The sequence below is a fragment of the Bombus fervidus genome, chromosome 4 (assembly GCF_041682495.2).
Source record: "Bombus fervidus isolate BK054 chromosome 4, iyBomFerv1, whole genome shotgun sequence".
NCBI lineage: Eukaryota > Metazoa > Arthropoda > Insecta > Hymenoptera > Apidae > Bombus > Bombus fervidus.
In genome coordinates this window covers 11,638,483-12,688,788 of record NC_091520.1, presented here as the reverse complement: position 1 = coordinate 12,688,788, position 1,050,306 = coordinate 11,638,483, and the positions used below count along the sequence as shown (strand labels likewise).

The 1,050,306-nt window shown below is 38.7% G+C and overlaps 39 protein-coding genes and 6 long non-coding RNA genes across 89 annotated transcripts; 23 read left to right on the top strand and 22 right to left on the bottom strand.

The window, feature by feature from the left end:
* Nucleotides 1–9,633: 9,633 nt before the first annotated feature.
* On the top strand, nucleotides 9,634–119,652 carry LOC139986377 (uncharacterized). 8 transcript variants are annotated; one of them, XM_072001664.1, is made up of 11 exons: nucleotides 9,634–11,137; nucleotides 16,611–16,666; nucleotides 91,438–91,578; nucleotides 96,562–96,688; nucleotides 113,232–113,479; nucleotides 113,818–114,319; nucleotides 114,408–115,926; nucleotides 116,648–117,412; nucleotides 117,495–117,661; nucleotides 117,743–117,942; nucleotides 118,101–119,652. In XM_072001664.1, exons 2-11 carry the CDS (start codon nucleotides 16,634–16,636, stop codon nucleotides 118,134–118,136), a joined length of 3,738 nt encoding a protein of 1,245 aa, XP_071857765.1. In that variant the 5' UTR covers nucleotides 9,634–11,137; nucleotides 16,611–16,633; the 3' UTR covers nucleotides 118,137–119,652. The 8 variants fall into 8 exon arrangements, with proteins under 8 accessions (XP_071857765.1, XP_071857759.1, XP_071857758.1 ...); XM_072001658.1 differs by lacking the exons at nucleotides 9,634–11,137; nucleotides 16,611–16,666 and adding exons at nucleotides 25,844–26,584; nucleotides 28,879–29,350; XM_072001657.1 differs by lacking the exons at nucleotides 9,634–11,137; nucleotides 16,611–16,666 and adding exons at nucleotides 25,844–26,584; nucleotides 28,820–29,350.
* On the bottom strand, nucleotides 119,650–121,944 carry LOC139986385 (uncharacterized). The gene is made up of 5 exons (XM_072001676.1): nucleotides 121,449–121,944; nucleotides 121,196–121,376; nucleotides 120,683–121,124; nucleotides 120,383–120,609; nucleotides 119,650–120,308 (listed from the first exon to the last, which is right to left on the bottom strand). The coding sequence occupies exons 1-5, from the start codon at nucleotides 121,555–121,557 to the stop codon at nucleotides 120,227–120,229; spliced, it is 1,041 nt and encodes a 346-aa protein (XP_071857777.1). The 5' UTR covers nucleotides 121,558–121,944; the 3' UTR covers nucleotides 119,650–120,226.
* A 312-nt stretch (nucleotides 121,945–122,256) lies between these two features.
* On the top strand, nucleotides 122,257–125,303 carry LOC139986380 (ESF1 homolog). Its single transcript, XM_072001667.1, has 8 exons — nucleotides 122,257–122,414; nucleotides 122,518–123,221; nucleotides 123,311–123,486; nucleotides 123,552–123,659; nucleotides 123,731–123,931; nucleotides 124,000–124,222; nucleotides 124,300–125,057; nucleotides 125,140–125,303. The coding sequence occupies exons 2-8, from the start codon at nucleotides 122,519–122,521 to the stop codon at nucleotides 125,242–125,244; spliced, it is 2,274 nt and encodes a 757-aa protein (XP_071857768.1). The 5' UTR covers nucleotides 122,257–122,414; nucleotide 122,518; the 3' UTR covers nucleotides 125,245–125,303.
* A 780-nt stretch (nucleotides 125,304–126,083) lies between these two features.
* LOC139986387 (uncharacterized) lies at nucleotides 126,084–126,786 on the bottom strand. Its single transcript, XR_011799633.1, has 2 exons — nucleotides 126,657–126,786; nucleotides 126,084–126,598 (listed from the first exon to the last, which is right to left on the bottom strand). It is a non-coding gene; the product is annotated as an uncharacterized lncRNA (long non-coding RNA).
* On the top strand, nucleotides 126,645–138,494 carry E(y)3 (PHD finger protein enhancer of yellow 3). 5 transcript variants are annotated; one of them, XM_072001651.1, is made up of 11 exons: nucleotides 126,645–126,753; nucleotides 127,262–128,989; nucleotides 129,032–134,089; nucleotides 134,192–134,842; nucleotides 135,591–135,920; nucleotides 135,992–136,502; nucleotides 136,574–136,755; nucleotides 136,838–136,985; nucleotides 137,060–137,266; nucleotides 137,699–137,814; nucleotides 138,059–138,494. In XM_072001651.1, the coding sequence occupies exons 1-11, from the start codon at nucleotides 126,747–126,749 to the stop codon at nucleotides 138,172–138,174; spliced, it is 9,054 nt and encodes a 3,017-aa protein (XP_071857752.1). In that variant the 5' UTR covers nucleotides 126,645–126,746; the 3' UTR covers nucleotides 138,175–138,494. The 5 variants fall into 5 exon arrangements, with proteins under 5 accessions (XP_071857752.1, XP_071857753.1, XP_071857751.1 ...); XM_072001652.1 differs by having other exon boundaries at nucleotides 127,262–134,089; nucleotides 134,192–134,401; nucleotides 134,480–134,842; XM_072001650.1 differs by having other exon boundaries at nucleotides 127,262–134,089; nucleotides 135,606–135,920.
* A 451-nt stretch (nucleotides 138,495–138,945) lies between these two features.
* Nucleotides 138,946–144,815, bottom strand: LOC139986381 (uncharacterized). 3 transcript variants are annotated; one of them, XM_072001670.1, is made up of 13 exons: nucleotides 144,671–144,815; nucleotides 143,495–143,698; nucleotides 143,239–143,423; nucleotides 143,095–143,168; nucleotides 142,786–142,966; nucleotides 142,512–142,603; nucleotides 142,350–142,440; nucleotides 142,103–142,277; nucleotides 141,866–142,033; nucleotides 141,447–141,748; nucleotides 140,816–141,143; nucleotides 140,654–140,755; nucleotides 138,946–140,584 (listed from the first exon to the last, which is right to left on the bottom strand). In XM_072001670.1, the coding sequence occupies exons 2-13, from the start codon at nucleotides 143,607–143,609 to the stop codon at nucleotides 140,280–140,282; spliced, it is 2,118 nt and encodes a 705-aa protein (XP_071857771.1). In that variant the 5' UTR covers nucleotides 143,610–143,698; nucleotides 144,671–144,815; the 3' UTR covers nucleotides 138,946–140,279. The 3 variants fall into 3 exon arrangements, with proteins under 3 accessions (XP_071857771.1, XP_071857770.1, XP_071857769.1); XM_072001669.1 differs by having other exon boundaries at nucleotides 144,516–144,735; XM_072001668.1 differs by having other exon boundaries at nucleotides 144,520–144,735.
* A 932-nt stretch (nucleotides 144,816–145,747) lies between these two features.
* Nucleotides 145,748–151,676, top strand: Corest (REST corepressor). Of its 3 annotated transcripts, none has more exons than XM_072001673.1 (10): nucleotides 145,748–146,004; nucleotides 146,532–146,600; nucleotides 146,721–146,795; nucleotides 146,869–147,083; nucleotides 147,165–147,347; nucleotides 148,047–148,157; nucleotides 148,679–148,767; nucleotides 149,086–149,260; nucleotides 149,386–149,700; nucleotides 149,766–151,676. In XM_072001673.1, the coding sequence occupies exons 1-10, from the start codon at nucleotides 145,902–145,904 to the stop codon at nucleotides 149,847–149,849; spliced, it is 1,419 nt and encodes a 472-aa protein (XP_071857774.1). In that variant the 5' UTR covers nucleotides 145,748–145,901; the 3' UTR covers nucleotides 149,850–151,676. The 3 variants fall into 3 exon arrangements, with proteins under 3 accessions (XP_071857774.1, XP_071857773.1, XP_071857775.1); XM_072001672.1 differs by having other exon boundaries at nucleotides 148,047–148,193; XM_072001674.1 differs by lacking the exon at nucleotides 148,047–148,157 and having other exon boundaries at nucleotides 145,749–146,004.
* A 1,912-nt stretch (nucleotides 151,677–153,588) lies between these two features.
* On the bottom strand, nucleotides 153,589–160,751 carry LOC139986376 (tRNA (32-2'-O)-methyltransferase regulator THADA). 2 transcript variants are annotated; one of them, XM_072001655.1, is made up of 8 exons: nucleotides 160,313–160,750; nucleotides 158,648–158,900; nucleotides 157,662–158,545; nucleotides 156,828–157,590; nucleotides 156,370–156,757; nucleotides 156,155–156,297; nucleotides 155,915–156,066; nucleotides 153,589–155,853 (listed from the first exon to the last, which is right to left on the bottom strand). In XM_072001655.1, exons 2-8 carry the CDS (start codon nucleotides 158,723–158,725, stop codon nucleotides 153,636–153,638), a joined length of 4,626 nt encoding a protein of 1,541 aa, XP_071857756.1. In that variant the 5' UTR covers nucleotides 158,726–158,900; nucleotides 160,313–160,750; the 3' UTR covers nucleotides 153,589–153,635. The 2 variants fall into 2 exon arrangements, with proteins under 2 accessions (XP_071857756.1, XP_071857755.1); XM_072001654.1 differs by having other exon boundaries at nucleotides 156,155–156,757; nucleotides 160,313–160,751.
* A 55-nt stretch (nucleotides 160,752–160,806) lies between these two features.
* On the bottom strand, nucleotides 160,807–162,957 carry Membrin (Golgi SNAP receptor complex member 2). Of its 2 annotated transcripts, XM_072001678.1 has the most exons (3): nucleotides 162,825–162,957; nucleotides 161,759–162,013; nucleotides 160,807–161,593 (listed from the first exon to the last, which is right to left on the bottom strand). In XM_072001678.1, exons 2-3 carry the CDS (start codon nucleotides 161,896–161,898, stop codon nucleotides 161,095–161,097), a joined length of 639 nt encoding a protein of 212 aa, XP_071857779.1. In that variant the 5' UTR covers nucleotides 161,899–162,013; nucleotides 162,825–162,957; the 3' UTR covers nucleotides 160,807–161,094. The 2 variants fall into 2 exon arrangements, with proteins under 2 accessions (XP_071857779.1, XP_071857778.1); XM_072001677.1 differs by lacking the exon at nucleotides 162,825–162,957 and having other exon boundaries at nucleotides 161,759–162,471.
* On the top strand, nucleotides 162,912–165,769 carry LOC139986383 (beta-catenin-like protein 1). Its single transcript, XM_072001671.1, has 10 exons — nucleotides 162,912–163,012; nucleotides 163,100–163,229; nucleotides 163,357–163,736; nucleotides 163,815–164,146; nucleotides 164,219–164,442; nucleotides 164,565–164,747; nucleotides 164,818–164,965; nucleotides 165,038–165,204; nucleotides 165,265–165,448; nucleotides 165,514–165,769. The coding sequence occupies exons 2-10, from the start codon at nucleotides 163,200–163,202 to the stop codon at nucleotides 165,600–165,602; spliced, it is 1,737 nt and encodes a 578-aa protein (XP_071857772.1). The 5' UTR covers nucleotides 162,912–163,012; nucleotides 163,100–163,199; the 3' UTR covers nucleotides 165,603–165,769.
* A 2,114-nt stretch (nucleotides 165,770–167,883) lies between these two features.
* Nucleotides 167,884–180,322, bottom strand: LOC139986388 (uncharacterized). Of its 2 annotated transcripts, XR_011799635.1 has the most exons (5): nucleotides 179,693–180,322; nucleotides 169,791–170,204; nucleotides 169,568–169,668; nucleotides 168,598–168,700; nucleotides 167,884–168,328 (listed from the first exon to the last, which is right to left on the bottom strand). It is a non-coding gene; the product is annotated as an uncharacterized lncRNA (long non-coding RNA). The 2 variants fall into 2 exon arrangements; XR_011799634.1 differs by lacking the exon at nucleotides 179,693–180,322 and having other exon boundaries at nucleotides 169,791–170,889.
* Nucleotides 180,323–191,712: 11,390 nt separating this feature from the next.
* On the top strand, nucleotides 191,713–205,598 carry LOC139986379 (uncharacterized). Of its 2 annotated transcripts, XM_072001666.1 has the most exons (12): nucleotides 191,713–193,839; nucleotides 198,459–198,553; nucleotides 198,638–198,767; nucleotides 198,981–199,084; nucleotides 199,223–199,400; nucleotides 199,787–200,030; nucleotides 200,117–200,291; nucleotides 200,362–200,488; nucleotides 200,561–200,734; nucleotides 200,857–200,939; nucleotides 201,341–201,379; nucleotides 201,916–202,058. In XM_072001666.1, exons 1-11 carry the CDS (start codon nucleotides 191,713–191,715, stop codon nucleotides 201,360–201,362), a joined length of 3,459 nt encoding a protein of 1,152 aa, XP_071857767.1. In that variant the 3' UTR covers nucleotides 201,363–201,379; nucleotides 201,916–202,058. The 2 variants fall into 2 exon arrangements, with proteins under 2 accessions (XP_071857767.1, XP_071857766.1); XM_072001665.1 differs by lacking the exon at nucleotides 201,341–201,379 and having other exon boundaries at nucleotides 201,916–205,598.
* Nucleotides 205,599–205,855: 257 nt separating this feature from the next.
* Nucleotides 205,856–208,786, top strand: LOC139987008 (protein O-mannosyl-transferase TMTC4). Its single transcript, XM_072002832.1, has 9 exons — nucleotides 205,856–206,054; nucleotides 206,133–206,358; nucleotides 206,429–206,612; nucleotides 206,695–206,874; nucleotides 206,937–207,397; nucleotides 207,468–207,848; nucleotides 207,916–208,023; nucleotides 208,124–208,265; nucleotides 208,332–208,786. The coding sequence occupies exons 1-9, from the start codon at nucleotides 206,036–206,038 to the stop codon at nucleotides 208,764–208,766; spliced, it is 2,136 nt and encodes a 711-aa protein (XP_071858933.1). The 5' UTR covers nucleotides 205,856–206,035; the 3' UTR covers nucleotides 208,767–208,786.
* Pbp49 (proximal sequence element A Pbp49) lies at nucleotides 208,742–210,421 on the bottom strand. Its single transcript, XM_072002835.1, has 5 exons — nucleotides 210,096–210,421; nucleotides 209,837–210,026; nucleotides 209,490–209,762; nucleotides 209,161–209,405; nucleotides 208,742–209,074 (listed from the first exon to the last, which is right to left on the bottom strand). Exons 1-5 carry the CDS (start codon nucleotides 210,284–210,286, stop codon nucleotides 208,804–208,806), a joined length of 1,170 nt encoding a protein of 389 aa, XP_071858936.1. The 5' UTR covers nucleotides 210,287–210,421; the 3' UTR covers nucleotides 208,742–208,803.
* A 1,127-nt stretch (nucleotides 210,422–211,548) lies between these two features.
* LOC139987010 (uncharacterized) lies at nucleotides 211,549–229,864 on the top strand. 2 transcript variants are annotated; one of them, XM_072002837.1, is made up of 3 exons: nucleotides 211,549–212,487; nucleotides 227,517–228,134; nucleotides 228,816–229,864. In XM_072002837.1, the coding sequence occupies exons 1-3, from the start codon at nucleotides 212,469–212,471 to the stop codon at nucleotides 229,280–229,282; spliced, it is 1,104 nt and encodes a 367-aa protein (XP_071858938.1). In that variant the 5' UTR covers nucleotides 211,549–212,468; the 3' UTR covers nucleotides 229,283–229,864. The 2 variants fall into 2 exon arrangements, with proteins under 2 accessions (XP_071858938.1, XP_071858937.1); XM_072002836.1 differs by having other exon boundaries at nucleotides 211,554–212,487; nucleotides 227,490–228,134.
* LOC139987011 (uncharacterized) lies at nucleotides 225,715–229,229 on the bottom strand. Its single transcript, XR_011799769.1, has 3 exons — nucleotides 229,103–229,229; nucleotides 227,467–229,004; nucleotides 225,715–226,284 (listed from the first exon to the last, which is right to left on the bottom strand). It is a non-coding gene; the product is annotated as an uncharacterized lncRNA (long non-coding RNA).
* A 5,723-nt stretch (nucleotides 229,865–235,587) lies between the features above and the next one.
* Nucleotides 235,588–238,362, bottom strand: Pnn (desmosome associated protein-like protein pinnin). Its single transcript, XM_072001474.1, has 5 exons — nucleotides 238,030–238,362; nucleotides 237,470–237,662; nucleotides 237,222–237,395; nucleotides 236,859–237,153; nucleotides 235,588–236,780 (listed from the first exon to the last, which is right to left on the bottom strand). The coding sequence occupies exons 1-5, from the start codon at nucleotides 238,188–238,190 to the stop codon at nucleotides 236,467–236,469; spliced, it is 1,137 nt and encodes a 378-aa protein (XP_071857575.1). The 5' UTR covers nucleotides 238,191–238,362; the 3' UTR covers nucleotides 235,588–236,466.
* Nucleotides 238,363–238,630: 268 nt separating this feature from the next.
* Nucleotides 238,631–247,643, top strand: Dnapol-epsilon255 (DNA polymerase epsilon catalytic subunit 1). 3 transcript variants are annotated; one of them, XM_072001444.1, is made up of 27 exons: nucleotides 238,634–238,944; nucleotides 239,024–239,147; nucleotides 239,223–239,441; nucleotides 239,509–239,741; nucleotides 239,808–240,048; nucleotides 240,120–240,436; nucleotides 240,539–240,785; nucleotides 240,844–241,396; nucleotides 241,475–241,916; nucleotides 241,976–242,213; nucleotides 242,289–242,642; nucleotides 242,712–242,926; nucleotides 243,003–243,186; nucleotides 243,262–243,807; nucleotides 243,893–244,134; nucleotides 244,208–244,412; nucleotides 244,474–244,649; nucleotides 244,722–244,891; nucleotides 244,979–245,315; nucleotides 245,384–245,573; nucleotides 245,648–245,814; nucleotides 245,884–246,172; nucleotides 246,252–246,347; nucleotides 246,426–246,703; nucleotides 246,776–246,908; nucleotides 246,983–247,194; nucleotides 247,256–247,643. In XM_072001444.1, exons 1-27 carry the CDS (start codon nucleotides 238,859–238,861, stop codon nucleotides 247,563–247,565), a joined length of 6,804 nt encoding a protein of 2,267 aa, XP_071857545.1. In that variant the 5' UTR covers nucleotides 238,634–238,858; the 3' UTR covers nucleotides 247,566–247,643. The 3 variants fall into 3 exon arrangements, with proteins under 3 accessions (XP_071857546.1, XP_071857547.1, XP_071857545.1); XM_072001445.1 differs by lacking the exons at nucleotides 246,252–246,347; nucleotides 246,426–246,703; nucleotides 246,776–246,908; nucleotides 246,983–247,194; nucleotides 247,256–247,643 and having other exon boundaries at nucleotides 238,631–238,944; nucleotides 245,648–245,740; nucleotides 245,884–246,121; XM_072001446.1 differs by lacking the exons at nucleotides 246,252–246,347; nucleotides 246,426–246,703; nucleotides 246,776–246,908; nucleotides 246,983–247,194; nucleotides 247,256–247,643 and having other exon boundaries at nucleotides 238,631–238,944; nucleotides 245,648–245,740; nucleotides 245,815–245,885.
* On the bottom strand, nucleotides 245,757–248,668 carry LOC139986268 (ATP synthase-coupling factor 6, mitochondrial). 2 transcript variants are annotated; one of them, XM_072001481.1, is made up of 4 exons: nucleotides 248,510–248,668; nucleotides 248,072–248,220; nucleotides 247,872–247,996; nucleotides 245,757–245,943 (listed from the first exon to the last, which is right to left on the bottom strand). In XM_072001481.1, exons 2-4 carry the CDS (start codon nucleotides 248,212–248,214, stop codon nucleotides 245,906–245,908), a joined length of 306 nt encoding a protein of 101 aa, XP_071857582.1. In that variant the 5' UTR covers nucleotides 248,215–248,220; nucleotides 248,510–248,668; the 3' UTR covers nucleotides 245,757–245,905. The 2 variants fall into 2 exon arrangements, with proteins under 2 accessions (XP_071857582.1, XP_071857583.1); XM_072001482.1 differs by lacking the exon at nucleotides 245,757–245,943 and adding an exon at nucleotides 247,627–247,753.
* Nucleotides 248,669–249,046: 378 nt separating this feature from the next.
* On the top strand, nucleotides 249,047–393,222 carry Pnt (ETS transcription factor pointed). Of its 5 annotated transcripts, XM_072001465.1 has the most exons (11): nucleotides 249,047–249,261; nucleotides 255,087–255,196; nucleotides 264,868–265,075; nucleotides 352,031–352,147; nucleotides 361,510–361,713; nucleotides 366,226–366,489; nucleotides 389,162–389,362; nucleotides 389,458–389,766; nucleotides 390,115–390,390; nucleotides 390,481–390,778; nucleotides 390,895–393,222. In XM_072001465.1, the coding sequence occupies exons 2-11, from the start codon at nucleotides 255,092–255,094 to the stop codon at nucleotides 390,956–390,958; spliced, it is 2,046 nt and encodes a 681-aa protein (XP_071857566.1). In that variant the 5' UTR covers nucleotides 249,047–249,261; nucleotides 255,087–255,091; the 3' UTR covers nucleotides 390,959–393,222. The 5 variants fall into 5 exon arrangements, with proteins under 5 accessions (XP_071857566.1, XP_071857568.1, XP_071857570.1 ...); XM_072001467.1 differs by lacking the exon at nucleotides 255,087–255,196; XM_072001469.1 differs by lacking the exon at nucleotides 366,226–366,489 and having other exon boundaries at nucleotides 249,048–249,261.
* LOC139986271 (uncharacterized) lies at nucleotides 328,997–331,979 on the bottom strand. The gene is made up of 3 exons (XR_011799602.1): nucleotides 331,463–331,979; nucleotides 330,375–330,914; nucleotides 328,997–330,323 (listed from the first exon to the last, which is right to left on the bottom strand). It is a non-coding gene; the product is annotated as an uncharacterized lncRNA (long non-coding RNA).
* A 757-nt stretch (nucleotides 393,223–393,979) lies between the features above and the next one.
* On the top strand, nucleotides 393,980–399,124 carry LOC139986270 (DNA mismatch repair protein MutL). Its single transcript, XM_072001486.1, has 8 exons — nucleotides 393,980–394,083; nucleotides 394,173–394,442; nucleotides 394,504–394,665; nucleotides 394,734–395,523; nucleotides 395,590–395,693; nucleotides 395,756–395,879; nucleotides 395,959–396,303; nucleotides 396,489–399,124. Exons 1-8 carry the CDS (start codon nucleotides 394,021–394,023, stop codon nucleotides 396,803–396,805), a joined length of 2,175 nt encoding a protein of 724 aa, XP_071857587.1. The 5' UTR covers nucleotides 393,980–394,020; the 3' UTR covers nucleotides 396,806–399,124.
* Nucleotides 396,371–400,710, bottom strand: LOC139986259 (uncharacterized). Its single transcript, XM_072001470.1, has 6 exons — nucleotides 400,520–400,710; nucleotides 398,987–399,124; nucleotides 398,623–398,781; nucleotides 397,693–398,545; nucleotides 397,180–397,609; nucleotides 396,371–397,098 (listed from the first exon to the last, which is right to left on the bottom strand). The coding sequence occupies exons 1-6, from the start codon at nucleotides 400,569–400,571 to the stop codon at nucleotides 396,865–396,867; spliced, it is 1,866 nt and encodes a 621-aa protein (XP_071857571.1). The 5' UTR covers nucleotides 400,572–400,710; the 3' UTR covers nucleotides 396,371–396,864.
* A 55-nt stretch (nucleotides 400,711–400,765) lies between these two features.
* LOC139986272 (uncharacterized) lies at nucleotides 400,766–401,465 on the top strand. The gene is made up of 2 exons (XR_011799603.1): nucleotides 400,766–400,861; nucleotides 400,989–401,465. It is a non-coding gene; the product is annotated as an uncharacterized lncRNA (long non-coding RNA).
* LOC139986255 (uncharacterized) lies at nucleotides 401,167–404,338 on the bottom strand. The gene is made up of 6 exons (XM_072001456.1): nucleotides 404,268–404,338; nucleotides 403,908–404,159; nucleotides 403,759–403,830; nucleotides 402,092–403,166; nucleotides 401,604–402,018; nucleotides 401,167–401,522 (listed from the first exon to the last, which is right to left on the bottom strand). Exons 1-6 carry the CDS (start codon nucleotides 404,317–404,319, stop codon nucleotides 401,289–401,291), a joined length of 2,100 nt encoding a protein of 699 aa, XP_071857557.1. The 5' UTR covers nucleotides 404,320–404,338; the 3' UTR covers nucleotides 401,167–401,288.
* A 215-nt stretch (nucleotides 404,339–404,553) lies between these two features.
* Nucleotides 404,554–406,549, bottom strand: LOC139986265 (glyoxalase domain-containing protein 4). Its single transcript, XM_072001477.1, has 6 exons — nucleotides 406,307–406,549; nucleotides 406,200–406,249; nucleotides 405,802–406,067; nucleotides 405,563–405,718; nucleotides 405,297–405,472; nucleotides 404,554–405,227 (listed from the first exon to the last, which is right to left on the bottom strand). The coding sequence occupies exons 1-6, from the start codon at nucleotides 406,394–406,396 to the stop codon at nucleotides 405,120–405,122; spliced, it is 846 nt and encodes a 281-aa protein (XP_071857578.1). The 5' UTR covers nucleotides 406,397–406,549; the 3' UTR covers nucleotides 404,554–405,119.
* Nucleotides 406,550–406,903: 354 nt separating this feature from the next.
* Nucleotides 406,904–412,501, top strand: Pigeon (gamma-secretase activating protein pigeon). The gene is made up of 10 exons (XM_072001450.1): nucleotides 406,904–407,043; nucleotides 407,219–407,355; nucleotides 407,451–407,766; nucleotides 407,841–408,103; nucleotides 408,172–409,319; nucleotides 409,487–409,828; nucleotides 409,897–410,111; nucleotides 410,190–410,393; nucleotides 410,463–410,534; nucleotides 410,603–412,501. The coding sequence occupies exons 1-10, from the start codon at nucleotides 406,986–406,988 to the stop codon at nucleotides 410,671–410,673; spliced, it is 2,826 nt and encodes a 941-aa protein (XP_071857551.1). The 5' UTR covers nucleotides 406,904–406,985; the 3' UTR covers nucleotides 410,674–412,501.
* A 1,078-nt stretch (nucleotides 412,502–413,579) lies between these two features.
* Nucleotides 413,580–425,304, top strand: LOC139986256 (heat shock factor protein 1). Of its 7 annotated transcripts, none has more exons than XM_072001458.1 (12): nucleotides 413,590–413,882; nucleotides 415,005–415,113; nucleotides 415,185–415,309; nucleotides 415,391–415,726; nucleotides 415,796–415,878; nucleotides 415,950–416,222; nucleotides 416,796–416,858; nucleotides 418,076–418,615; nucleotides 419,731–419,836; nucleotides 419,896–419,989; nucleotides 420,082–420,329; nucleotides 420,639–420,956. In XM_072001458.1, exons 1-11 carry the CDS (start codon nucleotides 413,778–413,780, stop codon nucleotides 420,312–420,314), a joined length of 2,067 nt encoding a protein of 688 aa, XP_071857559.1. In that variant the 5' UTR covers nucleotides 413,590–413,777; the 3' UTR covers nucleotides 420,315–420,329; nucleotides 420,639–420,956. The 7 variants fall into 7 exon arrangements, with proteins under 7 accessions (XP_071857564.1, XP_071857562.1, XP_071857559.1 ...); XM_072001459.1 differs by lacking the exon at nucleotides 420,639–420,956 and adding an exon at nucleotides 422,986–425,304 and having other exon boundaries at nucleotides 413,593–413,882; nucleotides 418,076–418,603; XM_072001457.1 differs by lacking the exon at nucleotides 420,639–420,956 and adding an exon at nucleotides 422,986–425,304 and having other exon boundaries at nucleotides 413,593–413,882.
* A 1,068-nt stretch (nucleotides 425,305–426,372) lies between these two features.
* Nucleotides 426,373–430,491, bottom strand: LOC139986254 (uncharacterized). Of its 5 annotated transcripts, none has more exons than XM_072001451.1 (6): nucleotides 429,399–429,480; nucleotides 428,759–429,034; nucleotides 427,657–428,676; nucleotides 427,024–427,425; nucleotides 426,809–426,952; nucleotides 426,373–426,742 (listed from the first exon to the last, which is right to left on the bottom strand). In XM_072001451.1, the coding sequence occupies exons 1-6, from the start codon at nucleotides 429,471–429,473 to the stop codon at nucleotides 426,518–426,520; spliced, it is 2,142 nt and encodes a 713-aa protein (XP_071857552.1). In that variant the 5' UTR covers nucleotides 429,474–429,480; the 3' UTR covers nucleotides 426,373–426,517. The 5 variants fall into 5 exon arrangements, with proteins under 5 accessions (XP_071857552.1, XP_071857554.1, XP_071857556.1 ...); XM_072001453.1 differs by lacking the exon at nucleotides 429,399–429,480 and adding an exon at nucleotides 430,410–430,491 and having other exon boundaries at nucleotides 426,377–426,742; nucleotides 428,759–428,993; XM_072001455.1 differs by lacking the exon at nucleotides 429,399–429,480 and adding an exon at nucleotides 430,410–430,481 and having other exon boundaries at nucleotides 426,378–426,742; nucleotides 428,759–428,828.
* LOC139986260 (potassium/sodium hyperpolarization-activated cyclic nucleotide-gated channel 1) lies at nucleotides 430,448–432,937 on the top strand. The gene is made up of 9 exons (XM_072001471.1): nucleotides 430,448–430,571; nucleotides 430,700–430,938; nucleotides 431,019–431,234; nucleotides 431,329–431,491; nucleotides 431,561–431,694; nucleotides 431,758–431,945; nucleotides 432,009–432,214; nucleotides 432,345–432,554; nucleotides 432,638–432,937. The coding sequence occupies exons 1-9, from the start codon at nucleotides 430,521–430,523 to the stop codon at nucleotides 432,923–432,925; spliced, it is 1,695 nt and encodes a 564-aa protein (XP_071857572.1). The 5' UTR covers nucleotides 430,448–430,520; the 3' UTR covers nucleotides 432,926–432,937.
* LOC139986264 (uncharacterized) lies at nucleotides 432,006–434,799 on the bottom strand. The gene has a single exon (XM_072001476.1). The coding sequence runs from the start codon at nucleotides 434,203–434,205 to the stop codon at nucleotides 433,114–433,116; it is 1,092 nt and encodes a 363-aa protein (XP_071857577.1). The 5' UTR covers nucleotides 434,206–434,799; the 3' UTR covers nucleotides 432,006–433,113.
* A 1,257-nt stretch (nucleotides 434,800–436,056) lies between these two features.
* On the top strand, nucleotides 436,057–437,363 carry LOC139986266 (uncharacterized). The gene has a single exon (XM_072001478.1). It carries the CDS (start codon nucleotides 436,057–436,059, stop codon nucleotides 436,765–436,767), a length of 711 nt encoding a protein of 236 aa, XP_071857579.1. The 3' UTR covers nucleotides 436,768–437,363.
* LOC139986263 (uncharacterized) lies at nucleotides 436,822–438,530 on the bottom strand. The gene is made up of 5 exons (XM_072001475.1): nucleotides 438,167–438,530; nucleotides 437,979–438,063; nucleotides 437,693–437,904; nucleotides 437,281–437,622; nucleotides 436,822–437,200 (listed from the first exon to the last, which is right to left on the bottom strand). The coding sequence occupies exons 1-5, from the start codon at nucleotides 438,284–438,286 to the stop codon at nucleotides 436,850–436,852; spliced, it is 1,110 nt and encodes a 369-aa protein (XP_071857576.1). The 5' UTR covers nucleotides 438,287–438,530; the 3' UTR covers nucleotides 436,822–436,849.
* Nucleotides 438,531–439,035: 505 nt separating this feature from the next.
* On the top strand, nucleotides 439,036–442,685 carry LOC139986267 (protein spaetzle 5). The gene is made up of 6 exons (XM_072001480.1): nucleotides 439,036–439,497; nucleotides 440,937–441,009; nucleotides 441,208–441,362; nucleotides 441,447–441,503; nucleotides 441,633–441,736; nucleotides 441,849–442,685. Exons 1-6 carry the CDS (start codon nucleotides 439,444–439,446, stop codon nucleotides 442,093–442,095), a joined length of 690 nt encoding a protein of 229 aa, XP_071857581.1. The 5' UTR covers nucleotides 439,036–439,443; the 3' UTR covers nucleotides 442,096–442,685.
* Nucleotides 442,686–443,066: 381 nt separating this feature from the next.
* Nucleotides 443,067–501,127, bottom strand: Spec2 (CDC42 small effector protein Spec2). 2 transcript variants are annotated; one of them, XM_072001483.1, is made up of 4 exons: nucleotides 444,960–445,250; nucleotides 444,708–444,821; nucleotides 444,052–444,334; nucleotides 443,067–443,975 (listed from the first exon to the last, which is right to left on the bottom strand). In XM_072001483.1, the coding sequence occupies exons 3-4, from the start codon at nucleotides 444,304–444,306 to the stop codon at nucleotides 443,967–443,969; spliced, it is 264 nt and encodes an 87-aa protein (XP_071857584.1). In that variant the 5' UTR covers nucleotides 444,307–444,334; nucleotides 444,708–444,821; nucleotides 444,960–445,250; the 3' UTR covers nucleotides 443,067–443,966. The 2 variants fall into 2 exon arrangements, with proteins under 2 accessions (XP_071857584.1, XP_071857586.1); XM_072001485.1 differs by lacking the exons at nucleotides 444,708–444,821; nucleotides 444,960–445,250 and adding an exon at nucleotides 501,117–501,127.
* Nucleotides 448,097–526,697, bottom strand: Mcu (mitochondrial calcium uniporter). The gene is made up of 7 exons (XM_072001473.1): nucleotides 526,425–526,697; nucleotides 494,176–494,377; nucleotides 456,032–456,208; nucleotides 455,834–455,952; nucleotides 455,365–455,511; nucleotides 452,616–452,819; nucleotides 448,097–452,177 (listed from the first exon to the last, which is right to left on the bottom strand). Exons 1-7 carry the CDS (start codon nucleotides 526,527–526,529, stop codon nucleotides 451,815–451,817), a joined length of 1,317 nt encoding a protein of 438 aa, XP_071857574.1. The 5' UTR covers nucleotides 526,530–526,697; the 3' UTR covers nucleotides 448,097–451,814.
* Nucleotides 460,839–493,699, top strand: Jv (javelin). 2 transcript variants are annotated; one of them, XM_072001447.1, is made up of 7 exons: nucleotides 460,839–461,060; nucleotides 462,511–462,613; nucleotides 486,078–486,296; nucleotides 488,149–488,455; nucleotides 489,202–490,020; nucleotides 490,530–491,515; nucleotides 491,900–493,699. In XM_072001447.1, exons 2-7 carry the CDS (start codon nucleotides 462,534–462,536, stop codon nucleotides 492,930–492,932), a joined length of 3,444 nt encoding a protein of 1,147 aa, XP_071857548.1. In that variant the 5' UTR covers nucleotides 460,839–461,060; nucleotides 462,511–462,533; the 3' UTR covers nucleotides 492,933–493,699. The 2 variants fall into 2 exon arrangements, with proteins under 2 accessions (XP_071857548.1, XP_071857550.1); XM_072001449.1 differs by lacking the exons at nucleotides 460,839–461,060; nucleotides 462,511–462,613 and adding an exon at nucleotides 465,961–466,043.
* Nucleotides 526,698–526,967: 270 nt separating the features above from the next.
* On the top strand, nucleotides 526,968–528,937 carry Amt2l (Amt-2-like protein). The gene is made up of 3 exons (XM_072002036.1): nucleotides 526,968–527,078; nucleotides 527,331–528,098; nucleotides 528,196–528,937. The coding sequence occupies exons 1-3, from the start codon at nucleotides 526,968–526,970 to the stop codon at nucleotides 528,859–528,861; spliced, it is 1,545 nt and encodes a 514-aa protein (XP_071858137.1). The 3' UTR covers nucleotides 528,862–528,937.
* A 123-nt stretch (nucleotides 528,938–529,060) lies between these two features.
* Nucleotides 529,061–900,072, bottom strand: Sfl (N-deacetylase and N-sulfotransferase sfl). 2 transcript variants are annotated; one of them, XM_072002119.1, is made up of 16 exons: nucleotides 899,873–900,072; nucleotides 866,358–866,419; nucleotides 786,042–786,193; nucleotides 726,161–726,220; nucleotides 625,886–627,475; nucleotides 585,165–585,362; nucleotides 547,175–547,427; nucleotides 544,830–545,021; nucleotides 535,339–535,676; nucleotides 534,367–534,655; nucleotides 533,589–533,717; nucleotides 533,338–533,520; nucleotides 533,025–533,245; nucleotides 532,630–532,908; nucleotides 532,034–532,331; nucleotides 529,061–531,944 (listed from the first exon to the last, which is right to left on the bottom strand). In XM_072002119.1, the coding sequence occupies exons 5-16, from the start codon at nucleotides 626,056–626,058 to the stop codon at nucleotides 531,834–531,836; spliced, it is 2,664 nt and encodes an 887-aa protein (XP_071858220.1). In that variant the 5' UTR covers nucleotides 626,059–627,475; nucleotides 726,161–726,220; nucleotides 786,042–786,193; nucleotides 866,358–866,419; nucleotides 899,873–900,072; the 3' UTR covers nucleotides 529,061–531,833. The 2 variants fall into 2 exon arrangements, with proteins under 2 accessions (XP_071858220.1, XP_071858219.1); XM_072002118.1 differs by lacking the exons at nucleotides 726,161–726,220; nucleotides 786,042–786,193; nucleotides 866,358–866,419; nucleotides 899,873–900,072 and adding an exon at nucleotides 690,767–691,567.
* Nucleotides 900,073–902,310: 2,238 nt separating this feature from the next.
* Nucleotides 902,311–906,722, top strand: LOC139986643 (uncharacterized). The gene is made up of 5 exons (XM_072002124.1): nucleotides 902,311–902,742; nucleotides 903,343–903,686; nucleotides 904,278–904,832; nucleotides 905,202–905,538; nucleotides 905,632–906,722. Exons 2-5 carry the CDS (start codon nucleotides 903,480–903,482, stop codon nucleotides 905,754–905,756), a joined length of 1,224 nt encoding a protein of 407 aa, XP_071858225.1. The 5' UTR covers nucleotides 902,311–902,742; nucleotides 903,343–903,479; the 3' UTR covers nucleotides 905,757–906,722.
* A 27-nt stretch (nucleotides 906,723–906,749) lies between these two features.
* Crok (crooked) lies at nucleotides 906,750–908,410 on the bottom strand. The gene is made up of 3 exons (XM_072002129.1): nucleotides 908,230–908,410; nucleotides 907,782–907,943; nucleotides 906,750–907,698 (listed from the first exon to the last, which is right to left on the bottom strand). Exons 1-3 carry the CDS (start codon nucleotides 908,294–908,296, stop codon nucleotides 907,469–907,471), a joined length of 459 nt encoding a protein of 152 aa, XP_071858230.1. The 5' UTR covers nucleotides 908,297–908,410; the 3' UTR covers nucleotides 906,750–907,468.
* A 2,411-nt stretch (nucleotides 908,411–910,821) lies between these two features.
* Nucleotides 910,822–935,056, top strand: LOC139986642 (chymotrypsinogen B). Of its 4 annotated transcripts, none has more exons than XM_072002121.1 (11): nucleotides 910,822–911,622; nucleotides 912,614–913,259; nucleotides 931,744–931,840; nucleotides 932,187–932,308; nucleotides 932,401–932,502; nucleotides 932,617–932,741; nucleotides 932,825–932,955; nucleotides 933,037–933,224; nucleotides 933,345–933,479; nucleotides 933,558–933,782; nucleotides 934,175–935,056. In XM_072002121.1, the coding sequence occupies exons 2-11, from the start codon at nucleotides 913,056–913,058 to the stop codon at nucleotides 934,466–934,468; spliced, it is 1,623 nt and encodes a 540-aa protein (XP_071858222.1). In that variant the 5' UTR covers nucleotides 910,822–911,622; nucleotides 912,614–913,055; the 3' UTR covers nucleotides 934,469–935,056. The 4 variants fall into 4 exon arrangements, with proteins under 4 accessions (XP_071858222.1, XP_071858221.1, XP_071858223.1 ...); XM_072002120.1 differs by having other exon boundaries at nucleotides 910,823–911,622; nucleotides 933,025–933,224; XM_072002122.1 differs by lacking the exon at nucleotides 910,822–911,622 and having other exon boundaries at nucleotides 913,127–913,259; nucleotides 931,703–931,840; nucleotides 933,025–933,224.
* A 104-nt stretch (nucleotides 935,057–935,160) lies between these two features.
* Nudc (nuclear distribution C, dynein complex regulator) lies at nucleotides 935,161–1,038,268 on the bottom strand. Its single transcript, XM_072002126.1, has 7 exons — nucleotides 1,038,078–1,038,268; nucleotides 1,037,895–1,037,972; nucleotides 1,037,567–1,037,785; nucleotides 1,037,271–1,037,489; nucleotides 936,604–936,798; nucleotides 935,762–935,964; nucleotides 935,161–935,682 (listed from the first exon to the last, which is right to left on the bottom strand). Exons 1-7 carry the CDS (start codon nucleotides 1,038,150–1,038,152, stop codon nucleotides 935,631–935,633), a joined length of 1,041 nt encoding a protein of 346 aa, XP_071858227.1. The 5' UTR covers nucleotides 1,038,153–1,038,268; the 3' UTR covers nucleotides 935,161–935,630.
* LOC139986300 (uncharacterized) lies at nucleotides 948,538–951,135 on the top strand. Its single transcript, XR_011799612.1, has 3 exons — nucleotides 948,538–949,623; nucleotides 949,708–950,047; nucleotides 950,121–951,135. It is a non-coding gene; the product is annotated as an uncharacterized lncRNA (long non-coding RNA).
* LOC139986645 (uncharacterized) lies at nucleotides 966,916–1,036,787 on the top strand. Of its 2 annotated transcripts, XM_072002127.1 has the most exons (5): nucleotides 1,016,562–1,016,572; nucleotides 1,018,125–1,018,870; nucleotides 1,034,619–1,034,801; nucleotides 1,035,364–1,035,628; nucleotides 1,035,770–1,036,787. In XM_072002127.1, exons 2-5 carry the CDS (start codon nucleotides 1,018,805–1,018,807, stop codon nucleotides 1,035,793–1,035,795), a joined length of 540 nt encoding a protein of 179 aa, XP_071858228.1. In that variant the 5' UTR covers nucleotides 1,016,562–1,016,572; nucleotides 1,018,125–1,018,804; the 3' UTR covers nucleotides 1,035,796–1,036,787. The 2 variants fall into 2 exon arrangements, with proteins under 2 accessions (XP_071858229.1, XP_071858228.1); XM_072002128.1 differs by lacking the exons at nucleotides 1,016,562–1,016,572; nucleotides 1,018,125–1,018,870 and adding an exon at nucleotides 966,916–967,188.
* Nucleotides 1,038,269–1,050,306: the final 12,038 nt, after the last annotated feature.

Genomic DNA, 1,050,306 nt, shown 5'->3' with positions numbered 1-1,050,306 from the left:
AAGAAAGAAAGCGTATGACGAGTGTTTGACGTTCTGCTTCACGCTCGGAGAACGTCTGAAACGTGGGATTTCCATTGTTGTACGCGAACAGGGGGAGGGGGTCTGTGGACTGGTTCAACGGATAAGGTACAAGCCGCTTTTGACGTGTCTGACGGGGAATTGTCCGACGCACAGGTAAATAACCGGGAATCGTCTGCTAATTCAATTTGCCGCGCCCTTGTCGAATCCAATTAACAGCGAGTTACCGGGCTTCCCGGATAATCGTCTGCTATCCGCAATTAAATTCGACAATTTAATGTCGTGCCGCCGACAAACGTTTTGATTTCTCCTCACGAGCCGCCGACAGAGAGATCGTGTCTTGGGCAATTCTCGTCGAATCTGCTATCCCTGATAAAAATTCATGAAAAGCACCGGACGATTCTATGCATTTTTATGCCATTCTCCTACGTCGCGGAACTGCCCATTCCTCTCGATGAGATTCCCAATTATAGTCCACGTAATTATAAAGTTCCGCTTACATACACCGTTTCACGGCCGCAATTTGTTTGCCCGCGGTTCATGACAAACGTCTCTCAAGCGCCAAGAAGCGGAGAAGTGGCTCCTCGATCCGAGGTCGGTCCTCGCGCTGCGAGCAAACGCCTCCACTACGAACTACGCCGTTTTCCGGACCACTTGGTTTTCGCTTACGCGGAAGCGGAAAATAAACAACGCGAAAATGTACTGGCGATGGACGACGCGCGTGCGAAAGGACACACGCGTTCGCGTTGAAAGAAACGCGTGCTAGTTTTCGCGATTGTGAAAGGAATAAGGATACGACGTTAATATCGGTCGTACGACGATACGAAGAAACGTTGCGACATAGCCAGTCGCGTTTCATTGTTTTCCAGCGGGACGATGTCGCGTTCGCGAATCATAGCTCGGCGCACATGTTGCACGCCATGCAATCTGCGATTGATAGTCGGCAGCCGGCTGATTCGTCTCGTGCATCCTGCACGTAAGTACGTGCAGGAATTCGGTAACAAGAACCGAGAAATCTCATTTTTATTCCTTTACGACGGGATCTCGTTGTTTGCCGCGGCCATGAACATCTCGCGAAGATATCTTGGAATTTCCGAGTTCCTCCGTGAAAGGCGAATTTCTTAGACGTTTTAAACGACTGTTGTTTGCTCCTTGGATTAATCATTTACGAGGTAGCCGATGTTCTTGCGCGTACCTATTTCCGTTCGCGTCTCGGGAAGCATTTGCTAATTTTCTTTCCTCGAGACTCCGACGTCCGAAAGAGCCGGAGATCCTTTTTTTTTCGGTAAACACAAGCGTCCCTTTGATCGCGCAAATCGGGTCTTTTCAATTTGTACCGTTCGTAAATGAAATTTGCCCTGCTTCGTAATTACGAAAGTAGACGTCTGAAGATGGTTTTCGAAGTCTGGAGCACTGGCTTCGTGCAACTCCTTGTTAAGTAGGCGAGCAGAAGGAAGTAAGAAGAACTGGACAGAGAGTGACGCTGAGAACCAAGGAAAAAGCAAGAGGCAAACTCATAGCGTAATACGAGGTTAGCCGCAGAAAGGGTAAAGCTCGAGAAAATAAATTCGCGTCTTTGGAGACACTTGCGTGAAAAGCTCTGAAAGGGGCAGAAACAAACGGCTATGTGGATCCTATGCGCGGATGCAGGCAGAAGCAAGAGGCAACCATACGAGGTCAACCGAATTTCGACTTCTTAAAAGGATAGAGAGTACCTTTTTCGGTGCGAGCTCTCGAGGAGCTCGGAGATCTTTTTACAAAATGTTTATCGAGCTTCGAAAGAAAAACGGTCTACCGTGTAACCATCGATAGCGACGATCCTCTTCTTCTTGGAAAGCAATTTGCCCAGGTATCGCGGCTGGTTTTTTAAGAAAGTGCCCTCCTTAGGCGTTGAATTTACATCGCGAAATTCACATGGCGTGGAAATCGGAAGAAAAAACTCGATTGCAAGCCGATTAAGAAAGAAAGAGAGAGAGAGAGAGAGAGGTGGTTTATTAAGTTTCACGAATGGGACGACGACCAGGTAAGCGGCTGGCAAAGTCAAAATTTCTTTGCTTTTAAAGAGCAAAATTGAAAGGGTTCGTCTCGAAGCAGATCGAATGAAATTTGCGTCGCTCATCCGTCGTCGCTTTCACCGGCCCGTGAAAACAACCTCCAGAAAATTTCACTGAAAATGCGTTGTCTCCCTATCGGGACTTGTCGAACCGAATCGAATCGTGTCCTTTTATCGGCGGCTCGTTAAAGGCTGAACGACTTGCACGTAGGATCACGGTGCGCGATACAATCCTTCGTTACGCAAACTCACCGATCCGATCTTCTTCCTCGTATTCGTTCCCGATGCAGCTGCAATCGGAATGGATTGATTCGTTTGAGACGCGCGTGATCCTCGTCGATGCAGCGAAATAGGGCGCAGCTGTTTGCATCCTCCGTGTTCCCCGTGTAATTTGTAGCCTATTGTTAGCGTGGCAAGCTTAAGGATATCCGTAAACAGGTAATCTTACGTGCATAGGAATTGAATCGAAGAAGAAGCTCACGCGAATGCAAAGGGAAAATAGAGAAGAGAATAAGGTTTATCCGGTTGAACATCAAATAGGAACGAGATGGAACTTTTTCGAAATATTTTTTCTCTCTTCTTCTTCTTCTTTTTCCGGCTACGATAAGGCGGGCCGATCGAAACGATATCGAGAAGAGGCGACAAGATGCTCGAGCGTCGATCGACGAAAGGCTCTTCGTTGTTTGAAGCGGCAGCCCGATTTGGAATTACGCGTCGATATAAAGGTTCGTTCGAAAGTTGGAATGTTATCGGACGTGAAAAACCAGATCGATCGGTAGATTGTTCTTCGGAGATCGGTTGATTCCAGCCACGCAGTTACATTTTTCATCTTCGATCCTTTTTCCCGACTCTTCACTCGACCCACATACCGAAGAGAGATTTGCTGGAATCGCACCACTGAATTTGTCGCTTTCGCGAATATCGATGGAAACTTTGTATCGGTAACGAATTCTACGGTTTTTAAAATCTCGTGAATTTATCGTCGGTAAAAGTGACGCAAATATACTCGCACCTTATCGTTAAAATTCGCTGAAATCGATCGACCTGTGCTCGACTTCCACCTAGTCGGATATTCATCCTCCTTGTCGTTTCATCGTTTCACGCGGCGAAAATCGATGCTCGCTTTCCTTTGTCCCTTTTATTTCCATGTTGATGGCCATCGTCCATAGAAGGCAGCGATTTCGCGAATGTATTTCTGAACCGCGGATCGTGAGAAGAAGCGATTTTAACGCGGAGAACTCGGCTGTAATAGGCGACGAAGGAACAACGATCGGTCGCAGGGCAGTGGCTCGCATAAAGACACCAACGGGTTATAAATTCGCGTGAAAAAAAGCCATGGAACAAAGGAGTACGCGAGTACGGTCTGGAAACGTTGGGAAAATCGATGTCGCCGAGGAAATCGATTAAACGTATTGCAGTTTGCTGCAGTGGGATTTGAATTAACCTGGAGCAAAGGGAAATTTAAAGGGCTTGACTGCTTTCCTCCACTGTTTCAGCTCCAACAGTAACTGCAAATCGAGTCTGTTTTTTTGATCTTCTTCGATCGTGAAATAAGAAGGGATATACGTTTATTTATATGTATGTTTATCGTGAAGTGCAATATAACTGGGATAGTTGACCGCGGTAAAATCTGGTTTGTAAAGGTTTCTTATAGAAACAGACTCGATAGAACAATACGGTAAGAAAGTAAAGTCCTTTGGGACGAAGGGAAAGTAACGAGCCCTCTGATCTCGACTAAACGCACTTAGTGTCCCCGATGGATAATCTCTATTTGTCATTGTCGCGGCTTGAGTGAGATTAACGACCGTCAGAAGAAAACTCGGTGTCTGATGCAGCGACAACGTAGCGAGAGTACCTCGTTTTTCGTCATTTCTTGTTGCCCTCTGGATATTTAACGATTTCCAATATCACTTTTTCATATCGGTAATAGCCGAGCGGATCTTCATAACCTTGTGAATTTCGGTTTTTCATTTCAATCGAGAATCAATTGATTCGACGGTACGACGACGGTAAAGAGGAGAGGGGCTTGGAACGTCGCCTTTGCACGGCACTCCAGCAAGATTTATGAAATCGATATCGCGCGATAATCGAGTCCACGGAAAAGCCCGTCCCTGGGAAAGTAATGGGCAAAGTTCTGGCAGCAACCAGTGTTCGCGGATATACCCGTTTACGTCGGTTGTTCCTCGTCGAAGCATATTTACGTACCGTGGGTTAAACTTCCCGTCGATGCACCGGTTTGCCTTTTTGTCCCGTTTATTTATTCAAACAAGACGCATCGTGTTCTTAAGAGAAGTATACGTCCTCCGTCGTTCTCCACAACCATGCGAGAAACCATTCACGTTTTAATTGTATCTCACGATAACGGCACGCGTGCGACCCGTGTTACACGATAAACAGAATGTTTGTAAGGAAACGAGGAAAATTGCCGGATGATACGGTCGTTCTGGAAAAACTGCAGTTCTATCCGTCGTACCTTCTCTCGTTCGTTCAACGCCGCTTTCTTGCGATATTCGCAAACCTACGGTTGTATCGTTAAGGAGACATCTGGAAGCTGTGTAGCGGGTATCTCGTTAAAAGTAGAGTACTCCGGTTTTTATCGCCTGGTCGTGATATAAAAAGATACGAGGCGTTGGGTAATAAAGAAACGCTTTAAATTCGAGCCTGTGATTTCGAACAATGGGTAAACTGTCGCACAGTCACTGCGAGCATCATCATTTTACACTGGATTTTGTTCCACCAACGATGCAGTTTACCTCATACCGCGTCACCGTATTCAAAGGGCTGATTTTCGTGTAACGATCACGACTATCACACGGGATATTCAGCTACGAATCGCACGAAAATGCACGGAGTATCATCGGGTATTATATTTCGGGCTTTATCCCGGAAACCGGAATGACACGCGACGAACGGTAACGAAAATTGTTCGCAAATAAGCATACGATGATAGCTGGAATAAACGATCCGCTTCGAAATTCGCGCGGCCAAATTAGTCGCGATAATAACGAAACCTATAGAACGAGCCGCGTGCACGGTAGTGGTATACGCGATTCGAGATTCGTGGCGAATAGGGAGGAAAATTTCGCGGCAACTTTAATGACACGTCACGAACGTATGGAAAATACCGCGATCTTCCTGCGCTTCAACGATAACACGATCTCTTTTTCCAGATGCAAGTACGTGCGTTGGAATAAGGAGGACGCGGTGTCGAGCGAAAGTATTCAACGAATGGTTCGGAAAACACGGAAGAACAATACGGCCGAGAAAAAAGCTCGATTGTTATGCGAGCAAACAACCGTTGATGGTATGTACCGAGACAAATAGATATAACGAAGTTACTCGTCCAACTCGTATAGCTGACGATTGTTGAATCGAACGATTATTTCGTTTAGAAAGAATCTAGTTGTACATGGATGTAACAATGATATCGAGAACCAGAATCGGTTTTCATCGATGGATCTAGCTGTGAAAGATGTCAAACAACCGGATGGATCAGCCAGAGCGATACGTAGATAGATATAGCGCGGGGCACAATTTTCAAAGCGTCGATATCTAGTTTCATCGAAGTCGTTGACTGGAATCGCTCGTACTAGGTAGCCCGGCTTATCTATGTTTACCAGGACAAATGGAAAAGTGTTGGAGAGGGAAATAAAGTAGTAGGCGTAGGTATGCTCGGCGCCAATAGTCTTAAGAGAGCGGTATCGGGTTACGCGCGATTGTTGTAATAATTACGTGTCACTCATTCCTGCGTACGTACGTGTTACGCTATTATTTAGGCCGCGCCCACCGTCGCAGACACATTGTCTAGAGACCATTCGAAATGGACAAGAACGTTCGATACGTATTTCTGGACACGTGTTTCATTCCGTGGTCAAATCGCTAGTATGTTTTGTTATATTATGTATTTAACCAAAAATTTATTCAAACGCGTATGTTTAAATTTACATATTAAAATTGAAATTTGCCAGCTTAAAAATTTAAATGGAAATATTCAAACGTGAAATTTGACAAGACCCGATATAGAGCCTTTCGAGAGGAAGCCCCGGCTACGCATTTACAGACGGACATGTTCGCACAAAAGGAGACGACCTGTCTTTTTGCGGCACGCACGAGGATGCGAGAGATTTCATTTCGTAAATTATCATTGAGCTCTGTCTGCATGAACCATAGCTGTCCGGAGAGGACAGCATTAATTACACCGGCAGGTAAAACTTGAGCTTTCTGCATTGTGCGCTGGGATTACAATGCATTTTATGCAAACCAGCTCGTAGAATAGCAGCTCGTTGAATACCGTGGCCAATCCTCTTTCCCCTCTTTGTTCCTCGGTCCACCCGTTCGCCGATTCTCCTTCTCCTTTCTATCTCGTTTTCCTAGCTCGGTTCCTTTCTCCTCTTCCTCCGCCTTGTATTCTTCCTTGTTACAAAATAATAAACGAATCTGCAGTTACTTTCTTAACTATCGTACCCATTGCCGGCGAACGACCAGTTTCGCCTTTCGACTCTGTTTTTTTTTTTTTTTTTTTTTTTTAGGAAACCATCGCCCTGGACAAAATATGTACCCGGACCAGTGTTCGTAAACGTAATATTCCCGCGCACCGTCGCGCGCCAACTGCCTCAATTTGTCAAAATGTTCGCATCGCGAGTTGTCGGAGCAATTTGACACGGGTGGCCGGTCTCGCCGAATCGACGTAAATTGCGATTCGTCGCGTCATTGGGCCGCGCGTGATCGCAAAACTCCTCCACGCGCTCGCCAACTTTCGAAAAGCCGATTAATTCGCCGACGAGCGCGGTCTAAAGTTACGATTCGTACTTTTGTCGAAGGTGAGCCGAGTGTGCCTGTACGTATACGGCTTCGTGGTTTTCGCTCACAGAGAAATCAGAACCGCCACCCTTGGCGCTCCGTTATCAGCCAGCCGAGGGGAACGTTCGATTTGGCTCGAGACAAACGAAGCTTAGAGCGATTTCGACAAAATTACGTGGTATTAGGTACATGTGTATTTGCTGGATCATGCAGATGCGTAGATGGTGCGAAGCAAACGTAACGTAACGGGTCATTGGAAATAATGGTTGACATGTCGTCGACAAGGGGGTTGTTCACTGCCAAGCTAACTGGAGGATAGAAACGAGCGTATAACGGAAGCAGTAGAGTTAAGGAATTCGGAACGATCGTAAAGCCAAATGAGATTCTTAGAAGGGACGCATTAGTTTAGTAGGCAAAGCCGAGTACGATTTGTCTTTAGTAAATTGTCGGCGATTTAACTCTTTCCAGACGATTGCCCGAGAACCCGTTTCTCTCCCCGTCACCTCTTTCCGTGTATCTACGATTCGTTGGTCATTGGAAAGCGCGTGCATGTTGAAAATTGAAATAAAAATCGCTGATAGAATTCGTGTCAAGGATGACTTGGTATCTTGTTGTTCGCGAGCATGAAATTCTACGGATGGTCATGTTCGTTTCAAGGTAAATCGGAATGACGATCACATTGTGAAAAAACGACGAAATTATCTTCCATCGGTGTAGGCACGTAAAATTCAACAAGTAATCGATTCCGTTGCGTAACTGTTTCTTTTCTTGTTTTCAGATTGCTAGGTTCTCGGCGAATACAAGATTAGAGAAAAGTACATATGTAGCATACGGGATGAATCGAAGTAAGCGGAAACCCTAGTTTGGGCTTCTATAGATATTTGATTACACGCTCTAATTCGGCAAGCATGTAGATCTCCGTCTCTGAAACGTATCGCGATATCGCGATACGAAACTGTATACGAGAGGCTTGCTCGAAGGTGATACGGAGGAACGAAAAGGGAAAGCAGCCAGCCAGCAGCAGACAGATATCGAGTATCTCTCGTTCTCACAAATCTTCAATGTCCCTAATCCACGTGGTGGCGGGTTGGCCGTGAACGAAACGGCGCTACAATAAAATAGGAACGAGTGAATGAGCAAATACTACGCCGAACGCGTGAGAGTACGCCCTCCATTCAGTGACGCCACCATATTGCTCCCACCTGTTATATCCGTCAGTACTTTATCTTTCCTTGGCCGTATTAACGTTACCGCACCACCCACCCCTTAGTCTCACTCGACCGATTTGCAGAGCACTTTATTTCCAAGAAGAATCCACTCGTTTGTCGGCCTTTCGAATAAAAAGGTAACCATCTTCCGCGTGAAAATCGTACTCGTCAAGTAAAAGACCTTCCACTACCTTTTTCCTTTTACAATTTACTCGTCGATCGCCGGTCTTTGTTTTCATCGTTATTATTCTCTCTCTCTCTCTCTCTCTCTCTCTCTCTCTTTCTCTCTCTCTGTCTCCTGGGTGTGCGTAGATAATGATTATTCCCTGTCGTAAAATGTAAAAGCAGATTGTGCCCGGTTTAACCTGAGCGTGACGAATAAATATTTACGGTGCAGCTGTACAACGACAATAGTGCAATATACTCGTGTTACGTAGCATATGATATATAGATACGATAATAAACGGAGAAAGTATTTTTAGCTTCGGGCAACGTCCCTTTCGTATGCTTCTAACGATTCTATTGCTCCGTTTCGGATTCGATAAACTCGAACGAACGTCCTACCGTAGAACGTTCTGCCTTGTGTGTATCAGGCGTGTCGTTGTCCTAATGGAAAGATGAGTATCTCGAAATTAAATATGACTCGTGTTTGGTGCACCGACTTGCTCCGAATCGGACACTTATTTCCCCAACGTTGACGGAGGAGGAAGGTGCATCATATGGAGAACACGAGAGAGAAACAGAAGGATAGAAGGAAGGAGGAAAGAGAAAAAGAAAAAAGGATGAACGTGGAAGAAAAAAAAGAGGCCGTGTCTGTGGAACAGCCGGAACACCCACCTTGATTCGATATCGACGTTCCAGACGATCGAAAAAAAAAATCCATTGCAAGGGTCCCTCGAGAAAATAGAGTAATTTAGATAACAGCCATCTCCCCCACCACGCTCTCCGTCTATATCATCGGCCAAGTTCCTCGCGTAACGTGCCTCCGGTGGCACAATGCAGACGCTGCGCTGAGCGCTGGTACCCTCGCCGCTGTTGCAATTGAGAAACGACGTTATTCTCTGGAACTCTATATTTTCTCGCCTATACCTCTCGATATTCGATCAATCAGAGACATATGGTTGTGTATTAAGGCGTGATACAATCGCGAAAGTCGATCGTGAAAATTCGTGAAAACGAACGTTCCAAGTTACGCTTATGAACGTGGGCTTACCGTAATTCGCCTCTCTCCCTCTCTCTCTTTCTTTCTCCGGTCTTCCCCCTTTCGTGACTTAGTTGCTTCTCTTTCGTTCGTTCGTCGGAAAGCCAGACTTTCTCTGTCACGTTACCCCTACTCCGTCTTTTGTCGACGACTCCCCTCCAGGAGTCGAGCAGGTAACGTGCCAACGCCAGGCAATGGCGCCTTAGCCGCTGCACCTGGGCTAACCGTTCGCCAGGTGAGAGAGTACGGTGATTGGTCGAGTCGCGCAAAACGCCGCGCTGATTGGCCGATACCACGGTTCTGCCGGTACGGAGCTTTAATCTCGTTTACCGTAGGCGCGCTGCTGCTCAGTTCAACTTACCTTAGCCGCACGGACGGTTGGCCACGCAACTCACGCCGGACATTCCACGAAACGTTGCGACGAATAGCCCCCCCTCTTCCCTTCCGCCCTCTTCGTCGCACAATAGTGTTCGTCCTCGGGTTAGTGGCGTGCGTAAAATCGTGTCGATCTTGGATCGTCGCGGGTGAGATCGCTGGAAAGCAGCAGGGAAGGATCGACACGACACAACACCCGTAAGATCGCGTCGCCGCTTGTCCGTGTGTGCGTGCGCGCGCGCGAGATCCCCCCTTCGGTGCCTGTGTATATACCTGTACGTAGTGTGTACGAGCAAGCGGACAAGCGCGCGCGTGTATATAGCGGCTCCACTTCTTTCTCTCTTCTTCTACCTTCTTGTACCGTCTGCGTTCCGTGCCCTCGTGTTCGTGATTGGTCGGTGCGTGGCATTTTTAAAAAGTCGTCCTGCTTCTGTCCGTTATAACCTGAAAGATCCGGCAGCGGCGATGTCGCGAAATCACGAGTAAATCGATACGGCGATCCATGTCGAAATAATGTCGGTACGACGAACCGGCTGCTCTTGGCTCCGAGTTTCTCCGGTTGTTCGCGATACGACGGTACCCTTCGAGTCGTGATCAACAGTGTACCACGGGTACTCTGTTGCTTTTTTCCCAGTGATAGCAGCGGCAAACAACAGAAGAAACCGTGCAAGGGGCACGTATGAGATTTGAGCAAGAAAGGAACGGGGGGGCTCTACTATTACGGTACCGGCTCTCTTGCTGCCAGAATTATTCGCGGTGGCACGTTCTTCGAATCAGCGGAAAATTCAAACACATTGGAGAGATCCATCCTGACTCGGCAACGCTGGCGACGTAACAACGACGCTATCGTCAGTGACAGGTAGAATACGCGACACGAGAACCGGAGGAAGAAAACGAAAGGGAAGAGTGCATTGCAAGAGAAAGAGAGAAAAAGAAAGAAGAAAGCCGCAGCGTGCGCGTGTAGTTCCTTTTTCACGAGCTACCCCCGACTGACATATGCGTGTGGCGCGTAGATTCCAAAGCCAAAGATAAAGTTTCGTCGCGAATCAGAGTTCTGGAAAGCGGCTGAATTTCGAAAATAGTTTCTTGATCGCGTCTCTGCGCGTTGGAACCAAGAAGTAGAAGGAAGGGGAGAAAGAAAACGACGGAATAAACGTCTCGGCGATTTTCTGGTCTCTCTTTAGAGGTGCGCCTACAGAGGCGTTCTCCGTACGTCGTGGATCGTTCGCGGAGTGTCGGTCGTGCTGCAGTGTATTGTAGTTGTGCTGGTGCAGGGTGAGGTTAGGATCGTGTTGGAGAGAAAGGAAGCTAAAGAGAAAAGGATAGATAGGAGTGGGTAAATAATAAACTGCGATTAAGTGCAAACGAGAAGAAATATCGAAGCAAGAGGACACTGTTCGAAGAGGAGTCGCTCGCAACCTCGAGAACTGGATAACACGGGCGACTCGAGAATCGCCAAAATTTTGCCGGTTTATAAAAAAGGTGAGTACGCATGTTGATGTTCGCGGTTATTGGTCCCTTGTATACACCGATAGCTTATCTTCGGCAAGTTGAATAAACGCGCGTCCAATTTCGTTAACTAATACGTCGATCTATTTTTTTCTCTTATCGTTTGTTTTTGGATCGGTTTATCGAGTTTATTCGATAAGCTACGTTTATTCGACAGCAGCGATACCGGCTGCGATTACAGCTGCGACAAATATACGACCGCTATTTTGTTTGCATTACCGATTCAAAGCATAAAGCAACGCGTTAATTTGCAAAGAACCAATTTGCCGTTCGATCTTTAAGAGCCATTTATTTTTGAATGGATCCATCTCGGAAGATTATGGTCCGTAGTCTTGACAGAAGGGAGAGCAATAATAATCACTAGGACTCTTATGGGTCGTTAATAGTATTAAACGCAGTTGGATCGAAATCGTGCGATTTTTTACGTGACGCGTACAGTTTTTATGTGATTCTCTAATTTCTCGTCGCGCTACGGAAGAAGAGTCAGTTTGCTCGCCGTTTAACCTCAGATGTCTCGCTCCGCCTAACCTTGAAATCCCACTCGTCGCCTCTTGCGTGTTTTTAAAACACTCGGATCTTGCCTCTCGTAAGACGCGCGCATGCGCCGTACCGCTGGTCCTTTTTGTGTTCTTTAAGTCGTTTCTTTCTACCTTCTTCGTACCCGCGTGCCTTTTGCTCTCGAGACTTCGACAAAATTTCAATTAAAATCCTTCCTGATGTCGCTGACACTGTCGAGCTCGGTTTAATCTCGAAATAGAATTCCATTTTATTCGAGACGGCGGGCAAAGTGCAAGAATGAAAATGCGATGAATTTCGTTTTACGCGATATCTTCTGTATACTTGAATTTCGCGGGCTTATCTTTCCCATGTTTTCGTTTAAACAACGTGTGACCCAAAAGGTGTGCGTCATTGTTTCGAATTCAGGTAACAAAGAGTATTGTGATCGATAGAACTTCTGTAATTCGTTGAACGTTTCACGACACGAGACAAAAGATGTTTTTGTTCAACATCCATTAATATCGATCGATTCTTGACAATGGCAAAAGCTAATATTTTCAAGTTATCGTGCATCGATAGTGTATATCTTTGACGGCATTGGTTTTCCCTATTGTGCGCTCACCCTACGATATCGTGTTGACAGCGTTCGGGGATGTGGATCATTGTGAGAATCACTGAAAGGAAAAAAAAATCAGGTAAATCGACTATGACGAAGCTGAAAATTGCACAAGAAAATGACCAACGACTGTACAAAGATGATTCGGTATATGTGTATGTCAAGGGCGTTGTAAGGCCATTCGAATTTTTTTTTAGCCTCGATCGCACGTACGATTTTTTCGGATGCTACCAGCGTCACACTGTGACGCACCGATTTTCCATTAAGAGCCCAGCATCATAGACACGTGACGACAATCAATTTTTGTTATCTCTGTGAAAACAAATGGATCCTACCCTGAACTTGGTAAATATAACTGAAAATGGTCAAATTTATAACCAGCGCGTATGGTTTGAGGTTATATTATATAGTTAAAATAATTTATTAAAACAAACTATTAACTCTTCTTCTCGTGTATTCTGTGATATTACTCAGTTTTGCAATTGCTAAAATAGATGACAGATATTTAAGTAATCTTTGATATATATTATTGTCATATAATACGTAACTGTCATAAAGTAGTAAGTAAATCTTCCTATCCAGGAGATCTTTCATGAAAAACAGACGAATATTATATGATGGTTCGAGCGATGAAAGCAGATAATATGATGGAGATATCATAGATTTATTTGATACTAGTACTTTGTCATACGATAACGATCTCAACAGAATACATTTACCAGTCATTTCTAACACAAGCGACGATTCACTTGATGAAGGTTATGATGATTCTCGTAATAATGATTGGATAGAAGCAAACATTTATCCCGTTTTACATAATTTTACCGGAACGGAAGAACTAAGAGTAAATCTCCCAAGAAATATTTCGGTACTAGATGCGTTTTGTTTATTATTTGGCGATTTTCTTATGCAGAAAATTGCGAATTGGACAAATGCTCGAGCTTTGTTGTTATATCCTATACATGCATCTTCCATGTTACAAAAAGAATGGAATCCAACTTCAGTTGAAGAAACAAAACAATATATTAGGATTATATATTGCCATGGGCAATGTTCGAACGCCTGCTATTATGCACTCTATTATCACCCTCAATTTAACAAAACAATGCCTTGAAATCTACATAAGAAAACTCTTCGCTGCCTTTGCTTCTATGAACAAATGTGTGATAAATCGTACCGCCTTCATACAATTGATCAAGTATTGCAGCATTGGATAAAAAATATAAAGGATTGCTATTATCCTAGTAAAAATTTATCGATAGACGAATCAATGTTATCATGCATTCGTATTAAATATTCTTCCTTGTTCTGGAAAAAATACAGCACGCAATGAAATCGGGCATGCTTTCTCTGTTGTTTATAGATTATTAAATGACTATTTGGGAGAAGGATATTTATTACATCTACATGGACAATTATTACATTAGTGTTGAACTAGCCACCTCTTTGTACAAAAATAAAAGTCATGTGGTTGAGACACTAAGGAAAGATCGTAGAGGTAATCTCAAGATTGTAATTCAGCAGAAATTATAAACTGTATGTATGTATTTTCTGAAGAAAAAATAACATCTTAGTTCAAAAATGGAAAGACAAACGAGACGATTTAACAATATCCACGAAGCATAACACAGACCTAATTGAAATACCATCTTCAAGAAGAAAAGGAACAAAAGCTCGCACTGTGTTCGATTGTAGTAAAAACATGTCTGGGGTTGATCGGTACGATCAGATGAAGGCATATTATTCCACGCCACGAAAAGCAATACGCCGGTATTTGAAAGTTTTCTTTCACTTATTTAATATAGCAATTTGGAATGGGAATTGGCAGCTGAATAGATTTAATTTCTCAAAAATGTCTTATTTAGAGCTTAGAAATAATCTTGCACTAAAATTGCTTAATATCGATACCTATGTCCTTAATCTCAATCTTAGCGGGATGTAACATTTTTCAATAAAATTAGAGAAAAGATTAAGATGCCGTGTTTGTGAGAGGAAAAAGAAATCCACTGCCACATGGTATGCATGCGAAGCGTGCAAGACTAATGAGATTGAACCAATAGGATTATGTATTAGCATATGTTTCAAAATGTTCCACAGTATATAAATAAATTATATTCATTTTAAATACACGTTTGTATAGTTAAATATGGCATATTTTTTCCAGTAGAAATTTTATTTACTTTATGGATCGAATAACATTTTCCACGTGGCCCAGTGTCACATATTTGTGACACGATTTGTGACTGAAAAGCTAGATTTACATGCTCATTTACTAGGTTTTAAAACTGCCGGAATAAAAATCTGTAGTATATTTTGTAAAATTCCGGAAGAAAAAGTAATGGGTTGTGGGTGGAATTTCTCCTCCACGGCGTGATAGCGAACACATTAAAAAAGAAAAAATAACTCGTCCGAGTTACGTTCACGTAAATTTTTTGCTCGTCGGATCGGCAAATTTCGTAGATTCTATTCGCGTGTAATTGCTTGCGTTTCGCGACTGAAAATTATAGGAGCTACTAATTTCGTGGTGCTGCCGCGGCGGGTGACATTTATTTAACTGTCGTATACTTTGTCTGACAACTCTCGGTGTACATTTCGACGACGGATAATAACACTTTTCCGTCTGAAATACCGCAAGAACGTTAGGAGAAGGGAAGACAGCTACGAAATTACGAGGATTCGTCTCAACCACGGAGGAAAGGCGTCGAATTCGAAAAAAAAAAAAAAAAAAAAGAAAATGCCTGAAAGAATGCAGGAAAGAACGGATGATCGTATCTTGGTCGAACAGAGTCGACTTTCGATTCAAGTCGAAAATGCCGAATATACTCGATTCGTGAAAACTGGACAAAATATTCGCGTTATTTTGCTTCGTTTTACGAGCTGTTCAGTGACTCCTCCCGCGATTACATAAGGTAATAAACACGTAACGCAGTGACCTAGAAAGCGCAGCTTTCGTCATCGTTTTCGAGTGACATAAATTGCAGCTTTAAGACCGTTTTATCACACATTCGAGACCTTGAACGACTCAACGGTTGTCCAGGTCATCGAACTCGCTTCTACTCGCAACCCTAAGGCAACTATTGCTATTCGAATGGTTCGATTCGCCGTAGGAGAACGTGTTATTAGCAAAAGCCAGCGCGATTAGGCCATTCGTAGCGGAATCACGCGCGCGCCGCACTCTCGGAGGAGAAAGATCGGCTCGGGCAACGGAGCAAAGTTGAAGTTTTCTCGGAAATTCTTTGGCACCACTTACGCCATTGCTCGTGCCGCACGGTTACCTCGAAACTAATTACGTTCGGTTAAATTTCATTTGGGAAGGAAAAGTTTCAGGCCCAAGCCACCTACCTTTCGCTTGTGCCTCGTAAACGAAAAGAAGACGTTGATTATTTGGACGAAGTTGCGCGCGGCAGTTTGATCGCGTCGGTATCGGTCGCGATTACTGAAAAATCTTGCGCCTAATGAAATCTTCATGAACGTTATACCGTTCTATCGGTCGCGGCTCATGCCTCGGACTAATTTTCTCCGCGTTCGTTCAATTTTCTATTAATTAACTGGCCGTTCCAACCTTCCTCGTTTGGCTGAATTTTAACCATGCGTTTCCGTGTTTTATTACGTGTTAGCGCGACGGCGCTGGTCATTGCACTCTGGTCGCGCTAATTGAACGTTTCGTTATCGCGACTCGATCTCGTCTACGCTCGGATTCGATACGAAGAAGGTAAACGGCGCGTATTGCGAGTTTGAAAATCGCAAGATGCAAAGAACAAAGAAGAAACGGGAAAGATATGGCGCTTCCTGGATAGCTCGTTGCTCCCGCGATCCGATTCATTCACACGCGCTCCCGTAGAGCTACTGGTTGCGCAATCTTCTCCGTTGCAAAACTTTTACTAGACGACTCAGCGTCTCTGAATAATTCATCGGAGGAAAAATATATCGAGCAATTGCGAACGTTTAATCGAGTACAATTTCTCGCTTCGATTACGTTCATTGCTGTTAAACGGTGAACTATACGTGGCAGCGGAAGTCGGTATAGATAACTCCAACGACTGAGTCAGATTGCCTGAAAAGCGGTAAAAAGGTCGAATGATATTCACGCGAGTGCTCGATCGGCTTGCGACTCCAGTTTACGCACTCGTGCCACTTCCGTCTAGCGTGCTCGTCGACCACTCGAGTGTGACGATTGGCCTGAATCCTTGCGAATACGAGTAAGAACGAGAGATACGCCGCGGTACGGTCCGTCTTTGTGGGAGTTTACGACGCGAATTACCGAAGCGCGATCGTCTTACGCCAATTATGCAACTATCCGATTTTCATAATGTGTTGCATTTCCGTTTTCAGGGGGACGCACGGACAGAGATGGCATGAGGGACGGTTCCGGCAACGTTGCCGAGGTGGTGAGTGTTTTCTCTTCTTTCTATTCTTATTTGCATATCGAATATATATATATGGAATTTGTAAATGTTTCTCCAATTACGCAACGACTCGTACGTGTTGTTAACCGAACGGTACATATACATATATAGCTGTTACGTGCTACGTAACTTTACTGAAATAGGGCAAAAGTCTTGAGGGAAACGGAAACGATTCCCTTCCTTTTGTCTTCGTTCCTAAGAAAATGGATTCCAAACATACTTCCGGGATACACATACTCGACCAAGCCTCGACCTCGCGGATATCCCTTACGGTACTCGTGTCACCCTTCTCTTGAAACTTCTCAACAACCCTTTTCCTCGAAGAGAGTATACGATAAACACAATGTCAGGTAGTGTCACCAAGGAGCATGGTGAATGAACACCAGCATCGACCCTTCGGCTTACACAGGTTTAAGATAAGGTGGCGAAAAAGTGGCAAGGTGATAGATGTTTTCAGTTTACGCTCGAAGGTAAAAACGAGCGTTTCTCCTAGTTTCCTTGCATTCGGACGTTTACCTGGCGTCGAGTTCCTGCGACCTTTGTGAGCGTGAATAGGGCTTCTCTCGAGCCGATGTGCCGTAGGAAACGGCGAGTAGGTACGCAAAGTATTTTCGAAAGGCTCGAGGCTGTTGGCGCCAGGAAGTAGGCTACCGGGTTAATACTTGACAGGGAGAGCCGGAGAAAAGCACGAACCGTGAGAAGAACGTAGAAAAACTAAGGAGAAATTTCACCATCTTTAACACGCTGCTCCATAATTAGCCAGAATGTGTTGCCTCGATACGTATCGATCGTTCGAGATAATTGTCTTGCGTTCGATCGAGGTACACGCGAGTAAAGTTAAGCGAAATATCGGCGTGAAGCGAGATAAGTAAAGTAAAATACACCATCGAGATCGCATCGGCTAATAGCGGCCATTGTCGAAACAAAAACGTATAATGGAGCGTACGATAGCCAGGCGTGCCGGTTGAATCGATGAAAACACAGTACATATATACCTGTTTCCTCGTTGCCTGACCTTGGAGAGATCAGGTGAAAAGTATACCGGATTGCATGGAAGGGGAACGTTCAGGTTCAATATACTTGGTGGATGAGTGTCACCCAGATCCACAGTTTGCCAACCTTGTGTAAAATGGGAGAAATTATGCGAGCCGTGAGGTCACCTACGAATCAATTACGAGGTCGTGGAATCCAGATACTCGTCGAATTTGCCGATTGTTCTTCTTTCGCACGATCTCTGGTATCTGTTCTAACGCGTGATTTAAGTTGGAAAGTGGACCGAAGAATGGCACGTGCCATGGCAGTTTCATAGTCCCTCGTCACCTTGGAACTTTAACACGATTCTAGCCTCGAGAAACTTGTTCCCTGGAATAAAACGTGCAAAATAGCTAGTCTCGGCATAACTCGACACCCAAACGTCTAGCATTTTACCCTCTCGCTTAAAAAGAACCGTCGTCGTTCTTGCTACGCCTACGGTTTTTGCACGGTGTCACGATTTACGCAACCTACGAATAGACAAGGCGATATTTATACGGGAAACCAAAAATTTCTTCAACGTGATCACGATCGGTACTGGTACGTTTAATCGATGAAGAAACTTGAACATTGTTGAAGTAAGTTATTCGAGAACGCAGTTTACATGGCGGTTATACCCTCTGTTCCCTCTCCTGATTCGATCGTTCAACTAACATTGATCTTCCGGGCGGTTCTATCCTAATTAAAACGAGGCATTCCATTGACCAAACTTCGCTGGCCCAATTAATAGATCTTTGCTTCGTAACCGTTTCGCTTTTATAGCGCATAGTTTATCAAAAAGTGAGATTGCACGATGGCAACTAATTGGGACACGAATTCCACGGGTTCTTGATAGCCATCGAATCGATTATAAGCGAGGATCCGCGAGGTCGCTTCGAATTACCAAGTTGTCCGAACGAAATTGCGACAATCGTCACGGTAAACATAGCAGACTCTCGCGAACTGCTATTACGACGGACGTGTACGTTCTCGCATATTTATCGCTGGTTCTGTATTTATTTTTACACGATCCGCTATCCGCCCCGTTCGTCATTCTCGTTTCAGCTGGCGATTAAATATCGCGACAATGTTTGACTTTGCTCGCGTCAGCTAATCGGATTAATAAAACGTCACATACGGTGACAACGCCTCTGTTTCGTGCCTTTGTACGATCTTATCGTACGTGAAAAAATATTTCTCTGATATCGCAATGCATCGCTTTGCGAAATCTCCCGTACAAAATTTCGTCATCGTACACCTACGATAATAATTTCTCTGTATTTTAATGGTCGCGTCGGTTATGACAATTCCATACACTCGACGCTCGATAGAGAACGAGAGAGCGATCGAACGGTGCTAAATTAATTATCGGCTCCCTTTTGTGGCGACGTCGTACAAGCGACTAACGGTCCTGTAAATGTTAAACTCGGATGTAATTGCTATTTTCACAACCGAATGGGTCGGCCAGGGAAATTCTCGATCGCAAAATTTCACGGCCATTTCGGAACTGGTTTGCGCGAGACACGCGGTACGTTCGCGTCGTCGTGCGAATCCTCTAGGCCAGCGGTGATTTTCGTTCTCGATTTTGATCAAATGCTTCTAATATCGAACGTAAACGCGTAATGGACGTGTGAAAATTGCCACGTAGATTGCACGTTTGCAGATATTATGGAGGGGAATTCGCGGCGATATTCTGCCGCGATCGAGTAATTAATGGGACGATAATATCGGAATCAATTGGCGATGTAGACAGATTGAAACGATGGAAAAGCAGCGCGTGTATGCACACGCGTGATCTTTCACTGGGATTAGTATGATTTCGCTGGCGAAATGTGGGATCCGTTGTTTTCGCTGAAAATTGAGAAAATTACAGGTTGCGACATCCCGTGCGTGTATTTTAAGCTTTAAATGGAATCGCAATTGGATTTCCTCGTTTCGAAACGAAAGGTGACAGTCGGTGGAAACGCAAGAGAAAAAGCGTTTGTAATAATGGAGGGATAGCGGTTGTTTCACAGAGTTCCAACAATCGGTAAAACACGAATGAAAGATCGGTCGGAGGGCGGGAGGGTACCGACAAACAACGAAATTACCAACGAACAGTTAGACAATGAGTGCTTTAATTAACCTCTATATAAATTGTCGGTGCTGCATTGTTTGAATCGGGCAAATAATACGCGCGAGAACCCGCAATGACAGGATAGGTTGCAGCGAACCACGCAAATGATATATGACCGCACTACGTATCTAGCGTGTCTGTTCTATGCTTGACCCACTGTTTTGCGTCGATCTTGACAAATGACGTCTGCGTCGATGCTAAACGCATAACGCAGACATCCGTCAGCCATGTATCATCGTTTCTGTAGCATCATTGAAAACCGGCGAACAACCGAGATTTATTGACTCTTTGACCGACCGACATTGGTCGAGTAAGACGCTATATAGAACGAGTTTCTTCTCTGTCTAACAGTTTAAATATCGCGCGTCGTTAAATATAGTCATTCAGAAGCACGAATCTCGACGCTTTATCGGTTGACTGTTGTCAAGACGTTCGATCGATTCAACGTACCGCCGACTATATTCTTGGTGTCACGAGCAAGTTTCTCAAACGCTAGGCTATTTCCGCCGGTTCGAACAATGTTCACGTCGCGAAAATCGTTTCTCGTTGGCAGACCATTATAAAATGGCGTGGATCTTGACGTTAGGACGACAGCTATCGAACGTTACCTCGGGGACAACTTGCGTTTACACGCGAAAGCGTTCGCACGTGCTGCTATTTCTTCCCTGCTACGTGTCGTTGATGGATAGAAGGGAGTCGATACGTGTCGTTCCCATGGAACGAATACGTTACGCACGTCGTACGTATGCACGATTTTACTACCACATCTTCCGTGAGTTTCCAGTTACGAGAACTAGATTCTCGGCCCTTGGACAAATTCCAGCTCGCACCTCTGTTTGACATCCAGTAGCGAAGAACAACAGTTGTTTCGAAGAAACGCGCCTCTTCGATTTTACTTCTGGAAACCGTGTCGTTTACCGACCCTTCTTAACGCCCCATTCCACCCCATTCTTATATAGCTTTACACTCTCATACCGAAGAGCCGCTTATCCTAAGAATGCCGTATTTATCGTTCACTTTGTTACGTACGCTTTGCGTATCTCTAGTTGCTTGTTTACGTTTATTTATTCTTTTTTTCTTTGCGTGCGATACTGTGCCGGGTTCGTTTAAAATATTAAAGGAGCTGCAGGGTATACGTTCAGAGTGCAACGACGCTGCAAACCATTTGCGAACAAATATTCGTCGTCCTCGCTAGTGGAAAAGATGGTGCGTCTACGCTGGTCGAGGCGTACGTAATTAGCTTTCAAAGGGACTTAAACTCGGCTCGTAGTGCGGCTTCTTCTCCGAACGAAAAGGGTTATTATAAATTCCCATTGATTAGAACGGCTGTAAACGGGTTTATGACGTACAAACGAGGGGACACGACCTCGTGGTCGAAGAAAAGAAAGATTTACGACATCGATAGTCGGCGTAGCGCTCGCATAGTGGCGCGTACGGCATGCAGCTGTTTCTTTTGACGGAAGTCGAGCACGTTCCGCGAACCTAGCACACCGCTTCGAGGAGGCCAGTGTCGTGGCCGCAACGTCGAACGCCTTCCACCACGAACATCTCGTGCACGTGAACGCTCGCTAACGGTAGTACAAGATCTACGATAGTCCTCTTCCCCTTCCGTTCTCTGCGGTTTCATTTCTTGCGGCCCCCTTCCTTCTTGGTCGACCAATCACGAAAATTCTCAGCGATCGATCGTTAGATCTTGCGCGAATTTCCTCCATAAATCGCGTCGAATCTCGAATTTGGTTACTTCCTTTCATTCCATTCCAGAAGTTGGGGGGAACCGATTTTTCTTGCCGTGTTGCTCCATAACGCTCGTATTTGCCACGTTTCGTTCCACCGCCGTCCATCGTTCTGCAAATTCATTGTCCAAATCGCAACGATGTTCCGTGTCGTCGCTTGCTGAGAAATCGCTCGAAAATTTTTTCTAGGTTCGTCCTTGAGCGTATCCAACTACCTTGAGGAAACGAACGCGATTTAAACGTCCTATAAAATACTTGTGCGACAACAGTGACGGTAACAGCGTAGGGGTAGCGTTACAGGAAACGCGATTGGGGTGACCGGTTGTATCCCCTTTGTTCGCGTCACTTTAGAGTCCTCGTTCGATCGGATACGCTCAGACGGTTTTCGCTCTGGGCACTTTTAAGGCGTCCTTTCTAAGTACCTTTTATTCGATGTCGCGAACTTTCAGGCGTTCTTTCTTTCGACCGAAGATACGAGCTCCTTGAAACGTCGCTGACGTCTATAAAATTCTTACGACGTCGCCATGGGACTATTATCTTTACCAACTTTTTCCTTCAAATACTTACCTTTCAATTTATCTTTTAAACTAGTATTCCGCACCCGACGAAAACATTCATTTCCGCTCTATCGTACAGTCTTCGGAGAATCTGCGTAATGGTAACTTCATTCAGAACTACGAGTAGAACAATTACGGTAGCTAGACGGTTGGTCTACGTTTCTCCATCAAGCCCGTATAAATCATAATTACCGGGAAGCTCGTAATTTAATCTCGCGTACCGGGTGATGAATGACAACAGATGTCGACAAGGACCACGAGCGTTATCGTTGCTCAATTAGGCGGCGCGGGCTAGAAGCGCAGGCTCAACCCACATGCTTTCCCGCACCTTTGACCTCTTTCGTTTCACCTCTATTCTCCATCCTCTCTTCGTTTCTCTGTTTCTCTTTCTGCTCTCTAATCAGCTTTCTCGAGGCGACTCCTGGGGAATTTGCTGCGAATTCACCGATTCCTCGTGCGTATCAAAATTCCACGCCCGTCCCCGGTATCTTGCCGCGCGTAAATTCGAGACGAATTTCCACACTCGGAGCGTCCTAAGACGAATCTGAGCGTTCTTCGAAGATGTCGCTGGTACAATGTCGGCAAATGGACGCGTGTGTGTGGTATCATTGCTTGCGGTACAAAGCGCCGTAGTCGAGTATTGCGCTCGTTTTACAATCTTCGAACAGCGACCAGGTGGGCGATGTGGAATTAATAGCTCTCTTAAAAATAGTTTCTCCTCGTGGAGAATATTCTTTCGTTTCCTATGAGCAACGACCGCGAAATCGTAGAAGAATCGTGGAGGAAGATTCACTGCGTCGACAGGAAGCGGAAGCGGTCCAAGGCAGGTTTCTTTTAATTAAGCGTTTCTCCGGCGTTATTTTCACTCGTATTTCCCTGCGTGATTATGCGAGGATTACTCGCATCACCGGTTTTATTTGTCGTTCTTAGAACCTGGAATTACCTTTTCTCTGCTCGTGTCTGCTTTCGGAACGTTCTTCTCGCTTCCAGTCTAACGAAGCGTGCCTGCCCAAAAAGGATCGCACGTACACGATGAAATATGCGGCGAGCTAACGCGTTTGCACGACCATTCCCGCGTCTGTACGAGCGGGTAAATTGCGCGAAAGTTGTACGGCGCGAACACAAGCGGGATTTAAAGCGGGATAACACGTAAGAAACGCGATGAAGCTGCATGTGGAGCGTAGAAAGTTGAGACTGTATATCGTCCCGTGGCAGAAACAGGAGAGCAAAGTGCAAAGTGCACGGACTCGTCGAGAGAAAGAGGGGAAGGTCGATGGTAGACGAAGAAAGAAGGGAGAACGCGCCAAGGGTTCCTCTGTCATTGACTCTCTGCGTTTCATCGTCTGGCCTGAAAGCCTTCCTTGTCCTCGGCTACAGTGCTTTTCAGAATAGGCTGACACTATCCAGAAGCTGGCTCGCTGCATGAAAAAGCCGGGAGATCTCGTTGCCGGCGTAGTTTTGTACCAATGGTTTCAACGATCTTGACTGTTCGAAGAAAAGGAAAAACCGCTTATCGTGTCTACTTGAAATCCAGACTTTGACTAATCGAAGGTTCTAGTAGCTGTAATGTTCTTCGATTAGATCATAGCGAAGTCAAAATTGATGAACTTCGTTTTTTTATCGTGTTCTGATTGTGTCGAACAAATCGCTTCCATTTTTGATCCCACGAACACGGGACAAAAAGTAGTAGAATTTCGAAATAACAGAGCTTGTAAAACTCGATTCAGCAGCTAGCACAGGCAACAGCTTTGGGAAATTTATGCCACCCCGGAGTAAGAACTCGGCTGTTGGAAACAACGTCGGACGAGGATGATCGCGCTGTATACCGGTGGAATACGAAGTGGAATTTCGCCGTTAATGATAACAGAAACAGAGTCGGCGGAGTTTCGTGATGTCAGTCAGTCGCAGAGAGGCCACTCTTACCGAACCTGGCTTTCGTGGCACGGCTGCTGCATTCGGTTTTGAGCGTACCCACACGTGCTATAATGCACGCCGTGTGCCGATACCAGCTCGAGATAAAGTACTAGGAAACGAGCGTGCATAGGCAGAGAACCGACGCGCAACAACCCGGCGTCGTGCATCGCGATCGCCATAACGTGTATCGCTCGTTTCAAAGCTTTCCGTGCACGGTATTGCACCGCGCTCGTTCCATACGAAGAAAGGTGAACGATCGTGCTATTCGACGATCAAATATTTGCCGAAATTGGTAAGGAGATTCGACGTGCTCCTTCGCTAGTTTCGAACAAATACACTAGATTTCATTATGCACGCAATTTATATCATTTTAAACGAGATACATTTCGTCACCCTTCTATCTCTATTTATAAAAAAAATATAGTTAACCGATTCGCATATGTCTCATTGGTATAACGAATACGTGATAATATGACGAAAATTCTACTTAGACAGCAACGAACGTTTAGTACTTTCAAGCCCACGCGGTAATATCAAACTTTATGAACTTTAAATTCAGCCTTCTCGATTTACAAACTAGCAGTGATGCGACAGTGTGAAGAGCAGGAACGAGGGTTTAGCGCAGAGTTGCCTTTCGAAAACTCGAAACTCGAGACAGTGTTCGCAACGTCACCGCTTTTGTCTACTTTTCTATGTACAGAACTGACACATTTCTCTTCCTCGGTAGGGTCCGTAAAAATATAAATTTGCGTAAATTGCCACAGTCCACTTACAACTGTATAGCTTCTTTGTATCGTATCATTTTCGCTGTAAATTATTTCTCAGCGACCGACGAAATCTCGCCTTTGCTCGGAAAAAGGGGGCCGATTACGTCGAATAAATTCCGGTCGTAGAACGCGTTCCTTCTCCTTCGCACGTAACGGGGTCACGACCTGCGAAGAGGCCCTTTCGCGGCTCGTCGAATCCGCTTTGTAATGAAATTATACCGGGTCTCGTCGATCGGCAAATTACGGGCTAGATATTGGTCGATGTACACCTACCAACTTGATAACGCGGATATCCGTCTACGTTACAAATCGGAGGTCCGACGCGCGCCTCGCACCTACGTTAAGCAGATTACCCGCGCGTCGATGAATATGTATGAGCGTGGCGCATACACGGAGCCGAGAGACCCGGTGATCCGTGTCACGCAGAAGAGAGAGAACGGTGGGCGTGCGCGTATCGCACGCACGTGGCCACGTACACGCGCACGCATCCACCTACGTGAGTACACACGCACGCACGCGTCTGTGTACGAGCGAAAGCGTGGGTGGAGAATGGACTGGCGAGGAGTTAGCGCGAATAGACAACGACGAACGTTCCATCGCGAAACTGTGTCGCTCCGGGATACCAGATTTCAGATTCGAAACGGGTTTCGAATGAAGACACGCCGACTGTAAGATTAGTAATACGCGATAATTAACTCGTTAACCTGTAGACAAGAGAATTAAGCGTTTTAATCTATGCGACGATGCGTTCATTCTGTCGGATCTCCGTAATTGCAGGTAGCTTGCTACGGGAAAAGAAATTCTAATTTTAATTGTAATTTAAAGGTTGCTTATTATTAACGGACACGAATATATAAATCGTATAGTGATACAATAACAATAGATCAATGAACAAAACCAACATTCGTGCAGTACGTTGTATGAAACTGTTGGTAATTTTATTAGCGCTGTAACGAAACACGATAAACGCGTGTCTACATCGATTGGAACAATGAAATTTCAAAATGTCTTGTACTTCAAAACGCAATATATTCGTACAAATGTTCTCCATATAAGTTCTATACTTTCGAGAGCCACCGTAAGTGTATGCGGGAAATTTCCTATTACGCACGATGACAAATAGAAGATGGAAAGATTGGACTCGCTGTGGACGCTTCCCCCTTTCACATCCCAGGGAAAAATAATTGCGGTAATCAAAGCCGGGTCGCGTTACCGATATCCATCCTCCTCTACAGGCGCGTGCATGGAGCGATCAACGCTTGGTCGGTATCGCGTTAAAGCCAGGCTGCTCGACCCGGCGACCGGACAATCGCGTAGCGTGTACGCGCACGAATAGAGTCGTACGCGCGCGGAGAGAGGATTAGCGAGAGAGCGTGGGTGGAGCATGGCAATGGGAGCAACGGTGGACTTGTTAGCGCGAATACATCGTCAGGAATAAAGCGTGTCGCATGTATATACGTCTAAATATAAAGTCGGTGAAGCCGGTGGAGAAGAGGCGCGAGTGCCGCGGATCCCTGGCGAAAGAGCGGTGTAACCACCTAGTCAAAACACGCCTGTTGTGTCGTTCGGAGAACTCGCGAGGCGACGTCGCAACAGCGACTGCAGCTGTAGTTGCAGTTCGCTGGAGCTGAATCCGATTCCAGACCGCCCTCTTCTCCGTGTTCTTCGCGAATACGTCGTTCGAGTTTCTCTCGTCGATTATGTTACAGTTTTATGTCGTTTAGTGGGTGCGTCTGTGACCAGTGAAATCGATACCACCGTGCAAGATCGATAGTGGAAGCGAAAGAGAAATTGTGAAAACGGTGAATTTATTAAAAAAAGAAAATAAAAAACTTCGAATTTTGAACGCTGATACGTCGATGAAATTCTCGTTTTACATCTCGATCGTTCGTCTACGTCTTACGCGAACGCGTTTATATTTACATTCAATGACACGCGTCTAGTACCCCGGTGATTACCAAAATACGTATCCCGAAGAAGTCGTGGACGAAGTAGATGTTCGCGAGATTCGCGATACCACCGACCAGTGGTTAAAATTCGCTCGCAGTCGCGTGTCGCGTCAGAGAAATATAATTAGCCGTGGTTTTCGAGACGCGACTGGAAAGCAGGCTGTCCATTTTACGACGACCTTGGCTGTGAGGAATCGTAAAAACCGACGTGGAACGCGCCATGCTCTCTGTATCGCGCTATTTTCGGGCGGATACCGAACTACTCGCGCGTAAGTGGCGAGCGAGATCGAACGGGGACGCGATACTCAGATATTTTACGACGGAGTCCATCCATTGACGTGGAAGTTCGTTTCGCGAACTTCTTTGCAGAGCGTCCATCCGTACTGACGTTAATTAATTTATCGTTCAAAAGGGAATCGAGTCAACGGGGAAGACGCTTTCGAGCGATCGGCGTCGTCCGTTTACCAGAAGCGTGGACCCCGAACGAAGTTTCTGTCGAGCGTGTTAACGGCAATTATCGTTCCTTCCCGGTAATCAGAAGGGTGGCGCAATAAAAATCGGCTGACGTGGACCGATGAAGTTGCATCGAGATTCCTCGACTCGTAACGGTGTTGTGCGTAAACAGGTAGCTCTTCTGGCCTCCTCTACTGGTACTAGATTCACAGGAAACGCCTTAGAACTGTTATATGTTACATTCTACCGCGGAATACTCGTCGTGATGATCTCTGCGCGTCCTATATCCGTTCCTTCGTTCCTTCTTCGACAGACTAGATTTCCTGGGGTTCTTGCATATAAAATTTATACCGTTCGTTACATACGAAGGAAGGATTTTACGATCGTGGATAGTTTCGCTCGCTTTACGAATCGGTCGCTTTACGAGGAAACAGGGATCGCCTGTCTCGGTTGGTCTCAGTCTACAGGTTGGAGAAATCCCGTAAATACCGAGGGTCCGGTATCGTCACCATCTACGATCCTTCCGTAATTAATTATTCTCGTCGAGTCGCGGGGCATTTAAACGAACGAGGCCGAAGGCCCGTGAGAGGAAAGCGTAATCGGTTAAAAATTGTGCCGTCCCAGAAACCGAGGGCCAACAATCTGGACGAGACCGCTCGCGAGAGAGAGAGAGAAAGAACAATAGCTCGGTTGATGACGATCAAACGTTCTCGTTGTTCCGCGTTCGTTAAAAGAGAGAACCGGCCTTCTCTTTCCGGGATCGACGCGACATATCACGCTTATTACGAATTAAACGAAAAAGAGGTTAATTCCGTGGCGGCTAAAACGGTCGATTCGAGCGGCTATTTTCAGCTGGAAACGTGACACTTCATTCATAATCCTCGACCGTGTAAGCTCGCCAGCCGACACCTAATTAAATCTGAATTTCCTCTTGCACTTGTTCGAGCGAACAACTTCCTCGTTGCTACTCGAGAACAAGACGCCACGCCGACCCCCTTTCCACTCCGATGCAAATTTTATTTACCTAGTAAAACTTGTTATTCTGTATTTGCATCGTACCATTGAACTATACCATATACATAGAAAAGCGTATTTGCTACTGTACATCGGCAAAATGACACTCGAGGATACTTCATCGACGCGTGATCGATGATAGTCATCGTAGCACATCGTGGCAACGAAAGGATTTCGCAAGCGAGTGTCAAGGGAACGAAGGACTAAGTGGAAACGCGTGTTTCCGTCCCCGTTCGGCTGCCCTTTCGCCCTTAATCTCGCCAGCCCGTTTCCACGACAGCACGGAACTGAGTCGGTAAATCAACCGGGTATTCCTTTCTTGGTCTCTCATCCACCGAGTGCAGGTTGGTTCGCGATTGCGGCATTAAATTTAACGCACCCGGATTAAGACCTTTACTGTATGTCGCTAGGATTAAAGTTTCCCCTTTATGCAGCGTCGCGAATGGGGAACGTCGTTAAATGTTACCAACCGCTCGTTGACCAAACGTTGTTGGATCCTCATCTACCGACGATATTCTCTTTACCGATTCTGTTCCTGCGAAACAATTTCAAGGTGGACTTGCTCAGGTTTTTGACGAATCGTTCGCTTGTCGTTTGTCTAATCGGTAGTGGGCGTTACAGATAGATCCGCGGTTGAACATATACTTTCGCTGTGGCTTCGTATTTCAATTCTTTTCTAGTAAAAGCTTTTAAATCTTGTTCGTGGAACGAACGATCCTAACGATTTGCGCGCGTAGGACTCGGGTCGAAAATATTTAACCGACCGTGTCGAATGTTGACCCTAATCGCGACCGAACCAGATCGGACCCGGCAATTTGTGGCCTGTGCTCGGTTAGCCATGCGAGGATTGTGACTGTGCGCGAGCACTTTGTGGTACGATTCTACTTATCGAAGAACGAGCTGGAGATGGAGCGTGCCATTTCGACGGACGACAGTTGCGCGAAGAGGCTGTCGACGATCACGGAATACTCGGAGCCCGGGATCGACAGCGACGATAACGATCGCGAGGAACGCCGCGAGGAGGAGTCAGCGATCCCCAGAGGCGATTCCGAGCAAAGGCTCGAGGAGCAGGCGACAGCCGTCAAGTACTTCCTCGTGGACGACTCGCCGATGGCGAAGTTCAGTCGGAGCATCAAGTGGATCTACAAGAAAGTGAGTCTCGAAAGTACCTCGGTTAAAGAGCTTTGTACTTTTTCTTCGTCTCGAATAATCATTGTAACGTTCGCGTAGTGGCTTTACGATAATAATTTCATAGCGATGATCTTTGGAGATCCTTGTACGACGAAGGAAACGTAAGGGAATCGACGAACGAGACACCGAATATCGCAGATTTCGCTGTGAAAGCAGAGAATAAGCAGAATTCTCGATACAGTTCGAACTCCAGGGAATCGTCTGTGAATGTGAATCTGCGATTCAAGCAGATTCGCCATTTGCACTTCAAAGTCAGCTTATGAGCGAACGAGTGTACCAGGGACTAATTCGTGCATATGCAGGGCAAAGCTCGTTTCCAGTTACGATACGCGCCTTTATCCCAAGTTGCCACCGTGGAATTATCGTATCCCGCGGATGTCTGACGTTGACGTTTCTATCGGGCCGGAAGGTTCGATCGTACTCTAGTCGCGTCCGCTTCGTCTTCGTCTCGGTGAAAGAAGCTATTAACCGCACGCAGCGAACGCCGCGCGTTCTTTTGCTCTGTTTTACTTTCGAACTCCTCGAGCCGTGTCTGCTTCGTACGGAACGAAACGTACCTTGTACGCCCGGCGGTTCCTGGCGCGACTCACGAAAGTCGTGACGGGCCTCGCGCCTCTCCTCCGCTCATCTACGATGCCTCGGAACGTGCTCGAAAGCGTGCCCCGTCGCGATGCATCGACGCTTCGCGCTGAAAAGGTCTAGCGTGCAGGAATTTTAGGAGAATTGGTTCGCAGTTGCGTCGATCGAACTTCGTGAGTGGCGGTTGCGCCAGGAATTTCTAAGCAGCGAGTGAGAACCATGATCCAACAGGGCATTTTGTTCCGCTATATATTCGTAAGAACAATCGAGAAATGATTTACGCTCGAATTAATACGTTTCCTCGGTCCCTACGATTCGTAGAAAAGCCTTTCTATTTAACGTTCACTGCCAACTACGAGATATCTCGCAGTAAGCGTATGTACCAAGACTGCCGACGGTATCTCGTAGTTTGCGGAGTGAGCACAGGAATTTTATTCAGCGACGCCAGCTGCCAGTTATCTGGCACTGTTTTCTTTCATTTGCAACTTGGTGTAAACATCATTTTAGTACTACATCTGCAACTAACAAAATTTGCAACGAATGGGTTAAAGACGTTACAATGCACTTGCACCTTCTTTTCTTTATATTCTTGGTTTGTTCGTTGGCATTCCTCCTGTTTATTCGTTCTTATTTTCGCGCGACAAAGCGCACCGATGATGGTACACAAAGCACGGAACGTGTTAATGAACTCGGTGACAACATTCTCCTCTTCCTATCCGCGTCCCCGACCTCGGATGAAATGCCGGTGGAACGCGAATGCCCGGAATCGAGATAGAATCCTCTCGCGCCCTCTTTCACCCTCCTTCCGCCTATTCTCCCGTTCCTTTCGTCCTCCTTGCTCTCAGTCTCGCTTTGTCTCGTTTCGTCCGCGGGTCTCCCGCGTGTCTTTTCCAATCTCTTCTCGTCGCGTGTTCGTCGCAGAATGGGGAGGTCGCGCAACAACCACCGAGCTACTTGTCCTCCGCTCCTCGCCAGACGGATAAAGAGCAGAAGTGGAGACAGTCGAACCGGGAGCACAGAAGAAACAGTCTGAGAAAGATGAACGGAGCCGAAAGAGGGGAAAGAGGAAATCGCGTGTCGAGAGGTTCCAGCGGACCTAGAAACTCTTCTCCGGCCTCCGCTACTAAAGAGTCACAAGACCAGCCTCTCGAGAAGGTCTTAGAAGGCGGAATGACCTATTTCGCATTGTGGCTAGGTTTTCGCTGTACCGGCGAAGAAACGAGAGACGAAACGATGCCGGCGTTACAGCGAGTCGCGTGGACTCGCAAGCGACTGTTAGTTACAGCTACCTAGCAGAGTATTCTTTGAAACGGGAAGGTTAACGAACTTCCGTTGAATTCCGGACGCGTTTTCCACGACGTAGAATTTCGTGTTTTACCTCTTTGTGACTCCATGAAAATTGCCAGCGTCTTACGCGTCGCGAATGAACCGCCGTCCGTGTATCGTTGTCGGTTTTGGATGAAACAGTGGCGAGAAAATTGTGATTCTATTTGAAAGCTAAAGAATGTAACGTGATGGAAGACTCGAGGAGTAGGTTTATAGAAAAACTTAATGGGCCGGTTAGGAGGAAATCGATACATCAGCGCGACCCGGTTACGCGAGAAGTGATAAATTTTAATTACCAAATTATGCTGTCCGACCCGACACAGAGTTGGAGGACCATCCTAACCCACGACCGACCGAGCTAATTGAAATCTCGATTTTTGGTAGCTCTAATTCGTTCTCTCGGCTTTATGGAGTCGTACATGCCTGAAATATCTCAGCCATTCGCCGTGCGCCAGGTGGAACGAATAGGCGGCACGAGCTCTACCCGAGATTCTTATCCCAACTGCGACGCGTTCCATGCGTCAGCAGGGTCTTCCCTCTCTTTACGTTCCTTCGATCGACAATATTCCGGGGTCAATAGAAACCGAATCGTTCCAATTTCTTGCTGGTCGTTTTCCCTCCGCGATTGTTTCGCCCCGGTGTCGGACTTTCCTTCGAAGCAGCATCTCGCGCCTCGCTTCTGATACAAACGACCGAGAACAAAGCGAATCGCGTTTACACGCTTTTAACATGGCGACGTATTGAACGAGCGCGCTCTTAGGGGCAAAACCAAAGTAATTTGCAACAGGAAACGCGCGTAATCGCAAAATCGACCACAATGTCGATGTCGTTGCCGAAAGTGCGGCAGCAATTTCCATCGATGGGTTCGTCCATCGTCTGCGGGCTGCTGTGTAACGACCAGACCTTCGATTGAAAATCGCAATTGACGTTACGAAGTTAACGCTTACGCACGCGAGATCATGCTCCATGTTGCGAATAATACCACTGGTACCGGAAATATCGACTATTTTTCGAAATTACTATACTCCCTGAGTAATCCCATCCTCCGTAATTTCAATCAATTCCAACCCCTTTTAACCTATCGGCTACGATACGACTACCATCTGTCATAAACTTTCACGAATCTCATTCATCTTCCTCCTTTATCTTTGGAATTTGAGAAAGCAACGGATCGCGACAAGGAGACAGGTTTAATTCCGTGGGTTACGATGATCTTTTTAAATATTTGCGACAGCGGTAGATGCGTATTCGTTACTTTAAACATCTTATTATGTCTGAAGGAAAACCTGGAAATATGTATACGAAATTTCTAGTAATACGTAATTCTGGTTAATTCAGAAACTTGTTAATGGTCTTATCAACGATCCCCGAGTCGCTGTTCTAGTGGATTTCGTAGCGATATAAATAATCTCGTAGCTTCACATTGAAATAGTAATTAGAGCTAGACTTTGATACTAATACGTAGGAACTTTATTACTTGGAGTAATTAATTCTTACAATGTCGTGTCCATAGATCTTGAGATTTATATGCATATATATATTATTATATATGTGTCGGAGATGAAAGGACATCGGGCTTTTCTTTTGGAATGTTTGGGAAGGTCCCCAATACTTTAATCCAAACTTTTTATTATAGCCGTACTTAAACAATAAAACTGAGAAATGGCTGTTTATGAATCAAATCAATTATGTTTGCCCGAGATTTATGACAGTGGACTTGAACTCGAAGTGACATAACGGGTCGCTGAACGGTCACGAAAGGGACGTGTACCAAACAGAGGTATGAAGTAATTAAATAGTTTTCTTTAAAAACAAAGATTGACCCGAGGGATACAGAGAGATACGGAGAGGAGTATATAAGAGGGCAGTTCCACTTGGACCGAGGCTGAATCCGATAAGTTCGACTAGCCCAGTGAACACGTACATCGAGTTCCTAATCGCAATCGTCCGTTGATCGTGTATTCGTTATCGAACTTAAACTCATCGTCACCGACATCTCAATTATTCACTCACCGATATCACTTGTTAACCTTTGCGATACATTCGCTTCAATAAATATCATCTGGTATACAACAACGATGGACAACTGGCAGAAAGATTCATTACACGCCCCGACTTACAACGTTACCTCGACATATATATGGTTGTGCTAAAAGTTTCTCTCGTTTTATAAGGAAATAATAGACGCACAACGTTTTCTCTTTTGTCCTATTGGAAGAAAATGGATCATGCATAATTCAAGAAATAAAAAATGTTGTGCGTCTATTGTTTCCTTGTAAAACGAAAGGTTTTCGGGCAATCTATCGTATTGAATTGTTGGTAAGAAAGTGGTGACTTAGATTTTAGCCGCACGCAACAGAACGTTGAACATTAATCGCGATGATCGAACAGGTATGGACGATGCAGATCGTGAAATTCGATAGCGTGGATCGCGATCGAACATTCCGGTTCGCCGATGTGTTCGTACTCGCAGGATATTTGATCCGCCGTGACAGTCCATCGAGACTTTTCGATTCGAGGACCGGACCGCAGCATCGAGTCGTGACCGACGCGTTAAAGCGAATCGATTTCACCGAAGCAAGTGTCACGTTAATTGCAGCGGTGCCAGCCGATAATCAGCGTGTCATTAAACGTTGCGCGGCGACGCAATTCCGGCCAAACAATAACAACAATCAGAACGACAAATCGGAATTTTGTGCTCGTTCGCGAATTGTTGGAATATCGAAGCCGCGACAGAGAGGCCAGCCTGCAAAATGAATTATTTATTTTGTCAACCGCCGTCGTGCTGTGCTAATTCGATGGTCAATTAACGAATCCACCCCCTGTGACGCGATTTGTTCGTCTGTTTGCTCGCTAATGCGCTGGAAATTCGTTTATGCAGAAGACTCGAGCCCCTATTTATGCCTAGAATGATTTACGCTATCGCGTTCGATGGTTTCCGCTATATGAAGTCCAGAGGCAGTAACACGATAAACCGTTATTATAATAAATATAGGATGAACGGTTTTAGTCTGCAAACGCAAATTACTCGTGCGCTATGTGCGCTATAAAAGAAAAAATAGCTCAGATAAGAAGCGAATGATTTCGAGAGGGCATAATCTGGTGTAGGTAGTTTTCTTTAGACAGACTCGTGCAGGTCGTACGAAGGTGGCATACATTTCTCTACACGGAATTGCATATTTTTTAACGCACGAATCGATGTAACTTGTTATTCTTTGCAAGAAAATATTAACCTATTTCTACCGAACGATCGTTAGTTTAGCCGATATTTCAACTCTAATTTATCAAATTTAACGTATGAAAGATCTAAAATATCTGCTAAAGTAATGGTTCTTTCGGTAGAAATAGATTAACAGCTTTTTTGCAGAGAGTATCGAACTGCGTCGACTAGCACATTACAAAATATACAATTCCATTTAAAAAATAGTGTGTCACCTTCATACGATCTCTACGAAACTATACACAGTCTATCTCAACTATTCTTTTATACATCATATAACGTACGAGTAACTTGAATTTATAGATTAAAATCGGTCATCCTGTATGTATCATCTTTATTAATGGGAATTATGCTGACAAAGTGGGATAAGTCCCCAGTAACGCACATAGGTGTCAATGCAGAATACACGATTATTTACGCAATTACAGAACGCAGGTACTGGGTTGACAAATAAGCGATTGCGGATTTTGTCATTAGATGGTGTTGAGAATTTTGGATCTTAATAGCCGAAATAATGGTATAGGAACGCTAAATTTACACTTGGAATTTATATTAGAATAGTTATATATTTATTTGATAAATGATTTCAAAGATATTCATCGATACACCCTTGTACGCGTCTCAGCACTTTCTTCCATATCCGACTGTTAACCGACTGAACAGTTTACATTCGTTTGTTTTCGAGACGCCGCGCACACACATGCTTCCATACACTGATATTCATATACAAGTATTACTACTACGCAGCCAACCCAGTCTAGCATATAAAATTATACATATCTCAATAGGTGGTAATGACAAAATCCCCAATCACTTAGGCACATGGTACAAATCGTATGCTTTGTAACGTTTTTGAAATGGAATTTCTGGAGTTACAAAGTCTAGTACGAAAAGAATGTAAACAAGCGCGTTACGAGTTGGCAGTATTACAAATGCGATTCGCATGATCCGAATTAACCACTGAGGATAAATAACGACGTGGGAGAAATATCCGTGTGAACCTAAACGATCTCGTGGGGGCATAGAGATTTAACAACTAAAAGAGTCGAGAGCGATCTATCGTATAATGCTATTAATAATCTTAAAAAGAAATAACAAACCCGTCACGATTCTCCATGACTCGAGGGATCGCAGGTTCGGCAAGAACATAATTAGACTGCAATCATGGTCAGTAACAGACATACCCTGATCCAACATGTATTCCGCGAACCTAAAACAACTATGCCGCAGTCTCTCAATGAGCTGCTTATATTCCATTGGCTTGGCGACCACATTACAGATGCATACTCTGAGTGTGTTGTAACTAATGCGCGATATAAAAGTTCGATGGTTCGACGATGAACAAAGTTAAAAGTACGTCGCTTGACAAATTCTAATTTCCTGTACGCGTCGTTAACGACGATAATTATATTTTTCGTTTCCATGAAACTTCGTCAACTTCTCAGCTATCTTCAGAAGGTTCGTATCTTCGAGCTTGAACAGGCAGTTTGCATTTTCAATCGTGTCACGTTAATACGTTGCTGTTTAATCGTAAAACGGCGTTAAAATCGGTAAACCAACAAAAATGTATCTCGCTATGTTTTTCTCCTGGGAGCTTCATTCAGATTCGATGAAAAAAATATTTCTTTGAGGCGCGATACAAGCTTATCTTTTTCTTCTTTTTTTTTTCTTTTTTCTTTATTCCCTTTCCCTCGAGGGATGCGCCTTTTTTCGTGCTATTCATCGCGAGACACCCTGCATAAAGCGATAAATTGGATTCCCGTCGACGAGGCAACTGGAAGAGACGAACCGTAATCTTCGCGGGGACTTAACGCGTACACGTAGCATCATCCGACCGAAGAGAGCTGGCCTCGATTAATCATACAGTCTTACGGTGACAGCTTCTATGAAAGCTTGAATCTTCGCCTTGTTGCTCCGCGATGAGATCGATACGGTGATCCCATTGAGACTAAATTACCTCCCATTATGGGAGTCACACGGCCAACCGATACTCTCGCGGCCGCGCACGCTGCTCGTTTAATCTCTTAGCAGGGATTAACGATGCACGGTCCTGTGTTTGTCGAAAAAAAAACTGTAGTAGTGAATTCTCAGTTCTTTGGGGGTTGCCCCCTCTCCAGCTTCTATTTACTTTCCTGCGATACTTTTATGTTTTACGTTCCAAGTATTTCTGGTGGAACGTTGACGTCTAGCATAGGCAATCATTTCTTCGTACGATCTGTTTATTTCCCGGAGAAACTATACAAATATATTGCATATTTGTGCAAAAAGATTCTGAGTACAAAAAATAATATAGAGTTTCTAGGTTGTTTAAACGCCTGAAAAAGCGTTTCCTGGGTAATGCGAAAATATCATCAGATCGATAACACGTATTTCATGAATAACATTAAATTCGGTTTAGTTTGAAAATCGAGTTAGCTGGATAATTTTCTATTTTGGCTATCGGATCCGCGTGTGTGTGTGTTCTCAGGGAATGACTTTCCTCGGCAAAGGAATGTACGGTGCAGCGCGACGGCGAATAAAATCATTGCGCGGGGTCGTGGTCGAGTTCAACGACACGAACCTTGGCTAGAGAAAGAGAACGGATCGAAAGGATCGAGGATCCAGGGGGGATCCGGTCGATCTCCGTGGACGTGTTTTGGATAAGGATACGTTCTTCTCTTCCTCTTTCATTCCACCTACGCTACGGTGGCGCTAATTATCTTTTACGTCGCAACAATATCGCGTAATTAGTTCTTCCCTTCCACTACCTCGAATAACACCGAGTAGAACTGCTGTTGCAGAACGCGGAAACACCTAGCGAAATAACGTGCATTTTTTGTTCGCTTTCATTCGGTCTTCCTTCTCTTTTTTTTTTTTTTTTCCTAGTCGGAGAACTGGACGAAGGAATTTCGTGTCGAGTATAAAAACTGGTAGCTGGCCAGCGGCCCGTTTTTATCGGCTCGCTTCACATTATCGGCTATCGTTCGGCCGTATCGTCCCGTTCGTTTATTCCGAAATTCTTCGACAGATTATGACGTATCGGTCGTTTATTCGGCGAGGCTGACGCGCGAATGAAAGGGTCCATGTCCTGTTCGTCAGGATAATTCGGTTCTGTCCCGGACACCGATAGAGATCGATCGATTTTTCACGCGAGTTTATGGATACACGCGTATAAAAGATCCGCTGGGAAAATTACACGCGTCGTAATTTCGTTGAAAATGAATGCAGCACACGCTTCTACGATTTATAGCAGAGTAAGATGATTCGAGTGATCTCAACTTCCACGTCTTAAAATTCAATCTTCAACCTTGCACGGAATAATCAAACTTGTCGTGTATTATGAAACACCATCGATCTTCAACGTAATAACCGAAGAACGAAAAAATATCGCCTACTTAGATCCGATCGATCTCGAATTTGTCGTCGAACGATTCGAGGCTTCTATCGTACGGAGTTAGCGTAAAACCAGCTTGTTCGTTCGTGCTTTTCATTAAACCCAAACTCAAACAAGATTGCGAAGAAAAAAAGCACTGCTGTGACTTCGTATTGTATCCGAGCGGAGTAGAAAACCGCGCGGGCGAACAACGAAGGAATTCGTCGTGGTACGAGTCGAGAGAAACACCCCACTGCTTCTGTCTACGCCATAGTTTTTGCAAAGGAGATGAAAGAAAAAGTTGGCAACTGCAATATCTGGTTCCCATCCGCGTTCCATGTGTCACCGATCAGTCGATAATTGCAAACCGAACGACCGACAAACATTTAATGGAGTTTTGGGCCACGGTCTCGCGCGCCACGATCCACTTTTCGTTTTACAAACGGCGGCCAATCGTTTCCTTCACCGTTCTGTCCGACCCGGTTTCAATCCGCGTGTCGATTACACGTTTCGCGCTTTCTCTATCGTCCGCGACTCCATATCCACTTATTTTCCACTATTTTTATCTATTTATCTGGCTAGAGGTTCGGCCTTATCGAGATTCCAGGGACAATTAGCATTTTGTTTCCCGTCGAACTCTGTCTTACACGGCTTCTTTCGTTCTTCCGTGGTTTCGTTGGTTCTAAGGTACTTTTTAAGGAGAGACAATCGCAGGAAAATTGATAGTTTCGAAGCTTTATGATACACCGTGTAGGCTACTGCTACTTCGTAAAGTTGCTGGGTTGGCAGAAGAAACGAGATCCCATTCTTTGATGCTCAGCAGTCCGAGAATACACGTTGTTACGTAGCGGGCTAACCAAGTATCACGCAAATATGATTTTTCTTCGCTCACCCGTTTTACTAATAATTGAATATTACGTAATGACACGAATGCTAGAATGAAGTTGCATAATGTACGTACTAATCGAATACGGTATTTAGAATCTGGAAACACTGTAAATGCATCGACGATTCCTACAAAGAAACGTGGCGTAGTAATGCAAGGAGAAATTGAATTTCAGAGTTTTGTTCGAAGGATCTTTGCGCCTTCCAGCGAATCGTCGCGACATTGTCTTCGGTCAGAACTCGCAAAAATATTCTCAGTCGCGTTTGTGCTTCCAGATAACAAGAATTCGTTGCTAGTAGCGATTTATAAAATTATCTTCCTCTGTTATTTTCCGAAGAGAAAGAGATATATTACATTTATATATTTCTTTACGTAAAAAGATCTAGTCGTCGAAAATAAACTTCGATCCCCCAAACGCGGTTCGACGCATCGTCGAATTATTTACGAACCAGTGTACGAACAATGCGCAATCACCTTCGCCACGAAGGACACGGAAATGGGAGCGAAACGATCGCACGAAAAGACGTCGTTAAAGGAGGACGATCGTACGTTTGGATTAGCGTGAGTTCGCGCGTCGAACGAAGCGGAACGGCTCGCGTATAGGACCGTCCGTTGGTGACAACGCGTTATCGATAAAACGTAACTTTCAGTTTGCGAGACAAGCGTCCGGACTGCGTTGTACGTCTGTCTTAATCCTCGCATCGGTGAAATATAGCAGCGCGGTCACGGGAACGCGGGATTTCGCCGGTAAGCCGCGCCCGTTGTTCCCGATTCTTTCTTTCTTTCCAGTGTCCCAGTTAAAAAACGAGCAGAAGAAACGACGAACGGGATATTCGCCAAGGTTAGAGGGGTCTGTCGGTGTCGCGATAGTTCGGTAAACCCGCTCGTTCCCTCGAATCCGTAAAGGAATTGACTTTGCCACGGATTCTCGTTATTCCCCAGGCTCGTGCAAACCGCCACGACAGGATTTGCTTCTTTTGGAATAGGACGATCCGGGTATCGGATGACGCAGGAAAGATTTCAATTTTCCAATGAAAGTATTGTTATTGTTTATCGCGCTCTTACTCGTGCGATCGGGCAATCGTTTAAAGTGCATCGTCGTTGATGTTCGTCGACTTCTCGCGGACAGGAAACACGTTCGTAAAACAAGATGATATCGCGTAAAATGTTAAAAATTAATCGTAATTGGATAGCACGCGAACAATTCCATGTGCAGATACAACAATGGGATTAAAAAAGTGAATTAAATTGTAGAAGCTATTTGCAGTAACGACGATAAGATTAGCGCGATTAAATTTATCACAGAATCTCCTGTATGATTCAGAAAAGGGAAGGCAATGACATTTAAAAACGGTAAGACACGCGTGAAGAGAGATCTCGCGTATGATTTTTCTCTAGAGGTGTAATAATGAGTGTAACGTGGAGCGTATTTCGCTCTGACTGGGAATTAAAAATCAGTTGTCAGAATTGAATAGAGGAGGAGCTGGAACGAAGAAAGAGAGTCGAGAAGGAAGCGCGTTATTCCGGGCCGTGGTGCACGTTCGAATAATCCGCGGGAAATTCGTCACGGCCGACTGGCCGCATCATTCGACGATAGTTTTAGCGAACGAACGTGCCTCGTCACTGTCGCGCCATTCCCGTCCGTTCTCCTTTTTTTTTTCCCCGGGCGCAATTTCCGCGCTACCCACCACTCGTCGATATTCATTCCCCTTTCTTCGGCTCGTACGCAGAGACCGCTCCGAGGGTAAATTGATTCAGCCTGTGCCAAGGCAGGACGCGGACATACAGCTCCTCCGTTCGTTCGATCGTGTATTCTCGCGATTCAGCTTCCTGTGTTCGGTGCAGATCGAATCGACGTATCGTAGAAAACGAAGAGAGAACGTCCGCCAGGACTCGTTTCTTGGAAAATCTTTTCGCCTGGCGAACGATGGAATTTTGACGTCGATGAATGCGCAAGAAATTTTCGGGCTACTCGATGAATTTTTAATAGAAAATTTCACGGTGAGGCGGACCTTTGTTGGGCGGTAGCTTCGCTGAGAAACGAGCATACGTTGACATTGCGATCGTAGGGAAACGGAATTTCTGGAATAAAATTAGATCGCGCAGGCACTAATTCGACGGTTGAACAGCGTAGAACGTTCAATGATCGATTTTCGTGTGGTTGCCGTGTTACAATCTTTTCCGTCGAATATCCTAGATGCCCGTGCTTATGTATTTGTCAATCAGCTTCATGGAAATTCACGAGATTCTGACATATTCGTCAGAACGTTAATTCGACAGAAAATGCATCCATCGTAATCATAGCGACAAACAACCAGCGAATCGTCGATATCCATAAATTTAGTCGAGTTCGACGCGTCATCCACGATCCGACGTGTTAGTCCCTGTCGCGATCGTTAAAAGCAACTGCCAAAGTTCGTACGTTTGCTCTTATTTAACAAGAGCATAATCGTGAAAGGGAGTACCGCTCCAGATTGTTCTATCGGAGGGAACACGTGTTTAATATTACGCTTACCGATATCACCGGCTAAGCTTGTCGGAGGAGACTGAACCATGGAGGGAGGTCATATTTGCAAGTTAAATTAGAGTAGGATAAAAAAAAAGGGGCGGGAATATGCGCAGCGTGCAAGCAAAAGAAAAGGGGATTTTATCAAACTTATGGCTCGGTATGGCAAGGGTGAAACTTGAAAACTTTCCTCCTTCCTGCAGCCCTCCCATCCGCTTTTCACCTCTTGGTCGGAGCATCCTTTTGTCGCTCGAGATTCATAAGCTTTTTTTTTCCGGTACCGTTTCTCCGCAATTTCAGCGGAGTGGCCTCGCGTGGTCTCGAGACGAGGGCACGGGAATTCACCTGTATACGAGGGTCGTGAAATCAATTCTGTGTCTGCTCGTGAATTCAAGGAGAGAGGTTTGCCAAACTAAATAAAAGAGAGAGAGAGAGAGGGAATCTGGTCGCGTCGCAAATTAAACGAACGCACCTGACTGGCGTTCGCGTGATCGAAGCTATTGTCGCCTCGGTGGACCCTTTTTCCCTGCAACACCGGATCTATATTGTTCAATTTGACCTGGTTGTCGGGTGCACCAGCCGGTTTCAAACGCGCAGAGTGCTTTTCAAGCGGGATGCCATTATTTAGGAACGTGTGTAACCGTGAAAGTAGCGAGCGACACACGAGCGGTTTCCTTGAGTTTTTACCTGACAATTCTTTCCCGTCTAGCCTCGATTCGTCGTTGCTTCCACCGTTAGAAATCGTTGGAAACCGATGGAGAATTATCGTTGTCGTACTTTATTTTTCTTGTCTAACTGCGCGTATCACTCGGGATCGAAATTTCCACGGGGCCCGGATATTCCGTCTAGAACGAGAGATTCATAACGAGCGTTAATTTTCGAGGCAAACGGCGACGGGGACGAGCTCTTTAACGTTCCGCGAAATTATTTAACGGAAGACGAAACGATATACCCTGGCGGCTTATTAAAGCCCGGATTTTCCGGAGGAAACGGGAACCGTCGAAGAAAACGAGGAGTGGAGACCAACGCGAAGAAGTTGAAAAATCTACTTTGCGTTGATCCCCCTAACGAAAATCTTGTTGAGAATTTCTGGCAGCAGATTCAACGTCCCTTAGGTAACGAGCGGCATAAATCTGCTAACGGGGTTAATTCGCGTTTCTTTCGCGCGTCTAAGAAAAGAGAATCGTTCGATGTTAACGTACGGTCCTCGCAAAAGATTATGTAAATATGGGCAAAAATATTAGAAAACAAGAGAGAATATTTCGCCACGTTCGCTATATGTCGCGTGCAATTAGAAATTATCCCGGTGCAGGCTCCTTTGACCGCGAAATTGCGGTTTCTCTACGATGTAATATTTTACCCAGGTTTTTCCGTGGATGCGCGAACCACCGCAGGTCAGACAGGCTAGGTCTTGTTCCGATGCACGCGGTTCTTCTATTTGCGATACCCTACCTCGTTGACGGGAGATGATGCACTCACTTTAATCAGAAGTCTGGTTCGACCATGCCCGAGGCAGCGTACGGCTCTCCTAAATGTTACGACGACGAACGCGGTCACGGATACGCGTGCTCTGCCTCTGTGGTATATACTCGCGACGTGTACAGCGTTACCTGGCACTCCGCTGCAAAAGGAGGAGAGAGAGCTGGCAAAAATGACAGACCATTTGGACGAGTTATCGAGAAGAGCAATCGCGACGATCTTTTGCTTGATTTTCGCGAATATGTGTATCGTTCGAACGGTAACGGTGATCTTGCCGCAGTCACGTAACTTCTTTACAAAGGTATCACGGTGCATCGATAATTAATCGTCGATAGATCGTGCAATTCGGACACGCGACAGTGGCGATCCGATGAAGCGGTGGATTAAAACGAACGGGGGAAATAAAATCGCAGACTCGGATTACTAGGAGGCGCGCACTCTCCACTAGATATCCACTTCCTCTTCTTCTTTTTCTCGCGTTCGAAAAAGGCTGAGGGGAGCCGTTAAAAGCGACGAGCCAGCGGTCGAATTACGACGGGGAATGGATTACTGGAATTTATATTGGAAGTGTATCGTTCGGAGGACTCGATTCGAATGGCTTCCAGCCGTATCCTGGTTGACGATATCAGGGACGCCTTTATGGAAATGTGGAAAATTCCCGCCGGCGAAATAGTCCGCGCCAGTTATCGACCACCGGTGCACCAATTATTCGGCCTTTCTATCATGAATATAAAAATAAACGCCCCGCCTCGTACGGCCCCTGTCATGCCGCTCAGGTGGTAGGACGCGTAGGGTGCCACAGAAATACTCGGCGTTTTATTTAACAGTGCGTTTATTAACTCGACTAGCGATTCCACTCTCGACTCGCGATTCGTGCGAACCACTGTTCAATCACGATTGAATTCTTAATCCGCTTTATTCTCTTTTGTCATCTTTCGATATCCCCACTACGTACGATAGTGATCACGTATGTCTTCTTCCGAGTATTTGGCGAAAGGACCATGGGGATATCGATGGCCCTTAGTCCTGTCGGCACTTATGCTTTATCACGGTCTTACTTATATTTCGTTGATCTCTCATAAACAGTTTTTCAGCGATGCCATATCGACGAAACCTTTCGAAAGAGAGTTATCCTTTTCAAAGTTCCTCTTTTCACCTCTCGCCAATTTATCGTCAACCGTTTTGTCCAGGCTCGTTGTACTCGAGACGACAAACTCACAGAGTGGCCGCGTAAAAGCACGTAGGAGTACCGTTTTCTATGCGTTCACCGGTGCGTAAGACGGCCCCTGAAAGCCTGCAATTAAACTATTAAGCGACGATTGTTTCGTTCTTTGTTTCCTTCGGTGGTGTTTCGCGCGCCGGACAGCTCGTTTCGTTTTCCCTTTTTCGGAATTCCGGCGCGGTTTGACACTCCAGCCAATAACCGTGACAACTGTGCGAAAGGTAACCGGGTCTAGGGCTCCGAGCCTCACAGGTTCATTACGGACGCTACCGTTACGAAATCGTTTTTATCCCGCGATTCTCTGGCCGCGTGTACTCGTATCTGCTCGTTAAATAGACAGTGCGTAAGTCGCTGGGAAATATGGCGCGCCGTTATTGCTTGTCTGCCTTTAATAGAAAATTGAATCACTTTCCACCGGTGAATAAGCGACTACGCTGCGTGACGCGATTAGAAAGTCGAGCATCTGGCGAGATGTTTCGCTGTTAACTCTCGGAGATATCGTGATTCGTTCACACGGGTACACGCGAAATTCTTCTCGAAATGTTTTTTAAACCGATACATCGTCGGGCTTGTCGACGAATAAAAACTATATTGCACGAGCTATTCAATTTCTGCGTTCATCGCTCGTTCTGAGGATACATCTACCCATATCGTATGAATTTCTACGATTCGAGAGATAAATGAAAACGAGGGAGGAAACGAGGAAGTAGAGCAACGAAAAAATGTTCTTATGCAGAAATGCAGTTTTTGCTGCCACGAGCACCTTACGAATAATAAAAAAATCCTTCGAAATTCCTAAAGATCGAGAATCTCTAATTAGAAACGAAAAGACCTTGCAGAACTCGGTATTCGCTAAACCCTAAATGTTATCCCCCTAAATGGATTTGTAGCGGTACATCAGTCAACGAAAGATTCGAATCGAAAGACACTCATATTGTTTTGCCTTGGAGTGCCAACGTTGTTTTGCTTTGCTAGGTTCAAAGGTAAACGAACTGCAGACAAAATATTATCGCTGTTATTTGTAATCGTCGACCGGAGTTACGTTTGAACTTTTTATAATACAACCGGTCGATACGAATAGACGAACGTGTCCTCTGGAACAGTCAAAACAGCGAGACACAGCGAGTCACACAGTCGAACAGCGAGTGTACAATTGAAGAGAATCATTGAGCTGCGACGATTACGACCAGCATACACTATCTCTGTACTTGTACTTCCAGTGATTTTAATATACACCGACTAGTACAATTTTATCACTCGTCTCTTTAATAAACCAACCAACGCGTTTGATAATCCACCTGAGATTCATCCCCCGTTAGAGGCAAATAAGATCGGTCGGAAATCATTATCGCTGTTATTTGTAATCGTCGACCGGAGTTACGTTTGAACTTTTTATAATACAACCGGTCGATACGAATAGACGAACGTGTCCTCTGGAACAGTCAAAACAGCGAGACACAGCGAGTCACACAGTCGAACAGCGAGTGTACAATTGAAGAGAATCATTGAGCTGCGACGATTACGATCAGCATACACTATCTCTGTACTTGTACTTATAGTGATTTTAATATACACCGACTAGTACAATTTTATCACTCGTCTCTTTAATAAACCAACCAACGCGTTTGATAATCCACCTGAGATTCATCCCCCGTTAGAGGCAAATAAGATCGGTCGGAAATCAAATACTACCAGGCTGGTTGGCATACAATGGCGTTCAATGGCGTTCGATATGTCCGACCGGGTTTCCTGGCAAATACCAAGACACCATAGGGCGTAGTTCCTAGGACGTAGTTAGGGGCCAGCGGTGGTGATCAGTATGCCAGTGGTCGGCCAGCGAAACACGGGTTGGAAGATCGGTCAGTGTATCTATCGGCCCTGACCCTCGTCAATTCGGCCTTTTCCCTTCCTCTTCCAGTCGAACTATTAATATCGTTGATAAACCGTTACCTAACGTCGTCAATTGCCGTGTATTTCCTTCCGACTGGGTACGCCGTAAGAAACCATTTTCCCCGCGTTCGTTGCGTAATCGGTTCTATTTGTGGTTTTACGTGGGGAAACGGATAACTTAGGGTGACGCTTGAGATTGATATGGATATTGGATCCGATAGGATTTTGATGAGATTGTTTTTTGACGCGAGGTCTTGACCAGACGAATATCCAAGTGGATTTCGATGACTCTGTGTCGAACATCTCATAAAGAACAGGGCAATTTTCTTTTCTCTCAAATATATCGAAACTTGGGATTTATCGATGGCGGATTTACTCGTGTAATATCTCATCGATTTATCATCGGATGGCTAGCGAGGTAGAACGGTTCATTTTAGCGAATGTTTCAACTGGTCGGTTTTTGTTGCTCGCTGGTCGCCACGCTAGACGCCGGCAACACCAAATGGAATTAAACCGAATAAAACTTGCATCAAAATACGATTGGATTTTGCCAAATGGAAATATCGGGTTATATCTAATTTTCCAAATTTTATCTCATCGAAAAAGGGAACGTTGTTAATCGACCACCGTGCGTCGCTCGCGTACAATTGGCTTTTAACCGAACGATTGGTTTCTATATTACCAGTCCCGCCTCGTCGTTTACGTTGACATTAATTTTCCAAAGAGAAACAATTTCGCTCGTCCGTCTCGTTTTAGGAATCGAAATAGAAACAAAAGTGTCGTGTTATGGTTGATTCCGTGGCGAGAATCGTCGATATCTCTCGACGTCGAGTGGTTTTCCTCGAGCCATTCGGGAAACGGGCGCACACTGACGGAAGGATTTCCTGCCGACCGCCGAAATTTATTCCAAACGCGTACTCGCCTACCCTGACCCTACTCAAGCCAAGAAACTAATCGAAGCCGGAATAAAGAAACGAGCACGAGGACGTAAGAAGTAGCCGCTAACCGTATTGAAACGAAACTAACGAGAATTATTAATAAAATAGCTGACGGACGTTAAATTTAATCTTTTATAAGCAGCCGTCCGGAAATTTCCGAGTGAAATCGCTTTGGTTCCCAATTTTCCATAAGTCGTCGTTAAAATCGAAATCTCTTTGAAAGAGGGCATTAACAAACGAGCATCGAATAAACTCGCAGCGACGGACGGACCCACTTAGAATAATAGTCGCTGAGCCGTTTTAATAATAAAATCGATCAGAATCAGACGGCTTACCGTGTGGAAATAGCCGCGAGAAAATTGCCTCGTAAAACAGGGGAAATTATGATGCGCGTCCGGTCGATGTTCGATTAAAACTTGCGATTATCGTCACTATTCGTTATCGCGGCCATTAATCCCTGTTTCCTGAAAAACGATTTTTCGGCTAGTTTATTCGGAACGTTGAAGATCTCTGGTTGGAAACCGCGTCGCGGAAAAATCGATGAGACACGCTGAAAAGCGTCAGCTCGCTGCCACATTCTCTATATTTCACGATTTTTCCCGGAATTTATACGGCCTTCTATCCGTTTGGTCGTTTTCATAAATTTGTTAGAAGGGATTCGACACCGAGCCCGTGTAAAACTTCTAAGGCTGCACGTCCAGAGAGAAAATTTATGTTTATTTGATACATCCTGTACCGCGACCTTCCATTCTGTCCACCAGAACCATCGATGGGGAAGCGTTACATTTTTCAATCATTTATCTCTCGGTTTATTACCATTATCAGACTCGCCTTATCCTTTTAATCCAATCTAACTTTATCCCCGTTTAATCGATAAACTTTTTACGGTTAAGAGTTGTGATTTACCAATAGCAGCTGTTTAAATTGCCGTACCGTGATGAAATTACTGCGTGTAAAACGATATTGTTCTCAACGATTTGGCTCCTCGGAGAAATCAGCCCGACCGATGGAATTATCTAATGAAACACTCCCGCGGCGTAATTGCACCGGCCGACAAACTCGATTACTCTCTCAGCCGAAACACGGTAAAGTGGCCGTAAAAACGGGACTGGGTGGAACGAGAAGACGAGTGAAATTCGTGGAACTTTCCGCTCGTTACCATTTCCATCGAAACTTTTCGATTAATCAATGCCACGTTTTCGATCGTCCAAAGATATCCCACGCTCGTCGTCGTCTATCGTTCGTAACTTTTCTTTCGAACGCGGCGCCTTTAACGACTAGAGAACTTGGAACGCGACGCAACTTGACGCTCGGAACGTCGCTTCCGAGTCGCATATCGACCCAACAGTTTTTCTCCGTTGTCGTTCCACCGTGGAACTGCAGGAACACGCTGGCCGATGACAGTGGCGGACGATCGCGTTGAGAAGTTGGAAAGTTGGGAAATTGCTCGCTGGAAAAATGACCGGTCGCGAAAGCGAGTTTCTTTGTCCACGGGCACACCAGTCATTGCCTCGAGTCTTGCTTTGTCCGATGGAAAAATTTCTTCCATCGTGGACGTCGAGGAAATTGAAAAAAATCGGACGACGAAAGCGAGAAACGGTTGGGTTTGATCGGCCGAGAAGTCGACTCTGTAACCATCCTCGCATCCACAAGATTTATGACTCTCATACCTGACGACCACGCTCTCTCAGCTGTCTCGTAATATCCACTATTACTTCGTCGGACTAATAACCATTATGCTCCGTCGAATATCACGGCTCAAGGGATTATCTCGGCTTCTGAAAACACAAAGAAGTGGCGAGTTTCCGTTAGAGAGGGTTAACACCATCGGACTTGTGCCCGTCAAGGAGATGCTCGTTCTCTGAAGAGGCGCAATCGTGCATTGGCTGCTGGGATATTTAGAACGCAGACGGATTTCAGGTTTCCCGGCCGTGGGAAGAAATTCCAGGGGTGAATTGCCGAAAGGCATTCCACCGTACCTGCTCGAAGCCCCCGACCTACCTTCTGCTTCCTGTCTGTAGAAGAAAGAGATACTTTTTCGAGCGCTATCCAGTTGCCCTATGGTGTCGCCGTGAAACGCCTGTTGACGTAATCGTCGTTGCTTTATCGCCACGATCGAGTACACAGAAAGCAACAGGGACCTGAAAAACCGTATTTAAAAGTGCGGTCGGGATAGTCGTTCGCGGGTCTGTTACGCGGTGATGTACGTGTTTATTCGTCGCGCGTTACAGTTTGCACGACCGACTCGCGCTTGATATTACCGACGTACAACTTTACCCGCGAGATTTCCGTTTCAGTTTGCGGAGTTTCGAGTTCTACCAACGAACAAGTGTCGGATCGATCGAGACGGTATTACTTTGTTTTATGCAGATTGTGGAAACTACAGAATTCGTTGCACGGCGTAGTCTCGGGTCTTTTACTGTTACAAGTCGTAAAGTTTAATCTATTCGAGTAATCTAGTTTGTTCGAGTCGTTCAATTTATTCGAATAAACGGGGAAACCTCTTTAAGCTTGAGAACATACAAATACACACGTTGGTACGTAACTTCGCGAAAAAGCTAATGCAGAGGAAAAAATATAACAGTTGAGATGGCAATCTTTCGATGTACAAAGTGCAGCCCATTAGGGATTAGTCGGTACTCTGTGTATCGAAGTGGTGAATCCTTGGATGGTAGAGGACCAAAAGCCTCTCCGATTGTAAATGTTACAGCCTACTTCGTATATTCTATTTATAGTAGTGCCGTGGTCGGACCTGGGGACGATGAGAGTGTTTACGTAAAAGAACTTTGATAATCTGGCAAAGAAACGTAGGAATATGGACGTGGTCTGTTAAAAAATTTGATATAGAAAAATTGCATTTGCGAGAAATCTTTTGACAGCGAGTGAAAAGTATGGTAGAAATTGATGTCAGATTAGCCGAGGCATATTCCATACGAGGAAGAACGAATGATTTGTACGGTAAGATTACAGCTTTCGAGGTTTTGAATTCAGTGCAGCTGCGTTTCAAAGAGTTCTAGATGAGGTGGCTATCGTGTGATAAACGTAAGCTCGTTGTCAATAGTAATTGCAAGATGCGGAATTTTTGTGACGACATTAAGGTTGCTGTCAGGTAATTAATTTATAAGACAAACTTACTTATTACCGCGCGAAGATCTTAGTAAAAGGCGTTTAATTACGTCAATTATTATTTCTACGTTAAGGTTCAAATCTTAAGACGCCTGGTCGAATAATTTATTAATAATTAAAGTTATAAGAAAAACTTCGGACGAGATGAATATATCGAGAGGAAAATGAAGAGATCGCTGAAAACTGGTAACGGGTAGTTCGTGCCTTTGAGTCTTTCAGTAAATTCTTCTTCTTTCGATACTAAAAGCATCAGAATTATTAAGATGAATACACACGAAGCAAAGAAATATCGGAGCTGCTAGAAGCTAGTAAGTAATAGGGTTGATTTTAAACGCTAGTTAAACTCTTCTTTCGCTATCAAGAGTCGGAGAACGATCAAACAGAAAATACAGACAAACCGAAGAAGCATCGAAGGAAGATCTTCCCTCGGAAGTCAGAAAGACGAGGAAAATGACGTTGCGAAACGGCAACAGTTCATTTCGGGATTCGCTCGACGAAGCAATAATTAAATACGCGGGGAAGAAGCAGTAATTAAGAAGCGGGTGCAAATGGCCAATTGTGTCGATATCGATCGAGGGAGGAGCGCGGGGTTGGGCAGAGAGGAGGAGGAATGGGGTTACGCGGGATTTGGAGGAACGTGAAATTTATATACAGGGTGACCGCGTCGCGTAACGACCCTCACTTCCGGCCACGGCCCGTTTCTACGTCGATTGCGATGATTCCAGCTGTTGCACGGATTTACCGAAAGCTGCACCAGCACGCCGTTACAGTCGGCCGCCCTAAACGAGCCCTCCGGCTATTGTCTTGGAACACAATGCGCGTGTTGTCACCGGCAAATTTTCGTTCGAGCTGTGCCCTGGACGTTTTGCATCTGTGCCGAACACCGCTAACTTTTCGCAACTAGGAAACACACCACTCCACCGGATGCTTGGAATATCCATCCCTTTCCGGTGATATCGATACCGGCGCTCGTGTTTTACACGTCAATTAGCGTTATCGACGCTAATGATTTTCGAGCTGCGCGTCCACGCCATAAAATATGAAATAACGTAAAAGCAATGAACCAATTGGGATTTGTGTTATTATGCAGAAAAGTGGGATATAAATACTCATCGAGCGATGCGATTATAATTTGTAAATGTGTTTCCCTCGACAAATATGCGATACGTTACGATCGAAAATGATGATTCATCGCGAATCAATCGGATCTGTATTCCTTTTTCTCGTCTTCTCGCCAGCTAAAGCTAGAACCGTGTCACGGTTTGTCTACGATAATCTGTACGGAAAATTATTATTATACGAAGCCAAGAATCAGTACGAAAGAATGCGATAGAAAGTACAATAAGAAAGGAAAGAAAGAGAAAGAAAGGAAAATATTAAGAAGCGTGACACGACGCGAAAGTATCGTAGAGATCCGTTTTGAAAGTGGATAAGCGTCCAGATAAAAAGTTGACATTTTCAGCGTATCGATTCGCTAATTTAATAATTCCATTTAATGGATCTCGGCAAAATGGGAAAATGCCGAAGTATCGATCTCTTTTTAATATCTACATTTGGGCTTTGCATACAGGTTGATTTGCTCCAAAAGAGACGAGTTGATTGTCCCATTAATAATTTTGAGTAAAACCGACAGGTATCCTACATTCCATATTCACCTTACTCATACAGATATTATTCGAAATAAGAAGGTAGTTGTGATCGTGCTACGACATTCTCATATCTAACTTAAAGACAGCAAATCTAAGGAATTCGTGCTGAACTTTCTACGATAAGGTTACGTATTTATCATACAATATTTATCATATACCAGGTCTGACCTGACGCTTTAAAATTTACACGTTGGTCGCACGTTTTCGCGGATTTGTTGACAATATCGAAGCAACGTTGCGAAAAATCCGAGTTCGTTGTAAAAGATACTCCACGATCGTCAATTACACCAAACTCCGTTAAGCTGCAATTTGGTGGATTATAGCTAAAAACAATTGGATTCGTTTTACAACGGTCGTATAACGGCGTGCCATCTAGTATTTCAGAAAGCACGCCAGATTTGCAGAAGACTGGAGTTAGGCTCGTGGAAACGGAGAGGAAAGACCGGCGCGATTTATATGTGGACAGGCAAGTTTTCAAAGTAAAATATAACCAAGAGCCGTAGCGGAGACGGCGCGATAATTTATCGCCGGTGTCGAGCACGTTAAACAAACTTTATTTACGAGGATCAAATTGCATCGGGAGAGTTCCGTTCGCGAATCGGTGTAACAGAAAGGAGGAAAAAAGACCGAAATCGTGTACAAACATTGATATTAACTCGTCGACGGGAATCGGGGTCACGGTTTCACGTACGCACGTACTTCGCGTTTAAAAGAGACCGCACGCGTACTCTCGCCACGCATTCTTCCTCTTCTTCTTCTGCCACGTATATCATCGCGGACACGTGCGATCGATTATGTCGATGGAATATGGATAATAAGCTTCGTGACGAGGTCGCCCGGCTGTTCAAACGATGAAAAACTTTCCCCTGGGATCGATATCGCAGCTAACCGTCTCGTTCTCCGTTTCGTTTCCTTACGCCTTACGTAATTCGGGATGTTAGTTTTCCAAATGTAGCTCGACGATCTGATCTCGTTAGGTCGAAAATAGGTTTAATTAAGGGACAATCTGCTCCTATCAGTTACTGACACTATGCCCGTTCTTGAACCTCGGTAGTAAAGTGGTCTAGCAGTTGCACGGAGTTTCCACCGAGGTACAAGAATTGGAATTACAGTCTGATTTCTTCGTTAACGCGGTAAGATAAATCACCGAAACAGAAGCAAAGTCGAACTAGATAGGTAGATTAGGAAAGGTGACAAGGTATAAACGGCGAGTTAACGCCCGCGGAGAAAGGAACGGGACCAAAGAGCACGCGAGTAACTTCACGTCTATAATCATGGTTCGCCGGTATCTCGGTGGGAAGTTTTACGAGGCGAGATACTAATACGCTTTTAGGTCGATATCGAAAGATATTACAGGCATTCGCAACAGATGCTTATCGTTCACGGTTCGTGTTTAATCGTGGGCCCGATCGATCCCGATAACGAGAGAAATTACAGGTTGCTCGCGGCTGCATGCGTGGATACAGAGATGTACTCTCGAAAACCGTTCTATCGAAACTTGGTAATCATCGAAACTTGAACGATTAACTACATTTGGTTCGTTGCGAACGATGAATAACACAGCGCGTGCTTTTGTCAACGCGAAGCGCAATTGCAAATGTAGCTGGCATTCGTCAAACTTTGGTGTAATCGATGCCTGGCTGTTTCTATTACACAAACGGATTTCGCGTTAATTGGATAAAAGATGCCCGGTTAATTGGCCGGTCCCCTACCGCGAACCAGACCACGAGGAAACAATCGGTTAGCTGGGAATTCGGATCGTTTCGTTGATTTAAATAGTCCTTTCCCAGCTATTTCGTACCAGGGGAATTATTCTATCGACGAAACGCAGAGCTTCGAAACCTAACGCGAACTAACCGCTCTTTTCGTGTTTCTTTTTCCTTTTTTCTTTTTTTTTTCTCTTTTCGTCGATAGCCTCCGCTTCTGTCGTTCGTCAAAAGATGAAGTAGACGCGGCGGCACGTATCGATGTTCGTAGCCTCGAGGATGCTTCGAAGAACGCGTCCGAAGCCATCCACGTAAAAAAGCCACTTTTCGTCAATGAAACGTATCTGGCCTCCGGATGATAAGGGCAAACGCGTGGAAATCGATTTCTCTGGGGCTTTATCGCGTCATCCCGCGGCGATCTTTCAACGACACCTACTAAAGAACGAAATCTATATCCATTGATCGTCGAACGAATCCATAGAAATTGGCTTGGCTCGAGACGAAGGTAGACGCCGATGTCTATAGCCCAGGGTTGTGGCGATTGCGTGCTGTTGTTGTCGTTCCATCGTCACGTTCCTATAGTAACCACAGGCCATTGTTCAATAAACGCTGAATTATGAGTCAGTCCCTGTATGTAGCCGCCGGTCGAATTCTGTGTGACGCGCTTGTTCGTGACGAAGCGCCAGGGCCTTTTTTTCTCTTCAACAGGGGTGGCCACGTTCAACGAATCAGGTGTTTCGTCAAAAGTTCACGTTTGCTTTGGAACTTTGACCGACACCATCGTCGGGACGAACGACAACGGTGAATTTTACCGACGTTCTCTCATATTATTTTTGCTCCGTGGTCGCGGTTACGCGATCGATCCTATGCTGCATCGGTTTTGAACAAACGGAGCGCGATAGTCGAGCATAGGCGGACGCGAGTTCTTCTTTGTCCGCGAAAAGACGCCAGGAAATCGGGTACTGATTAAAGGAATCAAGGTAAAGGCCGGGTCGAGCTTCGGGCCACGTATTTAAATATCAAATGCTCGCTTGAAATGTAGGTCGTTGAAATACTCGCCCCATTATTTCGCCCTCAGCCACTCAAGAATTATCTTCGCCGAGGGGGAGGAGTTTATGGACTAGGAAGCAGAGGCAGAGCATAACTGGGAAATAATAATATTTAACTTGCTCGCAATATAATTTCATTGCGGCGAAACTGGGTTCCCAATTCCCGCCGGACTCGAACGAAATTTTAGTCGATAGAATTAGAGATCACTCGTCTGTTCCGACTGGTGAAAAATCACGACACGTTCGGGATTTCTTCCGTGACGTTTAGCCATCGCGCGATTAAAAAGCGAGTTTTTTTTTTTATTTGTTTTATTAAATTTTTACAATTTGTCCAGAAGGACATTTGGTAAAATGTTATAGCTTAGAGAATAAAAGAATAAAAAATAAAAAATAAAAATAAATAGAAATAAATAAAATATAGCATGTGGATGGTTACCCCCAGCGGGGTTCCATCTTCTAGGTTTCCTATTGCATCTCTATTTCGAGGTCTGCGGGATGCTTCCTCTTCAGTCTTCTTTCTATTTTGGTTTTATTTGTTTCAGCAGCCAGCTGGTTTGGGTGTGCTGCAAGTCTTTCTTTGTACTTTTTTGCGTATCTAGCGATTTCCTCTTTGACTGTTGGAATTTTTAGATCTTTTCGTAGGTCTTCATTTCTGACGTACCATGGAGCGTTAACTATTGTCCTTAAGATTTTTGCTTGCTCTATTTCTATTTTGCTTATGTGACTCATTGCTGCCGTCCCCCATAATGGGACTCCGTATGTCCAGATTGGTTTGATTATTGTTTTGTATATATTTAGTTTATTCATTGTGCTTAATTTAGATTTTCTATTGATTAACCAGTACATCTGCTTCCTTTTTGCACTTATTCTGTTTATTATTGATTTTATATGGTGCTTCCATGTAAGGCGTGTGTCTAAATTTATTCCTAGATATTTGACTTGCTTTGTTTGTGCTATGTGGGCGCCGTTCAGTTGAATATCTGGTGTTTTTCCTTTTCTAAGTGTAAATGTTATGTGGTTGCACTTGCTGGTGTTCACTTTTATTTGTTTGTTTTGCAGCCATTTTTCTATTTTTGTAGTGTGTTCTTGTAGTAGTGCGGCGGCCGTTTCTAGATTTGCATGCCTCACTAGTATGGCCGTATCGTCCGCAAACGTCAGTGTTTTACTGTTGACAGTTGTTGGTATATCTGCCGTGTATAGTGTGTATAATATTGGTCCTAAGACACTTCCTTGCGGTACTCCTGCCTTGATGTCCTTAATTTCAGAGTATGCATCATTTATTTTTACTACAAAGGTTCTGTTGTTTAAGTAGGATTTGAGTAGTTTGTAGATTTGTTCTGGAAATTGCTTTTTGATTGTTTGAAGAAGTTTTTCATGGTTAACTTTGTCGAATGCTTTTTCGATATCCATAAAGAGTGCTGTGCAGTATTGTTTTGTTTCAAGCGACTGTAAGATTTCATTGACGAGTCTATGCATTTGTTCTATTGTGGAGTGTTTATTCCTGAATCCAAATTGATGGTTCGGTATTAGTTTTTCTTTTTCTATTGTTGGTTTTAAGCGGTTATATATTATTTTCTCTAGTAATTTGGAAAACGCAGGTAGTAATGATATCGGCCTGTAGGATGCAGTTAAATGTGGGTTTTTGTTTGGTTTGGGTAACATCACTATCTGTGCTATTTTCCATAGTGTAGGAAAGTACTGTATTCTTAGAATTGCGTTAAATATTATCGTTGTTAGTCTTATTGCCTTTGGGGGAAGGTTTTTTAAGATTTTCCCATTGATCAAGTCAAATCCTGGTGCTTTACTTGTCTTTGTTGCCTCAATTAAGTTTGTAACTTCTTGCGCTGTTGTGCTGAGTATGGTGCAGCGTTTATCAGTTGTGTTGCTGGCATTTTCCACTTCTTCATTTGTTTGCCATCCAGGGATGCTGTTATCAATTTCATACGGCGAAAATATATTTTGTAGGTGCTTTGAGAATTCTTCTGCCTGTTCTTCGTTGGTTCTAGCCCATGTGTTGTCCATTTTTCTGATTGCTGGGATTGTTTTTACTGTTTTCTTAATTTTGTTAGTGACTTTCCATAGGGAGTAGTCGGTATTCTCATGCGCGGATAGTGATTCGATGAATTTTGAGAATTCGTTATTATGATGTTCCCTTATTTTATTCTTTAGTTCCTTTGCAAGTTTATTTAGGTTTTTCTTGTTTTCTCGTGTTCTCTGTTTTTGCCATTTTGCTTTCGCTTTTCTTTTTTCCCTGATTTTGTCTAGGATGTCCTGCGGAATAATTTTTGATTGCCTGCTATTTGTTTCATAGGTGGTGGTTGCCCACGCTGCTTCCTGTATTATTTCTGTCAAAGTTGCTACTGCCTGCTCAATGTGTTCAGGTGTTTTCAACGGGATATTGCAGTTGATTTTGTTTTCGATCAGTTCTTTGAAAGTTTGCCAGTTGGTGGTTTTATTGCAAAGCGACTCTGACTTGTTATAAAGTAGTGGTTTGCTTGTATATTCTATTATAATTGGTGTATGGTCGGAGTTAAGCTCGAGGCTGGTTGTTATTTTTAATTTGCTTACATTTAGCCCTTTTGTTACTGCAAAATCCAACAGGTCAGGTATTTTATTGGGGTCTGTCGGCCAGTACGTTGGTTTTCCTGTAGATAGTACGTTGAGGTTGCTGCTTCTAATGTATTTTTCCAATGTTCTACCTCTCGGTGTGCTAATTCTCGAACCCCATAATGTGTGCTTTGCATTAAAGTCTCCTGCCGCTATATATTTGTCGCCTAAGGATTGGAAGTACTCTTCCCATTTTTTAAGTGTCATTTTGTGTCTCGGAGGTGCATATACTGCTGACATCTGGAAGTAATTGTCATTGGTTTGTATTGTGACAGTGGTTGCTTGTAGGTGTTCTTGATTTGTTTGACTATGTAAGTGATGCTTGATGTCATTTTTTATTATTACTGCAGTTCCTCCATGTGCTTTACCTGAGGGATGTTTGGTATCGTATATGGTGTAGTACGGTATTTTCATGTAGTTTTTTAGGGTGAAATGTGTTTCTGAGACAAGTAGTATATCAATATTATTTTTATACAAAAATATTTTAGTTTCGTGGGCTCGCTGTTGCAAGCCATTGGAGTTCCAGACTGCTATTTTCAAAATGTCCATCTCTATTTTTTACTTAGCAAGTTAGTGAGTAGTTGTAACATGATTGTTGTTTGTTGTGCTTGTTGTCTTAGTATTGTGTTTAGATCACTTACCATTTTTCCTAACATTTCCATACCTTTAATGGATTGTTTGAGCATTTCTTTGATGTCTGTAACGTCTTCGATGTTATTGTTTTCATTCTGATTGATTGCAAGCGTTGGTTTGCTAATGTTTTTAGTTACTTGTGCGTAGCTTCGTTTACCTTGGGGATCTATGGTTCTGCTTATAGCGTTTAGTTCCTGTTGTGCTTTCAATGTTGTTTCGTTATCCGTTATACTTTGTTGTGGTTGATGGTCATTGTGTGATCTGTTGCGAAGTGGAGGAAACAGTTTACGTTGTATTTGTTTCCTTATTTCACATCCTTTGTAGCTGGCTGGGTGGTTTCCGTTACAATTATAGCATTTAACTTGTTCTATTTTTCCTGTGTATGGGCAGTGTATTGTTAGGTGATTTTTTGCACATTTAACACATGCCGGGCTTCTGTTGCAATAATTTTTTGTGTGTCCGTATTGTTGACACCGCATGCATTGTGGTATATCTTTTTTGTAGCGTGGTGGTTCCACTGTTACAATTGTATTTAGTATTTTTTTGATTTCATAGATTTCCTTGTTATTGGTTCTGGGTTCCAGTTCTATTAAGAATAGTGGCAATGGTTGCTTCGTATCGTATCTTGTCATATTGTTTATTGCTCTTGTTTCATGGCCAATTTTTCCTAATTCTTCACTTAATTTTTTTGTGTTAGTTTTTGGATGTAAACCTCTTATAACTATTTTATAGCTCCTTTCTGTTTTGAGTTGGTACGTGTGGTATATAGCATTTTTTTCCTTTAGTTCATTTATCACTTTCCTATAAACTTCTGGGGTGTTTGTTTGAATTTTTACTTGTTCTAATTTTGTTTGTTTTATTGTGTAGTTATCCTTCCCGACTACATTGTTTAGTCGATCAATAAGCGGGTCTATTATTTGGGCCTCAACAAATATTGGTGGTGGTTTTGATATGTAAGGTGTTTTAGTTGTGGTTTTGCTTGTCGGGTCATTGTCTATTTCTTCCGTTAGTGAGCTGAAGGAGTTTCTTAAAGGTAATTCTTGCAGCCATCGCTGCTTTCCTGTATCTGGGTTTTCTGCATCGTTTGTGCCTGGATTTATTTTACGTTTTTTGCTAGTCTTTGCTAGCTTCCAGTTTTCGTCCTGGTAACTTATTTTGTTGTCGTGTCTGCACTCCTCCTGTCTCCGCTGCTCTTCCATTTCTTCTATTTCCATATCATTTTGGTTGTTATTATTTTGCTGTTGTTGTTGTAAGCCTGGTAAATCTGATGACCCTTTTATGTAATATTTTTCTCCATTGGTTGCAATCTTGATCGTTGATATCTGCTGTTGCATTGTTTGTCACTAACACTATTCGTGGCACTTCTCTGAATCACTTGACTGGAGCACACGTTTGCCTACGCACATCTGTTCGCCTCGGTTGCCCGAGCGAGACTCATTAAAAAGCGAGTGACGCTCGAGTTCACTTTCGTTTTCCCGCGAGTGCACGAACGTCCGTCACGAAACGTCGATTCGTCGACGACGCCCAAAACGCCATTAGATTCACTTTCTTTCCCATTCTCGGCACAACGTCACGAGATCGTAAAATTCTCGCAAAACTCCACGAGTGGAAAAGAGAATAATCGTCGTCCATCTCGAGGAAGGACGCGGTAACCGACCCGTTTGTTTATTTTTCACGGCGAAAACGAACTGGTGAGTACGAGAGTACAAGAGCATCGACTTAAACCATACACAAAAGACCTATTTTTTTCCACACTGCAATCAACGTGGCTCTGTTTCATGTCACGACAGTGGCGAAGACTGGTGTGGTCCGAAGACTCTTGTTCGTCCAGACCCGCTGCGGCACCTGCTGCGAGTAACGAGCGTTTGTCCGCCCGTGAATGCTCTGTTTCCTGTTACGAAAAAAAGGCGGACGAAAGAAAAAGAAGTAAATGACTGTCAAGTTTTGTCGATCGCTCACGACAGCACAGCATTGTGTCGCGGACCGCGAGTAATTAAAAAACACGCATTTCCACGGGGCGAACGGAAGCAGAAAGAACGCGGGAATAAAATGTTTCTTGTCAAGCAGCGAGAGAACAGTAACAGAGAGAGAGAGAGAGAGAGACAGAGACAGAGAGAGAGACAGAGAAGCTGAGAGCGACAACCGGTCGTTTAAACGGTTCGGGACGCTGCGTTCGTTCGTTTCCCATTAATTTATCAATCAACGTTGGCCGCGGGCCTGAACCTCGCAATCTGCCGATAATAAAATATTTCCCATTCCCTATCGACCAATGGGCCCACGTTTCGGGCTAACAGATTCGAACGGTGGAACGTTTCATTGGAGCGGGGATTCGATATGGGCTTCCTCGACGGTACGAGTGCAATTATCTTAATGATTTCAGTCAGTGGGTTTAATTAACCGAACGGTTCGGCGCTCGGCGTAGATACATCCACATTTCGGAATTACGTGGATCTCATTGGGAGATTATCTTTCAGCCGCATCTAGCTGTGAGTTTCCTTCGGCGCGCGACACTGGTCTAAGCGAGTTCCCTGACAAAACTATTTAACGACGTCGCCATCGACGGGTTAAGAAGTTCGGTCGGGCGTTCTAGCAACACGGTTTAAATTAAACACCGAGCAACTTTCCCCTGTTCACGACGGAAGCCACCGCGATCGTAACAGCGTGGACGACCGAGAACGACCTGTGATCGCTCTTCGAACGTCCTAAACGATTATGGATGACGCGCGTTTTTGTGTTCCCGACTTTCCTTGCAATTTGTGCTCCGGGCACCACGGAAAATCACTTTCTCTCTTTCTCTCTCTCTCTCTCGTCGAGAGTAGCTCGTTTCCCGCAAAGTTTTTTCTTCGAATTCCCAAGTAGACGAGGATCGCGTTTTCCTCGCTTCTCCGATCGATCCTCTCGTTCTGTTGCTCGTCCTACGCAAATCGATTTTGACATAGTTGGAGCGGCATAGTTACACAGGCAGAAATGATAACGAAAGCAACAGCAACGCGGTTAATACGCAAACCGCAGAGCCGCGTAACCGGCTCGACGATATTTCGAGTTTATTTCGCTCGTCGGTGGTTTCTCGCGCGGCAAAAACGACGTAACGAGGCAACGCTCGCGTTTGGTCGAAGGGACACGCTCGTGAATGCCGTTATCGGATTACCGTGCGGTCGCCTGCTAAAATATTCGCTGGAAATAATCGCATAGAACCGACCGATAATTACCGATTACAGATCGTTCCGTGGATCCGATCGAGTTCTGCTAACGACATAAAGAGTCGTGAAATTCGATTATCGCAAAAGTATTTACGTTCGAATACCCGTGCATACCCGGTGTCGTTATAATCGTGCTATTTCGTAAAATTAAATCACCGAAGGGAGACTTCCAAGTTATTATAGAATATTTCGAACGCAAGACCGGCACCGCTACCATTTCAGCGCGAATATTACGCGCTGCACGTATCGGGAAGTTTCGTTAATTAGTTGGCGAGAATTTCGAAATGCGACCCAATTTTCACGCGAGCCAGAGTTGCACGCGGGCGTAGAGACTCATCTTTCGTCTGGAAGACGAAAGATCGCGTTGAAAGACGATCGTGGAATCGGGCGAAACGAAATTATGACGTTTCCACGAGCCAGGAATTCGACGGAGGAAGGAAACGTGATCATTTTCACTCGCTCAATTACACGCTTCCATCTTCCCACGTCAATCGGCGAACACGCACGAGCTTCCAGCCCTGCGTGAAGCCTTCGATCCAAGGTTCTTCCCAACCTACTACGTCGAGATCCGACAGATCAGCGAACTAGATCTCAAAGAGATGTTACGCGATTCCGAGATCCTCGAAAAACGATAAACACGAAACTGTTTTCATTGTGCATGGAAACAGATATGGTTGTAGTATAGTCGTGGTAAGCCAGAGAAGATGACGATTGTGGGAAGGAGCTACGAGAGCGAAGGTCTGTTTTCCTTCGACTTTGGAAATTAGGGGACCCGGTCGAGGGTCCTAGAAACTCCTTTGTTTAAGGAATTCTCGTGGAACGCGTTTCGAGTGTCGTGGGATAGCTTTCACCGTACATTATCGTCCCTTTTTCCAAGAAATCCTCCGAGTAGAATGCAATTCGACTTCAATCAACTCGCTTCAATTTTGATAATTACCTCTCCGTCCCATTTTTGGAACGGTCCAATTACAATCAGCGATGAAGTATGTATAGAGTCGATCAATGGAGGCATCAAAAAGGCCGGGGAACACAAAGAGCAACGTAAAAACTGGTGGAGCAGAAATTGCTGGAAAAACATCACCGACCCAATTGCCGGACGAGTAAATTTGATAACGATTTTCAAGAGCGATCCACCTTTCTCCGGGAGAATCGCTCGTTCGCGCGTTATCGAGCCACGATCCACGTCTTTCCTCGATCCCATCGATTTCGTTCTTGTTATCGCGATTAATGACATATCTCCCGTGTACAATACGAGCACGAAACACTTATGTAAATAACTCGTATCGATAGGAGCGCGTCGAGTGGAGGTGGAGCTGGTTCCGTTGACATTTGCGCGCCATTCATTATCCGGACAAGCTAACTAGCATAACCTGTCTCTGGTCGCTGGTCTCGTCGTGAAACTGGGTCAAAGGAAAGAAAATTCCTGGAAATTCTTCTTACTGCGTTACCTGTTTTTCGATTTTCTCTCGGACGGATGCTACGCGAGTTGCGCCAAGGAAATGATAAAATTTCTTCTCCGATGTCGAATGGTTCTTCGTTTCTTATAATTCACGAAACAACGAATACGCCGAGTCAAGAAGCCAATTAATCAGCGTGTACCTACTTAATTTTACGAGAGGGAATTTACCGTATCAACCGTACTTCATACAAACCAAGCACCACTGTATTACTTTTAAAATAAATCGCAGGCATACTATAGCGGCGAGCTGCAACGCTGAACACGAGGAAAGTTATGGCAGATCTTCTAAAATAAACCAGCAACAAACGAAGCAGCGCGATGACGCGGTGCGGTTTGAATCGCAATCGGAGGATAGACGCGAGCGAACCTCGTTAAAATAATATTCGCTGAACGAACTTAGTCTGTATTCGACTGTCGTGTATGCTCGTCACGGCGGAAAATTTCGTTTCGGCGGGCCTTTAACGCGACGTTACTTTTTTATCGTTTCACGCGCATTTTTTGTACGATGCACAACGGGTCGAACAACGGCGAAAAACACGGTCGCGCGGTTCAGGAGAAAGGTACGGACAGATTGCGCGAAATTTCATTGCGCGCCCGGTAAAAATATTAGCTGTCGGCTTTTCGGATCCGGCTGGCCGAATCCGCTTTCCCCAATCCATTCGATAATAAACGGTCGACAAAGCAATAAGCCGCTCGAAATCGTTATACAGATATAATCGAGCTTTGTGTACTCGTTGTTGGGGTAATGTAACCGACTGAAAATTTGCCTGTACTACGCGGATCGCCTACAACACGAGCATCGACAAATGTTCGAGCGTTTTGTTAACAGATTGCCCCAAAAACCTACGCTTCTCCGTCGAAATAAACAACGACAAAAGAAACTGAAAGGAATTGGGGGATAGAATTCCGAGTGAAAAAAAAGTGCTCTTTAAGAAAGGATAAGTCCCGGTGATTAAAGCTCGGTCCTTGAAAGATTAAAGAGTCTTAAAACCGGTAACCTGACCGCGTATAAACCACCTAGCTACGACACAGCTTGCAGACACGCGTTCTAGTCGGACGGTTTGATAGAAAACCCGTAGAATTACCTTGGTTTTCTCCATTTCAAACGTCATTTAGATTGCTTGAATTATTCATCGGATTACGTGGGCCGAGAAGGTGGTCGACTTTGATGGAACACGCGGGCTTTTTTTTTATCGAAGGAAGACCTCGGAGTTGCTTCGGAACAACGAAAACGAACGGGAAACACGGCGCGACACGACGAGTCGCGTTCAGACCGGAAGCTCCGTAATTGGAGAGGACTAACGCGAGTGTTGGCCTCGAAGGCGTTGTTTAAACTCCGTGGCGCGACAAAGTTCACGTTGGAAATTGCGCAATCGCTGCGACAATGCGAAGAACGCGATCCCAGTTAACGAACCTGCAGCTCTCTCCTAGTCTCTCCCACGAACTCGCCTGGCACATTGTCGATTAAACGAACCTGCCGAGCTTCGCTACGAAGTTTCAAAGCTTCCACGAGTCGATCGAATCAATCTCACGGCAGATTTTCGCACCCTGGTCACGGCAACCGGTTACATTCTTGCTTAACACCTTCCTTCGCCATTGTTTCCTCTTATTCCCTCGCGTAAAAAAACCGTGAATCATCGTGCGTAGTCGTCACGCGCTTTACGACTTACGACGGATTGTTTAGCGAAATCAAGGAGTTGCTTTAGAGTTTAGGTGGCCAGGTTTAGTTGAATTTTGGATGTTCGCGACTGACGTAGCACGAGATCGATCGTCTTTCGCACGAAGTTGCACGTGTTTAGAGACAAGAGAAGGCTATAGAGAGACGTATGTTGCCTTCACAACGCTTCATTATGCAGGCCAATTCGTCTGGCCGACAGCATCGGGATTTGAGCAGCCGAATTATGGAGCGCGTTAGGTGATTGGAATACGTGCGTCATAACGTAGAACCCAGATGTCTGCAGCATCGGTTACTATGCGTGGAATTCGTTCGCCGTCTCCCTGCGCATTGTACAACGTTTCGATTTTTACAGCCACGAATATTTTCGTTCCACCGACTCGAACTCGCACGAGATGCAATTTTAATTATCCATGTTTTCCAATTGCACGCGCGATCGCATGATTTACGGTTACATAGATATACGAGAACAAAAAGGAAACGTTCGGAAAGATTTATTCAAATCGGAAGTTGCAATTGAATAATTCCATCGAACAAAGGCGGTACTCTGTAAAAATTGGCCAACTTTACTTGGAGACTTTCGTAAATAATTCATATCCACCGTGAATAATATACAGGGTTGCAAGCGAACCGTTATTTTTATCCGTTGAGTCGAGATGCTCGTTCGAGATCCAGTTTCACCGAGATGCTACGTTTTTCTCAAGAACCAAGGGAATTACACGACAGGAGAACCGAGGACGTACGTGTAATTAACCGTAGCGTGTACGGAATGATAGTCTACCGGCCGGAACCATCCGTTTCGCGTGTGTTTTCTTATCGGCGTTTTTCTTCGCCGTCGGCCAACGAGGAGAAAGATCCCCTAAATTGGGGTAAGAAGTATCTTCTCCGCGATATCTCTGCGATATAATGGCTGTGAAAGTTGAAATAGCGTTCCGTTAAGTAATAGATAGTAAATATATATATATATACACCGCGAAGCTCGTTCACAGATTTCATAACCCAAATATCTCCAGCTACTATCGCGCATAATGGGGATGGCTTAGATAATTCGCACGATACGATTAACAGTGTCCGAAGAGCAGTTGGGCGTTCCCAGCTCTCCACCAAATCCACGAACAATGTATATCGTTGCAACATCGTGGAAGAATCGAGTTAATCCTAGAAAAGCCGAAAAATCAACATCCCGAAACGCGCTCGATCGAACGCAGCACGCGCGTTGTCCTGGCGGATGCGAATCGGCGCGCAAATCGAATTACACGAGGCGTTTCTGTCCGCGCAGAGGTTTATGACTGAGTCTATCGCACTGTCGGGCATAATATGCAGTTGGTGGAGGTAATTCGTCGGTCCCGGGGATCCGATGAAGATCCTAATCAATTTAATTCGGTTTCTGTCCACGCATCCCCCGTGAAAGTTGCCGGCTAGCCGGCAAGGGAGTGCGCCGCGCTCGACGCATTTCGGTGGTCGGCCGAATACCGCCGAATACCGAAGTCGAACAAGACCGAACAGAGCCGAACAGAGTCGAGCTCGGCGATGAGCGCGGCTCGACACTCGCGGCGGCCGCAAAGCCACGCAGTTGGTCGACGAGCGCGGCACGGTGTATTAACGGACCGGTTTCCTCTCTTTCCTTTATCTCTCTTCTCTTAGTCGCGCGTCCTTCGAGCTCTTTGCCAGCCTCGTGACAGCTGTTCAGCCGGCTCCGATGATCCGCGAGACGATCCACGGCATACGAGGCAGGAGCGGGCTGCAATGGTTCACAGTAAGCCAATCATTCACGGTTTTGATTTCGACACGTTAGCGATGCGCGAACGTGACACGCGCGGTGTTTCTCCCCAGAGGGGGTGGTTTTTAGGTATCCAAGGCTTTCGAGAGACTGCGTGAGATCGCCAGTGTAATTTGTACGGATGATATAGGTCGGCTACTTTTCCGTGGTCCGGTCGTGTCGCGAAACTGGCGATAAGGCCGAGTCGATGCTATCGCTCGGAGAACGATAATTCAATGGCTATTGTCCGTGTTCTACTACGTGTGTAATGCATCTGTACCAAGAGGTTTTGTACCTGTAGAGCAGAGCTAACAATATCGCGGCTTTATTTCACGGGCGGATACAACGTGACCGTTTTGTATGCATACGCTTTCGCGTTTAAGCATCCGCTCTCTTTCTTTGTCGACTGCGTTTCTCTCGCTCTAACTACCCCTTTCCGCCTATGTACTTTCACGACATTTAATTACCTCGCCAACGCACACAGAAACTCCACATCCATCCAAACTTTTCAGTTTACGATTTCCAGCTGTCCTATATTTTCTCCTAACTTGCTCGCAGCTACCAATGTTATTACTGCTAAATACGCTTTAAGCTCGAAAGCCTCGGATCTCGTAGTCGTGGCTGTAATACACCGAAACACGAGTTTCGCGTAAACGTTACCCACCGTCTAAACGGCTATGAAATACAAAGATAGCCAAAAACTAGGAGAGACTGTTACGTTTTAATCGATGAACGGCTCTGGGAAGGATTCGCGAGGGGTGACTTACGACAAAAACTTGCCCCATGGTTCTGTCAGTCGGTCAGGGTCATTGGTAATCAACGAGTTTTCTCTTCCACACGCGAATGGCCATCCGATATTTTTATTTCCTGCGATATCCATTACGTAGAAACGTTGTCTAAAGAAGAAAGGACAAGCGATCTCTGTCGAAGATCGGAATACCGAGCTCGCTGTTGGTCATTGGCCTGATCGAAAGTAGCTTAATTTAATCTTTTTTCGGATTGCTTAAAATTCGGTGAATCGATCGAGAAAGCTTTTTAATCGTGATCGTGAAAAGGTGATAATAAAAGGGAGTATAGCGAGTCGGGGAAACCTTTAATAGACGACCTACGGGCTACGGCGAATAGGGATATCAAATTTTCAAGAGATAAAGGCTAGAAAGGCCGATCGTGCCAGTTTAAAACGTCAGAACGTTATTTAGATCCCGATATATACGATGAACGGTGTGGCCCGTGCCTCGATTCCGTTCTCACGTTCACCATCTTCCCCAGGAATTTTCCTAATCTTCTTCCTCTTCTGGGTAGATAAGATCTTCGTTTATAGTCTCTGGACACGTTCGATGCTCGATTAATCTTCGATTTAAAGTCCAATAGATTACACGAAAAACCGTGGTACGAAGCGAACACGAAAGTCTCCGCGGCGAATTAACGGAAACAGGCGACACTAAAATTATCATCTTCGGTTCGCTTTTGTATGTTGGAAAGAGCGATGACGATGTAGATCGATATTCTTATGGAGCTGTTTCGATATCGTCGAGTCGTAGCTTGAACCTAATATGGAAAGGCGAGAGATCGATCTGACAAGGTGACTTTGTCGCGTTTCTTGCGCATTTTTCCATTGCCAGTTGACGAGTTTCTATGCTCCACATGGTACCGTGATAAGAATGTACAGCAAAGGTTCTACAAGAGGCAAGGCGAGCCTCGTTTCACGGTTAACAATCTTGTAACGTCTCTCGAGGAAAAATAGTGGGAGCCATTGGAAGTCGTCGGTCTGCCAAGCTTGGCCGCCGATTCCTCTAAATGCAATTACTCGAGCAGTTAATCTTCCAAATCGATCCGTCGGTCCTCCAAGGATCGAATTTCTTTCTCCTCTTTTCGACTCTGTCGTTCCCAAGTAAATTAGGTCATATATTTTTGTACCCGACATTCAAAGGGAAGTTTTTAAATTCTTTATTCAACAGATTCTCGTATTCGTTCGCGTAGCCACGACGCGTTCCGCGTGAACGTGTCGAGGTTCGCGTATTGCTGCGACTAAAAATTCGCCTGTTCTCCGATCCAATTACGGCGACGTTGGAGCGAAATTCTTCACTTTATTGCTAGAAACGATTCTTCGTTCGCGACCCAAGTTTTTTTCACGAAACTTCGATAAGCCTTCGTTTTCGCTAGAAAATAGACACGGTTTCCTCTGGGAGGCGTGTAATCGAAAATTCACCATCTCCTCTGTAACGTTGTAGCGCGGAAGTTTAACGGAATCGACGAAGGAGAGCGTCGATTTCTGTTCTCGAAAGTCGTCGTGTTCTTTCGACGTCACGAGGGCTGGGCACTCGGATCGTTAATTAAAATTCTCGGCTTTTTCTCGCACGATATGGAACAACATTACGCGCGGACCAGCCCCCGCCCGAATCACCTAATTTCACGCGCCACGGATATTAAGCGAGCTCGCGATTCGTCGCATTTTCAACTTCTCCCGGCAGAATGCATCGCGTAACGAAGAAAACGCTGAAAGCGTTTCTTTCGCCTGCCATTCCCCGGTTATTTGCCTCTCGGGCCGCGTTTTCTTTCCGCCCTTCCGCCACATTAACCACGACAACCGAGTGGTAATTGCGCAACGCGATACCAACGCCGGATAACAATTATCCGAGAAAGCGAATTTCACAATTGAATATTCTTCTCGGGGATTAATCCTTCCTTCTTAGGGCTTATCGAGTCTCGAGGGCCACTCGTTCCCCTCGACAGTCCGAGGCGGCCAGTTTAAGGCCGCATTAAAGAGATTAGTTCGCGTCCAAGAGAGCCAACCTACGCTCTCTCTCCTTCTCTCGCTTCCTCGCTCTCTTTTGCTATCGGTAATTCGAAAATCCCGGCGTCCCTTTACCCTGGAGGCGACCGTTCCTCTTACTTATCGCCCTAACGAACCAAGATGAGAACTTTCGTCCCCGTTGAAAGCCGAAAATCGTGTTTGTCCAGTGGACGGAGCGCTCCTCTCTTCGCTGGCGCTGTGATTCGCCATCGTTGCACGAATTCGGTAGTATCCGGCAGCGGTAGCAAATCCAATAAACTTTGGAAAACCTCGATGGACGATAGGATAGGTTTCAGGAAGAATTCACGAGCTCGTGAGTCTTTTCTCGAAGAAAATTCCCGGTTTATGGGAGGTTGAGTTATTATCGGGTTAATTAATGAGCAAGCGAAACTTCTTCGTTGCGGATTGCTCCCTCATGTAGCTTGTGATTGTTTAGAGACACGAGTTCGCAAAGTTCCAACGAAAGGAACAAACGTGGAAGCTCCGAATCGGGACCACGTTCTCGATAACCGGTTTTACGAGGGCGTAAAATCTCGTCACGAAAGCACCCAATTCCTAGAGTTGGTTCGATGGAAGCTCCTGAAAATTTCTGCTCGCGTCGAGGCCGAAAGTAAAGGGGAACATCTTCTCCGTGGTATCCTTTTCCTTGTTTCTTGCAGACGAAGTTGATCTCCGAAAGATCGTCGCGGTAACAAAGATAAATAAATTAACGTGAACGAGGGAACGTTGGAGTGTCCAGGATGAGAGCGAACGCGAGAATTTCATTTTCCGTGGGCCGGGAAATATCGAGCGACGTTACTTGGTCTTTTGTTTTCCAACGGGCTCGTATTCAACAACGTGCCTCTCCACCGAAATACAATTTGCCATAAAAGCTTTCCGTTCGCCGTTTACCGAATGACAAACCTTGTCGTCGCTTCTCACGTGATTTCCGAAACGTTTCGTTACACCAGCGTTTTCATGCGCGTTGATGGCGTAGCTATCCGAGAGGATGGTGTTTCGTTGTTTGAATAAACTTGGACTTTGAGACGTCCGGTTTACATGCAATTCTCGCGTTTATTCCATCGAAAGTGGGTCGTTTCGTTTTAGCACAACGTCGGTGTATTTTATCTTTTTCATCCGCGTAGCTTATTCAAAATATTATATTCCGCGAAGGGAGGTGAATTTAAAAATACAAAACACCGTCGAAGAGGATACAACAAAAGCATCGTTGCCAGCCGGATTCTCCCAAAACGGCGCAGCAACAACGAAGCACGAGCCAGCTTGAAAACGCGATTAATCATCCGGTCCTCTTTGCACGCAAACTCTAACCAACCCTTCGCCCTTCGCAGCGGTATCGTCGTTTCTAGCGTACGTACATGGCAACAGCCCGGCAAGAAACTAAACTTCGATACCACCGCCGATATACCGACCTCTGAAATATACATTCGATGTATCCAGAAATCAAATCAAATCCAGAAGTCTATCGAAATCAAATCGTTCTTTGACGAATACTCGTGCAATCGGCTCGATATCTCTCCAAGGAGGCTGGAAGAAGTTTCTCGCGGCGAGAAACGGACAGAAGAACCGAATCGACGAGATGGTTTATTCGAGGTTTTCGATGGTAAATCGAAACCACGATCGACGAATGTTTCGCGAGCACGGCCGGTTGCGAGGGGCTGCTTTTAGTCGATGGTTTTATCTGTCTATTGTTCGTTGGTCCGCGAATAAACCGCTCACGCATCTGCTCGACCGTGCAAATAGATGGAAATTCGCCGGAGAACGAGGCATTTTTCTTTTTTATAAAGAACAGGATCGGCGACGATAACGACAGATTTATCGGGCCACGGACTCATAAACGACGCGTTACCAGTCGCCGTGAATAAAAACCTGTTGAGTTCTGGTAAAACTACGAAGATCCTTCGGCTATTGTTCTCCGCAGGCTGAACACGCCATTTCGCTCGAATTTCGTCGCACTGCCATTGTTTTCTCCGCTAACGATTCCGCGGTTTTACATGCAAATCGACGTGAATCGGCAATAGACACGTTTACCTTCTTTTTTTCGCGACACAGTTTTTCGATTCCGAGTTGTCCGGCTGTAACGTAGATACCAGAGTACCTTCGCAATGTATCAGCTTAGCACGATTTTAAGAAGTAACCTACTCGAAGTTGAAAATTTGTATTTAAATATTCCAGCGAAGTTTCATCGATTAGTTAGCTCGGTTTGCACGGCCCAAGTTTAACGTCGTCGTTTGTAACTGGTCCAAAATATGGCCGGTCTAAACTAGAGTATCCTTTTACGCGTCGTCCTTCGTCGTTAACATCGACGTCCTCCTTTTCGCACCTGCTAGCCTCAACGACCGCGTAACCGTAAATTCATTGCGTCGTTGATTTCAACTTAGCTCCGAGGCTTCAAAAACCTACGGGAATTATGTACTAGGTCCTTAACAAATGTAATTAATACTCGCGTACCATTTTTTGCACCAGCGGCACATCTTTCGCCTTGTCGTTTCTTTATTTCTTTCTTTTTTTTTTTTTTTTTTTTTTTTTTCAAGCTTAAAAAAAACTTTGCGACACGATTGCTCGGTGTACAATGCAGTTCGTTATGCATACCATTACGATCGCGGAGTGCAGCGGTATTCATTACCAGATCCATCGAGTTTTTCCACGAGGACGAGCCAGCTCGGGGCAAAAAAATCGTATCACACGTACGCCAAGCTTTTTCCCGTAATTAAATCACGGCTGCGTCAGGTGCTAATTAACCAGCGACAACTTTCTTAACTCGCTGCCTGTCCATTACGCGAAAATGCAGCGTATCAATTTGCTCGCGTATTCTTCGACGAGGCCACTGCTCACGCTTCGACTTTCCAGCGTACAGGGATTTAAAATTAACAAATTATCGCCCCTTTACGGTAGGATCTAGTTATCAGAATTTAGTAAAATCTAGTAAGATGTGATATTATCTAAAGATATCGTCTTTGTCTTCCAACTATTCTCGCTAAACCGATTCGACGATTCGAAACGAGCGAAGCTTAATCCCACGAGCTTCGTAGAATAAACTTCTATCAGACTCACATATCTTGTACAAGTTTTACACAGAAAAAGAAACTTTCATTTTCTCGGGCGAAACGAATTGTTCCGAGTGTCTTGGGTATCGGCCAAACAGCTTCCAAAGTAACAAGGAACTCCGGGTGTACGATTACACGCGACCGACCCCACGGTTTATAGCCAATTTTCACACGCGACACTTTCGTTCTATCGTTTTTCTAGCTATTTCATTGCTCGATAAACGATCAGCTGTTTCGTCGCGAATTCCAGAGAATTCGCCAATGAACCGTCGATTACATCGAATCGGACGATCGTTACGGCCACTCACCGCGTCGCTTACGCGTCGACGATAACCGACGGGAGCGGAGGCTCAACGAGAATCCTCCAATTTCCATAAATCGCGACCACCCTCGCGAAACGTAGACGCGCTGTCTGAGAGAGCAATTTGCGTAACCGTCTGCAAAAGTTACGAGTCAGCTTACACCCTGTCACTCTGTCCGGCTGACTGCCGCCCGTTTTCCCTCTCTGGCTCGCGTCCATTTGTCAACGACCGGCCACGCGAGCCACGCTATCTTCCACCGCGCTATAGTGTCTCGATTTTCGCGCTATTTTTCGCACGAATCTTTTTGCCGCGAGTTTGTCTTCTCCGATGAGTGTATGGCGTTTCTCAGGCGGAGCCGTGCAAAAGAATATCGAACGAAAATTGGGAAGAGAATCGCGTGGACGAAAATCAAAGTAAATGAGATTCTCGTAACACGAAAAGGCGTTTGCTGATTGTCGAAGACAATGCTACTTTGGAGTAGCTATAACGCGCGGCAGCTGTGGTTAAATCCATCGACGTGTCGGTATGGGGGAGAAACGTATTTTCTAGAGCATTGCCTCGCGGAATGATACGGCTGTTACTCAAAAGACGTGTACCATCGCGAGCAAGATATATAATGGCGCGTGATCTATAACTCTCGGATAAAGCATCTGGAAAGCGTCGGTACATTGCTGGTAACGACGCCATCTTTTATCTCGTGTCATTTCGACGTAACGATGATCGAGGATCGGTTGGAACGGTCGCATTTATTCGTAGACACGATTTTTCAGGGCTAGTTCATTTGCTCTATCCAGCTCCAAATTTCAAGCTGCCGATACGAGGACGAGTATTTGCGAGAAATCGATCCAGATAATCCAGTCTTCGGTCCCAGGCTACTGACTTTGTTTCTCTTCTCAACTACGTACATACAACTTCCACTTTCTTCGGTTCTTCTAGACTACCTCCAACGAGCACTGTCGCCGTCTGACAAATGTCCACGGCGGCAGGAAGGCGGCAGCTCGAATCGAGTGGAAAATATCGCAAAGTATCGGCCGATCGACCGAGACAAAGCGTCTTCCGCGTAGCTTCTACGCGGAGACAACAGCAGCTGCGGATTTCAGTAACGGTACACGCGCGTGTTCAACGTACGACGCGTGCAAATCGCCGATCTTCGATCGAAGTCTCCACGCGAAATCGGTTACAACCTTATTTCCCGTACTCCTACGGGAAATCGTATTCCGAAATGTTGCAGCTGCTACCGAAACGACGATCGTTAGAATTTTTCCACGAAAGCTACCTCGACTATAGCTGCGTCGATTTCGACCAATATGAAACTCGAGACGAAGCATCGAGCACGCTCGATGGAAAATTGGAACGATGTTTCGCGAACGTGGTCTGTTGACCGACCGCTTAGGGGCGAATTACAAACACTCGATTCGAGATCCGTGGAACTGTCGCCGACAGAGGGTCGCTTTGTTTTTCCATCCGACTCTCGACGAGGAAAAGTCGTGCTGCAAGGTTCCATGGAATTTTTGGAGTCACCGGCCATAGAGGAAATTTGGGTCGATTGGCTGCAGCCGATTCAAAGTTGGCGTTTTTCGACGACAACCCGCGACCAAGTTCTTTCCAATTCGTTTTTTCGATGAAAGTTGAAGTATGTTGAAGCGAATGGGGAACTTTGATGTTTGAAATTTTAATGAAAAAGAACGTCGTGATTTCGATATAGAGGATCGGAATTTTTTACCAGATATTCGATCCCCTGCTCGTAGTAAATTTTCCCTTATCGGTGATTACGTCGCCGATCGGCTTACTTCTGCCGGCAAAGCTCCAAGCGTTCGTCACGTTATCGGTAGCTGGCGTTCGTCGAGTCAAACTTTCGACGCGTGGTAGCATGCCGCGGTGAAGTTGCAAGGGAATAGGACGGACAGCTTCGTTTCCTAAACGTCCCGACCGGATAGCAGGAAGAAGGGCACACGGAAGGGAACGTCACGTAGGCTTGAAACTCAATTTCATCGATGCCGCTGCATGCATCGAGTGGTTATATTTTCTTTCGGGTCGATCGACGTCTCGGAACAATCGACGTCCCAGCTGGTCGATTGTTACACGTAGCCTTGGAAAATCCACGTTTCTCCGTTGCTGTATCCGCCGGAAAAATGATGAATACCTTGCACGCGAGACGAATATCGATCGCCTAGTCTTTTAATAAGATCGACTTTCTGGTTTGTCTCGTCTTTCAGAGAACGTAACTACGTTCCCACTGAGATTTATACGATTCGTCGTTGTGCTCGTGAATCGACTGGTTGGTAGCGTAGTTTAACAACGATCTCTGTGGCAGACGTACGGTAATACTGCGATGATTACAACATACTTCCTAGTTAAAAGAGAAATTACTTGGAATTCCCGAGGAAAATCATCGACTAAACGTTGAGATCGTAGGTCGAGTGTTTATTTTTCACGCGATTAAAAGAATTCTCGGTTGCATCTTCGCTGTGAAAAAATCCGTGGTATCGAGGACGTGTGTCAAACGCAGTGAAATTATCAGTGAGAGTATCAGCGTGGAGTGGAGTTCGTGGTCGATGCACGAAAAATCGATAGTTTCCACCAAATAAATTTATCAGTTCACCATCAAATTGCTGTCGCATTTCGTTCTCTGAAATAATATCTGGAAATATACATTTTTAACGAGTAGTGACGAGCTGAAAACTCCACGGCGCGGTACTGTGCGTTAGGAAAATAGGAGAAATTCGCGAGATGTCCCGGTAACGGAAGCGAAAAAGGTGGAAACAAAGCTCTGTCCTCCTGTGTTCTAGTTAACGTGTCACGAACTCTCCTCGTGTCCGACACGTATTCACCTTATTTTGTTCGCTCGACGGGAAAAATACTTCGATAAGAAACGCGCGATTCATCGCGACTAAACGATCAAATCCCATCTAACCGTTTCATCCTTGTTTCTTTTCTTCGCTTCCATTTATGGAGCAGGACGTGTAATGTCTACGATATAGCCACATCCTAAATCAATGCATCGAGTAACTGGCGCGATGAAATTTACGACGTTCAAACGTTTTGAAACTAATTTTTAGAAATATATCGACTGGTTATCGACTAATCGGTTAAACCAAAAAAAAAACCCGTCCTAATTTTTGAATGTATTTACGCACAGAATTGACACGTGTATGTGTAGCTAGCGATTTAACTTGACTTTTCCGAGTTACCATTGGAATTCCTCTTCCGAAAACGCGCTATTTCAGCAATTTTAATGCCTCGTATCCTCCCCCCCCCCATGGCACGTTGTACCTTCGGAAGGAAGAACGAGGCCCCGGTACTGCTACGTGGGGATGTGCGTCGAGGTGGTGTAATTTACACCCCTGTGGAATATTCAAGAAGATACGAGTTGTGAAACCGTTAGATCGTGTCGTTGCGTGACCGTTTGGAAACTCCAAGGTTTATGACAAGGTCTCGACTATTGAGCTAAGGAGAAGCGCTGCGATGACGTTAAAAATACATGGTACTGTAAGTCCGTTAAAATAACCCACGTACTATCTGAGCGCTGGCACGCAGATGCTCGTAGCGTTAAAATTCAGTTTCTCAAAAATGCCGATTGTTCTTGACCGTGGCATAAGGCTGGCCTAACGGAACTCTTCGTTACATCGCGTTGTAACATTCAACAGAAATAGATTTTCTCTTCTTTACCGATATATATATTCGACATAGTTGAATACTGTTGTTTATCTCGATTAACTATCAATATTTCGTAGGATTTTTTACTCAGGTTTCTATGAAATCGAATACGATTCCCTTGTCTCATGATTCTTTACGAGTACCGGAATATCGGAAGCTGGTTTACACTTGTGTCTAGCCGTTGACCAAGTAGTTGACTGAAACAGTGTCCGTCCTGTGGTCAGTCAGCGGTCGGTAGTGGTCACTTTCTCCAAAATCATTTCTAGCCAACTACCTAACTTCCGTGAACGTGTGTGGACGTTGCCTTTTCGGCTTCACGCAGTACCGCGTCCATTCTGGATCAATAGTACGAAATAATCTATGATCCACCAGCTTCTCTTTGATATCATCGTCATCGAGACAGCCAATCAGGATGAAACGGATTCGGAGCTTCGGTGGACGCGAAAAGGATTTTCCAGGAGGAATTTCCGCGATAAAAAGCGAGGAACATCGACGAGCGAGTTCCATTGAGCGCGAAACATTTACGACAAGAAATGGTGCAAGTAAGGAGGATTTCAGCGATATTAAAAAATGTTTATCGCAGAAACATCAAAGAAGGGATTGTAATAAAAGCAGGTAACGCAAGTGTGCTTAAAAAACAAATTGAAAGAACCGAAAGAAATGAAACGGATAGAAGAGACTGAAACAGCAAAGAGCAACAGAAGGGAATACCATCGATCGAAACGCAAACTGATAGAACTATAAAAAGAAAAGAAAGACATCGTTGATATATGAAAATTCTGAGACTTTCTAGCACGAAACCGACATCGATATCTTCGAACTTTCAAACGCGTCTATACATATGTCAGAAATCTGAGTATGGCAGCTTTTAGGTGGAATGGGTTCGAGCTACAAAGTTGTCGATGCGAAAGTACGACACGATGCAAACTATGCATGATCTGTAGTCTGCAGCCTGGAGGTGGTTTTCTTATCCGCAGTTTCCTCTGCCGAGGAAAATAAGGAACGACGATCGAACCATTAAACCAAAGCTTCCCTTTTCACGGTCATAAATAAGGGTAGCTGTCGAAGTGTCGCTGCATTATCAGGGTATCTGTTCCCCATGGTCGGACCGCGACGATTCATCACGATTTTATTCCATGCTTTCTAAGAGTCGTGCAACGCCTCGAACCTCACGTTCCTGCTTGACTTTGGAGTTGTCCGAGGCGGGATTTATCGAGATTTTTCGATCGTTCTTTTACCGATTGTTCGTTTGAACGGATACTCGGCCATTATCTTAAGAAGGTCACGAAATTAATCTGGTTTATAGCGACGAGAAAGTAGAGAACGGTGAAACCCTTGGCTCTAGGAGTCGGTTCGAGGAACGTCTTACGGTCACAGAATTTAATCTGGAATGTCTGACAGTCGGAGACGTACACCCTACGTGTCTAACAGAGGGCAGCGTGCAGAGCAAACGGTTCTCGATTACAACGCTGGTTGAAAAAGTTAAAAAGAGGTGTGGAGTAAGTAGATGGAAGACAGCGTCGCGGAACCTCTGTCGTTTTACACACAAAGGCTGCGTCGCCCCCGTGGCATTGTCCGCGTTCGAGGTGGAGCTCATCTCCACCTTCGAACCCGCGTCGTGTGTTCTCTTTTTTCTACTGTCTCACGCCGGCCCCGGGAACAATCGGTGACACTTTGAACCGCATGAAGAGGCGCGAGCAGCCTTACAAAGCCCGCTGGAACCAACGAACGAACCAATGAACGAACGAAAGAAAGGAGAAGGTGGAACGACACTGTTCTTCCTTCAGCTTTCCACACCAAAAAAGAAGACTTTTCCTTCGTTGTTGTTGTTGTTGTTGGCAGGCAATGGCCACAAAGTGTTCGCTTGTATTTTTTCAGCACGCCTTGTTTTCCGCGAAGAGAGAAACAAACTCGTGAGTCGAAACAGCAAAACGGTGTTGTTGTTTCGCGAGTGGTAAAGCTACTCCGCCCTTTTTCGCTGGGAAGCGCTCGAGACCCAGTGGATTCGCGTTTCACCGAGAAAGCACTGGATCAGCGGGTCTCGTGTTTCGTTAATCGGTTAACGCTGCATCCGTGGGATAGCAGAGCAACGCGGAGATTAACGCAAGCGAAGAACGGAAGAGGCGATCGAGAAGAGAGAAGAGAGGCTTAGAGAGCCACGAGACGAGACGTGGGTTGGAATCGGTAGACGCTACCTGTTACACGCCATTTCCTCGCCGTTATTAGCGATACAGACCGAGGAGCATGCGATTTATAACTGAAAGAATTTATAGCTGCAGATGGTGAATTATATCGAAACCGTTAACTCGCAGGCCACGGTTCGCGGAATCGGCGAACGCTTTTAAGAATTTACCTCGCGGTTTCTGCCGCGTCTCTCGTTCCATCCTCTCTCCGCCTCTTTGCTTTCATCTTCGTGTCTCTACCTCTGGTTTAAATAATTCTACGAAACCAGGTACTCGCGTGTCGCCTTGCGGAGAAAGAAAGAGGAATATTAGTTTTTTAGACACCGAAGGTTGGAGGGTTTAGCCGGTTAAAAAAGGAGAATGGAAATTGGACGCGAAACCGATGCATTCTTAATCTTCGAGCAGAACTCGGCGAACTTATGAATTTAAATCATCTCCCCACCGACGGCTCGTTTCTAAGCGGGTACTTCCGAGGTGGCGAGAAAAATAGTCGTATCATCGATCCCTGTCTCGGTGCGCATTCATCATCGGTCAGTTCTACCCGCGCCGAGACGCGGCTGCTCGCGTCTGCTGAAAGATTGAGGCAGGTCCTGCCCGTTCCAACGAGAGTGAAAACGAACCCCTTCTTACATTGTCCATCTTCGATCCATTTTACACTGCGAGCTTCTTCCATAAATATCTCCAGTGGTTTACTCTACTTTTCCCAAACGAATGTTCTCCTTTCAATGGTAATCAATTAGAAGGCGAAGTTTTACTATCGACGCGACGTCGTCACTATAGGTTTCCATTGCTGTAAAACGGGACTCGTGTTTCTTTCTCGAAACGTCTCGAGATCGGTTAACGAGCATATAACGGAAACGACCCCACTTTGAGTTAGATTCTCGCACTGAGTTGAGCCTCCACTTCGGATTACTTATTTAAGCAACGACCTCTCCCTTTTCCGTCTGTGCCGTCAATCGACAGACATCGATCAGGTTCTTCGTCTTTCATCGAACGCCTTCTCCGTTTCAAATTCTTTACTCCGACTGGATATCAAATATTTAACAAGGGCTGCTGCAAAGCAACGACGCGATCGCAACGCGAAATAACGAGGCCCCTGTCGATGACTGGTGAATATTTGACGATAAACAGCGACGGCATTCGCGTGCAACGATTAATACGCCGATGGCTGAGAATCCGGAGCTCGTTTGCATTTCACAGGGATTGTATAATAATTCCAATATACCGGTCGATGATCGTAATTGAACGGTCTCTCGAGAAAAAGGATATTCAGCAGACTTCCCCGGGAGTCTACCTATTCGAGGACTACTTCATCCGCAGACGAGAGGACGCGTTCCAATTGTGGTTTTTACAAAGATCTCGGGCAGACCGATCTCGTACGATAATGATATCGATCGAGTATTTTATTTAATGCCAGGTGTCCGTGAAATTCTCAGAATGTCGTCCGACTTGGTTAAACCGCGGCCATCGAGAACTCTCCTCCTCTCTTTTATCTATCCAGTCACCGATCTAAATGACATCCTTTCTCCATAACGAACACCTTTCACGCCGCTTTGCAAACAAAAACGATAATTTCCCGCTCGTTTAAATATTTTCTTTAGCCACTCTTATCCGATGTGTCATCGAGGTTCCGTGACGATTTTATTCCACCCGGCGTCTCTTGCGTCCCCGATTCGACCCGGTCGAGCGTCCATTAGCCGAATTAACGAAGAAACACGAACGTGTTTTGCGCGAGAGGACGCTTTTGATAGCGGGGCGTTGGTTTTTCCGTAAATACACGGGAAATATTTCGACGAGCACGCCAGTTTCGTGTCTCTCCGTCTGTTTCATCGACCGCGGCTGGCGTTCCCTGTTGCAAAATCGTTGCAAACTGTGGTACAAGCTCTCTAGTCATCGTCGATTCTGCGTAACCTATGATTATTCGAAGCGTGCACAGCCATCACCGTCCCACGGATTATCATTTCTATGGGGGTGAACCGCGAGAGTGCTTGCTCTGTCAGTTTTCCGCTAAATCGTGTACACACGTTGTGCAAACAGCACCGCGTTCTACGATATCCCATTTTCGGCGAACACTCGGAGCGCGTTCTACCGTATCGTAGAACAAAAAAGATCTCGCCCGTTTCAGGAAATCCACGGCTTAAGTCGGGACTTTATTTGTCATACGTGGAAACGAATGAGAAAACAGCGTGGAAATTGCCAAGTTCTCAGCTGCCGGGCTTTTAGGACGTCTACTATCCTGCTCGATCTTAATTAACTTCGATCTATTTGGTCGGTCGTGGTGGTTCACTCGCGTCTGCAATATCCTGGCAATATTCGTGACCCTTTCACCGGAATCCATCCTCGGCGATGGATCGAGCGGACGCCACGAACCTGCTGCTCGCATTCACGAGCCTAAAACGGACGATAATCGGGATGCACGTGGAAGGTATTCGCGTTTACAGTCTCCAAGTTCGTAATGGACGCGTGCGGGGGAGAGCGAACGGGCGAAACGCCGACGTTATCGCGACGAGATAACGTATTCACGTCGATGAATATTCAGGGAACGGGGGCAAATTTTGCGAACGCCTCCGTGTCGATTTCGTGTCATGCTCGGCTATGTGTACGGGGCTTAAGCTCCATCGTATGTCGAGCTATTTAGACCGCGACAGGCTCGGGAACGTGTCGTGGCAAGACGATAACGTTGAATAAGGCTGAGCGAGCGAGATCGACCGCTCTGACGATCGGGACAGTAGCTTCTGTTTCGTGCAAGTGGGAAAATGTGGTGAATCGTGTTGGAAATAAAAATTATCCCTCGCGGTCTCTATGTCTCGCGATAGGAAAGTAGAAGAATTTCATTTATAAAAGTTACGAATTTATAATTCGCATCGCGTGTTTTTTGCAAATCGCCGGAAATTCTGAAATGACGATGATATATCGTGTCCATATCGATTTGGATCAATTTGAACGTTCCAATCTTAATGAGAAACACGTTTAGATGTCTCTCATGCACTGGAACGAGACGAGAGGTAGTAATTTCTCGAAAGATAGGGCTCGGATCTCGAAGCTGCGAGGAAAGTGTACGCGAGTTATCTTCCGGAACATGGCGCGACGCCATCTTCTCCGTGACGTTCAAACGAAAGTGGATGAAACCGTGGGTCGTTGGTTTATCGAACTATCGAATCGACCTCTCTCCAATCGGCTCGGCCGCTTGAGATTCAGCAGCGATAGCCGCGAATATCGGACCGAAAGAGTAGCTTCTCTCGTCTAGTTTCGCGATAAGAAAACGATTAACGATTCTAGGGCGTATCATCGGTTCCGTCGAAAGCCCTTCTTCTTCTCTCTCGTTTATAAAAAAAAAAAAGCATTCTTGTCTCGAAAAGAATCCATCGAACGTTTTAAATAGGATGGAAGAAACGCGATGCCAAAGTTGGACAAAGATCTGGCGCAAATTAACAGCACCGAGTCACAGCACAGAGTCGAGGAATTGGAAAAGAAAGCCTCTCTCTCTCTCCCTCTTTCTTTCTCTCTCGTCGGAGTTAATTTCCAGGAATCTCGGTACGATACTTGAGAAACAATCTACTAGGTCACGAAGGCCTCCGAGGTAATCGAAGATCGAAATAAACCACTTCTGTTTCTTAGTTTCTCGCGGGCTGATTTTTGTTGCGTGCTTCCTGCTTTCCTCGAAGCGATATCGGAAGAAAATGGGAACGCACGTCAAAGAATAGAACGGGAAAGAAAATTAGGTACAGACTATGAATTACCGGTACTGAGAATTTGCCGCGTGTTTATGCGCGTACGATACTCGTTAATCGACATTCGAGCCAAGCATAATATAACCCGGCAAAATCAAGCTCTGCATGATTAATTTAGCGTAACAGCTTGTTGGGGTGGGGCTCAACCACGTAAGTAAGGTATATATACTCGGTGCGTCAGTAAAAACATCCCCTCGAAACTCCATCCAAAGACAACTTAGGTTTCCGTGTTATAACAAACCGACTGCCAATTCCACGTTCTCTTGCCAACAAAGCAAACCTCTCTGCCACTCGAAACATGTAGTTTGAAGGAATCTCGGGACACACCCCTGTTAACGCGAAAATTCATTTATCGACGAGAGCTCGAACGAGCTTAGTCGGAGGCCGCAGGCGTCGATCCGTGGAAATACTTTCATTCCCGCGGTGACACGCGTCTCGAGCAGAGGGGCCTGTAATCACGCCCCGATTTTTCCCCTCGAGTCAGCCGCAAATTAAATAAGACAAACCCCGTTAGGGGAGCGTTCGCTCTGTCATATGGTAGATTCGCTTCTTCTCGCTCCGCGCGTTTCTCGCCATGCAACAGGCCTTCGGATACGTCTGGCCTGTGGCAAACTTTCGAACAGTCTTTGACGCGTTTTTAGGTCGTAAGGTTCGAGGACGATACGCTTCTTCGTCGTTCTTTCGTTTATTTTTAAAGGAACGATTATAGATCGACGTGATACCGAGACGGTATTGCTTAATCGTTTCCGATTCCTCCTCGTTCCCATTGTTTCTCGAATGCACGAACAGAGCCGCCACCGCTTCCCTCGATCGATTTCGGATACGGCTAAACTCGAGTTACGCGCCGCTAAATTTCCACTCGGCCGGAGGATTCGTCCTCTCGGAAGCGTAGATTCCTCGCTCTTCCCTGTACTCGCTACGTTTTGCAAATTTGACTACCCGAGAACGAGACTGGAATGTGGAATTCGGCGGTTGAAAAATATCCGATTGATCGGGTTTGATTAACGAGCGCGGAATTGGACGAGTACGCGGAGAACGATTTCAGGTTTATTTCCCATTTTCGATACCACCCCTGAAACCGTCTCTCTTCCTATGTCTCTTAATCAAAGCACGCTGTTCCTTTCGCTTGTAACTTTAATCCACGCCACTAATCGGAACAGGCGGGAAAAATCAAAGGAACGCCGTTCGCAGAACACCCTTTTCATCCGAAGGAACACAATTTTCGCCACGAGGCCAGTTTTCAGTAACGTCGACCTGTTTGAACGCTTGTAATAGAATAAAGGGAGAAGCAGAGCGTTCCCGGAGCAGGGATAGACTGACCTAATGAAAAATTTACGATCAAGCATTCTCTGAGAAGAAACGGGAGAAAGAGGAAGTAAAGCCTGGTGAATACAGCCTCCCTATTTCCTCCCCTATTCCGACGCCTTTACTCAACGCGAAAGACACTGGAAAGTGGCCGCTCTAGCATTTTCAACCCCGTTGCCGTCTGCAATTCTTCGCAATTCCCGGCAATTTCTCATTCTACTTTGCGATTGCTTTACATATTAGTCATACCGTGGATCGTGTGAAAAGTTGGCCTCGACGAAAGATTCTTCTATCGAGGGGAAAGTTGGTCGGTAATTCATACATGAAATAAAGTCAGAATAAATAAGACGCTTGTTCAATTTTAATGACTGGCAAGGGAATTAAAGAGAACCGCGATGCTCTATTAATCCAGTGACCCACAAACCTCTTAATTTATTGTGTACTTATAACGCGAAAGTCGACGAATTAATTAGGAAAAAAGATGTGTTCGTGGAGTAATGCGAAATAAATGAAAAGCGCACGATTTTCCTTGGTCCTTGTTAAATGTGGCTAACGTCGTTGACTTCACGGTTCACGGAGATTACAGGAATAAAGGAATCCTCCACGCGTTATCCAGCTTTATGTGAATTTCGAAGCTCGCTGCGCGTCCCACCCCATCCTTCTCGTACGTACGCTTTCAGAATCGAACGGAGAGACTCTTGGTAACCATAGAGAGATGCGCATACAGAGTTGGCGAACTGTATACAATTGGCGAAGCTACGCGTCGAATCGATGCCCATTGCCCTTTTCCCTTTGCAGGCGGCAGAAGCGCGGTTATAATTAACAAGAGTCGCATTACGGATATCGTTCCTTGTAAACGCAGCCCGTCCTTTGTCACCGAAACTCGATTTACGTACGAAACGTGGTTCCAGATTTGCACAGCTCGACTTCAAGATGTAGATAAGCGTTTCGTTTCATTTCTTTTCTTTTCTTTTCTTTTCTCCTTTTCTTTTCTATCCTTCATTCCCATCTGACGCGTATTTAAAAAGTTTTTCAGCCTCGTTGGAATCTGCAATCCCATTCGCGAATAATTGCTCCATCTGACTGAAACAAACAGCGATACCTTTAGCAATTATCCTTCGTATACGGTTCTATAAAATTAACGAAGTTCATCGTACTCTTCTCCTGGCGTATTCACGATCGGCGGATAGATTTTCTCCAGCGAATTATTTTTACGTTACGGTGGGAGAGGAAACACGAAATAACGGTAAGCGATTACAATGAGACCCAGTGATGAGTTCAAGAGAAAACGGACGCTCTGACAGTTAGCTCGCGTTTTAATTGGCAACCGTAATGAAATCTAACGCGTGAGCACCGAATTCTAGAAGCGTTCAACTCTGGATCCTCGTTACGCCATGCAATCGTTAATTATCTTTGACAGTCGGCTATATTCGATGACCCGCTGATACTTCGTCCCGCGCAACCCTTTCCAGAGACAGTCTCTCCGTGTCAAAGTCACCCTCTCGTAACCGATTAACGCTCGTTGGTACGATGTAATTCTAGAGGCGGTAGATTCGAGGAGAAACGATTCCAGCGAGCAACAAGCCCCGACGAAGAAAAAGGGAAACCTGTGAAAGTGTAACGCGAACGAACGACGAATTAACGGCGGTTGAAAAAACGTGCTTTTAATTAATCGCGGAATTAACGAGTTTTCCGAGGAGCCGATGGGACCGCGACGCGCGACCCTTAATTGCAAATCGGAAGAAAATCGCGCGCCATCGAAAGAAGGAAAGTACCAAGTTCGCGAACGTTGAGCAAAAAGGGAAAAGTGGTAGCGAGTTTCGAGGATAGCCACGCGTCGGGAGGACAATCGAACGAAAATAATCGCGAAACCGTGCCAAGGCACGATGCTGGCGTGCGTTTATCCGGCGGAGAACTTCAAGTCGAAAGCCGTGACGGTGAAGCTCCGGCACGGCCGATCCAAGAGAAAACCGAAGCTGCTGTCCGTGAAGGAGAAACCGGCAGACGGCAAGCAGCCGGAATGCGACAACACCCCTAAGCTCGAGAACGAGGTAAGCTCTCGCTTCGTATTCCAACCCCTTACTGCCATCGACCACGAGCTATTACCGACTACGCTTCTCTTTCCCCACCTACTTTCATCCTCTCTGATTCTCTATTTGTTACGTGCGAGATTTTTCCCGTTCCGACGTTATCTTAGAAAGACATCACAGCCACGAGAAACTTCAATTATCGGTTTTATTGTTATTTTATCGCTGTGCAACCTGAACAGTGTATTCTTGACTTTTACGAAGACAAGGCCGGCAAGAAAAGGAAAGAAGTAACGGAAGGTAATTTCATGGAGAGATAGATCTCGTTAAACCTGCACGATCCTCCATCGGGATCGTTATCTCTGTCGCCACTGTCCCGCGGAATTTTTTCCCATTTTACGTGCTCGCCGTCCTCCATCCAATAAATAAATCAGCCATTTATCTCGGATGGAGGACGTTCATTACTTCCTCGCGATAAAACGTGGCCGCGCTCGGAGAAGGCGGGCCAAGAAGAGGGAACGCGTCATAGTTCACAGGGACTACATCGGCTGGCTGATCGAATAAATAATAGTTACGGCCACTTAAACTGCCGCGAGATAACTTTGTAAGGCGGAGGCAGCTGGGATTATTTCGATGAAATTCCCTTGTTATTTATGCGTTCTCACCGGCAAAATGTCTCTTCGTCGGTGAATTTCCTTAATTAACATCCCCCTCACCTCAGTACCGTGTGCCGCTTCGTACCAGAATATCTGACCGCTTATCACCGATGTTTATTTAGCCGTGTTTATCAAAATTATTGCAAATTTCCTATCTCGAGATCCACGTGAATTCATGTACGTGAATCAGTACGATGATGAATAAACGCTGTGTAGGGTAAGGAGAGGCCGCTGAATTGGATACTGATCTTCCTACATTGGTAATTATTGTCGTTGGTGATTGCACTTTGATGATTCCCACGCAATAATCGCCATATGTACACCTGGGGGTCGTAACGACATGCGTAGTCCGTTTCCGCGAACGTTTTAACTTTCGTAATCCGTTTCGACGGGGTGCTACTCGTCGCGTCGCTTTCGAGCGCAAAAAAAAAAAAACGGAGCGTTCGAACATAACGGCAAAGATAATTCCTTTCGATCGTACGAATGCCAATAGTCGAAATCCTACAAAATCATCCGGGTTCTCGAGAAACATCCCGCTAAAGTTCTCAACGAGAAGCTGTTGATAGAGACGCGTATCGTTCCATCGTGTCCGCGTTCCACGCGATTCAATCGCACGCTCGTTTGCCGACCGTTACGGACAAATGCTTTCGAAAAAGTTACAGTATAGTCGTTGGAAGTGTCGTGTTGCGCGATAATCGTCGGGGATTGTCCGTTGGCTCGATTTTCTCTCCAATACCTCTTCCCTCCCCATGCTCGTACCCTCTTCTCTTTTTAAATACCACTGTTCCATTTCTCGCGGCTCGTTCGTTTGCTCTCCAAACGAAAATGGCGCGGTTTACAGTAAAAATTCGACGTTTAAACGGCTACCCGAACGAGTCTATAGTCGTTGTGAAAATTTCGCTTTAAAGAACGTTCCGGAGCAAACAACGCGCCAGATATTCTTCTTCGTTTTCGACTTTACTCGACGGTGGCAGAGACAGCTGCCGCCGTTTCTCGTACACGAGGCGAATTTACTCCTTGGAAGCGGAGCTTCGTCTGAAAATAGGGCAATTCGTTCGGTTCGAAGGATTTTCCCGGTAAACGATTCGCGACGGGGGTATTTCCGAGCCACCCGTTAGACCGTGATTGCCGGACTCGCGTTTAACCCCGACCTCCGGCCGAAATGAGAAAGGTCAATATGCCGCTCATTTGAAGAGGCTTAGCTCTGGTAATGCTCGACCGGTTTCGTTGCTGGCCATGTTTTTACTGGAAACCCTTGATGGATGCCCACGCCGAACTGAAACCACTCCTTTGGTCGCTGATTCTCTTTATTCCCTGATTCTCGTCGACAAGCAATCAGACTGTTGACCAGAATTTGGATAACGAGAATATGACGCTATATTTACATCCGCTTATCTCATGCTCTGTTATCAGTGATCGTGTCAGATAGAAAGCGACAATTCGGCGCCCTACGCGTTCAAAACGCAATCTATTTCGTTTAACACGATTGACGGGTCCCCTTAGCGCCATACCTTTTTTTATCAATTAATCTTAATGTTAATCCATTCTGTGTATTATTTATCTCGTAATTCGTATTTCTCTCACATATACAGATTATGTTTACGTTAGTCTTGTACTCTCAGGTTATTCATCTTCGTAGTTACTTCTAGTCAAGTACATTTTGCCGACCAAACGTATAAATAAACGATTAGAGAAGCAACAAGGTAGAGACAGGCAGAACGTTGTCTCCGTGGAATGTATTATTACTATTTATCTTATTTACGAGCGCACCTACCTAATCTTTGTGGCCATTAACGATTAATAAGACACGTAACGAGAATGTACGACAAGAAGATTTACAAACGTAAATAACAGTATCTATACATTTTGAGCATACATCGTACAATTAAGCGTACAATTACAATTAAGTGAAATTAACTTCAACTCGAATTAATATGATACATTGTATGTTAGAACCAAGTGCTTAGCTTGCAATATCGTAATTGGCGATACAAATTAATATCTTTGATAAAACAGAAAAAATCTTCCCGATGCTTTTTACGATTTAGAACGCGTCTGAATTTCGTTTGAAAGAGCAAGTTTAATTTTTTATTAGAAAACGTTGTTACAATTTAGAAGATGATCTACGGACAGAACACAGTTACAGTGATTGCTCTTATTCGGCTCATTTTTAGCTGCGAGATGACAGTGTTGTCAGTTCAAAGTGCCTTCGTGGAATGTAATATCGAGCGCCGTTGAAACATTTGAAATCGTCGCACGCGAGAATCGAGCGAATCCATTCTCGCAAAGAGGCAATTCGACCGAATATTATTTGCAAACGGAATATCCAAAGATCGCGACTTCCTGTTTGTCGTTCATAAAGCTCCCTTTGAGGAACACGTCGGAGAGAAACGGGGAATGATATCGAGAATTCCGTGGGACGTGTCTCTACGACGCTGTCTCGTTTCGAATCGAGGAAGGATTGGTCGGAGCTTCTACCGCCTAGAGTGCTGCAAGTCTCCGAAAATTATACGTAAGTGTCTTCCTTCCTTGCTTCGAGGCTGCCTGTTCAATGTCCTATCGCAGAAGACGCAATCTGCTCAAAGTGGAATCTCGCGAACAGGCTGGAACAACGAGCCTTGAAACGCCGCTGGGTCAGAATAATCGAGCGCTGTAAAAAGATTAACGAGGCCCCGCTGGTGTATAAAAATACGATTTTTTAACCGAAACACCAAGAAGAAAGAGAAAAATGGGAAACTATGTGCCACGAAGCGCAACGAGTTTGAAAATATTCGACGCGGATCCACACGGTTTGTACAGAGATAGAATTTTCATGTTCGGAGGCGTGTAGAGCGATAGAGAGAGAGAGAGTGAAATCTCTTCGCCTAGAACGATTCGATAGCGTGGTAGATAGAACGTCGTTTAGAAGGAAAATCGTCGAACGTGGAACGAAACGAGGCGAAAGAAAAAATCTCCTTCGAAGATAAATCCGCCGTTGGAAAGCGGCGTTAACGAAGATAACGAAAGTTGGACAGATGGAAAACGTTCGTCTCGAAAGATCCGTTCGCACAGCTGTTTGGTTATCAACCGCATTGATTTTGCACAACGCAGATGGTAGGCGTGAAGATACAATTTGCTTTTGAAAATCGCGTATGTCCGTGATCGAATCGATTCGTTTTCATTTGGAAAACAGAAAGCGTGAATTACTCGTTCACGGCGATAATGAAAATTAAGTTGTTCGTAACTGAAAGGAAAATGGAGCTGACGAGCCGTGCGATCGAGCCATTAATAGTCGAGGACTCGCTTTTACTTCTAAATAACTACATGACTCGCAAAGTTATAGAACATCCGGTCACGTCTTCGAAACTCAGTTAAACCTCGTCTAACAAAGGTATTCGCCAGCCTGAAGATAATAAAATATTCTTTCGTCCATGGAGAAAATCACTCGCAGCGAGCCAGCGTCGTTAAATCGCCTGCAAAGGATGCCGAAATGAGCAAATTCAGCGAAATTTCTGTACACTTGAAACACAATGCGGCCGACGAGATAGCTCGGAGGTGTTCCTTTCCGAGCGTACAGGATAATAACAGGGCAGTCGCATCGCGTGTCCCTTCGAATCGCACTTGTTCGAGCTTCACGCGCGAAAAACGCGGCACGCTCGGAGGCATGCCAGCTCCTTCGCAGGGAATTCTTTTCCCTGGATCAGTGACCGCGGTTCTGTCTATTTACGAGCCGACGGTGCCGTTGAAACGCGGGAAAAATTTGTGGCTTTCGAAGCGAAAATCCCTCGCTCGCAGCTGCACCGGGGGTGTTTGATATTTATTCACCCTCCTGCTGCCTTATCGCGCGATTTATTGCCCACTGCAGCCTCCATTCCGATCTTTTTTCTTCCTCGATAACGGTTCCAGCGAATAAGTAGACCGCTGTAAATTAGATGTTTTTCAAAAAGAGGTAAGACAAACGTTCGTTTTATATCAATATGGAGGCAGGATCTCGGAGATTCGACGATCAAGTCGATCGTGATAGAGTTTGAAGGAGAGTAAGCAGGACTAAGAACGGGCGGCGGATAACTTTCGTGGTTATCAAAGTGCAAAGTAATCGAATTCGGATTAACGGAGGGTATCGTCGAGACAGCGGCATCGAGAAAATTGAATTGTCGGTTAACGAGCGGAGAAGTTTCCTCGATTTTCCGTTCGCCGGTGATCCTTTGCATTAAAGATTACTCCTAACTTGAACTAGAGAGGAAAGGAGAAGCCTCCATCCGCCATTTTCACGAAGGACTAAGCTAATAAAGGGGAGGAACACGAGGTGGAACGACGAGTAACGCCTCGATCGTACGACGACGTCGATCAATTCCACTGCTAATAACCGGCTTCTCTGGCGTTAATGATGTCACGACGAACGTGTGGTGAAACAAAAGCCCATGTAACCTCGAGCCTTTCCTTATTTAACGACGATTCTCGATGAATTTGACTATCGGGAATGAAGCTTATTGATATTATATTTCAGCGTTAGGTGCGCGCGAGCGTTTCACTTAGATCAACATTCTCTATGGAGAAATCGGATGATGTTCAATGATGCGATAAAGGAGCACGATAAAAGAGGACTTTAATAAGGATTATAAATCGTACAGCTGGTCCGGTGCGGGAGGTTCGAAATCGGTCGTTTCGGGAATTAACGCTCGTAGCAACCTACGTAATAGATATTAATACGCTGGCAGATGATAAACAGAGAATTAGAGAAGATATTGATTTTGACTCAACAGCGTTAAAAGGAAGTCGCGCTGTTGGATATAATTTCGGTTAGTTCGACGTCTCGCGCTCCACTTTCGTTTCAATTCGCTCGATCTATCGACGAACTTTTATTTCACTGACCGGCGAATCGTTCGTTAAGGAGAACGCATCGAGAGAAATTGAAATTCGAATGGAACGGTGCGCGTGCAATCTGATTCCGTAGAATTGGGAGAAGTTTAATTGCGACATTGTGGGTTCGCTACTTGAACGAACGAAACGGAACGAAGGCGTAGTAACTGCGACGGAGACTTCGTACAGATGGTAAATGGAATTTTAGTTATCCGGGTGATTTTCGTTATTCGAATTATCTTCCGCGATATTAAAAAAGAAAAAGATTTCCACGTTGAATCTTTTTCTTACCTATTCGGTCATAATTGTACGGATTTACGAGCAAACAGAAATCGCGAGTGAAAGAGCTCGCGAGATCCGTCACTGGGAAATGCAGCGAACGCGATACGCGAGAATCAGCGACAGACACGTTCAGCTCCTTTTCGTTGACGTACGAAGGTTACCGGGAGTCCTTGTCGCTGTGGAATTCGAAGGGCCAGGTCGACCTTGGGATTCTACTTGGTATCGCCGGCCGGTCCTTTCCAGATGGTACACGAGGTCAAGCAAAAAGAACCGCGAACGCTCCTCCAGTCCGGACCTACCACTCTTCGTCTCGCTTTTTCTTTTCTCCGCCACGTTACGCCTCTCCTCGGACACCGGCCCCCTTCCGTTTTTCCATTTGTTTCTGCTACCCGCGAAATCGCGTAATCCTCCCGGTTTCTCCTCCTCTCGTTCGTCTTTCTCTTCGTCCTCGTCTTCCTCCACGGGATCTTCTTCCTCTCTTTCTACCTCCTCTTCGTTGCACTCTGACTCGCCGTTGCGAAATGGCAGCCTGACATTTAGACCGTTCGGTCTCCCGCGACATCCAACGAGATTTTATTGTGCAACCTCGAGTATCGTTGCCTTTAATCGAGATGAATTTCAAACCGAAGGCGGTACGTTAAATTTGGCGAATCTGGTATCAGCGTCATTTGTATTTATAGAGGCGAGAAATCTTACAAGCTGTGATTAAAGAATAAAGTTGCTCGCAATCAATGAATTTTCTATCTCAGTCATTGGTTTCTAGATTGGCCCTTGATTTTCTGATTACGAGATACCGTTCCGGAGGAACATTTACAAACGAACAACTAAATTTTAAGTTAATTCGATGTTTTCCACAATTGTCCGAAGAAAATCCCAGTATAGAGAAGAAAATGCAGGACTAGTTTCACCTTCTCTACTGCAGATATTTGTAACCGCTTTTCCTCATGTACTCTTAATCCTGTTTCAGTTACCAGTGGGCGGGGGTGGTGCTGTGCTGGTGCTCAGCGAGCTTGAAAGCATGGCAGCCAGGCAACAGCGGGAAATTGCCCAGCAAAGGCGCCTCCTGGAGCAGAGAGAGGCCCGTCTAGCCGTGCTTCGAGGCGCACAGGTGAGAGAGAACCACTTCTTCCAACCTAAATACGGAAATCGTTCTGGAAATTGCTCGACAAAGCTCCAGTAATATTCCCTCGGTCTTGGCCGGCTCCCGATGCGTTCACCTTCCGCTCGTCGATGAGCCCGGCTTCCGGTTGCGACTCAACCTCACTGCTCAGACACACCGCCGTCTTTTCGTTTTCATCTTTGTGTCCTTCTATCTTCAACATTTTTCTACACGCGATTGAATTCAAATATAAAATTCGTAAAAGACAAAACAGATGGGAGATGATAGGAAAATTCGCAAAATTTTATCGACTAAAGTTAGGATGGATTCGTTTTTAGCGTCTCGAATACGGTTCGTTCGGAAAGCAAAGAATCCTCGAGACAAAAAAAAAAAGAGAGAAAGAAATAAAAAGGATCATTTGGTCATTTCGAAAGTTTATGACGTTTTCAAAACCGAAAACTTCTAGGAAGATACAAAAATATCGAACGAACGTGGCCAAACAAGATCTCGATTCTATAAAAATACATTACCTTTGAGTTTTGCTAAAATTCGTCTACGAACTTTTTTAATCTATTACTTAGAAATATTTATAAAATGACAAGATAAATACGTTCTTTAGATATAGAGAATAGAGTGGTAATTTGCTCGGTTATGTCCGACGTTAGGCAATTACCTTAAAGGTAGTCGCGGAAGTACTGCCGAGTCGGATCCAAAGTAACTAACTAAAAGAACACCGTGTTCAACGTCACTGTTCTTCCCGTTCGGCAGGATTCGATGTTTAGCTGTTTACAGCTGGCGAACGACGATAAAACGGATCGTAAAGAACCTTCGTTTCCCGTGATATAAAATCTTGGAATGATCCTGCGACTTTCATCGGCTGCTGCTAGTGCCCGCTGGTCTCGCGACGACCAGGGACTCTTCCGTGGACCAGCCAAGCATCCGCGTCATGAATAATTCAAAGTAATAATAGGCTGGCAAACAATTTATGCCTATTATCGACGAAATAACTGTCCATTCTGTTCGGCCTCGTCATCTCGAAGACGATCGAGCCGTCTCCAGCTCGTTGCCCACCAGCGTCGAGCGGTTTCCTCGCGATTCCGCGCGATTCATGCGCCACTCGCCACCGGAAGATCTATCACGCGCACCGTAATAAAGCATAATCACCGCGCGAAGCACCAGGGAGCTTCGTAATTCTCGATTAGGAGGTAAACGCGTTTTGTCCTCGGCCGTCCACCTCTCACGGCTATTGTAACCGCTCTCGCATGGAATCTCGCTGCGATGCTGCGCGCTTTACGACGCTCAGGTGGATTTCGTGGATGAGAAACGTTCAACGTGGTGGCGTTATGATTGAACTTAATGTTTATTAAAGCTAATGCGACGATAATGAAGATACGGCAGACTACGCGTGCGTCGTAGCGGTAGAAATTCAACGCGACCCCAGTAGACAGACTTGTGGCCACAGGACGCTGCGTTTCGAATATTTTTGGACACCGGATTGATACGAGCATTGCTTCTAGTATAGTATAGCTACTCTGTAGATGTTTTAGAGATCGCCAAAACCGAAAACGCAGGCCATTTTTTCACGGAAATAAGTGGCAAAAAATTTCGGTCAACCTGTTGATACGTGACGCCCTCATGGATTTTGACGATACCTTTTTTTAAATTTGATACTCCTAAATTACTGTATAGCTTGCTCTTTATGCGTTTGAATCGCGAGTAATGGATTATTTTTTATACTCTTTTCTTACGCGGGTTTCTATGGTTAAGACTCTCGTCGATCGAATATTTATGAAAGCGAATTTTCAAAACCGTTCATTTCCGTGAGAAAGGAAGTTCGTTTTAGGTTTCAGCGATCTAAAATACCGCAAAAAGGACGCGTTCCGATCAAGAATTGTGCATTCCGTGTACTATACTTTATCCCGAGTATCTGACGTGCTGACATCATCTGTTACATCACCAATGACGCATAGAACGACGCGTGTGCAATTTGTGCGTGCAGAAGGTGCCTGCTGCGACAGAACGCGTCATCGGAAGTCACGGCACCTCCGCACACCATGACAAGGATTTTCATACCGTTGCTGAATTCCTCGCTGACGTCGTCACGGATTACGCCAGTATATCTTCTGCGATGGCCACCGTATTTTTCCTTTCCTTCCATCTAGTTGATTCAGGGTATTGTAACGGTTCGTACGCGTCACGAGATTCGCGATTCGAGTAGCTCGAAGGGAATAATTTCTGGGGCTAAAAAATATCGAAGAACACCTGCTCTGGTCGAGTAAATAATTAGCAGGTTTCTATCGTTCGAAAGGTGCAATAGCGAGCAAAGGGCAACCGGCAATTACATCCATCCAGCATTGTCAGTCTCCTCGAAAATGCCTAGCTAAACAGCCGGTTGTCCTCGCGCGAGATTCGATGGTAATTCGCGTGGAAAAAATCCGAAGGCCAGATGTTCCTCCGGGAACGCCAGCGATTCGTCGTTGATGAATTCACGATCGAATGGTTGATTCGAGAACGAAGAAGACAAGATGCAGAAAAGTTAGTAGATGTACCTACCGTTAGTCTGGCATTGATAGCCATGACCTTGACCCCGTGTACGAAGAATCCGACTACAGACGTTCGAAGCGAAGAAACGCGAGAGATCGATACAGCTCGGCGATTATGTCGCAAAATGACGCGTCATTTAACGAAGACGTTACTCGGTTTCCATACTACGATACCTCGATTCGTTTTCACCGTAACACAATTGCGAATCACGCTGTGTAGAATGAACCGCGTTCTCCTTTCGTCGTTATTATTCGTCGGGGACTATCGATAGTTTACAACTACGACAACTACAATAGAACAAGGTCTGTCAACGTCGGTCGATGGAACAATGGCGCGAAATAGCGGTATCGAAGAGGCCGCTATAGGGATGGAGGCGTTCAAATCACCGATTGAACTCGATCCGCTTAGCGCGCGATTTTAATCAAGCCGCGTTCTCTCGACTCCGTTGCAGCCCCTCGCGAGTTGGTTAAGCGCGTAGCACGCTGAATTCTTCGTCGAGGGCGACGGTTCCTTGTCTCGTGTGCTTAGCACTCGACGGCCGTGTAACGAGCTCCTTCTTCTACGATATTAACGAGATTAAGAGCCTCTACTGCGCTCCGCATCCACTTCGTGTCGTTAGCTGGCGTCGGTCTAATCTTCCAACCGTTACTCTCAACAACGAGCCCTGACACTTTGTTAGATCGCGTGCAAAAGTCTTGAAAAATATCAAAGCTAGAGAGAAGACTAGCAGGATGGCACAGGAGCAAGACGATTCCGTTCGCTCCGCTGATTAAAGTATACGATTAACAATGCGACTATCTCAGCCGACAACACGCTATTGCCAAAAACACGTACTACGGATATTCAGGCAAATCTACGTTTTTATGAACGCAACTAAAAATTAAATCTATTCAGAGGTCCGTTTCGCTTGGATATCAAATATTTAATATTACGTATTTAAATTACTGTACTTTGAACGTTCTATTTATATGCAAGGCGTTTCGTAAGACGACTCGCTTCAGCAATGGCCAGGAGACACAAAAGTAGCGAAAAGAATTCATACGAACGTGTGACCTATCTGATCTTCTTTCCAAGTTACGACCAGTTCTGTGTTATCATAATCCGCGACAGCTTATCTTCATAGAAAATGCTCGAAGTGACCACCCTCGGTTTGTATGCTTTCAGTCGTCGCGTCAAAGAATCTCGCAATCTCTCCAAAATTCCAAGTGGATGTCGAATAATACAGACCGAGGATAACCATTTCGAGCACGTTCTACGAGGCTAAGCTGTCGCGGATTTTCGTAACGCAAAAGTAGCTATAACTTTGAAATACAGTCAAATAGGACACCTGTTCATACGAACTCTTTTGATCGTTTTCGTATCCTCTGTTCACTCCTGATGCGAGCCCCACGTGTTATGAAACATCCTGTATCTTCGAATACTACGCGCATTCTGTCCATTTTTGTTAAATCTTCCAGAAGCGGTTGAAAGTCCACGGTCCAGCAACTGATCGAGCCAACGTTCCTTTCAACTCTGCACAGTGCCAAAAAAGCATGGCGGAAGTTTGCAGGTCTTTCAACGATCTCTTGTCTCCCATTTCTTCCGTTTCCACCCTCTAATACGAAGAGCTCATCAGTCATCCCGATAAAATCGAGCCGAAAAATCCCACGATACACATCGAACCTCGTGTCACTTGCAACGCGCCAGCTTCACGAACGATTCGAAGTAATACCGGGTAGACGGCGACAGGACTCAGCCAGGATTTTCTAGGACTTGAAAGCCTTAATCCTCGGCGTCATGGCTCTATTCCTGGGACGAGACGAGACGAGCTCGATACCAAAGATAGTGTGGGTCGCGAATCCCTCCATCCGGTATCGCTTTAACATTGACGGGCAAGCTGCTTTTGCTCGTAAGCTCGGGGACTTTTTAACGGTTGACAATACGCGCCATAGAACGTTCTAGTACTAGCAAGTATCCAGGCGAATCTTACTTTCTACGCGGAAAGGTTGACGGTAATTTTAGTGGACGATTCTCTGGGGGATTACCGGACTCTGGTCCGACCGCGTCTGGTAAATTCCACGTGGATTTTAGAGGTGATTTCCGGAGAAGTCTCGGTGTCCGTTTTCTCTGGACGACCGTAACGTAGAAAGAGGGTGATCGTTCCATCGGTAGAGGGTCTGAATTCGTCGCTAGTTAAGCTCATCGGAGGTAGCTCGTTTCGGCGGATTTGGTCGTTTCGCGAGCGGTATTAATAAAAAAGGCAAGGTAAACGAGAGAGCTGCCGGCAACGAAGCGTAATGTCATAGAGAAGACAACAGGGCTCTCTCTGTTATTCGGTAACCGCATGAAATATTCTACGACCTCTGTGTCCGTCTCTGTCCCATTCGTTAGTCAGTATTCACTTTGGATTCGCTCTGTTATTCCGCTGCATTCAGCCCCGTATTCAACGAACGGTGTTTACTGTTTCAGGAGCCAGCACAGCAGGACAAACTCGCCAGATTGAGGCACAGGCTGGACCAACAACAAAGCAAGCTGAATCGGCTGCGATTGCTCAGATCGCAGACCGACCAGTCACGTGCCAACAACGCCACGTTGAGTGAGTTTATTAACAAGTCTCTTTCTATCTTTTGCTCCGTCCAGTTCGATATATTTCACTTTTGTTTTGGCTGTCGTATGTTAACACATAGGAACTTCCTGATGGAGCCACTACTATCCTCTGTTCGCTCCGAGCGCCGTATATTCGTTAGAAACTATTCGCGAATCCCTATAAAAGATCCCTATAAAGCAGAGAATCCCCGTAAAATGTCCGATGATAAACTTGTTTAATCCAATTCGCCGGGATTATCGACGTCCAGAGCGGCAGCGGCATATTGCGTTGGAGAGTGAAAGTTTGGTCCGGACGCAACGAATCGTAGCCGAGGAAATAGCCCGCGAAGAGGAATAAAGAAGAACTTCTCCGGCCATTTTGGTACCGAGAATATCGTTCGAGTTCGGCACGATCTCGAGCGAAGAAGGAACGAGCTTCGTTATCGTTTCGTTCGTGTTGGCGAGAGACGAACGCAGCAGGAAGGCGAATTCTTGTAATTTCCAAGGGGATCGAACGTCTCGTAAAAGGATATCGAACGAGCCAGCACGAAGGAATATCGGATTCAATAAAGATTTCGCGAACAAAATGGTCCCCATTCGAGGCAAATGGCTTTTCTCGGCCGTCTCACTCCCATTTTCGGACTTGGATGATACATACGCCGTATTTACGGCCACGATCTACCACGGCCCCGTTTTGGTCTTTCCGTGGAAAGCAAGCCTGCAGGATTTGCGACGAGATTCTTGGCCAAGGATCGTGCAACATCGTAGCTGTCTTTTCCATCGTCGAAGGCTAAAACGATTCGTGAGATAGAACCCCGAAAGTGACAACATCGTCGATCCTAGGTTCTTCCCCGATACAAAGATCTCTCGAGCTGGAAAAGAATCGATATGGTGTACGATCAATCGTCGTGTTTGATTCGAAATCGCTTGCATGTCCTAAGTTGCCGAGCACTCACGCTCGAACTACGAAAGTTCTCTACTGAGATAATTCGGTATTCACGCGCCTGTTCCCCGTTAAGCAAGACGCTTCCTATTCTTAAACCCAATTCCCTTTCGAACCAGGAATTCCAATTGGTCTCGTTATAAACGACATCTCTTCGGTTCGAGGCTTTCCAAACATCATCTAACTTGGTTGGAGAGGAGTTCGACTTACCAATGAGCGAAGCATCACGCGATCCTATTCGAAAGAACCTCCACTCGTTACCACCATCCATTTCCAGCAGCCCCTGCTGAGTGGTACGCCGCACGTGATTCGACGTCTGTCTGTTCCCGATTCAACCACTGCTGCAACATCGTCCTCGTTGTCTTATCCGCTGCGTTCGCGGATTTTCTCCACTGGAAGTCTATACGTCTTTCTCCAACAAGTTTCCCGCAAATTCTCCTCAAGTCACTTCGCGACTGAAAGGCGGTAGACCGAGATCAGCCCGGTGAAAAGTGCAATCGGTCGAGAATAAGGTTCGGAACGAGGACAGAACCCGAATGGAACGATCCGATCGCGTTACCAGCGGAAATTCGTGTAATCCACTTCCTATAGAACGTGGAACTTGGTCCTCGTTCGCTGATAGATTCTCGTTTCCGCGGCTGGGAACTCGTACAAATGCAAATAGTGGGAATTCATCGTCGGAACATCTTGGATAACCGTTCGAAGCATAAACTGCGTCGTACTTGCGACGAGTTTCTGGCGCGACGTCTGGAACAGTGGTACGGATTCGAAACTTTGTATCATCCTGACCCAATATGGTGCAGCGGCCGCAAACGTTAGTATCTACGCTTTATTCGAATAATAATATCCGAGAAACGTTTATAGAGCGCGTAGTTTCCGTCTTTTACGCCTGGTTCTTGCGTGAAAATTCAATATAAGAAAGATGATAATTTTCCAAGGGAACTTTTATTTATTTTCTTTTTTTGTCTCTTGAAAATCGGGCAGACGAAACATTTTCTTCTCGTTGGAAACACATCCTACATCTCGTTAAATTAATTTCAACGTATCGTTCGACGAATCTCTGTGGCAAAAGAGCATTAAGTTCACCATACTTACAAGTACATTGCATTCTAGATGCAAAACAGACGGTTATACGACACTCGGAATCAAAGAAAGTCTCTTTTAAATATACCCTCGACGCGAAAGCCTGGCGAAGATTCAGCCAGAACGAAATAGACGCGACCGTAATCCTCGTAATCCCGGCGTTCTACGCGCGATGCGGTTTATTTAAAAAATCCTGCGAATTAAACGGTCGACTCCATAGTAGCTGACGGGGCGGGCTTTAATTAAAGAGGGCTTTCCGGCCTCTCTCGTACATTTCCCGGACGGAATTAGGGTGGCTCGAGTGAATTTGTCCCGGCAAAAGTCACAACCGCTCTTCTTCACGTCGGATGAATAATTCTCAGATACGTATCGTTGGCCTCGCGATCGTTTACTTCGCGTCTGTATTTACTGTATTTACGTTGAAATGTCTGCCGAACCGTTCTGAGGTTCGTCCAGGATTTCATTTCCTGGCTATCGGTGTCGATGCCACCGGGGAAAGATCCAATTCTCGACGTTACAGCAGGTGAATCGTTTCGTAGGGCGAGAAGTAGAGTTCCAACTACGTCTAATATGACAGAAGTTTCACGACGTCGACGTGTTTACTTCGTTCCAAGATAAACCTTTTTGAGTCGCGCTGTCTCCCTCGACAAAGAGTCTGTTCCTTCCGACGAGACGATTCTTTTGGTCGCTCCGAAGGTAAGGGACGTTTGACGAGCCCTGAAATTGGCTTTGCCGATTTTTCAGCCGTAGCAGGGTGAAGCGACTCTTTTTTTCTTCTTCTCACGGAAACAAACGTCGTCGAGGAGAATCGAATATCGCTTCGTTTTTTATCGAAGACGATATTTACTACTGAAATCGGAGTTACTCTCATTTTTTCTTTACGCCGAGGGGATTCCTTCGATATAGAGACAGCCGAAGCAGTAATCTTTTTTCTTTTAAGCAAGCGCAGATTTCAAACACATCGAATACCAGTTACAGGGTGTACCACGTGCCATGGCCAACCGAGGTGATCCTACGCGCAAAAATGAGTCGAAAACGTGGAATAACATTTTTTTTTCCGAGGCTTCGTTTTCGAAGATTTGTCAAATACATTCGAATTTGCCTAATTATCCGCTAGATGTAGACAAATAATAAAAAAAAGAAGGTTATTCTAGATGCAAAAATGGGTTAAAAATGTGGAATAAAATTTTAAGCCTCCGTTTTTACGAAAATAAAATTCGAACATATTAAATTAATTAATTGACTTAATACACGCGTATGACAAAGTTTCTCTTTCTTTTTTGTCCGAAGTAAAACGTTACGCGAAAACAGATTAATTTACTCATACCTAGCCGATAATTAGCCAAATTCAAGTATACTCGATATATTTTCAAAGTTGATTCTCTCCGAAATCAAGCACGGAACAACAAAATTTTATTCCGCTTTCTCGACTTCTTTCTGCAGGTGGAATCACCACCTAGTCGATTGATCACGTTATCTGGAACACTCTGTATATCTCCGCGCGAGAATTCGATTTGGAAATTGAAGAATGGTAGTTGGACCGAGCAGCAGGAGACAATGTTTAGATAATCAGCTAAGATAACCGTGTGGCATCGAAAACCGGAACCATCTATCCTCTTCTCGCGAAACAGCGAAAAGTTTGGAGTTAGCGCCGCGGGAATTTCACCAGGAATAAATCTCCCACAGAGTTCCCGTCGTAGTGAAATCCGGTCCGCTAGCTGACAGACGTGGCGGCGTAATCGGGCAGACTCGTATTTTCCGTCTAATAGTTTCCACTTCGCCGCGTAATGGCCCAACTTTTTGACAGACCATGAATTCTAATTTCGACCGTCTCTATCGGAGAACGTCGCCTCCTCCCACCTGTCTCAAGCTGAAAAGACGCGCTTATCTCCTACTCATCTTCCTCGAAGAGGAAACGTAGCTATCTGGAAGATTGTTAACAAGGTAACTCGTCGACCGGAGTAATAGGAGACAGACTAACTGGTTGGATCGAGGATGCAGAACGGTTAAATCGATATTCAATCGGATAATGGAAGCCCTAGAGGCTTCTGAAAAACGGAGATTGTCCTTTGATCCGTTTCTCGAGACTCGCCACGGTTAACATTCTGAATGTCGATAATGGCACGGCTGATGCTAATGGCTTAATCTCGAAAGCAAAGAAGATTATTCCAAGTCGTTCGTCGTAACGCGTGAAACGCGAACGCAGTTGTTATTCAAAGAGATTATAATACACGGTGTAACGTGGATTAATGCGTCCGAGGTACAAGGTATTAATGCGTTCGCGGAACAGCAGTTTTGAAGGTAAAACACCTACCCGTGATTACGAGTTACGCTTGGTCTTTCTTCGAAATACGCTTGGAAATAGGAAATTACGGTTTGGAATGTCGAGATCGTAAAACTGAAATTTGACCGCGAAATCTGAAGCGAATAAAGCGAATCTTTCTGGCCATTTCAACGAGTAAAAATTTATCAAAGCATAGGTTTCCCAGGTATGACAGGTTCGCCACGTTCTAAACGTAAAAGTCACGCCAGCCTTCTATGAATTTCAAACGATCTCGTTTCCCGTCAACGGAGCATGTACAGCGATCTTTTCCACATCGCGAACCTTCCTTCCACGAAATACATCCGAAATAGATTATTTCGAACAGATCAGCGGAAAAGTCGAGTCAATAATTTAGGATCTCGTGGGTGAAAGGTTAACATAGAGAATTAAAGATGGGTTGCGACGTAGGTGGATCCTCTTGATAACGAACGGTAATTTCGTACATCGTGCACGGTCTAATTTTACCATATCTCGAGGCGTTTCTTCTTCCACGCAGATATTTCCCGAGATTTTTGCTCGACGAAACGAAGGAAGTCGAGGGAGACGGTCACAGAGGGCGTGGAATAACTTCGTCCGACTTTTCCTCATTTGTGTATATAATGTATTTTAATCCCTGCCGGACGATAAAAGTGGGGAAACGTAATATAATTTTTCTCTTATCTATGGTCGATGGTTAAAAAGAGAGTAAGATACAATTAGAAAACGCGTTATTCGAAAAATAAGGCAGAGACACGGGGAAAAAGTGCGGAAGTAGAAAGAAGTCTAAAATACCAGAAATACAAAGGTCCCTCCTTAATTAGAATAACAAGCGTAAATTAATTTTCCTCGAATGGCCACGAGTAAACTTAGGTTGAATAAACTTAAGCCGATTTCCATGTTTCTAAAACGGTGAACTCTGATACACTTCGACACAGTTTTAAAGACTGCTGCGTTTCTTGCCAGAGAATTTCAGAACTGTTTAAGACTATAAACCTCGTCATAGATAGAGATCCTGCTTAAATTTCTTCCTCGGAATATCTCGATATAATTTCATCGTTTTGCGACGAAACTCCAGTGAAATTTCCAATGTGAAAAATCGCTTGATTTCCTTTGATGTAATAAAAATCGCTCACCGATCCTTTTACGGATTCGACGCTTTTTCCCTCTCGAGTTCCGCCATTATCTCTGATGCCGAACAGACGGAATCCAATCGTACAACTTTGGCCGATCGATTCGAAGGTAAAGTTGCCTGTCGAGAAATCACGAGATCAGGAATGGAAACGGTTGCTGAAAATAGCAGAACTTTTTTTCGACGATGCACAGCGACGAAGTCTTTCGTCATCCCCCTTGTCGTTTCTTGCACTCGCGAGCTCGATACTTTGCATTTACTAGGTTCCTCGTATTCTTCGTATTCCTCGGCAACTCGTTCCGCGAGAATAGACTGATGCGCGCCCGACGAAAGGGAAAAACTCTCAAGTATCGACTCGAGCTGCCTTAAATTATTAATCGAGAACGGAAGCTGCAGAAAGAAGGATTCACAAGCCTTGATCCAATTGAAAAACCAACACGAGATAGAAATTCTCGCGCGAGTGCCGAGAATATCATCGTTCATACCTATGTACGACGAAGCAGGAATCACAGTTAAAGGAACATAAATTGCAATATAAATCGAAGTCTCGTATCAAATTTCTTCTACGCAAACCTGTTAGATTATCCCAAAAATTCTTTTGGTTTTATCGCTAGGCACTAGGTGCACAATATTTCATGTGCTATACAATATTTTTAAGTTATTGTACACTCTCATCTATATCATTTTTCTAAAACTGCTGTGGTTTCTCTAAGAATATTCTATTATTATTGTTCAGGATTTTCATCTCATTCGTTAAATCAAAGTCTTAGTTGCAATTCTTAGTGCGCAAACAATTTTTTAATGAAAGCAACGGATAGCTATTTGTCAGTAATTTTTGACGTCGTGAGATTTCCGAAGAGATGGAAGAGGCTGATATATGAAAATATATCGTATATAATTCAGTGATATTATACAGGACACGAAATATTATACACTAGCAATGTCTAGCAATGAAACGAAAAGAACTTTTGGTACAAACCAATGTAAATTCTCCTGCGCGGATAAGTACGATACAATTGAAGAAGTTTTTAAATTGACCGGCAAACTTTCGCCTAGTGTCTATCGCAAATATGACGAGCTCGAATTCAAGGCGTACCGCAACGGAAATATCAGAGAATCGGGCAGCTGTTTTAAAACGGTTTCGTGGTTTCAAAAGTGAAGCGACTCGTGGAAGCGTACCGTTTGTTCTCCGATTCGCGGCAGAAAGAAAGAAAGAGAAAAAAGTAACGATGGAAAGAAAAAAAGCAGAGTTTACGCTCTAACGTTCGTTTAATTAACGACGCGAGCAGTACTGCTTTTAATTGCGCGTCTAACGAGCGAATTCTGTATTTTTAGTTTCACCAAACGGGATGAAAGTGGGAAGAAAATCTGTCGATCGGTCAGCTAATGCGCATTCCTCGCCAATTAACGATTACACGCATCCATTTTACAATCATCGACCGTCTTATCGTGTCTTCTCACTTGGATTCATAATCGGTGGTTCATCGTGTTTTTCGCTTATCTTGGGAGGATTTTAGCCTGGTGGGGAAGAGCTTGCGAGACGCTGTCAAAAAGCTGGATGTTAATAACCAGAAACGACTCGTGGGTTTTACATGTATCCATGTAACATGTAATCATGAACTGAATCGGAAATTATTAAACCGGCTCGACGATCTTTTTCAGCTGAGAACATGTCTGGTGTTGCAACAGTTTTGCTCCCCTTGGTTCTCTGTACGATAGTCAAATCAGCAATAGCACTTCCCCTTTTGATTTGAATCTATTCTTCGCAAGATCTCTCCGCTACGACGCGATCACGTAGAAAATGGTTATCTCCACAAAGAATCCACGGAATTCACTTTCAAGGGTCGATGTACTCGCGTATTAAATGAAGATTCGAATTAAAGCAACGCAGTGAACGGAAGTACTCTCAAACGTTCACAGCATCCACACAGAACGCGCGACACTGGCTGCAGCAACAGGGAGCAGAACATCTTGACCGAAGAAACAGTGTGTGAAAGGATAAGGAAAGAAATTAACGGCTATGCCGATACAATGAATAGCGATAGACATTGGTTTAATCTGGAAGCGATTTTCAAAACGTGTTCGCGTCTAACGAGCGGAAGACAATCAGCGAGTCAGCTGCTGACATCGAAGTTTCGTTTATGCAAGAAATCACAACTGGCCGTGACAGTAAGTCACGAAGAAATAACAAGACAAAACGAAAATTATAATATCAACGATTTCCGAAATGTGTTCACGTGCTGCAGCGCGATAGTATTGAGTAGCTACCCTCGCTGGCAACCACATTTTCGAGTCTCCTCCGTCTACATTTCACGAACTGGGTTAACGCAACCGTGACCCTCTTCCGATCGCGAAATCTCGTTTCGACGGAGCACAAATATGATCGAGCGAACATTGTTCGCTTTCCAGCGGAGAACAAATAAGAGGAGCGACGAACGTGATCCCCCATTCCGTTTCCTCCTCATCTATCTTCTGCATAGGGTTGTTCGCCTCCTTTGCGCGAGATGCGTGGGTCGTTTTAGAACGAGTGCTCCGGAAGACTGTGCCTGAAGTACTTGGATCGCGAGTTCTCATCTCTATTTTCTCTAGAAACGGGGCTAATTTCTGGGCTCTTCTTGTTCCACGAAATTGTTAACACATTGCCGTGAATTCGACCCGAAGGGAATTTCCCGATGATCCAAATGGTTTAAATTGCTTCTGATAAAAAATACCCATGGCGGTGTTTCTCTTTGAATGTTACCCGTGCGCTGCTTTTAAACTTTGAGCGTGAGTTTATGTTTGCTATACTCTCGAAAGTTTCGTATAAACTCCACTCGTGCAACACGCTAGCTATTCCAAATGTGATTACTTATATACGTGTAGGCGGTGAGTCCTAACCTTGTTTCACGTTTCATTCTTGGAACACTGTCCGGAGTTCATAAAATGAGTTACAACTTGAAAAAACGACGGAGCGAGTTTATTTTTTCGAGTGTCAGAGTTTTTAAGAAAAGCACGATCGTTACTCTCTTAAACGTCTCTTCGTGTTTCCAGCGATCCTTTATCCGTCGCGTTCCATTTTGACTCTCGTGCAATGCTCCGTAGGCTCTCCCGGTCGGGAAATCTCGTTTCCATGGGAAATAGAGAGGCTGGAAGTAGTTCCGCGATAGCAAATTTTGTAAACCTTTCTAAAAATGTATCGCCACGAAGAGAAATAAAGATCATCGACCTACGTACAAATTCTTTGCATTTCGATTTCTCTTTCACTCGAGAAATTTCGTTCTCGTGGAAAATGAAGGCTGGAGCAGCTGTGCGGCGAAAAAAACCTCTAAGAAACGCGTTACCGCGAAAACCATCAACCAACGTACGTACAAATTGCTTGGATCATCGACGAGATCCGATGCAATGCTCGTTCGCGATAACAAGAAATCATCCTCGCCCTCTCTACGAGACGAAAAGTTTCGTCGACGAAAGAAAGTAAAACAACGATTTCCCGCGACGAGCATCGGTAACCATCGGCTTCGCAGCTTTTGAGCACTTTGAAATCTCGCTGGCCTGCCTGTCGACAGGCAGAACGCAGCGGAAACTTTCCCAGCGAGCCGAAGGACTTTAGAGGCGCGAGGCTTCCACCTGAAGATTTGGTATTCAAGATGGAACGCTAGTCGAAGCTCTCTTGGTCGAAGTTTCGCAACGTCCCGTCAAGTCCTGCGAAGAATAAGAAAACCGATTTCTCAGTCCGATTTTTCGAAGGCGTCGCTCTTATTCCGGTTTTACGATCGACGTAAAAAGGGAGAGAGCGTCTCGGGATGCCTTTGACTCCGTCGAAACGCAAAAACGGGATCGCTTATCTTTCCGAGCTCAATTTTGAATCGATTTCTCTCGTGGGCTCGCAAAAACCCCTCGAGGGAGTCTGATATGTTATGAACTGGCACTTCTTCCTGCTTAAACTTTTCACATAAAGAAGTTCCTACGATACAAGTTCGCGTAAGTCTTATCTAATTACGTCTTTTTCTTAAAAACCATCGCTCGATCCTTAATGGGTCACTGATTAATCAAATTGGTCACTGATTACGCGTCTATCGAAATTAAATTTTTGCTTATTCATATATCGATACTTAATAATTAATTATCGTAATTAATACCTAAACTACGAAATAAGTTCAAGGACGAAGGAAATTAATTTTTCCGTGTTCCTTAAAAGAGATATGCAGGCCTGGAAGTCTACAAAAAATAGAGTTAATCTAACATTTTTTTCGCTTACAAGTATTTGATAAAAGATTAAGATTTTCTAACTCTGTGTTTTTATTTCTTTTATTACATAAAATTACAAAATAGCAGAGTGGTATAACACTGTCTTACCTCATATTCAGCGGAACCTTGTTTGCTTGCAGCCAGTGACACACGTGACCGGAATGTAAAAAATAAATCATTTTTGTGCGAACGTAAACAAAAATAGATTATAATGTAGTGTTTGATGACTCTTTTAGTGTCTTAATCCGCTGAGTTTCTATAAACGTTTAAAATTGTTTTTTTTTTACCGGAGAATAAAATTTTGTCTCTTACGAGCCCCCATTTTCCCGTGTTTCGAAATTATGGAAAAATCGTATGCTACATCGAAGGTAAATCTATTTTTAAGTTCGCGTACAAAATTTTTATTTTCTACGCTGGATATGGAGTCGGATAATGTTGCAACCACCCTGTCATTTTGTAATTATATGTAATACAAAAAACATAAGCACAGACTTAAGACATTGCTTGAAGTTTCCTATAAAAATCTCCTTCCTTTACCAAATATTTGCAAGCAAAGAAAAAGAGAAATGTAAAATTAAAATAGCATACCCCCTTAAGCTAAATCTCGATCGACAGACAATCGCCTGCAAACACGTGTCACAGCCAATCAGCGTGTGTCTGCCGTGGAAAATCCACAGAAAAACTTGCTTATTTGGCTGCGACGTTCGTTTGCGAAAATTCCTCTGTCAGTACAGACATTTAGCCTCGGTAAGAATCTTCAAATTTCGTTACTCGGGAGTTACTTCAAAATCACCGGAGAATTAAAGGCAAAGAGTGGCGGAAGCATTCGCGCAAGATACAAGAAAGATGGACGACAGGAAAATTGCCAGGGTACTTCGATAAATTTGAATCAGGACACGGCGCTTGGCGTATCGGAGGCACGCGATGCTCGCGTATCAGAAATCCATTCGGTCGGCGTAGACACGGAAAACACGGTGTATCCGCGGCACGGATGCCGAGAGGCGTATCGAATCTCGAAGCCGCGCGACAGCCGGGAACACGAGCGAGAGTTCGCCAGCCGGCACATATAGCCAGAATTCGATAATGGAATTCTAGGTCATCGGACAATAGCGCCACGCGACGATACATCATCCCCTCGCTCTCACCCTCCCTCTATACTAGGGAGATTATGTAGCCGAAGCTTCGAGCGATTGGCCCACGGTCTCGCTAGTTAATTTTAGACGAACTTCATCCGCGAATACCGCAGCTCGTAATTTTAACGAATCGACCAACGATACCGGCGATCGAACAAGTTTGCAAAAGACGCTTGGATAATTATTCGGAATCGGTTACATCTGGCCGATTTTTGACGACCGTGAAATACGTTGTCGAGGTCATCATTCTGAACAGACTTTTCCCTATGCATATTACCTCCACTCGGCTTTGGTTCTCAAAATATTCGCACATAAAGGGCCTCTATGCAACGTATTCTTTCTATTCTTGTATCGCTTTTTCAGCTCGCAGACACGCTTTATCTTTACGTCTCTATGTCTGTAACCATAGCCGAAAGCGTTTGGTGTTCCGATGTTTTTCACCGATAGCAGTTTCGCAAGAGTTGTCGTGGGATCGCGAGTTGGGAAAATTGAGGACGCGTTTTGGAAGATTCGAGGAAGTTTCATAAAACGAGAGCTCTGTCTCCGTAATTCTGCGAAAGTTTCTAGGGTTTTCTTTGCCTCTGTTTCCCCTTCGATTCAAAAGGTACCTCGACAAGCTTCAGCATAATGGCATAAAATTTGGACACCAATTAGAGATAAACATCAACTTTTCTCGTTAAAATAATTCAACAGCTTCGTCGAAGGGAGCTGTACGTCTAACTATTGTGTTCTGATGTACCAAAACTCGTCGAATTTTCGTAAAGGAAAAATAGCGGAATTAAACCAATAAACCCTTGCGTGCAACTTCGAGACACCCCGCGTATAAATAACAGAATGCTGGCCATTTCGTGGTAGCCTGCGCGATGCGAAATCGTTCGGGAGGGAAAACGGGTGAGTCTAACAATAAGAACAAGGATGGATCTTCGTGGCCGATTTATTGTTTTATTTCGACTATATTCTGCTTCGATGCAACGAACTCTGACAATCAAATCCAGCGTGAAAAGCAATCGAGCCATAAAGCATCCTCGACGATTCTAACCCGTACTTTCGTTTAAAAAACAACGAATCGATTCTCGAGTACACTCGATTCAAATTAAAACGAATCTGCGGGATAATGAAAATGAGAAATTTCTAAAAATCCATCGTTTCCATGACGATTATTAAAAGCTCATGTCACTCCACGTGTAAGATACGATATGGTTGTTCGACTTATCGTCGTGTTCGTAGTAAATTAACGGAGAGAAGTTTCGAAATTTCCGAGAAACTCCAGAGTGCTGGAAACGGTCGTTTCCGGTGAAAACTCGAACGGAAATCCTCGTTCGCTGCTGATAGACGTGGGAAGTCGTCGCGAATTTGCATGAACCCGGAGAATCGAAGAAGTATAATAGCCGTCGTAGAAGCGGTGACCAATTTTCGATAGTGCAATCGAACTTCCAATTGCCGGAAGGTCCGGTGTTCTCAGGACGTGTTCGAGGCGTGATACCCTATGTGCGTCGCGACCTCGCGAAATCGATAATCACCGCCAACGTGCGGCCACAATGACAACGTATCATCAAACTCGAAGCAATTAATAGTCTCCTAGTACGGCCGGCACGAGGTTCCAGTTAATTATCAGAAGAATTTGACGATTTGTTATCACGAACAGAGATACTGTTGCGGATAAATATTTCTCATTATCGCATAAAGAAATTAATACGATCGAAGTTACGCAACACGTAATTTGAAATGACCAACGAAAATTCAGCTCGCATTCGATCAAGATCAAATTGCTTTTCAGAACGTGCTAAATGAAATTTCCGAACAATTAATATTCTTAGTAATATTCTTCTACGCTTTTGAACACGAAACTCAGCTTTTAAGGTGTCCTTCATTCTCTTCCATTAAATACGATCCAAACTCTTGAATCTTTAAAGAAGAAAACCAAGAGAATTGCTAAATTTTCTGAGATCCATCGAGGCAATAGATTCTTAACCGAGGAATTTAAGTCAACGTACCTCTCAACGAACGACGAAAGTGGTCTTTTTTCACGTTCATAGCGAGCATCCTCTTAGAATGATATGAAAGATGCAAACGAAACTCGAGAGAAATTGGTACGTAAACTCTGTCTACTAACCAGACCAGAGAAATAATCATTAACCATCTGGTTTAATGTTTCTGACGTCAGGATCGCGGAGAATGTGGAAATTTCTGGCAAAAATCGGCAAACGTTGTCGGAGAGGAACTCGCGCGATACAGCGGCCAGCGTTTAATTAAATGGCATCCTTTTAATTGGTGCATACAATTAAACGACGAGAATTCATCGATGCGAATGCAGAACGCTGTTGTTGTTGTTGTATCGTTTATCGAACGAATATCTCTTCGCGTCGCTGCTAACGACCGTTGCATCTTTAATCGTGCAACAGTATCAATTGAACACGTTTTACGCAACCTGATCCAATTAATCAGACCGTTTCGCAGTTCGCATTCGTTTATCGTGTAAAAACGAGGCAGCTCTCGATCGTTTCTTTCATCCCTTCCGTTGGTCGTTGGATTTCGAGAGATTTTCAGCAAACTAACTATAACTGAATCGGCGAGCAGACTCGCGAAATACGGGACGTTTGAAACTCAGAAGCATACGCAGGAGACCAAAGTCTGAGAATGTTCAGCATCGAATTAGAGTGCTCGTGTTGTTAAGAGTAAAGTTCGCTACTAGTCTAAGCATTCTCCGCTTTTATAAAGCTGTGCATCTAGTTACCACGTATTTTACAATTCTCGAAGCAGCAACGCGACCGAAAACGACAAATTGCTACGTCTCTCTGTAACTACGCTTCGAGGAGTGAATTTTCCACAGCGAAAATTTTGGTTCGTCCGCTAACTCTCGCGACATAATTTCCAAATTAGGCATACACGAAGGCGCGGCGTACGGTTCGACTCAGCTCGCAGTAATTTCGAAAAGGGACGAGCTTTCGCCACGGCGTGTCTGTCTCGCGGTTCACGAGCGTTGCCGAGAGGCAATAAGCTGAATGCAGAAGAAAAGGAAAAAGAAGGACAAGAGAAAGAAGACGAAGAAGGAAGGGGGAATGGAAATGAAAAGTCTAATAAGGCGTGGCTGAGACCGATCGTTCCTCTGTGGAGCAACGCGACAAAAGGTCCCTTCTCCTACATTCTTCGCTTCCATTTTTCCATCCTCATCGTTTCCCGGGCTGTTTTTGCTCGCCGCTTTCCACCCGCGGGAAATGACGGCAAAGCGGTCAAAGGCCTACGAACCAGTTCTCTGGTTTTTGCGAATCCGGGTCTCCTTGAAATTAAACGCGACGTTGCTTTAATACATACGGTGAGAGGTTCATGAAGACTTCTGGCCAAAGATTTCGGTTGGAAATAAAATTGCGAAATTTTAATCGCTTGCAAAAGTATTCCTAGTGTGTAACCGATATTAAATGTTAATTCGTGAATTTACTTTCTGACCGATATTCAATGCCGATTACAAAGATCGTCGATCAGTCGCTGTAGCCAAAAAATCGTACGAAGAATTTTAAAGAATTATTTGAATCTCAGAGGTCCTGAAATATTTGGAATCGCATTCTCGACGAAAAGACGACCTTCCTGAGCGTTTTATTTCTTAGCCACGACTTACGTTCGTCTTTCGTATATGAATTCTCTGGAGGTTTTCTAATTAAGCGAAGCTACGGCTGCCAGCGAACCTGAAAAGCTTAAAATTCTCGTCCTCGGTACGTCCAACGAAGAGATTCGCAATAAACGTCAGCACGCTGCAAAGAAATGAAACACCAGAGACAAATAAAAGAATGGAGACCAGTCGAATCATGATCGCCGCACAGTATTCCACGCGAGGCACTTTTCTTCGCTGGATATATATCGAGGACACGAGACGAAGAATCGTCTCTTCCGCAGGACAACCATTCGGTCGTCCAGGATACGCGTGGTTTACGGGCTTTCGAGGCAATTCTTCTGCGGTGGTATCGAAACGAGACAGTCGAACGCGGACGACTGGTTCCAACGCGATGTATTCCAGCGAATCGAGCTGGAAAACGCGAGACAGCCGCGTTGCAACTCGAAAGAACGATCGTTCGGAAAATCGAAAGGGTGGTGGGATGCTTCGATCTGGTCGATTTGCTGGAGAAAGAAATTCCTGGACAGTCGAAATACTTTTGACAAATTTAACAATCGAAGAGAATCGAATAATTTCTTTTTAAGATTGTATATTTTCTGTTGTTTATTTGTTTGTTTGTTTGTTCGTTTATTTATTTATTCATCGACGAGAAAACCCTTTAGACGGAAGAAGATTATACATCTATGAAATGCAAAATTGTATAATGATATAAAATAAAGTAGAGAGATGGGAACAAACAAAAGTCATAGCGAATTACGAGCTCGTAAATGTTTAAACGAGTGGGGCAACTGATAAAAGAGATCAAAGGATTCATGAACGTTTCATGATTAATTTGCTGAGAATCAAATTGTGGAATAAATAGATCGTTGAAAATGAATTCTAATTGGATTAAATTTCGTTTATTCTTACGAGAGAAAGGCGCGCTTGTAGAGATCATTCTTGAAAGGATCGTAGGTGTAAGTTACAGTACACGTGTAATGTTGCGAAATGCTAATAGAATATTCCAGAACGAGTCTTCGTTTTCAAGAGATATCTTTTTTAATACTCGTCGTTCTTTTGTATCGAACTTGCTAAAATCAAAAAGAAAGTCATGCGTTAGGCCATTCAAATCCTACGAGATTTTCGCGAACTTTTCAGGGGAAAAACCGTACAACCCTTCGTGTTTCCCTTTCAAACTCGATAACGGAGGCTTCGAGTTCTCCTGCAGTTCGGAAAACCCTCATCCATCGGCGGTAATTCGATGTACGAACTCGCGCGAGGCAAAGACCCGTGCGACGAGAAAGCTACCTCGGCTGGCGAATAACGTTGGAAAGTTGGAAAAAGTGTCAATTAAAGGAATGATTTACGAGAGACACGGCAGGGATTCGCGTTACGATTCGACGTGCTACGATCGGGCAATTAGTCGTTGAATTGTTTCGCCGTTCTCGTTCCGAGAACGAATCGATAGTCATCGAATTGGAAAAACGGGGACGGAAGATCTTGGAACGATCGTCATTTTCGCGGTCAACGAGGAAAGCGTTCGTTTCTTTATCCACGCGAATTCCTCTGCTTAGAAGATATACGACTTTCTCGTCCTGGGAGAAAGGAGAAGATTATTTGTTATTTCAGCTCGGATACGTTTCTTGTTTTCGATAACCTCTACTTTAAAGTGCGGTGAGCGACGAAGAGAAGAAGATAACGTCGTTAGACGGAGATTAAAGCTGCGAAGAAAGGTGTCGCGAACCAATCAGGCAACGGATCAAAGGAGAGAGGAAATAATTAAACGAAAGTTTCATCCTCGCAAACTATTGCTTTGTCGGGTCAAACGACCGACTCGTTTCACCTCCTCTTACAGACTCCTGCTTTATCTTTGTAGGGATATCGAATCAGTTTCCGGTTCATACTCGAAGCCGTGCAACTCTAAGGAAGAGACTCGAGAAGTTATATATCGACTTGGAACGATAGTATTCCATTCTCGAGAACGATACTCTTTAAGAACGAGTAAAAGAAAAAAAGAAGAAAAGCATTCCTTTTACTATATAAATCTTCCATCTCGATTTCTCTGTACAATTTTTTAAACGAAACAGTAACAGTTTGTAAATAAAATATTGCTTTCCGTTGTAACGTTCTTCTTGGTTTGATGCTCACAGCCTCGGACCTGGACTGCATAAGGGCGCTGTTTAACGAGAAGGAGAAAGAGCTCTCTCTGGCGGTGGCGAAGGTCGAGGAGTTGACGCGACAGCTGGAGGAGCTGCGGGGTCGACAGAACGCGGCCGGGACCGGAAACGGAGGTGGAGGTGCCGGAGGCGTCGGTGGCGGAGGCGTTGGCGGCGGCGGTGGTGGACACTTGTCGACGCCGGCCAGCGCCGAGCTGGAAAAACTTAGGAGGGAGCTTATGGTGAGCCCTTTCACACTCTCTAGCCGTCGCTCCTGTTCGCAGCTGCACCATTCTGGGTCGTGGCTTCCATTTGCAATAAATTGTAACCGACCATCCGAGGGCGAGTAGGTCGATATCGTCCGTTCCGCGAGTGTGATCGGAATGCTTTTACCGATCCCACAGAATTTTCTTATACAATGGTTTCTTATAGAAATGGTTGAAATCTTAAAGGGTCAGATAGAAATTGAACAACTGTTTTTCTCCTTTTTCGCTTTAACGTCTTAAACGAAGCTGGATTCGTGTTACTGATTTTAACGAGAGCTAGGAAATTGAAACGAATCCCTTTTCCCCGTCAACAGTATCGTAATAAGATGAACGAGCAGCAAAATCAGATGGTGTCCCAACAACGGTTAGCCCTGGCACAACGACAAGCGGAAATGGCGTCGATAGACGCGAGGATAGCCCAGCTCCAGGGTCGTCTTCAGCGTAAAAGAGCCTTGAATCAACGACTAAGCCAGCAACTAGGCTCTGGAAACCGCACGAACGCGAACACGGGGTTCACGGAGTCGAAGCTGGACTTCAACGCCGGAGGAAAGTCCAGACCCGCTGGAAACATAGCCGCCATCGAACCATACTCCCATATACCGAACGACAACGATTTTAATCTGAACAAGAACGACCCCAAGTACCAGACACTGCCTTACAACACCAAGTTCACGGTGAACTTCAAGGCGGCCGAGGACGACGTTAACAAGAACAAGATTCAGCACTCGGCTAGCGCGTCCCAGCTGGGTCAGAGAACGGCGTTTCAACAATTTGGTCATCAAATCGCTCACAGCCAGTCGCAGTCGCATATTCAAGGTTAGTAGTTTGAACAAAATTTTCGAAGAACGATTTAATCGTAAGCTACAAGCTCGATTAATCGATGATTCGATTGATATTTTCTTAGGTCAATCGCAACTGTTAGGCACGAATCAACAGCAGCACAATCAGAACCTAGCCAACCAGCCCGTGAACATGCAACAGACCTGCAACAACAATAACAATAATAACAACAATACCAACAGCACGAACAACAATTTGATCAGTTCATCCCACAACTTCAGTCCGGAGAGTCTGTCGCAGAATCTTCGGATCCATCAGCAACAACAACAGTCGCAAACGCAACAGCAACAGCATGGGAACGTACAACAGAAGCAACACAATGTTGGTTCGTCGGCGTCGAACCTTGGCACCACGGTGTCCCTTACCCAAACTCAGAACCATAGAAACCTTCAAACGCATCAGAAACCGGTATCCAGCGTGGCGCCGAGTTTCTCCGTCAAGTCTCAGATCTATCAGACTTCCTCCACGAAAATTCATCCTGTAATGCCTCAAACGTTGAGTCTGATAGGCCGTGGACATAATAACGCGCAAAGTTTTGTCGGCTTGAACGCTCAAAATGCCAATCAACAGCAATCAAATCAATCTATCCCTAGCAGTCAAACGTCAAATCAGGATCAGACTTACTCGTCGAGGCACAATTATCCTGTGATTCAGCATCCGACTCAAGCAAACACTCACGTGTCTTCGTCCTCGGTCTATCAGACTCAGAACTCTCCTAACCCTCCGTCAACCATTCACTCGTCATCCAGCGGAACCAGCTTCGGGAATTCGGTTCAAAGGTACAATCAAACTCAACCGATGACCAGTCCTACATCCAGCAACGAACTATCCGATAAGATGAAGTTCGAGCAAGGAAAAGGCCAAGAAAAGTTCGAACATGTTCTTCCAGCTAAGCACGAACAGCAAAGGTACGAGCCCAATCAGGTGTTTAAATACGATTCTCATCAGATAAAGTACGAGCAACATTCTAAGTACGATCAGCATGGAAAATACGACCAGACCAATCAACCAACGAAATTATACGAACAATCAAACAAGCACGAACAAACTACCAATCAGACGAATAAGTACGATAACGTATCGAAGATCGAGCAAGGGAAATACGAATCTGCGCAGAACAAGCACGAACAAATACATGGAACAAAGTACGATCCTAATCAGAATACTCAGCAGTACGGCAAGCACGATCAGCACGAGGTTAGACCATCGGTGGTGAAGTACGAACACAATGCAGGATTCAAGCACGAACCCTCGAACAAATACGAAGTCGGTGGGCAACAATTCAAACAGGACCCGGTCAAATTCGAAAACAATCAGAATAAATTCGAGCAGGGTTCCGTGATGAAGCACGAGCAAAATGGGAAATTTGACATCCCCGCGAAGACCGCGGAGAAAACGTTCGAATTCGACAGGTTGAAGAACGAGAACGAGAGGAAGAATATGGGAGAAGACAAGACGAAACCAGCACTACCTCCTAAACCGAGCAAACCGAATCCTCCGCCACGGCTGACTCATCATGAAAAGGTGGATAACTCGACCGACGGTATTAGCGACTGCAAGAACAATTTGGGAATCAATGCAAGGTTTGTACGTTGTTTCGCTACCGTTTATTAGGCGTATTAATTTAGATTATAACGAATTTCACAGATTTCATACCTACTATTAAATTAAAATTTGAATTTCGGAATTTAGATTGGAATTTTGAAATTGAAATTTCTATCTCTATTCGAATCCATGCCAAGCAACTATTGCCCAAAGGAAACTGGTAGATGGAACAGGGATTTTGGGAACAGCTCGTAAAAACGATTACCGGGTTAATTATAAATGTTAATTAGTCCGTGATCGATTTGGCCGGTGAATCGAAGCCTGTCTCGAATAATAGACACCAAAATAGAACCACTACCGTGCAGCTGAGACAACAGTTTAGTGTACGCGAGCTCTTCGATCCATCGAGGCGGGATCCAAGTTCCTGTTTCCTGACCTAAGTTCCCTCCAAATCTTACCATCGTATCGCGCGCTTTTCCCCTTTCTTCGAATACACGTCAGTCATCGAAACTTTTTTAAGAGATTAGGAGTTTGATAGACCTGGTGTCTTCGACCATTAATTCAAACACTTGACACAGAGTATCAAAGTTAGTTGTACGTATTAAAGCGTCTAATTGTTCCGAAACTTCTTCGAGTCTCTAAGCTCGAGGATTAACCACGTCGATCGTACTGTCCCAATTAATGCACCTTCTTGGACAACCGCAATCCTCCAAGCTATTCTGTCGATCCTAACCGACGTTTCCACTGAATCGTTCACAGAACGGAGAAAGAAGAAGACGTACCGCCGATTCCTACGTCCGAACCGCCGGAGTCTCCAACGGAAACCCAATTCGGCAACCATCAGATCATCAAAGCGAGGCCTCTGACCCTGAAGAAGGCGCCGATCTCCGAACAGCCGAAGCTACGTTACGCCAAATCGAATGTTCACGTGTCGATAAATCGACGGATTGAGATGCCACCGGCGTTTCTATTCCCGGAGACCGAGATTCCAGCGGACCTAATGCAAACGGAACAGCAGCAACAACAGCAACAACAACAACAACAACAATCTCAGCAACAGTCACAAATCATCGACACGACGGACAATTGCAAGAAGAGCGGTATCAACGAAGATGTAATTAGCAACGAGAAATTGGAAGAAGCGGATATCATCGACGCGTTGAACGTCATTAATATCGAGGACAAGGCAAAGGCGAAAGAATCCGAAAGAAGAACGGAGCTGGAAGTCGATGGGAAGAGCAACGAGGTGATGAGGAGGAAAAAAGGGAATCTCAAGTCTAGCACAGGGAAGGCAAATCTTTCGAGGAGGGTTTCCTTTGATCCTCTGGCGCTTCTGTTGGACGCCAGTCTCGAAGGTGAATTGGAATTGGTAAAGAAGACTGCTAAAGAAGTGGCGAATCCTAGTTCGGCTAACGACGAAGGGATTACCGCGCTTCATAACGCCATTTGCGCCGGTCATTTGGAGATCGTTAAGTTTCTGGTGGAGTTTGGCTGCGACGTAAACGCTCAGGACAGCGACGGATGGTAAGAGCCGTTCATTTTATTTTAATCGTTAATTTTATTTTGTTGTAAACCTTGAATAATTGTTCGATTAATTTTACCGCAGGACTCCCTTGCACTGTGCCGCGAGTTGCAATAATTTATCTATGGTGAGATTCCTGGTGGAACACGGAGCTTGTATATTTGCCACTACCCTCTCCGATCATGAAACAGCAGCGGAAAAATGCGAAGAGGACGAGGAGGGCTTCGACGGCTGCTCGGAATACTTATACAGTCAGTACTAATTTTAACGACTAGTAGAATGTTTCTTGAATCTTGATGAGCAATTGCAACAAGTTTTATAACTCGCCGCAGGTGTCCAAGAGAAGCTCGGAATAATGAACAACGGGCAAGTGTACGCAGTGTTCGATTACGAGGCACAACACAGCGACGAGCTTACACTGAAGAACGGCGATTCCCTAGTTGTACTCCGAAAGGGTGACGATAACGAGAGGGAATGGTGGTGGAGCAAACTGGGACACAAGGAAGGCTACGTACCTCGGAATTTACTTGGCGTAAGTTGTTGAACTATTTACGAAGAGAAAAGCCACAACGATCTGTAATTTAAAAATAAAAAAGATAAAAATTCAAGCTTGAAACGTCCTGAAAATATCCTAGATCCATCCTTGATAACTTGTACCTGTTTTATGACCTATTTTATTCATTCTTCTAGCTGTATCCAAGAGTGCAACCGGCAAAGGTGGACTGAAGCGCGTCTCAGCCGGCGAACTCGTAATATCCGATGATTCATTACCACAGTATTCGATTCGCAGCTTTATCTCGTTAAGTATCATAGTTGCATCGTCGCATTACGGATCGTTATCTTAATTTAATCGCGTCCCATTGTCATCTGAACAAAGCGAGCAGCAGAACGTTCTATATAGTTTTTTTTTTTTTATGTTTCTTTTTCTTTTTTGTAAAGCGGAGCGAAGAACATTGCTAACAAGCCCGGATCATGGGTGAATCGCGTAACATTAACGAACAGTTAGGATGTAATTAAGAAAACCGGAAGAACGATGAACTGGATCTTGTATACGCGCAAAGTTTAATTACATTTACTTTTTACACTCTTGTTTACTTCCTTTTTGTGAAGGAAAAGATAACCACGAGGTCAATTTAATTTTGATTATTATAACTGTTAGTCAGTTCCTTCAGCGAAAAAGTACAAAAGAAAATTTCAATCTCATTACCCATGATTCCGCTTTTAGCCTGTCAACCGCATAGTTCAGAGATGGAGCGTTTTCGTTTTAATATCCATCAGTTAAGATCACTCAGAAAGTTTCAGAAAGTTTTAAAAATGTCAAATTAGAAATTAATACAACTTCATTTATCTCTGACACAAGATAAACGCAAATCTTCTTCCTATTAGTTAAAAAACAATTTTAATTAACTTGATGTAACAACAAACGATGATAATTTGCTTTTTAAGCTTGATCGTTCCTATTTTTTATGCCTTCCGAAACTGGTCGAAGCAGAATCACGAAACTTTTTGAATGATCTTTCAACCTTATCAGAGAGGCAACTTTTATTTTACCCATATTATGCGAAACGTTCTACGTGAACAGCGTAGACAAATTTAAAACGCGTTTGATTTGTTTCAACTAAATGTTTTTATTTAGATGAAGTCAGATTATATTGTTGCGCTCATTGTTACGTTTTTATTCGTCTGGTGAAATTTTCCAAATCCGATCGAGGCAAATTCGGATTTCGAAAATGTTCCTAAGAGTGGTGTATAATGTAATCTTGCCAATACGCACTTCTAAATGATCCGTTGTAAGAAAAAAAATTTGCGCTTATGAGCACGAAAGAGATCGAAAGGATCTCGATAATGGTACACGACTTTTTTGTCGTTTTGAGTTGTATTCATCAGTGCGAATTTCTAAGTAATCGACTTAACACTTGACTAGACACATGTATAATTGATTATCGTCTAGGAAAAATTCAAACGGCTCGATCAGAAAGATTCTGAGCATCGTTATAATGTCTAAAAGAGTGTACAGTTATGTGAAAAGAAATTTTACACGCTTCTTAGGATGTTTCTGATATTTACACACTCATTCATTCACTCACACACATGCGCGCGCGCGCGTACACGTACACGTACACACACTACGCCACATCATACACCCGTAAATGAAGTATGTGCCTTTCAGAAGTAATAATGGATATATTATGTAAGAATGCATGATATATTATGACGAATAAATTGTTTTTAATAAAAATCAGTTTAGATGTATGTTTATTGTCATGAAAAGATACAGACGAAAAATTGTACCAATGAAATAAGTATCGTCCTTAAGTATTTTTGACAAAATACACATGAAATATATTAAAATAATGTTAAAATACCTTAAAAGAAGGTGTCTATCATAACTAAATCATAAATAACAAACGACACTAACGGTATACACACCTGAAATAAGTTACCTTGCACTAATAACGTAATATCGTTTTTAAGCAATATTCCTAGTTCGTATAACATCAATTATGATTGAAAAGTTTATAAAAGTATCAAGTATCTCGAACAATTAATACAAACGTAATATAAAAATATCATTTGATTATCTTAAATACTATTAACATTACTATTTTAATACCGTCCTATATAAATCTCATTATATGATATTATTATAAAAAGAAATAGTAAAAAAAATATAGTTAATTTAACAACTATCAAGACTCGTTAGTCTTTACATCACGATTAGAATTAAAATTTATGCATATATTAAAAATATATATGTATATAAAAGTAATAGTATTTGTAATATGGCATACTTTATGTTGACGTAGAGAAAGCATTTAAGTTTCATTGTTTTTTACTTCGTTTATCAACTGTAAACAAACTTTTAAATCCTCATAATCTGCAACCATCGCATCGAGCCTGTGAACAATTCCATAAAACAGAGTAATATCTTTTATGCTGAAAATACAAAATCCAAAATTTTTTGTCAGTACCTATCAGTAAATATATCCAATATGGTACTCGTGAAGTTTCCTCTTTTTAGAGCTTGAGAACAAAAGTGTGTCAAATTTTTAAAACATTTATGAGTCAAATTACACAGGCTTTGATTTTCCTCTTCATATAGTTGCTTTGTAATATTCCATGCTGCATAAACATATTGCATAACTGATACCCAGTGCTGTGATTCTACAAGCCTTTTCCCCTGATCTATAATAGTTTTCTGTACAAATTGCATATAGCGTTAATAACAAATTAAAAAAAATATATAAGATTGTAAAAAAATCACTGCACACCTGAAAGTTATCTAAATAAATGTGAATGTCAGATAAATCATCCCTATTAGATAGGACGATGCTAATTTGAATATTTTGCTTTAAAGTATTTAATGTGTCGATTAGTGGTTGTATATCAGCCATTGGCATCTTTTTTAACAAAACATTTCTTATTTTTTCATTCTCATGTAACAGACCATCCTCTTGCGTGGAAACCAAATCCATAATCATGTGAACTAACTGATTATGACTAAGACCTCTCAAACCATTTAATAAATTGCCATTAAAATATCTCGGTGAATTATTAACATCCAAAGAGACCTGTGACTTTTTCTTCTTATCTGGTGTTGTAAACTGAGATTCAGTGACATCACCAAGAGTAAGCCTTTTTCTAGGTGTACTTCTCAATACCATACTTGATTTTGATGGACTCTTCACCGGTGTGCGATCTTTAGAATTTAAGCTACAACAGATTCAATACATTTTTGCCTAATTGACTTATAACAGAAGTAATTGGGAACGAAAAATCTTTACCTAAAAAGGCTGTTTCTTTTACAAGTATCAAGATCAGGGGACCAAACTATAGTTCTACGACGACGTCCTCGTTTTTGGATTACCATCTCGTCTGGGCTAGGTGCAGGGCTCCAAGAGTCAGTGCCATGTCGACTGTTTAAAAAATTATCCATTGCATTAACTTCGGTAGAATTTGCTTCTCCTAAAACACGTAAATTGAAACTAAAAGAAATAAACAAAAGATAAGATGACATGAAAAATGTAAGGAACGCACCAGGTGAAGCGGAATTATTGACAGGAATCACCGCTAAGGCTTGGCGAGAAGATCTCCTACGCGTTCCATCTGGTCTCCGCAAGAAATCTCTAGTTGTTGGAGTATTCATTTCTTTCAATATAACAGAGAATTATTCATTCGAACATATAATTAACTGATGTATGTTTTCCTCGGGAAATTATTACTTAAATGTAGAACACGAAATGTCAACCTTATTTTCTGATAAGAACAGAATATTTAACTATTTCACATGGTTTACTGATAATCAGATGAAATTATTATCTATAAATTGATAAAAAATACACGTCAGATCACAAATAACACAAAATATTTAGAAAAAACGATCACGATAATGCGTCAAACAGAATTATAACTTGTAACAAATAAGACCGGAAAATGGCGGGAATGAATCTAGTTGGTTTATTCCAATGTAACTTTCTACTGAATTCTATTACACTACTTGAATAAAATTGACTTAAAAAAAAATGCACATCTTATTGACTAGGCATGCATGACAATTATTTTTGATATGATCTGTGAAAGTTTTTAATTTTATAATCAAATATAATTTTTATATTTATTTCTATATCTTTTTTCATGAAATAATTGATTATTTACAAAATAATCTTCAATTTTTTACAAAACCGCCTATTCGTTGTTTACTGTTGTTATACATATCTAAAACAAATTTATTAAATAATTTCCAATAGAACTAACAATTAACCAATTAGAATCAACATAATAGAACTTGACACTTTGAAGCCAGGTAAGGTTATGTTAAAATATATTAGTAGCACGTGAGTTATGAGAGTTGAATGTTGTCTGGGAAATCATTAATTTTATATTATATAATTATTAAGTTTAAACTTTAAGATAAATTTAAGTACTTTATTTCAAATTTATACGATAATAGATATCGTAGTATTAAATATTTTTCAGTCACAAGTTCTTACAAGAAACAGTAAAGTAAGTATGAAATGAGGTTATTTACAATGAACATTATACAATAGTTATACATAGATCTATATAATTTATCAGAATAAAAAGTAATTTAACATCTTTCTTCTAGCATGGATGAATTATTAAATGATAACCGATTTGCTCATATTGCCAGAGATCCTAAATTTAAAAGGATCCCAAAAGCAGAGAGGAAAGTGAAAATAGATAAAAGATTTCAAAGTATGTTTAAGGATAAAAAATTTACAGTTCAACATACCATTGACAAACGTGGTAGACCTGTACATCAGACATCATTTGAAAATCTTAGAAAATATTATGATTTATCTAGCAGTGAAGAAGAAGACAGAGAAAAAGAACTTGAAAAACCTAAACAAGAAGAAAAGAAACCTAAGAAGCTTAAAAAGACAAAAAATAAAAAGAATGAAGTTCTTCGATCAAAAAAAAGTGATTCAGAAGATGATGCAAATAAAAATGCGGATACTGATTCATCAAATAATAATTGTTTTTCAAGTAATGGGGAGTTACTTAGACTTAAACCAGAAAAGGAAAATGATGTAAATTCTGAGAAACAGAGTAACACAGACTTTGAATCTGAATCTGAAACAGATGAAGATGAGGCAACCGATGCAAGAAACTTCGAAATAGATTTAGAAAATAGTAAAAGGCAATTGAATATTAGAAGCAAAGATAAATCTGAAAAGCTTACAGATAAAATCAAAGAAAAGTTAAAAGATTTAACTGTGAATTATGCCAGAGGTGAAGGAATTTTGATAACAGACAGTTCTTCTGATGAAGAAAGTTCTGAGACTTCTGGTAACATATATTAAATGATTCTTATTTTATATATATATGTATATATGTATGTATGTATATGGCATTTAATAACAATTTGTTACAATTAGACGAACAAGATATTGAACATGCTTGGGGTGAATTAGACAAAGAAGCTGAAACAACAGATGAAATTACACATAGATTGGCAGCTTGTAATATGGACTGGGATAGAATACGTGCTGTAGATTTAATGGTTTTATTTAACTCTTTCTTGCCTCCTGGCGGTTTTATTTGCTCAGTTACTGTAAATATAATTAATTAACAAATAAAATAAATATTTTCAACATTTTTATAGTTAAATAATTTCAGATTTATCCATCAGAATTTGGACTACAGCGGATGAAAGAGGAAGAAATTAAAGGTCCAAAAGAGTTAACAGAGATGAATAAGGAAAAGGAAAACGAAAATGGAAGTGATGTACGAATTCATGCTTTTCTTTTTAGAAACACAAGTGAAATTGTATATAGACTTAGAATATAATTTTTCAGGACGAGGAAGGATCAGCATATCATATGGAAAAATTAAGACAATATCAACTAAATAGATTAAAATATTATTATGCTGTCGTTGATTTAGATTCTGCTGAAACAGCAAATAAAATTTACACTGAATGCGATGGTATAGAATATGAATCTACAGCAACAAAATTGGATCTTAGATTCATACCAGATGATATGAAATTTGACCAGGTATGTTACTTAATCCTAGTGTATGTAAAATGTATTCACTGTATATGATCTTAGATACTTATTTTAAGACTCCTAGAGAGGTATGTGATAAACTGCCGGAGCTTACAAAGTATCAACCAAGACAATTCATAACTACAGCTTTGCAACAAGCCAAGGTACAGTTAACCTGGGATGAAACAAACCCTGAAAGAACCGAGATTGCACAAAAACTGAGTTCTGGAAAATTGAATGAAATTAATGAAAACGACTTACAAGGTTATTTAGCAACTGAGTCAAGTGACAATGAATCAGGTACTATATCTTTTTTTATCACTCAGGACTTCGTACTTCTATTATTTCATTAACATTTTTTTTTTTTGTTACAAAAGAAAAAGAGGAACAAAAAGAATCTCAAGAGGATAAAAGCGACTCGGAAGCGGAAAAGAATACTGATCCAATTGAGAAGTATAAAGCTTTATTAAAAGAGATAGAAGAGAAAGAAGAAGCCAAACAGAAAAAGGACGTTGAGCTAGAATTTACTTGGGGTTTGGGCACAAAGGAGAAAGCTGAGAAACTGGTACAAGAAAGATTAAAGAAAGATCAAAACCTTACGCCATTTGAGCAATATTTAGAAAAACGAAAAGAAAAGAAAAAAGCTAAACGAGAGGAACGGAAGAAACATAAAAATGTAAATAAAGATACATTGGACTCTGAAGGTTCAGAAATGCTTGATTCAGATAATGAAATTGGAAATAATAAATTATCTTATAAAAAGAAAAACAGTATGGAAAATGATAGCCTTGCTTCATCAGATAGCGAGGACGAAAAAAAACGTAAAGCTGAATTAGAACTTTTATTAATGGATGAAAATGAAGATGGCAAACAACATTTCAATATGAAGAAGATCGAAGAAAATGCCACAATGACAAAGTCTAAACAAAAACGATTGAGTAAGAAGAAAAATAGACAAGACCAAATAGTAGAAGATAACTTTGAAGTAAATGTACAAGATGCAAGGTTCAATGCGTTGTTCACGTCGCATCATTTCAATATCGACCCAGCAGACCCACATTACAGGAAGACTAAAGGTACTGAAGCTCTAATTAAAGAAAAGTTGAAAAGAAGAGCTGATAACGAGTTTAGCGAAGTGAGTAAAACTTATTTATATGTATTCTCAGTCTACTTATATATATTACATGTATTTATTCTTGCTTTTTTAAATATTTTAGGAAATACCTGTTAAAGAAGCAAAACTGAACTCTAATACAGAATTGCAGTCATTAATTAAATCAGTGAAGAAAAATGCTAAAAATATTTCAAGGCCTATAAAATAATTCTTTTTATATATAATGTCATATGTTTTTAATAAAACGTTTGTAAATACATATACAAATTCAATTATATTGAATTTTATTAATTCAAATGTGTATTTCTGATAATTTATGCAAACCTTCTATACCTCATATATTAATCTATTTTGCATAAAATATAATGCTGTAAAATATTTAAAAAAGCGAAAGTCAATAAGCCATGACACGATAAAAACAAAAACTAAAAAAGTGTTGGTTGAGTTTCCCTTCTCCTACGGAAGTCCAACCCCACTCCTATGGCACTCGTCTTGGTCTCTCCCCACTGCAGCGACCATAAACTGAATTTTGAAGCAGTGTAAAAATATATACTAATAATATCGATAGTGCGGACGAACCACCATAAGCTGTGAAATTTCTGTAAAGTAAGATATAGCAATTATGATCTATGTCTATTGTCTATGGAATGTATCCAAAATAGTAGCCCTATGAATCGTCGTGTGAGATTTCAATACACGGTGATATATATATGTACGCGTTGTATACGATTGTGCTTCAAACTTTTAAGGGGGGAGGTCTCGTGACGCTCATATCTCTCGCGATTCTCGATACTTCACAAGTGTAAATTGGGTTACCCGCCAGAATTCGAAACTATGACACCAATCACCGATGTAGACTAGGTTATTTGAAATTGCGCAACTTTTCATGCATATTCACAACGCAAAATCGGTCGAGCTCCCACTTTTTGACAAAGCTTGTCATCATACGAAAGGTACGATTCTTGTAGGAGAAGGGAAACTCAATCGAAATTTTTTTACTTTACTGTCTTTGAAGGGTCTTGGGATGCAACAAAAAATTTCAATGTCTTTGATACAATAATAGTTATAAAGTCTGTTTATATATTATTACATATAATACATTAGATTCACAATTTTTTGTTTCCAGAATTACACATTTCCTTGTAAGACATTTTCATTATTGAACCGAGAGTTGTTTCTGCTTGATTATTCCGTACTAATATTTCTTTCTACTATTTCTCTATTTCTTTGACGTAACAATCATTCTCAGATTTTTTAAACCGATTTTATGTCATTAGGATTATTTTTCTCAGCTATAGAAACTTTTCTTTGGCTCTGGTCACATCTTCCTCTTACATTTCAGATTTTTCTGTGTTATGGTTTATTGATTTGCATCCGTCCTTGATTCTATGATTATCCGAGAAAAAGTTGTAATTTCACTTTCTAAAGTAGAATCTCTACTAATGATATCATTAATATCCATGATGCTTAGGGTTTCTGTATTATAACTTTCGGTCAATAATGGTCAGGTAAGTCCTTCTTAGTTCTTCGTTTCTTTCGTTTTATCTTTAGAATAGGCTCACCTGAACATTATTAAATATTTTTTAAATATTCGACACAGGGTACGTTAAATATGCTTACAGGAGCTATGATGACAAATCGTTTAACTGTGGTTAAACGCGGTTAAATTTGCGATCTCAATTCTCTACCGTGCTGGTCCATGTGAGCACAATGTTCGGTGAGTTCTGACAGGAACTTCGTTATTTAGAACTTTTCGATATCCAATTTTGATTCGTTGGTATGATAGCTATCATTGTACCAAGTAGCTTTTACTTAACGCGATTTTAGGTTTATTTGGTTTCATTTAGTCTACATATACGTATAACAAAAATTTCCTCCTACCGTGACCTCATATCGATTTTTACAAATCGAGGGCGCGAACTAGTGCCGAGAACGCTATTGTCTTGTAGCGAATGTTATTCACTCCTAACCTAACCTATAATTTTACAAATTACCCATAGTTCTGTTTTATATATATAATCCATGTTTATTCACCATTTATTACGAAATAATAATAAACAAATATTTTACTTTCGATCAAAATATATATAACGAAAGGTAATAGATATCTTAAAAATATGAGATAATACGTGGTGTTACAATCTGTCTTTGTTGAATTTACATTTCTTATGAGGATTTAAATTTTAACTAATTATTTATCAATAAGCCTGCATTTTTAACATTAGATCATGCTGAAATCATAGTACCTGCAGAGGATACAAAAGATGAAAGTATGGAGGAAGAAGTAAATTTAACTTTGAAACTTGAAGAAACTGAATCACAGTCAGAAATAATGAAAAGTGATATAGAAGTGGACCCTGAAAATAAAAAGGAGAATTCAACTGAAGAAATTGTAAAAGAGTCACAGTTAGAAATAATTAAAAATGATGTCACAGATAAGCCTGAAAATCAACAGAGTAGTACGTTTTACCAAGAGATTATGAATGAATCACAACCTGAAATTGTAACTAAATCACAGTTAGAAATAGTCAAAAGTGATGGAAAAGAAGAACCCGAAACTAGAAAGTATGCAAAACTTCCTAAAGAAACTTTAATAGAAAATGAAAAAAATTTTATTATTAATATGGATGATAATATTGCACATTCAACAAATGTAGAAACAACAAGTGATGTTGAAATGGATGCAGAAACAGTTGTAAAGATAGCTGATGCAGAAGATCTAGAGTTAAATAAGAATGAGGAGGTCTCTAACAAGCAACAATTGGAAGATAATTTAAAGTGCGATACCAATAAAGATAATTTGAAAGATATTTTAGAAACTGCTAGTAAAGTAGAAGATATATTTTCTGAAGAACAGTGCCAAAGTACACAGGATATTGTTACAAGTATCCTAGATGATGTAAGAAATGCAACTGATTTCAAGAATATTTTAAGCACGGAAGCTGTCGTAGCAAATGAAATAGAAGAGGTTCTTCAACAATCTGGAAATATTCCATTAGCAGAAACTGAAATTGAAGAATTGACTGAAAAATTACCACAGGATTCAGAAGATATCCTGAATAAGGATATGGAAGATTCAATCTCAGAACACATAGATTCCCTAGAAGGACTATTAGGTTTAGATTTAATACCAGAGGGAGAGGATTCCTCGTTGAAAGCAACAAAAGCTGAAGAGGAACTTCAGAAATCAGACCAATTATCAAAGGTTGTAGACATGAGTCTTTTGTTAGAACAGTCAGATCCCATTTCTGACATGGCACAAACTTCTGATTATATAACACAGGTAATCAGTAGCTGTTTAACAGATCAAAATGATTTATCATTAGAAACTACAAAGAAATCCAATACAGTTGAAGTTGTTGATGATAAAGTTAAAAAATCTCCAGCTAGTGATATATTGAAAATCGATGGAAGTATAATTGTTGAGTCTATAGATAAGGATGAAAATGTTGAAGATTTACAAAAAGATTTAAAGCAAGTTACGGACCTAGAAGAAAATGAATTGGACATAGATTTTGAAGAAGCTCAATTGGAGTCCGTAGGTGATCTTGAAGACATAGAATCACAGCCAGAAATAGATAAAAATGATGTTGATGAAGAATCTGAAAATATTAAAAATGCAAGACTTTCTGAAGAAATTGTAGCGGAAGATCAAGAAAATTTAGTTATTAATATGGATGATAATACTGTAAATGCAACAAATGTGGAAACAGCGAGTGATATTGAAATAGAATTAGCTTCAGATATCTTGCTGCATAACATGGATCATAATGATAAAGCTGAAAATGTAGGAGATATACAGAAAGATTTAAAAGTGGATACTGATTTAACAGAAATCGAATTTGAGGAAGCACACCTGGAATCTGTAGGTGATCTTGAAGAAATAGAATCACAGGCAGAAATAGCTAAAAGTGATCTTGAAGAAATAGAATCACAGGCAGAAATAGCTAAAAGTGATCTTGAAGAAATAGAATCACAGGCAGAAATAACTAAAGGTGATGTTAAAGAAACAGAACCACAGGCAGAAATAGTTAAAAGTGATCTCGAAGAAATAAAATTACAGGCAGAAATAGTTAAAAGTGATCTCGAAGAAATAAAATTACAGGCAGAAATAGTTAAAAGTGATCTCGAAGAAATAAAATTACAGGCAGAAATAGTTAACAGTGATGTTAGAGAAATGGAATCACAAGTAGAAATGCCTGAAAGTGAAAGTGATGTTGAAGAAACAGAATCACAGACAGAAATAGCTAAAGGTGATGTTGAAGAAACAGAAGCACAGACAAAAATAGCTGTAGGTAACATTGAAGAAACAGAATCACAGACTGAAAGAGCTGAAGATGATGTTGAAGAAACAGAATCACAGGCAAAAATAGTTGAAGATAATACTGAAGAAACAGTATCACAGGCAGAAATAACTAAAAGCACTGCTGAAAAAGCAGAATCGCAGGCAGAAATAATTAAAGGCGATGTTGAAGAAACAGAATCAAAGGTAAAAATAAATAAAAGCAATATTGAGGAAACAGAAACACAGATAAATATAGCTAAAGGTAATGTTGAAGAAGAATCTGAGAATGAAAACAATATGGAACTTACTGAAGAAATTATTATTGAATCACAGCCAAAAATAATGAAAAGTAGTGTTGAAGAAAAGTGTGCAAATAACAAGAAAATGGAATTTACTGAAAAAATTGTAACTGAATCACAGTCAGAAATAAAGAAGTGTGATATTGAAGAAGAGTCTGAGAATAGAAAAGAACTTCCTGTAGAACTTCCTATAGAACTTCCTGCGCAGCTTCCTGAAAAAATTGTAACAGAAGATCAGGAAAATTTAGTTATTAATATGGATAATAATACTGTAAATTTGGCAAATGTAGAAAGGACAAGTAATATTGATACCTCAAATATCTTGTTGCATAATATGGATTGTTATGTGAAAGAAGAAGATGTTGGGGATTTGCAAAAAGTTTTTAAAGGAGGTACTAATTTGACAGAAAATGAATTGGGCATGGATTTTGAAGGAGCTCCACTGGAATCTGTAGGTGATCTTGAGGAAACAGAATTACAGCTAGCCAAAATTGATGCGGAAGAGGAATCTGAGAATAGAAAGCACATAGAACTTTCTGGAGAAATTGTAACTGAACCACAGCCAGAAGTAGTAAAGAATGCTGATGAGGAAGAACATGAGAATAAAAAAGCTATAGAACTCTCTGAAGAAATTATAACAAAAATCCAAGAAAATTTAGTTATTGATATGGATGTTAATGATGTAGATTTATCAAATATGGAAAGATCAAATGATATTGAAACACAATTAACCTCAGATATTCTGTTGCATAACGTGGGTCAAGATAACAAAGATAATAATTTTGAGAATTTGCAAAAGGATTTAAGAGAAGGTACTAATTTGGACATGGACTTTGAAGAAGCTCCATTGGAATCCATAGGTGATCTTGAAGAAACAGAATCACAATTAGAAATTGTTAAAAATGATATTGAAGGGGATACTTCTGAGAATAGAAAGAATGCAGGACTTTCTGAAGCAATTGTAACAGAAGATAATCCAGCAGAAGGTAATCTAGCAGAAGCTAATCTAACAGAAGCTAATCTAACAGAAGCTAATCTGACAGAAGCTAATCTGACAGAAGCTAATCTGACAGAGGATAATCTAACAGAAGCTAATCTGACAGAGGATAATCTAACAGAAGCTAATCTGACAGAGGATAATCTAACAGAGGATAATCTAACAGAGGATAATTTAACAGAAGAAAATTTAGTTACTAATATGAAAGATAATATTGCAGATTTTCCAAATATGGAAAGATCAAGTGACATTGAATTAGAATTGCCTTCAGATATCTTGCTACGTAACGTGGATCATGATGAAAATTTAGATGATGCTCGGTCTGCCATAGAAACATCTCAACCTAGTTCTGAAATATCCGAGCTTGAATCAGCTGTTAAATTTTTGCAAGAGTCTGAAGAACAAGCAATGGATTCTCCTTTGGTATTATCTCCTAAAATGATGGAAAGTGTCGTAGATGATATATCCAAACAAGCTGACGCATCATCTCTGTTTGTACCTAATGAAGATATATGCGAAAATACGTCAGAATTAGAAGTGGAACTACAGAACATCACGACGGATTCGATTTCTATTTCTGAGGCGGAAATCATCTCGGAAGCTGCGAAACTGGAAAGCGAGAGAAAACTTGCCGAGCAAATTAAAATTGATGCTTTACAAGACAAGTTTGAGATAGATGATGACAAAGAGACAATAAATGAAGGTATAATCGAAGGGAAGATAACACTATCTGAGACTAAATTTAGCGTAACACCTTTGGAGAACATCGAAATACAGCAATTACAAAACTTAGAAAGCAATAAGGTATCTGACGCAGTGTTAACATTACCACATGTTTCACCCAACGTTTTAAAGACATCCGAATCTATACCAAAAGTTTCGATTTTAGAAGAACGTCTAAGGGAACCACCCAAGATAGAAATTCCTACTACAGATGTGGCAAAAGTATCGATATCTCCGAACATCTCTAAAGATAGTCTCTTGATTCAAAAGGACGCAAAATTAATTGCCTATCAAAAGATGTTGGAGTCGCCGAAGATGTCGGATAAATCAGAATCGAAGATAGTTGACACACCACGAAAGGATTCTGAAAAACACGATTTCGAAAATGTCGGATCTCCACGAATCATTTTAAAGATAGCAAAGTCTGCAATTACTGATTGTGGCGAACCAAGATCGCCTAAAAGTCCGAAGATCAGATCTGCGACCAACTCGCCAAATCCTGAAGATAGTCCAGGTCAAAAACTAGGGAAAATAAAATTGAAATTATCTAAAGGAGGTCATCCTTCTATAATATCTAATGAGAACATTGAAGAAGTTGGACAATGGTATTCTGAAGGATCATCATCGTTGTCTCCTCTTGGTATGAAGATTAAATTTTCAAAATCCGGGGATCCATCTATAGTTTCCGCTGAGAAATACGAATCGATCGATGATTGTAAAGAAGGTAAACATAAATTCGAAGAAACTGTGCGAACAGAATCACCGATTGGAATGAAAATCAAGTTATCAAAAAGTGGTGATGCGTCTATAGTGCAACAAGATGCAAAAGAAATGCAGATAAAGCATAAAGATAAACTAGATATGGTTCAGGAAAGTCCAAAGAGAACGGAATCTCCAATTGGAATGAAAATTAAGCTTTCAAAGACTGGAGACGCCTCGATAATACAATCCGAGAGACAAGATTTTTTGGAAGAATATAAAGATAATGTGCAAATAAAACCAAAGGAGAAGCTTGAATCATGTTATGGTTCTCCCAAGAGAACTGACTCTCCTATAGGAATGAAAATCAAGCTATCTAAAAGTGGGGACGCTTCGATCGTTTCTCCGGATTTGCCAGAAGAAAATAAAGATATCAACAAAATGAAAGATAAATTAGAGTTATCTCCAGAAATTCCAAAGAGAACCGAATCCCCAATTGGAATGAAAATTAAGCTAGCAAAAACGAAGGGTGGCGGAGCTTCTATAATATCGGTAGAAAACTCTGAAGAAGTAAAAGACAAACTAGAAATTTCAGATATTCCCAAACGGACGGAATCGCCGCTTGGAATGAAGATCAAATTGTCCAAAACTGGAGATGCATCGATCGTTCATTCAGAAGTATTGGACGAAATTAAAGATAAAATGGATACAGTTCAAGATGCGTCGAAATCATTAGAATCATCACATATTGAGGTCCCGGAAGAAGAGCAATCAGTGGAAACTATACATGAAACTTCAACAAAAATCGATTCGCCTCTTGGTATGAAGATCAAGCTTTCTAAGTTTGGTGACGCATCCATAGTTTCTTTAGAAAAGCAAGAACAACTGGAAGAAAGTCCCAAGAGAACAGAATCACCTCTTGGTATGAAGATCAAACTATCTAAAAGTGGCGACGCTTCTATTATACAAACTGATACGTCTGAAGATGCGAATAAAACGATACGAACAATCGAGGCAGAACATTCTAAAACCACTGATGCTTCTTTAGGTATGAAGATAAAGTTGTTAAAAACCGGAGACGCCTCTATAGTAGATCCAGAAAAGAAGGATAGAGAACAGAGACGTCGAGATGCTGAATCATCTCTGGAAATGAAAATTAAACTATCTAAAGTGGGTCATCCAACAATAGTGGCTTGCGATAATCAAGCGGAAGTATATAAGTCCAAAGAAGCTGTTGATCCGTCTCAAAATTTTGCGCAAAGATACAAAGAGCCTGGGCAAATCGGACACAAAGAACCTGCACTAAAGATTCTTAAAAGTGGTAATTCGACTATTTTACAAAGCAATCGTTCAGAACTGACTATTGAGCCAGTGCAAATGCAGGGAAAAAAATTAGAGAATGTGATTGAAATGTCTCCAAAGCGGAAAGATATCACCATCGCGCCGATCGAATCAAAAAAGTCCAAGCTGGAAACTCAGCTTACTCAAATTTTACCTGAGGTTACTATTCAACCTGTAACGTCTAGGGAACAGAAGCAATTCTTGTTCGATCCAAAAAACAGTGCAATCAGTCTTCAACAGATGAATGTGATAAATCAAGAAATCAGTATTACTCAAGTGAGACCTCAAAAGTCGACTGATGCTTCTATGAATGAGAAATTGAAGGATATTTTATCGAAAAACGTATCCGGTTCTCCACTGAATTCCGACTGTGAAATTATAGAACACCGTTCAGAATTGATAATAGTAAATGAGAACTCAAACTCAAGCCAGGATGTTGTCATAATAGAAGAGGTATCTACAAATAGAATGCCAGAAGTTAAGGTGCCCAAGAAAAGAGGTAGACCCAGAAGGAATCCATTACCACAAGGAATTACTCATCCTCCACCTCATTTGTTAATGTCTAGGGATTCTTTGCCTTTAGACGATGCACAACAGATGCAACAACCACAAGTACCTCATTTTCCACAATCCAGAGAGAATGAGAGACCTAAGAGAACCTGCAGAAGCCAGAAGAGTTATGCACCTCCTAGAAGAGGTAGAGGGCGAGGTTTGTATCTTAAACTTTTCATATGCAAATATTATAATATTCTTTTTCATATTTTACCTACTATTTTTCTTTGTTTCTTCTTTTTCGTTTCTAATTCATTAGGTCGAGGAAAGCGAAAATTGGATGCTGTGGATCCTCAGATAATGAAGAAGCCTAGAATCGAGCAAGATCTAAACGCGATAGAAGCGTCTACTACAGCTGTAATAACAATAGATGATTCTGGGTTGCAACAAGAACCTTTCATAAAGTCACCAGAATTGTATAAAGCTCTTAAACAACCAGCAATGGACTCCAAAATTGTTAATTCTTCGGGTAAAGTCAACAAGAAGATTATGGGACAAAAGAATGGCGGAGTAAAAAGTGCAAATATAGTTAATAACACGCTTCCAGACTCCACGGGTATGCAATCGGAAACAAACAAAACACCAGAGATGCGATTACCTAAACCCATATCGAATGACGTTAAGGATAAAAAGTTGGCTGACATCGTTCCTGAAAGAATGCAAAAGACTGCAACGAAATTAGATTCAGATAATAGATCTGATAAACCGATGGAAAATGCAAAATTGGAAAACAAGGACATGTTAGTACCACCCGGACATCCAAATTGGTTAACACCAGCATCGAAACGAACAGAAAATACTACAAAGCATGAGAATATGTCTATGGTACAAGTAATAGATGAGGAAACAAGAATGAGTGCAGAATCAGGTTCCAGATCTCAGACTCCAGCCAGAAATATTTCTGCACCAGGTATGATTTTTACGCTTTTTACAAATTACTACATCATTTATATTGCTTATCAATTGTATAAATAACACAACAATTATTATGTTACATTTATTTACATATTTTACACTTATATTAATTATTATAAATTTGCGATATAGATAAATGACAGTAATAACTTTATTTTACTTTACTTATGTATATTAATATTAATTATAAACTAATTATATGGCCTACATAAGATATGTTTTTTATTATATTTTAAAAATGAATTACTAAGGTAAAAAGCATATTAACTTATAGCATATATAACCCATAGTCATCATATGACTAAACTAAATTAAAAGATAAATGCATTGGTAGACCTCCAAGCAAGGTATCTATAAATAGATCTTTTTCTTGTGTCCTAACATCTCTCAAGTACCTAAATGTGAAATAGATGTATTTCAATCAAGCATAAAAAGTACTGTTATTCCAAAACAGAATTTTTAAATCATGATGATTAGAGTTTTATCTATTACTTATATTTAATCTATCAATTTTTAAAAATATTTCTATCTTGGAGGATTTAATAACATTGATATTGAAAGTTAATTTTAACTGTGAATAAGCTGACATTTTTTTTTAAGTTCCATTTATCTTAGTTTCAGTATAAAGCACATAATTATTTTATTCAATATCTTTTTTCCCATAATTGTTATTCTATAATTCAAATTATACAATAGTACATATAATACTATTATAATAATAATAGTAATAATAATTACTATAGCCTCTGATACCATAGTAAATGAGGAGTCTCAAGGAAGTGTACTTAGTACTGCAACTACGGAGTCAGAAAAAGTAAAGGTCAAGAATCGAAGAATGGAAATTAATTTTGATCCAGACGAAGGACCATTTACAGTCGATAAAATTGCTGAATATGAATGGCCACTTGACCGTAAAGGTGAAACCTTTATGATACAAGAACAAATATCTCAATATCTTGGTGTAAAATCTTTTAAAAGAAAATACCCAGATTTGAAGAGAAGAGTTGTGGATATGGAAGAAAGGAATTATTTGAGAGAAAATGGTTTGGTTAGCGAGGCAATGTGTGATATGGGTAAGTCACTCACTACGTACATGTAAATTGTATTTGTTTACTAATGTACTCTCCTTTTAACATTAACATAGGTCTAACTGCTATATGCAGTTCAGAAGTATTAGATGTAATGTGTAGTGATTTCCCAGATCAGTATGAAGAATATCGCAAACATATGCGTGAGAAGCAAGTAAAAGAACATTCCAAAAAACAGAAAGAATTAACAGCAGCTGCAAATGCAGAAAAAAATAGAATTGATCTAGCAGAAATGGCAGTTCAGTCTGCATTATCTTGGAATATTAGCTTAAATAAAGCTCGACGAGAAAATAGGAAATGCAGCTTAGACTTACAAACTTTCACAATCCATGTGCCAAAGAAACAACAGGAAGTTGAGTCGGAACGCAGAATTGGTCACTATCCTGTTGCGTTGATACCAGGGCAGTATACAGATTATTACCGCGAATACACACCAGCTGAGTTACGGTATTATCCTCTAAATACTGTTCTTTATGGTCCCATGAGGCCAAATGAACGTAAATTTGATAGCCAATCAGAAGGATCTCAAAGTGATACCGATAGTGATTCATCTTCAGATGATTCAAGGTATATCCCATCATTTTAAACAATTAGTATTTTAATATTTCGTGAAAAAACAGCTGATTTTTTTTATGTAGTTCGACTTCTAGCGAGGGAACGCAAGATACCGAAGGCTCACAATCTACAATGGATGACGTAGATATGGAAATAACAAATCGAAAAGATGAAATAAAATTAAAGTGCAAGATGTGTTTGAAAACTTTAAATAAACATAGTAAAAATGAAGTATTAATTCAATGTGGTACATGTAATGGACATGGTAATTACTTTATTAATCTATTATCCTTTACTGGTATATTCTTTATTGTTTTACAATATAAATCATAATATTTTTATTGCAGTCCATCCATCGTGTATAGATTTAACATTAGACATGGTTCCTCATATCCAATCATATGCATGGCAATGCACAGATTGTAAAACTTGCGCTCAGTGCCATGATCCTGCAGACGAAGATAAAATGCTGTTTTGTGATATGTGCGATAGAGGGTATGTTTTTCTGTTTTATTACAAAAATAAAATATATGATAACATATATTTGTGTAATATTTAATACTATTCAGATATCATATTTATTGTGTTGGTCTCCGACGAGTACCGCAAGGAAGATGGCATTGCCAAGAATGTGCTGTCTGTGTGAATTGTGGCTCAAGAGAACCTGGTGGTATAAATTCTGATAGAAATAGTGTCGCTCAGTGGCAACATGAATATAAGAAGGGTGACAAGAATACTCGCGTTTATGTTTCTACGCTATGCGTTCCATGCTCGAAGTAAGTAATACTAATTCTTTTCCCTTCATCTTATGGTGTGATGTATGAGTGAAGATGTGATTCAGAATACACATACTAAATGTTAGTCCTCAAGTTTTCACGGGGCTTCGTTACTGCTTCACGACTTCCACAATTCACACAAAACTCCTTTGTTATAGAAGTTTTTGAACTAATGTTTAGTGTTCAGTTTTATCATATCTGAATCCTTAGATTACGAAAGTTGAATATAATACAATTATTTGCTTAGTTGATAACATTTATAAATGTTAATAATATACATTCATTTGTACTTAATTTATCCGTGCATGACTGAGATAACAAAAAATCGTTCTAAGGTTCAGGTTTTTATTAATTAAAATTATACTAAATTCTGACATTATAATAGACCCTCATCCAAGTTCACTAACCCCATGATCTTTATGCAATAACAAGGCTATGGCGAAAGGGTCGCTATTGCCCGCACTGCAGTCGCTGTCATACTGCCCCAAGACTTGACCTGGAAGTGAATCTAGTGCATTGCAGCGCATGTGACAAATATCTGCACTTAGGTATTGACACAAATTCCATATAATTCCGCTATATACTTTTCATTGCATGTTGTTGCGTTTGCATGTTTCATCAAATGTAATTGTCTTTAAAAATAATGTAAACATTTGAAATATGTATGAGAGGTTTTAGGTATAATAAAATACTAAATATGAAAAATTATTTGGTGATGTAGATACATATATTAATATATGTGCATAACGCACAGAAGTTGTTATCATTAGTGTTATTAATATTTTCTTACAGGTTGCGTGGAGACCAAGGGAATGCCGCTAGACAGGAAAAATTATCTATGTGATTTCTGTGCACCAAATCGTCAGCAAATGGTGAAATCATTAATATCGAGAACATTGAGAACGTAAACAAAAATAAAATTTTTATTTCAGCTCGGGAAGTGTATAAAATGTGAATCACGCGCGTAAATGATGAAAGTTTTTATTTATGTGGACAATGAATACATTGTGAAGTCTTAAGTATGTAATTGATTTATCATGAAATGTTTCGTACGAATTTTATGAGCGAATGAAATATCATTGTAAATAATTGTATGATTATGCTGAATTTAAAAAATTAACGTTTTGTTATACAGTAATGAATATAAAACTAACTGCATATAAAACTTAGAATATAAAGAAATCTCTCTTTAAATGTTAATGTTCAGTAAAAATCTTAAGGATTCTAATTTTTTTATAATTTTTATCCTTTTATTTTTAGATATTAATTTTCCTTTATGAAGATATTGCTGCAAAATGAATCGAGGAGAAATCAATTTTTTTGTTATATATGAATTGTGTTTATAATTTATCTTCTTTTTCCATTACTTATAGATAGAAATTACGTATCACGATAAGAAATAATTATGGGAGAAGACTGCTTCATAGAATTATATAAATTTTCTAATGATTTTTAACATTTCTTTTTAAATGTATATAATGTGGTTTTTTTTAATATTTACATTTGTTACATGCTTATACACAAGTTCAATAATAACTTATAGAATTAATTTTAATTTATAAGAAACTTAACAATTTTATAATTTATTAGTACGTTTTCTAAAAAAGCACTGAGAATTAATGCGTATGTATATTGAAGGCAAAAAAGGGAGTATAATAAAATATGAAACAAAATAGCAATTTCTTAAAAATATATATCACTTTCTTTATTTTTCTTTGCAATATAATCCTCGGAATAGTATTTTGTTGCGAGAGTTGTATGCCTTGCAAATATCTTTTTACATATTTATAGTAACGCAGTATCCACGTCGTGAACAGTATATTTCATGTTCCTCGTATCAGAATTTTATCTTTCCCTGACATTCACACGTAATTGATAACCAATTGTCGTTTTCGAAACTAATTACATTTTATAATACATTGCAAAAATGTTTTAGATTATTTAATAATATGTACAAGAAAATAAGATGGCATAAAAATCGATTAAACAATGTCCAAATTGTAAAATACAAACTTTGGCATATCGTTGCATGAATATTATACTGTCAAAAATATTTTAATATATGTATAGCACATCGTTTTTGTACAAGATGTATCTTTAAAACATTAGATCAATATTGCAGAAACTACCGAGGATTTAAACAATACCTTTTTTGCGGAACAGACATTTTGTTATATCTTTTTGCAAAGCTACATGCCTGCCATTTAATATAAAGTCTAAATGATAGCGGAACAACATCGGCAGCATTTCAAAAGTGAAAGAAGATAATCGTTGAGAAGTGCGTGTTTTAAATTTCCGCGTATCGTTCCAGTCTCCTTTTTTTTCTTTTTTCTCTTTTTTTAAATGTTTTTGCCTAAAATTAGAGAGGGCATAAACTAGGTTTTTTTCATATCTGATGTTAGAATGTATAGTTTCTCCTAGTATGTCTGATACATTTTTTTATATTCAGTTTACTTTGAGCGCTACTATAAAAATGACTGTGCACGCTTTCAAATTCTTCCATAAAATCACACACTTAACACTCCGCACGTATCGTGAAATTGTGAAAAATAGAAAATAACTTGAGCAAAAACGAGGCATAGCATACAGCACACGTTATGAGATGGCATAACGTGTTTTACATTATGTAGAACACTTATACTAACGAGACAAAATGACTTAAAATCACTAACGTCTCGTTGACTAGCCGAATATAAATACACTATTGACAGATGTCAAGTGAATTCTGAGCAAACCCAACAAGCAATCAGTAGAAAAGGTGAAAAATAACGTTTACATTCGAGCACTGATACTGCTAAGTAATTATCCTTTAGAATATATAAAGTTTTACAATCGTGGTCGAGTTTCCACATAGCCGTTAATTATTTTCATATTCTTATCAAAATCAATTTGTTCTTGGTTCATATATCTATTGATCGAAATAATTTAAACGGCAAATAAAATCTTTGCAATGTTTATACGAGACAATAATATTAATGTAAATAATTGACAACGTAAAAACTATTGTTAGGCTTTACTCGTGTCTGATACCACATATAGATAAAAATGTACTGAAATTATGTAAGTGCGTTGCCGGTATAATAGTAGTGACTAAATTTCGTGTAGAAAATTTAGAAAGAATGTCCTGAATAAAATTCGGTCCTGGCGAACTGCCGACTTTGTAGAAGATGCGTAGATTGCATGTCGGATTTACAGTTTGGGATCCCTTTGTAAGTTTACACAATACATATTCGAGTGCTTCTGTTAGTTCGTTTACAGTTAACTCTGTAGAAGATAAATTCGTCTCTGCGGCTAAATTACCAGTTGAATTGGACGAACCTAATTAGGATAGAATACTTTTTATTTGTTTACGAAAAGTTGTAAAAATATTCAAACAAAAATATGTACCAGTGGACATATAACACACAATTGCTGAAACGTTATTTTCGTAATTCCATCTACGCCTTATTGCCACTTTGAAATTGCCTACGCATTTACCAGTCTCTTCATCTGTAAAAAAATGAGTTTTAAAAATATTGCTTAATAAAGATTAGTCCTTCATATACTTACATTCAAATCTATTATTATCTCTATGAGCCCAAACGCACCATTCAACCTGAGCACCACGTGGAAGATTCGGTACAACGATGTAATCCACAATAGCATTATTTGTTCGCTTCTCCCATTCCTTTCGTGCATCTGGTATATAACTAGAATGAGTCAAAAAACAAATACCTTGCACAATATCCCTGAGTTGCGTATTCGAGTCCATAGCTTTAACAATACGATCTATATGCCTCAACGTTAAACGACATTGCCTTTTAATATTTAAGTCCAGAATAGTCATACTACCAGGCACCAGTGGTATTTGGCCAGCAACTGAGATAATATCACCCACCTATCAAATAAACAATTAAAATTTCTGTTGTGAAAAATGATATAATTATTTTTTTATATGTATACTGATTAAAATTGATTCAGAATTATTAGTGTCATTTAAATGTTTTTTTATATTACTTATTAAATGTTCAATTTCTTATTTTCATTCTAAAAAATTTTATTTTGTTTACCTCACTGTTATGTTTCTTTTGTAAACCAGATGTGTGTGCGTGCGCGTATGAATGCGCACATACACACATTTTGTCTACATATACACACAGAGACGCGCACGCAAATTGGTTTGTAACGGTAGTACACTCACACGAACAGCTTGAGAATAAGGACCAATGTTTGCAGGTGCCCAGTGACTTATGCTCTGAACATGCATTGTATGTCGTTTGTGAATTTTCTTATCACCACAGTCTTGAGTTTCTTTATAGGCTATAGCATCAAGTACAACATGTATATTTAACGGACATTCCACACATACACGAACTGGTGGATTTGTTTTGTTCAAACATGAGATATAAACCTCGTTTATAGATATGTAATTCGACATATCTTTTATATATAACGTTACGGCAACGATGTCCGATATTTGAAGATTTTCCTTTTTGACTAGACCTAGACAGTCGATACGTGTGTTTTATCAATCTACATCAAATCCAAAATACGATATTACACGAAAAAAAAAAAAAAAATGAACTAAAAGATGATTTAAAAAACTTAAAGTTTACCTACTGCTTAATTTCTCCAATGCCTCTCGCATCGCAGATTTAGCATCTGGATGTTTACCAGCGATACCGCCAAACCAGAACCAGCCGGTTTGATTTCTGTTTACTACTGGCACATCAGGATAGTCTTCTTCCTCATATAAAATTTCCATAGGACTCGGTGGGTTAAATTGACCTATTATTGTTGTAAATTGAATTAATTTATTATGTGATAAACAAGATAATCTGATCGATTAAAATTTACCAGAATTCGAAGTTCTTAGATTATTGTCTGTACAATCATGTTCATCGTTTTCATCTTCCGATAAATTACAGCCGTCGTGTAATTCTGGTCCAACTATTTCTGTAATGTAATCAGATGGGGTTTTAATAGGAACATTTTTTAATCTTTCTTGTAATGTTAAACCTTCTAGACCATCCTGAAAAAGTTTTTCTTGGTTATTTATGGGTTTATTTAGAAATTCATAAAAATATAAAATATTTCAACTTACATTTTTTTCTTGTACATGAATTTTTTTAAAGTTTATATATCCGACGGGTGCTATGTTATCATTTGAGTGAACTACACTTTCATATTCATCTCTAGAATAAAATAAAAAGTACATATATGTACTCGTTTTACATTCATGTTGATAATAAATTTGAGAACTTACATTACAATACTTTTATTAAATAAGGGGCAATCTAATATAAAGGTTTCATATTCTCCTCCCTCTCCACATATGTTAACACCATATTTTTCTTTCTATAAGTAAACATATAGCTATTAACATAATATATATATATCTACTCGTTTACAATTTCAATAAGTTTTCTTTGCATATACTTTTTTTATATGAGCTATTTATATTTGGAGTACTTCCAATATAAGATGAAATCAAAGGAAAATCTTTTGTATTAAATTAATCATTAAGACATTTTACTTACTATTTTGGCAAGATGGGATTGCATTTCAGAAAGTGATTTACCCAAATGCCTTGGTTCAAGGCCTAAAGCTGCCACCTTAATTATAACTGCATTTACAGAACTTTCTATCATTTCTTTTAACAATTCATCTTGGTCTCTTCTCCATAGATATGATAGAGAAACAAGTCCTAAACGACTACATCTGAAAATAAACTTTCAATATATTAGATATTTTTGTCTTTATCAAATTAAAAAATAAAATCTTTATTTTCTGTTTCATAAACTTTTTCATAAGAATTAAACATTTAAAAATCTGCATTAAATAATTACACATTTTCCACACGAATTCGTTGATAATCACTCAGAATAGCTCCTGATGAAACAGCTTCTATATTCTCTTTTTCCTAAGGAGTCAACGAAGTTAAAATAATTAAACTAACAAAATTATCCTATAATGTATTTTTTATATCTTACCTTCACTTTACTTAACAACCTAAAGAGATCTTCAACTTCATCATTTTCTGTTGGATAATAATACTTTTCTTGCATTTTTGACCTACCAAAGGTTGGTTCACGATACATTGGTAAACCTATAGCTTCTGCAATGTATTCAACACCTTGATATCCAACAGTTTGAAACATAAATGAATCTAGTTCATCTATAAATCAGTTGTTTCATTAGTTATAATATATTTAAATAGATTGAAAGATTTTATCAGCTATTATTTACCCTTTCCAACAGGATATAAATTAGCTAGGGCCACAATATCATGGCCTGCAGCTATACATTGCATCATATTAAAGCAGGAGTCTTTACCACCACTGACTAGTGCAACAACCCTCATTTTGTTTAATTTACACTAGAATCTCTCAAAAAAGCTTATCAAGAGCTTAAAGTAAAGTTAAATCTCAATATATTGTTTCAGACAAACATCTGTAATAAAGCAATAAAAAAACCCAATAATAATGATAATTTTATCATATTGACATGTCAAATGTGGAAATAATTCTATTATTATGAAAGTAGACAAATAAGATTACAAATGGTTTTTTAGATACTATGTATATCTATATGTATGTATAAATGTATAAACAGATACAGAAAAAATAGCTTAATAACCCAAATATTTATAAAGAATCATTCCTTTATTTGCAACATTTATATGAGGACAAACTATTTAAATATAGATTAACAAATATTTACTACTGGGGGTAAGAAAATATCTAAACTACAAACAACATAATGATAGGAGCTTGTAACATATTTTAGATTACATATGTATATATACTACTTGCAAATATATATTAAGCCAAAATTAAATTTACAATGTATCTACACAGATGTTTATCTTGAATGGTCTAATATATAAATAATACAATAAGCATTATTATTTTTCAATAAATATTTAAGAATATATTCAGGAAAGTTCTTTTTTTCTTTTCTTAGTTCTAACATGTTTTCAATAGAGAAAAAGGTATGTACTATCTTAATGAATAAAATCTCGTAGGAGAGAAGCACAAAAAGGATATCAGATATTAAATTTAACTTATTAATATGTGTAACAATTGGCTGGTGAACAAAAATTAATCACTGTACTATTCTAAACAGTAAACGTCACATAATCCGAAAAAATGTAGACAGAACCTAGATTCTTTTTAGGATGGTTATAGAACTTGATGTGAAATAAAATATCTAACATTAATGAGATGTTAAGGAAAAAATCAGCTATTATTAAGGAAAAAAAGAATACCTACGGAGAGATTTTTTGGTTATTGCCGATCTCGGCTAAACGAGAAATATTACGGAATGACGCCCAGCAATGAATTGCACAGGGAACGCAAACAATAATTTCGAACTTATGTATGCTAAAATAAACTCTAAATTCTCAACAAATGTAATATTTACATTAAATTGGCGATGAAAGTTCCTTACACGGCAAAGTCTATCAGAGACTGCGATTGCTTGATAGTGGCGCCTCTTAGTGATAAAACTTTCAACATAAACTGTAGAATTGAGGTTATGACTTATTTTAATTCTATGATTATTTATAACAATTATTAAACAATTTACTTTCTGTATTCGTCCTTAATATACGTTACATTTACTATTATCGCAAGCTATTATTTACAATTTGGCGAATTTGTTACAAAAATTGATGTAGCCTACGAAAAATTCTCAGACATAATTCGTGCCACTATACCTCGTGACATCATCAATGTATAAAGTATATCGATGTCTCGTTATTTCAATCTGCTTCTATGCTATAATTTGCTGATTGTGATATAACTTAAACCAAATTGTAATTTAATCGTAATTCCTTCCTCTTTATATGTATTTATTTATAATTTTTCATACATCCATCTACATCAAAAAATAAGAATATGATTTGTTGCAAAGATCAAATATATAGCATCAAATATCAAATGTGTATTGCAATACAATTGGGTTGAAATAGTTTTCAAATTCATGCTTTCTCGAATTACATAACTTCGAGTCATTTGTTTATTACCATCAGTATCATTTGTTTAGGGTTTTAGCTGGCGTATTCCAAATATAGTTATAGAATAGATTATTAAAATTAATATATATGTCTTCATTCATGATTCGATAAAATAATGATACTGATATATTTTGTACAATATAACAATATTTTACAATTATAATTGTTCATTTTGTGAAAATAAATGAATTTTTCTAAATTGATTCAAAACGTTATGTATTTTTATATATAAGTAATGTAAGTGTGTTAAGAATCAAATGTTTTATTATTTTTGCATATATAAATAAGATTGTTTTGCTTAAGTTATGTATAACTTCAATTGAAAATACTTGTATCATAATTATAAAGAAATTATTGTAAATATTCGTTTTTTTTTTTTTAAATACGATTCATTTCGAAATACATCGAAAATATACGTTGCCATCTTTACTTAGTAAATCGTTGACCAATCAGATCACTTTCAATAAACAGCCATTTTACTTTCGCTACGGTCGCACGAAGCGCGAGTCGAACTCTATCGAACACGGTGTAGTTTCAAGCTATCGCCTGCATCGCAGGTTTTGCTGATTTTTCGTACAAAAATCTCTTTGCTAGGGTAATAATTTGATATAAAGTAAATCGAAGAAAAGTCGGAGGATGGTTCTGGCGGAGAGAAACTCAGAAAATGTTAGAAATGGGCGCAGATCGAGGGGCCCCAGCCCTAATGGACAGACGGAATCCTCGAGCGAAGAAGACGGAGGTACTAATTTCATATTGCACTTCAATTAGTACTATAATTAGTGTGATCTTCTTAAGCCTTATTACAATCAATATATCATAAATATGCAATAACTCTAAGAATATATTCTCCTTTGGAAGTTTGCATACTTTTATATTGATCGAACGCGAAAATCCGTAAGGATCTTCAAACAGCGCGCCCCACTTTTCCTCTTTTTAAGCTTCTCCCATTTTCAGCCAATTCCTATGAATATCTCTATGAAACAATTTTAATTCACTTTTTCGGTATTATTGAACTTTTATTTCTATATATCGTTGTAATAATATATTATTTTTTTTAATCGAACTAAATGAAGTATAATTGAGTCTTTATATATGTAATTGTATATTAAAATAATTTGTAGATATTATTGTATATGTATTAATAAAATATAAATAAAAAAAACATTTTTGGAACTTCATGTCTTAATAAACTATACAATAAGTTCACTTATATTTTTCCATTAATTTAAAATTTTTACATTTTAAGAAAATTATAATTTCTCTAAGTTCCAGCAGAGAAAATCCGTGTTGGAAGGGATTATCAAGTTATTGTTCCAGAATTTGTTCCAGTCAGTGGTATGTTATTTAAACAGAATTATTAATTTCAGGTTCTTTTTACATATACATTGTAATTTAAAAAAAAGTTTCTTTCAAGTTCATATTCTTACTTTCATAATTATAGATTTTATATTTTAGAACGACGATTAGATCAGTGTCCTGATAGAGCATTATTGGTATGGTCTCCTACTACTGATATACCTGATCAAAAATGTAAATATTAACTGTTTTATTTATTTGATTGTTTATAATACATATATCATACAAATTTCTTTTTTCTTTATAGTGGATGAATATATTATATTAGCAAAGGAGAAGTATGGATATAATGGAGAACAAGCATTAGGGATGTTATTTTGGCACAAACATAATTTAGAGCGTGCTGTATTAGATTTAGCTAATTTTACACCATTCCCTGATGAATGGACAGTAGAGGACAAAGTTCTTTTTGAACAAGCATTTCAGTTTCATGGGAAAAGCTTCCATCGAATTCGTCAAATGGTAGAATCTTTCCTGAATTAAAAATTAAAAAACACAAGAATTATATAAATAATTATTAATTTTTTTGTCTTACATTTACAGTTACCAGATAAATCTATTGCCAGTCTTGTTAAATATTATTATAGCTGGAAAAAGACACGGACTAGAACATCACTAATGGATAGACAAGCAAGGAAACTAACGAGTGGTGGGAAAGAAGGAGAAAATGGTAGTGAAAATGGGAGTGAATTAGGTTCCAATACAGACAGTGAATCAGAGGAAAAAGTAAGACATACTTTTCAGATATTTAACAAATGCATGCACTTGATGTCCATGAAAAAGAATAAATTTTCTCTCTCTCTCTTTCTATCTAAAATAATATTTCATATTATAAACTATCATAAAATATCAGTTTTTAAATATTTTAGTAATTACAAATATAAAATTGTGTTTTATTAATTAGAATAACAAATTTATTTTCGTTGCTTGTTAACTATTTTTACAAACAAAGTTCAAGCTTTTTGTTTCCATTTTAATTTTGCTATTTTTTTTTTTTTTTTTTATCAAGTTATGTTAAGTAAATTAACGTTTGTGCTATTGCGTGTGGTAGTGTTCTCCTCTTGCTGCATTTTAATGCCATGGCACTGGCTCGAAATCGTACATATCTACTATGCAGTAATATGCGTCTAAAAAATGTATCCACACGGTAACGTATTCCATGCGGTGAATAATACGAAAATGATAAAAACACTGATCTACAATTGGTAAAAATTATCAGAACTATGAGTTAAGAGATAAATATGGAATGAACTAATATAATATAAAAAAAATACAACTTAAATACATTAATGTTAAACTTCTATTTTTCGTATCTTAATAATTTTCTGAACTATTAAAAAAATCTATATAACATCAGTAATACAAGACTAAAGCTAGTTAAATTATCGTTGCATCGTGTATGAACGTAAATGTGGAACGTTCTAGAAATGGACGATCCACCGCGGAATACGTCGTGGAAAGAACCAAGCTGTGCCAGGAAGCCAAGGCACTGACGCCAAAGCCCCATCCGACTCGGAAAACGCCCCTCAGGTTCAGGTACTCAGCCTAAACCTTACCCTGTTGCATAGCATAGTATGCTTATTATATTTTGCTATTATTTTTACCGTCCCGTATTTATTATTTCTCTGCCCTACACCTTTTTTTTTTTTTTTTCTATATCAAAAAGAACAAAATTTTGCAAAAGTAATCTACATAGTAGAATTGATAGGCTGAAACCTTACTGAGGAAAAAATGTTGAAGCCCAAAAATTATCTAATACAAGGGAGATCTAAATATCTCATGAACTTATTAATTCGAAACAAATTATTGGCTTTTTATTACTTAAAAGTTTGATTAAAATAATAAAACTATAAAAAGTTCGGAGCTTCTAATTTTTTATGGCGGGCCGAATTAACGTTTCTAGATAGAATTTTAAATATTCTCATGTATATATTTCATTCTTTTGGTAATAAAAAATTTCTAGAGATTAGTTTAGTTACATGTTAGATAAATATTAACGGATGGAAAGGGTGGGGGGATTGTCAGAATATATTCTAAAAGGGTATTATGTGTTGTAGGGCTCGTGTAGCAACTGTGGCGTTGCTTGTCATAGTGTTCGTGCGACGCCGAAAGGACATGCGTGTCACAGCTGCTATCTGCACTGGAGGTCAGTGAGCGCAAGTTAAATAAAATTTCAATAATTGAGAAACTATTAGAACTTTTCTTAAAATTAGAATGTTCATGCACATATTTCATTATGAATTAAAGAATTATAGGAAATTAATTTTATATATTTAATGAGTAAAGTAATAATACATGTATCACAAAACTTTTTAAAATATACTTTCATAAGAATGCATGAGCATTCTTATTTATATTAGTTAATTTTAAAGGAAGTTCCAAGAACGAAGTAATTGTAGATCAGATATATCACTGATAAGAAAATATTAGAAGTATACATTACAAATTTATTTAAATGATTTAGGCGAACTGGTGTAGCAAGACCATTAAGTTCCATGCCAGGTCGAACAAATAAAAGAAAACCACCTCGCGGTCTCGTTGTTAATCATGATGATTTAGCAGCATTGGCTGGTCAACCCAATCAAGCAAACAACAGCTTACAAGCGATTGACACCGAAATTGTTAGCCTAAAACGCCAAGTACGTTTCACAATAAAATAATATGAAACGTGTGGATACATTTTTATATGGAAAATTGATATAATTTATTGTTCAATTAAGAAAATCTGAGTTAGCTGAATAAAATTTTTTATTTTAATACACAGATACAATCAAACAAACAGCAAGTAAGTGCATTGAAACGTAAAACAACTGATGGTATTGATGATTTACGACCACCGGAAGTATCCAGTCGTATAAATGCTCGTTGGACAAATGACGAATTGCTCTTGGCCGTTCAAGGTGTCCGGAAATATGGGAAAGATTTTTCTGCGATTGCTGATGTAATTGGAACTAAAACAGAAGCTCATTTGCGATCATTCTTTGTAAATTATCGACGAAGGTATAATTTAGATGCTGTCTTGAAAGAATATGAAGCTGAAAACGGTCCGATATTAATTGATGATGAAAAAGAAGAAAAGGTAAAATATTTACAACTTATTCTGCTTACATTATTTATAGATATTATTGGATATTAATGTTTCAGATGGATGTGGATCAGCCTAATGAAACAGCAGAGTCATCTCAAAAGACAAAATCATCTGTAGGTCTTGGACAAACTGCTAAATAACAAATGACTATACTTTTGAATACTGGCAAACGTGAAAAGAATAATCACAGGCACGTTGATAATCGATAATATTCTGTAAAAGGTATTTGTTCATAATTCAGTTCGCTATTGTTATTTTTAATTTTACTACGTTATGCAATACTAATGCAATACTGCATTAGAAACATCAAATACAAGCAACAGTTTTCATTGAACTTATGCGTAAATCAATAATTCATAGAAAGGAATAGGAATAAATTAATAGGAACAAAAATATATGAATTTATTTAGCTAAACAGTTTTGCATATACTTAATATGGATTTTATTAAGCAATATGGAAGAAATGTAATTCTATTAAAGACATCTAGTACATAATTCTAAGCATAGATAAATTAGATTAAAGATGAATACATCCAAGTGCTAATAATAAGTATGTCTGCAACATCCATTGTATGTAATCATGGATGCATAATAAGTTTCTTTCAAATAAATTAACTGTGTTGTGTAGCATATAATATTTGTAGATATACATAAGGAATATCAAAGTCCCATTTTAAATGAAAGTAATTTAAAAAACAAAATTATTCATTTTAAATAAAGAAAGATTCAAACATTAATAAATGAATGAAAGATTGATACAATTGTAAAAATATTGAAAAAATGCTATAGTTTACAACGTTCAGAAAGTCAGGTATGGTTCAGTAACTTCGATTTCATATGCGGATAATCAGCGGTCTTCGACGATTTTTTATCTATGCTCAAATATTAACTAGATATTATTCTAATGATTTGTCGCTACAATGAAGCTGTGTTTGTATTAATTTCAAGTTTTGCATGCACTTTATGTTGACTTATGTTCTGTATATTTAATTTTTTATAAAGTGTTCATAAGAAATTTACATGATATATGTTACGAAACTTAGAGTAAAAAGAATATATAGATAAGAAAAAAATATAGAGAGCAATCACTTATTTATATTTCATTTATGTAAAATATTCTCAAATAGCTTTCGTGATTATTTCGTAATTACATAAATCGGAAAAGAATTCTTGTCTTGTGCCTATGCATTTTTGGGCGTATGAAAATGAAGGAAAGAACAGTAAAATTAAAAAAAATTCAACTTTAAAAATTGAGAAGATATTTCTCTTCTTTTCCCACTGCTTCCTGTTTATATAATATGTATTCAAAATATAACATTGAAATTTAGCGAGAATTAGACAATCTTCCATTCTTTATTAAAGTAAATAAAAATTTGGAGAGCAAGAGAAATTCTTCCAACTTTTAAATTTTTCATATAATTGATTATAAATACTTGAAACTGTAACAATATCATGCTGTTCACACCATTCGCACGTATATTATGATTCACATCATTTGTGAAGGTACTAGCAAAAATTTAATGCAATCATTGCCAAGTTATTTTACTTAAAAATGAAATCAATGATCGCGTTGAATGATATATTATTAAAAGAATAATGCTCAAGGAAATAATACAATTTCATTCACATTTTAACAAAAAAAATTTAATATTTTATTAAAATACATCACAATAGAAATTTTTTTATTAGTTTTATAGAATAACAAACTTGAGAGATTGAAAATCGAATATATCAAATTGAAAAGAATATATTTTTATGGCTTGCTGCTGCATACTCAATCCATGTGTATAAAAAACAAGAAGAAAAAAATGGTTCCTCATATTTGTATTGCATTATGCAAAATTATGTGTATACTAAAATTGCCCATACTTCAAATTGACGGTGCTTCTATATTTAAAAGCACAACATTTTGTACTCCTATAAAATGAGAGTATTTTACTTGTATAATAAAAAATTATATTGAATAATTTTAATTCGACAAAATCTTTATACAAAAAAAATGTTTTTTATAAATTTCTTGAAATGCTTGTGTAATGTTAGATATTCGAACAAATAAGTGTATGTATATTAATCCGTAATTCTATCTTAGAAGAAATTATGTCGTCAATTTTCTAGGATTTAATAATAATTGTAAAAGATATAAATTTAGTTCGAAAGAAATAATTATTATTAGACATCATTTTCAAGATAAACTTACTTCCAATGATTTTTTACTGTTTTGCGAAAGAACATTTAAACATCATATACCTGTAACTTTGCTTATAGTTTCATGTGTACATCCACATTTACTATTAATAGCAATAGCAATAAGATCGTTAGTTTAATGTTTGTCTAGGGTAGAGTTTACTACTTAATGTTAACCGTTTGAGTCTCAGGGGTCTCTGAAAAAATAGGATCGAAAAATCCCGAACAGCGCGATAGCTCTTGTCTTAATCGATTGAGAAGAGAAACAAGCGGCGCAATAGATCTCGTCATATTTGTTATTTTTGTGAAATACATCTATATTATTATATATCCGTACTATTAGTTTATAAGTATTTTAAGTTTTGCTCAATAAAAATTATTGAGAAGATAACAATAAAATACAAAATACAGCGATCACGCTGCTTAGGACTCAAACGGTTAATAAAAAAAAAAACACTCGCAAGCGTGTGTGCACGATTCCTTTAATAAAAGATGGTATTCTTGAAAATGATTATGAGATTAGGTACACCGTAGAAATTATTATATAACATGAATGTAAATAGAAATGATCACCAAAGAAATTTACCGTAATCGTTAGCGACATATCACGAAGGCAGATGAAATAGTCGACAAAGATTATCTCGTCAAATTGTTTGCAAAACTCAAATGAAAAAGTATATAGTACGATTAAAAGTAAATAGAAAATTATTTGAAATTTTCTGTCCTTTTTTAAATACAATATTCCATTCAAGCATAATGTAATGATTGTAAAATATTAAAACTTTTAATGAATAGTACCTACATAGAAAAGCATTTGATTTTACTTGTAACAAATAAGGAAAGGTTAACTTTCAAAAATGTTCAATGAAAAATAATCTGTTATGTTTTGATGGTTTTTATATTTTTAGTACGTGCAATTCTTTCACACACGAAAGCATGGCGCAGTGTTCAAATATATTATTAAATATAAGCTTTCATAGTTTAAGATTGAAGAAGGAAATCACATTCAAATATTTTGCTATGTGGATGTTCTCTTTTCCTTCTAAAGGAACTTCTTTCTTCAATACTTCTTTAATTACGAATGCATTTAAACAAACAATGATGGGCTGTCAGCGAATAAAGGATGTTTCAAACGAATGAACTTGCTTATGTCCAGATATACTTTTGAAATTGAATTTTTGTAATTTTATATATACGATATATATTGCTAATTATTAGAATGTTGCGTAAGGTTGTTCTGATAATTCATGAAGCACATTGACGTTATACAATACTTTTAACTTGCACGGACAACAAAATTTTTGTTTAACGATTAGAAATATTATGTATTTTGAACAATATTATGATAAATTTATTATATTTGATAAGGGTGCGTAAGGGTGTTAATTGTAGATACGGTAAAGTATGAACAATGAGACATATTAAAGGATGAAAATTACATAGTATGTAATATACACATATTCTATGATCGTTCAAAATTTTCTAATATTTTAAGGCAATTAATGTAGCATAATGTAAATATAAAGTTACAAGCTTCGTGAATGTATAAACATTCATATGTCCGTAAAATGTACAGATGTATTTATTCAGAACTACATATTAAATATTTCTTGTGTACTTTGATAGGTTAAAAAGCATTTATTTCGAGACACCTTAATAAAAAATTATAAGTATCTAGTTATAAAGAGTACTCCGTTACTGCTTATCGTTTATTCATTAAAATTGTACATTACATATTATTATTAGCTATAATTCTGTATTACAATTTTTTGTTTCATTAATAAATAATTTACATACTTAGTATTTAAAATAGTTTCTAAATTCATATCATCGAAATAACATTCTCGTTGCAGTTGATATTTCGATTCATGAGTTTCATTATCGCATTCTATCATACTATCTTTTGTAGAGTAGTTATCATGGCTGTGCTCCTTTCGTTTCATGTAATAGAAACAAAGATTTAGAAACTTCGACTCTTCTCTATAAAAAGGATTATCATCATGGTAGAAAGGATTTTCAATAGCCGTGTTGCTATCAAAATACTTAATACTGTGTGTGAACAATTTTACGAAAAATAGATTCATATCGTTATCCGTAGGAAAATTTAATTTTTCGAGCATTACTTCGGATAATAGTCTTTGATATATAAGTTCATCATGCCCTAAAGCATTATATTCAGTATTAATTGTCTGTAGAACATGCGCCCTTAAATTTTCCGCAATAATTTCGCGTATCTCTGTAATTTCATCTTTCAGCAGAATTAAACAGCAATGTAAAATACTTAATTTAGTTTTGCTTGTTAATTCTGCAAATCGATGAACTAAGAATTGCATAAGTTCAACTGCGATTCGTCTCATGTGTTCTTCTTCATGAACACTTAATTTGAGTGTATGGGATAGTACTTCGTCTATCATTGCCTCGTTTCGAGAAAAAATTATTAATATGCATTTTAAACTCCATAAATTATAATATCTTACAGTTTCTAATTTTTCAATAAACGAAATTTCTACTATTTTCGTAATATCTAATTCATTTATATCTAATAGCGGCCAATGCTTCAAAGTTTTCAAAATGTAATTTATCATTGCATTTAAAAGTAGTTCATTACATCCGTATTCATTTAGCAATACACGTTTGAGTAAAATTTTCAAAATTGGGATACTATGTGACACGTGATTTAAGAAAGAAATACTTTGATCGATACAAGGGGAGTACAAAATTTTATGCAAAATATCAATATTAACGTTATTAGTACGGTTTATATAGTCAGCATATAACTTTGTAGAAAGGTCTACAAATTGGAAAAATCCTGGTTTTATTTTCTCGGAAGAAAGTAAAAATCTGTTTCCGTTAAAAATAAATATGTCTTCTTTAGATATCTCATCGGAAATAAATTCTTTTAGTTGTAAAAATAGCATTTCAATCATGTAACATATTTGTGAGCTACATTCTCCTGTCGACATATTACTCCAAATTTGTAATATTTTTCGAAATCGCAGACATTCTGGAGATTTTTCTAATCCACGATCAACGTATCGCTTAACATCCGAACACACATTTATACTTTCAATTTCAACGGATAATTTTTCTTTGAGAAATTTCATAGTTAAAAAATAGCCATGGATTAAATTAACACTCTGGCATGAAGAAATATCGCATTTTAATTTCTGAAGCTCGAGTTGAATTTGTAAAAAGTCTGTTAATGCTGCATATGCTTTTGCAGCTAAGAATCTAACATAGAAAATAGGATTTCCAATCAGCATACAAAGTAAGTATTTTACTTTTGATACATATTTTTGCGAGGAATAATCAATTAAGTTGCAAGCACTACATGAAAATTTCGAAAGGAGTATAAGAATATGAACGATATTCGAATGTAAATATAGAGCAGTAGAGAACCTTGTAAAGGTAAATGAAAACCTATGTAATTCTTTCATGGCATAGTCTGCAAGTAGTGGATAATGCGTAACAAAATGATTAATGGAATAACCATTTCCAAAATCTAAGGTATTCCCATAACTTTGGCCTATTAATCTTGGAACTATCGAACCAAATAATTGTAGACTTGCATTTCTGATAGTCCATATTTCTGATTGCAAATATTTAAAACAAGTTAGTGAAATTCTTTCCATGTATGGAGCTAACTGTGCGTTTATTTCTTTATCAGCTACTAAAGCCCGTAGAAAATATAAACGTCTTGCCCATGGAGAATCGTGTTGAAATTCTATGCTCTTCAAATTCTCATCAGAAACATCGTCCAACAGGTCTAATAATTTTTGTACTGCAAAATGCAAAAGAGGTCTATCTCGTCGATTATCGCTAACGACAATTCTATGAAACATAATTGATAATCCAGCACCTCTTCTGGTAATGTTTAAAGTATCCATAGAATTATTTTCTAATATATGCAATATATGTGTTTTTGGCAAATTAGAATACTTAGTTTCTTTGCACAAACATCTGAAATGACATAATTGCTAGATATTTAATTTTTCTATTATCCTATCAATATGAATTATACCTCGTTAATTTTCCAATTGCTGTACCCGCTGCTTCCACTACACCTTTGTGTCTACATCTGAGTAATACAGTAACGATAACATTTGCGGAACGTTTAACTGTATCGTCGGAACACATTAATGTACCTATTTCACAAGCTATTTCACAGGAGACCTACATAGAAAATATGCTTTATTATCTTACTTTTGTTTACAAAGAGATATATTTATTAAAATTAAACGATAAAGGTTTAAACTTTTACCTTTAAAGACATCCAAATGCAAGAGATGAGTACCTGATGTGCAGGAGTTAAACTTAAATCATCGAAATTAATGTTGTCTATCTTACTATTTTTAATAGCTTCGTTAATCGCTAATCCCATTTCTGCGAACGACGACGAATATTCTACAAATTCAGTTACAATTTCATCTAAGGCAAGATATATTTTAGACTTCAATGAAATTGAATAAAATGTACCTGTATTTTTGGATTTTGAAGAAAATATATATAGAAAAAAATCTGTAGCATCTTCCAATAGATACAATATTTTTTCAATAAATTCTAAAGATATATTAGAACTTTCTTGACCATTTTGAAAAGCAATATTTAATAAAGCAGTCATCACACCATAAAATGGTTTATTTTGAACAATTGCCTTTAGTACATCTTCTTTCATTTGTATTAACTGATTCGTAGCTTCATTAAACAAGAAATTCGAATATTTCAACTGATCACTATAATCCATATGATCTCGTAAAATATTCAAAGGCAACCATTTTACTAAAATTGACATAAGAGCCGCACCACTTTCAATTTCATAGAATTTAGAAGAATTACAATTTTTCAATGCCGTGTGAAATAATATCTAAATCAATAATGTCCTTTTTTTTTAAATGAAAAACCAACTGTTGAGAGAAAGATGAATAATTTCTTACCTGCTTTTCTACATGAGACAAAATATCTTTATTGAAATAATTAAGAATAATAGAAGCAGCTAATTGCTTGACATCAAGTGCAGAATCTAGTACAAGTCTTAATAAGATAAATAAACTTCTTCTGTTCGTGAATTTCCAGTTTCCAGTTATTATTAAATGTTTTTCCAGCAATGAAATGCACAAAACATTTTCGACATTGGACTTATTTGTGACAAAGCCATTGGTAAATGAAAGTATGGTTCTATATAAATTTAAGCCTAGAATTTTTCTTTGATAACAAGAACCAATTTCAAAACAATCCAAAAAGAATTCATGCAACCAATGTGTAATATAATACACATCTTGTATACTGTTTGAATTATTATCACACATTTTTAGAACGTTAGTATAAAATATTTTAAAATATTTGACAATCCCATCTCTCATGTACACTGTTGTACTATTTGCATTGTGCCATAAAAAATGTTGTATTGTAAAAAACTGATCTCTATTTTCATTGTATAATCTAGTTATTTGATAACAATTTATGGCAAATCCATTCAATCTTATGATTTCTTTATTATGATTTATATAACATTCTATCCCTGCTTGTTGTGGAAGATCAATGTGCATTTCACAAGCCAATTTTTGGAGATGTGAACGTAAAAAATGTTCTCTTATATCTGTGATTAAATTCCATAAATAAGGTAAAAGATTTCTGTATTTTTTAACAACTGGTTCAAGCCAATGTTTGTAGAGTAACTGAAGAGCATTATGATTTTCACTGAAATTAAATATCCATATTTTGACACTCGAATTTTCTATTATTTGTAAAAGTTTGGAAGTTTAACTTACTTCTCTGACGATTCCCAATGGTGAAAGAGGTAGTTCATTATATGTCCAAAGGCTTCTTTCCATTCATTTTCGCTTAATTTTTTTACAATAGCAAGATAAACTTTTGTACCAGCAGAACGCAAATAATATTTTGTTAAGCTAGTACATAAAGAAAATAAAAAGTCACGAGATGTAATAATTTTGATTTTGTCCAAAACTTCGCAAATTTCCGCAAGTATATCATATTTTAATTCGTTCTGCCAAGAAATTGTATTGACACAATGCTTAAACAGATACTCCAAATATCCATTATATTTGTTTTCCATGATTTTCAGGTACATGTTAAAAATAAGTGCTGAATTTTGCTTACTTATGTCATTGATAGCATTACACCAATTTGAAAAGATAATTGATTCAAGTCTCTGTTCTACTTCCGAATATGTACTCCAAAAAGTTGTGTTTATGGTTCGTTGCAACCACATATATAATATTTTGTATGCAAAATAAGAATGTTTAGTATATCTTACACAATGCTCGAATATAACATCGAAAATGAGAAAACAAATATCATTAGAATATATTTTACTGCAATTTACTTGTAAATACCCATAAGCGCAAATCAGTTTAAATAATCCGGATTCAACGGTATTATACTTTTTATTGAAGATGTATACTTCATTATGTTTAGAGCTCAAAAGATTTGTAAAAGTTTCTTTTAGAAATACTAAATTAGATTGCATTGACAGTAAAGCAAAAAATGTATGGGAAGCCAACAAGGTTCTCTCTCTTTTTATTTCTGTATTCGAAGCAAAAGCTCCTATAATATGTATATAAACTGGTTGCCATTGTTTTAAATGTTCATCATTCCAGGATTCTTTGTATGATGAAGCAAAGTTTATCAGTTTCTAAAAAGACAACAACAAAATTCTTTGTTTATGTAAAGTAATCTAATAGACATTAATCGTTTTAAATGAAATTGTAGATTAATAGAATCATAAAATACTAACTCTGAAAATAGCAGTGTCTTCTGCACATGTTTGTAACTCTTTGATTACATAATTCAATTCCATATTTTTTGTACACATTTTGTTATTGTAATTTAGTAACAGAAGATTCAATTTAATAATTATGTATATTATATATATTTTTGTACCCTAGTCATACGTGTTTGTATTTGTTGTTTGAAAATTAAAAACTGCTTTTGAAGTTTGTGCAGTTGCATCAGATTTGTCTGTTTTGTCTCCATCAAGGCCGCATGTCCTGCAATTAATATGTAATAATGACATTCTTTAAAATTTTGTTTTTTAAGCATAAAAAAATTAATAGAAAACAATTAATTCCTGCAAAACCATAAAAAAACGTTTAAAAATTAAAAAATAATGAATTATTGGTTTAAATGTAAATAAGCATATCATCCAGCAGCCATAAAATTAGCCTCTATGTGTAAAATAATTGAGAAAGAAAATATTATCAGCTTTTAATATAATGGATTAAGGATCATCATACAATATAAGAAGACAATATTGTTACTTGCATTTGTTTTATTATAAGTAATAAAAATAAGAAAACTTAATTTGGAAACAATCTAATAGCTATTAGTTCAAATGTAATAAATTATAAATTACAATTGCTAAATTAGTTTTATATTTTATGTTGCATTTTGTTCTTCAGGAACATACCCCCCTTGTTCTAGCTGCTCTTTGAATTTCAAGTACTCTCGTTTACGATCAAAGTGTTTTACCTAGTAAAAAGTGATAAACATGAAGATTTAATGAAAGAGAGACAGGCATTACACATAGGAAAATTATTTCCTTCACTGTTACTTATTATACTTCATAAGTGAAAAACTTAATATTACAATTCTTCAATTATTGTAATAAAGTACAAAATTTACCCATAGTGCAGGACAAAACTTTTCATATTGATCTCTAAATTTTTTACACTCTGTTTCTGTTTTACCATCATCAAGACATTTCCAATATTCATCTCTATGATTCCAACATTTTGCACGATCTTCTTTACTCGGAAAAGACATCCTAAAATAATCTTTGCATTACCAATTATATATTACACATTTATGTTTTCCTTTTTTAAATTAATATGCATTCCTTTTCTTTAGTTTTACAAACTTATTAAATAAATTTTTATGTATTTTTTAGTAAAAAAGAAATTACAATGTTCCAACTCAAAAGAATTAATTTGCACTTACCTATATTATATATTGTGGAACTGAAACCTTTTCGGAATTGAATAAATTTTCACTTACAAATTCAAGATGTGTTACAAATACTTATTTTTACAGAAATTAAAAATAAGAACCTTAAAATAAAACAAAATGATTACATAATCTTATAGCACTGTAGCGTAATTTATACACCAAAAATCATAAGGAAAAATTGAACTTTTTTATTTTTTAATTTAAAAATGACTTTCGGAGATATAATTTATTGATCTAATTTTTTAATTTATTATATTGAATATGACCTGTGTTATAGGTTACTCAGGACAATAAATTCCATTTTATTAAATAATTTATAAAGTTTTTAATATTATAAAAGCATATATACATAAATAAAACAAGTAAATTGAAATTTGTATTATTTATGTATTTTACCTTTATATAAATGAAGATTACTTTATTTTTATGCTAATAGAGGAAAATAGAAACTAACCTGTTTATTAGTTTCCTTAAGATAAACCATGGAGTACTACAACACAAGATTATATAAAATTTTGTTGTATCGAATTTACATTCGTTTTTTAAATTACAGATATATATAATCCTTATTTTTTAAATTTATTGTAAAACAGTATGAATATTCAACACAAATTAAGAGTCCTTGCAAGCATAATTTATTATTCTTAATGTGTACAGTCAAAAAATATTACTTTATCATCTAAATTAGGATAAAAAAGGAATTTTAATCCAATTATTTTACAAATAGAAAAGCACATGGGTATCCATATTTAATATTCCCACATGTACTTACTTACTAAATGGAAATGAAATCAGTGTTGCCAATACCCATATATTAATTTGTGATTTTTTTAGGAATGAGATTTATTTCTAGCTAAATTCGTATAAAAGTGGTAATACACTATCAATAAAAAATTAGAAATCTATTAACGATATTGATATCGAAATGAATTAAATTGCCACATTTATTCTGTCATTCTTATTTTATTGTGTACTCACATACAAATACATGTATATTAATATTTAATAAGTAACAATTACAAATTTCAAGTTCACAATGCAACATTCAACTTAATATGTGAAAGATGAAGCATTCAAAATTATTAATTCAAATATATTATATATCTCTTATAATAAAAAAAACATGCCAAATTTCTTTATACAATGCCAAAAACAATTTCCTGTTTAAAATATTTCAATAAATAATAGTGTTAATTGCATCATCCTATGTACCTGAAAATTAAAAGATAATATTTTCTATGTAAGATAAATTATAACTAAAACTATAACAAGGCATGTGAACAACATTCCACCAACTAGGACAAATCCATCCTGTCTTGCTCTCTGTTCTATTAGTCTCATTGTGGTTTGTGAAAGCCCTAATGTATTCCCAATGTCTATTAATTTCCTATGAGCCCCTTTTAAAGTTATTCTTTGTGATCTCAAACTGTCCAAAATACTACTACCACTTTGAAGGAGATCATCCATACCACTAACTGCATTTCTTAAACTATGATTGTGTTGTACATTATGATCTATCATAATATCAACATGATCATTTGTGGTAAATGTCCTAGACAGCAATGCTTCCCTTTCAGCTTCTTCTCTTTGCTTTCTAATCATTTTGTTGCGCCATGAATTTAAAGCAGCTGTGAGATGACGGCTGTCATATTTCAGTTGATCCACGCGCATTTTAGCATTTTGTCTTTGAGATATAGGGCCTTTACGGCATAACACATCTAATTTCTCGCAATTACTAAAATGTAAGAGCATGAAATTGTATATTATTATTTCATAATATTTTTATAAAATACATGTATACATACAAGCAAAATAAATGTATCTATGAATTCTGTATAGATATATGACTTCTTTGCATAAGTACCTACATAAAAAAATAAAAGTTGTTTTAAATAGCTACCTGTTGATGAGGTTTATTTTTGATTCTATGTTATCTTCTATTTCTTTTACATCCAGGTTAGGCGTTTTTTTCTCAAGTTGTGAGAAAAGGTGTTGTGTTTCTTGGACCAATTTGTTTGTTTGATGATACAGAGTTTCCATACTTAATAATAAATAGTTCCATTCGTATTTCGATAACTCGTATCGGACCGTGTGCGAAAGCTATGACGTGTACGTACAAATACTACTGTCACTGTCAGATCATCAAATGGGATATCTGTAACAGTGGTTATCAAAATCTATCAGAGGATAACTTCCAATAACTTTTAGATAGAATAAAGATAACAGATCAAACTTCAAAAAGCAAATAAATGAAGAGGGCCAAATATGAGACAGGCCAAAGAGAAAACTCAAAGTGTTAAGATACATTGCACATATAAATAAAGGAGCGAACCCTGGAAACCATGCTAATACTATACAAATCATTGATAAAATCGGTAATAGAATACGGAATTATACTTTCCAACAGGAAACTATTAATAAAAAAAAACAGAAAAAATATAAAATGCAGAATAGCCATGCGTTATAATATAACAACGCCAATCAACGTGATGAATGCGGAAGCAGGTATCATGGACATATAAAATAGAATCGAATTAGTAACAAGAAAGTACATCATTAAGAAAAAAACAGACTCCATAGAATAGAGATATAATGATAGAGTGCGTAAGTGAGCTGAAAAAAAAATATATGAATAGAAAGAGAATGCTGCATAGAAGCCTTTATGCCCTTGTATAAAAAAGCATGCACATTGGTACTTCGTATGTCGTACAGTAAATATGGAAGTGTAAAACCGGTCGACGAGTGGCGTCAATGTGCGTGCCTCATTAGACAAGCACAGACAGGCCCTCTAGGCAGTATTCTCTTTCTATTCCTATATCACATCTACCTACACGGTAACATATGACTCGCACACTTTATCTTTATTCTATGACAGATTCATACAGCGCGATACTAGGGAGAATAAAAGACATGGTAGATGTCGCCATTATAGACACCCACACAAGAAATAATTATACAATAAAAACTTTTAAAAAATAAACCCGCTCATGGTGACTTTTTTATTTATGAAGTCATGAAATAACTATAAAATTTTCTTTTTTTTTTAATCAAAAATAAAACAATTCTTGTCTGCTTGAATGAAACGGAAACTACTGACATCTTTAGGTTCAAATCGTATATAAGGCATTTTTGTAAGTCAATGAAATTTATGTTGGTAAATATAATTAAAAGATTAATTAATCTATTGGATGTGTAATTTTTATTGCATAATAGAGTTTACACAACTTTTTTTAATTTACAGTGAGTTACTTATGACCATGATATATATTGGTTGAGAGGGACAACCAAATTGTGTTTGTCGCATGTAATACCTTCTAAAAGGAAATCTATCGTTCTTACAAATGGATATCGGTGAATTATTATCGTACAAAGTACGTTTGTAAAACAGTATTATTTATGATACGGAAATTTGTATTATCTAAAATTCTGATGTTAACCTAAGTACACACAGTACATACAAGTTATTTTTATTTGCTATTCTGTATTCATTTCGTATAGCCACCAAATACACCAAAACGACCAGTAGCAGGAGAAGAAGATGATGAAGATGAGTGGGAAAATGCTAAGAAACCTAAAAGAGTAATTAAAACTCCATATCATGCACGTCAAAGGCAACAGAGAGAAATCGAAGTGACTCCAGTTAGAAGCAATGAACCTCCTACACCTATCAGAGCTGCTTTACCTTCACCAGCAAATGATGTTGTTGAACCACAGCTGACAGAGAAAGAAAAGCAAGATATTTTAAAATACGTAGAAACTGAGGCTCCAGAAATAGAGGCGTTAGATGAAGCAACACTAAAGAGAATGGTTCTTCTATTTGAAAAAAGAGCTCTTAGAAACCAAGAAATGAGAGTAAAATTCCCTGATCAACCAGAAAAGTATATCATTTTCTAGCATTATGCATGAAAGATCAAACTTAAAATATAAGATTGAAATTATATTTTAAAATTTAATAGATTTATGGAATCAGAAGTAGAACTGCATGAAACTCTCCAAGAACTTCATGTCGTTGCAACAAATCCAGATCTATATCCTTTAATGGTGGAATTAGGTGCTGTACCTTCACTGCTTGAATTATTATCTCATGAGAATACGGATATAGCAGTTGGTGTAGTAGACCTTTTGCAAGAATTAACAGATGTAGATATTTTACATGAAAGCCAAGAAGGTGCTGATACATTGATTGATGCTTTATTAGAACAACAAGTTTGTGCTCTTCTTGTACAAAACTTAGAAAGATTGGATGAATCAGTAAAGGAAGAAAGTGATGGAGTTTATAATACTTTAGGTAATTGTTATTTTAAGTTGGTGAGTACTGTACTTTGAAATTAAAGTAAATATTACGGTACATTTTTTTCAGCTATTTTTGAGAATCTTTTAGAGTTTAGGCCAGAACTGTGTGGAGATGCAGGGAAACAAGGATTAATGCAATGGCTCCTAAGGAGAATCAAAGCAAAAACACCATTTGATGCTAATAAGCTTTATGCTAGTGAACTTTTATCTATTCTTTTGCAAAACACACCAGAGAATAGGTTACTTCTTGGTGAACTTGATGGAATCGATGTGTTATTACAACAATTAGCGGTAATATTATTTATATTTTCCCTCTTTCTATATATTTTTTGTATTCTTTCTTTATATTTTACTTATTTTTATACTTTTCATACATTTTTATGTGCTTTTAAAATAATTTCCATTAATTTTAGTATTACAAAAGACACGATCCTCAAACAGCCGAGGAGCAAGAAATGATGGAAAATTTATTCAATGTATTGTGTTCAAGTTTAATGGCAACTGTAAACAGAGATAGGTTTTTAAGGGGAGAAGGACTGCAACTTATGAATTTAATGTTGCGAGAAAAAAAAATGTCTAGGAATGGTTCTCTTAAAGTAAGTAGCAGGTCAAAATTTATATTGAATTTGTTTCTTAATATCGATAAACAACAATGTTATATTCTAGGTATTAGATCATGCAATGAATGGCCCAGATGGAAAAGATAATTGTAGTAAATTTGTTGATATTCTCGGATTGAGAACAATATTTCCTTTATTCATGAAAACACCAACAAAAAATCGGAAGAGAATGCTTACAGCGGAAGAACACGAAGGTAACTAAACCATGAGAGATTTTCCTTAATTACGTTTGTCTACGATATTTTCACGAATAATTATTGTTGTAGAACATGTAGTATCAATTATAGCAAGTATGCTGAGGAATTGCAAAGGCCAACAACGTCAAAGATTGTTGAGCAAATTTACGGAAAATGATTACGAGAAAGTGGATCGATTGATGGAGCTCCATTTCAAATATCTTGAAAAAGTGGAGGAAGTTGAAAAAAATACAAAGGTTAGTAAAAAGATATAAATTTTGAAGATATTTTATCTGATAATATATTCAATGATATAGGAAGATGAAGATGAAGAAGAATCGTACCTGAGAAGATTAGATGGTGGATTGTTTATTTTACAATTAGTAGATTATGTATTATTAGAGGCGTGTACCGGTTGTCCACCAGCAGTTAAGCAACGAGTAACGCGGATTTTAGCTCAAAGAAGAGCATCTTTAAAAACTATAAGGCATATCATGCGAGGTATGTTTTTTATTATAATATTTTAGTACTATTTTATTTGCTTTTAATTTAATTATTTTGTTTAGAATATGCGGGAAATCTTGGCGATGCTGGAGATTCGGAATGGAGAGAAGCAGAGCAACAACATATATTGCAATTAATCGATAAATTTTGATGTATACTTTTTAATGAAAGAGTTAAAAACTTTAAGCTTTTTGTCTTTTTGTAAATTTTTTCCAAAAGTAGCAACCCTATGGATATCTATTACATGTGTAAAATATATCATTAGAAATATTCATTTTTATATGCAAAGATTAAAAGAAGCGTTTGTAAAAAATTAAACGAGTGTCATATATTTTATCGCAGTTTTATTTTGTGTACAAGTAAGTTGTGAAGCAAGCGCTATATCAAATTATACGACGATTAATCGATAAATTTATTGTTTTAATTCATATCGAGCAACATGATTGATAATACTATGTTGTACGATAGCGCGTAAAGCTTTGTACTCAAAATTTATAATTGATTTTAGTTCTCCGAAGAATTTTTTCACCCATTGATGAAATATTTCGTAACGATATCATAGATGCACGTTAATAAAATGGGTGAAAATAAAGCAGTGATCACAAGTCGTTATTGTTTGTATCATGTCAGTTTTGAGCAAGATAATCCCAAGTTTAATCGATGTTGTCCATCCATACGAATCGGAAGATACCGTTTATAACTTTCAAAATTACTACGGCGAAATTCTATTATCGGGCTGTTTATGGAGGAGCTGCTATCGTAGAAAAAAATTTGGTTTTTACGAAAAATTCATTGTTGACAGTGGCTGTGTGAAATATTTTCATCGATTCAACGATCGTGACGACGTATTTCATTGTCAGAAATACTTTTCCTATTTCGAGTTCATCATTTGTCAAGTAAGTACAATATTTTACTTAAATTTCTCAAAATTAAAAATGACGGGTCAATAACCCGGTGTATACAATACGAACATCACAACTACAAATGATACGTGTATCTACCACGTAATTGTACTTCGTACTTGACACTCTGTGGGAAACCCATATTTATAATAAAATTTAACATTTATTTCGTGAAATTTATAATTAAATGTAATAAAAAAAGAATGCGCGCGTTTTCTCTCAGACTCCCAGTAACCATGGTGACCCACGTGGACGCATGCGCTTTCAATTGGTACGCTTAATCGTAGTACTGTGTTTTCTGAGTTCTATATCAATTATAGCCGTACATGCACTTATTAAGATTGAAAAGAGACGTTTAATTAATCGAATTTAACGTTTACTATCAATCACGTGTTCAGAATCTACAGTGTTCACACATGGTATTCTAGCTGTCTGTTTCGAACGTGCTGCCAAATAGATATGTGTTATGATATGTATAAGTAGGAAGGAGGGGGTCAATGTTCGGTGAACGATCGATCGCGATTGGTTTAGCCGCCCAACTCTCTACCAATCGGAGCGCGTGCTGCGCCCTAACATGAAAGTTTGCTGCACGAGACAGGCCAGTTTGCTGTTGCAAGCTTCAGAGGTGCGGTTGTTGGTTGTGTAAGCCGGTTCGCGGTGTTTTCGCTGTTCTTAATTTTCACGTTTTACAATTCACCGCATAAAGTTGAAGACACTTGTCGCAGACATGCCGAGGAAAAACGATATCCGTGCGTGATGCGAGTGGTAAATTTTGTGCACCCATTTGTGTTGCAATTACGACCGACTGAATTTGAAGAAAACTGTTACGAGAAAGTGTCAATTCCTCTGAAGAAACAACCACGGTATGTCACCTGTCAATTTCATCCCTTGTTTTACCATTAATTCGTGCATGTTATTGATTGGTATCGTGCTCTGGATCGGAGCGTGCGTACGTGCGTGTACCATCATATTTACGAACACGTATTGTGATTCAGAAATTCAAAATTATTTTATGAATGGTTATTCAATATTTATATGACACTCGATGTTTAGAAAATATTGCGACACACCGTCCATCATGGCATAAGTATGTACAGTTTACTTCATCTTTACATTTTCTTGTTGACCGTATACGTATATGCGTATTCTTTTACCTAGCATAGATATCAAAAAAAAAAGTTCATAGAAATTAGCATTAACAACTAGTGCCATTTATAAAATCTTCGGATATTTATAATTAGCTATCATCCGGTATATTATAAATTAAGCTTCGGTATTATGAGATTTTACGACGCAATCAACCAGACAGTCGATTGAACCATGTTAATATTCCATCGAACAACATTATCATACACTCATCTCTGGTGCTAACTTGTTCCTCACATCGCATTCCTAAAATAAACGCTTTTTACGGTGTCGTTAAAATTCGTAGTATGTAGTTTCTGTAGCATGGTTGAAAACGAAGTTTTCGTTTCGCTCGCCATAAAGAAGTGAAGGAAAAAAAAAAGAATAGAAGAAAACGATATCGAGTGACGGTGATCACGCAGATAATTTTATAATCCCATCCGTGTATTTGATAGTGTGGATTAGCATTCCGGCGAGTTGTTAAACTGTGTTCTAAAATTAGATCGTTTCAGATTTATCTGTGAAGCTTATTTGCGCGATTCTAATCGTTGCAGTCTGGATTGTCTGTAATTCGGCCGATAGTCGCGCGTGAGGCTCGCGCATGTAATGAACATTTGATAATTTTCGTTCGTAGGGCTTCTTCGTTCTCTTGTAACGTAACTCCAGCTGAGCGTTGTCTTCTTGCTACTCAAAACCAATTTCGCGATTGCGTACCTGACGCGATTGTGTATCGGTGACGTAACATTGCTTCTTCCGATTTGTTGTTACGTGCACGTGCCGCGGAGCAATGTTCGTCACGTGATCGCTGGAACTACTACTTAGTGCTTATTCAATAGCTCCGTGTAAATCTCTGAATCATTCAAGGTCATTTCCCCCATTATAAGTTTGGAGAAAAGATTTATCTTTATTTTAGGTCATCAAAAAATTTTAATCGATTCCTACATCTTTATTAATGATAGTGCCTAATCGACTAGACGTGTCTAAAATTAACAGTTTTGTGTTTAAACTATTCTCTAACCTAACTGAATGTTTTAACCTAACTTAATTGAGATTTAACACAAAACTGTAATCCAAATTTGGGAAATTTGATAATCTAATTGAAATTTCAACTTAACTTACCTGTAAATTAACTCAAAACTACAACTCAAACATAGCTTCCTTTGTCCGCGAAGTGAACGCTGTTTTGTGAAAGTAACATTCTGCACTGAGTTCAATATAACTTCTGAAACAGAAATATTTTTCAGACCGCTCGTTCTCTCAGTTCAATACTTGTATTTTTTTTGTTCTACTTGAGTAGTATTCGAATATAGATTACGAGGGTGAATAAAAAATTATTGGCGCTTCGAAACGAAATTTAGCCAAAAAAGAAATCGTTCTTTTAATTCTAGAATTTTTAAGTTACATCAATTCTTTTAATGGGGGATTAACAAGTTCAAAGCAATTTTACAGCGCAAATAACCGCGAGAGGATTCTTTACTGTATAAATTGATAGGAGTGAATCATTCAGGGGTTGAGTTATCTCTTTCCTCGAGGGATACGGTAATTATTTCTGTAAATTACATGCTCTTGTAGCTTAACCACGTTGCGTAGTTGCGCGTCACTGGAAAGGGGAGAAAAAGGGAGAAAGTTGGGAACTTTTTATGGTTTGGAACGGGACGTGAAGTTGCATGTAAAATTCTCCATTAATATGTTTAAAAACCTGACGAAATTTTCTCGACAGAAATTAAACGATTGAATAGCAAACGAGCAGACATTAATCTCAAATGAATACGTTGGTTAGTTTTGACGTTGGAAAATGTTTAGATAAAAAACATGATAAAAACGATACAAAAATTGCGAGGTTGAAAATTTGTTGATTCTGAGATACATAGCGAAGGTTTTAATCCCTTTGCCGTGGTTTATCGATTCTCGTCGGTGCAGAATGCACGCTAGTGCATCACTATGAATGCTGCGGACAACGTGTGACCTTGAACGAGTGGCTCGCGAAATCCAAATAGAACCCGGGCAAACAAACCCTATGGTACTTTTCAAAAGGGTACTAGTCATTTTTCTGTTCTGTTTTAAATAGTTTTAATATCCACCTACTTACATCTTCACCGTCATTTTCCATCCTTTTGTACGAAGTTTCTCTTCGTCTCTTGAAAATCCTCGAATTTTTGTTTCCATGTGATCCTCTTCTTGTTTCCATAGCTGATCGACCCACGGGTATTTAAAAGTTTCTTTAATTAATTTATAAGTGGATTATATTGTAGTTTAAAACGTTGTTTTTAATTAGTTCATATTGCTTAATTGGTAGGTTTAAAAAGTTTCACCTTTCGAAAGGATTCGAAAAAACGTTCGCACGGCTGTTCGTCTCGAAAAGAGCGACGTGCCTTGAGAGAACGGCGGGCTGCGGGTAGATTGAAATACTTATTTAAGGAGGATCCAATTAGGCTGCCATTCCTGGAATTGCCGCGGCCAGGTTTACGCCATTATCGATCAAACTGTCCCAGATTCGCGAATTCTTCGTTGCTGAAGCGTTCATGCACAACGCTTCGGCTATCCTGTGCGCCTATAGTCGAAGCTTTCTGTTTGGTCTTGATAAAATCACCACGTAAATACTTGGCTTCTACCATTGAAAAATTCCTTTTCATTTCTCGATCGGGTTTTCCTTGTTTTTTTTCTTTTGGTGGAGATTAAACGAGAAAACAATTTAATTTCCGATTTTGTCCTCGAGTTTGATCCGTCTATCGATAAGCAAAAAAAGAAAAGAAATATGACTGAAGAGCGTCTGAGAAATTTGGAAAGCTCGTTTCCTTTATGCTCGAAGTAATTCGAGGCTGAAAGCGGTCTGGAGTCGAGTCAATTAGCCAGAAGTGGATGGAAATCAAGGGTGGTTAAGGAATCCCTCTTACGAGCGACTTTTTCCCACTGATTCTCTTCGCATGGAATCTATTTTTTTCCTTTTTCCCAACTCAACCCCGCTCCTCGTCTGCTCTCTGAAAGTTCGTGTCTGAAAGGCTCGTGTGGCCACTCAAGTCGCGAAAACGCTGAGCGAGCTACTCAAGAGCGACGAGCGAGCACGCCTGGTTGGAACGTGTAAGCCGCTTTCGCGAAATTTACGCTAATTTTTAGGTCAGATACGCGCCAAACTGACTATTAATTTCGAATGGCACCCATGGATGATCTCTCATCACGAAATCTTGCTCGCGCGATCTGCTTTCACAGAGAAATTTGCATAGGATGTTGCCATAAACAGTTTATCCACCAAGAAGATTCGTCAGCCTTTCACGAACTCTAACGATAAGTTATTTTATATTTTCGAAAGATATTCGCGATCTTTTCAAAGATACCGCAGACTATGGAAATATTAGTTAAACAGACATTCAGCGAAGTTTCTATACCTTTTACAAAACATAGAACTTTTACAAAATGTGGAAGAGACGAGAGAAAGAGAATAGCGTCGAGAGAAGCTGTTGATGAAGAACAATCGGACAACAATCTATCAAGATGAGATGTAACATTTAACTAATCGATAAACAAATAATAATTAAGATTAGTATAGTTTTGGCAATTAAACGTAGAGGTCCCAGTTTCTCGTCGATCAGCTGATCGACGAAGAAACGAGTCTTTTGAATAGCAGCCAACGTCCTCGTTACCATTGTTCGGCTACCTCAATGTTCCCAGCTTCTTTTACGTACCTTTCGATGAGAACATCCCTTACAATCCAGCCTTGTTGTTTTATTCGTTGGCTATTTACTTCCCGAAGCTTTTGAACGATTCTGTGGTGAAGAAATAATCGTACACAGGCTGAATCGAGCGTTTCTTTTGCAATCGACCGAAGGAAGACGAATACGGGATTATGGTCATTTCAGGCGGTTACATCACGCGCGTTCATTCCCCGTCGAATTACACGTCTTCGATGCTAACCCTTTTTCCTTGATTTTGCAATAGTCGCGCTGCATTAATTATGCGCTTCCGTGGGTAGTGGCATGCGTTAACGTCGAGAAACTACCACGATTTGCATGCACACTATTGCACACGGTGGTCGATTATGTCATCGGACCAACGAGGAGGAATTAGTCGGACAATGTTATCTTTGCGCCTCGAGTCATCGTGAAGACTCCGTCTTGCTATTTCAATATCAGGTGTGTCTTGTTTGATTCATTGGCAGCAACCTCTTACAAAAGTAAAGTAGAGTAATTCTTTGTTTTACCTTGCTATTATTCTCGCATCTATATGACCTGAAATGTCAAATGTCATACGTGTCACGGTTATTATTATTATTTTCTATAAGAAGTTAAAAGTAGTTTTGTTTATCCGATAGCAGAACTGCAAGAAGTCTTCACGCCAAAGATATACGTAACTATTCTTCGAGTTCTTTATTCTTTTACTATGCCTTTTTTATGATATAGCTTAAGCTGTCGTGGATAGTATTACATGTACATATTTTCTGCGTATGACGTCAAGATGTCAAAGAAATAGTCATTTTCTAAATTCATTCTGAATTTCTCGTGATCTTGTTACATTGTGAAAGGGTTAATAGTTTAAAAAAAATAGGTGTATTAGAAACTATAAAAGACCTCTTTAGAAGGTAATGGTAGTACACGTGGTCCGAATTCCGTATACCTTTTGTGCCACCCCGTGATTTTTCAGTTGCACGTGAGTAGGTAGAAGGGTAGAGATAGAGAGAAAGGGAAAGATAGAGAGAGAGAGGGATTCTGTGGCGTAGAAATCGCGAAAGTGAACGGTTCTGGTCGAGTTCCCATGGACTTTCTAGATCAAAGAGGTCCGACGATTCGCGCTATTTTGCATGCGTGTACGGCTCCACTGTGTCGTCGTCACACGAAGTGGTTTAATCGAGCTTACCGACAAGAAACTCGCCTCTAATCGTCAAGAACCATTCCTCGACTGGTGATTTTCTTGCTTCGAAATCTCTCTGTGGCAGCCACTTTGTGCGTTGGCCTCTCGTTAAATACTTTTTTTAATGGTTTGGCTAATTGCGGAAAACGCAGAGCCAGCATTCGAGGGATTCTATTATACGTTGGTAATGCGTTTCCCGTGGCACTTTGCGACTACATGAGACACAAAGAGGTATTATAACATGATACAATGGCGTTATAGTGTAAAGACAAAGGCTGATCTCGTTTAACTTCCGTCGAGACAATCTACTTTTACGGATGATCGATAGTGTTTGCAAATTTATTCACGTAAAAGGTATTAGTTGATGTAGCAAATCGAATTATCGTGGCCATAAATAATTCTATAGAACGAGCATTGAATAATCAATGGCAATTAGGACAGAGTACGATCGTAGATATTCGTCTATAAGCGCGATGTTACATTGAACGTGGTTTGATCTTGCGTAGCCGAATACGCATGGAAACGATGAAAAACCATATGGAAATATCGTATCTCGGCTGGGTCAACGACCTCGAGTATGCAAGCATAGCATTGTGATCACGGCACAAGATAAATTGGCAGTAAGCATAGCTCATAATCGCGGCAGCTGACAGTACACCGTCTTCTAAGGTCTTCGTTTCAATGCATGATAGACGTGCAACGAAATATGTACTCGTTTCTATATCGGTGACGCAACACGTTCGATCGTACTGTTAGAAAATTTCTATCTCTCTCTCGTGTATACACCTCTCAATTTGTTCCTATCTTGTTTCCTTCCGGATAAACAGATTCTTCTAAGAAATTAGAGTTTGAGAGTCGAAAAATTTCTCCAACTCAATGCTCGACGCAAGTTTAAAATGTTTTTCGCGTAAACATCAAAGAACACGAAGCTCCGCTTTTAGCGATTTAAGGAAGCTCATGGGCCGCTCAATGACACTGCAATTTGGCAAATTACGGACCAGTTAATCCCAAAGATCGATGAACGCTGACATTTTGGCCCGACGATGTTTTGGCGATGGCGCCCGCTGCGTCGAGACGGTCTCATCGATCCATTCACTCTCACTGCCGTTTATGTGGCCCGGTCTTCTCGCTTCCTCCAATCTTCTTTCCTCTTTTCCTTCTCTCTTTCCCTTGCCCTGACAACCTGCTACCTTACACCTTGCTCCTATCTTAGCACTTCTATCGACCTACGCTTGTTTCGCTTCCTCGTTCTCTCTTCTGTACGGTCACCGGTTTTTTCCTTCATTTATTTTTGCGCAAGTTCGTTTGCTTCTTCACCCTTGTGTTCACTCTTCCCTGGGTTTGTCCATTTTGTTCTTTAATCTTCGTCAAAAGACAAAACAATCCGGAGCTCTTTTCATTCACGATCCTGTAACGCTCGAACGATCAAGAGATTTTTAAGATGATGAAAAGTACGGATGAATTTTGACAAACGTTTGACCCAGATTAACGAAGTTCGACTAGGTTACTTTCGAGCGTTTTGCATTCGCGGTACGTTCGGTTTTGCGACGCTGGACACATATTCGATAGAGTTATAGAAATTCATTCACGAGAACGCGCGAGTTATGACGCGTGTAAGAGCGACAAGGACGTGCGAAGAGTTAGAAATGCCGGCCGTATTACCGAAGGAAGGCGCGTAGGAATCGAGAGGAACGAAAAGTCAGAGTCGTAACGTTTTAATGAACAACTGCGATTTGTCATGTTGTAGGTGATGTTTAAAATAAGAAGTATTTAAGAGCCGAAGATATTTTATTTTCAACATATATACGATATTTTATTTTAATAAACGATAAATGTATTTGTTTTTCGTGAAATTCAAAATTTAATACCTCATGTCTTTTTTATTAAACCATCCGAAAAGTTATATTTCTATCAATGGTGTTTCGTTGGAAGATATTTCAAAGTTTCTGCGAGGATCGATGGACGAAAACGGTTCAGGAAATTGTAGACAAAGGTTGACGTAGCCTTGGAGGGAAAAAGCTGCACCTTCCCACGGAAAGTCGCGTAACCGGTGATCACCGGCGAAGGTCTACGGTGTCTAATGAAATTGCAGCCTTCGTTTCGATAAATCATCGAGTGATCAGCACTCGAAGCATTCACCACACCCTTCTGACCTGACCCAGAAATCGGAAGGTGGGCGCGCCAACCCTGTAGACGACGAAAGGTATCCTTTGAACTTTAGTTAGGTGGTCACCGGCTGTCGAACAAACGAACCTAAACGTGTCCGTATCCGGGTCTCGTGGCGAGTATCCGACGATCCAGAGATCGATCGACAATTTTCTTGGATGCAAAGAAAACGGTGCAATTCGATGAATCCACTTGCAAGTGGACGCTGCAACACAGCATACAGATCCGAAAATAACAACGATTCCTGGCGTCTCTTCAGCAGCTCGTCTATGTCCGAGCGTTATTAAATATTGCTCGACGTATCTGAATTAGATGTTTGCCGGGTCGGGTTGCGTATCGTTTCACAAGCATGAATTTTCTTTCTTCTTAATCTTCCACTGCCAAAATAACGTTGATCGGCAGTCGTTTATACGAAATATCGCATTTAGCGCTCGAAGAATTCCGTAGCTCCGTTTTCCTGGCGGAAAAGTCGGACTATAGAAAACACAAACGGGAAGTGGCTTCCCCGGGCGCTCGATTAAAATATTGATTTATCGTGGGGCGGTTGGGAAAGAAAATATTGGCCCTTTTCCATCGTCACACTCGACTCCTTTCTCTCGTCCTTCTTTGGAACGATTCCGATGAAATTGACCGATTCACGGGTTTATTTGCTCGAATACTAAGTTCGAAGTACACACGGGAAATCGTTCCTTAACCTAGCAAGCGCTTCTCTTGAAGACTATTTGTGTCATAGCTCGAATACTATCGTATGTTGCTGATTTTCTATATAACATGAAATTACGTGGAAAATGTACTTTGTTTCCTCCTTATTCTTCTCGTAACTGTGGTCTTCACTTCGTATCTCGATTCCAGACGATCTCAATGAGAATTAGATATCGCAATGGAATATGAAAACACGTTCAGAATTCGGTTTCTCCGTGCATCGGGCACTATAATCGTTTCAGAAATGATCGGTAGCCAACGTGGTGCATAAACCTCTCTTATCCAACCTGTTATCCTTCCAATCCCCAGTTGCAGTCGGATAACTGTCATCTCTCCCGAGTTACTCCAGTACGCAATCGTTTATTTCGCGTTTTTCGTTCAGCCACGATGCTCCTTATCGTCCCACTTGCCTCCGTATCTTCCCTCCTCGTGGCTCTATCCGACTCGTTTATGCTTCGTCTTGGAGTTCTATCGCATCGGTTCTCACCCGAGGCGGTCGTGTCGTCTCCGCGTTCGCGGAGAGGAACGAAGCAGTCCGCTCGGCCGGCTCCGGCGAGTGTCGTTCGGGCTCGAGCAGTGCTAAGAATACCGCGGCCAGCCATATTTGGCAATGAGACCGCGTGGCCGCGCGCCGCGTTGCCCGCGGGAACACGAAAGGGAGAACCGCTTCTCTTTTCGGGGGCAGAATCGGATCGTCGTTAACTCGAAGGGAAGTTATAGTGGTTCCTTCGTCCCCATAAATTGTCTCTTTGCTATCTTCTAATAAAATATTTGTCCCTTTGGCGGTGGAAAATTGTCCTTATCGATGATCGGTTCAATGCTGATTTTTATGCACTTGTGGAAAATTTAAAGATGCAATTACCTATGGAATGCACACAGCATGCCAAAATATATAAAATACCCAAAAGAAAAAAATTTCTTTAATTTCTTTTAGTTGTCATGAAAATATGAATGAGCATTCCTGCTTGATCAAGTCACAGATTTTCGTCCGAGTAAAAGTGATCTCTCCATGATCAGAAAGCGAGAGTAGTGGAGAAGTTAGGATGTCACGCTGTTAGCCAATCACGATCAACAGCATTCTTTTTATGATTTCTCTTAGAAAATTTATTCTCGATGGAGGATTTTTCTAGAAAATTTGACCGAAAATTCGAATATTCCTTTTTTATCTTTGCGCTATTGAATCCTTGAAGATATAGGACGTTATTTTGTTTCACAGCGAATGAGAGAACTGGACGCTGATGGTTTTCGTTAACGGCGATGGGGAACAACGTAGCCGGTCGCTTACAGCGTTACAGGTTTATCGCGACGATACCGGCGCTTTAACGCCAATTAGGCGGTAATTAATTGATCGTCGGGAACAGGCAACGAGGTTATTAAGGTCACCGAGCTCCGGTCGACGTACGAACTCCTCCATGCTGCTCGACCGTTGCCACAACGATGCTCAGAAATTGTCTCTTCAGGTTCGTCAAACAAATGATTCGTTTTCGAGGGTCTTTGATGGTTCTGTATAATGGCCACGTTGCAACGCGATCAATCTTCATATTGTTTTCGTACGGCAGAAATTCGCTCATTTGATGTTATTGCAGAGCAAGCGGTTCGTATAATTGAAGTTCACCTATTTGTCCCACTACCTATATTTCAAATTATTTTTATTTCGAACGATGAGAAATAACTTCATCACTTTTTCCTCTTTCGTAATTTATAGAGTTGATCGGTATAGCTTCTGAGTGACTCGTATAACTTGGAGGTATTTTCTATTCTCCTTTAGTTTCTTCGTTTATCGAGGCCTAATTGCGTTAAGTGTGGTTAATATGCTTTCAGATGGCCATCTAAGATCTCTATTGCAAGCAAATAGGTACTCGACCAGAATCGATAATTCAGCGAATGACCGACTAATCGTATTATACGAGGCCTGTTGGCGCATGCCAGAAAGGCCAGAAAGAGGTTCACGGTCTCGATATTCGTCGAACGAGTTCTTTCGTCGGTTTCTTGTGAAAAATCGGTAGATAATCGTTGCGCAAAGCCCGTGCGTTCACCTACGACCCACGCGTTCACCACCAATCGTTACGTTACGTTTGCAAAGCGCGTACAATTGCACGTGCCTGCATTTTCGAATCGATCGATGTACCAAAGCTGCAGCCACGGAGGCCCGTTACATCCGGTTTGCTAGCGATTACATCTGCAATCGAGACGCGATGTGTCGTTTAGAGGGGCATTAATCACAGGCCTGGATCCTCCGCGGTTATTAGCTTTCCCCCTTGTTGCTTCCTTTCGTGCCGTTCTTCCTTCAATGCTCCCCTTGTAGCCCGGCCGACAATTTTTCGGCCTGATTTCCACTGGTATTCCACCAAGCAAAACACTTGCTCGTTGGAACGACGAGTTCCATGTCGTTGTAACAAGTGAGTCATTCCGAAGTGAAAAGTTTCTTGCGTAGCTTCTCTTCAAAGATGCCATTAGTTTGATGAATTGCACGAACAAAGATCAACGAAATAGACGACGTAAAACAAATAACAAATAAATATTTTATTTCTCTTGTAATTGGAAAGCTTATGGCCCTTAAATTAAATTTCGTTAACAGCAGAAATATCGATGAGCGATGTACTGGACATAGATAATTGTAATTAACATTGAAATTAATTTTAATCCGAAATCTGTCTTTTTGATAAGTTTGGTAACTCTAGCGTTGACTGTTAAGCAACGATCATGTGATTTCAGCTGATGAAACAAGTGGAAAAAAGTATACGAGATAAAAAAGTAATTTTATCATTTTTCTTTACGGCAACTTTCACGACGTAGGTTGAAGAACTTGTAGATTTTTCGTTTCATTGTCAGTGAGAGGTGGTCGGCGACGATATCGTACATAAATCGCATCACTTGATACATGCATAATGTATCTCATTCATAAACACGAGGCCACCTATCGAAGAGGGCACATAGGGGCCGCGTTTCCGTAATTCGAACATTCGTATTCGACGAGGCCCTCGCATAAACGCGATAATTCCTGTCCCGCTTCGTCAATTAGATTCCGTGGAAAATTCCCCCATCAGTTTGCATTTCAGGTGTCGTTTCACGGTTTCGACGCTCCAATTCCGTTATGTAGATAGTTTCTCGGAAAAAATTCTTTTTCCGAAATCTTCCTCATCTTCCCTCATTTCGATATTTTAACTCGGGATCTCAGAAATTGTGAAATGTCACGGGGAAACATTTTTCTATTTCTAATCTAATAATATATATTGTAATGCATTTATTAAATTTCACGGTCTAGAAATTTCTCTTGGCTTATAAAAATATCTTAAAATATCCATATCTTCGTCTAGCACCCATACGCATTCCCCTGCGCATCACGCCATTTCTAATGTAGTGATTTTAGCAATTTGTTTCGAGCAATTTAGATCACATGTGTACTGTAAGAATTGTACTTGGAATTTAGAATATAATTTGCGAGATAAGTTTTCGATCTTCTTTGACGCCGAGCTCTTCGTTGTAATACAATTTTAGTCAGCGTTCGATTATCTGATACTACTTTGCGTGCGTTTCGATAAAATTTACTAGAAAATTAAACGAAATAGTGGAAATTGTATTAGAATAATCATGATTATTCAAGATAAGGACGTATTTGATGAAAAGAGTATAGTATTCCATCGACGAGCTAACTGTATTCTAATAGCAGCGAACCTGTTAAACAAATTCCTGTCGATTGAATTCATTGAATGAACGAAAAATCGTAGGTGGTGGGTAGAATAGATTTTTATTACGTAAAATATTTGCTTCCCATGAGATTCGGATAAACGAAGCTATGCTATACTGTATTCGAAATGTACCGCGTCAGACTCCAAGCATAAAGCGACACGAATCAATCTTCGATGAAATCACTGCAATTTCCCGCGAATGCCCCATCCATCATCCATCAATATCTTCGTAGACCCCGAAACCACTTATTCATCGTTTCAACAAACTCGGGATTCGCCTCGCGGAAAGTCAACTCGCGAGAAATCTGGTTTTCCGCTGAATCCAAGCTGGTTTCGAGGCATCCGGGCCGAAGTTGTAAATAGAGATTCTAGGAAATGCTAATAAAACATCCTATGGCATCGCTCCACGGCGTGGCTAGACACGACTGATGAGGATCCGCGCGCACGTAGGTATCTATGCTCGCCGGTGCCCCTTCAATTTGCGTATTCTCTTTTTTTTTTTTTTCTTCATTCGCGTACCGTCGCTGAACCGACTGAATAGCCGGCTAAAAAGCTCTTTTCATCCACGGCTTAGAACTCCGTGACCGTGAACGCGCGCCAGATTAGACGTGCCTCTTTGCTTTCTCCTGGCTTCGTCTGACGTCGACTCGATCTTGGAAAAATTTCTTTTCACACAGGAACTCTAATTAATTTAGGCTTGACGCGTTGAAATATTTAAAATACACCAGAATATTTCTATATATTTCTGGAAATATCCTCGTTTTTACTTTATTTGAACTCTCAATCTTATCGAATGTATAGGATATATCACTTACACGTTAGATGATTTCTTCAAAAGATTGTGATCGTTCCGAAAGAAAGTCAATCAAGAACAGTGCCATAACTCGATAGCTACTTATAGCAAAGAAAATTGTACGCTCGCGTCAGATAAATAAGTTTAGGCGAGAGAATGTATCCGACGTAGACACGTTCAGGCTGCTTGTATTTTTTTTACGCTACGCATCATTAGAGCGTCATCAGGAGGCGGATGATAAACGACGTAAAGGAAACAGGTTTTCAATTTCGAAAAAGCCGCACATCACATTCACGTGGGATTAATTAATGATCCGCGCGACTTCGTTGCCTCCCAATTAGGTGAAGTCGGAAGAGGCGATGTTTGGTAGAACGACGAAAATTATAAATTCGGCATTTTTCGAATAACTCGACCTGCGTAGAATATCAATTACCTTTTAAGTATCTTATTCGGGATCCGAATTGAAACACGACCAATGAGACTAGATTCTTTTCGAGATTTACGAGCGTTCTCTGCCGAGTGGAATTTACTGTTTATCACAAAATAATCCGAGTACGTAAAGAATACACCTAACTGATAATTTCTGAGATGTACTCTCGTCTTCGTAACTATACAGTGTTTATTTGTTGTACTTAAAATTTATTTGAAGAAGATACCACATTAGATAAGTTGTTTAAATTAACTATACGATAGGTCGATAAATATAGAAGCTACATACTTGGAACGTGACCAAATTATAAAAACCGATGCTTAGAAGTTTTCCTCTTCTTCGAAAGACCGATAAGCGAAAATAGATGCAGGAAAGTGATGTGCAATTTGCTTGAGACCTTCGATTCTCGTTACGTTCGATTGTTTATTGCCTTCACCTGCGTTCTATTCAACTGTAAAACGTAATTGAAGTAGGTCCCTGGAGATCGTCATCTTTTTCCTCGTTCGACTGGCAATTAGCGGATGATTAGATGATGCAGTATGTAGGTTAGGCGATCACGAGCCACGAGGACTGAAGGAAAACAACGAATTATGCGAGTTCTTACGCGTGTCGCCCGTTACTACGATACACGACATAAGAATGATATATGGCGCGAGCTAAAAATAGCACCGTGAATATATAGAAACGTGGAAACGGAAGTCTGGCTATAAGCGAACGATGCTCTTTGAAAATTATTCCTCCTTACAATTGTGTTCGTTTGTATCTTCGCTAGAATTTATACGATTGTTATTCTATAAGGAATTGTGTAAAAACGAGAGGATCGATCAATTGACAAAAGCCATAAAAATTCATAAAGACGAAGTCTTGTTGCGTTCTCAGTTAAAAACCGACTACAGAATTCAGAGTTCATTCGCGTACCATTGCTATCTCGTTTCTTTCAGTCGACGACCCTCTTGGTTGATAAAAATTCATAGTTGCAACGCTTTGCTCACGATTCGCGAATTACATAACGCGATCTCGTTGCGTCACGGCATGGATAAGCTCCGTATTTCTCGGTAATTATTGAATCGTAAATGAGAAACATACGACACTGCCCGTAGCAAAAACGAGACGTCACGTGCTAGTTGATTAATTCGCTGAAATCAAGACGTTTGCCGTGCCACGTGCGAATTCTCTGTAACAAGCGAAAAATGATACGCGAAAGAGACCTGGTCGAACGTTCTTATAAGAAATTACGATAAGGAACGTTAGTTTCTCGATACCGTGGAACATAGAATCAAGTCAGAGTAGAAGTGAAATTTCAACTTTTCATTCCGTAAACACCTCCGTAATATCCTCATCGATTTTCTTGGCAGAATTAATAGCCAAGAATTATCTATCAGCTTCTGGACGCGAGGAAGTGAAAGCGCGGCTCTCATTAATTTCTTCTTAACGTTCCCATCGAATTACCAATCTCTCGACCAGAAGAGAGCCGTGTTTTTCTTCATCGAGAGTCGATAGATCGAGAAAATGAAACTCTTCGCTCCTCTTTGATTCGTTTGAAAGGTCGACGCTCTAAGAAGACTCAGCTTCTCTGTCTGCAGAATAATACTGTAGGCTATAGGAATCGCGTCGATATCGGAAGGAACCAAGGAATCCCATTGGAGCAGAAGAATACCTCGCGTTACTGGACATCGTAACGCGGAACGAGGAAGCGGAATTGGCGCGGGTCTCGAGCGCCGGACGGAACGCAGGGAAAAGAAATTGAAAGCCAAGAAGGATCTGTTAACGAGTTCCCGGAGAAACCGCGCGGTCTTGGAATCCTCCAGGGAGTAATAATAACGAGCGGGCAAGTAGATCGCGAGGTCAGAGCATTTGCTTCGATTAATAGCGGATTAGTCGTCTAACTCTGTCTCGCAACAAGAACAGCTGGTCGTGAACGACCAAGAGGACGACGAAGACGACAAGGACTACGCCAGTCTGGAATGAGAATAGACGACATGTCGCGTATATTTTATCTCCTCCTCTTTCAACATCTTTCTCAGCCTAGTCGAATGGAAAAAGGAACAAACCAAATCGTTTCATATGCTCCGTCGTCTTCTTTTTTTTGTTTTGCATCACTTAGCGACGTATAGTTCTTGACGTGTCGAAAGCATATTGTTTATCAGCTGTCTGTTTCATCAACCAGTATTCCATCTTTGATAGGAAAATTTCAGAAGAATTGATAAACTATTTTATGAATTTCAACAGTGGCAAACTATAAATCGAAGGACAGAAATAATTCCAGGAGAAAAATTTTGATCAAATTTTAAGTTAGAGATTTGATAAGTTAGACTTAGAAAAGATGAATTCGGTCATTCAAACTATATTTCTAAAGTTTCTACGCGAGAAGGAATGGAAACGTTGACGATGGAACGGTGTTTTTCTGTAATAAAAGCTTTCGATAAAAAGACGACGAAACTCGTGAAACGACCTAGTAACAGGAAGAATACACGGAAGAGCGAAGGATGTGCGAGAAGAATGTAGAGAAGTCGAAAAACAATGAAAAAGACTTTCGAAGGAAGACAAAAAAAAAAAAAAAGAAGAACGAAGCTCCGAAGAAGAAAAGAACGCGAGATCGACTACGGTAGAGGGAAAAGAGGAGGAGGGAGGCTGGGAAAAAAAGGAAAAGAAAATGTCGAGCCGTTTCTGGCGTCCAGAAATATATTTGGCTCGGGCTGTTCTTCCGTTCGCAGCGCGCGACCGCTGCCGGAAAACTCAAAGCGCTTACCTTCGTGGAATAATTAAATCGGTTCGTAGAGAGTGGTCGAGGAACCCTCTAGGGAATGGCAAAAGGGCTGTCACGACTTTCTGCGTCACGCGCATCCGTGGACTGAACTCGAAAATTTACTCGACTGTCGACGTCGTCGACTTTTGCTATGCTTTTCTAGCTCGTCGTCTCTGTATTCGGTCCTATTCTTTACAACAACTCTGTTTTCTGGCCGCGTTGCACCGTCCAACGAGATTGCACGGTTGTTGAAATGCAGCAACAAATTGTGAACGAACTGTACAGTCCAGTTCCTTGAAACGATTCGTACACGTTCACGGAATTACAAGCGACAGCAGTTCCGTATTCACGATTACAGTGATAGGTTTAATGCATAGGTAGCAAAGTTTATGCCGCGGTCGTCATTATGGTTTCGAAATTGTACGGTGTAAGAGAGGATTTTTCGTATAATGTTGCTAGTGATCGAGCAGAATAATGGCTCAATCGAGTTCTTGCCTTATACGGAACACTCGTTATTCGAGAATGAGGGTTCTTGAAGCAGTTTCAACAACAGCAAACACAAATTAACCTAATCTAATCTAAAAACACTGATGATATGTGGTATCTTTGTAAACAGAAAACGTGACAGAGAGAATTTTGGACCGACGAACTAACCGAGTCCACGCAGACATCGTCTCTTTCCCATTGTCACAATCCAGCTATTCCGCTTAATAGTCACGTGGGAGTGAGAGACGTCGAAGCGAGGAGGATTCATTGAAATTACGGTCAGAGGGGAGTGGGCAGAGACATAAAGCGAGAAAGAGAGTCACGTCGAGTCGCGAATTAAATCTCATCATCGAGGAGGAAGGTATAGTTTGACCCAGTGACACCAGGGTTTTAGCTTGACCCCGTGATTCAAACAAAAACTAGCAAACAATAGGAAATACAATGGCTTCGAAATACACACGTCTCTCTTAGGAAGGTCCTCTTTTACGCCAAGAGAAATTCTCAACCTCTCGATGTCATATTTGCGCGAATCTCCTCCTCCTCCTCCTCGTAAGTCATATGTTTTCCTCCTCACAAAACATAACGCGCGTTCTCTAATTACCAGGAACATCGACTACGTGCGAGTTACGCGATTACAAACTTTGTTGAATTACGAGTGGCTACGAGTGATGCGTATTCTCACGTTGATTTACGTAAGTAGCGTAAATTGCGTTGGTCCTGGCACGCGTTAAACAGTACACGCCTACTTGAACAATGAAACGTTGCATAGTCAGCGAGAAATCGGTTTGGCGAACGTGTCTCGTTCGATCGTAACACTGGTCACGTGCATTCGATCGATTAATCGTAGTTTCGAGTCACGAATAATTCTTATTTTCTTTCGAACATAATTGCTTGTCCGAATTTTAGAGATTCAACTTTGTATCACTCTGTATATTTTAGAGATCAATTCGTCTTCGTATACCTGTCGAACTGATCTAGTGCAATCCGTAACTCTCTCGAATCAAACGATATAATATATTATACCTGCCTAAAATAACTGGGATAGCGACAGCCTGTGGAAAGCGTATCGCGATCGTATTCCGAAAGCCAATATCTCATGCCAATCAGAATCGCGCTTGGACATCTCCCAATCCGAAATAAGCCGGTATTGTCCAACTGAAAAATCATTTCATCAATTATATCATTCCGCGTCGCTATATTTACAATCGTGTATCAATCCCGCTAATAAATAAATCCGCTTTTCTATTCACATCAATCGTTAATCACATCAAACGATATTATTCGATATTACTTTGAGTTCGTAAGATGGGCTGTATAGAGTCTACTATCGATAAGCTTGTCGAGGGGACAGTATCGTCGCATTGAAGTTCTCTTTTCTATCATCGTACGATTCAGTTGGTGTCGCGGGATCGAGCGACGCGTGTCGTCGATGCATGCGCTTTGCATATCGTTCAAACTTTTTTCTCGTTCGTGATTTTTACTCTATACGTACTGTGTCTCTACGATGTTAGTTGTCCGTTGCGAAACCTGGTATTTTTGGATTCTGGATTTTGGAATTAGAATAGAACAGAGTGCGAGAAAAATAGAAGAATAATCGGGTGAGTTCGGCAGGCTGAATGTTATCGCGAGACTCGTGGGGATTCGTTTAGTAAATTTTTGCTTGTGATGGTACGAGCATGGATTTTAGGAAAGTAAACGTAGTATCTCGATGCCAATTTTATTTTTAACCCTTTAAAAGCTGCGGTTGAATGGAAGAGTCGCGTCACGGAGCGTAGATATTTCATTGTATTTGAATGGAAGAGGCGCGTTTGCGCTTTGGTGAAGATGATATCGAGAGGTTCAAAGGAACCAGCTTTGATGAAAAGAAAGATCACAGTGGACTTTCTTTTGCCTCGTATTAGAAACTCCTTTTGTTCGTTTATTAATTAATCTTGCTTCCGTTATTCTTCCTACCCGATAAACGTTTGACGGATAACTCGGGTTATAATCTCAGACGATTCAGATGTAACGTCGATGATTAAACGTATTTCGTTCGTATTAATCTGGTTTTGGAAACTCTGTTCGTTTTACTGTGCCTTCATAAGATAACGACTTCGTGGAATTTATATTCGGAAGATATAAGACGAGTCTCGACGGAAGAGTTCAATCGGTCGAATACACCGAGGTAGTACGCCAGGTTACAATTTTAGAAGCGGACAGATAGAAAGAAGGATTGTACTCCGCGAATAATCATGCTCCGGGATTCGACACGAACCGATTCAGGGGTTTCTGCCCCGAATACGTGTGTTCGACTTCGCATACGAGAGTATTCGCGGCCAGAAATACATTTGACCGTAAGTTATCTCGGTGTCGATGATCGACACTGTTCGAGTATTGACTCGAGCAACGTGATAGACACCTTCCTTGCGATAGTGGCGACGAACTCGATTCGATCATTTTTAATGCATCGAAATATTTCATTCGTCATTAACTTCCATTCCAGGAAGTTCATTGAATTCATTAAATAGCATTGATGTAACTAAACTCGCGATTTTGATACCTTATTTTCAGAGTTAGGATACTCGAATATTCTAGTATTTACTCGGTATTTACTCGATGTTTTCCGATTCAGTCGTCGCCTCCTAGATCCTGCGTGTGAATGTTCGCATCACGTCTAATATTACAGGACGAACCGAAATAAACTTTGCTCGAGTGCACATAGTGGTGCATGTACGCATACGAGTCGCACCTATCGCTACGTTCGCGTTTGCACTCAGCCGTACACATACACGAGCCACGATCTGCATGCGAAAGCACGCACGACACGTCTTGCTTATTTGCAAAACTGTGACTCGTTGATCGGTGGATTTTATCGCGACTGGTGACGATAGATCGCTGTTGCTTGGGCTTCCGTTCGAATAATCAATTCCTTTGAAATCTTCCGGTACTGTCGTTCGGTTGGAACTGGATCGAAGGTTGTATGAAATTATCTCGTGACTATTTTTGTCCTATTGCTGATTAACTAAGCAACGATGTTACGACGCGGAAAAAAGCGTATCTTGAACATAAAAAATTCACGATAAAAAGCAGAATAGTTGGAAAAATTGAAATTGCCTGTAGTTGCGATGAATGGTTATAACTCCATCGACAAAAGAAGTTTTATCAACGGAATTACAGTCGTCTGTCGTCGGTGAGTGGCGTGTTTTAAGCTGACACGCGAGCATTCGGTCATCGTATTCTTTTAATTTATCATCGATGTAGTTTTTAATCGGAAACCGATCGCAGATGTTAAAAGACGTCCTCTAGTCAATCCATGTTATTTCAAGCATTTAAGCAGGCCAGAATACACAAAACTTTTAAGCAGCCTATTGGCAAAACTTCCGATGTTGTCGAAAGTTCGAAAGACGTAGAACACTCGCCGAGAAAGTTGATTTATCGAAAAGTTTGCCTAGTAAATTCGAGGCTGTCCCAACGTCGTCGATAATCGCATTGATCGGTTCCTTTTCCTTTCGCTTATTGAGGGGACTCGATGACGAGTTGGAATTTTTGGGTCAATCTGATGGCAAAACTATCGACTAGAGACAGTTTCACGAAGTCTTCTGCCAGATAATAATTCATATCTCCGCTCCTTGGAAATATTTCAAAGAGATCTAAAAATATTTGCGAAAAGAATGCTTGATCGTAATCTGCCGTTCATCGGCCTTGTGAATTTCACTTGATCTTCTTTTTCATACGATGGTAAATTAAATTTTCGAAATTTTACTTCGCAACGAACTTCTACGCAAAGTTTCTTTCGGAGTGCTTATTCTTGATTCTGATTCTTCATATTTCTCGCCTGAGAAGGCAATTTCACGGACGAACCAGGCAATAAAGAATTTAATATAACGCCCGGAGACTATGGATGAATGACTTTAGGCTGTTAAGCCTAAAAACTGCTTGACTTAGCGACGAATTCTTGAGTGAAATTCTGTGGAAGGCAAGAGGGCCCCAGTGAGCGACTTTTCGACCGGCTATTTCGAGATCCGAAACGCTCAAACCCTCGTGGCGTTCGTTTTACATATTATCGCGATTCCATCTGCGTACGGAGGTTTTCCCGTTGACCGCGAGAACCGAAGGGTCCATACAGCCTTGAGATTAAGTAAACCATACAGCGTCGTTCGCGTAATCGCACCAATTTCTCTCTCTTTGCGTATTTATCATACGGACATTTTAAGGAGAAGAAACTCACAGTTCTTCAACGAATCATGTGTAATTTCAACGTCTCGATCGTTTATTATATATAATATCAAATCGTTCCATAAGTAACGTTCTTTATCTTTGTTCTGCGAATTTCCAGGGAAAATCGAACGGCGGTTGCTGAAAACTTGAGTTCGAGAGATTGACGAGTTAAAACGGTGAATGATGATGAAAGTGATGAATTGGTTTTTATATTAACGTTAAAGAAAGGATATTTTTAAGGACAGAAATTGGTACTCCTAGTGTGAAATGATCACAAGAGCTTGAAGGTTCGATAGAGGGATTCTATATTTTGCCAGTGGATCGATATCGGAATCGATGGACCGTGTCGGCGAAAAATACACGGTCATCCTTGAAATCGATTTTTTCCCTCTCTTTCGCACGTTGCATTAACTATTTATAACAAGACACCCTTCTCGTCTTCGATTGTGAAACTGTCTGAACTAATTTTCTTCGCGATGCTCCCGCCTCGTTGAGATCTGTATTCTTCCCATCACGTCGTCCTACTTTTCCCTCATAGATGATAAGCAAATTGAAGGTTTGCGCGAGATGTGTTTTAATTGAGCACGATCGAAGGTAGATAGAGATTAATTAAGACCATCTGCATAGTAGTATTTCTATGGAATCCTATGGCATCGACGAGTAACAGAATTTTGCCGACCTTCTGTTGCAACCTTTTAGGGATTTCGGTGAAGGTTGTAGAATTTGTTCGGTCGTAACATCTATTACATAATCCGCTAATATTATTAGCTTGTAAATTATTGCGCAAAAGAAGAATATAGTAGTAAAAGTATAGTAACTTTTTGTCATGTATACTTTAATCTTCTGAAACATGACAAGGCCGAGGCTATTCAATAATGCAGAGATTTGAGCTTATTTGAGGTAAATGTCAATCGTGTAAATTGCACGTTTATTTATTTTCATGACTGGGTATGTATTCCTCGATAAAATTGCAATTTGAGAAGAATAAAAATGAAAGGTAGGATTATTTCATACACGCGGAAACTGAACGTTGCGTGCACTCGACGTGGTTCCGATCACGGGATTGACACCGTTTACAGCGTATCGATATTGGCTCGGCCGCTATTTTTAGTGGGCCGTATCGTATTCTAACGATGCAAACCGCAAACGTGACCGAGTTATGCGACGTCGAGAGTCCCTTCTACGTAGAAAACGAAGCGTGTACACCGCTACGTGACAAGCTGACACGCGACCCATTACGATATACACTTATCAGGCCGCGATGTGCGATCGTTGTTCGACTTTCTGTCGGTCGTTCACGTTCGACGGTCGTTGATTATCCGGTCCTCTCCTGGAACCGTTCCAGCAACACGCGATTTCGACGTTTCACGGTATTTCCGGCGAAATTCCTAGGTAAACTCGCTTGTTATCCACTTTCGTCGAATATCCGACGAACATCGAAAACGAAAATTCCGTTTCAGTCCGTGTGTTCCAACGCTGTGATTTCCCTGGCGAATCTTTTATTCGAACTGACGAAAGGACGAGCTGTGACGCGTTTACCCCAATTTAGAGGTGGAAAATCTGGAAGTGTGATCCGTTTGCGACCTTGTTTCAGCATTTCGTTTGTTTCATCGTTAGTTGTTTCAAACAGAGAGAGAGAGAGAAAAAGAGAGAGAAATAGAGAGGGAGCTGGAAAAGGTAGGTGGTGCCGTTATCACAGGCCAAAGTGATTCATAGATTGGTAGAAAATAGCAAGGTTGTGCAGAGGTTGTTGATTCGTGAAACGGTGCGGTGGGCAGCAACTCGGAAACCAGGTCGAGGGAGATATACTTTATTTTTATTGAGCCAGCGGAATTGCGCTGTTAGAACCTGTACGTTATGCGTTTCGAAACGTTAGACAATCCGTCGATCAGAATACCTATTCGGCTTTGAAGGTTACATCATATTCCTGTAAAGAATTTATAGTTTTCGTTGTTACGTCACCTCTTATCCCTAGCGAACGATATATTTAGAGTACACCATGAATCGTTTATTACAAGCTTAAGATTTACCTAGCCGAAAGTTAAAAACTATACGATGGTAGTTACGAGACGTTCATCGAGTCGAGTTCCATCGCAAAACAACTTCAAAAGAAGGAACTTATTCGAGTATGTTCCGCGTGAAAGTAGCGAGATTGTTTGAACGATCGTTGACATTAAGGACGTCGACGGGTCTCGAGTATCTCTCGAATCTGTATTGCCAAACTTTCATAGTAAATGTAATCTTTGGGAAAAAACGAAGGTAGAAAATCTGTATGTACGAAGACAGATTGTCGTAGATCGGAGAAATAGCTTCGACAGAAACGGGTACGTCCATAAATTCGTTTGGCATATACTGCAGGGACGGCGTGCGAAAAGCGAGGACGCCAGGTTCCATTGCTAGATTCCTCGACTAAAAAAAGAAACGACCGATTATTACATATGACGATGATTTACATAACGATGTAGAGATTAGCTGACTTACATTGTCACTGATATCAGACAAACATTAAAAACGCTTATCTTTTATTCTTATCGAAACGACAAATGCAATCTATCATTGTAATCTACAAACGAGGTGAAGATAGAGAACTCGACAAATGCGATAAGTGGAAGACTATTGAAAGTCGGAGGAACGCGCCTGATTCGACGCAAGAGACAAACGCGAAAAAAGAGAAATCTTCATCAACGGAAATAGAAAGCACGAATTGTCGGCGCGACGATTTACTTTAAAAGCATAGAAATTAGAATAATTCGCCAGTGTTTCTTCGTAGTTCCCGCGAAGTCTTTGACATCGTGGCGCGAGTAGAATGCGGGATAACGTTAAAAATCATCGCCAGTAAGTTGCCAAACGCACGTCGGCCAGTCGGAGACAAAGAAAGCTTCGCTTCGGGAATACAAATTTCTCCTTGCTTGGGTTAATGGGCCGGGGAAAAGGGTAGAGAGGAGAGGAAAAACGTGAGGAACGCGTAACGTGCACGGGTCTCAGCCATTCGAGCACGATCGAAGCCGTGCACGCACGCCTGGTCACGGCCCGTACGCACGCATTTGCATACGCGTAGCAATGCAGGGTGAAAGTACCGATACGACGCTGCGATCTAACTTGGACAAAGCCTGTCACGCGTTTCGTATCCTTCTTCGCGCTTTAAGAAGCCTAGACTGAAATGCGAAATTTCGGAAGAACTAGCTGGAATATAAATTCATGGTCAAGTAAGAAACGTAGCAAGATCGTAAATCGACTTGCATTGACTATTATGCTAACTTCCAAGATCATTCGAGGCATTTTACGAGTCTCCATGAGGATTGTAATAAAGATAATCTTTTCACGAACGAGTATTTTTCGAGCAGCGAGAAAAAATGTGTTCGTTTCACGTTGTAAAGAATACATAATGCGTTCAAATTTAAGGCCAGTTTTAACGAAAACGTATGGATTAATTAAGTAAGAATTTATAATAACATTACTTTATACGACTTTGATCGAGATTTTTATTTGTTACTTTCTTACGTTAAAACTTACTTTAATCTTACTATCTCGCTACGTTTTCCATATCAGCTGTAATTATCATTCTTATTGAGCCGTGTACGAAGCAGTTACTCGACGCAAACGTAGTATATGCCACAGTAAATCATTTCTAATTACGTATACCATGTCCAAGACAAAGGGCGAGATTTATAGGACGCGATCTCCACGGTTTCACACCGCGTACCGTGGGTATCATATCCGAAAATACATCCACCTCGGATCAGCCGGGATAAATACTAATTTATATTTATCTTCTTTCAGATCACGCCCGATACATCGAAGAACGCGAAGATGTAGCTTGATCAGCCGCCACCAGCCGCGTGACCATCAAGAATCGAATTCCGCCGCAGTAACAGTGGACATACTTGGTCTATAATTAAACTATATAATGTGCTGACGGTGTACCCTAACGTGAACTCGCGCTCGCGTACCAGTTGAGCTCTACGACAAACAAGAACCTTCCTCCTCCGTTGTTCAATGCTCGCTAAAAGAACTACTTAACGTTTAAACCGTCGAGAACGAGAGATCAGGCAAAAAGACCGAAGGAAAGAAAACGAATCGAACGATGGGGGGACAGGCAGAGGGAGCGAGGATCGCGTGGACAGTGGCTCGACTTCCGTCGTGGCCGTGGAGAACGAGAATCTTGGGCCAGTTGGCCTGAGATATGCCAGAAGTGGCATCGTCAACGGTATCATCGACATCGTCATCGAGGCTCAAAGCGGAGACGGCGACGTCGAGGTCTGGCGGTATCGCTGGCCGACAGCTGGCGATAGAAATCGAGACGATCGAACGCCGGGTCTGCGCCACCCGTCGCGACCTCTTCGTCCCCGTGACCATCGATCCGCGGCCCAGTCGGGCCGTCCACTGTCCCGATCTAAACGCCTGTTTGGTGAACGAGTCCCGAACCGGCCACGAGCAGGTCGACTGTCAGGCGATTCACTTTGGCTACGCGATCCCGGTGAACGTAGTCCCCCTCGAGACCGATCCACGGCTCGCCGAGCTCGTCTTGGACCACTCGACCGAGTTAAGCAGACGCGCCGCGAGCTTCTTGCTCGAGCACCATCCCCAGCTGCGTCAGCAGCGACAGACACAGCACGAACGCTGCTCAAGCATGGCAGCCACCGCGAAGCACGACCTGCGTCAGAAGTTTCCGACAGAAACGTCGACGTCCGGTGACGAGGACATTGCAGCGATCGCCAAGCAAATCAGCGATCACGCGGAGGCGATCTATCAGACATGGAAGAGTCGAGGATTAGCTCCTACAGAGATATTGAATTGCCACAGTAATGCTACGGCCGCGGACAAATTTGGAACTGCTCTTACGCCGACTTCCGCGTCCAATAGCCCGAATAGTACGGGAAAAGTTACTCCTACGAGCTCTAGCCCTGCCACCGCGGTGGATATATTGAGTCAAACGCCGAATCTCGATAACGGGAACTTGGAAAAGCTGGTGAACAATTTCGTAGTGGAGGACAAGGCTAGGTTAGCTGCGTCGAGGCAGAGATCGCCGTCGAAGACTCTGCCCTCGTCGATACAATTCGCATTGGAGAAGTTCGAGAAGAACTCGATGCAGCAGCAGCAACAACCGCAGACTTCTCCTCTGAAGAACAGCAACGTTGGTAGTCAAGTGAAACCGAAACAGGGAACTGTTTTGTTGTCTCCGACGTCCCCTTTCGCGAACAAGCCGTCGCAGATAGTGAAGCCTCAGGTATCCACAAAGATTCCCGGTGCTCACCACCGGGAAGTGTTTCTAGAAACCATAGAGACCACTTTTCCGGCGGATATAACGCCGTCGAAGATCGTGCAGCAGAAGAGGCCGACGAGTACGGTAATCACCTCTCCCACCGCCTCTAATCTCGATGATTCTTCGACGAATTCAGGACTGACTACGTGGCCCTTAAAGAACAAATTAAACGAAAGTAAAAGAGTGACAGATCCTTCCAGATCGCCTCAGCAGGAAGTTAAATCGTTGACAAGTAAGGAGGAGAAAAGAAATAGTGGTTCTAATTCGAGCGTTTACCTCGACGAGGTCGCTCGTGAGGAGGAAAGACTGATAAATGCCCTGAAGACGGGCTCGGTGATCACGGAGGAGCCCGTAGAACGAACGGTACCTCTGACTCGCCAGAAACCGGCGATAAAGAGGGAGAAGCCGAAGGTGGAGCCTGTTAAACCGATAATTATCGGTCACAATCATCACGCAAGCGGTCTGGTGACCACTTCTGGCGCAGTAGTGAACAGTGCCGCGTCTCCGACGCCTGGTAGCAACGCCAGTGGCACGTCGGATACGAAATCTCTAAGCAAGGATGATTTGTCAAACATGTCAATGGTGGATTACGCGAAAGTCAGATACAGAGCGGCTCAGCAAAATCCTCCGACTCAACAGAGGTTGGAGGAGCAGAAAACAAACAACAACTTCAATTCTACGGAGCAGCTGGTGTCGACCACGAGGTCCAAGTTCGAAACGGAGATACAAAAGGATAAGGAAGCTAACAAAGATGAGAAGGATCCTGTTACGTCTAGATGGGGTCCTAGAATCAATTCTCCTAGGCCGAGAATCGAACAAGTGCCCCATCCGGAATTGACCACGCAACAGAAGCAGCATATAAGAGCTGCTGCTGCGACTGGCACCGGAAACAATCCTATTAGACCGTTTTTGACCAGAGGATCCGTCGCGGAACGCGTTTTGATCTTCGAGAAATGTCCGAGCGAGCTGTTGCTTGACAAACGGGGGCCACGGCAACCAGCTATCAACACTTGGAGAACCGGGCACGATGTTCAAAACAAGGCTCAGGTAAGTCGACGTTCATCGATCCATGATTATCGTTTCTCTTTTACTTTTTAGTTCGTTTATCGAAGATTCATTAACGCGACGATAATTGGAAAAATGAATTGACGAAGTTGGGAAATTATCGAGAGGATTGAATTTCGTGCCAGGGATACGGTGTAGAGGCGGAAAATTTCGAGCGAAGATTTCAGCCGGTCGAAAATTTCAGTAGGTTGTGCAACGAACGTGGATGCATAAAGAAAATCGTGCAAGACAAGCCACGTTTTCCTGGAAACAGCGTCTAATTCGATGGGATGAGTCTGTGCCTCGAAAACCTCGAGTCCATGCCGATCGGAAAGACGTGTCTTCTCTCACGCGTTCTCGCCGCTCTGGGTGGCTTATATCGGGCGTTTTGGTCGCCGTCCAAATTCCTCCTTCTCTGGGAGGATGTTCGACCGGTCGACTCCTGCACTTTTGTCTCGAAACGAGTTCAAGATCTCTTCGCGTAGAGGTCGTTTCTGCATGCCTCGAGTCTTTCTTCTCGAGCATCGCCCGATGCTACTTCTCATCTTTGTTATCGAACTCGCTGCCTTTGATCTCTCCTTTTTGGAACGATATGAACGATGTTATTAAATTGGAGCACCTTCAAAATTATATACCGAGGCTACGAAGAGTATTGGAATGTCGAAGACCATTTGTCATCGTCTTTGAACCATGTTAAAATACCTGATTTCTCGAAAAACTTGGTTACCTAGATGATTCTTCTAAAATTAATCTTTACGCGAATCTATGAATATTTCAATGTTGTTCTTAGAAGATATACTATCGAACGATAATAAGAAACACAAGTTTAAATCGATCGAACGATTAAGAAAGAAACATTCTCGCGAGTTTCAAAGTGGTTCTGGATCATAGCCAGGAAGAGGAGAAATATACCTGGCACGATTCGCCTGCCAAAAACCGTTATTGCCCTGGCTTTTCCTAGTCTAACATGGGTATACTTGTTTCGAGTGCATCCACCGGTCTTCGTAACCTTATAATCACTTCAAGCAAACTCCAACCACGCGCCTCTTTCCAAATTTTTCTTCCTTTATTTGGTACGATCTATCGAGAATCACGGAGGTTATTAAGCTTAATCGGCGAATCTTCTTCGGGTAGTCAAGAAGCGAGTTAATCGTGAGTTATCCACCATGTGATAAAACACGGTTCTCCAATATGACGTTACTGAATGATCAAACAATACACGTGAAACGAGAGCTCGGCTATGACATTGTTATTGTCTTCTCAATATGCTTTGAGATTAAACTAGATTTTGCTCAGAGAAATTCCTGCCAATTCCGCTTGCAGCTTTTACAATTAATTCGAGATCATTATCGAGCTGATTCGAGAAAATTGATAGCGAATTCTCGATATCGTTGTAATAAACAGCACAAAGTAACAATGGGAACAACAAGATTCCACGGATTCCAGCGTGCGTGTGAAGTAAACGAGAAACACATGGATATTTATGGATGCAATGTGTAGCAGAGAGGCCGCAGCAATCCCCTCGCGTTGCACCGTCGATGGATATAAAGGAGAGTCGAAGAAAATTTGATGTGTTTAAAAAAAAAGCAACGTGAAAGTTGGTGGATGTATCCAAAAGTCAATGATGTTTGTTGCCTCTGCCCAATGCCAGATGTATTTTCTTATGCTTGAATGAAGTCTCTCCTTCTATGTGGTAGCCGATGTTTTCGTCGCCAGTTTTCGTGGCTATTAACCGTTTAAGACGACTCATAAACAGGACGAAGAATAAAAAGGAAAATACGTCGATGGAGTTTAAAAGACGCAGTTCATCGTGATATCAGAGAAGAGGGCTCGATTAATTTAATCGACGCGTGTCTCTCGTTTGTTTGATCGCCGAGCCGCTGAGTCACTGCTCGGTTTTCGTTACGATTAATGTTATTCGACCTCGAGAAGAGGAATAAAGCGGACCACCATGGCCATAAGTGGAAACGGACAGCTCTCGACCGCTTATCGTCTTGTACTCTTGGCTAAATAATACCCATGACGTTACGTTGATGTTATTTATCGTGCAGGGTGGTCCATGATTCGCAAGGCTATTGTATAGAAACGAATGACAACTCGATAGAATATAGTTGGTCACGACGCACGATAGGATTACTGCAATTGGTAATTTCGTTGAAATTGCCAGCTGGAATTAATTTAACGATAGAAGAACGGCTTAAGGAGATCACGCGGCTAGGTAAGGTTCCAGGTATCGGGTAATTAAAATTCCCATTGGAAAGGACGTGCGATTGGTAACGCCGCGTTGTATCATTGGTGTGTATATAACCCGATATGGAAAAACGTGAAGACTCGGGTAGCGGCGACGTGAGATCGGTGGCACGACGGTCAAAGGAAAATAGGAAAAAGTTTCGAGCGCCCTTGGGGTTAACGGCGAGAAATCGTTCTCGCCGGCGAATATCTGCGACGACTGACTGACTCATTGTAGCCGCTCCATATTGGATACCGTGCTAGATTTTAAAAGGCCGTCGTCTGTCGCCTTGGAATCGAGCGTGGCTGACTCTATCACCGCTTATGGCTGAAAAGCGGACTCTCAAGCCAGGAAAGTTCACTGTGACCAACTACAAGCGACACTCGTTAGGATAATGGGAACCAGGAAGGAAACGCATCGATATGAAATATCTTTAACGACGTACAGGTTTTACGTTTAAATTCGAACATATAATTTCAACCACGTAGATTTGAATATTTAAATTTAATATCGAACTTTAGATATTCAAATTCGCACATTTAGAAGGTTAAAATGGTAGAATAAACTATTCTCCTCTTAAGGATAGAGCTCTCGATGAATCCAATCAACAAATTAGGTTCCCTGGCTGGCGCATTTCTCTGCGCAGTTCTCTTCAACTTTCTGTACGATCCTCGCAAGAATATCTGATTGAATCAGGACCTCGATGAAACTGCCACTCTCTTTCATCGTCAGAGCCGCGGTCCAATTAATTTAAAATATGTTTACGAACCCGGCATCCTCCTCTCCCATGAATTAAAGCACCGATGGGTAACAAAATTGAATGTAAATACCGCAGCATCGGTCGAACGGTGAAGGTCAAGTATTCGGTATCGAAACGAGTGGTCCTTGGCCGGTTGGCAGAGCGAGGATTCGATCGGGAGGCGTAGCCGAATTTGCTATGTCAATTGGAACGCTGATTGACGGTATCCCGTGTGTCAGACAGCGAACCGTGCCAAACATGAGACTGCGATAATTGTACCAGTCGTTTTGCCTAATCTGCCCCAATGTCACGGGACCCGATCTGTTCCAGGATTTCATAACGATTCGCGTTTTCGCTTATCGATAACTATCGATTCGTTGTTTATATTATAACTATCTATACTATATCTGCTTCATACTCCAATTTCGTTGCTCTTCCACTTGTTAACTTTCTCTCGTGAATAGCAACTCTTACGTTAAGTCTATTTTCATTCCAAGTTAGGTTCCCCGAGTCTTATCCCCCTCGATACGTTCGATCTGGGACTATCGTTGATTATCGTTCGGTCACTCGAGCGGACGTTGCCTTATATTCGCCTGGTGGAACGGGCGTGCATTATTGATCTTCCTTAAACGGATTCCATCGAAGAAGCTCTACCGCTATTTTTATTACTCGCAGTATTTTTTTCCCGCGTCTATTATTACCGCTGCTGTCGTTAGCCTTGCCACTATTTCTGGCGATCATTGACATCTCTTATCTTCGTTGAGCAAACTTTGTAAAATCTCCATTCTTCCCGTTCTTTCTTGGAAAAAAAGCAAATATTTGAAATGAAGCAAAGGAAAGGATGTACAGTGTTTAACGATCGACACCTAACACGCGATGAACCGAAAGATCCTGTCGTCTCTTGACCGTGATGTTGGAAACAACAGCGTATATAGGAGGAGACTCGTGATGTAACCATAGTCACATGGGCGAGGCGATGCATTAGCCGCGTTGGCCGGCCTCTTTGCATTCTTCGGATCCTTGGCGTCGCGTAACAGGATGTCGTGTCCTTGGTACGCCGATAACTTCGCCTCGGAACGGCGCTTTCGAAGAAGCATAGAATTATTCCGACTCGTCGACGACGATCGATTAGACACCTTGGAGAACCGCATCGATCCAACGTAACCGGAAGCTCGAACAATATAATGAGATCAGGATCGTGGCTTGCCGTGTCCTTTGTTTGTAACACGCGACATAAACCAAGTTATGTAACGAAGGAAATTAACTGGAGGAAATAAAGCCAATTTAGCTTCTCCAACATGTTTCGAGAACTTTATGCTGCATTACGAGATTAACCCTGCTGCGATTCTTGAATTTTCATGTTTTATGGAACGAAAGAAACTTTAGCACACGATGCAAAATTATTCGGCTTCGACTTAAGAAATTTTTTAACCGTAGAAAATGTAATTCGAAGAACGCAGCAGAGTTGAGTAACTCTATAATTACGGGTTCGTTGCGAATAATATCACTAAATACACGGTGCAAAATCGTAACCATGTTCAAATAACGATCGATCGTATACTAAGCGAATATATATAGAAGAAGGTAGGCTGCGATTTTGCTACTTTTCACGGTCCCAATCAGTCTGGCCGGAACGATGCTTGTTGGTTCTAGACGTACGCGAAAGACAAGACACAGCAAAAGAGCTTGCCACCGCACACGACACTCCAGAGGCACGTGAAAGCGAACAGAAACGTTCACATACCACGGTAAACATTGATCCAAACCGTATACGATACAACAACCGTTGAACTATTCGATTAAGGATAACGAAAACGAAATTTCTATTGCAGATTTTACTTTCCCGGAGGGAAACCTCTGCCATTGTCGCAAGTAGAGGCAACTATCGCGAGGATCACCGCTGCTTTCCAAACTCTTCCTGGTCATCGTGCATCTCGAGCCCAATTTCACGCTATCACCAAGGTAAAACGACCGTTGGAACTCGTTAAAAGTCCCAAGGATAACGTTCTTCCTCGTTTACTCGTTCTTCGTTTTAATACAGAGATTCGAGTCGAGATTTGATCTTGACCATTCGCGTATTCTCTCACGTGGGCAGCGATTTCACGTGGGAAAGCCGTAACTCTAACGTTCCGTGGTTAGAACAGCTGCATACAAAGGCTATGATTTGTCTTGCAGGCATGCGACTTGCCGCTCTATTGGAAGGTGCCGCTTTTCCTTGCCGCCGGAGGAGATCAGACCGGCTACGTTGAGATGAACGCGTTCCTCGAGTTTTGGAAAGAGTATGCTATAACATACACCTTATAAAAGTCAATAAACACATCTGAAAAATGAATCGAGATATTCGAGCGCTTCAATTCGAAAGAATTGTTCTCTAATTCGGTAAGTTTAATGATTGTCGTGGAATTGATTATTTGTAGACTGTCGAACACCTACCATGACGCGGCAAGCAAATTTATCCGAATCACAACCCGGGGCCAGAGGAACAATATACTACCAGAGGATTTGATCCCATTGGTACAAGACGTAGTCGAGACTCATCCCGGTTTAACTTTCCTCAAAGAAGCTACTGAGTTCCATTCACGCTACGTACACACGGTTCGTATTCGCGCGATAAATATTTGCTGGATATTTCTCTCAATGCAGGCAAAGATAGAGGGAGAAGAAAAAAGATTCCACGGAAGATGGACCGTAGTTTACGCAACGTGGATCGTCTTGAATTATTCAAGATGATCGTGCTCGCCTCGAGCAATTATCCCGCGCGCTTCTGGTCATTGGAAAATCATTTTAACGAGCGAACGTTGCGCTGTTTTTTTTACTCGATTTCACATCAGCCACTTAAGTGGAATCTTTCAGATTTTTTTCTATTTAACCGGCTTCTGTATTTGCACGTCGTATTTGTACGTTCAATATCGAGGATGTAGTTAAGGCGACGAATTTATATTTATATCTTGTTTGATGATTTTCACGATTCTTGACGCCAGGTGATCGCCAGGATATTCTATTGTGTGAATCGAAGCTGGAGCGGAAGAATTTCCGTCGCCGAACTGCGAAGAAGCAACCTTCTGTCGGTGATAGCGATCCTCGAACACGAGGAGGACATCAATCAAGTGACTGCCTACTTCAGCTATGAGCATTTCTATGTGATCTACTGCAAATTCTGGGAGCTTGATCGAGATCACGATCTCTTCATCGACAAAACGGATCTCACAAAGCATAATGATCACGGTGAGGAAAAATTCTTGCAGAAAAAACATCCTTTGTAAGTTTCGTTGCTAGGGAATTCTCTTATTTTTGGTTGGATCGTATTATAGCTCTTTCCAAGCGTATGATCGCGAGAATATTCAGCGGTGCAGTGACCAGGGGTGGCGTGAAAAGCGGAAACGGCGTTCAACAACCCCAGGATAAAATGAGTTACACGGAATTCGTGTGGTTCTTGTTAAGCGAGGAGGACAAAAACCATCCGACTGCTATTGAATATTGGTTCAGGTATAACATGTAATGTTTAAGCTGCATGCGTTGTACGAACAATAGGTATTTCATTTCGGATGATCGATAGATGCATGGATCTCGATGGCGATGGATATTTGTCGATGTACGAGCTAGAATATTTTTATGAAGAACAGTTGCATCGTATGGAAGCAATTGGACTGGAAACGTTGCCCTTTGAGGATTGCCTTTGTCAGGTAAGTAAGTGAAAGTTACGTCATTATGTAGTTTTGTTTATAATTTTAAGTTAATAATTTTTTGGTTGGTAGATGTTGGACATGATCAAACCAGCGACGCCGGGAAAGATATCTCTAAGCGACTTGAAGAAGTGCAAGATGACCTCAATCTTCTTCGACACGTTCTTCAACCTCGAGAAGTACCTGGATCACGAGCAGAGAGATCCCTTTGCATCTGCTAGGGAGCATGACCCTGATGGTCACGAGGTAAAAAGCTTTCGAAATTATCAAATGCAAATAAAACGAAATTTACCAGGAAACACTCGTTGTTATGAGTACCTCGCTGATATCTGTTATCGTTATGTTTTCTTTTGTTTCATACGCAACAGCTGTCGGATTGGGACCGATTCGCTGCAGAGGAGTATGAACTGTTGGTCACCGAAGAGAGCGGTAACGAACAGAATGAGCAAATGTAAGTATTGATTTCGCGCGACTTACATTACACACACGGTTCGTCTATGTCATATAATCGATACGTGAATATTGTTTTTACTATCATCTATTAACGTCATCAAGCATATAACTCATCGATATTATTAATAGAGATTAGTGTTCATTAAAATGAAATCAGTCAGGGATTCGTTTAAAGAATCGTTTAAAACATTAAGAAATATCGAACACTAGCGTGCAGTACAATAGACGTTTCATAGAAAGTTCTTGCTTATCATATCAAGCTATGAAACGAAAGTCATAGCTTTCAAATTGTGGCATGCGTTGTCGTTAGATAAACAGTATGCCATGCTGCGGGATCTAACAATTTCATTTTGTACTGTGACCGTAATGACCATAGTGCGCTCTATGCGTTTGTTGCAGGCTGTGTGATGATGAAATGTAACCATCATCTGCAGCTCAGTAAGTAAACAAAACAAAAACTGCATGATCTAGTGATGCACGACCTTCGTGTATGCATAATGTATTAATTAGAGAGTCGGCTAACCGCTTATTTTTATTTCTTTCTTATTTTCTTTTTTTTTTCTTTTTTTTTTTTAATTCTCTGTACCGTTTCATCCGTACCGTATTATTCGAATACTAACTGGCTCTCGGCTGAACATACGGTATATTATTAATTTTAATTCATGCAAGATGGTCGAGATATTTCGAAACTACGATTAACGCTATTAAAAGCTGTATATTTTTATTCCTATAATCGCTGAATGAAGGAAACTCTTTACATGCTCGTAAGCCAAGAGTGAATTTCGAGGATTGAATTTCAAATGCTTTTTAGACGCCGTTTTTGCTTCTACTAAAATATGAACCTGTGTTGCATCATTTTTTAATCGACTAAGCGCTGTAGTTGAATCAATGATAGTTCACCTATTATTTTGCCCTATGACAGAATCGAAGATTTATTTAAAACAAAAAAGAAAAAAGGCGTTTATTTTTCCTAGGTCAAACGATTCCATGTCGGAAGACGTGTTTTCCCAAAACCTGGAGGTTCTGGACGGTGAATCCGTGGATGTGCTTCAGGGTGTAGATACCGAATTCCAAGGATACCCCGATTTATCTACGAACAGTCCATCGGATTTCAACTGTCAACAGTCGAGGTACCAATATTACGACAGTGGTGACAGCGACGATTACGCTGAGAGCGATAATTGAATGGGAATGGGAAAGCCGAACGTCAACTTCGAGAAGAGAAAGCAAAGGAAGGGGGAAATTGACTTTTTCCTCGAGGCAATTCAGTAGTCTAAACGCGTAGTTGTTTTCCATATAGTAGGAGTGTCGTGTAATCTTTTTGTGAACAGCCGTATATTATGGTGAAACGATTCTCGACGAAACGGTGCATACGAATCCATTCGGTGATCTGGCAAGAGTCGTTTCTTTCAAGTACAAAGACATCTGAAAACGATTGATTTTAATCTTCTACCTGGATAGTATAATCGAACAATCTTAAAAACGTATCAATGAAACAGAACCGGAAGCTTTTTTAGAAGTTAGACATATTTAATCGTTTGAGACAAGAAAATAGCAAGAGGGAAGTATCGAGCGATCCTCTTTGAAACGGAGAAGCTTCGACATCACCGAATCGATCCGTAACTATGAATAGTAGTCGAGAGGAAGATTCAGGCAACGGCACGACGATGTGTGATAAGCAAGCGTCATTGTTCAATCTCTCTACGATATACATATTGTGTACTTCACGTTGTAAATAGACAGCAAATCACGGACCCTTATTTTTACTTAACGCGAGAAAGTCACTTGAAAAAAAATGCAGGTCTTTCAATTGCTGCAGCCATTTATAAGAAAGTCAACTGACAGTAGTTGTAGAAATATAAAACAATTTAATCAGTCGGTTCTCAAGCAAATTCATCCCGATGGACTACAATTTTTCTAGTTCGAAGGATATTATTTTTTAGACAAGAACGGGATGAAATTCCGCGAAAAAACATACACCCTAGTTTCAGCCCGAGGCTGCAACAACTGGAAATTGCGCGTTAGAAGATTCGACGTCGTTGGATTTGCGAGTAAGAGGTGCTGTTACCCTATATAATCGTCTTGTAAGCCATAGTGTTACACTGTACGCAAAGTATTGCACGCACGAGAACGTTCAAAGGATCGAGCGAGATCGTAACAGTAAGATATTCCTCTAATTCGATCCGGTATAATATTCTTAATGTGGGTGTGTCCTATTCTGTTTTTGGAAATTTCAGACTACGATCTACGATTGTTGTTTCTTTTCCACGTATTTGCAGGCATTTCTTGCAAAATCATGAATACAAGCCAAAGATGAGACGTGTTCTGTTATCTTCAGCGCGAAGGTAGAAAGGAAAACGAAGAAACAGAGAAACTGTGTGAACGCAGATGCTGCTCTAAATGATAGGAACATCGTCCCTTTCAACCTATAAGTGACATTTGTTTCGAGGTTCAAAGGGATTTATTGGGATCTCCCTTTACCAATTGGACGTTGAGTGGACGTAGCTTTTTTTTATAAACTAAGTTAAAGTTGCTTTATAGTGTTCTCCTCGAAACGATGCATTCTGAATATCGATTGTTTATCTTCTTTCCATTCTTTTTTTTTTTTTTTTTTTAATTACGTTAATAAAGTGGCTCCGAGAGTTTAGATACTTTTTAAATCGTTGTTAAGAAATTATTGTGGTTTAAAGTATGCAAATCTCCGTTGACAGATGCAAGGAGATTCTATTTTTAGATTCCTTTTCGTTAGGAAAACACCATGAAGAACGTATATATGACGATCATTGAAGAGCGTGTAGTGAAATTTTGTTGAAAGTGTCTACTGCCACAGCAATGGATTCTTAAACGCGGCTCAACTTAACCTAATTTACGACATTGGAGAACGGAAGTTGTACCCTCTTGTTTTTTAAACATCTCTTAAATACGTTTTAATTGTTACTGTTAAATTAATTGCTCATTAGAGATTTTATTTCTGCGTGAATTCTACGACTTGTTGTTCCATTAAATGATAATTATACGAGCGATATATCGTTACGTTTGATTGTGAAAGTACTCGAAGAGTACTCGTATGTTCAGGGTACAATTGATTTACGAGAATCCGCTTGAGCCGCCAAGACTGCTGGAATGTATATATTAATTTCGTTTCCGAAATTTAATTTTAACTGCGTATACATATATAATATTACTCTAGTCGAAATGTGTGCTATAATTCACATAACGAAGACCACGTGAGATGGCGCGTTAATTTTAAATCTGTTTCGTGTTATTTGTTAATTAACAGAGTTGAATTGCAAGCAACGTGAAACGAGCGTTGATTGAAAATTCTTTGTCGTAAAGGATGCTCGAGTACTGGACCATATTACAGATAATCACTTTCGATAATACATCTTGGAAATATTTCCAAAGAATTTACCAAAATATATCATAAGTAATTCGCAATGGTAATAAAGACATATCGAAAATCTTTGAACGATCGGACGTTTTAAAATGAAATATTTATATTAGAAAGAATTGTGATCCTATCGATACTCCTGAAACATGGTTATTGTTCTTGTTGCTGTTACGTACCTGTGTTCGCTTGATTACGTAAATCGGTTCTTTTAAGAACCATTCTTTAAAGTCGTTCATTGAGATTTCGTGTTTACCAGCTTTCGATATCACACGATGGAATCACACGTTCCTTTACGTCGTTGAATTTTCACGATTAACAGTAAAAGAGAAATAAAGTGATGTAGGTGTTCAATAGAAAAACCTCTTACAGAATCGAATTCGTAAATATCGACGTAATATTTTTTAAGGATAGCTAATCTTTTATTTGGCGAGTTATCTATTAACTTAAAATACTGTTAGATATTCTATCATTAAAAAATGAGAAAAGAGAAAGGAAAGAATCTTTCCGATAAGAAGAGGAGATTTAGCGCTTCCTATCGACCATTTGAAGAAATGAAAAAAATGAGGAAACGATCATCCAAATAGGTCTCCCCAAATAAGAGGTTGACGTTTATCACGGAAGTTATTTAATTTCTCTATTGCGCTTCCGCGTTCAGAGAACCGTTTTCACCGCGAGTGATCGCTTTTGTTGACTGTCCAAAGATGTAACTATTAACACTTACAGTTGTATCTTTTATATAGCTCGTTATGATTTTTTTTTACAATATATATATATATATATGTATGTATATGTATATATATGTGCATATCTCTTGGTAAAAATTTCGTTGTGACAATGTAGTGCGCATCGAGTTTTCATTAAACGAAAGTTGAGACACGTGGAAGATGGGCGAGAACGTCCGGTTATATTATTCGTCATTGCATTTGGCCATGTTTTCGATTGTTATATTTATTCATTATTCTATGATAGGTTTATCACTGTTCTATAGATCTGTTACGTGATTTCTTAAATCGAGCGTCGTCATGCCACGATTTCGTGTCTTTTTCGAACAAAGGAAGGAAGACGATTATTATTATTATTTTCTTCTTTTTTTTTCGATGTGAAATTCGAATTTGTGGTTTAATTTTGCACACGCATGCTTAGACCGTCTCGATAAATAGACTCACGTTCACTATTTACCTACATTTTTATTTATATATTTTATCTGTGCATGAGTAGACAATTAAGGTAATTTTGCAAGTTAATAAAAATGAATGGTAAAAACTATTATCTGAAATCGATTTTTCACTCTCTTATCCTTCCCTTTTACCTTTATTATTTTGATATGAAATAAATTTCAAATAATGCAACCATATACACATGTATGGATTCGTTACGATAAATCGCGCAGGGCGCAAGATTATAAAAGTTTTTCGTGATCGGTATTACAGGACATGAAACATGGCATGAGTTACATGAAATGCCATCTATTCGTTATTCTATGAAACTCGTCTACTTAATTGTATTTTGTGCTCTACCGATAACATTGAAAATGACATGAAAATGGTAAGAAGTAAGGAATTCACAATTTCTCAAGGCGTTTTGTTACAGAATACAAAGATACAAAGATAATAAATTTTTAATTAGAAAGAACAGATATATAAGAACTTGAAGATGAATATTTGATAGAATTCGTTAGAGCGGAAAACAATATACCATTAAAAATGAATTCCAAATTACCAGGTACATTAATGTACATACCTGTATGGTATTGTATTTTATAAATTAAACAATACTAATAATATAATTTAACTTTTACAGATGTTCCAATATCATTTTCTTTAATTATAATCACTGCATTATCTCTGTGTTTTATTAATAGCTATAATGGTGAATTTGTATTTGATGATTCTGAAGCCATTGTACATAATGAAGATGTACAAACCAGTCCTTTGATGGACATATTTAAAAATGATTTTTGGGGTACAAGACTGACATATAAGCAAAGCCATAAGTCGTATAGACCACTTACGATCTTATCTTTTAGGTAGCATTTTTTTATATAATAAGAACTAACGTGTTAAGTATATTTTCTAAATGAATTGCATTATTTGTAGATTACATTTTTGGCTTCGTGAAAGATTGATAGCTCAAGATTATCACATAGTGAATATAATACTTCATACCATTGTTTCCTTATTAATGTTACCAGTATTTAATATACTTATAGACTCAAAAGAAAGGAGTACTACGTTTTATGCTACCGCATTATTTGCTATCCATCCAGTGCATACAGAGGCTGTATGTAATTGTAATTATATACTTTTCTTTTATAAGAATAGAAGATGTACCTTTTGTTTCCCTAATTCATATAAATGCATAGGTTTCAGGCATTGTAGGTAGAGCAGAATTATTGTGTGCTCTATTTATGTGGATATCCATTATATTTTATTACTATTCAATCTATGCAAGGAGATTATTATACAGATGTCTCAGTATGTGTGGTTGTATCACATCTGTTGCAATTGCAATGTTGTGCAAAGAAACAGGAATTACTGCAATGGTAAAAAATATTTTTTCCATCTGTTAGTGTGTAAATATAATAATGACAATATCTTTTTTCAGGGAATTTGTTGCATATATGACATTATAGTAGTGAACAAGCTATATCCATTTCAAATAATTTTATTCGTTACATCAAAACCTTCGTGTGAGCAATTGAAGAATTTTATTAAGCAAAAACAAAAATTACTAATCAGGCTCTTTATACTTTTTGCGTCTGGTTTGATACTTATAATTTCAAGATTTTGCATAATGGAGTTTAAGGCTCCAATCTTTCAACCTGTGGATAACCCAGCATCATTCATGCACAATATATTTTTACGAATATTAAATTACAATTATATTTACTGTTTGAATATATGGCTATTGATATGTCCTGAATGGCTGTGCTTTGATTGGTCAATGGGTTGTATACCCTTAATTAATTTTAACGATAAAAGAATACTTTTTGTTCTTCTGTTCTGGTTAATAGTTGGTGCAATAGTGATATATATATTTAATTCTTATGAAGATACATTTTTAAGGTAATAATATACTTCGTAAATCTATGGAACAATGAGATAAAAATATAAGAAAATTTTCTTTGTATTGCAGATACTCGATTATGGGAGTGACAATGCTTGTTATTCCATTTTTACCAGCCAGCAATATCTTTTTTAATGTTGGTTTCGTTTTGGCAGAGAGAACTCTATACATTCCCTCTGCTGGTTACTGCCTTTTAGTTGTTATAGGATTACAGAAACTTTCTAACCGTGTCCCTGTGCAATATTTGCTATTAACATATGTAGCTTTAATTTCGTTGTTTTTTATGAAATCGTGGATAAGAAGTGACCAATGGAGAACTGAAACTACCTTATTCCGATCAGCATTACATGTTTGTCCATTAAATGCAAAAGTACACTATAATATTGCGAAAAATGCGGCTGATTCCGGAAACTCTACATTAGCGCAATACGAATACGAGGAAGCTCTAAGGTATAAAAGACTACAGAAATAAAATAAATCTCTCAAACGTAAAATAACTTTAATATGTTTTAAGTAGACTAAATCCCACGTATGCTCAAGCTATGAACAACCTCGGAAATTTGCTCAAAAATCAAGGAAAGTATTTAGAAGCAGAGACGTTGTTTAAGCGAGCTATTGAGTTACAGTAAGTCTAATTGTATGTATGTATATATGTCCAATTACTTAATCGTCTTGGTTGAAATTTTCTATTGGGAAATGCAGCGTTACTAAGTTGTCATTTTTAGGGAGGACTTTGCCACAGCATGGATGAATTTAGGCATTGTTTTATCAGCTTTAAAACGATACGAAGAATCGGAAAAAAGTTACTTGACTGCTCTGACTTATAGAAGCAAATATCCTGATTGTTTTTATAATTTGGGTGTGCTGGTTAGTAATATTAATTAAAATCTTAAAGAAAGTAAATACGGAAATTCTAAGTGACTGTGTTTATAGTATTTGGAGCAGAAAAATTATGATAAAGCATTGAAAGCCTGGGAATCTGCTACGAAACAAAGAAATACGCACAGAAGAGCATGGACCAATATGGTATTACTTCTTGATGATTTAGGTATGCGTGAAGATGCTCTAAAAATAGCAAATCAAGCTTTACGATATATACCGGATGACGCATCTATTCATTTCAATATCGCAAACATATTGGGGAAAGCAGGAAATTTTGTGGAAGCGGAAGTGTATTTTAAGAATGCAATATCAAGGAATCCTAAAGATGCTATGTTTTATACGAATTTGGGTGTACTGTATCATAGATGGAATAAACTCAATGAAGCAGAAGATATGTATAAGAAAGCATTAGAATTCAAACCAGAATTAAATAGTGCAAAGGAGAATTTGAGAAAGCTATATTCTTTGAAAACGTTAATAAAATAATTTATTTTTTGATGCAAACAGATGGAGTTCGGTACATTTATATTTCTATTTTTCCCTTCACGGCTTCGATATTTCGTGGATATGCGTACGCTTTAAATTCGCCGACCTTCTTACCGTTAATATAGTTATAAGACTTAAAACAAATATCACAAAAATAACAAGGATTGTGCGGTATTCTTTCATGTTCCATTGTAACCCATTGAACAGTGAAGATACCACATATCATACAAAATTTTGAAGATGTAGGTCTTAATCTAACTATTCTTGGATATGCGGATATCACTAATTCATCATCACAGTTAATAAACCTGAAAATAGTTGGAAAGTAAAATGAGGTCAAAAAATGTAAATCTATTTCAAAATTAGAAGTTTAGATATGACACAATAAAATTACCTAGCATCGCTAAACACAATTAAATGTTCACAACCACCTTGGTGCTTGTACACCCATGGAAATCCAAATCTTACGCACAACGAATCCAGTGTACAATCTTCCATTAAGGTAGTTTCAAAAGGTCCTAATTTTGGTCTTCTTTGTGCCCAATTGATGATTACCTTACTGTAGTCAACATTTGTGGGACATCTCATATCATTATAGAAAGTATTTTCAATAAAAAAAAATCCTGATTTGTAAACATCCTAAAGTCATGAAAAATACTATAAATTACAAATGCAGTGCATCTAACTAAATATAAGAAAGAAAAATAAGAAAGAATAAATTACTTTTGCCATAGGTCCTATCGCATTGTCTAAGTTATTGCTACATTCTCTAGAAATACTGTAATCAGCAATACATGATATTTTATCCCGTAATTGAGCAAGTGTTTGAGAACCTAGAACCGCTATAATACTATGTAATCGTAACAATGTACCACATTCCGTCTTTGGTGCACTTTTCCCACGGTGCAAGAAAGGATAGTAAATTCTAACAAATATAAGAATATCATGACCAGGAACAGCACATATTTCATTTGTTGCTTCTACCTCTCTATAATTCTGAGAAAAAGACAAAATAGTAATCGTATACAAAACATATTTGTTTTCATTTCCACTTCAAACTAGATACTTACTACGAACAATTCACTTAGGTATTTATAAGTAGGCTTTCTGAATGTTTGTTTTAACCTTTGCCTTAGACTTTGAATAGTTTGTAACTGTACATCTTCTGGTGGTTCTTGAGCATCAAACACCTCTTTTTTTCTTATTTTTCTATTATTAATTAATTTTGGAACTTCTCCTTCCACTGTTAAATTATCAACGCTAAAAATAATTGTTTTATATTATCGTAGAACAACTTTGAAAGGCCGAAATTTACAGATGTTGAAAAACCTGCAATATTCTGTTAACGTGGACATTTCTTCCTCTGTAAGCTGGACTCCCATCATTTCCATCATATTATTTTCATCTTTTTTCATAGGTATAAAACAATCGGATATCAGTTTCCGATAGTTATCAAAATACTCTTTTATATGCACTTTCGCTGATGCATTTCTATTATAAAATTTATATATATCGTCCATTGTGACAAATTAAAGAAATATCTTGAACTACACTTATTTCAACGTATAAAATGAGCTCATCATTTCACAACATTTTGTGATTGTTTATACTGCATCATGCTTTGGCAAGCGGTGTTTCTCAAACTTTCGAGGTTAAGACTGAAGACCAAAGACAATAATAATAATTTTTACAGTTCAGAAAAATATATGATCGACAAATGGTAACCTTCGTTTTGCACGGAAGACGTGTTTTGTTAAAACGATGATAGATAGCGGTGCAATGCAGAGTAGAAAGCCACATTATTCACGGAGATCCATTACTTATCATCGGTCAATTATTTATCTCAAAACCAAAAATTAGGATGCTTACGTTAAAAGAGAAATTTATAGAAAGAAAGTATATTTTACTACTTATCTCACGCCATTACTTTCTATATCGTATAAAGATCCGAAGAAAAAATCCAAAGAACTAAACAAAACACCTAAAGACAAATGTATCAGAATTAACTTGCAAACTTTCTCGTACAACGCTCTTTTATCCGCAACAGTCACGACGAATAATTCGCAAGTAGAAAGTGTCAAGCGTAGTTCGACCGAAATGTTATATATACAGCGCATTGGAGTCGTCAACAAGGGAGAAGTAGAATAAGACAATGAACGCGTGGCAAAAGACCACAATGAAGAGGCGTAAACCAGGCTCGCTCACGGTGCACTGCTCTCGCCAATGGTCCGTGCGAATGTGACTCCGCCTCTTAAGCGTGGCCAACTTTCCCCCTTAGTCCCATCGTGATTATTGGCCGTGCTTGGTCGAGCGTGCGCACCAGTACTCCTACTCCGGCGCACACAATAGCAAGGGATCATAATTACAAGAGAGCATGTACTTTACTTGCTCGATCACACGGATGCGCAGAAGTGTGCGCAGAGCTTTAGTGTGAGCGGCCACCGATTGGTCGATCGACCACTTGCAGCCCTCTCATCTTCCATCTTCTTTCCACTCGCGCTTCTTTGCATATTTCTCTCTCATTTCCACTCTCTATCCTCGTTTAATCTTCCTTACACGGATGAGGATCTTCCTCTATATTTTATCTCACTCGCTCTCGCTGAATCTTTACGTTTCCTCTTATTCACTCTCGTTGCAACGAGTATGCACGATCACGCACGCTTAAAACAAGAGTACACAGTAGGTGGATACGTTCTTTCACGCACACACGGGTTCAATCACGAGAGATACGCTCTCTCTTTCTATGCTAATTCGTGTGTCGTACACGTATACGCGTAGAAGGAGTCTACTTACACAAGAGAGCAGGCGGGGGACCGCGTTCTAAAGGCTACGCTACTAGCCGGAGAGGAGATTTCTTATTTCTGCTCTGGTAAATCTGTCGCCCCAGTCAGTGAGGCAGCGAAGGGCGAGCCGCGCACCATTGACCGTGTCCGTGCTTCTTTTTTCGTCTCGTCTAGCCGCGACTCCGCTGTTACTGCCTTTCTCGTTCTCGCTGCCCCTTCCCTCCCCCTGCCCCTCTCTTTTGTTCCTCTTTTTCGTTTATGTCCACGTTTCTTCTTTTATAGGGCGAGTGCACACGGACACGGTGCCGCGCACCGGATTATTTACCGTTCAATTGTCGCGTTTTTCCGTGGACAGCCGCGAGAACGCCTTCAGTGTCCCCCTTCGGTGCGCGTGAATGAAGGACGACGAAGGAAGGCGGCGTGGCTCCCTTCACGCTCGTTACCACTCGATTCTTCCAGTGTTCTCCACCTTTCACCTGGCTCGCGTTTCCTTTCCGCATTCGCCCAAGTGACTTACCGATACCTCCTCGGTGAAGCTAATTACCCAGGTATTTTGTTATTCGTTGTTACGTGTACGATAGGAGAATTTCAAGATCCGAAGATCGTTTGAGATTCCTCGAGACGATCGGAGCGATCTGTTGCACGTATCGCTGGAAAATGTGAAGCGGGAGGAATGCTGATAGTCGAAGGAACACGTTTGGTGCACGGTGAACGGAGTGCAGACTTTATGAGATCGTTGGACGAGCTTTGGAAGCTATTATCGAGATCGGCAAATCGAAAGATCGAATAAACGAATCGCGCAATCAGCCTGGGTAGTATAATTAAAGCGGAGAAAAGCGGAGTGAACGGGGCAAGGTCTGCGGAGGAACTGGAGGAACCGCGTTGCGCGTAGCCGACGGCTGCAAGGCTGCTCTTCCTCATGGATCCCATCGTGCTAGGTGAGAAATTGCTCCTACAATTCCCACTTCGTGTCCATACCATATGACAACGTAACTACGATTACGTAATGTACCTCTGAATCTTTTTTTAATAAACATTGCTAGATGTTGAGGAGGATTCATTCCTGGTTTGTTCGAACAGTTGGAACAGTCGAAGAAGAATTTGGTTTATGTCGCTGGCAATAGCTGGAGAATATCAGAAACGTATCTGCGGAGAATTATATTTGAACGATATTCGTTAAACCGTCTAATTATGAAACTAACTCGATCGAAGAGTTGAAACTCGTGCAAGCAGAACTTTCGAACTTGTTGGATAGAAAAGGTTTCGCTCGAAAGTTTTAGGACAGTTGTTACATCTCCGAAATTGTAAAATATTAAAAGATAGTCAACGTTCGTAACGATATATCGAACACCGACGTTTCGCTAAAAATAAGAGATATGTTGCTATATGTAGTTGTTACATTACATTGGCATAAACTTACGTTAGCGTCACATGCCATAGAATTGATTTACCACGCTTGATATATACTTTCGTCAAACTTTGAGTTATGTTAGCGTCACGATATTTCTGTTTCGCGATTAATGGGACCATCCGCGTCTTATCTGCGGCGAAATTTCAAAGCGTGATGTAACTTTATATAGAGCGATGAATCGCGGGTGTCTCGACGCCGGTCTCCTAGTGAAACTCATTTTCTTCTCGTACGTTTTTGCCCGAATGCGACTGTTCGACGAGATGAAAGATCGAATCTCGATGGCGCGCGATGTGTTTGCATATGCCAATCAACTTCGACCTAATTGAATTTATAATTAAATGAGACGTGGCGCTTGGTTGTATCTTGGTGTGGCGCCGTCGCTCGCCACTTATTAATTTCAAGCGAATCGCGTACGATAATGAAATAGGTTGCCAGAATTATCTACCAACACGAGCGCATCTAAACACCGTGCACAAGCTCGTTTCATTCCAATTTTTTGTTTACGATCGCTAAAATGCATCTAAATCTCTTCTATCGGCTCTGCGTCTCGACAAACAATATTCGATCATTCCTCGATCGTACGCTATCGTTCAACGAAGCTTTCTGTTTCGTTTTCAATCATTTTTACCATGTAGTTGCTCGAAAGAAATTTTAGATAATTCATTTACGAGAAATTCGTATCAACGACGATTTTTCAAAAGAAATTCGTTAACGGAGGAGGACTCGTATTATAATTTTTTAATCTCAATGTCGCTCTTCTTTTTTTTAACAAATGATCCTTACCGTTTGAAGAGAACACTTTTAGCATATGCTTAAAATAGAAAATTATACGTATCAGCAACGATCCTTCCGTATTCTACTTTTCTCAAATGTTAGAAATTCGTTAACAATAACGAAGCGCAATGGGTTCAGAAGGCGATCCAAAGAACTGGTAGCAGAGTTAAGAAGAAGAAATGTGCGGAAACAAACATTTATTTACTTATCGATATACAGGCGAAAGCGTACGCATTAGCGTACGTAAGCTGAATAGCGTGCTGACTTGGACAACCGATAGGATCGATACGATTTACAAAAGCTTGAGTATAGAAATAGTTGGCAAATGGTGGAATAATTCGCGTGAAAGATGCTACGAGTCGATCCATTCATAGAAAGTATACTGTACTCATTTCTCCAGAAACCTTTGACCTTGCTGGGTGCCGGATGCCCTCCTCGGCTCCTTATCGCTCTGCTTTCGATCTTTCTTTCTTTTTTTTTCTTTTTCTTCTGAAACTCCCGACCAGCCGTAGCAACCGTATATCGGGACTGGCCGTGGCCACGAAGCGTAGAACGAATCCGTTCGGTGTTTAATAATTATGTCAGCGGCGTTTTCTGGCTTGACGAATATCGAAGTGGACCGTCCTAACGAGACTGTTTCGCAGACGATTCTCGGGGAGCATGATCTATACCACCAGATACCGGTGAAACGTCCAGCCAACTGCGCATTTCCGTTAACTAAACAGATCTTTGGAAATACGGAGAGAGTTTCCTCTGATATATGTTATCGTAACGTTGGCTGTTATTATGCTATCCTTCGATTTCGTCTTCTTCGACTAATTATTCTTATCGCAACAAATCTGAAAAAAAGTTTATTCCTTGTACAATGTCGATCGTATTGTACGTTGACGATATTGTTATTTCCAAAGACAGCGGATGAAATCGATTTAATAAGAATTTTGTAGATCTTACTTTGGCGATGATGTTTCCTCAAATATTCACCGGGAGAGGTTCTTAAAAATTTACTCCGTTTTTCGTCGATTTTCGCAAGAAGTTAATCCACTTTTCGGTAAGATGAGTATCCGCGCGATGATATGATAGTTGCAAAACGTATGACAATTGCAAAATGTTGATCTTTTTTGGAAAACGTCTACGATAGAGGAATGACACGTCCGATCGACGATGCTGAACCGAGTGCACGATGACCTACATTTTGGTAACGCAGGATCATAAATCTCGATGATGTTCCACGTTTATTGTGACGCGTGAAACGCTGCCGATGACCTAGATTTATCGTTACCCTTGCAGCAATACCGATCTTTCCACAGACGTATGGACGCGCGACATTATTTTGTATACGTACGAATCGCAGGCCAACCCATCCATCTTACTTACGTATAATTAAAAAGTCTATTAGCTCGAGTGTCCCTCAAAAAGGATTCGATTAGGACGAAGACTTTGTACAAGAAATATGAAATAAATTATAGGGAGCGTAGACAGTATACGCGATACAGGTCCTCTTTTTAAATATTTATAAATATTTATAAAAATGCGGAAATATCTAGTCGTACGGGTCATGTTTTTCTTGATGATAAATATACAGTCGATTGTGTTAATTCGTCGAAATAGGTTTATACGAAAACGAGCTTTAGATTTCAGGCTGAAAATCATGGAAAACTGCGTTTCTCGCTATTTTCGATCGTTCGTAGCTCGTAGCAACGTTAACCGGTTCCAATGAAATTTTCAGCACGTACTATAGCGTAACTGGCATAAATCTACAAAACGTATCGTTTAATTTTTCATTACAACATCGGGTGGAGAAGCTATAAAAAGCAACGTTTATTATCGCTGACCGATCGTAATTTTTTCGAAAGTTTCTTACGCGTCATTCGGCGCGTTAATTCTTCTAACTTCTTAAGGGAATCCAAATACTTCGATCCAATTTTAAAAATGTTATTCTGCTTCGAAGGGTATATTTTAATACGACCGACCGCGATGACCGTTCTGAAAGTCGGTAAAATTTCGCAGCGCGAGTAGAAAGAAGAACGATGGAAACCGAGGCGATGTTTGAGTCGGTTTAAAACGCCTGTGTTATCGGGCTCTGGTTTTTTCTCCAATGACGTTGACAATCTCTGAAGTCATTGACACCAATACACGCGTAGCCACATGTACGGTTCAAGACCTCGATATGTAACCGCGGTACATTGGAAACGTATTCCATAGATAAAACGACGTTTTATGTTCCTTTTGTATTCCTTCACGCCTGTTTACGTGGGTGAGACATTACGGCGGACAATACAAATTTGTCACGGCACTTCGCAACGAACGATTGACCGTTAAACGATCCTCCGTTATTTTGCACTGATCGCGAACCGTTTCACAAAGCTATCTGTGGACGTTGAGATTCATCAATCGCGTTTAACAATGCTCATAATGTGCACGCTGCTATCGACATGGAATAATTAAGCGATTAATGTACTGGTCGGCTGATGCTTAATACTTAACTACTACTGTGGGGGTCCAGTTAGAATAGTATTGTTATACTTTCGCTTTAACGCTGGAACTATAGACCTGTAAAGCGTTGTAGTGAAAATAAACAGGTATATATCATTGTTAGACTGCCGATGTTTATGCAAATTCATATCTTACGAGGACAAAGATTTAGTTCACCTACTAAATATTATAAGAAATATCGTACATACTGTGAGATCCAGACTAGTCAGAAACAATGTTGTACTTTTGTTTTGACGCTAGGATATATAGATATATAGTTATAGATAAGATAGGTCTCGTAACATAAAGGATTATGATTAAAATGAAAATATCAAATGTAGTGGGAATGAATGCGTATGTTTTATTGTTAGATTTCCGATATCTGCTTATGCAAATTAATAATACGAAGAGAAAGCTGAAAAAATTAAAATCAATAAATTCTTATGAAGACGAAGATTTAGCTCATGTGTATTAAATATTACAAGGTTTGGACATTTCATGTAGTTTTGTATAGACAACATTGGGAAAGATTTTCGTATTAATTTGGATGAAAGGAGGATACTGTTAGACTCTGTAGTCTAAGTAGAAGATCAGATTGTTCCCTATGAAAGATTCGGAAGAACGTCTCGTGTCTTATTGACACTGTCAGACAACGTGCAGTTACAGATTCATTAGCGTTCAATTAGTACCGTTTGTTCTAGTTAAACAAGGAAGCTAGCTTTTAAAGGGTCCAGTTGACAAAGGACTGCTCAAATACTTGTGCTAGCTTCTGGAGTTGTCTCGAGCTACCTACCAACTGTTCCGTCTCTGACTTCCTTTCTCAGGGATGTTTCGAATCCTCTTTCAACCCTCTCAGAAGGTTTGAAAACTTTGCGACAATTTGGTGGTTAATTTCTCGACCCTTTTAAAGCCAATTTCGTAGGAGAACCTCCGTATTTGCTACTATGACTTTTGACTAAATTTAAAGCAAATTTGCTAACTACAAATTACAGATTCCTAAAGGTCCTGTAAATACTCCGAACGCTCCTAAAACATCGTCGTATCGGACCGGTTCGTAAAATGTTTCATTCTGGATGTTTCATCGAATTTAATTGTAAGAACGTTAAAACACCGTCTTACGAAGTAAAGCTAAAACAATTATCTACCAATTACTATCTAAATATACTAAAATTGCATTTATCTAAATTCCTAGCAAGCTAAAAAGCTAATTCGTGCAGTTTAAGCGTCGCGATATCGCTAAATACGTAAATAGTAGATTGCCCAAAACGTAAGAGATGATATCTTCTTTTTTGCGACTGTTAAGCAACACTTTGACGTGTCTCTCTCGTTCTCAGAATCATATTTTCGGGATTATGGAACTTTCAGTAATATGTTATTGCACGACGATCTCTTCGGTCATTTAAAGGAATGGATACTGTTCATGAATAAATTTGGAAACATAATCGATGCATAATAAACATAATAAACTATGTAAATATCTCAATTGAAATAAGAAACGAATTTCTGTCTATTTTGACAGTTATAATACCTACTTAACATAGTTAAATTTGTTTATTTGATCCTATGCTCTCGTTCGTATTTAAGTATCAGGACACCTGCCAGTTTTATACGATACTTCACGATTAATTTAAATTAATTGTATTCAAGAAACAATTTAATCGATCAAACTTCTGTATTCTACAGCCGATACTGCAACCTAATATTTGTCCAAATTATTTGCATTACAACATGATATAGTATTCTAATAAATGATGATTGATCTCGAAAGTTTGCTGGTCTAAATCCTATTAGAGAAATTGAAGGTGAATTAGATTAGATATTCCAAAAAATCTGTTCAAAATCTGAATCCATATTATAAAATCATCTATAGTCTATATATAACACGAGTCCTTTATAGTCTAACGTTTCACTCGAAACGATAACTCTTAAAGGTTTTGATAATTTTTCAATGACTTTTCAGGTTCATTGAATTTCTCGCAAGTGTACCAATGCCTATGAACGGAAACCTTTGATGAAAACCTCGATTTGCACACACCTATAGGAATGAAAATTAAAAGCTGCGAATGAAAAGACGAAAGAATGTTTTCGACTGACATTAACGAAGTTAATCCTCTGACTGTACCTCAGGTAATGTAGCGTGGATCGCGATTTGGCTATGAAAGCGTGGCAAGGTGGAACGTATCGTATGGACTATTAGATACGGCATATAGTCATCCACAAACAACGATCGTAAGGCGAAACGATCCGGAGATGTATCGTTGACAAGTTATTACTTGCACGATTTGGACGTGAAGTTTTGCATACTCGTCTCGTGATTCAAGATCCTGGCGGCCCGCCACAGGGGTTTCTTCTAATAGCCCATCCCAAAAACCTGTCGCGACTCTATAGCATTCAGAGTCGAGTAGCAATTTTCGTCTCGGCACAGAACATGCTTTCAATTACGGCTCGCTCTTCGTTTACTTCGGTATTCATCTTCGCGGTCTTGGTCTTCTCTAAGAAAACGTAACTCTCTCGATTCTGTCTTCGATATATTATACAGAATGATGTGCCAGAATAGACAAAACGATCGATCGATAAATTTCCTTAGAAATCTCATAGGTAGATTCGCAAGTTTCCTAACTTCAAATTACAAATTCCACAAGGTCCTGCGAATACGTACTCCGTACGTTTCTAAAACATCGTTTCATCGAACTGGGTGGTAGAATTTTCAGCGATGCTGCATTATTGGAAAGTTTCTGTGATTTATGTTTTTTGTAAAGTATATGGATAAAGTGTCTCGTATATCTCGTATTTTAATTCCTTTAGCCGATTTTTCTAGTGCGCAGAAACTAAATTTGATGGAAGGGGGAGATCGTTATTAATTATTTAGGCGAAAGGAATATTATTTGTTTAATTTAACGAAAATCGAGCCGCGTTTGAAGGATCCAAGTGAAAAAAGGGAACGTAATTTTCGGCGGAGCGCGTTTTTTGTTCGTCGATCGAATATATTTCGGTCCCACTGTCATCGCGTATTCCAGATGTGAGCCGGCCTCACGCACACGCGTGTGCGAGATAAATTTTGCACGCGTGTATTTTAGGTTGCGCGAAGAAAGGTACGGTCTCTCGGAGGGAAAGGGAAGCCGAGTAGAAATCGCGCGGGAAACTTACAAATCTATTCGTTAAACGCTTAATGAATAAAACGAGTGCGTAATTTCGTCGATGAGAAGAAACGCTTTCAAAATCATGATTTAACTGATGATTAAAAAGTTGAATTGTACAGGCCCGAAGTTACGAGGAAATTAACATTAAACGATCAGTATTACGAAAACTGAGCATAAAGTTCAAAGGAAATGTTTGGATATTTATAAGGAACATAAACGTCACGGTGAAAAATTTTGAAGAGAAGAGTTGCTCGACGAGATAATCGTGTTTCGTTAGCAGAGGGATCAGAGAGTTCGATTGAAATTCATCGTAACACTCGGTTTACTCGGCAGCCGCATGTAGAAATCGGCAGAGCTATGATGAAACTATGTTCGACGAGGTCAAACGGTTATCATGAAAAATGTACCGCGATTAGCATATAATTAATTTCCTCGTGCATCGAGTTGCATAAATTTCACGCTTATAAATAGACTCTCTGCTAATCGACGAAAAAAATTCAAAATCCGTTCTTTCGATGTCGGGATCCGACGAGTTTTTTTCTTAAAGAGTCTGAGAAAAGTATATTCCTGGCATATATAAATTAACCATTCGCGATAACGCGACATGATTTACGATTTATATTACTTGCATGTAACTGCGTGTATTGCTATACTTGGATCGAACGCGATAGACGATTCGATTACAATTCCCAGTTTTTAGATTATGCGAAATCCCGTTCGAATTATTGAGAATCTTTTCGATTTCACAGCAGAATCGAAGCAAAATAACAGAGGTTTGCGAATTAACGCGCTGTTATACAGGCGAGTCGGAAGCATATATTCAACGCTCTTTTGTTAATTATTAACATTATGACTGCGTAAGAGGTGGCATATAGGTCCTAACAATTCTATTTGGCGAGTGCCCAGGTTATGAGGCCTCTGGAAATAATGATGAAACATGACAGGACTATTTTCAACGTCTGCGGATTCAACGTGAGCACGTGTTATAAATCTATGCTCGTGCATCGACTCGGTATTCCGCTAAGTATTTCGGCTAAATATCAAGATTCACGACCCTTCAGAATATTCTCCATTCCATGAAACGATCTTGCGAATCCTAACTAGCTCCGCGACTCTACCTCGTTAACTATCCTTTCGTTAATTTAATTAATTACCGAACGCTCTACGCTAGCGATGAGACCAAGTCCAATGCGTAGTAGTACGAATACGAGTCAGTTCTAGTACAAAGGTCTCGCTTTATGACATTCTATTGTTAATCGTAGGAGATTATGTTCCGCTTTATTTGAATCGATTCCGAATATCAAAATGAGTAGCTGTAGAGTTCGAGAACGTACATGTACGTATGAGTACTTAGACACTTTGATTAGATTTGAAGGAAACCTAAACTGCTAATAAATTTGAAAGGAATTTTATAAAAATGATAGGTCGAGTAGTGAAAGGCAGAAACTAAATATTAGGAATATCATTGGATATTGTTTAATAGAAAGCTGAAGCGAATAGAAAGCTACCACAAGAATATCGATAACTAATCTTCTACTTAAAGTACTCATAAAGCTTCGAATTTATCTAATCGAAATCCTCTTATGTTCGAAAGGTTCATCGTTTCCATTTCTCAAGTCCCATATAAACAGTTCGAACGTATTTTCTTTCAAAGTATTCGTTAAATAAGCCTACCTTCTAACGATGTATCGAACTGGATGGAAAATACTAAAGCAAGGAATGTAGGTCCGATCGTTTCGTATAAACTCAACGCAATCGTAGAGATGGGCAGGCGTATTGGCCGAAAATGTCACATATACACAAATAGAACAACACAGTAACGCGTGAAGGCGAGCGATACAGAGCAGTGCCATCCAGTGCTGTACCACTGTATTCTATGGATTTCGAGCCAAAACTTGCTCCAGATCGTTTCAGACCGTTTCAACTTGTTCCACGTTCACGGTGTAAAACGAAGGACCTTTAATCTTCGACACGGCGCGGCGTTTACGTTGGAAGGAACTAATCAGTGACATGTGGGCGCCGGGGTGCAGACGAGCGCGGAAATTAAACGAAAGATCCGTTTCTATAAAAGAGGAGCGAGAGGCCGACAAAGGGGATAGGCAGAGGGGTCGATAATTAGCGAGTGAGAATGGTAGACAAACACTGGTCGCGTTTCGGGCATCTATGTAAGCGGAACACGTGTTTTCGAGGGTGACACTGACATCCATCACTCGTCCGGTGTACGCCCACATCACGGACTCGCGCGTCCGTCGTTCAACTTTTCTACTTATACACCAGCAGCGTGCACCAGCCGATTTTTGCTGCTTCTTTTATCCGCGACAATTTGTTCCGCCTCCCCGGTATCGTTTTCGCAAATTTCCAGCTACCAAATTAGTCGATCCTTCCCTCGTCGTCTCGTCGGCTCGCTGCTTTTTATCGTTTTCTTCTTCGTTCCTTGGAAAACGAAGTGTGCATGCCACGAGAAATAATTGGAGGATCGTTTACGGTTTACACGAATAACAACATATATAGCTACGAGCGAGATCGAAGAGATTTAGGACCACATGCGAGACGAGTTAGGACCATGTTTCACTTTTTCAGTTGCGCGTCGTAAACGTCAAATTGTCGTTAGCTGTCCATGTTATTACCGAACCTGTATAAAAGCTCGTGCACTGATCTATTTGATACATTGCTATACTGTGTCGTACAGCTATATTGCTACATAAATTGTAGTATGTCATGCTAGAGCTGAACGTTATTGAAAATATCTGGAAGCTATTTAAATTATGATTCGAAGAGAAAATTTCAAAATGTTTGGCAAAATAACGAGAACATAAATTAGCTGATACGACAGCTCATGTGGAACGTATCTGAAATGTTACGAATTGCAATCCAAGCGGGAGAAGTACAAATTGTTAACATATAGAAGTACCTATACTCGATCTCCCGAAGCTCGTTCTATAAACTTACATAAATTGGTGGCAACCTATCTCTATAAAGGTATCATATACCTTTGGTGCGCATGGTTTTCGATCAATCGACCATTCAACGTAATGTCCGTGTCACGGTTTGACGTTATCAATTATGCCTGGACTCGCGCTATCAATCTCGATCACGAGCATGACGTCGACTTCCATCGTTTCTCTAATATAACCCACGATTGTGGTAAAATCGTCTGTTAACCTATAAAGCTTCCGTTGATTCGCTTGTGATTCATTTCATTTTCTTTCCCTTTCTTCCCTTTTCCCCTGCGTCTACGCGAAGAACCGCACAAATTTCTCGGATCCCGCGAATCGAGGTGGAATATATCGTCGTAGGAAGATCGAGTGGACTCATACGTCTGCGAATCGCGCGCGTGGAACCAACGATCTGGCCATTTCACGCGCGCACACGCGCGTGAACGTCGCGGTGCACGCAATATTATTAGACTTTTTCTCCGGTCTACGGTGATAAATGGCCGACATCAAAGGGTCCGACGCGTGTAGTCATTTTACACGCGTGTAATACACGTATTCATCGTTGAGGAGGGTGAACCGTGCACGCGTGTGTGTTTGCACACATGCTCTGCACCCGGAGGATCTCTTTCCCGTTCGGGACATTCTTCTTTTTCTCTGATACTGTCAACCGAGGAACATTGACGGTGTAGAGTTTATTAACATTGATAGGTACGAGCTCGTACACTTTAACGTTTACAATTCGTCGTTCCAGTTCTTAAGCCTGATTCGTACCAGCGGTCAAAGTTACGGTCAGATCACGATCAATCAAACGCTCGCCCTCGGTGTTCTTTTCCGATTGTTGACCGCATTGACCGCGGTTTTGATTGCTACTATATCGATGCCACGGTCAACAGATTTTCACTTGAGTCGATCGTACCGCCTACTGTGAATGTTCTCTTTGAATTACGTATATAGCGATTTTGACCGACGGCTGACTCGATGTGATCTGACTGTACCGTGATCGCTAGTGTGAATCAAGCTTAAAGATATTCGTAGCGCGACGACATCCCTCGAAAGTAAAACACGCTGAGGCTCGAAAGCCGTATTCTTCGCGTATGTCTAAGATTCTTTCCCTAGAAAGAAATTTCTTAGCTGTCTGCGCTTCCTACACTAAGAAATAATTCAGAAATGGACAGAATGATAACTTCGCATTATATATAGAGATATTTTGCATGATATATTCCAATTATATATTCCACAATTACTTTTATTCGAAACTGCACTTGAAAAAGAAGGATTCTTTTAGTCGTTTTACAGAACATAGATGTTAGTTTCTTAACAACTTTGTGAAACCGGTTTTTCCGTAATTGATCAAAAAGTCAGTTTTCCAGCGACCTTACTACGGAGGATTACGTGTTAAAACTTTCAACTTTGAAGATGAATATCTCTAGCACTATAAAATGCCACTATAAACAACTATAAACTGGCAAAACTTGTTGTAAATTTGTATTCTTTATAGCAATGAGACATATGTGGATCAGTCAATTACATTTCGATCGATAGGATTGTTACAATAAGGAGGTAGCTTCACTTTCCAGTAATTCGGGAGAACGAGCAAGAACCGACTCAAAATCAATCAAAGGCATGTCACCTTTATCGAAAGAAATATATTCACAGCCAATTAATATTCGTTGTAACAATACTGAAAGACGAAATTCTTCTTCATATGCTTTACAAAGAAATCAAGGTATGCTGCAATGTCTAAATTGGTTTATAAGATTTCGATATTTGTCTTCTCGAATCTAGTATGTTTTCGTTTCTGTTATCGGATGGACTTACAAGCTGGTAGACTTAGGGAGAAACCTATAAGCCGCTGAGAATTTATTACCGACCCTTATTGGATTTCTAGAGCTTAGGTCCTTTAAAACTCGAGGACTAATACTCGAGGAGTAAGAAAAATATTTCCCTTAGATCGTATAAAAAAAGAAACATTTCGTTGAACGTAAGGTGTGCTATTCTATATCCGCAAACAATCACGAAGATAATAATTGTTTTTCATTTTCGTTACTTATAAAGACAAAGTCGAAAAGTCTCTGTCTCGTCCGACAAATTTTTAATTCCTCTTTACTTCCAATTCTATCGGGAGCGTAATCTCGATTCGGCGAGTTGTCGACAGTTTCGTGGGAACAGCTCTAGAGCCAAGGAAATTCATCGTAATTATAAATCTATCATGCGAGCGGTTTATCCCTTCATTAATTACTCACCTATAGAAGAGAGCCGACGAGGAGCACGCATAAACCACGGGGCTTGTCTTCCGTTTAACGAGCCCGCGCTGCTCCCTCGCGATCGAACGGTTCGCCGGCAAAAAGACGGAGTTTTAATGTAACGCGGGTCATTAAGTCCAAATCGTTGGAGTTTAACGGGCCACGTCGGGGTCGTTCCACGAATCGGCGATCCGCTGAAAAACTCGCTCCTTTTAGCGGGGTGATTCTTCGAAAATCGCCTCCTCGTTTGTCTTTCGATTAAAACCGGAGAGCTTTTTCTGTATTAAAGATAATATTTGCGAACCTGTCAACGGTGGATAAAAATTATGTCGTGTGTATATAACTCGTGTAACTCACAGTACAGTGGCTAACTCGAAAAGTAATAAAATTACAGTAAAGGTATTAAAATCGGAATACCCTCTTCTTTGAAGCGCTTTATTAATAACTGGATAGATAAGACGAAGAAAGTCCAATGCTAAAAAACGATCACAGCTATGAGCTCGCTCAAAACTCTCTTCGTCTACGTTCTCCAGAAGAACGGAGACGCATTGACGATCTTATCTTCCTGTTTAAATTTATTAACAGAAAAATGAACTGTTTCAATCGTTCGTATATACCATATCTAATATAAAATATAACAATCTGATATAAATCTAACATCAAGTAAAATGCGACTTGACCCTTCCAGACCTTTTCGTTCCTCTCCGCTTTTTTCACAACATTACTACACAGCTAACTTACTTCACCCTGATCCGTCCAGTAGAACGTGTATATACACAGCAATGAAATACGTAACTCCGTAGACTTTTTTCCTGAATCTTTCAAATCCTTCAAAACTTCCATTCTACGTGTTATTAATTAGAACCGTCAAAATTATATCGTTGTTTTATTACTCTATTGAAGACAACGGCAACTTTTAAGTCACAATTACAGCGTCCACAAGAGTGGCTATTTTCTACAGGTCTTCATCTTCAATGTCACATCTTGAATGTAATCTTTTAAATTACACGATAATATTGTTTTATTCGCCTTCACTGCTCTACGTCGAGCATGTAAAGTATTGTTATTGTAATCTGTAATAGAGCATTTTTCCATGTATAAATAGATAAATAAATAGATAGATAAATGGGTAAATGTCTATCAGCGAACAGCGAAAGAAACGAAAGTCGCGAGATCGCACCATTTGAAAATTACTTCAAGCATCGCAAGTTCTAAAACAAACTTGCCCCGCGTAAATTGATAAAGGATCGTTGATGGTGGAAACGTGGCGTAAAGGGCGCGTGTTTCGCGCCTCTGCCAAGAAGCCGCCATTACGGGGAGATCGAGGGGATGTCGAAAAGGGGGACGAAGAAAAAAAAAAATGGTGGCCGGTGGCCGTGCAAAAACGCGTCTCTACGGTCGGCGGCGTCGCCGACGAAACTCTTCTTCCAGGAATCACGGAGGCATCGTAGGGCCCTCCTTTCCGCCGCGGTTTTCTTATTTATTCCTCTTCTCCGTAACGCGTACGTCAGCTCGGCGTTCGCGTAGAAAAGAGAGACGATGGGTAGGGAATATGGAGACCGACGTAACCGAAGGGAGAAAGGGCCAAGCCACATAAATTTTGCCCCTTCCATGGACGGAGGAAAGTACACTCGCGTTCCTCGATGACGACTTCGTACTTCCTTCACGGATATCCGTTCACCTCTCTATTTCTACTGCACGCCACTTCAAATAGATGCAAAATGAAGAAAGGAGCTTTCGATCCTCGACATCAAAGAACCTGGAAGATGTCAACGCATTAACGTTTTTGCACTCGAGAAGACATCTGTTTGCGAAAAGGAGGACGTTCAATTCCTTTTGGTTTTCATTCTCGTTTACGTTTGTTTCGTGTCGATCGTAAAGTAATATAGAACGAGGTACTTGCATATTGGCGAAAAATTCTATTTCGAGCGTCGCCTATAAATCTGCTGCATTTTCCTAAATAATGGAAAATTAACGTGCTCGCCGGGAGTCCTAACAACACTTGAGCATCGGTCTCTCGAGTTAAAGATAGCTCTCTTATTATTCTCGTGACGGGTTGTTGTCTTTGCTTACCGGAGAATGGAATTTAGGTGGGTTTGGAACGTAGTTAGGGGCAATTGCTAGGGCATTGCTTCGCTAATTAAGGGTTGTTACAGACGAGCTCGGCCGAGTAGAGGCAACCGACGTACATCTGCATCTCATTAAAACCCAACCCAGGCGCCAGGTGTAAGGCTCGATGCGAAGTATATTATAGTGGCGTTATTTAGTAGCCTAACCCGTCGAATCGATGCGAGATTACCCGCTCGTTTTACGTTCCAACGTAACGTAAAATTATCCATGGCTTTCACTTCGCGACGATTTTATAAGTCGACGTCGCGTTGCTGTTTCCGCGAATCGGAACGCGAGATTCGAATTGAGAAACGGGGTGTCACGTATCCGAAATAAGAGGACCGAATGAAGCAGAAATTTATTAAGAGTTTTATGGTCCCGGAGGGTCGCGACGTAATCAACCACGTTTTAAAAAGACGACCGACCCAAGGTGGCTGCCTAATTTTTCTTCGACTGCTTCCAACCGTTCTTCGACCACAACGAAGACGACCAGAGTTAATACGCAAGTGGTGAGAATTTGCTCTCGATGTGTTCGCTTTCTTCCGATATAAATGAAGAAAACCCTTATTTTTAAGCTAATGCTCCCAGACGATCAACAAATATTGGACGATATTGTACTGACAATATGTACACGTTGATCCTTTTAGTTGAGAACCTTGAAATACTTACATATAGATATAGCAATGATAGTCTGAGAGCAGCCTAAGATCGTACAACGAATGTTCCACCGCCGGAGAGTAAATTGAAGAAACAACAGCTACAAATAAAATTTATATATCGAGTCTGGTCGTTTCGAGTCGATTGCTGTTATAGTTACGAAAAGCTAATGCACCGTTCGACGTTGTTTACGGACAGAGAATAACGGGAGCGAACTCGGTGCAGATCAGCAGCAGCAACAGCAGCAACAGCCTCATCAACAACAGCAGCAGCAACAGTACGGCGAGGTGAACCAATTAGGGGGTGTGTTCGTAAATGGCCGACCCTTGCCAAATGCGGTCAGGTTGCGAATAGTGGAGCTTGCACAGCTGGGCATCAGGCCGTGCGACATCTCGCGGCAGCTGCGAGTCAGCCATGGTTGTGTCAGCAAGATCTTGGCCCGGTACCACGAGACAGGCAGCATACTGCCTGGCGCGATCGGTGGCAGCAAACCCCGTGTCACCACCCCGAAGGTGGTCCAGTATATCAAACAATTGAAACTGAAGGATCCTGGTATCTTCGCTTGGGAGATCAGGGATCGTTTGTTGTCGGATGGCGTGTGCGACAAATACAACGTGCCATCGGTGAGCAGCATCTCGAGGATATTGAGGAACAAGGTCGGCGCGGCGACCGCGATTCATCATCATCCCCATCATCCGGCGCATCATCACCATCATCATCATTTGTACGCGGCCGCGGCCGCGGCTGGAGCCGCCCTTTGTCCTGTCCCGTATCCGCCGACGCCTTATCACGCAACGCCGCCGCCCGCTGTAACGCATCATCACCATCATCATCATCATCAAGGTTGGTAGCCTCAATGATCTCGCGACTTCTTGTTCTTCTTCCTCGAGCGAGAACTTTCTGCGATTTTCAGTTTCTCGCGTTCGCATTGATCCGCGTTGCATTAGATAATTATATCAACGATATATGTACATGTAACACATAGATACGTATAGGTATCAGAAGTATCATTATCGATAACTCTTAAAGGCTATCGTGGTGGAAGTTTCACCCCGTCTTCGTGTTACTTAGTTGATCTTGGTGTTTATCTGATCGAGTAGCATTTATTCGACTCGGGTGATTTAAAGATAAAATGGAACGCACTGGGTGAAATTTCGTCCTTCGTAGTATCAACGTGATTCCCTGATAGCTTTCAAGGGTTACATTCGGAGCAAAGTTCTCGCTCGAGACGCCAACCTACCGGGCACGGTACGTGACACATTGGTGGAAGAACACAGTAGGTGTGGCACCTCCTCTCTGTTCGTATCCCGATACGACAGAGAGGAGGAACAAAAACACAAACCTGTCCAAAAAAGAAAACTTCGTTCTCCACCAGCGCAACTTGAAGTGTGCGTTCAGTTCTAGCAGCGAGCTCGCGGGATATCAGGCAACAGTCGCGTCTCTTTCTTCCATCTTGATACGAGCGCTGAATAATCGAATTCGAACGAACCTCTCCATACCAATTTGGTACCGGTGCGTTTCCAGTTGGGCCGACGACGCCGGGCAAGCTGTCACCGTCTTCCCCGACCGCTATTCATCCCGGTGTCGGCCATCAGACGGCTACTTCCGTCGGTCTACAGTGGCCGAGTTCTCACACGGTTCACGACATCCTCGCCACCAGCTGCAACTTGATCAATTCGCAGTCGTCTCCGTCGCCAACGTCGCCATTATGCGCTACGGTGAACAATAATCATCACCACGGTCACCACCATCATCATCAGAGCAACGATAACACTGCCAGCAACAATAACAACGAGGAAACCAGCGGTTACCATCATCCGCACCACCATCACCATCATCAGCAGTATTACGCGTCGGCTCTGTACCATCATCATCATCACCATTCGGACACCGTCACCCCCGTGGCAACCACGTCACCGGTTCTCACTGTACAGTCGATCATGATGCAGTCGTCGGCGACGAACAGTCAACCAGCTAGTCCCTGTAATTGAAACGATCGTGACGTTAGATAGGATTTTATCTGATAGTAAACGCGAGTGGTGGAAAGACTAAGTAACTGGATCGTGGTATAAAACATATACATAGTGGTTGCATATGTATCCATGAGTTAATAATCGATATGTAATTAAGGAAAAGGACGATCGAAACGATGAAAGTAAGTGGTTGTAAGTGAGAATAAAGACAAGAAATATAGGAATAAAGAAAGAGATATGAATAAGTACCTAATGGGGTGTGGCTGGCAAAAACGGTATATCATCTCACCAGTATTATATATTTTTATCGTCGTTTGCCAAGAGTGCCTTCCTTCGAGTGCCATAAAGAAAATTGTACGTTCGTTATTATTCGTGAAACGGACTGTGAGAGAAGACGATCGAGATTGTTGCAACTTTTGAAAAAAAGGATTTGCACGTTACTCGTGGAACCTGCGAATACTGTTTTAATCGTTTACCTTGTTTTATTTTTTTCTTTTTTTTTTTTTTGTATGTTTGTTCAAACTTTGCGTAGATTTAATGATATAATCGTTAAGGAAAGAAGATCGTTTATTCCCAGCGAAGCGAGATTTACGAACGAGACGTTCGAAAAAAGCTCCCCCGATAAATTGGGAGGATGTTGTCGATATTATTTAACTGATAAACATGTACGATCGTGTCACGATTGTGCGATTATAGTCCTCTGCCATGCTTTTTTATGGAATGCAACTTTTGTCATTGGGAAATATATATTTTCCGTCAAGTTAAACAACGAACTTACGTACTTCTTCTCCCTCTTCCAATCTTTTTCCATTCATACTTCGAAATCGAAGAGGAAAATCTGCAAAGGACGAAGGTACCTGGTATGTATTAAATAAATTTGTTAATCTCGTATAAAATATGAGTGTCAAAACCAAATTGTCGGAATGACGAGATTCAAGTCTTTTTATAGTTTCTGTAGTTACTACAAATACACAAGTGCCTTGAATGAAATTAATACTAATTCTCAATAATTACATAGCCGCCTATTTTCATGATACGACTTTAGATCCACATAATAACGTGTATTATCTTCTACGTGTAACAAATACCACGCGAGTCAGTAGCATCTATCAGCGTTGATCTGAGACATCGAAAAGATCGATCTGATAACAACGTATCTCAGACGAACTGTCTCTTTGCACGGCGGCTTCGCTATAATTCACCGAAAATTTTTCGTCCTCCGACGTTAATTTACTTCCTAGCTCACGGCTCAGTTGGCACGCTGAAGAGTTCGAGAATACAACGGTGCTTTAGATTTCCTACAACTTCTCTTCTTTTTGGCACACCTTTCGAACGTTCGGCTCCCTACGGATAATAGAAAATAATTTATTTTCTTTTTATCTTCTCTATATTTATATAATTTCCGAACGTTCAAATAACGCGGCCGTATTTCAGTCGAAGTTAATCTGTTGCGGTGATCTTCGTAATTACCAAGGCTTCCGCGAAGCAAAAGGAGAAGTTCGTTTGAGACGCGGCGATCCAGGATGAAAGAAAAACCGGCGGAGTCGTCGAGATTTAGTTGTCGGTTGTGCAATCACGAGTTTCCAATCGATCGAAGCACAAGGTACGTATTCAGTTTGATCGCCGCTGCAGAAACAGTCGACGCCGTGCTTAAGAAACGACGCAGGAAGAAGAGAAGGCACAATATATTTACATAGTTTCAGCGTCTAAACGTGAGTCTATAATTGCCAACTATAAATTGCTTCTGTTGCTTGCATTTTAAATTTCAAACTCGAACGTTCAAATGTCCACACGTGCAAACGGAGCTTTAGATTTCAGCCGCTTCGTCTTGCAGGGAAGCTTTCAACAACGAAGAAATTAACTTTTGATCTTCGTTCCGTCGATTCTTTATTGACTGCGGCCAGGCAACGAATGAAAGAGCGAGTAGAACGTATCTAGAAGAATGGGATAGTCGTAAAGCACGTTCGATGGTATTGTGTTCGATAGAATTATTGTCTATCTCAGGCTTTTACGTATTCTGTTAACGGTCTTGTAATAAATGCGCGTACATGGATCGATTCGCGCGTAACTACCGATAACGTGGACTGCTTGATTGATGCTTCCATTCCGAATAATCAGCAACGTTTCTCTGTAACCACAGATAATGGCCGTGCAATGTTTAATGAGCTGCGATATCGTTCTTAAGGCGTACAAGCTTACAACTAAATTAATCGTTTCCTCTCTTGTTTTTCACAGAAACAATGTTTCTGGAAGTGAGCTGGCCGTTAACGTTTTACCATTTTAATTAAACTTCGACCGGCGAAATGCTTGTTGCATAAGGGAACCCTGTTCGCCACGTAGCTTCGACTTCGAAGAACAAGAATTATTTAAGAGAAGTAAGTACAGGTAATAAAAAATCGCGGAATAATAAATACTATAGTATCCTTTCCGCTAATTTTAAATTTGGTAATATTAATTATTTGCGACAACAAGCGTAGATAGAGTACATAACACGCTCGGCGCTCTCCTCTGTGCAAGTACATACGGGAGCGCGCACGAGCGTACGAAAGCACCAAGTTATAAAAGCAAACGGACCGGCGTTGTCCAATCAGCGTTGATCGAGCGTGAAATCCCTCCTCTTCGACGAAATTAGACACCCACTTGGTGCTTCCAGCTTCACGATTCTTGGCCAAAATAACCAATGATAGTTTTTCCGATGGACCTCCTTTCAGCCGCCATTTATACAAAATCAACGTGGTCGCCATCGTATTTCATCGAAGAACGAGAAAGGACAAACTTTTCTAATTTCACGATCTTCACCTTTGTCGGGAACGATGTGACACCAAACGAACAAGATTCACGAGACTGTAAAAACTTGTTGAATCGTTAGCTCTGCTGCCGACGTACACGCTATATAACCGTTTGCCTTTTTCTCCTGATGTTTAGGCGAGTTATAACATAATGAGCATCGCGTCGGCGTGACGGTCTGTCCCTTTGAAATACGAATATCCCCTTTTCCATTCCGCGGTAAGATACTCCGCCCCGATACTCTATTACTCCCTAGTCAAAGGAGCGACAGAACCTGCTCACGGGAACCGCTTCTTTGGAAGTCGTTCAGTGTCGGCTTTCCATGTTCTCATTAACAGCGGGCCGCTTTTATTAACCGCGAAAAAGAAAGGGGGATGCTCCTTGGTCCTCGTAGTCTCTCCTTCCTGAAAAATTCTCATACGTGCGTACTGTAGAGAGATTTTCTGCAAGAACGAAAGAAAGGAAGAGGAGGAGCAGAGATCTCGTGACAGACCGTATAATGACTCCACACTATGGAGTAACAAACAAGAGATTCGCAGATCAACCAACGGGTTGGTCCATAAGTGAGTGCGGTTTCGTATTCTTCGTCAATATTTACAACTTCTTCTCAACGTTGCGATAATTTTTGGACTCCTCGTTCGGAGAATTCCGCGATCCAATCTCCCAGTCGTGGAAAGAAACATTCGCTTCAACTATAATGGTGGGAGCGAACATTTGTTTCCGTTAATCTCCGTATCTTTTGAACGATTAATCGCTTTGTTATTGGCACGGAAAAATATACGTGGAAAAAAGTACGCTCGTACGAAGGAAGAAAACAGAAGCTATCGAACGACGTACCTATGGGTCATAGCCGACAGGCGATTGTTATGAGATATAATATTCAATATGAAACGAAAACCGCGAACTTACGGACGAACCTATTATCGATTAAGGTAGACATTAAATAATATCGATTTAGTAATAAACGGAAGACGAATTATTAGTCGTGGTAAAGAGACTTGGAGTATAACTCGAATTAGAACAAATTCTTCTAACTACGTACATTATCGTGTAAAAAACATACAGAGTAATTTATCTCGGATGTAAAAGCTCCATCAAACAGTTACAGGTTCTAATATCAGAGGAGTGGACGGACATTGGCCGTGAATAGGCGTATAAATTTCCACGGCAAATACACGTCAGCGGTTTTTCAACGAACATGAAGACCCAAGCGTGAGATAAAGGTGTTCTCGGTCGTTGTGTCCGGTTGCGATTCCTTGCCGTTTAAAATACGGCTAGTTCTGGTAGCGAGCGTTTTGCTTCGCGCGGCACGCCGTGCTCGCGAACTCCGTCGCGCTCGATTACGAGCTACGCCATGACGAAGATACGCTAATAAATTAACGGGTAAATAAACCCTCCGCGAGAGAACAGGCCGCGCCGCGTATCTGTCTCGCTTAGAATAGAATAGAATGTATTAGAGGAGCACGGGCACGATTAATGGGCCGAGATTTCGCGCAAGTGGAAAGGCGCAGCGTCAACCTCGAGCCGCACGATTTCCCGAGAACGAGCTGAGGTAAACACGGTGATGGAATAACTTTTCCGTACTTCGAGAAACGTGTCATTTTTCCATACAGTCGAACCACCGCCAAACCCTGTGACGAGCCCACTGCGCGCCTTTTAAGTGTCATGCTTGTCGGCTCTTAATGTCCACTCTTAGAAGAAGAATAACTTATGGTATTCTGTTTGCTGATAGAGCGTTAAATGGTCTTATAGACTGTCTTTGAATCATTGAGAATTTCAAAATCAATCTGTTAGAAACATATCACATTACGATCTCTTATAACGCGTAATATAATATTGTATATTCTAATGGGTTTTTCTCGCAAATAAATCGAAATTAAATTAAATTAGATTAGATTTCAACGAGTCGCTTCTACCACATGTTCTTTCACCTTCTCGATTCAAATATCCAAATTCAAATATTTGAAGATCTTGGTAGAATAATATCTCCAATGCGACATCATCTACGTTTAAACAGGATTCCTGATCTCTGTTTCTTCTTGTTCCATCTTGTCTTATCCCGTCGACAATGAAGTCTTTTTCTCGATAGGAAATAGGATGAAGGAAAAGGAGTAGAAGGAAACGTGGTAATTAAGAAAACGTCACCATTCCCGTGGTCCAGCGTGGTTCCTCTCGTCTGGAGGCGAGTCTTTGGCGCGTTTTCCATTCGGTGTACAAATAGCTCGCAGACCCCTAGCCCCTGTCGGCTCCTCTCATGTCTCCGCGACGCGTCGCGTCGCACGCTTCATGCCTCTGCGCTATCCGATGTCGAGCGTCGCCGCTCCAACTTTTAATCTGTTCCCTTTTTTCACTTCCGTGGACGAGCGACGGGTAACGTGCGAGGCAATCTCGTGTATTTACCTCGTCTAGTCTTCAAAGCGGTTTTTACAATTATTTATCAGCTGGTAAAATGGTGGAACAGAGAGGATCGTATTTTATCTGTGTGGTAAAAAGAGAGTCTTCTTTTACCTTGTTATGAACCTGCTCCATCCAATTTTAACGAGTCTCGTGCGTCGTCACACGAGATAAATACTTCAACTACGAAACCACGAAGATTGTAAGAACGTTAACTCGTCCGAAGCAAAGGTCTTGTCATTTTTATTTAATTCTTCAGAAATTGGAGTTGTTTTCGTTTAGACCAAAGAGTAACATCTTGCGCGTCTTCGAAACATTTAACGAATAAGCTTGGCTACTGTCTCCTCCAGCGGATCGATGATAATTTTTATTCGTATTCGTTTACAGAGTAGCTTTGATTGAACTCGATCATAGTTAGAGTAATTTCATTTAAATAATATTTTAATGTAAATATTTTGTAAAGAGGTTACCGCTTACTGTCCAAAGGAGTTATTTTACCGAAGTGCAAAAGGAGGATGGAACGACGGCGCAGAGACGCATTAGCCATATTCCGAGGTTGCATGGCGGAACGCCCCTTTCATGCCATCCCCTCCTACCTTTGAATATCACAGGAAAGATAGAATGTCCCGTAGAATTCACCGACAAAGATTCGGAATTACGTTCTGGGCGTAAATTAGTTAACGAATTACAACGCTCAATCTTCGCTTCTTTATGAACTGTACCTCTTCTCATCGCTGAATCGTGTATCATCTTGCGAGGTGTTCAAGTTCGATTAAATGACAGTTAATGAAGTTTGAAAGTAAAAATGATATTTCTTCGGTATTATCCTTTATTCGAATATTTACTGGAAAATTAATTTAGTCTGAAAAAATTTAATTATAATTTAGTTAATTTACAGCGTATGCCAAAAGAAAATGTATGGGTACCATAATTGCTCGAAAAATCTAACAGGAATATGTATGTAAGTACTTTAAAGACGATTATTTCACGTAGACTTACACTACATATTTGATTCAGGCAAATTTGAACAGTTTAAAAGTTATAAATATTTATATTGTAAATTCGATCAATAGTAAAATTTTAATCGAATATGTAACTTAACTAACTTAATTAAAAACGAAATGGACATGTACATAAAAGAATCTCGTTCATTTTTAATTTATTTAAAAATACATGTAATTCAAAAATTTGTTTATTTCTTATTTAATAAAAACAAAAGAAAAATTATCTCTTAAGATAATAAATTTAAATTGATTTTATGTAACAAGTATCTATTAATATTGCTATGGAAAAAAGTTATTGACTTTTTATCCGTTATAATTAATGTGTATCGTACATATGGTGTGTAGAACAAAAAAAGAAAAAAAAGAAGAAAAGGGAGGTAACACAAATATACAAATTTTCGTAAGTATTTGAACTATACTATGTTACCAACAGATATACTCGAAATTGGAATTTATATTTTATTCTACCATACACGTAAAGCATTAAATCATTTATTCAATGCTTCTCTTCTTCACATACGTATTAAAAGACAGATGCTGATACGAAGAAAACAATGAGCCGGACTATTTTACATAATATTTTCCAAACAATAAATGTATCGATTCAATTTACGACTGTTAATCAACATTTATCAACTTATTTCTCAAGTGTTTCATTCTACTTACAAGATGATAATTAAATAATATTCTACAACAGCCATGATACAAATATATAACATTTAAAAAATATTGGTTCCAATGAAATGCAAGTATATTCCCGATCATAGTATTTCTTCTTACATCTAAGAAAAATTTGAAAAACGTTTGCTACTTGACGAATGATGACAAAATGAGTATGTAATTCGATGAAGGGAATGAATTTATATCTATATGATGACAAGTAAAAAGTGAAATATTTTCTTTGAAAATTGTAAAATTCATTCATACACGTAAAGTGTTGTGTAAGAAAAACATCTTCTCCTTCGTTGGACCATTCAATGTACGTAATATGTACAATTATTATAAGTACATTTAATACTAGCCATTATTTTCATCTTTTGTTTCGTCTACCTTTACTTCCTCCTTCTTTTCAATATCATTCGTGTTTTCGTAATTTTCATCCTTGTCGGATTTCATGGAAACATCAGCCGGTTCGTTATTCTCTGATTCTAAGTTCTTCTCTGGATTTGGATCACGATTTTCTTCTCCTTCTTCCGTCGACTGTGGAACTTCCGCTGTTGTATTTAACGTTGCGGATCCATCAAAATTTTGTTGATGTTTTCCGAGACCTACTTGCACTTCTATAAGTTCGAGCTCTTCGACCAATGCCTTCTCCCTTCTCTCGATCTCCTCTGTAATATAGAACAAATGCATATTATAATTCCTTTTATTTAAAATTTATACTTAACGCTCTTTATCGAAGTACATACCATGAAGTTCTTTCGCAGATTGTGCTAGTAGAATATCAGTTTGTGGGTGTTTACGCTTTGGTACGTAATAAATAGGAGGTTGGGCACGCGTTTTTATAAACGAAGCAAGTGGTAATTGTGCCGCGCGCCAATCCTGAAATTGTCGGCTGCGCGCCAATTTTGCCTCTAGTGCTCGGACTTCTGCTAGTTGCCGTTTACGCGATAAGAATAATTGTTGTCTTTCTCGTCGTAATTCTTCCTTTTCTCTCCTTCTGGCTTCTTCTACTCTTGCCTCTACTTCTGCCTTTTTATCTTCCTACAAAGGATCGTTATTTTCAGAAATATGAAAAAATATTCTTTCTCGTATCAAGTAGAGAAATATACCTTTGCTTTCAGTTTAGTTTCTTCTTGCCGAAATTTCTGTAATGTTCCTAAAAGGGCACCAAACATTCGTTTATTCCTTTGCCTGCTACGTTCATCTATTCTTTCCCGTCTAATAACTTCCTGTCTAGATGGAATCTCTCTCGGTGTTGCTATCACCCTCGAAGACACTGCTGGCTAAAATACCCATTCGATAATAATACTTAAAACAATGTATCGGTGAGAATAAGCAAATTGTTATAGAATTCTACCTTAATAACATTATCATCTTCATCAGCACTATCGTCATTATTAGAAGGAACACGTGCACTTAACCGACTGAAAACTGTTTTTGGTTCACCATTTGAACCTTGCCATCTCCTTTTCCCACCAGGTAGTTCATTGTTGACAAAATCAGAAACAACACGCCTTCTATCCTCTTGCAATGGTCTCTTTTGTGATAATCTACTGAAATTATAAATGAAGAAGAATATTTCAATAAATATACACATAGTCTTCTTTTCCTATTTTAATAAGGTTACATAGTTAAGTGGAACGAATATTTATCACTACCAAATTTGGTAATTATGTATCGTGCACTTAAGCAAATAAAGCTGTCATTACAACATTACTACGATATCGTAATTAAATACAATGAGATCACGTATAATTTAATAAAGTGGAAATTATCGAAATGAAATAGGTTATGTTTGTAGACAACAGTGTTTCATTCAAAGATTATTGAATTATTGGGCAAGACGTATATTCTATGAAATAGCACTTTTCTGTGATGGTTTAAGGGTGTTTGGAAATAAATTATTTAGAATCTAACCTGGGTGGTGGTTGTAGCGGACCGTTTTCTCCATCAGGGAGATCCCGGCCCAAAATCTTTCGAATACTTCGATCGAGTCCCCGAAGACCATCTCGAGCGGCTTCTAATTGCGCTTCTAACCTTTCGGCACCCCAGGCCTCTTGTGTATCTAATTTTCTCATTTATTTATATCTCTGTACGTTCACTTAAATCGCGAAGTCAATTTATTTAACAATTGTTGTCGAACCGCATTACTGTCGTGGAGCCACCTACAATTTCGTTCCTTTTTCCAAATCGATAAGTCTCGGGATTTTTCCTTGCGCTTGTAGATCATACCTCTAGTAAATTTCTCATAATGCTAACTTAATATATTACAATTGGCTGAATTTATATATAAGAAGTCTAGTCTTTAGGATATTTAAAAATTTGTTGTAAATAGAAAGAAATAAAAGAAATGATGAGATTGAATTTTGAAAGATGGTTTTTAACCAAACTTACAATATCATATATACTTGCATATGTATTACTTGAAAATATGAATTAATTAATTGAAAAAAATGTAAAAATATATTGTGTACAAAAAACAAGTATAATTTTTATTGTTATTCAACTTACATTTTATGTATTTTTATTAGAAATATTCTCTTCTTATTCTCTCTCTTATTACACACATGTGTATAGGCCCATAAGATCTATTGGCGGGCAAATTACAACCTGTACACACATGCTTCGAGTAACACAGTGCCTTGTTAAATAATAACTAATAATATCTGTTTTCCTTATATTAATTGATGACATATTGTTTATAATTAAAGCTACTTATAGTTTACGTAATTGATTATCGTACAAAATGACAAGTTTACAAAATACAGGGAAATTTCGACCGTTTAAGGAAAATACAGGGAATAATCAAAATCAAGAAGGAAATGCATCAGGGTAATTAAATCGTAATTTAAAGTATATTATGGATTACTAGTATTTTTGTAATTTATTCACTCTTTTTACATTTCTTTAGAGAGATTTCAGGGGGCAACAGGGTAAATGAAGTTAATGAAAATATAAGAATAGATGGTTTATATGGTTTTCATAGAGTAACTGATACGAAGGAAAGAACAGGATTTCTTATCAATATGCACGCAGTAAATATAAAAAACCATATAAAATATTATGAATTGCTTTGTAATTGTTCCTTAAATTATTTTACTTTTTTATAGACAGAAATTATGGAAAATGATAAAAGATTAATGAGTGGTGTAGACTATTATTTTTTAGAAGAAGACTGTACTAGATTTAAAATTTCCTATCCCTATAATCCATATTTTTATATTTTATGCAAAAAGGATACATATGAGGAAGTTTCTACTGGTTTAAATAAAAAATATACTAATTTAATACATAAAGTACAGACTATTTATAAAGAAGATCTTGATCTGGTATGATAGAATTAAAAGTGGGTATAAAAGATGTTGGAACTGATAATTCTTTATCGTCTCTTTTTAGTCAAATCACCTCATTGGTTTAAAACAGAAATATTTAAAAATTTCTTTTATTAATACTGTGGACTTGAATAAAGTAAGACGTGGTATTATGAAAGCTGTAAAGTTAAATAAGGAACGTGAAAAACATAATACCTATTATTCAAACATGTTATCAGATGTACTAAATACAGAACAAGGTACGGGAGATATTAAGAAGCAAACCATAGATTTTATGGATAATATTCTTGATATCAGGTAATATACTTTCACTTATATGTTGAGTATAATATTCATGTTAACGGTATGCATATATTTCTACAGAGAATACGATGTACCACATCATGTTCGTGTCTCCATAGACATGAAAATTTGTTGTGGTAACTGGTATTCTGTGAAAACAAGAGGAAATGATGTACCAACAATTACAAAGAGAGATGATCTTATTGAACCACCTGATCCAATTGTTTTGGCATATGATATTGAAACTACAAAACTTCCTCTGAAATTTCCAGATGCTGATACTGACCAAATTATGATGATCTCATATATGATTGATGGACAGGTATGAAAAATGTCTTATTTTAATACTTATTTGATGCTTTAGGTATATTTTATACATATCTACATTTTCAGGGGTATTTAATAACAAATAGAGAAATAATTGCAAATGATATTGAAAATTTTGAATATACCCCAAAACCGGAGTTTGAGGGATTTTTTACTGTTTTCAACGAACCTAATGAAAAGGCCACAATAAAAAGATTTTTCGATCACATAAACGATATTCGACCACATATATTCGTAACATACAATGGTGATTTTTTCGATTGGCCATTTGTAGAGACTAGAGCAGCTTTTCATAACATGGATATGAAAGACAGAATTGGTTTTTCTAAAAATCGTGATGGTGTTTACAGCAGTAGACCAGCCATGCATATGGACTGTTTATGGTACTGCAATATATAAAACTAAATTTATTGAAACTATCATATAGAATTGCAGAAAGAACGATTGCGTAAAGAGCTTTTTCCAATATATAATTTTCATTGCAGTTGGGTCAGGCGCGATTCGTACCTTCCTGTAGGTTCTCAGAATTTAAAAGCCGTAGCAAAGGCAAAGCTTAGGTATAACCCAGTGGAACTGGATCCCGAAGATATGTGTAGATTGGCGTCTGAGGACCCAGAGACTCTCGCAAATTATTCAGTTTCTGATGCGGTTGCAACGTATTATCTTTACTATAAATATGTTCATCCTTTCATATTTGCCCTGTGTACCATTATTCCTATGGAACCAGACGAAGTAAGTTATATAACAAGCTATAATAAAGGTGATATAAATTATATTTTTCCATTTACAGGTACTTAGAAAGGGATCTGGTACATTATGTGAATCTCTCTTAATGGTGCAAGCTTTTCAAGCTAACATTATATTTCCTAACAAACAGGAGCAGGAATTCAACAAATTTACGAAAGATGGTCATTTATTAGACCAAGAAACGTATGTTGGAGGACATGTTGAAGCTTTAGAATCTGGTGTTTTCAGAGCCGATATTCCTTGTCGTTTTAAAATAGTACCAAGTGCAGTAGAAGAATTAATAAATGGCGTTGAATCTGCATTAAAGCATGCTATAGAAGAAGAAGAAAAAGTGCCCATGGAATTGGTTACAAATTTTGAGGAAGTGGTTGAAGAAATTACAATGAAATTGAAAGGTTTAAAAAATCAACCATTGAGATTAGAGAACCCCGTAATATATCACTTAGATGTCGGTGCTATGTATCCAAATATTATTTTAACCAATCGTCTTCAACCATCCGCGATGGTCGATGAAACTGTATGTGCTGCATGCAATTATAATAAACCAGGAGCACTTTGTCAAAGAAAAATGGAGTGGATGTGGAGAGGAGAATATTGTAAGACAACAAGATGCGTAAATATTATTTGTTAAAATTTAATCTTACATACAAACATATATTTTTACTTGGTTTCAGTTACTGCAACTTTAAGTGAATATCAACGAATGCAGCAACAACTTGAAAATGAAAAATTTCCACCGCAATTCCCAGGCGGAGCTCGTAGGGCATATCATGAATTATCTAAAGAGGAACAAGTATCGTATGAAAAAAAACGACTCACAGAATACTGTAAGAAAGCTTACAAGAAAGTTAAGATTACTAGCATGGAAGAAAGAACACAAACGATTTGCCAAAAAGAGAATTCATTTTATGTTGACACTGTACGAGCGTTTAGAGATAGGAGATATGAATACAAGGCGCTTACTAAGATAGCTAAACAAGAAGTGGCGACAGCCGTAGCAAAAGGAGATGCTGCTGATATTAAATCTGCTAAAAATCGAGAAGTACTATATGATTCATTACAACTGGCACACAAATGTATCTTAAATTCCTTCTATGGATACGTTATGAGAAAAGGGTATGTATGTTTATCTTTTCTTATATTTAAAATTATTAATACAATGTTCGGTATGTTAGGTCTCGATGGTTTAGTATGGAGATGGGTGGCATAGTATGTTACACGGGAGCACACATTATTATGAAAGCTAGAGAAATTATCGAACAAGTTGGTCGACCTTTAGAGTTAGATACGGATGGAATTTGGTGTGTTCTACCAGCATCTTTTCCTGATAATGTTGTCGTTCATACTACTCACCCAAAGAAAAAAAAATTGGTAGTATCATATCCGAATGCTGTTCTTAATTTTATGGTGAAGGTAAATCAGAATCGCAACAACATTTTTTTATTAACTAGAGCTCCTTTTTTTTTATCATTTTCATATTATTTATAGGATCAATTTACTAATGACGTATACCATGAACTCGTCGATCCTGAAAATCTTACGTATAAAATTAAGAGTGAAAACTCTATATTTTTTGAAGTGGATGGTCCCTATTTAGCTATGGTATTACCTGCAGCAAAAGAAGAAGGAAAAAAATTAAAAAAACGATACGCAGTCTTCAACTTCGACGGTTCTTTGGCTGAACTGAAAGGTTTTGAAGTAAAACGCAGAGGTGAACTTCAGCTAATAAAAGTTTTTCAGACGTCCGTATTCGAATCTTTCTTAAAAGGTAGCACATTAGAAGAGTGCTATGCATCAGTAGCTGAAGATGCAAATTATTGGCTTGACATTCTTTATAGCAAAGTAAATATCCAATATTGTTGATTCTGTTATATGTAACATATTAATAACTAAATATATATATATTTATAGTGTGCAGATATGCCAGATTCGGAGTTATTTGAACTTATATCCGAAAACAAATCAATGTCACGAAAATTGGAGGAATATGGAAGTCAAAAATCGACGTCTATTTCTACTGCTAAAAGATTAGCAGAATTTTTAGGTGATCAAATGATTAAAGATGCTGGTTTAGCATGCAAATACATTATTGCTAACAAACCTCAAGGCGCACCAGTTACAGAACGGTAGGGATGAAGTTTTGCTTCTGTATGAAGAAAACTGTGTATGACAATAAAATTATATATTTCGTTATACAATTAGGGCAATACCATTAGCAATATTTCAATCGGAACCCGCAATAAGAAAATACTATTTACGAAAATGGTTAAAAGATTCTAGTTTACAAAGTGACAACATACGGGATATTTTAGATTGGAGTTATTATATTGAAAGACTCGGAAGTGCTATTCAAAAAATTATTACAATTCCAGCAGCAATGCAAGGAGTATTTATCTTATTTATCTAGATATTTGAAACTTCCTAATTTAAATATAACAATAGGAGAATAATTCTTTTTTAGTTATCCAATCCGGTTCCTAGAGTGAAGCACCCGGACTGGTTGCATAAAAGAGTAATGGAAAAAAGTGCAACGCATAAACAAAAAAAGATTACTGATATGTTTACCATGATGCCTAAAGATAAAGAAAAAAATATTGGCGATCAAAATATAGAATCATCTGAAACATGCGATATAGAGGATATCGCCGGGAAACCCTCAACTTCTAAGCAGTCATTGCCAGTTGTTACTAAAAGAAAACGACAGTTTTTAGAAGGAAACGAAGCAGAAAATACAAATAAAAGTTGGAAAGAAGTTCTAGGTTCACCACCACCAATGGGAACGACAAAGGAAGAAAGATTAAAATGGTTGGAATTCCACAAACAGAAATGGGCTCATCAAGCTAAGCAAAGGGCTGAATATCAGAAGAGCAAGAAGAGTAAGCGTTCTAATAATGATGGAGATGAAGTTTCTTGGGGTGTTGCAAGAGATACCAATACATCTACATTGGGTGGCTTTTTCAAGCGAACTCAAAGAAAATTGCTTATGAATCCATGGCAAATTATTCAAGTAAGAAAAATGTTCTTTTTTAACAATGATATTTAAAATTTAATAATTGTATTGAATGATTTAAATAATTAATTTATCGGTTTAGATATCAGCAACAAACAAGCCTGGTTTATATCGATTATGGGTATTAGTCGATAGAGATTTACATCAATTGCGTCTTATAATACCTCGTATATTTTATGTAAATACTCGTAAACCTAAACCTAATCCAGAACCAGGTAAAAAAGTATCTTGGAAAGAAAGCAAGAAAGTTCTTCCACGATCTCGACCTATATATAATTTATATCAATATACTGTACCGGAAACACAGTTTCAATTATATAGTCAGTGAGTTTCATTCTTTAAATTGTTTGACGATATTTTATATTTAATTATCTAAATTATTCTAATTTGTCCGTAGGGAGCTTTTAGAAGATATGAGTAGACCAGAAATTGAAGGAATTTATGAAACTCAAATGTCACTAGAGTTTAGAGCTATTCTTCAATTAGGATGCGTTTGTACAGTTGATCCTAAGGCAGCACGAACCATGGCAGATGGTGCAGATACATTTGCCCTAGATCAATTAGAATACAAGAGTGTTGCTGTGCAATCATATCTTAAAAATGTAATGGTATTTTAACTTGTAATTTTTTCTTTGGTCTAAAAGAATATCTGTTTTATTTCAGCTGAATGAAATTAATTATATTTTCTTATATCATCATTGGAGTTCAAACCATCAAAGAGCTTTATGGGGACTATTTTTAAATGCAACTAAAAGAGCTCATATATTTGTTTTGGATTCTGTTTCGTCAAATCAGATGCCTAATATGAACACGTTGTACATTCAAGAACGGGATACAGTGTATAATTTACAAAATCTGAGTTACACTTTTACTAGTCTGTGAAAATGATTACAAAAGTAATTCTTTTGCAGTATATCCACAAATGGGGAAGACAAAGTAAAATTTTTACCAGAGTCGATGCGATTCGAATTAAAATTTGAAACAAACTTTCAACAAGTCTGTCGTATTTTACAAGCAGTTATAACTACATATAAAAACGAGGGACATGGTGCAACAGTATTTATTATTCAGACAGCTTTAGGTACATTTTATTTAAATTTATATGCAGAAATTTTTCATTAAATTTTTGTCATTTATTTTATTTTTCTATTTTACGTTTTTACCTTAGATAAAACGACATTAGTAACTCACATGCCATTACTTAATGACTTTCCTCTAATTAGCACCTATGTACAAGATATCGAAACTTTATACAATACACTGGAGTGGCAGAAAGTTGGTGCGAAAACGATGTTACGTCATTACCTTAAGAGTCAGCAAATTTATGAATTAATGACAGAACAATGTAGATTCCTTCATGTGCCAATTGGAAATATTCCTGCGGATCCTATTGTTTTTGGTGCAGACTTATTTTTTGCAAGACATTTGCAAAAGAATAACTTTGTATTATGGTGTTCTCCAACAGAAAAACCAGACTTGGGTGGCAGCGAAAATGATGATAACAGGTTGCATTTATGCTTAAACATGAAATTTGAATTACTGCCATTATATTAATATATGTAATCAATTACAGATTATTGACAGATTATGAAGAAAGTTTACATTCTGCTGCAAATAATGCCGGAACTTATTCTAGTGTTTGTATTGAATTGGAGATAGAAAGTTTAGCAGTAAATACATTATTACAGCATCACCATATTCATGATATTGATGGAACTAGTAATTTTGTTGCATTCCACACTCAACAACAGACATCTGTTCAAGTATATAATTTAGAAAAGTAACGTGTTAGAAAGCGTATAAGAATATATTTATATGTAACTCAAAATTTCCATAGGATATGGCAACACACGATGGCATGACAAGTATAATTCCTAATTACGACGAAACTGTTCTTTGCAGTCCTGCTTTTAGAATATTGCGAAATATGGTAAACACATGGCTGCTAGATGTATCAGTTCATAAAAATATATTTGCAGATTATCAAATTATTCATTTTTACAGGTAAGCACGGACATCTCTATATCAGTGCTACATCTATTCTTTTTTAATTCGTAAATTTATACTTCTTAGATGGTTACGTTCACCCAGTTCTTTACTTTACGATCCTGCTTTGAAAAGGACTTTGCATACCTATATGAAAAAATTATTCGCTCAGTTATTAGCAGAATTTAAAAATCTGGGATCCATAATTATTTTTGCCAATTTTAATAAAATCATCATTTGTACCAAGAAAAGGACAATGAGTGATGCATTAAACTATATGGAATTCGTTGTTCAAACAATACGCGATAAAGAATTATTCCACAGTATTGAAATAACTTTTGAGCAGTGTTGGGAGTATTTAACATGGCTTGATGTAGTAAGTAAAATTTCAATTCTTTCGATATAATAATAAATGGTATACTTTAATATATAAAAACATTTGTATAAATTAACAGCATAATTATGGAGGTATAAAAGGAAAATTACCAAAAGATATAGAGAATACTACGGATACAAATAATGAAAATGCTGAAGACGAGAATGACGGCGAGGTAAGTATTTACTAAGGTATATAATTCTTTTTTGTTTTCTTTTTGTGATATTTTCATTGGATTTTCTCTGTTATTAAGCCTGAAATAGTAATGAACTGGAATTTAATGGAGTGTCTCCCCAAAGAAGCTGCATGTCGATCAAGCTTTACTGCTATAATAGCGGGATACTTCCATGCAATTTATCAGTTCATATTGGAACACGAATTGAATACTACTGTAAGGCCTAGAAACTTAAATAATTTAAGTCAATTATCACACAACTGCACAACTGCACAACTTGGATTAGGATCACTTGAGAATACCGCAGAATTTGCTAAAAAACTGATAAAGGGAGATATGTCCCAAAAACTATTTCAGTAAGTATAATTGTTTTACTTTATCATTATATGAAGAACTTGATTGGCATATTTTATTCAATTATGTTATAGAATTGTACAGAAAATACATAAAAATCTTCCAGAAAAAACATTAACCATTGAAGAATATCCAAATTTAGATTTAGATGGTAAAGACAGTAAGAAAATTAATCCAGCATTGGAGTTAATAAAATCAGTTTGTAAGGTATTTAAACACGGATACAAATATGTTAGGATTATTTTACGAGGAAAGTAAATGAAAATTAATTTTAATGTCAGGTTTTATCTCTGGATGCAGAAGTTGAAAACGAAGTATACTATTTGCGAACAAACATGTTAAAGTTAATTAGAGTTGGCAGTTTCAGCGATCTAGTTGATTGGAAAGATCCGTGCATTTCTTTAGTTGTGCCTGAAATTATTTGTAAAGTATGTAATCACACAAGGGACATCGATCTTTGCAAAGATAACTTTTGTACCATGGATCAGGATAGGTAATGCACAATATTATAAAAGCTATGTGTATTCTAGTACATAATACTACTATTTGTATAGGTACATATGGAAATGTCCTCTTTGTAAAATGGACTATGACAATGATGAAATAGAGTTCCTTTTGATGGACATGTTAGATCATAAAAGTATGGCTTACATGTTGCAAGATTTACAATGTTGTAAATGTAACGAAATTAAGAGGGAAAATATGAACGAACTTTGTTCTTGTTCTGGAAACTTTAAAACTTTGATTCCTAAAAGTGAAATAGAGAAGTTTATGAAGATCTGTAAATCTGTGGCCATAAAATCTAATATGAAAACATTGTTAGAAATAATTCAGAATACAAAAGTTCTTGTAGATACAAAGTAATTTATATGTTTTTACTGTGATTATATCTAATTTAAGCAATATTAAGGAAAATAAAGTAACCTTATATTTATAATTTTACATATACATATATTTCTACAACTATTTATCAAGTATAACAATTTTAATGTTTTAGTTTTATATATACTTGTAAAGAGTTATGTAATATATTCATTTTTCCACTACTGGAGCTGAAAGAAAAGATCTTTCATGTTTTATAATACTTTATAATTGTAAAACTTCCAACTTGTTTAACATAATATAAAATACTATACATACTCCTATTAATAATTTAAGTAATGAGCATACCTTCAAATCTAAATTTTGGGAACTCTTTTGGATCACCCTTTATATCATATTGTTTCCGAATTCTATCAAGCTCAGATTGCTTCTCTTTTTGAAGTTCTGGAGTAGCATCAACTAACTTTCCACCACTAAATTTATGGATTGATATTAAAACATAAATTGATATTAGAACACTTGTGTTGAGATATTTTACTTTTACTTACGCGCTTTTTGCAGAATATTCGCGAATTTTGTCTAAGAAAAGTTGTTGTATAGGATCTGTAGCCTTTTGAAGTGCTGGTGCAAGAATACCGATGTTACGTTTGATAACTTTTGGTACACTTGTAATGATTCTCTGGATAAGCATTTTTCTCTAACAAATCGAATATAAAATGCATATTTAATTATAGAAACTCTAAATGAAAAAATGATAAAATGATAAATGACAAAAAACAAAGTCAATAACGAAAATTGTTTAACATAGATTCAAATTTCTAAATGAAAGAAATGCTATACAAGATTTCTCTTATGTAATATAGGTTACGTTTATTACATAAGATATAATAAACAGAATAAAACATGATAAAAATTTGTCGAGATACAAAAAAGATAAATAATACTGTTAAAAATCGTAATATGAATTTAAAGTACTATACTTTTACCTTTTTATTCGGACAGAACCTACGAGATACTTGTCGTTACTCGTTACCCTAGAATATATGTCGATATATAGAATGTACTCTTAGTTATATATGATAAGCTTCACCAATAGGCTATGTGATTGGTTAAAATTGCACAATATAATGAATTAAAGATATTAATATTTTAAAAATAAATCTATCAAAAAGATCAAAATATTTATTTAGTTATCTATTTCTAAATAACACTTATATATTTATAATAATAGTACCAGTATAAATTGGTCCACCCTATCGAGCTCATGTTTGTATTTCAGGTTTATATTTTTAAAAGTTTACATTTTAATTTTTATAATATGCATTAATAAAATAGTAGGTAAAAATTGAAGTTAGTGTGAACCATCTATTTATTTGTATATCCCGACTGCAGTAATGTTCCAACGGAATGCGCAGAATACGATAACGAATCAGAGGAGAATGCGTTCGACATCAGTGATTGGCTAAAGGTACTGTGCCGCGGGTGGGGAGGTGAAGCCCGCTTTTAGTTTCATTCATGAACGCCTGAGTCGAGGCCATAATACACTTGTAATCTGTATTGTGTACGGGTATACCGCGTTAGTGCTGCCGATGTGCGTGCGCCTCACAGTCGTACACGTGATTCTTGTTTTGTGTTCGATTCTTGTTTTGTGTTCGATTCCTGTTTGGTGTTTTTCGTGTACATTATCTGGACAATTGACACGGTTGCACTCTTCACTGGATTTTACGTTGGAAAACAGGTAAGTGAACACGTTAAAAGATAGTCCACCTGCGCGCTTTCTGCGTGATACGAGCGCGCGAACGCAAATCTTCGAAACTTCTGAATTGTACTGGTCTTACGTTAGGCCAGAGTTTCGAGTTTTATTAATATGAAAACGATGTAGCAGTACGAGACGAAGAAATTCTAAAATATTACAACAGGGTAGAACATAGCGTCAGAAAAGAATACGCCTACGTTCGGTTAGGCCTATATTTGTTTTGACGAGTGTTCTCTTGGTTACTTTGCATCCCACGGAAAATTAAGATACGTATATTATAATCTAAGTACGTTACATGTACAAGCATGTCACAGGTTTTATTTGTTTATTTCTATCGGTTGGAGCCGAATTGGAGGTAAATAAATAGAAGTTTTGTTTTCCGTAAATATGCGTTTACATTTTATTTTTTGTATTTGATGTTATCTCTGTGTAAAAAAACGAATTCTTTTATATCATAGTTTTCGTATTATTGTATTCACGAACGTATTATCTTGTGTAAGCTTACCGTACGATTTAGGAGATATTCGATTACTTACGTCATATCGTTTATTCATATCTCTGTCTCGCTTGAAATATATTTATTTGAAGAAAAATTGATTGCACAATAGAGATAACGATTCTATTGTACTCGGTCGCGACTTGAATATACATATGTATGTAATTTACATGTTTCAAGTAAGGTTGTTTCAAAGTGAAATTCGACACTTGATGTTTGCAAGAACATTTCGAAGATTAAGCCTCTCGCATTGATTCGTATCGATCGTAAATATCTCGTACCTGATAATCGTATCACATTTTACGTTACTTGCAATTTCTTTTTTATCATTTCGACCAACGTACTTACTGTTCGTTTGTGGAATCTTTTAATAATAATCTTTGAGTAAGGTGTTTGTCGGAAATTGTTTTTTTGCATACATAATTATAAATCAAAAAATAAATATATCGATAACGCACTACAAGATACAATATATCGAAGTGATACAGAATCGATATTGTGTTTAACGAATGAACATATCTTATAACACTTCGATAATAAAATTCTATTACAACATTTTACAATTATTTGTGATTTTTATATCAAATAACACGCAAAATGATGTAAATATATATGTAAAAAAATCTCATTAGTTTTTATATTCTGAGACTAGTCTCTTATAGAAATATCCAATAGATCATTATTGCCAACCTAATCGAGCTCATAAAAATTTATCGATTTTTACTAAAGCATTAATCTAGATAGTGTGATAATATTAGGCTGTATTTTTGCGAAATATTTAACCCAATATTTTAGACTCTGACAAACAATTTATGCCAGATCTGGATCATTTTTTCTACGGTGTCTGCGTAACATATTTCGCTGGTAACGCGTGTAGGTAATATTTCCGTCGAACAGTATTTGGTATACATACAGACAGAGACGAGAGAAAAAGAGCGCAAGGGAGGAGGAGGAGGAGGAGGAGGGGGTAAAGAGATAGGAAACGCAAGGGGGAGAGAGAGAAATAGTGTGTTGGACAGTGTAAGTTAAACGCATACGAGGGGATGGCTAGCCTGGCAATTTAAAAAAGGAACGCGATGCCCTCGGTGTTGGTGGGTCGAATGGTTTTTGTACACTTTCTCGGATCTCGGGGAGTACAGCATGGCAACGCTGCGACCTACCATGCTTCTTCCCTCGTTTGTCTCTCGACTGTTTCTTCTTTCTACCAAAGACGCGACAAATATCAAAGGCCAGAGAAGACACCACGATGACAAAGCTCCGCGAACGTTCTGACATCGCACGAGGGATAGAAAGGAAGAAGGGAGGAAGAAGATGTGAGGAAAGGGATGTAAAGGGGGGAGAGGGAGCAAATGTGCTAGAGAAAGAGAAAAAGAAACCGTTGCGCGTTGATCGGTTTAAAGACAAGACGATCCTTCTTTTGCCAAATATGCTTTCTGTTGGAAAAACTAGAAAAAAAGAGAACTTCCACTTTGAGGTAAATTGTTGCTTCTTTTTTTTAACAGATCAGTATATTTATCATATACACAACTGATTAATCGGTCAACTATTGCTCGGTAATCGTTAGTAAATTATACTCTTCAAGGATTGTAGAAAATTCTAATCTAGCTGCTAAGTAAAATTTGTTTGGTTAATTGGTAACGAATCTAAGTCGGTAGATTTAAAAAAATACACTTATTCGGAAAAAAATAACTTTCCATTTTATATCTTAAAACTCAAGATTGACAATCAATCCTGTTTTGCCCTAGATTTTGATCACGTGATGTTATTTACCACTCCTGACTTGACTCGTTCAACAGAGTATAGTCAATTGTATGATGTTTGCAACAATACGAGTTCGAGTGACAATCGTTCGATAATAGCGTGCCTTCGATTCTCGAACGAAACGTTTTTTTTTACGTTCAAATTTTAAGCTGGCAGTAGTGCATCGGTAGTTCGTGGCGCGTTGAGGTGGTGATACGAATTCGGAAGTTGTGGATGGAAAAGAAATATTATGTCGGTTTTAATAAGTTCGAAAGTCAAGCGCGTAATGAGATTTTTCCCCATATGGGTCCTTCGTGGGTGCTGAAACTTGCATACGGGTCCATGTATCCCGTGCATGGAGAACCTGGAGGAACGTCTGCCCGCATCTGGAAACCCAGCGGCAGCTCCTCGAAAGATATTATATTGCTCTTTCGCCGGAGTTGAAACAATAGACACTCCAGCTTCTCGAAGGACGATCCAGTTTATACACGGTGTCTCAGAAAAACGAAACGCACGTAAGAATTTTGTACATATTTGTTCTTTCCGCCATTTTGTTATCGTTGAAAACGGTAACAAGTCATAAATTTCCTTTTATGAAAATAGTTCAACTTCTTGTAGTGTTTTTCAAAATAGTATTATTTTCCCTTTATTTGAAGTTTAAATTTATTGTATTGATTACATTCTTATATTATTGTTAGCTAATTAAAAAAAAAAAAAATGGGCATCCATTTCCAAGGATATCGTCAATATTGCATAATCACAAGACATAATAAAATTATCTTTCAATCGTGGAGTTCTTTTGGAAGGATAATAAATTTGTTTAAGATAAAGGTATATAACCCTTATAATTTTATATAAAACTTTAATTAGATTATAGATGATAAATAGCTCAAATAACTTTTCAAACGAAGAACTGTGTCTGAAACTATGTTTAAAGATATATTAGTACAAGTAACCATTTGTCTTCTTTCCCTCTTGTCTCTCCTACTTCGGTTCCATTTCATGGTCAAGAAAATGCAAGAGTTCTCGAGGTAGTTCTAACTCGGTAACTTCGATGTTACCTGTGTGCATGAAACATTAGAGTGATCCATTCCTTCATTCTTTTTTTTTTTTTTTTTTTTTGTTCCAGTTAGTGAGTAGAAAATTCGAAATGTTATATTACATAGGTATTCTATGGTAGAGCTTTGTCTATTGACGAATGCCTCTCTGTATGCGATTGAGGAATTCGTGGAGTAAAATAAACCAACAGTGTTACGACTTTACCTCTCCGTATCGAACGATCTTTTCTTTCACTTTCATCGTTCGGAAATGCAGGTAAATGCATCTGAGTGGAAACGGCATCCTCGTGTTTACTCGGAAGTCGGCCGAAACACTTTAAAGCTTGAAACTGATCGCGTTCCCTTTCAGAGTCCCACTGATAATCTTCAAGTATATCCTAAAAATGTAGGAAACATGTATGTGTGTAATGTATACTTGTATATGTAAGAACAATATTGAGAATTTCAATAATTAGATGCTGTAACGTATTTGGAGTCTACGTTTTGGGCTCCTAGTTCTATATTATTCCATTGTTTATATAACGCATAATATTTCGTACCAAACTTTATATATTGCAAAACACATAATTAAATTTTGAATAAAACCTGCATTAATTCTAATGTATTTAATTATTTTTTCTTTCATTCTTAATAGTAATCAGCCATCAAGCAGAGTCTTATCTATCGTTGAAAGATTGAGAGATAACCAGACGTTGTAATTTAATTTGCACTCAATATGACAAAACAAATTTCCATTGGAATATTTTGCAGCAAATTCTGGAAGAATCTTTAGTGCTTCAGCTTAAGGATGATCATTAATCAATGTCAAAGTTGTTCTTTCGACATATGGTTTTCCTTGTCGCGCAATAAAGTGATTTGAAGTTGACCAATCGATAATGGTAGATTGTTATTCTGATATCAGTTTATCTGAAAACGTATGTATTTTTTTATCAGTATACAAGCTCCTAATTAACTTGCTGAATTCGTTTCTTTGGGCTTGAATCTTTCCTTTGTTCTTCGCTAGTGGTCGTTTCTCAAAAGTCTCCGTTTAGATAAACGAATCCAAGAAATCGTATCTTTCGACGAGTTAAATCGATAGGCGACTTGGAGATAAGAATCGCTATCAGTTGGATCACTGAATGAATATTTTAAGCGTTATTAATGTCGTAGTTGAAAACAACATCGTGGGAGTGAGGATTTCGTTGACCGCCTTGGTGAAAATCCTTGAAATTATTTTAGGTCAAGCCTTCGCAACATTGTCGCAGACGTTATCTATAATTAAATTTCATTCAATTAACTTGTCATAAGAATATTCATCGAAGAGTTAACAAAAAGTTTGTCAGCTGTAAGATAAATTCACACGATAGGATCATGGTTGGCCCATGGTTGACCTTCCTTCGAAAATGTTTCTATGCTTCTAATGAAAAGATGTATCTACTCTTTCTTTTTGAGAAGTTATTGGCACCTTGTATCAGGGAGAGGGTTAAAAAAAAAAGTTGAATTGCGAGGCTCTTTGTAGGCTGTGAAGCAGGAGTATTTCGGCCGTGTACAAAGAGCCGTGAGAGTCGATGGCGGTGCTCGAGCACTTTTCCACCTACCATCTGTCGTTTGGGCTTCCAGCCGGAGTAACCTGATCTTTGTAGAAACCAGAGTTCGAAAACCTCCTACGTTAGTGCCTGTAGTTCCTCGCATCCCCCTTGCCGCGTGAATCTTTTTAAAAATTGCACTTCTAACTTGCTTCTTGCTAAACCCTTATATTCTGTTGTTGTCTGAATCACCTTATCCTATTCTGTATTCTAACTGCAGCTTTGACGCTTTTCTTTGGTATTCGAGTCTTTTAGAAATTATGGAAAATAATTTTCTAACAAAGACGAAAAGCTGGAGAGCGAAGTCGAATCGTGGTATTCGTTTGGTCGCGAGCAACAGGCATGATGATTTCTCGCGTTTTAGAGCAACCAGCGTGGTAAAAGGAAGACTCGGGTGGAAGAGTAGGTACGTCATGTGGAAGAGAATTTACTGTGCAGGTTGCAAATAAAAAGGAACGGTGATTTAGCATCTCCAGGCCGCGTTCAAGAGGCGCGTGCGAGCGTTCGTTGCACGGGGAATGTCTGTTTTTAAGGCGAGTTGCGACCGCTATTAAGCGTTCAAAGCGCGACTTATGCTTTTCACGTGCAGCCACCGCCTAAATATCGAATTTACACGCGGTGATTCGAACAAAACGCCCTTTGCACGCCAAGCGATCGTTCCTTCGTGAAGGAACGAGCAAATTTATTCGTACGCTATATGTTGTGCAGAAACCAACTTATAGAATGGAATAACTATAAAAGCCTTTAACTCTTTGCTTTACGATATTTTTAATCTTTGATCTTGTGAATTAAAAATGAAGTTAGAATGAAATTTTAATAAAATATATATAATAAAATGAAAACTTTGTTAATACTCGTTCATCACAAGTATAATTGAATATTGTATAAGGCAGGGAGTTAAAATACATTGATTTTGATATTCTTTGCTAAAATACAATCTTTTTGCAGCCAATATGGATATGGAATCCCTGTACGACTACGGGGAGGAGGAACAAGACTTCTACGAGGAGAGTCCTGGTACCAGGAAAGGTTACCCGATCGATCACAGATCCATCAAGGTCAGTGATACTCTTTGATCGTTCACTCGAGCGGAGCAAAGACGGAAGGAAGACGATCGACGCTTTTAACCGCACACGATCCACAGGTGACACTTAATTACACCCGGTCTAAATGTGAAACGGCGCGTAATTTCGAAATGTGAGAGGTTTGATCTCTGTTTTGATCTGGGATTCTGCAGCCGCGTGATCGCGTCGCGACGTTATTTTCGGAACTTCCTTTTAATGTCGCCGCTCGCGCTGCCAGCCATTTCCATTGTGTAATTATCATCGATGCGACACTTCGAACTCGCGATCGTTTTCCTTTCGTTTTATTCTCAGGATGAAAATGACGGTTTATGCAAAAATAGAAAGGAATGTAAAAATTGTAAAAGATAATGGAATGCCAGAAGCTGCTTCGAATGTTTCTGTTATATCGAACCATCTAGCTGTAGTTGTTATTAGTCTCGTGAAAAAGAATGTAAATTGTTTATGCATAGTTGAAAGGAGCTAGCTATTCTCAACTTGATATTCGAGGAATTGCTACGTTTGGTGGACAGATTGACGGATGATTTAAAACTTTTTAGATTGTAACTAAATACGTTTACTTAACGAACAATCTAACCACGATCGACGATTTTTTTTTTTTGCAAAATTCTCGAATATTTAATTCGAAAAGACAATCCTACCAAAACCACCACGGAGCAGCGAAAATTTTCCAACATCGGACAAGTATGCTGCATCGTTTTGAAAATTATTAATTAACTGTGATGGCTTGTTAGGGGCGTTATCGTACAGGAAACGCGATAGTTTCTAATAAATAGAAGATAGAGAAGGAGAGGACCGTCCGAAATAGGCGAATCCCGCTCTATTTTCGCGGTGATAGTTGACGTTGGCAACTCCGTTGGCAGAGCTTGCGATTGTACGAGTGCCAGTAACAATTCGTTCCGTAGCTGCTCTCCGCCTTCGTTTCATGAATGAACGTAGAGCCAACGATCGTTTCTCATCCCCTCTCGCCCTTCCATTCCTCCCTGACCTCACGTGGTCACCGTCTAACACTTCTAACGCGTTCTCCTTTACTCTTGATCCTTCTTTCTCCGTTCTGCGTGCTTGCGTGCTTCTCTCTGTCCTGTTCTTCCTCCTCGTTTCACTCGGTTGCGCCCTGACCATCGGTCTCTCTTTGTCCTCGCCTGTTCGATCGCTCTCTTCTTTCTTTTACCGTGTGCTCCCTCCTTGTTCTTCCTCCTACTATTTCCCCTTTGTTTTATATTCCTTCGGGCTCCTCTGTCGGGGCAGACACGAAATCTTGGATAGCGTGCGCGCTTATGTAAGGCGTGATGTTTAATTGATAGCTCGGTTGGAAGACTATGTAAATGATCATCGTGTAATGGGTTTATACAAGTTTCGAATTAAACGAATAGCTATGTATACGATCGTGTAATGGATGTTCAGGCGATTTCACGTTGCATTTTAAGTTTCGTTAGGCAGTTAATCGAAGTCCGCGTGTAAGTCTCGTCCTCTTCTCTCACCTCTTCCTTGGTCGTTGTCTCGGTCCGCTGGTGCTCGAAGAAGGCGTCTTCTTGCCGTTTCTTCGTCTGGTTTCGCCTTGTTTAGCGTCTGCTGGCCCCCATCTGTTCCGACTGCTCGGATCAGGTCGACTTTACTGCCAGTTTACGCACTTTTGCTTCGAGTTTGAGCAACCGACTTGTTCCTCGATACAAACCCAATATGGTGGATAACACGTTGATACGTTCGTCTTTTACGTTTCAAGATTGTGTAAGATTTTAAAGTGGAAAATCTATTTTCGCGACGTACGTATTACGACGATGTATTATTCTACGACTAAGATCGATGGACTTTGACAAATTAATAAAGATCTACTCCATCTCCGCAGTGTCATTCGTCGAAAGAAATCATCCCGTAGGAATCGTAAACGGGTTAGCTCGAAGGGAGGAAGAAGCAAAAAGGAGGTAGCAGCAGGAAGGAGGAGTAGTAATCCTTCGAAAGCGAAAGGGACGTGGAAGAGACGGGAAAGTCGGTGAGTTAGTTAAGAGGAACGGGATGTAGGGACAGGCGGGAAGAAACGCGTGCACGGCTGCCGGTGCTCGGGGGAGGAGAAAGGAGAAATCTAAGTCGCCAGAAATAGCATCCCTTCTCGCATCATGTAGCCAGACCTTCTGCATGCGCCGTTCGTTCTAGTCGCATGCACCGTTGCCTCACCTACGTCACACGCTCTCTCGCGCCCGGTGCATCGTTGTCCTCTCTTCGCCTCTGCTCGACTCCCCTCCTCTCTCTCTGTCGACTTTGCTTCTTTTCATTAACGAGCCGAGGGTTGACGGAGCAGAGCAACGTCGTTATACAATCTAACGGACATCTCGCGGCGATGCATGCGTTAGGAGAGAACCCTCTGTCACACGTAGAAGCTTAATGCAACTCACCGTCCAAGATTGAAATTGAATTTTTAGAATGACTTTTAGAGGTGCGATGATTCAGTTTCGTTTCGTTCAGAGGGTTCTCGCAAGAGTTCTTGCTTCTATGAAAAACTATTTTGGAAATGCGTGGGTCACGTTTTCTTGACAGAAGGTAGGTTCTTTTTCTAGAGGGAAACGTTGAAAGTTTGATAGGGGACACGTACTCTATTTTCAGTGTTGATTATATCTTTGGTTATTCGAATGACGAATAGTAGTGGAAGAGAGGAAGTAACATAGGAGAATTTGAACCAGATTGATGATAAGAGCTTGTCTAGAACAATTAGCCGTTTGCAATCGTGCCCATTCGCTCGCCATCGATTCAGGATTAAACGATTTGGGCGTGGTGCATCCGTTTCCTTTCCTAGCTTCCCGCTGCATACTGATTATACCTGTTTTCCCCTGACAATACTGGTCTTGATAGATCGAACGAGCCAACCACTGGTTTTCTCGATTTTTTAAGAGGAAATATGTCAAAGGATATTTTCTTCTTGCTCCTGATTATTACAGTTATTCGAAGAGAACGTTCAAGAAGCGCCTTTCTCGATTCATGATACCCTGGAACATCGCGTTGTCCACTTGACATTTACAGTCTACAATCATCCTGTTTCCTTTGCAAATATTTACAAATTACATCACGTAATCTTTGCACTGTCAAATTTCACAGTTATCCAGTGTTTTGTTCCGAGGCCATCTGTCGATGAATATTTAATAAGAGGAAAGCAGGACAGCTGTTGTCAGCGCAGGAACTGGCCACTTGGCCGCTTCTCTGCCGGAAGTCCTCCGCGGAACTCGTCGAAAAACGATCCATCCCCCGCTCGCATTCGGAGGATCGACTCGAGTCTCCCACGATTTCTTTTTCTTTTAAATCACGTTACGTCGATCCAAGATTCTAATATCGCCTATATTAGGAAAAAAAGATCTGTGGCGTTAAGGATAATACAGAAGCAATGTAATTAAAATTTAATATTTGAAACATACCTAAAGCGAATTATTATACCTTTATTGCTATACATAGTCTCTTTTTAAGCATTGAAATTTTAAATTACGTTGCTTAGCTTTTAAGTTAAGGTGCTCGTATAGCTCTGAACTTTGAAACGATTTATTTTTCTTATTTCACGTTTTCTAGATTCTAATGAAACTAACGTTCAAGGAACTCGACGAAGCTAATATGAAAGAGTATTCATTTCGGTAGATAGATTTGCTTACGATCGATTCCAGAGAGAGAGAGAGAGAGAGAGAGAGAGAGAGAGAGAGAGAGAGAAAGAAAGAGGTTCACGATTATTCACGAACTTCTAAATATACGAGGCTAACCTTTCGTCTTTTAACGAGGGGTAATAAAATCCATGCTCGGTGCATATTTACGTCGCTAGCTACGGCAACCAGGTCGATGTAGCGGAAAAGTTTTTAATCGTGCGTGTCTTCTGTCATTCATCCCTGATAAATAGAAGCTGCGTATAAATAGCGAATGGGACGATGAATGGCGGACGTTACGTGTTCATCGACGTTTTTCTCTCGTTCTCGGTTCATTGATGATACTTACTCGGGCCTATCGAGACCCTATTCCCTCGTAATACTATTCGATCGATTCGTTTCCCTGATTACAACTATAAGATACTATAAAACAGAATAGTAATACTCTTTCTTTAATGTTTTGTTTTTAACCTGATTTAATCACGCTTTGAAATTCGTGTCCATATTAGCGAATATTCTAATTATATAATTACGTTTCGCAATTGTCTATTGACGATATCGGTGAAAAGATAGGCTGGTATTAGCGAGTTTAACGTTTGACCGGTTTATCGACTATCTTGGATCGAAAATGGTAATGTTGAACGCTTCCTCGCGAGGCCTTATCTTATCGTAGTCCACGTGCGTGCAATCAGGCGACATTCGGTCTCAGAAAACATTGATATTACGTTCATTGACGGTATGTCTGACCATTGAAATGCACTCAATTTCGTAACTACTGTATTCTACGAGCGCTTGACTATCTTCGTATTGGCTTTGGATCAATTGGAAGATCGTCGAAAGACTTTACAAGCGAAAGAATCATTCTCGCGACTTGAACAGAGATTCTTTTAAAAAATTGAAGACATATTTCCATACAGTGTCTCATGCTTCTCGATTATCCCGCAGCTGCTGTTACATTTATCTGCTAATTATATTACTTTGTCTTTAATCTATAATCACGCTGTCAATTAATGGAATTGCTAGCGTTAAACATGAACAGCCGAACGTCTCGTCCGTTAATTTTTCATTTGACATACGTCTCCAGTTGTCGATATCGTTCGTTAAGGAACCGACGAATGTTTCACGATGCATCGTCGTGAACCGCCTGAAATCTCGACGTTGAACGGATTCTCTGCGTTCGAAATACGTACTAGTTTCTATTTCGTGCGATCGAGATAATCGAATCAAGACGCGACTTGCAGGTTTCATTGAATTGGACGTTGAATGTTTAAAGATGGAATGGTTTTCAAACGAGTCTCCAAGTGACCGAGTCACGATTCGATCTTGGAAAAATATTTTCGACCGTTTTTGCTCCTGCTGCTGCGTGGCTCGAATAGATTTACATGTCTGAAAGGACCATTACTGGGAACGCGGTTCGACGTCTATTTTTGCTCGCACGTTGGTTGAAACAATCTTGCCTATTGCTCGGTGAACTCGTTCGATATTTCTCGTGGGTCGTCTGTCTTTTTTCCTTGGCTTCTTGGCTCGCTCTGAAGCCAATTGGTTAGAACGATCTTTCTAGTATTCTTCGAAGTCAAGATAGAACTTCACTTATTGGGATGAAATTTTAGTTAGTGGCCAATTAACTGAACCGCCGTCCGAATACAATTAAGCGAATGAAACGTGGAATTAAATATTCAATAATTTCATTAGCGCTAAAAGTCAGCCACAAATTTTTGCTTCAATTTCTATCATTATTGGACATAAATGGAATCTCACTTCTATTAGCGTTTCGATATCGATATCTTTGATTCGAATCAGGAGAAGTTCGATTGCAACATTCGTTCTACGAATGCAACCTCAGCTGTAGCCCGATTCCCAAACTAATGGCAAAGATTCAAGAAACATAACTCTCCGACTAAATTTCCATGCCGAAACGTTTCAGAATAATATGTTACCACACGATGAAGGAGCGCGAAGAGAAAAGAAAGAAACGTAGAAGCAAATGGGGGGTAAAAATAGCTGGCGATCGTGGTAGACGTGAAACGTGCTAATAGCTCCTTTTCGTTTCTTCCTTTCAAGGGCGTATTCGACGATCTTCTCTCTCTTGGCTTTCGCCGTTGGTCCTCTCGGTCAGTCAGAGAACACAGTCTCTTAGCCGGCTCCCTCTTCGTCTGTTCGCTTCTCTTTCGACGATTCCTCTCTGTCCCCCTTCTTCGTAGACTCTGTTACTCACTCATTCAGAGAACGGTTCGAGTCCGTTCAGAAAGAGTATAATGCCGAGTTTCTTGTACGAACCAGGTCGTCGTGCTGCCCAAAGGTGCGGACTTTGTGCACGAAGATGGAAGCTTAACGCTTTACACGATATTCCCTTTCCTACCGCTGCGATCGTGCTCTACGATCCGACTGGTTCAGAGAATCGTGCTATAAAATAAATATAAATTGTGCTATAAAATGATAACCGCACACACCGAGGCAACGTGTATTCTTCCAATAAAACGATAAAGTTATCTGTTAGGGTTTTGGGGAATTCGTGGAAGTTAATATTTTGTAGGGAGGGGATATTATCTAAAATGGAAATGACTTCGTTTTCTTTCTTCTTAGAAAAGAAATAGATGGCTCGCCCGAATGTTTCAACGGTGATGAATACTCGTTGCGTTAATTGTAAAGAATAAAGGAGTGGGAGCTGTACCCGTGACGTTTTGGCTCGGGTATAGACGACACCGATTTCCGAGAAATAATTGCGAATTGTATAGTTCGCAATTCGTACGACGATTAATTTATCTAGGCGCGAGTACAATGCACACTCATCGATCGCGGTAAGTGAATTCGTGTAGACGATGTTCCGTTCTTATCCACGTTTTCTTCTCGTCCAACCTCGTTGAACATATATGTACGAGGAAAAGATACGGAAAGCCTTGGACTTATCGTTTCTAGACTGCTGCTTGTGAAAATTATAAACGATGTTCATTTTTCACTATAAATATATAAATTAAGATCTATCGCAGCTGTTACATTGTAAATATTTTGTATATAATACTTTGTCGTATTATGCGCATTGTATAATATCTCGTAAATGCATAAACATCCGTAGTTTACTGTTTCACTTTAATCTGTTAACACGTGGCATTAATCTCTTCATAGACGTTTATTGTTCGTCAAACTTTCGTTTCTTCCGAAAACAAATTACATCATATTTACATTCGAAAGAATTAAAACCAAACTGTTTGATATTAATTTGACTTTTTTAACTTTAAATTTCGTGATTACAAAGAAATTCTGGCAGAAGGATGACACGGTTAATAGGTTAAAAAATACATAAGAGAGAAAAGGAGAAGATGTAAATCAAAATGATAGCTTTATCGAGACTCGTATGTTATATTGCTTACACGATACTAAAATAATCTCGATGGCTGGTCTCACGGATCGGGCTTGGCAGTTTGGTTCGGAAGCAAGTGGCCTGAACGTACGGTCACGTAGGTCTAACGTAGTGGAACGAATCGGCACGGCTCGGTATCGTTCGAATGCCGATGATGAAAGAGGAAGAGATAGGTAAACAGATAGATGAACTGGCGGAGAAAGACGGCAAGCAACGCGTGACAAGAATTACCAGCAGACCTCTTCTCTGCATACACGTGTTGCGTTCGTATGTGTACAGGCAATACGTGGGGGAAAATAATTATCGTGTAAGACAGAGGGGCCGTTGTTCGATTCACGATTTAATCGGCTCTCCCATTAACGCGAGATCACTTTTCTTACTTCGCGCTTTCATCCATGGAAAATCTTGCTCTATTAGACATAGAACTTGTAATACTCCTATGCGATCTTCCATATTCTAAACTTTCCATTGAGCGTTGGTATCGTGGGCGCTAGCGAGCGGTATCTCTAGAAAACAGAATACTTAGAACGATAGCAACGCGATGTAGGGAGATAGAAAGTCTGAACACTCGATGTTCGCTCGTGTTCAGTTATCAATAATGTAGATACACGCAAATATTATATACTCATGGCATTTGTATCTTCTCGTAAATGTAAATACTGATTATCCTAGGAAATGTGACTCGATGCTCGATTCTGTGATTATCATCTAAACACCTTAAATTCCAACATGAAAACCCCCGTGGCGCCAGGATGGCGGTTATTTACCGAGTTAAGTCTCGTTCTCTACATTTTCCGTGGTAAATTCAAGATTTATGTACTGTAGTTTATCGAATTGATGCGTGCACCATGCACTTGGTTGGAGTGCCATCACCGGTATGGTCCTGCGTCTATGACCGACGAGCGTCTGGTGATGAAGGAAGGGTGGCTGATGGACTGGCTCTCCGGCGACAGTGGAGGAGGGAAAAGTGGAAAGAATTAGAGGGGAAAGATGCGGAGAGTGCAACGAGGTGGGCGAGACCTGGTGATAGAGTGCATCGTGAGAGAGGTAAAGGGAAACAGAGGAGAGAAGAGCAGCGTAAAAGGAGAGAGCAGATAGGGAGAGGGGACGAGAAGCGTAGGTACGGCGAGGTTAGAATGTTGCATCGCGTCGCAGCGCTGTCGTTGCATTGCGTACCGTTGCGTCACTCTCTTGTGCAGCGTTTCATTCAACTTGGAGTCCCTCGCACGAAGGTCAAGCGGTCGTAGCTATCGCCAAGCGCGCCGACTCTGTTGCATCTTATATCCCTCTCTCTCTCTCTCTCTCTCTCTCTCTTTCCCTCTTTCCTTCTCCTTTTCCCTTTTTCCACCCACCGCTATCGCTGTAATATTAATTTGTCGGTCATCCTCGGTCAGCTTGAATTTTTTACATTTTCGTAACATTCTTCTCGACGTAGCGTATATAGCACGATGTATTTTAAACGAATAATAACTCTATGAAATCTCCCATGAAATTCGTCCTCGTCGGTACATTCATCTTTCTTCCACCTAAAGTTTAATTTCGTCTCGATCAAACCGTTGCGGTTTCTCTTCCCTTCTCTTTCCCTTCGGTCTCTTTTCAACGTATCTCTGTCCCTCGTGTTTCTCCATCTTCATCGATCATTCAGTCATCCATCTCGTTTCTTCTCCATCTTTTTCTGCCTTGTGATCTACCTCCCGTACCGTTTCTCTCGTTGCCCGTTTCTTATTCAGCGATTTTATTTCTTTCTCCCGCGTCGAGCTCTCCTTTATCCGCCCCCTCCACCTCCTGTCGTTCTCTGCCCATTCTCCTCCCTACCGTTGCTCTTTTTCCGCTCTTCTCCCCTTCCGGCACGTCAACTCCAGCAGGTTCACCGTCCATTCATGCCTCTACCGAGACGCCGTCTCCTCGCGACTCTTTCATCCTACCTTCCTACGATCCCGACCTTCTTTCTCTCTCCTTCAGCCACCATCCCTCGACGATCATTGATTCTTATCGCTCTCTTCATCGAGTTTCTTCTCTTCTCTGTCTCTGTTGTTTTACTTCTCGTTCTTTAATGTTTCACAGATCCTTGTTTTGGCTTGGTTCTTTTATACTAGAATCTCCTCGGGCTTGTTTCGATAACTGTACCAAGAACAGATACAAATCTGTACGTCATATCATAATAGTATTATAGTACGAAGATAGTGAGAGTTACGTGGATTTGTCGCTTACGGAATATACAGTAGGCAATGATCTTTCAGTAAGATTCGTGCACTAGCTACGCGTGAGATAATAGAGTGAATGTCGTGTTCCGACGAACTGTCGCTTTAACCAATGCATTATCCGAAATGTACACGCTATAAGAATTTATATACACATCTGATTACATTAACATATACGTATACAATATAACTATAGCTAAACACTGACCGTCTTTAATTTAAATAAGCCAACAGCAACGTCTAGTCTGTCGTAACTGTGAAGCTAGACTATTCGTAACATTGTCTAACATCGCTCTCTTATATTAAGAATAATGGTAGTGTGAACGTTACCAATTTATTCTTTCTACTGCTTTTCTATAACCTGAGAATCTGATTCTCGTTTACGATCGATATTAACAAAAACGGAGCAACAATGCATCATTCTGTCAATAGATCGAATTAAAAAGAAAGTCTCTGCTTTTTTTCTTCTTTCAGCGCGATGCCAGAGGCGTGGGCAGCTATCTGGGAGGCGGCAGCATTAGCGACGGTGGCGGCATGTTGACGGTTATGGCGAAGTTGATGAAACAAGAGCTGGCCTCTGACGCCGAGGAAGAGGGCCTGGTGCCTGCCCTCTCCGGCAGGTTCACCTCGATGCGGAAAGTGCCCTCTCTCTCCGACCTGTCCGATCCGGAGAGCTCCTTAGGTGAGTTTTTCTTTTCCATTCGACTTTTCCCTATGTTTGAAACGCTTACGGTAACTGGAAATCACCTGGCCCGTTGGACGATCGTAGATTCGTCGAGCATCAATGAGGGTTCTTGCTTGTTAAACCTCGTCGATGCTCCGGGTTAACTGTCCTTGCGGATCGATTCAGATCTCTATCTGGGAAATTGACGCGATAGAAGAGCTTTAGTTACTTTTGACAAAAACACTTTCAATTTCAATAACAGATAGCGTAACGAAAAGGTTTGTAATTAGTCATTTTTAATCGACGATCTTTTGGATCTGATCTAATGTTCTTCAATGATAGCCATAGAATGTTGGTCCATAGATCGGTAACTTGAAAAATATTTTTTGGTATTTAGTAGAAGCTTCTTTATACTCTACGTGGGTAGATAAAGTCTACGTTATTTCTCTTTGTGAAGGGATACACGATCGAGGGACCCTTTTTAAACTACGTAGTAAGTATCGCGGAGATTTTTCTTGCTAATGATAGCGGATCTATAAGAAGCACAGGCTACGAGTTAATCAAGGGTGCTAATCGCATATTTCCATCGCCTTTGTGTTCGATTCGCGCTTTATTTGTCTCCAATATCGTATTGATTCATTAACAGGCCTGTGATTTCCAGTTCCGTTTCTCGCTTTAACCCTTTCGCTGCGCCTTATTCAACGTATTACAAATTAGTTCTACTTTTATATATTCAAATATAATTTCACCGAATAAAATATGGAATTGAAATAAACTTTAGAGATTTACGAAAGCTGATTGGAAAGTGGTAAATTGAGATGGTTTAAGAACCACGTTGATCATCTCGATAAATCGAAAAGCAGAAAAAGAGAGACACAAATACCGTTTTTCTTTTGTTCTTTTTTAATTTATCACAGAATTTATTGTTATTATCCTCTATTCTCTTTGCGTAAACAAACTTACGAAAGTAAATGCTTTGTATTCGCACGATCAAAGGTTAATCGCCAATTTATGCTGAAATTTATGATGAAGTTGAAAAATTGACAAAAATCTAGAATCGATCAATTCGACCTCTGAGAAGCAGAAATATTATCAGCGAAAGGGTTGACGAACGTATAATTTTTTCTTCGTAGAAGAGCTCACTCCTAGGTCGAACGATTATTCACGTTTCATATACACGAAGCGATCGAACGATCGCGATATATACTATGTAACTATGCAATTTGTCCCGGGGTATCGGGTGTTGGCGTGAGAAAATGACACGCTCACGCGTGTGTTTACCCGGCCGGTCTAGTAATCGTCCAGGCAAATGTTTCAATTAGCCATGTACGCGGCCATTGTAGTTTTAACGCGCCACAAGATACCTATTGTGAGCGGTGGAGGAGAGAAGAGAGGGAGGGAACGTTTCGAGGCTCCCTTGTGTGACGTTAATTCACCGCGCGTTTCAGTAGCCTGTGGGGGAACGTTGAATTTCCCGCAGTCTCGCAGGCATATTCATCGGGCATCTTTATAGTTAATGCACGCGGTTATATGTGCCACGAACGCGTAACAGGTTTCCGGACAGGGGAATAACGTAATTGTAATCATAATCGCTAATTTTCCCCTTTCCCTTTTGCGTGGGATTAGCTGTACTTTATTTCGAGAAAGTTTGTTCGCTTTTTTGACGTCTTTATTCGCTAGGTTGCTAACTAGTTCTTTTTTTTTCTATTAGATCGGACGTAGAATAACTCTGAAACTCGGAGGAAAAATAGTATAAACTGAATGAATCTGTAATTTGAGGAAACTATAGATGGTATAAGTTGATTTTTAATAGAAGAGTCTGTGGTCGTAAACCTTAGAACATTCGCATACGCTTGGAGATCGAAAACAACATTTTCTACATAAATACGAATTTTCTGTTTCTCCCGTTTTTTGAGATGATATGATTTTAGATACTTTACTTTTCCGCTAAGCCTTCCAATTGATTATGGAACACGTTGCATACGTTGTATCGATGAAATTCAACAAAAGTGTTGAATTGAGTCGTTTTGAACGCGAATACAATGTTATTGATAGTATTTTCCAAAGATCGCAGAGCACACGTATAAAGTTTCTTTTATTCATTTGGATATTCTATTTTCTCAAGTATCAGGCAGTCGATCGGAATCGCGCGGAGTCAGCGGAAAATCCTTGCTCGGTTCGCTCGTGTTTTACGGGAGGATGTAAAAATGGCTTGGAATTTTGTTTACCACCTCGAGGGCCGAAGATGGAAGGGTTTATGTGGGTAGTCGAAAGAATTCTGGAATCAGCTATTCCAGACCTGTGTCTCTGTTGAAACACGATCGATCCAACAGCGTGGTTGTAGTGTCCTGTTAACTGTTGGATTGTGACACTAAAAGGTGCACTTACATCGAGTGATGCTTGCATAATATGAGCGGTAGCTGCATAAGCACTTACTCGTGTATAACTTGTCCGATTAGATCGCGCAGACCGACTCGCACGACGTTGCGTGTTGCGCTATTTTAAAATTTAAAACGGTGCGGCGAGGAACAAAAATGAGAGGGTGACCGATCTTAGGGAGAAAGAGAGGAGAGTATCTTTCGTGGTACTTTTTTTCCACGAAAAAAAGAGATGAAATATTCTGCGAAGAAAAGGGAAAGAAATGAAAAAGAAAATGGATAACGTTGGTCGAAGCGTATGCTCGTACGAAAATTCTTGGAAGAGGCTTTTAAGTATTAAACTGCGTATCTGTATTCGAAAGGTACAGGACAATTGATCAAGAGCGCATATAATAGTCTAAAAATATCGCCAGTCGATTTGCATACAATTTGCTCGACGCACGCGGCGCGAGTCTCGTGACGAACAAAAACGAATTCCACGAACGACAGGTTGGTTAGTCTCTATATGGTGACCCATAGAGGCGAGAAATACAGAGTACATATATCGAAATATCGTTGGTTCGAAGGATTGATTGACGAGTAAATCGCAGAAAGTGCAGTGCCTTAACAGATGCGATATGTTCGCTCGGAGGACACACTGTCGGAATAGTTGAATATTAAACGGCGACTCTGTCCATCTGTTATCTGTCCAGTTGTTATCAATCGCTTCGATCGGCGTCTAGAGGTGAGCAAAGGCCACCGTGGAGTATTCTCTTGCGAAATTCCGTCCCGTTACGAGCCCTCGTTCCCAATATTTCTATTATACGATCTGTACTGTTTTAATGCAATGTCTGCGACCAAAGGAAGAAGCTCGACTCGTCCTTGACAATGAATACTTTGACGATGCAATTGCGTCAATGCTGTCGGCAAAGTGGTTAATATGCGCGATGTACACATTCCCTTTCCTTTAAGGAACCGACCAAAATATCGATCAACCTTGTCAGCTGAAGAAAGAAACATTTAACGATTCATCGATCGAACCTGTTCTACTTAGACCCACGGAATCTCTAAGAAATTCATTTCATAATGGCAAATATATATATATCATTCGTATAAATATATTGTTCATAAATAGCTTCGAACTGAAAACGAATAAAACCAAATTTAATTCTGTCGTGTTTATCCACGTTCGTGGTAATCGTAATTTCAATCGGGATTTCTTAAAAGACAGTCGAGTAGGTGAAGATAAGCGAGGCACGTGGAAATCACGAAAAATTGATGGAACGTCGTCGGAGGAAATCGGTTGGCACGGAGCATGGAATAATTCTTGTTACTCGCGGCTCGGCGAGCACGATCAAAATGTAGCGAGAATTTACGAATTGGATAATCAGCAGCATCCTCATTAAGGCCCCCCCACTGAACGCCCCCGCCTTCCATTCTCCTTTACTGGCGTGTGTACGTGCGCGTGTACGCACGCACTCTGGCCCGCTGCTGGATCGTCGTCCACCCACTTATCTACTCCTCTACGTTCGCGCTCGTTACACACACGATCACAATTTTTCACTGATTCCACGGTTTTCCAGTTCTCGCGTGATCCATGAATCATCCTTGGAAATGTTTTAACACGGTGATTCCATTCCACCGTGCTTTGCTTTCCACCAATGCAATTTTCTTCGACGAGAAACCAGAGGATCGGGGAAACATCGGCGAAAGAGATTCGCTTGTTTCAATAGAACTCAGTTCGATCGAGATCGAATCGAATTTGTCGAAACTGAAAGAAAGCGAAAGTGGATTTTTCACAGTTTGCCTGGTTGTTTAAAAGACGAAGAAAATGGTGGATTTTTAAAGGAAAGATCAATTGTTCTATTGGGAAGAATATATTTTAACGAGAAGAACTAAAAGATCTAGGCAGAGATTTGTCTCGTCTATCAAATGTTATAGCAAGTACTAGGATCGGTAAAACAGAAACGTTTAACCAAGCGTGAATGTAACAAACGCATCGCGGTTGTAGTAATTAACGGTTTCGTTACGAGTCATTCAACCTTCGTCAGCGTTAACGTTACTTCAGTTACACGTTGACGTAGCGTTTTTCCCATGGAAACCGTCGAAGCGCTGATATGCTGGTCTGTCGAGGCTGGTGGAAAATTTAGAATTCTCAATCGAATTCCAGCTCGTGAAGGCCAGCCTCACTCACCTAACTAGTTACTGATTAACGCTAGTTTTTATCTGTTTCTTAATGTTTGCAGGAACTCGATAAAAATCACCGTGGTAGAAACGTGCCTCGAATTAGTTCTATATAAACAGATTTGTGTAATTTGTAAGCTTAAGATACAAAGTCTACGTACCTTCTTTAAATTTAGAAAAAGACCTGTTAACCAAACTTACACACATATTTAAAGGAAATGACGCGATCTAGTAGTATCGATAGAATTAAAGATTATCTAATTTCTGACGTAATTTCATTTCGACACTTTCCTCGGGTAAATATCTACATTTTTCCCATTTCTCTCGGAAGTACGTTAATATACTAAGCAAATTGGTTTCGTGTTAATACGCAAGCGTAAACGTAGATTCTCTAACAGAATGCGACTTCAGTTGGACGTACGTAACTAAACTTTCATGGTTGACTGTGTATATCAGGTTTCTTCCAAAAAGAGACAAACGTATAGTCTTTAGTCCCCGAAGATTAAATAAAAGATCGGTTCCTTCCTGCGTTGGGGAAAGGAATTATTTTATTCGAGCGTAGTTGGAACGAGGAGACGTTTACATTTTCCTGACGGCCGCAGGAGGCCATTGAATAATGCAAGTTTTCTCGGACTTAGTCGTAACAACCGCTCTGTTCGCCATTGTTACCGGATCTCCTTTCTCACCCCGTTGCCACCTGATAGGACATCTGATGACAGTTGCCGGCCGGAATGTTTTATGCAAATAGCCATTGTCCACGGCGACATTGACGCGTACAAACGCGTGGAAATTTTGTTTCTTTCCGTGTTTCCTTGCCGTTCAGTCTTGCCAGACTGGAAAACCGACACTACGGTAATAAGAAAATTGCGTACACGAGCACGACGACCACCTCTCGTTCCTCTAATTATCGCAATCGCGACGCACAGCGGCTTTCGAGTTAATTAATCGTCCGGTTCAGCTCTACTCTTAAGAGTAAAACCTGACCCGCGGCGGTAATTGCTCTGGCTAATCGCGCTAATTTGGATCTCGTGTTTGGTGATAGAAAAGATAAAGAGATAAAGATTTGTGACTAAGGCAAGTGTTCTTGAGAATGTTTTTGTGGTTTCGTTAAGATAGTTCGAACAGTGAAACATATTTAGAACGAGATTGTAATCATTGTCGGGTGAAGTTAGATTCGAGGTACAGTTGCTAAGGTAAATGGAAATTGCGTGGAGATTAACCCTGCCATGCTATTTCGAGTATTTCGATGGACCATCTTCGTTAACTGCGATCAACGGAAAAATACAATTCTTACAAAGGGTACTTCTCAATCCTCATAAACTTGTACCACTCTCGTCCTGAGCTCGTTTCGGGTAAAGATAACACACCGTTTATACTGTCCTTGAAAACTCGCCGGTTCTCTCGAGAGGGGCTGTAAAAATCTGTCACGTGTCAAAGGAAAAGCAAGCGAAGGTTTTCTCTTCCTTCGACGGCACCACGTGCGATGCAGAACTCGTTCGAGTCGAATCCTTGGTCAAAAGCAACCGGATGTTCTATATACGAACCTGCAACAAAGAATTCGTGGTATTGATCTAGGGATCTTCGTGAGTGGAACTCGAAGGATTGCGTGAAAAGATGCGAGTAAACGCTGCGAAAATGCGTTGGCAGCAGAAAGACTTGGCACAGGTCTGTCCTTCGGTACCGTAACACATTATCGTGGAGAAAAGTGAGAGCGTGGTTGGCTCTCTTTCTTCGTCGTAGAAGGCCCTTCGTAGCACACAGGGCACGTAAGACGTCGAGCCATGCTCATCCGGTGCTCGCTACCTGGCTGCGGAATAAATTGGATATATATATATGTGTGTATGCGTGTGCGTGTGTATTTATATATGTGTGTATATATTTATATATACATATATATATATATATATATATATATATATATATATATATATATACATATATATATACGCAGCCATCACTCACTATCCAGGATCGCTTCTTGGAATGACAAATTGGATACCGCGATCGACAACTCCCCCGCTTTTGAAAATCTTGGACAACTTTTTGTAACGTAGATTGACCCTTTCTCGAATCAATGGTGAAGTCTTTCATTGTTTCCTGTGGACGATTCGAGTCTGGTAAATAATTTGTTACGTTTCTTCATGCGGTTTCAATTTGCTTTACATGCTAGATAAATTAGGACGAAAAATAACGATCGGTGATTGAAAAGTTGAAATGGTAAATAATGGAACAAATCCAAATATAAATGAGAAATCCGTATATAATTGATTTAGAGTCAACAGTTAGCTCTACCGTGACGTTAACCTTAATAGCTAAATTAAATTATTCTAAATTATCCTAAAATAAATTATTCTACCATTTAGAAACGTATTTAAAATAGAATTTACGCTTTTTACCACTAAAGCGATAAATTATTCTACCGTTTGGAGTCATATTTAAAATAAAATTTGCGTTATATTCCATCAGATAAGTCAGTGATGTATTTATTCTATTATTTATAGTCGTACCTGGAATAAGATTCACACTGTTTTCCACTAAGAAAGATAAGCGTTTCACTTTTTTCTCCATTTCCTACCTCTATTACCAAGACGTCCAGGAAGAAGGTGCCCCTTTGTCACAAAATTTGGCAATTCAGGGACAAGTATCTTTCCGTTAGAAACATCGCTATTCCGTGCGCAGTACATAGGCAGAAAGATAAAACAATCTCGGCCATAGATCTAATCTAGCAGTCCTATCTGTACCTACAGCAGGAGGTTCATCGTTAACTCGTAGAATATCTCTTGTACGAAACCTGTAAGTCTCTAGACACCTTCGTGAAACACTGCAAAACGGACAATGTAGGCGTCGACTTAACAGTCCATAGGTATTTCTTGTGTTGTTTCGATTAAAATTTCACTATAAACTGCGTCAGGTGACAGGCTGCGCGATGGCGCGTGTCCCTGTCGCAGAAGAACGCCATTTAGCATTTAAGGGGAGGGGAAAAAAATATTCGTCTGCCTTGTACGACGAGTGATTGATAAGATTCATCGGTGTACAAACACACAAGCAGACAGGAGAGAGTCTAGTCACGTAGGCCAGGGTACAGTAGCGTTATTTAAAAGTGGCGGGACAGAAAGATACGAGCGCGCGAGCTGAAGTTTTTACCAGGCATCCTCGAACGCGACGACTTTCGAATCAGATCCTTTACATTTTCTTTTATACGGTAGACACATGCTTTTTTCTCTACGAGCGCGATATCGGTGGTGTATATCGACGAGAGACAATGTCGTTGGATTTCTTGGGTGAGGAAAAGACGAGTCTCGTGAAATAGAAGGAAACAAGAAGTCGCTCTCTGAATAGTTTAAAGGTTTAATATTATTTTCCAACAGCGGTGGAGGATTTACTAGGTTGTTTGGCAAGTGTCGAAGCTAGTAGCGTTTTTGACATTCGCCGTTAAGTCTCTGGATTCTGAATTGTATCGTTCTTATCTGTCACTGGCATCTTGCTACTGGATCTGTTCTAGGACTGTTTAGTAACAGATATGCTCAAGTATAAATATATGTTTTTGAACTTGTTATAATATAGACAAATACGCTGCAAGTCTGTAAAAAGTGATCGAAAGAATTTATTACTTGAAAGAAGTATATCGAAAGGACAATTATGTGGCTGCTCAATAGATCGGAAAATTCCATTGCAGAAAAAAGCAGTACGCGTACTTAGAGCGGTATGTACCGGCCCTCATCTTTCTTCACGTCGCTCAGCTTCGTTCGTTTTACTCTTTCCCATTTTCTATATTCGTTTGTGAATGCACGTACTTTCCACAGTACACGATGCCTTTTCCACGCGTACACGTGGGAAAGGATATCTTGGTTTTCGAAATGCAATTCGCGGAATCGTCGTCGTCTGCATAGTGTATCTTGCAGTCTTGTAAGACTTTGTTTGCCACAGGGGGAAGTGGTTGGTCTTTGCGAATTGTTTTCTCGTTGATTCTTGACGCTGACGCGAAACAGACGACGAAGTTTTCGAGCAATCGAGCAATCGAGAAACTGAGAAATTCGATGTATCCGTGTATCGTTGTTCGTGTTTTCCATTTTGGCGGGGGATCGTCGCAAAGTCAAAGGCTTCCCCACGAGGCTGTCGGTAAAAATTAAAGATCGGATCGTTGGAGTATTCGACACGGAGAGAACAGGAGGGAAAACGTTGAAAGGGAAAAAAAAAAAAAAGAAAAAATGCGGTCGAAGCCTGACGAGTGCATGAGAATGTGCGTGATCGTGGGGAAGAGCGATTGGACGAGGGTGCACGCTCGAAAGGATCATGAAAGGGAAACGTGAACTTATGGGACCACGTTGACCGGTCCCACGCTTCAGTGTCGCTCGCCTTTTTTGTATATTATCCACCGCTTGCATTCTACTTGCGTCTACCTGTTACTCCTTCGTACGAGCTCGTTCGATCAATCGATTATTTTTAACCCTTTTCATTATAATTAAATCCTCTACCTTCATGCAACTCTTGTCAGATTCTTTTTTTATGCTGTTGTTAACGATAAAACGATTATAATGGTACGTAAAATGTAATTACATCGGTAGCATGATAAAACAGGAGAAAGGATATTGTAAATGGAGCTGGCCCTTTTGGCGGAACGGGTAGCAGCCAATTTGGACATCATAGAGGCATCAAAGCGATGGTGTAGCTACGTGGTCAGACAATTGAAGCACGAATTAAAATCCTGTAGGCTATCCTTCGAAATTTTTAGCTAATTAACTCGTGCCTTTAATTCGTACCTTTTATGGTCATATAACAAAAAATGACTAAAGATAAGTTAATCTCATTTATATCAATATGATACAATCCATCGTTAACGGAAATGAAAACACACGGAAAACAATAGGAGACCTCTGAACAAAGAAATTATTGTACCTAAAGATGGACGTTTCAAGTGAATAGGTTACAATCTCCCCTTTCCCTGTCCTATCTATTCTTTCTTTTCGTACATCTCAAGCTATAGCTACGGGTTACAAGTACTATCTCTCGACGGTCGTTTTTGAAAAGAAACGTTCGTTTGTCATCGAAGGGAATCGATTGTTGGCGTGGGCCGTTCTCTCGAGGTTCTGCAGAGAGTACAGTGAAGAAGCATTGCGCGAAATGCGTAACCGCAGCTGTGCGTGCGGTCGAGTCTCCCCTTTCTCTCCTCTCCTCTTCAACTTCTCGTCCCTGTCTCTCGTTCGGCCCGGTTTGCTTACCTACCGGAGACCAGACGCAGATACAGTTCTCACGTCCTCGATCCCGGGAGACGACGATTTACAGTTTCAAACAAACTCTTCTGTCCCTCCCTCTCTCTCTCTCTTTTTCCCTTTTTGTCTTCGTTGTTCTTTCCCTCATCTGGGCCTCTCGTTTGCCCGTGGACAGATGCTGCGCTCGTGAAGAGGGAATTTCAAGATTTCCAAATTGCCCTGCGCTCGCTTGGAACGCTCCTTGAGAACTCTGAAGGACGGACCTTCTTCAGAAGCTTCTGCATAGAGAGGAGTTGTCGTTGAGTCTTATGTATATATATTTTTCTTGTTGAATGACAAGAATAGTAGGAGTAGAATGGTAGGTTATTAGTATGGGTTACGCCAAGGAAATTTATGGAAGCGGTTCTGTGTCCGTTCATTGATACTTGTTTGTTTGATAATGATGGACGTTCATGGTTAACAGATTCATTGATAAATTGGTTAGTTGAAATTGTGTATGTTTCCCTTGTTGTTAGAGAAAAGGAAGAATTGGAATGATATAGATTTTATCATTCTTCCGTTGGTCGTATTTAGTAAACTCAGTTTCAATTCGTGAATTCGTTATTCAATCTGTATATATGTTCTTCTCGTCGAAGGAAACGAATAATAGATAAAAAGTAACGAAAGCGGTATATTTTCGTCTTGTATTATGTTAATAGAATTGGCGAGGACCTTTCAGTACCTCTTTCATTGATACCTCTGTCTTCGGTAACAAATGCTGGTTATTTTTGGTAAATTCATTGAGAAATTTACCTTGCCTCGGTTAAACGTCGTGAATCGATCTCTGGAATCGGTTATCGGTGACTGACAGCTTGTTGTTTCAATGATTTATACCACTGCTCATTCTCCGAACCGAGAATGCGATGCATCGATGGTCTATTTTTAGACGAGGGATATATATTCTTCAAGTGTCGTTCTGTTTTTCTGCCGCGAATTTCTCCCTCCGATTCGTTCTTCGTCGTTTAAATCCACTTCCATTTTTGTCCCTGATATTTTTTGTCCCAGCGTAGATCGTTTATAAGGGATCGTTAATAATTCATAAAAACAAAGAAGGCTACTATTCTTTCAGATTACGTAATCGCGAACGTGTTACCATCGATTCGCAGAATAATCAATTTCGCTCCTGATAAATCGTAAATACCTTTGATAAAAGTACACACGACGCGTTAGCGAGTAAGTTAACGATTCGTTCGATTATACCGGTTCGATCGGTGTTTCTGTTCGCCTTAAATAGACGTTGCCGGGGGCATTGGTCGGAGGCGTTCGATAGAAACGAACCTTTCTCTCACTGCCCGACACCTTATTGAGCGGGATTTAAAGATAGTTTAGCCTCGTGAAAAATGCATACGCTTGTCGCTCCCCCGATCCGTGTGAATGATTTTGCACCGTGTCGTCGAGGTCACCGATCGAAACCGGAAAGTGGCTACCTCTATCGGTGCTTTTTAACCTGATCCGTGTTGAGGGACTTCGAGGTCTTCCACATAGGCGGCGTCGTTGTCGTTCATGTAACCCACTATGGGTAAAACAGGAATCTTCCTGGGCCCGGAATCCGGGGAATCCTCGAGGTTGCGTTACTTTGGCGAGCTACTGGCGAGTTGTTAGCATTGACATACACGTAATTCAACAGAGCTAAAGTTGCATTACCGTAGCACTGTTTCTAGTGATACTGACAATATGTAAATCATTCTTTGATTCCTTCTAACTCGTATAAAATGTAAAAGGGGAAGATGGTTGCCGTGTTCTTCTCATAATGAAATTTTCTGTTTCAAAAAATTTCCATGAGAGAGAGTGTCGAATTGAGTCAAGAAGTTTTACGAAAGGATTAAAACTCTATAAACTATATGTAAAAAGACTTTCAAACTAACTTCGAATATTTATTTACAATCTCCGAAAACTGGCACCTTATTCTCAATACGTGGACCAAGTTGTTTCCAATCTAATTCAGATCCAAGTTATACTAAACCATGAGGCCTAAAGTCTTTCGAGATGACCGTAATCCAAAACACGTAAGAGTTACGAACCGAGAGAGAAAGAGACAGGCCTTGGTGGCTTGGTAGAGGGGAGATGCGGTCGATAAGGAGCAGATAGGAAGGTATACACGAAGGGAATAAAGGAGGAAGGAGAGAAACAGGTAGCAACAGGTTGTGACGTCACAAGGCGCCACGCGACTCAGCTTCATTCACGAGGAGGCAACCGGAGAGCCAGGCCGCGGAGGGTGGACCAGGAACTAATAAACGAAGCGGCTTCTCGTTCTCGTGTTTTCTCACGTGATTCGACAAGCCAGTTTATCTCCGTGGACGGCCACGAAACCCGGTCCGGCAATTAGTAGCCCGTAACGGTTTAATTCGCCCCGGTATCGAGCCTTGATTTCTGATTTTCAGATTGATACGCGCTAAGTTAATGCGTTTCTCTGGCTGGCATTATGTTACGGATGTCGTTAAAAACATTTCGCACAACCCGATTCGAATTAACGTTTCGTTCTGCTCGAATTAAAATTTCCAATCCGACCGACTTGCCATTTTTATTCTTGAATTAAAATTATGCTGCAGACATCGAAAAATAGATTACGAATCTTCATACAAGTTTATATTTTTACGAGTTGAAAATATTTTTCGATATTACGTATAATCTGTGGACTATTATTGCGTATTAAAATTTCTCATAAGTGCATAAAAATCGATATGTAATCGGATATAAAGGAACTTAGCTTGTACTCGTATTATGTTTGCTTACGGAGGGTTAATTAACAGGAAATTGTCTATAGTGGGAGTAGGCTATTTTCCTTGAATTTGTTATTGGGACTGTAAAAGTGTCCACTGTAAAAAGCATGCAATTTCTTGGAAATTTCAATACGGCGCCGCTGTCAGGTCCAATCGCTCGGAATTACTTTACCCCCACCGCGTGATCGCCTCTTTTTACAATTGCAAAGCGCAATTACCGCGAAACCTGCTCCGTTTCTTGCGCAACGTCCAACCGTCCCGACGCATCGCCGTTTAATATAAATTGCGTCAGCGGTTGTAGTGGTCAACACAGTAAAGGGAACACCTAAATTGAAGCATCAAGCAAATGCATCGATCGATGCACTCGCATCCAGGATCGCATGCATCGTTCTATTTTGTTCAATACGGTGTCAACGATAGAGCTATTGTACTCTTCTTTTCTTCCAAGTATTCCGCCAATTTTCTTGCAATATAAACATGAACCTTTTTCAGTTTAGACAGCGTCCTGTGTTCTATTACATAGCGAAAGCTACTTTCGAAGTTCGTTCGTAATTTCTATGAATTTTCATTGACATTTAAATCTCCGTCAATGAATCGTCTCGCCGGAAGTGACTCGAAAAAAGTCGCCGCTGAAATCATCGCCGTATTTGTGTCTGACATAACCTATTGCCTAATATTTCAACACTTACGATCCTTTCCTTTTCTTGTAAAAAAGATACCGTTACGATTGTTAGTCTTCTGTATGCCATGCTTGCTTTTAGGTGCTCCAAACCTTTTCGTTTACACGGTCAAGCGCTTTATAGTTGCTTTAGTAATCACCTGAGCGTGCGTTAGCTGTTGCAACATTGTATTAGACGATATCGAAGTATTAACACTATCTTCTTTTATCGAATCGGAACAGTAATCCCTGTCATGTCTGTGACTCGTCGCCATAAGGATTATTTATTTTTATTATTATATTACATCGTTATCAAGCACCTTGCTTGTGATCGTTATCGTTTCCTATTTCTTCTATTGCATTCAGAAGCGGTAATCAACCGTAATTCTTTTCCTCGCCAGCAAAGAAACATCTGTTTATAAATAATTTGAGCTATTTAGAACGATTGTCAGTTCCTATTCGTTCTATTACAATTTCAAACGGTGTGATCATCCATAATTCTTTTACCAGTGGGACGGGAGAAATATCCATTTGTAGAAGATTAAGAAATTTGCTCGAATTTCCTCGAACGAACGACGTGTCGTATCCTTTCTCGAGGATGACCCCGAGTTCCTTACCCCCGGCCGTAGATCCACGAAGATGTTACCCCTACCACGTTGTGTCCAGGTCTCGGTTTTGCCTCCTGTAGAAAGAGAACCACGGAGAGGACAGCCGAGATACCGTGGACGATGTTGCCTGTTGACGAGAGACGAAGTGGAGGCAGGGGTAAGGAAGGAGAGTAGCCTCCCCACCACGTGGCGAGTAGCCACGCGAGTTCATTCATGAGATCGTGGGAACGTGGCTCACGGTGGGTCCGTTTTACCCCATCCTCCGGCTCCTTCGGCTTCTCCTTCCCTTTCCCTCGTCGGTGATCTATCTGTGTGTGTATGTGTATATGTGTATGCGTGTCCGCGTTTCTGCTTTCTCTTGGTCCGCCGTAATATCTGCATCTCCCTTCTTTTTCATTTCCCCTCTCCTTTCTCCTTCCACCATTCTCTCTATTTTTCTCTCCTTTCTGCTGGTTTTCAGCTCAGTCTTTCTCCCTCTCTCTCTCTCTCTTTCTGTCTCTCGGCTATCCTTTGATACGTTGGTCGTCGTGACCGGTGTAGCCTCGTTTTTGTCTTTGCTCCTTCTGGACCGAACTTCTCCGGTTCTTTTGCCCAGTTTCGCCGCGATCTTTCGCCTTCAGGCCCTCTAACCCTTCCTGCCTCTTTTCAACTCGTTTCTATGTGCGCACGACTTTTTGTTTTCGTTAATTGCAATGCAGGCTGAAAGGTGGTCAGAAGCTCATTTGTCGGACGTGTGTATATGACTAACGAGCGTGGCTTTTTCAAGCTGAAGCGAACGAGCATAGGTTATCGTCGAGAAGTTTATCCACTGGATATCGAAGTTTCCTCCGGTTAATTAATTTGACGTTTCTTCTGGATATCTGGAATTGCTATCTTCCCCCTTTCATCGGCTTAAGAAGTTTCTGCCTTGTACTGTTACTTTTCGATCCAAGTTATTTTGCTCCTTCTCTCGCCGATGATCTCTTTCTTCTTGCATAAACATCTAGCGCTTTTTCCGCTCTCGCTATACCCAGCGTCGGTCGTTTCATCCGCGATCCCTTCTCCTTCGAGCGAACTCCTGAGAAGTTCAGAGCACACACCAGTGTACAGCGGTTGCTACAAGTTGCGTCACCTCGTCAACGTTAGAACTAATTTCTCATGGAGCGTTATTGATCGTTCGCGAAGATCTGTATACTCTTCTTTATTACGGGTTTCTTTCGGGGCCGTTGCGAAATTTTGGAATACGCTAATGCACGTTAATGACGCGTACGTGGAGGAAGGAAATGGTGAAAGAAACGCTCGATCGGAGTTTATGGTATTTCATAATCCATTAGGTTTCCTGTATTTATCTCTCGATCTCGGGAATATATCATCCTTGATCGAGCCAAGGATAATGGACACCCTGCAGTCCTTTTCCCATAAAGGAAAGCATTCGGATTTATTTCTAATTCAGATTTATCTCTATACGTTACAACTTTTGCTAAATATTTTGAAATATTCATAAAGCTCATTACCACTGATGAGAAGAAAAAAAATTATTCGAAGACTTTTAATGGAAATTTCTATCGAAAAGGAATTCGAATTGGAAGGCCTTTTCGATGAAATTTTCAATGACAAAGATTCATTCATTTAATAAAAAAACGAGTGTTAACATCTCAAGGGCTCAAGTTCGGGTTAGTCAAGAAATATCGAAAATTACAATATCGGAAATTCGCATTCGACTTGAAAAAGTGCGTTGACTCTCGGAGAACCGACTTGTTACTGCGTGTCCTTACTCGCAAATAAATTAGAGGAACGACGGACGGTTAGCGTGCCGTGGTCGTTACGCGGCAACAACCGCATTCGACGTTAACTGCTCGTTTATAGGGCCTGCGTACAGCTGATTCGTATCTTAAACCGCTGGCCAGGTGTTACATTACAGCTCGGCGTAACTCGCGGTCTCCGCGGCATTCTGTCGAAGAAAAATGATTTATCCTCGACAGAGGTATTAACGATGCAAATAGAAAGATCCCGGTTCGAGATTCCGTCGATCCATCGGCGAGATATCGCACCAGATCGAAACCTGTTGATCCACGCGAAGAAAAATGAACCGACCAAACTTCAACATCGAATTTTCTTTCTTTTCATCGGCAACTAATTTATGAATTATTCGTAGGGCTGTTGGTATATGTGGTCTGGAATATTATAGGTCAGTGACGACGTCGTGATGGTATTTTTGCACCGAGTGAATCCTTTTTAATTTTACGGGGCGTACAGGTATGTAAATTATCGGGTTCTCGACGTACCATCTGGTCAAAAATTTTTTCCGCGCATACTCATGGGGATCAAAGGTTTGAAATAAGGTTGCAAATAAACAATTTGGAAATTCAATTCACGCGTTGGCATTCTGGATCGACGACGAAATCGAGGGGAGGAAGTGTGAAATAAATTTTGGCATTGCTAGGAAAGGAAATATATATTATCAGATTTTTTTCTAAAAAGAAAAATGTATAGATTTACAACCTGAATTATTTCATGGATTTACAAGATTCTTTTACAAGACAACACGTATAAGATAATATATATTTTATTGAAATTTTATTAATCGTTCATTAAGTATGTCCTGATAAGAATTGATATGAACGATCGAGTTAAAGAGGAAAGAAAGTAGGACAATAATTTCCAAAGAAATTTGTGACAAATTGGAACTTTCGCGGCCTACTGTACACGACGACCTCTACACGGTCGGCAGGCAGTGGAGACATAATTGCGGCTCGTCATCGTGTTGCAGAGCCTCGGGGTGCCTCTCATCCTCTTGAATCTTCGTCAACGAATGCTCGAGAAATTTCCCTCTTCCAGTTTAGCTTTCTCCTGTCCTTCGTAAGCCTTTAAAGTCGTTATTCCTCGCGAAAAGGATGAACGATCCTTCAGGAATCATCGAATTGTTGCTTGATCAATCTTCACCAATAATTATCAATTTCTAATCAGACTGAAACTATAAAACGATCGACTATCGTCTCCTGGATTTTTCTCAATTAACGAATCGATTCTACGCGAGCAAGTAGAAACAGAGTAGAGAAAAGAAGGCAGAAATAAAGCGAAAACGACGAAGAAGGAGCAAGCGAGCAGGTAGAAAAGCAACAGGGAAAAAGAGAAACGGGTTACGAAGAGGAGAAGAGAGGCGCACGAGGCGAGCCACAGAAAGAGAGGAAAAACAGAAAAACAGTAAAACGAAAGCAATAGGCGAAGTAAAAGGCAAACGGAAGGGGTAAAGAGAGGTGCACAGCTACTCGGTGCGTATCATACGCGCCATTACTCCTAGAAGATACGGCTGGCCGCGCATTTTACGAGCGAACGTTTATTCACCATTTCGAGCCTCTTAACGTTTGCCGCGGAATATCAGGCTTTAATACGTCCAGACGGCAGCCAACCACCTAAGCTTCGTTCGACTATCGTGTACACGCCACTACTCTCGTTTCTCTCTCCTGGCCTGTGCCACAGAATATACGCGCTTTTGAAAGGATAGATCGGCTACCAGAGAGCAGAGTAAACGGAGGGCCGCGTCCTTGCCCGGTGAGCTTTTATTAAACCGCTGATTAGTTTTATGCCTCAGCCTCCTCTCGTTCGATCCAACATTTCCGTTGAATTTACAGGGACACGCCTACGTTCTCTTTCTTCGCGTCTCTTCCTTCTAGGCAAGCTGCGTCCTATCCGTTACTCGTTCAACCCTCTTCGATCGAACGGTGATTACACGGAAAGAGCTCTGGTTTTTCCGACACGTTCACTGTCGGGCACACTTTGCGTGAATTGTCAGCATTGTATGCTTTCATCGTAATATCGAATGTTCGTGGGCAAATCGAGTCTGAGTTTACGTTCGCGCCTAACTCTTGGGTTGTGTACGGAGAATTTAAAAACATTGTCTTTAAAACTGCATTAGGAATATGTACTCATCAACCATAGGTAAAGGTAGAGCTCTGGAAGATTACCAAGCAGTGGAAATAAAAATGATTTGTCTCATCAACTACTACCAAGCAATTTACTTAAATTTATCTCGAATAAATATTCCAAATACCGGTAGGCTATAATCTCTTGTTCTTAAGCTGGAAAAGAGATTGTAACAACACACGAGCTAGAGGACAATTCAAATCATGTTGTTGTTTTGCCTCGGAGTATCAATTTCGTTAGGATACACATAATGTAATAATAAGTAAACTCCGCGCAAAACAATGTCGTCGCTACGTGCAACCGTCAAGCAAACTCGAATTCAAATTTTTCGGCTCTCTCCTGACTAATATAAATAAACGAACGCGACACTAAGAGTTTGTTATCAGTCAGTCGTCAGATAACATCGATTTATTTCGTCATTCGAATCAACAACTCAACCAACCATCCTTCACAAGATTATGGATGACTGATCGGAAACTTATTGCCCCCTACCGCCGATTTCCACAGATCTTTTATTTCCCAATGAACACTCGTAAATGTATCGGCTCGACTGTCGAACCGAATTAGGAAAATTCCTATTGAAACGGTTTTGAGGGAGGGTCGATTTCTTGGAAAAGTATAAAGAGGCTGTAATAACGACCGAGCGTGGACGATTAGGGGTAACCATTAAATATACGCCGTTGCAACAGGTACACGACCTGCACAGGTAACATCAGGCCGATGTTATTGCTCTCTCGGGAAGTCGGTAGCTGGGGTAATTGATTATCTTGCGCCCTTTATATGTTACGAGCCTGGCTCTGCCCTACCCTCTTAAATCCATCCTGCGCGATCTAAGACGCTGCTCGTTGCGTTCTCTATACCTGCAAATTATACGGCGGAATCGACCCTCTTTTTTCCTGTTTTCGCCACAGTGAAACGAGCCCAACCCGAGACACGGAAAAAATTGGACCGAACGCGTTCCTCCATGGAAAATTCTCCAAGAAAAAGAATTTTAACAGTCACGATCTCTCGGTAGCATCTGTTGCGATGTTAGATCACGTTTTCATCGAGCAGAGATGAAATTTTTAACGCGCATGTATAAACAGCCGAAGCTAATACGCTAGCGAGTATTCAGAGGGTTCAAATGTTATAGCGTTTTTCGATCGCGTCATTTCCATTAAACCAGTTAAAATGACTGGCAGAAAATCTTGGAATTTTACAATTACTAGAAGCATGCTTGTATGCTTTATATAATATTCGTATCTAGCTTGATCGAGGTAGGCTTGTGATTAGGTATATACCTATTTATTTATCTTCATTACATCGCTTTAATTTGAATCAATTACGTACATTTAGATACATATTAAAAAGGCGTCATCACTCGTAGTATAGAATTAATGGAAACGAATAATTAAGAAGCGATAATAAATATGGCAATCAACTTCTTTGCTTGCATAACATACCATTCGACCGCTCGATCACGAAGCGCTGATCATGTACGGAATTAATGAACAGGAATAATTAACAAGCTTCCAGTGTGTAACCTCGATGCTTTTGTCTGGAGCTCTTCTCCTCACCGAGAAGAAACGTAAACAGACACTCTATAAGACGTCTCAGTTACTCAACGTCAAGTCAATTATCCAGGGGAACAAAACGAAATCATCGACGATCGATATTAATTCCGTGGCGATCTCTGGTCTATGACGAGGTTGCAAAAGAGGAAGGAAAGAAAGAAGCGCGCTATAGACGAAGCAGTAAGAATCGATCGTATGGAAGATCGATAGAAGAAAGACAGAAAAGTGTACGCGTACGGTTCGGTACTGCTTGCACTTCTCCTCTGGTCGCCTCGGTTTTATACGGTGTGTATCTGCCTTATGGGATACGGTGCCGGTATATTATGGTTAAGTTGTTGCCGGTCGAGGCTTCTATTGGAGCGCAGCTTCTGGTCTCGCGAGAGATTATAGAGATAATGGGGCCCGGATAGCAGCATTGCTCGGTCCTCGCTCCCAACAAATTGCGGGGTTCATTCATCCTCCGCGATAGAGAGAAAAACTAGCCACGCTACTCGCCGCGCACAGGATACTCTCCGTTCTTCGGCTTCCTTGCTCCCTTCTCTTCAGACTTTCTTTCCTCTTTCCCCTTTCGCGCCAACCACGAACACCTTCTCCGAGCGTGGCCGTCCTTACGCGTTCGTTCCTCGCTCTTCTGAAATTACCATTTTGCAACCATACATACAGATCCCAGCTGTTTCGTTGAAAAACTTACGAACTTGATCTCACAAATTTTCTGGATGAGGGATCGTGTTGATCGGTTGCGATGGACTTTCAACGAAGATTAGATCACCTTCGACGCGGTGGAAGAAAAATTTAATATCGGCACATGTGTATGAGTATTACGATTTTAATGTTTGTACCAAATATTCTGTTACCTCGACGAAGAGGTTTAATATTTTTTGCGGCGACGCTTAAACAGAGAACTGTGGATACACAGAAACGAATAAAAGCACGTCGATGATTCATACGATTCACGACGTGAGAACACATTTTTCGTGTTTCTCATCGAAAGGATCGATCGTAAGTTCTACGTAGAGTAATGTAAGCTCGCAAAGTTATCGATTTCTGTAACACCCCGTATATCGTATGTATTCCTTGCTGTTGTCAATTATAATTATGGCGCTTCTCCGCGTGGATCAGCACTTTCTTTCGTTCCACTTTTGCAGAATAAGTTATACTTTCCTTCCTTGGTAATTCTAACTGGGCTGACACATCTTGTAGATCCCCGATGTCCAAATTAAGCTTTTCCACGATTTCTGCTCCTGAGGGTATTTCGGGACCGGTTATCTCGCGAAAATCTTTTCCCCGACAGTTCCATTCACAAGAGCCGCGCGTTCCAAGAATTGTACGTGTATTCATGTTTTATAAATTTCACAGGAAACGAACTTGTTAAATGATTCAGGTTACACATTATAGAATCATTTCCTTATCACACGCTGACTAATACTCGATCAGATGAATTTTTCTTTTCTACGCGTGAACCAGTTCGCTCGCAACGTTCGTACGAGCAACGTGCCGGATATTTCTTTGGAATTCGCTCGCCTTTTCTCAATAACGCTCCCTTACAGTCGCGGCTGCAATTACGTATTAATTTTCAGCTGCTCCTGAAACCGTCTGGCTCCTTTATTTCACGCGCACGTTCGATATCTGTCAGCGATGGCTTCGATACGGCGACTTTCAAAAATTTCTACTATGCGCGCTTCGCTTCCGTTCGTTCAACTAAAAGAAAAGGAAAAGGAAATTTTAGACAAAATAAGATACGTTTGAATAACGAAAGATTTCGTTTTCTTTCCAAGTACTAACTAGAAGAGAATAATATTTCAGTTCCATTTTCTCAACTAGTTAAAAGAATATCCTATATAAATGAAAATACCTTTGCATGTTCACACAATGGGCGATTAGTTTCTGTACTTTAAAAAGAAGAAAATCGGATAGAATTGTTTGACAATTTGTAACAGAGAAAATTCAAGGGCCATCGCTACTGGCAGCGAGAGCAGAGAGCACGCTGGCCTCCCGACACAGAAAATTACACGCCGCGGATAATTTCACCCGACGAAGCAGATATATAGGGGTGATCACGATAATTACTTCGGTCTTTTTGCCGTGATTTTTTTGCCGAACCTTATGGGAAGTCTATTATTTTTTCTTTTTTTTTTCACACACATCGATGCTCGTGGGAATCGTTATCTCATCTGTGAATCCCTAATAGTAGTTTTGCTGTTTGCAAATTTTCGCTTGGACACCTGGAAATATGTTCGACCCTTTTGTTTCTCCCATTGGCGGACTAACGATAAAATTCACGTCTCGTTTTATTCGATAGAAACGCGAGTGCTCGATTTCACGCGATACGATCGTTCGTTCAAGAAAGAGAAAAAAGTGTAAATTCCAATTGCAATTGTAATTGCTCGAAATCACGACAACTGCTCCTATATTTTCTGTCCACTCGCAATTTTATAATTGATCGTAATAAGTAGAAATGTAGAAAAAATTCATTAATATCGTTGAATAGGTTTAGCATTTTTTAAATATAGATTTTCTTTTTCCAAATAAAATTTCGAAAGATTTAAGGAAATTTTCATTCTACGTATTACTCCGTGAATTCTGAATGATAAGATCGAGCGATGATTAAAGTGGATCTAGTTAATTCCAGCAGGTTTCTGCCCGAGTAAAAATTAGAAAAATCTATATGCATCGAGTTTTCAATATCACGCGGACATCGAATGAACTGGTAGTAGGTAGTAGGTACTACATGGATGGCAAACTGCGGGAGGACGAGGAATCGTTGTAACTAGACTAGTTAGTGATTTGTTCGCGTCGATCCTTTATCGAGTCACTGTTCGATTTGCATAAATTAATACGACTTATCGGTAAATGACTGCGTTCCGAGTGTCGTTCGAGATAGGAAGCAGAACGAGGACTTGGCATCCTATCGGTTTTTATCTCTTCTCGACTTTTAACCCTTTGCAACAATCCTGTGTCACTTTAAAGTTACGTATCTACTAAATCCGGTGTAACTTTTACACTAGAAACGAACAAATTTTTAATAAAAAAAATGCCCGTTCATAAATTCCACAGCAAAGTGCAAAATAATAATGAATTAAAATCTCTTGTTTTTGTAGAAAATTTAAATCCTGCAATAAATTAAAATCTCGTTTCCTTGAAAGCGTCTCTCGTATTCTTGAAAAATGCAAACCTTGAAATTACTCAAAATCTTATCTCTTTCCTTCTTTTTTACTAAAGTGATCAAAATGGAATGGGAAAATTGGTCCGAACACCAGAAAGTACGTGTTTCTGTTATTGGCAATTAAGAGAAAAAAAAAAAAAAATGAATGGTTTTTACAATTTCTCCAAAATATTCGATCTTGAAAAAAGTAAATAACACATAGATGCTTCCGCACCTTCATTTTCGAAAGTGTTTCCATCTCGAATAAGCAATGGAAGAACGAGGTCGACGAATCTCTGTTTCCTTCGAAATCGCTTTCTTCGAATCCACCTACTTTCCTTGGCGAACCAACTCTTATCCGATAACGACGAAAAAGTCGTCGTGATTTATAAAATACGAAACTCTGGTTTCCTCTGGTTGGTGGTTAACTCTGATCGTGTTATCAACGAAGCACCGATGATAAGAACGACGTGCTACATTGACGGAAATCGTGGCGATTTCTGGATCTGGCCTGTAAAACCGCATCCGCCTGCCAATAGAACGGCTCCCTGCTCGATGAGTCTCGCTTCGAACAGGATGATGAATTTGCCCGCTTCTTTCCGCTAGATTGCTGCAAGACGTTCGCGTCTACGTGATTACGCGATTCATCTGGTGTTTGCTATCAACGCGGAGACTCCACTTTTCCGAGAAAACCTCGTTAAACTCTTCTCGTTCCACGGATCCTTTGTATACATGTTTACTGTTTCTAACCATGAAACGTGTGTTCTCGGTACGGTGAATTTTTTGACAGATTCCCATAAGTCGTCAAGTTTTTGTAGCAATTGAAAGGCGGTCTCGTTTAGTTTCATCATGCTCGATCGCGTTGGTAATGCGCGTTGCTCGTGTGTCAGCATATTTTCTGAATTATTCCTGTGTTTATCTCCGAAAACCGACAAGACCGATTTGTTTCCTTTCAAATCGCTGCTGCATCAGAAAGTCCAGTTACCTTCCAAAAGAAACAGAAAAAAGAAAAAATTCCATTTCTAGAGAATAATCATATTCGATATCCGCCTTTTGGTCTCTTCACGCCAAATAATTATTCCAGACTTTAAGCTTCCGTGATGATAGATAAATGTCATACCTTTGGTTCTTTTTTTCCCCCTTGAAAGACAGCCGTGTTATGAATTGCACTTTTACAAAGACGTTTCGTGAACGTTACAGCTCGCTTATTCGGAGCAGAGTTTCAAATTGTGCAAAAGCGCAGCTCATAGCACGACTGTCTTCCCCGGAATAATTATTCTCTGTAGAAAATTCGTAGAAACTTCGAGACGACTCGATGCATGGTAATTTTCGTCTAGTTTCGTCGGACGTGGTTGGAAAGTCCAGTAGCCAGGAATTTCAATGGATCGGATGGACGTTACAGTTCTTATGTAAGAGAGGCCGTTTCGAGAGGAGATCGGCCGGACAGCTGATGCGTAGGAGTGGCCGAGTAAACCAGTTGACAGCGGCTGAAGTACCCATCCGTCCACTTCTCTCGGTTTCCCCTCTGCCACCAGGTTTTGCCGGGCTCGCCACACGACCGGCACGCACCAGTTAGCCTCAGGTCGTTCTTGTAGCTGTAGCCGCGCTCTGGACCAGTCGTTTCCTTTTTTTCTCTTTCTCCTCCCCCCTTGACTCGTCCTTTTCTCGTCCCTTTTCTTTCCGTTCTATCCTCCAACCTCTTCGTATCCTCTTCGTTCGGCGCGAGCCAGCCGTGTTCGTCTTTCTCTCCTTTTCTCTCCAGTGGATTCCTCAATGACCGTCGTGTGGCCTGTTTTGGACGATCTTAATCGGTTCTCGACTCGATTTGACGATCCTTGTCTCGAGATACGACATGGTCAGTTTTGATGCGGGTGAATTTGATGGAGATAGACAAACTTAAGCGGTGATGGGATTCGAAATGGTAGAAATTGCTTGGAATGGAGAAGAAAGAGACGCGTCGTGAATTAGCTTTGTGTAAGAGGTTCGATGAAGAGATAGGACCTGCCGCTGGACAGAAATTTTTCACGAAATGGTTTTATCTCAAATTTCACAAAATTCAGCGATAGTCGGCGCGCTAATATACAGTAAAATATTTACAGAAGATACGTATGGTTTTCAAAGAAAATTCGATACGGTGTACCGTGAGTCGTCAAGGACGGAAGTAAATCAAAATCAGAAACCGCAAATCTATGTTTTATAAATCGTTAATCTTGTCGACGCGAGAATAGATGTGGCGGATGGAACCGGAAATTCGGGCGGCCAATGCTCGCGTTGTTCCGGAAATAAACGCGGATCAGCGTTCCTCTTCCCTGTCCCACTCTCAGGGATCATTTAGGATCGGAGAAATGGAGCCACTGTCATCGAGCTAACGAGCTCTGGCTTCTTCTTCGTTGTTCGTCGTAAAGGCCGGGCGCCGCGCCGTGGTCTCGATTGCGCCTCGCGGACGACGTCCAGGGCGCGCGTTGATTAGCCGAACGTTAAACAAATAAAACAACGAAATAAATAATTGATTCCGCCGGGAGGCGTCGCGGACGGAGCAACGAGCACAGAGGAAGCCGAACAGGTTTTGCCCGAGAAGTATAAGGTCATGACGGTGGGAGCGAGATCGAAGAAGAAGAGCTCTCGCGTTTTACTACTCGCCAGCTCCGTTTCCCTCCTTCTTTATCCATCCACCGTGCTTTTATACACGCCGGGGCCCCGCGTGTACGCGAAGTGAAACGGGTTCTCGCGGCGATTTGTTGCGATAACGGCGGGATGCAAATGATTGTGCTTAAGGTGTTGCAGCGAACACAGGCGGTTCCAGAGCGAACACAAGCATCGACGATACGCGACCGACTCGGTCGCACTGTCGGTGGAACTGATATAGTAAGATCGTAAAATCGGTCAGGAGTTAGGGTTTACGTGTTTCGAGAATTGCAGCGAATAACGAAGGACGTGAAGCCCTGGTATCTCGTCTAGACTTTGAATCCTTCGATTATTTAGTAGTAAATTTTAAACGAGCTTAGAGAAAATCGTACTGATAATTAATGATTACGTAGACTAGTCATTGGACGTAGTAGCGATGTCGGGAATCTTCTTTCAGACTATGGCGATAGTTTTAACTGAGCAAATATTCACCCATGCTACTCTGAACGTTGAGATTAAAAGGCGAAGATATACAGATTTTAATTAGAAGAACTTTTGAATAGGGGAATAAATCAAAAGTTTAAATAATTGATAATAATCTTTGAATATAAGTTATTCATTTTAAATATACTTCCTGCTGAGTATATTTAAAAAAGGTCGTTCACTTATTATATCGCTCGCTCTATCTAGATTTTAATTGTTCTATCTTCGTTAGTTCGTAAACTGAGAAAGCTGACTTCAACGTTAAGAAGTTTAATATTATTGTATGGAGTCAGGCCTTAATAGAGCTGAATTTTTGTTCCTTTCTAAGTAGAATCTTCGTCGTATTACCATGAATTTGTATTCTATGCACCAATGAGACATATGTGGATTGGTTAATTAGACTTTTTTGAGAAATGCAATTAGAACAGAACCCGGGAACGATATATATTGCTGTATTCCAGCGCGATACGTGTTTTATCCTGGTAGACGCGTCCTACAATTCATTAGCGAGCTGCCGTATCTGACCACTTTCAATTTATTTAGGCTGTGGCTTGTAACGCTTTATCATGCGTCCAGCCTCCTGGCCGCCGAATCTTTATCATCTTGCTCGTTCCACGTGACTCGATACGGGCTTCGACGCTAAGGAAGCAAAATAGGACTTGTACTTGATAATTGATAATTGAATTTGGTGCCATCCTGCGATGCTCGAAGTACATCAGAAAAGTTATTCTTTTGATTTATGGAGGAAGCCTGGACGTTCCGAGGCGAAGTTAGAAATGGGAAGTAATTTGTACATGTTACACTTTGGAGAATCTAGTTACATAGGAAATAGATAGTTAGCGTTCGATGCTGAGTCAAGTCGGTTAATACGATGGTATAATAGGTTCATTATCTACGATCGAATCTCGTCTTATCACGCCACGATTATCTCTCGTGTTAAGTGTGAACTGTCCACATCTACACCCGATCGCGTAAGATTGCGCCACAGTTTATTATCTAATAGTTGAATAGAAGCATCGTGTATACATGACTCGCGGAAACTTCGTAACGCGTCTGTGGACCTCCATAAAAGCAACGAAAGCGAAAAATACAAGATTTATCGCGACTAACAAAATATTCGAAATTACGATTTAATTGATCGGCAGACGTTACATAGACACTGGACGGAGAATATTTCTAAAAGATATATGACAGGTGTTGGCACAGCGCTGGCGTTGTTAAATCAGTGAAACGAGTCAAAGAATTGGACGCCTCGAATCTATAGATGTAGGGAATCGCCAAAGGCGCGTCGAAAAGGACGAACGTCGTCCTGTCGTAAAGGTGGTTGAAACGCGGAAATACCTTGCACGTTATCCCCATTTGTATTCGCTGTACATGGAAATAATACGCGAGATACTGGAGCGTAAGGAGTCCACACGTACCGATCCCGATCTTCAGAAGCGGTCTCGGCATCCGGGCTTAAGGTAGGACAAGGACCGCCTGTGGAGGACGTAGGAACATGCCTGCAGGATGCGTTGCATAAAATAGAAAGTAAGAGAGGAGCGCGTACATACAGAACCGGCGGAACGTATACAAGTAAGAAAGAAAGAAGACAGATGCAAGAGGGGAGCAGAAAGAAGAGAAAGAAAATAAAAGAAAAAACGAGGGACGAGGAAAAAGGGAGAGAAGAAGGATGAAAAAAGGAGCAGAAGGAAAAGTGAAACAAGTAGAGGGGGATGGAAATGAGTGGAAGAGAAATAGAGAAGCGAAGCACGAAGAGAAGATCTCGTGGTGGGGAGAGCCACGCGATCGAGATTTATTTATAAGTCGACGAGCTTAGGCTCACTCTGGATCCTCTCGGCCCCCTCCCCCGTACCCAGGTTCGCTCTTCCTACCGGTTCGCTCTTTTTCCTCCCTGCTTCTTCTGCACTCCTCGGCGCCGTTGCATCTGCCGCGCTTCACCTTCTCCTTTCTTCGACTTTTGCTCTTCTGCTTCCACTCCCGTGGCTTCGTTTCGCCGTGGACGTTTTACTCTGGCTAAGCCGATCCTAATGTCCGAGTCGGTGTACACGGTGGCAGCGCGGTTTCTCGCGTATACAGGGTGGTACGAAATTCGTGCCAGTAAAGTTTGGTTGTAACGAAGGATGAACTGGATGTAGATCGATCCGATTCGTTTTTACCGAATTTCTATTCGCTTCGATTCTATTCGTTCGTTTCGATCTTTATGTTTGGTGTCTTCTTCGTTGATATACGAGCGCACGAGTAGCGATGGTATTCGAATGAAGATAATAACGAATAACCGCAGACAATTTTTCCGCAATTAACAGGATAAAACGGATGTCAGATTTACGATCGTGTCCTCACTGCGTTCTCGTTTCGCTTTATGAAATACAACGGCTGGCTCGTCGTTAAATTAACGAGACCTCAGGAGCACAGCGTTTTCTCCCTGTTTTTGTGGTTTATGACGGTCGGCGTGCGCGCGAGCGCACACCTGCGGCTACCTCCGTCCCTTCGTCGAAGAAACTCGTTATCGGCGGACTCGCGCATTTTAGTCCACGCCGCTAACCGCGGACGATCAATTAACAATCGGGCAAAAGTGAAAGTGTCATACGTTCGCGTATAGATTTTCTTCTCCCTTCTTTCTTCCTTTTTGCCGAGGTTAAGTCTCCGTTTAATTCGATTTAATAAAGAAGGAACAAGATTTCGAGGAATGGCACGCGAGCTGCGTAAATTTACTAATACACTTTGCGCGCTTCGTGCCACGATTGCGTAAATTTCGATGAAATTTCTGAAGTTCTGGCAACGAGGAGCGGCCCCTGTTGGCCGGGCTCGGCTGCCAAATTGTCATCTGGCAGTGCACCGACGAAATAATCGCGCGAGAGGGACGGAATATTCAGCCGATCGACAGAAGAGCATCTATTACGCGTCTATTTATAATGCTCGTTTATATCTCGCGAGTACGAGAAGGAGAAAAGTGGAGAACGTTGAGAATTCCTGTCTACTATTTAACACACGGATCGTTTAATAACCGTCGATTTAGCACCGACGATTCAACTTGTAGCTGCGTGATAAATAGATGGATCGAATCAATTAACAAGTTAAAGGAAACGCGTACAATTTCCGCCGGTTCGCGAATGAAATGTATATTAGATGAATAACATCCAACGTGTTTGTTGCACATCGTGTTTTATGGCAATTAAAGTGTGGCAATTTTATTGTATACCTTTCTTCTTATTTAGTGTTTTCTTCGTTCTTGTTGCAGATATATTCTTCTTCTAATACTTGGAATAGTTTTCTCGTTAGTTGTTATTCAGGCAAAGTTGTAATATCCACGAAAGGCTGGAAAAAGTACTTGCACACCATGTACTTATCGTAATATTTACGGTGAAAATTGTTGAATTAAGCCCAAGTATATTAAGTTCCGTGTCCTACTCGATGGCATTTTCCTGTGACTAAAAAAATTTTATGCTATAAAAATGAAATATAGATCGTGTTAAAAAATGCGGTAGAACCTGACGAAGAAATGCTTCGTTGGAAAATAAAGATATATGCAAATAGGTATATCTCGTAGTGTAAAATATTAATTAAAGTAAAGCTCGTTAGGATATTCCGACGAATGCCACGAGTAAATTTGCTGATACTTATGACTAACAGTGTACGCGTAAATTGATTCGAGGCAAGCGTCATTCATTGTAAAACGGTAGCCGCAAACGCGAATATCTCTCTGGTTGCTCGCCGTTCTCGCATACCAGGGAGATACCGGGATATCGAAAAGTTGCTCGTTCCTCTTACGTGTGTGTGTGTATGTGTGGGAAAGAGAGACGGAATAAAGGCATTGGAAGGGGGAGGTTGCTCGAACTCGTCAAGAATGTGGTCGATTTTTAGCACCTGACGCACGGAGCTCGTTTCCGATCGACTTAGCGTGTGCACGCTCGCGCTACACAGTTCTCGATTCCCGCCATCAAATGTCCCGTGGATCCACGCGAATCGTTTTACGCATCGATTTTACCACGACGTCGCCGCTTCAAACGGACGCTAATGTCAACGATGATGGATTCACCGGCCGTTCGAGCATCCACCGAAATAGACTTCTGATAAATATTTCGTTGCGATTCTGATGCGCTCCCGTTGAAACGCTCTGTCAAACGTCGGTCCTCGGTAATAAATGCTCCGATTCGGTCGATAGCTGTGCTAGATTCTTGGGATAGGACTATTCGGTGGGATAAGGTGACTTATTTTTGTCGTAAAAACTTTTATTACATTCGCGGACACGTGGAAGGATCGAATCTTGAGATAAAATTATCATCAAGCGAATATTGAAAATAATTCGGAAACATGAAATTTAACGCTGGAAATAATTTAACTCTTGTTATCGCGTTATCGGCTCACCTCAAAAATAGGTGTTTAAGGAAGTAATTTTCACCTAGATCGATGCTACGGATTTCCAATGCTGTTAAACAAGCTATTTCACTAATGACCGCCTCGCTTCGATGCTCCAGTTGAAGTTTCTGTTGAAATTATCGGATTAACTCACCGCAATTCACGGCATATTATTTAGCTGGATAATTGTTCTGCTACCGGACCCGGAACGAATAACCACGCGGTGATAACAACATTCTGACGATAGTAGAAGCTCGATCGGAACGGGTATGTATACTCTTGTACCGGAGGCATTTCAAGCTACCGGGAATTTCTTCTTCATCTACAACATCTATCAGACGATTAATTCGTATACTGCTTCTTTAATATTAGATCAGTGTCTATGGATATTTCATTTAACGTTTCATCGATATTTCAAGTTGTTCATGCCTGAAGTTTCATTTTGGCCAGATCTTATCGCCTATGAAATTTTACTGTACAGTCAGTTATTCAGTACATTAACGAAGAGAATACTTAATCACATGAAAACAACATCGAATCGTAATATATCGAATTGCCTTGATTGAACGTATGATGTTTCAGACATGTACTTTTATTAAGCTAAAATAGTATATTCTCTTTAGATTCTCGAATGAGTGACACGTCTAATTCGTTCCAGAAATATCTCTTGCAAATTTACTATTCGTACAAATCTCACAGTCTCTCTCTTTCTCTCTCTCTCGCTACTCAGAATTATTTTCCTTATTAGCCAATTTTACAATTTACAATTACGTTTCTCAAATTCCACGACTAAGAATGTTTTTAACAAAAAAAAAAAAAAAAGAAAGAAAATAATAGAATCCATGCGTGTGACGTCGATGCAACCTGTTGCTCGATGTTACAGCATAAGTACACGGGGTCACATAGAGTCGTTGATTTCCCGGGTGAAACCGGAAATCGATACGGGTGGAAATTTATCGTAGGAGCAGTGGACCAAAGCACCAGTGTTAGTCCAGGCTATTCACCAGTGCGCCCCATGGGGCATCGTACGTATGTTGTCGGTGTTATTTCGTGCGCAACACGTGGAACACGAAAAATCCACCGGGAGATATTGCACCAAGAGCGTGTACGCAGCCTTGTGACTCCTATAGGTACTCTAAACGCGTTATACTTCGCCACCTGTGTTCTCCATCCAGCGTGGTTTATCCACGAGCATGAAGCATTCCAGGGACCTTGAAACGGATCGTTCGATCGTACGAACGTTGATGGTAGTTTATCCGAGTACTTTGATTAATTATTAGTCGTCAAGGCCTTCCACCGTTAAGCCATGTTGTAGCTCTTATCGCAAGTATCCATATTTTTTTTAGCAGGTCTCTTTCTTTTTCGCGTTATGAATTTCTTCGAGTTTTACGGTTCTCTGTAATTCTCTTCTCTACATGTTTTTATCGAAAGCAGTGGATAGATTTGTTATTTTTGGTATGAAGCTTACAAATTACTGATCGCGTTATTATTATATATTATGTTATAGCTTCTGTCAAAGCTATCGATAAATATTCTTTCGATAGAATCTTTTATTTTCGATGGCATCGTTAGACTCGAGAATTTAATAGAATTTAGTTTTATTCTACTCGTAGATCATCTGCAAGTGTATCAAAACTATCGATCATGTATTATCGAACGTGAGAATTTCTTTGAATTCCGTTAGTCGATTCAATTTCACAGTTCACACTGTACCGTATTAAGAAAACGAGGCTAATTTTCGTGTAAGTCGATAGAAACCCTTTTCAGCGGGTCGTTGAAAGCAGATGCGGCGAAGCTCGCGTGTCTAGAGTCCCTTAAGGACGACTCGATTTTGCGAAAAGTTAATTAAAAGTCGAGGATCGGCGCGCAGTTTCGGTACTCATCAACAATTCGCTACCCCAATCGTTCTTGCTTGGCTGCTAGGTAATTATGGCCCTTGCCGAAAGGGTATTTCGAAGATGTCCGCGATTTCTTCTTAGAAATCGAACCCAGAGTCTTACTGGTTCGTAGAATTGGTTTAAGTAACGAGAATAAAACCAAAGTCGAATCACGAGCCTCTCGCCCGTAAATGAAACAACAACAACAAAGTCGAGTCTTTGATTTCTTAAGACTCTTTAGATGCTAAACGACGAGGTCTTTATACGTTATCGATTGTCAAATTGTCAAATCGCCGCCAATTGCTGCATACGAATTTTTAAAAGTGTCACTTACTCTAGAAAGTTTCCTCGTACGGAAATTTATCGAAATGAATGACTAAAGTATGAAATTTGTTACAAAAATATCGAAATGACAAGTATACGGAAAAATACATAATACAAGGGAGGAGGAAAATTTGCTGGAAAATATCCCTTTACTTTTAGTTTATAAAATTTTCATAGAAAATTAGGAACTGGTCATTTTAACTGCCACGGCAATTCTAGTGTTAATTTCAAATTAATTACAAGATAAGTAAGGGAAAGATGGTGGTTTCTAATTTTTGCTAGCAGATAATGTATGTTATAACAACAACGAGCGGGTGATGGTTCTTTAATCATAGAGGCCTTGCTTTTCCGCGAAAAAAATAGATTATACCACGTGCAACAATGTGAACGTGTAGCCTCCGAGATCTCGAGGAGCAGAAAAAAAAAGGGAATCAGCCGATGAGTTATGCCGCTGGTTCGCAATTACGTTTTTCCTACGAATAACAGCAACCTTGATCTTGTTCTCGAGATACGCTCTCGGTAATCTAATATGGTGGATCTTAATGCGTATAATCTGGGTGGCGTGCTCGATACAGTTACGCGCAATTTAGTGGTGCAATAATCCCTGTCGGTTTGTAGCCTCAACCAGACTCTAGGGGACATCATTGAGCCTGCTAAATTGAAAATTTTCACGCGTCTCTATGTCGAAGATATCTTTTCACGAAATCCAAAAACTCGTTCATATCTTTCATGAAAGTGCCAGAAAGTGACCATCTTCCAGCGTTGTGTATTAAAATCGTAAAGAGGAAAGTCCCTTTCTTTCGCGGTGTCTATTGATGGAAATTGGACCGCGCGTTAACACAGAGATTGACCATCTTTTATACCGTTTTTTGTCTACAAATATACATGGGAACCGAAATCTCATTGCTCGTATATCAATACTATTGTACAGAGTGTCCTCAATTTAAATGTTAAAACTTGAGAAACGTGTAGAGGATGGATAAACTAAGGAAAATGTTCCTTGGAGGTTTGCTCGTTCTTGCTATATTTTAGAAAAAATCGCGAGAAAGATAGTCAAAGAGTTTTCGTTTATTTTATCGTTTAGTTTACGAAGATTATGTTCAGAATGCAACAACGCAAGCAGTACGTCTAACATTGACCGCTGTAATTGCAACTAGATATTGTTCTGATGATATTTGGTGTACTGCAGCTACGATTTGGTTTCTCCAAATAAATAAGAGCAACTAAGTAATTAAAAAAAGAACGAAAAATCGTTTGTTTCTTTTTTCGTTATTTTCTCCAAAACGGAGCCAAAGCGAGCAATCCTCCGAGTGCCCTTTTTTGCTCAGTTTATTGTTCACCTACTCACGCTTTGATATTTTAATCAGGGACACCCTGTATATTTAAAACAGTGGCCATTTAGAGTTTAATCAGAAAGTTGCGCGAAGCTAGTATGAAAATTCTGAGGAACTTAGAGTTGGTCGGACGAGTCAGAATCTTTGTTAGCTGGAGTCAAAGATGGGAAATAGTTTGAGATGAAATCTCGCGAGTTCTTGGATTTTCAGAGAAAATCCGCCGAGGAAGGCAGCGTAGCTAGGCGCGAGGCGTTTGTACGCGGGCTGAGGCACTCGTGGAACAGGTTCGAGGTTGCTGAGGAACTGGCCGAGCAACGAGCAGGAAAAACAAGAGGCACAATCGGATTGTAGCCGATTGCCCGGGGGCAGGAATAACGGTACCAACGCGATGTTTGCCATCAACTGAACATCCAACTTTTCCATTCGTTCGCGTCCACCCTAGAAGAGTCGCGTTCAATGAGCCATAAATTGAGCCTTGATTTCTGGCACCCACTACCGTTTCTTCCGGTCTCTCTCTCTCTCTCTCTCTCTCTCTGCGCCGTTCATCTGCATTCAATGGCACCGCGATCCGCGAACACCCTGCATCAGGAAGCTTCCGGAATTTTTTGATTTCTTTCACCTTACAAGGACGACTATTGAGCGAAACTTGTAGCCTGTATATGTTGAAGATCGTTGATCCTTTGAGTAGAAATTTTTTGAAAATTTAACTATTTCGAGATTGAATTCTGTTCAATGAGATGAAGAAATATCGACGATTGATATTACTGGAAGGGAGAAGCTCTCAGTCCCGAATCTTTCAGTTGATTCTTCTTGAAACTCTCTTTTTTAAAACAGTCAATGTTCGTCTACTTAAAATATCAAATACCAACGTGCAGGAATATCGTGGCACGATCCACATGAATTAATTAACAGAGATTCGATTTCAAGGATAATCGAATACTTTCGCCTTTGAGAGGAAAGGAATTCAATTTGTTCGGTGGGTCGATAGCAACACGCACCACTGAGGTTTGCATCTAGATTCTAGAGTATCTTGAGACAGAATCAATTTGAGGCGACTGAAAAACAAGAGTAAATCGTGTCTTAGTCGTGAAACAATTCGTTCGATCGGCGTTTCCGGGGAAAATTGTTTCTCTCGGGGGAGAAATCGCGTTATGCCCCTGGCAAACAGAAGAAAAAGCAAGAGATTCGCGTGGAAGGTTCGTCGATTTCACGGAGATGGAATAAAAGAGTCCGAGCAGAAGTCGACTCTTGACGTTGGATTTATTGAATTTACGGAAGCTGGCCGAGCGGCTACATCTCCGGCCGCTGCTCTCTATCCAGCCTGCACATAAATTCAATCAATTAGCCGGCTTTTAACGTGGGCAACCTCGAATCATCCTTGTTAGCTCTCGCAGCCAGGCCTCCTGAATCTTATTCCGACGAGATTTGTGTCCTCGATGCGACACGATCTCTTTCGATCTCCCTTCCTCCCGATTTATACCGCGCAACTGTGGAAATTCGTCTCGCGGTGTAGCAAAGTAACGTGCAACGGATTTATGAAATTATTCCCCGCGTCTCTCGCTATCTTCGATCTCTAGTTTCTTTCGAAATCGAATCGTGCAATCTGTAGATGATACCGTTTTGCGTCTCTGTTTCTACTTTAATTAACTCGCATCTCGTCGAATTCTATGCGAAATAAGACGAGAAATTGAAAAATAATTAGCAAATAGAAACGTGGATAACATCCGTCGATCCGATTACCATCAAATTCATCGAAGAGGACAGATATTCCACGTTGAAGAAAGACAATACTAAATTGAAATTAACGCGTTCACTGCTACTGACGCACATATTGCATCAATTTAACTAATGTACTTGATTAATGCTGTTGACGTAACTATCTCATTCTAGTTTTCTCATGTTTGAACCAAAAAAGTAAGTAAGACTTAAAAGGGCACACAAACCGCTGTGACGAAGCAAATGTTATTAATCGAAACGAGCACTTCTTCGACAAATAAGAAAATATTCGATTTCAAAGCTGGATGAATAGTCAATGATATTTCGTAACGACGAATTAATTTGTAAACCTCTGTCGTAAATACCTGGAAATAACTGGAGGATCGTTTTACGATAAAATGCCAGCTTGTATCGGATTAATCGACGGCAGATCGAAACCACGCCATTTTTCTCTTGCTGCGCAACGAATTTGCACGACGCAGACTGTCAGCCACGATCGTACGAGGTCATGGCTGCCGGTCGACATCAGTGGTAGCGTTACAAAGATGCGAGCCATGGTGGAGGATCGGTGTTTCTCTCTCTGCTTCGCGTCACGGTTCTTTCTTCTTCTCTTTCCGTCTCAGTGACCTGCAACTCCCCGATCTCTCCTCTCTTGCCGGCTCTCGCGCCGGTGAATTGATGCGTGGGTGCAGGTTGGACGCAGATAACGCGGGAGGAGTTTCGTTTGTCCAATCCTCGATGATCCTGTGTTCCTCTCACCTCTCCTCCGTTCTCTTCTCTTTTCTTCTTGTCTCTCTTCTCCGCTCTTTTCCCTTCTCCGCGCTTATCTTCCTTATTCATCCTCCTCTTTCTCCCTCTTCCCCGTTCTTCGCGTTTCTTTGCTCCTACTTCGTCGCTCGCAATTTTTCTGTTTCTTCGACTGTTAAACCGTTTTAATGGATCGTACGAGTTTGGTTGTTCGCGAATGTAGCCAATTTTTTCTGTATTTTATCGACGTATCGCTGGAAAAAATGTTCATCGATCTTGTTTCGCGACGTCTCTGTAAATTGGACGCAGGAAAATAAGCTTTCCTCGCGAATTTTCGTAGTAGCTACCGCTGTGCAAAGAGCGATGCACGCGTAATGGCAAAATAACATTCGTTTTCAGGACTTTTCTATACGACAATTCAATACGCAACGATATTAGCGAATTGGCAAGCGATGAATTGTCGATTAGAGACTCCTGTTGCACGAACAGATTCTACAATTTTAACTGACTCGTAATTCACTATCAAATTTACTTAGGGAACTACGATAATTTCCTTAATAAACTTTACCAAAACGTTTCTAGGAGAATTTGTTATTCCGGGCAACTCGTAACTTGTAACTTTGAAAATGATTCATCTTATCTATATAGTTCGACTAAACAATAACGCCCAAAAATAGAATATTTCCCCATAGAATTCAAGCGTGGTACCATGGAAACAAATGAAAAAAATCGCGCCGATCTGCTCGGCAAAATATTTTCATTCTTCCGTCGGTTTTCTCTCGAAATCGTTTTCTCTTAAAGAATCGCGAGCAGAACCGGTCGAAGCAACGTTTCGCGAAACGAAGATATTGTAAGGGAGCGTGCGCGATTATCATCCAACGTATACAGGTATTTTTACGAGGAGCTCGATATCTCGATAACGATTATCGAGATAGCCTAAGCGTCGATCGGTGTCTCCGCGTTTGCTCATGACGATTGCGTCCCTATCTACTCCGATCTTACCGACCACTGGGACGTATAATGAGCCACGTTGTCACTTATAAAGTCTTGGTTGTAGAATCAGCAGGTTGCATGGGACCCCTCTTCGAGATTACGCGGCGACACTCTACACGAAGAATTGCACCTGTCGCAGATGTAAACAGTTTGCACGATTCGAAAACACAGCAAGTTTCCCATGTTTGCTTCTGTTTGACAGATTAGAAACACCGTTTTGGCGTGATAATTCGAGCGAGCAACCTACTATTGCCCGCTCATGGAAACAGCTTTACGATAAAACTCGGTGCAACGTCGCGGATGTTGGAGGAGATTTTTCTTCTTTTGTCTTTCTTCGTCTCTCCCTTTCTTCCTGTTGTATGCTTTGTCTGTACGAGGTTCGACGCGTAGAAAACGAAACCGTTCTTACGCAGCTCAGAAATCAAGCACGGGGCAAGAAGAGACAGAAAAAGGACCAAAGAAGATGTATCGATAACGTTAGAAGATTCAGCTCGATCGCTTCAATCGGCACGAGCGAATGAATTTTTCGAATACACGTGTTCTTGCGCTCGGTTGGAAAATGTCGGTCTACGCGAACAAAAGGACAACGCGATTTCTGCGAAATAGCTTTCGGCTAATAAAAACATCACTGCGCTTGAGCATCTACCCTGCTCGCTGGTTCTCGCTCTTTGCGACTTCTACCTCTTCCCAAGGATCAAGTCAGTGTTCAAAGGAACTCATTTTCTGTCGGTAGAGGCTGTAAAAGCAAAAACGACCGAGATTCTCAACGACTTTACAGAACATGACCTGTAGAATCGCTTTGATCGTTGGCAGCATCGTATGTGACTGTGTGCCAAGTCGAGATCTACTTCGAACGCGATCGTTGCTAATTTTCCAAATTTGTTTAATAGAAACAGGCACAGTCTCGTCTTTTCGTGTCGTAATTCGTTGGAAGGAAGGATAGTTTCTACATGGAATCTTTAACATATCTATTTTTACCTTATTTGTCATACTTTAATTAATTGAATTTATATACTTTGTGTAACACAGAAATAAAATTTCCTTAATAAAAGCTACGGCTGATCTATCACTCGTAAAAAAATATAGACCACTGCAGCATCTGCTTTCTTTTGAATATCCTAATTTCATAGATGATATATATATCAAAATGAATTTAAATACAATTTCCACGCGTAGAATAAAAATTTCTTAGTTGCACGTTCATAGTACACGGCAAGTAGATACATACGTATTTCTGTCACGCGGTTATGAGCAACCATAGCAGCCGAAGGGTCAGGTATTCTTTATTAAACTTTCTGGAGTTGTCATCCAGAGAGAATCAGGGTTGAATAATGTAAATCGTTCCGCAGTGAAGAACGCCGAACGAGCTGCTGCGGCTCGTTTCATCCAACGGAGCATGTAAGAGGAAAATGTATGAAAAACAATTAGTACAAGATAGCCTCGATCGTGTTCATCGAGCCGACACGGAATAAGGAGCCGGTGATATCATTCTTGAAGATTCGTTGCCGCTTTCCGCTCGAAACATTTTCCTGCTTTAATGGAAACTTGCCCCTGCAATTAGCGGTGCAAGTATTAAGAACAAATCACCTTTGGCCGCTTCTTACGATTTCGAATATTAATCTACGAAGAGTTAAAGGATTTCTTAAAAGAAACATTAATCCTCCGTAGACAATTTATTAATTCATTTCCTGTTTCTAAAAAATTTTCAACGCTTCGATTATCTCTATTACTCGTTCTAGACTAATTCGTTCGATCAAATGTTTGAAATTCTGTTCGACAAAGATAACTATTGTTTGAAAGAAAAATTAAAGGACGAGGTGAGAGCCAAGTGTCTTACAAACTTTGTATCGTTTTTGAATTTAAAATCAAAGACGATTCTACATTAACCGCGGATCATTACGGAGCATCTAAACGGTCCTTAATTAGTCACCTAGCAACGACCAGAATCGAAAAAGTAATTACCCTTCATCTTGCAATAATTATCGTGTCTTGCAAATAATGCGCGTTCCCGCGAGACCTATCGCGATCGAGCGTATAGTCGTCCGCGCTAAAATTGCGCACAGTTAATCCCGGTCGTATTGGGAACAAAGCGACTAGCTGGCCGTGCAACGAAGCATAACTCAAAGGGGGCGGGAGGCAGACGAACGTCTGCCGAAATGTGCCGTTCGAATGGCGGCCATGATGTTAATGTGCGGCAACAAGACAATTGCGTTCCCGTGTTCGTTGGAAAGTGCGTTCTTTTCTCCCCCGTGGATTCCTTCGTTGTTCCTGCCAGATAACAGTGCCAGGCTAATGTTAATGGCGGAACAGGTGGCCGCCGAGGCGTGACACGGTGACGTCATTGGTCCTCTTGTGCCACCGACAACACGTCGCCGATACCAAACACTTGCCCCGTAACAAAGGCTTCTTTCGTTATTGCTGCGAATATTTTTTTCGGATAACGTTGCTTCGAAACGAGATTCGATTCTACTTTCGAAAATGAGTACCACCGTCGCTGATATCAGATAAAATAAAAATATCTTCCGAAAAGAAAATCGTTCTTCCGAAATTTTCCAACATTGTCACTAATATTAGGTAAAGTTAAAATATCCTTTAAACCGACTATTCTTTGCTGTAAACCGGTTCGATACATTCTTCGAGAAAAGTGAAATTCATCGGTCGATGTGTATCTATTAAAAGATATTTCGCATGATTCTGCGTATATAGAGAAAGAAACATTAATCTTGGTACGCGATCTAAGTATCAGCTATCCGAGTATTCGTTTTATCGAAGTTCCACGATGATGGAAAGTTAGAATTACGAGAAGGGAAAGAGCAAAGGGGGAAGTACGTTAACTCGGGCGAATTTAATTTACGAGCCAACCGTTGGCGCAATCGTTACAACACTTCTTCGCTAGCTACCGTCCCTTATTAAACAGCCAGGGTGTGTGGGAAATTGGAAACGCTAGGGTCGTCTGGGTGACCGGTACGGGCCAGTGTTACAGGTGTTCGACAGACGCACGTGAGAATGTGTCACAGGTGCGCTGCCCTTACGCTCGCCTAACTATGGACGGAGCTCCCTTTACTATTGTATCGTAAATGGTGATTATCTTTTATGCGAAGGGTAGTCTAGAAAGTCAAGCGTTTTAGCTTGTTGCAATACTGTCATGCAGGCGTTGCATCCTTTCACCTTGAAACTTTTAATAGTGTGGTCTGTGAGACACTCTGCCAAGTCGTACTAAATATAGTACTGTAAGTTTTATTTCTTATATTTCCTACAAGCGTGAGCGAACCCGAGTATTTCTAATTTCCAAAAGTTATCAGGTTCGCGATCCTCGTGTCTTTCAACGAACAACAGCGAACGTAAATCCGAAATAAACGGACGATAGATAATAATGGCGAATAACGACGAACGACCACGAGGATGGAGTTTTCGTCGGCCTTCGCCGCTTGGAGGTCAGCCACGTTCTCTCGATCGAAGAGAAGAACGCTACCGGTAATAAAATGGTCCACGGCAGTCTCGACACGCGAGCCATTAATTAATCCATTAGGCGAAGTTCAGTCGGCCAGCCATCTCCTGTTTCGAGTGTAAACTCCTCCCTCTCTTTCCCTCGCCTGCATTTTTTTCGTGGCTAAAAGCCAGACACACGTTATACACCAGATACGAGAGAGAGATAATTAATCCCCGGCGAAATAAGAAACGAATATTGCGTTGCGAATTCCATTTTATTGTCGGTACACTCTTCTCGCTGCGCTATTCTTTATTTTCGCGAGCCGCCACGAACTCGAACCCAAACTCGAACTCCAACTTATACCACGGCTACCATGCACGCGTTTCTTCGCGATCCAGCCTCTCGCCCGGTTCTTCCTTTATATTTTTAACCCCGCCGACGTTTATGCCTCCTGTAAACATCGAACCCACCCGGCTCTTGTAGACCTTCGACGTTGCCTTAACCCTTTCTGCCTTTCAGAGCGGCGCTAATGCACCTCCGGTAGTCGTTTCGTGACGCGAAAATAACCTGAAACCTGTCGATAATCCCGTGGAAACCATGGAAAACTCTATACGCAAACAGCGTGTAATCGGTGAAATTCTCGCGATTTTCAACATAGAAGGTAGAAATATAACTTTAATTGCTGGCTTTGATTCTGATATTTTTCACGCGCTTTTAACACTAGAACCGTTGTCGAGGGTTGCGGTGTAAAATTCGCGCCAAACAGCTGGAAACAGCAGGCGTATGGAAGAATGTCCGACGGATGGAGGAAAGTAAGATTTTGTGCACGTACAGTGAAACGTCGTTTACGCAACGCTATTTATTAGGACGAAATTTTGTTCAGTGACTCTTATGAGCTTTAGTCGCACGACTCGTTCCATGATACGTATAGATTAGTGGAGTTTCACTGCACCGTCGAAGATGTATCTTCACAAATCTCCGAGATTATACTCGGAAGAATTCGAAAACTGATCGCTTTGATCCCACCACGCGTGCCATACTTCGACTACATATTAATATAACACGATGATCGTTTCTCGAGAACGAATTATTCCACGCCAGTAACGCAACGTTGTTTCTCGAATGGAGGAAAAACCCGAGGAGATTCTCTAATTTGCCTACAATAGGGTCATCAACGAACACGTTCACGGAATCGCGTCACCGTCGATATCACGGAATAACAACGTTCTTTTGCATGTCTCTGAACACGTAATTCCTCATCCTTTCGTTCGTGTAATTCTGGGGGAATAATCCTGCAAGAATAATCCTGGAACAATGATTCTGGAAGAATATACCGAACGATCGTAAAACGTGTGTTTGTTTCGTCACGTCGAGGAACGTTTCGTCGATAGGAACCGAGCGCGGGAAACTGGATTGGCGAAACGAGACTGTGCAGGTGAGTGATGAGAACCCTTTTGTAGCAGTTTGAGGAGCGACAGAGGGCTGGTCTCTGTCGGCCGTCCAGACAAAACCGGCGTGGGAGCGAATGCACGCAGGCTCCCACGGGCGTGCATTGTGCGTGATACGCATCTATACGTCATTTACCTACCTACCTACCTACCTACCTACCTATGCTACTCTGCCAACGTTCTCCCGTTCTCTTCGTCTATGGGGTCACCGATAGTTTCATGCTCGCAACACTTTTTTCCACTTTTAACCCCTTTTTCACGCTTCTCCACTTTCCATGATCCTCGTTTTTATTATTTTTTTTTTTTTTTATCTTCATAGGACGACGCACACTTTGATCAATTCGATACTAGATCTTTGACAGATGTTCTATAGCGTAGGGAGGAACCGGCTTCGAGATTTTTCGATCGATCGGAACATTTCAAATTTCCTCTATCCGTCGGTTTTCCATCGCCTCACTTTGTTACTATAATCGTTCGCGTAGCTCTGCATTCACGTTGGTTGTTCGCCAGTCGAGTTGTTAACAGATGCTTCGTTTCCAGAAGGCGGAGAAGCGAACCAAATTTGATCCATTCGATTTTAGAATATCAAACGCGTTCCGATCAACGCGAATGTGGTGACGCACGATGCGATTAATTTCGACTAACGATAAAGAGAACTTTATTCTTTTACGTTCCGCGTAGTAGCCGAGTCGTTGAGAGGCCACAGCGACCACGCCGTGGTAAATTGAAAAATAAGGGAACACGATGTAACGAACATTGTTTTTTAAACCAAATTTGCCATTTACTGTTATGCCATTTCCTCGCGGTAAATAGCCTCGTGCAAGTAAATCATCCGTTTTTTGACAATTGAACGTTAATTATGTTATGTGCGTAATGAAATGCAGAAATTGACAAAAAGCGGAGTCGATCGCTTTGGCTTTCGAGAGTAATAATGGACACGATTCTCTTCACTCTGTTTCATGGTTTTTTTTTTGTTGCTTTTGTGGCGGCAACCCTTTGATTTTCGCGTAAGACTGGATTGATTTCTGGCAAGGACAAAGGAAGAGAATCTGGTTCTTCGATAGAACCAGCTAATAATCGAAGTGATTTTCGGTGCGTCCCGCACCCTCTGTAACGAGTCGGTAGTCGGTAGAAAGGATAGGCCGAGGGGCAATTAATTAAATCGAGGCAAATAAGCCTTTAGAAGGTTGATCGCCGTCAGGCATCGAAGACAGTCGGTCCTGGGATCGACGGAGGCGCTAATCGTCGCCCGAAGCTATCATTAGTCGTTGCTTTCACCCCACTCGTGTTCGCCGCTCGTTTATTGCCATTATTCGCATGCGGGAGACACTCTTCTGTTCCTTCTTCGCATGCCTCCCGTCAAATGCCTACACGTCTGCACCTTTGTACGTCGATTTCGATCCCTTCTCACGAATCTTGCCTTTAAATTCTCCAAAAATTCTTGCCATAAAAAAAAGTTCAAAGAATCTTAGATTGCCTACGTGTTCGGTGACAGTTGGGCCTTTCACAGGCCGAGCCGATCGACTCTACTCTTTGTCAATTTCTCAATTTCATTTACGTAGGTATTTGTAGCGGCACACGAGTTACAGTACAATTCAAATCATGTTGTTGTTTTGTCTCGGAGTATCAATATCGTTAGGATACACATAATGTAATAATAAATAAACTCTGGACAAAACAATATCGCCGCTACGTGTAACCGTCAAACGAAGACGAATTTTAATTTTTCGGCTCTCCCCCGACCAGTATAAATAAACGGACGCGATCGTAAAGATTTCAGTATCTACGAAGTAACTATCAGTTATCAACGAACTATCAGCGATTATTTTATTTATTTTAACGAATTTATTTTAACGATTATTATCTGTGTTAATTTATTTATCATTTTAAATATACTTGACGGTTTTCAACAATGAGCAATCTCGTCTTATAAACCTCACGATCAACCTCTACATATTCTCTACATATTTAATCGACGTCCAATTCTCGAGAAACAAATGAATTCGTTTCGTATGTACTGTAAGAAAATGAGACGAATGACGACCTAAAACTATCAATATACAGAGTGTAATAGAACGTGTGATGTTCACTTCGGGGGCTGATTGTACACCAAGAAACAATGGGAAGAGTTCATACAAACATGTGCTTCGTCCGTCTTCGTATACGAGATACGACGAATTTTTCGTTTCGATTCTGTGTTATATAATTATCTTTGCGGATGATGGTAAAAATGATCAATTGCGTCTCAAGGTAAGCCTCTAGACGTCTAGTCACGAATCCGGTTACACTTTGACCGATTCCTAGTGTTTCTTGGATTTCTCGAATTTCTCGAAAAGCTTGTTCTGCTCTGCATCCGAGTGTTTCAATATTATCAATGGATGTCGTTTACAAAATTCGTTATATCTCATAAACACAGACACAGCACGTCTACGTGAACATTTTCGTTATCTTTAGGTCTACAATCAGCTGCCGTAATAAGTTCCACACGTTCTGTTACAACCAACATTTATCGACAAACTGCATTTTCGTCAAGAACCTTGAAATACTGACGATATTATCGACTGTCCGAGGACATCCTGAAGTACGTCTAAAATACAGTAATTTGTAAAGTCATAATCCTTCCCTATTTGTCAATTACTCTTGGTTCATAGCTTGTGCAAGGATGGATTAAGAGAGGCAAAATGAAAGCATAAACGTCAATACGCAGGATGCTGGGTGGTAACGGTCAGTGAAACCGACTCGAGAAACACGACGAACCGGCATCCACCAGTCTAACCAAGCTCGAACGTCAATGAAAGCTAAGGTCGATCCTTTCATATTCACGCTCCATTAATGATCTCGTTGCTCGTTGCTCGATCGTGACACGGTTTCGCGAATGAATCGCTGCTGGATTTTCGTGCGTCACCGCCTACGTACTATCTCACGCTTTCCACCACCAACGATTTTCCACGGCGCGTAGGGAAAGGCCACCGGTAGCCGGGGATAGCGACGTTAATCGACCGTTCGTTAGTCGTATTTTCAGCTGTATCTGAATCCTATCTAAGAATTCCGGTTTTTACGCGAGCTGGTATCGCGAGCGAGCGCTCAATTGCCCTCGCGTTGCGCAAACGCGTGATTTCATTGAGCGAACGGCCGCACGCTGGCCCGTTTCCCTTTTCACGCTGGCGATCCAATTCACCGTGCAAGCGCGAGCTCTATTAGCTTTTTAATTCGCGGCGCGCGTTTGTTTCCGGCGGCGTGCGTGGAAAAAACAGGCCGCTCCAGGCTGCACCGGTGCGCGTAGACCATTCAAGACTTTGCGCGTACAAGTCGCGGGGCTTCGTTGAGAAAATAAGAGAGCAGGCGGCGTGGCGGGGCAGCCGTTGAGTCGCGAGACGCTGTGAATGATCGATGGCGCCGGAAGTTGGCCGCTCGATCGCCGGGGAACCGATTAAGGCCGATTTTCCTGTCGGTTGCTACTGGTTCCGCTAAGAAGTCGTTAGAATGGACGCTCGTTTCGATGGGAAAATTGACCTTGTTTTTTCCTCTTGCAAATTGCTTAGAGGAATATGTAACTCGATCAGAGGTCGCGCTCTCCATAAATCGAAAAGTAGGGAAAGGCGATGATATTACGAATATTATTTTTCCAAGTTTGTCTTAGAATTCGCCGTTCGTTCTTCTCGACATGGAATACGCATTGCGTGCCTAGACGATAAAATCTGAAAATATGTAAAAAGAGGAACATAGATTGTACGGATAGACGTAGGTTGTTGTATGAATAGTTGATAGAGTCCAGATTAACTCACGATCATCGTTGTCCAGTTTGTACGCGTTTTCTTTATGCGTAAATTTGGTGTTTTGTGTAAGGTCAGTGTTTAAAACTGGGAGTCATCGCAAAGTCTCAAGGCAAGCGGAAATATATGTACATATAAATACATATAGGTATATATAATACATACAAAAAGTGAATTCGATCAATACGTCTTCTGAGGCTCGGTATCGTATTTTTCATTTTCATTATATTTCCCAACGATTGCTAGTTTTCGTAAAATTCTTCATCAATCTACGCTATCTTAAAACTCGATACCCTGTCTCAATTATCCGAAAGGAAGATACGAAAGGATCAAAGCGCCAAGAGGAACGTGCATGCAAACAAAGTGCAGTCGATCGAGCATCGAGCTCGATTGTTAATTAAACCACGCCAGGAATCTCTCCCTCTTTCTCTCTTTGATGAGGTGGATGAGCAAAGTATGGCGTCGCCTCTGGTGGAACGGGAGGAAGACAATGCCAGATAACGCTATGTACGGCACATTGTGCACGCGTTTCGGCATGTTACCGAGCGATCGTTGGTCGAGGTTGCGCAGGAACGCGCAACGACGACGACCTCTTTTACCTGTGCCTCGTGTGCTCTTGTTCCCCTGGCCGTTCCAAGTTCACGCATCGCCGGCCACCGGCGATTTTTCACCAACTCCGACCGTGATCCAAGATAAAAATACCACGTTCGTATCGACCCATGCGAATTCATCCGTCTCCTCTTCGGCTCCTGGTTCTCGCGTGGTTACTATAGTTTGCAACTTGTATCGTACAACGCGGTCGCTATTTTCCAGTCAGCGCACAGTGGTCTGTAGGCGAAATTTTTTAGTGTCTCGGTGAATCAAAGAAGATAATTTAACGTAGTTGAAAACATAAAAATAATGATAATAATAAAAATGAATTATTAGTTCGTAAATTCCTCGATGTCTTTCGTCATTTTTACAAAGTTGTTGGGATCGCTTCCTAAATAGGCTAATAACGCATTATCGTTCTTTCCATTGCTAGATTTTATTGCGATAAATATACATTGTTCTTATTCCATCCGTGAATCGGTATTTATGACGACTACAATGATCAATCCTCTATTTTTTCCATTTATTTTCAACATATTAAGGTTCGTTATAATAATAATAAACAGCAGTTATAATAATAACAGTTATAATAAATAGAAATAAATTTTGTATCTCGACTCTGGCCTCAATTTGTATCGGTCTGATTTACATATTTTATGAACCAACCAGCACTGTAATAGCAAAGCGATTGTTTTATCAGATATAATCATACGGTATGGTGAACGGTGTATGGGATTTTGGGTGGGATCGCGCGATCCTTGGGACTCGGGGCAGTGGTAAGGTTGATCGTTTCTCGGATAACCATTCTTCTTATATGAGAATCGTTCGAGAGCGATAAAACGAAACCTTTTGTTGCGGCCATATCGCGCTTATTGTACGGATAGCTTTCAGACAGACTCGGTATGTAGTCCATTCATGTGATCATGAACGATGATGCTACATTTCCGAGGAACATACGTGTATGTATTATTTAGGTTCACGTGGCAACGAGGGAGAACGCGCGAATTTTCTAATTACATTTCATAGACCGTTTCCATCAACTTCATACTTTAATTAAACACAATCCTCCTATGATGTAATCATAAATACAGTAATTGTATAATACTATAAATATCCTGGTAAAAAACAGTTGAAATGTGTCGAACAGAAATTAAAGTTGTAGAGTAGTAAGTATCTCGTTTACCTTAAAATAACAAAAAAAAGAGTAAAAAGAAAACAAACACGGAAAATGATCAATTATCTTTTAATTTATTTCTATAATTAGCGTTTTAACATAACTATGTAATAAAGTTCCGTTTCAATCGAGTCTCTCGAAAAGTCAATTTCTCGACCAGTCGAGCAGAGTCTCCGACTCTTTGGAGTCGGCTCGGTTCGACTCGTCGCTACACCGGGAGCACCGAAGCGTACTTCCACCTCTCGCTGCTGCCCTCTTCGCGCAGGTCGTGGCTGACCTCTGTGCCTCGAAAACGATCCAACGTCGTTCCACTTGCTCGCGATACGCCGACGTAACCCGACGAACACGATGACGAAACGCGTTCGCGCTTCTCGACACCGCCGAAATTAGACTCTGCCCCTGTCCTCCCGCTCCTTTTGCCTTTTTCTTTACCTCTCTAGCCCCGCTTTTTCTTTGAACTCATCCAGGAAAGACGTAAGAACGCACGACGATGGAACACTGGTAGAAAATTGGCTGGAAGTGGAGCAAAAGTCTCCTCTTTGATCTTTCCGGCATTTTATTTCCAAGTATTCGAATCTTAACTTATTCGCTGCTGTTAAAATATGGCTACATCGTCTTTGGGATTGCTCATCCTTTTTGTCGCAGATGTCCTTGTTTTAAGTACTTATCGCTGTTCCAACTCACTGCTTTCGAATACATCGCGTACTTCTCAGTCGCGACAAATAATTGGGTCCACCATCGTACGATTCTTCTATAGGTACGATATTATGTTCATTGCAATTGAATTTGCAGAATTATATATATATATAAATCTGCATATTGTACGTTATATAATTCATATATAGATTTATGAACCGTGTACATGTAGTCTCTGCATCAATTTTTTGACTAGCAATCGCTGTTTCAACTCACTGCGTTTTGTAACTTGCAAAGATATTCGATGGAAACGTGCGAAAAATAAAAATACGACAATTGTATCAGCGGTATTACTCTAATAATTGCATAGACCGAGTACTCGGACTTTAGGAAGTACTTTTAACCCGAAAAACGTTGAACCTCTTCTGCGAACGAAAGAATCGATAAATTTAGTAAATTACTCTAAAGGAAGTTCGTTTCTAATGAAATTTTTTTTTCCTCTGTTTCAGGTAAGTCAAACCTCTACAATTCTAGTGGAACCTAAAAATGGACGACTATACGTTTTTTTCGACGACTGAACAGAGTATTATTGGTAGGTTCGAACACGGCAGATTTACAGAGAATCGGAGTACCGTGATTTTTTATTCGAGCAAAGAGACAGAGACGCGCTTTATAAACACGAAGAACACAATGGTACCGCGAGGTTCTCGCTACGTACAAGGTTTGGTTGGGTACGTTTGAGGTGTGCTCATGTAGATAAGCTCCGATAATGACCGGACGTGTGCTCACCCAGCCAGAACTCTGCGAACTCCCTCCGTACGTCCTCCTCCTTCACCACCTCCTCCTTGTCCTCCACCTCTTGCTCCACCTTGTTGTGTTCTCTGTGACCACGTTTCTTCTTCTTTGCCATAGTCTTCTTCGGGGTCCTTCGGTATACTTACCAGGGGACACACACGTGTCAGCTTCGTGCACGCCACCTCCAGTGCCCGTACCCGTGAACACGAGCCTTCTGATTCCTGTTCCATGGAAATAGACCGAAGTGCCCGCTCCACCGACTTTAACGACGATTTTTTACCTTTCGTGGAAATTATTCTAGGTTTCGTGTAATAATTATGCCGATTTCTTTTACAAAGAGACATAACGATCCTATGTTTCGATTTGAATTTCCGATTTTTATATCGTTCGACGATTAGATTCATGTTTTAACGCAGCAAATTCAAAGACAAGCTACAGAATTTTAATTTTAACGCTTTGTCGTCCGCATAAATTTACTAGAAACTTTAACCAGTAGCCGGTGTTGTTTTTTTTTCTTCTTTTTTTGTAGAGAGCTTGAAATTTGCAAACTTTGAGTAAATTTTAAATCGATTTGACATCAATGTAGTGTCACCGGACACTAGGATTTGACCTGCATTTGATGACACGTCGGAGCCATCGGACGTGAAAGTGTTAATTATAGCTTTCATTCCAGATTATCAGATTGCTGGTTACTGAACAGAGATTCCGAGTAATATTTCAATATTTTCCTTTAAACATAATATTAAAGCAAATCAGTCGCGTTAGTATCTTCTAAGTATTCAATATGATAAGAAAAACGCATATTATGTGTACAAACGAATAATCCAAATTGTTCAGTGAAACTCAAAATATTCACCGTGATATATCCTTTCTATACCTTTAAGTCATTTAAATCTCAGGAAGAAGATGAATTCCGTCACTGTAAAGTGCCATATCTTTTCCTCCAAAAGACAAGATCCGATCATCGAACCATTTTTTGGTATCTCATAAGTAATTGAAACTGGGTATCGGATAAGATGTGTTGTATCGATCGGAACAGGTCGTAGTTCGAAAGAGTAGCGTCCAGGGAATAAGCTGGCTGCTGCAAGAACTGCTGACTGTTCCAAACAAGACTCATTATTGTGTCTTTCGTCGTAGAAGCAGTGCGTGGCCTAGCATTGTCACGTAATAATTTCACAGAACGTTCTTCTTTGTCAGTGCTCTGACGACTGGATCTTATCTAAAGACACGACATTTTTCCGTGATGGAACTTATCCTAATTGCCTAATAGATGGCTATAAAGTTAAAGTCATCGAACTACTCGCGATTTTATTTTTAAATAAACATTAAGTTTCACTAAAATATTTCGTTTACTTTTGTACCTGAAGTATCTAATTTCGAAAGCAAATAACAAAGCTATTTTGTAAAGATTGTAAAAATGAACGACTTATCGAGTAACATATAGTGTTCCTCTCTATAGTCCTTGCCTTACGGATTAATAACTTCGGCCTATTTTTGAATTTCTTCGATTTCTCCGATCTTTGACTATGAATCGAGAAATAGGTTTCTTAGATTTGTATGATCGATCGATCCGCTGTAGGAGTTGGTAAACATCTCTTAGAAATGGGAAGCGAGACAATAACGACACTCGAGATTAGAAAGTCACCGTTTACTTGAACAACATTATTATACCGTGTGCAACGGTATCGGTGTGTACAGTGTACACGGCATAAACGCGGTAAATCTTATCGCGTAAACCTGCCCGGAAGCTCAATTTCTGGGTTTCCTTGGTTAAGAATTCGCGACTGACTTAATGGTTATTTCATTTCTATTCATGAGCAGGACGTTGTGCTAGAAACAAGCTAGTTTCCAAGCACCTCCTATGAATGGGACCACGCGGTGGACGAGGATCGATGCACTATCTCCTGTAGCATTTCATTCAATCCTTCACGCGACTATTATAGAACCAGCATCTACAGAGTGTCGCAAAAGCGGTGCGTTTAAAATAATACCGTGGCAATCGTTACTATCGTACACCGTAAAATTCTTTCGATATTTGAAATACTTTTTTCAACGACGAAACTTCTTTGCTATTTTCCACGAGATTGAAAAAAAAAAAACCACACGGAATTTCTTCGTAATTCTTCGAGTCTTGAAAATAGTTCTCGTTGTCGTTATACAGTCCAGAATTCTTCTAACGCGTGTTCTTCGTGCATAGAGAAACGAAATTACGTTCACTTTGCAAAATTGAATATTAAACAACTCATTGGCAGTGAGGCTAAAACATTTTAACCTGCACAGATAGAATTCTTCTATGTATCGTTCTTCGTCTTCTTTTCCGATTACCCTAAAACTTCGTCCATTCTTTCGTAACGTTAAGGGATATAATATAACAGAGTATAACTATGATATAAATACGACAAAATTTATATTTTACTTGTATAGTTGTATACTTATGTATACAACTGTTGAAGTAATTACTTCAAGAAAAACTCCACACCTTTTCTTTTGTATATTCGTGATCTGGAGACCGTTGTAACGAAGAGAATAGAATTTAGTGAAAAGATTCAAAATAAGGAGAGGCCCATATTATTGTACCCTTGAATATAAATTTTGTTTCGGGTTACATGGTCTAAAAACAAAAGAGTCTTAAGTAGATTTCTATTGCTGTTTCTTGTAGCCTTCAGGTAGAGCTACATACCAAGGTTAATTTTTTGGTAATGTCCTTTGCTATAAATATATGAACGTTCCTATCGTAATTACTTCCTATTGTATTGTAACGATGTAAGAGTGATGATCTGGATCAGCATATACTATACATGTACTTATACTTATTTCAATATATTTTCTATTACAAATTCACCCACTTGGTCCTCTATCAATCAACCTCAACAATAACCCTAGAATTCTAACAGTGGAAAGAAGTAAAAAGAAACATAAAAGATATTTCACTACGTGTGGGAATATCAGTAGGCATTGGTAACGACGTTTCTCCGATTGTACATTATTTTTGGACAATCCTGTATCTGGCAGAAATCTAGTCGATATTGGAAATGAAGTAAACCGTTGCTCGCATAGATAGTATCTTGGGATAAGCAGAGGGCCAGAGGCTTAATTCGCCCGCTGGTAGATCGACACAAAGCAATCTATTGAGTAGTCGCAGTTAGCGAGTACGCCATTGAATAATTCTTCCGGCGTGGCGGCGCGGTACGCCGAGGCTCTACGCGCGCCGGAAACGATCTGTTACCGTGCGACACGAAAGGCACGCTCTCCTGCTCAGGTGTGAGATCGTAATGTCGAGCTTGGTGGATCGCGAAAACCAGCTTCCACTGCTTCGTTTGCCCGCCTTCATCTCCGTTCACTCATCGACTAATAGCGAGTCTTTGATAAATTTCGCTCTTGTTCAATTTAGTTCTATTCTGCATTCCTTCCATCAAAAGTCATCAGTATAGTATCTTTTATTCGCCTGATAGAAACTATAGAAACTAGCCTATAGAAACTATGAAAAATAGCATCTAACGTAGACGCTAACAATCGCGATCGTCTCTTACGTCTTACATCCAATTTAACGTATATCCAACCTAAGTTTATTTCCAAAATAAAAAATACGTTAAAGTGGAAGATCTTAACCAAAGCTATAGTCTTTAAGAATGAAATATTCCATTGTTAAAATGTAAAATATATATGTACACATACATATACATATGTGCGTTTAAATATCAATAACGTACAATGTAAAATGATGGTTGAAAAAGAGTTCCAAAATTGGCGGTGAAGTTGGGTGGCTAACGAAAAAGAAAGAGCGTTGTCTGTTCGGTATAGTGGGCAAGAGGAAAATATGACAAACACGTAGAAGCGATAGCGCCGGAAACGGGCAGTTGTCTAACAATAATGTACTGGAGTACGAAGCGAGTTAGTGAATGAACGGGACGGACCGGCCAGGCAAGGCACGATCGCCTATCGTCTACACGGCCGACACGCTGCATACGAATGCTTCGTTCTCGCTAACTGTGCTTCTGCTTCTTGGAACATCATTTCGGGACGCGGAGAACACCTCCGCGGGAATTAATTCTGCCGAGCTGGCGCCGTCTCGTTGCCCCTTACCCGCCTCTATCCGCGAGTACTCTTCTTCGCGAGTAACTCTAGCCGCTAATTAGATCCAGTTTATTTTCTCCTTTGATTCGACCTTACGGCCGTTTGCATAAAAATCTTCAAGATCTCCAGCGATTTTGTCTAACGCGATAGTTGAAATAATACAGTCACGGAGTATACACGAGAAAATTATTTATATCAGCAAGGAGCCTGGCAATTACCGAACGACTAACTTTTAATAGTTTATTTGAACAACTGTTTTATAAAAAAAAACAAAAAACACAAAGTTCACGTACGTGTAATTTTGTTAAAAGCTCATTCATGCTACTTTGTTGCGATACGATTTGGATAAATGGTTCGTGAGATGGACGAAGTTTGGGAATTTGGGAAATTCGACGAGATAACGATGACTTCGGAAAGATATCGACGGCAGAGAGTCAAAGGTGGAGTTTTCCCAACTATCTTTCCTCCATAAATTTGGGATATTTATTTTTTTCTTCAAGTTTACATACGTATGGTAAATTAGGTGCAACGGAGTATACCCGAAAGCATATTCCACGAATCTCCCCAAAAAGCTTGCACCGAGCTGTCGCCGCCTCTCGTGCAGACCAGACCTCAGAGGTCCGTCATATGTTTGAAGACCGATAGCAAACAATCTAAAGTTAGAAGTGTATGTTCGCTGCACGAGCCGTAGGAAGGCGAAGAGAGTAAGAGAAAGATCGTAGGAGAGCAACGACGAGATTTTAAGCAATGTTTCCGACCACGACAGTAGACGCACGCGTGTGTCACTTGTTGCATTCTGATTTCGATACACGCACCAAAATAACTCTTCCCCGTGTTGGCTCTCACCCCTCTGGACGTCCCTTATCCCCTTTGCGTGCGTGCTACCGTCAGCTCGTTCCCCCAACCTTCTCTTTTACTCTACCATTACGTTTCTCTCTCTTCGTCGTTCATTCACTGCCTCCATCCTTCTTTACCACAATATTGCCCTCTCTTTTTCTACATCGTTACCTCCTCGTCTCGCTATACCTGTTCCTTTTGTAGTCATTCATTAGTGCTCCGTCTTCTTCTATCTTTCGCCCCTTTGTCGTCTCTCCCCGCCATAATCCCTGCTGGCCGCTGTATTACTCATTCTTGGACATACTCCCACTGTCTCGAAGCGAATATTCGCATCTCAGTCGCACCAACACGGTCGGCTTTTGTCGAAACGTTTTCTTCGTGTGACGGTTGCGCCGAGCCGCCAACAACGTCTCTCTCCGAGTGTCGGTTACATTATATTTCGGAGGCGTACAAGTTTCCCTTTTTCTTCTTCTTTCTTTGTCTCTTTTTTTTATTCGTCGTATGTCGTTTGCCAGGTTTTTTCCTTACGGGAAGCGTGATCGGACGGGGATCGGTAATTGGTCGTGTTGTACACGCTCGTAATTCGTGTATCAAGCACGCGCGCCGTGGACTAGGGATTAGTAGGAGTAATAGCCGATGTTGGCTTCCTATTATTTTCCGGTTTTATGGTCGTTGTACGACTACAATGTGTGTCTTTTCGATGTTTAGGGCAATTGAAGGCAGGAGACTGGAATTTGGAAACTTGTTAATATTTCGCAAATCCAAGAAATCCTCCATTTTCGCAACTTGTTTCTCGATCGTACGTTTAGTGTTCATAAATGTGTACCCTCCGGAAGAATGCGAAATTATTTTCTGTTGAACGCTTAGCGACGTTGCACCGCTTACGCCTACCGTACCTGTTTCCATAGGGTGATAAATAAAACTTCACTAAATCCTTCCACCGCAAGATCGATATATTTAATCGTGGAATCTCGGTGGAATCTCTAAGATCCTCTTCAGGTCGAATTTTATAACTTTTGTATTTTAACTTTAACTTGTAATCTTAGCTTCTTCTTCCTAATGGTTACTTATTATTGTTTCGTTATTTGTGTTACTTATTTTTTCCCGTTTTTTACCAAAGAGATCTTTCGTTCCCGCGAAACTAATAACAGACAAAGAAACGTCATAAAAAATTCTGCCAGTCTTTAAAGCCTTCTACATCCTATTTTCTACCTATACAAAATCCTTCTGTACAAATTTCCAAGAATGAAAAAAAGAAGAAATAAGAAAAATAGAAGAGGAAGGCAACAGAGAAGAGGAAAAGGATTATAAGGGCAGGGGAGCAATTAATATCAATTAATATCGAGCCCTTTGATCTGCAGCTCGTTTAACGTACTGCCCGTCGTAAATCGTTTCTTTTTCTCTTATTTCGCGTCTCGACCTCTGCTCCAAATTGCTCTTTCTCTCTGTGCTCGTGCGGTGTGCCGACCTTTTAACGTATATCCTCTGTGCGCTGCTCTTTCTTTCTGGCTGCTGCTTTTCTTCGGGCTGGCCGGTGCCTCGTGACGAGCATTCGGCCGTTTCCGGTTCCCCGGCCTCCACCAGGGGCTTCCCCTTTCGAACTTCCGCTCGTGTCTTACTACGCTTACTACGTGCCCTCCCCTCCCACACACGCGCGCCTCTCCTCTCATCTCCTATCCTCGTCCCTTTTGCCACTCGTTTAGCTTTCTCGTTTCTTTTTCTTACCCACGTCCTCCTCTTTGATCGACTTGGACGGTGCTGAAATTAAAACGAGACACCGTGGCGCTTCGAATTCTCCGCTCTGCCGGTTAATTTTCTAGAAATGTAGTTGAAGATACAACGAATGGTACCTGACAGGTACATTTTTGTTGATTACTTGATTTTAAGTAGTCACTTTAATAGTCACTCGGTGATTAAAAGGGCAAAGACACCTGAAAGTGGAAAGAACCTGTTGGATCTAAAGATATGGTGGACGAAGGCAAGTAATATGCGAATATCTCTTAATATGTTAATACTTTTAAACTTACGATGATGATAGAGAAATATCGTAGATAGATCGTAGAAGATGATAGGTGTTGAGTTTGCGAAATCACGCGAAAGGATAATTTTTACAACACGGATACGATAATAACGTAGATACTGAATTAGAAAATTGCACTCTTTTAGTCTTCGTTTAGTCTCCCCACCCTTTCTTCGTCACATTTCCATCTCTTCGAACGTCTTCTTCTTTTTTTTTTTTTTTTATCTAATACATTAAATTCAAAATGAAACCTGTCTTGAAACCGTTCGTTTAGATCGTAATTTACGCAATCGGTGTAATTGAAGATCGTAAGTGTCTCTTTTTTAATTAACAGACGTTGATAAATCATATACATTCGCGTATTTTGATTGTTTCTTCCATAAAGGATTGCGTAGATCGGCCGGAAAATTCAGCGTTCGATAAGAAGCCGATCGATCACATTTCCTTTTTCGCCGATACGATCGTTAAGCAAGGGTTGCGTAACGGTTAATTGCACGAAAGTCGCGGGGTCGATTAGGAAATTGTTGCCGCGGCGATCGTTCGTAAAAACGAGAAAGAAAGAGGAAAAAGAGGAAAGAAAGAGGGGAATAATAAAAGGAGAGACGGTTTGCCGCGCGATTGTTCGGTCGTGAGATCTCGCTTTTCGATAAGAGTGACGAGAGAGAGGCAGACGATGGGATAGAGACGAGGAAAGAAATCTGCGAGCGTCCTGCGTCGCGCACAAAACGTTTAATCATATGTCTCAGCGAATGCACACTGATAAAGTCGATCAATCATGGTTCGTCGAATCCAATCGTCCGTAATTAATCGATAGAGACGTTGTTTAATTGGCGGTGGCATTTCTGTCTGTCTTTCTCTCGCTTCTTTTTACCTGGACCGTGTCGCTTTTCATACCGCGAAATCATCGTCGTCCACTCTTTATTTCCGTGTTCTCGATTTCGTCTTTGCGAAATCGGCGAACGTTATCCTGTTGCGTCATATCGGCGAAAGAAATGTAGAAAGAAATAAAAAGCGTCGATATTTACGTTGCATCGACTCTGTACGAAGATAATATCTTTGTAACAAGCCCAAGGCTTGTCCTCTTTGCGATTACTAAGAATACGTCGATACTTTTGGCCAAATTAACATTGCGTCTTTTTTGAAAGACAATTTCATGAATTTTAATTTTCGAAAGTTACACGACTATCTTTTATTTTTTCAACAAACGATTAATCGCGGTAAATTGGATCGATTCGTCTCATGCGATTCTAGCTGCACGTTAAGTCGTGGGACTTTTGCATCAGCTTGTACAAAACGAAACACTATTAGTATTCGGAAAGTAGCGTTCCACTGATAAGCGTGCAATTCCCAAAAGGTACAAGCTTATCAGTTATTGAGTACACGCAGCGAGGTACACACCTGTCTCAAGGTAGCCTCGCGCGTGGGAGTTAAGCTGAGAACTTGTTTCGAGGATAATCTGCTTCTGTACATTATTCATCGCGGCTGTATCTGCTCGAAGACGGCATTACGTCTCGCCAGCCGGAGACCGCTTCATTATAGAGCCGACTGCCTCGATTGCTATTCCTCCTTACCAACTTTTAAGTGTCGCCTTGTTGAGGTTACGGTTGCACGAAAGGCCACTACAAGTTTCCCTACGCGATGTAGCTATTCTTAAGAGATTCGCCAGATTTACGAGGTATTATCGAGAATTCTCTTAAGCCTCAGAAACGTGAGTCAGTGGGCGATAGAATTTATGAATGTAGAACAGTAGGTGATCTCATACTTTTGAGCAACAGCGTACGTGCTCGAAGACTGTGTATTAATTCCAACCAGGTCATTGACAAATTTCTATCAAACCACCGCACATACGTCGTTATTCTTATCAGTTTTGTTAGAAGCCAAACTGAAGCCACATTTTTCTCACCACATTATTTTATACTTTGAACATTCCATTACGAATCAGCTTGCAGGAGAAGCAAACTTGCTTTTCCTACTGATATTGCATCTATCAAGACTACGATTCAGAATCTGGAAACAAATGGAACACGAAATTCCTAAAAGAAATTACACGTGGCAATCGGCTGCCTCGAGAATTACGGGATCTGCTCATAAACCTGACAACCTTTAATTCGACCACGATACGGTGTAAAGCGTTCAGGAAATTCGTTTGAGATCGTTCATCGGTAACTGGAAGTCGATGGAGAGGAGATAATCGGGAAATCGGCTTGCCAAATGCTCGCACCGAGTCGCAGACGAGCGCAGAGAAGCGGCAGAGTGAACGCTTGCGTTCAGGGAGACCGGAAACTGTCGCCTCTTCCCTCCCTCCATTCTCGTTCTTTTTCTTTCTCTGTCAGTTTCGCTGGCTCGACGATGTCCGCGTCCTCCCTTTCCTCTTGTTCCGTCTCGTTTGCACGGACGTACGGGACGGTGGACTTTCACGCAACGATCTCTGCGTTCCGATATTGCGTTGCCGCAATAATCGGCCGTTGCGAGAGAAAACTTGTGTTGTTGGGACAATCGTTTGACGGCGGTGCGGCGCGATGGCCTCGCATAATCAGCGCTGAAAGTTTTGGCGAGAAAGCCGGCGGTTATTTAACGCGTTGCTACACGCCTCCTCCCGAGTCTACGATCTTAATGGTATTATGCAATCGAACGTTTCTGCTTCGCTCGCTATTCCGAGGTTCCAGTCACAATATTTCTGCTCGTACATCGATCAAAGTGATTAAGCGATCGTTAGTGTGAATGGTTCTATTGCATCAAACGAGAGAATTGAGGCGAAGATGTTTTATGGAATTGATAAATTGACGCGTTACTTTGTTTGATATTATAGATACGATTATAAGCGTACATGTACGATGTTTCTTAATATACGTGCCAATTTCTTTAGTCTCTAAAAATAATTTCACTTCCGACGACTCAAACGTTGATTATATACTCTGCGTCCATAATTAAGAAATATACAGGAAAAGGAACTTCCAAACTTGGAATTTAATTCTCTGGATCACCTATTCTATTAATATAATAATATTCTATTTCGCGCTAGATTTTCAATCAGAACACCTGTATCTACTTCGATCGAAGTAAATAGCAGAGGATCTGAGGTTGAATCTCCGTACAGATGCATCTGGTTGGCCGGTTAGAGCGCTACTCTATCACGATCCCATCCATTTACGCGCAATCTCCATTGTCAGACGCGAGAAGCCGCGGCAGCCACGGAGGAAAGAGTTATGGGCCGTTTTCCTAGGTGATAGAAGGTGGAGCGCACCACCTTCTCCTGTTGCAGCCACGTGAACGAGCCCCGCGGTGCGACGTCACTTCCTTTACTCGGCTTCTCCTTCCATTTTTCTTTCTCTCACTGCCAGCGGGAGGAGGAGGATCGGCAGGGATCGGGCTCACCTGCCCCGCTACGGTCACTCGACTTCCGGTAACCCCAAGCGCGCGAGCGCATGGCCCACGGCCACGTAACCGTGACTTCTTCTTCTTTCGCTTCTTCTTTCCTTATTCTCTCCTTCTTTCTTCCCACCTTTTCTCGTTAATGCTTCCGCTCTCCTTTTTTGTTCGTGATCTCACGGACTCGGTTAAATTGACATTCGTTTTATCAAAGATCGTTGATCGTTCATTAACTTGTTAATTCCGCAGGTTAACGAGGTAGTAACGTTTCAAGATAATATTTGACAAGGGCATCGAGTTCTTATGATCTCTTTAAAATCGGTATATTTTTATCATTATCGTCATCGTAGATGAAATTATCCATAGAATTAATTTAAACCCATTTCTTTAATTTTTATCGATAATAGAATTAGGGAGCTCCGTTTTTCTCTACGTGACGTTTCGTTTTAATTCAGACCGGATAAATGAGAATATATTTACGTTTGGAGGCATTAAAAACGATTTGACTAAAACTAATTTCGTTCAATAAGCATTAACTTGCTGATTATGGATATTTTCGACTCGGTTACTCTTAAAACGAACCCTGATCCCGTGAAATGGAAAATTATGCAACGATCGAGCGATGCACTCGCGTGGTCATCTCCACAGTTCGTTAAATTTCTATGCTAATTAATACAAGAAACCACGGATCGCCCGAAAACGTACACTCCCTCCTCTTCGTTTTTACGATCTGAACCACGTTACGCGTCCGCTCTAATGTATTCCAACCCGAGTTTATGCCTTCGCCCGGTATTCGAACAGTCGTTAAGATTCCCCCTATTAATTAATATATGAAACTCGATGCGGGTCGAGAGGTGTTCGCTTTCGATCTCTTCAATGTTCACACCTGCGTACCTCGCCTGGAACAGCTCCGCGAAACTACCGGTTTCATCCCATAAACGTTAATCTTGCACGAAGATTGTCGTATTCTATTTAAGCCTGATTGCCCTTTCAATTATTCGTTCGATAAACCGCGAAATAACGGACACGCGCCGCTTACATCGAGAACGAAGAGGAAATTTTCTTACGCGAAGAACTCTTCCCCATGCTGTTCATCTCGCAAGTATCAAAATTTATCATAATTGTGTATCGCTTTGCAAAGTCACGAAGGATCAAAGAAGCGACTTTCAGATGTCCGAAAGAGAACGAAACGATTTCTGTTTATCGCGTCTCATCGTAAGAACTACCTCGCGTCCATATATCTCGTAAATAAAATCTCGTTGGGAAAGGGGAGGAAAAAGTAGCGGCGAGGAGGAATAGGGATAAAAATGCGGAGTAAATGAGCGAAAAAGATAGGTATAAAGGCAAAGTCGAAGGAAGTGACGTGTTACGGATAGGCTATCCTACGGTTCTCCTAAGGAGCAGTTTCCAGCGGCGAGGAAAGGAGCACGGCCTGCTGCTGTTTGTATCTCCCTTCCTCGGTCTCTCTTTCGTGCCTTATAAGTTTATGCGTTCTCACGCTCTCCATCCCACCTCTACGTTTAAACTATACCTTCTGCGCGCGGTCGCGCGCCTCTTTGAAACACTCTGCCTTCGTCTCCTTCCTTTTTTCGTTGCTCTAGAATGCCAACGTCTACCGTGCTCCTTAATAAGTTCGCAGCAAGCGTACAGTACGAATGGAACTTTTCTCAGTTTACGAGGAAAAGCTGCAAGGATACGAATTGACGTTCTGATAATTTCGTTAAGCGAAGATTTAATCCTCTGGTCGTTGGTAAAGATCGCGGTGGATTTAATTGGTGGAATGTAGTCTGCGAATAAATATGGATATCGCGAATATCATATAATACTACGTATGTATTTATTAGCTCTTGCCTTTCAGCTTCGACAGACTTTCGATTTTAGACACGACTCCTTGCAAATTATATGTAACTGCTTTCCTTACTTTCTTACTCGAATTTCATTCCATTATATAAAATTCTTGTTTGCTTTCTTTCTGTCGCTATTAATTATCGCTACGGAAACTTTGCCCGAGTAATTTAATCAATCGTAAACTCTTAGCTACCTGCTAACAATCATATTGTACGATACGAAAGACTTCAATATCGCGTTCGTTCGAATTGGTATTTCCTTTAAAAAAAAAAAAAAAAAATATATATACCTCGTTCAGTTGCAGACGTTGTAGCCGACTTCGTAACTCAAACTACGTATCAATACAGTATACAATATCATATAAAACATTTATGGCGAAGTGCGATGTACGAAGAGGGTTCGTACCCTAGAAAACTCTGTCGGAATAACTGTTCGAAGGTGCAGGAGGCTTCCGATCGCGATCGAGCGGGCTCCACGCGCTTACACGCGTTCATTGTATATCGGGTTGCCTCGCAACGCGCATCAGCTCTTCCTAGTTATAATAAACGGCGTAAAAAACGCGAGCAAAAACCTGCCTAGCCTTCGGCAAGTGTACACCATGGAACAGCTTCTGCTCTCTATCACCGAGTCCATCCTCTGCCTCTCGTTTCTTCCCCTCCGAACTTACATATCGTTCCCCTTTCTCCACTTCTCGTTTTCTCTCCTCTTCCCTCTCTCCATAGAACTCACCGTAGGTGTTGTTGTTGTTGTTGCTGCTGCTGCTGTTGGCATCTGCCGGACAGGCTACTTCCTTCCTCTCGCGGTCATCTCGTTCCTTCTTTCTCTCTCTCTCTCTTTCTCTCTATCTCTTCTACTTTTTCGATCACTCGTGAATCCCAACCTTTCACTCTACCGCTGTTACCTTCTTTATGCTTCTTTATCATTCTGCGTGTCATTTCTTCCCTGAAACCGCGCATACACTTATAGCCTCCTCATGGCCGGCTCTCGTCTCATTATTCTGGAAGATGCTGGCTGCTCTCCTTGCTTTTTCGTTCCACCGCCTCCTTCTCTGTTCCTGCGTCCGTCTCTCTCTACCTTCCGCTTTATTAATATCCACCGCTGGCTGATCGACGGTTACGATTTTCTCGCGCTGCCTTCCGGGTTCTCGGCCATGCAGCCGCGCGCGGATTATAGACCCGCGACCGAGAGCGGATTTGTGAATGGGACGAACCAGGTCGGCCTCTCTTCGGATACTCTGCTCGATCAGATAATCGTTTAACTCGACGATCTTTCTCTTTTCGGTTCGATGTTCGGAAGAAGATAGGTTCGTGTAGAATGACTCCAATGGTCAAAGGGAAGTACGATCAACGACTGATCGGAGTGCAAAAATCTTCGATGAATAGCAAAACGGAAGGAACTCCGGTGCCAATGCAAGCCAGCGAGGTAAATTCATTCCCACGGTGTGTAGCAAACACGAAACCAGTCGAGGCAAATAAAAGTCATCGAAACGAGCTGTCACACGATTTTATCTGCTATTTAATAATACTGTATTACTTACAATTATCTTCCCTCTTAAAAAGAAAGAGAACCGGCCTTGCTCTATTCCTCGAATAGCGCGCAACTTCGATCGATCCGAGCAACGCGAATCTAAAAATCATGAAATCAAATGAAAAATCTGATTTTTTTTCTCTCTCGTTCCATTCACCCTCGCTCGAGTCTGTGACGAATATATTCGCCTGCGGTCCGGTTGTTTATCGGTTGCCGCACCTGTTGCCCGTGATTAGAGGCAAGATCCGGACTCTACAAAGTCGGCGGAACGTTTCCCAGCTAATTTATCGAAACGAATGCCGCGCAACCGGTTGGCAAAGAAGGTTGACCGCTGGGAGGAGGGTCTCGCGCGTATACTCTAAACTCTAAGTTAAACGGAGTAAAACGCGCCTGAATGGATAAAAATTTCCGACATCGTTTCGTAATTGTATGATAGGACGCTTGACATCTTTCGTTTTTCATTAAGCGATACGAAGAGATTCGATCTATCGATTTGAATATTGCGTTACGTTACATCGGTAAGATTCAATTTTAGATTAGAATATTTTGTAGAAACGATTAGAAAATCCTGGAAATTATTTATTCCTCCGGTATGTCGGATGTCATACGAAAATTGATGAAAATTTTCCACGTACGTGCTCGTGTTAAGCTAATAATTGCTTACGATATATCGCGTGTATGTTTTATCCAGCTTCTACGTCGAAAATTTCCATTCGTTTAGAAGCGTGATACGCGTGATCGAATCGGAGAATGGTATTTTTTTTAAGACAGACTCCTCTGGTTTCCGAATCACGCGTCTTAATGTTTGCACAAGCCTCGAACATGATTGACACTGATTTATATTGCGCTTTATTATGCACGGTTGCTAGTGGTAATACCAGCTGGCTGCCTAATCTCTCCCTGCGAAGCGTCTCTGCAACGGATTCATAAATCATGCAGCAATCGTGGCTCTGTTCGAGTCCACTCCATTTCTAATAGCTTTCTAATTATTCTGTGTCACCCTTGATTGCCAATTAGCAATAAACCACGCTCTACTTACCCTGGATAACTAGCGTTCCGTTCGATCTTATCTCTGTCTTATTTTCTTGAAAAGTTCTTCGAAATAATCGAATCCACAAGCTTGTAATAGCCCTGCAAGTATGGCGTTACGTTGATTTTAATAAAACTTTGTAGATTTATTTATTTATTTACATATTCGTATACCTATACGGAAAGAAAAATCCTTTGGGATAACATTAACGGCTCGGGAGCGTTGACAAGTGATCTCTTAAAAGAGTACACGATGTTACCGAAGAAATCGATGTAGCGTACTTGTTGCACGATTTAACTTCTTCCGAGGCGAGAAGCCTTTAGTCGATAGGAAACGATACTGTACTATTTCGAACCTGACAGTACGGACTAATACGAACTCAAATTACCGAGTCAAATTGCAGACGAGATTGAAGCAAAAAACGGTACAGCATACGCAATGTATCGTGGAAACATGTTGATATTCCGAATACGAGATCTCTTGGCTTTAAGCATCTTAGTTGCAATAACTGGAATGTGAGAAAAGAGGCTGACAGTAAAATAAATACCCAAGTCGCAATTGTTTAATTTATAGTCTATACTCGCAGTCTCTACAGTAATATTTTTATTGGCCATCGATTAGGTATATTTAGAGGGTGAAATGTTAAGGGTAAATAAATATTTCCTGAAATATTTTGGGAAATATTTTGAAGTAGTAAGATTGTGTGGATGAAATCCTGGATGAAATGTGATTCGATCCTATCGCAACAAACTTTTACACCAAGTACTTTCAATATCGATTATTACGATTATTCCTCGAAATGTAATAACGTTTCAAGGATATCAAGCTACTTTTAAAACAGTGACTCATCACGTTTCGGAAATGATCGGATCACCGTACCAATCATCTTCGGATCATTATTAAAAAATCAGCGTTTCCTTCTAAAACGAGAAGAAGAAGAAGAGGAGAAGGAGGAGGAGGAGGAGGACGACGACGACGACGACGACGAAAAGGATGAAAAAAGAAGGTAGAGCGATTCCATTCAAGATCTACTCGCGTCAGGGCACGGAAGTCGCCTCGTAATACTCGGCAGCCCGGTTTTCAGAGGAATAATCGACGAGAATACGTAGCATTCGGTGGAAGGCGAGACGTAATTACGCCGTACGCTCGAACGCAAACACTATTTAACAACGTCGGTAATTTCTGCTTGTCCCTCCGCCTTTCCCGCGCCACACGCTCTCAGCTCGAGGATGTTGCCTCGCGGTGATTAATGTGAAACTTCTTGCTCGCGGGCAAGGCTAAAAATTTCTTACGGGACGCATTTCCGGCAGTGCGAGACCATTCATAAACTCGCCACTCGATATCCAGCGGACACGATGGAGAAAACTTTTACTCGTAGCGAAGCTAATCGCGTTGAAAGCCAACTTTATTTCGCAGCGTAGAAGCAACTTTAGGTAGGTTTTTTTGTCGAGTCAGGTGACTACGTTGTGTCGTATCGGGCAAGCGATGGTAATATCAATTGTCATGGTATTCGAGCCGAAGCAAATTGATGTAATGAAAAGATGAAAGATATCATAAATTTGCAAATTTTTTATCGACAATAAAGAAACCCGTGTATGCCGAAGAATGAGATTCGTCGCGTCATTGACCAATAGCGACATAGTGTAACCACTATACTATGTATATTCCTTTAGAAAGTGACGCGAGGATCGAACGATAATTAACATCATCTTTAACGAGAGTTATATCTTTTAATACGAAAGAGCGTGGCAGTCACGCTAGAAGCATCGAATATTCCAGAATCTTGTACAGCTGAAACAAGCCTCGAACGAGGTTCCAGATGCTTCGTAGGACAGTAGTTTAAAACAGACATCTGAATTAATTAAACGATTGCAGAGACTGGCTTTTCCTTTCGTCGTCGTTTAGTGTACGTTTCGTCGTAGTATAGCGAGACGATGCGTTCTAATCGTTATTGTAATTTGTTCGACAATGCGTAACGTACAGCATACCGCGAAATAATTTCTATGTGGATGTTCCAACTGTCTCGACAAAAAGAGAACGTTAAGAAACGAATACTCGGTAAAAATTGGGCAAGAAAGAAACGAGAAGCATCGTCGGACTCCATTCACAAAAGCGAAGCGTAGCACGCGAAACCTCCTCGGGGATTCATTCATCGGGCATTCCTCCCCCGCACGTGTTGCCGGGGAAAACCGCCCCCGGTGTTGGAGGGACGCGTCAGAAAATCTTGGCGCGAGCGAGATCGTCGGCCCGTGAATAGTATTCTTTTGCGGTCGTCGCGACGTCAGCGGCAGCGAGAGGCAGAAGGAAAAGCGTAGCTGGTTGGTGGGGGCAGTTTCAGCCGGGCAGACTACACGGTTGAAACGTGTGGCTGAGGCATGAATGAACGAGCCGACCGAATGAAGGAATGGTCTGGTCTATGTCTGTGTCTATCCATGAGGAGCCTCGTACACTCTCTCGTGCGATCATCTTTAACCTATGGAGCAACGAGGACAAATATATATAACCCGCGCTTGTTAGAGAGGAAAGATGATCGAGAAAAAAAAAGAAGAGAGATATATGTAGATGCGTACGCCTAGAAGAAGACGAAACGATAGGAACGTAAGAGAGGAGGATGGAAGTATTGGAGAAAAAGAGATTCAAAGGGAGACGAAGGTACGTAGGAAGAGGAAGAAGGATAGAGTAGCGTGTAATTGAGGAAGATGACGAAGGTAGTATAAAGAAGGAAAGAAAAAGGTTGGGAGTGGGAGAATCGTGGTGGTAGGAACGAGACGGGAAGCGGGTGGTCGTGTGCGCCGACGCCAGTGTGAGTTTGCCGCGTCGCGTCGACGGGAGAGTATTCATTCATAAAACTAAGCGAGGAGTGAGGCTAAGCCAGCGTGCACCGGGATTGGTGGGGACCCGACACCGGGAGAGATCGTCTCTCCTCTCTCTTTTTCTCTTCTTCGCGCGCTCGTTCTCTCTATCGGCCGATCGTCTCTTCTTTGTCTCTACCGATCGTGTGTTTCCTCGGTATATCGTTACCTTGGCGTTTTGCTCGTGAATCCTCGTGTTTGCTTTTCTTTGTCGCTTGTGACCCGTTTCTTCGGACAAACTCGCTTTTCTCAGTAAGTTTTCCGATTTGCGTCATTCGTTTTAATACGCGGTGTTTCCAAAGTTTTGCAAATTTCCAAAAACCCGGATCGCACGATCCGTTGCCGTCTGTATAGATGCAACGGGAGCGATCGTATCCAATTTGCTATACGTATATCCATTTTCTCTGTCCTTTTCCCCTCTCGAAGTCATATTTGGCTCGGTACACGCAGACCCGCAACGATCTCCGTTATCTCGTCAGCCAGCCAACGAGCGAATCTACGCGATTCAACGGGCCGAAGGACAAGGAATAACCCACGGTGCTTGTCCACCTCCGCCGTCGGCTCCGCCGCCACGTCCCCCACGGCCCGTTGCCTCGAATAAACTCTCTCGATCCCCTCTCTGCCCTCACGACCGTGTCTCTTCGCCTCTTCTGTTCTTCCCTCCACCATACACGATCCTATCCTCCTCCTTTTCCTCCTTCTCCTCATTCTCCTCCACCTCTTCTTCCATGTCCTCTTCGTCCAGCTGGCTCGCTCGCTCGAACTTCTTCCTCTACCTCCTCTCTCTTCTACGCTACCTCTTCTTCATCTGGGTTCCTGCCCTGCGTCTCTCTCTCCTTGCGTACGCACTTACCTGCGGAACGCGGTCGTACGTGCTCGACGGTGGCGCTTCGGCCTGACGAACCAACGAACCGCTCTTCCACCACCAAGATCGCGCCCGATCTTCCATCTAGATCATCCGAAAAATATCTTCACTCTCGAGGAACTCTCGTATTATATCCGATCACAGTGGTGTTCTTCTATGTTACCATACGTATATCGTCGTTTGTCGTTTCGTTCGTTTGTGTGTCTTCGTCGAGTTCCACGTGTGTGCGCACGATCGGCAAGGCGCCAGTGAGAGAGCGGATCGAAACGAGCTACGGCCCGATTCCAAGGATCGAAAAATCGTGGCACGGCTCGCGAGGACGTCGCGAACTGGAAGCTCTCCTCGCGTATTTTCGGAGCCAGGTCCCCGCGATCGAGCCTCCTCTGCTTCCGCTCCGGTGTCCCCCCTCTTCTTTCACCAGTCATGGTTGCGCAAGCAGGTATTCGGAAATAGCCCGGTGGGTCGCGGTTATGAATTGATAGCAAACACATGCTGGACACTACGCGCGGACCGGCTTGCAAGACGCGAGGAGTCGCCTCGTGTGTTTCTCTTCGTCGTTCCTGCCAGTCGTAGCCGAGTTCGACCAGTTTCTTCGCCGAGCTGCTCACCTGCCGTCTTTACAGAGAGACCTGCCATGGCTCGCGGTCTCGTTCTTCTCGAAACCGTGCCTTTGCTTATCGACAATGTTCGATAACGTCTAAAGTTTACAGCAAGTCGAAGATTTTCTGATCGCGAAGACTTTCTCTCGACTCTGCTCCGTCACACAGCACCAGACGATACTCGAGAACGATCATTTTTGAACGTTGATCGTTGTTTGGAAATTCGATGAAAGTTTTCATTCGCGAACCAGCATTTCGAAATAGTGTGTAGAATAGTGTGAGAGAAGTTCTTAACGGCAAGCTCAGCTTCTGTCAGACCACTGATGCTCCATTGACAGCTCGCGTCATCGACCACTCGAACCGCCGACACCTTGAGGATCTAGCATGGGCTAAAAGAGAATTTTCGATTCCGTCATCGACTCCCTTTTCGCAATTATTGTTCGCGATGCCGTGACCGATCGAAGTTCGATCGTTCGATCGACGAGCAACGAACGTTTGCCCCGATGGAACCGGCGATCGTACCACAACCGAGACGAGTTCAGTTCAACCCCCTACTTGTTGTGTTACTTTCCATCCAAGTGATGTAATAGAGGCGCGTTCGCGCGCGATACACGCCACAGGGAAATACAAAAGACGCAAAGTGAATGACAGTGATCCGGGAATTCGTGTATGTACAGTGAGCACGCGAGGACAGCACTCATGTACGTTGACTACGGCGGCGACGCTTATGCCGGAATGGGAATCAAGGCCATGAAGTCCTTCGCCAGGCCCAGAGGTATGGAACCGAGCAAACGCGATCGTCCACGTCCTTCTTTCAGCGTGCAACTTTTCGCGTTTATGGCTTCTTTTCCATTCCTGCGGTTAAGAAAGATACTTTTTACCTTTTTTTGCTACCATTACGTACCGAGGTAGTACTACGACTTTTTTTGCCATACGGAGTATTTTTTTTTTCTTTTCAGGATTTTTGGGACGTAGTGTACTATGTTTTACTTTGGAAATTTTATCATTTTTATGTATATATTATCTTTCCTTTTTTCCTCTTTCTATTTTGGTTAATGTAGTACATGCGATGCACTGATGTTATTAATGTATTATGTATCTTTGCAACGCAATACTACATTTTCTTTTGGAAATATCGTCGATGATAGATATTACTTTTTATGCTGTCAACGCAATACCACGCGATACTTTGTTCATCTAATTTCGTTGACGAAATGTTACAAACTGTTATTCGGCAAATTATTGTGCAAGAAAACCTAGTTAGTGTTTCTTATTTTCTACGTACATTTTATCTACAATTTAAAAGTGAAGAATGTAATTCGTTTGATTCGTCGATTAACAGTAAAGTCGGTTGAATTAATATCGTTAATAAGATTTTCGAAATTTTAATTGACAAATTATCGCGCAACGGTATCTAGGTGTCGATAAACCTCAATGTCTATAGATTATCTTTAAACTGTATACGTAGAAACAAAAATGGACTTTGCTACTTTCAATATACGTATTTATCTACGATTTAAAAACGTGAAAATGAATTCAAGAATTACGCGGTTACTAAATTTATGAATGAAGAAAGTCGAACCAAGACGCGTCGATTCGCAGTAAAGCTCCGTGGCACGCTTCTCCCCGTTGAAAGTTAACCCTGACAGTCAGGCCAGTCGTCTCGTAATCATTCAGACTCGCGACGGATTAACGTGACGAATAGTTAGGCGCGCGAACGTGACTTAGGCTCGGACAGATTGTAACAGATGTGGAGACCGTAGCAGTGCAACCTGCATCCCGGTCGCATATGCACTTCCTGCAGTTGGAGGGACTCTCTTTCGTGGGGAAGGGAGTCTTGTTCCAGAAGTGGCCGACCCTTGACCCTGACACGCTTCCTCTTGCTCTGCGAGCACGGGCCATTTCTCTTTTGCAACTAGATATTGGGGAAATAGCGGCTTCCAATTAACGAGATTTCTTTACGTTTCGTCACAGAAACTCGATACAAAATTTAATCTCGGACACGAAGTCGAGTATTTCAGGCGGCGGATGAATTTTAAAATTTTGCTATCAGAATGTTTAATTAAATATGTAATTTAGCGTTTTACTCTTTGATTAGAAACTGACTCGTTGAGTTTGCATCGTACACGTTCATTAATCTCTTCGGAGATAGATTTATTGAGATCGGGAAAAGATAATTGTCTTTTATTTTTCACTTACGTCTATCTAAAAAGATTTTGATTAACGCGAAACAAGATAGATACGTAATTGGAATTTTAATGCCAATGTTTAAGGCATTGCGTTTTATATCTTTTGCAGTGCTTCTTGAACCAAACGTTATCCAGCGTTAACATCCAGCAACGTAATATATTAGCGCTCCTCAACAGCATGAAAAGTACAATTCTGATCCTAAATCGATAACATCGATCTGCCATATAAATCACCTCTTTAACACTAACCTTACCAGACCCGGACAAATGACCGGTTTTAATATTTAATTTAAAATTACGCGTTCGTCGTTACTTCTTTTGTTCGTCCAACTTTATGTAAATTGTTCTATCAAGAAAAATCAAGAAATCGATTAATCGGATAACAAAAGAATTTACATAAGGTTAGACGAACGTAGGAAATAACAAGGAATGTACAATTTTTAATTAAATATCGAAACCGGTCTTTGTGACCGGGCCTGGTGAGGTTAACGTTGATCTCATGTCTCTGAAAGAATTATCGACAAAAACGATGTAACCGAGATCGAATTATAATACTTTTTACGTTGCATTTAAGCGCAATAGCGATGCGTACACGGTTATCTTCTACTCGAAACTTGTACTCGATGTACATCTACTGAAACGCGCGGCTTAATGATAAATCTCACGGGTGGATTACACCCGTTGTACACGCGTGCTCGTTCGCGAACGCAAGTCGAGGCTGCTTCGCCTCCTAAGTAGGGGATATCTCGAGCGAAGAAGCTATCCGGCGATGCTGCTGCTTCCTGGCAACCGGTTCCAGCGAATGGCTTGATCCGTTTTGTTCATGTAGATATCACCGAGAACCGAAGACGGATTCGAGTGGATCTCGCTCCTCCTTTCCATCGACTCGCCTTTGAAGTTGTACCGAGTCACACGAGTCACGTATTTTTATCTATTCGTATCTTCGTTTCTAACAGATCGAGTTCGGACTTTTCTACGCTTGCAAACGAAGTGAAATCAAATCTCGCGTCTAATCTCTCATTTATTTACTTCATTTTCGTATGGGTCTTAGTTTCTTGAGAGGATTCGGATAGATATCGATTGAGATATGAACAGAATTCATCTTCAATTAGTTTGGTTTCATTAACATTTTCGATCCGAGATGATTTCAAAGCTACGATGAATATCGTTACGAATAAATATTTCCATGTGCAGAGGCATAACGATTTGAATTATTATGAACATTTTTGAAACTTAACACCAGATGTCTACAGAAATAGAAAATGATCATCTTCTTAACTGATCTTGACGAATGTTTTTATAAATTATATCTTCGAATCGGTGGCTGAAAAAGGAATTTCCTATTATCTCAAGTACAGAGAAACGCGTAGCTACATTTCTCTGAAAATATACGTTTTCTTTTTCTTTTTAAATATCGCAAGTGATTCGATATATAAAAATATTGGTCGATTCGTAAGTCATTTTATCCCTGTTTGTCCTTTCACCGATAAAACAATCGTTGAGTCGTTAATAAAAATTCGTTTCTCCACCTAACAATATTACAGTCAGTTGTTCGTTTAACAGTACACGAAACATTTTGCGCTAATTGCGGTTTCGGTCGAGGCAATTTGCGTCGTGGCGAACGATCCGATTGGTCGTGATCTCGTTTCGATCACGAACGCGTGCGATCGGTCGCGGATAACGAGAACTGTGGCAAAAAAGAAGGGAGAAAGAAACGGGGCCTGTACGTACGTATCGTTGTTTTATCGTGATTCACGGAGTGCAACCGGCGGAGAGGGACTTTGAAAAATATTCCGCGTGTAATTTCCCTGTGGTAGATTACAGCCAGTCGAGACGAAAACCGGCGGCGACCTCGTGAATTAATAACGCCGCGAAATGAGAAAGTAATGGTCCGTTTCGATACCAATTGCCGTGATACCAATGCACATTTCGATCGATCATTTCGAGAAACTGGTAGCCCTTGTTTAACCCTCTCACATTCTTTCGAATCGTTTTCGATTCGATGCTACTTTTCGCAGCAAGAAAATTATCGTCGTAAATTTTTAGTATTCGCTTACAAAGAAATAAAATAAAATAAAATAAAATAGACGTCTAACGATATAATTTTTGGACGTTTTAGACACTTGTTACGACGAAAGATAAAATGGAAATATAACAATTCTAAGCGTACAGTAGCGCTGGCTAGAATTTATTTTGATACAAGTACTCGTATGATTTTGAGTCTGACGAAACTAGAAACTATAAGAAGGAAGGAGGAAAAGAGTTGGACAGAGTCTGGAATAAAAACGAGTGACGGGAGATTTTCGCCACGAGCGACATACCTGCGTATGAAATCATAGAACAATAATATATCATTCGTCGAGCAGCTTTCTATTAATAATCTCCGTTCGACTGCGTCAAAGTCGGTCAATAAAATCGATCGTTCGAACCAATTCTGGATCGATCGATCCGTCGTTCTATTGCTTATCGATCCTGTCCAAATTTAGATCTCCATTGCAAACTATACAAACTACCCAACTACATACGCGGTAAGAAAACAAAAACTTGCATTAAGAATAATAATTTATATCGAGATAAATAAAATTATTACTTTATAATAGAAAAAATGATTATTTATTTCGATATAGGAATTTTCCACGAGAAATATATAATACACGAGATATCTTCCATTTGAAAATCTATAAATTCGTACCTGGCCTGTTCGCCTATCGATACGTTCAAACGATGATTTCTCACGATACACATGCGTATAATTAAGTTCGTAATGCTGGTCATTCTGTGGCTCTTATCTCGAGCACGGCGTCCCTTTGTGGCTGCTAATTGGCGAACCATTTAATATTCGATAGCCTGGCGAGTTTTCTCGTGGAAAAGCTACGGTAACGAAGCTCTTAGAGCGAACGCAGCGAAACGATAAACGATTCAGCGTAATCGGCCGTTTTATCTGCCAGTGGGCTCGAAGAGAGTAGCCAACCGGCTAATCAACATGGCTACGATAATTGGTCCATACGTCGCAACGCGTCGTCGTCGTAAGTACCACAGTTTTAGGAGTCTGTGTTTCAGCTTCGTTCACACACGGACGCATACTCGTGGTTGGAATTTGTCGCTCGATGACGTATCGGAGCGTCTCAGGAAGTTGGCATGGTGTGCATGCACGTTATCACGGGACGCACGCCGTCAGGACACGATATCTCGGTGAAACACGCGGTTTCTTGATAATCGCCGCGGTTAACAATGCCGCTGCCACTTGTTGCCCGTACTTTCCTCCCTCTGGTGATCTTTTTGCACAGTTAACTTCGTGGAATTCGACGAATTGAATAACGATGGCTCGCGAGGATCGGTATTAGGGCGATTTTCACGCATAGAAATAGGCCGTGGAATCTCGTTTTAAGGATATTAAAAGGCCGCTCTACGCGCTGAAATATGTTGCGATGCGTGCATCGACAGTTAGGCTTCATAAAATTTGCATCAGTTTCAGTTTACCTGCGCATTAGCGATTCTTTTCAGTTCGTGGTGCGATACCAACGTTGAAACACGCGTTTCAAAATGTCCGATCATTTCCCAAGTTCTATTATCGTTAATAGGAGGTACGTTGATTGTAAAAAGATAAAAAGTTAAAGGCTAGAAAGAAACGGGCGAGACGTTGGTTAATCGAGAGAAACGGATCTTCCAATTCTGCGTTATCAACGATATCGAGAATGAACGAACCGAGGGATCGTAGGAAATAGTTGCGTACGGATGATTCTGCTTTTCAACGCGTATTGGACAAAGTTCGCCTAAGAATCGGAAAACAAAGTACAATCGCGAGAGACGAGACCTTCTGCGACGCGAACATCTTTAGCCATTTATTTTAAAACGAAAGAGCTTTGCTAGATACAAATCAAATGATTCCTTTCGATAGGAAATTTATTTCCTACAGAATTATAAAAAATTCTAAGGCTTCCTTTATATATACCTATATATCGAATAGAGTTTTAAATAGAATAACATCTGCACCTTTATTTAAATTAATTTGAATGAATTTTGCAGCTTGATAATTATATAGATGCCGAAGATTTTCATGAAAATTTTACTACACCAAAAGAATATCAGAACATCATAACTACATCCTTAGAATATCAAAACATCCAAATGTGCGAACCCTATTAATTTCTTTGCTGAATTTAAAGATCTACGGATTTTCCCATAGATTCATCCCATAGATAGACCTATCGAGATGCTGTCCCAGTCGTTATCTTGACTCGCAAATCACAGTGTTTCCCGCATTTCCGCCACTAGTTGCGTCCATTTAACTGATTTAACTAGCACGACACCGATCATTAGCGACATTAATAACACGCCATAAGGATTCGTACTTTCGCCGATTAGACGTTAATTATTAAGCGTAACACGCTCGTTGTCCGTTCTTATCGTGCCGAGACACGCGGTTTCGCGATAATCAACAATGTCGCCAGAGTGCTCGTTAACATGGTCGTCATTATCGAGCCGCGATTCGGACCAAGGGCTGCCCCTTCGTGCCGCACTGCTTTTTTTTTATCTCTCGCGTTACCCACAGGATTATATCGTGGTCCTGGCTTTCGGTTCGTTCCGACGCAGACCACCGTACAATCTCTTTTAAACGAGATAACACGTGGCTACGGTTTCACAAAGATGGCAAACTTCCATGGAAAGGTTTGTAGAATTCAATCGGAGGATAATTTCGGTCGTATTGTAATAAAACTCGCTCTGAACATCGAAACGATACAGATCAATGGAAAACAGGATATTACAAGCGGTAGAGAAGTGCGATGGTGTTGTAAACGTTGGATTTCTTGCAATTTGTCGCAGAATTTACCATTTACCATTTTACCATTTGAGATCGTATCGTCTCTTGGAATTATGGAAACGAATCGTTCGATTTTAGAGAAATTGCACGCTGATCGTGTGACTAGAATTCTACTTACCGTACAGTGTCTCTTAAATGGAAGAACACGTGGTTTTACGAAGATTTGCAAAGCGAAAGTCGATAGAATTGAATTAAAATCGAAATGTTACGAATGAACGGAAAATGAGATGTTAGAAATAGTAGAGAAACGCGTTGGTATTATAAACGTTATATCTTTTGCAATTTATAATCGTGCAATTACCATCGTCCGGCAATAGGTAAAATTATGGAAGTAAATAAATTTGCTTTTAGAGAAGTGGAACGCTAATCATACAACTGGGATTGTAATAAACGTACAATCTTTCTTGAAACCAGATAGTACGTGGTTAGAGTTTTACAAATATGGCAATCTTCCGTGATAAAGTTTGCAGAATTGAATTAAATGGACTGTTTTCACTGTTACAAATAGTAAAGAAATCTAGTGTGATATTATAAACATTATGTTTTTCGTAATTTATCTTAACATTCATCGTTATTCGCAGCAACTCCTGGCGATAACTGGAATTATGAAAATGAATCACATGCTTTTACAGAAGTTGAACGCTAATCATATACCTGGCAGAGAACGAAATCGAGAAAATACAATATTTCAAAACAAACACGCTTGAAATATCCGTACGAATAAATTTGTTTAATCTCTATCATCTACAGGATTTCAAAAATGAAATAGTACGATCCGTGAAGAATTACATATACAATACTATGATTCTCTTCTGGTTCCACGACAAATTCCCAAGACGGCAATTTACAAACTCGTTTGAAAGAATCCTTCGTTCAATCTCCTTCGTTTCCCAAACCTGACGATCGTTCCTCTTGATGGTTAACCATACGAGAGGCGTGGCTGAAAAGACTATCAACAAAATGACGACGTACCAAGCGCAAACAAACCGTCGTCGTCGAGATAGATAAGTTTTATCTGGCTACCGGATAGCCCTGGTCAGCCCTTTCGGGGAAACCGCAAACTATACAACTTGTGTCGTATATTCTTAACGACACAGGATGTGTACAGGGAAATTACGGAATCTTACCACAATCTCTGCAACCACGGACCTTTATTTTCTTCGTTTAATTCTCCTCGTCTAAAATCCTTCTAACTTGATATAAAGAACACGCTGATTCCAAGTGGCAGAGTCGCAATCTACTTGAAGTAAAACATCAATTACACAGAAATACATATTTAATTTGGCAACAATATCGAAATAATTTTTTTACTATTTCACTGACTTTTCGTTAACGAGAAATATGTATCTTTTTTATGGACGCTAATAAAGTTAGAAGGCGCATGTGATTATAAACATACAACGAAGAAGATTCTTTTATCCCGTTGATTAAATAAATTTTCACTAATAAACGTAATTGTTCCGAAATTTTTGTCTCTGTTGGAGTAGACACAAAATTGATGTAATCCTTATGTTGTCATTAGCGTGTCATTGCTATGTGCTGTGCCATAATTGCCGAAGGTCATACTGAACTTTTCCTTCTCGTTGTCACGATCCGATGCGATGTGAAGCGCATAATATCGATTACAATACGAAGCATTATTCCTTTTTACGCGTTAAATTACAACAGGATTTCGAAAGGAAGATGAGTAATTTTCTATGTTTCTTTCACCGCCAGTGACAAATTGTTCTTTAAAAAAAATACTGACAAAAAATGTGACATTTCTACCGCTGAAATCCTTCTCTATCTAAGGACAACGTCTAATAATATCGGACGCACGTTCATGATATTTTTATAACGAATAGCGTGGAACGTTCTCTGCACCTCTAGAGATTTGCGGCTGTTCTGTGGGGAGGAAAATACATATGTATTTCGTTCTAGTGTATTTTTACCACAGCAACCCTCGTTCGTCTCGAATTCACGTTCTTTCCAGTGGTAAGTGGAATAATTAGGGTGAGTTCCCCTATTGGACGCGTTTCACGTCTCCACGAGGCCGCCGAGCAACAGGTGTACGAGGGTCACGTGCACGCTAAATAGACGCTGGAACGGTGCACCGTGCGTCTCATTAATTAGCGCGATCGACAGTTTGCAACTTGATTAACCGTGGCCTGCTTCTTTGTCTCGAAGAATTCGCTAGATAACGAAGCGTAGGTAGCTGAGAAAATTAAGCAAAGTAATTGAGTAATATATCAAATATAACGAAACTGGATCTTTCTAAAAATAAGCGGTATTTCCATGGTAAAAAATTTTATACAACAATTTTAATTCTCTTAGGGTTAAATCGTTTTAGGCTTTAGACAAGAGAACAATTTTTCTCTCGTCGATCGTTAATTCTTCAACGACACAGAATGTTTATTGACATAGTTTTACTATGTGAAATAATTGCATTACGATGAGCAAATAATATATCTACGAATCATTCTATTTCATCAGAGTAAAAGCGTTCTATCGATAAAACGTTCTTTTGGTATTTTTCACGGAATGAAATTTAAGAGCAATTTTGTCGAGAACTAATAGGTATATTTATCGCGTACTTAATTAATAACTTATCGTGGTATACGCTGCATCGAGAGTTATGAAAGGGCTAAGGTGTCGTTATTCGTAAGTTTTATATTTGCCAATCGTCTGACTCAATTTTATCCGGAGAAAATGATCCTGTCCAACTTTCCAAACGCAAAGAAATCGCAGTTACGACACCTGTGTGCCGTTTTTAATGTCTTAATTAACGGATAGAGGGAAGTGTCAATTAGAAGCACGAACGATCGGTGCAGCGTCCAGTGCGAAAACTGCTAGATTAAAAAAAAAAAAAAAAAATAAAAAAAGAGCGAATATAAAAACGAATTACAATCGTTTTCTTGCGTGCAGAGCACGACTAAGCGTTTTCTTCCAGTGATTGCTACCTTTGTTTGCTTTGTTCACGTGACCTGACATCTTAATCGTCACGATTTTCCCATCGGATTAAATCAAGACGTTTTTCTGGATAATATTAATATACGAGTCATTAATACATATTAATACATAATATTAATGAGGCGAAGTCGACGGAACAAGAAACGAGAATAGAACAGCGACGATTCGAATTAAGTCGCAATTAAGTCTCGTTCATACTAGTCAAGATGAATCAAGGCAAGTTAAGCGTTTTTCACGCCGTTTCAACTCGTATACCATGGATCGTGTCGCTGATAAGCATTTTCGTCCTCATCAGAATGTTACACTTCTCGCTAGCTGCCTTCGATATCCTTGCGATGCAAGGCCAGTCGTCAAGCAAGCTATTTATCAATTAATTCTGCCTATATTACTCATCGATTCTATGTATATTACTTATTATTAATTCTCTATATATTAACGCTTTAATTTGATTTCACACCGCTTGATGGATGTAACTTGATTTGTATGAGCACGAATTTGAATTCAAACAACACGAGAGGTTTACCAACGTATACCTTCTATATTTACTTGACTTGAAATATCTTCAAGTTTCTATCTATTGCCTCATTAATCAAATCACTTGACGTCGAGTCAGTTTGTATTCAAACAACTTGACCAGTCCGAGCGAGACTTGAAACGAGACAAAGAGGAAGACAAAAAAAAGAACGAAAGTTTACAAAATTGTTCGAGTCGTATACGTATGCGTGTAACGTGGCAACGAAATAAGAGAGTGGAAGATTTTGGAACCGAGCTGCACACACAGGCTAGTAGTTTGTTCAGGACAGCTGCCGCAGTTGTTTGGCTGCTGAGTATATTCCAGAGTCGCCGTGGAAAGAGGGATAAGCCAGAAGACGTTGCCAGCACGTGCCCCGTGTCCGTTAAAACTCATCTACAAACTTACTTCACCGTGTTCCACGTGGTGGAGAAGAAGGGAAAAAAATTACGACCCCATAAGCGAACGTCGAAGGAACTCGATCGTTTTTTAATTCTCCAGCTTGGAGAAAGAGAGAGAGAGAAAATATGGTCCAGGCGTTGCACGCGTATCCGGGAAAATTTGACGTCAACCAGACGTTGGTTCGCTCAATTCTCTTTCTCAGTCAATTACGTGAAACGCTTTTATCGGACCGCGATACGTTTCACCGAGTGCTTCCTAGTTTGTTCGGCACTGAGAAATTATTTTATAATATATATTGGAATGCAACGTAGGTTCTATTAAATTTTTAAGCTCTCAACTTTCTCACTCTGAGACATTCAGACGCTTGTTTGCCTTTGACAGAGATTAATTTAATCGAAAAATTCGAGACAAATTTTTTTGCATGATTTTATTCTTTGCGATCATTTTGCAGTTAATGTATAACAGAACGCGACACGATGGAATTAATCTTCAATACGAGCCGCTCGTAGCATCTCTCGGATTTTTTTCACGTTGAAACAACGTAGACTCGTAGCTGACGTTACGTCTGTCCCTAAAACTGTAAAAGGCTACGTAGACTGCTCGGAATTTCTCCAGCTTTTTAACCTTAAGTCTCTGTACAGAACTAGCTATACCTCTGATAGTTGTATCAATCGTATCTGCAAACATGTCAAATCGCTCGCCCACCTATTCCGCTTCTTTTGCAAATTCTTAATTATCTGTTCATTTGTATCAATCTTTAGCTGTACCAAAGGCTGTTATCTCTGCAATAAATAAAAATAAGCAAGCAAATAAATGAAATTAATATACGTGTAATAATAAATTTGGAGTAGATACGTACGTACCTACCTACCTAGCTAACCTAAAGTTTGTTGGAAACTTCTGTACATTTACATTGCGTCATTCCTAAATTATAAACTAGACAAAGAAGGTTGTTTCAAACGACCTTCTTTTAAATAGAGCCTGATTGTTATTTCTACATTATTCATTTAACATTATTCAAATGAGGAATTACTTAAAATACTCTGTCTCGTGTTTGCACATCGTAATGTGATCACTTTGCATAAGATACGAATTACCGGGACCAGTCGTTAAACTATTCAAAAAATATCGAATAATATTCTGTAAGGTATTTATCTTCTAGGAATTTCAAACGATCCTCTAAAAATGTTTCCGTCGATAAAATCCGAACGATCGAGCCGACCACAATGACGAAGTACAGTCGCTTTGCAATTAAAAACAGTACGTTTCGTGACAAAAGATTTTTCGGCTTCGTGCACGATTACCAGGGAAAAATGCAGATCACCAGAGAATACCAAGTGACTGAGGACGATTATTAAATTTGTCTTCGAAGTGAAAGAGTACACGGAACCGGAGCAGATCGAGAGTGAACTTTCTATCGCTGATAATTAACGATAATGGCGAACGTTTCAGAAGGAACCTTTCGTCGGTGAAAGATTCTCTCTTTTCTTGTCAATTGGAATTTATCCTGCTCTTGAGTTGCGAATAATCTGGTGTGTTTCAAAAGTTTCAGTGTTACCCATAAATTGAAACCATGACCAAAATTTATATCACCATACGACAAACTATAAACCGAGCTTTTTTTTTAATAGAAAAATGGTTGAAACGTGAGTGATTGAATTTAATATTTTTACGACACTAAACGATAAAAATTGTATTAAAATTATGATGTAACAAACTAGAAACAGAGTATTTCTCTGTAAAATATTTCCAAAACTCAAAACAATATAACACGTTCATGCATATTTGAAGATCTAATTCCTACAGTCTACACGGGCAGCCTTTAATCGTCTTTAATTCCATCGTAGAAAATTCAGAAGGGAAACTAAAAGGGGCAATAAATTCGTTTTAACGTCTGAAACCGGCGGGACCAAAAATCCAAGTCGTCCAAGCGACTGTTTCGAATAAAAGTGTGTCGCTTCAAGTCAATTAAGCTTATCGTATCAAAAGAATTATTTTTCTGTCGACTGTACGATATCGGTTAGGCCCGGGGTTGAGCTCTGGTCGCAAATAACACGAGCTATGCAAATTTATGTTGAACGAGTCGGGTCAAGTGTCAGCCGGGTCGCAGGTCATTAGCCATTTGCATTTCCATTCGATTAAGCAATGCCCATCGCGGATAACTTGGCTTCGATATCGGGCTGGATATCGAATTTTGTTCCGTGACAAGAGAAAAAACAACATAGAAACGAAATAACCATTCTTGCACCTGCACCTTCTCCATCCTTAAATTCGCGAATTATTTTTTAGACGTAGCTGTTTGAATTGGTAATATTCTTCGAATATAACGCTTGGTAATATAGCGGGAAAGTATAAAATAATATATACGAGGGAGTAATAAAAACCTTACAATTACTGTGTACAATATAAACCAGAGATCAGCGTAATGTATACACATGCATATATGCAATAAGAGTCCTATATCGCGCAAATAGGTTTATCCTATTCACTTTTTGAGATCATACACGGTATAATTGTAAATATCTCAACTGTCATTGGACAGCAGTTAGTCACGAACATTGGCTGGAAAGTAAAAGCAATTAGACAGCTATAAAAGTATTCTCCAGAGGCTCTATGGTTCCTAATGGTGCAAGAAGTTAACGCGAGGAATGCGGAGGTAGACAGAGCTCAGTCTAGACAAAGTTACCACGTAAGTAGCGCGTTATACCACGTAAGAAATAATGCTACTTAACTTCAACTCATTCGTGTACTCGATTTAATTTTCTTTTTTTTTTTATCGAGCAACGAACCAGCTAGTATTCCCCTTAAGCGTTCGTACGTTTAAAACAACCGCGATAATAAATCCTCGATTTCATTAAAAAAAAAGCCCTACCATGAGAGTCGATGCTTCGATGGCAAAGCAATTATTCGAAGATTAATCGGTCTGTCCGAGACAGCACATCTCAATAGGCTTTCGTTTGAGAACGTAAGAGTGTCCCAACAACGATCGATAATCGCGATCGCCACAGATAGGCAGATGCATCCTCGATCTATAGGCCTGTTTCGATCACCAGCTCACCAGCTAACAGCCATTACATCAGATACGATTAGTCGCACGAAAGGAAACGTAATGTCCACATGTTCCACTTGTAACGTAATTACGGCCCGCGGCTCTCCTGCGTATGAGGTGCTACTTGTATATGTTCGAAAGGTTTCGTATGAGAAAGTGGAAGATACGAAACGCAGCCTCCTTCGACTAGGATTATCGAAAATGAATTAAAAGAAGCTGTATTTAATGGCTCTGTTCAAGCTACATTTAATAATGATAAAATAAAAGGATTTCATTTGGTCGAGTATCTTGTACGTATTTTAGGTCTCTAAATTCTTAGAGAATTTACTTTTCGTTCGTGGGAGATTGTACAGATGTTTTATGTAAGTTGATTAATTTTCTATTAAGGTAGGTTAGATACTTTCATGTAATTGTAGGTGATCGACGCGATTACTATGTGTTTTACATAGTACGTATCGACAGTGATATTTATCGCGTAGAATATATAGTGTCAACGTTGTCAAGTTAGCGTCAGTCAATAGTGTCAAAATTAAGTACCTTGCAATTGAGTGGTCTGTGTCACGCTATTGTGGGCATAGCCTAACGATACGTTTTTACTGCAAACAGCAGATATATATTTACGAATTCGTCTAATAACTTCATTTTTATTTCCACTTTCATGTAGCGAGTGGATTTCATAAAAAAAAGTGAAATTTCAAATGAATTTCAATAAATATGTAACGGTACATGAGCTACAGGACAATTCAAATTATGTTGTTGTTTTGCCTCGGAGTAGCAATATCGTTAGGTCCATCAAACGTAGACGAATTCGAATTTTCCGGCTCTCCCCTGACCAGTATAAATAAACGGACGCGATCGTAAGGAATTCAGTATCTACTGGTTATCAACGAATTATCAGCGATCTAATTAGCGATTTACACTGTCTTTAACGAATCTGTTGGTACGAGCGATTATTGTCTGTATTAATTTATTTATTATTTTAAATATATTTGACGGTTTTCAACAGCGAGTTATCTCGTTATTCGAACAAACCAACCATCCTCTACAAAGACTAAACGATCCTCTACAAATAAAAACCCCTGGACACAACGAACCTCCAATTTTCTCGTAAAAAGAAATCCCCCCATTCCATATTTCCCATCCAAGTAAAAGCCAAATTTCGAATCTTTCTTCCTAAAAGCTGCACACAGATCCAGAAAATTTCAAACTGAAGCAAATATTAACCGAAATTCGCCACTGTTTCACTTGCGCGAACGCTGTTTCGTTTCATCGGCGTATGAAACCAAATCGCGACAGCGTAAATTCGGCTTTCGGGACAAACCAAACTGAGGCAAATTTTTAGAAAGGCGACCTCGCTGTTTAAACATTCTCATGGCGAATACGCGATTCGCGTGAAGCAAATATTCGATGGAGAAATTTGTAGAAGGTTCGAATTCGACCTAAAATTCTTCGATCACGGAGGTCTTCGATTCGCTTGGTTCTGACAGGAGATAAATCTGCGAGGCCTGAGGATCGACTCCATCGCGATCCACGGAATCCGAGGGGGCATCGGGCATTTACTGGCAGAGCTCGTCGTGCTCGATCATACACGGCATTCGCAACGAGCCAGCCACAGGCGTCGTTCCTGCAAATGTGGTCCGATTGATATTCCAACCACGGAGCAAGCGTTGCGCCGTGGCACGTGGGTTTTCAATTCGACTTCTCCGGCAGCCGTGCCGGCGTTCTCCGTTCTCTCGATCCTTACAACCGGACAATCCTTCTCCTCCTGACGATTACACGTTCCACGACGCGTACGTTCCCTCGTCACGATGAATAATTCCGTATCGTGGCTGATACACTTTGCACCCGTGCCATCATTCCCTCTGTTGGATGTGGTGTTTCGCGACAAGGCAGTGCCGATTTTTCAACGAATTCGTTTAGGATTATTTATAGAAGAAGATTCTGAAACTTCTTTATAGCCAAGATTTTGTTTGCTTCTTAAAAGGAGCAGATCGTAATTCGTCGTAATTTTTCAGTTTGGTCCGAGCTTTCGCAGATAATAGTCGTATCGCTTGGAAGTCGAGCTGATCGACTACGTTTTCTGGAAATTTCTTAATTTTCATATCGGAACGTACGATCGTAAATAGCGTATCGCTGTACACGTGATACGAATGACAGTCAGAAATTGATAGGTAACAGAATCGTGAGTAATTCATGAATCTGACTTGATCGTGAACTTTAAGCATTTTATGCAAATAAATCGCTCCGTTTGTCATCTTGTAAAACATCTTGATTTTCTAACTTCTTCGCTTCACATCTCTTCGTACATCTCTTAAATATCTTCTGAAGTTTTACGTATCGGAGAATGAATAAATTTTGTAAAACGTTCCTTTCCTTTGTAAATTATACATTGATTCTACGATATAAGCCCGTTTTACGGGAACGGATTAACGATATTCGCGATTTATTATTTCTATCGCGTGTCAAATTCGCCAATGCCATTTAAGGATACGTCGGACGATCGGGAGAGCTCTCTAGCGAATAGCTGGCTCGAAACGACCACGAACAGCGTCGATACTTTGTACGTTTGTAACCAGCGCGCCGGCATGCAAATTTGTTGGCTCGCACGTGTTCGTGAGTGGCTGTACGCACACGCACGCGGCCGCGTGTGCCTGTGCGCGTTGAGACAAAGGTGCTTATGGGTTACGGGAGACTTACCGTGCGTGCACGCCATACATACTTAATGGACTTTCGGCGGTACGTCGTTGGAAGAGCTTATAGCCATGCAAATCCAGCTGTGCAGATATCCCCGCGTTCCCCAAGGAAACACGATTTTTATCGCACCGCGCCATCCTAAGTTTCTTGACGCCGCAACTAGCGTTGCTTTCGTCTAGAACGCGTTCTCCTGTTTCTTCTTCCTTTTCTTTTTCGTCTTCTCTTTCTTCTTCTTCTTCCTCCTCCTCCTCCTTTCTTTCTTTATTCTTCGTAAATCTTGATAAATCATAAATCGTTCGATTTACTGTTTTGAGAACAGGTTTCGTTTTAAAGCTTCGTTTCGTAGAAGCGAAGAGAATAAAGTTCGAGCCTGACGGATAATTTGCGTTTATCGAAAACGGAAGAAACGTAACGAAGCAAGTTTGATAAGATAGAGCGGTGGTTGGTGTGAAAATGAAGCCAGTGGTCTGGTCATGTATGGCCGCAGGTCTTGTGCTTCCTTCTGACATAAATTTTCCAAAATGATGGATTTTTTCTCGAATGAAATTGTAACGATTAAAGATTTCGTAGAAGCATAATCTGCTTGCAATTAAGTATTCCCTCGCCATCGAAACGTTCTAGGCTAATTTCTAGCCTCGAACCGTTCACAAATTCACCCCAAAACTCCAGTCTAACCTACGATAAGGTAATGAAAAGACAAGGAACATCAGATAAGGAAACAAAATTCGATCCTTAACCATCCCCCCAGGAATTTCAAATGCGTGCTCGTACGTAAATCCCAGACAGAAAACAGTATCGCCTGACAAACTGGAATAACGTATGAAACGAAATCAAAGAACATCTTAAGGTATTTGTGGCGCGATAATATTCTTCGAGATCAAAGCACGCCGAGACTCGAAAATCATATTCTTCGCGCATGTCCGAGATTCTCCGTCTAGGAAGGAATTTCTTGGCTGTCTGTACTTTCTACGCGCGCGCACTAACAAACAATTCAGAAATGGACAGAGCGGCGCAACTTCGCGTTATAATATACGGCACTTTGGGCGCAGAAATTACCGATATGGCATACTTCACAGTACGTACGTACTTTTATTCGAAAACGACGAGACAAAGGCTAAATTTTCCGTAAAGAAAAAAAGAAAGAAAAAGATTCTTCTAGCCATTTTACGCAGTACTTTTTCTATCAATTTCGTAGTAACGGCTTCTCTGTAATTAATTAAAAAGTGATTTTTCCAGTGACTTGAGAATCATACAAAACTTTCAACTTTAAAAACGAATATTTCCATCTTGGTAAAGCTAGGTTCCCTAAAAAAAATTGAATCCCACATAGGTGAAAATAACGTACCGCCAAACTTTCAACGAAATCGTAAGGAACTCGATGTACGCTACAGATAGCTTAAGGAAACGGACATTTAATTTTAAACCCCGAAGATCTTTCAAAGTCTACTCATATATATATATATATATGTCGTATAGATGGTAGACAAAGAATCGCGGAGAGGAGAGCATTGAGCGATCGCGCCATAAGGCGTACGCCGCGTTGTGCACGGCATAGAGCAAGCGTACCTACAACGACGATGCACCTGCACCTGCCCGCCAGTTGCACCCCTCTTTACGACGATGCTATCTAGGATGTAGTGTGCATGCCCCCCTCGCCTCTGTTCGCTTTCGCTGCTCCTGCCGCCGCCGCCGCCGCGACACCTGACGCTCCTCCGTCTACACGCTCCTCCGGCTCTCTCTTCTGCACGCTGACGCGCGCGCGACCGCGTGCACGCCGCTTTGTGAGAAGTACCATTAACCTGGCTTCTCACACATCCACCGATCCCGACTGTTCCGAGTCTGTCTGCCTCTCTACCTGTCTCCCCTTTTCCAACAAACACGCAGTTTACCACCTACCGATAATTTTCATAGGCAATGTTTGTGCTAGGTTGGAAATATATGTATATAATGTGTACGGAGGTTGAGAGAGGTTTGAGGATGGCAAGGTATTTCATTAGGAAGGAGATGGTTTAGGGTAGGTCTCGGAGCGGTATACGTGTCGGAGAAATTGGGATCTTTGGTCATAGTTTTGCCGGTGATTCTGAAAGATATTCAACGTTTCGCGTTTGACGGACGAGTCGAATTCTGTTGAACGACGCAACAATCAACTCGATGCAACGCTTCGATTTCTATTACTTCGCAAAGATGATGTCAGATTATCGTAACGTTAGTAGAAGCAAAGCGAGATAAGCGATAAGCTCATCTATTTTAGATTCTTGATTTAGGACACTTTCATAATCACCGGCACAGTTAATGTGGGAGATTTTAAAGTTGCATCTGTAATTGTGGGGTAATTCTGGTTTTGTAGAGTTTGTTTATTATATACTGGAGCGCAAAGGAAATTTAGATTCGAACGCGGAATTTTAGTTGTATGAGATTCCTGAATCATTGGGAATCCCAACGTGCAGGATATTCCAAGTTGTGAAATTTTCAAACGTAAATAGCCCCGTATTCGATAAATGTCGAGTTCTCCACCATTGAAATTTGGAAAATCTAAATTCAAAAAATACTATGTTTTCTTTTCATTAGCCCTCGCTCAAATTTCTAGTTAAGTTAAGTACATCAAGTGTATTGTGGTACACGCAGCCGCTTAATTTGAGCGTATCCTCACGTTGCAGATATACCGGCACAAGTGCCGCCGTTAACACCTGGGACCAACAAGAAGATGACCGAGGCCCTGGAGGCCTCTTTCGCCTCCTGGGAGAAGGAACGAGTCCGCCTCAACATAACCAAAGGTGAGTGCCGCCTTTTTCCTTCTTCTTCTTCTTCTTCTTCTTCTCTTAATACCGCGTATACTCGTATTCCAACCTCGTGGAAAACGTTCTTTCGTCTTTCTTTCTTTCTTTCTTTCTTTCTTTCTTACTTCGCCTCTTTTCCCTTCCTCCTTATGTACGTTCCATGGCGTACAGGTTTCTCAACGACTTCTAATTACAGGATCATTGCCGCGATACTCGTGATCCTATTCGCGAGCTTTGACGTTTTCATCCGATCTCTGTATACGTGTTTGTTCGATTGCTTTTTCTGTACCGATGTGAACTATAGCTTGGAAATGTATAAGTGATCTATTTTTTTCTTCTTTTATCTCGTATCTCAAAGATCTTTTTTTTTTTTTTTGTTAACAGAATCTTTTTTTTTTTTGCTAATAGAGACACTTATCCTCTATGTCGTAAAATGTCTCTTTTTCTTTCTTTTCTTTTTTTCTCGTTGAGAATCGTGGATCGATATTGAAAGATAGAGTGTTTCAGTGTGTTGGATGAGATCGAAGTTCTTGAATCTAATCTCATTAAGAAGGAATTAGAGACGCCTTGAATGTATCGTTAAGACGTTAATCAGCTCGGTATAGCATAAATGTTGATCAAGACTGGATACATTTATTGATCCTGATTAAGATATCCTCGGAAAATGCATTTATTGAGAATCGAGAGTCAGAAGCAGATGCTGATTAATCAAGCCCCAGCGTTTTTGCAACGGTTTGTGGCATTTGCGTTTTTTCCTGGCTGTTATTCTAATAAGTATGATCAATCGAGGTTTTAATCGACGTAATATTCCTCGATACATATCATTCCTTTTAACTACGACATTCTTTAACATTCGTCTTAACATCTTTTAACATTCCGCGTTCTCCAGCTAAATGTATATCCTGTTCCATTCTCTATGACCTCGCTATCCTTCGGAAATTTCAAAACTTCCAAACTTCATCTACTCTTCAGCTCCAAGCCAAGATCGAACAACCCCATAGAAAAATCTGTCTTATTACGCGTTCTCGTTCTCAAAAAATTGTATTAACACGTACGTTACGCCAGTAATTTCCCAAACTCAAAACCTCGATGCTTTGTTCGTTTACTATTCGAAACCAAGAGCATTGTTCTCAGCAGTTTCGAAAAGGAAATCCACTCTAAAATATCCTACACGCCTAAAGAAGAGAAGCAAAACGCGACAGCTCGAAACGATTATTCCGCACAACGAAAAAAAACCTCTGGAAACTTCAGCGCACGATACTCGAACGAGCTTCTCGTTTGGTTGCACAACGCGTCACGGTCGACCGCGAACGAGAGAAATTTGTCGAAAAATCGGAGTATGGTCTGCGTGTGTGCCCTTTCGAAACCGGGAAAAACCTTGCTGCGTGCAATGGTACGTGCGTGCGTGCGTGCGTGCATGCGTGCGTGAGTAAGTGAGTGAGTGAGTGCGTGCGTGCGTGCACGGAGACGCGCGAGTATATACGCGATGTGATGTGATGTGCGACGAGGCGGCGATGTGCAGGAATTGTGAATGTGATGTTGATGGTTCTGATGGGGAGCCGATGCCACACATCCGGTATGCGCATTCAGAGCCACGCGGGTGTGACGTTACTTCCGGTCTACATGCCCCGGGTTCGTACCCTCCGGCCAGATCACCTACAGTCTGACCTCCGTGAACCTAACGAGCAACCTCGCGCCGTTCCACTTTACAACGGACCGCAGTCGCGCTGATTCTCTAGTCCTTTCTTCTTCCTTCTTTTTCGCCACCTTTTTCTTTTAGTTCTGTCTATAATGTCGTCTTTTTACTCGTTCTTTTCTCGTTTCTCGTTCTTTACTCTTCTGTACTATCGATCTTCCTCTCGACGTCCATTGTCTTTGCTCTGGCGTTTATCACAGTTTGGCTGTAGGCTGATGATGATTTAAGGGAGTAAGAGGATTTGGAGTTTGGAAATTTTCGAGCGGAGATCAAAGGAGGATTTTATTCTTTTGGGAGATAGCTCTTTTATGGTAGAGATTGACGCAGGTTAAATTATAGTGCCATGGTATCACGGTTTTTCGTTTAAGCCGATACGAGTCGGGTTGAAGTACAAGTCCCTTACGATGTTAGGACTTGCGGTAAGGATTATGGTTTCAACTTAACTTAAAGGCAGTTTGTATTTGTATCAAAGTTTCGTTTGAATTGCAGCTTTATTTTCAATTCCTTATTTACATCGAAAGTTAGTATGTTTATTTATTCAAGTATATAAAATATTCAAATTAAAGCACAAGAGGATTTGGAGTTTGGAAATTTTGGGGCGGTGATCAAAGGGGGAAACGAGGATTTTATTCTTTTAGGAGATATCTCCTTTCGTTTTGTGTTAGACAACCATATAGGATAAATTGCAATATGTTATCAAGGTTTTCTACATAATCCCTTGCCTTGCCTTACAGTATCGTATCACGGTCATAGTATGAACTATGGTTGCAATCCAACTCAGGCAATTTGTATCTATAACGAAGCTTCGTTCGAGCTGCGGCTTTCATTTCGATTCTTTAGATTGAAAATTAGACTGCGGATTTTTATTTCATTTATACAAAGTTTAAAGGTGCAAAAATGTACACTATTCGTGTTAGAAACATTTTATATTTTCATGGAGAATACAACGATACGTACAATATCGAAAATGAAGAGAAAGACAACTTCGAGTTGAAGATTTTGAAGCACAAGAGTAAAGAGAGAAACGAGAATTTTCTTGGAGACATTTCCATCGTTTTATATTAGACATTAGTGTAAGAGTAATTATATCGGTATGTTACCAAAGTCTTCTTTCTGTTTAACCGCTTGCCTTGTCTCGCACTATCACGTCACAATCGTAGTATAAACTATGGTCGTATTTATAATTAGACGTAATATTTCTAACAAAGTTTCGTTTGTACCCCGGCATTAATTACAATTCTTTACATTAAAAATTAGCGATCGTTAGACTGCGGATTTTTAATTAAATTTAATTTATTAATTAAACGAGAAAGATCCCTTTCACAAGAAAGGTGATATATAGTAAGAGGAAAACAAGCGTCGGGGTGATACAATCGCTGTGAGACAGTGGTAAGACAAATACGTGTATAAATACGTTGTACTGCAGCTCTACGCTAATGCATCGCTCGGGTTAGCTAAGCCTGGATAGACCTTCTTACTTGGATTGCTGGTTGAACTGAAGAAAAAGTTGATATTATTGCATAAAACGTTGCCTGACTCACGTATACAGGCAATAGGAGGAGAAGAACGAAGGATAGAATAGGAAATGGTGTGTAGAAGTCGATAAAGTAAAGAAACTGTATACCATCGACAAATTCCTTCAAAATTTTAAATAGAAAGATAGTTTCGCCAAGTGGATAAAATTTATATATTGCCATAATAGGATTTTATGCATTTATAAGAAATTTGAAGCTGTAAAGATGCACGGCACGGTATTTGTGTTTTGTCGAAAATAAAACACGCGATAGAATATTCAATAGGTGAAACAACACTTTATTTAAGTTCCAATTTTTCGATCGTATCGATCAAAATATGAACCTGCATAAACATTGGCAGTCTGTTAATCATAAATTTATCTGTGACGTGTAGTTGAGGCTGAACCATAAGCAAAGAAGGGGTTAGTATCCTTTATTCGAACAACAAAATATATCGCGTACTACTCACACCACCGTGATTTCTGTCTGGATCGATCGAAAAGGGAATTAACGAGTAAGTGGAATTGCAAGTAGTTTGATGTTAACACGATCCATTTCTCGAAGTTTGGTACCGTGCGTGCTACAACCGTCGACGAAGCACCTGCTGCACGGAGACACGGCGTGCATTCGCGATTGCATTGCAGGACGTCAGAACCCTCTGACGCATTCGTTATTATGATTTATTCAGAATTTGCCTTTCTTATGAATAATAAGCGCCGCCAAGGATGTATCCCCTTTGTCGAATCGAGACACGGCTCGTCACGTACCGCATCGACACACTATCAGAATGTTGCTCGCCACCGAGACTTGCCATCTTCGAACTCGCGCGATCATCGAGGACAAACATCATCGAGATCCTTGCGGTTAATATTCTGCGTTGATCGAATCCCAGGCCAAAGTCTCGATACGTTGACATTTCTTCGTTGACTTGTCGAGAATTTCTGCGATCTCAGGAACGAGAGGAATGGTCAACAAAGTATAGAAATATCGTTTATTTCCTCGTTTATTGACAGATATCGTCATTTGATGAATTCGATCGAAACGAAAGGAGTTGACGAAAAAACAGAGAAACAAGGAGGAGAGAAAAAAGAGGACGATCACTGGTTGTACGTTATCAAAGACACTAAAGCGAGTTGAAATAACACGATCGTAATAATTAGAATGATTTATTATTCCAGTAATATCCTGCAATAATTGAAACGAATTTTTTAGAAGACATTGTGTGATAACGAAATTGAAATTGCAATGTAAATTGGAATATCGAACGTCGCGCTGTGGTAACATTGGAGCGTTCAATGGAAAGCGACAAACGATCATAGATGATTAATTAAAATCTTCAGTGTGACGCGAGCTGCCATAACCTCGCATCGAGACACGTTTCAATCGGTCTGCCAGACAGATCCATAGAAACCAAACGAAATTAAAAGGAAACGAAAAAAGAGAGACGAGGAGGAGAAGGAGATTGGCGTCCACCTGTCCATGAGGGGCCGGTGAAATTTATCACTGGAGGGCAGGTACATCGTATCGTAGGTAAACTGCTTGGCCCTCGCGCAAGCCAGACGGTTCCTAAACCAACCGACCGAAATCACAGTCGGTATTTCTCGATTATTGTCGAAAAAGCTTGCGCGTGACACCTGCGGCGATTATCTCTGTTTGAAGATCTCTCGACTAGCTGGATCGCTTCCACCGGTGCTCTTAGACACCCTTGAGTTCTTGACAATTCGCGGTGTCTCTATCTCTCTTTGATAATAATCGCAAATATTTCGGTTATATAAACGTTCTAAGAAACTCTGAGCAAAAATTATATATCTTCCATAATAATAATCGGTTTAAAATACAAACTATAATGGAGTAATTCGAGCTGGCAAAGAAGAAGAAGAAAAAAGGAACAGTAATCCTCCGATTCGAAAGTATCCAGCTTCTACGTAATTTCATTTTTAAGGTGCTATCGCAACGAGGAAGTAGTTTCGCTTTCTAATAGTTTGAGCGAACCGACAAAAAACCGGGCCAAAATCCATCAAAATCAAGTAACTCTCTCGAACGTGTTTCAAAATTCGTATTCCGCTAATATTCGTAGCGAACTTTACGCTATTCAATACCAAACCTATACCTCTTTTTATCTCTCTCTTTATCTTGCGTTTGTCTGTATCTCTCTTCAACAAATACAATTTCAATATCGCGTACAGCCCTGAATTTTTACGGTCTCGTTCCACACCGATCTCGAGTAACCATCAGCGGTCCTGGGAAACTCGTGTGCACTAGCATCGTGCACTAGCGGACGTCAGAAATCGCGATCAGAAATCAAAGGTGGCCGACGAAAGAGGCATAATGATCGGGTAGAGCGAAAAAGAATAGAAGGAAGAACGTCGTCGGCCTTAGTCCTTGGATGGCCATAGCGAAATCGCGGAGCCGCGGACGGATCTCGCGATCGTCGTCGCGCGTCGCTACGTGACTCGCGAGAGTAACGCCGTTTTTATGAATGGAAGATATTCCTCGTTTCCATTCGTGGAAACGATGAAAACCAGCCAACCAGTCGACGAGAAGGATCGAGCCCGGGGATCGGTGTCGCGGCGATAATACATAAATAGAGGAAAGGTGAGAGAGAGCAAAGAGGACTTGGCTCGCGCGAGTGTCTAACGGCACGGCACGATCAAAGCGACCGCCGATATTTGAGGATCGCGCCGATGTTTGCCGAACTTATTCCTTGTCAGCATTGTTAACAGACTGCTCTCCCTCTTGCTCGTGGTGACACTCCTCCACCCTCTCTACCCTCATTCCGCTCATTCTTTCACGATTACTCCGTTTATTTCGCTTTTAACTACCTCTTAAATGGTCGGGTTATGTGAAGCTATTTTTGGTTCTTTCTTCTTTCTTTTCTTCTTTTTGTTCTTTTTGTTCCGCCGAGGGAAGATCCTCGTGGAAGAAATCGAAATTGCCTTCGGTCTTGAAGCTCCAAGCGACCGAGAGTTGAAAGAGCGAAAGGTTGCGTTTACTCTCCTGCGTTCTACGGATTACTCTCGATCGGACAATATTTTTTCATCGTTAGGAAATTTCTCAAGTTGCAGAGAAACCAGGGAAAAGGCTTGCATCCATGTGATTACGTTACGTTACGTTAAACTACGATATCCTTGAAACGTTAGGAAAAAAGAGTGGTTTTCTCGATCGAAAGAAAATCGAGATTCTGACGTAAAAGATCAACCTGCTCGCAGCAGAGTTAATTAGAGAAATTTCGTCAGATGTGGAACAAAATCGAGATTCGGCTTTCCAATAAAGCAACTACGAGAGCTTGGAAATCGTTCCACGGAATTTCCCTCCGTTTTCTCGTTTCGTAATTACGTCGATGTAATTTTCTCGTTAGACGATAGAGCAATAGACGTAAACGAATGCGGAAAAAACGAACCAAGGTAAGATATTTGCGCGCGAGAGGGTAGAAGGAGTGATTACAGAGCGTAGTATCGGGTCGGTTTAGTCGAAGGCTCTCTCTCTCTCTCTCTCTCTCTCTCTCTCTCTCTCTCTCTCTCTCTCTCTCTTTCTCTCTTGTCCGCGCGTACATTGGTTACAGCTTTTAATCAACCGTACCGCAATAGACTAATCTAGGCAATTAGTTTCCTACGACGTAATCAGCTGGCAGATAAGGTGAAACAGCGGGTGGGAGTTAAAAGTCCTGTATTACATTAGATTATTCTTGGTGCATTATCATCGCCCGGAGAGAGAAATATGCAGATCGCGACGCCGCCGGTTAGAGATTATCGACGAAACGAGAAAATATCCAACAAGTGGATGCTTCTTCCAGTCTGTTCTCGTTTAAAAACAGTATGTATTAAGTTAATTCTATATAGCGATGGGATCGAATTTAATGTATAGTCTATTGCGATAGAAAAGTTTCACTTCGTGAGATTCAATTATTATTCATGAGAGGTCATATTTCATTTTCCGTGACGGAACACGATGTTTTCAATTGCAAATAAGCGATTAGCTTGAATATTCGAGGACTCTGTTAATGAAATTTTTTATGAAACCGTTTTAAAGGAATGAAACGTTACGAACGATGTAGATACTGTTAAACATTCTATAATCTTTATATTCTCTTATCCGAATTATTTTTCTCGGATATCTCTTCAGCCTTTCTTAAAATACCTTTTGTATGGCTATTATTTTCCAATTTAAACTTTTCAATCGATCTTTCTGTTCACGTGTTGATTTCAAACAGAATGTATCCACTATTTCCATTATCCCACAACGGCTCTCTATCATTGTATTTTGTTCTCTGTACGCTAAGGCTTTTTTCACGCTAACGTTAATCTTGCCAAATAAACGAGTAAATAAATAAATTGCAACATTAAAATTTTCACTGCGTGAGAGCCTCCATTACTATTCGCAGAATGTTATATGTTCCACTTTTCGTATTTACAAAGTACTCAGGATATACGAACCAGTTTCGAATACCAAAAAGAGCAAAGTTCGGGAACGTACTTCTAAATCGTCCGAACACTTGGACGCTCGAAAGAATTAAATTCGAAGACGCGTTGCTCAAGATCCTTCTTCTTCTTCTTTTTTTCCTGAAAGAAAGAGAGAGAGAGAGAGAGATTTAAAACATTTGCATTGACGCAAAACGTCGCCGCAAAGAGTGAAAGTATGAAAAAAATTCCGAAATATTCGAGAGCAAAAATCGATAGTGTTTCGTCTACTCACGTTTCGACGAATTCTTTTGGCATTTGGCGTAGAGAGAGAAAGGAAGAAGGCCTCGCGTTAAGGGAGGATGGGTTCGTCGTAATTTCTGTTTGCATTACGAACCAAACTGTACTTTCACGCGGGAAGATACCGCGAAACAATGCAAGACACGCGTGCAAATATGGGCGCGCACCTCAAATGGGACATTCCAATGTTTCTCGGTATTGCTTCTACCAAAGATGGCCGGGCCCGAGTACCGATCATGTCGTCAACCCGACGCAATATCTTTCTGGTATTCGAAAAGCCTTTGTCTCGCCTCTATAATCTTTCCTTTCTCACCTCGTCACCATTTTCATCGTTACTTCATTAAAATCAAATCGATTTGCTTCTTCGTGTTATTCTCCGTTTCAATTTCCCGCCTCCGTGATTCCCGTCTAATTAAGAATTCTGTAAATTCAGCTTTCGAAGTTTTACGCAACCTCGCGTTATTCTTCGTTAAATCACGATAACGAAACGATTTGTCAGAGCGTGATCCTATTCGTGGAACAAAATAACTTTTTTTCAACTGCGTGTATACGGACGAGTCGCAGCGCAGCGACGAGAATTTTTATTGTCAGAAACACGCGAAAAGAAAAAGAACGATCGTGAAAGACGGGAACGTTAGAACTCGTCGAGACATTAGAATAGATATCGATCGTTTCCTGTTTGAAAGTAGCGAGATCGTCATTAATCATCGACCCGATTTGAATAATCATTTTCAACAGTTAGTTAGGTGCTTTTTATTCAGCGTGGATCGGTGTTAAACGTTTCGCGGTTTTATCACGGCAGCGTAAGTTATTATACGACCGGCTATCGGAAAAAAAGATATTGTTGCTGTTTCTTTGTAATCTAAAGAGATATCGATCAAAATCATAGTAACACTCTTGTTTCAATCATCGATGCGAATATCAAACGTTAAAAACTCTTTCGGTATGAATATGTATGCAACTTCTTGTTACGTTTTACGCATTGATTTTGATAGATGTGGCTGTTACATGACTTGTACTGCAACAATTTTACGACCGACTATTTAGCATCTACAAAAAAGACTATATAAAAAGTGTATTTGAATATATTAGTATTCCTTGCCTCTTTTCATGATTTAGCAGAGCTTCTGCGCTGCTTCTTCGATTAAATCGATGATTTATTTGATTATATTGGAGCCTCCTTTTTTGTGTTATTTATTTACATTTTAAGCCTGTTGTTTGCATCGTAGGTTTTCATTCATCGTTCTGCTCGTTTATTTATGTTCCTTCGTTTATTTTCACTTCCTTCCACTGATTTTGCTGCATAACAGATTCTAAATAATTGTTCAGCATCCGATATCGCTAAATGTCGGAACAAGAAAACTTGGAAGCACGGTTCATACGTTCAAGTACAAGGAAAGGAAAGTAAATGGGTGTGGCGAGATTAAAAAACCTGGTAATAATATTTTTCAGATCCGAGGCAATGGTCGGAAGCAGCTGTCGCCCACTGGTTGCACTGGGCCATAGGGGAATTCTCCCTGGCTGGTGTGGCGATGCAACCCTGGCAGAACATGACGGGGAAACAGATTTGTGCCATGGGCAAGGAATCATTTTTGGCACGTGCTCCGGCCTTCATGGGCGATATCCTGTGGGAACACCTCGAGATCCTGCAGAAAGGTACGTGACTTTCTCTGCTTCTTCTTCCTTCCATACTCTCTTCGTTTGTTACCCTTATCCTCGTGCGAAGTCAACGCGCTAATTACCCCCCTAACATCTGTAAAATCTCTTCGAATCCTCTATTAATTAATTGCGATACGATATACAAATATTGAAAAATTCAATCATCGACAAGATAGTTTCTCCAGAAAATAAAAAAAGACACTCGAATCTTTCTCCAACAACAACAAAAAAAAAAAAAAAAGAAAAAAGGAAATAACAGACCTCCGTATCCCTTACATTGCAAAATAAAAGAGAATTTTCATTCGAAATTTCTGAAGACTCGCAAAATGGAAAAACAGACTTCGTTATCGATCAAAAGTTTAGTTTATACTGGATATACGATTTTACTTTATACATGAGATATTTAAAAAATTGAATCATCGACATACTACTTCCCCTAGAAATAGAAAGGATCTTCTTCCAAGTAAAAGAAGAACCTCTATATCCCCCTGTTCTCCAAAATAGAAGGGAGTGGTCATTTTCTGAAGATTCGCGAGAAGGGAAAACAGGTTGGAGCGGAAGAATCATTTTCCTTAGGCTAGCACGGGGACATCCTATAGTCCGCTGAACAAAAACACAGATCGAATTTCCGTAAAATCGCAATGTCACGGCAGGCACAGGTACCTAAACACACGAGGCAATACGGAGAGAGAGAGGGGAGGAGGGAGAGAGAGAGAAAGAGAGTGAGAGTGAAAGGGAAGAATAAGAGAAAAAGAGAAAGATCGACGGGGGAACAATGACGAGATCGTGGAAGCGAGACGCGTATCCTCTCTCTTTCTGTGTGTGAGCTTCGTGTTTTCAGCGTTTCGAAGCGTTGAATCGGCACTTTTTATTCGAAACGAAGGAGAGAATGGAGGAAAAAAGAGCCGTGCGCCATAGAAACTCCCACTCCGGATATCCTGTGCCACCAGAATGCTCCCGTGCCATTGCCTCGGCCACTTAGGTGGTTTTCGGACCACTCGACCAACGTCTGTATGGATCACTGTGTGTAAAAGCGCGCATGCAACCCGGTAATCCCACTCGTGTTTCGATTACAAGATAGAGGCCGGGATACTTTACAATGGACCCAGCGATTTTTACGGGAAAGAGGGTGGAAATCGAAGCACCGGTATAATACTCGTTCGTGTTCACGGCGGTTATTCATTTTCCAGAAAAGACGCGCACATGATGATTTTCTTCTTCCTTCTAAGAGTATCGAGACGGTCACCTAAGAACTCATCGTTTTCAATTTATTCCAGAGATTCGTCTAGCGATGTTTTTTAATTCAGCGCAAGAGCTATCGCCGTTTAACCGTAGAATACAAAGGTTGATAATGTCTGTATCTGACAAATCTTTCATTGGCCGCGGATTATACGTTTCGTTGTCGATCGTTAACAAAATAATGCGTTTAACTATTAATCGAAAGGAAAATGTACGATATCGTTTCTTAAAGATAAAAGAAGCTTAGGACGAAATGGGAAATTTAACGAGCGTCTGTATATCGTAAGATGTCAAGTTACAAAGTTGTGAAATCAGATAAAATACACCATGTAAAGAAGGACTTTCTTCGGCTTCTCCTTTTCCTCGGCATAGGATCAATCATCGAGAGGTTAGTCGCGGGACGTTGATCGTTCGTATCGTATATCGTTGGAAGGAAGTTTCCCTGGAACTTCTACATCTTCGCCGATGTGGACAGGAAGGGCGTGAGCGAGAGAGACGGATAGAGAAAGAGAAAGGGAGGCTAAGAGGGACAAGGTATGAAATGATCGGGGCAGGAAGCGGAGGTTCACCCATGATTTAATTCCCGTTAAGTAAAATCCCGTACTTCCTCATCGATTATTCGTGTCGTCTGATAGCCGGGGAAACCGCGATTCAATCGAATGGCCCGATTAGACACACGTAACACCAACCTCCATCATATCCGATTTTTATCCGATGTTACACGCTTCCTTTTCTTCTTCTTATTCTGTACTCTAATTAATGTGTGACCAAGTTCATTCGAAATTCAATAAAATCATTCACGAGGAAGATTATCGTGACGTGCCGTGATATTACGAGCAAACGAATGTTATAAATATTCTATTTCTTGAATAACATTTTATCTATTTCCTCGTAGCTTCGTTTCTTGCTTTGCATTTGATAATAATAAAAAAAACAGGAGTACCATTATGTTTCTAAATATGGAACAGACTGTAACAGATACGAGCTATCTCTGTTATCAGAAAACAATGAGTAGAAACGTTATAATGAGACGAGCCGGGATAATTATTTCGGATAACAGAGTGCATCACAGTGAAGTAGATATGATTGCCTGATAAAAGAAAACAGCAAATTAGCATATACGTAATATCTACATAAAAATAACAGTGTTTTTTATGTCGATTCGTAAACCAGTTTGTCATAGTCGTACGTAGCTGAAATATTTTTATCGAGGGTTCTTTCATACGCCGGATGGAACAATGGAAGAACGCTCGTGATCCGTGGCCAATCGCGATTCAACGTGTGTTGGTGCACGCGCGTAGACGCGACATAGCGTGGGTAATCGCTTTGATTCCGCGAACGAGAACGGATATTAGGAAACTCTCTCGTGCGCCGTAAAAAAAAAAAAAAAAAGTAGAAACTAAAAAGCTGCATCCTCGTGATGCAGGCGTACACGATCGGAATCACTGGTGAAACGATCGTTCGTTCGTCCAAGCCAATTTCTGTCGTTTCGTCGCCCTTTGCGCAATCTCAGATTTCCTTTTTTCTGTTTATTATTACATGCGACGCGACATCGTTGCGATTTCATAGCGGCGACGCCATGTAATTTGGCAGGATTAATAGTTTTAATGATATAATGCACTCGACCGATGTTCGCTAAGATTGTAGACATCTGTTTTATAATTTCGCTATTTTGCGCCAAATACGGCGATCAGTTAAGTTTGTAAACTTCATTTGGCTTGTTACAAAACTAAATGCTATCGCGCAAGAGAATTTATTACTATGTACCGGCCACTCAAATCTTATATTTCTAATCGGAGGATTACACGGTCGTGTGCATTGCGTTGTTATACAAGGAACCTAAATCTGACAGCGTCGTTTCTACAAAATCGTAAATATTGGGTTGGCAATTAAGTGATTGCGGATTTTGTCAATACCACCTAGTGACAAAAGCCGCTATCACTTAGTTGTCAAGCCAATAAATCGGCTCTAAATAAATTTCTCTTCTCTTCAGAGGGAAAGATATTTCGGACGTGCAACAAAAATTGTCAAGTTATCTCGTAACGTGCTATCTCGTTCTGAAAACGTTAAATTCCATTTTATATATCGTTCGGTTGTCAAAGTTGATAGAAAACTTAGGTGAAAACGAAAAGGGAAGAGGTGGAGTGGCTTCCTGGGATGGAATTGATTTTCCTATAGCGCAAGCTCACCGGGTCAGAAACGCAGAATCGTTCGTTTGGTTCGTCGATGAATCACGCCAATGGCAATCGTCTCCTTCGCAATAATGGCCGTAATAATGGAGCACGGCTAGATCGTTCATCACGATTACGTTCGCGGTGCTCTTGCGCCGGAATGGTAAAAACAGGGACCGAGTTTGCACGCGCGGCTTAACGCCGCCGCCACTGTAATTGGCTTAATGACATGGAATTCTATAATCGCGTAACTACGGGCACAAACATTAATTACTCCTCCCGCGTTGCTCTGCTGCTATGTAAACACCGTGTTAACGTGTACGATATAACTGTACGGTGGAATAAGATTAATGTATCGAAAAACTAGAAACAATTAAATATTCTAGACTTGTTCTAGAACTCGAACGTGGTAAAGATCAGGGTCTTCGCTTTTCTGAAGCTGGTAAACATCATCGTATATCCATCGTTCGTTAGAATTCCTCCAATTATCGTAAGCTATCGATTCTAAAGCTCGGTGTAGCGGCTGGTGACGGATAATATTTTATTGTAATAGATAAATACATAATTTCGCCGTAATATACAGATATATTTATTGTCGTTATTGCATCTTTATCGCAGCTACGAAAACTAAGAAGCTATGATAATTATATAACTGTATAAATTCCACTACTACGAAGACTATGGTAAATAGTTAGAACGTTAAAAAATTATCGATACCGCGATGGGTGATAAAAATTGCAAAATCGAGCTTCGATATCGTCGTGTTTTTTCGCTTCGGACCGTCGGAGCATACTGTATGAAGAAACATTCATTCTTGTCGTATTCAGCTCGCACTTTAAACGGTCTAATCGTGACTAGCCGAGGTTCGAGACTTTGAAAATTTTCGCAAGAAAATCTCCTTTCCAAGATTCTCCTCCGATTTCACTCCTCCAGTTCCTCTCCTCCTTGAATAAAAAAAGAAAAAGCCTAGAACGAAATGGTAATAGAAAAAAATCTGCGGTAATACGCGAGGAAGCAGGGACGACCGGCGACTATAGTCGGCGAGAAAACCGTGGACAGAATGCGGCGAACTGAGGAATTTGTTCCGTTTTCCATCCAGATGTCGACGCGGCGAAGGCCTCGCTGGAGAACGTGCCGGGCAACATGTACGAAAGCGTATGCGTGCCAGATTTAGGTGATTTCTTGGGATACCAGAGCGGTGCTCATCAGGTCGCGACACCGGAACACAAGAGTCCAGCGACGCCAGCGAGTTCCGCCACCTCGAACTCGTCCGGCCCTCAAAACACTGGAAACCAACCTACGGCTCCGTTGCAACCACCTTCCGCCGCGGTCTCTCTGCCCTCGAGACAGTATCATAACGATGGTAAGTGTCTCTCACATTTCATCTATCCTCTGCTCCAGTTTCCTCAAAAAACGAACGATCGAGATTGGACTCTTATCGATTTACACGTAGAAAAATCGATGGTACAGCTTCGCGTGGACGAAACGTAAAATATATAGAGTCAAATGTTCATTACGGAAACACGAGAGACGAACGTTGTACCTAAGTGTAGATTGATCGAGGTTAACAGATGTGTAGCTCGAGTCGTAGCAAGGAAAGAGATACGTAAAGGTTCGACGCGAAGTGATAAATTAAAAGGGATTGAAACATGGTACACGACGAGCAGCCTTGTCCTGGGAAGGTTCTCGTCGGTCGTGTAAAACTCTTGCTGACAATATGGACTCGACTGAACATCGAATTCCTCCTGTTCGAGCGAGGTGTAGGCACAGCCACAGGAACAACGAGTTAATCTATTCTTCTAAGACTTTGTTCAGCGTTTCCCAAACCCTCGGTCGATTTACCTTCTTCGACTATTACTTCTGAACATAAATCTCGTATAAGACCTCTGGGTATTTAAGTATCTTTTACTTCGATCGAGAGCAACTTTGTCGTGTATAGAAGAAAAGTACGAGGAGATCGATCTCCAAGGAACAAATAACTAAACTTTTAATCTACACTCTCGCTGAACAGTCTTAGAGCGATTGTTATATTTTTATACGAAAGTCCATCGTATTAAAAAGATTGTCACTTCCGACTATCACTTCCAGAAAATCCGATTTTCCTTCCTCGCAACCGATTCTCCTAGAAGATTAGCTAGCTAGCTCGTAGTTGAGGTTGGGAAACGCTGAGCAGAGACGAAGAGGATGCAAGAGCATGGCAAGTCCAGCGTGCGACAAGCCGATTTATTTATTTCCCCGATTGCGAGCGACGAACGAAGGAAAGCGTTGCGAGTGGCGGGCACAGAGGAGTTTCTCATTGTTACGTCAGGGTGGCTGATAGCATCTCTCTACACACCGCGTTTGCACGTGTTGCCACAAGTCTCTCATTATCGTCGTTGTGTTCGCGTCTCGTTTAACCGTTTCGTCGTCGGATCGTCCCTCCTCGAGGAGACGAGGAAAGAAGGAAGAAGGGGGCTAGCGACAATCCACGCGATTTCACCGAGGGTTTTCGCGATGCTTGCTGGAAGAAGTCGGCTCATTAACCGAGACTTCCACCTGACACGGGGCAAAGGGTTCGCGGGATTGCAATATCTCGCGGCCCCGTTCATGGTGCGCAATTCGCGCCGCTGTGATTCACCTTATTCTCGGCGTTTTCATCGGCTGAACTCTGACGCAACTCATTCAGCCGAAGGACTCGTCGTTCCACAGACGAACAATGGAAAACTCGATTCGTTCACCGGGGAGTAGATCGCTGTCCCATTCATCCGATCGAACAATTCGTCGTTGCCCCGATATTTTCCCTCGTTTCTCGGTTAATCGACCGTAGCAACTCGTAGATTGCGGAATATCATAGCGGGATTGGAATGTTATCCTTTGAAAACGGTAGTTCGTGGTTGTCGTATCACTGATACGTCATTACAATTTGGCTCCATCGAATTCTATTTTACGCCATTCCAATAGAACTTGCTTCCATGGTATCCACTGCAATCGAATTCGGATAATTCTACTTGCACGAGGACGACACGTTTGTGAAGATCGTTTTCGGTTGGGAAGAATCCTAGGTACGAATTGCGACATGTATTTTAAATGTTTGTAAAGAGTCGGTTGGATATTTTCCATAAAATCTGTGGAAGAAGCGAAGCTAGTGACATAGTGACGAGGACTACACGCGTGTTTGATACGCGTTAGGGAATCGCAGCCGGGTCGAATAGAACGGAACAGAGGAGAACATTATGAGGCGAGCGTTCGTAGCGTAGGTAACAATTACCTAGCCGGGGTCCTTACGTCATTGCAGCAGTGACCGTGGGTGAACGAGGGAAAGTCGGGCCCTCTGCACGCTTCGCCGCGGACAATGGAGACGACGCCGGGCTCTGTTGCCTCTCTCGACATCCTCGCGTTTAGTCCAATAAAAAATCCACGATGTTCCTCCGCGCCTCTCGGTCACTCCCTTCCCAGTTTCGGAACTAGGTATGATTTAACCGAGCTATTTATTGCTACGCGTCTTTCATTCGTAAAAAAAACTATATATCCATTTTGTCGATTTGTTTCTTCTTTTCTTTTTAATATAAAAATTCCGAAAAATCTTCGCTACGTTCTTTCGTTTCACGCCCTAGAGCTTGTTCTCTCCTCCGAAGTTCGAGGTAGAATATAGTATAGTATTCTTCAAACTCGTTAGAATTCCCTGATTTTCGAATTCAAAGTTTGTACCGAAGTTGGTAATTATGTTCCTTGAGGATGATTCAGCGAAGCAGTGGAACGTAGGATTGTTTGTTTTTTCCAGAATCGTAGCGATTGAATGAACGATATAATGAATAGTTAGAATAATCGGATAAATTATGCCTAGGATCCGTCGGTTGGAAAAGTTGGAGAACGCGCGTGCAGCAGTAACGTAATGCATCGGTTCCAAGAGGAGGAGGTCGAAAGCGAGGATAAGCGAGAGTCGAACCAGAGACCTCGAAGAGCCGCGATACATAACGTAACAGTGCTCCGGCAAGCAGAAATAATGAGTCTATTATACGGTCGCCTGTGTTGGTCGTCTTGCAACGACACGTTCTATACTTGTGCACGAGTATCGCGATACAGTACGCCAAGCCCGATGAAAAATCTGCGAAATCTTCCTATCGTTTTTGCATGGAAATCGTTCGCTGGAATTAATTCAGTCCCACTTATTCCCATCTTTCTTCTTTAATTACAAGTACTGATAATAATTCGTTGTTCAAATAATTTAGAATCTTATGTTAATTTATTACGTAAAAAGGAACTACTATCGGTATTCCCAAAGTACCGTTACATTACGGATTTCGTTAAAGATATAATTACGACGAAGTAATATGTAGGTTAGATTTGGATTAGTAAATTTCAATTGAAATTAATTTATTCGATTCAGCCTTCTTAATTCAGTACGTACGAAGAATTCGTTATTAAAATTTCTCAAAGTTCTACGTTAGGAATTTTATTAAAGATATAGTCGTATTAAATTGATATATGGAATGTTCGAAAAGGTAGCGATATTCAAGAAAAATCAACGTTCTATTAAACGACACGTGTATCTTCTTGTTGCTTTCAGTCATTTTTTGACAAATTTTTCGGTTTACAACGTTCAGTTTCTTCCAACGATAACGAAACTATGCTACATCCTTAACGTTTAATTTTGTTCAATAACGTAGTACCAACCAGCTCGATTTTACCATTCCGCTGTTCTTCAGAAATTCGTAATAAATAATGTTCTTTCAACTGTGCCGAAACCAAGAAGGAATTCGTCGTTTTTAAAACAAATTTACAAATATACTCCAAACTCCCTGGTATTTCGAAATCGCGCAATCTGAGCTTTCCAAATGCCTGCACAATCCGTCATCCAAGGTTCAACTTTACGAAATTCGAACACACTGCTCGAATATCGAACGAAATATCAACCCTTCAGAGACCGTTTCCTGTACTATTAGTCGAATATATCGACACGAAGAGCCAACGTATCGTGATTCGATAGTACATCGATAAATATTTCGAGGATAGTGTTGGACGACGATCGTTTCCGTTTGTCACGTATGATCGTCGCACGTGCACGGACACAGAGACTGTGGTCTCGCACACGCGGCCGCTCGTGCATAAATTATAGTCGGTGTCGAATCCCGTGCGCGCAAAAGCGATTCCCTACGGTTTACTGACACCCGGGCCAAAAAAGGTTCGGCCATCGTGACGCCATTCGCTACGTTTATGGAAAGGTTAGTCAATCGTGCCGACGAGTACAATGATTATTTGTTAAGCAACCACCGCGTGATAACTAGCCGAGACTGGCCATACGGCATTTTGATTGGCCAATCGGCTGTCCTCTGAAAGAGCGGATTTTAGCGGCCACACAAGCCTTCGTTGCTGTCCTCCAACGATATTCTTCTCTTCCTTTTATTCATATCTGAACTATAGCCGCACGTGTGCCATTGTATACCTCGAGAGAGAGATCGATATGGTGCATCGAGGGTAGATCGAAGGGGATGCTCGATATTTAGGTATTAGATGTCGTTGCAACGAGCTGAATAGCATGGTGGAGCGGAAATGGTGAGCTTGAACAACGAGAGAAAATTGTCGAGGCTTTTAATGAAAGTATCGGAAAGAATTTCGTAAGGTTCAAGGGTTGAAGATTTTTCCAATTCGTTTGCAAGAAGATGCGGGGAACGTCTAGAACCTGAAATTGTACTCTGTTAGAAGAGAGTGAATACATAAGAATTAATATATCGCACGTAACTAGCTAACGATCGCTTTCCAAGTGGTTTCCTTCTGCATCGAATACGTAATTACCAGAGTTTCACAAGGTCCTTCAGAGTTGTGATCGAACGACCGACTGCTATGCTGTCTATCTATGAGCAAAACTATAATAATCCACATACTCAGGCTGACTTAATTAAACCGTCATCCAGCTCATAAAAGCCAAAACGAAGAACAGAAAGAGCATCGGAAACATCGTTTTTTGGAGTGCGACGAGGTGGAAGCACGAGCATATGTCATAATGAGAGGCTTGTGGACGATCGTACAAGGCCGCAGAACAAACATTCCAGTACAGGGATGAAGGATCCGGCGAGTAGGGTCGTAGAGGGATGAAACGATTGGAGAAGGGAAAAGGCGTGCGGACAAGGGGGTGACGGGGGGTTGATGGTTGTTGGCGCAGGTTGTATTCATTCACTCGTTCATTCATAGTTCGTACACCGCCTCGGGGACCTACAAAGCCTCTGGCTCATTCAGAACTCACGACACGACCGCCGTGTATGTGTATGTCTTTTTTTTTTTTCGTCCCTTCTTCCTGTCCGTGTACGTTCGCCCTCGACGACGTCGTTCATCGTCGTCACCGTCGTAGTTCTCTTCTGGTCGTCGTTTCTCGTCCTCCTCCTGATCGTTGATTGGTGGTAGCTCGTCTTAGAGAGGAGAGAAATATGGGTAGAGATGGTTAGATATAATGGTGAGGAATAGAACGTGTGGAAGCTCACGTTACAACCGGAAGCCGAGGCAGCATAGTGAAAGGGAAGGAGGAGTCCTACCCCAATATTCCGGGAGCGAGATAGTTTTATAATGTCCTCGAGTGCTCCTCCCTTAATGCACCCCTAAATGCAGCCTCCTCGAACTGGCTCTCGCTTGTGTGCACGTTCGTACACGACGTGGCATTGTTGCTCACTTGGAGAGCGTTCGGAATCGAACAGATGCCAGGGGAGAGAGAGAAAGAGAGAAAGAAAGAAGCTTGTAAGATCTTGTACGTTCGTTTTAGAGTATGTTGAGATACCGACCCCCATTATGAGCGAGTATTATCGAGCTCTCGCGAGATTTTTAGGGATTCGACGATCTTTAGGTTTTCACCGTTCTTTGACGGGTTTCCAATTTTCTTAACTGTCGGTTCCAGGTTTCAGAGATAGGTCTTTGGATCTTGGTCGGAAGGTTCAGATAATTCCATGTTGTTTTTACTAGTGGGACGAAGTTTCTGATAGTCATATGTTGTTTCTAAATCCTTCCTGTCCGATATATTTCTCATTTCCCATCTCTAGTTTCGGTTTTTCGTTATAGAGACCGTAAACTGGAGAAAACGCGTGGAATTCTCTCCTAATTCGAAACTACTAAAAGATAATCGGAATATTTTTCAATTTCACCCCTCGACTCTTGAAAATACATCTGACACACCGGTTGAGACTTCCAGGCAAACCAGACATCGATTTGCCGTAACTCTGTTAACTCGTGCCGAACATGAGGACAAAAGACGGTGAGTGGAAGAAAAGAGGCCAGAGGACAGAGTAAAGTGGGAGGTGCAAATCTAGGGATAGGGAGAAACGAAGGCAAACGCAACAAGAGCGGAGCAAAGCAACTCGCGCGAACGGTAAAAGCGTGCGGAGAAACGAAGGCACAAGGCGCATCGAACTCTCGTGTCCTTATTGTGCGATGCTCGTAAGTCCCATTACTATTGCCGGCGGACTATACGAGAAGCGAGAGGCACGAGGCGTAGGGGAGCGAGCACTTCCGGTCCCCTCTGCATCACGTGCGAGCCCGCCGAACAGAGAAACCCCCGTTTGCCTCGCCTCTCTTAGCATCCGGTCTCTCTGCGCCTCCCCAGCCAGCCCCCTCTCAAAAATAGGCTAGGCCCTTCGAGTTGCGACCTCGTATTATAAGCGTTATACCAGTATGTATATATGTACTCCCGCCACGTTACTTCTGTTTTATGCTTCATCCTTTTCTCTTCTCTTTTGTTCTTTTTTTATGATTTTTTGGAGGCAAGATTCTTCAGCATTTCCTCTTATTCGTTGTTTTATCGTACAAGAGAATGAAGGGGTGGGTTGATGAAACGTTTGCAGCTCTATTTTGTTTCGTTCCTCTGACGAATATTTTCTTACTGCATTGGAACTTGATTTAACAGAAATAGTTAATGTTCGCAGTAATATAAGAATACCTTCGAGTTGTGAATATCTTTGGAAAGTAAATTACTCGAGATGAATCAATTGGCATATTGAATACGTTACTACCGTGACGGCAAAGTGTTAGGACTCTGTAGAAGAAGGATTTAGTGGCTTTGGAAAGTCAATGTCAAGCAAGGAACGAGATTTGTCGTTCGATCCACAGGACCAAGAATAATATTATCCTTAGTCGATCTATCACGGGGATGGGACATCTCCAGCATACGCTTACGGTAATACCAGCCAGCTGGGCCCCTAACTTTACGACACCTCCGCTAGGCGCCCCTTTGGAAGCAACCCAATTTTATCCAATTTACGTGTCTTAACTTCTAATTTACGATCTCGCACGAGCAAAGCCAATGATCCACCGAAACTACCTTAAACACAGACAGTTCGTTTCAACTTTCTCATAAACTAATCAAGATGCTTAACTAACCAAGTCACTCAAATTGATGCTTGAAACATATCTATCCACTACCCTACGAAACACTCAATTCTCAAATACATTACATTGTTCTTTATTGACTCGTAGGAGCTACTTAAAACCAGTCGTCCAATCTGAGCTTCAAATTCTCGAGGAAATCCATGGCACATACTCAATCGTGTAGAAAATATCGCCTCGGTGGCAGCAGGTGGTTGTTGAAGCTTCGAAGGGGCGTTTGTGAATCCCTCCCTCTCCCCACTCACCCCTACAACCGACCACTCACCCCACTACGCGTCACACGTATCCCCACCACGAGCCGCATTTCTCTCCCACCAGTGCTTCGTTATCCCCACCACTGGACACTTCCACCTCCAACAAGGAGCAGCAATGTGACGGAGGACGAAACAGTCCGCAGCTGGTTGAATCGCGTCCCGTCGAGGAACGGGGTGGGGGTAACGTTTGCTGGCGGTGGAAGGGGAGGGTTGGACGGGAGGGGAAGTGACGGAAGGGAGGTCGATGCAGAGGACCGGAGAGCGGAAACGGTGCGGCGCTTCGTCACAGTGACACGCGCGCTCACGTCAAGTGGAGAGTGCACGCGAAAGGAAGCTCTGTTGTACGTACGATTCGCGCCTCTTTTTCGTCGATCTTTTTTCTTCATCCGACGCGTATTTTCTTCTCGAATCTTCGTTTCTCGTTGTGATTCTTCGACGTTCGGTCGTTCATTCGTTCGCGAGTTAATACACCATTCTTCTAAAGAAAAGTCAGAGATTCTCTTCGAGCTACTCAGGTGTTAGTTGTTCTTTCGCTTGGATACAGTGTGAAGATTATAGTACAGCAGTTGGAAGAGACAGAGTGATTGTTTTGGAAGGTAAAAGGAGGATAGAGGGCTTGTGCCTCGAGGGTGGCTGGCTCCAACCCGTGGAACACCTGTTGCATGGATCAACGCGGTATTCTGCGTGGAAGTTGTTATCTCGTCTAGAGTACTGGAGTTCTGTGTGCATAGGAGTCCCGTTTGGTTTGCCGAGTTTTAAGATATATAAAAGGTGCGAGGGAAACTGTACCTGTTCGATGCTGACTACCAAAGTGTGTTTACCGCGAAGAACGATCGGAGAGTCCGTCGTGATTCTGTGATAATATTGTGCATTTCAGTGAATGGACACTGACCGAAGTGAAGAATTTTGCAAACCGATCGTCTATGGTTTTTCCTTGTGAAAAGTGCTCGGTCATCTACGTTTCTACGAACTTCGTCGACGATTCTCTTAGGATAGAACGTATATAAATATTCAGAGTTGCCTCCCCCTTCTCCTCGCCTAGAAAATTTCGCATGCTCGCCGAAACTTAGCTATGCAATTCGTGGACGAGCAAAGTCTATCGCGTTCTTGGAAAACAACGACGAAACTTTCCCGCATGCTCGATCGTGGCCAGTCGATTCTGAGAGCCTGATCCTCTCTCGGCTGATCGTCTCGGTGTTCTCTCACACACGGCGCGGCACGGCGAGAGAGAAGGTGGGTGCACGAATGCGCGCGTGCATCGGCGCGAGTAGGTGCGCGTCAACGAGCGGGCAGCACCGGGCAGCAGAAGAAGCGGCAGAGGAATCATCAGAGGGACGTCACGGCGGGCGTCGCGGGCGTCGAGACGTCGCGGCCTTCGGGGCAGGCGCCGGCCATAATCGTCGGCACGTACGGCAACCATTCGGATCCACTCTGTCAGACGACGAGTAGCGGCCCCGCTGCATCTTCGGAGATGGTGCTCCACATGCTGGACACGCTGATGACAGGCCACGAACCGTTTTACGCCGATTACCCCTCGTACCAGGAGACGGACCCTCTCACCCATCCGCACCATCAACATCCGCATCAGCACGCGATCGCGCGCAACACCGGCATGCCGCCGGTCTCCTTGGATGCGACCACCCATACGCCAGGTACTCGCGACAATTCTCTTCTTCGTCCTCTTACCGATACAATCAGCTGCAAAGTCGATTTTCCTCTTGATATCTTTCGCGACTTTAATGCGAATGAAAGTATACGAAACGATGGATCATCGGATTTTCGAGATGAACTTCGCGGATGCTTCTTGGAGTTAAGTTTCCTGAGGATTGAAATTTGCATACTCTTCGTCAGTTTGGATGAACTCGATGTAGACGAAGGATGATTAGATTTCGAGAAGGATCTTCGATCCTTCTGAAAATGTTTTCTAAGAGTCTGAGAGTCGGGTATAGAGTTGTTTTATTCTTCGTTATTTTTTCTGATTTTAACGTGGACGAAACTGTTCAAAGTCAAAGATGAGTTCGAGGGGAGTCCCTGTTTTCCGGGCATTGGGTATTGTATTGAATCTATTACACATCGGAATTTCCTTATTCTTCGTCTTTGTCGATGATTTTAATATAGACGAAAGTATTCGAAACGAAGGATGGCGAAGTTTTGTCAGACCTTCTCAAAGATGTTTCTAGAACAGATTTTTTGGAATTTCTGGATTGAAATCTTCTTTGTTTCATTACCAACGAAATAGGACGTAGAATTTCTTCTGTCGTCGCTGTTTTCAGTGATTTTGATAAAACGGATAACTGGCTTTCGAGCGATGTTTCTGAAAATGTTCTCCGTAAATGCTTTTTGGCGTATGAAACAGATTTCAGATTTATTAATGAAAAGCTTGTACTCGTTAAAAGTATATGACTTAACAATCTTATTATATTTGTAGATTATACATACGGGCTGTCAATAAAATTAGTTCGAAATTCTTGTTTCGTAGACCGTTTCTCCAAGGTTATGTTAGATATTGAATTTAAACATTGATAAAACGCTTATGTTTGATAATACGTCATTATTGTATCGAAGAATGATTGGCTGTTGAGGTCAATATTAGCGTGGTATTAATAATAATAATCTCAATAATAATAAAACAGAATTGTTTCGATGGATAGTGCATTTTGTCAGACGCTTCCCAGCTGTCCCTTTGAATACTAAGCTCACAAAGTGTAACAGGACAGGAAGCAGCTCAAAAATTGGAATTTCGTCAAACTGTCACTACCTGGCCACAGATATCGGTGGATACATTTATATAAGTAATTATTTTCATTTAAATCGGATAAGCATACGTCACATCAAATATGTCAGATCAGCTTCTGCGAGCTTCGAGCATATCTTCTGGAATATTTATACTCGTTCGAAACTCGTTTGATATATCTCGGCCCAAAGACGGGACAATACTTTCAAGTTTTTTCAACGTCAACAATGGGTACTTTCATTAGAATTTCGTTCGTTGTATCGTATGTACCATAATTTAATAAGTCGTTCCGATATCTATTAATATTATTATTTATTTGTCACCAATGAAATATTTTTTATCTTTATGCATTTGTAAATGCGTAACGTTATCTCACGATAATTCAGCGAAAGGCTGATTCGGTGCAGGTTCAATGGATCTTCATCATCGTTCGGTGTCAGCATGGTCTGATCTTCGTCCAGGGCATCAAAGTTTTCGCCCAGTGGTGGCTAAACGCGTCTCGTTCAGCCACTCATGCCGCTCGTGCCGCCACAGTGTGCGGTTAATTGGCCATTTGACCAAGGTCAATCGTCTATGATTGCATTAAAGTGCATTACCGGTGTGTCGAGACGAAAACGTTCCGGTAAATGTAAACCAACAAACTATCGAATCGAATTCACGCTTATCCACTTCGTTGCGACCGAATCTTCGCTCAGAGAATCTTGTATCGCCTGTAAGATTTCAACAGAGATAAAGTTTTATCGAGTCTACACGAAGTGTAAAATACTAAAGAAAGTATTTGTACACCATTTTATCTATCATAGCATATAATACACCAACTAATTAGATTCACGTATGTATATTAAATTCCGCATCGTTTAGAAATACTTTCATATGATACTACGATGACGTGAAAAACTATAGAATCTGAAAGAACGTTTCATTGGAAAGTAAGATACTTGCAAATACTTTTGGTAGCCAATGTACATAAAAAGTCGTGTCGAGATTTTCAACGCGTTTGTAGAAGCAAAGAAAAGATCCGATACGCGATCAACCTTTAATAATTTCATGCTATAAATCTGTATTCTATAAATCTAGAATCTAATAAATCTGCGATTGCAGTGTTAACGTTATAGAGGTTTGTCTCTTCCCGTGCACTCATAGGTATGTTATTACATGTGCACCTTTCATTCCGATTTCTTTGATACAAGTTCTACGCTTTAGCTATGGATATATTGCGGTAGCGTTAACATTGAACGGACGAGCAAAAAGAGAGAGACTGGAAGCAATGCTCGATAATAATCGTTGTGCCCCGGCCGCATAATGATCCGTAACTATATCGTTATTTTTAACGCGGGGGCTTCTTTTGTTCGCGATGCACGTCGCCATTCGCAGCCTAGGTGTGGCCCGATGCTAAATTGCCAATAAACCTGGTGCCGTGCCATGCAAGGTCGCTATTGCATGGCTCGCCACGGATGGCCGCGATCGGATTTAAAGAAGCGATCCCTCGATCGCGCATGCGATACACCTCGCGCCACCGGAGAGCGCAACATTTCCCTGAACGTTACACCGATGCACAATCGCCGTGAATTCGCGCAACCGTGCAATTATTGCGGTATCGCTTCGATGGAAAGGAGCGGACGATCGTTTTCGGCGATGAAACTCTGCTGGATCGGAAATCGAACGCGATCGATGATGATTTTAAGGCTCTATTGTACGAATGAAAATTATAGATTCGAATTTTACGTTCTATTGTTGGTAGATTAATTTGATATTATAACGTCACGATTGCTGTTTTTCTTCGAGTATTTACGTATATTTATATAAATAGATACAGAAGCGATTAACGCTACTTTATGGATTGTATAATTGCATATCTAAGTAGACGTTTGTTTATCGTAAGCATCGTGTAGAAGATCCGCGAGATCGAATATTTCTTACTTATATTTAAAGCCAACTTTATCAAGAACAAATACGCTTATTTTTTAGTCGTTTAACGATTTGTTAACGTACAATGTCGCGTGCACGCGACCACGTAAGTACGTAAACATGCAACGTAGGATCTGAGAGAGTTCGGCTTACTCTGCTTCTTTGCAAGCGCGGCTGACTTCGTTGCGAAATCTACTCGCTATCCGCAAGAATATTAAAATCTTTGGCTACCGAGAGTTACCGGCTGAGAAGCATATTTAAAAAATATAAATGATATACGAAATGGAAATTGCTCGCGGAGACGATTGTTCGTCGAACATGCATGAAATGCGTTCGAGTAATCTCGACCGGAAGCATGGAAAAATGATAAATATGCATTACGAATGATCGCGCGAGAATTGTCATATCGCAGACAACTATCTTTGTCCACTATAAACTCATCATTCTGGTTTATCAAACGATGACCGCGTATTAACAAATATCGGTGACATCGGAATTTCACATTTTGCCAAACTTCTATCCTTTTCCGAAATCTTGTGGACATTGTGGATATTGTCATGTTTTGGCATTGTATCGACAATCATAAGTAGGTTAAGAAAGTTGATAGATTAAAGGAAATTGCAGGTAACTTACTCTTCAGCCATCCCTTAAGCCTTAAATGGAAATATATATTAGTATAATATATATTTATAATAGAAATATATATTATCCAAAGCTTTTGTTAAATACACGTAATTTTTTTTAGAACTAAACTAGAGACCTAGTTATCCTAAGGACGATATACGGAGGATCAACGATATTGACAATATTTCAAGGTTCTCGATGAAAATATGCTTTGTTAATAAATATTGACAACACTGTGTTGACGATACATATTGATACTTGTGTTTCAGAACCTGAAATACTGATAATATATGTCGAACGTTGAGAACCTCCTAAGATCAAACGTATTTATCATTTGATTAGCTACCAAGTAACTCGTGAAACGTGCAACATCGAGCGAGATATATTCACTAAGCATCGACGAATTTTGAAATCGAACCCAATGTCGAAGAATACAGTCTTCGAAGTCGCAAGACAAGCGATAAATCCAAGAAGTTGATACACATATAAAAAGTTGTAGTATTTATATGCGACGCATAAAAATTTTCCATGCATTCGCATACGGTGACGCGGTGGCGCGCGAGCGTACATCGTTTTGGTTGAAAAAACACGCGTATACCGGCTCGTTGTCGCGGAGACAGGCTGTGCGGAGTGTGGGAGAGTTCGCAGGTCACCGGTCTACCGAACAATGCGCGATTTCGTTGTCGTCGAGGACGACTATTTTTTTTCTTTTTTATTTTTCTACTTTTTCTCCGAGTCTCGTTCTATCGTACAATTGTCACCGCGTTCTTACGCGCACGTCTCTCGCGTTTTTCATCATCCTCGTTTCGTCGCGACATTCGCGCGCGTCAACATGTTTTTATTCCGTTTTTCTGTCTTGTACGTTAAGATTTGCTTCTCTGTTGCGAGGACAATGCTAATCTGATGGTGCGTTATTAGTTCCTTGAACTTATTATTGTTGTTATTATTATTATTATCATTATTACCATTGTTATCGTAAAAGAAATATCAAAATTAGATATTGTTATTGCCAATTCTTATGAATCAGTTGAACATTTATACTGTTTCCGAGATATGTAAGCGTACTTGTCTTTTACGCAAATATTTGATTTTTGGATTACTCATCTCCTGTCATGATTTAGATAGACGAAATTATCGTGGATTTTTTACATTTACTCTGAGACTTGTCAGACTGCTATCGTAAACGTCGATAAAATACCAGACTCAGACAGAGCGATTGATCTCTTATCGTTGCCTGCGCACTAGCAATTTTTAAATAATCCTTTGATCTTCTTATTATCTTGATAAGGGCCTAGTGAATGCGTAAGCACATGATTTCGACGAAGAAGAAAAACGGTGGAAAGGGGGAAAATAACAGTCCCGATTCATTGAATTCGCAGCGTACCTCGAATGTCGTTTGTTCGCATACAAAACAGCTCAGAGCATGGCAACTAGCGTTAAAGCAAATTCATTGTTTCCTCCGCTAATACTTTTATTCAACCTCTGGTTTGCCAGTTGGAAATAGTTCGATATTCGTTGACCATAAGCCATCTAATATCTAAACAGTCTCAACCTTCATTAAGGTAACCCTAGATAATTTTATTTCATTATTTTAATATAATTCGAGTATGAATTTCACGAATCGAAACATTTCTAGTCAATAAAGGATTTAGCCTTTTGAAGGCCCGCAGCTAATAACTATTGAACTAAATGAAATTTAAAACCATTTAACCTGGCTGAATCGATGTTTGTTAAATCAATAGAAAATTACTATTTAATATAATTGATATTTTCATTGTTAATGTTTAAAAATCTTTTGGCTAATTTGTCAGAATATAATATTCGCATATAGTTAGATGGTAAAGAGTGGGCCCATCGATTGTTCGTCTCGAATAATTATTATCTTAGTTAAGCTAAAATTTTACAGCCTTTGCACACTAACAAATGTATTTTATGTATTATTCTTTTATGACTGCCATAACGTTTCGGGGAACGTTATTGCTATTGTTAACGTACTATTGTTGCTTACAGTGTCAGTGTCAGAATAAATCCACCCCTGCTTCTAATATCGAGTATTCACAATAAGTTACTATTTGCGTTAACAATAGCACACATCGTTTCTTAATACAAGATCTAAGAATTATTTAAGAAATTAAGAAATTAGTACTAGAATTACCATGACCGTCAAAATGATTCGTAATTTCTTTCATAATAATTTTATAGATGCATTTTTGTGTTTCGTTAAATTTTTGTAAAGTATGAAGGTTCTCTTTCTTCGGTACGAGTTTTATGCTTCGGCCCTATTTCTATCGCATTCGATAAAAAAAAAAATTTAACGAATGAAACTTCTTCGAAAGGAATCTAGTCCTACACCTGCGTCATCCAGTGCCTGGAGCTTCGGCCAAAAATCAAATCGAATCTTCTGTATCTAAAAAAGATTCCGATACGGGCCGCGAGAAGAAGGAGCAGAAGAGGAGAATCGGCGGGCTCCAGAGAAAGAAAAAGATAATAGGCTTCCGGCGATGAAAGCGTTCGCGGGGCAGGTTTTAATTTTCAAGAGGCCGCCGGTCTACTCCTTTTTCTCCTTCTTCCTCGTCGTCGTGTTCTTCTCTTCTCCGGCTTATATACACGCAGCAGCTGTGCAGGCCGACTGGCGTTTCATTCGATTTGGCGCGTGCCTCGTGGCCTGCGTTGCTGACCACGTTTTGCTTGCTGGCTGCCTTGCGTTGCTTCGCCGTTACTCGTTGCTTGCGGACCAGCCCTTGGCACCTGTTCCACAGCTGATACGCGTCTGGCTGGTGGCTACATTTGCTCCCTCGAAACTATCTTCTTCTTCTTTTTCTTCTTCTTCTTCGTCATTTTACTCGTTTATTTCTCTCTTACCAGGCGCTTTCTCTTCTGGATTGAATTCCAGCACAGAGTTCGTATTTCATTGTAGATCTTATCATTTGTTTATCGACGAAGCAACGAGCTACACGAGTAGAGGGTGTACCGGACGAAAGGAAATACGCTATAGAAGGTATGCGATGAAAAATATCGAAGTGGTAAATTATCATAAAATGTTTACATGTAGATAAAAGCTGAATGACTTTAGATATTTTGTATATTTTTGCATCTTAAAATTTCTCATAAACGCATAAACATCCGTGGTCTAATAATAAATTTGTTTAGTTCTCTTGACTCTCTATGACGTCATGTGACTCGAACGTTGCTTACACGCTTACATGTCTATATTTTTTTAAACATTACTGCACTGCTTAGTACTTTATCATATTTTAGTTTATTATTGGTTTACTGCATCGCTATTCTCTCTAAAAGAATTTCTGTATATAATCCCTGTTTTTCTAGTATGAATCAGAAACAATAATCAACCATAATTTTTTTTTTTATAATTTGAGACTTAAACGCATTGTCGATGGAAGTAACGTTTATGCGAAAGGAAAGAAAATTAAAACAGGCAGCACGAATTCTTGCCTTCTTCGTCTATAGTTCCTCTGGGTCCAGGGGAAATACCATACAAAACGCAGGTCACGATTTGCCAACACTTTCTGTAGGTTACGTTCCAACGCCCTTCCTATTCGTACATTCCTTCGGTATCGTGGAACATACAAATAATTCATCGTTGGTATTTACAATTGGAAGTTAGTTAAATGACTCGAGTGATTTTTCATAGGAAGAGATACGAAGAGAGCAATAGTTCCATGGGAAGCTCAGTTATAATTAGGATTAAAAACATGCAGATCAGGAAGTAGATTACTTATATATATATATATTCACATATACATATATATATACAGATAGCGTGTCGTAATCCATTCTGGATAACAAAGAACCCGCGAACTTGGAATTAATCATCCAAGGATTACGTTAATGTACCCTGCCAGCGAGAATCATGCAATGCCGTGGAGGTAATATCAGAACTGCAAAATACAAAGAACGTTGGAACGCTCTTGGAAAGCGAAAATTGAAAAGAGGAAGCCCTCGTTTGCAAATTTAACGAGACTCCGGGGCCGAAATTCCAGAACCGCCCAAAAGTATGCCAGCCCGGTTGAACTTTGGAGAAAAAGAAGAACGAGAGCCAACGTGAAAGAAAAGCGATCAAGACAAACGCGAAGGAAGAAAAAAGAATTGCCTGCTCCGGCTTCAATTGTTCATCCGTGTGAACAAACGCGCGGCCTGAATGCTTCAGGAATTTCGGAATAGTTTCGTTGCTCTGCCCCCCTCTTTAGGAGTCGCGGCTCAAGACGGCGACGAAGACGAAAAAGCAGAGGAACAAGAAGAAGAAGAGGTAGAAGAAGAGGTGGAGAGGAAGGATCGTGAAGGAAGGAACGCGAGAAGAGGGTGCATTTAGGTAGCATGAAAACATGTACCTCGTGGAGGAGCACACGAGCAAAGTGTTCATGGTTTTACGTGTGTGTTCGGCGTTTAGGTGTATGCGTGCGCGTGGCACGCCGTGAGGGCCGACTCGAAGCTGCACTCCCACGCTCACCGTCCATGAAATGGGGTGCGAGGTGCAGCTACACGCCAACCCATGCAGGTGTAGGTGGTGTGCGCAAGGGTCCGTCCCTTGGGCCCCCATTAACGTCGACGTTCCTCGAACCGACTTGCCCGCGAACCTATGAGAACCCGCCTGGACTTATATGATAATTCCGCGTGTCGTTACACTCTTTGACCCTTTATGGTGGTGTCTACCGAGCGAGAGGTTTCTTTCCCTTGCGCCTTGCGCTGGGCAGAATTTGTTTGACTCGTTGTTACAGGACCATTGTTTTAGTAACAGAGTACAGGAGAACTCGGAAATTTGTTCATTAACGTAGAACCAACGTTAATGGGACATACAGGATAATTTAGAAATTAACTTTCACGACGAATTGTAATTTTGGATCATTTCCATAGTATAGGATGAAATTCAAGACTATTAAAATTCTACCTCGGTGATTCTAATTCTTAGAGCGAGAGATTTATTTTCTTAGGTTTAGATTAGCTGCTTAGGATTCGAATGCTTCGAACGATTTTCGTTCAGTATGATAATTTTGATATTTAGCAAATCTTCGAAAGCTTCGACTTCTTCCACCTTTCCATTACAAAAAAAGATATTAACTAACAAGATCTATATACTAATCTAGATACCCTGCATCTACTGATCTATATTAAATACATATCATCGCACCCTTATACCGTTTACAAACGATATCGTTCCTCTGTCGTGTAAACAGACAATTGTTCCAACGAAGCTACGATTAATTGCGCTTCCACTTAACTGCAAACTAAATGAATCGATTTTGCAATCCACAGTGGCTTTTGCAACCGATCGACACGGCTAGATATCTATCGTATCTCCGACAATCGTGGAAGTTCGTTAACGCGAGTGGACCCATTATTCGTGTCGCGAACGATAGCTGTTCGTTACGGGTCGAGTGCCGGGCCACCTGTTTTCCTCGCCGTTAAAAAGGATAAGTGTGGGAACGTCGGCTGGTCACACATATCGTGCACATTGTAATTCCGTGTGTTCACGCAACGCGACGCTTAGCCAGTGGATTATGATAATCCACCAGAAGCCATTGTCCTGCACGACGTCGGGGGATGCCGTGGAATCGCGGGCCTCGCTACCAAGCTGCTCGGAATAATTAGCGATTTTTTATGGTTGCGAAGCGCGAGCAGAATTCATTGGAAAAGAAAATTGTTTAATTAAAATCCGGTGTTATATAACCAACGGATACGATAAGAAGCCACGCTAACTGCGACATTTAGAAACGGTTCAGTGTTTTATTTATAGTAGCTTCTTAATGGAAAAGAGATCGTTTGCATGTGAAGTGCGATTTTTACCAATGAAATCTCACACAAGCGTTCAGAATATCGACGAAACGTTATTAAAACGTCAATCGTCCCCCACAAAAGGCATAATCGAAACCAGATTATGTGCGCGTGTACTGTTATCTTCGCGGAGCCGGATTCGCGAAGCCTAACGCTCTTGATCTTATCAGTAACTGGAATGAAACGACAAAAATCCGTTCTTTTCATATCCGATGTAATTAATTTCCCCGATAATGTGTTGCAATTATGTTTTAGCATCTAGACGGCGGTATTTATCAACAGAAGATTTAAAGAATTTACTAAAAGATGAATGACAAGTGTTATTTATGCAGACAATAGCAAATAAAAGCTTAAGACTAGTTTTCTGATTGATTGATTATCGCGTTATGTTGTACATATTAAATAAACACTAATCTGCAGTTCTTCGCTATCGAACTCCATCCAATCGTAACACTCTGTTAAGTTTCGAATCGTCGGAAAATATCACTTTTCTCAAATCTTGTACTGTTCAATGCTTTAGTGCTTCGGCGAAAGCAATTGCCAACTTTCCATTTTTACAACTAACTAAGTATTTGTTTCTTCCGAAACACGCATCCTTTGAGGCTTAAAATCATTCGCGGCGCAGATTTCTTTTTGAATATCAGCAGCGTAGCGGTTCGAAAATGATCGTAGTCCAACTTGGCTGTAGCTTTTTATTCGTCGTAATAGCATCCAATTTTTCTAAATTTATAACTACTATGCCTGCTTACAAGCTGTCTCAAATCTTCCAATGATATGCGTATTTGCTATATTCTTTCTATAGTATTTTTCTTTTTGCGTGATATGCCTTCTTAAATGTAACAATTGTTATTACAAGTTTAATACGTCGTGTTAAATAGGCTTATTATCGTTCGATTAATTCGAAGCGTCACTTTGTTCGAATGTTGTCTTAAACATTAGTTTAATTTTACGACATTTAATGTTTTAAATGCAGCATCGAACCGCTTCATACATTTTGTATTCATCCTGTCAAGTATTGTTCATATCTTAATAATGGTTTCGTGACCATTGGTAGATACATGTGGTGTGTCACTGTAAGGAAAACTTGGAAGTGTTAATTAGTTCTTAATAATATGGTGTAGGATTAACTATCGGAAAGGTAGTCGTCTTAAACTTTTGTTCGCTACTGCAAATATTGGGGCAACGAAAGAGTATAATTATTTTAATTCAGTAGTTGTTTTCGTAACAACACGAATAAAAGGCGTTTTGATCAAATATTTGCTACGAAGAATCGCGGACAGGATATTTCTTATTTTAATGAATCTTTCACAAGTTTTATAACTTCTACATGTGCGATAATATATAAGCTCGAATAAAACAATTAAATCTTATAATTTTGCTTCTCTTATAAAAACAAAGTTAAAATAAGCGGCGCAATATAACTTGCGCTTTCTATTATCTCGTGTCAAGCATAGAGTAAATTTTAATGTTGCATGACTTTTTCGAAAATCTGCAATAAGGAAAAGTTACGAGTATTTTTCCAAAAGTCCAAAGAATTATTACAAATTGCGATTTATCGGATGTTTGTCCTTCGCGCGGTATTAAAGTTTACGAACTCGAGGGAAAATTCGGTTATCAGTTTGTGACTAATCCGTTGTCGATAATTTAACAATAAATATCTTTGTTTTATTGCTAATTTTTAAACAATATCGCAAAAGTTACAGTCGTTATGTACTCGTATACGTTTATTACTTATATTTTTCCACTTACATACGTTTATAATCTACAACATTAAATTATATTTGCAATGCAATAAATTTCACATATTGTAATTATAATTTCAAATATATTTCGCAATTTCGATTTTTCTTCTGTCGCAAACTCGCGCCGAGATCGCATCGTGCGCGAGAAGTAAATTATTTTGATGCAAATCGCAGCATGTTTTATATTAATTAGGGACCTCGTTTGGCGAATATCTTTATCGCAAAGACGACGAAAGTTATAGAATTTTGTCCAGGATACGTGTCTTCCATCGCACTGTGCGACAGTGAGAACAGAGTATTCCCAGTGTTGTTTCGATCCATCGCTTAATTACATATTTACCATCCGTGACGTAGTAGAAATTACTACGAAACGAGCGCAATATCCAATAAAAGAAGTGTATTAATAAAACGACTCTTACATGTGCGTGTAAAATGCAAATTTATACTAAATAATAACAAACAAGCCGCAAACTCCAAACCCCAAGAGCGATGGAATATCTTCATAAAATATTAAAACATCAACTTTACTCTACAACTTATTTATCGATGATATACATACTTGTTCCTCCTACTGCCTTTTTTTTTCCTCTTCTGTTTATGGATGATTTGAAATTGTATCACGTTATTGATAATCCTGTCAGCTATAAACTTACTCAGAATGACATTCACAAGCATGCTGCACGTGCAGTCGTCTATTTATACTTAACTTGAAGAAATGCCCGGTCATTCGTTTCTCTCGAGTTAGTATCTCAATTCAATTCAAATAATTACACCGTACACGGTCCCTTTCTCTCGTCTACAACAACTATTCGGGACCTTGGTGTAATCTTCTCGACTGATCTATCATTCGCTTCTCACATCATCAAGGTTGCCACTGACAGTAGTGCGATCGAGCTTCTTGGTTACATTACATAGAGCGTGTAAGTTTTTTTTAAGGATGTCAACACCGTTAGATCGTATCGTGTATCGTGCGTTGGTTAGGCCTCACTTAAAACTACTGTTCTACCATCTGGTCATCTTACCATTCTCGTCACATTATCAATTTAGAACGTGTACAGCGTATAGATTTTTATGCTTAGCCACGTGTTTTAAGCTGTCACGCGTCTCTAACGTTGATTACGATTACTCTGGCCTTTGTTAAACGTCCGTTGCGTCTGAATCTATCGAACGTAGGACACTTACATTCCCTCACAAATCACTAAACGGCATTATAAATAGCTTTTTTATCTTATCTTAGCTTATGGAATCTTAGCTCGTTTTAAAACTCGCGTGCTCCCTCGATCAGGCATCGCTTATTCCTTCACGCGTGTTCCTCTTAACGGTGTCCCATAATGGGTCGCTTTGGGCCCAGTTGGTATACTCCCTCGTTTTCGTAGCACTTTCGCGCGTAGTTTTCTGCTTACATAATCCAATACTTTCAATTCTAATAATGTTTCTTTCAGAAATAAAGGTATATAGAGTCAGACGTCGAGTAAATCATTTATATATATGAATACATCATACATGAGCGAATAAATAGCAGGATATAAATAAACCGCATCTGTTCCGTTTACATTAATATAATTATAATATATTATAATGTAATTAGAGAATAAAAAAACAAAACATAAATAATTCGTTGAAATACAATGATTTTTACATATGCGACGTTGGCAAACATCACGTTGCAACAAGATAAAACTTGTTACGATCGTTAAACAACAATCTCACAGAATTCTTTGGCATAAGCATAATTGTATTAATAGGATAATCGCTAAAGTTAATGCATAGCGATGATCTTTCTACAACTTCAGGCGTGATGTAATTTGTTTACATTCGTTTCTTTCCAATTTCTCTATCTCTCTCTATACACATATACCGAAGAACTTATTACCCGTTTAAATAAATTAATAAATCTTTGAACTTGTACGTCAAAACTGTTCGAACCGATCTCCTGAGATTCCCCAATCTTCTCTCGGACCTCGCGAGATCAAACGATCAAACGATGATTTTACAAGCGCTATCGCGTCCGTGGTCGATCGGACGAGGACGAAGCGGGTCGCAGCCTCCGTAATGGACGCGCGACGGGTTTCTCGTGGCCGAGGAAAGGAAGTCGAGGATAGGCGGAGTTGGCTCGGGCCAATCGTCGAGATGCGCGCCGCCCACGTGTCAGCGGTTCCTCCCTGCAGACTCTGTGCCTCTCGTGACACCGTGCACTCCCCAGGTTCCAACGATTTCCCATCGCGACCCTTCGCTGCGAATCCTCCCGGCCCGAGCGAAAAGTCGAAACGATCGAAATCGCACGCCGGTCGGCGAAAATCCGCGATCCTCCGAACGGAAGCAGAGTTCGACGACGATGGGGATTAGCAGCGTCCAGAAACCACGGAATTAGAATTTTGTTTAACCCTCGTCGTATGACACTTAGAAATCTCCACCGTTCCCATCGAAATCGTTTTATTTCGACACCGTGTGCCGTTGGAAAAAAAGAAAAAAATAAAAATACAGGCAGATTCGCCTGGATCCGTGCAGCCGCATGAACAACATGATCGTCCCCCTTTCGATCGATCGATTTCGAATAATTCGCACATTTCGCGAAGCACAGTGATTTAATGGTACGTGGAACATGCGTAACGCGTTTGGTTTTTTGGTGATATTTTTCAGGAGGTTACAATCATCTACGCAGTCCCGTGTGCCAAGACGAGAATCAGAGAGATGAAACCTCGCCGCCACCTCATAGCCATAACGCTCAAGCGCCCAACTCTCATTCCAGTACTCCAAACAGCAACAACAACAATAATAATAACAATAACGCGAACAACGCGTACATACATTTACGGAACTTGAACCAGCTGAAGACGGAGTGTAAGTAGCGGAAAATTAAACGAATATTTCATGGTTTTATCGATTTTTCAAACTAGCATGGTAGATTTTGAATGTGGTTTGTGATTGTCGAGCAGCGAATTACGGCAACCACCATATAACAGAGCACCTTCAAGGGGGTGGAGCAGGGTTGACGAGTGGCAACGATCTCACGGGTACAGGGACTAACGAGAGTGACTTAAGGGTTAGTCAAACGGCAACGGAGAGCTACATGACTCCGGCACATTATTCCGGATACGATGAGGCGTCCGAGTATCACAGTCTGCCGCAGGATCACCAACCGCCGCATCCTTTCAACTTGGATGGCTCGCCGGAATTTTACAGCGCCAGTGGAATTCAAATCGAGCCGAAGTATCAGCCATCGCCGTTTAAAAATTATCCTCGAGGTAATCTCAATCGTTTAGGAAACTTCGAACTGCTGTTCTTCAATCTATATTATCTGCAATTGACGTTCAATATAAATGTTATCGAATTAATCAGTATCCTCAGACGTTGTTGAAATGTTTTTGCTTTCGGTCATTAAAATATTCGGATATATTTGCTTCTTGTCTTATTTTATGAATATGTTGTCTACGAGTAAGGTATTCAAAGAAAGAATATCTAAAGAGATACAAATATATAGAGATAAAAGATACGAACGAAAAGAAGAAGCAGAAATAGCAAGAAGAACAGAGTAGAGTTTAATGATATTTGAGCGATCGTTTAACGATTACAATCGATGATTTGCAACCTAGGTCGCTACCACGAAGGATACAGCGAGAGCGGTGGTTACGGACAATACGACGCTACGCCATTCCAAACGGTTCCAGGAAGCGGAAGCGGAGGAGGAGGTGGCGGCGTTGGCGGTGATCAATGGGGAGTCGGCCCTCTCGAACACCTGTCTCATCATCCGGCATTCTTAGCTGGTCTTGGTCCAAGAGATTCTTCCAATCCTCATCATCCCTCGTCTATCGGGAATAATGCCGATCAGAAACCTCTGTTGCAGAGCGCGATGATCCCCGGTTATACAAGTAATTAATCCCTCGCGAGTTAGAATACGATTCGTCCGAATTTTTAGAAAAAGTTTGTTCTAAGGAAATACTACTTTCTAATGTTAACAGGCACTGGACCCTGCTTTACCGGTTCCGGTCCCATTCAACTCTGGCAATTTCTGTTAGAGCTGTTAACAGACAAATCGTGTCAAGGCTTTATCTCGTGGACTGGCGATGGCTGGGAGTTCAAGCTGACGGATCCGGACGAAGTGGCACGTCGTTGGGGCATCCGTAAAAACAAGCCTAAAATGAACTACGAGAAACTGAGCCGTGGTCTCCGTTATTATTATGACAAAAATATAATACATAAGACAGCCGGCAAACGATACGTTTACCGCTTTGTCTGTGACTTACAAAGTCTCTTAGGGTAAGTGTGCGACACGTACGATGCTCTGATCTTCCGGTTCTCTTGAGAGTAGTCGACGATAATTGATTAAAGCGATAACGATGATCGTGTTTTATAGTATCATTGTTCGTTCGTAGGTATAGTCCGGAAGAACTGCACGCAATGGTCGAGTTGAAGCCAGAAAAGAAGGAAGAAGACTGAGTTTCTGTTATCGGACGTGTTTAAGGACTGTCGTTTTACTAATTGAAAAGAAAGAAAAAGGAAAAAAAAGAGGAATCCGAGTGATTCCTTGGTACCACGAGAGAACAAAGTTCAAACTAACAATATAACGAACAATGTGAAACGAACAAACGAAATGAAGGAACGAGTAACTGGTGTATTGATAAATGAAAGAATTCTTCTAATGAATGGAAGACAGAACCAATTGATGTCTTCTAACTCTCAGATACATGATAAAATCGAATCGGTCGTATGTACCAAAGACAGGGTCTGCATACCATTGGTGCCTAAAATTAATGAAAATTGTGAATTTGTTTCTAAGTGATTAATTTGCCAAGCCAGATTTTAGAAGATATTTATAGGAAATAACAATTTATACATATTATATATATATTATACATATAAATATATATATATATATATTTTTAATGTTACATGATTTCTAAGCACTACGTCGAGCATACGATACGTCTAAATTATTTATGTCTCATCATTTTAAACATGCGTGTTACATCTCGTTGATAGATAACACCATATGTGATTGTTATTACTATACTTTTAATACAATAAAGCCATTATACCATTATTATAGACGGCGAGCTTGAATTCGACGTTTAAATGCTTTTCTACGTGTAGATTATTACTAAGTTGTAGTATTAAAAATACTGTGTCTCCGAGCTCGCTTGGCTGCAACAACTGCAAAACAAACTTCCTTTTATACTATTACCGATTTTTCTTTTTTCCTATTCAATTCCTTGATGTTTAACGTGCGACCAATCCCAGGTGAATAATGTTGGAGGACTATAATTAACAGCGTTTCAAGTGCGAAAAAAGTATGCTGTTAAATTCGCTACAAGTTGTACGTTTCAACGCGTTTCATTTTCTAACGAAATCATTTCGTTTCGTTGATCTCCTTATTTTACTAACGATTAAAAGAAGTGATCATTTTTTCGAAGAAAGGGGCGACGTGCAACGCAGTATTGAATGAACATCATAGGCCCATAAAATAGTATTTGCAATAGAAGATGATAATGTTTCTTGGCGCTTAATTTTAAAGATTATCTCGACTACTAAAATTTTATATATCTTTTTTCGTTTAATAACTCGAATATCGAATAACTGTTAGAATTAAAATTCGAGCATACATCACTTTTCTATTTCAAATGCCGTTTTATTTGTAATATGTTGTACGCGTGAAGAAAATGATGTCTGCTTTCCGAAGAAAGGTTTTCTTTAAATCTTCTAAATTCATTAGAAACCTGTAACACTATCGTTTTGCGGATCATAGCAATAATTAAAATATCGACGTTCTTAAGTGATACTTTATCATTTGCATTGTATATAATACGTACACGTGTGGAACACTCGATAACGCGTGTATAGACGAAATTCGACGATAATGTTGCGACTAGTTTGCGTGATTCTCACCGTATTTCGATAAGCGTTTTCTACGTTGTAAAAATGTTGTTCTGTTGGACGTAATAATTATTGTAACAATATCGATTGTATTGATATGTATGACAACAGATAGAAAAGAACGAGGAAGTTTCTTAAACGCGTTACATATCCATAAGCGTATGTAACATTACGTATTTTATATAAATTAAGTATCTTTAATTGTGTTTGTTAAATGTTCGGATCAAGAGAGAAAGGGTGAGCGAGAGGGAGAGAGAGAAAGAGACGAAGATGATACGAATACTATGGTTAAAAGATATTTCATAATGAAGATTATAAAAGAAAGACTCGTAGATCGACGACGATTAATGGCGATTCAAGAAGAAAATTAAGTTAATCGCGAGATAAAAGATCCTGACATATCCGTCACGATTGTTAAGTTTTCTATATCTAACGGAATAATTTAGACACCTTTATAGATTATCGACATATGTGATTAACAGTATACCAATTTTGAAAAGTAACTCACGGACAGGTATCGAATAAAATTAACGGAATCGTTATAATTGTGTAACTTCGAATACACTGTAAAAATTTGATGAAGAAACACGTATGAAATGATTTATAAATCCCTCCTTCTCTGCACAGGACTAGACGTTCGTAAATTAAGTTTGAATATTTTTAGTCGAATAAAGGAAAAAACGAAAATTATGTAAAGCTCTACTGCATATATGTGTGTAAAGCATTCAATCATCGTTTCCGACAACTATGTGAAATTACGACAGCGACATGTGAAAATTTTTCAGTAGTTGCAATAAAATAAAGAAATTTTTATAAATATACCGAACAAAGGGACAATTTCATTCAACTACAGAATATAAGTATAACGATATCGACATCAGTAGACTTACAAAATTTCTACAATTTTTATAAACGTGTCATCGAAGAAAAAGCAATTTTTGTTTAAATGGAAGGCAATCATCACTCTATTCACATTAAAGGAATTTTTCAGAAAATTCAAAGATCAAAATTTCGTTGGTTACCGGTTGTCGATAAACATTTATAATGGAATTCTGTCGGCAACTATTTCTTTCTTATCGACTGCGACACCCTTCCTTATCGGTCACTGTACGCATGCGTAGATGTTATTCGGATGCTGAAATTGGGCGCATTTCAAAATTTCTAAACACGCGCATACGTTACGAACATCTTTTTTAATTCGCATATAGTAAAGGTAATAATAGCATTTAATATTATCATATAATATTATCTAGTAATACGCATAATTTGCAACTCAATGAAAGAAAAGAAGATTAGAATTGTTGAGTGGTCTAATGCGTAGAAATCTGTGAATAATCAAAGTTTTTTTAAGAACGAAAGTTTTTTAAAGAACGATGTCGAACTGAGTAAATAGAAGCTATTGGTGAATGTCGTATTTTAATCTTCATTTCTTTTCAAAATATTCTATTCTCAGAGATGTTATTCTGAAACATCTTTAAATCCGATAATAATGTTGTGGGATATTAAGTAACAGATCGTAAGATCGGGAGATTGTTATTGATGCTTTTCTTTTGTTGATTGCTAGTAGAGGGAGACAAAGGCGTGCAAATAACTTCATCGTTGTAGCGTGAACGTGATTCAGTATTAAAATGGAAGCGTCAATTATTGCTACTACTAATGTGACAAATATCGCAGATTGTGTGTTAGAATTGGTATATTACTATTTAAACAAATATAAAGGGTCACTTATCTTTTGTCTTTTGTCTTTTGTTTTTGGCATTTTTATAAATTTCCTCAACAGGTGTCAAATTCTTTATCCGCTAACGCTACAGCAATTGCAATACGATTTCACATTGAACAACGTAAAATTCAAGTAATAGACAATGGTATAGGAATACCGAAAATACGATTAAATGTGATGGCAGAATACAATAATGAAAATTCTTTGAATTATTCGAATATATACGATTTATGCAGCTGGAGAAAGCATACGATTATTAACATTCGTAGATTGTCTAATGCTATGATAATAACGTCTAGATATTATTTGTCACGTAAAACATATATGAAGGTAATCTTCATAATTAAAAATTTATTTGAAGTAGAAACTAACAAGTTGTTAATGCTCGCAGATTTTCAAAGTAAATCATGAACCAAGAATTATTAAAATTGAAAGAAGACCTTCTCAAGGTACTACAGTAAGCATTCATGGATTCCATGAGTTATCCTTAAGTAAGTGGAATATAACTTTCATGTATCATTTGATTGGAAACATTGCCATAGCCAATCCTCAGGTAAATGAATGCTTAGTATTTATAGGTATTCCTTGTATTTCACATTAAGATATGTTTTATATTTCCAGACTTCATTCACCATAAGAGATGATCATCAAAAAAAAATGAACATGATAATCACTAAGCCACACAATCCAATATATATTTTTAAGTCATTATATAGTCTAGAAGTGTTATTTCATAAAATATGGTATATAAGATGTATGAAGAAGCCTAATATCAAATACTGTGCATACATTGGGTTAGCTGATTCTAAAGATACAGCATCTCAATATATTTTTCTAAATAATAAACTTGTTCATTGTCCTTTAATCTTAAAAATAATTTCAACTACTTTCATTAATACATTAAAGTTCTTCGAAAGACAACATTATGAACATATACCAAAGAAAGAGGCAGTTTTCATTTTATTATTTCTTGTTTGTAATAATTATACTTTTACTATTGAGAATAAGAAGCGAACTTTGATATTTTCTAATATACAAGATTTAATGGAATGTATTAGGAGCAAAATATTACATATTTTTACAAGAGATATTAAACCTTTATGTGAAAAAGAATTTAGAAAAGATAATGAAACACGGTTGACTGCAGAAGATTTAGTTACACCTGTTTCACAAACTGATAATCTTAACAAAAACACTATGCAGTTAACTCTTTCTGAATGGTCTAATTGGTCTTATTCTAAGAATTGGAAACAACTAGAAAATGATTCGCTAAAATTCTATAAGCATTTTGATTTCTTGCCAGAAAAATTGCATAAATTACTACGTGGAAACACAAAATTGATAAAAACAGACATTTTAAATGAATATAACGGAAGTGTATGTTCAATCAAATTGAAATCTGGATTGCAGAGTAAACATCTTTAATCTAATCAGAGAATTATAGTATGAATTTACTTATGATACATTTACCTATAAGTTCCAGATATATTGCCTCATCAAGAACTTGACATTCGTCCATGTAAAACTGTCCAGCGATTTCGTGAATTCACGTTAAATAAGAAAGTTTTGAAACTTATTAAAGTAAGTATATAGTTGGAATTACAGTGAGAAAAGTTGAACTACAACTGTTCGTATCATTTGAGGTATTAGGCCAAATAAACAATGAACTGATAGCAGGGTTAATAACCCAAAATAATATGAAAATGCTTTTATTAATGGATCAACATGCAATTCATGAAAGGATTAGATATGAACATTTGCTTTACGGTAAAGCTTTACAAAAATCTTGTATATAAAAATAAAGTAAAAAACCTATACTGACATTGATTATGCAACTGATTTTTAGGATATGAATCACAGATAAGAACCCAATTGTTTTCCATCAAATTAAAAGATCCTATAATCATACAACTTCCTGCGAGTAGCTGCAATTTACTCTTATCTAATAATATGATATTAAAAAAGTTTGGTATAACTTTTAGTGTGATAGATAATAACACAGTAATGATACGTGCAGTGCCAGAATGTTTAAGGAAGAACAAATACTATCATGATGAATTAAAACTAAAGTTAAAAGTACAGAATCTTTTAAACGAATTAGTACAAAACTTTTCAAGTTATGATAGTAATTATGCAACCAACATTTTACCATTTACCATTCACAATGCAATTGCAATGGAAGCATGCCATGGTATGTTCTTTCTTTCTTTTTCATTTATAATTTTGTAAACAATTTAATAAACAAAATATACAACATGTAAAGAATAAATAGGTAGAGTATATATTTTTCAGCAGAAAATATTAATAGAATAATAATCTCATCCTTTTGTACATTATAACATTATATTCACTACCATCTAATGAAAAGTATTTTAGGAGCTATAAAATTTGGTGATCCACTTTCATTAAAAGAATGTAAGCGGCTTTTGAAATTACTAAACAAGACGAAGATACCTACTCAATGTGCTCATGGACGACCATCCATAATACCTCTATTGGAACTAACGGATTTAGAAAGACGCCATATAAAAATCGTTCAAGTAAGTAATACATTTTTCGTATGCTATATATTAAATAAAGAGAAACTCATTTATAGATTCATTCACTTGCAACAATTTAAATTCTGTTCTACATATTTTTATCAAATTTTTCAATTCTTCTCAGCGAAATTGCGTAAGTCAGTATTACATTAGCTAACATATAATGTAAAATCTATTAAATGTTATAAAATGCAGATTTTATTTCAACTAAACTAAATGTCAGGATATCCCGAAATTAAAATATCTTTTCCAAAGTAATTGACTCTGCTCACGAATATCACGAATTCAATTCCTCCTAAAGAAATTGGGCAAGGGTTGTTAGGCCGAGTAAAGAAACACATCGTATACAAAGCGAATTCCAATTCCGGTGATGTACCGACAAAAATGGTTGAGACTGGTTGCACTATATCGTTTAGCGATGAACGTATTTTTAAAACTGCTCCCTTCTGTAAAACATAATGCAGTGAACATTAACAATATGAACTGTTTTGATCGTTGGTTTACGAATATTACATGCTGTTACTTACATCACCCAGTTTGACTTCCTTCATATATCCAAGATAATTGACCTTCTTCTCTGCTTCTTGCTTCGCGTAATAGATCCAATTATGTAGTCCAATTATATCTGAGTCAAACTGTTCAGCTAGAAACACAGTTTCAAAACCGGAACTCGACGCATCTCCGTCAATTCGTTTGAATTGAGAGAACCATATGCGCTTCATAGTATCCTTAAACTCATATTCATCATCTTGGATGTATCCTTTATCGACCAAGAATTTCATCATTGATTTCATCACGTCTGTTTCTAGGATCTTATCAAGAAGTTCCGATTCCTCTTTTCGCTCTTCTGACGTGACTGTCTCTTTCGTTTTAACGTTAAGTTCATAGTTATCGTGTAAGGCTATCACGGCTTTCACGGTTGGAATCTCGTAAGCTTCATTATTCACAGTCAGCAACCTGAAATACGTAGAGTATAGAACTATAACACCAGCTTATGATTTATGTTTAACTCTAGGAGTTCAAAGTAAATGGATTCTCACGGTTCAGCAGCGTCGTCGCTGGTGCTATCATCTTTCTTCTGGCCTTGTAAATTGATCGTTATATGCTTAAGAGCACTGTTCTTCTCTTTCTCGAATAAATTTTCCGTTAACTTTTTGATGTCATCATTAGAGGTGATGAATCCCAGAGGATTAGGATTGTTTTGTGCTGAATCTTGAGAGTTTTGATTATTTGGTGATGCATTGGTACCTGCGTTATTCTGTGAAGCTTGAGATGTCTCAGCAGCAGGTTGAGCAGCTGATTGAGCTGGCTGAGCAATCGAGCCAGCTGCTGGTTGAGCCGCAGGAGCTGCGGCAGCTGCCGGTTGATCAGAATTTGGAGCCGGAACAATAGCAGTTCCATTATTATAGTAATTATTATAAGTAATTTCGGTGTGGCTGGGAGCAGTTCCGCTACTAGTGCCTCTCGTGCCATAGATTCCTCCTGGTATTAATCGATTCACGGCTGCGTTCACTCCGGCGCTCACACCAGCGAAGACGAACGCTTCTTTTGCTAATTGCCCTATACCAGGTTTCTGTCCTTGCGATAAGAGAATCGTTTGTTGTGGCTGTCCCATAGATGGACTAAAAGACTGTCCAAAGCCTGGATTGTATCCACCATAAGATGGATTTCCAGGATAAGGTGCATGTCCTCCTATTCCAGGATTGTAGCTTTGACCAGGTGCTGGATTATAACCATGACCTAAAGAGGGATTATATCCTTGACCAACTGGATTGTAACCTCCAATTGGAGCGTTGTAACCTCCTATTGATGGATTATGACCTTGCCCAGGTGATAGATTTGGGTTGGAGTTGGTATGATAAGGATTGCTGGCTGGTTGACGAGGATATCCACCTAGAAATCATTGCTCATTAAATATTTTAGTCTATGAATATTACATTAATATCCGGTTTAAAAGGAGTATCGAATACCTGAAGGACTGTATCCAGATTGGACGTTAGTCGCGCTAGTCTTAGAACTCTGTTCGGATATAGGAGCAGATGGTTTAGGCGCGGTATTGATATTGGTTCCACTTGCTGGTTTCTTATCGTTCGCAACGTTCCACCCTATTTTATTAGGAGTGGAGCCCCCTGTACGAGAAATAACCGATAATTTATGATCGTCAAATAGCTAAGTTTACTTATCGATACTACTGGCAAGTCACCGATCAGTTAAAAAGAAATTCAATACGTGGGTAGTTAATCGATAATCAAGCATGTGTAGCTAATAATTAATTCCATTGCAGAGCGCAAAGGAAGCATAGTATATTGCCGAATATTTTCATACGAGAATTACCTTGATTACTTTGCTGGTACGTATTTTGAGAAGTCTGAGGTGTACGAGGACGAGGTGTTGACCTCGAACGAAATACAGAACTCCCCCAACCACTGCTCCCGGTTCTCCGTCTAGACGATTTTCCATCTCCGATGTCGACTGTGAAAATTTACCACAATTTAAGTACGACGCAGTACTTTTGAATGAAAATTCTCAGTAAATTGTACACAAATTATATATATATATATATATAGCTTATTGTGTGAACGAATTATCTGTTATCAAATTAACGAAGTGTAAAACGAATGAAATCACTGAATAGAATCTTGGCGGAGATTACGTATTCAAACGTACATTATTCTATATGAACAGAATGCGATGCGATCATCAAAATTTAAAGTATTGCACACAGAAGTTACCATTGGTTAAATAGAATTCGTCAGAGAGTTCGAGAGGAATAATATTTCAATTTTGTTAATAACGAGTGCTGCGTGCTCGAGTATATTACACGATTCATAATATTCTACCTACCACTTGTTGAGTCTCTCTATCAATCTATGATAAATTATTCTATATAGTCACTAACAATTTAACAATTCGCTAAATAAAGTAATGATATATCGTTAACACGCGAACCTGATTATTTCTATTAAATCTATTTGAATGTCAAGTATTAAACTAATCTCCATGTTTTATAAACGCTCTTTAAATATAAGGGACTATAGTTCTTCAATACTGTTCTTAGAATGCTAGTATTTTGTTTCTGTATGTTATTTTAGCATAATCTTGCATTTAGTGCTACGATAAAACTTTGGAGGAGCAAATAAAATTTTTGGACTTGATTATCAGGACTCTGTTATCGGAATAGTAGTCGTTTACATAGAAACCACGGCAACCTAACGAATTTCACGGAATCTAATTAGATTTTCGTGACCATATCAGCGGAACAAATTCTACCTTTCGTGGAATTGTTTGAGTGACTCAGTGCCCGCCTCCGTATGGCTGCGACTTTCTAGGAAGAGTTATGATCTTTTGCGACTTCTTTGTAAACTCATCAAATACAGACAAATGAACACATAATACGATGCTGGTATGCATTGGTGTACGCTCAAGCACAAGTAATTTAGTCTCGACGAACATATTATTGTTTATATGAATTGTTTGGTTGTAACTTCATGATGCAGTTAAACATGCAATTAAACAGTTCATAGAATGCTCTGTTCTCGAATGTTTTCTCCGTCTTTAGAATTCCTTCAGTTCAGTTATATTGTTTAGAAACTTGAATTCTTAATCGTGTTGACACTGTAGATAGGCAGTAATTTTACAGGCGTATAAATTTACATACAAATTTTGTTAAAGAACTTTCACTTGCTCGTTTATAAGTTTAATCTCATAAAATTCCTTGTAATACATTCTAACGTGAATCGTGAAATATTGCATCAAGGTAAAACCCAGTAAATCCATTGCCACATAGTTGAAACGTTCAGTAAAGGAAGAACGATTTCTTTTTGCCGTTTTAAATTGGTTATGCTATTTATAAAGAAACTTGCTTACCAAACACGAACAAAACGAGACTCATACAGATCAGAACTATCTTGATGTTCATGTTTCTTGCTATCTGACTTTTTCGGCTGTTGATTTACAATTCAAAGTCGATAGCACGATCAAGGATTTCTTCGTATAATGATCGATGCGCACTGCTTGACGGTTAATCCGTTACTAAAAGACTTCCCGTGAACTGACGCATACTAAACTACGCTGAAACTAGTTTGGAATTGCAAAGCGAGTTATACGTTATACGTCGTGGGCTTTCTCCTCTCGCATTGATCTTTGATGCGTTCACAACAAGTAGTAGGGATCTAATAGAACAAACTGGCAATGAAGGAGGTTCTTAAGGTAATGATATGTCCCTGACTTCTACCTGCAAGGACGTTGCTCTTCATAAATATTTAATGGCTCTGTTCCTTCCAGCGTCCTTTTACAAAGATTTTATTCAGTGATTAATTGTAATTTTATTTTTCAGGAGAAACCAAATTTTACAGCATTAAGATTGTATCAAGCCAAAAAATTGAAAAATTAATTGAAAGAATTGGAGAAGGATCCAGGAGAAAATAAAATATATTTTTTTATTTTTTATTTATAATAAGTATTTCTTCATATCATTGGGTTCAATATCGTTAATAATTTAATATTATAAAATGTTTTCCTTTCGTTAATAACTTTATTGCTGATAATGAATTATCTACATGTATAGAACAATGTAGCCTACATTATATTGATCCCTATATATACAATAATTACTACGTATAAAATATCTTGTATATTAAAACATTGGAGAAGCGAAATCTATAATTTGGATTCCGAAATAGGTAAATGAATGCGTATAAATGGTGAACTTAGTGGCGCCGAGGGAAACTGGGCAGAGATCATTCGATCTTGCGTAGAAGCATATTGTGTACAAAGCCATCTCCAGCTCAGGTAGAGTACCCACAAATATTGTTGCATTTTGTCTAATGTTTCCATCTTGTTGGAAGTTTAATTTCACCAACGAAGCAGTCTGAAAAAATAATTATATTAAATGGCTAATATAGTATTATTTCAATAAGAATGATTCTTTAGTATTTCTTAAATCATTTACACTTCCAAGATCCAATTTATCTACATAGCCCATGTAATCTATGCGTTTCAAAGATTCTTGGTTTTCGAAATAAATCCAATCTTGCACACCAATAATGGCTGTGCCATATTTTTCAGACGCAAACACACGCTCGAATCCACATGTACTTCCGTTGAATACAGTAAACCAAATTCGACGAAGTACATCTTTTCTTTCGAAATCATCCGGAGCGATAAATCCACGATCAGCTAGCCATTCCATAGCTCTTGACATCTCGTTTGTGTTTAGGAAGATGTCGAGCAAAAGATTCTCTTGTTTCCTTATTTCCAAACTGCGATTCAATTTTTTACCAGAATCATACTCGTAGCTATCGTATAGAGTTCGTATTACATAAATTGATGGATACTCTAATAATTCTGGGTCTACTTCGAATAATCTAAAAAAAAGAGATTGATAAACGAGAACAATCACTCAAATTATTTAAAAGTCGGTAATGATTAGATACACACGGCTGTTTGGCTTCATCCGTTATGTTACTTGACGTAACTCGAGTCTGTAAATTCATTTTTATGTAGTTGTTCATGTTGCGCGAATTTTTTGCGAACAGCTCTTCTGATATTCTAAAAAGTTCATCGTCCGAGATTGTATAATCAAATGATTTGTTTATATTAGCAGGATTATTAGATCCAGTTGGAGAAGTTACATTCTCATTTATGCCTGATCCAAAGACGTGTCTTGTAGTTGAACTTGGAATGTCTGGTATGTTTGGACTCGCACTTCCTGATGAAGGGATATTATTTCCTCCTACATTTGAGGTAAATGGTCCATTTGGAAAATTAGGGAGTCCAGTTGGAGAGGTAGGAAATTCAGTTCCTTGTGGTACGTTTGTGGGATTCATTTTGTTATAGCCGTCAGGTACAGTATTAAAATATTGATTATTGTAAGTAACATGAGTTGTAGGAGTTGGTGGGGCAGAGTCTGCAGGCTTCGTTTCTACGTAATGAGTATGAGGATTTATTAATCTATTTACTCCTGCGTTAATTGTTGAAAAGACAAGCGCCTCTTTGACCATTTGGCCAAAACCTCGACCAGAATCTTGTTGTCCAGGCGTCATTAGAATAGTTTGGCCAGGTACAAATGGCTGTACTGCAGGTTGTGCAAGTACATGTGTTTGCTGTGGATAATAAGGAGAATGTCCAGGTACATTAAAAGCAGGTCCAGAAGGATGTATAGAGTAAGGATTCCCTAATGGCATTGAATTTGCTGGGTGGAATAAAGAAGGATGTGTAGAATAAGGATTCCCTGATGGTATTGGATTTGTTGGGTAATTTGGATGAGAAATAGGATTCGAAGGTATATGTATAGGATTAGTAGGATAAGTACCACTAGTTGAATGAGTCTGTGGATACTTAAATCCAATTGGAGGTGGTTGAAAGCCTGGTACAGCTGGTGGAGCATTTGGAACAGGCGATTTATTAGCTTCTGAATAAGCTAGAGAATGTTGTTGAGCTGGTACAGTTGGTTTATTGTCTCTTAAATAAGGATTACTCCAGGTCGGATTTGCTTGGCCTATTGTTGCATGACCTATAATATTAATATTTTCATATATAATCTAGAAGCTGGTCTATGAGTGAATTTTTTATAGTATTTATGCCTTGAACCCGCAGAAAATCTCATATTAGGTTCCTAGGGCTCAGATAGATGATAAGGTAAAGATGGTAAGGTAGATGATAAGGTAAGATGTTTGCTTTCTGTTGCAGCTTTTGGTACAATAAGATTAGTTAGAGAACGGATATGATGATCCAGAAGGCATTGTTTGAACTTATTAGAAGACATACATTTTTTAATTCATATTTTGTATTTGATATATAAGATGTTTAGTTTAATTGAAAATGATAAAATATGTCACAACAGATTAAAGTTATCAAAAAGATGGTTTAGCAAAAGTTATTTGGTTCAATGAAGACATCATATAAGATAAAGATAACGTAAATATGTTAATAGTGCAAAAAGATAATTTGCACCATATAATGTCCCTCTTTGAACTAAACAACTTTTGCTAAATCATCTTTTTAATAACTTTAATTTTTTTATCTTTTTATCATTTTCAGTTAAATGAAACAGTCTGAATATTACTTAAAATACATAAAATATTATTACATAAAATAATATTTACCTGGTCGTGTAGCTCCTCCACCCTCAGCTTTTAAGAAATCGGTATTAATATTTTTAGTTTGTTGGGTTGATCCTAAAATTATGGTCAATAACTGTATTAACTAAACTATAGTGTATAGCATATTTAAATTATATAACACATTAAATTACCAGCAGAATTTCCTGTGGAATGTGAAGGTTTACTATTAGATACTCCATAGTCATGAACTCTTTGATTAGAATTTGCTCCATTTGATGTTCTACCATATGGGAATCTATATGATGTTCCAGATAAGGATCCACGTGATGTTCCATGTGATGTTCCATATGATGTTCCACGTGATCTTCCATGTGTTGATCCATGAAATGATCCTTTACCGAAATTTATTTTACTACCAAATTTATATTTTGCGCTAGTACCATCTACAAAAAGTGTAATAATTAATAATAATAATAAAAGTGTAATAATTAATAATAATTAATAATAATTAAGTGTAATAATTGTGTAAAAAATAATCTGACTATACTTACAGATTACAAAAAACACACAAATAAATATAAGAAAATACGTCTTGAATTTCATTATTACAGTAAGTACTGTTGTCGCACTAAACTGTTAATAGTAAACTGATATCGTCGATACGTTTAACGGATATATATATATATTCTAGACATATTTATCAAACTTCTTTTCCTAGTAAATGCATTGCGTCTTGCAATATTATCTACAGGCCTTCTTTAAGATCATACTACATAATAAAGGGTCATTGCTAATGACCTCAGAGAGATATGAACGTCTCTGGTAGTGAGAACGACATTTCTTAACAAGTTTTTATTTGATCTCATTAACAACCTCCACCAGAAAATACATATTTTTTATAGAAACATTAAATTATAAAACAAGTTTTATAAACTCTTTTGTACTTTAAAGTTAGTAATGTAACAATATACTAATAAAAAAGTTTTGTGTTAGAAAACAATTCATGTTGATCGTTATATTACATGTAGAGACGACGAACTTCTTCCCCGCCACGGATTGAACAAACTACTCTTTTATTCAGAGTCGGACCCTTCACCGCATATAATATTCAGGATTAGAAAACTATGTACAAAACTATAGAGTCTTAGTAACTTATACTGTGTAAAGTTGTAGAGTGTAAGAGTTAAATGGATATGGGTGGAATCGCTTTTACATGCCTCTACAAGGCAAGAGCTATATGCAGCGTGAGAACCAGTGCATTGTCTCTGTTATGTAACATATTTTTTCTAAAATATTGAAGTGGTATTAACACAGTCTCTCAAATTTATAGAAATACTGAGATAAAATATTGTTTTTTTATAAAAGATACAGCTTCAATAGCTTCAAAGGATTATTTTAATTGTTTATGCTTCATTTTTAATATATCTATCCAAAATTGCTTCACTAGGATAATCTGGAACTGATAATTGGCGAAATGCTTCATCATCCACAAAGCAAATTTCATGACCATCCTAAAAATAATCACAATTATTACTGTACGTGTATTTTATTTAAAAATAAAGTATTTTAAATGCACTTACGGGGTCAGCAAGGATAATAACTCTTACAGAAGCTTTTCCTGGAGTATCTAAAGTGATTAAATCAGTCAATATCTTATGTTTACTATCTTTTATTCTCTTTTGAATTTCTGGTTGTTCTGCATGAGGAACTGAGAATGCTATACGTCCATAAGCTGCAGCATGATCAATTTCAGTACCTAGTCAAGCAAGAAGATGTGCTTAATCATTACAGCAATTTGTATTATCAAAGTATTACACAACAAAAAGTATTATTATGAGATCATTACCAATATCTTTAAATTCAATCTTTGCCTGATCTTCACTGTATCCTAATAATATGCTGTTTTCAGTTTGATCAAATACTTTCAAGTCTAGAATATCTTTCCAATAAGCAGTAGTTTTTTCAAGGTTTGAACTGGACAAAGTTAATTTTTCTACAGGATCTGTTGGAGAAATAGTCTTTTATTTAGATGTAATTTAATAAATATATGTATATATTAGGATTAAAATAGTTCTATATTAATACCTTTATCTAGAGGTTGTGGTTCATCAATAACATAATACTTGTAACCACCAGGTGCTTGTAAAACAAACTTTCCATTTTCTTCTTGCACTGGCCATCCACCTGATCGTGCTCTTTGAAGTGCTTCCCTAGACCGGATTGTTATCCCACCAAAATCATTTCCCATTTTGTATTCTTTGATCCCATAATTATAAGTTAACTCTATAACAAAATGAGTATCTTCTGTTCCATATCCTATCATGGTTTTGCTCCATCTATTCCCATATGGTCTACATAGTAAAGGTAAGATATATCATCATAACAATTCGCACAAAATTACTATATAATATATTATGATTGATGATAATATATTAGACAAAGAGTAAATACAAGTGTGTACGTGACTAAAGTTAATTGCGTACCCATTGCAAGCCGCTTCACAGCCTTCGGCAAATTCCTCGTGCCGTAACACCTGTAAAAAACATCTTCCGTAAATCCAGAGATCAATTCGAATTATTAAGCTACTAACCTTCATCCCAAGAATTTCCCGGTAAAATCTGCAGGTCATTTTTCTATCTGGTATTTTAAATACAAAATGAAGCGCCCGTCCGGTGACCATTTTTAACAAATCTATTTTTGCAGTCGTTACACAAAGAAATACACTTCCAATTCTTTGGCGGATAAGACGGGAGGCGTATACCTACTATACTGATTACGCACCTGATCTCTTCTGAAGAAAAACTATTGCCTTAATATCTCTGCGGTTTTCTGTAATGACTAATCATTAAGAATTGAATTAACGTTATATATGATTCAAGTATTCATTCTAGGCAATTATTTTTACTTACATCTTAAACTATACGTATTAATGTTGACGTGTTTTATAAACGATATCTTGTTATCAGTTTCTACAAAATATAAAAATATTTTTATCTATTTGGCTTATCCATACTGAATTATCTAATGAGAATTTTCGTAACAAAGATGGCGCTAACAGAAATTTAATACAATTCAGACGGTGATTCAGATTCACTATCAACGTCAAATCGATATATGTATGGTAGCCATAACAGTAGCAGACGATATATTAGATAATGTCAAAATACACATAAGATCTACGCTACTCATCAAATTGAAAACTATTGATCGTTATTTTAAAATTAAAACATTATACAGTATTATTCATTAGAGAAGACTTATAGATAGATATGGTAGAAAACCTTGCAGCAAAATTATGTTTACTTCTGTCGGAAAAAGCACATTCAGGTAATTGTGACAATATATAATTTTTAAATAATGATACAACTATTTTATTTATAAGATTTTAGAGAAATTGTGTATAAGACTAAGATTACAGGTTATAATGTAAATGTTTGTTACATCTAACAGCATATATAACACAAAATAAAATGTGTCTGTAAAAGGAAAATTTGATTTTTAGCCGAACAATGGAAATTACTGGGTCAAGAGAAGGATGGTTCCTTATTAGTTGGATGGACAGAGGAAACTGTAAAGAACGATGTAAACATATCATATACAGTTGTAGGCCACTACGACCGGATTAATGATAAGCTACAGGTATGTTAATCTATATACAATACTAAGAACTACCAAGAACATAAGCCTTTTTATATAAAATATATATAGTGTAAATAAAATGCAACATGATGCAGGTACTGCACCAATTCACAGAGGTATTAAATATTGTACAAGCAACAATAAATCAAAGTCGTACTGTTTTTGGATATATAACAAAACAAAAAGTTTCTGTAGAGACAAGGGTAAATTCAGAGTCTACAGAAGACAAAGATCAGAGTATACCAGCTGAAATTGAAATGTATGAAGCATTTATTGTTGAATTAAAAGGACAAGAAGTAAATATACACAGTTTGGATGCAAAGAAATCTAAACAAGTGAGAATTCAATTTTTATATAAAGAAAAAGAACATGGAAAATGGGATAAATTTTTATTATTAATTCATCAAGAATGTAAGAATTGTATAATTTATAGATTACACTTATATTTGTTAAGTATTACTAAATTTAATTGTTTAATGGTATAGGTATTATAATATACACTGTAATCTTTGATACGTCTATATCAGATGTTTATTCAATACAAGAATTAAAATCTGAACCATTAGTTAAAGCATTTATTTGGGCTCAATGGGACATGGTAAATCAGGTTTTATATCATATACACCATAAAAAAATTCCAATAAGTTTAGTTTCTGAAGATGAAGAGGAAAAAGAAACTAAAACAGAAAGAACTAATCCAACACTTAGTGGTCTTCAATTTCATGATGAATTGCCGCATGAAACAGTGGTAAGTAACCAATTGCAGTTTAATAATAATTCCAGCATATTTCAAACAATTTATTTTTTCGTCCTCAGCTAAATATACCACTAAATTTACCTCAATTATCAACTTCTTCCAACTGTGGGACATATGAGGATGATGTTATACCTTTAAGGGTTCACGATTGTTCTTTAGATCTTATCGTAGTTTCTGACCCTAAAGGAATGGTCTGTGTTTGCCATCATTACTTATATCGTCCAGTAAAACCACAGCAGCATGTACTTAATTCATTGAATGAATCTAATACAGTGCATTTTGCATATTCTGTAACACTTCTTCATCGCAGCTGTGTGATTCATTGTGTTATACCAGGCATACCATGGTCTCATGCTAAACTTATACGACCGACATTCGCAATATATGAACATCATCACATGATTGTTCTTGTACCAGGTCTATTTACTCATGTCCTCGAAATTGGAACAAATCATGAACCATGTTGCCATATATTATGTGGTCCTTTAATTTCCCTTCCATCTCGTTCTTCTTATTTGGTACCATTGCTTGAGTTAGAAACTAATACCAAAGGAAGCAAAAAAAAACATGATACAGCTTCCTTAGAAGGAAGCAGCACATCTCAATTTAACATGAACATATTAACAATAGACTTACCAACACTGGATTTAGTACAATTAACAATCTCATCCGACTTTCTTACTGAAGTATTTCGTAAAGAAAATTCGATAGAAGTACGCTTGGGTATATTGCACTACTTTCTTTGTCATAGAAATGATCTGGATATTATTTCAGAATTAGTATGTGCGATTGCAGAGAAACCTAGATCATTGGAAATTGTACGGTACATGCAAGAAATTCTTATTGGTGGTTCATATGCTTTAGTACAAAAAAATTTATTAGCAGATGCTATACCTTTATTGTCTTTATTGCCTGTTACGACTATGGAAGAGTACATAAGTTTTGAGATTAAAGTGAATGACTTAAGTATAACATTGAGTCATGAAAAACTATGGAATACATCTGTAATGTTACTATCACCGCAACAAAGGTTGATTCCTTACCGCAGTGACTTATGGACTCGATTGTGGGATCAACTTAGTAAAAATAACGGAGATAAAACAAGATTTAAGCCAAGTAAAATCGCAGAAAAATTATTAGTTTCTTTAGCATGTTATCAACCTGAAGCATTATCCAGATCCAGTACACCAATGTCTCCAAGTGGAGGGTAACATTTTAAACAAGTCTTTGTTTAACCCATTTAATTACATGAATGTTTATGAATAACTTGCATATCTCTTTAAATAAATTTATATTTTAATTTCAGCCATTCTCTTATATTTGTAGTAGCACAATATTTTTGATAAAAATTAATTTGTATAAATGATATTGCAGATTAGTTGTGGCTACAGTGTCGCTTGGAGATTTATCAAGTGGTCGTAGTAATAAACTCATGGATTCAGGTTTGCTATTTAATGAAACAGAAAGTTGTACTGCTTCTAAGCAGGAACATATTGTATCTGTAAATTTACGAGAATTATCCATGTATTTATTAAAACATGGTACACAGTCATCAATAACGCATCTTAAGGGATCATGTACTCCATTACACGTTCACGCAATGGCAACTAGACATGTGGCTGCGCAATTAGAAACATCGCGGGCTCTTTGTCAAATGTTATGTCGAGCGGCTAGCGTCGATCCACGAATTGAACAAGAGCGGGGTTTTATTCTTGTGTAAGTAAATCATTCATGAATAATTATGCATATATTGCAACAAAATTTAAATTAAGATATCATTTTAGCGATCAATTAGACGAAATAAGACGATGGTTATTGTTCGTATTATTGGAGCGCTATAGGCGCGCAATAGAAAGTATAGCATTCCCAGCACCACAAGGATTCACATCGTTTTTTACTTATCTTGGATATAGAACCCTAAAATATTCGATGTTTTTACAATATGTACAACGATCAGTATTCGAATTACAAGTCGATGTTAGCAAAATTATTATGGCTGGTATATTTTTTGAATCAAAAATTTATTTTTCTTTTAATTTTTAATATTTCTGTAATTTTCATTTAATATCCCTTACAGACATTAGTGATACAAAAGAAAATGCCATTCGTAAATTAACTTTATTGTCTTTATTACCAAGATCACGAGCGAAAAGACTTTTAAATCAATGGTTACATCCTGTAAGCTTTATGTTCAGAGCTCGTGAACATGCTGCAAATATTTTATCTGGTGAGATATGCCAAAACCGAGGTAGAACATTGCAATACAGAAATCATCATAATGGTATGGATACATAATTAACAAAATCTCAAATATTTCTAGCTATCTTTTTATTAAATAAATTATATACAGGTTTAGCAGCATTTCCTTCAGCAGATCGTTTATCTCCATTGGATACATTTCTTGATCTTCTTACAGCAAAAGGTATGAATCAGATATATTATTAGATCCCACAAATCTTATTTCAATTATAAATTAATTATATTTTACAGCTAGTCTAGCTGAGTTAGATTTTGGCCTGCTTATAGAAGCTACAGTAACATCTACAGAAGATTTTTTATAGGTAAATGTATTCTAATTTCTTAGAATCAGTTATAATAGAAAGCATAGTGCAAATAGTCATCCGATCGAGCAAAGTGCCATTAATATCTTCCAAAATATTTAGTATTTATGAACATGTAACTTTAACCTTATTTTATAAATTCTCATGCATTTCTTATTGAAAATTCTATACAGGGTAGAGATTTTAAATAGAATAGTCGAATAATACACTTTAAATACTTAGATAATTTAACTAATGCTCATGTTTCTATTTGCATTATGTTAAAGTAGGATAAATCAACAAATAATTTTAAAAATGTTTTATATTTTAAGATTAATGTTTATTCCACTCAAGTTTATAAATGGTTACTTTATGATGTTATAATTGCATACGTGCTGCAAAAACTATATCTTTGTTTTCAGTATACACCATGACTCAGTTTTCTTCTACAAAACCTCGTCAGCATATTCTATAATCAAAATTAAGAAAAAGAATGACGTATGAATATATTCTCTTTATGCTTTATTAAAAAGTTATGACAAAAATATGAAATGATAACAGACTAATATTTCTATGACACAACATAAGAACACATTGCCGATATCTGTCTGACATTACACAAATGTTTACACATATTGTAATATATACATGCTAAGATCAGAGTGTTGGTTTACCAGTATGGCAAAGGTTAAATGACCATTACTTTCGATGATGGACAAGCCAAGGAAAATTAATTCCTTAGTCCCCAAGATCATTAGATATCACATCAATAGATCTTTACTCATGAAAAATTGTGAAAGAAAAAGTTTATTATTAACATTTATTATAAAGTTTATTAAACACAAATTAGTATGTGTTAGGAGTTAATGCAAAGAATTTATAACTTACTTACTGTAATTAAGCAAAATGACCAAGAAATTGTATTACAGTAGACTCTATTTTCCATAGATGCCACTTCTGTGTACATAATAACAGATAACATATTTAAAATGGAATTATAATATGAACTTGAAAATAAAAGCACTCTGTTGTCATTTCATAATTTTGTTATAACTGTTTAATAAAGCATTTAAGAACCTATGTTTACATAACATTTTTTTTTTATTCTTGTCTATAGACTATGCAGGTAAAGTTTTGCAGAAAAAATCTGGGCACCCTGTATATTACTAGTTGAATTTTTGTTAGTAAGTTACTATAATTATATATTAATGTGGTTAATCAGTTAATCAAAAGCTTGTGTGTGATTTTCTTTTGTAGTTACATTAGTTTATCAGTATGTGTTACAGTGTGCTATACATATACAGAATGTTCTTGAAATCATGGTACAATCAGGAAGGAGATGATTCTTTACGTAAAAGTAAGTTGAAAGTATCGATTTCTAGGTTCACATCCTATATGATGTATTCCACAATAAATAACACTACTTTTCATACCTAATACCTCATAACCTACATAACTACTACATTTCTATCCCACTTTCCACATTATTTAAGTATGTAATCTATATACTATGATATATCCAACATCTATTCAGTATTCCAAGCACAGCTTATCCCTACCCCTAATTCACTTAATTCACACCCCAAGTCACATCATCGGGGTCATCTTCTTTCTGATTGTATCTTGATTTTGAAAATACCCTATTTGTATCATCCAACAGTTTTTGAATTGTTGTAGTGTGAATTAAGTTACAAAAAGGATCATTTATGAGAAAATTGTAATCATCTGTGTAAATTTTTTATGCGTATTGTGAAAAGTATTACAAAACTACATATCAGAAGATATGTACAAACATACAACAGTATTAGTAATTTTTATGTAAAAGTGAATATGAATATTTAAAAAATGATTTTGTGTTTTAATATTTACCTATCTTGATATATACTTAATTTTTTCCAAATATTACATTAAAGAAAGAAGGTAAACAAATTTCTTATTTTGAATTTATTTCCTACGTTTGCATCAGAGATGAGTAAAGAGATCACCGATACAATGTTAAAAAAGTTAGCTAAAAAATGCGCACTAAAAATAAGAGATTCTAATGACAAACGTCCAGACTGTACGCATATTTCTTCTCCGGGAGAAATGTATGTATACACGAGAGGGGAAATGTGCATTCGTATCGGTGCAGCGCGGAGATAAGCGAAGGCTAGAGGGCTAAAAAACATAAAAATGTTTTAAAGCTTTTATTAAATATCAGAAATGAATTGCCTTTTTTGGAATTGATTACAGAAAAATTACTTTGGACTTAAACTTACAGTAATTGGAAATAATTTAAGGATTATACATATTGGGAGGATTTTAAATGATTAAACGCTTTGTTCATTTGCAAAATAAGATTGTTTTATTCAAATAAATTTAGAAGTTTAATAATTGTACAATTTTACAATGAGTTCTGAGTTACAATAATTGTCTATATAATAATTTGTGTAATTGTATAGTTTTACAATAATTTGATTCCGTTGCTCGACCGACATAGTTAAATCAATCCCTTTCATGCGAAAATGACGGTCAAAAACTGTAAGTGCTTGTAGTACGGTGCAGCAATTTTATCATTTGTTTTTGAATCGCCTACTTTCGGCCAACTCGGGTATGGCCAGATACAAATCTACATATTCCTTCTTGTCGTGCATACAAACGTTTAGAAGAGATATGCGTATAGTTCATGTTCAGTCGCTGGGTGCGATAATTCATGGAGCAAACTTTTAGGTGAATTTCATTAGTAAGCCATCGGCCTACTTATCTCTGCTTGCATTAAAAAAATTATCTTTTATTTTTATCTTTCACGCTTTTACGAATGGTATTTAGCAGTGTTTACAAATTATCTTAAAAATATGTTTTTAATAAAAACCACCTTATCATATTTTAAGCTTATTCAATAGCTAAATCTAGGCTCCAACAGAAACGGCCAATAGTATTTAACAAACATTACCAATATGTGGCTTTAGAATCTTAAATGAAAAGCGGAAATGTCCCTGCATTATAATATTTCCTTTTTTCTCCCCACCTGTAACTACTACTGGTAGAATAACATCGTCAGCGGTCAGCCATTGTCGTGAGATGTGAAGATTTTTTTCGTGAAAGATCAAGATCAAAAAGTGGAGAAATTGTTAAAGATTTCAGAAATGCATACAATCCCGGAATTGGGTACAAGTGTACCAGCGTTCCTTGCCAAACTTTGGAAATTGGTCGAAGATTCTGATACTGACGACCTTATTTGTTGGTCACCTGTAAGTACTTTTATTTTGTTATTCGTTTATAATCCTTTAATTTTTATGTGCAGCAGATGTATGAAATTCTAACGCATCGGTCGATACGTTTCTTCACGGCGACTATTATTTATTCGTAATGGTAACGTCACGCGACCGAGCAAATTAAACGTAAGCTAAACGTTGACCTCCGCGGTGCACATTTTTACGTACACAACCTATATTTCGCATGCACCCAACATCGCTGTAATTTATTCGGTGCTTATTCGGTCGATTATGTATATTACATGATTTCAATAAACATACAATTTTTTTTTATCGAATGTCGAGGGCTCTCTTTCACGAACGATTCGTATAAATTTTGAATATCAGCGCATTCCTGGATTAACAAAATATATCAACCACAAAGTAATATTTAAACAAACGTTAACTAAACGATATTTGTAATTGTTTCTTTAACATTGACACATGTGCGTAAATTCATTAACAGGAATGATTTTTGTTAACGAAATGTGTAGTCAATGTTAATTTTATACATATTTTGAATATTTTATTTATATATTGTTATTACAACAAAAAATACATTATTTTCGTGAAAATTGTACCAGATAAAACATACTTTAAGTTTTCATTGTTTAGAGATTAAATAAGATATTCTGTACAAATATCAATAAATAGCCTTTTAAGAGATTAATGCAGCGACGATATTAACATTTAGCATTCATAAAATTTAATTAACTATTTGTTAAATGTACTGCATCTTGTATAGTCCAATTCCAATATGTTTCTTATAGGAGTATGTGTCTGTATAGGAGTATATGTATTATATATATTGATGACAAGTTCCATTAAAGAAAAGAAAAGATTTCATTTAATTTTGTTCAAATGTTTGTTTTTCATTACATAATCTTATCTATTAGATCATTTATTTTTTGTCATTTACATAATCTTTATAAAAATATTACTTTACTTTGATATCTATACATTGATATATATGCAGAATAATATATGTATTATATAATTATCTTAATATTTATATTCATAGAACTTGTTATCTAACACAATATGCTTTTACCATAGAGAAAATTATATTAAAAGTTACTTAGGAGAAAAGAGACTATTGTATACACTTATTTATTTTAGAGTGGAAGGAGTTTTTTCATTCGAAATCAGGCACAATTTGCCAGAGAATTATTGCCACATTATTACAAACACAATAACATGGCCAGTTTTATCAGGCAGTTGAATATGTGTAAGTGATACCATATAGAACTATACATTTAAATATATATGTAGATATATTCATATTTAATATGTATACAGATGGTTTTCACAAGAAAGTTTCTGTAGAATTTGGTGGTTTAAAATGTGATAAGGATGAAATGGAATTCGCACATCAATTCTTCTGTAAAGGTCATCCATATCTTGTAGAACATATTAAAAGAAAAGTAAATACTTTCATATTTTATATAAACTTTTCATAAATTATACTTGTATACTTGTACAAGCATTCAGTGATAATTTTCTAGATTGCCTCTAATAAAGGACAAGATCCAGCACTTACTCCTATTAAACCAGAACTAATGAACAAAATGCTTAATGAAGTAAGAAGTATGAGAGGTCGTCAAGAACATTTAGATTCAAGATTTGGAGCCATGAAAAGAGAAAATGAAGCACTGTGGCGAGAACTAGCAATGCTTAGACAGAAGCACCTTAAACAACAGCAAATTGTTAATAAACTTATACACTTTTTAGTTACATTGGTACAGCCTTCTAGAAGTAGTGGTCTCTCCGTTAAAAGAAGATACCCACTAATGATCGACGATTCTAACCGTCAACGTAACAAACAGGCGAAATTATCAAAGGTAACTCTATAGAATTCATAGGATTTTTGTAGTTTATTTTTTAAATATAATATATATCTTTATTTTCAGTCACAAACATCACCGGCGGGTCCTGTAATTCACGAACTCGATTCATCAGAACCGGATTTAGATTCGGAATATATTGTTGCAGAGTATGTGACTTGTTATATCATAAATGTTTTCTTTTTTATTATGTGAAATAATTGTTGTCCGTTTCATTCAGAATGTTGGAAGGACATCCAAACCCAGCTATTGAAAGTCCTGAGCATAATAACTCATCAATAATGGAAGACAATAATATGGAAACAATTCATTTAGTTGATGATCCTGTTCACTTATCAGATGATCCTGTAAACTTATCAGATGATCCTGTAAACTTATCAGATGATCCTGTAAACTTACCAGATGATCCTGTAAACTTACCAGATGATATACAACTTATTAATTCTCAAGAAACTGAAACAAAGAAAAAACGTGGATGTAAGGGTAAAAAGAAGTAAGTTAAATAAAATTTTTACAATAGTATTCTAATTATAGATTTGATCACCGATATAAATGACGTGTACACAATCTTTCACATCATGTACAATCTTTCAATTTTGGAATTATAAGATGGAGTTTTGCATAATAAACACAAAGAAATGTTAATGTTCGTAACTCTGTGAAAAAATATTTTTATATTTTCATTTTGCTCGTCTTTTTATTGGTATTAGGAAAGTGACAAGAAAAATAAGTTATAAGATACTCCTTTAAAACACACATTCCAATTATTTCCCATGCATGGAATGTATGAAATGATTAACTTAATGAATTAAAATTTATACTCTACTTCAATGAAACACACAGGGGCATAAATTTTGATCTTTTAAATCATATCATACTATAGTAGCTTTATTCATTATATATTTTGCACTAAAATTGATAAATTGCACGTGGTATATCGCAACCTGATTATGTCTACTTAGGACACGATCAATGAAGTTTATGTGTAAACGACTTTTTTGTCATACTTCATAAGATAATTCATTTTCAATTATTACTCATATCATTGCAATTTAAATATTGCCAGGAGGAAAAACAAGGTGCCGGTCAAAATTTTGATCCCATCGATGGAGGATGGAGAGGAACCAAGGTTAACACTTTTCTCTTGTCGTCATTTGGTGCTGGTGTTTGTACTTCTAGAACTTATTTTTGTATAATATCGCAATTTTGCTTAGTTTCATTTTTCTGCATGAACGTTCAGCAAAATTGCGATAACATTCTTCTTTGAAAGCATTCCTGATTTGAACAGTTGATTTTAAGGTGATCTCTTAGTCTGCAAGTCTTTCAACTATCAGTAGTTGCTTTTTTTTTTCTAAATTTTACATTAATTGTAATCTCAATGTATTAAAGCATTCAAAGAAAGTTAAAGTCTCAAAAATATTGTTTCAGTAGTTAGTTACTTTTATGGGAGAAGTCTTGTTAATCCTTGGTTGAATTGCTTCTATTTAATTTCATTGTTTATTATACAATTCTTCATTAGCCACTTCATTTCATATTAATGTCATTATTTATTTATCTATATTTTAGTTATGCCTCTGAGTACAATTGTTGATATATTAATTCTCATTATAATTTATTTCGTAACAAATCTTGGTCTATGTTGTGGTATTAAATATGTCATGAAGTTCTTCTATTTTTGTCATCAATTTAGATAGTGTGTGTGTGCATGAAAGATTACTTCTTATTAATATTACTTAATATTAAAATTTATTCCATGCATGAATATGTTCCTTTAAAATTTATTTATATAAGTAATTATTTATTTATACTTCTATTCTATATGATATTCAAATCATAAAATTTTTCAATATAATAAACATTTATATATCGAAAGAATCAAGCTGAATTGACCATTAAATGTTTACCTTTAAATAATAAAAATAGTTTATATACACAGTGAAATATAGAAGAATGAGTATGTCCATAGTATTTTCCCAAGTTTGTTATACCATAAAAGTTAAGTAATATTCGCTTTTCTTAAAAGATGATAATTGTTCTTTAACTTTCTTGTTCATATATATTTCACATATACGCACTATAATACTGTAATACTATGTTTTCCTCTTTATTATGTAGTTTTCTTTTATAAAAATCTATATTACTATGTACTACAACCTGACTAATTCATTGTATATTTAGAAGCATGTTCTTATATAATGCTTTAAATTCATCTGTACATGCTCTTGTAATACTTCCATCAATCCGAATTGTAGTCAAGAATGTGTTTACGAGCAGATTGTGGCACAGCAACGATTTTAAAAACTCAAGAAAACGAAGATTGGCAACTGCTTTTCTCACTTTTTTTAGGGAAGAAACACATTTGCTTGAAATACCATTAGATGATGCGCCGGTGATTGCTTTACTGAAAAATAAACCAGCCTCAAAGGCAGTACCTCTGTCAACTATGCGTAGTCCGAAGCTCGCAGCAATGGCAGCTAATATGAACAAAGTCACTAACGTAAATTGTGAGCTCGATTTAGTAACTTCAACAGATATGGAGGAAGATGTTCAAGAAAATAATCCAACCCTGGTAAAACTCGAAGATATTTTAATAGTACCAGAAATCATCAACGAGGATGTTGAAGGCACCGAGAACGTCGAGTTTAGTGAAAACAATAGCAGTTCTAAAACCAATGAAACTGATGCCACTTTCAATCAACTTAAAAAAGTAGATGATAATGCTGAACAGAATAACAAAAAGAATTCTTATACAAATGGTGCTGGAAAATGTTCGGAGCGGAGCAAATACAACTGCAATGGAGCAGGGACAAGCAATTCAAAAGATTTGTCATTGAGTTGCATTATTCCTTCGGGCATGTCTGATGCTGCTTACAGGTTAGGATCAATGTAAGTTCAACACAGACCATAGGTAAAAAATGCTAAATGCAGCACTTTCCACTTACCTAGAGTGGAAATTTTTAGTCAGAAGACAGAGGTGGGAGACAATCAATTTATTTCTATTTCTATTACAATTTGGAAGTTTTGGAGTAATAACATCACTAATAATAATGTGTAATTTTTTACTAAATTTCTAAATGGTTGCCTTTGATCTAGATTTCACACTCCATAGAACCTGAAGAATAAAGGACTATTTAATATAATTTTTTAAATATTTTCCAAATTATTGAAAATTTCCTTTGTTATTAATTCTAGTCAGAAGTATTCAGCTTCTCTTGATTTTAATATAGAATTTTATTTTAAATAAAACAAATTTTATCAATATGGATTTAGGTGTAAAACAAAATTTCCATTGATTGAATCTATGCTCGTATAATTTATTTTGTTCAAAATAATATTCCTTTTTACTCAGTAAAGTTGTAAGATAAATTTTTGGAATGTGCTACACAAGAAACTATACTTACCTCATATATATTTATAATATATATTTATAATCATATATATTTGGTAATTGTGGTGTTGCGATTATTAGATATCTCTGCTTAAGTAGTTTATCATGTAATTTAATTGTTGTTCTATTAGTGCTGCATTTCATTCCCTGGTTTTCAAAGGTCAATTTAGTTTGAATATATCTTGATATAGAATAATGCATTGTCCCAAACTTCTATGCAAAATATTTTAAAAGCTATGCACTACAACATTATCAATGTTTTACAGAATACTAAAACACTAACCAATTTCTGTTTTTGTGAATTTCTTAATTACTTGATTGCACAAGCAATAATTGTAAAACAATGACTATTTTATTTGGAACAATTATTATTCTATTCTATTGCTGCATTCGTAATTTAAAGAAATGAAACAAAAATTTGGCTAAACAAAGAAAAAAAATATTGATTTGCTTGTGAAGTCATTGAAACAAATAGAAAGATTGTACGTTTCAGGATGAATATTGAAAGGATTTACACCGTTTTCCTTTTTGATCCATCAAATGTGGCTAAGTTTGTGTGGATAAGTTTCGGTACTTTTATACATTTTCATCTACTTTGAATAATTCTCTATAGGGAGGAAATGGATAATCACCTCGAAACAATGCAAACAGAATTGGACAATCTCCGCGATATTCTACGATGCGAGGGTTATAGTATCGATGCAAATACGCTTCTTGGTGTAAGTATTCAAATAATATCTGAAAAGTTTATCCTTTATTAATTAATGTACATTTGCAGTTATTTGGAGCAGATGATCCAATGTCATTTGGTATGCCAGTTAATCCAGAATTGAACCCACAATCTGAGAAAGAAGAGGAAAATCATGCTAATGGTAAAATTTCCAATTGCACAATTATTAATATATAATTTGGATGTTGTTGAATACATAACTAAACTAATTTGTACCTTTTAATTTGCTTACAGTTACAGAAAATAATAATGGTACTGGTGGTGGTGAACTTATGGCATATAATCCTGTTCAAAACTTCTTAGATTTCGACGATGACATTTTCATGGAGGCCGCATCTCCTCCAACTAGCACAGCAGGTGGTGATACAGCTGTAATCAATCTTTACAGCTCGGATTCTCTCGATTTGGAGGATAGCAAATTTTCATTTCTAAATTCCTTAACAAATGATGTGAACACTTCATCATAAAGTCTCATTCCTATGGTAAGTTCCATAATTTCTCATTACTTTTAATAAACGATCATTTCATTCAAAGAAATAAAAAAAGAAACATTTTTACTGCTGTGTAACAGAAAATAATTCTTCATAAATTAATAATATACAGAATTTTGTTGTATATTGAATCTAAATTATATTAAAAGAAAAAATTTATGTATATATGTTTATCGAGTAGTTGGTCACTTAACGCATCTTCGTTGAAACAAATTGCGAATTTCCCCGTCGAGATTGTCCTTCTCCGAGGTTCAACCTCTTTTTCAAAAAGAAATTGTCTTAGGATAGATTTTTTTGCAGGTTCAGATCTGTTGCGTCCAATGCTTTGGTTTCAGTATGTTTTATTCTCGGTGGATCATCACGAGCATGCTCTCTCTCTCTCTCTCTCTCTCTGTCGCTCTCGATGTATTTTGATGACCAAATAAGCAACGAGCTTGTAATGTACTGACAATAGTACCCGAGGAAAATGCGGTCAATCAAATGATCCCATCGGTTTATGGAGGACAATAAATAAGTGAAAACAGCAGGAGCGCATAAAATCCTCTGGATTTGCTGCTATATATGCATACAAAGCAATTATAAAATTTGATTGTTTCATTAATTTTTTTTATGAGTTAACGTTAATGTTGTGTCGTATTTTATTTATAGTATATATTATTACAATATAAAACAAAAATCAAACAAGGAAATTGTTCATTCGCCGATATATTTTATATCTGTGTAAATACTTTTCCTTTTTTTCATGTATATAATTCGATCAAAAATAATTTGTTTATTTTAAAGACACGGAAGCACGTTATAGTGACTAACGTTTCTTATCGATCGTACAATGTAAACGAAGTTCCTGCATATCTTATATTAAAGAATTATCGTAATACCATATATTTATTGCGTAATATTTTTTAAACAATTCGAACAGAAATTGCAGAAATACAATAAGACAAACAAATGTTGTTAAATGCATCACTTAGGTCTCTGTGTACTTTTGTCATCTATAATTTCTAATGATCATATTATTTATGAGGATTTGATTTGTCTTGCTTGAATTCCATCCACGTAAATAATAAAAGAAAAAAGTATATACGAAATTCGTATTTTTTGTACTAAATTCTTCTCAAAAAGAAGAATAATCGTATATAATACACATTGAATCTAAAAAATAATTACATTGAAATGTTTAGTTTTCTTGTAGATCAAGGTGTACTGTACAGAAAGAAAAAGAAAACGCTAGAAGCGAAAAAATTTTATATTTTTATAATACAAAGAATCTGTGCGTTTAACGTTTTTTCGAAGATGATAATTAGTATTTATTTATAAACGTCGGCTCTTTGTACACAAAACAATTCTTTTTTCTACGTTTGTGTAAATATACGCTTAGATTTTGACAATCTTGTAACTCATAAAATAACTTATAAAAGAATTCGTTACGTAAAAGTACAAACATTTTATTGTTACAATATTCTATAGAAAAAACTAATAAAGAATATCTTGCAATTAGATATTTGAAATGAAATGGTCAGCGAATGTGTACTTACTATAATATACAATACAGTATAACACACGTTATTTTCTATATTAGAAAATACATACTTGAAGCAATTTGTTTTTTGTACAGACTCATTAATATTGAATATGATTATAATACATTTCTTTGTTTTAACAAATACATGGATGAAATTGATTATAATTGACTTGTTTATACAAATATATAAAAGAAATACTTCTAAAATAAATATGCGAATGTCTTTTAATTCATTTTTGCATCTCTTTTAACCTGAATTCTATAGTGATTGTATATATGCTGATAAATATAAGTTTCTTACTTCCTAATCATCTGTTTGATCTACAAGTTATTATTAAAAAATTACTGGTTGTCAAAAAGTACGAATATATATATATATATATTTTTTAAAGAGGAATAAAATATTTATATTAAATGCGTCATAGAAACTACATCAATATTTTAGTTTAATATTCAGTAAATTTGGTGAAAAATTTGTTTGTACTCCAAAATGAAAAAATGCATTAATTATATACAATTCCTTTCGTTTTTTTTTTTTTTATACTAACAAAATTAGTTCCATGTGTTTGCAGCTAATTATTCTACAGCAATTGGACACTTTATTATTTTATTTATTTAGCTTAACAAAAAAAAAAATATTCTTTATCAGGCTAAAATTAACCGAAAGCAAAGTACAAATTATCTATACCTCTTAAAAAACGAACATAGGAATAATCTATGGATGGATCGTTGATATTTCAGTTACACTTAAATAAAGGTATTGCCTGATATTGTTCAGTTCATCAATATTTCAATAACTTATTTTTATATATACATAAAGAAATTGTATATTAGCAGTATTTAATTTTGAGACCTTGCCTGATATTGTTCAGTTCATCAATATTTCAATAACTTATTTTTATATATACATAAAGAAATTGTATATTAGCAGTATTTAATTTTGAGACCTTTGTCCTTCCAAGCATGCTGAAGAATATTTTTAATTAAAAGAATGAAAAAAAATTCAGATATGAAAACAAAACTGAAGAACATTTAACCATAATGCGCGAATTAAAACTGCTACTAGCATCTATAGACTTCCGTTTTCCTTATTCACAAATATATATAATTGTTTTTTTATTTTAGCTTTGGAAGAAAGACTGCTGGATTTTTAATCACCTTATTGGTAATGTCTTCGTTTTAATTAGTGAATATGATGCTATGATAAACCCTGTAACAAGTTTAGTATGAAGGGGATGATGTAAAGAATTGAAGAGGTACACACAGTGGTTCATGCTTAAAATTCCTTGAAGAAGGAAATAAACAAGATAAAGAACCAAACAATATAAATCAAGAAATCGGAAGGAACAATTTATCTTCGTGTTGATGAAGATAGATACTAAACAAATAGAAACGTATTCTACGAACTATTATTGAAAGAATATATAGCGTAAAAAAAGCAAAAACAAATATGCGCGTATCGTGTATGTATCGACAAAGGGCTGTAATTTCCAGTTTCACCGACTTGTACATAATTACGCAGGATTCTGCATTGATATAAAAAATATAGGATGTTTCCTAAAAATGTCCATTACCTGAAAAGTAACAACTTTTTTACATGTGTATGTAATTATAGATTATAAATGAATTAATTCTATGTTGAGCGGTATATATGCTAAAAGGTGCACAGATGTATGTATATATAAATCTATACATATATATATGCAAAAAGTGAGCATGTTAAAGGTATAAAATTTGTTTAATAATGTCAGTCTATTTTTCCGTAAATGTCCTTTTATTGTGGTATAAAGTTTAAACAAACCTAAAAAGTTGAAACAAAGTTAAAGGTGATAGTACAACCTAAGATTTCAGTGTCTAGTTCCACTATCACTCCCTTTGTTGTGTAAAAGATTTTTCTTTACTTTTAATCAACACTTTTTCGTATATTTAATCTTCTATATTTCCTTTTTTCAATCCTGTCTTTTAATTTTATTTTTCTAATTTTTGTTTTGAGTGTGTTAAAGGCTATGTGAAAGTAATACCATTGATAAGAATATTTAATTAATTTTGTAAATGAATTTGATCATAGAGGGTGAATACATAAGTAGGGTGTTAAGTAATTATTTAGGATATTTATGGAATCAAGATACTTAATTAAATAATTAATCCATATTCTTGTTGTATGAATCAAAAACATTTTTTTATTTTCATTCTGAAATAAAAATTATGTTCATTCACGCATACAATTACATGTATGCAGTAGATAGTTCAAACCAATAAATGTCTTTCACCAAACACTGAAATCTTAATGTTGAATCTTTACAAAATAGATTGAGTTTGTGTATATCAGAAAATAATATAAACAGAATAGTACACTGTAATCTTTGTTAGATTAACATGTTATTTTAATTTAGTAATAAGTAGATTTTTTTATATTCATTTGTGAAGAAAAACACCATATTATATTACAAATTCATAAAAAACTTAGCATATGTTATATAATTCCATATACAGTGAAGTGTCAACCATACATTTATATAGTTTACTTTTCTTTACATATCTTACAAATATTTCAACACACTTCATAATTTCTTAGATTTAACTCATTTAAATTACTTATCTATGTGTTAACATTACTTTTATTATGTAATTATTAAGCGTCTGTTAATTAATTTACAATACAATATGTAAACAATTTAAAAAACCTTTTTGTTCAAAATATTTAACAAAGAAAATTGTTATTGATCTTCTATGGGCTAACTGTTAATTTTTTTCTATTAATCTAATAGAAAGTCATTAGTTTCAAACGATTAAATCAAATTATATCAATTTGTTTTATGATTTGATTATTAAGTGTATGTACACTAAAGAATATTTATACCAAACGATTATTCACTTACTCATGGAAGATCAAACTACAAGAGTGTAACAAAATTAAAATAATGTATCCTGTACAAAAGTATTGTTGATACTATACTACTTGTAGGTATCCAATTTTGTGATACATTAAAATTTTGTACAAAAAGGTAGGGTTGATTAAAAACGGGTGACGATTCCTCCTTTCTTGGTCATAAATTGCATGTTTTGCTGTTAACTATAAAAATATCAGTTACAATAGAATTAAAGGATAAATTAAAATGTATCTAAACATCTGGAGGAAATCATTGAGAAACAAACTTGCAATTTTTATTTACCGACATCTATCTTCTAAATTCAATATCTATACTCTTATTTTTACTATATCACAAAAGGAAATTGACTTTATTCTGCTGTCTATAACTAACGTTATCACATGATAAATATATATATTTAAAAAAGCGGCGATCGATTAAAAATATAATATTTTTGAAAACCACAATTTTAATCGAAATTACTTTATTCAACACAAACAAGCTTTTAACTATCATTAAAAATAATGTTAAATTTGTTTGTTTCTAAATAAAATTTAGATCATTGTTTACATAATCTTATTATATATCCTAACTCGAACAATCTATCCTTATATAAATATCATACATGAATTGTATACAATAGTGTATCATCCATAAAACTTTGAAACAATTTTATACCATTTAAAAGTACTCGAAAATCTCTGGTACGTTAACGAAATATATATTGCAATATGTTCAAATAATAATATCCTGAGCAATTTGCTGGAAGGAGTAACTTGAATAATATTATTTTTTATATAACGATAACGATATAATCTAGACTGTAAGTTTTTGAGGAGCAAATCTTACATTATGTGTGAAGAAACCAATTGTATTTATATTTTATATTTTTTTAATGGCAGCATTTTCACAAAAATATTTCAATTTAAATTTCAGTACAGAAATTATTAACATTGTTTTTGTACTATATGTATGAAGTTATTTTATGTACAAAGATTTGTTTAAAAATACTTTCACCATTTCAATTGCAGCTATTATCTACTTATTAGTTATTGTCTAAAAAAAGAATCTTTATTAAATTTCTCGATTTAATATATAAAAATTCCTAAATTTTTAAGTTATTTTAATTTCGGATAGCTAAGCTATGAATATCGGGAAAAGTGATGAATCCTTAAAATTATTATTATTTTTATCATTTCTGTAATACTTACTGTAATACCAATTAAATTGTACCATAAAGCAGAATAAAATTCGTTATAAAATCGTAAATTAACCTGTGATACTTTAAATAATAACATCATTTATTTAAGAATTAATGAAAAATTATGTTCTTTAAATTATATTTTAGCCGATTTATTTCATTTAATTAAAATCGCGTTATCACTCAATATTTCATAAATATGCATATTTGCTTAAATTAGATTTTATATTAAATGATGAATATGCTGAATATATTCAAATTATTCGATTTTTAAGACTGTATACATCCCTCTAAAAAAGCTTTAAAATCGTTATCAGATATTTGACATAATATATACTAAAATTTCTTCATATTATTATATGTACAGAATTAAAAGTTTCTACGCAAATACTTGAAAATATTTAAAAATTTGCGTACGTATAATGTCAAACATAAGCATAATCTTTATGCAAATGTTCGAATAAAAAATATAATCTATTCATTTTTCTTTCTATCACATAATATATTTATAGTCAGCTTTTAAAATAATACTTCAGTTTTCCCTTACCCTGTCCTTAAAATGCGAAAGAAGGTATTGAAATCGTCTCTATGGTAAAGATGATAATGATGGTAAAAGCAGAGCCGGTGGTGATAATATTTCATTTTCTCCCGAAGCAACATCTGCATGCTCATGACAATCGACATATAAATGTGTCAAGCTTTCAAGACCTGCCACTGACATCCCCCGGCAATAACGTGTATCTAGGTAATGTAGACTTTTGCAATACAATTTAATAGAGTCGAGAGTGTGATCCGTGAGTTGTGAACATCCCTATAAAAGAAAGGCACCAGTGTAAGGTTTAAAAATAGAGAAGTTAATTTTTAATTATAAAAATACCTGTATGAGAAGTCGTTTTAATCTGTGCAATCTCTGTACAAGATATGATATACCAATATCTGATATATTGTAACAGCGGTTTAGATTTAAGTATTCGATTGCCGGATTATTTTTTGATAAATAATCCAATCCAATGTCTGTAATCTGTAACAAAAGGTATGATTTATTATAAATATAAATATTTTTAATATACTATTTGATTGATTTACACCCACTTGTTGACACTGGCTTAGATTTAAGATCTTTAATTCTGGAAAAGCGAATGCGTGCTTTAAACTGACATCAGTAATTCTGTTGCACCCAGAAAGATCGAGTTCTTGAAGGCATTTAAGCCTGATCAAAGAGTATCCGGAAAACGAATTTAAAGGTTTAGATACGTTTTCGCAAAGCTTCATGATTTCTCGTTTTCGATCTGCATCGCGTACTATTTCTTCTTCAGCCTTTGACCGTAAACTGATTCTTAATCTGGATTCTGTAAATTCTGGATTATGTGCAACTTGTATTTTTTCGACATATTTGTGGTTACCAGTACCCATACCCGTTAAGCCAGCATCACTGACCTCATCGCAATGGCTTATATTTAATGTTTGCAAATGTACAAGCTCCTTGAATATCATCTATAAAAGATAAACTTACTTTTATATGCATGAGCATCATGGCTGGTACAAAAATTTATGATTTACAGAGACTCTCTTAAGTTTTAGTAATTCCTGAAAGTTCAGGAAAATAATCAGCATAAAATCTATCAGAGATTATTATTTGTCTTTTTCTTATGAATAATACCTTTTTTATAAATCTCCTATGATATTAAATTACAAAATAACGGTAATGAATTAATCTATACGTACCTGTATTGTTTTATCGGTAACGCCACTAAAACAATAACTAAGTTCAAGTTGCCTTAAATTAGGAAAAAATTTGGATATGCATTCAACTGATTCTTCATGAATACGCAGTGCATTTGCTGATAGTATTCGCATATTCTCTTTTCTCATCCTTTCTTCTGTTCTTTTCTGAACATAATTCTTTTCTGGAGGAGTAAAATTGATATTTCCATCAATATTTTGATCCATATTATCGTCATCTATTATATTACAACCAGAGCAAAGTCCACGAGTAATAGAATCATCGGTAAGTTGTTCGTCTTCCGAAATATTGAGTTCTTTTAAATGTTGTAATAACTGAATATACTTTATACCAATATCGGTTACTGCACGGCACCGTTTTATTCTAAGTGTTTCTAACTTTGTCAAATTTTTGCAAATACAGAGTAAACTGTCATCTGCGATACGCACGCTAAAGCTAATATCAAGGACTTTTAAACAAGTCTGATGATGTGTCATTCCTCTAATGCTGTCATTAGATAACTGATCACATCCTTGTAATATTAGAGACTCTAATCTCAGATTTTGTAGACCTGATAATGTAGCTAAAGCAGATGGATCAATCAAAGTATAGCTAAAATTCAAATGCTTCAGTTTATAAGCTTGTTGTCTAATATAGTATAATGCATTTATAAAAGTCAGCGTTGATTTTGAAGCATATGGGAAGCCGTTAAAATCAGGATAAAATTTTTTATACAGTCCATAATGGAAGGTCATCTGACAGCCCATAAGGCTTAAAGATTCCAAATTTGGACAAATGGCAACTAATCTATTAAAAAGTGCATCACTTAAGAAACGGTTATATCCAAGGCTAAGTTCATAGACATTTTTAAATGTTTCTGAGAGTTCCTTTATGTCATTTTCATCTTCTAAAAGTCTACCAGACATTAGAGACTCTCTGCAACCATTAATACGCAATATTCTCAAAGACTTGCAGCATTTTAAAATTTCTACCAATGTTTTTTCACTTAGATCACAGCACAACTGAAAATTAAAATATGGTATTAGGAAAATATATTCTCATTTCATGAATGTGATACTTAATAATAAGTTAAAATAATTTTACCAGTACTAGACTTTTCATATGAGGTCCATATTGATCCCAAATTGCCATATTCCTCTTTAATTCTACTTCTCTAAAAACAAAGTTGTAAAATGGTCTTGTAGAATGCTGTAAAAGCTCTATCACTTCATTTAAATTGTCTGCACGTGGTCGACCAAGTACCAATTCTACTTCATCTAAAAACTTCATAGCAAGAGATGCTTCATGCCACGTTCGATTAACTAATCCTGCTGCCATCCTGTCAGATGTAGACAAGTATGATAATATGTGTATAATCGCCTAAAATTAAAATAAATCTACTCAATAAATTTAATTAGATCAATAAAAAAACATGGTTCAAAAAATAAAAGATGTCTTATCATATTATATATTTATTATCTCTTAATTGAAGTATAACAAATATACAAATATAAGTATACAGCAAGTATACAAATATAAAAGTATTTAAATAAAGTGAATATTTTACATAAATTATTAGTAAAATTTTTCGAAAATAAACGATTTTATCTAGGTTATCATAAATCTTTTATTTTGTACAAACAGTCACTATGTAAAGAGCAAAAAGTAAATGACGTAACATTTAAACGAAAAATTCTGTTTCCCAAATAGCAGCTTCGAATGCGGAAGATAATAAGAAACTTACATCTATAGGCAATTGAAAATTATCCGTTTCTGACATGTTACTCATATGATTTTTGCTGTCAGACATTATCGCCATAACAAAAACTGTTAATAAGATAACGTGTCAAAGTATCTCGTTTCAACGAATGCTATACCTATCCGGAAATCTGGATTTTAACATTTAGCCGACTGAGCGCACCACAGCGAGCTACACGTTTTCACCGCGCTCGGACAAGCCAACCTATACGCTGTACATCGCGCATTTTTCCAAGTATTGAGGACTAATATTCACTACTTAAGAACAAAGAAGTCTAAAAATTATTTAAGTGGTTAATTATATTTTGCGCTAATAATTTTATTTAACGATTTCACATATTGTTTATACAAAACATCAAATTAAAAGTATAAAAAAATATAGGTAAAATTAAAAACATTAAAGATGACTATAGATAAATAACACGACTTGAACGTGAAATTAAAAATTCATAATGCATTTTAATATTTTTTTACAGTGTGGTATCATTCGATTATAATTTTATTTAGTCATAATTGACAGTGTAACTTTTTAATTAATTTTAACACCACTAAATTGGTGTATTTTATTATATACTGTACTTTATAAAAGCAGAAAAAGTAGCGCAATTAAGCGATGTTCTTCATAGAGGGGAGATCTTCTCGTTGGGTTGGCTAAGTGTTAATTTGTCGTTTTATGTTAAATATATCGTGTAACAATCAAATCATTTCTCAAGTGTGTTACAGCTGTTTTAACGATAGTCACGTGCTTTTCTAACATCACGTAATAGATATAACAGTCCTAATTTGTCATATAATACATAATACTTATTATAAAACCGACTAGACACTCTTCATCCTTAATTTTGCTTTGATAGCATTGTTATACAATTTTGCGTTCAGTCGATCGAATCTAGATATTATACAAGTAAACTACATTTTTCTATCTATATATTCATTCTGGTATTTCTGTAATATAATATTTAATAAAGATAGCGTATTTTTAGATTAAAATATTCACTAATTTCTTTTAATCAATAAGAAGTTTGTAGTTGCGTAACGTATGTAGAAATCATTTCGTTTCACCGTCGACAACATATCTACTGATCTGTCAAAACAACAAATCAGCTGGATGGATTTAATGGCATATGTGCCCCACTTTGCGGAAGCGCCGAGTGTGGAGGTAAATTGATCTCTTTAGTAGTCCTTGAGTAACATAATTCAATCACTAATATGACTCTACAAACACAACGCTTCAAATCTATCATTCACTAATATAATACACAACCATCTAATTTTGACATTAAATAGCTTGCGCCGGTTATTCAACATATCTGCGAGCAACCACAAGAAGAAGATGAAATAAAGAATATTATAAAAGGAAACCGAATTTGGAATAAATTGAATCGTTGGTTTTTAAAATTACGTATTTTATCTAGGAGACATCCCTTGACTCGCTGGTGCCTTAAAAGTACAACCGCAGTGAATTATGAGATTTCAAGACACCTAAAATCACATCGTTACATGATACATCCTTTTAGTTTATTCAGGTTGTCTTTAAATTCTTTTTTTTTTTTGTTTTTTTTTTTAATAGTTTATATGTATATATTAATGCTCTTAATTTTCATAGGATTGTTTGGGAATCGTTAATGATTGTATTTACATTTGTGGCTCTTTTGGTTACTCCAGTGTCCATCACGTTTTTCTTTGGCAGACATACTAACTGGCACGTGATTAACGACACGATGAATATAGTGTTTTTCTGCGATATTGTAATGTGGTTCTTTACTGGATACTATGATTATCGAACGAAAGTCACTGTCCTTGACCCTGTGATAGTAGCGCGGTACTTCCATTTCTAGATGATACTGCTAATCGAACGATGCTATACATTACCAATCAATTTTTTTATCAGTAATCTCAATATATTTTTTATATAGGAAATACTTGCAGAGCTATTTCTTTATAGACATCTTGACTGTGTTACCTATAGGACTCATTGATTATATTATACCTAACTCGATATGGTATTGTACTACATTAAACATGATGAAGATATTGAGAGTCCGCAATATCATTGTTTATTTTAGTAGAGTACGCGATGTTAGTACATAGTTCGCATTGAAGATCGTGACGAAAGAATAGCTGATTAGAATGATTTCGTAATTTCAGGTGTATAGAATAAGTTTTCAATTGCATAAAATTCTAGAGTCGTGCACGGTCGTGATAATATGCATTCATTGGGCTGCTTGTCTACAATATTATGTCCCCATATCTGTAGATACATTAGGCACTTTAAGCAATAAGTTAGTATTTGCAATACAATAATTGTTTTTTTTTTTTTTTATCAATTCTGAGTTTATATTCAGCTCTTGGATCAAGTCATCACATTTTGTAATTAAACAAACGAAAGTACAAAAATACCTCGTGTGCTTGCATCGTTCGATTGTCGCTTGTGCTCGCTCTGCTCACTATTTGGATATGAAAACGCAAGAAGATATTATACTAAACTTGATCCTAACGATCATCGGATTCCTTGGTAACGTATTTTTATTAAGTAAGTATCTCCTATACCAGATGCTATCTTTAGATTTATAAACTGTAACTGCATTTCTTGTAGCGCAATTCTCTCAACTAATGACAACGTTCAACATAACTATTAAACGTCACCTGAAAATAATACAGCAGTTACAGGAGTACATGCGATACAAGGAGCTTCCACATGCCCTACAACGTCGGCTATTAACTTTCTACCATTACCGCAACAGAAAGAGCTTCGAAAGGAATAAGAAAATAATAAATGAAGTTTCGCCATATTTACGAGAGGTTCATCCATCCTAACAATAATTCGATAAAATTATTTAGAATCAATAATTCTTCTTAATATTCTATATATATAGAAAAGAGAATATATACATATAATCAGATATTTTAATAATAAAAATTTACCCTCCAGGAACTCATACTGCATAATTATTTGAGACTGATTAATAGCGTAGAATTATTCAAGCATCTACCGGAAACTGTAATCGTACAGTTAACGAGTTCATTACACTCCGAGATCTATATGACTGGCGATGAAATCGTCAAAGCTGGTACCCGCGGTGAAGCTTTGTATTTCATTTCATCTGGTACCGTAGCGGTTTACACTGTCGTGGGAAAAGAAGTAACATTAACATTATCGTAGTTCTTTATCGACTATTACTTATCTTTTTCTCACACTTTTTGTTTGTTATGTGAAACATAAAGGTTTGTCACTTGGAAGACGGAAGTTATTTCGGAGAGATCGCTCTGGTGATGGACACCGAGCATAGAATAGCAACCATAGTTGCGGTGGAAACTTGTGAAATCTATGTACTATATCGCCACGACTTTCAGAGATTCATATCACCATATCCTGATCTCTTGAACCGGTTGCAAAATGTTGCTCTTGAACACTTAAACGAAAGCCTTCTCTTGGACTCGACGCAGGATTTAGCAATTTCTACCATGCCGAAATATATTAATATAAGTAGCATAAAAAGCAGAAGAATATAGTTATAAATAAAAGTTAGATATTCATCCCATGATTCAAATATTAAAATCCAGATTGATATGTTTAAATTTTACTTTCAATTTTCATTTTAATTTATTACATATGTTTTTGAATACTTCACGTAACATAAAGATTCTCTTTTTTTTAACAGAATAAAATAGAAAATTCGTTATAATTCACCTTATATAAATTAACAACGATAAATTTTTCGTCTGTACGGATTCCTGTACGACTGTTGATAAACCGACATGAGTCTCCAATGTTCTGGAAAATCGGCGTCTCTACATCCATTAACAACACTAAATGGAGGAGCTAAAGTATCGATGCAAGAAGACTTTCTAACAAAAGGCGTTTTTAGTTTTGATACCGCTGTCTTGCTTCTGCATTTTTGTTGATTGTTTTCAGCCTTTTCTGTACCCAATGCCAATCCAACGGCTGATTTAATCAATCTAGGATCTTCACGTGTATTTCTAGTCTGGTTTTTGCAGGCAACGCACTTCCTGAAATATCCTGCTGTTGGTCGTTCATCAACTTGAACCTGCTTTGAAATTTTTATTCCATTCAAGCCATTACAAAGACTATCACTGCAGCATTTCACACTTTTATAATCCCCTTTTTTATTTTCGTTTTTTGAGCAATCTGAATCTCCCTCTAATTTACAATGATATCGACAGCAAGTACAACCTTTCTCGTTTCTCGAAATTCTAGAATGAGCGGTGGGTCTAGAAGTATGTTGGACAAGAGAAAATATAGCTGGCGCGAGTCCACCTTCTGAGCCATCGATATGAGTAGATCTAGGTGGTTCATAAACTGGATTTATTGGAGTTTCCCAACAAATAGCTAGATCCATCTTCGTCTTGGGCTCCTTGCAGCCTAAAACTGGTCCATAATGCTTAGTCAAGTTCGTAAAACGATCTTCGATTTCATGCTTACAACATTCACAGCATTTCTTCGACGAAATTCCATTACAACATTCTTCTGGTTTTACATCTTTGAAAACGGAGTCGTTAACTTTATCAGGAAGGGGTTGATGTTCCAAATTCTCTGCATGAAGCTTCTTCGCTATAGCAAATTGATCGTAACAGGCTAATCGGTTCTCTGGCAGTGGTTCTGGAAGATCTTCCTTAACGCATCTTTTTCTGGAAGCGTTTGACACATTCTTGTTCAATGAAGATATCCTTAAATTTCCCGAAACGTATCGTGGCTGGCAACATGTGTGGGACTCGTTTTCCCAATTGATTAATTTTCCCGAACAGTGAGCGCAACACTTCTGAGTATTCATATCTATCGCTCTTCATTTCCTCGTTCTTTTCAGATAAATCAATCCATAAAAGATATACAAATGGAACGTAAGTTTTTAGACTGAAGATAACTACTACTAATTACTTGAAAAATATAAATAAAATGTTTCTTAAATTTTTTGTTAGATCTTGAAAATCTGATTTGCCAAGTGTATATCTACCAGTTCCCGTGTCCAGCTTGAACCAATGACTGTAGGAATGTTACTTCCTACCTGAGAGTTAACGACGATGGTTGTTTGCTTGACAACGTGATAGCTCGATAATCACGATGCTCTACATATGTAGTTATACGAAGCTAATCTTAGATCCGAATAATTTTAGAATTTATAGAATATCTCGAGAATGAATCTTTGAATCGGAGACAGGTTTAAGGATAATTAAGAAATTATTCAATTATATTATCTAATTACGATTTCTAGACATGAAACTATTTAAGTATTTTAAGCTTAGGATGCCCTAATAATTGTCTATGTTGATTCTCGACAATCGTATAGATAGATTATTTTACATAAAATAAAACGTCTGAGTCGCCTGTATGTTAGATGGATTCACGCGACCAGAAAAGTTCCTCAAATCGTCTGCAATTCCTCGTATCGTTGTACAATGCAGATGCGTACGTGTCTCTTAACAAATTCGTTGTGATTCGGATCGGGAATCACCAGTTACGACGGGGAAATACGGTGAATCTGTTTTATATCGTTCACTACCCAGGATTACTGATTTGGAACTTTACCGTTCGTTTCTGCGTACATCAAATATCATTCTTTTTCGAAGAAATCAGTGAACATGAAAATATAATTTGAAAACTTGTTTTCATACGTATTTTTAAAATAGGATCCACGTACATTACTAACTTGAAATAATAAAGTTTGCATTATTGCTAGGATATTGTTAGAATTTTGTTTACAGTTTACATTCTCGTGTTTCTCTGACTTCGCAGACAAAATTTACATATTATTTATAGCCGCACATCGATGATCTCGTAAGATCGCATTGGAGCAATGCCATTCCCCTTCTACTGCAGAAGTCTTGACATAAAGCGTCAGAACGCGTCTTTAAATGTGGCTAGAAAGCACGTGGTAGTTGCAGTTTACATGTAGTCTCTAAACCACATCTTTTTACTCGTCTATACCTAAATTGTTTAAAAAGGAAATTTAATATGGTCAAACAAATAACTACATGTGATATATTGTAGAAGCATATTGAAACTTAGTTATTTTCAATAAAAATAGAAGTGATTATTGATTTTATTCTACATTCAACTTACTTCTAAGAATTGTTTAAAGACTCTACATAGCACATGAAAGTGAATCGATCCAGCGTAAAGAAACACTACAAATAAATGACTGGTATCAGTAGACAGTAGCCTTGAAACACAAATGGTAAATCCAAGGGAAATATGACGTATGACATTACAACAACGGACATGAATCAGCTTGTTCTCATCTAGTGAATGAACAGTAGCATTGTATTAAAACGTTTCAGTCAAGTTTAAAAGTGTTGTCAGTCGAAACCCTTGTGATACACGAGAACTTGTTATTTAAACGAAAGAAACAAGGAACGTACATCATAGTGATATTCAAGAGAGGTAGATAATATAAGCCACAGACTCTTGTGTTTGCAATTCTAATTCGTGTCTGATCTATTTTTTCCTGCTATATTTTAAAAGAAAAGGACGTTATTAGGAAACGAGGAAACCAAAAGGAAGAAGGTGCTTTTAGAACTTCCATGAGACTTGTTGGAGGTGATTATCTCTTCTCGTTGTTATTTGAAAAACGTTGAAGATATATTAACAGTGGTTGAACAAACGTATTATTTTCTGCAAGTTAAATATGGCTGAACCAAGAGATAAAAGTGATGAAATGATTATTTATATGGATAAGATTGGCGATAAAGAACGATTGACAGAACCATTGACTTATAAACCTTTAGCACCGAAGACTATATCGCGTTCCGGTTCCATGCTCGAGACAGACAATGTAAACAATCCACGACCGACGTCCGGTCCAGAAATCGATGACCTAGAACCGGCAGGAAGTTTTCCGACAGGATTTGAACCTCGAATAGGAATTGATGATGGTCTCCTGCCAAGTGAACCAGGGGTATCAGAAATCCCAAGAACTCCATTTTTACCATCGCCGTCTATGCCGCCTATTCAGCCGATACCTGACGTGAATATCTATCAGCACAAGAAAACGCTCGCACAAGGAATGATGGATCTGGCTCTTTTGTCTGCTAATGCAAATCAGTTGCGTTATGTTTTACAAACTGACGGGGGGCATCCGTATTATTATCCATCATTGGTGCTAATAGGCAGCAGCCTAATTTTACAAATTGCAGTGGGAATAGGATTAATTTGGAATAGTAGATATGACGTTAATGATAATGCTCAAATGTGCAAGGCCAACCGGGCTAATAATTGGACAGTGATCGGTATATTTCTAGTAACAATTTTTAATGTCTTCATTTCGTCATTCGGCGTTGTTGATCAAGTATCAGTAATGCCTATAGTATCTAGAATTGATAGTGAGAGTGAAAATTAATGACGAATGACTGCGCGTATTATTATTTTATACCATAAATTTAAGATATTTAAATGATAAAAAGGTATTGATTTTTATTTTACTATAAAAATGAGACTTCAACACAGTGCGGGATTGACTGTAATATTTCTTTTAGTTTCTCAGAAAGTTCCTCTTTCTTTTTGTCTAAATCTTCTGTTTTTTTGGTCAAGTCACTAGAAATTTCCACTAACCACCTTTCTATTTCTGTGTTATTATCTTGGACCTTTAATAAACGCGAAATACAATTGGGTTCATAATCTTGAGAATTAATAGTTTCTTCTTTAGATGACAAAGTTTCAAGCTTTTCTTCAGTCACAGAACATAACAAAGAAATAAACTTTGAAGCTTCATTCCAATCTATACCTCCAAGGCTGGTGTTCAGTGATTTATTATGTTCTTGAACTACTGTTACCTGTAATTTTTATTACCGGTATTGTATTCTATTTTATAAGATAAAATGTGTGAATATAATATCAAATTTCTTCTATTTACCATCCATTCAAAAAATATATGTTTCTTTTTAGACCATTTCATATGTATATCTAATAAATTAGCAATAGTTGATAATTCTTTTATATATTTTTTGTCTTCATTGGAAAGTGCATTTTTATTGGTAGCTGAGATACGTTTTATCAGTGCTGTCTCTGATACACTTAGATGTGGAAGACCACAAACTTTAACACTCGCAGTATGAATTTTGCTTATTAACTTAGTCTTCTCAGAAATCAGTTCAGATATCTCTTTTATATTATAATTTACTTTACCATTTAAGTACAATATATTATTTATCTGTGCACTGAATGTCTCTGGTATATTATACTGTGTTTCCTTCTTCTAAAAGATAATTAAGTTATAAATATACCTTTTACTTGATATTTTCATTTATTCATATTTAGTTAATTACCTGTACGCTATTCAACCGTGAACATTCTCTTCCTAGCACACTATTAGACAGATTTATGTGAGTGATAACACTTAGAATATCTTGTGTTCCAAGAAGCCATGCAAATGCTAATAATAATGGTCTGTTATTTTTACTACTCTCGCTTAAAGCATAAAACTCTATTGCAGGGTATTGTAAATATGCAAAACACAATTTGGTAGCCCATATTGTATCTAAAAAAAAGATTAATCTTGTAAATACTAGCATCAATTAAAAAGTTCTGAAAGAAAGAACTAATAAAATTTACCATATTTTTGAAAATCAATTTTAATTTGTTTTTCTTTTACAGCATAATAGCTTAAGACATTCAGTGCTATCCAAAACGTTCTAGTCTAATACAGAAAAGATTATATATTAGAAATCCTTATTTCATGGATGTTAAAACGTATAGCGTTATACATAGAAAGGTTATGTGATATCATGCATAATACTTACGACATTTTCTGCCGTGTTATTAAATTTTGCCAGCCTAAAATATTCAGGTTTCATCACGATGTTGATTGAAAAATTTAAATGCTGACATAATAAAGACAAAACACTCTTTATATCAGACATTATTGTAATTTAAATTGAGCGAATATTTTACGTGACAGACTTACTTGATTTCACGCGCATTTTTTATACTGTCAAACCGTTCCAAAAACCGTTTTACCTATTCAAATAAATTTAGTTTCAATGAAAGCTAATTCTCTTTGGTACATAGAATTCTAATATATCCTAAAATTTCGCCGTTATTTAAACGTTTCAGTGAAATTTCATGTCTTGCATTTACAATTCTCGAAATATGTACAGCTGCCATCGTTCCCTAAAGAAAACAAAGAAAACGGTTTCCCAGGTATCAACAAATAGCAGACCTTTTTGATCCCTAGCGGCAAATGCAAGTACCTTCCGATTTAAGTTTAGACGATAATAAATATGAATAATAGAGACAGGTAGGCTCAGGTTAGAATACGGCATTCATATTCTGATTAATTCTTCAAGTACTATCAAAATTTGCATGTATATAGCAAAATCTCAGTAGTATTGTTTATTAACGACAGATATCTTATTTTAATGGAAAGTAAAAAGAGAAAATCAATATTAACATTCAAACAAAGATATTAATTTAGCGCGCAATAAGAATGAAAGCATACAATATGAAAGAAATAAAATATAAAGAAAAATGTATATGAAAAATATTATGCACAAATAAGATTATAGGTGAAGAAAATTATATATAACCAAAATTAAATGTTATACAGACAAGGAAGATATTATTTTCGCGCATAATATCAATGCAAACAGTATAATGAATTGTTATACGTTAATATATAAAATAAATTAAATATTGTCTGCTTGTGACGAAACGCATTGTATACCTGATGTTACTGTTATACAAATATCTGTGATGCATCGTAGATATCTCTTGCCCCATTACCTGGAGTACTAATTGTAAGAAACTACAATTAGAAGCCGTTGCTGTGACCGTGACTAAAACTCTACCTGGTACGCAAGGAACAGGTCAATTGTGTACGATCAGTCCAATATATAAGATCGCCGAGTAGTCAGTCGAAGTTTCAGTCTTGTTGCCGAAGTCGCCGTAGACGCGTGTGATCTTTGCCCTACGAACAGTTACCGAACAAAATTAATAAACAAATACAGTGTTTCTAAATATTTTCCGAATAAAACAGTGCGAATTTTGTGAGTTATTAAATATTAAAAGTACTAGAAAGATGACCTCGAAAATCATCATACTCGCTGAACTTTGTTTTTTAATAACACTAATGGTAAGAAATCCGTTTTTTTCTTTAGATAAATGTATAATTTAATAGAAATTTGGATATAGCTTTGAGCAATTCAGATTATCTAAATATTAAGACCAAAATTATTATTCACGGGTATTTCGTTGCCGCGAACTACTTGTTGAAACTATAACTGATTTCATTTTGTAAACGATGGATGTTCAGTTTTAATTTTCCTTTCGTTATTAATAGGATTAAATTATGCTGTAAATAATAATCCATCCGCAATATCTAAAAGAGATTATTTAGTCAGAAAAAAGTTACTGTGAGATAAATCAAAATGTAATCATCTTGTGTAGAAATATTTTTTTCTGAATGTTAAATTCATTGTAAAACAACATTTGAAATTAACATTTACTATATTTACGTAATTCGCGATTTGTTGTCATGTAACAAAATCTTAGTAGTCAGGATAAATTTAGATGAAGTCAAATTATATCAGCCTTCTGTTACTTCTGAGCTGATGAACTGTGATAAAAGAATATCTTTCTAAGAAATATATCTCTCTATCTTTAATCTATGTATAAATTAACAGTTAGCTATAGAGAATGAGATTAGAGAAAAAGATGTAAAGATATTAATTTTAATTTTTATATATTTGTCATAAATATTTAACATCTTCTTAATTCGACGTTTACAATTCACGAAATTTAATAACATATTATTTGTTATAGAAGAAATATATTTTCTTACCATTCAACACTTACTTACACTAATTATCACATTTCTTGGTGCCTGTTTAAGAATAATCCATGCCGAATAAACTGGTGAATATCGGTATAAAATTAAATATTAATTTAGCAAAATAAATTCTTAACATTGCCGGTGTATTTTTTTAATTTTTCGAGGTTTCGTTATTATTGAAAGTTCAAGTTCATCAAAAGTATCAATCCTGCTATTGCTCATTCATTTATGAAACTACATCTTTTATCTCTTTTTTCATTTCTTTAGATGTTGTCACTTTATTGATGTAATTTGCATCGGGTCTGTGAAAGCCTTTACGTAAATTCTGTGCATATTGAGAAATATATAGTCGATGCATTATTGATTACGACTCATTTATTCTATCTTGAAGTGTCTTATTTAATGAGGAAAGAACGCAAAGATACAAAAGCTAAAATAAAAATAAAAGAGAGATAGAGTAATCTACAAGGAAAAGATTTTCTTATTCCTGGAATTCGTTAATCAAACATAAGAGTAAATAAAAGTTTATATGGTTAACATTGATAAAAATAATAATATAATAAGTAATACTATTTTAAGAAATAATTGAACTTTTAAGAGCATAACATTTTTTCGATAAGGCATTTATCACGATGAGTCTGTAATTTCGATTAATTTTACTAAAACACGCAATACTTATATTATTTTTAGATGATTGTTGAACTTAACTATCTTTTTACATTTATTGTTACTTTTTACAGATGCCACAAAATATTTTCATGCAACCAAGAGACATTCACCGAAGTTCTATTAGATTGGCAAATCGACACAGAGGTATAATTGTAAATCATAATTGGCGACAATTTTAAAATAATGACTTTTGAGAAAGATGTTAAAAAGAGTGTATATACTCAAAGCATAGTTATCCAGTAGTCAATCATATTATTATAATTGAAGAAATTAATGTTTAATCTTTATTAAATTATATTTTTTATATTTTATTAAATCATTCATAACGTGGCATGTTATTAGATGATACAATCGTATTTCCTGGAGAAAAGAGACACGTGCCCCCCGTTTGTAAAGGATCCACCTATTGTGAGAATGTAGACTCTTATCCCGAAGATATAATAAATAGGGCGCTTCGAATAAACGAAAACATTAAATATCTTTCTAGTGTAGATGGAGTAAGTACAATGCAATATTTTTCAATACTCAAAGACCTTTTAAACAATTTTTGAACTGTTGTAACAAATTTTGTACAATTTTAGGTTGATATAGGACAGAGGCTCATGCCAAACGATGAACTATCCCTTTGCGTAGCTGATGTAAGTACTTATGTATAAACAAAAAAAAAAATGTCACCTTTTTTTGTTATAAAAATGAATATAACACAATTAGATATAAAAATGGTAAACTTTTCATTTTTACTATTTCTAATTTCATTACTATTTAAGGAGCAAATTATATATCCTCAATCAGCAGAGAACAAAGACAATGAATGGAAATTCATCGCGAATCAAAAAAATTTCAAACAGGGCATACGGATTGAGAAGTGTAGGTAAGTATACCGTAAAATATCACAATAGAATTATTTTCTACAATTTTCTAAAAGATATACAAATGTTATATTTTACAAGAAAATAGTATAAGTATTTTTGTATGGTTTACAGAACGGAGGGCGCCAGCTGTAGCGTGATAAGTGGACTTGCTGCAGGTTACGAAACAAGTTGCAAGCAAAAATTCATTTTTAGAGAATTGTTATCAATATCGGAAAACGGTAGTGTTGGACCAGATATTTTCCGATTCCCAGCGAGTTGTTGCTGTTTTGCAACACTCACTGGAAATCTACTTACAAGAATGGGTATAGGGCAGCAAATTCAAAATACATCTATTATAGCACCTTTTAAAAATAGATGAATAAATTGAAAAATATTTTACCTTGCAATTTTGATATAATATGCATAGGTATATAAATACATACACATATATATATGTATATATATGTGTAAATATGTAAAGAAAATATAAAACAACTCATGTAAGATAAGTTTATCAGCCTATTGTTAGCTGTTGAATCTAAACTTATAAGAAATTAAAATACTCGTAGGCATTTTTCCGATTATCCATATTTTATGGATATTCGAAAACTAATTTAAAAGAACAGCGTATTGATATATGTACATATCTAAACACTTAAAGTACAATTTATCTAAATGTGTTTATACTTCCTTTCTTATAATTATACATTTTTTTACGATTGCAAAAAGTTTTGTAGTAGGAATGAAACGACTTTATATCATGTGATACTATTTGATATGTTAGTGACATCGATAATGTGATTCTTAGTTTAAGAATATTGTTTCTTGTGTACTCATTCACCAGTTATATCTTACATAAAACAAAGATTATAATGTTTAAATTTGTCATAAAAAATATGTAATACAAAGAAAATGAAACAATATACTCCACAAAAACATATGGAAAATATATGTATATTTACATCCAAAGGATCCACTTTGTTCTAATTTGTCAATACGCGAGTTTATTCTTACACATTAAATACAGTACTTACAATTTTATTCTATTCGTTATTTTTTCGCAAAATTTTCTACAAGTGATCCAATGTTTATACATTATGGAACATTCTTTTTATCTAAATTTCGAAGGCATAAATAATTTGTGATGTACAGAGGATAAAGATGTGTTCAAGAAATTACATGTACGTTTAAATTAAGAATATTTTTCTGAATCATCTAGTAAATTTATAGATCTACATTGGTCATTAAGAGAATTTCTTTAATACCCCCTGTTTCCTTTTCTTTCACATGGTCCATGGTTATATCCTCGAGAGATCACAATTTGTAATTTTAAAATATAACAAACAATGATTAGCATAATTCATGAGGTTTAATAGAATGGTTATAGACTAGGCAAATACATATAAATCATTTTCTCAATTTTTGACACATCTACGTTCCGAAAATTACCTAATATAGGTTTATACACCCTATTCAAGGATGAATACAGAAGTAGGAAAAATGGGCCGTGCTTTGCGAACATGAACGTTCACCATATATACGCTAAAAATATCTATCGATTAGTCAGCACAGGTGAGCTATGCAGAATACATTCTTTTCTTTTTACAAAAACACTACCTAGTAACACGGAGTACTTACATTCGCACTTGCAATTATAAGAACAGTATCTAATACTTATTAACGAGAAATCTACTACTATAAAAGTTCTTCTCATATCCAAAAAACAAGTAAATATGATTAACATGTAATATAACAGTTATTATGTTATTACATTACCATTTACATTAACAAACATCGATTTTCTTTTAATGGAAGTATAATTGTAAGTAAAAAATGCACCTGGAAGAAGTTGTGTACAATATGGCAGTTTCTGTTTCTATTAGGTATCCAGTCTTTACTATGTATAAAATTGGAGATTCAAATAGCATGAAAGTCAAATACTTATTTACAATTAAAATGCTAATTTCAATTGCGAAATTATCTCTGCATGAATGAGAGTAACTTTTAGTGTAATATACTTAAGATACATCAAAAAATAAAAATGATTTACATTGTGTGTTTACAAAGCTTTTGTTTGTGTTAATCTTAAACATATTCAAAGTACTTTCTTTGAGCATATTCTGAAAATACAATGTAACGGCATGTATGTCCACCCTCATACAAAGATCATAAATGTTAAAAATTAGTCATTTTTTTAGTCATGTCAGAAGATTATTTGCAGAGCAATCTGAAACTGCTTTATAATTGTTTTCAACATGCCTGAAATGAAAATAATTGATATTTTGTTAAAAACTTATACTTTCTTATAGTATTTTAATGCATATTCCTGATGTACCTTGACACTGTATGCATTGTCATAGCCTCCTTTCATTTGCATTTGTGCCTGAATATTTGACAATTGTGCATTGCTCATATCGAGATCTCCACTGCTAATATGTCCAGTATGCCTAAAGTTTGTAGGTACTCCTATCATGCTACGATCTATCCTTAACCTCTGATGTGACCTCTGTCTTCCATTCCGTGTCCTTGGTCCTTGTTGCATCAAACAACAGGTAAAGCACTGTACCCAAAGTTCTCCACTGCCAGCCATTGTTTGCTTCAATTACGTGCTTTAAAATCTAAGACATATTTTGAAAAATACAAATAAATATGTGTATTATAAATATATATTTGTATACATATAAAAACATAGATTATGAATATGTAGTTAGCATATAAAAATTTTCTTATTGCATATATACAAACAATTATATATATATTTATATTTGAATAAGTCTGGAAACAAATAATTAACATTAAAATTATAAATTAAAATTTAGATCAAATAATTATCAAACAACACAATGTAAAATTTAATTTCTGCTTTTTTCTAAAAATGGTTATTATTTGAAACAATTTTTATAAATCAAATTGATAAATTGTCTTTATCGTTACGCGAATGAGTCAGACAAAAACGAAAAAGTATAATTAATAAGAAGTTCGTGCACTTACAAAGTCGTCAAGTAATCGTACTGTCGTTCGGTCTAACCTTCGTGATGGCTCGAGACTCAAAGGCAGAAAGAAGCAAAACAAACATTCCCTTTTGATCGATGAGTTTACATGTGTCTGCAAAGGACATTGAGGCTATTTGTATATTTATACGACATAAACATAAACTAAGCCCTATGGAACAATGCTAAGAATTTGCGCGAGGAATAAACATTTAACTCCGTGGAAGAACAAAGATTAACGAATAAGACGTACCGGTTTATAAGATGTAGACTTTTGTATTAATTTCCACAAGGCACGTAGATCTGCGTCCTTCTTTCCACTTCTAATCAATTCATGGAACTATTCTAAGAGGATTGTTTTTCACTACATGTTTCATTAACATATTTCGAAGAGGACTTAACAGCAATTACTTTATCGGTCTTTTTTCTGAAATAATCCAAATGATGTTTAAAACAATCTCGGGTTGGTAAAATATAAAATACGAATGTCAATATGATCAACGGTGGTATAGTGAATTATACTATACCACAGAGGAAATAAGAATGGTCACGCTTATGATTCTGGTTGTTCCCGGACTAGTGCTGCACCATGCGGCCAAGTGTTGAGTTCAATTAAAGTTAGCACGCACAAGAACCTATGCAATTAGGGATCTGCCCTATTTGGTTGCAATTTAGCATATATAAGAACCTATGTATTTAAGCTTGAAGTTAAAAATCTGTTTTGTTTGGTTACACACTAGCATAGACAAGAACCTATTGAGTTCCACGCTACAAGAACCTATTTAATTGTACAGTTCTACAGAAAAGTTCATATCTACTTTTCTATCCGAGATAGACAAATATGAAAATAACAAAATCATTACTACTCATAGCAATATTATATATATAAATACTTTATATAACAAATAGCCTAAAAATACCAAACTTTAATATTGCATAATTTTTTAACTAGTACAATGGATTTCTGGACTTCAAATCCTAATTCGAAGATTCAATATAATTATATGAAGAAAGAAGAGTGTACTTTTAATTCTGCTTTATATATATCATCGTTCAAAGATATAGTAAACAATTAATTTCTTTTTCTTAGGAAACTTAGAATTAGTTTTATTATTGCGCGATTTTTTCATTCTGATACTTGTCTATCTCGGATAGAAAAATAGATATGAACTTTTCCGTAGAATCGTACAATTAAATAGGCTCTTGTAGCGTGGTACTCAATAGGTTCTTGTCTATGCTAATGTGCAACAAGTTAGGACAGATCCCTAACTTTATAGGTTCTTGTGCGTGGTAACTTTAGTTGAATTCAGCACATCGCCGCATGGTGCAGCACTAGTTCGGGGACGCCAGCTCCATAAGTGTGAGCATTCTCAATTCCTCTCTGATATGGCGTCACATTAGCGAGGTGCTGCCATCTGTTGGATTCCGACTGAAATCAAGAAGAAGTAATAGGAATATAGAACGTATAAGTAGGTATCAGCACCGAGCGCGACAAGGAGAGAAATATTATGCTAGAAGGACAGATATATTTCTCCGTCTGATCTATGCGCTTTTCGCATCGTATAATAAAGATTGAATACCAAAATACTTTCGCATATAGTTTTAAAAAAGAATTTTCGCTTAAATGATTAACTATTAATTGTTATTGTACGACGTTTCATTATTGCATAGTACCGATGCTATAAACTTTTACATAATTTACATTATACCTAATTAATTTATGAACTTTCTTGCACGGAATATAAGGAATATAAGAGTCTAAGGAAATTTCTATAATTACATAGAATATTAATTAACTTTCGGAAAGTTTAATATTAATAAAAATATCATTAATATTAATAAAAACTTGTAGATATATATCGCACTCGTTGCTCGACATTTTATGCAATAATTTCTAATAAATAATTAGTTAAACAAAAGTTTTAATCTTTGTTATAAGATTCCAAAAGTGTACGAATTTCTCCCAGAGAAAAAGTAAATAATTAATGTTATGACGGAGAAATATAACTATCCTTCTTGCTCTCAAATATTGCCCTCCTTGTTGCACTTTCAGTAACCTCCTTGCGCATTCTACGTTCCTATTACAATTTTTTAATTTCAATCGAAGTTCAACAGATGGCAGCAGCCATTCTTAGCCTCAGAAAAAGACGGTGCAATTGCGCGAGAAGGATAGATAGATATTTCGCGTTTCAAATCAGAGGATATTAATTAATACGTAACTCGATATTTGGCACAGATTCCTATACTCTTGAAATTGTTTTACAAAGATCAGAGATTCCGGACAATTTGCAGGCAAAATTTCCGTTCATTCTTATTACGGAACAGTTAATTGGAACGATAACTCCGGACATTATCTATTCTTATAAGATCTTTCGTTCATATTCAACGTTAATACTCGGAATCCTCAACTCAAACGAAGAAGAATTTATATTATTATTTCCATTTATAATAATTTGTCGGAAGATACACAAAGATATTTAAAGATTTTTCGAAGATTTAAAGAGTATCTTAAAGATTTTCTCTTTAACACGTTCGTCGCCCAGCGTGATTCGGCTAAGTTTCCTGCGGGGCCCAAATCCGACCGCCGGTACGTAGAACGTAAATGAGCGACAAGCAGGAATTCATCGTTTATCGCCTTCGATTCATTGTTTATCCCCTTCGATTCATTGTTTATCGCCTTCGATTCGTTATAAAGAAAAGATTATTTATTTCTGAAATGGAGAAAGCGATAATTCCGAGGGATCTCATGGCAGATATCTCAGATCTTTCATTTAGTCGAGAAGCATACTTGTGAGACGTACATCAGTGATTTTTTGATCGTCAAAATGTTCATAAAATCACCCCAAATGTGTTTGGAACGTTTTAACGAATACCATACGATATAGGATAATGTAATATATTATTCAGAATATAAATTAATAAAAAGTATGGTATAATGTGTTTTTAATATTTTTATGTTGTATATTCTATATATAATATCGTATATTTAATTAATTAACTCGAACAAGAAGAGCGTTACCATCATTTGGTGACGGGGCCCCCACGGTAGTATACCCGTCGCATAGATATGTGCGATGTGGCGACGAACGTGTTAATCCTGTTTATAACCTAACTTTTACTATCCTTCGTAATGTCTTATAACAATGTATACTGTATTGTATTTCTGTAATGTATTTCTAAATTTAATTCCACACATATGCCATCGTTCGGAAATAATTTATCAAAGTACGTTTCACGGGAATCTATTTCTTTCTTTGTAATACACGTAAGACGATACGAAGCGTTACAGTTTCTAGTTACAATTTGTCTATCATGGGGTAATTGAGGCAGATATACGAGATATTTAATACGAGAGATGCGATGATAAAAAAAGTACACGAACAATACAGATTCTCTTAGATATTTTACTTTATTCTCAATTATCCTTGTTTTATGTATAACTAGGTACATGGACGTAAATCACAGCACAACTCAACGTTGTATAAATACTTATTTATGCATTCATGGAGTAGTTATACCTATATATAATATTATAATTACGCGACACGAAGCAATCAAAGTTCTAACGAAACATGACGTGAAATTACCCGAACATGAAACTCAGAGAATCGAAAATTTAGTGTTGTTGATTTAAAACGCTGATAGCCTATATCCTATACAATTATAGTATACAGCATCGTAATTAGCATTATTTAATTAATAACGACAATTCGTGATAAAAGGAACGCTTTCGTAAGTCGTAGATGTGATCAATAGAGTGTTTGTTCGTTAATTTTCATCTTACAAAGAAGAGAAAAGGAGAAAGTCGTCGAGGATGTGCACGAGTATTCCAATGACGAAGTCAGTAACAATTTTCGGTGTATAATAACCTCGTATTTAAACGACGAGTACTATCTTGAAGATCGAGGAGAAGTACAGTTCTATGTTTTTCCATTCGTTCGATCCTTATTTGTTATTAGACTGTGGATTTTTATGCAAATTTATAACCTTACGAATATAATAATACAAAAAGAAAAATGCCTGGAACTTAGTTAGGAAAATTGTTTCGTCTATCAAATATCATAGAGATTATTATAATGTGGATATTTCACATATTTTCGTAAATTATTTGTATTCAACGCATCTTTCTACTTTTAAACTTCTCGTAAACGCATGAAGATCCGCAGTCCGTTTATCACTGATTAAGGAGTTAGGCGTTTCCTTTGTAAGCTTCGGAGAAGCGGCGTAGCAAGAACGTTCACAAAATAACTATATATACGCGTACATTTATGTATACCGTATCTTTTATATATGTACAAAAACTTGTATACGAAAACTTTTTTAAAGACCATAAAAAATATGTCAGAAGGAACAGCATTTTCTTTTTGTTTTACGACGACAAGAAATTCGTTTTTGGGAAGCGACATTAGAATCACAATTATCACGTATCCGTTTGGTGCACTTCTCGATAATAATGAATTACATTGAATCAATATACAAGATGTACTCATAATATTTTACAGTGAAACACCCTGTACATTGCCTGCTGATTATCTTTCAATCTCGAATCGCAATTTACAAAAAGTCGTTAAATTACCGTTTGCGAGTAGTAGCAACAATGATTTAAGAACATTGGCACTAGATAATCTTGCTAAAATATACTTATAGAAAGGAGAATAACATTTAAATGAAACGTAGAAAAAAGTAAATCATGAACTTTTTCAATTCCTGTGCTCGGGAAGAAGTGCTCTGATATCGTGTTTAATCACGTGTACGATAAACTATTTAACTTGCTAGCGGCCTAATAACTATCAGTATATTTTTAAACGCGCTTTCTCTACAGCTTGCCATTGGTTAGTGATAGTCGTTGAGATACATGGAGAAGTATACAGTAAACATTTACATATATTACACGCACTATCGTTTAACGAATACAGGACATGAAAATATGCAGTGGCTCATGAAAGTATTTGTACATTTACAGAAACCTTATGTGTTACATGAAAGATTTTAAAATGTTAAAACTGTAATGAGACATGGCCATCATGATCGTATTGGTAAAGCTTGAAAAAGATCTGAATATGTTGATAAGAATTTTAAGATACTCAGTGGAAACGGATATCTCGCAGAAATATTCCATTTAACAAAATCAATATATCTCGATATTCAATAGAACTATCCTTAACGTTTATTACATATTCAACATGACTACTCGTGATATATATCGTTAAATGCATATATGTTTGAAATAAATATCTTCCATATACATTTTCAGATTGGTTTCAAGTTTGACCATTACAATAGCGACAGCCGTGTCTTTTCACACTTTTAATGAATTTTAATACGCATAAAGTTTTCTATGGTAAATGTTCAAGTAGATTCTTAAGCCATTGTAGTCACATTTCTAGCACAGAATTTTAAAACGTATGATTTTCGATTATTTAAAATCTGTCATTCATTCGTAACAAGAAATATTTTTGTCGCAAATACTGTTACATAAAGAAATGAAAAGTATTTAATAACGCATACGATGATTTTGAATGCAAGATATTAATACCGTTGTCATTGAATACACTAGTGAGTTATTTTGAGCGGACGGATAAGGGATTTTTTTTTTTTTAGCAAAGCGAGAGAAAGTTTCTTAGTGTTTTTAGAAATAGTAATCTATGTTAATCCTACGTGAGATACTTTCGTGAACAATATTTTAAAGCGTAACAGTAGTAATAGTAGATTTAATCGTACAATCTGTTTAGCTTAATATAAGACATGTTGATGATGTGTTTGTACCAGTGCACAAAGATCCTCAACTTTTGATTGTGTTATCACTACTTTAGTAGGAATAAAAGGTTTAGTGGAGTAAGTATTGAATGTTAAAATCCTATTATGAATGGCGACGAAGCAAGTTTGTTGGATACGCATCTTACAAGCAATGCGCAGATTGAAATATTTTTCGATAAAAGTCTTTGCGTAAGAGTGAGGTTTTCTCGAAATTTTCAATAAAATGGTAGTTAATATACACGATAATGTTAAACTAAAAACGATATAAAATAGAACAATTAAAATTGATCAGTTCCATGAATAGTCGAGTAAGTACATCGCTTTTTTTTTCGAAGTAATGAATGAGAAAGGTCACGAAGTTTAAAACAAAGTCGAAGTACGCTGTACCACGTCCAGTACAATAAAATTTCACGCGTTTATCAAGTTAAAAAAAGAAAAGAAATGTATATAAATGTATATTGATAACACTGCAAATATATATTATTATCGTCTTGTAGAAAAAGTAACGTTACGCGACGATGAAGAGTCAATTTCTAAATTAGATATTTGAGCTTTGATCGTCGAGTACAGTATACTTGTACCTTAAAGTATACTTGTGCGAATAATTGTATAAGTGAATAATAACTAAGAATATCAACTTATCACAATGGTAACAGTACGATATATAAATATATATATATATATATACAGAATAATTTGTTAAAAATAGGACGTTCAAAATACATTTATCGTTAAATTATCGTCCCGATATACATTCAAAAACGAACTCGAAATTAAAAATTCAACATCAAATTACATTTGAATTAAACATTTACCGCGAAGTTACAGCTGAACAAAGAACACGAAACAAATCTATCTTTCCACAGTAGTTATCTTAGTCTCAAATATTTTTAATTGAATATTCATTCTGACGAGGTATCCTAGGTATCATTGCATTGCATGTATCCATTGTGCACATTGCACAAAGGAATCTAATTTCGATAATATCTCTTTCTAGTTTTTAAACCCACCCATTCTTTTTGAACATGTTTTGTTAGTCAATGATAATCATATGTAGAAAAACTGTGTGATATATACATTTCGTTTTTCGACGTCTTCCAAATGCATATCGTTGATTGAGCATCAGACAAATATACCACATACATACTCGTTGATTAGGAGCGTTGTCATACGACTTGGAAGACTCCGTCAAGGATTCGGACGTCTGCAAACTTTTTCACCGAATAAGAAACGTAATCGTTTCCTTTCTCGTTACGTTTACTTGCTTTTCTTACATTACAAATGTCGCTCTATAATCACCCTGAGTGCAAGTTTTGTTTTTCTAAAGAGAGAGATTTTACAGCTTCCTGAATCAATAATCCTTCGTCTTTTTGTCCGTCCAAGGAACCGGTTTCTTTGACGTGTCTTTTTGTGGAAAGATTCCCTTCTTGGGAAAACTTCTTTCCGGGCTAGGGCTAGGACTAGGACTAGGACTAGGACTAGGCGAGGAACTCGGTGATCTTGAACTGCTTGAGCTTGATCTTTCCATCCTCTGTTGCTCGATACGGATCTTGTGCTCGTACAACGGTCCACGAATGACCTTCAGGATGGTTTCCAACTCGTAGGCTCGGTCCTTCAGGGTGTTGTACTGATTCACATCGAAGCCAAGCTTTTTTGCTTTTTTGTGAATAGTGATGAGCTGTCGTCTGTTCACAACGTCTGGCAGCATGTATTCCTGTCAATAGCAAGGAGTATAAATTACATAATTTGAAGTTTAACTCTCAGATAATATCGTTGCATTATAGATAACTTTATTTATGATAATTTATGTTAGATTATTGGAATATAGAGCACTTAATTTTATTCCGTATTTTGCATTCTCCGCGATAGAGATATTAGCAATAAAATTTAAATTAAATTAAATTAAAAATTCCAGGAATTAAGTATGCTTTGTCAGTTTTGCGATAAACGTAACGAGTAGCTATTTTAATACTTATGATCGGTAGTGTGCATTAAGCCATAAATTATTTTTACGCCTTCTTTAAGTTTTTACTGCAATCAAGGTGTTGTAATCAAACATCTCTTTCATCCCTGTCAGGTAATAAGTTTATTTAATCAGTCGTTGATTTAACGAGATTAATGAGAACTGACAAATTGAATAGCTGTTAGTAACCTGTCTCGTTACGACGAAGTAGATGAACAAGATGATCGTGCTGCCGTAGTTAACGAAATATGTAACCGGTTCCATGATGTCCCAGGAGTATTCCCACCAAGTTAGCCTGGCTAGGCCGCTGAACTGAACCGACATTAGGACGAGACATAACCAGACGAATTTTTCCGCATTTTTGGCCGCGGTGATATCTAATTCCTGCAGCTTCTGCAATAAATAAAAAATTACGCATGGTTTTTATATAAATCGATATGAATATTGTCCTTCGAGACTTGCATTTAGAATGCTATTAGCTGTAACCGTAACTGCTGCGGATTTCCGCTGTGATAAAGTATCTGAATCTAAAGTTGTAATAAAGTTAGTGGCATAAGGAAGCGAGACCAGGACTAGAAATTGCAATTCTGTTATCAATCAACTCCTCTTTCTGAAGTATTTTCTTAAACATTTCTTCATATTTTGCATAAAGGTGAATTGCGATAGAGGAGAAACTATCTTAATCTTCAAATAGTATAAAACACCAATGTCTCGAAAATCGAACAAGTTTCGATTGAGTCGCGTTTTCCTATTGTTACAAGATTACATAAATTTAGAAAAACACGCGATACAATTATTGTTAACGTACTTAATATTTCGTATTAATTTCAATTTGACGTACAAGCCTTCGTAAGTATTAAAATCAGTTTCGAAGAAAAAAGTCGAAGCGAGAGTAAGAATGGAACATCAAAATTTGAGGGTCTCGGCAAGATTCGACCAATAAATTACACACTTTTGTTTTCCAGAAAACCAGCAAGCTTATCTGAGTCTACGATCAAGCATAAATATCCGCGTAAGAACTTTATCTCTAATGTTAAATCATCAGATTAATTGTCTGGTACACTTCTCCACTTCCAGATTTAACATTGATGCGAATAACGAATTACTGATTTCTATCTGCGTTTTCATCCATTATTCGTTTCATCTTTTATTCGAAAGGGTAGATATATATTATACGAAATATATATTATACATCGGAGCAGAAGCTTACTCTGCAGACAAAAAGGAACGAAAAAAGGAGAATGAAAATTATTCGTTTACGAGGAAATTGTGCTTGTAAATCTGTGAAGTACAGGCACGTGAATCTTTTACTAGTTACTTAAAAAGTAAGAAACACAGGGAGCTTCCAATAATACGACATATCTTGAAAAATGAAAAAAAGTCAGATAGGAAGTTTTAACTAAGAAAGGAAGTATTTCAAACAAGATCTTAAATAAAAAAAAAAAAAAACGCATTGTTCACTTTCGTCTAATTTTTCTTTGTAAAATAATCGCCTTTACAATTTAACCGTCTGAATTAATCTTACACTTAATTCTACTTAATTTTCTCGGCAGCAAAGTCTCAAAAAAATGTTGTTCTACATTCTCCAGCTGTACCATTTTGTATTCTACACTTGCCCGGTATTATTTTTATTGAAGTTAATATACCGCTTCAAACTCAACTTTTCTATAAATGAGGTCTAAAACTAAAAAACTCCATTCATTTTTTCACGTACAACAATCACCTACCTTCTTTCTGAAATATTCTGTATAATTAAACGAGCCTTAGAACGATCTAAGCAGCGGATTATGAGAACGTTGATGTAATTTTCGTAGTATGCAGTCGGAGAATAACAACCCTGGTAAGAAAACAAAGGAAGAGAGAAAGAAAAAATCGAGATATAATTACGCCATCGTGCATGTGCATACACGAAGATAATTAAAACCGAAACTCGCGGAGGATGAATTAATTTATCGCGGCAAGGAGAAAACGAACAATGAAAGAAGAGGCGTTTAGTCGAATAATTTTACACGCGTGCCGCGTTTTGAAACGTGTTGGTACGCTAATAACGCCTTCAAAGTTCCGTTTAATTTAGATAACATCGTTCCCTGCGCCGTTTCTAGAGACACAGGTTCATTGTCGTGCTGAACTGCGATCGATTAATTCGATTTGCTGTTCACGATGAATAGATTTAATCAGCAGAGGCATAGATACGTCATTATAAGTTTGCTTTCGAGTAGTAAAATGTCTGTTTATCCGTGTTAAATATTTGACTATGTAAAAAGTATTAAAATCACACAGTTATTCTGGGCTAATTATATGCAGTTTAACGTCTAAATCCTAACTATTTCCGATCAAAGTCTGTCATATCCCGTGGCCAAGTACTTGTCACATCTCGTTTAGATGAAGAAAGTCAATTTAGATAAAATTTATGGGCTTTATTTAATTTATTTATTCTTCATAGAAGCGAAAGTATATTGATTAACAGGATATTCAATATGAAAAAATATTACGACCACAAAAAACGTAGGAAGAATAAATAAAAGCTTGTAAAAATATTTTATTTCGGATTTTATGATGCAGTGAGTATTGCAGTGTAACAGGAAATAAAATAACGACCCTAAAGTTTGGTATCAATATATACTCTCTCTTACAAATTAATGACTTACTACTCTTGAATAGAATAATTATAGATAGACATTTTAGGAAAGATTTTAGCGAAGATTATGACAGGATTTTAAGAAAAGCGTTATAAATTCAATATAATTAGCGAGAGTTATTATTATAGCAAGATTCATCTCATAGCTATAAAGCAAAATTTTCGGGCTGGATTATCGTTCACGGTAACTTATTGTTGGTAAATACTAACAAGTGATGAATTCTGGGTGATTTGCCAACAATGAAGTTTGGAATTGAGGATTCAAAGTTGAGCAACATTTTCATTTCAAGAACAACTTACTTGTTCGAGAGGTTCCAGCTCCAATCTGACGGCTTCCAATTCTTCTAACACATTCTTCTCCATGATAGCATAGTGTTCTCGGACTTGAAACGACTCGTAGAGCTGACCGATTAACGTTCGGACGTCCGACAACTTCTCTGTATTCTCCTACATGAGATTCGAATATGTTCAATTAATTTTCATATACATTTCTTCATTTCGTGTTTGATCTAACAAATCACCAATATCAATATGGATTATCTGTGATTCAGAATGAACAAAGGGTTAGAAGAAATAGATTTCCGCTCACGAAATATGTTCAAGTTCTAAGTTTGAGAAATGAAAAATTATGTGATAAGAATGAAGTATAAGTATAAGAATTACCGAGTGGAAGTTTCACATTTTTCTGAGTTTTTTAGCTCACGAATTTTTTAATTTTTTAAAGAATCGTAAATCGTTGAACAACATCGAGTTTTAAAGATAGACTTACCATGGTGTGTTTGTGATGCAACGGCGGTTGTACCAAGTACTCTGTGTCGTTTATTATCAGTCGAAAGTCGTCCTCCATTAACGTCTCGATCGTATTGTTGGAGCCTATCCTGACGCCGTCTGGAAACATCGTAAAGAATTTTTCCGTAGTGTAAAGGTTCGTGGTCTTGCATCTTTAAGAAATTCTTCAAGGACTTACCGGTGGTCATCACGATTGCACGATCGATACCACGATCTTCCCTCTTTAGCATATGGATAAAGTTTCCTACCGTGTGAGTGATTGGTTTCAGGGTGAACACACATTGCTCCTTCCTTGACGGTAGTGGGACTGTGATTTTCGGCAAACCTCGAGAATATGTTACGGTCACGTTTGCAACTAAAACAATTTCAATTTTTGTTAGTTTGAGTGTACGCGATTTCCATGAATTTACTGTTGAAAATATCTGACATCTTTCGAGAGAATGGAATTTTCAAATTCTCTGAGAGATGACGAGAGATTATAGAAAAGAAATAAGTATACTTGTAGTATAAAATAATAGTATAGATAATTTATTAGAGATTCTTCATTTTTTATTGAATAAGAAGAACTTCGCTTAACGATAAGAAAGAATTTTAAGAAATATTAGAAACACGATAATTTTTTTTAAAGAATATCATTCTTTTATTATTTGAGCCGTATTCGATATTTTATTCCTACTGATTGACATTTGATAAGTTACTTTCGGAAACTGCTGATAATTTAACGCAATTTTTATAACCAAACAACCCATCTATTAACATATTCATATTAAATTAAATTAAACTATAACACAACATAGTATATTTTCCACGTTAACAATTGGATTAATATAGAGATATACTACTATACATAAGCAAAATTACAGAGTGATATCTAAAGCGTGGTTCGTATAAGAAAGAATTGACAGTATTGTAACAGTAGGTCAATAAGTACATATGCACATTCTTCCATATAAATTCACAATTCGACCAATAAACATAACATTACATTATGCATTCTCAACTTGTGCAAATTATATTTTATAAATTTTCAAAGCTTCGAAGATACAATCTAAAAGTCGAATCAGAAATTTTTTTCCATATCGTAAATTTTCCTGTCGAACTACTTCTCGTTATCGAAACTATCAGTCAGAAAGAGAGAGAAGGAGAGAGAAGGAGAGAGAGAGACTAATTGAATGCAGTTTCTCTTTTTTAACACCGTCTACCAAGCGTTTCTTATAGCATTCTAGCTCCAAGTGTAAATTCCTTTCTTTCGAGAAGAAGACGAATCTAGGAGAGCCGCGATTGAAATGGGATTTAACTCCGTGAGCTTTTTGTATCGTGTACGTAAGTTGAAACATTAATTGTCGCGACAGAAATAACTATTCTCTAGAGCTTCTTCGACTTTCTTTTCGCGTAGCTTCTTCGTATTCTTGTACTGTCAGACTTACTTCGTAAAATATTAATGACGATAGAATCGTTTGCTTTACGTCTCTTCGTACAATGGATCGAGAAAATGGGAGCAGAAACTTCGAATTTTAAGAATGTGATAGATATTCGGTGAGAGTTTCAATTTTTCTTGTCCCGCAGCTACAAATTTCGAAAATAAAAGTGTTATCGATGAGAAATATTGCGATATGGTTGCCTTTTCGATAATATATTATTCGGATAAAATCGAGTCATTTCTCTTCATAATACAACTGATGGTTCAATATTGAAGACAAATAGCGTTCTGTATGTATGTCTCGATTAATAGAACCATAAATAAGCAGGCATTTGGACAAACAAACTATCTATATTTTATCGTAGCAATAAAATTAATTATTCTAAGTATGTTTTTATCAGAAAATTTATCGAATAAATCAAATCGGCGCTAGTAATTTTTAATTTGTTAAACAGGGAAAACGAGTTGACTCGTCTCACTCAGATCTGTAACCTGTGTTAAACATAATAATCTCATTATTTGAATTCCTCGTGTTTTAGCGTATCAATAAGAACATTAATTCTATAATGTTTGTATTAAGTAAAATCACCATCGACATAACTGAAATTGATTTCCCTTCATCAAATTTGACTTTCAAGAGTATAGATATGTTTAACCAATGAATGACCCAATTGGAAGATTAAATAAGTCTTGAAAAAGAATAAAGGGAGAAAAAAAAAAATAAAAAAGGCAGATCATAATAAGGGAAGATTAAATAGAAAATTGAAAGGAACCCTAACTATATATGCCTAAAGTGATGTCAATTCCAACAAAGGAAGTCCTATTTCAACCTAATTAAGCCGAATACGATACTTCTACAAGTAACAAAAGCAGCTGCTAGCCAAGTCTAAATTGTTTGCCTTTCAACCAGACCAAGGGATTTGCCTTAATACTGAATTTTCTGTGTTAATAGATTCCATTCAAGCTGTGTATTCTCAGCTGTGTAATCCCATTTAACATCGTCGTTATCTCGGTGATATTTTTCACAGGAGAAAGAAAAGGATCGTTCAGCGAACGAAACTCGCTGTTTCCGTGAATTTATTCGCGTGATGGTCGTATGATCGAGAGCTGGATCGCGTTAACCTGGTTAGCAACCGTTGATATGAGGAAAGGTATTAGAGTGTGGAGATCGGAATGGGACGACGAGTACGTGGATCTTTCTGTTGTAAGCAGAACGGAACCGAGCGCCGCGATCCGGCTATGCGATCTTTGAAAAATGCATCCACGAAGCTGGAACACTTCGGCTCGACGGCTGGTAGTAAGAGAACTTGTTATTGGCCAAGAGTACGTTTGTAGATGTGGGAAAATGTAGGATTTTATTAATAGTAGTAGTAGTAGTAGTAGTAGTAGGATTAATTTTAGGTCTGCAATTCCAAATTCAGGGAACGATACCTATTCTCAAACTTATTTGAGTTGTTACACTGAAATTATCGTTCGAAGTTCGATCCTTATGAAATTTGATGTGATTAAATTTTACACCATTTTTCATGATAGTCATAACTGGATTTAAAGGAATATCATGAGACGAGAAATTTGATTTTTACAAATAGGTAAGCAATGTTCGTGACTGGCAAATTTTATCAAATTGTTTTGCTATGTGGAAAGCTGGGAAGGAATGCCCGGGCTTGTGTAAACGGTAGCTTTTGAAAAGCGTATGATAGCATGAAACGAACGCCGGAAGGAATTATGCTCGTTGGAATCGAGCAACAACCGGTTTCTCTGGTGATGCTTGTGTAATAACGAGGCTTGTTCGATTTCAACAAATTAAATTTTTGTGAATTATTTCATCGACACGTTAAATCATTCCTTGAAAAGTAGTTGGCAAATGGTTGTGCTTATAAAATCAATATAAACGTATACACCAATACAATATTTTCAATACTTTCTGTGCAATATTGACTAATCTTTTATCTCTTTCAACTTGTCTGCATTCTTCTATGAGATTGTTCACAGGTGAAGAGATTTACAGTTTTTCGACAGTTCTTCTCCTGGGGTTTTATCCAGAATGTATTAACCCTTTCTTCATTACGTATCCGAGTCTCCCTATCATCGATCGATTCCTTCTTCAGATACTCTGTTCTGCTTTTCTCTCTTAGTTCTCCGTATTTTCCGTCGTGTTTTCCTCCTACCATTCTGTCATAATGTCACTCTTGCTGCTCTGTCCTGTCAAACAGCATTAAGGCTACTGTTATATTATCCCGAGGTCCATTAGGTTTATGTTCTTCTCCTCATAGTATCGTTTTCTCTCTTCTTCCCATTTCGAGTCCATCTTTTTCCAGTACTCGAACATTAATTTCTATAAACTACTGTTTATATACCTTGTCCTCGATTTTTCTTCATACTTTACTGCTCTGCTGCCCGCTTCTATTCTTAATTCGTCCACTTTTGTTTCTTCCATCGCTATATACGAGGGTGTGCTAAAATCTTCTTGTTAGAACCCACTTTTTGTATCTTGTTCGTAATTTGTCCCACTTTTCTTAGTCCCTTTATCCCTATATTTCCGCTGTGTACGGCATGACACCTTTTACCAAACTACCAAAAATGATTGGTCTCCTTTCCAGGTTATATTTGAACCTTCTCTCATCCATTTCCTACGTTTGTTTTATGGCCATCATGGCCTTTCTAGCCGTCTCATCCAAACGCTTTTTCGATTCTCTATCGTTTTTGAAGAGTGTATCCTAAATACTTCATCGTTTATTTCTTCTACCATTTCATCGTTCCAATTCCATGCTCCTCCTTTTTTGGTTTTTCCCATCCTTGAATATTTAATGCCTTCAACTTCTCCGCGCATTATATTAATTCTTTTGCTTCTGGGTAACTCTTCATTTTCCCTATTATATTATAACTCCTGTGTATTCTTCATCGACAGTACTGTGTCGTGTGCGTAGGCCAGCAACAATATCTTTCTCTCCCTATTACTATTCCTTCTCATTTACATTACACTGTTGAGAGTATGGTTCTAAAAGAGGCGCAGTTCAATCTTCTATTTATTCGAATCACATCTATTGAATCACCTCCAAAGTTACACGCAGAATTCCAGAACTTTGTAAAAATATACAATACGTTAATAATTATGACATATTAATTGCAAATATTCAGTACTAGTATTTCATTCTGAATTTAATACACGTTTTTAATATACGTACTTGTATGAGAATCACAGAACACGAAACCCGAGTAGTGTATCAATTTCCGGTTCCGAGAGGGAAACTATGTAATTCTTCCGCGACTACGATTCGATAACATCATTAAAAAGTGTTCGATCGGAAGAAAAGGAAGCAGTTCGAGTAAAATTCGGTATGTTCGTGATTAATTCTTCTCGACGATGAGCAAAGGCGCAACGTCCGACAATTAGTCCGCCCCCACGAGAGTGGCCAACTCTAGCTTCTTCGACGATTCGTAGCTCGTCGCTGGAAGTGGCAAAGATGCTACCACCACCTTTTGGTGTCGTCCTCCCTTCTTCCTGACTCTATGAAAAGTTTGCGGTGGCGAAGTTTCCCGTGCTGACCAGTCTATCTCTGGATTCTGTTCAACTAATAAGTGAATCGTGCGCGCAGATATTATCCTACGTGCTTCCTTGGTGCGCAGAAAAAAAGAAAAAAAAGAAAAAAGAAAAAAGGAAGAAAAGAAAACAGAGAGGGTTCGTTTTCCTTGTCGCGTGCTTTTCATTGTGCTTCAGTGAACGTCTTCGCGTGGCGTGGCCTCTTCAAGGATGCACGACGATTGATCGTCGGGGATTTTCCCAAGGGTAGGCGAATAATGTATTATCCTGGTGTATGCACTTCGATGTTTGTGCGACAAGTGCATGGCAAATTTGGTTTTTGGTTAAATCCCTCTGGATTTCCTCGTACTCTTGCCGAAGTGAGATTTACGATAAGCCAGTGTGTGTGGCGTTCCAAAACGTGCATTTTTTAGTGGAATATTATTCTGCTTCGGTTGTGCTTTTATGTCGGTTGATTTGGCGATGTTATAGGTGAAATTTACACGTAGAGCGATCGGATCGTGTTGAATGCATAAAGTTATTCAAAAACTAATCGATCAATTCAAGAACGTATATTTAATGTTCAAATCTAATGATTAAATTCATCAATTAATAATACTGTTTTCAAAGAATCCTTCCATGAATTTCCGGATAAATGCTTCTGGTGTTAGAACTATCTCTAATTCATCTAAATTTTAGAATTTAAAAAGAAAAAAGAATATACACACGAGATATATCCATCGACCCATCCAAGATGGTATTGGAAAAGTCATGGAAAATAGTGTGTTATATATGAGATGCTATAATGTGCAAAAGTTATCCTATTAAATATCATTCCGTATGAAAGTACGAATGAAATACAAATAATTATAAAAACTATGATACTAATAACATTTCAAGCATTCTAAATATAAACTATTTTAATTTTAAAATTCAATTCGGGGGTCAAAACTATAAGTCTGACCCTTTCTAGACAAAATTAACGTAGGAACAATTCTCGGTTCTACCAATCACATCGTATGTCTGATATTTCATACATGATCAATCAATTTCACTAGCGGGAAATCGTAATCTCCTAAACGCCATCTGTACGCAGGCACGGTTACTAGTTATTATAGAGGTAACCATTCTATATATTATACATGTCAAGCATAACTGCAACCAAGAACCCCATTTATTATTTGTAACATCTTTTTAATGACAAGAAATATTTTTAATTTTCTTTGCATCCACCTCGCTTACAGTCAATTTTTTTTTCCATTCGCAAAGAAACACGGCACGCATGATATATCCTTCGCATAATAGCGTTTTACCGGAAGAAAATTCCTCATGTAAATTAACCGTGAAATACAGGAATTAAAAAGAAAGAAACTAAGAATAGTAAAATGCATAATAAGTAGGAAAACATGAAACGCGGTCCCGTTATCAGGGTTGTAAATAAAATTCGTATAATTTCCGATCGAGGCGTGAAAATGAATTGAACAGCCGCGCTATTTCGCTTGTTATTCATTTATGCAGGGAATTTATAATTAGTGTGTTTTACGGTCTAAGTGGATGTTATCTCAAAACTTATTGCGAATAATTGTTCGATCGACAATGATCTATTATTATGTTTATATTCTACGAACGTATTTTACATGGATGTAGTTTATTACGTTAATATGTATAACGATATTAGCGTGGAAATGATGATTCGTTAATGATGAATTTATCACAGGCCTCGTCGTTCAAGGGTCGACCATGGGTGGAGTGCAAAGCGGAACCCATACCCTTGGAGAGGCATTATGGGTACAGGAGAGGCAACGTCAAAAATGCCATCGGTGAGTGATTTGTCTTCACAAGAAAATTTTCCAGAAAGCCATACAGTAGGAACTCAACATTAAATAACGGTGGAAATGCCTCATTAAAATATTTAGGAAATATATAGCGTAGAAAAGGCGCCAATAATTCGTAATTCATTTAACTAAGACGATCATTTGCTAAAGTGAGCGAAGCTATTTAAATCTTCCTTCTTAATTAAATAACATGTAGCAAGACGACAATAAGGGGATGACAAGGAGAAAAGAGAAAAGATACGATAAAGAAAGAGGGAGGGAAATTAAGTATAATGGAAATTAGCATCGCTCTAAGTTAATTGCTTTATACGGTATTAGAGGGGCAACTACGCTGGCCCAGATTTTTAATGAACTCGAAAAATCGCCTGGAACTTCTCTACGGTGCATAAATATCAGAGCAGAAACTATACAGTATATAGTGATGGCTGACGATATTAATCTATTCCCTGGTTATCTTTCATTATTCGTCGGGATCGTTGTATCGTTCGTTGCTTAAGCACGAGGAATGCCACAACGAATTATACGGAGGTGTACGCCGCAGTTTCCGAGTTGGAACCCTTTTAGGAAACTCTTCGCTGACGAGAAAAACCGTACACCGTTTTAGTTTGAAACCGTTCGAATGAGATACTATCTTATGATTAGTGGACGATTAATTGTTAATTAGTGGAATTTCGACACGGTCAGACTGCGCTTATTAGCGCGGTCGTGGTCTAATTACGACATTCTCTTTGAGACCTTGCGCGCGTTCGCGTCTCGGTTTTTGAACGTTCCCGCTTTCATCGTGTTTTACTCTCATAAATATTAGGATATATTAGGACCCTCTTGCACAACAACTTATCGACCAATAACATCGATCGATTGAAACGAAACAAATCGTAGATCATAAACTTCTTCCTTACAAGTTTTTATTTAGGTTAAACAGGATAACCGGATAGCTTATAATTTGTAAAATTTACTTGTAAAATTTCATTTTTTATATTACTTATTACTAAGAAACTTATTACTGTTATGTAAGAGAATTTGTTAACACTTATAACTTGTAGTTCGTAAAATTTCATTAATGATATTAATTAAATTGTGCAAGAGTAGAAATTTAGTAAATGAAGTAAAATTTGTTAAAACTATGCCTGTTTCGAGATATGAAAAAAGATTTCTTGTTTCAGGAAAAGTTTCAACAAAGGATCATTCGGTACTACGATCTGAGTTTATGTATAACCTTTTCTTTGATAACATGGTGTACAAAATAGAAAATCCAGAATGTAAAAAGAAAAGACTGGATTCTTTAGAAAGTAACGTGGTAGAATTTCATAATGATCGATACTTTATTTGATTACTTCTATGCAACTATTTTCCAGAGCATGCGCATTCACTACGAAATTGCGCGTCGTTACCGCGCTCGTCGCCGCGCGAAATTTGAAAATCGTCCAGAGAGAGAAGTTTTAGTAGAAAAGATGATATAATTTCACATATAAAGTTTGATTATCTTCTCATTTGCAATTATCACAAGTTTAATTTCGTATATCTAACAATTTTCTTTTCGTTCCATCTACACTTACATTATCCGAATTAGTTCGCGCTAATGAAACGTAGATTATCTCGCAAGATAATTTACAGTGTATGAAATGAATTTTGCCGTGATTAGTCTAGATTAAATGATTCTTAAATTCATTATTATTTATAAACTAGTTCATACGATTCTCGAGAAATTATATCTTCATTTTATATTAAGTATACGTGACTAACGAAATTTGCATGGAAATTTTCAATATTGTTCCTTTGAGTGGATTTATCTTATTTAATAAATTGCACGCTTGTCATAGTTCCGCTAATTAAGCGCTTCTAGAAACTCGAGAAATTCTATCTTCTTATTCGCGATTCCACTAACGAGTCTGCCAACTGTTTGCTGGAATTTCGCCTTTATTTCCAATTTAGTATTGTATGTTTCATTGAATTAAGGACTTATGTAAATAGGAAATGCAGTAAATTCGTCAATATATACGTATAATCGATTCGAGACGAATCTGCGTTGGAGAGCAGCTATTTTGTAGAAATTTCGAACCATGGCATTGATTAATAAAGCCGGGTGTAATGAAAAGCAAATCGTTCCGGACAGTAATTTCCAGTATAATTACTACAGGTACTTCCTTCGGTTTCATATACACATTTTGTATCAGGAAAACATTTTCAACAGGCAGACGAAAGCGTTCTCGTTAAAGCAATTGAAAACGAGTAACATCGAAACGCTCTTTCCAAGCATTGAGAAATCATATTAATTAATTTTTTTTTGAACCCTATAACGAAAGCAAAGTTAATTCAGAAATTCATCGTTCAGAAATATTTCTAGTTTTATAAAAGGTAATTGGTTCAGTTACATTTGTTACGAGCGAAATAAATTACCTTATTCCTCATTATATCGTTAGGGAGAGAAATAAAAATGAGAAAAATATTCAGCAAATTCGAGGAGTTCCTTCTTATAACCATATAACAAATAATGGAAAATGATTAAAATATTACATATTAAATATTATACACTTAATTGTTTAAACTTTTCTAATATAAAAATAGATGCTCGTTGAGCTCATCATATACGTAAAACAACTTTAATCTACGTTAACATCAGAATCATTGAAGTTTTCTTTCTCTCATTAAAAAGAACAAATTCTAGTATAAATAATCATCGGGAAATAATCTATAATTTGCTATAGTTTTGAAGTTAGACACAGAAAAACGCTTGCCTTCCATCGAAAGCAAAAAGCTTGCCAATAATTAACATCGCATTAGCGATAAAATTTTCCAGCGAAATAAATAATCTTTGCACTCTATGTGACGCAATTAGTCTTTCAATCTTTAATACCTATCACATTCTCTTATAAATTCAATTATCATCTGCCTGAAACAATCTGCAAACACAAAGAGGTTTTGAATCACGTTTCACACGATATAGGTATGCACGTTGATTTTTTCCATTTTCCGTACTCGATTATCGCGAAACGATAACGACAGGAAAATCGGGAATCGAGCGAAATTCAACAAACGCGCGTCGAATGGTTAATTAGGTGGGTCGGTTCGCGACGCGATGGTCGAAAGAGCAATCGAAAGAGCGATCGACAGAACGAGGGAAGAGAGGCCGGCACAGCGGAACATACCGGACATCCGCTTTGACGAGCGTCTCTGTCTGTTTCACCTGATGTGCACGCACTTGCGTGCAGGACAAAGGGCCTGCGACAGGCGTACATCGAAATTCGCTCGGGTACCTCGCCTGGAAACATTCATTTCTGTTCTGAAAACGCGATCGAAACCGACGCTGAACGACGTTGTCCCGTGGACGTGAACGATGCCGGTGCACCATGTTCGCGGTGAAGATCGTTTACTGTCAGGTGACGATGGAATTCGTGGAGAACGCTGGAAACGCCAGGTACTATCTATATTTGAGTAATTTAGTGAAAAAAATGGTGTGAGTGTTTTTTGTTTTCAAAAAATACCGTACTTTTGTAGGGAACTTTGTTAAAATCTTTCAAGAAGGTATAGCAATGTGTTCTAACGTGTGAAATATTTGAAATGTGAGATTTCCTATCAAGGATCAGCTTTATTCACAAGCTTAGTTACCATTCTACGGATTAGAGATTTTATCGCGTGTATCGTCTCTCTAAGCTATTTACACGTTTGATTCCTTTTACGAAGGTTAATTCTGTCGCTTGAGAAGATGAAGATTTACGCTTGTGCTTTCCTGTTATTAGAAATTGGAACGTAGAATGTTAGTTCGAACAATTTCATTTGTACGTATCAAAGGATAACTTTCATAGTAATTTCATTCTTGTTAATTTGCATTAAATATGAGGATTGCGTAGTTGAAGGTAACGGTTGACGTTAGTATGTAATTGATAAATCGCATTTCTTTGTGTGATTGTAAGAAGAAAACTTATATCCGTGCGACATTTAATTTTCGTGCGTCATACGTTTGAAATGTGGTAAAGATTGTAACAGCGAACGTTCTTCTGCTAGAATAACCAACTTTTGTGCCAGATTTATCGTGAACGTAGATGTATGAACGTCTTCTATAAAATGAATTCATTTTCTCTCGGTCCTTTACGTGTATTGGGTTACAAAATAATTTTTTAATCTAATTAATTCAAAATATCTAATTATATTGTAGATAGACAGCGATATTACTAATTTTGTTTCTGTTGGCGATGTGCATGGGAGTTGGAAGATAATTTTGTTAGAAATCGCGTTAACGAGCGTGAATCGTGAAAACGATTAGCTGGAAGTAAGATCGTGGTATGTCGATCGAGAGATATCATCAGGTGAAAATGGCAAATGTGTGTGAGTTTAGGGAAAAACATTGACGGAAGCAAGGATTTTTATATTGGTGGAACAATTATTTCCAGCAGGAAAGAAAACACATTTTTCTAACTGAAAGATGAAACTCAATTTGATTATATATTTTACGAGATATTTTGAGAAGTTTCTTTCGTTTGATAGGCAACAGTCCACATTACATTATTATTTTAATGGTGCGACATTATTATTCATAAAGAGAACAGAATTTATTTTACAATCGAATGCTTTTGTAATTAGAAACTCTATTACAAACGACTTTGCAAATTACAATCATTAAGTTTAAATTTTCCATAAATTTTTCTTTACTTTTGTATTTAATTTATTCTTGTAGATTTTCTCCGTTTAAACATTTCGTTGAGGTAGAGAGAACAAAGAAAATTTTTCTCCGATAAAAAATTCCGTGATATTCAATGAAAAGCAACGAGATGGTATACGACCGTTTTAACCAAAAGCTTGGCTTCTCTTCGAACCGTCATCGGCTCGTATGAAATTCTTTTGTGAGAACAGGAACATGGCCCTCATTGTGCAACATCCGCTGCCGCTGTCGCTATGGTGACTCTGCTTCCTGACCTTTCCGAAGTTAGGAGGAATCACGCGACGACGAGCAACTAATGCTACTTTCCATTTTATTTAACAAAAACTGCGGCACTCTCCACTTGATATCTCTTTACGTACAATGACATTACTTCTTTTCTATATTTGTATTTGCAAAGATCACGATCTTAGATACGAATCACCATTACGTGCTATAAGCGACTCGCCATAATGATTAATCCTTTAAAAATAAATGAATATATGTAGAATTCACATATAAAGTATAAAAAATTATCTCTTTATGTGTCTTTCAAAAGAATGAAATTTAGTTGGGGTAAAATATCGAATATTGTTAGGATGCAGAGAGTTAAGAATATTAAAAATTTGTCTAGCAGTCTATCCACTTGATGTACTTGGTTAATATATAGTTTCCTTACTTATTGAAAAATCAGTACGAATTTTCTGGATAACCTGCTAGTCACGAAACCCTAAGATTTTAGCTAAAATCGATCTCGTGACAGTCGATAGACTTCGACGTCCATCAAATTGATTTACGATCAATTTGTGGTCAACCTCGCTGAAATTTCCTCTTACATAATAATAGAATCGTTACACGCACGTATGTATTCTTCTTTCTTGTTCTTTTTTTTTTTTTTAAGTTTAGCGAGCACGAAAAGTTACGTAAAGGAGGCAGCGAGCCTCGAAGCGTGGAAATATTAAAATTGATGTCCACATTAGGTAAGAGCAGTTCCTCCATCGGATACGATCCCTTGATTACGTCGAACAGACTATTCTCGTTTCTTTCCACGCATTGTAGTTTTACGCGTCTTTTCTCCCTAACTTTTACCCCTTCACCATCGTTAAAGCTCGATATGCATACGCAGTAGAAGAAACAGTTTTATCGTTCCCCTTTCACGTGACTGCTCAGATGAACCGGTGCTTTAACCGTGTCTGCTCGTTTTCGAATATATTTGCATAATCTCTTGTCTTGCTTGCACCGCTATTTCTCAATGTACGTAAGACGCAAGATTTAACTGCTACGGAAAATCTCTAAAAAGAGAGGATCTGCAGAAGATCTGTAGAGAATTTCTAATGGATAATCTTTAACTTGACTTTAATGGTGCAAGATATAAACATGCTTCGTTAGTAGGAGATTATATTGAAAGAGAGAAAAAAAAAAATGATATAGGCGATACGTAGGAGAACTCGGAACATCTAATGGAGAATTGTATAGAAAAATTAAAATATAGGTAGAGAATGTTTTAAATGAACAGGATGTTACAAAAATATTATTCCGTATACAAATATGACTCGGAAACTAAGAATAAAGTTTCTTCGTTTCAGAGATCGTCTCTTATTTTCAAGAAACTACTGTTTGAAAATTTTAATATAGGAAAGATGTTAAAAGGAATAATGTATGATAACACAGTAGGATAACAACGAGTTCGATTCCTTGGTTAAAATAAAGATAACAAAATTACATGTATGTAGCATAAATAATTTTACGTAACCGAGCGTGACAGACCAGAATCACGGAAAGTTCGTGTCTCGCGATAAACGATCGCAGCCTCGAGGAAATTTTCCAGATCGCGGTTCGCGAACCGCAGCTTCCATTTGGGTCTCTTCCGGTGCTCGATCCTTCTATCGAAAGTGACTGTAAAGATTGGTTCCGATACGTCAACGACCCTGGTTCGAATTACAGGTACTGCTCGAGTTACTTATCACTTTCACGAATTTAATTTCTCTCGTTTTCCATGGTAATGAAGTTTAAATTATCGATTACTTATACGACACGGAAAAAATCGCCTCGACTAGAGAATTTTATGTCGTTCTGTCAAAACATAGCTTATTTCTCTATTTATAGAATGCAAAAATTGATCACAATGGATTTATAAATTGGTCAAGTGAAAACATTATCATAATTTTTAATTTATATCGAGATATTGCACGTATCAGTATTTAATTTTTCATCGAAGTTTCATAAATTCACAACGACGAACTTCTGAGAATTTGAATGATTCTTCGTAAAATATATGGATGAAAGCTCGTTCTTCTCCTTGTAATATATAATTCTCTTCTTTTTTTATTTCCTTGGTACAATCTTTGGTTTCATATTTTAGTAGGTATTGAATAGCGAATAATAAATGTGATTCGTAATATCAGTTTTTTCTGTTTTTGAAATTTCTATAGAGTTCATTGTGGACAAAGTATTCAGTATGCGAGTTATGAATTAACAATGTGAATCATTCCACCTCGATTCCAGGTGATTCAAGCGTTTCCTGGCGAACAAATTGAGGGAGTTGCTACTCTGGTTCACATGGGATTGCGCTATTGTTTCGTACGGGGACGAAATGGTATCCTTGGTAACTATGTGATTCATCGTGAAGGGTGGAAAAGAGGGAATGAAATTAAATAGCAATTTTTTTACTTGTTTCTCCAGTCGAGGATCAGCTACGAATCACGAACAACGCCAAGTATTTTTCCTGGAAATATTTTTCAGAATTTTTTCATACATCATTCAATAAGGTACCTTTGTGTAAATATTTTTCTTTTTTCAATCTCTAAATTTTCATAGTATATACGTTTTTCATCGGAACGACAGAAATTACTGTCCTCGTATTTCCTCGAATTTCTTCTCCATAATATATTTACCATCGATCATCGTTTTTTCGATCAGGAAGCACACGAAAACGCAGGTAACGCATTAAGTCGTCAGAGAAAGCGTGCAACACACACATCGTTTAACGTGGTGGATGAATGCTGCGTCGTTAAGGTGCATGTATAGTGCTTTTTCTCATGAACATTGGTACACGTTCATCCTTTTATCAGGGACATTTCTCTAAACAGACCGCAATTTCACGTTCGTTAATCCCGCTTTTCAAAATGTGTTTCGCCGTAATGGAGATTCTCTCGTATTTTCCTTCCATTCGCTTAAAACAAGAGAACTTCAAGTACGATGATTGGCATAGATGTTAACATTCCTTGTGTGAAATTTATCGTGTTTTTATCGTACTGTTTTTTTCGCGAAAAAATGAAACAGAACAGTGGAATTCGTCTTTAATTTGTTCACATTTGATTTTGTACAAGTATTCGATGCGAAATTTTGCGTATCTACGATAAATGAAAAAAGGTTTATATTGTAATAAAAGATAAATTAGTTTTAAACTGTAGGGAATTGTATCTTCTTTACAAACATGCAAAAAAAAAGTTTATTTCTATCGTCAATAATAATTGATAAAAAAATTCTCTTCAGCTTATAGAAATCTTGTTGATTACATCTTGAAAAGATTAACTCAGCTTACGTTAATAAAAGATATAGCTTATAGCTGATATAAAAGAGAGGAAATAGACACCGTTAGACAGATAAAAATAGACCGATAAAATATTCAATGGAAATCTATAAGAATCGGATGATCATCAATGCTCGCGTTTACTTTTCCGCTGGTAGTTCGCGTAATAGCATAAAAATGTTTAGGAGGAAAAACGAGCGACACGTGAAATGCGAGCTAAGAGGAAAGGGGCAAAATAAAAGCTGGTCGATCGTTAGGAAAGTATCGTGTCGTGCATATCCAGGTGACTCGGGTGTAAGTGGTACCTAGGCCAAGCGCCATGGTCACTTTCTTCGTGGTCTCACGTGACATTGCGTTCGCAACTCGTTGAACACGAAACGAAAAATAAGATTCCTCGTGGAATGTGTTCTTCGCCATCAAACGTACAAAGAACTTCGTTCAGTCTTCTTAGATTTCTCTACGATTTATTTAAAAATCAAATACAAAATTATATTAAAAATTTGTGAAAACGTTCGTTCAAACATATAACTCCTTATGAAATTAGTAAATAAATCTCTTATAATCGTAAATATTCCAAAAAGGACTTTTGAATATGATATTAATTATCAATATTTGATGGTTGTGTGACAAATCGTAATTATTTAATATTTTATCGCTACAATGACGAAGAAATAAAATTTTGAGCTCTAGTTTATATATTTCACGGAAAATTTATTCACGAAATTTGTTTAAAAATCACTGTTGTCTATTAGGACTACAGCTATATTATTAAGATTTATTTTATGAGAATGGTGCGAACATCTTTTCAAATAACAAGAGTGATAATAATTCTTATGACCACGTAAAAAATTATTATTCTTATCGGAAGATAAATATTGATTTTCGCCAAAATTTTATAGAAATATGATGCGATATACAGTTGTACCGCGCCTGTTTATGAATTTATGGTATGTGTAAATATGCAAAAATGAACGAAAGGACGCGTACAAATACAAGAATATATAGAAATATCAAAATTAAGATACATATGTAAATAATAATTATTTTTATTCAAATTCCTTTATCACTATCTGTAAAAACACGAATTTGCACAAATACATACTTCAAGAAGTATTTATCTAAACTTAATTTTCATATCTTCGAGAAGACATTTAAGTTTTCATTAAAGTTTCTCGATAATTAATTACTCGTGGTTTACTCTACTGGCAATTAACACTATCGAGAGCAATTACGCTACTCAGCTATCCTTCCTTGAAATAGCTCGTTCGAAGGTTACATAATATCGATTTCATCGACCAACGACTAATTTATCTTCTTTTTATTCCTGAAACCGAAGAAACGGATAAAGCCGCATGAATATTTAAAACGCTCTACTAACGTGTCTTTTTGACGCATTACAAACCTTTTCCACACCGACACACAAGACAGGTTCGATTGAAATATTGAAATCGAACGACTGACGTCTGAGACAGACGTTGGACACTGTGTCACGGTCGAATAGTCCCGATAAAACAGTCGCTAGATTTTTAATTCGTCTCAGGCAGGCTCATGGAAAAATTAACTCCTGCACTTGCCGGATATAAAGCGGGTTGGTTCTGCTCGGTGTCGTTTCACCTTGACACGGTGACGTTTCCTTAAATCTTCCGGGGATTACACGGAAAACGGAAAAGAGATCCAAATGTTGTTCTATGGAAATACCGTGCATCGTGAGACTTTATAACGATGAAACCATGCGTCTTCTATGTTCTATTTTCGTGAGTTACCGGAACTTTGGCCACCGGTGCGACATTTCTAGGGACATAGTGAAGCAAATGCTCGTAAGTTTGTTGGCGAGAGAGAAATGGTAACCAATTGTTGTGTTATAGTTTAGAAAGTATCTTTGGTTCTTTGTCATTTGAGGATTAAGGTATTTTCTTAGGCTGAATTCGAATAAGTAATGAATTTGTTTCTATCTTGCTAGATTTCGTATTTGAAAAGCAATGCAAGTCGAACGAAAGTGAAAGTGAAAAACTATTTGGAATTTTACAAAAAAATTATTTGTATTAGACCTACAATGTTGTTAAAAGGAAGAGATTGTACAAAATAATGACCGAATATTTTCTTTGTAATCTTTTGCATTCGTAATCCTTGAAATCATCATATTGGTAGCTTCGACATTCCTCTATCAGGGGACTGAATTATTTTGAGTTGAGGCACTCTGATTACGGATTAAAATTCAGCATGGAACAATGCACAAGGACCAGTACAGTGTGACAGGCAAGGATATATATATATAATTAGAAAAGGTTGCATATTTATGAGAAAAAGTGGAAAGATACGGTACACATACGAGATTACAGTTGTTTGTTTTCTGTCTGTTTTAATGGAAACTGCGGATTCATGTGATGTTCATGTAAATAGAATTTAGCTCAAAGCACGTCTATTTGTGTAATGTGATGCATTCTGAAGAGAATATAGCTACACGTGTCACGCGCATGATTTACTTACGTCTGCTTGTAATTGACACTGCAATTTAACGTTATTAGCATACATCACGTTCAGAAAATATTGTGCAGCTTCTAATTTTTCTCCTCAACGAGAATATTATTCGCCGATGTTTTATCCGAGTTGAACTTTGCCAGTTCCAGGAATTCTACATTATGCTCTTAGTCGTCCTCTTTTTTCATTGATTGCACACCTTTTTGCTGTTTTTAACGATTCTCGCGTTAACGATAAAGTCACGAAGTGGGATAAAGTGCGATTTAAAAATCGCTCGAGAAGTCAGGTAATCGTTAGAGACCAGACTTATATTCGCAATACGCTTCTATCTGTGAGATTTTATAATCTTGCAGTTTCATCGAACTAACGACGCACGTAGCATAATGATCTAACTATTCCATGTTCGATATTTATAATCTTTGATTTCCGTTGTAATAGTCGTTCAAATATTACGTATAACGATATAGCATCGAAAGTTGAAGATTTTTCTCAAAATTCTTTAAAAGAGAGGCGATCCGCTCATGTTACAAAATTTTACTACTTGTGGAATTTAAATGATAAGTACGATATATACTTTTGCTATGATTACGCGATTCATAGAACCTTACGAATTGGAAAAAAACCTACCATAGATTTTAAATTTATCGTAATAAAAAAAAAATATTACCGATGGTTGCAGAATTAATTTCAAATTAATAACACATCATAAGTGAAATTAACAAAATGATTTAAAATTATTAGTAGTGTATATTCTCCGCTTATATAATTCAAGAATCTTCACCAATGTCAGTTATGTCATTTACAATTCCACCTCAGCAATTCATCTTTCGGTTTCATTTTTTTGAACGCGTTAGGCTGGACCTTGTCAAATTCTGGTAAAATATGGTACGGGGTCATTGCCACTTGACCCTCGGATTTTACGACTATGATCGTATCTAGCAGGAAACCTTCGAGTCTTATTGCGGTCTTTGACATTGGGCATTGTTGTAGACGCCCCTGACACGTCATCCTCGATGCTCGGAATAATAACGTTCATCCATTGTCCTGCGGGGGCGTTTGTTTTCTTTTTCGATAATTACGGAAGGGTCTATTATATGTTAAACGCTCTGACACGAAATAAAAGTCATTTAACAAGAGAGAAGAGTAATTCTTAGAAATAGTGGAGCTATTTACATCAGCAATTAGATACGTTGATAGCATAATGCTGCAATTTTCCAGATTTCTAGCTTAAAATCTTAGGATATTCGAAGAATTCGAAGGATGTTTTCATCATTATATATTTCTGTATATATATCTGTATATATTTATGTAATCTTTCTTTTATTTTATGACATCGCTTGTTAGTAAAATTGCTAGTATATCTTTTTTAATGACTGTACTGTTCGTTGTAGGTAAACAGCTTATTTTTTGGCACTATGATGTTTTTATATCATCGCGTTATTTTTGTCACCTTTACACTGTTTCTTTTTATTGCTGCAATTTAACTTTTACATTGTTATACAGTTTTCACTTGTTACTATTAATTTTAATATTTTTGCGTTGTTGTTTTAAAATGCTTTTTCTATGAGAAATACTTAAACGATTTCTTATCATTGCAATTTTCGTTATGCTCTTCCATAATCCTTTCCCTGCCACAATTCCTCCGTCTTAACACCCTTAATTTGAAATTTTTCCAATGTTCTTCCGTTCTTCTTCATTCTTAGAATTATTCAGTTCCGGAAACGTTCGGTTCAATCTTCCCACTGTTAAAAATTCTTCTCGTAGAAGAAGTGCTTCCTTCAATACGGAGAAATTTTCCACATCACAACATTCAAAGGGAGAAACTCGTTCAATGATGGATTATTTGCCACCATTGATCCAAGAGAGATCGCGCCTATAGAAATAGTAATTGAAAGCAGGAAGCAACCCTTAGAAACGTTCCTAATAGTCAGCCAGCCATTAGGGATTATTTTGGAGGAAGTGAGTAGTATTAAATGGCCATTGGGTAGTCTGCGCTTTGGGTCAGATCTTCCATCAAGGAGTAGTTTGATACGATAAATCAACTTTCAACAAACTGGTGTTGATAAATGTCGAGAATGTAGGCACAAATGACCTGCAATTGGATATCAGATGGGCTCGAAATACCTTTGTTGGAGAGTTGTCGAGGATCATTCATCTCTTTGTAATCCCCAGAGAGTGGAAACCTCGAAGAGCACTCGTCTTCCACCCAATGCCTCGCGATTTGCCTTCACATTTGACTAATCTCTACAGTTAATTATTCTTTGAAGTTAGTAAAAAACTATTTACAGTTCTTTATTTTTTCATAAAGTATGTTTTCACAAAGTGCATGAAAATTCAAACAGAGCGATAAGAAATAGTAGCACGTAAAAGAAGGTTACTAACGATGCTTTTCCTCTCAATGTTTCCACGTGATCTTATCAACTTCTCATCTGATCTCGTTACTTTAATTTCAAATCTCCCTTAAACTATGGGGACAATTTCTTTTCTTAAAAAAATATATCTTTCAGTAAATTTTCTAGAAAATCTTATCGTGTTAACCAGGAGAAATTACAATCTGTCAACTTACCGAACAGATAGGAAGAGACCACCGGTCTGAATAAATCAACTCGCAATTTCCAGATGAAACTCATTACAGACTTTTACCCCGAGGTAAATTACATCTCAGAATAGATAAAATCTACGTTTCACAATTTTCTCCTCTTCGTGTTCGATAGTCGATTAATTCTCCAGAATTTACAGAAATTTTCCATGTTATTGTAAAAGCTCGAAGGTCGTCGCGAAAAATCGATCATAAGAGCTACGTTACATAATTTCCTCTTTCCTATGCACGTTCATTCATACAACGATTTTCCATGGAAACCCTATTTTCGTTGCAAAAGGATGAAGATTAGCGATTGGCGCGAAAAATCGATAACGATTCCATGGTTAGGTTTCGTAACTTGTCTCGCTTCCGAGTCAACGGATCAATGACGTCATACTTTAAGGCTAAGGTGTACGGTGTACACTCTACTCCCACTACGAGTAGACAATTCGAACGGAGACACGTTGTCCTGTCGAGGGAACAGGTGCACAGTGGCGATCGGTCGGCCAGGTACGACAACGATATCCGCCAGTCGATCCGCGAACGAGAAAGTGAGAAGCCGGTACGTTTGTACGTAGATCGCTCAAGGATCGATCTTAGATCGCGGAGAGTAGGAACGTCCGATAATTTACTCTCGGACTCGATTTACCTCGAGTGTTTTGCTATTTAAGAGTTGCCGCGAGTGTCTTTTCCTCGGTTCATAGATTAGGATCGTTGTTGTTCTGGGGAATCGAAGAATCTGATGTCGTGAAGAGAATTTGTCGAGTAGAAGAGTATACGGGTAAGAGAATGAGATATTTCTGAGCCCAAAAGAATAGATGGTATTTTTGAGATATAATTGAGATTTTTTGTTAAGTGATATAAGTGAGAGAGGTTTGTCAAGGAAAAACCGAGGATTTGTAATGAGAGAGCTGTCCTTGTGAATCTTTGTTCTGATTGTTAGAACGCTTATCTAAAGAGTTGACAAATTCGACAAGAGTGTTTTTGTTAGGAGATTCTCAATTTATTGGAAATGTGCATTTGATTAATATTGATGGAAGCTATCAATTTTTTTAAGGATAAATTTGAAAAGTGAATGGCAGAAGTTGTTACATTGTAAGGTAGTTGAAAATGTAACTGGTGTCCAAGAGCTCCAATTACTGTGACATTTCTCTAGTGAGCGAAAGTAGTCTATCAAAGTAACTAGGTCTCTTGAAAATCAGTCAAACCCATTTCAATTACCCTACTATACTAATTCTCTCCCCATTCACTTTTTTTTTGCGTCTGTTTAAATTTAGATCCTTGAAATTGAAGTGCTAAAATATTAGTCTCCAAAAAAGTATCATCTCCTCCGGTATTGCTATTCGCGCTTCTTCCAATTTGTACAACTTCCCTCTACGTTCCTTACTTCTATTCATTTTCAATTATTACATTTACATCCATTTAAATTGACACCTTGGGAACTAACATTTCAGCGAGTAAAAATAATTTATTCAATCTCTTCAAAATACTACTCTTAAAGATAAAGTTAGTCCACCAAATATAATTATTCCTACTTCTTCTTTCGCTTCCAATTTTTACAACTTCCTTCTACTCGTTCCGTCAAGTATACTCTCAGTTACTCGATATCTTATTGAACAAGGAAGAAGAAAGTTTTATCGCGAGGTTTTGTAACACGTTTGGTCAATAGCCTGCAATATTGCGTTCGTAGTAATTAGCCTGAATTTTGAGTAGCTTATTGTGGATCCATAGAAACGGAAAGGAACGAGGTATTCGCACGCACTCGCGATATTTTCGACAAACCAGTTTTTCATTACGTAACACGTGTCTAGGTTATCCGGAACACGTACGTAAATATCGTGGCCATTAATCGTGTTCGAAACTGTTAATCCTACAAGAACATTAGTCATGGTCTTTCGTTCTGTGTATATATTTCTTCAACTCGACAATTATATAATTCGCGCATTCGATATTTATATTGAAAGATTTTCGCTGAATCAAGGTCATTCGACCAGAAGGAGAACTGACGTCAGAAATGGCTTTACCAGCGACATTTTCATCTCTGTCGAAACTTCAACACCGCTAATCGATTATCGTTGTTTCATACTTCTTCGTTAACTAGCGCCAATTCGCGGTCATTAAGGCGCTTATTGCAGACGTGAGATGAGAAATTGTGGCACGATGGAGTACGACGCTAATTTGATGACACGATGATGTTGATTTCCTAACTTTAGGCTTAATGTAGATCAATGGTTCAGCGTTCTTGCAACTAGAGAGATGGAATCTACGTAGAGAACTGTCTCATTCTCTAACATTTTTCTTTTTTTTTTCACCTTTATTTCTTCTTACATTTTTCAAAATATATTGAAATATTCGAAGCTCTTAGTGCTCTTTACTTTTTAAGTAAAGTTATATTATTCGATTCGTCACGAAATCACAACCAAATATTGCTAATTGAACGAAACAGATAAAGCACGGGGCAAAGAAGCTGATAAAAATCCAATTTTCTTCGTTTTCGAAATGACAACTAAGAAATTTTAACTAACGTGTGCCACTATGCTTCTGTTATTTTACATATATTTGCATATTAAATGTATTACGTGCACTTTTACATCTACAAACTTCCCGTGAATGCAGAAAACTCTGCGATCCACTATTGATGCAGTGCACTCGAGTGATCTCTAATGATCTGCTAAATTACGCCGATTTTCCAATACCGATGCCTGCTTCAAGGTTGAATAAGTCTTTCCATCTTCCGGAATCGATCGTTGTCACATTTCCGTACTTTGTGCTCAACGAAACGACGCGTGAAAAACGAACTATTATTGCACAACCCTCGTTTCGTAGTTAATCGAACAGTTTCGAGTACCGTTGCAGCTCGATTGTTTTCGTGCAAACGACCAGTTCTCGAACTACGGTGTTGGAAGTAATTAGAGGTTCCTGTGTATAGGGAATGGTTTAAGTAATAGCTGTGAAAAAAGGGTATTTCAATGTTTAACAGGTTTCTCTGGTCTGTTATATTAGTTAAGTTTTACGATACAGTTTGTGTGGCAAATTTGTATGCACATGGAATAGCGTGACATTAAGCAGATGGGAATTTTAAATTGGAAATATCGAGAATGATATTTTTTAGCAGCGAAATATTGCTTATTCAATTGAATGGTAATTTACTGGATAACAGAAATGCTAATCGCCAGGAAGGATATTACAACTGTCAAGTCATTATGAGTTCGTACTTTTTTAAATACTTGTCTGACGTTTTTGCGACGAACTTTTTCTTTTAAACTAATCCGATAGTATAATATTACCAACTATAGTATACTTAAATCTGAAACAAGATAAGTTAAATATAACTTTTAAAATGAGATATATCCCAGAGAGGAACATTATAATAACCTAGCAGTCTTCCTAAACGTCGTTTCAAATTATAACGTGCTGTTATACTCTGCAAGAGAAGATTAAGAAAAGAGATAAAAAATGATAGAAGAATCTACCAGAAATTACTACGATTTCTACATCATGCGATATATCAGGATTAATTCTGACAAGCCACTCTTTGAAAAAACAGCCCATATTATTTTCTAAATATAAAAGGAACAAAAGTCTTCGAGATCCAGTATAGCTATCGATCAAAACTTAGTTCTTATTTAAAGAGCTAGAATACCGAAACTTCCAACACGATGTATTCGATCCATCATCTTATTTTACGAATCCCTCTTCCACGAGAACCTGCTCAATTCATTTGCAAATTTAATAAAATCTTTCAAAATACCAACTAAGTCTACGAACACGTCTGCAACGATGCATACAAAATTAGTTGATCGTTAAGATAACGACTATGATTACAAGATGTTCACGACACTCTGGCGGCATGAACAAACTTCTTTGACCCATGAACAAGGGAACAACACGAGTTGTTTCCAGACGTGAACCATCGACTGTTCAGACCGCGGAACTTCTTCCGGTTTGTGTCATAAGATATTCCTGCTGCGTTTCTCTCGGCATACAGATTCAGGCCTTTCCTTTGTGGCCACATGCGAGTGCAATGATCGACGTCCGATCAACCGGAAGCCTGTATCGATTCCAATACGTTCACAGATACGGTATGAGAGGGGAAGAGGCAATGTCAACGCGTTAGATGAATGTGTAGGACGTTATTGAGGAATTCTTCATCCGGTTTGAATCGTGATCAATGGCTATGTGTTTGATGATCATTGAACGAGATTGAGTTATCAATATGCTTTGATTAAATTGATTGGAAGCTTTAAGATAGGAAAATGGGGTTGAAAGAATGTCAATAGGTAGAGATGTTTTTTCGACGTCGCGATAGCTGTTAACCCAGTTATGTCTATTATCTTTTCAACGGTATGATCGAACTGTGGTTTTTGTTCCTATTTTGACATACTCAACAGCGTGTATTTAACATCGTTCTACTTGGCCAGTTAGAATGATAAATTAATGGAACTATGAATAGCGAAGAATAACACTAAATAGATATTTGATTAACGCAATGTTTATATTATCAAGTGGATGTCAATGTTTAGATACGAAATAGAGGACGACATTATTATTCGTAATTGACAAACGTAAGATGATAATCGATTTTCGTTAGATGAACAAAAATATTATTTGTTATATTTGTTCAGTATACAAAGGAAATTAAACCGCGTCAAAAATTGGACAAGTTACTAAAAACTACTGAACTGATATTCTGCAATTACAGAGTATTAAAATTAAGTATCTTAATGGATACACTAAAATATTCTATCGAATATTTTGTTCCAAAATGTACGACGAAAGTAATCTACCTACTATCGAAGAAAGGCTTACACTTTCCGTAGTTAAAAGCTTGTTGAAAGATATTTCAAGTTGTACTTACAATTAAAAAGTTTCTAACTCCGATTCCTCGTGTTAATCAACAGGGGAGACATGTTGCGCTTGGTGAGAAAGCAGGCGAGAAAGTGTAATCGAATTAGCCGATGTTCTAAGGCGCAACGTTCATTTCCATTTGCTCAGTTAACAGTTCATAAATCCCGAATCACTCTGGTATTCGATGCTTCGTCACGAAAGATCCTATCGTAAACTCGTTCAAACGTGCAAGCGTCCCTTCAACTAGCCTCGAAAAGTTCGCTCTCACGCAAACCCATCAATGCGAATCAAACTTTGAGTTCTTCGCGGATTAACGAACCGAAACTTACGAATGAAGTTCGTTATGCTTTATCCACGCAGGCATTACAATTTTCCGAATAATTTAATCGGTTGTTTAATTGTTTATTTATTGGAGAATACAGACGGATGACAAATTAGGATGGCGATATTAAAATTCTTGCTGCCATTTCGCTGTGCTTATAACAGACATCCATTCTGGAGTATAGTAGATATATTATATTACATCTATTCACGTTTCTCTTATCGAGTATGATCTCGTTTCCCTAAATTATAGTGTTTTCCGTACTTTTCTCTGAAAGTTCCTTCGTCTGACATTGCAAGTGCCAATACTACTTATCAAGTAATTATTCTACTTTTATAATAATTCGTATGCAATTTGTTCTTTTCATATGAAGATTCCAAAAAAATGAGATAAATTTGTTATGTTACTTTTGCGACATATAAATAGAACATTTTGAAGCTTTGTATTGTATTTAGGAAAATAATGCAATTAAAAGTTAGCGACCGCGGATGTGGTTTCATTCATGATAAAAACTTTACCGAGGGATAAAAACAAAGGGATTCGAAAGGTAATCGCGAGAGGGTTATCGCGTTTCGTTTTTTCTGTTGTTCGCGTGCGACAATTTTTAGTTAACATCATAAAAATTGTGCTAAAACGTGCCGTAAAAGCATCGATAAGTCCGTTAAAGCTGTAAGTTCGAGCTGAGTTTGCACGCGATCGATTTTCTGATATGCGTTGCTTGAGTAAAGAGCGCAGACGAGCGTAATCGGGTCTGAATTGAATCAGCGATCGAAAATCACTGAATAATTGCGTGGGCTTTTACTATTGCAAGGAAAACAAAAATAATAGCACAAAAGGCATTTTCTTATGTTACACAGCGTTATTTGTCTGGCTATTGTTCGATAGAAAATCAAGAAAAAAGATTCTTTCTGCAAACATATTTATCTTGATGTCTTTTATGACGTTTCCCATTGCAATTCAATAGAAAAGTGACACAATTTAATTATCTAAGTAATTTATATCGAAACGCTGTCTTGTTCTCTTTGAGACCATTTAAAGTTTTAAAAAAAATTTCTGTACTCGTTATAACCACGATAAACAGTTCAAAAGATCGCTATCTAATTGCCAACATGCTGCATGTAATTATACAAATAGTCGCAAAGAACACGAAACCTTTGAAGAAGCAAACATGTGAAATTTCTGAAAGGTCTTCGTTAAAAGTTGCCTGTTTAAAATTTCCTGATATTTTTCGGAGAAAAAGATGGAAAAGAAAAGTACCTAAAGATAAAGAGCCCCGAGTCAGTTCACGTAGCTCGAAAAATGGCTCGTAAAAGTGGCCGAGATAACTCGGCAAAAATCTTACGTAACGATTCGCCGTGCTCAGTCGAACACAATGAGATGACGATACGCCATTTGCATCCTGGCTTCAAGGATTCGTGTTCGCAAAGGCGGTCGAAAGGACGCGTTTACTTGCAGTTTCTGGCTGTTCGAGCGGAAAAACCAACGATCTTGAGTCGGCCATTAGCCACGCTAAAAAAAAGGTTGCGATTCTTTTACTGCATCGAGATCGTGCCTTGATATTCATTTTTGAAAGCATTCGAGAGTTATTTACGAAATAAAAGATCTCAATAACGAGTTGAACGACCGAAAAAAAATTTTCAAGCAAAAAACATCGGTAGTAAATTAAACTGCAACCTCCTTCAAGCATATTAAACGGTATTGTCGATGCTTTTATGTTGATAAGCAGGTGATTTTCGGTCGTAAATTTCGCTGAATTTTCCAGCTCGTTGAATTTATCTGTCTGTTAATGACATGAACGATGCGACAAGAAAAGTTACGTCCTACGATTAAGTAATATCTGATTTTCTGAAGATGCATTAAAGTCAAATCAATAGAAAGGGAAAGTTTGCGATATCGAGTTTGTGGGCAATTCGACGGGAAAAGAGGTAAATTACTTTTCAATGGGCGCCATATTCAAAGTTGAATTTTATTAGGCAATGAAACTGATTTAATATGACGAGGCTATGTGTTGTTGTTGTCTTGGGACTCGAACTTGAAGAGCAACTAGAAGATAAATTTGTTTTGATGAAATTGAAAAAAGAAGAAATCGAAAGAAGCCTCATTGGATCGTAATATATTCGGATTCGTATGTTCGCATTTTAACAAAATTTCGATTACCATATTATATCGTTTAAATTACACGCTTTATTTGTACAAGTGTCACGATGCACTGACGAGATCGTCATATATGACTTCGTATTGTCGTTAGTATACGAATCACGAATGCTGAGTTTGTGCATTTCATTATGGAGTAATCATGACACGAATTTCGCGATGACCTTTCCACCGTCACGCGGTTGATTGCTCTAATTATTCCGGAAAGCTGTTAGGGATCTGTTTTCTCAAGGATGGTTATACAAATCGAATAATCAAGACTTTGTCGTGTTTTCAGCCATTCAAAAGTCGTCTGACGAGTTTGCTTCTTACAAATACTTCGATTTCGTTGACAGTCCGTACGATTGACACTGTTGTGCTAAAAGTCATTACCGCGTTGCTAACCTTTTAAACATAAAACGTTTTATTTTAGTAAAGTTGATAATTTTAATTTTCCTGCGCCTTTTTATTCAATTAACAGACATATTAGTAATTCTGAAAAGTTGAATTTTATTTTTTATAGAACCCCTTGATTTTTTATTTTTCAAGTTGCTGAAAACATACATACGGTTGTTTTTGCGAAAATTAATATTTGCTTTTGTCGAGGTGGAAATATGAATACATAATAAATTTATGCATGAAATGTTATGCGTTCAAATAAAACTAATCGCAGGGGTCTTTTTTTTTTGTTTTTACTACATTTAATTCATACGTCATATACTTAATTGAAATAATTTCCATATGACTCAATATACTTTAACATCAGCAATTAATTTTGATCAACTTCGACTTTAATTTGTTTCATTATTCCACATTTAGAAGAATTACCTGTTTTATAATTCAAAAATTCCAGGAACAGAGTTGTTACAGTTTCACGTTTCGCTTGAAATAGTTTATACATTAACAAATTTTTCAACAGGATGCTTTTAACTTTTTCCAAATACTAAATTTCTGTTTCTTACAACTCTCATGGTACTTTTCCCAAATTTAGTCTCATATAAAAAGAAAAATCATACGAATACTCTGACTATTCATGATGGCCAATTTTAAAGTTTTCATATTTTCGTTATAAACATATTACGTCAAATTTGACATTTCCAATGCATCGTTTCGACTCTATTCAATCGTGCATAACATTTTTCCAAGATATTAAAGTTCGTAGAGCTTCTCGTTAAGTTCCAAGTTTGTAAACTGTTTCATTGATAATATGGAAGTGCAATTTCTTAAATCTCTCGAAATAGAACAAATTGCTTCTAGTTTCTATCAACGCTGGTCGAGCAAGTAGACCCATAAAGGCGTGGTTTCCTTCAGTTTTCAAATAAGCGAACGTTGCGTGACTACTTTGTTGATTATGGCCTCTGTTCATACGAATACATCGATGCTTTGCTGCATCGTTATTCAGTAAAAGTATAGTAATGGATCAATTACTGATGGTTGAAAGGAATCGTTAGAGCACTGTCGCCACGATCTTGGGGACTCGTATAACTAGTTTTTTTAGATGTACCGATAATCAAGCTTGAACACACGATATCTGCGAACGCAGGATAAACATTAAACGAGGATGAACATAGTGAAATTTAATTAACGTGTATCACATAGGGCGTCTATAGCCACTCATTGATTCACATAGGGAATCTTCTATTTTTACAATTAATATTAATACTATGTTTAAAATTAATATGGAAGTTCTCGTATACGTATATTAGTGTGGCAAATTTTATTCGAAATTATTATTCATCGAGGTAACATTTATTTTTAACGTTTATCGTACGTATTCTGCGATTGTTATTCGATTAAATATATTCGCAATTTTCGTAAAAAAATATGCTATACTTTTACTGATTAAATAATTTCATAAACTTCGAAGAAAATAATAATTTGAATTTATCGTAGAAAGTGGTGCGTAAGCTATTTGAAATTATTTATCCGTATACATGGATTTTGATGTCCAGAAAGATCAGTGCTACGAAACTTCTAACTTTGTTTTCTCTAACGACAAACGCAAAATTTGCAATTCTCTTAAAAAACGTAATATCGTACAATTTACCGCGCGTTAACAAAAGGTTTTTACAGAAGGCGATGCTTCTTGGAAAACACAGTGTTTTGCGAGAGTTTGTCAAAGGATTACGTAAACATATGAAATAGTATGTATCGGTGTATTGGGCGAATTTTTTATGCGGATCATGCTCGATCTATGATTCGTGCACGGAATAAGCGCATCGAAAGAACAGGTGATTTCTTACGGATATAAAAGGGTTTACGCCAACGCGATGCTTCTTCTTAGTATTATTGATCAAACACATGCAAGGCCTTTTATTCATTTTAAATATGCTTTCATCATACTTGAAATAACATCTCTTATAATAGGAGACAACTTTCACGAATATATTATATGTGTTGTACAAACATTACGAAATTTCGTCATTGTCACTGTTATGAAACTCGACTATCACGATCGTATTGATAAAGTTTCAAATAAACTTGAAAATATACGTAGAAATTACGAGTACTAAAAATTTTCGTAACAAGCGCAAGAAAATTATTATTGGACATTTAATAAAATCTTCGAAAGAAATAAAGTGGATAATCTCAAGTTTGAAACTAATTTGAAAATGCAATATAGAAATGACGACAAATTTTCGTAACAAGTACGAGAAAATTGTCACTGAATTCTTAATGAAATTTTCGAAACAACCAGAGTACATAATTTCCATTGGCACGTGGTGGCCAAAATTCGAACAAAGCTTCCCACGAAAGTTTCGTGACAAATGAAAGTTTCAAAGTGCTAGTTAATTATCTTTGAAAATCAATTATTGATGTACTATACTTTAAAAGTCTCTTAAGGTATTATCGAAGAAGTATTATCGTCAATGATAAGCAAACAGGATTAATATGTTTAATATTTAATTTGATCGATTACAGAGAAGGGGGACGACACGAGGCCAATTCAGCGCAGTCCACGCAGGACCGCAGGAAGCTCTTGAAACGAACAAGGAGCCTTGCGGTGATATCCGAGGACGAATCTCGACACGATCGAGAGGCGCATCACTTCAGGCTCGGGCAATCGACCTTCGATTTGCCTAGGAGGCATCAATTGATTCCACGAGCCAAGCTGATAGATCGCAATTCTTTGAAGGATAGGTATGTTAGAACAAACGTGGTCTCAGAAACGGCGATGAGATCATTCGGGAACATCCGTTAGTTATCGAACAAAAATGCTTGTAATTACGATCTCTGTATCCTTGTGATCTTATCGCAAAAAAGTCTTACGTCACTTACGTTATTGGTTTAATTATAGTAACTAAATATAGTTTGGAAAGTCTCGTCTACTGAAGAATCGCTATCGATGGTTAAATAAGTGAATCATCGCGATTAGAAGCATTACGAAGTACGTGAAATGAAATAAATTTTCGTCTTTGTGAAATTCGAGCGATTATGAAGGATAATCTGCTTCTGTCGTTTTGTACGAAAGAAATAACAATACGATCAAGCATGAAGAAGAGCAATGTATTTAAATCGCGTGACTCGCGTATTACAAGATAACTATCTTTCATTAAGAAACGCTAATTACCATAGAACGGGTTAAGCATAAGGAGCTTGTTCGAGCTTTTTAACTGCATGCAACAGCTCTGTTCGTAGGACACGATACTTTGTTTCGCCCAATCGTCGGTTTTTTTACACGTTCTTGTAGAGAATAATATCTGCTCGAAAATTACCATTCCAATCAGTTACAAGCTTCGTAGCCAGTTTAATCGAAACGGTGCAAATAGCAAAGTAATATCTGTAGTATAATTAAGAGAATCGTTTTTGCTGTTTACCGTACGAACAGAAAATTTAATTTCTACTGTTTAACGAATTCACCGATGCTAAAATATCGATATCCATAATTTTCTCTTCCATAATATCTCGTATAAAATTTTGAACAGGTACTATCTTCGTATACGTAAAGTCACAAATTGTTAATCGTTAATTGTTAATTTTAATCATTAATCAAAGAATTAAGGGTTTTTCACGACAAACATTTAACTAATACATCGTAGGAAAAATTTGTATTTCTTTTACGAAGGTACTGAATTTAAAATACACACAATATGTGCAATAACAATCAACGCGATATGTGCGCGAATAACAGCGAATGTATTCACTTCACGTTGGATAATATCGAATAGTGTTCGTTGAATTGGTCAATTCGAAGGGAAAGCTATGGCAGGTCGAATAAATTAACCAACCTGCAATTTGCCTGCTATGCCAAACATTTTCGAAATTCATGGACCAGCCAGAAACTCGTTTGTACATAGCATACAAGATTTTCTATATGAAACCAAGTCGTACGTCACTCAAGAAACTTTTTGTTTCCACCGGCTTTCCACGGTTCGCTGCAAAAGGTCTGCTAAGTTAAAGCCACATTAATAATGCAATCACCTGAAACAGGCGTACCGAATCCTTTAATTCTCGTCGTTTTAGTAAATGGAAACTCCAACTACTTGTATGTATTCCTCAATCACAAATCGAACAACAAAAACATCCGAGAAGATTCATAGAGAATAAATTTATCTCCGTAAACTAAAAACTTATTCGGACGATGCAACTGTTACTTTTCTCTCCGAATTGCACTCTACACTTTTGCACATATTGATCGATGTATTTCTTCATTTGCTATTGGTTTAAATCATTTTTATAGCGTAAAAGTTAAATACGTTATGTGAAAGAAAAAGAGTTATTATAGTTGAAGACGTAAGTTATTTAATTTTATCTGATAACATTTATTTTCTATCTACTATAACCAGCACAGAAATACCTTTGGTTTCAATTACGTGGTATATTATACAGCGAATGCTATCCTGAGATCTGATAGCTTCGATAAGAAACAGAAATAAATCCTACGAATCTTCAAGTTCCAGTTTATTTCAAAAACAATATCTTACGTTGTTACCATAACATTTCTACGTCTCGATTTAATGGTTTTCCAATGCATTTGTACTTTATATTTCAGACTCTGCAAGAGTCAACAGCATCTTTCGGATTCGTACGAACGATTCAACGAGGCGAAATCGTATCACTCGAGATCTGCTTGCGGCCTTCACTCGATTCCTTCGGGACTCCCCTCGTTTCCGGATCCTCTGCACTACACTCGAGGCAATCGGACCGATCCTGATCGATTGAACATCCTCGACTGGCCCGAATCACCGAGACGTTACCGCAGTGTGCAGTCGTTGGACACCGTTAGCGATTTAGTGGACATTGTCGAAGACGGCTGGCCAATCGAAGGAAATCGCAGTATCGATTGCATCTACACTCAGGTAGATCTTGCGTTTCTATTGTTCAAGTGATTTATATGAAGCGGAGATATTTGATGATTATCAGGAAACGGGATTCCTATGTTACATGTCATACAAGGTTAATTGATTGATTGTGAAATGCAAGCTAATATTCTTATAAAGCTAATTAAACGAATGGAATCCGAGTAGAAAATGTCAGACACTGAATATCGTATGTACTAAATTCTAGTGTTAATTCTAAATCAATGTTGACTTTAATATTGGTATCATTTGGTCTGTGTTTGTGAATCATTTGAATACTAACCGATACTACACGTATAAATTTCTCGTCGGGAGCATTTGATGCTTCCTATAGGATACATAGAGCGCGATCCTTATATCGCACTATACACCATACCCCATAAATTCACTCTTATCTCGAATAGTGTTTGAGAACGAGGATGGTCGCGTTTATCTCGAAGTTACGATGGAATATCGATACTCCCGCGACTGGTCCAGGATCTTCCTTCTTACAATTAGATTCTGATAAACATGCAGTTGTACTATACGTTTATTGCTCTGTTAGCTAATAATATATACAGCACAACGTGAACAGGTATACAATAATTTTAAAAGGAATAGAAAACATATTCATTCCATTGAATTCTGACAAAAATGGAGTTCTACTATACGTATATTGCTCGGTTGTTTGATAATTTATAAATATTAATACGACGTGAACGTGTATAAAACAATTTTGAAAGGAACAGAGAACATTCCATTCTCAGGTGAAACGTAAACGGAAGGAGCACAGGAGCCTGGACAGCATTCTATTCGAAGACGATGGCGAGCTAGAGTACTTCGACGTTCTGAACCTCTTACCTTTATCGAACGTGCGTTTGGAATTCGACGAGGAGGACGCGCGTAACAATAACCTCCGTCAAAGGAACGACCCAAACCTAAAACCACTGGAATATCTCGAGTCTCGCGTCGTGGAGGAGAGATCATCCACGAGGAGCAACGCTACGGACGAGGAAAAATGTAAAGAAAGCAGCACCAAGGAAGGGAACAGCCCACAAGACATAGAAGAATTCGATTGTCAAAAAGAAGAAACCGGTTCTTTGCGTCTATTTAGAGATAATTTATCACCGCAGAACACAAAGAAGGAGCTGCGTCACGAAGTTCGAGAGGATTTCGAGGACGACAGGGACTCGATAACTTATCTTCGAAACGAATTCGTAGACCAAAGATCCACGTGTTCGAATATCAAAGAGAATAGATACAGGCTCGATGACGAGCTGGTGCTAGTAGGAGAGGAACAGATCGATCGGAAAGTCGAGGAGGCGGAAGACTATAAATCGATTTGGATCTCGGACACGGAGGAGCAGGAGGACATGTCGCGCAGGCCACAGGTGCTCAAGGTCATCGATAGCGACGTGACCAAGAGGCGACACCGAAGTCTTACCATCGAAGTTGGTTCCTTTAAGAAGGAAGAGCAAAAGAACGAGAAGTTTCAGAGTAATGGACAGGAGTCAGGCAATTGTATCGACCTGGTGCAGTCGAACGGGAAGATCGACGAGGTTGACGGAGCTCTAAAGAACGTAGAGGTAAGTGATAAAGAATAATTTCTCCATCTCTCGATTCATTTTATCCAGTTTAATCTTAGAAATCGTAGAATGTTTAAACGGAACGATTTATCAGTTTTCATAAATTCTGTAGATTTATAAAATATGTAAATTTTGGAAGATTCTCCGGCAAAGATTAACATCTAATTTAAAGATTAATGGCAAATTTAAAATACCATGAAGCGTGTTTATACAATTAGAAAATATTCTTAGCGATCAAGTATCTTTATATAGTTGCAAAATATTTTCGATCATCAAGCGGTTTATACGTGTACAAAATATTTTCGTTCGAAAGGTAGCCTAATGATATATACGGATAAAAGCTTTCTCTTCCTCGGACACATCTTTCACTTCAATTTCTTTAATAGAATCTCCAACCTTGTTCCTCCGCAGTTGCAATATTGAAAACGTAATCACATATAAGACCATTCAACCATGAAACATCCCAAAGAACTTGCATTCCTTACAAAGTGCAATTTCTGTCGTTTTAGAGCGTAAACCAGGAAGAACGTGAGGCGAACACGAGCGTGGTGAACGCGAGGAACACTTCCGAGCAGAAAAACTCGCAGAAAGATGGTATTAAGGGAAAACAGACGGAAGGTAGATTCGAGAGGATCGTCAAAGAGACATCGAACATCATCGGGAAGGCTTGTAGCGTAGTGAAAGGAAGCTTAGGTTTCGAGGCACGATCAGAGAGCTCTGATCTGGGTTTAGGATCAGAATCCGGAAGCGACACCAGACGGAGATCCGTCGACGATGGCATCGATGAGGATCACGTGTCTAACTGCACAGACAAGGGATTATCGTCAAAGGAGAACGAGAGTCAAAAGATGCACGGTAATCTGACAAGATCGATCAGCTGCGTGGATTCGATCGAGTGTCAGCCGGATGACGATCAGGAGTTCGATCATGTTCGTTACAAGATCGTCAAGTCGAACATGTTCGGCAAGAACATGTACACTAATGCTCGTAATGACGTCACGTACGAGGGATTGATCCAATACCTGCGAGAATATTCCTTCCAGGAGCTTCTGTTGGATAATAACGTTGTGATTATAGAACCAGTACGCGCGGAAACCATAGAGCGCAAACCATCCAACGTTGGAAAGGCGAGATCAGAGCCAAGCTGTAAGATAGCAGGAGCTATACAGAAGAAAACGGACGCAGAGAATTGCCAGAGAAGTTGCGAGAGTTCAGATGTCAATGCTAAAAGCCCGAAACAATCGTCTATCAGGAAGCATTTCTTTTATCATCCTATTAGGGTAAACCGTGAGCTTATCGATGAAGAACTACCTGATCCTGATACCGTGAAGAACGTGAGACTTATGTTTGAGAATACATTGAAGATGAAGAATCCGTCTAATTCGACGTTCTCGCGGGATTGTAAGAGCAGGAAGAGTGCTAGTATGAAGGATCTGAGTAGCATTGATGACAGCCATTTTGATGAAATGTCGGAGAAGGTGGATGAGGCTACCAGGTAGAATATGATTCTTTTTTTCTGCGAAAAGTTTGCAAAAAGTTGTTGCAAAAGTTTAGTAAAATGCATATACTAGCGAAAGATGAACACTACTCGGTTTAACATACGTTGCTGAGCGAATGTTTGGAATCACTTTTCAACTATTAATTTCATTACTATTAATTCGTAAGTAACGCAACTGATATCAATAGTAAAATTCCTTCGCTTCAATAAATTATTGATATAACAATTTTCGATGCTGCCAGAATTCCAAAGTAACTTTTCCCTTTCTTAAACTTTGAACTCTATGAAAACACAGTAATTCCAAACTTTTGACCAGTAACGAACCACGCACCACCCTACTTACTCAACTTCATTTAGCGAAAATTACTATGCCATGTTCAGATGTTCCAGCAGGGCGAAGGATCTCACGAAACTATTCGAGAACATGGAGAAATCCACATCTTCGACCGCATCGGTGGTTGGATGCAAGGACGAATTAGACAGTCCCCGTTGTGAGTCGAAAACCAGGATTCTGGCGCAAAGTTTCGAGGCCAGGAGCGGCCACACATCGCCGAGCGACTCGACTTCCTCCAAGAACAAGATGAACCGTTATCATCACCACCATCATCACCACAATAATTGGGATGCTGGTAGCGTAAGCTCTGGGGTGTCTAGCGATTATCCTGACACTGATCCTGGAAGCGGTGTGCAGTGTATTTCCTCGGAAGATGAGGAAGTCGACTGTCACGAGAACGATGTGACCGAGTCAGGTGGATCGAATCATTACGTATCTCCAGACGTTCTTAAAAAGATTCGCGAATGTGGCACGTCAGTCACTTACTATGGCGGTAAAGTGGTAAACTCTAGCAATGGGCCATTAATATCACCAGTAGTGGAAAATAGATTTAAATGCGTCGATGGATCGAACGATTACGTAAAATTCAGGCTGATAAAGAGCAACTCCTGTGACAGCAGATTCGAACTAACTGGAAGACTCGTGGAGAATCATTTGAGGCATCGAAACAGGGACAGAGCTCCTGATTTGAGCCAGTATACGATAGCCGAGACACCTAGCATCGAGATCACCACGTTAGACAAGCAAGAAGACAAGGATGAAGATGAGAAGGTGAGATCGGAAGATGAGAATAATAGAATCAAAGAGGTCAAAAGAGAGCCTCCTGTGGTGATCGGTTTAGAGCCTAAGAAAGAGGAGAACAAGGAGGCGAAGGATATTAAGGTGGATTTTAAGCTGGGTGACTTGGAGGATGCAAAGTCAGATTACGCTAGTAGATTCATCGGCAGTGCTTTAAATAGGTGGCAGGTCAATGAGAATAATTGGAGAACAGATGATTTTGGAAAAATGGAATTCGAAGAGTTCGAAGTACTCGAGGATAGTTTAAATGGAACTGAGAGCCAACGTTTGGAAACTTCTTGAAGGAATTGGGTTTTCTGTAATATATTTGGTCCATTTTGATAGAGCCAGAGGGAACGTTGCCAAAGTCGTGAGTCGATAGTTGCGGTAGTACGTCATGGTAGTGATACTTTTGTAAAAGTTTTTGCGTATTCTCGAACGACGTCGCTTTGTAAGAATTTGAACAGCGTTGTCTTTACCTTTGAAACGACTTCTCGATCCACTCGTTCGAGAATATCGCGTTAGTCAGTTCAATTGTTCAGGAGCATTGTACAGTTGTTATTCGAGGTTTCTTAGCAACGAGCAACTTGCATGTTTGATCAAACACTACGAAATTTCATTATATTTCGTATAATACACATAATAATATATTCATGAAAGATTTCTACAAGTGTTCGAATACTTTCGTGAGCTACTGTATATTAAAGTCGATGGTTATAGAATTGTAACGATCTTGAAATACTGAATTTGATTTTGATCGAAGGATTGAAGCAAGTGTACATAAGAAAGTGAAGAACGTTCTGAATCAGTTTATTTGTTAAATTGTTATTTACCTTGTTCTAGGCTAAATAAATATCCGGTTAAAAGTATCTCCTAACACCTAATCCCTTTAATGTGTTCGTTTTTACTTCCACGAAGTTAAATATCGAATACAGCGTGTTCTGTAAATTCGTTAAGTAACGAGTTGGTTTAATGTAGACCATGATTTAACAATATAAAGTGCTCTTATTTAATTTTCACGTGGAGAAAGAAACTGATCAGTAAATAAATATATGGTATTTATTATTAAATCATTGTGTAGGAAGCCTTATTTATATTATCTAAAAATTCCATGAATTTTAATTATGATCTGATATAAGTTTAAATATAAAATTCTTTTATACGAATGTGAAAAATGCCGGAGAGTTTTGTAAGAACCTCCGCTCTATGTTTCTCTATAATATTTTAAATCCACAAAGTGTAAATTGTCACGAATGTATCTTAATTATGTAAAGGTACACAGAGATACGAGACACATAATTTAAGATAAGCTTGCAAATGGTTCTCTTTCACTAGCAACTCACGAATATTCTAGCTGTAAAAATATCTTCCTCTCAAATACTTTACTTCTCTTTACGCAGAGTTAAGTTAAAGATCAAAGACTTTGGGTCTTAAAATAAGTACGAAAAGTGAGTCGTAAGAAATGCTTGAAGATAAAAATATCTTTTCTTCGAATTTTTTTCATTTTTTTTTTTACGAAGCTTCATCGCGTTCGATCATTACTCACCAGCATTCTCCGTGTTCTCAGTGATCATCAAACTTTTGTCCGCTTTGTCATTTTTTGTCGCTTTCGTTGGGCCCTCTTTCTTCGGCGTACTCGTATCTTCCATTTCTTTCGCTACAATCAGACTTAACCTCGGAGAAAAATTACACTTGGTCGAGGAGAGATTTCTCTGCGTGCTGTGCCACCACCTTTTGCACCGTGTTTCCTGCAACACAGAAAATTACGGTTAGTGTAATGTAAATACAACTACAATACAGTGGCATTTTTATTTGTGTTGGTTTATCGGTGAAAACGAGTCTTGGTTTTATCCATGCGACGTTTTAACATTCAACGAAGCGCACGAAGGTTTCCGCCTTCCTTCTCTCAGATTTTCTCATATTCTTTCCTCTATTTTTACAATTTCTCGAGGAAAGGGGGATCTATTGCAAACACGACATATAAATAGCAGAAACCAGTTCTCTCTTGTGTTTCTTGTTTCGTGTTGGGTTTCTTCCGTCAATTCGCATTCGATTAGCTCGTGTTTGGATCGGAACATCAAACACAATTGTTTCACGTAGCGCAGATAGATCAGGCAAATCGTGGCGCTGTGAATCGTTACCCGATCAGGCGTTGTGATCGGACATTGAACATTGTAATTACATCTTGTACTAATCGTGAAACACCAATTTCAGAGTTTCCCACTCGTTACGTGAGTTTGCTTGATAGCTATGCTTTTACCAATTTTGGTTTTCGATTACCTATGCGCAGAATGCTCCATAGGTATGCACTGTAGCTTAAAAGTACGTATTTGGACATTTGTATGCAATAAACATCAATCCATGGAATGGATTTGTAAGAGAACAAACGTGGCTGTTGAACTTTTTTCTTAATTATCGTCCTGTATAGTTAATCTTTTCAGAGTCGACTTTTCTAACTTGTGAGAAAGATTATTTTTTATCAAATGTTAATGATATTTTTTCTATCGTTTTTGTTAACCATCTTTCCTAACTTACAACTTTCCGCTTATACAACAGCACGCGCTAAGGAGTCGAGGAGTTGTAGAACGAGCACACACATTTTTCGCGAGTAAATCACAGAAACAAACGTGTTCGACATTTCGATAGAATTCACGTATTGTTATCATCGATCTCTCGGATCTCTCGGGTATCCGAATATGTAAATGCGATATTTTCATACACGCGTTGATAAATTTATCGACAGAATATCATACAATTTATGTGAAATTTGAGTTTTCCAGAGTACTGACCAAAGAGCAAACATGGAACAGAATTTATTCGGTTACAGAGGTAATTTTTATTTTGACACGCAATGGCTCGACGTAAACGTTGTATTTGAACGCAGCAGAATTGGCAAATGTCCAAAATACTATGGGGTCAATGCGGGGTCATGCCGAAATTGGAGTTCAGCCAGGGTCGGCTCACGACTGTACATTTGGCAGAAAGTGGTTTTCAAAGAACGAAGCGAATGTAACGTAAGTATTTGGTAGAGCGGCCTTTGTCATAAAGTCGAATGGCATGTACCCAGAGAAATAAAGGATTTCCAAGTGAAAAGCGGAAACTTTCTTCAGGAGAATTTACGTGCTTTCTCGCATTTGAATCATCGTGTTGTCGCTTTGTTTCCTTAAACATGCATAATTTGCAAAATACTTGACACTTCGAGCGATGTAGAAATTTGTGCGTCGTGTGGAAAACGACGTCGTTATTCCCACCAACACGGTGTTCTAAAAACGATACCGCAATGCGTATCTGACGCTACCTATTTTAAGGCAATCGTAAAACCGCCTTTAAAATGCTATGAAGATATACGCGCAGTTGGAGTTTATCGAGACTACTGTTCATATGAGATATTTGATTCTCACGGTGATAGAGAAATGAGTTAACTTGTTCGGCTCTAAATTAAATTGTTGATCCTTTAATTTTAGTCTTACTTTACGGTGTAAGAGGCTACTTTAATTCGTTAAGAAGTTAGTTGATAGGAAACAACTTACGAATTAAGTGTTGTATGATAACAATGATTGAAGTATAATGGATGAAACCGACGAATTCCTTGATTGTCGGTGATCGTCTAACAAAAAGAAAGATAAAGTGAACCAAAGGTAAAAAGAAAGATAAAGCGCATGAAAAGCTTAAAGTTCTCTTGCGTGGGGGACCATATATCAAGCTTCGTCTCTTTTGGTGTCGATGAAATTCTTCCGCATAATAGCACCGATAAAGATTCAGCATTCAAGATGTCTCAGTGTCATTTAGAGTTTAGGCTGTCGATCAGTCTCCAACAAAGGAATTTCAGTGAAGTACTTCGATATGCGATGAAAAATGAAATGAAAAATGAAAGAAAGAAGTTGTAATAACTACGAAACTACATAATTATAATTGTTACTCAGATTATTTAGACTGTGAATTTTCATAAAAAGTAAATATTTTTGAGTCACGAGTAATAAAATATTTAAAAGAAGGTTTATTTTAGCTACTATACAATTATAATGAATACCGTTTTAGATATTTTACATATCTTTGCATACTATCTGCATTCTGTGCATTTTTGCGCTTTTGCATTTTAAATTCTTCGTGAATGGATAAACATTTGCAGGTTGATGATTATACCGACGACGATACCATTCAATTACAAACAACGGCAGTAAACGCAAAAAGCGTGAAATGAGTTTCTTTCTGTATGTATTTTCAAGTAACTGTGAAACCTTTGTGCCTTGACTTAATTCTCGCTTCCTATATTTTTACTTATTCATATTTGTAACAGACGAGCTTAATGGATTTAATATTTAATAGATGCTCTAAAAAGAGCAAATGAATTAACGTAATCTCGTAATTTCTAACGTGACCCGTCATGTACGTTTTTAAAACCACATAGCGAATGCAAGAATTTCCATCGCCATTTCTGTTGAAACACAAGAAAATTTCTAAAAATTGGGTCAGTATAATAATTATTTGATAGTGGTAACGAGGGTTAATTGCATTTTACGTATATTTTCGTATATTTTCCAGGATCCATCTCGGTGAGGTTCTCTAGTTTCTCAAGTAAAATAGCTCGATCTTCTCAGATTTTGCCGCGATATTGAAGTGACTGTGTTCCTTCGTTAACCTTTCTACCGCGTTTCAGTTTCATATCTTTAAACGCCTAGATTCTTGAATTTGAGACGCTTTAATCGGGATGATTTAATCCCGCGATTTTACCGCGGATCGTTTAAGCTCTTCAACGATATATCTGGCGGTCTAAGAATATTCTTGCTTCTCTTTTTTCTTCTGACTTTTTCTTCCGAAGTGTGATATATTTCTTAAGAATCTTCTCAAATTCCTGCAACCGGATCTTTGTTATCTTTTCATAAAAGGATCGATGTACAGCATATTACGAAGAATCGATGGTATTTGGAAACTCAAAGAAAAAAGAGAAGAGAAATGTCTACTCCATTTATTTAAAAAAGACTTAAAAATTTTTACTTTCATAGATCTATTTTATTTTATTTTTTTCATTATCAGTTGTGTAAAAGAAACTTGTAATTTAATATATTTAGTAAGAAAGAATTCCTTTACTAAACACTGATAATGTTCTCTTTTTATTAAATTAATGTGGACGTCCTCGGCAGGATCTAAAAAGTTACATCTATATTTGTTCAGAGCAAAAGCGTGCTCTTATTCAAACAGTCGGTAGCATCCAGTTCCCATTCGTCAATTGCCCCGCCTCGTTTTTCTTTCTCAATACGAAACCTCTGTTCGAACGTTTCACCCGTTACTCGTTTCGCTCGCTTGATCGTCCTGACTAATCGATTTTACTGTCGTGTTTTTTGAAGTTATTTTTGCATCGTGTTTTTTCCACTCGTTCCACGATGGCCGGTATACAATTTTTAACGATTCTACCGAGATATTTTTTCCCCAAAAGTTCGTCTTCAGCGTCGTTTCGCGTTAATGGTATGCGGCTTTCGCCAGAACTCTATTCAGTAACTCGATTATCATCGTGGTCTGAAAGTTTCAGAGACACAAGTTAGGATTATTCCGACGGCCAAAAAGCAGCGCTACGCGAATCTTCTCGGCGGAAGTTCTCGTTTCCCCTCGAAATTGGATTCCATTTAACACGCCACGACCTTGCAAAATGTTGTCCACCCATGAGTTATTTCGTGACAGAAATTTCCTAGAACTTTCAGGCGGCTTGTACGAATTCACCAGCGATATTCGCTTAGCGAAAATCAACGGAAACCTGTTGGAAAATTCTATCGTCAATATTCAAGTGTCACCGCACACGTACGTTCGCATATTGCACACAATTAGATACGAAACGTAGTTTCTAGCGTGAAACGCTATCATATAATATACCGGGTGTACTTTTCTAAATTGCACGTCTAAATTATTATTGCTGTTGCAGAAATGACTGAGAAATTTTTTTCATTTACTGGTCTAATTTAAATGAGTTACAGTATGCAGTACAACGAGTGTATACATGTACATTGCACGTATTTATGGATTTACGCGTGCAACGAACATACGGCAAATTGACTCAATTAATCAAAGAGTAAAAATACTTCGCTGTTGAGTCGATCGTTAAAAATCAACTGGTGGATTGCCGTGGATATGAAAACTCGGGAAACTGAATTTCCATCTTTACAGATTTTTATTGCAAATTTGTCTCGGTCATTTAAAGCGTTGAATTTTGTTTATGAAAAATAATCCGAATAAAAAGTATTTACAGCTAACTCGATTGAAAATTTATTGAAAATAATTCCGACAAATCCACGCAATTTTCGTTTATCGTTCGAGATTAATTTTCTCGTCGACGTCAGGTCAATTTTGCCTCGTATTATAAACATTTAATAGTTGAATTCTGGATCCCATCGTTTTTAACATTTCTATTATTTGTTTTTCGTTCTTTTACTATATTTTTAAACTTTCCATATTTCTTTTGAAATATTTCGCGTTGAAAATTTCGTGATTGTATTTATTCTTTTTAAGAAATTATGATATAGCCTTTTATATATTTGAACGAATGATTGAATGAATTTGAATGATTAAGCGAGATTTTATCGTTTCATTCGTCACCGTTAATTAAATTTTAATGAGCGATTTGTCGACGATTTTGATCGTGATTCTCAACGACCAATTTTCAATTAGAACATATCATCGTCGATGATATTCCAGCAGTCAATCAACGTACTCGTATATGCACATGCTCTGCTTGCTCAAATTTTGGTCGTCGGCCAAAACAGCGAACGACCACCAAAAAGATTTCTCACGTGCGCGACTGTCGTGAAATAAATAATCTAAAGGCTAATGATCTCGCGAGTGTCACCGATCCCTCGTGTAGATTTCAGTTTACGTTTGTCGTAAAGTAAAGTACAACAGCTGAAAAACACGCTAACTGTTTAGCTAATTAAAATGTTGGTCGCCTTTCATGAAATAATGGATCTCTGTTCAACAACACCCATTTTTGTTTTCCCGGCACGAAATCAACCGAAATAAGCCACTTAAATGTCGTTCAATTTGTCCAGCACGAAGATCTCGACAGTCTCCGGGTTCATTTTTCTACGATTGTTTCAGGCTTCGACTTCTGTTTTTAGAAATAACATCTCTGTTATACGAGCGTTTCGTGTCAATTCTCGAACAAATTGAGTTAACTGTCATGATTCGCGTTTATATAGTAACTATTATACAACTTCTTGGTTGATACTGGCAAATGAAATTCTCTCCGCAGTGGGAAATTCTTACAATGGTATCACATTTCAGAGCAAACGAGAGATCTAGACGCCGTTATTACCATCCCAACTCGTTATAGTTGCTGGAATCGATATAACTGGAGCATAGTTAGGTGAAGCACTAGCTTCTGGGTGGAGTCGAGGGTCAAAAGGTGAGACACAGAGCGATTGAGAATGAAATGAACGACTGATCGACTCTACTTTTTACTAGTTGCAGTACGTGTGGAAGTACACGATTAATATTTCATCCGCAAGAAATAAATGACCTACTTCCATAAGCTCTCTCATGGCAAAAAGATGGCATAGATAGTGATAAACTCCAAGGTAAATTTAAAAAAACGGTGTATCATCAACGCTTTCCTGTACTTTCCGATTTATAGAGTTGATCAATACGACAATGTACACAGATGTTTTTTTAAATAAGTAGAACTCTAAAGAACAGGAGGAACTCATCTCCTTCTATCTTTAATAGAACGTCTCTGAAGAGTTTAAGATTGGTAATTTTCGGAAAGACAGAAAAATGCAGTTTCAACGATACTCCAGATCTTTAACGCTTAAAACGTTATCACGACATCATTAAGTTTCTTACATCAATTCTATTATTCTCAATATCTATCTTTCACTTACAATGTATTAGCATCTAGTTAGATGTATGTATGTAACAAGATCTTAATACCTTTAGAGTCATGAATATTCATAGGCTACTCGTGACTTTGTATCTCATGTTTTATCAAGCGCTTCATGTATCCTCGGTCGGTTTCTCCAGTCATTTCCGCACGAGTATTTTTCCAGGGTTAAAGGTATTTACTTTGTTGCAAATAAAGGACGTTAAAGGATCTTTCAGCGAATCGAACGGAAAACATTCGATAGCAAGATAAGATCTGCATACAAAAATCCATCGCATTTTAGTTTCAACGAGGGGGAAAAGAAATTCCCTGAAGATAGATGTTTTTCTTTCATTCCCCGCGACGAAGTGGCACGTGCGCGAGAAACTGCCGAGGAAAAATGGAATAAATCACATTTGCAAAGCGTGAAATCGCATGAATACGAAATGACATTTGCAGATATGATTCGCCGTATGTCTATTCAATACCTTCGTCAAGAGGCACGCACACCATTTTGGCGTTGACCAAATGGCGAGGGAAAATAAGATGGACGTCATTTTGGAGCGCAGTAAAAGCTTTTACTAATTTAACGGAAAACAAAAGAGATTAATTGCTGTCCAGTTAATGGATCGTTATTTGCCAACAATGTCCTCAATTCGTGAACGATGAACAATCTGTAGATTAACCCGTTTGTATTGGTAAATCAGTATTGGTAAATTATGCAGTTCAGAGAGTTTTTTCCAATTTTCATTATCTAGTTGCAGTCTGTTTTGACAAAACAGTGAAAAAAGTTAGATTAAGTTTAATTGATTTGAACGATGAAAGTACTCTCGTTTATTCAAACGTGTTTAAACAAATTTATTGAAATCTAATCGATATCTAACTCTATTATTGATATTTTGTAACTTTTGATTTGTAAACTTTCGCTAATAATATCTGAATATTTCATTATATAAAAGAGTTCTGTTTAATATAATTACTCTGCTCGGTAGAAATAGTTAAAGTCTTGCACGAATCAATAAAGAATCTATTTTAAGCATCACTATTATTAATCCAAAATATTTTTCATCGATAAAGCATCACAAATTTAATATCTAATTTATAATAATATACTCGTGAACGTTGAAGTATTCTGGTTCACCTGTTGATTTGTAAGGATCAATGTCTTACATCCGGTTAATTTTTCATGGGGTAAAAATTAACATATTCGACTTGTTACTTGTCTCCCTATATCCTGTAGCATATTTTACGCTATAAACGAACGTATCGCGTTTGAACATACTTTATCCTGTCATTTGAATTTTTTATCATACGCCCGCTACTTAAAAATTCCCCTACTAGCAAAATAGATGGGTTGGCCATTCAAATCCCCTATGGGCTCGTGAAGTCATTACACTATGTTTCATGGCCAGCTAACTTCCGAGTGACGTTGCCGCCTTAAAGAATAATGCGACTGCTCTACGTCGGGCTACATGCTAAAAAAATATTACTTCATGAATTAATTTACAAGGGTTGAACATATTTCTGTTTTCAGACATTTGTGATCGAATGGATAAGGATAAAAACTGAGATAAATTTCTGTAATGAAAGAAAGTTAGAATTAACATTTTTGAAGCATATTCAACATTAAATGGAAATGTTGCAAAAATATTATCCATTATACAAAGTTATAAAAACGTACTGAAAGTACTTGTACTTTTAAACAATTACAATTGGAAAATTTCGAACCATAGTTTAAATAAATTTCTCTACAGTCGTTGTAACAGGAAGTTTATTTTCCGAACTTATACAAACCCGTTTAAAATATTTGTCCATTTAGACACATTTAATTGTGTAGCTTCGAACTGTTCGAAATACATTTCTCTACAATGATAAATTTGAAAACTAACGCTACAGCTACCTACGAAATTGTTGCAAATGTAAATCATAGCAAAATGTTTATTGTCCAAACTATTCATACTTTCAGATGCGTCTAATTGAGTAACTCTGAATAACATGTTAAACAAACTTCTTTATAATGACGCGTTTCAATATGAACAGTTTTCAGGCTCATCCGGCATTAAATTGTTGTAAAAAGTTTGGTTTACAAAGCCACTGAAACGCGTTGAAATTTTCATGCTTTTTCGGGGAAATTAATTTTCCGTGGTGTAAATAAAGTTTCGTGAAATGTCGAAATTTTCGTATCCAATATTTCCGAGGAAATTCTATACTGGTTTAAATACAATTTTGTGAAACCAGATGTCACAGAATTGACGCTTAATTCGTAGAATAAAGCGATTAATTTACAAATTTCGAACAATTGTCGCTTTTCCTCGCATTGCAGAGAAAATTTCGATGATCGTTTAAATCGAAACTCATCGAAATGCAGTGAGATTTTTATTGCCACCATTTATACTTAAAATTTCAAAATGAAATGTAAATGAAGCTGTGAGTTTCGTTCAAACGAGAAAACGTATCGGCCTTTCACCTTTTAGAAGTTGAAATTCTAAAATGAAACATACCAAGATTAACACTGAATTCAGAATAAAGAGATTAATTTAATGATTTTTCATAGTTGTGGTTCGTCCCGAAATAGCATTGGAAAATCCCAATAACTCCTAGAATCACATATGGGAAGGCATTTAAATTTTCATTCTCACTGTTTATAATTGAAATTCTGGAATAAAATACGCCGGGATCAACGCTTAATTCGGTATGAAAAGGCCAATTTAAAGATTTTCTACAGCCTCACAGGTTCTGTTTCAAATACTAGTGGAATTCTCGATAGTTGATCGAGCCACAGACATACCTACTGGAAAGGGTAGAAAATTGGATCAGCTCAGTAGGTTGTGTACGAGGATTTTCCCATTAAATGCTAATCGGCTAACTTGCTGTACCTGTGCTTTGCGGTTTCTACCGGGAACACACCAATTCCAGATAATCGAGTGCACAGCACTCAAAATCAAACAAATAGAAATAGAAGTTGCTCAAATTGGAGCATAAAGAACGTCTTATATCGGCATAATATAAATTATTCAGAAAGAACAATGTAAGATGTAAAGATGATGATTATTGAAGATAGGATTATTTGAGTCAGCAGGTTATTTATAACGAATTAAGTAATTTGGCTATAGTTTGGCTATATATATGTATGTATATTGGAACAATTTTTGAGCAATTTATGTATGAAAATAGATCATCTGATTCGTTAATTTATTAACTGTTAACATTGCATTAACACGATATTTTATCGACAACTTTTTTACAATCAACTTGATATTTTCTAATATACGACAAGTTTAGGACTGAATGTTAGAATGTTAAAATTTTTAGCCGAGTCAAATAACCATATACAGAATCGGTGATTGTTTCCATCTTTAAAATTTAACCAGGAGATTGAAATCGTAAGAGCCTGTCTTTGAAAAGCAGCTTTCCCACGAACAAACGAGAGCAGGCGGAACTTAGAAAACTTTTAAGGGGTTTAAATTATCGTCGAGTATCGCATATTCACAAAAACTTTCTCTCCAAAGATCATAAAATATTAAATTTCAAAGTTTTCCGCGTTTAATATTTCCATGGGTATACCTTTGAAAAGCTATATATTCTGCAAGTTTCCTGATCCCTTTGTACCACTAGGTTTTCAATCGAAATTTCAAATCTACCGAGAAAAAGGAAAAATAAGAGTATTGCAGAAACCACGCCTGGTTAAACGGATTTTCTGAATATCGAGGTCAATCGATATGATGCGAGTGGAAACCGGAGGCTTTTCATTTCTTTGACCAGCTATTAACAGTTGTATGTGTATATACTGGTTCGAGAAAGTATTTGAACGCTTATCAAACCGGACTTTTGCTTCTCTATATTTCTATGTGTTTTATAAAACACATTTTATTAGTTGTTATTGTAGTATCGGGAGGATACTACTTAATAATTAATTGATAAATTGATGGTTTATTTACAAAGAATGGATTGATACAGATGTTAATTAGACAGGAAACGATAGTTATTTAACATGAACTAATCGAAATAACGTACTATACTTTAGACAACTCAATAATTAATTTGCAACTCTTATCGCAACAGATCCAACGCTCTCTCTCTCATGCGGACCATACTCTCTCGGCAACGCTAGCAACTCTATATCGACAACGCAACTCGCATTCTCTGATTTCTCAATTCATGCTCTCTAAGTCCTCCACTGACACTGACTATGAATTTTTCTCTCTGCCTTAGCATCCCTTTTGTCTCTGTATTAGTCTCAACACGCACGTGTTACGCTACCGCTCGTAGCCAGAGTCACGTAAGCCTTTTTTCTACGAAACTCTTCAGCTAAAGGACCGACGTCACATTGATGGGCCTGTCGGCTCACGACGAGATTTATGGTTTACCCGATATTTTTAGGCCTTTTGTCCACGATACTACATTATCATAATTTATTCGTCGTATATTTATCGTAATATCATCGTAAGTTTTTGAGATTTTTATTCAGGCAATTTAAGAAGCTTCGATTAGTTCATTATCTTTGAGATTTCTAAATGGAACAAATCAGAAATTATTTTATTAACTTGTAACAATGTTGCTCTTATCGTGTTTTCTGACGTCGTTATTCGACCCTTTTATTGGTTTTAAAGCTCGCTTTCCATGTAGGTACGTGCACTGCTTTCACTTTATTATTGAATTCTTCCTTTGATGTTTTTACGTCTTTCTTTTATCGCCACAGTATTTCTTTTACTACTGCAACGATTTTGCCTAATTAATGCCTTTGTATTTCCTTCTTTAATTCTGTAACTTTTTCAATATATTTTTGGACTGCTTTTTACATTCTTTTTGCTTTCTTTTTTGCTATTAAAGGCTATATATTTTTACCTTGCAAAGATTAGTTATAAAGATTTATTCAGTGTTCTCGCAGTACTTTTATTCATTTCTGCTATTTTTGCTTTTATATATCTTTTGATTAATTTCTTTTATTTCTTCATATGTTTGGGTAGTTTTCTCGTTTACCTCTTGCCTTCATTTTCTCTGCTTGTTTAATTTACTAGGTCTTTCCTTTTTAATGTAGTCGTATCACCTTTTTCCGCATTTCACAAACTCTTTTTTCCGCGTACTTATGCCATTGTGTTTTTATTGCCCGAATTCTTTCCCCTTGTTGGAATTCAACCCAGAATTCTCCACTCAGCCGGATTGCTTCCTCGAACGTGAAAATTTTTCCAAGTCTCAATTTCATCCTATTGGAATTTACCCCAGAATGATCGAAGGATAGCAGAGGTCCTTAGGGTGATAACATTATTTGCACTCATTGATTAAAGACGGATAGTGCCCACGTGGGTAATAGAAATCGAAAGAAAAGAGCTTTAGAAACGTCTTTGGTATCCGGGCAATAGCTGCCAGGAATTATTTCGGAGAAAATGATCACTGACCACCAATAATGACCATAGGTTGACCACAGAGTAAACGTGCTGTCCATGTCAAGTACTGGGACAAGGGGTAGTTTCAGTGGTTTACGGACATCTTAGGATATGTTACCTTAGGATATTCGTAGAAATTGAAAATATAGGAATGAGTCTGAAAGCTTCGGGTTAGTTACCCTCCTTTCCCAACGAATGATGTTTAACATGGAAAAGCACTCTGCGATATATCTTTGTGTTTGAGTGTACAATGATTTATTAAAATGCCTGTGGAATTATTTATTTTCATAATCTAGACCTTTTAGATTATTTTGTTAATACTATTTCCACGTGCAAGTAATATAATTTAAGAGATTAGAGAGAAATGTTTATCTTATTTTCGTAAAATAACTTAGTTATCGTGGATTATTCTAAGATAAAAGAAGCAACGACAAGAAATAAATAATAATCTTAAAAAAAGAAGAATGAAAAAAGCCGGATTTGAAAATAACATTTCTGAAAAATTCATAATACGCCTTAAACCAAAAAATATGTAACCCGATGTCATAACTCCTCTCTTCCAATCCTTTTACCATTTCCATCGCTTTTGGAACGTAGACGTGACCTGATCCGCTCGCATCACCGCGTGACAACTCTGGACTGGTCACGTAGAGGATCAGAAATTACGTAAAGTATAGTTGAGCCTTGATTCAGTTCCTGTCGAAGAAGATAAACTGCTACGTATTGAATCACATTGTAAAATCAATATATCGATGTCGCTATTTGATGCTTCAATTTAGAATCCTGCTATATCGTGGAATATATCATATAAATTTTGACCACGAGTCAAACGTGACAAACTAAAATTCAGTTTAATATTTCAAGATATAATTTCTTCCATTTCTCTGACGTGACGCTTTTTCGTTAACTTATCCTCCGCTGGAATGCTTTTTAGCAGCGAGTCACGGCTGCGAAGTGGCTTGATTAAATGCACTCTGTAATCTGCCAGCGGGATCTCGGATTTAAACGAGGAACGTAATGTAATACGAAACGTTGGGCCAGCGAGACCAACGCTTTTTAATGGAAGGTGGAAATTTCTGATGGCATCGCTTTTCCATCACTTCCTGTGGATCATCTAATTTCTGGTGCGTTTATTTAATTCCTGACGTTGATCGATCTTCCCAGTTTGCACAAAAACCTAGTTTTTAAAAATTTTATTTTCAAGCTCTAAGAGGAATTCAAATAACTTAATTTGAAGTACACCTTTTTGTCCCTTCGCTTGAGTGTTCGGGTTAGCGATTTAAATTCAAGTGTCCAACATTTTTATCCAATTAGTCAAATGATTTTGTTACGCCACGAAGATTAGTATAAATCGTATTTCTAACCGTCGCTCGCGGTCCTACAGCGTCGCAGACAGATCGTCTTATTTGCCCGATGAAAAACATACAATGTATCGACGAGTGCATAGTTGTCACCAAGCAGCGAGTTCTAGAAACGTCGATTTCGGTCCGTTATTTTATTCTCACGAAGAAGTCGACCTACGTGATCATCAGCACGAGCGGTGGCGTGATCCGAGCATAGTGGGGTTGTTTCCCCGAGAAGACAAAGAATTGATCTAAGGGCAATCAGTCTCATTTGAAGATTCAAACGACATACATCGAGAGGTCTGACGATTGAAATTAAAGTCGCTTAGTCTAAAGAATTCATTGAGAGATACTGTAAAGTGGGGTCGAATTTCTGTAACACATTAACTGTATTCATCGCTAAATAATTTGTGACGCTTTTATTATTATTTAATTTATTGTTAAAAATACAAGCTATATTAACCTGTTAACTCAGTGTTAAATTCATTGAATCACCCCTGTTATCTTAACCGAAACAAGGGGAACGACTAATTCGCGGCGTCGATCATACGAATCGTAGCGAGAATTTACGCCTCTCGCTGACGCGTTTTCCTCGCGACCGCGTCTCTCCGCGAACGGTCGCAACAGATTTAACTCCAACTCGTTTGCGTTCTTGTTAGGATATTTTTTCGTACAATCGCTTTACTAACGTGCTGTCTTGGTTAATGTAAAATACCCTTTCAAGCTATAAACGTACTTTGAACTCTTCCAAAAATTCCTTCACTTAGAAGGAATTTACTATATTTTGATCAAGTTTAATTTAGATTAATCTTAGTTAAATTCAACTTTGTATTCGTATAAGTTAGCGTATACTTGAGAGTTAGGTAACTTGATTAGCCTGAGAACGTTTCGCGGTTCAGTTTAACGAAACAAATTTTTCAGTCAAATAGAACAAATTTTATTCTATCAATAATTTTTCTTATTACTCTACGTGTGCGTATTTTCCATAGCAGCAGAGTAGTCAGAATTTCGCTTCTATTTTCGGGATCGTATCGATCCTATCCACCAATAACTGCTTTTATTAAATTGCAGTCTGCTTAAGTAACTGTGAACAGGGTAGTGTAGGTAATTCAATTTACGTGAGACGACGGGCTATAATTTTGTTTTATTTCGGGTTCCATCAATTTCCTACACGCTGCGTGGATATTGGAAAGAGATGTAAATTAGAAATGATTTTTAACGCGAAGTAAAACGTCCTTGCCTCGGAAGAATATTCGACGATTTAATTGAAATAATCTATGATGCGGGAATGTAGAGTATCTTCCACTTCAATGGAAAAATGAATAATTCATCGCGTGACATTCTATGAGAATCGATATTCGTGCTTATTGTTGTGTAATGATTACCATTTAACAAAATTTGTGACGCTTTTATTATTGGGCTGCGGGCTTCTGTTCATTTAAGGGAAATTTTGAAGATGTATATTAAAATACACAGAATGCGCTATATAAAAATTTATGAAATATCCAAAATATGGTAATATAACAGTAAAAGTATCTTCAACTTAGGTCCCATTTTCTAAATTACATTCGTAAAAATATACATAAGTATCTGTGATATAGTAAATTTTAGTTAATATAAAATTTATTGAATCGAATAAAATGTACTTACTCTTGTAAAATATAAAGCTTTCAGCTACTTCAATAAACGTTTTATTCCTAGTAGGCGTTACTATGAAAGCGGGTTTCAAAGATATTTTAGCCAGAGACGGGAGAGAGAGAGAGAGAGAGGAGATTTTAATTTGCATTTGCGATGCAGCCTTCAAAGTTGCATTATTAGAACCGCCCTTGTTTGCGGGTTATTTTTCCTTGTCTCCGTCCTTGTCTTATCCATTTTGCCCTTGTTCTCCGTCTGAGATACCACATTATTTTCAAATATGATTACTTCAATTTTTCAACCTAGATTCTAGATCGAGTATTTTTTATTCGTAATTTATTATTTAGCTTATTCCTAATTCCTTGCATATAAATTCCATCATTTCCACGAAATTAGTAAAGAATCATCGATATCGTACGAAATTAGATCTTGAAAAAGTAAAACAAATAGTATAGAGGCAGGAATATGGACTCGTATCTTGCTGCAGTAGAATCAGGCGACACACCACAGATTCTAAGAACAATTAGTAGACACTGTATGCAAGAATTCTTATTGGTACTGTGTATTGAAACAATATCGCATTCAACTGATTCTACGTACATAAATTCTATCATTCTATAAAATTGGTATAAATCATTAACGAAATTACATCTTGGAAAATTGCAACAGAAAACAGATAACATAGAAGAAGGATAGATACACGACTTTTATGTATTATTTCACTGTTTGTCATTGCTTATAATAATTTCTGATAATAATTTCTAATTGCTCATAATTTCGTTTCTCATAATGGATTACAGTCTTAATTAATAACTACGCTATATTGATTACACATACAATTTCTATCGAGTACACGATAGTTTGCGGATGAAAGTTCCACAATGGAAATTGTTTGCAATGGAATACATATAGCGTTATACATATATATGTTTGAAAGTCGTAAAATAATTTTTCAAAGTTTCGCACATCGTACGGATCATTGGCCGGGCAGATACAGACAAGTGAAGAAGCCCTCGAGGTTTTTACCAATTCCCTTTCCTTGTGGAATACGCTGCTCGTGCCAGGATCGTGTCACGATTAAATTGAATTTCACACCAGAAGCTGCTCCTGCGGGGATTCCAATTTACACAGAGTTGACAGGGTTCAAGGAAACCTGCTATTTTGTCAACGATACTCCGTTTGAAGTCCAATCGTTCCAAAACGTCTTGATTTTTGTCACGTGAACCCTCTAACTTCAAATATTACGATTTTTAACACATTAAACATCAACATTGCGTCAACGAAATTTAATTTTATTAAGCTGTCAAAGTATTTTTTAATTTTCTTACGAACTTCGTTTCACCGCTTGGTCCCTAATGGGTTAAATATTTACAATTTAATATTTTATAAACATTCTGGCATTTTTTATTTAACGTTCCTGCTCTTCTTCGTTAATGAAGTTATGTATTTTATAGTAAACCAAGTCTCAGCGGTGACGTATAGTTTAATATTTTAATCATAGTTTCATTACTTTTAATTTCCACTTAACCACAAAACGGAATATATTCGTAAGCATATAATTACTCGCAGGAAGCTTGTACAAAGTATTTTGCGAGATGCATAAAATGAGAAGTAGACGGCAGGTCGAGACAAATAAACCTATTTACAAGTTAACTCGTACGCAGTACACGGCATATTCTACGATATACTACGACATACCAAGAGTAGCTGGATGTGCCGCTGAAAACCATGTTGTTGAACCATGTTGTTGAAACAATCCCGTAAAGGTAATTTACGCGATAATGATTAATTTCTGTGATGCGATTATGCAATTCTCTCGTTCCCTCTCAATTTGTTTTGTTTCATTTTCGTATGCACGGCCAGATGCAACTAAATTATATTCAATCTAAGTAAATCGAAACGACCGAGCGTCTTTTCCAGTTGATTCCTTTCGATGCGATATTTATTTTACATCTGAATTTTGTTTTTCATCCTATTTCAACACAACCCACTAACTAAATCTACAAAAATTGGTTGTATCGTAAGTTTTAAATATATATTTGAATATTCGCAATTTCTAAAATTCACGGACAGACTTTACCTCCACATCCACGAGAAAAATTAATATCTTTGCAAACTTATTTCTAAACAATCCACCGATATGATTTACTAATAGCGATCATATATTTCATAAAATTATTTCACAAATTTTAAAGATCCGTATATAGAGATAATCATTACTTCAGGAACATCTTTACAACAAATTCCTACTTCCAGTGTTAAGCAAACATCATTACATCATCCTGACTGCAAGAGACGTCCGTGATATATTGATCCACTCCTACGTCTTCAATCGATGACATTCCTCGAAAGAACACGTATACTCATTAAAGAAGATCTCGAACGCTTCCTTTCTCGCCAAGGAAATCGTTTATCCGCCTTGGGTCGTCGAAGCAGATTTTTCAGACACTTTGACATCGTTCGTTTCGTAGAATGGTAGTGGAAAATCACAGATACACACTCCATACACATGAGATCATCAAGCAGTCTATCACCTATGGTACGGACTTCGAGAAGTGCTTTGTCACGATAAAAATCGTCGATCGTATCAAGATGCACGGAAGGTTGTTTATAAAAGTCGAGTTGGAACAGACGAGACGAAGGTGAAAAGAGAAATACGCTGCATCTCGCGATCAAATTTTAAAGAAATCGTTACTCGTTCTCTGTTGGATGACTATTAGCACGATCGATAGAAGAACAATTGTCAAAGGTACGGTTTGCCGATGATAAATCACGATGTACAGGCGAATAATATGATTTAGGTTATACGGAGTTCTATTCGGTTGGAATGTCTCGAATAGGATATTTATCTCACTTGTATGGTATCGAGGTGTCCTGGTGGGCGAGTATAAAAGCCACGTAGTAAGAGATAAACGTTTGTTTGGAAGGTGGATCCTGATCACTGATCAATGGACTTTGATCAACCGCGATATACAAAAACGCGATACGTGACTGTACTGTACGAACTAATCTTTCCTTTTTTTTTGTTTTTGTAAAATGTACGGGAAACTTGTTTCACAGTACGGAACATCTAGTTTACTTTTTACAGCGGGCCATTTAATTTTAGTCCATACTGTGTGCCAAATACTAGAGTAAACTATCGACTTCAAATCTATTTTTGAAGATAACATGGTAAATCGTGAAATATATGATGCATTGAAATTTGTCAAAGAATCAGAGATATTTAATGAAATAATACACCGTGACATTTGTTCATTGTTAATAACCACGTACTTAGTTGATAGGATAGTAATCTTTAAATAAGTGAACAAATATATCATTTTCATTGATATACTGGTAAAAATTTCTCCTTTGCAAAAAGTGGAGAGAAAAGAAAATAAAGTTTTCTATTAATATGTAGAAATCATGATCGTTGAAAGATATGTAGGACTTTCTCGTACGGCTGAAATAACGATCTTTCGTTTAATTAAGTCAATTAGTTCTGCGAAAGTGATTTTACGACATGTACTATTCCTTCAATTTTCCTTTCTCGATAAAATTTCAGACGAGACAACCTCTTTAATAATGAATTTATTATGACCAGAAAGAATTATCTTTTGTTATGCTGAAAAATAAATTCTATTCTTAATACGAAGAATAAATAATAATAATATATACAAATTATATAAATAATGGCTATTGAACGTTCTACTATTCGTGAAAGAGTTTCATTACTGAAGTACTCATTCTGTTTTTTGGAATCACATTTGAATCAAAGATAAATTAAATGAACAAATATACCATCCCTCGAGGGGTTAATAAATAATTAATAATAATATAAATAATATAAAAATAATTAAATGTCGCCACTGAAATGAATTTCGTGCAGTTTTCCAGATGAAGGCAAAATAATTTCAATATTGGCATTTGCAATGAATATACTTCCAGGGATATTGTAAAAAAAGAATTACGAATAGCATTTCTATTGCCAAATTTGGTTTACTACCCTTTGAGTTAATAATGTTTCAAGAGGAAGCAGTTAATTCATAAAACAGAATTTAACGAACTGGATGATCAACACGTGTTCTAATGGATGGCTTTTAACGATACGATTCAATTACGCCTAAATTACTGTTATAAATATTATGTCACGTTACTCTATACATTGTTATATTTACTTTTATCATACCTTATCGCTTTATTTAGCTTTCCAATATTTAATATATTGTACGAAACGTCATAAATGTTTACGGCTACTATTCCCAGTTACGTGAAATATTTATGTCAACAAGTTTTCGCGTGATAAGCAATTTATAAATGATGCTTATGGAGAAAGTAAGTTAGGTTTGTAGAAGAAAATAAAAATTATAGAAAGTTGAAATATATTTTTCTCAATTACTCGAGAAATTCATTTTATGAAAAAAATTCTAGCAAACGGATGGAACGAATCGTGTACTTTTCATCAAATTTCTCATAAAAATTGACATTTTGTCGTAAAGAATGTAGTTTGGTGGATAAAACTAGATACTTGTAACAAAATAATTTTTAGATTTGTAAGTTTAATAAATCTTCATGCATTCTGTCATGTCCTCTGTTATTACGTTCTCAGTTTCAATTTCGCACGACTTAAAATTTTCATACATATCGTTACTACGTTTGATTAACGACCTTTTTACTTGTTACGTGCTATATTAAAAAAAATAATGAATATATCTCTCATCCAATTACATCAAAAAAAAAGAAAAAGAAATAATAATAATACTACACAAATATAAATGCAGCATTAATGAAAAAATAAAATACAATAAATTATTAAATCTAGAACTAAATATAGAACAAAGCTATAAATATCAGTAAATTACAGTGCATTATCACAGAAAAATCATTTGTTGTAGCAACGACCATATCCTATCGCTCAACTTCCTGGAATGTAGCGGTTGTTGTCCGTACAAGATTCGCAGTATCGTAGTACAAGTTCATTTCCCGTTTTGACTTCCTATCATACTGATCGAGAAATTAATCAGAGTAGTTGTGACACGTGAATAGGGTGAACAGCAGATATCAGATGGAACCCTTCGCTGATCGATAGCCTTTGTCCAACCTATTCGCACTCCACAATATCCTACAACTTGGAATAAAATATAATGCGATGGAATGGAAGTTTTAACGATTTACTGCGATTATATGATTTATTATTAACGAATATAGAATATTTTATTTTATTTTTAAATTATTATAGAGTCGCGATAAGACTTGCAGATGTGAAGGAAGCAAAAATTTATTTAATACTGGAATATTTAATATTGGATATTCTGGTAGCGATGATATTTTATCTAATATGGAAATAAGATTGGAATGCTTATCTTCTACTATAATTTATTGAAAATGAAAAGCAATGACGGTAGAAGTTTAACTTTGATTTTACATAAAATGAGCTCTTCCCCTTAAAGAATGAAATTTATTTTGCTGATATAGTAGACGCTATCAATTTTCAAATGGTAATCTTTAACTAACAGTCGCGTGAAAGGTAAAATGGTTATTCGGGATGTTGATTTGAGGAGTGTTCGTGATAACACACATCTAGTTATTCGGAGGGTTCTAAATTGCAGGTTTTAATATAATGTAACCAGAACACGAACTAAATTTCACAAATTTGTTATGCAGAAGTTACAGAATTAGAAATTGAAACAAAAATAAACTAAAACGCAAACGAAGATGATGAAATTCTCAAAACGTTATAAACAGAGGATTATGTAAGGAAATGCTTTTCCTAAGGTAAATTGATAAATCTGAAATTCATTCAGATCTGTGATAATTAAAAAATAATAATTATATTCTTCTTACGAATTTATATTTATATGATAATTAACATTTTTTTTTTACAAATAAGTTCAAAAATATTCGCTATTTAAAAAAGATATCATGTATAAAACATTTAAAAAATGTTTACAATTCTATGAATATAACGCTGTCTGTTTTCGACACGAAAATTTTACCTCTTGAATCATAAATTCGTCAGAGACACGACAAACGCATTCGAAACATATTGTACTCGTGCAATGTTCGTTTCATGAGTTTCACGGTTCCATCATTTCTAGAATTCTATAAATTTCGCAATTTAACGAATGAAACAATACTAATCAATATTTGGTAAAGGGAACTATTAAAATCGCAACATTGCTCCACGATTATGAATCGTTAAAATATATTGCACGCCATCCAGGCTCCATCCAGTTTGCATACTGTTTTGCACGAAACTGCAAAGTCAGCGAAAGGGTTTATACAAGGTTCACCATCGTCTTATGTCATTACCATTAAGGCAAGACAAGCAGAGGATTCATGATCGTAATTCCATGAAATTTACGGGGTGCAGATAATGGAGTGGTCGCTTTTAATGGTCTATAATTCCTAACAAAATCGATGAGGCCAATACCTGTAGACGTTCTATCGTGTCAGAACATAACGTCGAAGAAGCGAGAGTCATAATACAATGCATAAAGTTAAGATCGAACAGTTGTTACAACCCTCTTAGAAGTGATCAACGAATGGTGGCTACACCCAACAGTAATCGATAAAAATGTTGAACTTTGAACTAAATCATAATAGCAGCAACAAAGTATTTATCTCTGTAAAACTTTGATAAAGAAGTCATTTTCCCTTAATGCAACTATCACAGCCTAGTTTGAAAACTGCTGCCTCGTTTAATAACGTTGGGAACTTTGAGCAGGAACTGTTCCTCTAAACTTCTCTCCATCTAGGCTTCTGTTCCTCTATCCAGAAACAAGTTTCATTTACGATAATATTCGGCTGCTTTACGTCCTACGTTTTTCGTCTATCTTTTAACTTGATTAAAAAGATTACTGTACACTATCTCGTCCTACATTGCACCAAATTTCGCTGCTGCCAGACCACACTCGTCATCTTTAAAATATGGAAAATTTTAATCAAACGCTACTTAAAATTCTTTAACCAAACCGATCTTTCCCAAACGCTATAATACTCAACTTACAGTTCCAACCGATTCTCTGATTCCACGCAATTAATTAAAAAAAATATATATATATACACCATAGTATCTATTTTGTATATAACTTTTAAGTTAGAATTTTGAGTTCTAGTTCCAGTAGGTTAGTAAGCTAGAAGCTTTCTACAAAGAAGAACAAAGACAAATAAGCAAATATGATGGGCGTAAACCATAAAAAAATTTGAATATAAAAGCCTGTGTAAATGGAATCGAAAGGATAAAGCTCGTGTCAATATAGATAAGAGTCATTGAAGCAGCCACAGAGAGAGCGAGAAAGAAAGAGGATGCTTTTCTCTGGGTCGAGAGAATGTGCAGTGGAACAGATCGATGTTCATGGCGCCTGCCGCAGACTCTGCAGTCTGTATTACTGTATCCTAGAGTATACAATTCCCTAACTGCTAGGTATAGCAATGTTCACTGTGGCGCGGATATACTAATGTCAGTGTCCAGATAGCTGTTTATATTATAGGGGTTATATGCTCGATGAGATAATCGATTCTTCCGAGTAATTAATCGTTACATCAACATGTTCTCTTAGTCGACATTCGTGGAATTAATATAGGTTTTACAACGGGACGAAGGAAAAACATTTTATTTGATCGAACGGAAATTGAATATTGCATTGACGAAGGAATGCTATTCGTATTTCCTCTTTATTTTTATGCTTCAATAACGTAACAAATCCAGAGAATGGATCGATACATTCTCGTATGCTTTTTAAAAGAAATATTTTATTCGATTGATAAAAAAGTGGATATTGGATAGGTGGAAAAACGATAAGTCGTATTTTTCTCTTATTTTTAAGTTTGAATAACGTGTCGGAAGCGAGGAAAATGAGGCAGCAGCAGATTCGTATTCGTTCTAAGGAAAGCTTGAAATACTTCATTCAATTGGTTTAAAATTTGATATTGGATCGACGATGGGATATTAAATTGTATTTTCTTTTTACCTTCGAGCTCCATTAACATCGGGAATAGAGAGAAAGGATCAATACGTTTGTAAGCATTCTAAAGAAAATTACTATGTAGAGGTGACAGAGTTTGCCAGGGTGACCGTTCAATTATCCAATTCTCTTCGATTCTAACATTTGAAACATTCTGTATATTCTACTGTATCACTCAATTTAACAGAAATATGTTGACGTACATATTGTACTGGCTACAAAAATATAAAAATACAGCTAAATCATAAGCAGCTCTTAAAACTAGGATTGATGGATATAAGTTAATTAATAAAAGAATGTAATCTATATCTGAAGAAGGTAATTATGCTTCGAAAGTTTTAAAAACATAATCATTATTCATTTTTTATTTTGTTCGAGAATCATCGACGAGATTAATCGAAAATTAATCTTTCACTGTACAGCTTTTAATATGCACATAGCAAATAATATCTTGAATAATATATTTGCAGGTAAATCCATTGTGGTTTATAATGATCATTCAAAAATGCATTTGTCCCGTGAATTAAACATGCTCTGGGAAATTATTCGCTATTTGGGTTGGTTAATCAATAACATAAACTCATTAATACTAATTTAAACACGTTTATACATATGACATAGCTTCTGGTATTACAAATTTATGAGATATAAAACAATCATTATCTAATCTAATATTTGTTGACACGCGGAAATTCTAATAAAAAATAAATTTTATCTAACAATTTATCAAGCAATGATGTAAGAATCTGATGACGAGTTGGTCTGTTTCCCAAACGAAGAAACGCTTGGCTAGCTACTAGTATTTGCTAAACTAAATTGGACTGAAAAGTTTGCACACTTTAAAAGACGAGTTCGAAGAGCTAATTTTGATGGAATAAGAAATTAAAACTACTTTCTCAACCAACTTCAAGATAATTTGCATTACTGTATTAGATTTAAATTAGGATACTTGATTTCGAAATATTTGTTTGTATATAAATTTAAAGTAAAGCATTCTAAATTTAAATGTCTTCGCTAAAATTATTATAGATTATCTGGAAGCAAATAATAATATACGTGTAAAACTTTGATATTTTCGATTAGCATCGTATAATTATGCTCACATGATTATTCATTAATTGCGTTCTATGAGAGATAGTTTTATTTATCATATATTAGCGATTTCATCTACAAGATATTTTTATTGTTCCTAAAAGGATCTTGGGAATAATTCCTCAAAGTAACATAAATCAACAGTATACGCTAAAAACGTAGTTGGCAAACTTTTTCAATAAAACAGGTGCCAAGATGCGTGCTACATTTGCTGTTTTAATAAAGTATTCTTAGTGTTATAGATATTTCTCAAAAATACCATAGTATTTCAACAGATTTAAGGTTTAAAATAAAGGAACGCTATACCTTCAGATATGTACCTTCAGGTTATTATGTAAAAGGTACTTAAATGCATGGGTAAAAACTGCAGATTAAAAATTACAAAACCGTGAACCAAACGTTGCAAACTAAACATTTCGAAATTACGAACGAACTTATGAACTAAATGTCTAAACTATATGTTACGGAACTGTAAACGTAAAATTTCATAATAATTCATGTAAAGTGCATATGTAAAGTTGTATGATATGAATGTTATGTTCTATTTAGTTGCCGACGAGAAGGTAGCTTCAGCTGACGTTTAATGCAGCTGGCAACAAGCTCCACTTTCGGCTAACCTGCTATATGCGGGAATACTGGCACGGGAGAGGATTAAAGTTGTTCGAAAATAAATTAACAATATGTAATGATTTATTCAAATTTTACTCGATTTCGATATTGACAATTGACTGACAAACTGACGGATATAAAATTCTTCTGTTGACAAAATGATGATTCTTCGATAGACAAAATGATAACTATTCGATTGACGAATGGTAATTAATCAATAATATTCGATAGACGAACGAACGATAATAATTATTATTACTCGATAGACGAATGGTAATTATTCTCGTACTCGATAAATATTTTCGAACGGTAAATATTTTCATACTGACTTCTCTGAGTCGTTACATTTATATCTGTCGGAGATTAAAAAACATCGGGGTCCTTCTTTTGAAAATGTTTGGGAACATCCCCATCGTTTGTTCAACTGCCAACTTTGTTTACATTTTAAATTGCCATAATATCGTTATAGAAACATAATTAGGTAAATATAAGAACATGGTTAGATAAGTTTTCGCAAGATATAGCTTTTAGCGGCTTTAATTGCCTTTTACTTCAAATACTGTAAACACGGTTTCAATTAAACGTTTTAAATTACCTTGATTCGAAAGAAATTATCAATTTTACTTTCGCGTTACGGATCGTGCGAGTCGCGGGACGTGACAATGAAAACGCGTATTGGAATATTTTATTTCTTTGAATTTCCTCAACCTTCCAATAAAAAAAAAGATAAAGAATCCAGTAATGGAATCTGTCTACGACGACGAATACTTTCTGCCGCTCACATCTCGACAGAATCACGATTTCTCTAAAGTGAGTGATCTTAGGGCTTTGTTGTCGACTTAACCAACGCAAAGACTGCATGAGAGTCCTTTCCTTTTACGTGAATCGTTTCCTCGGTTACAAAACGGTCCACTCGACATCATTTCTCAGCGCCGGAACCCTGTCGTTCTGTCTGAAAGGGTCGTACTAACTGGATTTTGAGGAATCGCTGAGCCAGAGTTACTTTTCGTTGAGATACATCCTCGAATTTAATCAGTTCAAGAATTTCTTAGGCTTCGTTGTGGCAATTTACTGTGTTTCGCGGTAATTAACATTGTAGAAGTTTTTTCGGTAATTGTTTATATAAAGGCATACGTCAACGATTTCGATGACCTCGAAGTATGTTGTCAACGTCGTCAATCTGAACAACTTTTTCCTATAAATGTCATCGTCGCTCGGCTTTACTGTTCGAGATACATGTAAAAAATTTAAATTAAATTTAGTTTCCACTACACCATATTCTGGGTTACACGGACGTATCTTTATGTAACCCACTTTAAACCTAACTCATTTATGTTGATCATGTGTCATATAAATAAAAAAAGATAAATCGATTATTATTATTGTTGGTTACAGATAAGATTAGGGTTAAAATTAATATGAATATAATAAATATGTATATTTTAATAAATAGCTCATTCATATACTCTTTATTATTTTTTATCGATAGTGATTGACTTTTCGTGCAATTAATTTTCTTTAAAATAACATTTTAGAAAAATATACATTAAAAGAAAGTGTTAAAGCATTCAAATGTGACGAAGGTATTAGAAGTTATTGCGAAATTTTATTCTGATGAAATTGTTGTTGTTTATTTTCTAACGTGTTTTATTATAAATAAACATAATGCGCTTTTAACTTGCTAAATAATACCGTTCCGTGTCGCTCTATTTTATGGACTAACCGATAAGAGTCATTATTCTAATCTAAGCGTAGTGATTAGCTTATCACTAACGCCCACGTGAATATCTAAAAAGAAATCTTTCACGAATATGTTCTATTCACTCTATTAAAATTTAATGGAGACTTAAGAGAATTTTTGTTCTCGAACGGTGAATTAAGAAACGAATCACACACTATACGACTTACTATGTCTTGTAATGAAATGGTGCAGAGTTTGAGCTCGATTACCTAGTAACCCATTATCGTCAAGAGAAAGAAGATATACGCGATAGAATTCTACAGTTTTGATAAAAAAAAAGGATAATATTAAGATTCCAAATATCAAAATTCTATAACATCATTAATTAATTAACTATAATGCAAGAGATTTTTTAATTTTAATTTCTTTTGTCTTTAATTTGAAAAAATGGTAATTAAATTCTTCTAAAAATTTCAATTTAGACCTAAACTTTCCAGAATTTTACTTTTGACTGTCATTCGAGTGAAATGCTGAAAATACAGAACAAAAGATTCTAGGTTTCGATAGTCGATCAACATTCGCGTTTCAGTGTCAGTAGCACTCGAGATATGGTCGTGGAATCCGTCACGTTCGCAAACGTTTACGCATTAACGTGAGTCAACAACCTTATGCAAATCTATGTCAGATTAACGACCTGACAATTTCAGGAATGCTTTTTGCTTCATTATATCCGTTATATGCACATTTCTTCCGCGCTATGAAACAGCAGTTTGGACGACTCATCACACAGGAGAGTGATTTTCAATTCTTTGATACTACCAACGTTCCAGATAATAGATGAAAAAGCACTTACTGAGATTATTATTAGACCTCTCACATACTATATTTTAAAATAGGTATCGTTCCATAAATTCCTATTAATTTTATGATACATTTACTGGAATCCGGAATTTTCCAGTCGAGGAAGTATCAATTTCAGAAACATAGATGGCTTACTTGAAAATATTTCACAAGTAGATAGAAAGCAATTCTTTATACAAAAATTAAGTTAGTTTTAAGAATTTGTTGCGTAGTACTTACAAGATCGAAATATTCCCCTTATGTCTTTTTCAATTCGATAAGTCATAAAAATTATGTAAACGATGTATTCGTGCAAAGTATGCTATTATTATACTATCATTCAACGTATCTTAACTACGTCAAGATTTAAATGCATGTGAATAATCGATTTTCTCAGTAAACAGCCCTTTAATTTATTTTTGCATAAGAAATAATCTTCCATCTGCATGTACAATGTTTTCAATTCCACTCAACCTATCGAATCAAATTGAAATAATATTAATCGAAGTACAAGTACAATTTGTATCTTCGTTACTAAATTCGCTTTTAACCACGCAACGAAACGGCGAATGTAGAAAATAATTAAGGAATATGAAATGAAGGATTCGAGTGAATAATCGATGAAAACTTTCCTGCATTTTGCATGAATAACGGGGGAACAGGTTGAATCGATACAGACTTGAGAAACAAATTCGCAAACAAAGTTACAGTTAAGCAGAGAGAAGGGTCTATTATTCGAACCCTTGCTCCAATAAATGGAATCAGCTTTTTGGGTGACTGGTAGTGAGAATATTTCACGATCGTATCGGTCCATTGATGGAAGCTTTCAGATAACTCAACGAAGCAGCAGACAGACGGGGACGATGGAGAGTTCTCGTTTACGAGAGTTACTCTTGATTGTATGAAATGAATCACACATCGTGTTGGATGCTGTGAATACATCAGCCTGTGCAATACGCGTAGCTGTGCGGATAAATTAGAGTATCGTGCCTTAGCGAATAAATGTTAATGGAAATGCGTCACTGCTACTTCTATTGCGTCCCGCAAATCTGTGATAAGAATATCTTGTCCGGTGACTCGATGCAAATGTCAAAAATCATGTGAACGCGATGCATGACATATATCCCCGGTTACAGTAATAATTTCGAACGCAAGTTGTGGAAGAATAGGGTAAGAAAATATCTATACCGTGATATCTAGAAATGCTCTAATTTTAAATAACTTGATTATCTTCTTTCCCTTCATATTATTATAAAAAAAGCAACTAAACGTTTTTAATATAGTTGTGGCAGCATGAATGGAGCCTAAAGTTTATTTGTGTTACGTTCTATTTAGTTGCCGACGAAAAGGTAGCGTTAATTTGACGTTTAATGAAACTGGCAATAAGCTCCACTTTCGCCTCCATGCTACGTGCGAGAATACTGGCACGAGAGAGGATTAAAGTTGTTCGAAAATAAATCAATTAATTAATCAATAATATTCGATATACGAACGGTAATTAATCTACTGACTTCTCTGAGTCGCTATTTATTTATGTATGTCGGAGATGAAAAAATGTCGGGGTCTTTCTTTAGAAAATATTTGGGAACATCCCCAACGTTTGTTCAACTGCCAACTTTGTTTACAATTTAAATTGTCTTAATTTTGTTATAGAAACATAATTAGGTAAATATAAGAACATGTTTAGATAAGTTTTCGCAAGATATAGTTTTTAGCGGCTTTAACTGCCTTTCACTTAAAATACTGTAAATACGGTTTCAATTAAACGTTTTAAATTACCTTGATTTGAAAGAAATTATGAATTTTACTTTCGCGCTACAGATCGCGCGGGGCGCGGGATGCGACAATTTGATTTTTTCAACGATAAAAAGATGAAAAAAAAAGAAAATACTGTGTGAATAAATTCATAGATACTTCTAACTGGTATTTTGGAGTATTTTTATGCAAATCCACATTTTTCTTTTTTTTTTTTTTTGGTAATATAATAAAATGAGAAAAGTAGAACCTCGGAAATTTGGAAGAAAATTGTTTTATGTACCAAGTATTATAGAAAGCACCATACTTTGGATATTTTTCCATACTATGTGCATTCTGTACAACTATGCACTAACTAACTATTTCCTATAAATGCATAAAAATCCGTAGTCTATCTCTTTCTCTTTTCAAAATGAAATTTTTGGTTTCGAACTCTATACGTGGCTTTACTGTAAAATGCGCCGAAGTTACTGATCGATCGCATCATAAAAATTGCCAGAATTCAAAGAATTAAAATACGTAAAAATTTGAATCATCTCTATTTATCAGAATTTTTACCTTCTTTACATATTACTCGCTCAATATTCAATAGCTGTGACAAAACAGAGAATATTTACATATTTGTAATCCACGATTCGCCGTTAATAGTTCGCGGGGTGTTTCGTCGTGAGTCAAGATAAATATATGTCCGGAATTTAAGAGGACGTTGAAGATATTCTAAGCTGCAGCAGGCAGTTATAGTTAACCATTGTGACGAATTCATGGCGTCACGACGTACGCTAAGTATTATGTAACGGTGCCACGATGTGCATTATAGTGCTACAACGATTCCTTTGATCACATTCAAGCTATGCACGACTTAATACGATCAAAAACCCTATATAATTAATTTATTGATCTATAAATGAAGTCTACAGAACTTACATTAGCTTAATACGGCGATAAAATGAAATTAGAAAATATTTAATCAACCGATTTGTAGTACCTACTATTATGTATTGCATAGTGTAGTAATATTACCATCTACTCTAGTATTATCGTATTATCTAATAGCACTATCAATAGTGAATCGTATTATATACTCTGATCGCTATTAAGCATCGATTATGTGACTAATGTATTCGATGCATATATATACTATTCATGTAATACCTGAATTCGCAATTAATTGACTCAACGATTGATTCTATGAATCGAAGTTGTAAATTAGAAAAATTCCAAATTTTTTTTCTTTTAATATTAATGTTTCTGTAAGTATAAAAGTGGAAATCTGTCTGTCTCTCTTTGTTTCTCTAAATTGAGTTTTCATTGGAAGTTATTTAAATGATTGTTGCATTTATATTTTCCATTCTAGCATAGCCTCGGAGGAACATAGCAATTTCTTTTAAAAACGGTTATACTCCCATAAAACAAATGGACCGCTACAGACTCATCGAAGATACTTTTAGTAAAGCAAGAATCATATGCACATAAATGTTCCCATAACATTTCTCTCTTCCTGCATGAGCTGTCGTTTATTATCTTAAAGAGCATAAGCCCGCTCTATATCAGTTCGGATTCTAAGACCCCTTAATGGGGTCTTCATCAAATATCCTCTGTCCCACCCTGTATGTAATAATCATGCTGACGTAAACCTTACTTTGACGTTTGATGAAGATGAATGTATAAAGAAGTGTCATACCTCAGGCCCTAAACCTTCGAGGTTCTCATCCTCGACATATACAAATCATGCCATTCTTTCCTATTTCACTACAACTACAAAATTCTGAATTGTAAATGCTTTTATATAACATGAAATAATAAAAAATTTTGAAGATGAATTTATTTCGCTTCATATTATAGAAAACTACAATACATAAAATTATTGATGTATATATAATATACATATAACATACATATAAAACTATTGACTTTTCCTAAATTTCTGAATTCACGTAATACGTGCATGTGTGCGTATACATATCTTTAATGGTTTAGTGTACAATTTTATTATACAAATTTTTAATATTTGCAACTTTTGTAATAAAAAATTTAGGATAGTGGCCTGATCTGGTAATCCAATGTCTCCTCCAAAATTCCAAATCCAAATTTCCAAATAAGATAAAATCGTCGGTTTTATCCGATCCGCAAGCGTTTCTGAATCATATATTTACGAGACAACAAAGGTGTGGTTTTCCAATTCTTATATATATATATATAAAAAAGAAAGGAAATTGCAATTTATTTATTAAAAAATTCAAGATCACGGTGAGCTATATATAATATCAAATTACGATGAAGCACAATTGAATTGTTTGTTTTAACTATTACGTTGAACATTTTCTTGTTTCTTAGACATAGCAGAAGTATAGTCCATCGCAACAGTGTATCACATATCCGTATCTGTATACCTTCCAGTATTTATCCGGGCAAATAACCCGCGAGCAACGTTCGAAGGAAGCTAATTTCCCGTTTCGACATTAGTCGTCGACCGATAAGAAACTGAATTACATCTCTAACTAATCTAATTAAATTTGTAATGAATGTTAACACGACGAAATGCGATTACGAAAACGTCCTTTTGACGTAACGAATGTGATGATAAGTCTAATAACGGGATTCCACCGATGCAGCCGATAACTAGCATTATTTATTATAATTAATGTTGACGTATTGCAGACACAGCCTGCGCAAGAATATGGCGCATGGACCACATGGAAATATATATGTTTTTCGAATAAACCTATTGTAGGAAAGTCGTAATGAAAACGGTGAAAGAGTCGAGCGTCATGTGACATTTGAACCGCATGATGCATATCTAAATTGGTCTCCGTTCTTTATTACGTATGAGAAATAATTCAATTTGTAACGGCGTTCCGTCGTCACATCAGTCACTAACGTAATAGTAAACAGCTGGAGGGAACGTGAATTTACACGTGCACCATGCGTCATACTTTCCACAGAATACTATCGTAATAATGACATATCCGCGTAACATGGTATTTCGTCAGAACTAACCTTACTAAAGAAAAGTGAAGATTTATACTGACACGGTATACGTCAATGTGCACAACGATATATATATACGTAAGTGTAAATACATAATGCAAGGGGAGAAAGTAGCCTCTATCCGTGTATTTTATTAAAAATACGAGAAAGTGCTGAGAAATGGAAAATGTATTCAAGTCTTGCAAGTGTGTTTCAAATTTTCATGAAAAATTAGAAAGTGATCATTTCGATCACTCTGGCAGTTCTAGAGTATCAAAAATGGTACAATGGACCCTTGCGCCCCACATGGTATCCATACTTGATAAGCACAGGGGGGAATACATGTTTATGTATGCACCGTGGATAGTACCGGTGGAATTTTGCAGGCTCAATTTAACTCGTGTCCGGTGCTAAACGACAAACAAGTTTCACCGATGTATATATTTGGGAGCCTGTTGCTCGATCATTGAAAAATGCTTTCATAATATAATACATATGACGCATAGTGAAAGACTGCAACGAAAAAAGAGGAAGCATAGGTAGCATAATCTTAAAACGTAATATAAATTCATACAGAAACGTTATTGCTTTTAACCGAGCAAGATATGTAATTTTGACAGAACATAAACATCGTTATCACGCATTATATTATGCTACATATGTAAGGCTATAGATAATAACAATGTATGTCAACACTCACGTTCCGGTAGCTTTTTTGTGTGACCAGAGTGGAGGAAACACTCAGCACGCGGGACACTTCATGCCATTTGACAACGTAAAGAGCGCGGCAGCATACCGTAGCCATCTTTTTCGTCTTCTCCGGAAAAACGGAGCACTGCGTGAACGAGTACTTTAAAATCTTTCTTTTTCACGAATCACTTAACACCTAACACTGAGAAACGAGCAACCGACTTCAAGCGACTACCTACGACGATCGGGCGGCATCGCTTGCCGGCTCGTCCCTGCGGCCCAAGACCACGACCTTGCGACGACCAATAGCTTGACATGCGCGAACCGCACTTCGTTACTTACCATTGGTTCACTAACCTCCGACCAATCAGCGCTTCGCGTACCCATCTGCGCGGTATATATTGAATATTCAAATTGCGGACTTTATTTCTATTGACAATATTTGTATGTTGAAATGATTTTAGTAATAAATAAATATTTCTTGATATATAATTGCTATTGTATTGGCTATATAAACTAACCTAAAAGTTATATAAAGTTATATCTAAGTATAATGATTTCAAACTGTATTTCCACATATCCTTATTTACCAATGAAGCTTCCATACCCTTATCAGGCTTCAGATATCATCTTCGTAGCATTAAATTTTTGTAGTCATATGAGAGTAAATACTATTAAATGTTAATGCCTAATTAATTGGTATATAAATGATGCAGTAAATATAATCGTATCGAGTTTTGATCGATCGATAGTGACCTACAATACGAAAAATACGTGCGCGTGGCAACTCAAACGACGACGATCAGATTGCGTCCAGTCGGTGTTAAACTTTGAAATTTATTTTAACCTTGCTAAATTTATAATTCTCATTTTGTATCTCGAGCGACAGAGAATCGTGTCCCAAGTGAATTTATAGCCTTTAGTATTTCGACAATGTAATCACATTGATTTCGATCGATACTTTCTTACCGAGGTTATGTCTGCTATTTATCCAGATGATTTTAACTATAGTTACTACGATTACTCTTTTCGGTTCAGGAATGACGACTTAATCTCAATTACTTCCTCGTGGCGGAGTTTCGCTCGTATTATTCTGGTTATCTTATTACGAATTGGTTTTGTTCTTATACACATTGGTAGCGTACCAGTCAACAACGTCAATTTGATTCTATTACAAAACATCATTGACTTTTGTTGGGTAACGATAGTTTATGCACTTGTTGGAATTGTCATCGCCTACACAGGCGACATAAAAGGTTTGCTTGGCGGAGGACACTGGATCGGTGACGAAATCGTCGATAAGGACGAAATTATAATCGGCTGGTCAGCCGTATCAATTGCTGCTGCAATTTTAACGTGTGGAATTGTGGGTCGGACGCATACCATCGGTTACCTTATCATAGGATTTTTGTTGGCTGGATTGGTGCAACCTTTTCTAATTCATTGGATTTGGACGCCACAAGGATGGATACGAACAAACGTATTACTGCAACAGGAGGTGTATTTCCACGATTATGGCGGCTCCGCAGTTGTTCACCTTGTAGGTGGATTGTCAGGATTCATAGGTTGCCTGACTCTTGGTCGAAGGATACTTCGTCTAGATGCTATAGATGACGCAAGCATCGCTGTCGGTTCCGCGGGAACTGTTTTTGCTGGTCAATTATTCGTGTTCATTGGTCTACAGGTAACATTATTGAGATATTAACTTTTTAAAATTTATTTCGAAACTTGTATGAAAATGATACGAATTATTACATGTATTATATTTTGATTGGGTTTAGAGTCTCGGTATGTTGAATATTCAAGCACTAAGATTCGAAGTGAAAACCAAAACACAGAAAAATATCTTTGTCAACAATTTACTGGCCGCGAGTTCGTGCAGTCTGCTCGTTGTGGCTTTCCATTTCTTGATTCCTCGTGAAGAATTTAATCACTGGACTGTAATGAGATGTGTGCAAGCTACTGTAGCCGGTCTGGTGGTAATATCTGCTGGACTGGATATTTACTCTCCGATGATGGCAATTGTTTTGGGCACGACCGGAAGTATTATGTTTTATTTGGTCTCAAGGCAAGTGTTTAATAGTGCGCTTGAAGATTATTGTAACATCGTAGCTATTCACTTGGTCTGTGCTATTTTTGGAAGTTTCCTCGTTCCTCTTTTCTGTATCAATGAACATAATGAAGTAAAGACGATTTTGTTAAACTTTATGTGGCAACTGATCTGTTTATTCACAATAGTTGCTTTCGTTGCAATTACTATGATTCTTGCTTTCGGTATCTTACACTACTCGGGTTTGTTGAGAAACAGATCGGAATATTTGAATCATTTAAGAGCGAATGTAGCTGAAGGTAGGACTCGGAGGAGATCACTCCTGGAGAGATTATTTCGTGCCGACAGAGATCCCGTTTATCTTCAACCGGGAACAAGTTTCGGTGAATCATTATGAACAAATCCTGGAGTTATTAGGTATTAAAAATAATGTATTAACAAAGAATATCACAGACCATGTGAAAAAAATGCTTAAAAAACTGATTTATATGCAATGAATTTTTGTACCGATTGATCGAATTATATATCGATTAGAACAAAGAAAAGGGAATTTTATTGTACTTTAAGTAGAGAGTTATAGAAGACTCGGTATCAAAGATTTTTAACTTTTGTTTTATTAGAACTTACGGACTATTCGTACAGTTATTACAGTATTTTACAATAGAATAATTTTAAGTTAAATAATCAAAGGTTCTATTAAAGTAGTACACATATTCTACACGCGTCTTTCTTTATTCGTACAATGACAGCTTTTCTCTTTTTTTTGCACAGCAGTCTGTTAGAACATCTACAAAACGTTACCCTTCGCGCGTTGATTGGTATAATTTGCAATTCAAATGCGCGCGTAATTTAATATTAGCAATATTTTATCGCTGGTTAAATATTAGACTGGTTCGCACAATATTAAATATGGAGATAATTATAAATCATTAAACGATCTGAATACTAATTGCCTAACAATTATAATTTTAACAGTAGTGTTTAATAGGAAAAATTAAGGGAACTTCATAAATTATAATCTTATCCATTTCCGGGAAACTTGTTTAAAGAAACATTTTTAATGTATCTAAACTGCTAAACCAACGATGAAGTAGTGCTAATTACCGAAGGACCTTTTAAATATTCGTACTCGTATAATGAATTCCCCTATGATTTTTTCCGATTTCGGTTTGTCACATATTATTGTCAGCTGGCAGAAATCGGACAATTTTTGCCACCGCCATACCGAACAAAATTGATTAATATTGACTCTAGAGATTCGACGCTGCGATTGGTACAATAATACAATTGTATATACAACACTGGTAAAATGGCACGATTTGACAAAACAGATCAATCGCTTAGTATTAATGTCGTTATCATTAACTATTATTATATTAACAATAAACTTTGTACATGATTCGTTAAACGTCACGCGACACAGTTTAACGGCAGTATAAAAATGAAAACAAAATATACAAGGGGTAACATGACACTGATAAGGTAGTATGAAAAAATATAGAACGTTTCGTCGTTGATACGTGGCTTTTTTAAAAGTACATTTCACAGAGAATGACCTCATAATATTGAAATTGTTCGTGTTGGGCCAGATGTATGTTTCACAGTGTTCATCGTCTATCTTTTTCAAGACGATTAGACAATTATATTTCTCAATAAATATTCATAATCGTGCTTCTTATTTAAGTAACAAGAATTTTCTAAAAAGAGATATGTTTGTTGAAATTTTTAGACCGATAGGAATATCAATATTGAAAGAATACTAGAAAAGTGGCATATCAAAGACAGTTGAATGAAAATCAATGAATTAGATCTATTGATAGAAGTAATAAGTAATTACTACATCGTACGATTAACAGAGATGATCGTAACTGATATGCTTGTAACAAACGATTATCATCATTAAGACTATCTTGTGAATAACACGATTTTATTCACAGCAGTGCATTCTCGTTTCCACGACATACAATTTGCTATAATACGCCAAGTATTAAAGTTTCCAAAAATCTTCACGATTTTCTTCAACAACGAATAATTCTTCTATTTTGGAACATAGAATTATCATTAAATCAGAATATGTTTGTGTGCCTTAAACGTGACCAGTTATTGCGAATAGGCAGTTTATCACTTCTCCACATAAAATCATCGTTCGCTGAGAATGAGCAACCACCATTCTCGAAATAGTTTCTTCTTTCTTCTCTCTTTTAAATTTTATTTTATTAAGTCATTATAGTATACCTACGATCACATCAAAACAGTACGATACATAAATGTACAAACGGACGCGATCACACATCTTTCATCGACCTTTTCATCGGCGGTACCAAGAATAGTATTGTCAAAATATACATAGAATCATCATTATAATTTTTTTCTTGCTTTTTTTCACTTTTTTCTTCTTTTTTTAATACGCTTACACAACGAGAATTAATGTACACCGTGTCTCTGAGAGGGTAAGTGGGCGGGAAGAAAGTTCAAAGTCCCCAAAATATCTCACACTCGCAGAAACGATCCTGCAATTAGTACCAGAAGTAAAGGACTGACGGATCGTCGATCAAAACATCAACGTACTCAATCTATCCACATTGATCACTTTCATGAGGAAATAAATCTCTTCAAACATTGCAACGATTTGGACAGACGTCTCACAGAAGTCAAGTATCGCCTTTTTCCAAAATACCGTTCTTTTTTTTTGGTCGCTTCTAATTTCATTCGTTAAAGCATTCTCTGGCCTTCTTCTCTTTACTACTCAAGTTTCAAAAAAGTTATTATCCCCGAGTCGACAACTTGTTCGTGATTATCATTACGCAAATCTAAAATGTGCGTTTGTTTGTGGTCTTTTAATTTATCAAAATATTCTCAACTTCACAGAGTCGAAGAGAAACACGTTGTACTAAGATCGAAGACAAATTTAACTCGGGTATAAACGAAGAGTTCTTCTTTTTTTTTTTTGTTCTTGAATTCATCTTTAGTAGTAAAGATTAGAACGAAAGCGTCCAATCCTAATAGACGGATGATGGCACCAGCGATCGGGCTGTATTCTCCTAATAATCATGTTTTCTACGACGCAACAACGATGACAATAATAATATAACGTTAATAATAGTGCTATTGGCTTAACAACGATCGACAGTCACGGTCGTGTTCACCGTGAAACCGTTTAGTGACTAGTTTCGCAGGCTCCCCACCGATCTTAGGCCAAACCACTGGGATAGGCCACTTGAATGGTCCTTCCGTCAAGGATTTGGTGTCCAGTGGAATACAATCGAATGTACAATTATTTTACAGATCTTCAGCTAGTAACCGGTGAATTTCGTTCACCGTTGAGATAAACAGTTCAGAAACGGTGTCGTTTCATATAATCGACGTTTGCTAGGTCATCACCGTGTCGCTAAGATCTTCCTTCAGCCATTGTGGGATCGTTCTCAGCCCGAGCCGTTTTAATAATTTCACTAGGGCCGTATTATGGGATAGATAATACCTCTGTGAACAAATGAACGACAGATTCAAGAAATCATTCTTTTATATTACTCTTGTCCTCTTTCAATGTTTCCCTACTTGCTATACAGTACCTGTAATAATTTGTACGATTTATCCTCCATCGGAGGATACTGGCGGCCTTTGCTCTTGCCCAGGCATTTCGTCCGATCCTCGTTGGTAACTTGACAAAAGAATCCCTTCTTTGGGTCGTACCTCAAGTGAGATGAGTAATTAAAAGCGGGCGTGATCTTGAGGAATCTTTGTAACTCGTGTAACGTCTCCACGGGATTTTGACGGAGCTGCTCCCCGTCTATGATGTGCAATTGCTGAGGCGGATAGTAGGAAAGCCATCTTTCCAGATGCTGGGCGTATTTCCCGGGATTTAAACATCTGTAACAGACTCAAGCGAATGACACTTGCCGCATTTGTCTTCCCGCGTACAATTAATATTCTACCGCAGACATACAGTCCAGATAGTCTACACGCAGGTCGAACTGCATTAGCAATTTAGATCTTTGCTCGTCTACACTCCGTACGGCTATTACGTGGCCGGATAATGTTATTATTTGCATTCAACTATTCGAGAACTTTTAACGACTCATTATTGTAGCTCGAGCAAGGACTAGGGGCTCTCGTGCTCGTAACAAACAGAAATTTATTCGTGTGCTTGCACAATGTTGCAACCTACCTATTCCTGAGGTCGCGTAGAGGCTTCGGTGCGGTATCGCTCGCGGTGATAACCGAGTGAAAGGAATAATTATTCGCTACAGGATCGCCGTGGACCCTCGTGTGTTGGTACCACGAATAGGCACGCCTGGCTGGCGAAAGCAGTATAGTGATTAACTTTGCTCTCGGTAGAAGCGCATGAGCTCTGCGCGGCACCAATTCACCGTCGAAATAGGTCGCGGATTTTTCGAACAGATACCGTGAACTCTCGTTTTTCGACGCTGGAAAGAAGCTCATATACCTGGAGACAAAATAGAACGATAAGTTAAGAGGAGATTAATTAACGAGATTCGCGTATCTCTAAAATTTTTCCTCGAAACGAGCAACCGGTTTTCGTTTTTGCTTCGTCTTACTTACCAATCGAGACCCTTGTAATAATTCTTCCCATTGAAGAACTGAATCTCCTCGAACGTGTCAGGACTCGGCAAATTGCTGCTTATCGCCGGATGAATGGACAGGAAGGTGTAGAGAGCCGTAGTGCCAGTTTTTTGGGGACCAATTACCAGGAACCTCGGTAGCTGATCGCAGGTTTTATTCCTCGACCAGATCTTTTGATGCCTTATGTCGTCGCAGGGATTCTTTAATATAAACGAGAGTTTTTATAAACGCCTCGTTACTACGACTGCCAATTATCATAACTATAACACAGTTTCACATAGCAGCAACTTACGCCCCACACAGGATCAGATTCTTCGGGATACAACTGAAAATATCTCTCTGCGAGTTGAAGAGGTGGAGCGCTGGATAATCTCAAGTTTGTCCAACATTGAATAAATTTAATCACCGATTCGAAAGTGTATAGCGCCAGACGATCGTTCCCATAATTCGACATGTGCGTCATAAAAATATTGATCTAAAAGAGAATAGTGGAAGTACAAAGCATATTTTAGAAAAAGTGGATACAGATATTGGATTACTTACAGGATTGTGAACGATGGTCTGGAACAATTCTCCACCCTGTATTGATTTATCCAGTTTGTCCCTTCCGCCTGGATATCTATCGATGAAGATCGTGTGTGTGAAAAGGCCACAGGTTTGCCTCGGTAGGACCTTGCACAGAAACAAAGGAAAGAGATCGTCATGCGTTTCCCTTTATCGTTGATTTCGTCGCGATTTATAAGAATCGTACGCCCCAGGGAAATCAATTTTTTATTTCTCTTTATCTGCTCGACTGGTTGTTTAAGCCCTAAGCGAAAGAATCTACGAAACAAAGGATGTTTTGCCGGCAGCTTTATCGCGCGTCGATCCATCGATTTTTGTCTTCAATGCTCATCCGTGAACCAGTCTGTTCTCTAAGGCAACACTCGCGCAAGTTTCGACAAAAAGTCGATCTACAAAGCACGGAACTACCAAACTACCGATTCATTCGATCACGAATTCGTTTATTGCTTTTGCATAGTTTCCCAATTGGTTGCCGACTGTTAACGTCAAACAATTGGCATGTTCAATGTTCGAGCTATGTCGGAAAAACAAAGGAAAAAATTGTTTAACTTGCTAGCTGGGTTATTCGAACTATATCGATTGGTGAAATGTGCTTATGTATTATATAGATACTGATAACTGAAACTATTTATATTAAATTTTCTTTGTGATTAACAAAAAAAGAGGAAGTATCGGAGAGAAAAATAGTGTTTGCAGAGGGAAACGAACTTTAATTCTTCGGAGTGGATTATGGAAATAGTGATTAGGGAAGATTTACCATTATATTACGATGAATGAAGCCTCTTCTTAATCGAGCAGGCCTCAAATGGGGATACTCCTCTGTGCTAGTGACTTTGATGCTCCATATCCTTTTCCACGCCTCGTATAGTCCTTCGTGAACCGGATAAACGCCGGAATGATGAGGACTTACGCTGTAGCCGCTTCCTGTTGGGATTCCGTGATCTTTCGCGAATTGTTTGTTCAGTGCCATGTCCAATTGTAGATGCGTTACATTCTCGTAGAGATGAGGCTGTTGATGATTCCACATGTGGGAAAACCACGTAAATCTGCAATTTAGGAACGTAAATCTCAATTTTGATAAATATTTATCAAATTCTACTAACGATCTCTATTTCATTTAAAACCACTCACTTTCAACCAAACGATACGAGAAAATAATACGAGTTAATATTCATATTTTCATAAAAAGAGCGAACAAGCGTGATCTATTGATTTCATCGACAATCGAAAATATGCATAATCGATCTACGAATTTAATTGCCGTCCATAGGAAAGCAATTACTGGAACAAATCGCGACAATTCACAAACAGGTGCAACTTCCGCGGTCTGATCAACCGTGACACGTGCACGGTCTCAATACGTCAATTTGCGCCAACAGTGAATCTTTTTGCGCTCTGTTTACCACCCGATTCGCGCAACAACTCTCTGCCAATTCCATTTCCGTTTTCACTGTGCACACTGTGAAATGTATTCACGAGTCGTTCTTAATCTAACATTAGTATTCTCTAAAAAACGAAATCACTTAATCGTCGTTTCAACGCAGGAAAGAATCGCAGAAATTACAGAAAAGAAGAAATAAATCTTTTACATTACGATTAATTGGATTTACGAGTAATAGTTTCCCTATTTATGAATTCGCCACTGTGTGAAAGACACATAAATGTTAGGAAATATTTCGTCTACGTACTAATAACTTGAAAAAAAAAAACATACAAAAATAATACATACCTGTCTACGTTCTCCAGAAGCATATCGTCCCCCAGATTCTCTTCCGCGGAGCCGTGATGGAAGTACTTCCCAGAAAACCCCAAGTTGAATTTAAACCCCGGAACCAGCGCCTGGATCCTCTGTTGAGTAGCCAGCAACGCCATCACGTCGTCCTTTCTCAGTCTTTTCTCACCAACGAATATGTCGTCGACGTCAACTAGTATCATCCGATTCAAGCTGAGGCTCAACTGTCCATGAGACAGATAGGATAGTGAGTCGAGCAGCAGCAAATTGTGCAGCCAGAATCGTAATCCTCCGCCGAAAAAGACCCTCTGAATCCCGTCGTATCTGCCGTGATCCTGTGTAATGAAAATCCAATGTGGGTCCGTTAAGGCTTATCGCGTTTAGGCTTATCATACTGTACTGTGACTCTGATCTTTGTCGTTTAGCGGGTGAAGCTGGATTTTTTCTTTTTTTCTATTTGTTAAAGAGAGGATGAGGGTTTGAGAATTAAACGAGCCAGCACGAAGTACCTCGTTTACGGAGAGCAAGCTGATAAAATGAAGCCTGGCATTTAATATCGATCAAATTCCTTGGGTAATTCTAGCACGCAAAAGAGACACGATGAGTGGTGAAAAAAAAAAGGGAGAAGAAACATATGGAAAAGGGGGAAGAGAGGAAGATTTCGAGAGGAAGTTAAGGTTCGATTTTTAAGCGCATTTCGATCGTTCCGAAGTTAAACGGGTTATGCTATGCGAGAACGGGGAACGCTAATCTTCTTTTAATCGCTTTCAACAGCGATATATTCGATTCGAATAGCAATTGTATCGTCTCCCGATCGTTATTCCGAATGGGACTTTATATTTTATGAGGTGGTAAAGTAACCCCGTTTGTTTGAAACAGAGGTTTTTTGTCGCAAGATAACGGGTATTTAACTCTATGGAAGTTGCGATCTGGCAAGTTGTATCGATCTGGCAAACGCGAAATTTGCATAAAAATATTTTTAAACAAGTACCTCACTTGTTTCTTGACATAGAAATTTTCTACTACGAGACGACGATGTTTAACTCTATGAAAGTTGAAACTGAACTGACAGGTCTAAAATCTCTTTGAACATATTTTTAAACAAGTACCTCGCAAAGTTTCTCAACTAAAAAAGGAGACAGGAGAAGAAATGTCAAACTGTTAAAACGTTCTAAATTTTAACTAATTAAGTCAATTTCGTTATCCATAACTTCTTTAGTTAACTTTGAAGGTTTGGACACGACGTTTTGCTCACATATTTCCAAAATTATATAATTTTCACGAAAACGAATATAAAACAATCGATTTGTTCGAACGTCTACGATAGAATAGCCCGTTAATTTAATGTTTAAAATTATGATCTAGTCGTCTCGTTGTGAATAAGTGTTGGTAAGCTTATAGAAATTATGCAAGAGCCTTTATCCCATCGATCAAACGATATTATTAAATTAGATTCTCGCGCAAAGAAACGAGTTACTTAAAGCTGCTCTCTTCTTTTTTTCACGGAGTTCATCGGACGTTGAAGACTTGGCTGAAAAGAAAAACGCAACGTCGCCTATCGATCATCACACGTGTCGATCGCTCGTCACGTAAAGTGGGAATTGTTCATTGGCTGCGGTGAAATTACGGTGATCTCCTTCCATTTATTTTTCATCGAACGCGAACGACCGCATGCAACGTTAATGGGTTTGCGCGTTCGACGTGTTGATGCTTATCGATCGGCGCGCGTGTAAGGGCGCGTTAATTTCAAAGATGTTTTACTTCAACGTGTCGCCCGACCCCGTGTAATAACGCGTTCGAACAGCTCTATTTTCCTCGAACGTGATTTTATCTGCCGTACATTTCCAAGGGAAACTCGTCATATACGAAATCCGCTGTTTTTTGATCACGATATAATGGATGTTATAGGAAATTTTGCAGCTTTAATGCAGGATGGTAAAATATAATACAAAGTGGTGATAATATTGTTTTTAATATTGTTTGAATATTAAACACGCTTCTTCGTTGTTTTCAATGAACATAATTGAAATATTAAAATTGTCCCCTGTTTAGGAAAAAAATAATACAGTGGAAAAATAGAATTATTCTAATTATACACCATCATCTTCGAATGTATCTTTTGCATTACTTAAATCATCTGCATTCGATTCGTTATAAAATCATATAACATTCCATGTAGTTTTATAACAAATCTACCGCTCCAAATTTGTTTCTCCTAGCATCAAGCAGAAGGTCACATTTTTCTTTATGATTCTGTTAATCGTCGCTGGAAGATTATTTCGAATTTCAACATTCACTACATGGAAAAATATGTGCAACTGCAATCCTTACAATTAAAATAGATTGGATTCTATCCGTTCCATCTTTGTTTTTACATTGTGTGAAATTGTCAGTAAGCACCAATTTATCGAGAGACCAGTAGATGTTAGTCCTTTCGAAAATGAAGCTGTGGAAGGTTTAAATAGCTAGATTGGCCAGAGAAATTCTCCGTCAAACGAAGAGAATCTAGCTTTCGAATCCGATCGGAGGAGATTCGATTCTTTTCCTACCCGTGAAAGCGAACGTTTCCATCGATAATCTTCTTTTCGCCAAACAAAGCGGACGCTTTATCAATCGAATTTCAAGCTCGTTTGCTTCAAACGGCCATAAAGAAACTGTCGAGACGTTGAAAGGAGCGATTCATCGGCGGCTTCGTGTTTTCCAAAAAAGATAAACGAGCGCCTAGTGATCGATCGCCGAGATACGGTTTGAAGACTTTATCTCTTCTCTCGGTCGTCGCTCGCTGACTATTCCAAATTCAAAATTTGATTGAGGCGGTTTGCTGTAATAACATGCGTATCGGGTTTTCGCTGACAAGTAAAATGGTTTCTTCAAAAATTCAGACTTATCGATTCATGGTACATACATATCTATTTATAAGCATTCTTTTACGGATTCTTAATGTCCAAGATGTTTAATTTAATTTTTAATCTGCTGTTAATCTTCGTACCATTATCTTTAATGATCAGAGCTGCGCTAATAGCCAATCATAGTTTTTACAATAAGACGATGTCTCTGTGTAAAAACACATTTAACATTCCATCGCAAAGTTGTTATTAATCGTGATTGGTACAGCGACACTTTTGTAACTCGAACCTGAAGAGTCGCATATTTTCAGAAAATAGCTGAGAATTACGATCGACGCTTGTTACACGTTCTTTCGAGAGAACCTGTCGTTCATCAAAGATGCGGCTCATAGCCGTGACGCATCCTGTAAGCGAAATATAAATTGGCAGCACGAATAGCGACAAACGAAGCAGGGGCTACGTCGATGCTCATTAATCGAATGAACCAACGGCTGATTGGGTTCTGATTTAATTACCTGGCTACCTGTGATCCGTGAATCTCCGGCCTACCAGCCGTAGCTACGTAATGGGGTTATCAGCGAGATTATTATTGTTGTTTACTGCTAACAAGCTCCGCTCATGGCGACCGTTTCAAAACGCAAGCCGGTCAACCGAGAATTCCCTGCCTGGTTCTATCGCAATTAACAAATTGCCTGTTAGGGAATATCTTGAATCGACGGCGGACACGCGTATGGAGATGTGTAAGTATACAATACGAGGATACATTTCGTGGATCAACAAACAAATATTCATTCAATGGAACATCAATGCATACTGTAATTAAAATTTCTCTGAGAGAATCGTCAAGAAAGTTTTTTATTTAGATAAATTAATTTGAGGATGATCATTAACTTCTATTCTTTTCTAGAAAAATTATACAGACTTATTAATTATTCCTGAGTATATGAAAATCTTTCACGAGTAATTAACTTTGACACTAATATTTATTCACAGTGATATTCATCGGCACTTAACTTGAATTCAAGGAAGACTAAACTTTAAGAAGTTAACAGTGGTTTTTCAATGTTTCTTCAAATTTTATTCAATAAGTACTTTATAAGTGAATGACTGTTAATATATTAGGGAAACATTATCATAATCTACGAACTATTAAAGATAATTAAAATAAATAATGCAAGGTTACTTCTAAACTTCCTTACGATACAAGAATCGCTAAAAGCGATCAACTCGACGATCTATTATTTTCTTTCAGCTACCTGCCTAATAAATCATATCGCGTTTCTAAAAACTCGTTAGAACCTACCTTAATGAATATTTTCTCCGCTAACACGTCTCGCGCTGGTCACAAAAAATACTTTTTCTATTTTACCATTTGATGTAGAATAATTCGTATAATAATTATACGAAGATACATCTTCATTTTCAATTGTATTTATTTCTTGTATCGTATAGCTATAAATAAAAATATATAAACTTTCGTGGACGGCCGAGTAAGTTTCATGTTCACGAAAACGCAGTGTAAAATGTGTTATTGTTAGTTTCTACTGTTAGAACATTGAACTCGATTGTTCGCAAAACAGGAAGAAGAACTACGACAATTGGATAAAGAATAGAATCGCCTTCCTCTTAAGAAACTCTTTGTCGTCGTATATCTACAAGAAATTCATTGTTGTTTAGGAGGAAGATACAAGTCGACGATAGGAAGGATTTATTATCGTCGTCGGAAGAACTTAGTAGAACACTGCCATCCTGCGTCGTAAACCGCTTCATTACACGCAGACTTTGTAATATCCGAGAATTTTGTGTAGACAGAGCAATTGGGTGACACTGTCGAAATGCATAAATCATTCGTGTATGTTACCGTATTTCAGTTGGCCTAGTCTTAATTTCTATTGTCATGAAGCCATTATTTAATCGTGGCCGCATATATTTTCAGAAAATAGTTCAAAATCTTTCACTCTTATGACCGTCGATAATCTCCGTAAGTAACAATGGCTTCACGTTCCTTTTTGACGATTGTCAGCATGCTTTCTACGCGCAGAATTTCTATGGTTGTAAAGGTTCTAAATTTACCTCCGCAGTGAGTATTTCTACGGCTGTTCCAGTCCCTAAATCTACTTACATCCGCCCACTACTAGGGTTGCACGATCCCTAAATCTAAGTGCTCAAGTGGCACGCAAGTGCCACGGTGTTACCTGCCACATATAGAAGCACAATTGTAACCTTGCGATGTAGATACTTGGATACTATAGATACTTTTTGTCAAATATACTTAATCGATCATTAACGAAACTAAAATTCTTCGAAAAGTTCATATAAATAGATAAACGTTGGAAAATAGACAGGGTTTGCCTTAAACTACTTTTAGATTATCTGGACGCTCGTTTGTCTTTCACAGAATATAATTTCATTTCAAAATGACGCACGAAGGGATCTTTAGAGCGTAATAAAAGATTATCACACGATAAAATTCATGTTCCAAGTTAATATGCAATAATTCGAAATTCGTGTACATAAAAGTTGTTGTGGAAGGTTGTGAAACTAGTTTGATGTCTGAGATACCATACCTCAGGTTATTTAATACCTAAATTTTGAACGATACAAAGAAGATCCTACACTAATACTAAGACTACCCTGTTATCGTTCTACGTTATTTGTTATTAATTATAATAAACAGGAGCTGAGAATCAATTAGAATGATCGACGATATAAATATTAATAATTAAGAAATTTAAATTACATCCTGAAAATGATACAATTGAGATTAAAAGAACGACGACGTAATGAAAAATCATGCAAAGTTGACGTAAGACGAAGCAGATCCATGCACGACTACGAGGTGCTCGGGCAGAAGCAGATGATATCACGTCTAGACCGTTTGTTATATTAGACGAATATTTCCTGTTTGCGTGGCGCGGTGTTTCTTCGCGTTGAAGAAGATCCGCTGTCTTCTTCGCGTCTACATTTTCGCGTTCTATACATCACCGGTGCTATCATCCGGTGCGCGCTTGCTTCCGGCCGAGCCTTTACAACGCCGTGGAATCTTGCAATCGCGAATTCCGACACGAATGTAAAACGGCTGATGAAACAGCTTTACGGAGTGTCTCGGGTCCGCTTGCATTCTGCTTCGTCCCTGTGATAGTCCTCTTTCGTTTCCTTAATTTTTTCCTTTGTATTTTTACAAACTTCCCCTTAGCTCGTTTAAACTCTAAATTTTTCTTCTTTTTAATATACTTCCTCTGCCACGCGTCTCTCCTTTATCGTTTCCGTTCCTACTCACATTCTACCGATATTTTTGTATTTTACTCTCAGCTTTGTCTAATTTTCACTATTTCGCATTACATCTTTTTGGTCGTTTTTTGGTCCTGTTTGATCTGTCCTTCTTTTCATTGATATTCTCATTTCTTTACAGTTTCTTATTCCTTAGTTACGTACTCTCTGTCATTGTTCCGATGGTTTCATCTAACGTTTATAATCTTAGCGTTAAAACTGGCTCCTTCTTGCTAATATTTTTCCTGTGACATGCGTCTTATCTCCTTCTCGTATCCATTCCTATCAATATTTTATTATTTTTTTATTGTACCTCCAGCTTCGTGTAACCTGCATTATTTCACATTATTCTTGCTTCGTCGTTGCTTGGTTACTCCTTTGACCCTCTTCTCTTCATTTCTATAATTTATTCCTATTTTATCCCACTTCTTATTAACTTTCTTATTTCCTTACAGTATCCTACAATTTTAGTTTTACAACTCGCTGTTCTTGTATATTGCTAAAGTTTTCTACTCTTTTTTCGCTTTTGTTCTAAGAAACTCTTATTATTTTTCCCTTCTAGATTCCTGTCTGCATTATTACATTTATTCTCGTATATTCACCTCCTTCTCTCATCTGAGCGGCGTTAGTCTCTCCTTGGTACTCTCATTTGCTCTCTTCGCTTCTTATCTGTGTTACATCGAGCCCGGTACTTCTCTTCATACTCGACACCACCTCCTCACCTTTGTACCTGCACTCTTCCATCTTCATTTTCGCAGAAGAGATTCAAGGCTCCGGTTCGTAGGATGAAACTGGGGTGGCGTGCACGCGACTTCACATTTGTTTTCGTTTCCGCGGACTAACATTTCTCAAGAAAATGAGAGTCGCGACGAAGTCTGAAAGGGTGGTCTGGAGGCGGGATGGTTCTGAAATTTCTATTAATATCCCAACAATTCTACCGTATAACTTAATATTTGATTTAATTCGAGATTTCCGTTTGCACGTCTCATTCCGTTATTATCGTAACATTATTATATTTGCCGTTTGCGTTTTAAGCTCCAGCGATTTCTATATTAAAAGAGGGATTAAAATGAAAAGTCGGCTCTGGAATTATTAATTCGAATACTATTATTCTCCTTTATTAACAGGTTTCTTTCCTTAGGTGTTATTTTTTATGGAAATTTCATTTCCATGGAAATGTGCATTTGTAGGTCTAATATTTGTTTAATGTTAATGAATTTAAAAGATTACACGATACAAAGATACGAAGATATATGTTTCAATTATTTTTCTCACACATATCAAAAATATTTTCCAAAGTTCATCACATTCCTGCACATGTTCTCCTGCCTGTTATTTTCTTCTGTTTGTATTTTTACACTGATTAGTTATCAAGAATTGGATGATCTGTATTATCTTCTTTCAATGTGCATCAACTCAATCCTGAAGAATTTAATTTATCAAAATTAAATTGCGTATGCCACTACAATTGTTCTTGTGATTTCAAATTCCCTATATTGTCTAGATTCTCTTCACATTCGAAAGTATTACCTAGCGACGATAGTCAGAGAGGAATTTCGTGAAACCAAACGTTGTTATCGACCAGTTTAGTCATTCTATCCTCTACTTGGTCCCGAGCAAACTGACCAACGCACGGAGATCAATAGCAACGGATTCCAGTATCGTGTTCTCATCTCCGCAACGTTTACCGCGTTCAGACCACGTGGTATAGATTCTGACAACATTCGACAGAGCGAATCGGAGATCGGAGGCAGCTGTTTCCATTTCCGCGTCAAAGGGAATTAGGAAAAACCCTTGATGTTCGACGAAAGGTGTTAATTAAAGGTACATTAAACGTAGACTTCAGGAGAACACGTCACGTCACATCATAAAGGAACAATTTTTAAATTTAATATAAAATAAAAATATTTTATAGTTTCTGTAGCTTTATTTGGTTTCGTTATTAAATACGTATTTGTAGGTTTTTGCCACTTTGTTGAACGTTTTAAAAATATTAGTATTTTATTAATTCAAATAAACGTGAAATATCATTATGAAATTATCGAAATGTACAAGAATTATTATCTTATTTGGGATGTTACACTATAGAGATTTTAGACATCCAATATTATGTGGAAAGAAAGATTCGAAAGAAAGCGTTCGTTAATGAAATGTATGACCAAGCAAACAGTGGAACAAAAAGCAAGGTGTATGGACAGAACAACGGGACGCACAATCACATTTAATTAAACGAAATTCGCATTCCGCCGTTACTTTGTACGTTAACAATGCAGGTATTAATTAATAATCCGAGTAAGAAGCGGCTTTTTTCTGTTTGAATTTTGTCTGGCGTTACGAAACTCGGCATCGGGTCACGGCTTCTACAAAAGATCAACGTTAACCTCTTGCCGTCCTGTAAAATAGCTCGGGGTTGGAAAGAACCCTGACGCACGTATATTTTTCCTGACCGACTGAGAAAGGCTGGGATATACCTCTTTTGTAGATTGTAATTAATATTCTTCGCAATTATGTTAGCGACTCAAGGTCGGACAAAGCGGCCCAGATACTGATGAATTTACGGGATGAGGGCGAAGAGAGCTTTGCTAACTGCGAGAAGAAAAGCGATAAACAGAAGGCACGTTAATTAATTTGCTAATTAGGAAAGGCAAGTTAGCGTCGATCGATACGAGTTAGAGATTCCACTGCACCCCTTATATTCTTCGTGTTCACGCTGAAAGACGTTTCTTGCGTTCCATGGTGTTTTTAATTTTGGCTCTTAATTCGTGTAATTTAAATTGAAGGCAAACGTGGAAACCTTCTTAACCTTTGCAAGGATTGAATACAATGAAAATGAATGCCGGTTAATACAGAATTAAAATTTAATATTACGTTATTCTGCAAATAATACAATTTTCCTGAGAGCTGAAAAGTGGAAGTCGTCAGAGAATGGAGGATTTTTAATGAAATATACTACGTACGAGTAATCTTCGCTAGGATTCGTTCCTCGTGTATTGACTTTACTTTGTTCGCATTATTTTAAAGGAAGTGGAAGATGGAAAAATTACGTGATTTGTTTCACGCTCGTAGCTCCGCTTAATTCATAAGGAATCGCAAATTATAGAGAAGAATCTTTGCTTAGGCGAATTCACACGCATCTGATATATACCGAAATAACTGAATGACTTGACAATTGAAACACAAACCGCTTTAATCGCGTTGTCGTTCGAAAATTCCAACGATTCTCTGCGATATCATCGAGTTTACGAAACGTTAGTTATTCCGTAATCTTTCCACGGTCCACTTGTAATTAATCTCGGTCTACAGGAGTAGAACGAGTCGAAACGCGGAAGAATGCGATGGATAGAAAAGCATGTTGTGAATCGTGTGTCTCACCTGAATGACAGTCGCTAGAGGACTTTTATTGGCCGGGTAGTCGAGGCTGTCCCGATGCGCCCAAGCCAGCGGCTCGTAGGTGCTGTGATTGGCCTGAAAAATGGTCCAGTCACCGCCAGGAAGTGGTCCCCAGGCTGTTTCTCCGGATCTGGTTAATCGGAGGATAGGGGACGCCGCGTTCAGCTGTGCATCCTGAGGGAGGAAAGACCGATCTCATTTTGTCTGTTGTTCGAATGCTTGTCGACAATACGTGAGTCGTTTCCTGGTCCTTTTTTCGCTTTCCCGTAGCTTTACGAGAGAGTGAAAATCGAAAATATTGCTATCTCTGTCTCGAGTCTGTTATGTATACTATTTGCGTACCAAGAATTGCTCCGTTTGTTTAAAGAGAAAAAATGATGCTCAGTACCTTACTAATCGAAAATATTCTACTTCCGTTTTTAGTCGGTCACGTTGAGATACAAAATGATAGGATGATAATGAAATAAGTTTATAAATGGAGCACACGAAACTTAACCATAAACTAATACTAAAAGATTACAGTGTAGGTGAAATATAGAAGCTAATATCGAGGTTGCTGTAAGTAGAATAAGTAAGTATTAGACAGCCGTGGCATAATCCGCACTGCGTCGACTTTTCGGACGCATATTTCGGAAGCATATTTCCTACGTATAAGAGACCATGCATCATTAAAGTCGTTGGAAAATTTCTAAGTTACATAGACTCTTATGATAGAAGATCGATACTATAGTCTACTTTACTGTACGTCAAACGACACTGATCTTCTGGAAACATATTTTGTATCTTTAAGGAACCACTCGTGTGTGTCTCGTGAAACTCAACATATATCATTTCGTCAAATTTCCAAGCTACGATTTTCATACTTTTATCAGAAATCTTTCGAACGTTCAATACACAGTTATAAATGTCACAAACACGTGTACAAATGTCTGAGGCTTACTTCTCAAGTTGCAAACGATTTAACTTTACCTTAGAAATATACCGAATCAGTCGAACTTATTCTGCACGTTATTCACATTTATCTCGCTTCGTGTTGCTCTTCTTCTTTAGTTTAGTTGATAATCGACGATTTAATTTTCAAATAGAGGATTTGATTTAATCAGTAACATCGACTCATAAAATCGGTTCATTTAAGCTTCGAAGGAACGAAATTCCATGTTCGCTAAGCTAATACTACTTCGTCGTAACCTTTCGAAAGCTAAGAGAAACAAAGACAGAAATGTACGTGCGATTCAAGTAAATCGCGTGTCGCTGGAACGCTGAAAGAAAGGAGCAAATCGTAGGATATTACCGGCAGTAATCGCAACATGCAGACACGCGCGATTTCACGCCGCATGCAAATTGATTCACCGTGGCAACCTTTTCCCGCGAGCCGTCAAAGCGGCGTTTGTCGTATTGCTGCCGGCAAATAGCGTTTCCAGTTTCCAAGTATTGATGCTTTTATTACAACGTTTCGACGGTCTTTCTTACGAAGCTTCCTGGCGGCGTAGCAATTTTTCTACGAAATAAACTTGCAGCCGTTTCGTCACGGCAACGGAGATTGCCAATCCGAGCTCGCCACGCGATCAGGTTTCCTCTCGTCTTGTCCAACAACCATCCCAGCTCAAAAACGTTATCGCGACAAAATTTATTTTCCACCGGCCAATAAAAACTACCGACACTTCGTGGCCTCTGTGGACACGTTTCATTTTAGAGAATTGCTTCCGCCGGACGTGATCGCAAGATCGATCGAGAGAATCCTTTCGAATCTTCTTTCAGCGTTCGGAGCAAGTTTCTACGCTTTTTGGGAAATCGTAGTTTTTCCTTGTCGTAAATCGTGACGCGTGAATGTATTTAAACGCGTAGTATTGTAGCTTTAAAAATCGTAAAAATGAAGGTATAAGATGATAGGCGAGAGAAATTAGAAATATTGGATAAATTGTAGAACTGTCTTTAGTCAGTTACCATATAAACAGTTTACTTTTGTTTGTTACTTGCTCAAACTATTAGATTGTCCGAAAAGTGTCTTCCCTTCGCTAACGTGTTTTTTACAACAGTGTACCTTCGTACAAACGTTAAACCAAGTCTGTGAAATGTCGCGGTGTTTATCTCAACAGAACAAAATAGATCGTGCGTAATTCGACAAAAGAATATAAAACAAAAAAAGGTGCGCGTCTATTATTTCCTCATAAAACGAAAGAAACTTTTCGGACAACCTAAAATAACTTACTGAAGCGTATGAGGAATGCCACGAAAGAGACAATGGTTAAAATGGCAATATCTTTGGTTCCAGTTATCTACATTTTTTTTTAGTTCCGTTTGATATTTAATCTATTTTTCGAACGAACCTTCAGTCTGAGATTAGTGTGCACAAACAGAGGAAATCCCTTCAGCTGTGCGCCGACGAGACTTTCCTCGCCGGACGGCGCGAAACCCACGATGCCAACCGAGTACTCTCTGCAATATTTGTCTAGCAATTCGCGATTCCACTTATCCATCTGCAGGTACTTGTTCAGGTTCTCGAAGATCAGAACCCCGTATCGACCTTTATCCAGGTTTGTCAACACGGGTAGGGACTTGCCAGCCACTTCCAGTTTGTATCTGAAATCACATTTCGTTTCACGTTAATTCGTATCCTTTTACTTGTATAATATTGTAAAAACACATCATATATCGCTGTCTATACTTTCTCTTGTAGTATTAAATGGTTTCGTTAAAATATCAAATTTCTCCTATTTTCTCAATTTTTTCTTTTATCTTCTTAGTTGTGTCTATTCGTTTTCTATCAAGGATCGAACGTATCTATATAATTTATTATATTTATTATATCAGCAATTGTATATTATTTTTTATATTTAATAACAGTTAATCGTTTTATCACTATTTGTCCGAAGATAATATTTGGTTGTCATATTTGTTGGACTTTATTAAACTCGGGACTCTAGCATGAATAAACCGATTTCCTATACTATTTTCAAAAACACGAAAGATAGAATGAGAAATAGAGCGAAATTCGTTACAAAAATTCCATCTATACAATTCGAGAACCGTTGCACTCAAAAAGTAATCTATAGCCTCACATACAGACCAATCAAAAAACATGATATGCCCCAATCAAAAAACACGTTATGCATCACTTCTATATATATATATCAGTGGAATACAAATATGAAAATTAATAAAAACAGCGACCATGAAAAGATGAAACGATAACTTGGTATTCACCATACTAAATTTTTTATACCTATTTGATTTCATTGTATTTAATGTAATTATTTGTTTTTCAGTTGGTAAATTTAAATACAACTATATAATAAATTCAAATAGCGATCGAATTTTACATCTGTAAAATAAATGTCGTTTCCTAGCATCGAACTGTAGGATTATATCAAAATATGCGACACTTCGTCAAGGTTTTAAAACATAAATCGCCAAGATCGTTTAGACGTTAATAATAAATTGTCGATTACTATTACGATAATCTCGAATGTTTATACATTCACGAAGAATTTAAGGGTGGAAAAATATACATAAGTATTACGCGAAACGCCGAGCAAGACAAGAAGAATTCATTTAACTGCAATAGGAAAGTTCCAGGCGAGTCGGTGGAAAAGAATTCGCCAAGCTTTTACGCGCAATATCCTCGTGTCAACGATTCCCGGAGGTTCCGGCCTCTGGAGGATCAAGAGTGACGAGACTGGAATCCCTGCCTTAAACTTCTTCCACCGTTCCTTCTGATTCCCTTCGTGAGATTATGCAACAAACCAAGGATCGCCGCGGAGTTAACGCGTCCCTCGAAACGGAATAAACGTCTCCTTCGTCTCTGTGTTTGCGTTTCACCCTGCTCTTTGCCACCCTTTCTGGCCGAGTCTTTTCCGTTTACCAGCCATAAACCATTTGGCCAGAGAATATTTAGACACGGCTGTCGATTCGTGGAGGATAGGCCTGGCCGATACTCGTTACGACAATTTCAATCCACCTCGATGCTTGCTATCGGTTATTTAAAACAAGGACAAGGGTAATAAATACGAGGGAGAAAAAATGGAATATCGATGGAAAAAGAAGCGGCGTAACCAGACTCGAGTCGTTATTGTTAAACGATAAAACAGGGACACTTTTATCGAAATCCCATTTACGCGGCATCTGAAACGTTTCGAGAATAATAAAGCAATTACACGTATAATGTACCTTTACATTTTTGCTACAGGCGTCCCGCCTCTTCTCACTTTTTCTTTCTTTCTTTCGTGCTCTCTCTCTCTCTCTCTCTCTCTCTCTTACTCTTTCCCGTTCTCGTTCATATTCCCCGTGTTTTATGCTTTTTTCTTTGTCTCGTTCGTTTTACCTCGCGGCTTTTTTTCTCGATTTTTAATAACGTTCGAACCGGGGTCCATCGAACCGTTCATCCACACGAATACCGATGGAATATCAGAATTTTTATTCGAGCACGCCTGCTTTTTATTCGGTCTGCTCGTCCGATAAAACGACTTTATCGTCGAAATAAACCGATGAGCCCCGTCGATCGTGCAGGATATTCCGAGGTGTTTCGCCAAGAATGCGACGAGGCTTTTTAAATTTATTGGTTACGCGAGACTGTACGGAAAACTGAAACGGAAAACTATTTCGGACGCATAAGAATTCGTATACATAACGTGCAATAACACACAAGAATTCTGACAGGAATTGTTATTCACGACTTAAACAATTTCACAAATGCGATACAAAATAGCAAGTTGCCGCAACAAGTGTAGCAACTTCGTAAAATAAACTTATTGTCCATCAAATAGATTACACTTAATCGTAGAAGTAAATCGACTATTTTATCCAGGTACTTTAATTACAGCCTCTTGCCGCGCGTCATTCTTCCACGTTTCTAATTAACCAATAATCTCGCCATTAAACGCTTCATGGCTGCATCTTCGTACTACAACCTTTCAAACACTTTTACTTCTTCTGCTTAATCGCGTTAACGTGTTAAATGCTGATGGTTCCACGTTGGTGTAATGTCAGAACATTTCCAAAGACGGCACATTGGGGTCATCAGCATTCAACGTATTATCCTGTTGCAGCCTTCGAATTCCTTATGTCCCTAACTCGCTTTGGTTTCGATAGAAAAGGAAGGTTCTTAATGTCTTAGAAAAATCCTTAACATGAAATTCCGACGAAACATAACGCGCGTCAATGTTTCAGAAATTTCTTAACAATACAAAACTACTATTCGGTCGAGAACGTTTCAAAAAGCACAGCAAGTTTAAGAAGGAAAAATTTCAGAAGCATTGAATGGCCATGCGACTTCGACCCTCCGCAGTTAATCCCTTAACCATTCTTCCCACAACACACGTTCCAAGCGTTTTGTCCGGCGGTAGCTAAAGTTCCCGGCTGAATGTTTCGAGCAACAGTTTTATAACAACCTCGTGAAACTCGGCGTAATTTCGGACAAGCACGCTGGATAGGCACCGGTTGACTATCAACAGTTTACGGTTGCGCGTGTTCGCGTGTCACGGCAGAAAATTGCAGTTAACTAATGAGTGAATGCCGGATAATTCAGCGTAGTAATCGGTTCGATAATTGGCAACCGCCCATTAACGACGGCCCGGCAATTTGCCGAGCTAACGAACTGTCATAACGAACTCCGACGTGGCTCTTTTGTTCTTGGCCAGCAATTGCCGCGCGAGGCAATTGCCGACCGTATGCTTGAAACGCGAAAGTATCCTCTGCTGGTGAGAGAAAGGGAGATTTCAACAAAGGTATCGATCGATTGGCTTAACCCTCCCCCTTCAGCGAAAAAAAGACGATTCGTTGCAATTAGGAGTGTTTCGAAGTTCGTGTTGCGCGCGAGGATCGGTCAAGCACGCTCGTCAACCAAGATTATGTCCTTCCGTGGTCTCTACTGGTCGAGCAGCTGAGTGGAATAATTGCTTTCACCCCTTGGAGTTTGTTGGAGGGCGTAGAGGATGATTGGTAATTTGGAGATGGTTTGGGGATGGAGGAAAGTTTCTTTGGTTCTTGTGGTTATTGCGTTATATGGGTCCTAAGAAATTTTGATCTACGTACGTAACATGATCAGCGTGGTTAAAGTGTGAAATAATTCTTTTTGTACTTTGAATTCTTTCACGTATTTGAACTTGTTGAAGGAGATTGCTTCGATGGTACCGATGATTATGGAGTAGTGCTGGTTTGAAAGATTTGAATAACATAAATATGAAACTAGTGCTACAAACATGTCAATAGATGTTTTGTACACTTTGACTAAACGATGATTTAACGATGATACTACTCGATGGATCTTTATAACGTGATGAAGCAATAAGACTTGGAATTAACGTTCTTTTCAGTTCTTGTATTTTGTGAAACACGCAGCGATTCCAAGCGTTTGACCGGTCGCACGAGTTTAATCTTGGCGAATTTCGTTTAATTTATTTCGGTTTTCGTAAAATGTGGTACAAACATGCTTAATTGAATTTATTCGTCGGAGCTCTTAATGATATTCCGTAATTTGTACGTTCTATATCTACGTCATCCAGATATGGAAATTTTTTTACATATTCACGATGCAAATAACGCGCGCCGTGATGCAAATTATTAAGACCAGCCTCATTATTCACTGAATCCTGCATTATTTTAAACATTACCTGAAATTATCGTGATAATTGAATGCACTATTGATTGACACAACTGCGAGCGTACAGCAGCCGAATTTCCGTCTTGACAATTAAAACGAAAGATAAAGAATAAATGAAATGCTGTCTCGTAATAAACCCTTGAAAGAAGATGTTTCAATTAAACACAGAAGTCAATCAAGACGACGCTTTTATCTGTTACGTTTCATCGAGTTTCATATTTTAACCTTCCTTGCTATTCTGGCGAATTATTCGCGTTATTACATGTAAATATTTAATCATGCAAATTAACATGTTCCACATAAATTAACAGTCGCTTCTCTAGCAAATGACGGTGCTAATGTTTTCCATTTTCCGATCAAAATTCATCGATACGTTCCAAATAAAACGTTGCCCAGGATCTGGTTGAATCGATAGGCACTTTGTCCAAGTTTCACGGTTCTTTTTCGATAACCGGAAAGGTGAAATTCATTCAGCGATAATTTCCAAACATTTCGAGTTCGTTAAACGTTTTATTTTACCTCACATTATTTTAAAATATTAAAAAACGGAATTACGAGGGAAGAATTTTACTTTTGTTCCATCACGCTGTGTAAAAATAGAACGGTGCGACGACAGAGTCCTATTTTTCGCTAAACTGCCGATGTTTACGCATTTATGGAGGACTTAAAACTGCTGAAATCGACAAAATACATAAATGACGCGCTAAAACATAAAATATTCAAAGCACTCGTGATAATTTTCAGTAGGTGAAATATTCTGTATTCTTCGCACGTTTTATTTTATATTCGGTAAAGTATTTAAAAAACGGAACGACGTGAGGACAGAGTTCTAGTTTCCGCCGTTTATACGACATTTGAAAGCGTAAAAAATATGTAGAATGTACAGACTCAAAGTGGAATAGTACGAATATTTGCAAACGAATATTACAATCTTGCAGACATAAAGACAGGAAATGCACATATTATCTAAAGACGTACAAAGAATTCAAGACAAAGTCGTCGTTATAATTTTTAACAAACGAAACGAACCCCTATTTACGTTTCTTCGCATTTAGAAGAATACAAATTTGCTTAAATATTCACCATCTTTTCATCGCATTTACTTTGGAATCGTTTGAAAATCGTAAAACATTCGAACTCTTTAACTGCCTGTTGATAAAATACCGTAGAATAATTTAATTAAATGGAAAAATGAGAGGCTCTTTGCCGTCCAGAAACGGCTAGAAGATATTCTTCTTGAAGACATTCAAACTGGTATCGTATATAGTTGTGAGAGCAACATCAGGAGACAATAGTGGCCTGGAGGAGAAATAATTTACCCCTGGGGCGTGTTCCAAAGAAGTCGTATTCGCCTCGTAAATTCGGTCCGACGTGTGCCAACCCCGCCCTTCGTCCGGTCTGTTTCCCTCGAGCCTGAAAAGCTCGCTCCGCTGGTTCGTCCTGGGAAAACAACTTCATAATTTTCGGGGACCTTTTTGATTTGGCATCCCTCTGTTACGAAGAACTACGCCGAGAAACGGGGAAATTCCTTCATGCTCTTTGTTGTTCCATTTCTTTCACGAACATCTCGATTATATGGCACTTGGAGGAATTTTTTAAATTAAACCTTACCCTTTGATGCATGACCTGAATGTAGCCTTCTTTCTGTTCCGTATATTTGTCAATATCTTCTATATATCTTGCAAATAACTCGTATCCATACTAGCGAAGGTACATGTTTGATTATTTTCTGTGCTAACAATGTCTTACCCGTTTCGTTTTACGTTTATTTACGTAATGGGGTCTTGAAAATCGAGAAATTTAGATTGTATCTATTTTGCAATTTTTACTTGCACGATAAACTGTCCAAACTATCTTCTTTTAAATCATAGAAATTTTGTTACATCCCTGTTACATTTGCACTTCTGTATTTCTGCAAAGGTACAATAAAATAACTTATTCTTCTTCTTCGATAATCTTCCATTTACACACAAGCAACATTTATGCGTTTTATTTCACTGCTCTTTATTTCTAATAAAATCTACTCGATCTTTTTACCAAGAAGGTCGTTTAAAATTTTGTCTACAGTTAAACTCCTTATAATGCACAATCGATACGATTAAAGTTTCTACAATATGATACGTATCAGAGTTTCGTTAGAATGCTCAGTCTGCTGTGCAGATAGCTCTGGATATATTCGACGAGAAAACCTATGTTTTCTACGGTTTTCATTCTCGATTCTGCATGTCACCCGATGGAAACACAGTGCAGATCACGGTAGTTCAAGATTGACAAACAGATCGAAGAAGTCACGAGGAAAGAATCGGCACGGAGCTAATCCGATTCGCGAGCGATTCGAAACGAGGGATTCGAGAGTCAAAGCCTCGCGATTCTCGCACGCGTCTTGAATTTAAACGCGGAATCGACTTGCGAGCAGAGCTATTCCGCGCCACGTTCATAGACGTCCGGGATTTCACGTGTTGTTTCTGTATGGTATTATGAGAGAATCGTCGTGTTTCTCTTGGAAAAAGTTTCTCTTCGAAAATAAAGCTTCGAAACGCCCATTTCCTGCTCGCAGTTTTCTTTCAAGATTTGTAAGATTTGTCGATTGTCGCGAGCTACGCGGAATATCGAATTAGGTAAAAAGTTTTGCCGTAGAACCTTTTATCCTAATCGTGTTTTCCCTCGGATTTGCAGCTAATCGAATAGAAGTTAGTCATTGTGATTCTTGGTAAAACAAGTCACTTGGCACTCGAAATCTTTTTTTAAACTGTTCTCCGAGCTTGGAACATTATAGTAGATACTCGAAATGATAAATTTCATTGGAATTGAAAGTCTGGAGGTTCCATTATTTATAGTCACTGCTTCATTCCAGAAAAGAACTTGAACTCTGAGATATGTAAGGTATTTTTTTAATCTGAATAATAAATTAATAAATCAAAATATAAATTTCCAACGTCTTGGTGTATCATTATAATACGTAGTATTTTTACAGTCACATAAATTTAATCTTGGAACGCTATAGTGGAATACTGCATTATCCTACATCTTTTTTTTTTTTAGCTATTTCCAAGAAAAATTAGCTTTTTGTTATCTATACATTTTGCTAATCTTCCGATAGGAAAATATCGAGACTATTCATATAGAGTCTGTTTTACAGATCCTTCTCTCTAATATCCATTTATTTACTTGACAATACCTCCGATTAATCGTCAATTTCCAATCTAACAAGAATACGACTTCACCCTTCGAGTAAACGGTATTAAATGTCAAATTGCATTGATTAGACACAAATCTCTTAGAAATCTAACTTACACAAGAACAAATGTATTATTTCATAAAAGACCCGTGGTGGTCGATCCCAGTATCTTCGTCTATAATATCTTCGACAGCCTCGAGCGATGCGTAAGCAAGCGGATACGCTTTGAAAAAGTAATTTTAATTAAATAAACGGTACAGAAGAATCACAGGAGCTGAGTTCCCTTGCTTAAACAACGGCGGTAAATAACGTGACGGAGGAAACGCAAGAATCGCAACGAAGGAAGCAACATTAATGCAACCGGAGACGCTCGGATATGGAATAAAATTATTATTGTTCGTTCTGAAACTGTTCCCCCGTTACGCTGCATATTTACCATGCTTTCATATTAATAACTAGCTTCAGGTGAGAGTAGACAAGTTTGATGCAGTTTCAACGTGACGTTGCTAACGAAGTTGCACGCTTCTCGATCCTCGACTATCGTTGTCGTCGTTGTCGTCGTGTCTGGCTGAAAGTTTCCCTCGGAAAAGGAAAGGGAAACAATTTGTCCGATAGTTTCGCGAGCGTGTTTAACTCGAACGTTTTTAACGATCTCCTCTGCCAGGCTCTTTCGAATCGAACCGGAGACTCCCGGAAAAAGTTTTTCTCTTCCTCGTGCTACTTCAACGTTACGACCAAGTCAAGTTGATTTACATGAAAGAAAAACGCGGGTGTACGATGTTTGCTCGTTGTTTTCTGTTTCGTTCAATCAATTTGCAATTTTATCATCCACTGCAAGGGAATTTCCTTTGCTTATGAAAGAGAAAGAAAGGATTACGAGTGGAATGAAGTTTTTTCAGTTTGATAAAGTGGAAATGATTAACCTTTAACTGCTTTCACGGTTCTCGAAATATAAATATCGTAATAATTTCATTCCTGCGTAATACTTAACGTCGAATGTCTTAGTGATCTTCCGTTAGCTTCAATTTCTTTATATTGTCATTGAATGCGTCGAATAATAATAAATTGAAAAATATACTAAAACATACAATCGTTCTACAATTGATCAAGAAAGAATGTTTTATAATTATGTATTATTTACAATTTCGCGTGCGTACGATATAATATATAACGCAAAGGAAAAATTTCTTTTAGGCTGCAGTATTTGCATTTTATCGCAGTAATTTAGGTAAAAATAACTGTGGCTTACGGTACAGTACGGAGAGAATGAAATAATTTTTGTCGGAACGTTGTCGTATAGGTTAACCTGCTGCAATATACCGCGGAATGGCCGTGATATAGCTTCTGTATTATAAATTAATATAATAGTGGCGCGTTGAGGTAATGAGATACGCTTAAGAAAGATTAACTGTATGATGCAGACAGGTCTCCAGATTTTGCTGTATTTTAGCTGCACACTTTACGATGAGTTATGATTTCAGCTTCACTTAAGACGATTTAGACCTCACAGATGTTCGTTGGAATGTAATTGTCGAAAGATTGAAACGTTACTCCTATAGCTATTACATTCTTTCCAACAATAGAATCATACCATTATATTCTAATTGGCGAAAGTTGTTTGTTGGCTTTTTTTTTCTTAAGAAATTTAACTCATTTTCAACGCTAGTACTATCATCGATCGAAATCATCAATTTGTAATTCTTCACGGGAATTTTATACCTCCACAATGATGCATTTTTAGGAATTTGATCGATTCGTTGTAAAATACACGAAGAAAGCTCGATTTCACATAACTTGCGTATCGTTTACCGTAATCGATGCAAGTTTTATATTTTAATCACCGATACTTTTCATAAATTATTTAATACATAGAAACTATCCAATAAGCAGATTCACGATACTAATTTACGTTTCTAATTACTTTAAAATGTTTGTATCCTATCTACGTTACAAGACGACTATTATATCTCCTACTGCTAACCACCGTATCTGAGTTGACTGATTATCTTCGTATGATTTATAACGCGTCGTGGCAGCGTTGCCGATCGAATGGAAAAACGGTCAACGACACGACGTATCGTTTCCTCATCGCGAAACGCAACGCGTTTTCCCAGCGGCGATACCACGCGGATTCCTAGCAACGCGGCGGATGGAAATGTAAAAAGTGGAGTCGAAGTGCTCGGCTCGCGAAGTGATATCTTCTCGCCATTGTCGTTTTATTGTAAAGCCTTGGAGAGGGTTGACGTGATAGCGGGAGATTGTCGCCGGTGCGACAGAGGTGGAACAACAATGGTCGAGATAAAGAAAAGTACGCCGGGAGGGCGTTCGAGGACCGTGCAAGAACGAAAGGACGAAACGTACAAGAGGCAGAGCAAGTCGGAGAGAAACAGACGGCTATATCCGTAAACGAGTGCAGTGGGAAAAGAAGAAGGGAGAATGTGCAAAAACCGAGTTGGAATAGGAAGGAAGAATACGAGAAACGCGGAGGAGCGTGCAGGATGCAAAAACAACGGAGATTGCGGTGTAAAGAAAATGCAGGAAAGAAACGGGTGAAATGGTTCGATGTAAATGCGAAAAATATTAGGAGAACGGGAAAGTTCGAAACGTAAAACGTTGGATGTTTATAATTTAAAATGACATAGAGCGATTCCAAAAAGGATCTATGTGCATCTTTTTGGCTGCTGATCGCCTTAATCTTACGATCAAGATGTTCGACTGTCTTGTAAATGAATACGAAGGCCTTCATAATTTATTCCATGAAGATATTCTAAGAAATTCATCTAAGAGATGGAGTGACTGGAATGCGCGCATCAAGTCGGAGAACTCTTCGACTTCGAATAAATCCTGTTGCACCCGGGATTAATCAAATGAACGGGACATCTCAATAATTTATCGTAATATACATACTAAGACGAGAAACGAAGGACGAGAGAACGAAGAAAAGAATGTGAGAAGAAGAAAGAACGCTTCAAGCGAAGAAGATGCTTTCCTGCTGTTGGACAAGGTGAACAAACACGATTTACTCTCAATACTTGGAAATGGACTTATCGTCTGCTAGCTGGTTGATGTCCTTCCAGAGACCAAGAAGAACGAGCCAGACGAGACAAACGAGTATACTTCTCGTCAAGAGGATTTGCAGAAGGGGGCGACGCCAACTCTGAAGAAGGATAGTACCAGATGAGAAGAATAAGAAGATACGGCCCAGAAGCGAGTCTGGCCTGGTGATGGAATAAAATTCTCGACCCTTTTAAAACTCTGACGTAGGAAATCCGTAGCGGTGTGGCGTCGACGAAGATTCTTGAGAATTTGATCGAAGAAACCACGGCGTCCGCTTACTCGCAGCTATTTCGAGGGGAATCGATCTGTCAGCTTCTGCAAGCAGGATCGTTTCGACGACGTCGTCTTCTTCTTCGCGGTTCGTAAGTCCGGTTGGCAATCTCCAGACGACAGAGAATTCGCTTTAGGGGAGCGCGGATGACACCAATTTCTCTCTTTAAATTGGAATCGATCAGGTTTGAAAATACTCCCGGCTCTCTTTCAAACGAACGAACGACCAAGAGACGACAGAATGAAATAGGTATTCTTGAATCTTTGAGTCGAAGAATCTCTGTCACTTAATCCCTCGTTTTAATGTTCAACTCCAAGTTTCATTCTCTTCTGTTTCTTTCATTTCGACGACACGGAACGTCCTCTCTTCTGTTTATTGAAGGTTGCTTTGATGGCGATATATCGATACAATTAACTCGTTGATTAATTACGAGATAAAAATACATGCGAATTACGAACAGCTTTCGAACGTAATTGAATGTAAATATTTAGGTTATAATGAAATATCGAGTGTAATTTGAGTTACAGAATATTAGAAACTTTGTGAAATATTGCCAAATTATATTATATACTAAATAGAAGTAGCATCATACGTTAAAGACGATTTATTAACCTTTAAACTGCGAAAAGATTCTGCATTGTACTCGGTAATGATTCATTTTTTCGTAAGGAAAATAAAGGGTGAACGAGACGGGAATAAAATCGTTCACGCGTGGATTGTGTGGCGAACTTTATGTCGCGACCTCGTTGATGATCCTTATCGGGATAAGAGTCCAATTACGATGCGAAACGAAGCTCGTGGAGGAAATGAATCTGACGCGACTGTCGCGACTGGATGATCTTACTGTCTTAGAATTTTTTTCCACGTAACCTTCGCATCTCAATGAATCTCTTTACTTTTTATCATTCTACTGACTGTTCTATGAACTGCATTCGTATTACTTTATTTTCATCTAATTCTAACGCAAATCTAACTCGAACGTTAGATAGAAATAAAAAGTGTAATAAAAATTATCAGCATCACGAAACCATCAAAACTACATTCGACGATGAAAATTACAAAATTTAATCTTATTATCAACACACTAATCTTACATTAGAATTAGCTTCGGGAAGAAACGGAGAAATAATAAACGAATGGTACAAAAAGAAACGGAGGAACTCAGTGAAAAATGTATTCACATTAACAGTCGAGGAACCAGTAGAAAAAAATTAAAGGTAGCTAAATTTTGATGAAAGATTAATCCCCTAGGAATCTGAACTCTTTACAAATACTCGAAACGAAAAAAAAAGAGAGAGAAACGGGAAAGAAAAAAATTCTACGTTCCCATCCAGTTTCTGGTTGAATAGCGTCTAACACATATTACCCCCTTTCCGGAAGATTAATCGCGTGAAAAAAAAAAAAAATTCGCTGATTTTTATGAATGTTTCGCATCGCTAGTGGAACGTGGCGTGAAACGCTGAAAGGATCCAGACCAGGCCAGATAATCATCTTTAATTATTCCACCGTGCGCGTGTGTAATTTTTTCTGAAAACGTCCGACAAAAAAACGGGTGGAAAAAACGAAAAGAAAAAAGGGGGGGAGGGAGGAAAGCTGTCCAGGGAATATTCCGTTTCACGTTTGTGCTGTGTCAGGAGTCGAAAATTCGCAGGACGAGCTGCTGTTTTTTCTTCAGTGTGGACGATGAAGGAGAAGCCGATAAAGTCACCCCCGCTTATGCTTTCGGCCTTTTCGTGACTTTCTTTTCGCCTGTCTTTCTCTTTGTCCTCTCGAGACACGCGACAAGAAAAAAAAAAAGAAAGAAAAAAAGAGAAGGAACGAAATGGAATCCTCATGGACGGGAGATTAAAACGGGGATCTAGATTCGTAAAACGACGAACAGAGAGCGAGAGAAAACTTGCTGGAAGATTTAGAATTTCAGGTAAATCTCTTCCCCCTTTTCCCTACGTGCTCTGTCAACTTATGATGTACGACCATGCTCGCAACGGCAACATATCAACATCTGCATGTTATTTCTAAAAAAGGAATTTTCATTTCAAACGTAATCATTTCAAAGAAAAAGTGCTCAATAATTAAAGCACAGCCACGTGCGTTCTATCGACTTAAACTTTGCGACTACGCTTGCACGGTGGCATCTGAATATTCTTTCTACAAATATCTCCATCTCAAAGGTAATCACCTAAAAAAGAAAAGAAAAAAAAAAGGGAAAAAGAAATGTAATACATTTTTTATTTGCTTTTACACTTTTCTACTTACCTTTACATTTTTTCTACTTGGTAATTACCCTGCATAAGGTGTCTCTTTTAAAAATAAGATTTTCTTACTTTTCAAAGTGCGAATATCAAAGACAGAAAAAGGTATTGCAGGATATTCAAATATTTAACGTCTCAAAACAACGATATTTCTCTTTTTTTTTTACTAACATTTCCATATAGACGCTAATAAAAGATTCATAAAAAAAAAAGTCGCGGATATGACGTCTACAGAAAACACAGGAAACATTTCAACGTTTCCATCGACACTTTTCACCGGGTTTCTAGCGAATCTATCACAAATCTTCGTTGTTTCACTTCACTTCTCGTTCCAGTCTATTTTTCTTGTTCCCAGGAGCCAAAGAGCAGTTCTATGGAGCCTCTTGCAACCCCTAAATGGACCGTCTCCACCTAATCGTCAACAATAACGACCAAGTTCTCTCCCGTATACCCAACTTTGTCTTCTTCGATAGTTACGAAGGCTAACGTTGCGGTGTAACGTGACAATAGGCAATGTAACAACTTCCCTTCACGGCTAAATTTAATACAAAGTCATTAGAGTTGTGAAAATGTAATTTATAATTTCTCTGGTATAGATTTACAAGAGTACGTCTTATAAAAAAATTATAGATAATTTTTCTATAATTTCTTATAATATTCTTGCAGAGTTAACGAGAAGTATCTTATTTTTTCCCTTGCGTTATAATATCTTTTTTCATGTAAAATTTTTCATTCTTATTTCTCTATCGATTTTCCATTTTTCCCCACTAAAGTATTATATTTCTTACTAACTTTCTTTCAAATCCTTACAATGCAAAATCATTTATCAACCAAGTTCTTTACTAAATAATTCTTTATTTATTACTTATATCGTATTCGATCCTTCGATCATACTATTTAAAATTAATTTCCAACAACACTACAATCTTCCCGAACAAATCAGAACTTCTCGAGCCACTCAACTTACATATTTACAACGCCACTCTGTTTCCAGCCTAACTAAACGTATTATCGCTGAACTCGCAAAGTTTACCGTTTTCCCGATGCAGTTTGCTGTACGATTAATCGGCCAAGGTTCCGTCGATGTCTTCGACGTTATCGTTCTGTCGATATATACCGAGGCTGGCTGCACGTTTATCGACGATGATGCAAATCACGTAACGTGGCTGCGAGGCCACGTTATGAGGAATAGCTCGAACCGATGACCGGGGACAGCTAATCGATAGTCGCGTATTTTCGAACCGGTTCGGCCACGGGCAAATTTACGACGACTTCCCCCTTTTTTTTCCTTTTCCTTCCACCACCCACCCACACTATCCCTCTTTTTCATCCATCCCCTTTTTCCACGTCGCAGAGGTGAAATTTTTCGAAGCGTCTCCTTTTGTTCGGGGACGCGGTAAATGAAGGCAATATATCGAGAAAATCGAGACGCGTCCAGCGTTCGTTCCAGATAGAGGAGCTCCGATGTGAGTTAAGCTAACTTGGACGGAACCGCGAGTCACGTAACTTCTGATGAACCGATTGTTCCATTTCGACGGTTGAATAGCTTCGAAGAGAGGAATCTTCGAACCAGGATCGAAGTTGCTGCGTTGGTTAACGGCGAACATCGGCTTTTTGTTGGAAGAGGAAAAATATTTTCCAATCAAAAGGATCGTCTCGGCGTAGATATATTCTTTCGTAGTTACTCGTAATTTAGTAAAAAGCTTCGTTACTCGAGCCGATACGGTGATAAAAGCATTGTAACGAGAGAATTTTTATACGAAAGATTAACAAGTGTTTAACTTTCAATATCGCAGATAAATTTTTAATCGTGAAACAACGCGTACAGCGCCTATAAAATTTCCATGATAAACCTCTTGTCTTTAGATTCCATACGTTCGGTTCTTTTAGATTTTAGGAAAATGCATTAAAATTCGTAATCCACTTATCAAGTTGATTAATATATTAATAGTTGTGTTTCATTAAAGTGCCAATGAAAATTCCAAATATTTTGTACGGCACGCACAATATATTTATGAAAGGTTCGTGCACTAACTATTCAGTAATTTGTAATTTAGGTTTATAATATTTCAGACATTTCGTGTCTACGCATCGAGGACACGGTGTTTTAATCGGGCGTTAAACTAATTGCTACGATTAATTTGTCGTGAAATATGAATTTGTTGTGCATAAGAATGAACATCCGATTTATCGTACGATCACGCATTATTTATTCCGGCCTCGTACGCTGTTTGATTTACGTTCCATTACGACGTGTCGTCGATATTTACGTTCGTTTCGGCTTTAAGGGAAATAACGGCTCGTGACAACTCGTGAAACTTAACTTTTGTTCCACGATAGGTGTTCGATCTACCATTTTCGGTCATGAAATTTCATTCTTTTAATGATATTACGTTTGAATGTCGTTGGCATTCCAATTTATTTAGTTGATCACGATCTGATTTTCCGAGTATATTCTACGTGACAATTACCAATCCAATTTATTAATTGTATCGTACTGTTACGAGAAAAAAGATTAACTATTTCACGAAAATGTTTCGTATAAAAATATACCAGAGCTATGAACAATCTTATCGACCTGTCATACCAAATGTGTCCTCCTAATCTTAGTAAACTTTAAATAGAACTTTATCTAAGTTATTTGTTATTTACTAAAAAAAAAAAAAAAAATTTTTAAAATGAAATATTTATAAATGAATGATAAAGAACAGGATAACAAGAATCGTAAAAAAATCTCTAAGAAGTAAGCAATACCAGCAACATAGAAAACAAGTCTGATTCTACATTTGAGACGAAGACGTTAAATGAACAGTATTATCCAATGGAATATTAATGAATCCAACCAACGTCTGGAATCCATTAAATTAATAATTAGGCAATGCAATTACTCTGTTTTATGCGCCCAGAAAACTAATTTCAAGAAAGGTTGTTCGAGTATTTTAATCATCCCAGCAGTAACCAAAAGGATCAATCAATCGGCCATTCAAGACTAACGTATGAACATTCATTAAACGAACAACTTGCTGAATACCAATTTTATGGATCGTCAATAATCATACAATACGTTTTGCTAGATAATCTTCGATTTTTATTCGAAGGAAAGGGCAGCAACATTAAAGCCAACATGTAGTCAAACCCGAGTGATTCCGAACGTATTCGTAACTCCTTGGCGCTTTTTTAAATATACAAATATATAGAAAAATAAACAGATAAACCTGCTCGATTCCATGTAACTATTTATGACTTTTTATTAATGGGATCACCTGTTTATAATAATATATTCATAAAAGATATCTACAAGCGTTCGAATACTTTCGTGAGCTCATGCAGGTGTCGCGTAATTTTAAGTGATAACCAAAAGATTCAGTAGAAAACTGCCTTTATTGGTCACAGTTATGTTTTTATTACAAAAGATCACAAGTAGAACTGTCGCAGACCCGTCTCGTACCATCAAGGAGGGAAACTCGGTGTGGGTGTGCCCTTTTGAACTTAGAACGCGGATTCGTCGTCTACACTTTTCGGTAGAAAAGTGAGGGTGACGATCCGCGATGCCCATTGGTTAATAAATGAAACTATGAAAACAAAGAAAACCAGATGTGGCTCATGGGCATCCTTGCTCATAGGAAAAGCCTAAGGACCATCCGTAAACCAAATATACTTATGTGAATGAAAATGAAACTAAACAGATTCGGTTTATGGTATTTCCTTAGGTTTGTTGCGGGTCAGTGTAACAATGTGTAGGTCTTGGCGCCCAGACCGTGAGGAACCTCGCAAGGATCATCGCATTTGGCGTAACACGTGACAACCAGAACTCGATCCGTGACACAGGCGTACAGGTTTCAGAAAGGAAATACGAAAATTTTAAAAGCCGTTGTTGGCGAGACTGCGAATTATCACGGGACATTTGTCGCTTGACAGTGACGTAGTCGCCGTAGAGTCAATGAAATTCGGTGGCAGATGAAAGGGCCTTGATCGAACGTTGAATTAATGGAATTGTCGCGCGAGAGCTGAACCATAGAATCGATTCCCTTTCCCCTACCTCGCATTCCACGAAACGACAACGCGATTTTGAATTACGCGCTACGGGACCAGGCAAGCTGTTCTCCTTCGTCGCGTTTGCGAACATGTCGATCGATTAGCGAACACCTCGGGGCCGCCGAGACGATTCGACACCGTATGTCCTCCCTACGTGATTTGCATCCTCCTCGATAAGCGCTAAACAAGCGACGATAACATTTGATCGCCGTTGCGACTTGGACAGTTAATGACGGACTATGTACCGTGACAAGAGCCGGTTAACAAGCAACGGAGGCGGTTCATTCAGGATGGTGATTGGGTCAAGGATCGGTTCGATTGGAGAGTCGATGCCGTCAAGAAGGATGGATACACGCCGTTCCGATGAATTGATGAGTTTCAGGGATCGAGGCACTCGAATACGCAGGAAATGTGTTGGTAATTGTGAGGCGTAGAGAATTTATGGAACGGTTTTATTCGTGTTACGGGGAATTTCGTGTGTTGCAGTTTGTGAACATTGCTGCGATGATATTTCATTGGAGAATTCTTTCGACGTGAAACGATCGCAGTAATTATTTATTATTAATACTAAGTATTATAAAATTACTATTATCAATACTGACAGAGTTATTTGCAATCTTGCGACTGCCTTGTAAGTGATTTTAAACAATTCTAATTTGAACCATCTCTTACGATATTCAAAGTATATATTTTCAATGCCAATGACCTCGATGACCACATATAAACTGAATCGTCAGGAACAATATATCTATGACACGTATTGTACGTTCAAATAATTTCGATCATCAATATTCCATTTTTAACGTCTTTCGTGTGATTTCCAAATGACTGTGACCTGCAATTACGAGACCTTAATGATCCTCGATGATCTTCCGCGATTTTCCTTAAACTCTATAATTTATATTTTAATTTTCAATTTTAATTCATCGAAAATTTCCTCCAATATCCTTCGAACATATTAAAATAACTACATGCTAATTTTTCACGAAAATTCTTATCACATTCTTATCAAAGATGAAACAAAAGAAAAACCAGTTCGCAGACGAAGACAAATTCCTGAGTGTCTTATCTAGACTCCTGTCAGACATACACAGGGAAGCACGTCGATGTTTGAAAGCATAGGACCTTATATAAACTCAGTTAAAGCCCATTTACACCATCACGGTCTCCCATGGGCTGAGAAAACAGCGTACGTCGAGCGAATTTCGATGAGACTATACCGCGTAGAAACGAAATGGATGATCGACGCCGACTTCTAGATTTCTTAAACGCATTCCGCTTGTTCGCGGAAACGAATGCACGAAGGGACACCGAGAATTATTCATGAAGGAACATTCTGCCCATCCCTGATCTACACCCTTGGGGAGAGGCGAGTCTCGGTGATTCGTGGGAGACCTGTTTCGTATGCGGTGCCCTACACCCTTTTCCAGAGACATTTGTGTATCTCTGATATTCAACGAGCGACAATTTCTCTCCGAGTAGCTGGGAAATTCGCGAAACGGCACCAGTCATCTCGTCGGAACTTTGTGCCGGACGATAGCGAATGAGCTATTCTGCGAATTGCTAACTCGCGATTAGGCTGGGAAAGTGTTCATAGAACTAACGACAGTCGAATTTAGTTTTATGTACTTAAACGGTGTTTGAGTCGCAGTATTTTTACTACCTTGTTAAATTTAGTCGAGTGCGAAGATCGTATGTTTGGTGCTGAGAGACTTGGGAATTTAGTTTTTGATTTTTTAAAGATATGAGTATTGCGATTTTAGGAACGGTAAGTGGTTATTATATTACAGTCAGGGTTGATTTACGATTAAAACTGCAAGACACACGACGCAAGATTTAGATCACTCAAATTCGTTGATCAATTTTTGGCTCAAATTACGGTAAGTCAATTTATGCAAAAGATCCGTTCAAGAGATAGAGAAAGGAGATTCTTCTCCTTTCGAACATTTCACACCCTCTTGAACAGAGAAGTTCCACGTCCATCCCTTTATACTAAAACACTCCACTTTACGTCTAATCGATTTTATGTATTACGTTCGATCAAACACCGCATCCACATCCGTTCGAAAGTCTCAATGGGATGGATAAATTCTGAATAAATCATGTCACTGTCAAGGACTCGAGAAATGCTTCTATACCGGCGGTGCAAGTTCCTTTACGCCTTCAGAATCGTATTTATGGGATTAGCTGATATGCGTATGGAAAAGACATCAGAGATAACCCCCTTGAGGAAACAAGGTTAACAGGAAGAGGGAAATCGCGAGGGAGAATCTTGCTGCAGGCAGTAGATCGGACAACGTGGATTATGGCCGAAAGAAGAGCCTTTATGAAGAGACCTGAGAAGTCCAGAGGGATCCAGTAGTTCATGATCTCTGCTATCATGCTGTGCTCCCTTTGGTTTAACTCCTTAACCCTCAATTGGTATCGTTGGGTCACGAACCAACTATACTGCAGAAACCATAACGTTTTGAATTAAATTGTTTCATTTTGCAATATTTTATTTTAATTTATTGTACTTTATTTCTTGTACTTCGAGCGATGAAGAGCATTAACATTCGTAGTTTAACATATTGAATGAAAATTATTTCGAAATTAAACAACCTAGTTTAACTATGATACAACAATATTATTAGTCGAGGATTGTTGTACTGTCGCGACACTAATATTTTTCCATTTGCTGGAAAATTAAATTAAATATACAAAAATGTTGCAAAGTCGTTTCAAGTCCCATACGATGTAAAGGCTTAAGCGGTACTGTTTCGATTCTTTCGAGCACTCTTTCTTCTTTGCGTTTCTGCTTCCTACAGCGACTGTGAAATCATTAATTGAAATCCTTGGCTTCGTCAACATGTTTAATTCGGTTTGGGTTAGGTTTCATGCCGATGTTTCTTTCTTTTTTTTTGTTTTATTTTGTTGTAGAACATGTTCGCGCAGTTGTCGAGGTTTCGCTGTCGGCGAAGAAAAATCGTGTTGCAGTTGAAAGGATTTTTACGAAAGAGAATTCGTCAATGCTCGTTTCCAACGATTTATTGCGTTGCGAGTGGCAAACGAGAAGAAACTTTTTACAGAGAGAATCTGCAAATTTTTGGCAACGTGTTTTCGGCAGTTGAAAATAGTTGCTGCACGCTCAAAGTAAACATTGACGATTCGACCATCGATAATTCGCGATTTTTATCGGTGGAAAAGCCGGCGGTATCTTTGTCGGATCGTTCAAACGTTTCTCGCGGTACAGAAAAAAATACCTTTCAAAAATATATATCCGAAACACACGTGTGAATGAAACTTTTCTATCTTTTATTGTTTTAGAGATATCCTGTATATAGCATTGTGAAGGAATTAGAAAAAAAGGAGTGGTAATATATTTCAATATATTTTATCTCACGGTTATATATTTCTTCTTAAAATCTAATTTTAATTGTTTCAAATTTTCGCTTAAAATGTGTCTAGTAAAATATGGAAGCGAAAAGAAAAATAATAATTTCGTCACAAATATGAAAATCAGGATTCTGTTAAAATACCAAGGACCAGGACAATAATATCATCTTACTAGCAATTTTTATTCTAAAAACAATGAAACTTTATATGCACCAGCTTAGTATTCCATCATACGAAACCAGGTGCACCATAGAAAAAAATTTCAGACGCAACTGTCTTTCGGCATCATTCCACGATATTTTTCCCCGGTGTGAACGCAAATTGAAGGAAAACAACTAGTCGAGCGGCGACTTACTGCTCCTACTCGAACACGTCGGATAATTACACCATCGGACTTGGTACGCGCCGGTGAATGGTCAGGGTTGAAGCCACCCTCTTGTTCCGGAATGTGATCGTAGCGAGACCTTATTATCCCGTTCAGCCCCTTTCACTTGTTTGAGCCTACGTAGAGGGCTGATTTTCGAGGGTGTGCCACGGGGGTTGAATACGTTCGTGACTGAATAAAAGTCGTCGAAAGGAAGGAGGATCGAACGTCTTCGTAGAATTCCCCAGGGGTTAAGATTTCGAGGAGGGATCCAGGTGTTACCGCTTCCTTTTCTGGATTTAATGGTGGCCCTTGCTAAGCCGGTGGTCCCGTAAGTGAGAAAAATTGGCAGGACATCGAGATCCCTTTTGTCATTCGATTTCTTCGATTGAATTCTTTTGGCGAATAGCGTTCTACTTTACTCTCTGATTGGCAGTTTATCGATAGATTATTTTGGTAATTCTTTTCTGCAGTTAATATATTGGAGAGATTTCGAAGTTTGGAGGAGGAGAAGAAGAATAAGTATTCTTTTAAGTTTTAAGTTTTTAAGACCGGCTAGGTAACTCGAGCGTTTATTGAACGATGAAAAGTTTGCTTTTACAGAGTTCGCCGATCTTTTATTCCTTTCTGGAAATATGTGAACGTTGAGATAATAATGACTTTAGCAGTATAAATGTGGAACAATATGAATATTCATGTTCCTAGATTAGCATTTTACTGAATTTAAGTCAATCTTTTTCACATTATTATATTATAACACGTCAATCTATCAAATTTATGGAACTTCTTTATTTTTATTCTCCTGGTTTATGCAATACTACCGTTTATAGCAGTAATTCTCCAATTATTTTCAGCATTATGCACGTATAAAATATATTAAAACGCTCCAAGTTTCATAAAATACATTTTCTCTCTTACTTGTCATCTACTGTACAGTAGTACGATCTCTTCCACAGTCAGACAGAAACCCGGCGTGATTTCTTTTCGCGACTCTCGCGCAAATTCCGGTACAATCAAGATTTCTTGGCTCCGCTAAACGTCTCAATTAGAAAGTCAAGTTTGCAGAAACGCGTGGTCGCGAACTCGCCTCAGGGGCGTGACAACAACCGTCATAACTCGGACTAACGCTAATTTAAGGGCGATATTTCAATTCTGAGATGACATGGACAAATTACTTCTCCGTAGAAGCTGGTTAGATGGAAATTAAGTTGTACGCAAGTAGCGCTCTCGTAAATGCGAACGAATTTGCTTCTCTCTGTTTCCGGTTTCTCTCTTCTGCGCCTTTCTTCATCTCTATCCAGCCACTTGCGCATCGTCTTTCCCTCTTTATCACGAGTTAACTGCCAGAAGCGAGGTACAGTCATTGGCCAACAATATTCGCGAAAATTAACGTTGTCGTAGCTTCCTCCTCAGCTTTTTCTACGGGGCGTTTCGCAACGAACTAAGATATTAACCGACGCACGAACGAGTTAGCCGTGGAATTTTATTTTTTCCAGTAACCAAAGTACCTCTGCCTGCTTCACGCGAAAAGTATTCGAATTTAAGACGGTCAGGCGAGCGAGTTTCCTGCATAACATTCGCTCGACGATATTTGGCGACTCGACCTCCTTCTACTTGCTTTTCTTCGGAATTTTGTTGCGCAAGACTTTGCTGACTTTATGAGGTGGAACAATCGTGACGTTTGATTTATTGGTTTATATATGATAGGGAGAGATTATAGTATGTGTTTGGGTGTGATTTAGTGCTTGAATGATTAACCCTCTGCGTGAAACTTTGATCATGCGATGATTATAACTAAACTATTAAAAATATTTCTACGAATATAATTCAACGAAAATGAAAAGAAGATCGTTTGACATACTACAGATTATAGAAAATACTATACTCTGCATATTTTATACGTTTTTGTATATTATGTGCATATCGTCGAGGTTCTTACGCGGTTTAATTGAAGAACAATGGCCGAACAGTGCGAGTATCCGCGGAACCGTTTAATGAATTTTAATCGTGAACAATGTTCGTTCATGTGAACGGGCGAGTTAAATGGCACGAAATTAAATCGAACCCGCTAAACAGAATTTTTTACGACGCACTTAAAAAGCGATGAAAAAACTGTAAGCGGGCGAAAGTTAAAGCTCAAACGTAACAGTCGGTTTTTTTGATCTTCCGCCCTTTTTCGCATTTTAACCGTTCTTTGCACGCACAAAGAGCGCAGAAAATTTAAGCCGAAAAGCTTTTTCAGTCGACCGCCGATTTTTATTTCGTTCCGCGGTCCATCGTAAAACTGAATTTTCGACGCGAATCGCGCGCTCTCTTTGTTTTCGATGTAATTGATAAATAGAAGTAATAAAATATCGTTGAAAAATGACGTTGTTCGATGAAATAATAGAAACACGCACGCATTGCCTCTCGAGTGGGATAGGTCCGGGACAAAGGCGTCTCGAAATGGAAGTCACGTATCGATCGAATCTTCTTTCGGAACAAGCGAACGTCGAAGGAAGAAACTTCAAAATATCCCTATTCCAGCAAGTTGAAACTTTTATTTGGTAGGAAGAAGTGCGAGAGTACGAATCCGATTGAAACGAACCGTTTTTAGAAAAACATATGGAATTGTATAGTATCAACGCGGTCAATAGATTGTGCCGAGTCAAATTTTCCTTATTTGCTAAAACTATTTGCCAAAAATTACGCTAGTTGTTAGTTCTTAAATTTTAGATCGAATCGAAAAACAGCGAGATGTAACAACAATTGTTTCTTTTTATAAATAAATAAAATTCTAACTATAGCAAGATTAATAAAATATCAATAAAATGTCACTGTGTACTTGCTCTTTAAATAGAAAATCATATCTCGCTTCCTCGTCTTAAATCAGCAGCTTGCGAATAAAAAAGCCTTCCTTTATTCGCTGTAAGTTCCATTTACCGTTTCCGCTCACCTCGCTTCATTCTCAATCGGATCAAATCCTGCAACTCGCGTTATACGCTACAGAATCATGAGCCTGCACTCACGGATATCTCATCCAAGCGTGAAACCACTTAAGCGGACGATTCCTTAATTATTTTGACCGGCTGAGCCGCTCTCGTAGACCGGCGTTATTGTTTGACTTTCTAATTAGCCGCGCAACTTTGCCCAAGAAGCGCGATCCAACAAAACCCCGTGGAATTTCCTACACTGGCCAACTTTTCCATCCCTACACTTGTTCCGTTTCAAGGATTTAGGCGGCGAAAACCGAGGAAAGTTAGTGCGGGCTGCGTTGCCAGTAATTTTCAAGTGGTACCCATCCTGAATCGGTGTTTGTCCCGGGACGTTTTTCTCACGGGATTTCGAGGTAAAAGTTAAATTTCACGTGCGTCTGTGAAGTGCTCCTCTGCCCTCTGTCCTATAAATGCGAGGAACAGACCACACAATTTACAGCATTTCCCACCGAGCATTCCGATATCTACACTTCATGGTCGTGGATAATATATGGAACGATTTGGGTATTTTATGCCCCGGTTTCCTGGGAACATCCGCGTGCTCCGGGGTTGGAGCGTCGTTTCATTTTTTGATCAGCGATGTTTTTTAACTGGTGCATGATTCTAGAGATTAGGTAGAGATTAGGAAGAAAGTAAGTTTTCGGGTTTACTGGACAACTCCTGTATTCGATGGCAATTAAGTTGCCTGTGAGAATGTGTAGCAAGTCGCTTAATACGGACAACGACGTTTATACTCGCTGGACAACCGTTGCTTTACGCAACATAATGCGTATTAAGAAATATTTTTATACGTACCTTGGAATTTTATTTTGTGATAAATGAGAAACTTATGGGAGCGTAAGTTACGTTTTTCTTGAAAAATTGAATATCTATCTCGTATCTTGGATTTCTTCTTTACTATATCGTGGATAGTTTCCTCGAACATTCGATTCAACTTGTAACGTTATTCTTTGGAATATTTAGCAGCTACAACAAATTTCTGCTTTTCAAATCCATAGAAATTAGAATTTGTGTAAATATCCGTGGTCTACCAATTACATAAATCCATCGATCTTAAATTCAAGCCAATGAGGTCTATACAATTCCCAGAACACTTTTTCAATCGCAACCTTTCCACAGCCAAGCCATCAGCGCGAAGCTGAAGGAACAAAGAAAGCTGCTAACAGCCAAGAAACGAGTTCTCTTCAAGGAGAAGGAAGACGAAGAAGACGAAGAAAGAGGAGGAGAAAAAGAGGAAACGCAGCGACGGTAGTATGTTTGGGGCGCTTACGACTCGACGTTTCACGGGGCGAAATTACGTATTCCCGCGAAACTTGCCTTTCCACGGAAACTTCGGTCCGGGGCTATTCGAGATCTTGATGGACAGTCGTAAACCTTTCCACCTTGTGGAAATAATGACCGCTCGTTCGTTTCTTGGCACGCGTCTCTGCAGGACGTTTCGCAATGCTGCAAACCAAGCTTCTCTCCAGTTTGAAGAAGAATGGCTGCTGGAAAAATTTAGATAAAAGCCAACGGAACTTGCCCTTCCACCGGTCCACAGGAATCTGTCAGATGGTTTATTCGACAAGCGACGTTCCAGTTACGCGAAACTGTCTACAGAAAGTGAGATTACTCTCACACGAATAATTGGAACATTGTTAATAGGAAAATCGTAAAATTTATAAAATCAAAACAAAATTGGAGAACCACTGGAGCGTTGGTTTGAAATTCACGCGAAAATGGCTGGAGATTAAACGAACGAAATCAAGAGATGTTCTAGAGATTTTGAATGCGAGTGTACGTACGAAGTTTCATAAACGGACGATAAAAAATTGTAGATGGTAGTTGGTCGGAATTTCAACTTTGATCGTAAATATTTGACATTGGAGGAATAGGGGTGTCTTAACGACGCCAATCGACCTTGCGAATGAAGCTTAAGGCTGACCCTAGAAATAAATTTAAAAGAGAAGTGGGTGGAAAGGGGGCTGGAAGGAGGAATTTAGGGTAGTGAATTTTTACGCTGAACTGCTCGGTGCTAGAGCCGAGGATTATTTTCTTGATCCCAGCTTGTGACGGAGCCGTTGTTTCTGGGGCAATGTTGGATATTAAATTATATGTCCTTTCTAGGATATAGCGAAGTTTGTTACATGAAATGTAAGAAAACGATTCAGCTTTTAGAATGATCCCCAACTCCTGAGTATTCTTGTCACAAAGTTATTTTTCTTACGATCATGTAATTTTTTTGCAAGCAATCCAATTTTCACTTATCCTTTTAGACGATAAGATATTTGAGATGGAAAGAGTTAAGTGCGACACTCCTAGTATATAATACACTATTTTCCAATTATTACAATTTTCTGAAAGATTGAAGAAACATTATAGTTAATCCTATTCCATTTTAATGGATTAAAAGGATAGAACCTTAAAGGGATAGAAGGTCGTTTTGCCTGTCGAATGTTACCAGAGAGTCCGACTACTCGTCACATATTCACCATTTGTTACAAGGGCATTCATTAACAAATTTACTACGTTAATTAATCCTATGTTTCTAATTCTATGTATATCAGATTTTTAGGCTAAAAATGTATCTTTCCATCCACTTTAGAAAGCTGTTTAGAAAGCTGTTCGTCGCAATATCCGCGACTCGATTCAATCCAGATCCTTTGCATTTGTAACTAACTATTTTGTATTGAGATATTCCGTTCCGTAATCTTTGCAATGTGCATTTTTCTTCTCTTTCCAATTTCCGATAACTGCATAAAAACCCAGTAATAACAGAACGATAATGGTAGTAGTAAAGCAGCAGAGGGACGGAATACTATCAGCTGGCAAGAGGGAAAGAGAGGATAACATTCGCGGAGAGCTTTGAACCAGAGGCCACGGCGGATCGTTTCGTGGAAAAGGTCACTGACTGACTGATATTCCAGGTCCATGGAGGCTTAAGGACGGGCTTTATGAATTTCTCGTGCTTCTCCCAGCGCCTTGATCCCCTTTACATGCTTGCCTTTCGATTCTCGCGAGTTCTCTACTCGATTCCTCTTCGCTGCAAATGGGCTTTGAGGTCGATCAACGTTAGATACTGAAGGGAAAAGGGAACGTCTTCCGCCTGCAGCAGATGAAGAGAGTCTCTGCAAGTGGTTACACGAGGACGACGACGACTCGGTGGTCCGCGAACGCCCGCGGTGCAGATTATACGACGAGGAAGCGGATAACAGTTTCTAATCTCGTTGCTTCTTTGAACCGTCCCAGCAATTTCTTCGTGCAACCCACCGCTGTCTTCGGGGAACAAGCCAAGACCCACATTCTGCCCTCGTACTTTCATTCCTGTGTACGAACACGGAATTTATCGATCGAACGAGATTGTAACTTCGAAAAGTCTTCTTCTCTTCGTACCTCGATTTAAGGGAGCAAGAGCAGTTTCCGTGGATTAGATAGCGTGAGAATTGCGAGTAGAGAAATTGAGGATTCGAAGGTTTAACAGGTTTACAAGTACTCTGGTGTTATCTGTGTGTGGATAGGAGTAGTATAGGTCAGACGTTATATTCAATTCAAAATGTTGCAATTTTGCTTTGTCAAATTATCCTGATTTTTCGTATCTCTTCCTTTTTAAACTTTCTTCTTTTCGTTATTGTATATTATGTTTTTTTACTTGATCTCTATGTGATGAATTTTAACTATTTAACGACAATAAAAAGCTTGCAATCGTAGTTCTCAGACTCGTTGAACTCTCACTCTGTTGTTCGAGTGTATCCTTTTTATTCATTGGCCGTTTCTTGCAACATTATAAGAAATCGAAGGATCCCGAGAGAAAAGTTTGAAGAATATTCTGACAAAGAAATTACAGCGGAGATCGCAAGCACCAGAATTGCCTTGAAATTGGCATTAAAAGATAGTTTCGATAAATATCAAGCGGCTATCCGAGAACTCGATGCCGTACGGGATAAGCCGCAACAATTTACAGTACAAAGCTTTCGTGCTACCGGGTCATTCATCAACTGCCATGAAACTTAAAAATTTCATAAAGTACTTTTTAGTCTTTACGAGACTCTTCGACTTGTAAACTCTCTTTCCACTTGTAAAACACTCGACAATCGCTAGAAAACTAAAAATGCATTCAACAATAAATAAAATAACCTTAAACATAATAAAATACATTATTACAAAAAAAGGGAAACTCTTTAACTTAACGAAATTAAAGTAGAACCGTGAAATGACTACTCTTTGCAATGGCGTAATAAATTTTAAAGAGGCCAAATCTGTTAGCAGATTCTTGTTAAAAGAGAAAAAAAATTACGAAATATACGGTTGGAATAATTTGTTTCGTAAATCACGGGAAACGAATAAGAAACGAAGATGCAGATGTTGAGGGTAATAATAGAGGAAGAAGTAGGACGGAATTTCGAAGAGAAGAGCTAGCGATGTGCTCGAAAATAATTGTTCCACCGGCGGGTGGATCATTTTAAAGGATTTTTCGCTCGTAAAATGCCGGTGCTATGGAGGCTCGAATAGCTGATGTTATCGCGGAACAAAGGACAACGCGAAGCGCAAGGCACCCGATGAAATTCCGCTTTCCTCGTTGATTGTTGGTTGTCTTGGTCGCTAGATTAGGAGCTTGTTTTCCTCGTGACTCACGTATACCTTGAAATACAGCATTCTAAAGAGTATGCAACTATCTCATCTTCGCGTCGACTTCAACGAGAAATACGAATCTGAAAAATTTCTGTAAATCTATTTCGTTTGTACGTTACTGTACCTCTGTTTCAACATCCAACTTTAAAACATCTTCATCCAAGTTTTATCTTAAGGCTTATTCCGAAGCATCCGTTCAGACAAATTGAATTATTTGAATTTAAGCAGCTTTCAGTTGAAGTTGAAGTGGGTGTTCGAAAGCAGGTAGTTACGTATACGTGTGAAATATTAATCGTAATAAACAGGAAAAAAAGACGGTGTTTCGTTCACTTGCGGAGAGACGCGATCGCGAAGAAGCACATCAACGGGAGTCGTAAATTCCTGTTACGATTAGACAATCGACGCCGCGAAATGATCGATCCCCTATTTTGGTTAGGATAACAGAGGAAGTTAAATTGAATATGACACTGATATAACAAATTGTAAGTTACAGTTTATTCCAACAACTTTGTAATGAATATAGTTACACTGGTGCGTATGTATAAGTTAAGTAAGTGACTGATCTAAAGGTGGAAACCCGGTCAAAGGTGTGGACCGTTCGAAAGATGGAAAATCAGTGCCGTTCGGTGACGATGCTGTGGCGGAGGAAAGCTAAGGATGGGTGTGTCTCGCGCACGGAACCATCGGATTTGTTGATGACAATTTTGGCTAGGAAAGTGAGGACAATAGTCATTGCTTCTGATTGGATAATAGACGGTTGGTGGACTAGAAAGGGTCTTAGCCGCCCTCGAGAGGAAGTCGCTAACGGAAGATACTGAATGTGAGAGAAAGCAACTTTCCCGTATCTTCCCGTAGTAGACAATAAACTATTCAGTGAAAGAATATTTGGTCGGTCTGAAGGATCTTAAGTAGAAAATGCCTGGGATTTATGGAGGATGCTTGAGACTATTGAGGGTACGCGGTAAGGATGTGAAGACATCTGGTTGCCATCCTGCCCGCGACGTGCGGCCCAGTCTAGGCAGAGAGTCGGCCGACGTAACAGACGGCTATTATCTGAACACAATTTGACCGAACTATAAATTCCTATAATTATCGAGTATTTAGAAAAATAGATTTCTACATTTTCGGATATTATACTCCGTTCATCTGCAAACTTTCATAGTTTCATTTCCTCGAGAAAGACATCTTCCGTGAAATGAAAAATTTCCATCTTAAATTTAACAGAATTATTCTATCCTACCTTTAATAGAACCAAGAATCTAAGAGAATTTAATCGACCAAGTAAATGAAGATCGTTCCATCGGATTATAAAATTTATTCTTCGTAAACGAAGGTTGCCATTAGCGTTCTTCAAAGAGTACCAACGCATGATAGGAGTAGAGACGAATTCGGAATTATCTGCCTTCCGCATTCCTAGAGAACGCCTGCCGGTTCTACGCGCGTAACGTAACTGCAAGTTGGATTCGTGACGTTTTGGAGGTGTATTAATTACACGATTTCCTTTCTGGGGATCGTCAACGAGACAGGGTGCGCGTAACCGCGAGTAAATTTCGCGAGACGCCCAGACAATTAAGCTGTCTTGCTTCGTGAGACAGTTCAGGCACCCTTCCGTCGCGAAATTCAGTCGAGGACAAGTCGTGCCAAGACGTTCCGCGAAGAACGCTCTACAAAGGGAGAAAACCGTGTGACGTATATTCCATGATGAAGACGATATCTCGAAACAATTGAGGATTTTACTGAATCTTTGTGTCTGAATCGTACAAAGGTAACTAACGACGCGCCTAGTTAATTCCAGTGGCTCAAGTTCGTGGATTTGCTGGATATTTTATAGTTTATAATTTGCAGGGCGGTTTAATTTTAAAGATACATTAACGACAAGCTATTTATATAGACAAAACAGCCATTGATTTGAAGCTAACGTTTATAATAAACGACTAGCGATCTATTTCTGTAATTAATGGAAATCAGAAGTACGATTAAATTTTCACAAGAGAATCGAAATTTCTGTTGAGAATTGTAATTATATACCGAACGATAATGTTTTATTTAAGTTTCCTGTATATTTAAGTAATCAAACTCATCTATCTATCTACTGCCACTTTACGTTTTCATCGTATCTTCGGAAATATTTTGAAATATCTCCAAGAGTGCACTTAAACCGTCAAACGTTAAAAGTTCTACAAACTTGGCCATGCTGTACGCTAATGTTGAATCGAGACAGGCGTTCCTACCAGCCATTCTGCTGCTTGCTACCGGATACTAATCGCATCAGCGCTTCGAGAAGCAAACGATATTAGATGATACAAGGAGACGACGTTCTCCGGAAGACTGGAGAATAGGAAGTCGAGGTTGATTGCCAGGACGAGCGAACGAAGAAGGATTTCACGAACGAATGGCGCGGCATCGGGCGTAATTGAGCATGGCGATAATTATTACGGTCCTCAGCCTCGTTGAGTGGATTCGATCAATTTCCACCTCCATCCGCCAAGAACTAATGAATCTTCTTGTACTCTGTTTCCACGGATAACCGTCTTATAACGCGAAATGTTACGAAGTGTTACAAGAAATCGTGTTATATCAGAGCAAATATCATTATTTTATCAATAATATATATATTTCGTATACATAATACACGGTGAATCGCAGAAACATTCGTAACATTTCATAATTATTGATTCTATTATCGTATTCGACGATTTGTTTAAATTCCTTCTAAATATTATAACGAGCTGCTATTTCTCGATAAATGATATGTTAATCGAAATATTAATTATATACCGCTGTATATTGCTATTGATAAACCACAGAGTGTATACTATTAAAGAATATCAATCATCTGGATTTAATGACCGCGAGACTACGAATATTCGTGTGTCTCGTTATACGCAACACAACTCTGATGCTATTAACCGATAATCTAACTATTTTCGATTTCATCGAGAACAGATAGTTTTCCGGTGCTAGCTTTTGAATTAACGGGACAACCAGGTGAAAAGGACGAAGAGAAAACGCGGATAACCAGAGGGTAGTGCGAGCGAGACTTTTTCAACGGTTCGAGCTGATTGCTCGGCTCGTTCGGGATAATTAGGTGAAAACCACGGAGGGCATTTAACCAGCCCGTTGGCCTCGGAATTAGTTTAAAATACGGCCTCTAATTGGCAAGGGCCGCCCTTGATCTGCTCGACGTTTCGCCCGTAATTTGTTTCGATCCCTGATTAACCCGTCGGTGGATCTGTTTCTGGTTTCTGATTTAATCGAGCGCGGTCCTTAAAATCGAATGCTCGATTCGTTTTGCTTGATGGAGTTAGAAGAGGATTGTGTAAAAAAAAAAAAAAAAAAAAAAGAGAGAAAACAAAAGAAAATATATATACGCTAGGATAGTGTATCGAATACGTTTGATGGATATTTCAATATTTTATTTCCAGCGCTCTTCTTTTTTTTTCAGCCATACTTCGTGCAATCTTCGTTTATGATCCTGGTCGATCCACGAAGAGATTTCGCCTTGTTATTCTCTAGCGAATTTGGGAAATGGGATTATCCTTCGTGATGGATGCTTGTTCGGTTCAGGATCATAACAAAACTAATTTAATTTTCATCCAATTTCTTAATCCTGTTCTCTATTGGTAAACATAATTCGAGAACGTCTACACGAATAAAGTAAAATAATGTAATGTAAAAAATAATTTATAATTTAATCTGCAATATCGTTCATCAAATTTTGCCTACTTTGTATTAATCTCACTTTCGATACAAATTTTATCATTTTCTTAATTGTAGTCGTTAGATATTATTTGAAAAAATTTATTCGAATAATATTCCTCCACAACTTGGCAAGAATCCAATCCCTGACAAATAAAAAGAGAAAAATCACGTAATATTTCCACGCCTACTGCAATTTATAATTTCCCTGTACACGGTGGTCGTGATCACACGAGCCGGAAAAACCAAAAAGAGAGGAAAAAAAAAATTCAAAAATGCATGCATATTTTCATAGGCCTGGAAGAGCAACCACGTCGGAAACCAAGCCGGCAGATACATATTTATTTCGAACGGAAATCCGCGAAGTCCAGCCGCTGTCGCTCGTACGTCATGTCTCGGGATGCAGGAACAAGCGTCACGACGAGCACTACGAAACGTAGTATATTTATGATGTTACGTTCTGTGCCGTGTGTGCACTGACTTGACACGACTATTACCACTATCATTAATGTTTTTTGATCTGATTCGAGTGAAACAAAATCTAAATTTATTGTCCAAATTACGTAAAAATTGCGGTCACGTGTTTCGGATAATTGATAAAACCGTCTATGTTTTAAGGGGTGTGTTGATGTTTTCGAAAAATATAAGAACATTAGGGTTAGATTTAGTTTCTTATAATAATAGCATTTAGAGATTAGAGAAACTAGAGACTAGCGAGATTGAAAATTAATCCCTTTACTACTTTGCATTTATATAAATTTCAATTATGACCGTCACGATTCGGGGAAAATGCTACATGTATTTAATGTTTAAAAAATATTTTCTTGTCTATGAAAATTCAATTAAAATATATAGGAGATCAACTAAAATATCAGCACTATATAATAATGACGTATATTCATCACGAATGTAATTAAAAAAGTAAAATCTTGGTAGAAAATTCGTTTGCCTAACAAGCATCGTAGAAGGCGCTATACTTTGAATATTTTATACACTTTTTCTTATTACCTGTATTTTGTGCAATTCTGCACTTTCAAATTCCCTATAAATGTGCAAAAGTGCGCAGTTTATTAACGAACACGATTTCACAACATTCGAAACAAACGATCCTGCAATCGATCCTGGACATTGCATTTCATTCTCACTTTGCATCTCGACTCACAAACGCCACTGTTCATTTCTGTTTTTCAACGAGCTTCGGGGCGCATAGGGTGTATATCAAGGACAGCACGAAGAACAAAAATTGAAGCGTTGTCGTGAGACGAGGGATGAAGCGGCGGCGTGCGTACGGTAAAAAAAAAAAAGGGAAGGGGAAAATGTACGAAAGAGATGGTCGATCAGCGTTTTCACCCCCTGGCGACGGGCCGTGGAACGTTTACCCTGTGTCCGCTCTCGTGTCGATGTCACGGGTAACGAGTGTCGCGGCGCAGACTGCATTAGTACAGGGAGAGGGATGCTAAAAAATAACGACGAAACGACAGGAGTGGAGATAGAGGGGGCTGAACTAGAGTGGAGATGCACGAAGGGATGGACTCGATCGATATCACCTGATACATTGTTTTCGGATAAGAAACAGGATAGCTTCGAGCATATCGATGAAATAGTGCGTGCACCACTGTCTATGACGCGTTTGATATATTGGAGGATACGCGGCTGTTTAAACAAGAGGAATGCATAAATGATAAATCCCCCGCCAGTTTTTGTCTTACGTCCTGTTCCACGTGTTTTATCGAATGGTTTATGCACGAGAAGGACGGTCTCGAGGTAGTCCGTGTCACACGGATTGAATTTCTTTTTCTTTATTGCATACGATACTACTGACACATCCTTGGGATCTGCTCTGATAAAATGATTAATAACTACGTTTGATGAAACCAATGTTTATGGAATGGTACGGGTAATCGGTGTAATGGATGAATTGTTGTACGTGGCAGCGCTGGGCGAACGTCGCGCGTGATGGATAGAGTTGTCTGGCTACGATCGGAATCATTCTACTCGAGCTCTGCCCGACGCGCGGGCTATGATACTCTTTGCTTATTTGCCTCGCTTTTACGATCGCGAAAAGTTGTAAATCGAGTTGTGTACGTAACCAGTGACTAGTTTATGGGAAAGACAATTTTTTTATTGACGATATAAATATTACTGTTGTCATGTATATGGTGTCAAAGAAATAAAAAACTATAATTTTGACAAATTTGATCACCTCGGTGATCAAAAAATGTTGTAAAAGTGAACAATTAATATCTTTTAAAGTAAAATGTAATTTCACATTTGCAAGTATTCGATAGTTAAATATTAAATGTACATGCTACAATCAGTCTAAAAAGAAGAATATTGTATCAGAATTTAAGATTGCTATTAGCACGAATGAAATATCGTAGCAAGGTGTATGACACATTATTTGCTCTCTCATAAGGGTATTTAATGTATCTTCCTTTCATTCGAATACAACATTCACCGATATAAATTATGTACGTGACATGTGTATACGATCAAATTATCTTGTTGTACAATGTGTAGCGTAGATAGAGTTTCTATTCATGTTTGCAATTTAGCCGCATTATTTATTGTGAACGAGTAAATTAAGCTCGTTAAATATTCCTGCAAGTAGATACAAAATTACATTTTACACCAAAATTAGTGATTTGGGGATCTGTGGTGATTAAACATTATGGATGAATGAAAGAGCTCTTCGGGTAGCACACCATTCAAGTCAAGTTTCTGTAAATAATTTACGTTCCCTTGGATAATGAATATTTGAATATATAAGATCACATAAGAAAAAGATAAAAATGTTAACATATAAAATAATTATAATGTTTCTACTGTTGTCTTATGAACCGTTTCATCAAAATTTCAATATACAAATTATGCATCATGTTTAGCCATTACATGGAACATAAACTTGCCTGACCATAGATCCATTCCACTTGGCATCTCTGTGTCTATGCTCAACGCTTTTAAACATACGCTCCCGAGAAACACACGATCTCAATAAAAATCCGAAAAAATATTAAGGCGAGAAAAGCGAATGATCCCTCGACCAAAAACCCTTCCAACCGCAATATCAGCAAACAAGACCTTTCGGTGGTTACGTGCGTAGTGGGTCTTCGACGAGAGAGGTCGAATTGCTTGGTCAAACACAGGCGCGCCCTGTCCAATCGGCAATCTCCGAAAACAAAATTTCCCTAGCCAGTCTATAACGCGGCTGAATGTTGTCCGGCGAGTGGATAGCGCTTGGCCGGCACGGTTGCTCGCGTCGGCCTCGATTATCGATTATGAAATTGCACCGGATAAAGCAAACGAGAGGCTGGCCCCGGCTCTTTCTCTCCCTCTACCTCCGCGCGAGGGGTGGTTCTCGCGCGCGTGTTAGTCGGACGTGTACAGGTGCGCCGGTTGGCTTTCCGATTATCGGATGACAGGCAGACGACAGTGTGCAACGCACACACGAAACACACACGAAGTGAACGTGTCTCTCTCGTGCCATCCGACTTACACATCCCTTTGTCACACCATCCGTTCGCGTTACACCACCGATCCGTCCCGCTCGAACACACCATTCTACATGTGCATACATACACAGAGACCACGCAACTTCCCATGCTCCCTGTCATACTCTCTGCCCCCGTCACTTTATCCACCTATGACGCTTCATCCAGCTCTACGCAGGGGTGGCTCTGTATCGTTAGCCCTATCTGTCTCTATTTGTTATTTTGGCAGAGTTTCGGCGTTCTTTTAATATTATGTAATTTTCTGTACTTTCGGGGCGGCGACAATATTAGGAAAGGAGATCTCGCGAGTGGTTTCGTTATATTTTAGTATTCTTTCGCGTCTTTTGGATCGAATTTAGAGAATTACGTTCTTTATTGCTTGGTAGAATCATCGAGTAGTAACCGTTAACGATGCACGGAAGAATCGAGTGTTTGAGACTGCGGCGTGAAAGAAAAGCGTATGACCAGCTAATGTTTTAGGGTAATTCAATTGGATGAGCATAATTTAGGAAATCGCGTACTTATAATACATAGCGAAGTATAATGGAATATTTACATAGATTGAGATTAAGATGTGAAAGAAAAGTTCATAGTAGTCCGAGACTTCTAATACAGACGATCGAATATCTTCTGGAAATATTATTAGGTATATTTATTTTAATAAATATACATTAGATACGTATTTCGTTTTAATACGTTTTCTAATAAAAAAAGTTGCTAAATAATCCATCTACGGTATTCGTGTAGCGAACTGGTCGTGTTCATGGTAATTTCTCGATGTCATCGAGGCTTGGCTTGCCATCATGTTGCATTAGCCGGCCGTTATTGCACGATTATCCAAGAATCTGGTGAACTGGTTCTGGCTCAAGGCCTCTGTTAACTCGGTTCGTATTAAGGGCTTTCATGGCGTTAAATTCACCCCTTGCTGCACCTTCTCTGTAATTTTTTTCCGAACCACCGCGAGTGGTTGATAGAGGTCGACTTTTAGGGGGTGGTTTCTTTTATTTGTAGTTTCTTCCAATAGAAATTATCCAGATTTTTTGGATTCGGAAGCTTTGTTTGTATAAAAAAGAGGCGATTCTATCAATAATAAATTCTGCTACGCCCATTAGGTTATTTCCGATCAAAACTCGTTTTTCTTCTTAAAAAATTTCTTACCGGAGGAAATATAATTTAGTTCTTGTTAGTATGATAACTACCTATATAGTATCAGTATATATATATGTACCGATTTCTCGTTTCAATTTTATTCTAAAAATAAATTCAATTTTATAGCTTGTGATGAGATTGATCGCGTCAGCTATCGTATAATGCGTAATAATAACGTGCTTTCATATAACGTATTATTGCTCCACGTAATTACATCCACAACTAATTCTCAAAATGACCAGATAAATAAATATAAAAATTAAAGTACAACCTTGCTGTCGTTTAAAGTTGCCGCTAGTACGAAGGAGTTTAAATAATGGCAAGACAACACGCGAACAGGCTGCAGAACATCTTAAACGCGAATTAAATCGAGTTAAGATCAAGGATCTTTAAGCACGCGGCTACTTAGCGTGCCATTTTGTCTCGATTAACTAGAACGAGTTTAACCAGGCTCGTTAACAGTAAAATTCCCTACTTTTCTCATTCTCTTGATACAAACTGTACTCTGTTTGTCGCAAGCTCGCAATCCTCGATAATAGTCACATAATGTACTCGCGAACGATAAATACGTGCGCGAGTGTCTTTAATTATCGCAGAGAAAGGAAAGGTAAAAAACAAAAAAAAAAGAAAATAATGGAGATCACCATCAGAGAGATAACGAAGTCTATTAGGATACGAACAATATCCTTTCTACTGAAACATGGGGGAAAAATTGCCTCGTTTCTCGTGCGAAACGCTAACGAGATAAAGTTTTCCCAACCGCGACGAAGCGTCTGCGATCCTTTACTCGGATGGAAAACAAGCGTATCTCACTCGGCATATCAATGAATTTTGCTAGTAAAAACTTCTACCGCGACAACCAGGGAAACTGTCTATCGGAAAATATCGTTCGGTTTTAATGGAGTTACTCCATATTCCCCTTGTTTCCCTGATATTTCCTTGTTAATCAAAAAGTATCGATGTTATAGAAGCTCCGATTGCATGCAAAACTGAAATACGTTTCAAATGGCTAAGAATCATAGCGGTGTAAATCAATCTATCGCTAGCTTTTATAAAACAGACATTCTTCTACATTTATTATTACAAAGAATCGATTATATCTTGTACCATGACAGAGACTATAGTTAGAACTCGATTAATTTCGAAATTGTTGAAAGTTGAACTAGTCGAGTGAATTTAAACTCTCAATATCTTTACGTACACCGCTGTGATCTCCAATCTACCAGATTTTCAGATGTTTGAGACGAAAGATTCGTCGTACTCACTTGATTCGATTGGAGACGAGTAGTTCAGCTATGTTCTTGCCTAGCATGGAATATAGCGTTTCTACGAAGACCAAAACTTTTGGATCCGTCCTCAAACGAGCCTCGCTACGATGATCCGGCGCCGAGGGCAATCTCGTTGCTCCTCTCAACGTCGAACACCTGATTGCCGGCTCTGGTCTAGTATCTCGACGAATCAGACTGAAACAAGATAGAACATTTTCAGTTACAGTTGATCAATGTAAGATCTTCCGTGGCTAAACATGTTCAGAATAATGGGTATTAACTTACTCGTTGTTAAAAATTAATATAGGGGGTTAATAACTTAGTTTGCCTGTAATATCTGGACCATCAACATACAGGGTGTAACAGAACACGATCCATTTCGGGGTTAATCAATCATCAAAAAACAATGAAAAAGTTTAAATATATGCTCCATCTGTCTTCGTTTACGAGATCTAACAAATTTTCTGTTTTGATTTTGCGGAAGATGTTCAGAGTGACCACCTTGCATTTCGAGGCAAATTTGATGTTTCCCGAATTTGTTGAGAAGACTCAGATCCGAACCTTAGTATTTCAACATTTTCAATATGTGACAGATGGAACATACGTTTATAGGAATCTTTTTCATTGTTTTTAAATTCTACAATCAGCTTCCGAACTATTCCCACGCGTTCTGTTACACACTATGTATACCAAGTTCGACGAAATCCTTGGTAACATTACAATAATATATAAATTTATAAAATAAAGAGTACACTAAAACATAATATAATACGTGTTTCTTATAAATTTATCTCAACAATGGAGCCCAGTTGTTTTTTTTTCTTTTTTTTTCAAAATTCCACTATATTTAGCACGAACGCCTCATTATCGAGCGTTCCGCTCGAGGAACGAGCCATTTTTTCTTCGCGTAACGAGGATAAAGAAGACCAGTGGACGAGATAATGTCGTCGTGTTAGTTGTGTCGCACAAAAGCGGCCGGATTGCTCCACTTGGCATGAATCGCGCGGCATTTTTACGATTACCGATAATCCGTCTGTGTCTCAAAGAGGCCGACAGAGAAGATTCGTTTCGTGGAGAACGATGAAAGAATTCCTTCATCGGGATTGATCGTTACCGAAGCCTGAGTAACTGGAAGCTTTTGAGAAATGCGCCCTTTTCAGCCTTTCGTCTTCAAAGTACTCCTTTTCACCCTTAATCCAGATTTCATCAATCGCATAGATGGAACCATCCGTTTCTGATATGCTTTAAAAGATCATCGGGATCGCCAGATCTTTTTAAATTTTAGTATGTAAATCAGTTCATAATGTTTGGATCTCTTTGAGGGATTAAACTTCCGTCGAGTTGGAAAATTCGTTGAAAACGTAATGGAAAATAGAAAAGACGAGATTGAATCGAAAAATAGTTTACGGCATATAGTAAAAGAAAATTGGATTTATTCAGCGACGAAGAAATTAAAACTATAAAGGATTTTTATCACCGAGGAACGAAATATCTATTGGATTTTATAGACAATTAATTTATTGCAACACACTTAATTCCGTGTAATTAAGATTGGTATTAAAAGGTTCATCACTATAACGGTATATATCGATCAAACAGTACCACGAGATTTAATCCTTTATCCGATATTCTATCATCATCCTCAAATGAGATTAACGTTGATAAATGGATTAAATTCTACTTAACTATGATCAGGATTTTATTTGATTACGAAGACCAAAATTACAGTTGATTGTAGCTTCCCACTTTAATCGGAAATCTAGAAATTAATAGGTGCTTGTCCTCGATACATTACTCGGTATCAACAGTGCGCTAATACAATTCAACAGCGACTAGTAGATAAAACAAAATTTAAAGTACTCTAAAATATGGCTGCATAAATTCCAAGTCTCGAGGTGCTACAGAAATATAGTTAAGAATATGAATTTTTAATATCTATGCAAATTCATATCTTCAGGAAACACAACTAAAGAACCTAAATAGACTCAACTTCTCGATATTACAACAACAACTCTGTTTCAAATAACTTATATTTACCTGTAACACGTACCATTCATCCTATGTCCCATAAATATATAAACTTTTGCATCCGAATTACAAATCTTCCATCGATTCGAAGCACTAAATTCCGCCGGAAGTTTCTGCTTATCCACGATACAGCATCCCATACGCCAGAATTATCGCGGAAACATGTTGTTCGACTCTGGTCAGCCGTTCAGCCAGCGAGGATACACCGTTTTTACATTAATGTCGGTCGTCGATGAAATGAAACGAACGAACGTAACAAATTTTCCGTGCCCAGTCTCGCGACACGAAACACTTTAAATCGCGACGAACGAGTCGAGAACGAAAAGCTCTCCTCTCTTCTCTCTCTCTCTCTCTCTCTCTTTCTCTGTGTGTTTGTGCGACGCTGTTTCGAGCTTAACGGTGAAACACAGCACGCCTATTTCCGTTCGCAATTTGCCCGACAAAACTCGTCTTGATGTACGTGACCGGTGGCGTAATATCGCGCTGTTTGCCTCGTAATGCCGGAGGTCCGGTTTATCGATCACTCTCGACTCGACTGTGACTTTGTGGCGAAAGGGTCGATGGTCAATGGTTTATCGGACGAAGTCTCGCGCCCGATGACGTGCTAATTCCACCCCGCATAATGCATCGTGCCCTTGCACCCTATAGTTGCGAGAATTAACATCGGTTAATAGGTGAGGGGATTCTAAGATGCGAAGGTTCTTGTTAACCCATCGGCAGTGTAGCTCGAGAGACACTTGGTTAAGATGTCGCATACTGAGGTTTAAAAATCATAGCATAGTACTTAGATATTTTGAGAATTGTAATTAATTTTGTGCAGCGATAAACGGAGAATATTATTTTATAGAAAATAGTAAATGGCCGATCTTTACACCAATACGTTTCTTGGTTCTCTACTTAATAGGAGAAACAAGGAAGCAACGTAATAAATGTTATAGAATAAATGCCAAACGGCCGACGATTGTTTCCTTTCATCCTTGTAGGCTAGTTCTACTATCTCTCCATTTTATCTGTTGGTCACTATATGCAGCAAGAGAAGGTTGTTCTATACAAATACGTATTATAAATGTCGTACCTTAAATTTCATCATACATCATAAGTGATACAACTATTAATGTTCCTTTAAAAGGTAGGAAGTATATCTATTTTTGTCCATTTTTATTATACGTCTAAGGTGTATATTATTATGCGTGTTGGTTTATGAAATAGACGACTGATAAAATTGTAATAGTTGGTATATATTAAACTCACTTTAAATACAAGTACACAGATAGTGTATGCAGGTCGTAATCGTCGCTCGCTCAATGCTACCGTTCAACTCTACGCTCTCTATTCGACTGTATGACTCGCTATAATGATTCGTCCTAGAGAGCACGTTCGTCTATTTATATCGACCGGTGTATTGTAAAATGTTCAAATGTAACTGCGGTTGACAAGGCATAACAATATGAGTCTCTCTCGATTCGAATCTTTCGTTGACTCGTGTGCCGCTACACATCTGATAGCAGGAACGCAAGAAATCTTAATTCAAATACTTGGATTACTTTCAATTTTTAGAATAAAAGGAAATCATATTTGCCAAGAATTACGTGTTGCAATGCAATAATTTATACACTCCGATTACTTAAAAATTTCAAAATAAAAAAGAAACGAGTCTTTGGCGTCTCGAGTTCCGCGCCATTAAACGGAAACGCGAGAATCGTCCGGACTTCCGAGCGGTCCAGAATGGAATCGAATCGCCACCGGCGAAATCTACATCCATAATCGCCGGTATGAAATTCAAATCGAATCTTTTGTGCGGTACAGCACTCGGCCCCGCAGCCCCGCGAACTTTCCGCACAAGTTTTCCCTTGAAAGGAGAAACGCCGCGGAAAGTATGCGGCGTACACTTCGCGGCCAGCATTCAGGGCGTCGTGAACTTCGAATATTTGAAATACTTGAGGCACTTCTTGCCCGGGAAATTATAGAACGCCCTTTTATGCGACGTCGTTCGATACACGCTTCTATCAGGTGCCACTACTATCATGTAAAAATACGAGTATTAATCCTACGTTGAATTTCTACCGAATAGTCTCTATCCATAGCTTTTTAAACGTAGAATATGAAATATATTGCCATGAAAATTTGTTCATTTATGAAACATTGATTTTTTTAATATATAGAATTTTTCTTTTCATCTATGAAACAATATTTTATCTCCAATCAGACGTCTTAAGACTGGAATCTTGGAGCGTAGTAATAATCTGATGGAACTTGACCTAACTAAATGTGTTTTAGTAAGATTTCCGCATGGTATAAAAAATACACTTATAAATTATTTGATATTAAGTTTAACGTCGTAACTAAAATTCGGAATCTTGGAGTTATTATTGACAATACGCTAACAATTAATAATACGCTCACATTACAAATATTGTAACCACTTCATCCAGAATTCTTGGATTCTTGAAACGCAGCTGCACTGACAGAGACTCATGAACTGTAATCCTACGACATAAATCACTCTTCCTTCTTCGTATGAAATATGGCTCATTAATCTGGCAATCTTGTTTAGTCAAACATTGCAGCGAACTTGGAAGAATGCAGCATTAATTTATACGATATCTATCTTACAAAACTGGCCAACCGTTATAAATAAAAGGCCAGGAATATAAACCAATGATAATTGAATTTAACTTCTAGCCACTCGTTATCAGAAGATCTGTCGCAAGTGCAATTTTTCTATACAAAATTTTTAACGATTACGTAAACTGCATTGAGCTCTTGAAGTTTGTCAACTTCCATACACCACCGTGTTTTATCACATCATCAAAGTTTCTTTGCGTGGACACTCTCACTTCCAAATTCGAACACATCAATACCATAAATAGAATACGCGATTAAGTGATAACATTTACAATTAGGTAGATTTTTAGTTCTCTACTATCCAAGGATTTAGGACTTCAACGCATAAAGTATACGCGTCTACACGCGTCTATATGTGTTTGTTGTATACCTTTTCACGTTAAAGAGAATTTCCCGTTTATTTAAATAAATTAAATTCGATGAAAAATATTTTATTTCATAAAATTTGGTTTTGAAGTAGTTCGTTCCAGTTTGCATTTGGTAATTTAGATGATAAAATCGTGGGTGATGCTTATAGAAAATAAGTTAACATTAAGTATCTTTCAACGCCATTTCGCTGTTTTAATAGGCATTGGAAAAATTAAATAATTTTCTCTAACGTTTGAATAGTTTAAAAGGTTTCGTACGATTGTTTCCGAAACTTGTGTAACATCACACTTAGTTGCACATCTGTTACACGTTTTACTACCGCGTCCTTTAATCTTGCTGGTAAGCGTTCTATGTTAAATGCAGAATTACATGAAACTAGACAACTACTACTGTAACATTACACTTGCACCGCGTGTTTCTATGAATAGGTAGCATTACCAAGAAGGTAGCTAAAGTACTCGTTACTCGTACAATCCTCACTAATTTTATCTCAAACAAGCTTTCCAATCCACTAATATTCGAAACGTAAACGTTGGACATCCGTTAAAATCGTCAGTTAAATAATTTATCATTATGTTCTGAAGATTTCAAGCCACAAATGAATATCTTTGCCTTCTGCTCGATTGAATTACCACCGAGTATTAATTACTGCCAAGATATTTTCTAAAATCATACTCTTTCGCTACCAACTCTATTCTTCACTAATTCAAACGAAAATCAGTCTCAAATATACAAGAGAAAAATATTTCGTCAAACACCAGCAGCGTGACTTAAACTCTATGAAAGAAGAGCGGATCGCTTCGATAATTACAACACTGTACGATAGACATCCATAATTCATAATTTCTACACTTTGACATTTTTATCATCCACTAATTCACTAATAAAATTCACCAATATCATAAATTAAACTTCAGTCACTAACTTAATTCCTCGCATTTATATCCAAGCAAGAATGAAACAAGTATACTACAATCTAAGTGTATGAAAAGCGGTATACGCACAGGAGAATCAATAAGAGAATCCTTAAACCCCCATGGCGCCACAAGTTTGATAGACGGCAGCGATGCGACTTAAACTCGATTAAAGAGAAGCAGGTAACCCGTAAAAGCTCGAGACTCAGCTTCATATCCGGAAAGATCCACGCGCGTGGTTCACGTGTAAGCTTTCGAATAGGCCACTAATCTGGTTCGAGAGATACGGAGAACCTCATCCTATCGTGCATCACGGTGTGGCTGTACCTAGCGAGTAAGCCTATTAGCGTTGCAGGCTTATTAGAGGATGCCATCTGACCTAAATTCCACGTTTCCATCGGCTGGACCTGGTGGATATACTTAATACGAATTTACGATAACTGTGTCGCGATCAAGCGGTAGACAAACGCGGGAAATTCGAATTCTCAAAATATATTCGAGATAGTTTGAACGGAGAAGAATCGTTAAAGCGTATTGGTTGACGCGTTATGATACGAATATTCGTTAAATGGGACACGCGCTCGCTTTTCTGCCGGCGTTCCACCATGGCGGAAGCTCTTTATTATCGTCGATGATCGATCGCTCCTGCTTTCTACCCGTAATTGATATTACCTTGATATTACCTCGAGTCGAGCCGTTTGCTTTCTCCCTTTCGCTGTTCGCTGCCTCCAGCTATTCCTCTTCATGTGCAATTTTTAACGAAGAATTATTTTAAAGAGAGGATGGACCGAGGTATTCGATAACTAACTGTGTTTGGGTATTTCCATGAACGAACTGGCAGGTATTTTCAATCGAATCTTAATCTTTTGTTGTTTAGAAGGCGGAATTCGAAATCTCTGTTGTTTGACAATTGCTGATAAACTAATGTTAACCTATCGACGAAAGATCTTTTGGTAGCCATTCTATTACCGTGACAGTGTACCGAATAAAAAAATGCAGGGATATTATACGTAATTCGTGTTTAGTAATGCTCGGTCCAATGAATTTCGAGAAAAAGAATTTGTGGTTTATTATCTTCTCTGATATCAACGAGGAAGAAGAAGAATTACCAATTATTACAAACAACTTGTTTGATAGTAGTACCATAGCATTTATACTGTGACCATTATTCAAGAAGAAGTTTGAAAGTCGCCCGATTATTCTACTTAAAATAAGCAACGAAAAAATACAGTGAAACATTAGAAAATTCTACGTGACCCACAGCGAACTTCAAACTTTGATCATCACGCGGGAAGAAATTCGAAGAACAACTGACCTTCGAGTGCTAATGGTGAATAGCCATGGTTTCTTGATGATCATGTACTTACAATGTATGACTGGAATTATTCAATGTGTACGTCGCGGAATTCAACGCTTTAGTTAACAACATCGACCTCGATAGTATGATTACTTAAGGTGGTACATCAACGAAATACCTGCCTCCAGAGTTGCATCAACATCCTTGTAAATCTCCGGTAAGAGTTTCCGCCGGCTTACTCGCGTTTCTCGTTAACTTTGCAGCCCCTTGTCAATAATTACCGAGCGAAGTAACCAGCGAACGGGAAATTTTCTTCTGGTCCGCTCTTCTCTGCCGCGGAACGCGTTCGTGCGTTTCTAACACATTCACCATGCGTCTTTCCGTAGGGTAAGATCGTCCGAAGAAGAACGTATCTACCGATAAGTAATACGTCGAAGCCTGTGGATTGGCATATTCGAATGTTTATTCTTTGGACTGTTTTATATTTATATTTTTACAATTATTTCGAATTATCTGCAATTATTTTTATAAACAGTTTCTCTGATAGTTGAATTTTCAGCATTTACTTATTCCAATGTTCTGTGTAGAATATCAGTACGTTGGAATTCGCGATTTTCTCCATTTTTTATTTAGCTATTGTAAAAGGGAGTCGTGACTGTGAAAAGCATGGCGAAATATTAAACAACAAAGTATTAATACGAAACACATAACACGTCATAAAAGGGGTAACAATATTTCTGCCTGCGCTCTGACAAACACATGCCAATATTAACCCTCTGTTGGCGAACTGGGTCGTTTATGGCCAAGCGCAATTTCCTTACTGTTTCGGGCTTCCAAAAAATCCAACAAATTCTGGAATGTTTATCAATGTCTCTGCTATATTGTACAACCATCTATTAAAGTGCAATGTTCAACACGTTTTTGGATAAAAATAGAAATTGCTTTCAAAGAAATTCAACAGCGAAATTTCAATAGAGTCCACAGAATTATTCGAATGTCATACGTTATTAATTAGAAGTTTTAATTAAACATCGAACTATTAAAAAAACTACCATGATTTTCAAGAAGTATAATCGCAACGTATAATCATCGACGAAGTTGATTATTTGAAAGAAATATTTCCAACGAACGTAGAAGTTCTTTCCACGAGAGACTCAAGGAGAAATTCCATCCAGGACGACGACAACATATTGGAAATACGGCTGGAGCTGATTCAGCACATTAAAATAGGAAGAAAAGTTCAAATAAACATTTGTGTTGTAATAGTTGCTTCCCTGTCTTCAGAGAAATTGCTCGACCAGGTCCAGCTTCGATAGAAGCATGCGAATGCATCGCGTAGACAGTCGAACTTGTTCGAACAACTTACACGAATTCGTCTGCAACTTTGATCGTCGCGTTGATGAAGAGTTTCAACATTGCCAACTGACGTTTAACAAACGAGAGATTTTAAAAAATCGTTGATCTAAGCAATGTCTAGCATCACGCAAAATAAGCAGTAACTCGAAAACAAGATCGTATCAGACATATGTTATACGAATTTTTCTTCTTGCTTCAGTACATTGAATCAGTTACCTATCGTACTTGTCACAATCCCTCACTTACCCTAAAGTATAGTTCACCAATAGAAGATTAACATTCTAAATATAACCTGGATAAAAATTCAATGCAAACCGCAAAATACATTCCGGTGAAATAAAAGTTTCAAATCGTAGAACTTTGAAAGAAACTACCCCGACTGTATGGAAGCATCATTTTCCTTTGCCGCCCGTTTGCCACCCTCTCGAATTCAATCGGGAATTCATGCGCAAACTCAGCCAAACAGAAGCTCCGCCAAATGTATGTATATTCCCCGATTTAATATTACTCCTGGAAGGCGAACGCGCGTAAAATCGACGCGGCTTCGTTTCTATTGATGCGTTTAGAGGCGAGTCAGCCCGTCGAAAACGAGGTGTTTCATCGAGATGGTAAGAGAGCCAAGCCTGGCTCGGTATATAGATTCGTAGAAACGAGAAAAAGGAAACGGCGAACGGGGGATTGATATCAGGGCAAACTGGCTGAAGAGTAATTCGATTATCCGCACGAAAAGTACGGAGGCGTTGTTATATGAGGCGGTAACTCGACGCGATCTACGACGCACCCTCGCTCTACGCCACGTTCCAAGCAATACTCGATGTAATTTAATCGGCTGTCGATAGGCGACAATGGCGTCCCTCCGTAATCTAAAATTGCTTCTCGAGGACCGCCTTTATTAGACGTCCTGTTGTTTCCGTGTTTGTCGTTATGGGCACCCTTAACTTTCTCTACCGTGAAACTAATATATTTAATAAGTGAAAAGCTGAGGGATGGGAAGGGCGAGGAGAGTTGTTACATAGTTATATCAGATATTTAGGTTGAACAGCAAATTTCAAGCTTGCAAAACGGCTGAAACTTTCTAAAAATCATCGTGTATTTTTATATTACATTACGTTTCTTATGACATAGGTATGCACACTGTCTATATATCTTTTAAATATTTTTGTCTTTATTTGTTGCACTGAATTTTACATTCCAATTCTGTTTTTTCTTTCTTCTTTTCCTCTCAACATTCTTATCTTTCTCAGACCTTCTGAAAACATAAAAATTCGCGAGACCAATTTTAACACGGGTTGCCAGATTCGATAGAATCTTTGTCGAATGTGCATATTTGCCTGAAGATGTACAGTACAGCCTGTTGTTGTTCGAGGCCTGGCGATTTTCTTTGGCTTTCCGCGAAGCAATGTTACAGAAAAAGAAATAGGAGTTGCCAGGTTATTTATAGAGCTTGGAACCGAGCTTCACCGTCGACTATCCGCCTCTCAAATTAATGGAAGACGGCGGTGTTGAGTATGAATTATGTCTAAACTGGAGTTTCTTAAACTGGTTTGCTGAAGTGGCGTACATAAGTGGGTCTACGGAGCTTGATAGAATATGATGGCTGCTGCGGATGGTCGGTAAAACGAGAGTGGTTTGCACGTCTGGACTTGACTAATTGCAAGCATCAAAAGGTTTCTTCGGTATTTACCCTGACATTCAAGGAATTTGTGATACGCTTTGCCAACATGTGTGAATCTCAGGATTCCTACTCTTCGTTGCTTCAATTTATACTTCGGTCAATGAAATATCATTGAATATTTAACCCATAATCATAACGAATAATTCTAATCTGAGGTTATAAATTGCTATTATAAGGTTCGTTATACGTCATGAGAACGACAATTAGGACAACTAGGGGAGTTTCGTCTAAGATAGGAGAGATTCGTCGCAATAGCAGTTAAGAGTTAAATACTTTAATTCTTACATAAACGGTTATGACACTCAACGAATTAATTCATTAAATGATATATAATCTAGTAACTTGTAGATGGAAAATTGAATACAATATATATTTTTGATTCCTAAATTCAGCTGGAAAACTAAGCTCATTCAAAATGTTAAACTTTACAAAATATTTCAAAATCATCGAAATCGGCGAGGAAGTAGCCAAGTTTGCCAAAAATTCTTTTTCCAATTTCCTGCGGTTTCGCGCGGAAACCGCTGCTATCGTTACGTTTCTCTGTTGATGCTCTATAAAAAATCGAAAAGACACGCTGCTCGTGGTATCCGTCACCTTGCACATTGCATCAAAATGTAGCCGTATTTGTTCCTTTTTTATTATTATAGAGAGCTCTAATGTATCGAACAATTCTACCCTACATTTGCGATACACTGTTTCATAGTGAACATTTCCTCGATACTAAACTTTCAAAATTCTTTACATTAAACTGAGGTTGACGAACGACGAATCCAGCTTAATTTCGAGCAATTGACGCTGGCTGAAACAGACGGAGTCTGGATTCCACGAGGCTGTTTTAGCTTTGAAACGCACGCAACTGCGATGCAAGGGGCCAGCCTCGTTGCACGGTGACGACATTCTCCGCTCAGGTTACACGGGGCAAAACGTTCCGCGCGGAAAGTACCGATTAGGATCCATTAGCATCGTGTCCCGGCCCGAGAAATTCTCGTGGCTCTAACGAGAAAGCATGCACATGGAAAATACGCTTGCCGTGGCCTTACTTCTACGCCACACACGTGTGCATCATTGGATAATTCGAATGATTAATCGTCCACTCCCTATATCCCTTTTCCTGGTTCGTCGTAAATGGTAAACGCGATGATACAGAGCGTGCCGAGGGAATCCTCTTTCGTCAAGAGGACGAGGATCAAAGTGATTATTAAACGTTTAATCATTTATGGGAGATTGAAATGTAGAAGAGCGTAGAGATCCTATGTAATATGCAAAACTATACGAGATATCGAATGCTAAATGTAAAAAGCTGTAGAATGTAAATAATAAAATTGTATTTCTCAGCACACTCTATCAAGCACGATCTGCTTTAACTGATTATTATCAGAGCTCGTGTATACGTTTCCTCGGTTTCATACATGTATAACGTTACCAGGATTATTGCGCATAGTTGTAATATCGCGGAATTGGATTAAACGAGGAAAATTATTGTATTCGCAAAATTTTTAAGTGTGTCATAAATAAATTTTAAAAAATTCTATATAATAAACTGTACGATATACCTTTTTAACAAACCATATAACAACGTGTATGCGTATCACGATATATTACAGCTCGAATAACCGTAAAGTAAGTGGAGCATACTGAAAAGCTTGAAACTTTTAATAGTTCATAGTTAGAGAGCAATTTTCATGTACTCGAAAACCGATCAAAATCACTCGAATATCTCAGCTTCAATCGCGCTCAACATCCAATAAATTCTCCATAACCAATAACGAAGGTAAACCAACGAATAAAAGCGAAATAAAACATGCAGCTGAAAATCTCCATACGCGGAACCACGATAATAAGCGTATTCGCAATCCCATCAGGCTTGCGAGCTTCCCAAAGTCGTTTGGCACGGACGTCGATGGACAGCGAACACAACGGGTACCGTCGTAAAGTCTCTATTTCTCGTTTCTATTCTGCGTTTACTGCGGTTGGTCCGAAACCGTATTATTCCAGTCTCATCGTTGTCCGCGGTTTTTACGAGCGTCCCATACGCGAATTCCCGCTTCTATCAGCCGCATCACATTGGCACGCGTTGTTTTCTGCGTCTGAAAGAGGCCGAGGCGCGCATACGCGCGAGGGTGAACGAACTTCCGCGCAAAGATATACTGTTACCGTCACGAAACGCGATACGCAATTCGTTCGCCTTTAAAACCGCGGCAAGAACGTTTCTGCGATGCTTAACCCCTTGCTCTTGGGAATCGTACTCGTGGAAAAACTGGTAGAAGCGGTTGTTTATCGCTGCAACTTGAATTTTCAGAATGCATCAGGTTAAAGAGATTATTTTTTCATTTTTCTCGCAGATATTGCGTGTTCATAGTTACAAACCGCTTTATCTCTAATTGGTATTCAAGGTCCTTCGGGAGTAGTTTGGGAGTACTGGCCTTGTAGTAGAGTTTGCAGCCGTGGAGCAATTGTAATGTTTCGAATTTAGGGAACTCGAGGAGTTCCACTTGATGCTAAACTCTGCAAAGTTCTTACGCTTGTGATGCACGAATTTCGAAGTGTCACTTGTTGATTTAATGAGATTGCTGGATACGTGGAAATGAGAGAAGTAATAGTTAATATAATATTCGTGAATAAATGGAAGCGCACACCTTACAGCCCGGAGCACACTTACGGTAAAAATGGTAGTAAAATCGACATGGTAGCATCTATTCTCGATTGAAGGGCGCATAAAACGCGATCGAGGAACGCTTTTAACAAGCATCGTCTTTCGTCCTCCACTCACGAACGGTATCGCCGGCGGAATTACGAAAGTTTTTCCACTCTTCGGATGTAAAAAAGTTTCGCCAACAATGCTCTCCTGGCAAATTACCGGAAGTACCGCGAGCATACCCACCCATCCTCGAATCCACCCGCTGTATCCGTTTTTTCGTTAGACCAGTACTCGTGCTTTTCCCTTCATTCTTTCTTTCTTTCTCTCTCTTTTTCTGTTTTTTTTTTTTTTTTATCTAGTGTCGATAGCTGTTCGACAGAAAACGTACGCCGACTGGTTGCGAGCTTCTAGCTGCAGGATCCTGCAAACGATGGCAACGCACGCGAGTCCACAGCTCAGCGGCGCCAGGTGCGATAAAACCCTGGCTGGACTTCTTTCCAACGACTACAGCGTTCTCTGGATTTCGATGCAGAATGGTGGAATAAATCTGGCGATTTTGCTGCAACTACACGCGATACTCGTAGATCAAAACCTCATTAATTTCTCTCTCTCTTTCTCTCGGTATGTTCGGAATGGCAAAAGGTATTTTTAGCTTTATTTTGAATATGTGAGATATTTTATAGTGGAGATGTGTATACGTGAATGGTGCGTTTTGGATGCTGCAAGTGGAAGTTTGAGCGCTTTGTGTTTGGAACGGTAATTCGAATCGGGGAATTTTGTATTTATTTCTCAATGAAATATTTCACCGTAGCCATTCTTCGGCTAATTTCCATGAAAGAAATTTTATTTAATTTCCAAATTTTGCGATATTAACTGTAACACAGCATAATATAATATAGCGATATTAGCAGATGTAAAACAACAGAAAAGTAGCAATTTTGATTATAAATTTTATTATAGAATTCTATCGTATTCTATTATATTGAAAAAAAAGATGATAAAAGCTCTATTACAAAAATAGATCACACCATAAAAATTCCTCCTCTTAGGCAAATATTCTGTCTGTTCTCCAAACAAAATAAAATTCCATTTAAATTTACTCTTTGACACCTCTCGACACTGCGAAATCCACGAAATACGATACGTTAAGCAACTATTGGATGGAAATTCGTCATCGAGAGCTGAAACCCCCCAGTGAAATCCATCGAAGCCCTAGGGCGGATGTTTTCGGGTTCAGAGCCTGGAAAGCGCTTGACTTGCGGTGATAATCCACGATCGAGCCGAAAATGACTGGTTCCCTTGGTCCAACGCGGTAATTCCAGCTAGTCGACAATTTAGGCACACCGAGGTTAATTCGATCTTTTGTTGAGCATTCTATCTCTCTCTCTCTCTATCTCTATCTCTCTCTCTTTCTCTCTGCTATCGCTCTCTCGACATCGAAACGGTAGCAATTCCGCGCAACGGTAATTCGGTTGGCAACTCCGCGGCTCCCGATCGACGCATTTTCGTATACACCAGTGGCTCGAGTTATTGGATTACGGCATTTGATCGGCTAGTCGAATTACTTGACTATTTGCACAGGCTTAATCGATAATGACCCCGTAGAATTTGTCGGTCCCGGCGCGGCTTCCATCCCGAGCGTTAATGTCGCCGAACAAAAGAGACTCTCGCAACGGTGAACGAGCAATGTCCACCATAATCCAGAATCTTGAATATCTTTTTTGGTTAGTAAAATTACTTTATCATTTCCGTTGTATAATATTTTACCATTTCTGTACTTTGCTTTCCATCATTATCGTTATTTTTAGTTTAGGGAAAAGTAATTTTGGCAATTCAAGGCAAAATCGTATAGCTTTTTGATTGCAGAGTTTGTTCATATCATGGTATGGTTTCTTGATTTCCCTTTGTTCATTTTATTCATTAGTTCATTTTATGTCGTTGTAATTGAGTTGGATTAGGATTTCAAGGTACGTTCTATTTATTTTCATCTTTCACTTCTTCCACTTGTTTCTCTCTTTTATTTCCTGTTTTAATTTCTCGTAATTTCCAATCGACAAATAGAACAATCATAATCGCGCATGATCCTCCCCTTTCAAAATAACGCAATCAGCAAGTATTCAAAGCACAATACAGTGACTCAATTTAAACTACAACGTAAAATCCGACGCCCCACAGAAAGCGAATTTAATATATTTCGAATCGAAACACGATCCATTCTGCAGGATTGAAATATTCCATAAGAAAACGTGGCTCCACTCTCGCTCTATTCGAACCACCCCATCGTGAAACCACCTCGTCCTCCAAGGAGTAAGTATCACGAGGAACTGACTTCTATATACATACATATATACCAGGAACCGACTTCAATTCTCGAGTCACGATGAGAAGCAAGACTTTCCTGTAGTGGCATAAACGGTGAGTACTGCACCCTGGAGGCAGGTCACCGCGGACGAACGAAAAAGGGGGTTCGAAGTCGAAGAAATCGAGAACGTGCTCGATGGAACCACAGAGAACATAACTGAGAGATCGTAGATGGAAGAGAAGTTCTGAACTTGTGGTAGTTCTACTACATTCGCTACCAAGGGGATTTTCACTCAGGATAAGTCTCATAAGCATTCGTTCGATTATGTCTTTACAGATACAACAATTGACCTGGCTGTTACTCCACTTCTATTTCATCTCTGGCCCATTATGTCTCTCTCTCTCTCTCTCTCTGTTTCCCCTATATATTCTCTTTATATATTCCTTACCTATTGACAAAGATACGTATTCATCGCTATACTGCTTATGCAATGACTATATTATCTACTACTATTTATTAACTACACTAAATTAAATATTATAAGATGTATTTATAGATACACTGAAAATCCACTGCAGGCTATCAATTATTTAAATCACGCTGTATAGAATATTATATTGTATGTTACAGAATATTCAGTGTAGAATACGTAAATTATTAGCAGACTGCGAATATTTTTTACAAATGAAACTGAACAAATGAAATGTAAGTAGAGATTTCGTTTTACGAGCAAACTTTATAAGTTTTCTTCGGAAATTTTATCTAATTTTATATATTACGCACACTCGTAAAAATAAAAATTTAGTTTAGCAACTAGATGAAGATCCAAATGTTCGATCTTGAGCTATAGATTTAAGAATTATCTCGACTATAACAACGAATCTTTCTAGGTACGTTTGTGGTTAATTCGCTTTACTATACATCTATTGCTATAATTTTTCTTTTCTAGTATAATAAACGTATATATTTAAATAAAACAAAAAGGCTGACGCGTCCACTAATATATCTCCAACGAAACTTTCCTCTTGCTTGTTGCTATATAATTCTTTTATGCTACAAACTGTTGTACCGGGTGTTCTTCGTCTTTTTCGGTGAAATCCATTCGTAATTGCGACTTGGAAAATGAAAAATAAATTTCCGACCACGCTTATCCGAAGAAAAATTCTTCGAGTTACACAAAAACTCTGTTCTTTGCTAAATGTCAGCGCAATATCTGACGAAAGGAAAAGGAGAATAAATGGTCTCTGTACGACGTCACCGTGAATGATTAAACAGAGAAATAAATATTCGAGATACTTGAACTGAGCCAGCAAGTAGAGAAAATACTAACAAAGATTCGATAGATTGACTTTTACTCATCATCTGATATTACTTTTCAGGAAGAAATTGCGCGTTATATGCATTTTTTTAAATCTTTATCTCACAAATCTTCATTCAAGTGCCTCACTATAAGGCAGCACCACAAAGTAATTCCCGCCGCCTCGAAATCAGTTTCACTGGACATCGGTAAATTGCCGGATATTAACCTCTTCCCGCTGCTCTTTCATCCCTTATCAACCCTTCTAACTATCCTGGTCGATTGCTGGTTACACGATGATTTGATCTTTCCACCGTTCTTCTGTTTTTTCTTCGCCCTTTTCTCCACCGTTGAAGAGGATTTTGAGATAAGTGTTGAGGAAAAAGCTTCGGTGCAATTTGTCGGCTGCCAACGTCGGTCACGTTTCTCGAGAAACGATGCGGTGGTTCCGGTCGCGAGAATTGTGCGGACACGTCGGAAACGAACGCGACGAAACGCAGTTGCTGAGAAGAATGAAGAGTCTACGGGTGGATAGGTCGCGACGAGACTTCCGCTGAGAAGAGAGTGAAATATCGACCCGACGAGTTCGAGCGTGAAAATCTATCAATTTATTGAGAAAAGGGGCCGATCTCGAGGTGATCGATCATTCGGTGATGCTACGACTCGTCGATGCTTTCGTAGAATTGTATTGGCTCGATATTTTGTTCAGCTCTAATGGTTTTCCTATGTGTCACGTACTGGTTTTTGTTACTGTTAAATGATATCAAATTTAATATACTTTGATTTCAATTAATTAGCATGTAAATCCTATAGTAATTGTAGAGATACTTTTTGTAGCCATTTATTACAGACAAAGAGTATTTCATAGATTTTAGGAATTTAGAATCTTGTTGCTGTACAATATGATTTGACCAAATAGTCATCGAATACTTATCATTCATATCTAGAACATCAATTCTAATAACAAAATTCGCAGCAATGCGAAATGTTTTGCAAATTATTCTTTCCAAGTTATTATAAACGAACCGTTGCGCGTTGATTTTGCTGAAATGCTGCGAACAGATCCGTGTTCGCTTAATTGATGTTTGAGAATAAATAAATAATCTGGCCAAGAATGCTACGCTAAGAAAGAAGTTCTATCATCGATTAATTTAATTTCACTTTGAACTCGATGTACAAATAAATTGCTGGACGTATAGCGAAGAATCTTGTCAAATACAGCATAAGACGAGTACAATGAAGAAGAAATACTCAAAGGAGTATTCATTGGATTGCCTGTGAATTGAGATCCAAGAATAGTCATCCGACAGAAACTGCTTCGAATCCTCTTCTCTATAGACACCAATTTCCTGTCTGAAAAGTCACCATTGAACGGCTTATAGTAAGGTAGACTATGGTGTCGATCTTCTATAGCTTTCGACTACCCATAATAGTCGATTGAACTCAAATTCTGCGCAGTGCTGTGCACAAGCATCGTCGAGATATTGATTTTAACAAACGTGAAATTTCTATGCTGTAACATGTAGATTACAATAGATGGTAGAATAAATTACGGTGCCAATCTTCTGTAACATCGAACAGTTCATGATATGTTCGGTCTATATGACTTAGAAATTTTACAGTCGCTATACATTGATTTTAACGAAGCATGGTGTACCGTAGATACGAACTAAAGTTGAGAGTGGTGTGCGCCGTGCCGTGCCGGTTATGGACCATTTATCTGCCGCTGTTTATCTTACTTACATACCATTCTATCGTCCCGGTAGAACTTTCGTTTGCATGTTCCCCTTTTATTACAACTTTTCCTTGTTAAATTGTAAAATATTTAATTGAGAAACGACGCTGCGTCGATACGTATGTGTTATAACGCGTTACGAATTATAAATGGCACAATTATCGCAGTATGACGTCTCTACTTTTAGAATGCCAGTAACTACATTTTAGGTTTGTAGTATTTTTCTGACGATCAATCTAATCTTGTACCGATGTATTTAGCGAAATTAAGAAAAAGCGAAAAAGGAAAAGAAAATTTGACGAGTTATTCAATCAAATTTTAATTCTATGAAAATAGAGTGGCGTTGATTTTCTTTTTAAATTTGGTCACGAATCATCTAAACAATTCGATAATCTTAATTTGAATCTGGAACGATGTGAAAATTAATGATCTTGCTGTTATTATTCCTCGGTTCTCTCAAAGGTACGATTTAATACAATTGACGCGGTAGAAAAAGTCGAAACGAAGCAACTGCTTATGAGGTGACAGGGTGAGAGCGTGTAACGAAGCGGCAGCATTTTGCTGCAACGTTTATTTCTTTCAATTACATTTGGCAGCTGCACCAAAACTCACCAACGACCGTTCTGGATTCTACACCGTTTGTTTATGGACTTCCATATATCAGCCTTACGAGCACTTAACAGAAAGAAATGGCCGCAATCTTTCGTCTCTAATTCAGTCACTTAACCATCGCTTATATTCGTTTAGTTGGGTAGACTCGTGTGAAGATTTTCCTGGAACGTCGAATGGCGAACGTTGGTACGAATGAAATTCGACAGTTCGACAGTTGATAAAATTCCCTTCAATTTCTAAATCTTCTAAATCCTAGATTTTGATGAATAATTGCTTTGAATATTAATCAAGAGCGCTGGATTATCGAAGAATTATCCTTTTCAAAATTACTTTTTAACGTTTCAAAGTAATCTTAATATTCATCATTTATTATTTACGGCGCTTCGGTGAATTTTCCCTTCCGAAATTAATCATTTCCTGATCCTCCATTTGTTCTCAGATTTATAATAAAATTATTTTTTCAGAACTATATTCTTTTATGTGAACTTGAATTAATGAGAAGTGCAACGACTGTTTCTGACAGCGTAAATCTATTACACGTGGAGAACGTTAAAGACTTTTTTCCCGTTGCACGTAGGAAAGTTTGTAGTGGGTAAATTACTTCAAAGAGACTTACAAACGAAGAAATTATAACAGCTTCATCACTTCCTAAATTCCAAGATTGATAATTCTTACAACATTTAGAACGACGAAACAAAATAGACGATGAGAAAGTATATCGAACGACATAAAGATTATTACCATTATCAAATATACTATACCACCAAGAAATAATTCTTGCAATTAAAATTTTATCCCAGAAAACGACGTTTGATACGCACCTGTCCAATACTCTTTTCCGGTTTTCAAATATAAGGTATCATTAATCAACTGAAAAAATAAGATGTCACTAGGCCAATCGTAACGTCAAAGAAAATTAATCGTTGGCTGAATCTGGAGGGAGAGACAATCGGTTTGATGATTTTCAAGCGAAAATGCGATCCCACGGCTGTCAAATCCGGCACACGGCTCGATCCAAGTCCGATTCGCTCGCCATGGCGAGATTCAACGGTTGGAAACATTATTAACGCCGCGGTTCTGCGAGATGTATCAAAGTTGGGCCAATTAATACGTCATCAAAGGGCGCGGCACGCTGGAACGGTCGCAATTTCTGAGCTCTCGAAGACGTCCCGCTGGGGCTACTGTTGCCCTGAACGCGGGAAACAGACAGACAAACGGTCCAGCGGGGGATCTGGATGCTGCACGATGAAACAATTAGGCGGAAATACCTCTAATGACGTACCACAGCTGCTGAAATTTGCCCGGCAAGATTCCACGTCGCGTTCCTCCTTAATCTTCATCTATGGACCGCCTAATGCAACGAAAACGTGACAGATTCTTTCTTTTTTTTATCTCGACGAGTCGTGGACGAGATGCAAAGCGAAGATATCCTCCTGAGCTGAAGGTGTCGTTTCTGAAGTATCTTTGAGAATACGTTCGACAGAGTTACGATCTTTAGTTGTATTATTTATTTGAATTAGCTGTAGACATCCTGCAAGTTTTGAAACGAAAAACGTCACGAGATAAGCAACTAGCGTAGCATCTTTCAATAGGTTCCTAACTCGAAGAAATAGATTAAGAATTAATTAATAGATTAAGAATCTTGAATTCTACTCTGAGCAAGAATAATCTATCGAGTTAAGCTAAGATAAAAGATACCAAAGAATTCACTTTTACGAGCGATCGTGATCATTTGTGCTTCGAAAGAACTTTGTCTGGAGAAAGAAAAAGATTTGAGTTTCGAGGGAAAGGTGGACTTTAAGAAATCGAAACTTCAGAATCCACTGTTTCTAATAATCTGAACGAGTATTTTGAAAAGACTGGCGAATATTTTGCTAATCTTTGAACATTTAAGAACCAGTAAAAAATGTTCGCTATATCCAAACAAGAAAACTATGGAGATAATGCCGGCTCAATTCAGCCAATGACCATCCCTCTGCAAGCTAAACTCTTGAAGAGAGGAACACGAAGAAGCAGAAGATCGACGATAAAATCGCGGCGGACGCGTGGTGTCGTTAAAGGGAATCGCGGCAAGTAGAAGCATCGCTTTATCTCGTTAATTTATTTCGCTGTTTACCGATCCCTACGTCGCTTAAAGATTACACGGTGGTGTCCGCTTAGAAAGCGCGGACGAGACGGTTGCAGCAGCGTGCAAGGTTTCACGGAGATCAGTCGGATAATTCTTTTCGACGGTAATCCGCTTGCAGCGTCGCAGAAAAGAAGCTTAGGACAACATCTGAGCGTACATTGAGAACGCTTTTCGCCCTTTAAACGGCGGATCAACCGAGTCGCCGCGATCAAGAACAATCAGGTACTGTCGTTTCGATTATGACAGTTCTGAGCCTTCATTCGAGTATCTTTACAGTTCTCAGAAAATTTGTGGAAATGATTATTTAGTAATTGACACGTTTGTACTTCTTCTAATGCTGTTTATATGAAATAAAATCTTGACAATGTTCGTGTTAATAATACGCTGTGGTAATTAAATAATTCAACCTACGTTCTTGCTCTTCGCTTATAATCCAGTAAAGATTGAAGGAGGGTTGATGATGATCAGAAGATTTGCATATAGTTTCCACCTTTGGAGAAAACTTCCAGCCGAGGACGGTCACATAATTCACAAAGCTTTTTTAACCATCGTACCTTTACGTTTTAAAATAAAACCAGCATAGTAGTCAGATCGAATAGTCCATTCTTGTAACCAATGCTCTTATCAAAAACAGATATCTACTTAGACAATCATATAGTTCATTTGAAAGATAAAATCAAGCCATCATAGTAGTCGGATCGAATAATCCGCTCTTTTATTCACTTATTTTATCACAGTATAGTACAACTTCATTTCTTCGATCGAACTTTTAATGGAAGACCGATCAACTGAACCTTTGCTGATTGAATTCACTTATCTAAGCCCATATGATTTAAACGAAAAATAAATAATGAGACGAATTGGTGAATTCTAATTGTTTATTTATTTATTTATTGAGTCGAGCCGTTGCCAAGATGATGTTTTCATATATTACGGCGAAACTTCCCTCAGAAATTTCTGAAAAGATCGATATATCATGTGAAACCATGTTAGAAATGTTATATCAAAAAATGGTGTAGCTAACGATACCGTTTTTGAGATAGGGAAGTACGAAGTATGTAATTCAATATAATTTTGGACGAATGTAAAGCATGCGTGTTCATATAGAAGTTTGCGAGCGATTATACATTGAAAAATATCCAAAAAATGAAAAAGAACCTATTCACGAACCGGAAGATTCCATCATAAATATTTCAATCTTTATCAAGACGCACGATTCCCGAAAATTTCCACAAGATACAGAAATCTCGCGAACGGGTTCGTCTGCGCTTTTTTATCGATGGCTCGACGATTAAAAGCCTTTTAGTCAACGCGCTCTCGATCGGTTGACTAACGCGAGATCAGCTCGCACGGGCTGCTTGATAAGCGCGATTCCGGCGACGTGCCGATAATGCAAAGTTGTGCTCGAAACGACGAAAGAGGACGGGGTTATCGGTGGAAAGGGCCAACCCTCCACGTTGCATATCGGCCGCGTTTACATCGATAAGTGTCTCGACGATCGCGCCGCGGCCAATCGCCGCGCTGTTTGAATACCTAAGCACCTAAAAACGCTTCGAGTAGATCGCAACGTGTGCGATCATTCGAAGCACAGGACGACCACGTTCAAAGGTAGAAATCCACCCTTCCACCAATACGCCGATATGCACGCTAAAATCGTGGATAATCGGCTTCCAGCGGACGTCGCGTTCGTCGTTAACGTTCTATGAAAGATAATGATATCGTGGAATGGAACGGTGTACAGTTCTCTGGGGAGAGATAGAGAAGATAAAGAGCCTGCTTTGTGTGACAGAGGTGTGTGCAGATTCTGGAAGCCTGGAGAATGGGTAAGATTGATTTTTTAGGGAAATGAAGAAGGATGAAGGATAAGATTGGTTTTTGCGAGAAATCCGAGAATTGAATAGGAAACGTGATTGATGTAGGTTTGTATTGGGCTACACTGATCATTGTATAGAAGAGATTTTGAAAAGGTCGACGAGTTAATCCCTCGAGCATATGCAACAACAGATTAAAGAATATACCGGAATGCTTTAAAGTATCGCAGCATCAGAATATTTGGAAGAGTATTTAAATATGAGAATAAGTAGAAATGTTTCGAAAAGCACGTGTACTTTCATCGACTATTCTGTTGTTTCTACAAAGAACGCACAATGTGTTGAAATTAGTCGTTCAGATAGTAGCCTGTTAACTCTGTGTAATTCAAGCTGCATTCGGTACTTCGTCTCAATTTGTTCGTACTCGGTAAACCATTATCAAAATCGATACACATGATGAATTTTCATGTATCCGTAAATTAATGAAATTTGTACACGTATATTCTCAAATTGTTCAAAATATTCCATATGCGTGAAAACGAATGAAACAGAATCCAACTCTATCCTAAATTATTTTCATTCTAGCTTCCGCTCAGAAAGATCCCTGTGCTCAAAATCCCAATCGATATCTCCCGTACAATGCGCGCAAGCTTTTCGAATCATATACACAACAACGAACGAGTTCTTGCCTACCAAATGCACTACTATAATCCATACGACGTATACCTATCTACCGGTCATAAATATTTCGTACAATAGTAACGATGTACGCTTCGGGCTGTGGCGCGGATTTTCCTTTGAAAAATCCACCATCGACTTTTTGTCGGACGTTCGTGATGAATCGGCCTTGGCGAAGGGTTTTAGCCGACAAAAACGACTTTCTCGCCCTTCTACGATCGAAAGCAAGCCAACGACTGGAAAAAGGGTTAAAACGAGAGAGAGAGAGAGAGGAGAGAGAGAGAACGTTAGAGCACAGGTCGATACGTTTCGAATTGTGTCGAGTTGATGTACAGCGTGCACAGACGAGAGGATTGCGACTAGAGGGTGGAAGGAAGCCGCTGGACGATGGACAGATGCAACTGCTATAACCGTCCAGCGAAATGGAAGCCAATAATTCTTTGTGCCCGGACGGGGACGCGCGTGTGCGAGTAGAGGAGGCGCGTGTGGGCGCTGATAGCGGCGCGTCTGTATAAATTGCATCGTTTCCCTTGAACGGTTCATCACGGACCAACGATTGCATTCTATTGATTAGCAGTCCAATTATTGGGCCAGGTTGTTGCCTATTTTTATTTTCGCTCGTCTCCTTTCATCAGAGATGCTCATAAAGTTTCTGTGCGAGGGAATCTAGCAGAAAGTGTTGGGGAATCAAGGTGAGAATTTAGGGTCTGGATCGTTTTCAATGGAGAATTGTAAAAGTATTAGGAAGTTTTTCGATGATTTATTCATATAGAACGAAGTATATCGTAAAATAGAAATGAAAGGGATGGAATAATTCAGAGATTTTTAAGAGAATCATTCTTTAACCGGTTATTTGAAAGCCGTAAATCGTTGGATTTAACGTGATACTGTGTTTTATGGAGCAAATGCAACAAACACGAGTATATTTACGACGAAATTCAATCTGAATTCCGACGATAATCTTAATATAAGGATTCGAAGATCAGGTGATATAAATATCCTTCGGTAATCATTTAAAAATCACAAGATCGAAGAGTTCGTTCGTATTCGTTCACATTATCGCTGGGGAACATGAAAATATATAAGACGCTCAAAATACGTGCGCTAAATTGAATTCTCGTCAAAATATGCAGTAGATCTTCGTTAATTGGAACAGCACGTCAATTAATGTCCGTTTAAACATTCTAAATTCAATGTCGCTCAGAAAAATCAACTCATTGCGAATTTAGAGTTTGCTACGTCCTAAATTCAATTTCTCGTAATGTAATCGGAAAAATCAATTCATCTATTTCAATTAGATATTCTCGTAAATTTTTATTCTCATAAAAATTCTTTTATCGTCAACAACGGCGAAGTATCATAAATAAAATAGCATCAGTCAGACAATGGCGTGCACGTTCATTGTCGCACTAGTATCAAACGGCACGAGGAGCGTAATATCGCGCATTCATCCGCGCCTATCAGGATCGCTGCACCACACACATATATTACTGATTATTGCGACGAGCCTCGAAGATCCGCCGGATACGGCGGCTGCAGTTTCAGTATCAGCTCGCACATTAGTTGCATCGCAGCGAGTGTCAGATAGCGCGCGTGCGAGCGTTAAATTTACCAGCATGGAACGTCTCAAGGATTTCGGTCAAAGTACCAGCGATCAAGAGGCAATAACAGGATGATGATAACGACAAATGGAGAGATCCTTGTCAGGGTCGTGGTTCGACGCGAAGAAATTTTAAAGAGATGTGCCTTTCTACAGAATTCTGTACTCTGTATTAAAATGATCATTTCCGTATCTATTTTCTACATTTCGCTGCTTGGCAGCGGCAGTGGTACAATTGAAAGAAAGAAAATTTTAAGGCAGAGAGGCTTTTTCAAATTTACGAAGAATTCTTCGTGAGTCATTTCAACGACGTTATAAGGCTGACTTAACGCAAGACATGTCACTATTCGCGAGAGTAGTACAACCTTTCACTTGTAGCGTCACAAAACAACTGAAGACGAGCAAGTGTTGTTGTAATACTAACGTAACTAAGGTTCATAGCGACATGTGTAATAATTTTGCCCTCTGACGCAAAATTTGAAATTTTTTCAGTTGTGTCACAAACGCTGTATAACTATGGCCCGTTTTTTGTTAAATATTGGTATTAATAATAGCATGGGGATAATACTTTTGTCGACAACTGACACGTAGCCTTTTTTGCTTTTTTTTTTAAGGTTTACATTAAAGCTTTAGGAAAACGAAAAGGGCGCTGGATAGCGTGTTGGAACACATATTGTTATTGGGTGTAATTGTGTCGTAAAAGATGGTGCACGTGCAAATGAAAAAATTGCAATGATTTTTATGAAATGAATGTTTGATGTACTGTTAGAGTTGTAGATATCGAAAAGTTTACGAGACATTTAATAAAGAAGAGGGTGTTTTATGTAGCAACGCATAAAGTATGCAGAATTTTAGTACTCGCTAAAGTAGGACGGTAAAGTAGGAGTAGCGACTCGGAGCTTGTAATTATCTCTTTTATCTCTGAGTTTTAGAGTCTCTAAAGATAGTTGTATTCTTTTCATTAGCGAAATAACTTCATAATAAACCGTTGTAACAGATATAAATGAGAATAATTTAAGGCAAATATAAACGTGTGATACCAAATTACAGTTTTTACAGAGTTACAGGTGTTAGGAGAACTTTAAATTATAATACATACAGGTATATGTACATATATGCATAAGAAAAGACTTACTTTTATAAACTTTGCATGTATGAAACTAGGTGTGTGAAAGATACAAATATGTGTGAGTTGCAAAACCAAGTCCATTTCCAGGTCATAAAAGCCGAAATTAAATACAGAAAATGACACATATAAAATATCAACTGACTTTTTGACATGCTAAATTAAGTTATATACAAATAATTTGTCAAAATAATTTATAAAGAAATAATTTACTAGAAGAAGTGATAATTTAATTTTCAAAATTAAATCTTCTAAGTCTAATGTACTATCACTATAAAATTGATAAATTTAAATATTTATATATCTTTATTGTTATATATTCTCGATTAAAAATCTACTCTACCGATAGAAAATCAGAATAGAAACAAAATATGCAAGCACAAGAACCAGCGAGACTACTAAACGTCGTTTAAGTAGAATAAGATTACCTTGCCAAGCAATTATTTTACAAAACGTCGATATTTTCGAACGAATATTCCGAAGAAAGATATTTCCAAAGATATACTTGGAAAGATTAAAGTTAGTGAAATTTCAACAGTATATAGACTCTTATGGATTATCCGATGTTATAGAAGATTGACGCTACAATCTACAATACTGTGACATCGATATTTTGGTAGGATACTTTATATAATATCTATAGGAAACCATAGCTCGTCGAAGTCGATGAACGACACTTTGTGAACTTTGTGTTCCATCAACTATTATCTATGGATTGTCTGACGTTGTAGAAGATTGACGCCGTAGTGTACTCTGCCGTAAGTTATGTCAATCTTTTGGAAGTATATATCTCTTTCGTACAAAACACTATGCTTCGTTGAAGTCAATGGAGAATAAGGAACAGAATTTTCGAAACTCAGTATTATGAACTTGAAGATTGCTGCGATATAGAAGATTCATATCTAAAAAGAAAAGAAAAAAAATCGAAACAATTGACGATCATTATTCATCGATTTCGATTCGAAACAAGAATATATTTTTTTAAATTATTATTTCCGATTTTGGTTATCCTCAAATAATTTACCTGTATGCGCTGTATTTACTTTATCGCGAAGGAGTAATGTTAATTATTATAGGAAGTAGAAATGAAAAATTGTCGATTCATCGAAATCAATTAAACACAAGTGAATTACTTCTCGATCTTTCGTTAATTGCCACCACGTAATATCAAGGTATTATTGACTTATAGATTCAGTATGATATTATAGTTTTAATTAACGGGATAATAAAGAGTGAATTTAGAAACTAGCGAGTGTAACTAGAAACAAGATAAAGTTAGATAGATCGGTGACACAGGCCAAGTTTTAATGGATTTAGGCACGAAAGATCTGAATCTCGATGCGTGACGGATTTAGAAACGAAACTCTAATTCCATTATAGTTTCGTACTGATGCCATGAGTTCAAAGAGTCGCCGAATTAGAGACCAACTGATATCTGCGATTTAGATTACCCTTCTAAAAGCTCTCGGAGATTGAGAGCCCTTTGATCTTCGGTTTTAATGGAATTAGATCAAAGATTGCCGACATCCTAAACAGATCTAAATAATCTACGAAATTCAAACACGACCAAAGCTTCGAATTCAACTTTTTGCAGATGATTAAAAAAAAATGATCGCATAGAGATTTACCACTTTCTCAAATATTCTAAAATATTCATAAATTATTACGAACAGATATATCCTAAAAATATTCTCGAACTAAATTTTTCATTAATTTTTCTATGAAGATCTTTTCAAATCCAGTCATTCGTCTATCTTATCATTGTCATAGAGCTCGAGGTTTGTTCTTTTGAATTTTTTGCTTCTTCGAGGGCTTAAGGTTTCCAATTTCCAGCGTAACGTATCCCTTTCCCAAAATTCTTTCATCAACGGTTGAATCTCTTTCAATCCCTAAGACCGGACCACCAACGAATCTTATCAGCCAGGGCTTTATTAACAGACATTCAACTTCGTCGACCCTGGTGACCGTCCAATTTTTCCACCGATTCATCCGTGCTCTTATCACCAACGTGTCTTACGTTCCAGGCAAAATACCAGACAGTCTTGTGGCGCACAGAATGTCCCTGCATGATGAATTCCTCTTCCTTCGGGGCGAACAGAATTGAAACATTAAAATGGTAAACGATGCTATTACCGAAAAAATAAAAAGATCTTTTTGTGGCAGAAGACTGAAGTGTCAATAAGATAAAAGAACTTTCTTTTTACCGACAAACGATTTAAATTTTATGCGAAATACAGTAAAAAGATTATTAGCACTAAATTAATTTATTTTAACTTTTATTTCTATCGCGAGATAGAATTATCCTCAAGTTTCACGACTATATTTAATATCTGAGAAAATTTTATTGAAATATTTCAATGAGTATTAATGTGTCGAGTAGAACACGGAAAAGGTTCGTGTAGAGCGGAAATCTAATTTTGGTTTATTTTGAAGCAAAATTAACGAAAACACGCTTTCTCATCCAACTAAAAATTTTCACTTCTGTCACTCGCATCGTTTGCCACCCCCCCCCCTTACCTCATAAAGCCATATAAAAACCCATAGTATTGAAATAATAAATAATATATACAAATACTAGAATTTAAAAGACACGTGTATCTCGTTAGTATTACAAATTCCTATCCTTGCCATTAACATTATTTAACATTTCAACTCATCTATCGAGGAGACGTCGTGTATCTTCTAATTCCACGATGATTTAGTACAGCGTCGTCCTGGAGCGTTTTCACGCGATATCCTGGCTGATTCGTCAAAGTCCATACGCTGAAAGCTTTCACGCTCGCGTGGGAAGCTTTGTCGAGGTTCCGGATTCCAGACGAGGGCGTTTTCAATGGAGCTTCTCGTGCAGTGAAGCTTTAGAGCGATATTTGTGGACACAGGTATATCGAGAACTGGTGAAACGCGGGTAGGAAACGAGCATGTTCGTTACACGCTGCGGATAATTCATCGAAGTGCGCCTGGAGGGTTCCCTATGGATGCATTACTGTCGTTCGCTCGGTAGATGAGCGAAAATCGTGGATTAGCCATAGACAACTTACCCTATGACCCGGAGGTCCGATAATCTCGTACGATCGCGTGTGTCCACCAGATTTGTAAGGCTTGCTTGTGCTTGTCACGCTATTGATCGAGGGGATTCTTTTTCGAGCCATAAACGGTTTATGATCGTCCATACTGTGCTTCTCGAATTTTCGTATTACAAGCTCCTTCTTGCTTCAACGATAAAAGAAAAAGCTTCTAATACATTCAATGACCACAAGAAGCATTTGTACATGTTGTATTTATTATATCTGATCAATTAGGATCAAGTATATTAAATCTCGTATTATTTAGTAGTACGTCTATGCGGCTAGAAAAATTTCTATGAAATTGGAAAATTCATTGGAAGTTGAAGGCATGTAAAAATATTTTCTGTTGCTACTTTATATATATATATAGAGAGAGAGAGAGAGAGAGATCGAATTGTACAGAATCAGACTTATACTTTAGATCAATCAAAACGCTCGTGTATCGATCGTCGTGCAGGACCCGTTGAATTATATGAAATATGAAATATAGGTAGTACAAAATAACTCAAAACGCACAGGATATCGGCTAACAGCCGACAAAACAATTTAGTCCACAAATTTTCTTACTAAACTAATACTATGTTGAAGGTCAATTAGAAATTTTTACAATTGAGACGTACAACATACGTAGGGATACAAATTAATAGTAAAAACCATAAGTAGGGCAATATTAGACGAACCTCATTTTTGCAAGGTGTATACTTATTTCCAATTCACCCTGTATATCTCATACACAATATTCTCATACAAAATACAGTTCGATCATAAGGCCTCACAATTTCCTTCCATCGTTCGAACAGCTCGTTCACAAGATAGTTATTAATTCTTTCGAGAAGGTTATCTGGTTCCCATGAAGCTGTATTCCATGTATCGAAGTATGTAGCAGCGGCCGTTCCCTTTATACAATCTCGTTCCTCGACGATTCGTGTTACACGCGGTATATCTAGCGTAACGGAAATCCTGCACGGTCGTATACATGTTGCCGGGTATATTTACACCGGAATCGATGAGAGTTGCAAGTTAACATCGCAGACCTCTGCCGAGTAGCCTCGTGGACTGGCCTCAGAATTGACAGAATTGGGCTCGCTTCTCACGCAGACCCTCCAGGAGCAACAGGACAATGTTAATGGGCCAGTGATCCGAGAGCACATTGTTCCGCGGCAAACTGATCCAGAAATGCGTCACGTTGCCGACGTTACTGTTACGTGACTGGCGTGTGTCGTTTGCCACAGTCGAATGGACTGTCATCCTGGCACTATCAAAGCTGGATTAACGCGAAACTTTGATAGAATTTCGGATTGAAACGCTCGAATTTGCCGAGGAACGTTCCTAGTCAGTCTTTTGTCTTGGTAGAAGGTTGAAGGATTTTCCAAGTTGGAGGAAATTCGTCGAGTTCATTGTGCAGTTTGACAATTTTAGGATTGAGAATAGCGAGGAAGTCTGACTACGGAGGCGCTGGAATCTGAGGTTTTTCTTCAATTGTGATTAATTGTTTCACTTTCAAGATGACGTTTCATAAAAAATTTTATTCAGTGAACCGAGCGTAAAGAAATTTACAAAAATATCATATCGTTCATGGAAGTATCACAAACGTGTAGATGGAGAAATAACACGATGAGGAGTACGAGACGCTACTACTCAGACAGACTGCTAGACATATTATGGTGTGGTCTGTGATATATAACGTGCGATGATATTATACGAATTCTGACTTTTAGATTAGTAGATATCATACAAGGAACAATTATAGAGAATTATCCAACAAAAGATTAAAAACTATATACGAGTGCAAGTAATTTAAAAAATAATTAGTCCTTTTGCTATAGACCTGGTTATCGCAAATACACAAAGGTAAAGTACCGGCTATAGGAAACGAAAATGGAGATGGGAAAGATACCGTAATTTTGCAATCAGTGTTTGAAAGCTGGTGTACAAGGGCATCGACTTAAGACAGATTAAAGAGAATCAAGATACAAGAGCTTACGAGTTTTAGTCACGAGACTTCAATGTCTTCGAGAACAACTTCGCAATTCACCGCAACGAAATCCCTCTTTTCCTACTTCCAAATTAAATCAAACATCTCCAAACAATGAACACTTTCCATTATCTTCCTCTCAACTTCTTACCATCGCTTCAAACATTCACTTGCACTTCTTAAGTAGAAAAATTGTCCGAATAACCAAATTGTTCAAAACTTTTATAATTTTGTGATATCTCAACTTCCTTTCTCTTCGAGCAAAGAAATATCGCCCTTCTTTCTTTGTCGTTCATTTTCAGTAAAATAAATTGCAAATATATTCTTACTCATAACACGTATCCCTGCAGATCTCCGCGCTTGTTCTTGCCCTTTGAATCTCTCTAAATTTCCTTGCTACATTTAATCCATAAAAAGCGTGGAATAGAAAAAAATGTAATAAAATTACATTGAATATGAAAAGAAATTGCCTAACATAATGATCGTTCCACGTGGTCATATCTTAGCCTTAAAACAACGTAATCAGTAACCTATTAAATTATCCTACTAAATTAACAAACGACTAAAATTACAATTTCCTATAAATACTAAATGGAAAAATTAGAAGTCCTATGGATGAAGTACGTCACTTTTGCAAATGCCGTAGACGTTATAAATACTCGGTCTGGAAAGCGTAGTGACGCTGCATGACGGAACGCATCTACTTTTTGCGGCCGTTGGCATCGTTAACGAGGCCTGGATCTTCGCGCTTTTCTCCGCTGCGACGCGGAGAAGCGCGCGTGCACACGCGCGAACCAGCTGAAAGTAGATAAAAAGCGAGGCAACGGGGCCAGATATTGCGCGCCGAGCCACGCAGACACGTTTTTCCCTTGAACGTAATTACGGGCCGATTGCGTCTGCGAAACGCGCGCTGGAATGCCAGAGATCGCGAGGAACTCGTGCTGCGACTGGTGAAAAAGGCGGCGATTCCGTGGCTCGATGAATTCCTTCCGAAGAACATGTTAATAGCGGAAAGAAGCCGGAGCAGGGGTGAAGTTCCGCTCGAGTTCTCCGATAGAAGGATCTTTATTCCCTTTGGTGGGCTTCGAGTCACTTGAAGCGAACGGTTCAACGGGAATTGGAGCAAGAAAGAATTTGCGTTTCTGCATGTAAGAGGATTTTAAACAGACGTCTTAAGAGTGTACTTGGGAAATGCTCTTAATTTTTCGAATAAAACGAGGTCTTTGATTTTTTCTAATTGGATTTGGACAGTGTTCGTGCAATGAAAAGTAAATGGATTGTCCAAGGATGAGCGATATTTTCTTCATTTCGATAAACGTAGTTTAGAATTTTCTTGATTTTCGAGGTTGAACGAGTTTTCTGTTACGTTTGATCGGGCGTACGTGAAGACGAGTAGAAACTGTGTTCGAAATTTTGAGTGGCCGTGCGTTTATGGCCCATTACCTTCTTTAGGAAATTCTGAATTACATGTCCTCCCCGAGCTGTAAATTTAATGTCTCCGAGGTCAGGTAAAAAACCCCGGGAAAGAACCAGTCGGAAGGGTACGATGGACAAACGAAACCCAACGGCTGGTAGGGAGAATCAGCAACGTAGGAGGACAGTTCATCATCAGACATCGTACCGTGCGGGTGAAATACACTCCCAACAAGATCTTACTACCGCCGTGTTCATAACATCAACGTTACTTTTATACAACAAGTGCATATCGATCGATCGGTTTGACCTGACCGGTTGCTCTTTAGTCGAGAATTCGCAACAAACGGTGTATATTGGGGTGAGTATGATTTGTATAGTTGATACGTGAGTTTATCGAGAAAGAGTATAAGGAAACTTTCCCAACTTTGCATAGTTCGATTTAGAAATTTTCTAATTACTAGAATTACTTTCCATTTGGATCTTGCGTTCGTGTATACGGACAGATAAAAATAAAATGTATGGTAAAATGAATGTGATGGAATGGTTAACAGACGAGCATGTACAGTATAAGCGCAATGACGAGAGAATTCTTTTAATCCTGCAAAGTGTAGTTTAAAGTTCAATGAACTTTTTGATTCGGCTTCAATCACGTGTCTATAGGAACGTAAAAATGGATCTTCTTTTTAAGGGGAAACGTGATTGAATAGCGGATATGTGAATTTGCGAAGTATAACTGTATAAAGGGAAACAAAAATAAATTACATAAGAGCGAGGATGGATGAATAATTAGTCCGTGATGATGTGTCCACAAAGAATAATTTGATAGTTTTAAAGAATAGTCAAATAAAATAAATTAAACAATTCTAATATAAAAATATCTAATCGTAAGGAGAAATAAATTGATCGACACGTTTATTTGTGTTCTGGAAACCTTCGCGATTCCTATCTCTGTTATTAGAAATTATTAACGGTGTTATTACATACGGATGGGATATCGACCCGCTTCTCCTATCTCCTGCGATTATTCTTCGTGCGAAAGATACACAATAGCTACACTGCTCCGCAGGATATTAGACTACTGGAGGAACAAACATACCGAAATTTGTAGAACTTGGAGAATTATGTTTATCCGGAAAGTATCGTTTCCATCCGGTTTCAAACTGTTGCCCTTGTCATATTGAGAGTATTCGATATTTCAGTCGAACGATACTTTGCCAACTTGCCCGTTTTCTACAATTACAGTTCTCCCATAGAGAATTGTATTTTTAAACGAAAATAACTGATCGATGTAGTCGGTACTATCATAAATTCGTTCCACTTTTACAGTTACTATATAAACGAAGAAAATGGAACGAATATATGCGACAAGTAATATATTAATGGAACACATTCTCTCAATATCGTATTCAAATAAATGCAATTATCATTGGATTGAAGTACCTACACATATTTTATTTTTAAGGCATTTTAAAATTCTTATTTTTTTAAATCTAAAATTCTTCTGGCCTTGTGTAATGGAGTAAAATTAGTAATTAAATGAAAATATTGAAATTTTTGGTATACATAAAATTTAATAAAGAGATCCACCTATTATCTCGCTAACCCGTGAAATTCTTGGGATTTATTCGAGTATATTATATGAATTTTAATTATCCATAAGCTCAAGTGAGTCGTGTACTTAACACGATTCGCCACTTTGTTCAAGAATAATCAAAGCTAATCACTTCAATCTAATTTTGACTCTCTTAACACTAGAACCGACCTGCAATGTACACCTAACTATAGTATGCACATAGATGATTATAATTAACCTGTTAACCAGGTCATCCCTCACCTAGAAACTTTTATAATTATGAGCTTGATAGTTAATAAAGGCAAATCAATCTTACTCCTTTAGCCCTTCTAAGTATAAATATGCTTCCTTAACCTCCTAACCTTAAAATTGAAATGATACAATGATTCTATTTTAATAAAAATCGACATCAATTTTATTCAAGGTAATTTATTTATGGATCTCTTTACATTTTAATACAACTTTTTATTCCCGTTAAAAGTCAGTTGCGTCGTACAGAATAGGACTGAAATCGATCCATTTTAAATTGATTTGTCTTCGTTAATTTTTCATTTCATTATTATAGAAAATTCTGATTAAGGTAATAATTACAGAAACAAAAGGTCTGGTAAGGTCTTCGATGTTTCTACAGTTCAACGTTCAATGGTTCCTTCCAAACGCGCGATGTGTTATCAGAAACGTATCAAGATTAGAACAATTACGTAACGTTAAAAATCGTAGAAATAAAAAGTTCGAGGAAATGTTCGGTAATTCCCATGTTGAACGTTTCAACAGATCTCTGTGCAGTGTGTCTCGGGGGGAAAAAAGTAGAAATAGTGCAATTCTTTTTAAAAACTTTGAAAACCAGCAATTCGAAAAAATATCTTTTCTAACTCTGGGTAGCGTTAAATAGTTGCCTGTGAACAGAGTGTCATCGGAAACGTATTAGAAAACGAGGGCGCGCGCACGCATATCGAAAGCGATACATTATTCATCGCGGTTGTTCGCCAAGTTTGATTATTCCGAACATCCGTCTTGTCAAGGTAATATCGAGTTGTGTAAACTTGGAGCATAAATGTCGGTCGGAACACACCGAAATATTCAACTTTTCCAAGTTTCGCGCACCGTAGCGTCCTGTACGCAATGTATTCGCTCGCGAGGCACCATATTGTAAAGCCGCTGTTGCGGTTTCGTCGAACGAAATTAATGGGCTTTCTCCATCTCGCGTAAATTCGTGGATGAACTTCGTCGAAACTCCAGTTCGAAGACTGTTCTCGTCGCTTTGTTAAAACTTTCGATAGAACGCAATATATAGCTCTTTAACGATTCTCTATCAACTATCAACTATGAAAGGTCGCGAATGACGCATGATCGTGATTCATGATTAATAATTCTGTTTTGTCAGTCAGAAATATTTCATGACGTGCGTATATTGCATTAGATCAGTTATGGGCGATCTAAATGGTAAAAAACCTTTCCCTGACATATATTATGATGCTAGGTGTAATTTGGCAAGTTAGTATAATAATACATGTGATAAGTTATGATAACTCTCTCACAGTACAAATATATTGTAATATTATATAGAAATGTAAGACTTAGTATACATGAAAGCTACAAAATTTACATTGGAAACACTGCAACATAGATATAAGTAACAAGTTAAAAAGAGAACGAAATCTTCTAAACGTTGCACTTATGTCAACAAGGATTGTCCCAGGCTTTGAACCTCATTACAATAAATAATATACGTAAGTACATTAGTCTATTAAGATTAATAAATTATACTCTCCATTTCATAAACGAAGAAAATTTCAATGTGATATTAAATCCGTACGAAACAATTTTTGAAAATTGAACAACAGTGACGAAATACAATTTTAAAGACACAGGGAACCTTCTGACCTACGTTCGCAACTGCGCGGAATTCAAAACGATCACAAGTATCGTGAAAGACTGCACGAGAGCGACAATGAAATATGACCAAAATATCAATGTCAGAAGAAAATTGGCCTATTCACAGATCTGGTGACTGGACGTTTCCAATTTTCTTCGAATTGCCGGCTCGGCAGCAAGATGCGTCACGCGTCGTGTCGCAGAAGAAGACGCGACGACATGCGTCTGTGGCTTAGCGCCGACGTAAGGGAACTGTCGAGAGGAGAAGCTTGAATTGGCGCTGATTGGGCGAGCGACAAACATCCGGCCGCATTTCGTGTCCCACGACCGAGAATGCGCTTGCACTCTTCTTGGTGCGTGGCATCTGTTGCAGAAGCATCTTCTAATCCTGTATCTTTCATCACCTTCTTCAACTTTGAGCGAAAGTGTTGCGTGGGTATCGAAACAGGGACTAATGGGCTATACCACTCCAAAAAAAAAAAAAAAACAAGAAGTTGTCCAGAAAAAGTCAGCCTTAAAATTTTCTCACAGTATCCGAATAATAGACGTTCCATTGACAGAGTGTTACAGATGTTTGCAGGAGTTTGTAGCAGATATTTAAAAGACTTTTTAAAAGTTTGCAAAATATAAATTCGTTATATCAACCATAAAAAACTGTGGAAAGACATGTTCCTTAACAAATGTTAGGTACTTAAGATTAGGTGTTTAAATTGAAATATTTAAAAAATATTGAGACTGAGATATTTTAAAAATATTGCAACTGAAGTATTTCAGTTTATAAAGTAACAGAAAATTCTTCGATAAAACAGGTCTGTATCGTACCAATTGTTATTCTCTATTCGTACACGCAGTAATTACACTGTTCCTCTTTTAAATAAAATATTAGAGTCGAATTAATTGGTAGGTACCACGTGTAAGGTTTCGACGATATTCGGGCAAATCGGAGGATTTCGAGCAAGCGTGATTCGGAATATTGCACCGCTCGAGGCTGCAAAGGGCTGGAACGCAATACGGACAGATTCGTAGCCTGGCCACATCGATGCGAAATTACATGTCAATGTCCACGCGAGAGTATTAGGTTTCGTGATTGACGACGGTTTACTCCGAACCTACAATTGCTTGCAGAACGGTCATAGGTTATCTATTAAGATTGATCCGTGTCGAGGCAAAGCACTATATCAATTAACCGAAAGGCGTGTTCATCCGGCGGCTGGATCAGCCGAAGGCGATCAATCGCGATCTGAAGATATCGATCGATCTGATCGACCAACGATCCAATTTAATCCGTTACGCTCTAGATATTCAGCCTTGGAATTTGTTACTGTTGTGCGAAGTAGAACGACGTTTTTAACATTGAAAAATTGCATAGAGTTCCTCTTGTCTTTCAAATTACACGGGGCGTTCTAAAATTAAACCTATTTAAATCTTTTAGAAACTTGAAATGCAAGCTTTGAATCAACCAGTAATTTGGACGAATTGCTATTTAAACACGTATTTTTAGAAATTTGTCAGTGTTTTCGAAAGCGGAATAAAATTAGCGTTACGGATAAGTTGTAAGTCATCCTCAGCCAAAAGTCGGCGATTATTTGCAATAACGTAACGATGAAGATATTAGGTCGTCCGAAAAGTTTCTTTCGTTTTATAAGGAAATAGTGGATGCACAACATTTTCCGTTTTATATTATTTTATCGAATTCCGTATGATCCATTCTGTTCTATCAAGATAAAGATTGCAACGTTCGAAAAATTAGATTTCATGTTTGTATAAAGATGCGTTGTTGTAAAAAACAGGTTTAAAAAAGAAAGGCACTTTTTGAACTACCTATATAATACGAAGTTATGAAACCTTCTAAAAAAAAAAAAAAAAAAAAAGAATCGAAACTACGTTTTCTATCATAAATATGATTCCACGTTACAAACCAGGATTCAGAAAATCCGCTTAAATTCGAGCTAAAAAGAATTACAAATTATATTACTAAATTAGAAACTAGAGATCTTACTCGTCATCTTAAAAATCCACCTGCAAATTAGTCAAATAATCATACACGTCGACTCTCTTAAAACGTGTATCACGAAAAACACACGTGTATCGCGAAATTCTAGCGATTGCCAACAGCGTACTTCATAAATGGAAACAGAACGAAAGAGCGTGTGGAACACGATCGTTTGCAAATACTACCGGGGACGCGTAATTAACTTTAAAGGGTGGCCAGAGGAGAGTCTGGCTCGTCGCATACTATATTGCCGCGCAATTAAGATATAGGTCCCCAAGGAAACCGAGGAGTCAAGCAACTGCCAGCAACAATTTGGCGGTACGCAATTACGCCACCACGAAATAACGCGGGATTTCCAGAGACCTCTTTGTCTCTTTCTCTCCCCTCCCTCCATTCTCTCTCTTTCTCTCTTGTTCTGTTACTAGAAGGTTTGCAATCGCGGGGCCATTGCCTTCAGGTTATCCGAACCTAAATTGGGTCCATATCGAGCCGAGACGAATAGTTCGGCCCGCAGGGTTATTCGTCTTGTCGAATTAACCGTGCAACTAGCCGGTAGAGTCCGAGAGCCGTGGCGATCGTTTGCCAAGATTGAGGAAAATTGAGGATGAACAGGCCACCGATTTTGGGAAACGTAGGATTACAAGATTCATTGGAGGTGATAAAGTGTACAGAGGGCGATTTCGAATCGGCAGAACAGATTTTAGGAAGATTCATGATTCCAAGTAGGAATTCAATATTTTGAGCTTTCTCTTGATTTGCAATTTTGTTACGGGCAAAATTAATGAACAATCGGCAACGCAGATTTTACGAAGATTCAGGATTTGAAATGGAAAAGCGAATACTTTGTGCCTTCTGTTGGTTTAAAAACTTATTACGAACGAAGTTTGTGAGATGTTGGGAAAATTCGTAGTTTGGCATGGACAATTCAATGTTTCTGGTTATGAAATATCATAATTATGAAACGAATGAAAAACGAGGAATCCAATATGTCATATTTTTTGTTGGAATTGTCTTGTTGGTAGAATAAAAATTTAGAGAAATAAAAAGAGCAACGGGGCAGGGGATTTTGTGAAATACTACGAAAATTATGCAAAATTCATTGTGGATGATGAATTGTGTGGAAGGTGGTTGATAAATGGGAAGATCGATCGAACAATTGCAAGAACAATTCTATACAATCTCAAACTTCCGATCATTTCTTATATCCTAAACGTCATCAATCAAAAGTAAGCTTTGCAGTAGCGACGTTCTTAAATTTAATCCGAAATTATTCCCAGTAAGATAACAAGCACGCGACAAGAACTTCAAAGAGCTTCAAACTCGCAATCAGCTGATCGCTGGCCGAGATATTTGATTACGTATCAAAGGAATAAATCGTTCCCGGGTGTTTAGCGAGAATCTTTGTCACGTTTCCCATTCATTACATATAATAGTACGTTTCGTGTGTGGCAAATACAATTTATCGCTCATGGTCATGAAATTCTACGACCAGGTTAACCGATCCTGATATTCTTGATACTTTTACGCCGACGATTCTCTCTCGTTTAGGTTTACACAATAGAAAATATACGAAAAATGGTATAATTATAAGAGAATAATATTAAAAGTACAATAAAGCGATGGTACCGCAAACAATGTAACTGCATAACGAAGTTGAAACTGTGGATCGTATAAATTATATTCGATAAACCGCCGTTGGAACGTAAATGATCAATTAATATTCGCGTTTTTAACCTGTTATAGTTTAAACATAGATCTATTATCAGGAAATATTCGATACAATGAATGTATTTTTACGAAGAAAATATAAGAATATATTTGCTCACTTTTTAAAAAGTTTCACGTGTTTTTGAATTAATAAATCTATCAAAAGCTTTAATTATCGGAGTTGCCGTGCCAATGTTTTTCCGACTCGAAAAATGAATTTTAATTCACCGAGTTTCCAATAGCTTTTAATAAACGCGGATGAGCGTTAACATATCGGGCAGAATTATACTTCAACTAACGAATTTTGTTCAAAAGTATGTAAAACAAGCAGCGTACCATATTATTCTGCAATTTCCAATTTTCTATATGAGAAAAAAAAAATTGCTAAATTGCAATCAGCTCGACAATCGGTCGTTTATTTTCCTCTAGTCAAATAAAATATTCCGCGTCCCTTAAATCTCGATCTAAAAATTGCCTTAATGAATATTTTCTATGAACACATTTCGCGTAAGCATATCTTTCGTACATTACTAATTATGCTCCATTATTCACCAAACAGTGAGTGTGTGCTAGTGTATTATGTAACTACAAATAGCATAGATAATTAAAGAAATAATTGATATTTCAACCTTGAAGATATATTTTTATTTAAACGGCGCTTTAAAATCCACATGGATATCTATGTAAACCCTAAAAGAAGTTTCCACGATTTCAAAACAAAACACATAATTTTCTCAAACTTCTTGGAATCGTAGGATTCAGTTTGCAGGAGCTAAATAATTGACCTCGTTTTTCATAATTTTCCAAAACAAAATTACATTAATCAACAAACGCGATTCCGATACACTACCACGTGTGTTCATTTAAAAACGACTATGTATTTCACGCGAAGCATAAATCGTTGGAAAATTTGATAATCTCACCTGGATAGCGGGCTGCTGATGATGTAATGCGTGTAGTAAAATATACTGGCGACGGAGATGAGCAACAGCGCCGCGACGCATCGTTTCACCGTGGCCTGCTTGACGACGCAGCGCGGACCGACGGCGCTTAATAAAGGAACGCCAGCCTCGACCGCGGAAATCTTCATCACCATCGTCTCATCCGACGAGGTAACGGTTTGTCTCTCAGATTAGTCCTAGATCGTTTTACTCAGCCCGTGGAAACGTAAAACGGACCGTGAATACGCCGAATCGTGGTCGCAGCCGCGCCGACAGTCCCTGACTTCCGGAAACAAGGATATCCTCTTCTTTCGTTGGGCATCGGCTCTGCTCATAGTCGTTCACGCTCTTTCTCGCCGATATCTCTTGAATATCTTGCCTCGAGAGGATCGAATCTGTCTGCGAGAGCCACTCGAAACCTCGATCGAATACGCTTCGTCGAAGATCAACGTGGAATCAATCCGGTCTTCAAACACGATCTCGAACTTTCGAGAATTATCCAGCTAAAATCGAGGATCTTTTGGAAAGAGGAATCACCGATCGATAAATCGAAAGTTTCCTTTGTCTTTTCTTCGTTTCAGAAAGAATTTATTCCGCGTTTCCCGCGTAACGCAATATTTATTAACGATCGAAAATACGAATAAAGTTCTGGCCTTTCGTTATTCTTCGTTCCTCCTTTTTTATTTTCTTTTCTTTCTTTCTTTCTTTCTTTTTTTTTTCTTTTTGAGAACTCGAAGCTAGAACCTCAGTTCGTGAGCGATGGGTCCTGGATCGAATCCGACCCGTCCTTTAAAAAACATCGATGATAGCTCAAGGATAAGGAACAGATCGCCACTTGTTGCGTTTCCACGACGGCAGCACGATCACCATTTTGCGAGCAGCACGGGGTCGCGCCGTCCATCGCAGTCGTTTTTAACCCATTTGGCTAAAGTTCCTTCGATGGATCCACTCTTCTTGGTTTCTCAGCGATCTGTGCCTCGGATCCTCGACATTCTTCTCATCTGCGTATCGACGAATTTTCTTGATGTTGTTCGTTCGAGAGCATATCGCGACTTTCGTCGGACGATTATCGTGAAATACGACCCTGCGCTACTAAGAAGAATACCTTAGATGAACGTGAGAGGATCTCCAAAGTCCAGAAAGTCCAAGTGAAACCGTGTTGGAAATTCTTCAGCCGGCACGGCTGGAACGTTTGCGAAATTTGGCCTCAGCTTCTGGCTTCGGCTGTACGGTTAACTGATTTTACGGCACCGCCATTTGTTACAGCGTACGACTGCTTCAAGATATCTTTTGTCTCGTAGACGCGCGTGCGAAGCTATTCACTCGTAAATTTTCGAGACCTTCTTGCTCTTCTAGCTTCTGTGCTTGTCTCCACCCTGTTCTTAACGTGTGTCGTGCACGTCGTTCCTTTCTTTCCTGGTCTCCGAGGTGGCCCAACCCTCTTTCTACCTGTCAATTAGGGACGATGGAAGGCTACGATGCTCCCCAGTTGGAACGATTTTCGAGCGTTACCCCAGCACTTTTATCGATCTCGTTCGTGCTACGTTCCTGGCTCCCCTTGTTTCGCTCCTTCTGCAACAGTCAACGTGGAATGTCCATTGAACAAACGATGAACAACAAACGGGACGATTATGCTTCTTTATTGGAAGTTGAAGGATCGATTCCCAATGCTCGAAGGATGTTCTTGTAGAAGGGATGGTGAGAAGAAGGGTGAAGATTTTGAGAATTGCATCGTTTGGGAACAAATCGATACTGAGATGATTGGGTAGGTCAATTGGTGTTTTATATGAAACAATCGTATCGCGATTTGTACGGGAATCTCTCAGAAGCGAAATTGATCAAATTTATTTCTTATAGACTTCTCAGTTTCGTTTTATGGATACGTGATTATTATTGAACTGAAAGTACTCATATCCAAAACTTACATAAATAATGGTAATGATTGCAGGAAACTTTGGAACAATCTTAATATTCGACAATTGCTATTCTGGAGTTAATCAGTACAGCTTCTAAGTAATTTATGTAAAACAACGTATATGCACTAGTGGATAGAAGAGAGTTTAAAGGACGAGCAGTATAAAAAGCACCACAATTGTAGAAAAAAAGTTAAAATTGCCAAGAGCAATTAGAATATGAATACATATAACATAGATAACTGTCTTCAACGCGGTAAAAAAAAAAGCTTGGTACAATAAAGTCACCATTAATGTACTGTGGTTGTTGTACACAACGATGAATTAAAAAATTTTTTTTTTGTTCGATGCTGTGTAACAGATAAACGCGCGGTATGGGATATAAAAGATATTCCACTACGATTATTTGTTTAAACAGGTTTAAGAATAAATATCATAAGAAATCGTGAGAAAATTTCACGGTGGAAATCCGTAATCGAAAGTAATTTTCAAAAGAGATTTTATAAAACTCCGTCCATAGTGTCACTACAAAGCCGAGCGCGAAGAATTAAACAAACTTCAAATCAGTGATATATAATAACAGTAATATAGTAAGTAATATATAATATATAAAATAAAATATATAATTCCCAGAGAATTCAAGTATTTCGGTACAATTATTTACTCGCAACGAATCTAAAAATCTCATTTGTAAAAAAAAAAAAAATCACAAAAAAGAAACCGAGGACGACGCGATATGACTCCAATAGTCACGAAGACCACAGAAGAACTAGGACGTCGATAACGAATAACTGATACATCATCGTGCAGTAACTTGTCTCTGGAGTCCGATAATAAACCAGTAGAAAGGGGGATGCAAAAATCGAGGCAGGCCTGGACATAATCGAGCGATCGGTGAGGCCAGCCCCGAGACCGCCATCAAAAAACGATTAAACACCGCGCAACGACAAGCGGAGCGATCAGGTCGCTCGACAACTCCAATTAATCGATCGTACTTCCGCGGAATGGCGTTGCAATTTCAACCGACTCGGTCCAACATCGCAGGTTCGTCTCTTTTCTCTCTAATTTTTTCCCGTCGATCGTACATCGGTCGTAGCAAGAAGTCCATTAATCAACCACCCCCGCAGCGATGCGAGTCTTTGTCATGGGGACCGTGCGCCTCTGTCTGTATCGTTTCAAAGAGAGCTTTCCCTTCAACTTTCCCCTGGAGGATAGCAGGAAAAGGACAGAGAACGATTCGGACAAAAAGAAAGAGAAAAAAGAGGGGGCGGGAGAGAAAGGTAGGAAAATAAATTGAAAATGATCCGGCGAAGGGTAGAAGGATGACCGGGTTGGCGAATGGGGTAGAATCGACGCCAAGAAGATTCTCTCGAGAAGAATATCGTCCTTCGTTCGTCGCTTCCATGTGCCCCTTGAGAGCTGACCTAACATTTTTCCAACCGAGGAGTACTGACGCCTCTCGCGAATAAGAACAGAGTTTGCTATTCGTGGATGAATGTAGAATTTAATTACGTGAGCTTTTAGAGAGCGGAGAATATTTGAGAGGAAAGAAACGAGAGTTTGGGAAAATTTGAGAACGATTGGTTGAACAAGAGTTTGACTGTTTGATCGTTGTAGTAACTTTTGTGACGTAGCTCTTCTTGCTATTTGTTTCACGCTAAAGTGCTATTTATGCTCTCGTTTTACTTTCCTTATAACTGGAAAAAATCTCCTAAGAAATATCTATTTACTGCTTCTTATAAATTACTCTCGTAGTTCATTGGAGAATTACGTACATAATATTCGATCACGTGTCTACGAAATTAAATTTGCATCGATATATTGTTTTCTAAGCGTTTACGTATAAATGAAATCCTATCGATTTGTCGTATTTGTAAGCTACTACAATACACAGTATACACACAGTATATAACGTACTACAATGTAGTTGAAGAACAAAGGAGAAATTAATATTGAAATCAATACAGACGTTATATTAACTACCTCGTATAACAAACACAAAATCTCCATTCCATTCTACTACTCTGATTTTTCAACTCGTTCGTTTCATTCATACATTCTCCTCTCGCCTTATTTCTTGAAAAGCCAAACACTCGTTTCCAATCAATCTCGTTCACAGTCTCATTCTTGAGACACCATCTTAACACACGTAAACAAATACACTGACAAAATTTCAAGTATTTCTAGGCCACGCGTAGAAAGCCCAGTGTTCCAAACAATACCGACCCTCGAAATGATAAACGAGCCCAAAGGTATTCTAAAAAAAATGCGCCTTATTAAATCCCATCGGTGCATTCAGCAAAAATGTGCCGAGGGGTCCGGTCGAACGATTCACTTAAAAAAAAAAAAAGAAAAAAATATTGCTTTTTCACTTCGCAGACATATATCTCCAGTTTGACGAGGTTTAGTCTCGCGATGGAAAAAGTTCGCGAACCGGCTCCGACCAAAAAGACAGAAAAAGACGGAAACGACGAATCAGAGTCAAGCCAAACGACAGATGGAGAGAGTAGGACAGAAGCCTGAGGGCCAGAACGGAATGCATTTGCCAGATTAAAACGCCATTGGAGTGCATCGAGGTGCCTGTAAATATGCTTGTGGAAGGACGAACGAGCCGACGAACGAGTCGGGGTTTTCCCTCGGATGAAATTGGATCTGCGCGATTCCAAACTCTCTCTCAGCCAGACAAACGAACGTTTTCGCCTTCTACTCTGGTTCGTTCGCCGGAGCTGCTCCAAGCCGGAAGAAAGATGACTCCATTTGGAGGAATAATCAGCGGAAGCTCGCGTGATCATTTCGCGGCGATCGAGCAGCGCTCTTTTGCCCTCCTTCCCCTTATCCTCTCGCGGCGTGCAATCTAACCGGGACGCTGCGCTGCACCTACGTGCGGATCCGCCCTTTAAATCCGCGCACGTGATGCATCCGACTAACGACCCACTCGGGGAGCCAAAACGTGTCTCTTGAATTAAGCACCGCTCAGCCTCGTACGTTTCGAGGGGATACAGAATTACCGCGGTGCGATGAATTATTCAGATAACGAAATGTGTAGAGGTGTGTGTATTTGCACCGGGAATTTTTGTTTTCGATTAAATTTTCGGCTTACGGCTCGTTTCGGACCGGATGCAAAAGGAATGCGATCGAATTTGCATTTGAGACGTTTTCTTGCAGGACGAACAGGGTGATTTCGTTGGACTTCTTGGATTTTTCTTTTTGATAGGATTTTTGAGTTGATTTTTGATCAGACGATGCCAATTGGGGATGTTTAAAGCGATAAGGTTGTTCGTGTATGTTTAATTGGTGAAAAATGCAGACTAACGTGTATTAATTTATATAAGGGTTGAAAGGGGCGAACGAAAGTATGAATGTAGAATTTGTTAAGCGATGAGATTAAATTCCATCGGAAACTTTTGTTTTTTTTGATATCTAGTAACATTGTTTCACTGCTTGTTCATTCTTTTATTCCTGTTTTTCTTGCTATTTAATAGCAATTGTTATTAAATATTAATTAGATTATTGAAATGAGAATGTGATTATTCGTTCAATGAGAAAGTTTCACTTTCGTTGATTACTATAAATCATCGGTAGACTGTTCAATTTTATTCTATCGATGTGAACGACTTATTATTAATCGTCAATAGTTTGTTATATCTTAAAGATCAAACAGTTTGTTGATTCTTATCCAGGTTTAGATGAATTCCATATTAAATCATAAAATTCAAGAAGCATTATACATATAGGGTATATGTGGTAACGATAAATCATTGTTTCGGCGAAACGAGCGACGATTTTTTCAGGACAGAGCCCAGGGACACAAGGATCCGAGAAACAGTATTTCCGAACGATTTCCCACTGTCACCGCTATTTCTCACCGTGCGGCCGAACCTTTCCGTGTCTTTCGACGCGAGACAAAGAGCTGTGAAATCAACACCCTTCCTAGAAGAGATGCTTTTAAAAATTCTTACACGTAGTAACCATTTCTCACGTGAAATAACCATTTCTTAGATCTACCTCTTAATATCATAACACTTGTTCTCATGTTCTAATTGTATTCTATTAAAGGTGTAAGTACAATAATTTTTAACAGGTTATCATACTAGTTCAAATATTTTTCTATCATGTGACACTTTTAAAAAGGTCTAACTTCGTGTGGTAATTTATATTCATCAATAAAACGATAAAGAAACGATTTCGAAAATAGGAAAGAAAAGTCATTTCCTCTAAACTTACGTTCGAATATACTTTCAAAATCTCTGTTGCAATCCACAGAATCCACAATTCCAATATACCACACGAGTATTCTCTCCAAAAAACTTGCACCCCTTTTTCCTTTTCTTACAATCTAGACGCAGCAATCTCGCAGCCAATTAAATTCCAAAACCTCTCTCTACCGTGTACAATTTTCCTCTGGAAGCCTAGACGTGACGCAGAAAATACTTCGTGTGCAACATATAGTAGCGAACAAAAGAAAGTCTAAATCTTACAAAAATACCATAATTTTACAGAATTGTATTTGACAAGAATAATGAATAAATGTAATATTTATACAATCCAGAACAGGTAACAGCCTACAGTCTAGTGACAGATATCTAATACGAAAATTACTAATATACACAGATGAATGACTAAACTGTGGATGTTTATGTATTTATTAGAAATTTGAAAATGCAAAAGTGTACAGAACGCTCATAATATCGAAAACTGTATAGAACACCCAAAGTATGGTATTTGCTTTTTATTTTTATTTATACCTGCATTATATGGATATGATATTCATACAATAGCAAGTACTATAGCTTGAGTATATTATATTTTCTTACATATTATTTCTTGCATAAGTCTTTTTAATTTCATATAAATATAAATAAAACAACAAGAATTATACCTCGGACGTTCTATACATTTTTGCATATTCAACAAATTAAAACGTGTCAAACGAAGCTCTGTCTAGTCGTACTCGTAAAAATCTGAATTTTCACAATTATTCTCAGTCTATAAATTACTTAGCAACTGTGAACTTTCTCTTGTTCGTAACTGTACTACTTGAGACCCGACAAACCCATGGAGTTTTGCAGTTTCGCTGCGTGTGCGTAAACCAATCCGCTCTCCGACGTATCAGGACTGTGTTACATTATAACGTAACGGGATGCGCGAGAGAGAACGCGTAACAGAAACACGATGGGCGTGGATTTCATTTCACGCATCTATCACGTGCGCTGCAAACGAATTGCACGACGAAACGCTAGCCGTAAACGGCCACAGTTTTTCCATTATAAATCTTGCTTCTAAACTTTCTTCGTTTCTGACTGCACTCGCGGAAGGGTTTATAATCGGCAAACGATCATCCCTTGCTTGACATACGCGGAGACGGGGATGAACGTGTAGATTTCGAAGCTGTCTATTTAGTGATTTGTGGAGTATAGCGTTTGATCGGTGAAATGGTGGCTGTTGCGTATGACAGTGAGTGGGATTGTTCGGTCTTCTTTTGATTTTAGCAGTGCTAGGGTTGTTTAACTCATCGAACCATAGGAATGGACATTTACGTCACGCTTCGGCTCGGTTATACGTGAAGATCGTAGGAAAGGAATATGACAAGCAATTAAAAAATAATTAGTTCCAATTACTGTACGAAAATTGTCATTCTTAATTCGTTGTGCAATCGAATATGTATTTTATATTCCGTTGAATATTGCGCAAAGTTCGTTGTTACAATACGTTCTTAGTTCTCAGCAAAATTACGAAGATGTATCGCTTACTTTGAGAAAACCTATCTTTGAACCTAAAGAGTTGTTCTTTTTGTCTTAAGCATCAACTGACATCAAAATCAAAAAAATCGCCAAACTAGTTTATCGCGTTTCTCTCCTGTGTTTCTCACATTGAACTTTCTACCAAAGCAGAGTCGCTGCTTTTCGTTTTTACAGATGTTCTTCATATTTCATGATATCATTTAGACAATTGTATTTTGCAAATAACCATAATTGGAAGTGTGTAAAAAATCCTGTTATTTGAAGAGTTTGAAGAAAGTGCGATATGTAAATCGAGGATAGAGATTTATTTTCCATGCTTTGTTACGCTGTAGCGAAAACTCGCTGAGGGGGAGAAAATCCGCCGAAACTAATGTTCTTCGACCCACGTCTCTTAAGATCTTTTTGCTCGTTTTCATGAATACTACTCCTCAAGTTTGGCACCAACTTCCATAAACACCCAGTATACCTACTTAAATGAGACAATTATGTATTGCATGTATTGTATGTTTTTACGAATCGTTTTCTGTTGACTGATCGATCGAATGCCACCGTTTGGTCTTCGATACGAATGCCAGTGCCGGTATTGAACCGTTCCGTGTCGGATACGATTAACATAAATTTGCTTTAATGCCTCAAACTCTGATATCCAAGATATACTAACCTCTCGTATCAAATTTAATGCATTTGATGAAACGAAGAAATCGATCGTCCTTGCGATTGGTAAACTAAAATCGCGTAAGTAAACCTTAGAGATAAGACAATAGATATCCGGTTGAACCGCGTCGTCGCGAAATTAACCGAGCTGTTTTCCGGCTAGCAAAGTCTCCTATTCGATAATTCAGCGAACTCAGTCTCTGGAATGGCCCGTGGAAGCCAGTGCTGGAGCACCGTGAACCGAAAGGTATCGCGATGGCGCGCGGCGATAATTGCTCGCTCCGAAAAGGCCATAACTCACGCGACGTGCCGCGGACGCAGAATTTCAAAGGAGATTTTAATGGTCGAAGTTGCCCGTGATTGGTCGCCTGTGAAACGCGGCCGTCGAACCGTTGGACAAAAAATTAATTTCAAATCGGATTTCAACCGTGGCCGAGCTCGCGAATCTCGGCGACGTCACGTGCCGCGCGTTTAATCGATGATATTTCAGGGCTCATAATCGCGTACCCGCCAGTGATAATGACGCAGGATTCTTTGCACGCGTTCAATTTCATCGTTAATGGTGTCTTTTTGTGGAAGAATCGTTTGCTCTCGCTCGAATGGAAAGATAATCGATTAATAGGTCGAGGAAGATGAAAGAATTTGAACGATGAGGGACAGAAAGATTGTCGGCGAAAAAAATTGGTGGTCGGTGATGGAAGAAATGGGAGATAAAAGTGCTGGATTGGTGATTAACCCTTCCTGAATCGATACTTTGTACACAAGACGTTAACAATTTTATTAAACCAGTTGTTCAGATCTTTTCTTTCATTTTTTCTTTTTTTTTTTTTTTAACGGTGCACAAAAGAATTAGATTCTCGCGTTGATTTCTTTTCCTGCTTCTTGTGTTCGTATTTCTTGTTTAAATTATTGCCGTACTATAACCACATCGTACGAAGCTTACGGAATTTTCATTTTCTTGATTGGCGCAATAAAACCGTCCTAAACGGTTGATGCTGTAATTGTTTTAAATAGCATTATGGAAATATATGTGGAAACTTTTTATTGTTAATCCCCTTATTGGTAAATGTTATCGTTATAGTCGTTGGGATATTTATTTCAATTCGTGAATATGTCAACGAGTAGTTTGGAAGTTTAAAGCGGGCAAAGCCCGACTTTTTCACAGAGAGCAGCAGAGAATTTTATGTCCGTGAAACGTCTAAGTTTTTTTTAGTTGTTTCGCTCTCAAGTACCTTTGTGCAAATCCTCGACTGTCGATTTAAAACTTTTCACGCGCCAACATATCTACGCCGGATTTTAAGGTCGCAAATTAACATGCGGAATGTATCCAATGTTTCTTTTTCCAGGAATGAAAAATCCCACCCTAAACGAAATTTAATTAAATCGTAAAGTCCTCGACTTTGATGCGAAGCTCGGACTCTAATTTGTCATTGGACCTCCGCGCTGAAATATAAGTTTCGTTTGCTAAACGTTTTATTCTGTGGTGAGAAACGTGGCAAATCTGAGATTAAACAGAACGAGCCTGCAACGTAGAATCAACCGAGGGAAAACATTATATCTGTGTTAATTTTTATAGTTCTAGAAAATCGAGTTGAAAATTTCTTACAAAATCACGTCGAATTCTAAATTATTTTAAATGCAGTACCTAGATCATAAATAAAAAAAAGAAGAACTATTTCACACACGCGTATATCTGTTATTAAGATAAATCTCCTTTGTAACCATTTTAATTATTTCTCTGTAATTTGATATTAGTTCACTATGCATGGAATTTTAAACGAAACGCATTAATTATTTCAGCTTTGAATATTACGAATAGACTGACTGATTATTTATTCTTTACATTCCAAAAAATAATTAATTCATTAAAAAGTTAATGAAAGACCCATCCAGCCAGTGTTTAACGATAATGTTTGTTATAAATACGAATAAAAATTATACACTGTTAAAAAAGCCACTGGTGGATTTACAGTATTCTACCGTTAAACCAAACATACATCGTATCGACTGTCTACTTTAGCCAATCAAACGACAATTACCTGCAAATATGTCGAATACAAAGCAGCGTATAACAATAATGTTTGTTAAAAATACGGATAAAAATTATACACTTTTCAAAAAGCCACTGGTGGATTTACAGGATTCTACCAGTAAACCAAACATACATCGTATCGACTGACTACTTCAGCCAATCAAACAACAATTACCCTCAAATATATCAAATACAAAGCAACGTAACAATAATATTTGTTAAAAACATGCATGAAAATCATACGCCATTGAAATGACCACTGCTGGATTTCCACGACTTTGCTATTAGTCGAATCTTCGCAATTGTATCGACTGGTTACTTCGACCAATTAAACAACGACGGTTTTCAAACTGTTGTAAGAAAAATTCCACCCCCCCCCCCGCCAATTTCCAATATTTTTCGAAAGAATCAAACAGAGAAGAGAGAAGAATTAAAAAGCTAAAAAGAATAGAAGTAAAAGAAAGAAGGTAGCCCTTGTCGTTAACGACAAAGGAGACCAGTCGAACGGCGAACACGGTGAACCGAAGTTTTTTAATAAACCGACCAACACGCCGTGCAACACATTCATTATCCTCGTTTATCGCGCGGAGCAGACTCCTTTTGGCCATCGCCCGTTTTACATCGCAATTTCGGTGCTGGCGCATTTGCGGCTAGCCAGAATTTCACCGCCATATTTTTGCCAGCCGCAAACCGGAGCTGATCTGTCATCGGCTACCGTCATTTCGGCGCTGTCCCACAGATAGACGCGGATGGACGTGCAGAGACTGATAGCCGCAGCGTTTTATCGACGTCGCGGTGACGCCTTTTTATGATTCCATCCCTCTTTCTCCCTCGTGAAATCTAACTCTGCTACCTTTCAAATTCCACAGTATTTTTAATAATACCTTCTCATACTCTGCGCTTTGTTCTAACGTTTGGCCAACTTTTTGGTTCATTTCTTCGGGACGAAAATAGTTGCAGGTCTGCCCAATGTATCGAGATTGGGTTGTATCTACTTAAATCGATCGTTACGTGTCGCTATTAGAATATTCCAATCTTCAAGTTCCGATTCAAAACCGACAATTTCCTATGACTCCAATTGGCACACAACCTCCGCAATTATAAACAATAGCAATTAATAAGATTTCAAATACTATGTTCCCTGAGCACGAAGCAATCGCTACGTGTCACTCTGTTTCAAGTTTCAATCCAACAACTTCTTACAAGCCCACTTAACACACACATTTTACTATCACAAACAGTAGCAATTAATAAGATTTCGAATATTACATTCCCTAAGCACGAAGCAATTATTATTACATGTCGCTCAATGGGAATATCCAACCCACAAAACTTTCGCTTCCAAACCAAAATCTCGGCACAACCGCAATTTCTACAGATAAAATACAAATAAATAATATAAATAAAAACAAACGATAAGAATCAAAATTTAAAATAAATAAATACAAACGATAAGAATCAAAATTTAAGATAAATAAATACAAACGATAAGAATCAAAATTTTAAGCATCCCTCAAACACAAAAGCAATGCCTACAAAATAATTACTATTCGTCATCGCTTTATCAAGATGTTCTCAATCCCCAAGTAAAATCAAAATCTCTCTGCAACCCCAATTAACACAATTTCTACAGATTGTAAATAATATGAATTAACGCACTGATGACGGTATACTCTGATAAGCACATAGCCTGAATTCCTGCGTATTCTTTGAATGATTGAAAAACTTCAAAAGTGTGTATAGCATCTAACAAGTGTAACATTTTATTAAAAATCAACGAGCATATTTGAAGATACTTCTTCGCAACATTTTGTTTCTAGCTATTTCATTGCTCTTTTCTATTGTTTTATTTAACATTTTGTATATTGGGTTGGCAACTATGTGTTGAGGTTATTAGATGTATGTGAATACAAAGGAACGCGTGGATAAATTGCAAGGTAGAAAATATATATTTTAAAACTAAAGTGTAAATAGAAAGTTCGGAATATAATATGAGCTGATTCAGATCCGCACGCTAGCAGCGTTACCCTATGACTGAAAAACCCTGAAGCCAACATTGCCTGTGTACAATTTATGGTTTGCCTTCGACGCAGTCTTTTGTCTATGCGCTGTCGATGGCTTCAGTGGTTGAGAAAACTGAAAGACCAGATGTAGTTTTCTTAGAAGTGGTGACTTCTAAGTGATTGCGGATTTTGTCATTAGGTTGTATTGACAAATTAGGTTGTTCTGTCATTAGGTTACCAACCCAATAGGATACTGCATGAAGTTTAAAAGAATCTTTTGTCACGAAACAGTTGAAAAATGGAAGAATTAGCGTCTGCTGATCTCAATGCGTTAACAATATTTCACGTGTTGTCTACACACGAAGCGATCATTGCAATAATCATCAAACCCTATGAAAATATATATGCAACTCCTAAGTTCTACTGTAAAATGAAAATCTCGCCACTAATTTCAACGAAATTTCCACAAATTACGCTGCGAGACAATGACAATTAACAACATTTCAAATAATAATCTAACGCGAAGCAACTTTTCGAAAATTGTTCTCTATAGAAAACTTTCACGCCATAGTCGGGTCACGGTACACGGATCACAAGGTGATTCAGCGAGCGGCACACGTTTCAGAAGAAAGTTTCGCAGCCAGAAGGAGAGTCCGCGATAATCCTCGCCTAAGGGATTCCCGTTTTCCGCGAAAAGCTCCAAGTTTCCCGAGGTTCCAACGGCAAGAAATTGAATCACTATCGTTAGAGAGGGCAACCATTTTCATAAGCAGCCGCGCGAGCAGAACTCCCGCTCTAAACCGCATTCGAATATTCCACCGGTTACATCCTCGTCTTCCAGCTGATGCACGCTTGTCCCGACGCCCGCGCCGCGCCATGCAATAACCTACAATTCCACGGTAATACGGAACTTCATAATGTCCGTAATTATCCAGGATAATCTCACTGTCGTGTTCTCCGCGTAATGTATGCTTCCGCCCTATCCGGGTAATGAAAATATCTGCCGCCGGACGTATTTGACCGGCATTATTAACCTAACGGAAGATCCTCGCCTTCTCGACTCTTCATCGATGGGGAAACGATTTTATTAATAGATTCATTTCCACCAGTAGACTGTGGATTCTTGACTGTTCGTGAGAAATTTATAGATGCAAAAATGCATAGAGCGCGCATAAATGTATAGAATGTATAAAATTGTGCAGAAATGTATAAAATATGCAAAGTGCGATAACTCGTTGTAATATCTAGCAAATGGAGCGAGTCTTTGTACAGGTTCTAGTTCTTTAATTGCGTTCATGAAAATATCAGATAATAAATTAGAAGAAAATAAATATTAAAATTAAAATTAAAATTCATCGGATATCGCTAAAATTAATTAAATACCCACAGTTTATTGATAAGATATCTTTGCACAGGTTCTTATGAGGTTGAGTGACACGACTAATGGACTTGCTGCTTATATACTGTATGCGCATGTACTGTATACCGTATACATACTTAGATATTCCAATTTATAGTGACGTTAAGAGCTCCGAAGCGGAATATCTTCGTATATTAAAGTACGACAGCTGTATTTTATACTTGCTTAGGAATATCGGTCGAGTTTGAAAAAAAACAATCGCTCGCGAGGGTAAAACGAAAAGAAATTGAATCTTTATCAAGTAGAAAATCGTGTTACGGAGATGAAATCGTACTCGGTTCGTCTCTGTATTAGACGAAGTTTCAATTGCCATAAGAGGCATAAGAGGGTAGACAAAAATTAAGGAAAGGGAGAAGAAAGAGAGAAAAAATAGAAGCAGCTCTACAGAACATAGGGATGACAGGACCTGGTGGAATTCTGTGTGAATCAACTCGTATTCCGAGTGGCTGCCACGTCGGGGGAAGTAATAATATGAAAATCCATTCGTGATAAGCGTGCTACGCCGAAAGAAACGGGGACAGGCATCGGGGGTGGATTGTAAATAAGCCTGTCGCGAGGACGAATAGTTTTTCCATAATTCTCTCTCTTTGGAGAGGAAAAGAGGAGAATAAAGGGAATGAATGGAGCACGTTGGATTACGTAGGAAGTCCATTCCGCTTCTTAGATTCGATGAATTAACGCGACAAATCTCGAATTCTTGAACCAATCTACGTATAAGCAAGGAAATTATTTACATATTTTATCCTTAATCATTTCATATTAAAATGTATAATTATGTAAATATTTAATTGGAATTATTTTTGCTATGCTAATGAATTTTCAAACCGAACTATGGCAAAGGAAATATTTTAAATATTATATTTCAAGATATTTTGTATTGTAAAATTTATTTTGTTCGTATGATTAATCAATAATTAATAGAGAATTTTAAATAGTAATTATTTATAGGATTTTAGTAGCAGAGAAATTCTACTCACTGATTGATTCCAAATATACGCAGCTTAGCGTATGTAACAGATGCACCTGGAAGATTTATGTTGCATGAATTACTATACGGTTCTACTTATGGTACTAACTTGCTCCAGCTACACGTTACTTTGTAGAAGCCGATAATTGGTAATGAAATAAAAATATAACAAACCTATATATACGGTGATAACAATTTAGGAACTTTCCACTACTGATCATAAGTATTAAAACACCTGTTGATATTTATCATAAATGGAATACTTCTCGCTGTTTTTATTTTCTATTTTCTATTATTTCATTCTTATTGCGCGTGCCTTCTCAAATATAAAATGCAAAATATTCGATCAAATAAAAATTCTTAAAATTTCTCAATAAACGCAACGAGTGGAGGTCGCAATATTTACGACTTACAATCATACAATCACGCATTTGTACAACGCCGTTTCTAATTGTTTCTATCTCCATAAGGAATCAACGCAGTATCTAGAACCTCGATAAAAAAAAAAAAGAAAGGAAAAAGGTAAAGCTAACCCCACTGAGATAGATACGATCGATTCGTCGGCTTCGACTTGAAATTCCAGACGTCCGAAAGGTGGCAGGAAATCCGTCCGCGCTATGCCGTCGTTTCGTTCCGTTTCGTTCCGTTAATTAAACATCGACGTACTCGGTGGCTGCACAGTCTCGAAATTTTCTAGCGCAGGCAAGATCCTCGACGACTCGCGAAAGACACTCGAGCGTTTCGAAGAGGAAGCCGCTGTCTCGACACACCGTCACCGTTTCTGTCTCTTAAACGCTCCTCGGCAGTTTTTCCACCGAGTGCTATCCGCAATTACGGGTCTCGTGACCAGTTACGCGAGCGTATTCGCGCGCGTACTCGCGCACCGCGGGGCCAGAGTGCTTCAAAGACGTCGTTCAGCGTCGTCATTAAGTCGAGTGCGCGTCTAACTACCCGCATGTGTGCCACTCCGCGACGTTAATCGCTCGAATGCGCGCAAACACGCGCGGAAAACCCGCGGCTATTTCACGCTATCTGTCTCGCACAGTTTCACCCACGTGCGCGTCGTCTCGCGGCTGTTTGCGTTTGAACTCGGCGTATGATCGACGCTGTGATTCAACGGGTGCGTTTAAACCAAGGGTCGAAGCTCTCGTTTGAACGTTCGGATCATCGGTGGTATTTCTGACTAGTTTGATGCTTTACAGGAAAATTAAGTTACGCCTCATTAACGCTTGAACAGAAGCGTTGGTATTTAAGGTTTTTTCTTAGCTTTTTATTTTTTTGTAGCTTTCCTTTCTTTCTTTTTTCTTTTTTTTTTTTTTTTTTTTTTTTGAAGCGTGTTCGTTTGTTTAGTAACTCGGTATATTGTCTTTTAAGGTTCGTAATGGTTTTTGTTATTTTAATTGTAATCAGTACACGTATATGTAAAATTATCATTGCTGATGATATACTTGTACGTGTACAAATAATTACTTACTTTATATGCATGTAGTGGGTATTTGGAAGATAGACGATATACGAGTACAAAATAAGTAACATAGGTGACTAGCAATTTTCAAATTAATACCATGAAATAAATATCGAGTAGCTCGAAGCACAAACAGCAATCTAACGATGAGTATAGGAATTTCGTAACGTGGAACGTAAGAAAATTACAAAATATGCAAGATTACGAGACTTGAAAGATATGTACATATACCTTGAACAGACAATTAATTTCACACAGCGTATAAAAGACAAGTACCTCCTGACAAAATTTGCAATCAACTTTCAAAAGAATTGAATGAAGATGATGAATAATGCTGTTTGAACGATGTCTTCGACCGTTATAGCGACACACGTAATTTATAGTCCAACAAGTAGTTACTGCTCCTTTATTCTCATGTTAATAAGAGGCAAGAAGATTATGCCAACGATGACTCGTGCGATTCAGCTTGAGCAAACTTCAGATCGTCTTATACGTGTAGGATGACTTGCACGAGATGACTTTCAATTCCGTTAATATGTATGTATTTCCTTAATTGCGACCGAAATAAAATAGAAACATTTTTGGCAAGTCGTTTGGCTAACTGATCGTCAGTCGATAATACGAATAGAAGATCTGTGCAGATCTAATAGATCCATAGTTTCAAATTCGAATCATCGCATCGGAATAATAGAAATGGAACACAGTTTTCATTATTAACTCGCGCCTCATTTACCGTACATTATTAGCTTCCTCGTCGTTCGATCGTATCGATTCGGACATTCGGGCCGTGGAAATTTAAACGCGTGCGTCCACGATAAATTGTTAATCAATCCTATCAACGCCCTGACTAATTACGATCCAGAAATGGAAACGACACACGCTTCCCTTGCTCGGAAATATTATTTTAATTCGCAGGTATTCGCTGTTGGTAATTCGATCGAATTAGAACTGCAATACGATTATTCGATGAATAGATAATACAGGAGCGATAATTAATTACCTACCTAATTTCGCCGAGTTTTTTCTTCATCGAATAAGATCTGAATTAAATTTGCGCTTGAATTGTGTGTGTTCGTACCAACATTTATAATTGCTACATCGTTTAACTAATTTTTTTCACGAATGATTATTGCGATTTCTAATTCCAATTGATCGATGAAGTAGAAACTCGAAAATGTTATAAACATATTTTTATATCTTCAAGGAAGATTAGTATGTTATTATCGTATTAAATATATACGATATTCTATAATATATAGTAATATGTTGTTATAATACATTAGATTGTCCGAAATGTTTCTTTCGTTTTATACGTACAATATTTGTTGTTTTATATTATTTAGTCGAATTACGTACGATCCATTTTGTTATGTTGAGAGAAACACCGCGGCATTTCACAGACTTGGTTTCACGATTATATGAAGGTGCAGTGTTGTAAAAAACACGTTTGCGAAAGAAAGAGACTTTTCGGACAACCTATATAATGCATACTAAATATGCAGCAGGTTAAATACTAAATTGAAACGAGACATCCCAAGTATTAACTAACAACAACTCTTTCACATTTCCCTCAAATTCACGTAATTTTCTCACAACAGAAACACACGATTGGGTTGAAAATGGTTGGAAGAAACGTTGCAGAGCTAATTATTATTGTAATCAATCTTCCCAGGCCAAACAGTTAATTTTCTACATGAAGGAGGAGTTAGCGAACGATCTGCATGCTAGTTAACAAGCATAAGAAACGACGACTAGTGTCGGCCGCTAATTCGTACGAGTTCGTAACACACGACAGATGTTAACAGTGAATTAACGCGGTAGAACGTACGAGCGACGAGGCGAGAGTTAACACCGTTCCCATGCTATCGATATGATCGCAATTTCAGCTTACAACCATAATTAACGCGTACCCTGCGCCGGTACACCTGACCAAACTTCGCTGAAACGCACTTTTGCTCGCCATTACTGCCGTTAAATGTCGGATCTAATAATAAATTGAACGACGATGCAACGTAAGAGTGCATCCACGTTGTAACTCCTTTACTTGTAAATACCTGAGAAATTGAGGGCGACAGAAGTTTCGCGACCCGAACAAAGTGAAGTGGTGGTTACGAGCAAACTTAGGCCAATACTACTCCTATAAAATCTCACGATATTATCTCGTCCGTTTTTAACTATTTGCGCTCTCAAGATTTTTATGACAAAATCAACATTTTAAGGACGATCTTATGGAGAAAATTTCTGAAACCAAGGGTTTTCTTCCTTCTTTCGTTTTCTATGGGCAAAAATAACACGGGGAATAATTGTAATGCTCAATGGCATTGTAATGACGCCAGTATAGAATAGAAAATGTTAACGCGAAGTACAATTTATACTTTATGAGGCGCGCTTTAAAATACCTGGCACACTCATTAGAACGGTACCGTGAATCAAACACACGACCAGCAAGAAGTTTGAAAAATCTCATGGAATTTCATAGAATCTAGAATTTGAAAAGAATTACACAAAATTTCTTTACCTTAGAATACCTTTTAGTCAAGAATCTACAAAGTAATACAGAAGTAGTAAAAGTAGTAACACAGAACTACAATAAATATATATATATATTAACCATGCTGATTATAAAAATAATAGAAGAGAAGGAAGGACGAAATAATTCTCAATTCCTATAATCTTTCACGACTATTCACATTTTACTCAACATCTGTAAGACAATCTTTTGAACCGCGCTGTCCAGACATCGTCAAATAATCGGACTATGTCCTGGCCAATGAACAATCGAACTTCTCCAGTTCACAACGAGCGGGCTTTCTCGTCGTCCCCAGCGAGAACCGTGCAATACGATCCAAATCCAGCTCGTAAAAAAGGATCGACGTTGTAAGGGATCCTGGAAGCCATTCCAGGTCGCAGACCAAAGTTCGATTCTCCGATGATGGATAGTTCCCATGTTTGCCATCCTGGTTCGCTTTACTTTGTCCCATCCTTTCAATATACCTTTCCAACATATCTTCCGGTATCGTGAACGTATACACACGCGTACACACTAACTGACACTTACTGACAAAAGTTAAGAAACTTAATGATCGCTTGAGAATTACTGTACCTTCTTTATCTTTTGAGATACATTTCTTGGAATAAAAAATATCACGAAGAAATAACAAGTTATAGTTGAATAGACAACAAGTTTTAATATTAAATACTTAAAACGATCAGTGAAATTTAGTTCAAATGATAACGTGATGACGTGGGATTGTTTCTCAAGAAATGGTTCTGGTCCGTTAATGTAAATAAAAGAAACTATGCATAGATTCGTGCATGGCAATATTTTACAAACCTATACGTTGGTGGCAAATAAAAAATATCATTCTGGTTTAATATGAACTGGAGTAATTATAGGATTTGCTATTTTAAAATTATCTGGATCTCCTAACATGTATGGAAATTGAAGATTAATAATTATAAATAATAAAAATACTAAAATAATTGTAATTATATCTTTAATTGTAAAATATGGATGAAAATTAATTTTATAAATATTTATTAAAATGAAATGAATAAAATCGATTTAATGTATCATTATTAATTGAAAATCCTCCTCAAATTCATTCAACTGTAAATTGTCCAATATAAGGAATTGCTGAAATTAAATTTGTAATTACTATTGCTCCTCAAAATGATATTTGACCTCATGGAAGAACATACCCTAAAAATGCAGTTGCTATTGATAAAAATAAAATTGATACACCAATTACTCAAACTTGTAATAATTTAAATGAATAATAAAATATATTTCGTGCAATATGTAAATATATTCGCAAACGAGAAAATGCCGACATATTGGTCATTTTAATACGATAATGGTTCTAAATATTCCGCTAATTAAGGTATTTAATCAAGGCATTTCTTCTGTAACAAAGTGTTGATATGATTAAGCGATCTAGTCAATCTCCTGACTTGAACCCAATTGGGCATTTGTGCGATTACGATAGACATCAATTGAGAAGTCAATTTTTAACAAATAAATGGGAGCTAATGCAGAATATTAGAAAAATATAGCGTGAAATATCGATTATTAAAAATATAGTGTGATGATGGCAAATTCGCGGTGTACGTCCTAAAGTAAATTTCATAAAGAGTACTGCGTTATAGTATTTTCTGTCATCACTAATGTCTATAGGTATCTACAAATGTTAATAGAACCATGCATCTCATATTGTAAATTACAACGAATCTATTGAAAAAAATTAGTTTTCAAATTGAAGTATATTACAATTGAAAATTACAATGAATCTATTTAAAAAAAATTTCTTTCCAATTTAAATTTATTATGGTTTGTGGTATGATATGATCGTATTTCTTGTCCAAATAAAACCGCCCCGAAAGTAAAGTGAATTCTGACGTGATTTGGTGATTGTGTGAAAAATTAACTGGGTTCGGTGGTTAATGGAACTAGTACAAGAAGAACGATGGTTGAGCGAAAACTTGAAGAAATTGTAAGACTGACTCGATACTGCTGACGTTACACTACAAGATAAATCGTTTCTTCCTTTGCTGACTTAGAACTTTGCTTGAAATCTAACTACATGCGAGTCGAAATATAATTTCTATGCATCAGCAAGTATAAAATTAACTCTCTATCTGACACGTGGATTTGTTTAATTAGTTATAAAAAACGATTTCATTCCAATAGATAAACCCTTATCCATTGTAATCTCATATCTTTTCCAAACTTCAGTGATCAGTTCAGATTACAGTAAATTCATAGTCAACTAATATTCATAGTAACAAACCTTTACGTTGAATACTAAACACGAAACTTTCATTTAACGATATTTTCAATACAAAATCTTTATTTAACTATCTCTTCCACTAAACACAATTCAAATATCGAAATTGTTCACTTATTATTGTAAATTTTTCAAATACCAATGCTGTTGCCAACTGAAACCTAAACAAAAAGAAAAAAAAAAGAAAAAAAAAGAAGAAAAAAAGGAGAGTGTTATAAGCAAATTAGAGTCGTTTCCTATTCGACGATCTCATCCCTTTCATGTCATCCCATGTACCATCCTATTTTCAACGTGATTAATTTAATGAACTATTTAATCGCGTCCCGTTTAATTAATTAACTTCTGGCCTGGTGACTCGCGCGACATATGCGTCCCAGTTATTAGCGGTATGGAGGGTCGCCAGACGAACGAAAGTTCCCTGGAAAATGAAAATAATAGTCTGAGAACAAAGAGGCGTACCTCTCACACAGTCACGACATCTCGAAAATCTTCGACCTCGGCCGCGAGCCTCACGCGATACGCATGCAAGAAAAGAATCGATTTCTCTCCTGTCGTATACTTGGCTACGTGTGTTCAAACTAATTAATTTCCTACAAGAAGAAGAGGGTGTAATATGAGGGTGTTGCAATTACCACGTTGTCGATCCAAATCCCAAGTTAGCCCGAGTTTTACCTCGCGATAAACTTCGTGATAAATAGATTAGATCAATTGACGAACAAATAGGAAATTTTGGTAAAATGGAAAACTTTTGTTGGAATGATTCTACGGGGATTACGAATGACTGCGTCAACAATGAAGAAATAAAAGGTCGATACGTTTGGGTTCTTAAAATTATAATTATTCGAAGAGGACTTAGAATTTGAATCAAAGATCGAAGAACGTTAAAAAATATTTTTGTTAACAGGAAAAATTGGCGTTGTAATTGTCATAGTAACAAAAGAATCAGATTTTTAAAATAACTAATTCAAGGCTTTCGAAAAATTGAACTATCCATGCTGCAATCGTACAATAGTAAACATTTTCACACAAAAATTCAACAGCCTATAAAAGTTGAACTCTGGCAAATCGAACTCTACAAAATTAAAAGCCCTTCTACACGCATAAAAGTTTAGTTCTCGCGTAACAATTAAACTGCCTTTAATTATTTTGAACAATCATCGTAGCACAGAATGCTTTGAATTCTTCAAATACGCAAACTATATCCATAAATATATCTAAACCGCCAGAGATATGGACGTCGCGGAATGCCAAAGAAATTCTATCGAAGTATTACAATCTTTTCCAGGCAACTTTTAGCAAGCAAGAAACTCGGAAGTTAGAATCGACGAATTTTACCCCGCGGTTACAAGAGAGCAAGAACCTATTACATTTTTAATCTGTAAACGGTACAGATTTACGGCGAGTCACGATCTGCGACGGCGAAAAACGCGAGGCTGGATCATCAAGAAACGTCCAGAACGTCGATACGAGCCGCTCGATCGTAAAGCTCGTTTATTATAGTGCTCGTCGTGGCTTGTCGAGTTGTTCGACTGATTTCACCGAAGGGCATTCTGCCACAGACATCAGAACCTGGCTTCCCTTGACTTCCATACACGCCCGCGTATAATCGTCCGAGCACATGATCGATCCACGTCAGTGGGTCGATGACTCGCTCGGTTATAGTTCTTTGTATTTTTAACAACCTGGATAAATCAGGAAGAATTACCAGCCACCGTGAATTTTGATAAATCGACACTCGTTTTTCAATTGAATTGGTAGCATCAATGGGTGACGAATTGGTTTGATCGATTATCTGCAACGAATTAATTTGGTATTTGGAAAAAATTCACTTTAGTTTAATATACAGCCGGTGATATTTTATTTTTGAACAGTGATATGGATTTATGGCGTGTTCCACTGTGATGGGAATTATTGTTCCTCATATATTTGAAAAATAAATGTTACGTTAATTATTACGTGGACGTTAGAAATTTTTATTAAAAAATATTTCACAGTTATCTAAATAAAGATTGAATAAATTATGGAAGAAATGAACGCACGTTTATCCAACAGTGCAAAGAGATGTGTAACGCGGATGTTATCCGATGTAAGAGACGTTTCAGTTAAGAAGGTAAAGGATCTAAATACTTGTGTAATTCTAATTTAGGAAAAAGGATTGTCCTCTATTTAATGTATATTATTAATAAGTATAGATCCTATTTAAATAAATGTTTCTACTCTGTGCGAAATATATACTGCGCTAAAATATTTTGTAACTTCTATATACAATTTCAGATCGATTTCAAACTTAATCGAGTCTCATTACTGTGTTATTGAAATTTCAAAGCGTTTCATATAAATATGTAACACGTGTGATACAAGTAATATCTACAAGAGTTCGAGTTTCGCGAGTCTGTGTACACCAGCACAGTTTCCTGATTTCACCAGGTCCCACTGTTGCTTTATATTTATTGCCTTTCGCTCTATATTTAGTCTCGTTACACCATGACACGCCCATCATCGATATCGTTGGACAAGTTTACGAAATCCTCGCGTTCTTTTCCAAGCATCTCGAAGAAGAACATAGCTCGTTCCATCCTGAAAAAGTCGTATCTCGCTCCACTAGAGAGGTTTTTAATTAATTCTTAATGATTGCTAATTAAATTTGAAACCTGTCGACGGGCCGCTAGGTGTTCGAAAATGTTTTTCAATTAAGTTTTAAGGGCTAGTTAACCCCGACAGCACCCTCGATGGAATATCACGAAACGACTTTTTAATTAAATTTCATGAGCTCCCTTTTCAAGGTGGTTGAGTGAGAAAAAGAGAGGAACAGTTTGAAATGACGTTTTATTTCATTTCGGGACCTGCGGACGTATTGTAGGTTTGCATGGTAATTTCGATCAAATTACCTTTCACTTTGCCACGTGAAATTTCGTAATTATAATTCATATCTGGGAAAATCTCGTTTAAATATTTCGACCAATATCGATGCATTAATTTATATATTGAAAAAAGGCAATGTAAATGGATAGGAACTTTCATCATGATTTCGACAATATTCGGTCGTTTTTAGATTACTATGTTTCTAGAATATTAGTAATAGTAATAATAGTAATTAATAATAATCGATAGTAACAGTAATCTAGACTATGGTTTCTAGAATATTCTAATTTTAATCGATGAAGGTTTTAATTCCATTTTTTCAACGCAAGAGAATATTAAAAAAGACAATAGAAGATTTACGCAGAAAAAGAAGAAAAGTAAAGTAAATGATGTTTGCAAACTTCTACAAAATTTTCTCCTACGATAAAATCATCTACCACTGATAAACAAGTAATGCAATACATAGCGACCTTCTTTGTAAAGTCTAAAATTCCAAACATGTAAAACAAAGAGGAACAAAACACACAGTTACAAGAGTAATTTTAAAGGGTGATTTAGAAGCGGTGCATTTACTTTAGTGGAAAGCATAATTCATCGGCCGTGGAGCGAAAATGACGGCACGGGGCCGTGGGCAATTTAAGAATGAATATTTAATGGCGATTTACGAGGCAGTTCTATGAAATTCCGGGATTGTTCTATGCAAAAACAATTCTACGCTGATAGGACGATGATCATCATCCAATCACGATGATGGACGTTCAATGAATGATTTTTCATTTTTGATGAGTGAATACGATCGAACTGTAATTACCTTTGCGATTTCAACATTTCCAGGGCCGTTTATTTGGAAATTCTATTTGTTCGTGACTTCCGCATAAACACGCGAACCAACCCGGTAATCGTGATTGCTCTTAAACATTCATGCGTCAAAACATCACCTTTTATAAACGTGCTTGATGCAGATATTGAAGATTCAACGGAATGTTATTTCACGATTGCATAATTGCAAAAAAAGGTTCGCTAATTCTATATTGCAGCAAAACGCCAAGCTGTTGTACCTTGTTTTCGCGATTATAATTCTTTTTAATTTTACATACCATTTTTTAAATCTTTGCTTTCTCGATTTTTCTTAATGTAATTCTACGTTCTAATCTCGTTCGCGTGCATGCAAAGCATATACAGCAGATTTTCACAATTACGTCGCTTTTATTCTCGATTCGTTTGTCATCCTCTCAGAAGAATAATTTAAAGGCAATTTTATTTTAGGATTTCTGACAGCTCTGTCCATATTTGATGGTTTTCTTTTGTCTGGTTGGTTGGAATAATAGACGAAGAATAAATGTTGATACAGAAATGTAATTAAAATTTTATTTGCTTGTCGAGCGTTGTGAATCTGGGTTAAATATCCAAACGAACAATCTCAGCAGACTAAGACTACGAAGCACTGGGAAAGCGAGCGATGTATATAACTGCACTACGAACTTCTACCGACTATCTCGATTTTAATAGCAGTACGTGCGATGTTTGATTTCTTTAGATATTTCTATATTTTTTAAATATCAAAATATTTCCTATAAATAATTTATAAATAATTTCTTAATAAATATGATCAACTCGATTGCAAATAAATATAAAATAGACCTTATAATCCTCTTATCCATTTTTGTCTATATTAAAAAATCGAATCTCTTTACTCTTCCCTGCGAAAAAAAAAAAATGAATCTCGATCACGAAACATGTTCATCTGAGGCAGGACAAAGGTGGATGTCACGGACGTCAGCCGATCTATCGACGTTATATGACGTGAACGTTTCGCACGGCATTATTAAACACCGGGCCACATCGATTTACCTGCACCGGTTCAGCGAGCAGGGTAAATATTTGCGACTACCCGGGTGGGTGGTGAAACTTGTGAAAAAAAATCGGGAAAGAGGGCACCGAGAGAGAAAAAGAGGAGGAAAATGAAAAACGAGGAAAATATAGAATAATGGAGAAGAGGGTCAGTGGGGAAAATGGGAGAGGACGGAAGAGGGGGGAAAAAAGAGAAGAGGGCAGAAGGGAAGAAAAATTGAAACGGACGCGAACGTTTCGATTCAATAAAATCCTATTAGGGGGGCCGCGTGAATTCGTTCGACGAACGGTAATTACAATCGAACCGCGACGGTTAACGGGCCCCACCGAGCTTCCAAACGCGTTTATACGAAATAAAACTTTTCGAAACTTCAACCCGAATCCGTGGAATCGCACAGACCAGTGATTTTCGATTAGGATAATTAGCTAGCAACCGATGGAATATTAAGTTGAAACGTTACATCGTTACGACGAGTGAAACTCAGAGGCCAAACTAAACCACACATTTGTCTTAAACTGTAAAGATATTTTTTTCGATTCACCCCTGAACAATTATCCTTTTCTCTTTTTCTCGTTTTGTCTCTTCCGTACATATACGTGTGTACCACTGACCAATAATTTTGGTACCAACTATTACTGCATTCATATTCCATCAAGCTTTCATAATTTTAATAATATTGTTCGACGTATTAACGTACTGTGTGTGCTAACACTTACTTAGTCTCTGGTTCCTACAAAATTCGTCAAACATATCTTTGGATCTAACAAGATCTCACTATAGGTGTTTCATAAAATATTCCTTCTTGAAGCGTTATAAAGCGAGATTAAAATAAAATAAATAACTAAAAAGCACTTGTCAAGTTGTTTGCTGTGATCTTCATACATAATTAATATATCAAATATTAAATTCAAGAATGTAGAAACTGTTATAGGTGTTTGAAAAATGTGTGATATGTAACATGTTCGACATTTCAAATATTCTAATTCGCGTCGATAATTCTCGTGTCAATGTGCGTCGATAAAAAAAAAAAATAAAATAAAATAACGTTAAACTAATAATACGATTGCACCAATATCTAACACGTTGGTACGTGTAGCCAAACTTTTGTCTAGCAACGTACGTCTTTCTCTTTCTCGTGGACTCGTAAACTGGATCAAACGGTATTGTAAAAATAAACACGCGAGAAGAACGGTTAGGAAAAAATAAGAGGAAAACGGAGAGACGGAGTGGTTTCTGTATAAACACGGTGCGGATCGCCTGGTATTTTAAACAATAACGCAAAGATACTATTATAAACGTTTGTACTGGCTGCACGTCGGCGAATTGCTGCTCGCAGCCGCGGAATGTTCATCCGATAACCCGATTCGCAGGGATCCGCATCGCGCGCGAGTGCGGATTTCGCAATAAACGGATTACGTTTCTGCGTGCGCTGACTGTCTCGTTTTAATCTATAAACGGCACCGTTATACGTCGAAAACGAGCAGACCGTTCAACTGAGAAAATTGAACGCGTTAGGGCTCGACTAAATCTTGAAGGGTCATTAGAGTTGCACGAGGAGGGCTGAATGAATCGAGATCTCTGCTTTTCAGTTCAATCGTAAATACAGTATGCGCTACGTGAATTTTGTGGTAAATTTGTAGAGCGATTAAGCCTGAGTGTTGGGTAAGATAAGGTGGCAAAAAATTAGTTTAGAAAATTTTTCTCTCAGTTTGAACGTGTATATCGTTCTAAGATTGTATCGTTTGTTTGTATTGTTTTAAAATTTATATCGCGTGATACGCGTTACATCGTAAAAATTTACATATGTTGTGTATGTAAGAAGCGTGAATGACATTCAGATGAGACGTGGATGATTACACAGTGGAAGAGATCGAATCTTTATGCAAAGTGTCGATTACGAGAGAAAAGTGATGGGTTGCGTCACACTTCATAAGTACACGCATGTACGATTATACGTTGCATACATAAGACTGTGTACATGAATCTTTGAGATTACAGTGTAATTGAAAAGAAGTAGCATTAAATTAAACGTCTTTAAATCTCCTTCATTTCAAGAGATACAGATATTTAATAGTCTCTCTCGAAACAGTGTTCCTAATATTGTGACAAATCTAAAATCTTCGTGTAACTTAACTTTTCGCAGTTATCTTATGATCTACTAGTCTCGTCTATTGATCGTTCAACTATCAACCTACTGTACGTATATGCATACTAATTAAAATACACGGATAGATAAAATAAATATACAAATTTAAAAAACCTTTGGACTAACTGACCATTTCAATGATCTTCTAAAAAGTCAAAAGCAAATCTATGAAGCCTAAAACATCGATAAAACACTGAGAGATATTCCAAGTTTATATTACGGTTGAGCGACGTTTAAGGGTGTGTTTGTTAGTTTGTAAGTCGTTGGCTTTTTTCATCGAGAACAGCTCGTCATAAGGAAACGTTCACGAAGTCGATGTTGATAAGAGGCAGTCGCCTGTCAGCTCGGCTAATTTGCACGCGTCCTTTATACAGCGAACACGTAGCACACGCTCCACTCGTTACAATATGAACTACGTTTCTTTCCTCTGTGTCTCTTAGCGCGAGAACGCGAAACAAAACTCCCGGTCGCTTTGTCGAACCGGGATACAGAGAAGAGGCGCACAGAATAGCTAGCCTTGACACACGCTGAGCGCAAATAAAAGATGCATCAACTATTGTTCCCTTTTCTCCGTAGATTTTTCATATTTCTCGAACGTTCAGTCCTGGTCTGGTCGACGCATCGTTTCATGGCCTTAAAACAATCGGTTACGTTCGTCGTCCGCTATCTTTTGTTCGCGTCTTTGATCACACGCTTTGACAAATTGCGATCGACAAGTCGTCACCTTTCTACGATTTCGCAGAAATTCCACGATGAAAGACGAGATTTTTGGGGAAGAAAGATATGTTCGGTAATTTTCAAGAAGACGAATCGTTCACTTTTGGAGAGTAGATCATTGATCAGACTGTCAGGGATTGTTTGCTTGTCGTGAGATAATTTTTATTGACAAAGTTGATCAATCGAAGTAGACAAATTGATCTACACTATCTTTTGAGAATTTCTTAAGGGAGAAGTTAAATGTGGAATCATTGATTTGTATCACTTTTTTGGAAATAGGATATTGTACTTTTTCTTGTTAAAGATGATTATTTATTTGCCATGAACAATTTTCGTATACTATAATTGATGGATGTATGAACAAATTAAAAGTTCAATGAATTTGATTCATTTTCTGAGAATTTTCTAAACAGGGTGATGTACGATGAATCATTGATTTGTACTACTTTTGTAGGAGACGGCCGCTTAACCCTTCTACCGTTGGAAGTGATTATATTTGATTTAGATAGAAGTGATGATTAATATTTATTTCGAGGAATATACATCGTATAGGCATATTTCAAACCGATCAAATTCACCTTTGATGAATCTTCCGATTTTTATTAAATAATTACTCGAAAGAATAATCTATTTGGTTTCCATATGATTGGTATAACGAAGAGAAATACGATGCATTATAAATTCGAAATATAATACAGCGTATAAAAAGAGGTACGATAAACTAAATTTCTCATTTTTCAGAGCAAAGCAATTTGGAGTTCAAAGTACTCTCAATCAATCTCATATTATTAAAACCACGTTTTTATTTCGTTCCACCATCAAATATATGTTTTCCACATCCGTTTGAAAAATTCATGAAAATTCGATTGTCACTACAATGGCCATTCTCTCGATCTGTTAGAATTCTCTCTTATTCTGTTCACATTTACGATTATTACATGATAAATTAAATATCAACTGAAAAACTATACAAATTATAGAATGGAATGTTAAAGCCCATTAAAAATCTAACTACCAACATTATGGAAAATTCCTCAGACTAAGGTATACGAATGAAATATTCATTAGGATTAAATAGTAAATGCTCTAGCTCTATCCCAATAGTCGAAAACAAAGAACGCAATTTCACGTGATTCAGTAGGAAATCCTAAATTAACGCAAGGCTTCCTAATTTGAATTGCACTTTGAATTACGCCCTCCGATGATTATATGATACTCTTGTCTTATCAATTCCATAAGTCTGGGATACTTATTAAACGTCGCATAATTCGCCTCTAAGATATCTAGATAGGTCCAAAAGACTTTTTAGGAAATTTCGCAAATGAGATTTCACTGAGGACGGTTAAATTACGCTTCCCAAAAATCATATAATTTTTTCATTTTTCCAATCCCATTACACCGACATCAATCTACGTACTTAGTCAATCGTGGCAAATCGATCGAACAAATGGAAGAGACGGCACCTTGCAGCTTTTCAGCGTCATCAACGGTGACAGTCATCCACGATCCAGGACGATTTGAATGGCAATTGATGCCAGCAAAACCGCGCGCTGACGTATCGCCATAATGTGGCTCGACGATAAAACGTAGCGTGCACGTTTTACCGTGATAAAGTGGCGGCTGATCGATGCCAACGCAGAGAATATACATATATATCGAACCGGTAGACGGAGGAAAAGCGAGTCCGGCATCGTGCAGAGGAAAAAAGGTAGAAGACGAGTGGAAATGAGCAGACTGGAGACCAGACAATTTCCGAGGAAAAAGAAGAGAGAGAAAAATTGGCCGGAGAAAAAGGATCGAGACCATCGATCGAGAGAAGCCGGAGAAATGACCGTCGGAAGTTGGACGAATGGGTCAACAACGACGACGTAATGATTTCGATGAGGCGGTAAACACAAAAGTCGATCGCCTTTATCCATTCATTCTTGATGATAGAACCTCGAGTATCCTTTGAAAATTTCCCTGGGCTTCCTAAAATATTTTCGAAGCGTTCGATTTGCGTATGTTTGGTGCTCGTTTTTTTAAGAAATTTCAATGTTTACATCTGAAATATTGGAAGCTTCGTAAATGAAATAATATTTTCATAAATTTAGAACGCTTTTTTAAGAAGCTTTATCTAAGTATCGTACCTCGTAATCATTTAATTTACATTCGAGCAGGTAATATTTGAAACGAAAGATTGAAACTAGGGTTTCAATTTGTAATAATAATCGACCAGAGGTAAGCGTTGTTCGAAAGTTTTTCTAATCTATAGATTACGTGGAGCGTTTCCCAGACGTTCGATGTTTGATCACCTTCGTTTAGTTTAATTGATTGCGAAGTTTAATTTAAACTTCAACTTTGGTTTGAATTTTTAATAATAATTTTGACGGGATGGAAAATAAAAAGCAAATGTGGAAAGTCAATCATATTTATCGACCCGCTTTTAAGTTAAAAATGAATTCATTTGTAGAACTTCCAGCCAAATATCACAATTCTTAATCCCTTGCCTCGTAATATCGAGTCACATTCGTAGTACGGATTACAGTTTGCGTTGAATCACAGTTGCATTCGTAATGAATTTTAATTTAAACTCCGACTCTGGTTTCAATTCTTAAGCACCGAGGATTACAAATACAAATTGCGCTTTATATTTCAATATTTTACATCCGACGCGGTACGAAACCAGCAAATATCTAAGGGTAACTTACATAGTTACAACAAAAATCACAAAGCAATTTATGTTGAACTCAGCCACTCTCTTCGCGTTATTTCGCGTTGACTGGTCTTGCAAATTGTCAATCAAGCAGAAACGCTTTGTTGTATATGTGGTGTGATCAAAATTGAATTGAAATTACTGCTAACGTAGCAGGTGTAACCCGATGTATTATCGATGAGTGTGTTCCACGTTACAAAATGAATTCTGTACTTTCGAGTTTTAATTAAAAGAATACAAAGAAGATAAAGAGGAATCGAAAAATTGAATGCATGCGAGGGATTTAAAAATCCACATAACCAGCTGTATAGTGATAAAAATTTGCAAAAATGCGAAGCAATCTCGAGACTGTGAGAAGATTAAAAAAAAAAAAAAAAAAGGGATCAGATTTTATCAATGCAGTTCATTTACGTACGTCCAACTATACAAGGGACTGGTATTATTTTTCAATAGAACGACTCCGATCTAACTCACGCCAGCTTGGAACTATGAATGACAAAGCCTTACATGACCCGCGACATTAGCATCGAATAAACGCTCGTCATGTCGGTGGTCGCATTCTAATCAAACGCTTTAATCAGTCATGATTACCCCACGTGGTATGTATGCGAGTTCCTCGCCTTTGAAGCAATTGCGCAATCCACATCGAATCCAGCTCTTCCTTTTACCGTCGCTTTGTATATATCTATAAGTTCAGCTGATCTTCGAACTACGACTCTAACTATAGGCATATCTTCTTCTTGAAAAATTCAAAAATCCCAAATCCGTGCTGTTCAAACATCTTCGATACAATTCCCAAGCGGATAATAAAGAATGACAATAAAAATAATAAAATTAAAAATTGTAAAGCCAATAAAATTTTCGGTCGAGCGAAAAATCCTGAAGCCCCTCGTCTCCGGATATTTATAGTACCTGAACTTCAACCAGATACAATAAGAACGTTAATCGTAAGTAACTTTCACGGGACATTATGTGAATTGAAAATTCGCTTGCGTTCAAAATCCTGATCACGCTATACTTACTCAAACTTCAAGACTTCATCTTAAACTAAAGTAAGTTGAACTAAATTCAAGACTTGATCCTGATCTTGCGAAAGCGATAGTATCGTAAACTGGGTTTGTTCGAAGATCTGCAACATAATTTCCAAGCAAATCGTCAAACAGCATCGTTCGTCTCTTCATTTCCACGGTCGTTTTAATCGGGCGTTAACGGATGTCTGGATCGGTCGCCATCGGCGTCTCGTTAACGCGACACACGTTCTCATCCACCCCCGGCGGCGGCGGTACTTGAGAGTTCACGGTGCCCGTTAATGGTGTGCACACCCGGGGGATCGATTTTCGCGGATCTTCTATTAAAACTTGCGCTAGGGATGCGCGTCTGGATCGTAATCTCTCTCCCTTTCCCAGAGGACGACGCGCGGTCGCGTCTGGCCGAGAGTGGTTCGTCGTCAAAATCGAGCATTTCGAACGTTAGCCCTAGGTGGAATCCATTCGAGTGCGACGACATCGATTTGTCTCGAGTACCGTCCCGCTAATTACCAAAGGGAAAATATCCAAGAGGGAAGAATCTGTAATTGCGATCGAATGCAACGAAATATACAGTAGCTTGTGAAATATTTATACGAGTCTTTGGTGAACACGTCGTGTGCGTCTTATAAGAAACATGCGTGTTATAATAAATGTGTGATAAGAAAATGAGTTATATGAAATATTTTGAAGTTTCATTGACACTATTAACGAGACTAGATTCGCGATTATATTAGTAAAGTTAAAAAATTGGAAGGTTTACTGGGACAATTTTCAAGATCGTAGTACCATAAGGATCACCTATTTTTAAAATGTTATAAAGACAATTTTAGAAATATTTTCTAGATACTGAATCTCGCAACTGTCTCCCTGTACAAAGTAGAAAATGTAACATATCGCGTTCTTCTCCTGTACTCTTCATATATCAATTTTTCACACGCTTGCTGATATGTTTCCATCATGAACTTTATGAAATTTCTCCAATTTTTTAAGGAAACGGCTGTGTAAGGGAGACCATGGAAAATGTCTTTTTCAGCGACCTGAAATTTTCATTATTCCATAAAATTTCTCCACTATGAAATATAAAACCAGTCTCCCCCCATTTTTTAAAATCAACCCTATATATATTCACTTCTGAACATGTCTCCCTTCATCGAGATTCACCCTATTCACGGTGACGGTGAACCTCGAACAACACCATTCCCGATCTTTCTTTTTTTTCTTTTTTTTTTTTTTTTTTTGTTGCTCTCCGATCGAACCATCGTATCGTCAGACACAAAACCGACATATGGTGGACGCAACAGGGCGATCATTCAGGCCGATGGACCAAAACAAAAAAATCGTACAAATCGATGGGCCATCGAAAGATTTTGATTGATCGTATTAGCTCGTCAAAACGCGACAAGAGTGGAAAGCGGCCAGGCAAATGTACCTAACGATGTACGCGACCGAGCCGATTAATCTGCGCGTCACGTGTCGCCACGTTTTCAACCCATAACGTTTTCTCGTGGCAAGCAGATCAAAGCGGTTCTATGCAATTTTACTGCCGAACCAGCCGATTCATTCGGCCTTAGCTATCGCGTCTAAAACAATGACGATCCATCGTCCACGCGAATCATTTTCATTAGTCAGCGCTATCAACGCGTTCTTTATTTTCCATTCGATCAGAAGACGAGCTGATCAACTGTATATATTACGTATTCATTTCTTAGTTTCATTACTAAAGTACGTGATTAATATTCGATTCTCAAGAAATAAATCATCTGTTTCTGTGTTTATTCATTACGAGAATATGACAAAGATAATGGTAAATTCTAAGATAAATCCAAGGAACGATGTTTGTAACCTCGTCATTTTTCATATTTTCGACCGATGTAACATCTTATATTTCTTAATCGGAACAGACTTAAACAAAGTAAAGTTTCTTAATTATCGAGTTGATGGGGAAAGATGTTGCAATACTTCCAGGGCACAAAGAGTTAGCTTACTATTGGGATTTCTCCGATGTTCAGTTACTTTACTAGACTCGATATTATATCTCTCTCAAGGTTCCAAACAATACGAGGATCGACTTTATTTGTACGAAAACCATTAACCAGCTAAATATCCGAAATATCATTCGGCACTACAAATGGTACCCTATATATCACACTGTAAAACGACTCAACCAAAAGTACTTTGAATATTATCACTGTTGTAAATAGTCAAGTACTGTGCGTTTAAAAAAGTATGCGGTAGACTGATTGAAAATTACGGGGTTAAAGGCCGAGGCCACACGAGGGTTAAAATGACGTTCGTTGCGTGACGTCCGTTGTAAAAGCTTTTATTAATGATTTTTCAAGTAAGTGCTCGGTTCCGTGTGCATAAAGGATGAAGTATCTACTTAAAATAATATTTACTTACGATATTCCATTTACTATGTAGTACCAGTAGAAGATTACGTATAAGAAATTTAGCAATTGCTTTTATTTATACTTCATACTTATAGGCATTTGCTTATTTTTGCATACGATCCATTTTCGTATATTGCAGTTGACACACTAGGAACATGCATCACTCCAATTTACGAACAGGTATATTTTTACAATGGACGTCACGCAACGGACGCCGTTCTACGCTTGTGTGACACCGAACTAAACCACCGAAAGATGAGAACAAAAAAAAAAAAAAAAAAAGGTATTCTTGTTGGTGTAAAAAAGGAGTCTTAAAGCAGCCGCTCGACGTTGAAACGGTTCCTCTTCTGTTTCTTTCTGTGCCATATCGGAGGCATTCTTATCCATTCTTTTCGAGTGGATCGAATAGAAGCTAGAAGAAGAGGAGCTGGAAAGTTGAGAACGTCTCTTCCCGGTGTTTTCTGGACCGTGTCAGTGGGTCAGTTTCCCGCGTTACTTTTGCCCTCGAGCCCCTTACACCGAGTTCCAACGAGCACGTGACCCGTTTACCAGCGGCGCGTACGCGTCACCGGTTTCGAGCGATTCCTGGCAAACGTCCAGCTCGATTAACGCGTAAGTCAGGAATTGATACCCCAAGCCGACCTGGGGACATCTCTCCGGGGAACTATTCAGCCTCTCCGGAGACGTGATTTACTGCGTCGTGCCGCGATCGGATTAAACGTTTAGTATATCCAGACTGTCGATACGCTTCCAGTTTACGCGCACCGCGTCCACCGAGCTGCTCTACGGACCACGTTTCGTGAAAATGTTGCTTGTTATTTTTTTTATACCGTTCTATCCACTAGCTCTTTATTCTTCTAATTTATTTTAGATCTTAAAACTTCTATTTACTTTCTTAAGTCTTTGCAACATGGTAAAATAGCAGTGAGTATGATATATTAATTTTTTTACGAGATTCTGAGGTACCTGAATGAAAAATGTAGATTTCAAGCTGTAGATTATAATTCGACGCTTACGTAAATTCACATTTTTATCTAACTCTTTAATTTTCTCAAGTAGCTAATAAATATTGGCCGTATAGCTTTCCACAGGAATGAATCGAAGAACTCAATGGAATTATTTTTCTTCATGTTCTTACGTTCGATTTACTTTTATCTTAAAGTTAGTTCTTAAGTAAGTCAAATTTTGCTAGTTGATATTGCGATGACCGAAGCTAAAAGTATCATCTAAGTGTTTCATCTACAAATGCATTAACTATAAACTAACAGATTCCATTAGAAATAATCAGTCTTGTGATTTAAAGAAAACTGAGTTGCTCCGTTGCACGACACATATCAATTCCCCGGCAATTTACATTATTGGTTTGTAATTACGATTATTAACGGACACGTATAGCCAGATTTATGAGCGAGACAAGAAATGTATATTGCACCGTTTATCTCGGTATTTTTGCATTTAACCTATAAAGCGTAGAAAGATTTCACGGTAAGAAACATATGATATTTTTAACGTCACTCGTACAACTTTATCTTTAACCCTGAATACTTGTGACTCATGTACGCGCGATAGAACACTTGAGTCTGCAAATGGACGAGCTTGAAAAGTGCATTTAGAATGTGAAAAACTGAGTGTGTCGGAATCGGCGAAGGTCGACGAAAATGCAAGCAAGGCCAAAGAAAAACTCATTCGACGAAGACATGGAGATAAATTCTACTCGTCCAATGTTAAACTCTTTAAAGCTACTCGACCGAGATATTCCAAGTATAACTAAGATAGAAACACGTGCAGACCTTGAAGTCTTTCCTCTAACGTTCATAGATTTCCAACATTTTTCCTTGATTTCATCACGATCAAACCAATCAGGAAACAAAATCAACGATACGTACTATCTTGACAGAGTAAACATCCAAGAATTGATTACTTTATACACAAGCAGCGACTTACGATATTTGTCCACTCGATTCGCTCACTGGTTACAGATAGTTCTCTATCAAATACGTAATTTTATTTCGTGGAAGCAAAGCGTATAAGTTATCTTTTTTCTTCAATAACAAGTATCAAAACTATCGTTGTCTTGCGTTATTATAGAAGCTAAATCACAGTGAAAAGAATACCGATTTGCTTCTTTGAGAAGACCTGGCAAAAGCTGCAAAGTACGAGTTTCGACGAAGAACCGTTTTGATTTATATTAATTTTTCGACGAGCAAGATTTGTTTGACTGTATTAAAATCGACTGCTTTGCCGCGCTGTTGATATTAGACTGATTTCATCTTAAGGAAGAAGAAATTCAGAAAGGGTTAGATATTGAAGAAGGTGAAGATATTGAAGGGTTTTAGATATTGAAAAATGAAAAGTAGTCGTCGTATATAAAGTACTGAAAATATAATGTAAAATCTGTTGACGGAAGAATTGACGTAGCTGTCTTCATGCACGAATTTATTAATACTAGAAAGATATTTGAAATATATTCGATTAATTTGTAGAAAGGAGAATCCGTGTCGATCGCTAATTTTCCATTCGCGACTCCTCCAAACTGTGACATCGTTCCTGAAACGATCGATCAACAACGAAGAAATAAATCAACAGAGTTGTGCGACCTAAACGTTTTGCAAATTTTTCACGGGAATTTTCGGCAATTTCGTGCGGAAACGGTTGACCGACGTGTTCTCTTTCGCGCGATGCTGCCTATCTCCTGTCGCTTCATTCATTTTCCATCGTATCGCACATAAAACCATAGAAATCTCGCAACTATCGGCGCCTGGATCGCTTTAATGCCGAACGAGCAACGATTTGCAGTCGACCAGCTTACAATTTACAGGTAGTTTTATCGGTAACCGGCTTGAAAACAGCCAATCGGATACGCCAACAGCAGATACGATCGCGCGTAATAACGCGACGATCGATCAGATTGATGCATAAGTCACACAATTGGTAGGAACGGTTGCTTGTAATCCAACAAGGATGAACCAAAGTCACGGGGATGTGATTCACGCGGTACGACGTGAACGGATTAAACCTAACGGCCCAACAGCAATACCGACGACGAGCTTTCCTATATACCAGCGCAGAAGTTACATCCTGGATGGGACGATCCAACTGTTATCTCCTACACTCTGTAGACGTCAGCATCTTGCCTCTATATATAACTATATACACGTCCAATATACAAGATTCCTAGATGTATTGTGATCAGAGAGAATTTCTCGACCGTTGATCGCCAAACTCCGCCAACATTCTCGATTTCACGATTCACATAACGTATATCGTATCCTCTCGTGATCGATCACCAGAAAGTCTGCAATTTAGTTCACGATACGTAGTTGACGTTTTCGTTGAGCGAATTGTCGATCTGTATGGTTACTTGGAAGAATTAGCCAGCAGATAGATTAAACGAATACGCGTATTATACATTAAACTTCATATAACACTAGGATTAAATACGTACTGTTAATGACAGGGCGTTGAAGCATTCGTTGTTATTGACGCACTCTCGATATCAATCGTTTTCGAGAAAGCAAAGAAGCTGTTGTTGCAAGCGCTGCATTTTTCTCTTCCTACGTCTTTGCATGAAGATAAGCAGATCGATAGGCAGCGTGTTGTTGGAACAAACATCATCGCGGAAATTCTTCCTTCGTTTCTAATGAGTAAAGTACGTGCAACTTGTGAATGTAGCGAATGCGATCAAAGCAAGTTATCGGTAGATATGTAATAAAAATTTTTCAACTATGTGAGTTTTTGTATTTTCATATGAAAAATGCAGAAAACTTTGAGCACAAGGAGATAATTATTTCTGAATTTTCTGCGTCATTTTATTACACTAGCAAAAATACAAACTCAAATGCTACGAACTTTTAGAGAGTTGTGGTAAAGGGATAGGAGTGGTTGGTCCAAGGGGATGATCGAAGACTTATTTGCGTGGCGTTATAGTAGTCAGCCATAGTAGTAGGCTATAAATATGGAGCCGGCCTCTTTATTCCAAACAAAACAGTTTACGTTGAAAAGGTTCCCGTCTTGTGCACAGGGTGGTTCGAGAAACTGGGTCTCTTATTCTTTCCTGAATGAAGGGGAAATTGAAAGGGAGAATTAAATAGTTCGGTTAGAACTAATCTATTATGAGTCTTTGGAGTCTGGGAACGTGTTCAATACGTATCGCGTTCAATACCATCTACGTATAACGATAGGAAGGAGAGAGACGAGAAGGGAAAGAGAAGTGCAACTCGATAGTGGGACTAACCAGAGAGTTATACGTTTAACGTACAATTTCAAATAAAAGATTCTAGTTGGTAAATTAAGAAGAATGCGATATTCTAACACACCTGATGCCACCTTGCGTGGCAATCAACATCCCCACTTTGCGTAGCGCTTCTCTCGAGAAATTCCAAAGCGAAACTAGAAGCTACGTTTCATCGTACGAAAAGATCTGAACTTTCGCGTTATAATTACTTATTTTTAAAAAATTCCTAAGAAACTTTGGAACATAAGATGTTTTGAGTTTGGCTGATTATTTTAGCCGCTGATCCTTATAAATTCAAGAGCTATGATATCATATGCAATAAAATATCTATACATCTGGTAAAGAATATATCGTTTATCTATTTATAAATTGTTTTTCGTTATAGAAAATTTAATAACTCTCATGAATAAACGGAGGAAAAATTTACGCGTTAAGAAGCTAATCCATATAAAAATATCAAAAGAAAAATCATCCAGAACAAAAAGGAAGGATGACTCCGGGTTCCATAAAAATCCTTGCCGAGCTACTATCGATGCGAAACAGTTTCTCCAAGAACGTGGAGAATCTAAATAAACGGAAACGGTGGTGTACGCCCCGGAACGGAAACACAGTCGTCCGCCTGTTAATTCCCATTTGCGGCATCGTGTCGAGTCGCATCGGTGTAGGGATGGTGATCATTCCACTCTAAGAATTCAAACATTCTGTACGCGTGCAATTAAAACTTGCCCTCTGGATAGGATTAGGTTTGTCCCGGTGCGACAGCCACAGAAGGTGTTGGCTCTGCGTGGAGCAGCTTTCGTAGAGTCAAGCGGTGGCAGGCGAGAAGGAGACGTTGTCGCTGATTCCAGAGTCTCGAGACCGCGGCAAGATTCTTGGTCAAAGGCCGGGCCAGCCAGCAGCCGAGTTCCGGCGAATTATGAAGCTGACACGGCCGACAAGCGTTCCGAAGGCAGCCCTGCTATTTGCATACCGCGACGCGAAACTATTGTCCCTGGCATTCTATGCTTCGAAAGTTCTCCACGAAGACGAAGACCAAGACGAGGTTGGAGAGACGTAGAGTTTCGACATCCGCGACTACGAACATTCTTTACGTACGTAAGTTGCAACTTTCTACCATGTTGGCTCTGATTCGGGCGTCGTTGATCGACGATCTAAAAGAGTGCGATGATTTGGAGACTGGCTACGTTTCAAGACTCTGGATATAATCACTTTAGTTCTTAACTGTCTCTATTAATTTATAAACTGAAAAAACTCGGTCCAATGTGTATGAGACATTTAATATTATTGCATAGAGTTAGGGCTTAAAAGAACTGAATTTTCCAAGTAGAACTTTCATCAATTTATTATGAATTTGTATTCTTTATACCGACGAGACACGCGTGGATTGGTTAATTACATCTTTCTCAAAAGTGAAGTTGCAACTGTTAAGAATTAGGACGGTGATACGATTTATGTGTAACATGCGTAAAGGAATGGAATCTAAGCAGAAATTCGTTAAATCCATTAAACCATCAAGATTCTATGCTGAGTTTTTAGAAATTCTTCTTCGATTAATTATTATATAATTCTTTGCGGGCTCCTTCGTATCAAAATCATCCAACGAGCTTATGAATCCTCCGCTTCCAATCAGCTTTCGTAATTCCTCGCCAATAAAACGTATCTCGTGTCCACCCATTGACCGAACTAGACGAAATGAAAAAGTCTTGAGCCCCGTGTGGGTTCGAAGGAGGAAACGAATAAAATCCAGGTCGCCGAGATATTGGATAAGAAAGGACAATCACAAACGGAATATCGCGGCCGGTGGGACTCGTGTCCGCAGATTAGCGTCGTAAATCTCGAGCGAGAGGGGCGCGTGGACCGCATAGAAAAATTCAGCTTAAGGGTGGCACATTTATTTATTACGTGGTCGTAGCTAGTTTATCCTAATAGCCTAATACCGTCGTAAATCCGTCGTGGTTACGACGCGTTCGCCCATCTTTTCAGACGTGTGCACATAAATTACGCGTAAAATATATAAAATTCGCGCGATAACGTTAAAGAATACATTGAACCGTCCCTCAGCTCATAATAAGTTAAACGTCGTATTCCTTAATCGGTGTCCGTAATACAGTCACGTAGAATCTTGACACGCATTCCACGTGTTTATACGCTGGTTCTTCAACTTTATTCTCGAGCAACGGTCGCGTGATTTCACACTCCCGCCGACTTTCCTCCTTTTCAAGCTCGTGCGTTAACGAGAACCAGAGAAAAACCCTTTGCACGTGTAGGCGGATCGTGTCTAGTTAGAAACGGTACTCGCGAGTTGAACGAACGTGACTAAAAACTCGAACAGAGAAACGTTCCTCGGTACCCATCCCCGGCTACGATCTCTAACCGACTTCGTCTAACTCCCTTCATCCACTGTGGAATACCGTGTACCCGTAGAATCGATAAAATTAATCAGAACTCCCATCGGAAGCTCAATTTAGCAGGACACTATGTAAAAACCTCTCTCGATCGTATACAGTCTATCATATCCATGTCTCGTCGATTCGCCCATCGTATCGCTCTATCGTACTTCATTTTCCAGCAGAGCGACGAATGCTGGGTAACCTGGCCAACTGATAGTACAACCGAGTGATTCTGTGTGAGAAAATAAGCCGAAAGCGCGAAATAAAATTTGTTGTAGAAAGCTTCCGAGAAAATTGGCTTCGAATAACCTTTGCATTCAAATTGTATTTATTAATGGCAATAATGAGGATTGGGTATAATCCAGAAGGGGCAAATTGCATTTCTATCTTTCCTATTGGATTGTAACAGAAGCAACATAGCAATCGACAGACATTCTCTTCGCAGAGTACGTATTTATTAATACAAACTCGCGGGCATTGATGAAAGGCACAGAGAGAAAGAGAATATAATCAGAAATAGTAATAAATCGCTATGAACTTTTTATTATCCAGCGCAATAAATAGAAACGTAATTAGAATTCCTAATATCTAACGAAATAAACTGTAACACGGTATCGTACACATATCGTAACATTTAAAGCCAATTTTCTCGAAAACAACCCTGCGTAGAGAAAAAAATTCTATTTCACTTTTTAGACTAATTTTTTTTTTTTCACGTAGAATCACCGTGTACTCAATTATAACACCATTTACAAGACACCGTGCATGATCTCGCTGTAGAGTAAAGCACGGCCAGCTCGTTAAGCCGATCTTTTTGGAAACACGCGCTTAATTCGACAGACGAGGTAGGCGGACGCGCGCGAAAACCGATCACAGGCATAGTTAAAACCATCGATCTTTCGTTTTGCTTTCGCGGTTGATTGATTAACGGACTATTCACAGCGCGTTTTATACCTTCTATTTCTAGCACGCGCGTGCCGATGAGCCCGCGTTACGAAGCACATCCATCAAAGCGGTTCATTTCGAGCGAGATCTCTGCGGGCGCAAAAGAGAAACAGAAATGAGGGAGGACGAGGCATTCATAAAGTCCTCCTACGCGAACGAACAGGTCTTTGTGCTCGTAAACGAGCGTTATCTTTGGTTATTGATTCACTGAGAGACACGATGGTTACATACGCGAGTTTCTCGATGCGTCTTCCAATGTGGGTATTTTTAATAAAACCGCCGATATAACCTATTGGATGACACGAGAATTCGATGTATCGCTACGTGGATGAAGAGCTGTCTATATACAATGTGCTTCGATTCGATGGATTTTCACGAAACGATATTCCAATCCAATCAAATCGGTTTCAGAGACCAATATGATCGTGACAGTCGTGTTCCATTCTAGTGCTAATGAAATTTCACAATGTTTTACATAACAAATAAAGTACGAAGATAAAAGTTGAAATAGTATTGTACGATATAGTAAATAATACGAAGACAAAACGCGAGGGTAACGATAGAGACGAAATCAACGATAGAGTTGCCTCTAGTCGGAGAAATAATGGACAGACAGAGAGAGTAGTCAGAGCGATCGATTTGAAATTTTTAGGAATCCTTTAAAACAGAAATTTTTTAGATCGACAATGATTTATTTTCAGGAATCGGGACAAAAGAAGCACACCGAGTTAACTTAATATCGCGAACGCAATACTTGAAAGGTCCAAACAAACCCACGCACAGGATCAACAAATTTATTACCACTCGAGACTATTAACCACCTAAACATTCAAAATTCAGCGCTACAAAAAATACCTCGTGTATCGTATTATACGATGACTTGAAATCAAAGGCGATGGCGATCGAATGGACAAAAGCAGTTAAACAGAAAAACGCGAAGTTGAAGAGAAGCAACGTCTGAGAAATCCAAGCTAACAAGAAGTTCTCCTTCGTGGAGTTCGTCTCGTCGAGTGCAGATTGTCGCATTGTCGTCGGAACTATATTCTCTAGTGCAGCAACGCGTTAGAAACAGCTCCCTCGGTAGTTTCGTCCAATGGACACGGTAGCTCCCGCCACTTCCTCTCTGTCCACGAAGCGATCACGGTCTTTCTCTTCTGCTCCCCCCAGGAACAAAGAGGACAGGGAAAGAGGTTGAATTGCATCGTTACATCACCGGTTACTTAACCGTGGACACAGTAACCCGACCGTCAGCATCGTAATGCTTTTAAATAGACCAGCTTGCCAGAAAGTCCCCATGCTTTTCTCTTTCTTTCTTTCCTCTCCGCCCTTTCGGTTGGCACAGTCTTCCCGTTTCGTTTCTTTGTTTCCTATCGAGAGCCTGATAGAGGACCGTCTTTCCACTCTGTACACGAGACCACTGTTCTTCGCTGCTTTCTCTCTGTCTCTGGTCTCCTTCGCAGTGAGATACATACATCTGCAGCCGAGAAGAGCTAGAACACAACGCCCTCGCGGTTTTCGATTTCTTCGAGAAATCCAGGTGCTTTTTTTTACCAAGCTTTATCCTCTTTCGTTCTTAAGAAAGGAAAAAGGTTGATGTTATGTACTTGTTGTTTCGTGATTGGGGATATTAGTTTGCTGCAAAGTGTGATTCGTTTTATAGAGTATAGCGAGAGATATTCGAAAGGTTGAGTTGTTTCGTATATTTGGAACGGAATTGCTAACAAATTAATAAGCCGATTATTGCTCGAAAATATTCCGCGGTTAGTCCAGATAAATGAAGTACCAGCCTGTATTAGCTTCTTCGAAATGTCGTAAAGTTCGTAACCACAGAAAACAGCATTGCATGGAAACTATTACGAACGATATAACAAACTTAGTTTTCATTTTATACATGAAAGCTATAAAAAGGGGAAAAAGAAAAATATGAAAAATATGGAAAAAATGTGGAATTGAATAAATTTCATAAAATTCCTCTGAGCTCAGAACTGAAATGTATGCACGAATACAGAAATTCCCACGTATGGCCGATATTCGTGGTAAAAAATATATCGATAAATTTGCAGCAACGATGGCAGCCGGGGAAATTTAACACGCGCGAGTAATAAACCGCGGGTCTCATAAAGAACCGAGGGGAAAAGGCGGGATGTGTTCATTCGACGCGTTTACCTAAGCGAGACTAAAATTCGCCGACACCCAGCCTAGCACGCACCTATTCACATTTTTAGCCTCGTAACGCGCGTTTTTCCTCGTAACGTGGAATCGCGGGTCCCCGCGTTGAATTACGGCGGGAGTTTGTACACGCAATATGTAACGAGACATCACGCTGCTCATCCGAAACGTCGAGATAACCCGAGACGAAGCACATTCAACCGTATATGTACCAAAAATAACTTTTTTTCGCAGATTTGTTATAACCACCAGGGTATCTTTTTACCAGGGAAGCGTAGAATTTTACTAGCGCTAAAAAAGATGCTATTTCGATTAGCGAATTGATAAGTTTCTGCTGTGTGGACAAAATTTACGGTTATAGAATTCTATGACAGATAAAATTGTCAATTCAAAATTTATTGTTATCGTAGAACTTCGCTTGTGTTATCAGCAAATTTGTTACCTGTACTCGTATTTAATGAATTAGTATGAGAGGTTTTAGGATTCTGAAATCTATGAAACATCTATCGCAATCACATAGTTTCTGAGTGATTCATTACAGAAAATTACTTACGTCAAATATCAACATGCACGTGCTATTATTAGGTCGTCCGAAAAGTATCTTTCTTTTACGGACACGTCTTTTACAACAACGCATCTTTATACAAACATGAAACCTAATCCGCCGAACGTTGTGATCTTTATTTTGATAGAACAAGATGGATCATACGTAATTCGATAAAATAACATAAAACGGAAAATATTGTGCATACATTATTTCCTTATAAAACGAAAGAAACTTCTCGGACGACCTAATACTTATAAAAATTACGAACAGTTGAAATTTTAATTTAACCTACTGTATAAAACAATTCCGATAAAATATCGAATTTTGTCTAGACTAAAAAAAGGTTAAAGGTTGAAGAACGATAAATATTTCGAAGTTTGAATGTCATCGACCCATAGTGTGTCTCGACAAACTAATAACACTGCTACGAAACTAAGATTGCTTCTTCCCAGCTCAAGTTCAGAATGATAGTAACCACTGACACGGTGCCAAATGCCGGGCATTTTACTCCATTGCTTGCTCGCTTCGAGAGTGTGATGTATTCGTGGCCAACGAGGGAGTGAACTTAATTGCGAGTGTCATCCTGCGGGTACACAGTGCTGTAACACCGCAACGTGTACACGTGACTCGGGGATATTGTGCCGGTGGTTGCCAACGAAGCAGCCTGATCGAGAATCCGACAAACCCAGAAACATTAATATCTATCGCTTGTCTAGGTGACCGAGGTGCAGTCTGTTGACTATCAATCCATCAATTCCCAATATGTGTGAGTAGCGCGCAAAGATTCGGACAAATATATTTTGAGACGGTGTGTCGTTTAATCAGAGATTTCAATAATTAGAAGTTAATTAAGGCGGTTCTATGTAAACGATGAGCAAACATTCTGGTAGATTTTCAAATAACGTATTCCTCCACCAAACGTTTTAATCAAAAGTTAATCAGTTACATATTAAAATTACTAGAATTAAAAGTTAATAAAGTCAAAGCAATTTCAATCAGGTCGATTTTATAAATATGGAACTCTTAATGGAAATTAAACATACATACATACACGTACACATACCTAAGCGCGTGTGCGCATTATTCTGATATATGAAAAGGCAAATAATTCACAAACGAAGAAATTAATAGACCTCAGAAATTGCGAAGTCGAGTAACAAATTAACTCTCCTCTCCATTTAAATAGCAACTAAAGAAACCATAAGACAAAGGGTTAATTTCTTGTTACGGAGATCAAGCGAGAGAAGAAAGTCTTTGAGTATTGTCTGACATCGTCGCTTAAAACTAATTCATCCAGGCAATCTCGTACATCTCGTACAATCAGTTCTATTGGAACAAAATGGATCGTACACAATTATTATTTCTTTATAAAACGAAAGAAACTTTTTGGACAACCGAATAGAAATAATTACCGGATGCTGTCAATAAAAACAAACAGCTATAGAAAGACACTCGCGTGTTTCTATCTTCCCTGTGATTACAAATACAAAAAGCGTGATATCGGTGATTTTGCTTGATGTGCTGATAGTTCACGTTGTGAAGTAATTTTGAATCATTACTGACGTAGCTACGAGTTACATATATATTGCATATATATTTTTGTAGTATGAAAAAAAAAAAAAAAATGGAAAGAAATTCGCTACGTAAAAGTATCTCCTTCGTTGTTTGTGGGAGGAGAGCCAATTGGAAAATCGAAGTTAAGACGATTACACCGGTGGCCTATTACGTACGCTCGAGCAGTCGGAACGATTTGCCTAGAGCGTGGGCCAGCTATGTAATGGATTTTGGCCGTTCTCCAATGAAATCGTTTATCGATCGGGACGATTGGTAATTTCACCACGCGTCGTGTGTATCGACTCGCGGTTAAAAGAGCAACGATTACCACGATTCGAATATCCTAACCCGCTTTTCCAAGGCAAACATCGGGTTTTTCGCCTCGCGAGTTCATTAAAACCGAGGCAACAATTTCGCAATCGGATAAACTGTATTAATGGAATTAACTCTCGTGGATCGTTCGATTACGGTTTGTGTGCAGCACAACGTTATCATGGATAACGTAGGAAAATCGCTGTCAGAGATCAAGGAGAATCTACGCGGAACAGGCGTTTGTTTTCTATTTCGCTATTGCCTTGGTATTTTCCACTGATTGTACGCAGCACCGAGCTGTTGTGATTTCGCGATATTTTAAATGCAGCTGGATCATGAAGCTTCGAAACGATCCGATTTATTAATTAATCTTGCCACGATCCTTGGATTTTTCATCGATTCCATTTTACTCGCGATTTATTAAAATGGGAAAACTTTATAATTTTCGACGCGATTGAAAGAGTAACTTTGTAATTAATCTGTGGTCGAAACAATGGAATTGAAATGAAAAACTACGTATAATGCGCTCAGTGCAAGAATGATACAAGAGCACTTATCCAATATTTCAAACGAATAAGTGTAGAAAGCGATACATAAAGTCTGTTTCTATCTACATAATTTTGTTTTAATTTTCCAGGGCTACGTGACGTTCTTTATAACATAGATCTACTTCCATCTACATTTGCATGTATGTATCGTGTCGTAATTAATTACGTAAAGTATTTAAGTGTTCGCACGAATATAATTTTTTTTTTTTTTCATCTTGACAAAAGTAGTTTCGATTTACATATATTTAATAAATGCCTAGAATTCACAGGTTGAAGGTTAAGACGCTTTGAATTCGCTCGTGTCCAAATGTAAAGGAAGCAAAACGACGAATTGGAAACCTGTGGAGGAGAAATGGAACGGGAAGGAGAATTTCGAGGGTTTGCTGTGCAAAACGTACCGTTTGTCGCTTAGAAATAAAAACTGCCACCAGTGATGGAGTTGCAACGTTGCGGAAAGAAAAACGGCCGATGTCTGTGCAAAGAGCAAAAAAAGAAACGAAGCAAGAATCAAACCAGACCGAAAATAGGTCCCGTGAAAAATTGACCCTGGACGTTTTTCGTTTTCGCCGTGACGTAGGTAGGAAAGGGCAACAAATTACGTAGGGAAGCGAGAATGTTTAATAACCTTCGACATTTCGACCTGTTTTCCATTCCTTTTCTCTCTGCTCCATCATTTATTATACTCGAACTCGAACACAGGGCAAAACAATGGAAAAGCAGAAGGTCTGTTCCATAACGTGTAATGAATCGGTTCTATTGTAAAATTTAATTACGTTTTCGATAATCGACAGCTCGAATCGATTGTCCTGGAACCAAATGTAATTTGCAAACCTAATCGCTTGTTGCGGTCCGCGAGTAAGGCATAATGCCGATTTGTCAACCGCATTACCGTATTTGATAAAGTTCGTATTAACGTGTTCATTAATGCTGCTCGTCGTACTTTGATAGCTATACAATGATCGTTGTTCCTAAATCGTCGACTTAATCGTCTGTCGATGTTATCTGTATATTCCATAATAACTTTGATTCAAGAGAAGCTATGTACTGCATACGGAAAATTATCATAAATCGATTAATAAGATTTAAATTTAATAATAAACTTAATAATAAGACGCGATTGATTATATATAATATGTACGTAATCGTCGGTAAATTTGTCAAAGTACGTCGTCAATGCTTATTTTTATTACTCTTGATTACTCTTTGCATCATTTTCAATGCAATTATACGCTTTGAAAGATATATAAACCAATTACTGTTGACTTTTTCGTTCATGATAGTTATATTGATTGGGATAGTTATATTAATCTAGAAGCTAGTTATGGAATGGAATATGTATATTACTGTATTCCTAGAAAATTTTATTTTCGCGTCTGTGTATGATAATTTTCTCACACTTCGCTGTATCATTGAACAGAAGGATACATTACAAACGTGATATTTCCCTTGAAATTCCAACGCAATTTGAGAAGTCGAGTTATCAGCTCGTTTCCTTCCATGGAGGATGGTAATTACAAGCATTTCGAACGATGCAGAATCGGAAATCAGGTGAAAATAGACGGAAAATTCCAACTTTCGATGCTTTCCGTACAAATTCCCAACAGAGGAACGAGTGTGTCTAAATATACGCGGAGAACGTGCAATTTTGGCGGAGAATCCCCGATCGAGCAACAATCCGCGGCTCGCATTCGTTCCACGTGGAATCTATGATAATTTAATTCAAGAAAATTAACATCATACGATATACACTACACGTATCACAGTTTAAGTAAACTGCACCGCATCTCAATCTTGAATTTATACTCGCGTTGCTGGAGCGTGTGTATCGTCAAGGTTTTACCCGTCAGGCATGGAAAACTTCTGTTTTTCAAATGATTTCCACGTCTGCAAGAAGAAATCACAGACAAGCTATGGAATAAACTTGTCATCTTATTAACATAATCACTTGAGTCGATGTGAGATAGCCAGGGACATAAGATCTTTCGACACGATTCATGAGCAAAAAAAAAACGTCACGTTATGTGGAATGGATTGAGAAATCGTTCTTGTGCTTGCGATTATATTTCAATAGGAATGAGACGATACACGAACGGATAGCACAATTTTTGATACAATTCACGAATCTATAGATTATAACATAAATACCGGTTTCATTTTTGTTTTCCAGCAATTCCGTAGTATTATTCCCGTACTCTAATTTTTCACGACGTACAATTTTTATTTATATCACGGCTATTCTCGATCGATGATCACTGTCGTACTTCATTTTTGACTACTGTGTATATGCTCTTAGAATAAAAAATAGTCGAAATATTTTGACGTAGCTATAAGATGGAAATTACATAATATAAAAATTATATAATAATATATTAAACTTATTGTTACGTTAAATAAGCGACGAACATTTTGTCCGTGCAATATAAAATTCTAACTATTTATTCCTATAACATGAAATTTTCATAAATTCATTTGAAAAGCCAACAAGATCAAAAAGAGTTCCGAATATCACGACGAATATCTTGTTGGTGAAATTTCGTAGGCAGAAGGCGGATGAGTGGCCAGGTTAGTCAGCGAATTCTTCAATTCGACCCTCGGCGAGGGCCAACGACCCAGAGAGAGCGACGAATACAAGCTAAGAAGCAACGCATTACGCCTGCTGGCGATGGAGTTAACCCAGGGCAGGTAGTCGATGCACGCCAGGTATGCGTGTTACCCTCGTGTTCCTGTTACAGCTTCCTTTGTCGCTCTCACATAGCCACTCTCTGACCCTCTTTTCTCTCTTTTCTTCCCTTTTTTTTTTTCTTTTCTTATTCCCTGGCCTCCTTACCAAACCTTTTTTCCGTGTTGCTGGAGCTGATCACCCGGCCAGGAACTCGTTCACTTCCCGATGCCACGAGCCTATCGAGCCGAATAAGCGTCTCAAAAGGGCCAAATCGAACTGGCGGGATACAACTTCGATACTTCATCGGCTGCCTTTCGAATTAAGTGTCTTTCTGTGGCTCACACGCGAACGAACCTTTTGTGATCGATGGAAGGAAAACGTACGATCGAGATTACACGCTTCGTAACCTGTGCCCGTTTCCAGGAATTGAGAATCTGAAATCGTTCTTAGCATCTTTCTTCTCGAGGGCAGATCGTTAGAGAGGATTCATGGTTCGAGAGATACAGTGTGTTTCGTGATTTCGAATCAATAGAAAACTATCGAAATCGGTACTATTGGTATTTCGAAGAAGTTGTGGATATTTAGAGAATATAATAAATTAAAAAATTCTTATTATATCATTTGAATTCTTCGTCGTGTTTAAACTAATTATTATTGGGTGTACTCATTTGTCTTAATACATAATATAAAAATACATCTTTTGATAATGCTGTCGAATAAATTTTTAATACATTCGTGTAATTTCTATCGTTTCATTCTTGATATACATTTCAAGAAAATAATTTACCTCTTTTACGAGATCTCTTCTCCAATCAAATAATCTCTGTCTCTCATTCTTTTAATATCATTTTGTATCGAAATTCTATTTTATTACAAAATCTTCGATCGCTTTAAACAGTGAAAGACGACAGATTATAATTTTTGCAGAATACTGTAACTGTGTCTGATAAACGAGAAGATTGATCTTAGCGAAACGATAAAAAAGCACTTACGTAACCATAATTCTTCAATTACGCGAGAACGACGAAAACGTGATGACACGGTATTCGTAGTTTCACGATGATTTTAATTCACGGACAAAGAAAAGTTAGCTGCAAATCAATTCAATGCGTATCATTATATCTCATCGTTCATAATTAACACGTTTTATGACTACTTAATTGGCGTCGCGAGTCTATTCGCTTCTTGCATACACTTTCGCGATTCCTTTTTCGATTATTCATTGTCTCGTACGATATAATTGATTAGAGGATTCAACTTTCTTAGAAGTAACAGTGAACGAAATTCATTGCGAGATTATGAATATTTTTGCAAATTTATATTTTTACTAATTCATGAGTAAAAATCTGCTTTTCTATACGTATAAATTTTCCATAAATGCATAAATATTCCTAGTCTGCTTTTGTTCACTGCTTTTACTTGAAGATGAGTTAATTCGTCAAATGAATTGACAATGCCTTGAATACTGAAATTCCTTTAGCTGGAGAAAAATTACACGCGCAAGGACTAGAACACAACCGAATTTTTATATTATTCATTCCTAACTCTATGAATCTTCCAAATATTATCCGACCCAGTTAACATTTTAAAAACTGATTTTGCTCGTTGTTCTATATTCGAATTTAAAATCTTTAATAGACGATTAACTGAACTGTATTTGCTTGTTAAGAGGACAAAACTATTACAGTCAGTGTACTAATTTTTATTTAAAGCTTCAAAATGTTTAGTAATTATTAGAAATAAATCGTTCGATATAATACGATGCATGTAATGATATATTAGTACTATACAATAATACAGAGGCAAGCAAATAAAATACAACGTTCCAAGTATAAAAGACTACATGACTTCCAAGTCGCGCAGCATTAACTTTATTTTAAGGTTAAGTATTAGAGTTTCGAAAGATTCCAGCTGCTAAACTTCTCTCCTATTTTCAAGAAACTTTCAAGACTCTGCTACCTTATTCCCCTCCCCCACCACTCTCTTTCTCTGTAGATCTTTTTTCACTTTTTTGTTAGAGACACATTTCACGTAGACACAAAGTAGGTGGAGAACACGGGTTGAAAAATACGCTCGATGACAGAAACGTCAGGGCTCAAAGCGGAGGTCCATTAGACAAAATGCGGCAGCTGCAGAAACGGAATGGCTACTCGTGCATCTTCTTTGAGCTGGCTCTCTTTCGCTGGCACACATTAGTTAACGCGATTACATCGGCAGAGGTAATATACCGCCTCGGGATCCGCGTCAGAGATGCAAACGTACGATTCTTATTAAGCTGATTACGCTCATTAACTAATGTACGCTTTGTAACACGTCGTTGATCAAAGTCGCTAGAGAAAGAGACCCACTGTACTGGGAATATCGGGAAGAAAGATAAATCAGTGCAATGCTCCAACACCGTCAAGATCGAGTTGGCGATTGGAACCGCTAGAAACTTTCCTGTTTCCTCGTAACACCTTATGGCGAAGGATATAATTGATGGCGCAGGATATGACTCCAAAGTTTTACACGGGGAATATGGAAGTGTAAAGGTTTCAAAGTTCCAAGGGAAAAATTAGTAGCAGTGATTTATATATCATAGTGTTAGCGAGTGTACACGTATTTTTTATTAGGGTGATGGAAGTAGTGGAACGTATGGTAAAAAGCAGCGGTGACTCGAAGGTTACGAGAAAATTCATTAATTTATAGACACATTATTATCAAATGTACGCGTATTTTTATCAGGGTAATCGAAATAATGGAATGTTTGAAGAAGGATAGAGTCGTGATTCTAGGATTTCAAAAGAAGGATTAACCATCGATGGTTCGTGTATTTTGAGCGTGTGACGCATACTTTGATTAGAATAATCGAAATAACAATTTGTTAAGGATAGTAGGTAAAGGGTACCAGTTTGTTTCACATTTTCAATATACAAGTACAAGTTTGCTAATAGATCTGAATAAATGAAATAAATACGATGATTGTGCACTAGTAAACTAAGAGTTTCAACAAGGATCTTATCAAGAAGCAAACAAGAATTTCGAAAGTTTCCTCATAAAATCGTAACCTAACGAGCACCGTCCTCAGAGAACTTCTAAAAGGAACTTAATCCACGACTCAGCAAAGTTAATTAGAAAATCACTTTCGTCTAATAGAACGAGAACAAAGTGCAACTAATCTCCATTCTTCTCTGCATTTGCATAAGCTATTTTTCGCAGCGTGAAACGGATCAGTTTACAAAATAGCACGATGAACACAAAGAAGTCAATGAAGGAAATTCAGACTGGAGAAAGAGAATGGACTCGCTTAAGAAGATAGAAGCAGAAGACTCGATTACTTCTGGTGGAATCTTGTGCTCGAGGGTCAAAAGTGGCTGGCGAATTCCAAGCTGAGACGCGCGAGCAACGCTGAAAATTTGCATGTAGCGGATAAAACGACGCGTGGCAGAGATGGTCCGCCCAAAGAAAACCATTCAAACTTTTCGTATCACGCTGCCGGAAACTTTCGGGCACGAAGATGACCGTGAAAGGAAGAACCGTCCTGCCGGGCAAGGAAAAAACAAGAAAGAAAAATGGAAGGGACCGAGGGAAAACCGAGATGAAGAAACCGAAACGAGAAGAAGAAACGAAGCTCCTCTTGAGGAAGAAGTTCGAAAAGCGTGTTACGACAGGCTGAAAGCGTCTAGTTATTGGCACACTGGGCTATGGATTTCGCTAAGATAAAGAAAGACTTAAGAAGAAAGTGCACTGGTTTGTTTCTTTGTAATCTTGTGTTGAAACGCAGTACTGAGTGTTTCGAAGAACGCTCGTTGTTAATAGAGAAAAAAGGGAATATTCTACTATCTAAGTACTGGTTTGAAGAACCCGAGGGATAGTCACAGTGGTTGGTTTGAAAGCAGCATATTTCTTACTAACTATGAAGTTTCTACTGGAGATATCTTAATTGACTGTTGAATTGAGCTAATAATAGAACGTCTGTTACATACAATATATACATAATTTAGGTACGATTTAGCAATGCTAATATAATAGTAATATAATATAATTTACAATAATGTAATAATATAATGTAGAATATATTTTCGCATACTCGGTTCAAACTAGATTATTTACATAGATATAATTTAATATTCTAGGATTAACAAAAAAAAAAAATATTCGAGACCTATCAACGTTTTTACTTTATGCAATTACATATTCGTTAAGTCAAATATTCGAAACTTTTTCCAATAAATGTAAAAATTTAATGATGAAATTTCGTTTGATTCGTCAATGACCCAGTTAAAAGTTAAAAATATTGGCACAGTGCAAAAATTCGTGCCCGGTTTCAATAGACGTCGCTCAATTATTTGTCCGCGAGTCGCATTAGTAGTCGTGCGCAAGCTTTATAGCGGATAAAAAGAGCGATATTCAGATGTTGCTTCAACTGCAGACTTTTGTGCGTTGATAGTTTTTGCATTGCAAAAAAGCATTCCGAAAATGAGCGAAGAAAAGATTCATTTGCGTCGTGTCATGCTCATGAATTGCGGAAAGGAATCATTCTTTCATACACAATGACGTTGTGCTTAATTTATTGCGAAATAATTTCCGATTTCCAACTGAAGAAGTTGCAGCGAAGGTTTTTTTATTGCGCGAAGAATTGATGCGCTGTCTTGGTAAACGTCCTGAATGTTTTTTACATCAGTTGTCACCGTTATATTCATAGAGTGTGACATTTTCAAAATTTTGTTTCTTTTACATTGTAATAATTGTCAAAATATTATCTGCTGTTGAGATAAGAATCGAATATCGCTCTCTTTATTCGCTATAAAGTTTGCACATGCAACAAAAAATGCGTCTTGCAGAAAAAAAATTTAGTAACATCCATTGGAATCCAGCAGGAACTTTTCCGCTGATTTAATATATATACTTCAATGTTTAGAATTGATTTAGAAATATTAATTTTGATTTGATACTTCTCAAAATATTCAATCTCGTTAAGTGATACGTTTTAGAACAGGGAATACATAGTTGCTAATGTAACAGGCGTCGTCCAGACGTTCTAAACTGTTAAAGGGTTAAGCATCAATTAATCAATTTCAAACATAGCGAAGTTTTTTATTTAACTACAAAGAAACTAAGTAACAGAAAGTCTAGCTTGACAATAAATATACTTCTCCTGTCAGCGATAAGTGTGTCGAGTTAATTACTCAAGTGCAAACATACTACATGTTTTCATCTCAGTAAGAAAAAGTTAATCAATAAAATATCCAATGCATGCATCTAAAATACATGTATTTCTGTCAGCAGCGTTGAACATTAATTAATCAAATTTAAACAAACGACAATTTTTAAGCTAACTAAAAAAATAGATCTAACATTTCTAATTTAAGAAACCTGGAGTTTTGTAAAGTTAACCGAAACAACGTGTGCTTCGAAAATATACTTCCCGTCCACAGTAATCATCTAAATACAAACACATCGAAGTGTTTAATCTAGCTAAAGAAAAAAATAATAAATAAAGATAAAAATAATCCACACAATATCTAATTTAAAAATACGTGATATTTTACAATTTAGAATTCTTCTATCCACAGCATCTCAAAGCCAAGTAACGTGTTTACGAACATTTCATTTTAAAATCTAGTCTTCTTCAAAATTTCATAATATGTTTCTATGTGATAAAGACCATAAGCTAACTAGAACTTCGGAAATGGGTTCCAAACACGGAGCAAAGCTCCGAAAACGAGATTCGCCGACAAAGACGCGGGGTGCACGCATCATGACAAAGAACATCGTTTCTGGAACTCGAAGGGGAACTCGAAACACGTCTGAGTCGATGACACGCGTGCCATCGAATTCAAGCCCCTATGGTGAATGGGAGATAATTTGCCGCAAAGGGGCGAACCTTTCGATTGCATCGATAATGAAATTCGCTAAGTTGCCTCGACGGCGAACTGAGAAACACTGACTAACAGCGATCCTGGAACGTAGTTATTAACTCTTTTACATACGAGTGCATCTTTAACTAGCAATCGAGCATTTTAGACGAGAAATATGTGAAAGAAATCTGTACCAAAGATATTGAGTATTAGATAGATGTTGAAAGGAAAATGTTGTGTTGCGTGCAAATTTGATGCGTGTTATTCGGATAATACCTTACAATAACACATTTCCTATTTGAGAGAATATTGCATATCGAAGTTGTGAAAATATATTTTATGGAAATTTTATTCATACCCTATCGGCTTAATAATATATTTTCTGTACAAAATGAAATAATGTAGCGGAAATACGGCGTTTCGTGCAAATTTTTCCCGAATATCTGATGGTAATAACGTATTTTTTATTTGAACGAAATTACATAATGTAGAGTGCCAGGGAAAATATAATTTTACTCACATCATTCGAAGATAATAATATGTACCGATATTGTTTAATTTCTGTACTCATGTTCAAATTATGATATTTGGTAAGAGCAACTTTTGAAAATTATCTTTCTTCTCATCCATGTATTTCTTATCCATGAATGACAATAAAATAAACTGAGTCGTATAAAACGCGAGCTCTAGAGGAGACATGCATGTAATTAAGCACAATTGAAGCAAGACTAACAACGAGACAGCATTAAGAGCGAAGACGAAACGCAGTGAATACAGGGCAAGAAGCAAGAATATGACAAGCACTTATAGTTCGTCACGCAAGTATCTTCCCACAAAGATAAATATTCACAATCAGTAAAATTTATAGCGTAACGATAGAAGCTAGAAATCATTGAGAAATAAACTATACGTAGAATAATAATAAGGATAATAAAATTATTTATCACTAATGATCTAATCGCACATTTTATATTTTAGCGCCGCTTACTATTTTTAATTCTATTGTATATTTTATTTTCCTTTACGTACCATTTAACTTCATATTTTACTTTTTATCGGCAAAATCGTCGATAAGTTCGCTGAAATAAAGGTACGATGTCATTTATTCGACGACACTTGTTCGTACAGAGTTAAGATCGAAAGAGTGAGATACTCGCGATCGATCAATCGTAACTCCCCAAGATCCACTATCGAGAGAGTTGGAGGAACTCGCGAGCGTTTGCCTGTCGTCTTTCATTGAGAACGAATGCGACCGGGACGAGGTTATCGGGGTCGAACGTAATTCACGGTGACGCTGGCACGAATATCGCATTAAGAACGCCGCCGTCTAGGCTCGCTTACTGGTCACTAGGCCAGGCGAAATAAACGCTTCTTGCTTTTCGCTTTCTCGAGTCGGGGAGTCTGACTGTTTGGGTGCGTAGGATGATTCGAAGTAATGGCTTTAATAGATCGCGTTTGATGGATTCGAGGCAAGTCAACGATCGTTTATCGTCGATAAAAGAAAGACATTCAGAGCTATATGGTTTATTCGTTTCTATTTCGGTGAACGATGTACTTGTTTAGATCAAATATTAATTATACATATATTATATATACTATTTTCTGTATAATGTATGCCTTGTGTTATTATATCCAGTGAAACTTATTCCACGGATTATGGTTTCAATAAAAATTTTCTCGTTATTTCTGTATTTAGAGGTAGGATCACAATAGCTATTATTTTATTCTTTGGTTAAATCTATCACACCGTTCTGAGCCGAAAAACCTTTATTGTACTTTCTTACATGGGCTAGGGATAAAAACAAAAGAATATCTTAAACCTATCGATTAAATCCATCGATTATATCTAGAATTATCTTCTAATTACTATTTATTGTAATTAGTGCATTTGCGTATGGATAGTGAGCGCGAACTCACGTTGTCATTTTAAACAGATTTCATTCATTTACAAACGAAAGGACTATAATCATTTAGATTCTTAACTATTCTAAGATTAATTCTGTAGTTTCAATTTCGTGCTACGGTCTTTCCTAAAATATCATACATTTAGGAATATAGACATTCTACGATCATCGGAGAGCATGGAAGAGTTAAACGACTCGTAGGAACATTATAAAAGAACAGTTCAATATAGTGAAAAGTGAATTTACGTTACGATGGATTCAGAATAAACCACATATAAACAGAATCAATCATCTAATCGACTGCAACGATGAATTTTTGTATTTACAATCCAGTAGGGAAATCGTTTCACGATAAAGTAGTTTCTTTGAAACTCTTCGTTCGATTTCTATTAAGGAGATAAGTTTGTGCTCATCGTTCTAGAACAGCCATCGTATATTTGCATTTCGAAGACATTCGAAGCTTCCCCAACGCAAACGGTTTCCATTTCGAAATTGATTTCGCCGGTGTTGCGGCTTCATCACAAGCATATTGATACAGAATTTTAATTCTTCGAGTAAATAGCGATTCGAGCCCATGACTCTTTATTATTTCACCATGCCTTCCATTTAAATTCTACAATTGATGCCGACTAACTTTCTATGAACAACTACACAGGATCATGAGACTATTCAATTATATATGACCTTTTATGAGCCTACTGCGTGCGTTAACGACATTTAGTGGAAGTATATATGTCGTACAGGTATTCTTAAACCTTAAATATTCAATATTTATCTTTAACATATATTACATGTTTAAGATATGTTAAGACATTAATTTTTTTCGTAAATATCTTGTGCTGCCTCATTACAGTGCTAGTAAAATTTTAAAATGTTTTATATAGCACACAGTATACGAACATAAAGATTCTATACGGTGAGTGTTTCATGATTCAGTGTACCCTTGGCGTCTCCAACCTCGATATATTTTCTTTTCTTGCCGACTACTGTAACAGTCTTTGCTGTTGGCTAGAATTTCAGTTTCGTCAAATTGAATCTCCGTAGCTGGACGACGTTCTGCCACGGTAAACTTCGCACACGTAGTTCGTTTTATAGGCGCATCTCTGTTTTCCTGTTTTTGTTACCTGCACTGGATAACGCGGTGCAAAAACGAGTCGAACGGTATCAATTCGAGCGCGAATTTCCGTAGCTACCAGGAAAATCCTACGAAGCGAACGACCAGCTCTCGTTGGTTCATTAAAACGTGAAACGGTAAACAAATAAGATGTGAAGACGATGCGAGAAAAAATATTGGAAGATCTCCTGGTTGGACGTGTTAAACTTGTCATTGGAAAAACTCATTGTTGATTTTTTGTAATAATGAAATATTTCCACGTTGCTAGATTTATAAACGGCTTAAAGTATCGATGAGATGATTAACAACATTATTATGTTTGAATTAAAATTTTCCGCGGCTTAAATTTCTATAAAATTTCAGTAGAAGAAGAAATAGTGACGGAAAATTATGAAAAGATTATTTATGCGTAAATTATGAAACGAAATTATGAAAGAACGAATTATGAAATGAAAAATTGAAACTAAATACTGTATCAAGACAACGGTTATCTCTTAGTAACGACCGTTCTTAAATTGAAAGAAAATACCGAATTTCTCCCGGAGTTTGAAATATTTTACATCGGATTAATACACATTGTTATTAATAAACTACTTTGTATGCACAGAAATAAATCGTGACAAGATTCCTAACCGCAAGGGTGGCTATGTTACATCGTATTTTGTTTCGAACCTATCCTCTCTTTTGGGGCTGATTCGAAAGCTACTGAATCTTTGATGGGACTTCGTATCGTTACTTGGGATACAGAAGGGAAATAGATTTAATACCATGCCTAGACGTCCTTCCCAGACTACAAACGGTGTCTTAGAGTTCCCTTCCACGCCTCACTATTAGTATTCTCTCCCTTCAACTATATCCGCCTTCCTTACTGTCCTACCCTTCGCGGACTATCCCGCAAATGCGGAATTTTTACTACATCCCCGCAGTGTAGATCCCGACGAGGAGGGTTCGTACGGCGTTGCATTAAAGGCGAACGCTGTTTAAAGCCGACCTAACCACCGAGAACCACCAAGTTCTCGTATAAGGAAGTCGTCGATCGACTTTCACACCGTCACGCTTCACTTTGTTCAACTTGATCGTTTAGGATGTTCTTGTGTGTCGTTTGAATCTTATCATTTAATTCTTTAACATTTCCTAGATGGGTGTTTCGTTTAACAGAGACCAGAGCGATACAATAGTACGGACTGTAATTTACTCCAATTTGAAAAGAGATTGGTTAAACATAATCCTTAGAGTAGAATACGAAGAAAAATATGGTAAGTTTATTATCGTTGATTTTCTGATTTTTGTATTTTATTCGATGACTAAGAGAGACTATCGCAATACAATGAAGTTGAAATAGGAAGTAACACTTTTTGGAAATGAGTGATAGATTTACGAAGGTTTATAGAAATTTAATGGTATAATTGATCGTGTGATTAATCAATATTTTTGGAACGTTCGAAAGGGTGGCGGCGAATTGTTTTTAATCTCAAAATGAAATAAAATTACAATTTTGATAATGTGCGAGTGTATTGACAGGACAAATCATTTAAAATCTCAAATTTGGGAGTTGTTTCAGGAAAACTGAATAACTTGACTTCTCACATCTTTCATACGTGATTTGTTCCATGATGCATCTAACACTGTGTTAATACAATAAAAAACCTATTACAATGCTACATGTTTATTGAGTGTACATATGAACTCTGCTTACGAAGAAAGAACGATTATCAATTAAATTGTTAATATAAGAGACAGTACAAGAAAAAACATGGTTTCAAATCAAAAGAATAGCATCTTGCCTGTCTGAACCATGAAGTCTCGCATTACCCAGATAAGAAACGCCAGTAAAAGAGAACAGTGCTCGAAAACTAGAGTCCTTGAAGCTTTTACGACTCCGTTCTCAGTGAAACTATCGGGAATTTCAGTCGGCGCTAGAGACCTTCGCTTCTCGCAGTTAGATCAACAGCTAAGAGCTGTGTAACTTAAACAAACGACACCTGAAAACACACTTCTGCATTGTCGTGTGTCTCGACGATGCAGCACACAGCGACCGGCTACGACTAGCGTAACAAAAATCGACTGGCAACCTGAGCGTAAACTTCGACACGCTCCTCAGACACACTCGAGCTAACAAAAGGCCAAAGAAGCTTCCACGAACATCTCGTCGATTTTTCCACGATTTTTCCTTCCATAAAAGAAATAGAAGATCGCCACTCGCGCACATATTCTACGTCTACATACTCTCTGTCTACATGTCTCTCTCTCTCTCTCTCTTTCTCTTTCTCTCTCTGGAGTTTTCTGCGTTGGCTTCTTCTGATGCATCTTTCATAGCCAAAGACTTAGCGTGTGTCCCGCATTAAAGCGTCGCGCGCCTAATTTCGCATTCAGATTGTCATTTTCGCGTTGCAACGCAGCGTCTCACGACACTCGTAAATGGAACCTATTACGGGTCTCAGCAACGAATGCAACAAAACTCTTTAATCTTGACGTTCAAAGGCCCCTCTTCATCCTATTTTTCTATGCAAAATACGAAACAGCCACCGTAAAACCGTTTCCCGTTTAATGAACGGACATCTCGGTCAGCAACAAAAACGAAAGAAGAAAAGAAGAAAGAGAAGAAAACACCTGGCTTTAAAAACGTAGTAACAATCTAGAGAACGAGAGAAAGAGAGGCCAGGCAAAGGGTCTAATAACGAAATTAATATCCGTGTTTCCAACGGATAATGGCTCGAATATCGCGTTATTACGTTCAATTGAACCGTGTTACGTGGAACATCGCTCCGGTATATTTTTCCTTTTTTTTTCCTCTTTGTTTTTTAAGGAGCTCGTCCTTTAATGGGTCTACGATGTTCGAACACGAGAGATCGGTCGGAGATTTAATAACTACAGCTCGTCCGATGCACCGTTATAATACGTAATTTAGTTCTTTATGTAGAGATAACGAGCAAAGAGATAACGAGATTATACTGTTTTGGTTTAAAAGTAAAAATCGCATCTTACACAGGAGTTAAAGGACAGGTTATCCAGGACATTTTTCTTGTCTCTGGAAAGGTATTCTTAGTTTCAAGAAAGGGAAGAGAACGGTTACCACGATACGTGGAAATAGGTTTTCGTATTCCCTGAGCGATAAAAGAAACAGGTGAATTCGATTTTCCATAAAACTTTAAATTTCCATGTCACACGGCTTTCTTTCCTCGGAATGCTTGAAATGTTTGAAAACGTTTTTAGTCTTTCATTGCCTAGGCGTATAACAAGTGGGCGGTAAAACGAACCGGTAGTTTCAGGATTTAATGTGTGCAAGTTTCTTTAATGACTAGGAAACGCGAGTTGTGCCTGCTCGAATTCAGGAAGTATTTAAGGAGCCATCAAACACGAAATTCGCACATAGAAATTAGGGTAAAAGTTGGAATCTCGAATTTTATTAACAAGACCAATTTTATTAACAAGATGACTAGGAAGTTATCGATTACTTTGATAAGTGATTCTTTCTGAAAGTTTTTTTTTTTTATTGTTGCAATGGAATTTATGTAGGTATTTTAATGCACTGGAAAGATATGGTCCAACGTGGAAGAGAATGATAATTATTCACAGATAAACTAATGGGTTGAACGAACACACATATATAATATTATCTACTCTTTATATCGCTAGGTTTTTTTAATAGATGATCACTGCTGTATAATCATATCTGTGCTTCAATAAATCTTCAATTTCATAAGCTCTGCAAAAGTTATCGCGAAATGCCTTTTACTACGAATAACAAATTTCATTATTTGAAAATGAAACACTTCAATTTTAAATTTCGTTATAGCTATCATGATTCCATTTCTCCCGAAACGTTTGTTTCAATTTTCCACATAATAATTGAACGCCATATACGCTATATACAGCATAACATATACCAAACATATAATAGAAATAGTTAAACGAAATTTCAATCTGAATATGAACAAAAAATGTTACTTATTCGTCTATAAGAGTCTTACATTTCATACCTTCGTGTTTCAACAACATGTAGGAATTCTACGAGCTCGAGAACTATGTGTAACTTCGTAATTCGACCGATAGGTTCTATCTACAAGAAGGCAACGATAATCACGTGACCACACGACACATGCGTGGCATTATCATTTTCTTCACTGACGTATTTTTCTGCGAATAGTCGAATATCTATACACATTATCTGTACGTAATTTTAAAGAGACTAATGCATCGAGATGCAATTACTTTTCATGCTAGTTCCGTCATCACGTGACATCATCTCCAAGTAACCGATTGTATATACCAAGCACGTAATGTGATCATGTAATGTACAAGTGTCGCATTATGGTCTTCAAGGTTTCTCTGTTCTAATTAGAATGGAACAAACTCCATATATGGAGTTATTTTTCATTTGCGAAAAAATTATATTCAGTTTAAAACCTTCAAATATTAAATATAACATATACATATATATACATTTGGTGAATGGTATTAGTGTAATGTTCGCTAATCTTCTCTAAGTCGTCATTCACTTTTACGATAGACAAATAATTTACGATTAGATACATTTCATAGAAAGACATTTTTGATAGGATTAAAATTATTGTTATCAGTTAGAGCGCTCTTCTATAAAGAAAGTTTCCTGTTGAAAATATTTACTATAACTGTGATTTTACGTAATAGAAACGGAAAATAACAGCTCAGAACTATACGTACCATTTAATTAATCGAATCTGAATGTACTACGTTCACTAATTCAGATATTCTGAAAATGGATTAACATTTTTCCGCATTTAAAGTAAATGCGTTTTAACTAGATTTTCCGGTAGCACATTTTGTTATACTACGGTTAAATGTAACATATATATGTCAAAATGTACCTCTAGAACGAGAATCATATGATATGGAAATATATTTTTTGAATATAATAGTATCATCGTATTTGGAATAAAAATTTTGATTTAAAAATCCAATTAAAACATTTCGTACTGTACATAAAATATCGTAAGATGTCACATATTTTCTACAGGAATATCTGAACCTCTCAGAAATCGGACTAATTAACTCTTTCGCAAATTTCTGAAACTCCGTAAGCTTTTTATTGCAAAAAATTCAAAGGAAATTATTTAAAAATTGTAAGATTCGACATATTTTTCTTTACTGTCCAACTTATAAAGTTAATTAATATTAATTTATTTTATTAATTAATAAAGCTCGATATTTTACGTAATTCGATTGTTTTCGCTTTTAACAAGTAGAAGATAGTCGTTTATGCTACAAATCAACATCATCAATTGTTAAAATTTTTCCATCAAAATGTTTTAATCTTAAGCGATGGTATTCGTTCTAACACATACAGTGAATGGATAGAAAATACTTTTCCAAATCATTTTATCGAAACGCGCAAAAATCAAAATGCAACTATTCTGTTTGCACGTAGCATTGCTTAAACAACTCAGTCGATATACCATCTGCGATAACAGTAGCGAATATATTAATCTAATATATAGCTAACGAAGATACTGAAACGCACACACGTATTATATAACCAAGCGTCGCAAATAGCTTATTGTGTATGAACCACTTGAAACAAAACGTCGAATGGCAACCGCGAAGAGTTAAGCCCGGGAATATTCAAACGATCGCGGAGACTAGCTACCAACTGCTCGATACTATACGCATTCATAATTCCAGGAATAAATTTCAGTGAGGAAAGCGGGACGAAATTGCGTCAGACAGATAACAACAGAGCGCGATATGTAGGCATTTAAAAGGACCGCGCTTGTTTACACTCTGGCCGAGCCGACGTACACACATGGCTCTCGTCTCTTTTTGCCAGGCGAGAATTACGCCGACGGCCAGACGCTTCATGTAGAGACATCTCTACACGAGTTTCATTCCGTCATGCGACAACACGGAAATTTCCTATTGATACTGTTATTTTGATTTTTTGCTCTCGTTAGTTAACAGGGACAGAAGATAAACAATAGATCATTTCGACATACCAGTGAAGAAAAACAGTCGATTCCAAGAAGCCAGCGGCTGAGTTGATACTTCAAACCAAACACACGAACACGTAACCTTCAACGAAACAGCTTTCTAAGAAATGTTTCCCTCGTTATTGGGACAAGATTCGTTGCTGGATGTCCGTTTTCCTATAAGCCGTCCCACCGATCTTTCTTTTCTTCACAGATTCACTACGTTTCCTCTTCTCTCTTTACCTGTTTCTTTCACATGTTCACACGGAAAAACGTCACCCAAATGTTCACGCCAGGACGCATAGTAGTTTTCCGCTCCCTTCTGTTCTTTCCACGCGTCCCGTTCTCGTTCCGTTGCAAGACGCACGACACACACGGCTGTCACGCGACGCACTTTAGGCGCGATCACGACGAGAATCACGGTATATAATACGCGCACGATCAACGACACAACTAAGCACGTTCGTCTCGATATTACTACAAGTTTAGAGTATAAACGATACGAAAAGAGACGAGATTCTGTGTCACCGCGGCCACGAAACGAACAGAGTTACGTCTCGGCTCATCTTTGTCTTTGGAGGTTAGGTTCGAGTATCTGGCGTCTCTTTCGCTCGCTCGGAAATGCACGCGTATACAGACACTTGGCCTCGCGATTAGTTTCAAATGGTTCTGACGACGACACTCAGACAGCATGCACCACCGCGACGCGAGAACACGACCGACTGCGCTCGTCTCTAGCTCGGTAGAACCGGCGAAAAACTACGAGAAAATCCAGCCATGCTGACTGCGCGACCGGCGTCAGACTGCCGCGAGGACAGAGCGGGGATTCAGTTGAGTGGCATCGCCCGACAAGCGGGGTCCCCCTCCTACTGCTTCACTCGACCGCCGGACTCTCGTCCCTTCCCTCTCTACGAGTTCCACGCGTTTCTCCTCTCGTCCCTACGACCCTTCCCGCCCCACTACTTTGTCGTGTGGCGCGCCTCTTGCGTCACCTCGCGAACTTCAACCGAGCTACCTATCCCCACCAAACGTCTGCCCAAGCAGTGAAAGAGAGTCAACGCGAGGAAGAGAAGCACGCACACGCCACGTATAAGAGAGAGATGGATGGAAAGAGAATGCGGCGCATGCGCAGTGCATCAGTCGCGGCACGCGGTCGCGCCCAAACGCATCTTCTCGCGATTCTCATATTGATGTACTACGCGCTTGCACTCACGGCGAACCGATTGGGTGCCTCGCGAATACCGAACATCTCGTACGTGAAGGATGAACGAAGCAGCATCTCGTTAAGAAATCGCTGCCAGATATACAACCGCTAAGCACCTTCGGTTGAGTTACTTTGAAAGCGTTCAAGAATTCGATCAGCGACAGATCACCGACACGCGTGACAAGGAGTTGAATATCCTGTTCTGTTACCGGTAAAGTCGTACGTTATATAAAGTATCATACATATAGTGTAACAGCAAAGGTATCAATGTTATCGTATTTATTTCTTTATCGGGGTTCGAGTGAACTCCATTTGCGAAAGGTGTAACTGGTTCTATATGAGCAACAGCCTTTCCATTCATTTCTTATTTTTGTTAAGATAAGCGATATTTACTTGAGAATAAACTAACGTGCCGATTCACATGCATCTTTCACGCGACAAATTGCTATGCATCCAGTCACAGACAATTGATTACACTTTCGAAGAAGATACACTGGAAGTCTCCGCGTATCCGCAGCTTCCTCTGAGACCGTGCTCTTGCACGCCCCGAACCACTCCATCCCCTCGGGTCGTCCTTAGAAAACATTTTTCCCTTTTCCATTCGAAACCGGAGCAACCCTTCATCCTCCGATCCCATCGCTGAATTCTTCAACGATACAATTCCCAGCGCGGTGCACAGTGGCCTCGCGAGCTTCGCACCGCGAAACGAGTCCATGGAAAATGGCGCTTCTGGAGCGGGGTTAACTAATGAATTCCGGCGCGGTTCTGTGCCGGCTCCTCTGCATTTCGAGGTCTTATCACCGGTTGGAAATCAGCCTGCTTGGCAGATGTTCGCCGAAACCTCGACCTCTCTCTCGTTCTTCTTGCGTTTCTTTCGCGGCCAGACGCGTTCCACGTCGCCTCCACCCTCGTAACCTTCGTCGTTTACGTTTTACAGACGGAGAAACGTCGGCGCGCAGCCGAGAGACTCGGCGAACTCGAGCCATCCTCGCCTCCTTTCTTCACCCTTCTACGCCACTAGCTGGATGTGAGTTACCGCGCTACGGAATGGACTCGTCGAATTATTTTCGTTGAATGCCGCCGCGGTATCGGTTTCGCGATCGCGGTACTGCCAGAGGGATGATATTAAAATTGAAATGGGCTCGAACGATGCCTCGATTCTTTGGAAAGGGGCTTTAAATAAAGGGTAAATTGTGTTTCCTTGAATAAATGAATGTTCGATTGCGGAATATTGCAAGTGGTTGGTTTAAATGGTATTTAGTCCGCAATTGAAATTCTCGTATCGTAGGTTGTAGGTAACGCGGTTATTTAATTCTAGAATATTTCATTTTGATTTGTATCTTGCGTTTCACGTGATAACAATTGTATAAAATTGCCTTGCAAGTTTAAAATCTAAAATACTCTAAGATTGAATAATCTATCTCAAATAACCCTTATTTAAATATACCAGTCAGGTCTTGAGAAGCTATTATTTGTAGTATAGCATTATTTGTTACATTCATATTTTCTTAATAATGAGAAATATTTGATTAATTTGTTCAATCTTCCAACGAAGATTAGCAAACGATAAGAATCGAAAGAGAAAAGAAGAGATCTCGAAGTACCGATGCCGAGTTTCCATTTGCCTCTGTTAAGTAGCGAGCTGTACCTACAAGAAGCATTCTAAAGGACGCATCCGTCTTTCTCCCCTTTGCTACATACGTTTTTCTGAAATCTGTGCCGAACGCGATACCGACTGGCCCAGATTCAACCGCAAGTTCGCTCAAAGAAACTTGTTTCCGCCGCGCACAGGCATATATCATAGAGCTCCTTGTCCGGGGGGTTTACGAGAGGAAATGAAATTCTTTTTTACTCGCTACTCAAAGATACAATCGTATTTCTCCTTGGCGACGGAGGAAATGAAAACTTTCTGGGCGCGCCTCTCTGGCCGCCGCTTTACCATATTGCGCAAATAGAAACATTATTGAGATAAGAATTCCAAATTATGGCAAACAGCTTTTCAGCGTCAAATTCTCTTATTTTAGCAAAAAAGAAAAAAAAAAAAAATAAAAAGAAAAGGGAAGCAAAGAAGTTGAGAGAAATTGTCGATGAGGTTTCTATCGTCACGTGAAATTTTTCCCAACGATTGTTGGATTTTCTGTTATGGAACGATCATGAATTCCCGAGCCGATAATAGTACGAATCCGAACGGTTACCGTACTTCCGTTCGTTCTTCCTCTTGAACGCGATACCGACCGCGTCTTACAATAGGCGGAAACTGAAAACGTCACGTAGCAGAATGAAATTCAACCACGTATTCCACGAGAACGTCAAACCGGTCTGATCGCGCGCTGTCCACATAGCTCGAGTACACACTGCCTCGCGACGCCTTTGTCACTAGGCGACTAGCTCGTCTTATTTGTCATTTCTTTTATAGGTGTCGACGTCCCACGTCTTGAGTCGCTTCGAACCGTCGATCGAGCAACTGGAAGACCAAAGATTCTTTTGACGAGACTCGCTTTCTGTTTTGGTGTCCTTTGTTGAAGTTTCTAATTTGTAGGAATTTTTATTCGTCGTTATAGCGTACATTCTTTATTAGCACATCGTCCATGTAGAAATCTCACAGTTGATCAAACAGGTTTCCATGATGGAAGACGTGTTAATTGATAATTATGAGTTGTACGAGAGATTGATAATTTGTAAAATTAATAATAATGTTGTGTATCATTTGCGCAATCGATGACATGTTAACAGTCCGAAGCTATTAATGACTATAATGTATAACTTGTACCTAAGGAATCAAATTGAAAGTCTATGTATTTTGTAAAGAATCGTTCAAATTCGAAAGACTGTATTCTTCCAATTCCTACTAAAAGTTAGCAATTGATTATTTTATCTACTTCGATAATTGCAATGTTAATATTGATTTTGTTTGCATGCATACGTTCTACTCTGCATATACTTTCCGTTGCATTCTCTTCATACTCGTATCTTTCGTTTCCACATCTGCACAAATTCTACAATTTCTTATCTTTCATTCGTCGATCACGCGATACATTCATGTTATTTACTTTCGATTTGCTCTTCTGATCTTTATATTGACGAAGTAAGATTAGAAATGCAGGAAAGGCGCAAAAGTCGATAAATAAATACACAGGCAAAAATGAATTCCTATAGCGGACATGCATCACTTAACCATTTTATCTTTCGTAAATTCTGATCACTTTCATCGCAACGATTTTTGTCAACGCTTAACCACTACCGTCTGTAGTTGAAACAATTACATACTTCGTCGTTGAACGTGTTCCAGTCAGTGTGAGTATCGCGATTGTGTGATCAAACGACCATGGTGAGATCTGACGCATCGAAGGGCGCGATAGGTGCTAATTAAATGCGCCCTTTGACGCGATACAAGACCCACAGACCGTCTAACAATGAACATACCCTTCGTAATATTGATCGGTGGCGTGGTGTTTCACAGTAAAATAAAGGCGACTGTTACACGCGGCGTGATTGACGGCGCAGCCTCGAATTCTACAAACAAAATAAATTGCCCGTCAATCATGCTTAATTAGAGATATTTCCCTCTTTCCACGTTATCAAAGACATTTCCCCTTGTTGCACCCGAACGCATCGTGCACGCACCGTAAATGCAAGAACACCGTTTGATTTTCATTTTCATCCTTTTATCCCCTACCGATACATTGTACTCGACAAAACGAGTTGGAAACTAATATTTAGAACTATACCAACGGTGCCGTTAGCAAAAGTATACTGCTGGGAGTACGTTAACGTTTAACCACATGGGGTCAACATTACACGGTGAATTATGCTTCTAATATCGGTTTACTTCCGTAGCCCTCTTTATTAAGCTTTCTGTTGCATTGTGCTACGAGTGTTATGGCGAATCAACATTTTCATCGATGTTCTAATGAATAATATGTTTAGAGGAACTGATAACGCAGCTCGGTTACATAACTCGGAAAGAACGAAAACCATGCAGTATATTCACCAGAGATTACAGATATTCGACCGGTATCGGATGCAATTCTTGTATCGAACGGTGCTGTGTACATTGTACATACATTTTGATATAAAGCACCGTTAAAATCTCTGCTAGTAGTATCGGCGTAAAACGCAATCTAGCAAATCTCTCTTTTTTTTATTCGGCAACATCAACCACTATAAATTCTTCCGTTAATCGTCCGCGTTGCTTAAATTTCATTACGTATTTTCAGATTTCAATGGTCTTTGCTTCTCTGCGTTCCGGGGTTTAATCAAGAAATTTGCAGTTCACATCAATCTATATACATATATATAGAATGTCGTTCAAATATTCGTAATCAGTAATTCATTTCGTTCCATTCGTGACATTTATGTAGTTTATATTTGAAAATTGTAAAACGATCTTATTTGCTGTACATTTTTTTTCAAATCCAAAGTTTCTCAATTAAATATACAATTTATGGTATCGTCCACAAGTTATTACAATCATTATCCTTCGTTCGTAACACTCGAAACGAAAAGTTTCTCTAAAATTAACTTGATCCTTAATCCGCAATTACTTATCGATCAACCGATACGAGACGATGTGTGACAGCAAAACTTGGTTCGATAGTTTGCAAGTTGCGCTGCGTGCGGCATCGAGAGACTCGCAAGCTTGACGAGCATCTACGCCCGAATTGCTTGCAATTTAGCAAATCTATCAGAAATCACGACTCCTTAAGCGGCCGTCGATCAGCGTTCACCGCGCCGTTTAAACGGCTCCGCTTAGATTAGGCGACGTCTCGCGTCGAATCCGGGCCATCAGCCGAAACGCATCGCAGTCATTAAGCCGGGTATCGATTAAGCAGCATCGCGGGGATGTTTGTACGTCTACGGTGGGCCGATGCTGTCTGATTTATTAACGAACTCGAATGCCTCCGCTGGAAATTAACCTTGTCTATCCAACATGTTTCTGCACGCGGTGCAGACACGATCGTCAGCGAATTCGTCGACCAATGGTACATTAACTAATTACCCTGAACTTCTAGACACTGTTTGGTTATTGGAAGCTAGATATACATTATGTTAGTTAGCAGTCGATTTAATTAAGTTGCACGCGCGACGAAACTCGCGAGTATCACGGTGACAAGGTGAATTGAAACATGTAGATAGAATTGAGGTTCGTTACGTTAGAAATGTTATGATACTGGCGAACTGGGTGGGGTCCTCTAACACCAGAATTGCTAGAGTGGTCAAAACTATCAATTCGTAATTTTTTCATAGAAATTTTATAGATCTTCAATGGAGAGTTTCTAGAGTTTTGAACGATTTTTCGTAAAATACGCGAATGAAATATGTTTCTTTACTGTGGTATAGACTTAATCCTATTCCTTGCGCTTTAATTTCTGTGATACAAGTTGTATACTGTAGTTGTTTGTAGTAATAGGTTAAGATTAGGAAGGATAGATATCGTTTGGTTATTGGGAGCTGGTTATAGATTATGTTAGTTAGCAGTCGCTTTAATTAAGCACAAATACCACGGAACTCGCGAGTATCACAGTGACAAGATAAATCGAAATGTGTAGATGGAAGAGGATTGAGTTGAGGTTCGTTACGTTGGAAATGGGCTAGGATATTAGTGAACGAGTCCTTTAATCCTAGCACTACGATATGGTCAAAATTACTATTTCGTAATTTTCCATAGAAATTTTATAGATTCACCGCGGTACATTTTTAGATATCTGAATGATTTTTCGTAAAATATATCAATAGATAAAAGAGCTTATATTTCTTATTGTATTATAAACTTTGCCATATGCTTAGCATTTTAATTTTTTCGATATAAACTGTATACTTTAACCGTCGGTAATTTCAGTTTAAGACTAGGAAGGAAAATATTGCTTGGTTATTGGAAGCTGGATATACATTATGCTAGTTAGCAGTCGCTTTAATTAAGCCCGCGTACGACAAAATTCGCGAGTATCACAGTGAGAAGGTAAGTCGAAATATATAGACGGAAAAGGATCGAGGTTCGTTACGTTGGAAATGGCGTAAGAAACTGGTGGACGAGTCCTTTAAGACTGGGAAGGATAGCCTGTAAGCTCCGTGAATCGTCGGTTTCAATCGTTTAGACATTTATCGATTACGGCGTGCAGGGTTACCTTCGTTAACGAGATATTTAGTTGAGACGCCTGAAGAGAAAGAGGAGTTCTCGTTGGTACGAGCCAACGAACTGAACCGAGTTTACTTGGTATCGATGTAAACAGGGAAATTTCCTGCTGGATAAAGCCGATCCCCTGATGAAATTGCGATTAAACCGTCCCTTGTAAAGCGCTTAATGTCTAAGTATTCTCGGTGCGTAGATTGCAGTGGTTTTTATGGACGCGGAAATGTTCCAATAAAAATAATGTTAATAAAAAAAATTATATGTAAATGTATATTTATGCTGTCATTATAGTAATTATCGTACATTTATTAAAGCCTATAACAATGTATCTATACAGAATCACACTAGTACTTATTATTCTAGGATGGTTCGTATGTCGAAGACGATCATAGCAGATTTTTTAGTCAAGTGAATAATAACTTTCAATGAGAAATAATTTATAGACAAATATAAATAAGAAAAATCAATCTCAGTCATCTCGGTGGTACTCCACGTTTATGAACAAATTGAAGAATTTTTAAATTGTGATATGAAGATTCTGTACGCTATTCTTATGGAGTAAAAATAGAATTTAGATACTTGAACAGCATAACTTTGCGGACGTAACAATCATACAAAACAAGTTTAAATCCATCACAAAATACTTGAATACTTCAGTTACCTGGTACTAAAAACTGATCGGGGAATATAAATAACACAGTATTTCATTGTTTCTACAAAATAACTAAAACAAAACTACTGGAAAATGTAATACTCGCTGTAATATTCCAAGATCGAGGAATATCCACCTTTATTCCGTGGGATTCGTTCTCTGTCATCCCTAAATTGTTCCCATCATTAACGTCGATGAAAACGAAGAGTAAGGATATCCGACGTGATTGTATTACAACCCCGAAGAGTTATATCCATGTATCATAAACTCGAACAATTTCTCGTCCGGTCTCTTCGCACGACACCAGCGATCCCGTGTCTCGGTTGTTTCCGATACAAAATTGACTCAACCTCGTGTTCTCGAATAACGTTCCTCTGCAACGTTTCTCCGAAACAGGAAGACGGAGGTGCCTACGTTCCCTTGAAGCGGATACACGTCGATATGCCGTGCTAACGACTTCTATTATAAAACGAATTTCTCATGCATTACCGTACCACGTTCGTCGTAAGCTTCTTTCCTTCGCGATAGATTTTCGATGCTGCAGCATCAGATAGGAATGAGAGAAGCACAGAATGTTTTTGAGACGAAGGAGCCGCTCACAGGCCAAGGTTCGCTTTTTGAAATTTTTGAAATTTTAACGCGGAATCACTTGATCGATGCGGATCCTTGTGCATTTATGGGACATACAAAAGATACAAAAATGCGCATGATACGCAAAAATATATAAAGAACACGGTGCTCTTTATTATATTTAGTAGATGAAACAAATTTGTAAGTAGCCTTCGTTTCTTTAATTACGTTCGTGAAAATATAAATTTGCATTAATATCCAAAGTTTATAAATTCATGCCATTTTTCTGCCTTTTATTTCGCGGAGTTAATCGATTGGGCAAACAAGCGAGCGGCTCGGGATACGGTTCCATCGTGAAATTGATGAAACTGACCTCTCGACAAGCATCTCGTCCTCCGATATCGTCACGGTTACGGTATAAATCAAAATACCTAACCTAACTGGAAGAAGCCCGAAAGGCAGAACAAAATCCATAAATTTCCGGTTTGCCGCGGCCATCGTGGTTTCCGTCAGAAGTTCGTTCAAGTTCCGAAAGTAGTATATCCGGCGGTCCCTCTCGACCCACGAGCCAGGCGTAAATAATGCGAAGGCCACCGCGGCCGGAGGATAGCTTTTGAGGGGTAGTTACCCTCTTTCGCGGCGCGAATAGTCGAGACGTTCGTAAACAATACGAGTTCGTTTGAAGGATAAAGGATCTCTGGGATTTTTCGAGGAACTTGTCGGTGATGATAGGGGTGGGTTTGTTTTACTGGAGGAATTTCATTATCCTCTCTTCTTTAAGGAGGTTGCGGTTTAATGTGATAGCTATACACGTAAAATCTTTTTAAGTACATGTTAAAAGATTTGTTCATATATTTGTTACATGGTACAATAAATTTTTATGTGTTCCAAGCATAGCTATATATATGTGGCGGCAAATGAGTTAGAGAACAGTTCAAATAATGTTGTTGTTTTGCCTCGGAGTATTAAGATCGTTGAGATACACATAATGTAAGAATAAATAAACTCCGAGCAAAACAATGTCGCCGTTACATGAAACCGTCGAACAAAGACGAATCTGAGTTATAGTATAAATAATAATAATAATAGTATAAATAAGCGGACGCGATCGCAAGAAAAGGAGTTACAGTCAGTTGTCGATCAGTTATCAACCAGTTATCAGCGATCTAATTAACGAGTCATTAGCGATCCTATTTTACGACTTACACACTGTCTTAGCGAATCGGCTAGTACGAGCGTCTTTGCGAATATTATCGAATATTCGACGGTTTCAGCAACGAGCAATCTCGTCCATTAAACCTCACCGACCAACCATCCTCTACACATAAACCTCTACATATATAATACCGTGTATGTGCATGTGTTCTTAAAATTCCGTGTCCAACATGTTGGTGTTATTCTTAACGTATGTTATAGGTGTTTTACGCATCGATCAATCGATTGGTTCGAGCATATGACATATCCTATAAATATGAAAAATAAGCAATTGTAGATAACAGTGGACTATCAGTGGATTTCAATGAAATTAAACATTTTTCATATATCCTTGTATTTTGACGTAAAAATTGTCGCAGGAGTAAGTTGCCAACGTCTTTCAAATACACCATAACCCATAGTACAGTATTTTGAAAAGAGTGTCTTCTTAAAATTAGATAAATCGTATGTCTGCCTCAATTGTATTCCCTTCAAAGATTCATAAAATAATACCTTTATACAGGGTAATGAAAGCACAATGCCCCATTCTAACGAACGCTCAGTTCTCTGGGGAACGACCGTCATTGAAAAATCCCCGCGAGTTCTCGGACAAACTACAAATTCGGGTTAAAAGTTACCGTATCGACGAGCGGAACGTGCAACTCGAAATGCGCGAAAAACCGCACGAACGAGGCCGTTGCAGAAGGGATGTGTAAAACGCTCGCATCGAATTTACGAGTTTCCAATTTTAAAGCAATCGACGAGCGGAGAGCTACTGCGAATCACGAGCACAGAAACTCACGGCTCTTCTAGTTCCTCCATTATGAAACTTTGTAGGGTTGCCGCGCAGCCGGAAACCACGGAACATCACCCTTTGAAATTTTCGCGCGTAACGTAAGTACAAGCGCGTGCTTAGTAGCCTTGCTTCACCTATGTTCGTGATTAGTGTTGTATGTTTCAGAAGAATAAATTATTTAGTTCCTCGGGTTTATTGGTCAGGTTTACAGTGAAATGATGTAAAAAATTATAAAATTCAAGATATTTTCTAAAGAATAATATTTGTAACATAAATATGACACTCTTTTATAAGCTTTGCACCCCGTCGTACTTTTACGTCGTACGGCAATTTAAAATCTGCTGCATCCGATTATCCTAATTAAAATAAAAATATTCATTTCAACATTATATAATCCATTTCATAATAAAATAAATTTAGGTGTAACATGTAAAGTATAGTACATCCTATTCTCTCCGTATCGAACCCAACAATCAATGTTCCCATTGTCGTCAACGTTCTTCCAGTTCATAGTATCGTTCGCGTCGTAGCGGACTTTAAAACCTTCCCATCCTTTAAATCTTCTCGGTGTTTTCCTTTGCGCGATTCGCTTTTATTTCCCTTCGTTGCCGCCCTTTCTACCGGTTTCTCCCCCCGATTCCACGCCTTGGAACGAACGACTTTTCCGCGGAGTCGATCGTTTCCATTCCGGAATTTCTCATCAAGGTTTCGCGCCGCCACCGCGTAGCTGGCGGCTGACTTACTCGCCCCGGCTCCGCTCGTAATGAGTTCCGCGCTTTGTGACTGCTCGCCGCTCGCGCCTTTTGTTCGCCATAATAAAAGGACTCGGCGTTGCCGACTTCAATTAGGCTGCAGGTCGAAAGTCGCGCTCGGAAGTATCGGCACGGTGTGAAGAACATCGACAATTACGTTCGACTTCGGTTGACGAAGCGAAGTCGGTTCGATTGCGCTTGTTCAACCGGTAGCAGTCGCTTGCGGTAACCTGTTCGTCGATCGAGATGAATCGTTCCGCGAAACTACTCCGTTGCAGACACGTTTTTACTTCTCAGGTGTAATAATTTCATTCTGTAACTTGGTTCTTTTGAACTTCCTGGCTGAGGCTAATTCTCGATACTTCAACGATCCTTCAACAACTCGTGGCTCGATAATAATTTACGACTTTTCTCTTAACTTTCCAATGATTCACGTTAGACTTGAACTAATCGCACACATATACATATATATTTGCTATGTGCAATCAGATCTCACGTATACATAGAAATTTCTTCTTCTCCCGTTATAGCAGGAACATCCGCGTGGTTTTCGATCACGCATTTGTCATCCACGCTAATTATCACTCACAAAATCTGGAGTTCTTCTTATTCTTCTTGTTATGCTTGAAATGTGGTAGCATAAATTGTAACTTGACGAGATATGGAGTTAATTTTTAAAATATTGGTAATATGTCACATTATGGGATTGGATTTCTGGCATGGCATTATTACATTATTACTCACTCGATGGAATTCACAGATTTTGATCCTAATTTATGTTTATTTCATTACTAAATATCTAACCTGTTGATACGTATATATAGTACAGTACATAATTGAGCTTTCCGATGCTTATCTATATCTGAATATATATATATGATGAATAATTAATCAAAAATTTGTTATAAACACATTACGTGTATAACATAAATTCTGAAACAGATACCGAAATTTGATAAATAATAATTCTCTAACATCTATACATGGTACCTAAAATCTGTCTCTGTGTTATTAAATATAAATAACACAGAGACAGATAATATATAAATTATAGTCGTATCAACTACGAGGTCAGGTTCCTGAAATTGTCAGCGTCACATTCGATCATTCTTACCTCGTTCGAAGATAATTAGCTGCACACACGATGCAACATTTTCGCGGAAATTAGGCGACGATTCGAAGCGGATCGTCGTCGCTCGTTACCCGACAGGATTTTCCCGAAAATTTCGAACAGTGACGCGTCTTCGCGGTGGAATATCCGCAGATTACGCGACTAATATACGTCAGCGGGTTCAGCCTCCGCAGAATTATGACGAAGATGAATTCATTGTCTGTCCTCGCGCGGATTGGAGTAGGTACACGTAATTCATCAACGTAATTGAGCGCTGCTCGCGAGTTTAGCGACGACAAAAGAGAGCGTAGTCTCTCTTTCCTCCCGCGAGCCATTTCGTAATGGCCCGTTAATTTCAGCCCTTCTGCTTTCACAGACTTTGCTGCCAACTTTCTTCCGCGTGGATACGCCGCGCACGGCTTTCTTTGCCTTTCAACACACGACACTGACCATCCCTGTGTCTCTTGAAAAATTCAACGAATCCAGCGGGACGATCCTGGCTCACGGTTAATTGGCCTCCGACACTCCATTTCGCAAATTGCAAAAAGCAATGCCAGGATACTGTTGTACGTAGGTGCTGGCGTCGAGTGGCTGCAGCTTGTTACTGGAAAATCGCTGGGACGGACGAAAGGAATTCGAACGATGGACGCGCTTACGCGTGTGACCAAGTGCATCGTGCAGGGAATCAGAAATTAAGTCTGCTGGCATGGCTGATGTTGAACAATTGTTAGTTTCGGTGAGCACTCTACTAAATTATTCCACTTTCCACGACGTCCGCGCAATTCGAAGAATTTTGCAGTTTCGGAAAATTCATGTTGCGTTGCTTTATGTACAGCCGTTCCCATGAATGTTTGCTATTTTAACGACAATTCAGATATGCATAATATACTTTTAAAATGATGATTATAGGATACCTAATTTTTCAGCCTCGTTCGTATTAACTGAGATCGCTTTGACAAGATGATCGTTTGCGAGTCAAATTATTGATTAAATCGAATTTAAATTATCGAATGAAATGGAAGAAAAAGGACATTATTGTGGAAAATAAACAGGGAATTTCAAGAATACCTGAGTCCGTATCGCGAGGATGTTCTGTTACAGAAGATAGTATAACGATGACTGAATAAATATTTCAAGCATCAAATTGTTATATCTGAACCAGTACGATGCGATTATCTCTTGATATTACGAGATGAACTTCTCTAAGGCCTGATATTCGACGTGGCAAGTCGACGCTATATTAGCCCTCATCGAGATCCTCTTTCGCAGACGAGATCATCAGACGCACCGGTTCACGGTCGTCGCGTACAAACAATGATTATTAAGTTTGAGATACGGGACTAGATTGGCTGGGTAAATTAGGCACATTAGCCTGTATGCACAAGGCCGAGATAGTAACGCTCGTTGTTTCGAGACAGCATCTTCGTTGCAAGGGAACGAAGAACGGTTGGAACGCGAGTCGCGCGAGAGGAAAAAGGCCAGGAACAAGAAAACTCCATTACCCCGCTCCTTGCCAAGCATTCTTGCCGGTGAAAGATCTTGCTTCAACGATCGCTAATTTCTCGTAACAGAATCCTTTCGACGCCCTTTTAACATCCACGTCAGGAAAGATCCTCGGGTTTCCTCGCGTACGCTGCTTTGTGTGAAGGATATGATTGCCGAGATACGATCGCTTGAAATGTTTCCTCAGCGACATGACAAAATGAAAATTAAGTGAGAGAAAAATTGTTGGTTTCGATCGAATCGAATGTTTTTTTTCATCGAGAATTTTTTATACTTTGGTTACCTAACGTTACCATCAAATTTAATAGAGTTATGAAATGTGTGCTTAAGAAAGTTCTTGATTGGTTTTAGAATATATATATTTTTTTTTAATATCTGGAAAAATTCAATTTCGATTAACGCAACTGACGTTATTAAAAGATTATTCTACCTCTGAAGTCGTGGAGCCGTTTCATCAGAAACATTTTTATTGTTATTATTATTCATTTGTCCGGAATAAAATCCAGCCAGTGTACCTTAACCAGTTAGCTGTTTTTGACGTGTACACTCGTTATCGTTTATTTTATGCGGCACATTTTAGGTGCACGCCCTTCGAAGAAGTCGCAACAGCTAACTGGTTAACGTAAAATACGTAAGAAGGTGTGTAAACAAACAGATCTCCAAACAATTCCAACTTTATTTCGCATCTTCAACTAAACAAATTCGAAAAACACGTTCGTAAAACAAAACCCCAAACACCTTTCTCTAATTCCTACAGAGCCTAACTCTTTCATGCTCCCAATTTGTTCCAGTTGGAAACACGGAATTCTCTGTTTTCATCTCTTCCGAACAACTTCCTGACAAAGTGGCTCGTTCCCAAGTGGAACGCAGTCGACGGCAACGAGTCCGAAAACACCAGGCAAACGTTGTGTCTGGCGAGCGGAAGGCACGCGTCTCCTTCGGCTTCGTAATCTAAGCGGAGAGCGAACATTGCCTAATTCTCGTCCAATTTCCAGCGTAGGGAAACCGGTTAACGGCAGGACGCAACTCGTAGTATTCGCTGAAACGAGTTTCGATAAAGTTAACGCCGACCAGTACCGACGACACTCTGCTCAGACGTTTAGATAAGTTAACTGTCGCTACGAATACACGAATATCCATGTATTAACATAGATGTAACAGTGTATTCGTTTTTCAGCTCCCTTGCACGATTGAGCTAATATCATTAGAGGAATTTTATTAGTTCGAAGTATTAGCGAATGCTGTCGTACGATGCTAATAATAGATTCTTTTATTTTTACTATGCAAAACATAGCGTTCTGTATATATTATGTTATCCAATTTAATTCAATAGAAATATATTAATATAAAGATGCGTTATTGGTTGAAAATGTGAAAATACTAAATTATAAATAGCTTTTGAAAATATCATATTGAGAATAAATTAGTTGGAATAAAATGTTCAATGGAATTTATTACGCAAAGGGAATCGACATCATTTTCTTAATTATCGACTAATCAGCAAGTTTGTTATTTATATTATTAATGTAAAGTCAAGTAAAAATATTAAAATTATATCTATCGATCAATCACTCTGTTACGATCGTTCGTAAAATGCACCAATAGTGTGAATTATTTAACTTGTAACTGGTAAAATTGTACAATTATTTGCACACCAGATGAATTCTACAAGCTACAACGACCATATGTACAGTAACTTGTAGATTCACTGATATTAACAACCATTAATATTATTGTGCAAAAAGGCCCGGATTTCGACGCTCGTGGCTTGATCCATCCCTTCGTGCTATCCTTGGATATGTTTACTCCGCGGAACAGTTGGCTCCGGCAGTGATATCCGTCGTCCTAGTCGTCTACGACGCGAAAGCAAACTCATCACGATCGTCGTATGCAATCTGCCGGAAAGCGAACCTCCCGGCGACTCGCGGAATTGCTTGCGACGACGCAAATTGTGTTGACAGCCCGGGAAAGCCTCTGGCTTCTTTTTTCGCCCTGCTAGCCCTTCCGGTACTGCCTCTGCAAATAACGATTCCTGGATCATCGAACGTCCCCGGAATCGCCAGTGTCTCTTGGACAGCTTATCTAAGATCATAGATCTTGGATTCTAATACGTATGATAGATAAGATTTTGGCCGATTTTCCGATATTTTGAGAGATATTGCAGTTGTCCTGTGACAATCAATGTTATGATTCTTTGCCTTTAGATAAAATATAGAATTTTGAATTTTAGATTTTCGTAAATGATGGACGAGAGATTTTTGGCGATTATGTAACATTTCACGATGTCTCAATTATTCTATAAACGAAGATCCGTATTTTCATAAATCATAAAATAAAGTATACTTGGTTGGGTAAAATTTAATTTACACCTGTTTCACGATAACCTGTGATTTTGAAGATCTGGTAACTTGTACGAGAGCGTATAAATTTTAACGTACCTTAATTTTTAACTTTGATATGAATTAAAAGTATTAAGGCCTTTTGTAGCGTTCATATCGGGATATAAGCTATCAAAACGAAAGCGATCTGCTGATTCAGCCTTCGAAATCGCGATGCGCTTCTAAATCGTCGAATTACGAACCTCTGTTTGCACCTCTACGTCAGCGAGATATAAATAGTGATTTTCCTAAGAATCAAGTCGAACGCCACTAAATTGTTGAAGCATGCGCTGCACAGAAGCTTTGCAACCTTGTTGCTTCGTATGTAAATCGAGCAACTCGCTCGAAAATAATTTTCTACCTTCAAAATGAAATTCTCGGAAACGCGTGTTTGTGACAAGCTTCGATATTTCGCGGAAGAAATAAAGCAATAATATATCCTCCGTATGAAAATGTAGATTCAGTGATATTCGAATTAAAAGATCGAGCCTTAATAGCATGGTAAATTTGCATTTGCACTGAACCGTGGTAAACTAAAATTCATTGCGGACACATCCGGATCGATACGAAAAGCCATCGAGACACCTGTGAGATGATTCATCGAGTCGACGCACGTGCGATCGGCCACTGGATAATCTATATTTTATAAATCAACGTACGCGATGCATTCAACGCGAAACAACAAAAAGATGAAATTCCTGCAAACATTCCTCTTTCGCTTCGTTACGAGTTACAGCAATTTTTTTCGCGCGACATATTTCTACTCTTTCTTTTTTATCATCCAACGTTAGAAATTTTCAAACTTCGATTAAAAGGACGTTGTAAATTCCATCCAAGAAATTTTTAATATTTGGTGTGCATAGAACGTCGTTCGTCCGAGTTTCAATTTGACGAGACGATACCACCCGTTTTTATTCTATCGTTGATTATCAATCACATTAGAAAGGGAAACATTTACTATAAAACACGCATAACGATAAGAAGATTTGTAATAAAAACATGAAAACTCCTTTACTGATCGACGCGAATAATCAGAATATTCGTGATGATTTTCTTATACGAGTTTAAATTTGAAACGATAATCCTAGCATGAAAGATGTTATAAAACATTTAATAAATATTTGCATAAAATTATTTCGTAATTACCACAAACCTGATACGATGAAACAGACAGATGAAAATAACTTTTGATGAAGTGAAAATCAAAATTCGTATCTCTATTTGCTTAATACGTAATATATCTTTTTGTAAGCGAAGAATATGATTCGATGCAAAACGATTTTATCAGCGAATATAACCGATACCATTGTCGTGGCATCGACTTCAGCTGGGATCGACATTAAACGCACGTAGAGACGCGTGCAAACATCGCGGTTCATTAAATTAATCCGAACACGGACCGACGTATAAACGGTGGACGTGCGAGTCCGTCGCGACGTGCCGCGTCGTCGTAATTTCTCTCGGACGTTCCACCGATTTCGAATCGTGCTGCGAATATCCGTCGATTCCCGATATATTAAATTACAACTGTCTCCAATGCCGATGGGATTCGGAAACGATGTCTTTGTCAGTGACCAAGTGATCCGTGTTTGCCGCTATAACGGCACTGTTCAATGTACAAATCTAATTCTGTACTACCGGCTTAAGCTTTGAAATTGTTACGCGGTCTAGAAATACAGAGAGATCAAAAGAAAGGTAGTCGAAAGTTCTATCATCGTGGAAATTTTATTCAAACGTTTACGGAAATAAAGGACACCACTGTTGCCATTTGTGGTATTAATTTCGAATTAATAACAAAATTTTCTGGGGATTTAATATAAGCGCTACAGGGAAAGCAAGCAATTCCAAATTTTATAGGAAAGCTTTTACTCGTTTTTAGATTAACCTTTAATTATTGTAATTTACTTATTGTCAGATAAGACCGATCTGATCTTTTTTACAAATATCATTCTACAATCAAGAAACGAGAAAATCGCATCGTCTGATACAGTTCTAATTCTTCCACAGCGTAGCGGGAAAGAAACTCGAAGAATCTTTCAAATGTATAGGGTGTCCGGCTTTTAGTTAGCGAAACTTAAAAATCAACCGAAGTATCTTCGTTCAACTTTTCATCTCCTCTGTATTTTTCACGAATCCTCGAAACACATCCATCAGCTCGAAGAGAAATCTACGAAACGGAGCCGCTTCTTCTTCGTCGGTTGGCTAAATGTTAAGATCAAGTCGAGGCCTGGTGTGTCGCCTCAGCGGTTCCCGGGCACCCATCAATCGCAAGAGGGACGATCCGGCGGATGCGGCGGGTGTCCATGTGAATTTTCTCCACGGAAAAAAAAAAGATCAAGTCGATGGACAAATGCATCTGACAGACGACTCTACGCAGAATTCTCTATAGTCTCGATAATTTTTTCCATTGGATTTATAGCAGTAGGCAAAGGAGGTCGGTTTATTTCCATGGACACAGTTTGCTGCCATTGGTGGGTGCTCATTGGGTATTACAGCAGCGCTACCCCTAATGGGAAAACGGATCGCGAGTCGAGGCTGGCCTGAATGTGTTGAATGGGGACTCGCCGGGACAAAGGGCGTCACTTCGCGGTCCCTTTGTCCTCCGGTGGTAATCGGCGCCGTCGATACCAATTTCACCGGTAATTAGAGAGTTCACTTTTCTAACGACCGTCTCGCCTTTCCTCATTGTCGGACGAAAACGATCCTCGTTTAAGTCTGACAAAAACATTATCGTGGCCTGGAAACTCGACTTCTCTTCACTGCAAGGATGTCCCCTCTACCTGATCGTTCGATTTTCTTATTAAAGATTTGAATTATTTATATATTGACAATGTTAGTAAATTGACATGTTACAAGTTGCAGACTATAGAGCTCTTTTCTACGATATTGTAATTCGTAAGGTTTGCTTGTAAAAGTTTATTTGTTTCCTTGGCAAAATCGTTAATATTCTGCGAGGATGTTTATTAATATCGGTAACTTGTAACACGTGGCTGATACAATTTCGCTGATAATATTAATTGACTCGTACAAAGTGGTTCGGTTGGAAAAAACCACGAGATAAAAATATGGAAACCATGGCAGGAACTAACTTGTAAGCCTGGAGCAAACTATTCCTTCCCGCGTTTTGGCCGATCCGTGGCGCTTCCCTTCGACTTCGAAAGGCTCTTGAGAAAGTCCCCGCGGGCTGGCGAACTCGAGAATACTTCTGGTGGCCCCCTCCAGGGGGAATCGATATCTTGACAGGGTAGGGGAAAACGGGTCTCCATCGAGGACGAACCGTGGAATTTCGCGAGACACATTTCTCCGGACGCTCCGAGGCGAACACGTGAGAAACGTGTCTCTTCTACGCCCTCGTGGCCGACGCAGACGTCGACTCTTCCGCTGACTCGTCGAATATTTCTGGCAGGACGTTTTTCATCATCCGCCTTTGCCGCCTCGTGAATTTTCTGCGAGATGGTTCTCGCTGTGCAAGTGACTCTTCTCGAATGATACACTACGTTCGGGGATGGGGGATTTTTCGGTTCTACGACAGAATTGGATCTTTTCCTTTTTATCTTTGAAAGAAAATCCGCCGCTTTGAGAATTGTGATATCCAAAAAGAATATCAATGGGTTGAAGAGATATATAGCCTCAGACAAATTATGGTTCGTATTGATTTTAAACTCGTGGATGGTGGACGTTTGTAATTGAAATTTGTTTGATTGTGAAAAGAAAATATTTGTTTGGCTTTTAAACGGAATGTTTCAACGGAAAATTGGAACAGACTATTCCCATAAGGCACGAAATATAATTCACTAATTCAATGGCTCATAATTCTTAAAATCAATGCCTCTTATCGAATGCCAAAATCATTCTTCAAACATGGTATCGTAATTCAAACACGATATCATAAATTCAGCGGACGAAGAAGGTTATGCTGAGAAAGTTTCGATCATGCACGAAGTTAACTTGGAAGGGTCCACCACGATATTTTCGTGATTTTCCTTTCGGATTAAAGCGGCACGATACACGACTACGATGAAATTGCGAGGCTGGTTGGTGGTTTCTCGTAACAGCGGAATTTGCAACGGACGTGAGAACGATAAGGAATGTCCAGGACGAGCCGGAGGGTAGGTCCATGGAACGATTTGGTATGCGGGCTGCGTCCGCGCGATTATCTATGAGTCGATAACTTACTTGCCGAATTTCTGGTCAACCAACTCCAAACGCATGACCCAGCATCCCGTGCCTTATTATAATCTCATCCAATTACCAGCCTTATTGTTGCGAAATCCGATCTAGCGTAATAATGGACGATCATCAATTGCTATCAATCATTTATCACCTACGACTTTATTTTCATCGGCTCAAACTGCAACGAAGAACCGCGAGTTTATCAACTTATGGATTATTTTTAGCGTAATTGTTTTAATTTGAACCAAGTTCAGATGAATACGATAAGAGGATAAAAGACAATAAACTGTTGCAACAACGCAGAGGATGGTTTATTTTCCCTCTTCCGTATACATTTTTACGCCTGTATATTAAATTTAATCTCTCTCCAGGTACAATTTTACTCTAGCAAAATACGAATTCTATCATATCGTATGAAACAACTGAAAGATTTTTCTCTCAAGAAATCAAATTACCTGCAAATGTATTCGTAATATTAATTTGCGCTTAACACCTGAAGGTTCTAAGGCAAAGATTACGTAACACGCTAAAATTATCAAACTCATAAACCTTCGATATGATACAATTTCAACTACTTCACGCCCCTCGTAAACCACCTAATATTTATCAATGGGAAAATTACATCTCGTAATAACTCATTGCCAAACCTGGTCGTATCTCCCCAAAGAACATGAGGCCCGGAATCTCCATAAATCCTAATCAAACGGTCCTAATCACGCCGGAGAAATCCAATCATCGCCGGGTCGAAACATTCGTATCCTCGCCTAAAGCTGCCATAACTCGTTCCAGGTTGAAACGAGATTCGTTAGAGACCGGGTGGGGTATACACGTGATCGGTCTCTGTATCCGCGGTTAAATTTAAAGCCGATCGCTCGGCCGGGCATAAATAACAGCTCGGCGGCCATTGAATTCGCTGGCGAAAAAATGCCGCCGAGAGGCGCCCGAGCTCAAAAGAAAGCGACGCCAACGCGTAAGCGTATCGCTTTGCCTTGCAGCGTGAGCTGTCGCAATTCCTTCGCGGAATAAATTTTCTCCGTTGGACTGGCACCGCCCACGCATCCACCGCAGGAGAAATAATACGCGCGGCACCGTTTTCACTCTATCGTCCGGCCTTGATCGCTCTCGGAGTCTTCCCCCGTGTTCCTCGCCTTTCCATCGGGTCACTCGCGCCACCGGTAGCTAAAACGACCAGTGTGGGCGTGCAGTTTGCAGCTGCATCCCGGTTAATTCGCGCGGGCAGGCTACGTTGTACAAGCTGTTATAGTCACCCTGACCCCTTCCTCGCTTACACCAGCCGTTTACTCTCTTTCTACCACACCGAAATTTACCCTGTTTCCTTGTCTCTACTCGATGCAACGACTACCGGATACATATAGGTAGTTCCGCTATTGCAGAAGCGGTTCGTTCGAGGCTAAATCCACGTGAACGAAAGGAGAGGGGATTAGAGAAAGGAATTGGTAGAAGGAGAAAAGTTGGAAGGGAGGAACGATAAGCATCGGTGGACGATGACTAAAGGAGCGGTCAGACAATCGACATTATTGTCAATATTTAAAATTCTTAACATTGCAGTCCGTAAGGGGCCTCCTAAACGATCAATATATATGTAAATTGTCAATACAATGTTGCGAGCCTCAAATAATGACGATAATATCGACAACAATATTAATGGTGTGAACGCTCCTTAACGCATCGGGATCAATGAACCTAGAATTAGTGATGCAAGCGGATTCTTTCGATTGGTAAGTTGATTGTTATGTGTTCAGTTTGCCTTAGTTCGATGGACGGATGAAAGGGTTTAGTGTTTGAGAGTTTTTGTTTGCGATTTTTTGTTTGAATTAGATTGGATTTGGTAGTGGTTAGTTTGCTTATGTTAATTCGATGAAAAATGAACGATTTCTTTTTTTCTCTTGGAATTTTTTCTGTTACCTGAGAGTAGATTTAAAAGGGAAGTACTTTTATGAAGGAGATGTCTGTGTATGTGTGCATTTTATTTAGTAGAAATTAATGGAAGTAGTAGAAGAGAATAGAGCTCGATTCTGAGTTTTAATGATTATTAATTGGAAGGTGGATTAAAAAAAGATGATGATCTAAAAAAGACGTAACACTTGTATATATATGTGTGTTTGTTGTATAAAAAATGATCTAGATTCAACAGAAATTCTTTTGTTTATTATAATTCCCGATGAAAAAAGGATTTTTTTCCCAATGAAAGGTTTTAATAACTTTTTTTTTTATAACTCTAACTCAGGATATGTTTTCAAATGATTGGAAACCAGTGTTTGAAAAGATATTTTACATTTAACTGACATTCTTCATATGTATTTTGTTAACCATGGAATATATTCATCCTAATATCTTGTATGTGGAGTTTTACATCGGTTCGGAGATAGTTCTATATTTGAAAGGCGAGAAAGACACGGGGTTTGAAACGTTCGTTATTTTATACTGGAAGCCAGTGTATCTAAAGAGCAGAAAATACACGGATAAATTAGAACCGACGAATTTCGTTCGTTAATTCCGCAAAAAATTCATGGCGCAACAGTTCAATTAAAACAGTTCGTTGTACTCTTTTTTCAGCTTTCTTTGGCAGCCACCGAGAAGGGATCAAGATACACCAGCCCGGTTTAATCTAACCAAATTAAAACTGACAAAATCCGTTTGCTAATCCAACGAAAATTCCGTATATCACGGTTCGAGCTACAAAAGGGGACAGAGAGAGAGAGAGAGAGAGAGAATTCATTTCTTTTTTAAAATCGGCAGAAAATTTTATAATTCTGTTTTTCGACAGAATGGATAGAGAAACAAGAATGTACTAGCGAGATTAATTCTATCGATTTACAAATAACAAAAAATTGGTGATCCCATGGGAACAAATTCATCAGTCCCGTTCTTCTTAAAAAGAAAAGAAATAGGAAAGAAAGGAAGAAAATTCCCATAATTTCATATCTGAGTAGAAGCGACAAAGATTAACGATACACCACTGGAATTGCTTTTATCCAAGCAAGACGATGTCTGTTGCAAAATTTGAGGCAAACTCCATGTACATGTAACTGATCATGTAAAAATTCTAGCACACACTCATTTCAACAAGGTAGCAAAATGGTTAACCCACTATAAAACTAAGCAATAATTTACCGTAAGATTACGAATACTTCAGACTTTTTATCTCTAGCACAATCGTGGAATCGAAGTGTAAGAAATAGCGGCGAAGAAATAATTGCATAAATAGTTTACACTCAATTCTTAAACTTTCATTACGCGATCGTAAAATCCGTATATAAGAAATAACGAAACAAAGAGAATATTAAGCGAATGGTGGAAATTCATAGTCACAGCCACAATTAATAGTAGTAATAAAATAAAATTCGATAATATAGGCCAATTGAGAAAAGAGGTTTCAAAGGAAATATTCCGTTAACGCGAAGATGGCTTTCAATGATTTAAGATGCTGGAGGTGTTTAAGAGATCGCAGATCTCCGTCGGTATCAGAGCGAAGAATCGTTCATACTGTCGCGAGGAGGAATATCGAGAGGTGTTGGCAATACGGGGATATCGAGACGGAAAGGGGTGAACGTACGATGCATCTGATGCATACACGCGTCGCCCTTTCCACGGACAAGCGCGCGATGGCAATACGTGCTCGCTGGTTGAATCGCAAGCAGCACGGTCGTGTTTCGTGCGAGCGCGTGCGGCCGCTCCTACGAAGAGTGGCATTTTCCCAATATCGAAGTGGCTGATGCGACTCGATGCGAGAATGAGTAACCTCTTTTATTGGATGTACACGCTCGCGCCACCAGTTCCCCGCTACCGGATTATTCGAGCATCGATCCGCTTTGTTCCGCCAAGGGAATTGACTTGCTCGAGAGCCTCCTCTTCCTCTTTCTCTGTGTATGTTTCACTGATTTTTCCATCGTTGTTCCGCTTTTCCCATCATCTTTAAGATATCCTGCCTTTTCTTAAATGGATGTACAGTCTGCATGTATGTAATATTTATTTAAGATGTATTTTATTGCATTTTGTTATATCGTATTGAGTATCGTGTGTGATATGTATGTGTAGAAACGAGACATTGTAATCCTATAAGGAAACCAATACAGATATATTTACATATGTATATATGTGGATATACGTGTTACTGTTAAGTTTTATCGATTCAGGACTTGTAAGATTGCACGATGGATATATTGGCTATGTTAGAATGAATAGCAATGGAGTTCAGTTTAGATCGCGGATGTTTATGCAAATTTATGCTAATTTGAATGTTATGTTAAGAGATCTTTTATTTTTTAGATTAGCAAATTCATTTACAGAAACAAGAACACGATTAGATTTGTAAAACTTCGGAGATCGTAGTCCAAAGTTGGGAATATGCGATTTACAAAATTCGCCCTATTATACCCCACCTCGTCTTTCCCTCTGCAGTGACAATTGCGCTTACGAAATTTAAACTTTCTCCTAGCCATTATACTATATAAACTTCTACCATTTTGTTACTTGCCACTTCGCTCAACTATCGTGGTACTCTACCTAGTCACGCAATTTGAGATATGTTAAAGTTACTGTTACGCTGCAACACGTGACGCTTGTGAGGACGGAAACTTCACTCTTATATTTGATCGTAATTCTTTGACTGAGCACCTGAACACCGCTGCACCCACCAAAACGCCGCATTGCTGGAAAAGAGTAATTTTGGAAAACAAAGCAATCTCTGTCCATTCCGATCACTTCTGATATTCCACCGTTTTATCAACACGTATATTAATTAGCAAAAAAATTATCAAATTTGCAAAAGAAAAATGAATTTCTATTGGTTTTAGAATGATCCGAGTTAAATTGTTGTAAGAAAAAACACCAAAGTTCTATCAATTTTTCTTCGTTATTTTATTCTGTATAATTTTACTCAAAACATAACAGTACAGGAAGAGTTTCAAATGTAGTGACACACGAGTCAACGGAAGATTCGAATCGGAAGAGACTCATATTGTTGTGCCTTGGAGTGCCAACGTTGTTTTGGTTTGCTAGGTTCAAAGGTAAACGAACTCCGGACAAAACATTATTGGAATATTTATAATCGCGTTTAAATTTGTAATCGTCAACCGGAGTTACATTCGAACTTTTTATAATACCACCGGTAGATACAAATAGACGAACGTGCTCTCTAGGACAGTCAGTATAGCGAATCATTATAGCGAATCTTTATAGCGAGCCATATAGTCGAATAGCGAACGTAGAGTTGAACAGTAGCATTGAGCGAGCGACGATTACTATCAGCATACACTATCTCTGTACTTGTATTTAAAGTGATTTTAATATTATTACTGAATATTTACAATTTTATCACTCGTCTCTTTAATAAACCGACACGTATAATACTCCACCTCACGAATATTTTAGCTCGTCTTTATCAAGAATAACAAAAATTCTAGCTTGCTGTAACCAAGGAGAATATTACTACTTGTCACTCGAACAACAAACAAAATTGGATTCGTCCACATCCTGAAATCTTCCGTATTTCGATACTGTATACTGATTAGCGATATATCATATGATAGCGATAATATCATAACCGCGGCGCTCGTGATTTCGTCATTACGTAAAACTAAATTTCCGCTAGTCGAGATCGTCTCACAACGAACTAGCGGAACACGAGATTGCATTTACAACGCCTGAACAGCGGATAGTGAGATGGTAGAAGCGAGAGAGATCCCAGGCAGAATTTTGATTGTAAAGCGAAATAGTTTGAAGTCGAAGCGATGCTATTATATGTATAGGCGGCCGCGTATGGTCGCTAAATACTCGCGGATGCAGGATAAAGTTGAATCGGGAGTGTAAACACGGCTAAGCTACTTACTACGTATTTCGTGGGTGGAGGGGTTGCGTTGTTACGCTTCCGGGCGCCAAGTAAAACAGTTTATCCTTAAGCAGCCACCGTCCAACTTGCCCAAGCCGCCGGCTTCCACGCTGTTTTCCTATTTAAAGTAGCCACGATTCGCCTGTTATCGCGCACGGTTCTTGTTCCTAATGGACATGTTGCATGGACATTGTTAAGTCGTGGAATATTTGAAGCTTATTTCGATAGCCGGAATATTCCTCGAGATGGTAGTTTACGGTCCAGGGTCGAGAATGGGCAAGTTGTAAGCACGGATTCTCTAATCTTTGGAATAATCCTGTGATTAGAGTTTCAGTTTTGATTAGGTGATTTTAGAATGCCGGGGATTTCTGGAATTTTAGAAATGATGCAGAATACGAGTCTGTACAGGTCGAGTCATTTAAGTCAGGCGAGTATTTTGAATGAAATAGTTCTTCGTACAGAAAAATGTTTTACGAAAGATTAAATGGTGTCGAAAGAGGTTCAATATTTTCTAACACACTTCGTAATATTAGATTAAAATATTTGTTAAACTAACAAATTTGTACAGATTTAACGTTACAAATATATATTTAGTACACGACAAATTTCTGCTTGAGTTCCATTAACTTAGCTGCGTAAAAATGTGAATTTGCATAAATATGTGTAGCGACACATGAGTCAACGAAAGATTTGAATCGGCAGAGACTCATATTATTGTGCCTTGAAATACCAACGTTGTTTTGGTTTGCTAGGTTCAAAGGTAAACAAACTCCGGACAAAATATTATCGCCGCTATTTGTAATCGTCAACCGGAGTTACATTTGAACTCTTTATAATACCACCGGTCGATACAAATAGACGAACGTGCTCTTTAGTATAGTCAGTATAACGAGTGATTATAGCGAGTCAGTTAGTCGAATAGCGAGCGTACAGTTGAACAGTAGCATTGAGCGTGCGACGATTACGACCGGCATATGCTATCCCTGTACTTGTACTTAAAGTGATTTTAATACAACTAACAATTACGAATTCCTCACTCGTCTCTTTAATAAACCAACGCGTATAAAAATCTACCTCATATGCACAGTTTACTTTATCGTGTTCTCTAGTCTCCATATACATTCTGGGCATGTTTGCATCTATGAATTTCCTACAAACGTACAAAAATCCACAATCTCCTTATTGTTATTCAAAATACAAAGCAACCTACCTAACGAAGCTATAGTTTAAAACGAAAATGGTAGAACAGGTGGACACCTAGCGGCTTATCCGCCTTCGAACCTGTTCCCGCGGCTGTTTTTACCTCGCCACACGACGAAAGTATGCTGAATTCCCATCGAGCGATGCTTTTGTCACCGGCAGCCACCGTAGAATATCTAAATAGTCGTGGAAACGCCGACGAGACGTCGCGATACATAACCATGATTCTCGATATTCTTATCACGATCCCCTTAACGAGCTATTTTCTTCAAAACGAACTTTCCAAATTGCTATTCCCGAGATGTATCCCGTTTCTCAGTTCCATCGTTGAAACGAGATTTTACTTGGTTTAATTGTAGACTTGGTTTCGCATTGTCGTCCCTATGGTACACGGTTTTATGTGGGATGGGTGGAGGCGACGTATTTTTTTTTTTCCCAGGGAAAGAGAGAGACGGTTATCTTTTTTATGTTTTTACTTTATTTTTACAGTATCGGTACATTTATATAGTACAGTGTGTACCAGTCTGGTTTTATCAAAATAGAAAAAAAAAGGGAGGAAAAATACGTACGATGAAATATGGCTTCCAACGAATAAACTGGAATTTATTTCCGCGAAATTTGAAATTCGATAGAGGGAAATTCATCGATATTTCCATTCAATAGAGACGCGTGAATTTATACAGTTTCTTGTATAATCAATTATTCTAAAAGTATTAACAGCTTTCATCGGATTTTTTTGAAAATATACGTATGTACATATAGAAATTGTATTATAGAAGGGGAAAGGAATCATTGATGAAATTTCTTGCACATATTGCACACGTGTATCATTTTCAGGCCGTTTCTTTGGCTCACGTGGGTAATATAAAAAAGGACCGAACCCTTTTTTCTTGGAAATGGGGACGATATTACGAGAAGGGTCAGACCTTGGCTAAACGGATATGGAACAGCCGGAAGGGTCGATGCAGGGTAAATCGCACATAAGATGAATCCTTGCCCTCCGGAAACCTTAGCAAAGATATGCTGGAGAGAACCTTTCAATCTACACTTGCCGGTATTCGCATTTACATTTCACCCTCAGACTGACTTCTCTGTATTAAACCGAGAAACATGGAATCGTAAAGTATTCTGAACAGGGTTTCAATGAGATTTCGAATTTTTAGAAAAATATATACATTAGTCTGGTGTCCTTTTAAACGAAATTAAAATTTATAAATTCCCTTTATCGATATCTATTATACTTTTCTTCGGATTTCTTCAAAACAGGAGGCGGAGAATATTTGAATTGAAAACAAAAAGAATCTAAAGGCACAAATTTAATCTACTACGAGTTTTCTCGGGGCGGAAATCAATTTTCCAGTTTCTTACGAGATTGGAAATTTCTAGTATCTTTTGTACCTGAACTTCCTGACCGATCATATACCATTGATATTTTGAAATTATGAATCCTGAGTTAGTAGTATGCAGTCCACGCGCCAATCTGACCAGTTGCATGCAGAGTCAGAAGGAAGTTTATAGAAAATTTGCTCACGGAATAAATCAACTGCATTTTTTATTCGAGAATCGAAAAGCACAGTTTTCAAACAATATATCTTCGAAACCAGCGAGCTGTTGCAGGAAAAATAGAAGCTGAACGATGCAATGTAGAAAGATAAAGAAATTAAAACAATGTGAATATTAAAGACAAAGAGCTTTTGACAGAAATATTCATAGACTTGGTAACGTAAGATATTGATCTAAGGAGACCGAGCGACAACACTTTGTGTAACTACTTTCATTACAGTATGAATTATGCACGGCATTTAAGATCTTAGAATAATCCACGACTTTCGTGAAAATGAAGTTATTCTTAGGATGATTCTTATTATAAACGTTTACAGCTTCATCTCGGTTGGTTGCTAAAGAATTAACGTAACTCCTCGACTATCCTCCAGCTACTGAACTCGTCGTTAAAGTAGCTTTTACCATTCATGAAACAGGGCCAACCCATACATTCATCTTACCAGCAACGTTGAAGACAGCGTAATATGACACGAAGAATATAATTCTCGCTCCTCCGTATTAAAACAGAAAGGTAACCACTGGTTCATTACGATGCGACTTTATCGTCTACCAGTAAGGGATGACGGATGACATTGTGACTTTTTTTTTACAATTTCTCTCCAATTTCTCTCTCTTGCCAGTTCGATGTCTCTTCTTCGAGTCAGCGAAAGATTAACAACCGCCGACAATTTCCTCGCGAGTCAATGCGCCAATGACCGCTATACGATGCTCGTCCCATGTAGTTCTATCGTTGTTTATCCACCTACGCAAACGGCATGAAAAAGAAAGCAGGACATTTTCCTCGAATAAACAACGTGTCTCGTAGTCGATCGTGAATTTCACGCGACCCATTCCGACCCTCACCTCGTACGTGACCGAATATACGTATTCTTCCCTCCGAGGAACATCGAAGAAACGATGCGCCCCAGTTCACGTACAACAACCGTCGCCGTATATTGGGCATCCGTTTCTGTTTAGCTGATCGCTACGCGTCGCGTCAACGTATTTGCACAGAAGAGTTACGCGCGCTTCTACCGAGAATTAAACGCCGTTTCCGCAGCCCCTTTGTCTCGTTCGCGCTATGTTCACGTTCCATGCTGATAAAGAGGTAGTTAGTCTAGTAACGAACAAAATTTTCTTTACGTTGCTACTGGTGAATTAGTGGCAGTTGCTTTTCGTTGTAGGAAACAGTAAATTGGAGAGATATTAGCACGTTAAGAGGTTAAATTATATAAAGGTGTCTAAAAATATATAAAACATTCAAAGTACAATATTCGTGGTAATATTTGGCGAACATGATGATGAGGGGCTATTTTTTTCTTCTTTTTAAATTTGCATAAATTTCCATAGTCTAGTTGTAAGAGATTTATTTTGCCAGAAGATATCGTAACCTGGATTGATAAAGATCGATAAGTAAAATAAACAAATTTTCAAGTATGACATATACGTCTCATGAACGTGTGTGTTAAATTTAATTAAAATAAATTAATCAGAGATCGTTCGATATAGTAACATGTATATTATATTATGTTATATATATAGCAATAATATAGAAAATATAGTAAATATGAAGAATCTTTATGGTTAAAATCAAGTTACTTAACTTCTCTTAACGTAACTGTGAAGAGAGACGGTGAAAATCTCCAGTTGCACTACGTAAATAAATATATAAAATAGTTCGAGTTAAGTTTTTCGTCGTAAGTGCTGCAGACTCGACGCTAAATTCGCTGCACTGAAACAACCTCGTCCCGCAAGTTAGCGCGTCGCGGTAATTCAGTTAGCAAAAGTTGTAACGTTACCGCAATCCGGCTTTCGTAGTTGCCGCATCAGCGATAGCCCTCCTAACCTCCTAGTTACTTTCACGTGATATCTGACGTTTCTCTATCCATCATTCGTTAAATTTCTTGTTTTCAGAAATTCTCCAAAACATAAAAGCGCATACTCGTACACGAGTAGCTCGTTAAATGAAAACAGACAAATTCGCGAACATCGTTCGACGAAATATCGCCATGGGAGAAAAGAGCGATCGAAGAAGGGGCATGAATATCGTCGAGCAAATATTTGTCGCGAAAGACGCCAGGACAAAGTTAACTCGTCTTCGCGCCATTAAAGGGATAGCAGCCTTTAGCAATCCACACAAAGACGAGAAATTGGCTTCTAGCTATCGCTCTGGTCCCGATAACTTCCAGCTCCTTCGAACAGCAGGAACTCGATCGATTCGGCTCGACTATAAAATTTATTCCCACTCGCTGGCTACCCAAGACATTGCGGTTTGGCGTGAGATGTCACGAGTACTCGTGTCGTTTCGTCGACGATTTTATTACGACGGCTTGCGTAACGAAACGAGCTTGATATGGTGAAGAAACTTGATGGAAGATTGGAGTTGCTGATGTGAAAAGATTTTCCAGTTATACGAGTTGATTGGCGTACTGTATTTTGAGGAAAAGTTGAAGGAGAAATTGAAGTATGATTGACTTTCCGCTGTACGAATCTCGTGTCTTTCGGGCTGTTCTTTACACATCCATTCTACTGTCATAGTCTTATCGAAGTAATATATTCCTAGCTAAGTTGTACAAGTTACAAGTTACGAGTCATTGGTATTAATACATTCTCTTGTATATGTAACAAGCAAGTTTGGTAATGAGACAAATATAATTGTATAGTTAAAGTTACAAACTATTAGCATTAACAAACTTTCTTACACGTTGATAACGAATTTAGCTAATGAAAGTTAATTTTACAAACAAATTTTAGAATCCAGAAGTGATCTCACTATCCTCGTTGACATGAACTGGTGGAAGAGAAGTCTACAAGTAACTTGTAACTTGTAAGTTCGTTAATATTATTACTTTCTATTTTTATGTTACTTTCTATTAAATTATCGTGCAAGAAGTTCCAGATTATATGGTTTCAAGTTTCATAAATTTCTTTTGCTGCAGTTCTACACGAAGACCATCTTTAAAATACAATGATTTAATTCAAGACAGAAAATTTCGTATCGTACGATTAATTCTTTCCATTATCCTAAGTCTTCATTATTCAAAATACTGCTTCAACGTTAGAAATGCTTATTCAAATATAAAATTAATATTCCAGTTGAATTAACCAGCAAGAATTCCTGTTCATGATACAATATTTACTCGGAATCGTTAAATATTTAAATTTCTCCTCTAATTCCGCACATCCCAGCAACGCTCTCGAATCATTTACAGCGTCATATTCCAAAGAGTCGTATCACACACGTGTCGCATTCTGAATTACGAGCGATCGACGACTGGTAGTTTATCTTGATCGAGAATCGATTTTCGAAAAGCATAAAAACGAATGCCGGGAAACCGCACGGTGCCAAAAGGCGTGAGTTTTGTGGGAAGCGAGCAATTCGAAGCGATACTAAAATCGCGAGCGACGAGATCTTTGAGTTTTCGTTACGTAACATGGGATGGAAGGGGATGGAGTAAGAAGATAGGTCGCGGTGCCTCCGATATCGTGAAGTTTCCACAAGTTTCGAACGGTGTCTGTACGACGACGTCGCAGGATTCGGTTTGTACGCGCGACACCGAGTGTACCGGCGCTCCGGAACCGATGAAAGTGACGCTAACTCCTCGTACGTGGCCCCGGCGCACATCCCTTATAAAGTGAGATTTATCCCGTCGTTCGTCCTTTTTACGACGAGAACGACAACGGCGAAGTTATATTCTTCGGGGGAAGATCCGCGTTTTATAGCTGGTTCGAGGGAAAGAAATTAGGTTTCATATTTGGATGATTACGGAGATGTTCGTAGGAGAAGGTGAGAAGGGTTGGTAATATGCAAATCGCAGGAGAAAAGTTTAATAAGTCACATTCTTCGTGTTTCGCGGAGGTACGGCTTTCAAATTTAGTGCATTGTCAGTCAATTTTATGTCACCTAATTTTCTCTTTCTTTATTCGACTTTAGAATCGTTGTATCTTCATCATTTTCTTGAACATGTTGTTTCTTCATCTTTTTTAGTGAATTAACGACTGAAAGAAATATCGACAATTTTATGTATTTCGATTATATGATAAAAGGTTAGAAGAATTGCGCGATATATACAGCGATATACAATAGCAAGAAGGTTGAAAGAAAGGAACGTTGAGTCGTTAGAGGGCGAGAAAAAAACGCGGAACATTTTCAGTTCGAACGAACTCGCACGAAGTCGAGGCAACGCCTAGTAGCACGATGATTTGAATTTTCCCTTACGTATCGCGAATGAACCGATAAGAGGGGAAGAAATAAATGGCGGGATGCAGACCTGGCAACCTGGAGAGCTGGAAACTCTATTTTATGGTAAATAGACGTTGCCTGCGAGGGTTTGCTGCTTTCCTCCACGCGACTGCCGATCGAAACCTAAAGGAGGGATGAAATACAGGGGTTGGAGGGAAGTTAAAAACGATATGTCGGGCCACGACGATTTTCTCCTACGGTTTATCGGTTTTCAAATGGTCTGCGCTGTAATATCTAGGTGGTCGAGCCAACCCTTCTCGCCTTCTACTTCTCTAACATTCTTCCTCCTTGTAGTTTATAGCGTATAATGTATTCACTGAGCATTATAATTAGCTGAGGTATTGGAAACTGTCTAGGAAGGAATAAATATCGTACAGGAAAGTTTTAGTGTTCTTTGAAGCGTATAATAAAGTGTAAGGAGAATTACTTCCGACGATAGGTAGGTCGTGCATTTATGGCAAATTTAGTGTGTATATTCCATGCTTAATATACGGAAATATATAAAACATTCAAAGAAAAATACCCACTGTAATATTTATCAGCTAAAACGGAATGTGAAAAACGTTTCTATAAAGAAAGACATTGACAAAATTCATCGATTCATCTTCAAAGAGGAAAATAAAAAACGACGTAATACTCCGTCCTTCCATTTTCCCTTATCTAGGTCGAACTAGCCAGCCACCTCAAAAAACCAAAAATAAAAACACAACACGACACTCCATCTCTCAACTCGCCCTTATCTAATTTAGACTATCTATAGATTCCGAAAAACTAAAAATAAAAAAGGTAACACTTCATCTCCCAATTATTCCTTATCTAATTCGAAATATCTGTGCAACCTCAAAAATAAAAAAAAAAAATAAAGAAAAAATAATGTGACAAGTCCCTTATCCAATTTGAGCTACTAATTCGAACTTGCGCGTCCTGAAAGTTCCAAAATTCAAAATATTATGCTATTCTAGTCCTTCACCGACTATTCGCTGGTTAAACTCCGAGTCACAAGCAAACTTTGCAGCGTGCGTTAACTCGCTTAAACCATCGTACGCAATCGATACCATTCTGAATCCTCAAAGGAGAAAGTTTTCTTCATCTATCGAACGGTAACTATCGCTAACAGAATTCTGTCTCTTCCATCTAACGAAAGGCTCCATTGGTGGGTACAAACGTTGTTGCGTGGCCAGCCGCAAATATTCGCGCTCGGGGACGTGGTACCGTTTAGGTCTCCGGACCGTCGCGTCAGCTTGAATTGAACCATTCGCGAAGAACGCGCGCGTGAATGAGCCCAGGCCGCTTATTTAGTGGACTGAAGCGGTACGTACACGTACAGCGGCCATGTGTACACACGTGCACGCGAAATAAGCCCATTTCCATGGTACACTCGGCTGGCCACCGGACGACAAAAGCCGCGTTTATACGTGCAAACTGGCGAGAGGATGCAAGGAACCCACGGGCCGGACGTTTTCCTCGCATAATACTTGCAATATGAGGGACGCTGAGCCGGAACTATACGCAAGAACCACCCCTTCTGTACGCGTGTTTATATGTGTGTACATCAGCGACTTCCTGGTCGGGGAGGAAGAACCATGGGTTGCAAATTACACAGAAACAAGCCGGGTAAATAAGACTGACGTTTTCTGAACCCTTTGGCGCTTAATGGGCGCTTCTAACTTGGCTTCAACTGTTCCTTCGAGGTAGTCTTTTGATGGTGATTTTTAAAGGTATTTTAAGTGACGTTTAGTAATTATGGTAAATTACTGGTGCGTATTCAATAACGAAGGAATGTAGAATCTTTTTTAAATTGGATATTGTAAGTCCCGTCCGTATTTTAATGGAAAAGTTTCATAGTTTGCTACTTTCTCTTTGTTCGCGGTTTTACACTGACAGCGATGAGAGACGGGTTTGAAATTATTGGTCGATTAATTAGCAAACTATTTGTGTAACATTCAACCGAGATTCTTCATTAATTACAACGAAATGACAGCTTTGATTCGTGAAGGACAAATTCTCTTTGAACGAAGGGAACATTTTCGGTCACAATCTCTCATCAACCAGAAAATTGTATATTCTTAACGTTAACCATGCACTTCGTTTATAAATAAATCTTACAAAAATTGTCATGTACCTCGGTTTTAATCCGCGAAGATTGGATCTTGCAGCAGTACCACAGGCGGATCAAAGTAACCTGAAATATGTATACATACATATGTAGGTTTTTAAATAATTAAATAATTAATTAAATTAATAATTAAATTATTATTAAATAATTAATTTTATTTTACTTAAATAATTAAATAATTATATTTAAAAAATATAGAAAGTATTATATTTCTAAAGTACATGTACCTTCAAAGGATATATTACACGATTAATAACAACAATAAGCGGTAAAATTATGTACAACAAAGAAGAAAAGGTTTACAGAGAAAGCAATCGTGTAGTGATTAATTACAACTAAAAAGTTGTATAAGTAGTACTTTTAAACAATATTTATAGAAAGAAACATTTCCGTATTTTCGCACGTATTTTCCAAAGTTTCTAGAAGAATTATTAATAATTAGGGAAACTAGTTTGCATTCTTTATATAAATCTACATACAAATTCACGAAACAATGTCAAGTCAAAAATGGCTGAATGCTTCATAAAACATTTGGACTTGACAGGTTAGACAAGTTAAAAGCGCAACAAAATTCCACGGTCTCTCATCTTTTTCTCTTCTTCGCTTCTAAAATTTCGTTTGTAGAATTAAATCACGCACAGAAGCGTTCAGTCGTGTAGTATAGGACGTAAGTACACCGACGGTATAGTTGTTATATTAATTGCCGTTTGCAATGAATGACGCGCAATATTTCTCGCTGTGTTCGGCGCAGTCGGCCAGTTTTGAATACAAATGGTACCATTAAACGGTTCGAGCTGCTTATTCGGCCAATTGTCCTCGCGAAATGACGTCGTTCAATCACACAGAATTCACTATTATGTCGAGTTATGTTAACCTCCCCACCAGAGAAGGGAGTCGGATCTTTCGGAAACCATGCTCACAAAGCCGAGCGGCTTCTTGCTACGAATTTCGATAGTCACCCCCTTTCGTTTCACGCGCGCGCCACGAAATACGCTGTCTCGCGTCCCGTGAAAGCCGTGCAAGATAAATACGTCGTATAAATACGTCGTGTAACTGCCCTATGAATTAATTAATCGTCGTGTTGGCCGTTGGAAACGAACTACCCTTGCGAATAATGGCCCCAGAAGGGGGTAGTTTTTAGACTCGCTGACGTACCTCGAAGAATATCGCGAGAGATATTATTCAGTATTATGCCCTATCCTTTTCATGTACACTCATCAATCAATTCTCTAAAGCGTAACGTTAAGCTTAGACATTGTTTCATTTAAAACAGATGTGTTTCATAAATAACTTTTGTTAATTAGATAACCAGACAGAAAAAGAAGTGGTTTTACGTTTGTCTTTCGTGACACGTTCGATACAGGGATGTGATATAAGGATTTAATTTTCGGAAAGATCTATTAGAACGATTAACTAGAAACATTTATTTGCTTGATTAAGTGATTTTTATTAATTAAAAAGTAGGAGTTGCAGGCGCCGACAGAATGGAATACTTATCACCGTCATTTTTACGGAATATTCAATTATCTCGATGCTAACAACCCTTAATTTTCAAACATTTCAACAAACTAAGCTCCGAGAATGCCAAACATCAAAGCTCGAATTCAATTCTCCGATCCATTCTCGTTACAAAATTTCCCCCGAAAATCACCATAAGGCTGCACCCAGACATCGAAAACGATAATCAGAAACTTCGCAAAAGTCTGAAAATCGAGCGCGACTCTCCCGCGCTGCGTGGAGTTGCGCGTACACGTTAGCGCTTTGCTGACGAGCGACGGCGACGCGTTTAAGGATTAAAGTCGAGCTTACGAAAACCGGTCGGGAACTCGGTTCGCTACGTGTGCACGTAGACTCGAGAGAGCAGATGTTCGTAATTGCTCGCCCACCTCCGCGCCTGGTCGTCGTTAGAAGTGGTGCCCGGCGCGGAAAATCCTCCTAGAGAAGGTTACACAGACGTACGCAAGTTTACGTGTGCACGTGTGCCGACACAGTGTGTGTAGTGTACATGTCCGCGGGCTGTATGTGCGCGTGGTGCGGCAAGCGTGTTTAACCTAGCCTTCATGCGCCCTCGAGGTGTAAACAATTATTGCTGGAACGATGCAAAATGAAAATCGCAAACACCCACGCCTCGGCTACTGCCCCGCAAGTCTACGTCGACTCCGCGTGCCATCGATTATAAATGCGGGCCGGATGTTCCCGCCAGAAGGTTGCCCACACCCCGAGGAGCCGCTGTCGGAAGTGCACTTTCGTCCGGATCAATGGAAACTGAAATATGGACGTCAGCTTCTCAGGGAGTTGGGTTTGGTTTCATGGCTTTGTTTCGACCCGTTGTTAGTTCCATCATATTATACAGCATGTTATAAGGGTCGAGTTAGATTCGGCGGGAGTGGATTTAATTTCATACATTTGGAAGAAAACACCCTACTTCTAAATTTATTGCTTGGTAGCTATGCAAGATTATAGGACGTGGGATTAGTTGCGAGTTTGTTTAATTGGATCGCGCATTTGGAACATATACGTGTCTTTTCGTAATTCATTCGCTGTTGCTTGGATGATATTCTAGGGGACACGTTGAATTGGATTTATAATTATTTGGCGGTTGTTTTCACTGGATCATGAGTTTGAATGAAATACACCTTTCCGAGTTTGTTGGTTATTAGCTGGATATCATTATAGATAATACCGTAAAGGGTAAGGCGAGTTGATTTTAGTCGAGCATTGCTTTGATCAGGTTATATCTTTACCGAAACAGGAATCCTTTCAAAGTCTGTTATCTGTCAATTGGATTATGTACTCGATGGAAAGAGGTATTTCTTAAACTTGTTACTTGTTAATTAAGAGATAATGAGGAATGGTTTGGATTGGATTCGTTTGAAAGTTGTTTTAAATGAATTTGATAGAAACAAATATTTTTTTAAGTTTGTTACATGTTAATACAAGACTTGTCCTTGTTTATTGATAGTGAAGAACGATATGGCTAGTTTCTTCCAGAGAATTAATTTAAAATAAAAGTGTATTTCATTGAAAGTTCATTGAAAGCAATTGAAGGTAGTTGTTAAATGATTATAAGGGTTCGATGAACATTTTTAACCCTTGGTAAATAGAGTGGTTGCAAGAACAAAGACTCCTATAATGACTTCTTGACTCTAAAGTGAATAGTCCTTGCTTTTACGCACTTGGAAATATTCATCGAGGGATTAAGAAGCAGAAAATTCGAATCACGAGCTCAGAACTAACGAAATACGTATAAATGACTTGGTAATCCTGATTAAAAAAAATACGTCTCTCGCAGCGATGCTCTTACGACGACTTAAAAAAAAAATACGACCTCGAATGCACAATAAACTGTTGGATGTAAGACATAATAACCAGCGAGTAAACTTCTCCACGGACGTATATACTCTCGTGGAAAACTCGAATGTATACACCTCTGGGCTTCTATACGGGGTGTTCCATTTAACTTTTCTCACAAATATCTTCATTATTGCAGCTAATGATAAACTGTTTATTTTATGAGTAGCTCTAAGATCAGAAATTAAGCGATTTACATTAACCAATATATAGAATGTTAAACGAAAATATTAACGTTATTAATCAAAGATACACTCCTGAATTCATAAAAATAGTTGCTCCAAACAGATGATAAGAAATTGAATAATTCATCTAATTATTTGACAGAGAATGTTAAACTGGAGAATCTACATTATCAATCGGTAAATTGATACACAATATTACTCTACAATATTACACTCTCAAATGCATAACCTCGTAAAGACCATTCTATCCCACACACAAGATCAGAAATTGAGTAATTTATTTTAGCTACCTGATAGAAGATGTTAAACAAGAATATTAACACTACGGTTAAATAAACGATACCGCCGGATACATAATGTTCCCAAATATACATAAGCGGCTAAAACTCGTCAGCCGAAATTCCAACTTTCCCTAATTCATTACCCCGTATCAGCACCCTCACGTACAAAATGTCATCCCCGGATCACTACTTCCATACCAGAGCAATTCACTGAGACGTCAAACAACCTTGTTCACGTCACGTTCCACCGATACATGTATTGTCCATATCACCCCAGTGTATCATCACCATTATATCTCCATCAGCGAAGGAACAGGATGTTCGAATCGAAACGAGTCACCCTGTACCACAGCGTGACCATGTCGCGTACTCGGGTCCTCGGTTGTAATACTCGAAAATCCACGTGCGCACACGTACACAAACTCGCGACAAACACATGTTGTTTCGAGCGTGTTGGAGTCTGATGGGAGGTAAAAAGCAGAGGCAGAAAAAGGAGAACGCCAGAGGGGTCGGAGGGGTTGGTAACGAGAAGAGAAGCGTCGTTAATTTCTACGTCGGCGGAACAAGGCGACGAGATTTACTGATATTTTTTCCACTGAGCTTTTAGCGCCGGCGATTCACCCCCGCACCAGCCCCTCACCGGCAAGCCATTCGCGAATTACAAATGTTTATTGCGCCGAGTGGGTTATAACGGGCAGCCAGCAGGCGACTAACTAGGGAATTATGCGGCGCGGCTCTTTTCGAAATCACCCTGACGTACCGGGCACGCCCCTTCTGCCACGGTAATATAACCGCGCGGAACGCTCGTCTTGATGGCTCACGCCGACGATCACCATCGTCTGAGGATTCAGTCGACGAGAGATCTCGTCGCGTTTTCCATGATTAATATCGGACTCGGTGCTCTAAGGAAAGAAGGAAAGTGGCTGGACCCTCTATCCTTTGAAAATAAGGGTGCTGGATTTCTGACGACTACGCGGAAGCGGTTGAAGAGTTCTTGGAATTGCTGGGCGAATTTTTCGTTTAAGCAGATTGTGGAATCTGATGCATACTGACGACCGTACTTGCACATTTCCTAGTGTTAAATCAAATGCCTTTCGTCGCTTTCGTTTCTTAATTATTTTCATATGAATCCCGTAATTCGTTTGTATCATTCTGCCTGGCAAAATAAAGTTTTACTCGAATTATCTAACGATTATTTTCTTACGATCAGCGATGTATCTACAGCTAATAAGTCTACTATTTTTCCGTAACTGTTACAAATAGTCTTGAATCGTCATCTCTCTGTTGTATGTATATGAAATTCTACTTTATTAATTGTTTCATTAATATCAGATAATCATCGCATTTTCTAGGAAACTGGCAGATATTCTGACATTCATGCGCAAATAGATATAAAGTGTTTTCTGTACAAAATTCTAAAGAAGTGAAATTATCGTGAGTAGAAAAAATGAGGAAGCTGCTCGACGCGCGTGTTATGATCGAAACGGATGAATAGGATGCGAATCGATCGAGATACAATGGAAATTCGGTTTGAAATGATGACTAGTTAATGGCGGTCCTATGATCTAATGAATTGTGTTTATCGGAGCTTGACCCGACGACTTGCGAAATTGTTTGGAGAACAACTCGCCACACCGATGCTCGAGTAATTTAATCGCACTAACTGACAAAGTCAATAGAGATGGGTCAAGCTTCGACTGATATCAATACGCAATGATTGCCAGGTCGTTCTTGTTGATAGTGTATAAAATTGGAATATCGGCGAACCAATGAAAAGAGCGAAAGAGTTCTATATAAATTCGATTACTTGAAATTTAAAGAGAGAGTGAGAGAGAGAGAGAGAGAGAGAGAGTCAAAGAGAGAGATGAATCAAAGCACAGAGTAGTTTAATTGAATGCCGATTATAGATCTTTTATTTGCGAAAATATCGAAATTTCTGAATGTCTCGTTCTAGGAAGTACATAACTCGTTTCCGGATTATCATTCGACAAAACGATGCATGAAAAATCATAGGATTCTTTTTATAACGGGAGAAGAATTCACATTTCACGAAGAAGGATTCACATAGGTGGATCAGACGAAGTGTTACGTGGTGTTTCCTTAGAAATCAAATATCGTTCCATTTTTCTTTTTATAATTTAGACATATGAGCTAATCCTTTAGTATACAACAAGTTTCTCTAGCACTATTGTTAGGAAGGACAAAAAAAATAATTATTCGCTTCAATGAAGTTTAGTCGAATAAAAGATGAACATCTCATTTCATTTCAAATCAGAAGAGATAGCTGCCTTTACTCCTCTAGAAAACTTTGTTGCGCATTAAATATTCAACCCCTCTATCTCATTTAACTTGAATAATAAGAACATGTAACTTAAAAAAAAAAAAAAAAGAAAGTAGATATCTGCAATGGTTTCTGAGAAATTAGGTTATACGCACGCTATATTCTATTCAAGCTGTATAAAACATATTCTCCGAATTACATACATTATTATACTATACATACATTATTATCTATGAAATTATAAAGACACATTACAATTATTAGAAACTTTTGAAAATAGCCTATCGAATACTAATTAGTTGTACGTATGTCACAGAATATTGAATGGTTACAAAATTCACAAAGGTTTACTCCCCTAAACATAATCCTTGGCAGCGAAAACACAAGGAACTCTACCAAGAGAGTCATAATAATATCCCTAAACGATTATTCTAACGAAATTTCCTCACGCTCGATCGTCTGCTTTGACGATATTCCGTTGGAAAAGCCACGATTATCGGGTCTATTCCAGGGTAGAAAAAGTTTCCCAGTCGAAGGGTAGGAGGATCCCTGTCCCTCGTAATCCACGTCCGATTTCCGTGTTCCAAGCTTCGAGGAACGATAAAAGTAACGACCAGCCTCGCCAATAACATCATGGTTACGTTCGTCGTACACCCTCCTTCGAGAGGTGGGGTCGTCTGTTTCCCTCTGCTAATTGATCCACCGCATTTTTCCTACAAGGAATCACCGAGGCCACCCCTGAAATTTACCCGTAATGTCGAGGTTTACACGCAGCTCCGTAATCTCTCGATTTCACGGGGGAAATTCCGAAGACTCGACGGAAACACGAGTGCGACTGGCGTCTTTTATTTCCGAGCGACACCTAGACGCGTGAAAGGGTCGAACAACGAACTTTGACTTCGCATTCACTGCGAAATTTCCATCGTGGGAAATATTATACGAGTTTCCGCGTTGTTCGAGTGTCTAACTAACTACGTTTAAGCCTCGATCGTGTGCAGTCGACGGGCGATATATATAGGAGTCGTATGGGCTGGAAGGTTTGAAATTGATGGAATTTTTTCGAGCGTGTTTTGTTAATGAATATTCATTTGAAATAGGAGAATTTTTCTTCGAGTTTTCGATATCCCTTTCTATGGCTTTTTTATGATTTTTATTAATCAATATTTCAAGATCATAGAAAAAAATATCAATTACATTTTTCATGTTTTATAGAGAAACAATTTTCAAGTTGAATATATCGCCCATCGATTTTACATTCTCCCTTTCTGTTTTATTTTGGTATTAAATATATGTATGTCTGCTACTTTTTTCATCATTCCAATAATATCGATTGCCATGATACTGGTTATTTCTTGTACATTTGGCTTTAACGAGTTTTCTTCTCAATCATGTAAGTTTCGCAAAAATATACCATGCTCAAGAATGTACAAAATGCTCGAAATAGTCCTCATAATATTTAAGGGACGAAGTAGATCTTCACTTGTATTCACGGATATCTAAATTCGTATAAATATTCGCGACCTATTTATAGCCATCGACGAATATAAACGATTCTATGTATTCCAAACATTTTCTATTACTTTTCAATAAAAGTTAAATATAATTTGTTTAATCTACCCGCTACAATTACTGTTTTCCCCCGTATATTTAGCCCTATGAGATTTAATAAAATGTAAATACAGAAATACAAAGTCGTGTTTCTTTTTTTCGAATTGCTCGTCACGACGTCATAGATCGAGCTTTTAATATTCAGCGTGCAACGGTGGCGAGCACATTGTTAACAAGATTTTATTCACCGCTGTTAAGTCGAAGAAATTAATTCCAGCCGGCTTTCGCAGTAACGCTGCTGATGAAAGTAATTAATTAAACGGCGTCTAACGCGAACTTTATAATCGCGCCGTTTAATAGACTTATAGGGCCGATGCGCTGCATGTTAATTCAGAAAATACATTTTCTTGGACGGTGGCGCGTTCAACGGCTTTCTCCAGTAACCTTTCATCCCTTTCTCGGTAAACTTGTTTGCCCGGCAAGATTTCCCATCAGTGTGCTCAAGAATTTTTACAAAGTACAGTGTAACCGTTAAACATTGATGAATCGTGAAATTTATCTTTCATACGGAAAGTATCTTCTTCAAACTATCTTTTCTGTTTGTTCGAAAAACTTATTTTAGATTTTAGTCTCGGAGCGATTCTATGTTTCGTTTTCCTTTTCCTTATTTTTTATTCTTATTGTTAGAAAGAAATTGCGTGCATTTTGGGAACAGTACATTTCGTAGCCGTATTTGCTACAGAGAAACCGGGGAAACGTGGATCGACGTGTGGTCACGTGGCAAGGAAATGCACGGGCCAGAACTGCCGACCTCCAGAAAGCACGCGAGTTGAATATTTATCGTGTCCAGCCCCCGACACTGCATCGGGACAAATTAACGCCAACCAGCCGGGCTCGTGTGTGGCGAGCCAACGCAGGGACGAGTTTCGCCCTTTCGTTCGCTTTACTTGAATGAAACCAGATCGATATTTATGTCTGCATTAAAATGTCTAATCGGAGACTCTCATTTTTCTGAGAATTATTTTGTAATTTAATTGTACACTTTATATAAGTTGATTATTTATTAAGTTGATTTCACTTTCTCAATTCTCTAAATCTTTCGTTACTCGAGAAATAACTTCACCCTTTCATAAATCATTTTATATGTTGTTTTAATAATGAAAATTTTCTTTTTCATATAATATGATTGTTATTTCCTTCGTACAAATGTATTTTATATACAAACGTATCTTTCGATGACATTTTTCAGAATGTTACATTCGCCATGTACAACGTGACAGATCGGTCTATATTGATGTCTTCAATTTATGGAAACTTATTTGCGCGAGGATTACTTTTATACAATTCGTATACCATTTCCATAAATGTTTTTCCAGATTAATTTACCGGAAAAGGACTTGTCAGGGAAGAACTGGCGATTTGTTCAGAGTTGCCTGAAATCCCAGTGAAGGACGCAATATTCTTTTATTTGACCTCAGCGTGGCCGGTCATCGCGTGATCTCTCACTCGTTCAACTTTTGTTAGAGATCGCCACCGCGCCGAGCAACGAACGTGACTCGCGTTCCAATATCACAAATATGAGGACAGCCACAAACGTTGAATCGCAGGTTGCAGGTCGAAGCTAAAGGAAACACAACCACCCCCGTAGCAACAAAGCAGCAACATTTCTCCAACCAAAAATATATACAAACCAACGTGAAACGAACAATCAAGCTAGGCAAATAAAACGAGTTTACATCTCGAAAATTAGAGGTAGTTTCCATTTACAAATCAGCCTCGAGGGGACAGGAACACGCGTCCCCTAGCGTATGTAAGCCGACTCGTTTCGCGCCGCAATCCGACGCGTTTCACGCTTCCGCTCGCGCGTGTACAAACACATACAGAGTCCAGCCTTCGTACACCGCGCATTACATATGCATAGTTTCATAAATTCGCCCGCGATATTCGCTTCTTCTCCCGTTTCCCTCTTGGTTGCCTGTGAAAGCCAGCAACCGCCAGAGCTTTTTAATATTACGGCACCGGGCCAACATATCCGCCTGGTTTGACGTACCGAGCTTCCGGAACTACGGAGCCGGGTGTCGGCTATGGTTAATGTCGGATACCGATCGCGTATTTAGCATTCTTCTTGGTGGTGGCTTCTCCCTTACGCTTATTCGCCGAACGTCGAACCTAATATCGTCCATTAATTGGCTTCTTCGCTTTTATCATTAATACGAGGGGGATCGCAACGCACACACGCTCCCTGTGTGTTCTTCTCTCTGGCTGTGGATTCTAGGGAAGCGAACGAGGCGATGTAGACAGGATTAGACGTGTGGTTTGATTATAGCGTAGGAATTGGGGTTGATTTGTTTGGACTGAATTAGGTGACAATGGTAGACGGTTGTTTAATTATATATACATATAGATGTGATTGTGCAGAGCGGGTGTGATGGTAAATTTGGGGTGTATTGTGCTTTGTGAGAGTTGTTTGGGGTGAAGATGGGACTCGAGATATCGTTTGATTATGGTATACGAATAGCGATTGATTTGTTTGGACAGGATTAGGTGGCAGCGAGCGTGATTGTGGACAGTGATGGCTAGTTTGGGGTGGATTGTGATTTGTGTATGATATTTGAAGTAAGACTAAGTGATAGCAATTAGAATATAGTTGACGTTTGATTATGTCGTATGATACGTTTTCTACTTTCATCATATCATTTCTATAGTCGCACTCACTGCGGTATAATTTATACTTAATCATTTTATATAACCGTTTATAATATGTTCACGTTAGTGCATCTACTTACACGTACTAGATTATTTATTCTCATGATAATCTTTGGAGATTCGTAATCAAACGTTAACCAAACCATTTCTTGATCATTTCTTTCTAACGGAAATTAAGTCGAACCTTCTCACCGTATTTCCAAATTCTTCAAAATCCTGTCTTAACAAGCGACAAAAAGGACCATCAATCAGAGTATACAAAAACGCAACACCAAACTCCATTCAACAACCGAAGCTTCCCTAATCTTGAAGTAGTCTCGCGGAAAGCGGTTTGTATTCCAGAATACCACCGCTAAATGGGCGTCAATGGATCCCCTGACGAGCAATTCTCCGCCCGGCTCCCTTTCATTCGCGACACATCGGGTCACGGTGTATTGGTTGAAATTAATTTCCAACGTGGGGATCCGGCGCGTGGAGGCAAGCAAAGAGAGGGAGAGGATCGGGACAGACGGCGGGGAATGGGAAATTTTCGTAATGAAGTACGGGGGGACTAATGATACGCGGATAAAAGCCAGGCTGCGAAATGAGGCCGAACTGAAGAGTAGGAGGGCGAGAAAAAAAGAGGATAAGCAGTGGGCACACAGCACATTCTATCGAGATTCAGAACCGTCCGTCGGGGTCTATCTCTTTATAAACTGAAAAGAAATCGAGCTACCATTCCATCCTCCTCTTCTTCATTCTCCCCACTTTTTCCCTCTCTTTCTCTGTCTCTACGATATTTTTCTTTTTCCTTCCTCCCAGTCTCTTCGTTCTTCTTTTTTTTTTTTTTTTTTCGGCGGTGGAAGTGGAAAGCAGGCAGGAACGGGGTTTCGCAGATAAAAGCGCGGAACGAGAGAGAAAGAGAGAGAGGGAGAGGGAAAGAGAGAGAGAGAGAGAGAGAGAGAGGTCGTGCGGTCGTAAAAAGAGGATTGAAATTGCGCAAGACTTTCGTACGGAAATGGAGGTCCGGTATAGAAAACCGCGATTTTCATCATCGAGAATCTTCTCCCGGGCTATGGTGCATGAAATAATGTTTCCACGGAACGACGGGTAGCAGAGGAAGAAAATGGCCGGGACCGCGGGGTGGTTATTTAAACGTCGTCATCCGGTCGAGTGAATTTTTAATGGATGGCTACCCTTTCTCCCCGCTCTGCTTTTCAACAGTTTCAAGATGTTTCTTTCTTTTTTTTTTTTTTTTTTACTATGTGCAGACCAGTCTACGGATTGGATACGTGGAATCGTTTCGATACGTTCGACGAACGAAATTTCCTAGCAGTAAACGGAATTCGGTGTCTCTCCTTCGTATCGAAGAACATTTTTGTTCGTCTTTGCGCAACGTTGCTTCCTTTTCGTATATCACAATGAACATTCGATATTCTTTCAGAAGAGACTTTACTTTCGTTCCGTTGCTTCTCGTTGCTTGGTGTCTCGTCAGTTTATCGTACGCTTCTTCTCATTTCTTTATGGTACTGTCTAGTTTGATTGGAACATTCTGACAGTCGTAGGAATTTTTCTATCACGTTCGGACTTTCAATTGTTAATTGGGGGACTCGGGGGAAAGTGGTACAAACGGCAGGGTCTTTGAGTTTGGAAAACCTGGACTCAAAGTGGCGAGTTTCTTATCATTGTTAAAAACATGTAGGAACTTTTGGTAGAATTAACACATTGCCTTTATGGAGATCGACATACAATTGTGTATATTATTTTCAATTTACACAGTTTCAATGATAATTATCTGCACGCAGTATATTTGATTATGCACGAGAAGTTGGTTGTTCTAGTTAACTTAACGTTGACTACGAACGATGAATATTAAAACGTATAATCATCTGGATCCTCCAAACGGTAAAACAAAATTCTTTTGATAAATGCACGCTATTTCATCTTGTAGAACAATGAGCTTGTACCACTTATCCACTGAACTTCTCAATTAGCACTTTCGTTTTTCTATTCCTTTATCTCTCAATTTATTCGCTAATCAAAATTAGCTTCGTAAAAAGTAGCGCTGTCGAAAATTTTCCTTTCCGAAAAGGGGAAGGAAAGAGATAATCGTCTAGGGGATACAGTAGGCGGTGGAACAGGAAGTTGCTTGTGGTATGACTTTCCAAGTGTCAGGCCTCTTTTGTCTCCGCACAGGTTTCGCGAAGTAGACGGATCTTAAGGAGAACGTCATTCGGTTTCTGGAAGCAGGTCTTGGAGCATGAGTAATGCGAATACGCTTTCCCGAGAGTACGTCTGTTGCGTTATTTCCGTCGATACACATTTCTTTCTACTACAAAGTGCGCCAACCCTTCATCTCCTGTATTCTATAGCTGTTTCGCCTTAACGTTATTTTCCTTTTATCTTCGAATCTTTCTTCGTCTGTCTATTGTTACACGATTTTTTCACCATTCTCCTTTTATTCTTTTCCACGAATTTTCACCGTCATTTTTGTTCGACACGGTATATCGAAACACGGTCGCGAATAAGTTTTCCGCTCGACCAACGCTACGATCTCGCTGTCGATTTTCTTTGTATCGGAAATTGGAAAACGGCTACCGGGGTCAGCTTTGTCTTTCCAAGCTTTGTAACTTTTCAAACCTCGAAGCCATCTGGTCGGCCAGGTCGTTGGACGAACAATAAAAATTTCAAGCCCGCCAATCGAAACACGATGCAAAGAGATTCGTGCTATTCGGTTAATTAATAAACATCGGTTCCGCTTGAAACAATTCAGTCAATTCTTTTTATCGCGATTTTCAACATTCCAATCGTTTTAGTAATTATCTTTCCTTGATGATGGATTCTATCATTTCGCCCATCTGAACAATTCTTTGTTTCTTTTATGACGAATTCTGTCGTTCCAGTCGCTTTAGCAATTAGAAAATTTATCAATGCGATTCGATATTTAATGAATGATTAATTTCATTCACTGATAATGAACGAGTCGAATATTAATGATCCTACGGAAGGACTATGTGCTGGAAAGTAGAGGGAAAGGAAATGTAAGTGTTAACGTATAAAACATCTAATCACACGAAATTATACTTCTCTTGAAACTGTTTCATTTTTGTCTAAACCATTTTGTGGTATAATTTCGACAATATTTTATGTTCCTTGTCTTAACACTTTGCAAATAAAGTTCGTCCCGATTTTTAAGGAATTTAATTAATATTTAATTAATTAATATTTCTCAGTACGTCATGCTAAAAAACGTTACTAGAAGTATCTTTAAATATGCTCGTTTATTTTTAATAAAATATTACACTCGTTAAATGCTGCTCGGAAAGTTCGTTGCGATTTTTAACTCTTTGATCGGCGTAAAAAGTCATATTGAAAAGTTTTTCGTCGAAAAAACCTGACAGGTTCTGGAAGGATAGAATATTCAAGTTGCGTAAAAGAACTTACATCATTCAATAAATGTATATCGAATCAAAACTTGAAATAAACTCGAAATAAATGTAACTCGAGTAGGAATCTTCAATTATTCCAAAAATGCTCGGGAATTCAGGCTGTGCGCTTGTCAGAGCATACGGTGCTCAAAGTATTAAGCGAGTCACTCTGTATTTACTTGTTTTACAGCTTCTCCTTTCCTATTTCTCTAGAGATAGCGCAGTAAAATTCACACAAGATCTGTTCTTTACTCGTACGCTATCGCATGTTTATTACAAATAGCGATAGAAAAAAAAAAGAAAAGAAAAAAGAAAAGAAAAGAAAATAGAAAAGGGAAGAAGTAAAAACTTTCAAAGAACGGTAACGACCTACGTTCCTCCATAACGTTCATATTTTCGCAAAGCCACTGCACCATCGGAACGTCGACATTTCTGCGATACACGTCCAGGCAAATATTTGCGTCGCTATCTGCCGCGATTCTGACGTCTTCGATATCTCCACCCCCTGGTCCCCTTCCCGATTTCTCTTTTCCAACGATCGTTCCCATGGTCCGAAGAGACTTGGCAAGTTTTCTAATTAGTATGGTGCCTCCGGGTAAGTGAAGTCGACCCGCTCGATAGTTTAAAATGGGGGAAAACTGGAAAGGAACGCCTTTGAGTTCTGCCAGGAACTTTTGGCCCTTCCTTTTTCCAACCCCCATCATCCATCGTCCCTCTCTCTCTCCTCTCTCTCTCTCTCTCTCTCTCTCTCTCTCGAGACAAGTCGTAAAGTCGGTCCATCGACTTCAAGATTTCCTCCACCCTGACATCGTCTCTCTAACCACCCCACCTTCTACATTTTATTATTCGTTCCTCTGTTCGAATGTTCTGCGTTCGGGAAGTTCAACCCAGGGGGTGGTAAAAAAAGAGGGATGAGAGAATGGATGGTAGGATTATTCCACGAGGACGAGATGCTCGTGTATGCAATTAAAGTCAACAGGTTCTGCTGTCGGAGAATAATGGGACGTGAAGTTGACTGGAAGTCTGAGCAATTTTTACCTGCATAGTGAGTACTATATGGTGTTCTTGAGAGAAATGCGCGCAGTGTATGGTCGCAGGCAAATGATTTGGAATATATAGTCACGTAGACGTAGATTTTACAATATAAATTTTCTTTCACGCGTTCTCCAAATCACTTGGTTCGTGATAAATGCGACATTGAAATTATTTCGTTCAAAACCACATAGACTGATAGATGTCTCCTATTTATAATTTAGTTCTATTATTTTCAATTTGCAATCATACGTTAGTATACGTGTATAAGTTTTCACATGAATCCAAATCTAGACACAAACTAGATTAGGTGCAAACTAAAATAGTAATATGGACAAAGTGCTATCATTTTACATCCTACGTGCACCGTCTACTCTCTATTGACCGAAAGTAAATTAATTTACTGTCTTGGACAGTCGAGAGAGTAAAACAAGCAGACAGAAATCAAATAAGAAAGGGAATAATAAAATTCCAACAGCGAAACAAACATATTTTTCTAATCAAGCATCGATCAAAATCGAATTTATTCTCCTTTATCTTTTCAGAATTCATCTTCCTGTTGAAAAGAGTGACAGTTTCATCGCTGATAAATTTTAATCAGGGCTAGACGCGTCCACGTCACGCGACCTCTGTAACAGTGAATTTTCTGACATCTTATTACCATCGTCGTTAACAGTCGTCTGCCGTGCAATCCCTTTGAATACAAGTGGCCGTGTTTAGGCACGGGCACGTAAGACCACTCGACTCTTCTCGTTTCACCCTTTTGAACCCCGTCATGGCCATTATTCCGCTGTTTTACGACTTACCCAAAAGGGTGACGCCGACAGGAAACTGTTTACGTCGCCTCGGTCGTTTTATTTGAATATCAATTGTTCGACGAACTCGACGACGTGTAATATGTTATATCGCAGTGGGAACCTGTGTTTGGTACTATGGGGTGGCTCGATCCCTTGCGGCAAGGGATGGAGAATCCTTGTCCATCTGCGAGAACGAAGGTTGCGTCGTGGGGTGACTGTGACAGATTTGGCGGTGAAAGATCAGATATCAATGAACATCGAACAAAGTATTTAAACGTTTAATTTGTTTGATTTCCTTTCTCTATTATTGCTACTGTAAAATATATTTTTATAAGAATCTTATTGAGATATGTATAATTTTATGTGCTAGATTAGGTTAGGTGCGTAATAGTACTACTTGTATGTGAATATCAGTGTGTAGAAGCATGTGTGTGCGCGGCTTCTCAAAAACAAATGAATGTAAATCGTTCAGTCAGTAGAAAGTGCTGAGACGCGTGCAAGTGTGTATCGATAAATATCTTTGGAATCATTAATCAAATAAATATACAACTATTCTAACATAAATTCCAAGTGTAAATTTATTATTCATACACCATTATCTCGGCTATTAAGATCGGAAATTCTCAACAAATCTAATTTCAATAATTGGAAACGATAATATGACGAACAAACTTGTTACATTCACAAATATACATTTTTTGAAAATAGTCGATGAATTTGATAAACAATCAGACGAGGAATCAACATTTTGGCATGTCCAATAGTGTGTAGGAATACATATTTAACACAGCTAAACAAGAAAGTTTTGGAAACGTGGAATTAATTATTGAATTGAAAAAATATTTCGATCATCGGTTCCTAGAATCTATGCTTTCTGTCAATGTTATGTGTTTAATAAATAATCGTTTGTAAGCTTTCAAACAGTTTCCTGTTTTCCCTTGTTTATTTCACTGCTGAAATACACGAGTGATATGTTAAACTACCAAATGCAGATCTGAAATTTTTCCACGCTGGACATCCGCGAAACCTTCTATGCGATACTAATTGCTCGATTCGATCGTAAACATTATACAACACGAAGCTACCTTAATGACACGATTCATCGCATTCACTCGCATTCACAGAGAAACGTGTTTACGAACCAATAAAAGCGGCTCATCGATCATCGATAAACGCAGCGCAGAACCGAAACGTTGGTAAAGCCCGCGGTCGTGTTTAAAACCGACAAATCCGAAGCTAAAAAAAAATAGCCTTACAGATAGGTTGAACCATCTCCAAAACGCGTAATGAAACGCGTGCACGGTCGAACGGCCGGAAACAGACAGGCGGGAAAACGAGGCGATCGGTCGTTTCGCGAGCGCGGCCCGATTCCATCCTAAATCGATTATCCGGCGTTCCATCAATTTCTAATTGACGCGATAATAAATTTTACGTCCGCCCCTAGCGTCGGCCCGCCTATTCCCGCGTCGAGCCCCCGAATTTCCAGCCTGATTAAATTTAAGCGCTTTGCTACACCCGTCTACGTCGTCCTCTTCTCGCGTGGGATGACGAGAAGAGAAAAGGGGAATCGGAGGAGGAGAAGCAGGCGAGACGTAGGGAAATCGCGAGCCACGTTTCGGTTGCTAGCAGACCAACTTAATGGCTGCCGATGGCACCATCTCCGAACACCTCTTTCGAGAATTGATGAGCATTTTCGAACTGGATCGCTTCGACGATTTGTATGCGCCAACCACGCGTTGGATCGGGTCGTTCTTCTTTTTTCACGAGAATGAAGCATGGTGAATCGATGATCCATTTTTTTGATTCAGCGATGTTCCATGTTACTAAAATTGTCGTTTTATTTGCTTGTGGAGATAAATATGTATGTTTGCACGGTACTGGACATTTCAAACATGATCGTTGCTTGTTTGAAACGTTTGGTAGATTTATCAGTTATTTTCGGGGTACATGTTTGCGAGCCTAACAAATTCTTCAAATGACGATCGAGATATTAATGAGAAATCAGTAGATTTTTAAGAATTGAGACTGATCCGCGTTATTGTTACAAAGTGACATCATTCCTTGAGAAAATATAAATTGGATACATCACTCTGATAATCTGAAAATGTACACACTAAACGATCACCTTAAAATCGATAAGAAACGTTTAAACAAACCGATTTCACTTTACCAAGATGGAGAAATTAAAAAAGGTTGTATGAATTTCCAAAATCTCCCCCGTAAAGGAAATAAGAGAAAATAAAAATACTATGTACAATAAGTAAAATTTATAAGAGAAAGGGAAAGAACTCATCCTAAAAAGCGATCTTTCAATCCTAAGTACCGTAAACTTGTCAAAATCAATTCATCGGCGGTGTCTGTCCATGACATTCCTTTTCTACTTAACGCGACCGCAAAACTCGCAAAGTCCGTTAAATACGAGAACTAACGGCGAACGCAGCGCATTTCCATTAAACACAGAAACACTTGCCCCTTCCTTTTGCAGCGGAATATAACTATTTTCTTTATTTGGAGCATTGTTGTTTCGAGAAGCGCAGTTTCGGAGTAGAACGTCAATCTTCGAGCGTAGAACATCGTGTTATTCCGTCGAGAACGATGTTTCCGACGCAATTTTACAACAATACTACGTTCTCTCTTTCGTTCCTCCACTTTTGTTTTTCCTTCCTTCGACCCAACCACCGGCGTACGTGGTGCGCGTTTGATTTTTCCTTCGTTCGTTTTTTCCTCCTCATTCGTGAAAAATGTTGAGCATAAGCTGCCTGGTTGAATATTTCAGGCAAACGTTTTCGGGGGAATTTTCGAGGAAACGCGAGCGCTTTTGAAGCGGTTCCCCGGATTTGTGTGCCGAAACGCTTTTCCCTCACGTTCGAGCGGGTTCGCGTTCCGCACTGGCGGACCAGACAACGCGACGATTGCCTTCTGCTCTGTATCACGTTTGCGCGCCACATTTCTAACTTTGTGCGGTTGGCTTGTACATTTGTTGGTAGCCAAAGAGAGAGAGGGAGAGAGAGAGAGAGAGAGAGAGAACGCCTGAGAAGATCGTTAATTACGGATGCTTGAAGGAAAACGAGTAAAAGAGAGGAGTTTGGTAACTGCGGAAATTTCAGAGTCGATGAGTCGATTGCAATTATACTATGTGAATTTTTCTGCATTTGTACGATATTTAGAAATGCAGTAACACGCATGATGTATAAAGATGTCTAAAATAGTCAAAGTAGAATATTCCTTATAATATCTAGTATCGGAAATAAATTTTTGTTTAGGAGGTTTCATCTCTTTAGTTCATAAAAGTATACATTTGCATAAATACTTACAATCTATTATGATCTACTTTTACATGTAAATTAAATACTCTTTATTCGCGTATCTATTGATCCAGTTGAAGCATTTTTGGTTGTTGATGAATATTTTATCATTTGAAATTCTTAATGCATGATCTTCGTTAGGAATTTGCAATTAATTTGAATTATTTAACTTAATGGAATAGTAGGTTGAATTCTTCAAATGGAGTAGCTGCTAAATTAGTGCTTCAAACGACAAGACGTTAGATCAGCTGATATCGGGAAACTCGATAATCGAATACATCAATGCTTAGATAGCAGTTTCAGTGGGAAATTACATACCATGTTCAGAATAGTCTGTCCACGTACTGTATTCGGAATTAATGGCTTCTATACGTGAAATTGTATCTCATGTTCCTTAATCTTTGAGCATGTGCTTTGTTCCAAAGGGGACTACAGGAATTACATAATGCGTATACTTACTTACTATATTTTCGAAAATACTAATTTTTTAAACGACCACGTTTCAACTTTATCGAATCCGAAGAATATTTAAGTTTCGTAATGTTGAAATTCTTTTTGCGGAAATCTTAGATTGCATCAAACACGCAAGTGTTTTACATTTCAATGCATCGAATTGGCAAAACTTCCAAAGCCCATCGCGACGAATCCGCAAACGTCGCATGTTCTAAAGTATTTAAAACGCAAAAATCCTGGAAAGCTTTTCAATTTGCGAACATTTCAAATTCCAATTCCTTGAATTCATAGAAACCTTAAATCCCATCGCGGCGAATTACAAACATTTCACATTCGAATTCATCAAATTCTCAAAAATCCTAAATCCCATCGACTATTTTATGCACGAATACCCAAACACGCGCGCCAATATTTATCATACGAATGTTATACCAACAATTCGCATTACAATTTTTAAATCTATCGCTGGGAATTTACACAAATGTTAAACTTCATCTTGTCAAACGAACGAACAAATGAAAGGAAATTATGAATATTCTTTTCTATATCAACGATTCGTACAGAAATCTGAAAACCAGATCTCTAGAAATTCACAAAAAAAACCCAATTTACGGCTGTCGTACAAACAAGCGGTCCCATATCGAAATTCTATCGCGTCGAATTCGCCAACATTTCCACCTTCCGCGCCAATGGTTCACGCGAAAATCTTAAAACGCGTTTCCAGCGATTTGCAAAAATGGCAAACTTCAATTATCAAATAATCAAGAAATCTCAGACGAAATTCTTATTAGGGTTTGTCATAGGGTTGGTCATTCATCGGAAATCTAAAGAACGAGGCATAGATGGATGCGTAAAAACATCTGAAGGTGTTCGCCAGTAATTTTTTCGAGACTCACGCAAATCGCGTTCGCATTACTATGGACGGCTGGTCGCGGCGGCCTGGTGCACATGCGGAAGCGCATTGTGGATTCAGTGCGTGTCGTGTACAGGCCGGAAATAATATCTATCGATCCAACCCATGGCACAGAGGGGGAGAGCACAGGATAAAAGTGCATCGCGGCTCTATCCAACGTGAGAACGGAATCGTCATAGATCGTCGTCGTCGTCCTATCGATTCCATTCTTCATTTTGCAACGAATATGAGACCGAATCACCGACAAAACGCGCTTTAACGGAGACGCAACGACGCTCTGCCCCTATGGAAGCAAAAGAGAAGGGAAAAAGGGGATGAAAGCACGTGAACTTGAAAAACATCGAATATGAATCGAGTTACAGATATCGATGAACGACGAGAACGGTTTACATATTCTCGAATATTCTCCGGTTTTATTCTAGATGATCCGTATGTAGAATGCTCAGTGTGACTGACAGTTAATCTATTAAGTCGACGCATACACACAGTGACTCGTGCAAATATTTCAACGTTCGCGAAAATTTGTTTATGAATAGCTTGCCGAGAGCATTTTGAAATTTCATTGCCACTGCCCTTAAACACGACTATTATGATTATATTGGCTAAATTTGAAACCAATCTGAACGAATATGCATTGGTTATTTGACGTTTAATCGGACATTTCAATTTGATAAAAAACTTTGTGTCAGTATGATGGAGTATTGATAAGAAAGTGGAAGACAATTTTTGAGATACTTATAGACACGTAAGTATATTATTTATAAGTTAGATAACAAGAGAATAAATTAAATCTTAACGAAAGAGAAGATTTCAATGTTAATTATTCTTTGACAATGAAACGAGTGAGCTATATATGATTACTGATATGACCACTACCCTTAAACACGACTATTACGATTATATTGGCTGAATTTTAAACCAATCTGAACGAATATGCATTGGTTATTTGACGTTTAATCGGACATTTCAATTTGATAAAAAACTTTGTGTCAGTATGATGGAGTATTGATAAGAAAGTGGAAGAAAATTGTTGAGATACTTATAGACACGTAAGTATATTATTTATGAATTAAATAACAAGAGAATAAATTAAATACTAACGAAGCAAAAGATTTCAATTCAAGATTCAAACGAGTGAGCTATGTATGATATGATTACTGATATGATCATTGTCCTTAATCACGATTATTATGATTATATTGGCTAAATTTGAAACCAGTCTGAACAAATTTTTTTTTTTTTATTTGGATGAATTTTACAATCAATTCTCATTAAGAACTATAAGTAAATTTTTCTGGCGTGGTACTATGTCCTGTTTAATAAGTGTTTATCGTGTGTTTGATTCTAGTTGAATTTAGTACTCAAATCTAAAGGGTAATGTCTTTTAGCCTGCGGATCTGATCCGACGTGTCAAGTAATTGAGTAACTAGTGGGTTTTGGTGGTTGTTAACTCTTATGTTATATCTATTACTGAATTTGGATATTTCTTCTTTGACTGTAAAGTCAAACGAATATCTGAAAGTCTGAACGAATATGCATTGGTTATTTGACGTTTAATCGGACATTTAAATTTGATAAGAAAATTTGTGTCAGTATGACGGAGTATTGATAAGAAAATGGAAGAAAATTGTTGAAATACTTATAGACACATAAGTATATTATTTATGAGTTAGATAACAAGAGAATAAATTAAATCTTAACGGAAGAGAAGATTTTAATGTTAATTATTCTTTGACGATGAAACGAGTGAGCCATATATGATTTTGCGCACCCAATTTTGTAATATCGGTCTTATTACATCATCGTATATCAAAGAACCCATCCTTCTTATCAAGCGAGCACCAAACACTATCTCATTCCAGCATCTCCTATACGATTCTCATAAAGTTTCTCGTCAGACGGCAACGAGGCTAGTGCATGGTCCACAAACAAGCGAACCAAATAAGCCTTGGTAACAAGGTAAAACGCTCGGTCGCGGTTCATGGGTTATTTATAACTCAATTCAACAAGGCTGGTGTCTCTGATTTTCCAGATAGCAGCTTGAATAAAACTCCATCTAACTCTTCGTACAAAAGAATGTAAACTAATAAGTAGAGAAAGGTAAAATTCTGAGAAAAAATTCAACAATACACAGCGTACCATTGTGACATGTGTAATGTAAATGTTTCCCATAAGTATGGAATACAAAAATAATAGAATACATCCTTTTCCACGAAGAAACAAAAATTTTTGTTGTACACAAATGGCTAATACATTGACTGCCATACAAATTTGATATCTTTTGCAGCGCGAGTCACAATAGATTGAAATGTAGCATACCATAACATTTAATTTTTGCGAAATAGCATATTGTGTTTCCGTACTTTTTTCTGACGTTGTTGGAAATTTGTCAGTCCATGGAATTTAATCATACGAAACATTTTTTATTCCATTAGTTTAAAAACTTTACAACATGGTGACAGTCAATCTGTTCAAAAAGGCCAATAGCCATTTTTGCACTGATAAATTTTATTCGAAATCTCAAAGAAACACAGATATATCAAAACTCAAAAACGAAACTTCTTTCTCTCATAAACGAAACAAACCTCTAATTCTACATGCAGAGCCAAAAAATACAGTGGCCGTTTTTCAGTGATACATTTTATCCAGAATCTCCGAGAATATTTTTATATCACAGGATCCAGGAAAATCTAAGGTTCTACAAGAAAAAAAAAAAAAAAAAAGAAAATAAAGAGAAAGAAAAAAATGTTCACTAGCCATCAGGATCATTTCAACGAATAGATAAAGCGAAAAACTGATACACTCAAAGAAGCCGTGCAGACTATTTGTCCGGTCTGAGTTGGAAATCCTGCAAGGGTGGACGATTTCCAGTTGCGATCGATCCGATGGAAATGCAACGTCCGCAAGGTGCGGCGGCGGAGAAACATCGAAGACGAACAGAGGCTTAAGAGCGTGGTCGAAACCGTCAGCGATTCGACGTTTTCGGGGCTTGGCCGGGGGCTGAATTTCTCCGCGAATCGATTCGCGTTTTCCTTCGGATATTGAGCCTGGCGAAATTGAAACGCGAAATGTATTTCTATGGACAACGATCGCACCCTGGCACGATCGACGTTGCTTCGAGAAAATAACTCGATGCACCGTGCCGTTTTCCAGGAATACCACAGGAAGAAACCCGATTGCTTTTTGGTTTCATTATTTCGTTTGGTGAAAGCGTTAACATTCAGTAGAATTGGTTGAATGGAATTAAATTTGGAACAGTTTCATAAAGCCTGGTATAGACAAATTTTTACTGAACATTTTTTATTAAATTTTGCGACTGAATTTAGAATAAATGCATAACGATATACATATGTGACTATCTATAGAGATTTTCCAATACACGTGACACAGGGAACAGGTTTCTGTTCATAAATCATGAGACACTTGCTAACTTTAAATGTGAGCTTTAATAAGATATATTTGTAATAAAATCTTGAAGAACATGGTATAATTTACATTTTCCTTTACTACATTCGTTTGACATTTATAATATTAGCTTATAATAGTGTATTAATTATACCGTGAGTTATGAACGTTAATAAAAAATCTTGAAAAATTCCTTTTCTTCGAATAATATAAAATTAAAGTAGCTCTAGTGGAAGTTTTCTATCTACTCGAAAAATCAATAAAAAAAAAAAAAAATCATTCTAAAAATGTTAAGAAATATAATCTCAAAAATATTCTCCCGCATTTGTTACACTGCGTCGAGGTAGCTAGAACTAAGAAATTCCAAGCCCTCGTAATTAAAATCCCTCGAGTAATTAAGTTGAAAAATCCCAAAACAACGGAGTCAACAGATTTTTAATTCTCCAAAACAGCGAGCAGTCACGTTCGTGCCGTAAACCACTGCGCACATGAAGCATCTCGATAAAGTTTCACGACCAAACAATCTTTATTTCCTTCAGCAGACCGTCTGAAAAATAGTACAGTAAAAAGAAGTGAAAAATTCGGCCGATTTCGATGTAACGAGACGACCAGAGCACAGAAGAGAGATTTCTTTATTCAAAACGGAAGCGGCGACCGTCTCGGTCAGCGGAAACGACGGGGAACCGTGGTCGTCGGTGTGACGGAGATTCCTGGAAACCGTTTTAAAAACGCGGTCCCGCCGTGGACCAGAATACCGGCAGTGAATTCTGTTCCCCCCTTTTTTTTTCCTGAACGCAAGGAACCGGTACGTTGTCACGGGATGCGTTTTGTCAGGCTCCGAGAGGGGGTGGGTTGGTTCTGGAAAGGGAAAGCAAACGCGAGGGTTTTCGCCGTTCTGCGCTGACCACGGGGCGAGGGGGCTAGACAAAAAGCGCAAAAACGGGGCAGACGTTGCGGAAAAGGGAGCACCGGACGTTTTTAATGGTGGCTGATGCGTTGGAAATTTATGTACATTGTTGTCTTTGAAAAAAGGAGACATTTGCTTCGTTGTTTTGCGAAGAGGTTCGAATTTGCTGGCTTGAGGATGAACTGGTATGCGGTGCTAGAAAATTTATAACGAAGATCGAGCATCGAGACTGCACGTATTTTTGATTCTTAAACATATTTATCGGAGATGTCTTTTAGAAGAAGATTATGTGATATGGTAATAATAGAATTTTTGTTTCTGCAATCTTCTTTTTCTTCTTTTTCGTAGCATTATTTGGCTATCTCATTTTGGTTATTGAAATTCCCTTTTCTGTACAGAGGGTACCTTCGTACTACCTTTTTATTGCTGAAATCTGTATGGCTGTGGGCTACTTGTTCTCGTCTTCACTTTATAAATTCTTTTTTTTTTTTATTTAAGCTTTCAAATCCTGTACAGATTTATTCGCTACATCCTGCAATCTCTTTTTGATGCCCGTCGTAATTCATCCTTCATTACTGCAATTCCTTGTTCTTATCCTGATGCTCATGTCGTCTTTATATCACTGCAACTCTCTTTCGCAGTATAATCTCACTATTGTCCTCTTCATTCCTGGGATTTCCTGTTTCTGGTTTTTATTCTACTGTTTTCATTGCTGAAATTCCTTCTCCTTCGGTATCCTGCATGCATTATTCATTCCAACTCTTCCATTACATATTTTCTCAAATAGCAAACAGATAATCAATAAATCTACAGATAAATACAATAAACAGAATAATTAATTTATTAATCAGACGTGGAAACTTATATCTTAATCTTGTTACATTTTCATCATTTTTCATACGAATTCACATTATAAATTCTTATGCCAATTCATATTATGAATTCCTATTCTGATTGTCTTTACCTTCTTTCAGTTTTCATTAGAAAAGATAAAAAGAAGAAGATAATAGACTATGTAGAGTATGCGTCTGTATCGCTAAATCAATCACCATCGCTATATGATACTTTAATTTAGAACGTACCTGTAGAAGCTACTATATGCGAAAAAGAGGAGGCTCGAGCAAACTCACACGGCAGGGAAATCAATATGCATTTGCGCGTGCCGGAAAATAAATGAATCGGCTCGTTTGCTCGTTGCTTTCGATTCCCATATCTGGTGCAGCGGCGCGTGCACCCCATCCGACGTTTCTCCAATGGCCCGCCGTAATTTTCAGCTATCATTTTGTCTGCTCACGCTTTTCGAGGTCTGCCAGAACATAATTGCGATCGCGCGAGTCCACGGATATTCCTACGCATTCCGCCGCTGTTGTCCCTATTAAAATTTCAACCGATCCATTTTTCCACTTCTTTTTTCTTTCACAGGAATAAAAAGTAATTTTACTTCCGAGATCCTTCGCGTTTCGAACATCAGAGATATTTTCATGTGATTCTTCTTTGCTGTCTTCTTTACTCAGTGATTTCTTTTAGTACAGAATTTATATTTTTATAGTGAATTTCTTTTGTAATTTTTCTCTTATCTGAACATTATTCAGTTACGGTTGTGCAATGTGGATTTTTTAGTTTTCACAGGAATATCCTCGTCCTCGTTTTTATTCTATCCATCACTTAACAATGAACTACGACTTTTGCAGAGAAATATTTTATATACACTTCTGCTGTTATTCGAAAACTATTCAACCACGAACCAATTAAACAACGTGGAGTTTCTAGTTTCTACAGAAAACTCTTCTATTTTACTCCCTGTTTTTATGTAACAACGAAGTTCCATTTTTAGTATGAATCTTTTTACGTTTGCTGTCAATAGAAAATTATTTAACGTCGAAATACATATAAAATATCATAAAATTGTGTTATTAGCGAACAAAATTGACAATATAAAGTCTCGAATGATATCTTACGATATATGTGATGGAAAATACCGAATCATAAATTGTTTTATATAGGCGATCAAATTTAAGTCTATATTATCGTGTAAATTGGTCTTGTTATAGCCATAAAGTGCTGATTCTTGGTAACTCCACAATGAACGAAAGCTTATTTTCATGCATTGTTGAAATTCAAGAGAAGACTGAACGATCGTTGGAGACTTTTAACGAAGCGGAATTATCAAGAGCCGACACCAACGAAAAAGCTTGGTAATTAGCGTGACCAGAGCAGATTGAACTTGGCAATTTCGCGGCAATTTAACGAGAGATATACAGAGTATAGGAGAAACGGAGGCAGAGCTAGCACGTAGCATCGCGTTCACAATGTAAATCATTTTGTCCGTTTCTGACGGTGCGCCGATGGCACTTGCCACGCGGCCATAAATGTCCCTGATATTGCCGTAATATAATCCCATCTCTTTCCTAAAGTATCGTTGAAAATTTCACGAGGGATTAAATTCAATTACTTCCTTGATATATATGATAGGTACGGAGCTACGTGAATATGCGAATCTCGAAAAAAATTCACGATTTCGTGCCAGTTCGCTATGAAATTGTCCCAAATTGCCTCACGTGTTTCTCCGTGTAAAATGAACGGTAAAAGAATTTTTATTTAACATGAATATCTCGACGTTGAATAATTTTCTAACAAGAGCAGACACTTAAAAATGTTCATTATAAAATTCGTGGTTAATTGGAGATATAATAAAATCGTAGAATCTAGAAAATAAATGATGAAAAAGATACGAGTTAAATTCTTGAAACTTCCTCTATTAACCGCAATGTTAAACACAGAATTTCAATTCGATAATATAAATTAACTAAATAGAAATTATAAATGGAATATCGCCTTCGCGTAATCTTGCTCATTAAGAAGTTAACACGTCTACGTTTAAAAATGTCGCATTTCCAATCTTGTTAACCGATAACAAAGATCTCTGGAAATTTTCCACGATGACTGTTTATTCCCCTATTAGAGATAGCACAGCAAACGTACAATTGTCTCAAGACAAGTCCTCGTTTAAGAGCAAGTTACCAAGTTTTCGTTTAAAAATGTTGCATCTGCAAATGCATTAACCAATAACAAAATTTCTCGAAATTTTCCACGACCATTCCTCGTCGTATTGTTAGAAATTTCCCCCGAACAAAACAAGAAAAGGAAGAAGTCGAATAAATTGCAAGAGGGTTGCAGGGCACGTTCTGGCGACCGGAAGCGCGACCCAGCGCGGAAGACATCGCAGAAGAAAGCACAGCGGGGACCTCACGATCCCAACATGGTAATTTTTTTTTTCTCTTGGCATCGCGTGGCGAACTTTCCTCTTAGCGGATCGCCCGAAAGACGCTTCCCTTCGGAGTCGCGCGAATACGAAGGGTGAACTTCCGTCGCCGAGTAAATGGCGCTCCATCCCGACTTCTATCCTTCATTTAGCTCCTACATAAATCTTCCATTTACATTCTTGCTCCTCCTTTCCCCTGGTTATTCTTATTTTCGTGTCTCGGGATTAATTGGCCGCGATATCAACCCCCCTCGGAGCTTGTTCCCACGTGGAACGTGACTTTGTAACTAATAGCGCGGCGATATGAATAATTGTCTTGGACGTTTGCGTCACTCTTCTCGAAGCTCGGATTAGCATTTGGTTAGAGGGCTGGTAGGGATTTGGGTATCGATTCGGCTACCGTCTTGGGAAAATATGATGAATGCTAGATGGGTTTTACAGGGAAGAGGAAATCATTGTATAGGATTGTATGGACAAAAATCTAGATTTGAGATATTTTAGATTTTCTACATGAACATGGATGTTAATGACGAAGTAGAAGTACTTCAAGAAGGAAAATGTACATAATTTAATATCATTAACGGTATAGCGAACAAAGTTTCTTTCTTTGGAAGAGAAAATAGAATCGGATTGACTAGATAGAAATACAGAAATGAGGATTAATAGTATAGAATTGATACGATAAAAATTTGAGTTCCAATATCTCGTTATTTTTGAATACATCTTGCGACGTATGAGTCATGTTTCGCGATTAAATAAAAATATTAGTACTGGAGTAAGGTGATGGGCAAAGTACACGTAACTCAATATTATTCTACTTTATTATAAATAATTCTGATTGCTCTAATCTTCATAAAACCTCCTGACCCCAAGAACTTACCCTCGGTCTTTGCCACTCGCCCTCGAGACTCGCCACGAACTCGCATAAATTCTCCAAATTTATCGTAAGAAATTCCCGTTTCTTCCCCAGCTTCTAACACATATCCCTCCGTGTCGTAGAAACATGGTAGAAACCATAAGAAAACTTTTATTATATATTTTACTCAAATTCGAAACTTATCCCAATAAAGTCGACTAATACAGCCATAGGAATTATTCAGGGATACACTATGACCGTTGAAAAAATATTTCATTTTCGAAGATTATGTACATAAACTCGATCAAGAACTATTTCTCCAGTGGAAATCAAAGTGTTTCGAGTGTCACGGTATCGGGACGGTCCAGATGGAAGCTGTTTCGAACAGTCTTTATCCCCTTTCGAAAATGAGGTCACTGTCCCAAAAGAAAATCATAATAACTAGGAGAGGGTTCCAGGCAGCTGCTACTGGCCTCTATTTGAAAGTCAGACAAAAGCTTAGCAACTACAGAAGAGGAAAAGAGATGAAGAAGACGTGCTTCCACCCTCTGGCTGATATATTCTGTCGCGTGCGGTTGTCACGCAGCTGTTTCCGGTCCGAGGTAGCTTCTTTCGCTTACTTTTTTTTTTTATTTCTTCCATTTTTGTATTTTTCATTTTTTGCTTTTCGATTCTTTTGGTGAGAAAGCGAGGTGAAAGTGGAGAGAATTTTAGATAGCGACGCAACCGCCTTTTACTTGCAAATTAGCGGTTTCTCTTCGTTTTTACCCTTTCGCGTTCGTGACAACAAATTTTATTGCAATTGCTCTTACTTCTTTGGCTTTCTTTGTTGCATGAGCTAATGGGCCGGCATTCGTGCTGCTGTGTTTCCCGTCCTTTTCTCTTTTTTTGCCTTAGCCCACCCGGCGCAGGGAATTATTCTTGGAATTCATGGAGTAACTAAAAAGGTGAACTAAATTCTATGCTCTAGTTTCCTATGCAGAGAGACCCTTTAAAAAAGGATATCACCTTTCAGCGCCACTTAAACCCTAGATGAAACGACCATCTAGTGGTGATTCTAAAACCTATCTGTACCTGTAAAAATGTATAATGTTAAGGATAACATAATCCAATACACAAAATGTTCGCTGTTTCTTTCACTCGCGGAGAGACGCGATCGCGAGGAAGCACGTCAACGGGAGTCGTAAATTCCCGTTACGATTAGACAATCGATGTCGCTAAATGATCGATCCCCTATTTCGGTTAGGATAACAGAGGTAGTTAAATTGAATATAACACTGATATAACAAATTATAAGTTACAGTTTATTCCAACAACTTTATAATGAATATAGTTACACTGGTGCGTATGTATAAGTTAAGTAGGTGACTGATCTAAAGGTAGAAACCCGGTCAAAGGTGTGGACCGTTCGAAAGATGGAAAATCAGTGCCGTTCGGTGACGATGCTGTGGCGGAGGAAAGCTAAGGATGGGTGTGTCTCGCGCACGGAACCATCGGATTTGTTGATGACAATTTTGGCTAGGAAAGTGTGGACAATAGTCATTGCTTCTGATTGGATAATAGACGGCTGGTGAACTAGGAAGGGTATTAGCCGCCCTCGAGAGAAAGTCGCTAACGGAAGATACTGAATGTGAGAGAAAGCAACTTTCCCGTATCTTCCCGTAGTAGACAATAAACTATTCAGTGAAAGAATATTTGGACGGTCTGAATGATCTTAAACAGAAAATGCTTGGGATTTATGGAGGGTACTTGAGACTATTGAGGGTACGCGGTAAGGATGTGAAGACATCTGGTTGCCATCCCGCCCGCGGCGTATGGCCCGGTCTAGGCAGAGAGTCGGCCGACGTAACATTCACAATTACACAAGTAACAAAAACGTTATAAAATTGCAAATTTTTTACAACGAATATATTATGAATGATCTCCCTAATCAAATACATATATGAGATTGAGAAAGATATAATTTTGTATGTAAGATATATATAATCATACAAATGGCAGAACAATTATAATTATAAAAATGATATATCCTGCAGGCTTGATTCTAATGGAACTATTCTAGGACAGATAAAGTATGCACTATTTCGGAGTATCGATGATTTCGCGTTAAGAATCGCGAATCTTTCAAACTGGAACTACCACGAATCCAAGACTTGATTTCAACAGAATAATTCAAGCTTTCGTCCAAGTATCCACGAGCGAAATAACAATGTCTTCCGAGAAAAATAAAGCGCCTCACCGTATTATTTCGAAATATCAATGGTAAATTTTTCAAGACGAAAATACTACGTATTCGAGGGTTGATATTTATGGAATTATTCGAGTCGATGATCGAAGCATCGAAGAACGAAATAATAATCTCTTCCAGGAAGGGTAAAACGAGCCACGGTACCATACGAAGTTATCGATGGTTTCGCGTTAACAAAACGAGCCTCCGTCGCAATAGCGACACAGGCTGTCCTTTCTCGGCTCGATAAGACTTCTCCCTGTTTGCGGACACGCATCGCGTGCATCAAAGGCTATCAGGCCGCAATACGACACCACGGAAACCCTCAAACGACACGGCAGCTCCAATTTCAGTACAAATCCATCATAGGCTGCAGGCCGAGCAGCCATCACGAAGCTTGCAGAATATTTCACGATATTGCAGAACGATGGAAATTATACGATTAATTATGTAACGCGAAGTGAATTTCTGGAAATTCGTTGATACGCAGCGAATTGTTAACGAAGTAGGATTTCTCTCGTATAATGGTATTTAATTTTTAGATTACGTTGGATTTTTTTTATACTCTATCTTTATACCGTTATTCGTATATTCGTTTATTGTCTCTGTTGATTTTTGCGATTTACGTTGTATATTATTTTTGCATTATGAAAAACAAAGTATAATGAAATTAGAAATAGAATATATTAATGGATATTGTTAATGGACAGAAAAAATTCCTTTCTAAGAGATAATTGGGATGAATAATAACACTTTTAATGTTATTTATCTATTGGATAGTACGAATTTTAACATATGTAAAATGTTATACCATTTAAATTCCTTTTTGTTACCTTTTCCACGCTTCGGTATCGATATCGCAGAAACATGACAACAACAAATATTTTTGTTAGTTGCAATTTGCATACATTATTTTGAAATCGGATACCCAAATTTTATAATTTAGTAATCTCAATTAAATACATGCTGCTATTAAATCCGCGACCGTGTAATTGATATTTAATACCTTCCCCATCTGGTTCCCCAATTTTTATATTCCCGTGGTAAATCGTTGCCTCTCATTCGAATTCATATTAAATATTAAATATTTCTTAGAATCGAATCACTAAAAAACATAAAAGTCATAACTAAACGAAAAAAGAAGATAAATTATTTAATCTATTTTTTTTCTAAAGATGAATCCCTCAAAAAGTGATATATCCCTCTTTAAATTCTTTCCCTTTGCATTCAAATTTTCATTACTATTCTCCACTTATACAAGGTAAACGATATTAATAAGTTTTCATATATCCATATGTATAAAGTTTTATTATATTAAATAATTATATAATTTAAGTAGTTGATCTCCTCTGCAATTCTGTTTATTCTAGAACTTTTGCAATCTTTCTAGACTTACTCCAATCTTCCATAAAACTACGCTCAAACCTACATCAACATAACTTTCCAATACTACTAAGAAATCAAAGGAAACCACACGTAGCCGCCACAAACAAGAAGAACAATAAAATTAAATGCAAGATGTCGGAGGAAATATTGGAACGACCACCATAAACACCTTTCAATTTCAGAAACGACGACGGTCAACAGACGGGTTACGCGAAATCAAATTGAAACCTCCTCGTTAAATGGATCGATTCTGGGATTATCGTTGCCGTTAATCCAAAGAATTCTGCAGCATGCCGTTGCGTGTCTGTTAGACGAATCTCACAGTCAAGTTTCTAGCAAGCGGTTTGGCATGATTCCTTTTCATATTCGGTCACGGTGCCCGATCGGCGATTTTCGAGAATTGATCGTCCAACGATAAACCTTGAGATCGGTCTACACTGAGACCCAGACTCGAAACGATAACGCACGAACTACCAGAATGGTGCAGACTCGAAGAATTTTCGTCGGACGTGTGCAAACGAAAAATGGGAAATTCCTTTTGCAAATTTTGCAAATTTTCATCATTCCGTTTACACGAGCGAACAGGATTGGTTAAATCGGTAAACCGAATTCTAGTGAATACTTTTGCAGTGAAGAAGGCATTGTGAATTTAGAAGTAATAACGTTTTCTATATTTTTACATAGATTACGTAACAGGGCACTTTTTAATTGATTAAAATGATTGATGAAATGATTAAATGATAAATTTTATATATTTCGTGCCTTTAATATTTAAAAAATATATTTCTATACGTTTTTTCTGTAATTAAAATACCTATCTCTATTATCTTTCTACTATTCGCTTCGTCAAACATTTGAATTTCCAATAAACTTCTAATTCAACAGATTGTAAGCGTTACATTCAACATTTCTAAATCAATAACGGAAAAAGTTATAAATGCGTCCCATCGAATCAATATTCTACAATATTTTCGTTCTTCCAATTCTTGCAGAACGGAACTGTCTGACCAGAGACGCGCCGAATATCCTGCCGGCGCGCCGTGCGTTGACTAATTCTCCTGAAATCCTCTAACTAAATATAGTAGCCTACTATGGTGTTCCAGAATATAAAAGAAATGCTTCACCAACACTCAAAAATTCCATAAACCCATCCCATCGAGTGAAAATCCTTCGATTCGCAATATTTTCATCACTCCATCTCTCAGCTAGGCAATCGTCTGACCAAGTACGCGCCACTACTCCTGTCCGCGCGCTGTGCGTCGACTAATTCTCCTGAAATCCTCTAACAGCATCAGCTGGAACACTCTGTCGCGACAGTAATACGAAATGTTCGCTGGTCGTTTGACGAGCGGTGCAGGCAGTTTCGACCTCGTCACCAAGCAACCTGAGGCCTCCAACTCCGAGGAGGATATGGAAAAATTCGCTGGAAATATATTCTACGGTGTGTACCCTCTATCTTTCCGCACACGTACATCCACTTCCCTTCTACGTCGTCGCTACGATATATCGCTCGAATCGAGTCGATGTCAGTGACCCGGAATTTGCATTTCCCCGGAAAATACACGAGGAGGAGGAGACAGGGGGTGGCTGATGCGCCGAGGGATGGGAAAGGGTGAAACGTTGCTCTTGCTTTCTCCCTCTCTCTCTCTCTCTCTCTCTCTCTAACTATCTATCTTTCTCTCGCTAGTTGGAACGCTGGTAGAGAGCGAAAAAAAGGTAGGAATTTCCGAGCAACGCTTTTTAACAGGCCGGATCTACCAGCCAGAACGTTTCTCTCGGGGGAATGAACATCGACGAGCCAGTAATTAGGCGCGATCTGTCGCGATTTCGTAATCGTCACGCTGGACAGCGGATCTTCCAACGATCTATTACGCTCGTTAGGCGACGAGAACAATTCTGTACTCCTGCGAGATTTGCGCAGATTTGATTTAAGGCTGAAGTCAATTGAAAAAAATGGTTGGTAGTAAAATTCTGTGTTTTTAGATATTTTTATTAGATATTTTTTTTTTTTTTACCTATATCACATTTACAACTCGCTTTGTTGAGCCAACCAGCAAATTTGATAGTGTAGATATTGCGTGCGTGTGGATAACATTTCATAGCGTTTCCACTCCATTTGCTTATTTTTCATTCCAATAACTCGTATGCTTTCGTTCTCTTTAATCTTCTGACCTTTGAAATTTGTGCCAGTTTTTTAGCCAATTCGTTAGGATGTATCCTTCGTTTGTTAAGTGTGTGCTGTTGCAAATTTTGAAATCTGTTCTTTTGCCTACTTTATTCATAGTGTTATTAGATGGAAAGATTGAGTAGGTCTAATAACAAGGACTGTACTTGCTTGGTAGATGTTTCTTTGCAGATAAAAGGGAACTTTTGTTAGAAGTAATTATGTTTAGTGGCGCATGTTTCTCACGGATAAAATAGAACTTTTATTCTCAGATATCGTTGTCAGAAGAAACAAATGAGATGTTATACAGATTTCATACTGCCTGTATAAGGTGTATTATTAAAAGAAGTTATGTTTAATAGCATATGATTTCCAAGAGAGTTTACTGAACATAATTTATGAAAACTGAATAAGTTATCAAAACATGAAATATTAAAGTAATATAGATGAAGATTAAAAGAAACTTTAAGGCTAAATTTTAAATATAGAGATAGTAAGATACGAATTTATAGGCGAATATTCAATATTCAATAATATTCAATTTATAGTATCTTTATTTAATTATAGTATTTAATTGTGCACTTTCTATATTCAGGTTATCCAAGAAACGCTATATACTCTACTAACTTAAACAACTTCATCATCAGATTTCTCATATTTCATCCGTTTCTTTCACTCCTAGCTATTATAAAAAAGCATTCCAAAAAGGATTACTACTAAATAATACACCAACTCTTCCAGCAATATCATCAATCCCAAAAGACATCCCAAACCTCTCACCACCACCTTCAGCTCGATAACAAACCGAGTAAAGAATCCAGCAGAGTAAAATCACTGTCCTTCTTACAAAGTAGACTGATCCCCGGCTAAGAAAAATCCTCTTCCTTTGCAAGTAGCATCGAGGAACGATCCATCTGTCGTCAATGCTAACTTGCTAGTGCTCGACTAGTAGCGTTGGTACGTCGCGGGATAAGCGATGAAAATCGTGGAATGCGCTCCTCAGCCAGCCTATCCCGATCTAAACGTTCTCCTTTAAATGCAAATCTGGCAAGATTACGCAGGGGATGATCCCCTTTTTCGACTCGGCCGGCCTTGAATCACGTATATATAGATATACGTCAGCCGTCTTATCAAGGGAACGATAGCGCGAGTTGGAGAAGCATTAAGCAAATTGTTTTTGGCCGGTCGACGCGCTTGTTCTTCCGACCAATCGGAACCTGACGACGTTGCCGTTCTTGCGCCAGAGACTTCTCATAATTTCGTCGGCCATTCCAGCCATCGAGTTCGTTCGGGTTCGAGGGCCAGCGACTCGTCGAGGGTGAAGATGTAGGGGCGAAACTCAACGAGAACCGCGAACCACCCGGCTTTTTATTACCGCCGCTAATTTACCTTCCGCAAAGTTTCGCCAATTTCCGGACGTAACCGCAACCGCTTCGCTGACCTGCGTTTCCCTTTTTTTCCTTTCTCTCTCTCTCTCTCTCTCTCTCTCTTCTCTGTGTTGCCACCGTTGTGCTCCGTGCCATCCCTTTTCGATTCGGACGAACCTCCACCAGGTTACAATTTAATCTGGCAACAAACCAGCCTACCGGTTCTCCGGCTACAATTCCGGTTTCGCTGGAGAATTCGCATCTACGATGAGGAGACTGCTACTCTTTTCAGGTGAATTTAGAGCTTGAATTTGGAGAGAATTTGAAAGATCGAGGTACGATTGAGCGATTGCGTTGAGAAGTGGAATACTTGAGATCAATGAATAGTTATTTTGCTGTATTGCTTTTCTTTTAAACTTTCTTTTGTCTGATACTGTAAACCTTCATAGGACATTCTAATGGGGAATTATAGCTAGGACGCAAGTGAGAGGAGAATGTAAAGGATGCTTCCTATTAATTTTAGAACTTTTCGATATATAGTCGGATATATAATCGAGATTATGGGAGTAATTCGAATTTGAATAGTAAACTTATAGAGAAGTTAGAATCTCCAGAACAACTATTCTTTAGAGCACTAAGAATCGTAAAGCAGTCAGGATGAACGAAGTTGTCAGGCATCTGACATATCTATAATAACTAGACTGTGGATTTTTATGCAAATTAATATTTTTGGGAACAGGTATAACAAAAAAAATATATATATATATAATCTTGGTATAAAATTGTTTTATCCATAATATATAATACCACGTATTATACATTCTAGTTTGGATATTCTATATGTATTTTCATACTATGTGCATTGGTTGAATTTTGCAAATTTCCTATAAATACATAAAAATTCGCAGTCCAATAATAACCAACCGTAGAACAGTCAGGCTACACCGAAGATAATGAAATCACAATTAGACAGCAGACAAATTAACAAAAATCGTAGGTCATTCAATATTAGGTTTCAGGAAGACCAGTCTGAGAATAATCTCATTGAAACTCTCAAAATTACAAGAAACCCTCGCATTATAATTAAACCAATCGCACAAAACTTAGTTTGACGATGCATCGTTTACAAACAGCGCAGGTTGTGCCATATCCATTTGGTTCTGATTGGCAATGATTTGTCAGACGAGAAACGCCACGCCCCAGCAGATAGGAAGTACGATGTTATGGAACGGTCGTTCGGACGTTTGCTCGCGTGCAACGTCGACAATTCGGTAGTTTTCGAGAAACGACGTAGGGCGACATCATTACGCCAACGTCATTTACGTCACGGCCACTTGACTGTGCACCGATAACGACCGAGGGAGGTGCAACTTGACCCAGTTGTCTGATTCGGCCTGTATAATCGACTCCTTGTCGATCCCCTTGGACATTTACTTCCTCTCCAGCGGCCAATCACGCGGGAAACTGCTGGTTTACAGGCTTACATGAATTCGGTATAGCGTGCCCGTAAACTTTATACTTCGCCCCAATGAAGACCAAGTAGCGTACGCTAGTCTGTGCTTCCACGAACGACCGAATTGTTTTCAACGACGTTTCGATGAAATTCCTGCACGTTTAAGTGGAGAATATCGATGATTATTACAGTTGGTTTCGCGTGCAAGATACGTAATTCGTATCGGTTATTAATTTTTAAGGAGCAAAAATTGTACACGTAACGAGTGGGAAAGTGTGTAAATGAGTGTATAATTGGATAATCGATATTCCATCGATATTCATGTTACGATTGAGAGACGCTTGTAATATGAGTGGAGATTCGATTACGAATATTTATGCAAATTCAAATTTTTATAAATTTACAGAAATGAAGCTTAAATAAAGTTTCATTGCGCCCATTACTATTTTTAACCAGGATATTTTATATGTTTTTACATATTATATGCATTCTGTATATTTCTTCAGCTTTAAATTTTGTACAAATGCATAAAAATATATGATCCAGCGATGGCATAGTACCAAATATTATAACCTTTGAATAAAGTTTAATTTTATGTCTAATTATGGTTTCAATTTATTAACAAGCATCACGAAAGACAAGTTGTGTATAGTTCTTCGATGTTTTGCACGGTATAAGAGTATCGAATAGCTAACGCTCACGTAAATAACTACTAAAGCGATTAGGCGGAGGATTAAGACTTGCAATCTTTATTTTGTATCTAAATACATTAGATTATTATGATTAAAGTAATATCATAAAAATAAATAGGCGTATACATGTTTCTATCTTAATAGAAGTCCGTATCAATTTTGTTAAAATTAGTGGTATATTTTAAGTAATCGTAAAAAATATTTAAGATATTAAATTTTTCCAACCACAGCTTTGTCGAATTCAATTTTAATAAAATAATCCATCGTTGTAAAAGAAAAATATAGTAGATTATAGCTACAAAAAGAAAAAATAACTCAATTACTTTTGATACTAGTATTATCCACATAATTAGAATAATCAATACATAAATTTTCAGACAAATTTTACATACTTAAAAGTATTAACACTACCAGTCCCCAACTAATAATTCTTATTCCATTTAACAATTCCTTCGCCACTTGCTTCATATAAAATTTCCAAACCATCGCCTGCCATCGTAATTTTACAAATTTCCCAACGCATTAAGGCCCAACAAAATATAGCAAAAGAAAAAAAATCTAAGTTCCAACATAAACCTCGATCATGGAGGAAATTGCGCCTGTGAAACGACCACGTGGATATATATCTTTTCGCCGCGAATAAAGCGGTCTTGCTTCTTTGCCGCGCAATGATTGATACGATACAACGGCTGCGACTCGATCGCGAACACAACTGGGCCGACATAAAGGTGCATCGTCCGTCTTCGTGTTTTATTAAACGAACAGCCTCGCGAGCAATGGCCGAGGAATCGATAAGTCGTCGATGTGACGGTGGTGCGTTGCCCTTTTGTGGATACAGCCATCGTACACGCGACGTAAACGACGCTTCGGCGTCGTCCCGACGTACGCTAGTTTTTGAGAAGCGTTACACGCCGGAAGGAAAATTGCATCTATGGTATAAACCTCCACCTAGGATCGATAATTCTCACGAGAAGTTGTTGTAAAAGAGAAAGACTGTCGTGGATATCAGTGCGTCGTTATTTTTTCAAATTGCTATCGTTCAATTTTATCGCGACTTTTCGAAGGTTGAATAATGATTATGTAAAAGTGAGAATTTGTGTAGACAATGAACGAATGAGAACTCGGTGAATGTTCATGTTGAGTGGGGATTGTAGAACTGCATCTGTGTATATTTGTGCAGAGTACAGTAGAATTCCATTTATCTGAACTTTTTGACGGACAAAGAGTTTATATAATTGGAGTTTCTGTAACAGAAGCTCACCAATTATCAGCGCTATCTATTATTTTTCGTTCACATGGTAGAAGCTCGCGTTCAGATAGAGGAATTGAAGCAGTAAAAATTCAGTTAATGGAGCGTTAACTAAAATTTCATATAAATGGAGTTCTACTGTACCAGTAGTAAGAAATAAGAGATTTGGCATACATGGTGTCACGTGAAAATTTCACTGCGTTTATGACGAGAATGTGTTGTGTGTTTAAGGTATTTAACCCTCTTGAGGTATTTTTTTCTCAAATAACGATCTCATTATAATTCACTCAAATTTGCAAATGAAATGGGATAGACATATTACTAGCATTAACTACTTGCATTAACATGAGCGACAGTTTTTATAACAGGTAATACGTGGTTGTACTTACCATGAAATCACACGTTGTGGCACTAGCCTCAAATAGTTTAAGAGAGTTGTGTAATCGAGAAAGGGAAGGACTCTGTGTGAACCTTTGATGAATCGCGAGAATTGAAACAGACAAATTTTAAGACAATTGAACTACGTTGAGAGTTAGAGACTATCAGAGCAAAGTTTAATTGTTATTATAACGTTTGTATTTCATTGTCAAATATAGTTTCCACCATTTTATGTTTATATTTGATGAACAAACATCTGTTAGCAACGCTATACTCCTACAATTGCATAAATTTAAGCTTCGTTCAGAATACTGTATATTGAGTTTTACATCATACACAAAGATTAATGGTATTAGTTTGTAGAAGAACGAAGAAACATGGAGATAGTGTGATAGATGCGTTTAATCGTGAGATTATTAAAATAACTTGAATAACGACCAGTCGATTCGAGTATAACAGCAAGGGTCAGCTATTGTCTGCATTTAATTAACGGTCGGAAAACTTGCACAGTGTGCCCCTGGAATTCCTTCGATGGGTCGCAGGGTGACTGGGTTCAAGATGGAAAACTTGGGAAGCTGCTGTGCCATGAAATATTCGGCTGCAAGAGTTCTTCATTTAGTATACTACTAGTCTGTGTAACGACAGGAAGTTCCGCTCGATAAATGGAAAATTATGAAAAGAAGGGTAGTTACTCTCAAGAATTCTAAAGATTAACTTGTTACGTTTGTCTAACAATTACTCTATTAAAACAAAATAGTAGAATACGTTACAACGTATAAACAATCAGTGTACTCATTTCGTATAATAAATAAAAAATGGCACATAGGTCTATACAGTCTACAGATTCCTGTAAGAATTGGAAAATTAAATTATTCATAGAAGATTCAAAACCATTTGATCGAAGTTCCACTATGCTTTAAACGACTACTTACATTTCTATGAACGATTCGAATCTGTCTCGTCTAGATCCAAATCTATTTATTTTGAAAATTTTATATTTAAACTCGACTGTACCTGATTTGAAAATTAGCGTGTGACCCTAATCCTATAGAAACTATCCCAGGTCCAAAATCCCACGGAGGCAGGATCATCGTGGCTGGCGATCATGATGTATAAGTAATAGCTGAATTAACATCCCAGTGTATCCCCTGAGCGTCATCTGCTATCTACAACCCGTTAGCGCATCGACGAGTCGCAAGATGTAGACGAACAGCTTACGAGAACGTCGCGAAAATGCCTCCCCTGCTGACGCCAACCTCCACGTACCAGTTCGACGTGTTACACCACTCGTGCGACCGGTTTCCGGTTTGTTCGTCGCGCATGAGACTGAAACACGTCGAAACTGGGGTTCGCTGATAATCGACACTTCGTATCTCTGCGGTGAAGAGCCGAGAATGGGGATGAGAATTGTGGCTGTTTCGAGATAGGGTAGAATGATGGCACGATGAAGAGAAGTGAGAATGTCGAGAAGGGTGGTTGTGTTTTCGAGGATTATTTGACTGGATCTTGCAAAGTGAACTGACTTTTCTGGATTTTAATTGAAGCAAATAGGTTTGCAAGGAGTTGAGGGTTGTTTCGAAATGGTCCGTTGACTTTTAATCGGATTAACGCGTTCGCTGCAGATTTGATATTCACGAATAGAGTAAATGATGATGGGATGGAAGAATAAATTATGTCGAAATGGCTGTGATTGTATTTCGGATGATTATTCAGGTTGAGTTTAGGATATAAACCGATTTTTCTGGGTTTTAATTGGAGTAGGTGTAGTCCAAAGAAGTTAGTCGAGAGTTATTTCGAAATTTCAATGGTTTGTGGACTTTTAATCAAATTAACACGTTCACTGCAGATTCGATTTTCACGATGGGATAGATGTGGCCCAAAGAAATTAATTGAGGGTTGTTTCGAAATTTCACTGCTTCGTGGTCTCTGAATCGAAATGACAAAGAAACTTCCGTATTAGCAAGCTCTTGGAATTCTGTTGAAAGCAATAATTATACATTCAACGTTCGTTAAATAGGAATCACGAGAACGTATATGATGAAACCACAACGAGGTATTTTCGCGAATACGGAGGAATTCCGTGGCGAACTTCGAGCGTACAAATGAATTTTGATTCGAGATATTTAATTAACGGTCGGAGAACTTGAAATACCTCGGAAACTAATAACAAAATATGGTGAATTTTTATGAAGATTCTTTGCATATATCTAATATAAATGCACCACCTTTATCGATCTTTAAATACTATTAGACGAACTCTGAAACGCAATATTTTTACTCTTCGTTTTCGTTTTATTCCGATTTGTAGAATCACCCCTTAAATTTGTCATCAACTTTATCTAACCACTCTGTATATTCCACTGAAACTGGAACAGTAGAGGGTCGAATCGAACTCGATAGATCACTTCTAACTGTGATTTCGCGTGTCATCGACTACTTTTACGCGGTTATCGGATATCTTTGTAAGAATCCAGTCGAACGTTGGGATATTTCGACAATGTTTCGCGGGATTTCGCAAAATTACCCTCAGAGAAATTACGGTGGACGTGGTTCTACGTGCACGGCTGAACGTGACAGGCGGCTTTCAAATAGGAAATATGAAAAGCATATGGTCCCGAGATGAGTGGATCGTGGTATTTCGGTGTGAATAAAAGTCGGCCGGAATTAACGTGGCTCGTACGATTCGCGCGAATATTTTTCTCTTTTCTCCTATTTTTTGAAGAAATCAGGATGGAAGATTTTCCTTCTTAGACGTTAATCCGTGAAATTCTCCAGGTTTTGTCTATTCTTACGACTAAACCGCAGATATTCATACAAATTCATATCTTTGTGAACATGACCGTGGAAAAAATATTTGTTTCATCCTACGAATGAAAATTAAATACCTAAGAAAAAAGACATCTTCTCGAAGTTATATGAAACTCCGAACAAAAAGCATTTCTGAATCGATATATTACGATGAAGAGAGATCTATTTACATATCTACATATTAATATCAACATATTATATTAAACTCGATCCAATCTCCGTGAGATACAGTAAACTAGATGCAAGGACTACGATACTATCGATTTACAGCGCCTTCGACCCGAAACTACTCCGGTGACACAGTGCATCGTACGGTAACATTATTTGAAAAGCCATGGAAATCGGACAGTCCGTTTTACGATCGAATAAAGTATTTCTTGGCACACTGAGGTTTTTGGGTCGGGTTATCGAGCTTCTTTTCATCCTTTTCCGAGGATCAGTATGCAGTTTCGAAGTTCAGTATCCATTCAGGTACGGTAAAAGGGAGTATGGTTGTTGAGAAGGGGTTTGATTACAGTTTGATGTTCTGGTGATAGTATAGAGCGCGGATCGGGGAAAGTGAAGGGCTGCAAATAGTTTCGGAATTTTTAAGCAGACGAGGATTTTGCTGAAGCTTGTATTGTACAATGTAAATAATACAGAGTGTTTTCCACAGATAAACAGCTTAATGATAATAAATAAAGACAAAGGTTTGATATCTAAAGGACAAAAATGAAATAAATTTCTGGATTGTTATATTATTCGATGCAAGTGTGTAATTATTCGTAAAACATATACGATACGTGGAAACATTTACAATGAACATATATATATTATTCTGTATACATTATTCAAAGCAAGAAAGCTTTGATTTTTATGTTTACTTTTTATGATCGTACATCTTGTTTCAATAATTATCTTGAAATCAATATTCATCACAGTATCATACAAATAACATCAATGCATCAGGCTTATAATAGCATTTCGTCGTTTCTATTCAAGATAATCGTCCACAGCAGCGACTCTCTAAATTAAAAATTAAAAAATTTTCACCACTTATATTATTACTTATAAGAATATTTCTGAATTAATATATTATGTCAAACACGTGAGAAAATTATTTTAATTATTTTATCGTCTCGATCGGCAAAATTCATCGAAACTCATCCCTAGACCATTTTAAGCGAAATAGTGTCGTTGACCCACATAAGGAATCGTATTTTTAAACGGAACGCGGCTCGAACGCAGACTTGCAAGTAATCGCATTAAATATACATTCGAACCGGGCTAGAATCGTCGTTTGCCCTGGCGGCGCCGGCGATTTCTACGAAATTCGTGATTCAATAAAGTGCCAGTATCGAACTTCCTCCGACCGGGTTTCTGTAAAAGGGGCTCGTTAACGTCGTTGGCCATCGTAACGACCACATGTCCACTTGGACGCGACCTTCTTTTAGTTCCTTATCGTTCACCAATACACGGAAGCATCTGTCGCTATAGGTAATTCCCGATCGACTGCCAAAGGACGTTAAAGATCGTCAAAGTTCGACAGAATGACAGAACCTATATAGTTAATCTGATTTTCGATTTTATTAACCCAGATATGTCCATCACTCGTTCGAATAGATTACTGGAGGGTAATTTTCTGAAATTGTGATTTTTGCTGCCGTATTCGACATTCTTCAGGGTAGATGACCTTTTTGTCCATGAATTTCTTTGAGAAATGCAAAGAGGACAATCGCTTTACTTTGAGAAACAGGAAATAGGAAAATAGAAGATTCCTAATGAGTGAGATTCGGTCATTGTCTCGAAGCTTCATTGTGATATTCCATAGATTATTACCCTAAAGCTAAGAAGAAAAATCTCCATATGCTTATAACGTCTTTGGGTTTATAACAAAACTCCAGGAAAGAATAGGAGCAACTCTCGTTAAATTTCAAATACATCACTAGCCGAGGCTGCTTCTCCAGCTCCGGCACCTACTTTATATGGAAACACGTGGAAGGGAGCAACAAAAGGTAACGACAGGAAGAGCGAGGGCTGGAAGAAGTGTCGATTTGCACACGCTACAAAGGACGACACAGGTTCAAATTGCAACGCCGCCGGATCCAAGAGGGTGTTCCATTTCCCGCAAATCTTACGTGCTCGTAATCATTGCGCAGGATTCGCCAAAGAACCAAGCCCAAGGGTAGAGGCAGTCATTTGGTATTCAAGCTGACCGTGTTCCGTCAAAAGCAACAAACAAACGAAAAAAATGTGAGGAGAAAAATAAAAGAGCAGAAACATAAAGAGAGAAAAGGAAAGCGTGGGAGTGCTGTGTAGATATCTCGTTGGTATTCCCTCGTGTTTTCTACGGAGGAGGCAATTTTTTCCCCGAGAGTGTCATTTGCATAGCAGACGCGCAACCAGCGGTCATTATAAAAAGGATCGTTGTCGATTAAAATACAAAGCGACCAGCGGCGAAAGAAGTTACCGCGACGTTTTTAAAAATTCGTCGAATTAATACGAACACCGGCTACTCCTTCGATGAAGAGGGTGGAAGAAGCTGTTCCGTGCTGTAACGAGTACCGCTTGAAATTCAATCTGTAAATCATCTCCCTTGAAAGCGACGTAACCGCTTCGCGAACTTCTCAACGCGGTATAGACGTCTGGGACGATCAACTTTGCAATTACAACGGCGAATCAAGTTGTCGGTCGTGTTAACAGGTTGCCGTTATTTGAGGCGAACGTGACGCGTAACTTTCCAAGACTGTTTCCATGGTATATGGCATTCGTGGTAAGTAACGGTTATGGTATTTACCCCGTTTTCTTGTATCGGTGAATACATTATTAGTGGATTCGAGAAATTGTTCAAATCATATTGCGGAAGAAGCTTGGACTTGGTGAACGTGTTTTGCAAAATGGATTTTTATCCTTACTTTACGATATCCGATTGCTCTCAAAAACGGAGAACTAGTCTTTTAGAAACTATGGACCTAATTCTATTAAACGTATCATACAATGTCTTCATATAGAAACTCTGGTGTGCTAGAAATAAACTTGAAATCCAGGGTATAAACGAGATGAAGCAGAAATTGAACTAACCGTAGCATGAATTATTATCTCCACTATTCATGAAGTACTCTACCATTGCTAAAAGTTCGAAATATTTCATCAACCGAAAAATCTGTGTCTTCAGAGATCATCTATTTAAAATATCACTATTTCCTAATAAAATCCTCTTCTGCTAATCCTACTGTCTATAACGCACTACACTCTGTCAGATTTTGTTTAATAATCAAAAGATCTACTGTCTTTCCAACAATCATTTACCACGTCAAACTCTACAGAAATATTCGATCCCGAGTAGAGGTTTCTCTTCGCGTTATAATACATTCTACTACTCGTAGAAACTCAACATTTTTCAGGTAACTCCAGATGTACTTCCCTCACGGAGGAAGTCACTTCGATCGAATTAATCGGCTGCGAACGTGTACTCCGCGGGCCAGCCGTGGCACCGATTAAATTATGAACGCATTAGCAAATGAGCCGCTATTACAGGGTCCGGGGATATGAACAAAGTTAGACGCGGAGACTCTCTCAAGCCGGTGAATTTTCGCGACGAGAAAACTGTTAACGGAATTGGCGGTCGAGCCGTAAAACTCGTTAATCATCCCACACACTTCGTTCGACCGACTCGCTGCTGGCTGTACCACATATATTTTCTAGCGAGGGTTGTCTCTCGTTCGACTCGAAACTTTCTGTGTCTCGGGGCCAATGTGCTCGGCTAGACTCGCCTCTGTATTAAAGCGATGAAATACACGCGCGATCAAAAGTCTCGCAGACGGGCCGAGTTATTGGACCGTGTGCACCGGTGAGTGCGCGTCCGTGTCGCTGTTTGTGTGTTATACTGCGGCGCATAAACGGAAATTATGTCCCGTAATGCAATGTAACGTCGACGAAACGCTCCGACCCACTTCGGTCGTTCGTTGCCGACTGCGATACGCCCATGCAGCCCACCCCCGTTAATTATATATCACGATTCGCTGCAATTAATGCCGCATTCCCGCACGCGTGCGCATCCTAGGATAATATTATTAAATTGTTTGCGGAAATTGTTCACCGCTGAAACGAACGAAAAGTCTTTGTGGGAACTCGAGGGAAGATTCGAGGAGAAAAAATACTGCTTTCATTTTGCGATTGCTCGTGTTTTACTGTATAATTGAAATGAATTGCTATGTGTCATGCATTGATAAAATTTAATATTTGCAACGATCGTTAAATTATTCATTATTCGTAACGTTTTTTCTTTCGGTAAATATGAAAAAATTTTTTTGTATTATTGTATTTTAAGGCGTAGAATTTTCGTTCTGATATACGATTTGAATTTTTTGACATTTACAAGTGTATATGAGTGCTGGTAATTAGACATTTCATATAGTACAATTTAATATTTATATCGATAAATTAGTTGAACAAATTCATTCTTTCTTTGCTGTCTTCTGTCAAAGTTAGCAGATCCTGCGCTATAAAGTTTTGTTGCTATCCGATCACATATTCGAATCTAATTGATTCGCCCTCTTCACATTTAGCCAAATTCGTGGGACGTAAAATAAGGCGAGAATTTAAAATGGAAGACGGAAGACCCTTCGAAATTAGGAAATTTTAGTTAGCTAAGATAATTAGCGTTTCCTTCTTTAAGAAAGTATTTCATCTTCCAAAACTCATCCTCTTTGCAATCTACAATCCTTCAGCTCGAACTCCCATTCACAGAATTAATTAATTAAGGGCAGAATAATAAAAAAAAAAAAAAAAACGAAATTCTGTAATAGAAGATAGCTGTGTAAAAGACGGAGAAAGTCCTTTCTCACGAGAGAATTTCAAGTTTACTAATAATGAGGTATAATCAAGGAAAACAGCGCGAGATCTCCAAAGAAACTGTCACAAGATTTTCCACTGAAACGCCGGCCTCCCTCTTTTTTCCAATGAGAAATCAAGTTCAAGGTTGCATCGAGAAAAGAGGAAGAAACCGAAATTGGTGGAAATTTTTGAAAAAAGGTACACGGTTGACCGTAAGCAGCGTGAATTTTTCGCGACACCGGCTTATAATGAAGTAAATCAACGACAGGAGGAAAAATTGCAACAAATAGGTCGATGGACCATCGAGACCTGACCGCGAAACCGACGATCGAAGCTTGGTGGCTGTTCGACCGCGGACTTCCGGTTCGACGCTGCGATAAAGCGAGCCACGATGCACCGTTAGGCAAACGGTGACACTGAATGGAGAATGGAGTCGATGAAGCGACCGGTGCGGTGGCAAGAAATTCTGCATTCAGAAAAAGAGAAAAAGAAAGAGGCGGTTGGGCGTTGGAAAGTTTTCTGCCAGCGCGGACAAGCGACGGTGGAAACTGGTAGAAAAGTAGCAAAACTGTGCTCCGCGATCAGAAAATATGGGAAAAATTGCAAAGCAAATAGGGGTATTGAATTTAGAGAAAGTTCGGAATAGGTTGTTGAAGCGTGAACTGATAAGTTTGAAATTTTTTGAATGGCGTTTTATTTTGAGGAAAGATACGAATACATGTGAAACGACGCTTATTTGTCCTGTTTGTTTCGATGATAAATTTATCGTCCTGATGTATTATATTAACACAAGATAAATGTACCATTAATCCTTCATAAATACACCGAGACATATAATATTCTAATTTTTGTAACGTTCTAGATTCTCAAAGAAATATATGAAAAATATATTGAAATATTCCTTGACGTTTCTAGTACATTATACAATCATTGGTTCAGTCAAACGTTTGAAGCTTCCTACAATAAAAATAGTAATAATTTGCAATAATTTGTTGGGATGGTAATAATAATTTGCAAATTCGAAAGAAACTTATCCATTTCGTCTACGGTGGATCAAATAAACTCATACGATTACCTACGTAATTAACAGATACGATAATTCTTCCTTCCAAAATCGATGCCTAGAACAAGGAAGAAAAATGAATAGAAAAATATGTAGCACCCAAAGCGTAGATCGAGCATTCGTTAGTCGAAAGAAGCATCGAAAGATTGAAAAGCAAAAGGCAAGATACCGAAAGTAGAAGAACGTCTATCAGCTCATCAGGCTGAAATTTCCCGAACAAGAAGGACGAGCCTCAAATAGCAAGAAACGTAGACTTGAATACGAACCAGCATCCATTCAGAACCTCATTTCCCTGTGACAAGAAATCGAACCATGCCGAATGAGGTAGAAGCGAGAGGAGTCAAGGACGACGGCGACCAAAACGGGCTGGATGTCTGAAAGCGAGATCTCTCTTACGTCTCTGAGAAATTCCGCTCGATCCTCGGGATCAAGAAGGAAGAGGTCGGGGCGGCCTGGAGGGAATCGAGTCTCATCTGCATCCGGTAACATTGTTCCACGGCTTTCAGAGCCGCGAGAAAGACCATCCTGCCGCAACGTGGAAGCGTTAGGTAGCCTTCGAGACGATTTCAATGCGGCTGAGAACGGGAAATGAAGTCGAAGAGGTTGGTTTCCGAAAACCAGCAGGCTACGTCGCACGATAATTGACCTGGGAGTTGACTCGTTCCATCGATTTGCACCAGAGAAGAGAAACGGTGTATGGATTTGGCGAGACACGGCGATAACTTCCGGCGCTTTAACAAGCCTCGAACGGGCCTGAGAGGTGACGAAAATTATTAGTTTGTTATTAAATAGGCTTGAAACGAAACTTGAACTTTGTGTAGACACAAAAGATTGGTTATATTAAGAGATAGACTTTGATCTTTCTCTGGACGTCGACACGTAGATATTCCACGATTTCAAATTAGATGATTCGATGGATTTCAGATAGAACCTATATTGTAGGTAGTTCTCATATCTTTACATTTTTCATGCATTCTTTCTTCTTTTCTTCTTTGGCAGATCTAATTTCTCTGCCCTCGCGGCATAATAAAAGGGGTCGCAGGAGGATTAAAAAATTCCATATAGTAGAAAAATGTTTAAATAGAAGTAGAATTTAGATAGAAAGTAGAAAATGGAGAAGGTTCCCTGTAAAGTCTCCGAGTAGAACGGCGGTCATTCAACGAATAGCGCTACTGATCATTATTTCACGGCCCTAATAGATCGACTTCCGAATAATTAATACGAGAAATTATTCAAGAGCGATAAAAGACTCTAATAAAAAGTTTGATCGTTTCATAGATTTGCATCAGACCAGAGAACTATAGTAGATAACTATAATATGTAGGTTCTTTAACAGGTGTCAGGAAGATTCCAGCTACTTGCCGCTTACGGCTCGTAAAAGTTTCACGATCGCCATTCGGAAGTCGATCGAGGACTCGATCTTGTTCGTCGCTTCGACCAATTACTCCTCGCGCTTCTCGATAGCCATGCATTTAATTATTTCATTTTGCAGAAACAATCTTGGTGTCGTGAAACTTTCGTCGACCTTTCTTTCTAGCAAATGCTAAAAATGGCGACGGGAAGCTACAGGTGCGATCGTTTGAATGGAAACATTGAATGAAAAACACGAACGTCTCCGTCTTTTTGTGTTCCTTTAATGAGCTGATCTCAGACTGATTTGAATCCTGTCGATGGCGGATCGGCCACTTTACGGCCGATGATCAAACGTATCTTATTGATTGGTGGATGCTGTGCGGGGAAAATTGCTTCCGAAGACGATTTTATATGAATATGATTGTATTAACATGAATCGTAATCTTTTTGTTTGTAAGAAGGTAAAGGAAATTTAGATTTCTATAGAAATAGAAAAGAACAGTGTGGATTGTAATTTATAAGAACAAAATGGAATATAATAGAATAGGATGGAACAGAGTATAATAAAAATTTTGGTTTAATTTCATTTTACCTTTTTTTAAGTAATTATCGTTGTTACAAACGATATGATTTTATTTCCTTTCAGATAGAGGAAATTTCTACCGAAAGGCATAAATACCGAAAATAATTTGTATATATTATATTTCAAACCTGCGTGTTTCCATCTTCATAGCTGAAAAAAAAAAGCTAATTACTAATCTTCTATATGACTGTGGTCCAGGGTAATGGAAACATTTAAAAACACAGCGGTTGTGCATGTCAGAAAAGGTAAGCAATGTTTCAACATTTGATAAAAAGTTTTAAAGCAGCGTCGGGTGTCAGGCCATTTGTAACATTACAATGAGGATGGTGTTTCTGGTAACGAGGAGGACACGCAAAAAAGACACTCCAGATGTCTCACGATTAAACCTAAAGGTCTGCGCAAAAAAGAACAAGATAAAGCTCGTTTTCCTTGGTTTTTTCACTTCTCCTTCCTTTTCCCTTGCTCTTAATTTCTTGTTTAATGCAAGGGACAGAACATGTGACGTGAATGTAAGATTAGAGAATCTTCCTCAAAGGCGAGATCGTTTTAGAGATAAAAATTAGTAGCTGCAGAAAATCTCCTCAGAAATTGTGCTAATAGCATCTAAAATAGATTGACCTATCATGCTAAGATTTAACATTAAAGAGGGAACGAAGAAATTAAGATTTAAATTTCTTAAGCGTCAAATAGATCTTCAACATTCTGCAATTTTTTAATATCGATCCTAAAATCTTCCTAAACTCCAAACGTTCCGTACATTCCACAAATTTAACGATCAAACGTTTATTCCTATCAGAAAGCTATTAGAATCGCATTCACAGAGGAAGACAACGTCAATTTGCAAGCATGGCCGAACAGGAGGAAAAGAATCGGGTGATTTAGCCAACGAAAAACGAGAACCAACGATCGCGACAGCTGACAAGCAATTTTCAGAGTCCAAGCTGCTGGTAGCGGAAGGAAAATTCTATTCCGATATCTATTCCGCTGCTCGTGCACGAGTTCGCGCGACAGCAGGCAATGAGACAGCCTGGGAGTTCATTAGATTCCTGTACAAGCGTAAGAAATCCTCTTCGTAGACGTAGCTTCTACCAGAAGCCTACCTTTCATTCTATTTCATTCTAAGTTGTTTCGTAGTTTTATCGAATCTTCCGCTTCTTAATGGACACCAATTGAATGTCTCGTTCGATACATGAATTTTGATGAAATATCGTTTTATGTTCTACCCTTCGTCGATTATTATTAGCTGGACTCTCGTTGTCCATCGCTGATTTGCGACTATTGACGTAGAATTTCCTTAAAAGTTGTTCAGAGATGTACGAAGACCTGTCCGTTTCCATGGCAATTTGGTTTGGAGGATTTTTGATGAAATTACATACGAAGATATAAATCAGAGAAAGTAATTTCAAATCTCGATAACATTTCGAGCAAACCTTTGTACAGAAACATCACATTTGAATTTTAAATTTCATCTACCCTTTTACCATAAAATAAAAGTAAAACGTAAATCATCCATTTTCCTCTATAAACAAAACATTAGCAAGAAACTTCCCTCTTTTGCTTTCGATAGTTAAGAATATTTCCTTCGCAATATTAAAAAGCATTGAAAAAATTAAATCATCAAAAAATGAAATAAAAACCACACTCAAAGGTTCATTATCCTAGAACTGGGCTAAAAATCAGATTCGTTCAATTTTCTTTCTCGTATCTTGAAAGATCTTACATTGAAAAAATTCTATCTGGAAAAAATTCGTAACAGAAGATCGTGAGGCGTTCTTTTGGCGAATATAACTGCGAACAGGTGTCCGGATTCGAAAGCAAAGGGCACGATCAAGGGAGATCAGACGGGATGTCGCGAGGTCGGAGAAGAAAATCGCGGTAAATGCTGGCAAAGATCCTCGACGGATCGTCTTGGTTCTCGTCCGCCTCTAGGAAACGCTGAAACGCTCGAGCCACGGAGATTAAACGTCCTTCCGGCGGCGTAATGGCGTGCTTAGATCGCACGAGAGATCTCGTGGCTACACGACGGAGAAAATCGTTCGATTCGCGTTTCCTTGCGATCTCGAAAGAATACCAACGATAGTGCGATAAGAAGAGTGGAATCTATTTCAATCGTCACGCAAAACTGCAAATTGGAACGTTCCAGGTATGCGAATATAATAAAGATTTTATTCGAGATTCTTCCGCTCATTTTGTAATTGCTGCAAGTAAAGATATAGACAATCTTATCCTGGGTATTCCGATTTACTACCAATTTGTTAGAACTGAGAATTCTCAGATGAATTAAAAATATCCGAATTGTCTCATGTTCCTGATATTTGTTGTGCTTATTTCGTAATTATTGGAAATGAAAGCAGAGTAGCCTGGTTTAGTAAAGTTTCTGGCAAATGGAAAATTCTCAATTGCATCTAGAAACCTATCGATTCTTAGTTGATTCTAGAGTAATTCAAAAGTTTATACTTTTTAGGAATCAACGGAATACGATCTGTAAGGATTGGATAACGATCCACGGATCGTAATTACGAAGAAGTTTATACGAATTCGAAGAATACCTTCCAGGCAAAGTTAACAGAAGAGTAGACACTTGTAGGAGAATGGTTGGGCGTCGCGAAGAGCGCAAGAAGAGAAACAAGGAAGTATATTTCCAGATTCATTTCATGACGGGGCGGAATTTAACGAACGAAACTTTAACCCGGGTCGCAATTCACCGGAACGCGTCGATGAACATCGTTTAACTTAGAATTTGGTCGGAAAGTTAAGAGAGAATCGCCGGTGATATTTGGCACGAAAATCGACAGCTGTACAAATTGCGAGCAATGAAAGGAATATTCGCGTTTGATCTCGGTCCACTCGTCGTTCGTTGGTAAATCTGGATTCGAAATCGACCGGAATAAATTTCCCACCGAACCAAACACATAAATTATACATAAAACCAACGATAAACACTGTCGAAGGGAACTTTGAATTTTCAAGTATTGTCGTCCTACTTTCGCGGAGGGAATCGAACGGATAAAAATCGTGCAAATAGAATGCCCCGACTAAACCAGAAAGATTGCCGACGATTTATCTAACGTAGAAAAAAGAAAGGAAAGCATAAAAACTTGGAAATACAAAGAGATAAGTGCTCCGCTATAGAGAGTCTCAAGGGAAGCGTCCATTTTTTATCAGGATTAAATTTTCAACGAACCCATAGTAATGGCCCCTAAAAGTCTTCGTCTCTTTCACATGCAACATATAACGCAACATACAATCCATAAAGCGCGACGATTTAAATTTCAATGCTTGCATGTTTTACGAGTTTCGTAGACATTCTCTTCCTCCACGAAGATTTCCATGAAAGATCCACTTTTATGTTTCATCCTCTTATTAGTAATTCAGCTTTCGATCCTTGTAATTGAATCTTTTTTGACTTGATGGTTCTTTCATCTTAAGAGGCTTAAAAAGCATCTATTCTAGCAAATAATATTCTATCAAATAATCTATTAAATTTAAAATATATTATATTAAATATTAAATTTTTATAAAAAATAGGATATGCTCTAAGGCTTTAGAACGTAAGAGTATATCCTTTATGAAACAGAACCTATAGACAAAAGTCTTAGAAAAATCATTATATTTTATTAACACGATGTACATCAAATATCATACATAGCGATTTACGCAAACTGAAACCTTAAACTTTCGTTAAAAATAGTTCTCAAGACATTTGAGAGTGCACGTGTAGCTGAAAGCCACGAACAGGGCAAAATGTAAAGAGACAATGTACAAACACGAAACTCGCTCGAAAATTTCGAGTTCCGCCCTATGAAGCTTCGCTGAGACGCGGGTTACGCCGGCATGCGCTTCAATCAGCCTGAATTTTCGGCTAATACATCCTCGGAGACTCACCTTTGACCCGCTTCCATCCACTAGACCAAGCTAATTTCGTGCAAGTTCGCACGCCGTGGCAACAACTTTGTATTTCCGGCCGGATCCTGGCAGCACGCGTCTTTCTAGAGTTTCACCGCTCGATCCTTAACGAGACAGACGAGCGCGAGATGCTTAACGGATAGGAGAATGTGTTTTGATGTTTCGTGCAAGTTCTCCGGATGGTAATTGGATGGATAGAACTGATACGGGTACGAGGAATTCTACGGAGGATCTACGTTTTGTTATTTAGTTTCTCGAATTATTATCCTCGCAACTGCTACTGCCGTACTTCTTCGATTAGTTCTTCCGGTCTAATTTGTACTTCTTGTTAAATTATCTTGCCCTGTTGAACTAAAATCTTTCACCTTGCTGGAGATCGGAATTTGGATTTAGAGGGTTGACGAGAAATTTAGAGATACTCGTTATTTAATAAACTTCAAGCATTCAGACGAGTTCAATTGAAAGTTGTCTGCAGTACTCTTTAATAATTCATTATTTGCTATTCTATTGATCTTTCAATCGCATCGCGTTTTAATCTTTACAAAGAATTAAATTAATGAAATCAAGTTATAGGAATTGAAAATATCAACTCTGTCAAGATGTCTGTATTCTATTGTCACGCTTTTCAAGATATTATTTTTCCATTATTTGGAGAACACTTACGATAGTAGCTGTATCGTACAATGGCCTTAAAAATGAAAAAAAGTTAACTGATATTTATAACTCTTTTCACTTTATTCTACGCGAGATTTACATTCCACCCCACTGAAACGAATCCTTTTCCATTTTTTCACATTTGCATCGTTTACCATTTCATCCATAACCTCAACAATCCTGTGACGAATATTCACAGAGAGTGAGTGAGAGAGAGAGAGAGAGAGAGAGAGAGGGGAAAAAAAGATAAACTGCAGACACCTCGTGCACCGAAATATCACGAAATTCGGAAGCAAATTCCGGTTCACGATACGCTTCCTTTTAACGGTCACGAAATCGAGCAATCTCGAGGCAACGGCCGAGAGTTTTGCGCCGCCCTTTTACCCGTAGAATATTTGCAGAACTTCATACGCTGGCGATCTCGTTGGTGATTTTTTTTCTGCTGCCAGTCGATCAGTTCGTTTGTCCACCATCGTAAATATTGAATATCCATTACGAAATATTGCGGGGTATCGAATATTCGAGACGCGGGATCGATACGCCTCGATAGGCGCTGCCAGCCGAGCCGTTTCAAGGGAAAATTGCTTCGCCAGGTCTGGTCGGCATCTTCGATAATTAATATGGCTGTGAAGGCTCGTACCTGACGCGGAAATAATGGAGAGACTCGCAAGCCGTATCGTTGACCGGATATTTTCGGTATTCGGCTGTAATATTCGTCGATGTTCAGTTGGTGACTTTCTACCCTTTTTCTATGGCGTTCCGCTCGAAACGATTAGGTTCGGTCAAAATATTTATGAGATACGGCTACCTCACGAAGATAATTTGACTCTGGAAAATTTGTACACAGACCGTAGAAAAATTATATTGATAAAGTTGGAAAGCAATCGGAAAATCAATACGAAAGTTACTATAATAGACATTTACTGAAGACATACCAGAATTTAGACATTATTATATAAGTATGTACAAGTATGATTAGTAAAGATTTAGTATAAAACGAGTAGCCGTTTTAAACGCATAGACGTTAAAGATGGTTCTACTGAATATTGAGATTTATTAATATGATGAATAATTGACAGCTTAAATACTTTTGCGATCTTTGCAAAATATATACGTTCCTCTACTAGTCGGTATACGATACCCTTCATAAAGAAATTATTGTTCATTAAGAAATTATTTTCTTTAGGTTCGTGTCATTGAAATTTTAGAAAAGACATGATAGGAGGAGTTGAAATTTTCTATACGGTAATCCCTGAATCATCAAGGGACTATAAAAGTATAATCCCAGAAGCTTCCAGCATTTCATCAAATTAGAGGCATACGATTTGATCCTGGATACATTTTTTCTATCTCATGTCCCTGGAATCTCATTTGCTTGATGGCACAGAAGAAAGTGATTACGTCTCATATAATTCACACCGAAATGCTTGCTGCTTGGAACGTCTCCAAACGCGTCGCTGGAAAAACATATCAAAAACGGTTTACTCTCTGCATTCTTTCAAAAGAGGAAAAGCATGTAATACAATCATACAACTACGATTCACCAAACTCTCCACTGGCTTACGAAAGTACCATAGATAAATTTTATGTGCGTATTATGCGTGTTGATATAACTTATGGTTTCCTTTAGCTCGAATATTTCTCCTCATACGGCAAACTGAATATCATAGCGATGTATGTATCGTATATATAAACTAAATATTTTAATCGAATAAAATGCTTATAGCTTTTGGCATTGTGCTTCTTTAGTCCCTTGATGGCTTTATATTTGTATATAAATCAAGGCTCAATTTTTAAAAGTATTATCTCTTTAGTTTCACGATCGATTATGTTGTAACATTATTCTCCGTCGCAATTTTATGATTTGAAATAGAATGCCAACTTTCTTCGCCCTTTGTACAATTATACTCCCATACGATCTCTAATAGTCTATTTTAATACTATCGCCCAAACTTTTAACATCCACACTACCATCTAGACAGTATACGATACGCATCATCCAGCAGCACCAAAGTGATTTGCTGGAACCGTAGTCAGAAAACGCTACCGGAAGCGCTCTTTATCGGAGCGGGCTGTTTCAACGGACTAGTTAGCCGCAGCTTCGCCCGCTTAATTTGTCATCGCAGTCGAATTCGTCTGGTCCAACTTCTACAGCGTTGATCCCAGCAACATTGGCCACACACGAGCACATGTATACATACGTACCAGTCTAATCAATATATATATATATATATTACTATACTACACTGTGTATACTATACCATGTATATAGCGCACTCTCGTTGCTAGAAGGCGGCCCGTAAAGGGTACAATGCGTTTGAAGCTTGGTACGGGGGCCGACCAGTCGAACAACCAGAGAAGCGAATGAAGCGAATGAATCGAGCCCCCAACGGTGGGGGATGATGGCCGATGGTGGTGGAACGTTCCGCTGCGCAACAATGCTTTGCGGCAACAATGCGCAAACAAATGATTCCGCTGTACCGACCGTAATTACTAGAGGCACACGGTCCTTTTTCCCCCCTCCCCCAATCTCCTGATGCTATCCTTCCGTGTGTACCCTTCGTTCCTCTCTTTCCTGTTGCTTGTTCATCTTTCCATCCGCGTTTACACTGTCCCACTGCCTCCCGACCATCCCCTCACTCCGCTGCACTACCCCTTTCTCATTGCTCTGATTGCTAAATCAACGCACTTCCGCAACGACGATTGATCCACCCTCTCCAACCCTCTCTGCGTCCATCCACCTCTACCGAGTGGTACACCAGTGCACCGACCAACCTTCTCGTTCTCTGTCCAACATCGTCGCTCGATGGTGATCGCAACGAGGGCAGAAAAGAGCCGTGCACCAATCGAGCACGGTCTTTTTGCAGGATTTTCTTTGTGCCTCGTAATGGAGAGACCGTGCAAACGACGCTCGATGCTCCGAGACTTGGCCCGCGGGATTGTTGCCTGTTGGCTCTCGTTCGAACACCGCTAATTCATCAACGGCTACGGTCAATGGTTTTTCTGACGACGATCCAACGATGTGGATTTTAGGGGTTCCGGCGTTATTTTCGGAAAGGATTCGAACATTCTTAGGGATCATGCAAATCAAAGGAATTGGGGGTGTATTACTATAACTCGCAAAAGAATTTGAACACTTGAGTAAACCTTTTCTGTATACATGTATGTATATGCATATACTATGATTATAATCTTTTACGAACATATATTATGCGTGTAATACGAAATATTAAAAAATTGTATTACAGCTATAATGTGTCTTAACCATCGTGACTGTATCGGTAAAGTAAATGAATCTGAAAATGCACATAGACGTTCGATTTTCAATCACTGAATAACCGATAGTAAACCTGAAACGAAAGACGCTCTATTCTTTCTCTTTCGTCCTCCTTTTCTTATTAGAAACAAATTAGGAAGAATAATCGAAGCTTTATAAGACTGCTGAGACTAAATTATAAAATGTGTGTCAAAAAAGTCAAGATGAAAAAGAAGAGTACAACGAAAGAATAAGGACAAGCCTTTATCTGAATATTTTATGGAAAGTTATTCAAATCTCCAAAAGAGCAAAACACAGACGCATCGTAAATCTATAAAATTCTTATGAAAAATACAAATACACGATTCTAGCAATTCTGGTGTTAAATTTTTAATCGTGTCAATTTCTCATCGCAGTTTCCCACCCCATAAAATTGAAATTTCTGTAAACTGAATGTCCCAATCGCAAAACGCAACGGTTTGTATCACAAGAATATCACAGTTTTATCACAGGAATAGCGATAATTCCCCAAGATGATTCATTTTGCAGGACCGTTTATTCGAAAACGAAAATTCCCAGCACCGCAATACCGATTAAACAGTGCAAACAGGTTTGAATTTACTGTTTCAGGGATTAGGAAAAAGCATAGAGTGCGAAAGGTCAACAAAGAGCTTTGCCGGACAAATTGCAGCATGAACGTCAATCTCCCAAGTGTCGATAATCGTTCAGGTCAAACATAACTTCCGCAATCCGGTTTGTGGATAAAATATATGCGATCTGGACGCGAGATCGCTCAAATTCTGCTTCTTAATTCGGACCAAGCGGTAGAAACTCGAAGAGGCGAGGGTAAGAGCTCGCCAGAGACGATATAACTGGTAAGAGATGACTTAATAACGGCGCGACCATCGTACACACACGTGCCCACTTGAATTCAAGCTGCAAGATGCTAGCGATGGATTCGACACAACTTCGAACAGATTTGGACTTCGAGTTGAAAGCTTTTTGGTAAATTTGATAATCGGGTCATTCTTTGATCAGAAGCTTCTATAGTCATGTTCAATTAACGGAAGCAAATCAATGTGGGAAACTTTCGTGTAATTTTCTAGTAATACGTAAATTAAAACGTAATCTCCTAAAAGAAAAGTGTGCTTATTGGAATCTGTGTGGTAATTTTCACTCTAATTCTTAGATGATGCTGCAAACTATCTTCTTATTTAATGGTAGAATGGTAGAATGGTAGATCGAGGAACTTTTTACAACATCGTGGTAATATGTAAATTAAATTGTTGTATATGTAAATGTAGGAAGGAAGTGTGCTCATTGGGAACCTTCATTTAATTAACGTAATTAATCTTTTTTAATGGCAAAACTATCTCACGCGTCTGTCGACTATTTTACATAATCCTGATAAAAAGTCTAAGAAACGTGAAATGTTCGCTTTACAGAAGAAACTTTCTAAAAAAGATCTGCAAACATCCAACAGAAACGAACGCTAAAATAAAAACGCAACGTCCCGAAATCCTCCCGTAAAGTGCACAAACGAAAGTCGACCATTTCAAAAAGGAATAACAAACTGACCCTCTAACTCTGAATAAACGCAGCTCGTTGAAACCTTCGAGCACTTAAACTACCCTGAAGCTGGTGGACCGCCATCCCATCGGAACTCGGGTTCACGTTGGCACGAGAAGAGTGGTCGCAGACTCGAGAAGCTAAAGGCGTCGAGAAACGGAAGGCTACGCAGACGCCTGACACTGGGGCAATATTGAAGCAATAATCTTGGCTTCCTTCCTCTTTCTCCCCGCGTTACAATGTATACCATTGCTACATGGAGATATTAAACTTACCTGCCGCCTGTGTGACCGCCCCTTTCTGGGTTTGTGTTCGTGTGCGTGATACCGGTGCAGCTATCGTTGATCTTTATCCCCTGTTCCTCGGCCGCGCTGTTAAATAGCCCCCGGGGGAGTATATCGGCCGCGTCCGACGTCGGCTCCCGCACCTGCAATCGATGAATAATAAAATCATACTTTGCGACTGTACTGCAAACTCAGTCCTTCTGTTCTCTTTATTTACTTTTATTCCGTTTAATAAATAGATGCAAGATCATTATTTCTAACTAATTCTTGGATCTGTTTTTACGCGACGATCGATCGCGTTACAGAGGATGCAGACGATGAGCGATCAACGTTGTCTCAGCTAACAATGAATCGTTAAAATAAGAAGAATGAAATTTTTGTATTTTTCACTTTACAATTATTTTATTAATTTAATGAAATTTTCATTATCCACGCGTATTCAAACTCTTACCCCTAACCCATGGTTCCGTGATTTCCAATTTCTAAAAAATATAGTTTGACAATTTTTCCAATCAGGAACAATCGACAAAGTTTGCTTTTTCTGAAGGTTTGCGAAAAGGGGATTGGATCGTGGCACAAATTGAAAACCGCAAGAGTTTCGCAGGCAGGATTTAAGGGTGGTCGTTTGTTTGTAATTTTAAATTAGCAATTGAATTTTTAGGGGCAGGATGAGATGGGATATACAGTGGTGGGGAAAGTAGGATAGAAGCGTGACGAGGAATATTTTTGGAGCTGGCGTTTTGGTTCGAGGTACTTGATAGCTGATAGGGCGAGGGTGTTGGGACTTTGATGTTCGAGATGCTTCAGAAGAATGCTTGGGAATGATGGTAATGAAAGCTGTAATTAACGATGCGCGATGAATCTACGTTTCGAGCATTTAGCGTGTGAGAACAGTTTTAACGTTTAATTGATTCGCTGCTATGAAAATATCGTTTTCCTTGGAATTGCACGTCTCTTCAACTGGAAATGTTTGTAGTTTAGTAATGGCGATTTTAACATACCGTTTACTGTTTCGTACCATCATCATCATGATATTATAATATTTATTTATATTTAAAAAACCGAAATATGCTTTTTGTGGAAAATTTTTACGAATCCTTGAGTACAGATCAAATATTTACAATAATATCATGACTCATTTTATGTCGTCTTTTTAAATAACAGGGTTTGCTTATGGTAAATGCCATGTATTATGTACATCAAGGCACTAGACACTTCAGAAATTCCAAGAGGAGACTCGAAATCGTAGAAAAGAGGACGTGGAAAACAGAATATCATGCGAATAACGCGGAGAAAGGATACGGACACTTAAAAGGAGCACTTTGCACCTAAGTGTACTATATCAAAGCGGAAGGTACAATAGAATATGAACAAGGGAAGAGGTTGCAAAGCAGAATTGATAAAGAATCACAGAGAAAGTTCAAGTCTTCTTTAGAATGCTAGAATGCGAGGAATGAAAAACATTTATAGTATATAATACAAATATAGCGAAATGTATGTTCCCACATAGAGGAACATCAGTAGATAAAATACAATGCGTTGACTTCAAAACTCTATTCGTTTCAATACTTTTCAATTAAATTAGAAACCTCGTTTTATCCAAACCTTTTGTTGAGGTTATTAGATGTATGAACAAAGGAACGCGTGGATATATTGTAAAGTAGAAAATATATTTTAATACAGAAGTGTAAGTACAAGTAGGAATATAATTTGAGCTGGTTCAGATCCGTACGCTAGCAGTGTTACCCTATGACTGAAAGCCCTGAAACCATCGTCGCCTGTCTACTGTTTATGATCTGCCTTCGTCCCAGTCTTTTGTCTATACGCTGTCGATGACTTCAGTGCTTGAGAAAACTAAAAAGACCAGACGTAGAGTCTTCTTAGAAGTGGTGACCACTTCAACGTCTTTAAACCTAATTTAAATCTCATCTATCACTCGCGATAATTTGATATGTTGCGATAAATATAAAAAATATATAACGTGAAGAGAACAAGTAAATCTTTAATTTAAATCTGTATAGTAGCTGGCCATAAGTATAACAACACTTGTGTCCGGATAAAATTTGCTATAAATTCACTTGTTCCGTTATATTATCATAAATCTATCGTTTCGTCCATATCATACGTATCTTATAATGTAAGATATAATTTCTCAGACTATTTCTCAAATTAGAGACTCTTACCAATGACACCAAACCAGGGCAAATAGTTTAGCAAATTCTACGCCGACTGGAGAAGGAACCTTCCAGTTCCTAACATCCACATGGAAGCGTCCTTCGCTTTCAAGATGGAGGTGACAAAAGGATGAAAATTGTCGCCAGAGTAAATCGTGCACATAATAAAGAGGGCGGCTGGCGAGACAGCAAAACGCCATTTCGTCTACGTCGTAGTGGCGGATTTCTCTCATTCAAAATTTACTCGACGGAATAAATGATTTTCATAGAGGATAGCCGGTGGTAAAATTCCTACGAGGGTAAGATAGCTCATTTTCTGGATCATTCATTCTAGATCATTTTCTCGCCGGACCTGAAAAGTAGTTTCGTTCTTATATGAAACATTAACGGCGCCTCACAATATATAAATTTTATTATTTCGTGCAAAGTTCAAGATTGAATTTTAAGATGTTAAAACTTAGTGACTCGAACGTTCCTCGTTACATCGATGTTTCCAAATCTACATGCAAAACCAGTCGCATTTGGCCATAATACCAAAGGCGAAGAGTCTTGCTTTGCAAAAAACTATGCAACCTCTCTATGAGTTACATAAGATGTAATATATAAGAAAATAGAATAGAAGTGGAGGAGAAGGAGGTAAAGGAACGTCGCAACGATTTTCGACGAGTTATTCGCGAGGAGAACGGCCAGCAGCAATGACCTAAAATTGCGTGCCATTGGTACGAGAGTTTTTCATACGAAAATAAATTCTCTTCTGTTATTCGTATGCATGAATGTGCACGCGGTTTCGAGCCAGGACTATCAACTTAATTCGGCCTTAAATTCTCGGCCCACTTGGCTTTAGCTTGTATATAAGAGAGCCGCGTGCCAACTGCGGGGAAACTCTATCGTCTACTCGGTCGTGACAATGTGCATAGAAATGTGGACAAGCTCGATGCTGCCTAATCGCCGACTAGCTTCAGCCGCCTCGGGATTTCCTTTATATTTCGAGTCCTCGCGACGATCTGCCTGGATTGCTCTAACTGGTACACGAAACTACGACACCGAAATAGCTGCAGTGTGCCTCCTTCCTCTAATTTTCGCGTTTAAATGCGGTTTGGGTGGATTTTGAATGACGAAGTTTCAGGAATATATTAGTTTAATCAGTTTAGAATTAAGTTAATTTGTAATGTTCACTATTTCATTATTTCAGTTCCTCTTTTAGATAGAATCAGTGTATTAGTTTTAAATGTGAGACAGTTTAAGTTGCGATAAACACCAACTGGAAATATTATACTTAATTAAATATTTTTTAATTGTCTGTCCAACTTGCCTGATAAATGATGTATTCCAATTAATGCTGTGTTCATTATTTGGTCAATTAAAGAAGTTTAACGTTAAGCGAATAATTGTGAGAATAATAGATTGAGAAACAGGTTGTTTGAGCAAATAATCAGTTTACCTGTTAATTGAAAATTTGTTCGTGAAATAACATGTAATAAAACTAGCGAACGTTAATCGAAACGAGCGTAGATAGTAACAGATGTAGCGAGCGTATAACAGTATTAGTAAGAAACAAACACACTGCATATTCGTAAATTCTATCAAAAGCAAATAAACATACTAGAATACAACGAATCATTTGTTTCGTGGAATAACAGATAAATCATTTAATTTGAAATAAAGCGACTTAGTTTTTATGTAAAAGAATTGATTTCAAGAATTGATTATTTCTCAAATAAGATTAAAAAGTAATTTTACAACAACATTATTCGAAAATTTCTAAAAAAGCAATTCTGTTCTAAATTGCGATCTCGTAAACGTTCCAATCTTCCTCCCATTTCTTCTATTCCTCAAAACACAATTCTCTTCCAAATTACAATGTCTTAAACGTTTCAATCTGAGACCAGGTCGATTATACCCCAACATCCTCCCGTACATCTGCAAGCTTCTCCCAGACACCATCATCGTGGACATCCGACGACGTCGTTGCGGTAATCGATGTACTCTTGACGTTTCCGAGCGTCTTCGACGCTCCATTATCGTGTCACGTTCGTCGTCTATTCGATTGCTTGTAGGAAATTCCAACGACCCAGAATCCGGCACAGGTCGCGTGACCTACATGCTCGTAGAAAGGATTCCTAGGAATGTGTGAGTGATCACCAAACCTCCTTCGATCTCTCTCTCTCTCTCTCTCTTTCTCTCTACGTATCTGCCTCTGTCTTTGTGTCTCTCCTTCGTTTCCTGCGTCGCCAGGGTGGGTACGAATATATATTGGAGGCGACTACCCTGATTTCCACTGTGCTGGAAATCTCCTCTTAGTCCACTATGTCATCGAGATTACCCTATCCACTTCCACGCCGCCACCCCGACGGAATGTCGATTTTCATTTAGACATTCCTTATTTTCAACAGCGGGAAATTTAATTCCGCTTACGTGTCGCGAATATCGATATACCGCGGGGAACGAGCGCGTGGACGCGTTTTCGCCCACGGGAACGCGCTCGTCCCCGTTTCTCCCCCATCCTCTCTTTATTCTGTCGCATGAAACGTCTCGTAAAAAAAAGTGGACGACCTTCTTTCTTCGTTTTTCTTTTTTTTTCTTTTCCTTTTTTTTCGTGGCAGCCGGTGGATAATCTGAGCGTAGCGTGAACGAGATTTGTATTCTATAGAAGCATGGGGGAGTTTTGGATTACTTGGGAATTCGTGGTTTTCATTGACCATTTACGTAGCGGAAACAATGAGTTTGTGGCTTTTTAAGAAATTGAAAAGAATTTTCTTCGTTCGTTTGGTTCTACCTTTTATAACGTAAGAAGGGGAAGGATGCATTAAACGAAGAAAAATAATGTTTATGTCTGAAGATGGCAGGAGAAAATTATGATAAGTATATTTCTGTTGGTTCTCTGATTTTACTGTAAAATTATGATGGAAAGGACGAATTTTAATATAATTGAAAATGAAAACAACCTGCCGGATCGAAAGACGTAGATCTTTTAAAAAGAGCTTCAGTGCTCGTATTTAACAATTATTATATGTTTCGAATACTATTTATACCGTATGTTAATTTCTTACCAAATATATGTTTCCCATAAATATTTCATAATTTCCATATAAAATCTAGATTTGTGTCAAATTCGACCAGTATAGTCATAACAGTCGTGTCTCATTACATTCAAAATGCTTTATATAACCAATACATTATGGTTATAAAACTTTTGAAATACTTTCGCGAGCCAGTGTATATTTCAATCTGTCAATCTTTCAAATCTTTTCAATGCAATCACACGCCAACTATTTCCGTAAATAAATCATAAAAATCTCTAAAAATATAGGAGAACTCGAACGCGGATGGAAACCCAAGAGACGTGACAGGGTTAAACCCAGCATCGGTACATTACTAACGCACCACGTCCTTCCGACACTGCTGGTAAATGTAATTTTTAATAAACTTCTCGACACCTCGTCGTCTGAGAAATATCACGATGGCACATAACACCTCGGCAGGTCTGCGAGCTATCGGTAGCCATTATCGTTAACACGGCCGCGTGTTCCGTCGACAGCGATTCGATTACTCGTGGGAAATTCCGTCGACCCAGAAATCGTATCGACAAGCTTCGCGTGACCTCGATGCAGACTCGCGAACGTGGATGAACACGAAGGGCGACGAAGACGAAGAAGGTGGGAGGCAGCGAGGCACCAGAAATTCGCGAACCGATCGAAACGAAAGAAATACATGGAACTGGTTACCGTGATTTCCCACGTGTCACCCAGGCCTCGGCTGTTTCCTCTCGCCACGTCAGCCGGAATTACGAATTCGATTTCAGCCCATCTTCGCTTCGTCGTGTATCGGCGACGGGTGCATCGCCACAGAACCAGAAACGACGACGAATCGAAGAGACGTCCAGAGACGTCCTTGGAATTCCTCTTGGAATTTTCTTTTACAACCATTGACGTGGGCTTGAGGTCGATGTTGTGTACCTTCTAACTATTTCGCGGACTATGCCAGCTTTCGAAGGTTGGTAGTTGGATCTCGTTATTTGGATTTCGCTTAGCAATACGGATATGGTTGACGAGGTAAAGGAAACGTGGGTTTTATTATTCGGAGGCTCTAGGATTTCGGTGCATTCGTTAGTCTTTAGAGTAGAAGATATTTTTGCAGTGAAAATTCACTTCTTTAGGACAATTATCAAATTTAAATATCGTGTAGTATATTTAAATAAATAGTTACACATTAAATACTTAACTCTAAATATTTTATTTAAAAAATGGAGCATCTACCTACCATTTTAAAGCAAAGCTCTAAGAGGACGTGATATTAGCGCTCTAACTTATAAATTTCACTCGCGAGTCCTGTAAAATTACATCGCTGCACTAACAATAATTTTTACGAAGACCCAGAGAAGCAGCACGACCATGCTTCACAGTAATCTGGTCGCGTATAATCACGAGAAAGATGGGAAGGGGAGAGAGAAGAGCGAGAGGGTCGAGGTGATGAATCGAGAGGGACCGGGGTGGCAAGGAGCGTGGAGCAACTACAACATAATTCAAAATCTCATTAGACCGCCGCCATGAAGTACAATTTTTTGCCCATTACACTGGCTACGGAGCACGTAAGAAGGACGTCGCTCTCCGCTGAAAAAGGCTCGCTTCCGCCCTCTTCGCGATGCGTCCTTTCCGTACGAGGTAAATCAGTTCTGTTGTATCGAGACACCTTCTTCCGGTTGTTTAATTCATGCATTCGACCTTCGTTGCGCAAAATTATCAGGTCATCTTCGTAATGAACGAGGAATAAAGCTTCGTGAAAGGACAAGAAACGAACTGCCGGTGTCAAAATGGTACTTTGTGGGTCAGCGGATATTTTTTGCGTTCTCATTTGGCTTAGGTTTTTACGAGAATGTAATGAAAGCAGGAAGCAGATGGACGTTTTCTTAGACCACTTTCATAATCGAAAAGATACGTTTTAACGTAGTTTAAAGGATACTATATATCGTGCTCTTGTAATAAAGGGACAACATTTCTTGTTAAGTGCATCATTCAAGCTACGGTGAATTATGTATGTCCGACCTTTTACAAAATAATTCACCCTCTACGTATTTGGAATTTAAATTGAATACATTACGTTAAATTTTAGTATTATTATTAAACTGTATTACTCTACTTTCTCAGACAAAAATTAACGATACATATGAATAACACTGGCAAAAATTGCACAATAGATACGAAAATCACTATACAATCATCTTTGTGAAAGAATAACATCCATATATATGTATGGGAACAAGTAATCTACAGTAAATAGAATAGCGTGATACAGCGATAATCGGACCACCCGTAGCACTCAATTTTCTCATTTTTCCCCTTTTTATATTCCTATTTATTTCCCGCAACGTACAGCCCCTAGCTCGAGTAATCCACAGTAAGTAGAATAGTGTGATACTAATCAGGCCACCGAAATTTAATTTTCTTTTTTTGTCCACTTATTTCGTTCAACAGCAACCCGTAGATCGAGCGACCCACTGCAAGTAGAATGGCGCGATATTAGTCAGACCACCCGAAACACTCAATTTCTCCATTTTTCCCTAGCTACTTTCATCGACAACTCTTAGCTCCATTCGTTATTACAAAAATTCCATGATCATTCCCGTTTATTAATTCGCCGTTGGTGTCGGCCAAGGAAATTAACTTCAGAAGCAAAGTGGTGCGGGTGCATCGATCAAACAGGCGCGCCGCTTCGAAAACATCGCGGAACCTTTTCCGAACGCGCCGCTCCGATAGAGATTCCGCTAATTAATTTAACTTTCACAGTTTTCCGGCCGCGAGGATGGCGAGGGGGCGGGGCGAGTCTACAAGCCAGCCAACGGAACTTCCAGCGCCGATTTACGACGCGGCGTGTTCACGCCGCCCGACACGGGGGTGGCTCGACCGCCGCCAACTTGCACCGTTTCTTCTTGCCCTCGCTCACACCCTCTCGACCTCGTTCGACCCTTTTGGCGGCGTAGAGGAGACGGTGCGAGAGTTTGGACAACTTTTGGCCGCATTGTTGTGGCGATCACGACGTACGACTTGGCAGAGCATCCCCCTTTGAATGGAACGCGTTCGAGAACCGACGAAGAAAGCGATGAGCCGTGCGTAGGGGTGGCCGGCGCCGATACACAATATGCGTACAAGCAACGCTGCATCCCTTTCTGTCGAGAAATTGCCCGGTAACTTTCCAACTACCCTCTCCGTGGGATGAAAACAATAGCCGGGAGAAGGCAGGGGAAGATAGTTGAAAGACGATGTCGGTGGAAGGTTGTACGATACAGTACACGGTGATTTACAGTACTCGGCGTTTGTTTTGTGCGCGAGATGGTTGTAAAGGTAGTCCAACGACTGGTGTATCGAGGATGCTCGAATTTGTAGAGATTATTAGAAAGTTTGTTATTTAGGAGCTGCTGCGCGGTTCTTTGTCGTCGAGTAATGGCTTGTTTCGATTCGTCGATTTTTAACTCCTTGTTTTGTAGTATAGTGGGAAAGTTTTGCGAACTACGCGTGAAGAATATGAGTAGCATAGTAGAGGCTGAAATTAATGGAATTTAACTTGTATATTCAATGTATAGTAATTAAATAACTTTGGCTTAGCTTGCAAAAGGTATTATATGCAACGCGTAATCGTAAATTAATTCTCGAACGTGTTACAATATTACATGCTAACGTGCTGCGAAATTATATAAACAATTTTATTTTTTAAGTTTAAGAAATGTTTCCATTTGAGTCTTCGTTTCATTTTCATTCTCGTGACAAGAATGATCTACATTTCACTGGACGAGGGTTAAATCGTGAGGAAAATTAAGGTATTAATTAAGGTACGGACTTTTCAAATTAATTATCCAGACGAAACTTCACCCTAAAATTTCAATATTCTTCTACGCGTTTCTAATACCTAAAGAACAGTAAATTCTTCTAGAATTTGCTGACTAAATATTTATCACCACTTTGCATTAAATAATTTTCCTAACCAAGTGAAATCGAATGGAAGAAATCAGTGGCATTCGAACCCACGAAGATGAAACTCGAGGGCGATTGTGCGGTAAGAGGACCGATTAAATTAGACGAAATGGCCATTAAAAAGGTGGCCAGTAATCCAATAATAAATTTGACCGGTAACTAGCCTCGTTTAGTAAGAGAGAAAGAGAGAAAAGAAAAATAAGAAGAAGGAAATTAACGCGAAACGTATGAGCGTTCTTCTTGCCGGAAACGTCTTTAACGCGCATTACTTTCCGTAAGTTACAGCGCGATAAATTTCGTCACGGGAAAGGAAAAAAAAATTTTCCGAGCATCTCGGAAGAATTACCAGCGTCCTAAATCATGACGCCGAAGCGAGCAGGAAGGAGCTTTACGAGCGGAACCAGGAATCGCGATCGTCATTCAACGCGATTGCCGAAGAGCAATACAGTTTCTTCGGGTCACAATTTTTTTTTTTTTTATGAAACTCTGGATTTACTTCGCTGAAATTGCTCGTTCAAGTTAAAATAAACTAAGATTTTATTGAATTTAAACTACTTACGATAATTGCGACTGAATGTATACAGGCAAGTTCATTATTATGAACGTTTCGAATAAGATTTATAGTTTATGAAAATATGTACAATTTTAAAATGAAAATAATTAGAAGAATTATTTTCTTTGTCACAATATTTACTTTTGCCGAAAAACTTGGACACCTGACATTTCAATCCCGTTATCATCGAATTCTTCTATTTCAATCCTGTTTTCATTTTAGCAAACAAACAAACTTTTTAATGTTTTAAGGTATTTAATATGCCGCATTGAAACGCACATCATGTATACTAATAAGAATCTTCTCATATTTTGTTCAAACTTGAAATACTTGTTAACATTATAAAAATAGAACTGAGTCGAGAGTGATACGATATACATATGAAAAATGAAAGGAAAATACATATAAAATGAAATGATACGATATATGTGTATTCACCCAATAAAAATCACCTAATCCATTGATTCTAAAAGAAAGTCAAGATACCTACAAATACTTTCTACCAGAAGTGTAATAGATCCCTCAGAGAAGCTCGTTACACGCGTGGATTGCGATCTTTGCGTAAAGCGTAAGTCTCGTTTGGGGATGCACAGCGATGCGTTAAGGGAGGCAACAAGGCGGGGTTGGCTGGTGAGAGAAAGTAGTCGAAGCGCGATGGAAGGGAGTAGCAGTTGAAGAAGAAGAAGAGCGGAAAGAAGGCTCGGGGTGTTTTGCCGTGACGCGTTCAAGAGGAGCAGTAGCAGGAGAAACTGGCTGTAAAGACGAATGAAAGAGGCATGCACGCAACGACCGTTGCGTCGTTCAGTTTTCCTGCCTTCGTTCGCGCTTCTTTTTCCTCTTCTTGTCTCCTTACGAGCGGAGATAAGCGTTTCGTTAATTGCTCCACTATTTACGCCGGCTCTCCTCCGGTCAAGTCTTCATTACGTTGCGCACGGGATCTCGTTAATTAATTCCCGGCTGAACGAACCCACCCTCCGGCGTCGTTAATGCTCCCTTTCTCAGCAGCTACTGGTTCTGCCTGGCATCGTCAGTGATGCTGTTTCGAGAATTTTACTCTGGCCAACTGGCGGTCAACGATCGACCACATCGTCAATGGTATCGAAAGAAATTGTATGAAAAATGGATAGGTACAAGTATTTTATTACGCGCAAGTTAACACATGCGTGTGTTTTCTATGTGAAGTTAATCGAATATAAATATTCATAGTTAAGAGAAACAATTTTAAGTTTCACTGTCGACGTTATATACTAATAATTGCTATTTCTATGCTAATTCTAATTTGTCTAATGTGTCGCATATCTAAATCGGTACCGCATATACGCATGTGTATTTATGGTAAAAATACGTACGGATTTGTACACAGTGAATATGTTAATCAACCTTGTGCAAACGGAGGTCTTACATAAATTCCATTTTCTAAATGCCTAGGTCGCTCTATCGAAAGAATTTCTGTAAACGTTTGAAACACGTGTCATGAATTACCTCGTCATAAATGGCGCATAAACCCTGTGAAAGAGCAGTTCGCTATTCGGAAAGGGTAGCAATAACGTTTCAGTAGGATGAAAATATTGGCACTTTGATTTGGAACTTTATTAAATAACAGGGATATATAGGGGCGGATATTTAGGTTGGCCCGTCATGCGTTGCGAAGATATGAGCCCCAATTGCCAGTAATTTTTGCAGTGTACGGGTTGCTCGATTCTTGGCGAGTTTTATACCGTATGAAAAGATCCGGGCTGGCCGCTGGTGGAAGCACGCGATACCCGAAGGACCGATAAACTGCCGTCGAATATTCCGGTGTGTCAATAAACGTGTAATCGAAACGCAAATGGGATACAAAGTCCTCTTTTACAAGTGTCCTTCTCTCTCTTTCTCTCTTTCCCTTTTTATCTGTCTTTCGCGGGGGATGAAAGATACGCGGCAATAACTTTGTTTGACTGAAATATCTGCTGATATTAAAAAATGTGGTTCGTAAAAGTTGCATGGGTATCAAGGGGGCTGCGATACCGTGGCAATAACTTGTTTTAAAATGAAACGCTGCGCTGTTTTATGCTCACCGCGATAGCAAATACTTAGATACTTTATGACTTTATTGTGTACGGTGTATCAGGTGAACAACGTTATTTCTCCATTTTGCATACTTTCAACGATACAAAGGGACTATTCGAAAAATCAGTAACCTTATAAAAAATTCCATTTAGAAATTCACTGTTGTTAATCTATCCCAGAACGGTATTCAATGTAATCGTTGCAAACTAGTTATTCCAAAATATTTTAAAAAATTATTCCTCCGAAATTATTAAAAATTAATGACCTTCCGAAAAATGTTGTTTAAACTATGTTTTTCTTTTAATCCACCTCAGAAATTATTCCAACTTAGCAACTACAAAATAATTAGATTTTCTTTTAAAGTTCGTTCAAAATCAAATAATCTTTCAAAAAGAAAATTATATTCAGAGGTTCTTTGTTAATAATTTATCCCAAGTAACTACTAAATATAGCCGTTGCAAAATAATAATTAAAAGATCTTGTTGCAAAAGTGACTATAAAACAACAGGCTCATAAAATCCTCTAATAACAAGAAACCCAAGCTCGTGAAGCAAGAAGCGTTCAAACACCCTTATCCGAGGCAGTTTTTCTAGCCTCTGTCAAACAAGGATGATCTACTAGCTTCGTTAATGGGTCGCCATCTGTCGCCACGTATTTCCTCCGCTAAAAAGCTCTAGATGACTTGTTGGTCCCGTGTTCGAAAGGTTAATCGCGATACTATGATTCTCGCTAAAATTGACAGCTGGCATTCAAGTAAGAAAGGAGAGAAAAAGATGGAAAACGAATCTCCGTGGATCGAGTAATGTATTTTACATTCAGTGGTATCGCGTTTTATTACGAGCTGCATGAAGACGGATTTGGTTGTATTCGCGGCAGAGGAAAAAATAGAGAACAACGCCGCGAAGGAAATTAACTCGGATAAAATTGTAGGCGAAATCCGAGACGAACGTCTCCGAAGGAAAATAACCGGGAAAAACGTGTCCCGACGCGGCCGCTGGCAACTTCCAGGGTAATCTCACTCGAATCATCAAGGAGTGTTTCTTAAGCTGACACGAAAGCATGCCGCTCGCAAGCTCGTGAAAACTCCCCAGCCTTCATTACGCGTCTTCTTTCGCTGTTTCTGTGACTCGTCTTCACGAGGGTTCGTGTTTAAAATTCCTATCAGCCAGAATTGGATGGGGATGAAATTAGAACTCGACAACCACCAATCAAAATGAACTATATCATTTCTTCTTTTGGTTCTTTTTGGAGATAACGAAGGAAGTTGTATGGCTTGGAAAAGTTTCCTTTTTTTGATTCCAGTCTTGAGTTGCAATCGCGTTTTAAAGGAATCTTTAGATGAGTTTGTTATTGTGGGGATCAGTGTGCTGGTTAATTGCAACGAGTGAAATAATGAGCTGCATTTACAACTTTATAAGTGAACTTAAGAAGGGAAAGAAAGAATGAGAAAGAAAAAGGAAAAAGAAAAAGTACTGAAAAAGCGAAAAATGAAGATAGAAGAAGGAGGCCACTAAAGAACGTTAAATTTCTCTTCCTAAAATTCCACAGTTGCAACTTATTGCCAGAAGACATACGAGTAGAGTGGCTGTACAAACGAACACCAGAAGGTACGATTTAAAAATGTTAAAAGCTCCAAACGACGCGCAGCGGGCAAAATAAAATTAAATGAAACCCAACTAGAAAATAGAAATAGAGCGCTGTGTCGCAGCTTGCGAAAGGGAAAGGGCTATCCCTAGAGACGGTGGTATGTATCGCTAGTTCCTCTAACCATTCGAGCTTTATATAACCTTCTCTGCCACCATTCCTACGTTTTGTACCTTTTATTTGCCATTTTTGTAAATTTGTTCGACTGGACGGATGTAATGACTTCTTTAAACAGTCTCGACAAATCTCTGGTGCTTGAAATACACGCGTAGCAATACGAAGCTTTTAATCGATGGAAAAATAGTTTGTTTCTGATTAACAAATGGCTTTGCAAGAGCCAAGACGAGAAGGTAAGATAAGCCATAAATAGAGGAACTGTTACTTCAAATGAATCGCTAGAGGCTTGTCACATGAAACGATTTCAGATAGGAATCTCATTAAAATGGAAGACTTTGTCTGTTTATTAAATAAAGCGTTTCATTCGTCTGGATATCATAAAATTCTTCAAATTATTTATTTTACTCGTGGATTTTATTACTTTGAGCTGGTTAAATGAAATGCTAATAACATCATGTAGAAAGTTTAAATACCATCGAAACGATAATACGTTGGTGATTTATTAAGATTTATATTCTTAACATTTAGACTCTACGAATTATTTTTTAAATATGCCATTATATTATTAATACTAACGAAAATGCTTGCGTTTGTGTTCCCAACATAATTAACAATTTTAGAGAACGCACGTAAATCCACGGTTAACCATAGAAGCAGTTAGTGTTTCGTATAACGAGCGCTTAAGAAATCGGTCATCCTGGTAGCAAGCCGATCGTGGTCGATTTTCGAAGCAGGAAAATAACTTATCTATTCGTAACTTCCGCGAGTTTCCACTTGCCTGCGTGCTTGAAATATGTGCCGTATAGAATGGATCCGGCAAAACAGCGACCGGCATGCAGCGGCGAAGAATAATGGCAGGCTGTCACAATACTCCACAAACCGTTACTCTCCTATCGATGGATCGTAGGAAGAATTCAGCTTTTTATTCGATACGATTGAAAGCTACGTAGAGCACTTGCCACAAGACGAATCCGTCAAAATCGACTGATTTTCTTCCGGCTTTATGTTTCTCTTCGAATATACTCGATAGAGATTTTGATCGATCATAAAAGTCGAGAGAAGGAAGTGTTATTAAAAAAGAGAATATAAATTGGTAATTACGCAAATAATAATAAAAATAACTAATAATGGAATTCGATATCAAAAATAAGAATATTAAGAGAAGATTACGTCGAGATACGTGGGAAGTGAAATAAGTCAATCATTGCTCAGACATAGACCAGTATATTCTACTTTATACAATTGATGCAAACGAATTACTAATCACATACATCATAGCAAAAATAATTAGCGATATAGTTAAGATTTAAAAGGAGCACCGAGATACATGTTAAGTGAAATAAGTCGGTCAACGATCAGACATAGATTACGCCTGCTTACTCACTTTTAATATTTCATGTACATTTTTCTCAAATTTTTAATAGATGCGTTCAAAATTTGCTCTTTGATTACGAATAGAAATTAATAAATAACAACAGTAAGCTTAATGGTACAGAAGACCAAAGACTAACTATCAGCTCAAAGGCAAATATCAGAATAAACAAAAAATATAAAGTCATAATTTAAATTATCCACAGATTCTCTATAAGAATAAAGTTCCGCTACTTCGCTGTTCTAAATTTCAGTGTCGTTCATCCATTATTCTAAACGCGATATTCAAGTCCCATAGTCATTAGAGCCACACAGTTATATCTCAACCGAGCTACCTAGTGAAATAAATTCTTTCCAAAGCAATGCTATTCGATAACAGCAACGCAAATATCTGCTGTCGTTGCTACGGCAAAACGCGGGGCAGGATGAATAAAAAAAAGAAAAAAAGAAGAAAAATAGGGGAAAAATACAGAGGGGAGAAAAAAAGAGAACGATAGGCTCTCGCATCCGGACCGCCGGAAGCTGATATAGGCGCAGCCGCGGCCGCCTCCACCTCTTCAATGCATAGTGGCAGAGGTTTGCAGCCTCCAATGAAAATTTCCTTCTACTACAACCTTTTTTTTTTCACACCATTTTCAAATGCTGTTTGGTCGGTTCGCGATCGCCAGAGAATCTTCTTCGGTCATTTTTCATCCGATGATCTCCGCGCGTTTCAGGTTAGCTTGTTCACACAGTATCGTATCGTATTGTACGCTCGAACGTTGTCCGGTCACGAAATAAGCGATATATTACAAAAACAAGCGATGCTATTTGACTATTGGAAAATTCAAACGATTCGGTCCTTCGAAACGCGGGATATTGTTTGCAGCGAAAACTCGCCAGTGGCGAGTTTCGTTTCATCGTAACACGCGACGAGAGTGCGTGCGAATCGAACGAAACCGACTTTGATTACGATACCGAATCCTCTATTTACAATTTTTACCACGGCATCGACCAATCGGAAAATGAAAAATAATTATTGACCATAGAGATACTGAAATTGTTAGAATGCCAGATTTCATATTTTTCGCTTTTACAGAAAATACGCTTGTGCTTTTGATAAAATTGGCGGTGAGTTTCATTGGTATAGAAACATGATTATATACTACCTATTTTTTGTCAATTTTGTCGTAAAATATATTGTTATAAAAATTAGCGAACCATAGTTTTCTAGGGAGTTATTCGAGAACTGTTGTACGAATGTTTTCTACAATTATTGTATTTATTTATGTTTGTTACATCATCTCGATTATAATCATTAATCTATAATTACGAATTATGAATTGATAGTTTACTGTTAATGTATAAAAGTAAGATATGTTTGCTGCAAATATTGCTCATCTCTTAACTAATTTATCAAACTGAAGGAAGAAATAAGAATAGTTGAAAGAATAGAATAATTTAATATTTACATTTCTTGGGCTTTTCATTCAGTTTTATACGCCATCCATTTTTTAAAATGCGAATTATATATTACTCATATATATCAGGAAACAGGACAATAAACAACAATTTCTATATTTCTTCCTCGACGATGCTTTAGGATCAAGACTTAACAACAAGGATAAATTTATATTCCGTTGGTATAGCTGGCTAATTACGCCACGGCCATTAAAAGTGGATGCATTCGACCCACGAGATCTCTTAACCTGCCCGCTTCGCGGCACCCCGGGGATAGTTAAAAAATATAATACGCTAAAGCCGCGCATCGACGCAAATTTCAGTTTCGCATTGTCCGTCTTCCGCGTTAATTCTACGTGAAACGACTCTCTTCTAATAAACTCACAAATTTTCGAAATTTTGTATCATAAAAATATGTTTCTATTTCTTTCTTTCGTCTCCTTCCCGCTTGTTGAATTCAAACGAAAATTTCCAGCCGACAATTGGTTGTTTCACAATATTATATATCGCGCTTTAACGCGTTTTTCACTTTGCTATTAACGGATCAAATTCCGACATGCATTCCAAAAAAACAGAAAAAAAGAGAGAGAGACGGAATCTGAACGCTGTAAACGAATATGTGTTTACTTCATGTTTGTACGCAAATAACATCTCGTAAATACAATTCGCGAGAAAAATATACATGAAACTGTCTGCAAATACAACCGATAAAGCAATTAGTAAAGCGTTTGTATTGCGTTATCGCTTGATTAATTAATTAATTCCTCCAAAGATACATGTTAAGAAAACTAGATTTTTTGAGATTTTATTCTGCACATATTGTCAAATGATCTCGAAATTTGCATCTCGAAGAATTGCAAATATTTAACTTTTCATTCTCACCTGTCGTTTCACAATTTTTCCTGTAGCAGATTATTTTATATTTGGTTAAATCACGACTGTCATTCGACGTAACAAACTAGGAGATTGATCACGTGCTTAAGTTAAAACTGTACTTCTGCAGGGCAAAAAACATGAAGAAACGGTGCAACGAAAACCTTCGACACGTCAAAATTCTGCGATATCCGCAAACTCCAAACACAATTCTACATATCCCCTTTCTAATAAATCAAAAACGTTAAACCAAGAATCATGCATGGTTCGATACGAAACCTAATCCCGTTGATATCGTCTGGAATACTGGATCCAACTATCTCTTAACTCAACCGGCCAATACCTGGCAACGATTCGCCGGCGTCGATCGAATTCGATCTAAGCGACGGAATTTGCTAATCCTGCGTGATCGAGCGGGCCGACGCGACGACCGTAAAACCGGACGAATGCAAATCAGTTTCGAGGCGAGGTCGAGGAACTAAAACCGAACGAATTCCTCTCGGAAGGTTCGTCGATTATCGAGGAACGGTGGAGGTGGAGTGGAGTGGAAAAGGGCACTTTTAACTCAACGAAATCCTGCGCGATCGAACGAGTGCTTTGCTTCGGGATCTATCACTTTACATTGGAGAAACAGTGACAGAGGACAACAATGAGGAGGAGAAAGGAACACAATCGAAGAGGAGTGAATCGTGCAGTTAGTAGCAACGCGTGTACTAGCGTGCGTTTGTATACGTTGAGTATGCGTGTATGCGTTTGTACACACGGTGTCTCGCGTGACTAGATCAACATATATACAATACTGAAGCGTGTGTAACAAATTTATAGTTTTATTTGAAATAATAGAGGTGATTTAAGAATATTTAAAATCACTTTCGGAATCGACGAAATTGATACAGTAAGTCATACAAGTATTCGTACCTTTGCAATTATTGAATTCAGATGATTAATATTTTTTAACAATAATATATACCCTGAAATGTTCGTCAATAGGAATATATCGTAGTATAATTACGATTTTAATTAATATGTAATTTGCTGAAAAATAGTAATTCGTTATAACATTTAAAGGGAATTTGGAAGAATACTTCTGCGACTTACTGTTTAATTTCGTTCAATAAAGTTCTCCATCTTCTACCGTTTCAGAGCTACAGCTTGTTCCAATTGCGTAGAACACCCTGTACATATAAATATACAGAGATACACTTATACAAACAACATACAAATATCTAAATACATTCAAACATAATATACAAACACGCACAATACTATTAACTGTAGGATGATTATACGTTTGTATATATTTACTCGTGTGCGTGCTGGCTGCAGTTTACGGCCGTTCTTTACGTCAAGGGCCAAGATATTTTATCGTCATTCGCCTCGTCCCTTCCACGATACGTTTCTCTATCTTCCATTCCCCTGTCCCTGTCTTTCCTATATATACGATATACTATATACGATAGCCAGGACTCTTGATTGGGTGCACATTCGCCCAACTTTGTCGTCCCCTAGTCGCATTATGGTAATTCCGCTATCGCGCCGTGCATCTTCCGATTAAACACTCGAACGGCTACTCCGTATCCCGTGAATTTTAATATTTCTTTCTGGCCCGTGGCTGTTCCAAAGGAAAATATTACCCTCACCGGCGAATACGTATGGCTATTTGTTAGAATCTCGATATGTGTTCGGGAATAGAACCCGGAATGGGATTTCTCAGATTTTCCACCTTGAGACCGTTAATCGACTCGTATTTCACTGGGTCGTGCCGTGAAAACGTGGAAGACAGTCGAATATTGTTTCTCACGGGGCGATGAAGTATTATTATTATTTCTGTTAGATTTTTATTGCATACAGGATAAGGACGATAATGGAAAAGGGGAATAACGTATAATGGTAAAACTAAGTTCTTTTTCAATATTCGGAACAATATCTAGAAATGTTGCAGGCAAACAACGATCTATAAAATGTAAACTAAAATGATAAATGAATAAAATAAATGATTAATAGCTTTACACGTTTGATAGCGCTACGATAAAAATATAATTTTCGCTCTAGTCGATCAGATACTCTGCCAAACTGTCATTTGAATTACATGTTACTCTCAATTTTATCTGATAAACAGAATTTTAGCTTATACATAATAAACAGAGAATTTTCTATGATGACTGTTGGAATATTTTCGCTAACCACTGCATATTTGCCTCACGTCACAAAATTCCTATCTCTTCCGCACTAATAACCATCGAACTAATCGACAAATAATCGCCAAACCGATGGCCGCAAAGCAGTCAAAATTTTTAATTCAACAGTTGTACATATCAGTCGATAAATGACAATAATAGGAGCGAGCGCGACATTACCGCAACGAAACGTAATTTCTCGCTGACGTTATTGCCATAAATTTATCCTGACACCTGTACAATCCAGATTTCAAATTTCCGCAGCCATAATGGAAAATCATCCTAGTTTTCATTTAGTTTCTCGGTGGAAATACGCTCGATGCGACAAAGGCCGAGACAGATAACATAGAAAATTGAAAAACTTTGTACGCTCGTCTAAATACCACAGACTATACTCTCGTTTGAAGAGGGAAGCAGAAATAAGGAGAATTTTCTCTACCGATGGACTCCAATTTTTCTGTTATCATAGAAGAATAATTGGAAGATTTGTGTACACACGAATCTCGTAGAAAAATTTTCTATCCGAGAAATGGAAGAGAAATGTTCTAAGAAGTAATGGACCTTTCTTTAAATTTACGATGAAGAAGGGAAATTTATTTTAGTATAGTTTCAATCGTCTATTTACATATACTAAGTGGGTGTTCGTAAAGTTGGCGTCGCGTTACATGGCTTACAGTGGAGTACGGTATAATGTTAATTTTCTATAGCGTCAGACAATCCATTAAACTCGATTGAAACTCTGAAACTTTGCAAAGCGTTTAGGATCGACTTCGACAAAGCATAGTCTTCTATAGACACCAAGTATACGGGTCTAGAAATTACTAGGATACGAGAAGCGATATATATGACCGAAATATTTTGAAGTCCCGATAAAATTAGTATTTCTACTTATGATGACTTTGGAATGCTCATTTTTGATGGTCTCATCTTTTTACCAATTAAATATACTTTTAATAAATAATCTAACTATGATTATTTCAATTTCTATCTCATATTCTACCTATATATCTTTATCTGTTGGTTTACCTTTCTAATTTTTCTAATATAATTTTTTATCAAATTGTATTCTAGCGGTGACTTAAGCAGTTTTATGACTACATAATTACACAATTCAGACTAACTTTTATCAAATCACAATCTACCACTATTTAATTATTTCTATGTAATACTCCATGCAATCTTCAGCTGTTTCGTAATTACGTAACACAAGAACCAAACTCTTGTCGCAAATTTCTCAGACCCAATCCCAAATATTCTCGCGAATCCAACTTCCCGATGCGGAAACTTTCGGAATCCTCTCTGAGACAGCTCCCAAAGCGAAGGTCAAACTTAATCTCGAGGACAGCTCATCAACCAGTTCATCCCTGACTATACAGGCATCAAACGCGGCCAGACGAGACGATTTCCAGCCAGCATGTCGCTTTCCGTTCGCATCACGGGCCACGATTACCGAGACGAGGTCATCGCGATGCATATTCATGAAGGCGTTGGGCGTACTCAAAGGAGACTAGCGAACGAGCCAGACTAACCACGAAGAAGAAACTACGAGAACAAAGCAGTGGTGAAAAACCAGAAACAAATCCATGTAGATTGGTAGCGACAGAAACGAAGAAACCGAGAAAAGAGAAATTCAGATAAGAAAGGAAAAGAAAATTGAGATGAAGAAGGTTGATGGAAGTACGGGAAGAAAAAAGAGCAGTGGATACACTGATTTTGGTAGGTCTAGATTAAAATTGAAGCATAGTAATATGCCGGTGGACGAGGACAAGCGGGCAGCTTGTAGAACTAGCAAGGTACACGCGAGTTTCTGGTGGCACGTGGAAACGTAGTAGGAAGGAAACGAGCAGATGAAGGTAAGGGCAGTAATAACAGGAATAGCGAACGACGGTCGGGGAGAACAATAACCATGAAAGCGCGCCGGGAACACGGCCAAAAGGCAAAAATGTCGGCCGGGCGGTAGCTACGCGAGGAAGCTGCTTTTTTCCTGGTCTCCGTCGTCACTGTTGCTCGCCGCTGTCGTCCACGTGTACGCGTTCCACGGTTCGATGGACCGCTCTTCTATTTTTTTTTTCTTTCCCTACTTTTCTTTCTTTCTCTCGTTCTTGTTTCGTTCTCTCGTTACGTCACGAATCAGGCAACACCGGATGGGAACGGGGGGCAGGTTTCGCTGTGAAAGCAGAGATCCAACGAGCTCGCGGATTGACGAGCTTCGGAAATATCGCCGACTGATTTGTGTGTCGATGCACGCTGCGGTGGAACCCGATACGAGCCACGGGGGTAACGTTCCGATCAGAAAGAACGAGTACTATGGCCTGCTGCTGATAGAAAATGCTGTCCTTTGTCGAATTGAAATGTTTGCTTTGGTGGAAAGTTTGGAAATATTAATGCGCGGTTGGGACGAGCGACGAGAAAGCTAAGTAGAATATACCTGTATTGTCCGGACAACGTTACTTTGTAAATACGTGTAACGTATCTTGGATTTAACGTGAGTTTTTGAAATATTAATGCGTGCTTAGGGAGACCAAGGAGGAAATTAAGTAGACCAGGCAACGTTTTATTAATAATTTGCATGGTATAGTATAGACTTGATGTGAATTTTTAATTACTTTATTAATGTGTGATAAGGTCGAAGAAGAGAGAATTAAGTAGAGTACATGCGCAGTGATCAGACGTCCACGAAGACGCGTTCTTATACTACTGAAATAAATCCAGATCCTTTCAGTCGGATAATACTACGTGTTTTTTTCGTCCAGTCACAGGGAGACGCGATCGCGTTGAAGGCGATCCCCTTATTTCTTGTGGGATAATAGGGGTGTTTGGTTTTGAATATAACTGGACTCTACAATTATATAATATATATACATTTATTTGCACTAGCCTACAATAATTATTGCGTCGACAGAAATTGTTTGACTTCGTCGTGTCGGAAAGCACTGTGATTGACCCGAAGGTTGATCGATTTGATGGCTAGAGCACCGAGAACTTGACTACCCGAGTTATGATAGAACTTGACTGCCCGATGAGTGGTAGAACAGTAGACTTGACTGCCTGAGGGGTGTTAGAACAGTAGTAGACCCGTCTCGTACTATTTAGGAAGAAAGCTCGATGTGAGTGTACCCTTTTTGAACTAAGAACGCGGATTCGTTGTTCACACTTTTCGGTAGAAAAGTGAGGGTAACGATCCGCGATGCCCATTGGTTCTAGCCAATGTTAAGAAACAAAATACAAGGAGAAAGTCTCCTGCAGATGTGGCTCATGGGTGTCCTTGTTCCTGGGGAAAAACCAGCTATTTCGCTGGGTACATCTGCTTTCTCCGTAATCGGTAAGAGCGTGCAAGAAACCGAATGACTGTTTAAAGGACCATCCATAAACCGAAGATGTTTATGTGAATAGAGTTTAATAACCAACAGATGTGGTTTATGGTGGTTCCTTGGGTCTATTGCGTGAGGGACGTCGCACGGACCATCTCGCGCGACGTAACACTACGCTATTTAAAATTCAATTGAACTCATCATTTCCCTACTTTTACTTTTGAAATTAATATTACAGACGTCAGTAGGAATTTCCATCATTTCGATAGATTCTTGTTTAAACGACTTCGGTAGATAGAATTCTAACCAAATATTTTACAAACATATCAAACAAATACGAAAAGCAATACGCAATTATCGTTAAAACACATATTCTCCAGCAACCTTATCGAAAAATGTGTTGCACATTTGTCCATCTACGAGGACACGAAAAAATTCTATGCATTCCGAAGTAGCTATCTTACACGGACAACACACGGTTCAGTTTCTTTTGCTCGTTGATTCTAAAAAGAGAAAGGGTCTTCCGGTAGCTGTAAATCGTCCCCTCCATCAACGAGCGAGCGTCATAAAGGCTGTTTGACAATCAGAAACATTGGCAGCCGTCACCGTTCGCAAAACGTTTCCGCCATTTCGCTTTTATACCTGGAACGCGACTGGAAGCGTAATTCGCGTTTACTTTATCACATCGTCGATCGTTGGCCGTTCGTCGCCTCCGGCTGTGGTGTCATAAAATCGCGAGGGGTGCGGTTTAGTCATACATGGAGCGTCGGAACGCCTCTGGCTGCGACGTTGAAATTAACAGACTTGCTGAAAACAAGCTTTCGCGCTACTGCTACGTTTTCCCTTCCCCAAATATCATCGTTATTCAACCCCGTGAACTTGCCCCACGGTTTATCCGGCTTTATTCGCTGTTACGGAACACGTGGCGAAACTGGTCTACGTTAATGCATTCGGTCGAATTAGAAACAGCGTAATCCATGTTCGCGAGAAGGTTAATAGCTTGAGATTTGAAGCGCTATTATTTCCACTCTATTATGAAATTGTTTGAAATGAAATTCAGAGGAAAAATGTTTCTTCGATGGAAGAAATTGATCAAAAATAATCTCATCGCATTGAATCTGCAACGATAACGAATTCTTAATAGCAAATAAAGTTACGATTAAGATATTAAAAATATGATTTTGTAAGAGGAGCACGCACGTGGCACAATATGAAAATCACAGCCGCTTTGTCCACTCGGAGCGTCTGTCACAAAGAGAAACATATTCGTGTGTGAGCGGCGTGCGGTGCGAATGTAAGCGCAGTAATCCGGTTTACCGGTGGCGGCGGTATTGGATAACAGGCTTTTCTCGCACGTGCGCGCTTGTAACTCTGAAATGTGGGCCGTCGATTCATTAATGAATACGCACCGGTCGTTCTATCGTGTACCGTAACTCGAGCATAATTTTTAATCCTTGCCCAAACAATTCATCCGATCGATTCGATTTTCATCGGACGTAACACGCGCATTAACCATCAGCTCTGAAATATCTTTTTGTGTTGCGTTATCGAATCCTTGCCTCGATAACTCGGTATTCGCGACTTTGAAACTAGGGAAAAGAACTGTATGATTACTAAATGTTCGTGTGATTACAACGATCAACGAGTTCGATACGAGACTATCGGATATTACCACGAAGATGATTTCGTGTTTACTCCATCACGGCTAAACGAATTCCATCGAAGTGTGAAATCTCCAATCCGCACTCTCGTTCATCTTTTACAAAGGCGAGACACGCGAAAATCGAGTAATTATTTAGAATAAGAAATATGTCAAAGTGAATGTATTAAATAGTTCGTTTTATACGTATAATCACTGTTCGATCGTAGTTTTCGAGTTGCTATATTACGTTCGTATAAGTCTCGAGACTTTGTGAATTTACGATGCGTCAATTTACTATTGAAGAGCAGAAGCTCTGTATCCTTGGTTAATATTTTAGACAATTAGAAATTCTTCTAGTTATAAACAAAGCTAAAACAAAATGTCTGAGAGTGTGCGAGGAATACTAAAAAATAGCAAAGAAATCACGTCCGCGTCATAAATCCTTGAGAGTAACTATTATATCACCTTGATATTTCGTCTCAGTTCGATAATCCGAAACGAGTATCCCAGTTTGTCTGTAATGTCTCGATTTACCCTTAAATCCCATAATTTTTCCAAGGATCTTCTTTTCTCTGTCAGTCTCAAGAGAAATGGCGACACGTGTGCGACAATTAATCGTCTTATCATCTCTAGTTCTGCGATCCTATTTCGTTGGCTGGCTGTTCTTCTTTTTCTTACGGGCCTTTCTATATCTTGACGTTGATTCTCGTTTTATTTCAGACGGCCGACAGGATAACGAACCGCCTGTGTGTAATAAATTATCCAACGAGTAACCGGTTGTTCATTAACGAACCTGTTTGCCTGAGAAACAATGCTGGACATCGACTGCTCTCCGGCCGAATTACTCGTGGCCATTGCGTCAGCAACAAGTACTCATTATGTGTTTATTACGCCTGGAATGGAGCGTTACAAGTGGATCAGGTGGTGTGTGATTGCTCGTGAAACGATATGTTCGGGGGCAAGAATGATTGCATCTGAATCAATGGTATCCTGATATCGTAGCTACCTGTACCTCTACGTCATTTTTCAGAAAATTAATATTTACGAAATAGAATGGATATTTCCACGACTTGGAAGTATCAAACACGAGATAAATTCATTTCTTATTTCCATTTTAGCGTTATAACGAGAAGAAAAGAAAATGGAGGAAAAGGGAGTAGAGAAAAGGACGATCGAGCTAAGCTAATATTATCAGAAAAAAGTTTACAATCCACCAATATTGATAAATTCCCTTGTACGATAGTAACAAGATTGCTGATACTACGGATAAAGTTCTGTGAGTGAATTTTAAAAAATACTATCCAATAATAATACTTACAAAGTTATAATAACCTTTTTTACTGAGCATCTCAATCGTGTTTGCATGTCATTAATCACGAGTGTAAAATGTCCATTGTTCAAAGAAACAATCAGAATTAAGGAAATAATATAACGTTTCTCTAATTACACATACCGTGAAACGAATGACTTTATTCAGCGATTCACCGGAGTGTTGTCAAAGAAATATTCCATCCATAATACGTTAGGTGGTTTCGACGCAAAGCCGGCTGAAAAATGAACGCGATTTCACGTATCTACATACATGTACGAGGCGTGAGAATACAAAAAAGTCTGCGAGATGCATCGTCGAGCACGCAGAAGAGACGCGCGTCGGTGTAGGAGAGAAATTTGAGAATGAAAAATGCCACGATGAAAAACACGGCTGCTGCTAGCTAGACCGGATAACCGTGTTCCGTGTATTGCGAGGCGCGAATGTTAATGTATTGAAATGCATGTACATTCGGAGGCGACGCCGACGCCGATGTTCGTGCATCGAATGCAAGAAACCGAATCTATCCTACACCCTCTGGAGAGTTATTCATTTGGCTGTGCCTCTGCTTTTGAATATTTTTCATAAATATTCCGCCCTTTCGCGATCGCGCACTCGCGTTTAATAACCTTTATGGACTCGCGCGCCATCCCTGCTTCTATTCGAATTGTTCGAGCAACCCCTCTTAGGGTGTTTCGCTGTTATTGGAGAAATTTTGATCTTCGATTACGTGTTAGATACGCAGAGTGGTCGTAGATATTCCTTTTTGACAGTTATTTCAGGGAGATTTTATTATTTAAAGTGAAAATCCGAAAAAAAGGATTTTTTAGATACTTCCGATAATCTGATGGAAAAATGTTTCGGACACTAAAAATTGTTTGAGCAGTGAATCAACAACTGGATAAAATATTGGAAACTGTCAAAAAAAAAAAACAATGTTTTTGATAAAAGATTGAGAGCAGCTGCACTTTTTTGGATGACGAGATAGGATGTTTCTCATAGTATAGTATTTTAGGTATCATTTAGAGAAATTTAACCATGTCATAGAAACTTTGACAAATTTAGATCGAAATATAATAACGTTTTTTTTTTTATTGATGCCTAAGTTAGACAAGAACGTAAGTTTTAATAAATAACAATTTTTTTTGGCAATTTCTCGTAATACTGTAGAAAATCATGATGATCGTTACGACGAACATTCTGTAGATAAGTGAGGAAGGTAAACCAGAAGCCGTTCGAATTGTACGATACTAAGAGGACACTAACTCGTAAAATGGAGTTGGAAACAGCAGGAGTGGTGGTATAATATATTGCCAACTTTTACGGGTAAATGAAGCTGTTAATACTAACGTTTACTGCCATCAGCCGGACAATACGACGCTAAGGACGATTTGAATGGGACGTTTTAACTCTTTCAACCTCCGTCCACCGATTCAGCTATTTTAGTCACGATAACAATTACGTTGCTCGAGGAAGGAACTACGAGTCAGACGTTCCAGTTTCACCAGACAAACGTGCGATCGATTTGCTTTCCCTGACGTCGTCAATGCGTTCCTATTGCGTCAATGTTCTATTACTGTCCATGAGGTATCGACCGACCAACGATAATAGAGTGGATTGCACTTTCCCTTTGGATATTACGATTCGCTTTATTCAATCCATATGAATGCTGGGTTTCTGTTTTTATTGCCAATGGTTTATACTCAAATTCTGACAGCGATCTATAACGTAATACACACACAATAAACGCATAAATCATTGTCAATCTATTAACAATGAACGTACAAAGATATCCTAGCTCAAAAACTGAAAAAGGAAGAAAGAAAAACCATTAATAATGATACAACGATTCCACGAGCCTTTAAATCCCCTGTCAATCACGATAAACATTCAATAAATCATTCCTCCAGCATCGCCAAGCATTCCAATCAATTCAAGACTATGCTCGCGTCAAATCCATCGAAACAATAACTTGGAACTGCACTTCGCTCTCGGGAAATCCCTCGAATCACCTTTTCATCTGCCGTCAATATTGCTACACGCACTTGGAAGTGGGCGCCGCCGATACCGGAAATATCGAAAACGCTGCGACTACTCGAGAGCATCCGTCGCTCAGGCGAAGCTGTGCGCATCGTGAGAATAGCAAACGGACGAAGCTCTTTATTCGACTGTTCGACTATTCAAGATTCGACGGCGAGTTTAAATCCCTTGAACCATCGAACATCCTCTAGCTCGAGCGGAAAACCATGGCAAACGGGGAATCGATGGCCCCCGCCCGCTTTCGCGTCGTCGAATCCACGGAAACTTCGTAGCCTCCGGCTTTCACGAGACCAGAAGCCGTCTAAAAGTGTCATTTCTTTCCTTTCCCCGCCGAATAATGCGGCGAAAGGAGGATTGCCGCCGTTTCGACGCCGGATAACTGTCAAATATCCAGTCAGTCCGACTTCCTCTCTCATATTTGACCTTAGTTCCAGTGGAAATCAGATTCCGCGATTTTCACTTTAACATCTACGCGAGAAACTATCGCGTTCGCTGAGTCCGTACGAGAAGAGGTCTGTTTTCTTTTTATCCCCCAAGACTTATCATATATCGAAGATTTATGTTTGTTAAACCTGCATTCTTATCTTGCGATCCGTTGCGATTTTCCATGCAAAGAGGCATCTCCTTTTTAATTTTGGAAGGTTTAACGCGTACCATGAAAGTATTCTTACTTGCCACCCCTTTCTTTATACCTACTTCCCTATCATCAGGGGTTGAGATCTTGAATACATGAATGGCGTGATGGCGAATAGAACAAGCTGCGGACTTTTATGCGTTATTTTATGTGGAATTTAAAGGCGTAAGAATACGTAGAATGCGCATAATATTGTTGTCTGGTTATTTGATTTTAAAGATAAATGCGTATTTTTTCATCGTGTTGAAAATGATCAAAATGTTACTTGGCTTCCTTCTTACCTTTATCTTTACAACGCTTACATCTTCATCCACGTCGCATTAAAGTCCTGTGATGATGAATCGCAGATCGTAATCGAAATCAGAAAACCGACGTATTTCTCGTGCGATTACATGTACATTCTTCACATTTCCTTCTCGTAACTCAACAACAACCGGTATCCACATACCCGGTACATTACTCCCGTCAGAAAGAACAGCTCGCAAAACCGTACATTTACTTCAACTTTATATATCCACTTTCGACTTCCGAAACAAACACGATTCAGCTGCAACTTTGCTCGGAAAGGCAAGAAACGGCGTTGCCAAAGACACGCAGCTCAGCGGCTGTCACTGGCGTCAAACAGGTCCGGCCTTCCTTCCAAAAATTCGCCATCTCGTAAAAAGTTCACACTGCTTGCCGAAGGTTCACAATCCGATCGTCACAGAAACTTCGAAACCACGTCCGTCGCGACTTTAGACGCGTGTTTTCTTCGAGACGCGCGAAAACAAAGGTACGAGGGGACGAGGACATCGGAAACGAAGGCGATACTTCCGACCGTGAGGAATCAGTTTTCGTTCGTGGGAAACTTTAGTCGAGACGTTTCGCACATATACACACCTCGTCGAAGATCTCCACAAGGTGGAAAAGTTCCGCCGGGATCTTCTGCCTTCGTCGGAAGGTTCTCTGGCCGGATGTTCCGGCCGCGAAATGGCTTTTTGGGGTTCGTGGCTTCTTTCGAAAAAGAAGATTCCCTCCCCGGTAACGAGATATTGTTCTCTCTCACAGCGCGAAGGATAGTTTCTGCCAGAGTGGTTCCTTAGGGTCGTAATGTCCCTGTCTTTCGAACGATGGTTGAGAAAAAAAGAATAGACCGGGCATAGTCTGGTTAAAACCGCTGCATACTGCTTTTGGACACCTTCCAAGCGAGGTTTTAACGTTCTGCTTGCTCAAGTACCTATCTGTTCGCTTAGAAATTCACGGATTAACAGATTATTCGGATATTTATAAAGATGCGGGTCTCTTGAGAGTTTCCAGCTAAGCTGAGCCGTTATCATCCAAGTTATATATTGATGTAATGTACGTTAAGTGCGTATCTGCTCGTTTAGAGATTTGTAGATTAATAAATTATTGTCAGATATTTAGAGACTTCTGGACAAGCTGCTTCTGTATCGATTGCAACTGTAGACTAACGAACAGGATTGTTTTTATAAGAACGTTATACGTAGACAATAATATTTCTTAAATTTTACTATTTAGACAGTATAGTAAATCTACGTTTACTATGTTATCAAATTTTTAATAATCATTGCATACCAAGAAAGCTATAGAGAGGAATATCTAATATTAAACAGTCTGACTCGCGTAGACTAATTCTACTAGTTGCAGATGGGACAATTGCAAAGATGTGGGAACAGAAAGTATTACAACTACAAAAGATCTTTTCTCTTGGTATCGTGTAACATCTGCCGTTGAATAAATATCCACTTAATTTGTAACCAACGAAGACGTAAATTATAATTCTCAATTAAATGTTGTCAATTAATTTGACATAATTCCTTGACTCCAATAACCAAGTTCCATCTGAAACTAGCATTTCTAAATCTCAACACAGCCATTTCCCAATAAAACCCACTGAACCATCCTCCTCTAAAGTCGAGAAGAGGGAAGAAGCCGTGCAAGAAACCACTGAAAGAACACCGCTGTTCCGGTCCGTTTCAGACGCGAACAAGCTGTCCCGGAAAATGGTAATTCGTGCAAAATAATGAGGGAAACCGAGATACCAGCTGGAGGAGTAGGCGGAAGAAAGTCCGAGATCGATGGAGAGGAATAAAAGAGAGGATGGGGGAGAAGAATAAAAGCATGCACGTCGAGGTTCAAGGAGGCCACGGAACAGCCCTTATCTGCGGTGGAACGGGCTTAGTTTTGGGGAAGGGTAGCGGTACTTTGAGGTGAGCGAGGGTTGGAAATCGGCGTCTGGCCGCGCGCGTCGCCCCCGGAAAATTTGATTTGTCCTCGGCTGGCCGAAGTTTGCGAAATCATTGACGAGATTACGGGGTTCTTGCGGTCGAACGAAGACGAAGAGAAGAGGATCGAAATGAACGGAATAGAACGATGGAATGGGGCGAAAAAAGAAAGTCTCGCGGAAATAGCAAACTTAATTCGCGACGCCGACGTCGTTCAAACCATCTCGCTGGTTTTCCTTCTTTGCCTCCCAATGGCACCGGAGGTACTCGAATAAAATATGCGTTTTAATTTGCAATTTAATTGGAACATCTCTACGCGTACCAGTCTTGCGTTTTTCCGTCGGGCGAGCTGGTCGTATCGAGAAGACTCGCGATGACCATCGCTGCCACTAATTTCCCAACTCGCGAATTACGGAAAGGCCACGGCCCTGGGGCGTTTACGGGCAACTTTTATGAGGAACGGTCACGGTACCATGGAAATGAGGGAAGTTTAATCGAAATGGTGATAGAGACGCGGCTAGCTCTTACGATTACGAATTTGCTGCGGATAATTGCATATACTATTACGTCAGAGTTATATTTATTGAGATGTTTCGCAGAAGTTTATGATCCAGGAAGAATTTATAAATGAGCGACACCGTCAAACAAGAATTTTTTCCCCTAATATTACAGGTATCGTCCATAGATCGAAAAATACAGTGATGATGATTACAATGAATGATAATTAAGCATAGAATAGAAATGAATGCCTGTGAGGAAATCAATTCTGTTGATAAACATGCTATATATGAAATGGTAGGAGGTACAAAGTGAATTTGTTAAAAAATTACTCGACGACGATATGGAAAGACCGTTTGCAAATTAATTAATAAATTAATAAATTCTGAATTAATTTGATTTTACTTTCGTATTTAACTGACATCTGCACATTGTTTTCAATGTTAATTTGAAATAAATAATTAAATTTCAATTATCATACGTACAATGTATATCGCATATTATTATCATGTACGATATCAGTGAAGTTACGCAGTGATCTAAAAGCAATATAAACACGCATCCAATGGTACAGTAATTAGAGGAGGGTAGTTTTAAATTTCTTCCTCGAGAAGTATTTAAGGATTCTACAGAAATCTCCAATTCTCTAATGAAAAATTAATCTTTGTTGTATGTGACAAATTTATTTATAATTTTCGGTTATGTTGCAAAATGGTAATGAACGTTACGTTAATGAAACTGTGTTCTTCAACAATTTAAACTCTCCTTTTGTCACGATCTACGTGAATTTTCTTCATTATGACATACAGTTCCTCGATATAATATTTACAATACGATTTTATTGATCTGAGCTCCATTTATCGTGTACCTGCCGGGTGAATTCATTTATCTGACAGGAAACTCCAGCAATATGAACGAAGAACCATAAGAATAAGAAAAATCAACGAGTAGCTAACACACGAGCCATCGTCCTGCGATATAAGTGCAGATAAACAGAATTCTATTACAGCGATAAATCGACGATATATACGTGTAATATTACACGATTAAATTGCAAATAATATCAGTGTTGAGGTTATTAGATGTATATGAATACAAAGGAACGCGTGGATAAATTGTAAGGTGGAAAATATATTTTAAATACCGAAGTGTAAATACAAATCGGAATATAATTGAGCTGGTCCAGATCCGCACGCTAGCAGTGTTACCCTATGACTGAAAACCCTGAAGTCAATGTCATCTGTCTACTGTTTATGGTTTGCCTTCGACCCAGTCTTTTGTCTATAAACTGTCGATGGCTTCAGTGCTTGAGAAAACTAAAAGACCAGATGTAGAGTTTTCTTAGAAGTGGCGACCACTTCAACAATCAGAAATTTGCAGACAAATTCATTCTTCTACAAAATTTCAAATATCATAAACATGTAAAATACGAAGAATCTAACAACCGTGCCATCTCGTCAAAGCCCCATAAACGGGAATGGCACTCGGCGAAGTATCATCGAATTATATCGCTGAGGACGCGGCTATTGCAACGAGCCAACGAGCCGTCACGATCATTTTCCGCGGTCGGTTTCGACCCGCGGGACTCGTAAAGAAAACGTCGTTAACCCTGCGGGTCTTCGGATCCCGGATACGGCCCAGACACTTGCGAACTTTTCCACTATGTCACACACGTACGTACACGCGGGTAACCGCGGCATGGTTGCCGCCAAGTGACGCCGTTTTACGCCTTTCGAACTGTCTGGCAAACTTCCTTTTTATGCTTACCGTGGTTCGTTGGTAACGGAGCAACGGACTTTTAGTGGAGTATCGTGGTGGCAGCGGTTGACCGCCGACACACGCACGATAATTCTCCCTGGTACCGAGAGAATGACAGTTTGGCCCGAGTTCCGCGACAGCGTGGCAGGAAAATCGCGCAGTCCGCGCCACGACCTTTTTCCAATCGCATCGTGAGCTTCCATCGTGCCAACAATTTTACTCTGGAGATGTTATGGGGGGGGGAATCTTGGACGATCTGTCGTCGGTTCGATTATGGTTATTGACGAAGTGATGGATGAGATCGCTGGGGAGGGATTTATAAATGGCTTCGATGATGAAACACGGGAAGGTTTGTTGAAATGGGATGTATGGGTCGAATGGGAGATTATGGTTGTTTAAAGGGGAACTAGGATTAGTTTGTCTTTAGGAGTGACACTGAAGGAATTAGATGATTTGATAAATTGAGAAAGTTGAGATTAAATTAATGTCTTTTTATATTAGATAAAAAAATAGTAGAGTTCATCGGTTAGGATTCTGAGAAGCTCGATTATGATATAATTATTATTATTATGATATAAAATCAATCATCCACTATGAATAAAATGATGGTAAATTTTTGTAGCAACAATTTTTTGATTGAATCGCATCTTGTAGAAGAATATTTCTAAATAACAAAAAAAAAAAAAAAAAACTATCGCGCGTGAGGAACAGCTGATGAATTTCTAGATGCAATCGTTACTTGTCGAGAGGAAATCTCACGAAGGAAAAACACTCCACGGTGAGTTGGCCAGTTGCACCTGACGAGTTGAATCGTTTCCTGATTTTATGTGAGGACACGTGAACGCGCATAAAATCTAAAACGTCCTGACCGGTTGAAATACGCGAACGAGCGGGGCGAAGGTAATGCAACGCGGCTAACGGGCAGAAATAACGCAACTGACATAACCGTAACGCGGTTTAATTGTACTGCCACCTGTTAGGGCCTAGCAGAGAAATGTTGCGCGCATAGGCTGACCATTAACTGCCGTATACCTCTCCTAAACCGTTTTAGAAGCTTACGACCGTCGCGTTGTAACCACGAAAAGTAACTCACCAAGACCCTTAAAATGTACAAATAGAATCCACAAAATCATTAATTAATATTTCATTCGAGACTGTGAGCGGGAAAACGTTATTTAAATGGCGAAAATGCGAATTAATTGGTATTAATTACTTGGATAATAGCGTTTAAAATGTTATAACAATATATGGGATATATGTTATGGAATATATATGGTAGTGGACTGGTTGCGTTAAATTATGTCGGGATAAAATTATGACAGGGTGCGGGTTATAAAGTAAAACTCTACAGAGGGGAAATTAAATCGATAATTTGTAATTTTAGTCTCTGAAGAACGAAATTTGGCTCTACCGAGATAAACTAAATGCATGCAGCTTGGTTATATATTATTTTGCGATATTATTGAGTTTAAAGATTGTTGGAATTACCAAGTAAAATTGTTATGTTTAAATAAAGAAGAATTTTAATGATACTTATATATTAGTATTATTATTAACTCTTCCATGATTTATCGACAACCCCGTCGACAAATTGAACAATAGAGAAAAATGATGACGTTACAAATATTTTTCATTAATGAAATTTTTCTCCACAGACACTCGTATGACACTCATATCGAGCGTAAGCCGATATCTTCACAAAAATGTTTCAGCAAAAAAGAACGAAAGAACAAAGTGAGCAGAGGATTAAAGTTAAGACATTCAGACTTCTGAGAGTATTAAATGTGATTCAAGCTACGAACACAATTACTTTCACAAGCAACAACAACCGACACAGTTCGAGAACCGCTTTAAATCCAAAAGTTCTTCAGAACAGGGTCCGAGGTGAACGAAGCTCGCAACTCGTTCTTTTTACACTTGCCAGCAGCGTAAATCCTCAAAGGGTTAAATATTCTACCGGGGTAGGAGCTGAGCAATCCAATTTGTTCGGCTCGCGGGAATATTTATGCGTTCACCGCGAGTCTCGCATTACTTCGACCAGAAACGGGGTAACCCGGATTTCCAGAAGCCGTTGCTCGCCGAGCAGACATCAGAGAGAAGTATAATAACAAAGAAATTCGCGTGATCGATCTGGCTTCACATGATGCATATCACTATCGACGCGTATTATTTAAAACAAAAGCGTTTCCCTCAGCATTCGGTGTTCGAGGAACCGCGAATTAAACGCGGAAATCAGGGAGAAAAGACCAATCACCAATAGAAACGATTTAGAATGTGTATCCGTTGCCCGTATGATGGCACAATTTTTCATGTGTGTCGCACATTCAGATAGAAATAATTCATATTCTGCAGGTAAGTACGCGTACGTATCTATCCGGCGTAAAATGTACACGGCTATAATCGGTCTCGATGCAGGTTCGACGAAGAAAAATCTTTTGAGTCGAGTTGAAATTCATTCCGTTGTATTCGTTCTAGTGGCCCGATATTACCTGCAATTATTATACGAGAACCTTTTATTCTTATGGTACGTACGAACGAGAAATGGATTTTTCTTGTGTGATTCGTCCACCCATGTGTCTATAGGAAATCAGAGAAGCAAACCTAGTCAACGGTTCATAATATGAAAGAGAAGTAAAATATAGAAAACTCGATTGAATATCAAATGTCCTGTAATTTTTTTTATCTAGCAATTAATAAATGTTTTCCCATTAAGTTTATATTTCTAACGTTTCGTATATTAATTATCAAATCTCGCAATAAACTTATATTTGTAAGTATGTTATCTATCAATTAGCGAACCTGCGCCTAATAAACCTACAATTATACCTTTTTGGCCATTAATTAACCAATCTTCCCTCAACGAATTCAAGTGTAATTATTGCAAAGAAAACTCGATTAAATAGACTTGTAATTTCGTTCAATGTCTTAAATAAACTTTCCTTAAATAAACTCATTTGTAATTTTCTCGTGTCTACGAACTAACCAATCTTCCTTCGATAAACTGGTCAACAATATCTTTTCTCTCATCAACTAACATTTGTTATTTTACTCGTCAATTAGCCAGTGTCTTCCCAATAAATCATTTCCAGTTAGTAACAGTATCATTGTACCAAACGTTCAACAGCTTGAGCGAATCCCATAGAAACAAGAAATCTTCGTGTTTGGAAATGGTGAGCGGTAACGACAGCAGTTGACGAGGCGAAACGAAGCGAAACTCGCGGCGCGTAATTCCGTGGCGGTCCATCGAGTAACTCGACAAAGCGGCAACAAGAGGACATCTTTACAACGGCGCGGTTCGACGCGTAATACGAACAATTATGCTCCAAGATCCCGATTTCTAGCGCGTTCCAGCAGGGTATGCGAACCGCGAAACAGCTTTTAAACGTTCCAGCAGCCATAAGCCGCTCGTAGGATTTGTCTGGCAAGCTGGTCGCCAAACAAGCAAACACGCAAACAAACGAGCAAACAACGCGAGCGAAATAATCAAACGGCCGGGCAAACAGCGACTCCCAAGGGTGACGTTAAAACGATGAAAAAAGAAAAACGAAACCAGACACGAATCAGAAAGTCGACTTCTTCGCGTGGATTTCGTGATCGCGACTGAAGAAACGACTTCCTTCGCCATCATCAGCTTTTTTATCAGTTATTTTCCTTTACAATTCTTTCCCTTTCCTTCTTTCTATCATCCTCACTCTTCGTTTCTCCTGTTCGTAGAAGGAATCAGATTTTCTATTCCATATCCTTTCATTCCCTTTTCTATTGTGCGATTTTCTCCCTCGATCGTTGCTATCATCCCCTTTCATCCTTTTGTTATTTTCTTCTTCGTCACTGTCACACATCCTTCCTCTTTATTTTCTTCCGAAGATTCCTCCATTGCCTATCTCGTATCCGCGGATACAGCGACGAGTTCTGAGTTCTTGTTTCTTCATCGTTATATTCTCGTTCACCTTGCTTGTCTCCTTTCCTTTCTTCCCCTTCTTTATCGTTCATTTCTTCTTCTCGTTTTTGGTCACTTTTTCTCCCGTTTTCTCCCGTTTATTAATCTCACTCTTTTTTTTTCGTCTGTTTTATGATTCTTTCTCGTTGCAGGCACTAATGCGACTGGGAAATGATAAAAGCCGAATGTAGCTGCGAAGATAAAACCGCACCGCTCGTTATTTATTCACGCGACCACCACCAACACCGCGGACCCAACCGCTACTCGCTCGTCCCGCTAATATCGTTGCATCCGCTTCGTGGATTTCTCTTTTTTAATGTTTCACGCAAGCCCAAAGGTTGCTTCGACGACGTCCGCGGAAATTGGCTGCTGAAATAATAACTCGCAGGAAATATGGGCACCCTTAACCTCGAGAAGCTTGTTTCGTCGGATTGGAATTCTTCATATCCTTGACATACTTGGAATTTATAAAGATATTCCGAATGAGATTCAGATTCCACGATGCCTGGGATACTATAATAATTGTGAAAATAAGAAGAAAAGTCGTTTTGCGTTAATAATAAATATGTTTTCAACGAAATATTCTATTATAATATGAAGAAGCTTGAAGTATTCTTCTGGTCTTCTCAAGATAGATATCTTTAGCATTGCATTTTGTCAAAAGAGGGTGGCGAAACAATTTCATCGTGTTCCTTTCTTCTTTAGCATATAATACGTCTTTCAATTCACAGAAATGTACATTTCCACGAAGAAGGAGGTCACTATTCATAAAATTCGCATTTTGAATAAAATATTATCCTTAATTATATCCGGTTCCTAATCCTCCACATGGTTGAAACAGTCCGGACATTTGTCTTTTACACAAGCTGCCGGAATTCTGTCCTTTCAAACCGTCTTTTCTCATTCCGTTTCCTCGGGGCGTGGTCGCGAAATTACAATTTGAAAGCCGGTCTTGCGACGACTTTTCAAAACTGCCTCGAATTTAAACATTTAAGCACAGCGTGCAGCCTTCCAATTAAAATCCGGATTTCGAAGAGTGCGTTTCCGCAAAAAGTAACTGAAACACGAGAAAAATACGAAATTTCTCCCACCCAAAATGTTTCTTTGCCACTAGAAGTTAAGAAGAATTTGTACTAAATTGTCGTGCGAAACTTTCTGAGTGAAGAGAGAAACTTTGCTAGATAAGTATCAAACGCAATTGAATGTACAAATGGCACAAACTAGACCGATTTCTCCAACAGAATTTACTGAAATTTTTGTTCTAAAGGAGTCCAGGGTACAAAATGTATTTTCGTTCTTGGAAATTCCCGATATCCCAGGAGCTTATTTTCGGAATAACAAATTTTATCAGATTAAGGATTTTAGAAAGGGCAATGCAGCTTGAATCTTCAATTCTTCTGTGATAAAAAATGTGTACAAACTCTATTGGAAAATTTCGAGAAATTCAACTTAATGACAGAATGCAATACATTTATTAATTAAATTGTAGTTAATACACTTATAATAACTTATTTTATGAAGATTCTAAAATAAAAGTTTCAAGTTTTCATACTTCAAGCAACGACAAGAATTTAAATTTATCGTATCAAGTTCTATCATAGAAGTCTTGTCATAAAAGTTATTATACCCGTATAATGTAGGACTCATAAAAGTTCCTAGAAGTAGAAGCAGTATATGAAAACTATAGGATAAGAACACGTTTTCCACTTTCTACAGGAAATACAGTTTTAAAGTTCACTATATTGTTAATATTACTAAAGTTATCTTGGTATTTGTTCTTAATACTAAACGTACGTACATACAAACTAGTATATCAAAAGGAAGATCAATAACACTCGCAACAAACATCGAGCTAGAGATCAAAAACCCTTGGCCGTGGTTGTCCAAACGGAGTGTAGTTTCTGCAGTGGAAAAGCAAACAAGGCTAACCCGAATCATGGAACAGACAATACCACTAAAAGAAATTCGTGCTCGACAGGAGAGCGAGCTCGTTTGCGCGGCTCTGTCTGTCCTCAAAGCTCCCTTCACCGGCCATGAATCATTCCCTTTTGCGAGCCGATTCCGCGGTAATTAACGTTGACTAGCTTCGAGCACGCGTGTCGTTCATCCGCTCGAACAGCAAACGGCCACACGCGCACCCTCTTCGTCTTTTCCCGCTTGTGACTGCCACGCGCTTCCGTTTGTAACACGTGCGCGGAGTGGCGAAGAGAGGCTCTTTGATTAACGGTCGCTTCTTCGTGAATTAAATTGCACGTTGCCGATCAGATAACGACGGAATGCAGGTTGAACAATCGACCAAAGAATCGCCGGCGCTTGCATCTCGATATTATTGCCTCGATCGACCGCAAGTATTTCGATCGATCCGTTCGAACACGGACGCTTTCCTCGCTCAGATTCGCCAACTTACTTGGGCGAATTCGCTGCGCGGTATGTTTCAGATGTGTTGGTGGTATGAAAGGTGGTGATTGAAGTATTAATTAGCGGATCGCTTAGTTAGTCGCTGGAATAGCACGGAATATTCTACGCTGTTGGTGCCGTTCGTGTCTTTTGACAGAGACAAATGCAATTGGAATGGGGGAATCGAAATTGGCGCGGTTTAGTTATGATTAGAACGCGAATATTCGTGCATTTATGGGAAATCTAAAAGCGTAATAGTGCACAGAATGCACACGATAGACAGATATATGAAACACTGAATATATAGTAGGCACTGGGATACTTGGTGGGCGAAACAAATCACTGCATAGGTTCTACTCTTTAATCGCATCCAAAGAATATAAATCAGCATAAATATGAAGACCGCAGGATCTTGATATGATTGTATTGGTAAGAATAATAGAATTTTAGAGTCAAACTTAAGAATCAGAAGTGAAAAATCAAACATACAAAATCAAGCAGGAGAAACTTTTTAAGAGAACCAGTCGATTGATCAAATTGTATGAATCGACTTGTTACATCCACATTATTATTTCGATATTACGTATAGTAATTATCGTTTCATTTAATATTCCACAGAAAAAATTCGGCAAGTATAATGCAGAGGAATAAACAAAGGCGGATAAATGATTGAGTAATAAGCAAGTAACAGAAAAAGAAAAAAAGAAAAAAAGAAAACGAGAAGTTTAGTTTACGACAAAATAGGGTCGTTTGTCGAAATTCAAAAGATTTTATGGAATGCCACGTTCGTGTACACGTGCACGAGAAAAATTTGTATGGCTGTCGGCTGTCAGCGTGTCCAACGATAAAGCTTCGTTTCGTAAGAATTAAATTCCGAGCGACGGTTTTTGAATATCGAAACGGACTACGCTTGCGGCGTTGAATCGCGCACATTTAAAAATCAACGATACAGATCGTCCTGTTGCCGCCACGTGCACCACCGCGCTGCGCCGCCAAACGGAAGAACGGAATTTATTTGGACAAACAAATATTTGCCATACTAAATATTTAAAGTTCGCTTCGTCGTATATCGGAACAGAAAAGTGTGCCTCTCTGATTCGTTTCAATATTTTTCGATCGGTCGACCAAGTGTATCGAGCTGTTTATTTATCGATGAAAATAACGGAAACAAAGAATAACGCACGATATCCCCCAAAATTTTCTCAAAAATCTCGAGATGCCGTGGACGAGGCTGATTATGAGTTTATCCTTTGTTTGCTGTAATTCGTGAAATGTATCAGAATTTACGATTAAAATTCTAAAATCTATAGTCTAAAGTCAAGATCAACGCGCACGTGTAATTACATAATGTCTGAGTCTGTGTTTGAATTCCTATTAAAAATATCATTTTTTCGAGAAAATCAGAAAACATCACTTACTGATATATCCGTTAATTTCTTCAATGTTCGAGCTCGTGTTTTTACCTAACACCATTTTTACGCGAACTAAATATTCGCAGCAAGCTTCTCCGTATAACAAAACATAATAAAACATAGTCATATGTGCCATAGAGGAAGGGTTAAGTCTAAAAACCCAAATACCATCAAAATCAAGTCTAATCGTTTCCACAGGCAATTAGCTAGAAGCTGGTCGCGTATCGCTGAGATACGTTTTCATTTCCAACCAAAACGTGTCGGTTTTAATTAGGAAAATTTCGGAAGCAAGTCCGGCTACGGCTGATATATTAAAGCAGCGAGGACACGCGACGTTAATATTTCGGACGGTCCTTGCGGCATGGCCTACAACGGACAGCCGTAAGAGCCTTGGCTCATACACTCGGCCTACTTCTGCATCTAGCTGGCTCGCGTTCAAAAGCAAAAGTAGCTGAAAACCCGGCGGCCATTAGACGGATATTTAGCCGCGGTCTCATCCCTCGTCGGTTCACGATTACGCGGCTCACAAAGCCGCGCCGCTGAAGTAATCCCTTTGAAAGACGAACGGGGAAGGGATACAGTCGCGATTCACACTGAGTGGTCACCAATAAAAGCGACTCCGTGTAATTTTCTGTCACTGCAGGACTCCCGTGTTCAATTTACTGACCGGCAAAAACTTTGTTTCAGCCTGGTCACATTACTTCACCGCTCTCTCTATTTCTCTTTCTCCTACTCCTTCTATTTCCTTTCTCCTGCTTTTTGTCTATCTCTATTCCCCCAGTCTCTTGCTTACTCGCGCATTTTCCGACCATTCGTACGAGCGAGTAATAAGTACCCAGTCACGGCGCGAAACTCTTCGGTCCACGCTGGATTAATTCAGCTTGCTTTATTACAACATCCTCGCGTTTATGGTGGCGGAAAGTTCACCGGAGTTTCCCGTTTCTCTTTCACCCGGTTTTCGTGTTCGTTCCATCTCTCCCCCGCGCTAGAGAACACTCGACCGTGCGATCGTCACGCAGCGGTCGAGGAATTTTTTTTTTTTTTTTTTTTGAACCTGGTCTACCCTATCGAAACGTTTTCGTTGCGGAACTTTTTCCATCCGGTGGGAAAACACTCGAAAGCGGGCAACTCGAACGAACTTCCCGGTTGAGAGAGATCGACGCCGCTCCACGGTCGTCGGCGAACGATTGTCGAATTCAGGGTACAACTTCGATGGTTAATTGTCGATGCATCCGGAGATTTTAAATCGAGTTCGCCCAGGAAAGTGTTGGACAGATTTGGAACGAAAATGTGATGTTATGGACATCTTAAGTAAAAATACGAGAATTTAGTAGATGTTGAGAAAGAAGCTTGTAATTTGGGTTGCAAGCAGGTTTCTGATTATTAATTACGACATAAGGTAGTAAATATTAATTTAACCAATAATAAGATATAAACGATATAATCATCGTTTAATTGCACGATACGACTCGACTCTCGGGTCTTCTAAAATCCGCGAACATCTTCCTTTTGTCAATTTATTTATTACACTCCTCGCTCGCTATATCCCGATACAAAACTCCGTTTGTTTCTCGATCATCCCAACGCCAACTACTAACAATAATTAACGATGCATATTTCTCGAAGCAAATACAAAAGACCAGAAAGAAAAACGTACTTCTGACAAAGGTCTCAAACCCAATAGCCAGAAGCCATTATTTAGTGGGGATTCGTTGTGTCGACTGGAAACGGACAGAAAAGAGCGTATCTCAGGCGACCATGAGAAAATTAGATAGCCTACGAGCCATCCTATGACCCTTTTCTTCTTCTCGTCGGACTTTATTCCAACGTTTTGCCACGTTATTTTATTTAACGTACGTCCTCGACTCCGGCTCGATTCAATTATTCAAATTCCGTCCCAGCCTGGCCTTGACTTCCGTTCGCACCCCTTTCGAGCAGCCGATCTCTCTGTCTCTCAGGAGATTTTCCTTCTGACGATATTCCTTGTGCATTTCTATCGAAGGCTTGGCCCCTCGACAGCAGCCTGGTTCCACGGTAATGCCATGGGGCTTTCGAGCATCGCCGACCTCCCAGACACAGAAGCCACCCTCTTTCGAACGAGATACGAAGCCTCGGAAATAGGTGTAGCTTCGTGTAAGATTGGAAAAAGGGGTGTGCATCGGGGACTCCCGAAGCTGCAGAATCTGGGGTCGTCTTCTTTGAGAGGGAACACGCTACTGAGTATAGCTGATATTTACCATTCTCTACGGAGAGTCTATTTGAATGGTGAATAGCGAATGACGAGGTTCGAGACGTTTAGGGTGAATATAGTAGGAATGCTGGTTACGATAGCGAGCTGCGAATTTTCGAATCGTATGGAAAGTAATAATCTATTTATCGATGATCGATGGATCAGTGTAACATTGCCTTAATATTACAGTGTATCTTTGCATCTTCTTCTTTTTAAAAATTTCTAACTAATGCGATCTAGGAATATTTTTCGTTTATCAAAGGAGGAAAATTGTTTTGAATATTCACAAGATCGTACATTCAATTTCTTCGTACAAACATCCACAATTTCAAACAATGAATTTAATCAAACACACGCTTGATTCAATAAGTACACATAATTTTTGGCGAGTGGAAAATTTACTCAATCGCTAATATTAAACCGCACCGATTTAAAGAATCGGTCAACATCAACTAATAATTAGAGGTATACGGAACGCATGGGAGTATGTATCAGCGAATAATTTATACGTTTCCTATATCCGATAGAACCTCGACTGGCTCGCCATAAACAATTAGGAAACTGGCTGTATATAGAGCATATTTTGTTAAACGATAGTACACTGACACAGACTCGAATAAGGTTGCACTTACATTGAATACGTCAGAGCAATCGAATGTGTACACCGTATATTGTGCCGTGATCCTAAACCTTATATAATTGCAGTCAGGAAGATTCTATTATCTTTGAAGCTTTATTTTCTAGAAAATCAAGCTTGAAAACTTATCAAATATACACGAATTTCGTTTAATCTCAACTGGAAAAATGAAAGAAAATGATTTGCTTTAATGCTTGATTTGAAGTAAATTAAAGAATTAATTTAGTGCACGCGTACTTGACAAATTTTCGAATTCGATTTTTTTCAGAAGGACGAGGCGTTAAATGAAAAATCTCCGGCAACTTCAACTGTCCCAGATGAATTTAGATTCACAGTGTATATACATAGGTAACGTTACGAGTGTATAAATTCCAATTTTCACACGTTTCGCTCACAAAAACCTGCCTTGTAACTGTAGCTTAAACTCGCGGGTTCTCTACATCTTGACAAACTCCTTCATCCTCGTACCGTTTTCACGTCTCGTGACCCGTGATTTGGCACGCGGCACACGCTTCCGTCGTAATTCAAAATTTGCCGCCCGGAAAACCGCGGCGCCCGGACTTCTTTACAACGCGACGTCGTCATTCGCCGCACGCGGCACCTGAAATGTGGACTACCATGTGAACGACGTGCGAACGTCTCCCATATTTCGGAAATATTGGAAAATACGAGCAACCCTCGTGTCTACTCGATATCCAGTATCGCTCAAGAGCTCGCGAAAATTCGTACGCATAACCTACGACACTCGTATACTCGTCTGGCCGTGTGAAAAATTCTCTGCCGTCCCTCATCTTGTTTCGGATTACGAAGAATTTATATTTCCACCCCTTTGCTCTCCCGAAGCTGAATGGAGCTCTCGCGTTTCACAACTTCGGCCGTATTTTACCGGCAGCGCGACGCGCAAATTATAGCGTGTAACTCGTCAAAGGGAGCTTACAATTTTCGAATCCGTTCCAGCAATCCGACGGCGCGCGTCAATGACCGGACGATGAAAATTGGCCGACGCGTATACGCGGAAAACCACGAACCCGCGGGTAACGCTTCGTTGCACTCTATTCCGCAGCGTCCTTTAACGAAAATAGGGGACACTCCCGATGGTTCGGAGACGGAGCTCGGCTGCAACGTCGTAAAAATCGCGTATTTCCTTCCGACGCGGGAAATGAAACCGTTAATCATGACGAATCCAATTGTAGTATAGGAGTACAGTTGGAGACAAAAATAAATGGATCGGTGGTGGAAATGGGCATCAACGTAGTTTCCTTGCGATTAAACAAATAAAATAAAACAATAATTGAATACGATTAAATACGTTTATGTATTTACGTACTAAATAATCAGCGTACGCTGAGATATAATAATAATATAATTAATTATGTATGAATAAATATATGAGGAGAGATAATAAATGAAACTTAAACATACGATACTAGTAAAATAATAGCTCGATTAAACTTCATCTATACCTGTTTTTACTATATGTCCGCTTGTTTCTGCCCCCCCACTGTGTGCGACGTTTTCACGTTCGGTCAGCCTTGGTTAAAACAGCGAGCACGAATTTTGTGCTACGATTAAATATCTCCGGTGAGGTTGGATTGGTTCCGCGATGGTTAAAATGTGGTGGAGGGTTGGTTTACACGGTACGTTTTGTGAGAGGTTAGGGGAGATTCATTGAGACGCTTGAGTGTTGTTTTAGAGTAATTTATGGGGCTGTTAAGTCGCCGGTTTAGTAAAACACCGTGTCGTTTGTCGAGTTGTAAATTAAAGATGACGTGTTTAAAGATGACGAAGAAAGAATTTCAAGTATTAAAATCAGGTAATGTTATGTGAGAATACGAGGGCATTTATATCATTTCAGAATAGATGAATTATTTGAAAGTTAGTATGAGTGAGCACAGAGTTGTATATTTTATGTGATTATTAAAATTTATTATCGGTCCATTTGTAAGCTGTATCATTGAAGAATTGCGCTTTCATTTAAAATTATTTCAAATAAAATTTTCATCATAACTATGAATAATTCTACTTTCAAGTATTAGATAAAAAATTTCATTTATTTCGTATAACTAATCTATTGCATGTTAGTTTCCTCAGTTTAACACTAATGTAGTCGAAGTTAGAGTCACCAATGCATATCCAAACATTTGGCAGGAATTTTTGCGCATCCCGGAACAACGTTTCGTATTGTTTACACGGAACCGGGTAGAACACAGGGCTGGTCCCAATAAAAATGCCTGGGTGTCAGCGTAAAAATGTATTACGCCGGGGAGCGAAAAATTCATGATCCATCCGTGGGGGGCAGGGTGCCGTGAAACATGGAGGAAAAACGAGAGAGCCGCTTGCACACGCAGCTGCGTTATTTTCGCGGCGATTTGTCGGTCTATCGTACGTTACGCGTTCATGCTGGCCCATTATCATGAAAATTAGGAAGCGTCGCTGCAACCTGCGCGTCGGTCGTGAATTAATTTTTCATAACTCAGCCAGAGCTTTAATCCTCGTCGAACGAGCAAACAAGGAGAATAATATGCAACAATTAGAATTTGAATTATAGAGACTAAGGGAAGAGAATCGATCGTTGTTCGATCGTCAAATTATTATGTAGCAAGTGTGGTATAAGCGTTAAACACATTTTTATGTGCGGGAAAAATATACAACACAAAGAAAACCTATCGAATTATGAGAACAAGTAAAAGAAGATGACCTTTGTTTCAGTAAAATCCTAATAATTTAGACTTCTAACTCGTTCCAAATTCTCAAGAACTATATAAATCCTATGGATAAACAGAGTAACATTTTCTATATCTAACGCATTTTCAAAGAAAAAAATCCACTTCTGCAACTGTTCCTCGATTATCAATTTCTCTGTTCTCTAACAAAGATCAATTAGACGAAAATTTCCGGCATCCAACTGCATCAATGTACTTAGCATTACCATTTTCCTCCAAAACATCAGTCTGTCTTCCATCAGCCATTCGTTATCCCGACTTCCGTGGAAACCGGATGAATACGATCCGGAAGATAGGAAGGGAAGCGGTGTCCCGGACGAAGGAGCCACGAAGCAGGAGCACGCCGCTCAAAGCAACCGGAAGATCCCTTTTAATTCGCGTCCAACTCAGGACTAGGCGAACGAACCTGGAATCCGTTTGTGCGGATTCGCGCATCCGTCTTGCGGCCGCGGTAACAATGACTCCGTGGAATTTGCGATTCAAATGCCACGGCTGGAATACCGAGACTTCTGTCATTGCTATGTGTCCACGCCTCACTTGCCGCGACGTGCACCGTCGACGGTTACACAACGCCGCGTCACTTTTCGTTTCCTCGGTTCTGTTCCTCTTAGGCGCATTGTCGAGACGATTCGGCCACTATCTGCGTCAGCAACCAGACGTCAGCGGCCCGCGCTTACGCTACGTATCCGACGAACAAGCGTCGAGCCAGCGTCAGCGTCGCTGTGGTCGATGCTGGCGATTGCCTACGCTTTGAGACGAAAATGGACAATGCCGATGTTGGCAAAGCTTTCGTTAGTCTATTGAGAGTCAAATAGGTAATTGTAATAGGTAATGTGGGTGGATGTGGGTGTACGTATATTTGAGTAAATGGATTGTAACGCCGGATAAGCGATTTTGTGAGACGAGTAAAGTGTGTTTGAATGAAGAGAAAATTTGCATTTTGCGAGTTTACTCTATTGGGAATCAAATAAAGCGTAAGATTAGCAACGATAATAATGTGAATGGATATGGATGCATATTCGAGTGCATGGATGAACCGGAAGATTTTAATACAGGTGAAACCACTTCATGAGACTAGTGTAGAGTGTTAAATTTTGAAAGGTAAATGTGAAAATGATGTGTATCTGGAGGATTGAGTTCATGATGCGAGAAGAATATTTGCATAAAATGGTAGAGATCTTCTGATGCGGGAAGATTAATTCCATTTGTCGTTACTTGTTAAAACATCGGATTAATAAACTCTATCAAGTGTACAGTACATCGAACAAGCTCTTCTAAAGAAAATAACGCGCTTCCGAACGCGAGATTTATTCTCTAGATATTTTTTTATGCGATTATTTCCGGGGCAATACACAACCGCGGAGTAATTCCGTGGATGAATAGTTAAAAACAGCGGCGCGAGACACCCTTTAAAATGAATGAAAACCATACGCATAAATTTGGCCGTTTGGCCGATACACAGGTCGCGGCGGCCGCTTCATAATTCCTTTGCTTTTTGCTCGCGGGGGATGAAAAAGCCGTTTCGCTCCAGTGGCCGAAGCGTGCAACGATAACGCCTCCGGCCTCGGCCACTCCATGATAATAATTAAACGAAAGTTAAATGGGAAATCTCGAATTGCACGATAACGGGACGCGGAGCATCGAGACGGGAACCAGCTTCAGGAACTAGTTTCGATTCTGTCACGTAGTCTCGCTCGCCTCGCCCCCTGACTCGTGGCGATTCCTGCAACACCTCCAACCACCGACGCACCCCGCGGTCACAGTTCGTGAGAATAACGCGAAATTAATTTTCGCCTGTCTGAATTTAATGACTTCGCGCTTCGATACTGCGCCCGTTCCTCGCGTTTTCGATCCTCGCCGCAGATAATTGATGATTTATTTGGCACTGGGTTGCCCCAGCTTTATCGTTCGACCAAAGAAACGCGTATGGCTCGTTTAATGCGGCTGATTTTCCTGACACACAGGAAAAAGTTGCTCTTTTGTGGTAATATTCTTTGTAGTATCGAAATGGAAAACAAAAGGTCGATTTCTTTGCTTCGTGCAATTAACCTTCTTGTCGTATGATTCGATTCTTGTAATTTGATTAATTTACTTTTTATTATAACTATACTACGGATTCCTGTTTGTCTGGATTATTTACTTCTTTTCACACAGCAGAAATTCCCTGATATTTAGGAATCCTTTATGTAGAAATTCTACGTACGATGTTTCTACTTAGAAAATAATCTACGATTTCTCATACAGCAGAATTTCGCGTTCTAAATAACTAAGTAATTCTAGTTAGAATTCTAATTAACCCCATGATAGTCTTAAACGAAAATGACTCGATATCGTAAGTGAAGGCAGTTAAGAATGATATTCAGGAAATAAAAGAACTGGAAAAGTGTAAATGTAACGAACGATTAAATGCTAATAAGACAGAAAGTCAACAATTCCATTATGAACTATAAAACAAAACTTCCAACGCTATTGTAAATGTTATTTTCAACAGGAGCGTTTAAAATAGTTTTCGAAAGAATGAAAAGTGGCTGCTTATAAAATTACCAGCGTCACCGTCAGAGACTTCTGTAATTTTATCGGAGCTCGTTACTTAAGCGAGTCGTAATCCGCAAACGTCATGGCCACGCTATTCTATAGTTGAATTTAAAAACTTGGCCAGGGACTAGTTGCTCGGTCGATTTAATGAAATCCCGGTTAGTATATATAGCGAAAGGACGTTAGTGACATAAACGAAGTGGCCATTAATAACGTGCAACGGCTCCACGGTATCTCGTTACTTCCCTTTTCGTACCTTTAATTAGCGCCGGTTGAAAAAAATTTCAGTCGACCGGAACGATCTTTTAAGACGGATACAGCTCCTTTATTCTCTTTAAATCGACGCGAGCCATTCGTTTCTTCCAGTCAACTGATATTTCAACCTTTAATCGGACCATGGATAAAAAAAGAAAAAAAAAAGGTATGAAAAAGAAGAAAAGAATAGTACCTATTCGCGAGACAAAAAACGAGAAAAAGATAACGTCCGACTAAATCAACGTCGACCACCGAGAAGAGAACGAGTTGTTATTCACTTTTACAAAGTTATAATCCGTGGTAAAATTGAACCGGTGCCAACCGTTCCGGAATCACATCAGACACGCTGCAACAGGTAACGTTCTCCAACGCATCGTCGAAACAACGAGAACCAAGCCAACTTACGTCTGTTACGATCGAAGCTTGAATTTTTCCAGCATCCAATTTACGACAGTTCAAGGAGGTGCTGTTTTGCGTTGTTTTATCCAATTGGAGTTAGCAGTTTATTCTATTCGAAATTTAACGCGACGATTTTACGTGGCGATTGATGGCCATTGCCATTTCGGAAAGAGAATTGTGAGTTCTAAAATTTGTAGTGGATGAATTAAGAGCGGAAGAAAATTAGCATTCGCTTGCTATTCTAATTTATTCTATTCGCTCCTCGATTGAATCGTTCGGAAACTACATTGACCAGCCCTATAAATGAAATAATAGAATAAAATGATGATGTTAGAAATATTATTTTTTCAAATTCATCTCAGAACTTTTCTACTATTCGTGAATTTTCTTTATGAAAAATTAACAAGTCTATTTTCTGACACCTGTTTGTCACAACACGAAATGAAGTTGCTCAGAGAGGTTCACAGGACTCAATTCTCGATATTTGTTTCACTCTCGAATTTTAATACCAATAGTATTCGTTAATTGCGTCGAAAATTAATAAAAATATGTGTTAATAAAAATGCTCTTTCAATACCACAATTGCTCTCTTGCTTTTATTTTCGAATCGCGGAAAACGCACAGCATTTCATTGATATCGCGTTTCGGCTTCGTTAAATCATCTCGCTCAATGAGAATAATGGAAGAATGCCTGTCCAAGCATACTGGGTTTCAGAATTCGCAGAGACTGCACCAAAAATAATTCAACTGCGAATAATAAGGGAATAAGCTCGGATAATTGGCGAACGCACGGCAACTAAATTCCTCGAAATGAACCATTACAGTCTCGATTACGTGGCAGGGGATGAATAAATAATCAGCCGGCCTGCAGTCTCGTTTAGTCTCTGCTCTGTAGCACAGGAAAAAGGATAAACGCGTGGTTAAAAAGAGATAGCGAAGTTCAAGCGAAATTCATAAATGGAGACTCGAAGGCACGTGCTCGCGTTTCGACAGCACGATCTACGTGACCATGATTCCTTTTTTCTTCACGTGACAAGAGATCCTATAGCGACGACAAACGGGCTACTGTGTCTCGAACAAATGCCCGCTAACGACAAATAACGATGAGTTCCATTGTATCTAGCGAATGGTGAGGCGAGCGCGCGATCGACATATTTAAACGAGTTCAATGTTTCGATTCACGAGTACTCGTTGCCACGCGGAATCGTTACTTTGCGCTTCGAATACGAATAAACTAGTAACGATCGTATTCGAATTGGACAAAACAGCGTGGAATAGCGGACGAATCCTAATTTCTTGCTGCGAAGTGTTGTATATTCGATGTTAGAAAAATTGAAGCTTCAAAATTTCCAGAGTCACAAATTCTTTGTAGACATCGAAGTATTGCGATAAAATTAGATTAAAACAGAATAGTAAATTGTTGAGGTTATTAGATGTATGTGAACAAAGGAACGCGTGAATAAATTATAAGGTAGAAAATATATTTTAATACAGAAGTGTAAATACAAAGAAGGAATGTTATTTAAGGTGGTCCAGATCCACACTCTAGCAGTGTTACCCTATGACTGAAAGCCCTGAGACCATCGTCGTCTGTATACTGTTTATGATCTGCCTTCGTCCCAGTCTTTTGTCTATACACTATCGATGGCTTCAGTGCTCGAGAAAAATAAAAGACCAGTAAAGTTCCCTTAGAAGTGGTGACCACTTCAACATAAATGAATGTTAATTTCTTCGCATATGTAGGTATCATAAATCCCATTCTAAGGAAAATATCCTTTGTGATTCTAACAAGATTCGTGGAACGAATATATAATTTCTCCTTCCCAGAAGCTTTGTAAGAACGGATCAGAACCTATTTTTAATTATCAGATGAAGTAAGAAAGATTTACTTGCTATCACACTCGACGAGCTTCAAGTCTTTAAATGCTTTTAAATCTTATTCTCTATGATCGTAAGAATAATCGATGCCCGAACGCGCAACGATATGCCGAGAAATTATTTTTGCAAGCAAAAAAGTTTTAATTGTTCGATGAATGAAATTTTGCAGAAATCGTAACGTAGTTACGCGTTTATAAAATTTTACAGCGTTTCAGTCACGTAAGGTTCATTTACTTTAATTATACGAATGGCGGTAAGGTGGGAAACAGCATGCGATTGCGCTCGGTATGGGAAGCGTGACAGAGAGTAACGATTATCGTGTACTTTCGGGCAATCAGCGGCGAATGGAGCGTCCATGGAAATTCTGCGATGGAAATTGGCCAAGAGGAACGGTTTGTATGGTCACGAATTCGATGACATTATTATTCCGAAACGTGTAATACCTGCCGACTCGGCTGACGAATATTTGACGCAGCCAGCGCTCGATTCGATTGCATTTAAAATACCTAATTCGATCGTCGATAGATGTATAGTGAACTAGCAGAATTGTTTATAAATATCATCGATAAGAGGTTTAGTAATTCGCTTGTCTACCGCTGGAAATAAATTAAATCATTGGGAATTCTTAATCGAAGAAGAATTCTGCCAGGACGAAGTTGTTTCATTCAAAATGATTAATATTCAATGCGAATATTGAATATCAATTTTTTGTTTCCTCAAAGAAATTAATTCGATTAATTCAAGGGGGATTTTCTAAATTAAAGAAACTCGTTTTAACATGATTTCACGTGTCTCGGTCTTCGTGGAAACTGTAGCAGAGGAGAGAATCAATCATGATCGATTGCACCCCAATGAACAGCCGCGCCACGTAAAACATAACTGAAACAGGGGGATTTGTTGCGTCGCTACGGGACAAATTAAACGCGTCCCTCGTTATTTCACTCAAATTCGCGACAAGATTCCTGTGTAATCCCACCGATCGTGGACGGACGGATTTATTCGATTTTCCACGCTCATCTTGTTTTTCCGTTACATAGAACGGCGCATTATGATTGATAGGAATTGCTTTCAGATCGAGGAACGTTATTATTGGAAAGGAATTTAAAGATTACAGACAGGACAATGACGTATCATTTTTTGTCACTTTGTTGTTTAATGGTGATCCAATAATAAACGGAGTGATAAATTGTTATTATTATTAAACTGACGGGAAAAAAATGTTTCAAGTCGATTTATTATAATTGTAAACTTTTAGAAGTTATCTCGTAGATTTGTTCTCTTCTACTTGAAGTAAGATATAGTATACCAGTGCCAGTAATTATTATTTAAGCAAAAGTGCAGATTGATGTTGCATGAATAATATAAATTTAACGTATGTACGATAACAGCATCAATTATTTTAACAAACAATTATTTTAGAATAAAATTCAATCTGAAATCCCTGCTATTCGAATGATTATGAGTAAACTACAGATGTCTTTGTGTTTATAGGAAATTTCAATGTATTAAAATGTATAAAATATATGAAATATCAAATATGACATTTTCGTTATCATATATTTTATACATTCATGAAAATATGAATTTGCATGAACGTCGCCAAACTAATTATCCCAAGTACTACATTCGCAAATTCTTAAATAGCTTTCTGTAATGGCTCGTTAAAGAAAAATCCGCAAAAGTAGAGAATTATCAAGATTGAATCTTAAAACGCACCACGAGCTGCGAAAACAGGAGCAACGGAACGATAGGAAAATCGTATTTCACGACGATGGAGGGGTACGGGCGAAGCGAAAAAATCCGGCCAACGGCTGGAAATAAAATAAGTTGCCGAAACCCGTTTTCCGGGCTCTCTTTTCCGAGCTTTGGCTATCGTCCCGTAATTACCGAGCAATTACCTCGGCAATGAGAACGTGTTTCGCGGAGCGAATTCGGCGCTCGTTTCGTCGACGACGAACCCGGAAAAAGTAAGACGAAAGAGCCAAGGGAAAAAAAGAGCGGGCCAAGGAGAAAAAAACCGATCAAGGGTTGGTAGGAGACGAACGGAGATTCGGAGCGTTTGAATTTCAATTCTCGCGAAATTAGTCGGAATTCGCGATCAGTCGAGTACGGACTCGCCGTTCTGAATCGTGGGCCTTTTTAAAATTCTCTTTAAGTTCGTTCGTAACGAGACGCGAACGCCGCTGGAAACTTCTTTTCTCCTTTAGACGATCCACGTCGGTGTTCCCTTATCCTCCCCTCACGCGTTCGCAAGGGAACAAAGCTTTTTTAATTAAGAAAAATCGCTGGATCTCGCGTTCCGTCTGTTGGACGGAATCGTTTTGTCGTGATCGTAATCAAGATTCACCGTGAATTTATTCGGCCGCGAGCGAATGAAAATTCACGATCCGGCCCCGGATATCGCAAGCTATACCTTGTTAAGCGGTCTGAAAGCCACGCTTCGAGACAAGGATTTTTCCACTGCTGATTTAGGAAAATGAGATTAGGCTGCCGTGTACTGGAGATGCACGTACCTTCTATTTCACATTCCGTTAGCCGGAGTTGAATATATTTGTTCTCGAAGGAAAATAAGGTAAAGATACGGGAATGAAAATTCATGCGAACGACGAGACATTGAGAACCAAGCGAACGTTTATGTCAGAGTATAGATAGTGAGTGAGAAGTAATTTACAGAATGTACGTACGTCACATACTTGCAATAACATAATATCGTGAAGTTTCCACTTTGCAGAGAAAGATGGTCTGATAATGAATATTCGATGAATGTACATGTTCAATTACAAATATTATATTTTAGTAAATTTTATATAATCTGATTTAGCATTCGGATTCTAAAATAAGTTCAGTATTTCTAACTCTGATTCTAAAGTGTATAACTTCTGCTATATTCCGATTGGCTACACGTGTATGAAATACGAAGGAGGAATTAACAATCCAAATACTAATAAATAACTAATATGTACGAATTGAAAGATGTAAGAAAAATTAGAAAATCAGATAAAATACACCAAGAATATTTATCTGGGAATCAAGCTACTCTACTCTACTATAACGCTTAATTCTCCGATTTTAAATTATGTATCCAACTGAACGTCATTCTCCAATCTCATATTCCTCGCGATATTCAAAATAAATAGAAAAACAGTGTAAGAAAAAACGGAAAGAAGACTTTATCTGCAGTTGATCAGCGTAAAGATGAGAAACGTAACAGTTTCCGCAGAGCGAAACATCAGTAACGTAATTAGACAGTCGGCTAGGTAGAGGACATAAAACGCGAGAACTGTCACGAAGAGAGTTCCGTGAAAGCTCTCGACGACGAAGAAAAATGAACGGACTGTATTAGCGGCGTTCCTTCGTCGTTCTTAATTAATAGGTAAAATTGCCAGACTGGTCGAGTGACGCGTTCGTTTTCTACTCCTAGGAGAAGAATAATTATTTGATTCTCTGATTCGTGTTCCGCGGCTTTTATCGGTAGAGTTTCCTCGCGCGCGCGCGCGCGTCGCGATTAGGGGCAATTTTCAAGCTCTCCGATTAATCAAGTGGCGGCGGATCAGCGCACGACGAAATCGATTTTCAGCGAATCAACCGAGCTAATTTGTCCCGAAACACGACCGATACGGTCGTGCCGCGTCAAACAACGCGAGTCCGCGCGCTCTGACCACCAGATGCGAAAAATACAGACGAACTTATAATTGCGGTAATTAAAGTCGTAAATATCACGCGCCAGAGTGATTCGTGGTCCGCATTCAGCCACGGCTTTCGAATACCAATCGATGGACCTGTGATTAAGAGGGATGAAACATCTGTACTTGAGCACCGAACTAACAAAATCGAATTCAGCCTGTTTGAAATCGGCTTTTTTATTCGGAAGAAGTCGCTTCAAGATTTAAATCTTAGTTACAAGCCCGAAAAAACAGATTTGAGAATTATTTTCTAGAAACTAATATTGTAACGTGATTGAAAGCTGTACTGCAAAGTCTACTTTTGCATAAAAAATTTTACATTCGTTTGTGAAATATAATAGATAGACTGAGATATATATGTTTCTCTTTTTCTTTCCCACTCTTGTAAAATATAGTACAATTTTCAGATAGCGAAATAGCAATAATAAGCTCCGACAAATTAATGTACTATGTCTGATACGACACTGACAGCTACTACTTGGCCACCAATGTCGTCAATATCATAACGAAATAGGAAGTGTTTCTGTTTGTTGTTACTGTCAAGTGCTTTGGTTAGTTGAGAGTCGAATGTATTTTGATAAAGGAAAATGAAATTGGAGGAAGAACGATAAGTTATTTTTAATTCAATTGGCGATGGATGTTGTCCAATCGGCAAGGGTGGAGCGCATCAAGTGTATGCTGTGTATAATCTTGACACGTTAGATAAACATTTGCTCTTAACGAAGTATGTAACTGTTTGATCAGCGCTTAATTATCAGCAAGATGGCGTGTATTTAATGAATAGAATTGCGATCGATTTAGACGTATATCTTCCCTTGTATTGTGTTTGCTCTCTTCTTCATCTCCCGTTGAAACTAGAGCACGAAATACTTTAATCGTCTTATTAAATTCGAGAGAAGTACGTAAATCCATTCGACATTACAAAAATCCAATCTCGACATAGAAAAGATTCTCCTTATTAACTTTTGCAGAAAAGAAAGTAGCGCAAACAGCGGGCTCTAACTGCTTCGATTACCAAGTCTAAGGTGCAAATTAATAACACGCAACGCGGTGCGAATGTGCGTACACAGAGAACGGTAACGTTTCACAGAGATGGCAAGTTCGCGGTAGTTTTGATTCCGGTTCCGCTTCTCGAGTCCCAAGTCTCGTTTACCCTGTATCGTTCTACCTCGCGCGGTTGTTACGTATTTAATGCACGCTCACTTGTACCCGCAACCTCGGAATCCAAATAAACTCGTTGCGAGATTTAGCAGACGCTTGCCTTTGGAGTCTAGATACGAGATTAATTGTTCGCTCCTGGCTACGGGTGCCGCTAACAATAAGTTAATTAATTTGTCTCGTTATAGTTTCCGGCAAACAGTACCAACAGCAAGAAAGGAGGAAACTATTTCTTAACGTTTCATAGGGAATTTCCATAATGATACGATTGACTTATGAAATTCTATTGGGTTTTGATATACATTACTTTTGCTTCAATGAATATGTTAAATATATATATGTCGGGTCGTCCTTGGAAAACGGGGCGTGTAATGAGTCTTGCTGCGACTTGTCCATAGTTGTCTTATACCAGATGATGTTTATGGGAATGTATTACGGAAGTTAACAAGTGATATCGATGATTGAGTGATCGAGATGTCGATGACGATGAATTTAGGTTCGATAACGAATACACGGTCAACGGGATGATGAGTGTGATTTCGAACTTGACGCACGTGTTCCCTGTACTAGTCGAACTTATCAGATTGAACCTCAGTCCAAGTGGAACTGCCCTTATATACTCCTCTTCGTATCTCTCTGTATTCCTCAGGTCAATCCCTGTTTTTAAGGAAAGTTATTTAATTACTTTATACCTCTGTTAGGTACACGTCCCTCCCGTGACCCCGTCACCCCGTGGTTACGTTCAGTGACACATTATGTCACTTCGAGCCCAAGCCCAGTGTCATAAATCTCGGATAATGATAATTGACTTAATTCATAAACAACTATTTCTCAGTTTTATTGTTTAAGTGCGGTTATGATAAAAAGTCTGGACTAAAGTATTGGGGACTTTCCCAAACATTCCGAAAGAAAGGCTCCGGTGTCCTTTCATCTCCGACATATATTTATGTATTTATTACGATATATAAAAACGGGGGCGAATTTATACTGCGGTATACTATTTGCGAAAATAAATTGAAATATTAAAAGTCAAACATTCTTTCAATTGTTGTAAGTAGGTTTAATAAGATAAAAAGTAAACAAGAAACAGATACCACTGATGAAAAATATCATTTACAGATAGAAGAATGCAGTATAAGTAAAATATATAGAGGAGAAACAGTTGCGCGCAGATCGACGGTGGTCTTTCAGTAGAATAAGCCAACACTCGTCAGACGAGCGCGCTAGAACTCGAGTGACGCTGAGCTCCTCGATTCTAGACGAATATTTTGTATTTATAAAGGATCGTGTACCTCGTCTTTCGTTAAATTTCATTTATTCTTCTAGTATATCTTTCGGTATATAAGATCAATGTGATAGTCTTTCAAGACATCGAGTATTTCTGAGACCTATTAAAGCTTTCAGAAGAACCTTTTATCAAATAATTTATATTCTCCAACATTACTTCAAAAATAATCTATTAATCCTCCAAATGATATTATCTCGACTTATATCTTCTAGAGGACAGATCTTCAATTCTGATTCAATGATCGACATAACCCACTTAATATGTAATTTCAAATCCAATTTTCACAATCATCACTATTCGTCAATGTCCACGATGGTTCCTCGTCTAACCAAATCTTTCAACGTCGATTTATCCTGATAAATAGCAAGAGACTTAATAGGTCCGGATTTGGAAGAAACGTTCAACGTCATCGATGATCTAAACCAAGCGTCGAAACGCGTAAACCACGGGCGATTGCGACGGACGTTGACGTACAAACGACGCGGCGGAGCCTAATTTAATCGACCAATTACGATACTCCATCGTACCGTGCTCTGACCATACCGTACGTCCATCGCGATATTCCTGTGAAGCACTCGATGACACTATGCCGCATTGTGGACGCGGTTTAACGCCCGGCCAGACCTATGATTTATCCTGAGCGAACGGCAAATCGTGAAACGAGGCGGAAACGTAATGCCAGCCTGGGAAAACTCGATGATCCGCATTAGGCAACGATTCCACAAGCCTGTCCGAATCACGAAACCATTCACTGAAACGGACGGAGCCTCGTCGTCTGCTCGACAAGCATTGTTACGATTCTGGTTACAATCTCGACCAATTTCTGTCCGACTGTTTCTCTCGTTACGTTTCTCGTTACGTCTGTTAAGATTTCAAACGCTCTCTGGATTTATTACGCCGCGTTACAGCTAGACTACTCTAACATAATACGTTTGTGAGATTCGGTTAGTTGGAAATTTCTTCCAGTCGATTAAAAAATATATCAGAGTTCTAACGGCATTATATTATAAATATACACTATAATTAGACAAATATATTTATGCAAGTTTATAATTTTATAAACATAATTAAAAGAATGGGACCTGACCAATAATGTTTTTTGTATTATACTTGTATTTTCCATCTTCAGAATCGAGACATGAATTTATGAAATGTTTTTGATCCTCATTATAATAATCATAATACACCTTTCTCTTTCACCCTATAAAAGCTGTACAATAATATCGCAATAACTATAAACTTCTACATATCTGGACTCTGATAGAACGTCATTTGACGGTGTAGAAATAGCCTCTTCTTCCTCAATTAAGGCAATTGAAATTATGTCAAAGCCCCGTCGTGGTTTAATTAAATCACCGCGGGGGAAACGTGACGTTTCACGCGGTTCCAAATTAACCGGCCGGCCGATGGAAGAGAGGAAGAAGACGGGGGGCTCGCAACACGCGTGATTTCAAGTACAGCCAGAAATCCATCGAACGTAATTTACCTGTAATTAATGTTATCGATTTCCCGCCGCCGTCGCGCAACCGGCGTGCTGGTAATTATACAGAAGCATCGCGGGCATATTTACGCGGGAAAATACAGTAGATCGTAATTACACACAACAAACGCAACGGAGTATGTTAATCCGTTCGGACGATTCGTTGCCAGCCGATCGCGTTTGCCAAACAATAACATCGCCACCCTGCCACCCGCCTTGTTTCCTAACGATCTCGTTGAATTTATCGATGTCGTTTTCGACGGATTGAACAGCGTTATAGAGTCGTGTTAATTCGTTTTTAACCACCCAAGATTACTCGAATGGTAACTTAAATATGTCGTTCTGGATTTCACAAAAAAGATTGCCGATAGAGCAATGTATACGTATAATATGGACGGAAGCTTTTGGTAAAATAAAATATCATGGTAGCAGAATGAATCTTAATTGAACAGTAATCGAACAAGTGTGTTATAAAATCCAATAAATTCTTAAAGGCGTAAGATGATAATTAAAGAAGGAGACACTTTAACAAATTGTTTTCCACTTTCTAGAGAAAGTTTCTTTATACAGCTGTGTAATCGTATCATAGTAAAATAAAATATCAAAGCAGTGAAATAAATGTTCATTGAACGATAATAGAATATGTGTATTATAGAATCGTATAAATTGTATTTAATAGCGCAAGACGATAATTTAAAACGAAGTACACGCTTAAAACTTTAATTTGCTTCCTCGCTATATCCATTCCATCAAAAGCGCCTGCGGTAAATTATCTGGAAGTGAAGCAGTATAGAGGTAACTTGTATCTAAAAGTAAAATGGCATCGAGCTAACAACCTTCGACGAGCTTTAAAAATACATGGTCGCTGGCATGCACGTAATATCGAAATATCCACATACTAATATCAATTTACAGTCGTAGTTTTCATTCCAGGCTGTTTACCCTATAGCTCCCCCAACTGTACGAACCGAGCACACGAGATTGCGAAAGAATCAGGGTGCTTATATGGGGACGATGTTTGCGCGTGTACGTCAATGCTATCGTAATACCCTCGTAAAGCGAGCTTCCCCGTGGCGATATCTCGCGGTGGAAACGCAGTCGCGTACACGCGGAAATAATTTCGCGCCGATGCCTCACCCTTCGCGCGTTTTATCGCAGACACGCACGGGAAGCAGAGGTGAGGGTGAACAGAAAAACGAAAGGAGGAAATAAGGGAGGAAAGGGGAAGGAAAGAGTTTTCCGTAGGTCGCGTGGGTCGTATTACGGAGCTGTAAATTCAACGACGAGTTTTCCCGGGGAAATTATAATTTTCCCTCTTGCAAAGAGGCGACTCTCGTGACGCTAATGCGAGCGTGCATTAGGAGAGAAAAATAGCCGAGGGACGTGGAAATTTGTATGAAGGCGAGACCGTCCGCGGGTTAATCGCCGGGAAAATGGCGACAATGGCATCCCGCCGCGAATTAAGAATCGACCATGCGAGACCAGCCCCCGGAAATAGGGGTTGGCCCAGAAGTGAACGTGTTCGCAGTTAAGAGGTCGTACGGTTTCTTAAGGACGTTTCCAAGATTTTCAAATAACGTGGAACGAAACAGAGAAGCTTATTGTTTGGTGTATTAAAATTCATGGGAATAAGTTGTTAATTATTTAATACGTGATTAATAATCTTAGATAGTTCCCTTATTTTACTCAGTGATTTTGTGAGAGTCAAAATTTGTACAGTACCTGTACGATTTTATAAAAGATATATCACGTCACTTTTATTGTTAATCATCTTTCTTTATAACCATAAACATATTTCATTATCTTTATAAACCGGGGAAAAATTTCTGCATTTTAATGAGTTGAGTCACATTCGGAATGATCAAAATGTATTTCATATGAGCGTCCTATTTTCGTATAAACATATTTTTCTTCATCTTCAATCGCTTTATTACGAATAAAATTAATATATTACGCTCTATTATGCAGTCTAACTTCGATGTTTCAAAATTGCTCGTAATTACGAGCATCGCATCTTTTTCATCAAGCAGATTTACGCAGTCGGACAATTTCCAGGTTTGAAGTATGCGAGCACGACCATTTCAAGAGTAAAACGTTGCATTTAATTACCGATCGTACACGTAACAAGCTCATCTCCATCCGGCCATTAAAAATTTCATGAAAACCGTACGATCATCCTCCCTCTTGTGAACCAAACAAAAGGAAAAAAAGAACAAAGGAAAAATATACCAGACTAGCAAAAAGAGAGATAAAATAGAAAACAGCAAAAAATAATTCACTGGTTTGCTCGTAACGGGAACGCTTCGACATCGTAACGGCCCCCCATAAAGGGAACCCATTCACGGCTAAAGCTCCGTCGCTCGAACGATAAAGCGCGGCCCGGAAGCTTTGTTTATTGCAAAACTCGCCACGAGACTTGCTTGTTGAAGCGGACTGTACGCTAAAGTTATCGGCTTGCTCGTATAAACCCGTAGGGAAAGGAAGCGGCGGAAGAGTTAAGCCAATTTGGCTCCCAAACAAGTACGTGCTTCATGCACAGAAATGATCCACTCGAGCCTTAAGTCTCTTTTATGGGATCACTCGAAGATGGTCTTGTACTTCTTGCTCTAAGCTGTTTCAAAAGCTGACTCTCTCCTCTTTCGCTCTCGTCGTTCACCCATTCTACGCTCGCTGCTTGCTCATTGCATCACGATCGATAAACCACTTCAATTACCTCACACGTAAGCGGCCTGGGCAAGTTGATACGCCTCGAAACACGTGCTCCACGTACGCGAGATCTACCTGCGAGTTTTTGAATCTTGTTTCCACGATCCTCCTTCACCAGCTAGTTCAAGCCTCGCGACGCAACAAAGCTTCGACTTACACTTGGTTGCGAATCGACGATCATCCAACGTGGACGAGGATCAGACACAAGAAAAAAAATGGTTTATCGCGGCAACGTGAGTATCATTAATCGAATAGCGGATACGTGTGGAGCACGGCGGCACCCCTCCGTGTGCTTCTTGCGTGAAAAACCGAAGGGGGTTGGTTCATCAAGGTCGCGTCACAGCCAAGATGAAGTGCGCGTTCCACTTCGGGCCACGGGCAATCTCTCCCCCGTTGACATTAATTACAACTTGCTTCGTGAAGATTGAAGGGACGAAAAATAGGTTTTCTTTTTTGGGCGGCTCGGAAATAATTTCCTACCATAGTTTGGTATTTAGAAAATTCCACGTTTATAGATATCCTTTTTTCTGGTAAAAATCTTACAGATATTTTGATGGTCAATTTCATTGTATTTAGGCTATGGGGTTAGGTTAGGGGAATTTTAACTAAAATGTCAGCTTCAAGTGAATACCTCTCTTGTGATTTTCGTTTAATCATCATTGATTTTGACAATTTTTATAACATTTACGTATACTAAAGTATTACCTAGCTTTTCAAAGAGGTATTGGTAAAACAATAAATTAATTCTTCGTTGGAATAATATAAAAACAAAAACATTGAAACTAGTACTACTCTTACTGTCTCCTAAAGAACCAATTCTCAATTCATGACTAACTGGTAATTAGAGTAACGTGAAACCAGAAGGGTCAACAGTCACAGAAGTATCTCTATTGCCTTCTGAAGAAACCATTTCTCCATTGATGATTAATTTCCGATTAGAGTAACGTGGAAACATGAGGATTAAAAATCACACGACTATCCGCATCGTCTGCTAAAAATCCAACCCTCTATTCATGTTTAACTTCTGATTACAGTAACGTGGAAACAAGAGGAGTAAAAATCACGGAACCGTACCCTGATCGCTTTTTAAACAAACCAATTCTCGATTCGAAGCAGGAAGACGAGAAACGCGACGTAACAAAGATCGAGGATATTAAAATGTCGTTTACGCGTGCATCTTTCGGCCATCGATGTATCCATCGAAAATATAATTCTTGTGGCGTTGCGCGTCGCCATCCTTATCTCTTCCGTGCCGGCGGTCTCAACGCCACGTTTTTCGACAGACAGCCAAGGCAAAAACCGCGAATCTCGTGACCGCATCAGGAATCTATCAGCATCGACGAGGCTGGCGCAGCTTTTTGTCCACTATCCCCGATACTAATCCCGTGTGTGCGATCTCGGTGAAATTTCAGGATGACCTAGCGCGTCCGTATCTCGCGCCTTTCCACGGCAAATCACGAGCCGTTAAATATTCTAACGCGATCCTAGGATGACGTTGGCGGTTTTCGGTGAATTTCGCGGGAGGATTGATCGGCGAATAACTGGCCGGATAAACTGGCGCATTTCACCCACCAATGGAATGCATTTTCGTAGCGATAAGCTGTAAAGCCAAGGAATTGACGGGCGTTGGGAACGAAAGGAGCGGAAGAGTGCGATAAGCTTCGCCTTTCACGTCCTTTCGAAGTTGCTCTAGATTATAGGATTTGTATTTAACGATGTAGGTGTTTTATCTTACTTGTACGCATACTAATGAGATCGTTGTTCTTAAATGCGCTTCAGAGTGTTAATCAAACGTGTAATATAGCGCGGTTATGGATTTGCTAATTTAATCGAGAACCACAAAGTGTAGAGACAAGTAGGAAACAGCAATTCGTGAAAATAAATAAGTCACGGTGTGATCTTCGCGCTAAAGTTCTTCCATCTGAAGACGTGTTTTCCGGCATAGAGGGTTTCGAGGATCCCCAACAAGTCCCAGCAACACGAATTCCAGAATCGTGAGTTATCGACGGGAAGAAAGGGGTTAAGGAAGTTGGAAGGCGAAACGATTAAACGGCATTCCACGGGGTCACGGAACTTTCCGCTTTCCGGTAACTTCTTTCGGAATTCATGGCTCACTCAGCATTCCGCGCGGATTATGTCCAGATCTGCTCGAGATCTGTTCGCTGTGCCGCGAAATCGACGCCTTAAACCGCTGTCTTGTCAAAAGAAACTTCCTATCGCGTATCGCGCAAAAATAGCTTTTCAATTCTCGTTCTTTTCAAAAAGTCATTTCCATTATATATTTCTGTTCTATATTTGATAATTTCGATGAGTGGCGTCGTGCATTACCGATCTAACATTTCTAATTATTTCTTAGTTATACCTACACTGAATCTCTTTCCAGGTTTGCTACAAATTAAAAATAAATGCTACATGTATCGATAATCAATTTCTTTATTTCAACAGATGTTCGTACGAGAAGATTAAAGGACAGGGATATTAAACTGACTTTTTATTTTAAATTCTTAGATTCTATGAAACATACGATGACTCCATACTTTTGTATACCAAAGGTATACCATCCACAGTGTAAATTTACCGAAATCGAAGGGTTAACGAGTTAAACATTTATTTTGCATCGTGCAATACGGTAAATAATTCACGTTTTATCGAAGCACATTGATAATGAGCTTAACGGGCAAAGAAGATTAACCAAATGTGAATTCGTAATATTCCATGGATACATTAAATACAAAAAAAGAACAAATAAAATAAATCTGCGATTACCACGCATTTGTTAGCATTTTAATTATATGTAATCGTTCGAAGCCTGCCTTGTACGATTTATCGAACGACCTCGCGGGTTGCGAACAGTAAACCGATCGTGTGAATAGGTCACTGAAACAAACTCGAAAAAGTTTCGAACGAGACGTGTTCGATTGTCGAATTAATTCGATGCACCGAGAAGCGGATAAATAGGTCAATTTATCCGATGGAACGTGGCCGAGTCGTTCGAACACAGGGGGAAATAAATACCCTTTGACGACGAATTTCGTGAAAATTTACGTCGGCCGGTGACTTTCGATCGGCTTTTCATCGCCACCGAGAGAAACGGTGTCAAGTGGACATGATTCAAGCGATACTCGGCTCCACTTTGACGAAATTAGCATACATGAATAATTTGAAACTGCCAAAGTATTCTTCTGTTGCGATCTTTCAATCTAGATACTCGAATTCTAATGGGCTGATGGCAAAGTGATATTGAAGATTTCAAACTTTAACGATAGACTTAGATTACCAATCTTCTCCGATTTTTATAGAATCACTAAAGTGAGAAAGATGTAAACGTGTTTTCTGTAGCCTATAAAGTACTTTGTATCGTATAAAATACATATAGTACTTTGATGTATCAAAATAATTTTAGTACTTTTCTACGAGCTGCGTTAATCTCTATATTAAACACTAAATAAAATTTGATTTTCTGAATATTTGACTTTCTGTATCTCCAAGTATTTCGAATGTACGATTTTCAATCACATTTCCATCTTTCGCGCAAACAATTCCATAAGATTCAAAAGAACAATATTTTCATTGTAAAACAATTACTAAAATTCTGGAATATATCCAACAATAAATATAATTGATATAAAACGTAACACGAATTAACAGGAATTTCAAACGCAAAATAATATTATAACGCGAATGAATTTTCCACGACGTTGAAGTTTTTATCGCGGCGATAAATTCCCGTGGTTTACTATACATATAATATGTAATGCGTTAAAACTGTTCCATGAACTGTCTAGGGGGATGATGCTTCATTATATCGAGCTAAAGTTATTTTTTCAAAATTCACGACGTATCGACGATTCATGGCGTGAATCGAGGGTAAGCGGCGGCGAGTCAGCGCAAATACGCGTTTCATTAAACCGCCATGAAAAGCCCGCGATATATACGGCCACGAGCGTATGAATTTTCGGGGGAACGAGCGCCGTTATGGACGACGTATCGACGCGTCGCTAACTATGCGTCGCATGATGAAAATCGTGAAATTTCCACGGCCGCGAGATTAAATCAACAAGTCAAATTGCACGCGGTATAGAGCTCTCGTGAACGTTTAGTAGCTCGGTGAACGGAAGGAGGAGGAAAGGGGACGGGGGGTTGCGCGTTTCAGATCGAATCGCGATCGTTTCGCTAATAATATTCGCGCGCGGCGATCAAAGGGAAACGTGACTTCCCTGGGAAACGTGACACGAAATCAGCAACGTTGGATAGAGTCAGAGGTTCGCGGAAGTTTCGTTAATCGGCTTGGAAAAATTCGCAAAGAGGATTAAATTTTATTGCAGCGAAAGAAATACGCGGCCGTTTCACGGCGACAGAATAAAAGTCCGGCCGCGGCCGAGCCTCGGTACATTCATATTACAGGTGGGGAAAAAAGCTTGGCAAAAAGAGAGGTTGAAACGAGAGGACAAAAAGGATCGGTGAAAAAGGAAGGTGATAGGTTCCATCGACATTTACCAAACGCGGGATTAAGCCACGCATTGACACTCGCGAAAAAGGCTCGATTATTCGCGTGCGGCTACAACTGTGCACCTATTTGCCGATAAATCCACGAATTATCGATCGGTCGATCGTAAATTAAATACGACGACCCCTAGTGTCGAGGGAACGCCTACCAGCTGTACGGGGTTAACTCTGTCACCCTTTCGGCCGAGTACTTCTGCGTGTACCGTATATATCGTATCGTCGACGACGCATTCACGGATTTTTCACAGGCTTTGTGCGTGAGACAGCACGCTATCAAGGTCTAGCACCCTTATACTTACGCGTACGCCTAGCGATGAAAGAACTCGCTCTGGTGAATAGCAAAGAAGGCTGTTTCAGAGAGGCTGAGTAAGAACGAAGGGGTGAGCGTACAACGTCGCGCTCATCTCGATGACGTCATCTACTGTGATCGTTCGACGAACCGAGTCCTACAGCTTTCGATTAATTCAGACTATCCTCTGAAGCACAAGGGTGTTTTAATTGGAGGAAAAGAGAGTATTGTCTTCCGAGAAGATTAAAATTTGATCGTTAAGTGTGTTACGCCACGAGGCTTAGTATAGATCGTATTTTTAACCGTCGCTCGCGGTCCTACAGTGTCGCAGACAGATCGTCGTATCTGCCCGACGAAAAATATACAATGTATCGACGAGCGCATAGTTGTCACCAAGCAGCGAGTTCCAGAAACGTCGATTTCGGTCCGTTATTTCATTCTCACAAAGAAGGTGGCCTACGTGATCATAGGCGCGAACGGTGGCGTGATCCGAGCGTAGTGGGGGTTGTCTCCCCGAGAAGACAAAGAATTGATCTAAGGGCAATCAGTCTCATTTGAAGATTCAAACGACATACATCGAGAGGTCTGACGATTGAAATTAAAGTCGCTTAGTCTAACGAATTCATTGAGAGATATCGTAAAGTCGGGTCGAATTTCTGTAACACATTAACTGTATTCATCGCTAAATAATTTGTGACGCTTTTATTATTATTTAATTTATTGTTAAAAATACAAGCTATATTAACCTGTTAACACAGTGTTAAATTCATTGAACTACCTCTGTTATCTTAACCGAAACAGGGGAACGACTAATTCGCGGCGTCGATTATACGAATGGTAGCGAGAATTTACGCCTCTCGCTGACGCGTTTTCCTCGCGACCGCGTCTCTCCGCGAACGGTCGTAACAAAGTGTTTGTATAGTTCCATAGAATTCTGCAATTAGCGTCGCAGATAGTATTCATCATTGTTCCATGTTCGTTAACTTGAATGATTCTTCGAGATATTACATACATTTTCAAATACTAATACAATCGTGGCAATTTCGTGTGTCGTTACAGCTAATGAAATTTCCAGATGTTTTGTGTAACAAACAACTTACATATAGAGATTTCCTATGGTAAGTTTTCAAATACTTAAACCATTGCACGTGTAAATTCTTTCAAATTCGATCACTCGCGATCAACTATGAATCATAGCAAGTATCACGTAACTCTTAATTGGCGAATCACTGTTTCATTCGGAACATATTCCACGTAAGACGTAATGACTAAGACACGGTTGTAATTCTTGGAAGCAATTGCTGGTCGCTTGGAACTGTTAGGGAGGATTTTATGGTGATCGACGATTTCCTGCAGCGGTTGCCACCCCTTTATTACCGAACGAACACTGTCGTCACCGAATCTATAAACGAACGATGCCACACGAATGATTGCGTATTAAACTGCATAGCCGGTACCAGGCGCATACTGGTGCGTTTCGTTTGATCGATGACGTTTTTGGGTCTGGCATTTCTCTCCCCTTAATCGTACGAACGAGAATCGAGCGAATTAATTAGTTTATGTGATTTAAAGCCGGCAAATCGTCCTTTCGTATAACAACAGTGTACAGCATACAGTTCCCATTCGAATTGTATTTTAGCTCATTTGCATCTCTTTGAAGAGGCCAGGGCAAGCTCTATCCCATTTTCCAGGCGAACTTGCCTTTCCTTCACGTAGTTTTGGCCTGTACGTTCTATTTAACCGTGGATTGTTCGAATGACGTATCTATTTGCCGGCCGAGCAGCACAAAGAAAATTTTTCAGAGGGACCCTAGCTATCTAATAGCCTCGTTAACGTCATTAAGGTTCTCTGATTGCTGCCAACTCTACGATCGAATAACATCCTTACGAGAAGGGGACCCTGAAATTCGATTGCGAGCCCCGTCGAGCCGTCGCTGTCGTCACACCGATTATAAAGATTGCTCCTTAATTCTATTTTCTGCCTCGCCGTTTATAGAACAACGTCTTTATTATCTACGATGCGATTAAACGGATTACTGGAGCAACAATGTAACTCCATCTTTATGTACCAGGATCAGAATCGGAACAAAACTATACTTTTTAGCCATATAGTGCGGGCTAAGATATAACGAGGTCGTAAATTAAGTTATCAAGAAGCGACACTAACTGATGTCTTAGGTTTCTGATCCACTTATAGCGTCGAACATTATACATATTCTGTTTTAAATATGACGACTTGTAACCAGTAGTGCTTTATTTATAATTAGACAAGCCGTGATTATTTATTTCAATTTCAATAAAGCGAAGATTTTAGTAGAAATATAATATAAATTTTCTTTTAATCCACTCTACGAGGTATATTGATTTCGTATCAAAAATTTCTCTCCGTACAGGTTTGATCGAGGTTCTTGTCTTCGTATATTTCTGTCAATTCCCTTCCTCCGACATTCGAAACTCAATTTAATTTCTGACTGATTTTACGATCTGGCTGTATCGTGGCACGGTCTGTTCTTCTATAATACCGTGTCACATTCGTGATAGGATTACGGTTGCGTTTGAACAAAGACAAGTTGTACTTGTAACGAAGTCTTGTTTTCAATCTAACTTTAGCTTCAAAATTCTTCGAGAGGGACAGCAAGATATCTGACAGCACGTTATACCAACGAGTAATAACATCTACTTAAATCGCTGCTAGAAATGCTTCAAAGACATTAATTGCATTGATTATACAAGACGACATTAATTGATTTAAGTTAATGTAATGACAACTAAACTGATATTTTATTTGCTGAAAATGATTATGGTTTTACTACCTATTTTCAAAATCTTATGAGACATTTTTAAAACTATCAGGTTATTCCCGTCTTTGACTATTTCATATGAAAATAGAACATACTTATTTCTGTCAGTTAAGTCATACAAAAATTAGCAAATTAAGAGAAATAAAATTATCCTACTTTTCCTGTGTAATCTTCGACAACAATGGAGATGTTCGCGTGACAAATTCTTTTTATAAAAAAAGGGAAAAAAAAAGGAGAAAAAGAAATAGGAGAAACGGTAGAGAAGAGAATGTGGCGCGTCGCGTTTAAGCAATTAAGTCACGAGACCGCTTTATCGTCGAGCGATTCGAGTTATTTCACCGATCCACTTGATTCTCTCTTCCTCCCGTGGCTTTTTCCCCCGTCCTCGACGATATCACTGGCAACTTCCTCGCGAATAATTTCAACAAAGCGGGACGGCCAGAAAATAGCGCGACAGCCGCGAAATTCGCGGAGGCCGGCCGCGGAAAGCCGATAAATTTAGCCCTCGCGCTCTCGCATATGCTCTCGCCCTCTGAGAAAACATTTTATTTCCGCGCAATAGCCCGAACCGACACATTACGTTGATATCGGAACATTTTTCGACCGATTCGTAAACAATTTTCACGATACAAATTGGCATACGAAATTGCACGCCATTGATGCAGGGCACCCATATTCGACGAACGAATGTTCATTTATTTGCAGACGTCGCGTGGTTCACGTAGTCCTCGTGTCCATGTCTTTCGTACTTTTTCATTTTTCCTGTGCCCTTCAACTCGACGCCTTCGTGATGTTACACGGTTTATTCTCATTGTAATTTATAAATAGACCGCGGACGTTAGTGTCAATTCATATTAAAAAAAATTAAATTTAAGTAAAGATTTATTTCAGCTGCTAAATATTAAACTGTGCGCCTCACTTTAGAGATTTTATCTCTTTTGTACGTTACGTACATTCTACAAATTTTTGCATCTTGAAATGTTGTATAAATTTATAAAAACACACCCGCGGTTCATTTATAAATAATATCTGTTCCCACGAATTAAATCGTGTATGAACAAAAATGTGCAACGTATATGCGTATATCTCCCTCTTATTTCATATATTCATCATTAAACTGCTGATATTTATGCATTTATGGAAAATTCAAATGCGCAAAATACATTTAGAAAAGCGTACAAATTTCCATTTAACTGCTGATTCATTTATGTTCGTAAAAATACCAATCCACGTAACCATCTGCAATTTCACCGTGGCAACGTTATATTTCATCATTGAGTCTGATACCAAACACTCTAGTTGCATCAATTATAATTTCCAACTTCTGAAATTAAAGCTGTAGGACTATAACTAACATAACCTTTTTTCTTCCTGGAAGCGAATAAAATTTCATTTGCCGAGGGTTAACCAACGAACTACTCTTTCAACGTTCGACGAGCAACTAAAATATTAGCTTAGCAGCTCGACGAATAACATTCATCGAAGGCAAGAGGAAGGATGTTCCGTTTCTATTCCATTCCGTTCTGTATTCCATAGAAGCTATCATCGATCGAGAGGATCTGAAAAGGGTGAATAAAGAGCTTTCTATTTCTGGTAAATCGTTCGATTCCTTCGACGTGCATATCTCGTAGTCGCGAGTCGAACGGAAGTCGCGAGAATCGACGGAATTGCGTACAAAGGTGGTGTTTCGTTACTTCGTCGGGAATTTTGTCTGTTCGCGAACCTCACAGAGAAACGTCTGTAACGGGCCGTAATATCTCGTTTAAAGGCGTCGACGTTTCCACGTGTTCGTTGGGGTCCTCGTTAAAGCGAAACAATGGGCATTCGGATTACATCCAATTCATTTATCACGTGGTCTCTCGCGAGCACCGAGGGGAGAGCCACAGAGGAAGGGAAAAAACAATGGAAAACCTGGCGACCCTTCTATTGACCATCACGGCCGGATCCAGCGTATGCTTGCTAAGATATTAATTCCTTCGTTAATTCGTACCGGGATATATCGTGCATTACGCTTTTTTAACGATCGCTCTCTGTTATTCGATCAAATAATATATCTTGACAATGGGAGAAAATCGTGTGTGATTTACAGGTATAGAAGTACGTGGACTTAAGGGTGATTCTTCAATCCTCTTAAGATACTTGGGACTCGATACTTCTTTTTTTTTTTTTGTGACATTTCTTAAAATTGAGCAAAATACGAAAGAGGAAATTTAAAAAAACCTAAATGCGATATAATGTATTCTGGAGAAAAATTGGACGATATGTACAAAGATAGAGAATCGCCGAATAAAAAAACTATCATATGGAAACAATTATCAACACGAATGACAAGTTACAGATTAATACAAAATTATCAAGGAAATTGTATTTTCGAAACAAATTCATCATCTGGAAATCTTCTGAAAAAAGAAAAAATGTCATACCTATAACCTTATATAACCGTCATCAGCTTAAAGGGCTAATCAGTTGAACAGCTTAAGAAATTTCAAACGCTTGAATGAACTTTTCCAAGACACCAAGAATCTACATATAACGATACCGCGTGACGTTGTATTCATAGGCAAAACACCTATCCAGCAGGTGTTCGCCGCGGGAAATACTCTTCACCAACAATGTTACTTATTATTAAGGAGACTGTGGGTCGCGAGATTCGCGCGAGACTCACGGTTGAACGTGCCAGTCTTGATAAGCGTGGAAATTAGCAAACAGCGCGGCGCAATTAGTCAGGAGGCCATGAACGTGCCAAAAAGGCTAGTAAACTCGTGGCTTGCTTCGCTGGAACTTCGCGGCGACTTCGAACGTAAATCAAGCGGCGAGTGGCGCTCGGTTTTAGCGGGACACCCGGTACAAACAGAGTCTAAAGGGTTCGTCGGGTGGCGGGTTGCTCGCGGATTAATATCCCTATCTTCTGTTCGTCTCTGCACGACCCCTTTCAGAGGTACACGAACGTGCACTACTGTTTTGCGTGCACGGAACCAACCTCCTCCCCCGACAGTCTCCCTCCGTTTCTGTTGTACCGATAGTCTCGTGTTCCTGCGACTACGAAGGGGAACTTCGATTTATGACTCTGTGCAAGTTGCTTCGATGAACCTCGATGTTCCTTTGTAACGCCGACTTTCCTTGCTCTTTTGTGCGTGCACTTTGATATCGTGACTGGGAGGTTTGTTCTTTTTAGAGAAGATGATGGATGTTTCGTCGGTGATTGAAAATTGTTGGAGAATATGAAGCTGCATTTTGATATGGGATACAGGTGATCGAATATTTGCAGAAGCCTCTCGTGAATTTATTATCCGTGTTATTTGAAACATTTGAAATTTCATCAGCACTGTAATGGAGTATCGTGTGTCACGATTAGATTGGTCGAGTTTAAAACAAATCTTGTATTCTTAAAAACATAATTTCTTATAAGAGCATGTCCTATCGACAACATTTAATCGATAGAGTAAATATTCTTCGTTTATAAGAAACCAATTCACGAAAATGAATCTCGATCGGATATTTCATGTATTAACCAATATCGAAGTTCGTATTGGAAGCGATTTCCCCTCCTATTCAAGAAGACACCTGAACCACCCTAATTCCTAATACGTCTAATTCGCCTACACCAATAAACCGTCATAATTAGCGACCATTTATAGCTAAAATACCAATTCCGGCAAACGTTGCATATTAAATAGTTTACACGTATATCATCAACTCTTCCTTGGAACCTCTGTTTATCGCTTGATTTCAAGTTGCGCAACGCGAAACGCGTCGCCGTTTCACTGAAACCAGATCGTTCGCCAAAAGACAAATCCATGGCTGGAAAACAGAGACGACGGAGTTTATATCCGAAGTTAATCTGTCCAATTCCATTGTTCTATCGCTCGATGGTTGGTTAGTAAGTCAGAAATTATCCAACCGGGATATTCGCTTTTCGTGTGACTTAACGTTGGCTGTGGTAACAAACGAACGCGCATTTCTTCTTGCTACGGAAACTTGCGTTTGATTCGCGAATAAACAGGAAGAGGGAGGAAAAGGGAAAGAGATAGAGGCAGAGTCTCTGTGCTAATCCTGAATTCAGGGATGAACGGTGATACCGCGAATTCCGGAAGTCCCCGGGATTTAGCAGCGCTACGGGAGTTTCGTTGGCGGCACACGGCTACGTTTTCGATGCTCGTCTAACCGCTCTGCCGCGGCCCGCGGTTAAGTGGTTTAGAACATTGCGATCGGCAGCTCGTGGCGGACAATCTGGAAACGTTTCCACGAGGAGACGCACGGTTTGCTGAGCCACCGTATGAGTTTGCCGATTAATTTGACAACAAGCACACGCCGACTGCGGAACTTTGCAAATGGCTCGTACCGTGATTTACATGCCCGTACGGTTTATCGATCTCTACCCTGCCTCGACGAAAAACAAGCTCGTTCGTTCTGCGGACGTACCCGAATTCCCGATGAATTCGAACGGGTGTGTCCTCTGATGAAGTCCCGATCAATTGTGGATTTTGTGACGTATAATAGTCAAAAAGGCATCGATGAATTTTAGAAATATCAGTGATAATTGAAAATTGGAAGACGTTGGTACTTATAGAACTGCGTTGGAAATTTGAATAATCGTGAAATCTGCGATACTCCGTAAAGACAGGAAAAATAAAACAGCTTTAGATATGCTAATGATAATCGTGTTAGTTAGATACTCAAAAATCTGCACTGAAATCTCGAATAATCGTGAAATCTGTGATATGCAGTATCGAAAAGAAATTTTCGAAATATTAATAAAAATCGTGAATTGAAGAACACCGGATTGTGAATCAACCAAATTCGCCCCTGAACGTGTGGATGAAATTTAAAGTAACGTTTTCATGACATCGTAAAAGCGATTAAAATAATCGACGAAGGCAATAGAAACGTTCCTTAAAAGAATCGAAAGATGCAATGTGTATGCTCTTTTATTGTACAGGAATGACCGAGAAGAGTGAATGCAATGGACAAAGGTAAATTGCGGTTACAATACAGGGGATAATAAGCGGTCACCCTCTGCACACTTCTATAAAGCGAACGTAAGGGGATATTCGTTTGCCGACGCGTCCATTAAAACGGACTCTCGAGTGGCCGACGGTGGTGAAGGACGTCGGGACCAGAGGCTGTCAGCTCCAATAGGAACTGCCATTAAAACTGATAGAAAGAGAGCTGGTACTTCGAACGGTGCGGCTTTATTATTCTTAACGACTGCCTAGAAGTCTCCCCACGATATTCCCAATAATATCGTGTCGTAAACGTCCGCGTTCAAGGGGGCGACGTCGAACCAACACGAGATGACGTTTTTATAAGATGAGCAAGCGTTCGCGATAACGAAGATAGCAATGCTACAAATTTTCTACTTACACCGAGGTGTCAAAGATTCTATAAGGAACTACAATATCTTTCGATGATTGATTAGATAATACAATTTTATTCCTTTATCGATTCTGATATCATTTAGTGATTAGAACGGTGTATTTTAACATATCATGGTTAAACAGAGAAATATCTTGGGAGCAAAAGTATGTGAGAAAAATATGTAAGATTTGAGCTCAAAATATGATTCAAATGAAGTTTTGCGTAAAAACCAACGATGTAATCATCGAAAACTTTTAAACGTAGATGGATAGACGTCTTGAGAGTATTTCCGTATTTTTGTCGAAGTGAACGAAGGAAATGATAAAAGAAAATATGCGTCTAAGTTTAAGTTAATTATTGAATAACAATTTCGAGTTATGTTGTGTTACATTGTATTTTACGCTTTAGAATTATTTTCAATACACCTAATTACACTTAACTATTTTACAACCTCTATGCATTCCAGCCCTCCAAAAATAGTTTAATAACAACAATTCCAAAAGCTACGTTAATGCCAAAATTCCAACCCCAATTAGACTAGGGAAGAATGGTCATTGTACCACACCGAATTTAATCAGACTAATGTAATACCCCAAAGACAAGAATTCACGGCACAATCAATCACGACGCACTCTGTATCTTCCATAACGAGACATCCAAATGTCGTCGAAATAAGCGAAAGGAAGATGGAGTAGCGTTTAATTTCTCACGAAAAGAAGAAGGCTAGAGACGTCAGTGATCTCACGATAGGTCGATTGTATTCGTGACGACGTGATGACAGCGTCTTCCAGCAGACGACGGTGACGACAACATCAAAGGGCTCGACGAGAATTAGTGTCCGAGCTAGGAGAAATCGAAGACTGGAGGGAGGAAAACGGGCAAGGACGAAGCGCACGGACGTGTGAGCAAGGACGGAAATAGAGTACGACGAACAGACAAGGACAAAGAGAGCTGAAGAGATAGACGGCAACCCTTGAGCTATTGATCAACGACCAGCTACCGACAACACGCCCTCTTAATTAAACCCTCTGGGAATCCGAGACTAACGACCCCATGCTTGTAAGTAGAAGAATGTTCGCGAATATCCTGTGAAACAGGACAAGGAAAAAGCCACTGTTGCGATCGTTTCAACTTTCGACGATTCCAACCCTCGGGCGGTGGATACCTCGATCTTCGTCAAGTCGAAAGGAACCATACGCTACGGAAATATAGTGTACGACAAAGATATTTTTTATCTATGATTTCTCACTTTCGGAAGTTCTACGTATTAGTTTCAGACGAATGGTTATGAATACTGTTATGAAATTTTCTGTGGAATTTTCAACTTGTATAAATCATCGGTTTGTGAAAGCATTTTGAACATGGCAGATATCTTTATGTCGATGAGTTTTTATCTTTGGAAGTCCTGTATTTTATTTCAAGATAAGGAAGATTACAGATTGAGAATGTACGATGATAGAGCGTCGAAGTTGAAAAAAATTAGATTTCGGTTGAATATTATAATCGCTGAACCAAGAATTTCGAGCTAATCTAATCGATTCTCAGTGATTTTTTATCTTTGAAATGTTCTGTGTTTTATTTCAAGATTAGGTTGCCAGGTTCGAAATTTTTGATGTTGTGATTATTTGACGATTTCAGGATTAAATACCAGTACTGATGCAACGAAGATAATACAAAAAGTCATTGAAAATATAGCTCAACAATTTTTAATATTCCTAAACACAAATATAATTCAAAACTTCCTTTGCCTGCCACTGTACATCGGATATTGCAACTGTCGAACGAAGAATTTCCGTTTATGAATAACATTCTCTTTGCTTCGTTGCTTTCTTCTCTTCGACACAGCTGTAACTTGAACGAACTTTCTCTACCAAAAGAAGACGCAATGAAATTTTTTTAATAAATCTCCCGGCCAGTTTCGTCGGACGGCCAGGATAGTTTATAGTTTCAGGTTGTTGAAGAACGCGTCAGGTATCTCAGAACTCCGACTTCTTCATAATACATAAGTTCAAGGCGAGAGGAAATTAGCAAGGAGAGGGTACGACTTCTCTTTCGCTGGCGACTGAATTTAATATTAACGAGCGCATCGTACCGAATTAAAGGTGCCCGACCGCCTCCCGCTGCCCTTAATTATTCGAGTTGAACGTCTTCCGCCCCTCGGTACTCTCTAATTTCTATTTCTCCTACTAACTCCGTTTTCTCGTCCTTCTTGCACTCTGCCTGCGAAAGTTCCGACCCAGTTCTTCTCGTTCGCCCGCGATAACTCCCGAAAGAGATTGCGGATTCCGAAGACGCTTGATTATCCGACGACAGACCGATTTGGTTAGGCATAATTCATTAAGTTGCTCAATCGATTGCAATCAGATATAATGCGTTAATATTTTACGCTCACGCTATAATTGATAACATGGAACTTTCTTTCTGATCATTCATATCGTTGATTTTATTCGATATTAAGTCTGTAGGGTATTTTATTTGAATTTTCAATTTATGAGCGTCTTTACGAATAGTTTGATTGAAGTACTTTTTAGGATAATCCATTATTTATATATTTGATTTGTTCGGATCACTTCCATTTGAATCTTGACGAGCTTTATGGTCCATGAGATAAAATCTCTTTCTCTCATAAGTAGCTTTTAACCGATCGAGAGTTTATCTTTGAGTTTTCAAATATCTGAATTTGATAGCTTAAAATCTTTAAACATCATATATACACACCTGATACGTTTTTCCAACGCTTTCCAACGACTTTGAACCTCCTGGAAATAGCTTCCAGTTGACTTGGATCGTGAAATGGGTCCAACATGATCTCTAGCTTTTAACGCTCTTAACATGACCTTATACAATCTTCATAAAACCTTCGAGTAATCTCAAATAATCTTGGAAACAAAATACCAAGAGCGTCTTAAGGTCTCTTGCAGAAGGAAACGGAAGTAAGGAGGCTGCTAGCTGAAAACGGCGCGAGATTCAAAAGAGAGACAGAACGATGCAACGTCTTGCAAGAAGAGGGTAAGCGTGGAGGCAAGGAAGGCAGCTCGAAGGCTTCGTTCGTCGAGTAATTAGCGACGCTGGCAGGGGTAACGGTTTATTAGCGCGGAAAGCGACGAACACTGTGCTCGGGTAAATATTCTCGCGCGGCTACGGAGGATGAGAACAGGTCTGAATTTCCGTCAGCTATCGCCCACGAGAAACGCTGGATCCTCGTCGTGTCGCGGGTTTCAGTACCCGTTATCCGTAGCAGTGGGCAATTATGAATTCAAGATGCTCGAATAAAGAATTAAGACGTCAACCGTGAAACGATTTTTCGACCTTTACTTTTTCAAGCTTGTTCTCCTATCGTTGAGAAAATACCAAATGTTTAAGATGTTCTTATCGATCAATAGTTAATTGGATTTAAAAAAAGGAAACAGCAGAGTACGTGGTGGAGACTGATCGGATTATTGGGTCGATCTCGACTGTATTCTTCAAGCGTCTGGCCGTAAACTCTTCCTGTTTATTCTGTTGGTACTTCGATGAGGAACTGTAACTAGGAGGTTTGCGAGGACTTAAGGAATTAGTTCTGATTAAATTATTTGTGACACCATAACGATCAAAAGAATTACTTGCAACGATCTGTGAGAAATCTTAAACGAGATAAAAACATGTTTAATTATTCGTAGCATATTTTAAACGAAACTATTAATCGTAAATGAAGCGTTCTTTATTTCGTGTGTCTAGCGTGTCAACTTTTTAGCACGGGAGGAGATTTTATCAAAGAATTTTAAGTATATATTACGATATGGATTAAAACGTTATCACGAGAAACGTAGCGTAGATCCCTTCCTGTCCGTGGACACGACGTAATCCATTTTTTTTTTTTTTTTCTCGCACCGGTATGAAATTATTACGCGTTCCAGGAGGTCTGATATGCAAGTAAGATGAATCATGCAATTACCGGCCTCTTTGTTCGGACCAACGGCTCGCAGTGAGATATCCTATTATGCAGATGTGGCAAGAACCGCCGTTTAAAGGAGACTACAAGGCACTTGTTGCCCGTGAAATTTTTCCTAGCTAAGTGACACTTAGAAAACCCGTGGAAAGCTCATCCTTCCAATGAACTGACTGTTTCACCAGAAACTTTGACACCGTAACTCGTGGGCTTATGAATAATAAAAACGATGTTTAATATCAGTTTCTTCAAAGGTATACGCGTAATTGTTATTAACCAAAGTTGTACTCCTTTCGTCCAAAACTTGCTTAACTTTCATATTCATTGTATTATTCAACGATTGATCATCAAAGTAAATTCTTTGAATGTAACGAGGATTTCTTCTATGAAGAATAACTAAACTACCGATACCCTGTCTTCTCTTCACACCTAAACCAAGACTTACGACGAAAGAAGGAAGTTTGGCGAGACATTACAAGCTCAATTTCGAGCGAAACTTTTCGTCGTTCCAGCGACGCTTTAACACCATTATTACCGTCTTCCTCCGATTCTAGCAGCAATAACTGTCCGCTTCTGTTTCGATCTTTGTCCCCGACTGGCAGCGCGAGAAAGCACGATCCTCACCCTCTCGTTACACTTCAGACATTCATACCGTAAGTTTCGAAAACCCGTCCTCGATCTCGTATGCTCGAGGGTTCAGTAAACAGTTCCGAGCAGCTCGATGGAAACGAAACTGTCCGGCGCTGAGGGGCCGCGGCCAGAGAGAGGATCAAGGAGTTATCGTGACGAACAACACGGAAAGGATAACACGAGGGAGTAAATTAACAAAGCCCTACGGAAAAGGGATCAAAGAGGGAACATGGAGAAAATGTTCGCGGGTCCAGCAACGACATCAACGTTTCTTTGTTCGTGAACCGTGCGAGGAATTTCGAATGCGTTTAAGTAGCTGTACATGTGGCTTCCCAGATCTGTGGGTGATTTATATAAAAGAATAAATTGTTTAGGTATCGTCGCAGAAATTGTAATTAGGTAAATTTGTTTCTTGATATAATGTGCCTTTGTGTCGTGAAATTTATAATCTAATTTCTTTTATATATTTTGAAGTTTCTAATAGGATTTGTTTCTATGCTTTCAAGCTTGCAATCTGATCTGTTCCTATGTTTCGAAATTCGCGATACGTACAATTTGTTTCTATCGAACGCAATTTCTATGCGTGGATAACTAAACCTAATGTTAAACAAGTATATTATTAATATTAACTTCGATATTAACTGCTTTTAAATCGTCCCTCAGTTTAGTTTATTATTGCTGTATCTATAGTTATTGACTATCTGAACGATGAATGTATTTGTTTTTTGTAAAAGTGGTCCTAATTTTACTTCATCGTGAAACATGAAAAAAATACATATTTCTATGAAGAATAATTTTTTGCTACAACAAGAATTCGACCTTAAGCAATTAAAATTTATTGATGAGACAATGACGTTACTCATTGATTATTGCAAATATTCCTGCTGATTGAAGATCAGAATATTAGGAATGATCAATATTTGTGAAATAGATATAGACAATTGAGAATTGTGAAAAATTTATCAACATAAAACTGGTTAGATTACAAATTATAAATGCAGTTGTTGATGTGAAAGTACTTCATTTCTGGTATTATAATAAAAATTGCAAGAGCGCTAGGAACGTTTTAAATCCATTCCCACGCCATAAAGATGCCATTTCCTACGTTCCTCGCGAGTAATTCTAAATATACACTTAATCCACGCGGGAAGATATTCCCGAAGAAAAAGCATTGAAACGAGGGAAGCTGTCGCAACGTGGAGCGTCGTGAAAGAACGCGCGCATCCGCACTCGAGATATTTAACCGCGTGTAACGCGGTAAATACTCGGATAGAGAAGTTTTAAGTGGTCGGACTAACCTTTTCACCCCATCGCGACGCTCGGCTCTCGCTTCCTCTGTGGAGTCCTCAGGCCATGCAGTCTGCAACAGAGAACAGGAGGAAAAAACGATCAGCGAGGTGATTCGCGCGTGTCACTTTGAAAAAAGAAAAAACGCGTAGCCGTTTAAAAAAATCCGGCTGATGTAGAAAAAGTGTTGTTCGAGGAATTAAACGAGGAATTATTATTAAAAGGAAAGGGGATGCTCCAATGAAAATTACGTGCGTTCCGACCGCGAAAGAATAAATTTCATAAAAGTCCATTTCCTCTGTAACTGCGGCTATGATCGAAGAACTAATGTCGGTAACTTCGGATGAATTTTACATGAATCTCTTCGACCTCCTGAGGGAGGGCCAAGTTAATAGCCCGGTGAAAAGAACTTTGCGTCGTGACCGGTTCGTTGAGAGAAACTCCAAGGTACAGCCCTGTGCAGAAGTGTTAGGACATTTAGGAACAAACAAGGTAAACTTGACAGTTAGTCAGTGAGAAATTATTAAACCTTCTTTGAAGCATTAAGAACTCGCATAACTATTCCATATTGTAATAGGAATCTCAGAAGTCAAACTGATCAATTCCACGTTTTGTAAATTTTTTCAGCTGCGACATTAACGTTGATCTTCTTAAAAAAGTAATCGAATTACTTGTAAAGGTTTGTTTGTCATAAGCAGATAACATAAATATTCGCGAATTCCGAAATAAATCTTGAAAGATATCTGTGACATCCTCGCGTTTCTCTATTTTTGAATACACAGAGTTGATTAGTTTAATGGCTCCATTCATCGTCCCAGTCAATTTTCATATTCGTATTATTCAGATCTTTCGACGATATTTATATTAGATATTCCATCAAATCATAATTCATAATGATTCATGATTTGTACAATTTTACTAATAATGATAGTAGTTCACCTATACAAGAGAACTCAGGTAACCCAATACTTATGAACGAGAGTGTACAGCAGGAAAACCAGCAATTCGGTTCTTTTGATTCGTTCTCGGCCCTCTTATCATTGTCCCTCGTGCTACGATTTTATTTCGTGTCTTCCGAACCTAACCAAATGGCGAGGGCAAGCGACGAAGCCCTTACTTAATCCTTCTGACACCATCGATGCTCCCCGCACGTTCAATGCCGCGACGAAGCGAGCAAATAAAAGGATTTCCAAGTTGCCACCAGGTAAAAGTTCGAGGGTTGTTCGTTGGCCTTGCTTCGGGTCAGTCTAACCCTCGTTTCCGTTCGTTCCTCTCCATCAGCCCTCTGTATCTCGTCGACTCGATAAAAGAATGGTAAATTCCAATCTCCAACCCTGTCGCCCAGATATCGATCTGACCTGGCTTCGTTATCGTTCGCGTTTATACGCGAGTCGCGATAAGAGAAAAGGAATAACAAGGTGACGCGCTTTGTAGTGGCAATGTCGAGCTTTCGTTTTACAGTTCCATTGCGTTTCGTGTTTATTTCTGGAACGACCTTTTTTCCCTGCATCTGCCATCGTGCCGACAAAGGGAACGTTCGTTTTGTAGCCTGGCTCTCTCGCTGCTGGCCAACGTATACTTTTCGCGTGCGTCAGGAGTTTCGCCCGAATGAAAGTGGCTTTGTAGAGCGTACCGGTCTAACGATTTCATCATTTGCAGAATTTTTGGAAGTGCTGGTCTGCAAAACTAGAAGTCGCTTTTGGAAGAAAGACTGGTAATTTGGAAAATTGAAGTTTCCACGGTATGCACTACACGAACTTAAATTATTATTTCGGTCAATTTACAGTCGCGCTTGATACCATAAAGATGGAAACTGTTACTCCTACCAAACTCAGAAGTATTTTTGGCAGATATAAAAAGATGGTCATCCAACGAAACTCTTACGTTTCTCTGATTTGTCCACCCTAAAGAAACTATTATTTCTAACGTTTCTATCAGAATCTAACTACGTGTACCAATTCTGAACAGATCACGATCTAACTATCTGTTTCTTGTTTCAATAGCATAAGAGAAACTTCGGTGTTTAGCCAAGCGTTTAGTTTAGCCAGTTTAGCCAAAGTGAAGCCTTTAACGTACACGAGGTCGATCTCCGCTATTCTATCACTCTATTTACAATCCCATATAGTATCTTCGATTCTTCTCTTCATTAATCTAATTAGTTACGACCATGAAAGTTTCACATTACGATTGAGAGTCGAAGATACCTTACAAATCCTTTATCTTCTAATCTTTCAATCTTATTTCCTCCCAGACAATGTTGCTGAATCAAACTGTACAGTCTCTTAAAATTCATCATTGAATTACGGTAAATGCATATAAGAATTCGACCGTCTACCTTCGCCATGCAAATCAGAAGGAAATATTTAATAAGGATAGACCTGCATGCACGATCAACGACGTCGTTTGAAACCGTTCTGGATCGTTTTGTTGAGAGCCAGCCGCTCGAAAGGGACGTTTCCGGCCGGCGATTCCGGGAACGCGCTGTTAAATTTTAATTACACAGTTTCGAGGGAAACGCGGCAGAGACTGGCTGCCATTCACCAGAAATAAAATGCGAAAGGGAGAAAAATGGCGGGCCATAGGAGGAAGAAGGCGTAGAAACGAAGAAACGACAGCTTTCCAGCTTGCGAATTTCGAAGGTTAACACCGAAAGTTCGCGAGGCCCGTTGTCGTTCGGAACTTTGTTCAAAGTTGTCGCATGAATTTGACCGGTTCAATTTCGACAGTCGGTCCGACAAGAGCCTACTCCTTAATATTGCACGACCTGCAGAACCGTTTGCCCCGAATATCGAACCACGCGACTTCGTTTCCGCCACTCTACATACAGCTCCAACAATTTACGTCTGTTTTATTGGTATTTTACTGTGCCTGGTAATTTAAACGATTCACATGGATGGTGAAATGTTCCGCCGTGAATCAACGACGAGTACTTGTTGCTTGGAACGAACGACTCGAGATTAACGGGGGAAATTAAAACGGATGACGACTGCGTCGTCAACAGCGAAGTCAAATTTACCGAGCAACTTCAATTTTGGCAGGCACGTCAAGAGCAGCCGTAGATTCGCACTGCAGTTCGCCGAGGAACTTCAATCTTGGGAAATTTGTCACAAACGACGTTAGCGGTCTGGAAAACTTTCAACGACTTTTGTTGTTTGATATAATAATAGAACTACTTAATAACATTGATTACGGAAATATACGCGCGTTTTTTGGTAAATACAAATATCGACTGTTGCGATTATACAAAGTATTTCAAATTTCCGAAAGAAAGAAACTCAATGTAGAAGTGAAAATGACGGATGAATGTTTTATAATGTTTGGCTGTGTAAACGCTTTGTTAAAAAGTTGTTAACAAATATTGACCATAGATTGAATGATTCGTATAACACACGTAATATGTGATATTTATGAAAGGATTTACAAATGTTCATATACTTTCGCCAGCGTGTGTGTATAAGTCATCATAAATAAACATCATAAATCTGTAGATTACTGTTAAAAGCTGAGAAATAAAAACGGGAGAAAGCACATGGTTTAAAGTCGAATGAATTACCTGAATTACCTTGAATAACGTGTTACAACACAGCGAGTGGACAGATCGATTTTCCATCGTGCGAGGAAAAAGAATCAGCCAGTGGCTCTCTTTTAAACATTTAATTGCGGAAAACACAAGCGAAATTAACAATTACGGGAAGCAAGGTGCGAAAGTAATTGGATGCATATTGCATCGTTAGCACGTACCGGTGTCTCGTTAAAATTAACGAAAGAAAGACAAGGAAAAGGAGGAAAAATGGAAGAGCGCGAGAGGAGCGTAAAATAAATCGTGGTGGCCAACGATTTTGCGGGAGAATAAAAAATTGCTCTGACCGTATCACGACGCGAATACAATTAAATAAGTACCATTACACTGGAAAGCATAACCCTTGACACAGCAGCGTGCCGATAATTTTGCTAATTGCGTGTCGATCGAGAAAATAATTTCGGACGATCACGATGCATCGCGATTAATAAATAGCTCTCAACTGGCCTTCGTGATACTCGTAGATGATTGAAAATCAGACAAAGAAAGTTGCACATGACGCACTGAATTCTTTACGTAACTTCTTCGTTGAATAGAGTTAAAGTTCACGAAGAATAGCGTTCATAATTTGAAAACATTTGTAACATTCTATAATTCGATTTTCGATAGTAAAAATTGCGCGCCTATTTAGATATAGTATATTATAATTCTTCAGTTTAGATAATTTAGGTGTTATAAATGACGTATAAATGAATGAGTGTAGAAGCTTCTTAATCTATCATGTCCTGAAAGTACCTTAAATTACCACTTTAATAAAATATTTCTACAGAACAAAAATGTTTGTAACTCCGATATTAATTTAGATATAAGTAACTTATGTGCAGTTCTACCGCTAATTATAAAAGGCATTTGTGCTTAGCACATGTGTCTTTTAAACGGTCTTAGAACATAGAACGAAACCACCAGTAAAAATGAAAAATCATATAATACAGACCGCAAAGAGATAATTCCTTATTTTACGTTTAAACGAAGATATCACCTTTTAAAATAAAGTTATATTTTCTTCAAAGTTTGAAAAACCACATCTAACCTGTCAACCAAACCACCAAATAAACTAACGCTAAACCACGAAATACGCTTCTATTCCACAGAGAATTCGATTCAAACTCCGTGTAGCTCACGTAGATTTCAGAGATTCACGAATCCTCAAACAACGCATCAACAACCGTGCCGAATCCACCTTATCCCTTCGCTTAATCACTGGAGAACGACTCGTACATCAACTTCATAATCCTGGGCAAACATATCCGAGAATCATGGGTGTAAATCGAGCAAAAGGGACCGGAAACATCCTTCGTGGCCGGAATGGGAAAAAAACTCAGTATAACGGGTGGTGTTAGACGAACGTTATTCACGGGCGAACTAATCCAGAGAAACGGGGCCACTGGTCGATACCTCGATATTTAGAGTTATTGCTCGATCGTGGGGAATTTCCGTTCCGTGCTCGTAATCGATGTAACGCCCGCCGCTTTATTGCCACGTTCCACTAGCCGTCGCCTCGTTGTGTACACATCCTGACGTCTTTGTTTTACCATGGCAAACAACACGTGAGAATATAGAACGAACGTTTAGCACCGGCTCATAATTACTGTCATTACGCTCGCAGTCTACAACGTCTTCGAATATGAAGGAGGACGTATTCAGAATGTCAGGACGGATGTTCGCGTGGACGAGACACATGATTTGGGAAATTCGCGATGATAGGAGAAATTGAGGTTACAAGACGGATCTGGAGCATTGATTCGCTTCACTGCATTGTGCGCTACTGCATACACTTTCCTAACTGTATTTCGAAATTTTGTTCCGTCATCCTCTTGAAAGTTTGTGTTTCAGACGACAGTTTCGCGCAAGACAAAATTTGGGGTTAGTAGTTTCGCGATTAGTGGATAAAATAATATTTAGAAATATTTCAATGTTCCAAGTAATTGATACTATAACTCCGACTAAAGCGTGACACTGATACCAGAGAATGGGAAACTACGTAACACAGGATGTAAATCTATAAAATTCCTGTGAAAAATTACAATTTCATCGTTTTGATGTTTGTAGTATTATATGACCTAGATAAGCTGGCAGTAACAATTTTGGAAACATATTTGACAATTTAAAGATACAAATGCAATTCTAAAGAATCGAATTATAAGAGATATAAATTCCGAATTTCCCATTCAAGATAACTCTCGTTACTCAGACATTCTTGAAGAATCTATAGAGCTACCTCATATATCTTGGATATACGTCAGGAGCAATTGTGATTTTTGAGTGGCTTTACATATTGCACGTCGAATAAAATCCTAGCAATATGTCTTCAAATCCTTATCGAATGTTCCGACTTCAGCGAATTTGCAATACCAGGAAATACTTGCAATACGTGCTAACGTTTACGATTACGAATCCGAATCAGTTCCAAGTATATCCACGTTGGAAACAAGACCCTTTATACTTTAAATCCACCATATAAGAAACTCATCGACGAAGAAGTGAAGTTAATCGATCGATAAACGAACACGAAACAAATGTAGAATTTTCTACGCAATTGCAAAGTCATCTTTTAGTTAAATACGGCGAGGAGAACAAGCTATGAGAAAGGTGGATGGTGGTTAGTTTAAAGGGAAACCAATAACGCAAAAGCCCCCGTTCTGCTGAAAATCAAAAGAGATTCCGGCCAGTGTCATGGGCAGCGGAAATTGAGAAAAAATATCTGGTCGTTGCGAGCTTCGAGTTCGTTTCGCTTCCGTTATTTCCGTCGTATGGATGAGAGGAGAGCAACGAAAGGAAGGGAAGGACAGAAGGAAAAAGAGAGAGAGATAGAACAGACGAACAAGCGCGAGTGTGGCTCGTAGCCCGCGGTAATAGGGTTGGCCACTCGGTATTACGAATGTAATTTATTTTACTTCACCTGCGATCCTTATCACGACGTCCGGCTTATTTAAACGACTGAACGACCAATAAAAAGAAAAGAAAGAAATCGTGGGAGTCGGCTAGCCTGTTCGGATCACGTTTCGTCGATTGAAACCCCTGTAGAAAGGGCTGGTTGCTTTCTCAACTCGAATCTACGGCTACACACAGTTCCCATACCGTGTATTTCGACCATTGTTTGCTGAACGCACGCGACCACCGAATGTCAACCGATTGAACGGGTTTCACGTGATCGCAGCCAGAGACTATATTCCCGGTGATCGTCGTCTAATTATAGCTTGGATGGGTCTAATCGTAATAACGTCACGATTAGTCACGACCGCTGCTCTATTCCGGCTCAACGATAATCATCGTCCCTTCAACCGGCGTCCAATTATTGTGAGTATGCCATCGTTATGGTCGTCCATGTCTACTTATCAACGAGTTATACGTCTTACGCGTGTCTTGTAATTGTCATACGATGATCGATCGATGGCTACGACAGAATATCTCGTATTTCTTCACGACTTTCTCGGTTAATATATTGTGGAGCGATAACGGAATATCATTGCTATTTGTATTTCATCGATATAAAGATGCGTAATTGGAAACTATTATTTCAAAGTAGAATTATCATTTATTACTAACAATTCGTAATTAATTTCAAAGTATTTAATGCGCGAAATAAGCAGCCACTGTGTATGACTGACAATAAAATCCTGACCCGTAGTTTGTTAAATGATCTAACTCCTTATAACCAAAAGTTTTATCTGAATCTACAGCTTCTTACTGTAATCCGAAGTCCAGGAATAACAAATTATAAACAAATTACTTAATCCTGGAATAATAACACATTGATAATAACGCAATAATTTGTAACTTTTAGAAACTGGCTATACTACCGCTCCGATACGTTCCTAAGAAAGTTGTCTGAGTAATTTCAATCTCTACTACTGAAACTGGGTAAAGTGGTGTCTGACCAGTACCGCGGTCTTTCTACTCCAGCGTCAAAGAATGATTTATAGCAAAGGCTAGTGGTACACTCGTTAATCACTCTGCTCTACGCGGACGATTAATTTCCATGGACCTGTACTCAAAAGGAACTGTCTTCGAAAGTCGAGAAGGAAATTGCTCGCTCTTTAGCGCGAGCCAAGGAAGCATTATGGTAATAGGCCAGATAAAGACATCGAGCAAACGCATGGAAGGATGAAGGATGCATCGCGTGACCGCGTTGCACACGTGTCCTACGATCGTGTCGCGTAACGAGTCTCCTTCGTGTTCTTTTTTTATGCCCGTCTAGTCTGTCGCGTGAAGAGCGCGTACAAAGGGCCCGGTAGACGATACACGCTGTGCAAACACTGGCGAACAAGGGAGACCGTTTCCAGTACCTTTCTAATGATCGATGCGCGCCGCGAACGCTACGTTGACACCTCTCGGAGTTCTTTCAGGAAAGAATCATTATGCCGTGCAACTGTGATGCAACAAAAGGAGTGTCATGCTTGAAAAGGAACACGGGGATACCAGATGGAAGGAAAAGGTGCGCGAACACATCGGAGATTAAACCGTGATACAGAAAGCACCAAGAAGCTGATAATGCGAGAATCGTTATAAACAGACCGAGCTACATTTATTAGAATTAGTCGGTGAACAGGCTTTGCGACACCGTAGAGACGATAGCTATTGTGGAGTATCGATTCAACATTTCCGCCATCCCTTGTTACACAAGCAGATATAACTACTAGGATATCTGATATTTTATATAAACTGAATTTTTATATTTCGTTGCTTTTATTTTATCATAAATCTATTATTTTATTCGCCACATATGTGTCTTATCGTTTAAAATACTAAATAAAGCTTGTCGATCTTTTAAGAAACGCAATGGATATATATTCTAATAACTATGGCCTCAAGAGTACACTAGAACTTGTGTTTTCAATTATTAATAAACATTTCACGCGAGATAAAACCTGTACCCTGTAAAAGGACTCATACAATAAGACAATCGTCCACGTAATTCCAAGAAACTATATAAAAAGTATCGTTCATCGTCCACTTGACACCGAACAAGAAAGAAGAAAAAACACGGCCGGGTAATCCCGTTAAAGGAGTGGTAGAAAAGTAAAGATTTTGAAGGAACGTGAGCCCGCATCAGTGGCAGACTTCGAGCAAGCCGAAACGGGTCAATTTTTCAAAGCGCAGGCGATCAGCATCGAATCTCGTTCCCGGTGCACGTTGACCAAGTATCCGACGGTCGGGAGAAAATTCCTATTTACCGGCAAACAGCCAATAGCAAAGGCCAATATTAGCACGCAGCAAATATCGCCGGCACTCCTAGCCGCTGCCCCCGTGAAAAGTCTTGATACGTGGACGGCCCGCTTCCTACCTATCATTTGACTAGCGGGCTACGCGACTGGAAAATTTCTCGTTTACAGGCTACCGATATGGTATCGGCATCGGTACATCGGACATCGAATCGAAACAGCGGCGAACTCTATACTTCGCCGAGCAACTGATCAAACAAGACACTTTGTATTCGTATTTACTCGTTCAGTTATTCAAGTCTCATTGCAATGGAAGTCGAAGATAGGGGAGGTGAAATGTGATAAATGTCTGTTAATGAAAAATTGCAATGGAGATTGGAATTAAACTTTGAGATTTAAGATAGACGACAGATAGATTTGGGTAGATTTAAGGCGCTTGATTATTTAATAGAATAACGCACGAATGATAGTTTAGCGCAGGTATATTCACAGCTAGTGTCTATTTAACTGCACCAAAGCAAACAATGATCGATTGTCAATGCATCGGTGCTACTTGCTATGCACTTCATATAAATGCATTATGTAACTGATAATATGTAACACGTACATGATCGTCACTTAATCAACTAGAACTACCAAATTCGACGAAATAATCAACTTTAGAATTTTCATTGACGAGTGACCTATATATTTAATTTATATTTAGTGATTAAATTTATTTGTACACTTGGTAATTCACTAATCATAATACAGTCTGATATCTTTCGCGCATTTTGTTATTGAACGCGTTTGAAGATTTTAAGTCCACGGTCAGTTTAAGTAGTAACGGTTGATAATGATCAGACACCGCTAACGTCTCTACTTGGTGAGCGCGACGAAAAGCGCTGATACGGCGCAGTAACTAAAGACATCTGCGAGCAGCGGATAACGTAAATCATAAGAGGGTAACCGGTACGCAGGATATACCTGACGGGGCGTGTCAACGAGATAAAGCAGCTGGATGAATTCATCGCCCATTGACACGAGAATGGTCTTACTTACCTTACGGCGGCGTGAACGCGACACAAGGCAGATTACATCTATCCCAAGGGTATTCGACGAAATACCAACCACGAGCCAGCCAACCAATGACACCCGTCCACCTCCACTCCATTACGATTCGTCGAAGAAAAGCGCTTTAGCCGCTAGGCCAAGCGTTTCGTTTCTTCCCCCGTGCCACGATTTCCCCATTTTACACGCCAGACAACGTGCGTGTCCGTAGTGGGTGTACGACTGCTTTATGACGAGCCTCCAGTCATGCAACCGAGATTATCTGCCAACCGCGCAGAGCAATAGCTCAACGGAGGCGTTCGACGAGGCTGCAGGGAGAAATGGCTCTGATAACATTCAGAACCGCGGCGAGATAACGTAATGTTGGTAATGGGTCGTTGGATCGGGGCTAACAGCTCGTAAGAAACGACGCGATCGAGGACAACATTTGGCTGTTTCTCGTTGTCGCCATTTCGATTTGCTCCAATAGCGTCACTGTAGGAGTAAACATGGATAAAACAGATCCAGCAGCCAATACAAGTTTTTATTTTGTGTCCAAGAATTGTAGATGAAATTCGTTATCTAACGTGGTTTCATTGAAAAATTAGCGACTCAACGGAAAATAAGACCACCATGTAATGGTAGCAGCAATTGAAATTACAAGCAAATGTAGGAATAAATACAAGGCAGCATATTTTATAATTACAGATGAGAAGTACAGATTCTATATTTTTGTAATACTTTCTTGTTCATCTCTCTGTATTGTAGATTGAATGATCAAACGATCAAATATTGATTGGGATGGTAATTCCGATCTTTTTCTCCACATGTCCCTACGTTTTATCATTACGTGTCGTGATTTCTAATGAAACTATTAATTACGAAAACAGCTGATTTTCCCATGTTTGCTCTGATAATATTAATCGAATCGAGTCTATCGAAATTCAGATTAGGAAGTAAGCGAATTTTATCATATAACATCACGTGAAATAAAAAGTTACATTCGGAAGACTTTGAAATTTTATCGACAGTATAGCAAATACTTGCTCGATGTTCAAGCTTCAAGTATCTTACGAACGAACGACTAAATCTTATTCCACGCACTAATTCGAACAGTAGATCGCAATTTCGATGGAATAATGGGATGTAAGTAACGAGATCGTAGGTAAGATACTTAACGATTGCATGCGTGACTGTATCGACGACGATGTGCCTCCATTTTTCAGTCACGTCGGCGCGTTACATTATCTAAATAGACGATGAGCAGTCACGCGATAGTAATTCTCGCATAGAGTAGTTCCCACCGCAAGAAGTTCGTATTTCATTATATTTCAATGGGATCGATTGCTTCGTCGTACGTTGAAACGCGTAAAACCGTAAAAATCAGTCAAAATATTAAGATCCAAGATAGCTAGGATTTAACGAGACATAAACAGCCCGCTGTGAAATTAGGTTACACATCAAGATAATTATCAACGTGTCCATGTGTTAACAAAAATAAAGGAACACACTGATCTTTCCTTTTGACCGATAATCAATAACCCATTAGCGGTCTAGGAACATTAATTACTGCTTCATATGTGATCGATACACATCACACTCCAGGTGTAATTTACAATCAAGCTATAATGTAACAAGCTATCTAATGTCGTTGAGTTACAATTTATCGTATCGTAATAAACGTCGTTGTTCGTCGTGCATGCGACAGTGACAACCGCTCTAAAATGCAATTTCTGTCCAGTTTTGTTAGATACGAGGATCGAGGTCAGTCTAAATACGGCATCCCGGGCATTATAAATAGTAAACTCTTCTCCCTGTTTCATTTACCTTTCGCTTTGTGCGAAGGCGCTTCTAAAACGCTTTGGAAAGGTTTTTTCAATTCTGGTCATGGAGAAGGGACAGGATGAAAAAGAAGGGGTTCGCCACTGAAACGGACGTTTAAAGTGGCGTTTACAACACTGACAACGCTGACATACTGAAAACTGAAACAGTCGAGGATTTAAGATGACACGAAACGTTTTCATCGACCAATCAATGTCTGAACGTACACGAATGCTTCTCCAATAAAAATTCCGTTGTTGAAAACATAGCGAAACGTTTTTCGATATCGCTATTTGTTCTGAAATTGAACAGTTTTTAACTTCTGCGTTCTGAGGCAATAAATTAACGTCTCGTACGTCGATCGAGGTTTTTCGAAGATCCAATGATATGCTTTTTACTATATCGAATTTGAAAAATATATTAGAGATGAAGATATATTTTAAAGATATATTAACCAGGCACTAAATCACTTCGTAAAATACTATTATAAGTACGACGATTATGAAGGATAAAGTCGCTGTAGTTTTATTTATCTTTAATTTTATAATTAAAATACATGTTGCCAATAATAACCAAGCGTCCAAGAGTGTTGGAAAGTCTTCGAAGCGTAAAACTTCGTCCTTAGAGTGTAAATTCTTGATAATTAGAAACATAGAAGCATCTGCTCTGTATCATACATTTCTAGGTGCAAGAGACACTCATAGCCAATTCCACTCCTCAGCGATCAAGCGTAAAGACGATGCATTACAAATTGGAACAGTCAAGCATTAGGTATAATTCCAGTTAGCCGTTTCACGGTTCACAGGAATGTAACATCGATCGAGTATACATCCGTGTGCCGATGTTGACCATCAGCTCGTCTTGAGTAATTAGAACGGATGACCTGTCGCCTTCTTGCCGTGCGGCGAAATGATTATTGATGCCATGCACGAGAAATTCGAATCGTAAACCGATCCTCGCTGCTGCAACGTAGCAACCGACATCTGAGAAAATCAGCGAACAAAGCTGCCTTGCTGTGAATCTCATTTTGGAAGCGATCTCGGTGATCAGATTTCTCCGAGTCGAACAAAAGCCAATCAGCTTACGACGAAACGAGAAGATGATCAAAGCCGCGAGACAGTGCACGAAACGTCCCGCAATATTCCGCGTTACGAAACAAACTACGTGCAAACGATCAATCTCAATTTACTGGAATACGTGGTACGCGAATTCCATACTGCCGTCAGATACCAATAGGAAAAACCAGCGTGAGATACTAATAAAACCACGATACGTGTTATTTTGCATACAGCCTTCGCAGAATATCTAGATCAAAGTTTGAAAACAATTTGTTTGTTCTTTGCAAATTCCAGCTTCTTTCTCTGAGATATTCCATAGCCGATTAATGAACTGCGAATTCTAATGTCAATTCATATTACCTTAATCAAAGTGATTAAAAAAGTAAAATGGAGATTTGCTTCGCCTAAATACTGTAACGTATGTTTTGTTTTGATTATGCAAATTTCACTACAAATCCATAAACATTCGCAATTTATACATCTGGAAATGTAAGTATTCTACTAATTAATAACACATTTCTGTATGATTGTGCATAATGAGTTCTTCTATATAACCGCTAATCTATTCAATCTCTTCCATTTGCCACACAAATTTTCTACGAACACCATGGTAAAAAATCTTTATTTTCGCGAGGTGGCAGTTCACTTGGTCGCTCGTGATTTAATATTCCCAGAATGCGTTTCCCGGGGCAACTTGTTACCCGTGACAAATGCAAGAACGCGGCCGCGTAGCGTCAAAAGCGATGGATCGCGTGATCTCACGCGCGATCGTATTTACGCGGCCGGCGTAACGATCCGCGGTGTGAATCGGCGACAGTGACAAATTGCCCCGAAAGATGCAACGATCGCGCTATCGTGCCTCTGAATCATATCCGATACTTCCACCAGGATATATCAGGAAGCTTATTACACGTCGTTACTCGTGTACAGTGATATCCACGTTTCCACGAAAAAATTGTATTAAGATGCCACGAGCGTATCAAATGGGTCGAGAAAAGAACGACGAACGACTTTTCCGTTCTCCAGGCGAAATAGTCCACAGCTCAACACGGATACTAGCGCACGATCGCATCAATGAGCCGGATTCCAACCCCTCGCTAGCCACTTTCCTGGCACAGCAAAGGTACGCGAGGGGTGAGCGGACCGTTACAAGAGAGAGCCGAGGGTAAATGGTCTCCATTGTACTTTTAAACGCCCCTGACTTCGGCTCCCTTCGCCCACGACCTCCGACATTCAACCTGGCAACCCCCACCCAACGTGTCGTCGGCCAACCATCCCAAGTCCTTCGCGATTATTCAGCGATGACAAACGACTGTCCTATCCTACCAGGTTTCATAATCACCCCCTTCTTCCTCTTTCATCGCTGTGTTACCTGCAGAGACTCGAATTCTCGCGACCACCACTGCGTCGAACTCTTAGCTAGACACCATTCCTTATTTTTGTTCGCCGGAAGATAAATTGGCGAGAGATTCGGTGGCAAGTTGAGATAGCAAGATGAGGAAGGTACGGTTAAAAAGAGGCCAAGGGAAAAAGAAGTTGGGAAACTGCTGTTTCAGTTTGCGGAGACAGAAGGTATCGCTGATTAACACGTTACCTTCTGCGTTCACCACTTAGACGATTTTGCCATGGAACTTGTTCGGTATTAAATGAGTTTTTAAATAATAACAACTTAGATAATAACAGTGAGATTAATTCTTGTAGCTCGTAACAATGTTGACCGATTTCTAAAAAATTTTCAGCGTGTACATAAAAAATTAAATCTTTGAAATGTGTTGTTTAAATTTTCATTACAAGCCCAGGTAAAAGTGTTCTAAAAAACGACCTTTACATTTTTCTTTGCGATACCGACTAATCCTTTTTCAAAATTTTGTTTATAAGTCATCTAGTAAATTAATCCATCTAATTCCTCAAAAAAGTTCGGGACGTTTGGATCAATTTCAAAAAGTTGTTCTATTCTAAAGAGTGTCCGAATATTAATGGGAGCCACTGTACCTAAACTATACTAACCAGATTTCTTATGAGGCGGAGTATATATTGATTTGTACTACCGTCCCTGTATATTGATTACTATCATTCTGCCAATTTACGGATAACAAATTACGCTGAAGAGAATGAAGAGTAGATGATATAAATGAAGTCATTTTCATTAGTATTCCCATTCAAACAGACTAAATAGATTTCCTATAAAGCGGAGCGTATATTGATTTGTACCACTGCAACTCTATATTGATCATTATCATTCTGTCAATTTAATACCAGACAGCAAATTATTCTCTATAGAATGAAAAATAGATGTTATAAATAAAGTCATTTTCATTGCTGTTCTCATTTCACTACTCAATATTCATTAAAATACATATTAACACCATGAAGTACGAATATGGTGTCAAGCAGGTAGCAAGCATGTTATAATAAACTAGCGATTTCTTTTATCTCGCACGAGCACGAACGGAAACACGTGTAAACACGACTGGGCGTTTGCTCATTTTTCCCTCCGAAAACCGCTCCATTTTCATCGAGCATAATTCACCCTTATGGAGGATGACTCGCACATCCCACGAAAATTTCTGCATTCCGGTACGCTGCTAGGGCGAGATAAACTTATCGATCGATATCGAAGCGTGAGAGGATAACGCGCGACCTTAACTCAGCTGTAATTTTCGTACGTTAACCAAAAAGGAAACCGATTTCAGCAACCACGTATGTAGATTTCCCGTGGCGATATGAGCAGCCTCGCCTACTTACAGTAACTCACGAAAGTATTTGAACACATATGGTAGAAAAATTTCGTGTGCATATTATAAAATTCGATTAACACTGTAATGACCGTAAAGACACGGCTATGATAATTATATCGATAAAATTCAAATCAATCTGAAAGTACATATTGTACGTGTCTATCTGTAATTTCATTAACACTGTAACGAAATATGATTATAATGATTTTAATGTCAAAATTTCAAACCAATCTGGAAAGATATATATTGTATACATTATACAAGATGTATTATATTTGTATGACGTAATCATCGAAACATATTGAAATTTCTAGCACTCTAATGAAACACGACTGCCACGATTATATTGGTAAAATTTGAAATCAATCTGAGAACGTATATCGGAGTTGCAAAATATTTACTGCAAACATATACGATTTATTAAAAATTGGTATATAACATGAATAACAAATAATGTTATTGAATGCTCAGATTTATTGATGCAACGAATAATTGATTAAATTTTCAATGTTCCCATGATTTCTACGAAATGAATATTTCTAGTAAATATTTTCTAGTATCTATGTACAAGTTTTAGATTGGTTTCAAACTTAACCGATCTAATCATAATAGTGGAATCGCATAACAGTACCAATGAAATTTCAAAATGTTTCGTATACTACACATAATAATACACGTATTCATAAAAAGTGTCGACTAGTATTCAAATGCTTTCGTAACTTACAGTAATTGTAACGTTTAACCAAGTTTGCAAAACTCTCTCCCTTTACCAGCTTTACGATGCTCGCTAGTCTAGCCGGTCATGTTACCATAAATTAGCATCGAGGACACGAGCGGACACAGCTCTGTAATCGGCTCGGTTATCTCGTCGGGACGCTGAAGATCGTTAGACGGGTCGTTCTCGAAGAAAAGTGGTACGGTCGCGAGAAGTACGTTAAACGGGACCGGAGAAGGTCTTGAGCTAAGCTTCAGAGGTAGGTGGCGAGTGATAGTAGCTTCGAACTGTATTAGGCGCTCCAAGGGAAACGCTTAACGCCTCTTTGGATAAAGTTCCAGAGAGAAATAAGGACTTGAGTGGTGGCTGTTAGCGCCAAATTGGAATGTTGCAAGAGCAAGAGTGGTGTATTAGCATTGATGAGAACCATGTAATTGGGTTTGCTGGGAAATTCTAGCAGAATGTTACTATTTAAGATTACGATCCATAAGTGTTATTATTGGGTAGAATTAACAATATGGCAAGTAGCAAGTATCAGGATAAAATTCTGTTAATATTAGGTTTGTAACTTCACTCTTCACGAAGTGTATTTATAAAAAAAGTTAAAGTTCTATTCGTATATCGTAGACTATAAATCTAATCAGTACTTTATGGTACTTTAAGATACTTTAAGATACTTTAAGGTACCAATACCTTTCACTCTGGAAAGAAAGGAAATTTTCTTGCATTCGTTTGAACTAATAAGAATCAATAATTATTTAAATTAGTAATCGATACCTATAATTTCTTACTTTGGAATTTCTGTAAAACTACCACCAACAGATTCATAACATCGTAATATCATACTATGATGCTCAACGAATTGCACTTTCCTTGGTCTCTTATATCGAATTCGATTTCACGAATCAATCGCATATTATTCATTGATTAAAAACAAAGGTTTAATCCTTAATAACTACATCTTTACCAAGATCATTCTTGCAAGCGTTCCCATAGACTCTAGAAATTTTGTCAAGCCATTAAGATCTCGCGAGCAATTAGCCATCCATCTCTAAAACGAGGCATTAGAGCACTCGATTTTCCAAGTTCTATAAGCTATCAAAACTCGTTTAGAACTAAGAGAGGGTAACATTTAGAGAATCCTCTATGGAAATATGTACAGGGATTCGCAATTAACGAACCAAAGTTTAACCATTCGAAGCTCGAATCTCTTAAACGTTTCTCCCTCGCGGACAGAACGTCATCCGCAACAGCGTTTCTCCTTTCGCCGCCGCTATATTTGTATATATATATATAAACACATATAAGAAAGAACACGGGCGCAGTTTTCTATACACAGCCGGGGGCAAAGTAAAATGGACGACAATAGAGGCGGAGGTCGATGGACGAAAGAATGGCGGGAAAGTAGGAAGAGAAATGACGGTAAGCGTCTCTGGATCCTGGGCCACACGTTTTATTTCCACTTCCACTGACGGGTTCATACGTGTACACTCCCGTCCACAAGCATTATGACAGTTTTTGATCTCATACATTTTGTTGAAACCATCAACCAAATGGTTAACCGATTATGATATTTATGCAAAGAAACGGCGAACTTTGCAAAAACTACTTGTAAGAGTCGCAGGAGGAACTATAAAATAAGAATCATACACACTCCCTTAATCTCATAGGAAAAGTCTGTATGAAATATGTTGAGGTTGAGGTTAACTGACTGAAGAACGAGTGGATGAATTTGTAATAGAAAAGTATATTGAAATAATTGAAGGTATAATTATAAGTATAATGTATAAGTTTATGCTGATTGAGATCCTTACTCTCTTAGTGTTACTAGACAATGGAATGATAGGGATTTATAGCAAAAGGACATTACCAAAAAAGTTAACATTATAGCTTAACTAGAGGCTACAGGGAACATAAATAGAAATCCGTTTATTAGTTCCTTTATTCCTAGACCTTGAAACCCAAAACATAATGTATACTCAAGGCTACAATAATATACACCGCTCCTTATTTAGAATATTTCTGCGTAATAGCAGTCTCCAGGTCACGGATATACATAAATAAAAATGTAGAGTTTTTCTTGAAGTAATTACTTCAACAAAATAAATCAAGAAGTCAGAAATGTTTGCCTGGAATCTCAATCGAAATTTGAAACTTCGGTAGAAAATCAAATAATAGAAGAATACGAGATTGATCGAAGCAATAATCGTGAGATATAAAGAAAGAAAAATTTAACATTGTTATATACAGATGATGAGATCTATCTTCAAATTAGATAATAGTTATTAACGACTTTATAAGTTCCTAGACATTTCCACGATTAATCTCAATTTCCGTGAGTGTCCTGATATTTATGAACGAGAGTGTATGTATGGTCACACGCGAGCGCGCGTTTTCAGCCGGCTCTCGAGCGGGCGTTTTACTTCGCACCGTGGCTTGAAAGAAAAGCCCTAAATTGCAACGACTCCTCTCTCGTTATCGTCGATAGAATCGTGAACGTCGTTCGCAAGAAGCGACGATCGACTACCTTGATTCCCACCCGGAGCTTGATGGAATTGCGAGAAAAAGCGCACGAAGGGAATTCCTCTTGAAAACAGCGTACTCCGTTCGACCTTGCCCGGGCAAAAGGGATCGGAATTCCATTTCGTCAGACACGAGTGGCAATCCACATATTTCCTCAAAAGCAAAGAGGGAAATGTATATGTACATATTCCTCGTGGGAGATTTCAACAACATTTTCATGTTTCTTTTAGGATCGAGAAGTTTAATTTGACACACGTTGATCAATTTTAGACGAAAGCACACGTGGAATGACTCTGTACTTGTGAAAGAGTTGTGAAAACTAAAAGTACCTAAGTGTTACATAAAAGTCAAAAATCTAAATAGAATTATTAGAATTTAACATTTTGAAATTCTACCAATGTTAGACAATTTTTTTATCTATCGGAATGAAAGAAATTATCGTTGGTATCTGTAGCATTCATTCAGAGTTAATTAGTATAGATACGAATGAGAAGTGATTCTCCATTTCTATATAATATAATTCTAAATATAATTACTATAATTCTAAAATCCAATTACGTCCGTAATTGTGATAGGATAAGAGACAAAAGAAATCTAGATAAAAGATACACGACAAGTTTCTTTTCTGTATCGTTCGCCATAACAGATCTACAAAATTTCGATGAAAGATCATCAACTAATAATCTTGACTATTTATTTGAATCCACTAATCCTACATCACGTATCTTCCCGTCATCTTCCTTCTTCGTCCAGAAAAATAAAATCGTGATCTACGTGTCTGCAAACCTACTACGCAACATCTAAATCAACGTCATTCTGTTCACGAGAGCGTGGTCAAAAGTAACGGAAATTACGGTCGGCCGGTCCGCGTGAAAAGAAGTTACTTTTTCATCGTTAGGAACAGGAACGAGGAGGGGTGTGTCATATCTATCCCTCTTGGTGTACGAGCCGAGGGGTAGGCGAGACAGGGACTTGCTTTTTGCGAACACGACGATGGGCGTAACTCAGCGTCGTAAAGAAGTTGGTGGCGAAGTGACAAATTACTCGAGTTTATCCGCGGCCCTCTTTTTAAGGGGCAGCATTCCACCCCTGGAATCACGAGAGGCAGGCACGGGATTCCTTTCGTCCATCCATCATAAAGCTGCGGCAACAATGCTTACAACGTCCTTCCGCCATCGTCGTCGTCTTTGGTCGAAGATCGTTTTGTCCTCTCCGCCCCAAAAGTTTACGACGCGCGAACGATCCTCCTTACCGTAGAGGACGTCGATCGCTTCCGGCCGAAAAACAACCGGCAGATTGCGTCCTCTTTTCTCATCCTCCTCTTGCCCGAGAAGATTAAATTCGAGAGTAATCATCGAGATTTATAAACCTCATCGAGTGTTCTTCTATTGGAAGAAATCGTCTTAGAAATTGGGAGTACAAGAGATGGTGAAATAAGTAGGAAGCAATATCGGGCGTCTCGAGTGCGACAGAATCTTCTGATTTCCAGCTGCATACCGCTTGGCTTTGTAACGAACGAGTATAAATTACTCGCAGTAGCGGAGCAGAAAATTGCACATTGCGACAGTTCCGATCTACAAACGGCTTAAGTTTCTAAACGCTTGTTTTCAACAATCTACGTAGAACATGCAACGTCCAATCTACCGATTTTCCTAGACCACATAGAATATCCTTGCCGACCTTTCAATTTCCTTAAAACCAACTTTCCTATTCCAACTTCAATCTAGCATTCGTTATTTCCGATATTACATTGCTCGCTCTCCGATACTATTTAGCGCGCCGTATTCGCGTTAAAGCCGTTTCCATTTCGTAAACTTCGTTCTGAGAAACGTCGCGATACTATAATCGAGAAATCCTCGGTGGCAATATCTTGCAGAGATAAGGCGACACACAGGGTCAACTGGTTTAATCCAGTGGGTATATATCGAGTTCATCTTTCCCCGAACGTGTTCTCCCGCCTGCAGCTTCGGTAATATCCTTGATCGATCGAATTCGGCCTCCGATAGCGATCTACGAGCCGAAAGTCCTCCGGAAAAAACCTGGTTGTTTGTCGGCTCTGGCGATCGATGGCCGCTATCGTTGTTCCCGGAGTCGGACGCGAGTTTAATGCCGCGCAGTTTAAGGGAAACCGAAGTTTTGTAAAGTTCCTGGGCGTCACGTGCAGTGGTTTACGGTGATCTACAGCTCAGGCAAAAGTTCGTACGATCGTGTGACACGATTGCTCTCGTGTGCACACGCGCCTAGAGGCGGCATTATCGGCCAAGCGAACGATAAAAGATTGCTCGTTCGTCTTGTGAGTCAGCGACGAGCACGATCGGCCTGTATTAGAATGTCGCGATTACGCTGCACGATCGATAACCAGAAACGTAGCGATACCAAACCATACGAAACTCCCAACGAAAATCCCCTTATCGGTCCATGAGGAATTCCAACACCTGGGTTTCACCGAAAGATCCAGCTTGATCATGGATTAAGAGCGACGGAGGATTTTATCCGACATCCTTTAAACGCAGAGCTCGATGTCGCCCTGGAAATTACCTACTAATTCGTCTGGACTTAAAACCTTCCAATCTTCCTGAACGGTCCAGAGTCAATTTCTTCGGACGATCTTCGAGAACCGTCATCGAAGTTGACTCTGCTCCCTTCCTTTCCGCATCCCCTTTCGTTGGTATCATCTGTCTTTTAATTTCTCTGGAGGAAACGAGGGCGCTGACAATTCGTATTATCAACGTCTTTTATCCTTCTTTGGTAAGCGAGTAGGAGTTAGAAGCACCTAACGAAGTCTAACAGCCACCTCGCGCGCTCTCGAGATTAATTACGAGGTATCGAAGTAATTGAGGACGAAGTAACCGGACAAAGTCGCGTGGAGCGCGTGGGGGTGGCCCGAGCTCCATTGTCTGCGACCCTTGCGGCACCTACCCCCGGACCGGCCATTCATTTCTAACGAGTTGGCAACGTTATCGGTTAGAGCGGACAGCGCCACGGCGTGTCCACTGAGACGTTAACACCGATACCCGGCCAACCTAACTCTCTCCCAACACGTAGAATCGCAGCCATCCTATGCTCGCTTGTATATTCCACATCGACGCGTGGCGCGCACGAGAACAGATGTACATCCCCGTTCATAAGTGTTAGGACACCTGCTGGGTTCACATAAAACGCGATAGTAAGTACAGATTATTAGTGGAACGACTAATCGGTCAGAATTATGTATTGATGCGAGATAACGATTCAGGGCAGGCGTATAATATTTATGGAAGTACACGAGAAAATAATGAAATTAAAAAAATAATGAATTAAAAATTATGGATTGAGGCTCGCGATCTTCTAATTTAAACTTCATTAAGGGAACTTTTAATGAGTCAGATAGGAAATTCAGAAGAGTCTAATAAAAGTTTGAATCTCATTTCGGGGGTTATTTATGAAATACATAGAACCAAGAAACAAAAAATACCGTGAAACACGTAATGATAGAAATGTCAAGATTTATCGGTAATGAAAAGCAAACATATCAGTAAGTAAAAAGCTCAATTGTATCATTTACAATTAAGAAGATTATTACAATATGGAATATATACATTCTTTATATCTGAAAGTTTCTGAAGGAAATAATAATCCCAATGTTTTTAACAAGTTCCAAGCATTTTTTCTATATTTCTATATCCTAATACTTATGAATGGAGGTGTACGTTTTCACTGATCCTATCTTTGTCTCTGTCTATATAATACAGCAGATATAACGTCCAATGAGCAACCACAGTCCGGCCAGTTCAGTCTGGCCGCCGGTACACTCGAGCGATTTTCAAGCTGGTTACAATGGTACACCCCGTTGCTGTCTGGTGCTGCATTGGTTAACCCGGAAAACCACCCACGGGGATGACGATGACGGCCGAACCACCTCCGTAGCGCGACTTGCCTCGTTTCGTCCCGACGTGTTCGATGTTTATGGCTGTTCGCCCCTTTTCTTGTCGGGCGTACGCTTCGACACCCCTCGTACCCCGCCTTCTGATGAATGGAAAACAACGGGTCACCAGGAATTCGTCGGTGCTACTTCGTTAGACCTCGAAACCCTATCGACCGCATAGAATGGCGAGTTGTTCCAGAGAACCAACCATCCCCCATGAAATCGCCACGACAACGCAATTTTCGCCTGTGGTTTGGTATGCAAAAGAAGAGGAGGAAAATTGACGATGTACATCGTATGTGGCGAGTGCTTTCTGCTTGGAGAAAAGTATAGATACTGCTAGTGTCCTTTTTTTTATAATCTTGCACTGGCTTAATGCAGGGACTTTTTTAGTGATCTCTTTTGCTGGTACAAAGATAGGTTAGTACCTTTTTTATTGCTGAACATTTTTAGCGATCTCGAATTGCCACTTTTATCGCTGGAATCCTTTTGGTAACCTTGCATTGTCTCATTCTATGGTCGGAATTTCTTTTACTGCTCTTAAATTGTTTCATTCTATTGTTGGAATTATTTGGTGATTGTATTGCGTCTTTTTATTGCCGAAAATTTTTTGCCGCTCTAGAATCGCTTTATTTTGTTGTAGTAATTTCCTTTATTATACTTTTATTCGCTCTTTCCGTTACTGAAATTTTTTCTTTGTCGATATTTTCTTCTTTTTCGATAGTCTGATTTATCGCCCGGATACTACTTCTTTTCAAGTTCTCGTGTCATATTTTTTTCCATATCCATATGGCAGATTGTTATCGATTTCGTCGTCTCTGGAATTCTATAAAAAATATTGGGAACGACAATTCTTACAATTAAAACTCCCAAGAAAATATCGTCAAAGAGAAATTTGTGAAGTGGCGAAGATAATGTAGTCGGTTATCTTCCATCAACTGGAAGTAGGTTTCACGCAAAGGGAAGCACGCTTATAAGAGAATCGGAGGAACGAATTGCAACAAAGTTCAAGCACAGGCGATCAAAGATTTATTTTGAAGTTAGGAGCCTGGTAGAGCCTTAGGTAAATCGTATTCGATCGTAACTTCAATTGTTTCGCTCGGTTGGTTCCCGGAATCAGATCATTTCGAATTGGATTGAACGTCGTTCGATAATGCCCGTGGTACCAAAGTAATTTCTCTTATGACTTCTTGGATCTATGGAAGAGTAGCCGATGGAATATTCACACAGATCTTGGCGATCCATAACACGGCAAATCAACGTTTGTCAGCCGCTTTGAAAATCCGAGATTTTCAATCCGTGGAACGCGTAGATCCCGCCAAACGAGTGTTCGAAACGCGGGGAGAAGAAGTAGATATAAGGGCGGGGATTCTCGAAGAGAGCATTCTCATACCGCGGAAAATCCGCAATATGGTGCCGCTCGTAAAATAGACTTCCAACTTATCTACTTGTTCTAGCCGCCCTCTTCGATATTTTCGTGTAATAAAGGAACGGAACGGGAGAAACTTTCGAAACAGACGATAACGTCACATGGGGATTTCTCTTGTTTATTCCTTCGTCGCCAACTGAGGGAAACGTCTTGACATAAAGCTACGTGAAACTGATCCGAACTTGAACACCAAGTGTATGTAAGCAATAACAATTTTCCACTTTCGAAGATTCTTTTTCGAAAACGTTGCGACGATATAAAGAATTTCGTATGAATTTTGAAGAAACTCCTAGCGTTCAATACAAACATAGTTAAGTATCCAAGAGCTTTATCGTACTTCCATTAGTGATTCATTTATTCTAAACGTTGACTCGCATCACTGAATCGACTGACTTAAATATAAGACTGAAGTACACAAAAGTGTTGATCAACTCTGACTTCACGCCATCAAAAAGGAACTATAAGTCCATATAAAAATTCGCGATATTACAGTCAATTTTATGAATTGCTAAATTGTAATTTCATATCACCAGCAATAATTCTTGACTTAAATTCTCTTCATTTCGCAATCAGTTCCACTACACCACCATTAAACGTATACCACCGTCGAAATCTAAAATTTATTTATACCTATCATTCGCACACCTCGACGGCTGTTTCATTCAAAAACCTCGTCAGATCTTTAACCGGTTCTCGTTTTCGCATCCACCCATTTCGTTTTCTCGCTTCCTCCTCCGCTCCTCTTTTTCTCTCTATCGTTCGAGAATTGCGCCCGGTGGCTGATTCTTCCTCCCCGTTGATCCTCCTCCCGGAGGTTGGCCTGGTGCCAGGGTACGGCAATATTGTAGCAGCAGGCAACCCGGAGAATCTCGTGACTCTGGCCTGCTGGCATTCTACCTACGTGAAGCTCCCATGCGCGCATGCACACCGTCGCGTAACGGTAACACGTAGAACACGTTGCACGTATCCATGGTGTCTTACTTACTAAGCACTGGCACGGCGACCACCAACCGACACCCCTGGCAGCCTGATTTATAACCATCGCCCTAATATACTGTTTTAAAGGCGACGTTGTCGGAGAGGAATCTCGATGGATGTCGGGAAGCATCGGCCGTGGAGGTACTTCCGTTCGCGAGGATGCCCTCACCAGGAAGTCGTTATCAGTCGACACTGTGTGCATTAATGCATGCGTACCATCAGCCAGGCAAGTCGGCCTCTTTTCAGCCGGCTACCTCAACGTTTTGATGCTATAAAGATGATGTATGCACGCGCTCGTGACCAACCGTGCATATTTAAATCGTACTTCGTCGTTGCTTGCACTTGGAAACGAAGGTATTGGTGTTTGCATTAGGATGAGTGAAAAATTCTGGTGATTTTATGATAGGAATATTCCGTAGTTAAGATTCGTCCAGATTTAATTAGGTTACAGTAGAACTCAGTTTATAATTGGAATTCGCATAATAGAAATCCATTAATTTTCTTCGTAATTTTTCGTTCAATCGACAAGAGTTCATTTAATCAGACACTGATTAAACCTACGTTCCAATAACTGAAGTTCGAATAAATAAAACTCGAATGTAACGTATATTGTATAACAGAAACGTAACGATGCATTCAGTTCATTTAACCGGACATTAATTAAAATTTTGCTATCCCAATGAGGAAACCATTTTTCACGAATATACAGAAAATTTCCATGATCCACGTGATCGCTAAGTTACATCAACATCACACCAGTCATTCTCCAGATGTCGAGAATACCTGAATACTTTCGAGACATAGCTCGTACAACATTGTCTGTACCTCCGCGAGAAATTCCACGCTAATAGATGGCCGTTACGATGTTCGAAAGCGTTCCCTTTCCTATTTCCATGCGTCACCGAAAGAAGAAGGAGTCGAAGTTCGAGATAGGAAGGGGCCCGCCCCGTAGCGGATTTGTCGTTTATCGAGTTTCCGCGTTTCTTGTCTCGCAGCCGCGCGAAACTTTCGATTCAATTCGCCTGGACGGAATATCGATTTCCTATCGCGGCTCGAACTTCGAGACTTTAGAAAATACCGTCCCCCGTATGTACACAAGAAATCCCTTCGATTTAAGATTTCACGCAAACAAAGACCGCCCCCACGTTCTACCGCCGCCGACGCTTTCTATAAACCAACATCCATCGAATATATTTCTCGAGGAAAATTCAAAAACTTGCAAGCACCGGGACCAGGCCAGTCAACGTGCCGCCTCTCGCAGCGAATAATATCGATTCCACTCTGTTGAGCACGAACATCGAGAACATAGTCAGGGTAGCTGTGAACTCCTTTATACGTTCACATGTCGCTGGGGAATATTAAAAACCATTTCGCGTTCAGAGCGAAACCTTTGCGAACTCGGCGCGTCGCTCTGGCGATCAGAATGCGACCAGTTTCATCGTGTTTTTTCCCTTTATTGCTACTGGCCGAGAAAGAATCGCAATCCGATCGAATCTCTGGATTGAAACCCGAATCCGAATCTTTCAGCCGGTCCATCGGCCATTTTAATCGATCGATCTGTCCGGCTCGGAATGGAGAACGTTGTTTTGCGTTTCGACAACGTTCAGTACAGCGTGTCGTGAAAAAAAGGAGAAAAGACGCTGTTCTGCTTCGATGCAATATGCCCCGATACCGTTCATAAATGACACGAGTCTCTGCGAAATATTCTATAATAACGAATCTCATAAATACCTTCTCATAAATATGTATTAATACAATTAAAATAGAGAAAACGCGGCCAGTAATGATATTATACAATGACAATGTGATTCGAGATCGAAGGAACTGGACGTGACATATAACGCAAATTATTTTCTTCCAGCCATCTCGTCTTGTATAACTTTCTCCCACTTTCCCTCAGAATTCTAAGCAAGAAAAATTTTCCAACATCTTCAAGTATTCTCGTTTAATTCTTCTCAGTAATTAAAAGATCGATGAAATTAACACCAGCGGTACATCTATTTAATGCAAATTATTATCTTCCGATATTCTTTCCCAATTTTTATCGAGAATTTTGTGCAAGGAAAGTTGAAACGCTATTGTTAAATATTCTCATTCAGCTATCCCTAATCAAAGAGTATTGAAATTCGAAAGACTATCGAATATTAAAATCTTATCTCGTTTCTTGTATCTAAATGACCATCAACAGCCGTCAGAATTCGACGTCTGAATACAACGGAAAATCATCTCGTCAAACATTTCCGGTAAAGGAAAACAGGGCGCGAGCTAGGCGCGCAAGGTAGAACAATAGGTAACAGTTCTTCGTTGTTACAGCAAACAGTATCGCATCGGCAAGGGAAAAGGGCAACCGTGATGAATTGCGGGGAATAATGGGATTAAGGCAGATGGCGTCCATTAAGCAATGTGGTTTTAGTCTAATATGATTTCCATGTTCATACGCGGCCGACCGTTTTGGCATCGGCACAGATTGCCACGTACTGGCCGCTACTTGTCCACGATAATATGATTTATCTCATCGAGTGTCTCGTGCCCAGGGAGAGACCCGGGCCCGAACGATAAATATCGACAACCTCTCGATTGAATAAATCATCGACAATAGAGCAGGAAACGGGATACTCGTGGCCATTGCACAGGCTTTTTTTAAATGGAACTTTCGAAACAGAAAGACCAATAGCGTCATAGTTTGGCCACGAATTCGTTTCTCCGAACGTTAGGAACTGTATTCATCGGTTGGACATTTTGGACAAGGGAACCTAATAAAGTCATGACCGCTAATGTGGAACCATGTCTTTTGTATTTACAGGATATTCTACTGTGAAAAGATTCAAAAGTGAAAAATTTCATATGCAGTTGATCGACCCTTTAATTGCGAGTATCTTGTGCGAATCGTGTATACTGACGTGATTTACTGGATACTTGTCTAATTCGACATAATTTTGACATATTAATCTAAATCTGAGATATTGAAAGCGTTTCGGGTGTTGCTTCGTTTACAGTAAGAAATGAAAAGTTTATCGCTATTCCGCTAATCGTGAAAATTTCGGGGTATGTAGAATATGGTTGATGTCAAAGAGAGTTAGTTCTGTATTTGATAATAGAATCGCAGAATTCAACGTGAACCACACACATTAATTATAATATCCTTATCGTTTATATAATTTTAGTGAATTTTGTTTTCGTTACTTTCTTAATCATCGATCGACTATGAAAGAATGTTAAGAAATTAGAATCTTTCAAGGATCTAAGTAATTTATATTAAGCATTATTCAGAAGATTGCTAAGCACCCCTATGAGTAATTTGAATGACAATTGATAATGGTCAAGACAATAACGACGACTCGTTTGAAGATAGCAATCGCGTGGGACCGAAATCAGCAGGAAATACGACGTACTTAGAAGCGTATTATGCTGCCTTCAGGCAATCCGGGTCACTTCCGCCGAAATCTCGTTACCCATTTCCAACTGAGAAATTTAATCAGACTGGTCGGCAGAACCAGAGGATACCGTCGATTCAATCAACGTTCTCTTTGAAAAGAATAATCCTTGCTAATCAATTTTGTTTCGGACTTTCGGCGACTCCAAATTTCAAAGCGTCTTCTGCAGATCGAAACCAACTAGTCCGCGTACTTTTGTATTCTATTTTATAATCGTCTAAACTATTAGGTTGTCCGGAAAGTGTCTTTCTTTTACAGACACGTCTTTACAACAGCGCATCTTTATACAAACATGAAACCTAATCTGTCGAACATTGTGATCCTTAGTTTGATAGAACAAAATGGATCATACGTAATTCAATAAAATAATATCAAACGAAAAATGTTGTGCATCCATTATTCCCTTATAAAACGAAACAAACTTTTCGGACGACCTAATACCTTAAATGACTTCAATTTTTCCACATAAAACGCAGAAGGCATGAAAATACATAAAAATATCAATTTTTGACGATTACTTATAAATTATAACAAATACCCGCTCTTATTCGCAAAATAAGAATTATAAAAGAAGATACCTAAATTTCCGAATGTTAGTCGTTCGTAAATTATATTTTTGCTTTAATATTGAAACTGGTTCATGCCTCTATCTTTTCACGCTCTTAGAGACATTACAATAAAAATTCCTGCTGGTAGGAACAAAAAGAACATGAAACGAAAAAATACGAAACGAAAATTCGTCCGTTCAGAAATTTCCAAATAACAGTTAGCCAGACGCTAAAAAGGCAAAGGGGTGAAGAGGGTGAAGCGATACAACGGGCTTGGTGACGAAACGAATTTCAATTGGCTTTTGGTGGAATCGAAACGGCCGGTCACAGTTGCGGCACCGTGAGTAATGGCGGTTTGATTTAAACTTTCTCGATAAATGAAATTTCTGTCTGCGCACTCGCGGCGACGATTGATGAGCCGCTGCCGCGCGTTTCATCGGCCCGCCTTCATTACTGCCGATTGTTTATTTGCGATAATTGTCATCTATCAACGTTACCGAACGCCAATCGTATCTGGCAGCTAACTCTAAAAATCCAATAAAAATTCGAAACTACTGAGAAAAAGCGATTTGTCCCGGAACTGTTCTGTTTGTGCAAGTTTGTTGGACTTTTGCAATTAAATGGAAAAGTTTTCCTTCGAAACTCCATCATCTTTTAGTTTCTTCTTTCAGCATTGATTTAATTAAAAAATATAAAGTACTCAGACGCTTGTAGATATTTCTTATGAATATACTATGTGTATTACACGAAACATTTTTAAATTTCATTAGCGCTATAATGAGACACAATTATCGCGACTATATTATTAAAGATCGAAAGAAATTTGAGAAAATATGTAGAAATTTTACCCATATAATTATGATAATGGTCTAATTGCAGTAATAATGAAATTTCAAAATGTTTTATGCAACACGCACAATATATACATAAAAGATTTTTATGCTAAGTAATCGAACACTTTCGTGAGCCAATGTATATTCGCTTCGGGAAAGATGTTTTTTCTAAAAACACCAGACTAGAAGTTACTCGGCATTCTACTTACGTCTGAATCACCGTACGCCCCTATTTCAACTTCCATATTGGCAAAGTACACAAACCTACTGGATCCCAACCGAGCGACGTATTTATTCATTCATATATTCATTAGTGATATTCAGTTTGTTCTTTCTATTTCAATCGAGAACTACGACAGAACGTCGTAAAACCAAGGACACTTAAACACCGATGAAAATACAAGTTCTAATCAAAACTACCCCTAAAAGTCGTCAGGAAAAATCTTTCAGAAGAATACGAAAATTGTTTTATTAATTATTTATACCAAATCAGCCTCGAATTTCAGCCACCTGCAAAGGTGAAACTAAAAGAAGGAAGGGGCGTAGGAAAACAATTGAAAGAAGCTGCAGTCAGAATAGCAGGCAGTTTGCAATTCATTTTGTTTGAACTATGCACGAGACGGTTGAAAACTGGGGAAGAAGAGATGCATCGGTGAACGGAAAGTCGGTCGACACAAAAGGGAATAGGTAATGATGCACTTAAAGGGATGTGCGAGCTATTCAAAGAGAAACTAAATATGCCGGGACACGCTGGTAATAAATACAGAGAATGACAAACTAGTAGAAGGATTGATAGTTTTAATGAAGCTTGTATTATACCTATGCCAACAGCAAAATATATGATAATATAATTGCCAGTTGCCAGACAGAAAAATTTCTAAATCTTTATAAAAAAACACGGAATATCAAAAGATGTAATAGTATTCCAATTGATATTTGATTCAGGTTCACAAACTTCTTGATTCTCAAAAATAGTATTACCAATAAATCTGTTGGTTTCATGTGTCCATATCATTCGCTAATCCATAATCTTACTCTTGCTGCTGGTCAGTTTCTTCTCATAACTTTACTCCTGGTACAGGTCACCAACTCACCGCTGTTTTATTCAGTCAAGCTTACATCGATGAACTTCAAGCCAATATTGCTTATATAGAACTATTTGATGACACAAAATTATCCCGAGTAATCTAACGCGCTCTTCTAGGTTACAATAAACGAACAGTATGTAGAAAAATGAAGAATATCCATCGCGAAAATAGTCATCGTCATACGCTTGTAAAACTGGAAGGATCGTCGTGTATCCGTCTTGATGAATGGTAAAATTTGTAGAATGTTTCATGGGAATATCAACCAATCTCTAGCTTAATTAAAGCGAATAGGCATTTCACGGACCAGTGAATCGGAATAACCAGGGCGTTTTTTAATTTCCAGCCGCGAATTACATTTACGAACGCGTTTCGAAGTTCCGGCCGCGGAAGTTTCCCGTCGAAATTCGTTAACTTGCCGGGAGAGCTGGCAACCGACGGAGTGCTAATAACGTTACGCCCGCGTAGCTGAATAATACGTCTCGTGTAACGAAATCATTTTTCACCGGACGGTTAATGTACTTGAAGGGCCGAGCCATGGCTCAAAGGAGTGGTTGAACAAGGTTTCACGATACGTGATATAACGACGCGCGATAAATGCAGGTAATGACGCGCTGCTAGTTTTGGCAGCCGCATATATTTTCGTATAATTTTGGTCAAGTATCCTAGAATATTTCGAACGAGTTAGTTACTACTAACAGCAGTAATGTAGCAGTGGTTTCCACCGAATGAAATTCGTTCCACGGAATATTCAATTGCCGATGCAAATATTGCGAGTTACGATTATTGTTCGTCGAGATTTCAGCCGAACCAGTTTGTTCGAGTAAACTACGATGAAAATTAAACGACACTCTACCAGCGTACATAATTTTTAGAAACAGATGGAATCTCTAGAGAGAGATTATGTTATCTCTAGAAAGAGATCACTATACCAATTTAAATAATGTTGAGAAAGAATAATTTACTTTAAGGAATCAATGTTAACACATGTAATTAGAAACAACATCGTTTATCAACTGCCTCTTTCATGTTAAGGAATAATTAGGAACTTCTCAACTTCGCTTGAAAATTAAAAGAATACTTCATGTCAAGTATATTAATAAAGTAGTTTCAAATTAATAAAATTCAAAATACATAACTTGGTTACCCTAACCAAAGCTTAAGTAACAGCTCCATAAATAACGATCAATGGCATCTTGTCGATCATATCACCGTGTATTTACTACATTCAGATGAATAAATGATATTTCAGGACTATCCATCGTGGAACGAAAAGAACGGTTGCATAAAATTGCCTGGTAGTTGCGGATCTCTGCTCCAGGTTCGATTCGCACATCTTCCACCACCGAGGCTAAAACTTTTAAATTGCGCGACACAAAAGAGTCCGTTATAACGGGGACGCGAAGAGAGAAAAGGTAAGACGAGGGGATGAAATTCATCGTCGAGACAAACGGTGGTTCGCGAAGCTGGAAAATGGGGCGTTAAGTTCATTAAATTACAAAGGGTGAAACGGAGAGAACGCGCGAACAACTAGAGCAATGTGGTTGTGATTAAAGTTCTTCAGGCTATTAGAAGAAGAAATAAATAGACGAACGAATAAATAAGCCGAGGTTGGCTTGAAGAGTGAGAAACGAAGTGATGGAAGAAGATGGAGGTGTATGCACGCGGAAACGAGAAACGTGAATTATATAAAGGAATGAAAAGTTTTTCTCCTTCGACGTCCTCTCTTTCATCCTGCAGATAAAATGAAAGAAAAACGGATAGACGTTGTAACGCAGTTTTAAATTGTTATTATGCGCCACGATTTCAGTCTTGTCCCAGTCTTCGTTTCTTCTTCCTATTGTTGAATAATTTCTGGCGTATTCTGTTCTCATGTAAATAATATTAATATACTGATAAATTGATATGTTTGACAGATATATCTGATTCGTTATATTAAATTATTTATAATAATTGGAATTGAATTGTTATATTTATATAGGAGGCAAACAGTGATAGTTGAAGATTCGATATGAAAATAAAGAAATACATATTGACTTCAGACAAGATAGATTTGAATTATTAATTATGTACTAGCATGACAACTTCTAAGAACCGCCTTTCAATTCAAATATATGGTCATGTGCTGCCACCTGACGACAGGATGAGCAATTCCTACTAATAGAATGGTTCCTACAAGACGCTTTGGTTAGGATTAGTTTTCTTACTGAATAATTACTCTGATAAAATTATTGTACAGATATAAGAAAACCCCAAGAGAATTCTGATCATTTCATATAACATAAATCGATCTATCTTTGTCACTGTCACGTCGCAATGAATGTCCTTGGAAAGATATATTCTCCGACAATATCAATAGACATATGTCAAAATCAACAGTCAAGTTTGGAATTACAAAGTGACACTCGTTGCCACGATAGTATTATATATCAAACTATATTGCCAATGCTTCAAAGCCAAAAATCACTCGATTGTTTTATCGAATTTATCGCAAATAGTCTTTATATTTGAATTCTAATTGCATCACTCTCATCAAAGGATATGTTTATGGGCGCCATACATACATATTATGTTCCATATTTACATACTATATGTATATATCATATTATGTGAAATATTCGTCTTATGTGTATAACATTCACATTTATATGTAAATAGAAACAATATCAAATGGTAATACGTCACTTACCTCTCAGATGTGACGAACCGGTGGACCTCGCGAATGGAAAAACCTAAAGTTCTCACTTTGACACAACACACGAACACTTTTTTCCCGCACTCATTCTACACGAGAATTGTTCTATGACCGAAAATGTGACGCGAAATGCAATAACACGGGACACGTAAACACCGTTTCGAACCGGTAAAGTCGAAAACGTTGAGAGCGTTTTTGATGCCACGAAGTCGCGTGCGCCATGGCGGTGAAGAACAGCTGTTCACAGGAGGGAGGGTCGTTATTGGGGTTGGTAGGGGCAAGTAGGGGTTTGGAGGATAAGTTGAGCCATCTAGCGACGGACGTAGGAAGCGTTCGACCTAAAGTCGAACCGGAAATCCTTTGAAGACAATGTTGAAACCTAGAATGTTATATATACTTCATTGATCGCTAAAATTATATACTTCAACATTGTATCGAATTTTTGGTTTTAAATTTCAAATAGATATGCAGGAAATTTATTTTATTCAAAGGATTAAACTAATAAGTACTTTAAGATTAATTTAACACGACTGGAAAAATGAAATTAAAAAGTTTAGATTGTAGTATATGATTCTTTAATAATTCACTGGTTACTCTGTTGTAATTTTTGAAGCAGTATCGTTTCGTTTTAAGAACAAATACTCTTCCCCAATAATTCTAAGCATGACAGCAAAAGATGCTGAGCAACGAAGGTCAATATGTCTATTAAACGTATCCTTGCATGTCATCACGTGTGATCAATGTAGTTTATTATTCGTAGAGTAACATTCTAAGTGCATGTTAATAGACACACTGACACGTATTAAAACCTCTACAGATGTAAATCACTTTTTTAATAGACGATTATACTTGACAAGTAAGAATTTAAATAGTTATAAACAAATTGTCAATGCAATACAAACGAATAATGTCACAATTTTAATGAAAAACAAATCTCATGTAATTGAAATAAAATGTTTAGAAAATATACATAAGTAGTTATCTAGAATCACAAAGCTATCGTAAGGGATGAGTCTGAAAGGAATATACTGTTTCAAAAATTCAATAATAACTAGGTAAATTAAACGAAAAAAGATAAACAAATAAATAAATAAATATACATATATATATATATATATATATATATATATATTGCGTTTTATACGTCTATTCATGATGTCGCGATCATACTCACGATTAGTTTTTTATGCGACACAATACACTGTGCTACATTATGGAATGCATATGGAATTCTGTTGTTTGTCTCTGATATTGTTACACATTACAATTAGATCTACTACGCATCAATTTGATATACCTTTCTTTTATTACTCGCAATCTTTCTCGTTACTTCCTTTAATAATAAAAGTAGCATTTAAATCTTTCTAATTATTAATTATTCGAAATCTACCGGTTAAACATTAATTAAAATATTCAAAAAACTGATTAAACAGTGACATAAATAAAAAGTCATAATATAAATATTTTTAATACATATCTACATTTCTCGTGGATTTTCCTAATCTAATTTGATTATGTAATTTATTATCATAATACACTTAAAATTGTCTTGAATACTAAAAGACGAAGGGCTACTTTTGTCGTTTCTACGGCATTGTATTTATACACTCTCATTCACTACGTCGTATTTACTCACGCATACATCTCGCGTACGTGCAACCATACTGTTACAAACATTCACACGCACATCAATGCGCGACCTTGTGTGCGCAACAGGCGTCAGGAACCCAGTAAAGTCTATAAAGATTATACGATGAAGTGTACAAGTAGTGACTCTACTTTAGTACGACTGGCCAGTTTTTGCGACAGGAGCGTGAACATAACTTCATATGCCCTATTCTAATGAATGAAATACATTTCTGCTTAAAAATTAAACACTTATGAATAAATATTCATTTGTTACCAAATAACAAATCTATTTTTTATCTGCCATCTCAACTTGTATTACACGTTACATATCACATGTAATAAATATTATACGAATATTTATAGAAACATATGCTGAATTACAAATCGTGAAACGTTGAACGTAATAATATTCATTAAAGAATAATCTCGATGTAGATTACATCATTCCTGTCGATCACACTAATGTGCCTTATTATAAATAATAACACGCATTAATAGATAATAATATAAATGCCAAAATATACTTTTTATATCAATCTCATTAATTAGTAGTTCCTTCGTGTTTAATTTTATACTTATAATAACGTATAATATCTATTTCATTTATAACATCTATGATATTTATAACTTGCCGTTCATATCTATAACTTAAACAAAATTTTCCACAATTTCCCTCAAAATTGCTAAAATCTTTCTAACGAATCATAATTCTACACAGTAATGGAGGTGCCCAGAAAATAGTACCTTCAAAATAGTCCGTCCCTGGCTTGCAGTCGGTTTGCCCCCTTATAAAGGGAACCCACGCGAGAGCGCCGGTCGCATACCACGGTAGCGCGTCGTTCGAAGCTCTAGGTAACGACTCAACGTGTAATTGCTTTTAATTCCTAGCACGCGTGTCTACGTATTAGACAAAAACTCTAATAATTCTTAGTGACGTATATAGTCTTATCTCAAATCAGCCACACGATGCGTAACAGAGCTGAAGAGATCGAGCCGCGTGGCGATATAGTGCATGGCCAGTGAAAGACACGCAACCTTTATCCTGCTACGTGTTTATATTCGCCTTTGTGGTCATGGAAACGGTGATCTGACGGTTCGTCCTGGATAATCGTCATAAACGCGCCTAGTGAACGTTCCTTGGCAACGTGTTTCATCGAGAAACCGGCCAGTTCTTCGAGCTTCGACTGCCAGTTCCAAGCCACGCTTCACAGCCGGTCGAAATCATCGTGACTATGGTACGTACGCTGTTTCTAAGCGGACTTTTCTCCCGAAGAACAGGTGACAACGCCCGGTGACCGGGACAATTTTCTTCGGTTGGAGAAAGTTCGATCGCTAGATACAGTTCCTCGAATAAATTCCTTCCGTGATCTTATTATAACTTGAAATTCTATATTTATGAGGATGGAGCACGTTCGATGGAACAGCTGATAGATATAATCACCTGTTTTTATGATCGAATTTGCTCGAAGTTTAAGAGATTATCAAGGAGACAGACTAACTTCGCAATCTTATTCGAACGATCAGCGAGTCACTTTGAAATTTACCGTTACTCATCGACGTTGATCGCAGCTCAACTGTTTCCGCTGGGGTCTTATCGCTCGTCTAGAACCGCGAAGAGTGTTGCACCAAAGCGCGGTAAACACCGGCGTTTGATTATTCTCAATAACTTTCGTGGCAAGTCGGCTTCAAGCGGAAAAAACACGACTGTTTATCGATTAAAGCATATGATAGATAACGAAAGCAAGCAGTTTAGTAGAGATTTTGGAGTACCCAGATATTGCCTTCCATGTTATTATTTTTGTAATTTTGACGAAATTTTGCTTTCTCTTTTGCAGTAACGACCTATTAAGGGATATTGAATTATTGATGATCTCATGAATTGTCATTGCTCCAACCATGAGTTATTATTAATCGCTCGAGATCGATAAGAAGACACATATTTATCGAGAACATCCAGCAGTGAACGTCCATAATGGCTTTGGCAAAGATCAAGAGTTTTATAGACACGGGGCTGAAGACCGTGTCCACGCCGTTGGATCGCACGGTGAATCTGGAACCGGAAGTGGGCATTAGGATCGTTCATTCGATCAACGAGAAAGCGCTGCATGTGACGGTACTGGGTGCTCGTCACTTGCCACAGAATTTTGGCTTCACACGCGTCAACAGCTACGTAGTTAAGGTATGTAACGATGGACTAGATATCTAGGTGGTCAGACTATCATCTTTGGCATCATTATCTATAGTTACGTAACTCGATGAAATAATCGCACGAAACTTGCGCGCCTACATCAAAACCATCATTGACTCACGAATCTTAGAAGACAATAACGTCGTGTGGGAATCGTACAATGTCCCCTTATCTCCGCACGATACGTTTGAAATAAAATAAATTATAATGGTTGAAGTCGAGACTCTGGCTCGATGCACTTGCCGTCGTCTTATTTCTGCGATGGGTTTTCTTGTTTCCTTTGTATGCTGAGAGGAGAATGATGTTGATCGTAACTTGAAAGGAATTTTCATGTTGCCAGGCTGTGTAATTATGTAAAATTCGTGAGTAATAACTACGGGAACTACGGCGTAGAATGAAAATTCCACGTGACCCATTCGTGACTTCATTACCCTGATAAGTTTCGAATATTTCACACAAATTCACCGGAAATGTTCTTGATCGAAGTAACTGCAGTTATAGCTAACATTCACTCCACTATGAACTGTTTATATCTAAAGCAAAAACTCAGACAGGAAGGAAAGTAAGTCACTTCTATTCCAGGTGAAGCTAATACCGGGAAAGGAGAAGTTCGAGACAACGTCGAAGAACGAGTCGTGGCCGCAATGGAACGAGGAATTCACGTTTCCTCTACGCAAAGAGACGAAACAGAAATTTGGTAAAACAAAAGTGGTAGAAGAAGAAATCAGTGGATCCAGATTCATCGTGGCGACTTTGTACGCGGTTCTCGAGGACAAACCATTGATAGCGACTGAGAAGAAGGAAGAGAAGACCTCGTCTTCCACTAAAGATTCTCCAAAAAAGGGGAACAAGAAAAAAGATGGTCAGGGTGCCTCTTCGGAGAATCAGGAGCCAACGAAGAATAAATTACTCAGTCAGTTGTTTAATAAGGGATCGGATAAATCTGCGGACACTACAACCACGGAAAGGAAACTGTTTGATAAGAGACGAACTGTAGGCGCGACGACGATTTCCCTGGATCCGAAAAACTTCACCTCGAAGCCACACAAAGCAAAACACCCAAGTGATGTGTCGACTGGAGATATGTGGAGGCCATTGCGACCAATTGCTAGTGGCATTTCTGGAGCTGAAGAGAGGGTAAATTTTCAAATACATACCACGTTATACTATGTATATTATACCATGTTTCCTTTTTTCTCTTTTATTAATCGTTTCAAGACTCAATTCTCCTCCTGTGAGAAAAATTATTTTTCATCGGTCATTAATAAAAAAATATATTTTCCTCGAATCATTTTATACAAAAGACACAATGTATTGAAATTTGAGACCAGTTTTACTGAAAACATACATTTATCGATATTTATCTCTTAGTTAATTAATAACATATAAGAGTACAATGTTGCATATACATAATATCGGGTGTGAAAGAGTCAAATAGATATTGTGCCTAAATTTTGAAGTAAGGACATGTTTATACTAACTAGTTTTTCTTTATCGTTGTTATAGAAGGAAAATAAGAAAGGCCAAGTGGAGTTGTCACTGTGTCAAGAAAAGACGGACAAGAATGAAGAGGGTAGCGAAAAACTGACACTATCTCTGCATCGTCTGAGATGTTCGTTACAGACAATGCACGAGCATGAAGCCTTGAAAGGACAGATGTATATCAAGATGTCTGTTGTAGACAACGGTAGAGTGACTCATTTCTGGAAAAGCGATCGTTTCGCACCTTGCGTGTCTATGAAATTCGCGCCAGACTCGGCAAGAGTGATCGCGGATAATCCGTATCAAGGAGCATTGAAGGATGTTAGCTTCGTTGTTAAATTCGTCTCGAAAAATAAATTAGGTAAGCCACATTGCTCCAGCGAAATTTCATCGTGAATAAGTTTTATCGATTGTTTGGTCGTTTCTTAGTTATGAACATTTGATGTTATTTCAGGAAAGAAAACGACTGTTGGTCATTTTGTAATAGGACCAGATGTTGGTGGAACCTATGGTGAACAGTGGAAACAGGCTCTAGCGAAATCGGGACAACAGATAACGAAATGGCAGGCATTCGAGTGAGAACGTGAATAGATCAATAAACTTCGACGTCTATTCAGTTTTCCTTCGAGTATAAACCTACTTTCGATTCGCGCGAATGTTATGAATATCTAAGCGCACGGTCGATAGTGTCGTTCCAAAGAATACTTATGTTAGACGAACATCTGTGAATATGAAAGGCATTCATATTGTAAATTATTTCTTTCTTGAAATTTACTTTTATTCCGCTTTCTTTATTGTTTTCATTCTTTGTAAGACAACTTGCACAAAAGTATTTTATCGATCTGATTGTACATATCGATTGTTTTATACAACCGTCCTCGATTCCAAGACAGATTTATGAAAGTTTCTGCCGAGGATCGGAATCATAGAACCGTCCAATAAATAAGTGGTTACCACCGTTGAATAGAAACGAATACGAAATTCATCGAATCCTAATAGTGAAAGGAAGAAATGAAGATATACAATAAATTTTGTGCCAGAGGAAATCGTAAGCAGGTAATTAGCAGCTGCTCAGTAAGATGTATAATATGGACATAACAATGCGTTTTTACTCTATTTAAATCTAGCGGATCCACTTTCTATTTTGTATTAGCACTCTTCTGATGTACTTTTAAGATGAATCAGAAAATCAATGGAAAAGTATTTTTTTGACATATGTAGGATATTTTACATTATGACGATTTTCAATTTGTTTAGTAGAAATGGTAGTGATAAATATTTCGCTCATTGTTTCTTTTGTAATTTTGTTCGACAGTAGGCATTAACGTATTATATCTTAAATAAGTGTACTTTGTTTAAAGAATTATTTATGTCGCTGAAATTAATTGCGTATGTATTTTATTATGGAAATTAATTGTATTTCGAGGAATATCGTTAAGGTCTAAACAGTCACACCAAAAGATTTGTATGTACAATATCATTAACGCACGCATCTGTATGACAGAGATATATTTTATATGTAATACACCTGTTGTTATACATAAAGGATGATTTTTATTTTTTTACACGGAATGTTTTCCATATCGCTTTATTCATTCTCTTTTTTATCATACACATGTATAAAACATATATAAGGGAACGATATATTATGCAAGCAATCATAGCTTTATTTCTGTGGCAAGATTAACCACTTCTAGAAAATACATACAAAAATACAAAAAGGCCCAATCGTAACGTACTAATACTAAATTTATAAACTTCTAATGGACAGAATTTACAGTCTTATCTATATTGTGCTAAATATTAACATTATTCAATACATTTGTTTGGTATAATGTTCAATCTTTTGTACTAACCAAGTCTAAATTAAACAGTAAGTATGATACAAGCATATATGTGCTTGTATTAAAAATTATACTATATTAATAAAAATATATTTCTCTAAAACATTGCAATACTCTGAGAGAAGATAAAAATGTATCTTTGCAATATTCTAAATTATTAAGAAACTGTCTTAAAAATATCTTGTTTGTTATCATCTCGGTAGGTAGTAAGGCACAGAGAGGCACTTTAAAACACTTATAAAAAAGAATTGTTCAATGGTACAAAATGGTTTTGGAGTGAGTATAATCTGAAGTTTGTAACTGGAATATTCTATTTCCCTGAAGTTCAGATCATATGATTGTTGAAAAAAATGTTGCATTAGTAAGTACAAGAGAATCTTTATGTTGTAAAAAAAATATGTTCAAATATATATTGTCTAGTCAGCTGTGTCGACATGGCCAACGCTATTAAGTATAAACAAGTACATATCTTAACGAAATTGCTAAAGCTATAATTGAAGCAAATATGCTTCTGTGATTGTACGAAGCTGCATTACAGCCATCTTTGCTATTGCAAGTACAATATTCCATAAATATATTATAGGTCCCTGTCCTCATAAGGCAAAATCTTTCATCCCCCTCAATTCCTGGTTCTCCCATATATGCACAACTACGAAAATATCTCCATACACCGTTGACTAAGATTAAAAATAAAGTCTAACTTATAACAATTCCTGCAAAAGGTTATTTGCTACAAAAAATTTTGGAGTTATTAACACACCTTTTTGACGAATTTTACGACACATGGTAGGCCTTACACCTGGCAAATGCTCTAAGTCAGGTTCTTGTTTACAGTCAGTTATGGGTACAGTGGTATTGTCAAATGGATCTGCACATTTTGGATCAGAATCGGATCTGCAAACCCAGCATTTGATAGATAGTCCTGTAAAAATATACAGGAGTAATTACTATCATCCGTTTATAAAGTGAAATTGTCGAAATTGTTTTAATGTAATAAAATATTTATATATATTTATTTCATATATATATATTTTATTTATATATATATATATACGTAATATATTAGAACGATGAATATTTTATACAACTAGTAATTTAATAATACAGAGAATTTGCATAAAGCTCCTTTTTTTCATAATTTATCTCTTACAAATATGTTGAGGTTAAGAAGGAAAACTAAACGATAAATTGTACAGAGCAATATTTACCTTGCTGAATACAACAGAAAACGAATAATACTGTTAATAAAATAGGAAAACTTGTTTCGTTTGCCATTTTCTTAGATATTGAAGATCACTTTACGAGAACTTTGAAACTCACGTCAAGTCGTAACGACTAATTACTGCGACTGCACACGCCTACATATGACAACGCAACGCCACTAACGAACTAATATCGTAGTAGGGCTGGTGCTAATACTCGAAAATATTCTACTGTTACAAGTTACAAATGAATCATTAAAAATGTTATATAGTTCGATTGTAAATGAAAAGAAATAAATTTCAGATTTATTTTCAATTGAATAAATTTTGTTTTTAATCAAACTTACATACCGAAGAATCTAGTATAATTTTATGTATAACAGAAGAATATATCAAAATGTTAGACACATACAAATTTTCACGGATATAATGAGTAATTCATTAACATATTTACAAAAAATAAAGTAAATTAGTAATAGAATTACAGTAATTTATACGCACCTGATCAGTTCGAATAAATTCGTCTTCTTTCGGGTCACGTGACTAGGTTCCGAGTCGAGACCGCGCCCGATATATGAGGCATTCGAAGAAATACAGTCTTAATTTAATAGTCACAAGTCTAGTCACGAAAGAATGCACCACGAAACAACGATTAACATACCAGTTAATTGAAAGCCTCGTAATGCACAATTTATCCGAACATAAACCTCTGATATTTAACGAACGTTGAGGATTATTCTTATCTTAGATACGCGCGATATATAGACATGATAAAAAAATCCATGCCAATTTTTAATTTTTAATTTTCTGAAGTTACAACGTTTCGGATTTTTCAGTTCTCAAATTTCTGAATTTTCAAATATCAACATTTGAATTTTTGAAATTTCCAAATATTTGAACCCACAAATTTTCGAAGTCTTATTATTTTTAAAATTTTCGATTTAATATGTAGTCATACCGTCACACTTCCGGGTCAAGTTGAGCTTGAACAGTACCCAAAATCTCGACGACATGGTGTCGATTCCTAGCTTGTCTTCATAGAGGAAACCTACGGTTATCCGTGGCCCGTAACAGAATTGATTCTCTTTTGCGGGTGGTCCGCGAACGGAACAAGATACAGCTCGGTCCCGAGGAAACATTTGAATGCTATAAATAAATATAAATAAATTGATTTGCCGGCATTAGCATAAGTAGTCGAGAGAGTCTCGACTCTCCTGTGTGCGGCTCGCGTCTCTTCGTTGTCTACCTCTTTCTCTCTTTCTTTTGCTCGCACCGACACAGACGTTGATTTATATACCGATGTCCCTTAGGTTCCTGCGGCATTCACCGTCTCTTTAACTTTAAAAGGACACGGGTCTACGATCAGGACGCGAGCTTGTCTCGTCTCGCGGTTGTTCGCGTGGGAATTAATTCCGAAAGCAACAGACTCTTCCACCATGGATGGTGCTGTTTCAATTAAACGATACCAACGACCAGTAAAATGTTGAAAACTTAAAATCTTTACGAGTCGATGTTTCAACACGAGCGTCGATGTTTCCGAAAATAAACAACAAAGAACATGAAGAATGCTCATGATTCGTGTTTGGTATCAAGGCCACTCTCGAGAGGAAAAATGGTCCTTATTCTTGCTATAAAATCAACCGTCTCAAGAGCGGCTCGAGGTCGGCTTTTTTCCCCAAAATCGGGTAATTTTGTGTAATCTTCACGGAGGTTTGGGCGTGGTCAAACCACAAACATACTCCGCTAGGGAACAACGTGTGTCATTAAACCGAATCTTCCAAACGACCCTGGCCTGTCTTCTCTCATCCCGCTGCCGGAAGAATGGGTCTTCGAATTACCCGGTTGCGTTAATAGTTACCTTGTTGATCGACATTTGCAAATTGATGTCTCCAAACAACCTGACACCCCTTTCTTCGTCGCTTCGCGGTGAAAAACGAAACATTCGCATGTTCGTGAAGTATCGATCGATGGATGTCCTTCGATCATCATTCGACAAAAAATCTCGTCATTTTATCGATCAAACGGTATATACACCTTTTTGCTAGATTGTTTAGTTAAGATTATGATTATCACTGAATCATCCTAGATATTTCTAGCCGTAACGTCATTACACTTCTACATTTGTCGCGTATCTTTTATTGCCATTTCATAAAAGGTGCGTAACAATTGACCCATATTCATATCCTTCGACCAATACTATTCTATAGAAGATCGGTATTAAAATACATTCTACAGACGTGGCCTTTCGCGAGAAAATCGCTCTCTCCGCTCATTCCTAAAACGTCAACCTGGATCAACGACGATGATTCTTCGCCATTGAAAACGCTCCACGCTTTCATCATCACGTTCATTATACGGACGAACGTTGTCCTTATTAGAATCAAACATAACCCTGTCCAATGTCCATCTTCGGTCCGATACTTTTCGAAGGACTGATCGTCGTCTCCCCATCGTGGTCCCCAAGCGTATCTTCTTTACGGAGAATCCACCAAGAATACCCCCTATCAGAGTGCACCCCACCACAGCAGCTCCCGCAGAATCACCCTCCACTTCCGCTTCGCTTGGTAGCCACTCCTCTCAGCCTCTGTTGATACTTCCTCGCGCGTGTATCTCGTCAGTCGGCTTGGAGCCACGTGCGTGTGCTCGAGAAGCTCCAGCACGCCAGACGCAAGCCTCGTTCACGATCGACTTTGTACTTCCTGCTCGTTAATAACACCTGACAAGACGTTTCACCGTACGAACAAAGAAACTCAATTAGCAGAAGCTCTTAAGTGCGCGATAAGAAGTGTCTCTCGGAAAAAGTAATCGATGTTGGAAGACAGAACAGTGGAACGATTCTTTCGAAAGATCGTCGACCAGTCGAAGAACTAGCCACCCTTGCCCAAAGGAGTTAAGGTGTTCAGTCGAGAAGCGTCGAGTGTCTACGGCGATAGTCACCGATCAGTCTGCACCGTTGCCACGGAAAAGCAGGAAAGAACCGCGCAGTCTCGACAGTGCGTCTAAAACGACCAGGAAACCAAAACCCGAAGACAGATGGTGGAGGCAAGGAGGACTAAAAATATCGGCCGTTGGCACGCCGCTGGCTTGCTGTACTTCAACTTGAACAATTTTACCGGCTGGAGAACGTACCGTTCCATGGCCGTGCGTCGACTCTAATCCCGCCGAGAACTCGCAGACGTTGCGTTGGTTGGTCAAAGGAAGGATCGTCGAAGCGGTGCAATCCTCCTCGAGAAAGTACAAGACAATTTATTTGGTGTCTTTTCTTATCGTTTAATAATCCAATCTTAATGGTAACGAACAGTATCGGTGCAAAATCGATAAACTTTTATTCTCGGTTTAGTAAAACGTTGAATGATGGTCGAACTCGTGATTCTTCGAAGTATGGCTACAGCAGATAAGGTATATATAATGTATTCTTTTTCTACTATGAAATTTTATCACACTCCTGATTTTTTGTTTTTTGTTTTGATTACGTTTAATCTGTTGGGTAATAAAATTCGATAACAGTATGAACGAATGGTTCTCGTGACTAAGACACCTCGATTCCTCGATTTTCAATGAAACAGGAGAGACACGCTAACTATGAATCGTATCAACTTTCGCGTTACATAAACAATCGTAACATGTATACACCGCTGGTTTACGTGGAGGTTCCTAATGTCCTCGTGTCTTTTCGCTAGGAAACGTGCCTCACCACCTGTATCCCACACGTATATATCTTCCTCGCGAGATCTTCCTACTGTAACCCTACACACTCGACTACTTCCGCTCGAGACCATCGATCCAATGACTCGCTGATTGTTTCTACCGTTAAAGTTCACGAGCAGAGTCGATTAATTTTCCATTCACATCCGCTGAACAGGTAATTCCGAATGAATAATCGAGTCGTTCGTGACTCCGCGAATATTCGCGTACTTCGTTCCTTGTAAGTTCACACAAGTAGGAGCAAAAGATACAGGAAAAGGATTTATAGAGAATTGATGTTTTATCGACTAATTGTTACCAATAATTTACGAGCTTGTCGTTCATTGGCACAATTAGCAGAGCAGCAGAAACTGATTGCTTGCAATACGCGAGCGAACATCAGCAATTACCCAACGAGCCATAAGAAGAAGCTACTTCCTCCACTTTAATTGGACCTCTTAAACCCGACAGCATAGAATCTACGCTCTAACAACTTCTTCTTTCGAGAAAATATCGAATTCCATCGTAAAATCCATACCAATTTCATCCTCGCGCGATCATCAGTCTCTAAGCAACAACGAGCTTCAACCTTCCATCAACTCGTTGCAGCATATTACTCGAGATTAACAAGCAAACGCGAACTACCTCGGGTGAGAGTATCCGGAAAAACGCTAATAACAAGCTCCTCTCTGATCGATGGTTTCAGGAGCGTACGAACGAGAGCAGAAGACTTCTAACGAGCGTCGAGTGGTCGCTTTGAAGCTGCCCCCGTACCACGGGGCCATCCAGAAGCGGCGTCGCCGAGGGAAAAGGCTTTTAGCTCCTCCTTGAGGCCCAGGTTCTTCCACTCATGGTGTTTTACGGCGAGCTCGTTTGAAATTCTTCGCGTGGAGTCGCGGCCGTATTTATAGAGCCGCGCGCGGACTCGCGAGTTCGCGCACGTAGAATCACGCGCGCGCGCGCGTAAATCTCCTCTCCAGCAAGGAGGAGAGAAAGGAGGAAAGAAAGACGGTGGTGGAAGTTCGAAGGGAAACGCAGACAAACAGAGAGGAAGGAAGACACGCACCGTACAAACGGAGAGGAAACGAGAGAACGAAAGTTGCGTCGACGAAGGGACGAGCACGCGGGCACGTCGCGATCATGAAGCGATGCATCCGCGACAGGAGCACCGGCCCGCTTCGTCGTCGAGCACGTCCTCGACGTCGTCGAACTGTCTGCGCTCGCTGCCCCCACTGGCAGGCCTCGATTCACAGGGCATGATCGCTCGACTGTTGGGGGCGAATGCGTCCCTCCTGTTCCTCCTGCTATTTCTCGCCACGATACGCTTCGCTGTCTGCCTCGACGACGTCTCGGTGAGTATTTAGAAACTTTCTGCCGACGTTGATTGGCCGTTTCGCGTGACTGCCTTCATTGTTGCTAATGAGATGGGAAAATTTTGTTTTACTAAGTGTGATGGAGCGTTGAAGTCGTTTATACTGTTAGAATGACAGGGTAAATTGATGAGAGACAGTTTGAAGAAGAATTCAGAGTATTTGGTTCATACTTAGTTTAAGTGCGGTGAAGGGTTTTAATTACTGAAGTAGTCAGATTCAATTTCCTTTTGAGATAAGATTATTCTCATTATAAATCGTATACAGGATACGTGGTAATAAGTTTGTATTTTTTAACTTTTTACGTATATTATTATTAATTTTGGAGTACACAATCGCAGTAAATATTCTTTAGGATTAGCGGGCTCTCTGTGGTAAAGAGCAATAACACGAGAAAGAATTCGGAGTATTTGATTGATATTGAGTTCAGTGCAGTTTACGACTAATCACTTAGTGAACTGACACGCTCTAGTTCTTATTTGCAATCAGATTTAGACTTACATCAAAGTATCGAGAACTAAATAGATTCGATATAGCTTGACCGTATGACAGGCATCCAAAAAATGTTCAATTGAGCAAGAACAATCGGTACTTACTTATCCGCAATATCTACGGCAAGGTACTTTCTAAATACTCGCGTATCTTCAAGCCATTGAACGGGCACGTGGCGTGTGTAGAGCACGAAACCACGATTGCTAGGAAAAAAAGCAATTGTGGCGAGCGAAGCTTCCGATTAGCAGCGGCGTTTGCCAGGCCCTCGTTTCATTAGTTTCACTTTCTGCGTGGAAATCCGATCCAAAAGATTGTTTCTATGCGGTGCACGCGCAATTGAGCAACCGCCTGACGGAAAATATTCATAACATTCTCGACGTATAAATAAATAGAGAAAAAAGCGAGCGAATATTACAAAAAACATCTCGCAAATCTCGAGAACAAGATAATCAGAGTGGGACGCATACTAATCTGCTTAATTAAAACCGAGATAACCGCGTATTTGCGAGTAACATGCCTTTTACACGAAAGTCGACAGCGTTTCAAGACATCGTTAACCGAAATCAAGCCTCGGTTTGATGCATCGAGATCGACAATTCTTTTCAGTATTCAAACCCGTTTCTCGTTCAAAGCGGCGTTAATATTGTCGATAACTTTGCTAATGAAAGGATCGATCGTACCATACAGGGTATTACGTATTTGATTAAAATTTAAGTCTGACGATTATCTGTACTTATTCGTACAGAGGCAATTGCCTCGTAAATATTTTAACGCGGATCAAAACAATCGAGCAGTGTGACGACAGTTCGAGTACATAGATAGTTCGAATTCGACGAAGTCGTAAATAAAATGTTTGTATGATGAAAAAGTAAAAATATGTATCCAAGCACCGTATCGCACAGAACTTGCTTTTTTGCGCACATGATATATAATTCAATTCGTCGCGTCATCAGAACTGAGTCTGCGATAAGTGGATGTCTAATGGACGTAGATGCGGTGATTATAATTACAAATGAGAAGGAAATCTCTGCAAGAAAACATTCAACTCGTTTTGTAGAGATTTTCTAAGAAATTTCGCACATCATACTAAATACAGCAAATGTATTTAAAACCATTTGAAAAATATGCAGGGTTACTGAGGTTATTTTATTGATGATTAAGACCACGTGAATGTCACAGAAGGATCGTGAAGGTCTTGTCATTGACGCTTAAGGTCACGAGAAGTCATGGAAGTCGTGCCATTGAAATTCAAGATCATTTAAAGTTTAGAGACGAGCCATCAAATTCGTTTCATTGGAAATTAAGGTCATTTGAAGTTCGCGAAAGGTCATCGAGGTTGTACCATGGACATACTATATCATTTGGAAATCACAATAGTTCATTCGTATTCATCATGATCATCAGGATCATCGTTATTAATCGTATCGAGGTAATTTATAGACCATAGATAATCGTTAATTTGATATTCTACGAAGTGAACGTAAATCGAGTACTTCCAATCTTCATTTATAGAACAAGAGATTAACCCTTGGCATGTTTGCGTTTCTTTAAGATGATCCATTCAAAACCATATGGTATAGTATCAAACTAGCTGTCTCATTTACAGATGATCGAAGATACAAAATAAATATACCTGGAATTTTTCACCATTCCATTAATCGTGAGATATTTTACTCTCCTATTTCAAGACGAAAGTCGATGGCACGTTCGCCGTGTACAACGTGCCGCAAATAGAATTCCTGGATGGGGACGCGAACAGAAGGCACCGGGCATTTAGAAGTCGGTTTCATGGAAGCAACAATCAGTTACCTACATCGAAGAGAAACGGTGTTCTTCCGCGAGTGCCGAACGATCTGTGCCGATTTATTGTGCCGGCAAAGAAATTGGTAGAATGGCGTTTAGTAGGTAGTTTCAGGCTCGCGTGAAGCCTCGGGGGCCTACGGTGAGGCATTGTGTCAGTCTAAACCCGGTAATAGCGACGCAATCGTCCGGAGCCTAGGCGAAGGAAACGATGCTTTCGCTTAAGATACCCTGGTAATTACTATAATTTCATTTCGTAGCCGTCTTCGAATTCTCCTGTTGATCCTGCGTTTCAAGGCTTGTCGTTTCCGCGCCTGCATTCCCCTTCGAACGCTAAAATAAAGGATCCGATGGAATATTCAATCGAATTATTGCTTCGAGATATCGAAAGGTGCTTAAAACCTTCACGAACCTATTATAGCTTCAACAAACGGTTATTTCCATGATTAAACGCGTTATCTATACTTTTATGATCTATCATTAATCCAAATAACTTCGATCTTTATATTACTTGTTTCCAAAATTTTCAGAGATTCTGGAGAATCAGTGTCTATTAAAAATATATGAACCATAAAATTATAATATTCTTCGTCGTGAAATGAAAATGGTTTAAAGAGTTGATAAAATGTAACTTAGGTAAAAATTCGTGATAGTACTCTCGTAATAATAACTCATGATACCAGGAATATTAAATTCTCAAGTGGGATACTTGAAAGCTAAGAACCTTTCCCTGCCACTCCACTGATGCTTCTCACAATCTGGTATATACAGTAACCATAAAAAATATTTCTATACAATTCTAACTACTATACACGCATTTACACGCTAATATAACAAGACCAAGTACATTAAATATCGTGTAACTTAGTGGTAATTATATATGACTACGAAAATTTGATACTCGCTGCAAAAATGAAATATAGAACCTGATAAAAAGATGCTTCTCTGTAAAAATAAGAGAATGTACGAGTAGAAATACTTTTTGTAGCCGCGTTTAAGAGAATGAGAAGCGAGTAACAGATTAAAGAACTACGAACCCTGATTCATCGCCGTGAAATAAAAATGTCGCAGAAGGTATATTAAAATCTAATTTAGGTGAAAACAAACAGCAATAGTTCTCGAGTTACCACCCACAGTCTGAACAACATCAAAGAGCAAGCTTCGTGCTCGAGCGGAACACTTAACCGAAGTTTTTTGTTGGCTCGCCACCGATGATCTCGATAACGTCTCCCCGCGAAGTACACAGTCCCCGGTTTATATTTAGTGCATCCTTTCGCCCCCTCGTTCTCGATTACGATGTTTTCGTGCACCAAACATCATCCCGTCTCCGTCGAATCGTAAATCCATGGAATTGCTCCTCCGACTTGTCAAACGCGCCAGATTCACAGCCGGACGATTCAGCGAGCGGTAACATCGATACCAGTGCTCGGTTGTCGGTAATCTTGTACGAACAGCATCATGGCTAGGCGAAGAGACGAGGAACGGGTATCAGATAAAGGATAAGCATTTGTTTGAGTTTCCTCTTGGACTCCTTATCTGAACTAACACGCCAATTTATGGGTTGATCCTTGGACGGGCCGCAGATAGCGAACAGATGTTGGACCATTGCTTTTCCTTCCCTCCTCCTCCTATGGTGCGACGATCGAAGGGATGAGTTCTTTTAGAACAAGCATTTTTATGAAAAATTGAAGTTTGATCTTTGAGTGTAGTGACTTGGAATTTTCTCCGCTACGCGATGGGTCTTTCGTTAACCTTTTCCAAAATTAAAAGTTTGTTAACTGCATTCGAAGAAAAATTGTTCTTTAGTCGACATTTTTTAAAGCCTTTCTCTATGCGTTTCTCTAAGAAGGTTCAAGCTTCTAAATATCTAAATTAGAAGATTCAAAATCCACCATTAATAACGGTATACCGCGACAGAATAAAATCACGAAACAGCGACAACTTTTCACGACGACGTTTTCGCACCAATTGAGTGAAAAGAAGGCCACCTTCCATCGCCTATCTTCCTTTTCGCGTTTCCCTTCCAAACAATTGCGCATTTAATAATGCAATTAATAATCGGTTTGCGGTGAGTTTGGCTACGACGAAGAAATGACGACGTGTCGATCACCCGTGACTCTGGAGCCGCGTAAAAATGACGACTGACCTCGGGGGCGCTGGACACCCCGCGGTGAAACTTCCTGTCGCGAGATCCGTTCTCTCCTCCACTCTCTCTTTCTTTCCTTGTGATTCTATTAATGTGTCGAGATCGTTGGAATAATTTACCGCTATCCAACGAAGAACACAGGGTCACGAGCGGACAATGTAGCCATGCGAATAGGTCGTAAGGTACATGCTGAAGATCCGTCACCTTTCGAAGATTAATAATCGGTACGACCCTTCTTTTGCTTCGCACTCTCACGGTATTGTTAACCGCAGGAGCTCCTTTGTGTAGTCCCATAAGATATCTCAGAGGATCATTGTAAACGTATCTTTAACAGCTGACGATACTAATGATCGTAGCTAAATGATAATTCCTGTAATAACAAATTACCAGAAAGTTCTGTATTTCACGCTTCTTATCTGTGGGAACTACAATAGATGTCTTGTAAAAAGAAATTCTCGGTTGTATTTTTTTCCAATTTATCAATCATTCTTCTTTCTCCGTTTATTAGAACGAAATTTTAGTTGGAAAATTGTGCTCAATTCGTTTCATGAAAAATCATTGAACAGCGAAGAGAAGTGCTGAATTTCTATTATGCGAACAGAGTTCCACATTTTATACCAATATTCTTATTCGTATTCTCGACATACGTTTCAATTTGTTAGGTTTCCTTACAATTTCTGTATATCTTTTAAAATTTTGTCTTGACCATGAAGATTAACTTCGAAGATCAAGAAATTATCACTAGTCCATTGGAGTAGGTGATAGTTAGGCGTCTAAAATTCTTGTTAATCATTGTCGTTCGAATTTTCACTTCCCATAGGGATGTATGAAACGTATCGCGTGATTTTCATCGTCTCTCAAGTGGATTCGGAGAAGACGTTCCCTGGACACCCCGCGGAGGCTTCTCCTCCCGCGGGATCAGCAGAGCCAGCTCGATTAGCTTCTTACTACATATCGTGACGACTATCGCGTGGAATTTCAGTCCGTCCCGGTGCAGGAAGTATGTTAGCCTCGCGTCTCGTAAAAAGTTGTCGCAACGGGGAAGAAAGAAAAAGCGAAAGAGAGTAGACGGAGCGAGGACGATCGTGAGGACGAGCAAACGAGCAGAGATACATATAGTCTTTCTTCGGTTCCTCTTTTGCTCTTCCACGACCACGATCCCGTTCGAGGCTGGTGAATCCTAGCCGATCTTTCTTCTCACCCTCTTACGATCGATGCTTTCCTTTGACTCGTTTCTTTTCGTATTCCGTACGATCGCCGTTCCATTGTCTGGTGAAACGGCGAAGATCGCCCGCCTGGTGATTAGCATTCCGCGAGAAACGGATTCCTCGACGTCGCTGTCGGTCTGTTAACGGTTCCAAGTGTACCGCTCGAGTACGACATGGAAAGGTGGATTTATCGGCTTCCAGAGGTATTTAGAAAAGTTAAAATCAATTTCCTGGCATTAAAATAATTAGAACTCTGGGGAAATTACTTCTATTTGTCCCATATACAGGGGACAAAAATGTTTCCCTCTTTATGTGTAAACGTTTCACATCATCTCTTGGTGAATTTGCAATTTTATAGTGCATTTGATGCTGTTGAAACTTCTTTCTGTGACCAGGAATTCCTTCCAGTATTCTTCCAAGTATTTTGTCGCCGATTGTTTTGATTTAAAAATGAATTTTATTTCATACTCCGAAGGAAAACAAGGTACAGCTGGAAATCATCACATCAAAGTATCTATTTTATCGAATACCATATCGAAAAGAGGTAATGAGACATCGTCTAAGGTTCGAGTCACACAGAAGCCGGACTGATCCATTTCATCGAAATTGATCGTTTGAAGTTACATTCTAATACAAAGATTCTGAAATTTCCAGAAAATGCAACCAATTAGTTTATCTTCTAAATGACTCGCGCGTAAAGCAAACGAAGAAGTTGATTTTTAACGGACATTATTCTCATTGAAAGTATCCGCGAACACTGAAAGGTAGAAAAATGTAATTACAGAGACGTGTTAAGATCCGACGATTTATCGAGAAAGAACAGCGACAGACGATATTAATTGGCGTGCAGCACGCGTGACATTGTACCTTTACCCGAGCTTTAGCAATCGTCCAGCGAGAAGTGGGAACCTATCGGAACGAGTTATTCCGGTATAACTTGCCCGTGCACAAAGAACTGCCCTCATTAATATTGTGTATTAAATACAACTCGTTTTCTGCACGACCGATTTAACGATTCCCGCGAAACGATCAGCATGGACCGTGTTTACCAAACGGAGCGGTTTATGCTCGTGGGCCGAGCCACGAGACCGTCTTTTCTCGAATCCACGATCACCGTTGAATTATCGATCTCATTAGCCGCTAATGTTGCTCCCTTTTATCTACTCCTACTATCACTCGTTTTACGGGTTCCTGATTAAAAACTATGGCCGCGTTTCGTTTAGAGTTCGAACGGATTGGTAGAAATGGCGATTACTGGCGAGAATTTCAGTATAACTTAAATAAGTACATACCTGGCCGAGATTTTCGGCGACCGCTTTCTAACTACTGAGCCGACTGACAACCAATTAAACTTTTGCTTCTTATCTTTCTATATATGTGAATGTTATATGTGTTAATTTAATTTAAAACGGGAGCGAATTCAATTTATATTTATGACTATTACTCGCCCTAGGAAATTTTCTTCTAAGGATTTATATCGAGTTGCTATTTCTATATATCCACGGAGGACAAATTGAAAATGACTCGATCATCGGAGTTAATTTGATTTTCGAAAGATTATACATTAATTATGTATTCTGCTAGTAAAATAGAGAAAATTTTAGATCTGCTCACTCGTTGATCATTTGATCATCTTCATGATCAGTGTAAAAATTCTCAGAAAATAGATTCGTTCATAAAATTACATAGACTAGAATCGAAAGGCATAATCGTAATGTGCAGGCTCTTAGATGGTAACGGAGATACGTAAATTATCTTCTACTAAAGTGCCGGAGGAAGAAAAATTGCAAGATAGAAGTTTACTTGGAACATTCGAGACCTAATACAAATCTAATTGAATGTAATGGCGGATTAATCTCAAATTGACCATCGACCATTTCGACGTGCCATTAATCGACTCTCAACAATCACGTCGTAAATTCCTGCGTCGTACGAGGAAGCGGCGATCGAATCGGCGAAGTCGTAGCTGGAATACGGCCAGTCGTAACACGCCGCCACTTTTACCGAGCATTTCCACGGGACACGACGCACTGTAAATTCAAGGGACAGACGAGCGTGGAAAATGCGAGCAAAGAGCGGGATTTAACGAGAACGCGGGCTACCATTGAAATTTACGGATGTGAAGTGGACAGACGACCGCTGAATGAACGAAGAACATACAGAAGTCTACGAGAACTCCATGGAATGAATCTCGAATGACCCTGTGACCATAAATGTTACATGAGTGCCACTGTTTTATGAGATATGGAACGATTTGTTGGCAAACTCATGGCACATTGCGACGAGGTGTCAAGAAAATTCTTTTTATTCTGTTTACTCTTTTTAGTGGACGCTTCGTTTTATTAAATTTTTTAGATGAATTTACAACAGACGAATTTGGGTCTTGTGGTTGTTAAAAGACTATACAGTTTAATTTACGACGATTTCTTTTAAAGTCTTGTGTATGCAAACGAGTGATATATGTATTACGGATAAACGGTGCTATTTTTCTCCCACGTGTTTCCTGTTTATTTATTATTTTACTCGCGGCGGTTGATTGTATATTATATATGAGCATAAAAACTGTGTATCAATTTGACTATTAGATCGTTTGAAATCGGAAATTATGCCGAGGTCAGGGTTCAGTCAGCAATAAAACGTCAAGTGATAATAGATACTAACTATTTCGCGATTATTTTAGGTTCGGCGGTCATGCAATATTAATCTAAAAATAAAGATTGCCTCACAGTCTTTTCACTAGAATTTAAATTCTTCTTACTCTTGTTTTCCTTTTCCTATCATTTCCGATTATGCTCATAGACATTCGACCCATATTAATATCACGCACAGTCTAATTAGACAAGAGATTCTTTCAAACTCAAACTACCCCTAACTCCAGTGTTGATCGAAGAAAACGTTTCGATCAACCCCTTCGATTCTCTTTATCAACCGACCTTGTACAATTCGCGGCTCGATGATGAACATGTCCTAATAAAGAACGACGCTTGAAAACGACGAGTACAGCGCGTCGTGGCAACGATCCGGAAATAACCGTGACTGTAAAAGTCAGCCACCGGACGTTAAGCGCATGCAAGAAGAAGAGGAACGTTTAACGGTCGTCGTTGAAAAACCGGGGCAGGTGACTGCCGCATCCACGGACCGGCTCCATCGTAACAGCTAGGCTTTATGGTTTCACGGTTCGAGCCGCACGACTCGAACTAATCCCGCGAATTAAGGCTCGTTAATAGCCAGCCAGAAATAGCGACCTTTACTTGTGTAAAGTCGCTGGAGAACACCGCGTTTCCGAACGAAACTGCCGCGAAATTGAGCGAAACCAGCGGAGGAAGAACACGCGTCGCGCTCGACGAATCAATTATCATCTCATTTGCCGTGGAACGTGATTCCATGATGGCTCTGATTGGACGGTGGATGACACTCGACGGACGTGCACTTGTCGCAAACGCTTGATTCGTGCTTGTTTTTTGCTCCTTTCGTGTCATGATCTTCGTTGAGAGTGGAATACACGATGTGTATGCAGTCGAGAGATTCAGTTTTGAGTGATTCTTGACAATCAAGGAGAGAAATTTTCCTGTTTCACGTTATGAGAATTTAACGACGTGTGTTAGGTAGGCGTGGAACGATAATTGAGCGGTTTTATGGAAAACAGATTAGTATCACGACAGATTATTAATATTGTGGTGTCAAATGAAGAATCACAATTATGTCAGAATAGTATGTACTCGTTTATAGGAAACTAAATTTTGGGAAAAATTATGTGGAGATTTTAATGAACGTTTGTTCACGAAAGGATACAACGAAGGAATTCTGTTTCTAATTTCTGTTCTACAAACTTCAAACAAAGTTGCAACTGTAAAGTTCAAGGAAAGCTGCCTCCTCTGGAGATCCATTTCCAGAGAAAGTCGTCTGTTCGCGTTATCCAATGTAATCGAGCTTCGAGTAACAGACGGCGTCGAGAAAACAAATGCACGAGACTAAAGCTGTCCGGAACGACTATTTTTACTTCGTTTCCCTTCGACGAGACCAAGTAATCTCTCGTCGAACCTCGCTCCCCAAAAACGCAAGCGAATATTCCTTTCAAAGGTTTCAGCTCCATCGTCCACTTTTACATGGTATCCAATGGCTGCGAAAGGTATTTCCACATTATTGTATTGATTATAGCATCTACGTGTACTAATTAATTAAATCTGAGAATATTAGATTCCATTCAGTAGTACTTTTTACTACAAAAGTTTGGTGCTTAAATAAAATTTAAAGCTAGGTGGGGAAACGTTTCATTGGAAAATTTGTTACCATTATACTTGATTTAGGATATTAGGGAGATTTGAAAGAAACCTTTATGTGACTTGTGCGATAAATCCATTACACTGAAGCAGGCTAAGAAATAGAGCAAGAGATAATATATGTGTGCAAGATTGAGTGGTTGTAAAGAATCTATGCATAGATTAATTACTGCAAAAGTTAATCGACGTCGGAATTATGAATCAGAAGTCAAGAGTTTGAGGAAGAAAAACTTTCTAAGAAAACCAATTGCATACACGATACTATTACATTGTATTAACATATATATATATATATAATATCATAGTGTTATATACATACGTATATAATACAATAATAATAATATATATAATACAATAATATATAATACAATATATATGTACAAATCTCTTTTCTTTCATATATATAATATTTTGACTATATTTTCAAGCAACCTTTATTATTTCTCAATAGAATTTTCCGAAATTGATTTTTCCGCAATTGAACTTTACTCGCAGATTGTCGAATTTTGCAAGTTTTGACCACAGTCATCCCAGACGAGAAGGTATGAAGCGCGGAATCGTTTCGTTAGATTCAGCAGAAGTGGGCGGACAGCGGCGTGCTGCTCCTCATTGCACAAGCGAGAGAGTAAATCACGCGATGATCTCATCATGGCATTAAGATATTACGCGAGAGAGGAAGAGAGAAACAGGAAAAAGAGCGATGCATATGGAAGATACAAGAGACGCGATAAACAAGGCAGCCGCGCTACCGTTGCACTGGCAATAAATTCCGTGGGAGTCGAGTTCAGCGACGTTCTTCCGACACGTGACACGTTTAAACGTTCCGTGTCGGGACTACGAGAAACAAGCAACGCCCAAGCAATAGCTCAGGGTTATCGTTTTTCAGTGCAAATCGCCTTGGAAGAGACGCATGCCGCTGGACAAAGCTTAAATCGTCCTTTAAAAGTAACCACCGAGGAGGAGGACTGGTTCTGTTAAGTGATCTGTGTGGTCTCTGTGTTTCTGCCTTTTTATTCCTATTCTTTTCAGATGAGATTTAAACTCGTACAACTGAAGATTTGTTAGGGTATGGGCAACCGCGGATTTTTATGCGTTTGTTCGAAATTTAAAAGTGCAAAATTCTATAGACTAAACTTAATATGCAAAATATTCAAAACAGTGTCCTCCATGCAATATCTAATTGGTATAATAAATTTCTGCTTAAATTCAATTTTTTTACTTGTACTTGTAAAATTATAAATTTCTGTACAAATCTGCAGTCTAGTTATAAAACAAGGAATCGCAAATGATTGTATTCGGTTGTTTTTTCATTATCGAGTTTCAATGGGGTGTTGCCCCTATCTGTTAGAAATACTTTGATTTTTAGTTATTTATATTTTTGCTCGGTATTTAGTTTTTAATAGCGTTGAATGCTTCGTAAAATCTAGTAGAAACTAAAAATGTTAATTTAATTTATTCCAAAGCTTCAGATGTAAGGACATAGATATGCTACTTGTTCGAGGAAACAGTATGGAGATAAAAAAGGGTAAAGAATTTGATTATGCAGCGATTTGGAAAGTCTTTTACAGGACCCTCTGTGAATAGGTCGATTCTCTTGCACTTTCGCTTTCGCGGTTTGCTCATAGCAAACAGCCACGTGGGTATAGTCAGAGGCACGGTTCGACTTTTGTACAACTAAAGAGATGCAAATTTAAATGGCTGGTCACTTAAGGCTAGTGAAACTCTAGGACAGTCCCAGTGGGTGCAGTTTGAAATTGTCCTCCGCAGGTTTGCGTTTCATATTACTAGATAATAAACTTCGCAACTTTATAATAATTCGGTTAAGAAATTGCCGTTGAACAACGGTAAAACGTGTGAAATATTTAAAACTACGTTCCGTAGTTTTCCCTTCAACGACTATCGTCTCGCGAAATATACTTAGAGTTGTTCCATTCTTGTCCCATAAATTTGAACACCAATTTTCTTTAGGTTTTTCGCTAAAATTTATTCAGACTTAAAATCTCGTGGCTGCATAAATTTAAGACTACGCAAGTCTTCAAAACAAAATTCTTCTACGATCTTCAAAATGAAATTTCATTTTGTTTCTTATATAATATCATCAAATAGAATGACGCTCGTTATATTACATCATCGGATTCATTGTTTAAACAACATACTACTGCTCAATTATCGAAAAGCTCGGTAACCGGAAGAAAGTTTAAAACACGAGACTTTTCATATTTTTAAATAATTGTACAAATGGAAGATATCACACTTCACGTTATTTTTCGCGCCAAAGAAATCACTAAAATCAGAAGAGGAAAGATATTTGAAAAATGTTGATGTACAAGGTTGCACGTAAGCTACATTCGGGAAGTAGAATCTGCCAGCAGTGGACAGACCGATCGTTAATCCGCGAACGGTATTCGAACGCATTCTTTCGCAAAATGCGCTGAGTCTTCGCGGAAGAGACGAGTGTCGCATTATGAGAGCCATTCTGTTGAATCGTTACAGACAAGACAAGCATAAAACGATCTACGCGATGGCAAGGAACCAGGACGATCCTTCAATTTCTTTCCAAACTATTCCAATTGAAATCGATCGAGTTCGTTTCTATCGATTGCTAGTTTTGTTTCAAAAGGAATAAACTTTCTATATACGATCTTGTTCTCGGTAAACAGCGAGGCATATAAATAGGAATACAAATTGCTCGAGTGCACTAAACAAATGTCGCGTAACGCACAGAACAGCGGCGATCCAGTCACGTTGCAGTTACGGTTCGTTTGAAAAGCCTCGAATGACATTTACGCGGTCTACAAGCGTACCGTGACTGAAACGTCAGATCGGACCCAACCCAAACAGATTCAAGGGGCTGGCTTGTTGTAAGATCTTCTTCTCTGCCTCATTTGCAAGAGACAAAATTATTGCCTGAGAAATAGTTTAATGGTCTTTGAACGATGGTTTGTCTAAAGTTAATTGACTAAGTAGAACCAGACTCCGATATACCGTTCAGATATTCTATTTTCTAATCATTTAGAAGAAATACTCTCTATTTAGGGAAGATGTAAGGCTGTTCGTTACGGTCAAGGCACAACTCGCGTAACAATTATGGTCCACAAATTCAATTTCTAATCTAACTTTTAAAACGAACTAATTATACCATTTCCATTTCACACACGTGTAACTGGCGCGTTATGTGTAAAACGTACGCAACCGTATGTGTAAATTGCGTAAAATAAAAATCCTAAATACCAGTAACTTAGACTATGAGAAAATCAAAATTCCACATTTTCAAAATACTATCAGTCGCTCTATATCCAGTCATCGCGTATCCTTGACACGCTGTGTACTCCCCATATTACACCGACTTAAATCGCCGCACCGTAAACCAGCTCACCGCCTACAATTAAAGCGGACACAGTTTAACCCAATGAAAATCAGGCGTGTGTTCGCGGAATTCTCATGGAGCGAATACAAGCGGCACGATTTACGCGACGTCGCCTGTAGCAGACGTCATCCTGACCATAGTAGGTGGACGAGGACCTTGGCCTTCGGATCGCGCGCACGAGCACATAAATCAGGCCTGGATCTCGCCATAGCGAGCGTTCCATCGCCGCGACCGACCGCGAGTATTAAATCCACGGTAGCCACGGTGAAGAAATCACCGGCCATTTTCGGACATTGGACACACCGACCGCGCTACCATCTAAGGTATAGTTGGGGCGTCAGCCCGCGAAACGAATGTCATTGCTTCCGAACCTTATCCATCTTCTTCGGCATGGACGTCGCGCCGGTCCTTTCCATCGTTCTTCTCCCTTGCCGCGATCCTCCTTTTTTCGCAACCCCCTTTTTGCTGGACCTTCTTCGCAGCCAAGATACCGCGGCACGTCGCGATCCTCGCGGTGGAAATGGATACACGATCCATTTTTTTAAAACCTCCTTTTCTTCGTTTTGCTTCATCGTGAACATGGAGTACTTTAGGGGTAATTGTTCCCTTTGGATTCTTAATGGAGAGAAATGATGATTTGTGTGACGCGGCTGTTTTATAACAGGTCTTTGTTACCGAACAAGGTGCTTCTATGATGAACGGCTTACGATGGATAAATCACGGTATACCTTCTGCAATGTTCCAAGAGGAATTTTAAGGAGAAATTTACGGGGAATTTCGGACTTACATATAATTTCTGAATGTTGATACCAGTACGTTCAAAAACGACGCTTTCTATCGTTTTTACGATGAGTCGATGTAATGCATATTTCCTGGAATGTTTAAAAAAGTTACAGAGGAATCTGGAGAAAGTTCTCAAGTTGAGTAATTTGTGAATATTGGTGCTTAATACCTTGAAGAGTGAAGTTCTATGTTGTTCATATAATGAGCTAAAAAGCTGGATATTTCCTAGAATATATGGCGAGGATTCCAGACTCGAACATTTTGTGGATTCTTAATGGATACCGTGACGAATATTTTCTGCTGTTGTTAGCGAGAATTCCAGGCTTGAATGGTTTGCGGATCTTTAGCGTATATCGCGGATATTGGTAGGTACTTTCGATACCATTTCTACAAAATAAGCCAGCATTCGTACTTAAGTACAGTTACACGCGCATAAGGCGCAGACGAGTAAGCGCAGGTGAGCACAGCGGTGGAATGTATCTTGGTAGGGTGCCGTTCAGGGATGCTTTGAATGCGAAACGGTATTAAAGTTGCATACGTAATGCCAGTGAATCATTTGTGGCACGGTCTCACGGAATTCTCGCTACGTTGCAACCAACAGCGAATTTCTCTCCGATGATGCCTCGTATTACCGCTGTAGAATTTTCCAGGATAAAATTCCATATTTTTTCAAAGTTCGATTTCATGCTGAAAATAGTCAACAACGATGATTTTCGTCGGGTGTCCATCCCGCGGAATCGTCTCACTCGCGAGTGGCACGCGGTTTTTGCGATTCCATCGAGGAGATGCAGGGCACCGCGAACTTCAGCCTAGTTTGGCCATGTCCAGACAGCGACGCGTACAAATTCCTCGTACGTTCTGCTTGTCCTCGTATAGACGAGAGAACTCCTCTTCTGTTCCAATCTTCTGCTTTTTCATTGGCTATCGTGTCGCGAAAGAAACGACAAATCTGGCCTTTCTCATATTTTGAATATCTTTGAGTATTTTGCAGTTCGTAAGACGTTTATAGAAATTCATCTTTCTCTTTTTTAATAAACGTAAATAAAAAAAGAAGAACTCGTACAGAGGTTGGTTTAATCTGTTAACCGAGGAAGAAAGATGAATGGAGGCTTGGGAATTTTTTGGGATATACGTAATTTTCCTATTTTCTTCATTTGAGAACTCCCTGACAAGAAATGAAACTTGGTATCGCAGAATTTTCAAAGAAAACTTTTGTTAATCCTTCAATTTGTTTATGTATTCCATTTATTTTTATTAACTTCTAATTTCATGAGATTCCATAGAGAAATTTCTATTTTACTCTACTGTTCTCCTCGGGTCTCTAAAGTTCAGAACACTGTATCTTGTGCAGTCGTATATTTCGTACATATTTTATCATTGAAATTTTTCATATGCGTATAAAGACCCGCAATGTAGTTACAAGAAACTGGATTAAAGAAAATAAGGAAGAACATATATTCGTGATCTACTTGCGGCGCGCGAGAACCAGTTTTCCCTTTTGTAGTCAGTCGCGAAGAAATTAATTGTGCAATGCGAGAACATCGTTAACCCTGAACTCTCGGGTTGCATACGTTTAAGAGGTTCTCTACGCGGACAGAATTAATCGGATCATAAACTCGAGGAGAACAACGAAATTAATGTACCTGATTTAAATGAATCCAATGCAACTGTTGCTGGGACAACATCATAAAGTTCAACGATTCAGAGATTCGTATCGTCTCAGCGAGACTCGAGTTTGTCGAAATCGGTGAATCCGTCTGGCTTTCTCTCGTGTTAATCTTCTACATATAATAATTTATTTTATTTCGAAATATGATATAGATATTACATTGTTGTCTAACTTTCTATAATTAGAATTCCGTTTGCTTCTAAGAAACAAAATTAAAATTGATTCATCGTGTTTCGAACACTGAGGTGCAACATTTGCGCAGTGACAAATAAATAAAATAGAATATAGAAAATGATATTTAATAATTAATATAAAATATAAATACAGAAGATAAGATAAGATAAAGTTTGGCAGATAAAATTAGCTTTAAAAATAAACATACGAAGATATATGAAGAAACATATGAAGATACGTGTGTAAGTTTCCAAAGTACATATTTCTTCAACAAACATACTTGGGTATACATAATTTTCTCGGAACGAGTATATCACCTCTGACGTGAAAGAATATTGTATAATTTGTCAATTATGTTAAGAATCTAGGTCGGTGTGTAAAACTTGAAACAATTAAGTCGCCAGAGATATATCGTAACCAGTAATGGCAACCAAAGCTTCTGAGAAACTAGTTGATAAAAAGAAGATCACCTTCGCGCTTCGTACGCCCCATGACATCATTCGTCTATTGTCTTGTTATACCGACGTTGTTTTTGCCTCTAAACTGAAAAAGGGATAATCAGACCTACGTTCGATGAACCACCCTGTAGACAGTAGAATATCGCTCATGATCGCCCATCCAATATTCTATTTCCCAAGACGGTCGACCTCGATGAGGTAACTTCGTTGCTAGTTTGTCCCGACCATTGTCTAGGATAATAGGAGACGTGGGCTGGATCGATGAAGGGTGTGATCTGCGTGTGCCAGTTCCATTTTCATTCATCGAGTGTTTATCAGCAACCTTCTTTAAGTCGAAAGGAAATTCGATCGTAATTTCGCTATTTTATTCGCTTACGTAAGCAACACATCAATTCTAAAACAGTCATCGAAGGTTATGGATAAAATTATATCAGACAATTTTCATCTACGTTCATAGGATTATTCGTAATCGTCGGAAATTATCAATAAAATTTTATTTGCTAAATTTCTGATGAGGATATTTGTAAATTTTCGTCTATTTTGGAAATATTCACTGAGAGTTATTAACAAAATTACACTTAAATTAAATTTCTGGCAACGATATCCTCAAATGTTCCCTCAATGGAAATTTACCATTTTGGAAATATTCATCAAGAATCGTTAACAAAACTATATTTACGAGCTTCTTTTATAAAAAAGCAAGTGATGTATCAACGAAATTATTAGAATGACCAGATCTTAGATGCGCGACGCGATGATGACATTGAGCAACGACGCCGCGCTGGTGGTTACGTTCCGGTGCCATTTACGAACCGGCAAATTAAGTTTAGTGCCGCGTGCTGATCGTTACAACCTTGCGGAATGCTGAACGATATCCGAGACGGCCGACAGCAACGTCAGCAACTGGTCTATTAACTCTTTGCTTAAGAACGGGTAATTGTTCCCCATTTTTTGCCGCGATTTTTGCCGTTCAGAACGACCCGCGTACGTAGGATCTCGATCGAGCTTTTATTGCTTTCGTTGTTCGTACTTCGTCACGGCTTTCCAAGATTCTTCGTTGACCTATGGCATCTCTCGTTAAGCGTATACTTCATGGAACAAGAACATATTACGGATCAATGACAATTAGTTTTCTTCAATATTTGCGAGTTCTCAAAGTGATCGACTAACGACCAATATCTCCGACTATTATTCTTCTTTGCAATCTTTTAATACATAATTATAATTACGAAATATAAATGTTGCAAGTAGAATTTTTTGATAAAACGTATAGAAAATATGGTATTATCCGTACCTTTACATCCAAAGAAAATTTGGTATTAACTAGAATAGATGTTAAGATAATAAATTTCTTTTTTGTATCTTCTATAAATTCTGCAATTTCTCAGTAGATATTAGGCAAACTTTTCTAAATATGGCAAGGAAGCACGAAGACCGTGGCTTCATCGAAACAACGTCGTTATCATTAAGATCAGTAGATCTGGCTTATTTGCAGGGGTTTACTTGTTTAATATATCTATGGGGTACGTTCTTTCAAGCACATGCGGCATATATTGATCGTACATATCATTCTATCCTTTATAATAAAATTGAAACAAATATCCTACATATGTGCTTTAACAATAGAAAAACACGATTGTATCAAAGATAAGTTAAAGAACGCAGTAGGCGTAGGTTAAGATATCAGCGCAACGAGTCATAGTAAAACTTAATGTAACTTAATCCGTCCAATTAATATCCACGCGACGCGACGAATTCAGCGCAAACGCGCGCGCTGCGTGTCCGTCAGTTAAGTTAGTAGCCGTTAATCTCAAACCGTATTTGCTACGATCTGCCTACGTGACAGACGTGTACCACAACTGAGGATTGCGTTTCCTCGCACGTATCGCTCGATGTGTTATTTACGTACCGTTATCAACGTTACAGCCAATCGAATGAAAATAAAAATGATACTTCGTGTCGTAAATAATTGCTGTATCGATATATTCTCTTAATTAAGAAGAAGACCAATCGTTTATAACGAGTCACGATCGCGTTCTGCCTTTCAGGTGTCGATGATTAATTACACGTTGCTCTCTGCTAATTTTAGAGCGGAAACGAGACATTCATGAGCGACGGGAACAATGGCACTAGCTGGCAGCGCGTGGTCGGTCAGGATTCTGCTGTGGTGCAGTTACCAAAGAACAGTGAGTGTTTCTCAGAGTTTCTTTTATTTTTTTCATTGCAGAACATCTGCATATGCACTGATGCATTATCATTTGCCTGCATCTTGTCTATAAAAGTCGATGCTCAGTTTCAGATATACACCGGCTACAAAAAGGTATTTGGGCATATCCTTATTTTCCAATGGTCCCTTCCTTTGTCAGGTTCTATATTTCCTTTCCAAATGAAACAATTTCGTATCAAATGTTTATAATCATACGAGAATACCACCGAACGATACGAAATTTAATATAGTTACATGTAATTAATTAGTAGGAAAGTGTTGCAAACTGTTAGAATACTAATTTGTTATGTAAAATGCTTGTGCAGGATCCACGAAATTATCGTACTTCACGAACTGGAGCGAATGGAGCGTGTGTGATCGACACTGTACGCAAAATCGCGTTCGAAGGTGTCGCGTGAAGAAAAAATGTAGCACCACAATACTTAGAGTGAGCTTTTAAATTATATTCTGTATTGCAATTAGTATTTTTAAGTTGGTCTTAGGCGTAGAGTATAATGGAATTCATTGTATTCTGTGTAGGAAGAACGAACCTGTCAGCATAACAGGAAGAGTAGGTGGAGGAGATGCAAGCAACATCAGCGACGAGGTCATCGACAGAAGGATAAATTTCATGTTGTACAGGTAAAATTTTAATGATGCTTTTAATCGAAGAAAATACATTATGGACTCTATAAATTATCTAATTCCATATCGCAGGATTTTGTAGAGAAATTAATTGTAAATATTTGATGTTAGGTGCCTAGAAAGGAAGCAGAACCTAGGCAAGGGAGGCAGAGAGGTAAAGACCAAACCGTAGGATATTATGGTAAATGGAGTAGATGGTCGCCCTGTACAAGATTATGTACCACTCAACGTCACAGGTGAGTATAACAATTAAAGATCCATAAATCTTGTTGAGGTATAAATATCCATATCTTCTATTTTTTCATTTAATGATCAAAAGGTGGTGCAAGAAACCTGGAATTTGCGGTCGCGACGTGATAAGAGAGAGTGCCTACTGTTACGTGGAGGGTAGCTTCTGCCAAAGATGGATTCATCGAAAAATTCGTGGAAGCCAAGAAGAGGATAGCGATGGTGAATATAGTAGCCGAATGTCCTGTTTAATTCTTCGAGGAGAATATTCATCGCTTTTCATAATTACAGATATCGTATTAGACGAGTTCGAGTTGAATCCCAATACAGTCGATAGTTTTATTCCTGAAAAGAATTCTCATACTTGGAGATGTGGAGTTCCGAGCACTCAAAAGACATCTCGACTCTCCTATTTTACGAGGATCATCGGTGGTCGCCCATCGACTCCAGGAAGTTGGCCCTGGCAAGTTGCCGTGCTGAACAGATTTCGTGTGAGTTCATCAATTAAAAATTTTAAATTGCCCCTTAATTTTTACTTATAAATGTAAATCCAATTATAAATGGTATCTTAATTGGTTCAGTTCATTGCTAAAATAAAATTATTTTTACAGGAGGCTTTTTGTGGAGGTACTTTGGTTTCACCAAGATGGGTATTAACAGCTGCACATTGTATCAGGAAGCGACTTTATGTCCGCATTGGGGAGCACGATCTGACTGTGAAAGAGGGCACTGAACTGGAATTAAGGGTATTTGGCGCATATACACATTCGCGTGTGTAATCTTTTATATTTTTGTTAATTAAATTTTTTATTCCTATTATTCAGGTGGATTCGGTCACGATACATCCCGAATACGACGCAGACACAGTGGACAATGACGTCGCTATGCTGCGTCTTCCGGTTACTTTAACAGCATCACCGTCCAGAGGAATCGCTTGTCTTCCAGCGCCTAGCCAGCCTCTACCCGCCAATCAACTGTGCACCATTATTGGCTGGGGAAAATCGCGAGTCACCGATGACTACGGAACTGACGTTCTTCACGAGGCACGGGTACGTTACCATCGAATTCAATAGCGTTCACCCTTCTTGTTTCATAGTTTTACAATTTAATAAAACTAAGATATAATCACTTTTGGTATTATAAGTACTAGTTTCGTTTTCCTGACATTCCTTTAAATATACCTTTGTTATATCTTAAAGACAGTCTGACTGAAGAACAATTATTTGAAATAAATTATTGTTCTTTAAATAGAAATTTTATTATTTTAGAATTTTCTACTATTACCTCGAACGAAAGTTTTTCCTATGTAAGCCAGGAACTTGAGAATACTTGTACTTATTAGCGAAAATAGTAATCTTTATTGATTCGCTAGTGGACAAGTCCTCTAAAAAAAATTAACCAAAAGCTTATATCATTGTCTCTTGTTCATTTTCCATTTCAGATACCCATAGTTTCTTCAGAAGCATGTCGAAACGTCTACGTAGATTACAGAATCACCGATAACATGTTCTGCGCGGGATATCGTCGCGGGAAAATGGATTCATGCGCGGGTGACAGCGGAGGTCCGATTCTGTGTCAGGATCCCAGGAGACCCAATCGTCCGTGGACCATTTTTGGTATCACTAGTTTCGGCGAAGGTTGTGGCAAACGTGGAAAGTTCGGAATATACGCCAGACTATCGAACTACGTTCGCTGGATCAGCAAAGTGATGAAAGAAACTGATGATTTTGATTGAAATCTTCATACCTTCGCACACCTGTGTGTTTGGCTCTAATTATCGTGCTCAGTGCTATTAACTGTGACCCGTAATAACCTTTGAAATAATATCCAGCGTGCTTTAAACGCAATTAAGTATGAGGACGATCCGAGCGACGGAGTAATCATTCTCATCGCTATTGTTCACTCGAAACGGATGCCACTTATTATTAATTTTCTTTCTCTCTCTACTGATACAGCATTACTTTGTATATCGTTAACAACGTCCATTTTATACAAATAGACGACAACAATGAAAAGTAATGTAGTGTTGTTGTATAAGTTAGGACAAGTGTAACATTGTAGATAATTTAAGGGAACAGAGCTGCCGACAATTTTCTATTTAGTCTTAAGGTCAGCAGGCGATGATGGGCTAGTGGCCACGTGTAGTCCTTGTGTGGCACGTAGCCTTAGGTCAAAAAGGATGTGCATGAGCGTGTGTGTGTGTGTGTGTTTGTAGCAAGTGCCTGCATGAAGACAAGGGAGTCTTAGCCAGCGAATGTAAGCGAACGAAACAGCGAGTATGAGCGACCATCTCCTTTTTTCTAGCAATAAAATAGTAGTTCAACCTCTCGTAGTAGTCATCTATCATCCCTACAGTAATCGTTTGATTTATCATACAAAACAAGGGTGAATCTTAATGGAGAATCGAACACGAAACACAGCCGACGATCTCTTTTTTTCTTACGTCCTTTATTCAAATTATACGAAATGTAACGTGAAAAAAAAAAAATGGTACAATATACATTTGTGCAGACCGATATTGTACTCGTTTTAGAGTATTAATCGAAACCGAACGCTTCGAAGATAGTTGAAAGAAAAGAAAATGGAATTACCAAGCGAGCGTTATTAAAAATCTAGAAAATTCTTTACCATAATCACGGATCCAGTGTTTGACTGGATCGTGGTGCCATCTCTGGCGCTTAGTAACATGCCGGGGATGCGTCGTACGCAAACTAATTAGCGCAGACTGCGATGCGACGATTAAGAAAGTCTAATAAAGAGTTTCATTGGATTCCCGACGGCATATACCGATAATATTTTCCTTTCGTATTTATGTCATATTTTTCTCGTATCTTCTGTATAATCAGTTTCGTCCAAAACCTTGAACATTCGGTCGTTTACATATTGGTCGAATCGTTTCAGTTGAATTTGCACTTAGAGAAGTCCATCTCAGGATGCTGTTCCATGAACCTGAAGAACAAAAATTTACGACATTTAGATCTTTAACGTTTAGTTGATTTATAGCAAGTTTGTGATTGTTGTCTCGTACTTTTTGATTACATCTTGCTTCTTTTGTTCGTCGGACGTTGGCAGGCCCAGTTCCTTCTGTCTCTGGTCGTACATCATCTTCTCCACTAGACCTCTGGTTTCACCGTCGAGATCGGAGAGTTTACTAGGCTCAGGATTCACTTTCTTCGTGCTGATCTCTGGGTCACAGACCACAACGTGCGCCCACCACTGCATTTTGTTCACCTGCGGAAAGAATAGGTGATTCCTGCTTTCAACCAACTGTTCGTTAAACAGAATCAGTGTTTGAAGAATCTCTGAATGTATTGGGTCTATGTATAAAAGTTGAAAGTTGGAATATTTTCGAAGAACAACCATTTTAAGTTAATAAGTTTTTCGAAGAACAACCATTTTAAGTTAAGATAATAAAAAGTATCGAATCATACCGTATTATTTACTTAAATAATAAATTTGTTTCTGATAGAAGTTGAAAATTAACTTGTGCAAACAGAAAAGGCTGAAAAGAATGCAAAAAGTCCTACCTCACTCTTCGTTAACTCGATAAACACAAAACCATCAATGAGATATCTATCATGATTAACCAATTATCGAAATACCAACAAACGCCACCGAATCCTGTCAATTAAAGATCAAGCAAACAGTTGCTTGTTAAATGACCACGATTTAACCTTCGCCAAAATTTTTTATACACTGACTTGATCATTCAAGGCCACGTCAAGTCAAACGAATTCTTTGCATATTCGATACCATCGGACAGAATTCCCGCTAGCGCGATAGCATCGTCGAAATCCTCGTTTGGACAAGGTCGCGTGTCCAGGAGACCGAAGAACGAATGAAATTGGCATGTTTATTCGCATCACTTACCTTCTCCAGGTTGATCAACAGCAGTTTTCCATCCTCGATCACCCAAGTGGATTCTTCCACTTTGACCTCGTGTGGAAATTCACCGTCGATGATCGGCGGCTGACCCTTGATGCCACAGGTCAGCCGCTTCTTCGTCATCGTCACGGCAACGTCCTTCGGCCTGGCCGAGAAGTTCACTTTCAGAGGCACTTTAATCTGGAATTAGACGATAATAAATGTTATTTCATTCATACGAAATGTGGCGCGAATCGGTTGCCATGAGTTGGCAGATTTATTCGAACTAGTTATGATAGTTTCACAAATAGAAAAAAAAAAAAAAAGAAAAAAAGAAAAAAGATTTCAAGGAGGCAGAGTTTATTGATGTTAAATTACGAATTTATCGGTATAAAAAGATTCTGAAAGTACCTTTCTGCTACAAAGGAAATGAGGTGATCATGCATTTCTTAAGTGGCATTATGTACTTTTCTTTTTATGTTCTTAAATTATCTGGTTCTATGTTTTTGCTTTGGTTTTTCTTACGTCGTTTAAGAATACGAAAAGAAATATATACAATGCTGTTTAAAAAGCGCAGGATGGCTGAGATTTCTTCTCGCCAATATATAATTTTACGTTATATATAATTATAAACATTGTATATAATGAACTTTCCTTTGAAATATTATTAACAAATATTACAAATATAAAAATTTATATATGCACATATCTTAGTCTCATTCGTTTGACATTTTCAACTATTCCTTCCACAAATTATACTTTTATTATTTAATTATTATTAAAACGCAATTTATTATTAATTGCCCTAAAAACTCTTTCTTTGTTTCTATATCTTACAATCTATCACGAGAAAAGTCTATTATAGAGATTAAAATAATAATCAATCTTATTGCTATCAGATGAGGTCTAATTGAGCATGAAAATCTTTAACAACACAGCACACGTATACCAATACAATCAACGACTAGCTCTTTCCTTTCCAATCGATAAATCCAATAAAAAAAATCGAGGTTCTTCGTTTAACCTCAAAGTAAACGATCTCCTCGACGTGCACAAACGACGTTCATCGAGTCTATCGTAACAATAGCGCGATTCATTTGATCGATGAAGGGATCGATCATGGTTCCGCACGGCTACCCTCTCAGTCCTTCTCGCGACTGCCATTTCATTGCGTATCATCGTGATCCACTTCTCCATCGTGGCCTTGGATTTCGGAAACCCAACGGTGCAGCCTTCGTGACGGACCTTGGGCAATTTAGAATCCAACGAACGAAATATACCGTATAAGGGGAGAAAAGAAGGGAGAAAGATCCCATAGTACGATAATAAAATTTACGCATTTCGCGAATTACTTTTTAATCACGCTTCTTTTTGCCCATCTCGCCATAATATCGATTACGGTGTTTGCGTATAATAATTTATTACATAATAATGCGGTGATTTGGCACACAAACTGTCGACGTTAAAAAGAATCGGGAGTTATCTGAACAAAAAGAAAGAGAGAGAAAAAAAAAGACAGTTCTACAATATATTTTAACGTAAAGTTTGTCTTTATGTTTTGTTTTATTACCGTGTGCTTCAAACTCGTATCTTTTGCCTTTGAACGAAGGTTTACGTATCGGTTTACCTACAGCAAGGAATTGGAATTAATCGGCTGTAATGAAAACGGATTCTCGGTTGATCAGCAGTCTGATTACTTTCATATTGTCTTAAGACCATTTAATAGAGTCGATGGAAAATGGGGTTAGTGGAAGTCGCTCACGAGAAGTATCATTACGAAAGGAAACTGCTATGAATGAAATCTGAATATGAAATCGCACGGCTCGTACTTTTACATCCAGAGTAATGAGCTGAATTAATCCGCCCATAAGGAATGCTTTGCCCCGTTCAAAAACAGACATAAGAAAGGAACATTCTTAAGGATCAAGCCGCCGCATTCGAGCAAGTGTTACATAATACAACTTCTAATACAAAAGTAACCCGTAACGAAATAGTAAAAAATAGGATTCCTAAGATTTTCAAGCTATTACACCTTAATATCGTTTCTTATAAGAATATTAAACTTTTTTCCAAAACCTCTGCCACAAAAAAAAAAAAAAAGAAAAAAGAAAAGAAAGAGAAACAAGTAACGAAACATCCAACAAAAAAGGTTTTCCAAGATACAAGTTACCATTTATTTCACAAGTATTATAAACTAAGTCTACTTTGACGATTCAAGTTCCCAATTACAATTCCCATTCACCGCAAAACCTCCAAACTCTGAAAATAAATATCAAGAAATAACACAACCAGCAGCAGTTCATCGATAAAACTTCATTGCATCGGCATTCCTCCCTATTTAATCATCTCCATAATCACACTCGTGAGAATCACTTCTCTGGAGGCAAGGATCCATCGATGTGGGACGTCCTCGGGTGGCCAGCATCAGGAACAATTAAATCCACGAAGTTCCAAAACCCTAGATGACCCATCGTGCGTATCCCGTGTAGCAATTACAAGTATTTGAAAGAAAAAAGAAAATCAAGACAAAGATCACGAACGGCACGTGGATTACGCGTCGTGGAATCATCATTATCATCATCGGCGTCATCCTCGCGTTAGACGTGTTCTTGGATTTCCAGCGTGACGACGCCGACGACCGCGGCGACGCTGAGCGTAGCTGAGAGCACCGGTGCGTGGAAACGGATCATGGCTACCGAGTTTGCGCGTTAACAAAGTGGAATATCATTACGATGAAACGACGGAGAGTATAACCGAGGGAAGAGGCTCGTGTCGCCGGAGATTATCCTCGATCTCTCAGCCGGCATTAACCAGACTGTGACACGAAAATTTGGATCGAGGTGGACAGACGAAAGAGAGAAAGAGAAAGAGAGAGAGAGGGGGGGAGGGGATTCGTATTTTGCAACTGTTCTCTTCGTCACGATTCGCTCGTCAGCTTTTATGCAGCTGATAAGAGAGTTTACATTTTCGGAGGAATATTGGCACGTGTGTAAATTTTTTAAATTTGCAGATACTTTCGAAATATGTAAGAATGTCATATGTGTCATTGTGTGTCTATTTATTATATTTTACAGGAATTATGTGTCATACATGTCATATTTATGATATCTCTCAGGAATTTCAAAACGTTTTTTCAATGTTTTAAAGAAATATACAACTGTGCAAGATAAAAACTTTCTCGCACGACTGAACTAATTCGCGAAATTTTGCAATTTCAATATTAATAAATATCCTTGGGTAATATTAACAAGTTTGATAATAAAACAAATTACAGTTTAGAAATAATTATCCGATTGTTCTATTTAATGAAAAATTATGAAATCGTAGGAAAGAAGTTGATAATTTCGAACTTTTAACTTGTCAATATACTAATATTAATAATTGGCAAAATATATATGATATATTTGTTTATATAAAAGTCTTTATATTTCTAAGAGCTTCTTATATTGAAAAATGAAATTCGTTTTGTACTCAAAGTTTTCTCTGAACTATGATTACAATAATTTATCAATTACTATATATTATTAGGTGTTTCTAAACAGAATGGTATTCTGATTGGGACTTTAAAATGATTTATAGTATTTTTGGTGTCTTTAATCGTAGTGTAACGATAAATATTCTTAAATCTTCGAGGAATTTTTATGTTAAAAAACTTTTTCGAAGTATAGTTTTTAAACGAATAGGTACGATTGAATCTTGAGAATTACGTAAGAGTGATTTTAGTAGCTTTTTCTGAATTCGCAATTCTTTTAGGAAGTTGATATTCTTCTGCATTTAATAACAACCACAACTTTATCGCAGCTGGCAACTGAACGGGTTTTACGATTTGGAAGAAAAGACTTGTTGCCATAGAGCAGATCGTTTTATGGAGAAATTAACAAGCGAACGTACGATAAGATTAACTTAAACAGTCTATTACTCGAAGAAAAAGACCAGCAGGAATGCTACATCCGTTTCTTATAAAGGAGATACGTAAATTGCAAAAATGGAAGCGTTTCAAAAGAAACACAGATCGTGAATTTAAAACTTGTCCTTTAGAAGACTGACGAATCGAAAGTAAAGCAACCTTGGAAGACTAAGGGATGTACGTGAGCAAATTCACGTCTCACACCTTGTCGATGTAGCTCTAAGTAGTCTCTAAAATTCTATTCCTTCGAAATATATTTATGTCAATAAGTTTACGATCATTTCTTTTTCATAATCTGCCCGTAGACATTCAAGCAACTGTTGCATAAGAAGATACTACATTACATACAATTTAACCAAGTCTTATTTTAAATAATCTAATTAAATAACCGTTACACAAGAATTCATCTGAAAAAAAGTTCACATTATCATTACTAATCTTTATATCCATTACACAAAATTTATTCATGCCAGCTTAACAATTATATATCTCCTCTCCATACACAATTTGAAGCAATCATTACACAAGAACGTATTTGAAAAGAGCTCACCTAGACGCTACAAATCTTTAGACCCATCAAGTGATCAACAGAGAGAAACAGCACATGAAAGCGTCAGAAAAACTTAATCAATTCAATTCGCGCTAACTGTAACAACCGCTCAAGAGATTACCGCCTATTTAACCAGATTCCTTATTATAATAACTCTGCTAACGCAACATCCTCTCAGACTCATTAACCCATTCCAATTATCTAGACTGCAGAGTATAATACCGATTTCCTCTCGATGCTATACAGGACGTTCCAGCAACTCTGTTTATTTGAAATGTCTTCGCTGTTAGAAACGACAAATGAAAGTATCGTATACTACTATAAGTGGATGTTTATGCATTGTTGGGAAATTTAAGGATGCGAAATTATATAAAATATCCAAAGCAAATTACTTAATATAATGTTTAATAGATGAAACAAATTTTTATGTAGATTTTATTTCGCTAGGTATGTTCGTAAGAATATAAAACAGCGTAAAAATCCATAGTGTAATCGTAAGTATGAAAGTTTCAAGGTTGCAAAGACATCCTAGTACGGTGGTACTAATTTGTTCACATGCAGCTATAGAGGAAATCTAAAGATCAATTTTATCATAATAACTGAGAATCACAGTGATGCAGGTCAAGACTGAGAATTCGTATTTACTCACGTATTTCCACTTGCAAAAATAACACGCCTGTTTTCATAATAAATTAAGTAATAACTTATGTAATCAATTTTTATAATAACAAACGTAGAACGCTGTTTCATGAAAACCATCGGTAGGTTAATTCATACCACTATAATTGCCAATCCCTTGGTCATGTCGCCTACTTCTTTTCCACTCTACGACGTATACAAGTAATATTTTTATTTCACATTTGAAGCAACGAAGAGATTTCAAGTGAACAAGATTGGTGAGACAGCCTGTATAATCGTACTGCTCTCCGCTCATTTAATCGTCTCACACTGCGTCATTAGAGGCATCGTTTCCGTGATTTCCAGTCTTCGTTCGCATCGAAGTCATCTTCACTTTGTATGTACACTTGCGAAATCACCGTCCTCTTCTCCACCTGTGGCCGCGTGTTCGTACCCGTGTACGCACGCGTCATTATGTACGGTTATCGTTTACGATGGAACGTCGCCGACAATTTGCAACCGGGGTGGGAGGAGATCCTGCAATTTTCAATCGACGCTCCCTCGTGCCCATTATCCCCGCCGCTCTCGCGGCACGATCGTTTGTTCTTCGCGTTTTTCTGAACTTGTATCATCCGCGGATACCACCAGGTTGCATGTTACACGGCCACAGGTTTAATATAGAGATTGTTCTGACGTTGCGCAACGCAGATGTCAGTGAACGGTTCAACGGTGCCTCAGAACGTTTAATGGGAGTTCATGGCGAGGGTAATTGAAGCGTTAGGGTATCGGGGAATGCGCGCGATCGGATCAGATAGCGTGCACGTTGGCAGTCGAGGGAAAGCACGTTTGATCTGCGATTCGATGTAGGTTTTTCTAATGAATCGAGGAAAAATGTAATTTCTTGGGCAGGGGAGATTAATTGACGTTACAAGCATTCCAAGTACCCTTGATTTTAGGTGATTAGGAAAATTTGTTAAACGCTTGATTAGCTGTCAATATTAGAGAAAGATTGTTCGGGAAACGAACGTTGGAATAATAAATTTGTAATTTAGACCTTGGAAGCTATATTCTTGAATCCCAAAGCTTCAATTCATAACTGTGAATTTTAACATGTAGATTTAATTATTCGAATTAATGTTCTTGCATTAAAATTTTTTTATTTCAATTTGTAAACTTGATGTTTTCGATGCAAATATTTGAAATTTCAGTCCTGCAGTTAGTTCTGCATTTAAATATCTGAAATCAAACCTTCGAATTCGATTTCCGCAATTTCAATTTCTATATGTTATTCTGAATTTAAATGATCGAACCTCTGGAAACAACAAATTAAAATTGAATTGAAATCCGCAAGAGAGATTGCAGCATTGCGGCGTAAAATCTGGATGGAAATAAGCAGCGAAACCCGGACGGATTTAATCTGATTCGTCAATCAGCACGGGAAACGATGTTCGCGAGGACGAACGGACGTATCGCTGGAACAATGAATTCCTTCTGTGGCGAAAACAATTAAGGGGCAACGGTGTGTCAGAGTTTGCCGCGGTTCTGTAACGTAGCCTTGAATTTGAAAGAACAAAAGGATGGATTACGCTAACTAAATGACACGATATGAGAACGTTAGGCGGCTGCGCTTTGTTTCCCTTTGCACACGATTCACCTACTCTATGATATTAAATTGGAAATACAAATCAGTCGGATCGATCCTCCTTCGAAACTGTCAATTACATTCTACAGATGAGATTTGTACCATATAAAAGAGAAATATTCGATTAAAATTACGATATAGCAGAATCGTATTTATCTGAATGTATCATCGAGCAAACAGAATAATAATTCACTGATTTTCCCTTTATCTATAATTTTTAATTTATACGTTATAATTCACATGTCACTTTCAGAAGTTATTTATAATCTGAATGTACTTTTATATTTTCGTAACCGTAGACATATTTCTACCAAATTAATGTAGAAAATAACAGAATGTGTTTTATTAAAGCTGGACAAAATCGAATCCAGTTCAACATAGAATTGCAAGGGTAATTGAGTACTAATTGAAATTTCGTTCCAATAATGCATTTTTACTGCATATTTCGTTCTCAACTCATTATACAAGGTGTGAATTTACTTTCGAATTCCTGTAAATGACCACCGTACCAAAAGAATTCTATAGAGGAAAATTAACAAGTATTCGCGTTTCCTTCTTTTGAACGTCGTGAGAGAGAAAGAGTACAATGAAACGTGTTTAACGATACTGCATGCTGCGTGAGTTTCAAGAGGAATTTGTTTCCTGTGTCCATATAGTAATCAGGCTTGCGGTTTTCGCCGTGACAGATCGAACACGCGTTACAACATGTATAAGGTATCCATTGGCGAACATTTCATTGAATAAGCAACTTTCTCTGGTCTGTTGACTGTCTACGCAGATAACTGTGCTCCTTGGGCAATACAACACGCTTTCTACTCGAACACTTAAATTCCTATAAACATCAATAATCTCTCCTAAACTAATCTCATTACGAAGTTGACTTGCTACAATTTTTACTCTTTGCTTCTATTATTGATATCGTGTAATCTGATCATAGTCATTTTTAGCTCCCAGGTTTCAAATCGAAGCGAATTAATTTTTTTATCCACACACAAAAATTATTTGTCGCTTCATTGTATGTTTATCAAAATTGATTTATCCGTACAACCAACCATAAGTGTTTATCTTACAATCAAGCTATTCCACCTATACAAAGTTTAAAATCTTTCGTTCAAAAAACCTTTCAAGAGAAAATCATTTGTCTGGAAATTCGGTTTCATCGGTGACCTTATTTATAACACGTAACTGTCTGACCCATGATGCGTCACATAACTCGTCATCATTACAGGGCCGAAGGCTAGTTTCTCGGAGAGCTTCGTAACTTTAGACAAAGTCACGCAACGGATCAACGAAACTTTCATCGTAGGTTCGTTCATCAATGGCCCAGAGGATCGAAGGTTGCAGCGCGTGGAACCGATTTATTTGGTGTCTTCGCCAAAATCCTTGGTAATCAAGAATTGACGTTGCTACCCGCTTACGAATTGTTGCGCAATCGAATAGTTTTCTCGTTACTCATTGCGCCGAATAACGTGTCAAAAATCACGATCGTCGTGACATCGAACCCTTTACCGATCAAAGATCATATTTTCCTGTCCGTATCTGGCAAATGATCGTCATTCGCCGATGAAACTTGTTCGACGATTTATAATATTTTTCTGTACGAAAAATGGATGTAACTTGTACCATTAATAGCTCATTTGTCATACTTAAGTTGATAATTTGATAAAGAGACGATATAGATCGAGTCGATAGAGTATATAGATTTGTCTCTACGATCGTATTTGGCCTAAGAAAAATGAAAGAAAATAACAAAGCATCGTAGCTTTTTCACATATCGTCTTCCTAAAACGCGTAATTTCAAAATTTATGTTTTTTAAAATTTTTTAAAGTCATATAACACATTTTTGAAATGTTTTCTTTCCTTTTGGGTTTAATAACAGGAATTCAATAATAATTCGCCGAGTCACGTACGATTGGAAGTTCCATTCAACGTCACAAGCTTCTGGTCACTATTTCGAGGAGGCGTTCGACGTTAGACTTGGATCGATTAGGTCGAACCAAGGCTGATGGTGCAGGTTTAATATTCATGCCGCGGGTACACGGTCAATGAGTAGTACTACGTTTAGATACAGCGTTAAAAAAGCATTGACATAGTAACGCGAGCGCCTTAAAGGCTGATACAATTGAACATCAATGATCTAGCGTTCTTATTATATTATGTATACACGTTTATATTTATAAATTTTCTTTTCAATCACGATCGAGTAAACGATTTCTCTCATACAGAATCGTTTTTGCTGTTTAACGAATGAGGTCGAAACGTACTAACAAAAAGCAAGAGTTACTAACTCGTATCTATCTTATTAACATATATAATATTTGCAAACGATAATGTACTTTAACACGAAACCATAACATTAATATTCTAACAGATAGAAACGATTAAACTTAACACTTTACAGTACTCGTTTTTTCTAGGAATCGTTTAAGCATTCATTACAAGAAACTGTTCGTGTTTAATTATACCACGTATGAATTAAATTAGGCTCATTTATTTATTATACTCGAGTATGAGTATCATATGATTTAGAAATTATACATATACATAGCCTGTATATTAATATCTTTTAAATCTTATTTTAATTACTAATGTTTAGTGGTTTTCATAAAAATATGAATTTACATAAAAGTCCATACTCTACTGACAATAAATTTACATCGATGCTTTCTAACAGAGAAAAGGCAATTTACGATTAAAGAATATACCACGTGTCCATTAAATATAAATCTAATTACATTCAAAACAACCGAAAAAAATCGATCCAAGAGTCGACACTGAGTCGAACACGAAACGAAAGGCATCGGTCAGAAAGTTTCCAATTTTTTCCCAACCTTTTTCACGGCGGCGATTGTTCGTCCGCTCGAGCAACCTTTGATCCGCAAGGACGCGATTTCCTTCCTTTCAACGTCCGATTACTTCACGCGAATAAATCACAATAAATAGCTTGTCGCGGGCGAACAAATCGCGGCCGACGACAAAAACGACCATCCACCGCTTTCGACGTTAATTGGATCATTATACCGATACAAACTACTTACGGCGGTCTTTCGATTGATATCGAACGATCTTTATATATAGACGAGCCTGATTATTAATCCTGACGTACACATGCTGATACTTGAAGCTCTTTGTGCTATACGATGTCCGATCATGCGTATAGACGATCGAAGAAAGGGAGTTTCTTTCACGGAAGAAGTCAAAGAGATGAAAAGCAAGAGAGAACAATAAGAGTCGATATTATCTCGGGCGACGATTCTCTTTATCAATACGATCGTTAGATCCCATTCCATTCAAGGTCAGCAGACTGTTCTCGAACGACGAAGTGCATTTACATTTATCGGGATGATCGTTTCTGCACTCTCACGCTCGATAACGAAATCCCGTGGCGCATCGCGTGCACAATGTTGCACTCTACGTGCAATACGCTTTACATTTCGTTGCTCGTGATTCTGATAGAGTAGTAGTGCTATATTGTTGTATTTTATAGCGCTACGATCTTCTTGCGGAATAATTTACCAAGTAATGGTAGCGGTGAATTGTACATCGTAAAGTAAATCGTGTATTTCTCTTCTATGTATTTACGATTTCATGTCGAATAGGATAATTGTAGTGATTTGTAATTCCTAATATTTCTTAGAAATCAAAGATCGTTTGTAGCATTGCATTTAGTTTATTAGCAAAGTTGATGCTGTTGTAGGAGATTTATTAGTATTGATGATATTATTTGTGACTTGTAAAATTTCGTTGATAATATTCCAACATTAAAAATTGTGCAAGAGAACTGCAGAAATTGTAGCACAAGCAAATTGTAATGCTTGTAATTTCGCGACAAATATATTTCGTGAACGAAACTACTGAATTCAGTGACTCACGAAAAATTTACAAGCCTATCTAGCTTTGTCTGTGTGCAACTTTCGATTCCGTTAATTGTGTCGTAAAAACGAGTGAAATTGGGAGATAAATGGATCCAGGTGTCAGGCCTAGCGAAGATAAATTAAGTATATAGTAAAAATTGAGATAAAGGCAATTTTTCAGTGAATCGTATATGGAAAAAGATCGTAGTACATAAAACTGATTTCTTATTGAAATCACACAAAAGTATAAATTATATGAGCTGTCGTTTCGAAGAAATGAGTAGCCTAATAAATCTATTCGGCACATATTTATATGTCGATAAGTACTACTAGCTTCTCGATATTCGATATTGTACTATGCCATTAAACTATTACCTAATAACAATTTGTCAAGTCACACCCTTTTGAAACTTTGTTAAATCCACTGACCTCGTATATATCACGAAAAATGACATGAATTTAAAAACCACGAAACAGAGACATACGCGAATATTCGTAGCTATTCTCAAAGCTATTTTCTCGCGAGGCTCGTGCACGCCAACCATAATTCATCTCACATTTTCAGCGTGATATCATGTAAAGGATCGTTCGTAATGGATTGTCGTGTCGCGTCGTGAAGAATTTGATACCAGTGTCTCATAAAAGAGCGGCCACTGATTTACAAGCTGACAGCGGAATACTTAATTTCGAGTAGTTAAATTTTTAAGGATGACCGTCAGAGGTGACGCTGAAAAGATAAAGTAACGTTTCGGAGATCGATCGAAGCCTGTTATCTTTCGACCTGTTGTTCAAACACTCGAATTTATGTTTTAAAAAGAAGAAGAAGAAGAAGAAGAAGAAAAAGAAGGATTCACGCGCAACAATTCATTCAAAATTCATGACACAAATGTCTGGAGGTACCTCGCGTATTATTGGACGTTTATATGGTACTTACGTTCAAATTTCGTTGTAATTATTATTCGCTTAATTGTCGGATCGAATCGAGCAACCGTTTCGTAGGCGATGACATCAGCAGCAACTGCTTTACAAAATCACTGGAACCATAAAACTCGCGGGTTGCAAAAGCGATTGCATATAGCATTCCGGACTTTAATTAAAGAACAAATCGTTAAGACAATGTTGATGTACTTAACAAGAAAACATTTCTAAGATAAAAACTACATACGGTATAATGAATTGGAAATATAGACAAATTTATCTCATTTATAAATGAAAAAACCGTGTTCCAATCTAATCCAAATACGGACGATCATGTAATATCTACTATTTACCTACCAATTTTTATTTACGTTTTGTATATATTTATTATTATCGTTTTGTATATATTATATTATTATTATTATTATTATATTATCTACGTTTTGTTTTTTAATTCGAATAGTTTCAAACAACACATCTATACCAATTAATAGCTTCTAATCTTTGGGGCCATTATGAGAATACATTGTTAACTGGGATTCCTTTTCTCATAAGCAAACAAAATTCTGATTATAAAGCACCAATACCAAGATAATTATAATCGTAGTTCTTTCGAACGTTTGTTGGGAGAAGGAACGAAAAATCTATGGCCCCAAGTTAGTCCTTCTGCTAAAACAAAAGCACACGCACAAAGAATTCCGTTGTACAATAATACGAACACTTGGACAATAAAGTACTAATTACAGCAATATACTAATATGATAATTGCAAACGCGTTTCTCATGACTTTACAACATTTCTAAGCGTTAACAGACTTCATCCTCCAACTAACGGATCTCCAAAGCCCTGTCCACGAATCCGGCTTCATTCGAACGTATCCACGTTTCTTTCAGCCGTTCGACATTGTTTCGACGAAGACGTACGGTCACACAAAGAAGTATAGCTGGCAAGGGCAGGGGAGTAAAAGCGAGTATAAAACGAAGAGGACAGGGAAGATCGATGAGCCTCCGCGGCTCCGCGTTACACAGGTGCACTATGTGCACAGGTGAACTGTGGTGATTCTACGAAAGCACGTGCACGATACTAAACAGATGAGAGAGGTATATAGAGGGACGAGAAGAGATACGAGGCCCAGATAGAAGTGGCGCGTGCGCCTATGCATCCGGCTTAAGAAAACTTCAGACACTTCAGTGGGAAAAACGCGACGTCTTTATGTAACCGATTCGGACACGAGAAGTTTAAGAAGCTCCCGTATCCGAACGATACGAATAAAAGCGTCTAGGGTCTAATGGTGTCAGATGGTGTCTTTCGCCGTTGTGCCCTGAAAAGGCGAGCAACACACGTGTTTCACACGAGTACGACGACGAGCGTTTTGTAATTTTGTTAATCGTTCGAGCGAGCCACAGCGATTAAGTAATGATGGAAAGCCCGGTTGCAACGAGCAAGCCGAGCGAGCGCTACGATTTTTGTTAGATGCACCTCGATAGGCATCTTCTGGCTGGAATCGGTGGCCTTCGCGATTCTTCGATAGTTTCGGTGAGTAAGAGAACGCAATTTTGTAAGGTTTCGTGTTCCTTTTTTCGCTTTTTTCAGTAATTTCACTGGAATTTTGTTTTTTAGGGTTTCGTGTAAGATGTTTCTCTTTTCGATTGGGATATTAGCGATTTACCTTGCTGTAGATTATTCTGAAAATCTGAAGTACACGAGTATCTGAAATTGGGTCAATCTATTTTCTACAGGTATCTAAATGATCTCTTATTTGTACTTATATTTATCTAGAATTATACATATACACACTAAAGTGAAGACTTAGGACAATTAGCATTTTCAATCACATAATAATTCATGTTCTAGGTAAGACATTCTAGGTAAGACATGCATTATTCGAGCCATTCAAAAGTCAAGTTCATTAATTTATAAATGTTAATTACACCTTACCAAAAGAAGCTATATTCTGAATGTAAATTTATTACAATTTATTTGTATATTTTTAACAAATTCACAAAGGCAATAAATCTATTATTTTTTGCCAGGTTTAGTAGTCCTACTGTAAATTTTACCGGAATAGCATATAATTTTCTACAAATCGAACGATTAACCTTGACAAAGTCAGCCAGTCCAGCTTCTGTGCGTGTCCCATTTACTAAATATAACTCTATACTACCATCGAAATACATAAAATTTAATGAAATCCATCCATGATTTCACAACTACCAAACACATGCCGCAACCAACCAAGTGTGCCTATACTGTTGAATGGGGGTGTAAATAAGAGAAATTAAAACCATCATGTTCTCACCCAAGAAACACTAAATACTAAAAGATCGTTGAAAGCAACATTCGAGGATGCCAATCGGCGCGTAAACACGATCGAGAATGATCAGGCAGTTTTTCACGCGAGATCGTTGGATTTATCGATGATCGGCGAGCGTCGACGAGGACGCGGTTGCAACGTTTGACGTTAATCGATGGAAACTTTATAGCCAGGCGATATATTAGCGGAGAAGGCAGGTGTTGGTGTCGATCGGTCGGCGAAACCGTGTGGTAGCGGTTCGCCGGCAAAAATTCCAGAGGTTCGGGACCGGTTCCTCCCAAAAAATTGGCGCCGAGCGGACCATGTTTCGGGTCAAAGAACGACCTTGCCTCTCCGTGCCCCGTTCGTCGCTCGTGTGTGTTCCCCACGTACTTTTTCGCGTCCTCGTGCCCCACCGCCGCGATACATCGTGGTTTCGCATCGCCACCTCGACGCCAGTGGCGTAATATTACACGATCGTTCGAAATAAAAGGAAGAACAGAAAAAAAGCAACGTAGCAGAGAAAACACGAGAACAGAAATAGTTAATCGTTGGAATCCGGTGGCGCTTGGAAGTTTACAGAATCTCGAATTCCTCCCGATTTTCTGTACGATTGCCCGGAGCATTGTATTTATTATCGCGAAGATCAGAAACAAGCGTCAAATAGCGACTACTGTCTTGCACAAGCTGTATATGTCCTTATAAAAAGTATCAATGACATATGTAATAATGAATGTTTTAATATTGTTGTTTATCCTGTATATGAATAAAAGGCGCAACACTTGCGACGATAGTATTATTTAGAAAGTGATAATTCAATTTTAAATACGGCTACTTAAATTGTCGCAACGTATAACAGCGAATATATTAGGAGGCGTGTGAAATTGAAAATTGGTCAAATATTTCACTAACCAAATGATTACTGGAAAATAGTCGTCTGAAATTTGTATAGCGTTACAGCGTGAAGTAGGTTTCTCATAGCGGAGCCTACAGAAGCTTGTATAGATTCAGAGAGCCAGCACGAACAATGAACGTGTGCACGGCGTCTGCATCTGTTCGAGAAAGTGCAAGCGTTTTGTAATCCCGCGTAATTTTACGAGGACAGAGGCTCGCGGCTGATGCGATTCGACTTGCTGGCCATCTGTCTACGCGGCGAGATTTTGTTATAGCGAGTGTTTTACGCGGCCCCTTGCGCCATAGTAATACCGTGAAAAATCGTGATATTAAGGTTATTCAGTCCGAGTAATTAATCATACTTTGAACGTACGAATATTGCACTTAAAACGAGACTGATTGCCCAAGAATAGAATAATTAATGTTTTCCCAGAGCGATTATTTAGTACCTTTCGTCGCTACCGATCACCGTTAAACGTAAGACACCGTCAAACAAAACGAACGTTTCGGGCGACAATAAGGAAACTCGATCGCATCGATACACGTGCTCTTTAGTTGCCATTGTAACGAGATACAAACTATCGAAGGAGCTTTTTTTCGTTGCCGCGTTACGCCAGTGGCTGATACACTTATTGAGTACGCGATCGGTGGCGTGCAACCGCGCATGCGCATGATCGTTGCAGAGTTGCGCACAAGCGAACGCGCGAACCGCGCACAACAAGGCAATTGCGCAACTCGCCACTCGACGATAGGGGGACGAGGGGGCGAAGAGCGCCGATCGGTGGCGCGGCCGCCAAAAGTGAAATCGAGAGGTGGAACACAGGACGAAACGGAGGGGAATCGCCGGCAGCTGTTAAATGAAAACATAGGATTAAGGGTAAACCGGGAGCTAGAGAGAGGCGAGCCATTATACATGGTCGAGACCGCGGATATCTTGCTAATTTTACTCCCTTTCGATGTACTATTACTCACTAGATATTTGAACAAGAAGTATTCGAACGCTTATCATAACGAAAGTTTAAGTATACAATGTATGTATTATATAAGACATTTTGAAACTTCATTAGTACTAGTAATAAATCACGTCTATCGTTATTATATTGGTAGAGTTTAAATTCAATTTGGAAATGTATACAGGAGATACAAGCTAAGGAAATGATGAAACAGTAGCTATAAAAAGTATTAACACATTACTGTATTTATTATAGCATTTGCATACTAATTAGTCGGATTCAAGTATATTAAATTTCCTATCATGTTGTACCACTTTCATATGGTTACAAAAACTTGATACTATGAAAATCAAATAAATAACCTGATAAGAAGACGTTTCATTGAAACTTAAGAATATGTGCCAATACGTTTTGGAGCCACTGTATATAATGCAGCATTGACTAGCAGCATATTTACAGTCTTTACTACAGTCAGATAGTCAGTTGACCGTTCTCACTAAACCTTCATATTCTTCATGATGCTGTTTTTTTAAATGACAAAGGAGATCTTACTAAGTAATAAAATAGTTAACCATTTGGCGATTCGTTGCGCAACTTAGTATGGAGATACTTTGGCTATCGAAACAGAAACAACGCGAACGATTGACATTATCGACGCTTAGAATCGCAGAGAATGGTTCGAGTTGCTAAAGGACCACCCATGCAAGAGGTATACGCATACAAAAATTACGCTCATGCGGGCACTGCCTAACGATTCGACCGCGATATTTTGCGTAATTTATTTCGCGGTTTCTTGCATTGGAAGAAATCCACTTTTCTCTTATTTACAGTTTTAACTTGCAATTTATATGTGCCTTTTCACCACGTGCACATTTCAGATTATAGCGGATAACAAAGTCTCTGTCACTGTGAATACTTGTACTGATCCTCGCGTATCTCATTTCTCATCCCACACAGTTTTTACGCAATTGCCTTCTTTATTATTTAATAATTACTGAATTTATAGTTATCTCGTTATTATCTACAAAACATAGGGCGAACTCGAGTTCCTATAAAGATCTGAAGTGTAATCTGTCTTTGAAAATCCACTTCCTGATTTCCATTCCATTAAAATTTTTTTTTTTTAATCTGGTTACTATAACTTTCACTCTATATTTGTCTCTACCCATACGATGCGCAATTTTATAAGGATATTTCAAACATGGAAAAGCGATATAAGCGTTACTAAAAAAATCTTGCCTCATAGAAGCAAACATATTGCATATTTGACTGTGGCATAAGAAGTGCAATTAATTGACACATTAACGCGATCCTAGACTAGCGTTATGGGATCAGAATGTTAGGAAGACATTAATTCGCATTGTTTCCAGGATTTCCATTATGCAAAGCGTCCATCGGTGCAATTTTGTGCGGCATTCCTTGACACGAATGCGCAGGGAAACGCACGCGTGCGCGCCGCACAGAGAGCACGATAAATTTTTAGATAGACTTTAATCGCATCGTTGCGTTGACTGGATACGCGGTGAAATATCGCCGTTACGTGCGACTCGTCGTAATTAAATACATAATAATTCCTTGGATGTTGAGAGGATCGACGATTACCGTGGTTGGTGCGCACGCTGATTCCTCGAGCGTACATAAGCGGAATGCATCAATCGATTCAGAGTGGAGCCTGACTTCGCCTCGACGCGGTGTGTGCACCGTTATGGCAACTACGGCTGTCATTCGTCCGAGTCTCGACCGAATCAAGAATCGCTTTGCGTGGAAACTATTGTTTCTAGTTGAGAAATAGCAAATCTCGTCCAACTTGGTTAGCACAAGTGCCAGCTGCTAGCCATATGTTTGGTTCTATCGATAATTACTTGTACTATTTATTTGGTTCGAAGCCTCCAACATTAATTCACTCTATTAGAATAGGATTACTTTAGTGGACTGTAATTTTTGTCATTATTATAATTGAAGGACTGAAGGAAAAAGATATGTGTGTAGATTTTCAATTCGAAGGAACTGTGGATAAAATTACCATTTAGTACAGAAGTCTGTATACTGTCAAATATTAAAACATTTTTGTATTTATAACCACAAAAACATAGAAATCATCCGTAAAATTCTTGAGATAAATTATATTCTCTTCTCGGAACAATTCGGTTCTATTGAATCAACCGAATGGATAAAAGCGAAGAAACTCAATAGGCTGGATAGATCAACATATTATTTGTACGATGTTAAGATAAAAATTGAGTTCAAGGGAATAATTAAAGAAAGGATGTATAAGCATTAATTAAATCCTTTTGTGCAGTATATTTATTCTATCCGTTTCCAAAAAAGGATGTATTTATACTACTTTTATATCGAGTCCTTCGATACTATTGACCAATATAATATACAATCTTCGATTGCAACATCCATTGTAACAAAGGTCAAACATCTCCAATAAGAATTTCAATTCAATCAGCCTAATCTAATGTGCTTCGAAATTATTTCAGCCCGAAATTATCGAAAGAAAATTTAGTTTGCTCAAGGAAAGTATTATTAACGAGCGATGAATCATATATAATAATTACCAAAGGGCAATCATATTTCAATCCATTGCACAACGATCGATACAACGAAACGATTCCCGTGTAGCAGCTGCTTAAAAGCAATTTCATGTCTTCTCAAACGTTCTATTCCCTCATAGTCGACCGCGTTATGAGCAGCCGCTTGTCCATCTCGATTGTTGCGCCAGACTCGCCGGCGCATCTACTACTTAGGCCCCTGTCATTGACATCGGCAATCATTATCATCATCCTCATTACATTTGCGACGAGTACCACCGATTGATTCCAGTTATTACAAGCATCGATCCACCAACGATGATCCTTCCCTGCGAATGGGGAACCCGCGGTAAACCTGGGTTAATCGACGATAATGTGGCTTTCGATTGAGAAACACAGCTTTGATCCAGGTCAACGACTATCGCGCGCTTTGATCGTGCATGGGGCGATCCTTTATTGAAATCGTTAGGAGGTTTATTAAGTCAACGTTTGTTGAAAATGTTAGGTAACTGCTAATTCCATACATTTCTTTCATAAATGATATTTGCAAAATAAATATTTTCTCTCTTCTGAATAAATGTTATGATAAAATTAATGAAATTTCCTGGAAATAAAAGATCCACATCTTTCTCATAAGAGGTTTAAAGATTTATTAGCGGCGGATAGAGGAATATTTAAAATTAGTAGTTGGTTAAAATCAGAGATACTAAGTACACTGAGATTTTTTAGAGAAACGTCTATGAATCGCGAAGAGTCGGGAATTAGCCAATCGATATTGCGAATCGGTTGAATCGAGATTGTCGATCCGACTCGATGAACGCCTTTCACGCACAGGTTACTCAACCGAAATCGTTACAATTTCTTTATCCATCCGGAAACCGCAACTCCGCGCCGCCTAAGTAATACTCGCCGCCTCTGTTTTCGAGGAGTTAAACACCAGTTAAACCAGTTGAAGACTTGCTGTTCGTGATACGGATTGGATTTCTATCTTTGTATAACATTGTATAATATTTTATTCTTCTTAGTTGAATTATTCATTAACTTGTTAACCGAACAAGACGAGTTAACTCATTATTCGTTGTAACATGGTTAAGACGGTTAACAGATAGCATAGTTTAAGGTTAAAAGTAGGAGTTTCGATGTGTTTCTCACCTCCAGTAACAATTCATCCAATTTTGCAATCTATGAATCATAGACGCTATCTTTCCACGTGTTGATTCTCCTTTCAATTCAGCTCTCGTTAACCTCCATCGTCGATAAATTCGTAAAAATTCCGCAATATCTTCTAGCTCATTTCCAAGAGGTCTAGGATGCTCAACAATGAACTTTCTAAACTCACACGTCGCTATTCCAATCTTAAATACAACTATCTAAAACAATATATCGAAAGAGAAGAAGAACGAAGTTGAAAAAAATGAGTGGAAAGATGAGAAAGTGGCAGCGATCAAACTTACTCGTGCGTTACACTTGAGCTTCATTTTCTGCACATTCTCATCAAGCTACAGAATAATTATTCATCTATATCGGCGTAATGATTCTTCAGAAATTATGTAGATAAATCAACTGAAATTTGAAATCGAGCAAGTCGGAGCTATCGCCAACTTATTGCTATGCGAGAACAATAGCCAACAACGATCTTGCGATGCTTTGCTTTATTCCAGAGTTCGATTAATTTTACTCATGTTTGACAGAAATAGTAGAATTCCTATAGAATTCTTTCATAAATGGATCAATATCCGAAGAAGATGAAGATTAATTGTAACGCGTGGGTAAGTTCGACCGCTGCCACCTCTTCATCTTTGCGCTCAGTTCTTTCAACTTTCCCGTCACATCTCAGGCAAAAATGCCAATTTTTGTTCCTTGAGAGATGCTCTTTAATATCCTGCAAGAATTTTTCGTTTGCAAGAAGGTCGATAAATGGTCAGCTTTTAACATCCTCCTGTTACTCATACCAAATATGCAAATATTAATTTCAAACTTTCTTCGGTCCGCCAATTGTATGTAAAATTTCTCAGTATCATAAAACTTTAGCAAATCGTAAACAGTACAAAGAAACCGAAGAATAACGACGACTGAGGCCGGTGGCTTGGATCACTAACATCCGAGGATCATTAACGTCTCTCTGGAGGATTCGCGAGAGTCTCTCCCCGTGGGGAAAAGTGACGCACTACTCGTGTTCGTGGTCGCAGATCGCTATTGGGAAATCACGCGACTTTGATCCGGCTCCGCTCGTTTTATCGCGTGTTCCCTCCTTCGGTTTGATGCCTAGGCTTCGACGAGGATACGCGCGCGCGTGTGCACGGTGACACTACCGTCGTCGGTGTCAAGGATTCCGAAGGATGAGCCTATACCGAGATTTATTGGGTTATTTGCGTATATGTTACAAGGCTATGAGCGCCAAGTGACAACGGTGAATCCTGGACAGCTGATCTTCCGCTGCACGCCACCACCTCCTGCTTTTAGCTTATTCTCATAAAGGCACAATGTGGAGGCAAAACGTCATATTCCTCTTTACTCTGACAATCAGCGTTTGATGCCATTTGCTTGCAATAGGTTTTCCATGACGTTAACGATTAACGGTTTTGCTCTCTGAAGAAGCTACTAATACGAGTTTCTACAGGTGGTTTATGACGTGACGTTTTATGGATGTGGTATTTAAATTTTTTTAGAAAGTAATAAAATAAGGAGGAAGACGGAAGAGAGGCTTACGTTACATGCTTCTGTGATATCAGGAATCTTTTGCACGAATGATTTATTATTATTTATTAATGAATATTAGAAATTGACAGGCTACAGGTTATTGATTGTAGAAATTTTTTGCCCAATTCTAAACCACGATGACTTGTCATTTGTAAAACTTCTAAAATTTCATACTTTCTTCGTTACCATTATCGTAAGAGGGCAAAGAGTAACTATAAATTCGAACTTGTTGCTGTTACTGTAAAACAGCTGTAATTGGTGAATTGAGAAGTTTTATTAATAACATTGCTTTAACTGTGCGCAAGAATCTTTTGGTGAGCAAGTCTGTTGTTTATCAAAAATATCAGAATTTGACTTTATTTGTATGAATTTCAAATTGAATAAAATACAGGATGCGGTTATGTTACTATAATTGAAAGGATATTAAGACTCGCTTGAAATTTGCAATTAATTATTTCGTTCGCGATAACATTCAATTATAATAATGACAAAGATGTTAAGATTTGCTTAAGATTCTACAATTAATCGTTTCGTACATGACAACGTTTAACTGACATAACGAATAATACGAAAGAAAATGATTCGACGAGTCGATTAATTTGACGTAAACTAATTGTGTTGTTTGGTGTTCGTTTGGAGTTAGACAATCATTTGAAGTAAAAGTTACTTACTATCTGTATGCAAAGGATACGTAGGTGATTAAACTTGGTTAATCGACTGTTCATTAAGAATATTGAACTTCTCCTGGATAAAGGATAGAAGTTCCCATGGTCGTCTACATTAGGCTAATCCGACGACTCTTAAACGCAAGGTGGAAATATGAAATATGAATAAAATTGCCATTTCTGTAATTCTTGTGCAAGCATCGGCGCGCTGATGATTAGATAATTTTTATTACGAAGTATATTATGTCGCAATTATTCTTGTCGTGGTTTCTACCGAGGCCGTTTCTTAACATTACATAGTTTTAAACATAGTAATAAAAAAATTATATAAATTAACTCTTACAAGAAAAGATATTCGCGGAGAATATTAAGAAGTTAGAAAAAGAACAAGTTTCACGAACATGTACAGAAGAATGACGATTAAACCACTGATTGAGAAAGACAACTTAATTTGTTACACATTTTGTCAATTTTTTGTACATAATTCCTTATTTAGAAATCTCCTATTACTTTATACGTTGTCCTACTTCTGTTAATAATAAATTACATCACATTTACATGTGTAAAGACTAAAATTGACATGAACTAAATTGAAGATCAATTGACTCAAATTGATTTCATGACTGCAGAGAAGTTTCTACTTAAAGAGCAACCCAGCAAACGAGTTAAATATAGAACCAAACATTCCATCGAAGAGTCCAGGACTTAATTACAATCACTGGCCATTTTCGTTTTTACGTATCTAAAGGTACATAGAAATCCAAGGATTTCGTATTTCTTTGAAACGACCGCGTTTATCTTTCACCTGTCAACTTCTGAACAATCACCAGTTATCTATGAGCCGCTATGGAATTAAATTTTACAATAATAATCTCGTTTTTCCACGGTATAACGCGTCGACGATGTTGCAAACATCCGTGTCGAAAGTAGCAATCGAGTGCATGGTCTAATTGCGCGATAATTGCCAGGATAACCTTGTCGTGTCGTGGCGTCCTTCCTATTTCTTCGTTTCACAATCCACTAGGTGGCCACGTACGAATTTCTTCTTCATCGAAGGGATTCCGCCGTTTTGAACACTTCCTTGTGGCGCAATGCCAGAAATTCTGGCCATTTTCCTTTTTTCAAGGCGTTCACCATTCCGCAGAAACGAAATCATAGACGAAAGAAACTTGGTCGAAGGTGATGACCCCATCACGTCATTATTAACCTTACGAATCGTGATGTTTCGCAAGTTATAACACGAAATTATAAATGGATCAACTTTGGCTCGAGGAGTGAGGCCACGATCAATGCATAATTACCTCGATAAACGAGACAGCAAATTTGCATAATAATCGCACGACTAAAAGGCTCACTGAACTTTCGTTGTACACTCTATCTTTAATTGATCATCGCTCAAGTGATTTTTGACGTCCTTTTAGTCAGTTTTCGCAGTATGGACTTTCTAAGTGGGTCTAGAGGTTTGATCGACGAGGCTCCAAATATATAAATTTTTCATTCAAAGGATTTTCTGGTCGTCTGATTAATTTTTAAGGTTTTCGATTCGAAGGTCTGAATTTCGGATGAACACATCCTACTGAACAAATTAAACGAGCTACGTGGACAAAATTAATTTGTTCCTTGAATTTTTAGTTCCTAAGTGAGGAAACAGAAATGAAATACATGTTGAGGTGTTTGTTTAATATTTTTAACAAATGAATACTCGAATAATATTTTGTTATAGTAACGTATGTCAAGTTGTATGTAAAGTATGTCAAGAAATTGGAACATCAATATTTCCACTTTGTCCATTTACACTCCTATCAACATCAACGTTACTCTGTGCTTCGTATCTTATCATTCGCATAATTCCTACAATTCCTAGCTTGTCTAAAAACAAAAGAAGTCCCCAAAGATCATTCAAATGCATCTTCAAACTTCAAAGAACAAATCTCTATGGCAAAAACTTTTCAAATTCTAAAATCCACAAACTTATCCAAAAATTTTCGTGTTCAGTAATTGCGTGGCAATTACACCGATGACCCCGGTTTGTCGGCTGACCTTACCGGGAATGCTGTTTTAAATTCCTGCATTTCGCAATTGGCGGATGCTCGTAGCACGTTCCTCGTTCCCGGCCACGTATTAGGCAGAACCAGTCGTTTTTGACGCGCGGAACTCCGTATTTCAGCCGCGTAGAAGCGTCTATCCATGATGGACGGAGAAAGAGAAAGAACAAGAGAGCGAAACACTCGTAAACACACAGAGGAAGAAGGATAGAGAGGTTGCTCGGGTCTGGTTGAACGAGACTCGCATACGGAAAACCAATGTCCCAATGTCACAACGATGATACGCTACCGCCCCCGCTCGCCTCCCGGAATAGTTTTTTTATCCGTTGCTTTGGCGGCCGCACGATGACAAGAAAAGGTTATGTAACGCGAGGCCTAAATACCAATCGACGTGTCCTGCCGGATGCACGGAGAAGAGATCTGCATCTAGATTGCAGATTGTCCTCATCGATCGATCGCTAGTGAATCGTTTGGCTGACGTAAGCAAAAGGAACGAGGCGAGACAGTTCGAACATCGGAGGTGTCGATTATCTGCGCGTGGAATTTTTACACGATGAATTAGAATTTGTTTATTCTAATGGTGTCGCGATGAAACTTCTAATTGGAGAGCAGTGGGTCAAGTGGTAGGAGAGAGATTTTCTGGAAGCGATTAGACGTCATTGTAAATCTGTCCTTTGGATGAGTCTCTGTGTGATGGATAGAATCGATGTGATTTGCCAGTAGAAGCGATAAATATAGATTTTCTGTTGGGATAGGATTTTTGTGATACAGTTTGTAGTACATACTACATAGTATATTTTTATACACGTTTTGTTTATGTCATATGCCGTATAATTGATTATAATTTTCTTAAAGAATCCTTGATTCTTCAGGCCAAAATTGGGCCACAGATTCGCGACGGCGAGTGGCGCCAACATTGCAAAACCGGTTAATTTAGAACTGTGTCCAGTGACCCATCGACCGAATGATTGATGTTCTACAAGGGGAACGAAGCCGTGATGTTCGGTGTAACATGCAAACGAGGCTAGTGGAAGCGCCACCGGCAGATACCAGTTCGGATAAATGCAAAATACGGTCCATAGACAGAACAGAACATCTACTGGGCGAGACAAGAATATCACGATAAAGTGAAGGCGGGTTTTAGGACCAGTTCCATTTTAGGAGTTTAAATCGATGTCTTATATCTGATTTCAAAATTAGATCCGATTAAAGATTATTTGCACCGGATGAATTTTTTATTAAGCGATGGAGAAAACAACCCACTATAAAAAATGGGTATCTATAAGTTAGCAAATTATAGTAGCTTTCTATCGATTGGACATTAGATAAACCGATCAAGAAAACGTTTTCTAAGTCGATTACTACCCAACTATCAAATAACTGACCATCTGTCTAAATTCTAGCATTCCACGCAGTCACGATCTATTAAAATATCTGTCAATGCATCCAGCGTACGTTATACAGCGAATCACGTTCATTTGGCCAGTTGAATTTTAGATGAACTGATCTAGAAGACAGTGGAGCAGAAAAATTCGCACATTCAATCATTACTCGTTCCACTGCACCAAACGATTGCAATCTAAACTTTCCTCCATAAAACATCAAGCAACACACCCCTCATAAATCAGCAAATCACACCGTATCAAACCCCGGTATTATTTCTCCGTGCTGTTTCACTTATCTCCCAATTAAAACAGCCTATGGTACGATCAGTTCCACGCTCATGACCAAAACGTCTTAGAAACCCTTTCGAAAGGCGAACACAAACACCGTCGATGCACGAGAGATCGTATCGAGAGTCCGATCCATCGAGTCGATCACCGGCGTTCCTATGTCGGAGGGAATAATTTCACGCTGAAAAGGCCCGTTAAAAGGCCGCCACGGGACCGTAATTTCCTGAACCCTGCGTGGAACGCGGCCGATACGCGAAGACCGAATCGATTTCGCGGCTCGTCCCTGAGAATCGTGGAACGAAGCATCGCGAGGCCGTCACTTTATTAAATTACATAGTCTTAAATAACGTAAAATGCCTCTCGCGGGCGATAATTCTCGGTCGAGAGCGGGCAAAGCGCGCGAGCTGGCACCGCTTGACAGGCAGCGCGCAATTGATATTGCGAAATCTTGCGAAACACATCCGCGGGGCTCCACAGGGTGAGAGGGGAGGAGGGATGAGAAGGTGGGGGAGTTTCTTCGTTTCCAGGCGATTTCGTGCGAAACAATTAGCGGCGAACGAGAAGAGAGAAAAAGAAACGACACCCTTGGCCCCGCCGTTGATCCCTGTTGATTCTTCTCTCGCGCTGGTTAATCGCACACCAACTTTATGAGATTTCTGGGTGACAGTCGGTTGTTTCGTTCGTGTGGTCCATGGTCAGAGTAACGCACGAACCATGAGTGTTTTTTGCTACGTGGATGGGACTCGTCGGTGTCAGGATGGTTTCCAGAGTTGTCTGGATGTTGAGAAATTTTGCAGATGTTTGACCATGTTAAACGTGGTTGAACGAAGATTGACAGAGTTTGTGGTATACGTATATAATATCGTGAACGTTATTTTGAAGATTGAAGTGATATGGCGAATCATTGTTCTGATCACTCGACTAGATTTTGAAGAACGTTCATTCAAAGGATTCGTATACTTAGAAAGAAATCCTTTGGTTTGAATTAAGTTTGAAGTAATTAAGTTTTCATTCGTCGTTCGTTTGACTTAGGAAACCGCATTACAATCAAGGAATTTATAGCTTGGGTTAGATTGATTTCGAAAGACATGTACTGCTAATTGATGAAATCATTCACTGTATATTTGTTTCATTCAACAAATCGCTCTATTGCAATGGAGAATTTCCTTGAATTTTGTCATCAAATCAATTCGATAATGAAATACATCAAATTATAACCTTCTTTCCAAACAAGTACCTCTTCTAACGAACAGCAGCAAACTTTCGTGCGTATCCTGAAGAATGCAGCGGGTTGCACAAAAGGCGCAATCCGCAGAGGGCGAGCATAAATCTCGCATGTACAAATTAGTATCAATTGCACGGGTAATTACGGGCTGCGAAAACTCAATTACGGTGTCCCGTGTCGATCGAGCCGACCACGTACGACGTGAACTGACGCGCGCCGGCCGTTTCTGGAGCACAAGTCAATCGGCAGTTATTGCGCGAGGAAACGTTGGATCCGGAGAGCCTTTTCTTGGTCGGCGAACCGAGAAAACACCGAGGACACTGGCTGACCCAAGATCGAGATCCTTTCGATGCTGATTTCGATGTCTGTTAAATACTCTATCGAAATGACTTTGCTCGAGATCTGCATGAGTGAGTCTTAAATCGCTCTTAATATATAACGTGTCAGAAAAAGAAGCGTCATTCTTATGTTTTATCGTAACTTTTTTCTATTTGTGTTATGGCAATTTTATGGTAACAGTCGTATAGCGTGGAGCATCCAATTTTATCATGGAACGTTCGACGCCTGAACAATTATGGTAATAAGAATTTATTATTGAGATCGATCATTCGAATTGTTAAATTCGTACGTCAAAAAGTAGGAACATTAATTGGCTCTTTTATTCGCCTGATTTAAACGGCTCTACATTTCTTCCAATTGGGAGAACTTAAAAGGAAAGCTTAAAACTGTTTATGGTATAAACGTGTATAGTCTCAAAATCTTATTTAGCTACAGAGGAAAATAAGGTCATGTTTCAGTTAGATTTGTGTAAGGCTTCTAGCACAGTTGAGTTAGGTCTGGGATAGGTTCACGTCATAAATAATCCGTTTCGAGCGTTCGATTCATCATTAGACATGGTGTACATTGCCGTTTGAACTTTGTCGGCCTCTCACTTGATCGTGATTGATGTTCGTGGAACATAGCACACAAAATGTATCAGCTATTGCTGCTGTAAATTAATAGGTGCTTCTCGTGTTAGTTGAAAAAAATATAATACACGAAAAGTAGGCGTATAATACAGTACAGTAGGTTATTGTGCTATTATATAAATTCATTAATTCGTTTATTTATTGACTAATAAATAAACCTTTCAAATATGCTTGTAAATGAAACGTGAAATAAATTAGTATCGAGTGAACACTGGCTATAAAGAAGCTCTTCCTGCAGGTGGTGAAAGTAAATAGATCTCAAAAAAATTATTCACATTAATAATGATAGCTTTGCTTTTTATACAAATTGAATTTTTTCCTTGTATCTTGACGCTCCAGAAGTATAACGGAAGAAGAAAAACCTTTTTAAATCCACATACTTGTTATAATCAGAAGATTGAGTTTCAAACGAAATCGTGTTTGTATCTCCATAAAAAGCAAAAGCGTGGTACTCGTAAAGAAATCCTGTACTTATAATGGCAATTTCACGGGATAGAAAGCTTGGTGCCCAATCAAGCAGAGCCATAACCATAACCCGAAGGGTTGCGTGCCGGACTCCGTAACAAAAAACAGATGTTCAAGTTGAATCACGTGAAAAAGTAATTGGCAAGAAACCTGCGTTTTATGGGGATCGTTATCAAAAGGGTTGTTACGACGTGTTCCGCCTAGAACGTGAAGAAGTAAGCCATTGTCCATGACCCACATTCCGTGGTATACACTCGAAGGGAATTATTTTCCAGGAAAGTAATTCCTTGTTACCATTCCCGGGAAGAGTAAACAATTATTATGATAATAAGAATTCTTCTAAATCTCTAAATCCTTCTTGAAATTTTTAGAAAAAATTCTCAACTATTGTAATTTTTCTGTCATCAATAAAATTCTATGAGAATATATGATCTCGTTGTAAGTGAAAGTCATAGACGTCTCATATAGAAAATTATGCTTCACACATTCACTACTATTGATACATATGCATTTGTTGTATTTTAGACTTTATCTGTTTTGATAAAATAGATCAGAAGACTAAGTGAAATAATAAATTTACCAAAATACTATTGTTTAAAGTAAAGATATTTTTCTTCAAAAGAAATGCAACCCCCATTTTTTTCAAATTTGGATGTATCATACGTCTACATGATTATATTATTACATTAATTATCTGGAAAAAATCTGTTTAGAAAAGATGAAAAAATTTAGACGATGTTTCTTTCCTGTTGTTCTGCGAATTACTCAGAGTTTTCATATTAGAGATATGATACGCAAGACGTTCGATTTGCATTTCAAATGAAGATTGCTCCGATGTCACTCGGACAACAATGTCTTTTGTTCGTTCTCGCGATCCAGCAATCTGGAAACAATATTCTCTGAGAGCTACGATGCAATAGTTTCAGAAAGGGGAGAAGATTTATCAGGAGATAATCGAGAATCCTTGCGCTTTCTCGACTAAGTCATAAATCAAGCCGTACAATTCCTTTGACAAACAAAACGCAGAAAACAAAATTAAATTAAACGCGACTCGCGTGCCAAAGATAAAAGGGCAGAGACATCCTCGACTGGTTTAGGCCGACAAAACAATCGTTTTGTTCGACCCTGACCCAAATGGTGCTTTATTGTTTGCCTGTTCTACAGAGCACTAATGCTATTTGATTTGATCGTCAGCGATTTGATCTTCCGGAAGAACCCGCATCGTTGATCTTGTCCTTAATTGATCAATAATAGGCAATATTTGTCTAATTCCTTTTGTAATTATACAACAGTAAATCCCTTGCTAATCCACTTTCATCCAAGAATTAGCCTCTTTCTGATAACCTACGATTCGTTCCAATTTGAGGTCATAAAACAATCCTATTATGCATGTTCATAAAAATATAGGTATCAGTACATACAAATATGTCATTGGTTACGAAAATATGAAATTACATCCCGAGGCCTTTAAAAACAGCTTATCGAGCATGAACCAATTGAAACGAAATACCAAATGTTGCTCAGACCACAACGGATTAAGTTCGATACTTTCTCGAACCTACGACACCCTTCGTCAACAATCCTTAGATATAGCCACTTAAAGTTTCCAAAAAATTTGACAACATCTAGCAATTCACAATATTCACCAACCAGGACAATGGTCGTCCAAAGACCCAGGTATTCGAACTTCGCCTCCCACTCCCGTGATCCAAAGAGAGGGGCTGCCAGGTAGGCAACGGCAACGCATCTTCTCTCGAACGGCCGGAATCCATGACCCAGATAGCAGCGAGGCGTTTTCTGGTCGGCGAAAACAAGCTACGTTCACGAGGAAGGATGTTCTCCCCCTGGTGGAAAGCTTCTCCCCGTGTGGCTCCTTATCAGGGCTCGTATATTCCTGTTCTCTTCGTTCTCTCGCTACACAGCTTTCGGATGGCCAAGCACACTCACACGCACACACACGCACACACACAGGCTACTGGGACAAGGTTGCCAGGGGTCCATAACTATCGCGCGCTGACACACAAGAATGCGCGCTTCTTACCCACCGGCTTGGATTCACTCGGTCGTCCGTCTCTTCCTCTCTTCTCCTCGTCTGTCTTCGTCCATGCTGTGGTGCTTGGCGGCTGTTGGGTCCTCACCGAATCCCCTACCAACATTTCTCACTCGAGGGTTCGGCCACGGGTCCCCCGCTCTGGCAAAGGATCGCAGGGGGGCCCAGTTCGGACCCGATCCCCTCTTCGTGACCCCGCTTCACTCCTCTCGTACCCCTCCTGGTCACCATCGGGACGCGCCTCCGTTGGATCGCGACGCCGTTTCGATCTTTGAATACCCCAGCGTCGTCACCGTGATGACCAGTCTTCGAATTACGGGCGAATCCCGCATACGTCTCCCGTGATTAAGCGGCCTGGATCGGATCAGTCCAGAAGAATCACTCGCGATATAGTATTCTTGTCGGTATAGTTTATTTGGTTTTGGTTTCGAGAGATTGCGACGATATTTGGTTCGATTCACGTGATTTTTTGAGAAGCAGCCGAATTTTGCGTTTCGAGGGAGAAGAGTGTGAAGCTGTGTAGGTGCGACCCTCCTCCTTTGGCGATCGCTGTCACGCGACTGAGGTCGAGGGTCTTTCGCGAGATACTGTGTGATTCGAGACGTCGTTTGCTGGAATTTCAGCCAAATGTCGGTGAGTAATTATCTCTCTTTTTTGGTGGCCTTGTCGTGTGAAGATTTTGATGACTCTTTGGCCCTTTGTAAGCGAACTGGGTCATATCGATGATACAAGAAAATCTTTACCCTTGAATTTTTCTTTCTTACGCAAGAAAGTTTCAAACATTTCACCTAACCAAAGACTGTATCATTGTAAAAATGTTGAAAATTGGAAGCAATTATAAATAAATCAAACGAACATAATTAGCTTGCTTTGGGCGCAGAGAAGATAGAATATTTGCGTTTAGAGCAGACTATTAGAATTTATAATTAGACGGAACTGGTATTCTTCTAAATTTAGCCATTTTATACATATATTGGAAGCATGCAAACGCCGAAGAGAAACAACTTTTCCTTTCGTTGAACATTCACCGACCGATCGAAGCTCGAAACGACGATACAGCTAGGTCAATCACTCGTCGAAGCGATGTAGCGCCTCACGCGTCCGTGACACTTACTTACTCGGAAACAATGCCAGTCACGTAACATCGCCGCGTTGATTGACATTGCCGCTGATTCGTTACGTGGCATCGGTTTTCCTCAGACAAACTGGGTCATTCGAAAAGAAAAAAAAGAAAAAGAAAACAAGTAAATAGCTACACCAAAAAAAGAAAAGAGAACCACGCGAAACTAAAACACGTCAAGATTAAAGAACCAAGGTAGAAAAAAATTAGTAAATCACGTTCCGGTTTAGAATAGTTAAGTAACCGTGACAACGTAACTCCAATAAGACAACGAGCACGACAAAAAGCAGGGTAAAACGAAAGTGAAATTCCCTCGTATAGAGATCCACGCGCGCAAATTACTCGTCGGTTGCAAAAGCGAACGCGCGTTGACCACTTCTCGCTGGAACGATTCAGTTTAATTAAAAACTTTTTTTATTTTTATTTATAAAGCCGCCTTGACAAATCTTACCTCGCCTATCCACCTTCTAGGAAGAAAACCAAGTAACCGATGATAATGACAAAGGAATTGAATTTCAACCGGAGAAGGCTCATAAATTATCAGCGTTGCAAAATAGTCTGAGATCTCAATCGTCGTGAGCAAGAACATGGAATTTTTTCGTTAATTTCGCGAGTCTGTGCGCCGTGGCTCTATGGTTATCCTTGCGAACCGTCGAGCGTGAAAGTCAGACCATTAACGTGCTGTTCCACTAACCGCGCGTCTGACAAGGGGATACAGACGATGCTAGTCATACGAGTTATCAGTAGTCTCTTGTATAAACGTAGGCAGCTGGTATAACAAGGTTATGGCGATTTCACGATGCCTGTTGGTTCGGTGTCGTTTCGAGCGGATAATCGAAGTGACTATAATGTTAGTAAGGGAAACGTTGCAATCGGGATCGTCATGCTTCGATGCATGGGGCAGCGGAACGAGTCAACAATGGGGCGGCCTGTGGCTACGACAGCTTCGTATTCGAAAGGGTATCGAAGCAGTCGTGACCACATTTTAAATTTATCTTAAGAATTGTTAAACGAATGTTAGGCACGATGCTTCCTCGCGAAGGATTTTGCTTTTCGTTCTTTGACGCTGTTACGATTTTTTGATCATTTCTTAATCGTACTTTTCTATGGTTCATAGATTTTTTAAGTCTAAGAAGGATATGAAGAAATCGTCGTTAATATCCTGACAATTATACAGCAGGATATTCTTCATATTGTTTATAAAATTTTTCATAGATTCCTATGTTTGTGGTACAATATTCATACTTCATCATTGGTAAAAATTGTCTAACATTTTATTTATCTAATAAGTCACAATGGAATAATAAAAGTTGCAACAAATGAAAACTTTACCAATTACAGAAATTACGAACGTGTATTCTACGTTCTAATTTTATATGAAAGTTTGCCTGCAAACATTGAAAGTCTTTTTGCTCGTTGAAACGAGAATAAGATTGGAACCTAAATAGCCAAGGACCGTAGCAGACAGAGACCGTTAGCTAAATCTAATAAATGTTCGAGCGGAACAAATTCAAGTAGATAAAGCAGCTTTCTTGGCGAATACAAAGGAATATTAATTAAACAATTTTTCTACGTGCATTTGCCTATGTTTTCGTATTATCATAAAAGGGAAATGTCGTTTAGATTGCGTGGAGCACGAAGAAGTCGAAGGCATTCAGAACCGTTGCGCGTGCGAGACCGATTGTACACGTAAGGCCGCATATTATGCGTAACCTTCTCTCGACTTCGAATAAGTCAATTCACTTTCGGAAGTGGCTTGTATTATGAAAGTGACTGTGGAAAAGTCGCGTGCACGCTTCGTTGACTCTGGTAACAGCTACAGCTTCGTTCTACCATTCCAATTCGCCGCGGGATATCGGTCGTAAAGAATTGCGTCTCGAATTTTTCCAAAACCCTATTATCTCGACTATCTAATTTTCTTGTCAACGCCAACGAAAGACCACAAAGGGGGGAAAAGTCGAAATTTAAGAATGCAAATATAATTTACCTTTATGTCTCGAGAGACGCTCTAGAAAATCCCATAGAACATTAATAACGCGTCAGAGCGAAGTAACAAGTCGACGTTCTCCCATGTGCATCCTTCGTGGATCACATACGAGTCGTTTGGTTACCTAACGCCGGACAGCCATTAGATACAAATCAAACGTATTAATTCAACAGTGTTCCAACCAGAGAAGCATGCAATGGAAATGGAATTCAGCCTTGGCATCAGCGTGGCACCCTTCCATTTTCAGACCAGTTAAACAACTGTCGCAACGAGCACTCTGTTTCCCGCACCAGCGACGTATATTCTAATCACTTTCCATGAATAGAGAAATAATATCGCGATACCATAACGCAATGGTTCGTTAGCGTGATTTATCACCGTGACGTTGGTTTATCGCTAGGATTGGCCGTCAATGGAAGAGAAAACACTTGCAAAGAGACTTCGATGCTGTCATCAAGCACAATAAGAATGATAATAAAAGTGGAGAACCACCTGTGATTATTATCATTGGACCAAAAAGGTTTATTCGTAATTGTCATTTCCCTAATAGGTTTGAACGATTTCTTTCCGCGAAAGAAAGCCTATTAAGACGTCGTTTTGTGTACAATAATTTTTTTTATGAATCGTAACGAATTAACCGAGGGAAACTTGATTCTATCTAACGGACTCCATCGAGATCTGTGCAGGTACGATGCAGGCGAATCATGCGCACGTGATGCAAATAGGTTGCAGCGTTTCAAAGGCGACAACAGGCGCGTACTCTGGCTAAGATTTTTAATCTGCCCCCGTGGCGTGCGTGATCTACATATTCAAATTCCTCCGGCAGCAATGACACGGATTGTGTCACTGGTCGGTGGAGCGCGCATTCCTTGGAAAGGTTTTCAGAAGCAGCAAGGGATTAATAAGGAAATTATTATGATTTTTGTCATATTAGATTCAACAAAGAAAACGAAAATTTGCTTCATTTCTGATGAATGTTAATTTTTATATATCACGTAGCTAAAACATTTTGTGAAACTCTTTTCCGCGAATCAACGGCTATACCTACTATTGCTCAAAAATGTCCATACATTATTGGCATGCCATTACATTATATCCATTATTGTATTTACATATTAAATAATTAGGTTCAAACAATACTAAATTTCGTATAGTTTAGTAGTACATACTCCTCATATGATTAAAAAAATTTGGTATTATAAAAATGAAATGCAGAATCAGATTGAAAAAAATATCGCCTCAGTGGAAAATAAGAGTGCGTATCAATATTTTTTACATATTTTTTACTATGTCTTGAGAAAGAAACTATTTTCAAAATCACTCACTTAAAGTTGTCCGCCATTTTACAACAAACACTCTCTCAAAGTGTTAATCTCAAAAAGAAAACTTCATCATTTAAGAGCACGTAATACGAACTGATCGTCGTTTTCCGTTTTAAGGTTGAAGATTATTCGAAACGTGACACCTACGCCAAAATACGTAAACTTTATACTGTCAAAAGATTGTGTCATTATCGTGCAAGGGGATTAAGACAGAACTGGCCCTTAAACTCGTCGATCCATGGCCACTTGACAAATCGCAGCAACTGAAAGTTTTCAAGTCAGTGGGTAGAATCGACTTCGGTTATATCGATGTCTCGTTATAAACGTGAGCGTTACGTGTTATCGCATTATGCAACTATAGGATCTGCAAGTAGGCTGACCAGACGAAAAGTCGCTTGAATTGCACGTCGCTTTTGTGGACGCCGGGCCGCGCGTATCGTGGAAACATCGAAGTCACATTAAGACTCCACTTGGAACACGCCATTAAAAAAATCAATTCGACTTCGTTAGCCATGTTCCGTGAAATCTTTGACGCCTACGTTTCAATTTGTCCGCCATTCATGGCTAATTCGTCTTTTCGAGGAGAGATTGCTTTTTCGCGAAAGCCACGGTTAATCCATGTTGAAATTTGTTTTACAGGTTCTATTGATTTTCATGCATCATGTTGCGCATAATGTAATATCGTATACTGTATTTTGATAGATTATCCATTGATTAAATAACGAACGTATGTGTTTTTGATAGGATTGGTATGAAATATTAACTCTAATTCTAATCTGAAGAGAAACACCAGGAAGTATATGCTCCTATCGTTAATCGATAGAAATAAGTTTTCACACAGTTACAAGATGATTCAATTTTAAAAATAGTGGAGGATAAATTAAAACATATTATTAATAATTGCGTAAGGTTTGTAATAATGTATTTGACATTTTTGCTGTTTCTCTTCTATAATATACCGAAGTTCGCAAAAAGATTGTCCAAATTTCGTAACAATTGATTTTTTTTTACGAAACCTTCACTACCTGAGAATTCGCGTGTATCGACCAGAAGAAGCATCGTAAAAACATTCTTTTCTGGGACGTTGACAGGCAAAGCGTGGCGAAGGTATTTTTAGAAGTACGAAGAAGGCGGTGAGAAAAAAAGAAGAAGAAGAAGAAGAAGGTAGAAGCGCCACTCGCCATTCGCTCTGAAGCTTCTTACGAAAGCCGAACAACAAACGAGGCGATAATTAATCATAAGCGAGCTGGTTCTCTCGGGCGGCCGTATATTTATTTAAAAAAAAGAAAAAAGACGTTTGTATTTACGCGATTACGGCCAGTCGCGATCATCGTTTTATCACATTCCCGGGTGAACAGTGCTCCAAAGAGTCTCCTCCCGCGAGTCTCTCTGTGCTTATTTCCATCGTTGAGCAATCGTTTTATGCCATACACCGTATAAATACCTGTGTTACTTCTTAATGAGGCAATAAAGTCACTTAATCATTAGAGGTATCGGTGCGGGCGCATACACCTCGCATTCGAAACGGATGCGATTTATTCGGTTTGGCTGCGCGACTCGTTCAAGATATTTAAAGCGTGCTCGGTTTCTCCGAGTCCGTCGAAGAATTTTTCTCTCGTCCACTCATCTCGTTTCAGCTTCTCTTTGTCTCTTTCTTTTTTTGTATTTCGGTATACGTTCCGATCAGAAGGCGAGCTTCGTTGCTTCTGTCGTCGCGCTGGCCACGTCTCACGAATCCACGGCATAATAAAAAGTCACGATTCTGCTGGCGTTGTTCGCCCACGGCTCCATGCTTGTTTATTTGGCCAGATGCCATGACCAGATTATCCAGACGCGTTGCACTTGGCGACTTTTAATGTCGGTCAACTACGTCCGAACACCGAGCCCCACACGGCTACGATCGATTAGAACCGAACCGAATGAAGCAATCGATCCGCTACCTGTTCTTAACGAGAAACACCTCCAAATGACTCCATTACGCTTTTAAAATGACCGATATCTTTTTCGCTTGTCTGATTGAATTCTGAGTTCTTTGGGTCTTTCGCTTCACAGCAAATATTCTTTGCGTCTAAGCTTTGGTGCAGAGGAGCGATCAAGTTTCATTGAGATCTCATTCAGGTGATGATACTGTGTACTTTGGTATTTATACTTCTAATATGTAAATTCGTGTGCATTGCATTAACACGAATATAGATTTGTCCATTGCAATAATATTAAGAAAGATATAATTTTCCTGAATTGCCGTCATTGAACAGTGCCATCGCTGCCAATTATCGATTAAAGCGAAGTGAAATTGTGAAGATAGATTCAAGGATAATGAAATTCTTAAAAGCGTAAAATATTTGCAATGAGAGAAGAAACCCGGAGAATCCAAAATTTAATCGGTGGAGACGTATCACAGACGGAAGTAGATCTCCAAAAACCTTCCCCAAAAATTATGTCAAATAGACAAAACGAACAATAGATTTTTATAGCTAGTGTTCTTCTGAGGAAATAAAACCAAGTAAAACGAAAGAGGATGTTCCTTATTCGCTGCGAGCTATTCGCTCTGCAGGACGGTTTGCGGGAAAAAAGCAAAAGGTAGGAAGTCTAGCGATGCGTGGGCATTCGCGTTTCCGGCGCGGAGGCGAACTGACATTAAGGAGAGCGACAGGTTGCAGTTGTGTCTTAATGAAGTCGACGTAATACAGCCGTGAAACGCGATCGTCGGTACCGATTTCGAGGGCAAACTGCGAAACAACCGCGTGAATCGACAATGGTGAGGCGAGCAGCGCTAAAGTAAATGTTTCCATGAGATTTATCGGACGATTAGTCGAGCGTCACGCCGTAATTGGTCAAAGAAAAAGCAGTCTCGCTGTCTGTGCGGAAAAACTGTGCGACTCGACGCAAATGCACGTGGGTGGTCACGATTGTCGTATATACTTGGACATAGGTGGGTGGTGGGCTCTACGATATGACTATAGTTGGTATCTGCACTTTACTTTTCCTTGATTTTTAGCGTAAGATCAAGTTTCGTGTCTGCTTCGAAGATGACGATTATTTTATGGACGAATGTCGGAGCATTTTTCATGTAGAAATATAATATATAATATAATAACATATCATAATGATCATATGTTGAAGTATTCACCAGAATTTTAGGAGCAATGTTTGAAAATGTTTATAAGGGTTTGGTGAATATTTGGAGAATGTGCAAAGTATGTAAACGTTCAAAAACGAAGAATGAAACAATTTACATGCAAATATAGTAAACTCAGGAATAATGAGATTCTGCCGTGTTAGAAAACACAGTTTCAATATTATCTTATGTACTTCAATCTTCTTCAACCTTCCGCAATCATATTAGGAATCGTAATCATTAGGAATTATAAGATTCTATTATATTGGAAGCCAGTAAATGAGTGATCCAATGTTCTCGATACAAGTCACAACTATCATCTATTACCAATAGCCTCCCATCAATGATAATTGATCATAACAACCTAATTTCGAAACTCAATAAACAATCCTACCCTATCCTTTTCCAGATTATTCAAAAACTAATTGTGTCCCTCGAGATACCCAACATTGCTACATCAGCCTCTCGTTTGCCCATTTCACCTGTCCAGTGTCCACCGACCGCCTACGAGAAGCGTCGAGCATTCGCGAATCTCCACGCGATAACGTCGTTTTGTCGCCAGATCCTGCACAAAGATACAACAGGCGGCACGATATCTGTCCTCGCAAGGGAACATTCTTCGGATTTACATCGTTCATTACGTGAATTTGTCATTACTACCGATGTAAAATTCTCAGTCGGATGTGTTAAACGACTTACATAAAAATCCATACGATTACGAAATATTTACGAGCCGGTTGTATTAGGTCGCGCGCCAACACGCACGAACAGACGAATGCAAATCAGGAAGATAATAAGAGCATTCCCTCGAAACACAAAGTGTAATGTTCCACCGCTAACGGGCCAATTAATGGCGACTGGTTTAGTCCTCTCCGTCTCTTTCTCTCTCGCTCGAATTGTTGCTCCACGATTGAAACTGGAATTTCGCAAGGCACCCGCCAGAAGAGAGGGAGAAGCGTACGCGCGTCGTCGATCGTATCTTCCACCGGTTTGTCTTCGTCGATTCGATTTCTGGAATAATTCGAGTGTCGAGCGGAGCTTCAATGGTTCGCTCGAAGACCAAAGCATACAGAAAACTCCAGTTTCCATTATAGTAGCGATATAATTAATCGTGGTTACAGAATTGCTGCTTACCGTGATTTATGAGTTCGTAATACAACTGATAAATGCAGTAATACTAATGGGTATTAGTTTCACCGTAATTACGAAATCGCTGGTCTAATGTTTCCAAGTGCCATAAATTAGATCGTGGCATTTGTATATTTGAATGCTTTAATATCCCAGTTTTTAAATAGTTGCAGAGTCAACAGACGTAAAAGCTTTTTCTCTAGGCCAACGTGAATAATTATATTTATCTATAGATCTGTCTCGATAAAACATTAATCTTGTCAAAAAAACTTGCATATTTCTCCTAATTGAAGAAACCATAATTTTGGTAACCAAACAATTATTTTAACCAGTTTGATAGTTCTAGAATTTAAATTCCTTAAAATTCTTCAAAATTACTTCGAAATTACACCACTACTTGCTCATTTCAAAAACATTTCAAAATCCACTAAATCCATTTTTCCAAAAAAAAAAAAAAAAAATTCTATTTTCGTCTCGGGTTGCTATCGCGTAAGTTGTATCGCGATTTACATCGCATAAACTAACATCGTAGATCGAAAACGTTCCCCCAGAATGTGTTCGACGTGCATTCAGCTCTTGGCTCTCGAGAGGCTCGTCGAAAGGTCGCGTCGATGATGTCGTTGATGGTAAAACGCGCCTCTGCTGCCACTTTTACCTTGCTTTTACCTTTCTTCTCGTTTCAAGCCCTCGGGCACCGCGAGTAAACACTTGGCACGCAGTTTCGCGTGCCAACCACAACGCTGACTTTCCTCGACGCTTTGTTCTCGTTACGATGTCGTGTAAGACGCATTGTGTCATGCAATCGTAACTAGAAACGCAGCAAACCGGGGTCATTATGATCCCACGTCAGTCGTTTGATTAAACTGACGAGTTAAGGAGTCACGTCGCCTCTTTTGAAGTGTTCTATTCCACCGAGGGTATTTATTTAAGTATTCGGCACTTCTCATCGATGTTGCAGGGCGTGTAAAGGGCAGACATGCATAATGTGCTCACCGATGATTATGACAATTTGAATAGTTTGGCATTTTGCACGGGCACATCGCTTTAGCGAGAGACGATTTTGCATATAATTTTAATGGTCGGTAGAGCAGAAGATTCAGGGACTTTGGAGAAAGTTTTCTGATTCTGTGGATATATGTATGTGTTCGTAGAAACTTCTTCTGTTTCTGGTTTGCATCGACGCCACCACTGACAGATGAATGTTTAAATAACTTTCAACTTTCTTTTCGATTATCGTCAGCCACCAAAATATCGCTTATCAAGCAGAGTGAAGATTCGAGACTTTCGAACAGAGTTACGATTCTTCAAATAGAGCGAACTAAAGGGATTTCGAAGCTTGTGTATCGGTCACTTTATAGTAGACATCTTTTACTATGCTAAATCATTTATTCAGTGATATATATGTAAACTCCCTAAAGTTCACGTGGTATAGGGACTCTTTTTGTTTTACAGATAGCACGGCTTTCTTTGTTTCACGGACAGAGCGACCCTCTTTTGTTTTACGGACAACCATTTTGAGAGACACTCATTTTCCAAACGGACGGACAGAGAGCAACATCAGAGATAGAAAAGATCACAGAATAATTATTTAAAATATTGAAGATTGACGGAGAAAGATCGGTAGCTCATGACGTTGAAAATCGTTCGTAAGATCGTAAATCTCGATTTTCAGACTTCAGAATCGATCACCTGAATTATTCTGAGATTTACGATCTTACATATATTATATTTATTCATTGCTTTTGTCGCATATATCTCTTCGTAAAATTATTGGGTATTTTCAATTGATTCCTTTAAGAAAGAAACAATCCATAAAGCTGAATTGTATGTCAAAGATTCACTGATTCTCTTCACTGTCTATAATCTCAACATAAAATAACAAAAGTTCACAGAAGTTTGGACAAGTAGATCCAAATAATGTCCTATTCCCATGAATAGAATTCTATTGTACAGTTTTCTGGACCAGTCAGTGATATAAATCTATCCTCGAGCTTCTCAAACCGTTAAAGAAATACTTCTAAGCAATCTCCCATTATAAAAAGAAACATAAACTTCGCAAGCTGCATACACCTATGTATACAATCAAATGCATCGTTTTGTCAGCGGGGCAACGATAATCGCAGGTTGAGTTAGAGGTTGCAGCAGATAACGCGGTTATCCACCGCGATCCCGGTAACCTTTCGCAGTGGTTAAGTGGGATGCTCACGAAGGGAAGCCTCTCGACGCATTATTGTGAATCGTCGCGGCAATGAGCGGCCACCGTAGAGTCTCGGCTGTTATGCAATCAGCCGCGAGCACGAGCTCGCCTCGAGTAAGGTCTACGACCAAGGTACGTAATCCCAGGATGGGCAACAACGAAGCCTTCGACAATATGCCACAGCGTCGTCCCGTCTCTCAGCTCGTCCTTCGTTTGATCCTCTACTCTTTCTCTCTGTTTCATTTGCGACTCTATCTTACTTCTACCTCGCTTATACCGCGAATTGTCCACAAGATACGATTTTCCATGCATCGACTACGTAACACGGGACGATAACAGGTGTTAGAATTCACAACAAAGCTTCTACGACAATGTTCTTCCAATGCGGGGAGAATAGCAATAGCTGAAGTCCACTGTGTCGAACCATGCGAGTAGCGTGTAATTGTGAAATAATGAGATTTAATGAGAGTTAATTGTCGTTGGATCGAATGGATTAAATGGGAACTAGGTGGTTATGCGAGAAGGCTCGTTGCTTGGATTTGGAGATGTTTGATGATCGATTGATTCGAACGAGGAGATTAATTGAAAGTGATCGGTTACGGAGATTTCTAATCTCCAAATTTTCCAAATTTTCTATTTTCCATATTTTCAAGTTTCTTAATTTCGAATTTACAAGTTTCCAATTTTCATAGGTACTTCTAGTTTTCCAATTTTTCCGCCTTAAAATTTTCAAATGTCTTAACCTTCCAATTGTCAAATTCTTTGATTTCTGAACGTCGAATGTTTTAAACGTCCAAAATTAATTTTTGCTCATCGTGTCGCTACTCGTAAAAGGCCAGAGCGACTTTCTGAGTAAATTCTCGACGGCGGTCGAAAAATCCGGCGCTTAACTCGATTTGCCAAGAAAGCGAACACGAGACGCTTCTCAAATAACCTTTTCACTCGCAGACGAAGGTAATGTTGCCAGCATTACGCAGTAAGGAATTGGGTTAACGCAGAAGCGATAAGTATGTTTCTTCAGCGTGAAGACGCGCGCCAAGAAGCAATCCTCAATTCTTTATCAAAGAACAATATACCATTTCGTCTAACTCTTATCAATTAAACACTTGCATAACGATAATGAAAACGATAAATTAGCGTGATACACAGATTCCTCTTTCTCATAATAATAGATACGTGGAAAACCAGTTGAATTAAAAATCTGCATTTCTCATATTCATTGTCTAACAAATACCAGACGAGGTCGCAATCATAAATGCAGATTACAATGAGGAATCGCATATGAAATAAGTATCCAATTCAAGCAAAATCTGTTGTGCTAGCTCGATTGCCATTAACGAAGTCCTTCGTATTCTTTGTCAATCAACGAAGTAACTGTGTACTTCCTGCTCAAATATTTTTGTAAATAATTCACGAATTGAATTGTTGTTATGGATTGGGGGAAATTGTAGTTGTTTCGGCGAAAAAATGAGATAAAACCAGAATGGATGATACTGATGAAGTTTTACGAGAATTTCCTTCTGGCAGCGTAACGGACCAAGAGCGTCGTTGAATGCAAATGATACGTAGGAAGAAGCCGTGTCCACGGTCGCGTTTAAAATTATATAAATCGGGCGTTTATTACGTCAGGGATGGAATGCGGCTCTTGGAATAACCAAACAAGCGTAAAAAGTCAAGATTCTTAGAATTTAAAACTAGCAAAAGCAATGCAAATTTTACTCGGCTAATTTTTGTGTATATAATTGCCATTCCCAAGAAAGAATTAAAATTTTATTTTTAAATGTATTCATTTTTAAATCTATTCATATTAATATATGTAAATTATTTTTAACATATTTTAAAAATTTAATTAAAAATAATTCTTGGCCTTAAAATGATCTTCCATTATTATATTAATATTAATATATATCATCAATTATAAGAGATTAAAAAATTTAGTTTGAAATAATTGGTGGCTTCAAAACAATTTTCCATTCTTTTCTGACGACACAAAATTTATGAATGACGTTTAAAATTGGCTAAAAGGCAATAACTACGAATCGATTCGTTCCGTGTTCTCCAAATTGTCAATGTAACAGGAGTATAAACTCACTGTTAACCAAAGTCGACTAGGAAGTGGCGGATAAATACGTGGATTAAACGAACATCGATTTTACGGTTTCTCGATCGAACGAGGTCAGCAGATAATCTGAATCGGAGCCTCTTATATATAATGATGACGCGTCCCTTCCGTTCGCCAAGAAAAAGGCGGGTCATTTTAAACCCGATCCTCCCTCGAATATTAAATGGTCGCAGTAAGAAACTGCGTTTAAGTGGAAACCACGATAAACAAACAACGAGCGTATCATAAAACGACGATTTCCCGGAGCGAATATGATTTCAAGCTGAACACAAGCCTGCCATTAAGCATGTTAATCGAGGCCTCTTATTGCACTCTCCACAGAACACATCACGCTAAAATAACGACTACAGATTTCGAAAAATAAACCAAGTCCGTGTATCACTCTAATTTATCGTTTTCATGACGCTGTTCTCCACTCAATGGCTAAAAAACAACGATCAGACTCTTACATGTTTCCACGATCCTTCAAAACAGTCTTTTTCAAGCATGAATATTTTGAGAATATATTTAGCTTTAATTTAATTAGAATACACTGCGTGCCGTAAGTATTAAACCACACACATGCGTTCAGATGCGTACAGTCCGCAGTTAGTGTCCACAGTAAATCCACAGTTTACACATAAAATCTGAATGTTTGTGAATATTTTATAGCCACACGTAGACTGCGGATTTTCATGTATTTATAGAAAATTTGAAGGCGCAGGATTGTACAGAGCGCGCGTAACGTGAAAAAATACTTAAGATATGCAAACTATAGTACTTTGTATAATGTTTGGTAAGTGAAATAATTTTCTACCGACGTTTTGCTTTTTATATCATATTCTCACAGATACGAATTTGCACGAAAATTCGCAGTCCAGTCATGATGCATAGCGTAGTAGCGTAAAATGGGAAAGAATCACGATACGATATTATCGCGGGAGAACAAGAATCGCAAGAACGCGGGTAGAATCGTGGGTGAACGGAACATCGCTTCTGCGGGCCACTTTCCTGCGATTAACCTCGTTTCGAGGTGGCGTCCTCGCTCCTGGGGGCAAGTGGCGAACGATTATGGTTGCTGGTCGCGGGCAATAAAGTCAAGTCGCGCGTGTCGTTCGACTCAATTAACAGTCAGAACGATTTCTCGAACGAGCTTTTTCGCTGTTCAAATGCAAGATCCGCCCACGAGAACAATTTTGGCGCGTCGAGTGCTACAAAGATGTTGACGATTTGGATTTTAAGGATCGTAAAAACGATAGAATCGCTTTAATTGGAGTACATGAAGCGTATAATAAAGCAGAATTGCTTTGGTTTTCTGCTTATCCTGGAGGTTTCCTTTCTGAAGGCCGACATCGTAATAAAAGAAGATTCTTGATCTTGCTTGAGAAGATCCAGTTCTTTGTCAACCGGAGACAATTGAATGCTTCTCGATAGTTGTATTACCATTTGAGTTTTGGACATTTATGGCGATTCCGTGCAGAACATAGTGATTTTATATATCGCATCTTTTATTTGAAAGTGACAGATCTCGAACATATTCGTTTCTTACCAAATATAAGGGACTGTCTTTGAATATAATAATATGGTACATTTGGTTCATGAAATCTATCGGTAAAAGAAATGGTGATCATAAAATAGGATCATTACTTTATTATTCCAAACAAACTTAGAAAACTTCTTCCTAGCGATAACTTTAAGAAACACCTTTGCGTTAGTATAAGACTTTGTCGGAATAGCTTTTTAATCGAAGATTGAATTGAAAAGATTGAAACTTCACGAATAGGACTGCGAATTCATACGAAATTTAGTACTTTGTAATTCATTGTTAAATTCGAACAATTTTAGCTCTGTCAACAATAGATTCCCATGGACTCATTTTTGCTTCTATTTCTTGATTAGAAAACCTTGTAAATAATCTTTACCAACTAGAAAATTAGACTAAACTTTGAAGACACAACTGAGAATTTCTTCGAAATATAATTATTTGCATCCTACAATCAAATTTGAATAATTTTGATCCTAGCAGCGACTAGATTCTGAGAAACCAGTTTTTGTCTCCAATCCCATGGAACTGTTTACAGCTAGGAATTCTACTTACGAAGCGTTTAAGATCAACGTAGGGACTTTAACACGGCCCACAGGATCGTGAATTCTTCACGATCGTCGACTTCTCCGGTGAAGTTTCGAGAATGCGTGGAACGCGAATGATCCAGATTGGGTACCAAGGTCGGCCATTACAGCTCGCCGATCGTTTATTACTTTTCCTGATCTTGTATTTTGAGATTAAGGCCGTGCAATGAATTATGACTGTGTAAGCGGCGCATATAATTGATTTAAGGCAATGCCGGCACTCGTTCGATGTGCGCTTTCCGGCTGAACACGAAGACTGCACGAAGAAAGAGGGAGAGAGAGGACGTATTAAGTGACGAGTCAATTAAATAATGTCCGAAGGCGAGCATACTAAGGACTTCGTATCAATCAGATAATTGAAACGCGGCAGTATAGGTAGACCGCGTACTTAGTCACGCTGGAAGATTTAATTAACCGGAGAAGGACTACAATGAGGCCCGTTCCCCAGGGTTTCAATGTACGGACGTTCCGGCTTTATGCAGATTAACCGGAGATTGAATTAGCCACGGATATGAATTTATCAACTTAATCGCCCATTAATTCTAAGTAATTCCATCTTTTAGTTCACTTATCATGATTCAAGTCAATGACTGCATGTATTTAGTCACTCTTAAATCCTTGTACTTTATATAATTGATAATCATGAGATATCAAACTTTCACTCGATGAAATAAAATATGTTCTTCAACAAGAGGGATATTAATATTGTGCAACGAATTATATTGAACTAATCCATCAACTTTACTTATAAAACTCTATTTTCAAATTAATCACTATTCATATGTAGGTTTCATCACGCTCATACTAAACACCAAGATACTTGAACGTAACTCAAAGTGTAATGTCCAAAATTAACTACCATTCGTAAGTTTCATCTTACTCACGCTAAATCAGAATTCCACTAAGCATTGTTCCATCTTTACATTAAACGGTCGTCAGGGCTATAGTCATCCACGTTCTATCATCCATCTACCAGTTTCATTAAAGCAGCCACAGATCCATGAATCAAACTAAGCGGTGCTGTCTCAGAATATAATACATTACTCGAATCGAACACCGTTCAAAACTTTTCATCTCACTCAACTGAACGAACAGGCTCATCAAACCTTTTATCTCAATAAATCAGAATATTTCCAAATACAAAAAATAACACCCGTCTTCGTGTCAAACATTCATCAGAATCACACTTACATATGCACTCGCGCGTTTCAATATCGATTCACGCGGTCTATCGGATCAACCACAGGTACACCACACCAGTCACCAGGTCTCTATTTATAAAACGCAATTACAATTTTCCTCCTGCAGAGAGGGAGACCAGCCTTCGTGGCCCGCCTTTGTGTCCGGTCCACCTGTTGCACCAGTGCTGCATCCGTTATCCGTGTTTCGCTGACGCGTCGGAACCTGGAGGTACGTTTACCTTCGTCCTCGACTCGAAGAGGAGGCTCTTTCCCTGGGGCTGTGGTCTCGTCCGGTTCTCCTTTGTTTAGCGCGGCCAGTTCGACGAAACACGCTGGACTTCTCTCGTGCGGTTGTGCCCGCTCTCACGATGGGGGAATACCAGGCAAAAAAGCCTTGCCCTTGCACGCGTTTGTTACTGCGAAAAATCTACATTCCGGTTGGCTTGAAATTCACCAACGTGCGCACACACGCCTGTGTGCCAAGGATCGATGCCAGAAGCTGAATTAATTATCCCAGGGGGGAGACAACGCGAAGAGAACACGCGTTTTCGCGTTTCGTGATCGTGGGCGAGTCTCTTCTTCTTGCTGCTCCTTCCATCTACGGTTTGATGCCTCTTCCATTCAAGGTCGCGCACTGGCTTGATCAGCGAATCGAGTCCTGTACATTTTGCTTTTCATGCGTTCTTATGGCGATGCTGAGTTTTCTTGGTTTAATGCAATCTTGAAGAGCATAGATAAAGATAATCTTTGGTAAATCGTTGGCTTAGCATTGAAACTATCAGTCCGTAACATGAATTTAAATTTGCTATGCACAGCTATCCAGAAGCTAAAGCGAATTTAATTTAATCTCGATGAAGATTTGATTCTTTAGAAATTGAACGATGGAATTAATGAACTTGGTTCCTGCGTGGTTCGTATTCATCATGTTTTTGTCGTAATAAAAGTAAAAGTTAATTTGACAAAAATATCTTCATCTTCGTAGTGAAGAAAATTTGCAGTTTTTTACAGAAAGAAAAGACGTTTGGCAATGCTGTTTGATCTTAATAATTTTCTAATTTTATTCATCCCATGAATAACATTATCTTAGAACAATTTTTTGCTCCAAATTATTGACGAATATTCCAGTGGAAACGTTTCAGTAACACCATGTCACCATCGCGGTGGTCGAAAGTTTTTACTCGACGTTGTAAGTAGATTCTCTTGTTCATGCACAGACATTACAGACTCGGCTTCCTTCGGTTGTAAATCGACAGCGAACGAAGAGTTCCGTGTCGTTCGGCTCGTTCAACAGACGGAACGACACCGTGTTGTAGGCGTATGAAAAATGATCTCGAGGAAGACAACTCGTCTGCTGAATGCACTGATCGATTCTTTGGCTATTTTCTTACGGCCTTACGTCAGGTGCCATTCTAACAATTTTTCTTCAATTTTTTCTTCAACGAACGCTGTCATTTTCTTATTACATTATACCGTCCTCCGTTATGTGTACATTTAACACGCCTAATCATCGTTCATCGAAACCACAGCGGCCTTCGTGTCTGGTGTACTGCACAATCACGATATTTGCGACACCGAAAGGACAATTCGCATCCGTGTTCCATTCCGACTTACGCGACAGTAAAGTGCACTTATTGTTAGTCCCTGACGATGATTGGAGAAGACAATGTAGGAAGTAAGGTACTTCAATTTGCGTGTAATTTAAGTTTTCAGAGAAATATTAGCAGAATAATATCTTAGGGGATTGGAATTTCTCAAAATTCTATAGTGATGTATAGCATTGAGAAAATATTTTCTATTTTGAATTGTAATTGCTTCAGATTGTTAGAAATTATATTTTTATGTTCATCAGCACATTATTATTGGAATTGTAAAAAATCTATACAGCTGTGAAAATAGGCAAAGCTTTCTTCATTTCCGGTTGCAACAGCTTCAGAAAATTAATAAGATAAAATTAACTTCTTACGTGGATTACGACTATATTATTGAAATTATAGAAAAATTACTCAAATCGTATTATTTCCAAAACTCGATTGTTTCCTTCAACAACTTTCTCTATTCCAATATAGAAATTATGTCGTATCGGGAAATAGGAAAGAGAGAAAACGCTATTTACCTCGAACACATCAAACACTACCGTTCCACCGGTTAATTAAGCAACTCGTCCACGACAAATCGTTCACACTAGCTCCATAAATTTTCGCTAGCAATCGAGCGAATCTTAACGATTTTCCCTGACTACGTGAACGATCTTCGGATACCAGTTTCACTGCTATAATTATAATCCACCGTATCTAATACACCTACACCTGACGAGGTTTCATTAGGAGCAGGCAATCGCTCTGAAAACATCATCGTCCTTCGTTCTAAACAAGGAAGAACTGAAACGTAATTGCGTAGAAATTCGTCGAGAAGAAACTACATATTTATCGTATCATATTCGACTTTTATCGAAAACATTTTCCTCGGATCTAAATACTCTCGCAAAAAAGATACGTTTGCAAAAAAGCTTAATATCGGTTCTATTTCTGAGTTCTAATTTCAATTTGAATTCTTGAGCTTAAACTCGTAAAGACAGATACAAATTGTACATAATGTTTCAATATTTTGCACCTGACACGACAGGTATTATAGCAGTGAATAGCCAAGATTCACTTCACTAAATAACTATTCAAAAAATCGTAAAGTACAAGAGGATAATTATAGACATAATGATTTCACAGAATGAAATAGCCAGAAAGAAATTCCAGGAAAATTTCCGTGAGCAGTTACAACAGTTGTCCAACGTGTTGTTACTGGTTGTTCGATCGATTGAAGATATGGGACTTGGCAGTGAATCAGGAATCAGGTTGAAACCTTGTCTCCCGTTCCTCATTGAAAATCATCAGCATTCCACGGTTTATTGCGACGGTTGCGCCAGCAGGATTCTTACGCAAATCGCGATGCGAAACGACAAATATCGCTGGCGACGGTGTTACTTCTAACAGCGTATGATGAACAGGGAGACTTTAATGGGCCAGAGGCACGGCGAAATAACAAGTCCGACGCTTTTTCACGTGTTAATCTAGCGTAACGTTTAAATGCGGTTGATTGTACGTGTGTCACAAGGATTCGAAACTGTTTTATTGCTGGAACACGCACCGAAGTCGATTCATTAAACGTGCTCCTCCACTGTCACGCAAAGGGAAGATTTATTAGCGATTTTTGTTACGACGAAAGATTGGTAAGACTTGTAGAGATGCATTCGGAATGATTGTAGGCTAAGAATCTTATAATGATTATTTATTTCTTTCTATTATTCTTCGCTTGAATCATTAATGTATGTTCGTTGTTTAAATAGTAAATTTTATAATAAATAATAAATTCTTTTTCTAAAAACATTTCTAAAATTCTTTTCCCAATGAACTTTTTAGAAAATAGAATTTATGTCGTAACAAGTTTCTATTAATTCAATCCTGAAGAGATTGCTATCATTAAAAACGAATTGTTCAGGCTCAAGGTGTATGGATAAAAATTGAAGTTACACAGAAAAATTACAATGTAATTGTTTAAGTATATTAGCAAAAATATTTCGCACGTAGATCAACCACGACCTCTGCAGTGCGAATAATTCACGAAAAGGTATGAAAAAGCAATTATCAATCATCATTAAAAATCAATTTTCTTTGCGATAAAATCTTTGAGATAAAAAGGAATGAAAGCAATCTGAAACTGAAACTGATACAACAATAATATAATAAATCCAAACGTGTTATCATCGAATATTTATTCTGCACCTAACGTGGTATAAAACGACCCACTCGAATATCTCAGTTCCATTAATTTACGATTTACTTGCAATTGCTCGTGAATGACCAAAAAATGAATTAGTGAACCTTGGAGAGTTATACGCTCGTTTCAAGAAATCGAGGAAGGGTCATCATTATTTCCGCGAGACTTTCTTCCGTTAAATCGCAACCACGGCCAACGTTTGTACGTCTTGAAATCGCGAAACCGGATATAGTTAGAGTGTCAAGACACAGAGTTATAACCGTCATTACAAGGAACTTATTGCAATCATTCGGTCATTCGTTTATCATACCGCGTTCACACCGTCGCGGGTGGAGATTAATCTTGAAAGTGGGAAGTTGGTTTTCCTAAAAGACCGAGATTGATGAGTACCGGTATGCAAATTTCTGCAATGTACATCATTTGTAATTGTGGAAGGATAATAAAATAGAAAAAGGGAGAAAATCAAACCTTATAAATAATAGTAGCCATTTTTCCAAGTCAAGTCGCATAAGATGAAAGCCATAAAAGTATAAATCCTACAATTCCAAAGAAATGAGGAAATAGCGGAAGATAAAAATCACGCAAATACAGATATCCTTCCGGATAACAATATTTAGATCTTCGGATTAAATCGAACAAAATCAAATCTTTAAAAAAGCCTACGTATAGGTGGCCCAAAAATAATGAAAAAACGAAGAACAATATTCGTTTCTCCGAACCAAATCAAACAAGATCTAAACCACTACCAACGCTCTTGCTCGCTTTCAAAAAACAATCTCATACGTTTAAACTCAAAAGAAAGTCCCGAAGGTACACTCTAGACGTCGAATAATTACGACTGTCAGAAGATGAACAGGGATCGTTTCATGAACCGCTCCGACCGGCTCATAGCGATACTCCGATGTGTTTTTTCGATCGCGACAAATCGTACGATATAAAGCCGATCGAATTCCATCGTGTTTTACAGAAACCATAGCTTGCTGGTTTCTCGATGGCATTACCAAGGTCATGGTCACGAACATCGACTACCAAAGGGTCTGGAAGATTCATTGGACGAGAATGACGATCTTGGGGAGAATCCACTGCGGGAGCTTCCCAAGTTGGGGGATGGGTTGGTCTTATAGAAAACACGCAACGTGCGTGTATCAAGGCCACGATTAGTTCTTTGTCGCGGAACGATGATGCTCCACGGCGGTCACAGTCATAATTGAAGGCCAACGTTTGGTCGAAAGCGAACGTTGTGCACTACTGCTGGTAACGAGGCGGCATCTCGTGTTCCAGGATCCGTCTTCTCGTTCCCTCGAAGGTCAACGACGCATCGACCAAGCACCACCTATCGTTCGAGGATTCCTCGAAACGATTCCTTTCTGTCGTCCGGCGTGGCTGGTCGATTTTCACCCGGACTCGAGGGAGACACCGGACTGGTAGCGTCGTAAAACATTTTCAACGGCAGAAACTCGTTCGAACGGACCCCTGGGCCGGGAGTAACACAGGGAATTTCGCGTCTATACGCGTCAAAGAAGCGGTTATGCTAGGTCGGGGAGCTTCCACGGGCGGTACCGCCACATCCCTTCTCTTTCCTCTCTTCGTCGGTTGCTCCGTGTCGTTCCTTTCACTTTTCGTCGTTGTGCTCGTGTGCTTTTCGTGGGTCGAGCGGTTCGCCTTCGGTCTCAAACCTGTCCGAACTGGTACCGATCGAGCATGCATCGCTCGTAGCGCGCACCTTTCGTCCCGCGGTACCGGATTTGCATCCACTAGTTTGTTTGCAATCGATCGGCGAGCCTCCGAAACGATACGTAGCTACGACGTGGTAGGGGAACGTGCGTACGATCGACTATCGACTTGAAACTATGTTTTGAACTTGAGGTAGATCTGGTTGCGTCGAGTGTATTTTAGATGTTCCTCTTTCAGATTATTCAGATTATTCAGATTATTCATTTTAAGGATTTGTCATATTATATTTTGCATCTTCTTAGGATGGATATTTGATGGTAGAAATTAGCAAATTTATTGTGTTAAAGATTCCTTAAAGATATTAATTAAAGGAGGAGTACGATTTACAAAGTTTCACATTTAAGCATCTTGAATCATTCCGCGTATTATATGCATTCTCTTCATGTTTGAATATTGACATTTTTCATAAATACCCATAAATCATTTGATATGATTAACTTAACAGCTCGTTCTCGATATGTATTAGTCAGGCCAAAAACGACCTACTAATGCGCTACCATTAGACGCTCTATAATTACATCCTTTGCGTCACCGTGCGATCCCCATTGCGTCAGCGATTATTGTGTACTGGTAATTGATATTCTAAGATCCGTTCGTTTAGTTAAGCTTGAAAGATGGTAATTAAGCCAGACTCGCCGGTTCTCTTACGATTAATTCTTCCTCTGTTGCCTGACTCTTCGTTGCTTCGCTCGTCTTTCGCGATCCTCACAAACATTCGTGTATCGTCAAAATTCAGAAACGATGGGAATGCACGAAAAGAAAAAAAGAAAAGAAAAGAAGACGAGAAGGAAGAGAAAAACGCATGCGATTGAGGCCAAGTCAAAGAAACGCCTATGAATTCTGCACGCCTTATTTTAACTACATAGTTATTTATGTCGGTCGTTGGGCAATCTAGAAACTCGGCCTCTGCCCAGTTTTTCGAGAAGCCACACTTTTTTCCACGGTCGCGTCATGCAGAATCGCGAAACGCCCATGGCTTCTTTTTCATTAACCGTATTTCATTAATGTATCGAACGTGATTACCGCGCCGCTCGTTACGACACTTCACGTTACTCTTCGCCAAGTGCAAATAATTTTTTCCACGCATTCGATTTCATTTACAGAGCTTTCTACGAATTATTGTCATTGTTATTATAAAATTATGATAATCAAACCGTCGGTACTCATGCAATTTCGTAGTTTTAAACACGTAATTAAAGAAATGAAACCTAAATTTAGAATCGTTTTAGCCTCTAAGTATTCTAACGATTACTTTACTTCATTTCGCTCTCTCGTCCTTTCATTTGGATATTTTATATATCTTTGTACATCGTGTACATTCTGTATATTTTTAGACGTTTAAATTTCCTATAAATTAAATAAATCTATAAATATCTATAATCTATAGAATTGTAATAATTTTCTATTATTTACAGTAAATGAGGCGAATAAGTACTGAAAAGAAAATGATTTGTTTATAAATTTCAGATATCTTTGGACTCCTTCAAATCATGTTTCGACCGTGTTATATTAAAATGGATGGGTATTTACATTCAACCGCATTCAACTTACATTCAACTTTTTGCCAGATCGAAATAGCAACGTGACAGCCACAATTTTGGGAAACGTTAATTGTTTTGTCGATTGTTTTTACGAAGCGAATGACAAATGTATAGGAATGAGAGATTGAAATTCAGGGAATAAAAAAAATTGTTTAGTCTGGAACTGCCTAATTTACTCGTTTATGGTCACCGAGCTTTTGTGCTCGATTCATTCAGAACTAAAAGCGTGAAAATTCTGGATCTCTTCAAAATTAATGGGTCTCATTTTAGCAATGAATCTGACGTTTAAAAATAGTCACTGGAATCACAACGTAAACACATTAACCCTCCGACCTTGTTTTTACCAAAACGTCCATCTTTTTATTAACGATAATCGATCAATATTTCTATTAAGCATTTCAAGCCGCCAATTTCAATTTCAATAAAAGTCCAGGCATTCTACTTTTTTTTTTTTTTTTTTGTTTTAAATTAAATCTATCTGCCTAGATCTGCAGATACCAGAAGTCAGTTACGAACGTGCAAAACCAGTTACGTCAGGCTAGACTGCCGAAAGGAATGTTAAAACACGATAATGAATATCACGCGGAAACAAGGACTATTTACTCACGGCGTCTCCAGCGTTTTTAAATATTCCAGCGATTTCCAAACTACGTCTCAGAGGAAACGCCCTGTAATTTCGATCATGAGTTACGTTTCATAGGATTCATCTATTTTTGAAACTCAACCGTGAGACTAATGAATGGTTTTCGTGTGAAAGTGGAACAGCATGAATATTTGCAAACACGTATCGCAATTTCAAGGCAGCAACGCGAAACTGAAACGATCTTGGAACGAAAATTAGACGCTGTTGTGTTAATACTGACAATTTTCCCATTACAGGCGGCGGATGTTTATGCAAATTTATATTTTTGTGAAATACAATCGCGATAGAAATCTATTTCAGCTACTAAATAGTATAATTAATGGTTTACTCTGTATCATCTACATATTCTTTTATATTACGTACATTGTGTGCATGTTTGAGTTCTTTAAAACCTATAGTTCACCGATTGACAATAACATTTTGAAGGAAAGAATTCTAACTATGAAAGTTAAAGAGATGGTAATTCTTACGTGCCGATAACGATTGAAAACGACATCTTATACCAGATTATCTTTCCACAGATTAATCATCTGAAATTGAATGCACACGCTACATGTTCATACGACAGCGTTAAACTTGAAAACTCGGCGAAACATTCGCAGTCCGCTGATTGATAATAAAATTCGATAAAAAAAGAATGTTAACTGTGAAACTGAAAGACGTGGTAATTCTTGCGTGTCAATAATGATTGAAACTGACAAACTATATAAAACAGCCGGATTATTCTTTTTCAGTTTAATCCTACGAAATTAAATACACACGCGATGTTAATCCGGCGTGCAGAATGTTAAACTTGAACTCGGTGAACCCACTTTTAAACCATTCAAGGCGAATTCTTGCATACGTCAATACCATTATTTGTCTGAGACCACTTTCGCCACGCGATAAATCACGATTTTATCACCAAATATTAATACACCGATCGCGCAAGTAGCCATAGCCCAAACGTCCGCATCGCATGCGACCATCAAAGGGAGACAAGAAAAAATCGCAGTGGTACAACACTTTCCAATTTATGTGCGGGCACAATGAGCCAGTGATTACTGATCGAAAAGAGCAGAAAACACGTTTCGCCGCAGGCAAATACAAAGAGGTGATCTGGGATCTCCGGTTGCAATTAAGTATCGATTAAAGGCTTCAAAATTGTAATGGTTCTCAGTCACGCGCGGGACGTGTTCACCAAACCAAACAAAGAAGATATACGATGTTCGGAATGGAACACCTTTTAACGTATCCTGTAGTCGCGGAAATTCGTTTTATTCTCGTTGGAGGGTGCATGAGTCAGATGGTGCAACGACCGCCACTTTTTAAATGGTCACCGTGCAGCCCTGTGTCCTTCGAGATCCTTCTTCGACGTAGGCTAAGGCGGATCCATCGAAGAAGAAACAATTTTAAAATCTCAGAATCTATGGTACAGAATATATTTAGTGGTACAGAAAACTTAAATCTCTGAGACCTGAAAATTCAATCTTGAAAACTGAACTGATGCTGTACGAAGGCTAAGCTTCGAGAGTCATAGTTTGAGACAATTAAGGTACAAGTTGGGAAACTGACAATAATTCTGCGATATATCTTGTTTATATTCTATAAAAAGTAATTATATACTTGAGTACATGAGAGGCTGAATCGTTAATTGGCTTAGTCTGTTCCTTCCTTTTGGCAATTTAATGATCACTTTTGAAAATGACTGATCATTTCGAACATTTACACGCAATGTATTCACGTGCAGTTGATCTTGTACATATTTCTTTAATGAGTAATATCGAATATAAAAATAGCGTTTCGATTTTCTTGTCAAGTGCATTCTCCGAATTACCTCTCATTCGTAACTAACGTGCATACATTTAGATACTAATTCAGATGTTTCAAGCTTTCGAGTATAAATGAGCATTAAACAAAAGCGATAAGGCTCTACAATTTATGGTTTGAATTACAGCTGGAGTTTCTGAAACGTCGAACTCGAGGCTTATTTTAACAACGTTACTTATTCGTTCAATTTCAACTCAGAATTCCGCTCGAAGCTCAGTAATCACGAGTGTTCGCGAAAAACACGCGATTTTCACGAGGTTTCGCGTAGGAACGTTAACCGTTATTAATGTCTTGGCAAACAGAGATCACTCGTGTAGGAATCTGAGATTAGCTTCGTGGCTTTCACTGCGACTTACTCATGGTTTCTCATAGGAGTATTACTAGTAGTAGCACATAACGAGTTAATAAGCCCTTCCTTACGTAATCGAATTCTTATCGATTCCTCCTCCTTCGATTTTCAATGCTTAAACGCTACAAGCGTTACACGAACCGTAATTTCATAGTGAATGAAATGGAGCACCCAGTCGCTCGAGTCTCCGAGGTCATCGTCGAACGATCGTTTTTTCAACTTTTTTTTCTGTAAGTTACGAACGACTATTTCTTGTCGTGCTTATATACGAAAGTATTCGCAATTCCTATCGAAAATGTCATCGATCCACAATAAGTTTAATACGAAGGATATTTAAAGCGGATAAATGAATCAGTGGATTGGATGGACGGAAAGAGAGAGCAGAACCTAATTGGAGACACAAATCTTGATTGCAACTGGTTTTTCGCGAGGATCGGCGCGAAAGCCGGAATGCAGGGACAGATATGATAACATTGAATGACACGCATTGCACCTGTTCATATGATTACATATTCACTTGCTTTTCGTGTCGCGGATGTGTGCAATACACAGACGATAGTTTCTCTCATGGCCACGAAATGCGAAAAGAAGGTCGTCCCGATCTTAGGACGTCGAATGACTGTTCTCATTTCACGTGATGATTTTGATAGATTACTAGAGAAAGAGGAATAAGAAAGTTATATTCCGACGTTAATTTTTATTAAGAAAAAAATGTTACGTTCCGATATTAATTTCGACGAACAAAAACCGTTGTATTGTAACATTAATTTTTATGGATAAAAAATATTACATTTCGATGGTAATTTCTATAAATTCTTTTCTTCTACAACCTAACTTCATTTACTTGAACTCTAATAAATGGAAATTGTACTTAATGGCCGATTAATTAACATCGTGAATTATGTGAACGTGAGTTCTTATGTGAACGAAAAATAAAAGACACTGATGAAAATTCATCATAAGCTTCTAATACATGAATTCCAATTATATAAACTATTTCTCTTCTGACAAGTTCAGATAAATGGAGTTTTACCATATCCTAATATTCTGAATTTATATATGTATGTTTCAAATTTTATGTTTTAAAACATCCTGTGGATAGATAATCAATCAAACATTAATTGATAAAATTATGTACGTGAGTATTAAATTCTAAGTTATTCATGGAAAAAGAAATTATAATATTCCTGTTAGTTAGTGATATATTACGCTTAATTGAGATAATCGAGGGCAATCGACGCATTAAGCGGTATCGATGAAATCGATCGTTCGACATTATAAAACAAATTAACCTTTCTCCGTGCCGCTATTCCTCACTGGCGAATAATAAATATTCCTAGGCGAGGCACGAGGCATTCGTTACAGTTATCTAACAACATCTCTTCGCAACCTTGCCTCATTATTTACGCTTCCTAGTCCAGATAGTGCGTAAATCTCCGGATTCCAAAGGATTTCACTTGCAATAACATCGAAATGCCGCTATAACCCATGTTTCCGTCAAACGCTTCCCTAATGTCGATTTATGTAAATTTGAGATTATACAAATCGTTTGCATAACCAAGATAGAAAAAAAGACGTCTTCTACGAATTTTGTTCCTGAATAAAAACCCGAATTGCACCTGAGAATTGACTTTGCGTAACGAACTCGAAGAAAGTTAGCATAGCTAACCTTTCTAATAATGTTTACGTGAATTCATATTTTATGAATATCTGATACATATATGTATAGTATATGCATAATATATAACTAGAAGTGAGGCTAGAAGTGAGAAGCTAAAAGTAGAGGCTTTTTTACTCTTACTACACATTATAACGAGCATTGCGTATACTTTGAATATTGCGTTGGTACTTGACGTGTATTTGTGTTTCAACGAATTGAAAATGCAATGGGATTAAATTTCCTATAAATGGAAGAGCGATTTGTATTGACTTTAATCTGTCAATTTTTATGACGACTCTTTCGCGAATGTACACTACGGCGTTAATATTATACACGGGTCGTGAACGTAGTTCTTAAGTAGCTCGTTTCGAGTCAGAAGGTACACTGATTGACATAATATCTTCGTACGGATAATGGAGTACGACGTGAGGAGAATCTCATTTAAGCGCTTCACGTAATCTGTCCCTGATCTATCTTCCGGTCAACAATTTACTTAATTTACTCGGTTCACGTTAATTTCTCAGTTCACGAAAATTACTTAAATTACTCGAATTAATTTACTGTCAAATGAACAAACAAAAAAATTCTCCAAGAAACGAGTAATTACTATGATACGTACAAGTTCTATGCTACGTGAACCACGTTTTTATAAGAAATAGATCTTCACATATTTGAACAGTATTACCTTGTCTATGCAAAATGTAACAGATAAATATCTTAATGTTCTTAAAAAAAAAAAAAAAAAATTGAGAATTGTGTTAGATTTACATACTACATCGTATGCCGGAAGTTATGGCGCCCTGATGGTTCTTTTAAAATGGTTCTTTTCCTCTAAGTCTGAGGAAAACATATTTATGTACAGGATTAAAACAGTTTTATAGGTGATCATGTAATCGTATGAATCAGATATGCTTGTAAAAAACTGACTGCGTGATTAAATCAATACTAATGGCTAGTACAGACCGACCTATTCTACTTCAGTTTCAAGCGTAGCTAACTTCTACTCGGCGTTCATAATAATCTACATAAAATAAATACCTTGCAACTACATATATACATTTTCAGACTTGTTTCAAAATTTACCAACATAATTATGATAATCGGCTTCCATTGTAAGTAATAAAATTCATAAATGCATCGTATAACGCACATAATAAATTCATAAAATATGTCTACAGTGCTTGTTCGAATGCTTCCATGAACACATAAGTACATAAACTAAAGGTTACAGCAACCAGTAGTCGCTGTACCAAACTGTTCCTCGTTTACCGACTTTGATTCCACGCCTAGGTCTGTCCTCACGCTACGATAAACGTGATTTGTGCGCGGAAGAGGATTCTCGTCGACCTCCTTATCTTTGTCGACGATAAGCGGAACAAACGACAAGACATGTTCTTCGTGCATTCGTAGGTAATACCATAACGCATATAATTATAATATGGAGTTCCGGGTCGCGGCGGTGAGTAACCAGTACTTCTGTATCTGGCGAGATAATAAATCGGCGTGAAGGAGCGTGCGTGCACCAGGACGTTGGTACTGCATCGCGCAGCCGGTGGCTATCGTCTCGTGCAGCGTGACGCATCGCGGAATAAATGAAAACGTAATTCGTCGACGAGTAATGAAAAAAACGACTTCGTCCAGAGGTGAGCGATTAACTCGAGCCAACAAACCAACCAGGGTACACAAGAAAAAACGCGATTCCATCTCACGTTGCTCGTCCTTTTTTGTCGCCCTTTTATTGAATGCGATATTTCAAACGCTCGATGTTCGCGCGATCGTCTTAAGTAATCGGACATAATACATCAGATTGCAGAGCTGCAGAAAAGAGAACGGCTGGAGATCGAATTCTCCAAGCCGCAACCCGTGGTTTATTATGCGGATGCACTGGCCTTGCCATTTTTCAGAATCCATTTTTACGCCGCGTTAATGGGTTTCGGCTATTGCGGATGTTAATTGAGCTGTCGTCATTGTTACGACAGGGGGGATTTTTCAAGAGATCGTTTGCGTAGACAATCTTATTTGCGTTACGCGATAATCCGACAGTTATAATAACATGATTTTTCTTTCTTAATTTATCGTGATTCTTTGACGAAGAGGCAGCGGATCCTGAGGGAAGACTGTCCAATTTTAAAGAACTACGTGCCTATATGTTATTTCGTTTTAATTATTGACGAGTACAGGAACCTTCCTGGGACAGGTTGCTCGAATTACTTATGACTCATAGCTATCATAATTTTTATGCTTGTACTATACGTGTGGTATGTTGTTGGGTTTCAGGCGTCGATATATTTTATTTTACCCTTGTTATCCAGAGTTTCTTTTCAGGATGCTTCAATTTCAAGATATTGCTTTAGTTGTGTCATCTGTTTATTGTCAATTCCATTGCGTTCAGTCCAAAAGCATCTTGTATAAAACTTCACAATATAATCGAAGTATGATCGAATACAAGCTCCCATAAGACTATAAAAGCTAATTCTACGAAGCGTTGAAGTAAGCGCTTGATATTACTTCAAATACGTACTCCTTGTATTAACAACCCTGACTGTTCCTGAAATGCCCAACTACTTCCTCCATGTTTTAAGTTAAAATTCAATCAACATCTTGTACTCCATAAGACATTTCGCACACAAAGAAAGAACCACTCAAAGAACACTGGTGGCGATTGTGTCGCCTAATTAAAAATTAATTGTAGCGCGATAATTCAGCTTGCCATCCCGGGGCGACTGTGTGTAACCTTGCGAATTGAATATCCGGTCGGATGCAGGAGTCGTTCGCGGGAGGGTGAGTGGATGTCGAAAAAGGAGAAGAAAGACACGAGCCGAACGGAAAGGAACGAGGAGAAAAAAAGGAGGAAAACCACACACAACGTTTGCGTGGCTTATCGTTCCCCTGGACAGGTTTGCTCGCATGTCTGTATATAAACGTGGCGCGCATATAAATTTGTTATACCTATCTCCGTTTCCTTCTATGCGAATCAAGGGAACCAAAGTTTCATTTGGAAGAGAGAGAGAAAACGCGAACTCACGGTGGACGTAGACACAGTCGCAAACACCCGCGTTGCAATTAGACATTTTTCTCGTATCCAGACGATGGTAGTCGCCCGCCAGGGGAAGCCAAAGCAAAACACAAAGGAGAGAAACGCTCGAGAAGCTGCAGCTCCGGGATACGCGTCCTCTTGGAGGGGGATTCAGGGTTACAGGTGAAACGAGCAGGATAGCCGGGCAGCCCGACCTTGTCAATGGACTGCAGAAATTGCTTTAACGCGAAAAGAAATTCGAGATTGCCCCGGGTTAGATAATGGTCGTTCTTCGCCGTATCGCGAATGCAGCGGCGTGATGACGTAGTAGAAGGACCTCCAACGTTCTGGAGAGCGGTCGGTTATCTTAATTGCTTGTAGGAAGGATGCAGCTGATTGCTTGTGACACTGGGTGGGAATTCCAGTCGGAATCGTTTTAATTTAATTAATTGGGCTGTTGACAGGTTTTCGGGTATTTCTTTGTGGTCGTCCTTCTGCTGGTAGAAATATTTTCTACGAAATATACATTTGGAAGCAATGATACTTCAAAGGTATAAAGTGTTGTTTGCATTAACTATATATTTTTTATAGATATGGTACAACTTCAGTTATTGAGAGGAAAGTTTAGTTGATAATTAATTAATCTTTACATTGTTGAACACGTACGTCGTTTTCATAACCGATAGACAGATTTATAATTGCTATAAGGATACATGGATAATTATTTATAGTCTTCATATATTAATTAACGGATAAATAATTACAAAAAAATTAAAATTATCAAAAATTCCTTAAGTACCTTAAATCTTCCAACACGCCGTTACTTTTATCGACATCCAAATTCCTGCTGCCTGACTCGATCGGTCAGAACAGGGACTCTTATTGTACAACGAAGAAACCACGAGTATTTACAATTAATGAATGAGCAGTGAATTCCAATAGGAGTGAAGCGACTTCAACAGAAACATAATAATACAAATTACTTGTCCCTTAATAAGACCACATAAATGTATTCCTCCCATACACGACAGAATATTTCATTTGAAAAGTTAATTGGCCTCAGTTAGTTCCATTCGATCGCCTTAAATGAAAACTATTACCACTAAAGAAAATTAAACGTTCAATTTATACAAGACCCCGGAATTCTTAAGCCGGTCGAGTAGTCGAGGAATGAAGCCATTTCAGCAGCCACCAATTATCTCCGGTAGTAAATTTACGAAGGGCCGTGCTCCGCTCGCGAGGTACTTCTTCTCTTGACGATACATGCCATAAGGAAAGCAACGCGACGACGTTTATCACCAGCCTTGGTAGGCTCGAGGCATTTTACCGACCCCATAAAACCAGCCTTAATAAAAGTGCTCACGTGTACACAACTGGGATTAGCCTGTCGGTAAAAGCGTGTAAAACCTCTCGAATGGGAATTAAACACGCGCAAACTGAATTGTCCTCATTCCGGAAATCGAACAAATCTCGATCGCCGTACATACATATGTGTGTGCGTGTGGGGAAGGATACTGTTGAGCGTGACAGGATTACCTGTGTCGCCAGAACGGCGTTGATGCGTATCTCTGGAAGGCGGCTGGATGAAAGGGTAAAAGAGCATTCTTTTTGGAACTGACAAGGCCGTGAATTTCGCGGTTTCCGCTGTGAACGCGAAGGTCGCCGCGGAATCGTTTGAGCACGATCGTCCAAAAGGAAACGCCGGCCTCGTTTAGAACGCCACCAGATAAAAGAAGTCTCGTGAGCGGAGTTCCAGATTTTCTCACACAGTTCTGCCGGAACTGACCGCACCTTACGTGTCGAAATGAGTTATTTGTTGCACTAATGTCGGGAGAAATGACGGACAAAAGTGTTAGGAATCCAATGATACGTTTTTTATACAGTAAATTAAGAACTATATTGCTTGAATAAATTATTTCATCTTCATTGATCATTCATTTTGCATGCACATATTAGTCACTTATTAATCATGTCGTGTATGCATCTTTTTATAGATACTTCAAAAATGATTGAGCCTTTTTCTGACAATGAGCCTGTAAATTACTTTGTATCCTTTTTGTAAATCATTAATAACATATACAAGCTTGTGTATTAACAACTTGCTAATGATGTCACGCCTGTATTTTTTAATATAGAAATTCATTGATGAATTTTTTCGTGTCTACATTAATAACCTACTAATGATCTGTTTTCGTGTATCTTTTGTGTATAACGGGCAGTATTATTAAGAAATATTAATTTATCAACAAAGGGGATATCTTACATCGTAGAATACAAATGATTCTAAAACGAAAATGTTATACAATAGAAACTATATGAACGTTGCTCATACTATGTTACTAAAAAATCATCAAGACTATCTACAATAATTACTCGATCTGTAATTCCCCTTCCATCTATTTAAGCTACAAAAATATTTCACTAACTGTCACCAGTCGGGATCTTATTTGACTACTTATTAAGAGATATATGTATTGTATATTTCTATAAAATCCCAAATATATCTCTGAATCATTAAGTTAAGATAGCATACAAAAGCCTGATATATATACCATATATATTGTAAAATCTACATTCACTTTAAAGTTCAATAAGAGAAAAGAATCCTCGAACTAAACCGAAACCAACGACTTCCACTGCGTAACCACACCTCAGTCAAAAACCAACAACGCGTATCATAAAACCAGCCTGATGCCAAAGTACACGCTTAACAGAGCAAAAAAACGATGTTGCCAGTGACAAGGGGAACGAATCAGAGAAGAGGAGAGACGCTTCTATGCGCCGTCTAAAACGTTCTTTCAGTTTACCACGTTGAATAGCAGGTTCTCGTGAAGTACAAGCCACGTTTTCGACGAATTATACGACCAGAGAATGAGAAATAAGGATCCGCGGGCGGATTTGCGACGCGACGACCACCACCACCACCAGGGTCAAAGAACTGGCGAGTGAATCTTGAAAAAGAGCCGGCTCCCTTTCAAGAGCAGTTCGTTTAGCGTTCAAGCCAACGCACCGACGACGCTTGTTTCGGTTCTACTTGCTGCTTTTCTTTTTCTCGGCACGGAAACCCGTCATAGGAATTTTTGCATCGCGACACGCGAGTCCAACAGAGTCGTTGATGTCTTATGTCGGAATTGAAAAGGTTGAAGCAGGTTCGTTGACCTGTTGCGAAGATCTGAATAATGCAACCATACGAATTGAATGACAAGGTTCGAATGTCTTTAAAGTACCGTTGTAACTGTAGGTTTTTGCTTTTTTTCTCTATTACAATGTCATGAAAATTAGAATAGTGATATTATAAAGAGGCTGCAGATGATTATGTAAATTCGTATTTATCGAAGGGATTCTTTGCTTAAGAATATTTATATTTTCACTAATACGACGGTACAATTGTTCGCTATACAATTATGGAATATAAATGACACAAACACTGTATAAACCGTTGTATCCAAAGAAAAACTACCTATATGCATTCTGCGCACGTTTACATTATAAATTTCACGTAAATGCGATAGACGTTCTCATTCTACTCGCAAAAAATTCATACTTATATCATTTCATCATAGAATATCAGACTTTGTGAATGATTACTCTATCGAGTGAACAGTAAATGTTCCTTTTATCTGATTTCGTCATGAGAAAGATAGACTTATATTTAGGAATTACTGAATCCTTTTCTGAGAAATCGACAATAGGAATTGAAATGAAGGTACTCTAGCACGAAACAAACATGATCGCGCGTTCTAGAAGTTCGAAGCACACGTGGTACAATCGAACAACAATAGCAGCAGCATTTGGATGTCACGAGCAGTGCCTTGTTATGTTAGCGATGGGACGTGTGTGGAATTTGTAGAACAACATCGGCCCTGTTACATTAAGTCTTCCTTTCTCTCTCTCAATCTTTGACAGACGATGAAAAGAGAATCGCAATCGGCACGATTCTTCTCTCGCGAGGATTAGTTGCTTCATTTCAATGAATGGTTCGATTGCATTCCTCTGTTTCCAAAGGAAGATGAATTTCCTTTGCCGAGGTAGCTGGGTCGGTATTATGGGTGCCTATTGTGAAACTTGTATAATATTACGTATCAAGTTGTTGCTTCTAGAACTATCAGTCCAATAGTTCGATTGTACCTTGACATCTTATACAAGAGTCACAATAATTAGAATATTGTAATGAAAACGAAAGTAATTCTCTTCTAATAAAAATTAATTCTGTCTTTATTTTGACATCTGGAAAACTGTCATCTCCATATTTAACGCTACTTTCACAATAATAAAATAAGTAGGAAGCAATAAAAACATTCTATAGTCCAATATTTTTAGCGATATCTCAATATTAATTTTACTTTCCTTATATTTAAACTTTACTTTCAAATGGCAGCAAAAATTCTACATTCCAATTTTTCTAACAAGAAAACAGGGACTAAACTGATCTCGAAAATACCGTCCTACCAACACCTTCACCATATCCACGGTTGATTAAAAATAAAAGCAACTGACTCTCAAGCAACTAAACGCTTAATATTGCGTAACTGTCTTACTTTCAGCTATAGCCTATCCAAATTACGTTGCAAAGCTCCGAATCGCAACCTCGGAATCAATCAAGATCTCACGTGCAATTAATTCAACGCTATCAACCTACCACCAATCTACCAACCAACCTACCTCACGATATAAAACGCACACAGACACACACGTACACGTCTATCGAAACAACCGAATCATCAAAGAAAGGGGCAGTTGCAAAACCTCGCGTATGATCCTCTAATTAGAGATCCCAGCGCAATCGATCGCTGTTCGCTAGACCGCTGACCGCGTTATGCCACCGTGACTGGCAATTTATTTTCAGCCGCGTCGTTTCTCCTTTTTTAATTTAGTTCGTTAAGAAGCCGCGTTTGCACCGCCGCAAAGGGAAGCTTCGCCGTGGTGTACGTACATGGTGCATCGACGTTTCGTCCCACGTACGTGCAGCCACGCACTTTAGAGTGTCGTGAGGGATGACTCACGTGAGAAGGCGCGTTTTTATCGTGCGACACGCGCACAAACCGATGAGACACCGTCCGGCGGCGTCACGGTGATCGATGGTTGGAGGACGCTTGATTTTTGCGCTCCTACCGACCCTCGATTATTCAATGGCTGGAATTCCGCTCGCGGACTCCGGTTTATTAATATCGATGAAGATCTCGACCAACTGCGAACATCGTTCTTGCCATTTTAATCCTTCTTACTCGCGTAACACGAGTGAGTCCTTGCTTTCGTGAATTATTAGGTTGCTCGGAAAGTTCACACAACTGTCAACGTATTCCGTTGTGTATATAGCAAGATCAACAGGCGATTATTCGTGACAAACTTCTGGTAAAATGCTTGCTTAATTAAATATCTGTTCTGTTAAATAACAAGACTGGATCGGAAGAAGTACTGCTGATCTCAATTGGATATTACGTGCTATAATTAAGGAGAGAAATTCCAGATCGATTAAAAGGATGTTTTTCAATGAGTCGATGTCAGGTTCTATGCATTAATAAAAATCAGGAAATCAAAGCTGAATTATAATTGAAATGTCCAATTCCATCTACATGTAACATCGTCGTATTAGCAGCAGTACAAATTTCCTTATAATAAGAAATTTTAATACTTTAGATATGTACAGAAAGTAATATGTGGCTCATAAAATTCTTCGTAAAATTAAAAACAACAAATTTTGTATAGAAACAATTTTTCATAAAATTCATCTACTGATAGTGTTGACCACTTTGAACATAGAATTTCATTCCATGCAGTTGTAGCTATTACGTTCAATTATTGTCATTACTATTATCCTTTCCAAGTCGCACGTGATATCACTCATTCTATTAATCAAGTATTATGAAACACACAAGGATACGTTAGCTTAAAATATATCGACAATCGTGGTAATTACTTTAATTCAATAAAAGATTGCGTGTGAAATGTCCGTGCGAATCGCGCATCCCAACTTCCTGCGATCCCTGAACGCGGAAGAAAAACGATACTTCAGCAATTTCACGCTGGAACATCATGTAATATTGCGGTGCAACGACACCGGTAGAAGTAGGTATAATAAGCTTCCGTCAGGATCAACGAGCGCCCTGACGAAGCGTATTCCGACGACCCACACGCATACTTTCCCTCAGCTTATACAGGGTAGTTAGTAACTGGTAGTATAATTTGATACGGGGCGATTCAACAAGAAAAAATGAACAAAAGTAAATAATCGATAGGAGTTAAACTACATGTAAAAATAAACAAAAAATGAGGTATGATCACAAGACGCCTTGTTTTCGAGAAAAATAAGAGAATTTATCATGCATCACGTATATATCCAGAACATTATCAGACCAGTTCTTAGCTAAACATGTTTAAACATTGCTTGCTAGAAAATCAGGTCTTACACGAAAAAATGTTACTTTATTTTTCACATGTATAATAACCTCCTGCTGATCGTTTGCTCAGACCTAGTCGGTAGCAAAGTTTAACTGTACTTGATAAATTCCCAAACTCGATTTTCTCAGAAACGAAGCGTCATACGAAAAGATGTTATCCCATATTTCCGACTTATTTTCTCACGTAGAACTATCCTGTACCCAACTGTATCAACAATTACGGACCAACCTGTATAAAACCATCGTAAAGTAACAGGTGATCTGTTCCTTTTTTAATGTGAAGCTCGTGAAATATTCGATCTCTTCATTTTTGCATATGAGACGCCATAGTTTGCATAATTCGCGAAGATGACCAGTGCGTTTAGAATCGGCGCCAGGAAAACAACATTCCTGCCCGGTTATGTCAGACATCGAACCGGAAAGAGATGCAAACGTTAAAGTAACGTCGTTTCATTCGGGTAACATGGTCCTATCAAAGGTGCTCAGCATGAGATTCGTGGTAACGGTACCCCGTACCGAAAATTTCGTACCAGGAACCGGATAGATTGGAACAGATTCCGTCTATCTTCAGACATGTTTCGTCATAATGATCGTTCACTTAAAAATGACGTGATTCTTTTTGAAAGTCAAGTGTACTCGCTGACACGAGTAGCTTGAATGAACTCGTTGGGCGTTTAACCTGTAACGAATCGGTTCTTAAGGAACTTGAGAACAGTTAGGTATGATAATATCTAATTCTTGTGTTCTTTGTTTTATCTATAAGAAGATTATTAAACTCATTTGATTTCATTTGATTAATTTGATAGAAATTTATGTTTTACATACTCCCAGCGATTGCGACTGTTCTTTAGCATGATATAATAATAATCATTAAAGAATTTATTAATATTAATTTATAAGTTTTTCTGTTTTTACATGTAACGCCATTATTGTTAAATCTACACAGTACCTGTTTAGACTAAATTTCTACAAATCCGAACAATTAGTCATTTTACAGCGCGCTGAACCGAATTATCTGAAAATCTCGAATCAAAGACCTTGCAAACTCATATACCACAGATCGTTGAACTGATCCTAAAAATCACTATAAATAGCAGTTATTATAGTAAACCAGTGAAAGAACTGACAAATCCCTTTTCTTCGTATAGTTTCTTGTCTAGACAAGGAATTAATTGAAACACAGAAAAACCTTCCTCGATTTAATCTCGATTCTCCATCTCCAAAGATATAACCAACCAGAAGAAATCAAACTTACAACTAATCGCTACACTCGAAAACCAAAATCCTTTTTCATTATTGAGTAACGTAGAGACAATAACTTCCTAGTTCCGTATTCGACTTCGTGATCTCGATCAACGTACAAGACCACAATCTGTTCATTTTTTCTTCCAATCATATAACATCTCAAGGCCCAGCCAATTATACGAATCATTGGCTCGTCATTGCCAAATCCGGCTACGAATGATCCATTTCTCCACGAAATACACCGTACCAATCTACACAGTTAAAATACTAGATTCTTATGCACTTGTAAAAGCTTTACAATTTTTCATCGAATTAACGTTTTTCCAGACAATCTCGAAAACATAAACTACGAATACTTATAATATTTAGCAAACATTTAGTTTCCATCTCTCTGATTACGTGAAAGTATAAAAGTGCATAAACATCAATTCTATTATTTTCATCGATATCATCTAATTGTATATAAATAACTTGGATAAGATCAGCGACTAAAATGAAATAAAAGAGTTTCATTCAAGATATATTTTATACACCTGCAACAATTTTGAAGCGTTCCAATACTTGTGAACGATAACGTGCATGCATAGACATATCATACACGATCACGATCGTTTATCATCTCCAATCAGGGAAGGAATTCACGTGCAAAGAACTGAAAATAGGAAGCGCGTACACCATTATATCGAGTAACGATCAGGTCTCACGAATCGATCCGATGGTACACTTTCGACGCTTCCCAAGATGAAACACTAAATCGCTCACGGGTTTGGAGAACAGAGAAGATCGTTACTCACGGATCGGTATGGCAGAACGTAATTATAATTTGCTACCGAAGGTCGGCTATGAGTTACAACCAGTGTGGGATCGTAATTTATACGGCAGCACTGGTGAAATTACGATACACGGTGAATATGGGTCGTAACACGGGCGTTGCTACGTCCAGCATCGTCGGCTCTATACACGACTGTAATTATTATGCCAGGTTTGCACGGATTTGCCTGTCCGTAATTGACCGGTCGCCCGTGAAATCGATACCTGCGAGGGTTACGCGAGAATTGAACAGGGGAAGGGAGGAGATGAGGTAGCGTTGACAATGAATATGGATTTTTAAAAAGACCTCGTCGACGTTCGATGTAAAAGACGCACGTTGTAATCGATGAATTTGTTTGGTACACGCCCACCTGACGTACTGTGTTCTCGAATAAGCCTCGACAGCTAATGAAATTGGTTTCCGTGTATTAATAATCTCTTTTTTTTTTTCTTTTTTTACTCTTCAGCTTTTTATAATGTGGTTGGGATTACACACAGCGGACCTGTTTTAAACCGTAAAGTAATTTTCTTTGTTTGCACTGCGGCCTGAAACGTGACGCATCGATGAGCTTCGTTTACCTTTCTTTCACTTCTGCTTAACTCTTTAAGGACCAAACAGTGAAATAACACGGTTGCACAATAGCGAATTTAAGAATTTCAAAACTTCCAGCTTAGGAACACGGAAATCTGAAAGCTTCGTGACATGAAAACTTGGAACGTTCCAAACTTATAAATTCGGAAGTATAGAACATCCAAATTCGAAATCTTGAAAATAAAATGTATGTCAACGTATCGTTAGTCCTTGATGAGTTAACGCTTGCGTGCAATTCACAGATGACAAACAGAGGAAGCGCGAAGTTCAGGAATTCCATTAACTTGTGAACAAAGTACGATTTCAGAGTCACGTACGAATTAGTCACTCTCATCAGAGCAAAAGTGTGAGCAGATTACGAGAAGTAGCATGTTACATTGTAAATGCAAAATATCCGCGCTAGTGATGGCGCAACAGTGAAAGCTGAATCGCAACAATGGAGAAAAGTAGCAATCTCGTACGCAAACCGACTCACTTTTCCTATGAACATGGAGGACTAGTATCGTATCTATTGAACCACGAGTCTAGCCAAGATCTAAGTGATAAGACGTAACAATGTTACCTACTTGTGTGTAACCAGTTGTATAATCCATGTTACAATGATTACGCATGGGTGTACTTTTTCACGAGACACGCGTAATCCGGCTTTCAGTCAGATTTACATACACGATCATGTATAGCTTAATTTACTTAATACATTCTGATAGAGAAAAATAAGTCATTTATATCAATTAAATTAATCTTAATCGAGATCCTTAGCGTCGTATTGAGAGTCTTAAGAAAGATATACAGACCAAAACTTCATTTATATTACGATCAAATATATTCTAATATATTATGTTTCTATTAATTCTCTTAATAATTTTCTTTCTGTAATTTTGTCATTCAAATAATAGAAATTCACATTCAAATACCTGAATCGAACTCACAATTTATTTAATCAAGCAATAATTAAAATTTCGTTTCAAAAGACTATATCGTACTATTCTGTCTACTAATATGCAGCTTCCAACAAATTCTCTACACGTTCCTACGTTCCACAACCGATAGATCGAACACGCTTCAACAGATAGATCCTTGTTCTGTACCCGAATACGCTTCATACTCCAGTTCTCACCGTCCTCTCGTTGCCATCGAATATTCTCAGCTCATACCAGTTCAGTTCCTATCTCGATCACTTTCTCGGTCAATAGAACATCGATGCAACTATCGATATCGAAGGAGTAACGAAGATAATCGAAGCTACCTGAGTCAACGAAAGGACGATTGTGTAAGTAGTTTCCAGAAAACACGTGAAAAGTCGTTAACTCACGTGTACACAGGCGTTACGAAGGCTGGCCTCTCCTTCCGATGGCCACTTTCTTTTCGCCTTGCCTAAGATTACGGATCGTCCACGTGTTTCCTGACACGTCGAAGATGCTCCGCTTGCATAACGCAATCATTCGTGGAGTGAAGAACATATATACTTTGTTTCGCGATGTTGACCAAAAAGAATGTACTGCATACGGAAATATTTCTACGTCAAGTGACGTAATTCGAATCGTGTTCATTTTAGGAAAATCCAGAAGGAAACTGACATATCTTAACGACAGTTAAATTGCAACGTAATTTGCCTTTATCACGAATAATTGCCTTTTCCAGCAATTCCGGCACCAGATCCACAGAAATTATGTAATTTTTATGGTAAAATTATTAGAATGTTCAAATTCCAAATTTGAAATTTTTCACAGAAATTTTATAGATTTAATGTATTTTGTAGGAATTTACAAGGTTTTTAATATAAAAATATTTCTTCATTTGTGATATGTCAAAAGTTAACAAAATTACCAATTCATAATTGCTTTAAGAAATTTTATAGATTTAATTCGTCATAAACATAATCAGCAGTCTGAATGAATATTTTAGTCATTTGTAACCCTAGTCTTAAGGAAAGAGGACGTGAAGTGTTTTCTCCGTCCCTGGCCTTAGGTCCGGCACTCGACTAGCAATTTCCGTTATGTAATTCCTCGTGTAAGATCGGTTTAGTATCGATCGAAGAAACAGCTGGACTACACGGCACGTTTCACAAAATGTGATTATATTTAAGGTATTATGAAACTGCAACGACTAACGGTGGACAATCATTATCGGCTCGAGTTTGATTCTATCAGGAATTAAATGATGCGGGTATAAAAACAAACACGGAATAAATCTCGTGAAGCTAGCCTATAATTAAAGAAAATTATCTGGGGGAATTTAAGACGTGACGCGAGAGAAAAAATAAACTCAGACGTAAAGAGTCTTTTTTAAGACACGTTATTTAATTTTAAATGCACGTGGAATGCGTTATATCGTTCCAATAATCAGAATCAATTGAATGCATGATTTCCCAGCAAATTCCCGCAAATTATTCTCCTTGGTATTTTCCGCTGTACATAATCATCCGTGTTTGCAAATTGTTTCACGCGGACCCGCGCGTGTCTTCCCCGCTTAAACTCGCGAGCTTGAGGCGGAAGATCTCTCGCACATCGATTAGAGAAAAAAATAAGAAACAAGATTGATGTGCAATGACTCACAAAGGTATTTTTATAGTTATCACAGACAAGCTTTTATGGATATATTATGTGTATTGTACAAGGATCTTTGAAACTTTTGAATCACGTGATATGGAAATATTCATTGACTTTATATTTGTTGATTAATTACATTGTCAATTGCACGTGTTCGAACTAAACGTTTCAGAGTGATTGTGTATTACGAAAATTAACGGTAAAACTGTAAAAACACTACTGCTATAAAAATCTTTTATGGATATATATCATTGTGAAGAATCGTTAAAGTGATAATCGTATCTTCTTACAATGCCAATGAAATTCAAAAATATTTTCTATAACGTACATAATATATCCATAAAAATTTGCTGTGGTAACTGTTCAAATACTTTCATCGTTCACTGTACATACATATTTGATTAATGGACCAAATGAGATAGCCGGCTCGAACAACGAGAAAATTACACATCATCGATAACGGGAGCGATAAAAAGCGTGGGTCGTGCGAAAACACGATCGCTCCTTTATGATCGAACGGCAATTTGATTATCTGGCAGTGTCGATCGCGTGATCGCGCCCGAGGGTGACGTGCCCTGTGTAAAGTAACCGTTTAACGACAGTGCACGCTATCAAGGCGAACGATAACTATCGACCGCTCACACTTTGCCATGAATTTGTAAATGAAATCAGCGTGAAGTACTTTCATCCTACAGCACGCTCTCTAGCTCGCCGTGAATTGATCAGCGTACTTCTAATTAATTAAACAATTTAGAATGTTCCAACGTACACTAACTCGTAAAAGTACTCGAACACTTGTATGTCCATACCTTTTATGAATGTATTGTATCCGTTACACATTCGCATTTTAGAATTTATTAGCACTATAATGAGATGCAACCAACGATTGTAATTTTTATACATTTTCGAACTGGTTATAAATTTTGCTAATATAACCATGCCAATCGTGTTTCATATTTTTAAAAAATTGTAAATGGAACTGGAACTGAATGCATTTAAATGAAACAGAAAAGTTTACGTCACGAAATTACCGGGTGACTTAATATTTACAATCGTTTAAAATTTTTAATCCTCTTATAGAATATTTATGTACACGATATTTATTGATTTAGATGATAATGGGGATTGAAGTCATTTTATACGAGAATTTATTCGAATCTTTGCGATCCGGTTCAACGAACGAAGAACTTCCAGAATAAATTCTTGACGATAACTGGTATGTAAAATATGTAGAATAGTTCACGGGCACGGATATAGTCTGTTCTGGATTGAACAGATAAACAGAATCGGCACTAGTGTAATAACGTAGTGCACGAGAGGCAGGCGATCGTGTCCGGGTTCGTAGACAGAGTCCGTTTCTCCCACACATTCACGAACTTCTATACTAACCTCTATCCGAGGGCTTCTACGTCCGCCTACAGGGTGACTTGGCTATTATTAGAATCTAAAGTATCTTTGAACTATCTTTAGAAAAGAGTACGATTAATCTTGTATCTCATAAAATCCTGCCAGAAATGCCATAAATTATATAACTTTTATGAATCTGAAGATCATGTACAATATAAAAAAGACGGTATTAATCTTCTCAACTGTACTATCTTGTTACTAAAGATAAAAAACTTTATAAGTTATTGGATTGCATTGAAAAAGGAATAATGGAGACATGCTAATCGCAGACGATGTTGACGTGTATTAAGTTAGACAGCACAAAGGCGTTCAACAGAACTAGGCACGTGGATTAAGCCTCGTTCAGATTAGTCGAGTTGCTTGAAACCAAATTTATGTTCGAATAAGCGAAGTACTCGAATAAATATTCGAGTCAAGTTTGAATTGAACTGACTTCGTATTTAAAATGGCAACGAAACAGTTGGAGTTTGTTGGGATATCAATTATAATGTTTGAGGAAAAAGACAAATTTTTATCAGTTCGTTTGTAATTAACATTATTGAACGAAATAGCTACAAATTCAAGCAACGGCTACAAATAATTAAATTCTATTAAAAACACGGAAAAGATGCTTAATAATACAAGTCGCATTAGTGATTTCAAGTAACTTGAAGCAAGCAAGTAGAATACCAAGAGCGAACGGTGAAACTAGAAAGGATATTTCAGGCGAAGTTGTAGCGTCTCATTCTACTTGCTCTAGTTACTTACACCAGAAGTTATCTCTTCGTCATTTCTCTAGATTTTATACTATTAAAAAAGTAAATTAGTTCTTGTATAAATTTAAAAAAAAAAAAACGATCTTACACTACAATTTTAAACTTTATTTATTCCAAAATTAAGAATAAAAAACTATTGAATCAGATTTTTCCCAATCAATTGAAATTAATAATCGGTGCAAAGGCTACCAAAAACTAAACAATAGGTACATACTACTCAAGAAACTCCAAGTCGAATGTGAAACGGGTTTCAAGTAAGACTTTACGTAACATGACTAATCTGAACGAAGCTTCAGACTTCAAATCGTAACCAAGAGAGTTACAGGTGTCTGTTGACGTGGCTCCTACGTAATGTCTGCCTCCGGTAGAGGTACGATTGCTCTTGTTCGACAATCTGAATATTCGTCTATATCCAGAGGCATGCGGATATCCGCGTCGTGAACAACCGTTTCGATCGCGCGGTTGCCCTCGATACCCTGAGCGAGTTACCATGCCTTCCCGGACCAGTTTCGTTCTCCTCAGAGCCTATCGACTTCCTTCTCGTTCGCATGCCTGTCCACAGGAATATCGATCGGCGCACAGCGTCGAAATATCATCGAAGTTTCACACCTTGCACCGACCCACCCAGTTTCGTTTCGACACATTGGTTGTCTTCGAATGACGATAGGGAAAGTTTGCCATATAATGGCTTTATCGTTGCGAGAATGCTCAAACAGCGTTCCCGTGACATGTATAACACGCGTCACAGTGTTGCGTCTTGTTCCAGGCAATCTAAAGAGGAATATCTTATCGATAATTTTTCAGAATGGATTAAGGCGATCGTAAAATTTCCACAAGTATAAAACTCGACGGAGAAATGAGTTCGACGTGTAAAAGCGATATAAAATGTTTGTACTTCTTATTTAGATTTGTTTTCCAACTACGTGTCCTTTATACGTGTACCAATTTTGCCCAATTTCAAGATTTATATGCAAATAAAAAGAGACTGAAAAATCGATATGGAATGTTGATTCGTTTTCGATTTATGGAGTTTTTTCTTTTTTATTAACCGTTACTACATTGAAAAATTCCAGGGAATGTCGAGAGATTGGTCGGTTTTACGGAAATTCCCGTTGAACGAATAACGATCCTCGGTCTCTGCTTATAGTCTAGGAAGATGAATATTTACGGTTCGATAGCGAGCCATCGAAACAAACAGGGAAAATTTGCATGCGATGAGCAATAAACTAATGCTAGTACCGCGTATAGCTCGTCTTTGCAGACGCTGGACAGTACAGAATGCTGTCGTTGAACAGCGTGGAAAATATTCCGAGGTCGCTAATGCACGTTAAACGTACTGCTATTGTAACTAATGTTCATTCAACGAGTACTTGAAACATTCCTTAACTCTGTATAATTAGAGTTTTCGTTTACAGTAACGCTTTTATCATCCAATTTATTTCACAGATATTTAGACAGTTATTTCTCTGTGATTCATTTCCCTATTATATGACAAATAACATTTTGACATTTAGAAACAAGCAAAGTTTTTTACCAATGGGATAACAGGGAGAAGTCTATAAATTTACGATTAGCTTCTGATGACAGTAGCATTCTACTTCATAATCCTAAGTATGTAGTCACACGACTACTGTAGAAACGAGAAGATTAATTGAAACGAGGTAAAAGATCGTTCAATTGTGGCGTAACACAAAACTAAGAGCGAAAACTAAAATAAATATATACCTCCCTAATCACACGATACTGCGGAAGAATAACAAATGCTTAATAAATCGTCAACATATTTTAACTCTTCAAAATTTTCCTAAAAATTAATTAATGGAATATTTTTCTCCTCCGATATTTCCGTTCGACAAATCAAGTTTTTACTCAATCAACCTGTTTATAACGGATTTTATGAATAACGGTAGTTCGGAGGTTCTTCTAAGACCTTCGGTCACTCTATTGCCGCAAGAATCACGACCACATTCTCCGCGATCCCTTCGAACGTCAGGTCTAACAACAAGTACCTAATCTATTTCCTGAATCGTATCCGTGTAAATCGATTAGGGGCTATCATCTAAAGATCGTGTTTATTTTATTTCTTAAAACTATGTTTTGGATTGTAACAATGTACACCGGGCGGATGTAACGTCGCGGATGTCGATGTCTGTGTAAGGCTATAAAATGTATGCGATCAATTTCTAAAATGAACCGCCTGGTAAAATATATAGAGAGACAAAAGTAACGATAGTCGAACGGAGATGGGGAATGCCCGGCGCGAAGAGGCAACGCGGAGAGGAAGATCGGAGGTAGCCAATCCCTTTTGGCCTTGCTCGCGATCGGAAATGATCGATATACACGAGCCTGGCGGACGTTCGAATTCCTTACGCGCACGCTTCGAAACGTGGATCAGGAAGCTGTCGAAAGCTTGGCCTTGCTTTGCCAAAAGAAGACGAATAGAACGGCCGACAAAATTGTGAGCAGGTAGAAAGAACAAACTACAAGAGGGAAGGTGAATTAGCTTCCGACACGTTCGACAACGCACCGTCACCCTTGGACGCTTTATCCAGTGCCTGTTCACCCGCGGTAACAACGGAAACGGTCGGTTTGCATGCGATCAATATCGTTTCTGAGTCATCGATGACTCGTTTCGGCATCGTTCGGTGCATTTGGAAGGGGCTTTTAACACACCGTGTGCCGGACCTGCATTTCACTTTCCCTACTCGTTTATTAGCGTTTAAAATAGCAATGGGTTGTTTGGAAAGAACGTTGTGGAATTTTAAGGAAATTAAAAAATAGTATGCTTTGATATTTTGTTTTTCTTAGGGAGCTCTTGTTAACTGTGTTTCTAAATAACTTTGTCGATAATGAATTGTTTAACGAGGTTTTTATATAGTTTGTAAAGATCAGAATAAATGAAAATGTGATATAATTGAAAGAAGGAAGAATCGTCCGTGAATCATCGAGAAATTGAGAGTCGTTCAAGAATTAGCGAGGATTTTGAGAAGATCCAAAGTTCGTTGCCTGTTTTAATCTATATTTCTTGAAAAAAAAACCTGTGTCGCAACTGAACGTTCCTATAGAAAGATTCTTAAGTGAACTTGTTGAATAGAATTAAAAGAAATCCTAAATTATTTTACATTGAGGAAAAAAAACATTCTGAATATGTCTGTTATATAACTACCAAATCAACTTAAAGTATGTTACCGATGAAAATTATAAGTTTGCCAGGATATCAAGTGGCAGCGAATGTATTAAGGAATCATTTTTCGATACTTGAGAAGGGATTTTGCTTATTTTATTTTAGTTCTCTTTCAAATATTAATTGAAGTATGGTATCAAATGTCTTAAAATTGATAGCTTTTGACACTGAGTCGGTCATTAATTCTTGTCAAAAAAAAAAAAACATCACCCTGCCCAATAGAGCAACAGCAAATATATGCTTAATGGTAGCCTCTGTACACAATAAATTAATAAAAGTATCATGATAATTACACAGTGAAAGGCGATTGATTTAGAGACAATGGGTCAAATCGACGATTACATGTATCTTTAATAAAGATCGTACGTAGTCTAGACGTAGTCTGCGCGATAACAGGATCTTCAGCAGCGACGATTAATCATAAATTACGAAACGCGACTAATAACTTTAATTACCTTCGGCATGCTCGCATTCAGCCGCGACTGTTGACAAGCAGGAATTACACCTCGGTTGCCACAATATGGATTTACGAGAAACACTGAAACGAAGAACGGAGGAGAAGAATCGGTGGGAATCGAGCACGATCGACCATTCAACGAAATACTGTTACTTCTACAACGAATTTTCTGCAACAACACGCGAATTCCATTTTCCATGAAATATTTATCAGAGAAGAATCACACACGCGAGAAGAAAACTTGGCAAAAAGAACTTCTCTTTCCTGACATGCACAAGCATATTTATACCTATATATAGTCAGAGCTCTGTACTTGCACACGCGATTGGAACAAAGCGACAAGAGTTTCCACAATTTCTCCGAGCGGACAAAGCGCGGAAAAGGATCGAATTATGTCTGTTAAGGAGGATCAAGCAACACCTTTTGCCGGTGTACGATTAAGTAACGACTCGTTTACCGATTAACCAATTATCTTTGCGCCCGCGATTCGCGGGCGTACATGCAGCCTTGCGATTACTCAATATTATGTACCTCGCCTCGTCGACGCCTTTCTCTTTATTATGAAAAATCCGCGCACAATTCGCCGGGTCTGGCATGCTCTTGCGTCGTGGATGGAAGGTCAGAGGCGAGTTGGAGGCAGAAATCGATGCAACGAGATGGAAGGCACGCGCCACGATTCGCTTCAAAGTAAAATTTTGCAAATGAGTCGCGTCCGTGATCGCTTTAAAATCGCTCGTGTCGTTTCAGCCACGTAACACGTTCTCGCCTTGGAAAACCCGGAGGCTGAATAGGTTGTTCGTCTCTTTGACGATCACACGCGATCGTTTCGTTAGATCACGACCTCGTTAGATCGTAAAGTGCTGAAAAGGAAGCGGCCAGGACGGAAGCAACCAAAGTCCTTGCCAGAAATAGAGCGAGCCGAGCTCCTGTCTGGCTCCTGAGCGGAATATTTAATCGCGAGCAGGCCCGAACAGCGATCTAATTCCCGCGCCACGGTTAACACGTACGGTGTCCTCGCTTGCAGAAAACGCGTGACTCAAGTCTCCGATTCTCGCGAGACGATACGTCGAAACGTTTCCGAGAAACTATTAAACCGATTCGAGGATCTGCACGGATCGAACTGTGGTCAAAGATGAACGTAATCATGGAATATGACCATCACGTTACTCAAGGCCACGTGAAACTAGTCGAAGTCGATAAACATTACGCAAACGATATTTCCTCGTGATACAACCACGTGATTACATTCTCCTTCCGTTCGTTCAATTTTTGGCAGTCACGATGACGAAGTGTTTCGGATCGACGGTTTTTCGTTTGACGAATCGTTCGATGATTTTTCTGACAGGTGCATCTGGCGATGGATTATCCAACCATCTCCGGCATTCCAGCACGATGATTCGAGTTTCCAAGAAGGGAGTCGGATGAAACGTTTCGACGACATGGTCGTCGTATTAAAACGTAAATCCAGGACCCTGTGCAACGAGCCGCGACACGCGATCACCTAAGAAGCTTCTTCTTCGTCTTGTGACCCGGATTCGAAGTCGTGATTGCCTGTTCTAATGGGACGTTATCGTGATACGTTTGCCTGCCGAGATTACCTGCCTGGGAATCTGCCTCCCACGCGAACACCGTATACCTGTATCGGCGATTATGAAACGAGGATTATGCACATGATCGCCGGCAATAAATGCGCTCTCTAATTTTCGCAAACATGGATAAATAGGGCGCGTTTCAATCTAATTAAGATTCTCTAGGGTTCTTCGAGAAAAGTTGCCGCGGCAATTCTTTGCGGCAAAGTCGATATAGATCTGGGGTAGTTGATATTGAGCTTAATAAATGGTTCTGCTTATTTTTTGAATTATAACGTTAGCGTGAAGAAGGAGGGAGTTGTTGGATTTATGATCTTGTAGGCAGTAATATTTTTCGAATTTTTGCATACAGAAATTTATGAACTTATGTCTGGTAATAATTTGCGAATTTTTCTATGGCGATATAGTAGCGCATAATACCTATAAAAGCATCTGCATCGTTTAAAAGGATAGATGTAGCTATCGAAAGTACAACATAGTTTAAGGACAAATTTGAAGACACAGATTCGACTTATTGATGTATCGTGGAGTCGCCAAGAAAAATGTAAAAATTTAATAATTTAAAAAATAAGCAAAAATTCTATTCAATGATATTCACAAACTATTCAATAATTAATGTCCAAGAAAAACAGAATTTCTCATCAGTATTTAACATTATTAACAAATAGATAAATAAATAAATAAATATATATATATATATGCATATACATATTAAAATAGCAATGTAAGAAAATATTGCACAAAAGTTTCCTGTATTAACATATTACGGAAGCAACTCATGTGGTAGCGTGCATATCGTGTTTGAAGTCTCATGCAGTTAGGGGTAAACGAGAAAAGTGCACGATTCCCAAAGAAGCCTGACGCGTCTGGCCGCCACCCTTCGGTTCGTTCATCAATAAAACATCCGCAAGCAAGATTAAAAGGACAGAGAAGGAACGAGACTCTCCTACCGTCGTACCTACGCATACCTGCACGAAAACGTGGAACAGGTTTGCGAGCAGGAGGATCCGCTCCACGATGTCATTCCGATGCCCACGTAAAACCCACCAGATTAGTATCGTCGACTTCGCCAGAATCCAATGGCGAACCGATATACATAGAAAAATCGGGGGGAACAGTCAAATCAAAATTCAAGATAATACAGCAGGATAAAGTGAAAAAAACATCGAAAAACAACGCGTATTGAATTTTACCAGACGCAGAAAGCGTATCTTGACGGTTCTTATCTGCCAAGAATCGTCTGTAAAGACCACCTTCTCCATAGAGACGACCAGTGGAAAATAATTCAGCGGTGCTCGTACGGAACAAGCCATTTAAACAAAACGAACGTGATAAAACAGAAAATACGAGCCGATACTACGTTCGTTTCCTTAACTCGGTAACACCAAATGAGGCAACGAGACTGAGAAAAATTACAGAGATAAGCCACGAATTCTTTCTTCGACACGCTTTTATCCTGAGAAACGCACAGGACCAATCCGTGGGACTGGATAGGGCGGACGAAGCAGAATTCTTGGCTGGTCCCTTATTCCTGGCTTCGTCCTTGCGCCTAGACCTGCCACCTTCGTGTGTCTACGTGTCCCTGTGTATTCCTGGTAAACGCGTACACACACGCACAGTCCAGGGAGGAAGAGAAAAAAAGATCGATCCTCTCGGCCGTGGTGTGCCGCGGAGAGCTGGCCGCGTGCAGGATCGACGTGCCGTGAGCGCGCTCGCTCGTCTCTCCAGGGTGGGAGATACGAAGGTATAAAACCGATCTGGCCGACTGCTGGCAGCCAGTCCAAAGGCCAGATGTGGCGGCGGCTCTAGTCGCACGCGTGCGAGAGAGACGATAACGACACGGCGTGCGGTACTCCCGCGACATAGCGAAACGCTTGGGAAACACATACCGGGAATCACGTTCGACCCGTGAAGATCCTTCATGGTTCACCACGGCGATCACCCAGCCTTTCGTCTGTGAATTCGTGCGCACAACTCGATTCAGCCTCTGAAAGAGGAGCAGCCGAGAGAAAAGGGAAGAAAAGAGAAGTAGCTAACGTCCTGAAGGGAGAGAGACGAGAGGAGAAACAAAAGTTCGTCCTGCTCTCGGATTCCAAAAAGGGAGAGAGAAAGGACAACGAACTCCGCGCTCGACGGAGTACGTCGAGAGGACTCGGCTCCCTGGGACTTGGCCAGGTTGGTCCTCGGGGATTGGTCGTTCAGCCACGAAGCACAGCGTTGAGGGGGAGAATTCTTTCTTTCGAGGGTGATCGCGGTTTCTTGTGGAATATACGTGCAGCGAGGGACATCACCAGCCGTTCACGGGAGTGGTGGTAATCGGAGAGTGCGGCTCCTAGGTGCGGATTTTTCTTTGAGACCTAGGAGATCGACCTTCGAAATCCTCGAAGAGAGTGTATAGGGTATATAGGAGTGATTTCGAACGAAAAAAGGAGACGCAGAAAAGAAAGGCACCCTGGAACATGTCTGGAATTCAAATCAACGTGGAAGAGGCCTCCAACGACGGACACGAGGATCCTGTTCCTGATGTAAGTCCATCATGAATTACATGTTAAAGAATATACATGGTCGAGACGTTTCTTCTAGCTAATGGTGTTTTAGAAGACAAATGATAGTTCGCGGCTGTATCACGGAACTCTCGTGGTCCTTCTCTATAACTATCTCTGCTTTCTACTCGTCGTCCCTTCCGCAATTCAGAAATCTCAATCCTTCTCTGTGACCCGACAAGATTTAATCACAATTACCGAACAATTCCTATCGAACTTTCACGATGTAAATAAAAAGCACGTCCTCAAGTTCCTTTGGCGGGAAACAGGCGATAGAATAAGAAATAGAAGACCATCCAGTGGATGCACAAGTTAGTCTTCTGGTTCAAGAGAAATATGAGAGGCTACAAGACGAGCAGACGAAGTTAAATCAGCTAAATTCATCGGGAATCATAAATCATCCGATCTTTGATTTCTAGTGATTAGCAGCTTTGGGCTGGTTGCGTAAAGCAGGCGTAAATTTTGAGGAAGTCCGTGAAAAAAATTTCACAACGTTATCTAACAGGAACTAGATTCCCCGGATTTAATGCATCGGCGATAATTAACAACACTGTGTTTCTCTTTATCTACTCTATTCTCTTTGCCTATCCTGTTAATGAGAAACAGTTAATAATGCAGAAAGTTCAACGGACGATTATCAAACGAACGACATATAAAATGACACTGGTAAACAGGTAAACTGTTCTGATTAATCGAGGTATCTTGGTAAAAGGCATCGAACAGTTTAGGTTCACGGGCAACGTGCGTGCGTATGTACACGCCGCGTAACGCCGTTCACCGCGAATACTTAATAAGCCTGACACCCATCCCGGTACGGGTTTATATAACGCGAAACCAAGCACACACCGCGACAACGTAGACGCACTAGATGTTAGTTGGGAAACGAAGGACAATATCGTTCTCAGATATTCGTAGAAAATAACGCGCACGAAAGCCACGCCGCGATTACCACGGCGACGAATCGCGAACAAATTGCAGTACACGCGTATTGTGCAATAAAACCTGCCTGCTGCGACGCGTCGCTCGTGAGAAATTCGTTTACAACTTTCCACGAAAAATCGAACATCGAGAACGCGTATTCCGATTAAGGTTCAACCCGTCCACTTATTATTTGATTTGTAGCTACACTTTCTTGAAGCGGCGTGACTAATATGAAAAATAACAAGATACTTTACATTCCGATATTTTACATAAAAATGTCTGAAGACATATATTATTAGTCTGGAGACCTTGATAAATTTATTAGGAATTTCAATGTGAAAAAATAAAGCATTCGTTATCATATCTAGAGGAAAAATCAGATGTATTTTGACGTATGCATAAAAATTTGAATTTATATAAATATTCACTATCTTGTTGTTACGTTTCTTTCGAGATTAGAGAAATGGAAATACGATACGATGTTGTATGAATAAGGTGCTAGAATATTAAGAATTTAAAAAGATGTGTATGTAACTTAAAATTCATGTTTTACAGCAGATACTAAACTTCAATCCCAGGAATTGAGATAAAATTTAAAATTAAAATAAAGATCCTCGAATACAATCCTAAGTGAGTAGATCATAGTTTGCCATATGACTCGATATTAAAAGTGGTTGTTAGTCGCCTAAACGAGAAAACCAGCAACTAACAATTGTCAGTGGAATCGAAATTCGACGAATTGAACTTTCATGCCGGCAGCAGTAGCTTAACTTTAAGTACGATCTACCTAACAAGCGTTTGGTTGGTTATTATATTAAAAGGAAAAGAAACGAATAGAACTGACATACAGTAGAACGTGTAGGCGTTTCGCGATAGAAGTAGTGCTACACGGTTCGCGTTGAAAAACGATTTCCATAATTCCGTAGCTCCAGGTTGATTCTCGAGAAGCCGGTAACCAAGCCACCTGTAGGCCGTTTCTCACATTCGCGTTTCATAATTCCTTCACCGTCCTAACGTTTACGAGCATGGACCGCGATTGCTTCTCGAGGCGTAAGAATCCTAGCTGGAATTCCAAGTTTATTACTCGAACTACGATAAACCTAGCATTTACTACTACGAATTAAACTGACAAACCTATAAAAGATTCTATGCTAAGTGTAAATTACTTGTTAGGCATCGTGAAAGATTTAATTCCAATTTATTACGAAGATTTGTATGTTTTAAATAAAACAACTTGAAGAATAAAGAAGGATTTTCATTCTTTGCTATCATTCAGAGTAGAATTTCATTTGTCTAATAGATTATATAATAGGAATTCATTAATTCTATTCACTATCCGTGATCTTTCATTCTTATAAAATAGAAGTTCAAGTTCAACCAAGTAGATTCAGTCGACGAGGATTCATTTAATCAGACACTGATTCAACCTTCGCCCCAATAAATGAAGTTCGAATAAAAAAAGCTCCAATGTATAATATATAAGACAAAAGAACGAAGCATTACAAACAACCTATCCCACAATAATCAAGTTATTAATCTCAAGATTAAGTACAAGACAACTTTCTCAATTAGCAGGTTAAATATTGACCAGCTGAATACTTATTGGCAAGCAGAATCTTTTGCAATATACCCTTGTGTAACATTACCGATTATCTAGAACTTTGATCGGACTTATCGATATACATCAATATATATAGTTAATGTATGCACATTAATTCACAAATATTAGGAAGGAACTTAATCATAAGAGGAAGTTACCCTGATTTATGTACCGCGTTCACCTTGTACGGACTGGACGGTGAAACTCAAACAGAAAGCGGTTTGCGAAAGGTTAAAAACAAAGTAACCGTTTTGGGAAACGCCGCGTTTAAATCAACGAGATATAATTGATTGTCCGCTCGAGATCTGCCGTTCGAATGGATTTCATGAATGCATCTTGTAACGCAGATTACAAGTCGAAGAAGCAAGATACGATCCGTGTCGATTCAGCCTTCGTTATCGATCATTTACATAACATCGCGATATCTCTCGGAACTGTGGCCGCGATCTTTAGCGTGAACCTACAATTTAGAACGTACGCGTTTATTTCATCATTGCACCGCGCGCGTACACCAGAACTTCAGCGTTGCAACTCGATTCGACTCGAGGAAAATGCCGCGTGTTCCACTCGCGTGATCAGTCATGCATGACGATTAAAAACGGAAAGCTGGTGAACGAAATTAGTCATTTGAGAAAACTTCGTAAAGGTCGACAACGTGTCAAATACTTTTTAGAAACATTTCCGCAATGATTTTGTGCTTTTGATGGATTAAACATATAAGTAAATTGAGCTTTTGCAAATTTTCGACTAGAAATATAAATGAAATGAATTTTTGAATTTTCGAACGATTGGAGATACGAATAAAACGAAAATTCATACTTTCGACTGAAGATCTGAATGTAAGAAAATTACGTATTTAAATGTGTGAATATTGCAAAACTGAGAATCAAAATTGCGTTAGAAACGACAACCTTTGAATAGAGGCAACTTCGTTCAGCAAATCCTGTTAATATCGATAACCTTCGCATGTTAAATACGGAATTAAAATAATGGTCGACACGTTTCCACAGCGTCGAATTCTTAATCAGGATTGTCCTTTATCGTCCACGCGCGATTAATCGTTTTCGCATTTGTCAACCGAGAAATGTTAGTGTCGTCAACAGTGGACAGCTATGGAGCTATGAACGGTTGAGTATCCGTGTCCCTGGAAGATTAGAGTACTAATTAATCAATATGTGAAAACAATTCTCAGTCGTTGACCTTAAAAGGAACTTACGCTGGTGCGGAATCGAGAATTTCACTTTCTATCTTGATATTTAGAAGGCTCGTTTATTCGCTCACTAGTCATCAACTGACAACACATGATTGTTTATTAGGGGATTAGATAAAATTCGAAGATATCCAAAACCATTAAACGGAGTAGCTACGAATCTTCGTTGGATTTGTTAAGTCAAGGTTTGATACAAGGTCATCGATCAACCGAGGGGAAAAGCGGTGTGTTTTGGTCTAAGGTCGAAGCAGAGAAATCGATTTTGCAATATGAAGTGCTTTCTCTTGTTGCATGCAAATGTCGCCTCGGGGAAGGAATTCACGAGATCGCGACATTGATTCGTGCAACACTCACGGGTGCTGTATTGTGACAGCAAGTTACTTTGAAAACAAGATCGTCAATAAAAACAGGTGTTTTTCTCATTAATTATTAAATAAAAGAATGCATGACAGCTTTACAGAATGTCAAATACAGGTTTTAATTATGTTGACGAACAATGAAAGCATTAAGTATATTTTTGTGTAAATAAGAAATAAATCTCCATCTATAATCCGAAAACAATTATTGGATAACGATGATAGCGACAACGGTGTACTTATATAATTCGTCTTGTGCTGCTTCATTAAGGAAGCAGACTTCATTAGATTGCGTGATAGAAGCGGCGCGTGTCGAACTTTCATTCTCTATTTCAAGACGTGACAGTTTTCTAACGGGTCTTGCTGTTTCCAATTTACGAAGACGCCTATCTGCTTGCCTAAATTTACAGGACCGTATATGCAAAAGTCTTACATTATCTACGACAGTAGTTTTGCAATACTAATTGATCATACTTCTAGGAGATTAATTAATCATTATGTAGGAACAATATCCCCTTTATGGTATCATGTTTGTAATTTTCCGAAACGACTTGAGATGAGCCATGAAAAATAAAGAATACGAGATAGATATATTTGATAATTATTTATACTTCCATAACAAATATCAATCATCGATAATTCCTGGATTCAATATTTAACAAACAATAAATTTAAGATTCAAGATATCTTCACATCCATTCGTAAAAACAAAACATTTCAATTTCGTACACGATCTTAGTATTTGCCCAGTACTGTACATTAACCTAACCTACACAACACCATTTATAGACCACTATAATTTTACTTTCAAAGAATGATCATTATACAAGAGCCGTAAGAACCAGTATTGCCATATTTTCACACACGTCATTCGCGTCCAAGCAATGATCACTCTGTGTCTGATCATGACACGCCGCTTCTACTTCAACGGTCACCGCCGCGACGTGTATTAGACGCGTCGGTTCTCGAGACCGAAGAAAGCAAGAAGAAACAAACTCGAAAAAGGAATATACATTTATAGGAGGAATAAGGGATAAGGGATAAGATAGGCAAACGTCGTTTGCAAGTATTAGATTCACGACACGTGTTTGCCTCGATGTCACAATTTCGGAACGTACTCTTTATTTGCGTTGTAAATGCAAATGGAGCAGAATCGATCATTTCCAAATGACCTAGAGAAGGTTTAGAATCGACCAGCAACAAGTTCCTTCGGATTCGGCGAAGCGTGCTCGTGACATTTCGCGACGATGACGGAGGACGTGGCGGCGCCGAGCATCATCATTGGCCATAGCTATTATCACGGAGTAAACGTACTCGGGATCGAGGTAGATCACGAGAAACGGCTGGAAGACGCGTAAATAATTTTCAAACAGAATTGCGTCGCTGTTATGAAATCAATGGATTCTCGACTGGTTTATTTATAGCCTCGCGCGTCTCGTTGATTTATGAATTTATACACAAGCTTTTTCTTTCAGGCAGAAAAGAATTTCAGAGAGTTGGATCGGACCAGGGTGTTCGATTGGTTTGCGACTCGATTTGAGGTCGACGCCGCGGGCAGTGCTCGGGAAAAATGAACGAGATCGATGATAAAACATCGTGAAATTATCGATCGCGATAGCGGTGAATCTCGCTTCGATCGATAATATTTTTTTGCGCAGAGAAGTAGAAAGCTGTCGAAAGTGTGGAATTAAAAACGCACGAGCAGGATTTCGTGTATAGTCTGTTGCTGAATAAACGAAATGGAAAGTTCCCGTTACGATGTGTTCGTTGTTTAGAAATATCTTAATTCTTTTGAGAAACCGACGATGATGAGAGATCGAGCGTTTAATTCGCGATTAAAAATTTCATTTACGAAGCAGGAAGATTGAAAAATTGGAGTGAAGAAGATAACAATGATTGTTACACTCGCTGATTCTCCCATTACATGTGACAGATTATGTGGACGTTACTCGAGAAAAGGATAATGAAGACAAACGACTGGCCAATTCTGCTAAAGAAAAACAAGGAAAGAGTAGCCAAGCGTGCAAATTACGCGGACTAATTAAATTTGCGCGCGTACACCCGGTGACATAACGTTGACGCATCGCGACGAAGACAAACGGTGCCATGGTTCACCTGGAGAGCTTGGATTTAATTACACGCCGACGATGAAACAGAGGTTAAGTGTTCCATTCACCCACCAGCAAATCGACGATTCAACTAAAATCTGAGAACTTTTCAAGCTAAACGGATAGTCAGTCATTCTTCAACGAAGAAAGTTTGAAAATTATAGTAAATTATACTGTAATTATATGGGTCCCCAATAGTTTCTTAAATTGATTACTGTTCCAAACATGTTCATCTTTAATCATACATATTCAAACATCAAAATATTCGAAGACAATAAGTACAAAAATCATAAGACAAAGGTACTCGTAGGATAATCAAGAACCACTTAAAGCGTTTGCTGGGAACCTTGACCAACAATCGACGAACAATAGAACCTCGTTTATTGGAACGACATTTTATTTGGTGTCTGATTGAATAAACTGCAGATTGAATCTATACACAGCGAAGAAAGCTTAGATAGTAAACGACGCTAAAAGACATCATAATTTTACAAAGCAGAATTATAATTGACGAGAGCAATGGATATATGAATCATATTTACGACGTAGTAAAAACTGTCTAATACGAAAATTACTAGTATTCAAGTACATAAATATCATTTCGAAACTTTCTTTCTTCTCTTCTTGTTATATCTGAATTCTTCTTAAGCAAACGCCAAATCATAGGAAAAATCATATAAATTCCAGTCGCATACAGTGGCTCCAAAGTATTTAGACATTTACATTTACAGATATAGAAAATTCTTGTAATTATATTGAATGTGTTACATAAAATATTTTGAAATTTCATTAGTATTATAACGAGATACGACTGCCATGATTGGTGAAATTTTCAACAACTTCGAAACTATTTTATAGAAGTTGCAAGACATTTACTGGAAACATATGTATATTCTGTAAAATACAGCGTGAACAGTCATCTAAAGCGTTTATTTACTTCGATGTAAACATGATAGCCTAGTCTCGCAACGATGCTAATGAAATTTCTAAATGTGTTTCGTACAACATAATACATATATCCATTAAAAAAATCTACAAGCGTTCCGATACTTTCGTCAGTCACTGTATACGTATAAACTAGATTCAGATAACCAGAAAATTCCCGATACCACCGTGTTCTTTCTACAAAATAAATCAGCGGTATCGATATACGAGCTTCTGTTAATTTCTTGTTCTCAGATATATTCCAAAACGGTGCCAGGCGCGTTACGAAAGAGGCGGGTAGATTCGCAAACAAGGTCCCAGAGCCGGAGCTGGGTCGCAACTCGCGGAAGTGGAACGACGTGGCGTTTCGATTTTTAACAGTCCTTCGACTGCTCATGCAACAACCACTACTGCTTATCCAAAGATAAACGCGTTCGTTCTGCTGGTGAAAACCGTAGAACGCGTACGCACACTACGCTCGATACGATTCGTATACGTGAAACAGACATTCGCCATCAGGAAACGGCTTTCTTCCTCTCCTCTGAACGCTTCTTTATTTTACAGACTCTCGAAGATTCTCTCCGCATAACGACTTTCCTTCTCACCGGTTGCCTATTCAGCGACCGGTATTTGTCAAGAGTTCGTATACGAGACAAACATGCTTTCTTGTTATTGTGAAATTTCAACAGGGTGGAGGAACTAGTACGTTTAAAGGTTATTAGAGAAAACAAAAGAGCAGCAAATAATTAAATATAAGGAGAAATGTCCTATAGCCATAGGTTACAAAATTAACCCTGAAAGAAATACAAGTATTTTATGTATGTCAATGTAGAGTTCAAGATGATTGAGAAACAATCCAGTATATATTGGAAACTTTCCAAAATGTTTGCAATTCCTTTCAGCGAGAAATGTCAAATGTGCAACGCAATGAATAGAGCGTAAAGAGGAACATTCTTTTCTCTGAAAAAAATTGCTATAAAAGTCTGACTAGAAATAAATAACTATCTTGACTTCCGAGATAGGCATACGCATCTATACAAGGTATGAAATCGGAGGATGATTTAATTGTTTGTAACCTGGAAAATGAGCCTTAAGCGACATTTTCGTACAAGAACTTTTTTCACTGTCACGAGATATTGACATTTAATCAGGATACTGTGTTATCTTTAAATTATTGGATTCTTTACTCTATTAAACACTGAATTTGCTGGAACGACTACAACAAATATACCATAACGAGATCAAAGGCGCTCAGTCATGCGTGTAATTATAATAATGACAGGTGTATCTGATTTCGATTGATCGACCTATTTTCCATCGGTTTGGTATCTGTTAATTGGCAATCGAAGCGACCTCGCGAAAGGAGGAAGGTCAGAAGAACGCTTTAGACCTAACTAAACGATTCTTGTTACACTTTTCACGCTTCTTCGAGACACGAGGACAAATCGTAAAAAATACTTGGGACATAGAACAAGGACCTTGTCGTCACGGAAGCGACCTGAAACCGGCGATGCCTGTACGATGTTCGGAACTAATTGCGTCCGGGATCATTAAAATCGTTTGAAAGCCATCCCCGTAACATTGCACCAATGAATATAGTGAATATAACCGACGAAATAATTACTTCGCGATCGCTATTCCATCTAGATAGCCGCCAAGGCTATTAAACAGGCTCGCTAGAAATCGATGTAGAAGCTTCTTCCACTCGTCGATCATTTTAATTCTCGGATCATTTCGCGTCAAACATTTCACTTTGAATGTAACATCACTGGTTCGCTAGAAGAATGATACAATTATTGCGAGAAAATTTTTTTGAAGAAGTCGGTTTGAAATGGAAAGTTGTTAATTACCCAACTATTTAGCAATGGTTAGCAAACTATTTTAGCAAAAGATTCGTTTCCTTTTACAATTTATAATGTTATTTTTATAATAATTGTAAAAATTCAATAAATTCTATCAGTTTTAAACTGCAAGAAGTATTTGCACCGCCTTTCTATTAATCTCATTAATTTAATGAACTTATTATTACATAAATTGTAATATTTATTAGAACCTATTAACATGATGGATAATTGACTGACTATTTAAATGCTTCCACAGCCAGTTCTTGCAAACATCTCCGGATATATCACTCTTCTATCAAACCGATGATACACGAAATTCAATACGGTCTCGTTAACGAAGTCTCTAGAATCTATTCTAAATCCCGTATATTATTCGCCATGAATCTTCGTCTTCACTGTGCACGACAGGAGGCGCGCAACAATTTCACAGACGGTAGAATCTCCCTTCGTAACGCTCGCTCGAGCTCTTTCATAATCCACGAGATGCCCGCGTTCTGTCTAGTTTAGAGCCAACAGACACACGGAGTCTCAAGGACGAGAATGTTCGACCATTACAAATGATTCGATGGAAATATCGAAAGTCAATGCGTATCTCCAATATCGATGGGCAGATTATCATACCAAATATCAAAGATCGTGATACAGTGAGGGCAGAGACTTCTGTCCTTTTTTTCATTCGACTTCACCGTTGAGACTTCTCTTTTCCATTGGAAGAACCGCCGTGGATCTCGCGGTAAACAAAGTGAAGCATCGTGCAATAGTCGATGTAATGAGCCCAGCTCGCGAGTTGCAAAATATGTAGACGATCGTGGCAAACGGGCCTTAGATTTATGTTTTCTGTGAGGCAACGCGGCGCGAGATCGGCGTGAAAATGGGCCGCGCTCGAAGACGCCGTCGCGGATGGAAATGAGACCATGTCGAAACTTGTGTATTATTAAAATTATTGCCTCCCTAGGTGATCTTTATAGTGGCAAATAATAGGTTGTCGGCTGGGCTGTTTTTCCGATAGGAATACGAGTTCTGAGTTTCCCTTTTTTAGTTCTTTAACGAAATAAGGAGCCCTATTTTAATTTCGTTCGCCTTAAGGAAGGAAGAATGCTGAAATGATTAATTGGTTACGAGATGATTGAATTGCAGTGCAGATGTGTCTTAGGCCATTTCACCTAGTAATCTCATAATGATCTCAAAACGATCGCACTTCTAAGAAATATTTTCACATTGTGTCTTTAGATATTCCACTTGTGCTAATATCAACTTCTAAATTGCGAGGAGCGTAAAGGTAAACTAATATGCAAAGGGTAACAGATCCAGGTCTTCGTAATTTCCTCACTACGAAACATGGAGATGTTTAAATGTCACGTAACGTTCTAACAGCATAATCGTAACGTAATACTTAGCTCACCTGGTGACACGTAACGAGCTTGTAAATACACACGTATTAAAGAGCAATAGAAACTGCTTTAAACAGGTCGCTGTGATTTGGTTAATAACAGCATTTAGGAAAATTTAAAGGAATATTGAAGAAATGACCGATAATTATCGAAAGTTGTTGAGTCAAATATTATATTCTTTCGTTAATAACAAACTTTCTATTCGCTTGTTTATCAACTGTATAGACAATTTGTTGAGATACCTCTATCATTATAAATAATAATAATTCTCTCAAGAAATATCAAACATTGGAAAATACTAAATGTCAGAATAAGATTTCGATGAATAATTGAAAAAAATGAAGAACGATTTAATTTTATTGCCAGATATATTATACAAAATATTCAAGTTTGAATTCATCGAGGGTGAACGAGCGGAGGTGCAATGTGAAATCCGGTTTGCCGGATCGTAGGTGTCGAATAGAAGAAACAAGCTCATCCTATTCTCAGCAAAGCCGAAATGACTCAACATATTCATGAGTGCGTGTTTTATTGAAATTCCTTGTAAATATCGTGCCTTTTCGTGAAATTAGCGGTACGTTCTTATAAATTGTCAAACAACGCTTTCTTTCGTTCTGAAACGTGACTATCCAACGTTGGGAATCCCGGGTGATTACGGAACTACTTTTAATAAACCGAGTTGTCGATTTTGAGTTCATAAAAATTTGCTCCAAAAAATGTTCATATCTTTCCATAACGGGAGAAAGGTAGAAACAATAATCGAACTAGATCTGAGGATATCATAAAATACGTGGCGTTATAGAAACCTGGCTTGTAAAATCTTTTATTTCCTTCTTAATTGTCCCTGTTTTAATTACGTTATATAAATTCGACATGTAAATTCCATTATTATTACTAGGCATTTAATCTCTGTAAAAAAAATTTCCTATTTAGCCTTGCATTTTACATTCTCTGTATTTTTTTATTATCTACCTAATTATTCCTGTCTTAATTACATTATATAAATTCATCACACGAATACCGACACCTATTATTACCAAATATTCCATCGTTACAAAAAATGAAGAAAGTTATAAATTTTATTTTCCATCTAATCTCATATTATTTCTACTATTTTACCATTTTTTTCATAATTATCTCTATCTTCATTAAATCGTATAAATTCATCGTGCGAATTCCAGTATCATCACCGAATGATCAATTACTCCGAAAATGAAAAAGAAACAATGTCTAAAGCCAGATGGCTTGAAACTTCAAGAGCAGCCATTCCTAAACCGATTCGTTCCTCTTCCTCGAGTTTCACCGATGCAATCCGTTCGCTCGCGAAAGCGATCTGCCACGGGATGAACAAGGTCAAACCACGGAATCTGTTATCGCTACCTTGTAACATATATCTTTTTATGATCGTTCACGCATCCGCGTGCGACGCTCGTTAGACGCCAACTTCTCTACCCGTTCGCGGTATCGGTAACGAGAAAACGTACCTCGAGGTATCGACTGACGTGGCGCTCCTGGATGATGATCCTCGACCTGCACAGCTCGCGTTCGTACAACCGGTTAACGAATATTTAAGTGATATTCCAAGACCAGTGTTAAATTCCAACCGAGTCACTGGCTTCTTGGCAGACGTATTTTTTGTATAGCCGACAAGAGCCGGGACAAACAAAACGTTTACGAGGAAGCAATAAAAAGCGATGACTTCTTAATGTTTTCAAAATCGAAGAATGTTTTAAGGTTACTTAAAGATTAGGCAGATGAATTTCTTAGAAAAGGGGAACACGAGATGAGAGAGAACAAAGATCGATGACCGAATATATTCTGCCCTTGAAACGAGATAATTCTTCTTAACGTTTCTTTGAACATATTTGCCGACCGTTTAGCCATTCTAGTAATGTTAGACAGTTATAATTAGCTTATAAAGATAATGACTTCGAAATAGATTAACAGCGATCCTAGCTATGAAAAACTTAAACAGTCAACAGGTTTAGTGGAGAACCACACATGATCAGCGATTATATTACTTTATCATCAAATTATAATTATTGTCACTGTTGTGTGCATTAAAAATAGGTTACGCCTCTACTCTTTCCACTGAAATACCAAGACAACTTTACGAAACACATTAATCAAAAAATGTGACATCAGATAAAGGAGACTGGGAAATACCCAGAACTCAAACTCACATTCCTCGGAAGACGTTAAAACGCAAATCACCAAACGTATATCTCAATTATTCTGTATAATATGATAAGAACATACTTTAATATATTGATATATCACAATATTTTAACATGTCTTGATCAAGAAATCATCTCCATTTCGAATATTTATTTGTTCAAAGATATTCACAACTAATCTTAAAGATCCTCCCCTGACTAGTCGTTACTTTTCACTACAACGATACGCTCTGTCAATGTTAATCGTTCTTGATACATGAAGACGACGATTAATAAAAATCGTTCAACCCTTCGAGATGATACAGAAACAACGAAGGGAGAACGAAAAAAGAGTGGCGAGTTTCAGAGTGTCGCGTTACCCGGTCCCAGCACAGGTGCAGCACTTCGAGGCTGACCAGTGTATTGAATTCCACAAAAATTCTTAACGACGCCTCTCTTTGAGCGTCGCCCAGGCCATTCTCTCTGTCTTGGTCTCGGTTCCCGCTCGGGTGCACGGGTTTTTCTTCTTGCTCCGGCTCGAGTATCCGACTCTTTTGCCTCTCGCATCGTCTCGAAAAATTTCGAGATATACCAGCTCAGCAACGAATACCTGTCACCGAGAACGCGCCGTCGGGTATCGAGATTCAGTTATGAAACTTCGATTCCGACAAATACGGCACCATTCTCCTCCATTGTCTAGGAGCTTTGCGCAATTTCACTCGTATCTTTTCATTCCAGCCTATGTAATTTCGCCAACGAATGTCTTTCAAGTATCTTCTATAGCGATTTATACGATATGTCGTATTAAGTGTTAGGTCGATGATTTGGTACCTTGCACTCTGACGATTTCTTGATACAATCGATCAGTGATCTCAGTAGTCCTTTGCAGTGAAATTTTTCGAAAGCAGAAAGTTATATTTCGAAATATTCATTGACAACGTTAATAATACAGTGGTCTTCTTTTTATATCGGCGAGAATAATTTGTAAAATGTCAATGTTGCTAAAGAGATATCGGTAGATTATTCAAAGCTAAAATGGAGGATTCAAAGTTGCTTGACCTGTGTTCGATTATTGAAGTAAGTGATTAGGAAATCTTCTTCCAATCCTGATAGCTTTATTCTGTGTTGATAATTCACGAATAATATTATATCAGGGATCTTTTATTAAGTTTCCTACTCTACCTTTATAAAAATCTCATTGTTTTAAACAGGATCCTGAAAGAATTACTTATAGAACGACCTAGTAGTATAATTGTCCAATTATATCATCAGATAAAGAAATTATTATCTTTGTCGAATAAAAGAACTGTAATTCTGACCTAACACAAAATGTCCATCAAATCATCTAAGACAAAAGTAATCGTCGTAAATCATATAATATATGCATTTCTGATTGGATCAATCTCTTAAAGACCTAACAATGGAATGAACAAGAGGCTCCAAGACTAAAAATACCAGGTGGTCGGTGCTCCGGCGAGTCCCGGAAGATCCGCGAGCCACCGGCGGCAAAAATGCGGTGCAAGGCTGCTTCCACGTTATTTTCTGAATCGGCCACGCCCGACAGGACACATAAATCGTGGGTCGGCTCGCGTTCCATTAGAGACTCGATACTTCGATCGGTATCCGAGTGAAAAAGCGACTCGAAAAAAGAAACAAGCCGAGTTCGGACCTTGGGCGGTGGCCAGTGTGCGGCGAAGGTAGGCCACAGGTTCGGTGCGAAACGCGGCTGATTTACGTGCGAAAATGGCCAATTAACTGGCGTAATCGACGTGCGTACGCACGAGCCGAGCCAACGGGCCAAGCCAGTGTCAAAGTCGCGGAAATACTCGCGCTGCTATCCCCGGCTTGGCCCTGAAAACGTTTCGCGGCCGTATACCTCCAGGCATGCTTCAAGAGTCGAGGAAACACACGACGATACGACGAGACAACGACGAAGACGACCAAGATGCAACCAAAGAATTACATTCGAAGCAACGAGCTGCACAGAGGAATTCGAGAGTACCAGCGTTGTGCAACGATCAAACCGGAATATCGGGAGCTTGGTCCCCCGAAAATCTTCCTTCGAGCTCCGAGTGGTAGCGCAATCGAGGACTCGTTCGGCTCTGAACGTTGCTCCATTGCAAAGTGCATCATTTTTGTTCAGAATGAGAGTATTATGGATGAGGGTGTTTAATATTATTTGGTATACTCAGTAATAGTTTGTTAAGATGTCCAAAACTTGACCTGGGATATCTGAGGAGCTGAAGTCTCTTGGAACCCTTCTGAAGAAGCACATAAGGCTACTAAGTTATTGACCAACTAAATCATATTTGGCACACAACAAATACGATGGTGTGTAAATCCTACTTTTTATTCGGGTGATTATAGAGAAGAACACATAAAATGACGTGAATGAGGGTTTGAAGAGCATAGGGGTAAATTAGAGTTTGAAAGCCACAAGGTTAAATAAAAGTCTAAAGAACAGAATAAAGATGAAGATTCAGTACAGAATAAAATATTTCTAGAAGATATATGTTCGTTGTGAGGAAAATATCACAGAAAGATTACTAGTTCTAAGAACCATTCCTCGATAACCACTCCTCTTCTATTCTCTTCTCTCGTTTGAAGTGAACTCGATCGAAGCGAAGAGTGTGCGATTTAGTCAGGTCGCGGTACATCATCCCCGCTGGTATTTCGATGCGGTGAAACGCGCGATACGGATACCCGCAGATGGGACCGAGCTAGAACAATAAGCCATTGCGACAACCTTTCGAAAACAACGTTCTTTGGTATGTAAAACTTGCTTATGACGTGAACACAAGGAAACGAGCGAATGAATACAATACTTGGTTAACGAGAAAGTCTATGTGTCCAAAGTTCCCAATTGTTTCGTCGGTTAATTAGTATATCATTGACGTACAATTTACACGATTGTAAAGTAGAATCGTATAGTAAAAAAGACTAGATACATTTGCAAAGAACGTTCTCTCAGGATATAATACAGCAGGTTTAAACGGCTATTTAATCTGCTGATTGGTCAATCGTATCGGACCACGAGCCTGTTCGTCGAACAGATGAAACTCAGATAGCATGGTGGATACATATAGAGTAATGTTCTGTTGGCGAGAGATAAACAACACGCGGTTGCAGGTGGAGGACATGCGGGCGAGGCAGAAGCGTAATCGCCGCGACATTATCGCTTATGCAATCAAAGCTTCACGTCGATTTACGTTGCTTTCAGATCGAGGCGACGGCGGCTACGACAGCAGTAGCGGGCAGCCCGCTTTCCTGGCACATCCCAAGGCCGTCCTTGGTGGGACGAAGCGAGAGGGATAGCGAAAATGGTAGCTGGGCTCATCATCTGCACCCAAACTCGCCATCCAGAGGATCCACCTCGTCGCAAGGATCCACTGCCAGTACACACGTAAGCGTATATCGATAGATCATGTATTTGGAGTTTAGAAGAAGTTGAAGAACGTAAATGAACAGCTAGTTGAAATTAATTCTTGGTACCTTAAAAATTATAAAGTAAATGTAACACACCTATGACTACAATTAGACTTATTTGATGAGTGAAGATTTATAGCAAATGATGAGTCACTGGAAAAACATGAGATCCTTTGAAGGAATATTGAGCACCCTACCTTGATATTTTGACGGTTAAATTATCCTCATCTAAGCAGATTTAGATTTCTAAAATTGTAAAAGAATACGGAAATCCTAATAAATGTTAGGAAGAAGTACAATTAGTATAATCAATAAATGCAACCACTGAAGCTAAACAAATAAATGAAAAGAATAGGTATCAGAAGTCTCGAGGTTTAAGAAGTCTTAACAACCCCACAAAATTCAATTAATATAATCAATAAATCTAATCAATCATTAAGGGTAAGAGTAATCATTCAGAAGACTGAAACTAACCAATTATTCAATTTCAAGTAGAAAGTTCAATAACTGAGCGATTAAATAACTTTCTTGTATTACAGAGTGCCGCATCGGGCACGTTACTTCTGACAGCCGCTAACCTAGCCAATCTCGCGGCGATTCATCCACCTACGGTGACGGCGCCGAAACAGATGGACACCGCATCGGTTGCGAGCAGCACTCACTTCACCGTAGTGAACGGCCTAGGCAGACCGACGACCGTTTACAGGAAGTCCTGCTGCGCGAGAAATCAGCTCACCGTGCTCGTCTGCACGATGAGCTTTCTATTCATGGTCGGTCTGCTTCTCGGGATTCTCTACATGGAAAGTGAGTACTACTCGTAGTGATATTAATTGATTCAAAAGCTCCACTCTAAAGACTCTTCAATCTTTTAACAATGCTACCCATACCGAATGTTTTTAAGTCTAGTCTCCATCAGTCTCCGGTGCTTTTTGCTTTTGATTACAGTGAGAATTCGTGACAAGTACCACTAGGCCGATAAAAATTGGCGAATACAGCGATCGTGGGATCATCCTGTAGAAGACTATGCTAACGACGAGACAAAGGAATGCAAATTGCGAGTCAACATTGAGATGTTCAAGAAGAATGGAATCAGGGATGAATCGATCTCTGCGAATCATTTGATGTTAAGATTCTCGATCACAATCGATTGAATTATTCGTATTTATAATGTATATGTATATTATCACTTAGAGCGTTAGGACAACTCGATTAGACGTTCTCGGTCAGAGACAAAGTTTCAAAGGCTGTATTGCACCGTATTTGGCGTGCGGTACGTGAAAACTCAGTAATTACATTCATGTAATGAGCTAGCTTTAGGTAAGGCCGTATAAATAGCACGAATGCGATCCTAACTCCTAAATTGAGCCACTCGATTATCTGGCGAGGAGGCCGATCCGCGTCCTTCGAAATTCGATCAATATTTCTTCTACTGTCCTTCCCTTTCTATAATTAAGATCAGACGATGACGTATTAAATAAAATGTACGAATCATCATTTCTTTGAATCGATTTATGAAAATTATTAATTTAAATTAAATTTAAATTAAGATGTTTCTGAAATGTAAATTTCTGATTTAAATCTAATTTAAATTAGATTTAACGACGATAATATTGTAAAAGGAAAATATTAATTGTAAGCTAGACAAGTTGTCGTCCAGCGAAACATTTTGTAAGTCATACGCACAAGTATTTCTTCGATTAACATTGACGGTTCGGAACAATCGACGAGATGGGAGTAAGATAAGCGGATATGTGTTAATTTTTAGGGGTCGTTATTTAATTGTTACTAACAGAAAGAACGCTTGAATCAAACCTGGATTCCGCATGCCAGGGTGTCGTGTTCCAGGGAATGTACGGAAAAGCAATGGGCAGCGATCGTGTCGATTGCTGACCCGCAACTGTGATATTACTTGCGTATTAATTAATCGTCGATTCAACAAGAAACTGTCGAACCATGAAGAAAATCAGGATGTGTTTTATTTCACCCCTATCCCTTCTATCCTCCTAATATTATTACATATTGCGATACTCTATTTGCTTCTTCTCTTTTACTTAAAAAAACAAATATATGTAGAAAGATATTTCGAACAGTGATAGACGAAAAAAAAGTACTTCCTAAGACTGCATAATGCATTATTGTTTAGTTATTATCGTATAACGATACGATATTCGAAAAAGTTCAGTTCTAAAAACATACGGTAAAATACAAATCAAATAAATTAGAGCATTTTATATCTTTTCCGGAGTTAAACGTGATAATCTTTAAGACAATAGAAGGTTATCCTACTAAATGGTATCAACAAATACATTACATAACTCTAAATATAAGAGATTACAAGATTGACTTCCTTTATACTGTGTATCAATAAACATTCTGCCATTTTGATGTGAAAAAAATATTTCAGAGAATAAGAAACTGAAAATTTATTTATATGCATATTACTTACCTCCAAATCCTGAAGTGTCTGAGTCCATCTGTAATTGGGCAAATCTGCTCCGTTTCCACTGTTAGGCCGAAGTTTGTTCTTTTCCTTCTCATCTTCTTCCTCATCTTCCATATCCTCCTGTTTACCATTATGTGCATTATCACCGTTATGAACATTATGATTATTATGCGCATTATCACCACTTGGACCAGGAACAGCAAGTGATTCTTTTGCCGATTTCTGTAACCAGAACCGTAGAGTGTAATCAAAAGAATTTCTTTAATATAACCTCAATTTTGCTAAACATAATTGCATACCTTATTGTCTATCTCTTCTTGTAACTTAACAGCCTGTTCATCAGTCAGTTCGACAATCTTTGAATCTGAGTAAAACTTTTCCTCCTTAGCCTTTTCTTCTTTCTTTCTCTTTTCTATTCTTTCTTTGCGACGTCTCTCTTGCTCTACACGCTCTGCCTTTTCACTAGCTGCTTTGGTAACAGCCGTAGCTTCGTGCTTCTTAAATTTGCTCATAACAAGCTACAGTCAAATACAAAGATGGTAATGTGAATTATAAAATCCACAGAAGTGATGAAATATTTACAACATGACACAACATTGTTTAAGGTCATAGACGAAAAACAATTACCTGTTCTGCAGCTCCTTCCCCTCCTCCTGTGTAGAAATCCGTTTTCCTCGCAAGAAAACTAAAGATTGTATCTAGGAGCTACAAAGTAAACGATATTTCATTAATAGTTGGAAAGTTATTTTGAAAATAATGATGTTTCTCCAAGTGAAACATAACCTAAGTTGGCGACGAAACAAGACTCACCTCCTGCACACCGCCTTCGTGTTGCTGAGCCATAGCCAGCAACATTCCATCAAATTTCTCCTCGTTCTTTGTCATTTTTCTTCGAGATTATAAGAATATTTAATTAATATCAATGAAAAAGTCACGCGAAACGTCCACCACTGACGTTGAAAACCAACGCACTTTGTTACACCACGTTTTAATCAGAAACGTCTCGAATTATCGACCAAACATAATTTTAAACGGTACACGTGACGCCCTCTAGCGTAGAATGCTGGTATTAATGGGAATGCGTCGTTCTCAAATGATCCATGGAGCATTTAATTCTTTGTATCGACAAAACACAACCTTTTTCTAGAATAAATTAAAGAATTAATATAACTAATTATTATAAAAGATATATCTCCCTCGACGAAACTTGGACGAAATAAGTAATTTACATATATGAAGCAAAAATTTGAAGTTTAATATTATTCGAAAGGAACGGGGTTTCTAAAAAAGAAATCGATGTTATATGGAATGACAATTCCTTACGATCGCTGATACGCAACATTCCTTGAATGATGCAATATAAGAGATATAACTTGCAAAACACTCAAGTCGTTCATCGTAGAACCCTTCACTTTCCTTGCAAGCGCGCCCGCGAATCGTTTTCAATTTGATGCAAACGATAATCTCTTACTTCGGCGTCAAAACGTTAATGGGTTTCGCGTAACGAGAACGAAATTATTAACTGACCTGACCGAAAATTTATGCAAGGCGAACGTTGTAAAGAAGTAGGTTAAAGAAGTGAAAACAGCGTCCTTCGGGCGCAAATACATCGCCCGTTACAATTATCGCAAACAAATATAATTTTTCTTGTACCAAGATGATTCATTAGCGAAAGCAAGTGGATCTTTAAAATATGTGGAATTCTTGACGGTGTAAAATGAATAATCGGATTCCATTAGAGAATTAAAAATTTCGATTGACTGGATTCGATCGACTTTCAGCACAGTTCATACGCGTTCCATACGTGCTGCTAATTAGGTTACAATTTCTACTTCATCATCGCTGTATATATTTTTCTTAAAGTTATGAGGGAATGGCACACGATAGAACAAAAAGATTTCCAAAATTAATTACTCAGACACCGCCTAAAATTGGACCTGGAACTTACGATATATCGGACTTGCCAGGGCCTAAAAGGCATCTTGGTACTATAATTAAAAGTAATTCACGATGTTTCAAAATCCTAAGTTATGACATGAAATTCTTTCCACAGCTGATTGCTATCCCTTTCTCTCTGGATCAAAAAGGGGAACTATTGCTATATCGAGAGATGCCGAACGATTGCCAGGGCCTGGCACGTACAATATAAAAGAACCTCAACGACATATACCAGAACGTAGTTTCTAAAAATTAAATCTATCGAGATTGAATTCAGTCAAGTCTTTGTGGTGAAAGAATGATAAATTACAGGGCGGAGTCAGCATCGATTTTACAGATGCTAGATTTAAGGAAAAGATACCCGAAGGACCAGGTCCAGTGGATTATCACGTAGCTACAGATTTAATTAAGTTACGAAGAATAAGATGTCATCCTGGCACCTGGAGAGGTCCTGCAGGAAAAGTAACATATTTATTTAGTTTCCAAACTTATGTATCTTTGTATGTCTTGTGTATTGTGTATTCATTTTATTTTTGATAATAAATTGCAGCTATGGCTAACTCGACCTCCTCGTTCGATTATTCCAAATCCTACATCAATTCCAGACAAAAATTACACGGCGTACAGTATCAACGAAAATGGAAATTTAGTAAAGAATCCTCCACTCAGAAAAAAAGCAACTTTCTTTTACAACGTCCCACGAGGAGTAAGAATCTTTGTATTTTCTTCTGCAAGTTCACGACTAAAATAAAATAATTTGTAGAATAAAAAGAAATATTCAAAAAGAAAATATATAATTCTTAGGAAACAAATGCCACCACATTGCTGTACAAAGGAAACTTTTGGAGCAGAATGACAGGGAGAATCGAGCTTCCACCCTCTCTGACACCAGGTCCAGGAGATTATGAATACGAAGCGAAGAAAACAGCCGCGCAAGCACAAGATGAAAAAGTAAGAGAAGCGAAGAGGATGAGTTCTTGGCAGCCACGTTTCCTTGATGCAATGTGCAGAAAAAAAACCAAAGAGGTAATATCATATGGACATAAAATTCTATTGAAGTATGTTTTTGAAATACTTCGCCAATTGGTGATGTTTGGAGTACACTTTTATACAATTTTAATTTTATAGAATTTTCAAATAAATATAGAATTTTCCAGCCCCAAATGCGTATAACGTAAAGGGCAATTTCGAGAAATTCTTCAAGATCGATTACAAGTGTGACCCTTACGTCACAGAACCACCCCCTTTTGGTCAAACTGCCAAGGTTCGGTTTTTCGAAACAATTTTACCAGGGAATTTTCGAGTTATAGGAATGTATATTTTATTACAGAGATTCGAAGATAAAGCGGAATCCAATGTACCTGGTCCAGGTAAATACGATCCTCCTGTTGCAATAAAATGTACAGCCTCCATTTACCCTGCGCCATTTGGCACCTGTGTTGGTCGTTTTCCAAAAACTTTTGACGACACTGGGCCTGGTAAAACTTTTTCTATTAAAAAATCTCTACATTTAATAATTTAAATATTTATTAATGGGTTATACTTTATTTCTGTTATGTTTTTGTCACTCGTCGAAATTGTTAGCATCTTATCGAGGAAGCGCGTTTCTGTTTTAGGACCCAGCGATTACCATTCGAAAGTCGGCAACTTGGCATACGAGTCAGAGAAGCGTTACCGGTACGCTTATTTAAGACAGCTGCAGCCACGGAATTATCTCGAGACAATTTCTTATCCAAACGAAGAGGATTATAATAATGCGTGTTCTCTAGAAAAAACTGAAGAAAATAAGAGCGCTGTTTATCATGCTGCTTTCAAATCTAAAACACAGAGATTCCCAAAAATCGAAAAGGTAAAGATTCTCTATTTTCTAAGTCTTCCTAACTTCGTCCGTTAATATAATTCGTAACATAATAGTTACGCAATGATAATTACAAAACTATGACAATCGTGAAAGAAACTCAATGAATAGCATCATATGGAATCTAAACCAAACCATGTCAGATTCAAACCAGTCCTTTCTGTACTCAACGCGATAGCAAACACAGATGTCACCACCATTACATTCACTCAGCCAAACCACGTGAACTGCCGAAACCAAATTGCCCAAACTATTACGATATTAAAAAATACTCAACAACACCTAGTAAACCGGCATCCTACTTCATAAATCGTCCCCAACCATCTCTAAGAAAAAATGAACAAAAGGAGGAACCAACAACCCTTCCAAGAAACTCTACCATAACTCACCCTCCACCCACGTGACGTCGCTATCGAAAAAGAAGACCAAAACTCCCTTTACGGACAAACGCACGCACGGACGCACGGACGCACGGAGCAACGCACATCGCAACGCACGCTTGCACGCACGGACGCACGACGCACGGACGCACGGACGCACGACGCACGGACGCACGGACGCACGACGCACGGTCGCACGACGCACGGACGCGCGGACGCACGACGCACGCACGCACGGACGCAAGCACAGGCATCAGAAAGGACCAAGCACTTTCAGATTGAAAATGTTAACCAGGAACGGAGCAATTGCTTTAATGAGATCGTAGTGTGCGCTTCGAGAGCGAGTAGTCACAATAAGTCTGCGGTCAGACCAGATTCAGGGGATTCTTTCGTTCGTTGCCGGAAATCCATGAACCAGCCAAGGTCCAGGTAATCCTCGAAGCGCAAGGTAATCAGGAGAGGTCGAGGTGAAATTAATGGCGGTGGATCGAAGCGATGCATCTGTACCCGGGGCGGTTCGAGACCAGGATCCAATTTGCCCGTTAATCGAGAGACCGTCGAATGCTGGTACGACGGTGTAGCCGCAGATAGGCCAAGATAGGACGGGACATAGCCAGAACAACGCGTGTTCCTGCCTCTGTCGCAACCGTCTCCTTTGAAGTAGCCGCGTTCCACCACACTGAAAGGTGGAATCCTTCTGTGAGCTTCGCCTTTTGAGTGGCACGAAGTTCGCGTTTGATAGGTTGACACGCAGAAATTTCATTAAACACCGTTTTTCGGAGACACTATGCGCTCGGATCGAAGAAGTAGCTTGCGGTTTCCGGTCCGTCCTTTTGGCTCGCAATTACGTTTAGAGGAACTATCGGATTGAGATTAGAATTTCCACGATCGCACCTGCAAATTCGTGGAATTTAACGAGATACAAAGAGCGATACGAAGAACAATACTGCTGATAATTTTCTTTCATTTATTTATTTTGTATATTTAATAGAACTAGCAAGTTCACTATATAAAGAAATTTTTCAAAATTTTTTTTTGACATACGAAGATTTATGTTACGTCTGAATGTATCTATAGGACCTAACAACCTCATGATCAAATCTTACGAATATCACACAAAGAGTTACATGAGAACTTAGTTATTCTTAATTTATAATGATCGAAAGAGATGATAGATGTGGTGAAAAGGAAATAATAATTTTAATAATTAAATTACTGAACTTATTATCATAATATTGAATTTATGGGTTTGTTACAATTTACTCTTCTAAACGAAGTAATAATTCTTAGGTGCTCTGATAGGTTTCCTAATGATTTTTCACGCTTGCTTCAATTTTTCTAACTGTCCTAATATTCATGGACGAGGGTGTATGTGCTCAGTACGCATCATAGCATTCGACAAACAGATCGGAGAAATTTACGCTAAATTTTAATAAATTTCGCGTGAATCTCGATAAAAGTGGATTTTGGAAGGGAAACAGGTTCGTTTTATACGGACCAGAAGTTATACGTCGCTTTTGTCGTACGAGATTATCGCGACAGGGCGATAAAACGCAGGAAGAAGGTGTCGTCGCGAATTCTTACGATCGTCGGATAAGGATGTCGGAGTGGAAGGAGGATGACGACGTCGTTGAGATTCAGGGACGGCGGTATTTACATAACGTAGGGAAGCATCGTAACTCGACAGCGGCGGAAATGACGTTCTGCCACACTCTGCAGGTCATTTCCACGTAGAGGCGCGTGGCCGACGTAGCCCAGAGAAATCACTTTCGGCTCGTTGAGCCGGAAATTCGAGCCAATCCCTGGCCTGGTATGTCGACCCACCCTCGAAACGCGGAACGTCGCTGGTATCGACCTTTAGTATTCATTTCTGAATCTTGAGAGATCGTTCGTTGTCGTTCGATCGAATTATCGTGAAGAAGACCGACGCTGCTTAATTGACGAACACTGATCAAATACTGGCAGGAAATGAATTTATGCTTGATGATTCGAGTGTAATCGATTATGGGGCAATGGTAAAGATAACTCGACGAATGGCACGAAGAAATGCCAGCTTTCGCGAGCAAATGTCCGTGAAAACCTTTACATTATCGGACGATTATCGGGAAATTCTTCTATTCTATATTTCTCTACCTTTAAAACGAACGATACTTCTGGATGAATTATTGAGAGTTGATCTCTTTATACTTATATATATGTATGTCCTGCTGTAGAGGAAGATGGAATAGCATTCGAAACGATGCGACTTACGTATAAATCGAATCGACACCCTCCCTGATTCCAAAAATCACGGACCCTTATTATTCAATATTTATAGATAGCTCCCGATTCCGGCGCTTACGAGGTCTTAACGGCTTTCAAGGCAAATCGTGATAAATGTGATTTCCTCTGTCCCCGATTAGCTCCTCCCTTCGGGACTCGCAGCAAACGACTGCCGAAGAGTCCGCGTGACATCAAAGATATGCCAGGTATATACATCAAATCAATGTCAAAAGTTGTAGCAAAATTATTTTTAACCCATTAAGAACCAAGCAACGAAACAACGTTCAAAAATTGTCTAAATTTTACAAACATTACATTACAACTAAAACATAATTAGGTAAACGTAAATTATTGTTTTGTCAAGTAACAAAGAAATGTATATGGATAATAGAATTCATTGGTACTTAATGAGATGATCATTAAATCTATTATTGCTATAAATTATACAAATATAATTTTTATCAGATCCAACCTATTATAACGTGATCACTGATATATCAAAGAATGTGAAGGGTGGTGTGATTCCAGCATCTGAGAAGATCACAGAAATTTCATTCAGTCCGCCACCAACTCGCTACTGCGTAAGTTTTGATCGCTATATCAACGAAACTAACTGTATCGAATTATCGTAGCGTGTATAAATGAAAACGATCGTCCTGTGGACGATTTCGAGGCCGTTGTTTTCATGGGACGACAGCGTAACAACGAAACGAAAATCGAAACGGCGCAGCGGCCGGCGGATGGCTCGCGTATTTTCACGTCGAAATTTCTATTCCGTTCTGTCGGTTCACGTATACGGTATTTACTTTGTTGTCACGGTCCAGGATATTGCGTGCTCGGTGCGCGCGCGGGAATAATACCGGATACTTCAGATGGTGATGTATGAGCTGCGCGTTACGAGATGGTTAGATGGGCCAGCGTCGGTCCGTATTACCTCTGTCCGACGTGGTTCCACCGTGCACGAAGCGGGGTTCGTAAATAGCCCGAATTGAAACGGAAGTCCTTCTTTTTCCCCCGTTGGACGTCTTTCGCGCGCAACCAACCTGCGAGATGAATGTGTCGAGGGAATGGAAGTTCCGTGAATGTAAAGTTTGGAATTGTATCGTGCGCTGCTTGTCTGCCACGTCTTCTTTTAAAGGATAGAAAAATATGTTTCAGGTTCTATATATGTAATACACCTCGTGAGTAATGCAGCTTCTTCAGTTCGTATGCTGGCAGACAAAAATTTTGAATCACTTTCTCAGTTTTATTTATCACGTCACGTCACGGCAATGTAGTAGTACGAGAATTAATTGAAACATTTGAATGAAATGAACAGTCGCTTTTATGAAATTTTTAACATTTTCAATGCTACATTAACAACGTAAAGTGCTAAATGTACCAAAAGCGTTTAAACAGTTTCCAATGTTTTTATGTTTTAATATGTATATATATTCAAATATAACGTGCAAAAATAAGCGACCAGCTTGACGCTGTAGACAAAACATAAAATTTGCATAGCGATCGATATGTTAAATTTGCTGTTCCTCGTTTATAAAGTTCAGCTCGGAAAATAATTGTATTGCCTATAGAATAATCCAATAATTTAATATGATAAAAAGACGAAGTTAATACTACTGTCAGAGACTTTGTTCCTTCAATGAATATCATCTTACAGATTCATCCTTACATTTCGTCCTCCATTCTGAAAAAATCGTTCAACGTCTCTTTGGGTAAACCGAAACTTATCAAAAATTGGACGAAACAGGAGGAAAGAAAGGAAGAACCTCGTTGTGTCTGCAGGAGGAAGAAGCTTCGTTGGTTTGCTTCTCCCATACATCGACAGAAAAAATGTCACACGTTTGTTTTTTGATAAAAGACAACCTTCGTTTTATAAAGAACTGATTCTGTTACTTTCGTAAAATCTTACAAAAATCTACCCAGTTTGCTACCAACAAATATACACTTCGCTTTTCTATGAAATTCGAGATTTTAATTTTTCCTACAGAAAATAATTTATATATTTTTTTCATAAATACGAAGCACAACTTCTCTGCTCTTCAACGCGTATTTTAATAATGTCGCTGCAGCAAATGTCCTCCAGTTTATTCGTTAATGTACAATTATTATCCACGTCCGCTGCGGATGACACGTAACCAACAGTCATCGAGCAGAAATTTCCAAGCGTGTAAATCAAACGCAACGCGACTCTCGCGGATAATAGATTCCCCGAAGATCTTCACGGTGAAGCGCGTTCAAGTCGAGGACGCTTGGGACGCGAGAATCGTCGACAACTCGGCGAAAAATCATGCGGATGAACGAAATATAGAATTTCAATTGTAATATCGCGTTGATGTCGTGGATTTTATGAATCGCATCTCACCCCGTGTCGCGTGTCATCGACGTAAATTATTCGACGATGCTTGCAAAAACGTTGATCGACACCGGCCAAATTTATTCGATTTCCATGTGTAATAATATCATGACGCACATATACAAAGCGAAATCATTGTAGATGATGTGATATAACCCCTATGAATCTAAATACGACAGGAAGTAACGTCGATACATAGGTGTCTACGAATTTGCATAACGAATTTTAAGAGGATTTTTGATCCGCCAATGATATCCCAATCGATCCCGCGATATATTATTAAAATGAGATACAAAATACTTTTTAAAATACAAAATACTTTTTAAAATACAAAATAGGAAATTTGTGAAATTAGCGTAAAATATTCTGCATGCAAAACTCTCGTCGTAAAGATATTATGATTAATAGGGTAATACCAACGTTATAGATTGATAGAGTCGGTTATGAATACTTGGACATTGAACCCGCCGGATTATGAGCCAAGTATCGGACGTAAATGGAGCGATACATTATCATCATAATGTATACGAAACACTAAAAGCCAAGCCAAGAAGCGTTGAGGTTCGAACGTGCTTGCTCTGGACTTTGATCGATCACTGTGAATGGAAACTCGGTTACTCGTACATTACCTTCCCTTATAGTTTCCTCAAAGAGCTTCTTACGCCAGTTCTGAAATGCAAAACCTGCTTCTGGAAATTCTATACACAAAACCATATTGTAATCGTCTTAAAGATCTAATAAAGATATCCTTACAATTCAATCACAAACTTTCGGTATCTAATATCATAGAAGTTTAATCTAGAGTAATTTTCAAGTCATAAATTTCGAATAAAATCTCAAAACTATAATCGAAAATAATTTTTAATAATTTTCAAATATACTGCAACCGTCGATATTTATAAATTGCATGTCAATATAATTTAATTTCTATCGCATTGGTTACGCCGCCGTGTCTGACAATAGGCCCGTCCGTTTCTCCTCACGCGCTTTAATCCGCACAGTCGATGACGAAGACAATCTTTGCGGCGGTTTAGCATTTAAAATCAACGCCGACGAGAAAAAGTCGTAAGCCGGTGTTATTTCAACGCGTTATCCATCGCCTATTTCGTTTTCTGCCATCGTTGTCGGGTAATAAATACTTTAATTGCAAGGGGGAGAGTTTCTTCTTTTATCTGCGCGTGGAGTTCCCTTCGGCGAAAAGAATCCTTCGAGGGTATTTAAAGTCTCGTAGTTACTTTCGTAATTACTCTTCGTTTCACTCGGTACACCGGCAAACAGATGGAAAATGATAAAAAAAAAAAAAAAGAGAAAAGAAGGAGAAAAGAAAAAGAGAAAGGAGAAGAGAGAAATGAAAGGTAGAAACGAAAACGAAGATCCACCGTAGTTATAATACCTTTTCTCTCCCTCTGGGACTTGAATATTTATGTACTGAATGTTCTCACTGACGTATGCAATCTTCGGGAAGATCATATAAAAAGCGCGCTCCGTTTCGGTCCCTTATCATCTATTTGCATTTTTCGTTTCGATGATATAATTTATGAACGGCCGGAAAGCGATGTCCGGTCGTTGTTTTATTTTTAACGTGAACGTGGCCCGTGTCGTTATTTCCATATTTGCTTTAGTTACTGGTAAGACGCGTTAAAAACATCGTTGTCAGTCCAGCGACCGAAATTGAATAATGCTGGTTAACATGTTTGTTAAATACTTTAATCGTGTTAAAGGAACGATAAATAATCGATTGTAATGTAAAAATAATGCATTTACCCTGTCTGCTGATTAATTACATAGTGAACATATTTTTAAAATAAAATCGTTCCAATTGTGATAAGACTTTGTTACATGTCATTTTGTGAAATTCAATTGAAAAATAAAACTTTCATTCGGAAAACGTAATATTGAAATGTTTTTCAGAGATGCAATGAATAATTTTAAATGCAATTTAAAAACGTTTTTACTCTGTTCACTGATTAATTAGTAGAGATATTCCTGGAATAAAATTATTGCAATAGCAAGAACGTTTTGTCGCACGTCATCTTATATTGAGTCGCGTTTAAAATTGGAATTATACTTTATTCCTTCAAGAAGAAAATCTTGAAAGACCTTTTTATCGCTTTAGGTGGAAGGACTGTGATAAATCAAGACAGTAAAGCAATTAAATGCTTCATTCCCGATGTAAGGCGATTACAACGGTTTAAATCCAATTTGACAGACTTCTCTCTCAATCTCTCGGGCGTCTTTCTTTTGTTTTTATACTTTTCACAAAGTACGTTCTCCGCTTCGTTTTTACACTCAAGACAATCACACGAAAACATTCATGTTCGAAGATTCGCATATTTGCGCTACGGTCGTTCGGTCTTTTTTATTGTTTGAGAATACACCGCGGACGCCCGGGAAATTCTTACGACGTTTAAATAACGATTACACGAGTGCAAACGTAGATGTTGACAAAAATTATTCATCATCAGTCATATGTAAATCTTGAACAATCTAAAAGACATCTTTCTACATAATTCTCAAATCTCAGAAAACAAAATCGCACAAACTTCTGCAACCACTTTAAAGAAGTCGCACAGTTCATTCACAATTACCAAAACTTCCAAAACGGTATATCCAAGAATATAACGAACGTAGATTTTGACAAAATTGTTTGTCGAAAGTAATGCACAAAGTTAGGCCAAATACGGTCGAATAAATCTTCATAAATCACACTCAAATCCCATGAAACGATAATGTACAAATTTATCAAATCGTCTTGTGAATTCCCCAAACTGAAATTGTAGATGTGGACAAAACGATTTATCGTGAATAATACCCAACACTTGAACAGATACAGAACAAACGTTTTCTTGAACCTCACAAAACAAAATAATACTGTCTGCAGAATAGTTTCTAACTATATCCAGAAAAAAAGAATGGCAATTCGTTTAAATTAATCAAGATCCACAAAGAATTCCTAAAACACGATCAACTGTCAAACTCTCGGAGCGAGAATAATTCGAACCCATAAACTTCTCCCTATGGGACCCTCGGTCGTCTTTCTGAACCAGTAATCGGAGAAGCCCAGCATTCTTCTCTTGCTCGCAGCATCACGTGCCGACGTGTGTATCAGCGCCGCAAAATGTAGCGTCGACGTCGGCGTATCATCGTCGACGACGTATCGTAGCCGCTAATTTCCTCGCGGAATCGTCACACTCCGCTTGTCACCGCGTCCGGGAAGCAATTCCGTGGATTCTTGCGTCGGAGGAATGTTCCCTTTGATCGTAGCTTTGCGAGCATTGCTCTTAACAAGAGGCAACGTATAACTCGCCGGTCCCGATTCTCCCGTTATAGCTACGTGCTCTCCTTTGAAACACCTTCCTCCTTAGAGCAACCGAGGCGAAACACGACATTTATCAAAAATTCCGGTCGTACGGACGCGATTGTCTTGCCGCGTATCGCCGAGCGCCATGCCGTCGCATCGCCTGAATCGAGCGTAGTCTCACGCTTCGGCTCTTGCGACCGACGGCGATTGACGCGGGTCATTTTGCGGTCGAGCAACACAATGTAGCCTGGCAGTGAATCTTGTTGACGCGAGCACGAGATGTCATCTCGTGACCAAACGGCCGCGAACCCTGCCACATCGTGTACTTTGGAAATTGCGTCTTTGTCGGAGGTTCGTGTTACGTGGGGTTGTTACGGAAGATATTTGTGAAGTAGTAATATTGCTAGAATTTTTCGGGTGATAATAATATAATAATTATAAATAAATATCGATAATCGGAGATAAAATGTGAAACATTGTATGGTAAAAATAAAAATTTAGAAACGCTTGTTGGATCATCACGTTCGAGCAATATCAAATAACACCTGCATTATAGAATTATCATATTCGCAATTTCCTAACAAGTACGAAGATCGGCGTAATTCTTCATTTACTTTTGATAAAATATGATCTACATTTCTGGAAAGAACATATTAATACTTGGATATCATCATGGGATTAAATTCGAAGAACATAGGCCAAGTAAAAGAGAGAATTATAACATTTTATAAACATGTTTAACCGAGTACGAACATGCGAGACAGGAGCATGTCTTTGTATAAAATTATGCACACGTCAAATACAAAATTTTTGTTCTTAAGAATCGTAATAGAGAGATCGATGTAAACGGTGATTTTCATAATTCTATGACAGCAGCATGTACGCGGATGGCGAACAGAAGCGCATCCAGGCCATGTAGACTCCTTGTGAACAATTTCGACAGGATC

Coding starts and splice junctions, on each gene's coding strand:
- LOC139986377 (XM_072001658.1), top strand. CDS start 29,105: ATGGAGCGTGCCATTTCGACGGACGACAGTTGCGCGAAGAGGCTGTCG. Junction 96,689..113,231: donor TGCCAACAACGCCACGTTGA/GTGAGTTTATTA, acceptor TGATGCTCACAG/CCTCGGACCTGGACTGCATA. Junction 115,927..116,647: donor AATTTGGGAATCAATGCAAG/GTTTGTACGTTG, acceptor AATCGTTCACAG/AACGGAGAAAGAAGAAGACG.
- LOC139986385 (XM_072001676.1), bottom strand. CDS start 121,557: ATGAATACTCCAACAACTAGAGATTTCTTGCGGAGACCAGATGGAACG. Junction 121,377..121,448: donor CAATAATTCCGCTTCACCTG/GTGCGTTCCTTA, acceptor TACGTGTTTTAG/GAGAAGCAAATTCTACCGAA. Junction 120,610..120,682: donor TTTATTTAGATAACTTTCAG/GTGTGCAGTGAT, acceptor CAATTTGTACAG/AAAACTATTATAGATCAGGG.
- LOC139986380 (XM_072001667.1), top strand. CDS start 122,519: ATGGATGAATTATTAAATGATAACCGATTTGCTCATATTGCCAGAGAT. Junction 123,487..123,551: donor GTTTTATTTGCTCAGTTACT/GTAAATATAATT, acceptor AAATAATTTCAG/ATTTATCCATCAGAATTTGG. Junction 125,058..125,139: donor CTGATAACGAGTTTAGCGAA/GTGAGTAAAACT, acceptor TAAATATTTTAG/GAAATACCTGTTAAAGAAGC.
- LOC139986381 (XM_072001670.1), bottom strand. CDS start 143,609: ATGAGGGTTGTTGCACTAGTCAGTGGTGGTAAAGACTCCTGCTTTAAT. Junction 143,424..143,494: donor TTTATATCCTGTTGGAAAGG/GTAAATAATAGC, acceptor ACTGATTTATAG/ATGAACTAGATTCATTTATG. Junction 142,967..143,094: donor CGAATTCGTGTGGAAAATGT/GTAATTATTTAA, acceptor GTTTATTTTCAG/ATGTAGTCGTTTAGGACTTG.
- Corest (XM_072001672.1), top strand. CDS start 145,902: ATGGTTCTGGCGGAGAGAAACTCAGAAAATGTTAGAAATGGGCGCAGA. Junction 146,601..146,720: donor AGAATTTGTTCCAGTCAGTG/GTATGTTATTTA, acceptor TTTATATTTTAG/AACGACGATTAGATCAGTGT. Junction 149,261..149,385: donor TTGTTAGCCTAAAACGCCAA/GTACGTTTCACA, acceptor TTTAATACACAG/ATACAATCAAACAAACAGCA.
- LOC139986376 (XM_072001654.1), bottom strand. CDS start 158,725: ATGTGTACAAAAAATATGGAATTGAATTATGTAATCAAAGAGTTACAA. Junction 156,758..156,827: donor TGTCTCATGTAGAAAAGCAG/GTAAGAAATTAT, acceptor TTATTGATTTAG/ATATTATTTCACACGGCATT. Junction 155,854..155,914: donor GCAATTGGAAAATTAACGAG/GTATAATTCATA, acceptor ATGTCATTTCAG/ATGTTTGTGCAAAGAAACTA.
- Membrin (XM_072001678.1), bottom strand. CDS start 161,898: ATGGAAACTCTGTATCATCAAACAAACAAATTGGTCCAAGAAACACAA. Junction 161,594..161,758: donor AAAATAAACCTCATCAACAG/GTAGCTATTTAA, acceptor CTTACATTTTAG/TAATTGCGAGAAATTAGATG.
- LOC139986383 (XM_072001671.1), top strand. CDS start 163,200: ATGGATATCGGTGAATTATTATCGTACAAA. Junction 163,230..163,356: donor GTGAATTATTATCGTACAAA/GTACGTTTGTAA, acceptor CATTTCGTATAG/CCACCAAATACACCAAAACG. Junction 164,147..164,218: donor TGGAGTTTATAATACTTTAG/GTAATTGTTATT, acceptor CATTTTTTTCAG/CTATTTTTGAGAATCTTTTA.
- LOC139986379 (XM_072001665.1), top strand. CDS start 191,713: ATGCCAGAAGTGGCATCGTCAACGGTATCATCGACATCGTCATCGAGG. Junction 200,031..200,116: donor CACAAAGCATAATGATCACG/GTGAGGAAAAAT, acceptor ATCGTATTATAG/CTCTTTCCAAGCGTATGATC. Junction 200,489..200,560: donor TTGAGGATTGCCTTTGTCAG/GTAAGTAAGTGA, acceptor TTTGGTTGGTAG/ATGTTGGACATGATCAAACC.
- LOC139987008 (XM_072002832.1), top strand. Junction 206,875..206,936: donor AAACAGGAATTACTGCAATG/GTAAAAAATATT, acceptor ATCTTTTTTCAG/GGAATTTGTTGCATATATGA. Junction 208,024..208,123: donor AAGCGAGCTATTGAGTTACA/GTAAGTCTAATT, acceptor TGTCATTTTTAG/GGAGGACTTTGCCACAGCAT.
- Pbp49 (XM_072002835.1), bottom strand. CDS start 210,286: ATGGACGATATATATAAATTTTATAATAGAAATGCATCAGCGAAAGTG. Junction 209,763..209,836: donor ACCTAAGTGAATTGTTCGTA/GTAAGTATCTAG, acceptor TCTTTTTCTCAG/AATTATAGAGAGGTAGAAGC. Junction 209,075..209,160: donor ATTGTGTTTAGCGATGCTAG/GTAATTTTATTG, acceptor AACTATTTTCAG/GTTTATTAACTGTGATGATG.
- LOC139987010 (XM_072002836.1), top strand. Junction 228,135..228,815: donor CCATCATCATCATCATCAAG/GTTGGTAGCCTC, acceptor GTGCGTTTCCAG/TTGGGCCGACGACGCCGGGC.
- Pnn (XM_072001474.1), bottom strand. CDS start 238,190: ATGAGAAAATTAGATACACAAGAGGCCTGGGGTGCCGAAAGGTTAGAA. Junction 237,396..237,469: donor AAGATGATAATGTTATTAAG/GTAGAATTCTAT, acceptor TGGGTATTTTAG/CCAGCAGTGTCTTCGAGGGT. Junction 237,154..237,221: donor AAACTAAACTGAAAGCAAAG/GTATATTTCTCT, acceptor GATCCTTTGTAG/GAAGATAAAAAGGCAGAAGT.
- Dnapol-epsilon255 (XM_072001444.1), top strand. CDS start 238,859: ATGACAAGTTTACAAAATACAGGGAAATTTCGACCGTTTAAGGAAAAT. Junction 242,927..243,002: donor GGCGCACCAGTTACAGAACG/GTAGGGATGAAG, acceptor TTATACAATTAG/GGCAATACCATTAGCAATAT. Junction 246,173..246,251: donor ATTTAACATGGCTTGATGTA/GTAAGTAAAATT, acceptor ATAAATTAACAG/CATAATTATGGAGGTATAAA.
- LOC139986268 (XM_072001481.1), bottom strand. CDS start 248,214: ATGCTTATCCAGAGAATCATTACAAGTGTACCAAAAGTTATCAAACGT. Junction 247,997..248,071: donor GAATATTCTGCAAAAAGCGC/GTAAGTAAAAGT, acceptor CCATAAATTTAG/TGGTGGAAAGTTAGTTGATG. Junction 245,944..247,871: donor CCCAAAATTTAGATTTGAAG/GTATGCTCATTA, acceptor TTTTTCATATAG/GTATGCAAAGTCCTTTTCAA.
- Pnt (XM_072001465.1), top strand. CDS start 255,092: ATGGATATGGAATCCCTGTACGACTACGGGGAGGAGGAACAAGACTTC. Junction 366,490..389,161: donor GAGACAGTATCATAACGATG/GTAAGTGTCTCT, acceptor GATATTTTTCAG/GAGGTTACAATCATCTACGC. Junction 390,779..390,894: donor GACTTACAAAGTCTCTTAGG/GTAAGTGTGCGA, acceptor GTTCGTTCGTAG/GTATAGTCCGGAAGAACTGC.
- LOC139986270 (XM_072001486.1), top strand. CDS start 394,021: ATGGAAGCGTCAATTATTGCTACTACTAATGTGACAAATATCGCAGAT. Junction 395,524..395,589: donor ATTGAAATCTGGATTGCAGA/GTAAACATCTTT, acceptor TTTACCTATAAG/TTCCAGATATATTGCCTCAT. Junction 395,880..395,958: donor ATATGAACATTTGCTTTACG/GTAAAGCTTTAC, acceptor ACTGATTTTTAG/GATATGAATCACAGATAAGA.
- LOC139986259 (XM_072001470.1), bottom strand. CDS start 400,571: ATGAACATCAAGATAGTTCTGATCTGTATGAGTCTCGTTTTGTTCGTG. Junction 399,125..400,519: donor TCTCGTTTTGTTCGTGTTTG/GTAAGCAAGTTT, acceptor AAATTTTCACAG/TCGACATCGGAGATGGAAAA. Junction 398,546..398,622: donor ATCTGGATACAGTCCTTCAG/GTATTCGATACT, acceptor AATGATTTCTAG/GTGGATATCCTCGTCAACCA.
- LOC139986255 (XM_072001456.1), bottom strand. CDS start 404,319: ATGAAATTCAAGACGTATTTTCTTATATTTATTTGTGTGTTTTTTGTA. Junction 404,160..404,267: donor TTGTGTGTTTTTTGTAATCT/GTAAGTATAGTC, acceptor CACTTTTTGTAG/ATGGTACTAGCGCAAAATAT. Junction 401,523..401,603: donor ATAAATTGGATCTTGGAAGT/GTAAATGATTTA, acceptor TTATTTTTTCAG/ACTGCTTCGTTGGTGAAATT.
- LOC139986265 (XM_072001477.1), bottom strand. CDS start 406,396: ATGGTCACCGGACGGGCGCTTCATTTTGTATTTAAAATACCAGATAGA. Junction 405,719..405,801: donor ACCACAACCTCTAGATAAAG/GTATTAATATAG, acceptor TTTCTCCAACAG/ATCCTGTAGAAAAATTAACT. Junction 405,228..405,296: donor TTATTATCCTTGCTGACCCC/GTAAGTGCATTT, acceptor GATTATTTTTAG/GATGGTCATGAAATTTGCTT.
- Pigeon (XM_072001450.1), top strand. CDS start 406,986: ATGGTAGAAAACCTTGCAGCAAAATTATGTTTACTTCTGTCGGAAAAA. Junction 407,356..407,450: donor GGATTAATGATAAGCTACAG/GTATGTTAATCT, acceptor AACATGATGCAG/GTACTGCACCAATTCACAGA. Junction 407,767..407,840: donor ATTATTAATTCATCAAGAAT/GTAAGAATTGTA, acceptor TTAATGGTATAG/GTATTATAATATACACTGTA.
- LOC139986256 (XM_072001457.1), top strand. CDS start 413,778: ATGCATACAATCCCGGAATTGGGTACAAGTGTACCAGCGTTCCTTGCC. Junction 415,310..415,390: donor TAGAACATATTAAAAGAAAA/GTAAATACTTTC, acceptor ATAATTTTCTAG/ATTGCCTCTAATAAAGGACA. Junction 415,879..415,949: donor TCGGAATATATTGTTGCAGA/GTATGTGACTTG, acceptor CGTTTCATTCAG/AATGTTGGAAGGACATCCAA.
- LOC139986254 (XM_072001451.1), bottom strand. CDS start 429,473: ATGGCGATAATGTCTGACAGCAAAAATCATATGAGTAACATGTCAGAA. Junction 428,677..428,758: donor ATATGAAAAGTCTAGTACTG/GTAAAATTATTT, acceptor TTTAATTTTCAG/TTGTGCTGTGATCTAAGTGA. Junction 426,743..426,808: donor TAAAACGACTTCTCATACAG/GTATTTTTATAA, acceptor TTTCTTTTATAG/GGATGTTCACAACTCACGGA.
- LOC139986260 (XM_072001471.1), top strand. CDS start 430,521: ATGGATTTAATGGCATATGTGCCCCACTTTGCGGAAGCGCCGAGTGTG. Junction 430,939..431,018: donor CATCCTTTTAGTTTATTCAG/GTTGTCTTTAAA, acceptor TAATTTTCATAG/GATTGTTTGGGAATCGTTAA. Junction 432,215..432,344: donor TTTCGCCATATTTACGAGAG/GTTCATCCATCC, acceptor TTTACCCTCCAG/GAACTCATACTGCATAATTA.
- LOC139986264 (XM_072001476.1), bottom strand. CDS start 434,205: ATGAATACTCAGAAGTGTTGCGCTCACTGTTCGGGAAAATTAATCAAT.
- LOC139986266 (XM_072001478.1), top strand. CDS start 436,057: ATGGCTGAACCAAGAGATAAAAGTGATGAAATGATTATTTATATGGAT.
- LOC139986263 (XM_072001475.1), bottom strand. CDS start 438,286: ATGTCTGATATAAAGAGTGTTTTGTCTTTATTATGTCAGCATTTAAAT. Junction 437,905..437,978: donor AATTGATTTTCAAAAATATG/GTAAATTTTATT, acceptor TCTTTTTTTTAG/ATACAATATGGGCTACCAAA. Junction 437,201..437,280: donor ATATATTTTTTGAATGGATG/GTAAATAGAAGA, acceptor TAAAAATTACAG/GTAACAGTAGTTCAAGAACA.
- LOC139986267 (XM_072001480.1), top strand. CDS start 439,444: ATGACCTCGAAAATCATCATACTCGCTGAACTTTGTTTTTTAATAACA. Junction 441,363..441,446: donor ATCTTTCTAGTGTAGATGGA/GTAAGTACAATG, acceptor GTACAATTTTAG/GTTGATATAGGACAGAGGCT. Junction 441,504..441,632: donor TATCCCTTTGCGTAGCTGAT/GTAAGTACTTAT, acceptor TTACTATTTAAG/GAGCAAATTATATATCCTCA.
- Spec2 (XM_072001485.1), bottom strand. CDS start 444,306: ATGGCTGGCAGTGGAGAACTTTGGGTACAGTGCTTTACCTGTTGTTTG.
- Jv (XM_072001447.1), top strand. CDS start 462,534: ATGGGTGGAGTGCAAAGCGGAACCCATACCCTTGGAGAGGCATTATGG. Junction 486,297..488,148: donor CGCAATTCTTTGAAGGATAG/GTATGTTAGAAC, acceptor TTTATATTTCAG/ACTCTGCAAGAGTCAACAGC. Junction 490,021..490,529: donor GAGCTCTAAAGAACGTAGAG/GTAAGTGATAAA, acceptor CTGTCGTTTTAG/AGCGTAAACCAGGAAGAACG.
- Mcu (XM_072001473.1), bottom strand. CDS start 526,529: ATGGCTACGGTATGCTGCCGCGCTCTTTACGTTGTCAAATGGCATGAA. Junction 455,953..456,031: donor TGCAATCGTGATGACCACCG/GTAAGTCCTTGA, acceptor CGATGTTTCCAG/ACGGCGTCAGGATAGGCTCC. Junction 452,820..455,364: donor AGCTGGAACCTCTCGAACAA/GTAAGTTGTTCT, acceptor TATTTATTGCAG/AAGCTGCAGGAATTAGATAT.
- Amt2l (XM_072002036.1), top strand. CDS start 526,968: ATGATTTCAAACTGTATTTCCACATATCCTTATTTACCAATGAAGCTT. Junction 527,079..527,330: donor ATTTTTGTAGTCATATGAGA/GTAAATACTATT, acceptor GTGAATTTATAG/CCTTTAGTATTTCGACAATG. Junction 528,099..528,195: donor TCGTGTTCATTGGTCTACAG/GTAACATTATTG, acceptor GATTGGGTTTAG/AGTCTCGGTATGTTGAATAT.
- Sfl (XM_072002119.1), bottom strand. CDS start 626,058: ATGGTGATGAAGATTTCCGCGGTCGAGGCTGGCGTTCCTTTATTAAGC. Junction 534,656..535,338: donor CTTCTGGAGAACGTAGACAG/GTATGTATTATT, acceptor CCTAAATTGCAG/ATTTACGTGGTTTTCCCACA. Junction 531,945..532,033: donor AATCGTACAAATTATTACAG/GTACTGTATAGC, acceptor ATTTGTTCACAG/AGGTATTATCTATCCCATAA.
- LOC139986643 (XM_072002124.1), top strand. CDS start 903,480: ATGGCTTTGGCAAAGATCAAGAGTTTTATAGACACGGGGCTGAAGACC. Junction 904,833..905,201: donor TTTCTGGAGCTGAAGAGAGG/GTAAATTTTCAA, acceptor TCGTTGTTATAG/AAGGAAAATAAGAAAGGCCA. Junction 905,539..905,631: donor CGTCTCGAAAAATAAATTAG/GTAAGCCACATT, acceptor ATGTTATTTCAG/GAAAGAAAACGACTGTTGGT.
- Crok (XM_072002129.1), bottom strand. CDS start 908,296: ATGGCAAACGAAACAAGTTTTCCTATTTTATTAACAGTATTATTCGTT. Junction 907,944..908,229: donor TTTCTGTTGTATTCAGCAAG/GTAAATATTGCT, acceptor ATATTTTTACAG/GACTATCTATCAAATGCTGG. Junction 907,699..907,781: donor TCGTAAAATTCGTCAAAAAG/GTGTGTTAATAA, acceptor TTTTAATCTTAG/TCAACGGTGTATGGAGATAT.
- LOC139986642 (XM_072002120.1), top strand. CDS start 913,056: ATGCATCCGCGACAGGAGCACCGGCCCGCTTCGTCGTCGAGCACGTCC. Junction 931,841..932,186: donor GGTGCAGTTACCAAAGAACA/GTGAGTGTTTCT, acceptor ATGCTTGTGCAG/GATCCACGAAATTATCGTAC. Junction 932,503..932,616: donor ATAAATTTCATGTTGTACAG/GTAAAATTTTAA, acceptor ATTTGATGTTAG/GTGCCTAGAAAGGAAGCAGA.
- LOC139986645 (XM_072002127.1), top strand. CDS start 1,018,805: ATGTCTGGAATTCAAATCAACGTGGAAGAGGCCTCCAACGACGGACAC. Junction 1,018,871..1,034,618: donor ACGAGGATCCTGTTCCTGAT/GTAAGTCCATCA, acceptor CGTTGCTTTCAG/ATCGAGGCGACGGCGGCTAC. Junction 1,035,629..1,035,769: donor CGGGATTCTCTACATGGAAA/GTGAGTACTACT, acceptor TTTTGATTACAG/TGAGAATTCGTGACAAGTAC.
- Nudc (XM_072002126.1), bottom strand. CDS start 1,038,152: ATGACAAAGAACGAGGAGAAATTTGATGGAATGTTGCTGGCTATGGCT. Junction 1,037,490..1,037,566: donor AAGAAGAGATAGACAATAAG/GTATGCAATTAT, acceptor TTCTGGTTACAG/AAATCGGCAAAAGAATCACT. Junction 936,799..1,037,270: donor AGACACTTCAGGATTTGGAG/GTAAGTAATATG, acceptor GTCTAATTCCAG/ATTAAAGTGCCTCTGAAAGT.